Source organism: Schistocerca gregaria, chromosome 7, assembly GCF_023897955.1.
Source record: "Schistocerca gregaria isolate iqSchGreg1 chromosome 7, iqSchGreg1.2, whole genome shotgun sequence".
NCBI classification, from domain to species: Eukaryota; Metazoa; Arthropoda; class Insecta; order Orthoptera; family Acrididae; genus Schistocerca; species Schistocerca gregaria.
Window position 1 is genome coordinate 546,270,168 of NC_064926.1, and position 1,052,952 is coordinate 547,323,119.

At 42.7% G+C, this 1,052,952-nt stretch overlaps 2 protein-coding genes and 2 non-coding genes across 7 annotated transcripts; 1 reads left to right on the plus strand and 3 right to left on the minus strand.

Annotated features, from left to right (window-relative positions):
* Window positions 1–16,728: 16,728 nt before the first annotated feature.
* Window positions 16,729–861,602, minus strand: LOC126281359 (integral membrane protein DGCR2/IDD-like). Of its 3 annotated transcripts, none has more exons than XM_049980267.1 (4): window positions 861,295–861,567; window positions 91,411–91,556; window positions 77,847–77,995; window positions 16,729–19,051 (listed from the first exon to the last, which is right to left on the minus strand). In XM_049980267.1, exons 1-4 carry the CDS (start codon window positions 861,347–861,349, stop codon window positions 18,925–18,927), a joined length of 477 nt encoding a protein of 158 aa, XP_049836224.1. In that variant the 5' UTR covers window positions 861,350–861,567; the 3' UTR covers window positions 16,729–18,924. The 3 variants fall into 3 exon arrangements, with proteins under 3 accessions (XP_049836224.1, XP_049836225.1, XP_049836226.1); XM_049980268.1 differs by lacking the exon at window positions 91,411–91,556 and adding an exon at window positions 215,722–215,775; XM_049980269.1 differs by lacking the exon at window positions 91,411–91,556 and having other exon boundaries at window positions 861,295–861,602.
* On the minus strand, window positions 118,031–118,105 carry Trnat-cgu (transfer RNA threonine (anticodon CGU)). Its single transcript has one exon. It is a non-coding gene; the product is annotated as a tRNA-Thr (tRNA).
* On the minus strand, window positions 331,837–331,911 carry Trnaa-ugc (transfer RNA alanine (anticodon UGC)). The gene has a single exon. It is a non-coding gene; the product is annotated as a tRNA-Ala (tRNA).
* Window positions 861,603–861,763: 161 nt separating the features above from the next.
* Window positions 861,764–951,862, plus strand: LOC126281360 (chromatin assembly factor 1 subunit A-like). 2 transcript variants are annotated; one of them, XM_049980272.1, is made up of 12 exons: window positions 861,764–861,837; window positions 862,111–862,193; window positions 864,998–865,051; window positions 882,484–883,478; window positions 883,564–883,715; window positions 890,343–890,565; window positions 892,072–892,267; window positions 917,998–918,179; window positions 923,927–924,118; window positions 924,449–924,578; window positions 942,199–942,360; window positions 950,592–951,862. In XM_049980272.1, exons 2-12 carry the CDS (start codon window positions 862,172–862,174, stop codon window positions 951,437–951,439), a joined length of 3,156 nt encoding a protein of 1,051 aa, XP_049836229.1. In that variant the 5' UTR covers window positions 861,764–861,837; window positions 862,111–862,171; the 3' UTR covers window positions 951,440–951,862. The 2 variants fall into 2 exon arrangements, with proteins under 2 accessions (XP_049836229.1, XP_049836227.1); XM_049980270.1 differs by having other exon boundaries at window positions 861,800–861,908.
* The last annotated feature ends 101,090 nt before the right edge of the window (window positions 951,863–1,052,952 follow it).

Sequence of the window (1,052,952 nt, forward strand, 5' to 3'; positions counted from 1 at the left end):
GGCTCACACACTACTTAATCTAACTTTAACTAACTTACACTAAGGACAACACAAACACCCATGCCCGAGGCAGGACTCGAACCTCTGACAGGGGAGCCGTGCAAACTGTGGCAAGGCACCCTAGACTGCACAGCTACCCCGTGCGGCACTGTAAACATTGTTGGAGACTTAACTCATCCAACAATTAATAGGGAAAATTACAGTTTTGTTAGTAGTGTGCATGATAAGACATCCTGTGAAACAGTACTTAATGCCTTCTTTGAAAACTACCTAGAACAGATAGTAGGAATCCCACTCATGATGGAAACATATTGGATTTAATGGCAATGAACAGACCTGACCTCTTTGAGGATGTCCACATTGAAACTGATACCAGTGCCCATGACCTGGTTGTGGCAACAATGATTATCAAACAACAAAAGGCAACCAGACCAAGCAGAAAGATATGTATGTTTGGTAAACTAGATAAAATATCATTAATGTCATATCTAAAAGAGAAACTTGAAACTTTCAGCACAGGGCAGGAGCATGTAGAGGAACTATGGCTCAGATTTAAAGGAATAGTCCATCATGTACTGGATGGATATGTATCCAGCAGAATAGTCCATAGTAGGAGGAAACCTCCATGGTATACAGTCATTATAAAGAAACTTCTAAAGGAACGGACATTACTGCATAATAGGTGTAAAACAAAGCATAGGGCTATTAATTGAAAGACGCTGAATGAAATGCGTTTAGCTGTCAAGAGAGCAATGTGTGATGCCTTCAATGACTACCATAGTGTAATATTGACAAATCATCTTTCACAGAACAATCACTCATGCGACCAATCCTAGAATATTGCTCAAGTGTGTGGGAGCCATAACAAATAGGATTAACAAGGGATATTGAATGTATGCAGAGAAGGGCAGCCTGAATGTTCACAGGTTTGTTTAATCTATGTGGAGAGGCACACAGATACTGAAGGAACTGAACTGGATGACTCTTGAAGATAGACATAAACTTTTCCAAGATAATCTATTAACAAAGTTTCAAGAACCAGCTTAAAATGGTGACTCTAGGAATATAGTACAATCCCCTATGTATTGCTCACATAGGGATCTTAAGCATAACAGTAGAATAATTACTGCACACACAGAGGCATTCAAACAATCATTCTTGCTGAGCTCCAAGTGTGAATGGAACCAGAAGAAACCATAATGACTTATACAATGGGAGATACCCTCTGCCTTGCACCTCACAGTGGTTTCAGAGTATAGATGTAGATGTTACAGAATTATCCCCCGAGAATAGCAATGTTCGGTTCCAAACTATTTTTTTAAAGGGAGAAAAAACAAGAATGACATTTAGTGTATTACAATTGGACATGCTCATATGCAGGTATGTATGATTTTTTTATATTTTAAGTGTGCTACTAACATCTGTGGCTGCCAAAGAGTTTCTTTTATTATGTCATGTTTTCAATCTACATATTACCTATATTCTTTCAGGAAAAGAAGTATTATGACTACATTGTTGATATTCCCACCTGGACTTTCCATTGTTGAAATTATTATGTCTCTAATTTGCTGTCACCATGAAGTTTGTTAATTTTTTAAAAAACTTAACTGTTCTGATGTATTGGTATTTACTTTTTGATACAAACTAGCTTTTCGGTTACATTGCCTCCTGGTGAAAATAACATACAAGGGGCACTGGAAGGACTCATTAACTGCACAGCATGTGATTTGTAAGTGGACACAAAATCATATTAGGCAGGTATTGACAAAAGTTTAGTAACCCTGTTCCAGAAATTTTTCTTTTCTTTCCTTTCTTTCGAATGTAGGTCATTGGCATAAAATGTTAGAATGTAGATATTTTTACTCATAAGTTCTCTCAAAACAATCGCATCTCTTAATAAGATATTGTCAGTGTAGTCCAGTTTCCTCCAATACTTTCATATCCTTTTCCAGCCATTCTTATAGCAGATACTTCAGGAATATGGAACAGAAAGAAAACAGCTATTAGGAACCACATTAATAATGAATTACTGTTGCCCCTATATTCATGCTTATTCCCTAGTGCAGGCTTAATCCCTAGAGTACAACATAAATATTTATCACAGTGCAATATTTATTTGTACAACACAGGAATAGGTATCAGTTGACAATTTTCATAGCTACTTGCCACTAAATTGAATTGAGTTTTCAGCCCTTAAATTTTTAACAAGAAGTTTTTATTTTCTTTTGAATTTACATAAAAAATTTTCAAATAGACTGTGTGTGTCTCTCTCTCTAAGTTTCAGAATAGAGTTTTATATTCTGGTGTAAGGGTCTATAGCAGATTACTGGTGGACATCAGACAGGAAACTGACATACCAATATATTTATAAACAAAGTAAAGGATACCTTGAAAGCCACTTTTTTACCATTCTGCAGAATACCTTGTCCCAAGAATGTATTTTCCATGTAACTAATATTTGTATTAATGACACTATTATGAGAAGGATAGTTGCTACTCACCATATAGCTGAGATGCTGAGTCACAGATAGGCACAACAAAAAGACTGTCAAAGAAAGCTTTCAGTCAAACAGTCCTTTATCAGAATGGACAACATACACACACACTCACACAAACACAACTCACACACACACGTGTGTGAGCTGTGCTTGAGTGAGAGTGTGCATTCATGTTGTCTATTCTGATGAAGGCCTGTTTGACTAAAAGCTTTGTTTGATGCTCTTTTTGTTGTGCCTATCTACAGCTCAGCATCTCCACTGTATGGTAAGTAGCAACTATCCTTCTCATAATATTGTCATTATTCCATCCTGGTTTCTCCATTGTTTGATATTTGTTTTACATGAATCTGGATTTTTCCCGTATATAGACTGCTACAGGTACTCTTAATTCAGCCCAAACATCCACAGTAGGAGAAAACTGTTAAAGTTCCTTAGAGCTTGCTGTGTCATGCTTGCTAATTACAGAAATGTTTGATAGGGTGTCACTATAACACAGAAGTAGCATCACGGAAAAAAAAAACATTTTGAGTATATTACATAATGGTACTGAACTTTAGTACAGTTTAATGCATGGTGCATGATCTTCTAAACCTAATGAATGATATCTAAAGTGAAACAATGGAAAATCCAGGATGGAATAACGACAGTACTATCAAAAGGATAGATTCAACAATGAAAACAAACAATTAGCTAATGACAAAATTATTTAATTGGATATATAAAAATCTATTCAGCAAGTGGTGGCAGAACACACACATAAACGACTGTTGTAATTGGCAAGGTTATGGAGCCAGTGGCTCCTTCTTCAGGCAGAAGGGCTGAAGGGGTAGGAAGAAGGGTGAAGGAAAAGGACTAGAGAGGTCTAGAAAAAAGGGTAGATTTCGGGAAACTCACCCAGGTCTGTGGGCCAGCGGATACTTACCATACGAGATGAGAAGGAAAGACTGATTTCGGGGGATTGCATCAGACAAGATTTGAAGAAATCTTTTCCGATGCAGTCCTCAACAGTCTTTCCTTCTTATCCCTTAGGGTAAGTCTCCTCTGACCAGTGGTTCTGGGTAACTTTCCCAAAATCTATGCCTTTTCCTAGATCTCTCCAGTCCTTTTCCTTCCCCTTCAACCCTTCTGCCTGGAGAACGAGCTACTGATTCCTAAAGCTTGCCCATTACAACAGTCTCTTATGTGTGTGTTCTGCCACTACTTGGGGAAAAGGATGGATTGCTACTCACCATATAGCAGAGGTGCTGAGTTGCAGACAGGCACAACAAAAAGACTACTAAACATGTAAGCTTTCATCCAGATGGCCTCCTTGTGAAACAGACAACATAAATAATATTATGAGAAGGAACGTTGCCATTCACCATATAGTGGGGGGGGGGGGGGGGATGCTGAGTTGCCAATAGGCACAACAAAAAGATTTTCACACTTAAAGCTTTCAGCCAATGGCCTTTGTCAACAACACACACACACACACACACACACACACACACACACACACACACACGTGAACGCAACTCACACACGACTGCAATCTCGGGTAACTGAAACCACACTGAGCAGCAGCACCTGTGCATGATGGGAGTGGTGACTGGGTGGGAGAAAGGAGGAGGCTGGGGCGGGGAAGAGGAGGGACAGTACGGTGGCAGTGAAGTGCTGCAAGTTGGGCAGTGGGCATGGGAGAGGAGGAGGGGGGGGGGGCGGCAGAAGTAGTGGAAAAGGAGAGACATACAGAGAAAGAAATAAATAAAATACAGGGTGTGATGGTGGAATGACAGCTGTGTAGGTAGTGCTGGAATGGGAGCAGGGAAGGGGCTGGATGTGTGAGGACAGCAACTAACGAAGGTTGAGGCCCAGGGAGTTATGGGAACGTGGGATGTATTCCAGGGAAAGTTCATACCTATGCAATTCACAAAAGGTGGTATTGATGGGAAGGGTCCATATGGCACAGGCTGTGAAGCAGTCATTGAAATGAAGGAGATCATGTTTTGCAGTGTGTTCACCAACGGGTTGGTCCACTTGTTTCCTGGCCAGTGTTTGTCGGTGGCCATTCACGTGGACAAACAGCTTGTTGGTTGTCATGCCTTCATAGAATGCAGCACAGTGGTAGCAGCATAGCTTGTAGACCACACGATTGTTTTCACAGGTAGCCCTGCCTTTGATGGCTTGGGTGATGTTAGTGACAAGACTGGAGTAGGTGGTGGTGGGAGGATGTATGGGGCAGGTCTTGGATCTAGGTCTATTACAGGGCTACGAGCCATGAGGTAAGGGATTGGGAGCAGAGGCTGTGTAAGGATGAATGAGTATATCGTGTAGGTTCGGTGGATGGAGGAATACCACTGTGGGGTGTGGGGGTGGGGGTGGGGGGAGGATAGTGGGCAGGACATTTCTCATTTCAGGGCATGGTGAGAGGTAATCAAAACCTTGGCAGAGAATGTAATTCAGTTGCTCCAGTCCTGAGTGGTACTGAGTTACGAGGCAAAAGCTCCTCTGTGACCAGATGGAGGGGCTTTGGGAACTGGTGGGAGACTGGAAAGATAAGGCCAGGAGATTTGTTTTTGTACAAGGTTGGGAGGATAATTATGGTCAGTGAAGGCTTCAGTGAGACCCTCAGTATATTTCAAGAGGGGCTGTTTTCACTGCATGACCACGAGTGGCTAGGCTGTATGAAGGGGTCTTATTGGTATGGAATGGGTGGCATGTGTTGAAGTGGGCGTATTGCTGGTGGTTAGTGGGTTTAATATGGACAGAGACACTGATGTAGCCATCTTCTAGGTGGGGGTCAACATCTAGGAAGATGGCTTGTTTGGTTAAGTAGGACCAGGTGAAGCAAATGTGGGAGAAGTTGTTGAGGTTCTGGAGGAATGTGGATAGGGTGCCGTCACCTTCGATCCAGATAGCAAAGATGTCATCAATGAATCTGAACCAGGTGAGGGGTTTAGGACACCAACTCTATCAATCAGACCATGTTGATGTTGTTGTTGTTGTGGTCTTCAGTCCTGAGACTGGTTTGATGCAGCTCTCCATGCTACTCTATCCTGTGCATGCTTCTTCATCTCCCAGTACTTACTGCAACCTACATCCTTCTGAAACTGCGTAGTGTATTCATCTCTTGGTCTCCCTCTACGATTTTTACCCTCCACGCTGACCTCCAATGCTAAATTTGAGATCCCCTGATGCCTCAGAACATGTCCTACCAACCGGTCCCTTCTTCTAGTCAAGTTGTGCCACAAACTCCTCTTTTCCCAGCCGGCCGCAGTGGTCTAGCGGTTCAGGCGCTCAGTCTGGAACTGCGACACTGCTATGGTTGCAGGTTCGAATCCTGCCTCGGGCATGGATGTGTGTGATGTCCTTAGGTTAGTTAGGTTTAAGTAGTTCTAAGTTCTAGGGGACTGATGACCACAGATGTTAAGTCCCATAGTGCTCAGAGCCATTTGAACCATTTGAACCTCTTCTCCCCAATTCTATTCAATACCTCCTTATTAGTTATGTGATCTACCCATCTAATCTTCAGCATTCTTCTGTAGCACCACATTTTGAAAACATCTATTCTCTTCTTGTCCAAACTATTTATCGTCCATGTTTCACTTCCATACATGGCTACACTCCATACAAATACCTTCAGAAACGATTTCCTGACCCTTAAACCTATATTCAATGTTAACAAATTTCTCTTCTTCAGTAATGCTTTCATTGCCATTGCCAGCCTACATTTTATATCCTCTCTACATCGACCATCCTCAGTTATCTTGCTCCCCCAATACTACTTCAAGTGTCTCATTTCCTAATCTAATTCCCTCAGCAGCACCAGGTTTAATTAGAGTACATTCCATTATTCTCATTTTGCTTTTGCTGATGTTCATCTTCTATCCCATTTCATCACACAATCCATTCTGTTAAGCTGCCATTCCAGGTCCTTTGCTGTCTCTGACAGAATTACAGTGTTGTTGGCGAACCTCAACGTTTTTATTTCTTCTCCATGGATTTTAATTCTTACTCCAAATTTTTCTTTTGTTTCCTTTACTGCTTGTGCATTCTAAAGATTGAATAACACTGATGATATGCTACAACCCTGTCTCACTCTCTTCCCAACTGCTGCTTCCCTTTCATCTCCCTTGACGCAAAACTACCATCTGGTTTCTGTAAAAATTGTAAATAGCCTTTCGCTCCCTGTATTTTACCCCTGCCACCTTTAGAATTTGAAAGAGAGTATTCCAGTCAACATTGTCAAAGCCTTTTGCTAAGTCTACAAACGCTAGAAATGTAGGTTTGCTTTTCCTTAATCTTTCTTCTAAGATAAGTTGTAAGGTCAGTATTGCCTCATGTGTTCCAACATTTCTACGGAATCCAAACTGATCTTTCCCAAGTTCAGCTTCTACCAGTTTTTCCATTCATCTGTAAAGAATTCGCATTAGTATTTTGCAGCTGTGACTTATTAAACTGATAGTTCAGTAATTTTCACAACTGTCAACACCTGCTTTCTTTGGGATTGGAATTATTATATTCTTCTTGAAGTCTGAGGGTATTTCACCTGTCTCATACATCTTGCTCACCAGTTGGTAAAGTTTTGTCAGGACTGGCTCACCCAAGGCCGTCAGTACTTCTAATGGAATGTTGTCTACTCTCGGGGCCTTGTTTTGACTCCAGTCATTCAGTGCTCTGTCAAACTCTTCATGCAGTATCTTATCTCCCATTTCAGCTTCATCTACATCCTCTTCCATTTACATAACATTGTCCTCAAGTACATCACCCTTGTATAGACCCTCTATATACTCCTTCCACCTTTCTGCTTTCCCTTCTTTGCTTAGAACTGGGTTTCCATCTGAGCCCTTGGTATTCATAAAAATGGTTCTCTTTTTTGCAAAGGTCTCTTTAATTTTCCTGTAGGCAGTATCTATCTTACCTCTAGTGAGATGAGCCTCTACATCCTTACATTCCTCTACATCCTTACATTTGTCCTCTAGCGATTCCTGCTTAGCCATTTTGCACTTCCTGTCGATCTCATTTTTGAGATGTTTGTATTCCTTTTTGCCTACTTCATTTACTGAATTTTTACATTTTCTCCTTTCATGAATTAAATTCAGCATTTCTTCTGTTACCCAAGGATTTCTACTACCCCTTGTCTTTTTGCCTACTTGATCCTCTGCTGCCTTCACTACTTCATCCCTCAGAGCTACCCACTCTTCTTCTACTCTATTTCTTTTCCCTATTCCTGTCAATTGTTCCCTTATGCTCTCCCTGGGACTCTGTACAACCTCTGGTTTAGTCATTTTATCCAGGTCCCATCTTCTTAAATTCCCACCTTTTTGTGGTTTCTTCAGTTTTAATCTACAGTTCATAACCAATAGATTGTGGCCAGAGTCCACATCTGCCCCTGGAAATGTCTTACAATTTAAAATCTGGTTCCTGAATCTCTGTCTTACCATTATGTAATCTATCTGATAACTTCTAGTATCTCCAGGATTCTTCCATGTATACAACCTTCTTTTATGGTTCCTGAACCAAGTGTTAGCTATGATTAAGTTATGCTCTGTGCAAAATTCTACCAGACTGCTTCCTTTTTCATTTCTTAACCTCAATCCATATTCACCTACTAAGTTTCCTTCTCTCCCTTTTCCTAATCTCGAATTCGAGTCACCCGTGATATTAAATTTTCATCTCCCTTCACTACCTGAATAATTTCTTTTATCTCATCATACATTTCATCAATTTCTTCATCATCTGGAGAGCTAGTTGGCATATAAACTTGTACTACTGTAGCAGGCATGGGCTTCATGTCTATCTTGGCCACAATAATGCATTCACTATGCTGTTTGTAGTAGCTTACCCACACTCCTACTATTTTATTCATTATTAAACCTACTCCTGCATTACCCATTTTTCTTTTTGTATTTATAACCCTGTATTCAACTGACCAAAAGTCTTGCTCCTCCTGCCACCGAACTTCACTAATTCCCACTATATCTAACTTTAACCTATCCATTTCCCTTTTTACATTTTCTGACCACCTGCCTGATTAAGGGATCTGACATTCCACACTCCGATCCATAGAACGCCAGTTTGCTTTCTCCTGATAACAACGTCCTCTTGAGTAGTCCCCACCTGAAGATCAGAATGGGGGACTATTTTACCTCTGGAATGTTTTACCCAAGTGGACACCATCATCATTTAACCATACAGTAAAGCTGCATGCCCTCGGGAAAAATTACAGCTGTAGTTTCCCCTTGCTTTCAGCACAGCAAGGCCATTTTGGTTAGTGTTACAAGGCCAGATCAGTCAATCATCCAGGCTGTTGCCCCTGCAACTACTGAAAAGGCTGCTGCCCCTCTTCAGGAACCATGCTTTTGTCTGGCCTCTCAATAGATACCCCTCCGTTGTGGTTGCACCTATGGTACTGCCATCTGTATCGCTGAGGCACGCAAGCCTCCCCACCAACGTCAAGCTCCATAGTTAATGGGGAGGGGGATTCAGATCATATTGAATCTTTACTAACTCAGTTCACTCCTCCATCCAATTGTGATCCAGCCCCACTGCTCCCAAACCACCCCCTAGTAAGTTTCCAGAGTTTCCTAACCTCAAACCTTACCTCACCATTATTCCCCAAATCCTTCAACATGCAGACTAACCTTACATCCACAGAAACAACTGCAGTCTACCACTGTTGTTCTGAACCACAAGGATTATCTGGCAGAAGGACTCCCCTAGCTGTCAGATACTTCCACCTACAAACCTTCCCACAGTGACCCCATTCCAGTAATCCAGCAGGATCTCCAGTCACTACTCAAATCCTTAGGTCCATCCCAGAACCTCTTCACAGAGTCCATCTCTCTACTCACCAATACCATTCCCCACACTCCTACTTTCTACATGCTTCCTAAAGTCTATTAACCTAACCACCCAGGATACCCCATTGTGGCCAGTTACTGTGCCCCCACTGGGAGAATCTCTACTGTCATAGACCAACACCCTCAACCTATTACAAGGAACCTACCCTCCTACATAAAAGATACCAACCATTTCCTTCACCGACTCTCCACAGTTCCTGTCCCTTTACCACACAATGCCCTGCTCATCACTATTGACGCCACCTCCCTGCACACTAACATTCCTAATGCCCATGGCCTTACTGGTATTGAACACTAACTTTCCCAGCGCCTGACAGAATCCAAACTAACAAACTCCTTATTCGTCACCATGACAGTTACTTCTCCTTTGAAGGCATTACCTACAGAGAAATCTGGAGTACGGCTATGGGCACCTGCATGGCATCATCCTATGCCAACCTATTCATAGGCCATCTAGAGGAATCCTTCCTAAACACCTAGAATGCTAAACCCCTCACCTGGTTCAGATTCATTGATGACATCTTTGCTATCTGGATAAAAGGCGAGAGCATCCTATCCACATTCCTCCAGAACCTCAACAACTTCTCCCACATTTGCTTCACCTGGTCCTACTTAACCAAACAAGCCATCTTCCTAGATGTTGACCCCCACCTAGAAGATGGCTACATCAGTGTCTCTGTCCATATTAAACCCACTAACCACCAGCAATACGCCCACTTCAACACATGCCACCCATTCCATACCAATAAGACCCCTTCATACAGCCTAGCCACTCGTGGTCATGCAATGAAAACAGCCCCTCTTGAAATATACTGAGGGTCTCACTGAAGCCTTCACTGACCATAATTATCCTCCCAACCTTGTACAAAAACAAATCTCCTGGCCTTATCTTTCCAGTCTCCTACCAGTTCCCAAAGCCCCTCCATCTGGTCACAGAGGAGCTTTTGCCTCGTAACTCAGTACCACTCAGGACTGGAGCAACTGAATTACATTCTCTGCCAAGGTTTTGATTACCTCTCGCCATGCCCTGAAATGAGAAATGTCCTGCCCACTATCCTCCCCCCACCCCCCACCCCCCACCCCCACACCCCACAGTGGTATTCCACCATCCACCGAACCTACACGATATACTCATTCATCCTTACACAGCCCCTGCTCCCATTCCCTTACCTCATGGCTCATACCCCTGTAATAGACCTAGCTGCAAGACCTGTCCCATACATCCTCCCACCACCACCTACTCCAGTCCGGTCACTAACATCACCCAAGCCATCAAAGGCAGGGCTACCTGTGAAACCAGTCATGTGGTCTACAAGCTAAGCTGCAATCACTGTGCTGAATACTATGTGGGCATGACAACCAACAAGCTGTCTGTCTACATTAATGGCCACCGAGAAACTGTGGCCAGGAAACAAGTGGACCACCCCGTTCCTGAACACGTTGCCAAACTCAACCTTCGTTAGATGCTGTCATTCTAGCACTTCACAGGTGACATTCCACCATTATGCCCAGTCTTTTTGTTTTATTTATTTTTTTATTTATTTCTCTCTACGTTTTTCTCGTTTTCCGCTGCTTCTTCCCCCACTCCCTACTCTCCCCTGCCCACTGCCCAACTTGCAGCACTTCACTGTCCACCATCTCCACCATACTATATGTGTGTCTATTGTTGACATAGGTCATTGGCCAAAAACTTTAAGTGTGAAAATCTTTTTGTTGTGCTATGGGCGACTCTGCATCTCCTCACTATATGATGAGTGGCAGCTTTCCTTCTCATAATATTGTTACATTCCATCCTGGATTTTCCATAGTTTTATTTTTGCCAGTTAACATAAAAATACACATTCATGCAACACACAGCTCACACACACACATGACCACCATCTCTGGGTGCCATGGCCACACTGTGAACAACTGTGCATTATGGGAGAAGTTATCTGTAATCTGGATGGTTGGGGTAAGGAGCAGGCTGGGAGAGGGAGGGATAGCAAGACGGAGATGGGGGCCAGTAAAGCGCAGCTTGTGGGGTCATTACCGGCACCACCCAGGACTGGAGTAACGGAGTCACATTTTCTGTGAGGGTTTCAACTATCTCTTGTCATGCACTGAAATGAAAAGCATCCTACCCACTCCTCCCACAGTGGTATTCCACTGCCCACTGAACATACACCATACCCTTGTCCATCCCTACACAGCCCCTGCTCCCATCTCCTTGCCTCATGGCTCATATCCCTGTAATAGACAAAGATACAAGACCTATCCTACACATCTCCCTCCCCACCTACTCCTGCCTGGTCACAAGAATGATCTATCCCATCAAACGCTGGGCTACCTGTGGAACTAGTCATGTGGTTTACAAGCTAAGCTGCGACTACTGTACTTTGTTTTACATGGGCATGACAACTGATAAACTGCCCGTCTACATGAATGGCCACCAAAAAATTGTGACCAAGAAACAGTTGGACCACTAAGTTGCTGTGCTCGATGCCCAACACAATGTTCTGCATTTTAAGGACTGCTTCACAGCCTGTGCCATTTGGATCCTTTCTATCAGCGAGCTTTTCTGAATTGTGCAAGTCAGAACACTCCCTGCAGCATATCTCGCATTTCCTTAACCTTCCTGGCCTCAACCTTCATTAGTAATTGTCTTTCACCCACCTATCTACTTCCGTGTTACCACTCCAGCACTACACAGTCTTCTATTCCACAAGCACACCCACAGTCTTTTTACTTCTCTCCTTTTCCGCTACCCTCCTCTGCCCCCCTGCCATGTGTCTAACCTCCCAACTGTACCTAGGTGTCCTACCCTCTCTCCACCTTGTCCCTGTATGCTCCAACAACCAGCACTTTACCATTACCCACCCCTACCCTGCTATCTCTCCATCTCTTAGCCTCCTCCTTATCCTCATCACACAGATTGCTTCTTCCATCATGCAGAGTTGTTCGCAGTCTGGCTTTGGGTTGGCAGCCTGAGACAGTGGTCAGGTGCGTGTGAACTGTATCTGCAAGAATATGTGTGTGTGTGTGTGTGTGTGTGTGTGTGTGTGTGTGTGTGTGTGTGTGTGTGTGTTGTCTGTTTCAGAAGGAGGCCTTCTGGCTGAAAGCTTATGTGTTTAGTAGTCTTTTTGTTGTGCCTGTCTGTGACTCAGCATCTCCACTATGTGGTGAGTAGCATTCTACCCTTTTCTTGATCTCTAAAATAACTTTACTGTCTCTTGGCAGTCCATGTATATCTGATAATAATCTTGCAGACACTCTTGATAGGTCAGTTACTCTGTAAATAGTGACAGGTAAGATGGCAGGTAGTCTACAAGAGTACCGTTCCGAGCAGAGTGCAGGCAGTGAACCAAAATGTCTAAGTGCTGTCTACTTGCTGCTGATGAAATGTCTGAGTGTTAGCAGCATGTCATGTTTTGAGCCTGTCGGTGGAAGGATTCCCATGTCTGGTAATACGAGGTGGAGGCAAAGGAGTTTGAGGTGGACAGCATTGTCTAGTGACAGTCTACACTATTGACCATCATACATGATGGACCAAAGCAGGGGAAGGTCTGGGTTTACAAGCACCACCTGGACGTTTCTGCACAGATCTGAGAGATGCCAGATAAGTGGTGGTGGGTGTGTGGTGGCGGCCTCTCATGGTATTTGTTGTGTACTTCTTGACTGGTAAACAACAATACACATATATAGTAATGTAAAAGTAATTAACACAAGTATCAATTTGAGTAGATTAGCACTAGACATAACTTATTATTAGTACACTTCAGAGGAGTAGCTAGTGGTGGTAACTTATGGCTGTTTATGTATCACTTGACTCATTCTATATCCCTGAAGGGTCTTCTTCATGACAGGATTCACACAATACAATTTGCAAATGAATGAAAGAATGAATTCCAATGTTGTTGCTTTGTACTGATCTGAGCTTAGTGAAGAACTTTTTTGATAACAGAGAATCCCACTCCACGCCAAAGATAAGATATCTATAAGGAAATAGCCTTTGTGTGAAGTACTTTGTGTAAATCTGTTCATCTCATTCACAAATCATGTTCCATAAATCCCATAATAAAGAAGAGCTTTCAGTGATGTGGAATGAATCAAAGTTACACATTGATCTATCTACATCTACATCCATACTCCGCAAGCCACCTGACGGTGTGTGGCGGAGGGTACCCTGAGTACCTCTATCGGTTCTCCCTTCTATTCCAGTCTCGTATTGTACGTGGAAAGAAGGATTGTCGGTATGTTTCTGTGTGGGCTCTAATCTCTCTGATTTTATCCTCATGGTCTCTTCGCGAGATATACGTAGGAGGGAGCAATATACTGCTTGACTCTTCGGTGAAGGTATGTTCTCGAAACTTCAACAAAAGCCCGTACCGAGCTACTGAGCGTCTCTCCTGCAGAGTCTTCCACTGGAGTTTATCTATCATCTCCGTAACGCTTTCGCAATTACTAAATGATCCTGTAACGAAGCGCGCTGCTCTCCATTGGATCTTCTCTATCTCTTCTATCAACCCTACCTGGTGCGGATCCCACACTGCTGAGCAGTATTCAAGCATTGGGCGAACAAGCGTACTGTAACCTACTTCCTTTGTTGTCGGATTGCATTTCCTTAGGATTCTTCCAATGAATCTCAGTCTGGCATCTGCTTTACCGACGATCAACTTTATATGATCATTCCATTTTAAATCACTCCTAATGCGTACTCCCAGATAATTTAGGGAATTAACTGCTTCCAGTTGCTGACCTGCTATTTTGTAGCTAAATGATAAGGGACCTATCTTTCTATGTATTTGCATCACATTACACTTCACTACATTGAGATTCAATTGCCATTCCGTGCACCATGCATCAATTCGCTGCAGATCCTCCTGCATTTCAGTACAATTTTCCATTGTTGCAACCTCTCGATGTGCAGAAAGATTTACTGCAGGCTATTTCTATAAAGTATATTAATAACAAATCATGTTTAGTACTTTTACTCATGCTAATAATTATTTCAAACTTCTCTGTTTATTTTTATCTGCTTTAGCAACAAAAGCTAGTATTCCTCTTTTTCTACGCAGCTGTTTTTTATCTGCAACTTCAAAAAAAGCTTTTATGTAACTTTCCACATAACAAAATCAGTTATCCACACACTAGTAAAGATAAAAACTGTTAGATGTAAACATTAGAGTTCTGCAGAATTTGCATCCCTCAGTCCAGATATTCTGATGAACTGCTGGAGTAGTTAATGAGGTATTAGTTTACTATGTTTATTGTTATTTTTAGTTCCCTACATCATATCTGCTGGTAACCTGTTACACAATTTTTGGACCCAGAATATAACACTCCATTCTGAATGCTCGATAGGTATATATAGCCTATGTGACAATAATTTTTGCTTCATGTACTGTAGTTGTCAGTTACACAGTTTATCCTAAATTCACTTTAATTAAACACAAATACCATTAGAGAGTATACATATTTGGCTGTAAGTATAATGATCCATAGGTTTCTGAAGAGGCTTCTGCAAGATGTTCAGTTATCAATTTCAACAATATTCTTAGCTGAACACTTCCGTAGAATAAATACTCTTAAAAGTAAATTCTTGTAATTATATGTTTCACTCTTGGCAATACTTTGTTTAATTAAATTTTTGTTTGTACGAACGTAATGGTTTTGTTCATCTTTGCCTTATATTTTGAGTCACAACACTCGCACTTATACTCTCTTGTGCTTTACAGGCTCTTTGGCCAAATGCATACAGTTTGCTGGAGCAACAACAAAACATGCCAAGTAAGACTCTTAAGTTTGTCAACAGAGTGAATTTTAGAATAAAACATGTGTGGTATAAAACCAAACTATTAGAAAGCAAAACTCAATGCTTTTCGTTAACTCATTGTGTTTATTGAAACTTGAATAAATACTATTTGACTTTAGCTGGTTTGCTCCAGATTATTCCTAGACAGTAGGGCTTCTGAGTGACAGTAAGCTACCTGTTCCATCAGCAAATCATCAAAATGAGAGAGATATTTAAATGGAAAGCAAGGAGAATGAAGTTTTCTGTTAACTCGTCCATGTGCTAGTGCCACCTCAGTTCATTATATATCTGAATGCCTATGAACACCAGACATAGAGCCCCATATAGTGCATGTCTGTCCACCTCTACTTCTGGTACCTGTCAGTTATTTTTATTCATTTGTAACCATGTAATATGAGTATTTGTATGATTGAGCATTAAACTGCTAATTATTATGAGCAAAAAGGGCATTAATGAGTAAATAAGGTGGGAAGTGAGTGTTAGTTTTTGCTCATTTGTCTTCTGGTGTCACTTGACACCAGTTCAAAACTTACCTTATAAGAGGTTTACTAAATCAACATTTAGATTTTCTAATCAAGATTTAGTGTAGTCCTTGATAGTGTAGGTCAATGTACTTTGAGAGAGCCATTTCAGGAACAACAGTTTACATTAGAAATGGTTTTATTTATCATTATTATAAACACTTACTGTATACACAATATAAAAATTTATCATTCAGATATACAAACGACAAGTGACATAAGTAAAAAAACTTCTGTAACACTTCAGTGTGCACAAATGAGCAAGATTAGCTAATGATCAATTTAATTAAGGAACAGAGGAACTTCTACAACTGACTGAACTGTTGATGGATGGCTCCAAATGACACTGCTCTCCAGTTGCTCCATTATTAACAGTTCAACTAACAAACTGAAGTTATTTCTCATATACAAAAATACCTTCTTTTTTTTAAACAATGTATTGGAAATACTATGCCAATAAAATAACATATGATAGATTACTTTTTTACACTTGCTTCTTCTTGTCATAACAAAACTCTTTACTGCCACTTTCAAACTCATCATTTTACATAATTATCAGAAAATAATATATATGGTAAATAAATACTTTATTAACATTAGCTCACAAGCATTGTAGGAAAGTGAATGTACTGCTGACAAAAAATAATAACACAGTAAATGTACAAAATATTGTGCTCTAGAGGAATGCAAGTCATAAAAGTAGTTGTTTACAATACATAAGCACCATCATCCATGTCGTCACCATCATCACTATTATGTGGCTCAAAAGGCCACAGAATGGGCAACAGGATGAAGAAAAAATCATCAGCATTGATAATCTCTGCATTAAACAAGCTCATTTTAGTGGAACTGTGGACTTCATCATGGTAGCACATCTTATTCATATGTATCTTTCCATCAAAATTAAAAATTTCTTTTCTTGGTCTCGCATTGAATTCAATGGAATATAGACAATTCAATAACAGAGAGTGTAGGCACAATTGTCTACATTTGTTCATATAAAACATGATATCCAGTTAATGTTCTGTAAATATGGACTCTGTGTGTTTTTTAAAAATTTATGCACAATTAAGTAAAAAATTGAAGCTCTTTAATTTGTAAGTAAGTTGCTACAAATATCATCATCACAAGCAATTGCTACACATAAAATGTAAAAAAATAGTTACACACTGGAGTACCATTATGTTGTCAAAACAGGTCGATCAAGTGTTGTCACTTTACAAGTGGAGAACAGTGAATGTCAAAATCAGATAAAAGTTAAAGTCTACTGAACAGACATCACAGCTCTAAATCAGAGTGCAGGAGACTGGACGTAATTGAAAGAGTAACCATTATTCCAAAATGAAAATTTGAGAATTTGATTTAACAAAACTGTTTATATATTTATTCAGTTCTTATGAGAAGTATTTGTAAAATATATCTGTAGAAAGCAGATCTAATTCAGATTCAAGAAATGTGATTTCCCAATCTCTGAACACACTTACTAATTGAAGTTATTAAATTGCACATTAAAATTCCAACCTGGGTATGGGTAATATCTGATATGTCTTTTAAAATGGAGGTCTAATAAAATGTGACTTCAGGAGGAAATAGTATATTGGTTTTATAGCCTTTCAGAAAGGCATAATATATTATTCAGCAAGTAAAATGTGATATGTTAAATGATATGGACATATTTCAGTTTTTTAGCTTCAATAATTTTACAGCTGATGAACAATTTGGTGATGCTCCACTTCATCATTTTGAATGTCGGACATAGGTATGACATATCAGAAATATAAGGAGTTGTATATTTAAAAAAATCTAAAAACTGGTGTTCCTTTTGTATTAAAATCTTCGTATTTTAACATTTTCTTGCAGTAGATTGAAGTATACTCTAGAAAACATCTGAGTTTTCCATTATAAAGAGCTTCAATATGAACATCTTTCTTTTTTTTAAAAAAAATCAAGGAAATCACATTTCTTTGCAATTTTGCATGTCACACTGTTCAATGTAATTGATAGTCTTATGCATGACTGATGAATGAAATGTAGGCTGCCATTTGAAGCTACTCTATGTAGTTTACAAAAAAATGAAGCACAAAGCAATGGACTACAATAAAATTTAAAATATCTAGAATGTTAGGCCATGTAAAAAAGTTTTCATACTATTCTGATATTTAACTGGTTTTGGCGTTACTTGAAAGAGGAACATAGTGTTGGAAGAGAAAGTATAGTTAAGAAAGTAGAAGTATTCAATGCTCTAGTTTAAACATTTCTATTAAATAAAATCACACAATATAAAAATGTTCCTGATTTTTAAGTATGGATTACCTATTTTTGTAGTGATAAGTTCCTGTTAGTATACTGTTGCACACAACAAATATTTTCCATGCAGCGTAATCTTGTGGCACCTTGTGCAATGAGCAAGGCTATTACATAGGTTATTCAGAATATGTAAGGAAATCTTTAGTAACAGTTATTGTTGGAAATTTATGTAAATTAAAAAATAAAGACGTCTCTGCATAATGTACATTCTTGTGTAAAATACTAAGTTACAACAGTAGAATCAAGCAACATTCTCTTTCATATGTTGTCAGATGGTCCCATTTCAAACTATTTGAAAGACAAAAGGGACTGAACTTTTAATCTTCATTTTTTATGTATTGCATGCACACAAAATATTAGTCAGATTGGTATATGTACATTTTAAATGATTTCATTTACATGAAAGGTTATTGCCATGAATCACAGTATATTTTAATCATCTGAAAGTGCACAGAGTGTTTACTCATTAAGTTTCATAGATCCTTTTGACTGACACCACTTCTTCCTGTAACTAATAATATACACAAAAAGGTGTCAGAAAATTATTGCAATTTTTTAAAAACCATTTTATATATGGAAATCTGCTGTTGCGTAAGCTATTATAAGCCTACTAGCATGTTAATGTGAGAACTTACAAGATTAATGAAGTCGATATGACTACAGGATAGTTAAAAGATTGTTGCTTTACTTAATTACTTCCTCTGTCAAACAGTGGAGATTTGGTACAGAATGTCAAAGTTTTACAACACAGTGGTATTCATGTGATTCTTATAATAATTTTAAAAATTATGGACTTTTTGTAAATACCTGGATAAGACTTAGATATGTGAATGAATTACTTCATTCAATGTTTTGTAAAGGAGGCACCATAAAAATTTTAATGACTAACAGTGGAATATGTCACATACTGCAGTTTCTTTGCCGAGGTAATTACCTCCATAATTTTATCAAAAGTGATGTTATTAACAGAATGTGATTGCAGATAGCTGTTGAGCTGGAGTCTTCCATGTCTCCAAAGCCAGGAGGAAGAAGATCATCCAAACACTCAAATTCACAGCACCGTTTGCCAGCTCTGAACCGTTTGCAGTACTGGATAGGCATAGAAACAAACAAAATACATATTAAATGTAACACTGAACCATATTGTCTAGTACATAGTGTTAGTTATTGCAATTTACATGTCCTGAACTTAATGTGGGATGTTATCTGGAAATGCCTACATGTCAACTATAAAAATTATTTAATTTTTGAACGAGCAACAAAATTAAGATGAACAGAATGTTTTCAATTTTAAATTTCCTGAATACAGTTATCTCTACACTGCCATATAAACTGTGGTTAGCACTGCCAGTGATTTAAGAAGTATGACCACTTACTACCTGTTGAAAAACTAGCAACTGGAGCATAACTTAGAATGCAAAAGTATTTGGAAGTAGAAAATCAAATGTACTTGAAACGTTTTTTAATTATAACAGTCTGCTGCACTGGCTGTCATCAATGGATTAAATATTCTGTTATTCTATCAAATAAAAGCATTTGTCAATCAAATCAATAGTAGCCAGTATCACAGATTGTTATCATTCAGAAAATTTGTTATGACTGTGGGCCCCATTGCTGCTAAATAATTGTAAAAAGCTGAAACACCAAATGTGTGATTTCAAAGAACTTAGAAAGAAATTGACAGAAATTATTGGCTATACAAACAACAGAAATACAAACTGAAACACCATCTGAAAAATACTGATGAAATTGATAATGTTCATCTTTTCTGTACTGCAGTGTTTCTCTTTGAGTAGCATCATGGGTGGCTGTGCTACATAATTCTTCTTAAGATTTCTTAGAATTACTAGTTTTGAAAGCTGGCAGAAATAATTTCATGCAATGTTCAGGAAATTCAACCATTTTTCACATATTGGAGAACATGTATTCCCACACCAAAATGCTGCATAGACCACTGACAATTTTTTGTACATTTATTTAGATATTAAAAACTGACCTTAACGAGATATTGGGCGATTCCATTGATTTCATTTTTATTGAGAATGCATGAGGCACAAGACAAATCATAGAAAAAGTTTAAAAAAAGTGAAGTCAGTGTTAATGTTGGCTATGAAAGCTACTGGTTTGCTCAGCCACTTATTTGCAGAGGTGATTTCCATTCACAAACACTGCACCCTCCCTTTACAAAGTGTGACTGTTGTTTCAACATTGATATCAGTAGTCATCTCATATACAAAGTAATGCTGTGGTTGCTTTGATAATGTTCAGAAAATGAGAAGTGTGAAACTCATTGTCATCAGATTCATGTCCCCACCCAACAGATAGAGGCAACAGCCTTGCCGCAGTGACTACACCGGTTCCCGTGACTTCACCGAAGTTAAGCGCTGTCAGGTGTGGTCGGCACTTGGAATGGTGACCATCCAGGCCGCCATACGCTGTTGCCATTTTTTGGGGTGCACTCAGCCTCGTGATGCCAATTGAGGAGCTACTTGACCGAATAGTAGCGGCTTCGGTCAAGAATACTATCATAATGACCGGGAGAGCAGTGTGCTGACCCCACGCCCCTCCTATCTGCATCCTCCACTGAGTATGACACGGTGGTCGGATAGTCCTGGTAGGCCACTCGTGGCCTGATGAGAATATGTCCCAAAAAGGCGCATGCAAAAATCAGATTTTTCAAGTGGTAATTTCTTGGGTTGTATTGATCATAGAGATAAGGGGTCAAAGGTTTCGGATGGCTCTTGGCTAATGACCATTTGTATTAACATCGGAAGTGTGGGTGTACTGTAGCTACAATATGGGGTCAAAATTTAAAAGTTATACACTTTCTCCAGCTCAAGCAAATTGATCAAACAGCAAACTGGCTCTTTTGCATTACATGTGGTCTAGGTTGGGTCTTAGATGGCATATAGAAGCACCATTTGTTCATAGGTGCTGCCTGAGAAAACACCAAAAAACAATGATTTTTGGGAACAGAAGTACCAGTTGTGAGGATGGCCATTCCTATAATTTATATTCATGGCAGACCATCAATATCTTTACCATATGTTCTTAAGATGATGCTCTTGGGATACCTTGAAACTCTTTTCAGTATCATTACCTGTTACTGACATCCAAGGGGTTCAAAATTATTGTATTCATGCACATAAAATAAGCATTTTATTCTAAAATAAGGATTTAAAGATGTAAATGTAACTTTAACTGACATAGTGAACACATGGCAAGGGTTCTGCGATATCAAAAGAGTTCTGCGGTCACCATTTTTTCACCAATATAACTTTATGACTAAAATGGGCACTTCACACATACATAGACTGTCTTGAGCTGGAAATTATTTTGTGGTGCAAGCACCTTACAAAAATTATTTTGTCATATGGAATTTTTTGTGCCTGCAAATCAAACATACATAAGAATGTAGCCTATTTTTATGTAAAGTTGTGCGAATTGAACTTAAGTTGAATGGGAAACCATTTTGCATTGACATATTTTTCACCATAATTTGTTGTTTACATGTGTCAAAGTATGTAAATATTTGATAAATTGTCAAAACTTTACTGACCTACAGAATTCATTTTATGTAAGCAGCACAACCTTCTGTAACAGGGACAAGAAAGGAACCAGTTGAAAAGTGGCTTTTTTGGAGCTCAAAAAAATTTGAATATGCTCCTCTTTAAAAGACTCTGAGAAAAAAGTTGGAAATCAACTATCTCAATCCTCATTCTGCCTTCTTCACCAATTATTTTGGCATGCATACAATTTGTGCTTTTTTTATATTGAAAAAGAATAGCAAAGATATGGTAGCAATGGTCAGAGACAATAGAGAATGTTAGTGGGGGAAAAAAAAAGAAAAGAGAGAGAGAGAGATGTGTGGAGACAATACATAGGGTTTGGAACTGTGGTCATAACTCCCCCACCCTCCATTTTACATATCGTGTATCATTTCCTTTGAAATACTCTCTTCTACAATTGATACACCACTCCCAACACTGTTTCCACTTCCAGAAGCAGTCTTCGTATCTGTCTTGCTGGATCACATGAATTTTTTTTATCTCGTCTGTCATTGCAAATCTTTGTCCTCTCAATGGGGTTTTTAACTTTGGAACTTTCTTCAGAGTCCAGGTCTGGAGAGTATGGATGATAAGGCAGCACAGTGATTTAGTTTTTTGTGCAATAGCCATGTACCAACAGGGATGAATATGTTGGTCCATTATCATGATGCAAAAGCCATGAATTGTCTTGCCACATTTCAAGCCACTTCCTCCTCACATTTTCTCACAGACATTGCAACATGTTTCTTTAGTACCATCAATCAACAGTTTGTTCGTATGGCATGAATTCATGATGAACAAATCCTTCAAAGCATGGTTTTTAGATTTGGCCAGATGTGATGAGTTTTTTTGGTCCCGGAGAATCTCTCCCGACCCATTGCAAAGATTGAACCTTAGTCTTATCATAACCATAGTCCCACATGTCATCACCAGTTGTGATTCTTTCAAGGAACATCTCGTTAAATTTGTGTGGTCCAAAGCTCATCACAGATTATGAGGTGAAGGTCTTTCTGATCTTCACTCATGCGCTGTGAGACAAATGTGGTGGCAACTTGATGCATTCCAAGATGCCTCTTAAGGATTTCATGACATGATCCAAGTGAAATGTTATATTCTTCTTAAATCTCTCAGACAATCAGTATTTGTTTGGCATGCACAGTTTTGTTGACATTCCTGACATGAGCATCATTGTCACATGACGAAGGGCATCCTGAGTAAGGGTCATATTTAACTTATGTCCAGCCATTTTTAAACCATGTGAACCATTCATAACACTGAGTACAGCTTAATCATTCATCACCATAGGCTTCCTGCAACATTTGGTGTGTCTCTGGAAGGGTTTTCTTGAATTTCACATAAAATTTAATGCGAACACACTTTCCTCTAACTCTGCCATCTCAAAATTCGTAAATTGTGCAACACAACATTCTTCTCAATATAGCACTGGACAGTAACTAACAGATTGTAGATTGTATTTTATTGGTCCTGTTGTCTACATAGCAGCTTATGCATAAGACATTGGACAAGTCAAGTTATAAATATACAGGCTGAAAGTAATTTCAAGGCATACATATGTAACCTTACAATAATACACTTTACACATAAGTAAGTATTTATATAACACATTTCATAAATTTAAATATTCTTCAATGAAGTAAAAGCAGTGATGCTGTAAATATGACTTTAGAGATTTTCCAAATGTATTGACCTCAGTGATAGCTTTTATGTTTTCAGGAAGTTTGTTATAAAGCTTAACTCCCATGTGAAAAGTACCTTTTTGGCACAGTGCTGTGCTGATTTGAGTTGTATGTAAGTTTCTGTTTTGTCTGGTAAAGTGCTCATGTATATCACAGTTTTTTTGTAGTCTCCGGTCCTTGCCTACTACCTTTAATTTAAAGAACAAAAGGGTTTCCATAATTTATACACATGGTAATGGGGGAATACCAGATTTCTTAAACAGGGGTTTACAAGAGTCTCTAGGCTTGCACCCAAACAAGATTCTAATGGCCCTTTTTTGTAGTTTAAAAGTGCTATTAGCTGTTTTAGAGTTTCCCGAGAAGGTGACCCCATATCTAAGACGAGAATGAAAGTATGCATGATATGCGTTCAATACTGTTTTCTCAATACAGCATGATTTTAATGAACAAAGAAGATAACATGTTTTGCTCAGTTCAGCATTGAGATATTCAATATGCTTATTCCATCTGATGTTACTCTGCAGCCAAAGTCCTAAGAATTTGGTTTCAGTACTGTTACCAACTGGCTCATCATTGATAGAGACTGATGGGATAAACATGTACTTGTTAGGAACATTGTGGAATTTTAGAGCAACGGTTTTCTTACTGTTTATTACAAGCTAATTACTCTGTGCCCAGTTACTAAGTTGTTTAGTGACTGTGTTGACTGTCTGTTGTAACTGTTCATCGTCGCCTCCTTTTAGTAGAATCGTAGTGTCATCTGCAAATATGATTGTTTTGTGTATTTAAGCATAGATCATTTATGTACAGAAGAAACAGAAGGGGTCCCAATACGGATCCTTGGGGTACACCAGATTTTATTTGTTTATAAAACAAATGTTTATAAAACAAATACAACAATGAAACTTCCCAGCAGATGGCGGAGATGTGTGTACAAGTGAGTAGTGTTCCTGCGAAAAACGAAAATAATATCGGTAAAAGCACAGTGTGTGTGAATTGTAGGGACGAAATTATGAAATTAATTGAGCGTATTTCTAGCCTTCAGCAAACTGTCAGTGTATTGACTAGTAAGATGTCAGAACTTCGAAAAGAAATAAATGAGTCATTAGTCAATCAAAAGGTCAGTTCTCTTCCGCAAAAAAATCTGAGTGGACAAATATATCATATAAAAAATGAGGTGTGAATACGAAAGCATCACCAGGGAGTAAAAACACCAAACAGTTGGCGGATAAAAACAAATATCAAGTGCTTGCTGTGAGTGAAAAGACGGATTTAGGCCTAACATCGGTAAGGGAACATGAACTTTTGAACAAACTTTGTAATCAGAATAGTGATACAGGCTCCGAGTTCAGCATTAATTGCAAACAATGAAGGTGAGAAATTGAGCATGCCATCTATTGTACATATAATGGGGCCTCTATTGCATGTAGTAATGAGAAAGACACTATCAAACAAAACGTACAACAGTGCAAACACGAAAGTAACGTATTGTTTTTAATGGACAGTCACGGCAGAAAAATGACGAGACTACTCAAAGAAAACGCGAAATACGACACAACAGGTTTTGTGAAGCCAGGAGCAACAGCAAAAAACATTATTGGTGTTGATTTACAAGACAAAATGTCGGGAAAAAATGACTATGTCGTGTGTATAGCGGGTGCAAATGATATTGCGAAAAACGAAGCAAATAACTGTCTTACTGAACTGAAGAAATTCCTGGAATGAAGTAAAAAAAAAATACGATAGTTGCAACATTACCACACAAATATGATCTAATCTATCACTCATGTGTAAACAAAGAAATTCGAAAAACTAACATTAAAATAAAGCAGATGTGTTCTTTGTTTGGAAAATGTAGCGTCCTTGAAATAGGCAAATTGGACAGATGCTAGCATACCAAACACGGAATGCATCTCAATTATGAAGGAAAAAACTTTGCATGTAAAATGATAAATGAAATCATTGCGAACAGAGAGAGAGAGAGAGAGAGAGAGAGAGAGAGAGAAAGAGAGGGAGAGAGAGAGAGCGAACAGAAAAAATCCATGTACCGGTATGGGACCAGTCTCAGCAAAAGAAAAAGAAGCGTCCTCAAAAGCAGCAGAATCGTCAGTGGCGGAACCAATTGCTAAAACAACATATTGTGGGAGTCGCCAGCAGAACATCCGTAGACGCACAGTGAAGGATAGCATTATTCTGTGGCGGCGCGCTCAAGGGACAGATTGTTTATTCTTTGGTTACATATAATAGCTCTGTTGTTATTGATTCAATGTTAATATGAGCTTTTCGTTGCAACAAAAAACTAAACTATTAACGGTATAGCCTAACTACTTCGTGAGTCTTTCTGAAGATTGCAATAAGTAGTACGTGGCTAAAGTGGTGACCTCGTATAAAGATTTTCGTTGTAGATGAACAAATACAGCCAGTTCAATTTCGTCTATCAGGAGATCGGCGAGTCTGCGCGGCACATAAAGTGTTATGGATCGGCACGACGTTTTGCTAAAGAACATTGAGGAATTATGACGCGACATTGAAGAATAAGAAAACACTGTGTTGAATTTTTCTGTACCATCAAGTAACGGCCTTTCGACAGAGAATAGTAGCAAGATGAAATTACGCCCACCGCAGTTCATACCTGATAAACCTGAACTGTGGATTGCAGTGCTTGATCTGACTTTCCAGCATCATGGCATTGTAAACGAAGAGACAAAATTTATGATCGCCGTTAGTGCGCTTGACAATAAAACAGCAACGATCAGCACAGATATAATACTTCAACCGCCTGCCACGAAAAAGTATACGCGTTTTAAGCAGTTACTCATTGAGCGACTATGTCGGCCGGTGGAACAACGTATCCAGCAAGTATTGCACGGTGAAAGGAGAGGAGATAAGTCACCTTCGGAATTGTGGCGGTATCTGCGAAGTTTAGTCAATGACACCGAGTTGCCAGATACGACACTGCAACATGTATGGCGTGTGCAGTTGCCAGAGGCAGTTAGAACAGCTGTGGGGCTCTCAAACGCACAAGATATCTCGTCGTTGATCTCATTAGCCGACAAGGTTTATACCTCGTTAGATGCAGCGCATACGTTGACGGTAATGTTCGGACACTACAGTACAGACTCACAGGAAACGGCGGCAATACAACGACGCCAACAGCTGGACGTTTCTCAACAACTGGATGACCTACGAAAACAAGTTGAAGGATTGAAGCAGCAGGTATCGACGTTGCTCGGAGGCAAGACAGGCACAAACAAGAAGAGCAAGGAAGATGACATTGTTTCTGCTGGTACCATCGACGATTCGGAAGCAAGGCAAGGCACTGCACATCACCCTGCAATCACCCAAATGATGACAGCAGCCAGCGTTATGCTCCGCTGGTCAAGAGTTCGAGCACCAGCGCCTACTGTTATGAGGTGAGATTGACGAGGGGCAGCTACGGGTGAGTAACCTTCCTTCTTTACCTTCACTGTCCCGTCGGCTGTTTGTTACAGACGTTAAGTCCGCCCGTGCTTATCTGGTCGACTCAGGTTCGGACGTTAGTGCATTGCCTGTTAGAAACTCTGATGTGAAGCTCCCTCCATCTCAGTCAAAACTCACAGCAGCAAACCAAACGTTGATAGTGACTTATGGAAAACATCAGATAGAGGTAGACCTGGGGTTCCATCAAAGTTTACCATGGACTTACGTAATTGCCGATGTCTCAGACGCAATATTGGGTGCAGATTTCTTGTTTCATTATGCCCTTGAGGTATCTATTAGCTCAGTGAACATTTGACGGGGGACACAGTGCATTAGAGGAACCCTAGGATGAAGTCCTATGTCCGCGTCTCATTGCAGACAAGTAGCAAACTGTGAATCCACGTCTGGTGGGCAGACAATAAAGCACAATACGGTACATCACATCAGGACTACACCCGGTCAACCAATGTCTCAATGCCCGTGCCAGTTAGCTCTGGATAGTTTTGCTGCAGCGAAGGCAGAGTTCGACGAATTATTACGCTCAGGAATTGTCTGTAGATCCAACAGTCCGTGGTCATTGCGACTTCACCTCGTAAAGAAGAAAGATGGGGCTTTGAGACCGTGTGGAGATTACAGGGCACTAAATACTCGTACCATCCTCGATCGTTATCCGATACCACATATCAGGGATTTTATGCACGCACTTGCAGGTGCGACCATTTTTTGCAAAAAAGCGTATCACCAGATACCGGTCGCACCTGCTGATATACCGAAGACGGCTGTCACGACACCATTCGGTTTATTCAAATACCTCCGTATGCCGTTCGGGTTAAAAAATGCGGCACAAACCTGGCAGCGTTTCATTGAAGAAGTCCTCTAAGGTTTGAGGAATTGCGCTAACTACATCTAAGGACTGTTTACCAACATATTGAGGCATATGGCATTTCGGTCAATGAATCAAAGTGTTTACTTGGACGACGTGAGGTGCCATTATTGGGCTACTCAGTGACAGCAGCCGGTATCAGCCCACTGCAATACAAACTCGACCTTATCAAAGATATGACTCACCCCATTGACTATCACCAACTACCCCGGTTTCTTGGAGCAGTTAACTTCTACAGATAACATCTTCCTAATGTGGTGGCCATTCAAGCACCTTTGATGTGGGGCACTAGTCGGCAAGGATGAAGTAGGCAAATGACCTTTACAGTGGACATCAGAGATGCAGATGGCATTCGACAAGATCAAAACCTGTCTATGTCAGGCAATAATGTTGGCATATCCGGTTCCTCAAGCTCGACTGGCAATTGTTGTGGATGCGAGCCAGCAGGCAATAGGTGCAGCTCTACACCAGAGGGCGGGAAACGATTGGCAGCCCCTAGGTTTCTTCTCTCACAAACTTACATCATCACAAGTAAAATGGAGTGCCTATGATAGGAAGCTACTGGCAATTTATGAAGCCATCAGACATTTCCAACCGCAAGTAGAAGGCAAACCATTCACTGTTTCTACAGACCACAAGCCACTTACCTTCACCTTCAGTAAGAACAAGGATGGTTGCTCACCACGACAATTTAGACAACTCGAGTTTATCGCCCAGTTTACGACAGACCTGCAGCACATAAAAGGAGCTGAGAACATCGTGGCAGATTTCCTGTCTAGGTTGGAAACAATCTCTCAGACTATTGACTACAAGGAAATAGCTGCAGCACAGGAAACAGACCAGCAACTTGCTAAACTTCTCGTGATAGTACGTCTGGGTTACGCTTGCAATAAATACAACCTACAGGTGAACACTTCCAAGTTTGGTGTGATGTATCACAAGGGAAACCGAGACCGTTCGTACCTGAGAGATTGCGATGACAGTTATTTGATAACATCCATGGACTGACTCATCCGGGAATAAACGCCAGCGTCAAACTAATGACAGACAGATTTGTGTGGTCCAGTATAAATAGAGACTGCTGTAATTGGGCAAAAACGTGCCTGGACTGTCAGAGGACCAAGGTGGGATGACACGTGCACAAAGCAGTAGGAAACTTCACACTTACCACACAACGTTTCACACACGTGCACCTGGACATCATGGGACCGCTTTTGCCATCGGAAGGATACTGTTATCTCCTCACTGCGGTGGACCGCTTCACCAGATGGGCAGAGGCGATTCCGTTATCGGTTATTTCAGCAAAAACGGTGGCATGCGTATTTCTTTAATCTTGGATCACACATTTCGGCTGCCCTTTACGTGGCACCATAGACCAAGGGTGTCAGTTTGAATTGACGTTGTTCTCATAATTGGCCAACCTCTGCGGGTTCCAACATCACCGCACCACAGCGTACTACCCAGCAAGCAATGGGATGGTGGAATGCTGGCATTGAACATTAAAAGCTGCATTAATGTACCATGCACAATCTTGGTCTTCAGTGTTACCACTAGTTTTATTGGGCCTATGCACAGCATTTAGGGGCATCCACTGCAGAATTGGTTTATGGTGAACCCTTACGATTGCCTGCAGAATTCTTCACCAATAAAGAAGGGGCACGACAGACCAAATTGCCGTTTACATTGCAAATGGTATGCGAGCATATGGCCAGACTTCACCCACCTCCTGTCTCGAGACATGGAGCGGTAAATAGGTACGTTCGTGCACAAAATTACGAATGTTCTGTAATTTTCTAAACAGGCCTCATATACAAACAATGAATAAAAAGATTGCCCAGGAAAATATCCACACCTTCTTTAATTTCATGCCATTTCCATTTAAACTTAAAGTCTGTGATTGCTGCAAGTGGGGCAGCGATCTCTACCTAAACTGGATGACGAGCTGCAGCTGCCTGAGTGTGCCAGCCAAAGATCCTCACTCTTGATGGCTGCTGTTTTGTGCTGTACTTATGCAAGAAAGAAAGTCTCTCTAGAAAACAGACGAAAATCCTTTCCGTTTCTTCACCCACATGAATACTGGGTGGTGTGGGGTGGGGAAGTATTCCTACTTTCTGAAGGAAGGGGAGGTGTTGGAAGGGTGGGAATTAAATCTAATGATGCATTAGCAGTGGAAGTTTCCATTACTGCTACTGTTAGCTGTAAAAATTGCTTGGTCAAATGAGCAACACACTTTTGCTGTTGAAACATCTTTTTCAAAAACTGGTCTACCATTGCGGTACAACATTCATTGCATTTGCATTATCAAATCCCCCTTCCAAATGCTGTTCCTAACCAGAAAACTATTTTCTCGTAGGTAGAGAACTTCAGTGCATGTCACAGTGTTGTGCAAAAGAGTGTTGAAGCACAAAGGACCAGTTAAACTTCAGAAAACATCAAATGGTCATGAAGGTCAATTTTGCAGTCTCCTAAAATCTCTTCTTGCAACCACCTCTCTGTTTTAGTGCTTTCTAACCATACTGTACATTTAATTCTTCATGAAGACTTCACTCCTGTCCATACAAGATGGTTATCATTCAAAAAATGTCACAACAGGACTGGCAAAATTGATAACATGCATGTGAAACATTGGTACAGAACTTGTCTCAAGAATAAAATGTTTTTTGGGACATCAGTTACAAGGCCTGTGGTTTAAAACATGATCCATATCTTGTCATGCAAATAATCTGTGGTATAAAGCTCATTTGGCCACATCCATCGTAGTCACAAACATTAGTGCACCAAATAGTTGTTTTACAACCACATTAATCAGGATAACCCTTCACTCCAGCTCTGTCACATTTTGCAGCAAAACAATTGTTCCTCTGCTACATTTTATTGTACCACACCCCCTCTGGTGTTAACTCACAGTTGTGCCCATTCTTTCTTTGTCTGCTACCTGGAATCACTCTATTTTTCTTTTCTATTTGTTTTTCTTTTTCAATGTTGCTTCTCAAAGGCTTTTGATGTTCCTTACTCTGGTTCACAGATGGTGCATTTACTGCACTTGACTTATGATTTGTTCCATGTTCTCTGATTACATTGTTGCACATATTTTCTAATGTTAATTTGTGGACACATCAGAGTGAATTTCCATTCATTTCACATTCACTCACCCACACACATTCACTCTCTCTCTCTCTCTCTCTCTCTCTCTCTCTCTCTCTCTCTCTCTCTCTCTCACTCACACACACACACACACACACACACACACACAAAGTAATTGAAAAATACAAAAAGAGAACCTTCATAGATCCAAACAAAAACATATAGTGAATTAATTACTGCACTGAAGTCCTGGCTTTATTAAAACAACAGGTGTAGATAAATGCGAATACAAGTAGAAAGATGACATCAAAAATTGATGATAGCATGGGTAAACTATTTAACACAAAATATTGAGACAGGTATGTGTATTCTGTAGTAGAATTGTTGCATCATATTTGAAACCATGCAACAAGAGCATGGTTTCATAATTCATCCACATTAATGATGGAACATAGTTACAGAATGTATGGTATTCCTTATTACTGTTTCTGAGAGTTGCAACTTGATACAAACAAAATGAAAACCAAAACTATCAACCACTGAACTAATATTAAAGCAGCAGAAATCACAATACAAACATGCCAGAGTGTTTACTTATCCATCTTGCTACTGGTACATTGAATAAGTACACAAAAAGGTACAACTGCCACAGCCCTCACATTGCCCTCCTCTCCCCCTCCCGGCACAGTGCAGAGCAGCAGAAATGTCTTGGTACCTGAATCTCATTTGCCAACTGACTCTTGTATGGGTCAGTGACACTGTCAGCTGTGGCACCAGTATGTCCATTAGCTGTGGAGAGGGGCTTGTGAGTGTTTGTTAAGCATGACTCATCTTCCCTGGACTGGTTGTGGTTTGACATGTCGGTGAGGTGTCTGAGGTTGTTGCAAGTAAAGTCCACAGTAGTTTGACATGTTCTGTTGATACATGCCATTTTACAATACGACTATGGTATGAGCACCTTTGCTCGACACCAGAAAAGGATCAGGTATGGTGGCTATAGGGGCGACTTGACTTAGTCCACTCATAACACCACATGTGAGCACTTCTTGAAATCTTTATTTACAAACATCTAACAGTTGCTGTGATGAAAATGGGGTGGAAAACATTTATTGGTGCAGTGGTGCTTTAACTGCTGCACCAACTGTGAAAGTTTTTCTGTTCCTGGTAGTGATGCAGATACTAAATACACTCCTGGAAATTGAAATAAGAACACCGTGAATTCATTGTCCCAGGAAGGGGAAACTTTATTGACACATTCCTGGGGTGAGATACATCACATGATCACACTGACAGAACCACAGGCACATAGACACAGGCAACAGAGCATGCACAATGTCGGCACTAGTACAGTGTATATCCACCTTTCGCAGCAATGCAGGCTGCTATTCTCCCATTGAGACGATCATAGAGATGCTGGATGTAGTCCTGTGGAACGGCTTGCCATGCCATTTCCACCTGGCGCCTCAGTTGGACCAGCGTTCGTGCTGGACGTGCAGACCGCGTGAGACGACGCTTCATCCAGTCCCAAACATGCTCAATGGGGGACAGATCCGGAGATCTTGCTGGCCAGGGTAGTTGACTTACACCTTCTAGAGCACGTTGGGTGGCACTGGATACATGCGGACGTGCATTGTCCTGTTGGAACAGCAAGTTCCCTTGCCGGTCTAGGAATGGTAGAACGATGGGTTCGATGACGGTTTGGATGTACCGTGCACTATTCAGTGTCCTCTCGATGATCACCAGAGGTGTATGCAGAGTGTAGGAGATCGCTCCCCACACCATGATGCCGGGTGTTGGCCCTGTGTGCCTCGGTCGTATGCAGTCCTGATTGTGGCGCTCACCTGCACGGCGCCAAACACGCATACGACCATCATTGGCACCAAGGCAGAAGCGACTCTCATCGCTGAAGACGACACGTCTCCATTCGTCCCTCCATTCACGCCTGTCGCGACACCACTGGAGGCGGGCTGCACGATGTTGGGGCGTGAGCGGAAGACAGCCTAACGGTGTGCGGGACCGTAGCCCAGCTTCATGGAGACGCTTGCGAATGGTCCTCGCCGATACCCCAGGAGCAACAGTGTCCCTAATTTGCTGGGAAGTTGCGGTGCGGTCCCCTACGGCACTGCATAGGATCCTACGGTCTTGGTGTGCATCAGTGCGTCGCTGCGGTCCGGTCCCAGGCCGACGGGCACGTGCACCTTCCGCCGACCACTGGCGACAACATCGATGTACTGTGGAGACCTCACGCCCCACGTGTTGAGCAATTCGGCGGTACGTCCACCCGGCCTCCCGCATGCCCACTATACACCCTCGCTCAAAGTCCGTCAAATGCACATATGGTTCACATCCACGCTGTCGCGGGATGCTACCAGTGTTAAAGACTGCAATGGAGCTCCGTATGCCACGGCAAACTGGCTGACACTGACGGCGGCGGTGCACAAATGCTGCGCAGCTAGCGCCATTCGACGGCCAACACCGCGGTTCCTGGTGTGTCCGCTGTGCCGTGGGTGTGATCATTGCTTGTACAACCCTCTCGCAGTGTCCGGAGCAAGTATGGTGGGTCTGACACACCAGTGTCAATGTGTTCTTTTTTCCATTTCCAGGAGTGTAATTTACTGGAATCCATAGAGGTTCAACATAAATCATTTCTGCCACAGATTCCCTAGTGTTGGGTTTGTATGTCATTTGAAGGCCTAATAGCACTAACGGTAGGGTATCTGTTCATTTTTGTTGGTGGTACATTAGTGATGCTTTCAAGGTTCAGTGCCACTGTCTTGCCACACATTACTGGCAGGATGGTAGTTGGTTGTGTGGTATCATTGGAAACTGCACAGTCTAGGAAGCTCCAGGAACAGTGTGGACTCAAACTGGCATCCTTGATTAGTCATACCATGGAGAGGGTGCCCGAAGTGTGTAATCCACATGCACACAAACGTTTTTGCCGTAGTTTTAACTGATGTATCTATTATCAGTGTTGTCTTTTCCCACCTTGTACATCTGTCTACAGGTGTGAATAAGTATCTGTATCAATCTGACAGCAGAAGAGGGTCTACTAGGTTTATACGAATTTGGGCGAATCTAGCCAGTGCACCTGTTACTGTTCTCAGTGTGTACATGATAGACACACTTTACTTCAGTGTGGTGGAATACAGGCATGTGTCCACTCTTACATGTATTTCCTCATGGCAGTAAACATTAAACCATCCATAAGTAATCTGATTATAGTGTTGGCTCCAGGATGAGATAGGATGTGGATGCTGTTGAAGGCTCTTTCAGAACTTCTTTGAAACATACGGTCATGCATTATCTCAAGAAACTTAACACCTCACCTCCAACTTAAGTTCTGTATGGCCTACAATATCCAACACTCCACAAATGTTGTTGTTGTTGTGGTCTTCAGTCCTGAGACTGGTTTGATGCAGCTCTCCATGCTACTCTATCCTGTGCAAGCCTCTTCATCTCCCAGTACCTACTGCAACCTACATCCTTCTGTATCTGCTTGGTGTATTCATCTCTTGGTCTCTCTCTACGACTTTTACCCTCTACGCTGCACTCCAATACTAAATTGGTGATCCCTTGATGCCTCAGAACATGTCCTACCAACCGATCCCTTCTTCTAGTCAAGTTGTGCCACAAACTTCTCTTCTCCCCAATCCTATTCAACACCCCCTCATTAGTTATGTGATCTACCCATCTAATCTTCAGCATTCTTCTGTAGCACCACATTTCGAAAGCTTCTATTCTCTTCTTGTCCAAACTATTTATCGTCAATGTTTCACTTCCATACATGGCTACACTCCACACAAATACTTTCAGAAATGACTTCATGACACTTAAATCAATAATCTATGTTAACAAATTTCTCTTCTTGAGAAATGCTTTCCTTGCCATTGCCAGTTTACACTTTATATCCTCTCTACTTCAACCATAATCAGTTATTTTTCTCCCCAAATAGCAAAACTCTTTTACTACTTTAAGTGTCTCATTTCCTAATCTAATACCCTCAGCATCACCCGACTTAATTCGACTATATTCCATTATCTTCATTTTGCTTTGTTGATGTTCATCTCATATCCTCCTTTCAAGACACTATCCATTCCATTCAACTGCTCTTCCAAGTCCTTTGCTGTCTCTGACAGAATTACAATGTCATCGGTGAACCTCAAAGTTTTTATTTCTTCTCCATGGATTTTAATACCTACTCCAAATTTTTCTTTTGTTTACTTCACTGCTTGCTCAATATACAGATTGAAAACATTGGGGAGAGGCTACAACCCTGTCTCACTCCCTTCCCAACCACTGCTTCCCTTTCATGCCCCTCAACTCTTATAACTACCATTTGGTTTCTATACAAATTGTAAATAGCCTTTCGCTCCCTGTATTTTACCCCTGCCACCTTCAGAATTTGAAAGAGAGTATTCCAGTCAACATTGTCAAAAGCTTTCTCTAAGTCTACAAATGCTAGAAACATATGTTTGCCTTTCCTTAATCTTTCTACTAAGATAAGTCATAGGGGCAGTATTGCCTCACGTGTTCCAACATTTCTATGGAATCCAAACTGATCTTCCCCTAGGTCGGCTTCTACTAGTTTTTCCATTTGTCTGTAAAGAATTCGTGTTAGTATTTTGCAGCCGTGACTTATTAAACTGTTAGTTAGGTAATTTTCACATCTGTCAACACCTGCTTTCTTTGGGATTATTATATTCTTCTTGAAGTCTGAGGGTATTTCGCCTGTTTCATACATCTTGCTCAACAGATGGTAGAGTTTCGTCAGGACTGGCTCACCCAAGGCCGTCAGTAGTTCTAATGGAATGTTGTCTGCTCTCGGGGCTCTGTCAAACTCTTCACGCAATATCATATCTCCCATTTCATCTTCATCTACATCCTCTTCCCTTTCCATAATATTGTCCTCAAGTACATCACCCTTGTATAGACCCTCTATATACTCCTTCCACCTTTCTGCTTTCCATTCTTTGCTTAGAACTGGGTTTCCATCTGAGATCTTAATATTCATACAAGTGGTTCTCTTTTCTCCAAAGGTCTCTTTAATTTTCCTGTAGGCAGTATCTATCTTATCCCTAGTGAGATAATCCTCTAGATCCTTACATTTATCCTCTAGCCATCCCTCCTTAGCCATTTTGCACTTTCTCTTGATCTCATTTTTGAAATTTTTGTATTCCTTTTTGGATGCTTCATTTGCTGCATTTCTATAATTTCTCCTTACATCAATTAAATTCAATATTTCTTCTGTTACCCAAGGATTTCTAGCAGCCCTCGTCTTTTTACCAACTTGATCCTCTGCTGCCTTCACTACTTCATCCCTCAAAGCTACCCATTCTTCTTCTACCATCTTTCTTTCCCCCATTCCTGTCTATTGCTCCTTAATGCTCTCCCTGAAACTCGGTACAACCTCTGGTTCTTTCAGTTTATCCAGGTCCCATCTCCTTAATTTCTCACATTTTTGCAGTTTCTTCAGTTTTAATCTACAGTTCATAACCAATAGATTGTGGTCAGAGTCCACACCTGCCCCTGGAAATGTCTTACAATTTAAAACCTGGTTCCTAAATCTCTGTCTTGCCATTACATAATCCATCTGAAATCTGTCGGTATCTCCAGGCTTCTTCCATGTATACAACCTTCTTTTATGATTCTTGAACCACGTGTTAGCTATGATAAAGTTGTGCTATGTGTAAAATTCTACCAGGCAGCTTCCTCTTTCATTTCTTAGCCCCAATCCGTATTCACCTACTACGTTTCCTTCTCTCCCTTTTCCTACTACCAAATTCCAGTCACCCATGACTATTAAATTTTCAGCTCCCTTCACTATCTGAATAATTTCTTTTATAGTGTGATACATCACTTCAATTTCTTTGTCATCTGCAGAGGTAGTTGGCATATAAACTTGTACTACTGTAGTAGGTGTGGGCTTCATGTCTATCTTGGCTGCAATAATGTATTTACTATTCTGTTTGTAGTAGCTTACCCACATTCTTATTTTTTATTCATTATTAAACCTACTCCGGCATTACCCATATTTGACTTTGTGTTTATAACCCTGTATTCGCCTGACCAAAAGTCTTGTTTCTCCTGCCACCGACCTTCACGAATTCCCATTATATCTAACTTTAAGCTATCCATTTCCCTTTTTAACTTTTCTGACCTACCTGCTTGATTAAGGGATCTGACATTCCACACTCCGATCCGTAGAACTCCAGTTTTCTTTCTCCTGATAATGACGTCCTCTTGAGTAGTCCCCACCCGGAGATCCGAATGGGGGACTATTTTACCTCTGGAATATTTTACCCAAGAAGACTCCATCATCATTAATCATACAGTAAAGCTGCATGCCATCGGGAAAAATAATGGGTGTAGTTTCCCCTTGCTTTCAACCATTCGCAGTACCAGCACAGCGAGGCCGTTTTGGTTAGTGTTACAAGGCCAGATCAGTCAATCATCCAGACTGTTGCCCCTGCAACTACTGAACTTCAGGAAACACACATTTGTCTGGCCTCTCAACAGATACCCCTCCGTTGTGGTTGCACCTACGGTACGGCTATTTGTATCGCTGAGGCATGCAAGCCTCCCCACCAACGGCAAGGTCCATGGTTCATGGGGGGAAGACTCCACAAATATGGAAAAAATAATCATCCATTAAATTTTCTGTGCCTTTTACATGGTGAACATCCGTCTCAGATTGGCTTATGAATTAAATATGGCAACACCGTCAGTCTGTTCAAAAAAGTCGTTATTAAATAGAAAGTATGTGGAGGTCATCACATGGTGAAACAAAGCTAAAATCTCCTTATCGAAACTTTTTCCAATGAGATCTAAAGATTCAGAGAGAGGTACCTTGCTATGGGTAGTCCTTTGTCACCCTTGGTGGCCAATTTATTTATGGAGGGCTTCGAGGAGAAGGCCCTGGAGTCTGCTAGTTTGAAGCCTACAGTTTGTTGGAGGTACATTGATGACACCTTTGTAGTGTGGCCCCATGGTGAGGACAAATTGCAGGACTTCTTAAACATCTGAATTCCATCCTTGGACAAATTCAGTTTACAATGGAAGTGGAAAAGGAGGGATGTCTTCCATTTTTGGATGTCTTGGTTCGGCACAAAGAAGATGGCACTTTGGGTCATGCAGTATATCGGAAAAAGACCCATACGGACTTATATTTACATGCAAATAGCTGTCACCATCCTTCGCAGACGAGTAGTGTTCTAAGAACTTTTACGCCGAGCACACATCATATCTGATGAAAGTAGTTTAAAAGATGAACTTTTACTTCTGAAGAGAGTTTTTGAGGACAACGGGTTTTCTCCACAACAGATACATAAGGCACTACAAATAAAACCTAAGGTGTCCGTAAGGAATGCAGAAGATGACAAGGAAACATTTAAATCCATGGCTTTCCTGCCGTATGTGGGAAGCCTTTCATCCAAAATAGGACGGATCCTCACTAAACATAAAGTAAAAGTGATTTTTCGTCCACCGGCGAAGACGGCTGCACTCCTGGGTTCCGTTAAAGATGACCTACTACTCCGCAAGCCTGGAGTTTACAAGATACCATGTGAATGTGGCCTTTCATATATCGGACAAATGAATCGTACAGTTCAAGAGAGGTGTACAGAACATCGCAGGTACACTCGGCTCTTACAACCCAGTAAATTGGCTGTGGCAGAGCATTGTATTGATTCTGGTCACTCTATGGTATATGAAAATGTCGAAATTCTGACTTCTGTTTCATCTTTCTGGGACTCTGTAGTAAAAGAGGCCATTGAAATCCGCTTGACGAAGAATTTAATTAATAGAAACAGCTGTTTCACATTAGATAAATCATGGAATCCGGCACTTTCAATATTGAACTTACAAAGACGTCGCTACAGTTCAGCTCCCAGTAATACATCGACCTCCCAGCATGGATCGAATGCGCAGCAACAGACGTAACTCATGCATATGTTGTACGTCTTTGACGCCGATTAACTTCCCTGGCGCCTTGTTTATCTGTGGCCGCATGCGCAGTGGCGCGGTCCGCGAGTTTAAAAGGATGGAGCGAGCACTGGAGCGTCAGTCGTACGCCTCTCTCTGAAGAGGGCTGAAAGGTATACAGCCGAAATATTAGAAGAAGAAGCAGAATTCATGCAGCTGCATTCCCGAAACTTAATGGAGCTGTCTTTTATGCTATTAGACAAGTTTAAACTGTATATTCTGATGATTCTCTTGTTCATTTGAGAAGCGAAGCTTGTGTCTGTATGTGTGTGAACGGATATGTGTGTATGTGCGAGTGTATACCTGCCCCTTTTCCCCCCTAAGGTAAGTCTTTCTGCTCCCGGAATTGGAATGACTCCTTACCCTCTCCCTTAAAACCCACACCCTTTCGTCTTTCCCTCTCCTTCCCTCTTTCCTGGTGAAGCAACCGTGGGTTGCGAAAGCTTGAAATTTGTGTGTGTGTTTGTGTTTGTTATTGTCTCTATCAACATACCAATGCTTTCGTTTGGTAAGTTACAGCATCTTTGTTTTTAGATATATTTTTCCGATGTGGATGTTTCCCTCTATTTTATATATCTAAAATAAATAAATAAAGAAAAAAAATATATTCCTTCAAGGGGAATGTATTGTCTTTTCTCTAATACTATGTAAGTCAGATGATGTTTATTCCCTGATACAGCACTGTTCTCCATTAAGCTTAACAGTCAAGCTCCTTGTACATACCACGTGGGTTAGCTGTGCAGTCTAGGGTATTTTGTCATGGTCCATGTGGCTCTCCCCGTCAGGGGATCGAGTCCTCCCTTGGGCATGGATGTGTATGTTGTCCATAGTGTTAGTTAGATTAAGTAGTGTGTAGGCTTAGGGACCGATGACCTCAGCAGTTTGGTCCCATAAGACCTTACTACAAATTTCCAAAATTCCTTGTACATCAAGTGCTAGCACAAAACATGCTAAGAAGTCAGTGCCTAATACAGATTCTCAAGTATCAGTGATAACAATAAGACCACACAAACTGATTGGAGAAACCCACATCAACGGTACACTTTTTTCGTCTAAGTGTTAATAGATGGAGAGTTAACTGCCTTCAACCATGGTTGAACATCTTGTTTGTTTCACACTGTATGATTGACAGGGGGCATAAGGATGTTGGAGCCAGTGTCTACCAGGCCTATGTGCCAGTAAGTTTATCTGATACAGTCTTTATGTCATGGTGGATTATGCACACAGGGATGGCTGTTGTCAATGGCATATAGATACTACACTGCTACTGTAGACACCTTTGCCCTTTAGGTAAGTGCATGGTGACCACCATTTTGCAGCATCTCGGCCAAAATGTTTATGATAGCAACACACTTCATGTGAGTTCTTCTGCTGAGGTCGCATTTCATGTAGTGATGTTGCTGGTTTGAATTGATCTTGATTTCTATTACTGGCACATTGTTATCACTGCTGTATATGCTACTGCATTGTTGTGCCTCCACTGTGGGTCTTAAGTCCCCAATCTCACCTGAAACTCTCAAAGGGTGTCATCATGACAGCTGCTCAGTCAGGAGTTATAGCTGCAGTTGGCTTCAACTAACTGTCATCAATTTCGTTTGACAGGTCTGATGATGCCATTGCAACTATTGGCTTGCAGTAATTTGTTGGGAGATCTCTCTTCATATACCACCAATGGTTCACACTTAAGCCAGAAACTGTTGCTGGCAAATGTGTAATGACACATTATCAGACATTGCTAAGCTGTCTAGTAAGTTGCAAAGATGCTACCAGAACTCTGAGGGTGTCATCTCACCTTGATTTTCCTAAAATAGTACCTGCCAGATTCTGAGGCCAACAGAATTTGTGCACCAGGAGATTAGTTCTTCTTCCAGCTTTCTGCAAGGTCCTTCTGCTAACGGGTGCATTATAATGTCAAATATCTCACTATGGTTTGCTAATCTAAGTTGCTTACAATCAAGTTGAATTGTTCATGGTTGTTGGTAACCATCTGTTGTCAGAATATTTTTTCCATATCTGCAAATCATGTGTGTAGTTGAGAAGGTGTGAATAGCTCTGCCCACAATTTCTCTTTCGCTTTCACTGCCGGTTTCTCTCTGGCTCCCACTGCTTTTGTCTTCATCCATTTCTCTTTCACTTTCACTGCCACTTTCTCTCTCCCACCATCACTGTCTGCTCTCTCTTTCTCTCCCAGGAGCACTCTCTACTCTCTCTTCCATCATGTATCTCTGCTATTCTCTTTCAGCACAAAAAAAGTGCAAATATGTTCATATGGCAAAATTTTTGGTGGGGAAGGAAGAATGAGGATTGAGGCAGGTGGTTCCTCACTCTTCTGTCAAACTGTGAGTTCTTCTGCTGAGGTCGCATTTCATGAAGTGATGTTGCTGGTTTGAATTGATCTTGATTTATATTACTGGCACATTGTTATCACTGCTGCATATGCTACTGCATTGTTGTGCCTCCACTGTGGGTCTTAAGTCCCCAATCTCGCCTGAAACTCTCGAAGGGTGTCATCATGACAGCTGCTCAGTCAGGAGTTATAGCTGCAGTTGGCTTCAACTAACTGTCATCAATTTCGTTTGACAGGTCTGATGATGCCATTGCAACTATTGGCTTGCAGTAATTTGTTGGGAGATCTCTCTTCATATACCACCAATGGTTCACACTTAAGCCAGAAACTGTTGCTGGCAAATGTGTAATGACACATTATCAGACATTGCTAAGCTGTCTAGTAAGTTGCAAAGATGCTACCAGAACTCTGAGGGTGTCATCTCACCTTGATTTTCCTAAAATAGTACCTGCCAGATTCTGAGGCCAACAGAATTTGTGCACCAGGAGATTAGTTCTTCTTCCAGCTTTCTGCAAGGTCCTTCTGCTAATGGGTGCATTATAATGTCAAATATCTCACTATGGTTTGCTAATCTAAGTTGCTTACAATCAAGTTGAATTGTTCATGGTTGTTGGTAACCATCTGTTGTCAGAATATTTTTTCCATATCTGCAAATCATGTGTGTAGTTGAGAAGGTGTGAATAGCTCTGCCCACAATTTCTCTTTCGCTTTCACTGCCGGTTTCTCTCTGGCTCCCACTGCTTTTGTCTTCATCCATTTCTCTTTCACTTTCACTGCCACTTTCTCTCTCCCACCATCACTGTCTGCTCTCTCTTTCTCTCCCAGGAGCACTCTCTACTCTCTCTTCCATCATGTATCTCTGCTATTCTCTTTCAGCACAAAAAAAGTGCAAATATGTTCATATGGCAAAATTTTTGGTGGGGAAGGAAGAATGAGGATTGAGGCAGGTGGTTCCTCACTCTTCTGTCAAACTTTTAAAGAGGAGCATATCGACCTTTCTCATACTTCGACAGGAGCAATTTTCTGTTAGTTTCATTCTTTTCCCTCCTATAGCAGAGTGTGAGGCTCACACAGTCCAAATTCTATGGATCTCTAACTGACATTGACCTCCATCTGTCCAATGGCCAGCTTCACACGTCCGTCCACATCAAACCCACCAACTAGCAACAGTACCTCCATTACGACAGCTGCCACCCATTCCACATCAAACGGTCCCTTCCCTACAGCCCAAGTCTTTGTGACAAATGAATCTGCTCCAGTCCGGAATCCCTGAACCATTACACCAACAACCTGAAAACAGCTTTTGCATCCCGCAACTACCCTCCCGACCTGGTACAGAAGCAAATAACCAGAGCCACTTCCTCATCCCCTCAAACCCAGAACCTCCCACAGAAGAACCGCAAAAGTGCCCCACTTGTGACAGGATACTTTCCGGGACTGGATCAGACTCTGAATGTGGCTCTCCAGCAGGGATACGACTTCCTCAAATCCTGGCCTGAAATGAGCTCCATCCTTCATGAAATCCTCCCCACTCCACCAAGAGTGTCTTTCTGCTGTCCACCTAACCTTCGTAACCTCTTAGTTCATCACTATGAAATCCCAAAACCACTTCCCTACCCTCTGGCTCCTACTCTTGTAACTACCCCAGGTGTAAAATCTGTCCCATGCACCCTCTATGTGGGAATGACCAGCAACAAATTGTCCATTCACATGAATGGACACAGGCAGACAGTGTTTGTTGGTAATGAGGATCACCCTGTGGCTAAATATGCCTTGGTGCACTGCCAGCACATCTTGGCACAGTGTTATACCATCCAGGTTATCTGGATACTTCCCACTAAAACCAACCTGTCAGAACTCCGGAGATGGGAACTAGCCCTTCAGTATATCCTCTCTTTTCATTATCCACCAGGCCTCAACCTCCGCTAATTTCAAGTTGCCGTCGCTCATACCTCACCTGTCTTTCAACAACGTCTTTGCCTCTGTACTTCCACCTCGACTGATATCTCTGCCCAAACTCTTTGCCTTTACAAATGTCTGCTTGTGACTTTGTATGTGCGGATGGATATGTGTGTGTGTGTTTGAGTGTATACCTGTCCTTTTTTCCCCTTAAGGTAAGTCTTTCCGCTCCCAGGATTGGAATGACTCCTTACCCTCTCCCTTAAAACCCACACCCTTTCGTCTTTCCCTCTCCTTCCCTCTTTCCTGGGTTGCAAAAGCTCGAATTTTGTGAGTATGTTTGTGTGTCTATCGACCTGCCAGCGCTTTTGTTTGGTAAGTCACATCATCTTTGTTTTTAGATATATTCAGACAATTCATTTATATAGTTTGAGCCATTTATATTCTATGATACATGTGTGTTGTGGTCTTCAGTCCAGAGACTAGTTTGATGCAGCTTTCCATGCTACTATATACTGCCAAGGTTCTTCATCTCGGAGTAACAACTGCAACCTTCACCCTTCTGAATCTGCTTAGCGTATTCATCTCTTGGTCTCCCTCTACAATTTTTACCCTCCACACTGCCCTAAATTGGTGATCCCTCGGTGCCTCAGAACATGTCCTACCAACCAATCCCTTCTTCTACTCAAGTTGTGCCACAAATTCTTCTTCTCCCCAATTCTATTCAGTACCTCGATGTTAACAAATTTCTCTTCTTCAGAAAAGCTGTCCTTGCTATTCCCAGTCTACATTTTATATCCTCTGTACTTTGATCATCCTCAGTTACCTTGCTCCCCAAATAGCAAAACTCATCTACTACTTCAAGTGTCTCAGTTCCTAATCTAATTCCCTCAGCATCTCCCAGTTTAATTAGACTACATTCAATTATCCTCATTTTGCTTTTGCTGATGTTCATCTTATATCCCCTTTTCAAGACACAGTCCATTCCGTTAAGTTGCCGTTCCAAGTCCTTTGCTGTCTCTGACAGAATTACAATGTCCTCAGCAACCTCAACGTTTTTATTTCTTCTCCATGGATTTTAATTCTTACTCCAAATTTTTCTTATGTTTCTTTCACTGCTTGTTCAATCTAAAGATTGAATAACATCAAGGATAGGCTACAACCCTGTCTCACTCCATTCTCAGTCCCTGCTTCCCCTTCATGCCACTCAATTCTTATAACTGCCATCTGGTTTCTGTACAAATTGTAAATAACCTTTCGCTCCCTATATTTGACCCCTGCCACCTTCAGAATTTGAAAGAGAGTATTCCAGTCAACATTGTCAAAAGCTTTTTCTAAGTCTACAAATGCTAGAAACATTGATTTGCCTCTCCTAAGTCTATCTTCTAAGATAAGTCGTTTGGTCAATACTGCCTTTAGTGTTCCAACATCTCTACAGAATGCAAACTGATCTTCCCGAAGGTTGGCTTCTACCAGTTTTTCCATTCATCTGTAAAGAATTCAAGTCATTATTTTGCAAGTGTGATTTATTAAACAGATAGTTCGGTAATTTTCACACCTGTCAACACCTGCTCTCTTTGGGATTGGAATTATTATATTCTTCTGGAAGTCTGAGGGTATTTTGCCTGTCTCATACATCTTGCTCACCAGATGGTATGGTTTTATCAGGGCTTGCTCTCCCAAGGCTATCATTAGTTGATACATACAAACAACAAATATGTATGCATAATATGAGGTTAATACAAAAATAGTTTTTTAAAGTTTTTCTGGATATTTTGCTCATCAAAACTTCCCAGCTTATGATTTTTATTTTGAGAGCATAAAAATGTTATTAGAAATATTTTACTGAACACACAGTTTTTAGAATTTATAATTTTTGGCAGTCATTTTAAGTTATTTTCATGTATGTTAAGACACTTTTTAGCCCATTTTTTGTCACTGAACTACCACTTTGGGCATATTTGTACAGACATGAAGTGGTTACTATACAAAGGCTGCACATCATTAATTTTTATTGGTGAAAAAAGTGTTGACTAAAGCCATAGTTTGGTGACCTCACAACCCTTGCGATGACACTAGAACTCTTACCATGTGTTTACTGTGTCAGTTAAAACTGCATTTATTCCTCATATTATGTATTATGTGCATATTTTACAGGCATTAGCACAGTAACTTTGAATTCTGGATATTAGTAAAGGACAAAGATGTCGAAAAAAGTTTAAGGTTCCCTGAGAGCACTGTGTTAAGAACATGTGGTAAAAATTCTGATAATCTGCTACAAACAGGAATTAAAGCAGGAACAATACCACAATTTTTGTACCAAAAAATCATGGATTTTTGGGCCTTTATCAGGAACTGCCCAAGAACAAATGCTGTTTTAATAAACCACCTAAGGTTCACCATTGATAACACCTAATGCAAGAGAGCCAACCAGTTTGCTCAATTTGCCTTGGCCGGAAGAAGTGTGTAACATTTCAATTTTGTCCCTGGACCATAGAATAGAGACATTGTTTCGTGTTCCTACCAGTGGATGTCATCATGTGGGCAGATGAGCTAGCACTGGTAGAACAGGGAGTAGTTTAAAAATCTGTCATGGAGGGCCATCTTATCAGCAGATCCTCTGACACATGGTCGTGCTTATTGGCAAATGGCAGTAAGAGGAGGAGACAAAGTGCTCATGCGATGTTAATCTGCAATGGACCTAGCCTCACACTTCATCCTGAGAACTGTTTGTGTGTACAATCATTATCTGCCGTACCAGCTGTGTATTGAATATACTGCCGTTCGTGCATCTAAATGGGTTCAGAGGTCCCTCTTCCCATAGTTCAGTTCACACAGCAAGTTCGTTCCTGATATGGCATCCTGCCCCCCAGTTGTTAGGGTGAGTCATTGGCAACCTGTTGAGTACACACATTGGTCGTGTTGAATAGTGGCATTGTCACATGATCTGCATATACTTAAGTCTTGGCAAAGGAAGTTCTTACGCATGTGACGCCCTACTTTTTTTCTTTCCCCATTTTCATGGTGTTCACACAGGCCTATCATGGACCCAGTGTTTCTGCAATGCTGGCAGGAACAGTTGTGCCTACAGAAGGAGTAGGAGCAGCTGATGCAGCAGCAACTGGAGCAGATGCCTAGAATGCAAACTTGTTTCATGCCTTTGCCTCATGGGAAAATCATCTGCACTGTCAGGTAAGGTGTGCTGTCAATCTGGTTGATAAGGCTGCCTTTTTGTTGTCCAGAAACTCAGCTTTATACACTACTGGCCATTAAAATTGCTACACCAAGAAGAAATGCAGATGATAAACGGGATTTCATGGGACAAATATATTATACCAGAAATGGCATGTGATTGCATTTGGGTGCATAGATCCTGAGAAATCAGTACCCAGAATAACCACTTCAGGCCATAATAACGGCCTTGATATGCCTGGGCATTGAGTCAAACAGAACTTGGATGGCGTGTACAGGTATAGCTACCCATGCAGCTTCAACATGATACCACAGTTCATCAAGAGTAGTGACTGGTGTATTGTAATGAGCCAGTTGCTCGGCCACCATTGACCAGACGTTTTCAATTGGTGAGAGATCTGGAGAATGAGCTGGGCAGGGCAGCAGTCGAACATTTTCTGTTTCCAGAAAGGCCCGTACAGGACCTGCAACATGTGGTCGTGCATTATCCTGCTGAAATGTAGGGTTTCGCAGGGATCAAATGAATGGTAGAGCCACGGGTTGTAACACATCTGAAATGTAATGTCCACTGTTAAAAATGCTGTCAGTGTGAACAAGAGGTGACCGCACGTGTAACCAATGGCACCTTATGCATCATGCCGGGTGACATTCCAGTATGGCGATGACGAATACATGCTTCCAATATGCATTCACCGCGATATCTCCAAACATGGATGCGACCATCATGATGCTGTAAACAGAACCTGGATTCATCCGAAAAAATGACGTTTTGCCATTTGTGAACCCAGGTTCGTCATTGAGTACACCATCGCAGGTGCTCCTGTCTATGATTCAGCATCAAGGGTAACTGCAGCCATGGTCTCCGGTCTGATAGTCCATGATGCTACAAACATTGTCGAACTGTTCATGCACATTGTTGTTGTCTTGCAAACATCCCCATCCATTGACTCAGGGATTGAGACGTGGCTGTACGATCCGTTAATGCCATGCAGATAAGATGCCTGTTGTCTCGACTGCTAGTGATACGAGGCCGTTGGGATCCAGCACGGCATTCTGTACTACCCTCCTGACGCCACCGATTCCATATTCTGCTAACAGTCATTGGATCTCGACCGACACAATTGTGATAGTCTACAATCCAACCTTTATCAAAGTCGGAAACATGATTGTACGCATTTATTCTCCTTACATGAGGCATCACAAAAACATTTCACCAGGTAACGCTGGTCAACTGTTGTTTGCGTATGAGAAATCGGTTGGAAACTTTCCTCATGTCAGCACGTTGTAGGTGCCGCCACCAGTGTCAACCTTGTGTGAATGCTCTGAAAAGCTAATCATTTGCATATCACAGCATCTTCTTCCTGTGGGTTAAATTTCGCATCTGTAGCACGTCATCTTCGTGGTGTAGCAATTTTAATGGCCAGTAGTGAATGAAGTTGTCCAAAATTTGAAATCCTCCAGTGAGCCTGTGAAGCTTCCCTTTGATGAGCTTTGTCAGTTGCTTATACAGTACTTTGGCCATCAAACCCATTGGGTGAGCCACTGGTCTTGCCATGACTGTCATTTGTTGAAAATTTGCCAAGACTGCCCGCAGGTGGAGACCATGTGTAAGATATGCTACCAGGTAGGACATTAGGCAGCTGTTTGTGACAGTCAGTGAGCTGCAAGTCAGTCGTCAGACAGCTTGGTGTTTTCCTGGACTCTAGGGTTGCCTCCAATGCACCGCATATCTCGCATAAGTGTATTTTGCTGGTGCTGATTGTAGAGGGGTGACCAGTTGAATTTCAAATAGACATTGGAGCTTCAGTCAGCCTCATTGATTTGGATACATAAATGATCTCGGAATGCCCAGAGCTGCTCCATCAGGTTGTATTTTATAGTAAATAGAATATTCCCTTGCAAGGGCAATTCTTCATCTCCGCAATGTGGAACGACAGCTTTCATTGAAAATATCTTTCTGATTCATACCTTTTCTCTTTTCAGCTTCCAGATTTTTGATGAGGCGAATTATGTATCTCAAATCATTTCTTTTTGTGATCTGATTTTCTTTCAATGGTCCTACAGCCACTATTTGAGAACACCTTGGGCTGGGCAGAAAATTTCAATGCATATGTTTCTCTTAAGTCATCAGTGGTCCCAAAATTTTGTCACCCCTGCCCCATTTCATCATGAGTGACAAGGTAATGGCTGATGTGCAGCATTGGTAAGAACAGGGTGGCATTTCTCCTGCTTCATCGAGTCAGTGAGCCCGCCCCCTCCCCCTGCCCCCCCCCCCCCTCTCCCCCGTTGGTGGTGATTCGAAACATGATGGCGCCAAGGCAGGTGGAGTTGTTGGCGAAACTGTTGAGGGGCCAGTTGCACGATGCTTACCTGTAGCTGTTATTGAACTCAATTTCTCAGAGCTTCTGGTCCTCAATACTCCTTTGGGCTTTATCAGTTTAATTGTTTTCCTTTTGGAATCCCATCTGTGCCAGGTATTTACCAATGATAATTGGAACATTTGATTCAGGACATTTTGGGTTGCGTCAATTATCTTGATGACATCTGAGTCACAGGCCCCACTGAGGTGGAGCATTGAGAGAAGCCTCAGTTAGATTTCCAACACCTCCTGGAGTATAGCCTTTGCTGCAAGCTGGAGAAGAGCAGTATTTTCTTCCCAAAGGTACATTTTTTGGCTCACATGCTTAGTAAAGATGTTCTCATCCCCACAGATGACCACATCAAGGCCATTGTCAACCTACTAAGAGCCTGAAGGAGCTCCAGTCTTTTTGCGTAAGATTTTGTATTATGCTCAGTTCATTCCCCAGGCTGTGCACACTTGTCAGTCTCTTAACAGGCTTCACCTGTAGGGCAATACGTTTGTCTGGTCTGTGGATTATCCACAGAATTTTCAGTCTCTCAAGCAGCTTTCATGCTCTGGTCACTGTCTGGTTTCCTTTACAGCAGGTAAACTTTAAACCTGGCCTGTGATATATCACAGTAACGCATTGGTGCCATCCTGTACCATCAGAACCCAGAGGCACCAAACAGCCCATTGCTTATGCATTGAAGACACTTTCCCCTGTATGTTGGAACTACCCAGAGGTGGAAAAGGAGATGCTAGTTATTATTTTTGGAGTTAAAAAGTTTCATGTGTTCGTGTATAGGACAAAGTTCCTCCTTATAACTGACTACAACTTGCTGGTTTCCTTATTGGGCCCTCATTCCAAGTTGCTGGATAGAACTGCTCATTGGTTGTAGTGGTGGGACCCCTTTCTCAGTAACTATTCTTATGACATTCGTTACCACTCCACCGCACAGCATGCCAATGCTGATGTGCTTCCACAGCCACCCTGCAGGTCTCAGTTGGGACTTCGATCAGCAAGAGGATCTTTTGTTTGTATTGAATGCTGTCTTGCACTAAACCCTGTTGGATTTTCCATTGACAGCATGAGGAGTCTTGACCACCACACCTGCTGATTGCTTTTTTGGAAAATCATTTCAGCAGTCCAGGTGGGTAGACCAAAGCACATCCCTCTGGGTGCGGATCCAACATGGTGTATGTTTTTTCTCCTACAAGCTCGACTCAATGTTGTCCAACAGGTCCTCATGCTTGCCACATAGATCAGTGCAGTCGAGTGGTTGCCCTCTCAGCATTGTGTCCTTGCATCTCCAGCTGTTGCATGTGTCACATTGGGATTTGACTCGGATGAAGGTGTCAGCACGACATCGTGTCTACTGTCAGGCAATCTGTCATGACATTGAACATGTGGTGTGGGCTTGCGGGGCTTGTGCACACAGCCAGGCGATACCACTGTGCCAGTTCTCTCCTTGATTGGTCCCAGAGCACCCTTGGGCGAGGGAGCAACATCGATTTTGTGAGTCCATTTCTAGGCTGCATGCAGTTGTTGGTGGTCAATGTGTAGTCATATTTTATGTATGTAGCCAAGCTTTCGTCCACATGGTTGACTGCCACTCTTCACAAACTGTCAGTCATTTTTGCCATTGAGGGATCCCCTAGGGCTCATGTGTCCAATAACAATAGGCAATTTGTGTCACAGGAGTTTGAAGACTTTTGCATTTGCAATGGTATTCAGTATATGATTACCATACAAATGCATCTGGCTTGTAACCTGGAGGTGAAGCCTTTGTAGATACATTCAAGATCCAGACGAAGAAGTCTGTGACTGCTTTTTCCCGCACTGATGTATTGTCATATTTCTGACTACGCCTGTTGATAGATGCAGTCTGGTGAAATGTCTGCATAGGTGCCAGCTGTAGGGTTTCCTGGTTTTGTTGCATTCTGAGTCACATGCCATGGACCACTGTGGCCCATTGTCTTCTCCCCCAGGGGCTGCCATTTGGAACCAGTCCTTCAGCCACTGACTGGAACGGCTGCCAGGAGCCGTGGTGGACCACGAAGGTCATCAATTGTTTGTGGTGAATGTCGGTGGGGAGCAGCTGACTCATCATGCCAATCAACTGCACCCGTCCCCTGTTGAGGCATTGCCACTGTGGCAAAGCCTCAGATGAGTGGTAGGGTTGATCATGACATTGTTCCTGAAGCAGGCTCCCACTTGCAGCAGTGTGCCACAATCTTGCCACCCACTCCACAATATCCACTAGCCTCTTGTCACTTGCGGCCTTGGGTCCCAGTGCATCTCACACCTCAGATGCCATGGTGGAGCCCATATATCTTGACCCATCCCCTCCCTTTCCACCTCCTCTCCCCCTCCAGTCGTGGAGTTGTTCTCATCCACACTGCCTCGCTGGCATCAGTGTTGCCTCCTTAGATGGTTAGTCCAGCTCAGCACTGTTGATTTTTGGGCCTACAAGGCCTTTCCAGGGGGGACGGGTTTAATATCTCCACAAGACTTAATGATGGAGGCAGGAGGATAGTTCAGAAAATTGGCAGGTAGGGCACATGTGTTATATCATGTGGGCAGACTTACTGACAGAAGTGTCTACTTGTGAGTAGCTGTAAGTGGAGCTGGCCAGTACTCCTGCAGAATTAATCCAGCAGAGACTTGGCCTGCTACTTCATGCCAAGAGTTGCCATGTGCTCAGTCATTAGCTGCCTGCGCCACATGCATGTTCAGTATATTGCCATATATGGGTTCAGACACTCTGCTTCCCATAGCTCAATCACATGGCAATTTTGTTCCATGCATGGTGTTCTGTTCAGTGGTTGTTACTGAGTTATCATCACCTGCAATGAGTGTGTTGAGTAGTGGCATTGCTATACCTTCCAAATATACTAAAGACAGTACTATCATTCTTCAAATACGTATGTAAATGGTTACTACACTAATGTCTGTCAAAAACATCTAACCTCTTGTTCCTGATCAACAGAACCTGGTATAAAATCCCCTGAAAAAATCGCATTTTCACATGTGGATTTTTGGGACATATTCGTATCATGCACAGAACAATAATACAAGGTGTCAAATAATTCAAGTTATCTAAATTTCCACCATTTAGTAAGAGGGGCAATTTAAAGTGTATCATTCCATAAACATTATGGTCTTGAGAAATACAAGCTAAGTTCAGTTGGAAAAGGATGTGAACAAAAATAGACCTTTCTGTTAGCATCAGGAAGTGATTTAGGGAAAATATGAATGATGATTATCATATGGACATTTGAATCATATACTTCTAACCTAGTGCTTTCACTATTGCCACTTCACACGGTGGCTGCCCTTTTTAATTTTTTTAAAGAATCTTTCAATGAATACTTCTATTCCAGAAGAAGGGCTTTGTCTGAAAGCTTATACATTTTATTGTGCCTGTTTGTGACTCAACGCCTCCTCTATGTGCTGATTAACAATCTCTCCTTTCCATATTGATGTTATACCATCATGGAGTTTCCACTGTTTAAATAATGGAAAAAATCAACACAAATATATCCACAGAAAAGTACAGCTCTGATACGTGCCACAATATATTAATTTATGTGAGAAATTTTACATGAGGGAACACATTGTCTATGCAATTATATAACTATTTTTCATACCAGAGCATGTAGTGGATGTAAATGAAGTTGACGTTCAGAGTACAATAATTATTTTTAAATTCGGTAAGGCACAAAATGAGCAAAATATTATGGCTTTATTGTTACATTATATTTTTCTTGAAAGATAACAGTTTTATATAAGAGACCATTGAATTGCTTCCAGCAAATGCTATACAAGTCCTGGATACATACAGATAAACAAAACACTCAATCAAAACCTATGTACAAAATCAGCAAGAATTGTCACATATTTTCATGCACTAAGTACACCACAGCTGCACAAAGAGTTATGATGCCTTCCACCTTCTGTTCTATTATTTATATTTTTATAAAACACACACAAACTACCTTGTTAACTATGAAAAGCAAGATACAGTTAATTAACATAATTAAACACATGCAAGTCATTTTCTCATTCACAACATAGAGAATGCTTGTCTAAATTATAACCTGTTACAGTGGAACTCACCAATGAAACACAAAACCAAATAAAGAAATAAGCAATGAAAGTTCCTGTCTATAAGTGTTTTCATTATGTTATGACAATATATCCTAAAAGCAATACTTTTATAATTCTTTATTACAAGTTAGTACAATTCTTTATAAGATTACATATGGCACAGAAGGTCCATATTTTGTAAACACACAAAAATAAATAACATATTCTGTAGAAAAAATTCTATTGTTTGGAATTAAAGTAACAGTGAAATGACAGTTGCAATAACTCATTGAGGTCTACTTTAAAGTCATGAGTCAAAAGAAATTATTGAGAACAATTATCAGTACAATGAATGAGATGGTTTTTCAGAGTTACCAGCACTCATTTAAGAGGATTTGTGCATTTTCTATGGTTTGGAGAAACTGGTAAGAAGATTAGTCATGTTTTTCATTATTATTGTGGTCTTTAGCTCAAGATTAGTCATGTTGTTCATTATTATTGTGGTCTTTAGCTCCAAAGACTGGTCTGATGCAGCTTTCCACATTAGTTCATCTGGTGCAAGCCTCTTCATCTCTAGCCATTGCAACCTACATGCATTTGAGTCTGCTTACATTATTTAACCCTAGTTCTTAGTCATGAAATATAAATTATTCTGGCCACAGGTAGATACAATACACTTCAGTCCTGGTTGTTGCTACACTACTGGATTTGGTGTTTCCAATACACTCAAAACTAATAATACAGTGTAAGAATGAGAGAGGATTTTTGGGGAATATGCCTCCAGATTATAACCTCATAAACTTATGTGTGAGGAATACGTGAAAAAAGAACTAATTTGACATACAGGTCACCTGAAATTGTAATTATAAGGTACATATATTTTCTTCATGGTTATGAAATCTTGTTTTGTGTACTCATTACACAAATTTTAGTGAGCGATATTTTGACAAAGACATTCCCACAAGCAGAGGTGGACTCTGGCCATAATTTATTGGTTATGAACTGTACATTAAAACTAAAGAAATTGCAAAAAAGTAGGAAATTAAGGAGATGGGTTGAAAGTAACAGAGGTTGTTAAGAGTTTCAGAGGGAGCATTAGGCAATGATTGACAGGAAAAGCAGAAAGTAATACTGTAGCACACTAATGGGTAGCTTTAGCAGATGAAGCAGTGAAGGCAACAGAGGATCAAATAGGTTAAAAAAACAAAGCCTAGCAGTAATGCCTGGATAGTACAGAAGATATTGAAATTAACTGATGAAAAGAGAAAATATAAAAATTCAGCAAATGAGGCAGGTGAAAGGGAATACAAACATGTAAAAAAATGAGACTGACATGAAATACAAAACTGCTACACAGGAATGGCTAGAAGACAAATAAAAGAATACAGAAGCAATTATAACTACAGACAAGATATTGTCTACAGCAAAATTAAAGAGACATTTGGAGAAAAGAATAGCAGCTATATGAGTATCAAGAGCTCAGGTGGGCAATCAGTACTAAGCAAAGAAGGAAAAGTTGAAAGATTGAAGGAGCATATACACAGTGCAGTCACAGTAATGTGACCAATGCCTATGTTTGATGTCAACATGCAGTAACACCCGTGGCAGCACTAACAGTGGAGGGTATATAAAACTTGTCTGGGGGATGCAGAGAACAGTCCAGAGCATGTTCATTGGCTTTTGGGTCATGGATGAAAGCAGTTCCAAAGCAGTTAAGTTTGTAAACTGTTTGCATATTGTCGCGGTTAAAGTATATTGTGCATGGCAAAATGGTGCTATCCATCTCCAGTGGTGCCAAGGTAACTGTGGTGCATGACAGGCCATAGATGACAGTGGTGAATGAGGCTGCAGAGATGTGTATGGGTGAACAGACAAACAACTGTTGAACAACTGATCACCAAGATGAACCAAGGGGCTACAAATAGTGTCTACTCAATGGCTGTTCAGTGAACATTGCTGTGTAGGTTCCTCCATGGAATTTGCACACAAAAACAAATCTGGATGTTCAGTGAGTGGTAAAAAGTTACCTTTTCATATGAATCATGTTTTATGCTCCTTCATCACGAAATTTCTGAAGGCAAATATCCTATAACAGCTGTCAGAAGTGTCCGGGCCAGAGGAGGGAGCACTACGGTCTAGGGAATGGTTTCTTGGCATCCTGTTGGTGATCTCGTCATTCTGGAAGGCACAGTTGATCAACACAAGTATGCATCTATCTTTGGGGACCATGTCCGTCCCGGTGTATAGTTTGTTTTTCCTCGACATGATGGCATCTACCAGCAAACAATATGTCACATGCATCTATCAGCAGACAATATGTCACACAGTTTCAGTGCATGTGTGGTGTTTGGAGAGCACCAGGATGTGTTTACTTTACTCCACTGGTCACCAAACTCTCAAGATTTAAGCTCAAAGGAAAATACGAGGAACCTCAGTCGAGAAACCTAGTGCAACTGGTCACAGCATTGGAGTTGGCATAGCTCCACATCCCTATCAATACCTTGTAGGTCCTAAGTGACTCACTTTCTGCATGTCTCATAGTGGGTTCGCACTACAAAATGTGATTATTCAGGCTTTTGACAGATGGCTTTGTGCTAGAAAGTAATGTATGAGTATAGAAAAACATTCACGAATCACCATATGTTTTGCAGTGGTCACTTTTTAAAAGTCAAGAAAATATGTCTATCAGATGCTGTCTTTATAGAAAGCGCTGTTGTTTAGCTGCCAGCAGCAGAATTAGATTGTGAAAGGTAGAGAAGTACCTTCTGAATCTTCCATGAAAGCGTATAAGAAACTCCCTATAGTATAGGATTCAAGCCAGGTAACACAACAACATTTACTCCAATGTCTTTCTAATACAGTTCATTAAGGCAATAATTCAATGACCACTGTGGTCCAACGAGGAGGTACTGAATAGAATTGGGAAGGAAAATAAAGTTGAGGCTGTAACACAGCTGGTGGATTCTTTCCCCCTGTTACATGTTTTTCTCTCCCCCCCCCCTTTCCCCCACCCACTCCATTTTTTTTCTTTTTCGTAAATATCTTCAATAGTGTCATTTTATGACATATGCACAGTATCTAAAAATATCAAATATTGATATAGGTATTTTTTAACTTAACTATTTATTACATTCCTTTGGTCATCAGAAGTTAATGACCTAATTAGTTTACCTAAAAACCATGCCAATTACCAGTGCCAGTAATATTAAATTTCATTATAATTGTTTATGTGTAAACATATACCCTGTAACTAATATCCTGATAAAGTAAATCATTTATACACTGCTAATGTTGAATTTTGCACTCATTTAGTTCCAGAATAATTAGAATTCATAATTGAAACACTGTTACTGCAATAGAATTCCTTATTTTGACAAAGTAGCCAGAGTAATTTAATAGAAATTATTTTTTATCTGAAAGGCCTCAGTCAAACAAATGTTACTCCACTATTCATTTGTTCAGAAATGAAAATCTTTAATTGTAATTTGTAAGAAGCCAGTAAACAACAATATGTAAATGTAGTTCTAATTATTGTAATTTTATAAAAGGGAGGCTGCTGGAAGCCATTTTAGCCAGTCTGTGGAAGGTTGTGAAATGTGTAAGATCTAAGTCCAAAAATGTACCTCAGATGAGTCAGCAAAAATTACAACAAGTACAAGGTGCTGTGGATTATCTGAATTTCACATCCAGGAGATCATTCTGTAGTTTAGTGACTGTTTATATGATTAATTGGACAGTAAATGAGTACAGAATGAGATTTTCACTCTGCAGCGGAGTGTGCGCTGATAAAGTTTGGAAGGTAGGAGACGAGGTACTGGCAGAAGTAAAGCTGTGGGTACCGGGCGTGAGTCGTGCTTCAGTAGCTCAGTTGGTGGAGCACTTGCCCGTAAAAGACAAAGGTCCCAAGTTGGAGTCTCGGTCGGGCACACAGTTTTAATCTGCCAGGAAGTTTCAGTAAATGAGTAGTTAATGTCAAGGACTGTGTCAAATAATGATCATCTACTTGGCAATTGGGTCGAACTGAGCTGTGTTACCCTCAACTTATACTTACTGTTCACATCATTTTTGTTTTAATTTCACTATGTACTAGAAAGGACAGTATCATTGGTAAATGTGTTGATGATTTATTTGCCACATGTTAATTAATGTGAATCAGTATGTACATGTTAGTTTACTGCACTCAAACAATCATCATCAATAAACATCATCAACTCAAACAAAGCACATCAGCTGAGAGTAGTATGCGACTAAACATATATACGTGCATAAATTATGTTAGATGAGACATGATTTGGGCATAAACCTTAGGCTGTTCGACATCAAATTGCGTTTAAAATGTTTAGAGTGCAAACTTAGTGGACAACCATTTTCAGTCAGATTGATGGAGGCATAGCTACCACAGGCATGGCATATTAGCACAGGTAAATAAGGTTGTGTTACAAGGTGTAACTTGACTAAAAGATAGGATCAGTTGATAGGACACATTCTGAAACATCAAGTGATCACCAATTTTATATTCGAGGGAAGTGTGTGTTTATGTGGGGGGGATGGGGGTATGGGGGTGGAGGATTGTAAAAGGAGACCAAGGGATGAGTACAGTAAGCAGGTTCAAAGGGATGTACATTGCAGTAGTTACTTGGTGATGAAGAGGCTTGCACAGGACAGAGTAGCATGGAGAGCTGCATCAAACAAGTATTCAAACTGAACATCACAATGAAAACATGCTGGCAAGATACTGTAGTTTGTCCTCAGAAAAGAACTGTTGACAGCACAATGCTAATTGTTGGGAAGTGATGTTCCTCAATTATTTTGAACTGCAGTGTTAAAATAAACAGTTAATTGAGATGTTATTATCCATAAACCACAATTACTGGGATAAAATGGTGAATTTCACCACCTTAAAAATATCTGAAAGTGAGTGAGTAATTCAAAGTTTAACATTAAAAACTGTGATAGTAAAAAAAAAAAAAAAAAACTACATATGGGAAAGATTTGAAATAGGTAGTCACTTCTGTCAGAGTGGTTCTAAGTATCCTCAATAAACACTTTGAAAACTTGTAGAAGGTCAATTTTCCAAAACTTAGATTATAATGAGAGACAGCTGAAGAGTCTATCATTAATATTTTATGTCTGGTTATGATGGAAGTAAAAGCAACTGAAATAGACTTTCCACATTTTCATTGTCTTAATTTTTAAAATAGATGAATATGTAATTTTAATTAAGTAAATAAGTGCTAAATAAATAAATTTATCTGGAATTATTTCCTGTTTGCATTTTGTAAGTAGTTAAGAGTGCAGTTATAAGTGGTCTTATGTAATTACACTGATGCAAATTTGGTCACAATGTGTGACACTAAGATATTAAATTCTGTCCCTAGAAAAATGTGCTGATAAGATCCTCATAGGCCAAGAGAATGAAGGATTAGGTGACGTGTTAAAAATTTCTTCTTCCCAAATAAAACAATGCAAAGTCCAGTATTATTCCTTCCCCAAATAATTTAGAGAACAGTTTGGACATTCAAATATTCTTAAAATTAAACCATATTCCTCTCTTTGTCTGTTAACATATGTGGTGCATAGCTTGTAAACTAACCTTTGTTCACTAACTGAATATAAACTGCAACCAGTTAAATGTAGCAAGCATTGCGTATTGGAGGGTCCCCTTTCTGCAGATGGCGGCGCATGCCATGCACTCACAGTAGTTCACGAAGTATGGAAGAAGATGCAGTCAGACTATACCCAACATATATATGAGTGACAAGCACTTTATTCCTTTGGGTGGCTGAACATAGGTACACTGAGGCAGTGTAGCTGACTTCATTGCCACATCTTACTGTCAATAGCTCCCATCTCCTCTTCTTCTCACCATCACATGTCTTGGTATTACCTCAACAAGGAGGAGTAAGTTAGACAATGAAACATTGTGCAGTGCGATCAGCTATAGGTGCTTCTTTCTTTTTTCACCACCACTACCTCATAGAATGACAAATTAGTCCCCTTTATGAGGAAAGGATGATATTTTGGAATAGTTTATCTTCTGAATAAATTGCTGTAAGGAGAAAGATCTCAGATAATTGGGCCAAACAAATAACTTTGCACTGCAAATATGTCTCACTTGTTCCAGTGCCCTCAAGCTTCACATCATGAATTCATTTGGTAAATGTTATTTCTCCTGTTTAGAAACATCTATGAATATTGTCACAGTTGTAATGATACTTTAAAATTTTATAAAATAATGAGTTAAAATGATATCCTGGAGTTTAGTCTCTCCTGTTTCTAAGAAAATTTAAAATATTACTGTACTTACTCGGTAACCAGTATGACAGCCATCACCAGCACTGGGTTACTATTAGTATTCAGTGCCAGAAAGGGGAACTTTGTGGAGATCCTAAGTGGCCTTACTGATCAATAACAGTCCATGAAATTTCCTTAAATGATAGTACAAGGAACAAGAAACTTCACTAACTTTGTTCCTCATAAGGCTTTGTGCTAGAAAGTAATGTATGAGTATAGAAAAACATTCACGAATCACCATATGTTTTGCTGTGGTCACTTTTTAAAAGTCAAGAAAATATGTCTATCAGATGCTGTCTTTATAGAAAGCGATGTTGTTTAGCTGCCAGCAGCAGAATTAGATTGTGAAACGTAGAGAAGTACCTTCTGAATCTTCCATGAAAGCATATAAGAAGCTCCCTATTGTATAGGATTCAAGCCAGGTAACACAACAACATTTACTCCAATGTCTTTCTAATACAGTTCATTAAGGCGATAATTCAATGACCACTGTGGTCCACCAAGTCCTCCCTTGGCTTGAGGGATGGGATAACAACTGTCTCCCCTGATGAGCTGGATGATTAACCTGTTTGCCTATTTGCATTAAAAATGTACAAGAACTTCCTCTGATTTGACTTACAGGTACAAGAGCACACTTTAATGGATTTGGTTGTTACTGAATGTTGTACTCTGAATCTCAGACAGTTTCCACATGGAGAATGATCAGGTATGCATCTCACTATTTGTGTATCATAAATCCAACCTGTCTCCATCCATGATGACACTGTATGATGAAAGTCAGAATTGTGGGTGGCACAAGTAATAGCCATAAAAGAGTATTCTACCATCAATTGCACATCTGGCAGTGTTGTTAGGAGCCAGTGCCCCCTCATTATGGCTGCTATACATTCTCCAATGCATGTAGTGGGAATCATCTTGAAGGCTTCCTATTCGTGAACCATTCTGGAATACTCACCATGGCAAAATTTTATCATAGCATTTTGGTAGCATCAAGTCAGACAAATTGCACCATAATTGGTTTTTAATTGTTAGAAAGTCATCATTGGACCTGCTTAAAAAGAACAAAAACAGATTTTCTGGTGTTGATTTTCTAGGAAATGAAAACTGGTTATGATCTGATTTGTGACTGATGTGACAAGAGGCTGAAAAAACACAAGAAATGAGTTTTATTTACAAGAAAGTTACTATGTTCTCCTTAGGCAGTATGATTAGTCCAAGTAATCTACCAAGAACTTTTCTCTTTCTCTTCAATAGTTCATCAGGTTGTAGTTCTTCAAAAAGTTGAGTGCATTTTTTTTCAGCCTTTAAACCAGTGCAGAGCAGTGTGCCTGAACATAAATGGACTGAAGCACTCTACCCATACTGTGTTCCGTACAGTTGTAGATGTTGTTACAAGGTTGTGAAACAGAGCCAGTTGGCTGTACATTGTTCAGTTTTTCTTTTCAATCATCCATTGAGGCAACTTATTCGTGGGCACTGCTTAATCTAGTAGGGGCATCCAGATTGAGAAATTGTTACTGCAGTGTAAATTTGTGACTACTTAACACTGGAGAATATCTGCCAGGATTGACAGCATCAAGAGATTAATGGCTGTGGTCAACTGGGGCACAATGCTTAAATTCAAGCTCTATCTGCTGTACAGAAGAGATGTTTTGATCTCTAAAAGGTGCTCAACTGCTCTACCATAGTAGCATGTTACTGCAGAATTCCATAGTACAATGTTGGCCTTAAAATATCAGCTCAAAAAGCATGATTAGGGATGCAATGTGGTAAGATGGTAAGATACTCACTTTCTACAGTGCCATAAGGAGATAGGAAAAGGAAAAATATCATAACGCGATTTGGTATTTGTGTTGTAGCTATTGATTAAGCTGTACAGTCTCATGAGGGATTACCATCTGACGTCCTGGATTGGCACATTCCTTCTTAACAGAACATTGTGAGTTAGCCTGTGTGGTAATAACAGTTGGTGGAGAAACCAAAAGAATGTTTTACAGCCTTAGACCAATGCTGTAGAAGGTGTATAGAAATTATGTCAGTGCAAATTCACACCAGCCATTTCATATATACTGATGATACAGTAGTGGCACCATCTGTAGCTGGATTCCAGCAAGACACACGTCGGTGTTTCCTATCACAGTAACTGAGGTATAGAGATGAGAATTCCATGTCACATGGAAAGTTGAATGACTACAACATTGTGAACAGCCAAAATACCTAAGGGTTAATTCAGACAGCACTCTGACCTCTGTAACCAAAACCAAAGCTGAAGTCTGTGTGGACAACATCATCAGGTTCTTATTGATCAGGAAATGTGATGACCATTCATGGTTGGTGTGAATATCTGTTATGTCACTGTGTGAATCTGTTATTAAGTATGCTGCTGCACTATGGAATGCCTATGCTCATGCAAAAAGAGTGGACAATACAATAAAAAATTCATTGTCAACTATGTTGGGATGCTTGAAGCTGATTTTGGTGCAGAAACTGTATTCACTCATCAGCACTGTACTCCCTCGTGTGCACAGAGATTTTACATTATTTAAACATAGAGAGTATGAAGATAGAAGACAATCTTTGTTACTAAAGCTCACTGGAAGACACTTAGAGTCCTGAAAAAGCTTCCTGCAAAGTACTCAGGTGTTATTTGATACCCATTGGCACCACCATGAGGGAGATATGAATGAACTAGATAGCCCACACATCCTTCCAACAGAAGAGCCTATCTGTGACCTATCTTGTCTGGTGGGTACCATATAGTATGCAGGAAGAGGTATACCACTGCAAGGGCAATGTGCAGAAGTGGGATCTCCTTCTGGCGAAGCAGACATTCTTTGTAACTGCTGCAACGTGCAAGGCCTGGGCCACCTGTTGATGAAATGCCATCTGCTGGATGCATCTTGCACATAAGAGGTTCTCTTTCTAAATAATGACAATGCCGTATCAGCTGCAAATTCATTGAAACAACTCATTTGATTGGACACAGGAAAGAAATAGATGTGTGGGACGCAACAGCAGCTGCTTGCAGGGAGAGGTACATTGTTATAACACTAACTTTAGCCTGCGCCCCACTTGAGATTGTCCACTCTGTTGAGATTATAACCTGTTAAAACAGGTCTGTCAGACTTGGTAGAACTGTTCTCTTCCAGCTTTCAAGCAGAGGAATGTACACTGTCCTTAAAATCCCAAATCCTTTACAATATTCTGGAATCCTATAATGCTCCACTGCAATGTGAGGCATTTCAATTTTTGCTCAATCTTTCAGTTTCCATCAAGCTGGCAATCCTTTGCCAGCCAGGGTTTAAAGTGAGGGTCTTGTTGGTTCTCTTAGTGAAATTTCATCTGAAGGTGCTTGAGGCACACTTGCTGATTTTTCCACATCTGTATGTGGTAGATTAGGTGATCTCAATTTGTTGCTATATTGTGCATTAGCTGATGTCTTGACTTTTATTTTGCAGAAATCCTCACATGTACAGATGTTTTTATTGACTTACACCAATGAAGTCTGAGGAGAAGTGCCAAACAGCTGCTGTGATTTTGACAACAGCTGCTCAGATTTGTAACTTTCAGTGCTGTTTACACAGAACAGTGACAAACTACACAAGTTTCCTGTCTAATATACACTCCTGGAAATGGAAAAAAGAACACATTGACACCGGTGTGTCAGACCCACCATACTTGCTCCGGACACTGCGAGAGGGCTGTACAAGCAATGATCACACGCACGGCACAGCGGACACACCAGGAACCGCGGTGTTGGCCGTCGAATGGCGCTAACTGCGCAGCATTTGTGCACCGCCACCGTCAGTGTCAGCCAGTTTGCCGTGGCATACGGAGCTCCATCGCAGTCTTTAACACCGGTAGCATGCCGCGACAGCGTGGACGTGAACCGTATGTGCATTTGACGGACTTTGAGCGAGGGCGTATAGTGGGCATGCGGGAGGCCGGGTGGACGTACCGCCAAATTGCTCAACACGTGGGGCGTGAGGTCTCCACAGTACATCGATGTTGTCGCCAGTGGTCGGCGGAAGGTGCACGTGCCCATCGACCTGGGACCGGACCGCAGCGACACACGGATGCACGCCAAGACCGTAGGATCCTACGCAGTGCCTTAGGGGACCGCACCGCCACTTCCCAGCAAATTAGGGACACTGTTGCTCCTGGGGTATCGGCGAGGACCATTCTCAACCGTCTCCTTGAAGCTGGGGTACGGTCCCGCACACCGTTAGGCCGTCTTCCGCTCACGCCCCAACATCGTGCAGCCCGCCTCCAGTGGTGTCGCGACAGGCGTGAATGGAGGGACGAATGGAGACGTGTCGTCTTCAGCGATGAGAGTCGCTTCTGCCTTGGTGCCAATGATGGTCGTATGCGAGTTTGGCGCCGTGCAGTTGAGCGCCACAATCAGGACTGCATACGACCGAGGCACACAGGGCCAACACCCGGCATCGTGGTGTGGGGAGCAATCTCCTACACTGGCCGTACACCTCTGGTGATCGTCGAGGGGACACTGAATAGTGCACGGTACATCCAAACCGTCATCGAACCCATCGTTCTACCATTCCTAGACCGGCAAGGGAACTTGCTGTTCCAACAGGACAATGCACGTTCGCATATATCCCGTGCCACCCAACGTGCTCTAGAAGGTGTAAGTCAACTACCCTGGCCAGCAAGATCTCCGGATCTGTCCCTCGTTGAGCATGTTTGGGACTGGATGAGGTGTCGTCTCACGCGGTTTGCACGTCCAGCACGAACGCTGGTCCAACTGAGGCGCCAGGTGGAAATGGCATGGCAAGCCATTCCACAGGACTACATCCAGCATCTCTACGATTGTCTCCATGGGAGGATAGCAGCCTGCATTGCTGCGAAAGGTGGATATACACTGTACTAGTGCCGACATTGTGCATGCTCTGTTGCCTGTGTCTATGTGCCTGTGGTTCTGTCAGTGTGATCATGTGATGTATTTGACCCCAGGAATGTGTCAAAGTTTCCCCTTCCTTGGACAATGAATTCACGGCGTTCTTTTTTCAATTTCCAGGAGTGTACATTTCAGCATATTTCCTACAGGTTGCATGACTGTTACAGTTTATTATGGTGTTCACATACCACTGGCATTTATATCATCTCATTGGACTAGGCACGTATAGTTATACCTATGATGAACAAAGCTAGCTTTCATATTGTTCTGGTAACACAGATGTGGTTAAGATGAGAATAAATGTGTCAGTTTCTTGATCTGGTCATTTACACTCTTCTGAACAATTGTTACATACAACCAAAGCTGGAAAATTCTCTTGAGATTCTTGCCATTTCACACAATGCTGGAGTGCATGTAGCTTATTGAATGTTGTTGAATGGTGAGCATTAACCTCTGAGAAATACTTCCTCTGATCACATACTGCCAATAAAGCCCAACAGAATTTACAGATCAGTCAACAGCAGATAAACACAATGAAATTTCATGTAACACAGGGGCATGCATGAAATCAGCATCTCCCTTTTGAAAATTAAAACCAGTTGATGATAACAGAAAATTGCTTTGGCTCTCAACTTATGATATGATTCTTTTCCAGAATATTAACAGTGGACTTATCAAAAAATGCATCACCAAAAAATGAGTCACCAATCAGTCTCTTAATGAGGAAATTCTGAACAACTTTCTCATTCAGGAACTGGGTGCAAGCCATGTTCTTGTAGTACTTTGTTGTTATAAATTATTAGTAAAGCTCCACTGTAACTCTTTTCAGCATAGTACAATTAAAGATCAAATACATCTAAGTATTACTATTTACAGTGCATGCAAAAGCAGTGTCTAACAACATTACCAAAAGTGACAGTGTTTGCAATAACAATTATGTGTAACCTGCAAAGTAAGTGCTATATATAGATTATGAGGAGAAGGCCAGCACATAAACTCTCTTGCCACATGCAACCTTGGCAAGAGCCATAGCACACAGAGCAAACTGTCCGGGTCACATCTAGTCCAGACTAACAGATGTCATCAAACAGATATCATAGTGTAATTAAAGCACATACCACAATGTTAACTCACTGTAATCATTTTCTGATACTTAAGAATTTACAACACTCAAATTAATGTCAATATACAGAGAACTATTAAACCATTTCCTACCTAATTGGGCATTCCCCTTCTGCATGTTAAAAGTAATAAATTTAAGAACAAAGATTAATTTTAGTAAATTTTCATGGCAAAATTAAATTTGCAAACACATTTTTACTTCATAGGTTTTGCTTGTGATAATATGGACCATTCCAACAGACAAGGCTATACTCATTTTATTAAAAGCAGAAGACTGATTTGAAATAAAGCTCCTAAAATCATATCTCATATATAACAATTCTGAAGTATATCAGTTCTGCATTTCCTTCTGAAAGTTGATTGTGTCCATTTATGTCAATGTAATTGCACTGTGTAGAAACTATACTCACTTTATTAAAAGCAGAAGACTGATTTGAAATAAAGCTCCTAATATCATATCTCATATATAACAATTCTGAAGTATATCAGTCCTGCATTTCCTTCTGAAAGTTGATTGTGTCCATTTATGTCAAGGTAATTGCACTGTGTAGAAACTTAAATATATCTAAAGAAAGGCCAATCAACTGGTTTTAACCTTGCCTTAAGATGGTAATCCTTGTCTACAATATTGCAAACTCTGTGCATAAATGTAATAAGATTAAATGCAAGATATAAAATTGATATTTGTTTTGTAATACTGTTTCACTTACTTCATTGCTGTTAGGATAAAATTGGCTTTCAATAGCGAGTAAATAAACATAATCATTTCAGACAGATTAAAGTGAAAGAAATGTAGTGGAAAAGTGAAGAATGACATTTCTGTGTCACACCTTTAGAAGCGTTCATTTTCCTTTTCAGCTAGAGTATGTTGCATTTTAATTTTCCAGAAACAAAAAGTAAATTGTTATCCAGTAACATATTGTTGATGCTAATGAATCTCGGGTAGCATTAACATAATCAATATGTACTGATCTCATTGGTAACACGTAGACCCCCTTGGAAGATGCATGGATGTATGATCCATTGTTGCTTCACTGAATCATAATGATTAGATGTCTTATTTATTGTAGATGAACAATAGCTGTATTATTATTATTATTACAAATGACTGCTTGGGGAATTATTGGAGATCATACAAATAAAGGAAGAAAAATTAGGGTCTAATATTGTATTAGTGTCTAAATCATTAATGGTGGGAGAGAGACAAAAGATAAAGTTGTATCATGTACTCCACAGTTCTTTTCTTTTGAGAAAATGTGTTCTAAAGTACAACAAAGTAATCATAAAGGCACTTACGGGGAAATAATGGCACTAGATATAAATTGAAACCACATTAGACTTAGCCCAGAAATTATGTGTTCACTTATTTCTGTTGTATTTACATTCTTAAATTCAAGCACTTTGGTAAAACGTTCACAAAATGTATTTAATGTAATTCAGCTGGCATGGTCCTAAACATAAATATCTCACACTAACTAGAATAAGAAATGTATTCTGGTTGAAACTTCCACTGAAAAGTTAGTTAAGTTACTAGTGCTCATCAGTGTACAGATACTCTTCAATAATGTAACATGCAAAATGTGCTTTTGAATATGGAGAGTGATTGTCGGTCATTTATGTATAGGTGAACCTTTCAGCTACTTTTAATGTCAGTATTCGTTGAAATAAATATATGAATGATGACTCCTTCATATTTCTTCTGTTGTTTGTACAAGACAGGTCTAAGTAATGCACAACTGAGCTATATAAAAATTCAGATGAGTTAACTTACCAGTAATACAGCAATGAAAATAGTTTTATTACCAATAATGTTCATCTGGACTTTATTCAAATTTCTTCACTTTGCTGATATACATAAAACATTAAATATATAAACTCATCTAACTGTGTTTCTTTCTTTCCCCATAGAGACATTTCTTGGTTTCACTAAAGGTAAACTTTATTCTTCTCACTCAGTTCAAGAAGTGACTCCCACATTATTCTGAGTAAATCGTGCAAATGATCTACACAACATATTACTAACTGTTACCAGTTCATCCACTTAGGTGCGATTCACACTCAGATGATATGATATGCAGCACAATGCACTGCAATAAAGGTTGTGTGACATGACAGTTGTCAGTGCAACACTCATGTTCCAACTGTGGTGATACAATATATGATACAATACGCAATGTGACCTGGGTTACAACAAGGAACAAGACAGCATGAAGCACATTTTTGTTTAAGTTGTAATCATGAGCTCCTTTACAAAAGGTTATAATTATTTAAAGCTCAAAAAACTGAAAAAGGAAAGGAGGTAATGGATGCATTCATGCAATGCTATTAACATCAAACATATTTTGGCCATGGTGTTTTGTCCCTCTTTCAACACGAGCACAAATTCTGAAATTTATACAGAATGAGTCCAGACAGTTTCCACTTTTTGGAGCCACAAAGGAGGATGCAAATATTTGGCTTGCTTTCCTTCTGCTCAGAAGGCAAGTTGGTGAAAGTCTGTGAATGAAATTAAAAATTCTACCATTTAGTGTTGTACCTTATTCAATGAGGTACACATATAAATAATGTTTAAAGCTAAAAAGCTAGAACTGTTCAATATCCCTTTCCACCCTAGCCTTCAGGATCATGTGGATTCAGTTTTAAATTTGTTGTGGCTCAACTATATCCACTTTCCTGTGTAACACCGGACTGCAACGATTCTGCGAGTTCGCAGCTTCCGTTTGGCAGTTGTTTTGTTCAGTATTCTGACCACCAGAGCATAAAAGATCATTTTAAGCTTCAACAGAAAGACAAAGCCATTGGTCACCGAGATAAATAAAATATATTTTCCTATATTTCGCTATTTTCAGGCCATTCCTGCATTATTTTAGGGTGAGAATGTTTCATTTAACTTGTGAAAGGTGTCCAAACACATATATGAAGGTCCTTTTAGATATTATACTTTTTTTATTTTGAATAGCACAATCATGCTAGCAACTTTTTGAATAAACTATTGCCATGAGAACTTTTTCAGTATTTTTACGTAATTCCAGAGGTCATAAAGTATAAAAACTGATACCTATCAGATAAACTTCCAAAAAAAATTTCTCTCAGGTAGGAAAGGAATATCTTAAACTAGAATGTGATTTATCTTCAGATGAATTCACAAGAAATACTGCCAGACTTGAAGCTAGATAAGTCACCATTGATGTTGTGACAGAGGCTGACACAAGGATAGACAGTGTGTTTGAAATGTAAGAAGCCTATCATCAAGGCAAAAACTCCAACGTCTCCATCTTGCTTTCATTCAGCTGCTCATTCAAAAGTGACATATATTTTACCTTTATAAAACTCTTCTACACCTGTCACTAAGTTTCATCAAATCAGGGAGTTGGCAAATGACTTCTTGGTATCACTTGCTAGCTTAACCTCTTCTTTTGAGGGGTGATGGTCGTACTACCACATCAAATGCACTTATATCACTTGCTCCTTCTGACATTTGGCAATTTTCCATTTCCTGAGGGTCTGTGCAGACAGCATTGCATTAAAATTTCCCTGTCGTCTTCATCTTCCTCAAATGGTGGTACATGTCCAGAAGAAGGAGATCCCTTCATAAATAGGTGAAGAAATGAGAGATTAGGTGAGTGGCAAATGATATGTTTCTTGACTATATACAAATTTTATTGTAAGCTGCATGTTTAAACATACTTAAAGTGGGGCTTGACCTATTTGTATAATTGCTATTAACGTTTTCAGATCCTTAAATCTTGGTGTTTTTGCAATTGATATTACCAGAGATGGTGCCTGGTGACAACTGGCAACACACTGCAAGATTTCAGCAGATGGTCGTAGTGGTCATGCAGGACAGCAGCACAGATAATGTTGCATGCTCGCAGGGTCCAGCCTCCACCATCTGCTGCCGCGAAGGGCAACCTTCTACAGATTGGATGTAGGAAAATCCCATAGCAGCCAACCAGTTTTGGTTCAGTTGCACATGGGCCAGAGAACAGACAACACCATATCCTACCTCTCCTACTTTTTATTCAGTGTTGATGTATATCAGATTATATGTCAGGATTGATCAAAGTTAAGTGATCAAAGTTAAGTTTACTGATGAAAGTTAAATCTTTGCCATGTTGCACAACTTTGAAGGTGACAGCTTGCTGCTTTGCTACTCCTGGCCACCTGGATTCCTACACATAGCAAGGCGGGATACAACACAAATAGGGGTTCTTCCATTTCAGTTGTGAATGATATAGTTTTTAGAATATGACTAAAGTCTTACAATCACAAACCAAAACTGTGAGTCTGCTGCCTCGGGAACCACTATCCAACCCCTATCCTACAAAATATTTTATATTCTGTAAAGATTCACTAATAAATTTTGGCTCACATCACCGTAAGGCAGCTTCATTCAATGTCTGATATTTCTCAGTCATAAAAGTAATGCATACACTACACATTAAAACCACAACACCAGGAACTATGGTAAATAAGTAATTTTTACGTGTTTTGTATATACAATATTGCAGGGAGAACACAAGATCAAGTTTTTTGCTGATTTGGGGTTTACATGGTCAGAAATGTATTCACATAGTTCTGGCAGCAACCATGGACCAGGTCTTTAGTACCACAACACTTGCCCTATTTTTGCAGATATCAGATGTATCATATGCAGTGAGTGCCTCTGTAGGCAAAGGGTTAGTTTTGCTGTCTTTGTTGCATAAGGACCCAGTTTCGATTCCCAGTACCTCCTCGGATTTTTTCTGATGGTGAGAGGTCTGGAATGGGGTCCACTCAGCCTTGTGCAGCCAAATGAAGAGTTGGTCAAATAAAGAAGTAACAGCACTGTGAGGATTCATCTAGTGGCAAAAACAGCTGGAAAGATTGGTGACATGTCAACATTTCCCAAGATCATAGATACTCCTTTTACTGCCTAGTAGGTAGCAGTCACTCAGTCGATTGGAATAGACATAAGATAAAATGTGTGAGTGGTGTGTATGTTTACATTTATTTGTAGCTGCAGTGGTGTATAATTGTTGCTGCTATGGTTGAAAATTAAAGGAGAAATAGTTACTCTTCATAGTCGGGTACCACAAAGTCACGTGATGAGAGAGGCAATGTATATCTATGAAAAAATAATCCTGCTCCACACAATTTTTTTCTCATCAGCACCTCCACTTAGGTAGTCCTCTCAGGGGCATCTGAATATGGCCTAATCTGGAATCTCCTGCCAATGGAGAGATCACATTGACCTTTTTCAACTACAAGCAACTTTTCATATGGATACAAATTACATGTCTTTAATACAGTGCTTTGCCTTCTGCATTCCCATTCCATGGATCACTGTAGATTTTTATGCCTTCAGGACCAATTTCACACCACAATGGCTAGAGTGTGCTATGAAGCTCTATTCCTCTGCCTTTTTTGTGAATGCTGTTGGCAAAATGAGAGTGACTTCTTACATGGGAAGTGTTCGGCCCCCTTTACTGATGATTTTTGCTCGAAATAAAAGCAGTGACTGTGATTCTACATCTACATGATTACTCTGCTATTCACAATAAAGAGCCTGGCAGAGGGTACACTGAACCACCTTCATGCTGTCTAAAATACCGTTCCACTCTCAAACGACACGCGGGAAAAATGAGTACTTAAATTTTTCTGTGTGAACCCTGATTTCTCTTATTTTATCATGATGATTATTTCTCCCTATGTAGGTGGGTGCCAACACAAGTTTTTCACAATTGGAGGAGAAAACTGGTGATTTAAATTTCATGAGAAGATCCCGTCACAACGAAAAATGCCTTAAATACAGGATGCAACATCATTTGATAAGTAATCGAGAACACCACCCTTAGACCCAATGATCAGTTACTGAGTACACTTCATTTATTGTGTTATTTGCATTTGCCACTTCACTTCTCACTGGGAGAATGAACATGTATTTCTGAAAGCAAGAAGGGCTTTTATTCAGTTTTTGTGTTTCTGTAGGCAGTACTGGGTGTTTCACCCCCGGACATCCATTTGTCCCTGTGAATTTAACAAATTCAATGATTTTCTTTACTTTACTAAAGGTAAGGGCCTCATTTGTTACACATCCTCTCATCAATCCTCTTGTAGTGAGTTCTGTCCTGAGTGTGATCCACAGATTCATTATCCATACTCAGCTTTGCCACTGTGCCTTATCTTGTCCTTGATCTTCCTTTTTTTCTAATTAAAAAAAATATTATGAATAATAACATGGAAGGGGTCTTTAATATTAGTCTGATTAGTGTGAATTTTTGTTGTTGTGTTGGCAATCATGTCTGTTAGCTATACTGAATGTGTACAATGTTAGCCATACTGAATGTTTAGTTTGGACAAGAAGAGAATAGAAGCTTTTGAAATGTGGTGCTACAGAAGAATCCTGAAGATTAGATGAGTAGATCACGTAACTAATGCGGAGGTATTGAATAGGATTGTGGAGAAGAGTAGTTTGTGGCACAACTTGACAAGAAGAAGGGATTGCTTGGTAGGACATATTCTGAGGCATCAAGGGATCACCAATTTAGTATTGGAGGGCAGCGTGGAGGGTAAAAGTCGTACAGGGAGACCAAGAGATGAATACACTAAGCAGATTCAGAATGATGTAGGTTGCAGTAGATACTGGGAGATGAAGAAGCTTGCACAGGATAGAGTAGCATGGAGAGCTGCATCAAACCAGTCTCAGGACTGAAGACCACAACAACAACAGTGTTGTCAGATGTCAAGATTACTTTGTTTGCTTAAGAGTGGCAATCACTGATTTTTTAAAAAAAATGGATCAGAGAATTTGCATTAAATTTTGACATAAAATGGAATAAAATGAAACAAAGTTTTAAGAATATTGAATATTGCTTTTGAGGGGTGTGTTATAAGTAAAACAATGGTTTATGAATGGTATAAGCATTTCCAAGATAGCCATGAACAAGTTGAAGATGATGAATATTCTGCACAACAACAACCAATGAAAGTATGGAAAAACTGAAAGAAATAATTCTGAATGATCGCCAAATCACAAAAAGAGGAGCTGCTGAAGATGTTGGCATATCAACTGACTCATAACATGGAATCTTTTTGGATGTTTTGGGTATGAAATGTATGACAACACAATTTCTCCCAAGGTGTTAAATTTCAAGCGATACAGTGACAACCAGAAGTTGTTCAGGACTCACTAAATGAAGTCATTAATGATACAGAACTACTGAGACATGTCATAACAGGGGATGAAACATGGCTGTATGGATGTGATGTAAAAACTAAGGCTCAATTGTCACAGTGGAGGCATTATGGATTGCCAAGACTAACAAAAGCTCGGCTAGTGCAGTTGAATGTTCTACACATTGCTTTCTTTAACAGATTAGTGTAGCACAAGTTCTTGCCAAAAGGTCAAACAATGCATTAAGAGTACTACCTACAAATAGAATGCTGTCTGCTGGCAGCAATCCACCCGCATTTGTGGCGAAACAAGTCATGGCTTTTGCAGATGAAAGTGCATCTGCTCACACTTTGTTTTTTAGTGAATTTTTGGGGAACTTGCAATGATGACCCGACCTCCATGTATGACAAATATGACATGTGTGAAATTTTTTCTGTTTCCAAAAATAAAGGAAACTTTATTTTTTTTTACTATTTAGATTAGATTAAAAGCAAATTGCTGAAAAGGCTAAATGCTATCCCAAAGATCGAGTTCAGAAGTGTTTCAAGGATTGGAAGTATTAGTGTATAATATAAAATGTGGACTATGTAAGAGGAGATAACATTAATGTAGATGAATAAATAAAATAATTTCCAATAAATGAAAATTCCTGTACCTTTGAAACAGCCTCATAATCTCCTGGTTTATCAATTTAAAAATTGTTGTCGGTTTACACTGCATTTTTAGTACTTTTTTTCTCGATTCTCAGCTGCATTGAGTGATCATTGAAAATTTTTCTTTTGTGTTTATTTAAATTCCATTCTTGAGTTAAGATTGTGTTCTAACTGTACCAACATCATTTCCTTTTGGGACCTTTCTCCTCAGCATAATCTCTTATTAGATTCTTTCATTTTTCTTTTTTCTCCCTTACTTCACTTTTTTTATACTTAGTTTACCAGTTAACCATGTTACTCCACATTCCTGCTACTCCACATTTTTATTTGTGGTGATTAATATTCTTTTCCTAATAGGTAAATGAAATGAAATGATGGCATGGCACTGATGGCCGGGAGGCCCCATCTGGGGAAGTTCAGCAGCTGGGTTTAACTCTTATTTCAGGTGATGCCACATTGGGCAGCTTGTGCGTCGTAAATGATGAGATGATGAGGATGACACAACACCCAGTCCATGGGCAGAGAAAATCTCCAACCTGACTGGGAATTGAACTTGGGCCTGCTGCATGGTAGACAAGCATGTTACCACTCATCTAAGCCGGAAGGCTGTAAATGAAAATGGCTCACTGGTTTCACTGATTCCCTTAATGACAGCTAGCATGCAAAATAGACAGAAAAACTTTGGGAATGAATCTTTCACTCTGCAGCAGTGTGAGATCTGTTTTTAAACTTCCTGACAGATTAAAACTTGTGGCAGACTGGGACTCAAGCCTAGGACATTGCTTTTCATGAACAGTACTCTTATAGTTACAGCTATCCAAGCACGGCTCATAAACCATCCTCACAGATTTACTTTCTCCAGTAACTCTCTCCTGTCTTCCAAACTTCTCAAAAGTTGTACTGTACGCTTTATAGGACTAACAGTCCTGAAACAAATCTCTCTGTAATGCAATAATGTATTCATCTGCTAACGTCATGATTAAATGAAATCTTGTTGCAGAATAAAGTCCAGCTATTCTTATATTCCTTAATTTGCATTTAATTTATGCTGTCTCTTAAATCCTGCATACATCTCTGGTGCTTTCATTGTCAGTTATCATTGTATGCCAGCACTGCTGAAAATGGTACAGTGGTACTGCCTCCAGGGAATTCACATTACTAGTTAATTTTGCATATGCTGTCTCCACTAACACCTTGCAAGAATCTATGCATTTAGTGTCCTACAGTATTTCTTTGTAATGTAAATTACTGGGATGGGCACCAAGTTGCTCTTGTGAAAAACCCATAAATAAATACTTGCAATATACCTTACTAGAGAAAACTATTTCCTTCCATTTGTAGCAATATTTGTCATATCTTAATGTTAGACAGTTAAATTTATTTGATCTTAAAGCCAATTCCAAGCATCCCGTTGTGGGTGATTATTTTGGTGGCTATAGTAACAACTTGTTCAGCTTGATAAATTGGCGTTTCTAACATAAATACGAATTACACGAAGGTGATTTGTTAAGTCAGGTAAAAAAAGCAAGAAAAATGTTTGTTTTGTAAAGAACTCACTTTACTTCTTGATATGGTCTCCTTTGATGAGTATACCCTTGGTCCAGGGATTTCCAGCTTTTTCATCTAACTGAAAAAATAGGTTCTGTCAAACTCTGCAAAATATTCATTGGCTGCAACTGTCATTCCTCATTTGATGAAAATTTCTTCCCAGCAAGCCAAAGTTTCAAGTTAGGGAAAAGGAAAAAGCCACTTGGGGCTAAGTTTGGTGAATAGGGTGGATGAGGAACCAATTCAAAGCCCAATTCATGCGCTTTCACCATTGTTATTGCTGATGTGTTGGATGGTGCATGATCCTGGCGAAAGAGCACTTTCTTGCATATGAACCTTTGTCTTTTCTTCAGCCAATGCAAGTTTCAGATGATCCAACAATGAAGTGTGGTAGGGTCCAGTTTGATTCTGCCTTTTTCTATGAGGAATACTGCTTGGAAATCCAGAACAGGGTGTATATGTGGACAAGAAAAAAAAATTCCAATTTTTCCTGATTAAAAATACACTCTTTTTGGTTGAAAAGGCACTTTTTCTGAGTAAAAATACAGTATAACCCACATGAAAGTACATTTTTTCAGTGTTAAGTGGCAATATACTTTCCCTTGGAGCTGTAAAACATATCAATCCCTTCATTGGTAAAGGTCTTATACACTGGCATTGGACTTTCTGGCACTCCCAGCAAAAAACAACACATTCTGTAATTACCTTTAATACACGGCAATATGTACACTGCATATTCTGGTACTACGAAAGTATAAATATAAATTCACCATATAAAGCACGGTAGTTTCCACACACAGAACACCAAAATATAGGTAGTGTGCGGCCCATGCTATGATACGGAAACAGAGACCATAGTAAGGCTCTGAGTGGCCTGGCAGTGAACTTCAAATTTGGGAAAATATGGTGTAATAATATGTATTCCTGCTTTGCAACATATGACTACTGGATGATATTTTTCATCAAGAAGGGCTAAGTTTTCATGCATAATATTAGTCGTAAATTTTTTTTTTTTTTTGCTTTTTTTCTGATCATGTGCTTAGGTAGAATCCTAAGAGCACAGCTTAATTTGCACAAGCTGAATATTTCTGAGAGGCACAATTGTAAATTTCACTGCTGTGCACCGAGCATTTCATCAGTTACCTGGCTGAATACATATTCCGTCAAGCAACATATTCTGTCAAGCACATATTTCGTCAAGCAACTTTTCCATAGAAAAGCTAATTAGGTGTCAAATTCCTCAAGAACTCACCTTGCACTTTTTTTGAAGGATGATTACACTTTCTGCCGTTGTTACTGCATAATTTGTAATCTATGAAAGAATTGACATAAATATGAAAACTAATCTTGAAGATTGACCTCTGTCAGTGTGCTACTCTTAAAGATATATCAAACACGAATGTGCTAGTAAAATTTTAAATGATGGCACATATGGCTAGTGTTCTGAGCCTGAAATTTTTCTAAGTGGCTAGTCCTCAAAGTGTTAAGTTCTGAAAGACCAGATGTTACATAGTTTAAGAAATTCATTGCACATTCTCAATGTACAATAATTCATCTTGCGTAAAAGGAAATTCAATAAGTAACAATGCTTCTCAAACCACAATTCCCAATATTTTCCTGTGACCTCTTAGAGACATATACAGTTATGATGTCAAACTCTTTTAAAGTATTTTGCTGTTATGAAGTATTGTATTGTCTTTTTCTTAGAGGCTTTGACACATTTTGCTCTCGGCAGATGATTGTATGTGCACTGTGTTTTCTTGTTATAAATAGTGCATTTTCTTTGTGACTTAAGTTTTATTTTGATGTTATTCTCTCATTTATGTTTAATTGATGCAGTATTATTCTGCAGTGGTGGTCTAAAGTCAAATTCTTTTATAGAACTGCAACTGAAAATAAAATAATGGAAAATTCCTGGAAACCTAAAAAATCCCTGACCGTTTCCTGGTTTTGTCCCAGATGAAAAAATTCCTGGGTTTTTCCCAGATTTCCTGGTTGTGCTGTGGCATATACACCCTGCCTAACAACAGTGGCCATCACCTCACCAGCTGACAAAATGGTCGCTACTCTCATTGGTGCACTTTTTTCAACCTTTGTCCACTGTTTTGACTGCCATTTTCACTCTGGTGTGTAACAATGGATCCAGGTTTCATCAACAGTCACAAATCAGTGCAAAAAAATCTTGCAGATTCCCATTAAACATTGTTAGATATTGTGCTGAAATGCTGTACTGGATGCACTTTTGTTAGACTGTGAGCAACTGTGACACCCATCTCTCACATAGCTTCTTCATAGCCAATTCTCCATGCAGGATATTATGCCCTAACTCAGCTGATGTGCCTACAGTCTCAGCAATCACACGAATTTTTATTCAACAATCTTGTATTACCATATCATGGATTTTGTCAATTATTTCCTCTGTGGTGATCTCAATTGGGATGGCCAGAGGACGCTTTACCTTCAGAGCTTGACCAACCATGTTTAAATTCATTAATCCAAAAGTAAATGGTCTTCAATGTGGGTGCACAGTTTTCATGAACTACATCAAATTCTGTTTTGATTGGTGCAGCAGGTCTACCCTTCAAATGAAAGTGTTTGATAAGAGCACAAAACTCAGTTTTCTTGATTTTCAATTGCAGTCATTAAACTGATCAATTCAAATGGCTGTCAATAATGAACTGCATTCAGTACATTGTTAAAATCCTTTATATGATATTTGGAATAAAACAGCATACCTACCATGAAGGCACAACAAAAATGTTCCATTCTGTCATGGAAATTTACCAGACTTATCAAACCACCCTCACATAATATGCATTATATAAGTACATTATGCATATTTCCATTTGTAGCAATATCTTAATATTATATTATTAAATTCTATTGATCTTAATGCCAATTTCAAGAATCCAGATGTGAATCATTGTTTTGGCTGTTACAGTAATAGATTATTCAGCTTGACAAATTAGTTTTTCTGACAAAAATACAAATTATACATTATGCATCACTCAGAACATTCCTCAAGATGAGAAGTGACATTCTGTTATCATGAAGTAGGAAAATTCTGGAAGTAGGAAAATTCTTGAAGTAGGAAAATTCAAGAAGTAGGAAAAATCAGGAACTGGCCTACATGTGAAAGCATTATTGTTGCTACAGTTTTAATTGGTGGTAAGTGGGAATGTGTATGACCCTAAGTCATACTTTGAAAAATATATAATTAGACAGTTACACAGAAAGATCAGATAATTAGTTCTAAAAATGGCTGTTGGACAACTGAAACTGGTAACAGTGTGAAAACATTTGGTGACTGTGTTCGTAAATAGTGCTGAAATTGAGAACTTAGATTAAATTAGCACTTTGTAACATGTCAGCATGTTGTAGATATAACAAACTCCAGAACAAGTAGTATTGGTTGTTTACTATGGACTGCTTATCTTAAGATTGGCATCATTATGCTAAAACCCTTCTGAGCTACCTTCATACATGACTATATTCATTGAAGCAGATGAATCCTGACTACAATGGCTTTCATATGCAATCTCTGTATTGTGTGTTTGTACGCATCTCAACTATTACAGTACCAAGGTAAGCAATGAGAGCTTCTGTGCTGTTTCAAGTGATGTGATGTGCTGTGGTGCAGAAGGAAAGAAATTCAGGAAACTGTGTTGCTCACATATGGCGGATCACAGTAGATCGCCCTACACCACATGGGCTCACTGTGGTAACAAACGCACAGCGAGCAGGGGCTTGGACCTGGCACATACAGCAGACCGTGCTCCACCGTGCGGCCCTCGAAGTCTGTGCAGTCCTCCTCCATGGCCTCTGCAAAGACAGCAGAACATGTCATGTCTATAAAAAAAGTTTAAACAGACAATGTAAACAACAAGTTGGAACATCATATAAAAGATTTTGCCTGAAATTTAGCAACTTCACTAATATGAAGCCATCGCAGAAACTGTACGAGGTTAAAGTAAAGCAGGATTTCCATTTATTTTGTTGTTATTGGTCTGATGAATCTAATAAAACATGTCGCAGACGTGTATCTGCAGTAGTTTTCCAGGACATCCAGAGAAGCAAAGATTATTACACAAGTAAATTTGTGTACTTTACATCAAGAACATAGAAACGTTTATGTCAATGTTGGCAACCATTGGTCAGTTGTTTCAGACGTTTCCTAACCTTGAAAAAAGTTATTTTTCTGTATAGTTCAGTGAAAGAACATAATCACATAGTAACTGTTGTAGTTTGTAGAGTATTTATGAAATAGGGATGCCTTTCAAATTTATGACAGAGGAATACTCCGATATGGTGTTCATTTATGGCAAATGTGATGGTAATGCTACGGCTGCAGTTAAGGAATATCGCGTACGTTATTCAACTCTAAGGATTCTGAATGCACGAACCATTAGTGGAGTATTTCAAATCTTACGGGAGATAGTGGAGTATTTCAAATGTTACGGGAGACATAATCTGGATGTTCTGCAAAACTACTGCAGATACACGTCTGGATTCACTAGACCAATAACAACAAAATAAATGAAAATCGTGCTTTACTTTAAACTTGTACAGTTTTGCGATGGCTTCATATTAGCGAAGTTGCTAAATTTCAGCCAAAATCTTTTATTAGTCGTGACTCTGTAACTAAACATTTGAGCACATACGTTTATATGAACTTCTTTCTTTAGTTTTACTTGTAAAATAACATATTAAAATATTTGCATATCTTCGTGAATCACCCTGTATTTGGTCTGTCTTATGGGAGGACATTAGCAGAAAAAAATTCTGGACCACGTGGAACATTTGCATTTTGTCAAGGACACACAGAAAACAAATAAAATAAAATAAAACGTTGAAAAAGTCCATTACTGCAGAAGCAGCGGGCGTAGGTTGATTTCCGATATCATCAGATGACACCATAGGCAGTCCGCTTTCTGTGCATACTGCAGCATATTCGGGCTCTTAGATCTCCTCGCTCGGCACAGTTGATCACTGCCGTCACCAACGCACTCGGGACGTGGTTTGCGGCTGGTTTACACGCAAGCACGTGACACGCACCCGTGGCGAGTATTCGATTTTGATCAGAAAGTCGCCCGAGTCAGCCGCAGCAGAGAGTAGGCGCCAGCGATCGCGCGTTACAGCGTGCATGTCTAACGGGCGTTCTCGAATGCGTCCCTCCTACGTTCATCACGCGCTCGCTAGTGCGACGAGGACGTTCATTACACTAACAAGCTGACAGCAGACACCAGCCGTGCTGCTCCAGTTGCTGGTCGTTTCGGGTAGCACTCTGCATGTTCCTTCTGAATAAGACAACAAGACGGAACTTGACGCAGATAGAAATTCGAGACAGCTTCAGGGATAATTTCTTTTGTAATGTAAAACCTGCTATGAAATTGTGAGGCCATCCGACATGCTTAACTGCAGTGGAACCTCGCATAGCGAGCATAACTCGTTCCAGAATCTTACTCTTAGCGCAAAACACTCGTTAAACAAAGCAATTTATTCTGTACAAATTAATGCAAAATACGATAGTGCACTCCATGGAGAAAAAGTACTAATAGTTTTGTCTTATTCGTACCATTTATTCAAAGAAAATTATGCGTACAGCATTATGTACTTTTATTATTCGCAATGCATAACTAATTCTTTTTTACTAGGAAGCTATCTACAGTCATTTGTTTCTGCCGACGCTTCAACACTTGGCAAAAATGCGACATAGCGTTATCCTCAAATAAATTTGTAACGTGCCTAGCCACTGCTTTATTCGGGTGGCGATTTTCAGTGTATGATGCAATCGATTCCCATGCTTTCAGCATTTCTCTTATGGCGTCAGAAGATTGCTGCTTTGCTGTTACCGCCTGCTGCCCCTCCTCTGAAGAAATCCTCTCCACAACTTCCTGCTGTGAATCGCACTGCAACACCATAAGCTCTTCGGTGGTCATTTCTTGACTGTGATCTTCCACAAGGTCATCGATATCATTGTTATCCACTTCTAATCCTATGCTCTTGGCCAAAGACACAATCTCGTTGACTACAGACTCCACGGTACTGACTCAAATGCCTCAGAGTTACATTCGACAACGCACTTCAGTCAAAACTGCTTCCAAGCAGAAGTGAGAGTTCTCTTGGTAAACCCTTCCAACGCCTGTTCGATCATCTTGACGCAGGCAGCGATGTTGAAATGATATTTCCTAAACTCTCTGAGAGTGAGTCTGGGAACTTCAGTCAGCTCAAAGGATTGCTCGAAGAGTGCTTTAGTGTATAGTTTCTTAAAGTTGGAAATAGTCTGCTGGTCCATAGGCTGGACTAAAGGAGCGGTGTCGGGAGGCAGAAATTTTATCCTGATGAATTGAAATTCTTCACGGAGGCGGTGTTGTAGGCCTGGAGAATAGGCAGGAGCGTCGTCCATAACAGCAAGACGTGGAGTGGCAGATTCATCTCAAGCAAATATTTTTTTCACTGAACGTGAAACTTAAAAAAAAGGAAGAAAAAGGTTCAAATGGCTCTGAGCACTATGGGACTTAACTTCTGAGATCATCAGTCCGCTAGAACTTAGAAGTGCTTAAACCAAAATAACCTAATGACATGACACACATCCATGTCCGAGGCAGGATTGGAACCTATGTCCGAGGCAGGATTGGAACCTGCGTCCGCAGCGGTCGCGCTGTTCCAGACTGAAGCGCCTAGAACCGCTTGGCCACTTCGGCCGGCGTGGAACTTCACTTCACTGATCAAACATCATTGATCCAATCACAAAAAAGATCACTTGTCACCCAAGACTTGTTGTTGGACCTTCACGTCACATTTAACCAGCTCCTCTGTACTTTACATTTCTTGAAGGCTCGTGGAGCTACCAAATGGTAATCAAGCAGTGGTTTCCTTTTCAAACCGCCGCTTACGTTGCCATAGAGTAGCAGTGTGAGATGATCTCCCATTGGCTTGTGGGCAATGCATTCTCCTCTGCTGTTATAAAGATACGCTTCGGCGTCTTTTTTCAGAATAGACCCGTATAGTTACAATTAAAAACATGTTGTGGCAGATAACCCTCAGAACCTACGATCATCTTGAACTTTCTGATGAAGTTCTCTGCTGCCTTTGTGTCGGAGATGGCTTCTTCGCCGTGCCCCACAACGTTGTAGATTCCGGTTTTTCTCTTAAACTTTTCGAACCACCCACGGCTTCTCTTAAACGTTTCTTGCGTCGCTGATGATCTTGGCGTCTTCTTAATGAGGTCGGAGAAAAGCATTCTCGCCTTCTGACAAATGATGTTCTGCTTAACAGTGTCGCCTTGCAATTGCTTTTCATTTATCCATACAAGGAGTAACTTTTGGACATCGTGCAGAATACGAAACCGTTGTTTAGATACTCTTGTCACTCCCTTTGAAGCACCTATCTCCTTAATCTTTATCTTGTTCTTAAAGTTGGTGTAAACAGTTGAAATAGACCGATTGTATGAGCGTGCTAAATCAGCAACGCTCACACCACGTTTATGTTTTTCAGTGATGTTACGTTTCATTTCTAAGGTCATTTCCTTTCTCTTATGGTCGTCTTCTTGCGGCTTTATCTTCGGGGACATTTCTACGAAGGTTATTAAAATTTGCGCACGAAAAAACACGGTGTGAAAACAAGTTTAGAAAAATGTGTGATCACAAGCTGCACTAAGATGGTAGCACAAGGAGCGCTAAACCGAGACTGCAGTACGTACTAAAGACATTGTTCATTTGCCGCTACCGACAATTAAATATGTTCATAGTGTTGAACGTTCCCCAAGATGCGCGCGAACGGCTGGTGACGTCACACTGAATCGTCGTCATTCGTTATGCGTAACATTTGGTCGTTAAACGAATCATTTTTTTACAATTTGTTTTGCTCTTTGTGCGAATTGCGCGTTATGGGAGATGCTCGTTAACCGAGGTTCCACTGTATTTTATTTGCTTAATTCAATAATAATTTTAACTGAGTTGTCGTCTCGCCGAAAAGTCTCGATTATTACGCAAGAAGACATACTCTTGCCAATGATTTCCAAACTCGAAACAGCCTTTCAACTTCGACCCCCATTACCTATGGTTACACTGCTGAAAACCGCGGTTTCCGTTAACACTGCTCATGCGAAACCGAACGATTTTGCTACATGGCGTCCTTAAAGCCATAGATCAAGACGACGTGGATGAAGTATTTCTTGACTTACGAAAAGTGTTTGACACAGAAAAACTTATTAATGGAACTGCGATCACAAGGGAGTACAAGTGAGATCAAGTGACTGATTCAAGTCTTCTCGGTAGAGAAGACGCAGTATATTGTCTTGTACGCAGAATCAACAGATGTAGGAGTAACTTTAGGTGTGACCACGGAAGTGTGTTGTATGACCTGAGCGTAACAATGATCACGTAAGATCAGTCGTAGGTAAGGCAGGCGGCAGACTTCGGTACAAAACATTCCATCCTAGGACATTGCTCAAGTCTGTGGGAGCCACACCCAAGGAGATACTATTAGTCGGCCACTTCTGTACAGCTACACTATTGATGACAGACAGCTGGAGACAGCGTCTGCCGTAAAATATCTAGGCGTACCTATCCAGAGCGACAGACACAAGACTCAGATTCATAGGAAGAATCTTAAGGAAATGTAACTCATCCACGAAAGTAGTGGCTTATAAGGGCTTGTTTGCGCGATTCTTGAGTACTGTTCACCTATCTGGGATCCCTATTAGGTAGGACTGATAGAGGGGATGGGGTAGATCCAACGAAGAGCGGCGCGGTTCGTCACGGGATCGTTTAGCTGGCAAGAGAGCGTTACGGAGATGCTGAACAAACACCACTGGCAGAGGTTACAAGAGAGGCGTTGTGCATCGCGGAGAGATTTACTATTGAAATTTAGGGACAACACTTTTCAGGAATCTGCTTAGTGTAATCATCTCTTGGTCTGCCTCAACGATTTTTACCCTCCACGCTGCCCTCCAGTACTAAATTGGTGATCCCTTGATGCCTCAGAACGTGTCCTACCAACCAATCCTTTTTTCTAGTCAAGTTGTGCCACAAACTCCTCTTCTCCTCAATTCTATTCAGTACCTCCTCATTAGTTATGTGATCTACCCATCTAATCTTCAGCATTCTTCTGTAGCACCCCTTTTCGAAAGCTTCTATTTTCTTCTTGTCTAAACTTCTTATCGTCCATGTTTCACTTGCATACATGGCTACACTCTATACAAATACTTTCAGAAACGACTTCCTGACACTTAAATCTATACTCGATGTTGACAAATTTCGCTTCTTCAGGAACGTTTTCCTTGCCATTGCCAGTCTACATTTTATATCCTCTCTACTTCGACCATCATAAGTTATTTTGCTTCCCAAATAGAAAAACTCCTTTACTACTTTAAGTGTCTCATTTCCTAATCTAATTCCTCAGCATCACCCGACTTAATTCGACTACATTCCATTATCCTCGTTTTGCTTTTGTTGATGTTCATCTTATATGCTCTTTTAAAGACACGGTCCATTCGGTTCAACTGCTCTTCCAAGTCCTTTGCTGACAGAATTACAATGTCATTGGCGAACGTCAAAGTTTTTATTTCTTCTGCATGGATTTTAATACCTACTCCAAATTTTTCTTTTGATTCCTTCACTGCTTGCTCAATATACAGATTGAATAACATCGGGGAGAGGCTACAACCCTGTCTCACTCTCTTCCCAACCACTGCTTCCCTTTCATGTCCCTCTACTCTTATAACTGCCATCTCGTTTCCGTACAAATTGTAAATAGCCTTTCGCTCCCTGTATTTTACCCTGGCACCTTCATAATTTGAAAGAGAGTATTCCAGTCAACATTGTCAAAAGCTTTCTCTAAGTCTACAAATGCTAGAAACGTAGGTTTGCCCTTCCTTAGCCGGTCGCGGGGGTTGTGCGGCTCTAGACACTGCAGTCCGGAACCGCGGGACCGCTATGGTCGCAGGTTCGAATCCTGCCTCGGACATGGATATATGTGATGTCCTTAAGTTAGTTAGGTTTAAGTAGTTCTAAATTCTAGGGGACTGATGACCCAAGATGTTAAGTGCCATAGTGCTCAGAGCCATTTGAACCGGTTTTTTTTTTTTTTTTTTTTTTGCCTTTCCTTAATCTTTCTTTTAAGATAAGTCGTAGGGTCAGTATTGCCTCACGTGTTCCAATATTTCTACGGAATCCAAACTGATCTTCCCCGAGGTCGGCTTCTACCAGTTTTTCCATACGTCTGTAAAGAATTCGCGTTAGTATTTTGCATCCGTGACTTATTAAACTGATAGTTCGGTAATTTTCACATCTGTCAACACCTGCTTTCTTTGGGATTGGAATTATTATATTATTCTTGAAGTCTGAGGGAATTTCGCCTGTCTCATACATCTTGCTCACCAGATGGTAGAGTTTCGTCAGGACTGGCTCTCCCAAGGCTGTCAGTAGTTCTAATGGAATGTCTACTCCCGGGGCCTTGTTTCGACTTAGGTGTTTCAGTGCTCTGTCAAACTCTTCACGCAGTATCGTATTCCCATTTCTTCTTCATCTACATCCTCTTCCATTCCCATAATATTGTGCTCAAGAACATCGCCCCTGTATAGACCCTCTATACACCCCTTCCACCTTTCTGCTTTCCCTTCTTTGCTTAGAACTGGGTTTCCATCTGAGCTCTTGATATTCATGCAAGTGGTTCTCTTTTCTCCAAAGGTCTCTTTAATTTTCTTGCAGGCAGTATCTATCTCATCCCTCGTGAGATAAGCCTCTACATCCTTACATTTGTCCTATAGCCATCCGTGCCCGCGTATTGAGATTAGAGCCTATACAGAGGCTTATTTGCAATCATTCTTCCCACGCACTATTTGCGAGTGGAACAGGATTGGAGGGATCAGATAGTGGTACCAAAAGTACCCTCCGTCATACACCTTTCGGTGGCTTGCGGAGTATGGTGTAGATGTAGAAGAAAGGCAGCACTAACGGTCACGGGAGTGTCTGACTCAAGGAGGAGTGTCCTGCAAGTATTGGAAAAGTAGACCTGGCAGACGTTTGAATATGGATGCTAACTATTCCAAGGTAGTCGTCTTTGGTTCATTGGTAGAATTTTGGGAAGATGTGGTTCATCTGCAAAGAAGAGCGCCTATAAAAGACTAATACGACCTGTTTTGAGTACTGCTCGAGCGTTTGGGATCCGCATCAGGTCGGATTGCGAGAGTACATAGAAGCAGTTCAGAGGCGGGCTGCTAGATTTGTTACTGGTAGGTTTGATCATCACGCGAGTGTTACGGAAATGCTTCAGGAACTCGGGTGGGAGCGTCTAGAGGAAAGGAGGCTTCTTTTCGTGAATCGCTACTGAGGAAATTTAGAGAACCAGCATTTGCGGCTGACTGCAGTACAATTTTACTGCCGCCAACTTACATTTCGCGGAAAGACCACAAAGATAAGAGAGATTAGAGCTCGTACAGAGGCATATAGGCAGTAATTTTTCTCTCGTTCTGTTTGGGAGTGGAACAGGGAGAGAAGATGCTAGTTGTGGTACGAGGTACCCTCCGCCACGCACCGTATGGTGGATTGCGGAGTATGTATGTAGATGTGGATGTAGTTCACCGTCGCGGGCAAAGAAGTTTTTAAGCAATAATTCTCCCCGCTTTTCACACATGTATAGAATGGAAGACTCCGTAATACCTGTGGTACAATAGGGAGTAACAGCTGCCGAGAACTTTACAGCGTTCAGCAGACTATGATGCAGGTATCAGGTACGGCGTATAGGCACGCCTTGGAGACCACAACTACTACCTGCTCCCCAGTGTTGCACAGGCTGTTCCTAGACTTTGGGTATAGCTAGAAGTTTACGTGCCCACAGTCTCAGACTGTAAGTAGAATTAATACTGCCTTACTCTCTGCGAGATACACGCTGCGTTGGTTTATGTGACAAATTCTAACTGTGTGTCGGACCGGACTTTGAACTAGGATCCCTGCCTTTAGCGGGCATTGCGCTACCAGTAACAAGTTGAAGCTCAGAATCGGTACATGGGGAGCAGAATGGTAAAGCAGGAACGGCTAGAGAAGAAACGAAAAGCTGCAGATACGTGCTTAACTGTGGGGAATACAGAAGCTGTGTGCGGTAAACATACAGAAACCCAGAGAGAAAGAGCTGTATGAATATCATGAGCTCAGATGCTAATTGAGTACTAACCAAAGACGGGAAGGCTGAAATCTGGAAATGTGAACGTAAAATTTCAGAAACAAAAAAAATGATATAGTTGAACACTTAAATCAGCGAATGCAGACTATGGTACCAGGTGAAGAAGAGTTTTTAAATTTTTTGATTGAATGGTGATCCAAGACGAAACCCTGAACTTCTCATGTCTGATATTAGGCGTTACCACAACAGCATATCTCAGGCTACATACTCTCGATTACTTATGTTTAAATCAATATTCAGTATTGCTTTAGAACATTGGATTCGCATTTAATCTCACATTCATGTAGAGCCATACAGAATTTGATTTCCCATCGTTCACTCGAATAAATTGGTGGTATTGCTCCTTTAAAGTGACCACGTCCTATATTTCGCCATGTCCTCGTCCTGTTCTGTCGCCATGCGCTTTCATTGCAGTCCTGTACCCCTTCAGACACAGAAAACGAATAACCGTACGATGTAGCAGTTTATCAACGGGCTGTGCCATATTATTTTGGCTGCTCTAGTGCCGGTACAAGAATTCGAATGTGTGTCATGACTGCAGTCATGTACCTCAAACAGACGAAAGATCAGATATGCAACTTTACTTTTTCGGGTTTGTAGCTGAAACTTAACGACTATCCGTCGCCAAACTAATATAATTAAATCTTTTCTATTTGTTTCGAAAAATGAACATACGAGGGTCATTATTAGTAGCCTGCCAAACATCTTTATTCGACACACTGTACGAGTCCTATTCTGTCATGACGAGTAAGTTATTTATGTCTATGATAAGACTCAAAATTCACTGAAGGCCTTTTTTCTCAGATATGATGATAAGTGCAAACAAGGAACAAAAACTTAAGATTACTATGATAAGACATGTAATTTTCGGGTAAATAAACAGCGCTAAGCGTTTTAAGGAAATGATACACACCACAAAAATGAATATATTTACTTTGGTCGCCATGTCTTGATTTTAACAAGTGACGAACGAAAAAAATGGTTCAAATGGCTCTGAGCACTATAGGACTAAAAATCTAAGGTCATCAGTCCCCTAGAACTTAAAGCTACTCAAACCTAACGAACCTAAGGACATCACACACATCCATGCCTGAGGCAGGATTGGAACCTACGACCACCGTAGCGGTCGCGCGGTTCCAGACTGAAGTGCCTAGAATCGCTCGGCCACAACGGCCGGCCAAGTGACGAAGGAAACCAAGAAGATTTGCATCCGTTCATGACGCCGCCATTAAAGATACCAATGCGAATAGGACAAGGACATGGGGAAATACCGGACGTGGTCACTTGAAAGGAGCCATACCGCCATTTTCTTTGAGTGAACGACGGAAAACCGTATTCTGGATGGTTCTACATGGATGTGAAATTAACTGCGTATGCAGTGTTCTAAAGCAGTACTGAATATAGATTTAAACCTTAACAGTCAGGAGCAGATAGAGTGAGATATGCTGTTGTGGTAACGCCGGAAATTCAGACATGAAATAATGCCGAATGTGGGACGCGAGAGACAAACTAAAGGAAAACGGGAAAGGAAGACCAGCATGCGCAGAGCAGACTTTGGTGACGGGGCACAGACAAAAGAGGGTAGCCGGGAAAGGCAGCAGTGTCCAGGCGTTCGGGATTTTTTAATTAAATCTGAAACGCGTCGCTCACTGCGACAGATGGCGGGAGCCTCTTCTGCGTCCACAGATCCCACAAGGTCTGCGCGACGTCGAAATTGCGTTTTCTGTCGTCATAAAATAAAACCACGAACGGTTTACTTACTGTTCCCAATAATTCCGTACATCTCAAGAATGGAAGTAATCAAGCTACTGTCTGCAAATTTAGCTTTTTTGCATAATTTTCGCTCTTATTGATAGGAACGGATTTCGCTTATTATCTGTAACAAGCCTTCCTTTTTTTTTACTACCGTAGCCCAACAAGTTTCATCACATCCCTTCAGTTTACCTCTACATACGAAATTTTAGAAATCTTTTTGACCAATGCCAGTAATTGTGAGCGGGTAGAACCATATTGTTTTGCTACTAATATTGTAATACTAGTGTTTCGCTTTCTTGACAGGTAGCCTCTCATCTGAAACAACAAGACCGCTTTTCGTAAAGAATGGGGGATCTCACTGAATGAGACTCATTACAATCATTATTTATACAAACATATTTACTGATGTGCACCAAAAACTAAAGACTGGACCTTTCTTTTCAGTTCTTCAGCACGAACCAGTATCAAAACGAACATAAATTATCAGCATTGTTTTTAATAGCTGCTCCACTCACAGCAAAACAGTATTCTTGGGTTCCACAAGCAGCCACACCATTCTGATATGTGAATTAGATGGTATATTTATTTGGTTGTAATATTTCCTGAGCCTGCAGTACGCCATAGTACAAGGCATTTGCGAATATGAGTCCCAAGGCATTTATGCTAAATTACAGATATTATTTACTTTTGCACCTTATACCTACATAGCCACTGTACGGTGCGTGGCGGAGGGTAAACCGTACCACTACTAGTCATCTCATTTCTTGTTCTATTCGCAAACAGAGCGAGAGGAAAGCGAATGTCTTTATGCCTTCGTATTAGCCCTGATTTCTCGCACCTTACCTTCGTGTTGCTTAAGGGCAATGTAAGCTGGCGGAAATAGAATCATTCGGCATTCAGCTTCAGATGCTGGTTCTCTAAATTTTCGCGAGAGTGTTCTTTGAAATGAACGTTGCCTTTCCTCCAGCGAGTCCCATATCGCTTTGAAACGATATGCCCAAATATTCAACCAACGTGACTGTTTCAAACTGGGTGCTATTAATGCTGTATTCGAACATTACAGGTTTGTTTTTCCTACTCATCCGCATTAATTTACATTTGCCCTCGTTTAGAGCTAGCTGCCATTTATCACACCAACTGGAAATTCTGTCTAAGTCATCTTGTATCCTCCTACAGTCGCTCTACTTCTACACGTTACGGTACACCGTACCATCATCAGCAGACAACCGCAGATTGTTGTCCAGCCCGACTGCCAAATCATTAATGCATATGCCACGCTTCCCTGAGGCACTGCTAACGGTAAGCTTGTCCCCTTGTTATGTATAAGTATTGATTGTAGAGTTGTTTGATTTTTCCTTCGTTCCCAAGAAGTAAGTGGCATACTGAGGGTAATTCTGTAAGGCAGTCAGTGTAATGTGTCATGTGACAGTAACATTTTTACGAGTACTTACACTTTTGGTTATTCTTTCTACAGTCACAGTGAAACTATCTGTTCGTGTTTGCTTTTAATATAACTATTTACTATTTGAAAGGCATTGAGTAAAAAATACTTGTAATGCAGCAGCAAAGCAACTTTCATTTACTTTTTGAAACAATTGTTTTTAGATTCAAATGAACTCTTCATATTACCAAACTACCGTTCAAAACGTTTCCTTGATACGTCGAGAACAGATTTTACCCACAGTGTATGCATCAACAGCGTGAGAGTTGGAGGTTTTGTTTTGCCGGTTGTAGTTTAAAATGAGTGCAAAATATCTGAAGCGTCTTGAGGCAGTGTTCCTTGTAAATTATCCAAAGGCACCAAGGCTTTCACACGGAGCCGCTGCTAAAATTCTTAGTACGTCAAATACATTGGATGCGAAGTGAGTCAAACAATATTTAAAGGTTGGGAACATGGACGATGTAGCGGAGAGAGGGCTAATGTGCCAAGCTGTAACCGATAATGCAGGGCATTTCATTAACTATTAGGTAATTGTTCACTTATTAATAACATGTATTTTCATGTTAACATATATTGATAGTAGTGTATTTTATTTCATACAGATAACAGCGTACACTTTCTTGTTGAACTGACTGTATGTCGACCTGCTGCTTTTATTGAAATACCTCAGTTGCTTCAAAAGAAAGTTCTAAAATGAAGTGTCAATATAAAGATGAACAGCAGCAGGATTAGTTCACGAAACCTATGCGACACAAAACCTGTCATGCCACTGACAATAACAGGTGGTTCTGACTTACACAATAAGTGTTAGCAACGCTGGGGATAACGTCTAAAAAACTTGGGGCACGAATGGCAAAACGTCATTTTTTTCGGATGAATCCAGGTTCTGTTTACAGCATCATGATGGTCGCATCCGTGCTTGGCGACATCGCGGTGAACGCACATTGGAAGTGTGTATTCGTTATCGCCATACTGGCGTATCACCCGGCGTAATGGTATAGGGTGCCATTGGTTACACGTCCCGGTCACCTCTTGTTCGCATTGACGGCGCATTGAACAGTGGACGTTACATTTCAGACGTGTTACGACCCGTGGCTCTACCCTTCACTCGATTCCTGTGAAACCCTACATTTCAGCACGATAATGCACTACCGCATGTTGCAGGTCCTGTACGGACCTTTCTAGATACAGAAAATGTTCGACTGCTGCCCTGGCCAGCACATTCTCCAGATCTTTCACAAACTGAAAACGTCTGGTCAATGGTGGCCGAGCAATTGGCTCGTCACAATACGCCAGTCACTACTCTTGATGAACTGTGGTATCGTGTTGAAGCTGTATGGGCAGCTGTACCTGTACACGCCATCCAAGCTCTGTTTGACTCAATGCCCAGGCGTATAAAGGCCATTATTACGGCCAGAGGTAGTTGTTCTGGATACTGATCTCTCAGGATCTATGCACCAAATTGCGTGAAAATGTAATCAGATGTCAGTTCTAGTTTAATATATTTGTCCAATGAATACCCGTTTGTCATCTGCATTTTTTCCTGGTGTAGCAATTTTAATGGCCAGTAGTGTATATACAAATAGGAACATCGATATGGGGAGTGATAATTTCAAGCAATTTTACGTCGTTTGGGTTACATCAGAACAAACTTTTACAACGTGAAATTTTGGGTTGTGCTTTACGATTGAGTTTTCACCCGAAGCAGTCGTCTGGGAATAGATCGATGAGTCGCAGTAGACGTCACGTTTATGAAAAGAGTGGAGAGTTCGGCAGAAGCGCAAAGGAGGAGAGCTTGAGCTGAGCCGCTGTCCTGCTCGTGTGCTCCAAGCCTACAGCAGGCTGGGTCTCCACTCACCTCAGGCAGCCTACCGCCGCCGAGTCCATCGGTGAACCCCAAGCCTCGGACGCGACACCGTAAGGTACCCTGAGACAGCTTAAGGTCCTCTGTTCGATCGCTGCTGACACTTATAATGCTGTTAGGTACCGCACGGCCATTTTCCACTGGAAAGACACGTACTTTGTGAAGCAGCACACAATGGATCAAGAGCGTTTAATATGTGTCCCTTTGACACGAACACTTGCCAGCACTCTTCAAAAGAGTGCCAAATGTTTTTCCTGCGAATAATATAAAATGTGCGCTCCAGCAGACACATTAAGGACAAAAGAGTAAATAAATACAGTCGATTCAACAGCGGCAAGCGTGCAGGCGCTCCGCGCCTCCGACAATGCAAAACAACGAGCTGTTTTTCCTCTTTTATTCTTTCTTTCTTTTTATCAGTGCAGGTGGAAACGTTTGCACAGTGGTGCATACTGTCAGTGGACGAACAGCCTCCTGCGAAATACGGAAATTTGACAGATACAGCGACCCTGTTTTTCTATAACAAGTCATTCTATCTATACATTCCCGCCGTTTCTGGTCTTAACCCTTTATTTGGCAAATAGTGAAAATAAAAACAAAAAAAGTTTTTCAGTGCTTATATTTATTTATTGTGCTTAAAGAAATACAATTCAGTCAGTTTTAGAAATTTTTGACAAAAATTATGAAAAGTATGAAATGTTGCTTACAAGCAACGTTGCCAGCAGTAGACCACATTTATACATATTATAGAAAAAAGGTGTTTGCCAATAACCTCAAGCAAAAGGTCTCCTGTACGTGAATAATTTAATTTATAAACACATTTATGCATCCCTACTGTGTGATAGAACTGTTTCATTTTTCCTTCTAGTTCTTCTTGCAATGGGATTTTTAGAAATAGTTCCTCTTTGGAACGAAGCACAATACTGGATTGCATTTTGAACACATGATTGTAGAAAATCCAGATGGACAATAACGACAACGACCTTTGGGACCGTATACAGGCCCATATTATCATATTATCAAATCGGACATTTTGTGTAACAGTCTGAGCTGTTGGTTTCCTCCTCTTCTTTTGTGGTGGTGTTATGTCTATTGAGGGCCTTCCTACTTTCCTTTTCCCTGAAAACATCAAATCATTGTCAGTATCTGCCATGAATGACTTCAGTGAGGTCTTCTTGTCCAGAGATTCTCTTCGAAATTCCAGCCAGGCATTTACAACACTGAGAGCTAGCATAAATCCATACAATCCTATGTACCAACACCTAGTTTTCATCGGTACCCTGTAGAGCTCTATCAGCATACCAGCAAGATCAACTCCTCCCATGCGCTTGTTGTACTGACGTACAATACTGGGACAAGGCACATCAGTTCTTCTTTTTTCTTTGCTCTCCCGTCATCTTACGGTTGAGAGTGGTTGGACACCATAAAATGAGCTTGCAAGTGTCACGATTTTGTTGTTTTGAATATCCGCCGTAAGCATATGTAATATACTAATGGCACATGTCCCAGCTATGGGCTATGTTGCTCACAGGCAACATAAAAGTTTTATACTATTTACGTAATTCAAAACAATATTAGATTGAAATATTTCTGCTGCAAACTCACCTCTGGGTATTTCTTGAAGAAAATCTGCTAAGATTACTGCCAATTTACTGTAATGCGCTCTTTCAGAACCAAAATAAGACACCCCTGTTGCTCACACGAGGATATCTCTGTAACACCACTGCACAAACTGCCATCTCATGTGGAAAACCTTGACCTATTACAACAACTGGCATTCACAGTGTGTAAAGGAACGTTGCCTGGAGACAACAATGCCAGTAAAAGACACTGGGAAGTGTTTGTTATCCCATAAGGCCAACGTAAATGATTGTTTTCAAATGCTCGGTCTATTGTTAAAATGCAACACATCCTTTTCATGAAATAATGTTATTAGTGTAACCACCTAACAGATATATTAACCGCGTAGTGGTGCAGCGGAAGAAGCGACGACCAGTGCACATTACAACACGTGAACACTGTAAACTGTCTCTGGCCCTGTACCGTTCCCAGACGGAGAAAATTTTGCAGTTACTGTAGCAAAGATATGAGTGGAGCAGTCTTCAGCTGGTAAATTAATATCGCAGATTTAGGAATTTCTCCCTGATCTTATTTTATAAACGAATGAAGACTCTTGCAAACCTATCTCCCTCCGGAATTTTGATTGTTGTTGTAGACCGACGCGTCTGCAAGATCTGGCGCGAGGCGGTATACTAACATTGTGAAAAAGCTGTTATCGATGTCCAGATAAACAAGGTGGTATATCAAATAATAGCAAGATTACTAGCTAAATTTCTGAGAGCATCTAATTTCACGGTATGGAGATTATTTGCATTTGTAGGGTCAGATTAAATTGTTATATTATGTGACTGAATTAACTTTTGAGATCATTTGTAATTCTTAGCCGGCCGGTGTGGCCGAGCGGTTCTAGGCGCTTCAGTCTGGAACCGCGTGACCGCTACGGTCGCAGGTTCGAATCTTGCCTCGGGCATGGATGTGTGTGATGTCCTTCGGTTAGTTAGGTTTAAGTAGTTCGACGTTCTAGGGGACTGATAACCTCAGATGTTAAATCCCCTAGTGCTCAGAGCCATTTGAACCATTTTTTTTGTAATTCTTAATTCTTTTTGCCTATCTTCTTGTTCCTCCCACCATGAACCATGGACCTTGCCGTTGGTGGGGAGGCTTGCGTGCCTCAGCGATACAGATGGCCGCACCGTAGGTGCAACCACAACGGAGGGATATCTGTTGAGAGGCCAGACAAACGTGTGGTTCCTGAAGAGGGGCAGCAGCCTTTTCAGTAGTTGCAGGGGCAACAGTCTGGATGACTGACTGATCTGGCCTTGCAACATTAACCAAAACGGCCTTGCTGTGCTGGTACTGCGAACGGCTGAAAGCAAGGGGAAACTACAGCCGTAATTTTTCCCGAGGACATGCAGCTTTACTGTATGATTAAATGATGATGGCATCCTCTTGGGTAAAATATTCCGGAGGTAAAATAGTCCCCCATTCGGATCTCCGGGCTGGGACTACTCAGGAGGATGTCGTTATCAGGAGAAAGAAAACTGGCATTCTACGGATCGGAGCGTGGAATGTCAGATCCCTTAATCGGGCAGGTAGGTTAGAAAATTTAAAGAGGGAAATGGATAGGTTAAAGTTAGATATAGTGGGAATTAGTGAGGTTCGGTGGCAGGAGGAACAAGACTTCTGGTCAGGTGACTACAGGGTTATAAACACAAAATCAAATAGGGGTAATGCAGGAGTAGGTTTAATAATGAATACGAAAATAGGAATGCGGGTAAGCTACTACAAACAGCATAGTGAACGCATTATTGTGGCCAAGATAGATACGAAGCCCACACCTACTACAGTAGTACAAGTTTATATGCCAACTAGCTTTGCAGATGATGAAGAAATTGAAGAAATGTACGATGAAATAAAAGAAATTATTCAGATAGTGAAGGGAGACGAAAATTTAATAGTAATGGGTGACTGGAATTCGAGTGTAGGAAAAGGGAGAGAAGGAAACATAGTAGGTGAATATGGATTGGGGCTAAGAAATGAAAGAGGAAGCCGCCTAGTAGAATTTTGCACAGAGCACAACTTAATCATAGCTAAAACTTGGTTTAAGAATCATGAAAGAAGGTTGTATATGTGGAAGAACCCTGGAGATACTAAAAGGTATCAGATAGATTATATAATGGTAAGACAGAGATTTAGGAACCAGGTTTTAAGTTGTAAGACATTTCCAGGGGCAGATGTGGACTCTGACCACAATCTATTGGTTATGACCTGTAGATTAAAACTGAAGAAACTGCAAAAATGTGAGAAATTAAGGAGATGGGACCTGGATAAACTGAAAGAACCAGAGGTTGTACAGAGTTTCAGAGAGAGCATAAGGGAACAATTGACAGGAATAGGGGAAAGAAATACAGTAGAAGAAGAATGGATAGCTCTGAGGGATGAAGTAGTGAAGGCAGCAGAGGATCAAGTAGGTAAAAAGACGAGGGCTAGTAGAAATCCTTGGATAACAGAAGAAATGTTGAATTCAATTGATGAAAGGAGAAAATATAAAAATGCAATAAATGAAGCAGGCAAAAAGGAATACAAACGTCTCAAAAATGTGATCGACAGGAAGTGCAAAATGGCTAAGCAGGTATGGCTAGAGGACAAATGTAAGGATGTAGAGTCTAATCTCACTAGGGGTAAGATAGATACAGCCTACAGGAAAATTAAAGAGACCTTTGGAGAGAAGAGAGCCACTTGTATGAATATCAAGAGCTCAGATGGAAAGCCAGTTCTAAGCAAAGAAGGGAAAGCAGAAAGGTGGAAGGAGTATATAGAGGGTCTATACAGAGGCGATGTTCTTGAGAACAATATTATGGAAATGGAAGAGGGGGTAGATGAAGATGAAATGGGAGATATGGTACTGTGTGATGAGTTTGACAGAGCACTGAAAGACCTGAGTCGAAACAAGGCTCCGGAAGTAGACAACATTCCATTAGAACTGCTGACAGCCTTAGGAGAGCCAGCCTGACAAAACTCTACCATCTGGTGAGCAAAATGTATGAGACAGGCAAAATACCCTCAGACTTCAAGAAGAATATAATAATTCCAATCCCAAAGAAAGCAGGCGTTGACAGATGGGAAAATTACCGAACTGTCAGTTTAGTAAGTCACGGCTCCAAAATACTAACGCGAATTCTTTACAGACGAATGGGAAAACTGGTAGATGCAGACCTCGGGGAGGATCAGTTTGGATTCCGTCGAAATGTTGGAACACGTGAGGCAATACTGACCTTACGACTTATCTTAGAAGAAAGATTAAGAAAAGGCAAACCTACGTTTCTAGCATTTGTAGACTTAGAGAAAGCTTTTGACAGTGTTGACTGGAATACTCTTTTTCAAATTCTAAAGGTGGCAGGGGTAAAATACAGGGAGCGAAAGGCTATTTATAATTTGTACAGAAACCAGATGGCAGTAATAAGAGTCGAGGGGCATGAAAGGGAAGCAGTGGTTGCGAAAGGAGTGAGACAGGGTTGTAGCCTCTCCCCGATGTTATTCAATCTGTACATTGAGCAAGCAGTAAAGGAAACAAAAGAAAAATTTGGAGTAGGTATTAAAATTCATGGAGACGGAGTAAAAACTTTGAGGTTCGCCGATGACATTGTAATTCTGTCAGAGACGGCAAAGGACTTGGAAGAGCAGTTGAACGGAATGGACAGTGTCTTGAAAGGAGGATATAAGATGAACATTAACAAAAGCAAAACGAGGATAATGGAATGTAGTCAAATTAAATCGGGTGATGCTGAGGGAATTAGATTAGGAAATGAGACACTTAAAGTAGTAAAGGAGTTTTGCTATTTAGGAAGTAAAATAACTGATGATGGTCGAAGTAGAGAGAATATAAAATGTAGACTGGCAATGGCAAGGAAAGCGTTTCTGAAGAAGAGAAATTTGTTAACATCGAATATAGATTTATGTATCAGGAAGTCGTTTCTGAAAGTATTTGTTTGGAGTGTAGCCATGTATGGAAGTGAAACATGGACGATAACTAGTTTGGACAAGAAGAGAATAGAAGCTTTCGAAATGTGGTGCTACAGAAGAATACTGAAGATAAGGTGGATAGATCACGTAACTAATGAGGAGGTATTGAATAGGATTGGGGAGAAGAGAAGTTTGTGGCACAACTTGACTAGAAGAAGGGATCGGTTGGTAGGACATGTTTTGAGGCATCAAGGGATCACAAATTTAGCATTGGAGGGCAGCGTGGAGGGTAAAAATCGTAGAGGGAGACCGAGAGATGAGTACACTAAGCAGATTCAGAAGGATGTAGGTTGCAGTAGGTACTGGGAGATGAAGCAGCTTGCACAGGATAGAGTAGCATGGAGAGCTGCATCAAACCAGTCTCAGGACTGAAGACAACAACAACAACAACAATCTTCTTGTTGACAAATCATGCACCTACTTGAGAGCTTGTCCCTAGAAATAGGATTTAAGTGGCTCTGAGCACTATGGGACGTAAGGTCTTAGGTCATCAGTCCCCTAGAACTTAGAACTACTTAAACCTAACTAACCAAAGGACGTCACACACATCCATGCCCGAGGCAGGATTCGAACCTGCGACCGGAGAGTTCGCGCGGTTCAAGACTGTAGCGCCTAGAACCGCTCGACGACACTGGCCGACAGGATTTAAGTAAAAACAACTACATTTTCTTGACAACCAATGCAATTTTTTGTTGAACTGTCACACTCATCGTTTTACGTGGATAACAATAGTTTAGAATGTTCATCATTGGAAACTATTTTTAAATGCTTTTCGTAATAGCGAGCTGACATATATTTTCCACATACACTTATGAGTTGCCAGTACAATACATATTTCATGAAAAAGAAATAGACGAAGAATTTGCTTATTATTATTCTTTATTTTACACGTTTACACACCATTTCCTTTTTTGCTCGTTATAAAAAATATTAACTTTTGATATAGAGACCACAACAAATTTTAGATACTAGAATTATTTAATTCAATTGTGTTACCGGAGCTCATACTTAATACTGAGTTATTCCAAAGACTAAATCAAGACCAAAACGTGTTCCTAATATAAGTTATTTTTACAGGTTTGATGATGATGTCTTAGAAAAAGCTCTAACACCGAGAAAACAAAACTCACAGCAAATCTACCGACGAGGAGCCGTTGTTCCTGAAGACCTTGCGTGTATGGCTCACCTCATGGGTCAGATTATGAGCGTCTGACGTCATTCTTGTACGATGCACCAATGTTTGTAAGACAGTGCGCTTCTGCGCCGGGTGATCATGGCGTGCAGATACATACCGGTTTGGGTGTGTTTCCTGTAGGCGTTGGGGCCAAGGCATCCATTCCATTTGCGGCGGACGAGAACGTCGACGAAGGGCAATGCATCGTCTTTTTGTCTCCATGGTAAACTAGATGTTACCGTTAATGCCGCTGACGTGTCCCAAGAACTCATGTCCGTGGGGCCAAATGACGTATCGAAAGAAATCATCTACGCTTGAAAGTAGCTCTGTCGAAGGCAATATCCTCAAAATTCTCCATGAAGAGGTTTGCAGCAGCTAGAGCTAACGGGCTACCCATCGCAACGCCTTTCGTCTGATCATAATACCGACCGTTGTACAGAAAATAAGAAGACCCCTTATAGGTAGATGGAATACTAGGTCCAAACAGTCTTTGACGGGCACATTCGTAAACAGCGCAACCACATCAATACTGACCATAATGTCGCGCTCGCTAAGTCGAAGGCGGTAAAGTAAAATGTAAATGTCGTTGGGCTAGGGCCACCCATCGGGTAGACCGTTCGCCGGTTGCAAGTTCAAATGGTTCAAATGGCTCTGAGCACTATGGGACTTAACTTTTGAGGTCATCAGTCCCCCAGAACATAGAACTACTAAAAACCTAACTGACCTAAGGACATCACACACATCCATGCCCGAGGCAGGATTCGAACCTGCGACCGTAGCGGTCACGCGGTTCCAGACTGCGCGCGTAGAACCACGAGACCACCGCAGCCGGCTCGGTTGCAAGTCTTTCGATTTGACACCACCTCGGCGACTTGCGCATCGAGTGGAAGACAGTTAATTCTGTTGATAAAATCTCCTTGCTCCCCACACGTGGAGCAAGGAGATTGGCAAGTACCTGGCCAGCTTGTATTTGGCGAGCCAGTGGTGGATACAATGACGTGGAATGGGATCCCGTCCTTGTGGATCTACGGTAGAACACAAGCAGCAGGTGGTCTAGTGTTGTGTACATAGTTCCGCGTAGTCAGCGCATACACAACTTTCCCACTAGAGCACGCCCCGCTAAGCACAACAGCGCAGGCGCAGCACTCGTCTGTCTTCGCACTACGAGATGGCGCTGCCATAGAGACGAACCAAATTCTGCTTCCGCCGATCCACGTATTAATATGTAATGCAGCCAATGAGATTGCTGCTAACGTAGAACCTTTTCTCCTCGTGGATCACACTCGCGCAGTGATACCTGAACGCACGAGGTATTATAACGAGTGTACAGATCTCCAATTAGTCAGTCTGCATTAGTCTACACCAGTCTGTACCAATCTACATTTGTCTGTACCAGTATATAGTCAAGTTTCAGTCTGCGCCTAATAAGATTATCATATTCCTGTACTTAGCCATGAAGATAAATGTATAGACACTTTTGTCAAGTATTACAGATACGTGATAATAAGATTAACGTACCAATACCAAAGGAACTTCAGATCGTCAATTGTAAATAGCGTTATTATTTTAATAAATGTGTGTGAAAATTAATCAAGTCCTGTTTAAAGTTGGTCACCGTCAATCTAGTACTCTAAGCATGCAAGTGGCCTTTCTATCGTCTGACCTAACGGCAGAAGATAAACATGCCACGATAAGACCACAAGACATATTGCTGACACTCGCCTACTTTGTTAGAGCGACAAGTCAAATAATGTGATAGGACTTACAGTATGTGAGAGGAGAATCTTGACCACGGTGGCTTCCACCGAAGAGTGCTTGGGAAGTTATCATTCTCAATGTTGGGTCGCGTGGGGGTTTTCAATAAGTATCTTCGTCCAGTAGCTCGCAGCGCTCCGTATCATGGTACGCTTATTCCATAATCACGGCTGCATTCCGCTTGTGAGTAACAAGGACCACAATGCTTTCATCACTGTGTCGTGCTCGCAGGCCATTGCGCTCAGCCTTGCTCATGTTGGGTGGTGGTAACGTTGCTTTCGTCAGAATAGGACTCATTGCACACTGCGTTTCATCCGCCACTTCATTTGGGAGCTTGCGGACTGCTTGTTCGACGCCATTTATTATATCACAGGTAGGAATGTCTCGCGGCGGAGGTTTGTCGTTTGGCCCCACGGACGCGAGAAAGTTGACGAGTTCTTGGAACACCTCCACAGTGTTAAAAGTAACATCTAGTTTACCATGGAGGAAGAACAAGACGATGCATTGCCCTACCTCGACGTTCTCGTCCACCGAAAACGAATAGATGTCTCGGCCACAGCGCCTACAGAAAACACATCCACATCGGTCTGTACACTCATGCCATCAGCCATTATCACCCGGCACAGAAGCGCACTGTCTTAAAAACGTTGCTGCATCCTGCAAGAATGATGTCATAAGCTGATAACCTGCGCCAGGAGCTGAGCAACCTACGCAAGAACAACGGCTATAACGTCCATCAATATAAATGAAGTGATTTCACCCGAGATTGACAGCGAATCCAGCGACGAGGTGCAGGAAAAGAAACTTGTTTTTTACCATTCTGTGGCTCAGCGACGGGCAAGATAAACCATTTGCCGAAACGACGCAACATCAAATCCATCTACAGGCCTCCGACAAAAATGGACCAATTTCTGAGACCAATTAAAGAAACTGCAGGTCTCATTAGACGTGGGTGTGGTGTGCGTACTGTAAGACCTTCAGTACACACACCATAAGATTATTTGACTTGTCACTCTAACGAAGTGGGCGAGTGTCAGCAATGTGTCTCGTGGTCTTATCGTGGCGTGTTTATCTTCTGCCGTTAGGTCAGACGATAGAAATGCCACTTCCACACTTAGAATGGCAGATTGAAGGTGACCAACTTTAAACAGAACTTGATTAATTTTCACACACATTTATTAAAATAATAAGTCATAAAAATTACTTAACTTGGTTCTAGATGCTATTTACAATTGACAATCTGAAGTTCCTTTGGTATTTGTTCGTTAATCTTATTCTCACATATATCTCTGATACTTGACAAAAGTGTCTATACATTTATCTTCATGGCTATGTACAGGGATATGGTAATCGTATTGGTCGCAGACTGAAACTTGACTACAGACAAATGTGGACTCGTACAGACTGGTACAGACAAATGCAGACAGACCAATTGGAGGTCTGTACACTCATTATAATACCTCGCGCACTCATGTATCACTGTGCGAGTGTGATCCGCGAGGAGAAAAGGTTCTACATTAGCAGCAATCTCACTGGCTGCGTTACATATTAATATGTGGATCGGCAGGAGCAGAATTTGGTCCATCTCTATGGCAGCGCCATCTCGTAGTGCGGAGACGGACGAGAGCTGTGCCTGCACTGTTGTGCTTAGCGGGACGCTCTCTAGTGGGAAAATTGTAAGAGTTCCAAGATTAATGAATTTTCTGTTAGCGCACTCTAGCAGATGTAATTTCGATGGATTGCTCACGCGCTGCCTGCGATATGTAAGCTATAAGAGAATCTCAGACCAAAGAGCAGTGTTGTATGCAGTAGGAACTGTGTAGTAGTAGGAGTAAGTAGTTGCTAGCAGTCTGGTGTACCGTTTTGGCTGGGCCGGTCGTGGGGAGCGATGGCGGAGCCTGAGCGTTGTAGTATAAGGTAAAAGCAGCGTCGCGCATATGTAGTATTGTTAAATCAAGTCCCATGTAAATGTTTAAAAAATCTCTTAATAATAATCTTTCTCATAAAAAGTAACTTTTGACAATCATTCATTTCAATTTAAAGAATTCACTAATTTCTCCAATCCTTGGTCATCTCGATTATTGAAAAGAAAAACCAGTTGTTTCTTTTTATACATGACAAATCTATCGGCCAGCAATGCACTCGGCTGTGCCAGAAAAATTTCTTATAGGGGCAGATATATACGCGTTATCCGGCGACCTAACTGAGTTAAGATTTTTCAATTTATTCATAATGAATTTTCAGGGCCATGACGCAGCACTGCTGACGTCCAAAATTTAAGTTTAAATTCACAGTCAATTACTGAAAGGTTATAAGTGAGTCGCAACTTTTATTGAGGGATTAGTCAGATTTTATTATTGGTAAGTTACCGTATTTATTTATTGGGAATGCCAATAATTACTGCAATCAGATGAGTTATGAATAGTGTTTTGTAATGCTCAATACTTGCTACATGTTTACTAACTGGCCAATGAATGCTACTGATTACTGTAATGTGATGACTTATGCATAAATGCTATGCCAATAATTAATTCTTGTTTTGAATGATGACTTCTGAATAATGCATACAAATGCTTTGAAACTGGCCAATGAGTGCCAATAATTACTGTAATGTGATTACTTATGATGCCAATGATTACTGTAATATGATGACTTATGCATAAATGCTATGCCAATAATTCCTGTAAATAATATTTTGTTGTACTCTATTAATGTTATGCCAATGATTACTGTAGTGAGAAGACTGATGATGCCACTAATGACTGTAATTCGATGACTCATGAATAATGTTCTGTGATAATTACTGTAACGAGATGACTTATGAATAATTTTCTGTAATACTCCATACATAGTACAGAAATGTTTAGTAACTAACCAATGAGTGCCAATAATTATTCAAATCGGTTGATACACTAGTGTAATTCTATGATGACTAGCATAAGGCTTAATGTGTCCTTCACCTTCTGACCTAATTACTGCAATCTCCGTTTATCCTGTCCATCCTCATGATCATGGAGCACTATATTGGTTTTTGCACTAATTCTACGTTGCTGTAAGAGTATGGATTCTACAAGAATATGGTGTCGACATATCAAGCTGTCCACCACCTTGAACGATGGAGATATTATGGTCCTACTGTTTGGTGTACCTAATGTACTACCAAAATGATAACATTGAATATTAATACAACATTTCAGTGTCTTGGCTACACTGATAAATACTTCAGGGAAGAGAACTTCAGAGTGTCTCACTTGGTGTTGTGCTTCTGTAGAAAGATTTGGACTTTCAGTGCAGCTACGTGCAACCTACTGTGCTACAACCATGATGCAATCCTTCCCATTCCTTTCCTAGTACTTGTAAAATGGTAAAGACTTACACAGTGCGTTTAAATTCCTGTTAAACGTGTGAACTTAATTTCATTTGTTACTATGATCAGTTGTCCTAAATATGCTAAAGATTTTTACAGTGCGTATGCACTTTATTTCATTTGTTAATGTATTCAGTTCATATAAATATTCTAAAGAGTTCTACAGTGCGTGTGCACTTTATTTCACTCCTTCATATGTCTAATTCATGTAAAAATGCTAAAGAGTTATACAGTACGTGTGCACTTTATGTTATTTGTTAATATATTTTGTACTCATTGCGTATACATTTTGTCTTTTCTTAATATGTTCTGCACTTATCAATAATGTATATAGTCTGTACTGTAGCCTTAGTAAACTAAATAGATTATAGAAAAATTTGTTGCTCATGGCAAGTACAATTGACTCACCATCACTGCCAAATTTTTGCCCCCCAGTGGAGGGTTATGTAAGAGGTCCAAGATTAATGAATTTGTTGTTGGCGCACTCGAGCAGATATAATTTCGATGGGTTGCTCACGCGCTGCCTGCGATATGTAAGCTATAAGAGAATCTCAGACCAAATCTCAGACCAAAAAGCAGTGTTGTATGCAGTAGGAACTGTGTAGTAGTAGGAGTAAGTAGTTGCTAGCAGTCTGGTGTACCGTTTTGGCTGGGCCGGTCGTGGGGAGCGATGGCGGAGCCTGAGCGTTGTAGTGTAAGGTAAAAGCAGCGTCGCGCGTGTGTAGTATTGTTAAATCAAGTCCCATGTAAATGTTTAAAAAAATCTCTTAATAATAATCTTTCTCATAAAAAGTAACTTTTGACAATCATTCATTTCAATTTAAAGAATTCACTAATTTCTCCAATCCTTGGTCATCTCGATTATTGAAAAGTAAAACCAGTTGTTTCTTTTTATACATGACAAATCTATCGGCCAGCAATGCACTCGGCTGTGCCAGAAAAATTTCTTATAGGGGCGACCTAACTGAGGTAAGATTTTTCAATTTACTCATAATGAATTTTCAGGGCCATGACGCAGTACTGCTGACGTCCAAAATTTACGTTTAAATTCACAGTCAATTATTGAAAGGTTATAAGTGAGTCGCAACTTTTATTGAGAAATTAGTCACATTTTATTATTGGTAGGTTACGGAATTTATTTATTGGGAGGTTACGCTGAATGTGAATTATAAATAATTATATTTTTTACTGTTCGGAGGTTTCGGAACTTTTCTGTGGGGAGGTTAGAAAGTTGTGTACGTGCTGACTACGCAGAACTATGTACACAACAGTGGGTCTACAGCATACCTTGCGAGTGTGGCCAACCTTACGTGAACAAGGAGCACTCACTATGGAACAACACAGGAAGGAGCATGAGAGGTTTTATCGCCTACGCTACTCTGAGAAATCTGTTTTAGCTGAGCACGCTTTAGAAAACGTACACCAGATAAAATTGACGAAACATTCGTCGTGGCTCTCACTAACGGCTTCTCGGTCTGTGTAATTAAAGAAGCCATTGAAACAAAAGTCAGCGATAGACATAGAAACGGTGACCTGCAGCTCAGCACGGTGTGGGATCTAGCGATCGCGCGGCTGAAGCGGGAAAATCGAACGTCGAGTCAGCAACGCAACTGGCAGAGTATGACACGGCGGTCCGTCAGCACTGATTAGCCCGCCAACGTCTGTGAACGGAGCTTACGTATGCGATAGATAGGGAAGACGAATGGAAGATTCCAGAATTTGAAACACGAACAGCTGCTAGCATGAGTTTCTTAGAAGTAGATACCTTAGAGGTTGTGAAGCAACTCAAATCGCTTGATATGCGCAAGTCTTCAGGTCCAGATTGTATACCGATTAGGTTCCTTTCAGATTACGCTGATACAATAGCTCCCTAGTTAGCAATCATATACAACCGCTCGCTCACCGATAGATCTGTACCTACAGATTGGAAAATTGCACAGGTCGCACCAGTGTTTAAGAAGGGTAGTAGGAGTAATCCATCTAACTACAGACCTATATCATTGACGGCGGTTTGCAGTAGGGTTCACGAGCATATACTGTATTCAAACATTATGAATCACCTCGAGGGGAACGATCTATTGATACGTAATCAGCATGGTTTCAGAAAACATCTTCTTTATTCGCACGATGGCCGCTATCGACAGGGGATCTCAAGTTGATTCCGTATTTCTAGATTTCCGGAAAGCTTTTGACACCGTTCCTCACAAGCAACTTCTAATCAAGCCGTTGTGCGACTGGATTCGTGATTTCCTGTCGGGAAGGTCGCAGTTCGTAGTAACAGACGGCAAATCATCGAGTAAAACTGAAGTGATATTAGGTGTTCTCCAGGGAAGCGTCCTGGGACCTCTGCTGTTACTGATCTATATAAATGACCTGGGTGACAATCTGAGCAGTTCTCTTAGGTTGTTCGCAGATGATGCTGTAATTTACCGTCTAGTAAGGTCATCCGAAGACCAGTATCAGTTGCAAAGCGATTTAGAAAATATGGCAGATGGCAGAATGCAGTTGACGCTAAATAACGAAAAGTCTGAGGTGATCCACATGAGTTTTAAAAGAAATCCGTTAGAATTCGATTACTCGATAAATAGTTCAATTCTCAAGGCTGTCAAATTCAACTAAGTACCTGGGTGTTAAAATTACAAACAACTTCATTTGGAAAGACCACATAGATAATATTGTGGGGAAGGCGAGCTAAAGGTTGCGTTTCATTGGCAGGACACTTAGAAAATGCAACAAGTCCACTAAAGAGACAGCTTACACTACACTCGTTCGTCCTCTGTTAGAATATTGCTGCGCGGTGTGGGATCCTTACCAGGTGGGATTGACGGAGGACGTCGAAAGCGTGCAAAAAAGGGCAGTTCGTTTTGTATTATCACGTAATAGGGGAGAGAGTGTGGCAGATATGATACGCGAGTTGGGATGCAAGTCATTAAAGCAAAGACGTTTTTCGTCGCGGTGAAATCTATTTACGAAATAACAGTCACCAACTTTCTCTTCTGAATGTGAAAATAATTTATTGAGCCCAACCTACATAGGTAGGAATGATCATCAAAATAAAATTAAGAGAAATCAGAGCTCCAACAGAAAGGTTTAGGTGTTCGTTTTTCCCGCTCGCTGTTCGGGAGTGGAATAGTAGAGAGATAGTATGATTGTGGTTCGATGAACCCTCTGCCAAGCACTTAAATGTGAATTGCAGAGTAGTCATGTAGATGTAGATAATTATAAGCAAAGTCTGTTGCTATAATTATTGCACACACTATGTTCATTTTGTCATATGTCATGAATTTATGCTTCATTTACGAAGGTATGCACGTTGGCTTGAACTTCCGAAGATAACAAATTTATCTGTCGTAACCGTTTAAGTGCAACAAAATATTCCAATTGTGCTGATGACGACTCACTTTTATTTTGAGAAAAAAAATTAGTTTCTGTTGTTGATGAACTACCATGTGAAAATATTTTTCTTTACGGAGATGAGTTGTGTATAGCTACATCTACCTCTACATGACTACTCTGCAATTCACACTTAAGTGCCTCGCAGAGGGTTCTTCGAGCCACCTTCAGACTATTTCTCTACCGTTTCACCATCTAACAGCGCATGGGAAAAAATGAACACTGAGATCTTTTCGTGCGAGCTCTGGTTTCTCTTATCTTATTACGGTGATCATTTCTCCTCATGTAGGTTGGCGATAATAAAATATCTCTACATTCAAAGGACTGAGCTGATTGAGATCTCATGAAAAGATCTCGCCGCAACGAAAAACGCCTTGGTTTTGATGATTACCATTCCGACTCGCTTCTTATATCAGAGACACTCTTCCCCTATTTCGCTATAATACAAAAGGAGCTGCCCTTCTTCGAACTTTTTCGATGTCCTCCGTCAATCCTATCTGGTAAGGATTCCGTACAGCACAGCAGTACTGCAGAAGAGGGCGGACAAGCATGGTGGACGCAGTCTCTTCAGTAGATCTGTTCTATTTTCTAAGTCTTCTGTCAATAAAGCGCAGTCTTTGGTTTGCTTTCCTTCCAACATTATCTATGTGTCGTTCCAGTTTAAGTAATTCGTCATTTTAACCAGAAAGGATTTAGTTTAATTGACAGCATTTAGATTTGCCTGGTTTATCGCGGAATTTAGTGGATTTCTTTTTGTACTCATGTGGATGACCTCATAACCTTCCTCATCGACAGACAATTGCCACTTTTTGCACCATTCAGATATCGCGTCTAAGTCATTTTGCAACTGGATTTGATCTTCTGATGTCGTTACTAGGCGGTAAATAACTTCATCCGGAAAGAAGTCTAACCGAGTTGCTCAGATTATCTCTTAAGTGTTTTATGTAGATTAGGAACAGCAGAGAATCTAGAATACTTCCTTAGAGAGGACCGGATACCACTTCCGTTTTACTCGACGGCATTCGGTCGATTATTACGTACTGTAGCCTGTCTGAGGGGAAATCACGGATCCAGTCGCACAACCGAAGCGATATCCCATTTCTGTCTGCAACGCACCTTCTTTAGCTTTCCCAATAGCTTTCTAAGACGAGTTTCACTTTGTTTCTGTTTTCCTTTGTTTTATAGCCTTGCTTGGCCCACGCACTTCTAAATGACACCGTGTGGTACTGTATGTCATTAGCTTAACTGGTCTCTGTCAGTGGTCCACGCAAGTGACGTTCGTACGTTACGTCTTTAAATTTGTTCTGTACGTAGAAAAAATACATTTAAACCCGTGACGTACAAAAATTACTTGCATGGGTCACTGATAGAGATTAATTGTAAAGCCACTGATACTCAGTGTCACAGAGCGCCCATTAGCGATGTACGAGCCGAGAAAAGGTTTGATGATTTTCAACAGACATAAGACTACAAAGGACACGTATCTCAGTTAGTAACGTGTTCCTTAGATCATTTGAACGATTCTTTCAGCGAAATGATGTGAGACGAGTCAGTTTACAAGATAATGTATACAGGGATATTGTAGATTTTATTAAAACATTTATTTGGCCAAGATCGCAATGCAGAAAAATGTGATTGGTAGTTTTAACCGCTAAATGTTCGAAATGACTGTTTTTTACATTTGAGGGGGTTAAAGCCAAAGTGGTGTAAGTCATGTTTCATGCATTTTGAGAAACAGAAGGTTTTGTGAGAAGCATTATAATAAATTACACAAGAAATCAATACCACTTTTTTGTGTTTTACATCACAGGAAGTGCCATTGTTTCAATGCGTTCATAATTGAAAACGGTTTAATACAAAATTATGTGTCTTTTGAAGGGCCAAATGACTTACACCATTTTGCCTTTAACCAATCTTGTATTTGCAGTAAATTTAAATAAAAGCACAAGGTATTTTTAATGACAAATGATATATTTCAGAAATAACTAAGAGCAGTACAACGAAATATCCTTTCTTAGCTATGACAATGTTCAGTCACGTTCAGTATCAACAACATCCAGCGGGCCTGCATCATCTGCTGTTGCTTCAGCTGTTGTAAGTCCCTGGAAGGAAGCATGGTTGATGGGTGGAATGTATGGTAGAAGATCTAGCATGTCTCTTTTCTTTTCCTTGGTTACAGGTCTTGGTCCATGGTATAGATTTTCCATAGCAATACGTCCAAGTGAAACTGGCCTTCCTGGTTTGGCTGGCTTTAGACATAAAGCGGAGAATGGAAAATCCTCATTAAGAGTCTCCTTGTAATAGAGCATAAAAGGTTCGTTCTTCAATAAACGAATCCACTGCATATTAAGCCACAACACTGGTTTTTAGCGACATTTTGTTTTCTCCTGTAATAGCTTGTTCAAGATTCTTCGTAGACTAGACGTCTTCACGTGACATTTGCGTAACAATAAAAGCTTTCTTTCTACTTGATTTTGCGATTATGGAGCACCAATCAGCAGGAACATAAACTGTTTAGATCTTGCATAGGATTCTATAGATCCAAAATCGGGATCATTAGGGAGATAGGAGTTGCCACTAACCAAAATTTATGGTCCATAATGTCGATGTTAACACTGCTGGGAAGCAATTTCATGAGACACAATGCAAATTTCAAATTCCTATTTTGCCCCGTACAAGTGCCACTATACATCACATCATGTTTTGAAGCTGAAGCTCTTGTAGTAATATGTTTTGTAACACAAGAACCTATTTCCTGTGACCCACGTGAGGCCATTGGCTCATCCCATGTGTACATAAAGCCAGTATCAGTTGACAGCTCATGACAGCCAAGATTGTATAGGTACATGTTTCTTTTATAATAGGCCACAGAAGTATACGTTTGGGGAATGGTAGTTACACAAAATTATTACTTAATGATTAAACGTTCCACAAACTTAACTTGCAATTATGCTCGAATAGGCAGCACACGACCTCCGATGGTAGGGATCCCCACATCCGTCAGCGCATGCGTCACCAGCGTACCCAACACGCCACGGTCACGCGACAACACGCTCTGTCACCGGAGTTCACGTCTTCTCTGCAACGTTGACGGGTAGTGACCGCTCCTTCATGTTAGGTGTCTCCTTTTTAACTCCAGTGTTGAAACGGAGGATTTAAAGAAGCTTGTTAACGTCCCACCGAGGCGAAATGAACAGCAACAACTCGTGGGGCGATTCTGTATCCAACCAACAAGCGGGACGCTCTTTCGTCAACTCGACCTGCTCGTTACACACAACCTACATATATCAACGTGGCGACTCGGTGCAACCGACCACGCCTGCTTCGCGCTGGAGAGCCAAACTGCCCTCCCGTGTCCACCACACTCTCTGCGCGCCTCGCCCCTACTTCCGCGCCACCACACGAGGTTACAACCGGTCAAAGGTTTCACTTCGTCCACAGCAGTTTCCCGGAGGCAAAAACGCAGATATCGATAGCAGAGGGAAAAGACAACCAAGCAGCCACGTAATGACAGACAACATATCAAACATACATGTCAGGGGAAGAAAAGGAAAACCAATGCAATCTAAACGCAAGGTGTAGCACGAGTCGACACACGGCTCACCAGTTTACAACAGCTGATAGTGTCACTGTGGTGTCAACTGCTGTTAAAATGAGAGCCATACGCCGAACGCGATGGCCTTTCCTCTCGGCAATGTCACGTGGCCGTCCGCAGCGCCGGTCTTCCTGCGACAGTACGTTCTCGGAACACTGTTGCCAACTGTCCTGCACAATTCAGTGAGGTGCTGATAATGGTGTCTTTGTCGCCTTGAAGGCATTCTTGACTAAAGTGCGCGTCACGTATGACGCCGGCCGAGTTTAGGTTCGTTCTGCGCATCTGACGTCACAAAACACAGTCAGCCAATGAACAGAGAACGACGTTGCCAGAGCTCGACTGCAGTGCAGAGCACGGACGAGTGTCTTCAGTTTTAGAAACGTTCAGTCATAAATAAAGTAATTGAACACAAGCAATGTCTTGATAGCAGAATTTCTTGTATAGAAAGTTTGGAAAAAGCATTTTTCATACCAATTGCTTCATATTCTTTTAATTAATTAAACCAAACAAGCAATAAGCCCTCTAATTCAGGCGATATCAAGGAAAGATGTTTCTATCATTCTCGCTAATCGCTTTTTCGCAATAAAGAACAGTGGTAATAGTTTAATTCGTAGTCATGCCAACAGTGTTTGTCGGTATTTTGCGTCCTAGTTTAAAATCCTACAGGAACTTTATTGAATGATAAGCTGCGTTAGTGTAATTGTTAAAGTGTTTGGCTATTAAGTGAAAGGTTCCGAGTTCAAACTGTGTTCTGTGCTTAAAATTTTTTTTATTTAAAAACAATATCGCAGTGTCTTATTTCATGAATTTTATTCGTTTGAATGTAATTTTTTGAAATTTCTAGTGGCAACTGAGGTCAGCCATATGGAAAGTATGCGCTATGGACTTTTACCTCTGCAAACTCTTCAAAATTTCGTGCAGTGGTTTACTACATTTAATGCTGCACAATAACTGCGTTGAACATCGAAACAAAATTAAGTCATTTATGGGGTGAAGGTATCAGTCAAGAAGATGTGTAACAATTAAATTTTTTGGCCAAATAGTTTTTATGAAATCGAATGATAAGTGTGTCGAAGCAGTCGGAACACCAGTGTCTGCACAGGCGAGCACTGCAGTGATGACAAAATCGCGCACACCGCGGAATGCGGGGAGCAAGCCTCTGTAGCAGCGAAAGGGTCAATGCGGCCCTAGTGGCTTTCCTTACAAAACTGCGTGCTCCTCCCTAAACGTGAAGTTTGCTTGGCGCGTGCAACTGGCAACGCAGCAATCTCTCGCGTCTGGGCGGGCATGCGCCAACCGCCAAGATAAAAGAACTGAACTGTAACATCAACTCACCACGTCCAGTCTCAAAGGTATATAACGGTCACGACCGTGAAACAACCTGTATTTAAGGTAAACCTGATTTGCATTCTCTTCCAAGAGGAGGCCACGACGTTTGGAACGCGGATTTACTGCAAACTTCGTACACTCTTTGTACTCCATGAGGACAACAAAATGTGTAAGCAGTAGCGCGTGCTTCTCAAGCGTCACTTAGAAAATCGCAAGATAACAAAATGTTTTTTTTTTTCAAAAAAAAAAAAAAAACAAGTGGTTGGCGGTCAAGCCGCTGGATCGAGTTCCGTTCGTCAGATTTTTTATTTTTAACACAGTCATTTTCTTTGCTATTTATATTACAATTGATATAATGGGAAAAATAGTGTAATCGCATGAACTTTTATTAAATTTTTAATGTTATTTCGCAGTCTGCTAATTTTTATTACCACAATAATATAATATTCATAACTATGGACTAGTAAATGACCAAACGCATAAAGTGATACTGCAAATGTATGCTTGTCCGTGTCTTCAGAACTGTTCGTATTTAATCGAAAAAGAACGAGAAATTGCTTCTCGGAAGACGCTACTAAAATACACTCGATACTGCATAAACAATTATCAGCGCCGATTTTTAAGGAAATACTGCGTTATGAATGATTTGCTTCCAAACTATCGTCTGAAAGAGAGGTTTTTGAAAATGTTAACGAGGTTTGTTTTTCCACGGAAAACGGCAAAAGACCTTGAGTATGCGGAAACATAGTATTTATTCAATGCAGCCGGTGCCGTTTAACTTTATGTTTTCGATGTTTTTACGAAAAATACCAACCTACAAGTTGTACTCGTAATGTCGAAAGCGAAGATTAATTGTACATCTTTCAAAAGTCGTCTGTGGCGGTCAAAACTTGGAGGTAACAAGTCGTTTCAGGCTCCTTCCAGGTATAAGGGATTTCTCAAATCACGGACAAGCATACATTTTCAGTATCACTTTACACGTTTGGTCGTTTACAAGTCGATAGTTATGAATATTATATTATTTGTGATAATAAAAATTAGTAGACTGCCAAATAACATTGTAAATTTCATAAAAGTTCATCCGATTACACGTATTTTCCCCATTATATCAATTGTAATATAAATAATAAAGAAAATGACTGTGTTGAAAATAAAAAAAACTGACGAAAGGAACTCGATCCAACGATCGAGTGGCTTGAACGCCAAGCACTTAAAAAAAGTGTTCTATATTGTGCGTTGAATTTGTTCACGGCGTACGTCCGATGACACCCGTTCAGTTCTTTTTTTTATCGTTTTGTTCGTTTTCGTTCGTTGTACCTGCTCGGGGCGGACGTCGTAATACATCCGTTTAAGTTCGTTGTCGATCGATTAAATCAGTTTTTTTTTTAATTACAGAGGGCAGCTAACCCTCTGACCGAACACGCTGAGCTACCGTGCCGGCTTTCGTTCGATGACCCGTTCACTCAGTTTTTTATTAGAAAGGGAAGCTAATGCTCTAACCGAATACTGTGAGCTACCGTGCCGGCTTTCGTTCCATGATCCATTCACTCAGTTTTTTTATTAATGGTTCAAATGGCTCTGAGCACTATGGGACTTAACATCTTAGATCATCAGTCCCCTAGAACGTAGAATTGCTTAAACCTAACTAACCTAAGGACATCACACAACACCCAACCATCACGAGGTAGAGAAAATCCCTGACCCCGCCGGGAATCGAACCCGGGCGTGGGAAGTGAGAACGCTACCGCACGACGACGAGATGCGGGCAGTTTTTTATTAGAAAGTGAAGCTAACGCTCTAACCGAACACGCTGAGCTAGCATGCCGGCTTTCGTTCGATGATCCGCTCACTCAGTTTTTATTAGAAAAGGAAGGTAACGCTCTAACCGAACACGCTGAGCTACCGTGCCGGAACCACTTGTCTGCAGCCGCTTCATGGTAATACGACCGAAATTATCTTGCGATTTTCTCAGCAACGCTTGACAAGTACGCTCTACTGCTTACACATTGTGTTGTCCTCGTGGAGTACTACCTGTGTACAAAGTTTGCAATAAATCCGCGTTCCAAACGTCTTGGCCACCCCTTGTTAGTGGCGCTACTAACGCCATCATATGCGGCCGGCGCGAAATTTGAGGAGACGCCACGTTTCAGGTGCACGAAAACGCCCAGCAACTTACGTTTAAGTCGCTCAGCTCACTTTGATGTTACGATTTTTTTTTCGTCAGTATATTTCGTCAATGGGCGACCAGTGCTCGGTATGATGTCTGAACCTTGTTGACAAGTGCGAAGCCTTGCGAGACAATACAGCCGTAATTCAGGTTCCTCTTGCGCTCCCAGAATAAAGATGGCCGCGACGGGCCGTCGTGAATAACTCTCAGGCGATGTCGCAGCAGAGAGAGAGAGAGAGAGAGAGAGAGAGAGAGAGAGAGAGAGAGAGAGAGAGTGAGAGAGAGAGAGAGAGAGAGAAAGAGGGAGGGAGAGAGAGAGACAGAACGGCTCCCCTGGTGCCACTGGTACTGCGGTCTGGAATTAACTCCAGGTTCTCTTCGGCGGCAGCAGTGTCTGCAGTCCCCCTGCACCAGCATGCAGTTTATCCGTAAAGTGGCTGCAGGAAACCCGCACTGCCGCCTGGGGCAAGCATAATGCTCTGCGCCCGTCTAAATACCGCTCCGGAATTTCGCAGAGACACAAATACGCCAGTTGCTAGAATTGTGATTCCGCTATAACAGTTATGTGATTACATGGGCGGCTTAAGTTGTTTAATTCGCAGCAGTACGAGATACCACAAAACAGAACTGAAACTCAGTTTAGAAAATAGAATAACCAAAGAAAACCGTGCAAGCTTTTGCGCTTTGGGTGCCGCTGTAATAAAATTAGTGTCGCTACCACAAGAACATAACGAACGTGCGTTAAAGCCACAGTTTGTGAGGAAAGTCCCTTGAACGGAGCGATGGTACGGTAAATATATATTCAGTCTGCTGTAACTAACCTGTTACTACGGGTTATTACGTTAAGATTATTGGGAATGGAAATAATTATTGCTTGTGAAATTAACGTGAGAAGATTAGGGTCGCCACCGACTCTAACCATACAACTAATCAAAGGTTTGACCGAGTCAGAAAATAAATTCATTTGATCACAGACCAAAAACTCATAAAATGCATACGTCGTGATATCGCTCATAGAGGATGCGATGTAATTAATAGTATTGCCGGTGCACTGTTCACGAGAATCAAACATTTAAAAAAAATGGTTCAGATGGCTCTGAGCACTATGGGACTTAACATCTGAGGTCATCAGTCCCTAGAACTTAGAACTACTTAAACCTAACTAACCTAAGGACATCATTAACGTCCATGCCCGAGGCAGGATTCTAACCTGCGACCGTAGTAATCCCGCGGTTCCGGACTGAAGCGCCTAGAACCGCTCGGCCACCGCGGCCGGCTCAAACATTTAAAATAAACTAGAAAATGCATGAACACTGTGCATGAGATCGGCTCCCAGCAACACACATGAAAATAAGACTTAATCTAAAGCATTTGTTTTAAAATAAAAGGGGAAACTAATCACTGGACCTGTGCGTAAGGAAACGCGTTGGATGTGCTAACGGGAAAACTAGGAGGTGAGTGGCTGAGGTGCAAACACGTGACCTCGGAACACAAAATTGTGGATAAAATCATTTATTCCTAAGATATGGCTCTGAGGCACGTACACAATTCCTGATAACATTAATTCGTAAAACATTAAAGAAAAGCATCGATACATTCACCGTTATGGTCTACACCTAAAATCATCGGTGTGAATCATTCATACAACTGCTGTCGCCTGATAACTGATCGTAATAACTCGTGAAACGGTACACGTTTCGCAGTACACCCGCGTTCCCACGTGGTTCGTGGAGACGCAGTTTCTAGGTATCGTGGCCAACATGCAACAATATCACATCACACAATCATGACCAGTTAACATTCTCTAACACAAACATGAGATCGGACAGTGAGCGATGACGGTAGCCCAACAAGCTCTAATGTTCAACCACGTGGTTGGCTCCCCACTGACGAAAGAGACATAAAGCAAGGAAAATTTACGAAAAGGCAAAGCTACTGATATTTAGGAAAAAAAAGGCTTGTACAGGCACAGCTGAAGGCAAACAGACATACAGGAGCGAGTGCTCACTTCTTATCGACACCTTTGTATGTCCCTCTTCCGGCGGATCCAAGTCTGCTATAGAAATTCTCTGAAAAAAAAATAAATCTGCCAAAGTTTTGCATTCCTTGCTACGACAAGGCAAAGCAAGCTTTCAGAGTTGAAAAGCGAGACCAAAAGCTAACAGCTCTCCCCTCGCCAAGTAACAACGCGCCACGCGGTCAGTCTAACTCGCCCTTCTTCGACTGGAGCACAGCTGTGGACGCTTCCCGTACGGGCGGCAGACTGCCTCCCTTTTTCATCTCCAGCCTCCTCCACGCTCCGCGTGGCCCGTAAAACCCAAAGATGCCATTTCCGCCACCAACCTAACGCAGGTGGATTTCTCACAAGTAGCGCAAACCTCTTTGTCTACTTGACCACTACGAGAGTTGGCTATTCTGTACAACTGCTGCTGAATCTGTATGACTGTCGTAGACTTTCTGCAGCAGACTACGCCACCATCTAACAACGTGACACACAACCACATTCATTCATGAGAGTTATGAGAAAAGATAAACAAGGGAAAGAAAGAGAAATGATAGTAAAAATGGGTTACCGGACTAATAAAGGTGGCTGCAGGACCATTTCACAGCTACTAAAAGAGGCTAAAACATTTGAGATGTCAATGATGTTGCAAGTATGCGCGACACGAATTTTTTCTAAAGAATTGCTTGGTGTTCGGTCAGAGGTGATAAAAGAATTCAGTTGATTTATATTATACCCCAACACAAAAACCAACTTCCACCAGTGATTCAAATGTTAGCGTAACCATGTCAAAACACAACAAAATACACTTCATTCAGACAATATTATGTTTGAAACTCTCGAAAAATTACTCGTTTTAAGACATACAAATGTAATCAATAACCGAACACATCAACAACCATATGAAAACCTCATGGGTTCCTCTATATTTAAATTTTATTGAATTACTAGTTACTTTGCGAAAGTAATGAGAACAGTAGGAAAGTTTGCTACTTACAATAAGTTGGTGCTTACGAATTTCGAAATCGATAATTATTAAACTACATACTCCAGAATGAGATTTTCACTGTGCAGCGGAGTGTGCGCTGATATGAAACTGCCTGGCAGATTAAAACTGTGTGCCCGACCGAGACTCGAACTCGGGACCTTTGCCTTTCGCGGGTAGAGCACTTGCCCGCGAAAGGCAAAGGTCCCGAGTTCGAGTCTCGGTCGGGCACACAGTTTTAATCTGCCAGGAAGTTTCATATCAGCGCACACTCCGCTGCAGAGTGAAAATCTCATTCTGGAAACATCCCCCAGGCTGTGGCTAAGCCATGTCTCCGCAGTATCCTTTCTTTCAGGAGTGCTAGTTCTGCAAGGTTCGCAGAAGAGCTTCTGTAAAGTTTGGAAGGTAGGAGACGGATACTGGCAGAAGTAAAGCTGTGAGTAGCGGCCGTGAGTCGTGCTTCGGTAGCCCAGTTGGTAGAGCACTTGCCCGCGAAAGGCAAAGGTCCCGAGTTCGAGTCTCGGTCGGGCACACAGTTCTAATCTGCCAGGAAGTTTCAAACTACATACTATTAACAATATGAAAGAAGTACGATAGGTTATAAATAGGTGTCTGAAATAATTCTTTTTAATTAACAGAGTAATCTTCTTTAATAACAATTACCACGAAAAAGAGGCCAGAATTTTATTGTCAACAATTGTTTTCCTTTACGATTTTTCTTAGTTTTTGACATTTGTAAGTACGATGGCAATTTTGAAAAGTTAAATTTAGTTCAGATTTACTTCTTTCAATAAGGCAACACCTGAAAGGAAATCACGATGCAGACACATCAGAACACACAGCCAGTGCCTCACATGCATTCCGTCCAAATAACCAACTCCCTCATTCTTCCCTTCTCTCTCAATAGCCCAGTCTTCCTATCGACGTGGCGACAGCAAAAGTGAAAGTTGGCTGCTCTAGCCAAATTTCGTTTTAGATTGGTTTCTGTTGACTGATGGTAATTACAAATCTCGTGTAAACGGCTCTGATAGCCTTTCTTGGCCCTTATACTTCGTCAAGAGGATGTGGAGGATGCACATGTATGTTTATTTTATGTGGCAGCCTGATTCTTTCCTTATATGGATATGGTGTCTATTCTTTCGGACATGTCCGAAAGAACAGACACCATTGACGACCTGCAGCCGTCTTCAACGAAATTAGAATTATATTAATACCGTCAGCTGCTCACGGGCGTTGATATACATCAACGGGGACAGGTGAAAATGTGTGCCCCGACCGGGACTCGAACCCGCGATCTCCTGCTTACGTGGCAGGCGCTCTGTCCATCTGAGCCACCGAGGGCAGAGAGGATAGTGCGACTGCAGGGACTATGTCGCGCACGCCTCCCGCGAGACTCACATTCTCACCTTGTATGTCCACACACACTACATTCGTAGTGTGCCACTCAAACACACTCATTACTCGTGGAAGACATTCTTGCCAAGTCCCGTAAGAGTTCGGGGAATATGTGTGCATCCGCACAGAAGAAGAAGGTCATGGCCTGTGTTGCCAGAACTATATACTTATATGGATATGGTGTCTGTTCTTTCGGACATGTCTAAAGCAGATATTGGCTGCTCTAGCCAGTCTAAAGCAGATATTTTTTCTGATTTTTTTTAGTCGCTGTTCCATTCGACGGTACGAGGGGGGACCCAAAAGAAACCGGACTCCGAGGGCGCTGCCACTCGTAGACGTAGTGCAGGGTTCTCACGGTAGATGGTGTTAGTAGAGACCTTCATGAAAGAGCTGTGTAGACGGCGTCAGTGTAGAGCTGAACGTGCAAGGGTGGTATTGTGTTTCTCTGACTGTTGGCGGGTTACCTCTGCGAAGTCGTTATGGCAACTTTAAAAGAACAAAGAGTGTGTATGAAATTTTGTTTCCTGCTTTAAAAAACTGCAATGGAGATACACCAAATGCTTCAGGAAGCTTTCCAGGAGGACGCTATGAGCCGCACACAGGTTTTCGAGTGGTTTGGGCGCTTTAAACGTGGTGAGATGTGTGTTGAAGACCAAGATCGTCCTGGGCGCCCTTCAACATCGCGAAATGAGTAGAACATTGAAAAGGTCCGCCAAAAGATCAACGAGGATCGTCGCCAAACGATCGACCAAATTTCAGCTGAGACAAGAACCAGTTGGAGCTCGTGCCAGCGGATTTTGAGTGAGTATTTGCGCATGAGACGTGTTCCTGCTAAATTTGTTCTGCACCTTATCACACAGGAGCAAAAAACCATCCGCATGAATGTGTGTCAGTACTTGAAAACAGAGATTGCACGTGATCCAAACTGCTTGAACAAAGTCATTACCGGGGATGAGAGTTGGTGTTACGGGTATGACGCAGAAACCAAGCAAGCGTCAAGCCAGTGGAGGACTCCCAACTCTCCCAGACCAAAAAAAGCAAGGCAAGTGAGGTCAAACGTGAAGACGATGATCATTGTCTTTTTTGATGTTCGTGTAATTGTGCATCGGGAATTTGTACCCCCTGGCCAGACTGTTAACCAGCACTTTTACTTGGATGTTTTTAGGCGTCTGTTAGAGGCTGTGAGGAGGAAATGCCCATAACTTTGGCGATCAGGTGACTGGTTTCTGCATGACGACAACGCTCCAGCACACACGGCCTTACGAGTGACCCACTATTTGGCATCTCAGAGGTGGTCTGTCGTTCCCCACGCTCCGTATTCGCCGGACCTAGCCCCGTGCGACTTTTCCTATTTCCACAAATGAAAAAAACGCTAAAAGGGGAGCGTTATGACGATGATGAGGCAGTAAAAACAGTTTCGCAAAGGGCACTGGACAATATCAAACTTGAAGAGTTCCAAACATACTTCCAACAGTGGGAAAAGAGACTTGACAAGTGCATCGCATGTAATGGAGAGTTTTTTGAAGGTGACTGAAGTAATTTTGTAAAAAGGTTCATCAATAAATTTTTTATGACAGCAATCCGGTTTCTTTTGGATCCCCCCTCGTATGCTCGGCTATGTCGTACGTAACTCTTGTACTGTCATGGTTAGTCGAGATCTTTGATACATCTACGTTTATATGTAGACTGTCCGGGAGCTGCGGGAAGATCCACCACTGGCTTTTAGCGTCCTGTTGCGTTTACGGGGTGGCTCTCGTAAGAGTAGTCAGCCGCAGTTTCTCGGGTGCTTCAGTAGATATCAGGAATTCCGTTTTGGCGTTGCTTAGCTGGAGTCAGTCTAGACAGACAGCGCTCACCAAGTCGTTCATGCGACTCCCAGTATTGAAGGAAGGCGTCGGTTTGTTTCCCGTTATAAAAAATGATTTTTAAATTTGAATTCCTCCTGCCCGGTCGATAGAGTGGCCCTATATTAGTCTACATCTACATCTACATCTACATCTACATGACTACTCTGCAATTCACATTTAAGTGCTTGGCAGAGGGTTCATCGAACCACTATCATACTATCTCTCTACTATTCCACTCCCGAACAGCGAGCGGGAAAAACGAACACCTAAACCTTTCTGTTCGAGCTCTGATTTCTCTTATTTTATTTTGATGATCATTCCTACCTATGTAGGTTGGGCTCAACAAAATATTTTCGCATTCGGAAGAAAAAGTTGGTGACTGAAATTTCGTAAAAAGGTCTCGCCGCGACGAAAAACGTCTATGCTGTAATGACTTCCATCCCAACTCGCGTATCATATCTGCCACACTCTCTCCCCTATTACGTGATAACACAAAACGAACTGCCCTTTTTTGCACGCTTTCGACGTCCTCCGTCAATCCCACCTGGTAAGGATCCCACACCGCGCAGCAATATTCTAACAGAGGACGAACGAGTGTAGTGTAAGCTGTCTCTTTAGTGGACTTGTTGCATCTTCTAAGTGTCCTGCCAATGAAACGCAACCTTTGGCTCGCCTTCCCGACAATATTATCTATGTGGTCCTTCCAACTGAAGTTGTTGGTAATTTTAACACCCAGGTACTTAGTTGAATTGACAGCCTTGAGAATTGTACTATTTATCGAGTAATCGAATTCCAACGGATTTCTTTTGGAACTCATGTGGATCATCTCACACTTTTCGTTATTTAGCGTCAACTGCCACCTGACGCACCATACAGCAATCTTTTCTAAATCGCTTTGCAGCTGATACTGGTCTTCGGATGACCTTACTAGACGGTAAATTACAGCATCATCTGCGAACAGTCTAAGAGAACTGCTCAGATTGTCACCCAGGTCATTTATATAGATCAGGAACAGTAGAGGTCCCAGGACGCTTCCCTGGGGAACACCTGATATCACTTCAGTTTTACTCGATGATTTGCCGTCTATTACTACGAACTGCGACCTTCCTGACAGGAAATCACGAATCCAGTCGCACAACTGAGACGATACCCCATAGCTCCGCAGCTTGATTAGAAGTCGCTTGTGAGGAACGGTGTCAAAAGCTTTCCGGAAATCTAGAAATACGGAATCAACTTGGGATCCCCTGTCGATAGCGGCCATTACTTCGTGCGAATATAGAGCTAGGTGCGTTGCACAAGAGCGATGTTTTCTGAAGCCATGCTGATTGCGTGTCAATAGATCGTTCCCTTCGAGGTGATTCATAATGTTTGAATACAGTATATGCTCCAAAACCCTACTGCAAACCGACGTCAATGATATAGGTCTGTAGTTAAATGGATTACTCCTACTACCTTTCTTGAACACTGGTGCGACCTGCGCAATTTTCCAATCTGTAGGTACAGATCTATCGGTGAGCGAGCGGTTGTATATGAGTGCTAAGTAGGGAGCTATAGTATCAGCTTAATCTGAAAGGAACCTAATCGGTATACAATCTGGACCTGAAGACTTGCCCGTATCAAGCGATTTGAGTTGCTTCGCAACCCCTAAGGTATCTACTTGTAAGAGACTCATGCTAGCAGATCTTCGTGTTTCAAATTCTGGAATATTCCATTCGTCTTCCCTGGTGAAGGAATTTCGGAAAACTGCGTTCAATAACTCCGCTTTAGCGGCACAGTCGTCGATAACAGTACCATCGGCACTGCGCAGCGAAGGTACTGACTGCGTCTTGCCGCTTGTGTACTTTACATACGACCAGAATTTCTTCGGATTTTCTACCAAATTTCGAGACAATGTTTCGTTGTGGAACCTATTAAAGGCATCTCGCATCGAAGTACGTGCCAAATTTCGCGCGTCTGTAAATTTTAGCCCATCTTCAGGATTTCTCGTTCTTCTGAACTTCGCATGCTTTTTCCGTTGCCTCTGCAACAGCGTTCGGACCTTTTTTGTGTACCACGGGGGATCCGTTCCATCTCTTACCAATTTATGAGGTATGAATCTCTCAATTGCTGTTGCTATTATATCTTTGAATTTGAGCCACATCTCGTCTACACTCGCATAGTCAGTTCGGAAGGAATGGAAATTGTCTTTTAGGAAGGCTTCTAGTGACACTTTATCCGCTTTTTTAAATAAAATTATTTTGCGTTTGTTTGTGATGGATTTGGAAGAAATGGTATTGAGCCTAGCTACAATGACCTTGTGATCACTAATCCGTGTATCAGTCATGATGTCTCGGGAGATATTTGTTTTATCGCTGTGTGCTAACAGCGACAGTAAAGACTTAGAAACAACCTGTGCTGACGCGGTGACAGCACCGCTTTGGCCGGCGCTGGACTCCTACCGCCAAGCGAGCAGAGCTACTCAGCCGCTGCTAGGATACTGGTTATTCTTTGTGTTTCACTGTCCCTGTAAGTGTACACTCATAAAACGAATATCGATCTAGACTAAAATTGGGAGCGCTCCGATTACAAAACTTGTCTGTAACGGGTAACAAAGCGACGCACGCTTTTAACACTGGGCGTCGCGTTTTGGCTGACACCGGCTACACAGCGCAAAAACACCTGCCCAAACACGAGAAAACGTGTGCCTGATGGCTGTTAGGAGAGACACCCTTATACACAGAGTGAAGGAAAAATGACGCACTTGCTGGTCGGCAAGCTATTCTCCATCCCAATTCGAACGTATCCAGCACACCGCCCCCCCTCCCCCCCCCAACATGTTTAACAGAAATGCGATTTAGTAAACGAGACTCTGGCAATACTGTAAGTGAGTGAAGCGTGGCCAAGAAGCTCGTAGCATGAACTCTGTGCTTCCTTGGAGATGTCCCCCTAGCTCAGTGTGGCGGGGCAATGGTCTGGGGAGCGCAAATGCATACTCGGGGATATTCGGTTCGCATTCGCGCCACTTTTAATTTTTTCCGTTAAAGCATCATACTCGATCCAATTTACACCGCCACAATACATTATCTTACGTATTTTTTTCTGTTACTGTTACGTGAACTTCTTAAAGATGTAAACGACCACTTTGTTTCGTCCATGACACAAATAAAACCAATAGAAAATTATAGCGGATACAGTAACATCGTCTCTACCCAGTGAGGTACAAGAAGACAACAGACAGGCTACACTAGATCGCATATTATGGTACACACAGTAGTTTCATTCTGCACGTTTGACGTCCAGACTTAGCTTCACAGAGCCGGAACGTACACGTACGAGCAACGTCCGCTTTAGAGAATATGTTCAAAGCGACCACCTAGTATTTGCAAACACATCGCCATTCGCTGGATCACACTCTTTTTGACCCTACTTAACACACCTGCATCCAACACTGTCATAGCGGCATGCACGCGAGGTATTAGGTCGTGTACATCGTACGTGGAACACTATAAATTTGTTCATTTAAGTGAGACCACAAACAAAACTCTAGTAGGTGAAGGTCTGAGAAACGTGGACGCCAGAACGTTGGACCACCACGACCAATCCATTCCTTTAAATAGTTCCACATATGCAGTCCAAAGTGACAGTGCACCATTATACTGAAACCACAGCTGTCGCCGAAAGCCAAGTGGGACGTTTCCTAATGCGTCAGGCAAAGTATTGCAAAGAAACGTACAACACACGGCTGCGTTCAAGTTGTCCGGCAAGAACGGCCCAAAAGGACTCCTCTCACTATTCCAAAAAATGGTTCAAATGGCTCTGAGCATTATGGGACTTAACTTCTGAGGTCATCAGTCCCCTAGAACTTAGAACTAATTAAACCTAACTAACCTAATGACATCACACACATCCATGCCCGAGGCAGGATTCGAACCTGCGAACGTAGCGGTCACGCGGTTCCAGACTGTAGCGTCTAGAACCTCTCGGCCTCTCACTATTCCAGCCCACAGGTTTACGCCAAAGCGTGCGTGAAAGCCACGTTCACGGGTGACAAGTGTGTTTTGTTCCGATGAATAATGGTTGTTGTGGATGTTGTCAATACCTTCACGAGTGAAGCTATATTCATCAGTCCACATGACGTTATTTATAAAATGTTCGTTAAAAAAGTCAGTCACAAAACTGTGCCGGCCGGAGTGGCCGTGCGGTTCTAGGCGCTCCAGTCTGCAACCGTGCGACTGCTACGGTGGCAGGTTCGAATCCTGCTTCGAGCAAGGATGTGTGTGATGTCCTTAGGTTAGTTAGGTTAGGTAGTTCTAAGTTCTAGGCGACTGATGACCTCAGACGTTAAGTCGCATAGTGCTCAGAGCCATTTCAACCATTTTGAACAAAACTGTATTCGTCGAATGCGGTCTTCCGGCCGCTGGTGTTGATGCGGTAATGATATGGGTGCAGTACAGGGTGAGCACAAAGTTTTTCCCTGATTATAAAAATTTATAACAGACCAACCGTTTGACATAATAAGTTACATTTGGTGCCGTTACATATGTTAGTATTACTAGTCGTGACCAATAGATGGCGCTAGTGCTCCACAACACCGACGCAGTCTGATAGGTCACTTTAGTTGCTGCCGAAATGGCGTCGAAGGAGGAGAAAGCGGAATTTGTTCTTTGGTTTCACAAAACGAAATCGCCCATCAGTGTTCAGCGTAAATTTCAGGCTACTTATGGATGCAGCCAGCCTGACGTTAAATCAATAAAGCGATGGTATGCAGAGTTTAACGAAACAGGCAGTGTTGAAGATCGTCCTCGAAATGACAGGCATCGTGTGAGTGATGCAACTGTTGGTCGTGTTCGGCAATCGTTTCATCGGAGTCCATCTAAATCAACTCGTCAAGCATCACGTGAACTTCAAATACTGCAAGCAAGTGTGGTGAAGATTCTTCAAATGGCTCAAATGACTCTGAGTACCATGGGACCTAACTTCTGAGGTAATCAGTCCCCACGAACTTAAAACTACTTAAACCTTACTAACCTAAGGACATCACACACATCCATGCCCGAGGCAGGATTCGAACTTGCGACCGTAGCGGTCGCGCGGTTCCAAACTGTAGCGCCTAGTACCGCTCGGCCACCCCGACCGGCGAATATTCTTCTTGAAAGGCTTAGGTTGCATGCTTACAAAGTGCAAATCGTGCAGTCCTTGCAACCGAACGATTTGCTGACACGTGCTGAATTTGCAGCTGGGATTCTCAACAGGACTGATGGCGCAAATGATTACTTAAATCGCTTACGCTTTACCGATGAATCCACCTTTCAGTGGAATGGTAAATAGGCATAATGTCCGTATATGGGGTTCAGAGTCTCCACATGCTACTGTACAGCTACAGCGAGACAGAGAAAAAGTGAATATTTGGTGCGGCCTCATGCATAATAAGGTGTTAGGACCGTTTTTCTTCGCGGAAATTCCATTACCGCTTACATTTACTTAGACGTTTCGCAACAGTTCATTATCGCACAATTAGAAGAATATCAACCACGGATACTTTTCCAGCAAGATGGAGCACCCCCTCCCCCCCATAGCCCCCCCCCCCCTACTGAGCTTTGATAGTGCATGATTTCCTGGACGAAACATTTCCTGGAAACATTTCCAGATCGGTGGATTGGAAGGAACGGTCAAACACCCTGGCCACCCCGCTCTCCAGACATTACGCCCCTTGACTTTTTTTTCTGGGGCTGTATCAAGGACAGAGTCTTCGTCACACCAGTTGCTGACGTCGACGAACTGAAGGCTAGCATACAAGCTGCTGTGGGGACTGTGACAGAACACATGTTACGTAACACCTGGCGGGAACTGGAATACCACCTCGACATTCTCCGAGCTACCAAGGGAGCACACGTTGAGATTTACTAACGTAAGTGGTTTTTTTAAAAAAAACTAGTAACACTAACCTATGTAACGGCATCAAATGTCAGTTTTTATGTCAAACGGTTATTCTGTAATAAATTGTTATAATAAGAGCAAGACTTTGTGCTCACCCTGTACTTCATCGTGCAACACTTCAACAACCAGTCTTTGAGGTGTCTGGAACTTCTAACAACCCTACCACAACTAAATTCAAAAATTAATTATGATTGTAGTGTTACTCACGCTGCTAAATATTGCATTTTCGGGCAACAACGAAGTTATATTATGTGGGAGGTTGATTAGAGCACAGTTAATAAAGTCATTTCTTAAAATAATGGATAAACATCTTTTCGTGTTTCCCACGCTGGTCTCGTGAACTCATGGCTCAATCGTCGAAAATTTAGGTAGTCATGATTCCAAGCTCGGATGCAAAGAGGCCTAGGTGTTATTCTGCGATATTCAAAAGTTTTATAGATGTGTTTCGTAAACCATTCTTGAAGATTAAACTTTTGCAAGTTAGGACAATAGTGATGTAAAAAAGTAATCAGCACTCCGAATTTAAGTTATACTTCTTTTTTTATTACTTTTGTTGCAATAACACGTAACTTGAAAATATCTTCCTCACTGTTAAAGTTCACATTTCATAAACTGACTACAATTTGCGTCTTTTTAACATGACAACCAAAGCTTGACTCTCTAATATCCGCTCACGCGCCCAAAAATCAGAGTTACAAGTATGTCAAACATCATAGTGACAAAAGAAAGAATACACATAAGAATAATATCATTGCAACATATACATAAGGACGTATCGAATTACTTCTACGTTAATGAAATCAAATCTGAATGTTGTCACACAAAAATGTTAACTAGTTTACAGAAACACGTAGAATATTGTTGATATAGAGAGGTTGAGGTGAGGTGCCGTAATGGTTGCGTAATTCAAGTACCATTACAAACTGTACTGCACTATCGCTGGTAAATCGCCGAGGTGATTGGTGAGCGGTTTTAAAAACTGCGTCCTCTGTGTTTACAATACGTCTTGTCCTAGGAGAACCTCTGTCCGTTGCTAGCGGACGAAGTTTACCAGTTTCCAGATGGCGTAGCTGCTGGCGACGAAAAACATTCTTACCGGGATGGTGGCTTTGAGGGTACCGTGCATCGTATGCACGAGCACCAACAGCACCATAGTTATCGGATGCGCCCAGCACCAAAAGCATCTCGGCGGAATCATCGTTTGTGTACTCTGTCGGAAAGCCGCTCTACGTGAACTTGACTGGACCAGTTACGGTTGTACACTGCGCGGTAAGGAGATAACATGCGTGCATTTCAGTGGGTCCCACTGTCATGTGATGGAGCGCTGTCATGATGTCTTTCTTCTGAGCGGCGAGAACTACAGAACAGACGTCTAAAAAATAAAGAAAAGGAAACTGACGACGATTCGAAACATAGCTCCATGATGAATGTGGATTTGAAGGAGGGAAGGTAGACTGGTTTTAACGTCCCGTCGATATCAAGGTCATTAGAGACGGAGCACAAGCTCGGATTGTGTCAATGATGCCGAAGTAAACCAGCATTGCCCTTTCAAAGGAACCATCCCGGCATTTGCCTTGAGCAATTTAGGGACGTGTGTTTGATGTCCTGGCAGTCTGCTCTGTGAACTACAATTGATCGCACGTTAGTGCAATGTACAGCAGCGAAATTTCGGTAATACATTTGTCGAGGTAACATATATAAGTGATTAACATTATAGACTAGTAGTAGTAAAGTAGTAAATGAGTTTTGCTATTTGGGGAGCAAAATAACTGATGATGATCGAAGTAGACAGGATATAAAATGTAGACTGGTAATGGCAAGGAAAGCGTTTCTGAAGAAGAGAAATTTGTCAACATCGAGTATAGATTGAAGTGTTAGGAAGTCGTTTCTGGAAGTATTTGTATGGAGTGTAGCCATGTATGGAAGTCAAACGTGGACTATAAATAGTTTGGACAAGAAGAGAATAGAAGCTTTCGAAATGTGGTGCAACAGAAGAATGCTGAAGATTAGATGGGTAGATCACGTAACTAATGAGGAGGTATTGAATAGAATTGGGCAGAAGAGGAGTTTGTGGCACAACTTGACAAGAAGAAGGGACCGGTTGGTAGGACATGTTCTGAGGCATCAGGGGATCACAAATTTAGCATTGGAGGGCAGCGTGGAGGGTAAAAATCGTACAAAGAGACCAAGAGTTGAATACACTAAGCAGATTCAGAAGGATGTAGGTTGAAGTAAGTACTGGAAGATGAAGAAGCTTGCAAAGGATAGAGTAGCATGGAGAGCTGCATCAAACCAGTCTCAGGACTGAAGACCACAACAACAACAGCAAACGTTATAAGATCATAGGTTAATGTAAGCGCGAGATAAGCCGTTGCAAACATGAAACGCTAGTACATTAATAACCATTGTAACCGCCAGGATATTGAGTGCAAGCATTCAAGCGTGCATCTATTGTGTTGTAAAGGTGCCGGATGTCAGTTTGTCGGATGCAATTCCCTGCCTGTTGTACTTGGTCGGTCAATACAGGGACGGTTAAGGCTGTTTGTGGATGACGCTGGACTGTCGTCCGATGATGTCTAATACATTCTCGACTGGGGACAGATCTGGTGATCGAGCAAGCCAAGGCGACATACAGACACTGCGTAGAGCATATTGGGTTACAATAGCGGTATGTGGGCGAGCGTTATCATGTTGGAAAACACCCCGTGGAATGCTACCGATGAATCGCAGGAAAACAGGTCGAATCACCAGACTGACGTAGAAATTTTCAGTCAGGGTGCGTTGGATGACCACGAAAGCGCATCTGCTGTCACACGAAATCGCATCCCAGACCATAACTCCACGCGTACCTGCAGTGTGTTAAGCACGCAGACGTATTGGCTGTAGGTTCCCCAACTAGCTTCCTTCTAATCAACACACGGCCATCACTGGCACCGAAGCAGAACCAGCTTTCATCAGAAAATACAATAGACGTCCTCCATGCTCTCCAGTGAACTCTTGCTTGACACCACTGACATCGCAAATGGCGGTGGTTTGCGATCAGTGGAATGTACTCTACAGGGCGTCTGGCTCGGGGCTGTCTTTGAAGTAACTGATTTGTAACAGTTCTTTGTGTCACTGTGGTATCAACTACTGCTAAAAATGCTACTACAGATGCAGTACGATGCACCACAGCCATAAACCCAACACGATGGTCTACACTCTCGGTGGTGCCACGTGGCCGCCCGCAGCTCTGTTTCTTGCAAACGTACATTCCGTCAAATCCGTTGCCAGCAACCACGTACAGTGGATACCGGATCTTTCTGCAGTATTGCAGAAGGAATATCCAACTTCTAGTAGCCCTATTACACGACCTCATTCAAACTCAGTGATTTGCGCTGATAATGGCATCTTCGTCGCCTTAAAGACAGAAGATGAATAACATTTCCTCACCTATGTCCCGACGAATCTCAAGTTCGCGTCTGTCTTTCCACATTTCTCTTCGCTTCATATCTCCCAAGAGGATCACTCCGATACGAAACTTCCTGGCAGATTAAAACTGTGTCCCGGACCGAGACTCGAACTCGGGACCTTTGCCTTTCACGGGCAAGCGCTTTACCAACTGAGCTACCGAAGCACGATTCACGCCCAGTCCTCACAGCTTTACTTCTGCCAGTACCTCGTCTCCTACCTTCCAAACTTTACAGAAGCTCTCCTGCGAACCTGAAAGGCAAAGGTCCGGAGTTCGAGTCTGGGTCCGGCACACAGTTTTAATCTGCCAGGAAGTTTCATATCAGCGCACACTCCGCTGCAGAGAGAAAATCTCATTCTGGAAACATCCCCTAGGTTGTGGCTAAGCCATGTCTCTTAAATATCCTTTCTTTCAGTTCTGCAAGGTTCGCAGGAGAGCTTCTATAAAGTTTGGAAGGTAGGAGACGAGGTACTGGCAAAGTAAAGCTGTGAGGAGTGGACGTGAGTCGTGTTTGGGTAGCTCAGTTGACTTGCCGGCACGGTAGCTCAGCGTGTTCGGTCAGAGGGTAATAAAAAAAAACTGAGTTAATCGATCAACAACCAACCTAAACGTGTGTCTTACGACGTCCGCCCCGAGCAGCTACAACGAACGAAAACGAACAGAATAAGATAAAAAAGGTTGATACAGCGCTTGCCCGCGAAAGGCAAAGGTCCCGACTTAGAGTCTCGGTCCGGCACACAGTTTTAACCTGCCAGGAAGTTTCATATCAGCGCGCACTCCGCTGCAGAGTGAAAATCTCATTCTGCACTCGTATACGTTTTACGATTCTGATCCTTTTCTGAGATTCATGATCATTTGTTTAATTAAAAATAATAAGTATTTTCGCTTTTTAATGCGCAATGCTTTACGTGTTTTTATATTGTCGATCAACTACCAAACCTTGCCTAGAGAGTCGATGGCCTGCAGCTCTTCCTGCATTTCGCTACGATTTTCCCCTACACGACAACACGAATCGCGAAAAGCCGATTTAATATGCTTGTGTCACATCAGGTGGCGGCTTTTGAACGAGCCTTGCGCACGGACTTGCTGTTGGCCTGAGAGAATGTGATAGGTCAGCGTCACGAAAGGTGCGGTACTGACCTTCCTAGAGGTTCGCTGGTAACCTTTCGGGCTGTGAAGTCCCTAACTGCAAACACACAGGGAATTAGGGCACTTTTTCTGGGTAGCTCTCTACAGTAATGCCGGCCGGAGTGGCCGAGCGATTCTAGGCGCTACAGTCTTGAACCGCGCGACCGCTACTGTCGCAGGTTCGAATCCTGCCTCGGGCATGGATGTGTGTGATGTCCTTAGGTTAGTTAGGTTTAAGTAGTTCGACGTTCTAGGGGATTGATGACCTCAGCAGTTAAGTCCCATAGAGCTCAGAGCCATTTGAACCACTCCCTACAGTAATGGCAGTTGCTTTTATTAAACTCAGAACGATCTCCTTAATAGTTTACTTTATCATCGACCTAGTCAGAGGGTCTAATCATACTTATAAAAAATGAACTGGGTTATATAACATCTTGCTGTTAATCGACCAGTGCAGTCAGGGACGGATCCAGGATCTCGGTCGGGGGGGGGGGGGGGGCAAATGTTTTGGTACCTGCCTTCCAAAAAATTAATTCCATATAAAAGCATTAATACTTTATATACGCACACACACACACATTCTGCTTGTAGTTTAATTGTGTATCGCTATGTGTTAAGTGTGTTTAATGAGATAACTGACTGCATTACCTAAAAAATATTCTTCAAATACGACACGTGCACTTGAAAAACTCCGTGTTTGTCTGTTAATGTTAATGTAAAATAATCTATAAAAATGCTAATGTTCGTTTCCATTCTTAAATCTTCGAAATTGGTTCACCAATTGCTTTCATATGACAGAATGTTGCCATCGAATTCGCGTATGTGTTTATACGCAGCAATGACGAATCGCTTAATTATGAACACCATCTCTTTGCAAATTGCCACTAGAAACAAAATCTTACATACGCAGTGCAGGGAAAGTGCTAAAAAAGGGACACAGATCGCTCATGTCTCAGTGAATATTATCATTTTATTCGCAAGTATAGTTGTTTCTTCTGTAGTTTATTCACTAAATGGAAGAGGCTTCAAGGTCTCTTTTTGAATTGTTACATCAAACTGCATGCCATTGTTTACATCTTCGACTTCAAGTAAAACATACTAGATAGGCAGACGTAATTAGCCCCTAAAGCAATCGGAAAAGAAAAGTCGGTCCCTCCCCTGAGTGCAGTGCGGTTTAATATTCCACCAAGCATTTAACTGCCGCATAGAAGCACGACTTTACAGCACGTTCGTGTTATTGCTTTTCTTGTCAACTGGTCTGTATCTGAACAGTAAGAACTCGAAGTCGACCTGCAAAATTATCAATATTATACCTAAGAAGCTATAGGACAACATCCTACATTTTTTGTCACTGTTTGTCGTGCCAGGAACAAGTGAAGGAAAGCATTGATTTATTTCAGCTGTCTGTTTTGTGACTCTGTGTAGCTAAATAGTCACGGTTGTTGCATTACGAGTATGCAAACGCGGGAATTTCCCAGCTGGGTCCACGCAGACACAGGAAGACACAGTGGCGTTTGCGTGAACGAATATCGGATGGACATCGCATTTTCAGAAAAATAACATTACAGACCTTACAAAACCAGATTCACCATGAAAATGGAGGCGATGAGACACGTAAAGTCACACAAAGTATCAAATGAAAGCTGACGACGCCAGCAAACACCACAACAGACTACGCTTCAAATTCTGCGCTTATATCAAAAGCTACAAACGATTTTATGAAAGACAGGTATGCAAATGAGCCGCAGCTATAACTCTTCGACAGCTACACGAAGGCAGCGGAAGTTACCTAGTTCGTCACCTAATCCAAGATAATGACTGCCTGCAGGTGGCATTATTAATTATGTGAATGATTATGAATAAAAGCTATAAAATCGGTTGGAAGAGCTGTTATTAAAAAGTAAAACATATGGATGAAAGACTTATGCTTAAAGAGCAGGACGCTCTTTTTTCAGGCTGGCCATATGTACAGTACTTTGTAATTCCTACTAATTCCTTTATGTTGTAAAATTGGATGACATGGGTACCTACGAACTTTACCAATAACTTGTGTAATACATTACTGCTTTTGTAATGAGAGGTCGTGAAATGACCATAAAACTTTTGCGATTATGCTAATGTTATGTATGTAGGTGCAAATAGTCTTAGTTTTGATTATTGGCCATTGTATCAACACTTAACTTGGATTCAGTAGTGTATGACATCGCAGAATGTATTTCAGGGCCAACAGCAACATGTCTTTGGTTATTCAGTACTTTGTCCAGGGTGTCTTTCGTATTTTAAGAGTACTAGTGTGTCAGCGTAAGAAGTTTCGGCAGCGAAGCAGCCACCATAACAGAACTCTTTCAACTAGGTTTGACCGCTAATCGTTGGATTTAAAATAATTTAACTTTGCACTGGACTTGTAATATTTGACGTTGGTATCTGTGATTGAGTTTGTGCGTCAATACGAACTTCAATTTCATTTGTTGGACTTATTTTGCTGCAGTTAGTATGCAGATTCGCGTGTCGTGGACTTGTTTGCTTGCTTGTTTGTTTTTGTAGGGGTTATGTAGGATAATGAACATTAGTTTCATATCACTATGGGTAGTGCTTTCTGACTTTGAGTGTTTGCTTACAAATTTCTTGATGAATGGGCTTTTAAGCGAACATTACATGCACGTGTTCTGTTTATGTTGTTCTGCTGCTCTGCATTAATGAAATCTTTGTTTCTCACATGAATTCGCAAGTGTGTAAGACCACCATTTGCAAACGTGTGAACTATTTTGAACAAACACTCCGTTGATTTAGCGAGAGCGATATTCTTTCGAGAACATTATTACTCCCACGACGCAAGGAGTTTATTTATTTACCTTGCCCAGCCACACACAAGAAGGCATCGTTGGAACCTGTGAGCTCGGTACTATACTGGAGAGATTAGTCAAGGGCATCTTTGCCTAGGAAACAGTGACGCTCTTTGGTGGAGTCGTCATATTGTAACGGGGTGGTAGTATTTCTTTTTCGTTCTTCCGCTTGTGACCTTAATGTGATGCTTACGTAAGAAAATGAAACATCTACAGCCGTCCTTATGGAGTCATTTATTGTATCGGAACCAGTTTCGGTGCTTCAATGCACCGTCTGAAGACGGCGAAGGGTTAACAGCATCCGTATACACGATGTGTCAGAGGCCAACATCTGTAACTGGTTTTCGCAGATTACCTGTGACGGCAATGTTGTCTCTCCAATCATGTGCATGGGGTTAGAAGCCTCTCCCAGAAGTTTCTTATTTTCAGTTACGCGATAAATCACACAACTCTAAAGGTTGTAAACTCAACTAAATATCAGGGATTACAATTACGAATAACGGCAGTCGGAACTGTCAAATAGATAATGTTGGCCATGCGGGGTAGCTGCGCAGTCTGAGGCGCTTTGCCACGGTTCGCGCGGCTCCCCCCGTCGGAGGTTCGAGTCCTCCCTCGGGCATGGGTGTGTGTCTTCTGCTTAGCGTAAGTTAGTTTAATTTTTACTAAGTAGTGTGTAAGCCTAGGGGCCGATGACCTCAGCAGTTTGGTCCCATAGGAACTTACCACAAATTTCCAAAACATAATGTTGTCGGTAAAGCAAACCAAGGACCACGATTCATTGGCAGAACTGTGAGAAAATGTAGCAGGTCTACTAGAAATACCGTCTACACTACGGTTGCCCGCCTCTTCTGGAGTACTGATGTACAGTGTGGGATCCACGTCAGATGGAATCGTTGGAGGATACTGACAAAGTTCAAAGAAGGGAAGCTCGTTTTGTACTAGGGCGAAATAGGGGAGAGAGCGCCACAGATATGATACGTGATCGGGGTGGCATCCATGAAAACAAAGGTAATTTTCGTTGTGGCAGGGTCTTCTCATGAAATTTCAATCGTCAAATTTCTCCTCAGAGTTTGAAACTATTCTGTTTGCGCCCATCTACATAGGGAGGAACAATAATCATAAGAAAATAAGACAAATCGGAGCTCGTACGGAAGGATTTAAATGTTCGTTTTTCTACGCGCTGTTCGAAAGTGGTACGGTAGAGAAATATCTTGAAGGTGGTTCGATGAACCCTCTGCCAGGCATTTAATTGTGAATAGCAGAGTAATCATTCAGATGTAGATGACGTGAAGAGTAAAGATGTGGAGTGGTAATCAAGTTCGTTTTATTTAAAAAGCTTTAAGAGTTTTCACATAAAGAAGTATCTATTCCCTTTAAGCGCTTGCTCGTACATCTGCTGCTTCGCGGTGTTACGTCTTTTATTTTTGTCAATGTACGTAGCGTTTCTGGATCCACTGACAGAATTTCTTATCCTTCTCCGAAAACTGTAGTTTCCATTGCGAAAGCAATACCATCTGCATAGCGAATGTTAGAGATGTTTTCGCCGAACCTGTCGCTTGTGTGTAAATTGAACAAAACGGGACGCAAAACGTATCCTTCGGGAAGTTAATTTTTATCTTATATGATTTTCTTGAACACTTTTCCTACATTGAATGCCCTTTTGTGGATATAGTCCCGTTGGTTACTGTGATTTGTAGACAATCTCCAAGACAGTGTACAGGGGGCAACGTTCCGTTAGAACAAAGAGGATAAAACTGCATACGTGACGGCCGAAGTACCTGTAGTTGTTCCGTTCCTGCTGGCAGAGAAAACTACGGAAATCCGACAAGAGGTGTAGGGCTCCAAAATTAGCAACTTGCAGCTTAAGATCGAAGGAATGAGTAAAGAGCAGAGAAATTCGAAGGGAATGCGTAGAACAATTGGCGCACTTTGTGACTGTAGGACGGATAATATTGAGCACAAATGGAGGACCGAACTGTGTAGTAATGGTGCAGCCGGTCCGCGTGTAAACAGAGTAAATCTTGACCAGAGTAACAAAGTGATTGACAGTTGAGCGGGGAACACAGTAATGTTGTCCTGTTCGCCGATATGAGCAGGAGCATTATTGCATTGGTAGCAAAAAATTGAAATGGCCAAATAATCGTGGAAATGGTGAACTGTAATTTAAGTCTAGTTCAAACATTGGCTCTGCATTACTCAGAAGAGAACAGTTGAAGTTTTGCATTACTGTTACAAGTGAGAGATATACGTGCAAACTGGAATTAATGAGCCTTGCGTGGGACTATTAATAATGTTCGTGGTCGTGTGGTGCCACCGAATTTGAGTTCTGTTTCGTGTCTTGGAGGTCTGTATAAACACAGTTTATGACTTCTCTCACATTCTCGATCAAGCCCTTCGATTTACTCAATGGTCGCCTTCGCAAAAAAAGTAATTGATGTGATAGGGCACGGAAGGCGTGTGATTTATATCTACATCTATAGTCTGCAAACCACTGTGAACTGCATGGCACGGAATACGCCCAATTATACCAGTTGTTGCTGCTTTTCCCGTTCCGTTGAGGTATGTAGCGCGGGAAGAATGATTCCAAAAACGCAACTGTCTGGCATGGAATTAGTCTAATCTTGTTCTTGTGATGCGTGTGGAAGCAATACGCAGTCATACTATACCCCTAGATTTACCCGTTAAAGTTAGTTCTAGAAACTTTCGAAAAAGTGTTTCACGAGATACTTCGCGACTTTACCGATCCATTATTGCTGAGAGTGTGGCGGCGCGGTTCTTCCGTCCCTTTACGACGGACCTGCACCTACCTGAGAACATAGTCTCAGCAGATCATCAGTAGGGAAGCCGAGTGAAACCTACTGTACTTCGACGCGAGCCAGGCTGTAATTTAAGTCACTAATCTACGTTTCGGGAGAAAGTTTTCATATGAAATGAAAGGTTGGAAATTTTGTCCTCAATATATTCCGAAACTTAAGTGAACAAGTATCACTGCCAAGCCCGTGCTAGTCTCAACACAGTCACTCACAATCCCTTTCACTCACGTTAGCAAGTTTATGGTGTTGCATTTCCCGAAAACGTAATAGATACGAAAATACTGATTGTTTTGGATCGATAATGCTCGCCAAATATTAAGTATGTCGGTACGAAATGCAGTCACAGGTTTTAGCCACCGACCTGCTCAATACTCCACGCGGAATATATATCTTTTCTCGTCACAAAATTCACTTAAAAATTCCGAAATTTCTACACACACATCGGAATAATTATGCTGTCACTTTCCAACACTTTTTATGTATGAAACACTGCTATATCCGGCACCTTATTTCATTGGAACTACTACTGCACATGTCCGATCTCTTTCATGGCTAGGCTTCCATTCTCCTCTAGAATACTGTAAGTCTTCTCTACCAGCAGAGAAAGGCGCGCGAAGAATATTGCTTTACCATTGGTCAGTTTACTCAACAGCCAATAGAAAAACAGCATTCTCCCGCGTCAGTCCGCGCTTTTCATCAAAAACCAATCGCAAAATAGTAAACCTAAAGACTGCACTTTTTACCGACGAAATTATCTAATATGCTGAAGTTTTGTTTATGCATAAAGTTATTTACTATTGTTATCTATACCTGAAGTAACTTTCCCTTTTCCATAAATTTACTTTACAAATCTATTCCACAAAAATCCCCTTTGTTCATATCCATACTTTCCGAAATGTTCCCACACTAAATGCTACTATATAACTCGTTAAACAATTATTTTAATATTAACCTTAAACCACACTCACCGTATTATTCATACTGCTAAAACACATTTATAGCATTTTACATACACAAAAAGACATGATAACACTTTATGAAAATACTAGAACAGTTTATGAAAAACATTCCATTACTTTAGTGCACTCTAGTGGGCACAGTCGATACTAAATCACAGTCCCCCTATCCAGTATTGTCCTCTATCGGCTGATACATAAACTACGTGTGCGTCCAGTCTCGCGTCACCATGTGTCACTATCCAGCTCTGAGACACATCTCCCACTTAACCGCCTCCAAGGCAGGATCGTTATATGGCGCTACGCCTCAAGAGGTTTCTGCTTCTGCTTTATCCGTGACAATTTTTGCTGCTAATTACGCTTCAGCTAGTATTCAGATTTTGTATTTGTATCCCCCTATGCTTGCGATTCGTGACGCACAGGTATTGAACCGGCCTTTTAAGAAAGATTTGTTGCGTCCTGTGAAAGACGCCACTCCGGCCGGCAAACAATATGTGGAAGTGGTCACTTGATTCCGAGAGAGAGTGTTGGGGAACAACCGTAGCGTACGTCGCGATGGAAGCAAAGGCAGTGTAGGTGGCGCCATTGTGAAAACTGTATGCAGAGGGCACTAGTGCGTCAGCTTCTTGTGTGTGACTATATCACTTCTCAGTCATTGACTCGCTCTCCTGGCGAAGGCAAAAGGACACATTCTTGAAAGCTCGATTATTTATTGAGAATTAACGCGAAAAGTGTACCGAGAACAATGAATGTAGTAATGCAGTGTGTTCCATCATCGAAACTTCTAAATGACTAAAACGATCATGCAATGATCTCGTTCCTGTAGTGGATTTCCTATCTAATGGCTTGCAAGCAAGCAGGAAGCTCCGCTTTCTAGGGCAGATGGAACACTCGGAACCGACCGACCGACCGACGTCTCGTCCTCAGGTATAGGGGTCATTTGGATGCGGTATTTGAGGTCAGCACACCACATCTCCTGGCCGTTGTCGGCTTTGCAGACCTGGGAGTACCCGCTCCTCAATCAGGTACCTCCTCAACTAGCACCACGGGACTGACTGCACACTGTTCCAGTCTTCCGGCGAGCAAAAAGTACCGGGAACCGAACCCGGATCTGCCACACAGGAGCCACGCTCGGTGACCGCTGAACTATCGAGACGACATTGGCTTCCAGCAGCAACAAAAACTGGATTTTCGGTATCTCACATATTTAAAATGACAGGTTTGAAATGCTGTAATATTCTACTCATTAAGGAGTAAAGGGTTACTTTAACGGTTTAACACAATAAGTGAGGTATTAAACTTAAAAACTGTGTACCGGCAGTTGTCTTAACGCAGCACAACTTTCGGCGCGCAAATTATCGAGACCATATTCTTCCATTTAACTCTGCATATTGTGGGCAGTTTACTGTATTATTCCTGACGGTATTTTTGTTCCGTCGTTGCTACTACAAGAAAAGGCCTGTTTTTTTTCTCATCAGAAGCGTTTGGCTGTATTGAAGAAAAGGATTATCAGAGGTCTGTAATTAAAAACATTAACAATCTGATTTATTTTTAACACCGAAAAAAAAGGTCTTCAACAATTTGTTGGTTTTTACTTACGGTAATTTCTATTTATTTTTTCGCCTACGTCAGGAAATGCCGTCCGCTCGCAAGTCCTTCGTTTCTTTCTTCATTACAAACTGGTACTCTAATTTTTCGCTGCTTTGCAGAACTGTGCAGTTTTTCACTTTTTACGCACCACTATTTACTGTTTATTTGTGTTAATTCTAACAAGGGAATCTCCCCATCGCACCCCCCTCAGATTTAGTTATAAGTTGGCTCAGTGGATAGGCCTTGAAAAACTGAACACAGATCAATCGAGAAAGCAGGAAGAAGTTGTGTGGAACTATGAAAAAAATAAGCGAAATATGCAAACTGAGTAGTCCATGCGAAAGACAGGCAACATCAAGGATAGTGCGAGCTCAGCAGTGCCGTGGTCCCGTGGTTAGCGTGAGCAGCTGCCGAATGAGAGGCCCGTGCTTCATATCTTCCCCCGAGTGAAAAGTTTACTTTCTTTATTTTCGCAATGATCTGATCGTTCGTTCATTGACGTCTCTGTTCACTGTAATAAGTTTAGTGTCTGTGTTTTGCGACCACACCGCAAAACCGTGCGATTAGTAGACGAAAGGACGTGCCTCTCCAATGGGAACGGAAAACATTTGATCGCAAGGTTGCATGTCAACCGATTCCTCCACAGGAAAACACGTCTGATATATTCTACACGACACTGGTGACGGCATGTGCGTCACATGAGAGGAATAAGTTGTCGACCCACCTAACTTGTACACTTGGCCAATGGGTAGAAAGATTCTTCTACCTTGCCCGATTTTGGTTTTCTTGTGGATGTGATAATGACTCCCATAAAAGTGATGAAAACATAAAAAATTAAACTTTTCACTCGAGGGAATACTTGAACCAAGGACCTCTCGTTCCGCAGCTGCTCACGCTAACCACGGGGCCACGGCGCTCCTGAGCTCCTGATCTGCTATGATGTTGCCTATCTTGCACATAGACTACTCAGTTTGTATATTTTGCATATTTTTTTCTTAGTTCCACACAACTTCTTCCTGTTTTCTCGATTGATATGTGTTCAGTTTTTCAAGGCCTATCCACTGTGCCAACTTATACCTAAATCTGAGGGGAGTGTGATGGGGAGGTTCCCTTGTAAGTGTGTATTGTGTTTTGTAGCGTTGCCAACACTGCCTCTAGTGCGCCTTTTTTTCTTTTTCTGAGTAGTTAATTAGGTGAAAGACAAACTAGAGGCAATGTCATTCCTGTTCGTCTCGTTGTATATTTGTTTCATTTACCTTCTGTACAATACCGTAGCAGTTCTTTCAGTCTATGGTCCAAGTTTCATCGAGCGGTATTACTTGGCAGCGACATATGATACGAAACCTTCCTTCGAACGTTAAATTTTGAACGCCCGAGTATAGTGAGGAATACAAAAGGTCACCTCTTGTAGTGAGCGCTAACAGTCATCGTTAACGCAGGGATAACATTTCTAATTGGGGAGCTCACTAGTGTCTGGCATATCGTGTGAAATGATATCCCAGTTATTGTCCCTGGCCTATGCGGGGGCAGATGGCTTCAGCAGCCGACGAACGACTCGTACCCCTTTGCTGTCACCTCGACTCGGGGTTGGTATGGCTCCGCGGATACCCCCACTTGATGATGGACCAATGGCTGTCAGCTGGCAGGCACGATGAATCCCGGTTGTAGTTGTATCGATCTGACGGTCATGCGAGGCACCAACTACAGCTGCACCTCTACGACCACTATTGTACACCATATGCATCCTTTTCTGGCCTTACTCAACCCTGATGCAGATGCCATCTTTCGGGAGAACAATACGCCATTTCACCGCTATCGGCTCCGCGCAAGTGGCTTGATGAATACTCTAGTGAATTCATGACAACGGCTTGTACCCACCCACACCCCACTCTTGTGCTCTCCATGAACCTAGTACCAGCTACAAAAGAACAATTGTGGTCAGCTTTGCAACACTCCATCAACTGAGTCCACACCAGTTTAGAGATCTGGGTAGGAGACACTCGCTACTAACTCTACATATAGCATCTTTCCACGGCTTCCGGACACTTACCGTAACTAGCAAGTGACCCGTTTCGTTGGTTTCAGTTTCAGTATGAAATGGCCGTGAGGGTTCATAAAAATTGAAATGGCAGTTCACACAGCAGACCGTTCTGCAACACCTGTATCATGTATGCGAACACAGAGGATCTGACTGACCATGCATCACATGTAAGGTGAACTGAAGGAGGACTCAGTCTTCAGGAATGTCACGTAACCATGTACACTCGTTATATGCAAAATAAATAAGCATTTAAATAGATTTCTAATATTTCACTTTTTTAAAACGGACTATTCTTAATCGTATACACACTGATAAACCCATACAGGTATTCCTGATAATTCATGATTATCAATTGTTAGTAGATATGAAAATACTTGTAAGATTTAAAATGAAAAACATGGTGTGCATGTAATAGATAAAATAGTAAGGATGCCAACTACTCATGCATCAGTTAATAAGTAGCGTAATAGTAAGGAAGTCCCAAATACGTATTGCTTGGTCTCCAGTTTTTCGTTTTGATCTTCCACCTAATTTCATAGGTGGAACTTCCAGGCAAATTAAAACTGTCAGCCAGAGCGAGACTGAACTCGGGACCTTTGCCTTTCACCGGCAGGAGTTCTACTGACTGAGTTACCCAAGCACCGAGCACAAATTCTCCTCACAATTGTACTTCGACCAGTACCTCGTCTCCTGTTTACATGGCTATTTAAAATTCTAAACACAATTTATCAGGTCTATCAATATGGAGTTAGGAATCTGTAAGGGACTAACAGAAATTATTTTACAGCTTGTAGTCCGACATAGAAAGCGGTATGTTAAAAATAAATGTTTATTTAAATAGTTACTTTCTCCTTTTTAGTCTTGTGTATCTGAAAATTTTCAGTCGATTTCGAACACAGGCACAGGTCAATTTCAAGTTTATTGATTTATTCTGACACGGCTCAGCAGATGTATTGCTTCGCCCTACGTACATCTTGCGAAAAGACCGTGAAGAAATTACAGAAATCCGAGTTCACACGGAAGATTACCTACAATCATTATTCAAGCGAACCATTCGCAAATGGAACAAAAAAATGGGGGGATATGGCAGTGTTACACAACGTATCCTTAGCTACACACTAGACAAGAGAGTGATTCAACACTGCGCTGCCATCCAGTTCTTACCTATGTTGAAAGTTTTTAGTCTGGACCTCATCGGGAAATGGCAGTGGTACACGAAGTACCTCAGCCACACACCAGACAAGAAAGCTGTTTAATACTGCATTGTCATTCAGTTCTGGGCCATGTTTAAAACTTCAAGTCGTTAACTCATCAGGAAGTTAGTTTAAAATCGATTCGTGAATATGTACCGAACAAACAGACAAAAAAGTGGCCTGATAAAAACGTGGTAAATAGCTAAATCGTTAATACTGGATGCAGTTTTTAGTTATTTGCTTTTGTAGACCCAACACTATCGCAGTTTATACCAAAACGTGAACCAGGCGGGAGCCAAGACGTGTCTCATGGTGCAAACTGCCGGCTGTCATTACACGGTAATGCGGATTGCCTAACTGCCAGGACACCGCACGTTCGCTCTCCAGGAAGGAACATCGAGTTTAACGTCTCGTCGACCTCCAGGTCATTAGAGACGGAGCACAAGCACGGAATGTGTCGAGGATGGGGAAGAAAATTGGCCGTGCCCTCGCAAAGGAACCGTCCCGGCATTTGCTTGGAGCGATTTAGGGAAATCAAGGAAATCCTAAATCTGGATGGCCAAACGGGGGTTTGAACCATCGTCCTCCCAACTGCGAGTCCAGTGTGCAACGCACTGCGCTACCTCGGTCGGTACTCTCTCTGCCTGGAACTATTGGGATCCTTGCATTAACGACGGCGGTTATCAGCTATTACGAGGGCAACTTGGTACGTTAATTCCTGTAACCTGCTCTAACAGGTTGTGTAATGATGCTTCAGTATCAGAATAGAGAGTTTCGAATCATTTTACGGCCTGGAACATCGTCGAATGCATGATGGTTCTAGTCTCCATATTTCGTTGTTGTGCAATAACATGCCATACCAACGTTTGCATGTATACAATTTACTCTTGCCGTGTCGCAAGTGGTTTCAGTTCGTCGTTGGATTACGAATGTGAAGTAACTACCACCCGGGACGACTATCTCATTCAAAAGACGCTTTCGTTCCTAAGGGTGAACTATACTTCAGCCAACAAAATTTCGGATGTTGTCCAGGAACATTTTCTGGGTGTTTCGGTATAAGGGACCCGTGGTCTGCGGTGGCAATTACAGGGTAATTACGTTTCGTTTGATTTCTTACGGCCATTTGTCTCTGTGTGTCCTCCTCTGTAGCTCAATGATCAGTGTCTGGCGACTATGCGGAGGATCCGGGTTCGATTCCCGGGACTGACAGGAATTCTCCCTTGTTGGTAGGTCTACAACAGATTGCATTCAGTCTTGTAATACCAGTGGAGGACATACTTGAGTGAGAAGTTGCTACAAACGGCAGGAAAGTGGTGTGATGACCCTATGCCACTCCATAAAGCATCCCAATGTCTCCATAGGCAGAGGGTGACATGGGTGTCCGGTCGCTCTCGATTAGCCCGTCCGGCCTAGAACGCGGAGCTCATCACAAACTTTAGCTTTCTTGTTCATAAAACTTATATACACTTTACTATTGACTGTTTTCGTTACGTACTGTGTTTGATATTATACACATCGTAAACTGTAATTTCACACTGTCATCTAGAAGTGTATTGCATAATATGAATAGCGAGCCCTAGATTTCACAGTTATCACACAATTTCATGAACAAAGAATATCTCTGTGTGACAGTAGCTTTGTTTGGATCCCTACACACTAGTGTATCTTACGGACGCTAGTCACGCTGTAATGTCCCTACAGCAAATACCCTTTACCACGCACCAATTAATCATGGTCAATCAAACCATCCACATTCATTCACTTTGGTAAAGTTATCTGATCTGAATTTTCTCGTAATGTGAGCGTCGACAGCTTGTCGACGCCAACGTATTTTCTAGTGCATTTATTCTTTGAAATAACAGAGATGCATATATGCATTCTCCATGGTTGTTAGAGTGGTAACTAGGACAGCTTCTGGAGTATCTGTTGAGGGATTGACGTGTTTCTGAGAGATACATATTCTGCTTTTCTTCTCGCTAAAGCGAACCAATTAACATTTGTGCCGCTTTCAGTTTGTTTTGAAGAGAAGGAGATTGTAAAAGGAAAATAATTAAGGCGTGGAATCACCGGAGATCTGGACATGTAATGGAGATGGATTTAATACACGATTTCCTCCATAAATAAGGTTTGTGACTTTTTTGTTCTGGAGTGAATGAACAACTGAGGTTTTTCTAATCATTTGTTGATCACGTTGTCCCTGTAATAGTGGGGAAGTGTCAACTGTGTCGAAGAGAGCCTGCAATCACTGAGTCTGTGTCAAATCGTCCAAAAAGGCTTCCTACACATCTGAAATTCGCAATCTTTCGTAAAAGGAACAAATTGTCCAAACGATTGATTCTCCCGACTGACTGCAGTGTTTAACAGCAATAATAAATGTAAAGATCTCTTACAGCAAGCCAGGCAGTGATTACCAAGACGAAGGACTTCACCAATGATTCTATTTGGCTGATTCTTTTTATCACTATATCATGTAATGAAATCTTATATTAAAAACTATACATAGATAAAGGAGAGAAAGAGAGAAAGCGAATGAAAATAGCGACAATACAAAATCCTCCATTAGTCTAATTTTTTGCCTGTCTTATCACGGATCAGCCAAGAACTGGGAGGGCCTTACTTTACTGTATAGACTTATGTGTGAAGATGGAGGGATCTTAAAGACGACAGATACACGTCTATACAGACAAGACTTTACACAGAGGTAGCGGCTAGCTGCATTGATCATCTATTCTTAGATTAAAGAGACGGCAACTTATTATCCGAACATTAGAAGGTTAAAACGTGTTTCCTGACGATGGTCTAATAAGGTAAAAACCGATTCGAAACAAACAAGTGTTAGTACAACAAAAATGATGTTTGTTCTTTCTTCAACCTTAAATATTCAATTGTTTTATAAAGAGGTAATGGAAGGATACAATGGGGTGACAAAAGTCATGGGACAGCGATACGCACATATATAGATGGCCGTAGGCTAGTATCGCGTATACAAGGTATAAAAGGACAGTGCTCTGGCGGAGCCGTCATTTGTACTCACGTGACTCATGTGAGAAAGTTTCCGACTGATTATGGTAGTAGGACGGGAATTAACAGATGTCGAATGCAGAATCGTAGCTGGACCCAGGCTCATGGGACATTCCATAACGGAAGTCGTTAGGGAATTCAATATACAGTGTCAACAATGTGCCGGTGTTTGCGTAGAGTTTTGAGGCAGGGAAAACCAACAGCAGAAACCAATGTCAGACGTACGACGAACGTATCCCCTAGATGACTGGAAAACCGGGCCTCGGTCAGATGAGTCCCGATTTCAGTTGGTAAGAGCTGGTGGTGGGATTCAAGTTGTCAAAAAGGTACTGTGCAAGCTGGTGGTGGCTCGATAATGGCGTGGACTATGTTCACACGGAATGAACTGGGTCGTTTGTTTCGTTGGCTGCTTGTAGACTTTTGTAGCTATTCGTGGATCTTATGTTCCCAAACAACGATGAAATTCCTATGGATAACGATAAACCGCGTCACCGGGCCACAGTTGTTTACGATTGGATTGAAGAACGTTCTGGACAATTCGGGCAGATGATCTAGCCACTCAATTGTTGCGGCCACATGTAGTAAGCGTTGCTTCACGCAGTGGAGAGTGGCGAAACAGAGGCACGCCAGCGATCGAGGCGTTGCGAAGTAAGCAGGTGCAGATGGCCTTGCTGACAGCAGCAGTCTACCAGCAGGCTGACGCAAGAACGCACACAGACCGAGCGCCGAGTGAAGCCTGGAGAGTGCTGAGTAAGGGGAAGTGAGGCCAGCACGCTAAGTTACACTGCAATATACTACGGGAGTAATAACAAAAAGCTACCACCGAGGGTAAAAAACGTCGTCCTGCCGGATATAAATAGCGGAGCGCAGGCAGCAACGGACAGAAGCCATTAGGAAGCATTTCGGATCTGAGGACGGACGTGGTCCGTGACCGAATGTTCAATCTTCGTATGTGACTTTCCGGAAGTCTGTTCCAGCTCGCAGGAGTCATCCGTTCGCCGCCAGATGTCAGCTTCACCTCTGGGGGTCGGCACGAGTCTGGTCGGCACCATGGCTGACTAACTACAGCGAGAACTTCCAGCAGGACCGGCCGGTCTCGGCCACAGCCGCCGCCGGGGACTGACGCCCGGACTCCACGGCAACCCGGCCCCACGGCGCGTGGTCCGTCCGTGACGGGATCTCGTGGACATCGCGACTGACGGCTTCCCAGTGGCCGGTGCAGCAGGCGGCGGAAGCTGACCTCACGGCGACGCGGCTCCGTGGGGGTGCCGTACTGGGGCGCCGAGCGGCGACGAATTCATCTCAACCACAGGGCATCCTGCCTGCAGCGCAGCACTGATGGCGCGCATTGTCGGAGAATCTAGACAGCAGCAGCCAGGCGGAGGGATCCGTAGGGATGGGCAGCGACGATGAGGGAGACATTGTAAAGAAAGTTCAATAAATAATTGTACAACTCCACGCCGTCTCAGTCTTCGGCGCAGCCACTTTTCTCTCTGCTAACAAGTGGAGAGAAGGCGTAACACAGTCGTCCTGTATGAATCCCATCGAACATTTATGGGAGATAATGGACAGGTCAGTTGGTGCACAACATTCTGTACTGGCAACACTTCGTCTGTGTCTGTGTGATTATGCCTGGCAGAGGGTTCACCAAATCACCTTTAAAGTACTTCTCCATCGTTCCACACCCGAAAAACGAATGGGAAAAGCGAACACTTAAAACTTCCGCGCCAGTTCTGATTTCTCCTATTTTTTTATGATGATCATTTCTGCCTGTATAGGTGAAATATTTTCACACTCTTAGGAAAAAGTTGGTGACTAAAATTTCGTGAGAAGGCCCTGCCGCTGAGAAAGACGCCGTTATTTTAAAGACTGTCACCCCAATTCGTGTAACGTATCCGTGGCACTCCCTCCCCTATTTCACCATAATACAAAACGAGCTGAGCTTCTTTGAAGTTTTTCGATGTGTTCCCTCAGTGCTATCTGATGCAGGTCCCACACCACACTGCAGTATTCCAGAAGGTGGCGGACAAGCGTAGTATAAGCAGTCGCTTTAGTAACCCTGTTACATTTTCTCAGTATTCTGTCAATAAATCGCAGTCTTTGGTTCTTTTTTCCCTCATAACATTATCTATGTGATCGTTTCAGTTCAAGTTATTCGTAATTATAACCCCTAAGTATTTGGTTGAGTCTACAGCCTTTAGATCTTTGTAATCCGATCCGGTTCCTGGACAGTAAACACTGTGTAAACCGTCTTCTGCATAAATAGCCCCTTACTGCACTCCAGACTAGCAGTGCAAGAAATGAGGCAGTGTTGCGCTGGAGGAGGTCTTCCGAGCTTCTCGTTGCTCGCGTCGTTTCTGTTTACTCTGAGCGCGGCAAAGTGAATCCCGGAAAATTAATGGGGACGCAGCGCACCCCCTCGCCCTCAGGAGAGCCGCTTAGCTGCACATGCGCACGACGCTGCAGGCGTGTGGCTGGGGGAGCTTTGCGCTGAGACGGCAGTCACCCCCAGCTGAGGAGTGGAAGGGGGCGGGGGGGTGGGGGGGGGTGGGGGAGGCAGCGGTGGAACGCGACGAGAGCCCCAACTGTGCGGGCGACGAAAGAGGCTGAGGGAAGACCGCAAATAAAGCAACAAGTATCACCACCTATAGTGTGGCGTTGTACGGTGCACTCACAAGAGTCACCAAGGATTCATCCGCCTTCACGACACATGTCTCCCAACGTTATTACTGTCATTGGTTTCTGGCTGTAGTACTGATAGTTGTTTAGTACGTATTACAAAGTGTTTTTTGTTGTTTGTTCTATGTATGCCGACGGAGATTTGGGGAGAGCAGACTGCCAAACTTGCCGTGGGTTGAAGCACCACACGTCACCAGACGAACAGAGATGACAGCCGTCAACCGTAACCAGGACGCGGGGCGACACCACATCCCCAGTGGCCACTGCAGTGTCTGTGACAGTGTCTCAAACGAATTACTGCTCAACATGATGTACGCTTCACAAAATTGTATTCTGCCTACGTTGTGTCTTGTAGTGTAGAGAGATTTACTTTGTGAAGTCTGTCCCAAGTGCAGGAGGGTGATTATAATTAAAGTTCCAGTTTAAAAACGCTGCAATGAACCACTGATCACATCTACATTTACATACATACTCCGCAATCCACCATACGGTGCGTAGCGGAGGGTACCTCGTATCACATCTAGCATCTTCTCTCCCTGTTCCACTCCCAAACAGAACGAGGGAAAAATGACTGCCTATATGCCTCTGTACGAGCCCTAATCTCTGTTGTCTTATCTTTGTGGTCTTTCCGCTAACTGTAAGTTGGCGACAGTAAAATTGTACTGCAGACAGCCTCAAATGCAGGTTCTCTAAATTTCCTCAGTAGCGATCCACGAAAAGAACGCCTCCTTTCCTCTAGAGACTCCCACCCGAGTTCCCGAAGCATTTCCGTAACACTGGCGTGATGATCCAACCTACCAGTAACAAATCTAGCAGCCCGCCTCTGAATTGCTTTTATGTCCTCCCTCAATCCGACCTGATAGGGATCCCAAACGCTCGAGCAGTACTCAAGAATAGGTTGTATTAGTGTTTTATAAGCGGTCTTCTTTACAGATGAACCACATCTTCCCAAAATTCTACCAATGAACCGAAGACGACTATCCGCCTTCCCCACAATTGCCATTACATGCTTGTCCCACTTCATATCGCTCTGCAGTGTTATGCCCAAATATTTAATCGACGTGACTGTGTCAAGCGCTACACTACTAATGGAGTATTCAGACATTACACGATTCTTTTTCCTGTGCAGCTGCATTAATTTACATTTATCTGTATTAAGAGTTAGCTGCCATTCTTTACATCAATCACAAATCCTGTCCTAGTCATCTTGTATCCTCCTACAGTCACTCAACGGCGACACCTTCCCGTACACCACAGCATCATCAGCAAACAGCCGCACATTGCTATCCACCCTATCCGAAAGATCATTTACGTAGATAGAAAACAACAGCGGACCTACCACAATTCACTGGGGCACTCCAGATGACACCCCCACCTCCGATGAACACTCATCATCGAGGACAATGTACTGGGTTCTGTTACTTAGGAAGTCTTCGAGCCACTCACATACTTGGGAACCAATCCCATATGCTCGGACCTTAGTTAGGAGTCTGCAGTGGGACACCGAGTCAAACGCTTTCCGGAAGTCAAGGAACATGGCATCCGTCTGATAGCCTTCATCCATGGTTCGGAAGATATCAGGAGCGATGCTTTCTAAAGCCGTGCTGATGCATGGACAACTACTTCTCTGTCTCAAGGAAATTCATTATATTCGAATTGACAAAATGTTCGAGAATCATGCAACAAACCGATGTTAAGGATATTGGTCTGTAATTTTGAGGATTCATCCTTCTACTCTTCTTATATACAGGCGTCACCTGCGCTTTTTTCCAGTCGCTCGGGCCTTTACGTTGGGCAAGAGACTGGGGTCTGTACGAACTTCCTCTCTCTGATGTCATTCATATTGACGTGGTGTGCCGGAGACGATTAGGACATTAACATTTGTAAACAGGCTAACTAAATAAAAAATGTAAAAAATATTTTTTAATTTAACTATTCACGCTTAAGTACTGTACGTGGTGGGAGATTATGATTAATTTTACTTAGCTATAACAATGAAAACCTACACGAAGCTGCAACGCGATCGTACTGTATCTTTGGTTCATAAGTTGTTATCAAGAAAATTGTCCTTCGCATGAGATGGTAACGAGATAAAACATTGTAATGTTTTATAATTTATGTTAATAAATGTCTATAATGAAATACACTCCTGGAAATGGAAAAAAGAACACATTGACACCGGTGTGTCAGACCCACCATACTTGCTCCGGATACTGCGAGAGGGCTGTACAAGCAATGATCACACGCACGGCACAGCGGACACACCAGGAACCGCGGTGTTGGCCGTCGAATGGCGCTAGCTGCGCAGCATTTGTGCACCGCCGCCGTCAGTGTCAGCCAGTTTGCCGTGGCATACGGAGCTCCATCGCAGTCTTTAACACTGGTAGCATGCCGCGACAGCGTGGACGTGAACCGTATGTGCAGTTGACGGACTTTGAGCGAGGGCGTATAGTGGGCATGCGGGAGGCCGGGTGGACGTACTGCCGAATTGCTCAACACGTGGGGCGTGAGGTCTCCACAGTACATCGATGTTGTCGCCAGTGGTCGGTGGAAGGTGCACGTGCCCGTCGACCTGGGACCGGATCGCAGCGACGCACGGATGCACGCCAAGACCGTAGGATCCTACGCAGTGCCGTAGGGGACCGCACCGCCACTTCCCAGCAAATTAGGGACACTGTTGCTCCTGGGGTATCGGCGAGGACCATTCGCAACCGTCTCCTTGAAGCTGGGCTACGGTCCCGCACACCGTTAGGCCGTCTTCCGCTCACGCCCCAACATCGTGCAGCCCGCCTACAGTGGTGTCGCGACAGGCGTGAATGGAGGGACGAATGGAGACGTGTCGTCTTCAGCGATGAGAGTCGCTTCTGCCTTGGTGCCAATGATGGTCGTATGCGTGTTTGGCGCCGTGCAGGTGAGCGCCACAATCAGGACTGCATACGACCGAGGCACACAGGGCCAACACCCGGCATCATGGTGTGGGGAGCGATCTCCTACACTGGCCGTACACCTCTAGTGATCGTCGAGGGGACACTGAATAGTGCACGGTACATCCAAACCGTCATCGAACCCATCGTTCTACCATTCCTAGACCGGAAAGGGAACTTGCTGTTCCAACAGGACAATGCACGTCCGCATGTATCCCGTGCCACCCAACGTGCTCTAGAAGGTGTAAGTCAACTACCTTGGCCAGCAAGATCTCCGGATCTGTCCCCCATTGAGCATGTTTGGGACTGGATGAAGCGTCGTCTCGCGCGGTCTGCACGTCCAGCACGAACGCTGGTCCAACTGAGGCCCCAGGTGGAAATGGCATGGCAAGCCGTTCCACAGGACTACATTCAGCATCTCTACGATCGTCTCCATGGGAGAATAGCAGCCTGAATTGCTGTGAAAGGTGGATATACACTGTACTAGTGCCGACATTGTGCATGCTCTGTTGCCTGTGTCTATGTGCCTGTGGTTCTGTCAGTGTGATCATGTGATGTATCTGACCCCAGGAATGTGTCAATAAAGTTTCCCCTTCCTGGGACAATGAATTCACGGTGTTCTTATTTCAATTTCCAGGAGTGTAGGTCCACTACAAGCCAAAGTTCTCTGTGGTTTCGGCTTAAGGAATTTGAATGAGACTACTAAAAATATTCGACCGTGCCGACTATCAAGAAAATCATTGAACTTGACATTACAGATTGCTTTTTCAGATATACGTTATGTTTAGATGTCGGCGAAGACGACTCCGAACTCTCCCACGAAAACCTCGTCTTTAACAAATGCCACTTGTCTCGCAATATTTTTGTAATTAAGTTGCGGCAGGAGTTGCATTAATAATACACACGGCTCTGAATGACACTTTGCCTTCAACACCTACATTAATTCAGCAATGAACGGTAGTCAGAATCAGAATCAAAACAGCAAAGGAATGCGATGCGAATGTGAGTGATAATGCGAGCACTAATGAAAGAGTCTACATTGTTTCGTCACTTACGTATCTATGGTGAAGAAACGTTCTCGTCACGTCATGACCTAACTTGTATTATGTCTCTGCGGCTCAGTTTCTCTGTGCTTGAACATCAAGTGTTATCACTTATACGCGACTCAGAAACCGTAAAAACTTTTAAATTTAAGAAAAGAGGGGCTACAACAGGAAAACGCAGCTATCAATCATTTTCGAGAAAATCGAGTTTGAAAAATTTAGGTGTATTTATAATCTTTATATGGCCGCATACACTAAAGCAGTCCGCAACCGAGCGAGTAATCGCGTAGTTTTTATAGCGTCTATTAATATCTTGCCTTTCTTGGACAATCTGGGATCTTTCAGGAAAAGTCATATGCACGAATAGAGAAAGATTAGGGTTTAAGATATTACAGATGGGACACAAGTTCCGATTGAGGAAGGATGTGGAATGCAATCGACCGTGTTGTTTCCAAAGGAACCATCCCTGCATTTGCCTCAGGCGTTTAGGGAAACCGCGGAAGACGTAAATCCGGATGGCTGGATGAGGATTCATCAGCGGTCCTCCAGAATGCAGGTCCAGTGTGCTAACCACTGTGGCACTTGGTCCAGTCGCCACAGTACCGCCAGGTGGAGTTACTTTGTCATTCACAGTAGCCTTCTTGTGCTCTGGTGAGAGAATGATGGTAATGTTGGCAACACTCCAGCTACTCAAAGTCATGTGCTGCACAATACCTTCACTATTGTAAGAAAATGGAACACCTACAGCCGCCATTATGTTGTCATTTATTTGTAGCTACCAGCTTCGGCTCTTCAGTGTACTACATTCAGGCTTTAGTTGATACTGAGATCCATAAATACGACGAATCAGTGTCCAACAAATGGTTTCTGCAGACTACCTGTAACTGTGATGTCGTCTATCGAGCTGTCAACTGACAGTTGATGCATCAAGTATAAGGATCGTGATAACCCCCCCAGCATCAACTAAGCCCTGAAGATGGTGCAAAACTCGTAGCTACACAATAAATGATAACATAAGAACGGCTACAGGTGTTTCATTTTCTTACAGTAGTGAACGGCTGTAGTCCCCCAGACTTCCTGGCAGAAGGATGGGCATACAAATGGTTCAAAATGGCTCTGAGCACTATGGGACTTAACTGCTCTGGTCATCAGTCCCCTAGAACTTAGAACTACTTAAAACTAACTAACCTAAGGACGTCACACACATCCATGCCCGAGGCAGGATTCGAACCTGTGACCGTAGCAATCGCGCGGTTCCAGACTGAAGCGCCTAGAGCCGCTCGGCCACACTGGCCGGCAACAATGTTGTCACATGTAGTGCATTATGAACGGATAGTTAATAATGTAGCATCTAAAAGGCTGCATCTTTTCTGAAAACGTATTTTTTTACATATGAAGTGTGTCGCACCTGGCCCAATACTAACGAATATGCATTTGAGAAACACATGAAATACTGATGTACAGGGTATCCATAATTAAAGTTCCAGTTAGAAAACTTCTGACGTCATATTTGAGCAGCATGTTACTGACCCAGGGAAAAACATCATGGAATGCAAATTTTACCTATAGATGGCGCTGTAAGCGTCTTAACGTAAATGGGGTCGGCTGCAAATGAGAGCTGAGCCGCAATAAGACGGCTATGGTTGGAGCAGCACATAACGCCGTCCTTACTGTTCAATATCCGTGATTACACAAATTCGGCAGTCAACATTCGTGCCACTGTTAGTTAGGTAAGCCCATCCACCACAGCATAGATCGGGTCGGAAAGATAGATTTTTAATTTTCCTTGGGCCAAAAATAACATAAAAAACAAAATGACAGTTTTTTTTTAGTGTCCTGAAGTAACAACCGCATAAAAGCAACAATGAGATTTGTTTGTAATTGCCCTGGGGCCAGAAAACCGCTTAAAAGGCAAACTGACATCGGTTCTAAGTACCTTGAGACTTGTGCAAGATATGTTCAATATGCTGTCCACAGTTTTCTGCTACAACTTGAAATCGAGAAACAGCATACTCCATAACAGATCGGAGTGTCTGTGGGGGGTCACGTTCAGAATGTGTTGAGGAATGTGTGCCTTCAGTTCAGCTACACTCATAATTGGAGCACTGGTCACAACATGTTTCAGATAACAGCACAGCTAGAAGTCACACGGATTAAGATTGGGCGATCTGCACGGCCAGGGCGTAGAGAAGTGACGGGTGACAATCCTAGCATTTCCAGAATGCCTCTGCAGCACGCACTTCACTGACTGTACAATGTGCGGGGGAGCGACATCTTGCATAAAAATGATCCTATGCAGATATCCATGCTGTTGAACGGCTGGAATGACGTTGGTTCGCAAAAGCTTCTCACAGCGTTTACCTGTGACCGTACAGGTAACAGGACGTGCAGGACTCTCCTCGAAAAAATGGTGTTGTTGTTGTGGTCTTCAGTCCTGAGACTGGTTTGATGCAGCTCTCCATGCTACTCTATCCTGTGCAAGCTTCTTAATCTCCCGGTACTTACTGCAACCTACATCCTTCTGAAACTGCTTAGTGTGTTCATCTCTTGGTCTCCCTCTACGATTTTTACCCTCCACACTGCCCTCCAATGCTAAATTTGTGATCCCTTGATGCCTCAGAACATGTCCTATTAACCGGCCTCTTCTTTTTGTGTAAGTTGTGCCACAAACTCCTCTTTTCCCAATTCTATTCGATACTTCACCATTAGTGATGTGATCTACCCACCTAATCTTCAGCATCCTTCTGTAGCACCACATTTCGAAAGTTTCTATTCTCTTCTTGTCAAACTATTTATCGTCCATGTTTCACTTCCATACATGGCTACACTCCATACAAATACTTTCAGAAACGACTTCCTGACACTTAAATCAATACTCGATGTTAACAAATTTCTCTTCTTCAGAAACGGTTTCCTTGCCATTACCAGTCTACATTTTATATCGTCTCTACTTCGACCATCATCAGTTATTTTGCTCCCCAAATAGCAAAACTCCTTCACTACTTTAAGTGTCTCATTTCCTAATCTAATTCCGGCAGCATCATCCGACTTAATTCGACTACATTCCATTGTCCTCGTTTTTCTTTTTTTTACGTTCATCTTATATACTCCTTTCTAGACACTGTCCATTCCGTCCAACTGTTCTTCCAAGTCCTTTGCTGTCTCTGATACAATTACAATGTCATCGGCGAACCTCAAAGTTTGTATTTCTTCTCCATGGATTTTAATACCTACTCCAAATTTATCTTTTGTTTCCTTTGCTGCTTGCTCAATATACAGATTGAAAACATTGGGGAGAGGCTACAACCCTGTCTCACTCCCTTCCCAACCACTGCTTCCCTTTCATGCCCCTCGACTCTTATAACTGCCATCTGGTTTCTGTACAAATTGTAAATAGCCTTTCACTCCCTGTATTTTACTCCTGCCACGTTTAGAATTTGAAAGAGAGTATTCCAGTCAATACTGTCAAAAGCTTTCTCTAAGCCTACAAATGCTAGAAACGTAGGTTTGCCTTTCCTTAATCTTTCTTCTAAGATAAGTCTTAAGGTCAGTATTGCCTCACGTGTTCCAATATTTCTGCGGAATGGAAATCCAAAAAAATACGGCTCTGCAATAAACGAGGCCATCAGCCCGTACCACATAGTCGGCTTTGCAGAATGCAGTGGTAACGGTTGAAGTGCGTCCAGATTTTCCGTTGAGCATATTCTACAATTCTGCGTAATGACGAGTCACTGGAGATGAAAATGGGCTACGTCTGTTTACAGAATGTTCCACAGACGTTCATTGTCTACTTCCACGAGGGTAAGAAATTCCGGAGCGAACGTTTGTTTTGCTGGCAGGTCAGCAGGAGCCAATTTCTGAACGTGGGTGATTTCGTATGGATAGCAACGCAGGATGTTTCATACGATTTTATGCAACTTGCTCGCAGGCATGTCCAACATTAGCGCACTTCCCCGTACACTGCATGTTTGCACAACAACGCCCGATCCTTTTTGCAATGCGGTGGCCACATCTTTGACAGACGTCACACCAACTGCTTTCCTCACTTTGCCACATTGCACAAAAAAACTGTTTTTTTCGAATTTCGTAACCATTTTCTCCAGACCCTAGCAGACGTCGAACTAACGCCTTTCCTCGTAACCCCGAGTGTCCGGAATTTCTGCAGGGCTACTTGCGCACAGTGATCATTCTTGTAAAATAGCTTCACCAGCAGCACGCTATTCATTACGTGGACAGTCACGTTGGGTGTTTCGCACATAAAGTGATGGAAGCCGGGTGCAGCCCGTCTGTTGGGGCGCTTATTCTGACGCTTATAGCGCCATCTATTGAATTATGGGCACCTCGTACGTCAATGATGAATGGTGCATAAGTACCACGGCACTGTCCTATTTTTAGCGTTCTTCTTTACGCAAACTGTTGGCTATGATGGGCACACATTTTAGTATGGCGAGAGTACGTTATTGTATTAGGTACTACAGACCACGTACAAGATAATTTTTTCATGAAATATCCCAAGAAATATCTCCGTATGACGTTCTGAAACGAAACTGAGTGAAGTATGGTACCTTTCATTTTTATAGCATCTACACTACTGGCCATTAAAATTGCTTCACCATGAAGATGACGTGCTAGAGACTCGAAATTAAGCCGACAGGAAGAAGATGCTGTGATATGCAAATGATTAGCTTTTCAGGGCATTCACACAAGGTTGGCGCCGGTGGCGACACTTAAAAAATGCTGAGATGAGGAAGTATCCAATCGATTTCTCATACACAAACAGCAGTTGACCGGCGTTGCCCGATGAAACGTTGTTGTGATGTCTCTTGTAAGGAGGTGAAATACGTACCATCACGTTTCCGACTTTGAGAAAGGTTGGATTGTAGCCTATCGCGATTGCGGTTTATCGTATCACGACATTACTGCTCGCGTTGGTCGAGATTCAATGACTGTTAGCAGAATATGGAATCGGTGGGTTCAGGAGGGTAATACGGAACGCCATGCTGGATCCCAACGGCCTCGTATCACTAGCATTCCAGTGGACAGGCATCTTATCCGCATGGCTATTACGGATCGTACAGCCACGTCTCGATCCCAGAGACAACAGGACAACAACCATCTGCACGAACAGTTCGAAGACGTTTGCAGCAGCATGGACTATCAGCTAGGAGACCATGGCTGCGGTTACCCTTGATGCTGCATCACAGACAGGAGCGCCTAAGATAGTGTACTCGACGAAGAAACCTTGGTGCACCAATGGCAAAACGTCATTTTTCTGGTTGAATCCAGGTTCTGTTTACAGCATCATGATAGTTGCATCCGTGTTTGGCGACATCGCGATGAACGCACGTTGGAAGCGTGTATTCGTCATCGCCATACTGGCGTATCACCCGGCATGATGGTATGGGGTGCCATTGGTTACACGTCTCGGTCACCTCTTGTTCGCATTGACGGCACTTTGAACAGTGGACGTTACATTTAAGATGTGATACGATCCGTGGCTCTACCCTTCATTCGATACCTGCGAAACCCTACATTTCATCAGGATAATGCAAGACCGCATGTTGCAGGTTCTGTACGAGCCTTTCTGGATACAGAAAATGTTCGACTGCTGCCCTGGCCAGCACATTCTCCAGATCTCTCACCAATTGAAAATGGTTAATGGTGGCCGAGCAACTGGCTCGCCACAATACGCCAGTCACTACTCTTGATGAACTGTGGTACCGTGTTGAAGCTGGATGGGCAGCTGTACCAGTACACGCCGTCCAAGCTCTGTTTGACACAATGCCCAGGCGCATCAAGGTCGTTATTACGGCGAGAGGTGATTGTTCTGCGTACTGATTTCTCAGGACCGATGCACCCAAATTGTGTGCAAATGTAATCACTGGTGAGTTCTAGTATAATATATTTGTCCAATGAATATCTGTTTTACATTGCATTTCTTCTTAGTGGAGCAACTTTAATGGCCAGTAGTGTATATCTGATATCCCGAGTGGAAATAGAGATTTGTTTTCGCACTTCAGCAGTTTCGTGGCACGCTCCTCCCAGCTGAATTTATCATCAAATTGTGATTTGTTTTAAATTGGGAGAACTGCTGCAGAAACACACCACATGTTGTGGCAAGCTTTCGGAGATAACGGTTTGCCTGAGACATACGCTTTCGAGTGATATGAGCGTTTCAGCAACGGGCGAACGTCGACCGATGACTGCCACCGTTCCGGCACTACTCCAGAGAATGTCCAGAAGGTGAGGGATCTGACTCTGCAAGATCGCAGGCGGACCGTCCGAGACCTCTGCAGGGAACTTAAACAACTACTTCAAAGCGATTCAGCCTTTCTCTCAAAGGTCGCAAATGGCAACGAATGATGGCTTTATGGCTGTGATCTTGAAAGGGAGCAGCAGTCGCTGGAACGAAAGAATACTTCAGCAGCTCGGCCAAACGTAGCTCGGTGAGTGCAGACTAACATTAAATGTATATGATTTTAAGTTATTCTTCCGTCGCTTGTAGGCAGAAGGATATAATAATAAATGAAAAGCAGATTATTGTGTCCTACAGGATTAATTTACTTAGTTAATCAGTTTCCTGCTTACAGTGCCATCACCAGACTTTAACTGATTATCGTCGTGATGATATCCCTGTGGAACATATACGATATTTGCTTTTCATTTATTATTATGTTTATCTGTTTTTGTTTCAATTCTCTTGGGAGTTATGCTGAAGAGTTTGACGCTCATAGTTATTTGGTGAACAAAGAGTTCTATAGCGATATTCTAAGATGTTTGAAGGAGAACATGAGGAGAAAAGGTCCACAGAATTGGGGAACAAACGACTGCATTCACCATGCGGTGGCGCGGTTCCTTCCGTCCCTTTACGACGGACCTGCACCTACCTGAGAACATAGTCTCAGCAGATCATCAGTAGGAAAACTGAGTGAAACCTACTGTACTTCGACGTGAACCAGGCTGCAATTAAAATCAATAATCTACGTTTCGGGAGAAAGTTTTTACACAAATGAAAGTTTGGAAATTTTGTCCTCAATATATTCCGAAACTTAAGTGAACAAGTATCACTGCCAAGCCCGTGCTAGTCTCAACACAGTCACTCACAATCCCTTTCACTCACGTTAGCAAGTTTATGGTGTTGCATTTCCCGAAAACGTAATAGCTACGAAAATACTGATTGTTTTAGATCGATAATGCTCGCCAAATATTAAGTCTGTCGGTACCAAATGCAGCCACAGGTTTTAGCCACCGACCTGCTCAATACGCCACGCGGAATATATGTCTTTTCTCGTCACAAAATACACTTAAAAATTCCGAAATTTCTACACACACATCGGAATAATTATGCTGTCACTTTCCAACACTTTTTATGTATGAAACACTGCTAGATCCGGCAACTTATCATTCTCATCGGAACTACAACTGCACACGTCCGATGTCTTTCATGGCTAGGCTTCGACTCTCCTCTAGAATACTGTAAGTCTTCTCTACCAGCAGATAAAGGCGCGCGAAGAATACTGCTTTACCATTGGTCAGTTTACTCAACAGCCAATAGCAAAACAACACTCTCCCGCGTCAGTCCGCGTTTTTCGTCAATAACCAATGCCAAAATAGTAAACCTAACGACTGCACCTTTTACCGACGTAATTATCTAATAAGCTGAAGTTTTGTTTATTTATAAAGTTATTTACTATTGTTATTTATACGTGAGTTAATTTTCCCTTTACCATAAACTTACTTTACAAAACTATTCTACAAAAATCCCCTTTGTCTATATCCATAGTTGTTCGAAATGTTCCCACACTAAATCCTACAACATAACTCGTTAAACAATTATCTTCATATTAACCTTAAACCAGACTCACACATCATTCGTACTGCTAAAACACATTTATAACATTTTACATACACAAAGAGACATAATAACACTTTACAAAAATACTAGAACAGTTTATGAAAAACATTCTATTACTTTAGTGCACTCTAGTGGGAACAATAGAAACTAAATCAGTCCCCTATCCAATACTGTCCTCTATCGGCTGATACATAAACTACGTGCGCATCCAGTCTCGTGTCACCATGTGTCACTCTCCAGCTCTGAGACACATCTCCCTCTTAACCACCTCCAAGGCAGGATCGTTATAAGGCGCTACGTCTCAACCACATCAATGCACGAAAACATACAGTGTCTGTTACTCAGGAATTTTCGACCAAAAATGGGATCAATGATTTTTTTCACCCACTCCTCTTATCAGACTTATTCTTGAACACGAAAATGAAGCTGAAGGGGTAAAGATATTATACAGCGTAGGGTATTGAAGCGGAGTCACAGAGTTGTTGTTCTTTTCCTTGTGTCTTTGTCCCGTGTCAACACTGGGTCGGAATGGTTAATTGAAGGTGTGGCAGGGTGTCCTTCCCATCGTAACATCGTTAATCCCCCGCCCCCGGCCTCCACCACTCACTGCCCTCCCCCAGGATGCAATGTGTGTACGGCAGATCGCTGAGTGCAGCATGATTCATGTGAAAGCGGGCGAAAGTTTCGAAACGTTTGCGAGTCGTGTAATCAAGGCGAGATTTTGAATACCAGCCTGGTATTCGGCCAGAGAGGTGTGGGAAACCGCTGCTACATGGACCCTAGTCGTTAATCCAGCAGGCAGATTCCGTCCAGGAGCCCAGCACCTACCCGTCCCAGAAGAGCCAGCAGTTGTAAGCTTAAAAAAAAAAAAAAAGCTTGTATGATGCATTGCGAAAGAGATAGAGATACTGGATCCGCGGTTTCGCTCCCATGGGAGCATTGGTCCCATGTGTACTGCTTTGAAAGTGATGTTGCATAATAAGATAGTGAGATGTAGGAATTTTACACGGTCCAGCTACATTAATGTGACCACCGCCTATGTTTGGAGTCAGAGTGTAACAAACAATCACAGACAGTAGATGGCAGCACTGGGTGTGGAGGATACACAGGGTGAAAAGTATTTAAACCGACAAACTCTGGGAGGTTGTAGGGCGCATCAAAACAAATATTTTTCCCTAATGTCATTGTCTCCTATGAGGATTATTTAAACCGGTGGAGGCCGTATTACAGGGACGCCGTCACACGGAAGGAAAACTGCAATTTGAGGAAAGTGTCTTGCAGCATATGGAGCGGGATCCTTCAATCAGCACTCGTGAAATTGCACGTAACACGGGGACGCATCAGACGAATGTAAGAACAGTCCTTCTAGAGCACTTGTTACGTCCATTTGACTTACAGCGTGTCCAGAATCTGGAACCAGTTGATTATCCACTCAGAGCACAGTTTTGGCAGTGCTATCTGGTACAGTGTGAAATGCATCCTGCATTTCCATCCTCTGTGTTGTTTACCGATGAAGCAACGTTCAGGCGTGATGGAGTCTTCAACATGGACAATTCGCATGTTTGGAGTGAGGATAACCCACATGCCACAGTTACTAGCGCTCATCAAGTGCGGTTCTTGGTTAATGTGTGGGTCGGTGTTGTTGGGACTGTTTAACTGGGCCGTATCTGCTACCTAGGCCATTAAATGGCAGGCACTATTACAATTTTCTCGCCAGAGCATTGCTAGAATTGCTGGAAGACGTCCCGCTCCCTACAAGACAATGCATGTGGTTCCAACATGACGGGGCACCGGCACATTTCAGTCGTCGTGTGCGTCGATTCCTCGACCGACGGTTCCCAGAAACGTGGACTGGCAGAGGTGGTCCTGTACCATCACCTGCTCGATCCCCAGATATGTCCCCTCTGGACGTTTTTGTGTGGGGAGAAATGTGCAACGTTGTTTACGCAACTCCTCTTGCATCAGAAGAGGATCTGGTTGCCCGGATAGTGACAGCGGCAAGAACAATTCAGGATACTCTTGGGGTTTTTGCCCACTTCGGACAGAACATGATCCGACGGTGTAACCTTTGTTTACGTGTCAATGGCGGCATTTTTGAAAATCTACTGTAATTGAAATTGGGTTGTGTTAATATGTTGTCCCTTGGTCATAAAAAAATGTAAAAGTGTTTGTTGGTTTAATTAATTTTCCACCAGAGAAATATTCCTCTACCGGTTTAAATACTCCTCATAGGAAAACATGACATTAGGGAAAAATATTTGTTTTGATGTCGCCTACAACCTCCCAGACTTTGTCGGTTTAAATACTTTTCACCCTGGCTTTCCGGCCAATCGTGGTAGAATTTCCGAAACGGTTACGTCTGTAAACTCTCTCATGCTGCTGTGGTTAAAGTACTTCCAGCACGGCAAAAATGTGATATCCGAAAACCGGCACCAAGTCTACCGTGGCGCACCACGGGCCATAGATGCCAGGGGTGAATGCCGGCCCTGGAGATGTGTGCAGGAGCATATACATGCAATTGTTGAGCATTTGGCCGGCCGACGAACCGTGGGTCTACCGCAGTCATTCCTCAAGGACTGTTCAGCGAACGTTCCTGCATATGGATCTCTGCAGCAGCTGCCTGGTTTGTACACCATGTTGCCTGCTGTGAGCTGGCGATGAAGGCTGGAACTTTCACGCCAATACCATAACTGGAGTCCATTTTGTGCTGACAGGTGGCCTTTCCTGATGAATCACACTTTATGCTCTATCGAACAATTGGTCATTGGCGTGTCAGCATAAAATGCTTGAAGGCTGTTGTGTACATAGTTCCGCGTAGTCAGCGCATACACAACTTTCCCACTAGAGCACGCCCCACTAAGCACAACAGCGCAGGCGCAGTGCTCGTCCTTCTCCGCACTACGAGATGGCGCTGCCATAGAGATGGACCAAATTCTGCTCCTGCCAATCCACGTATTAATATGCAACGCAGCCAATGAGATTGCTGCTAACGTAGAACCTTTTCTCCTCGTGGATTACACTCGCACAGTGATACATGAATGCGCGAGGTATTATAACGAGTGTACAGATCTCTAATTAGTCAGTCTGCATTAGTCTACACCAGTCTGTACGAATCTACATTTGTCTGTACCAGTATATAGTCAAGTTTCAGTCTGCGCCTAATAGGATTATCATATTCCTGTACTTAGCCATGAAGATAAATGTATAGACACTTTTGCCAAGTATCAGAGATACGTGATAATAAGATTAACGTACCAATACCAAGGGAACTTCAGATCGTCAATTGTAAATACCATCCAGAACAAAGTTAAGTAATTTTTATGCTTGTTATTATTTTAATAAATGTGAGTGAAAATTAATCAAGTTCTGTTTAAAGTTGGTCACCGTCAATCTGCTATTCTAAGTGTGCAAGTGGCATTTCTATCATCTGACCTAACGGCAGAAGATAAACACGCCACGATAAGACCATGAGACATATTGCCGACACTCGCCTACTTCGTTAGAGTGACAAGTCAAGTAATCTGATGGTGTGTGTACTGAAGGTCTTACAGTATGCTCACCACAAAGGCAACTGATGAATGTTTTCGTGCCATCGTTTTGTGATCTTATCATTCTGAAAGGCACAGTGGATCAACATAAGTATGCATCTATCCTTGGGGATCATGCCAATCCCTACATGGAATTTCTTTTTTCGTCAGCATGAGGGCGTCCATCAGAAGGACAATGCAACTTGCCATACAGCTCACAGTCCACCTCTGTGGTCTGAAGAGCACCAGTTTAATGAGCTTACTGTACTCCTCTGGCAATCAAATTCCCTGGATTTAAACCCAACCTGGAATCTAAGGGACCACCTCTACTGGGCTGTTCTTACTACGGACCTTCAGCTGAGAAGCCTAGAGCAGTCTAGTCAGCATGGCCCCACGTCGCTGTCGGTATTTTCGATAAACTTATCGACTGGCTCCCTGTATGTCTCGCAGTGGCCTGCACTGCAAAAGTTGGCTATTTGGGATTTTGGCAGATGGCCACTGGAGAGCATAATTAATATACCGCCCCGTCTGTGCTCCGTCTGCTTTGCGCCGCGTGTATTCCGTAGGAGTGCGGCAGTGGCGCTGGTGGTGTTACAGGCGTGCAGCCGACCCTGCTGCCATCTGTCTCGCTCACCACTGTCGCTCGGCCGTTCGTTCAATTGCGTGTCCCTCAGGATTTCATTTGGAGACACGGATTTTTGAGAGCGCATTAGCACGCCCGCCGGCTGTCGGCCATTTTTCAGAGAGATTTATGGCGCCAATATCGCCCCCTCCCGTGTCCTGGAACAGGTGGCGGCAGACGGCACACTGCAGCTGTGCAGATTGAAGGGGGAGGGGGAGGGGGAGGGGGGGTGCTCGCCCGGCAGAGGCAACCCCCACCGGCCTGCCTCCCCCTCTCTACTGCCCCAGTGTTGTCGCAGCCGCTCCTGCCTTGTCACTGCTAGCGTCGGCTTCTGTCACGACACTTGTCCCCAGAAAGTGGAATTGCTCTTAGACATCTGCTCTACATTATAAGGATAGGTCAAGCTATAACGCACACTGCGCCCTTGGTTTTCTGACGTAAGCGAGCAACTCTTAACTCTTTGAGGGGCAGTGGCTATCACCAGGCATTATCTCTTTCAAGGGCGGTGGTTATCAATGTTAACCACCTATTATACGACACCTGGTGACCAAATGGGGCAGCAGTTGTCACTGAGAGTCACACAGTTAGTTGAGGGAGTTCTCTCTAGATGGCATGGCATTGGATGTCACGCATTTTGCTTTCCTATTGTTGGTACAGCGCAATTCGTTTGTTGCCTTGCAACAGTTTTGTGCCGTTTAGTTGGTGTACATTTTGAAGAACAAATTTGGCCCATATATACTACTTTCATTTCCAAGTAAGTATTTTCATAAGTAAAATTAGTTCATGCTAATGACCTCGAGCGCAATAGTTACGTGAAACAAGTTTACTTATTTCATATTGTTGTTACTTTAATCTAGGTTAGCGCTGCTAACCACCGCTCAACTTGGATACCGCTTTCATTCAATATGGTTAGGAGGTGTCTTAGTGATGATGAAATAGGAAAATTGCTTTTCGAGGACCTTCCATCAGTTCCATCAGACCCAGATAGTGAAATAGGTTTGTTAGAAGACTTTGACGTGAAGAAATTATCCATGAAAACAATATGATTTTTGCCATAAAGTTCTTCACATAAATCTGTTACTACCTGTGCGCCCAGCCCCAGTTCAGACTTCTCTGTAGCTAATCTTCCAGTATGAATTTGGAACTTCAAATTACATGCAGATTCATCACATAGCATTCTTATTTTATAGCCTCTTTTCACAGGCTTGTACCTCATGTATTGCTTCACTGAGCTTCTGCCTTTACGTTTCACCATTGACTCAACAACTGTTACTTTTTGATGAGGCTGATAGCATTGTGCAAACCTTTTATTCAACATCTCAACAAGAGGCCTTATTTTAAAAAGCTTGTCCTACTAAAAGCCCAGAAAACATTTGCAGTTGGAACTGTGAACCCTACACGTAAATTCCTCCCAAAACTAAAGGAAGGTAAAAAGATGAAACGAGGGGACTTTGACAGCAAAGTCAGCAATCATGGCGTAGCATTTTACAAGTGGATGGACAAACGAGCTGTGAATTTGATCTCTACTATGCATGATCCTAGTGACACCACAAGTGTAAATAGCAAGGAAAAAGATGGATCAACTACTGTAGTGGCATGTCCCCATGCATTGAGTGGCTATAAAAGGAGCATGAATTTTGTTGACAATTCTGATCGTCTAAAAGGAGACTATGGTTATGATCGAAAAAGTAAAGAATGGTGGCATAGTCATTTTTTCCACTTTATTAATACGTGTTTAGTGAATGCGTTTTTCATACACAAAGAAATTGAAATTGAACAATTCACGAATAAAGACTTCTGAAGGAAAGTGTACGAAGGACTGCTCGCCAAGGCAATTGTCCACTGCAGTGGCCTAAGTCAAAAAGGGATGAGCGTAACTCTCAGTAAACATAAACCACACGTGGAAAAACAAATCAAATTGGAAGGTAGTGCACATCAGCCAAAACAGGCCACCTCAAGAAGATGTGCAGTAAGCAGCACACGTGCTGTTCCTGTTAGAACAGTGTGGATGTTTTCTTCATGTAATGTGCCTCTTTGTCTACGAAAAGGCAAAACTTGCTTACAAACATTTCATTCTCAATAATGATGTACTTTTGAGTTTTTTGTGTAAATAATGTCCTAAGAAAACTGTTTAAAATTTTACCTATCAAAATTTCTCAACAAATGAGTAACTAATGAATATTATGGGCGGTGGTTAACACAAGTAACCACAATTTAATTGACTGTAATTAGAAAAGTAAGCAAAATATTTTAAAACTGTATTAAAATAAATTGTTTTGTTTGGTAAGAAGTTCTATAATTTTGACAAATCACATGTTTTCATTTTAAAAAAATCCTGCCCCTCAAAGAGTCAAAAAATATGTGGTTAACACTGATAACCACTGCCCCTGAAAAATGTTTATGGCTGTCCAGTTATGGGACCGACTTCAATTTTTATACTCTTTTCTTTGGCACCCTTCAAATGGTTTAAATGGCTCTGAGCACCATGGGACTTAACACCTGTGGTCATCAGTCCCCTAGAACTTAGAACTACTTAAACCTAACTAACCTAATGACATCGCACACATCCATGCCCGAGGCAGGATTCGAACCTGCGACCGTAGCAGTCCCGCGGTTCCGGACTGAAGCGCATAGAACCGCTCGGCTATCGCGGCCGTCCTGAAACGTACCATGGTGGAGCGAAGTCTTCACTATCTGTCTGTGGAAACGTCTCTTAAAGAACATATAAAATAAATTTTCTGTTATTAACATGTTATATTCTACAAATACATATCGAGGATGGGTTTGAGAATAAACTAATCACCGGGCTGGCACTAGTTGACCTAAGTTCCGCCTGTGACACAGCAGATCACCGGACACTACTGCATAAAGTCTACGACACCCTGAAAGACTATCACCTAGTCAAGACAATCGAATCCCTGCTCCAAAATAGACAGTTCTTCGTAATGCTTGTGGGGAAAAAAGAGTCGATGGCGGAATCAGAAAAATGGGCTCGCCCAAGGGAGAGTGTTGGCGCCAATCCTATTCAACATATATACAAATGACCAACCAACTCCAGACTAAACCAAAACTTTTGTATAAGCAGACGACCTGGAAATAACAGTTCAAGGCAACAGGTTTGAAGCCATCGAGGAGAAACTAGAAACCACCCTTTCTACAATGTCAACCTACTACAAAAAGAATTCTCTAAAACTCAATCCCTCGAAAACTCAAGTGAGTGCATTCCATCTGAACTCGAGGCAGGCAAAGTACAGGCTCAATGTTACATTACTAGAACACACAGATGCTCCCACCTACCTTGGCGTCGTGCTGGACAGAACATTGACATAAAAATATCATTGAGAAAAAACACGCAAAAAAGTAGACGCACGAATTCCCTAATAAGAAAGCTGTCCAATAGCAAATGGGGTCCCAAACCTACCGTGGTCAGAACTTCAGCCCAAGCTTTGTGCTTCTCAACTGCCGAAAATGCCTGGCCGTTATGGTGCAGTTCCGCCCACGCAAAAAAGGTAGATAAATACTAGCTTGAATGAAACATGCAGGATAGTGACAGGCTGCATGAAAACAACCCCCATAGAAAATTCACAGGGTCACAGGTTTCACAAACCCTGACTCACGTAGGAAAGCCCATGAACATACCGAGAAGCTAAAACAAACCTTTGATGCCCGTCACTCAATATTTGCCCTAGAGTGTGGCCCCAGCAGACTCAAATCCAGACGCCGTTTCCTAAGTTGCGCCTTAGATGAGCCCCCCATCTACTATCCACTAAGAGAGGACCCACCAAGCGGCGTTTCTGGTGATTGGGAAACCTGGAGAACTGGGGTGGCTCCTGTGAAATCTAGTCTGATCAAGTGGGGTTTGTCGGACGAACATGACGACAAATGCGACTGCGGCACTCGACAGAACATGGAACACCTCCTACAATGCCCTGCCTGCCCCACAGATGCACCCTCGACTATCTATTGCTGGCTAAAGGAGAAGCATTGGACATTGCCCAATACTGGGCAAACAGATTGTAGTTTCCGGACACGAAAAAGTAAACTAAAGTAAGTTCAGTATCATAGCTGCTTCGTCAAACCCTTGTTGATAGGTGTTGTTACGTCCTACCTAGTACTTTTTACACAACATTACGAGAGGAATGGGGCGAGGTTGGTCCATACTTGTCTTCCACTTTTCCGCTAAGCTTGCTCGCACTCACGCATGGAAGTGTTGATGTAGCATTCCAAGTGATCGACTAACTGCGTCGAAATGTTTATGTCTACCAGCTGGCTCCTGTTGACGTTCTGTGTGCTTGAGCAATGCTGGTCTTTTTTCTCTCTCTTATTCCCTTACAATCTTGATGTGTAACACTGTGAATGCGTTTCTGAATGGGCTTTAAAAATGGTTTCCAGGATGTCTCGCAAATCGGCGGAAACGCTAGGACTAGTCCAAAGGAGACTACTTTGAGAAGCAGCCCCAAAATTTCGAGCTTGAGTAAACGTATGTTGCCGAAGAAATTTATGACCATTCTCTACTGAACATCTCTTGCGCGAAAACAAGCAAGCCGAACGGTTCTAGGCGATTCAGTCTGGAACCGCGCGACCGCTACGGTCGCAGGTTCGAACCCTGCCTCGGGCATGGATGTGTGTGATGTCCTTAGGTTAGTTAAGTTTAAGTAGTTCTAAGTCTTAGGGGACCGATGACCTCAGATGTTAAGTCCCGCAGTGCTAAGAGCCATTTGAACCATTTGAAAACAAGCATTTCCAATTTATATACCTTTGATCTGATGGTATCTCAACTCCAAACGTAAAATTTTTAGTAGAGAGATCTGCTGGGAGACATCTACCGTCGTGTTGTCTCTGCCTGAGGGAAACGAATCCTCACTCTTGTCAGTTACCACGCACGTAAGAAGAGCAAGGGTTATTTCATTACACAGTGCGTTGGCTTTTCGCCTCTAAAATGAATGTTCACTGATTTGTACATCGCATGTAAATTTATACATCCTCCAGTCAGGAACACATATAATCTAACTTCAGAAGTGAATCAATAACAAAAGACACAATTCGTGCGGGATTAATCAGCTGCCGATACCGGTGGATTTTATGCAGTCTGCAGTGCCTAAAATACCGCGGACAAGATCTTCATGTTCTCCCCTAACTATATGTAAACTATTAGTCCTACAGAAGAAACAATCAGGACGTTTTTGTAGGGAAATTTGATATAATTAAGTTCAATACTGGGATACGACTTTGCTGGAGGCCGCAGTTCTCGAGTTATTCAAGAAAAACACACAAAAGTTAGATTCAAATGGGTTTGTCCCGAATAACTTGGAAAATGTGGTCTCCAACGGAACGAATCCCAATACAAAATTTAATTACACTAATTTTCGTTCAAAGAGGTCTCGCTATTTTTTCTATAGGGTTAATACACTACTGACCATTAAAACTGCTACACCAAGAAGAAATGCACATGAGAAACGGGTATTCATTGGAGAAATATATTATACTAGAACTGACAAGTGATTAAATTTTCACGCAATTTGGGTGCATAGATCCTGAGAAATCAGTATCCAAACAACCACGTCTGGCCGTAATAACGGCCTTGATACGCATGGGCATTGAGTCAAACAGAGCTTGAATGGCGTGTACAGGTACAGCTGCCCATACAGCTTCAACGCGATACCACAGTTCATCAAAAGTAGTGACTGGCGTATTGTGACGAGCCAGTTGCGCGGCCACCATTGACCAGACATTTTCAATTGGTGAGAGATCTGGAGAATGTGCTGGCCAGGGCAGCAGTCGCACATGTTCTGTATCCAGGAAGGCCCGTACAGGACCTGCAACATGCGGTCGTGCATTATCCTGCTGAAATGTAGAGTTTCGCAGGGATCGAATGAAGGGTAGAGCCGCGGGTCGTAACACATCTGAAATGTAACGTCCACTGTTCAAAGTGGCGTCAATGCGAACAAGAGGTGACCGAGACGTGTAACCAATGGCACCCCATACGCTCACGCCAGATGAAACGCCAGTATGGCGATGACGAATACACGCCTCCAATGTGCGTTCACCGCGATGTCGCCAAACACAGATGCGATCATCATGATGCTGTAAACAGAACCTGGATTCATCCAAAAAAATTATGTTTTGCCATTCGTGCACCCAGGTTCGTCGTTGAGTACACCATCGCAGGCGCTCCTGTCTGTGATGCAGCGTCAAGGGTAACCGCAGCCATGGTCTCCGAGCTGATAGTCCATGCTTCTGCAAACGTCGTCGAACTGTTCGTGCAGATGGTTGTTGTCTTGCAAGTGTCACCATCTGTTGACTCAGCGATCGAGACGTGGCTACACGATCCGTTACAGCCATGCGGATAAGATGCCTGTCATCTCGACTGCTAGTGATACGAGGTCGTTTGTATCCAGCACGGCGTTCCGTGTTACCTCCTGAACCCACCGATTCCATATTCTGCTGACAGTCATTGGATCTCGACCAACGTCAGCAGCGATGTCGCGATACGATAAACAGCAATCGCGATAGGCTACAATCCGACCTTTATCAAAGTCGGAAACGAGATGGTACGCATTTCTCTTCTTTGCACGAGGCATCACAACAACGTTTCAGCACGCAACGCCGGTCAACTGGTGTTTGTGTATGAGAAATCGGTTGGAATCTTTCCTCATGTCAGTACGTTGTAGGTGTCGCCACCGGCGCCAACCTTGTGTGAATGCTCTGAAAAGCTAATCATTTGCATATCACAGCATCTTCTTTCTGTTGGTTAAATTTCGCGTCTGTAGCACGTCATCTCCGTGGTGTAGCAACGTTAATGGCCAGTAGTGTAGGTTGTGCGTAGTGGGAAAGAGAGAGAGAGAGAGAGAGAGAGAGAGAGAGAGAGAGAAAAAAGGCGTTGGGTGTTGCATAAAATCCAGCGGTAGGCGCAGCTGAATAACCCAGTATGCTAAGAAATGTAATAAACAAAAGCCGGTTTGGTTGATTTGGTGGAAGAGACCAAACTGCAAGGTCATCGGTCGCATCGGATTAGGGAAGGATGGGGAAGGAAGTCGGCCGTGCCCTTTCAAAGGAACCATCTCGGCATTTGCCTGAAGCGATTTAGGGAAATCACGGAAAACCTAAATCAGGATGGCCAGACGCGGAAAAGCCGGTTTACTCAGACGGCTGTGAAGAGAATACTATATTATCTCAAGCGACCAGGTTGGGTCGACGCGTTTTTGTAGGCGCCAGTTATCTGGGATACGGGGTGGTGGTGTACCTCTGAGGTTGTTCGGCGGGCCTGAAATTGCGTTGCGCCTTCATGTCTATGTGCAAAGCGTTGCCGGCTCTTTCCTACATAACAGCTAGCAGCTGACTCTGCGACAACGAAGCGACCGTAGAGTCCAGTGCTGCGAAACCCACGTCCGGGACGCAGGCGGCGCGGACAATGCAAAGCTGGGCGGTGTTATTAAAGGGTCGGCGCATGGCGGGGTTAAGCCTGTGTGGGGGCGGCGAGTTGTTTTGTGCCGCACAGCAGGCGGTAACTCCGCGCCGTGCGCGCCCGTTTGTCAACATCAAAGCGACAGCGATGGCACAGAATTGCCGACGGTGACGCCATAAAACGAGCGACCCGGCTGTAGACGTAAAACGAGGCATTGTTTTAAGACCGCGGTGTACCGAGGAAAAGGCTGTCTGCGTGTGACCCCCCATCCTTTCCTAACGGCTGCTCATCCTCGCTGCACCCTCTGTTCTTTCTGAAAACCCATCTCTTCATCCACACATACACTCCGCAGAGCACCGAACAGTAATACACTGAGGTGACAGAACGATATGAAATTTCGAGCAATTGTATATGTACGTTTTCAAAGAAATTAATGATGATTCTCAACTGATCATCACTTGTGTGAAAAGAAGCATTTGCAATTTATACAGGGTGTTACAAAAAGGTACGGTCAAACTTCCAGGAAACATTCCTCACATACAAATAAGATGTTATGTGGACATGTGTCCGGAAATGCTTAATTTCCATGTTAGAGCTCATTTTAGTTTCGTCAGTATCTAGTGTACTTCATCAATTCACCCCCTGTTGGCCCAATTGAAGGAAGGCAATGTTTACTTCTGTGCTTGTGTTGACATGCGTCTCATTGCTCTACAGTACTAGCATCAAACACATCAGTACGTAGCATCAACAGGTTAGTTCAAAAATGGTTCAAATGGCTCTGAGCACTATGGGACTCAACTGCTGTGGTCATTAGTCCCCTAGAACTTAGAACTACTTAAACCTAACTAACCTAAGGACATCACACACATCCATGCCCGAGGCAGGATTCGAACCTGCGACCGTAGCAGTCGCACGGTTCCGGACTGCGCGCCTAGAACCGCGAGACCACCGCGGCCGGCAACAGGTTAGTGTTCATCACGAACGTGGTTTTGCAGTCAGTGCAATGTTTACAAATGCGGAGTTGACAGATGCCCATTTGATGTATGGATTAGCACGGGGCAATAGCCGTGGCGCGGTACGTTTGTATCGAGACAGATATCCAGAACGACCGTGTCCCGACAGGAAGACGTTCGAAGCAATTGATCAGCATCTTAGGAAGCACGGAACATTCCAGCCTATGACTCGCGACTGGGGAAGACCTAGAACGACGAGGACACCTGCAATGGACGAGGCAATGCTTCGTGCAGTTGACGATAACCCTAATGTTTGCGTCAGAGAAGTTGCTGGTGTACAAGGTAATGTTGGCCACGTCACTGTATGGAGAGTGCTACGGGAGAACCAGTTGTTTCCGTACCATGTACCGCGTGTGCAGGTGCTATCAGCAGCTGATTGGCCTCCACGGGTACACTTCTGCGAATGGTTCATCCAACAATGTGTCAATCCTCATTTCAGTGCAAATATTCTCTTTACGGATGAGGCTTCATTCCAGCGCGATCAAATTGTAAATTTTCACAATCAACATGTGAGGGCTGACGAGAATCGGCACGCAATTGTACAGTCACGTCATCAACACAGATTTTCTGTGAACGTTTCGGCAGGCATTGTCGGTGGTGTCTTGATGGGCCCCATGTACTTCCACCTACGCTCAATGTAGCACGTTATCATGGTTTCATACGGGATACTCTACCTGTGCCGCTAGAACATGTGCCTTTACAAGTACGACACAACATGTGGTTCATGCACGATGGAGCTTCTGCACATTTCAGTCGAAGTGTTCGTACGCTTCTCAACAACAGATTCGGTGACCCATGGATTGATAGAGGCGAACCTCCACGTTCTCCTGACCTCAACCCTCTTGGCTTTCATTTATGGGGGCATTTGAAAGCTCTTGTCTGCGCCACCCCGGTACCAAATGTAGAGATTCTTCGTGCTCGTATTGTGGATGGCTGTGATACAATACGCCATTCTCCAGGGCTGCATCAGCGCATCAGGGATTCCATGCGTCGGTGGGTGGATGCACGTATCCTCGCTAACGGAGGATATTTTGAACATTTCCTGTAACAAAGTGTTTGAAGTCACGCTGATATGTTCTGTTGCTGTGTGTTTACATTGCACCTCTCACCACTGCAACGCATTGGCCTATCGAGAGCAGCGGCGTTTGCGTAATGCTAGCAGACAAGCAACACTGCTTCAAATAACCGAAGATGTCAATGTGGGACGTAGCCTGCAGTCCCTCTCCTGAGCTCGTGATCACATCGCTTGGACCCTAGCCTACTGGAAAGCTCAACACGATCGAGCACCTCTTCATAATGCACGGCCTGTAGCGGAGTGGTTACAGGACGGTAACATCCCTATAATGGACTGGCCTGACGTGAATCTAACAGAACACCTTTGCGATGTTTTGGAACGCCGAATTCGTTCAGTTGTCCAGTTGTAGAATTTTGGCACACGTATTATGTTCGAGTATAATGACTTTTCTGGAAACTAGAAATCTACTCTGTAGGAATCAGCATGGGTTTCGAAAAAGACGACCGTGTGACACCCAGCTCGCGCTATTCGTCCACGAGACTCAGAGGGCCATAGACACGGGTTCCCATGTAGATGCCGTGTTTCTTGACTTCCGCAAGGCGTTCGATACAGTTCCCCACAGTCGTTTAATGAACAAAGTAAGAGCATATGGACTATCAGACCAATTGTGTGATTGGATTGAAGAGTTCCTAGATAACAGAAGGCAGAATTTCATTCTCAATGGAGAGAAGTCTTCCGAAGTAAGAGTGATCTCAGGTGTGCCGCAGGGGAGTTTCGTAGGACCGTTGCTATTCACAATATACATAAATGATCTTGTGGATGACATAGGAAGTTCACTGAGGCTTTTTGCGGATGATACTGTGGTATATCGAGAGGCTTTAACAATGGAAAATTGTACTGAAATGCAGGAGGATCTGCAGCGAATTGACGCATGGTGCACGGAATTGCAATTGAATCTCAATGTAGACAAGTGTAATGTGCCTCAAATACATAGAAAGTGTAAGATGGCAAGTACTATGCCCCTTACATGAAGTCATTGAAGATCACCTAACTAACGTTGGGCGAACAGTACGGCTGAACAAAATGACTGACAAGGCACAATGCATCTTGTAGTGGAATATAGTGGAATAATTAATGTCGGGTGATGGTTTTAAAGTAATTCACATGACATGAAAACTTTGTGGAAACGAGTCGCTTTACGGAACGCTAGTTTACCCAACGGAAGTATTTAGAATTGACCGTGGCCTGCTGGGGAGCGGCTAAGGGAAGCGACAATAGGCAGCTTAGGGTGGCTCAAGCTCTGAGAAAGCGGTAATGGTGCACGGCCTCCAGCTGCCTTAAGATGAGTGACAGTGAGTGGGTGGTTGACCCCGACTCCATGCTGCTGTACCGGGAAACAGACTGTGAACTTGTATGCCTGTTGATAAATGTCCGTCGTCCCGTTTTCTGTGAAACATGCGAGAAAGCCACCCAAAGCTATGGTGGAGCAGTCAACAGAGGTCAAAATATGCCTGAAGTAAATCAGGTGAAGAGCGACAACATGAAATACGCCGACCTCCAATGGGAATGTAGGACCAAGCACTCTCCTCGGAGTCAGAATTCCGGAAAACTTAGTGTTTGTGCAGATGCTAACCTTGATGGGTGGCCTGGGGGCAGCTAAATAGAAGGAAGGGAAATTTTGTGGGAATTTGTTCACTTCCCAGATTAGCATTGTTCGATGCTGGGAAGCGACGAATAATTCACGTGACTTTGCGCTGCAATTGGCGTAAGTGATTTTGCTGGAGGGGCAACCGAGGCGAAGAGCGGACTGGCAGAAGTCTCAGTATAGGTCTTCTGTTCCCAGCTTGGCTAGAGTGCGGACGTGGCGTTCTTTACTCAGCTTGCCTGAGGAAGAGTGAGCATCTCTGCAGTTTAGAACTTAGCAAATGGAATGATTGAGTTTGGAGATAGGAAGTTTTGGTTCATCTATGTACTGAGCAAGATAGCTAGGAGTGCCTTGCAGCACCACGAGGTCGGCCGACATCCACACAACAATGACGCTCCGCCGCGCTGAATTCGGTGATATTGCGTCCGCTCCGGCTACTGATTAATTTGTCGGATCACGTCGGCAAAGTTTCCACGAGGATTTCATGGGCCGTGTATTGTAGAATTCTTCTCGCACTTCGCATTTCGCCTGGGTCAGTCGATAGGAATTACTTTTGAGTATCGCACTTCACTCCACACAAACGCAATTTATTACCACTGCCTGATAGGAGAGTCTTGTAATGTCATGACTGAAGGTCTTGAGTTAAAATAAAATTGTGCTAATCGACTGCGTCTGTTTTCAATCAAGTAGCTGAAATTCCAAGTCACTTTCTTAATTAATTTTATGTTCAACATTTGCATCTGGTGTTCAAGAGCTGAATATAACATCAATGTGCACCCCCTTTTAATTAAAAGTGATCAATTCTGAATAAATTAATGTCAACACTGCCACCGCAGTTCAATCAGGAGTCACAGGGCCATATTACTTTTTTGCGTTATCCGATATTTCGGCAGTTTTACACTCTCTGTTGATCTGTTAGTCAATTAGTTGGGCTGAACACACGCCAAAACCAGCTAAGTGATGGGTGGGGTGTCACAAAAGAAAGATCCTATATCATTTAGCTACAATATAGCAGGTCAGCAACTGGAAGCAGTTGATGACATAAATAGTCTGGGAGTATGTATTAGGAGTTACTTAAAATGGAATGATCATATAAAATTAATCGTCGGTAAAGCAGATGCCAGACTGAGATCATTGAACGAATCGTAAGGAAATGCAATCCGAAAACAAAGGAAGTAGGTTACAGTACACTTGATCGCCCACTGCTTGAATACTGCTGAGCAAAGTGAGATCTGTACCAGATAGGGTTGATAGAAGAGATAGAGAAGATCCAATGGAGAGCAGCGCACTTCGTTACAGAATCATTTAGTAATCGCGAAAGCGTTACGGAGATGATAGATAAACTCCAGTGGAAGACTCTGCAGGAGAGACGCTCAGTACCTCGGTACGGGTTTTTGTTGAAGTTTCGAGAACATACCTTCACCGAGGAGTCAAGCAGTATATTGCTCCCTCCTACGTATATCTCGCGAACAGACCGTGAGGATAAAATCAGAGAGATTAGAGCTCACACATAGGTATACCGACAATATTTCTTTCCACGAACAATAAGAGACTGGAATAGAAGGGAGAACCGATACAGGTACTCTAGGTTCCCTCCTCCACACACCGTCAGGTGGCTTGCGGAGTATGGATGTAGATGTAGGGTCGATATCTGCCCTCAGTGAAGCACACCGTCAAGAACGGGCCGCCACTCCCCAAGAAACCAGCATCTGATTGAACGTATGCCTGCAAGAGTGGGAGCTCTCCTCAGCCAGGTGTCCGGATACTTCTGATCACATAGTGTACGTGGCGCAATATGTGCTTCAAGCAGCTGCTCGCTTAGATGATGGCTTATCAGCACACAATCATCTGTATGGTGGAACAAGGGACTTCATTTAGGCTACCAGTCAACACGTTCCCACTGATCCGTAGTGCCATGAAAACACACAGGATTGTCTGCTGCAGAACCGGACATTCAACAGTGTGTGCTGACCTGTGTGTGCCAAAACACTTGTGCCACACCCAGCACTGTAACCTGTTTTCCGATCTGCCACAGATTGTCACCTGTCTTGCTTTATGAAGAGGGCTAGCCTCTGGCCTGCCCGGTTTGTTATGGGACGTCGATGTTCAACACTTTGTCGCCTTCACGTGGTTTCATTGTCCTTCGAGCACTTTCAGCAAGTGTTCGCGGCATTATTACGCCAGCAGTTGACCATACCCACCTCCCGTCCTGGTGTACCCTCAGGCACGTTGTCGCTTTTCGTTCACAGAAGCTTGCTCACATAGACTCATATTCACTTCTCCTGTAACTCATAGACGTCATAGATACAGCGTCTCATACTGCCATACATGCTGTGCCACTTCATGAGTAAGTCATGTGAAACAACTGAGTGTGACCTGTACCACACTTAAGACGTCTCACTGATATGGGGCATGAGATGTACGTTGGGACAATCGTTTGAGGTGTCGGACGACAGCCCCTATGGCCTTCCCTGATGTCCAAAACACGTTATGGAGTTCACGAGCACATTGCACTATCTTCAGCCCTAAAGTTGTGTGTGGATTATCCCATCCCACCAATGCTGGCTACAGGTATACACTGACAGCAGGCTACTATGGCAGATGTAACGCGCTTGTGTCTTTGCCAACAACCCGCCATACGTGGTGAAAGGAATTTCGTCAACCAGGGACGGTGGGTGAGTTCAAAGACAGGTGTCTGAGCCGACGAACCTAATAGTAATCCGAGATGCCTTAGGAATTGCGACGAAGTCCTTTACCTTTAAATCTGTCTGTGGAATACCCAAATGTGCGTCCTCTATCATCAGAAATGGGTGATAGAGGTAACTTGTAGGCATCGGCGGCGGCGACTCATCATAAGTACAGAGAAATTTCGCAAACTTCAGAGGCTGTCTCCATGGGAACTTGCTGGGAACCAGACGTAACCCAAGTCCAAATATGTGTTGTCTCTCTCTCTCTCTCTCTCTCTCTCTCTCTCTCTCTGACTCAGTCTCTCTCTCTCTCACACACACACACTATACAAATGCCTCATCAGCAGCGCCTTCTCTATGTTTCCTGTGGCTATGGGATAGTTGGTTGTACTGATGGCCAGTGGTTGATGACGCCACTGTTCCGAGAGACCAGCTCAACAGCTGGAGTGATTTGCTGGCAAAGTTTTGGAGGCAGTGTGTAGAGCTGGCAGGAGATGATACCAGACTATGCCTCCATCTCCACCTGTTTCTATATACAGCAAGAGACCTTCCAATATGTGGCGGAGGGTATTACTGCTAATACTATGACGTTCATAATTTTTAACACTTTTATGCACCGACAGCAACTGATATTGTTTATATAAGAATATACAGGCTACAGTTGCAGCTTAACTTTATCGTTTACCTAGGTTTCAACGTTAGTCACACAACGAGGCCCATACGACGGGCTTAAAGTGAATTTGCTACAGCTTGTTTAATAGAAGTGACAAAACCTTATGGTTATGCATCAAGTTTTATAAAGTTGACTTAGGACATGGCTTGTTTTAGGCAAACATTTAAATAATATTTTATGTTCTGAAGAAGAAGTTATTACTAACGTTGAAACCTAGGTAAACGATAAAGTTAACCTGCAACTGTAGGCTGTATATTCTTATATATACTATGATGTTCATCGCAGCTTACGGTATTATGCGATACAGCTATTGCGAGCCCCATATTTCCTCCACAACAGTACACTCCACTGCATTTCACACACGACAGCTTCGACCATACCTAGCAACATTCTAAAGGATAATTCTTCAAGTTGAGTAGGCGCACCTCTCAGCCATTCTGCAAAGTCAATAACAATCTTAAACTTTGTATAGAAATTTAATTAGCGAATCCTATCTTTGAGAGGTAACTTCACATTCCGAAAAGAACCAGGATATAAATTGTTCAATTCATAACTAAAAGTGCCATTGTGATTTCTCAGAATTTTTGCAAAATAAATAACAATTTTCCTTAGTTTCATGTTTTTCTTACACTAACTAGCACTATTCCAGTAGCCAAGTATCCCACTAGTTATGTAGGAAATTTTGTGAATTTTTGTGTCATTTCCTTACAGCGGACGACTCCAGAAGATATTTATTGCTGAAAGTTTTTTCAGGCATTTCTCTTTAGAACGTTAGGAGCGTCTGTCTGACTTGTGTAGTAGTTTGGGGGTGGAAATTGCATCTTGCAGGAGACACAGTGTAAAGGTTACATCTCAGATTAATCCGTTGCGCAGAATGACAGAATAGCAGATCAACCCCTCACGCTCACACTGTAAGTAATTCTCACAAGTATGGAAGAAGGAGAACAAAATTTTATGTTTAAATAATATTAATAACAGGTTATCGGCACATACATACTTTTTACACGAGTCCTCTTCTGTATTTCAGATTTTTGGTAATTTAGTAAACAACATTCTTTCTTGCACTACAATTTTTCTTGTTCTATGAGACTTCTTTCTGGAAGCAGGTGGTCACAGTTTTTTTAGTTCAACGGATTTTTTCTTCATGTGCATTTCTCCTTCACATAATTCTAGCGGAAAATTTGTTGACTTTGAAAATATATGTTTGTCGATTTACTGCTCATACGATTGTCAGCACACTCAGAGGCTGCAGTGCACAAACTCCTCCAGACACGTGGTCTTACCTTGGCTCCAGCTGCCGAATTCTTCCATGATGGTCGCTATGCCTGACGACCCCCCCCCCCCCTCCCCCACTCCCAGCGGTGGGCCCATCCTCCCATACCTCACGTTCTGCGCAATCAGTCAGCTTATTTTGCACGCACTCTAAACCTTTATATGAGCCACAATGCCTCTACTGTTGTGTCTGTCAATAGAGTTTTACAGCTATCTATGTAAAGCTCTTGTTCTTACTAAATGGAATGAGCTTGTAAGCATAGAATCGTATCGTCGACTATCGTTAGTCCCCTCTTTGCCGAGTGGAGAGTAACAGTGGATAGTCGTGGTGTAGCTTTCGTGAAGTGTGGGCGGAGTGTTGTGTTGATGCCACGGCTGCGGCAAGTATCTTACAAGTTATGGTGAAGTAATTGGAAATGTTTGCCACACAAGTTTTGCGTGTAATTTCAGTGTTCACGGCACAGAATCAGTGTTTATCAAAAAGATGATGTTTCCCGGCTTCATGCTCGTGTCGGGAGAACAACACTCAATCACGAACAGTCCACGGGCGTACTGCCGGTCCATAGTGTCCAACGGGCACAATATTCCGGCGATCAGACATGTCGCCATCGTCAGGTGCGCTGACGAACTGAGCTCCTGGCTGCACTGCACTGCAAATCTCTGGTTACATCTACCAGGAGTGAGACAGGCTAAGCAGCGAAGCTGCTGTTCCTGTGTGGACCTCAAGAACTATGTTTGGGCCTCACGGTTAGGATTGGCCTATGTGAGCGGCCGCGTTGGGGCGGACGCTTCGTCAAAAGCGTCATAGGGGCTGCGGAAGAAACTACTCCCGCAGCAGATCAGGCCAACGCGTGGTCGGCCTGCGGTGGACTTGGTGTCCCAGTCCGCGTATAAGACGACTGCCAGAGCGTGCGGCAGAGGCACAGAAAACCCTGGCGGACTGCCTGAAGCGATCTCGCAGCAACGGGACGCCAGCTTCCTCATGAAGGAGCCTCGTGGAGTAACGAGGCGGCTTGTGGAGAGCGAGTCTCAGCGCCCGATTCTAGACACGCTAGAGCATCGCAACGTGCGAGGGAGCGGCATTCCCCCTCACAACGGCGGCGTACTCGAGTACCGGCCGGATGAGGGCCAGGAACACGGTCAGGCCGTGCCGAGGGGGGAGGGTGGATGAGGGGTTCAGCAGCGGGTAGAGCGCCCGGAGACGCCCAATCGCTCGCCCCCTGATGTCTCGGATGTGCGGCAGCCAGGTGAGATGCCTGTCCAGCGTCACACCGAGGTATTTGCCTGATGGTGACCACGGGTTGGGGCCTTCCGAGATCGTGACAGGCGGCAGGGCAGGAGGCAGCCGTCTCCGAGTGAAGACGGCCGCCTGCGTCTTGGCGGCGTTAAATTTGAGTCGCCACTTGGTGGACCACGCCCCCAGGACGTCGCACGCTAGTTGGAGTCGGCGGCACATTGCGACCACGTTCATGCTGCGGGTGAACAGCGCAGTGTCGTCAGCATAAAGAGCCAACTCCACGCACCCCACCCGCGGTGCGTCAGCGGTGTACAAGGTGTACAGCAGGGGGCCGAGAACCGACCCCTGCGGTACCCCCGCACGAATTGGCCGGCCAGTGGAGGTGCCGCCGCCGGCCCGGACGTGGAAGGTGCGGCCTGCGAGGTAGGACCGCAGCAGAAGGGCGTGTGACGTCGGGACCCCATGTACAAGGAGCTTGTACACGAGGCCCTCTTTGCCATACGCAGTCGAACGCCTTGGAGACGTCGAGGAGTACCGCCCCAAGGCACTCTCGCGACTCCAGCGCCCGCATCGCCTGTTCCACCAGGCGTAGTAGCTGTTGCGTGGTCGAGTGGCCCCGCCGGAATCCGAACAGCTCCGCTGGAAGGAGCCCTTCGGCAGCGCCACAGCCGCTCCACGTACAGCCTCTCAAAGACCTCGGAGAGAGACGGGAGCAGGCTGATCGGCCGGTAGTGCACTGCCCGATGCGGATTCTTGCCGGCCTTGGGGATAGCCACCACTTCCGCGTGTTTCCACGCGGAAGGGGAGGTCCCGGAGTGGAGAACGCAGTTCAAGGTGTCCGCCAGTGATTGATGGAGTTCCGGCGGCAGTAACTTCAGGAGGCGGTTCGTGACACCATCGGAGCCAGCCGCTTTCCTGGGGTTGACGCGGCGGAGCTGGAGTCCAACCTCATCGGCCGTGATGGGTGCGATCACATCGTGATCGGCCCTGGCGGCGAGAAAAACCGGCAGGCGGTCTTCCACGAGACGAACTGAGCTCCCGAGGGCGGGCGGCAGTCCTAAATCGCCTTCCCTCGCGAGGCGTTCTCTCCGCGGCCCGCCCCGCGGCCGCGCGTCGGCGAACGAGCGACCAGGGCGGGCGAGGCAGCCACACCGACGCCACCGCAGGCGCCGACGCCAGCCTCTCAGGCGCCGCCTGCGCGCGGTTGTCTTTCAACGCCACGAAGACGCAGGCTATAGCATTTGTAGAAGACCACTCCCGCCGAACATCCAGCCCATTGAGATAAGGGGCACCCCAGTCCCATGATCCAAAACAGCAAAATACTCGGGTGTCACCCTTGATAGGCGATTCACATGGCAACCACATATAGAAAATATTCGAGAGAAAGCCATGGGAAGAATGGTACAGTTTTACCCACTATTAAACCCATCGTCAACACTACCATCAAGACTGGGGGTGATATTGTACCTTACATTGGAATCGGTTCGTCAGTATTTGATGCGGTTTACGAAATATATCCAGCCGTAACGTTAGGTGACTCACCCTGTGTATCAGGATACAGATGATAACCTCACTCTTCTTCACCTTCTGCCGTTTTTCTGCGAGCTCGGAATTATTAAATGGGTTTGGGCAATGTTGGTGGTCCCGGATGCCCTTCCCTACGCCATACTGCCCCGCCTCCCATTCCCCAACGGGGTAGGGATCTGTGTACCCCGTCCGTCTGCGTCTAGTGTAGATCTCATACGAAAGTCTGGTGATCTCTTTCTAAGGGTTCGTGTAAAGTGTAACTCAGGCGGACAGTGTCCATCAACCCAACATTTACCTACGTGGACGTGGAAAACCGCCTGAAAACCAAATCCAGGCTGGCCAGCCCGCCACCTCTTGTCTTCCATCCGGAATCCGATCGCTTACCCTCCTCCCACAGGTGCCGCCTTATTGCGCTCGGCTGTCCAAGTGAGTATTAATCCATACACACTATACAAATGGATGCACGAATACTTATGTCCGTAAATATATACAAGTATGTATCACCTTTCCTCCTAAACTACTGGATTGTCTGGACCAAATTTAGTGCTAATATCACTTATATCGGGAAAGAATTGTTCTGGGGCGTAAGAATCACCTACCTACCGTATGGGGTGGGACGGGCATGAAGAAGTAGTGTAGCCCACAATGCACCAATATCAGTACTCTATTCATCCAGTATTTCAGAATGAGAGCACTTACAACAAACTTTATGTATAATTTCAAACATTCACGAAATATTATCTCGCTGAGAACCCTCACAAAGTATTGAAAGGAAAAAGACTATCTCTTACTACGTTTTCATGGTTCAGGAGTAAAACTACCACAACAATAAGACACTTCAATTTATTACTCCAATACGAGTAATAGCATTTTTCAGACAATATTTATGTACATACCACCAAATGGACTAGCAAAATTATACACTACTGGCTATTAAAATTGCTACACCACGAAGATGACGTGCTACAGACGCGAAATTTAACCGATAGGAAGAAGATGCTGTGACGTGCAAATGATTAGCTTCTCAGAGCATTCACACAAGGTTGCCGCCGGTGGCGACACATATAACGTGCTGACATGAGGAAAGTTTCCAACCGATTTCTCGTACACAAACAGCAGTTGACCGGCGGTGCCTGGTGAAACGTTGTTGTGATGCCTCGTGTAAGAAGGAGAAATGCGCACCGTCACGTTTCTGAATTTGATAAAGGTCGGATTGTAGCCTATCGCGATTGCGGTTTATCGTATCGCGACATTGCTGCTCGCGTTGTTCGAGATTCAATGACTGTTAGCAGAATATGGAATCGGTGGGTTCAGGAGGGTAATACGGAACGCCGTGCTGGATCCCAACGGCCTCGTATCACTAGCAGTCGAGAGACAGGCATCTTATCCGCATGGCTGTAACGGATCGTGCAGCCACGTCTCGATCCCTGAGTCAACAGACGGAGAGGTCTGCAAGACATCAACCATCTACACGAACAGTTCGACGACGTTTGCAGCAGCATGGAAAATCAGGTCGGAGACCGTGGCTGCAGTTACCCTTGACGCTGTGTCACAGACAAGATCGCCTGCGATGGTGTATTCAAAGACCAACCTTGGTGCACGAATGGCAAAACGTCATTTTTTCGGATGAATCCAGGTTTTGTTTACAGCATCACGATGGTCGCATCCTTGTTTGGCGACATCGCGGTGAACGCACATTGGAGGCCTGTATTCGTCATCGCCATACTGGCGTATCACCAGGCGTGATGGTATGGGGTGCCACTGGATACACGTCTCGGTCATCTCTTGTTCGCATTGACGGCACTTTGAACAGTGGACTTTACATTTCAGATGTGTTACGACCCGCAGCTCTACCCTTCATTCGATCCCTCCGAAACCCGAATTTCAGCAGGATAATGCACAACCGCATGTTGTAGGTTCTGTACGGGCCTTTATGGATACAGAAAATGATCGACTACTGCCCTGGTATGCACATCCTCCAGATCTATCACCAACTGAAAACGTCTGGTCAATGGTGGACGAGCAACTGGCTCCTCACAATACGCCAGTCACTACTCTTGATGAACTGTGGTATCGTGTTGAAGCTGCATGTGCAGCTGTACCTGTAGACGCCATTCAAACTCTGTATGACTCAATGCCCAGGCGTATCGAGGTCGTTATTACGGCCAGAGATGGTTGTTCTGGGCACCGATTTCTCAGGATCTAAGCACCCAAATGGCGTGAAAATATAATCACATGTCCGTTCTAGTATAATATATTTGTCCATTGAATACCCGTTTATCATCTGTATTTCTTCTTGGTGTAGCAATATTAATGGCCAGTAGTGTATCATTCTATGACACACAGTTCATTAGATATGAGGGCAAATTTCGAGTTTTGTGAAAAACTGCCGCATCATGTATGACGTTTTACTTTATTACTTCCTTAGTACTGAATGTATTTACAACACATTTCTCAGGCGGTAGACAGATTTACCACTGGTTATACTTGCAGCCTTGTACGAAACATAGTTCAGGATATACGACTTGACAAAAATTGAATGGCTTGAAAATGAAACTGAGAGGCAGAATTCGGTAGAGATACAGGTGAAGTGTGTCTACAAATACATATGAAACGTGAAACTCCCTGGCAAATTATAGCTGTATGCTGAACCGAGACTCGAACTCAGGACTTTTGCCTTTCTCAGGCAAGTGGTCACCTGACCGAATTACTCGAACACGACACTCTTGCAATATGTTAAATACATGTGAAATATATTTGAAATGTGTATAGGTGGGCAAAGCCACAAGTAAAAATCTCATCCTAAACCCCTGGCACAATTTCAAGTAAATTTGTCACACGCACTAGTTATGATCTGAAAAGAAATAGTATGTGGATATAAGAACCACAAGCTTCCAGTAGGGGTGGGGGTGATAATACAGAGATAGAAATGGGATAGAGGAGATGGACAGAGAAGGGAAAGGGGAGATGGACACAGATGGTGTGGGATGGGGAGAGGACATGGGCAGAAGAAGGGGAAGAAGGAAATGACAGAGAAGGAGACTGACAGAGAAAGGAGGAGGATGAGACGGACAGGGGAGTGAGGAAGGAGAAGATGAATAAAAAGAAGAGGAGGAGGAGATGGCTAGAGGTAGAAGGAATAGATGGAGAAATGGGGAAGGAGCAGACCAACAGAGGGTAGAGGAGAGGAGGTGATGTGCAGAGAGGGGGCGGAGGAGCAGATGGACTAAGACAACATTGGAATAAATACACGCCAAGACGACAACGCAGCCAGTAGAAGATAAACAGCAGATACAGAATTTAATACGAGGGGTATTGTGAAGTAAGATCCAACAGGTCGTGAAATGGACATGACAGTGAAAATCTGATGAAGCTTTACAAAGATGTGTTATGCAGTGCCTCTGGTTATATCGCTCGTTTTATTTCTGACCACACAATGAGCAAGTAAAGATGAATTGAGAATCATGTCTCCTGCCAAGTATGGGTGCACACTGCAACATTCCGCCTGATTTCATGCAACCCCACATAACATACATGTCACGCATTCTCTTCTTCGTTACAGTTCTCGGCAGCAAACTGCATGGGTAATGAGGACGCTCCTGCAGCGATTTCGATGGAAAGTGTTTGATCTGCCACCATACAGCCAAGACATGGTTCCCCTTCAGTTTCATCTCTAGCTATGAAGACAACATTCTGGTACAGACAATGAACTTCAGTCCAGTATAGAGGAGTGTCAGAAAGCATAGGCAGATGCCTTCTATGGCGAGGGTGTTGAAAAGTTGGTACAAAGCTGTGGCAAATGTCTCAGTTGGAGTGGCGGCTTTGTAGAGAAGTAGCTGCAGTATGTATCAAACTGTTGAAAATAAAACATTTTTGATTTTCACTGTGCTTTGCATTTAGCGACCGATCGGACCTTACTTTCCAAACAGCCTTCGTGTAAATGAGAAAAAACAAATTTTTTTCTTTATTAATTAAAACTTCCGGGCTGAATTGCCGTGGTCCATATATAAAACTTCTTCTCCTTCCTATGTTTGTAAACTGGCATGCGGTGGCGGCGATGACGATAGACACGACGACGTGGCATAGTGCTTCAATGCTGTTGCAGAGAGAACTGGATGACGCCTCTGTGATGTGGAATCATGCTGAAGAGGAACTGGATGAGTTTTTGGTGCACACAAACAGTTTCAATCCAAGGATACAATTCACCATGGAGAAAGAGAGTAATGGACAACTAACTTTTTTGGATGTATTGGTTATTAAACGGGCGGATGGGACTTTACGGCACAGGGTATATAGGAAAGACACGCACACCAATCGTTACCTAGATAAGAATTCGAATCATCATCCTAGGCAAAAGAGACGAGTCATAAAAACTTTAGTGGACAGAGCTAATAACATCTGTGAGCCAATTTACTTGCAAGATGAATTAAGCCATTTGCGAACAGCTTTCAAGAGAAAACTAACTTCGAAATAGATGGAGGACTCCACCCTACAAGAAAAGTGTCCGAAAAAACACGACCACAAAAACCGTCGGCTGGAAAAGTCTTTCTTCCATTTATTCATAACATCACGGACCGTATTGGTAAAGTTTTGGCCAAATTTCAAGTGGAGACAATCTTTCGACCTACCAAGAAAATTAGTGAAAGTTTAAGATCGGGGAAAAACGCACGACACCCCTTAGCTACCGCAGGTGTGTATAAAATTCAGTGTAGCTGTGGCATGGTTTATGTAGGAACAACTAAAAGGGGTATTAATACCCGCCTAACACAAAAGGAACTGTAGATTGGGACAGATTGAGAAATCAGCTGTAGCGGAACACGTTTTCAAAGATGGTGATCACGGAATAAAATTTAGTGAGACAAACGTGATAGCTAGGACCTCACATTATTATACTCGCATGTAGAGATCTACAAGCACGAAAATAATTTTAATAAAAAAGAAGAAGGATTAAAACTAGACAAGATATGGCGTTCGACTCTGTACCAACGAAGTGACAATCGATTACCTGTAATCGAGAGAGATGGCACTAGCCAGATATAGTTTTAAAGTCGAAAGCACGTGACGAGTGGTGGCGCCATCTAAGCGCTCTATATAAGCGGGACCTCCGGCGCCTAGCAGCCAGTCGCCGACTCACCTCAGAAGATGTTGCCCACAGCCAGCATCGAAACGTCAATAGGAAGAAGTTTTATATGGGACCACGGCAATTCAGCCCGGAAGTTATAATTAATGACGACGCCGGCCGTGAAAGCTTACATGCTATGATTAGATTTTTTTCTGTTGATTGTAGAATAAGCAAATAGAAATAGCTTCCGTTAATTTGGCGAAAGTTAATTATTAATACAGAGTACTGAATTATCTTTCAATAGCTAATTTATTTCTTAATGTATACTCTGAGTTATTCTTTAACTCTGAAGTAAGGAAAGTCAAATGAATGAATCTGTGCTCATTTCCGACTGTCCTTCCTCAGTAGATAAACTTCCCGTTTGTTACAAAAAGAACTGCTCAACGTTTCAGCTTAGCGCTTAATGTGTTGTTAATGAAGAGTGTTTAAAACGAAACCGATACCGCGATTGCGTCACTTTGTTGTTCCGCACGGGCATTTCCAGCGCTACTCTGTTACCTGATTGAATTTTGTTTCCATCTATTTTACGATCATCCCTCAGCAAAAGCCGTTTGTCCGCACTTTTTCCAGCATCATCAGCGACGGTTTTCCTCATTATCCCTTTGTGCCTTTGGTCTACGTTAGTGTGCGCGGAGCATCCTCATAGCAACATTGTCGATATCTGATGTGGGCGGCGTTGGTGGGGGGAAGGGGCAGGAGACATTGGAAGCCGAGCAAGGGGGAGGGGAAAGGGGGAGGGTAAGTGGGAGGGGGTGGGAGGGAGGGTAGGCCATCGAGCACGTCATTAGTGCCCCAGGCCGATACCTGATAAGCCTGTGGCGTAAGCGTCTCCTGGGTACGTGTGCGACTCCGTCCCGGGAGCTGTTTCTTCTCCCTCCTCCTGACGCAAAAAAACGCTCATCACGCTTGATAACTTCCATTTGTATGGCTATACAACAGCTTATGTGTGCGCAACTCCTTACGAAACAGATGATACACCGACGATCTTCTTTTTGGGTAATCTATACCAATATAAACCAGTATAACTGCCATGTCTGTCTGTTTATCTGGTAGAACACGCCTATCTTCGAAACTAGTTGACAATTTTTTATAGGATTTTCACAGGCAACATGAGTGTAGCTTGGGGCAATGTATAGGCTTTATTTCATCAAAATTGGAACACGAAAGAAAGATACTGTAATTTAATGTTTTATAAAAAAAGTCTGCTCAGTTTAATAGTTCGGATGTTTACCTCAGTGACGCGATCACCAAGGCATAGTATACAAAAGAACAGCTAAATGGGTCTGTTAGTTTTGTAGTACACAAAACAACCAGTAGACAGGGCTATTAGTCTTCTTAACTCAGTGACAGGTGTATTGAATATAACGCGAGTTAGGGAGACGTATTTAGTCTTTGAAAAAGCTATTTCCTCTTTGAGATTAGAACATTATCACATATCTGAAAATGCTTTTGTTGGTTGATATGTTATACGTAGAGCATTATCATATATCTGAAATGCTTTTATTGGTTGATATTTCTTCTTAATACGATTCAACGCAATGAATACAATACTTATACGTTGATAAGCCATAACATTATGACCATTTATATAGTAAGATGGTATCTGTTCTTTCAGACTTGTCCGAAAGAACAGATACCATCGGTGACCAATCAACTCGTTAGAATGAAATTACAATGAAATGAACACCCTTATCTGCTTACAGGCGTCGACATACGTCAACGGATACAGACGAAAATGTGTGCCCGACTGGGACTCGAACCCGGGATCTCCTGCTTACATGGCAGACGCTCTCTCCATTTTTTTTTTATCTGCTCTGGTCGGACGTCGAAAGACACCAGTTTCAGTTCGTTGTTGATCCATTAACTCAGTTTTTTTTTTATTACAGAGGGCAGCCTAGCCTCTGACCGAACACGCTGAGCTACCGTGCCGGCAGTCCATCTGAGCCACAGAGGACACAGAGGATAGCGCGACTGCACGGATTTATCTCTGGCACGCCTCCCACGAAACGCACATTCTCAACGTATTGTCCCGCACTGCATTCGTAGCAATTGTAATTTCATTCTAACGAGCTGCATGGTCACCGATGGTATCGGCTCTTTCGGACATGTCCGAAAGAACAGATACCATCTTATTATACATATAGTTAAGGCTCACCGGCCACTTGACCATCTTCTTCTTCTGTGCGAATGCACAAACAGTGCCTGAACTCTTACGGGAATCGGCAACGCGCCACGAGTAATGAGTATAGTGGGCGGGGGTACTACGAATGTAGTGCGGGACAGTACGTTGAGAATGTGGGTTTCACGGGAGGCGCGCCAGAGATAAATCCCTGCAGTCGCGCTATCCTCTGTGTCCTCGGTGGCTCAGATGGATACAGCGTATGCCATGTAAGCAGCAAATCCCGGGTTCGAGTCCCGGTCGGGGCACACATTTTCATCTGTCCCCCCGTTGACGTATGTCAACGACTGTAAGCAGCTAAGAGTGTTCATTTCATTGTAATTATGACCACTGCCCACTGCGGTGTTGGATGCCCCGTGGTGGCTTTGCGGGCAGTTCGCGGTAACAAAAGCATGTGGACCGGAACAGACACAGATGGGGGATCATCCTAACGAAGATATGGGCTGCAAATGTGAAAATCCATTGAGGTAATCGACTTGGACGAAGGGCAGATTATTATTACGCAGAGCCTGTGAACGTGTATCTCGAAAACAGAAAGCTGGTCGACAATTACGTGCTACTGTCGTGAGCATCTACGGAAAGGGTTAGAAGAACAGTCAAACTACCGCTAGACACTAAATGATCGGACGTCCACGACTCTTCACAGAACGTGGGCTTCAGAGGTTTGTCTGCTCTGTAAAGGAGGTCTGGTGCACAGTTTGACAGCTGACCCTCAACAAAAACAAACATAACGTATTGTGGATACGCGGGCGGAAAGACCCACTGTTGTATGATTACACTAGAGACTGCGTAATACGGAGCATATCAATTGAAGACATGAAATCTATATATGAGTCCGCGATCTTTTTTATTTTTAACTCTTATTTTCACTAGTCCGTCTTGATCACATAGATTTTTTTACACTTTATGAGCAGTATGCGTAGCTAAAAATTCCAAGAATGTTTGTTAAACCAACATATTACCGCCACTCACGTATGGACGACATTACCTTCGAGGTAAAATGAAAAAAAAAAACGACTTAGAGAAGCAGTGACAGTTATTCCTTCTTTGTGCCATTATTCAGGTTAAATAGGTGGATGATCAAGAAGCAGGAGTGTTTTAGGGGGAGGTGATGATGATGATGATGATAGTATACGATGTTCATTGCTTCACATGCCGTAGGCGGTTTCCACTATAAATGCAGTAACGGACGAGACTTCCATATATGAAATAGTATTTCCGATCTGAACAGGCAGAATATTCCACAAACAGCGTAGCATACGCTGCACATAAAGATATTGTTTTACCTGACAAATGCGTTATCCGACATCGATTTTATTACGTATTGGCGCGAGCAGTAAATTGAAGTTCGTGCAACGAATTAAAGCGGAATGATGAAATTGTATTGGAATAGAGATGCATGGCTTTTATCGTTGCTGTTGTAACTGTTAAAATGTTTAAAATACAGTGGACTCTCGGTTATCTCTGGAACTGTAAATGTACCTAGGCTAACTAAAAACGTCAGAATTTTTGCGAAGGAAGTAAATATTGTTAACAGCGTGGACCTCATTTAACATGATTTTTAAGAAATCTTGTGTTTTTTAAGGCTGACAGACAAACTGTCCTAAATTACAGTAAACCTTTATCGTAGCCTATACAGGTAGATCAGCTGAATCCACAAACGGATCTTTGTGAGTTTCAGACGTGGTTATGCGGTCTCTCACTCGCTTCACTCAATTTTTTTTATTTTTCCCCAGAAGACTATTCTTTTGTCATTCTCTTTAACTTAATAACACAACAGATAAGTTATCGAAACGGAATAATTAGTGCGAGTTTATTAAAGTGATTAGTGTAAGTTGTAACGTTAGAAGCGTGTCATGAAATTTGTTGTCATCGCGACAATACTAAAGAATATACATTGGCGGAAGAAAATTAGTACTCGTCAAAAGAAGAGAAGATGATCTTCACTATTCTGGATTAAGTATCACTTTGGCACAGAAAGGGATGAATTATACTGCCACAAACATCTTTGGTCATTTGCCAAGTAGCATTAGAAGGCTGACAGATAGCCAACCAACATTTAAAAGCAAGTTAAAAGAACTTCTGAATGACAACTCCTTCTACTCAATAGATAAATTATTAGATATGAAGTAGGGACTGTAAAAAAAAATTATTATTTTGTGTAAAGAAAACTTATGTTAATGTGACACGTTCCACATCATTACGAAATGTCGTATTCATTACCTATGGAACAAGCATATATGTAAGTACTGAGTGGGCGTTTCGGCCTCATGCGTTATCGTGTTGGAGCATATACTGCATTCAAACGTTATGAATCACTTCGAAGGGAACGATCTATTGATACGTAATGAGTATGGTTTCAGAAAACATCGTTCTTGTGCAACACAGCTAGCTCATTATTCGCACGAAGTAATGGCCGCTATCGACAGGGGTCTCAAGTTGATTCCGTATATCTCGATTTCCGGAAAGCTTTTAACACCGTTCCTCGCAAGCGACTTCTAATCAATCTGCGGGCCTATGCGGTATCGTCTCAGTTGTGCGACTGAATTCCTGGTTTCCTGTCAGGAAGGCCGCAGTTCGTAGTAATAGACGGCAAATCATTGAGTAATACTGAAGTGATATCAGATGTTCTCCAGGGAAGCGTCCTGGGACCTCTGCTGTTCCTGATCTATACAGGGTGAGTCACCTAACGTTACCGCTGGGTGTATTTCGTAAACCACATCAGATGCTGACGAACCGATTCCACAGACCGAACGTGAGGAGAGGGGCTAGTGTAATTGTTTAATACAAACCATACAAAAATACGCGGGAGTATGTTTTTAACACAAACCTACGTTTTCTAAAAATGGAACCACGTTATTATTGTTAGCACATCTGAACATATAAACAAATACGTAATCAGTGCCGTTTGTTGCATTGTAAAATGTTAATTACATCCCGAGATATTGTAACCTGAAGTTGACGCTTGAGTACCACTCCTCCGCTGTTCGATCGTGTGTATCGGAGAGCACCAAATTACGTAGGGATCCAAAGGGAACGGTGATGGACCTTAGGTACAGAAGAGACTGGAACAGCACATTACGTCCACATGCTAACACCTTTTTCACTGACGCACATGTACATTACCATGAGGGATGAGGTACACGTACACACGTGGTTTCCGTTTTCAGTTTCGGAGTGGAATAGAGTGTGTCCCGACATGTCAGGCCAATAGATGTTCAATGTGGTGGCCATCATTTGCTGCACATAACTGCAATCTCTAGCGTAATGAATGTCGTACACGCCACAATACATCTGGTGTGTTGTCGCCGCAGGCTGCAGCAGTACGTTGTTTCATATCCTCTGGGGATGTAGGGACATCACGGTAAACATTCTCCTTTAACGTACCCCACAGAAAGAAGTCCAGAGGTGTAAGATCAGGAGAACGGGCTGGCCAACTTATGCGTCCTCCACTTCCAAGAAACGCCCGTCGAACATCCTGTCAAGGGTCAGCCTAGTGTTAATTGCGGAATGTGCAGGTGCACCATCATGCTGATACCACAAAAGTCGACGCGTTTCCAGTGGGATATTTGCGAGCAACGTTGGCAGATCATTCTGTAGAAACGCGATGTATGTTGCAGTGCTCTCCGGTACACACGATCGAACAGTGGAAGAATGGTACTCAAGCGTCAACTTTAGGTTACAATATCTCCGGATGTAATTAACATTTTGGTCACTTTACCACACTTCTAATGCATGAAACACTGCTAGATCCGGCAACTTATCGTTTCCATCGGAACTACTACTACACACGTCCGAACTGTTTCATGGCTAAGCTCCCACTCTTCTCTACAATACTCTATCTTCTCTACCAGCAGAGAAAGGCGCGCGAATATTATTGCTTTACCATTGGTCAGTTTACTCAGCAGCCAATAGCAAAACAACATTCTCCCGCGTCGGTCCGCGCTTTTCATCCATAACCAATCGCAAAATAGCAAACCTAACGCCTGCACTTTCTACCGACGTAAATATCTAATATGCTGAAGTTTTGATTATGCATAAAGTTATTTACTATTGTTATTTATACCTGAATTAACTTTCCCTTTACCATAAACTTACTTTACAAATCTATTCTACAAAAATCCCCTTTGTTCATATCCATACTTCTTCGAAATGTTCCTACACTAAGCCCTATTACAAAACTCGTTAAACAATTATCTTCATATTAACCTTAAACCACAGTCACGCATCATTCATACTGCTAAAAGACATTTATAACATTTTAGATATACAAAAAGACATAACACTTTATGAAAGTACTAGAGCAGTTCAGGAAAAACATTCTATTACTTTCGTGCACTCTAGTGGGTACAATCGAAACTAAAATCACAGTCCCCCTATCCAATACTGTCCTCTATCGGCTGATACATAAACTATGTGCGCGTACAGTCTCGCGTCACCATCTGTCACTCTCCAGCTCTGAGACACATCTCCCACTTAACTGCCTCCAAGGCAGGATCGCTATACGGCGCGACGCCTCAGCAGCTAGCAATCACCATCTACCGATGTTCACTATCTCTGACTATTCTGAGCCAAGTTTTCAGTGTTTTACGTCACACGGTAGCGGTGGAATGTCCGAACGATCTGGCTGTGGAGCACGACGATCTGGCGTCCAAATTCATGGTATGACAATCCTTTTCAGCATACAGTGACAAAGTGCGCACAGTTGTAGCTTGGAGAACCGCTTCGAGGCACGTTGGCATACCAAACATCGTAAACAGACCGAGTTCTGCGCTGGACTGCGAAGACAATGAACGTTTCCTCGTACTCAGCTACACAGGTAGAGCGAAAGTCTTTGAATTACAGCGACTTTTACAAGGGTAAGTATACACTGCTCAGGCAGGACTCAAGCAGAACGAAGGGATTGAAATCGAAGGAAAGAGACTGGCATACTTAGCCTATGCAGACGACATCTGTTTACTCTCTAGGTCGAAAGAGGAGTTGGAGTAAATGACCAAAGCACTAAAGGAGGCTTGCAGCAAATTTGGGCTAAACATAAACGAAGCCGAAACAGAGTACTTCGTTATGACGCGTGGTCTTTGTCAGACAGCTGATCATCTACAATCACTGCAGGTTGGGGACCATTCCTACAAGAGAGTGCAAGAATTCAAATACCTAGGGGCATTTTTCACTGGTAACTTGTCATATGAAGCAGAGATCAATGCCAGAATACAAGCAGGAAACCGATCTTACCACATGACTATCACAACGGTTTCGGTCCAAATATCTCTCCAGACAGTTCAAGATTCGACTGTACAAAACCTTGATCCAGTCTGTTGTTGTATATGGCTGCGAAACCTGGAGTATCCGGAAACAGGACTTCCATATGCTCCCTGTTTTTGAGAGAAAAATGCTCACGCACCCTTACATCATTGGTGTTCACCGCCGGCCGCTGTGGCCGAGCGATTCTAGGCGCTTCAGTCCGGAACCGCGCTGCTGCTGCGTTCGCAAGTTCGAATCCTGCCCCGGGCATGGATGTGTGTGATGTCCTTAGGTTAGTTAGGTTTAAGTAGTTGTAAGTTTAGGGGGCTGATGACCTCAGATGTTAAGTCCCATAGCGCTTAGAGCCATCTTGCCTTCACCGACAATCACTCTATCTCACACGCCTTAAGATAACGGAGAAAGAGTGCAAGGTGCTGTACATGGGATTAAAACATAAGCAAAACAACAGATAAGCTATAATAGTAGCATAGGGGATTGTAGCTGGCTAACCACTTATAAAAACATGCGTGGGTCAGTCACCCTGTTAAAACATCAGGAAAATCTCCCTGAAATTTCGAGAGACAAGTGGGACATACCACTGAAACTTAAAACTCTAACCACATTCGTTTGAATGTCACATGAAATAGAAGGGAGATTTATAGGCAAAACTGCTGCTGCCCTCTGGTATGAAAATAAAGCACGGTCTAGTAAAATGTGTCGCACAGCGATCTGTGCTCCCCAAGCGCCACACATTGGAGGGCCTTCTCGCCGGAGGAAAAAGCCGTGCATCAGGGGGCTGTCGCTTATGCGAAGACGATTAGCGAGGAGCGCCAGCCCGCCTGCGTGGTTGGAGGAATGCACGTCACGGCCGCGTTGTGAGATCTACTGACGCACCCACTCTCGTCCCCATCGACGCTTGACTCTGTACCTCAGCATCGAGGCGACAGCGTCCAGGGAGTGGCACACGGAACCAACCGAGGATCACGACACGCCTCGTTGGCTGCTACATCCACCCTTTCGTTCCCCACAACAACCATGTCCCCTGGTACCCAGCAGGAAGAAAACTCCTTCCCCAGCCTTTGTAGTCCGAGAAGGGCATCCTGGATGTCCTGGATGACTTTATCGGCTGGATATGAGCGTTGCGGGTACTGAAGAGCACTGAGGCAGTCGGAACATCTCAACTTTTTCAGCGCCCTCATGATCGACTTGACAGAAATACTAGGAAGTTCTGGTCTTACGTTAAATCAGTAAGTGGCTCGAAACAGGATATCCAGACACTCCGGGATGATGATGATGGCATTGAAACAGAGGATGACACGCGTAAAGCTGAAATACTAAACACCTTTTCCCAAAGCTGTTTCTCAGAGGAAGACCGCACTGCAGTTCCTTCTCTAAATCCTTGCACAAACGAAAAAATAGCTGACATCGAAATAAGTGTTCAAAGCATAGAAAAGCAACTGGAATCACTCAACAGAGGAAAGTTCACTGGACCTGACGGGAAACCAATTTGATTCTACACAGAGTACGCGAAAGAACTTGCCCCCCTTCTAACAGCCGTGTACCGCAAGTCTCTAGAGGAATGGAAGGTTCCAAGTGATTGGAAAAGAGCACAGGTAGTCCTAGCCTTCAAGAAGGGTCGTCGAGCAGATGCGCAAAACTAAAGAACTATATCTCTGACGTCGATCTGTTATAGAATTTTAGAACATGTTTTTTGCTCGCGTATCATGTCGTTTTTGGAAATCCAGAATCTACTCTGTAGGAGTCAACACGGATTCCGGAAACAGTGATCGTGTGAGACCAAACTCGCTTTATTTATTCATGGGACCCAGAAAATATTAGATACAGGCTCCCAGGTAGATGCTATTTTCCTTGACTTCCGGAAGGCGTTCGATACAGTTCCACACTGTCACCTGATAAACAAAGTAACAGCCTACGGAATATCAGATCAGCTCTGTGGCTGGATAGAAGAGTTTTTAGCAAACAGAACACAGCATGTTGTTATCAATGGAGAGACGTCTACAGACGTTAAAGTAACCTCTGGCGTGCCACAGGGGAGTGTTATGGGACCATTGCTTTTCACAATATATATAAATGACCTAGTAGATAGTGTCGGAAGTCCCATGCGGCTTTTCGCGGATGATGCTGTAGTACACAGAGAAGTTGCAGCATTAGGAAATTGTAGCGAAATGCAGGAAGATCTGCAGCGAATAGGCATTTGGTGCAGGGAGTGGCAACTGACCCTTAACATAGACAAATGTAATCTATTGCGAATACATAGAAAGAAGGATCCTTTACTCTATGATAATATGATAGCGGAACAAACACTGGTAGCAGTTACTTCTGTAAAATATCTGTGAGTATGCGTACGGAACGATTTGAAGTGGAATGATCATATAAAATTAATTGTTGGTAAGGCGGGTACCAGGTTGAGATTCATTGGGAGAGTCCTTAGAAAATGTAGTCCATAAACAAAGGAAGTGACCTACAAAACACTCGTTCGACCTATATTTGAGTATTGCTCATCAGTGTGGGATCCCTACCAGGTCGTGTTGACGGAGGAGATAGAGAAGATCCAAAGAAGAGCGGCGCGTTTCGTCACAGGGTTATTTGGTAAGCGTGATAGCGATACGGAGATGTTTAGCAAACTCAAGTGGCAGACTCTGCAAGAGAGGCGCTCTGCATCGCGGTGTAGCTTGCTCGTTAGGTTTCGAGAGGGTGCGTTTCTGGATGAGGTATCGAATATACTGCTTCCCCCTGCTTATACCTCCATAGGAGATCACGAATGTAAAATTAGAGAGATTCGAGCGCGCACGGAGGCTTTCAGACAGTCGTTCTTCCCACGAACCATACCCGACTGGAACAGAAAAGGGAGGTAATGACAGTGACACGTAAAGTGCCCTCCGCCACACACCGTTGGGTAGCTTGCGGAGTATATATGTAGATGTAGATCGCAGATAATCCGGCAGCAAAGATAGTGAAGTTTGGAAGCAGCCGAATCGTGAGGACACGATCAGGGGCAGCCAACGGAATTCCGCTGCCTAGACGTACCCGTGAATACAGCTACATAGCTGTGGAGCCCATGTAAAATGTCGGAAAATAACGTATTAGAAACATAAGCCGGAGTGCCATCTCTCGCACTGCACTAAATCTAAAACAACTCCGAGCATCTGCAGTAACCAGGCTGGCCGTGGTTAGAACCCTGTATTTGAGTCTGCATGTGCCCTAATCGACGGGGAATCAGCACGCACTTGACACGGATCCAAAACGGCCTCGTTGCCTGTGACGACTCGTAAAGAGGCTTTCTGTGGCTGGACGAGCAACGGTATAGTGTGCTGGGGTATGGGGAGTAGCGAGGATCTAACAGACTGACGCACCATAACGAGTTGATGGGCATGAGCAAAAAATGAGATGAAAGTTTCATCACTTAATATCCTTCCGGTAAGAAAATCTGCACAGTTTCCGTTCCTGTCAGTTAGATCAACATTATCAAGCCGCAGTGAATAGGTAATGCACAGCATTATGAGAGGACGCAGAGGACAAGTTTTCAATGATAATAATGAAAGGAAGGTTGTATACAGCAGTAATACGGGAAATTCACCGTAAAGGTGGCGGGTAGTGTATTGGCTGATCTTGCCAACATGGAGAACTGGGGAAGTAGAAATCACAGGAAACAGACGTCAAGGGAGGTAGTTTTCTAAGGGGGCGAAGGAGTATCTAGAAGAACTTGTGCAAAGTAGAAGAAGGAGAGGGTTTAAGAACCGGCTGTTTGCTCAGGTGTGCCTCGAAGTGGAGAATAAGTTGGAAATTTACACTCAGTGGCAAATAGAATTATCCTGTAACTTCAAAACATTTATAAAAGATGCTGCAAACGCAGAATATGCTCTTGAAGTTCCTACGTACAGTGCAACGTACCATAACGTGACTGAGTGTGCCGTCCCTTAATAAAAGTTTGAGTTTCTCCATTTAACATGAATTTCGAGAAAGAGTTTAATTGTACTCGAGATAAGTACCAAAACATCAAATTGGCTATTGCTTGCAAAGTGGACGATCTCGGAATTAAATTTTTGCAACATGGTGATTAAATTACGGGATATAATTCTATTTACAGTAGAATATTTGTTTTGACATTTGTCTGGCTTTGAACTGCGTAGGTGAGATGTAAGTGACGCGTTAATTCCGTGGACAGAGGAAATGGCTCTGAGCACTATGGGACTTAACAGCTGTGTTCATCAGTCCCCTAGATCTTAGAACTACTTAAACGTAACTAACCTAAGGACATCACACACACCCATGCCCGAGGCAGGATTCGAGCCTGTGACCGTCGCAGTCGCGTGGTTCCGGACTGAAGCGCCTAGAACCGCTCGACCACCGCGGCCGGCTGGACAGAGGAGAGAGCGCTTTAGCTTTATTGTATTCTGTTGGACGAAGACGTGTGCGGGAATCAATAATTGGTCTTGGTGATATCTCGGCATTATTTCTAGGGAAAAGTGCTACACTGTGTAATTGGTACATGAATCCAGTTCTGTCGCATGTTAACGCCGACGAGAGTAGTTTAAAGTCACAGATGTAACACAAATAACACTTTGGTACAGGACGCGCTCAGACGCATTGTGTTTGATTCACTTTGTCGAAATAATTGAAGTCACGTAGATTTGAATAGCCGCACGATAGACAATAGTGTGGTGCGTAAATAATTAGCTGAGATTTAAAGACTCACTCGTGCTAAGTATTAAAATATTGAATTTTGAAGTAATCGGCAATACGGAGTAGTTTATAGATTCCGTTGCTAGGTTGCATGAATCATTCAGCACAATTACAGTTGTATATAAAATTACACTATTTAAGATGAGCGGATGCAGAGTGACTGCAGTTTTATTTCAGAAGGATCAATAAACCGGACATATTCAGTGTTGTTCGATTTTCTTAATGTAAAAACAATCTTTTGAACTTTGAATACCAGTATACTACGAGGATATTTCGCAAAGTAAAGATACACCTACGCCAGAGGAACAGAAGAGTTTTGGCGAGCAGGTTGGCAACACTGGTGTTAACCTTGAACCGTTAGCCTTCTCCTCGCAGTCGATCGGCAGTTGAACGTTGCTTCTGGTTGGAGTAGGTCGTGTTTAAAGTGGCTGCGCCGATTCAGAATCCCGCCAAATGCGAAGTGCGCTCCGTCATACGTTTTCTTCATGTAAAAGGTCAGCGACCAGCGGATATTCACAAAGAAATTGTTTCTGTTTATGGGAAAATCATGAATCGACAAAATGTAACGGAATGTTGTCGTCATTTCTCTGAAGCTAGGACCGATGTTCATGACGAACAAAGAACAGGTCGGCCATCTGTGATCTTTGGTGCCCTTCTTCGGAGAACGGAGGAAGCAATTCGTGCGAATAGACGTCTCACATTGAAAGAACTGCTTCAGATCACTCTGGACGTGTCAATGATAGCTCTTTATGACGTTGTGACTGTCAAGTTAGGGTACAAGGAAATTGTGTACGCGCTGGGTTCCAAAACTGTTAGCGGAAGAACACAAAAAGAAAAGGATGGGCTTTGCACTCGACTTCCTCACACGCCATGCTGAAGCAGGTGATGAGTTCCTTGATCACATTGTGACAGATGACGAAACGTGGGTTCATCGCCATACACCTGAATCCAAGCAACAATCAATGCAATGGCGCCATTCGAATTCACCAAAAGCCAAGAAATGAAAATCGTCGATTTCAGCAAAGAAAATCATGGGTTCTGTTTCTTGGTACAGACAAGGCATTCTTCTGTTGAAATTTATGCCTCCTGGAACGACACTTAATGCTGCTGCATATTTCCAGACTGTGAAACGTCTTCGAAGGGCAATTCAAAACAAACGGAGGGGAATGCTGACAAGTGGAGTCCGCTTGCTTCATGGCAACGTCCGGCCTCTTACAGCGCTCTTAACCAAAGCACTACTCAAACAATTCAAATGGGATGTATTGGACCATCCGCCATACAGCCCCGACCTTGCGCCCACCAACTTCCATGTCTTCCGTTACCTGAAGTCACATCTTGGTGGAAAATCATTCCACGGCGATGAAGAGATCAAAGATGAAGTTGAAATGTGGTTCCGACAACAGGCGGTAACCTTATATGACTGTAGGACACAAAAGCTTGTGCACCGACTTAACAAATGTTTGGATAACGGGGGTGATTATGTCGCAAAATAACAAGAAATCAAGTTAATAAGATGTAACTGACGTTTTCTAAATAGATGTTCTATTTAAGGACTGTGAGCCATTGCATCTTTACTTTTCGAAATGCCCTCGTACATACCTGTCGGAATTTTGGTGAGGGTGACCAGACTTTCGTTTCGAGAAGAAAAAAAATTGAATTAAAAATACAAATCCAAACTGGGACACAAACTGAAAAGTCACGCTTACCGAAGCTCTACGTGCCGTTCTCCCTCGCTCCTTTCTTGAGACGAGCAAGCCTGAAGACAAGAAGACAAAGTGGTGATGCGAGAGAAGGAGGGGAAAAAGCGGTCCAATACCTACACTATAAATAATTGCAATGTCGCAGCGGTATAGCCTACGATGGCGAGCTGAAAAGTAATGCCTCAGTTTATGAGAAAACTATGAGAGCTTTTTAAGTAAAAGAAACGTTATTAACATTTTACATGGCCATTCATCATGTCTACATATTTGCACCCCTCCGCCTCCAGAGCGCTGCGAATTGTAGCGTGTAACGTGGTGGTGTTTAACGTAACTAAAGCGGTGCGTGAGAAACACTGTGCTGTAACAGAGTGTTGAATTCGAAGTGTTCGTTCACACGTGGAGCAGCCGCTGTCCGGCATGACAATGTTACACCACGCGCGAGGGATTCACATGTCATACGCCATCCTCCGCACAGGCCCGACTTCTGCCCGTCCGGTTTTCGTTGTTTCCACAACTTGCACAAATCTTCGAGGACTTCACTTTGATGGTGACGAAGCGATGCTAGGAGAGGTGGGGTTATGACTCGGCCAACAAAGTCAAACATCCTACAGTGACTGTGTCTCTCGTTGAGAGAAATGTGTTCATGTCAAGGGCGATTATGTTGAGAAATAAATATGTAGATAAGAACAGTAAAGATGTAGAAACTTCATAAAGCATGTTATATTTAAAAAAGCGAGTTTTCACATAAAGATTTCGGAGCCTTCGTTCTTATCGACGGTCCATTCCCCTCTCCACTGACGGCTCGGTTGTGAAATATCACGTACTGGGATCAATAATGCAAGATATGTAATAACTAAAGCATTATAGCTGATGTCCATTACGGTTATCTCATAAATAATAGTGCAACTGTTAAGAAAACTCCGACGTTACTATGAGGTAATTTCAATTTACTGCAAGCACTGGGCTGGCTGTTTCGAACCATTAGTTACTGTTTTCCCTAATCTTTGCCCGCCAGCAGGCTCCATGAATATGCTAAGCTCTCTCTCGTGGACCTCTGCACAGAGGCGGTGTGCATTTATCGCGCCACACTGAACAGCAGCCCGCGCTTTGTTATTCTCACTTTCCTCGTTGCACGGTAGTGTATCTGGACGTTTGGAAAGGACTGTCGGATTACTTATTCGGCTTTCATGAAACATTACAGTTGTTTCCAGTATCTGGTCCTCAATTTTATTTTATCCTGCGGAAAGGACTTGTGAATGCTTGCGACTATAAAGACAATGGGTGTGTTTGCAAAATAAATTTTTCTGTTTTCTTTTTAGTTACCTCTTCCACGACCCCTCTAGGAGATGATTCCCATTTTCAAATTTTTTTTGCTTATTTTGTTTATTATGCCTTCTAATTCCAATCCCAAAGAAACCAGGTGTTGACAGATGTGAAAATTACCGAACAATCAGTTTAATAAGTCACGGCTGCAAAATACTAACGCGAATTCTTTACAGACGAATGGAAAAACTGTCAGAAGCCGGCCTCGGGGAAGATCAGTTTGGATTCCGTAGAAATACTGGAACACGTGAGCCAATACTGACCTTACGAGTTATCTTAGAAGAAAGATTAAGGAAAGGCAAACCTACGTTTCTAGCATTTGTAGACTTAGAGAAAGCTTTTGAGAATTTTGACTGGAATACTTTCTTTCAAATTCTAAAGGTGGCAGGTGTAAAATACAGGGAGCGAAAGGCTATTTACAATTTCTACAGAAAAGAGATGGCAGTTATAAGAGTCGAGGGACATGAAAGGGAAGCAGTGGTTGGGAAGGGAGTGAGACAGGGTTGTAGCCTCTCCCCGATGTTATTCAATCTGTATATTGAGCAAGCAGTGAAGGAATCAAAAGAAAAGTTTGGAGTAGGTATTAAAATCCATGCAGAAGAAATAAAAACTTTGAGGTTCGCTGATGACGTTGTAATTCTGTAAGAGACAGCAAAGGACTTGGAAGAGCAGTTGAACAGAATGGACAGTGTCTTGAAAGAGGATAAAAGATGAACATCAACAAAAGCAAAACGAGGATAATGGAATGTAGTCGAATTAAGTCGGGTGATGCTGAGAGAACTAGATTAGGAAATGAGACACTTAAAGTAGTAAAGGAGTTTTCCTATTTGGGGAGCAAAATAACTGATGATGGTCGAAGTAGAGAGGATATAAAATGTAGACCGGCAATGGCAAGGAAAGCGTTTCTGAAGAAGAAAAATTTGTTAACATCTAGTATTGATTTAAGTGTCAGGAAGTCGTTTCTGAAAGTATTTGTATGGAGTGTAGCCATGTATGGAAGTGAAACATGGACGATAAATAGTTTGGACAAGAAGAGAATAGAAGCTTTCGAAATGTGGTGCTACAGAAGAATGCTGAAGATTAGATGGGTAGATCACGTAACTAATGAGGAGGTATTGAATAGGATTGGGGAGAAGAAGTTTGTGGCACAACTTGACTAGAAGAAGGGATCGGTTGGCAGGACATGTTCTGAGGCATCAAGGGATCACAAATTTAGCATTGGAGGGCAGCGTGGAGGGTAAAAGTCGTAGAGGGCGACCAAGAGATGAATACACTAAGCAGATTCAGAAGGGTATAGGTTGCAGTAAGTAATGGGAGATGAAGAAGCTTGCACAGGATAGAGTAGCATGGAGAGCTGCATCAGACCAGTCTCAGGACTGAAGACCACAACAACAACATCAACATGCCTTTTATGAGTGATGATTTCAATGTGCGCGGTGCTCCACTGTTCTGTTGGCTTCACTGCAATGTGCACTGACTGACGAAAAGCTGTGAAGAGCCCAGAAAGCCCGATCGAATGTAACCTGGTACACGTGCACGGCGGTTGAGTAAATCACTAAAATCGCACTGTGTGCGGCAAATAGAGCAGCCACCAACGTGCATTTGCATTGTTCGTGTTTTGTTGTTACGAGGCACGGCAGGGCACATAAAGACGCGTGAATATTGTCACTTGTTCAGTGGCCACTGTGAAGGGCACGGAGAGGCTGCATACTCGTAGAAGAAAGCGTTATCAACACCTGAGAGAGTTTGAAAGTGAGTTCATTAAGGATTTCTATTTCGTCGGCTAGCCGAATCGTACGGTATCCGTATTCGTGGGGCAATTCCAATGTGATACCGGCCCATTGTTGGAGTGCAAGGAAACGTGAGCGCATTACACTCGTACTGCCAAGATTCCGGTCAACAACAATGGAAGATCGCCATGTTTTACACCAGACATATCGTAATCATATACGAGAAAAAGTACTCTCACAGCTGTATCTTGAGAATGTCTTTATTTTATCACACGACTACTTTCGACGGTACATTACCACCATCTTCAGGCCCCACCACTGCCAAAAGGATACGAGCACACGTGGGGAGTAACAAGGATCCCACAGTAAATGCGCCGGGGAAACCAAATACCCTGTGGCAGTGGTGGAGCCTGAGGATGGCGGTAATGTGCCGCCGAAACTAGTTGTGTGATGGAATAAAGACATTCTCAAGGTACAGCTGTGGTGCTACTTTTTCTCATATATATATTACGCAATTTGGGTGTATATATTCTGAGAAATCAGTACCCAGAACAACCACCTCTGGCCGTAATAACGGCCTTGATACGCCTAGGCATTGAGTCAAACAGAGCGTGTACAGGTACAGCTGCCCATGCTGCTTCAACACGATACCACAGTTCATCAACAGCAGTGATGGGCATATTGTGACGTGTCAGTTGCTCGGCCACTATTGACCACACGTTTTCAGTTGGTGAGAGATCTGGAGAATGTGCTGGCCAGGGCAGCAGTAGAACATTTTCTGTATCCAGAAAGGCCCGTACAGGACCTGCAACATGCGGTCGTGCATTCTACTGAAATGTAGGGTTTCGCAGCGATCGAATCAAGGGTAGAGCCACGGGTCGTAACACATGTGAAATGTAACGTCCACTATTCAAAGTACTGTCATTGCGAACAAGAGGTGACCGAGACGTGTAACCAATGGCACCCCATACCATCACCCCAGGTGATACGCCAGTATGGAGATGACGATTACACGCTTCCAATGTGCGTCACCGCGATGTCGCCAAACACGGATGCGACCAGCATGATGCTGTAAACAGAACCTGGATTCATCCGGAAAAATGACGTATTGCCATTCGTGCACCCAGGTTCATCGTTGAGTACACCATCGCAGGCGCTCCTGTCTGTACTGCAACGTCAAGGGTAACCGCAGGCACGGTCTCCGAGCTGATAGTCAATGCCGCTGCAAACGTCGTCGAACTGTTCGTGCAGATGGTTGTTGTGTTGCAAACGTCCCCATCTGTTGACTCATGGCTGCACGATGCGTTACAGCCATGACGATAAGATGCCTGTAATCTGGATTGCTAGTGATATGAGGCCGTTGGGATCCAGCACGGCGTTCCGTATTACCCTCCTGAACCCACCGATTCCATATTCTGCTTAACAGTCATTGGATCTCGACCTACGCGAGCAGCAACGTGTCGATGTGATAAACCGCAATGGCGTTAGGCTACAATCCGACCTTTATCAAAGTTGGAAACGTGATGGTACGCATTTCTCCTCCTTACACGAGGCATCACAACAATGATTCACCAGGCAACGCCGTTCAACTGCTGTTTGTGTAAGAGAAATCGGTTGGAAATTTTCCTCATGTCAGCACGTTGTAGGTGTTGCCACCTGCGCCAACCTTGTGTGAGTGCTTTGAAAAGCTAATATTTTGCATATCACAGCATCTTCTTCCTGTCGGTTAAATTTCGCGTCTGTAGCACGTCATCTTCGTGGTGCAGCAATTTTAATGGCCAGTAGTATATACAATCAGCTGAACTGCCTCGTGCATGCGGTAAGATGGAATATGTTTATCGCCTCACATATGCATCTGCCATTCGAGGACAGGTAATGGACTCAAAGGATCAGTGTTCGTCACGCTGCACCACTGGTACGAGACTAGCGGCAAGCGGACGACGGAATTATCGCCCCAGACGCAGGCTGCCGCTAACAAGGAGGACAGACGGCTAGATTTGGAGCGGTGCCGTGATCGGTGAATCTTGTCGTGCGGAGTTGATCGATGAATCGCTGTTCTGTACGATCGCAAATTACCAGCGTCTGCGAATATCGGGGTGAGCCGGGAGAGGTCCCAGTCCCCAGATGTTTTGCTGAGGTGCGGTGGTGTTACTGACCGCGGCACCGTGCTCGGTTGCCATTGGGTGTGACTTCGTGTGGCGACCGGTAGTGATTGAGGAAACTCTGCTAGCAAAACAGACGCCCTGCGCTGCCCTCGTGTCTTACATGCGGCCACATCTACATCGTACTCGGCAAGCCTCCTCACCGTGTGTGCTGGAGGGTACTCCTGACACCACTAACTGGTCACCCCCCTACCCTGCTCCACTCGCGAAAGGCGCTTGGAAGGAATGACTGCCGGCACGCCTCTAATCCGTAGAATTTTTTCGTCGTTGGAATTTCGTTGCGATCTATATCGTAGGAAGTAATTTCTTGTCCGAATCTTCCCGGAAAGTTTTATCTCAAAATATCGATAGCTGACCTCACTGGGATGCACTGCGCCTCTGTTGTGACGTCTGCCGGTGGAATTTGTTGAGTATCTCCGTAACGCTCTCTCTTGCCCAGACTAAACGATCCGTCACGAAACGTGCCGCTCTTCGTTGGATCTTATCTGTCTTTCCTATCAGCCCTACCTGGGAAGGATCCCATATTGACAATATTCAAGAACCTTGCGAACCATGGATGAATGGTATCAGACGGATGCCATATTCCTTGACTTCCGGAAAGCGTTTGACTCGGTGTCCCACTGCAGACTCCTACCTAAGGTACGAGCATATGGGATTGGTTCCCAAGTATGTGAGTGGCTCGAAGACTTCCTAAGTAACAGAACCCAGTACGTTGTCCTCGATGATGAGTGTTCATCGGAGGTGAACGTATCATCTGGAGTTCTCCAGGGAAGTGTGGTAGGTCCTCTGTTGTTTTCTATCCACATAAATGATCTTTTGGATAGGGTGGATAGCAATGTGCGGCTGTTTGCTGGTTATGCTGTGGTGCACCGGAAGATGTCGTCGTTGAGTGACTGTAGGAGGACACAAGATGACTTGGACAGGATTTGTCATTGGTGTAAAGAATGGCAGCTAACTCTAAATATAGATAAATGTAAATTAATGCAGATGAATAGGGAAAAGAATCCTGTAATGTTTGAATACCCAATCAGTAGTGTAGCGCTTGACACAGTCACCTCGATTAAATATTTGGGCGTAACATTGCAGAGCGATATGAAGTGGGACAAGCATGTAATGGCAGTTGTGGGGAAGGCAGATAGTCGTCTTCGGTTCATTGGTAGAATTTTGGGAAGATGTGGTTCATCTGTAAAGGAGACCGCTTATAAAACACTAATACGACCTATTCTTAAGTACTGCTCGAGCAATTGGGATCCATATCACGTCGGTTTGAGGGAGGACATTGAGGCAATTCAGAGGCGGGCTGCTAGATTTGTTACCCTGTAGGTTTGATCATCACGCGAGTGTTACGCAAATACTTCAGGAACTCGGGTGGGAGTCTCTAGAGGAATGGAGGCGTTGTTTTCGTGAATTGCTAGTGAGGAAATTTAGAGAACCAGCATTTGAGGCTGACTGCAGTACAATTTTACTGCCGCCAACTTACATTTCGCGGGAAGACCACAAAGGTAAGGTAAGAGAGATTAGGGCTCGTACAGAGGCATATAGGCAGTCATTTTTCCCTCGTTATGTTTGGGAGTGCAATAGGGAGAGAAGATGATATTGTGGTAAAGGTACCCTCCGCCACGCACCGTATGGTGGATTGCGGAGTATGTATGTAGATGCAGATGTAGAATCGATCGAACGAGCGCATTAGAAGCCTCTTCCTTCGTGGAGGAGTTCACTTCCTTATGATTCTCCCTATTAATCTCCATCTGGCATCTGCGTTTCCTACTACTCCTTTTATGTGGTCATTCCACTTAAGGTCGCTGTGGATAGTTACTCCTAGATATTTTAAGGTAAATACAGTTTCCTGCAATTTGTCGTCAGTAGTGATGTTGTGCAATAGTGAATTTCTTTTCCTGTGTATGTGTAGTACGTTACACTTATTCACGTTCAGGATCAACTGCCAGAGCCTGCATCATTCATCAATCCTCTGCACGTCAGTTTGCAAATCGATACTGTCTTCTGCCCGTGCTACTTTCTTATAGACAACCGCATGATCGGCGAACAGCGACAATTTCTACTACATCATTTACATACACGGTGAAAAGTATTTAAACCGACAAACTCTGGGAGGTTGTAGGGGACATCAAAACATATATTTTTCCCTAATGTCATTTTTCCCTATGAGGACTATTTAAACCGGTAGAGGAAGATTTCTCTGGCGGAAAATTAATTAAACCTACAAACACTTTTCCTCTTTTTTTATGACCAAGAGACAACACATTAACACAACACAATTTAAATTACAGTAGATTATCAAAAATGCCTCCATTGACACGTAAACAAAGGTTACGCCGTCGGATCATGTTCTGTCTGACACCTGCAAAAATCCCAGGAGTATCCTGAATTGTTCCTGCTACTGCTACTATCAGGGCAACCAGATCCTCTTCTGATGCAACAGAACTTGCGTAAGCAAGGTTGCGCATTTCTCCCCACACAAAAACTTCCAGAGGGGACATATCTGGGGATCGAGCAGGGCATGGTACAGGACCACCTCTGCCAGTCTCTGCCAATCCACGTTTCTGGGAACCGTCGGTCCAGGAATCGACGCACACGACGACTGAAATGTGCCGGCGCCCCGTCTTGCTGGAAAAATGATTCAAATGGCTCTGAGCACTATGGGACTCAACTTCTAAGGTCATTAGTCCCCTAGAACTTAGAACTAGTTAAACCTAACTAACCTAAGGACATCACACACACACCCGAGGCAGGATTCGAACCTGCGACCGCACGACCACTTCGGCCGGCGTCATGCTGGAACCACAGGAGTTGTCTTGTAGGGAGCGGGACGTCTTCCAGAAATTCTGGCAGTGCTCTGATGAGAAAATTGTAATAGTGCCTGCCATTTAATGGTCTACGTAGCAGATATGGCCCTATTAAACAGTCCCCAACAACACCGACCCACACATTAATGAAGAACCGCACTTTATGAGCGCTAGTAACTGTGGCATGTGGGTTATCCTCGCTCCAAACATGCGAATTGTGAATCTTGAAGACTCAATGACGCCCGAACGTTGCTTCATAGGTAAACAACACGGAAGATGGAAATGTAGGATGCATTTCACACTGTTCCAGGTACCACTGCGAAAACTGTGCTCTGGGTGGACAATCAACTGGTTCCAGGTTGTGGACACGCTGTAAGTGAAATGGACTTAACAATTGCTCTAGATGGACTCCTGTTACATTCGTCTGATTCGACCTCATTTTACGTGCCATTGCACTTGTGCTGATTGAAGGATCCCGCTCCACATGCTGCAACACAGCTTCCTCAGATTTCAGCATTCTTTACCGTGCGACGGCGCCCCTGTCCAGGTAATCTGTTAAATGACCCGGGCTCACGCAGACGTTGGTACACAGCAGCATAGGTCGTATGATGCGGGATACGGCGATCAGGATATTGTTGTTGATAAACCCGCTGTGGAGCTCGTCCGTTGTGGTGCGCTACGTATTACGCACCAACTATATGAGTGTACTCACTCCCTGCGTATCGCTCCATTAGTTAACAGAGACAATGCACTACTACACTGGTGGACAGCACTTACCTGCAACTGAAGAGCGTAATACGCAATCTAACAACTGAAGATCATAATACGGCTTCTAACAACTGAAGAGCGTAATACGGCCTCCATCGGTTTAAATCATCCTCATAGGAAAAAATGGCATTAGGGAAAAATATTTGTTTTGATGTCCCCTAAAACCTCCCATAGCTTTAAATACTTTTCACCCTGTATACTGTAAACAGTAACTGTTCTATCACGCTTCCTTGAGGTATTCCGGAAATTACCTTTACATCTGTCAATTCTGTCCCGTTAAGGGCGACGTCTCGAGTGCCATCTGTAAGGATGTCTTCAATCGAGTCGCCAATCTGCTCCTATACTGTATAAGCTCATACCTTTTTGCACTAAACGGCAGGGCGGGACGGTGTCACAGGCCCTCCTGAAGTCAAGGAACATGGCAGCAACCTGAGCGCCCCGTTGTCTACAGGGCTATCGATCTCATTAGCAACAGAGCGAGATGAGTTTCGCAAGTTCTCTGTTTGCGGAATGCATGTTGATTTTTATGGAGATTTTCACTCTCTAAAAACGGCATAATTCTTAAGCGTAAAACATGTTCCATATTTCTACAAAAACTCTACCATCTGGTGAGCAATATATACGACACAGGCGAAATGCCTTCAGACTTCAAGAAGAATATAATAATGCCAATCCCAGAGAAAGCAGGTGTTGACAGATGCGAAAATTACCGAACAATCAGTTTAATAAGTCACGGCTGCAAAATACTAACGCGAATTCTTTACAGACGAATGGAAAAACTAGTAGAAACCGAACTCGGGGAAGATCAGTTTGGATTCCGTAGAAATATTGGAACACGTGAGGCAATACTGACCTTACGACTTATCTTAGAAGCTAGATTAAGGAAAGGCAAACCTACATTTCAAGGATTTGTAGACTTAGAGAAAGCTTTTGACAATGTTGACTCGAATACTCTCTTTCAAATTCTGAAGGTGGCAGGGGTAAAATACAGGGAGCGAAAGGCTATTTACAATTTGTACAGAAACCAGATAGCAGTTATAAGAGTCGAGGGGCATGAAAGGGAAACAGTGGTTGGGAAGGGAGTGAGACAGGGTTGTCACCTCTCCCCGATGTTATTCAATCTGTATATTGAGCAAGAAGTAAAGGAACAAAAGAAATATTTGGAGTAGGCATTAAAATCCATAGAGGAAATAAAAACTTTGAGGTTCGCCGATGACATTGTAATTCTGTCAGAGACAGCAAAGGACTTGGAAGAGCAGTTGAACGGAATGGATAGTGTCTTGAAAGGAGGATGTAAGACGAACATCAACAAAAGCAAAACGAGGATAATGGAATGTAGTCGAATTAAGTCGGGTGATGCTGAGGGAATTAGATTAGGAAATGAGACGCTTAAAGTAGTAAAGGAGTTTTGCTATTTGGGGAGCAAAATAACTGATGATGGTCGTAGTAGAGAGGATATAAAATGTAGACTGACAATGGCAAGGGAAGCGTTTCTGAAGAAGAGAAATTTGTTAACATCGAGTATAGATTTAAGTGTCAGGAAGTCGTCTCTGAAAGTATTTGTATGGAGTGTAGCCATGTATGGAAATGAAACATGGACGATAAATAGTTTGGATAAGAAGAGAATAGAAGCTTTCGAAATGTGGTGCCACAGAATAATGCTGAAGATGAGATGGGTAGATCACATAACTAATGAGGAGGTATTGAATAGAATTGGGAGAACAGTTTGTGGCATAACTTGACTAGAAGAAGGGATCGGTTGGTAGGACATGTTCTGTGGCATCAAGAGATCACCAATTTAGTACTGCAGGGCAGCGTGGAGGGTAAAAATCGTAGAGGGAGACCAATAGATGAATACACCAAGCAGATTCAGAAGGACGTAGGTTGCAGTAGGTACTGGGAGATGAAGAAGCTTGCACAGGATAGAGTAGCATCAAATCAGTCTCAGGACTGAAGACCACAACAACAACAACAATTCTACAACATATTGATGTCAACGATATAGACCTATAACTGCGTGCATCTGTCCTACGGCCCTTGCTGAAAACAGGAATGACCTGCACATTTTTCGAATCGCTAGGACCCTCCGTTGCTTCAGCGATGTACAATAAACTGCCGCTAAAATGGGGAGTAAGTTCTTTCGCACAGTCTTTAAAGTATCTTATGGGCAAGTCATCTGGTCCTGATGTCTTTCCGCTGCTAAACGATTGTAGTTGCTTCTCTATGCCGCGATCGGTTATCTCTATGTCTGTCATTTCGACGTTCGTGCGATGACAGAAAGGAGGGACCATGTTACGATCTTCCCTTGTGAACAGTTTCGGAAGACGGAACTCAGTATTTCGGCCTTCTGTCTGTGATCTTCCGTTGCGGCGTCAGTAGGGCGCTGGGTGAATGAATAGAGGTTTTCCAACTCTCATGCTACAGCTAGATGGTACTATTTTTCAACAAGTTCATGCTCGTCCACACACGGCATGTGTCCATAGGAATTGTCTGTGTGATTGTGAGCAACCAACGTGGCCAGCAAGATCCATAGATTTTTTTCCGGATAGAACAAGTATGAGATAGTAATAGAAGGCAGATTTCAGACTACTTAACGGATCAAAGCGAAAATTTCTGTTCCAACACTGAGAATGTTGAGCTTTTATGGAAAAAGTTCATGGCAATCGTAAAATGAATTTTAGACAGGTACGTGCCGAGTAAAACTGTGAGGGACGGGAAAAACCCACCGCGGTTCAACAACAAAGTTAGGAAACAACAGCGAAAGCAAAGAGAGCTTCACTGCAAGTTTAAACGCAGCCAAAACTTCTCGGACAAACATTAGCTAAACGATGTCAAAGTTGGCATAAGGAGGGCTATGCATGAAGCGTTCAGTGAATTCGTAAGTAAAATTCTATGGACCGACTTGACTGAAAATCCTAGGAAGTTCTGGTCCTACGTTAAATCAGTAAGTGGCTCGGAACAGCATATCCAAACACTCCAGGATGATGATGGCATTGAAACAGAAGATGACACTCGTAAAGCTGGAATACTAAATACCTTTTTTCCAAAGCTGTTTCACAGAGGAAGACCGCACTGCAGTTCCTTCTCTAAATCCTCGCACAAACGAAAAAATGGCTGACATCGAAATAAGTGTCCAAGGAATAGAAAAGCAACTGGAATCACTCAGAGGAAATTCCACTGGACCTGATGGGATACCAATTCGATTCTACACAGAGTACGTGAAAGAACTTGCCCCCCTTCTAACAGCCGTGTACCACAAGTCTATAGAGGAACGGAAGGTTCCAAATGATTGGAAAAGAGCATAGGTTGTCCCAGTCTTCAAGAATGTAAAATCAGAGAGATTCGAGCGCACAAGGAGGATTTCTGGCAGCCGTTCTTCCCGCGAACCATACGCGACCGGAACAGGAAAGGGAGGTAATGACAGTGGCACGTAGAGTGCCCTCCGCCACACACCGTTGGGTGGCTTGCGGAGTATAAATGCAGATGTAGAGATCACGTCAGATGTTAACTCCGACCCACTATCAAGTGTCCAGGATATCAAAGACCAGTTGGAACTGTTGTGAGCCTTGTTGCCTGAGGAGTGGACACAACAGCTACATGTTACTCTTCGTAACCAAATTATACTGTACATTGAGGCCAAAGGGGTCGCAGCGTCGTAGACCAACTAGTCTCATACCGCCAAGTAGTGTGTAAATTGGACTCGGTATTTGAATCACTCAAATAGCATCACACACCCTCTCAACCCATGACGTCTCATTTCGTTTCTTCTTCCTCTACTATGTGCTTCACTTTTTCATCAGGTAATGAATAAACACAAGTAATTTTGTGAGTAACCATCACTCTTCATTTAGTGTTTACGACATACATGAAGAAAAATTTACTCATCGTTTTCTTGCAGTCCACTTGTACAAAAACTAACACATGTTGTAAATGAGTAATGTTTAATACTTCTGTGTTTCTGCGTATGTGGACTACAAAAACCCGTGAGAAAAAGTTTTCTCCAAATTCGTCTTCAACTCAAAGATTGATCGTTAGTTACAAAACTGCACATGTTTATGTATTACAGTAAAGACAGCAGAAAAACACAGTAACACGCCATTGGAAAACGTGGTACATAAATGGCACAAAACACGAAAAACGCAGTTGAAAATGGGAATCATTTCCCGAAACGCGTCGTGCAAGAAATAAGTAAACAGAAAATGGAGGCTAGCAACAGAAAAATTTGTTTTATATACACTCCTGGAAATGGAAAAAAGAACACATTGACACCGGTGTGTCAGACCCACCATACTTGCTCCGGACACTGCGAGAGGGCTGTACAAGCAATGACCACACGCACGGCACAGCGGACACACCAGGAACCGCGGTGTTGGCCGTCGAATGGCGCTAGCTGCGCAGCATTTGTGCACCGCCGCCGTCAGTGTCAGCCAGTTTGCCGTGGCATACGGAGCTCCATCGCAGTCTTTAACACTGGTAGCATGCCGCGACAGCGTGGACGTGAACCGTATGTGGAGTTGACGAACTTCGAGCGAGGGCGTATAGTGGGCATGCGGGAGGCCTGGTGGACGTACCGCCGAATTGCTCAACACGTGGGGCGTGAGATCTCCACAGTACATCGATGTTGTCGCCAGTGGTCGGCGGAAGGTGCACGTGCCCGTCGACCTGGGACCGGACAGCAGCGAGGCACGGATGCACGCCAAGACCGTAGGATCCTACGCAGTGCCGTACGGGACCGCACCGCCACTTCCCAGCAAATTAGGGACACTGTTGCTCCTGGGGTATCGGCGAGGACCATTCGCAACCGTCTCCATGAAGCTGGGCTACGGTCTCGCACACCGTTAGGCCGTCTTCCGCTCACACCCCAACATCGTGCAGCCCGCCTCCAGTGGTGTCGCGACAGGCGTGAATGGAGGGACGAATGGAGACGTGTCGTCTTCAGCGATGAGAGTCGCTTCTGCCTTGGTGCCAATGATGGTCGTATGCGTGTTTGGCGCCGTGCAGGTGAGCGCCACAATCAGGACTGCATACGACCGAGGCACACAGGGCCAACACCCGGCATCATGGTGTGGGGAGCGATCTCCTACACTGGCCGTACACCTCTGGTGATCGTCGAAGGGACACTGAATAGTGCACGGTACATCCAAACCGTCATCGAACCCATCGTTCTACCATTCCTAGACCGGCAAGGGAACTTGCTGTTCCAACAGGACAATGCACGTCCGCATGTATCCCGTGCCACCCAACGTGCTCTAGAAGGTGTAAGTCAACTACCCTGGCCAGCAAGATATGCGGATCTGTCCCCCATTGAGCATGTTTGGGACTGGATGAAGCGTCGTCTCACGCGGTCTGCACGTCCAGCACGAACGCTGGTCCAACTGAGGCGCCAGGTGGAAATGGCATGGCAAGCCGTTCCACAGGACTACATCCAGCATCTCTACGATCGTCTCCATGGGAGAATAGCAGCCTGCATTGCTGCGAAAGGTGGATATACACTGTACTAGTGCCGACATTGTGCATGCTCTGTTACCTGTGTCTATGTGCCTGTGGTTCTGTCAGTGTGATCATGTGATGTATCTGACCCCAGGAATGTGTCAATAAAGTTTCCTCTTCCTGGGACAATGAATTCACGGTGTTCTTATTTCAATTTCCAGGAGTGTACAAACCGATCTGACTATTGGTTTCTCCGTTTCCTACAACCGTGTCTCACGAGGCGGGACCAGTAGTACGCGTTCAGCCACCTTATCAAGAAATGTAACGGCGCCGTGTCAGGAATGTGAGAGATCCTGTTGCAGATACAGGTAGAGATTGTTTCCGTGCATGCGCCAGACACTGCTGTCACACTCCACAGCGGGCTGGCGTGCACCAGCTGCCAGGAATGGATCAGGCAGCGCCTTGTGCTTTTGTTACCTGTGTACGGTGGCCCGGAAATCACAACATTCGTGCAGTAGCTCTCCCGGATACCTGCAGATGAGAGGTCCGCTAATTATCGCTGTGTTCATTCTTCCAGAAACATTTCAGGTGTGTACATTAAACGTGCAGCGCATAAGACAGTACAGTTATACTGGTGCCAGTGACAGCGATTATTTTCATTGAGCTATAATAAGCTGCTGTGTCAATATTAAAGTGCTCCAGTGAACAGGCTTTTTTGTTGTGATGTTAACTTCTTCCACCCTAGCCTATCCTGTGGAAGTACCTTCATTTCTGCGAAATTACTGCTATTCAAATACACTTGAAGCGTCTTACTGCAGGTTTAGTCCCCTCCTACAATCTCTCGCCTCCCCACCACATCACACACACACACACACACACACACACACACACACACACACACATACACACACTTGCCACCGTTATCAAAATAATTATTTATTCATGCCTCAGGATGAGTGCTGTTTATTGTCGCAGTTTTACTCCCGAATAAGGCTACGCTCTATACATACACTTTGGGAAAAGACTTCCTAACACTTCAACGTGCATTTTATATTAAAATATTTCTATTTTTCAAAAAAAGATTTCTCCTACTATTGACAGTCCGCGTTTTATCTCTTTGCTGTTGCCATCATCCCTTATTCTCCTCACCAAGTAGCAAAACTCGTTTTCTACTTGTAGTGTCTCATTTTATAATCTAATTCCCTCACCGCCAACCAATTTAATTTCACTACATTCCATTGTCGCAGCTTTACTTTTTGCTGTTGTCCTCTTCAAGATATTATCCATGATCTTCCAAGTTCTCTACTGTCTCTGACGGAACTGCAATGCTACCGGAAGTAAATATGTAGACATGAAGAATAAAGAAGTACAATGTTAAAGTTTGTTTAATTTAAAGCACGGGGTCATGCTGAGAAGTATAGCCTTTTCTTTTTTAAATAAAGCAAACTTTATTAACATTGGACATCTTTGCTCTTCATGTCTACATATTAATTTCTCAACAGAGTCACCCCGAGGAAGAAAACATGTTTCCCAACGAGAGGACAGTTTGTTGACACCGCCACTGTGGGTCTGTGGTCGTCAAACTACGGTTCTGCGTCGCAGATCGAGTATTCGTTCGGCCCACGGTTCTCAGCCGTATTCTAGAATGGTATGCCTCTAGCATACTAGGCTACAGACAAGGCTGTGAAAGTATGCTTGGACCAGAGGGTTGGGGCTGCCAGAATGAGGGAGGCGAAAAACTATTGGAGTTCCGTCAAAGGAATGGCTTGGTTCAGGAAAAAAGAGAGCCACAAGATTACCTGGTACAGTCAAGGCTTAAACAGAAAGTCGATAGTTGACCACTTCCTGTACGATGTTGACATGAAAAGGAACATCATTGATATTAAGGTAACACCATCAGAGGCCTTGGATAGCGACCACCGTTTGCTGGTAATGAACCCGAGAGGGACCAAGGATAATAAAGAGACAGGTCACCACGAAAGACGTTTAAGGGTATCGAAGTTGAAGAAGGAAGAAAGCAGGCTATAGTACCTACGAATAGTAAAGGAACGTATCCCAAAGGATGAACCAAAAACAGCAGAATAGGGCTAGAGCCTTTAGGGTATGGTTCCAGATGAGAACAATAGAGACAAGTGAAGAGTATCAACAAGAAAGAAAGAAGCAAAGAGAGTGGTGGCGGAGGAGAGAATGAAGTGGATGGAACAGTTCACCAGAATGATGAGGGAGGAGAGTGAAGGTTCAAAAAAAAGGTATTATGTGGGATGACTAAAAGTAAGAGGATGAACGGTACGACAGATTTTGCCCGAATGGTGAACAAAAGTGGCAAGATGTAGAGAATAAGGAGGAACTCAAGAATATGTGGAAGAACTACTGAACCAGAATGGAGACCTGGATTAGGAGGAGGAAGCCGAGGAGAAAAAAAGAGGAGAAAAAGCAAATAGAAAAAGACCTTACATGGGGAGAAGTGGCAGAGGCATTAGGTAAGATGAAGGGAGGAAAGTCACCAGGTCTGGGTGAGGTAAGTGTAGAGATGGTGAGAGCAGCAGGAGAGATGGGGATAGAATGGCTATATCGAGTAATGAAAATTGTGTGGAGACAGAAGATGATCCGAGAAGGCTCGAAGAAGAGAATAATTGTTCCGATCTTTTAGACGGGGAATAGAAAAGAGTGCAAGAACTATCGGGGGATAACACTGATGAGTCATTGTGCAAATATTTTTGAAAACATTTTGGAAGCACGAATTCGGAAAAAATTTGAATAAGGTATGAGAGAACAGCAACACGGCTTGAGAACAGGAAGTTCCACAGTGGATCTAATTTTTGCTGTAAGACAACTCCAGGAACAGCATTATGAATATGGAATAGATCTATTAATGACCTTTCTGGACATTGAAAAAGTGTATGACAGTGTATGTAGAAGCAAAATGTGGAAAGCCCTGGAGAACAGAGGAGTAGCAAAACAGATTATTTGGAGGATAAGGGAAATGTACCATGGAAGTGTTAGCTGTGTGAAAGTGGGAGGAGAGAGATCAGCTTGGATTGGACAGAAGAATGGCTTGAGGTAGCGAAGTGCACTATGGTGTTCGCAGATGATCTAATGAATTGGGGGGAATAAGGAGGAGGAAGTACAAGAGCAGTTGGACATATGGGAACGAACAGTACAAGAATATGGGATGAAATTTAGTAAGAGTGAGGCGATTATCGTATCAAGAACGAAGGAGAGAGGAACAGCTGGACTAACAATTGGTGGGGACGACTGAGGAGAGCGGAGAGTTTCAAGTACCTAGGAAGCCTGATACTGGAAGATGGAAAAAACGACAGAGAAATAAATGAGCGGGAGAGAAAAGCAGAAACATTTCGGAAGAGTATCAGAAGCCTGATGAGGAGCAAGGATGTACCCCACATCAGTAAAAAGCTTATATACCGATCCTGACATATACATCCGAAACCTGGGCTATGAAAAGAAGAGAGGAAAGCAAAGTACAAGTTAGTGAGATGAAATTGTTGAGGAGCAGTATTGGAGAGACAAAGAGAGACAGGTTAACGTAATGGGAGGATAAGAGAGTTAAGGAAGGTGGAACCATTACAGGAGGCGATATAGAAATCAAGGCTGAGATGGTATGAGCATGTTAAGCGAATAGAGGAGAAGAGGATATCCAGGAGGGTACACGAGACGAAACTGGAAGGAAAGAGACCAAGAGGAAGACCGAGAGACAGATGGCTGAAAGGAGTGGAGGAATGCGTCCAGAAGAAAGGAGACGACTGGACCAAGATGAAGACGGAGAAATGGTGGCAAGACAGAAGAAGATGTAGAGACTTATGTTCCAAACAGCCCTGACCATAGAGTGGAAACTGTCCAAGATGATGATGATGATGATGATGATGATGATGATGATGATGCTTCTAGCAGCAAACAGGAAAATGAAAAAAAGTTAACTAACGTTAAGAGCGCGTTAAAAGTATCTTTCTTGCTCAGTAGCAACTAACAGCAGAACCCAAAAACGTCAGATAAGGTTAAGAACTTCCTAAAAGTATATTTTTCTTCGCCAGTAACACATAAAATCATTTATAGAGAAAGTAACATTTTAAGATGTGCTTCATTTCAACTGACGTTGGTGAATTCGATCGTGAGCTGAGTAACGTTTGCCGGTTAGGTCAGGAGCACAGCGGTATGTCGTCTTCCTAAGTGCGCAAGTAGCACAGGTCAGCTGATGTGGCGTACATATGAAACGGAAATAACACGGATTTGTGAAGGTGCATTACAGACACTGTCGTCTTCAAATGTGGTACATTTTTGTAGCAAATAATATGAAATCAAATTGAGGCTTTTGTAACAGAAAGCAATGCTTAATAGAAAAACTATATTCAAACATTTGTGATCGGGCCTCATATTGCAAATACCATTATTAACTAATATAACACACTAAGTTCTGTATATTACCAGTTAATAGTGAGATCTGCAGGCAAGCGTGTGGCAAAGCAGTCAGGGCGGGGAAAGTGGCTGCTCTATATGTTTTGCCCTGAAGGGTGCTGCTGCGTGCCGAGAAGTGATCGGACTAGTTGAAACATACGTCGCCGTTGTTGTTGTCAGTGAGACTGACAGAGGAAGCTTGTTCCATTATTTTTTAGCAAAAGGCTTTTAGTCGACTGATGTACGGTAAGTTTTTTTATTCTGTATTATTCTTGTTACCTCACTTCTATGGAGACTACTGTACTTTACAATGTCAGTTTTTGAAGGATGTATTTTGGCCTAGAAAATTTCGTTCCCTCCCATTTACTTCAGTTAGATAGTTTCTTCTACATCTACATCTACATTTATACTCTGCAAGCCGCCTAACGGTGTGTGACGGAGGGCACTTTACGTGCCACTGTCATTATCTCCCTTTCCTGTTCCAGTCGCGTATGGTTCGCGGGAAGAACGACTGCCGGAAAGCCTCCAAGCGCCCTCGAATCTCTCTAATTAACATTCGTGATCTCCTCGGGAGGTATGAGTAGGGGGAAGCAATATATTCGATACCTCATCCAGAAACGCACCCTCCCGAAACTTAGACAGAAAGCTACACCGCGATGCAGAGTGCCTCTCTTCCCGAGTCTGCCACTTGAGTTTGCTAAACATCTCCGTAACGCTATCACGGTTACCAAAAAACCCTGTGACGAAACGCGCCGCTCTTCTTTGGATCTTCTCTATCTCCTCCGTCAACCCGACCTGGTACGGATCCGACACTGTAAGTCGGGTACCAGGTTGAGATTCATTGGGTGAGTGCTTAGAAAATGTAGTCTATCAACAAAGGAGGTGGCTTACAAAACACTCGTTCGACCTATACTTGAGCATTGCTCATCAGTGTGGGATCCGTACCAGATCGGGTTGACGGAGGAGATAGAGAAGATCCAAAGAAGAGCGGCGCGTTTCGTCACAGGGTTATTTGGTAGCCGTGATAGCGTTACTGAGATGTTTAGCTAACTCAAGTGGCAGACTCTGCAAGCGAGGCGCTTTGCATCACGGTGTAGCTTGCTGTCCAGGTTTCGAGAGGGTGCGTTTCTGGATGAGGTATCGAATATATTGCTTCCCCCTACTTATACCTCCCGAGGGGATCACGAATGTAAAATTAGAGAGATTCGAGCGCGCACGGAGGCTTTCAGACAGTCGTTCTTCCCGTGAACCATACGTGACTGGAACAGAAAAGGGAAGTAATGACAGTGGTACGTAAAGTGCCCTCCGGCACACACCTTTCGGTGGCTTGGGGAGTATAAATGTAGATGTAGATGTAGATGTAGATATTAAGGAGCAAGCTGCATAGATAAAAATCGCCGGAAATCGGAACCACAAACATGGAATCTGTTGCTATAGCACTGGCCATAGTACTCACTTAGGTACGGAGCATTAGTCTTTATGTAAGGTTTCAGTAAAATGCATATAGTTCTAAAATATTATAAAAATATTATCATTTTTTCAGTTAAAATATGCGTTATAATACATAGACTCAAAACGTGCAAGAGGTACGCTTTTATCAGTAACCACGGTTTGGTGAAAACTTGTAAGTAGGCTGTTTAGGTTTTCTTATTGGTAACGCCACATAGCGCTCTGTATGAAAAATCATTGGCTGTGCTGTGCGCAGTCTGTGGCTAGTTTGCATTGTTGTCTGCCATTGTAGTGTCGGGCAGCGGCAGATGGATGCTAACAGCGTGTAGCGTTGCGCAGTTGGAGCTGAGCCGCCAGCAGTGGTGGACGTGGGGAGAGAGATGGCGGAGTTTTGAAATTTGTAAGAATTGGTGTCATGAACTGATATATGTATTATGACTATAAAGGTAAATACATTGTTTGTTCTCTATTAAAATCTTTCATTTGCTAACAGTGCCTATCAGTAGTTAGTGACTTCCGTAGTTTGAATCTTTTAGTTAGCTGGCGGTAGTGGCGCTCGCTGTATTGCAGTAGTTCGAGTAACGAAGATTTTTGTGAGGTAAGTGATTTGTGAAACATATAGGTTAATGTTAGTCAGGGCCATTCTTTCGTAGGGATTTTTGGAAGTCAGATTGCGTTGCGCTAAAAATATTGTGTGTCAGTTTAAGCACATTCGTGTATAATTGTTCAAAGAGGACATTTCATATAGACCAGTCTTGTATAATTTTTCTAAGGGGACGTTTCATAAACTGAATTCCTCTTTGAGTGGCCACGTAAATCCCCGTCGGCACCTTTCCCGTGAAGTCCTCGAAGATGTTCTTGTAAGTTTCGGAAACAGATGAAAATCGGATGGGGAAGAGGCGGGACTGCGTGGAGGATGGCCGGATGACGGGGAACCCGAGGCGTCGGACTGCCGCAGACGTCGCCTCGCTTGTGTGTGGTCCGATGTTGCCGTGCCGAAGGAGGGGCTGCTGCAGGTGTGGACGAACCCTTCGAATTCGAATCACTATTACAGCCTAGAGTTTCTAACTCGCCGATATAGTTACGTCGCACACCGTCGCGTTACACGCGAGCGGCAGAAGGCTTCAAGTATGTAGACACGCAGAACAACACTACTGGCCATTAAAATTGCTACACCACGAAGATGACGTGCTGCAGACGTGAAATTTAACCGACAGGAAGAAGATGTGATATGCAGATGATTAGCTTTTCAGAGCATTCACACAAGGCTGGCGCCTGTAGCGACACCTACAACGTGCTGACACGAGGAAAGTTTCCAACCGATTTCTTATACACAAACATCAGTTGACCGGCGTTGCCTGGTGAAACGTCGTTGTGATGCCTCGGGTAAGGAGAAGAAATGCGTACCATCACGTTTCCGACTTTGATAAAGGTCGGATTGTAGCCTATCGCGATTGCGGTTTATCGTATCGCTACAATGCTGCTCGCGTTGGTTGAGATCCAATGAGTGTTAAGTATAATATGGAATCGTTGGGTTCAGGAGGGTAATACGGAACACCGTGCTGGATCCCAACAGCCTCGTATCACTAGCAGTCGAGAGGACAGGCATCTTATCCGCATGGCTGTAACGGATCGTGCAGCCACGTCTCGATCCCTGAGTCAACAGATGGGGACGTTTGTAAGACAACAACGATCTGCACGAACAGTTCGACGACGTTTGCACCAGCATGGACGATCAGCTCGGAGACTGTGGCTGTGGTTACTCCCGACGCTGCATCACAGACAGGTGCGCCTGCAAAGGTGTACTCAACGACGAACCTGGGTGCACGAATGACAAATCGCCATTTTTTCGGATGAATCCAGGTTCTGTTTATAGCATCATGATGGTCGAATCCGTGTTTGGCGACATCGCGATGAACGCACATTGGAAGCGCGTATTCGTCATTGGAATAATGGCGTATCACTCAGCTTGATGGTATGGGGCGGCATAGGTTACACGTCTCAGTCACCTCTTTTCCGCATTGACGGCACTTTGATCAGTGGACGTTATATTTCAGATATGTTGCGACCTGTGGCTCTACCCTTCATTCGATCCCTGCGAAACCCTACATTTCAGTAGGATAATGCACGACCGCATGGGACCATCTGGATACTGAAAATGTTCTACTGCTGCCCTGGCCAGCACATTCTCCAGATCTCTCACTAACTGAAAACGTCTGGTTAATGGTGGCCGAGCAACTGACTCGTCACAATACCCCAGTCACTACTGTTGGTGAACTGTGGTATTGTGTTGAACCTGCATGGCAGCTGTACTTGTACACGCCATCCAAGCTCTGTTGGACTCAATGCCCAGGCGTATCAAGGCCGTTATTACGACCAGAGGTGGTTGTTCTGAGCACTGATTTCTCAGGATCTGTGCACCCATATTGCGTGAAAATGTGATTAAATGTCAGTTCTAGTATAATATATTTGTCGAATGAATACCCGTTTATCATCTGCATTTCTTCTTTGTGTAGCAAATTTAACGGGCAGTAGTGATTGATGTAGAATGCTAATAACGTTTGTTTGATTTACAAAGGTTTAAGAATTTTCACATGAAAAATTCGGAACATTACTTTTGAGCACATCCTCGTATGATTCAGAAATTCGTTTTTTATCTTACTGTTATTCGTTTACTTCGTCTACTAACTGTACAATATTGCACCTGATATTTGGATTTTTGTGTTTTGCGGACGTGTGAAACCTGGTATTAGGACGTCCACGGCCGCGTCCAGTCCGGCTGTTAAGAGGAATGCGGTGCTCACGCGAAGCGACCTGCTTCGGAACGCCGTCGCGTCACGTATGTCAGGATACTATATAGCCTGATGCGGCACACGTGTTGGGTACTTTTTGTGCGTATTCTCTCGAGGGGATAAATATCGTAGTGTAACATATCACTAATCATGTAGCAACCGCTGATTGAATGGTATCCAGCGGTGAAAGATAAACTTTGCGTCGACAATGTTTGGTGGGTTTATCGCAGTTGTTCACGCTGCAGTGAGCTGAACCTAACACTTTAATCATGCAGAGCTCACACCAACAACTGGAGTGGCGCAGCTGTTCGAGATATACCGCAGCGTGCTTTTGGTGGTGTCGCTGCGATGTTGACTGATACTGGTTGTGCATCACTGATATTGCTTGCGCGTTTCCGTTTTGTCAAATGCCGTTTTCTGCCACGCGACTATAAGCTTAGTCGCCGGTACTCAGTGACATTCGTCTCTTGCCTGGCGACTATATTTTGAAACTCCAGCGTTAGGTCTCAATTTTCGTGAAATAAGATGTGCCGTGAGCCTTCTATTTCAGTGTTTTTTTTTTTTTAATTTCTAAATCTATATCTACATACATACTCCGCAATCCACCATACGGTGCGTGGCGGAGGGTACCTCGTACCACAACTAGCATCTTCACTCCCTGTTCCACTCCCAAACAGAACGAGGGAAAAATGATTGTCTATATGCCTCTGTACGAGCCCTAATCTCTCTTACCTTACCTTTGTGGTCTTCCCGCGAAATGTAAGTTGGCGGCAGTAAAATTGTACTGCAGTCAGCCTCAAATGCTGGTTCTCTAAATTTCCTCAGTAGCGATTCACGAAGAGAGCGCATGTCCTGAGGCTCAGGCGTGAACCCCATGCTGCCCGTAATCGCGATGTGATTGACATGCGTAATCACACTTCCATACTTATGAAAAGGTTCGAAACGAATAATACGGTCTGCTGCTATCCTGCAGCATGGGGTTCACCCCTTAGCCTCAGGATGTGCGCTAGCAGCGCATGTCGGGTGTTTCAAGCGTCAACTTCGCGTCTCAATATCTCGGGATGTAATGGGAATAGTGCGATGCAATCAACGCCATTGTGTATTTGCTTTGTCACGCTATGGATTGCTGAAGAAAAAATATAGGAGGTCCATTCAAAGAAACATAAGTTTGTGGTAAAAAACACATATGTTTTCGTTTTAGAATGTTTCCAAATATGTACATTCATTGTCCCCAGCCCTACATTGATACCGGTGAAAGTCGTTTTCCAATATCTGTTACTGTTGCAGAGATATTTTGGGTGGACAAGATAGCTGGGACACCCTGTATATTTAGAGTTAGCTGCCATTCATTACGCCAATCACAAATCCTGTACAAGTCATCTTGTATCCTCCTACAGTTACTCAACGACGACACCTTCCCGTACACCACAGCATCATCAGCAAACAGCCGCACATTGCTATCCACCCTATCCAAAAGATTATTTATGTAGATAGGAAACAACAGCGGACCTACCACACTTTCCTGGGGCACTCCCTCTCAGTGAGATAAAAACCAATTTCTCAGCAGACATAATTTTGTAGTTTCTGCTATTATAAGAAGACAGACCCTCCTTATAGAACCAAAAGGGCGACTCACATAAATTACGGGGTTAGAGATACCGAGCCGTGTTAGGAAATGTGGATTCAAGTATTGGAAATGCCTACGTTGATTAACAGTATTTGGAGAAAATGAAATGCCGTTTGCAGAGACGGTGATAAGTTATTGTAGGTTTCTCAATTTTTGAGACCGTAACATTTTTCTGATAAATTCGTAACCGGTTTCGGCCTTCAAAGGTCAGCATCTTCAGATACTACCGTTGACAACAGAAAAGCTAACACTAAGACATGAAACAAGTACAATTATTTTCACTGGGATGTCGCTCAGTTTGTGCCCACCTTTTGGAAATATTGTAATCTAGTCATGTTCTCCGCATTTTAAAATTTTGGGAAAAAATTGTTTTGCTTTTAATAATTTGTTATCCAGATTCCGTAGTTGTATTAATTTTTTTTCTCAGACCCAAAAATTTAAGTTTTAGTTGTGCGAATGTGACTTTCCACAACAGTTGCCTTATTTTCAGGTTCAAGAGCCTTCTTACACATCTACATATCCTTTAAAAAAACCATGTTGCTAATAAACGTCCATTACAGTTAATGAAATTTGTATTTTTTATAAATTTTTTTGTGGTGGTCACAAAGTAACCTTTCATTTGGTGTACACAATACGGAAAATGTGTTGGTATTACCAAGATAAAACGTATTATTGCGGTTCGAATTGTTTCCTGATATGGCAGTGACCTTACATCCACAAATATACATGTATTGCTCCTTGCTTTTGGAGCCACACACCCTGTCTCGTCATCTGTCATGCTTAATGACGAAAACTAGGTGTCAGAACGCTGTTTTCTCAGGTTCGCAACGGCAAAACCGCCAAACACACAGGACAGCATATTCGAGATAACATGACTCCACCAAATTGACGCTTCCGCACGCACAGCGATTGGTCTCATGTTTGAAAATGTGACTTAGATAATAGATACGTGATAAGCCATACATGTAGCTCTCTTTGCCGTACTGAGCTTCGAAACAAACATCAAAGTCACGTGACAGGTGAAATGAAGAGGAGATCCTGTCATTACGCGCTACTGAAGCTGAGCTCTCTTATTTATGGATGAAACACAGCACTGACTTTAACATCACATCTGAGCGACCTGCTGCAACAGTATTTACGATCACGACAATAAACTTTATTTTAGGGATACCCTTGATATTGATGCGATACTTATCGTTTTCTTGTGAAAGCACAAGAAAACATTGCTTTTAACATTGTGCTAACAGTTCTTTTTGTATGCATTTCTCATATCGGCCAGAATTAATTTTGTTTCAGAGAATTCCCCTCCAGGTTTTGATACACTGTGCGACGACTGACTCATGGGCCACACAGGACACGAAGTTAATCTGTCAATCCAGTAAGAGGTATTTCACTTTCAGACGAACCTTGAAAAACACATGCAAAATCTTTTTATGCTGGTTTCACAAATTACACGAGTTTTCATCCATCAAGTCCTCTTTTTGCAGACAATAGACGTTTACTTGTTATGGATTTACTGATTACTGAACAGGTACTAAAACACCATTAACACTAGAAGCAGAAAATATTAGAAAACTTTGGTGATTTAAAAAAAAATTGTTGTAGCGAGTCTGATAAAATGAACATTTTGTGGCCTTAAAATCTTCGTTATTTATTAAATCTTGGATCTGGCGATCCACATAAATCCCACTTTTCGGTTCTGGTTATCGACACAAATTAACAAAATCTTTCTACTAATAATCTACAACTGAAGATTTTCTCTCACTTTTATGACTATTAATGTTCTGACAATAGTAGTAGCTTTTATTCAATAACGCTAGCCTTGGGAATTCTCGTGGATTTTTATAAAAACTAAACCAAATTGTAACTTAGTGTAGTATCAGATGGAATGAAACTAGTACATGTTCAAGTATAGAAATTTCCTTCGAAGTCGTATCTGTAAAAATACCTCATAGCTATTTCTGCGAAAGAGTGGCTTTTTTTTCCTGGACACCAACGCCGAGAAAAAACTGTGGCACATCACCTTCATTTAATTTTCGTCTGAGAGCGGACATGTCAATGAGAAAACATTCAGTCGAGAAACGTTTGCTGTTTAGTACTGTATTGCCTTTTGTCTCAAAAATGTTTGCTTTTCGAAGCAAGGATCGAAACATTTCTCTGTAGCTCATTAGTGGGTAAGCTTTTAATACTGATGATGATTACGTAAAAAATCTTATGACGTTTGACACGGGAACATAAAGAAAAAAGACACTGTTATTGATGTTTAATAAGTTTCTACTCTTAATTTAATGAGATGTATATAAAATTACCTTTAATACACAAATGCGTATTCTTACATAGAAGATCATTCGTATCTTTTCCTTAATGGCATCACTTCTTGTACTCGGCATACAGTTTGCTGCCTTGAATTCGTAGAAAATTACCAGCAATATTTGGTATTTCTTAAAACGATCTTACCTGTGGCGTGAAATACTTCTTCCTTTCATATAGTCTCCCCTGTATCTAAACATTGCACAAACCAAGATTTTCAAGTAACTTTTCAGATTAAGGAAATTTACGATACCACTTTATTTTCAGTGAAGGTTGTGTCGAATTTCGGACATGTAGTATCTGATTCATGTTTTTGAATATTTACGCTGTATATTACTAGTCTGACGAACTTTTGTCTTGCCAAATGTTAGTCGAGTATGTACCGATAACTGTACTTACTTCACAGTTGTGTTATGTAAATTAGTTTTCGTACAATTGTTACTGCAAAGCATAAAATAGAGCCATATATTATTTCTATTTCATGCAATTATTGTAATATCATTCATAAGAGATGTCACCTGTGGCTTTACGTTATGTAAAGCTTAGGTGAAAGTGGCCCAAAATGACAGGGCAAAACGACACAGTGCTTTTTTTTAATTTGGCAGCTGACAGGATCATAATCTTTGGTTTGCTTGATAGCTTGTGGTGGCTACACTTTCTCCACAAGCCATTAATCTTTGTCTGCTTCCATTTGGTGACGTGAAACGTGGGAAGCCATTTTTGAAGTCAACGAAACCAATATTTTCATTAGAAAACTTTCAAATTTGTGAAGCGTTGATTATTTGTATGGAAAATTTACTATCAGGAGGACGTCTTAGAAAGTTAATTTTCGAGGTTATGGCCAAAGATTACACTTGTGTTGAAGAGGGCAAACTGACACAGGACCATGTCATTTTGCCCTGCTCTATTACATAGCTTATTGATTGCTGAAATGCAATGTACCCGTTTATAAAAAGCCAAAGAAAATGGCTTTGTGTGTCTTCCGCTTCATTGCACCCATAGGCTTCGTTTGGACCACTCGACATATATAACCAGGAAGTGAGGAAGTGGCTGAAGAACAACCCAGGAAGAGTAGTTTCAGTTTATCAAATTGTCATGCTTTTCTGGGAAGCCTATTTGCTAGGAGTACCTCTAAACGTGCCATAGCTGGCTTCCAATTTTCTGAAATATTTCCATTTAACCGAGATATATTTCCATTTGTTTGCACCCAGCAGAACAACAGATCAGCTACCTCCTGTAACAGGTGATGAATCCACCTTATCAACATCCGAACTTTTTGCACTCATGGCATCAATGAGGCAGTCACAGACAGTGCAGTGACAATCCTCCAGGAGATTTCTCCAACTCCTTCCAGTTTCGGTATGTCTAAGAAACGCAGAGCCGGCGATGGCTGACAGGAGCTCACTGTAACACCAAATCCGCAAGTTCTGACGGGAAAGGAGCTCCAGAAAAGAGAAAATGAGCCGAGAAAATCAAACCTGGATAATGTGAAGCGACGTTTGGCCATGGTCCCCCTTCCCCTCGCCTTCCCCAAATGAAGAAGTAGCAGATATAAACGTCAGTACTGATGAAGAAGAAAACGCAGCTTCCATTTACTATTGAGATTTATACAGCCGCTCAAAACAAAGGGAAGTGTAGCTGAAGTGTACTAGCTGATCAAAATTGAGCCATGCTGATAGAGCTGGACTTTCTGAGCGTACAAAAAACATTGTGTTTAAGTTGTGCCAATAACACATTTTTTTGGTAACTAATTGAACTTAAAATACCATCTATCAATTGAATTTTGTTCAAATTTTAAATGTGATTTGTAAGATTCTAAGTTCCTGTAAATAATTTGCAATACATTTTGGTATACCTGTATTTTACTAATGCACATCCTTAATTTGTTAGGATTACAGTTGTAAGACTTAATTAAACTATAAAATATGTTTATGCTATAATTTATCCTTATGCTAGAAATTCATTAGTAAAAATAAAGGAATTATCCTGCTAACAGAAAAGGTGTCATTTTGCGCCACAGCGTACCCCAAAATGACACGTTGACAACGTTTTTGAAATTTAGTTCATAGCAAAACTAATTATTTTATACTGAATTATTTATGAATATTCTGCTGTAGACATCGCAGTGAAATTTAAAATTGCATTTATATAATTTTAATTGGCAAATTTGGTAATTTGTCAGTGAATGCAGGATTCGAGCCTATCACAGCGCCAAAGAGGACTTCCTGCTAGCAACTCCAGATGCAGTGCGCTGGATTGAAGGACTGGATATTCAGTTGTAAAGACAAACTTAAGTTTCTTGTGTGTCAATATGTACATATATATATGTAATTCATGATATGTCTGTATTAGCCATACGTTAAACAATAAATAATTGGCAAATATGAGCTGTGAAAGACAATTAACTTTTTTGTATGTCGTTTTGGACCTCTTTCCCCTATGATGTAGCATACTGTTTGAAAATTGTCTAACTCACACGAACTCACACAAATACCTTTTATTTTCGTTATATTTCTAAAAGTTTTTAATTTCACAAATAATATAGCTTTATTTCGATCTGTCTTAAATCATAAAAGCGAGAATGACTGTACCACTAATTTGACGCACCAGATGGTTCAAATGGCTCTGAGCACTATGCGACTTAACTTCTGATGTATCAGTCGCCTAGAACTTAGAAGTAATTAAACCTAAATAACCTAGGGACATCACATACATCCAACCCCGAGGCAGGATTCGAACCTGCGACCGTAGCTGTCGCTCGGTTCCAGACTGTAGCGCCTAGAACCGCACGGCCACTCCGGCCGGCACGCACCAAATGTTCTGGTTGCTTATAAAATAAAATGTAATTCATATGAACTGTGAACCTGGCGCCAAAGGCGTCACTTGTATTTCTGCAGTTCAGGTGTTCTTTTCACTACACTCTTTGCTATGAAACTGACAGAACAGAGCAATGCACATTAAGTGTTTGAGTGAATAGTGTAATGAATATGTTCTGAGTTCGTTTCTGTAATTGCGTAAAGTGTAAATAAAAAGTGTAATGAAAATCAAGATCAAAAGATTATACTTCCGTCTAGTGTGAAATAACACCCGGGAACACATTTATTTTCAACAACGTTGTCATGGGAACTACACCTGAACGCTGACGCTATTCCAAGTTAAGTAATATCATTCAATACTCGTATATAATCACTGCCCCTTAATATTTTACTGGAAATATTGCACTAACAATGTAATGCACTAGACTGCAGTAACATTCAAGCGTTAAGAGAAAACAGCTCGCTGGCGACTTTGTAACTTCATGTTTCTAACAAAGAAATCTTGACTGAAAGCACTACAATAAAGAAAAATTCAACGTTTAGTTCACGTACCGCCTGAAACGGTTCAGCTGATCGAAATGTTGGTTTCAACATGACGACGTCACGCACTATTTCCTCTATCTTGTCTATCATCTAAACTAACGTTAAGGTCAAAACAGAGCGTAGCAGAGACACCTAGGAAAAGATCCGTCTTTATCAGCCCATCCGTCGGCAGGTGAGGAATTCTCGTACCTTTTTTGTCCTGATGCGAGCTCACTTATTTCCGACGTCGCACTCTGGAGGAAAAAAGTGTCCACCGGCGTGAGCGCTCTACGTGATCGTGCTTAGCGTCGAATACATTGCCTGGGGTTGCAAACAGGCCGTTTACTGTTTAGTTCCGGCCGTTTCATGTGGGTTGAGGTACGTTTCCAAGGGCCATAGAGATCGAATGTTCCTCGGCAACATTACCGGTCACACGAATTACAGCCACGTGTTGAATAACATCGTCGGCCAGTCTTTCCCGGCAGTGTTTGCGGCAATAATTTCGAGAGAAGAGGGGCTTACTCAACTCACAGTGTAGCCGCGAATGAGCGAAAGACAACTACACAGTGGAAATGAGTGCGACTTTCTTGCATTTGCAATCATTAAAGAAAAACGTCAGCTCTAAATAGAGAAATCATAATTTCTGGATACCTTCTTTTTTTAAATAAGCGAACTTTTTCCGAAACTTTTAACTCGTGTTGTGATGTGTGACACAGACATTTTCCAGAATGCTGAAACGCGGTTATGAATACATCGTAAAGGTAATTAGTAAGATGAATAAAAACATTGAAGACCATATACCAGTTAGCAGTTACAACCAGACAAGGGATGACCCTTCAGTGTTTTACTACTGATGATTAATTCAGAAGCTTGATGCTCTTGTAGATCACACATCTCACCGATGTGTGCCTGTTGGTGCCAGATGTCTGCAGTGCTTTGGTAGAAGGACTCAACGAATTCATTAAGGTAAGTTGGAATTAACAGTCAAATGTGTGTGCTAAAATCTTGTTATGGTTCACCAGTACAGTGACAAGAGTTAAAAAGTCAAAAATGCGATGTTTATGTGACCAGAGTTTGGGACGTGAGAAGAAATATTTACAAAAACCGCTATTAAAAAAATGCAGTTGGCAAATTTCTGTCTACGAACATGAGAACACGCAGATTCAAGTGTTTCTAAGACCTGAGAACTTATGCCGAATATAGTTTCGACTCATTACTCGAGAACTTTTACTGCGACGATAACAGCGAGCGAGTCTTTCTTCAAAATGTGAACTTTATGTGCGTTACTTCCCGTGTTGTTCCTTACCTGCGGTTGCAGAGGTGCGTATCATATTTACGAAACTCGTTTGTACACGTCTCCATTGCTGCGGAGCAGGGTTACCAAATTGCGTTCCACAGAAAACAGGTGCTCCGCGGGAAGTGAGTAAGTACTCTACGAAAAACTAATAGCACCAATGCTACTTTTTACATGTGGACAGTACTACTATTTTAAAAAAAATATTCCGATTTTTGAATTATTAGTTATGATTTAAAATTGAAGTAATCACTGAACAAAATAAGTTCTTCTCATTTTTTATAATTGTATTAAGCTTCAAAATAGACAAGGTGTTCCATGAAAGTACCTTGATCCTCAAAGTTTTTGCAGCAGAAGAAAAGTTTGGTTAAACCTGCTATATACAACAAACAAGTCAGGAACCTACATTGCAGGCATGGTCAGCCTTTGCTGACACGTGGGCCTGATTCACATCGAGGGATGCCTCGTCACGTGACGCGACAGTGGCGCCCCTAGCGCATAAAGTCAGAACTGTGGCGTCCGTAACATTAATGTTTAGGGGGTAAAACACAAGTATGAGTCTCACATGTTTTCCAACACGCCACGCCACTAAATTATGCCTCAAAACACACGTTTTTGAGAGAACATTCATTTTTAAACACCATCTACAGATGTTTACATTTATTTAGGGAGCACGACAAGGTGGCGGACGAAAATATTGCTCACATTCAGGACTTTTTTCTGTACTGTAATGTAGCAGACAAATGAGATCAGCTGCTACGAATAAAACATACATTGAAGTTGTTATTGGTACTTTATATTGAAAAATATTAATTTCTTTACTGTGTATTTGGGATTTTCCCGAGGCAGCTCTAAAAGAAGGTAGATCGACGGTTGTCGCTGTAACCCCGATTGTGGTTATCTGAAACATGATATTAACACATCAGCCGGGTCCTTGCCGATATAATTTTAGTGCATCTAAGGTATTTGTAAAAAAAATGCTTTTGCGAAATTTTAAATATTTGAAAAATGGAAATTTTTGGACCTCTCTTTTTTGGCCGAAAAAGGACTAAATATCAACATAAAAAGGTCGGCTACAATGAACTGAAGATAATTCAGTTTGCTTGAGTATGACCAAAACGCATTAAAATCGGATGAAAATTCTACATCTACATCTACATTTATAATCCGCAAGTCACCCAACGGTGTGTGGCGGAGGGCACTTTACATGCCACTGTCATTACCTCCCTTTCCTGTTCCAGTCGCGTATGGTTCGCAAGAAGAACGACTGCCGGAAAGCCTCCGTGCGTGCTCGAATCCGTCTAATTTTACATTAGTGATCTCCTCGGGAGGTATAAGTAGGGGGAAGCAATATATTAGATACCTCATCCAGAAACACATCCTCTCGAAACCTGGAAAGCAAGTTACACCGCGATGCAGAGCGCCTCTCTTGCAGAGTCTGCAATTTGAGTTTGCTAAACATCTCCGTAACGCTGTCACGTCTACCAAACAACCCTGTGACGAAACGCGCCGCTCTTCTTTGGATCTTCTCTATCTCCTCCGTCAACCCGACCTGGTACGGATCCCACACTGATGAGCAATACTCAAGTATAGGTCGAACGAGTGTTTTGTAAGCCACCTCATTTGCTGATGGACTACATTTTCTAAGGACTCTCCCAATGAATCTCAACGTTGTGCCCGCCTTACCAACAATTAATTTTATATGATCATTCCACTTCAAATCGTTCCGGATGCATACTCCCAGATATTTTACAGAAGTAACTGCTACCAGTGTTTGTTCCGCTATCATATAATCATACAATAAAGGATCCTTATTTCTATGTACTACTGTACTGAAGATAAGGTGGATAGATCACGTAACTAATGAGGAGGTATTGAATAGGATTGGGGAGAAGAGAAGTTTGTGGCACAACTTGACTAGAAGAAGGGATCGGTTGGTAGGACATGTTTTGAGGCATCAAGGGATCACAAATTTAGCGTTGGAGGGCAGCGTGGAGGATAAAAATCGTAGAGGGAGACCGAGAGATGAGTACACTAAGCAGATTCAAAAGGATGTAGGTTGCAGTAGGTACTGGGAGATGAAGCAGCTTGCACAGGATAGAGTAGCATGGAGAGCTGCATCAAACCAGTCTCAGGACTGAAGACAACAACAACAACAATTTCTATGTATTCGCAATATATTGCATTTGTCTGTGTTAAGGGTCAGTTGCCGCTCCCTGCACCAAGTGCCTATTCGATGCAGCGTGAGCGTCGACAACCATCCCAAAAACATGATTTTGAGAAAAGCGCGTTTAAAGTTTGACAAGTATTTTTCATATAAAAAAGGGACAGAGCTTGAAACTTTCGGGATATCATCGATGACTAGTCCACAATAACTGTCGCCCCGGCTATTGGATGGCCGCTTTCTGCTGCTTTGATCTGAAAAGCCCTAGTTTTCGTCCTCAGATCCCTTTTGGTCGCCCAGTGCATCGCCGCTGACGTCTCTGTCTTCACTGAATCGGAGCATTTCATCGCCGATTTCGATTCGAGGGGCGTTTTCCAAGTGCGTTAATTCAGTACAGTGAATAGACACACTGCCAAATTTGAAGCACTGCTTACAATTTCCCTTCGGCTGGATGTTATTTTTGGAGCGTATCTCCAAGTGGGACTATTGAAAGTTTCGTTCACATTTTGAGTGAAACCGCCCAAACAAAGCTCCATCATGTCAGGGTTACCCAAATTGCTGTAAGTAGGGAGCATGAGCGCCAAACCGGTCCAATAACGTCGAGGCATACCGTGCACGCTCGGTTGCAAACACTCACGAAATTGTTCCTTTTTGGAATTCGCACCTAATATTTTGGAAAATAATTCTTCAATTTACACTACTTGCCATTAAAATTGCTACACCACGAAGATGTGCTACAGACGCGAAATTTAACCGACAGGAAGATGATGATGTGTTATGCAAATGATTAGCTCTTCAGAGCATTCACACAAGGTTGGAGCCGGTGGCGACACCTACAACGTGCTGACACGAGGAAAGTTTCCAGCCGATTTCTCATACACAAACAGCGGTTGACCAGCCTTGCCTGGTGAAACGTTGTTGTGATGCCTCGTGTAAGGAGGAGAAATGCGTACCATCACGTTTCCGACTTTGATGAAGGTCTGATTGTAGCCTATCGCGATTGCGGGTTATCGTATCGCGACATTACTACTCGCGTTGGTCGACATCCAATGACTATTAGCAGAATATGGAACCGGTGGGTTCAGGAGGGTGATATGGAACGCAGTGCTGGATCCCAACGGCCTCGTATCACTAGCAGTCGAGATGACAGGCATCTTATCTGCATGGCTGTAAAGAACCGTGCAGCCACGTCTCGATCCCTGAGTCAACAGATGGGGACGTTTGCAAGACAGCAACCATCTGCACGAACAGTTCGATGACGTCTGCAGCAGCACGGACTATCAGCTCAGAGACCGAGGATGTGGTTACTCCCGACGCTGCATCACAGACAGGAGCGCCTGCGATGGTGTACTCAGCGACGAAACTGGGTGCACGAATGGCAAAACGTCATTTTTTCGGATGAATCCAGGTTCTGTTTACACCATCATGATGGTCGCATCTGTGCTTGGCGACATCTCGGTGAACGCACTGTGGAAGCGTGTATTCGTCATCGCCATACTGGCGTATCACCTGGCGTGATTGTATGGGGTGCCATTGGTTACACGTCTCGGTCACCTCTTATTCGCATTCACGGCACTTTGAACAGTGGACGTTACATTTCAGATGTGTTACGACACGTGGCTCTACCCTTCATTCGATCCCTACGAAACCCTATATTTCAGCAGGATAATGCACGACTGCATGTTGCAGGTCCTGTACGGGAATTTCTGGATACAGAAAATGTTCGTCTGGTCAATGGTGGCTGACCAACTGGCTCGTCACAATACGGCAGTCACTAGTCTTGATGAACTGTGGTATCGTGTTGAACCTGCATGGGCAGCTGTACCTGTACACGGCATCCAAGCTCTATTTGACTCAATGGCCAGGCGTATCAAGGCCGTTATTAAGGCCAGAGCTCGTTGTTCTAGGTACTGATTTCTCAGAATCTATGCACCCAATTTGCGTGAAAATGTAATTACATGTCAGTTCTACTATAATATATTTATCCAATGAATACCCGTTTATCATCTGCTTTTCTTCTTGGTGTAGCAATTTTAACGGCCAGCTGTGTATACACATTCGAATTCCAAAATAAAAAAAAACGATTTTTTTTTACCGTCACCCTGTTGTTCCTCGTTAGCGTGTCGTGAATATTGTATCTCTAGTTACATTTTGCAACAGCTGTCTTAAGAACATTAGTGGTAAAATTCTGCAACTTAGGTGATAAAGAAATCATGTTCACGACACGTGAGTGAATGTAAACAGTGGAAGATAGGAGGCAACGCATCTTCAGATACCATCGAAAAACAAATGCCTACAGAAGCAACTGGTTGCAGCTAAATCATTGTAAACTGCCTACAATTTCAACAGCTACAGTGTTCCAATACGCCGCCGAAGGACAAAAATTTATTTACTAATATTGAAAAGAGACAGAATAGAACAAGATACAACAATGAAATAGGCAAGCCCGAGAGCTGCCGGTAGCCACTCGTGGCCTAAACGAAGCCAGTGTCCGACCTAAAGTGAAATAATACTGTTTTCCTGTTTTCACTGGTCAGGTAAAGTGATTTTGAACTGCAGCGCCCTTGGCACGACAAAGAGGAACCAAGAGCGAGAGTGGGAAGGCGGCATTTACAGACAGTGATAGAGGTAGATATGACCCAGGCCTAGAGGTATTTTCTGCCCTTCGTGGACAACAGCAGCAACTGCCTGGTGTAATGCCACAACGAAGCATAGCCAAGGCGCAGCAGTTGAATAAGTGAACGCTCATGCGATCTGTTAGATAGTCGCGCAAACAAAAGCACAGGTGCTTCCGCCTGGCGGCAGTCCAATGAAATAGCGCTACGAGTGAGACAGTATCTGAATAGTGCTGTGCTTGGATGACGAAATAAAGAAGCATTAAATGAGGATAATATTATTACGTATTATAATGACTGTAATTGAATGTGATTATGGTATGTCCATTTTTTAACAGAGAACTTAGCATAGTGTAAATTAATGTTTAAATGTGAGGGAAATCCCTGAGAATGCTGACAATGCATGTTGGCGCGTGAATTTGGCAGTAGAGAGAGATGCGTTCTGGAACTGTTCACATGCAGAACACAGATTACGCGGCGCGAAAGTGACGGTACGGTAACGTTGCTTATAGACAGTCAGAAGTGAGCTTGCAACAAACACGAACTGGATTTATGGTGTGTCAGCAAGTCAATTGGGACAATAAGGCTTGCAGGATGAAACATTTCGAGAGAGACGGCTTGTGAGCGATATAGTTGCTGTTCCCGCTCAAAAAGCACATGGCACGCCTTGTGGAAGTCTGCGTAATGTACGACGGACTGCAGTGACCAGCAGCAAGGTATGAAGTGACCAGTGTCTGCAGCTAATGTTGGAGTGTGATCTTACCACCATATGAGATCCATTGATGAGCTCTCACCAGCACAAGCAACGAACTAGCAGTTACCGTACGACAGTGTTTTTATGAACACTGCATTTTATACCGCCGCCATAACAAGCACATATATCCGTAGTGAACCAATTTGTGTATTTATCAAGTCAAGTTCTCTACAGTGTTACGTCTGAGTGAAATAATAAGTTTGTGATTCAAAGTGTATTCCATAAGTGTCATCAATTATTTACAGAAAATAGTTCATTATTATCCCAAATCCATCACTGTGTGTGCAGCAATACCAGTAAAAAGGCTATATTACGTTAATATATCAATGCAACAAGAGGATATAATCGTAGTTAACGCCGAAAAGTTCTAGCAAACGCCGGATTATACAACTGAGAGAAGACGCCAGGCACTGTGCCACATTAATTACAGTTCAACTCGATGTGGTGGCTTTTCAGTACATTATTCATTAGAACAAAATGGTTCTAAAGTAACATTTTTGACATCTCTAGTAACCATCGGTTCTATAGTGTTCATTGACTATTCAATTAAAGAATTTATTGCCACCACAGTACTCATTGTACCTTCAGTAAAATGCAAAATCAGTAACATTAAAATCATTACTGACAGTTGGTGCAGATCAATCTAACTTACAGCAAGTTCAAGTGTTTATCATATGTGTGTGTGTGTGTGTGTGTGTGTGTGTGTGTGGGTGTGTATATTGTGCTACGTAAATGTTGTTCGCCTGCAAGGCGTGATTAACGTACACCAGTTAGTGCATTCTGTTCAGTCACTTCAAAGAGGTTATTTTTGTTAATGAAAATCAGAATTCATTTCACATTCGATTTCCTGTACGCCATTGCCAATATTTATTCATTAATTCCGTGTAGTAGTCTGAACTACATAGCAAGGCTATTCAGGCTTATTACACGCCATAGCCGCTTTCCAGACGTCTAGCCGCATGGTATAAATATATTTGCGTACATTCATTCGGATAGTGGCATCGCACTGGTCCATCAGTGATATATGGCCGGCCCATACTACGATACTGCCGTATTCTGCAGCCACATTAAAGCAACGTTGACGGCAATACTGTTTCGGCCACACAGTGCCGTAAGTCGTCACCCTTGTAAAAGCAGCTTTAAAGCGTGGAACCTTCCTTCCTTCCACGACTGTCAAGACGCCGGTGCCCGCATGGGGGGGGGGGGGGGGGGGGGGGAGGGGAGAGCGCCGAAAACACAGCGTCGCGCCCAGGCCAGTGGGTGGACCAGCAGACAGAGGGAACACGCGCGCCGCTATTATAACACGAGCTGAACAAATTTAACGAGCTTGTCTGTTCCGCCCGCAATAACGACCGCAGGGGGGGGGGGGGGGGGGCACCGCCCAAGCAACGCCGCGTAATCCCATGAAATGGTGCTCGCCTCTTTCGCCCTCGCCCCCTTCCGGAGACCTGCAAACTTTCCGCCCTCCCAGCACGGCCGGCATTAATTAAGAAGGCTGCTAGATAGTGAATAGCGACTAGCAACACTAGCAGAGAAAGCATCCCCATTCAAAACACGGTCACTAATTACACCCAAGTTATGGGAAATATCTACGGTTCTAGGCGCTCCAGTCCGGAACCGCGCTGCTGCTACAGTCGCAGATTCGAATCCTGCATTGGGCATGGACGTTTGTGATGTCCTTAGGTTTAAGTAGTTCTACGTCTAGGGGACTCATGACCTCAGATGTTGAGTCTCATACTGCTCAGAGCCATTTGAACCATTTTTGAAATATCTACGCTGCCACTACAGATTTCTGCAACATCTCATACGCCTATGTATCTAAGAACGTGGGGTATAAATACATTGTATTTACCATCATCTCAAACAGAAAATTTTGCAGCTTTAAGAATCAATATTCGCACCATCTGAACCGAGGAAGGAACACATGGATCAAATGGCTCGGAGCACTATGGGACATAACTTCTGAGGTCATCAGTCCACTAGAACTTAGAACTACTTAAACCTAACTATCCTAAGGACATCATACACATCCATACCCGAGGGAGGATTTGAACCTGCGACCGTAGCGGTCGCGCGGTTCCAGACTGTAGCGCCTATAGGAAGGAACAATACAGTTTAATACATGTGTGACTTAAAGTCACGTAGAGGGCTAGCGACTATTCTAGAAGACATGGCCAGATAAGTAGTTAAGCTGTCTAGTTCGGACTTATTTATTTATCGTATGACAAAAAATGGTCCAAATGGCTCTGAGCACTATGGGTCTTAACATCTATGGTCATCAGTCCCCTAGAACTTAGAACTACTTAAACCTAACTAACCTAAGGACAGCACACAACACCCAGTCATCACGAGGCAGAGAAAATCCCTGATCCCGCCGGAAATCGAACCCGGGAACCCGGGCGCGGGAAGCGAGAACGCTACCTCACGACCACGAGCTGCTGACTATCGTATGACATGCCAGCAGCATATTTACAAAAAAAATTGTCATTACATTGTAAAAGAATATATATACAAGTATACTGAAAATAATGAATTACAGAATAAAATATTTCTTATCGTACTAGTGGTCAATGTGATATGATATACAGAAATATGACATGTCTAGGGCGTCTTGTGACGGCCCGTGAGGCTCCCCCCCTCCCCCCCCCTTCGGTTCGAGTCCTCCCTCGCGCATGCGTTTGTGTGCCGTCCTTAGCGTAAGTTAGTTTAAATTAGATTACATAGTGTGTAAGCTTAGGGACCGATGAGCTTAGCAGTTTGGTCCCATAAGCCCTTATCACAAAATTCCAAAAAATTATCATGCGAGACTATAAGCTGTTGGCTACACATCGATATCCAGGTCTTGGATCCACTTCATAGCTCGAGGTGTGGCTTCTATGAAGTCCTCTTCTGATCCACTGAATTTCCTAGTGGGGCACACTTCATAGCTCGAGGTGTGGCTTCTATGAAGTCCTCTTCTGATCCACTGAATTTCCTAGTAGGGCACACTTCATAGCTCGAGGTGTGGCTTCTATGAAGTCCTCTTCTGATCCATTGAATTTTCTAGTGGGGCACACTTTTGTGATGTGGTCCAGAGTTTGCTCTGGTGGTCCAAAGTCACAGCTTGGGTATCTACGAACCCCATTTATAGAGCGTGGCCTGGCATCTAGTGTGGACACTTCAGATACGGTTGAGCTTAACCCAGTCTTTCGTAGCAAAGTAGAAACCTTTTAGAGCTTTATGGGTTTTGTTATAAGGTGATAATTACTGACTGAGTTCTCCCATTCCTTTTTCCAAGAGGCTAAAGCTATCCTATTCTCTTATGTTGCTGTTATTCCATATCAGGTTTCGTAACTTCAATCGGTGATTTGGTAAATTTCTAAGGACATCTTGAATAGGTAGGCACTTTGCGTCTTCTATTTGTGTTTTTTCCCATTCTTTAATAGATGTTTTTGTCGTTTTAGTTTTGGCGGTGCTATGTTAGCGATGACGGAGTGCCATGTTATTCGGGTAGATTTTAATGTCCCAGTGATGATACGCATGTTGCCGTGGAGCTGCACGTCTACCATGTTGGCATGGTGACTTCTCTGGCAGAGCAGTGGTGTAGAGTTGATGCAGCTGCACCCCAGGAACTACACTCCAATTTCCTAATAATATTATTCCGTATTTTGAGCTTCTGAACAACATTTTAAGGTGTTCTTTGTAGGTTAGGGTCCTGTCCACTGTTACGCCCAAAAATGGAAGAAGGGTAGAAGGACGGATCCTCAAAATTACAGACCAATATCCTTAACATCGGTTTGTTGCAGGATTATCGCACATATTCTCAGTTCGAATATAATGAATTTCCTTGAGACACAGAAGTTGCTGTCCATGCCATGCTGTCAGCACGGCTTTAGAAAGCATCGATCCTGCGAAACGCAACTTGCCCTTTTTTCATATGATATTTTTCGAACCATGGATGATGGGTATCAGACTGATGCCTTATTCCTTGACTTCCGGAAAGCGTTTGACACGGTGTCCCACTGCAGACTCCTAACTAAGGTACGAGCATATGGGATTGGTTCCCAAGTATGTGAGTGGCTCGAAGATTTCTTAAGTAATAGAACGCAGTACGTTGTCCTCGATGGTGAGTGTTCATCGGAGGTGAGGGTATCATCTGGAGTGCCCCAGGGAAGTGTTGTAGGTCCGCTGTTGTTTTCTATCTACATAAATGATATTTTGGATAGGGTAGATAGCAATGTGCGGCTGATTGCTGATGATGCTGTGGTGTACGGGAAGGTGTCGTCGTTGAGTGACTGTAGGAGGATACAAGATGACTAGGACAGGATTTGTGATTGATGTAAAGAATGAAAGCTAACTCTAAATATAGATAAATGTAAATTAATGCAGATGAAGAGGAAAAAGAATCCTGTAATGTCTTAGTGTAGCGCTTTACACAGTCACCTCGATTAAATATTTGGGCGTAACATTGAAGAACGATATGAAGTGGGACAAGCATGTAATGGCAGTTGTGGGGAAGGCGGATAGTCGTCTTCGGTTCATTGGTAGAATTTTGGGAAAATGTGGTTCATCTGTAAAGGAGACCGCTTATAAAACACTAATACGACCTATTCTTGAGTACTACTCGAGCGTTTGGGATCCCTATCAGGTCGGATTGAGGGAGGACATAAAAGCAATTTAGAGGCGGGCTGCTAGATTTGTTACTGGTAGGTTTGATCATCACGCGAGTGTTACGGAACTGCTTCAGGAACTCGGGTGGGAGTCTCTAGAGGAATGGAGGTGTTGTTTTCGTGAATCGCTACTGAGGAAATTTAGAGAACCAGCATTTGAGGCTGACTGCAGTACAATTTTACTGTCGCCAACTTACAGTTAGCGGAAAGACCACAAAGATAAGAGAGACTGGGGCTCGTACAGAGGCATATAGGCAATCATTTTTCCCTCGTTCTGTTTGGGAGTGGAACAGGGAGAGAAGATGCTAGTTGTGGTACGAGGTACCCTCCGCGACGCACCGTATGGTGGATTGCGGAGTATGTACTTAGATGTAGATGTTTCACTCTCTGATGGTGAAAGAACACGGCCAGCCTTTCATTCTAAGCCGGATAAAAAGTCTTAAAAAGGGTAAAAATTACTTAACTGATCACGATGTGTGTATGACGGAATTCGGCATTGCTTCCATCTTCAGAAACCCAATTGCAAAGGTAGCAAAAGGACAAGAGCGTTACGTCCCGTCGACAGCGTGGTCATTAGAGACGGAACAGAAGCTCGGATTACAAAAGGATGGGGAAGGAAATCGGCCATGTCCTTTTGATTTGAGCCATCCCGACATTTGCCTGGAGCGATATAAGGATATCACGAGAAACCTAGATCTAGATCACGAGACGGGAATTTGAAGCGTCGTCCCCCCGTGCGCCAGACCACTGCGTTAACTAGTGAGCCACCACGCTCGATTACACGATTTGAGACCGATGTGAAATAAAGGAGAAATCCAAGTGGGTTGCCTCAGGACGTCAGCGTTTCGTCAGTCAGTATCTATTTTATCTTTATTACAATGAAATGAACACCCTTAGCTGCTTACAGGAGTTGACATACGTCAACGGGCACAGATGAAAATGTGTGCCCCGACCGGGACTCGAACCCCGGATCTCCTGCTTATATTGCAGACGCTCTATCCATCTGAGCTACCCAGGAGACAGAGAATAGCGCGACTGCAGGGATTTATCTCTGGCACGCATCCCGCGAAACCCATATAGTATATATATAGTTAAGGCTCACCGGCCACTTGACCATCAGAGCCGGCCGCGGTGGTCTCGCGGTTCTAGGCGCACAGTCCGGAACCGTGCGACTGCTACGGTCGCAGGTTGGAATCCTCCCTCGGGCATGGATGTGTGTGATGTCCTTAGGTTAGTTAGGTTTCAGTAGTTCTAAGTTCTAGGCGACTGATGACCACAGCAGTTGAGTCCCATAGTGCTCAGAGCCATTTGAACCATTTTTTTTACCATCGGAAAGAACAGATACCATCTTAGTATATATTTATCTTCATTGTTTACTAGCACCTCGTCGATTTTGTTCTAGCCTGTGGAGATTACCAAGCGTGTATTCCCCGTGGTATACTTTGATGTAACCCTGACACATAATACCACAGTACATTTATCCAGTTTTTACGCATTATTTGCCACATCATAGGTTATTGCGCAGTTAAGATCACTATCAACGTCAAAATGCGATTAAAAAGAAATTCTAGGATCTTCGTGCGCAGAATATACTTTGTCGTCCAGGGGATACGGGGCACAGTCTACACTGAACAGAACAGAGACGCCCAAGACACAGGCGGAACACAGTTTAGGTTAGACTTCAGAGGGGGTGCACACAGCGGCTGTGTTACGCTTACGCCTGACGTCACAGAAATATATTGGTGTGGAAAACTTAAGAACAAAGGACTGCCAAGTAGCATAGCTCGGTGAAACTCGGACCACAGATACGAAAACGTCTCCATTATAGTACAGAACCTACATGACAGAAATACTCAATGAGGCGAACAGAAATAACACTTTTTATTCAAAGTCAGTATTTGCACTGAAGCCGCCGCGATTCACGACACTCCCTTGGACATTACAAAACGTGGGACATGGTTCTCAGCAGAGTGTGTGATTACTATGGGTGCCAATGCATGCTCTCCGATGTCCTATGACGCTTATACTTTAGAGTGTCGCCTAATTGTTTTCGCCAATTTTATGTACTGTGTAATCGATATCAAGTAAAACTGTAATAATTTTCTATTTATTTGCAATGTAAATACGTCAACTGTTGTGTTATATAATGTAGAGTTATTAATGTCAAACATTGTAAAGATACTGGGTCATTGCCAGTGATAAAAGAGTAACAGCTAGCTAGATAGCACAGTCTCTGGTCAGTGGGACGTGACGTCAGAGAGAGCGAGCAAGGTAAGATGTTCACTGAGAGCTGGGTGTGATGGAAGTGGTTGAGGCTGTGGCTATGTGTATATTCTTAATGTGTACCTATTGGGAGGCACTATTCCATGGCAAGTGAGCGCGGATGAAGGAAACACGTGCCACATCCAGAGACTGTCCCTGAATCTGCTGTTCTTGCTGCAAGTGCGCTCGCTATTAAGTTGGAGTTGTTGGAGCATTGTCGCCTACACCGACAACAGCTTCTCGACGACCACAGTAAACTGTAAGTGTGGTGTCACCGCCAGACACCTCACTGACTAGATGGTGGGCTTTAAATCGCCCGCTGTCCGTTAGTATACGTCGGACCCGCGTGTCGCCACTATCAGTGATTGCAGACCGAGCGCCGCAGGTCTAGTCTAGAGAGACTCCCAAGCACTCGCCCCAGTCGTACAGCCGACTTTGCTAGCGATAGTTGACTGCCTACATACGCTCTCATTTGCAGAGACGATAGTTTAGCATAGCCTTCAGCTACGTCATTTGCTACGACCTAGCAAGGCGTCATATTCATTAATTAGAATGAATTCTGAACAGACAATACTGAGAATCATGCACCGCCAAGAGCGACGTTCATCATTAGTGGATTAAAGTTAAGTATCAAACTAGCTACGTCCGCTTTCTGAATTCTAATTCCTTGTCATGTTCCAGACCTCACGTCAGTATAGTCCTTCCCACCTCACGCGAGCCTGCGTGAGCTAAAACGCGTGCATTTCGGCCTCCACTAGTAACACGGTGTTGGCTCTTCTGCCAACACAACAGTAAGATCGTATAAAATCATTCACGTTGTATAGAAACTGTTAAGCATTACCCTCTTACTTGATTGTTATCATTTTTCAGGTAATAAATGAGGCAACGACACTTTCCTATTACTTTCTTCAAACTATGTCACTGTAACCTACACAGGGACCGAACCTCCGCTGTGTGTGCTAATCCCAGTGCCGCGTGGGAAAGAAAATAAGTTAAGAACTAAATTAAAAGTCTGCCAGTTTGCTCTGCTACTTAGAGATTAAATACACCTCATACAGTTATCTGTTCGTCTTTCATAACAATCGGAGGCACTGTTCACTTTCAGTTTGAGAAAAAACATAAATGTAAATTACTGGCAAACATATTTAAATAGCAATTATAAGTAAAGTTTCTGAATATCAATTATCCTGGAATGTTTTGGCTTGGTTCAGAGTTCATTATCAGTAACCTGTTTGAAGTCTCATAATCAAGCACATGATTAGTTTCCAGTGAAATTAACTTACAAAATCGATAAAGAATCATATTACAAACTATTTCATTAAACTTCAATTAATCTGTGTTTTGTCAAAAACTGTTAGTATTGTGTCATCACTAGCGTGAGATTACGTAAGTTTTATCGTAATAATAGTGAGAATCTGTTTCACTAAATTCAGTGTCACGTATTTCAAAGCACACGCCAATTTATTTAATTTAATTGGATTATATTATTTGAAGTTACTTATTGCAATATTGAGTTATTTCTATGTTTCGCTTGTAGTTTTAACTACGTGTACGTACGCCTTCTGTAGCTACGCGATTATTTCACTATTATTTCCAACAACAACTGTTCAGCTCGTTATTAACTTATCGAACAGTAATTTCTCTACTGGGAAATCCTTTCACTTGAGTTGTGGCCTCGTCGATTCTTGTGGTACCCCTTTTCTGTTAGTGCTTTACGTGAACAGTAGTACTACTTAGCAGCTAAGACAACTAGTTGAGTTTATCTGCATTAATGGCTCGCTTTGCTGCCCCTCCTGCTGCAGGCACGAGACCAGACCGTTCACCCGCGCCTCCCTCCAGGCTCTGCTACCAGAGAGGCTCGGGACGGCGGTCCAGGTCCTGAAGCACAGCTCGTTTCTGCTGCCGAGTGTTCTGCCGCTTCTCAAGAGCCTCTTCCCTCTGCGAGTCCCTCAGGGCTGCTACCTTGGTGGGAGGGGGGAGGGGGGGGGGATGTCGTCGAGGCACTGCAGTGCTAAATGGCCAACAGGTGCGCCATCGATGCCCGCCGGCTTGATCGGCAGCTGGCAGCTGGCAGCTGGCAGCTGCGGTGACAACCTGTTTTGCTCGTCCTACCCGTTCGGTCTGGTCTCAGTTGATCATCAAGAATTTTTAAAAAATATTTATTGAGATAGTCAGATTATTTATTTATTTTCAGGCTGCCTACCTGGATAGCCGTGCGCGTTAGCACGTCACTTTCATGATTCGGAGAGGGAGGGGGGGGGGGGGGAGGGAGGGAAGGGAGTGCCAGTAAAAGATCGAATCCGTTCGGTCATTCGGTAAACGGTAAATTGATGACGAAGGTGAGTGTACTGACCGGCTGCAGTGCGGTTTCCCACATCCCATTAGGTGAACACTGGGCTAATACCCACACAAACATTTCGAAATCTCTCACCCACTAGAGGTAAAACTAGAGACAGACAGATGCGTTACCTGCGTTCCTTCCCAGGAGTGAAGGTGAGGCGACAGGAAAAGCATCTGGCCATCCTCTACTACTAATACTGGCAAAGCCAGATTAACAAGGCGACCACGTGAAGATACGGGATGAAGGTCAGCAAGAAGAAGCAGATGCTGCCTATCATATTTATTTACATCATACGTCAACTGCTTTACACACAACAGAAAAGTAAATAATAAAAAGCATCTATAAGAGGAGAACTCAAATTTTTGATAGTGGTCCTTCTGAGGAACGACGAAGATTTCATGAGTAAATCGGATAATTAAGGATCGAATAGCAGTCTCAGCACTGAAGACCACAACAACAACAACAACAACAACAAGGATCGAATTCCAGGGTAAAGAAATTTATGGTGCAACTTGATTGCAAGAAGGGATAAGCTGATAGTACATACACTCAGACATCACGTAATTGCTAATTCGCACTTTCAAGAACCGAAACAAATGAAAGGGATGCAGTAGTTGATAAGGCACTAAGACAACGTTTAAACCCATCCCCGAAGTTATTCAGTCTGTACAATAAGGAAGTAGTAAAGGAAATAAGAGGAGATTTGAAGACTGTGTTTAGCTTTCAGAGAGAATAACATAAATTTTTAGCTTTGGGACCGACAGACCAGTCCTGACAGAGACGGAAAAGAACTTGCAACACCAGCTCCACGAAATGCCAGTGCCTTGGAAAGATATAAAGTAAGATTAAACAAGGGTAACTGAGCGTAGTCGAACTCAGTTTGCCGATCCTGAGGAAATTAGATTAGGAAACAAGACACTGAAAGACTTGGACTATTTGGGCAGCAAAGTAAATGAAGGCGGTAGAATTGAAGGCTGTGTAAAATGCTGCCTGGGAATAACAAGAGAAATTTTTCTGTTAAAGATGACTAAGTTACCATAGAACAAAAATGTTGTTAGAAAGTGTTTTTTAGGAATATAGGCTATTATACCATACTAAAGCGAAACCCATACGATAAACAGTTCGGTCAAGGAGAAAAAAAATCTTCTGAAATGTGGCACTACAGGAGAACGCTAGAGAATTGATTCATAGAGCGAGCAACTAACGAAGAGGTGCTGTATCGAATTAGGGCAAAGGACATGTATGGTACAGCATGAGTAACATAAGAGAGGTGCTGACAAGACAAATCGTCATGCATTAACGAATAGTGAAATTGGTAACGGAAGAAAGTTCGTTGGGTATGGAGGAGCGTCTAAAATTTTCTGCAAATGGTTCTAAACCATCACTATATGCGTATGAATCAGCAATAATTGCTACAATCGTTTATGTGCTTTACTCAAATACCGCATCCAGAACAACGGAGAAATGAAAATGGTGTCCTATAGCCCCTTTTGTGGCATTATTTCATTGCAGAGATAAGAAATTCTCTCTTTGCGCTTATTGTGCTCACACGTAATGTTAATTTTCTGCACTAAAATAACTAATAGACGCCAAGAGCACGCTTACTTCCTGATTCAGATGATAATTCTATGTTTGCGATTCTATCAACTTCTGCTTTGACTAACAGGATTAAAACAGTGACCTTTCTCCCTTCTCCAGCAGTAAAATAGATTCCAACGATGATGTAGCAAGTTCATGCACTTTAGCAAAAAATGTAGCTATCCATGAGAAACTGCACTCCTACGAAGTTATCGACTTCACAGTTTGGGGCTTACGCAAATGTGTTTACTGTCCTTAGCCCTACCTATAACATTCTCTGGAATAATATCGTTGCAGCTGTAACTCCAAGTAGCTGAAATCTTCAGGTTCGAAACAAGGCTTTTCGAAAGCTTCCCATCGTTGAGAAGCATTTGGCCGAACAAATTACGTCCCCAAGTGTTTACATACGTGGACTCTCTTGTTTCATTGCTAGCTAGCTAGACAGGTTGTGCCAGAAAAGAGCCGAGCTCTAAAGCAGCCCTGATTTCTAATTTGTTTACGTGACACTGGAAAACCAGATAATGTGTTATAGTGTTATAGTGTTATTATTCCGCTTAGTAAAATCCAATAAAACCTGGAAAAATCAGGAGCTATTAGATTATTAGGAGAAAGAGACATTAAATTTTTTTCTGATTAAAAGAAGCAATATATAAAGTTGGCCCTATATACCCAATCACAAAGATGATTATACTTGTTATACACTAGCCTATTCCTCGTGGCTCTGATAATGTAGGCATTCAACACTTATATTGCACACATCCTCTTATCTTCCCCCTCTGTGTCCACTTCGTCTGCCTCATCTCTCCGTGACCTGATCCTCTCATCTCTATATGTCCATCTCCACTTCCCCACTCTATCCTCCATCTCCTCCTTGGCCCTCCAATTGTCCATTGCCTCTGACATCCATCTCTCTCCGACCACACCTGCCTCCTCCTCCTCCCCTCTCTCTGTCTGTCTCCTCCTGTCCCCTCTCTTTCTCTGTCCATCCCCTGTATTTCCCTCCCTCTGTCGATCCCTCCCTGGCCCCCTCTCACTGTGTCTGTCCCCTCCACTACCCATGTCAATCTTCCCCTCGTCATGTCCATCTTCACATATGGGTCATGCAAAACAGGTCAACACAGCAGATCTATATTACTCCAACACTTCTGTCATAGAGGGCAGTCTACATGTCAAATGTCAAGGATTTGAAAACCATTGTTTGCCTTTAATCTACAGGCTGCTATGCAAAGCAGGTCGATTAAGCAGGCGGATATTACTCCAACGCAACACACCTGCCATGCACCACAGTCTATACGCCTGGGACTACAAAATTGTTTCTTGCCTCTGAAATGCAGGCTGCCCTGCAAATCAGGTCGATAAGGCAGGCTGATACTATTTCACACGTCACACAAGTTATGTAGGAAATCCTATGCAACAGGGGTTGGAAAAAAACAAGTTTCTGTCAATATCTCTGCTACTATTGGAGCTAGGAGACTATAAACCCCACTTCGTTGATATTTGTGAGGGCTGCTATTTCTGTAGCAAATTTGGTTGAAATCGAACTTCCTGGCAGATTAAAACTGTGTGCTGGACCGAGACTCGAACTCAGGACCTTTGTCTTTCGCAGGTAGGTGCTCTACCAACTGAGCTACCCAAGCACTACTTACGCCCCGTCCTCACAACTTTACTTCTGCCACTACCTCGTCTCCTACTTTCAAAAATTTTACAGAAGCGCTCCTGCGAACCATGCAGAAAGTAGGAGACGAGGTACTGGCAGAAGTAAAGTTGTGTGGACGAGGCGTGAGTAGTGCTTGGGTAGCTCAGCTGGTAGAGCACCTACCTGCGAAAGACAAAGGTCCTGAGTTCGAGTCTCGGTCCAGCACACAGTTTTAATCATCCAGGAAGTTCGATTTCAACCAAATTTGCTACAGAAATAGCAGCCCTCACAAATATCAACGAAGTGGGGTTTATAATCTCCTAGCTCCAATAGTAGCAGAGATATTGACAGAAACTTGTTTTTTCCAACCCCTGTTGCATAGGGTTGCCTACATAACTTGTGTGACGTGTGCTTGGGTAGCTCAGTTGGTAGCCAACACGGTAGCTCAGCGTGTTTGGTCAGAGGGTTAGCTGCCCTCTGTAACAAAAAAACTGAGTTAATAGAATAACAACGAACTTAAAAGGGTGTCTTACGACGTCCGCCCCTATCAGATTCAACGAACAAAATGAGATTTTTTTTTAGAAAAAAAGAAACGTTGGCAGAGCACTTGCCCGCGAAAAGAAAAGGTCCCGAGTTCGAGTCTCGGTCCGGCACACAGTTTTAATCTGCCAGGAAGTTTCATATTAGCGTACACTCCGCTGCAGAGTGAAAAACTCACTTTGGTTGAAATCGATCCACGGGTTTGGGAGGATTCTGGACATAAACACATTCGCACATCCACTCTGCTTTGTATATAGAGAGATTGTTACACACTTTTTAAAATTATTATTATTATTTTATTTATTGCCTACATCTGCATCAACACTTTGCAATTCACACTTAAGTGCTTGGCAGAGCCGCGCGGGATTAGCCGAGCAGTCTGGGGCGCTGCAGTCATGACCTGTGCAGCTGATCCCGGCGGAGGTTCGAGTGCTCCCTCGGGCATGGGCGTGTGTTTGTCCTTAGCATAATTTAGATTAAGTAGTGTGTAAGCGTAGGGACTGTTGACCTTATGTAACACCTACAACGCCTGTCGATGTTAATAAACCAAAATGGCTCCCATGCCCTCGAAATATAAATTGAGAAAATGTTCCAAGCCCCTCCACAAGTAGTAATTTACGAAACAGATATAAGAGACAAATAGAGGGAAATCTATAGTAGAAAAATAATAGAAAAAGAAAAGAATTTTAATCATAAATTTTGGAAGCATGGGAGGGGGGGAAAACGATAGGAATGGTTAAATTATTAGTTATTCATAGAAATGGTGAAATTATTAGTTATTCTTATATATGAGAAAATCAATATTATAGTTACAGAACGTAGGTCTTGAACACCAAAGATAGCGTTTACTAAAGTATAAGTAGACATACAATGCAATTATGATACTCCAGTCTCTATCCTCTAGTCTGTTCGAAGTCAATTAGGACGTACAAATTTAGGAAGCAACAATAGGAACTTTACTAAACGAGGGCGCAAGAGTAAATCGCGACGAGATTGTTTTTTGGGAACCATTAATTTCAGATCAGAATAAAACTTTTGTAATATTAGAGGAATGGGAAGGTGATCAATAATCTCTGTGACTTTAACGTCACTTCATATTTTACGGAATTAATGATTTTTGGACAGATGCGGACTTTGTATTGTGATAGTGGAAAAGCTTTACTTCACGCGATTAGTAATCATAGTTTGTGACAGTTTATCGATAATAAATGGGAACAATCTTTTATCGAAAGTGACAGAACATTGTTTAGTATCTCTGATATTGACGGGATTCCAGGTCAGATACTTATTCAAAGAACCCCTTTGAATGCGATCGTGTGAATGAACTGATTTATTAATAATTATTGTGAAATAAAATAACGAGTTAATTTGAAATTGACTATTCGTCTTGAACTTTACTTCGATTTAGGTTCATAAATAATTAGGTTAAATGATTGTCACCAAGAATAAACTGCAGAGTAGTAACTGAAACAAGTGAACGAGAATCTATTGAAAACACTAGTATTAATTTACTTATGGCTATGTAGAGATAAATTAACATTCCTACTATCATGCAAGGATCGGAAGTCGGGATAAAAAAAAGAGTCGCTACACTTAGCAGTCCTGACAAAACTCTACCATCTGGTGAGCGAGATGTACGAGATAGGCGAAATACACTCAGACTTCAAGAAGAATATAATAATTCCAATCCCAAAGAAAGCAGGTGTTGACAGATGTGCAAATTACCGAACTATAAGTTCAACAAGTCACAGCTGCAAAATACTAACACGAATTATTTACAGACGGATGAAAAAACTGGTAGAAGCCGACATCGGGGAAGATCAGTTTGGATTCCGTAGAAATATTGGAACACGTGAGGCAATACTGACCCTACGACTCATCTTAGAAAAAAGATGAAGGAAAGGCAAACATAATGTTGACTGCAATACTCTGTTTCAAATTCTAAATGTGTCAGGGGTAAAATACAGGGAGCAAAAGGCTATTTACAATTTGTACAGAAACCAGATGGCAGTTATAAGAGTCGAGGGGCATGAAAGGGAAGCAGTGGTTGGGAAGGGAGTGCGACAGGGCTGTAGCCTCTCGCCGATGCTATTCAATCTGTATATTGAGCAAGCAGTAAAGGAAAAAAAAGAAAAATTTGGAGTAGGTATTAAAATCCAGGGAGGGTAAATAAAAAACTTTGAGGTTCGCCGATGACATTGTAATTCTGTCAGAGACAGCAAAGGACTTGGAAGAGCAGTTGAACGGGATGGACAGTGTCTTGAAAGGAGGATATACTTTAGCACTGTGCTTCTGTGATTTCCATTCATTTGTTGCAGTTTATGTGACACACTCTTTTGTTTTCATCACTTTTTTGGCAGTGATTATCACATCCACAAGAAAACCTAAATCGGGCAAGGTAGCAGACTCTTTTTTACCCATTGGCCAAGTTTACAAGCTAGGTGGGTCGACAACATATTTCTGTCATGTGATGCACATGCCGTCACCAGTGTCGTATAGAATATATCAAACGTGTTTTCCTGTGGAGGAATCGGTTGACCTATGACCCTGCGCTCAAATATTTTCGGTTTCCATTGGAGAGGCACGTCCTTTCGTCTACTAATCGCACGGTTTTGCGGTGCGGTCGCAAAACACAAACTTATTATAGTGAACAGATCATAACTTTGGCGAAAATAAAGAAAGAACACTTTTCACTCGAGGGAAGACTTGAACCAAAGACCTCTCGTTCCGCAGCTGCTCACGCTAGCGACGGGACCACGGTGCTCGTGATCTGACACTATCCATGATGTTGCCTATGTTGCACATGGACTACTCAGTTCGTATATTTTAGTTATTTTTTTCATAGTTCAACAAAACTTCTTCCTGTTTTCTCGATTGATCTGTGCTCAGTTTTTCAAGGCCTATCCACTGTGCCAACTTATAACTGTGCCAACTTATAACTGTGCCAACTTGTTCGGATAGATAGTAAGCTGTTGTGGAAAGCCCATGCCCAGGATCTTGTTCAGAAACTAAATGCTGCTTTATTTACCATTAGAACAGTATCTGAAATAAGTGACACTTCAACACGAAAAGTAGTCTACTTCGCATATTTTCAGACGCTTATGTCGTATGGTATTATACTTTGGGGTAATTCGTCTGATTTAAAAAGGGTATTTTTGGCTCAAAAACGGGCTGTTCGAGCTATTTGTGGCGTAAGTTCGAGAACCTCTTGTCGACCGCTGTTCAATGGTCAGGGGAATTCTGACATAGGCCTCACAGTATATTGTTTTTAGCAATATTAGCCTATTCCCAAGAGTTAGCAGCTTTCACTCAGTTAATACTAGGCAGAAATCCAATCTGCATGTGGAATGCGCTTCCTTGACTCTTGTGCAGAAAGGAGTGCAGTATTCTGCAGCATCCATTTTCAATAAGCTACCACAAGAACTAAAAAATCTTAGCAGTAGCCCAAACGCTTTTAAGTCTAAACTGAAGAGTTTCCTCATGGCTCACTCCTCCTACTCTGTCGAGGAGCTCCTAGAAGAGCTAAAAAATTAAGCAGATTCCAGTGTTACATTGTTGATTTTCTTTATTTAAACTTACGACTTGTCACCTGAATATGTTTTTTTATATTTCATTTTATCTGTTTCTAATATCGTGTTATAATTTCATGATTTGACTCGTTGCATGACCATGGAGACTTCTCCTTAATTTGGTCTAACGGAACAATAAATAAATAAATAAATAAAATAACTAAATCTGAGGGGGGTGTGATGGGGAGGTTCCCTTGTAAGTAGGGAGCTGTTGTATCAGCGTAATCTGAAAGGAACCTAATCGGTATACAGTCTGGACCTGAAGATTAGTTGTGCAGCAGGAGACACGTCGAGGGATTTACAGCTGCAGTGACTACATGTTTCCTGCAAAGCCGGTTACCGTTGCAGTAAAGGCAAACTCGCCACCGCGTGGGACGGGGCAGCGCGGCCGCCGCGGACAAACACGCCGGGCCCCCCTGGCCGTGTTGACCGTAGCCGCGCCAGTGGGGAGCGCGGTGCGCTGGCGCCAGTGCAGACACGTGGCGCCAGCCACTGGCCGAGTGTTTACCGCGCGGCGCGCATACCGAATGCGGCAGCTGCGGCGATCTCCCATACCGCGAGCCGAGCAGAGTGTGGGGCGCGCCGAACGAGAATGGCCCCGCTCTGTTTGCCCTCCAGAGATTTCCAGACCGGCCCGAAATTGCCAGCCCGCCGCCCTCAGTTCCGCTCCATACATTTCGGATTAGAGACCGCGCGTCTGTTCCACACAACAGTGAAGCGTCGGTTAATTGGCACCGCAGCGCTGCCAGGCTTTACGGCTACAGCTGGCGTCCGAGTCGTCCTTTGCGCGATAGTTGTGCACAAACACTGCGCTGCAGAATAGTGTTTCGCTGTTTGACTATTTGCGTTGCATATACCGTCCAATCCGTCGGCAGTATTTACTATACTGTTTTCCTCGAACGTCGCTGATACAGAACTGTTGCCAAGAAATGTCACTCGCAAACGTGCCCTTGCGTCAGCTGCACGTGGCAAATTATTATGTGTCTGACAGTAGGGTGGAAGTTAGTGCTCTGAAAAACATTGCAGACACGTCTCTTGTACTGTGACACGTGACACGCAAGAATTTCTAGGCCTTTGCTGAGTTAAATTTACACTACTGGCCATTAAAATTGCTACACCACGAAGATGACGTGCTACAGATGCGAAATTTAACCGACAGGAAGAAGATGCTGTGATATGCAAATGGTTAGCTTTTCAGAGCATTCACACAAGGTTGGCGCAGGTGGCAACACCTACAACGTGCTGACATGAGGAAAGTTTTCAACCGATTTCTCTTACACAAACAGCAGTTGAACGGCGTTGCCTGGTGAATCATTGTTGTGATGCCTCGTGTAAGGAGGAGAAATGCGTACCATCACGTTTCCGACTTTGATAAGGGTCGGACTGTAGCCTATCGCGATTGCGGTTTATCGTATCGCGACATTGCTGCTCGTGTTGTTCGAGATCCCATGACTGTTAGCAGAATATGGAATTGGTGGTTTCAGAAGGGTAATACGGAACGCCGTGCTGGATTCCAACGGCCTCGTATCACTAGCAGTCCAGATGACAGGCATCTTGTTCGCATGTCTGCAACGAATCGTGCAGCCACGTCTCGATCCCTGAGTCAACAGATGGGGACGTTTCTAAGACAACAACCATCTGCACGAACAGTTCGACGACGTTTGCACCAGTATGGACTATCAGCTCGGAGACCGTGGCTGCGGTTACCCTTGACGCTGCATCACAGACAGGAGCGCCTGCGATGGTGTACTCAACGACGAACCTGGGTGCACGAATGGCAAAACGTCATTTTTTCGGATGAATCCAGGTTCTGTTTACAGCATCATGATGGTCGAATCCGTGTTTGGCGACATCGCGGTGAACGCACATTGGAAGCGCGTATTCGTCATCGGAACACTGGTGTGTCACTCAGCGTGATGGTATGGGGAGGCATAGGTTACACGTCTCAGTCACCTCTTGTTCGCATTGACGGCACTTTGAACAGTGGACGCTAAATTTCAGATGTGTTACGACCGGTAGCTCTACCCTTCATTCGGTCCCTACGAAACCTGACATTTCAGCAGGAAAATGCACGACCGCATGTTGCAGGTCCTGTACGGGTCTTTCTGGATATAGAAAACGTTCGACTGCTGCCCTGGCCAGCACATACACCAGATCTCTCACCAACTGAAAAAGTCTGGTCAATGGTGGACGAGCAACTGGCTCATCACAATAAGCCAGTCACTACTTCTGATGAAATGTGGTGTGGTGTTGAAGCTGCGTGGGGAGCTGTACCTGTACACGCCATCCAAGCTCTATTTGACTCAATGCCCAGGCGTAACAAGGCCGTTATTACGGCCAGAGGTGGTTGTTCTGGGCACCGATTTCTCAGGATCTATGCACCCAAATTGCGTAAAAATATAGTCACATGTCAGTTCTACTATAATATATTTATCCAATGAATACCCGTTTATCATCTGCATTTCTTCTTGGTGTAGCAATTTTAATAGCCAGTAGTGTATTAGTTTAGTTGGTGGGTACAGATACTGATTTGGGGCTGTGCAATGCTTGGAGTGCTATTGGAAATGTGGTCTTCATTTAATCCTTAGTCGATAATGAAGGTGAAAAATCAGACAGTGCAATTGTTTTCGTCACCATCCACTTCATTACTTACTTGGCCTCTTTCGAGAACAGTGGCAACGCAGTGACAGTCAAAGATAATTGCAAGCTTCCGACAGTGGGTGGTTTGACACACATCCACGATGGCTGGGGTGGCAACCATTAAAATAATGGTTTATTTCGTTGCGGCTGGATCTTTTCACAAAATTTCAAACACCTGCTTCCTCCTCCGAATCCAACAATAGTTTGTTGTCTCACCTACTTTAGGACAAATGACTGTCTTAATAAAATAAGACATATCAGAGTTCATATTGCCCTATATCTCTAACGACGATCAGTTGTAGAATTTTGGAGCACGTATTACGTTAGAGTATAATGACTTTTCTGGAGACTAGAAACCTACTCTGTAGGAATCAGCATGGATTTCGAAAAAGACGATCGTTTGAAACCCAGCTCGCGCTATTCGGTTGATAGAAGAGATATGTAAGATCCAACGGAGAGCAGCGCGCTTCGTTACAGGATCATTTAGCAATTGCGAAAGCATTACGGAGATGACAGACAATCTCCAGTTGAAGACTCTGCAGGAGAGATGCTCAGTAGCTCGGTACGGTTTCGAGAACATATCTTCACCGAGGAGTCAAGCAGTATATTGCTCCCTCCTACGTATATCTCGCGAAGAGACCATGAGGATAAAATCAGAGAGATTAGAGCCCACACAGAGGCATACCGACAATCCTTCTTTCCACGAACAATACGAGAATGGAATAGAAGGGAGAATCGATATAAGTACTCAAGGTACCCTCCACCACACACCGTCAGGTGGCTTGCGTAGTATGGATGTAGATGTAGATGTAGAAAGATTTAGGTGTTAATTTTGCCCAAATTCTATTCTAGAGTGAGAGTGGCAAAAAGTTTTTCAATGCCTCTCCACTGTGCCAACTTATAACTAAATCTGAGGGGGGTGCAATGGGGAGGTTACCTTGTTAGCAATCATATACAACCGCTCGCTCACCGATAGATCTGTACCTACAGATTGGGTTTTGGAGCATATACTGTATTCAAACACCAAATCACCTCGAAGGGAACGATCTATTGATACGTAATCAGCATCGTTTCAGAAAACATCGTTTTTGTGCAACGCAGCTAGCTCTTTATTCGCACGAAGTAATGGCCGCTATCGACAGGGGATCTCAAGTTGATTCCGTATTTCTAGATTTCCGGAAAGCTTTTGACACCGTTCCTCACAATCGACTTCTAATCAAGCTGCGGGCCTATGCGGTATCGTCTCAGTTGTGCGACTGGATTCGTGATTTCCTATCAGGAAGGTCGCAGTAATAGACGGCAAATCATCGAGTAAAACTGAAGTGATATCCTGGGACCTCTGCTGTTCCTGATCTATATAAATGACCTGGGCGACAATCTGAGCAGTTCTCTTAGGTTGTTCGCAGATGATGCTGTAATTTACCGTCTAGTAAGGTCATCTGAAGACCAGTATCAGTCGCAAAGCGATTTACAAAAGATTGCTATATGGTGTGGCAGGTGGCAGTTGACGCAAAATAACGAAAAGTGTGAGGTGATCCACATGAGTTCCAAAAGAAATCCGTTGGAATTCGATTACTCGATAAATAGTACAATTCTCAAGGCTGTCAATTCAACTAAGTACCTGGGTGTTAAAATTACGAACCACTTCAGTTGGAAAGACCACATAGATAATATTGTGGGGAAGGCGAGCCGAAGGTTGCGTTTCAGTGGCAGGATACATAGAAGATGCAACAAGTCCACTAAAGAGACAGCTTACACTACACTCGTTAGTCCACTGTTAGAATATTGGTGCGCGGTGTGGGATCCTTACCAGGTGGGATTGACGGAGGACATCGAAAGGGTGCAAAAAAGGGCAGCTCGTTTTGTATTATCACGTAATAGGGGAGAGAGTGTGGCAGATATGAAACGCGAGTTGGGATGGAAGTCATTAAAGCAAAGACGTGTTTCGTCGCGGCGAGATCTATTTACGAAATTTCAGTCACCAACTTTCTCTTTCGAAAGGGAAAATAATTTGTTGAGCCCAACCTAAATAGGTAGGAATGATCATCAAAATAAAATAAGAGAATTCAGAGCTCGAACAGAAAGGTTTAGGTGTTGGTTTTTCCCGCGCGCTGTTCGGGAGTGGAATGGTAGAGAGATAGTATGATTGTAGTTCGATGAACCCTCTGCCAAGCACTTAAATGTGAATTGCAGAGTAATCATGTAGATGTAACAACTGGCAGCTACAGGGTATTCGTCTTCTTCATACGTTATTTATTAATTTTGTTTGTTTTCTTTTAGGGCGCAGAAACAAGTAGGGTCATACGCGCCCGTGTCAGAGCTATAGAACACGAAGAGAGGAGTTAGAAAACTGCTACACGTGAATCCCAATCGACGTAAGAGAAGACAGCTGAAAACAGGGACGTGAAGACACCATAAAGATACGGAGGTTGTGATATTCGCTATGTGTGGCTTCATTAAAACAGCAAATAGTTAATACTTTCAGCCAGAAGGCAAATACTTGTTTGTAAAGAATGATTAATGTATAATAAGGCGTCGCATAGCGACGGTGGAATTTCCTAAATAATGTAATTCGTCGTCTTTGGGCGGCAATACAAACAGAAAAATACGGATAGATATGCGATCCTTTACTATTTTGTTCACTGGAGAACAAATGAAGCCTTGAGCACTAAACACTTGCACTGTTTTTCTTAAGTAAGATGGACGCAGATTTGTGGCGGTCTGATCTAATTTTTTTTACTAAATAAATAAAATCGTGTTCCGTCTAAGTTTGAATGAAGAGTGAAAAGAAGAACTGTTATAAATTATCGTGACGACGGACGAGCGACGCAAGAGGACAATGGCTATATAAAAGAGCGCTCAATGGACATGAAACGGACATTAAAATCTACCGACATTGTAGTAGTAAATTTAAGGAACGATATATGTTTTAGTTATAATAAATATGTGTTCTGCAAATATTGGATCACTTAGCAGTGCTCCTTCCTATCATCTCCTCAGTATTATTTTCATTTTAATTATGCATTTTACTAAGATTACAGACACCAAGATCAGCAGTCCAATGTGCGTGTTACATTGACAACAAGAAAACTGTTTTATCGTCTTCTTGCATCAGCTTTAATATTGAATTTCCCTTTTGTGTGATGTTACAGTTGTTTCTGCGCCCTTAAGAACTTTCTGGTCCCTTAGGAAATTGTTTTGTCATATGAATAACTTCACGACCGGGTATGGTCGTATCTCTGATCATGAAGTAATTAGAAAGACGATAATGCAATTTCTCAATCAATAGCACGCTAGCTGTGACTGCTTCAAGCCACGCGAAACTGCAAGTAAAGACTGTTCACTTTTCATAATGCAATATTTTATGACAATGGTAAATCCATGATTCTTACGCCAATTGTGATTGATAAAACAGTAAGCGAAATCTCAAATTCCAACTTTTCCATATAGAGGTGGGAGGATCAGGTCACAGAGAGACGAGGCAGACGAAGTGGACACAGAGGGGAAGATGAGGCGATGTGTGCAATATATGTGTTGAACACTTACATTATCAGAGCCACGAGGAATAGGCTAGTGTATAACAAATATAACAATCTTTGTGATTGGGTATTAAGGGCCAACTTTATATATAGCTTCTTTTAATCTAAAAAAAAATCTAATGTTAGTTTCTCCCAATATTCGAATAGCTCCTGATTTTCCAGGTTTTATTGGATTTTACTAAGAGGAATAATAACACTATGACACATTGTCTGGTTTTCCAGTGTCACGTAAACATCACTTTTATTTTGTTACATCACAAGGTCCAGAACTAAATTTTAAATGTCCTTCGCCATATTGCTACGACGGATAAAAAGCAAAACGCGGTCTACAGCCGGCGCGTTGTTTGCTAAAACGGCCGATAACTCAGACGACAAAGCCAAGCGGGAACGTAAACGGTTAAAAAATGGCATTCCATCAGGAAATGGCGGCCAGTTAAAACTTGGGCACAATGTGTACAAAATGGTGAAGGAGCCTCACCTAACAAATAGCGATGGGTAAAAAGGCAGTGCCCTACACGCACCCTAGTTAGAATGATCTCCTCGCGGGGGGGGGGGGGGGGGGGGGAGGCCGGGGGGGGCGGGGGGGGGGGGGGTCGAGAGGAGCTCGTCCAAGCCGCTGGGAGGGGCATAATAACCTGGAGCTTATTCCCACGAAGGGAGGGAGGGTGGCGATGCCAAAGTGATACCGCCTCCCGACTGGTGGATACACAGAGATCATCAGGGGGAATGTAAGGACTGGTGAGCTGAGCTACGAGGCAGCCTTGTTTCCTGTCAGACCGACAAGACCAGGAACCCACATGAACATCACAGTGGCTCCTCCAAGAGTGAGCAAGTGACAGTTTTCCTGGACCGGTCACACTAAGGTATGGCCAGTGCACAGCGCACAGAGGCTTTGAAGGGCGCTGAGTGAGTCTGAGCAGATGGCAGTCCTGTGTCGCCAGATGTACTCCGTGACCTGGTACGGGGTGAAGGGCTATCAGTAAATACGGAGCAGAGTGCCGGCAGCTGATGCCGAAAAACGTCGGCACCAATGACGAAATGTGCCCAGGTCTTAGATATACAAACTAATTGAAATGCTGTAAGAAGTCGTGGTCTCCTGACCTTCATTGCTTACATATTCCGCCCTCACAATCATATTCCGCACATCAAGACGCTTCATTCGAACCCAAACTCGATAAGATAAAGTCAATGTTGCATGAATTCGTGTAAACGATATGCAATTAACAAGTAAACGCACCGTGGTTGAAATACTCGAGGCTGGCGTACACACATACATTCCAGACACGATGGTCACAGGAGCTTTCAGTTCGAGAAAGGCAGACCACGCACCGGGAGGCCAGTTCCAACCCATCTACGTCGACGGTCGACGCCCGTGGAGCAGACAGCGTTCGCCCGAGGGAAAGGAGGAACGACCCCGTGTTCGGCTTAAAAGCAAATTCCGCTACATTGTGTGGAAGCGGCCAGCCTACACATTCTTTACACATAGCACGCAGTTTCAGAGATTTTCACAGGGAGGCAGCAAACGCCAAACGTCAATGCTACAGGTTTCTGGATTGGTCGCCTTAAACGAAACGTCATTCTCCCGTTTTAGAAGAGCAATGCTGATTGGCAGACGATATTTCTGACGCCTTGAGCCGAAGGAATAATGGAAGAGACCGAAAGATATACCCCTTCACGTCTGGCGTGGAGAGGCGCCGTTCCGTTGTCGCTTTTGGAGCCTGGAACGAGTCTCTCCTCAGTACTTCACTGGGAGAGCACCTCTGTCGAGAGTGAATCGAAGGGCGACTCTACATTGAGTCCTTGCGATTAAGCGTTGTTCACTGTGTTGGCCGACACACTTATTGTGCGATGTGAACGGACAGAGTTAGAATTACACGCCTGCGAGAGAATTTTTGAATGGCATCGAGGTGGACTGGTTATCTGACCGGTGTACCACGCCAATAGTTAGACTAGGGGCGAATAGGAATCCTTGACTTCATCAAGGCATAGGGAGAGTTCGATTGGCGATTGGCGAAGGTCAATCCAGATAGAACGAGAGTTATCTTATGTGACAGCAGTCATCGCAGCTGTTGCGAGCCCCATATTTCCTCCACAACAGTACACTTCACTGCACTTCACACACGACAGCCTCCACTGTACCTAGCAACGTTCTAAAGGATAGTTATTCAAGTTGAGTAGGCACGACTCACAGTCATTCTGCCAAGTCAATAACAATCTTAAACTTTGTATAGAAATTTCATTAGCGAATCCTATCTTTGAGAGGTAACTTCACATTCCGAAAAGAACCAGGATATAACTTGTTCAATTCATAACTAAAAGTGCCATTGTGATTTCTCAGAATGTTTGCAAAATAAATAATAACTTTCGTTAGTTTAATATTTTTCTTACACTAATTAGCACTACTCCGGTACCAAAGTATCCCACTAGTTACGTAAGAAATTTTGTGAATTTTTGCGACATTTCCTTACAGCGGACGACTCCAGAAGATATTTATTGCTGAAAGTTTTTTCAGGCATTTCTGTTTAGAACGTTAGGAGCGTCTGTCTGACTTCTGTAGTAGTGTGGGGGTGGAAATTGCATCTTGCAGGAGCCACAGGGTAAAGGATACATCTCAGATTAATCCGTTGCGCAGAATAATAGAATAACAGATCAACTCCACATCTCAGAATGCAACGTGATAAATAAAAGTACAGTAAAGTAATACAAGATACTGAAAGTACAGCAACACACATATATTTTCGTATCAAATGGAATGCAGTCTCCAGATTTCCGCGGTTTTTATGGCCTTATCACTGGCTGCTCAAAGGTCTTCTCTGATGCAAAGATAGGGCAGGTTTCTCCAGACCAGGAGATGCTGTGTGTCCTGTAGGTCGCCACTCACGTAATTCATCCTCAGTGGAGTAGCCCCATTTGCTGAGGTTCGCCTTGCACCTTGACACTCCTGTCCTCAGTCACTTTAGAGCCGTCTACGTCACATTTTGCAGATGAAAGACCGCGATAGGTTCCTTTTTGATGTTCTTCCTATCCCTTTCAGTTAATGAATCTTGCCATAGCTGTGTTCGACGAGTTCCAGGTGCTGATGGAATTGCTGATGTTATGTGCACGAAGTATGTGCCTAGCAAAAATATAGTGGGGGAAAAGATCCATCTTGGTACAGCAAACATATAAAGAAGTTGCTGAGAAAGCAGAGAATTTTGCACAGTCGTTTTAATCGTAGTCACTGCCCCGCTGACAAACAGAAATTATGCGAAATGAAAGCAGCTGTCAAAAGGTCAATGAGAGATTCTTTCAACGAATTTTAAAGCAATATTTCATCTGTAGATTCTAAAAATAACTCCAAAGAATTTTTGTTGTACGTAAAATCTATGAGCGCTGCAATACCTTCTCTTGCTGATAGTACGGGTAATGTAACGGATGATGATAAACAGAAGGCCGAAATTTTAAACCTAGCTTTCAAAAACTCATTTGCGGTAGAGGACTACAGCACCATTCCCCCTTTCATTTATCGAACAAACGCAAGGATGGCTGACGTAGTGTTTAGTGTATGTGCGATTGTAAAACAGGTAAGATCCTTAGACGCCAGGAAGGCATCTAGCCCAGACGATATATCCTTAAGATTATATGTTGTCTATGCTACAAATATAGCACCATTCTTAGCCATCATCTACCAGAGATCATTGGAACAGCGGAAAGTTCCACGAGACAGGAAGAAGGCCCAGGTCATAGTAATCTATTAAAAGGGTAGAAAATCGGATGCACATAATTACCGGTCAATTTCACTCACATCTATTTGTTGTAGAATTACAGAACATATTTTGTGTTCAGACATAATGATCTTTCTAGACTCTGAGAAGCTCGTCTGCAGAAACCAGCACGGTTTTAGGAAACAGCGGTCATGCGAGACACAGCTGGCCCTCTTTGTGCATGATATACAAAATCTCTGGATACCGGCTCTCAGGTTGATGCCATATTTCTCGTCTTTCGAAAAGCGTTCGACACAGTTCCGCACTGTGGCTTGCTCCAAATAGTGCCCGCTTGCGGTCTATCCGACGACATATGCGGTTGGATAGAAAGTTTTCTAAGAGACAGAGAGCAGTATGTCGTCCTGAACGGAGTGACTTCAACAGAAACAAGCGTAATAGAGTTGCTGCGTTTTACGATTTACATAAACGATATGGTTGATGGTATTGACTGTTTGCCGATGATGCTGTAGTCTACAGGAATGTAGTATCGCACGAAAGTTGTGAACAAATCAATGAAGATTTGCAGAAAATAAATGCATGGTGTAACGACTGGCAGTTATCCCTCAATATTAGTAAGTGTAACCTGGTGCGTATAACAAGGCAAAAATCCCCATTAATGTACGAGTACAAAATAAACGCCCAGTCTTTGGAAGCGATAACACCCGTCAACTATCTGGGAGTGACTATCCGAAATGATCTCAAATGGAATGAGCAGATTACACAAATAACGGTCATGGTGAACTCTAGGTTGCGGCTTATTGGTAGAATCCTGAGACGATGCAGTCCTTCAACAAATGAAATTGCTTACAATACGTTAGCTCGTCCGGTCTTAGAGTATTGTTCGTCTGTATGGGACCGTTACCAGTTGGGTCTGATTCAAGAGTTTGAAAAGGTCCAAAGAAGAGTGGCAAGAATCGTGACTGGTACATTTAGCCGTCGCGAGAGCGTTCCAAATCTCATTGAAAGTTTGAATCGGGACACACTTGCAGATAGACGACGCGTTAAACGGAAGGGGCTGCTCACTAAATTCCGAAATCCGATCTTCGCCGAGGATGTAGAGGATATACTATTACCACTAACTTTCAAATAGCGCAATGATCACCATCTAAAGATAAGGGAAATTATAGTTCGTACTGAGACGTTCAAACAGTCGTTTTTCTCTCGCGCGATCTCCGAGTGGGGGAGGGGGGAATATGATTTCGGGCGCGAATTGTGTCCTCCGTCACACACCGCTTGGTGGCTAGAGGAGTATATATGTAGATGTAGATCTGGAAACTCCTTCACCTCAGCCTAGGTCTTTGTGCTTCATGTCTGAAGAGGGGGTGCCAGGCTCAATTTCTGCGGCTGTTCTTCTGTGCATGTCAGGTGGCGTTATACCCATAGTTGGTCGTAAGCAGTCAGTCATAATGCATCCAGTCTCATCCTATGCCCTGCCCACCTGTTAAGATTGTGTAGAGTCTCCACTTCCTCAAAGGTTTTGTCTTGGGCTGCAGTTGCTGTGCCATCTGCGTAAATAACTGCTCTTATACCAGGGTTGATTGATTGGTCGTTAGTCTAGATGGTACACAGCAGTGGTACTAGTATGGTACCTGGAGGGCGACCGTTCTTCAAGGTGCTCCATCGGCTCTTTCTGTTATGCAGAATGACCAAAAAAAACTCCTGTTTTACTGCAAACACTAGATGACCTGTGTTAAGCGGTTGTCTTTTGTAACAGAACATATCTTTCTAACCAACTTATTATGGTTGACAGTGTCATACGCTGCTGACAGATCTACGAATGCCACTCCTGTGATTTTTCATCTTTCGTATCCATTTTCTATATACTGACTCAGGTTGAGGATTTGACAGCAGCATCACATTCCTGGGAGGAAACACGACTGCTCATTTCTAAGGTTTTTATCAACATGTTGCGGGATGCGATCCAGGATCAGCCTTTCCAGGACTTTGTACAGTCGACAAAGAAGAGAAACTGGTCGGAAGTTTTTAGGATCGGTTGGTTCCTTTCCAGTCTTCAGAACTTTCGCTTTGCGCCAGATCTTGGAGATCTGTAATTTAGAAAAGCAGGTGTTCATTAAATTTAAGATCCTTTGCTTTCTTACTGGCCCAAACATTTTAATTTGCTCTGGTCTTAGATCATCTAGACATGTGGATTTATTGTTATTCATGAATTGAGAAGTCGCTTCTATTTCTTCCATGGTGAAGGGAGTACCAATGTCGCCTTCCTCATGAGTATTTCTTTGACGTTTCCAGTTCACAGTTCTTCTTTTAGTTTTCCCATTCAACGCAGTTGATGTGCTGTTTCATCGGCTGTTACATTAAGTAAGCTTTGAGGAGAACTTGTGAGGTCACTGTTAAGTTTCTTCAGCAGCTTCTACGCCTTATGGCTGTTCTGTTTCCTATTTGGTTGTGTCATTATACCACACCATTTCTCTTTTCTTGTCACTGATATAGCATTCAATAGATCCTCACCTATCTAAGTTGTTTTTTTTTTTCAGAGAGTGGATCAGCTTCAAAAGGTGTTCGTATTTTTTGAGGAGGGATCTTGAATCGTTATCGAGTGGAGGTATGTAACATGTTCTGCAGCCCCTAGGAATATGTCTATGAGAGATGATTCTAACTAATTTGATAAACGTATCATACATCTCCGGTTTGCCTAAAACTGTATGACTTCTTTATGGAGTTCATGGCTGAACTTCTCTCAGTGGGGTCTTTTAAGTTGGGCGGTTTCTGGCTTCGCCACAGTGCAGCTCAGTGGTCGGTGCTGAGAGCTGAGGGAGGGGCTCCAAAACTTCTTTCGTTTCCTACTGGGCAACGTGGTTCTAACAAATATGTTGTTTGTGTTATACTATCCACGCCGCCTCCCACTGTTGAAGGAAGATGGCACCTTTGGATCACGCACTAGTATCAACCACATTTCTCACGATCTTCTCCATTCTTATTAGTCTCCTGGTAGTCCCAAGACGTGCTATGTCAGCTGAAGTAACCCGCAACCAGCTTTGACTGGATTGCAGATTAGGGGGTTCCATGAACATGAACTCAGCATTTGGTAATTTATACACTGATGTCACCATGCATGGCCGGATTTTAACCGTCAGAATTTCTGTATTATTTTTGGAGATTATACATGTTGAAATGATGTTTAGGCCAGATTCGATAAACACAGCACTACCATACTTTGTATGTGGTCGTTCAACAATAAGGTCCATTCCATCTATTTTCGGCATTTGGTCCTCTGTAGGTCTCATGTAGCAGCAAAATGTCGCAGGCTGTAGTACTGCAGATGTCTGACAATAACACTTCTTTGCCTGGTGATATGCCTTCTAAATGAACTGATACTACTGTGAGAGTTGGCTTTGAGAAAAGCCCTTGTAATTGAGGTTGATCTTGACCTTGGTCCTGGTGGAAGAAGGATCTTCCACTAGGATTCCTCCTAAGGTTGCCCAGGGTACGTACGATTGTTCCGTATTCCATATTTCAAGTACGATCTGCTGGGAAGTTCCTGTGTCTCACCATCTAATACACATTTAAGTGTTAGGAAGTCGTTTCTGGGGGTATTTGTCTTGAGTGTAGCCATGTATGAAAGTGAAACACGGACTTACAGTTTAAACAAGAAGATAACAGAAGCTTTTGGAACGTGGTGATACAGAAGAATTCTGAAGACTAGGTGGGTGGGTTACATGACTAATGAGGAGGTACGGAACAGATTTTAGGAGACAAGAAATTTGCAGCACAGCTTAACCAGAAGAAGATATCAGTTGATAGGGCAGATCACGAGGCATCAAGGGATAACCAATTTAGTATTGGGAGGAAGTGTAGGAGGCAAAGATTATAGGGGGACATAGATTATATATTGGTAAGACAGAGATTTAGGAACCAGGTTGTCAATTGTAGGACATTTCGAGGGGCAGATGTGGACTCTAACCACAATCTATTGGTTATGAACTTTAGATTAAAACTGAAGAAATTGCAAAAAGGTGGGAATTTAAGGAGATGGGACCTGGATAAACTGAGTAAACCAGAAGTTGTACAGAGTTTGAGGGACAGCATAAGGGAACAATTGACAGGAATGGGGGAAAGAAATATAGTAGAAGACGAATGGGTAGCTCTGAGGGATGAAGTAGTGAAGGCAGCAGAGGATCAAGCAGGTAAAAAGACGAGGGCTAGTAGAAATACTTGGGTAACAGAAGAAATATTGAATTTAATTGATGAAAGGAGAAAAAATAAAAATGCAGTAAATGAAGCAGGAAAAAAGGAATACAAACGTCTCAAAAATGAGATCGACAGGAAGTGCAAAATGGCTAAGCAGGGATGGCTAGAGGACAAATGTAAGGATGTAGAGGCTTATCTCACTAGGGGTAAGATAGATACTGCCTACAGGAAAATTAAAGAGACCTTTGGAGATAAGAGAACCACTTGTATGAACATCAAGAGCTCAGATGGAAACCCAGTTCTAAGCAAAGAAGAGAAAGCAGAAAGGTGGAAGGAGTATATAGAGGGTCTATACAAGGGCGATGTACTTGAGGACAATATGATGGAAATGGAAGAGGATGTAGATGAAGGTGAAATGGGATATACGATACTGCGTGAAGAGTTTGACAGAGCACTGAAAGACCTAAATCGAAACAAGGCCCCGGGAGTAGACAACATTCCATTAGAACTACTGACGGCCTTGGGAGAGCCAGTCCTGACAAAACTCTACCATCTGGTGAGTAAGATGTACGAGACAGGCGAAATACCCTCAGACTTCAAGAAGAATATAATAACTCCAATCGCAGAGAAAGCAGGTGTTGACAGATGTGAAAATTATCGAACTATCACTTTAATAAGTCACAGCTGCAAGATACTACTCGAATTATATACAGACGAATGGAAAAACTGGTAGAAGCCGACCTCGGGGAAGATCAGTTTGGATTCCGTAGAAATGTTGGAACACGTGAGGCAATACTGACCTTACGACTTATCGTAGAAGAAAGATTAAGGAAGGCAAACCTATATTTCTATCATTTGTAGACTTAGAGAAAGCTTTTGACAATTTTGACTGGAATACTGTCTTACAAATTCTGAAGGTGGCAGGGGTAAAATACAGGGAGCGAAAGGCTATCTACAATTTGTAGCGAAACCAGATGGCAGTTACGAGAGTCGAGGGACATGAAAGGGAAGCAGTGGTTCGGAAGGGAGCGAGACAAGGTTGTAGCCTCTCCCCGGTGTTATTCAATCTGTATATTGAGCAAGCAGTAAAGGAAACAAAAGAAAAATTAGGAGTAGGTATTAAAATCCATGGAGAAGAAATACAAACTTTGAGGTTCGCCGATGAAATTGTAATTCTGTCAGAGGCAGCAAAGGACTTGGAAGAGCAGTTGAACGAAATGGACAGTGTCTTGAAAGGAGGATATAAGATGAACATCAACAAAAGCTAAACGAGTATAATGGAATGTAGTCGAATTAAGTCGGATGATGCTCAGGGAATTAGATTAGGAAATTTGACGCTTAAAGTAGTAAATGATTTCTCCTAAATGGGGAGCAAAATAGCTGATTATGGTCGAAGTAGAGAAGATATAAAATGTAGACTGGCAATGGCAAGGAAAGCGTTTCTGAAGAAGAGAAATTTGTTAACATCGAGTATAGATTTAAGTGTCAGAAAGTCGTTTCTGAAAGTATTTGTATGGAGTGTAGCCATGTACGCAAATGAAATATGGACAATAAATATTTTGGACAAGAAGAGAATAGAAACATTCAAAATGTGGTGTTACAGAAGAATGTTGAAGATTTGTTGGGTAGATCACGTAACTAATGAGCAGGTATTGAATAGGATTGGGGAGAAGAGAAGTTTGTGGCACAACTTGACTAGAAGAAGGGATCGGTTGGTAGGACATGTGCTGAGGCATCAAGGGATCACAAATTTAGCATCGGAGGGCAGCGTGGAAGGTAAAAATCGTAGAGGTAGACCAAGAGATGAATACACTAAGCAGATTCAGAAGGATGTAGGTTGCAGTAGGTACTGGGAGATGTAGGAGCTTGCACAGAGTAGATTAGCATGGAGAGCTGCATCAAACCAGTCTCAGGACTGAAGACCACAATAACAACAACCAAGAGATTAATACAGTAAGCACATTCAGCAAAATGTGGGTTGCAGTAGCTATTCGGAGATGAACAGGTATTCACTCGATAGAGTAGCATGGAGAACTGCATCAAAGTTCTCAAACTGAAGACCATAACAACAATAAGTCTGGCGAGAGTAAGACGGGAATTATAATCATTATAATTGAGGACTTAAGTTGCAAGTGTTTTTCCGAGATGAAGTGGTTGGCATTTCTCCAGAAATGCTTTTCTTGTCATTGCCAGTCTACATTTTATATCCTCTCTACTTCGGCCATCACCAGTTACTTTGCTGCCCAAATAGCAAAACTCATCTACTACTTTCTCTCTTTTTCCGAACCTGATTCCCTTAGCATCATCCGATGTAATTCGAGTACACTCCGTTATCCTTGTTTAGCTTTTGTTGATCTTCATCTTGTATCCTCCTTTCAGGACAGTGTACATTACGTTCAGTTGTTCTTCAAAGTCCTTTGGGTCTCTGACAGAATTACAATATCATTGGTAAACATCAAAGTTTTTTTTTCTCCCTGAACGTTAATTCCTACTCCAAATTTTTCTTTAGTTTCCTTTACTGCTTCAATGTGCGTATTGAATAGCATCGGGGATAGGCTACAACCCCGTCTCACTTCCTTTTCAACCACTTCTTCCGTTTCATGCCCTTGACACTTATAACTGCCGTCTGGTTTCTGTGTAAGTTGTAAATAGCCCTTTTTTTCCTCTGTTTTTTACGCCTGCTGCCCAGTCAACATTGTCAAAATCTTTCTCTAAGTCTACATATGCTATAATTGTAGATTTGCCTTTCCTTAAGTTCTTTTCTTAGATAAATCGTAGGATCAGTATTGCCTCGCGTGTTCCTACATTTCTCCGGAATCCAAACTGATCTTCCACGAGATCGGCTTCTACCGGTTTTTCCATTCTTCTATAAAGAATTCGTTTTAGTGTTTTGCAACCATGACTCATGAAACTGACATTTCGGTAATTTTCACACCTGTCAGCAACAACTTTCTTTGGAACTGAAATTACTACATTCTTATTGAAGTATGAGGTATTTCGCTTGTCTCATACATCTTGCATACCATATGGAAGAGTTTTGTCATGGCTGGATCTTCTAAGCCACCAATTGTTCTCACGGAATATCGTCTGCCCCACGGGCCTTGTTTCGATTTATATTTTTCACAGCTTTCTCACATTATTCTCGTGTATCATATCTGACATCTTATCTTCATCTACGGTCATTTCCATTTCTATAATATTGCTTTCAATTTCATCTCCCTTGCATAAACTCTCTATACACTCCTTCCACTTCTCAGCTTGCCCTTCTTTGCTTCTGAGCTCTTGATATTTATACAACTATTTCTGTTTTCCCCAAAAGGCTTAGTTAATTTTCCCGTAGGTGGTATCTGTCTTTCCCCTAACGAAATATGCTTCTACATCCTTACACTACATTCCTGCTTAGCAATTTTGCACTTCTTGTCAATCCCATTTTTGAGACGTTTTTATTCCTTTTCGCCAGCTTCGTTTACTGCATTTTTAAATTTCCTCCATTCATCAGTTTCATTCAATATCTCTTGTGTTATTCAAGGATTTCTGCTAGACCTCGTCTGTTTACCTATTTGATCCTCTGTTGCCTTCACTATTTCATCTCTTAAACCTAACCATTCGGTTTCTGTTGCATTTCTTTCCCTGTTTTTGTCAACCGCTCCCTCTGGAACTATCAACATTCTCTGGTTCCATCAAATTATCCAGATTCCATCTCCTTAATTTACTACATTTTTCCAATTTCTTCAGTTTTAATCTACAGTTAATAACCAATAAATTGTGGCCAGAGTCCACCTCTGCCTCTGGAAATGTCTTACAATTTAAAATCTAATTCCTAAATGTCTGTCTAACCATTATATAATCAATCTGAAACCTTCCGGTCTCTTCCACCTGTACAACCTTCTTATATGATTCTTAAATCAAGTGTTAGCTGTGATTAAATTATGCTCTGTCCGAAATTCTATCAGGCGGCTTCCTCTTTCATTTCTTTTCCCCCAGTCCATATCCACCTACTATTTTTCCTTCTCTTCCTTTTCCTACTATAGAATTCTAGTCCACCGCCACAATTAATTTTTCGTCTCCTTTAACTGTCTGAATAGTTTCTTTTACCTCATCTTAGATTTCTTCAGTCTGTTCTAGTTGGCATGTAAAATTGTGCTAATGTCATAGGGTTGGGCTTCGTGCTCATCTCAGCTACGATAATGCGTTCACTATGCTGTTCATAGTAGCTTACCCGCATTCCTATTGTCTTATTATAAAACCCACTCCTGCGTTACCCCTGTTTGACGTTTTAGTTATAGCCCCATATTCGTCTGACCAGAACTCCTGTTACTCCAGCTACTGAACTTCACTAACTCCCGCTATATCGAACTTCAATATATCGATATCCCTTTTAAAAATTTCTAACCTACCTGCGATATTAAGAGATCTAACATTACATCCTCCGATCAGTAGAATGCCAGTATTGCTTCTCCTGATGACGGCATCTTCTTGAGTGTTTCCCGGCCCGAGATCCGAATGTGGGACTATTTTGCCTCCAAAATATTTTACACAAGACGACGCCATCATCATTTAACCATACAGCAGCGCTGCATGTCCTCGGGGAAACCCGGCCGGTGTGGCCGATCGGTTCTAGGCGCAGTTTGGAACCGCGCGACCGCTATGGTCGCAGGTTCGAATCCTGCCTCAGGCATGGATATGTGTGATGTCCTTAGATTGGTTAGATTTAAGTAGTTCTACGTTTTAGGGGACTGATGACCTCAGATGTTAAGTCCCATAGTGCTCAGAGCCATTTGAACCATTTTGAGCCTCGGGGAAAATTACGGCTGTTGTTTCCCCTTGCTTTCAGCCGTTCTCAGTACCAGCACAGCAAGGCCGTTTTAGTTGATATTACAAGGGCAGATCAGTCAATCATCCGCAGTATTGCCCATGCAACTAATGAAAAGGCTGCTGCCTCTCTTCAGGCGTCTCAGCAGATACCCTCCGTTGCTGTTGCACTTATGGTACGACTGTGCGTATCAGTGAGGCACCCAAGCCTTCCCACCGTCGCCAAGGTCCATGGTTCACGCGAGTGGGGGATAAGGAGGGGGGCGAACTTGCAGGAAATCGGGAGAAAGAGTTATTTATTTGTACCTTAACCACCTAATGAAGTAACTGTAGTGTCACACAGCTCGTAGAACGGACCAGCAGCAACACCCACCTGCAAGATCGCTACTAACCATAGCCCAAGTGAGGTGGACGTGGAAATGGATGACATAAAACACAAGACTCTGCACTCGCTTTCGATAGGACAGCGTTTCAAGTCCCCGTCCGGACATCTAACAGAGAACCCCTTGGGTGTGAGGTCGCAAGTTCATTCTTTAGTCAGCCAGTGCTGCGTCTCTAACGATGTCGTCGTCGCTGGAACGTTAAACCCTGCCCTTTCTTACGTCACTGCCTACAGGGTGATGGTAAGTAAGACACCAAAATGTCTCAGGAGCGTGGGTGAAATGAGACATTTGTCTTGTTCTTGTGTCTTGAATGAACTGTGACAGGAGCCCGTCAACAAGGGACTGACGTACTGAGACATGTATTAAAACTGTGAAATACTGCATTGGTAATGGCTAGGCGCTAGCGGAAATCTAGATTTGCTTTAATAAAGCCTGAAAGAAAAGCACGACTGACTGCTGTGCCCCATCATTTTGAAAGTCATATCACAGTCGTTTAGTGCATTCCATGTTCCTAATGGAAGGTAATATGATGTTTTTACTCTTACGTTAAGTTTACCCCCAAGTACAGGTTATTCTGTCCCAGGAGCACAGAACTGCCAAGATCTGCAGAGCGGCCTTCTTCCAGAATACTAAGAGTAGTGCTCACAGTTACGTCGTCATCGAGTCGAGAGCACCAGTTCTCTGTCCAGTGCTAACTACTGGAAACGGTCGTCTACTGGATATGGGGAGAGTAGATTGAGCAGGACTGTAGGAAACAGACGTCTCTTCCCGTAAAACTGTACAGACACGAGTACTGATCATAGGCTGTGCGCTCACTGACTTATTCAGATGCCTGCAACAGGACCATCGAAAATTCGCCATATCTCCCTGGAACGCAACCACAACTACCACCACGTGTTTCATTTGCGAAGCTGCTCCACCAGAAATTTGTACGAAGTGTGTTTTAGTGCATCCCATCACCTCCAGATAGATTTCCGCCTGGAACAATGCCGCGCTGCCTAACATGAGAAAGTATAGAGGTCGAAGCGTGGGTATGAAAGGGCTCACCGACAGCTGCACAGCTGCGCAGCTGCACAGCTGCCGGCGCTATATGGACTCGCAAACTCTCCTCATCAGACGGACCGCGCGTGCTGCCCTCCGGAGAGCGCAAACGCTGTTATTAAATTTTGCCGTTAGCGTCAAAGTGATGCTGAGGTTTCAGCAGCGCGGTGTACTCTTCAATTGCTGGTATGAAGATTGAATTTCGATAGCCCGACTCATGTTTCTCTGCCTAGGTTTTAGCAACGTTAACGTAATTGACAGAAACGCTTCGAGTGTAATAAATGGAAAACACATTTCCTTTTATCGTGGACACACGAGCCGTGCTGCTAATAGCGTCTGCTGTAAGACCGCGGCCTACATTCATCACGTTATTTTTTCATGACATTTCGCCCCACTGTGTTTGCGAGAAGGAAATAATTTACTTAATTCATAACGTGAGGGCGAGACTAAATTAATGTACTAAATCTCTCGAATCTGTGGAACTAATTTGCTTCTCATGTGTGTGTGTGTGTGTGTGTGTGTGTGTGTGTGTGTGTGTGTGTGTGTGAGAGAGAGAGAGAGAGAGAGAGAGAGAGAGATGAACGAGGAAGAAAATAAATGTTACGTTAGAAATAAAAAAAAAACCAGCTGACTTACCTAATAACAGTATGTGCAAAGATTGCAAAAACTGAGTGGAAAAAACGGTGAGTTACTGACAAGGACTGGTGTTGCTCAAAGCACACTTTCTGAAACGCAAGCATTTTACGATTCCCTACCTGAGTCGGTAAAAAAGGAACCTTTTGTACCATCGCTTTGTTGTCCGTTTGTCTGTCTGAGTGTTAAGACCCCTTTTTTCGGGTACGGGTAGACGTAATAAGATCTCTGATCCCTTGGGGTTATGAAAAAGTTAAGCTTTTACGTCAATGCAGCCAAAAGGTACTACCTTTTATGTCACATACGTATTTCGATACAGCACTAGCAAACCCACTCATCGAAACATATAGGGTACTTCCCGTTGACCTAGAATCGTAATATTTAGCAAGAAGCACAAGTAAAGGAAAAATTCGAATATATAATTTCTAATTACATCACATAAAATTATATATTTACTGTTTTTGCCGTTTGTTGTTTGTCTGTCTATCTGTCTATCCGTCTCTTAAGACCCTTTTTCTCAGGAAAGGGGAGAAGTATCAAGTTGAAATGTAAGTCACATACGAAGGTCTTCACTCCTTTGGAGGTGTAAACAATTCAAACTTCTAAGTCAATGCCATCAGATGTGCCACATATTTCGATACTCGCGAATTCACTCTTCAGACCCTACAGGTGAGCCATCTGCACACATGTCGGGCCTGATCTGACCTTGTGAGTTCTTTATTTTCATTACAAATGAAACCTTGAGTGAGAAATAAAGTCACTTAACATGAAATGGTAAATTGGTTGACATCATTCATGTGCTGGAACTTCGAGGATAGTAGCTTCAATGATAGTATCTGGCATTGTTTGTATAAGAACGGTTAGGACTGCAAAATTTCAGATTCCATAAACGCACTCAAAGCATAAGTCGGTAAGTCATAAACAGAACATTCATGTTTCTTCTTAAATCAGAGTGCGACAGAGATAACAAAACAGCACACTGATGCACGAACAACCTCCGTCTAAAATTATATAAAACGAGAAAGAATATGTGAGGAAGAAACAATTTGTCCAACGGCTCAAGTGTCCTCATATCTGAGTTAATAATGACTGTAAGAAAGTACACCATTTTCATTCTTGCAGCCGGTTTTTAACAGAAAATCAGTAAACTGTTGTTTAAAAAAAATTATGGTTTATATCCATTTAATGTTAGTGAAGTATTGTGTAACACTTTTCAGCAAACCGGTTAAGAACTTTGAGATTTTTGCAAACAATAATTCTTCTTGATGCATTATATATACAATTATGTACCACATATATTTAATAATTAGGTAGATTATGTTTATCCAAAAGTATATTAGACCGTTACGTAAAAATATGGACTAAATCGGTCAAGAACTTTTGGAGGTAGCTGCTAACAATGTTTCCTCTTTATGTTTTACTTATACCTTTATATACTTTATATATTGAAAAATATGTAGCCTACGTCCGTCAGAGCGTTTATTAAAGTATTATGTTAAAATTTCTCCATCTACATCCATACTCCGCAATCCACCTGACGGTGCGTGGCGGAGGATACCTAGAGTACCTCTATCGGTTCTCCCTTCTATTAGTCTCGTATTGTCCGTGGAAAGGAAGATTGTCGGTATGCTTCTGCGTGGCCTCTAATCTCTCTGATTTTATCCTCACGGTCTCTTCGCGAGATATACGTAGGAGGGAGCAATATACTGCTTGACTCTTCGGTGAAGGTATGTTCTCGAAACTTTAACAAAAGCCCGTACCGAGCTACAGAGCGTCCCTCTTGCAGAGTCTTCCCCTGGAGTTCATCTCTCATCTCCGTAACGCTTTCGCGATTACTAAATCATGCTGTAACGAAGCGCGCTGCTCTCCGTTGGATCTTCTCTATCTCTTCTATCAACCCTATCTGGTACGCATCCCACACCGGTGAGCAGTATTCAAGCAGTGGACGAACAAGTGTTTCCTTTGTTTTCGGATTGCATTTCCTTCAGATTCTTCCAATGAATCTGTCTGCCATCTGCTTTACCGACGATTAATTTTGCATGGTCATGCCATTTTAAATCACTCCTAATGCCTACTCCCAGATAATTTACGGAATTAACTGCTTCCCGTTGCTGACCTGCTATATAGTTGCTAAATGATAAGGATCTTTCGTTCTGTGTATTCGCAGCACATTATACTTGTCTACATTGAAATTCAATTGCCATTCCCTGCACAATGCGCCAATTCGTTGCACATCCTCCTGCATTTCAGTACAATTTTCTATTGTTACAACCTCTCGATATACTACAGCACCATCCGCAAAAAGCCTCAGTGAATTTCCGATGTTATCCACAAGACCATTTCTATACATTGTGAATAGCAACGGTCTTACGATACTCCCCTGCGGCACACCTGTAATCGCTCTTACTTCGGAAGACTCCTCTCCATTGAGAAAGACATGGTGCCTTCTGTTATCTAGGAACTCTTCAATCCAACCACACAATTGATCTGATAGTCCATATGCTCTTACTTTGTTCATTAAACGACTGTGGGGAAATGTGTCAAATGCCTTGCGGAAGTCAAGAAACACGGCATCTACATGGGAACCCGCGTTTCTCGTGGACGAATAGCGCGAGCTGGGTTTCGCACGATCGTCTTTTTCGAACCCCATGCTAATTCCTACAGAGCAGATTTCTATTCTCCAGAAAGTCATTATACTCGAACATAATACGTGTTCCAAAATTCTACAACTGATCGACGTAAGATATATAGGTCTCTAGTTCTGAACATCTGTTCGACGTCCCTTCTTGAAAACGGGGATGACCTGTGTCCTATTCCAATCTCCGCTCTTCTAGAGACCTACGGTACACAAGAAAAGGGGTAAGTTCCTTCGCGTACTCTGTGTAAAATCGAACTTTGGCTATGTTTATGTTGACTGTGGAGTTCACTTTGCTTCCGTAGCAGTTTTCTAGCTCGATTGTTGTACCACGGTGGCGCTTTTCCATCTCTTACGGTCTTGCTTGGCACATACTCATCTATATTGTACGGTGGTTTGGAACTTTGTCCACTGATCCTCAACACTATCTGTACGTGAGATAAAACTTTTGTGTTGAGCTGTCAAGTACTCTGAAATCTGCTTTTTGTCACTTTTGCTAAACAGAAAAATCTTCCTACATTTTTAATATTTCTATTTACGGCTGAAATCATGGATGCTGTAACCGCTTTATGATCGCTAATTCCCTGTCCTACGTTAACTGTTTCAGATAGTTCAGGTCCGTTTGTCACCACAAGGTCTACTATGTAATCGCTACGAGTCGATTCTCTGTTTAAATACTCAAGGTAGTTTCCACATAATGCACTTTAAAAAATTTCACTGGATTCTTTGTCCTTGCCACCCGTTATAAACGTTTGAGTCTCCCAGTCTATATCTGGTAAATTAAAATCTCCATCCAGAAATATAACATGATTGGGAAATTCACTCGAAATATTTTCCAAATTTTCCTTCAGGTGCTCAGCCACAACAGCTACTGAGCCAGGGGGCCTATAGAGACATTCAATTACCATATTTGAGCGTGCTATAACCGTTACCTTCACCCAAATTGTTTCACAATCCGGGTCACCGTCAATTTCCTTCGATGCTTTTGCACTTTTTATCGCTATAAAAATGCCTCCCCTTCACTGTCCAGTGTTACTCTGCGGTATAGATTCCAATCTGAGTTTAGAATTTCATTACTTTTTACATCTGGTTTCAGCCAACTTTCCGTCCCTAGTAGTATGTGGGCATTTATTAATGAGAGCAGTTCTGGTACCTTTCTATAGACGCTCCTGCAGTTTACTATTACAACGTTAATATTGTCATTCCCTGTTGAGTTTTTCCTGCTGCTACCTTGTCGCGCCTCAAGAGGCGTCTTGTCGGGCCTAGGGGGGGAATTCTCTAACCTAAGAAACCCACTTGTGCACTCCACACGTACTCCGCTACCTTTCTGGCCGCTTCCTGCGTGTAGTGCACGCCTGACCTATTCAGTTGGACCCTATATTTCTCCACTCGATAGCGGAGGTCAAGAAATTTGCACCCCAAATCTCCGTCTGAGCCTCTGGGTTAAGCCTTCAACTCGGCTCCAAACCGGAGGACCGCGATAGCTTCTGGGAACGACACTACAAATAGTTAGCTCAGATTCCACCTCGCGAGCGAGGCTTTCCGCCTTCACCAACTCCGCCAACCACCTGTAAGAACTAGGGATGACCTCTGAACTCAGACGGCAGGAGTCACTGGTGTCGATATGAGCAACAATTTGCAGTCGGGTGCACCCAGTGCTCTCTATCACCGCCGGCAAGGCCTCCTCCACATCTCGGATGAGACCCCCCGGCAAGCATACAGAGTGAACACTGGCCTTCTTCCCCGACCTTTCCGCTATTTCCCTAAGGGGCTCCATCACCCGCCTAACGTTGGAGCTCCCAATAACTAATAAACCCCTCCCCCCATGTGCCTGCTCGGACCTTGCTGACGGAGCAGCCACATGTCCACTCACAGGCAGAGCGGGCGATGCCACACGGCCAGCCTCCACATTGACCCTCCGCCTCGTGCGCCGCGAACGCCGCTGAACCCGCCACTGCCCTTGGGGAGAGGGTGGCCCAACCGCGCCCGGTACCCGCGAAAATGTCTCGACAGTAGGGACAGTGGGTGAAGCAACACCTGGGGTGTACCATGCGACGCACGAGACTCCCCACTGCCGCTACACTCCGAGGTAGCAGCCTGAAGACGGCTGACCGCGGCCATCAGCTCGTTCAGCTGTTCAGCAGTGGCCAGCTCCTCCTTCGTCCGTACACAGCAGTCATACATCCTATCCATACTAAGAAAACAACAATTTACTGTAGAGAGTTAATCAACTTTTAACTAGACTGCTAATTCACTAAAGGCGGCTGATAGCTGAGTAAACTGCGGTTACTAGACACTTCTTGTTGGAAACAATGAAAATAAGCACTAACTGTGTCTGGACTGCATTGGAAACAAACACTAGCACTACTGGCACTATGGTTGACTAAAGCGACTCTCTCTGACTGTATTCAAAATAAACACCCAGTCTATGGAACACTATTATTAGTATTCGAAAATTAAATCTTCCTAAAAGCAAAAACACACCGAAGAAGGAGCGACAAGTAAGAAAAACACAGTTAATAAATAAATTTTTGTAGCTTGCTGCACAGGAGATGTGAAGCAGAGGGTAGTTAGGATGACACTGAAGTAAATTTGAAGTAAATCGATCAACAACTTTCCGGGATCTTTGGTAAAACTTTTCTCTTTTATGTATTAGTTATATATTCTTTTACCACATACACTATAAATATGTAGCCTACGCCCATCTGAACGATTATTAGTGTATCGTGAAAAAAGTGAAGCATGTCGACTAAGTACTTTTCGAGATTTTTGGTAACAACGTTAAGCACTGACTTGTCTTTATACAGTAGTATGGATAAACGTATATATTTATGGGACGAAGAATTCCGTCTTATGCAAGACGCCTTTTTTCTGTTTTGTTTCACCCACACATGTTTCAGCACTTTGTGCTATCTTCAGTGGTTTTTTAAATTTTCTATCTTACATGATGCTATTGGGCATTTATTTTGGTGGCTATTCTGCTACGTAATCTACAGCTTTTCATGGTTCTGATATTGTGGTGCTTTCTCATATGTTGTTGGCGAAACTAGTAGGCTGATTTCGTGACCTATGGTTGTTTGATACTGCACTTTCTCCGGTTTCTCAAAACATAGGGAGAGGTTTCGCCGCCAAAACTTTAAGAATGCAGGTTGTAAGAGGTCCATGATTAAGGAATTTGTTGCTTGCGCACTCGAGCAGATGTAATTTCGATGGATTGCTCACGCGCTGCCTGCGATATGCTAGCTGTAAGAGAATCTCAGACCAAAGAGCAGTGTTGACCGCAGAAGGAACTGTGCAGCAGTGGGAGTAAGTAGTTGCTAGTGAGCAGTCTGGTGTATGAAGTTGGCTGGGCAGGTCATGCGGAGCGGTGGCGGAGCCTGGGCGATGTAGTATAAGGTGAAAGCAGCCTCGCGCATATATACTCCTGTTATATCAAGTCCCATGTAAAAGTTTAAAAAATCTCTTAATAATAATCTTTCTCATAAAAAGTAGCTTTTGACAGTCATTTATTTCAATTTAAAGAATTTACTAATTTCTCCAATCTTTGGTCATTCCGATTATTGAAAAGAAAAATCAATTGTTTCTTTTTATACATGACAAATCTATCGACCAGCATTGCGATCGGCTGTAGCAGAAAAATTTCTTATAGGAGCAGATATATATGCGTTATCCGGCGACCTTACTGAGGTAAGAATTTTCAATTTATTCAGAATGATCTTTCAGGGCCACGACGCAGCACTGCTGATGTCCAAAATTTACCAGTTTAAATTCACAGTCAATTACTGAAACGTTATAAGTGTGTCACATCGTAAGTAATCTGTTTAGGTTTTTATGTTGGTAACGCCACGTAGCGCTCTATATGAAAATCACTGGCTGTGCTGTGTGAGGCCTGTAGCTGGTTTGCATTATTGGAATATTTGCTATTGTAGTGTTGGGTAGTTGGATGTGGACAGCGCGTAGCGTTGCGCAGTTGGAGGTAAGCCGCCAGCAGTGGTGGATGTGGGGAGTGAGATGGCGGAGTTTTGAGAGCGCATGATCTGGACCTGTGTCCATCAGAAACAGTACATTTGTAAGACTGGATGTCATGAACTGCTACATATTATGATCTTTTAACACTGTTAAGGTAAATACATTGTTTGTTTTCTATCAAAATCTTTCATTTGCTAACTATGCCTATCAGTAGTTAGTGCCTTCAGTAGTTTGAATCTTTTATTTAGCTGGCAGTAGTGGCGCTCGCTGTATTGCAGTAATTTGAGTAACGAAGATTTTTGGTGAGGTAAGTGATTTGTGAAAGGTATAGGTTAATGTTAGTCAGGGCCATTCTTTTGTAGGCATTTTTGAAAGCCAGATTGCGTTGCGCTAAAAATATTGTGTGTCAGTTTAGTGTTGATCAGAATAGGTAAGGAGCGAAATGTCTGAGTACGTTCAGTTCTGCTCAGCTGTTTGAAAATCAAATAATGTAAGAGGTTTATCAGCATAGTAATTCAATAATTTTTCTAAGGGGACGTTTTATAACATTTTTATTATTACTAGGCTACGGAATAATAAACTGTTGGAAGGTTACGCTGAATGTGAATGAAATAAATAATTATATTGTTTTTACTGTTGGGAGGTTAGGGAATATTTTTCTGTTCAGTGTTGTATGCAGTAAGAGCAGTGTCTGTAGCAGTAGACGTAAGTAGTAGCTAGTAGACTGGTGTATCGAGTTGGCTGGGCCAGCCGTTTGGAGAGTTTTTACTGTTGGGAGGTTATTATATAATTTTTATTGTGGAGAGGTTACAAGGTTATGACAGCATTTTTAATTTTCAAGTTAGCCCAATAGTTGTATGAAATATTGAAAATCAAATTTTTGCAGTCCCTGGAAAGAGTTGGAAAGTTAAGCTGAGACTTGGGCCCAGCGACCGTTCTCGGCATTTAGCAATATGCGCGGGAAACCACGCTCCAGCGTCGTGGGTCGTCTTAGTGCTTCGGTGTAAGGGACCCACGATCTCCGGAGGATCGTTGCAAGGTGGTAAAGTGCTTACGATTTATCCGGTTTGCTACCGCAGTCACCCTCGTTTCTGTGAAAATAAGTTCACAACAGCGAATATGCCTCTAACATGCAATCATCGAAATGTACGAGTACTACACGCAACACAGTTATCCAACAACCCTTGTTTGATACCCAGCCTACAGTACAGCATGTAACAGGCTTTGAGCACTATGCGACTTAACTTCTGAGGTCATCAGTCGCGTAGAACTTAGAACTAATTAAAACTAACAAACCTAAGGACATCACACACATCCATGCCCGAGGCAGGATTCGAACTTGCGACCGTAGCAGTCTCTCGGTTCCAGACTGTAGCGCCTAGAACCGCACGGCCACACCGGCCGGCCTACAGCACGTAACAAATGCAGAACTCTTCCCTTAGAGGTGTTGTTAAAAATGTCGATCACCGTGACCACGGCGGAGTGTATACTGAGGCACTGTCTACTGTATCTTGCTCAAGCATTCAGTCCTTTGGCTTCCGCTGTTGAGATATTCCTAACAACCAGGTCCGCGCGAGTATCGACCAGAGTCTCGCAAACTATGACCCCAGAAGAAGAAGAAAAAGAAGAAGAAGAAGAAGAAGTAAATCGTTGTCACGGCTGGCGACCGAGCTGGCGATGGAACAGCAACGTGGCGACCAGCACATTGTCGTCCAAATGAAATGCGAGTGTACTGCAGCGACCGTGGGTTCTTTACACAGAAATACTGATGAGGTACGGCTGAACAAGCTACAAATGTCTGTCGGTGGAATTCTGATTCACCCTGCACGTGTTTTAAAAAAAGGCGCATTGTATCGAATCGTTGTTAAAAATTGCCATTATCATCCCTTTGGCGTTTGAGAATAACGTTCAAAATTAGAATGATAGAATACAGAAACTGTTGGACATTTATGTGATAATTTCTGATATTTTCAGAAATAGGTGATTTCTGATGCATTTTAATTACATATCTGGCGAAAATGTAAGGATGTAGAGGCTTATCTCACGAGGGGTAAGATAGATACTGCCTACAGGAAAATTAAAGAGACCTTTGGAGAACTAGAACCACTTGCAAGAATATCAAGAACTCGTATGGAAACACAGTTCTAAGCAAAGAAGAAAAAGCAGAAAGGTGAAAGGAGTATATAGTGGGTCTATACAGGGGCGATGTACTTGAGGACAATATTATGGAAATGGAAGAGGATGTGGATGAAGATGAAATGGGAGATATGATACTGCGTGAAGAGTTTGACAGAGTACTGAAAGACCTGAGTCGAAACAAGGCCCCGGGAGTAGACAACATTCCATTAGAACTACTGACAGCCTGGGGAGAGCAAGTCTTGACAAAATTCTACCATCAGGTGAGCAAGATGTATGAGACAGACGAAATACCCACAGACTTCAAGAAGAATATAATAATTCCAATCCCAAAGACATGAAAATTACCGAACTATCAGTTTAATAAGTCACAGCTGCAAAATACTAACGTGAATTCTTTACAGACGAGTGGAAAAACTGGTAGAAGCCGCCTTCGGGGACGATCAGTTTGGATTCCGTGGAAATGTTGGAACACATGAGACAATACTGACCCTACGTCTTATCGGAGAAGAAATATTAAGGAAAGGCAAACCTACGTTTGTAGCATCTGTAGACTTAGAGAAAGCTTTTGACAATGTTGACTGGAATACTCTCTTTGAAATTCTGAAGGTGGCAGGGGTAAAATACAGGGAGCGAAAGGCTATTTACAATTTGTACAGAAACCAAATGGCAGTTATAAGAGTCGAGGGACATGAAAGGGAAGCAGTGGTTGGGAAGGGAGTAAGACAGGGTTGTAGCCTCTTCCCGATGCTATTCAATCTGTATATTGAGCAAGCAGTGAAGGAAACAAAAGAAAAGTTCGGAGTAGGTATTAAAATCCATGCAGAAGAAATAAAAACTTTGAGGTTCGCTGATGACATTGTAATTATGTCAGAGACAGCAAAGGACCTGCTACAGCATTTGAACGGAATGGACAGTGTCTTGGAAGGAGGGTATAAGATGAACATCAACAAACGCAAAACGAGGATAATGGAATGTAGTCGAATTAAGTCGGGTGATGCTGAGCGAATTAGATTAGGAAATGAGACACTTAAAGCAGTAAAGGAGTTTTGCTATTTGGGGAGCAAAATAACTGATGATAGTCGAAGTAGAGAGGATATATAATGTAGACTGGCAATGGCAAGGAAAGCGTTTCTGAAGAAGAGAAATTTGTTAACATCGAGTTTTGATTTAAGTGTCAGGAATTCGTTTCGTTTCTGAAAGTATTTGTATGGAGTGTAGCCATGTATGGAAGTGAAACATGGACGATAAATAGTTTGGACAATAAGAGAATAGAAGCTTTCGAAATGTGGTGCTACAGAAGAATGCTGAAGATTAGATGGGTAGATTACATAACTAATGCGGAAGATATTGAATAGAATTGGGGAGAAGAGAAGTTTGTGGCACAACTTGACTAGAAGAAGAGATCGGTTGGTAGGACATGTTCTGAGGCATCAGGGGATCACCCAATTTAGTACTGGAGAGCGGCGTGGACGGTAAAAATAGTAGAGGGAGACCAAGAGTTGACTTCACTAAGCAGATTCAGAAGGATGTAGGTTGCAGTAGGTACTGAAAGATGAAGAAGCTTGCACAAGATAGAGTAGCATGGAGAGCTGCATCAAACCAGTCTCAGAGCTGAAGACCACAACAACAACAACATGTTTCACTTAGCTGAGTATCAGCCGGTAAAACGAGTCCTGATAAAGTTAATTTTGAAAACGAGTGTGCTGCAGCCAGACTCGAGAACGGCTCAGAATCCTGTGAAGTAAGAACTCGTTTTGAGGTTTTGAGTTCCACAGCTTAACCTCACTGTAGTGGCTGACGCGTATCTAAGCGAGGGCAACGACCTGGCGCAAGCCTAAGTGCTCCGCCCACGGCACGCGACACGGAGGTGCTCGCTCAGGGCCGATAACACACCCGAGTCTTCTGCTCTGCTTCACCTGCACGTTTTTCAGTCAGCTCAGTCCGAAACTACTGCGCTTCCACTTCGGTCAAAACCTTTAGATACCGAGGTCTCATATCCCCAAACGGGAGATATGATTGTGCGTGAAGAGTTTGACAGAGCACTGAAACACCAGAGTCGAAACAAGGCCCCGGGAGTAGACAACGTTCCATTAGAACTACTGACGGCCTTGGGAGAGCCAGTCTTGACAAAACTCTACCATCTGGTGAGCAAGATGTATGAGACAGGCGAAATACTTCAGACTTCAAGAAGAATATAATAATTCCAATCCCAAAGAAATCAGGTATTGAAAGATGTGAAATTTACCGAACTATCAGTTTCATAAGTCACAGCTGCAAAATATTAACGCGAATTCTTTACAGACGAATGGAAAAAGTGGTAGAAGCCGACATCGGGGAAGATCAGTTTGGATTCCGTAGACATGTTGGAACACGTGAGGCAATACTGACCTTACGACTTATTCTAGAAGCTAGATTAAGGAAAGGCAAACCTACGTTTGTTGCATTTGTAGACTTAGAGACAGCTTTTGACAATGTTGACTGGAATGCTCTCTTACAAATTCTAATGGTGGCAGGGGTAAAATACAGGGAGCGAAAGGCTATTTACAATTTGTACAGAAAGCAGATGGCGGTTATGAGAGTCGAGGGACATGAAAGGGAAGCAGTGGTTGGGAAGGAAGTGACACAGGGTTGTAGCCTCTCCCCGATGTTATTCAATCTGTATATTGAGCAAGCAGTAATGGAAACAAAAGAAAAGTTCGGAGTAGGCATTAAAATCCATGGAGAAGAAATAAAAACTTTGAGGTTCGCCGATGAGATCGTAATTCTGTCAGACACAGCAAAGGACTTGGAAGAGCAGTTGAACGGAATGGACAGAGTCTTGAAAGGAGGGTATAAGATGAACATCAACAAAACCAAAACGAGGATAATGGAATGTAGTCGAATTAAGTCGGGCGATGCTCAGGGAATTAGATTAGGAAATGAGACACTTAAAGTAGTAAAGGATTTTTGCTATTTGGGGAGCAAAATAACTGATGATGGTCGAGGTGGAGAGGATATAAAACGTAGACTGGCCATGGAAAGGAAAGCGTTACTAAAGAAGAGAAATTTGTTAACATCGAGTATAGATTTAAGTGTCAGTAAGTCGTTTCTGAAAGTATTTGTATGGAGTGTAGCCATGTATGGAAGTGAAACATGGACGATAAATAGTTTGGACAAGAAGATAATAGAAGCTTTAGAAATGTGATGCTACAAAAGAATGCTGAAGATTAGATGGGTAGATCACATAAGTAATAAGGAGATATTGAATAGAATTGGGGAGAAGAGGAGTTTGTGGCACAACTTGACTAGAAGAAGGGATCAGTTCTCAGGACATGTTCTGAGGCATCAAGGGATGACCAATTTAGTACTGCAGAACAGTGTGGTGGGTAAAACTCCTAGAGCTAGACCAAGAGATGACTACACTAAGTAGATTCAGAAGGATGTAGGCTGCAGTAGGTACTGCGAGATGAAGAAGCTTGCACAGGATAGAGTCGCATGACGAGGTGCATCAAATCAGTCTCAGGACTGAAGAGCACAACAACAACAACAACAACAACAACAACAACAACATCGCCAAACTAACAAAGGAAAATCAAACCAAGTTTACTTTATTTACGTAGCTGTATCGTAATAAGCGATGCACACACATTTCTCTGGTACATTCACATTACCATTATTGTCAATGAAATATACTGTTACTTTTGCCATTATTTTGTAACTATTAAATGAAACCGAGCTCATGGCTTTAGGTTCGCACATGTTCTGCGTGTTTATTTTTTCGGTACTTCCATTGCATCCAGGTCTTGGAGAGGGAGCCTTGTGACTGAAGCACGTCATAAGATGGATCAATTGACCCAGATTAGACAATCACGGGTGATGTGGAACCTAATGAGGGAGGCAATGGGCCGATGTAGAAAGGCGTCGGGTGTGTGGAGCCTGCAAGATGATTTTTCTCTGAGCACTATGCGACTTAACTTCTGAGGTCACCAATCGCCTAGAACTTAGAACTCATTAAACCTAACTAACCTACGGAGATCACACACATCCATGCCCGCGGCTGGATTCGAACCTGCGATCGCAGTGGTTGCTCGGTTCCAGACTATAGCACCTAGAACCGCACGGCCACTTCGGCCGGCAAGATGATCTCCTACGTGACTGTGGCCAGGAAATCACAGGGAAACAGTAATGGATGAGCAGCACACGGTGGATGTGCCGATACCTAACACACTACTACAGCATCCAAACTGAAGTGCTTGGCTATGTAAATTAGAGCGCCCTACTGTTTAGCCTGCGTCTTTAAATGATGAAATCTGGGTATCACTTTGTCAGATATCTCCTTATCAGAACTAGTAAAAGTAAATAATTTGCGACTACTGAAGAACCCTCCGTACTCTCGCAGCATCGTGTAGACGTTGTCAATCACAATTTTAAACGTGACGAGCAGTTTCCGGTATCAGCCACGCAGAGACCTTTCACCTTTCAATAATTTCTGAAGTAAGCTGGCCACGGGGGCTGAGGGACAGGCTGTCGCCAGCTGGACTGGAGAAGTCTGTGGTGCGGTCAAGCAGATGTCGTGCTTGTTGCCAGTTGTTAACAATCCGGGGCCTGTAATGTAAACTATGCGTAAATAATCATTCATGACAGCGAATCTGTGCACATTGCTTGCATTCAAAGACCATAGATCGTGAAAACAGAGGAGAAAACAAACAGGTTTTAGATCAGCGCATAAGTATTTAGCTTCACCTGCGGCATTTTGTGAATTTCCTGGATATTTTTGAAGTAAAAATGTCAAGACTATGTGTAGCCTTACCTCTAGAAAGCAGAATGTAAACCGAAAATACAGAATTAAAAGCTCGCACACGAAAAGAAGTATGTGGGGTTAATTGACCTGCATTCGTGTACATGCTACGAAATATGACTGATGGTCCGTGTGAGAAGTTCAGACTACAGATGGCATCATTAACAAAGTGAATAACCAGGAGAAAGGGAGGTAGAATAGTGATAACGTTCCTTCCTCTAGTTCATTTGAAATGGAGCTCAAAGTTGAATTGAACACGGAGGAGGAAGAAAATGACCCGTGTTCTCTTCAAAAGAAACGTGATGTTGGCGTTGGCCTTAAGCAGTCTGTAGATTCTCTAGCAACCTTAAAGCCAGTCTGGGATGTTAACCCCGACCCTCCACCGTGGGAGTCCAGAGCCACTGACACTGCCCCCTCGCTCACTGCAGATACCCGGCGAACGGCTGGGACAAAGGAGGAAGCACAGCAGCAACTGAAGAGTCCACATTCACCGGGCCCAGCCACACTAAATTCAGGGAGTGCTGGCAGTGGACGGAGGAAATTCGTGTAGCAATTATACGGCGTCTGTTGTCAGGAGGCCGGCCGGGGTGGCCGAGCGGTTCTAGGCGCTACAGTCTGGAACCGCGCGACCGCTACGGTCGCCGGTTCGAATCCTGCCTCGGGCATCGATGTGTGTGATGTCCTTAGGTTACTTAGGTTTAAGTAGTTATAAGTTCTAGCGGACTGATGACCACAGCAGTCCCATAGTGCTCAGAGCCATTTGAACCATTGTTATCAGGAGTAGGAACCAAAATGAAATTCTAACTCAACTATACCGTACCAAACGCCTGTGAAATCACTGTAAAATAGTCCAGGCACTCGATAAACGAGCGTTCGGGTCAGATGTGAGGATCTCGCATCACCTGTCCTGGACTAGGGGACTAGGCTCCGGTGTAGGTAGGCTGATGTAGCCTGTTGTGAAGAGTCAGGTTTGTATCTGTGATGGGTGTTAGTACAGTGTAGAGTTGTGCTATTGTGGATGAAGGGTGCCTCCTCCTCACAAACAATACCAAACAGCCGCAGATCTTAACGCCCCCAGACGGTGGATGGATCCCTATGAACAGTGCCACAAGCCCTCACTCCTCGAGACACAGCAGAGAATTTGAAATCTAATCCCGGAGGACACTGGAGCAAAGTGTAGCGAACGGGAGCTATACCTTAACACATCTCTGCCCTTGCTGTCCAAGTACTGGCAGTTAAAATTTCCTCCATCACCAGGAGTCGAGCTGGCTGTCTCCACGGCAACGACCTTGGACTCACAGGTGAATAATGATCGTTGGGAAACAAAATATACCGACTGTGAGTGCAGTAGGACACGAATGCCTTTGGGGCTTAATCACTAGCTACTTGTGATTCCTCGATTCCTACCGTGTCGTACTAACCAATGGGATAGAGAAGATTGAGGGAAAGACTTCGCGGTTCCAGAGAGCTATATTTGGAGATCATGATAATTTGATGGAGGTCGTCCTCTCTTCGTCATATGGTCTTCAGTGAAAAACATGAAATCCGTTAGTTTGTACAACGCAAGAAGTACCTGAAATTCATTGAGATTTACATAAGTCATGATTCTAAGAAGTGTTTAATTTCTCCTATGTCTATCTCACATCAGGGTGATAGTCATAAAATTAGGGAAATTAAGATGGTTAGAAGCTCTAGCTTGTCGTTGCTCTCGAATCACGTTTATGAATGTTCTCTGACAAATGAAGACAGAGAAGTACCTGACCAATTTACTTCTACACAACAGTTATTGACGAGGTTTATGTAACTTAACCTGTGAACTCGTAGAGATGGGTTCATCATGCAGAACCTTTTCTTATCTCTCTCATTCAGAGAAAGAAAACCTTTTCATTTTATGTTACGGCTTCTTCAAGATCACCGTATTGAAAGAACATTTCAGAGCCCAAAAACCGAGACATTTTGAGTCCCTCGTAAGACTTTGCATCGTCCCGTTAGAAAAATTTAGTGAATTACTGTGCTGATAAACCTCTTACATTATTTGATTTTCAAACAGCTGAGCAGAACTGAACGTACTCAGACATTTCGCTCCTTACCTATTCTGATCAACACTAAACTGACAAACAATATTTTTAGCGTAACGCAATCAGACTTTCAAAAATGCCTACAAAAGAATGGCCCTGACTAACATTAACCTATACCTTTCACGAATCACTTACCTCACAAAATTCTTCATTACTCTAACTACTGCAATACAGCGAGCGCCGCAACTGCCAGCTAAATAAAAGATTCAAACTACTGAAGGCACTAACTACTGATAGGCATACTAAGCAAATGAAAGATTTTGATATAGAACAAACAATGTATTTACCTTAACAGCGTTCAAAAGTCATATATATATATATATATATATATATATATATATATATATATATATATATATATATATATATATATATATATATATATATATGTGTGTGTGTATAAGTTCATGATATCCAGTCTTACAAATTTACTGTCTCTGTCCAGATCATCCGCTCTCAAAACTCCGCCATCTCATTCCCCACATCCACCACTGCTGGCGGCTCACCTCCAACTGCCCAACACTACAATAGCGAATATTACAACAATGCCAACCAGTCACACACTGCGCACAGCACATCCATTGATCTTTATACAGAGCGCTACGTGGCGTTACCAATATAAAACCTAAACAGCCTACTTACAGCTTCCGCGGGATGGGTCGAGACACCTCTAAAATCAGGACGTACTGCGAATATCGCGACATGCGGCAGCGCTCTTGCTCCTGCCCTGGCCAGTGTAGCTAATTCCGCATCCACTGCCTCCTCTCTGGGGGCTAAGATTCACGCTCCAAGGACTAAGCGTCACTTCCATACTAGATGTTGTCCAGTTGCCAGCAGCCGACACAGCCCTGCTTAGCAATTCTAACCAGAGAGCGACCCTGAAACGTGTCTCGGTTATAATGAGATCGGCTGCCGTCGTGTACTCGCGCAGGCGTGATCAATTCGGCACTTCTCACTGCTTCTCACTGACTGCCATCGCTTCCTCTTAGTGCCAGACGGAACGAGAGGCCATTACTGACTCGCAGAGAGGTTTTGAATGCCGTGCTCCTATTACTGTGTACCCTCCATCTACGTGAATATCAGAGACTTTCTAATTCTATTTCTTCTGCGGATTACATCTTTCAATTTATAATTTCTCGTTCCTTTCGTCATTATATCTCGCCCCTAATATGACAGTACGGCGCTAAACAAAATTTTCATTTCATTGTATTTCAGACTAGTCGCTTTATAGTACAGTTTCACGTGTATCGCGTTGTTAACTGAATAGTTGACACTTGTAACTGTCATGACTAACACCTGCTGATATTCGTCTCGGGTCCGCAGTCATGTGAATGCAATACTTCCGCGGTCCACTTGGCCCTCAGATTCAGCTGAGACAGCTGTGAACCGATGACTGCCCGATACGGCTGCACACCCGAGCAGAATATCATCAGTTAATACGCCGTGTAATATTATTGGGATTTCCGTAGTATGAAAGCTGTGAGTGCCCTTGGAAAGGCATTCACCTATCTGTATATTAAATGATCAACCTATGAGATGAGACCTACTCTTTGAAAGACATTTGTTTCATATAATTTACGTAACTGTAAAGATGCGCGTCTAGCGCGGACGCTAATACATCGATTGCGCAGTCAAAGAAACATTTTAACAGAAGGCTGAACTGAACGTTCCGCTTCGATCTAAATAAAAGATGGCAGTAAAAACTTTTGTAGATCATCAGATTTTATCGTACTTCTGCTTGTAATGTGAGAGCGTAAAGAAGGTCGTCTTTAAGCCATAAAAGTGAGCGGTCTTGCCAGCGTGCAGACAACAGTTATTAATTTATAAAATTGAAGCAATTTATGTTCGATACTGTCAATCGGCAAGTTATTGTTATGAAGGTGTTGAACAGTACAAGAATTGTCGTTATCGAAGGCTGTAATTTGTGAGAAAATCGTAAACCAAGAAGACAGCACAGGGCAAGCTTACTTATGTAAGTTATACTGTTTATAAAGAAGCTCTAATTGCTTGTGAGAATTATTAGAATATATTTAGTGTTAACCAGATTTCTTATTCTATTCTTTTCCTTTATATTTTTTTACCTCCATGTCATATTATTTTTATAAATGTCAAACAGCCTTTACTACAGCAGGGAATACTGCGGCATCCTGGTGGTAGACAGAAGGCCGATCCTTGTCTTCTATACAACTCATAGCTGCCCCGTTTATTAATGATTTCATTTGCAAATGCAGTTTTTTTTATTTTTCATCGTTAAAGGTCCCTTAGGTGATTAAAAATTTAATACTGATTACGTAAAGCAATCCGGGTTGTTCTTTTCCAAATAATAGAAGCCTTTGCGTAATCACAAACTAGCCTCCTTCTGACAACGATCAGGAGCCGACCAGAAGACGGACGTCTTCGACAGCTTTCGCGTTTCCTGTGGCAAAGCTATATATATTATCAGATTAAAAATGAAAAAATCATCAAATATATTTAACTTATTTGTTTTTTTATACTAGAGTCGACCCTGGTCTACGTAGCCCCATGTGTAATACCTTGAGGTCCAAAAAAATTTCGGGCGTGCAGCTGCATAAATTTCACTTATTCTTATAATACACTCCTGGAAATGGAAAAAAGAACACATTGACACCGGTGTGTCAAACCCACCATACTTGCTCCGGACACTGCGAGAGGGCTGTACAAGCAATGATCACACGCACGGCACAGCGGAAACACCAGGAACCGCGGTGTTGGCCGTCGAATGGCACTAGCTGCGCAGCATTTGTGCACCGCCACCGTCAGTGTCAGCCAGTTTGCCGTGGCATACAGAGCTCCATCGCAGTCTTTAACACTGGTAGCGTGCCGCGACAGCGTGGACGTGAACCGTATGTGCAGTTGACGGACTTTGAGCGAGGGCGTATAGTGGGCATGCGGGAGGCCGGGTGGACGTACCGCCGAATTGCTCAACACGTGGGGCGTGAGGTCTCCACAGTACATCGATGTTGTCGCCAGTGGTCGGCGGAAGGTACACGTGCCCGTCGACCTGGGACCGGACCGCAGCGACGCACGGATGCACGCCAAGACCGTAGGATCCTACGCAGTGCCGTAGGGGACCGCACCGCCACTTCCCAGCAAATTAGGGACACTGTTGCTCCTGGGGTATCGGCGAGGACCATTCGCAATCGTCTCCATGAAGCTGGGCTACGGTCCCGCACATCGTTAGGCCGGCTTCCGCTCACGCCCCAACATCGTGTAGCCCGCCTCCAGTGGTGTCGCGACAGGCGTGAATGGAGGGACGAATGGAGACGTGTCGTCTTCAGCATGAGAGTCGCTTCTGCCTTGGTGCCAATGATGGTCGTATGCGTGTTTGGCGCCGTGCAGGTGAGCGCCACAATCAGGACTGCATACGACCGAGGCACACAGGACCAACACCCGGCATCATGGTGTGGGGAGCGATCTCCTACACTGTCCGTACACCTCTGGTGATCGTCGAGGGGACACTGAATAGTGCACGGTACATCCAAACCGTCATCGAACCCATCGTTCTACCATTCCTAGACCGGCAAGGGAACTTGCTGTTCCAACAGGACAATGCACGTCCGCATGTATCCCGTGCCACCCAACGTGCTCTAGAAGGTGTAAGTCAACTACCCTGGCCAGCAAGATCTCCGGATCTGTCCCCCATTGAGCATGTTTGGGACTGGATGAAGCGTCGTCTCCCGCGGTCTGCACGTCCAGCACGAACGCTGGTCCAACTGAGGCGCCAGGTGGAAATGGCATGGCAAGCCGTTCCACAGGACTACATTCAGCATCTCTACGATCGTCTCCATGGGAGAATAGCAGCCTGCATTGCTGCGAAAGGTGGATATACACTGTACTAGTGCCGACATTGTGCAGGCTCTGTTGGCTGTGTCTATGTGCCTGTGGTTCTGTCAGTGTGATCATGTGATGTATCTGACCCCAGGAATGTGCCAATAAAGTTTCCCCTTCCTGGGACAATGAATTCACGGTGTTCTTGTTTCAATTTCCAGGAGTGTATTTCGGCTGTATACCGTCCACGCATGTTCGAAGTGAGACGACGTGACTGACGCTCTCCGTTTTTTTTTTCTTTATTGTAATTTCATTCCCCTGCCCCATATGGGGACATAACAAACACAGTAAACGGAGATGATGAGACTTAAAATATAGACTAATACGGGGACATGCACTTGGGGACAATTAAAAGTTGAAATAAAGTTAAAAGAACACAGTTGTCAATTCGTTGCGTACTTAAAATACACTGGAGGAAAACACAAGTTAAAAGTCGTCCACATTATAAAAGTCACACAGAGCGAGACACTTAAAAAACCACTGGAAACGACGGAGCACTCGTGAAGAATGAAAACGGCTGGTAGGGACCTGCCGAGGCACTGGAGGCCGGAACGCTCCAGCACTCGCTCCGTCCTTTAAAACCACTGCGCATGCGCATGCGGCCACAGATACACGAGGCGCCAGAGACGTTGATTGGCGCCGGAGAGGTATAACATATGCATGGAATTAGATCTCTGGCTGCGCGGTCGGTCCTCATGGTGATAATGATGTATCACTGCAAGCTGCACCGTTGTGAGTGTATTACAGAAAGTACCGGATTCCATGATTTGTCGAAACTGAAACCGCTATCTCTACTAATTAAATTCGTTGCCAACCGAATTTCAATTGCTTGTTTCACTACTGAGTCGCAGGAAGACGAAGTAGAGGCAAAAATTTCGATGTTATTATACACCATAGAGCGCCCATTGTCAATACAGTGCTCTGCTACGACTGATTTATTAGGTTGTAAGAGCCGGGTGTACATTTCTCTTACAACCTGACTTCAGATGGCACTGGCAGTGTTTGCACGTCTGCCCCGGCGGTCCTCCGCGCTCTGTCACAAAAGATGAAGAATGCAGGAGGTGCAACGAACCTCCCTAACCGACACTCTCAACATTAGGTTTCTCTCCCTAAACAGCAGTCATTCGTTAAAACGTGATCTACACAATTTGTCTGTTCCGAAAACGCGTATTATCTGACAAACTCTGGAGCACCCAGGTCCATCTAGTGGTTCCTTAAACAGGACGGTTGAAACTCTAATACTAGCGACAATTTATTGACACTTATACAAAGCACAAACGTGTTTCACTGTTTTATTCCCCTTCAGTTTAATTTCCAGCATTTGTATAATCCGTTGCCAGCGATGTGGCAAACGCAGGGTATTATTAAACAGCACCACTTGTGTTGATAGTTTCAGTGGAGCGGTCTATTGCCAGTTCTGAATCGAATGAAAGGGAGCGCTTTCTTCAATTTAAGAATCAAGTTGAAGCCACGAGAGCTTACTCCGAGGAATGTCGTCGGCGGTAATACACTTCCCATCAGTTATGATCGAAATGAAATGTATTCATTGGTACTTGGCAGACGTAGTCAGACGATTACACGGAATCGTGGACAAAGAAATTGTTTTGAACGACTCCGATGGATAAGGTAAGACCAAGACGGCTTTTTATTGAAAATTTGAGAGCTGACTGCAGAATTCATGCACGGACGCGACTTCTATGCCTGTGGTTGAACAAAACGAGTGAAACGTTCTCGACAAAGACTCGGCTGTTCAACACTTCCTTTCTTATGTTTGACTTACGGCTGTGAGACGTGCTCTTTTCACAGGAAAAGCATTAAAAAAAACTTGACGGTTACTCGTCAAGCAATGCTGGGAATAGGTAGCAATGTCGGTAGTAATTAGGAAAACAAACTTAATTTAAAAAAAAATGGTTGAAATGGCTCTGAGCACTATGAGACTTAACTTCTGAGGTCATCAGTCCCCTAGAACTTAGAACTACTTAAACCTAACTAACCTAAGGACATCTCACACATCCATGCCCGACGCAGGATTCGAACCTGCGACCGTAGCGGTCGCGCGGTTCAAACGTAATTTTATTCGGGTGATATTTCCTTAACTTTAGAGCAGCCAAAAAGTGTAAATAAGAAACGTACACCGACACAGGACAGTAGAAATCACCTGCCATTGCACTGTAGCCAAGACAAAACTCCCGCACGTGGAAGCGACGGCGGCTCGAACTGTGACGTAGCAGCCCCTTCCTGGCGACAGCGCGACTTCCCTGTGTGACACTCAAGCCAGTGGAGCAACAGCGATGAAGTAACATGAAGGGTTATCACTCACGTCTGGATTATCGTTACGCAGCTGAGATAATTGTTACGTCCATTTTGCCTACCAGCCACATTTTCTGCAAAAAATATTTGTCTTCGATTTACATCTGTTGCTGGACTCAACCTGCCCTTGTAGCGTGTGTGAGGACGGCTATTTCGTGTATCGCTGTCATTTGCCCCTTTTTTGTTTCAGTCGCGAATACCGCATCCGTAGGACGGTTGTTGGTAATTCTCCATGTGACATCGAACGTCTCTAATTCTACCTTCATGGCCTTTTTGCGAGATTTGAGCTGGATGAAGCAATGTACTGATTGATACTGTCTGATTTTTCTCGGAAATTTTGACACCAAACAACAACGTAATGCGTAACGCATCTCTTGCGGCGTCTGCGACCGCAGTCGCATTAACATCTCAGAAACGCTTTCACGCTTACTAAAGCAACCTGTGACGTAAACCACTGCTCTTCTTTGGAGCTTCTATATTTCCTGTATCAAACCAACCTGGTAACGATACCAGATTGGCGAGCAGTATTCAAGTACTAGGTCGAACGTGGGCTGTGTAAGCTACTTCCTTGATGAGCGGTGGGTGGACTACCTTTCCTGTGGATACTTCAAATGAATCTCAGTCTGGAGTCCGCCTCAGTTTTGATTAGTTTATGTAGCCGTTCCAGTTTACATCGCTCCGTGCGCATACTTTCAGATCTGAACGTGACTGCTCCCGGCCATTGTTCTGCAAATCGTTAAAGCATACAATAATGGACATTTCTGACTCATTATGAGCAAACACGTTACATTTGTTTATGTTGTGCGTCAACTGACAAAACTTGTACGAAGCGTATGTAGGGTGGTCATTGATAGTGACCGGGCCAAATAGCTCACGAAATAAGCGTCAAACCAAAAAACTACGAAGAACGAAACTTGTCTAGCTTGAAGGGTAAAACCAGATGATGCTATGGTTGGCCCGCTAGAAGGCGCTACCATAGGTCAAACGGATATCAACTGCCTTTTTAAAAAATAGGAACCCCATTTTTTTTACATATTTGTGTAGTACGTAAAGAAATATGAATGTTTTAGTTGGACCACTTTTACGCTTTGTGATAGATGACGCTGTAATAGTCACAAACGTATAAGTACGTGGCATCACGTAACATTCCGTCAGTGTGGACGGCATTTGCTTCGTGATGCACTACTCGTGTTAAAATGGACCGTTTACCAATTGCGGAAAAGGTCGATATCGTGTTGATGTATGCCCATTGTGATCAAAATGCCCAACGGGCGTGTGCTATGTATGCTGCTCTGTATCCTGAACGACACCATCCAAGTGTCCGGACCATTCGCCGGATAGTTACGTTATTTAAGGAAACAGGAAGTGTTCAGCCACATGTGAAATGTCAACCACGACCTGCAACAAATGATGGTGCCCAAGTACGTGTTTTAGCTGCTGTCGCGGCTAATCCGCACATCAGTAGCAGACAAATTGCGCGAGAATCGGGAATCTCAAAAACGTCGGTGTTGAGAATGCTACATCAACATCGATTGCACCCGTACGTTGTTTCTATGCATCAGGAATTGCATGGCGAGGGCTTTGAATGTCGTGTACAGTTCTGCCACTGGGCACAAGAGAAATTACGGAACGATGACAGCTTTTTGCACGCGTTCTATTTAGCGACGAAGCGTCATTCACCAGCAGCGGGAACGTAAACCGGCATAATATGCACTATTGGGCAACGGAAAATCCACGATGGCTGCGACAAGAGGAACATCAGCGACCTTGTCGGGTTAATGTATGGGGCGGCATTATGGGAGGAAGGAGAATTGGCCCCCATTTTATCTACGGCAATCTAAATGGTCCAATGAATGCTGGTTTCCTACGTAATGTTCTACGGATGTTACTACAAGATGTTTCACTGCATGAGAGAATGGCGATGTACTTCCAACATGATGGATGTCCGGCACATAGCTCGCTTGCGGTTGAAGCGGTATTGAATAGCATATTTCATAACAGTTGGATTGGTCGTCGAAGCACCATACCATGGACCGCACGTTCACCGGATCTGACGTCCCCGTTTTGCCAAATGCATTGAGGTTGACGGACATCATTTTGAGCATTTATTGCATTAATGTGGTATTTACAGGTAATCACTCTGTAACAGCAATCGTTCTCAGAAACGATAAATTCCCAAAGGTACATGTATCACATTGGAACAACCTCAATAAAATGTTCAAACGTACGTACGTTCTGTATTTTAATTTAAAAAACCTACCAGTTACCAACTTTTCGTCTAAAATTGTGAGCCATATGTTTGTGACTATTACAGCGCCATGTATCACAAAGCGAAAAAAGTAGTCCAACTCAAACATTCATATTTCTCTACGTACTACACGAATATGTAAAAAATGGGTGTTACTATTTTTAAAAAAACGCAGTTGATATCCGTTTGACCTATGGCAGCGCCATCTAGTGGGCCAACCATAGCGCCATCTGGATTCCCCCTTGATGCTAGACAAGTTTCGTTCTTCGTAGTTTTTTCGTTTGACGCATATTTCGCATATAAATGGACTACCATATATATATATATATATATATATATATACCTCCGGCTTTTTAAAGAATAGAACTCACAAGTATAAAACAACTTAAAACGTCTGGTTACTCTGCGAATAAGTTAACGAGTTAAACGTTTGAGTTTAAACATGTAACCTCATTATTAAACACCGGTGAATAGTGAGGTGTGAAACGTCATTTCATGGGAAATGATATGTCCTTCTCGATGAGGAAGGGTGATCGCGAAATTAGGCCATCGTTTTAGTTTAGATGTAAGGCACGCACAGCCCTTTTTGTGGTAAGTGGTATGCTGTTATGTGCGGGCTCCTGGGCGCAGTGTCTGCGTGGTGGTGGTGTGAAAGGGGGGGGGGGGAGGAGAAAATAGGGGGTGAAGGAGGGAGGAGGAGGGAGGGAGGGGAATGCCTACTGTCGGAAAGTGCAGCCCAAAGATGTGTTGCGGCCTTGGAACGCCAGACACGAATGATCCGCGAAGAGTTATTAAAAGATGCGAAAATTAGGTTATTCTGTTGTAAAAGGTGGCAGCCAACCAAGGAATATTTTAGGAAATTGGTTTAAAACATTTTACTTAAGAGTCCCAGTCAAATCTGCTCACAGAGCAACTTCGGCTGTGCTACGTGATACAAGTTGCCTGCCTTTCAGAACCGAGGCAGTTGTGTCCAGTTAAAGCTGCCGAAAAGAGACGTCTTGAGCCCTCTGCTGTAACTGGTAGCAAATTCACGCCATCGGATTTAGCCCATAGTATTCGTGGGATACACGTCACGTGAGTGGATCTGGAGGTTTCTGCAGTGAGGAACACAGTTTCATCTCTCTCCTGTGATCCGGAGCTCGAGCAGAAACAGAGCCACTGGCTCTGCGTTCCACGGCCGACCATCAACATAAGTTCACCAACTGCCTCCCCTTCCGTTGCCCACTTTAGTTAGTTGTCCGACCTCCTACACTGCCCTAAGCCTCGTAACTTCCGGCCCTAGGCGCGCTGTTTGTATTCCGTGCACTGACATGTACTCTCTTTGTATTGCCTAATATTCTGTTCTGTCATTCGACGGCAGCCTTGCATGTCCTCACAAGTCCTGACCGCCCGACCTCCCGTACATGGTCGTCATAAGCAGAATCCAACAATCTTTTCCCCTCTTCCCTGCCCATGTACATGGGTATTACTAATGAGTTGGACAGCAAGAGATAAGATCTTATCTTTTGGAGTAAGATGTAACTGTTGTTTTGTGGTCTTCGTCTTGAGACTGGTTTGATGCAGCTCTCCATGCTACTCTATCCTGTGCAAGCCTCTTCATCTCCCAGTACCTACTGCAGCCTACATCATTCGAAATCTGCTTAGTGTATTCATCTCTTGGTCTCCCTCTAGCATTTATACTCTCCACGCAGCCCTCCAGTACTAAATTGGGTGATCCCCTGATGCCTCAGAATATGTCCTACCAACCGATCCCTTCTTCTAGTCAAGTTGTGCCACAAACTCCTCTTCTCCCCGATTTTCTTCAATACTTCCTCATTAGTTATGTTATCTATCTATCTAATCTTCAGCATTCTTCTGTAGCACCACATTTCGAAAGCTTCTATTCTCTTCTTGTTCCAACTGTTTATTGTCCATGTTTCACTTCCATACATGGCTAGACTCCATATAAATACTTTCAGAAACGACTTCCTGACGCTTAAATCAATACTAGATGTTAACAAATTTATCTTCTTCAGAAACGCTTTCCTTGCCATTGCCAGTCTCCTTTTTCTATCCTCTCTACTTCGATCATCATCAGTTATTTTGCTCCCCAATTAGCAGAACTCCTTTACTACATTAAGTGTCTCGTTTCCTAATCAAATCCCTGAGCATCATCCGACTTGCTACATTCCATTATCGTCGTTTTGATTTCGTTGGCCCGCTTCTCCTGGTCGTGCGTTAGCGTTCTCGCATCCCGCGCCCTGGTTCCCGGGTTCGATTCCCGGCGGGGTCAGGGATTTTCTCTGCCTCGTGATGGCTGGGTGTTGTGTGTTGTCCTTAGGTTAGTTAGGTTTAAGTAGTTCTAAGTTCTAGGGGACTGATGACCATAGATGTTAACTCCCATTGTGCTCAGAACCATTTGAATTTGCTTTTGTTGATGTTCATCTTATACCCTCCTTTCAAGAGACTATCCATTCCGTTCAACTGCTCTTACTGACAGAATCAAAATGTCACTGGCGAACCACAAAGTTTTTATATCTTCTCCATGGATTGTAATACCTACTCCGAATTTTTCTTTTGTTTCCTTTACTGCTTGCTCAATATACAGATTGAATAACATCTGGGAGAGGCTACAACCCTGTCTCACTCCCTTCCCACCCACTGCTTCCATTTCATGTCCCTCGACTCTTATAACTGCCATGTGGTTTCTGTACAAATTGTAAGTAGCCTTTCGCTCCCTGTATTTTACCCCTGCCACCTTCACAATTTGAAAGAGAGTATTCGAGTCAACATTGTCAAAAGCTTTCTCTAAGTCTACAAATGCTAGAAACGTAGGTTTGCCTTTCCTTAATATTTCTTCTAAGAAAAGTCGTAGGGTCAATATTGGCTCACGTGTTCCAATATTTCTACGAAATCCAAAATGATCTTCACCATGCAAGGAATAAGATATATCTATGTAAGGAGAAGAGAAAATACATAGACAGTCAGCTGAAGAAAGGCTTTCGTCATTTAGTTGGCTACAGAAGCAAAAAGCCTTTTTCTTTTAGATTTCGAGCGCGGCATAACTGCCAGGAGTAGTTTGATCTAACACGGCACTTCGGAACAGAGTAGCTGGTCTGAAGGAGAAGAATTAGGAGATAGAGGTGACCGATTTCTGTTTAGTTCCATTACGGAACACATGCGAAAAGACTATATAAGTAAACTTATTCCGCACCAGAAGCGAGACGGGAACAGCTCGGTAGCGTTTGCGCTTCCTTTTAAGCAGAAGCCAGTCTTTCACGCGTCTTGATATTTATGACCTCATATCCCCTGATGTCCCAATGATACAATTTTGCAGATACATCGAGTGATATATGTAGATGCTGTATGCAAAACATCTTGCGAATAAGAGTCGGCAGTAAAGAGGTAATAAATTAGAACTTCATATCTACTGCTGACGGTTCCTGCACCTACCAATTTTCGTAGTTCTAGCTTCAAAATTCCCTTAATAGCGACAGTTTTCAATAAGCCTTTCATCCCCTATTTCACCTCCTGAGGAGTGTAATTTCGAAAAAGCCCTTCTTAAGCGATGCCTACAATACAACAGCCATACTCTCTTCAAATTTCAAGTTGATTAGAGTTTCGGGTTGGGCGATGATGTGTCGGAGAATCAGTATGGGCCTATTTCACCTCCTCAGAGGTTGAATTTCCAAAACCAATGAAACACGTATTTTTCCATTTCTGAGAATCCAAATACCAATTGTAATAGTATAGCATTAAAAATGTACTTCACCCCCTCGCCTGTTTGCCGAGCGGTCTGAGGCGCTGCAGTCATGGACTGTGCGGCTGGTCCCGGCGGAAGTTCGAGTCCTCCCTCGGGCATGGGTGTGTGTGTTTGTCCATAGGATAATTTACATTCAGTAGTGTGTAAGCTTAGGGACTGATGACCTTAGCAGTTAAATCTCATAAGATTTCACACAAATTGTTTTGAACCCTCGCCTGTTTCACCGACTTAGGGGTTGAGCAACCAAAACCCCCTAACCGAGAAGTCAAATACCAGTTTTCATAGATCTAGGCTTAAAAATACTTTAGTAGATCTTTAATAATGATTTATCTTGGAAACAACTTTCACCCACTATTTTACCACCCTAGGGGTTAAATGTCAAAAAATGCTGAAACATGTGTTTGTTTATTGCTGAACAAGAAACCAAATACCAATGTTCGTAGTTCCATCTTCAAAATCGTCTTAATAGCGATAAGTTTTCAAATATTTTTCAGTCAGTCAGTCAACCATTAGAGAGAGTGGAAAATGATGGTCTCACAATAGTACCTCGCGATATATCCAATGTGTCACTCACGTCTGAAAACTTCTCTCAGTTGAGAATGACACACTCCTTTCTGTTTGCTAGGACCTCTTCAGTCCAGTCGCACAGCTGGTCTGATATTCCCACGCTCGTGTTTCATTCATTGCGCGGCAGTGCGGAACGTAGACACTGGACTCGCATTCGGGAGGACGACGGTTCAATCCCGCATCCGGCCATCCTGATTTAGGTTTTCCGTGATTTCCCTAAATCACTCCAGGCAAATGCCGGGATGGTTCCTTTGAAAGGGCATGGTCGATTTCCTTCCCCTTCCTTGCCTAATCCAATGGGACGGATGACGTCGCTGTCTGGTCACTTTACCCAAACAACCCAACAAAAAAAAGTGCGGAACGCTGTCCGTTCGCGCTTCCTCCTGGGTCCCGTGGACGAAGAGAGCCAACCGGGCATCTCTCTCCTTCCGCTCGCTCTTACCTTACTCCAAGATGACAAAAAAAAAAAAAAAAAAAAAAAAAAAAAAAAAAAAAAAAAAAAAAAAAAAAAAAACTGTATATTTCTAGTTTACGCAAAACTCTGTATTATGCGCACTGAATATTTCACTGTCGTTCTCCTACACATTATTTAATCAGTGAGGTTGACCTTTTATGTATGAATTAACTTGAAATAACTGTTTATTTGTTTCGGTCACAGTTTCTATCTGGTGCGGGTTATCTTGGCCAGTTTTGGCAGTTATATTACGTTCTCCTCAGACCTGTACTGGTTGGCTGTAGTGTTCTACGTTATATTTGTCGTCGTGACTGGCTGCATTGAAATAAAATATTTCGTATCTTAATGATCTGAAAGCAACAGATGAAAGCAAAAATATCAAAAACACAATAAATATTGTTTTTACGTGGATACACGAAAATATGTAGTTTTTAATGAGGAGTACCTTTGTCAATGGTATAGCTATAGTGTAGCTATATTTTTATTAACTGAAAAGTGCAGGTCTTTTGTCTGTAGAATATTGAACAAGTCGTCCATAACATTTCTAATTTGTATCAGCCTTACGGTTTAATTTCTTTATTGTTATATCAGCTCCTCCCTCACCTCTGTGGATTTGACAGCAGTATAAGATACAACCATTTTTTCTGCTGAATAACTGGTATAAACATAAGAACAGTAATAAAACTTCCTGGAAGCTGCTGTGAACAAGTCATTGCTTATCAGAATGTAGTCAATCGGCGCCAATACCCCAGACAAGCCACGACCGCGAGCAGCGTCGTGCATAAATTGTAGCAAATTTTTCTTGAAACGTGTTGTAAAATGGCGACGCTCCGTTGTACATTAAGTGCAATGCCGGAGTAACGTTTTGGTATGAATGGAGCAGAGGACAAGCTTGAGTAGTTCCTGGATGACTCCTATCGTATAGAATCTACGCTAATGAGTTACGTAGATGAAGACATTTGTGTCCCCGGGCAAACCTGTTTCAGTAATGATGGGTAGCAACAACAGGGCAAACAATGCGTCATTTGCAGGTGATGGGTGTAACCGTTCCGGCAATATATATTTCTTATTATTGGAAATAGCCTAAAGATCGTTTGCACATTTTTTGTGAAATTCGTATCGCGCTTCTTCCGCTATGATATATCGAACACCCGTGCGGGAGCGAAATAGCTCACAAGGAAGATTTTTCATAGGAACTGGAGAAGCGTGAAATTGGAAAGTCTGAAGTGCAGGAAGGAATGATCGATGTAGGTTACTCTGGAGGTAAGAGGGGAGGAGGAGATGTGAGAAACTGCGGCTACAGATATCAGCTACAGAACATTGGTGCAATGAGGATGATCTTTGAACTTTTGGACGTCCAGCAGTAAACACACACACACACACACACACACACACACACACACACACACACACACACACACACACACAAGTCTACATGTGTATGCATAATTAACAGGTGCAGCTGGGTATTATTGAACTAAAATATTACGAGCCAGCCATTCTGCATCATACTAAAACTCGCATCATGCAGGACGCAGAACAGAACGCAAAATCCATCGACGTGGTCGGTTCCAGGCGCTTCGTCTGATGCGGCCGGTTCCCACTAGAGACGCTCTGAGAGGTTCCGTTTTGGGTTCAAATGGTTCAAATGGCTCTGAGCACTATCGGACTTAACTTCTGAGGTCATCAGTCCCCTAGAACTTAGAACTACTTAAACCTAACTAACCTAAGGACATCACACACATCCATGTCCGAGGCAGGATTCGAACCTGCGACTGTAGCGGTCGCGCGGTTCAAGCGCCTACAACCGCTCGGCCACTCCAACCGGCAAAGAGTGTGATACACACAAGATAGTCGTAATCAGGAGCGCAATTTCCTCTTGATAACAACCGCACGGTTGAAATTCAGATGCTAGATTTTACAAATAAATACGCTTTATCACCAGACTACTAGACTCATCCGTAAAGTATAAATCAAAAATATTTTCATCTAGTACTTTTACTTCACACAGCAAGAATACAGATTATTGCGTCACCTTTTCACGAATTCGAAGTCCATTGCCAGGCTACGGTGGGTCCCTACTTCGGTATCGCAACATGGGCCTTCCAGTTATGATATTTTGGTGTTCTGTGATTACAGATCTAATCGTTTACGTACCCTCGCCCCCCGACGGTTTGTACGTGTACAAAGTTGCACTGTTCTCCGATCACGTCTCCTGAGTGTGTCAGGCCTTCTTTCTCAGGCAGTCTACGTTGTATTACATCCAATCCACCCACCAGCCACACCACACCTGCCTGATATTCCCCAAGGGCAATAAGTAGCTGGCGAAACCTTCTCAGAATGCAGAGTCATTGTGCAGAAGCAAGTAACTCTCTTTCAGGTCATATATCACTCGTTACTAATTGTCTACATTTTTTGCTGTTTTATCGATTTCTATCCAACTCACGGTGTAAAACTTTAATCTCCTTGAGAAAGTGTATACACGCTGTTTACGTCTTTGGCCATAAAATAACCGCACTTTTCACGCATTTATAGTAAATTCGTGTGCTGTACTATTTGTGTTTTGTGTTTTTTATTTCTGTTTGCATTTATCCCTAATTTACACCAGCAGTGCGTTTTCTAACAAGATCTGTGATCCATAAGTGTCCGGCTGTTCTACGCTGGTCCTGTTTAACATTCACAACACTCCCGTGGTATCTACTTGTTGCCTTGCCTCACTTGACTATCGTTACTGCTGTTTCATGGGTGCTTAGCTATAGATACATACCTACTTCTTTCGTTTCCGTATATTATTAATAATGCTATTACTGTTACACGGAACTGAAATTATTTGAAATATTTCCCAATTTTTAGTTTCACTTCATCTCTTTACAGTTAATTCAGTACGGACAAGAAAAGAATAGAAACTTCTTAAATGTGGTGTCACAGAGGAAAGCTGGTGAGTACTTGGGTACTTTGAATAACTGATGAAGAGGTACTGACTCGAATCAGAAAGCAGCGAAATTTGTGGCTCAAAAGAACGAAAAGAATGGATAGGTTGACAGTATCCAAGACACTGAGGAACAGCCAGTTTTTTAATAAAGGGAAGAAGGGGAGAGGGAGGGGAGGAATATGGTGCACAGAGGGAGAGCAAAGCTCAAATACAACAAGCACTTCAGGTGGATGAATTGCACAGAAGTGAAGGAATCTGAAATGAGTAGAACTGCCTGGAGAGGTGCCTCAAACCAGTCTTTGGACTTAAAATCGCAGCGACACTGTTGCTTGAACTCCAGTGCAGTTGAAGAAAACACAGGTTCGCCTTCGTAGCAGTTGAGCCAGTTCAACCATTTTTGCACACATGTCATCACTTCTGTTTGGTTTAAAATATCTTTGTCACTGGCGTTCCATCGAATGAAGTGTCAGTGCCGAGCCGACACCCAGTCGTACATCTTCCTCGACCGCCACGTGCTCGCTCCGTCGACCTTTGGTGTCTGCATGCAGAGCCTCGTGGGTAGCAGCGTGGCGTGGCTTGTTGCAAGCTGGCAACGCTGCTATCAGCACCACTGCACTCTGTCAACCGCAAACGTTATTTTATTCGAGCTGAGGTGAAAACAGGCACACTGTAACGTCACGTTGGAATCCATGACTTACGAGACGATGTCGCGACCACTCTAACTGAATCGGTCCACAATGAATGGTCTTCAGTCACAATATTGGGGAAAAAGAGTTAATGCTTCACTGATACTTCTTGCTTGCTCGTGAAGCGGAGAAATCGATACAGGCGTTTCATAACTCCGTCGAGTCGCGGACTGAGAACTTTTCTGTTTGAAACAGTGGCAACACTGCGAACAGTTACTTCGCGCATTAACGCCCTCCCTTTTCGCTTTCTCCTCCCTCAAAAGCAAGTACTTGGTGCATTATTGCTGCAGAGGATTACTGAAACATGGAAGAAAGTGATGTAAAATAGCAATAGAGGTGGACTTGTTAGAGTGTTATTCAGCCTGACTGTTACAAATTTCGCCGGCCGGAGTGGCCGAGGGGTTCTAGGCGCTACAGTTTGGAACAGCGCGACCGCTACGGTCGCAGGTTTCGAATCCTGCCTCGGGCGCTACAGTCGAACATTTTCTGTATCCAGAAAGGCCCCTGCAGGACCTACAACATGCGGTCGAACATTATCCCGTTCAAATGTAGATTATCGCAGGGATCGAATGAAGGGTAGAGCCACGGGTCGTAATACATCTGAAATGTAACACCCACTGTTCAAAGTGCCGTCGATGCGAACAAGAGGTGACAGACGTGTAACCGATGGCACCTCATACCATCACGCCGGATGACACGCCAGTATGGCGATGACGAATACGCGCTTCCAATGTACGATCACCGCGATGTCGCCTAACACCGATCCGACCATCATGATGCTGTAAACAGAACCTGGATTCATCCGAAAAAATGACGTTTTGCCATTCTTGCACCCAGGTTCGTCGTTGAGTACACCATCGCAGGCGCTCCTGTCTGTGATGCAGCGTCAAGGGTAACAGCAGCCAGGGTCTCCGAGCTGATAGTCCATGCTGCTGCAAAAGTCCTCGAACTGTTCGTGCAGATGGTTGTTGTCTTGCAAACGTCCCCATCTGTTGACTCACGGATCGAGACGTGGCTGCACGATCCGTTACAGCTATGCGGATAAGATGCCTATCATCTCGACTGCTAGTGATACGAGGCCGTTGGGATCCAGCACGGCGTTCCGTATTACCCTCCTGACCCCACAGATTCCATATTTTGCTAACAGTCATTGGATCTCGACCAAAGCGAGCAGCAATGTCGTGATACGATAAACCGTAATCGCGATAGGCTGTAATCCGACCTTTATCAAAGTCAGAAACGTGATGGTACGCATTTCTCGTCCTTACACGAAGCATGACAACAACGTTTCACCGTGCAACGCCGGTCAACTGTTGTTTGTGTATGAGAAATCGGTTGGAAACTTTCCTCATGACAGCACGTTGTAGGTGTCGCTACTGGCGCCAACCTTGTGTGAATGCTTTCAAAAGCTAATCATTTGCATATCACAGCATCTTCTTCCTGTCAGTTAAATTTCGCATCTGTGGCACGTCATCTTCGTGGTGTAGCAATTTTAACGGCCAGTAGTGTACATTTTCGCTGTTCACGTAGTGAAACTGCCACATGAAGCATGGCGCTTTAATTAATTACTTCTTTACTGCTTATTGTATTCGTAACACATTTTGCACACAGTGTTCACATAAAACACGGAATGTAGGACAAAAATTAGATCATTCAACGACACTTAGTTCACGAGGTAGGACGTCTTAAATAGGGAAAGCGTGAAAAGCTACCCAGTCATATATGACGTTTAAATTCATTATTTCGTCGCTACTAACTCTATTCGCGACGTTTTTCGAAGACAGTGTTCGTATTTGCCGCAGACTGTACTTAAAAAGATGTATCATTGTACGACGCATGGGTTCAGGAGATATGACGTCATGAACTCTGCGGTGCAGGAGAAAATGCTGCGTCGTGCATAATGTTTTAATTTATGACTTATTTGCTACCGAATCTATTCGCAACACTTTTAACAGGCAGTTGGTACGTATACCACTGCAAGTACATTGTGAAGAACATACGTCAGGAGGTGGGACGCCATGAGGATCAAACTGCGTGAAAATGAAACTGCAAGGCCAAATTCGCTAGACATACTTGTGTGATGTGTTTACAAATACGCGAGAAATATGTTAGACATATGTGAAATACCGGGTGATCAAAAAGTCACTATAAATTTGAAAACTTCATAAACCACGGAATAATGTAGATAGAGAAGTAAAAATTGACACACATGCTTGGAATGTCATGGGGTTTTATTACAACAACAAAAAAAAAACAAAGTTCACAAAATGTTCGACAGATGGCACTGGACCGCAAAACGTCATTAACTGCTACCGTAACGGGTGAGAGGTACGCCGATATGTTACAGAATCGCATCATCCCCACCCTGGCTGATAAACACCAGCTGGAACGTACGATGTTTATGCAGGTTGGCGCTCCACCCAGTATTGCTAGACGCGTGAAAGATCTCTTGCACGTGTCTTTTGGTGATGATCGTGTGCTCAGCCGCCACTTTTGTCATGCTTGGCCTCCCAGGTCCCCAGACCTCAGTCGGTGCGATTATTGGCTTTGGGGTTACCTGAAGTCGCAAGTGTATCGTGATCGACCGACATTTCTAGGGATGCTGAAAGACAACTTCCGACGCCAATGCCTCACAATAACTCCGGACATGCTTTACAGTGCTGTTCACAACATTATTCCTCGACTACAGTTATTTTTGAGGAATAATGGTGGATATATTGAGCATTTCCTGTAACGAACATTATCTTACTTTGTTATGCTAATTATTGCTATTCTGATCAGATGAAGCGCCATCTGTCGGACATGTTTTGATCTTTTGTATTTTTGCGATTCTAATAAAACCCCATGACATTTCAAGCATGTGTGTCAATTTGTACCTCTCTATCTACATTATTCCGTGATTTATTCAGTTTTCAAATTTATACTAACTTTTTGATCACCTGGTATATTTGACGTCTGGGCATGCAAGCAAACTCTGGAACGATTTCAGTCTATTCTGGTATACATTTAGCTACAATTCTCCTTATTGGGATGAATCAGATAACGTGGAGAGAAAAGGGAGGACGAGGAGGTGGACGTAAAGCGAGGGGGAAGGAGGAGACAGGCAGAGATAGGAGCAGGAAGAGATTGAAAGAGACAGGGAGGGGAGAAAATGGACAGAGAGAAATGAGAGGTGTAGATGGACAGAGAAAGGAAAGATAAGAGAATGGACAGACAGAGAGAGAGGAAGAGATAGGCAGAGAAATGGGAGAGAAGAGGATGAACAAAGAGAGGGGAAGGAGGAAGTGGAAAGAGGAAGCGAAGAGGAAAAGATGGACAGAGAGAAGGGAGAGGAGGAGTTCGTCACAGAAAGTAAAGGGTGGAGAGTGGGAGGAACTGATGAAGAGAGGCTGAGGGACGAGGAGATTGGCCGGCCGTAGTGGCCGAGCGGTTCTAGGCGCTACAGTCTGGAACCGCACAACCGCTACGGTCGCAGGTTCGAATTCTGCCTCGGGCATGGGTGTATGTGATGACCTTAGGTTAGTTAGGCTTAAGTAGTTCTACGTTTTAGGGGGACTGATGACCTCAGAAGTTAAGTCAGATAGTGCTCAGAGCCATTTGAACCATTTTGAGGAGGAGACTGACAAAGAGAATGTGAGGAAAAAAGATGAAATTAGAAAGGCGAGCAGAAAATAGACAGAGGAGGGGAGGAGCAGATGCACAGAGAGAGGGGGAGGAACGGATTGACAGGGAGAGGGCGGAGGAGGAGATAGCCGGACAACACCGTGTATTCAGCCAGTTGTATATGATTTGTTTACATCAGTGCTTAGTAGGCTGCCTCCCTTGAGTACAGTGCCCAAAAAGTTACAACTCAGATAAATACGTCATCTGAAAAGCATTTGTCCACATATTCGAGAAGTACCTTTGTCACAGAATGGTTTCAAGAAAGGACATATTTTCACAACTGCCACAAGTTTATAATTCATACGGTGTAAATCGGAAGTCTGCATTCACCATTATCACTGTTTCACTTTGCTGTAACACTGAATACAGGTTTGTATACTACGGCCAGTTGAAGGTGTAAAGGGTGCGAAAGCTGTATCTTTCTGTCTTTTCAACCTATGTTCGGTGAAGTCTCTCTTACTGTTAAAAAATATATTGGCTCAACCACTTGTTTATAGTGTGAAATAGTAAGATTGACGCGTTTCGGAAGTCAAACTTCCATCATCAGAATAATAAAAAGAACCTGTTAAAACTCGCTAAAATTGAACATGCACCAGGCACAATAAAATTGATAATAAAATTAAAACATCGTGGCTACTTCCCTTGTTGCAGCCGTGTCTTCCAAGGTGCATCTCCACATGGTCGTCAAAATATTAAAAAAACAGAAATGGTGTCGTCTATGGTGTTCTACATCTAACCACATGACTCTCTTCTCTATCTATCCTGATCTATTCCCAACATGGGGTTTCCCGTTTCCCAAATATGCGTGGCTACAGCTGACTTTTCAAAATTATTAAGAAGGAAAGCATCGCTATTTTTTTTGTAACGTATTTTAAAGGACCTACCAGTTTGGCCTAAATAGCTTGCCTTGCACGTGTTACACTGACTTTTATAGACCCCAGCTCTCTCATATTTATCGCTTTCCTGCTGTAAATTATTTTTTAGTTTAAACTTCAGCGTATTATTGGTCTGAAAAGCGGTATCAACTTTAAAAGGTTTGAAAATGTTAGCCACATTTTGCGAAATATCACCGAAGTATGGTATTGTGGCTCTCGTAATATTATTTGCGGTATATACAGTGAGCGAAAGGCTATTTACAATTTGTACAGAAAGCAGATGGCAGTTATAAGAGTCGAGGGGTATGAAAGGGAAGCAGCGGTTGGGAAGGAAGTGAGACAGGGTTATAGCCTGTCCACGATGTTATTCAATCTGTATATTGAGCAAGCAGTATAGGAAACAAAAGAAAAATTCCGAGTAGGTATTAAAATCCATGGAGAAGAAATAAAAATGTTGAGGTTAGCTGTTGACATTGTAATTCTGTCATAGACCGCAAAGGACTTGGAAGAGCAGTTGAACGGAATAGACAGTGTCTTGAAAGGAGGATATAAGGTGAACATCAACAAAAGCAAAACGAGGATAATGGAATGTAGTTGAATTAAGTCGGGTGATGCTGAGGGAATTAGATTAGGAAATAAGACACTTAAAGTAGTAAAGGAGTTTTGCTATTTGGGGAGCAAAATAACTGGTGATGGTCGAAGTAGACGGCTCTGAGCACTATGGGACTCAACTGCTGTGGTCATCAGTCCCCTAGAACTTAGAACTAATTAAACCTAACTAACCTAAGGACATCACACACATCTATGCCCGAGGCAGGATTCGAACCTGCGAACGCAGCAGTCTCACGGTTCCGGACTGCTCGCCTATAACCGCGAGACCACCGCGGCCGGCGGTCGAAGTAGAATGTAGACTGGCAATGGCAAGGAAAGCGTTTCTGAAGAAGAGAAATTTGTTAACATCGAGTATAAATTTAAGTGTCAGGAAGTTATTTCTGAAAGTATTTGTATGGAGTGTAGCCACGTATGGAAGTGAAACATGGACGATAAATAGTTTGGACCAGAAGATAATAGAAGCTTTTGAAATGTGGTGCTACAGAAGAAAGCTGAAGATTAGATGGGTAGATCACGTAACTAAAGAGGAGTTATTGAATAGAATTGGGGAGAAGAGACGTTTGTGGCACAACTTGACAAAAAGAAGGGACCGGTTGGTAGGGGATGTTCTGAGGCATCAGGGGATCACCAATTCAGCGTTGGAGGGTGGCGTGGAGGGTAAAAATCGTAGAGGGAGATCAAGAGATGAATACACTAAGCAGATTGAGAAGGATGTAGGCTGCAGTAGGTACTGGGAGATGAAGAAGCTTGCACAGGATAGACTAGCATGGAGAGCTGCATCAAATCAGTCTCAGGACTGAAGACCACAACAACATTCTTCCTTGCATTCGCGCGCTGTTTCTGTCGTGTTAATTTATTAACACCGTTTTGGTGATATGCGTTAGCTCTGGCTTGTTTTTTGACGATGTTCAGCTCAGTCATTCTGTCTTCTTCATTCATTGGGACTCTAAAGGCTGTATCTATCAAAGATCTAAATGCAGAAAGTTTCTGGCTATTATGATGGCATTAATTGTTTTGTATCAACACATCAGTTGTGGTTGGTTTCCTAAATATTTTGAAAACATGCTAACCATTTTGTTTCCTAATACTTAGGTCGAGAAATTGCAGTTCACCATTTTTCTCTTCTTTCACAGTGACATTCACAACCACGACGTCTCATCCAGTATGGATAAGATCAAAGTCTCTCTTTATGTGTCTATTCGTTCTTTTTTTTCCAAATGCGGACTTCACGCGCTGCTAGAAGGTGGATTTTGCAGTAACAATTATACGAAGGTGACCCGTGTTACAGGACGTACCCGGTCCCCTAAACAGAACACAGTAAACGAGTCGCTGCCTGCCAACCCTGTCTGCCGCTATGTAGTCAGCTGCCCAGGGGACAGGAGGACGCTGCATAACGCAGAGGCGCGCGCTCCCAGGGGACAGCCCGCTGTGACGAGACAGCCACAGCGCACACAAACACGCAGCGGCGGCTGGCCGACTGCCGCGGGCGCCGTGCCGTACGCCGAGCCCGCGTGCGTTAGCGCAGGTCGGGACGCCGGAGAGCACAACACGGCAGCGCAGGGCAGGTCGGCGGGATCGATCGGCGGGTCTGTGGCGGTGCTGTCAATGAGGCGGCGAGCGCCGCGTGCGCGGAGGTCGGCCCGGCGTGCAAAGTGGCCGAGCGCGAAGTCACGCGGCCCGCCCGAGGCGGCGCTGCGGTCGTGTGCGCAGGTGGCTGCGCGTTTGCTGTGAGTTCCCTTTGCCCTACGGTATATCTCTTAAATGACTAACAAGGGAACCTCCCCATCGCACCCCCCTGAGATTTCTGTTTTCTTTTTCCTTACTATCTGTCAACAATTTCAAACTAAAATTATGGAACAACTAAAGAACACACATTACCTGTTGACAGAAATTGAAAATAAATATCTCACATGCACGAATCCAAAGGCAGCACGCCTAAGAGGACGGCCAAAGGTACACAAAGAAGGTAATCCGATACGTCCCACGGTAAACTCTATAAATGGCCCAGCAGACAAACTGTCACAGAAACTGAGTAACATACTGAGAGAAAATAAAATAGCATGATTATAGCTGAAGATGCTCAGGTCTTATCACTTAACGTTACCAACATTCACTCAAACATACTCATACAATGTAACCCCTCCAGATAACTCGGAGTTGCAACTACTTTATCTTTATTATTTTTTATTTGTCGCATGGAAAAACACACGCAGTTTACAGCGATATTCACACAATACAAAAGAAGTATTTATACATAACAAAAGGAATGTACAAGAGCTATGGTCACTAATTATATCACAAACTGATATCCAGAGAGTCTATCGAATCCAGTGCTGTTGGCGAGGCGTTGATTATGTCGTTCCAGCCTCCACTAAAACATCCATTGGAACATTCCTCTACAATGTATTCAACAGACTGTTCTGCTACTCCACAGTAGCACGTAGGGGAGTCAGAGTCCCAGTTTGTACGTGAAGCACTCAGTTCTTTCATGTCCACATCGGATTCTGTTGAGCACACATCGGGTTCTTGTAGGTAGTTGGAAGCCTGGGATTCATGTGGGATCTTCGAGGCCACGGCGAAGTATGCTGGTGTCGTTTCTCCATTTACCCTTCCAGACATCTACAATCTTTAACTGTTCGGGTCTCGAGCTGTCCAGAATAATTTTCTTGATTTGAGACGCGTGCAGGGTGGATTGACCAGCATTTCCTGGGCGGGGAGCCTTTGGGAAAGCTTTACGTTATTAATCTTTTCCCGTTCGCGGTCCGCTGCTTCTTATCGTCTCTTTACCTTTGATGGCGTCATTTATAAAGAACTAGATGGCCTAGGAATGGGATCACGTATATCAGGTACTGTATCTGACGTATGTCACATCACTTGGAACAAAATTATTCAGCAACCAAGAACCCTGTCTTAAGAAAACTGAATTTTATTGGGCAAATGTAGATGACACACTACTGTCAGTCAAATGAGACGCCAAAGACATAACAGGCAAACTGAGTTGCTTCAGTAATCTGCATGAGAAAATTACATTTACAGCGAAACATGAACAAAACAGAAGCATCAAGTACATGGACCTAAGTATTACTGTACAATAAACAACAACTCATGCACATTCAAAATTTACAGGAAAATACAATGAGCAACACCACAGTCTCTGCAACCTCATGTGACATGGACAACCGTAAACAGGCGGCAAACAGATCAGTGCTACATAGGATAACTAAAATACCAATGAACCAAGAAAACATGCAACAAGAAATAAATATAATGAAACAGGTTGCAGTTGCTAATGTTCATACTACTTTGATGGTAGACTCAGTCCTGAGAACAGTCAAGAAAGGCGCAAACACAAAGTGCACTACAGAAGAAAAAGACAAAAACAAATGTATTTCTAGTATCCCACACATTGGCATATATCGCAGAAGATCGCAAATATTTTCAAAAATCACAAGGTAAAACTTGGACATCAAATAAACTGCATTAAAAACTAATACATTATATAAACTGTAATCATGACCTATATTCAGACTCTGAAATACGCAGAGTAACATGTCAGGAATGTTCCATGTTCTACCTAGGACAAACAGAAATCAGGTACACAAAGCACATTAAAGCCTACACACACAACAGACACACGACTTAGATAATATAGGACACCCACTTGGAAAAGTAGAGCAAAATCTCAAAGGACTCCACCGACTAAATAAAGGGCATAAATTGCACTTGTTAGAAGAACTGGAGATATATATACGCATTAAGAAAATGTGAAGACAAAATGCTAAACGCAAACTTGAAAGTGAATCCGTGAATTTCTTCAGATGCTTCGACAATCTACTGAAATAAAAGTAGTAACACATAGAAATAAGCACCATTGTAAAACAGATGTAGAAAATTGTAATCCATATTGTTAAGATAAAAACATTTTGTACAAGAGCATATCTGTGGAGGACTTATAACATTATCTCTCTGTCAACTACATCTAAAAACATCTTTGTAGCTGTGCGCACTGTGTATGTTGTGTGTGATGTTTAGCATGTGTGAGACAGACCATAAGAAAACTAAGTAAAAGCTCTTCCAAATTTCGCCACTAACTAGATATAAAAATCGACAAGTAACTAAAAATTGTGCTTTTCTTATATATATATTGCAGTAAAGTCAGCGAAACAAAGCAGGACTTCACACACATCCAAAACATTACGTAAAAATGTCATAGTACGAAGAAAACTACACACTTGAAAACGGGAATTATTTCCCGAAATGCGTCGTGTAAAATATGAATAAAAGAAAATCGTGACTGGTAGAAGAAAAGTTATTTATTAACAAACCCATGAGATTAACCGACCGTTTCCTGGCCCGGAAACCGCACCGAGAGATCACCTTCCCAGTGAGGAAAACAAAAAGCTTTACTCCTGGCAAATGTACCCAGTACACTCTAAAATAAAGTTAATCACGAAATGACTGAAAAAATGAATCAGTAAAAATGTGGCGACATGTAACAGTAATTTCAGACGTTACACCGCTTTCTCAAGGCAAACTGGTCCCTAAATGCTGTAACTGGTCTTTGACAGCCTGGATATTAGCATTGGGTTGTAGTTGCCGTCCGAACTGATCCCACTCACGTTCCATCAGGGACAGATTTCGGAATCTTGTTGGCTACGAGAGTACCTCGCCATTGCACATACAGCTCCTAAAGACGCCTATCGTGTACGGACGAGCATTGTCCAGTTGAAAGACGGCACCTTGCTACTTTCGCATGAGAGGTAACACATGGAGGCACAGGATGTCCATGATGTAGCGCTGTGGGATCAGAGTTTCCTCAGTCGCTACCAGCTGTGACATGATGTCATATCCGAAGTCAGCCCGTACCATGACGCCGAGAGTAACACTGCTGCGCCTCACCAAAACACTGGAAGGATGGGACATCCCATCAAGCCGCCACCATACTCACCAACGAGTAACGACACCATCCCAAACGAAGCTGTTAATGTTGTGGTGTTAAGAGTGGGACGGCAGTTCCCGAGTACAGGTGTGCTGCTGGACTTGACCAACGGTGTGCGATGACACAGAACGTTGCAGGCACTCCAGTACTTGTTCTCGGATAGCAGGCGCAGATGTGAAGTGGTTACGATGAGTTTGTTGTACAATACGGCTATCGTCCCTTGCGGCAGTCAGAGCTTTGACGACGTTTCTCGCGTTCCCATGCAGTCCAGCATCGGGCTACTGTCACATCTGAATGGCCTAAAACTTGGATATTTGTACGATTCGACCAGACGGCCAAATGGAGATCCAGAACTCTGTCAGCTGCTGATAACGCTGTCTCATACAAGTACACAGCATCTACTTGTCTTTCACTGTGATCATTCAACATTAGGACGTGTTCATGTACCTTATACAGGGTGTTACAAAAAGGTACGGCCAAACTTTCAGAAAACATTCCTCACATTCAAAGAAAGTAAATATGTCATGTGGACATGCGTCCGGAAACGCTTACTTCCCATGTTAGAGCTCATTTTATTACTTCTCTTCAAATCACATTAATCATGGAATGGAAACACACAGCAACAGAACGTACCAGCGTGACTTCAAACACTTTGTTACAGGAAATGTTCAAAATATCCTCCGTTAGCGAGGATACATGCATCCACCCTCCGTCGCATGGAATCCCTGATGCGCTGATGCAGCCCTGGTGAATGGCGTATTGTATCACAGCCGTCCGCGGATGCGAAGACAAAGAGCTTTCAAATGCCCCCATAAATGAAAGTCAAGAGGGTTGAGGTCAGAAGAGCGTGGAGGCCATGGAATTAGTCCGGCTCTACCCATCCATCGGTCACCGAATCTGTTGTTGAGAGCCGTGAGAACACTTCGACTGAAATGTGCAGCAGCTCCATCGTGCATGAACCAAATGTCGTGTCATACTTGTAAAGACACATGTTCTAGCAGCACAGGTAGAGTATCCCGTATGAAATCGTGATAACGTGCTCCATTGAGCGTAGGTGGAAGAACATGGGGCCCAATTGAGACATCACCAACAATGCCTGCCCAAACGTTCACAGAAAATCTGTGTTGATGACGTGATTGCACAACTGCGTGCGGATTCTCGTCAGCCCTCACATGTTGATTGTGAAAATTTACAGTTTGATCACGTTGGAATGAAGTCTCATCCGTAAAGAGAACATTTGCACTGAAATGAGAATTGAAACATTGTTGGATGAACCATTCGCAGAAGTGTACCCGTGGAGGCCAATCAGCTGCTGATGGTGCCTGCACACGCTGTACATGGTACGGAAACAACTGGTTCTCCCGTAGCACTCTCCATACAGTAACGTGGTGAACGTTACCTTGTACAGCAGAAACTTCTCTGACGCTGACATTAGGGTTATCGTCAACTGCACGCAGAATTGGCTCGTCCATTGCAGGTGTCCTCGTCGTTCTAGGTCTTCCCCAGTCGCGAGTCATAGGCTGGAATGTTCCGTGCTCCCTAAGACGCCGATAAATTACTTCGGACGTTTTCCTGTCGGGACACCTTCGTTCTGGAAATCTGTCTCGATACAAACGTACCGCCCCACGGCTATTGCCCCGTGCTAATCCATACATCAAATGGGCAGCTGCCAACTCCGCATTTGTAAACATTGCACTGGCTGCAAACCCACGTTCGTGATGAACACTAACCTGTTGATGCTACGTACTGATGTGCTTGATGCTAGTACTGTAGAGAAATGAGTCGCATGTCATCACAAACACCGAAGTCAACATTACCTTCCTTCAATTGGGCCAACTGGCGGTGAATCGAGGAAGTACAGTACATACTGACGAAATTAAAATGGGCTCTAACATGGAAATTAAGCGTTTCCGGACAGATGTCCACATAACATCTTTTCTTTATTTGTGTGTGAGGAATGTTTCCTGAAAGTTTGGCCGTACCTTTTTGTAACACCCTGTATCCCCTACTAAGAGTGGTAATAAAGCTAAACTCTGTCTAATGTAGTCTGTTGACCGTTTTCTACCTGTCATAAAGTAGTGCAACTATAATCATTTACATTCGCACCAGTGGATAGCGCGTGTACGAAATTACGTTGGTATGCGACCGTCTCTTCTAGGTTCCTGTCCACAGGTCAGAAGATTACGCCGACGACTGTTGTAGGGACAGGCTAGCACAAGATGGCATACAAGTGCCCAACAAATCCAGCCATATGCGTTAAAGGAAATGCTGCGTGAATGAGGCTCTGATATAATAAAATTAATGAGATGTAAGAATTCAAAACAATAATTCAAATGGTTCAAATGACTCTGAGCACTATGGGACTTAACTTCTGAGGCCATCATTCCCCTGGAACTTAGAACTACTTAAACCTAACTAACCTAAGGATATCACACACATCCTTGCCCAAGGCAGGATTCGAACCTGCGACCGTAGCAGTCGCACGGTTCCGGACTGCGCGCCTAGAACCGCGAGACCACCGCGGCCGGCTGACAGTTCATATATAACGATAATGACCACGTAACTCAAGCGCAAGTATATGAGCCATGCTCGAAATTAAACACGCGATCTAGTGTCAATACACCCAGCGAAGTCTTCCTTTTGTGCGTCTAGAAACTCTGTTTTGGACCAGGCGAATTTTGCTTCATATAAAACCCCTTCGGTGGCCAGTTTTTTTCAGTCCTACATTATTTGTGTGCATTCTTACAAAAGCGTTTGATTTTTAGGACACTGCATTGCACTGATATTTTCTCGTCTGTTTTTTATACTTACAAGCATTTCGTATACTTAGTGTACTTTATTTGTGGATATCAGCCCAGTTTCTGTTTCGTCCTCATCGTTGCTTAGCGAAGAGGTTAACACTGTTGTGACCGAGATTCCATCAAAAGTCGGGTACGACTCAAAACTAAGCTGGTCTGGAGCTGTCAACAGCGGCCAACAAGGATAGAGACACATGGATAGGGCAGCGACAAGCAGACAATGTCCAACGAGCAATCCGGACAGAGGTTCTGGGGATATGGGGCGTGGGTAGGGCGGACACCGAGAACTTACAGGGTGTCCTCGAACTCACATTCCATGCTCTGTGGTGGAGTTCCAGCAGTCACCGGACCGAGCTGAAACGCTACTTTACAAATAAGTAGAAGGCACACACTGCACTACTTTGGTTCTGTACGATAAAGTCCAAAACATGGAACATTACAGAGTCCAAAGTAGCATTGATTAGCACAGTAACGTGATTGCTGTTGCATTGTTTCAATGCCGATCAAAGCGAACCGTGGCAAAAAGAAGCAACAGAAGTAAAATATGCTCTTGTGAAAGCGAGAGTATCTCCATCCATTAACCGAAGTCAAGAAACAAGCGTCTCCATACCACGGAAAGAAAACTCTTACGGAGGTTGCCCAACACAGTTCAGTCCGGATCTCCTTAGACTTCCTTCACACACTTACGTCCCTGTCCAATTTTAGTGTCCTCCAATCTGTGCGTTCCTTCTTCTTCTTCTACTACTCGCAAATAGCTCTGGGGTTTAAAATGGCAACTGTGTGACAACTGCAGGATGTTCATAAAAATTATACCCATCCGTGAAAAGATCATGTCCCCAATTTTAGATTGGTGATACGGACCTTGGTGTAGTTGCTCTTGGGAGCTGGTGTGTCAGACCAGTGCTTCGCAACCTGTGGTTAATGACTCCTGGAGGACTGGACTGAAATTTTGTCGGGGGTAAAAACAAAACGGTTCGACTGTGCTTACCTCACGGAACTACATTATTTTTAAAATATCATTACTATTATAAGTGTTTCCCAAGTCTGTAAAACTGATGAAATACTAGCATTATTGTGTGACACAATCTCGTGGACGGTTTAGCCTGTGAGAGGAAATTATGAAAAGTACCTGCACCACATTGTCATTCCACTACTCACGCACGAGAGCTGTTCAGAAAGTGAGGAACCATCGATCTGGAAATGTAAACTACAGTGAAAATTAAAACTGTTTTATTTGCAACACTTAAATAAGCTACATTTTTCAGTTGCTTCTCTATATAGTCGCCGCTCCAACTTAGACATCTGTTGTTGCGGGTTGATATTTGCAATTATAGATACTCTGTAAATATTGATTATCCTTGAATGAATGTTTTATATTCCATGATGTTCTTTCCTTGGAGAGAAATAAATTAATGTTGTATTGGAATCACGGTGTTGTGTGTCCGTAATATTTTGGTGCCGAAACCCGGGAAGAAATTGCGACTTCCTGCGTGATTTCAACAATTAACGGTTTACTTCACGTTGCAGGAAACAAGGCACGACGTCGGACCGCATGACAAGCTAAGCCCATCCCAATACAAAAGGATCGCATGAACGGGTTGCTTCAAAACAATTTTTGTTGCTTTGTATTGCAAGCCTGAAACTTGCACTCAAGAGTAGCTAGTTTTGTTAAAAGGTTTTCGCTCACTTACGTTTGCGCATACGCTGCTTGTTAAACGTTTCAACTATTCACAAGCGCACTCGTAAACAATCTTACATAGCCGTCTTTAGTAAGGCATAATGCAGGACGAATGAGAGATACAGTTAGCAAACTTCAAAGGAAAGCGAACTACGGAGAGGACTAATGCTACGCGGTTTAGTGCGGCTGTTGATGCTCTTACCACAGAAAACCCGCTTGATGGTTTTGAACATTACAGGGAACGTCTTCAAGAAACTCTAGAGAAGCTCGTTTCATTAGATGACGCTATTCATAATTTTCTCTCTGACGATGATTACAATGCAGAAGTGCTGAGCTGTGAGGAATATATAGGCAAAGTCAAACGCGCTATACAGAAGGCTACAAAAGCAATTGATTACAAGCTTTCAGCCACAACGTCGCAGATGAATATCACGTCACCACCAGTGCTCAAACAACCAACTGTATTCCACTCTGTCAAGCTACCAGCAATTAAGCTTGAGTCATTTTGTGGAGATGTCGAAATGTGCTCCCGCTTCTGGGAACAATTTGAATCGACCATTGATAAAGACCCATCCGTTTCTACGGTAAACAAACACGTTTTCCTACGAGGGTATCTGTCAGGCGAACCGAAGTTGCTAGTAGATGGAATACCTATAACGGCTAACACGTATGAAGAAACAAAGAAAATGTTATTGAATAGATACGGAGACAGCAATTGCATTATACAGGCGCACTTCGATTATTTGGATGCGCTAAAACCTGTACAGTCAGCGACACCTGAAACGCTGAATAGTATATTCCTGGAATGTAACAGTCGTATTCAAGCACTGTGTGCCTTAGGAGAAGACGTCGTGGCATACGGTAAAATTCTCACTCCGAAAATTCTGCGTGCATTTCCCGCTGAAATGTGCCAGAAGTGGGTCATTCCTCTCGTAGCACTGTACTGACTTCCCAATACCGTCGTCATAGAGGACAATCTCCTGTGCTTTCCGACAAATTTCTACGCTGATCTGCAGCTTTTTGCCTGTACCAAAATGTTGCCTTCATAGCCAGCGGTTCAACTGAGCAGAGATAACAATCAGAGGGAGCCATGTGCAGAATATATGGTCGTTGATGAAACACGTCCCATGCAAAACGCTGCAGGATCGTCTTTAGTGCCCCTGCAGTGTGCGGCTAGAACTGTCATGAAGAAGGAAATGTATGACTTTACGTGCTGTGGGGTTGCACGAAATGAGGCGAAATCCCTCACCAGGCCCTCATACTTGGCGGGAGACACTATTTTCTAGGCACCTTTATGTATTGACTGTGCCCTCGGAACTGAGAAGAGTGACGTAGCGGTATCTACGAGCATACTATAGAAACTGCCGAAAACGTCTGTGCAAAGTTTCATCGGATTTTCACTGTGGTTCCCATTTCGATACCGATCGTTCCTTACTTCCTGAATAGCCCGCATACCTTATATCACAGTACAAATGAGACATACGTATTACATAAGCTGAAATATTTTGTGAAATTTTTACTGCGAGCTGCAAGGTAGTTCCCGCAATGAGCCAGAAATTCTTCATTCTTCAGTTTACGGCAGATAAATGAACTGACTGACAGCACAACTCTTTACTGGTTACTACGTTGCCGTAGGACCTTCACAATATTGTTATTAATATTATTATTTCTTGTGGCTGCGATTATACACAAGGCATTGACGTTCTAAAGTTTTCCAGTTTCCACAATTTTAAAGGAGTGATTTACGATCAATAATCGAAGTACACATTTTACGTTGGCCAAGTTTTAAACTGGGATGCAGGATGCGAGTGAAGTAAACGTCACCAGGGACAGGAGGGTTGCAGAGGAAGCATGTTTTGCAATAGGTGTCTACCCTTAAGCCTACCATTCTATTCGAAGGAGTTGTAGACACCACTCACAATGCACTAAGAATTATTCTATCTGTCAATGAAAAAAAATTGTTTGAAATAAGCAGTACCAATTTTATTATTGACTTTTATGTATCGCTTTAATAAAACGCCTACAAAAACCTAACACCGTAAAATTTTAGTTGTTTCAGAAATAATAATTCAAAGAAAATTGTTTTTCAATGTAAAGTTTAATTAAAGCGTGAAGTTGATGATGGTGGAAATGGAGATGGGGGAGGGCCTTTACCCCATATCTGACTCCGCTTAGGGGTAACGATGTCAGAAAGGTAGGGAACCACTGATATAAAAAATGATCCTCTTCGTGCTGTCGAATCAAATTAGTTGGCGCCTGTAGACAGGCAAACCAATGAGCAGATTTTCGGGCGTTTGTGTCATAGACTTGAGTGCACTGCACGAACGTGCTGACGTTTGGAGCATCACAAACTGTGCCTATACGGAGCACCTGCAGTGTGAGTTAAAAGGGTGGAGACATGATGTGTACAATAGTAGGTATCTGTTTTCTTTACGTCTCTTAGATTTTGCGCTGTTGTCTCCTGGAACATCACAGATACTGATGTGTTTCTTAGTAAAAATTAATATGAAATGGATGTTACATCACAGCTTGCAGCATAAGCAATTCATTCTTATTTATTATTTTCCAGTTAGTTTCTTGTGAGATTTCTATGGATTTGCCAATGATTCATTTGTATGCTGACAGTCTGAAGATCAACGGTGGATATCGAAACTGACACCGTTCCTTACAAGCGACTTCTAATCAAGCTGCGGGCCTATGGGGTATCGTCTCAGTTGTGCGACTGGATTCGTAATTTCCTGTCAGGAAGGTCGCAGTTCGTAGTAATAGACGGCAAATGATCGAGTAAAACTGAAGTGACACCAGGTGTTCCGCAGGAAATTGTCCTGGGATCTCTGCTGTTCCTGATCTATATAAATGACCTGGGTGACAATCTGAGCAGTTCTCTTAGATTGTTCGCAGATGACGCTGTAATTTACCGTCCAGTAATGTCATCCGTAGACCAGTATCAGTTGCAAACCGATTTAGAAAAGATTTCTGTATGGTGTAGCAGGTGGCAGTTGACGCTAAATAACGAAAAGTATGAGGTGATCCACATGAGTTCCATAAGAAAACCGTTGGAATTCGATTACTTCATAAATAGTACAATTCTCAAGGCTGCCAATTCAACTAAGTACCTGGGTGTTAAAATTACGAACAACTTCAGTTGGGAAGACCACATAGATAATATTGTGAGGAAGGCGAGTCAAAGGTTGCGTTTCATTGGCAGGACACTTAGAAGATGCAACAAGTCCACTAAAGAGACAGCTTACACTACACTCGTTCGTCCTCTGTCAGAATATTGTTGCGTGGTGTGGGATCCTTACCATGTGGGACTGACGGAGGACATCGAAAGGGTGCAAAAAAGGGCAGCTCGTTTTGTGTTATCACGTAATAGGGGAGAGAGTGTGGCAGATATGATACGCGAGTTGGGATGGAAGTCATTAAAGCACAGACGTTTTTCGTCGCGGCGGGATCTATTAACGAAATTTCAGTCACCAACGTTCTCTTCCGAATACGAAAATATTTTTTTGAGCCCAACCTACATAGGTAGGAATGATCATCAAAATAAGTTAAGAGAAATCAGAGCTCCAACTGAAAGGTTTAGGTGTTCGTTTTTCCCGTGCGCTGTTCGGGAGTGGAATGGTCGAGAGATAGTATGATTGTGGTTCGATGAACCCTCTGCGAAGCACTTAAATGTGAATTGCAGAGTAGACATGTAGATGTAGATGATTACAGCATTGTGAAATGCGTGCGCGAATGTGTCGTATAAAATGTGGAGAAATGAAAGGACAAAATCAGTCAGCCACTTAATCTCCAAAGACAGTACTTTTTTTTTCTTCTTTTTTCAAACTTAGCGGAGGCAACTGCGCTGTTCAGGCAGGCCGTTCACCCGCGTAAGAGGCTCGAGTTTTTTTTTTCTTTCTTGGAAATTTATGGTTAAGTTCCTATGGGGCCAAACTCCTGAGGTCATCGGTCCCTGGACTTACACAACACTTAAGCTAACTTAAATTACCTTACGCTAAGGCCAACACACACACCCATGCCCGAGGGAGGACTCGAACCTCCGAAGGGATGAGCCGTGGAAACCGTGGCAAGGCGCCTAAGACCGCGCGGCTACCCCGAGCGGCGGAGGCTCGTGTTCAGCGACGGTGAACTGCTCAGTTCGCCCTGGCAACTGTGCCCAGTGCCGTCCACGCTGTCCTGTCACCGCAGGTGCCCTGAATGTCAAGCCGTTGCCATCGCGATCTCCGTGAAAATACAAAAGATTCACTTTTGGCTTTCACTGAAGGAGGCCGGAATCTTCGTGAACTTTGGGATACGGGGTGTGCTTGACATTCCAATCGCGCACAAAAACCGAGCGCATACGGCGTTTTAGTGAAAAAACTGCCACATCTGGACCTTGACGCGAATGGTGATAGTGTAGTGAACGAGGTAAACTACCGGCGATCTGCTTTTCAGAAAGAATTTAAGAAGCCACATAGCTGCAGCCGTACAGCAAACAGCGTGTTCCTTTTTGCTGTCGCGCATGGACACTTTGTCGCCACGAACACCGCACAGAACACCAGGACCGGGAGAACCGAGAACGAACTGCAGGTAAAAACCGAATGTAGCCTACACATATAGCAGTCCGGACAAGTATAAAGATTTTGACTTGGACGAACATTTGCAAAGCTAAACTGACGAGGTGTGGGGCTCTTTAGGCCCTACGAACATACTAATCCTTTTTTTATATAGGTTGGAGAGGGGAGGAAAGTCTATTCAATGATTTCGTCTAATTTGAGTTAGAAATACTTCCACCAGCATAACTGTCATGCATACATCAATACCGATAGTGAGAGATGATGTATTAAGCTAAGCAATCAGTGCTTCTACAAAGAGAAACAATTCGTTTGTATAAAAAGTCGTCAATATGGGTCAAATATTTTAAATCTTGCTTCTTGGAAACTATTTCGTTTTTTTAACGTTGAAAAAGTCATGAAGTAGCTGGAAAGACAATAGTTCGATTTTTCTCCCAGCCAATTTAGGAGCACGAGCTCAGATTTATTGTTAACAGCTGTGTCACTGGGCAATAGGGAAATCAGTTATTATTATCATGAGAGATTTTATTATTATTATATAAGTAACCTGTTTAGGTTTTTTTATGTTGGTAACGACACGTAGTGCTCTGTGTGAAAAATACTGACTGTGCTGTGTGCAGTCTGAGGCTGGTCGGCATTGTTGCAATAGTCACTATTGCAGTGTTGGGCAGCTGGATGTGAAGAGCGCGTAGCGTCGCGGAGTTGGAGGGGAGCCGCCAGCAGTGGTGGATGTGGGGAAGTGAGATGGCGGAGTTCTGAAAGTGGATGATCTGGACGTGTGTCCATCAGAGACAGTACATTTGTAAGATTGGATGTCATTAACTGCTATATACATTATGACTTTTGAACACTATTGAGGTAAATACATTGTTTGTTCTCTATCAAAATCTTTCATTTGCTAACTGTGCCTATCAGTAGGTAGTGCTTTCAGTAGTTCTTGAAAGTCAGACTGCGTTGCGCTAAAAATATTGTGTGTCACTTTAGTGAATGTCCGAGTACGTTCAGTTTTGCTCAGCTGTTTGCAAAGCAAATAATGTAAGAGGTTTATCAGCACAGTCAGTCATTAATTTTTCTAAGGGGACGTTTCAAATATTATTATTGTTTTTGTTATTATTACAATTATTTTACAAACATTGTGCACGTTATCGTAATGGAAGAAGGAAGACATACTTTATTTGAAAAAGAAGAAGATACTAATTATGTTTGTTTTTAGGCTATAAACGTTTTGTACACTTTGTCCGATCATAGTTTTCCTTTCCACAGTTCGGGAAAGAGATTCTTTCACCACACGCATAAGGTTAATTTTCGTAGCCGTGTCTGAACGAACTTGGAGGATGAATAGATGGATGAGTCACCACAATGTGACTGTTGATGTGCGGGAAGTTGTGAAGCCATTGCAAGGCGCAGAATCAGCTCTCGGAGAATTCTGACAATCCTGTAAGACGTGAGGCCTGGACGAAACTTGTTTTGGGCAGTATTCTATTAATCAGGTCAGCAGGATAGCAGGTCGCAACGCGAGGAGGCAGGAATAGCAGATGACCTTTTCGGGGTGTTGCCCTTACATTTGGCGCTCCTACGCCAAAACATCGGAGCGCTAGGCGACTGTACAATAGACCCGGCAAGTCTCAGCTAGGTATGCGCCATGTTGGAACCTCGTGGCGATGTAGATTCCAATTTCATCATCGACGTCTAAAACATCAGTGGCTGATATTAATTGACCCCAACAATAGAAGTTAAGTGATAAATGTATAGAAATCATTAAAAAGTAGCGTAGAAATACGTTTAATACAGGCTGTAAAAACTACATTTTTAAGAGATGTTTCCCCTCCAGTGTTTTGCGATTTTTACATGCAGCATTATCTACTTTTGAGAACAATTTTACATAATCTGAGAATGCGGCTACATAACTCGGACATTTGAGCGCAGTTTTTATAGCTTGTTTAGCATCCATACACAAAATCTGATTTCTCTGTTGTTGTTTTTTTCATACGTGTTGTCCGTACATGAACTGAGGGAACAACGAAAAGCATTCAGCCACGCTCTACAACATTAGCCATTGTTCCTGACTCAGTTCTTTCGGAAATCTCGCTTCACCCAGTGCCTCCACCTTCGCTCCCGGCCATGTGCGAAAAGCCGAATATGCATTGTATTGATGACGATATGAGACTTGAGCAGAAAAAGTTTCGTTTCAACGCCGTAGCCGGCCGGAGCGGTCGTGTGGTTCTAGGCGCTACAGTCTGAAGCCGAGCGACCGCTACGGTCGCAGGTTCGAATCCTACCTCGGGCATGGATGTGTGTGATGTCCTTAGGTTAGTTAGGTTTAATTATTTCTAAGTTCTAGGCGACTGATGACCTCAGAAGTCAAGTCGCATAGTGCTCAGAGCCAGTTGAACCATCAACGCCGTAGAATTATAGTCTGTGACCAGTCTAGCCTGGTTTCTTGTCAACATGGAAGGTCGATATTTCGTGTTTCATATCAATTTTACGATGTTTCGAAGAGTCCAGTGTTGACATGTAACGTCGATGCACAAACTCTCAACCTCGGTATTTTGTAACTATCGATTATCATCGAACATCCATCTTTCCACGAACAATACGAGACTGGAATAGAAGGGTGAACCGATAGAGGTACTCAAGGTACCCTCCGCCACACACCGTCAGGTGGCTTGCGGAGTATGGATGTAGATGTAGATGTAGAATATCGCTAATCTCAACCGCTGTTCAGATGTTTACACAAACATGCCGTCTGGAGTTCGTGACCTGACAGACGTTTTCTCGCACTAGCAAAAATTTACAAGTTGGACGAAGGGGGAGAAAAGAACGAGGACAGAAAAGAATGTAGTTGCAGTTATGAAAGGTTTATTATTGGCTGACGGACATTAGCTTCTAGGATGCGACCATTTGATTCAGTCATAAGGAAAACATGCTGTCAACCGAAACACTAATCAACATATTTGGAGTCGCGCAGTATATTTTTCATCGCTGACTTTACCTGTGCAGCGTGTATATTTCCAAGCAAACACTGTAAGACAAAAAAGTACTCCGCGAAGGACTTATGATAATTCGTCGCAAGTTGATATTCATACAGGTTGTTGTTGTTGTTGTGGTCTTCAGTACTGAGACTGGTTTGATGCAGCTCTCCATGCTACTGTATCCTGTGCAAGCTTCTTCATCTCCCAGTAGCTACTGAAACCTACATTCTTCTGAATCTGCTTAGTGTATTCATCTCTTTGTCTCCCTCTACGACTTTTACCCTCCACGCTGCCCTCCAGTGCTAAATTGGTGATCCCTTGATGCCTCAGAACATGTCGTACCAACCGATCCCTTCTTCTAGTCAAGTTGTGCCACAAACTACTCTTGTTCCCATTTCTATTCAATACCTCCTCATTAGTTATGTGATCTACCCGTCTAATCTTCACCATTCTTCTGTAGCATCACATTTCGAAAGCTTCTACTCTCTTCTTGTCAAACTATTTATCGTCCATGTTTCACTTCCATACATAGCTGCACTCCATACAAATACTTTCAGAAACGACTTCCTGACACTTAAATCTATACTCGATGTTAACAAAATTATCTTCTTCAGAAACGTTTTCTTTGCTATTGCCAGTCTACATTTTATATCTTCTCTACTTCGACCATCACCAGTTACTTTGCTCCCCAAATAGCAAAACTCCTTTACTACTTTAAGTGTCTTATTTCCTAATCTAATTCCCTCAGCCTCACCCGACTTAATTCGACTACATTCCATTATCCTCGTTTTGCTTTTGTTGATGTTCGTCTTATACCCTCCTTTCAAGACACTGTCCATTCCGTTCAACTGCTCTTCCAAGTCCTTTGTTGTCTCTGACAGAATTACAATGTCATCGGCGAACCTTAAAGTTTTTATTTCTTCTCCATCGATTTTAATACCTACTCCGAACTTTTCTTTTGTTTCCTTTACTGCTTGCTCAATATACAGATTGAATAACATCGGCGAGACGCTACAATCCTGTCTCACTCCCTTCTCAACCACTGCTTTCCTTTCATATCCCTCGACTCTTCATACAGGTATAGATGGAAAATACAAAACTGTAAACTTTAGCGGCCAATGAAATATGTCATGGTGCAATTTCGTTTCACTGAGCAGCTGGCAAGGACAGCGATCAGGGGACTTGATGATACCAGGGCATAAAATCTTTGCGACTTCATTCCAATTGGACAGTGATTATGGCTCGCAGACAGACACGTGGACGATATACGCTGATGTTTGCATCGCAGGCAGGACGCGTAGCTGGGCCGAACTGCTCGACATTTGAACAGGAGCAATGCCACTATTCGACGATGTTGGCAGGAGTGGGTAAATGGTGGCCGAACATAACGTCAAGAAGGAAGCAGTCGGCCGAGAGAGACGACAGGACGTGAGGGCAGAGCAATAGTCAGAGTGGCATTCAGAGCTCCCAGTTCGCCATTATCATCGATCCGACGTGCAAACTGGTGCATTAGTGAGCACATGCACCGTCAATAGGAGGCTCAGGGAAAGGGGGATTGAGCTCACGGCGCCCCTTGTGGAGACGTCCATTGACTTCTGTACACCAGCAAGTCCGTTTGCAGAGGTGTCGGGCACGTTTGGCCTGGAGTCTCACTGACTGGAGCAGAATTGTCTTCAGCGATAATTCTCGCCTCGAAGTGAGCCCGAGACGCCCCAGCTAGCTCTGAGTTCCCAACCGCCCGTCATACGGCCGACAACCAGAACTGATGAAATGATAACTAAATCAAGACCTTAAGCTGCCGTCAGGCGTTGATATACATCAACGGGGACAGTTGAAAATGTATGCCCCGACCGGGACTCGAACCCGGGACCTCCTGCTTGCATGGCAGCCGCTCTATCCATCTGAGCCACCGAGGGCACAGAGAACAGTGCGCCTGCAGGGATTTGTCCCGCTCCCCGTGACGTTCCCAACTTACTGTCCACACACTACATTCGTAGTGGCCCTGCCCATTACACTCATTACTCGCGGCAGACGGTCTTACCGAGTCCCGTAAGAGTTCGGGCAATGCGTACGCATCGGCACAAGAGAAGGTTTACAGCTTGAACATTTAGCTATTTTTCGACATAATTACCATTTCCGTCGATGCATTTTTGTAGACACTGTGGTAGTTTTTGTATGCCCATGTCATACCACCTCGTCGCCATGCTGTTCAGGAAGTTATGAACCTCTTCTTTCACCTCGTCGTCGGAGCTGAATCGCTTTCCGGCCAAGTGTTCTTTTAACCTACGGAACAGCTGATGGTCACTGGGCGGCAGTTCAGGAGTATATGGTGGGTGGGTGATTATGTTCCACTGAAACTGTTGCAGGAGAGCAACGGTTTGCCGAGCGATGTGTGGGGCGAGCGTTGTCATGGAGATGTGTACGGGCTTGCTCAACATTCCTCTTCTCCGGTTCTGAATTTCCCCTTCGACTTTTTTCACAGTCTCACAGTACCTGTTAGCGTTAATTGTGGTCGCAGCGATTCAGCTGCGACGACGAGGTGAAAGGAGAGGTTCATAACTTTCTGAACAGCATGGCGGCGAGCTGGTATCACATGGGCATACAAAAACTGCCACAGCATCTACAAAAATGCATCGACAGAAATGGTGATTATGTCGAAAAATAGCTAAATATTCAAGCTGTAAACTGATGTAAACCACTGTAGAAATAAACAGTTCTATGTACTAATAAAAGAATAGGAGACCATATTTTTGGGACTAATCTCGTTGTAACGTCCCCTTAGAAAAATTAATGAATTACTGTGCTGGTAAACCTCTTATGTTATTTGATTTTCAAACAGCTGAGCAAAACTGAACGTACTCAGACATTTCTCTCTTTACTTATTCTGATCATCATTAAACTGACACACAATATTTTTAGCGCAACGCAATCTGACTTTCAATGATCCCTACAAAAGAATGGCCCTGACTAACAATACTCTACACCTTTCGTGAATCACTTGCCTCACAAAAATCTTCGTTACTCGAACTACTGTAATACCGCGAGTGCCAGTACTGCCAGCTAAATAAAAGATTCTAACTACTGAAGGCACTAACTACTGATAGGCATAGTTAGCAAATAAAGATTTTCATAGAGAACAAACTATGTATTTACCTTAATAGTGTTCAAAAGTCATATTATATAAGTTCATGACATCCAGTCTTATAAATTTACTCTCTCTAATGGACACACGGCCAGATCATCCGCTCTCAAAACTCCACCATCTCTTCCCCCACATCCACCACTGCTGGCGGCTCACCTCAAACTGCGCAACGCTACGCGCTGTTCATGTCCAGCTGCCCAACACTGCAATAGTGACTATTGCAACAATGCCACCCAGCCACAGACTGCACACAGCACAGTCAGTGATTTTCATATAAAGCGCTACGTGGCGTTACCAACATGAAAACCTTAACAGCCTATTTACATCGTATATAAAGATGGGATCTGTTCTTTCAGACATGTCCGAAAGAACAGATACCACAGTCGTATACCAGAAGTGATGGTCTAGCGTGCCACTTGTTTTCATAGCAGGACCCCTTTGGTTGTCATTCACAACATTGCGGTACATCGACGATATTATACGTCCAGTTTTCCTGCGCTTCATGTCAAGACATCATGGTTTTAAATTTCAGCAAGATAATGCCCGTCCACAAGCGGAGAGACTTTCTACTGCTTGTCTTCGCGCTTTCCAAGCCCTACCTTGGCCAGCAAAGTCGCCGGGTCTCTTTCCAAATGAGAACGTTTGAAGAATTATGTGCAGGGCCCTCCAACCAGCTTGCGATTTGACGACGTAGACCCTTTTTCCTACAGGCGGGATAGTCGCGCGGTCTTGGGCTCCTTGCCACGGTTTGCACGGCTCATCCCTTCGGAGGTTCGAGTCCTCTCTCGGGCATGGGTGTGTTGGCCTTAGCATAAGTTAATTTAAGTTAGTTTGTGTAAGTCTAGGGACCGATGACTTCAGCAGTTTGGGCCCATAGCAACTTGACCACAAATTTCCAAGAAAGAAAAAAATATATAAAAAAAACTGCAACTGCACTGTTCAGGCATGCCGTTCACCCGCGTAAGACGCGCGGGTGAACGGCCTGCCTGAACAGTGCAGTTGCCTCCCCTAAGTTTGAAAAAAGAAAAAAAAAGTACTGTCTTTGGAGATTAAGTGGCTGACTCATCTTGTCCTTTATTTTTCCACATTTTATACGACACATTCGCGCGCGCATTTCACAATGCTGTGATCAGTTTCGATAACCACCGTTCACCTTCAGGCTGTCAGCATACAAATGAATCATTGGCGAATCTACAGAAATCTCACAAGCAACTAACTGCAAAATGATAAAACAGAATGAAGTGCTTATGCTGCATTTCATATTAACTTTTACTAAGAAACACATCAGTATCTGTGATGTTTCAGGGTGCAACAGCGCAAAAACTAAGAGACGTAAAGAAAACAGATACCTACCATTGCACACATCATGTCTCCACCCTTTTAACTCACACTACAGGTGCCCCGTATAGGCACAGTTTGTGATGCTGCAAATGTCAGTACGATCGTGCAGTGCACTCAAGTCTATGACACAAACGCCCGAAAATCTGCTCATTGTGTTGCCTGCCTACAGGCGCCAACTAATTTGATTCGACAGCACGAAGCGGATCATTTGTCTACATCAGTGGTTCCAGACTTTTCTGACATCGTTACCCCTGAGTGGAGTCAGATATGGGGTGAAAGCCCTCCCCACCTCCATTTCCACCATCATCAACTTTTCGCTGTAATTAAACTTTACATTGAAAAACAATTTTCTTTGAATTCTTATTTCTGAACAACTAATAACGTATGGTGTTTGGTTTTTGTAGGCGTTTTCTTAAAGCGATACACAGAATATGGCACGGTATCTCTCACGAGGACATCCAACAACTCTATCAGTCACTGCCAAGCCAAATGAAATGTCGTGTGGCTAGGGCCTCCAGTCGGGTAGACCGTTCGCCTGGTGCAGGTCTTTCGATTTGACGCTACTTCGGCGACCTGCGCGTCGATGGGGATGAAATGATGATCATTAGTACAACACAACACCCAGTCCCTGAGTAGAGAAAATCTCGGACCCAGCTGGGAACCGAACCCGGGACCTTAGGATTGACATCTCGTCACGCTGACCACTCAGCTACCGTGGCCTGACGCCAAGCCAAATAACTGCTCGAATAACGACCACAAGTGAACCAACTCGTTACTGGCTTGCTGAGTTTATGAAGCTTCTTGTCTCGAATAAATCATCCAATTTTTCGTTTGTCCGGCTATAAATGTATGTCGCGTCTACCGATTTCCGTCCCGTTCGGATAATTCCTTCGTGATGCGTCATTTTTTTAAATCTTAGAGTGTATAGTTTTGGCATTCGCCCTGGTTGATACCGGCTCAGTTTCGCGAACACGTCGGCTGGCTGGCGCGTCGCAGCATCAGCTCCTGCAGCCCCAGCGCTGATGTCGTCATCCGTCACCCGCCCCTCCTGCCACCCTGCCACCCCCACCCCGCGGCAGAGGGAGGCCGTCGCCCCTGGCGCTGCGAGGTTCCGCTCTCCACTGGCGCACAACACTTCGCCCCGACACCCTCCGGCTGAGTCACCTCCATTATGTTCTCCAGCCCCAACTCTCAAGTTACTTTGCTCTGAGGGCTCAACGATTCGTCTACATTTACGCAGCTACAAAAGTACTCTGAAAAACACTGTGACGTACATACCGTAGGGTACTTACAAGGGAACCTCCCCATCGCACCCCCCTCAGATTTAGTTATAAGTTGGCACAGTGGATAGGCCTTGAAAAACTGAACACAGATCAATCAAGAAAACAGGAAGAAGTTGTGTGGAACTACGAAAAAAATAAGCAAAATAAACAAACTGAGTAGTCCATGCGCAAGATAGGCAACATCAACGATAGGGTGAGCTCAGGAACGCCGTGGTCCCGTGGTTAGCGCGAGCAGCTGCAGAGCGAGAGGTCCTTGGTTGAAGTCTTTCCTCCATTGAAAAGTTTAATTTTTTATTTTCAGACATTATTATCTGTCCGTTCATCCGTCCGATGCGAGGTAACTGCGCCGTAGTATGGGAACGCTACCCCTAAACAAACATCGAAACACACGTCTGTCGACTACAGCGCAAAAACATTAAAAACATGTGTTTTGACAGAGCACAGGGAAAACTGTGCGACTGTGAAACTGTTGCACTCATTTGTTGCAGTTTATGTGACAAACTCTTAGGTTTTCATCACTTTTCTGGGCGTGATCATCACATCCACAAGAAAACCTAAATCGGGCAAGGTAGAAGAATCCTTTTACCCATTCGCCAAGTGTACAAGTTAGGTGGGTCGACAACATATTCCTGTCATGTGACACACATGCCGTCACCAGTGTCGTATAGAATATATCAGACGTGTTTTCCTGTGGAGGAATCGGTTGACCTATGACCTTGCGATCAAATGTTTCGGTTCCCATTGAAGAGGCACGTCCTTTCGTCTACTAATCGCACGGTTTTGCGGTGCGGTCACAAAACACAGAGACTAAACTTATTACAGTGACAGAGATGCCAATGAACGAACGGACAGATCATAACTTTGCGAAAACAAAGAAAGTAAACTTTTCACTCGAGGGAAGACTTGAATCAAGGACCTCTCGTTCTGCATCTGCTCACCCTAACGGCGGGACCACCGCGCTCCTGAGCTCACAGTCCCATTGATGTTGCCTATCTTGCGCATGGACTACTCAGTATGTATATTTTGCTTATTTTTTTCATAGTTCCACACAACTTCTTCCTGTTTTCTCGATTGATCTGTGTTCAGTTCTTCAAGGTCTATCCACTGTGCCAACTTATAACTAAATCTAAAGGGGGTGGGTTGGGGAGGTTCCCTTGTTAGAATGCTACCACATGTTAGGATTTCTACCAGTTACAAACTCTTTTGGAGCGTGTGACGAATCCTTCAGTGGGTGCTGTAATTGGTGTAATTATGTCTCCACCGGCCCTAGGGCAGGTGATATCTGTCGATTCTTGATTCAATAGCGGCTCTTGAAATTTTGTAAACAATCTTTCGCGGGATAGTTTGCGTCTTTCTTTAAGCATTCGTCAATTTACGTTTTTCAACATTTCCGAGGCGCTCTCCAGCAACCCAAACAAACCTGTGACCAGAAGGTATTTTCACCCTGTGGTGGAATGTGCGCTAAAGTGAAGTTTGGAAGGCAGACGACGAAAGTGGGACTGTGATAATGAGTCGTCAGCCATGCTTGGGTACCTCAGTCGGTACATCACTTGCCTGCGAAAGGTAGAAATGCCAGGTTCGACTACTGGTTCGCCAAACTGTTTTAATTTGCCAGGAACTTTCAAATCTGTGATCATTCCTTCTTTGTATATGTTTCACATCTGCTGTTAGTCCTATCTAGTATGGACTCTACACACTGGAGCAATATTCTACGATGAGTCGCTCAACTCAATTCCGTTCCCCCATTTACGTCCCAGCTTACAAAAGTTGCTCGATGTGACTTCCATCTGCATCCCCGACGGCCTGGAAACGCTCTGGAGACTGCTCTACCGCCGCCCGTAACAATGGTGGGCTGTGGAACGTTCCAGCTCCAGCTGTCGTGACACAGCTTGTGCACAGCTCAGCAGTGGCAACAGCAACATCGTCATCGAACTGTGCCGCAACTGGCTGTCGGCCTCTCCCAGCAGCAATTCCTTAATCGCCAATTTGTTCGAAATTCGAATAATATTCTTTCAACGTCGGCAGGGAAAGGGGACCTGAACGTATTCCGTTACTGCGTCGATACTCGTGAAGAGTAGCACCGCTATTGCTGTGGCTCTGCTTAGACAGCTTCTCGAGTAAAGCCCTGCCCACCTTGTCGAGACCCATGCTGATTGCCTCCAACTGCAATACACTTGTGTTTCAAAGCTACGTCGCCGTATCAGTGCTGGCGCCTAACGACTAGTCGTCACACTGACACTACTAACAAAGCAAATGCTACAGCGCGCAGTCTGAACATCATTGCTGTGAAGTTGGGTGATGATGATGATGATGATGTCCCGTACTCGGAGGATCGTAGGGGACGATGAGGGAGATCCGCATCACCGAATAGGCAAGGTCCTAGCGGAGTTGGATTGCCATTGCCTTCTTCCGATCGTAATGGGGATGAATGATGATGATGATGGAGATGATACAACTACACCCAGTCATCTCGCGGCAGGGAAAATCCCTGACCACGCCGGGAATCGAACCCGGGACCCAGTGCGCTGGAAGCGAGAACGCTACCGCAAGACCACGATCTGCAACCAAACGCTAAATGGTTCGACGCCTGCACTGGTTCGAGTAGCCAAAGTTTAACTGTAACCACCCTGTACTGCAAAGATTTAATGCCGAGTAATTGAGAAGGAATCACACACAAGCGACCCTATCTGTATCCCATGTAAAGCGGGACGGACGCATACGTCGCAGGTCGCCGGTCAGCAATGACAAGCCTCCCCCATACACCTTATTCACTCCATTTGTCACCCACTGACGTCTTTTTTTCCCTAGCCTTAACGGGTCTTGATACTGTGTAATTTTTGAAAGACAGTGGCCACTTCAAATCCCTATCCACAAGTTCTGGAATGTAGCTAGTCGCAGATTTGTCAAAGACATAGTTGGAGATCGTAGCTGGTTTACAGTAACCAGTATTTCCGGACCAAAAGAAAGTTATCAATAACAGAAGCCGACGTACATGACATCGAAAGTACAAACAACATTGCGAATGTAATTAGTTAGAAGAAAAGCGTGGAAACTAGCTCTCCAGACGGACACTTCACGGGAGTTACATTCACACACACGTCTGTAGCTCAACCTTCTTCATTATGCGTTTGTAACTGTGAATTATTGTTTATCCTAGGGCATCTCACCAATAAACAAATGCATCATATCTTTTGAAGAAAACATGAAACCTGTCTAATGATGACTGTGTAAATTCGAAACTGGTAACAGTGCATTTTTGAGTAAACTAACCTAAAACCAACTTGTGGCTGGTTGCCGTACACCACCAACAATTTACGTAGCAAAATGTTTATGAGCAGACGAGACAATTGCGCACAGTGTTGAATGAACAAACACCTTTATGCACAAGTGCACGATTTTATTCCACTATTTCGGGAATTTTCAATGAGTTCTCTTTCTTTCCAACACAAACAGTCGCGTAATAGAAAGAATAGGGATTGTTTCACGGCGATGCGCCGTTTGTTGTCGTCAAGAAACGCATCGAGTCCGGCGTTGATGGTTGTTAAGTATCAGATTTAGTGTTGTATTGAGATACCATGGTAACATTCACCTGAGCTTCTTTAGGATCTAGCAGAGGATACTGAAGGTAGGCTGTGATTCGAAAGCGAGAGAGCTGTTTAATGTTCCGTTGTATTGAAATGGCCCTTGACATTATGTTTTGTCACAGCACATAAAAAGACGATCTGAGGAGAGCATAGGCACTAACATTAGGCTAAGGGAGTGCATCCTAGAAATCAAGAGCCTATACATTGCTTTCAATCTTTATCCTCTATAAACATTCGATTGACAGAAAATGAAATACGTGTTTTTCTTGGACCTAGTCCGCTGTCGAACAATACATGTTTCGTAAAAACGCTAGTGTATCAAATAGTCCAATTACAGTAGAAAAAAATTGACACTAAAACAATCCGTAATAAATGTCGTTTCATTATTGTTGTTTCAAAAAATGTTCAAGTGTGTATGAAATCTTATGGGACTTAACTGCTAAGGTCATCAGTCCCTAAGCTTACACACTACTTAACCCAAATTAGCCTAAGGGAAAACAGACACACCCATGTCCGAGGGAGGACTCGAACTTCCGTCGGGATCAGCCACACAGTCCATGACTGCAGCTCCTTAGACCGCTCGGCTAATCCCACGCGGCCATCGCTGTGTAATGTCAAAAGGTTGTGTCGTGCAGATGTTGCCTCTGTTGCTGTATACACACATGCAACAACTTCTGAAAGTTCCACACTGCACTTTCTACTTCTCAAGGTTCCATACTGTATTTTCTAATACTGGCTCAGCAGTTGATTACTTCATGTATGGCAACTTTAAATTCATTAGTCATACGAGTTATGCGAATGTAGACTACATTTCAAGTATGCATACTCGAAAAAAAGCACATGGGGTGTGCACAAGAGGCAAGGCATTTCAGCAAAGTGTGGCGTAACGTGTTAGCGAAACACGTGTGGAACAATTTGCATTGAAATGCGTGCAGTGTGAATTGCGCTTCCATATGGCTGTAATACGATTTAACAGGTAGTGGAAAAAGAAGTACGTTATAAATATCAGAACACCGCACTATAAAGTAAATTTAGCCTTATCATGCCGAAAGATAGTTTTGTGGATCATTTTTACTATCTTTGTTATAAACGGAACGGCAAAAATGCTTTCTTCCAACTACTGGGCACATTTTTTACTTCGAGGCGTCTACGGTATACTATGGTTAAAAGAGTGACTGAGTCGCATATGCTATATAACCTGGTAGGGTTTCCATATGGACTTGAAGCTTTGTTCATTTTTAGCGGCTTCAGTTGTTTCTCAGCGTCGCTGAGACCGTCATCAACAATTTCGTTATTTGCAGTGGTATGATAATTAATCTGCAGCGATTAAACACAATGGAGTGTACCTTTACGATCAGCGATCTCGTCACGTCGCGCAAAATTAGACTGTCCACGACAGAGGCATTGGACAGTCATAACGGAATGGTTGTTTCAAAATTACTGCCCCTCGGCGAAGGTACTATGTTCTGATACCCGCCGGCCAGAGTGGCCGTGCGGTTCTAGGCGTTACGGTCTGTAGCCGAGCGACCACTACGGTCACAGGTTTGAATCCTGCCTCGGGCATGGATATGTGTGATGTCCTTAGGTTAGTTAGGTTTAATTAGTTCTAAGTTCTAGGCGACTGATGACCTCAGAAGTCACATAGTGCTCAGAGCCATTTGAACCATTTTTTTCTGATACCCTGTTCCACGATGGTTAAAACGACGCATAACAATTCACTCTCAGGTGGCGCGAAAGGTGAACATCTGCCCGTTATCCATCTACATTTACATGGAAACTCTGCAAATCACATTTAAGTGCCTGGCAGAGGGTTCATAAAACCACCTTCATAATTCTCTATTATTCCAATCTCCTATAGCGCACGGAAAGAACAAACTCCTATATCTTTCCGTGCGAATTATAATTTCCCTTATTTTATCATGATGATCGTTTCTCCCTACTTAGGTCGGCGTCAATCAGATATTTTAGCATTGGGAGGAGAAATCTAGTGATTGGAATTTCGTGAGAAAGTTCCTCCGCAGCTAAAAACGCCTTTCTTTTAATGACGTCCTTCCCAGATTCAGTATCATTTGAGTGACAGTCTCTCCCCTATTTCGCGATAAAACAAAACGTGCAGCCCTTTTTTGAATTTTTTCGACGTACTCCGTCAATCCCATCTGGTAAGGATCCCACACCGCGCAGCAGTATTCTAAAAGAGCACAGACAAGCCTAGTGTAGGCAGACACTTTAGTAGATCTGTTACATTTTCTTAGTATTTTTCCAATAAAACGATCTTTGATTTGCCTTCTTACCACACCATTTTCTGTGTGTTCTTCCAATTTAAGTTTCTCGTAGTTGTAATTCCTAATTTAGTTGAATTTCCGGCCTTTAGTTTTGACTGATTTATCGTGTAACCGACACGAAGTTTAACGGATCCCTTTTAGTACTTATGTGGATGACCTCACACTTTTCGTTATTTAGGGTCAATTGCCAATTTTCACACCATAGATATATCTTTTCTTAATCGTTTTGCAATTTTTTTTGATCTTCTGATGACTTTAATAGTCGACAAAATGACAACGTCATCTGCAAACAACCTAAGACGGCTGCTCAGATGGTCTCCCAAATCTTTTATATAGATAAGGAACAGCAAAAAGCCTGTATCACTACCTTGGGGAACGCAAGAAATCACTTCTGTTTTACTCGGTGGTTTTCCGTCAATTGCTATTAAATGTGACAGGAAATCACAAATCCAGTCACATAACAGCGACGATATCCCACACGCATGTAATTTCCCTGCAATCCGCTTCTGTGGTACAGTGTTAAAAGCCTTCCAGAAATCCAGAAATAAGAAACCAATTTGAAATCCGTTTTCGATAGCACTCAACACGTCGTTCGAGTAAAGAGTAGTTGTGTTTCACAAGAACGATGTTTTATAAATACGTCTTGACTGTGTGTCAATAAGCCGGACGGTGTGACCAAGCGGTTCTAGGCGTTTCAGTCCGGAACCCCGCTGCTGCTACGATCGCAGGTTCGAATCTTGTCTCGGGCATGGGTGTATGTGATGTCCTTAGGTTAGTTAGGTTTAAGTAGTTTTAAGTTTAGGGGACTGGTGATCTCAGATATTATGTACCATAGTGCTTGTGTAAACAGAGGTGACCTTTTGTATTGTGTTTTTGTGATGTAACAAGCATCTGTGAGCGGTATATACCAGGTGATCAAAAAGTCAGTATAAATTTGAAAACTTAATAAACCACAGAATAATATAGAGAGAGAGGTAAAAATTGTCACACATGCTTGGGTTTTAGTACTGCGAAAAAAAAGTTCACAAAATATCCGACAGATGGCGCTGGACAGCAAAACGTCAGTGACTGAGCATGACAATCGCGTGTATGCTACAGAATCGCATCATCCCCAGCCTAGCCGATAAACACCTGCTGGAACGTACGATGTTTATGCAGGTTGGCGCTCCATCCCGTATTGCTAGACGCGTGAAAGATCTCTTCCGGTCGTCGTTTGGTGATGATCGTGTGCTCAGCCACCACTTTCGTCGTGCTTGGCCTCCCAGGTCCCCAGACCTCAGTCCGTGCGATTATTGGCTTTGGGGTTACTTGAAGTCGCAACTGTATCGTGATCGACCGACATCTCTAGGGATGCTGAAAGACAACACCCGACGCCAATGCCTCACCATAACTCCGGACATGCTTTACAGTGCTGTTCACAACATTATTCCTTGACTACTGCAATTGATGAGGAATGATGGTGGATATACTGAGCATTTACTGTAAAGAACATCATCTTTGCTTTATCTTACTTTGTTATGTTAATTATTGCTATTCTGATCAGATGAAGCGCCATCTGTCGGACATTTTTTTAACGTTAGTATTTTTTTGGTGCTAATAAAACCCCATGTCATTCCAAGCATGTGTGTCAATTTGTACCTCTCTATCTACATTATTCCGTAATTTATTCAGTTTTCAAATTTATACTGACGTTTTGAAAACTTGGTATATGGGCATGGCATTTTTGAAAGATGGTTAAATTTTTAAAATTTGGTTGTGACAAACCTTTCATAATGTGCTGATTTTCATCCAAATGACACTTTTGTTTGAGGTCCAAAGTAGATTAAACATGTTTCATGAGAAACATATTTTTTTCAGACCTGTAAATGACAGCAAAATCTGTCGAAACGTGTTATTTTAAATGAAGAAATGTTGATGCGATCTTGGCTATTGAATGTTTCTAGCAAGTAAAACAGACCGCTACTTCGGTTTTCGGACAACGCGAAAATCCAATCACATGTAAAAGTTTCCTTTAATTCACGTCTATCGTCACAATTTTTTTGGTCATCAGACCACCGGTTTCGTTCTATAGTGACCATCTTCATGTTTGCAGCAAAACATGGGAAAAACATAAAAAATCTTTTTTATTAAAATTATTATCGTGTTTGTAGATCTCTACAGCTTCTCTATACATGCGGGTATAATAGTGTGAGGTCCTAGCTATCACGTTTGTCTCACTAAATTTTATTTCGTGATCACCGTCTTTGAAAACATGTTCCCCTACAGCTGATTTGTCAATTTGTCCCAGTCTACAGTGAGACAAACGTGATAGCTAGGACCTCACATTATTATACCCGCATGTATAGAGAAGCTATAGAGATCTACAATCACGAAAATAATTTTAATAAAAAAGAAGAAGGATTAAAATTAGACAAGATATGACGGTCGACTCTGTACCAACGAAGTGACTATCGATTACCTATAATCGAGAGAGATGGCACTAGCCAGATATAGTTTTAAAGTCGAGAGCACGTGACGAGTCGTGGCGCCATCTAGCGTTCTATATAAGCGGGACCTCCAGCGGCTAGCAGCCAGTCGCCGAGTCACCTCAGAAGATGTTGCCCGTAGTAGGCAACGAAACGTCAGGAAGGAGAAGCAGTTTTATATATGGACCACGGCAATTCAGCCCGGAAGTTTTAATTAATGATGACGCCGGCCGTCTAAGCTTACATGTTATGATTAGATTGTAAACCGCTTGACACAATAAAACAGCTATAGACGATCTCTAGCGTATATGTGTCCTTTTCATATTTTGCTGCAGGTCTGAAGATGGTCATTATAGACCGAAACCGGTAGTCTAATGACCAAAAAAACAAAACAAAAATTGTGATCATAGACGAGAAGTAAAGGAATTTTATTCTATATTCGGGTCACTGTTCAATTCGCGACCATGTCGCAGCTTGTGAAACATGTAAAAGTACTCAGTGAGTGCTTTTCAGCAATCTGTTCAACAGAGGAAGACTGCACTGTAGTTCCTTCTCTAGACTGTCGCACAGATGACAAAATGGTAGATATCGAAATAGACGACAGAGGGATAGAGAAACAATTAAAATCGAACAAAAGAGGAAAGGCCGCTGGTCATGATGGGATACCAGTTCGATTTAACACAGAGTACGCGAAGGAACTTGCTCCCTTCTTGCAGCGGTGTACCGTAGGTCTCTAGAAGGGCGTAGCGTTCCAAAGGATTGGAAAAGGGCACAGGTCATCCCCGTTTTCAAGAAGGGACGTCGAACAGATGTGCAGAACTATAGACCTATATTTCTAACGTCGATCAGTTGTATAATTTTGGAACACGTATTATGTTCGAGTATAATGACTTTTCTGGACACTAGAAATCTGCTCTGTAGGAATCAGCATGAGTTTCGAAAAAGACGGTCGTGTGAAACCCAGCTCGCGCTATTCGTCCACGAGACTCAGAGGGCGATAGACAGGAGTTCACAGGTAGATGCCGTGTTCCTTGACTTCCGCAAGGCGTTCGATACAGTTCCCCACAGTCGTTTAATGAACAAAGTAAGAGCATACGGAGTATCAGATCAATTGTGTGATTGAATTGAGGAGTTTCTATATAACAAAACGCAGCATGTCATGTTCAATGGGGAGAAGTCTTCCGAAGTAATAGTGATATCAGGTGTGCCGCAGGGGAGTGTCGTAGGACCGTTGCTATTCACAATATACATAAATGACCTTGTGGATAACATCGGAAGTCCACTTACGCTTTTTGCGGATCATGCTGTAGTATATTGAGAGGTTGTAACAATGGAAAATTGTACTGAAATGCAGGAGGATCTGCAGCGAATTGACGCATAGTGCAGCGAATGGCAATTGAATCTCAACGTAGACAAGTGTAATGTGCTGCGAATACATAGAAAGATAGATCCCTTATCATTTAGATACGAAATAGCAGGTCAGCAACTGGAAGCAGTTAATTACATAAACTATCTGGGAGTACGCATTAGGAGTGATTTGATGGAATGACCATATAAAGTTGATTGTCGGTAAAGCAGATGCCAGACTGAGATTCATTGGAAGAATCTTAAGGAAATGCAATCCGAAAACAAAGAAAGTAGGTTACAGTACGTTTGTTCGCCCACTGCTTGAATACTGCTCAGCAGTGTGGGATCCGTACCAGAAAGGGTTGATAGAAGTGATAGAAACGATCCATCGGAGAGGAGCGTGCTTCATTACAGGATCATTTAATAATCGCGAAAGCGTTACGGAGATGATAGATAAACTCCAGTGGAAGACTCTGCAGGAGAGACCCTCAGTAGCTTGGTACGGGCTTCTGTTGCAGTTTTGAGAACATACCTTCACCGAAGAGTGAAGCAGTATATTGCTCCCTCCTACATATATCTCGCGAAGAGACCATGAGGATAAAATCAGAGAGATTAGAGCCCACACAGAAGCATACCGACAATCCTTCTTTCCACGAACAATAAGAGACTGGAATAGGAGAACCGATAGAGGTACTCAGGGTACCCTCCGCCACACACTGTCAGGTGGCTTGCGGAGTATGGATGTAGATGTAGATGAATCTGAAGTATACAAAATAAGTTTTCAAACATTCGGAATTGCATTGGATCACGAGAGGTACATTCACCTCAGCTCGAATACCCTTTCGAGACAACAGCTTGCTTGAAAATGCTGGAAGCTTGCAGCGTGGTCGGAGGCTGCGCAAAGTGCGTGCCGGGATGGAGTGGAGAGGTCGGGCGGGCAGTTTGCGTCCGGCCCACTGGGCGGCAAATGGCGGCGTGGCGGTCGGCCGTGGGCCGCGGGAGAGCCACTCCGTCGGCCTGCGGGGCGGCAAATTGGCGGCGTGGCGGTCGGCCGTGGGCCGCGGGAGACCCACTCCGTCGGCCTGCGGGGGCGCTAATTGGCCAGAAGACGGCGTGGCGTGGGCGCGGGGGCCAGAGGGGCAAAGTAGGCAGCCTGCGCGAATTGCGTCCTCCCAGGAACGTGCGGGGCTAGTTCCGGCCCCCGAATCACTTGCCGCGTTCACGGCAGCCTTACAGTCTCCACTATTTGCTGTTTAAACAGTGCCGCCACTTCAATTCAGATTCAAGACCGGGGTAACCAGATGTGCTCTTGCATTCACCGATTCACCATGTTCATAAGGCCAGTCAGAAAGTCGATCATTCAGCGATATCGAACGAGTCAAAAATGTATTAAGAGGCAGCCTTTGCCGGCTACTTCTATACAGGGTGTTACAAAAAGGTACGGCCAAACTTTCAGGAAACATTCCTCACACACAATTAAATGATATATGTTATGTGGACATGTGTCCGGAAATGCTTAATTTCCATGTTAGAGCTCATTTTAATACTTCTCCTCAAATCACATTAATCATGGAATGGAAACACACAGCAACAGAACGTACCACCGTGACTGACTTGAAACACTTTGTTACAGGAAATGTCCAAAATGTCCTCTGTTAGCGAGGATACGTGCATCCACCCTCCGTCGCATGGAATCCCTGATGCGCTGATGCAGCCCTGGATAATGGCGTATTGTATCACACCCGTCCACAATACGAGCACGAAGAGTCTCTCCATTTGGTACCGGGGTTGCGTAGACAAGAGCTTTCAAATACCCCCATAAATGAAAGTCAAGAGGGTTTAGGTCAGGATAGCGTGGAGGCCATGGAATTGGTCCGCCTATACCAATCCATCGGTCACTGAATCTGTTGTTGAGAAACGTACGAACACTTCGACTGAAATGTGCAGGAGTTCCACCACGCATGAACCACATGTGTCGTACTTGTAAACGCACATGTTCTAGCAACACAGGTAGAGTATCCCATATGAAATCATGATAACGTGCTCCATTGAGCGTAGGTGGACGAAACTAAAATGAACTCTAACGTGGAAATTAAGCGTTTCCGGACACATGTCCACATAACATCATTTCTTTATTTGTGTGTGAGGAATGTTGCCTGAAAGTTTGGCCGTACGTTTTTGTAACACCCTGTATAAGCGGGCAGTGCACGCGAGCGGAATCATTCCGCTGTGAGCTCTATCTGCAACAGCATTGAAGCACTATCCCTCGTCGACGTGTGTATCGTCATCGTCGCCACCGCATTTCTTTTTGTAACACTCTGTATACACGGTGAGTCGCCAACTATTTCCACCTCGAATAACTCAGAAAGTACGATAGGAGCTGAAAAGTTTGTTTGTCAAACGTTGCCTGGGACAATGGGGTCCATAACATGACCTTGAGTTTTTGTTGCTGCGTGGAGTCGCTTCAGAGATATAGTCAACTTTTTTTTATGGGATGCCATAGTTTGGCACTTATTTTCGAATAGCGGCTGTCGAGACAAATCCAATGATGTGTAACAGTAAGGTCTTTGAAGGCCAACGAAGGTCACAAATGTGGCATTAACATCCAATTACAGAAGGTTTTGGAAGTGATGACCATTGGTACCAATGCAGTGCTGCACTCTACACTACTGGTCATTAAAATTGCTACACCAAGAAGAAAAGCAGATGATAAACGGGTATTCATTGAACAAATATATTATACTAGAACTTACATGTGTTTACATTTTCACGGAGTTTGGGTCCATAGATCCTGAGAAATGAGTACTCAGAACAACAACCTCTGGCCGTAATAACGGCCTTGATTCCCCTGGGCATTGAGTTAGACAGAGCTTGGATAGCGTGTACAGGTACAGCTGCCCATGCAGCTTCAACACGATAACACAGTTCATCAAGAGTAGGGACTGACATATTGTAATGAGCCAGTTGCTCGTCCACCATTGACCAGACGTTTTCAGTTGGTGAGAGATCTGGAGAATGTGCTGGCCAGGGCAGCAGTCGAACATTTTCTGTATCCAGAAAGGCCCGTACAGGACCTGCAACATGCGGTCGTGCAATATCCTGCTGAAATGTAGGGTTTTGCATGGAGCCAATAAAGGGTAGAGCCACGTTTCGTAACACATCTGAAATGTAACGTCCAGTGCTCAAAGTGCCGTCAATGCGAACAAGAGGTGACCGACACTTATAACCAGTGGCACCCCATACCATCACGCCGGGTGATACGCCAGTATGGCGACGACGAATACACGCTTCCAATATGCGTTCACCGTGATGTCGCCGAATAAGGATGCGACCATCGTGACGCTGTAAAGAGAACCTGGATCCATCCGAAATAATGAGGTTTTGCCATTGGTGCACCCAGGTTCGTCGTTGAGTACACCATCACAGGCGGTCCTGTCTGTTATGCAGCGTCAACGGTAAACGCAGCCATGGACTCCGAGCTGCTTGTCCAGGATGCTGCAAACGTCGTCGAACTGTTCGTAGAGATTGTTGTTATCTTGCAAACGCCCCCATCTGTTGACTCAGGGATCGAGACGTGGCTGCACGATCCGTTGCAGCCATACGGATAAGATGACTTTCATCTCGACTGCTAGTGATATGAGGCCGTTGGGTTCCAGCACGGTGTTCGTATTACCCTCCTGCACCCACCGATTCGATATTCTGCTAACAGTCATTGGATCTCGACCAACGCGAGCAACAATGTCGCGATAAGATAAACCGCAATCGCGATAGGCCACATCCGACATTTATCAAAGTCGGAAACGTGATGGTACGCATTTCTCCTCCTTACACGAGGTAACACAACAACGTTTCACCAGGCAACGCCGGTCAACTGCTGTTTGTGTATGAGAAATTGGTTGGGAACTTTCCTCTTGTCAACATGTTGTAGGTGTCGCCACCGGCGCCAGACTTGTGTGAATGCCCTCAAAAGGTAATCATTTGCATATCAGAGCATCTTCTTCCTGTCAGTTAAATTTCGCTTCTGTAACACGTCATCTTCGTGCTGTAGCAATTTTAATGGCCAGTAGTGTAGTTATCATGGATTGAGTGGTATTCCTTATCTCATCGGCAAGTAAGGAAGTACATGTTTTGATAATTCTCTCCCGCATATCTTCAGCTGTAGCTGGAACATTTTTATAAACAATGGATTTTACGAATCCCCACAAGAAAAATCCAGAGGCTTCAAGTCTGGCGAAAGAGCCGGCCATGACACATCTACTCCGCGTCCAATCCAACAGTTCCCTGTTCCTAAAGGTACTTCTTCCAACAGCAGACCTAATGTTTCTTGCAGGAATGTGGTGTACTTCCTACCATTAATATTTCCTTCGATGTAATAGGGGCCTATATTTCTGTCCTCCAGAATCCCGTACCATACATTCACCGACTACGGATTTGGGTGTGCAACTTGTCACAGCCAACATGGATTTTCAGTTGCCCAATAATGAATGTTATGCAAATTAACAATTCCATGACTCGTCAATGTTGCCTCATCAGTATGTAAAATCAATTAATAAATGTGTCATCCCTCTGAATCTGAATTATCCCATCAGCAAAATTCAATGCGACGCATACAATCCGTACTAGTTAATTCTTGGTGGAGACTGATGTGGTATGGATGTTATTTATGGCGATGCAGAACATGAACAACACTACTGGACTCGCATTCGGGAGGACGACGGTTCAATCCTGCGTCTGGCCATCCTGATTTAGGTTTTCGTGATTTCCCTAAACCGCTCCAGGCAAATGCCATGATGGTTCCTTTGAAAAGGCACGGCCGACTTCCTTACCCATCCTTCCCTAATCCTATGAGACTGATGACCTCGCTGTCTGGTCTCTGCCCCCAAAAACAACCCCCAACAACAACACTACTCTGGCCCATACCAGATTCCCTTGCGATTTGACGCGAACTAACACAAGGATCTCGAACCACAGTGGCAAGAGTATCAATTTCCGTTTCCTCTTTAGTAACTTTCCCTTGCTGGATATGTTTCCCAAGCGTTAAAGATCCGGTTGTTCTCAATTTATCATACACATATTTAAATGTACGACGCGTAGGGTGAGTACGTTGATGATATTTTTTAGCGTGTAACCCTCCAGCTCCTACTAAATTTCGTTGGAATTCCCTGTAAATGAGAAGCATATCGACTTGTTCTTCGAAGGAATACATCACTCACATTCGCTTGCTTCGACAATACTATCCTTACCGTTCCTATTAGTGCTGTATTCCGAAACCGTCGAATGGTGTTTACATGTCAATGGCACGTTATATGGATATGCCGTATTCGGTGAATTCTTACTATTCGTACAATTCTTACCATTCGTACTACTTTGACAAGCAGTAAAAGATCTCTTTTTTCTAAGTAAACAGTTTCAACAAAGTGGTTTTAAAAAGTGCTCCAGTAGAAGAGAAACATAGCTTTCTGGATATTCAATACTAGCGTTGGTTGCAATGTATCATTTTGGGAGACTGGAAGGTTATTGTCATCGTTTAGAAAGATGATAAAACCTTGCACGAAAATTACACAAGAGTAAAACTGATAAATGTACAAGGTAAATTACAAGAAGGGCGGCACGTTTTGTACTATCGCGAAATATGGGAGAGAGTATCACAGAAATGATACAGGATTTGGGCTGGACATCGTTAAAAGAAAGGCGTTTTTCTTTGCGACGGAATCTTCTCACGAAATTCCAATCACCAACTATCTTCTCAGAGTGCGAACATATCTTGTTGACACCGACCTACATAGGGAGAAACGATCACCACGATAAAATAAGGGAAATCAGAGCTCGTACGGAAAGATATAGGTGCTCATTGTTTCTGCGCGCTATACGAGTTTGGAATAATTGACAATTGTGAAGGTGGTTCGATGAACGCTCTGCCAGGCACTTAAATGTGATTTGCGGAGTATCCATGTAGATGTAGATACAGAAGGTGTTTGAGTGCCTCACCAACAAACTTTGAAGAACAGAAAATACCACACAGATGATTGTTGTTGGACAGTGAACATACCTCTTTACATCTATCCTTTATGAATTACGTGTTTAAATTAGTCTCACAATATGTAACAGACAATAACCAACTAGAAGTTGGTTGTTGATCCGCTTATAAACATTCTGTGTTCGTCTTTGTGTATAAAGGTTATTCTAAATGATGGACTCTTTTTCAAAACTTCACAGTTATTCAAGTACAAATCCAAAATGAACAAGCTTTATACCAAATGGAAAGAGGAAGTTTCAAAGTTTTTTTTAATAATGTTTGATATCCATTTAATACATTTAATAATTTGTAATAGTATGTAATTAATTAGTTTTTAATAATTATTTAATAATTAGTAATGTGATAAATGTTAGAAATGTTCAATATGGTCACCACTGGCTGTATGGCATACATCAACATGAAAGCTAACTCATCCCACACAAGTGAAAGCATACCAGCTGTTAGTGCACAGCACCAGTGATCTGTTTCCACAGATCGTTAAGAATGGTTGGTAGAGGCAGGATGTAAACAGCTTCCATCACACAACCCCACAACATATAGTCACAGGCTGTGAAATCAGGAGATCTCGGTGGCCAGAAGTGCAGGGCCAGGCCCTCAAGTTCTCTGTGACCGATCCACTGCTGAGGGAGGGAGTCATTCAAAAAGCCTCGTACATCATGGTGGATATGGGGTGGAGCTCCATCCTGTTGGTAAATGAAGTCCTGGGAATCTTCCATAACTTGAGGGAACAGCCACTGTTCCAACATGTCCAGGTACGTGACTGCCATTACCGTTTTTTCCGCAAAGAAAAATTGTCCATAAACCTTCGTACGCTATACGGCACAGAACACGTTGACCATCGGCGAATCTTTCGTGTTGCAATGGTGAATGTGAATTTTCCAAAACCCATATGTGAACACTGCGTCGCTTGACTTTTCCACTAAGGTGGAACGCTGCTTCTTTGGTAAAAATTACACGCTGTAGAAATGCATAATTCTCCATTTTTGCTGGGACATAGCCACAAAACACGAGACGCTTCCCTTTGTCATTGGGGTTGAGAGGTTGCACAAGTTGTAATCGGTAGGACTTGTACAGCAAACGCCGACTCAGAACTTTCCGTACAGTTGGATGGGTTGTTCCAAGTTCTCGACTGGCTCTGTTGGTAGACTTACTAAGACTGCACACGAAACTTTCTTGAATCTGTCGGACACCAATCTCTGACACGCGGTAGGCCTGTGCTTTTCCTTTGCACACACTCCCAGGGTGTTTAAATTGCTTAAACCAGCGGCTAATGCTTTTGCGAGTTGGTGACTGAATACCGAATTTGGTACCAAATGCCCGCTGCACTACAATTTGCGACTCACTTTTCGCGAACTCAAGAACGCAGAAAACCTTGTGCTCCACAGTCGCCATCTCACTCACAACTGACAGTGAAACGGGATGACGACCCTATTGCCGCCCGAACTCTACCGGCCGCTTCTGAAACCATCACCGCCCGCTCGCCCACCAAAAACTTTTAAACTACTTCTTTTCATTGGAATAAAGCTTGTTCATTTTGGATTAGTACTAGAATACATACGAATTTTTGAAAATGGGTCTGTCATTTAGAATAACCCTGTACATCTTGAGCAAGCAATCATAGCAGGCATTACCGAAAGTTATGCGTTCTTAACTTTGCTTTCTGTTGAGTGTTACTCTTTCTTTCCTGCTCTCATTTTGAAATAAGTGGAGAGGTTGCTACAGGTCCGTGAAGAGGTTTAAGTGCGACTCCCACAACTCTAGAAATGGTCGGCCATCGCTATCACCGCGTGTCAGCCCTGCTTTCGCAAAGGCACAGAACACGTGTATAGGTTGGCAGCTTTGCCAGAGAGAGGCAGACCCTGTTTCCCCTCACAGCTCATCTCGTCCATTGTTTACTCCTGTGGCCGGCAGCCACTTCAAAGTGTCCGCACAGTACTAATTGCTGTTTACTTGGGGTTTACTCTGGACTCAGCAAGTGCAAGCACCAGGTTCCTAACACGAGCCTGCAATGTAATTCAATTGAACTGCCCGCTCTCCCTTTTGTAAATCTAAGAGCTATTTCATATACTCCATCGATACCTGTCATCTACTAAAAGTTGAATGTGAGGCAACATAGCCGACACTGTCGTCTACAACACCAAATTGATTGAAGATGTCGGTCTTTTTTAATATTTGGTAATCCTTTCATCTGTACTTAACTTTTGAGCTTTCACCCTGTGATTCAAGTTCTCACTCTTGGTTTTCTTTTTAGACATTAAGCCCAACATTACTTACATTAGTCGGAAATGAGAATCACCTCTTATGCACATTGATGTAGATGTAGTACATTTTGTGTAGTATCTCAGTCAAAGCATAAGGTCACATTACGTCAGCACGGGTAGTTTGTTTAATCTAGAAGACTATTTTTAACTATCAGTAATTAATTAAAAGACTGATAAAATGCATAAATATCTTTTCAGATACTTTTTCTTTACAAAAGTCGATTACAAGTTTGCAATCTACTAATCAAATGCAATGCTTTGTAATACACACCAAATAAACACTTTTCAATTTTCATTTCTACATTTTATAGTGTGTTTGTTTGGTATGTTTTAGGCGCTCTTGTCCCATGTCAAGCCAGTTCAATCAACGAACTATAAAATTGATTTGCATGCAAACAGAAATGGTCACTCATGAGGGTCCCTGAACTATATTTTGAACCAATGAATCTTGATTAAAGTTGGCCTTCAGCATTGCTTGAAACTGTGTAGAGGATAACTCTATTCAAAACACATTCCGTAATTCTGACATATGCATTAGTTGATATCATAATAATGACGTCATAAGCCACCATTGTTAAAAAAATGGAGCTGCCTAAGCTGAGGGGCATAGATAATTCCTATACACAGAGCAAACAGGAATAGAAGCCAAGTAGAAATTTGGAACAGAAATCAAAATTCATGGAGAAGAATTAAAAACTTTACGCTCTGTAGGTGACACTACTATGGCGGTCACCGGCACTGTGACTGGAGCGACGGATGGTTTGGTTTGGTTTGGTTTGGTTTGGTTTGGTATCTTCAGATTGTACACTGCTTGTATTTTTGTTTCTGATTAGCTGGTAACTCGGGCGGTAGCCACATTGGAGTGCTGCAGATTAATAACAATAACAAACAAACGTTACTTAAGGTCTTTGTTTGTTATTCAAACTTTTAACATCACCTGATGTCATACGAGTCTCTCGACCTGCAGCCCTGGACAAAATGGCAATACTAAGATACGCAACTATATCCATGCGAATTGTGGATTTGAGAAACTACTGATGAAGCCTCATTCGTGTGGCAGAAAACAAATAATACCGTTTGATGAAGAAAAGCTGTCAATAGTCATTCAGAACGATGATTCAAAAGAAGGTAGAGTGTCGCATCTTACAGTTAACGATACAGGGAGCTTATAAATGGTGGAAAAATCGAAATTTTTTATGACTTTATTAGATTCTATAGTCCCTCCTGATTACACTGATATATACGTTATAGGCTTTCAAATGAGAAATTACGTTTTAAAGTTATGGTCATGTATGCTGCCACGCCCCCTTTACTTCTGTTACAAAAACCAGTATTATTTAGAAAAGAACTGTGAACTCTCTGTTTCCACAACAAAACTGGTGTGTTGTGGACATGTGCAAAAGAGGATGGGTGCTAGATTGAGGAAGCTACGAAGAGAAATGAAAGGAAAGTTGCTATCCGATGGAAAATCTCTGTCTGTCTGAGGCAGATTGACAGAAACTGAAACAGACCTTCTTCAGAGTTATTATGGACTGCTATTAGAAGAACTGCACCTCTGAATGATCTTACAGCAATGTGAAAAGCTGTATGGGCCACCTACTTTCGTAAGTAGCCCACAGTTGACCAGGAGGAGATGAAGTGAGCAGATTTTTGGTGTGGTTACCAAAAAGCAAAAGAAAGTGGTCAAATATACCATAATAAGCATTTTCTTCCCGAGCCTGATATGAATGAAAGAAAACCAATTTTTAGAGACCTGAGTGACCCTGTTTTGCTTAGTAAATGTCTTCGTGGGGGCACTCTGAATACAAATGAAACTTTCAACCATCGATATGGGAATGTTTTTGTAGGACTAAATACATTAAAAGTTGGTGTACTGGATGCAGTGATATGTTTCAATGATGGAGTGATAGGAAGGTTGGAAGTCCTGAGAAATTTAGGCATAAAATGTGGCTCTAATATGGAAGATCAATTGCTTGCGTGTGACAGACAAGGGGTGCATGAAGCTGAAAGATTCACCCTTCAGGTTACCAAAGAAGCAAGAAGTGCTGAAACGAATGCCAAGAGGAAGCTTAAAAATGAAGAAATGCTGCAGGATGAAGACTATGCTTCAGGAATGTTCTGAGGTGCAGTTTACTTTGACTCATATCTTCATTTGCAACTTCCTGCAAGTTGTATTTTTCAGAATTCAGGTACAAATATTTCCTGAAGTTCATAAAGCATTGATCTAATTTTTTCTGTAACTTGCAATAGTCCATACTTATGTTGCAGACCTAAGCTTTATTGCACAATCAACTAAATTATAGAAAAAACAACATTGCGATTAGGAAAAAATTATAAAAATTAAAATGTAAGATGTGATATTTTTTATCCTTGTAATATACATAATACGGGAAATTAAATAGGTCTAGTACCTCAGCCATCATGTCATGCAGATCTGATAAAAATTTGGTCACCTTCAAATGTATAACATTGGATTAAATGGTACCTCAATTTGGGAAGCATTTTGGAAAATAACTGCATCTATTTCTTTGAAATTTTTAATAACCCTAAGTAGGTTCTAAAATATTCAAAATATTTCTAATTTGTTTAGAAAGTGTGCTGCATTACCTGTTATCAACAAAAAATCTGTAAGAGATATACGTTATAAACAGTGCCTGAAAGACATTAATGTTGATTTCTACAAATATTGAGCCGGAAAAGTACCCTGTATCCTTAAGCAAGTGTGCGACCTTCCTTGGGGTTGTGTAGACTTTGAGGTTAGTACTGATGGTCGTCTTCGTGATGATGTGAAAGATATGAGTATCCGTTGTGACCAAACCCAGTGGCGATCTTCTATTGATTTCTCATCCTTCCTATCCTTTTGCAGAGGAGCAGTTGAAAACACCTGTTCGAGTGGAACAAAGGTACAGAGATCGAATCAACAGCAGTTGGAGAACCGAATCTCAGAGATGATCCTTACTCAATAGCAGGGCACGCAGTTAAGACCTTGTTCACAATGGATTAAACTTCCATTTCAAACTTTAAAATAAGGTTCGTCGGTGAGATGGGTTCCGCTTAAAACTTTGATTTCGGATTCAAGCGGATACAGTTAAGGTCTAAATCCAACCATCATGACATGTCTGCGGGCATCTTAACTCACACAGTAAGTATATTGAGATAAGTCGTAAATAAGGTCGCATTTCCGTCAGACCCCTTGCTCGTCATTGCAATGGTCACGCTGTTAACTGATCACTAAAGATCGATCCAGGTGACTTCCCCTCGCTTCGAATATTTCCTGGAGTACATCTCTGAATACTTAGCCTCTCAAGATATTTGTTCGTATTTTCCTCCCTTTCTCGTCTGCTAAATTTCGTTTTATTCTTTTTTGTTTCATATTGCTTCGAACAAGGTTCTTAAAATGCCTCAGCTCCAAGCCATGTAAAATTCAAGAGGTCTTTTGAACCAATGTGACCGTATCGCTTTACTCATCAAGTGTAAAATCTCTTATACTATATTGAAGAACAATATCACTCTATGCATGTACCGTAAGATCTATGCCAACTTTAAGAGGTTTGCGAGAAAATTAACACGTTCTCCGAAAGAAAAAGAAAGAGAAAACTGTCTTGATTTAGCAATGATAATGACATTTGACTTCAGTTTATTGTTTGGAGAATTTTTTAACTTACTCAGTTTTTCGATTCATTTTCCGATTCCAGGATAGTACTGTATTACCAGCTAATACCACTATAATTACTGTCGCTGACGGAGTTAACAAAAGCCAAAACCAACCTCCCTTCTAGCCAGATTTTCAATTTCTTACATATAAATTATTGCTTAAAAATCACGAAGACCTTTTCGTTCTTCTATTGCATTTTTCGTATTCGTTGTCTGATGAGTCACAATATTGTTACCATTATGTTGTCTTGTTACACGATTACTTTTCAATAATTCAAATAGATTACTTTCCTTATCGGCTGAAGAAGCGACCATACACATCCACTCATCTAATACTTCCATTCCAGTTTTTAGTTGTTCATTGCAACAAGTGCAATCCTACGTTCTGTTCGTTTTTAATAACTGTATCATGTTTTCTACCAGTAATACAGTTACTTGTTTCTCAAACTTGTCAGTGACAAGTACGTACCAGTATTTCATTATTACGTCTTTCAACATTTAAAATGTTATGCATTTCCGTATTTTCAGTTACCTTATGATTCTACACAACTAAAATAAAAGTGTAATTATTTCTTGTTTTACTTTTTACTCTATGAAAAGTCAGAAGGACAAAGCTACAACGTACAAAGTTTCTTTTGATATCCTCGTTACGAAATGGCCGTGTATCGGGTACTTCAATACAGTTTTGTATGCTCAGTTGTTGCTCACTTATCTGCAACTAAAGAAACACAAATTAGGTTGCAATTATTGATATTTATGTGATAGAATTACATAATATTCACTTTATATTCTCCAACACTGACAAAAGGAAGAAATTTTTCCGTCACATGGTAATTGCAATCATATACATGTTATGTTTTTTTGTTATTCGGCTTCTTTTTCCCTGCAGTTGCAGATATACCAGTTGTATAGGTTAAATATCGTCTTTTACAGCTCTAGTGAAAATCATTTGAACACCAAGGGCGTTTCGCTTCATTCTAAACCATCTTGAGTGGTCAGTGCAACAATATGACTTTTTTCTCTTACAGTTTTGCTTGCTAGGATCATGCATGCATGTTTTAACTTATTTCTATAAACAGTATTAATTCTTATCATTGCTCTCAGTTATTTGTTGTTTACGTCATTCTTCCTCTTCTTACACTTATATGTATTAGATTTTAGCACATAACACTTTCACTAACAGTGAATGTATTCACGTTTTTGTGTTTTAAAGAATCACCGCCATCGCCCCATTTCGTGTGTTTTCTTTTGCTATTGCGAGATGCGTTCGTCTTTTGTTTGTTTTGATAGTGGTAGGAGCATCCACTATTGCTCTGTGTGTGTGTTGGGGGGGGGGGGGGGGGGGGCGATCACGCGTGCGTGTGATCACAGTCTTTTTTACAAGTATTGCGCAATGTATTTACATGGAATGTGTTCATTACACAGCAGTGGAGATACTAATCTAAAGTTCCCAACATCCGTTTGATATTTACTTTGAATTCAATAATTAGCAGTGACATTCATAAATAAGTCCATAAATGAAAACTATATTGACTTTGGAAAGGTGCTTCACGTTTGGCAGTGTAAAATTGAGATGAGAAATGTTTTTAAGATCTGTTATGAGGAACACATATATTTGTGTATTTTGGTATCTGTCAAAATGCAATGTTGGCACCCATGTTTCAGCTACAAGATGTATGAAATGTAAGTGCAGCAAGAAGTGACTACAAGCAACGAATGTTATTGAAACTGAAGGCGTTTCTTAATTTGCTTTCATTCATTTCACAAAATACAATATGCAAAATTCCTGCAGAGCTGCCACAACGAAACAAACGACGCATTTTCGACTTTAAGAGAGATCGTCAAGAAATATAAGTACATTGTGCCCCCTGATTTTCTTGGGCATAAAGGAATTTGTAGTGCTAACATCACGTCAGACATTATGGCACATGAGAACTACCCTGAAATTTCGAAGGCACATGCCATAACAACAGGATCTTTGTGCGATACGTCAACAACGATCGTTAAGGACGACTAGTGAACTTTTGGGAGAGGTTGGCGTTGAGGAAGGCATCATGAAATTTAAACACGATATTTCCTTGAAATCTAATTCACGTAATGGTTTCCTGTTCCCCATTGCGTGCACTTTTTCTGGGTCGCTAGAGACATCCTCTCATTATAAAGTCATTGACACAGGATGTGTTCAGCTGGCTATTAAAGAAGAACGATAATGAATTCTATGCTGTTGGATCATGTTCAGCCTTTGGTGCTTCTGTTATTCGTCATGGATTCGATACATTCAACTCGAGAATTGTTGTCAAAGGCACTCTGCAGTTTTCAAAATGTAACTACTTACTCGTACAGTGATGACAAATTACGAAAGCCGTGTCTTATTTTCATCATTAAAAATGATTACAGACTTCCGATAATGTCCAAGTTGGATAATTAGAAGAAAGTGTCGAAGTCTATTCCATATTCGTTAAACTACTGATGTGCATAATGGAACAAGGATCAGGACGTTGTCAACCATGAAGAAAACGTTTCCGCCAGAGAACGCCATCTGCACGAAAGCAGTAACGTGTACTCGATTTGGTGGTGGATGGGTGTCTGCATCTATGAAATAATGTTTCTAGGCGCTTAATATGTTGCTCTTCAATGATGTTACTTAACATATTAATAAGTGACAAGCGAACCGCAATTAGTGTCTGTCGCAACATATTATAAGACACCTTACATTGTATTTGACAGTAGTATGAGTGTACATGCCCACATATAGTCACATAATTATGCTCGTCCATTCAATAGACAACGTGCTGAAGATTTCAAAGGTTCAATTTTGTACGAACAAGAGGAAAAAATTAAGAAAAGTAAGGGGTGCATTGTCCCACCCGGCTAGCCACGCGGTCTGAGGCGCTGCTTGCTGAGTGGAAAGGCATGCCGGTCCTTGGCACGAATCCGCCCGGCGGATTAGTGTCGACATCCGGTGTGCGGGCCAGCCTGTGGATGGTTTTTAAGGCGGCTTTCCATCTGCCAGAACATTAGCAACAGACAGCAAAAGGTCATTATTCACGATGTTGCAAATGGTTATGATATGGGGTCTGAGTGGCGTACCGTCAAGTGGGGGTGCCCCAGGGATCAGTGTTGGGGCCACTCCTGTTCCTTATTGCATAAATGGTATGCCCTCTAGAATTATGGGTAACTCTAAAATACACTCCTGGAAATGGAAAAAAGAACACATTGACACCGGTGTGTCAGACCCACCATACTTGCTCCGGACACTGCGAGAGGGCTGTACAAGCAATGATCACACGCACGGCACAGCGGACACACCAGGAACCGCGGTGTTGGCCGTCGAATGGCGCTAGCTGCGCAGCATTTGTGCACCGCCGCCGTCAGTGTCAGCCAGTTTGCCGTGGCATACGGAGCTCCATCGCAGTCTTTAACACTGGTAGCATGCCGCGACAGCGTGGACGTGAACCGTATGTGCAGTTGACGGACTTTGAGCGAGGGCGTATAGTGGGCATGCGGGAGGCCGGGTGGACGTACCGCCGAATTGCTCAACACGTGGGGCGTGAGGTCTCCACAGTACATCGATGTTGTCGCCAGTGGTCGGCGGAAGGTGCAAGTGCCCGTCGACCTGGGACCGGACCGCAGCGACGAACGGATGCACGCCAAGACCGTAGGATCCTACGCAGTGCCGTAGGGGACCGCACCGCCACTTCCCAGCAAATTAGGGACACTGTTGCTCCTGGGGTATCGGCGAGGACCATTCGCAACCGTCTCCATCAAGCTGGGCTACGGTCCCGCACACCGTTAGGTCATCTTCCGCTCACGCCCCAACATCGTGCAGCCCGCCTCCAGTGGTGTCGCGACAGGCGTGAATGGAGGGACGAATGGAGACGTGTCGTCTTCAGCGATGAGAGTCGCTTCTGCCTTGGTGCCAATGATGGTCGTATGCGTGTTTGGCGCCGTGCAGGTGAGCGCCACAATCAGGACTGCATACGACCGAGGCACACAGGCCCAACACCCGGCATCATGGTGTGGGGAGCGATCTCCTACACTGGCCGTACACCTCTGGTGATCGTCGAGGGGACACTGACTAGTGCACGGTACATCCAAACCGTCATCGAACCCATCGTTCTACCATTCCTAGACCGGCAAGGGAACTTGCTGTTGCAACAGGACAATGCAGTCTGCATGTTTCCCGTGCCACCCTACGTGCTGGCCAGCAAGATCTCCGGATCTGTCCCCCATTGAGCATGTTTGGGACTGGATGAAGCGTCGTCTCACGCGGTCTGCACGTCCAGCACGAACGCTGGTCCAACTGAGGCGCCAGGTGGAAATGGCATGGCAAGCCGTTCCACAGGACTACATCCAGCATCTCTACGATCGTCTCCATGGGAGAATAGCAGCCTGCATTGCTGCGAAAGGTGGATATACACTGTACTAGTGCCGACATTGTGCATGCTCTGTTGGCTGTGTCTATGTGCCTGTGGTTCTGTCAGTGTGATCATGTGATGTATCTGACCCCAGGAATGTGTCAATAAAGTTTCCCCTTCCTGGGACAATGAATTCACGGTGTTCTTATTTCAATTTCCGGGAGTGTATTTCTGCTTACTGATGACACAAGCTTGGTAGTAAAGGATGTTGTGTACAACATTGTGCAGTATATGACCGCAGTTCATGGCTTGTAGAAAATAAAGTAACGTTAAATCAGAGTAAGACTCAGTTTCTACAGATTCTGAGTCACAATTCAACAAGACCTGACGTTTTAATCTCACAGAACGTGTATATGATTGGTGAAACTGAACAGTTCAAATTTCTAGGTGTTCAGATAGATAGTAAGCTGTCGTGGAAAGCCCACGTTCAGGATCTTGTTCAAAGTCATAATACGGCCATTTTTACTATTCGAACGGTATCAAAAGTGAGTGATACTTAGACACGTAAATTACTCTTCTTTGCTTATTTTCATTCACTTATGTCGTTATTCTGAGGTAACTCTTCCCATTCTAGAAGGATATTTTTGGCTCAGAAACGGGCGGTTCGAGTAATAAGTGGTGTGAGTTCACGAACCTTTTGTCGACCTCTGTTCACGAGTCTGGGTATTTTGACATTGGCCTCTCAATATGTATATTCCTTATTTTCGTTTCTTGTAACCAATATTAGTTTATTCACAAGAATAAGCAGCTTTCACTCGGTTAATACTCGGCAGAAATCAAACCTCCATTTGGATCGAACTTCCTTAACTCTTGAGCAAAAAGGTATGCAGTACACTGCTGCATCCATTTTCAATAAGCTGCCACTCGAATTCTATTCTGTCGAGGAGTTCCTTGAAACATTAAGCTGATTCTTATTGTATTGCAGATAGCGCTTACTTAAAATTATGGACTGACTTTTTTTCAGGTTCATGAACATTTATTTTATCTGTTATTACTTTTATGTTGTGAGTTCATGTACTGACACGTTCCATGACCTTGGAGATTTGCTCCTCAATTTGGTCCTACGGAACTTGACGTGTAAATAAATAAAAAAGGTTCGCCTTGAAGCATTTAGTCCAGAAGCGATGGTTGTTATGGGTAACGATATTCGTGGGTTAATCCTCTGCATGACGTTCTACCGCAATAGCAGAGGGTCACTGCAGCTTACTGCTGCAAATTTCTTGCGACATCACCTATGTCTCATACTGAGAAGGAAGCGACGCCATCCACTGGCATTGCACCTCACCATACTCCATGACAATGCACGATGCCACGCAGTGAGGTCAAGAAGAGTGTCCGAGTCGAGTCATCGAGTTTGATCAGTGACTTAATGCTAATGGCTGCTATCACGTCACCTTCTAGTGATTATATTCACAGTGTTGTTGTTAGATGGAGAAGCCAACAAAATTGAAAGTAAGAACCAAACCTCTTTTAGTGACACATTCATCGGTAGCTTAACTCGAGCTGTAGATTAGGTTGGAATGTAACAGTCTGGTTATGAATTGTCGAAGCCAACGTTTGCGATAGTAAAAAAAAAAAAACTTATAGTGGCGACAGATTGATCTTTAGCTTAGCCCATTTGACAAAATCACTCATAACATAAAGTTACAGTCGCAGTATTTTTTACGGCGTTTGTCGCACGTTTCCTGCGACACTTCCCAAAGCCGACGGCTCGTAACGAATATCCCTCTGTATCCCAGGAGCTAGTGCGCACGAGGGGGTGGGAGATGCTGGAACATGCACCTTATTCGCCAGATATGAGTCAGAGCACTAACGGCTTATTCACCAAAATGATGGAACCTCTTCGAGGTGTACGCTACAACACACAAGGCGGTTCGTACGAGACATCGACACAAATTAAGAATAACTTAAAAATGAAGAGGTCACATAGATACTGTTGTGGGCGAAGCAAACTTAAGACTGAGAGTTATTAGAAGAACGCTAAGGAAGTGAATCAGGTCTACTTGTCCGCCCTCTTCTGCAATATTGCCGTGCTGTGTGGGAATCGCGGCAGGTGGGACTGACGGAGAATGTCGAAAAAGGTCAAAGAAGGGCAGTTCGTTTTTTTTATATATGGTTTTAGGGCGCAAAACTGTTACGGTCATTCGCGCCCGGTCTATGACTTAGGAAAAGGTAAAAAAAAACGAAACTGGGAACCTGCAGCAATGGAAGCGAAACTCAAAAAAGTGAGGAAACTAAAAACAGAAGGAAAGCTTAAAAAACCGCTATGGAAGGGGGGTTGTTTGTGCCCAAAAAGAGCTTCAAAACACTGACGTCATCTCACTGGCACTAAACTCAGAACGCGATAGGCTGACCGCATGTCATCTGTTAAAATGGAAGATATATCAGGCGACAGCTGTAGACGGGCGCGTAACGGAGTAAAATTCGGGCACTTGAGTAAAAGGTGTCTCACCGTCCACAGTTGAGAGCAGTGGGGACAGAGTGGGGGAGGATCGCCACTTAAAAGATGTCGATGGCTAAAAAGACGGTGCCCTACCCGGAGTCTAGTTAAAATTACCTCTTCCCGACGACGAGTTCGGGAGGAAGACGTCCAAGCACAGGGAAGAGCTTTCACGTCCCGCAATTTATTACTGGGAAGTGTCGACCAATGTGCGCGCCATAAAAGAGCAACACGACGACATAAAGCACTCCGTATATCGGCGAAGGCAATCATGCGAATAGCAGGCTGAAGAAGAGAGACTGCAGCCTTGGCTGCTATATCGGCCGCCTCAACTCCACAGATACCAACATGTTCTGGAATCCAGAGGAACGCCTCAGAGACGCCCACCAAGTGGAGCAAGTGGAGGCAGTCCTGAATCCGGTGGACCAGAGTGTGGACAGGGTAGAGAGCTTGGAGAATGAGGAGAGAGCTGAGCGAATCTGAGCAGATAACGTACTGTATCCGCTGATGGCGACGGATGTATTGGACAGCCTGGGGAACAGCGTAAAGCTCCGCAGTAAAAACCGAACACTGGTCGGGAAGCCGAAATCGATTTGGTGTGTCGCCAACAATATAGACACTCCCAACACCAAATGGCGTTTTTGAGCCATCAGTGAAAATAAATGTGGCGACGGTCATGACACGTGAAATGGGGTGTCAATCATTACTACAAGGACGTTTCTCGTTGTGGCAGGCTCTCCTCGTGAAACAACAATCTTCAACTTTCTCCTCCGATTGCGAAAGTGTTTCGTTGGCGCTCGCCTACATAGAAAAAATTATCACCATGATAAAATAAGAGAAATGAGAGAACGCACGGAAAGACTTAAGTGTTCCTTTTTCCCGCGCGCTGTTCGAAAGTGGAAGGATAGAGAAGTAGCTCGAAGGTGGTTCGATAAACCCACTGCCACGGACTTCATTGAGAATTGCTGAGAAATCATGTAAATATAAATGAGATAGATACTCTGATGGTCGTGATGCCTTCCATTTCTGTGGAGGAAGGTTACCGAGATGCGGGGCGATGACCGGCCACTGTGGCCGAGCGGTTCTATGCGCTTCAGTCCGGAACCGCACTGCTGCTACGGTCGCAGGTTCGAACCTGTCTCGGGCATGGATTTGTGTGATGTCCTTAGGTTAGTTAGCTTTACGTACTTCTAAGTCTAAGGGACTGATGACCTCAGATCTTCAGTCCCATAGTACTTAAAGCCATTAGAACCATTTATGTGGCCGATGACATTGATGGCACGAAATACGGTCAACTATCAATGAAGTGTGGTAGAAATATACCCCTGTTGCCACTACCTTTTTATATAACCTATGTATTTAAGTATAAAATATAGAATTACGCACAACACCGGGTGTTACGAAACAATGAAGAGACAGCATACTGAAGTGCAAGAGAGTGAAGTGAAGTGAACTACGAAAGCGACCTTCCGCGACTGGTTGGTCAGAGATAAACCTGAGCGGAAAGATTTTATTTGGCAGTCGTTTATAGACTGTACTATAAAGAAATCTGCTGCAAGATGAAGCAGAACTTCGCGTCTGTACTCTCAGGAATAGCAGCAATAAGAAGCATCCGGATAAAATGATAAACGATATTAATTAAATGTGACAATACTTTTGTAACTTCCTTTCATTTTATATGACGGGTGCAATCATAGATACAACATAAGCCCATACAGCCACTCTGGTATTCCTTGTTAACGACAACAATCATGGAAGAACCTCTGGATGACAATATGACAGCGGGAGAAAGGCGCGATAAACTGATGTCAACTACACGCCGAACTTCGAACAAGAAACCTTATTTCCTACTCCCGTGTCTCACAATACGCAGTAACCCATACATAAATCGGTAATTTCCAAGAATGTTTGCCTATCGAGACCGCGTGCTGCAAACGATATATATCGAAAGTGCGATTCTAAAAAAATGGTTCAAATGGCTCTGAGCACTATGGGACTTAACATCTGAGGTCATCAGTCCCCTAGAACTTACAACTACTTAAACCTAACTAACCTAAGGACATCACACACATCCATGCCCGAGGCAGGATTCGAACCTGCGACCGTGGAGTCGCGCGGTTCCAGACTGTGGCGCCTAGAACTGCTTGGCCACCTCGGCCGGCTGCGATTCTAAATCATTCACGTGACTGTGGTGTCAGGCGTTATGATAAATTATTTGTGAGATTCTAGAAAAATCCAAACGATTTATGACGGTAGTGAGTGGGATGTCTGGCAATGTAGACTTTCCTTCGGCCGATTGCCTCACGTGAATGAATTTAATTCCATGCTTATGCAATGTAGAAAATTGTTTGAAGTTTTGTCGGAAATGTGGCACTCTACCCGTATTTTTGTGTGACTTTGGCGGAGTCTACCCAGGTTACGGGAAAAAGAGAATGCTTCCCGTACCATACACATAAAATGGACTTTCTCATGACGAAAGCATCGATGAAGCGTAAGGTAAGTCGTTTCCTTTGTAATTACAACTATTATAGTAACGCTCTTCTTTTGTCGTTGCAGTATTGACCACTATAAACACGTTCATAACGCCCGCCACCACAGTCGCGTGATCGATTTGGGATCGCATATTCGATATCTATCGTCTGGATCCCGCGGCATCGATAGACAAACATTCTTGGAAATTAACCAAAAATCACTCAATCCAGTTAATTTTGAGGATACAAGAGTCTAGTTTAGCAGGGAATACAACCCGTCGGCTTTGACCAATGACGTCAGAATTGGCCAGAGAGCATGTATTACAAAGATGAAAGAGCTGAGAAGAATGTTCAGAAACAAAGGAATGCAAGAGAGAAAAACTATACTTCACATATATAAGGGCCAGTAGTATTTTAACGTTAACGATATCGCGTGTTTGTATCTTAGTATTTCTCCGCAAAATACAATGGAAAGAAATGAATGAAATATATTATTAGCAAAGAATACATCACGTTACATGTATGTCAGTTGTATCTCGAAACTCTTTCGACCTTTCTTGCTTAAGTGTAGTACGGAATACGAGTTTGTCGTAAGTCGATGTCTTCGTTTTCACTAGCATTACTGTCCTGTTCTTCTCTTGAACGATGTATCCTCTGCTTCAGTAAACCCTAAGCGGAACACGGGATACAAATTGTAGATGTGTTGTTTATTTCGTCTCCGCTATTACTAACAGTCTTTTCTTGCATACATATCAGTACTACTGATGCCAGAAGGACCTACGTATGTAATATATGTATACCAGACTTCCGTTGACCTCTATGTATATACACTGGTAACGAAAAGGTGGGAATAGACGTAAGTTACATTTGCAACCCGTACCTCAACTGAACTACACGGAGACAAGAAGACGACACATGCAGAGTTTGTATCCCGTACTTCACTATGGAGTACAGTTTTCTTGTTGCCTTGGATGCTCCTAGTATCCCATTCGTTATTTGAGCTATATGGCTATATGCAACATTTGTATCTTGCTCGCCAATTGACATATATAGCGTCAGTGTGAAGGTGAAGTGAAGGACGGGATACAAATGGGAAAGTGAACTTATCACGAGGAAATATCGAGGAATAACCGAAGCTCGCCTAGAGAGACAGTAACGAAAATTACATACCCACAAACAGACAAATCCATTCCTATAAACGAAAATGAGGCAGTAAAAATTGTTCTACAGTAACAAGCTAATACTCCAAATTACCTCAATATCATTACGAATAATTATTTTACTGTACGAGGATAGCGCTTATGCGGAACACAGAACTGCTTTATTATCTATGCCTCGAAGTGAAGACATTACTATCTACGACTAATGTATAACGTCATTGGTCAAAGCCGACGGGTTGTATACCCTGCTTCACTAGACCCTGATACAAAATAAAGTATTGATATTGATGTAGCTTGCAGGGCATTACATTATTGAAAGCAGTGATACAAACGAATAACTTGTCGAGCCGATCGCTGGTGTAATGGAAGCACGCCGTACAAAATTTCGATGTTTGCTTTTCTGCTGGCGTTCAGTTTGGCGATGATAAGACACTTCGCAATAGAGAATTCAAACTAGCTTACCATTAACGACTGCAGTCCCTCAAACAGGATGCCAGGCGGACACAGGGCCGAGTGGCCTATACTGACGCAGTCTCCACGAACCAACTGCCGACCACCGCTTACATCACGCAGCTGGCATCGCAGCACTGATTATCGAGCGTTACTGAGGATACCGAGATAATGAAACAAATGACAGATGCAAGGCGTTATATTACTGTTGCGGTCTCCAGTCCGAAGACTGATTTGACGCAGCTCTCCTCCATGCAACTCTGTCCTGTGCAACCTCATCATCTCCATAGAAGTACTGCACCCTAAATCTATTTGAACCTGACTACTGTATTCGAACACCTAACTTTATGTTCGAAATTAACACATTTAATTGTACACCTGACAGACGCAGATTACGGACAGACTATTAGGTAGACCACAGCTCTGGAACAAAACCACGAAACTAAAAGACTTCGGATGCACAGAGCCAAAAATCGGTGACCCATTGTCCCACTAAAGTTAGAACTATCACATGACATTTTTCATGAGGAAAATTCTGGGCCGACTTTACACGGGAGCGTCAAAATGGAAGGTGAGTCTGGAGCGATCGCAAATGCTGCCGGTGACTTACAAAAACACTGTGCTCCCGTTGCGAACCACGGGATTTTCAGTATGTGTTGACGTCTACAGAAATTCTGTGCAAACCAGGATCTGCTGGTTAAAAACAGTAGGGCTGTTAAAGACATCAAATACGAAGGCAACGTTTGTGGTAACTTCAGACCTCTTGTATAATTTGAACGTATTATTTTAGAGGTCGGGCAACCGCGAGCAAAGTCTCACATGGTGTATTAAATCTTACGAACTGGCTGTTAAAATACTTTTATATAAAGAAGACACTGCGGGTTTCGCGTCAGTGGAGAGCAGTCTCCAGGTGATTGGTATACGAAATTGCAACATTAAAGAATTACAATGGTGTTAAAAATAGATGGGTCGTGCCATAAAGCGCTATATCTCACTAAACGCTCAGCACTCTCTATCTTCATTTTTTTTTTAAATGGCGATGACGTGGCAATGTAAATGCTACGAGCCACTTCCCACGGTACATCGTCATGATTAAATCAACAGCGCGCCAAAAGCGGTTGTCTATGATCAAACTGATTGAGATCGCGCTGCACCTACAAGAGAGAGGAACGAACATCTACATCTACATCTATACTCCGCAAGCCACCTAACGGTATGTGACGTAGGGCACTTAACGTCCCACTGTCATTACCTCCCTTTCCTGTTCTGGAAGAACGACTATCTGAAAGCCTCCGTGCGCGCTCGAATCTCTCTAATTTTACATTCGTGATCTCCTCGGGAGGTATAAGTAGGAGGAAGCAATTATTCGATACCTCATCCTGAAACGTACCCTCTCGAAACCTGGGCAGCAAGCTACACCGCGATGCAAAGCGCCTCTCTTGCAGAGCCTGCTACTTGAGTTTGCTAAACATCTCCGTAACGCTATCACGCTTACCAAATAACCCTGTGACGAAACGCGCCACTCTTCTTTGGATCTTCTCCATTTCCTCCGTCAACCCGACCTGGTACGGATCACACACTGATGAGCAATACTCAAGTATAGGTCGAACGAGGTTTGCAAGCCATCTCCCTTGATGATGGACTACATTTTCTAAGGACTCTCACAATGACTCTCAGCCTGGCACCCGCCTTACCAACAATTAATTTTATATGATCATTCCACTTCAAATCGTTCCGCACGCATACTCCCAGATATTCTACAGAAGTAACTGCCACCAGAGTTTGTTACGCTATCATATAATCATACAATAAAGGATCCTTCTTTCTATATATTCGCAATACATGACATTTGTTTATGTTAAGGGTCATTTGCCACTCCCTGCACCAAGTGCCTGTCCGCTGCAGATCTTCCTGCATTTCGCTACAATTTTCTAATGCTGCAACTTCTCTGTATACTACAGCATCATCCGCGAAAAGCCGCATGGAACTTCCGACACAATCTACTAGGTCATTTATACACTCCTGGAAATGGAAAAAAGAACACATTGACACCGGTGTGTCAGACCCACCATACTTGCTCCGGACACTGCGAGAGGGCTGTACAAGCAATGATCACACGCACGGCACAGCGGACACACCAGGAACCGCGGTGTTGGCCGTCGAATGGCGCTAGCTGCGCAGCATTTGTGCACCGCCGCCGTCAGTGTCAGCCAGTTTGCCGTGGCATACGGAGCTCCATCGCAGTCTTTAACACTGGTAGCATGCCGCGACAGCGTGGACGTGAACCGTACGTGCAGTTGACGGACTTTGAGCGAGGGCGTATAGTGGGCATGCGGGAGGCCGGGTGGACGTACCGCCGAATTGCTCAACACGTGGGGCGTGAGGTCTCCACAGTACATCGATGTTGTCGCCAGTGGTCGGCGGAAGGTGCACGTGCCCGTCGACCTGGGACCGGACCGCAGCGACGCACGGATGCACCCCGAGACTGTAGGATCCTACGCAGTGCCGTAGGGGACTGCACCGCCACTTCCCAGCAAATTAGGGACACTGTTGCTCCTGGGGTATCGGCGAGGACCATTCGCAATCGTCTCCATGAAGCTGGGCTACGGCCCCGCACACCGTTAGGCCGTCTTCCGCTCACACCCCAACATCGTGCAGCCCACCTCCAGTGGTGTCGTGACAGGCGTGAATGGAGGGACGAATGGAGACGTGTCGTCTTCAGCGATGAGAGTCGCTTCTGCCTTGGTGCCAATGATGATCGTATGCGTGTTTGGCGCCGTGCAGGTGAGCGCCACAATCAGGACTGCATACGACCGAGGCACACAGGCCCAACACCCGGCATCATGGTGTGGGGAGCGATCTCCTACACTGGCCGTACACCTCTGGTGATCGTCGAGGGGACACTGACTAGTGCACGGTACATCCAAACCGTCATCGAACCCATCGTTCTACCATTCCTAGACCGGCAAGGGAACTTTCTGTTCCAACAGGACAATGCACGTCCGCATGTATCCCGTTCCACCCAACGTGCTCTAGAAGGTGTAAGTGAACTACCCTGGCCATCAGGATCTCCGGATCTGTCCCCCATTGAGCATGTTTGGGACTGGATGAAGCGTCGTCTCACGCGGTCTGCACGTCCAGCACGAACGCTGGTCCAACTGAGGCGCCAGGTGGAAATGGCATGGCAAGCCGTTCCACAGGACTACATCCAGCATCTCTACGATCGTCTCCATGGGAGAATAGCAGCCTGCATTGCTGCGAAAGGTGGATATACACTGTACTAGTGCCGACATTGTGCATGCTCTGTTGCCTGTGTCTATGTGCCTGTGGTTCTGTCAGTGTGATCATGTGATGTATCTGCCCCAGGAATGTGTCAATAAAGTTTCCCCTTCCTGGGACAATGAATTCAAGGTGTTCTTATTTCAATTTCCAGGAGTGTATATATTGTGAAAAGCAATGGTCCCGTAACACTCCCCTGTGGTACACCAGAGGTTACTTTAACGTCTGTAGACGTCTTTCCATTGAGAACAACATGTTGTGTTCGGTTTCTAAAAACTCTCGAATCCAGCCACACTGCTGGTCTGATATTCCGTAGGCTCTTACTTTGTTTATCAGGCGACAGTGCGGAACTGTATCGAACGCCTTCCGAAAGTCAAGGAAAATGGCATCTACCTGGGAGCCTGCATCTAATATTTTCTGGGTCTCATGAACAAATAAAGCGAGTTGGGTCTCACACGATCGCTGTTTCCGGAATCCATGTTGATTCTTACAGGGTTTCCAGAAATGACATGATACGCGAGCAAAAAACATGTTATAAAATTCTACAACAGATCGATGTCAGAGATATAGGTCTATAGTTTTGCGCATCTGCTCGACGACCCTTCTTGAAGACTGGGACTGCTGCATAAAACTGTCTACATTTCTGACTCCCGTATAGTTATGAGAACTGACCAAAAACATCAAATTAGCATGTGTTAACTTAGACAGAGAGGTATAAAAGAGCCTTGAATCTCTTACGATGTCGTAGACGTCATACAAGTGCGCGAGTAACATGTCAAGTCAGCCACAACTTCCTTCTCACAGACAGCATAAGTTCGGCCAGCCATCTCACCTCACACATCGAATGGACTGTGTCTTCAGGTCCAAATGAACCGGTCATTGACTGTAAATGGTTATGTTTGGGTACTTGGAGACCATCTCCAACCATTCATGGACTTCATGTTCTCAATCAACGATGGAATTTTAATGGATGACAGTGTGTCATATCACCGAGCTTTAATGGTTCGCGGTAGGTTTGGAAAACATTATGGACAGTTTGAGCGATTGATTTGGCAGCCCAGATCGCCCGACATGGGACATGATCGAGAGGTCAGTTCTTGGGCAAAATTCTGCAGCGGCTGCTCTTTCGAAATTTTGGACTGCTGTAGAGGTAGCATGGCTTAATATTTCTGCAGAGAACTTCCAACGGCTTGCTGAATGCATGACAAGTCGAGTTGATGCTCTACGCAGGGAAAAACCAGGTCTGACGCGATGTTAGGAGGTACCCCATGACTTTTGTCACCCCTTTGTAATGCGATGCAAATCTGCATTCAGAACGCGAGGATGGGTGCCTTCATGTCTTTTATGTGGCAACCAAAGGTATAGCAGGTTGAGCATCCCTAAATCTGAGAAGAATCCTGTCATTGTTAGAAACCTTGAGAACCAGATTCAAACTTGCACCTCTTTATGTTATTTTGTAAAAGTGTTAACTGTTAAATTTATAGACAAACGAGAGTGTAATGTTCTAACAGAAATTTCACACTACGTTTCTACAATATTATGAACAACGTGTAATCTCCCACCTGCTTCCCACTTCCATCTATTGTGCACATTAAACAATGCCCAGTCCAAGTAATTAATAAGCAAAGTCTTTTATAATGACTTGTGAGGAGCGAAGATTACAATAAACTTTGTAGTTTGCTTAGTTTGTTGTGTTGTGTTGGCTCCAGTTCTTCTTGTCTAGGCGTCTGAGTCTTGAAGTTGAAATTCTAACATCCGGTCTTCGTGGTTGGTGTTAATTAAATAAATCTGAAGATTGTTGCTGCAGACTTTTTACGTAAATATATTATCTCACATTTTAGTGTATCATACAGTCTTTTGATGTTTCAAATTAACAAAACCGACATTACGTTGTTCGCACAAAAATACGTCGGATCACATCAGAGGCATGGTTACTTCTTAACATATGAATTTCTGATAGTTTCCGATACATCATTAATTTCATTAATGAAGCCAGAAATAAATATAGTAAACAGCGCAGGATTACGTAATTAATAATAGAAATTTTAAGTGTGCCAATAATCCGAAATTTCAAATGTTTCTTAAAAAAATAATTTTAACTGTACATTAGGAACTAGTACTTTTATTTATTTATTTATTTATTTATTTATTTATTTATTTATTTATTGTTCCGTGGGACCACATTAAAGGGAAGTCTCTATGGTCATGGAACGAGTCAATACATGAAATTATAACACGGTAGTGGAAACAGATAAAATGAAATATAAGAAACACATTCAGGCGACAATTCGTAAGTTTAAATAAAGAAAATCAACAATGTAACACTGGAATTTGCTTTATTTTTCAGCTCTTCCAGGAGCTCCTCGACAGAGTAGAAGGAGTGAGCCATGAGGAAACTCTTCAGTTTAGACTTAAAAGCGTTTGGGCTATTGCTAAGATTTTTGAGTTCTTGTGGTAGCTTATTGAAAATGGATGCAGCAGAATACTGCACTCCTTTCTGCACAAGACTCAAGGAAGTGCATTCCACATGCAGATTTGATTTCTGCCTAGTATTAACTGAGTGAAAGCTGCTAACTCTTGGGAATAAGCTAATACTGCTAACAACAAACGACATTAAAGAAAATGTATACTGTGAGGGCAATGTCAGAATTCCCAGACTATTGAACAGGGGTCGACAAGAGGTTCTCCAACTTAAACCACACATAGCTCGAACAGCCCGTTTTTGAGCCAAAAATACCCTTTTGAATCAGAAGAATTACCCCAAAAAATAATACTATACGACATGTTGTTGTTGTTGTCTTCAGTCCTGAGACTGGTTTGATGCAGCTCTCCATGCTACTCTATCCTGTGCAAGCTGCTTCATCTCCCAGTACCTACTGCAACCTACATCCTTCTGAATCTGCTTAGTGTACTCATCTCTCGGTCTCCCTCTACGATTTTTACCCTCCACGCTGCCCTCCAATGCTAAATTTGTGATCCCTTGATGCCTCAAAACATGTCCTACCAACCGATCCCTTCTTCTGGTCAAGTTGTGCCACAAACTTCTCTTCTCCCCAATCCTATTCAATACCTCCTCATTAGTTACGTGATCTATCCACCTTATCTTCAGTATTCTTCTGTAGCACCACATTTCGAAAGCTTCTATTCTCTTCTTGTCCAAACTAGTTATCGTCCATGTTTCACTTCCATACATGGCTACACTCCAAACAAATACTTTCAGAAACGACTTCCTGATACATAAATCTATATTCGATGTTAACAAATTTCTCTTCTTCAGAAACGCTTTCCTTGCCATTGCCAGTCTACATTTTATATCCTCTCTACTTCGACCATCATCAGTTATTTTACTTCCTAAATAGCAAAACTCCTTTACTACTTTAAGTGTCTCATTTCCTAATCTAATTCCCTCAGCATCACCCGATTTAATTTGACTACATTCCATTATCCTCGTTTTGCTTTTGTTAATGTTCATCTTATATCCTCCTTTCAAGACACTGTCCATTCCGTTCAACTGCTCTTCCAAGTCCTTTGCTGTCTCTGACAGAATTACAATGTCATCGGCGAACCTCAAAGTTTTTACTTCGTCTCCATGAATTTTAATACCTACTCCAAATTTTTCTTTTGTTTCCTTTACTGCTTGCTCAATATACAGATTGAATAACATCGGGGAGAGGCTACAACCCTGTCTCACTCCTTTCCCAACCACTGCTTCCCTTTCATGCCCCTCGACTCTTATTACTGCCATCTGGTTTCTGTACAAATTATAAATAGCCTTTCGCTCCCTGTATTTTACCCCTGCCACCTTTAGAATTTGAAAAAGAGTATTCCAGTCAACATTGTCAAAAGCTTTCTCTAAGTCTACAAATGCTAGAAACGTAGGTTTGCCTTTTCTTAATCTTTCTTCTAAGATAAGTCGTAAGGTCAGTATTGCCTCACGTGTTCCAACATTTCGACGGAATCCAAACTGATCCTCCCCGAGGTGTGCATCTACCAGTTTTTCCATTCGTCTGTAAAGAATTCGCGTTAGTATTTTGCAGCCGTGGCTTATTAAACTGATAGTTCGGTAATTTTCACATCTGTCAGCACCTGCTTTCTTTGGGATTGGAATTATTATATTCTTCTTGAAGTCTGAGGGTATTTCGCCTGTCTCATACATCTTGCTCACCAGCTGGTAGAGTTTTGTCATGACTGGCTCTCCCAAGGCCTTCAGTAGTTCTAATGGAATGTTGTCTACTCCGGGGGCCTTGTTTCGACTCAGGTCTTTCAGTGCTCTGTCAAACTCTTCACGCAGTATCGTATCTCCCATTTCGTCTTCATCTACATCCTCTTCTATTTCCATAACATTGTCCTCAAGTACATCGCCCTTGTATAAGCCTTCTATATACTCCTTCCACCTTTCTGCCTTCCCTACTTTGCTAAGAACTGGGCTGCCATCTGAGCTCTTGATATTCATACACGTGGTTCTGTTCTCTCCAAAGGTCTCTCTAATTTTCCTGTAGGCAGTATCTATCTTACCCCTAGTGAGATAAGCTTCTACATCCTTACATTTGTCCTCTAGCCATCCCTGTTTAGCCATTTTGCACTTCCTGTCGATCTCATTTTTGAGACGTTTGTATTCCTTTTTGCCTGCTTCATTTACTGCATTTTTATATTTTCTCCTTTCATCAATTAAATTCAATATTTCTTCTGTTACCCAAGGATTTCTAACAGCCCTCGTCTTTTTACCTACTTTATCCTCTGCTGCCTTCACTACTACATCCCTCAGAGCTACCCATTCTTCTTCTACTGTATTTCTTTCCCCTATTCCTGTCAATTGTTCCCTTATGCTCTCTCTGAAACTCTGTACAACCTCTGGTTCTTTCAGTTTATCCAGGTCCCATCTCCTTAATTTCTCACATTTTTGCAGTTTCTTCAGTTTTAATCTACAGGTCATAACCAATAGATTGTGGTCAGAGTCCGCATCTGCCCCTGGAAATGTCTTACAACTTAAAACCTGGTTCCTAAATCTCTGTCTTACCATTATATAATCTATCTGATACCTTTTAGTATCTCCAGGGTTCTGCCACGTATACAACCTTCTTTCATGATTCTTAAACCAAGTGTTAGCTATGATCAAGTTGTGCTCTGTGCAAAATTCTACTAGGCGGCTTCCTCTTTCATTTCTTAGCCCCAATCCATATTCACCTACTATGTTTCCTTCTCTCCGTTTTCCTACACTCGAATTCCAGTCACCCATTACTATTAAATTTTCGTCTCCCTTCACTATCTGAATAATTTCTTTTATTTCATCGTACATTTCTTCAATTTCTTCATCATCTGCAGAGCTGGTTGGCATATAAACTTGTACTATTGTAGTAGGTGTGGGCTTCGTATCTATCTTGGCCACAATAATGCGTTCACTATGCTGTTTGTAGTAGCTTACCCGCATTCCTATTTTCCTATTCATTATTAAACCTACTCCTGCATTACCCCTATTTGATTTTGTGTTTATAACCCTGTAGTCACCTGACCAGAAGTCTTGTTCCTCCTGCCACCGAACCTCACTAATTCCCACTATATCTAACTTTAACCTATCCATTTCCCTTTTTAAATTTTCTAACCTACCTGCCCGATTAAGGGATCTGACATTCCACGCTCCGATCCGTAGAATGCCAGTTTTCTTTCTCCTGATAACGACATCCTCCTGAGTAGTCCCCGCCCGGAGATCCGAATGGGGGACTATTTTACCTCCGGAATATTTTACCCAAGAGGATGCCATCATCATTTAATCATACAGTAAAGCTGCATGTCCTCGGGAAAAATTACGGCTGTAGTTTCCCCTTGCTTTCAGCCGTTCGCAGTACCAGCACAGCAAGGCCGTTTTGGTTAATGTTGCAAGGCCAGATCAGTCAATCATCCAGACTGTTGCCCCTGCAACTACTGAAAAGGCTGCTGCCCCTCTTCAGGAACCACATGTTTGTCTGGCCTCTCAACAGATACCCCTCCGTTGTGGTTGCACCTACGGTACGGCCATCTGTATCGCTGAGGCACGCAAGCCTCCCCACCAACGGCAAGGTCCATGGTTCATGGGGACATAAGCGTATGAAAATATCTGGAGTAGACCACTTTTCGTGTTGATCTGTCACTTATTTCAGACACTGTTCTAATGGTAAATAAAGTAGCATTTAGTTTCTGAACAAGATCTTGAACATGGGCTTTCCACAACAGCATTCTATCTATCCGAACGCCTAGGAACTTGAACTGATCCGTCTCGCTTACGATATGCCCATTCTGTCTGATCAAAATATCGGTTCTTGTTGAATTGTGAGTTAGAAACTGTAAAAACTGAGTATTACTGTGATTTAGCATCAAATTATTTTCCACAAGCCACGAATTTATTTCATGAACTACATTATTTGATAATGTTTCAATATTACACACAAGATCCTTCACTACCAAGCTGGTGTCATCAGCAAACAGAAATATTTTTGAATCACTTGTAATACTAGAAGTCATATCATTTATATAAATAAGAAACAGCAGTGGCCCCAGCACCGACCCTTGGGGAACACCCCACTTAACAGTGCCCCATTACGACTGAACGTCACTACCATTCTCAATATTGCGGAGAATTACCTTCTGCTTTCTGTTCTTAAAGTAAGAGGCGAACCAATTGTAAGCTACTCCCCTTACTCCATTATGGTCCCACTTCTGCAGTAATATTTTGTGGTCAACACAGTCAAAGGCCTTCATTAAATCAAAGAAGACACCTAACGTTCGCAGCCTTTTATTTAATCCGTCCAAAACCTCACAGAGAAAAGAGAATATAGCATTTTCAGTAGTTAAGCCATTTCTAAAACCAAACTGTACATTTGACAGCAAATTATGTGAATTTAAATGCTCCAGTAACCTTGTATATACAACCCTCTCGATAACTTTAGCAAACACCGATGGCATAGAAATAGGTCTGTGATTGTCAACATTGTCCCTGTCTCCCCTTTTTTTATAAAGTGGCTTCACTACCGAGTACTTTAATCAGTCAGGAAACCGACCACTCCTAAAGGAAGAGTTACAGATGTGGCTAAGTACTGGGCAAACATATATAGAATAATACTCCAGTATTCTGCTAGATACCCCGCCATATCCATGAGAGTTCTTGGTGTTTAGTGATTTAATTATTAACTCAATCTCCCTCTTGTCAGTATCATGGAGGAGCATTTCAGGTAACAGTCTTAGAACACTTTTTTCTAAGTGCGCTATATGATTCCCTGTTGGGACTAGGTTTCTATTTAGTTCACCTGCTATATTCAGAAAGTGATTATTAAATACTGTACATATATGCGACTTATCAGCAACATGGACATTACAACTACGCACTGATTCAATATCCTCGACCTGTCTCTGCAGACCAGCCACTTCCTTTACGACTGACCATATGGTTTTAATTTTATCCTGAGACTTAGCTATTCTATCTGCATACCACTTACTTTTTGCCTTCCTAATAACTCTTTTAAGCACCTGACGATACTGTTTGTAATGGGGTGCTGCATTTAGATTGTGACTGTTTCTAAAGTTTTGATATAATTGCCACTTTGTTCTACAAGATATTCTTATCCCTTTAGTCAGCCATCCAGGCTGCCTGTTTGTGCTAGTACCCTGTTTTTAACGTTCTAACGGAAAGCAACTTTCAAAGAGCACGAGAAAAGTGTTGAGGAAAGCATTATATTTATCATCTACAGTATCACCACTATAAACATCTTGTCACTCTTGTTCCTTGATAAGGTTTACAAAGGTCTCTACAGCAACTGGACAGCTTTCCTAAAAAGTTGATAACTATATTTAACATGTGTTGCAGCACAAAAATCTTTTAGAGTTAAAATTTGTGCATCATGATCTGAAAGGCCATTTACCTTTTTGCTAACAGAATGCCCTTCTAGTAATGAGGAATGAACAAAACTATTGTCTATGGTTATTCTACTGTTCCCTTGCACTCTCGTTGGAAAGAATACGGTTTTGCATAAGATTATATGAATTAAGGAGGTCTACCAGCATCCTTTTCCTTGCACAATCACTTATACAATTAATATTGAAGTCACCACGTATAACTAACTTTTTGTATTTCCTATAAAGTGAACCAAGAACTTCCTCTAGCTTTAGCAAAAATGTTGTGAAATCGGAGTCTAGGGATCTATAAATAACAACAGTAAGAAGTTTAGTTCCACTAAATTTAACCACACCTGCACAACATTCAAACACCTTTTCAGTGCAGTTCTTTGAAACATCAATTGACTCAAATGGGATACCGTTTTTCACATACATGGCTACTCCCCCACTCCGCAAAGAACTCCTAGAAAAGCTGCCAGCCAACCTGTATCCTGGTAAAGGAAGCCTCTGAATTATCTCCTTATTTAAGAAGTGTTCAGATATACCAATAATTTCAGAGTCAACATCTATAAGCAGTTCACTAACTTTATCTCTAATGCCTTGTATATTTTGATGAAATATACGAATTCCCTCATTAATCGGATACCTAAGCTTTGTCGAAAGTGGTTTCTTTGTTAGAGAGACTTCCCTTAAACAGGAATATCTATCAGCTGACTTCAATCTAAAAAAAGGTACAGCTCTAACACCCACAACTACCGGAATTTTCCCATGAGTGATCCCACCACCCCCACCTATGCTGTCACCTATAAGCTTTGCCAACCTCCCCTTTCCATACCTGTTGAGGTGCAGGCCATGTCTAGTGAAACCTGTCCTGCTGATAGACTTCACCGACACCACTGAAATGTGACTCATGCCTTCTGTCATCAGCGCACCCCCAAGTCTCATGTTATTGCGCCTGACGGCTGTATTAAGATGAGGCCCATCGTGACGCTGAAACAGTTCCACGAAATGCACATTCGTGTTGCCAGTCTGAGTGGCTATCTTTTCCAGGTCACCATCTATGTCATACTCCCCATCCCTGTCAATACTATTACCAGCCCCACCCACAATCACTACCTGATCCTCTTTAGTAAAATTCCTAGATAACCCCCCTATGTTAACAGTCACCTGAGCCAATCCTGCATTAGGCTTCACAATGCTGGTGACCTGGTACTCACTCCCCAAAACTTCCTGCAACTGCTGGCCTACACCTCTGCCATGAGAACTACCTAAGAGCAGAACCTTCTTCTTTCTCTTAGACTTTGCAACTGTTCTAGCCACCGTAACTGCTGAGGTCTGCTGCATACTTCCTACATCTACAGCTACTCGATTCCTCTCCACTAGACTCTGACAGTTAGTCATATCTATTGCAAACACCAATAGTAAAACTATCTGAAAATCTTCTTCTTCTAGCAGATCTCTTGCCAACAGTCAGCTTCCATTCCCCAACACTCTTCTCCCTCCTCATCCTATCTAGCTCCTCCTGTGAATTTTTCAACTGCACCTGAAGGGCGCAGATCTTACGCTCCTGCTCCTCTATCAACTTACTCTTGCTACATAGCCTGCAGTTCCAGGAGAGGATCTCACCAGAATGCATACTGGCTTCCCCACTGCATTCCCCACTGTGAAAATACTTGGAACAAGTCTCACACCGCAATCCACTACTCAAGAACCTACGGCAAAGCCCACACTTCTCACTCATGGTAAAATTTTACAGTTATTGAAACAAGAAAACAACTTTATCTAAGTTCCGCTACTACAATAAGAAGATGTTAAAAACTGACTACAATAATCACAAACGTGCTCTACAAGGCAAGTAACTACTATTATTGACAGTATTAATCAACAACAAATGAGAATATAGCAAAAGACTAACGCAGAAAGAAAATCAAACGTCTAATGCCACAGTAACGAAACTGAAAGCAGTTCCCAAAAATTTCTTCTGAAATTATTTCACCAGAAAACACCGGTTGAAGACTACAAAGTTCCTAAATAAACCACTATACACAAACAATTAATTAGTACTTAGCTTTCGATGCGCCGCTACAGCTGCAACTGGTCAGCGCGGAATGTAAACACGGGTAAGGGGTTAAGTTGTTCTATACGAAACACAAATATCAGGTCACAACACAAGAAAGGCAGAGGTGAATGAAGAAACCACTAATAAGTCACTTATATAGTAAATATTATCACAAAAACCGTTAAATATATATCTGAAACCTAAAAATATATGAAAACTTAGAGACCGATCTCACACACAGTCACGCGCTTTTGACGTCACACCAAAGATGATGAATCATGGATTATAACATCTAAACTAAAATATTGTATAAATTAATTCCTTTTCATAAATTTCAGCTTGAAATATAATTATATGAAAGTTTTCAGAAAGGCAACTGAGATAATATTGATTTGATGAAAATTCGAAAAATAATACTGGTATGGGCAACTACTGTTGAGGAAAAGTAATGCTAGAGAAGGATGTCCTGCTACAAACGCAAGGTTCTAGAAAGGTTATGTGAGTATGTATATCGAAAACCAGCCTATGAGAACGTTTCTTGGTGGGTACAAGAGCAAACTTTGAGGCATCTAGTGCCGTCAACAGGTACACAACGTGGCTGGCTCCATCTCACCCTCTCAACATTCATATATTACAATAATGGAGCTGAGAATTTACGGTAAATCTTATTACGGCAGATAGTCGTAAATTGTTGCTACCTACCGTCAAAGATAAGGCAGTTTTATGACCGATAGCGCTTGAATCATTATAGGTCGTGAAATGACACGTACCAAGTGCTAGTGAAAAGTACAAAACCACTCACAGATACGTAGAGGTCGTTCTTCTTGAGGTGCAGCAACCGTGCGTAGAATGAGAAGATGAATAAGCAGCTCAGACATACTGTGGCACGAAAGATACTGTGGCACTTGGGATATAAATGTAAATGCTTCAATCAGTTGAGAATATTAATTGTGATTCTGTTTGCCTTCGGGTGTGGAACAGCAGCTTTTCCCATCGACATTAGTTATACAAAGAAGACTATACTTTCCACTAACAGGCAAAGTCTAAAGCAAGAAAAGTGTCTTGCTATGCAGTTCACTCATCGGTAGAAAAATCAGATTGTTCCGATGTGACACGGATCACACACCATACTTTACTTCCCTTGTGACCTGGATGAGTCAGCTGAAAGCTGGAAGGAGAGAAGAGTATATCACTTACAATAGGGTGATGCGTCGTAGAACAACAACGAAATTGGTAGTTGATAGGGATTTAATTCATAATATTTCAAGTTTATTTGCTACTCGTTTAACATCGAAAATTACGATTTTCGTTGCGGGTAGTTGAGTTCACTCGCGGCTACGGTTGTTGGACACGAGGCAACAGAAATGCAATCTCTCATTGAATTACGCTGCCGCCGTGAACATAAACGAGGTTTTTAATACGATGTAATAACACTTTGTGGAGCCAGTCGGTAGAGTAGAACGTATTTGCTTTTAGCGCCATCTAAACTGATGTGACCATGTAGTGCCGCACAGATAACGCAGTAATGGGACAAATAATTACAGATTGTAACGAATCGCTACGGTACCTTTCCCTTTGCGCTATCCGTAGAGCTCAGCGTAATTCTATGCCTTTTGTTTTTCGTTTTTACTGTCTGGTATATGCAGTTACCGGGACAGCAACGCACCTAATGATATTGTAGTCTCTGAACAACGCAAAAATGAGCTATTGCCAATTGAATTATGTCACTGAATTTGCACTAGTTTCAAATGTTCAGAATGCATAAGATTCAAACGAAAGTAAAATCGATATGGAGTAACGTTGGAGAAATTCTCGTTACTTGGTTCAAGCGCAAAGGGTTTCGAAGTTCATTTTTTAGTATTTACAGTTATGGTTATACCTTTCTGTTGTTCTGGAACCATAATGTCCACAAAATTATTCATATTGGGAGACTGATTCCAGAGAAGCCCTTCCAGCTTCGGTAACTTCGCTCTGTGCATTGCAGTGGTCTCTACCGTTATCTCTTGCTTTTACTGACTTTAACAATGTTCTCAGCAGTAGCCACTTAGTTAGCGGAAGCATTGTCGTCCACTGGGATGAAGAATTTTTAATGTATTAACTGCAAAATGCTTGAAATATTTTACTAGAAAGAGGTCCGAGCTGATTACATTAATGCTAGACGAAAAAAATCAAAGCATTCTTTGCTCTGAACATTTTTTTTCTATTGCTGCAAAGGGAAGTACGCTAGAGTCGTGTTCATGTATTGTAGTTTATTATCGTTTACAAATAAAAATCGCACGCTATGATGTGCCTTTGGGTTTTAGCACCCCTTCGACAGTGAAACCATTATAGGGTGGGCGGTTGTGGCAAGTGTTGAGCTGGAAGAGGACAGACAGCATACGTTTTCAATAAGTTGAAGGTTAATTCTAATACCCAGCTGGGTTCGTAATGATGTGCTATGTTTCCTTACTACCCAAAGATAATAGGCGTCTGGAAAATTAATGCGAATGTCTCGTAACGATACGAATGCAGTTAATGATTGCCTTTACTTCACAAAAAGACTTAGATGCTTGGAAACTAGCGTTGCTACCAAAAAAGTTTACAAAAATAAAATTTATGACAAACGCTGTAAATGCAACATGAAAGCAGACTTCGGAACGACATTGGAAAACTCGATAAATGCAAATACCCTGGTGAAGCGGTGAAGCATAGCAGATGTTACGGGTACCCATACTGAAATTAGTTGACTCTTGAAAGCGATTTGGGTGGCCTTCTCCCGACAGCAGTGCACGAAGGCGAGAGTTGTAATGGTGTTTGTCGGCTCCTGCGGTGTTGCCACTTCTGTTTCGAAAAGCGCTGTGCATGCCAGTTCTCAAGTAGGAATTTTTTCTGGGCACAACAACTATGCCGATTTAAAACAAATCAGTTACAACGATAATTAAAGTTACGAACAGTTTTTTGACATGCGAAGAAAAAAACTTTATTGAGAAACACATCTCGCGAATTTCGGTAAGTTTTGGTGATTTTTTTACGCTACGGAGAATTTATAAGAGCCGAGGGACATGAAAGGGAAGCAGTGGTTGGGAAGGGAGTGAGACAGGATTGTAGCCTCTCCCCGATGATTTTCAATCTGTATATTGCGCAAGCAGTAAAGGAAACATAAGAAAAGTTCGGAGTAGGTATTAAAATCCATGGAGAAGAAATAAAAACTTTGAGGTTCGCCCATGACATTGTAACTCTGTAAAAGACAGCAAAGGACTTGGAAGAGCAGTTGAACAGAATGGACAGTGTCTTGAAAGGAGGGTATAAGATGAACATCAACAAAAGCAAAACGAGGATAATGGAATGTAGTCGAATTAAGTCGGGTGAGGCTGAGGGAATTAGATTAGGAAATGAGGCTCTTAAAGTAGTAAAGGAGTTTTGCTATTTGGGGAGCAAAATAACTGATGATGGTCGAAGTAGAGAGGATATAAAATGTAGACTGGCAATGACAAGGAAAGCGTTTTTGAAGAAGAGAAATTTGTTAAGATCGAGTATTGATTTAAGTGTCAGGAAGTCGTTTCTGAAAGTATTTTATGGAGTGTAGCCATGTATGGAAGGGAAACATGGACTATAAATAGTTTGGACAAGAAGAGAATAGAAGCTTTCGAAATGTGGTGCTGCAGAAGAATGCTGAAAATTAGATGGGTAGATCTCATAACTAATGGTGATGTTTTGAATAGAATTGGGGAGATGAGGAGTTTGTGGCACAACGTGACTAGAAGAAGAGATCGCTTGGTAGGACATGTGCTGAAGCATCAAGGGATCACCAATTTAGTACTGGACGGCAGCGCGGAGGGTAAAAATCGTAGAGGGAGACCAAGAGATGAATACACTAAGCAGATTCAGAAGGATGTAGGTTGCAGTAGGTACTGGGAGATGAAGAAGCTTGCACAGGATAGAGTAGCATGGAGAGCTGCATCAAACCAGTGTCAGGACTGAAGACCAGAATAACAACAACGGAGAATTTAAAGTTTATACTTGTACTTGTTACAAGTTAAATGCGAGTACTTGACAAAATTTAAGATAAGAAAAAACACTGTTTTCCTAAGCATATACATAGCGTTATCGTCATTCCCTTTGATTCTACAACATAACCCAATGCTGGTACAAAACTCTTACAGTTTTGCCTTTGAAGAACAGAGCTGGAACGACGGACCTTACACTCCTTACTCGATTATGAGCTCCACGAAATCTAAAGTTCTAAATAACTTCAGTATTGATTTTTAATATTTCATTTGTTCACCAGTTACCACTAAGCTTACAGAATGATAGACCTTTGCCTCAGCAATGCGATTTCTATGGGTCTGCCCCCCTTCCCTCCAACTGCAGTCCAGTGTTTCGTGCTGCCTGCTGGTGGGACCTATCGTTCTACCGGGTGATCAAAAAGTCAGTATAAATTGGAAAACTTAATAAACCACGGAATAATGTAGGTAGAGAGGTAAATATTGACACACATGCTTGGAACGACATGGGGTTTTATTAGGGAAAAAAAAACAGACAAAGTTCACAAAATGTCCGATGGATGGTTCTGGGCAGCAAAACCGCTACGGTGACGGGTGAGAGGTACGCCGATATGTTACAGAATCGCATCATCCCCAGCCTGGCTGATAAAAACCTGCTGGAATGTACGATGTTTATGCAGGATGGCGCTCCACCCCGTATTGGTAGACGCGTGAAAGATCTCTTGCACGTGTGTTTTGGTGATGATCGTGGGCTCAGCCGCCACTTTCGTCATGCTTGGCCTCCCAGGTCCCCAGACCTCAGTCGGTGCGATTATTGGCTTTGGGGTTACCTGAAGTCGCAAGTGTATCGTGATCGACCGACATTTCTAGGGATGCTGAAAGACAACATCCGACGCCAATGCCTCACCATAACTCCGGGCATGCTGTTCACAACATTATTCCTGGACTACAGCTATTTTTGAGGAATGATGGTGGACATATTGAGTATTTCCTGTAAAGGGCATCATCTTTGCTTTGTCTTACTTTTTTATGCTAATTATTCTATTCTGAACAGATGAAGAGCCATCTGTCGGACATTTTTTGAACTTTTGTATTTTCTTGGATCTAATAAAACCCCATGTAATTCCAAGCATATGTATCAATTTGTACCTCTATATCTACATTATTCCACTATTTATTTAGTTTCCAATTTTATACTGTCTTCTTGATCACCCGGTAGATACTTATCATTTCTTTCACAAACAAAACGTCTATGTCATCAGTTTTGGACGTGCACTGGCCATCTTCAGGGTCCCTAAGACTTACGAGGCATATGGCAAATGAAGCGTCACCGATGACAAACACCATGTACCTCCAGAAACTTGAAGATTCTGAAGATGTACATTGCGTACAGGAAATTAAAAGCGTATTTTGTGAGTCTGCGTAAAAGACACAAAAAGAGGTGTACAATACACGCCAGTCCTTTCTCCACACACACGCACACACACACACACACACACACACACACACACACACACACACACACACACACACACACAGAGAGAGAGAGAGAGAGAGAGAGAGAGAGAGAGAGAGAGAGAGAGAGAGAGAGAGAGTGGAAATCACTGTGCGTACAAGCCAGCACAGAGGTTTTCGCGGAAGCAGTCTGCGAGAAAAGAAAACTTTTACTGTGTTAACCACACCTTTCTGAATCGATGTTCGTCAGGATTTCCCCTAACACATTGTGCCATCCGAAGCTGTGAAGGCGCTGAGCCGATAGGACGGAAGTTTTCGCTCCAGCACTGAAGTGACTTTGGCTACCAAACGTCTAGCCCTGCCGCCGGCTGCCATGGCTAGAAGATTGTTGACGCCTCACAGTGAGAGGGGCAGACCGCTGCAGCGATGATCTGGATTACACTGTGGCCACGGGCGTCCGTACGATGGTTTCTATGGCGGGAGGGGCCTCTTAATCCTGGAGGTATGGTGTTTTTTTAATACGAGGGCTGTCCAGAAAGTAAGTTACGATCGGCCGCGAAATGGAAACGACTATAAAAATCCGATAAAGCTTTGCAAAGATGTGTTGGGCAGTATCTCTAGTATGACTCTAGGTAGAATTATGTCGCTCTTTTCATTTCTAAGCTCTTAGTGAGCTCGTAAAGATGTTATAGAAAATAGTGTCTCCCGCCAAGTACGAGGGCCTGGTGAGAATTTTCCCCTGAAGCTATGCAACCAACATTACATAACTGTCGTGCGGTTTCTTCTTCAAGACAATTCTCAGCCTCATTCTGCAGGGGCAATGAAGATGTTCCTGCATCGTTTCAATTGGAAATGTTTGGTTACCCACAATACAGCCCGTAATTGTCTCCCACTGAGTTTCATCTCTGCTCAAACGAACCGCTGGCTATGAAGACAACATTTTGGCACAGACAACGAGCTTTAGGCCAGCGTAGAGTTGGCGAAAAGCACAGGCGGCTGCCTTCTGTGATGGTAGTATTGGAAAGCTGGTACAACGCTACGACGAATGTCTGAGTCAGAACGGCGACTACGTAGAGAAGTAGCTGAAAGGTGTAGCTAACTGTTACAAATGAAACATTTTTGATTTTCACTGTGATTTTCATTTCGCTATGAATCGTAACTTACTTTCTGGACAGCCCTCGTATTTTGGAAGACGAATGACGACTTTTAAGTATATATACTAAAACGTTGAGAGTGTGGGTTTCGCGGGAGACGTGCCAGAGTTAAATCCCTGCAGTCGCTGTATTCTCTGTGTCATCGGTGGCTCAGATGGTTCACAGTCTGCCTTCGGCAGTGCCACAGTGCGGACCGTGTTGCCTGCCGGCCGCGCTGTGGCGCGCGCGCCTGTTTGTTTACGCCGGAGCAGCTTCGTGTGTGCTGTGTTGCGAGTCTAGAACAAGATGGCACACTCGTACAGAAAAACGACCTTGAAGTTCAGTTTTGCGAACGACTATACACGACCAAAGGCACACGAGATCGAACGTTTCTTAAGAGAAGAGGTACAAATCGATCCACAGGAAATCGTGGCAATCAATTTATCGATCGTTTCAAGCGTCGTCTATGTCAAGTTTGTTGACGAGGCTGCTTGCGAAAGGCTTCTACAACGATCACCGAAAGGGTATCGTTTCTGTCATGCCGACGGGAATGTCGGTGCGGCTACGGTCGATCACGCGGGAATGGGGATCCGCACTATACGAGTCTTCGACCTTCCGTCTCAGGTCCCGTCTGAACTTGTTATGGACGCCTTTCGACCATACGGTACAGTTCTCTCCCATGTGGCCGAAAAATGGACGAGTTTTACCACTTACCCCGTTCTAAATGGAGTGAGACAAAAACGGATAGAACTGCGAAAGCACGTCCCCTCTTATTTGTACATAGGAGGTTGTCGAGCGATTGTAATCTATGATGGGCAACCTCGCACTTGCTCGGGAAAGAAGGTCACGTCCGCTCGGAATGCTTCCAGCGACGTTCAGTACAAACCCCACGGGATGACGCTCAGGCACCACAACTGATGACTGTCTTACCGCTGACCTTTGTGGAAGCCCTGAGAGGTGACGTGAAGGAGGTTTCCGACGGACACCAGCAGCTGCCCCCTATAGGGAACATGGACACCAACGGACTGGAACTGCGACCACAGCAGACACAGGACACCACACAAGAGGTGCAGCTGACGGCCGCTCCAGGCTCATCCGTGGTGGCTGCCAGTGCTTCCACCGAGAGCGTGATAGGCCAGGACCAAGACGGAGGATACGCAACCCAAACAGCCGATGCGGAAGCGAGGGAACGGAAGCAGCGTTCGCCGAAGAGAAGAAAGAAGCGGCGACTGACTTCTGTTGACGATAGCCATAGTCCCGAGGGGATAGTGGACGACAACGACAGTATCGACCTGAGACCAGTGGACTCAACAGATACCGAGATGATGGTGCAGGAATTACACAGCGACGATAACTTGAATTCTCCTTCTGGTGACCGGAAGGCAGAAGTGGAAATGACAATTGCCCAACATCAGAGCGGTGACAACGTTGCCTCCCATCCTTCGACCAGTTCCGAAAACATGCTGGGGGACTGGGCGCAAGAAATGGACCAACAGGAACAGAATGAAGATAAGGACGCGACGATTGAGGACAGTCCTGGCCAGAGACCGTGAGGGGTCGGGAAATGTTGGACAACTAAGTGTGGTGAGGAGCGCCGGGGGTTCAGATAGGCGCTTAATGACACTTCCCTACAACTGATGAACACACTCCAGGCGTACCGCATTGCCACGATAAACATTAATGGCATTCGGACACCACTTAAAATTCAAATACTGAAAGATATGTTGCGCGCTGCGGACGTGGATATTGTACTCCTACAAGAAGTGCGTTTCACATAGCCGCCAGAGTTCTATGGCTACGAGGCACTTTATTCAGTGCACGATGAAAAAGGATGCGGTGTGGCGATTTTCACCAGGGAAGGAATAGGACTGGAGGACGCCATGTCTCTCCGTTCGGCACGTGGCATAGTGACCACTGTCGATTGCGTTCGTTTCATCAATTTATACGCGCCATCTGGCTCCACAAAACGAAGAGAAAGGGCGGCCTTTCACACCGAAGAGATAGCACCGTTGTTCGCTGGACACTATAATAACTGTATAGTGGGCGGCGACTTTAGTTGTGTCGTCGACAAAAAGGACCAAGTACCTCATTACGTGCCATGCATGGAACTGCGTGCGTTGATTACCGAAATGGCGCTTCTGGATACCTGGGAACTGCAGCATGGCGACGGACCGGGTTACACGTTTGTAACGGGACACTCGGCGAGTAGACTTGATAGAGTGTATGTGACACGAGCTCTACGGACGGCGACACTGGATGCCGAAATCTGGCCAGCGGCTTTTACGGATCATATGGCGTACATCTGCACGATTTCACTAACGCGTCAGAAGATATGGAGGAGTAAGGGTCCCTGGAAAATGAACTGTGCACTTTTACGTGACACTGCATGTCGCCGGTCGATAGAGGCGGCCTGGGAGACCTGCGTTCACCGCCAACGAGCATACACCTCGGTTCTCCTGTGGTGGATCAAATGCGTAAAACCAACGTTACGGAGAACGTTGATACGATACGAGCAGGACAAATCGTAGTGGAACCGCACGATGGCTGATTTTTATTTTACAGCTCTGAGGGAGGTGATGACTCAACAACCATCGCCGGAAAGGCACACGGCCATGCGCAGGATAAAAGCCAAGTTATTACACCTGACGAGACTAACAGTGGAAGGTATAATGGTCCGGGCGAGATTGGCGGACACAGTTATTGCCGAAACCCCCTCCATACACCACGTAGTAAGTGAACGCCAACGTCAACGCAGGACATTGATCAGGGAACTAATTTCTGAAACTGGCCAGCAAGTTGTGAACCAGCGTGATATTGCTCATGTGTTTACTGACTATTTCCGCCAGTTTTATGGACCTGTACAAGTGAACCACGAGACACTACATGATGTCATCACGGAAATGCCAGATAGAGGACCGCCACTGGATGCAGAGACTTACATCACAGCGATAACAGAGGACGAGTTGACAGATGCAATTGCCAGAGGGGCTCCCAACAAGTCCCCAGGACAGGACGGCTTCCCAATTGAATTTTACCGCGCCTTTGCATACCTCATGGGACGGACCTGGATTCAGATGTACAACGAACTCCTGTTACCATAGACTGAGATACCTGCCGAATCCACGGAGGGTATCATCATCCCAATACCCAAACCACGTGATGGCAGAAGGCCAGGAGATTATAGACCACTCACTCTCTTGAACTGCGACTATAAGATTTTCGCGCGCATCCTTGGGGCTCGCCTGCGGTCTTCAATTTCTGATAGACTCCACATAGATCAAACTTGCCTCGGCGGTAAGAGTAACGTACATACGGCGCTCTGTGACTACCGAGATATCATCGCATTAGCAGCGGCATGCAGAGTGCGTGGGCCACTCGTCGCTATTGACTTCGATCATGCGTTCGACAGAGTGGATCACACCTTTTTGCAAGCGGTGATGGGCAGACTGGGAGTCCCACAGGCCTTCATTCTAGTGATCACGCGACTGTTACACGGACTGCGATCAAAGGCCTCGGTGAATGGGCGGGGAACTGACTACATTGTTATTTCAAGGTCAGTTCGTCAAGGTTGAACCCTTTCGATATTTTTGTATACAATGGTTTTAGAACCCTGCCTATATGGTCTCCGAAGACGGCTGGAGGGAGCGCCGTTGCCACAACTGACCTTTCATTGCCGCGCTACAGCTGACGATGTGGTGCTGGTGGCAAAGGCAGGCGACGAAGTACGTTCGGCGTTGGCATGGATACAGCGATACGGGATGGCGGCAGGAAGCGTGCTTAATCTACAGAAATCACGCTGCATGTGTGTCGGTCGAGGATTACAACCGGGGGAGGAAGGCCCGCTCATGTTAGTTAAGACCATAAAATGTCTAGGTGTTACGTTCCACACGGATGTGCAGCGGACAGCAGCGGATAGCTACCGACGCATATTGAAGCTGATGCGGACAATGCTGCTGTTACAGAAATTAAGAGCGTTGGATATGATTCAGAGGGTGACCTATGTTAACGTATACCTAGCACCGAGACTCACTCACGTAGCGCATGTCCTGCCTTTAACGCGCACAATGGCATCACGGATACAAGCCATTTTCGGAACCTACGTGAGTGTGGGACACCTGCTTAAGATCCAATACACAACGCTTAAGCTACCACCTGGAGAGGGTGTATTTGGTTTAATGAACGTATATGAAAAGGCACGGGCGTTATTCGTCAGTACGATTTTCCGACAGTGGCGCGGCCAATTCCGCAGTATCTCGGGTGCGTTGGCCGATGTACTAGCGCCCACTTCAATGCTGCCCCCAGTCAATGTGGGCCATATCTCACCGAAGCTGTCACATTTCAAGTCTTTTTTTTTGTGGAGCTTAGCTATGTCAGAGATTCCTTCCCAACAACACGACTACCGACGACGCGAAATGTATACCAACTCTTACTGCGCCGGTGCCCCAGGAATACCCTGGAAAAGAAGTACCCAGACAAGAACTGGCGACAGATATGGCGCGTTATACGCAACGTTTACCTCGATTCATTTGGCAGACACTCCACTATGTTTAGGCTGCGCAACAGTGGACACTGATGAACATCGTTTAGCCCGTAGTGGGACGGCTCCAGTGTGGCACTTGGCACAACAGATATTGGCGTTCCTGTTACGCTCCGCCCCTCACACAATTTCGTTAGACACACTTTTTTCCCCCAAGAATCTTATTTTCCGGTCCAAAAAGCCAAATCAGTGACATGGGTACGACGAATGGTGGTGGGCTACGTGTATAACGAATCGGAAAAGGACAAAATTGATTTTTGGCATTTTCTCCTGGATGGACACACGAAGTTGCAACAGCATAAGAGATATGGGCAAGACTTCGCTAATTACTTGCGACTTACATTTACCGACCCGCCGGCCAGATGGGGTGTGACGGGTGAGAGATGAGATAGACGAAGAAGCCGAGATAGACATCGATCACACTACGGACCCTTAGTTAATTTCGAGAACACGACCCAGTCTCACACCAACGTCTGGAGAACGAGTCGATAGATGGCTTTCTTGCTCTATCGAACGTCGGGTCGTGAGCAGGTGTCGTCCCCGACACGAATTTCATTTCATTGCTACAGGAGGATGTTTCTTTGTATCTGTACTATCCGCAATGTCTTCCTGTCTTTCATTTGGGCATTTTCTGTTTACTTCATTTCCTTAATTAATTAATAAAAAAATTTAAAAAAGGTGGATAGTGCGTCTGCCATGCAAGCAGTAGATCCCGGGTTCGAGTTCCGGTCGGGTCACACATTTTCATCTGTCCCCGTTGACGTAAGCACCTAAGGGTGTTCATTTCATTGTAAATTCTGTGCCATCGCGCTGCATCCTAAAGATTAGCAGCAACCGGACTCGTGAATTACCGTCTCTTTCATACGCTGGCTTTTACACTAGAACAAAAACGGATGCGTTTCGTGTGATGCCATGACCCGGATGTAGGGACTGCTGGTGAATGGGATCTATATGCTTTCACCGATGAACAGTGATTCCGCTCTTTCCCGCGTGACCATAATCGGCGACTATAACGGCGACTCGGGTAAAAGAATCAATCTTCCACTGTTTGGAAACTCTGAGCGATGGTACTGCTGGCGCTATTGTGTGGGAAGCCGTCGTGTATGACTTTCAAGCTGGGGCTGGTAGTGACTGAGGGAACATAAAAAAAAGTAAAATAAAAAACAAAAAGGTGGATAGAGCATCTGCCATGTAAGCCGGAGATCCCGGGTTCGTGTCCCGGTGAGGGCACACATTTTCATCTGTCCCCGTTGACGTATGTCAACGCCTGTAAGCAGCTAAGGGTGTTCATTTCATTGTGGACTTTTAAGTAGCCGTAAAAATTTTCAGATGTGACCATGTCAAAAACCTATGTAATACTAACTTTTCAGTCGTTTTCTTGAAATAAAAAGGCCTTAATATAATTTGTTTTTTCTTTCCCTGAGAGTTAAGAGAGGGTTTGGGGGGGGGGGGGGGGGGACGTGGTCGTCTCCGGCTGTCCACAGGTATGGGCGCCCTTGTCTATGCCTAAGCCTTGGCGAGTGCCATTTCCAGGGAGTACGTTATCGGAAGTGACGTCCTGTCACAACGGGATCAGGTCAAGCAGCGATAAATACCGTGCACTCTGCCTGTGCACCATCGATCACTGACTGCAGCCTGCACCGAGAAGTATGTCGCAATGGTTCTAGTCATCGAGAGTTAACTACATATTAGTAGGCGCTGCCTCCAGTAACGGCGGGTCCACTGGCTGTGTGTAGTCCTGATGCTACTGGGAGCTGAACTGGCGCCTTCCAGCTAGGGGTTTACTGCGATCTGATAGCCTATAACTGTGTTATATCTTTCGTAATTGTGGTGTGCGTACTGTAAGACCTTCACTACACACACCATCAGATTATCTGACTTGTCGCTCTAACGAAGTAGGCGAGTGTCAGCAATATGTCTCGTGGTCTTATCGTGGCGTGTTTATCTTCTGCCGTTAGGTCAGACGATAGAAATGCCACTGGCACACTTAGAGTAGCAGATTGACAGTGACCAACTTTAAACATCATCATCATCATCATGTAAGACTGATTAAGCCTTTCAGCGTTCAGTCTGGAGCATAGCCCCCTTATAAAATTCCTCCATGATCCCCTATTCAGTGCTAACATTGATGCCTCTTCTGATGTTGAGCCTATTACTTCAAAATCATTCTTAACCGAATCCAGGTACCTCCTACCCTCTACTGCTGAACCCATGAGTCTCTTGGGTAACCTTGCTTCTCCCATGCGTGTAACATGCCCCCACCATCTAAGCCTGTTCGCCCTGACTGCTACATCTGTAAAGTTCATTCCCAGTTTTTCTTTGATTTCCTCATTGTGGACACCCTCCTGCCATTGTTCCCATCTACTAGTACCTGCAATCATCCTAGCTACTTTCATATCCGTAACCTCAACCTTATTGATAAGGTAACCTGAATCCACCCAGCATTCGCTGCCATACAACAAAGTTGGTCAAAAGATTGAACGGTGCACAGATAACTTAGTCTTGGTACTGACTTCCTTCTTGCAGAAGAGAGTAGATCGTAGGTGACCGCTCACTGCATTAGCTTTGCTACACCTCGCTTCCATTTCTTGCCATCCTGTGAGAATATGTATCCTAAGTACTTGAAACTGTCCACCTGTTCTAACTTTGTTCCTCCTATTTGGCACTCAATCCGTTTACATCTCTTTCCCACTGACATTACTTTCGTTTTGGAGATGCTAATCTTCATACCATAGTCCTTACATTTCTGGTCCATCTCTGAAATATTACTTTGCAAACTTTCAATCGAATCTGCCATCACAAGTAAGTCTTCCGTATATGCGAGACTGCTTATTTTGTGTTCACATATCTTAATCTCATCCAGCGAGTTTATTGTTTTCAACATATGATCCATAAATAATATGAACAACGGTGGAGACAGGTTGCAGCCTTGTCTTGCCCCTTACTTTAAACAGAACTTGATTAATTTTCACACACATTTATTAAAATAATAACAAGCATAAAAATTACTTAACTTGGTTCTGGATGCTATTTACAATTGACAATCTGAAGTACCTTTGGTATTGAATGTTAATCTTATTCTCACATATATCTCTGATACTTGACTAAAGTGTCTATACATTTATCTTCATGGCTATGTACAGGAATATGGTAATCTTATTAGGCGCAGACTGAAACTTGACTATAGACTGCTACAGACAAATGTAGAACTCGTACAGACTGGTGCAGACAAATGCAGACTGACTAATCGGAGATCTGTACACTCGTTATAATGCCTCATGCATTCAGGTATCACCGTGCTAGTGTGATCCGCGAGGAGAAAAGGTTCTACGTTAGTGGCAATCTCATTGGCTGTGTTACATATTAATACGCGGATCGGCGGAAGCAGAATTTGGTCCGTCTCTATGGCAGCGCCATCTCGTAGTGCGGAGATGGACGAGCGCTGCGCCTGCGCTGTTGTGCTTAGAGGGGCGCGCTCTAGTAGGAAAATTCTGTAGACGCTGACTACGTGGAAGTCCACAGCATGACCCGCCGCACTAATGCGGAAATTATGCTACCTCCACTTCTGTGACCTGTTTTCCCAATACCTTTAATTTGATGTTTTATTCTGTGTTTAAGGAAACTATAAATTTTGTCGAAATTATGAGACCATTTAACTTTAAGTAATGGTACATTGCGTGACGATGCGCAACCAGGCATAACTTACCACGTGCTATTGGAATAGCGCTTTGCGCTCTCAGCAAAATGGAGAGGTCTTACTTCTTGTGATTTTCATGTTAAGAAGGAGAGAACTGTAATGAATTGGGACAAACATGGTCTGAACTTTTGTGGAAATACTGAATGCAATCGTCAGAAAACACTGTTGTTGGCAGACATCCCAATAAATTTCTAATTGACAGAATGACGCCCCATTGTGCACGAATTTGAACTGTTGTTCTGACCAAAGATTGTAACAGAGTGTTACAACTCAGTCTAAGAATACAGGGTGTGTCAAAAAGAATCACCCGATTTGACTCGTCTATATTTCTGAAATCAATAAACATACACAATGAATTTTGTTTTTTGATCAACGGAAAAATTTACTTTTTCATAAGTGTTCAATATGCCTCCTTGAGATGCACGGCCAATGTTGTTCCACACTGCAGCGAACATGTCTTGAGCTACAGCTTCCACAGCTGCTGTTATGCGATGTCTCAGTTCATTCATTGTTGTTAGTAACGGAGGCACATAAACAGACCCTTTTATAAATCCCCACAAGAAATAATAACATACAGTTGGGTCCCGTGACCTTGGAGACCAGTAACGTGAGGCTGAATCATTTCGTCCAATGCGTCCGATCCATCGTTCAGTAATCTTTCGATTTAAAAATTCCCCCCACTTCCAGATGCCAATGTAGTGTTGGCCCATCGTATTGGTAAATGAAGCTGTTCGAATTAGTCTCCAACTGTGTGAAAAGAAAGTTCTCAAGCATATCGAGACATGTACTACTCGGCAAAGAAAAATGGACCGTACATCTTTTCCCATGAAACTGCACAAAACACATTAAATTTTGATGAGTCCCTCCCATATCGTACAACTTCATGTGGTTGCTCCGTGCCCCATACTCTCACATTATGACGGTTTACCTTTCCCTTTAAATACAATGTAGCCTCGTCACTAAGCACTAACCATGGAAGAAAACTGTCCTCTTCCATCTTTCCAAGAAGAAAGTTACAGAACTGCACACGTCGTTGTTCGGCATCTTCACGAAGAGTTTCCAGTAGATGAATTTTATATGATTTCATGTGTAAACGCCGACGCAACACACGCCATACAGCCATTGAGGGCACGTTGAGCTGTCGACCTGCACGTTTGCCTTGACACAAACAACGTTTCTCGGAAATGTTCATGCCATTATCTAATGCTCTGTACTGTAGCAGGAACCACGCCATACCTAGTACGAAAGTCACGCTGAACAGTTGTTACTGACACGCAGCCAGTCGGGGTGGCCGAGCGGTTCTAGGCGCTTCAGTCTGGAACCACGCGACCGCACGGGCGCAGGTTCGAATCCTGCATCGGGCATGGATGTGTGTGATGTCTTTTGGTTAGTTAGGTTTAAGTAGTTCTAAGTTCTAAGGGACTCATGACATCAGCTGTTAAGTCCCATAGTGCTCAAAGCAATTTGAACGATTTTTTTTTTTTTTTTTTTTTTTTTGGCACGCACTGCACAAAACGTAGAATACAAGACGCTTTTTGTTATGCCGACACCGTTTATACTAGAGCTGAAGCGGACACACACTGCTGCTACCTAGCGGGAACCATGCAAAACTCGAGAGTCTCCTCTTTGCAGCAGTACGTTGTTCATGCACATACCTCCAATAACATATTAGCTGTGATTTTTTGTATTTGGATGATTGATTTTTATACATCGCGTATAAGGTATTAAGTTTTAGGTACCTGCGCAGCTTTTTTTAACCTCAGTTTCCCTTTTTAAGGAGTTATGTGTGAGCAAGTTACGGAGATCTACAAAGGATGACGCATTAAATAGAACCTCCACCACGGCTTTTGATTTTTGAGCGATTCATTTGATCACGAAATGCAGTTTCTTACATACAACTAATTAGCAACCTATTCATCCTTCGCGCAGAGGACTGTAATAGCACAGATACGAACTCCGTGCTATTTGCAATCCCGACTCAGAACTGATGGGTGAACGCTTTTGTTAATGTAGTACGATTTGCGCGTTTCAGATCTGATGCGCACAATGGACACAACGAGGTTAAGTTGGTATTCCATCCCAATCAGTGAAAATAATAACAACATATATAGCCTTACGTATCATCTGCGTCATGTTATATGAAGTGTTTTATAGAAATACGATAAAATGTACGATTTATTTTCATGTTATTCGTGGTTATGTAAATGAGGGTGGCGATATTTTCTCGTCTGGATTATTGAAGCTAATGACTGTTGGTGCATTGCATTCAAGCTATCTGCGTCCTAGTGATACAGGGTGTTACAAAAAGGTACGACCAAACTTTAAGGAAACATTCCTCACACACAGAGAAAGAAAATATGTTATGTAGACATGTGTCCGGAAATGCTTACCTTCCATGTTAGAGCTCATTTTATTACTTCTCTTCAAATCACATTAATCATGGAATGGAAACACATAGCAACAGAACGTACCACCGTGACTTCAAACACTTTGTTACAGGAAATGTTCAAAATGTCCTCCGTTAGCGAGGATACATGCATCCACCCTACGTCGCACAGAATCCCTGATGCGCTGATGTAGCCCTGGAGAATGGCGTACTGTATCACAGCCGCCCACAATACGAGCACGAAGAGTCTCTACATTTGGTACAGAGGTTGCTTAGACAAGAGCTTTCAAATGCCCCCATAAATGAAAGTCAATAGGGTTGAGGTCAGGAGAGCGTGGAGGTCATGGAGGTCATGGAATTGGTCCGCCTCTACCAATCCATCGGTCACCGAATCTGTTGTTGAGAAGCGTACGAACACTTCGGCTGAAATGTGCAGGAGCTCCATCGTGCATGAACCACATGTTGTGTCGTACTTGTAAAGGCACATGTTCTAGCAGCACAGGTAGAGTATCCCGTATGAAATCATGATAACGTGCTCCATTGAGCGTAGGTGGAAGAACATGGGGCCCAATCAAGACATCATCAACAACGCCTACCCAAACGTTCACAGAAAATTTGAGTTGATGACGTGATTGCACAGTTGCGTGCGGATTCTCGTCAGCCCACACATGTTGATTGTGAAAATTTACAATTTGATCACCTTGGAATGAAGCCTCATCCGTAAAGAGAACATTTGCACTGAAATGAGGTTTGAAACATTGTTGGATGAACCATTCGCAGAAGTGTACCCGTGGAGGCCAATCAGCTGCTGATAGTGCCTGCACACGCTGTACATGGTACGGAAACTACAGGTTCTCCCGTAGCACTCTCCATACAGTAACGTGGTCAACGTTACCTTGTACAGCAGAAACTTCTCTGACGCTGACATTAGGGTTATCGTCAACTGCACGCAGAATTGCCTCGTCCATTGCAGGTGTCCTCGTTGTTCTAGGTATTCCCCAGTCGCGAGTCATAGGCTGGAATGTTCCGTGCTCCCTAAGACGCCGATCAATTGCTTCGAACGTCTTCCTGTCGGGACACCTTCGTTCTGGAAATCTGTCTCGATACAAACCTACCGCACCACGGCTATTGCCCCGTGCTAATCCATACATCAAATGGGCATCTGCCAACTCCGCATTTGTAAACATTGCACTGACTGCAAAACCACGTTCGTGATGAACACTGATCTGTTGATGCTACGTACTGATGTGCTTGATGCTAGTGCTGTAGAGCAATGAGTCGCATGTCAACACAAGCACAGAAGTCAACATTACCTTCCTTCAATTGGGCCAACTGGCGGTGAATCGAGGAAGTACAGTACATACTGACGAAACTAAAATGAGCTCTAACATGGAAATTAAGCGTTTCCGGACGCATGTCCATATAACATCTTTTCTTTATTTGTGTGTGAGGAATGTTTCCTTGAAGTTTGGCCGTACCTTTTTGTAACACCCACCTAACATTACCGCTGGATGTATTTCGTGAACCACATCAAATACTGGCGAATCGATTCCGCAGATCCAACTTGAGGAGAGGGGATAGTGTAATTGGTTGAAACAAACAATAAAAAATGCACGGAAGTATGTTTTTTAACACAAACCTACGTTTTTTAAATGGAACCCCGTTAGTTTTGTTAGCACATCTGAACATATAAACAAATACGTAATCAGTGCCGTTTGTTTCATTGTAAAATGTTAATTACATCCGGAGATAGTGGAACCTAAAGTTGACGCCTGAGTACCACTCCTCCGCTGTTCGATAGTGTGTATCGGAGAGCACGAAATTACCTAGGGATCCAAAGGGAACGGTGATGGACCTTAGGTACAGAAGAGAGTGGAACAGCACATTACGTCCACATGCTAACACCTTTTTATTGGTCTTTTTCACTGACGCACATGTACATGACCATGAGGGGTGAGGTACACGCACACACGTGGTTTCCGTTTTCAATTACGGAGTGGAATAGAGTGTGTCCCGACATGTCAGGCCAATAGATGTGGTGGCCATAATTTGCTGCACGCAATTGCTATCTCTGGCGTAATGAATGTCGTACACGCCGCAGTACATCTCCTGTAATGTCACCGCAGGCTGCCACAATACGTTGTTTGATATCCTCTGGAGTTGTAGGCACATCACGGTACACATTCTCCTTTAACGTACCCCACAGAAAGAAGTCCAGAGGTGTAAGATCAGGAGAACGGGCTGGCCAATTTATGCGTCCTCCACGTCCTATGAAACGCCCGTCGAACATCCTGTCAAGGGTCAGCCTAGTGTTAATTGCGGAATGTACAGGTGCACCATCGGCCGCGGTGGTCTCGCGGTTCTAGGCGTGCAGACCGGAACCGTGCGACTGCTACGGTCGCAGGTTCGAATCCTGCCTCGGGCATGGATGTGTGTGATGTCCTTAGGTTAGTTAGGTTTAATTAGTTCTAAGTTCTAGGCGACTGATGACCACAGATGTTAAGTCGCATAGTGCTCAGAGCCATTTGAACCAACAGGTGCACCATCATGCTGAGTCCACATACGTCGACGCGTTTCCAGTGGGACATTTTCGAGCAACGTTGGCAGATAATTCTGTAGAAATGCGATGTATGTTGCAGCTGTTTGGGCCCCTGCAATGAAGTGAGGAACAAAGAGATGCTCGCCAATGATTCCGCACCATACATTTACAGTCCACGGTCGCTGTCGCTCTACCTGTCTGAGCCAGCGAGGATTGTCCACGGACCAGTAATGCATGTTCTGTAGATTCACTGCCCCGTGGTTTGTGAAACCTGCTTCATCGGTAAACAGGTAGAACTGCAACGCATTCTCTGTTAATGCCCATTGACAGTATTGCACTCGTTGATTAAAGTCACCACCATGTAACTGCTGATGTAGCGGCACATGAAAGGGGTAAAAGCGGTGACGATGCAGTATGTGCATGACACTACTTTGACTCAGTCCACCGGCTCTCGCAATGTCCCGTGTACTCATGTGTGGATTCATGGCAACAGCAGCTAACACACCAACTGCACCCGCTTCTCCTGTGACGGGCCTATTACGGACCCGTTTGCGTGTTACGACCATACCTGTTGCATACAGTTGGCGGTAGATGTTTTGCAATGTGCGGCACGTTGGATGCTCTCTGTTCGGGTACCGTTCTGCATACACCCTGCAGGCTTCAGCTGCATTTCGTTGACACTCGCCATAGATGAGTATCATCTCCGCCTTTTCAGAGTTCGAATACACCATGGTCACAGTTCCTACAACACTACACTATCACAGACGTCTGGTAACACGGTTTACTGGAGTTGGTCTGCTTGCGGAGACGAATGCAGAATAACAATAGCAGCAAGCGCTACATGCGGACACTGCAACAGCTAGACCAAACCACAACAGTGCACTATAGCCACACTCGTAAACACGGTCGTCATCGTAAACATGTCCCTGCTGATGCTGCTCGCCGACCGTGGCCCGTGTTTGTTACAACACGCAAATGAACGTCGGAGGTTTCAAGCGTCAACTTTAGGTTACAATATCTCCGGATGTAATAAACATTTTACAATGCAACAAACTGCACTGATTACGTATTTGTTTATATGTTCAGACGGGCTAACAAAACTAACGTGGTTCCATTAAAAAAAACGTAGGTTTGTGTTAGAAGACATTCTTCCGTGCATTTTTGTATGGTTTGTACTAAACAATTACACTAGCCCTCTCCTCACGTTCGGTCTGTGGAATCGGTTCGTCAGTATTTGATGTGGTTTACGAAATATATCCAGCGGTAACGTTAGGTGATTCACAGTAGTATGCAGCACACCTAATTACTACTGTTATGTGGTAACAGGAACAGCTGCAGCCATGTGCAGGTGACCTGGCAGAGTGAGAACGGCCAGAGCACACACAGTATTTACCGGCCACACGTTGTCCAGCGGGGCAGTATCGTACTGAGGTAAGCCGTCCGCCACTGTGGCTCGCGGCTCTTCAGAGGTAAGCGCCGTGTCACGTTAGGAAAGCGAGCGCGGGCCCGCCGGGGCGGAGCGCTTCACACAGCAGCGGAGCGCTGCGGAACAGTCGCCTTGCGCAGTTACTAACCCAGTTAGGCCGGCGTCGCTCCATTGAGACAGACGGGCCATAAAATTGAGGAAACGTCGACCTCGTTGAAGTTAACTGCCTCCTTGGAGATGCGCACCTAATTCGTCTGGAGGAGCCATAAAGCAGTTACGCGAATCCATCTTCGCTACCCATCTCAACTCGGGCGCGAAATATGGTTCTAGGAGTTGGCATGTAAGTGTTAACTGAATTATTACTTTTATCAAGTTCCAACAGATTGTTGAATGATAGGACCGGTACTTGGGTATTTTTTTAGTTTTCTTCCGACCAGCGTCACAGGTCCAATAATAGTCATATCCCTATGATGACTAGTTTCTTACCATCACATACATGTTCAAACTATGACGTTAGACGCAAGTGTAATCGCACAGTCCTGCCGATGCACATGTAACCAATTATTCATTTTTCCCCAGTATTAATCGTTACATAAATAAAAAAAAGTGACGTACTTTGCATGAGTATACAATGCTATTCCTTTCCAAATAAAGGCAACAAACTAAGGTTATTATTACTTTTGAGGTTGCTTCTTTCCATTAGAGAGTAGTAGCCCTGTGTACTCATCGAAATCCGTCATTTTGTATTTATTTAACGTCGCTAGTGAGGCATAATGAATATTTCGTTACATGTACATCGGTGGAACCGTGTGATTGCACTTACGCCTGACGCCACAGTTTGAAAATGTAGGTGATGGACTGAAATTAGTTATCAAACAGAAGTTACTATTATGGCAACTGTGGCGGATGTTGAAAAATAAAATTTAAAAAAATTAATTACTATTTGAGATAAGAGAATATGAGCAGGTTCTTGGCTTGTAAGGTTAGCAACATTTCTTGATACGGAAGACGTAGTATGGTTGGATGGAGTGCTGTCAACAGATGTAAACCTGGAATTATTTTTCCCTGAAGATGTGTGAGTCCCAAGTGTATCTTCGACTTGGGTAAAATCTGAAGTAATGATAAAGGCGAGACTCACATGTCTCCAGGACAATGCAATTCCATCAGATCAATAGATAACCTGCGCCTGAGGTACAGGCAGGAGTTCCCATTCCGAAAAAAATGTTGTATGAATTCATGTAAACGATATGCAAATAACAACTAAGAGCACGGTGGTTGAAATACTCGAGGCTGGCGTACACACATGCATTCCAGACACGACGGTCACAGGAGCTTTAGTTCAGGAGAGAAACCGCACAACGGGACGCCGGTCCCTTCAGACGACGACCCAGCGTATGTCAGCCGGTGACCGCCCATGGAGTGGACAGCGTGGGCCCAAGTCAAAACGGGGAACGACCCCTTGTTCAGCTTAAAAGCAAATTCCGCTACATTGTGTGGGAGCGGCCAGCTTATGCATTCTTTACACATAGCACGCAGTTCCAGAGATTTTCACAGGGAGACAGAAAACGCCAAACGCCAAACGCCAATGCTACAGGTTTCTGGATTGGTCGCCTTAAACAAAACGTCATTCTCCCATTTTAGAAGAGCAATGCTGACTGGCAGACAATATTTCTGACGCCTTGAGCTGAAAGAGTAATGGTAGAGACCGAAAGATATACCCCCTCACGTCTCGCGTGGAGAGGCGCCGTTCTGTTGTCGCTTTTGGAGCGAGGAACAAGTCTCTCCTCAGTACTTCACTGGGAGAGCACCTCTGTCGAGAGCGAATCAAAGGGCGACTCTATATTGAGTCCTTGCGATTAAGCGTTGTTCACTGTGTTGGCCACCACACTTATTGTGCTGTGTGAACGGACAGAGTTATACTTAAACGCCTGCGAGCGAATTTTTGAGGGCATCACAGTGGACTTGTTATCTGACCAGTGTACCACTCCAATAGACTAGAGGCGAATAGGAATCTTTGACTTCATCAAGGGGTAGGGAGAGTTTGATTGGCGAAGGTCAATCCAAATAGAACGAGAGTTATCTTATTTGTCAGTAGCGAGCGACGCAGACAGCAATTATCGCAGCTTACGGTACTGTGCACTACAGCTATTGCGAGCCCCATATTTCCTTCACAACAGTACACTTCACTGCATTTCACATGCGACAGCCTCTACTGTACCCAGCAACGTTTTAAAGGATAATTATTCAAGTTGAGTAGGCGCACCTCTCAGCCATTCTGCCAAGTCAATAACAATCTTAAACTTTGTATAGAAATTTCATTAGCGAATCCTATCCTTGAGAGGTAACTTCACATTCCGAAAAGAACCAGGATATAACTTGTTCAATTCATAACTAAAAGTGCCATTGTGATTTCTCAGAATGTTTGCAAAATAAATAATAACTTTCGTTAGTTTCATGTTTTTCTTAGACTAACTAGCACCACTCCAGTACCCAAGTATCCCACTAGTTACGTAAGAAAATTTGTGTGTCATTTCCTTACAGCAGACGATTCCAGAAGATATTTATTGCTGAAAGTTTTTCAGGCAATTCTCTTTAGAACGTTAGGAGCGTCTGTCTGACTTCTGTAGTAATGTGGGGGTGGAAATTGCATCTTGCAGGAGCCACAGGGCAAAGGGTACATCTCAGATTAATCTGTTGCGCAGAATGACAGAATGTCAGACCAACCCCACACTCACACTACAATGTTACAATGGTATTGAGGTTGTCACATTTACCAAGCGAGCAGGAAACCTGTGTTGCAGTCCTGGCTGTAGCACAAATTTTAATTCATAGCTTCAGCTCCTATGCTTACGAAGGTGTAGACGTAATTGCAGGCATAGGCCCTACCTCTGGAGGGTAACCATCAGTCTTCATGTTGTGCTTGAATACTAACAAACGCCATACAGACCGTATTATATCAACGCTGTAGGTATGGAAGGGCACATGGTCAGCATACCGCACTCTCGGCCGTTCTCAGTTTTCGTGACCGATGCTGCTACTTCTCAGTCAAGCATCTCCTCATTTGGCCTCACAAGGGCTGAGGGCACTCCGCTTGCAAACAGCACTCCGCAGACGGTGACGGTCACCCATCCAAGTGCTAGCCAAGCCCGACAGTGCTTAACTTCGGTGATCTGACAGGAACCAGTGTTACCACTGCACCAAGGGCGTTGGTGTTGTACACAAGTAGTAGACTACATTAATATATATGTTAGAGATTTCCCAGATGATGCAGTTTTTTGTAATGAAGTATTGTCTGAAAAAAGATGTACAAATGGTTGATCAGAGCTGGATAGGAATTCAAACTGGCGCACAGATCTTTAACATGCTTTTTTATTTTGTTTGCTTCTCATTTCTTTCGTCATTGCTCTTGGCATTTGATGTAAGCGGATGTCAAATGACACCCCTTCAAGCTCATCATTGAATACTTTACTCAGTTTATTATTACTATTATTATTATTATTGTTATTGTTATTATTGCAGAATTCTCTCCAGATGTGGAAGACGTTAAGCAAATAACTCGACCAGTTTTTTTTTTGAGTTCTTCTTGTTCTTCCAATAGGCATTCATTCTTTTTGTTAAGGCTTGGATGTGTCTGATGTCCTTAGGTTAGTTAGGATTAAGTAGTTCTAAGTTCTAGGGGACTGATGACCTCAGATGTTAAGTCCCACATAGTGCTTAGAGCCATTCGATATGTCTTCCTCCTAGAATTTTCCTGATGACCTTTCTCTCTTCTTTGTTGATGTCACATTATAAAACTGCTGGTTTTATGACAGTGCTGTAGTGTCCAATTTTTGTCCTTCATTTTGTTATTATTATTTCTTTCTTATCTCAGACGTTATGTCTGGTCAGAAGTAGAAAGTGAAGCAGACCTTGATCAAGCGTGACTTCCTTTTAACTGTACGGTATATGTTATATTGCATTTAGGAACTTTCAGGTAATTGAACATGTATCAATAATTACGGATTTCTGTAGTTGTATATATAAATTTGGATGTAGCTGTATTGCATTGATGTACTGGTGAATATTGTGTGGTATGACTCCTGTAGTTGGTAGTATAATTGTTATAATGTCAACTTTATCCTGATGCCACATATCCTTGGCTTCCTCAGCCAGTTGGATGTATTTTTCAATTTTTTCTCCTCTTTTCTTTTGTATATTTGTTGTATTGGGTATTTATATTTCGATTAGTTGCGTTAATTTCTTCTTTTTATTGGTGAGTATGTTGTCAGGTTTGTTATGTGGTGTTGTTTTATCTGTTATAATGGTTCTGTTCAGGTATAATTTGTATTCATCATTCTCCAGTACATTTTGTGGTGCATGCTTGTATGTGGGAACGTGTTGTTTTATAAGTTTATGTTGTAAGGCAATCTCTTGATGTATTATTTTTGCTACATTGTCATGTCTTCTGGGGTATTCTGTATTTGCTACTATTGTACATCCGCTTGTGATGTGATCTACTGTTTCTATTTGTTGTTTGCAGAGTCTGCATTTATCTGTGGTGGTATTGGGATCTTTAATAATATGTTTGCTGTAATATCTGGTGTTTATTGTTTGATCCTGTATTGCAATCACGAATCCTTCCGTCTCACTGTGTGTATTGCCTTTTCTTAGCCATGTGTTGGATGCATCTTGATCGATGTGTGGCTGTGTTAGATGATACGGGTGCTTGCCATGTAGTGTTTTCTTTTTCCAATTTACTTTCTTCGTATCTGTTCATGTTATATGATCTAAAGGATTGTAGAAGTGGTTATGAAATTGCAGTGGTGTAGCCGATGTATTTATATGAGTGATTGCTTTGTGTATTTTGCTAGTTTCTGCTCGTTCTAGAAAGAATTTTCTTAAATTGTCTACCTGTCCAAAATGTAGGTTTTTTTTATGTCGATAAATCCCCTTCCTCCTTCCTTTCTGCTTAATGTGAATCTTTCTGTTGCTGAATGTATGTGATGTATTCTATATTTATGGCATTGTGATCGTGCAAGTGTATTGAGTGCTTCTAGGTCTGTGTTCCTCCATTTCACTACTCCAAATGAGTAGGTCAATATTGGTATAGCATAAGTATTTATAGCTTTTGTTTTGTTTCTTGCTGTCAATTCCGTTTTCAGTATTTTTGTTAGTCTTATTTTTCTTTTAGTTCTTCTTTAATATTTGTATTGTCTATTCCTATTTTTTGTCTGTATCCTAGATATTTATAGGCATCTGTTTTTTCCATCGCTTCTATGCAGTCGCTGTGGTTATCCAATATGTAATCTTCTTGTTTAGTGTGTTTTCCTTTGACTATGCTATTTTTCTTACATTTGTCTTTTCCAAAAGCCATATTTATATCATTCCTGAATACTTCTGCTTTCTTTAGTAATTGGTTGAGTTGTTGCTGCCAGTAGTTTTAGATCATCCATGTATAGCAAATGTGTGATTTTGTGTGGGTATGTTCCAGTAATATTGTATCCATAATTTGTATTATTTAGCGTGTTGGATAGTGGGTTCAGAGCAAGGCAGAACCAGAAAGGACTTAATGAGTCTCATTGATATATTCCACACTTAATCTGTATTAGCTGTGATGTGATATTATTTGAATTTGTTTGGATATTAAGTGTGGTTTTCCAATTTTTCATTACTATATTTAGGAACTGTATCAATTTAGGATCTACTCTGTATATTTCCAATATTTGTAGTAACCATGAGTGGGGTACACTATCAAAAGCTTTTTGGTAATCAATGTATGCATAGTGTAGCGACCTTTGTTTAGTTTTAGTCTGATATGTCACCTCTGCATCTACTATCAGTTGCTCTTTACATCCTCGTGCTCCTTTGCAACAGCCTTTTTGTTATTCATTTATAATTTTGTTATGTGTTGTATGTGTCATTTATTTCTGTTTAATGACTGAAGTTAATATTTTGTATATTGTTGGTAGGCATGTTATGGGGCGGTATTTAGCTGGGTTTGCTGTGTCTGCTTGATCTTTAGGTTTCATGTAAGTTATTCCATGTGTAAGTGTATCAGGGAATGTGTATGGGTCTGCAATGTAACTGTTAAATAATTTAGTTAGATGTGAATGTGTTGAGGTGAACTTCTTTAGCCAGAAATTTGCTATTTTATCTTTTCCAGGGGCTTTCCAATTGTGAGTAGAATTAATTGCTTTGATGACTTCATGTTGCAAAATTATCACTTCAGGCATTTGTGGTATCATCTTGTATGTGTCTGTTTCTGCTTCTATCCACCGTGCATGCCTGTTATGTTGTACCGGGTTTGACCATATGTTGCTCCAGAAGTGTTCCATGTCTGTTATGTTTGGTGGATTGTCTATTTCAATGTGTGTGTTATCTATTGTCTGGTAAAATTTCTTTTGGTTTGTGTTGAATGTTTGATTTTGTTTCCTTCTATTTTCACTTTTTTTGTATCTTCTAAGTCGTTTGGCCAATGCTTGTAATTTCAGCTTCTTTTCATCTAATTGCTCTATCGCTTCTTGTTGTGAGATTTTACCTAACCTTTTTCGTTTTTTTTCTGACATTTGATGTCTTATAAATTGTGTTAGCTGTCCAATGCCTTTTCTCAGTTTTTCTATTGTGATCTGTAGCCTGTGTTGCCATGCTGGTTTTGTGGGTTTCTTCTATGTGTTGGTTGGTTCTGATCTCTACCTAGTGTGTATATTTAGTATAGTGAGTGCTCCTACATAAACCAGTAGTTGTAACTCTTCCATAGTTGTGTTTTCATTTATTTTGTTGTGTATGATTGTGTTGAAGTTTTCATTGTTGTTTCGACTTGTGGGTTATTTGGCGGTCTGTGCAAGAATGGTCTAATGTCTGTAATTGTGTCTTTGTATTCTATATATGTCAGCTGAAATTATCTAACATTTGTGTCACTTCGTGTTCTATTTGTGCTTCTTCTGGTGGCAGTCTTAAGATTTCGTTTTCCTCTGATTGTTTAATTGATGTGTGTTGTTCTTTGTTTCTTTGCTCTGGTATATTTGAGTCCATTACTGTATTTTCTTCTTCTTCTGATTGTACATTATTTTGTTCCAGTATTTGTTGTACTTGTTGTTTGATGTTTTCTGATTCTGACTGGGATATCCTGTTATGTTTTATTATTACACAGATCTGATCAGCTAGTTGTTGTTCTGTTAAAAATTTTAATTCTGGGTATCTGGTAATAAATGTTGTGTATACTTGTGGTCTGTATCCAGTTGTGTTGGTTACTAGGTTTGTTGCTTGGTAATAACAGAACATGAGGTGTCGATTAACTTCATCTGACCACCTCATCCTCTGTCTTTGTTTTCCTTCTAGGGTGGTTGCAGGAAGCATATCCGGCAAAATACCTCTATTTGGATTTAAATCATTTTCCAGTTGGCTAGCAGTGTTGTTACCATTGTGGGTGGGCATAGGGTTCAAGCGTCGTCCCCGACGCGCTTGTCCGAGGCTTCTTTAGTTCTGTCCTGAACCAACTAATCACACTAGAAGGGGGGCTAGCCCTATTAATGGTTTGTTCTTTTCGTCGCCTTTCAGGACTGGCAGAACATACCGGAGGCCTATTCTTTTCCCGGGCCTTATTATTATTATTATTGCAGAGAGCAGACAGCCCTCTGAACGAAGACACTGCGCTACTGTGCCAGCATGCTTTAAGCGATTGGAAATGTACAACTGTCTACTTCTCAATACACAAAAGTGTCATATCCAGTTACTATAATACCAATGAATCCCAATTTCAACTGTCCAACTCATACAAGTGCCTCAGCATAGCAATTCGTGGGAATATGAACTGGGATGTTAACAGGTTCAATTATAGATGAAGGTGGCAGCTTTCAGCTTGTTGGTAGAATGTGTAGTGCACCGACGATATTTGGTTAGAAACATTCAGAGTATGAAATGTACTGTCGTAGCACCAGCCTCAGGCAAGTGTAGATGTTACGCCTTACGAAATACAACATGGCTGTCTCTTTGCTGGGAGGCGGGTCGGTTTAGAAAGGTGTGGAAACAGTTGACACACGAGTATCTAAGTGGAAGAAGACGGGACCAAGCGAATGTTTAGCGTACATACCACATGGCACAGCAAAGCCCAATCAAGCTCAGCCTGACAGCGTAAACACCTACCCATTTTTGACTGAAGTCACTTGTGTTAATATCGCAGCTCTACTACCACAGGGCTTGAACTCTTGGGGCTGTTCATGGACTGCAGTTCGACTCTGCAACAGGGCAGTCCACCCTGAAGACACGGGAGATGCAGCTGCCGCCACATTGGCTCTGGAAGTGGGGCAGACAGTTACGGCCACCTGCTAGCCTGCACCCTCGCAGCCATAACTAGGAGGCCTCCGAGACCAGAGGCAAGCAGGACAGGCAGCTAAGCCACGCGCCATTCTTGCCAAATTTAATCAAGATGGCGGCGATGACATCATGCCGGCAAATAGACTTGACAACAGTGCATGACGTCATCCAAGATGGCGGCTTTTGGCGGGAAAATAGGCCAATTGTGGTATGACCACTAACCTAACCTCCAGAAAAAATGGTGGGAATTTTGAATTTTTGCGGGAAAATAGGTTAATTGGGCTACATCCACTAACCTAACCTAACCTAACCCCCAACCCTCCATAAAATCGGCGTGAAATTCAAATTCCAACAGGGTAATGAATGCAGAACCATACTTGTCTTTATTATTATTCATTATTGTTGATTATCATTTAGTAACATTCACTATCATTTATTATCATTAATTATCATTTATTATTATTACTATTATTGCCCTACCGCCACTAGAAAATTCGCCCAAATTGAAATTCCAGCACAATAATGGCTGCAAAACTGTACTGGTCTTTATTATTATTGATTATTATTCATTATCATTCATCATTTATTATTATTATTATTTATTATTATTGGCATACCTCCACTAGAAATGCGTGCCAAATTCAAATTCCAACACGATAATGTCTCGAAAACTGTACTTCTATTTATTATTATCATTTATTATTTATTCTGATTTCGGTGGGAAGAAAGCCATCTGCGTTACATCCATAGCAAAAAATCTATCACAAGTTCAAATTCCAACACCAGAATCTATCACACATACGAACTTTCGCCGGCACTGATAACCTATCAAAATCGTGTCAAATAATAAAGAGCACTTATAGTAACCTAAGTCATGTCCTTTGATTTTGCAAGGCGAAAGGGACTGAAGTCTTTATTTCAAGCAGCATGGTCATCCCTTGTTCTCCAACACAATGAGTACAAATCTTTGATATCGCAGTGCAGTCGCCACGATGTCTGCGCTCCAACTGAATCAGTTCAAATCGTCTCGCCACCCCTGGCCCCACCGGCCAGCACGCGGAGCCACTGCTGACGCCTGTCAGGTGAGATGGCCGCTCGCACTGGCCTGGCAGTGCGCTCCAGCAGCCGGTGCGCTGGGGGCAGCCAGCGCTAGCCGCGGGACCAGCGATCGCTGGTTAGGTTAGTGGACATAACACAATTGGCCTATTTTCCCACCAAAAGCCGCCATCTCAGATGACGTCATGCGCTGGTGCCAAATCTACATGCCACCATCTTGGATGACGTCATCGCCGCCATCTTGAAGAAATTTGGCAACAATGCAGCGTGTCGTCGTACATACTCAGTCCTACTACTAAACGTGGCGGCGAGATACTTGGAAAACTTCTGGGGACCTGCTGCACGCTCTCGACTCCAGAACATATCAGACACCTGCTGAGAATGTTGTTTACAAAATACTCGTGTTCTGTGGCATCAGCTGCAGGTCAAACTCAGCAACCAGCCAAGGTGCGTACAAGAAAACCACCCACGAAATCTTGCCATCGGATGCTACAGCAATACTGCTAGAGCATTCTGCAGTGCGCCGGCCGCGGCGGGCTCACTGTTCTAGGCGCGCAGTCCGGAACCGTGCGACTGCTACGGTCGCAGGTTCGAATCCTGCCTCGGGCATGGATGTGTGTGATGTCCTTAGGTTAGTTAGGTTTAAGTAGTTCTAAGTTCAAGGGGCTAATGACCACAGCAGTTGAGTCCCATAGTGCTCAGAGCCATTTGAACCATTCTGCAGTGCAACCGTCACCGTACCAGTGACGTGGGTTTCGACATGCCGTGGCACTATGCTGAGCTTCCACAGCCAGAGTACATGACAGGATTCTCCTGAAATTGCACCAGAATTGGTAATTTATTTCCGCCTGAATTGTTGACCTTTTCTCATCCCAAAAAGCGTCGTAAAAATGAATAATGTCTACATTGCTCGTACTGACATATTTAATTTTGTTTCTATTGCCAAAGCACAGTCTAATTTGTGCAAAATCACATTACTAACATACTATGCAATTGCAACACATTCCTGAAACAAACTGCCTTATTAAGCAGGCAAATTGTCACTGGGCAGGTGTACAGCTTACGGAAAATCTCATCGTGTCAGTCTGCAATAATGTAAGAGGAGAAATTTCATGTTGATTTTCATACTAACTAATGCTCTTTTCACTAGCTGCTGATGATTTAAAAATGGCACTACTGCTATGAAAAAAAAATAACTATAGCTTCTCCTACATCGATGTAGATAAAAAATTCCACTTGTTGACTATAGGTCAAAATACTCTGCTCTTTGCGTGTTAACATTTTCCAAGTATTGTTTCAATAATTCGAACCTTTTCTGAGATATGAGTAACCTTCTGAATATCTCATTCTCGCTCACATACACGAGCAAAAGTGAACACGCCATGTACTATCCATTCTATTGAGACTGGAAATAGACAGATACCTCCTTCGAAGTGTTATGAAAAATTTAATAAAATATGTTCAAGTGTGTGTGAAATCTTATGGAACTTATCTGCTAAGGTCATCAGTCCCTAAGCTTACACACTACTTAACCTAAGTTATCCTAAGCACAAACACACACACACCCATGCCCGAGGGAGGACTCGAACATCCGCCGGGACCAGCTGCACAGTCCATGACTGCAGCGCCTTAGACCGCTCGGCTAATCCCACATGGCGAACAAATTTAATATATTAGCTAAATTTCATATGCAGCAATGTATCATCTAATGTACACCAAATGCAAAATCATAGCTATCCCTGTTTTTCATTGGTCTCTTTTCCAGTTTCGTGGGGTGCATTGTTTAAATGCAAAATATCACAATAACTATAACGATTAACGAAATGGTGGTCAGTTCGACATGAAGATAGCATATAAAGCTGTAAGCAAGGGAAAAAAATGTTACCGAATACTTTGTTTACAATAGTGTGAGAGAGACTGGAGAGTTAACAGAGCACACGCGACGTTCGACTCGTAATGTCTCTGCTGCAACTTGACCTTGACCATAGTCCGCGAGAGCGTTGATGGCCTCTGGGCCGGACATGCGCAGTAGACAGCCGCGCAGCTGACCAATCAGCGCTCAGGCGATTTCCGCGTTCCATACTGTGTGAACTTCCGTCGTGCCTGAGTGTTCTATAGTGTTTTATGCTCTAGTTCTACAGCTGGCTGGTTTATGTGTTATTCTGTGTGTTCTGTGAGATTCGTCTTAATGGCCGCAACACCTAGGAGGCGCCAAATGTTTCACAAACAGGCAAGGGAACATATTTGTAAAGAGTACTCGTTCTTCAAGCGTAAGGCAGGATTCAGGCGAGCCGGTGTGCGGCGTTGCCAAAGTGGAGGAACCCACTGCAACGGTCTGTGGTGATACTGCTCTACGAAATGTCAGACGATTCTGTCTGAGCAGGCAACTGACGATGTGCATTCTGTGTTCGGGGAAGAAGCGTAGCATGTCTGACCGGGTAGCAGGAATCTACGACTTGGATCAAAATATTTTTGATCTAAAGGTTTTCGAATTATATGAAAGACGCTACTCTCGCACTGCAGTGATGTTGCTCACTGTTCTACATGCAGCTACTCGATTCGAAGAAGGCCGAGGTCAATGCAGAGAATGTTGGAGAACATCGAATTTAAATATGGAAAACCTAATGACAGGCTGGCCGAGGTGGCCGAGCGGTTCTAGGCCCTTCAGTCTGGAACCCAGCGATTGCCTCAGTCACAGGTTCGAATCCTGCCTCGGGCATGGGTGTGTGCAATGTCCTTAGGTTGGTTAGGTTTAAGTAGTTCTAAGTTCTAGGGGACTGATGACCTCAGAAATTAAGTCCCATACTGCTTAGAGCCATTTGAACCTAATGACAGACAGAAGTTTTTAATGGATCGAAGTGATATTGGCGCTGCTAGGATGACGTTTCTACGAATAAGGTATGAATTAAAATCAAAAGGTTAAAAACTGCCTCGATCGACAACGTTTTTATTTGATTTTTAGCATTTTATACCGATTGCTGCTTTGCTCCAATTACAGAATGCTTTCTAAAATACTCAAATCAAAAGGAATGTCAGCTGTGTATTACTTATACGAGACTTATGTTAATCAAAACCACACTAGAAACTTTATTTGGCAAACAACAGAGGGACAAGGTCGTTTGAAAGTTCAAGTCGGAAAAGGAGGGTGTCTTATAATATGTCACGCCGGTTCCGCTGCTACTATTCCGATGAAAATCGACAACAAACTCTGACGACCATTCCAAAATGAATCAAGAAACATGGTTTCATTATTAGCTATTGTCTTATTTGCATCCACATTCTGTATGATTATGAACAATCCAAGCTATCGCTCTGTTATTCTCGACAGGCCTCCCACTACAAACACAACAAAAGTGATATTATTTCACACCTACCTAGTAATAATATGCGATGTACTGAAACACAAACAAGTGCAGAGGTGTTGAAGCTCGTTAAGATTTCAAAAGGCAGGGGTAAAAAGTACGAGTTTTGTCTGTATAGACTGAGGTGGCGAGTGAAAATTTGTGCAAAGGACAGGTATCGAACCCGGGTCTTCTGCTTACTAGGTAGGTGTGATTACCGCTGAGCCATCTTCGCACAGCGGATCAGACAACTGCACGGATCACCCCGACACTCCTCCCTCCTCGATCCACATTCTCACTGCCTCCCCCGCCCGCATCTCGTGGTCGTGCGGTAGCGTTCTCGCTTCCCACGCCCGGGTTCCCGGTTTCGATTCCCGGCGGGGTCAGGGATTTTCTCTGCCTCGTGGTGGCTGGGTGTTGTGTGATGTTTAAGTAGTTAGGTTTAAGTAGTCCTAAGTTCTAGGGGACTGATGACCATAGATGTTAAGTCCCATAGTGCTCAGAGCCATTCTTTTTTTTTTTTTTTGCCGCCCCAACCTACTTTGAATTCACCCTCACAATCGAAAAGAATTGCCGACGCTCTCCATATTCCGGAATAGCAAATCAGCTTCGAACGTAAAAGAAGGATCCAACCTGGAGCAGGTACTTACACAAATGAAATTACATCGTTTCGGAGACTTTACTGGTTTCCTACTTGGGGAACTCCTTTTGAATGATCCTTTCAGTAGTACCCGGCAGGGTAGCCGAGAGTGCTAACGCGCTGCTTCCTGGACTCGGGTAGGCGCGCCGGCCCTGGATCGAATCCGTCCGACGGATTAACGACGAGGCCCGGTGTGCCGGCCAGCCTGGATGTGGTTTTTAGGCGGTTTTCCACACCCCGCTAGGTCAATACCGGGCTGGTCCCCGTGTTCCTCCTGAGTTACACGGCTCGCAGACATCTGAACACTTTCGCACTATTCCATGGATTACACTCGATGCAGGCAGTTGGGGTACACTAATTCCGTCCTGGTGGGGTACGGGGTGGCGGCAGGAAGGGCATTCGGCCACCCCTTAAACATTAACATGCCGATTAACGATGGCTGACCCTGCGAAACTGTGGGACAAGGCTCAAGCGATATATATATATATATATATATATATATATATATATATATATATAGAACACACTTTATTGTCTATAATAAATCACACAATCACCGTTGATCTTTATTTTACAATCGCCACTGCCGACTTTCGCCCATAAAAAGAGGTACTCATCAGCATTTAACTTCTTCTTCCTTCTCGTAGTCAAAACAAATGGCATGCTTGGAACAACAGTACCGTAAGTTTGCTTAGCCAACAGTCCTGTAGTCTCAGCAACACTCCATGTCTTCCACGGCAAAATGTTAGCATCCGGAAATGCTTCAAGGCCACCATAATCTGCTTGATTGCCCCATACAACAGCAAGTGTCAGCCAGGTACTACCTCCGAACATTGCTTGTACATCACAGGTAAAGTTCAGATGGAGTCCACGAAAAACATTTGGACCTCCAATCAATTGCTGTTTATTAAACTGTCCAGCCAAGTCAATATCAATAGCCTTCAAACTGCGATACACAGGTACACTGCGCCGCCAGCGACGACGGTAACCACGTGGCACGTTAACACAAGTGAACGTAGCAAGCCAACACAGAGCGAGACACCCTGAGCTATGCGTCCGCACTCCTCGACGTGTATGAGAGAGAGTCATCCGATTTTAAAAAAATCGTAACTGTAATGCTATCTGAGATACCAGCATGAAGAACGTACTGTCGCAAAGGCCAAACTTCCGAGTTCAGCAGGGTACCTTCACTTCTGTTCTAGTAAATATGGTTTCAGAACAACAGAAAGCGTTTTGTGTTCTTCGTTTTGCGCACTGAGGGTCAGTAATAGCTGTTCAGCGTGAATTTCGTGCAAGGTAACATGCCCACGATGTACGTCTGGCGTGTGTTGCGTCGACGTTTAGACATGAAACCATACAAAATTCAACCATTGCAAGCTCTTCGTGAATGTGATAGACAACAACGTGTGAAGTTCTGTCATTTCGTTCTTCGCAAGATGGAGGAAGACCATTTTCTTCCACGCTTGTTAATGACGAGGTAACATTCCATTTAAATGGAAAGGTGAACCGTCATAATGTGAGAATACGAAGTACGGAACAACCACATGAAGTTGTAAAACATGAGAGGGACTCTACAAAATTTAGTGTGTTTCGTGCAGATTTACGGGAATTGGTGTATGGTCCATTTTTCTTTGCTGTGAACACCGTTAAAGAAAGTACATATCTCGATATGCTTGAGAACGTTCTTTTCCAACACTTGGAGACTGACTCTAACGACTTCATTTACCAACAGCATGCGGCACCTCCACACTAGCATCTGGAAGTGCGGGAATTTTTAAATCAAAGGATTACTCAATGATGGATCAGTCGGTCGCATTGGACCAAATGATTCAGCCTTACGTTTATGGCCTGGAAGGTATACTGTCACCCTAAATAAAGAGACTTATTTCCGACAGTATACAGTACCACTTTATAATATAGTAAAATAATGGAATAGATGATAATAAAATGTTGAAATGCGTGGCTTTTTTAATATGTATTGAATTAATAAGATTAATTTTTCGGTATGAATTACAAGGACAATAAGCTGAGGTATGCCTGGAAATAAGTTCGTATTAGTTCATATTATTTTGCAGGGCGAAGTAGTTTCTTTCTCCGCTGTAGATTTGTGCTTACCATTCTTTATAATGCTACGTTTGGTCGCCGTGTTCACCTTTGAAGTCTTGACCGTGTTCCCATTAAGCTTATCGGATCTTCGTAGTTTTCCAAAGTACACAGGTGGGCGTCAGTTCTTGTAATTATTGTACTATTTGAAATAACAACTCACACGACCTTTCTGTTAATAAAACCATACTGTATTTTTCTAATCAGTGCACATATAAAATACATACTCCTCACTTATTCATAGCGACCCCAAAATGGCGGTCTACAATTACTCGCTAAAAGTGGCGTGCTTATCACTCGTTCACTAGATAAGCGCGAATTGTTCCTTCCTCCTACTGGTTCCAAAGAAATCCTCTGTTTTTTAACAACTGAAAGTCAAAAAATACATGACGTAGGCATAGGCTCTATGATGGGCTACCGCTTCATCTACTCCCTTTGCGTTTAAAGAAGACGAAAACGTAAAGGAAATGCAAAAGGTTTACCACAAAGGTCACCGGACCTTACTGCATGTGATTATTTCTTGTGCGGGTTTATGAAAGACTGTTTATGTGCCTCCGTTACCAACAACAATGAATGAACTGAGACATCGCATAACAGCAGCTGTGGAAGCTGTAACTCAAGACATGCTCGCTACAGTGTGGAAACAATTTGAATACCGTATTGACATATTCCGACGATGTCAAAAGGGGCGTACTGAACACCTATGAAAACGTATGGAAAAAAAAACTATTAGTTTCTCGTGCACAAAAAAACGACATTCATTGTATATGTTTACTAATTTCAGAAATATAGAAGTGCCGAATCGGATAATTCTTTCTGATACACCCTGTATTCCTATGAAATGGAGTGACCTATTTGAAGCCGCCTGTGTGGGTGTTATTTATCTAAACCTGTTCCAAGTAAAAGTAATCAATTCGACAGTGAAAACTGTTGTTGCGAGCAGCTGGCGCAGCTAATAACATTTATTATATTAAAAAACTAGAAACCCGCCTCGATTGCGAGAAAAGCACCTAGTGTTAACGTAGATTTCGGCGTAGATAACTACACCTTCTTCAGAACAATAAAACTCACAAGTGGCTAAGAACACCTTTGTCAATGATTAAAAGAACCCCACAGCTATTCATTTAAAAACGAAAAAAAGGAAACCACAAACAGTACATATGTACAAAGTCAAAACCACAACTTAACTTAATGGTGTATGCTCCATCACACACCGGCCTATGTTCTATGGGCCATGACCCGCCATAAACTGCAGCTACAAATGGTCGCTCACTTACAAGCCCGACCCGCTACCTATGCACATACGCAAGACAAGGGAAGTTACTTGAATGCGCATGCGCGTACGAATACGAGAACGGTAATACATGGGTCGGGGCTAAATAGCCCATATTTTCCCGACCGTGGATCAACGTACATCAAAAAGTGGAATGGATAGAACAAGTGACGAGCTAAATAGGAGATGAAACCTAAAAATAATCGTACACGGTTGCTTATGCTAGGAAAGAAACATATATGAAGCTACCTATGACAACAGGAGGAACTCTTAAAAACTATTCCTAAAGCCAATAGTTAGCCTGGGGGAGGGGGGGGGGGGTGAGGGGACGTAATCTAAAGATGTAGTGGTAATAAAGATCTAGGGATAAAACGTGAGGTGTTCAACGGGCTAAAATCACCTTCATCGTAAAAGGAAAATGAGGAAAAAAAGAAAAAAGGTGAACTGCTTGACGAACCGCGCTCGCCAATCAGCGCACGCAGGTGAAAATCCCCGGATCATCAGATTTACACGTATGAATAACAAATTAAAGGTGCGAAACATTTCTGTACTCATTTTTCGCTGTCACAGGGAAGCACATTTTTCAGTCAAAGCGCTAATTAAAAATTGCGCTCGGCACGTACAGCTGTCGCAGTGAGCTACTGCTAGACGTAATCAGGAAACGGTGGCGTAACTCGCCGCCGCACAGCCACGGCAGCGGCGACCGCGTAGAGCTCGCGGCTGGTAGAGAGGTGGCGGAAGCGATTCATTTATCGCATCCACTTCCCGCGCAGAGATGGCAGTCTAGGCAGAAAAGACAATTCGCGGCGGCGGGCGTGATCCATTACATCGCTACGTGGCTCGCCGGTGGCTGGCAGCTGGCAGCTTCGGCGCTGCGTGGGCCGTGGCGGGCGGCGCCAGCGGCGGGGGCGGCGCCAGCGGCGGGGGCGGCGACGGGGGCGGCGGCGGCTGCGGGGGCGGCGGCGGCCAGCTGGCTGCCGCGACGGCACACCCGGCATCTGACCGGCCCGCGACAGCGGCGGGGCGGCGCGCGTGCTCTGTGGGCTGCTTCAGCCACGTCGTAAGGCGACCACGTCTGTAGGAACCTTCGAAGTCGCCTTACGGTTTAGTGACTCAAAATATAATTATTCCTAATCTTATCCATTGTTATTCAGTGTTTCGTCCGCGACTGTTTTACTTTCGTAAAATGAAGAACAAACCGCCTTCAGTCACAAGTAGCATTTATATACTGCACTACGCATTTCGAGCCCTGGAGGCTCATCTGCAGGTGCTTTTTAGTGATTTAAATCAGGTTTATTTTAGTTGTTTGCCTGTTGATATTACATTTTTGTGTTACAACATGGTATATTGTAGATAAAACTTTAACAGCGTTAATAATATGAAAATAACTTACAGTTTAACACTGTATGATGTCTGCTTTTGTTGTGCAGTTGGTATACACAATATACATATTTAATTTTGCAGTACATACTGGGATATATACATAGTCACACACATTTTCGCACATTGTAGTAGCAGAACGTAAACATGCCAAAGATTCTCGTTCATATAGGTGTTCTGAATATAATCGATTTTCTTGTTTCACAGAAGGTAATATGATACAGTATTATTTGTACACAGGCATTATTAAAATAATTATTTGGCACCATGTTGTAGGTTGTCAGCTGTTTGTGCTATTATAGATTTGATTCCTCAGGAAAAAATAAACTTTTAAAGGTGTAGAAAAAATTGTGGCTGTTAAACTCTGTTTGTTCATTCAACAAGTTTTCGGAATATTTTTCTATGCGTAGCATTATTTCTAACTGTTCTAGTAGATTGTTTTTTACTGTTAGGTTCTGTGTGAAGTACAGTTAGGCTGTTGTGGATGTCGTCAAGTCTGTGATTATAAATGTACATGTGATAGCTATCGTACATTTTTCAAAATGGTTTAGTCGAAAAATCTACAATGTGGTTAGCTATTGTACATTTTTCAGAATGGTTTAGTCGAAAAATCTACAATAGCTAACCACATGTATATTAATAAACACAGACTTGACGACATCCACAACAGCCTAACTGTATTTCACACAGAACCCAACAGTAAAAAACTTTATCTACTAGAACAGTTAGAAATAATGCTACACATAGAAAAATATTCCGAAAACTTGTAACACAAACATGCAAATAATTAGCAATTTCAGACATGGTATTGAGGACATACGATCGGCCTGACTTTTGAATAAGACAATGATTGGACAAGTATTATTTTAACAAGTCTTGAACATAGTGAAATAATATGGTCCAGTCGATCGTAATGTTATGTAACAACGGTAGAAAACATAAAACAGGAAAAAACAAGTGATCCCTCCAAAGGAATAATTGTAGGTCTGTTATCTCATTTAAACACTTATCTACGAACCAACGCTAAGAAAAGACCGACGCAGGAAAGCAGGGCTCATCCTGAAGGTAACACAGAGCACATTGTTTCAAGTAAAGAAACCGTTGTGCAAACGGACGTATAAAAATTAACACTTAAAATATCAAAAACTGTAAAAACACGAGAGAAGAAACCTTCCACAGAGCTATCGGCGCAGCAGTAATTAGCAACCGCCAAATTTCGATTCGATGTTCCACAGGTAGGCAAATTCACGTGAAGCATGAGAGAGCACTTGCCCTCTTTCTAGCAGCCACCTACTGTAGGTGTGCCGGCCGGGGTGGTCTCGCGGTTCTAGGCGCTCAGTCCGGAACCGCGCGACTGCTACGGTCGCAGGTTCGAATCCTGCCTCGGGCATGGATGGGTGTGATGTCCTTAGGTTAGTTAGGTTTAGGTAGTTCTAAGTTCTAGGGGACTGATGACCGCAGATGTTAAGTCCCATAGTGCTCAGAGCCATTTGAACCACTTTTTTACTGTAGGTGTCTGGAGCATCGAAGCGTTCCTAGTAACTGGAAAAACACACAGGTCATCATATTATTGATGTCAGTGTGTTTTGGAACAAGCTTTGTGCTCGCGTATTATATGACCATTATTGGTGTCGGGAATCTCCTCTGTAGGTGTCAACATGGGTTCCAGCAACAACGGTCGTCTGAAACCCAAGTTTCTCCTAGTCCCAGGAGGAGCGAATACCACCGCGCCGGTTGATGCCGTGTTCCTCTACTTGCGGAAAGAGTTCAATACATTCCCGCAATGCCACCTACGAACATAATGCTAGGGTACTGAGTACGGTCCAGCTCAAAATGGTCCAAATGGCTCTAAGCACTATGGGACTTAACATCTGAGGTCATCAGTCCCCTAGAACTTAGAACTACTTAAACCTAACTAACCTAGTAACATCAGACACACCCATGTCCGAGGTAGGATTCGAGACTGCGACCGTAGCAGCAGCGCGTTTCCGGACTGAAGTGCTTAGAACCGCTCGGACACAGCGGCCAGCACGGACCAGCTTTGTGATTGGATTGTAGAGTTGCGAACTGGAAACGTGGGTGGTGGTGGTGGTGGGGAGGGGGACACACACAGGGGTGGACACAAAACCGCATGTTGCTGCGATCCGCCAACATTTAGCCGGTAAGCTACCGCCATTAACGAACTTTAGAGCCATGTTAAATGGACATGGAAAACTGAAGGGCTATTGTAAACACTTCGTAATAATTGAAGGCACACTGTGAGCCTATAACAGAAGAGACCAAAGAGTCGGTCAACTGTTTTTAGCCTGTAGTAATTACGTCAATGGGTGGGACACTTTCAGGAGCCAGGTAACTCAAAAAAGAGTATGATCAATAAATCTGACGTGCTTCATAAATTCACAACACATTCTTTCAACTTTTTATGACAATCTTTTTCTGTCAAATATAATTCACGTAAACTCTGAAAAACCCGAATGTATGCTACCACATTTGTAATCTTAACTGAAGACAAAGATCTGTACATACAGTTATAAATATAACATTTAACTAATTAGTTGAAGTTTTCGTATGTTTCGAAAGAAACGTAGCGGTACCTGATGTCATTATACGAGTTGCACTATCTCTGTTAATCTAAAATACTACAGATAACGTTCTCACATCTAATAGTACAATGTAATGGAGCATACTAAATAAATAAACGTAAAAGAAAAGTAACTTCGAGCATGGCCCAAGACACTGCTATAAGACCTTTACTACATTATTTAAATGATGTAACTGATAATGTCTGAAGCTCAATGAGGCTTTTCTCGGATGATGCTGTCGTACGCAGACAACACGCAACGCTAGAAAATTGGAGCGAAACACAGGAAGACCTGCAAGTTTCGACGTTTGATACAGCGATTGTTAGTTGACCCTAACAACATAAACAAACGTAACGCATTGTGCCCTAAATAAACGGAATAACTCATTACCGCACGACTATTCTGATAACAGTCGAGCGGTACCATTTGACCAGAGGCGACAGAGGTCCAGAGAAGAGAAGTGCGTTTCGTCACAGGCTGGTCAAGTAAGCGCAAAAGCCTCACAGTGACTCAGCTTTTCACGAGAGGCGCTTTGCATCAGACTGTGGTCTGCTGCTAAAATTCCGAGGACGTTCTTTCACAGAGGAGTCAACCAGTACATTACTTCCTCCAGCGTACATTTCACGAAGAGACGGCGAAGACAGGAGTAGAGAGATTTGAGCTCACACTGGGGCTTACCAAAGATAGTTCTCCTCGCGCACCATTGGCAACTGGAACAACAAAGAGACGAAGTGACAGCGGTGGTCAAAGTACTCATTGCCACACACCGTAAGGTGGCTTGCGGTGTGTAGATGCAAATAAAGCACTAAATGTATAAAAGAAGAAACTGCAGGGTTTGCACCCCCTGAGGAAGAGTCGTTAAAGATGGAACAGAAGCTAGGAAGGAATTCATATGTTGCTTTTCCTAAGGGACCGGCCCAGCATTCGCCTAAGCGATTCAGGCTAAAAAACAGAAAAAAATAGATTTGTGAGGCAGAACGCTGATTGTAAGCGCTCTTCATACGCCAAGTCTTGCATATAAAACTACGAAAACAAGTTACGCACCATCAAATATACACTGAAGCGCCAAAGAATCTGATACATGCATGCGTATTCCAAGTACAGAGAAACGTAAACCGGCAGATTCCGGCGCTGCGGTCGGCAACGCCTATATAAGACAACAAGTGCCTGGCACAGTTTTTAGATCAGTTGCTGCTGTTACAACGGCAGGTCGTAAAGTTTTAAGTGAGTTTGAACGTGGTGTTGTAGTCGGCGCGCGAGCGATGCGACACAGCACCTCTGAGGTAGCGATGAGGTGAGGATTTTCCCGTACGACGAATACACGGGTGTACCGTGAATATCAGGAATCTGGTAAAACATCAAATCTCCGACATTGATTCGATCGGGAAAAGATTCTGCAAGAACGGGACCAACGGCGACTGAAGAGAATCGTTCAACGTGACAGAAGTGCAACCCTTCCGCAAATTGCTGCAGATTTCAATGCTGGGCCATCAACAAGTGTCAGCGTGCGAACCATTCAACGAAACGATATGGGCTTTCGGAGCCGAAGGACCACTCGTGATGACTGCACGACACAAAGCTTCACGCCTCGCCTGGGCCCGTCAACACCGACATTGGACTACTGATGACAGAAAACCTGTTGACTGTTCGGACGAGTCTCGTTTCAAATTGTATCGAGCGGATGGACGTGTACAGGTATGGAGACAACCTCATGTATCCATGGACCTCCCCATTCCAGCAGGGGACTGTTCAAACTGGTGGAGGCACTGCAATGGTATGGGGCGTATGCAGTTGGAGTGATATGGGTTCCCTCATACATCTAGATACGACTCTGACAGGTGACTATCCGATCACCTGCATCCATTCATGTCCATTGTGCATTCAGACGGACTCGTGCAATTCCAGCAGGACAATGCGACACCCCACACGTCCAAAATTACTACAGAGTGGCTCCAGGGACACTCCCCTGAGTTTAAACACTTATGCTGGCCACCAAACTCCCCGGATGTGAACATTATTGAGCACATATGGGCTGCCTTGCAACGTGTTGTTCAGAAGTGATTTCCACCCCTTCGTACTGTTACGGATTTATGGACAGCTCTGCAGGATTCACGGTGTCAATTCCCTCCTGCACTGCTTCAGACATTAGTCGAGTCCATGCCACGTCGTGTTGCAGCACTTCTGCGTGCTCGTATGGACCTACACGATATTAGGCAGGTGTGCCAGTTTCTCTGGATCTTCAGCGCATGGGCGAGGTGAGACGATCAATTCCTGTTTTGTACAACGTGGTCCGCACAGACGGATTCACGATGGCACTCACTCTTGCATTTCCGCATCCGACTGAAAGCGATGTCCACGCATGTCTATCTTGAGGCCGCCAAGAACGCGGAAAACGCACGGTAGAACATCCGGGTTGTATGGAAGCTGTTGCAATGTTTCCCAAGCAAATCGCTAAAGCGTAGCTTACCCTTGAGCTAAATGACAATACAGCGACCGGAGCTATAGTGCAGCAGGATGATTCCATCGGACAACTTTCCAGGGCGTCTTGACTGTACGGCGACTTGATATTTCCGCAAAGTGTCTGATGCGCGGCACGTTACTTTTTACCGCCCTGCCTATGTCTAGCAATGTTCATTTGTCTAGCTAAAAGCTTTAGTAGAAAATACTAGACCACTACTATCTATTGCAGGTCGCAACATACATAAAATGGTCTAGTAAATGGGATGTGGCTAGCTACTGAAATAAGTTTTAACTTGGCAATGTAAATTCTCAGGTGTATTTTTACGGTAAAGATCACGGTTAATACTGCCAAGTCCATACTAAGTGGCAAAACAATGTTAAGTTCACACGCACACCATAGCCAGTTTATGGTATTTACACCTGTTACCGAAGTTAATACAGTTCACCGGATCGTTTAGTCGTTGAAAATGCTCGCTCAAATGTTGTGCACTCTGCTCTACACGTAATACCTGTTCCAGTCTTAGGTCATACAACACGCCACGCTTTTTTAACTAACAAACAAAAGCAATAATTTTGATATTCCGTCCGAAATTCCACACGACTTCCACTATACCGTTCACTTAAATACGCTTTGTACTACTTCGCGAACACCTAATTAGCATTTTCCGCGATTTTACAGTCCTTTCGTGGGAGCTGCTTTCAATGAGATGTTACTCAGCTCCGCCTCCCCTAGATCACACCAAAGGCTTTGTTCCTAGCTTAGAATGGGACGAGCCTCCATTTTTCTGATCGACTGATATCACAAACTGCAAATCAGGTTGCAGTATTATCCCGCGCTAACCCACGGTTTACTTTAATGACCAATCATAGTAATTGTTGGGATGGCAGAAGATCCAACACCGTGTTACTAGAGGAGACCGAAATTCACGCGTTTTAGCTGACACAGGCTAGCGTGAGGAGGGAAGAACTACACTGACGTTAGGTCTGGACCATGAGAAGGAATTAGAATTTAGAAAGCGGACGTAGCTACACTCCTGGAAATGGAAAAAAGAACACATTGACACCGGTGTGTCAGACCCACCATACTTGCTCCGGACACTGCGGGAGGGCTGGACAAGCAATGATCACACGCACGGCACAGCGGACACACCAGGAACCGCGGTGTTGGCCGTCGAATGGCGCTAGCTGCGCAGCACTTGTGCACCGCCGCCGTCAGTGTCAGCCAGTTGCCGTGGCATACGGAGCTCCATCGCAGTCTTTAACACTGGTAGCATTGCGCGACAGCGTGGACGTGAACCGTATGTGCAGTTGACGGACTTTGAGCGAGGGTGTCTAGTGGCCATGCGGGAGGCCGGGTGGACGTACCGCCGAATTGCTCAACACGTGGGGCGTGAGGTCTGCACAGTACATCGATGTTGTCGCCAGTGGTCGGCGGAAGGTGCACGTGCCCGTCGACCTGGGACCGGACCGCAGCGACGCACGGATGCACGCCAAGACCGTAGGATCCTACGCAGTGCCGTAGGGGACCGCACCGCCACTTCCCAGCAAATTAGGGACACTGTCGCTCCTGGGGTATCGGCGAGGACCATTCGCAACCTTCTCCATGAAGCTGGGCTACGGTCCCGCACACCGTTAGGCCGTCTTCCGCTCACGCCCCAACATCGTGCAGCCCGCCTCCAGTGGTGTCGCGACAGGCGTGAATGGAGGGACGAATGGAGACGTGTCGTCTTCAGCGATGAGAGTCGCTTCTGCCTTGGTGCCAATGATGGTCGTATGCGTGTTTGGCGCCGTGCAGGTGAGCGCCACAATCAGGACTGCATACGACCGAGGCACACAGGGCCAACACCCGGCATCATGGTGTGGGGAGCGATCTCCTACACTGGCCGTACACCTCTGGTGATCGTCGAGGGGACACTGAATAGTGCACGGTACATCCAAACCGTCATCGAACCCATCGTTCTACCATTCCTAGACCGGCAAGGGAACTTGCTGTTCCAACAGGACAATGCACGTCCGCATGTATCCCGTGCCACCCAACGTGCTCTAGAAGGTGTAAGTCAACTACCCTGGCCAGCAAGAACTCCGGATCTGTCCCCAATTGAGCATGTTTGGGACTGGGTGAAGCGTCGTCTCACGCGGTCTGCACGTCCAGCACGAAGGCTGGTCCAACTGAGGTGCCAGGTGGAAATGGCATGGCAAGCCGTTCCACAGGACTACATCCAGCCTCTCTACGATCATCTCCATGAGAGAATAGCAGCCTGCATTGCTGCGAAAGGTGGATATACACTGTACTAGTGCCGACATTGTGCATGCTCTGTTGCCTGTGTCTATGTGCCTGTGGTTCTGTCAGTGTGATCATGTGATGTATCTGACCCCAGGAATGTGTCAAAGTTTCCCCTTCCTGGGACAATGAATTCACGGTGTTCTTATTTCAATTTCCAGGAGTGTATATTCTGTCACGCAAGGGTTTCTACTAGCCCTCGTCTTTTTACCTATTTGATCCTTTGCTGCCTTCACTATTTCGTCCCTCAAAGCCAACCATTCCCCTTCTACTGTATTTCTCTCCCCCATTCCTGTCAGTTGTTCCCTTATGCTCTCCCTGAAACTCTGTACAACCTGTGTGACATAGTGTAACTAAAATTTAACAGTTTTTGTTGTTCAGGGTCAACTGAGACTTTTCGCACATTTCAGGTAATTGTCGAAATGATTTTTCAATTTATTTTGGTATTCTAATTACAAAACGGTAAACAAAACCATCTGAAAACTGTGTAAGAAGACTGCTCAGATTGACACCTAAATCGTTTATATAGATTACGAAGAGCAGATTCCCCACAACACTTTTTGGGGAAATCCCAGATAGTTTAGGCTGTGCTAGAAGACGAAAGTCTGGGACGATGAACTGCGGCCTTTACGACAGGAACTCGCGAACACAGTCGCCACAGCTGAGACGACAGCCTGCAGGCATGCAATTTCATTAGAAGTCGCTTGTGACGAACAGTCTCAAACGACTTTTATAAAACTACAAATATGTAATCAATTACAACTAGTTTTATGTGACGCAATGTTTGTCCGGTCGTACCGATGCAGTTTTTTTTTTTTTTTTTTTTTTTTTTTTTTTAAGCTCTCTCGCAAACCGCGAAAGGGAAAAGCAATCTGAAGCGCAACTGAATTCGCGGCGAGCGCTTCCCGAACGAACCAGAACTGCATTATAGGCAGTTGCCGTAATGGGCCTGCAAGTTTTCCGCTCTGCGGGAGAGGGAAAGGGTTTGAGGGAGAGAATCGCCCAGAGGGAGGAGTTTCCAAACAGCCATATTTCGTGGGTGGGGGCGCCTTCTGTGTCCGTGTGCCTTCTGTTTCTGCCTTTATCCTCGCTGGCAGCCAGATGGGCCGAGGATCCGGCGCAAGGAAGTAATAAATACGGCGGGGACGACTTAGAGAGCCACTGGAAGGATAAGGGCTGGAGGGGGGGGGGGGGGTAGTGGAGGGGGGGAGGGGTGGGGGCGGGGGCAGTCTGCCAGCAGACCAAAGCCGCGGGGCCCAGCAGAGGCGCGAGAACTCCGCCGTTCTCCCGTCGCACCCTGCAGACGGGTTTCATTGTTATCCCACTGCTGAAACATCCTCTTCTGGCAGCCAGCAGATATTCATCGCACACTCACTGCCGCTTACGCTTCGTGTTAAATAACCCTGTTTCACAGCCACACGATAGGAAGCTTGTTGGGTTGTCGTTGTTGTGGTGAAACAGATGTGCAGAACTATAGACCTATAGCTCTAACGTCTATCAGTTGTAGAACTTTGGAAATCGTATTATGTTCGAGTATAATGACTTTTCTGGAGACTAGAAATCTACTCTGTAGGAATCAGCATGGGTTTCGAAACAGACGATCATGTCCACGAGACTCAGAGGGCCATAGACACGGGTTCCCAGGTACATGCCGTGTTTCTTCACTTCCGCAAGGCCTTCGATACAGTTCCCCACAGTCGTTTAATGAACAAAGTAAGAGCATATGGACTATCAGACAAATTGTGTGATTGGATTGAAGGGTTCGTAGATAACAGAACGCAGCATGTCATTCTCAATGGAGAGAAGTCTTCCGAAGTAAGAGTGATTTCAGGTTTGCCGCAGGGGAGTGTCGTAGGACCGTTGCTATTCACAGTATATATAAATGACCTTGTGTATAACATCACTGCGGCTTTTTGTGGATGCTGTAGTATATTGAGAGGTTTTAACAATGGAAAATTGTACTGAAGTGCAGGAGGATCGGCAACGAATTGACGCATGGTGCAGGGAATGGCAATTGAATCTCAATGTAGACAAGTGTAATGTGCTGCGAATACATAGAAAGATAGATCCCTTATCACTTAGCTACAATATAGCAGGTCAAAACTGGAAGCAGTTAATTCCATAAACTATCTGGGAGTACGCATTAGGAGTGATTTGATGGAATGACCATATAAAGTTGATTGTCGGTAAAGCAGATGCCAGCCTGAGATTCATTGGAAGAATCATAAGGAAATGCAATCCGAAAACAAAGGAAGTAGGTTACACTGCACTTGTTCGTCCACTGCTTGAATACTGCTCAGCAGTGTGGGATCCGTACCAGATAGGGTTGATATAAGAGTTAGAGAACATCCAACGGAGAGCAGCGCGCTTCGTTACAGGATCATTTAGTAACCGCGAAAGCGTTGCGGAGATGATAGATAAACTCCAGTGGAAGACTCTGCAGGAGAGGCGCTCAGTAGTTCGGTACGTGCTTTTGTTGAAGTTTCGAGAACATACCTTCACCGAGGAGTCAACCATTATATTACTCCCTCCTACGTATATCTCGCGAAGAGAACATGAGGATAAAATCAGAGATATTAGAGCCCACACAGAGACATACCGACAATCCTTTCCACGAACAATACGAGACTGGAATAGAAGGGAGAACCGATAGAGGTACTCAAGGTACCCTCCGCCACACACAGTCAGGTGGCTTGCGGAGTATGGATGTAGATGTAGAGGTAGATGTAGAGGTGCTGTTGAGTAAAGGGACTAGTTTGATAAAGATCTCCAAGCTACTCTATCTTGTGCAATCCTCTCCGCCTGCGAACAACTACTGCGACCTACATCCATTTCAACCTCCTTACTGTATTCATCTCTTGGTCTTCCTCTGCAATTTTCACTGCGCACGCTTCCTTCCAGTACTGAGTTGACAGTTTCTCAATGTCTCTGAATCTCTCCTATCAAGTAATCAATTCGTTTAGTCACGTTATGTGAGTAATGGCAGCTTGCCTTAAATGTAGAGAAATTATAAATTAGTGCAGATAAATAGGAAAATTAATCCTCTAATGATCGAATTCTCTGGAAATTATTTCGAGCTGTTAGTTCATGAGCTCACGCGAATTTGAAACGGTTGTGGAAACACACTTGACCTCCTACCAATAAATTATCCTGATTTAATAACGAGCATAAAAACCGATTCAGGGATTAGTGAACACACAGTTGTCGTAGCGAGATTATAATGTTACTTAAAATTCGTCTTGATTGCATATTTTTTTTTATTGATATGACCGGTTTCGTTTCATTCAGAACCATCTTCAGATCTGATATTTCAGTTACAGGAGTAACCTGTCTAAATCAAGAAACTTTCACATGCTACGTCACATGCTGATTTGGACGGGTTACTCCTGTAATTGAAATATCAAGACGGATTTTAAGTAATATTATAAAATCACTGATTGCTGTTATCCCATACGACATTATGTCTGTTTTTGCAAAGTATCGAGATTAAACACTGCAGTACCCAAATCCTCGAAAAATAAGCGAAAAATATACCTATTCAAAACAGCAGATAAGAATTCACTTGACGCCATCCTAAGAGAAAATCTTCACTCATTTCAAATTATTAAGTGTAAACCAGATGTGGCTTAGATTCAAAGAAATAGTACCGGCAGCAATTGAGAGATTTACCCAAAGAAATTAATAAACGAGGGAACTGATCCTCTTTGGTACACAAAACGGGTTAGAACACTGTTGCAGAGACAACGAAACAAAAAGCCAAATTTAAACAGACGCAAAATCCCCGAGATTGGCGATCTTTTACAGAAGCTCGGAATTTAGCACGGACTTCAATGCGAGATGCCTATAACAGTTTCCACAACGAAACTTTGTCTCGAAACCTGGCAGAAAATCCAAAGAGGTCCTGGTCGTATGTGAAGTATGTTATCGGCTAGAAACAATAAATGCCTTCTCTGCGCGATAGCAATGGAGATACTATCGAAGACAGTGCTGCCAAAGCAAAGTTACTAAACTCAGCCTTCCGAAATGCCTTCACAAAAGATGACGAAGTAAATATTCCAGAACTCGAATCGAGAACAGCTGCCAACATGAGCAGCGTAGAAGTAAATATCTTCGGAGTAGTGAAGCAACTTAAATCAATTAATAAAAGCAATTAGGTTCCTTTCGGAATATGCTGATGCATTAGCTCCATACTTAACAATCATATACAACCGTTCGCTCGACGAAAGATCCGTACCCAAAGACTGAAAAGTTGCACAGGTCACACCAATATTCAAGAAAGGTAGTAGGAGTAATCCACCAAATTACAGACCCATATCGTTAACGTCGAAATGCAGCAGGATTCTAGAACATATATTGTATTCGAACATTATGAATTACCTCGAAGAAAACGGCCTATTGACACACAGCCAACATGGGTTGAGTCAGCATCGTTCCTGTGAAACACAACTAGCTCTTTATTCACGTGAAGTGTTCAGTGATATTGACAAGGGATTTCAGATCGATTCCGTATTTCTGGATTTCCGGAAGGCCTTTGACACTGTACCACGCAAGCGGCTCGTAGTGAAATTGCGTGCTTATGGAATATCGTCTCAGTTATGTGACTGTATTTGTTATTTCCTGTCAGAGAGGCCACAGTTTGTAGTAACTGACGGAAAGTTATCGCATAAAACAGAAGTGATTTCTGGCGTTCCCCAAGGTAGGCCCATTGCTGTTCCTTATCTATATAAACGATTTGGGAGACAATCTGAGCAGCCGTCTTCAGTTGTTTGCAGATGACGCTGTCGTATATCGACTAATAAAATCATCAGAAGATCAAAACAAACTGCAAAACGATTTAGAAAAGATATTTGAATGGTGCGAAAAGTGGTAATTGATCCTAAATAACGAAAAGTGTGAGATCATCCACATGAGTGCTAAAAGGAATTAGTTAAACTTCGCTTACACGATAAATTAGTGTAATCTAAAAGACGTAAATTCAATTAAATACCTAGGTATACAATTACGAACAACTTAAATTGGAAGGAACACTTAGAAAATGTTGTGGGGAAGGCTGCGTTTTATTGGCAGGACACTTAGAAAACGTAATAGACCTACTAAGGAGACTGCCTACACTACGCTTCTCCGTCCTCTTTTAGAATACTGCTGCGCGGTGTGGGATCCTTACCAGATAGTATTGACGGAGTACATCGAAAAAGTTCAAAGAAGTGCAGCGCGTTTTGTATTATTGCGATATAGGGGAGAGAGTGTCAGTGAAATGATACAGGATTTGTTGTGGACGTCATTAAAACAAAGGCGGTTTTCGTTGCGGCGGAATCTTCTCACGGAATTCGAATCACCAATTTTCTCATCTGAATGCGAAAATATTTTATTGACACCGACCTACCTAGGGAGAAACGATCAGCTTGATAAAATAACAGAAATCGGAGCACGCACTGAAAGGTACAGGTGTTCGTTCTTTCTACGGTCGCAGGTTCGAATCCTGCCTCGGGCATGGATGTGTGTAATGTCCTTAGGTTAGTTAGGTTTAAGTGGTTCTAAGTTCTAGGGGACTGATGACCTCAGAAGTATAGTCCCATAGTGCTCAGGACCATTTTGTTCGTTCTTTCCGGGCGGTGTACGTAATTGAAATAATAGAGAATTGTGAGGTGGTTCTATGAACCCTATGCCAAGCACTTGAATGTGATTTGCAGAGTATCTATGTAGATGTAGCTGTAGATGACGACAGTATTAGTAGTGTGCTATCTGACAATGACGCCGATTAAATATCTAGGCGTGACGCTGAAATGTCATACAAAGTCGAACGAGCACTCAACAACGGTAGTGAGGGAAGAGAATGGTCGACTTCAGTTTATTCCTGGAATTTTAGGAAGGTGTGGTTCACCTGTAAAGGAGAGCTCTTACAGAAGACTAGTGCAATCCATTCTTGAGTACTGCTCGAGAATTTGGGACCCCCACCGCCGCGTGGGGTTAGCCGAGCGGTCTCAGGCGCTGCAGTCATGGACTGTGCGGCTGGTCCTGGCGGAGGTTCGAGTCTTCCCTCGGGCATGGGTGTGTGTGTGTTTGTCCTTAGGATAATTTAGGTTAAGTAGTGTGTAATCTTAGGGACTGATGACCTTAGCAGTTAAGTGCCATAAGATTTCACACACATTTGAACTTTTTTTTGGACCCCCACCAGGTCGTTCTGAAAGAAGACGACGAAAGAATTCAGAGTGTGGCTGCTAGCTGTGTTACCAGTAGGGTGGATCAGCCTGCAAGTATTACTTAGGTGTGCTCCGGGAGGTTAAATGGGAATTCCTGGAGGGAAGACGACGTTGTTTTCTCGAAACAGTGAAGAGAAAACTTAGAGAACCGACATTCGAAGTTGACTGCAGGCAGATTCTACTACCCCCAACGTAAATTCTGCGTAAGGACCACAAAGATAAGAGGAAACAGAGCGCGTTGGAGGCGTGTAGCCAGTCGTCTATAGTAGTGGCACAGGGTACCCTCCAGTACTCACCGTACTCTGGCTTGCGGAGTGTGTACGTACACTCATGCTCATAAATGAAGGATAATGGTGAAACAATTCTCTGGCGGGCGGTTTGCGGGTTTAAATCACCTCGGGGTATGACCGTGCGGCACATTTGACCTGCGGTCGTCGCACGGGGCGCTGGCAGCAGTCCACATACGCAGAGGTGTGTTTGTGCAAGACGTTTTGAGGGATAGAATATTAGGGCGACTGGAGGCGGGTCAAACACAGCAGGTCGTAGCACGGGCCCTGCGTGTGCCACAAAGTATGATCTCAAGATTACGGCAACGATTCCAGCAGACAGGACACTTGTCCAGGCGCTACAGGACGGGACGTCCACAGTGTACAACACCACAAGAAGACCGTTATCTCACCATCAGCCACTGGAACAGTTTTCTCCAGACACACAGTCTACAGACGACTGAACAGACATGGTTTATTCGCCCGGAGACCTGAAATGTGCATTCCACTGAACCCTGGTCACAGGAGAGCCCGTAAAGCCTGGTGTGAACAACACAGTACGTGGTCATTGGAACAGTGGTCCCTGGTTATGTTCGCGGACGAATCCAGTTATGGTCTGAACAGTGATTCTCGCAGAGTTTTCATCTGGCGTGAACCAGGAATCAGATAGCGACCTCTTAATTTCCTTGAAAGGGACCTGTTTGGAGGTTGTGGTTTGATGGTGTGGGGTGGGATTATGATTGGTGCATATATTTGACAGAGGAACTGTAATAGGTCAGGTGTATCGGCACGTCATTTTGCACCAGTATGTCCGCCTTTCTAGGGGTGCAGTGGGTCCCACCTTCCTCCTGATGGATGATAACGCACGGACACACCGAGCTGCCATCGTGGAGGAGTACCTTGAAACGGAAGATATCAGGCGAATGGATTTGTCTGCCTGTTCTACAGATCTAAACCCCATCGAACACGTCTGGGATGCTCTCGGTCGACGTATCGCTGCACGTCTTCAAACCCCTACGACACTTCAGCAGCTCCGATAGGCGCTGGTGCAAGAATGGTAGGCTATACCGCAGCAGCTGCTCGACCACTTGATCCAGAGTATGCCAAGCCGTTTTGCGGTCTATGTACGTGTGCATGATGATCATATCCCATATATGATGTCGGGGTATATGTGCAGCAGACAGTAGCGTTTTGTCGCACATGTGTTTCGGGACGGTTATCTCAACTTATCACCAATACCGTGGACTTACAGATCTGTGTCGTGTGTGTTCCATATGTGCCTATGCTATTAGCGCCAGTTTTGGGTAGTGCCACGTTGTGTGGTACCACATTCTGAAATTATCCTTAATTTAAGAGTATGAGTGTAGATGTAGGTGGTCAGCGAGCGTACTGGTCAGTTTGTTGGTCACAAAGAAAACCTTTCAGTCGACTCTGACGTCGTGTACAGGAGCATACTCTTTCATTTGTAGTATAGTGAACTGAACTGCAAGACACCGAAGTACCTGCTTCACAGAGCTCGTTTACTTGAATCTGCACGTGGCTAATGCCTCGAATGCTGACCATTTAAACCTCGCCCGAATTGGGCAACGATCGCTGTTGGAACGCATCCGCTTGCACAGACTTATATTGCTCGAAAAATATTTTCTATCTCCCTCATGTATGTGGGTTTCGATACAATGTGTGCCAAGAAAAACCATTATAAAACTTTGACAAAATGACATTAAATTCCGTCAATTCTTGTTTTCTGGAGGAAGGTGTTCACGAGATGAGCGCCAGAATCTGATGCGTTATCGTCTTGAAAGATGGTCCCATCGCTGCAATGTTGGCTGCTGAGCGGAGCAACAGGTTGGAGGATACAATTCCGATAATGCATGGACCTCAGAACACTATCAACAGAGGTGAGACGCGTCCAACGTTCCAGCATTATACCCGCACACTGCGCGATTGACCAATCTCCTTGCTGAGCCCGTGCAACTGAATCCCTGCGACGTGTGTTAGGGTACCGCCATCTCCAAGCTCTTCCATGACGATCACCAGATGTCTGGGTGAGCCGTGTGCTCGCCTGCGAAGAGAAGTCGTCGCCGATGAGCTCTGGGCTTTGTTCCGTTCCAGGCGTTTCTCTGTCAAACTCCGCCAGGCGCTGATAACCTCGTTGTTGTGCACCCTAAAACACTAATCATCATCATCATCATCATCATCATCATCAAACTCCGCCACATACCAGGCTCCTGGAGGCTCTGCAGCGGAGACCAGATGGATCGTACACTGGTGTGCAAAACTTGCGGACGAAAGTCACTTTCGCTCGATGTCCCACTTCCAAGTAACATAGATCGATGAAACTTGGACCTTACATTTTGGTGATCCCCTGGACATCAAAAAAGTCGGAACGTGGTTCTTAGTGGGGTTTGTGATCACCAAGGACAGTATTACATACTCTGCAAAGTGCTCCAATGTTGGCCACATGGCAAATAAGAAGTTTTAGTAGTAGGGCTTTCCATTCCTGCACCACCTGCTGTATAGTCGTTTCTGCAATACTTCTCCTCCAACGCACCACACACATAGTCTATTGGATTTAAACCTGCGAAAAGGGCGGAGCAGTCAGTTCGCCAAACAGTCCTCTCGTTCCAAGAGCTTCTCCACCTGCGCTGTTCAATGGTGTCGCACGCGGTCATCCATAAAAATAAGGTAAGGACCGAGCTCACCCCTTAAAAGATGCACTTGAGGAAGGAGTACAGCGTCACAATAACGTTGTCCAATCAGTGTACCGTGTTAAAATATTTTCAGTTCAGTGCGCCAATGGAGCATTATTCCTCCCCACACCATAACACCTAGACCACCAAAATAACGACGTTGGCCACTTCCTGGGTACATTACGTGTACCCACGTTTCACCATACGACGGTCCACCCAAAATCACTACTCAGACTCAATTTGTTCTCATTCTCGTTGGAAGAGTTCCTACGCTCTTGGCACCGTTGCGAACGGTACCACAAATGTGTGGGTGTGAATGTAACACACAAAGTACTGGTCGTCGGGAAAGGAGACCAGCCCCATGCAGCCGACGTGCCACTGTGGAGAGTGAGATTGTGTCCCTTGCGTTCCTATTAAATGTGGTTGCGACTGCACCCACTTTTTGTTTGGCCTCCTTATTTCCTCGGAGTCAGTGTAGCGTCATCCGCTGTTGTAGCCGACCGTGGTCGACCAACAGCTCCAGTGGATAGGAACGCTCCCCACGCGCGTTGAAACGTCCCCTTAAAAAAATTAATGAATGATTGTGCTGATAAACATCTTACGTTATTTGATTTTCAAACAGCTGAACAGAACTGAACGTACTCAGTCATTTCGCTCTTTACCTATTCTGTCAACACTAAACTGAGACAATATTTTTAACGCAACGCAGTCTGACTTTCACAAATCCCTACAAAAGAATGGCCCTGACTAACAATAACCTATACCTTTCATGAACGACTTACCTCACAAAAATCTTCGTTACTCTAACTACTGCAATACAGCGAGCGCCAATACTGCCAGCTAAATAAAAGATTCTAACTACTGAAGACACTAACTACTGATATGCATAGTTAGCAAATGAAAGATTTTGCTAGAGAACAAACAATGTATTTACCTTAATAGTGTTCAAAAGTCATTATATATATATATCAGTTCATGACATCCATTCTTACAAATTTACTGATGGCCACACGTCCAGATCACCCGCTCTCAAAACTGCCATCTCACTCCCCACATCCACCACTGCTGGCGGCTCACCTCCAACTGCGCAACGCAACACGTTGTTAACAGCCAACTGCCCAAGACTACAATAGCGACTATTTCAACAATGCCCACCAGCCACAGACTGCACGCAGCACAGCCGGTGATTTTCATACAGAGCGCTAGGTGACGTTACCAACATAGAAACCTAAACAGCCTACTTACAGCTTCAATTACTGTAAGCAAAACCAGAATCATGGACTAAACTCGTCACACTACCACAGTGCCCTGAGAGTGCTCGCTGATTGACACCACACACACACACACACACACACACACACACACACACACACACACACACACACACACACACAGTCTTTTCCCGTTCCTTCAACTGCCTCATTTCGCTGGGTCCGCAGCCCCATTTGGCGCCATGCGTCGCGCTGACTTCACGCTATTTGACGTCCAGCTTTCTGTGCGCGACTGGGAGTTCTCTGGAAATATGCTGTCGCACTTTGTCATTTCGAACGAGTATTTTCAGAGCAGCGTGTGCGCACAGTTCCGTACTCCCTGGGCTCACACAGCCCTCCCAGTTGACTCCAGAAAGGCATCGCAATGTTGTGTTCAGTTCGCCTCCGGTTACCTACAAGCGACGACTGGTAGGAAGCGGGCACCACCTGATGACGCCGACGGCGGATCGCTACTGACGAGACAGATCTCTAAAGGATTTGTATCCCATAACATCGGTCGCATGTTCGTATGACGTCACTGTGTTGCGTCACTCGGCCGGAGTCCTGCCTTACGAGATTTCTCATTTCATTTTGCCGTAAGTGACAATGTAAGGTAGTAGTATTTTGCACCTTACTGCAATATAATAATTGTTGCAAAGACGAGTTAGATATCGGTTATTATGTTATTTATCAGGCAATCAGCCTATTGAAATTCATATAGGGAGTATCAGACGGCAGAAGACGCGTATTAACTTTAAGAACTTCGCATGTCGCATGAAGTCGGGGTTCAGGTGTGATATTTCCACGGAGTTCGGCTGGAGCGGACGAGCGGCACTGCTCAAAGGCAGGGCAGAGGGGTGAGGAAGTTGACAACCGACCATTACGAGTCGGCATGCGAAAGCGTCCCACTGGGGGAGACGCGCCGCCGGAGCAGGTAGGCACCCATTGCGCGGACCACAGAGGCAGGCCTTCGAGGGACGGCGACTCGTTGGCGCTGGGCGTTACGCCGACGCCGCTATGTCGAGATGAGCTGGCGCCTAAGGGAGCCTTCCCACGAATCTTGACGTTTTCTGGGGCTTTCTAAGAAACGCGGTTAAGCTGGTGCAATGACCTTTTCCCGCGCGAGGGCGAACAGAGAGGCACGATTGGTGGGTTCAATTTTGAACGGAGTTTCAGTTTGTTCCAGAACATTCCAGGCGCAGTAAGGCGCAGAAGGTTTTTATTGGCTGGAAGTGGCCAGGAAATAATAGTGGGGAGCGAACTGTGCTGGTCTAGAGCCACGGGATTGGCCAGCTCGAAAAATAGCGTGGGGGTGCTGGTTTTAGCAGAGGGAAGCTTTTGGAGCTGTTATCGTGGAGAAGCGTCTTAGCTCCTGTAGTGAGCGGACGTCGTGCTTTCGGCTCTGCTGTAGGAGAGTAAATTCCTTTCAGTGTGCTGTGCAGACCTTTGAATATGTCTGCCAGCTGGAACTGAAACTAGTATTCAGTTAGGGGTACTGTCATGTTTTACTGTTGGAGACAGACTGATTCCGTTAATTACCGTTGAGAATACTGTCTCACAGCAAGCAGACAGGAGCAGAGCAGTTTCCTTGAGCCACATTTTATTAAAGACGTTACTGGATTCCGCCTTTGGGCTGGTGAGTCACGTCTTAGCGAGTGCGAGACGATTGGAAAGAAATCAGAATTAGCTTTTGAATAGGAGTTTACGAACAGGAAGCTTGCTCGCTTAAATAAATTCATTTTTGCTGCAGTTGAGGCTGCTCGACGACGCACCTTGCTGACCTGTCCACGGCGCTGCATCTGGTGACGTGATGCTCAGCTTCGGTATTTAATCCGATATTACGCACGCCTGTGATTACCAGAGCTCAGTTTTCCAGTCACGCTCTTATTGAGAATTTGTTAATTGCAGTAGGTTTGTCTGACGTTTTTTTTATGCCCTCTGACAAGGGGAGAGACTTGAAAATAACAAGTTCTGATGCGTTATCCGACCTTAAGAGTTAGGTCTGGAATTTAAGGCCATTGCCATTACTAGCTTGATTTTATCACTTATAAATGTATGTAATTGTTCAGTTTGATGTTAGGAAAATTATTGTTAAATAAATGTGTTCAATACAATCCTTGTTTGTTTGGTAGTGATCAGTTCCCTGAACACTATTTAGTCATTAAATATTAATCAAAATTAGTGAAGGGACAGTTTTAATTAACAGTTTGGGTCTCATAACAGGCCTTCAGTCAGAGCCAACGACCCGATCCAGTAGGCAAAGTGAACAAGTAAAACCATTCTTGTTAAAACCCCCCGACATTTGGCTGACCCGCCTAGGGTCCCTAATCATCATTTTATTGAAAGAAACCCCTTCCAACAACTGACACACCCTACGAGCTAAGCTAAACTGGAAAATATGCTTGGAGGAACACGGAGAGACAGAACACTCTTCTCGAGTCGTATCGTCCCGTTCACGTATGTAACGATTTCCTGTGCTCAGAAGGAGTACTGAGAAAAAAAATGTACAAACTATGGAAGTCAGATAAAATGTTTTCAACAATTTATAAAGAAAAGACACTGACTCCGAATCGACCTATGAGGACTCACACAGAAAGTGGCAAACACTCAGAAGTATTCTTACAGGCGCGTTTCTGACAAGCTAAGATTGTTTTGAACAGGACCGGATGTCCAACGCGCGAACCTCTATCTCGTTGGTATCAGTCACGCAAACGTAACACGCCTCATTAGCCGAACACGAATGTTAGCTTGTCACTATTACCACTCTGTGTGCTCCCAATTCCAGCGGCAACCACTCACAGCATGGGCACTTGACCCGGTCCTTGTGACGTGCTCCGATACCGCGACTGGATCATAGTTTTAACTTTCCACAAATTCTCCTCGCAGCGTATGCTATACTGCAGTGCAGAAAATCGTCAACGCCGCTGTCAAATGTCTGACCGGTGTGGCGAAACGCGCTTAGCCCATTATTGCAGTAGTGTAATTTACACATTCAAATGTTTCGGTCAACATGTGTCTAAAATGATATAACTTACAATTTATTACTAAGTGATACACGCAACAGGGATATGACACCAATGTGTCAATGGAAACCAGTAAAACAACTGGAACGAGAGCATGCCTTAAAACACACTGAGATGAAAATTTTGCATCAAAACTATGCTTGATGCACAATACATACCTTGCTCCGGTACATCAAAATATACTCGAACACTCGTTTGAGTTACATTTGTTATGCACTTCTTGATACCACAACAAGAATAACGTTGCGCCAGTGCACGCGAGTGCCATAACAAGTATCCCTACTTTGGAACAGAAAAAAACTTTTCCTGGTAAGATAGTAAACCTCAGATTTTTTTAAAGAGTCAAACTCACATTCACAAAACAGTTTCAAATATGTGATAATTTTGCAAATGAGTTAGTGTGTTAAATATTTGAAATTAAACTTAAAGAGACTAAAGGTTTTTGAAAGATTTTAAATTATGTTTATAGTTTCACGGAAGTCGTTAAATGCTGTAATTATCAAACAAAGCATGAATGTAATGTGGCTAATTTTCGCTCCGTTTTAAGCAAGAGCTAGTTTTTCACGCATCTCGGTGTTTAAGACGTCACATCACCTGAACTATATGCTAAACAATTATATAATTTTCTATGTTCATTCAGTGCTATACATGCATACTGCCTGAAAAGTGTGTTGCAGATAGAGTGAACAGTAGACAAGTAATAAATTGAAACGTCATGTCTGACGCCGAAGTTTAACTGCATGGGCAGCAAAAATGCAGCAGGCGATAAACTTATTTCCTTTTAGCACTTTCTGAGGGCTTTAAGCGAGAAAAAGTTTCGTAAGGCATTGAAATTATGTATAAAGTTTGTAGGACGTGATTAAGTACTCTATTACGTAAATACTGGACGAATACAGAGTATTGGCGTGCCGTGAGCTATGTTGCCCCAAGGTATATACAGTACATGCTCCTTGTTTTAAAATTTGTGTTGCTGCATTAAACTTGTAACATGAGATTTTACTTCTTAATTAATGTGTTATGACGGCATTTTAATTATATAAATTTGATTAATAATTCAACAGCTGGCCGGAGTGGCCGTGCGGTTCTAGGCGCTACAGTCTGGAGCCGAGCAACCGCTACGGTCGCAGGTTCGAATCCTGCCTCGGGCATGGATGTGTGTGATGTCCTTAGGTTAGTTAGGTTTAAGTAGTTCTAAGTTCTAGGGGTCTGATGACCTCAGATGTTAAGTCGCTTAGTGTTCAGAGCCATTTGAACCATTTTTTCGTAAGTTGTCTGTATTTCTCATTTGCGTACCCTTGCGTTCTGGAAGTGATATTCAGTTACTGGAAAAGAACCTTACCTACTGTTGATGGTAATGTATGGCTTACCAATACTAAGAGGTCAGCACCTGAGATGTCGATTACTTATTGCTGCAGAAAACACAAAGCAGGTCATATTTCAGAACCGCCCAGAAATGCTGATGGAGGAAATCTTTACTAACTCACAGTTTCGATCGTCTGATCATCATCAGCTACCAAAAGTATGTACAGCTGCTTGCATGGCAACGCTCTTACTGTGGAGTTAAATAAAATTTTTATGATGGCAGCGTTTAGCATGCTTTTTATGTTGTTTGACTATGTAGTAATAACGATGCCATACATGCTGTTATTTATAAATAATTTTCGATATCCCATGATAATCAGTTGATCGAAACCTATAGTCAATAGTGCTTTACTTACATGGGTTCTCAGATATGACACTTTACAGATATCTACCATCTCTTGGGCAGCACCAGCTCAAAATTCTATCACTGTTTACCTTCTTTTTTCCGTCGCAGCTGTAAGAACGCGACGACTGAATGGAATGCATGCCTCTTCTTGCAACTTCTTGACAGATAAAAAATGTGTGCCAGACCGGGACTCGAATCTGGTATCTGTGCAAAGACAAAAGGTTCCGGGTTCTAGGCCTGGTGCGGCATACAGCGTTCACCTGCCACCAAGTTTGGAGTTTGCGCACACTGCACACTGAGCTGTCCCTACGTAGTGCGTCGCACTAGTAACAAAACTGAAAGAACTTTTCTCAAAGAAGACTCGGCTGGAAAGTTGAAAGGCGGAAGTTTCCGTAGAAATGTCGACTAAACGGCTTCTATGAAGTCCAGAAGAAGGCCCCTGTGCTGCTATTCCCTCCGCTCAAAAGCAATTAGCAAAACACACAATCACTGGAGTAGCGGACGGTGAACGGAGTTCGGGAAAAAAAGAGAGAGATGGATCCGGAGAAACGTGGAGGGAAGGGCCTTTCGTCGAGGTTCGTTCATTAGGGAAATTAAAAAGCAGGTGAGGTGAAATATTTGCTCTTCCGTCCTGAGCTACGTCTGATAGGCACGACAAAAAACTGGGAGGAAACGAAGAGCTCACCTCTTGTGCCGTCGCCTCACTTCGTCTGCATAGCGCTACTCCCACGCGATTTCCCCTCCCCTCCCCTCCCCTCCCCTCCATCACATTGTCCCTCCCCAACCCATACCCCCCCCCCTTTTTCCTTATTCCGTAACACGCCTGTACGCGGAACCCAGTCATGTCTGAATAGGATATATTTGTCTCAAAGCATTTTGGTACCTCTACTTCGGCAGAATTTCGCCGGGTAATGGCGAAAATGATTTTTTCCCCTCTTCTCCTAAAACTCAATGTGATTAGCCTCCCAGAAAATAAAAGGATCATTACCTCAAAAGGATTATTTTTCATTACGTTCGTCTTAAATAGTATTACTACTTTTCCTAAACGAAATCAACGTAATCAAGGAATAATTTACTTATTGCAAACACATCGTTAGTGCAGTGATGGAACACAGCTTTCCGATTTGTAGTCTGAAAGCTGGGGGGAAGTTGTAGAAGAACGTTATATGAAGGACAGGAAAAGATATCGACACGTCATAGCGTCTTTCGAAGAACTGTCAAAAGGTGATTAAAAGCCAGTAAATGGCCAACTGAACGAACGAACTCTAGTAGGTAGTTTGGAACTGTGGACTAAATTACACGCTTGTTCTATTTCTGTGGATGCACGAAATGTGTGTGTTTGTCCTTAGGATAATTTAGGTTAAGTAATATGTAAGCTTATGGACTGATGACCTTACCAGTTAAGTCCCATAAGATTTCACACACATTTGAACATTTTTTGACATGATTTTATTGTAATGACGTGGAAGAAACGAGAAAAAAATTATGCGATACGGCGAAGTATCGCACTATTCATATAAGCCATGGCCTCCACTGTCAAATAATGAAACACTAGATTAAATAACACATAAACCGAATTTTTCTGGAGCTGGTTACTCCGTATTCCTTGGTGAAGTTATGTATTCACCAAAGTATCTAGTATATGGCAATAACAGTAACGCTCTCAAACCAAAGTTACCAGTCCTCTCATCGTCTAGTAATATTTACCTTCATATCTTGTACGTCCTCAGCGAAGTAACTCTAAACTTGCTGCTGCCATGTTTGGACAAGAAACAAAATTTGCGTAAATAGTTTGGATCCCCTAGAAATGTTGGAACACGTGAGGCAATACTGACCTAACGACTTATCTTAGAAGAAAGATTCAGGAAAGGCAAACCTACGTTTCTAGCATTTGTAGACTTGGAGAAAGCTTTTGACAATGTTGACTGGAATACTCTCTTTCAAATTCTGAAGGTGGCAGGGGTAAAACACAGGGAACGAAAGGCTATTTACAATTTGTACAGAAAGCAGATGGTAGTTATAGGAGTCGAGGGACATGAAAGGGAAGCAGTGGTTGGGAAGGGAGTGGAACAGGTTTGTAGCCTCTCCCCGATGTTATTCAATCTGTATATTGAGCAAGCAGTAAAGGAAACAAAAGAAAAGTTCGGAGTAGGTATTAAAATCCATGGAAAAGAAATAAAAACTTCGAGGTTCGCCGATGACACTGTAATTCTGTCAGAGACAGCAAAGGACCTGGAAGAACAGCTGAACGGAATGGACAGTGTCTTGAAAGGAGTATATAAGATGAACATTAACAAAAGGAAAACGAGGATAATGGAATGTAGTCGAATTAAGTCGGGTGATGCTGAGGGCATTGATTAGAAAATGAGACACTTAAAGTAGTAAAAGGAGTTTTGCTATTTGTGGAGCAAAATAACTGATTATGGTCGAAGTAGAGAGGATATAAAATGTAGACTGGCAATGGCAAGAAAAGCGTTTTTGAAGAAGAGAAATTTGTTAGCATCGAGTATTGATTTAAGTGTCAGGAAGTCGTTTCTGAAAGTATTTGTATGGAGTGTAGCCATGTGTGGAAGTGAAACATGAGCGATAAATAGTTTGGACAAGAAGAGAATAGAAGCTTTCGAAATGTGGTGCTACAGAAGAATGCTGAAGATTAGATGGGTAGATCACATAACTAATGGGGAGGTATTGAATAGAATTGGGGCGAAGAGGTGTTTGTGGCACAACTTGAGTACAACAAGGGATCGGTTGGTAGGACATGTTCTGAGGCATCAAAGGATCACCAATTTAGTACTGGAGGGCAACGTGGACGGTAAAAATCGTAGAGGGTCACCAAGAGATGTATACACTAAGCAGATTCAGAAGGATGTAGGGTACACACACACCAGTTATCTACATCTACACGTACACGATTCCTCTGCAATTCATACTTCAGCGCCTGGCAGATGCTGTATCGAATCAGTTTCACACTGGTGTTTCTCTACCATTCTTCTCTGGAACAGAGTGTGGGTAAAACGAACCTGTAAGTTTTTTCATATGAGTTCTGATTTGTCTCATTTTATTTCGTTGATTATTTCACCTAGTGCAGGTGGGCTACAGCGAAATATTTTCGCACTCAGAGCAGAAAGTTGGAGACTGAAATCACGTGAAAGGACTCACTGCAACGAAGAACATCTTTGCCGCACGGAGTGGCTGCTCGGTTAAGCTGCGTTTTCCTAGCTGCGGGAATTTCCCGCAGGGTAAAACGCGTGCCAGACCCCTCTTCCCACTCGCACAGTACAAACATATGAGCCCGTTTCCCTGGGGTGCAGACAGCGCAGTGGCGCAGCAGGTTCTGCCTGCGAGAAACGCCTGCGTGCTCCGGGAGGAGTCTGTCCCGCACGTCGCAGTGATTTACTTGGCCAGAGAAGCAGGGGTTGTCGCACCGGGCACCAGAGAGACGACAGCCACACTGTTTGTTTCGCTCGCACAGGCAACAACAGATAATTTTTAACAGAGTTATTATAGAAACTCAGAGGTGGCATGAGCCCCCTCTCATATTTCTATCTTACTCTCAGTAATTCGATTTTCCTCTCTACTTGCATGTGGTGAAAAGTCGTTATTCCTCCACACGCGGACTACCCACACAGCGTCTCTCGTTACCCGGGTGGTGTGGTGACAGGTGGCTTCTGCTGATCTTGAAAGGGTTAAGCCGACGGGTGTGAGGGAGTCGAGTGGATGCTTTCCAGACGCCGACATTGTCATATGAGCGGCGGCGACACGCCCACAGGGGCCTGACGGAGCAGCTGGGCTAGAGATTCCGTTACTTCGCAGAAACTTAGCGAAAACACCTTCTGGCGGGCTACTAGCGAGGCGTGGGAATGACTTGTGTTCCCAGGCAGTCTTGGCGGGCAAATTCCTGCATTTTCTGCAAAATCATTACTGTGATTGGCTTGCTCAGGGAATAGCAGAAATTGGCGCCAAGTATCTCCATTGGTGGAATACTACTGCATCGGCAATAGAGGGGAATTTTCCGCCGGTTTTCGAGTTGCTGATCTGCAGCGGATAGGCACTTGGTGCAGGAAGTGGCAACTGACCCCTAAAATAGACAAATGTAATGTATAGCAAATACATAGAAAGAAGGATCCTTTATTGTATGATAGCGGAACAAACACTGGTAGCAGTTACTTCTGTAAAATATCTGGGAGTATGCGTCCGGAACGATTTGAAGTGGAATGATCATATAAAATTAATTGTTGGTAAGGCGGGTACAAGGTTGAGATTCATTGGGAGAGTCCTTAGAAAATGTAGATGGTGCGTTTCTGGATGAGGTATCGAATATATTGCTTCCCCCTGCTTATATCTCCCGAGGACATACCGAACGTAAAATTAGATTCGAGCGCGCACGGAGGCTTTCCGGCAGTCGTTCTTCCCGCGAACCATACGCGACTGGAACAGAAAAGGAAGGTAATGACAGTGGCACGTAAAGTGCCCTCCGCTACACACCGTTGGGTAGATGTAGAACGTTTAACCACGGCCACTGTTGTGGGGGCGGGAATGTTCTGTGTTCTGTTTGTACGGGTGCTCTTGTGGGAGTCGGCTCTCGCCTGTCGGTCGGAGTAGGTTACAAGACTGAGCTCTCGCTGCTCTGAACAGCCTGCCTTCCGTTGGCTGTCCAATATAGTTTCATTTAATTGTAACTGTTTGTCGAAGTTGCTGAAGTTTTGACTCCCAAGTAACTTTCCGAGTGCAGTTGACAATTGAACGTTCTGCGTACAAGCGGCCTTTGTTGTCCGTCTTGAGCAGGTTTGGCTAAAGTTGACTGTATCAGAGTTACTGTGTGAGTTCTCTTGTTAAAATCACTCACTGTGCCGTCCGTGCTTGTGTAGTGAGTCTTCTTCGTCTCCCTCAGAGGCGTATTTGTGTTGCTAGGAAGTCTTTAGTCTGGAACAACCAGACCAGGATAATTTGTTTCGGGCTATACTCCCGACATTATCAAAACGACGGGACGTCGAAGCGACCAGCCATCGCCTCCGGTACGCCAGATCGTGTCCTTGCAGTTAAGAAGACAGCTTGGTAACGTACGTCCGCAGCACAGGAAAATCAGGGAATTTTGCTAGGTGATAATCAGAGCTCAACAGAGCGCGCCTGTTCGTCTTTTCTAACTTTGTTCTGTCTTGGGTGCTCATTGTTTGAATTATCACTACTGTAGCAGCAATTAATGTTGGGTTGGCTGGGTGTTTCTCTTAAGATTTGAGTTGCAAGGAATTGGCTCCACATAACACTTGGTCATAAATATCACAATCTAGTTTATGGACAACTTCACCTTCACAACATTTATTTGAGTATCCAATTTGATGTATTGTAAATGTTTCATGTGTTTTGTTTATTATTTTGAGTTTAGTCATAATAAATCAAATTCTTATTTTGGACAGAACTTTCATTGTGTTAATCGGTAGAGCAACACTTTCATTTCCCAATGCGTTAATGAAACTTTCCTTTATCTAATTAATTTGTAGCCAATTAAATTATTGCAGGTGCCAAACTCTTTTCTATTCTTCTTGCAGGGTCGATTATAGTCAGTTCGCGTTTCTTCTTAATCCGTGTGCAACAGCAAAACTCGGAGCTAGAAAAGGGAGGGCTTAGAGCATCATTTCCATATGAAGATTCTGGAAGAATTTAAATACACTGCTAGCCCCGGCGCCTCGCAAAACAATCACCAGAAATGTCGACTGACCGCTTCTTTGCCTCAGAGGATGAGCAACTTATCGAACTGGTTTCAGGAAAGGAAATTTTGTGGGATATGGCCTACGCTGAGTGGAACAATCAAATGAAAAAAGACTTAATTGGGGCAGAAATCGGAAGAAAAATGAATAAAACAAGTTAGTAGAAACGCCTTTTATTAGGTCCAATGTAAAACATTTTGCCACTCCGTTACAGAAATTACTTCTCAGTTTGTCTCCAATTAAAGAATGAAAATAATGAAACTGATTGGGTGTGCATCTGAAAAATGCCTTAAACTTCTCCGCATTGTCGAGCAAATGTTTTGTAACTAAAATATTATATGCGCCTTCTTCTTCACGATGCAAGAACAATGTTTCTCTCTTCCTGAGTACTCTGTCCAATAACATAGAGTCCTCCTCTTCTTCCCTAACTTCCGTGTACTTTCGGAGCGCCCAAATTAAGAGTTTTTTAGCTCGAACACTGCCCTGCATGTTTGGCCTTCACTGTCTCCGCAGCTACTGTGGCGACACGCCAATGAACCGCACGAAGCTGATCTCATCTAGGAGAAACTGTAGCACCCACAGACTTCCCACAAACCGTAAAAATTATTTCAAAAATATAACGGGTAAAAGTCTGTCGCTTGCTACATTTTGGACGTCGGTTGGTAAAAGTATTTCACTATTACCGATTCTATCGGCCAGAACTTTTGTAGACGTTATCGACATATACTACTGAAGGCAAATTAAAGTGATGTTGTTGTACGACACTTAGTTTAGGAGATATAGCATAATAAATATCGAGCATCGCTAAAAAATCAACTTTTCTTAAACTTTTCAATATTTATCTATTTCAATAGTACAATAAATTTCACTGACCTAAAAAAAAATGTATCAGGAAGTACTTCTCGTATCACTCTAACAGCTGCAGTTGCCAAATTGTTTAAAAAAGTTTCATTTTTTTGATTATGAAGCGCACCGCTCCGCGCCAAGGAAACCGTTTTACGTAGCACCGTGCGACCCGCATCGCACAGCGGAAGACGCAAGCGTATTCTGATACACGTTGCGACAAATTCTCGCAGCTAGGGAAACGTTGCTTTAGGAGGCGCCATGTCAAGGATTGCGCCGGAGGTTCGAGCGCTCCCTCGGGCACGGGTGTGTGTGTGTGTGTGTGTGTGTGTGTGTGTGTGTGTGTGTGTGTTGTTCTTAGCATAAGTTAGTTTAAGTAGTGTGTAAGTCTAGGGACCGATGGCCTCAGCGGTTTGGCCCCTTAGGAATTCACACACATTTGAACATCTTTGTTTTAATGACTGACACCCCACCTTGCGTATCATATCCTTGACTCTCTCCTATTCCACGACATACAAAACGCATTGTTCTCCTTTGATCTTCTTTGATGTCGTCCGTCAGTCCCATAGCGCACATCGATACCCAAAGGAGAGAAGGGATTAAATTAAAGATTATAAGTACTTTTCGTTACAAGTGGTCCATAGTGAGGAAATCCTCTGGAATGTGCAGCGTGTCAGAAAAGAAGGCTACACAACATCTATTTACAAAATAAGAACAGATATGCGTGTGTACCTTCCACAAATCCTAAACGAAATTGTCCTTGTGGATGTGGAATCGGTAAAAAATCTTAAGCATATTTGCATTTAAAAGGATATAAAACTTGTCATCAAATGTTAAATGTTCAGTACACTCAGGTGTGTGTGATAATTCTTCGGCTATTGTAGCCACGTATCAACTAATAAAATAAAATAAAAAACATTTTGTAGGAGTTATTTACAATGATCGCATTACTACATAAAATTTGTACAGAAGTCAGATTGTACGCAGTATTCACATTATGTGATATTGTTAGTAACATACACGCATCAATCGATTCTGGTAGGAAATTCATCAGTGGAATAGGTGGCGTTGGGCACAAGTAAATCATTTAGACTCTACTCAAACTGAACTTTATTAGCTGATCGTATTATGGCTGCTGAAATATTACTGTAAATGTGTATTGCTGGACTGGGCACACCATTCTCAACCACAGTAAGTGACTTTAAATCTTTGTTAAATTAATTTTTGTTTGTAGTATTGATTCCTTGAACTGAGCTGTTGGCTTGAAAAAAAAATATTTTTAATGACAAATTTAATTCAGGAGTAAATATACTTGGAAGCAGTAGTTAGTATCCCCAGTTCTTTAAACAGCCTTCTGCAGGACGTTCTTCAGTCCACACCACAAATAATTCGTTTTGCACTTTTTTGGACTCGGGAAACTTTAGCTTCGCTTCATGAGTTTTGTTCACAAATGAGTTTTGAAGACATCTTCTGGGAAAGGCTAGTTTGAAAGGACTACATCTGGTATCAGTCCTAGAATGTCTTTCAGAGACCTATTTAAAAACCTTGGTATTTTGCCAACAGTTTCACAATACAGGCATTCCTTCGTGCTCCTTGCTGTTATCTATAATTCTCTTTCCTCAAAAATCAGAAATACGAAGTTATGTCTGGGATGTTATTTGTTACGGCCTACGACGTCAACATTTCTTATTTGAGACTGTCAGGTTATAGGCCTATGGGTTATTTCCCAGGTCGTATAAACACATCTCGCGTAACATAGTTTTTTAAGCGTACTCCACTAAGAAGCACGTTGAAATTAAATGCTCATATGGAAAAACAATAAAAAATGTGATCAACAACAGTTCTTCTGTTATATCCTGTGCCTGTAAAAGCAGTAGCCTCGTTCTGGTGATTGTGCCCGCCACTGGCGTTACCACAGCCACTGAGAAAGTCGTCGACTTCTCCTTCTGCTCACTCCACGTTTTCGCACAAGAGTACGTGATTCGGGTTGCAAAGTCTGCAACGTTGGTCGGGGATCTCCACCGGACCCTCTCCCAGTTATTTGAAACTTTCAGTGCAATGCCTCAGGGAGTAGAACCGAAAACAACATACCGCTACGTGGTTAAGTGCGATAAGGACATAATCCGTAGTTATACTGCGTGTCTGGTAAGAATAATTTTATCTTGATTGACCATCTCGCTTACACAGGAAGCTTAAGCAATTCATGCAAATTTATTGGTCCCATCGACAGATTAAGAGGCGAAGACTATGGTGCAGTGTGGTGTGTTTTTTTTCGACATGAAGATCGAAAGGGAAGTGTTAACTGCATCATTGGACAAGGATGCGGCAGCAGCAGTTAACGTCCTTTTATTCAGGGTGGTTCAGCTGGTAGGTTTTATCTTACCCGCAACGCCTTCAAAAACCACATGCGGAATCCTCATATTTCTTGCTCGCTACGCGCAAACTATTAGTCCTACAGAAAAAAGAACAGAACCTTTTTGTAGTAAATTTCATGTAGTTAAATTTTGTTCTAAGAATCGTTTCGGCTGGAGTGCGGAGTTTCCGAGTTATTAAAGATAACGCACTTTTATGACTCATTAGTACATTTGTCTTCAATAATTCGAAAACTGCAGCCTCTAGGGAAAACGTATCCCAGTACTAAACCTTTACTAAACTTAACGACATCAAGTTTCTTGCAAGAAGGTTCTCTTAATTTTTTCTGCAGTACTAACAGTTTGCGCACAGCGAACGAGAGAGTATGAAGAGCTTGCGTGTGGTATTTGAAGGCGTTGTGCGTCGCTTAAATTGCATTGGCAGGAGCAGCAGACTCAGCTGTGAACTGAACTGGTTTCAAGTACGGCGGTGTGCATGCCGTTACTGTACATGTAAGCAGCGGCAACAGCGTTTTCAACTTATAAATAAAAAGCACATAACTTTTTTTGAAATTTTACTAGTTTGCTGATATTATATTTTAAACTTTTTGTGGGTGTGAGCTCAGCAACTCTGTTTGTAATTATATAAAATGTAATATTCAGCCAACTGGTTGCACACAATTTTTTTTAAACACATTAACGAAGTGTCGATAGTTCTACGAAAGTCTTCATCAAAAGATTTTTTTCCTTATGGTTTTTAATCTTGACTCATGGAACACAAACATGTCATTTGATGAGAGCGCTGTTATTCAAATTTTAAAGTTGTTATGTGATTTCATGTAACTTAACATTCTGATGAAGACAGTCTTAGAACTACCGAAACCTGCTTAATGTGTTTTTTTTTTTTTTTAAATTGTGTGCAACCGGTGGGTCGACTATTACATTTTATACAATTGCTGATATTAAATGTTACAGACGCATTTGAATACGCTGCCAACAATTGAAGTTAAAGTTCAACTCCCTTTAATAAATTAAACAGAGTATAGTTACTGAAGCGGTTTCGACATTTAAAACATACCTCGTAGCGGTATAGTTGAATATGAAGAAACCAACTCATTCAGTCATGTACCTTGTATGTGGCATGATATTACAGCTTCATATACTAGTTTCTACAAACGTTGGTCTATCTGTTAAGCTGGTTGTGTCTAGTTGTGACTGTAGCCGGCGCAAAGAAGAAATTGATCAGAAAACTTAGGAGAAGATGAACTTATTAGCCTAGATCGCAGCAAAAACTTTATTGTAGACAACGGGTTTAGGTAAAAGTAAGTTACGCTCTTCAGATCTAAAAATGGTAACTTAGTTTTACCGAAACCCGTTATCTACAATAAAGTTTTTGCGGCGATCTAGGCTAAGAAGTTCATCTTCTCCTAAGTAGTCACTACACATCGCCCCTTTGAGTTCAACATGAGTAACTTGAACCGTGATATATTTCAAATAATTTTCTTAAGAATTTATTTTATTTACTAGCGATTCATCAAGAACATTAACACATTTAGTCACACTATGTAAGCATGGAAGTAGTTTCCAGGGAGTAACTGATGAAATCATAACCAAATTCCTTTTAACGAATGGGAATTTTATTCACTTTAATAGTGCCTAAAATCATTTTTTAAAAAGAAACAGATTTAAAATTATAATCAGAAAGCACCCTCTAAATATCAAAGCTACAATTTATTCAGAGGCAGAAAGAAACAAGTTTTGACTGTATGAGCTTTCGGGCAGAGAACCATACCGCTCCCTTTTCACATGGCCGTAGTTACGACCGCTCACAACAGCCTCTGAAAGACTACACTGGTGCAAATCTGCAACGCACCAGATAACTTCGAGAGTTTTAACAATTTACACAAGCACACAAACTAGCAACCCCCGTATTAGCGATGGAAATGGCACAAAACACTAACAATTAAAATATTAACCTTGCCACCGAAGGTGCAACTTGATTTTAACTTCTAAGAAAAGTCTTACGGTGAAAGGGTGGCAACTTTGTATACTAAAATGATCATTTAAATAAAAGCCCATGAAATGCAATCTTATATAAAATTCTACAAGCTTGGCCAAACAATAGTTAAGATGCTCTACAGTACACAGATACCGCCTTTCAAGATCATAGGCAACAATATCACATTTTCAAAAGATCAAAACATATTTCCGGTATTAGGCCGTTACACTCCAAGCAATAAATTCTTTAACACACCAAATCCGACAAACATGACAGAGGCAGCTACTAACGTACGGTAGATTGATAGGGAGATTACCGAACAACCCAAACAGCAGGTTGCTCTAGCACGCCCCTACTCCACAAGGGAAAAACGGATCACCCAATTTATAAATAACCACCTTCCCGCTGGTGGGCAAACGGAGAAGAATGGTGGGACGACCCCAAAGCTGGTGACCTCACCAAGAAAACAAGTAGAATTTAACAAGACTTAATCAAACAAGATATCACAAATCACTTAACTTCCAATAAACTGCGATTTCTCGAGACGATCTGACGCAGCACCCCCAAATCACCCTCCCGAACCGTCCGCTGCCAGCCGCTTCAACGGACGCAAGAAAGCGCGCCCATCTCCCGTCTCACGGCGTCGCAGCTCGCACCGGCCAGACCCATGTCGTGGTTTGACTCCTGCTGCTCTCGTGTCGGCCGCGAAGTCACTACCCCTCGCTATACGGCGCGGCCCACTGGACTCACGTGGCGACCTCACATGCGACGACGCTCAAACCCGACAAGTAATCTTGTGTCTCAGTGCGTGACCGACCGACCGATCGATCGATCCAACACCCAATGACCATTGCCTGAGCAAACTCGAGTAGACTGGCGGCCTAACGCGCAGACTCAGATGCAGGAACTAAGCCCCGACCGAGCGATCACTCGCTGAGTTCTCTTACTGGCGGAGTGGAAAGACTCTCACTTTGCCGGCTTTAAAGGTTGATCCGAACGACAGACAGACACTAACTGCCTAACAAATGCGGACGAGAGACCGACCCACACTGCACCACTGGCGAGCCCATAGCGCCCATTAAATGCACTTGAACAGGCAACATTCCCCCTTTCCCACCAAAGGGAGACACCAAGGTTGCGACTGCCACAGCGGCGCCACCGCCAGAAACGGAGGGCGACTGCTTCACACTACGCTCCGCGGCGCGCTCTTCAAAACAGCAATTTTTACTACGGCTCATAACTAATGATCAAAAAACGTTTACACTATCCTCATGACTTGTATGATTTGTGGTTTATCATTATTCTTTTGACCTCAGGATGAAACTATGTCAAGTCCCTACTTGGTGGCCGGCCGGTGTGGCCGAGCGGTTCTAGGCGCTTCAGTCTGGAACCGCGCGAACTCTCCGGTCGCAGGTTCGAATCCTGCCTCGGGCATGGATGTGTGTGATGGCCTTAGGTGAGTTAGGTTTAAGTAGTTCTAAGTTCCAGGGGACTGATGACATCAGATGTTAAGTCCCATATTGCTCAGAGCCATTTGAACCATTTTTAACTACTTGGTGATGGGGTGGAAGGGGTCGGGGGAGGGATGTGGGGGGGGGATCTATTCTGCCACAGTTGATGTAGTTCAATAGAGTGCACTGTGTCCAAAATTGTGATGGATCAATGCCGATTGTACACGCTGTTCATTCTGTCACCGTGGGCTGGCTCTGTGCACTATGGGATTTAACATCTGTCATCAGTCCCCTAGAACTTTGAACTACTTAAACCTAACTAACATGAGGACAACACACATCCATGCCCGAGGCAGGATTCGAACCTGCGAACGTAGCGGTCGCTGGCTGCCTTCACTCTCTCCTACTAGGATCACCAGACATCAGAACAGGCCTGGTCTCGTTGGTGAAGTGAAGCGGACGCCATTGAGCCAGGTTCCAAACCAGATATTCCCTGGCTCACGTTCTTTGTTCGCTACAGTTCTGAGGGTATGATACTGCTCCTTATCATGGCGGTCTAGAGGCCCAACTGACAGAGCGCAGATCGTGCAGTACAACATGTAGCTACAGATAACTACACTACAAACAACCACTGCTCTTCTGAGGCATGCAGCACCATGGGATCGGCAGAGAAGTGGGTCAACCATGTTTTGGGCCGGTATCATGTACAGATGTCGGACACTTTTCATCTCTATTGAGGGTTATTTAAGGGCTATGCAGTATTAGATTAGATTAGTACTTGTTCCATAGATCATGAATACTACACTTCGTAATGATGTGGAACGTGTCAGGTTAATAAAAGGTGTCTATACAAGATATTACATTAGACAAAATATTACATGACACTCAGTATTTCTTTTTTTGTGGAGGCTGAGAAATTACCCACTTACTATCTCCAAAAATTCATCTAATGAGTAGAAGGAGTTGCCATTAAGAAATTCTTCTAATGTCCTTGTAAATGCTATATAGCTATCTGTCAGACTTTTGATGCTATTAGGTAAGTGACCAACGACTTTTGTGGCAGCATAATTTACCCCCTTCTGAGCCAAAGTTAGATTTTTACCTTCAGTAGTGAAGATCATCCTTTCTCCTAGTGTTGTAGCTATTACTTTTGAATTCGTTCGGATTGTTAATAAGAAATTTCATAAGTGTATATATATATATATATATATATATATATATATATATATATATATATATATACATTGCGAGACTACAGTGAAAATCCCTAGTTCTTTAAATAAGTGTCTGCAGGATGATCTTGGATGAGCTCCGCCAGTTATTCTGATTACACGCTTATGTGCAATGAACACTCTTTCACTCAGTGATGAGTTACCCCAGAATATGATGCCATACGAAAGCAGAGAATGAAAATAGGCGTGTTAAGCTAATTTACTGAGATGTATATCGCCAAAACTTGCAATGACCCTAATAGCATAAGTAGCTGAACTCAAACGTTTCAGCAGATCCTCAGTGTGTTTTTTCCAGTTCAACCCCCCATCAATGCATACACCTAGAAATTTTGAAAATTCTGCCTTGGCTACCGATTTCTGATCGAAGTCTATATTTATTAATAGGGTCATTCCATTTCCTGTCTGGAACTCTATATACTGTGTTTTGTCAAAGTTTAATGAGAGCCCATTTGCAGAGAACCACTTAATGATTTTCTGAAAAACATCGTTTACAATTTCACCAGTTAATTCTTGTCTGTCGGGTGTGATAGCTATACTTGTATCATCGACAAAAAGTCCCAGCTTTGCATCTTCGTGAATATAGAATGGCAAGTCAGTAATATATATTAAGAACAGCAGAGGGCCCAAGATCGAATATTACCGCACCCCATTCTTGATTGTTCCCCAGTTTGAGAAATCACCAGTTTTTTGCATCAGGAGAGGAGCCTCCAACCTATTCTCCAGTCCATACATATATCGGCGACGTGTCTGATTTTCGATGATACACGAGGACATAATGTTCATCTGCAGAACACTTCACTAATGCAGGAAGGGATCAACCGAATGGAGTGCAGTGTGGTAATGGATCAAACAGCTGGGCATCTTCATATCAAATGTGACGGACCTATCGAGTCTAATCATTATCCTAGTACAAGACACATTCTCATCAATAAGTTACGCATACATGTTTAACAGCATTCGCAGCCCAACATTTTTGTACCTTTTGTACGGAAGAATTGTACAACGCCTATTTGATCTGAAGGTTGTAACACGCCCGGGAGTACAAATGGGTGGGGGGTACCTTATACTGGTTGTCGTTCCTGCTTTTGCTTTTCTTGACCGTGCGCCCTGTCCACACGACGTACCTGGTAACCCCGTGGCGGTCGTACTGTTCTGCTCCACACTGCTGTCGGCTTGCCTGAAATTATCTATCGAAATATGCAGGTGGGTTTAGGGGAGCCACTCAACGTTAAAATACAACACTGTCTTATATTTGGTATGAACATCTATATTCTGAGACAATGTGGAAACCACAGGTTGCACTGTTTGCACTCTGACTCGTAAATGTTTACCTCAATTAACAATCTTGATGATTAACAGCCCAGAAAGATCATTCGGACGAGTGTACGCGTGACCGACACGACGCAGGTGATCGTTGATAATAAGGAAACGCGATGACCGAACGCACGTCCTCACGCTCGCTACAAGACACTGACACTTGACTGCACTCTTTTATGGTAACTGATTTTTACTGTTTCACATTGGTTCATTCTGGGAGACCGAACACGGCGCGGATGGTCGATGCTGTGCGACACGCAACGAGAGGATACATAAATACGCTATCGACGGCACTGCTCATTTTTTTCATTACTTCTTGACACACTTTCCTTTGGATCACTCCCATATTTCATCACTTTACTGTAACATCACTTGTAGCAACACTTCAACCTGAATACTAAAAAAGCCTCTCACATGCGCAGCTACGCACAACACTACATTACTGTACCGTGTCCCACGCTCGACTCTCTACAGACGCGGCTGCCCGCAAAGATACTCCACAACTGAGCCAGCGATATGACAACACGCTTACAAGGTGGCTAGCTGTTTTAGCCGAAACTGGTTGTCATGATTACGAATAATAATTTCGATCTTGACTATAATGTGTTATTTACAAGAATCCATAAGTTTCAATATTTATATATCACTTACTTCCGACCTACGTCATCACAAAAAGTCAATACACTGTTAACTCAATAATGTCTGGATATCCGTGTGTAGTGTGCACCTGTGGGGCGGCAGGTGGAATAATAGAATAAATGTTCCTATTAGTTCTGCTGTTTGCCGTTCTCAACACTGGCTCTCTAACTACAATATTGGCAACCAGAAAGTGATTAGCAAAACGTGAAGCCTGTAATTAGAATTCCTAGTGCCCACTTCATCTGAGAAATACATTTATAGCTACAGCTTATAGTTCTGAGGAATTAGGAGATTGTCTGGGATTCATAATCAAAAACCATTCTCTCTAAAACGTTCACTATATTCTGAAAGTCACAGACCAAAATGAATCCACACAATCCAACTACCAGAGCAGTTCAGAGTCTAATGCGCTAATGCCACTATAACTGTTCAAATTAAATGTTTAAGTGAATGCTCGCCATAATTTGATGATAATGTTCATCAAACGCCTCGCTAAATAATGATAGAATGTCCGTCCTGTGGCGGCACGTGAAAATACGACATACAAAAACTAAAGATAGATCATTAACGTCATCCCAAAATTAACACTTCACTCGAAAACGATTTCAAGGTTACGCGTATCCCCAGTAACTTATTACTGCATCCGAGGCTGTTTATATCAACGATACCGACGCGACGCGACTCCCGGCACAGGTGTTGCGCTAATCAGCGTCTGGAGAGAACTGAGGCCTTTTTTTCTTGCGCAGCGTACTTACATATAAAGCCGCGGTGCGGACGGCTGAGAGAACGCCTGATCAAATCTGCTCTCCCGACTAACCGCTGGGATAGTAATGCACCACTTTAAGTTATCGAATAAATCATTGCTTCCTTTGCTGATGGCCGATGAAGCTTTCAATTTAATTGTGCAATCAGCACACAAGTAAGTAATCATAATAAAAGTCTGACGTGGCTAAGTCAAATATTTTGGGCGAGAGAATTAATTTAATTACACTACACGCAGTAGATGAGCTCTGAACTTGCCCTTTGGAGATACGCTAAGGCTATAGTTTTATAGTTATTCAGTTGAAACTTCTCAGATCTTTATGATTATAGCGGATCTCCCTTCTACTTAAATCTGAACATCCTAGCTTTATTTATTCGCCTACTTAATCTATCTTGCTTCCTTAATTTCTAAGACAAAAACCAGAAAATCATGAATTTCAACTAAAATTTTAATTTGTGAGATCCAGAATACTGTTTCTACTAAATTATTATGCAAAAGGAATCTAAATATAAATTTTTAAGTTTCTAGCTCTTTTCTGTTGCGCCAATGATTTTTACAGAAAAACGTCCAAATTTCGACAATGTTTAAAGTTATTGAACTGATATTCAACAGATAGTGATTTAGTACTACTCCTGACATGCTAGAAACGTTTCAGGTTATTTACTTGATTTTAAAGTATTGTGCAATGTTTATGACGTCAGAGCTAGTTACAGTGGACTGTCTGGCACACAATGGAAAGACTGATGTGAATTTTATAAGGCGTGAGTAGGCTGCTTCCCTACACACCTGAGCGCCACACCTCATGGGAGGCGGACGCTCCAGCACGAGAAGACACGGCGAGTGCTGCGCTGTCAGAGGAGAAGCAGTAACCATAGAATCGATCTCCCAGTGGAGCTCAGTGGTTTCGAATGTGTACTAATTGGGGGATGGCACCTGAGTAACAAACTCGATCAGAGACCTTCCAGCCCTCCTAAAGTTGCCCAAACCGACTGTTGGTGATCTGACCGTATAGCGGAAACGCGAAGGAACAACCACGGGAAACCGAGACGAGGCACACCTCATGAACTGACAGAGAGGACCGTCCAGCACTGCAGAGAGTGGTTGCAAGGTATCACATGAAATCAGCGGCAGGAATCACTCGCGACACCAAAAGCGTTACCAGCGCGGTGACTGTGCGTGGGGAGTTGAAGAGAATGGAATTCACTGCTCGAGAAGCTCCACAGAAGTCACACATTACTGTTGTCCAAGTTGAGCGACGCTTGAGACGGTATAAAGAGAGACGCCTCTGGACATTGGATGACTGGAAAGGAATGATGTGGAGTGACTAATCACGGTATATCCAGTGACAATCTAAGGGAAGGGTTTGGGTTTGGCGAATGCCCGAAGAACGTTTCCTGCTATCGTGGGTAGCGCCAACAGTGAAGTAGGGCGGAAGTGGTGTCACGGTATAGGGATGGTGTTGGTGGTACCGTCATTGAGTTTAAAAAAATCGCTAAATACGGAAGGATATGAACTCGTTCTACGGCAGTGGGTGCACTGTGTATAGCAGAAGAAGGAGACGATAATTCTTTGTATTAACGTAACAGTGGGGCCTGTCATAGAGCAGGATCTGTGAGGCAATTGCTTGGTGACAGTAACGTACCTACAATGGACTGGCTACCTCGAGTTCCAACCATCTACATCTACATACATACTCCGCAATCCACCATACCGTGCGTGGCGGAGGGTACCTAGTACCACATCTAGCATCTTCTCTCCCTGTTCCACTCTCAAACAGAACGAGGGAAAAACGACTGCCTATATGCCTCTGTACGAGCCCTAATCTCTCTTATCTTTGTGGGCTTTCCGCGAAATGTAAGCTGGCAGCAGTAAAACTGTACTGCAGTCATCTTCAAATGCTGGTTGTCTAAATTTCCTCAGTAGCAATTCACGAAAAGAACGCCTCCTTTCCTCCAGAAACCCCCACCCGACTTCCTGAACCATTTCCGTAACACTCGCGTGATGATAAAACCTACCACTAACAAATATAGTAGCCTGCCTCTGAATTGCTTCTATGTTCTCTCTCAATACGACCTGATAGGGATCCCAAACGCTCGAGCAGTGCTCAAGAATAGGTCCTATTAGTGTTTTATAAGCGGTCTCCTTTACAGATGAAATACTACCAATGAACCGAAGACGACCATCTGCCATCCCCATGTCTGCCATTACATGCTTGTCCCACTTCATATCGCTCTTCTATTCATCTGCATTAATTTACATTTATCTATATTTAGAGTTAGCTTCCATTCTTTACACCAATCACAAATCCTGTCCAAGTCATCTTGTATCCTGCTATAGTCACTCAACGACGAAACCTGGTGCCTTTGTTGGTTTGACATCTTTCAGAGCTTTTTCTATATCTTCACTAGAGAAAGGGCGAGAGTGTTCAGTTTCTGTGGCTTCATGTTTTAAGATTTTGAGTTCTCGCTTCACTTGGACTTATGAGTTTTATCCTTTGGTATCCTAGACGTGTTAACTAGATGTGCAGCTATGGCATTTGGTCTTACAGCTGCTTTTTGTCGTTGTGCTAGTGGGCTGCTACCTGGTTTTCTCAGCAGTGACCATGCTTGCCTGCTAGATGTTTGGAAATTGAGGCTTTCTACAGTTTCCGTCCACTTTTGTCTTCTGGCTGCATCCAAGCTGTGAAGCAGTTCATCCGCTGTGTACAATAAGACTTCAGTATCACAAACGCATGGTCTGAAAAATGGAACGCATGGCAAAATCATAACATGACTTGTTTCACACAAAAGCCACCTGGTTTTGACCTACCACGCAAAACGTGGTCCACTCTAAATACGATTAGAACTCGTCATGGCAGATGTGCTTACTCCCTGTATAAATGGGGTAAAATACCATCCCCTCAGTGTGACTGCGGAGAAAGTCGGGCCATCAGCCACATTGTTGAAGAGTGTTTCAGAAGAGCCTATAATGGGAGCCCCGACGACTTCCTCCTCGCAACTCCAGAGTCGATAGGTTATATGAATAGACCTTATGTTTGTTTGTAATCCGTAAACTTTGTTATATAATGATATTTCTTCAGTGATTCACTCCTGCAACTACCACCTTTATGCCGACGACATCCAACTGTACTTAAGTGCAAGCCCCAAAAACATTGCTGGCGCAGTAGCGAGTATGAACGCAGATCTTTGCTCTGTTTCCCGATGGGCACAGAACCTAGGTCTGAAACTAAACCCCAAGAAATCCCAGGTCATACTTACATCTCATCCAAAGTTAATCAGCCGGTACTTTCGCGAAACAGTCCCTAAAATACTCCTCAATGGTACCCAACTACCATACCAAAAACAGTAAAAGACCTTGGAATAATCTTGGATGAACACCTAAACTGGGAAGAACAAACAGTCACAGCTTGTCGGAAATCGCTCTCCTCCCTACATGCAATTGAAAAATTTAGAAAAATATTTCCAACCCATGTTAAACAAAAATTAGTCCAAACACTAGTCTTGCCTAATCTTTACTACTGCGATGTAGTTCAACACGGCACAAATAGTGAATATTCTAGATGCCTCGAGCTAGTGATGAACGCTTGCGTTAGATACGTGTGCAATATTCGATTGTATGATCATATCAGTCCTTCATACTCCCAGCTAGGTTGGATACGCCCACATAAGGCACGCGATCTCCACACGATGTGCTTACTTCATCGATTTCTTAACCACTGGTGCCCCCAATACTTATCTTCTCACATTAAACACCTATCATCATTCCACAATCGCAACACCAGATCGGATACGTCTATCATCTGTACCTTTACATAACACAAAATCTTTCTCCGTGTCATTCTCCATCTCAGCCATACGACTATGGAACGCACTCCCCTGTGATCTGCGTCTTATCCAGAACTACTCAACATTCAAGAGGGAACTCAAAACTTACATATTAGGGACGGTATAGCCACCATTTTTGTGCCCCTCCCATCTCTTTCCTTCTGCTCTCCATCACAGCTTCGAATTTTACCGTTCTATTTCTCTTCCTCTAACCTATCTACCTCTTATATATCTCTTTCACCCCATTCTATCGTCTTATGTCTCTGCTCGATGAGAATAACTCACAAGCTGCAAGAACATAACGAGAAAATTCCCAACTAACAATAGGACTGACATTCAGAAAATAAAAGTATGTTTACTTTCATATACATAATCATTATTATTATTATTATTATTATTATTATTATTATTGATTGTTATAATAATTTTTTATTGTTATAATTATCATTGTACTACTGTTATAATATCTATTTTTTTCTTTAACATCAATACTGCATAATAGGCTATATTTCCCTAATGTTATGTAGAAACTGTAACTCGTTCAATCTGAGTGTGCCTGATTAGGTGTAAGAGAGGGCCTGAAGGCCCTAATCTTGCCAGGTAAAATAAATGCATAAATAAATAAATAAATAAATATTAGTAATGTTGGTTTGCAATTATTAACGTTTGTTATATTAGTGATTTGTCTGTTTGTTTCTTATGTGTCTGTATTGCCATACGATAAATAAATAACAACAAACTCAACGACGACGCTTTCCCGTACACCTCAGCATGATCAGCCTCTGGGATGAGGTACAACGTCGATGTGGCGCCAGGCCTCAGCGTCCAGTGTTACCTCCTCGTCCCTATTCGGATCTCGAAGAAGACTGGGCTCCCACTCCTCCACACACATTCAGACACCTCATCGAAAGTGCCGCAACCAGAATTCAAGGCGTCCAAAATGCGAAGTGTTGACAGGCGCCATATTAATGCACAATAATAAGTGTTCAGATACTTTTGTAGATAGAGCACAGGATCGTGAAAGATGTCCCGCACTGGTGTTGATCCTGAGCTCACACCCACGTTCAGAGATCTGTAGGTGGAGTGAAACTTTTTCGGAGCAGTTTGCGTGAGTGAGGCAAGCAGTGGAGAGTAGGGTCAAGGCTGTGTTTGCAGGTCGCACGTGCGGAATCGATGTGCGCATAAAGCATGCAGCACGCAGGGCCGAGCAGCGCCACCTGTCACAGGGGGAGGGGCGACGCCTGGCGTCGGCGTCCGTGCTGTCGGCGCCGCCTCCTCTCCATCAAAGAGTCATGGCCCGCGGCGCGACCGCTCTGCGGGGACAGCCTCCCCCCCTCCCCCGCCACTGCGGTCCTCAGGTGCCCCCGATAAACAGTCGCTCCCTCTGGTACCTCCCAACACTCCTCGGCACTTGGGGATTGCAACGCTTATCATGAAAAATGTAGCTTTCGCGCCGGAGACGCTGCCTTCTGATGCAGGCTACAGAGGCGGTTTACATAGAGAGTGGCCAATACTTCACACACGTACATGTGTACGTATATACGTACGGTGCTTCACACCCTTTCATTCATCGCCTTTCTCGTGTACCACTCGGCTGGTTGTCTTCACGTCCGACAGGAGATATTACTTCAGCACGAGTCGAATGTTCAGAGTGAGATTAGAAATGACATTTACTTTTTATGTGGCCTACTGATGATGTATGGAGCTCCACCTAATGCTTATGAACTGTAGATTAAAACTGAAGAAACTGCAAAAAGGTGGGAATTTAAGGAGATGGGATCTGGATAAACTGACTAAACCAGAGGTTGTACAGAGTTTCAGGGAGAGCATAAGGGAACAGTTGACAAGACTGAGGGAAAGAAATAAAGTAGAAGAAGAATGGGTAGCTTTGAGGGATGAAGTGGTGAGGCAGCAGGAGATCAAGTAGGCAAAAATATGAGGGTTAGTGGAAATCCTTGGGTAACAAAAGTAGTATTGAATTTAATTGATGAAAGAAGAAAATATAAAATTTCAGTAAATGAAGCAGGCAAAAAGGAATACAAACGTCTCAAATATAAGATCGACTGGAAGTGCAAAACTGCTAAGCAGGGATGGCTAGAGGACAAATGTAAGGATGTAGAGGCTTATCTCACTAGGAGTAAGATAGATACTACCTACAGGAAAATTAAAGAGACCTTTGGAGGAAAGAGAACCACTTTTATGAATATCAGGAGCTCAGATGGAAACCCAGTTCTAAGCAAACAAGGGAAAGCAGAAAGGTGGAAAGAGTATATAGAAGGTTTATACAAGGGCGATGTACTTGAGGACAATATTATGGAAATGGAAGAGGATGTAGATGAAGATGTAATGGGAGATACAATACAGCGTGAAGAGTCTGACAGAGCACTGAAAGGCCTGAGTCGAAACAAGGCCCCGGGAGTAGACAACATTCCGTTAGAACTACTGACAGCCTTGGGAGAGCCAGTCCTGGCAAAACTGTACCATCTGGTGAGCAAGATGTATGAGACAGGCAAAATACCCTCAGACTTCAAGAAGAATATAATAATTCCAATCCCAAAGAAAGCAGGTGTTGACAGATGTGAAAATTATCGAACTATCAGTTTAATAAGTCACAGCTGCAAAATACTAACGCGAATACTTTACAGACGAATGGAAAAACTGATAGAAGCTGACCTCGGGGAAGATCAGTTTGGATTCCGTAGGAATGTTGGAACACGTGAGGCAATACTGACCTTACGACTTATCTTAGAAGCTAGATTAAGGAAAGGCAAACCTACGTTTCAAGCATTTGTAGACTTAGAGAAGCTTTTGACAATGTTGACTGGAATACTCTCTTTCAAATTCTGAAGGTGGCAGGGGTAAAATAAAGGGAGCAAAAAGCTATTTACAATTGGTACAAAACCAGATGGCAGTTATAAGAGTCGAGGGGCATGAAAGAGAAGCAGTGGTTGGGAAGGGAGTGAGACAGGGTTGTAGCCTCTCCCCGATGTTATTCAATCTGTATATTGACCAAGCAGTAAAGGAAACAAAAGAAAAATTCAGAGTAGGTATTAAAATCCATGGAGAAGAAATAAAAAATTAAAGGTTTGCCGATGATATTGTAATTCTGTTAGAGACAGAAAAGCACTTGAAAGAGCAGTTGAACGGAATGGACAGTGTCTTGAAAGGAGGATATAAGATGAACATCAACAAAAGCAAAACGAGGATAATGGAATGTAGTCGAATTAAGTCGGGTGATTCTGAGGGCATTGATTACAAAATGAGACACTTAAAGTAGTAAAAGTAGTTTTGCTATTTGGGGAGGAAAATAACTGATGATGGTCGAAGTAGAGAGGATATAAAATGTAGACTGGCAATGGCAAAAAAAGCGTTTTTGAAGAAGAGAAATTTGTTAGCATCGAGTATAGATTTAAGTGTCAGGAAATCGTTTCTGAAAGTATTTGTATGGCGTATAACCATGTATGGAACTGAAACATGGACGATAAATAGTTTGGACAAGAAGAGAATAGAAGCTTTCAAAATATGGTGCTACAGAAGAATGCTGAAGATTAGATGGGTAGATCACATAACTAATAAGGAGGTATTGAATAGGATTGGGGAGAAGAGGAGTTTTTGGCACAACTTGACTAGAAGAAGGGATCGATTGGTAGGACATGTTCTGAGGCATCAAGGGATCACCAGTTCTGTATTGGAGGGCAGCGCGGACGGTAAAAATCGTAGAGGGACACCAAGAGATGAATACACTAAGCAGATTCCGAAGGATGTTTAAGCCATTTGTCGATAGTATCTTCCGCAATATGCTATGGTCTGAACATTTTAAGAGCTACAACAAGTGAAGGAACAGTCCTGCATGCGCATTATCCACACTTCAAAGAACTGATTCGCTACTGAGTCACTTTTTGAGGAATTGCTACTCAGCATGGGTTTCGAAAAAGACGATCGTGTGAAACCCAGCTCGCGCTATTCTTCCACGAGACTCTGAGGGCCATAGACACGGGTTCCCAGGTAAATGTCGTGTTTCTTGACTTCCGCGAGGCGTTCGATACAGTTCCTCACAGTCCTTTAATGAACAAAGTAAGAGCATATGGACTATCAGACCAATTGTGTGATTGGATTGAAGAGTTCCTAAATAACAGAACGCAGCATGTCATTCTCAATGGAGAGAAGTCTTCCGAAGTAAGAGTGATTTCAGGTGTGCCGCAGGGGAGTGTCGTAGGACCGTTGCTATTCACGATGTACATAAATGACCTTGTGGATAACATCGGAAGTTCACTGAGGCTTTTTGCGAATGATGCTGTAGGACATCGAGAGGTTGTAACAATGAAAAATTGTACTGAAATGCAGGAGGATCTGCAAAGAATTGACGCATGATGCAGGGAATGGCAATTGATCTCAATGTAGACAAGTGTAATGTGCTGCGAATACATAGAAAGAAAGATCCATTAGCATTTAGCTACTTTATAGCTGGTGAGCAAGTGGATGCAGTTAATTCCATAAATTATCTGGGAGTACGCATTAGGAGTGATTTAAAATGGAATTATCATATAAAGTTTATCGTCGGTAAAGCAGATGGCAGACTGAGATTCGTTGGAAGACTCCTAAGGTAATGCAATCCGAAAACAATAGAAGTAGGTTACAGTATGCTTGTTCGTCCACTGCTTGAATACTGCTCAGCAGTGTGGGATCTGTACCAGATAGGGTTGATAGAAGAGATAGAGAAGATCCAACGGAGAGTAGCGCGCTTCGTTAAAGGATCACTTAGTAATCGCGGAAAGCGTTACGGAGATGATAGATAAACTCCAGTGGAAGACTCTGCAGGAGAGACGCTCAGTAGCTTGGTACGGGCTTTTGTTGAAGTTTCTAGAACATACTTTCACCGAGGAGTCAATCAGTATATTGCTCCATCCTACGTATATCTCGCGAAGAGACCATGAGGATAAAATCAGGGAGATTAGAGCCCACACAGAGGCATACCAACAATCTTTCTTTCCACGAACAATACGAGACTGGAATAGAATGGGGAATCGATAGAGGTATTCAACGTACCCTCCGCCACACGCCGTCAGGTGGTTTGCGGAGTATGGATGTAGATGTAGATGTAGAGCATGAAGTTGTTTACAATGCAGAGAAAAGCATTGTAGGCAATTTGTGGTCTGTAAAACAGAAAATCTTGCAGACATCATTTTGCTGAACTTGGAGTTATGATGTTTAGTATTTATTTATCCTAGAAACAATCTTACTCTTTAGTAACTATTCGATGAAAACCAGCCACCGAATGCAGAACATGGATGTTAATAATTGTGATACTGGAGGACAGAGAACACTCAAACATTTACCATGGCATCATCCCATCAGAGACCTACAATTCACTGTTGTGTCACATTAAATAACACACCAGAAAAATAGAAAGTGCTACTTAGAAAAAAATAAAGGCTTCCTTATTAAAGTACACAAGAATCACTGAACATGCAAAACAGTAACTCTTCTTTAAATACACATCACTCAATCAAACTCACAGTGTTAACAGGTTAATGGAGAGTGTTTCACAGTTCCCATTACAGGACTTTCCAGCTGTACAAGCAACGTGGTAGACAAGGTTTTCACAATCAACACCTCTGCGAAAATGTACTTTTTGTATTTAAAAAAGTTTGGAGATCAAATCATTTTCAAATCTCCCATTTCAAGGCATGTAAACAAACAGAGAAGAGGGCAGTGTCCCCAGTTCTTGTTCTAACTGTGAAATCGCAAAAACACTTCGTGCTTCGCAAGTGAGAGGGCTGATTGTGGTGTTCAGTGGTCGAACAGCGCTCACCACTCATGTGACGTCTGGAAGAGAACCCGACAATGAGGGCTGGAAACACTCGAAGTGATCTTCTCTTCATACTTATTTTACACCGAAATAGTACATTTCTGGACGTGGGTTCATTGCCAAAACTTTACCTACTAAGTTCCATCTACAACCCCAGAAGCCTCTAATAGGAATTGTGAAGCACAATGTATGTATTTTGTTTTTCTGTTTATATCGCATGCCACAGTATATTATTTTCACGTCTTCAATAGCATGTGTATAAACTGTGTTTCATCCTAAAATGGGTACAGTAAATATACAATAAACATTTTTATAATACCCCTGCCTGCTGATATGTATTGTCACAATACATGTATGGAAACCTCATAGCAGAGGGCACACAGAATAACGTGACTGATAGAGGCACACAGTTGGGAGGGCAAGAGTGGGAAGATTGGTAGTGGTGGGGGTTGCAGGCAGGTGCTGTAGGGGAAATAACGAGCAGTGGAGGGGAAGTGCCGTTCTAAACTGAAGCCTACGCTCACATTTTTTGCAATTACACTACTGGCCATTAAAATTGCTACGCCACGAAGATGACATGCTACAGACGCGAAATTTAACCGACAAAAAGAAGATGCTGTGATATGCAAATGATTAGCTTTTCAGAGCATTCACACAAGGATCTATGCACCCAAATTGCGCGAAAATGTAATCACATGTCAGTTCTAGTATAAAATATTTGTCCAATGAATACCCGTTTATCATCTGCATTTCTTCTTGGTGTAGCAATTTTAATGGCCAGTACTGTATTAGGTGGAGCCCCTCCTTACCCAAAATTGCATGGTGACAACCCAAAACGCCTGTCACCTCTGCCTTCCTTAGTATCTGATAACAATTCCACTTAAAATGAAACAAAAGCAGTGATTTATTTTCGTCTGACTTGATAATCATTTGCAACTTTTATAGAAGCGTCGTGAGTACCGTATTTTGAGGGAAATTAACATTGCTCTTGTTGTCATGTTAAAATTTCCTTCTTTTGCCAAAACGCAGCAGTGTTTACACAATGTCAGTTTCTGTCAAATCATTTGAGAGAGGCTGCGCCCTGATTCTGCGATCGCAGAGCGTCGCCAACCGGCCGAAAGAGAGAAAACAATTTGGGCCTCCCCTGCCGCAGAAAGGAATGAACATAGCCGGCGTTTCGGATGGAAACTGGTCACTGGGCATGGGCTGTGGTATCCTGCACTCTATACGTGAAGTTTAGCAAACGCTTTGCTCGCGGGATGTGACGTCACGCGAATTCCGTCCGCGGAGGATCGCTTCAGAACATGCATGTGGGACTTACAGGTGAATGTTGTGATGATCAGGCGTACAACAGGTGTGCTGTCACAGTACGTGGCGTTCCACACAAGCATCCTGCATACTGTTGACTCAAAAAACACGACACTGGCAAGTGAAGCTCGAGTCATCTACAAGGTGGTCCACTGATGGTGACCCGGCCAAATATCTCGCGAAATAAGCATCAAACGAAAAAACTACAAGCACGAAACTCGTCTAGTTTGAAGGGGGAATCCAGATGGCGCTATGGTTGGTCCGCTAGATGGCTCTGTCATAGGTTAAACGGATATCACCTGCGTTTTTTAAAATAGGAACACCCATTTTTATTACATATTCGTGTAGTACGTAAAGAAGTATCAACGTTTTAGTTGGACCATTTTTTTCGCTTTGTGTTAGATGGCGCTGTAATAGTTACAAACGTATAAGTACGTGGTATCACGTAACATTCCGCCAGTGCGGACAGTATTTGCTTCATGACACATTACCCGTGTTAAAGTGGACTGTTCACCAATTGCGGGAAAGGTCGATATCGTGTTGATGTATGGCTATTGTGATCAAAATGCTTAACGGGTGTCTGTTGTGTATGCTGCTCGGTATCCTGGAGCGGTCGCCGGATACTTACGTTATTTAAGGAAAGAGGAAGTGTTCATCCTCATGTAAAACGTCACCACGACCTGCAACAAATGATGATGCCCAAGTAGGTGTTTTAGCTGCTGTTGCGGCTAATACGCACATCAGTAGCAGACAAACTGCGCGAGAATCGGGAATCTCAAAAAAGTCGCTGTTGAGAATGCTACATCAACATCGAATGCACCCGTACCATATTTCTATGCACCAGGAATTGCATGGCGACGACTTTGAATGTCGTGTACAGTACTGCCACTGGGCACAAGAGAAATTACGGGACGATGACACATTTTTTGCACGCGTTCTATTTAGCGACGAAGCGTCATTCACCAACAGCGGTAATGTAAACCGATGGCTGCGAAAAGTGGAACATGAGCGACCATGGCTGGTTAATGTATGTTTCGGCATTATGGGAGGAAGCATAATTGGCCCCCATTTAATCGATGGCAATTTAAATAGTGCAATGAATGCTGGTTTCCTACATAATGTTCTACCGATTTTAGTACAAGACGTTTCACTGCATGACAGAATGGCGAGGTACTTCCAACATGATGGATGTCCGGCACAGAGCTCGCGTGTGGTTGAAGCGTTATTGAACAGCATATTTCATGACAGGTGGATTGGTCGTCGAAGCACCATACCATGGCCCGCACGTTCACCTGATCTGACGTCCCCGAATTTCTTTCTGTGGGGAAAGTTGAAGGATATTTGCTATCGTGGTCCACCGACAACGCCTGACAACATGCGTCAGCGCATTGTCAATGCATGTGCGTATATTACGGAAGGCGAACTACTCGCTGTTGAGAGGAATGTCGTTACACGTATTGCCAAATGCATTGAGGTTGACGGACATCATTTTGAGCATTTATTGCAATAATGTGGTATTTACAGGTAATCACGCTGTAACAGCATGCGTTCTCAGAAATGATGAGTTCACACAGGTACATGTATCATATTGTAACAACCGAAATAAATTGTTCAAACGTGCCTAAGTTCTGTATTTTAATTTAAACAACCTACCTGTTACCAACTGTTCGTCTAAAATTGTGAGCCAAATGTTTGTGACTATTACAGCGCCATCTATCACAGAGCGAAAAAAGTGGTCCAACTAAAACATTCATATTTCTTCACGTACCAGACGAATATGTATTAAAAATGGAAGTTCCTATTAAAAAAAAAACAGTTGATATCCGTTTAACCTATGGCAGCAACATCTAGCTGGCCAACCATAGCGCCATCTGGTTTCCTACTTCAAGCCAGACAAGTTTCGTTCTTTGTAGTTTTTTCGCTTGACGCTTATTTCGTGAGATATTTGGCCCGGTCACGATCAATGGACCACCCTGCATAATCGAGTTGTTGCGAATAGACTTGAGAGTGAAGTTGTTTCGGTTTATTTTCGTGGCATATGGATTTATTTTATGTTCGTTCAATGGCGCACCTTCTCACCAGCCAGCACGAGTAACCACGAGCTGTGCTTAGCCTGCCCAATGTAAAGGATTTATTTAATTGCGTTCAGACACATATTCTAAAAGCTGACCAATACAAAGATATACATTTGAAGGATAGCACTGCTCATGAAGTAAATCTTGTAAGCATTTGCTGCAGCTCTTCAAATTTCGATTATAAATAGCGCCGTAAACCTCCCTCAAGTATCGTTTTAGAGAAGAATTTCTCTTCAGAAGTCTGTGAACCTGTCATCGTGTGATATTCGGTGCAATACGACACTGAAGGTCGGACATAAAGCGTTCGATAAGGCCGTAACGAAAAAAAGGCCAAATACGACCGCCAGAGACTAATTATCCCCGTGACCCGAGAGGGCACCTACAGTGCGGTAGGAAGTGAGCTTCTGAGAAAAGTATTCAGCAGTTCATTCCCTGCCACTTAAGCTTGAAGGGAAACGGTTTGGGTCGTGATATTGTGACTTTTGTAAATAAATTCCGACTTCGAGCCCTGGAAAGTTTTAAAGAGTCAAGCAAGATACTTGAGAAACGACTGTGGTCGTATACAGCTCCCTGAGAGAAAAAAAAAAAAGAACCGCACGAGGCAACAGAAAGCCAGGCGAAAACTTTTCTCGCACAAGTAACTAGACGCGGTCGGGTTGTTGTCAACAAAACATGTTAGAGAGAGTAAAGTTGGCTTGAGTAATCCGCCACACGCCCGCACGAGGCAACTCTGCAGCCGAGGGTTCTCGCGCGTCCTCAGCACACGCGGGGAATAATTTGCACGCTCCCAGCTTTACCCCCCACCCTCGTTTCGTGCACTCTCGCCGACCTTTGAAAAATGCAGAGAGCTACTCCATCAATTAGACAGCCGTGCCGATTCCGCTCTGCTGGGTTGCACGCCCTTTGCCCTTTCAGAGACTGGAACAATTGGGTCATTAATATTATTTAAGCAGCAGTAAATAAACACGAATGGCGGAGCGACGAAGATCGAAAAAACGGTGTCACACAGTGCCCGGCTAGCAAAGCCGAAAAAGTTCTTGCTTAGTGTCGTAATTTTATGAACTCATTTATCGTAACAGTTTGTTGAACACAACATTTGTCTTCAGCGTAATTTCAAAAGATTTAGTGGCACACAAATGACTTAATAGAAATCTGTGGTAATAATCCAGAAATAGTCTCCATTTAACTACCGGTGCTAGTGCCTCTAAAGCACTAAACACCATCAGCTTCTCAGCAGTTTATCACGCGATTCAAAAGTAAGAGAATAAGTAAAAAGGAACACTTCGAAACGAATGGGCAGTGGCGACTCACGCAGTGGCTGCAACTGAATCTTGAGCGAACTTTGTGCAGTTCCATTTGTGGCAAGTTTATTTTCGAGGATGATTATGTCTTTACAAACTGGCATGCGGTGGCGACGATGACGATACACACGTCGATGAGGCATAGTGCTTCGATGCTGTTGCAGATAGAGCTCACAGCGGAATGATTCCGCTCGCGTGCACTGCCCGCTTATACAGGGTGTTACAAAAACGTACGGCCAAACTTTCAGGAAACATTCCTCACACACAAATAAAAAAAGAAGATGTTATGTGGACATGTGTCCGAAAACGCTTAATTTCCATGTTAGAGCTCGTTTTAGTTTCGTCTACCTACGCTCAACGGAGGAAGTTATAATGCTGCTAGAACATGTGCCTTTACAAGTACGACACAACATGTGGTTCATGCACGATGGAGCTCCTGTACATTTCAGTCGAAGTGTTCGTACGCTTCTCAACAACAGATTCGGTGACCGATGGATTGGTAGAGACGGAACAATTCCGTGGCCTCCACGCTCTCCTGACCTCAACGCTCTGGACTTTCATTTATGGGGGCATTTGAAAGCTCTTGTCTACGCAACCCCGGTACCAAATGTAGAGACTCTTCGTGCTCGTATTGTGGACGGCTGTGATACAATACGCCGTTCTCCAGGGCTGCATCAGCGCATCAGGGATTCCATGCGACGGAGGGTGGATGCATATATCCTCGCTAACGGAGGACATTTTGAACATTTCCTGTAACAAAGTGTTTGAAGTCACGCTGGTACGTTTTGTTGCTGTGTGTTTCCATTCCATGATGAATGTGATTTGAAGAGAAGTAATAAAACGAGCTCTAACATGGAAAGTAAGCGTTTCCGGACACATGTCCACGTATCATATTTTCTTTCTTTGTGTGTAAGGAATGTTTCCCGAAAGTTTGGCCGTACCTTTTTGTAACACCCTGTATAGAGAAGCGGCGCTAGGTCGGCAAAAGATTCTAGTCAAGGTAGAAATGCGTTCTCACAGCGGACAATTGCGAGTGTAAACCACCCACTGCCAGGTGCTCCAGTTGCGACATCAAGTGAAAAATTAACTCGACATCCACGGAAGAAAATCGGTCCATTCAGTACGACACTTTGTGCAGTTCCATTTGTGCCATTATTAAGCTTTTCAGAGGGATAATTCCAATAAGTGTCATGGTCAGAAACAACTATCATGTGTCTGTCAAAGGCAGCGTCATGAATGTCAAATGCATTGGACACAAGTACAGTAGGTCCTTTAAATGATATAATTCTCTGATCTTGAAACTTGGCATTAATAGAAAAGTTCTTGGCTTCAAGCAAACGTTTAAGTTCAGGGGAATATATCTTCCACCGATCCCAAGAAAATTTTTTAAACAAAATAACTTTGTGATAGGGATGCAAATTTTGAAAGGCATACTCACCTGGTGTTGGAGAAAATACAAAGTCAGATATAGAATTATAATTAATAATATCCTCAATGAGACTGGATTTACCAACACCAGGAAGTCCATAAAGATATAACACTTTCTTGAATCCGTAAGTAAGTCCATCATTCCACCATTTAACTACTTCGCCGGCCCACCCACGATAGGTTGTAGAATAATTTTTTAGTATAACATTCTCCTTATTCTCGGCGCAAAATTGCTTATGAAATGACTGAATAAACCGCCAACGGTTATGATGTTGGACAGTAAGCGGATGTGTCATTCTCAAATGAACATTGTTCTTACAAAAATAATGCAACTGCAAAAAGAATGACAAATTGGAAATGGAAACATTAAAATAGGCCTCTTTGTCCTTTTTAGAGATGTACATGAGAGTATTTCGGGAAGACTTACAAAACTGAAAATCACACGTACCAATAGTCAACGTCGCCATCGATGGCAGTGTACATCTACATGACTACTCTGCAATTCAAATTTAAGTGCTTGGCAGAGGATTCATCGAACCACAATCATACTATCTCTCTACCATTCCACTCCCGAACAGCCGCGGGAAAAACGAACACCTATACCTTTCTGTTCGAGCTCTGATTTCTCTTATTTTATTTTGATGATCATTCCCACCTATGTAGGTTGGGCTCAACAAAATATTTTCGCATTCGGAAGAGAAAGTTGGTGAATGAAATTTCGTAAATAGATCTCGCCGCGACGAAAAACGTCTTTGCTTTAATGACTTCCATCCCAACTCGTGTATCATATCTGCCACACTCTCTCCCCTATTACGTGATAATACAAAACGAGCTGCACTTTTTTGCACCCTTTCGATATCCTCCGTCAATCCCGCCTTGTAAGGATCCGACACCGCGCAGCAATATTCTAACAGAGGACGAACGAGTGTAGTGTAAGCTGTCTCTTTAGTGGACTTGTTGCATCTTCTAAGTGTCCTGCCAATGAAACGCAACCTTTGGCTCGCCTTCCCCACAATATTATCTATGTGGTCTTTCCAACTGAAGTGGTTCGTAATTTTAACACCCAGGTACTTAGTTGAATTGACAGCTTGAGAATTGTACTATTTATCAAGTAATCGAATTCCAACGGATTTCTTTTGGAACTCATGTGGATCACCTGACACTTCTCGTTATTTAGCGTCAACTGCCACCTGCCACACCATACAGCAATCTTTTCTAAATCGCTTTGCAACTGATACTGGTCTTCGGATGACGTTACTAGACCGTAAATTACAGCATCATCTGCGAACAACCTAAGAGAACTGCTCAGTTTGTCACCCAGGTCATTTATATAGATCAGGAACAGCAGAGGTCCCAGGACGCTTCCCTGGGGAGCACCTTATATCACTTCAGTTTTACTCGATGATTTGCCGTCTATTACTACGAACTGCGACCTACAAGCACATAATAAGCCTGGAGAATAATCTTGGCACAAATTGAACTGCACAACGTGTTATACTGAATAGACCGAATTTTTCCGTGGATGTCGAGTCAATTTCAGTCTTGACGTTGCTACAGGGAGTACTGGAAGTGGATGGTTTACCCTCCCTGTTGTCCGATGTGAGAACGCATCGCTACCTGGATTAGAATCCTTCGCTGATCGAGATGTCATCGCTTATAAGACCTGTCACTGTGGAATAGATGCTAAGTCCCAATCTAGACCTACTTATGTATATAGTAATATGCCACACCTGCGAGGCGCCACGCCTCCAGCCGTGATGACACGGTCAATTCGGCATCTGATTTCTTCACTTACACCATATTCAGCTTCAGCCACTCATTGATGCTCGAATCCCTTATTATAACTACCAAACTGCGACCACTGTTGTTGCCATCTTCGAAGATGGTAGTTTCTACAGCATAATAATCGCATTGATGTACGACTGTCTTCCAGAAAGTAAGGAATATTTGGGCTCACTGTCCGCGCACCCGTCTTGTAACAGACTCGTTAGCTGCTGGTGTTCGGTGTGATGCGGACAATTGCCTCATGCGGTTGTAAGTCGGACCTTGTCACGTTACGATGAAACATCAACAAAGTCAATTAAGGCACGTTCTTGTGAGTTTAGTACAATTCTAAGTTACTTGTGTAACAAGTCAATTATAACTGGGGCATTTCCTGACTGGCTAAAATATGCACATGTTAAGCCTCTATTCAAGAATGGGGATAAAGATATACCATTAAACAACAGAACAATTTCACTTTTGTCAGCATTCTGAAAAATTTTAGAAAAAGTAATGTACAGGCTGCTTCTCAACGATCTGACCACAAATAACATATTATCAAGAACTCAGTTTGGATTTCTGAAAGGTTCTGATATCGAGAAGGCTATTTACACCTACAGTGAAAATGTACTTAATTCATTAAATAACAAGTTACAAGCAGCAGGTATTTTCTGCGATTTGTCAAAGGCATTCGATTGTGTGAACCACAACATACTTTTAAGTAAATTAGAATTGTATGGTGTCACAGGCAGTGCTGCAGAATGGTTCAAGTCATACCTCACTAACAGGAAACAGAGCGTGTCAGTGCAAGGGACTAGTGAATTAAGTCATCAGTCATCATCAGAACGGGAAGAAATTACATGTGGTGTCCCACAAGGATCCATCTTAGGGCCACTGCTTTTTCTTGTGTACATTGATGATCTCTCATCAGTTACACTGACAGAAGAAGAGTTCATTTTGTTTGCAGATGACACAAGTATTGGAATAAATAGTATGTCGAGTGTATTTCTAGAAAGATGTGCTAATGATATTTTCATGGATATTAATAAATGGTTTAAAGCCAACTCTCTGACATGAAACTTCGAAAAGACTCACTATATGTAATTCAGAACCTGTAAGAGGTTTCCACCCAGCATATGCATAAAGTATGAAGAAGAGCAGATAGAAGAGGTCGACAGTCTTAAATTCCTGGGATTACAACTTGATAATAAATTCAGTTGGGAGGAGCACACCACAGAACTGCAGAAACGCCTTAACAAATCTGTATTTGCAGTTCGAGTGTTAGTAGACATAGGCGATATAAAAATTGAAAAGCTTGCATACTTTGCCTACTTTCATTCCATAATGTCATATGGCATAATATTTTGGGGTAACTCTTCAAGTCAAACAAAAGTTTTCAGAGTCCAAAAGCGTGTAATACGTATTATTTGTGGAGTAAATTCACGGACGTCCTGCAGAAATCTGTTCAAAGAACTGGGTATACTAACTACTGCCTCTCAGTATATTTACTCCTTAATGAAGTTTGTCCTAAATAATATATCTCTTTTTCCAACAAACAGGTCAGTTCATACATACGATACCAGGAACAAAAATGATCTGCACAAGAACTTAAAAGCACTTACTTTAATTAAAAAAGGGGTCCACTACTCAGGAACACTCATCTTCAATAATTTGCCAGCAAACATAAAAAATGTAACTACAAATAAAGATCAGTTTAAAAGGAGCCTGAAGGACTTACTAGTGGCCAACTCCTTCTACTCCATTGATGGAATGATCATATAAAGTTGATCGTCGGAAAAGAAGATGCCAGACTGAAATTCATTGGAAGAATCCTAAGGAAATACAATCCGACAACAAAGGAAGTAGGTTACAGTACGCTTGTTCACCCACTGCTCAGCAGTGTGGGATCCGCACCAGATAGGGTTGATAGAAGAGATAGAGAAGATCCAACGGAGAGTAGCGCGCTTCGTTACAGGATCATTTAGTAATCGCGAAAGCGTTACGGAGATGATAGATAAACTCCAGTGGAAGACTCTGCAGGAGTGACGCTCAGTAGCTTGGTACGGGCTTTTGTTAAAGTTTCGAGAACATACCTTTACCGAAGAGTCAAGCAGTATATTGCTCCCTCCTACGTATATCTCGCGAAGAGACCATGAGGATAAAATCAGAGAGATTAGAGCCCACACAGAAGCATACCGACAATCCTTCTTTCCACGTACAATACGAGACTGGAATAGAAGGGAGAACCGATAGAGGTACTCAGGGTACCCTCCGCCACACACCGTCAGGTGGCTTGCGGAGTATGGATGTAGATGCAGATGTAGATGAATTTCTTAATAGAAACAAATGATGTATTGTATATATTCATACAACTCGTATTGTTATTTCGGCTTTTAAAAAAATTGACATGCTCCACATCCACGAGGATCTCCTCAGCACGGATCTATGGAACGAAAAACTAATCTAATTTAATCTAATCTGATAAGTGAAGAGGTAGCTGCCACTGTGTCTCTGCCGACTGGAAACCCGCCGATTGCGTGGTTTGGTTCGACGTGCTGTTGATATTACGCTGGCGGCAAATGACAGACCCTGTGACATGCAGCACAGACGCCAACTGCAGATTGTTGCACACGTCGGCACCAACGATGCCTGTCGTCGGGGTTCCGAGGAAATCCTTGGGTCCTTTCGACGGCTGGCTAAATTCGAAGGCGACCTCCACCTCTCGAGGAGTGGAAGCCAAGCTGACGATCTGCAGCATCGTACTCAGGGGGGACTGGGGTCCTCTGGTTTGGAGGCGAGTGGAGAATCTAAACCAGAGGCTACGTCGACTCTGTGACGAAAATTGTTGTAGATTCATCGACCTACGCTATGGGATGGAAGGTTGTAGGACGCCTATCGACGCGCGGCTGCTACTGTCTCGGGCATGTAAGTGTGTGAGGTCCTTAGGTCAGGCTTAAGTAGTTCCATGTCTAGAGGACTGATATCCTCAGATATTAAGTCTCATAGTATTTAGAGCAATTTGAACCATTTTGAACGCCCCTCGATAGATCAGGGGTACACTACACACAGGAAGCAGCTACATGGATAGCACAGTACTTGTGGCGTGCACATGGCTTTTTTTTTTTTTTAGATTAGGTTCCTCCCCACGGGAAACAAACCGTTGGCCTAAAAATTACCATCTCATGACACCTATGTGGGTGCGCCAACTGCAAAAATTGTTACTTCGACTAAACAGGTCATTCCAAAGGATTTAAATATGCTACATCTCATGTTACTAAGTGTCGAAGTGTCTGTAGCAAGATCCCCGAGTTTCTCTCCGAAATAAACAGTAGCAATGCCAATACTGTATTGGGTACCGAAAGCTGGTTGAAACCAGACATAAATAGCAGTGAAATTTTGAACTCGGATTGGACAATGTTTAGGGAGCATAGGACTGATGCTATGGGAGGTGGTGTGTTCAGTGCAGTTGAAAGGTGTTTGAACGCAGCTGAGATCGATACTGGGTCGGACTGTCAAATAGTCTGGATAAAGCTGCCAGTCAGACAAGGATCGACCATTGTATTAGGATGTTTTTGTAGACCATCAGCATCCGCAACAAACGTCGCAAGAATATTTCAGAGATAGTTTGAGTACATAGGAAATAAATATCCAGATTATCCATTAGTTATAGGTCGAGACTCTAATCTGGCATCCACTGGCTGGGAAAATTTTACGTTTATAACAGGGGGCAGCAGCAAAGATTCGTGTGAAGTTATCCTAGAAGCGCTCTCAACATACAACCTTGAGCAACTGGTTAGAAAACCAACTCGAGATGGGGGCATATTAGATATCTTCGCGACAAACAGACCTGATCTTTTTGAGGAAGTTAATCTAGAAGAAGGTATTAGCGACCATAATGTCGTTGTGGCTTCTATGTCAGTGGAATTTAGAATTAAAAAAAAAAAACAACAAAGAAACAGTGTAGAGTTACTGAGCATCTTTGGTCGGAATTTAAAGGTATGGTCCACCACGTGCTAGAGAAATATGTACCAATCAAATATATAGAGGAGGGAAAGGATCCACCTTGGTAAAAGAAGCATTAGGAAGTTTCTGAGAAAGCAGAGAATTCTGCACAGTCGTTTCGAACGTAGTCACTGCCCTGCTGACAAACAAATTATACGAAATGAAAGCAGCTGTCAAAAGGTCAATGAGAGATTCTTTTAATGAACTTGAATGAAATATTTTATATGCAGTTTCTAAAAATAACCCCAAAAAATTTTGGTCGTAGGTAAAATCTGTGAACGCTACGAATAGTTCAATAGCTTTTCTTGCTGACAGTACGGGTAATGTAACTGATGATGATAAGCAGAAGGCCGAAATTCTAAACTTAGCTTTCAAAAACTCGTTTACGGTAGAGGACTGCATCACCATTCCCCCTTTCAATTATCGAACAAACGCAAGGATGGCTGACATATTGTTTAGTGTATCTGAGATTGTAAAACAGTTAAGATCCTTAGACTCGAAGAAGGCATCTGGCCCAAACGGTATCCTCGTAAAATTATATGGTGACTATGCTACAAATATAGCACCAGTCTTATCTATCATATATCAGAGATCATTGGAACAGCGGAAAGTTCCACGGGACTGGAAGAAGGCCCAGGTGATAGCAATCTATAAAAAGGGTAGAAACTCAGATGCACATAATTACCGGCCAATTTCACTCACATCTATTTATTGTAGAATGACGGAACATATTTTGTGCTCAGACATAATGACCTTTCTAGACTCTGAGAAGCTCATCTGCAGAAACCAGCATGGTTTTAGGAAACAGCGGTCATGCGAGACACAGCTGGCCTTCTTTGTGCTGGCTCACAAGACGATGCCATATGTCTCGACTTTCGAAAGGCGTTCGATTCAGTTCCGCACTGTCGCTTGCTACAAAAAGTGCGCGCTTACGGTCTACCCGATGACATATGTTGTTGAACAGAAAGTTTTCTAACAGACAGGGAGCAGTATGAGTTCCTGAACGGGGTGACTTCAACAGAAACAAATGTAACTTCAGGTGTGCCCCAGGGCAGCGTAAAAGGTCCTCTGCTTTTTACGATTTACATAAAGCAATCTGGTTGATGGTACTGACAGCGGCATTAGACAGGAAAGTAATATCACACGAAAGTTGTGAACAAATCAATCTGCAGAAAATAAATGCGTGGTGTAATTACAGGCAGTTATCTCTCAATATTTGTAAGTATAACCTACAGCTTATAACAACGAAATAAATGATCAGTCTTTGGAAGCGGTAACATCCGTCAAGTATCTGGGTGTGACCGTTCAAAATGAACTGAAATGGAATAATCAGATTACACAAGTAACGGGAAAGGCGAACTCTAGATTGCGGTTTATTGGTAGAATCCTGAAGCGATGCAGTCCTTCGACAAAGGAAATTGCTTACAATACTTTGGTTCGTCTAGTCTTAGAGTATCGTTAGTCTGTATGGGACCCTTACCAGTTGGGTCTGATTGAAGAGATTGAAAAGGTCCAAAGAAGAGCGGCAAGATTTGTGACTGGCACATTTAGCCATCGCGGGAGCGTTACAAATCTCAGTTAGTTAGTTAGTTCGTTGCGTGTTCAATTGATCAATCCCACGGTGTGGTAGCCGTAATGGTGTGGAACGTGTCAAGTGCACAAGAAATACACATATGAAACAAAATTTTCTGACATATATATATATATATATATATATATATATATATATATATATATATATATATATAACAAAAAGATTAATATTTCTATTATTTACCCCATTCCCTTAAATGACACAAAATGGATAATCTACATTAATAGATTTATTTATTTCTATACAAGAATTCATCCATGGTATAGAAGGAGTTGTCGAGGAGATATGATTTCAATTTATTTTTGAAGCTATTACTGCTGTCTGTCAGACACCTTATTTCATCTGGTAATTTGTAGAAAATTTTTATAGCAGCATATTTTACTCCTTTCTGTGCCAAAGATAGGTTGAGCAAAGGATAGTGTAAATCTTTCTTTTTTCTGGTATTATGATCATGAATGTCACTGTTGTTTTTAAACTGGTCCATGTTGTTGAGAACAAATTTCGCTAGTGAGTAGATGTATTGTGAGACTGTAGTAAGAATATCCAATCTTTTTTTAAAAAATGCCGACAACATGCACGACTATGAATCCCACACATTATTCTAACCACTTTCTTTTGAGCAGTAAATACTTTTTGTCTAAATGTTGAGTTACACCAAAATATTGTTACGTATGACATCAGAGAGTGAAAGTATGCAATGTATGTTATCAGAACGAGATTTTCACTCTGCAGCGGAGTGTGCGCTGATATGAAACTTCCTGGCAGATTAAAACTGTGTGCCCTACCGAGACTCGAACTCGGGACCTTTGCCTTTCCCCCAGGCTGTGGCTAAGCCATGTCTCCGCTATATCCTTTCTTTCAGGAGTGCTAGTTCTGCAAGGTTCGCAGGAGAGCTTCTGTAAATATTGGCAGTGGTTAGCACACTGGACTCGCATTCGGGAGGACGACGGTTCAATCCCGTCTCCGGCCATCCTGATTTAGGTTTTCCGTGATTTCCCTAAATCGATTCAGGCAAATGCCGAGATGGATCCTTTGAAAGGGTACGGCCGATTTCCTCCCCCATCCTTCCCTAACCGGAGCTTGTGCTCCGTCTCTAATGACCTCGTTGTCGACGGGACGTTAAACACCAAATCTCCTCTCTCCTCTGTAAAGTTTGGAAGGTAGGAGACGAAATACTGGCAGAAGTAAAGCTGTAAGTACCGCGCGTGGGTCGTGCTTCGATAGCTCAGATGGTAGAGCGCTTGCCCGCGAAAGGCAAAGGTCCCGAGTTCGAGTCTCGGTCGGACACACAGTTTTAATCTGCCAGTAAGTTTCAGTGTACGTTAGCTTACTAATTTCTATATCCTCAAAATTGGCAATTATTCTGATCGCAAAAGTTGTTGAACCTAGTCGCTTTAGAAGATCCAAGATATGAATTTCCCAATTAAGATTCTCATCTATATGTACACCCAAAAACTTAGTATGCTCTACCCTGTCTACTGACATCTGTTGACGGAACTGCACTTTTTACAGCAGAAAATTGGATGTACTGTGTTTCTTCAAAGTTTAGAGCAAGCCCATTTGCAGAAAACCAATTAATGACTTATATTGTAACAAATAAACCCTCGGTCACAAATATTAAGTCAAAATTGTCCTGGTTTCGACGCTACTATGACCATCATCTTCAGAATTAGACTAACTGTACTAAAACATTAGGTACACAGTACATTATTAAAATTAATGTTTGTACTGACGCGAAAAGATGCAGTACTTACAAGTCACATATTAAAAAAGATCTAAGCCGGAAAGGCGACGTCATGAACACATGTTAGATGGCGAGCCGCTAAGGGCTGCCCGTACTGTGAACAAGGGTTGCAACAAGACTCCAATTAATGACTTTTCCAAAGACCTTATTTGTATCATTTTCAATTGGACTTTCTTTTATTGGATTAAAATGATGCTTGTATCATCAGCAAACAGTGTCAGTTCAGCTTCTTGTTTCAGATAGGAAGAGACGTCGTCCACATAGGTCAAGAACAGAAGGGGACCCATGATTGAACCTTGTAGAACACCTAACGTAATTTCACTCCAGTTAGATGAAGTGGCAAACTTATTTAAATCACTTGACCCATATAAGGAAATCTTTTGCTTCCTGTTCTGTAGGTTTGACTTAAACCACTCATATGAAATTTGAAGTGGAACACACTTCAAGATAGACGGTGCGCTAAACGGAAGGGGCTGCTCACTAAATTCCGAAATCCGATCTTCGCCGAGGATGTAGAGCATATATTATTACCACCAACTTTCAAATCGAGCAATGATCACCATTCAAAGATAAGGGAAATTAGAGCTTTTACTGAGGCGTTCAGATAGCCGTTTTTCCCTCGCGCGATCCGTTAGTCGGAGAAAGGGGGGGGGGGGGGGGGGGGGTAGGGAATATGTGTCCGAAAGTGGTCCATAATGTTTGAGAATGGAAGAACAGATGTTCATGATGCAGAGAACAGAGCAATCCTTCGTCATCACAGATGCGGTGAAACAAAATGTAGGTGGCATCATTCGAGAGAATCGACGATTCACGATTAGCGTGTCATTCAGATGTGCACGAAATTGTCGCCCAGCACTTGATGTACCACAAAATCTACTCAAGTTGGGTGCAACGCATGCTCACGGATGACCAGAGAGCTCCGTGAATGGCTGCTGTATTAGCGTTACGAAATGGATGGCAAGACATTCACTGACCAGAGCGTTGCAGCATATTTCTCATAACACCCTGACAATGAAGCTACAGTCCATGACGAGGCGTCATACCCAGTCTGCACAGAAGCCACGCAAGTTCAAACAAATTGCGAAAACTCAAAAACTGATGGCTTCTGCATACCGCATATGGGGTACGTCTACCAAGTAAGACCCGGTTTTAAATAAGGAATTGTCAAAGTGTCAGGGGACCCGGAAGGTGGCAGCCCTTGTTGAATCTTCTGCTAGTAAGCACTCGACTGCGCTAGTAACGCATTTCAGTTGTGAGTCGTTTCCCTTAATTTCGTATCGTTGCTTTTGAGAGCGGCATTTAACACATTTTGGAGAGTGTAACTTTTTCAAATATCTGGAGTAATTTGGTAGTAATCTGCCATGTATTAGACATTCCTAGAGCCCTCGTTTATTAGCCTTTAAGACTATGCAATTAAATTTGCGAAATTTGTAGTGGTATGGAGGCAGTCAATAACTGATCGAGGCGAAGGAGATATCCAATGAGGCCAGTATCGGTCGTGTTTAACCAGTTTGTTAACCTAACGACAGTGATTAGTTTTCCTTACTGCAGCCGCGGTGGCCGAGCGGTTGTAGGCGCTTCAGTCTAGAACCGCGCGACTGCTACGGTCGCAGGTTCGAATCCTGCCTCGGGCATGGATGTGTGTGATGTCCTTAGGTTAGTTAGGTTTTAGTAGTTCTAAGTTCTAGGGGACTGATGACCACAGATGTTAAGTCCCATACTGCTCATAGTTATTTGAACGATTTCTTTTCCTTACTAAGAATCACATAGTATTGTCCTCTGTTGTAATTAATTGTCGTTTATCTGAGAGTTCGTACCACTGAATAGAACTTTTCTGACGGGAAGGTTATTGTAAATATACCGACAATTTTATTTCCGTTAAATAAATAAGCCAAAAAAACATTTATCCCTCCTTTCAAGAAGAAATCATGCGTGATAACAGAACAAAGCCAAAAGCGAGAATAGTGACCACGAAAGCGTTCTCAGGAAGTATTAGGTGCAACTGCATGTGCTATGACTCTGAGAACTGCTGTTAAGTAATTTCAGATCCCTCGACGAAAAATTGTGCAACTATTTTAACGAGACGGAGAAAGTGGTAACTGAACATTACACGCTGGCTTAACTGGAAATTTCATACTTCATTTTACATTTGTTTTGGTTCCTTCTGTTTCTCTGTTGTAGATGGGTACTGAATGTTTTTATTGAGCCCTGCTACTTTCGTACCAAAATGAGTCATCTTCAATTAGATTTTTTGCTACTATAATATAACAAATTTTGATCTGATCGTGTCTTTAATTTCCTACTTCTGTGGTAATTTAAACGAATACGACTTATGTGGGACCCACTGTTTTAGTAATTATGAGTAAATGTTAATTATTTACACCAGTAAAGATTATGAAATTCCTAATTTCTACTTTTTCCCCTAACAAAGAAAGAAATTGGCTTTCCAGTACTGTTGATAGCATTTCCCTGAATGTAAAAATTAAATATGCAGAAGATGCCGAATATTCAGTAGGACTTAGTTGATACAAACTGCGTATTGGCTTCTGTCTCCGGTTGTTCGGCTGACATTCATCTAATGATTTCACTGACGTTTCGGCAGCACGAGTGGCTGGCATTGTGAAAGCTTCACCCTCCATTGCCGGTGGACGGTGGTGAACTGGAGCCGAGCTCGCGGCCGCAGACTATATGTAGCTGGCGCGCCAACGTCCGAGGGATTCTCCGCGGTCATTTCCTGTGCGGTTCTCCTCTTGCTACCTGCAACGGTCGTTCGCTGCACGACAGGAAGCCAGGATCCGTTTACTTTAAGGCTTTCCTCTTTCTTGTTCAAACTGTTCGCGTGTTTTTGTATTTCTACAGCTTCTCTGAGCTAGTGCTTCTCTACAGGCAGAACTTCCGTGTCGGCGAATTTTATGACGTGGTCGGTCTCATTCAGTGCGTGCTCTGCCACGGCCGATTTCTCCACCTGCCCCAACCTGCAATGTCGCTTATGCTCTTTGACAGGTACATATAGTCTGCAGCCCCGAGTTCGGCTCCAGTTCACCACCGGCAATGGAGGGTGAGAAGCTTTGGCAATGCCAGCCACTCGTCAGTAAACGTCAGTAAAGTCGTTAGATGAACGTCGGCCGAAGAACGGGAGACAGAAGCCAATAGGCAGTTTGTCAACAAGTGGTCACTGTAACAACCCTACCACAACAAAGGTCAAAAATTAATTATGATTGTAGTGTTGCTCACGCTGCTAAATATTGCATTTTGGGGCATATATTATGTGGCAGGCGTCATTAGAGCACAGTTAATAAAGTCATTTCTTGAAGTAATGGATAAATTAGGCACTCATCTTTTCGTGTTTCCCACGCTGGTCTCGTTGTGAACTCATGGCTCAATCGTCGAAAATCTAGGTAGTGATGATTCCAAGCTCGGATGCAAAGAGGCCTAGGTGTTATACTGCGATATTCGAAAGTTTTATAGATGTGTTTCATAAACAATTCTTGAAGATTAAACAATGGTAATGTAAAAAAGTAATCAGCACTCCGAATTTAAGTTACACTTTTTTTATGACTTTTGTTGAAATATCACGTAACTCGTTCCAAAACATCACTTCACGATATAAAACATACTTAAAAATATCTTGCTCACTGTTAGAGTTCAGATTTCATAAACTGACTACAATTTGAAACTTCCTGGCAGATTAAAACTGTATGCCCGACCGAGACTCGAACTCGGGACCTTTGCCTTTCGCGGGCAAGTGCTCTACCAACTTTTTTTTTCTTTTTTCTTTTTTTTTTTCTTTTTTTTTTCTTTTCTTTTTTTTTTTTTGCACCTTCTAAGTGTTTTTTTTTTTTTATAGTACAAAATTTTTTTTTTAATACAAATGAGATTCAATTACAAAATAGTACACAAGAAAACAACTTATTGGGAAAAGTCTTACAAAGCTTCACCTTTGTGGTGCAGAACATAACAATTAAGCTCAAATTTTACACTTCAAATGGAAAATAAAAATATTACAAAAAAAGAAAAGAAAAAATCAGTCTGTGCATAAAATAACCTCCCATCTTTTTGTTTACTTTCATGGAAATGCGATGACAAAGCCACAAAACTGAAGTTGTACTAAGGCACTTATGCAAATAACATGTACAGAAATATGTCAATGAATACTTAAAGAAAATGGTGTTTCTACACACACTAATTATTAAGCTCAACAAAAATATAATCACAGTCTACAATGCTTATTTCACAAACTACTAACTACATTTTTTTTTTTTTGAGAATGCATAAAAAGAAAACAAGGCAGCCATGCGCAAAAAGTTGCCAATAAAGTGAACTAAAAAGGGCCATCTTGCTCGCCGCGGTCACATTGCTAGGCGGGCGGCCAGGAACGGGCGGTCGTCATTACATTGGACATCACCAGCCACCAATCGTTGGAGCGCCCGGGGCCGCTGCACACAGTCAGAGACTGTTTCTGTTACCATAGGGGAATCGTGGAAAGATCACATCTACAAGTTAATGTCTTCTCACACCCGGCACACCCCAGCTGGGTGGTGGGTCCATGAATGACGAACCCAAATAGTTCGCAAAAAGGTTCCGGTAATCCTGTCTGTTCGTTAAGACCAGAAACTCGTCGATCATATAGTACCATAAATCGAGGACGTCTTTGTCTCCATCGCGGTATATGTAGTGTATCGCCATTCCTCGTACCCAATTAACCGCATTCATCCGGGTCATAGGGAAATAGACAGCGTCGGGATGAAAGAGTTCTTGGGGTAAAATCGAAACGTAGGGGCGGCGGAGCAGGAAAGCCAGGATCTGGCGGATCAGTTTCCAGCACTCACGCGCGGGGCCACAGTTCAGTCTATGTTCGTCCGTGTCTAACGTCGTGCAACGGGGGCACACAGGGTCGTCAATTAGGTGAATGGCATGCAGCCGTTGTCGGGTTGGAAGTTTCTCGTTAACGACCACATACCACGTCGACCGCACGAAAGTAGACAGGAACGGCGCGTGGATGGCTCTCCATACCCGTGGCCAGTCGACCGTAGGGTGGCGCCGTACAATGTCGTTATCCGGAGTCCAGTGCTGGAGAGCACTATAATAAGTCTTCGCTGTCGGATTCCGTGTCTCCGATATAACCCGCAACACATAGCTATGCTCTACGAAAAACGTTCTAATGTGTGACAGCGAGGGCGATAAATGTCCAACTGGTACCGGTGGGTACAGCGTACGTGGGGCCACTTCTTCAATCAGTAGGCCGGGGAGACTGGCTGTTGGTGAAAGCCAGAGTCGCCTCATGGAACGGAGATACAGTGCCAGCGCTCTGTGCTTGACGTGAGTGAGTCCAACACCGCCTTTGTCGAAGGGTAAAGTAAGCGTAACAAAACGGATCTTGAAAACAGCACCATCGTTCACCACGTGTCCAAACACTGCTTGTATCCTGGAAGCCATCGTGTCCGTTATCGGCAGTACATGGGCGTAATGGTTAAGGTGAGAAGCCATGTACACATTAACGTATTGGGCGCGTTGCAAAATGTTCAATGATCTGAATTTATTGAGACGAGCCTCTAAACGGAGTCGTCGTAAGACCATACGATACGTAAAGGCCGCCGTGCGTTGTATTTGTCGATGGAGTGATATCCCTAAACACTTGAGCATCGGGACCTTTGTCAGAGGTACGGCCAGACCTGCAGGCATTCCTCGTCCTACCTCCATGTAGCGAGATTTCCGAAGGTTGAGCACACTGCCTGCCACCGCCCCATACTGGTGGAGCCAGGAAAACGCCGTGTGTATTTCGTCACCAGACCGTGCTAGGAACATCACATCGTCGGCGTATGCACCACATCGAAAGGTTACGGAACGGAGGGTAAGTCCTTCTAAGCGTCGCCGTAGTCCGTGAAGAGCTGGTTCGAGGGCAACGGCGAAGAGCATGGCAGAAAGAGGACAACCCTGCCGGACGGACCTGTTGACACGGACGGGGGCGGACCGACAGCCGTTGATCATAATCCTCGTGACAGCCCCATGGATCAATCGAAGCACAACAGACGTCGTCAGACGCGGGACACCGATGTGTTCCATAACAGTACGCAGGAAACCATGGTTAACGCGGTCGAAAGCATGGTCGAAGTCCAGCGCAACAAGAGCGCCTTGGAGGCGGCAAGTTTGCATGAGCGCCACCACGTCTCTATAGGTGCTTAAAGTCGTAAACACATTAGTGTCGCCCCCGAGGCAGGTTTGATCAGTGTGAATGGCCGCCATTACCGTAGGTTTGAGCCTCTCACGGAGCATGCGTGTCAACAGCTTATAGTCAGTGTTTAGCATTGTCAACGGGCGAAAATCAAGAGGGCGACGGCCTCCGCCGGGTTTGGGCACAGGGATCAAGAGACCCTCAGTAAAGTCAGATGGTACCTGAAAATCGGCGTCCAGGAGTTCACTGTACATCCTGACCCACATTGGGCCCATGAGATCAAAGAACCGCTTGTAAAATTCAAGAGGGAGGCCGTCAGGGCCGGGCGTTTTGTTGGGAGAGCCACGCAACAGAGCCTCTCGCAGTTCTTCCAAAGTCACCGCCGACAAGAGCGTAGCATCATCTCGTAGGTTCCGAGATACTGGTAGGTCAGATAGGACTTCCCTGACCCCTACATTCATGTGGGACTCCCTCTCGTAAAGAAGTTTATATGACTGTGTGAACGCTCGGACGATATCCATTTGTGCGTCAACGCGTCGCCCGTCCTCCGTCTCAACCTCGGTAATGAGCTGCCTCTTGCGTCTTCGGCGTTCTTGAATGATATGGTGGAGGGAAGGTCGTTCACCACGAACATCATCAGTCGTCCTCGCTCGCACCCGCACACCCGCAAGACGTACGGCGTTGATACGAAGCAATTGTGCCTTGACGCGTTGTACTGCTGATTGTCGCTCTGGCGACGGCGGTTGTACAGCCAGTTCGCGGAGCGCAGTATAGTAAAAATCAGTAGTCGCAGTATACCAGCGCGCTCGGTCGCGTCCATAGCTGACTAATGTTCGGCACAGTGCGGGTTTTGCACACCGTAACCACCATTGAAGTACAGAACGGTAGGCGGGTAAACGCCGGTGGCAATTGCTCCATGTGGACTCGACTGCGCGTCTGCAATTTATCTCATCAAGAAGGGCCACATTGAGGCGCCACGGACCCCTACTTCGGCGGACGCGCTGGCGGGGAAGGGTGAGAGTACACACATATGCGAGGTGATCCGTGAACGCTGCCGGCCACATCTCAGCGTCGACAACGGCCGATCGTAGGCCGCGGGTGACGTAGACTCGATCCAAACGGCTCGCGGAGTGACTGGTAAAGTAGGTGTGTGCTCGACGGTCGCCGTGTTGGATGATCCAGGTGTCCAACAACGCCAAGTCCTGTACAAGTGCCTGGAGTGCCGGGCAGGTGGTATAGTGTGGCTCCTGGTCGGATGGGCGGAGCACACAATTAAAATCGCCGCCTACTACCAAGTGGTCGGTATTGCCCTGGAAGAGCGGGGCTATATCTTCGGCAAAAAAGGTGCGCCGTTCTCTCCTTTTGCCGGTGCCTGAAGGAGCATATAAGTTCACCAGACGTACTGTACCAATCGTGAGTGCGACCCCCCGGGCCGACGGTAAATAGGTGACATCAGTGGCCATTATCCCTTCCCGCAGTAGAATCGCCGTACCTCCGCCGCCCACATCTGCAGGCATAGTGTAGGCGTCATATCCGTAGGCATCGAGACAGAGTCCTGATCGGACTTCTTGAAGGAAAACAACGTCCAGATCCGCAGCGCGTAACGTATCCTTCAGCATACGGGTCTTGACATCAGATGTAATGCCATTGACGTTGATCGTGGCGAGGCGGTATGCCTGGTCCATCAAGTCTCGGGAGGTGACCATGGTATGACAGGAGGGCAGTAGTCGTGACGTGGAGCGCCGTTCTTGCGAAGTGCTAGGCAGCGACGAGAGGTGCTCATGGCGTCCTAGGCGTCTGTCGCCGGCCGCGTAGACGCTGCCATCGGCATCGGTGCATCGTCTTGGTTCTGAAACGCATCCTGCATCTCCATCTCCTGCGCCCAGTCGCCCAGGGACGTTGACACCACTGCATCTCGAGAGGCAGACGTAGGCAAGGGTGCATCCCCGGTGTCGGAGCTGCGGTGATCTCCCGCATCCCCATGTGGTCCAGACCCAGCGGTAGTGGGAGAAGACGTCGAACCGTATGAGACGGTAGGGTCGCCTGTGTCGGCGCGGTGGAGCGGTTGAGGCACCTCGTCATCCAGCGGTGTCGCCTCGGGCTGTTCTACGTCGTCGGTTGTCTTGCGCCGCTTCTTATGACGCTTGGGTGATTTCTGCTTACGCTGCCGCGCCTCTGTTTCCGACGTAGGGCAAGGGGAGGACGCTGCATCCTGTGCTTCAACTTCCATCGCACCGTCGGCGAGCCGTTGTGACGGTGCGCCGGGGTCCGACGAAAGGACATCAGTAGCATCAGCACTGAAAGACGCTTGGGGCTCCGTGGAAGCTACTGCAGGGTCCTCCAAAGCTCGCACCAATACAGTGGGGTCGTCATATACAGCTGGCGTCTCCCGTCTCGCCGCCGCAACATACGTAATCGGCAGAGAGGTCGGTGTCGACGGACGAATCTGGTCGGTCGAGGGTGTCTGCGCGAGACGGCGTTGCAGGCATTCGGTACGCATGTGTCCCGTCTGGCCACAACCAGAGCAGGTTCTCGGCTGACCGTCGTAAATAATTATTGCCCTGCAACCAGCGATCGTGAGATACGAAGGAATATGGCGATGCAGGTCAATACGGACTTGTCGCACCCCGTTAAGGACAGGGTAGGTGTCGAAGGTCTTCCATTTTTCGGCCGTGTGGCCGAGAACTGTTCCATAGGGTCGAAGAGCAAGGGTGACCAAATCCGCTGGAACTTCAAAAGGGAGCTCAAACACGCGCACATTTTGGATTCCCAATCCAGCACGTTCAAGCGTCACCACACCCACGTTTCCGTCTGAGTGGCAGAACCGATAACCTGCCGTCGAGCGTCTGAGAAGTTTGTCACATGCTTCGTCGTCAGTGAACTTAAGATATACGACGCTGGAGACAATAGATAAGTGGATACCGATCAGCTCGTTAGGATCAACATGTACCACATCGCGTAAAAAACGCTCTACTTCGTGGGCCTTGGGTCTAGAGTACGTAGTGTCGAACTGCAGCTTGATCGTGGCTTTCCGATACGAAAGAGCCATCGTGTGTCAGGAACGTGACGGCAATACGGAACACTAGCGCGCCGGCGCGGTAAACAACAACACACCCGGAAACGCGACACGGAGCGGCCGGGACGTACCGCACCGCTCCACAGCCAAAGGCCGACTGTGACCAACTGAGCTACCGAAGCACGACTCAGGTCCAGTACTCACAGTTTCATATCAGCGCACACTCCGCTGCAGAGTGAAAATCTCATTCTGACTACAATTTGTTCTTTTTAACATGACGATCAAAGCTTCACTCTCTAATAACCGCTTACGTGCCCAAAAATCAGAGTTACAAGTATGACAAAGATCATTGTGACAAAAGAAAGATTACACATAAGAATAACATTATTGCAATTTATACATATCTACGTATCGAAGTACCTCTAAATTAATGAAATCAAATCTGAATGTTGTCACAGAAATATGTTAACTGTTTTACAGAAACACAGTAGAATATTGCTGGTATCGAGAGTTTGAGGTGAGGTGCCGTAATGGTTACGTAATTCAAGTACTATTACACCACGAAAGCCTTACCAATTTTGTATTAGTTGATACAATTATGATACATTTTAAAAGTATGTGAGGAGCACTTTTCAGATAATGAATAGTCTTAATTTCAATTTCTTGGAAGTTATGCTTCAGTGATTTACTACGCAATGCCGGCAATAAATTACTGTATTATACAATGTCATGTACTTCATCGTCATTGTTATTACAATAAAATTTTTAAGGAACCGTTGCGCGTTAGGGTAATGGCAAAGGGGGGGGGGGGGGGGGGGTTGTAAGGAGACAGAAAACACAGACATGGATGCTGAGCCGTGGCGGCTCGGGTTTGATATATCGAACGTACCGCGTGTAATATTATCGCTGTATCGCGGAGGAAAGAGAGAAGTGGCGCCCACTCGTGGGGGAAGTCGGCGACGCACCTGTGACAGTCGACTGGTTGGATTTTGCAGGGCGAGCAGAAACAGGGAGGCAGTAGTGCGCGGATCGTGAAGCCGTGTCTACCGACGCCGTGTGTGGTGGCGAGAGGAAAGTTTGCCGCGTTACCTGACTGTGTTTGGGCGTTTGCGGCGGACTTGGTGGGTAGAGGCGCCGATGCTGGGGGAACATGCTGCTTCCTTTTTTATGATGGATTTACCGTTTGCTTCTAGTGACTACATTCTCGTCTCTATGGCTCTGTCACTGATGTGATGCCATTGCGAGCACGGTCGGTTTGGATATAAGCTGCATTTTGTCCTCAGTGTCCATAGTTCTGGCGATTACTGAGTGTGCTTGCCGTTGTGGTGTATTTATTGAGCAGTGTGCTTTGGACGCTTGACCTTACTATTAGGAGTCCATTGCCTAAGGCCGCGTTTATCCTGTGAGGACTTGTGTTCTGCATTTAAAAACTTAGTTGTTGTCAGTCACTGAATTGCTCAAATGCGTTCATACTTCTCTGCTTAAGTGTTGTTGTTTTACTCCCCTCTGAATGGGAAAATTATTAAGGTCGTTACTATTACTGACCTTTCTGTGTGCCACTGACTTGGTTGTATTTTTCAGCCACGTAATTTGTGCTTTTATTGTAACGAACAGATGTCTGTTTCTGGTTAATGTTTCCCTGTGGCAGTGAGTGTTAATCTTGTAACGAACATTGTTTCAGATATTTTAATCAGTGTGTTGCAGGACATATCCTATTTGTGCCTCGCAAGTGGAGAGCGGGGCGGATTATTGACCACAATTATGTTTTGGTAGATCCATTTCACGAGTCCAGGCCAGTCACCCGGAGATTTAGAAGTTGTATGTTGTGTTAAGTCAATAGACCTTATTTTAAGCGTAGTGCGCTCATGCAGGAAGTTTATGTGGTTCTGCGCAGATTGCGCGGTATGTTTGGATGACTCTGAATTCAGTGTGTTAATGATTATTATGTTTTGGTAGACCCATTTCACGAGTCCAGGCCAGTCACCCGGAGATTTAGAAATTGTATGTCGTGTTAAGTCAATAGATCTTATTTTAAGCGTAGTGCGCTCATGCAGGAAGTTTATGTGGTCCTGCGCACATTGCGCGGTATGTTTGGATGACTCTGAATTCAGTGTGCTAAGTTACTATCCTCTGAGGTGCTGGAAGTAGTAGACAGACAGCTGTTTTGGACACGTTGTATATGCAAATAATTTATGTCCTTATTACGTTGGTGAGTTACTTGCCGTTATTGTCACAGGTGGTGCTAATGTCATTAATTTCGCCAGCGGTCTTCGCAGAGGCCGCGGGTGGAACCGACCCACTGTGGCAAGCAGTTACGTAGTCGCGCCCGACCACCGTAGCGGGCGTTGTTTACTAGCCCGACGCCTTTCTGTACTTGGTGGCGGGAGCGTGTTCACTGGTTTCTTACGGCTTGCAGTCTGGGAAACCGTGCCTTTGGTGTACATCTACATCTACATTTATACTCCGCAACCACCCAACGGTGTGTGGCGGAGGGCACTTTACGTGCCACTGTCATTACCTTCCTTTCCTGTTCCAGTCGCGTATGGTTCGCAGGAAGAAAGACTGCCGGAAAGCCTCCGTGAGCTCTATAATCTCTCTAATTTGTGGAAGGCTTATGTTTTGCTTCCAGTACCTCGGAGTGGCTCTGTATGGGTAATGAAAAAGACTTATGTTGTTGTTGCCTTAGGCCGACAGTGGTTCATTTGCTAAACAGAAGGTGTATATGCATTTCTTTCCCATAATTCTGTAAACATGTTTAGGTGGTTGTATTTCTTTTAAGTCAATTGAATTGTTGTTCAGAGATTACTATGTATGGCCATTAACTTATGCAGACATTTAATAGCAAAGAAATGTGTTGAATTCTGGTTTCAACATGTGTTGATTATGTGGGGAAATGGCCTCGAACAGACGTTTAATTAATTAGTAAACAACTGAATGCTATTTGTGAGTTGACGTTTATTGTGTTCCTAAACATATTAACGATTATTTCTAGTAGTTCACTTATGCAGTTAGGCGATTTACAAGGCCTGTTGTGTTGTTTCCTTTCAAAAGTATTGTCAATGTTATTAATAAAGAACTGTGTTGTAAAAAATAAACAGTGCATGAAGTGCCTCAAATCCCTTTGGTCCACACCTTCCGTCATTCATTCACGGTATTAACAAACCGTGAGAGCCCATTTCAGATACTGTAAAGTGACAGTGGCCTACATACTCAACAGCAGCAAAAAAAAAAATTATGGAGGTGCTTCAGGCATCTCTCTGATACTCCATCACCTCAACAGAAACGCCAGATATGAAACAGATTTTAAAAATGACGCTCACAAGAAATTTCAGCCAAACTGTAACCTACTACCATAGAACTGATTCCTGGAATCGCGCCTGCGTGCTCTGATGAGGTGTTTAGGAAACTGGCGACCGCACAGTGTTTCCCGTCCGCTCTGGTTTGGAGCGGCGGAATGTGGGTCAGCGGGTGGGCCGCGTTTAACCGCAGAAACGCCAAACACAGCGGCGGTGGGCGGCGCTGCTGCTGCCGCTGGTGACAGCGAACGAGGGCGGCGGTGCGTCGCCCAAGGCCAGAGCGGGGTGCGCATGCGCGGCTCCGCCGCCACGTCACGGACGCCACAGGCGACTCCGCGTCAGCCACGCTCTGGCTCCCCACCCCTGCCCACCGACTAACGACTCTTAAGAAAAGCCCGCAGTTTCGAGGTTGGGCGTCGAGTTTCTGACCTCCATCGCAGAGTCGTCAAGAGAAGGAGCGAAATGTGGGTAAGTCGGGGAGTGACGACCTCCCGATCCTGCGACACGCCCACGGCGCCTTTGGCCAGAATTGCGGGGAGATTTTATGCCAACGTGACGTCGTCACATGGACTTCTGAGCTGCGGTCTTTGTTTCGCAGGTGTCGACACATCTCGCTGTCTGAAGCATCGAGCTCCATTACAGAGGAGGGTTGTAGATACCTGTGACCCAAATTTCAAACTTAAGGGTTGCAACGACTGAGTAGTACGACGGTTTCGAAAACCCATGGTTTAATTGTCTTGTGCAATGAATAAGTAAGAAAAATAAATAATAGTAGAATCAGAAATGTAAATAATACACATAAACACACAAATAATTTCATGATGAAACTGAAAACTACAAAACGAAAATTTCAAAAACTTTGTACACTCATTTAATTTATAAATGAATGTTTCTAGAGAAAATTACTGGCCTATGATGCTTCCTAAATAAAGTAACGTAATTTTCTGTAACTTTTCACTGATTCAGGAGCTTTTCCTAGACTTTGGTATCGTTGTTGTTGTGGTCTTCAGTCCTGAGAATGGTTTGATGCAGCTCTCCAGGCTATTCTATCCTGTGCAAGCTCCTTCATCTCCCAGTACCTACTGCAACCTACATCCTTCTGAATCTGCTTAGTGTATTCATCTCTTGGTCTTCCTCTACGATTTTTACCCTCCACGCTTCCCTCCAGTGCTAAATTTGTGATACCTTGATGCCTCAGAACATGTCCTACCAACCGATCCCTTCTTCTAGTCAAGTTGTGCCACAAACTTCTCTTCTCCCCAATCCTATTCAATACCTCCTCATTAGTTACGTGATCTACCCACCTAATCTTCAACATTCTTCTGTACCACCACATTTCGAAAGCGTCTATTCTCTTCTTGTGCAAACTATTTATCGTCCATGTGTCACTTCCATACATGGCTACACTCCATACTAATACTTTCAGAAACGACTTCCTGACACTTAAATCTATATTCGATGTTAACAAATTTTTCTTCCTCAGAAACGCTTTCCTTGCCATTGCCAGTCTACATTTTATATCCTCTCTACTTCCACCCTCATCAGTTATTTTGCTCCCCAAATAGCAAAACTCCTTTACTGCTTTAAGTGTCTCATTTCCTAATCTAATTCCCTCAGCATCACCCGATTTAATTCGACTACATTCCATTATCCTCGTTTTGCTTTTGTTGATGTTCATCTTATATCCTCCTTTCAAGGCCCTGTCCATTCCGTTCAACTGCTCTTCCAAGTCCTTTGCCGTCTCCGACAGAATTACAATGTCATCGGTGAACCTCAAAGTTTTTATTTCTTCTCCATGGATTTTAATACCTACTTTGGTATTATAATATGAAAATTATACAAGTTATTTATGAAATTACTGAAAATTCGTGGAATTATGGAATGATGACCCGTGCGCGGGAGTTGGAAAAGAAGGAAGAAAGATAACTTTTACTGTCACGTTGATGGCGAGCAAAACCTCGTATTCGGCCTTTGTCATCTCAAAGGAACGATGTCAGCATCATAAAATTCATCAGCCTTAATATCATCATGATCAAAATCCCCATTACCAAGGATCTATGGTTCTGCCACCCTCAAGTACTTTCCTCTGCCCCTTTTGTATGTGTTCAACGATGTCCCTTCTTCCTTGTTTTGGCTTATAGTTCAGCAGCTACACTGTCGTTCTCGTCTGATTCGTGTTTGTTGCATCACCTTTTCATTTGACGGAAGAAATATCAGACATTTCACTGAAGTGTGGCATTGAGCGAACGCAATGGTGACAGATTAAAATTTGTGCCCAACCGAAAGTCGAACTCGGATTTCCCGTTTTACGCAAGTGGCTGCTTTAACCGCCTCGTCCATTTGAGCACGTCCACAATCCGATACAAATCTCTATACGCCGCACGCTACAAAGTACCGCCTACTACCCAATACACTGAATTATCGTAACGCCAACTGGCTTATGTACATTGTATAGGGACAGCGTCTGTAGTAAACATTCCTATATACAATACTTTCATTTGTTGCTATAAGTCACTATTTTTTATTCGAAGATATTTCATATCAGTGAGTGAGCGGGCGATTATGAATCCAAATTTTATCTGCCCTCTTGAAACCTCGTCCTCAGACTGATCAAGAACATTTAATGTAGTTTAAAAGCAATTTCAGCGTTCATTCCAATGAATTCAAGTTCAGTCATTAAAGAATACGGCACACGTCGAGTGAAAACGCTTGTAAAACCCAAAACGTCGTGCAATATGTGGCGTACTCGGTCTGGTACAAATGGCTCTGAGCACTATGGGACTTAATATCTAAGGGCATCACACACATCCATGCCCGAGGCATGATTCGAACCTCCTACCGTAGCGGTCACGAGGTTCCAGACTGAAGCGCCTAGAACCGCTCGGCCTCACCGGCTGGCCACGTTCTGCAAAGGCTCGGTGCAGCAGCAGCAGCACGCAGGCAGCAGCAGCAGCAGCACGCAGGCAGCAGCAGCAGCAGCACGCAGGCAGCCGAGCAGCCCCGCCCTTCCTGAAACGCTCGTTCCCAATCGCAGGGCCGTAACGGCCTGCCCTTTGCCAGAGTCCCTGAGGTCAGCGGGTTTCCCCATATGCGACCTGTACCGTCGCCAGAATGCCCCCACGTCCGTCATTGTACGAGTACGCTGTGCGTGACGTTCCTGCAAGTCCAGCTGGCGGCATTCTGTCTCGCTGTGGGCAACACTCGTGTTCAGGCTCATCAGCACGTGCCCACTCATGTCATACTGTCTGGCGAACAGTACCACGAACCCCCAAATATTTTGGTGATATGAGCAGACAAAAAGCAAAAAAAAGTTCAACTGACACGGAGACAGTATGAGTTTGACAGTTAAAACTGGAACCACGCCTAACTACAGCCATTGAATACTGTCTGATCAAAAGTATCGGGACGCTTTGTTGATAATTCTTCCGGGTTATATGGTCGTGGTCCGTGGAATACTTCTGTCGGAATGCCGACAGTCGGCAAGACTTAACAGGGCCAGCCATACCTCTGAAGATGTCCAACGTAGTATTGGACGAAACTTGAGGAACAGAAGTATTCCATGGACCACGGCCACATAACCCGGAACAAATATCAGCAACAGTACCATCCGGTCGTGAAAGCCTTCACTGTATTATCTGGACGCTTACTGGTGGACATTACTGTGCACTGCGTCTGCACACTTCTCTTGCACGACGGTTTGAACTCTGATGCGAAAGCTTTCAGTGAGGTGCCTGAATGTCGGTGGAGGAATGGCAGCTCATTCTTCCTCCAGAGCCAAAACCAGAGACGGCGATGATGTTTCACGCTAGGGTCTGCAGCGAAGTCGAACTTCTGACTCATCCCAAAGGTATTCCATTAGGTTCAGTCACGGACTCGACCGCGCTCGTCCATTTCAGGAGCATTAATGTTGACAAACTATTGCCATAGGCATGATGCTTTATAACAGGGTCCGTTCTCATGCCGTTACAAAGACTCTACATCTACGTGCACACTCCGCAAGCCACGGCTCGGTGAGTGGTGGAGGGTGCCCTTGAGCGGTGGCAGAAGCCCCCTCTCATATTTATATCTTACTCTGAGTAATTCGATCTTCCTCTCTAACTGCATGCGGTGAAAAGTTGCTATTCCTTCACACGCGGCTTTCCCACGCAGCGTCTCTCCACACCCGGGTGGTCCGGTGACAGGCGGGCTCTGCTGATCTTGAAAGGGTTAAGCCGACGTGTGTGAGGGAGTCGAGTGAATGTTTTCCAGACGCTGACATTGGCATAATAGTAGCGGAGACGCGCCCGCAAGAGCCTGAAGGAGCGGCTGGGCTAGAGATTCCGTTACTTCGCAGAAACTTTCCGAAAACACTTTCTGCAGGGCTACCAGCGAGGCGTGGGAATTACTTGTGTCCCCAGGCAATCTTGGCGCGCAAATTCCCGCGTTTCCTGCCAAATCGTAACAGTGATTGGTTTGCTCAGGACATAGCTTCGTGACGTAGCAATATCAGCGCAGAAATTGGCGCCAAGAATCTCCGTTGGTGGAATGGTAGTGCTTCGGCAATTTTCCGGCGGTTTTCGAGTTACTGATTGGAACGTTTAACCACGGCCACTGTCGTGGGGGCGGAAATGTTCTGTGTTCGGTTTGTACGGGTGCTCTTGTGGTAGTCGGCTCTCGCCTTTCGGGCGGGGTAGGTTACAAGACTGAGCTCTCGCTGCTCTGGACAGCCTGCCTTCCGTTGGCTGTCTAATATACTTTTATTTAATTGTAACTTTTTGACGACGTTGCTGAAGTTTCGACTTCAACGTAACTTTCCGAGTGCAGTTGGCAATTGAGCGTTCTGCGTACAAGAGGCCTATGTTGTCTGTCTTGAGCAGTTTTGGCTAAAGTTGACTGTATCGGAGTTACTGTCTGACTTCGCTTGTTAAAATCAATCACTGTACCGTCAGTGATTGCGTAGCGAGCCTTATTCGTCTCCCTCAGAGGCGTATTTGTGTTTCTAGGAAGTGTTTAGTCTGGGACAACCAGACCATGAGAATTTGTTTTGGGCTATACTCGCGATATTATCACCACCACGACGGGACGTCGAAGCAACCAGCCATCGCCTCCGGTATGCCAGAATGTGTCCGTGCAGTTATGAAGACAGCTTGGTAATGTACGTCCGCAGCACCGCAAAGCAGGCAATTTTGCTAGGTGATAATCCGAGCTCAGCAGAGCGCGCCTCTTTGTCTTTTCTAACTTTGACCTGTCTTGGGTGTTCATTGTATGAGTTCTCACTAATGTAGCAGCAATTAATGCTGGGTTGGCTGTGTGTCTCTCTTAAGACTTGAGTTGCAAGGAATTGGCTCCACATACCACTTCGTCATAAATGTCACAATCTACTTTAGGAACAACTTCACTTCACAGCATTTATTTGAGTATCCAATTTGAGCCAATTTCATGTATTGTAAATGTTTCATGTGTTTTTGTTTATTATTTTGAGTTATAATAAATCATATTGTTATTTTGACAGAACTTTCATTCTGTTAATCGGTAGGGCAACCGTATCATTTCTCACTACGTTAATGAAACTTTCCTTTATTTATCAAATGAAATTATTGCAGCTGCCAAACTCTTTTCTACTCCACTTGCAGGGTCGATTACAGTCAGTTCGCGTTTCTTTTTAATCCATGTGCAACAGCAAAAGTCGGTGTTAGAATAGGGGGGGCTTAGAGCATGATTTCCATATAAAGATTCTAGAGGAATTTAGTGTTAAACACACTGCCAGCCATGGCAGCTCGCGCCCTCTACCACTGCTAGTCGCTTCCTTACCTGTTCCACTCGAAAACACTACGGGGCAAAAACGACTGTATGCTTCCTTATGTGCCCTGATTTCTCGAATCTCACCTTCATGGCCCTTATGCAAAATATATGTTGGAAGCAGCGGAATCTTTCTGCACTCAGCTTCAAACGCTGCTCCTCTGCATTTTCTTAGTAGTGTTCCTCGATAAGAACGTCGCCTCCCCCCCCCCCTCCCCCCTTCCTTCCTCCTAGGGATTCCAGTTTGAGCTCCTGAAGCATCTCCATAGCACTTGCTTGTTATTGAACCTGTTGCTATTGTTGTTGTGGTCTTCAGTCCTGAGACTGGTTTGATGTACTTCTTCGTCTCCCAGTACATACTGCAACCTACATCCTTCTGAATCTGTTTAGTTTATTCATCTCATGGTCTCCCTCTACGATTTTTTTACCTTCCACACTGCCCTCCAATACTAACTTGGTGATCCCTTGATGCCTCAGAATATGCCCTACCAACCGATCACTTCTTCTAGTCAAGTTGTGCCACAAATTTCTCTTCTCCCCAATTCTGTTCAATACCTCCTCATTACTTATGAGATCTACCCATCTAATCTTCAGCATTCTTCTGTAGCACCATATTTCGAAAGCTTCTATTCTCTTCTTGCCTAAACTATTTATCGTCCACGTTTCACTTCCATACTAGGCCACACTCCATACAAGTACTTTCAGAAACGACTTCCTGACACTTAAATCAATACTCGACGTTAACAAATTTCTCTTCTTCAGGAACGGTTTCCTTGCGGTTCCCAGTCTACTTTTTATATCCTCTCTACTTCGACCATCATCAGTTACTTTTCTCCCCAAATAGCAAAACTCCTTTACGATTTTAAGCGTTTCCTTTTCTAATCTAATTCCCGCAGCATCACCCGATTTAATTCGACTACATTGCATTATTCTCGTTTTGCTTTTGTTGATGTTCATCTTATATCCTCCTTTGAAGACACTGTCCATTCCGTTCAGCTGCTCTTCGAGGTCCTTTGGTTTTACTGCTTCGCTACTCACAGTGCATTCAACCACTTGACTTCTCAAGACTACTTCACTCTTTTTTGTTAGTAGTATAGGCACTCGAGGCTATTTCCCTACTGAGAGGCCTGTTTTCTGGTTATCTTTTCACCTCGCATGAGTTTGTCATTGCTTGTGACAAGGAATGTTTACGCACTTTTCCTTAATTCGTGCACTCAACTGCTCACTAGGTTCGAACACGGCTTGGTCGGTCCTCGATGAATCTGGTTTCCCACGCCACTCACTGCCTCCCTTTATCCTCGTAGGAGCGGCTTCGTGACGTCTAGTAATCAGTTCCGCACTACGCAGTTGTGTCCGGAAGCACTTTTAACCAGATGGTGTGCAAACTCCAGTAATGGTCTCGTAACAATACGTCATGGCCACTAGTCAATGCGTAAAGCACAGTTGAGTACTCTGCATAAAGCACTTTCAGACTATACACAGATATGTTGGTAACTGGCGAAATGTGATTTAGTACGTCTTCCACCTGTGCATTGAAGTGATTTTGGAGACTATGTGTGGAACCGACAAGCTGTGTAGGTAAACAGTATATTAACTTTGACTTCTGTCAGCTGTCTTCCAGTGACGTTGTGACCCCCTCGAAGCTGTGGACGCCCCACGCACTTTGCTTGCCATGCGCTCCGTGCGAAACTTAGACGGAAGGTTCGCCTGCGAAGAAAGGTTTACTAGAACAGCAGCAAAGATGGAAACCGCTAACCACGCACGCTTGTAGGCGAACAGCGCGTTTACGACCTGTATCGAGTAGACCACTAGACGAAGACACACCAAGTGTAGACGTTGGAGCTTCAATGAGCGGTGAAAACCAGCTAGGTTTAATGCTGACAAAATCCGAGATAAATTATGATATTTATTAGTCAATTAAAAGAGATTGGCTGCAAGGCAGGAATATAGCAAGTATACTCAGAAATTCGTAACAAATTACCTCCCCAGTTATGAATAACTTGTCCTGACACCAGGGCACGGAAAATAAGATAATCCATTGGTAATGCTCCAGATAACAGCTGTGAAAAAAGGTGAAAGCTCTAAAAAAGTCTGTCACATAAGACTACCGGAAAATCAGAGGGCTAGAAAGCGGAGATACGTGAACCCATTTGCGCCTTGATGGAAGGGTAGACTACTAATCCGCTCTGAGCTCTGCGTTAGGTACTCTCAGAGCTGAAGCATTAAACCGTATTGACATACGGACTTAGCGTGTAGCTTAGCCAAGTCTCGAAACATTCCAACTCCAAGCGCGTCATGACAGACAACTGAAGACGGTAAAGAATACTAAGCTACAGATTCATTTAGTGTTCCTAAAACAGGACGGGATACGTTATTTAGAGCAATAAATACAGCAATATTTTGAAAATATGCACAAACGTGAAACGTTTTCACCTCTTTCGTTGATTTCTTTCAGTGTTCTTCCTTTAATTCGTATATTTTCAGTTTCACTTCGTGGGTCGCTTCGTCGTCTTCAACAAAAATGTTCATTACCTTTACTAAATTTTGATAACGATTTAAGGTCTGTACTGGGATAACATTTGTTTTCAGGCTTGTAACACGTACTCCCTACTTCATGTATTCGACGTAGTTTTAAAGTATTTGTGAGAATATTAGCAGCTTTTGAGATGTTTTGTGGTTTCCAAAACTGTAACCAAAGCGACGCATTTTTGGATATCAGGTTGATTTTATTTTCTCCCACACTTTCAAAATGCATAATAAATAGTCAACCAATTTTTCCTGCATTACAGTTTATAACAATACCATCGTCGTTGCTTCTGACTCCAATCTTATTCAGACTTATTTTGACAAACTTCAACCCTTGGGAGGCACTAACTAAATCAATAGACAAGAAAGCTCTATACCACTTATTGGCGCCTAAAATCCAGGATAACACTCGAGCATAGAGTATTCTAATTGAGAAATTACACTCATAATGTAAATGCATGTATTCAACGTCATCAAACGGTTTTGAAAACTGCAACACCGAGAAATAATGACATGACTGATGCATACTAGGACGATAGTTTTCCAGCAGTGAATAACACTGCAGAGACACGGCACAGACTTTGGAAAGCACTAGTATTTGTACCATGGAAAGTACCCTCTGGCATTTACTTTACAGTGGCTTGGAGAGTACGGATGTACATGTTGATGTTGATCTAGTTTCGGGCTGAGCTTAATGGGCAGAAAGCTATCGAATGAAAAGGAACGAGAATGCAAGTATGTCTCGTCGACGGCAAAGGGCACTGTATCCACATGTCTGTGACTTCGGAAGGGACGGAATGGTCGTTGTCTGCGGAAATGGTTTGCCATTATATGCGTTAGTTGAGTATGTGCCAAGCAAGATCGTAAGAGATGGAAAAGAGCCACCGTGGTACAACAACCGAGTTAGAAAACTGCTGCGGAAGCAAAGGGAACTTCACAGCAAACATAAACAAAGCCAAAGCCTTGCACACAAACAAAAATTACGCGAAGCGAAATGTAGTGTGTGGAGGGCTATGCGAGAGGCTTTCAATGAATTCGAAAGTAAAGTTTTATGTACGTACTGACTTGGCAGAAAATCCTAAGAAATTTTAGTCCTATGTCAAAGCGGTAGGTGGATCAAAACAGAATGTCCAGACACTCTGTGACCAAAATGGTACTGAAACAGAGGATGACAGACTAAAGGCCGAAATACTAAATGTCTTCTTCCAAAGCTGTTTCACAGAGGAAGAATGCACTGTGCTTCCTTCTCTAGATTGTCGCACAGTTGACAAAATGGTAGATATCGAAATAGACGAGAGAGGGATAGAGAAACAATTAAAATCGCTCAAAAGAGGAAAGGCCGCTGGTCCTGATGGGATACCAGTTCGATTTTACACAGAGTACGCGAAGGAACTTGCCCCCCTTCTTGCAGCGGTGTACCGTAGGTCTCTAGAAGAGCGAAGCGTTCCAAAGGATTGGAAAAGGCACAGGTCATCCCCGTTTTCAAGAAGGGACGTCGAACAGATGTGCAGAACAATAGACCTATATCTCTAACGTCGATCAGTTGTAGAATTTTGGAACACGTATTATGTTCGAGTATAATGTCTTTTCTGGAGACTAGAAATCTACTCTGTAGGAATCAGCATAGGTTTCGAAAAAGACTGTCGTGTGAAACCCAGCTCACGCTATTCGTCCACGAGACTCAGAGGGCCTTAGACACGGGTTCACAGGTAGATGCCGTGTTTCTTGACTTTCGCAAGGCGTTTGACACAGTTCCCCACAGTCATTTAATGAACAAAGTAAGAGCATACGGACTATCAGATCAATTGTGTGTTTGGATTGAGGATTTCCTAGATAACAAAACGTAGCGTGTTATTCTCAAAGGAGAGAAGTCTTCCGAAGTAAGAGTGATTTCAGGTGTGCCGCAGGGGAGTGTCATAGAACCGTTGCTATTCACAATATACATAAATGACCTGGTGGATGACATCGGAAGTTCACTGAGGCTTTTTGCAGATGATGCCGTGGTGTATCGAGAGGGTGCAACAATGGAAAATTGTACTGAAATGCAGGAGGATCTGCAGCGAATTGACGCATGGTGCACGGAATGGCAATTGAATCTCAATGTAGACAAGTGTAATGAGATGCGAATACATAGAAAGGTAGGTCCTTTATCATTTAGCTACAAAATAGCAGGTCAGCAACTGGAAGCAGTTAATTCCATAAATTATCTGGGAGTACGCATTAGGAGTGATTTAAAATAGAATGATCATATGCAGTTGATCGTCGGTAAAGCAGATGCCAGACTGAGATTCATTGCAAGAATCCTAAGGAAATGCAATCCGACAACAAAGGAAGTAGGTTACAGTACGCTTGTTCGCCCACTACTTGAATACTTCTCAGCAGTGTAGGATACGCACCAGATAGGGTTGATAGAAGAGATAGAGAAGATCCAACGGAGAGCAGCGCGCTTCGTTAGAGGATCATTTAGTAATCGCGAAAGCGTTACGGAGATGATAGATAAACTCCAGTGGAAGACTCTGCAGGAGAGACGCTCAGTAGCTCGGTACGCGCTTTTGTTAAAGCTCCGAGAACATACCTTCACCGAAGAGTCAAGCAGTATATTGCTCCCTCCTACGTGTATCTCGCGAAGAGACCATGAGGATAAAATCAGAGAGATTAGAGCCCACACAGAGGCATACCGACAGTCCTTCTTTCCACGTACAATACGAGACTGGAATAGAAGGGAGAACCGATAGAGGTACTCAGGGAACCCTCCGCCACACACCGTCAGGTGGCTTGCGGAGTATGGATGTAGATGTAGATGTAGATGTAGGTAGCTTGACATTTGGATTTTTTATTTTCCACACAAGTCAGATATCATTTGGTGCCCTTTACCCTCCCCTCCCTGAGCAAGTAGCAATAGTTGGCTTTCCTCAGGCTGTTCGTAAGACCGGAAACCAATCTAAATCTAGTGGCCGTGGAAATGGATTGTCTTTTCAATAATATGTTGTGCACAGTCAATCACTAGCAACAGAAATAAATATCCGAGTCTCCTCTCAGTGCTCCAGATTAAAAGAAGACGCACTTCATTTTAATTTCAGACAACTTCTCAGATAGTCCCTTTTAGTGAAATCAGAAAGAGCTAGACCTGTAGTGTTTTCCATAAAAACCTGCTACCTATAACAGCCGCAAGGAATGAAAATTTAAAATTTCTGCTACTTTTTAGTTAATTAATGGGACTTTTTAGTTATATAATTTAAAAATTATTTCATTTACAATCGGAAAATGGAGACAGATACACAAAAAAGGGCTCTGAGCACTATGTGACTTAACTTCTGAGGTTATCAGTCGCCTAGAACTTAAAACTAATTAATTAATTTGTCTATAAAACAGGAATTACTTTGCAGATCAATCAGTTACATCTGCACTTGCACATGGGCGCTTTCAACTTAAATGGAAAACGGTCTCGAAAAGAGATGTAGGATTGACAGTGTTCTCGAAATGTTAGGAGACTCTCCTTGTAATTCATTGAAGGCCACAATGAATTCCTCATACCTCGCGTTTTCTTTAACTCAAGTGGGTTTAGGGAATTGGATTCACAATTTGTATCTTTCACACCGCCGTTTTTTTAAAGGCATCCCCCATCAAATCATAAATAAGTTGTTTCTCAACTTCTAATATCTTACTGTGGGCAGCGTCCGGTGAAGTGCACTTAAAATGATTCCAGATATTCTAATTTTCGCTTCTACATTACATTTTTCTTCATAAAAGAACTTCTTCTCCATGAAAACGCAAGGTCTCACACAATTCTGCCCAACCAAAAGGATATCACAAAACGTTTCTTCCTCATTCGCCCTGCAGTCCGGACCTCACACCTTCCGACTTCCTCTGTTTGGCTCACTGAAAGATGCACCCCGCGGAACGACTGGTAGGTTACTGATGAAACGAGACGTTGGCTCCGATCAGCAGAATGATTCCACGCAGGCACACAGGCCGTTCCAGTAAGGTGGCATAAGGCCATCGCACTGAACCGAGGTTATATTGAAAAATGGGGTTTTATAGCTAAAAGAGTGGGGAATAATATGCTGTCTTGAAATTCTGAATAAAACCAAACTTTTTTGCGAAAAAAATGTGGCATTACTTACTGAACAACTGTCCTATAGTAACACAATTATTACACTAGTTATTGACAAATAAATAATAAGTGTCGTATGTCTCAGAGTTAGATGGAAATATTTTCATCTGACGTCGTTTCAGAAAGGGTTGTGTCTGTTTAAGTTTCGTGCTATCCTTTTCAGTTGCATACCAAAAAAAATTGACCATGTTCGTCATTTCTCAATTGCTTTCAGGCAAATTTTCTGGACTCTAATTACTTAGTGGTGAGTTTATTCGCTGTAACATATAGTTTACACTGATCAACAGCATCTTACGTGTAACACATCAATGTAAAATTTGTGTATCTGTCGCCGCCGGAGTGGCCGTGCGGTTCTAGGCGCTACAGTCGGAGCCAAACGACCGCTACGGTCGCAGGTTCGAATCCTGCCTCGGACATGGATGTGTGTGATGTCCTTAGGTTAGTTAGGTTTAAGTAGTTCTAAGTTCTAGGAGACTGATGACCTCAGATGTTAAGTCCCATAGTGCTCAGAGCCATCTGAACCATTTGAAGCATACAAAACATTCATAGACAGCCTAGCATGGAAAGTGCCACTGTGACATATTTCTTATATAAAAAGTATTTCCTTTATCGGCTTTAAACATTGAACAGCCGAAGACACTGGTACCCCTGCTTAATATCGTATAGCGCTTCCGCGAACACGCAGAAGAACTGCAACACGACGTGACGTGGACTCGACTAATGTCTCACGAAGTGCTGGAGGCAACTGACACCATGAATCCTATAGGACTGTCCATAAATCCCCAAGAGTACGACGGGGTGGTGATCTCTTCAGAACAGCACCTTACAAGGTGTCCCAGATATGCCCAATAATTATCGCATCTGGGAAGCTTGGAGGCCATCGGAAGTGTTTAAACCTAGAAGAGTGGAGCCACTCTGTAGCAATTCTGGACGTGTGGGGTGTCGTATTGTCATGCTGGAATTGCCCCAAGTCCCTTGCAATGCACAATGGACATGAATGGATACAGGTGAACAGACAGGATGTTTCCGTACGTTTTATCTGTCAGAGTCGTATGTAGACGTATCAGGCATCCCACATCACTCCGACTGCACTCGCCCCACACCATTACGGAGCCTCCACCAGCTTGATCAATGCCCTGCTGACAGGCAGGGTCCAAGGATTCATACGCGTACTCGTCCATCACATCGATGGAATTTGAAACGAGACTCGTCCGACCAGGTAACATTTTTCCAGTCATCAAGAGTCCAATGTCGGTGTTGGCGGGCCTAGACGAGGCGTAAAGCTTTGTGTCGTGCAGTCATCAATGGTAAATGAGTGAGCCCTCAGATCCGAAAGCAAATATCGATGATTTTGCGTTAAATGTTTCACACGCTAACACTTGTTGATGATGAAGGGTTGCACTTCTGTCACGTTGGACGATTCTCTTCAATCGTCGTTGGTCCCGTTCTTGCATAATCTTTCTCCGGCTGCAGCGATGTGGGAGATTTGATGTTTTACGGGACTCGTGATATTCACGGCACGTTCTTGAAATGGTCGTACGGGGGAGTTCCCACTTCGTCGCTACCACGGAGATGCTGTGTCCCATCGCTCGCAAGCCGACTATAACATTTCGTACAAACTCACTCAAGTCTTGATAACCTGCCATTGTAGCAGCAGTAACCGATCTAACAACTGCTCTTGGCACTTCTTCTCTTATATAGGCGTTGCCGGCCGCGGTGGTCTCGCGGTTCTAGGCGCGCAGTCCGGAACCGTGCGACTGCTACGGTCGCAGGTTCGAATCCTGCCTCGGGCATGGGTGTGTGTGATGTCCTTAGGTTAGTTAGGTTTAAGTAGTTCTAAGTTCTAGGGGACTGATGACCACAGCAGTTGAGTCCCATAGTGCTCAGAGCCATTTTTCTTATATAGGCGTTGCCGACCGCAACGCCGTGTTCTGCCTGTTTACATATATCTGTATTTGAGGACGCATGCCTATACCAGTTTCTTTGGCGCTTCAATGTAATTTCGATGTGGATGAAGGATTATGTAAGTTAAATTAAACCCTCCTCAATATGGCCACCTTGTAGACGTGCTTTCACTGAAAAGCACCGTAGATACTTACTCTGAATTTTTTATGCATTGTTGATGAAACCACTTCTTAAAAAATAATTTCGGAGTCTTTTTGATTGGTTGGTTGGTTTGTGGGATTAAAGGGACCAGACTGCTACAGTCATCGGTCCCTTTTTCCAAAACTTAAAAACACACACACAGAATAAAAACGTACAATGGAAGAAAAGAAAGACGACACAGGAAAAGAAAGACTCAGACATAGACCAGGCAAAACGAATTAAAATCACACAGAGTGTGAAAGTGGTTGGCCGACCATAGAGATAAAAAAAAGGAAAAGCCAACCACCGAGAAACACACTAAAACTCAGTCTAAAATCGTAGGCCAAAGGCCAAACTCAAAACAAAAAAGACATAACCAACACTCAGATTACGTGATTAAAAAAACCCTGCCTGAATAAAACGCAAAACTAAGCCTGCCATGGCAGCGTCATTTATTAAAAGGGCGGGGAGCGTGTCAGGCAATGCGAACGTCTGCCTGAGATCAGCTAAGACACTCCAACAAAATGTGGACTACCGTCAAAACGGATCCGCACCGACATAGAGGTGTGTCCTCACGCCGCAATAAGTGGCCGTGCGTCAGCCGTGTGTGCCCAATGCGCAGCCCGCAGAGGACAACAGACTCCTTGCAAGAGACCCGCGTGGATGACCGCCACACAGTCGTCGTCTCCTTGATAGGACGGGGTTGGTCAGGTTGCGCGATTCAGTGTCCTAAAGTTGGAAAACATTGTGGCGTAAGATCGCTCGCAAATCTGTCTCCGGGAGGCCAGTGTCCAGAGTTGGTTCACTGGTGTCCTGTTTGGCCAGGCGGCCTACACGTTCATCGCCTGGTATCCCGACATGGCCTGGGGTTGTAATGGTACTTCAATTACGTAACCACTATGGTACCTCACCCGAACCTCTCGATATCAGTAATATTCTACTGTATTTCTGTTAACTACTTAACATATTTCTGAGACAACATTCAGATTTGATTTCACTTTTGATACATCGATATGTGTTCCTTCTTTTGTCACTATGATCTTTCACGTACTTGTAACTCTCATTTTTAGGAGCATAAGCGATTATTAGTTAGTTGTTAACTTGTTAGAGAGTCGGACGTTGAGAAAGTCAAGTCTTGGATGTCATGTTGGAAAGACGCGTATTGTAGTCCGCTTATAAAATGTGAATTTTAACAGTGACTGTGAGGAAGATGTTTTCAAGTATGTTTTGTATTGTGAAGTGATGTTAGTGTGTCACGTGATGATGCAATAAAAGCAATTAAAAGGAAGTGTAACTTAAATTCGGAGTGCAGATTTTTTTTTTTTTTTTTTTTTTTTTTTTTTTTTTTTTTTTTTTTTTTTTTTTACATCACCATTGTCCAGTAAAAGTGTAATCTTCAAGAATGTTTTGTGAAGCGCATCTACAAAACTTCTGAATACAGCAGAATAAAACCTAGGCCTCTTTGCATCCGAGCTTGGAATCTTAACCACCTAGGTTTTCAATGATTGAGACATTATTTTACGACGAGAGCAGCGTAGGAAACACAAAAAGATGAGTGCCTAGTTTTTTGATTATTACATGGAATGACTTTATTAACTGTACTCTAATGACACCTGCCACATAATATGACTGTTGTTGCCAGAAAATTAGTAGCGTGAGATACGCCACAATCGTCATTAAAATTTTGACCTTTGCTGTGGAAGGGTTGTTAGAGGGTCCATACAGGTACCACAGAGCGGCCGCAACGGGCAAGATTGTGGAGGGACTGCTGGATAGCTAGCACCAGACGAGAGCGATGGGAACACTGGTCGAGAGCTCGTAAACCGCTCAGAGAGTCGCTACAGATAACGAAGGACTCACCTGAGCAGGAGCGGATATACTCTAGGGCACGAAAGATGGCGACCAGCTCAGCAGTGAAAACGCTGCAGCCAGCCGGCCAGGAATATTGTTCGTAATGGTCCCCTAGAGTCAGAGCATAACCGACACGAGCAACAACTGTCGAACCGTCAGTGTAAACAACGCCAGAGCCCTGATACGTGGCCAGGATGGAATGAAAGCGGCGACGGAAGGCCTCCAGAGGGACTGAGTCCTTCGGGCCCTGTGCCAATTCGATCTGAAGGCAAGGGAGGGGTACTCACCACGGGGGTGTACGCAGAGGGGACCGGAAAGGAGGTGGAAGAGGGAAAACCCCAAGTTCGGAGAGAAGCTCTCTGCCGCGGACCGCGATCGTACAACCCGACCGGGGCCGACGTTCTGGGAGACGGACGACCGAGTGCGGGAACAGGAGACGATAATTAGGATGCCCGGGCAAGCTATAAACATTCGTAGCATAAGCGGCCAGTAAAGGTGCGATTCCGAACACGACCGCAGACCGCAGACAGCACCGACCGGCTGCAGACGGCACCACTGGTAGCCACTGTTTGCAATGTGAGGCGTGCTGAACGCGGCGGCAGCGTCGTCTGCCTCCGTATACCTGCTTCGGCGGCAGACCGCACATCCGGTCAGGGAGCAGCAGTGCCGCTGCCGCCGAACCGCATAGCGACCGGAGACTGCTTTTACTGGCCGAACATACCCACATTTGTGCCTGGCAAACATTTTGGTGGAGGTGTATTAAACCCCTTTGCGATTATTTTCTTGCCCATAGCCGATGTCTGAAATATACCGTTATCAGACTCTTTTTTTCTCCGTAAGCGCCGACATCAACGCTAATGAATTTACAATTTGCGTCCACAATAGCCAGCAGAGCAATTGAAAAGGAATATTTGTAATTAAAAACAGAGATCCACTTTTCTCTGCTGCCCTTATGCGAACATGTTTTCCATCTATAGCGCCTACACAATTAGGTATATTGCATTTATGCCAAAATTCTTCTTCAATACGTCTGAAATGTGATTCAGTAGAAGGTGGCATCAAAATAGGCAGCAGCCTTATTCTTAATATCTTCAAAATATTTTTAACAATTCTTGATATGTAAGATGGTGATATACGATGGGCAAATGATAAAGACCGGTAACTTTTACCTGTGGCCAAGAATCTGAAACAAACGAAAGCATACAGCTAATATAATTTCCATTTACTGGTGATGACTGTAAGAAGAAGTAGAAATTTTTAAGGGACGGTTACCAGAGGTTCAAGAAGAAGAAAAATTAGGAACGCGCTCTGCTGCCTCAAAAAATTCAAAAACAAAAAGACACAAACAGCTATCGTTCATTAACAGTGTTGCACAACACAGATCTGGAGGAACAAATATTACATTGACATCATCACAGACAACAATACAAGAAAGCCAAGAAGACAGTGGAGATCGAACTTGTCTACTGGACCTTTTGGCATCACAGGAAGAAGATACGGCAGAAACACATACAATAGGAAATAGTGGTGAAACATCTGTACTAACAAACGATGAGCTTTATGTGCCTGCACAGAAAAGAAAACGCAGTAAAGTTCGTAGTAATGATGATACAATATTATAAATGTGGAAAGAAAGGGACGAAATTAGGCAAAATGTACTAAAAACGTTTATGGAACACAAAGATGATGATATTGACTTATTTTTCCGTCACATAGGGACAGTTGTAATGAGCTTACCTCCAGTTTATAAGGCAGGAGCCAAAAGAAAAATTAGTACGATCGTTTCTGATTATGAAATAATGGCTGCACAGTGCAACACACATCAGCCAAGTGATACAAGCAGCCCTTCAACCTTCACAACTCTCTCAAAAAGTCCTGAAACTGTAGCACAATCTAATAATGTATAACATTTTGTGGACTTACCTCAGCGTCAAATATAATTTTTCCTCTGCACTTATTGCGTTTCTTAGGCACTGTGGCATTATGTCATTTTTAAGAAAACTGAGCACGAAATTAAACTGTCTTTTATTTAAACGACAGTGGCTCCTGTGCTGTGTAACTACCTTCTGCAGTTCTACTTTTATATAAAGGCATTACCAGCTTCCATCTTTCCTGAAATGTAACAATAAAATGTCATCAAGTTCCTCTTCCAATAACAGCGCAATAACAGCGGTGGTATTAACAGGCATCTCGCCTCGTGCAGTTGTTCCTGGCAACTGCACGGCTTGTCTGTCGCTGCATTCCGCTGCAACGCACCGACTGCAGGCGGCAGCGTTGCCATCTGTCTTCTGCAGCTGCGGTCGGTCGCTGTCGCCGTGTTCGGAATCGCACCTTCGTAACCGCAGTGGAGGGGCAACTGCCTCCAGAAGTATGCTGACCACAGGGCTGGTCCGGAAAGCACCAGTTGCAAGTCGGATCCTGCTGTGAGGGATTGGGTCCAGCACCCGCAACGCAGATGGAGATGCTGAACCATAAGCCAGGCTCCCATAACCCAGCGGGACTGGATTAACGCCTGGTAGAGCCGTAAGAGGACAGATCGGTAGACTTTTTGATCATCATAGCAAGATATCACGAACGTGATTCGTGCAACACAATAACAGCTGGCTAAACAGTTGATCGGTGGATGCTGCCTAACGTTATGCCCTGACGTCTATTGATAACGGCCCTGGGTTTCCGAGGAGCGATGGAAACGCACGAAAGCCTCAGGGAAGTGGAGTGCAGTGAGGTCATTAATAGCGCGCATGAGCTACGGTCTCAGCGCCTCTTAAGCGAAATTGGAAACGGCACTCGCGCGGTCGCCAATTACAATAATGAGCAAGCAGGGCGCGCGACCAATCCGGCGAGAAGTCGGCCGATTGCTGGCAGGGAGGCAGGGGCCCGGCCGCTACCTGGCAACACGTAACCCCCGGAGCCCTGGGAGCCGGCCAAGTGTCCGGCAGGGGCGGCGCCAAACCAAAAAACACAGCCGACGACTTTTTGCACCGGAGCACCGCTGCCGCGCTGTGCCAGAGACTCGTAATGCGGCGCTAATGAGGGCAACTGCTCTTCTGGACTTTTCCTACGCTGACTTGCACATCTACACTGATTCGAGTCAAAATTGCAACAACAAGGAGAAGAGGAAGAGATTTTCACTCTGCAGCGGAGTGTTAGCTGATATGAAACTTTCTGGCAGATTAAAATTGTGTGCCGGACCGAGACTCGAACTCGTGACCTTTACCTTTCATGGGCAACTGCTCAGCCACAGAGCTACCCAACGCGCGCCCTCCTCTCAGCTTTACTTCTGCCAGTATCTCGTCTTCTACCTTCCAAACTTTAAAGAAGCTCTCCTGCGAACCTTGCAGAACTAGCACTCCTGAAAGAAAGGATATTGCGGAGACATAGCTTAGCCACAGCCTGGGGGATGTTTCCAGAATGAGATTTTCACTCTGCCGCGGAGCAGGAGAGCTTCTGTAAAGTTTGGAAGGTAGGAGACGAGATACTGGCAGAAGTACAGCTGTGAGGACGGCGCGCGAGTCTTGCTTGGGTAGCTCTGTGGCTGAGCACTTGCCCGCGAAAGGTAAAGGTCCCAAGTTCGAGTCTTGGTCCGGCACACAGTTTTAATCTGCCAGGAAGTTTCAAGGAGAACAGATACCACTGAACGGAGTTTGTGCGACAGGCTACAGTTACTGTGGACACTGGATCTGCAACGGTTGCAGAACTGTACATAATGTCTAGGAGAAATTTTGTAAACGTAATTAAAGTTCAGGGAGAATAAAAATATAAGCTTTGAAATTTGCTGATTAAATTCTGTCAGAGAGGCAGAGGACTTTGAAGGTAACGTAAACGGAATCAATAGTGTTTTGAAAAGAACGCATCTGGTAAACATAAAAAAAGTAAAAATATTGGGATGGAATGTAGTCGAATTAAATCGGAGGTTGCTGAACGAATTAAAAAATCTACACATATTGAAAGGGACCTGCACCTACCTGTGAACATTGTCAAAGATCATCAGTAGGAAAGCTGAGTGAAACCTACTGAACTTCGACGTGAACCAGGCTCCAATTTAAGTCACTAATCTACGTTTCGGGAGAAAGTTTTCACACAAATGAAACTTTGGAAATTTTGTCCTCAATTAATATATTCTGAAACTTAGGTGAACAAGTATCACTGCACAGCCGGTGCTAGTCTTAACACAGTCACTCATAATCCCTTTCACTCACGTTAGCAAGTTTATGGTGCTGGATTTTCCGAAAACGTAATAGCTACAAAAATACGGATTGTTTTTGGTAGAGAATGCTCGATAAATATTAAGTCTGTCGGTAACTAAAGCAGTCTCAGTTTTTAGCCAGCGACCTGCTCAATACGCCACGCGGAATATATGCCTTTTCTCGTCACAAAATTCACTTAAAAATTCCGAAATTTCTACACACACATCGAAATAATTTTGCCGTAACTTTCCAACACTTTTGATGTATGAAACACTGCTAGATCCGGCAACTTATCTTTCTAATCGGAACTACTACTGCACACGTCCGAACTCTTTCGTGGCTAGGCTTCGACTCTCCTCTAGAATACTCTAAGTCTTGTCTACCAGCAGAGAAAGGCGCGCGAAGAATATTGCTTTACCATTGGACAGTTTACTTAACAGCCAATAGCAGAACAACACTCTCCCGCGTCAGTCCGCGGTTTTCATCCATAACCAATCGCAAAATAGTAAACCTAACGACTGCATTTTTTACCGACGAAATTATCTAATTTGCTGAAGTTTTGTTTATGCATAAAGTTATTTACTATTGTTATCTATACCTGAATTAACTTTCCCTTTACCATAAACTTACTTTACAAATCTATTCCACAAAAATCCCATTTGTTCATGTCCATACTTCTTCGAAATGTTCCCATACTAAATCCTACTACATAACTCGTTAAACAATTATCTTCATATTAACCTTAAACCGCACTCACGCATCATTCATACTGCTAAAACACATTAATAATTTTTTACGTACACGAAAAGCCATAATAACACTTTATGAAAATACCAGAACAGTTTATGAAAACATTCTATTACCTTAGTGCACTTTAGTGGGCACAATCGAAACTAAAATCACAGTCCCTCTATCCAATATTGTCCTCCATCGGCTGATACATAAACAACGTGTGCGTCCAGTCTCGTGTCACCATCTGTCACTATCCAGCTCTGAGACAGATCTCCCACTAAACTGCCTCCAAGGCAGGATCGTTATACGGCGCTACGCCTCAAGGGGCTCTTCTGTTTATTTTGATGGTGATTCTTTATCGGTGCTAATTTCCCTCTGGTCATAGTGAACCACGTTTTTGTTCGTCTATATCACATGCATAGCTCTCCTTGCCCATCTCATTAACTAAGTTAATGCTACTGAACTGGCTGAACAACAGAAGTGACGACTATTAATTATACACGCACCGGGCTACCAGGACGGGTATGCGGGGAAGAACGAAGGTGACGCCACGGACTATCCATTATATTCTGAGATACTGAACTTCTTTCCTTACTATGTCTCTTTATCTCAAGGTACACACATAGACGTCATATATATCAACACTTTAGTGGGTCATGTGGGACTGACTGGCAATGAGTGCGTTAAAAAACAACGGCAATCATTAATCAGAGTGTGAATTCATTAACGAAGCAAGAATTAGGCCTGCCATCTCTCTTCATATCCTCATACACTTACAAGAACAGAGAAAATACCCGTTCAAAACACATCATTTCTATGAGAAAACTATTTCGTTAGCGGTCCCTTAACACGCACTTATACAGGGTGGTCCATCTGAAGTTTCGGATGAGATTATCTCGAAAACTATACATCAGGGAAACATAGTGGGTAAGACAAGTTCGTCAGCTCAGAGGGGGACATCAAAACATACTACATGTGACACCTCCAGCCTCCGCCCCCTTCGGTGGGCCGGCCGTGGTGGCCGAGCGGTTCTAGGCGCTTCGGTCTGGAACCGCGCGACTGCTACGGTCGCAGGTTCGAATCCTGCCTCGGAGATGGGTGTGTGTGATGTCCTTAGGTTGGTTAGGTTTAAGTAGTTCTAAGTCCAGGGGACTGATGACCTCTTATGTTAAGTCCCATAGTGCTCAGAGCCATTTGAACCATTTTGAGCCCCTGGGGTGGAGCGTGGGGCAACTTTCAAATCTGAAATGGAAACACCCATTTTTTATTGCATATTCGGATTCTCCATAAAAAAGTAATCGAATTTTGTCTGAAACAGGTTTTAAACCATTGACAGATGGCGCTGAAATCGAGAAGAAAATAAAATTGGGGAAGAACTCTGATTTATTTAGATTTAAAAGAGAAAGACGCATCAAATCTAAAAAAATGTGCACCAATACTTTCATTACCGCAAATTAAGCTATTTTTGTACAAAAGTACTGTATCCTACTTTGAACGTTACCTAGGAACAACAACAAGGTCGTAGTAGAATGATGTTAAAAAAAAAAAAAAAAAAAGGTTCAAATGGCTCTGAGCACTATGGGACTCAACTGCTGTGGTCATCAGTCCCCGAGAACTTGAGAACTTAGAACTACTTAACCCTAACTAACCTAAGGACATCACACACATCCATGCCCGAGGCAGGACTCGAACCTGCGACCGTAGCAGTCGCACAGTTCCGGACTGCGCGCCTAGAACCGCGAGACCACTGCGGCCAGCTAGAATGATTTTCCCATGGGGTGCTTCATCAGTGAGGGTCCCCTTCCCTCTCACAATTTGCGTTGCTTAATTAATGAAATTAGCCACGAAGAAATTGTTGAAAATTATCCCCGTTTGCTTCAATGCGTAAAGTCAATCTTCTGCGAAAGTTGTCCACAGTTTTGCGCACAACATCCCGTGGTATGGCTGCACACGCTTTTCGAATGTTACATATGTTTGTTACATATCGTTTCGGGTTGTGGGCTGTCTTTCATAAACAATATTTTTTAAATAACGCCACAATAAAAAAAGTCAGGAGATTTTAGGTCTGGTGAACGTGGAGGCCACTGAATTGGTCCTCCGCGTCCTATCGGCCGACCAGGGTACCGTAAATTTAAAACGTTCCGCACATTTTTAGCAAAATGGGGAGCTGCTCCGTCCTGCTGGAATCGAATTTGTTGCCTAGTTTTTAAATCAACATCTTCCATTAGGTCCAACAAATCTTCGCTGACAAGTTGTGAATAAGATTCCCCTGAAACATTTCGGTAAAAAATAAATACGGTCCTATCAAGTAGCTGTTTAAAATTCCACACCAGACCATTAAAGACCATTTGTGTTGATTGTCAACGCGTCCTTGCCAGTGTGGATTGACAGGGGACCAATAATGACAACCATGACGATTTAATTCGCCATTGTTTTTGAATGTGGCTTCATCGGTGAACATAACGTATCTAAAAAAAAATCATTGTCGCATCTTATCATTTCCAAGGCACATTGGCAGAAATGCACGCCTGTTTGCATATCTTTCGGCGTTAATGCCAGTGTCCGTGTGATATGATACGCATCATATTTATGTGCCTTCAAAATCCTCAAAACAGTTGATTTTGGTATTCCAGTTCGTCTCTGAATCGCACGACTGCTAATTTCTGGATCCAGTTGAACACAGGCGAGAACGGTAAGCGTTCGAACTCCATTATCATTGTATTCGCGATGACACGGTGGACGGTGCATGTATCTATTTCGAGCTCGTTGAGTGCAATTTCGAATAATGTTTTCGCTTGGATCTCGTCTGTTTGGGAAACGATCCGCATACAATTGCGCAGCTGCAGCGTAATTGTTATGGATTCACCTAAAATTAAAATCATATCAACAATCTCTGTAGTAGGACAGTGAACCATGTTTCGCTAAAGAATCATTTACTTTCGTCAGTTGATTTTTACGGTTCACAATCTGAAAGTGAAGTGACATTGCACCTATACTGAGCCATAGTTCGCAGTTCGGCCACGGTAGCGCCACAGTCAGGTGAGTAATGCAATTGCGAAGAGTTCCCAAAGAGGTTTTAATACCATTCCGCCTCCCTCCATCAAAAACTGTGGCGGGTAGGATACATTTTGTAAAAAAAATAGCTTAATTTGGCGTAATGAAAGAACTGGTGCACATTTTGTATCGATTTGATGCGTCCTTCTCGGATCATTGTAAATAAATCGGAGTTCTTCCACAATTTTAACGTTTCTAGATTTCAGCGCCATCTATCAATGGTTTAAAAAAAATTTCAGACAAAACTTGATTAATTTTTTTATGGAGAATCCGAATCTGCAATAAAAATGATTTCCATTATAAATTTAAAAGTTACCCCCGCCCCACCAAAGGGGTCACGTGTAGTATCATTTGATGTCCCCCTTTGACCTTACGAACTTGTCTTACCCACTATTTTCAGATAATTTTCGAGATAATCTTATCCGAAACTTCAGAGGGACACCCTGTATAAGGAAAATGAGTAATATAGCAATAAACAGAATCGAACATAGCCTGGTAACCAGGGGATGATGGACCATATGTTAAAGGAAGAGGAGAAAGCTCAATTCACTTGCATGCAAATACAAGCAGGAAACCAACGATATTTACATCTGAAATCTGCTGTCTTTCAAGTAATCAGACAGCAATCAGCAGTGTCAGAAGAACCATGTGGGGCCTGGCAAGACGTATTCACAACCGTCATGTAAATAGGAACGAAAATATAGAGATCAGAAACTAAGAGAAAGCTAGTAGGTATTCACATAATTATGCGTCCTAGGCAAGAATTTAGGCTCTTTTCAAGAAATTAAAAAATTGGAGAACGGAGAGAAACTATAATATGCACACAATATATACACACATAAAAAAAAATTTGCATCACCTCGTTTCCGAGAGTTCCGGGGCCTGTACAGAAAATTGGAACAGATATCAACATAAACATCACTTCCGCCCTTTTTATTGCTCGTGAAAACCACACATTGCGTGTTCTACAACCATACAGCCAGACCTTCAGAGGTGCTGGTCCAGACTGATGTACACACCGCAACCTCTAATACCCAGTAGCACGTCCTCTTGCATTGATGAATGCCTGTATTCGTCGTGGAATACTACCCACAAGTTCATCAAGGCGCTGTTGGTCCAGATTGTTCCACTCCTCAACGGGCATTCGACGTAGATCCCTCAGAATAGTCCATCAACAGCCGTTTTCAATCTATCCCAGACATGTTCGATAGGGTTCATGTATGGAAAACATGCTGGCCACTGTAGTCGAGCGATGTCGTTATCCTGAAGGAAGTCATTCACAGGATGTGCACGATGGGGGCGCGAATTGTCGTCCATGATGACGAATGCCTCGCCAATAAACTGCCAATATGATTGCACTAACGGTCGTAGGATGGCATTCACGTATCATACAGCCGTTACGGCGCTTTCCATGACCACCAGCGGCGTATCTCGACCCCAAATAACATCGCCCCATAACAGCAGGGAACCTACACGTTGCTGAACTCGCTGGACAGTGTATCTAAGGCGTTCAGCCTGACTGGGTTGCCTCCTAACACGTCTCCGGCAATTGTCTGGTTGAAGGTATATGCGACACTTATCGGTGAAGAGAACGTGATGCCAATCCTCAGTGGTCCATTCGGCATGTTGTTAAGCCCATCTGTAACGCGCTGCGTGGTGTCGTGGTTGGAAAGATGGACCTTGTCATGGACGTCGGGAGCGAAGTTGCGCATCATGCAGCCTATTCTGCACAGTTTGAGTCGGAACACGATGTTCTGTCGTTACACAAAAAGCATTATCCAACATGGTGGAGTTGCTGGCAGGGTTCCTCCGAGCCACAGTCCGTAGATAGCGGTCATCCACTGCAGTAGTAGCCCTTGGGCGGCCTGAGCGAGGCATGTCATCGACACTTCCCGTCTCTCTCTATCTCCTTCATGTCCGAACAACATCGCTTTGGTTCACTCCGCGACGCCTGGGCACTTCCATTCTTGAGAGCCCTTCCTGGCACAAAGTAAACATGTGGACGCGATCGAACCGCGGTACTGACCGTCTAGGGATGGTTGAACTACAGACAACGCGAGCCGCGTACCTCCTTCCTGGTGGAGTGCCTGGAACTGATCGGCTGTCGGACCCCCTCCGTCTAATAGGCGCTCCTCATGCATGGTTGTTTACATCTTTGGGTGGGTTTAGTACATCTCTGAACAGTCAAAGGGATTGTGTCTGTGATACAATATCCACAGTCAACGACTATCTTCAGGAGCTCTAGGAACCGGGGTGACGCAAAACGTTTTTTTGAAGGTGTGTATATTTGTTAGATTTGCTGCTTTGTGATCTACTGCTGAAACAATATTTAACAGCACCAGTAATTTCTGAAAGGTAGCTAGCTAACGGGAAGATGTGACCCCGACAGATACGAATGGAACTATATGAAGATACTGGACATCCCGCACGAAGGCTTTCGAAAAATAGAATCACACCACCAGTAAAATAGTTCATGAGACCTTAATGTTTTGAGTGAGAGCACTCACTCGATGACTCCTCTAACAGAACAAAGCGAATCATTCAGAGTTAGACATAAGCACACGAAATAATTCGAAAATGCAAAGGGAAGGACGTAGTGAGACAATTGTCTATCCGGCACAACTAAAATGAGTAGAATTTATCACATTATCAAGTAAAGCAAGGTAAGCTAATACCTTTGTCCACAAAACCAGAGGATTGCTTATAAAGGCGTCCAGTACTTTAAAGAGCCCAATGGAAGAGTGCCGGAAGGCGATCTCGACCGAAACAGCCACTCCGCGCGTAGTGGTGGAGGGTGTTCCCGTTAGAGCAGAAGCGGGTTGTCAACCGCATTCCTGAGACGTACAAGACTGACTTCCTTCCATGTAACTACCCGAATCTCTTTAGTCCGTGCTCTTCTCATCCATGAAGTTAGTTTGGTGCTGCACTTTAAGAAAAAGAACAACGCACTGCGAATGAGTTGCGCAAGCTGCTCTCAAATTGATGTTCACACAAGTACGGACGGAAATTGCAAAATTGTAAGCTTTCGTACCAGTTGGAAGAATATGTAACACTCCAAGGGAATTTCATCTAATACCTGGGAAGGATAGTGAACAGAGGACATGTCTGTTTCACAGCACAAAGTTTTTAAATCTCATTTCATATATCTACATCTACATCCATACTCCGCAAGCCACCTGACGGTGTGTGGCGGAGGGTACCTTGAGTACCTCTATCGGTTCTCCCTTCTATTCCAGTCTCGTATTGTTCGTGGAAAGAAGGTTTGTCGGTATGCTTCTGTGTGGGCTCTAATCTCTCTGATTTTATCCTCATGGTCTCTTCGCGAGATATACGTAGGAGCAATATACTACTCGACTCTTCGGTGAAGGTATGTTCTCGAAACTTCAACAAAAGCCCGTACCGAGCTACTGAGCGTCTCTAATGCAGAGTCTTCCACTGCAGTTTATCTGTCATCTCCGTAACGCTTTCGCGATTACTAAATGATCCTGTAACGTAGCGCGCTGCTCTCCGTTGGATCTTCTCTATCTCTTCTATCAACCCTATCTGGTACGGATCCCACACTGCTGAGCTGTATTCAAGCAGTGGGCGAAAAAGCGTACTGTAACCTACATCCTTTGTTTTCGGATTACATTTCCTTAGGATTCTTGCAATGAATCTCAGTCTGGCATCTGCTTTACCGAAGATCAAATTTATATGATCATTCCATTTTAAATCACTCCTAATGCGCCCTCCCAGATAATGAATGGAATTATCTGCTTCCACTTGCTGACCTGCTATTTTGTAGCCGAATGATAAGGGATCTATCTTTCTATGTATTCGCAGCACATTACACTTGTCTACATTGAGATTCAATTGCCATTCCGTGCACCATGCGTCAATTCGTTGCACATCCTCCTGCACTTCAGTACAATTTTCCATTGTTACAACCTCTCGATATACCACAGCATCATTCGCAAAAAGCCTCAGTGAACTTCCGATGTCATCCACCAGGTCATTTATGTATATTGTCAATAGCAAACGGTCCTACGACACTCCCCTGCGGCACACCTGAAATCACTCTTACTTCGGAAGACTTCTCTCCATTGAGAATGACATGCAGCGTTCTGTTATCTAGGAACTCTTCAATCCAATCACACAATTGGTCTGATAGTCCCTATGCTCTTACTTTGTTCATTAAACGACTGTGGGGAACTGTATCGAACGCCTTGCGGAAGTCTAGAAACACGGCATCTACCTGGGAACCCGCGTTTATGGCCCTCTGAGTCTCATGGACGAATAACGCGAGCTGGGTTTCACACGCCCGCCTTTTTCGAAACCCATGCTGTTTCCTGCAGAGTAGATTTCTAGTCTCCAGAAAAGACATTATACTCGAACATAATACTTGTTCCAAAATTCTACAACTGATTGACGTTAGATATATAGGTCTATAGTTCTGCACATCTGTTCGACGTCCCTTCTTGAAAACGAGCCCTTTTCCAATCCTTTGGAAAGCTACGCTCTTCTAGAGACCTATGGTACACCTCTGCAAGAAGGGGGGCAAGTTCCTTCGCGTACTCTGTGTAAAATCGAACTGGTATTCCATCAGGACCAGCGGCCTTTCCTCTTTTGAGCGATTTTAATTGTTTCTCTATCCCTTTGTCGTCAATTTCGATATCTACCATTTTGTCATCTGTGCGAGAATCTAGAGAAGGAACTACAGTGCAGTCTTCCTCTGTGAAACAACTTTGGAAAAAAGACATTTATTATTTCGGTCTTTAGTCTGTCATCCTCTGTTTCAGTACCATTTTGGTCACAGAGTGTCTGGACATTCTGTTTTGATCCACCTACCGCTTTGACATAGGACCAAAATTTCCTAGGATTTTCTGCCAAGTCAGTACATAAAACTTTACTTTCGAATTCATTGAAAGCCTCTCGCATAGCCCTCCACATACTACATTTCGCTTCGCGTAATTTTTGTTTGTGTGAAAGGCTTTGGCTTTGATTATGTTTGCTGTGAAGTTCCCTTTGCTTCCGCAGCAGTTTTCTAACTCGGTTGTTGTACCACGGTGGCTCTTTTCCATCTCTTGCGATCCGATTCCGTTGGACAGTAGCTACGGTACGCAGACAGGCGTGTGAACAGTATATGCAGATGTCATCTGGAAGGGGACGTGTAGTTGGGTTCAATGAAACTACTTGGCGTAATCGACGAACTGCTGCACATCTGAACAAGGGCGATATCGCTATTTGACGATGTTGGCAGGAATGGGTGAATCATGGCCAACAGAGTGTCAAGAAGGAATCGGTGGTCCGAGAGAGAGACTACAGAATGTATAGACAGAGCAATCGTCAAAGAGGTACTCGTAGCCCCAGATTCATGATTATCATCGATCCGACGTGCAACTGGTGCTTCAGTGGCCACAAGGGCGACCAACAGGCGGCTCGCAGAAAGGGGGATGAGCCCACGGCGGCTCTTGGGCCGAGTACCATAGCAATGGAACTGCAAGTTTCTGGGCGACGCCGGTAGCGGCAACACCGACTCAAAGGAAGGCCTCGACGCTTGTTGGTGACGTCACGTCAGCTAGGCACGGCGAACGCCAGGTCTGTTGCAGGCATACTCATAATGGTGGTGTCTCCCTGTCTGACACAGGAAAATGTGAAACTATTTGCGGTAGTTGACCAACACACATTGTTCTGAGAGAGTTCTGCAATCAATTAATTGTGCAGTTCAGTACACTTCTTAACAAATAGTGTGCTGCTGAAGATAAATTTCCACGTGTTTTTAGAATTGACATACAAAAACAAGTTCATGGTCCAGCAGCAACAGAATTCGTGCTTCTTTACCTTATTTGTAAATCTGAGGAAGTTACGTTTGTACTGGGTTGCTTTCACAAGAAACTGTGAACATACTGGTGCTCTTCTTAGGTATCTTGGTTGACTATGGAGTGAGGAGCACTGAATATTTATGAAATATCTTGTGATTGTCCACGTTGGGGGAGGGGTGGGGGATAGAATAAGAGGCAAAAGAGAGATACTTGTTTTTATCAAATAATTTTTTTTTTTTTGTCCTTTGACTTGCAAGAGGGGAATATTTATCTTTTCTAATGTGCATGTTTAAAAAGGTTTAAGCTCAGCAGTATGAAGCTATTTTGTTTCCTGTTTAGAATTCCTTTCCTTGAAAACGACTGTAATCTAATGACTGGACACAGTTGGACATTTACACATGTAAATTAGCTCACATTTGCGAGGGGTGTAAAACGAAAATAAATAAATAAATAAAAGAAACGAGTTCATTGTAAGGGGGTTGGGGTAAGTTTCGATAACAAAATGGATCAAGTAAATATAGTTACTTGAATGTAAAAATTCAGAAGCTTGCAATGGGGCAAAGCATCTTCTCATATTGATCTACGTTTGTTTCGACCGGTTTCAGTAACATAGATCTATGATCTTCATTTGTAGCTTTACGATAGTAACAAAAAACTTCATCTAAATAAAACTGTAGAATTCAAAACAATACCAAACACTTTGTCCAAAAGTAAGAGATTTATAGTGATAAGCACGCCCAGGCGTTTCTGCCTGCAACAGACCTGGCGTTCGCCGTGCCTAGCTGACGTGACGTCACCAACAAGCGTCGAGGCATTCCTTTGAGTCGGTGTTGGTAGCGGTCGCACTTAATCTGGCGGAGCGAATGGTGCGCGCAAGCTCAGCCACTCCTCCAGCGGCTCTGTACTTGGAGCGCGTTCTGCCGCCGCTGTACAGGACCGCAGGAGGCTGCGGTCCAGCCCACTCGCTACAGGACGCCGTGCAGTCACCGCCAAGTCGCGACTTCAACATCATCGCTGTTGCTGTTTGCATGAGCTACATTATTTCTTCTTGTATCAGTTGTAATGAGTCGCCGCGTGTTTCCCTCCCGCCGGAGGTTCGAGTTCTTCCTCGGGCTTGAGTGTTTGTGTGTGTGTGTGTGTGTGTGTGTGTGTGTGTGTGTGTTCGTGTGTTGTTCTTAGCATAAGTTAGTTTAAGTAGTGTGTATGTCTAGGGACCGATGATCTCAGCAGATTGGTCCCTTAGGAATTGACAGTTGAACATTTCGCTGCATGTTTGTAGAAATACAAATGAAGCAAATGTTCTATTTGCCGTGTTACTTATTCGCTAATGTTTTCTGCTCCTGTCAGGTTTGCTATGACAACAGTTGCAACACCAATCTGTAACCCACCTCTCCTTACCATTGTGTACAAAATCGTGCACGCCATCCTCGGCTTACATTTCAGCAACATAAAGCCCACTCGCACACGTCTATAAGTTCTACTGCTTGTCTTCCTGCTTGCCAAACTCTAGGTTGGCCAGAAAGGCGGCCACGTCTCTCCCCAATTCAGAATGATTCGGGCAATATGGGACGGCCTTCAGATCAGCTCGTGCTTCTGATAACCTAACGGGCCAGTTGAGAATTTGCCACGATATTCCTTAGGAGGACAACCAACAACTCTACCAATCAACGTGAAGACGAATAACTGCTTGCACAGCGCGTTATTAACTTGATCAATTTGTGAAGCCCTTTGTCTTCAATAAATCATCTAATTTTTATGAAATTTTAATCATTTATTTGTCTGTACATGTAGACCACACCTACCGACTTGCATACCACTTTTTTTGTCTTAGGGTTGTAAGCATGGCTTAGTTGTGGAGTATCTTTGCGGGCAGCTGCGTCTGCAGAGTCGAGCGTGAGCGGGACACGGAACTGTTTTGTTGTGCTTTGGGTAGCACTGCACGTGAGAAGCATTGTTACTATGGAAGTTGAAGTGTTGCTACAAGTGCTACTACAGTAAAAGCGATGAAATATGGAAGTGATTCACAGGAAAGTGCATCAAGATGTAATTAAAAATGAGCAGTGCCGCCGATAACGCATTTGTGCATCCTCTCGTTGCGTGTTGCACAGCATCAACCATCCGCGCCGTGTTCGGCCTCTCAGAATGAACTGATGCGAATCAGTAGAAATTAGTCACCATAAAAGAGTGCACTCAAGTGCCAGTGTCTTGCAGCGAGCGTGAGAACGTGCGTTCGGTCATCGCGTTTCCGCATCATCAACAATCAGCCGCGCCGCTACGGTTACGCTCACGCTCGTACAAGTGAGAACTGAGAACTGAAAAATTAACTTTACGAACTGTGTCATATCATTACTCGTGTCGAGGAGGACTGGTATCAAATATCTGTGTATGCGTGACGAGCGTAAGAAATTTCGTGCGATCATTCGGCTTTCGCATTATCAACAATCATCCGCGCCGTGTTCGGTTACGCGTACGCTCGTCTGAGTGATTTTTGTGGACAAATAATCATCCATATTTGGGATAAACACTTATGAATTAGATTGTAAACAGTGCAACCTGCGATTTTCTTTTATCGTCTCAGGATATACACTCCTGGAAATGGAAAAAAGAACACATTGACACCGGTGTGTCAGACCCACCATACTTGCTCCGGACACTGCGAGAGGGCTGTACAAGCAATGATCACACGCACGGCACAGCGGACACACCAGGAACCGCGGTGTTGGCCGTCGAATGGCGCTAGCTGCGCAGCATTTGTGCACCACCGCCGTCAGTGTCAGCCAGTTTGCCGAGGCATACGGAGCTCCATCGCAGTCTTCAACACTGGTAGCATGCCGCGACAGCGTGGACGTGAACCGTATGTGCAGTTGACTGACTTTGAGCGAGGGCGTATAGTGGGCATGCGGGAGGCCGGGTGGACGTACCGCCGAATTGCTCAACACGTGGGGTGTGAGGTCTCCATAGTACATCGATGTTGTCGCCAGTGGTCGGCGGAAGGTGCACGTGCCCGTCAACCTGGGACCGGACCGCAGCGACGCACGGATGCACGCCAAGACCGTAGGATCTTACGCAGAGCCAGCCGCGGTGGTCTAGCGGTTCAGGCGCTCAGTCCGGAACCGTGCGACTGCTACGGTCGCAGGTTCCAATCCTGCCTCGGGCATGGATGTGTGTGATGTCATTAGGTTAGTAAGGTTTAATTAGTTCTAAGTTCTAGGGGACTGATGACCACAGATGTTAAGTCCCATAGTGCTCAGAGCCATTTGAACCATTTTGATCTTACGCAGTACCGTAGGGAACCGCACCGCCACTTCCCAGCAAATTAGGGACACTGTTGCTCCTGGGGTATCGGCGAGGACCATTCGCAACCGTCTCCATGAAGCTGGGCTACGGTCCCGCACACCGTCAGGCCGTCTTCCGCTCACGCCCCAACATCGTGCAGCCCGCCTCCAGTGGTGTCGCGACAGGCGTGAATGGAGGGACGAATGGAGACGTGTCCTCTTCAGCGATGAGAGTCGCTTCTGCCTTGGTGACAATGATGGTCGTATGCGTGTTTGGCGCCGTGCAGGTGAGCGCCACAATCAGGACTGCATACGACCGAGGCACACAGGGCCAACACCCGGCATCATGGTGTGGGGAGCGATCTTCTACACTGGCCGTACACCTCTGGTGATCGTCGTGGGGACACTGAATAGTGCACGGTACATCCAAACCGTCATCGAACCCATCGTTCTACCATTCCTAGACCGGCAAGGGAACTTGCTGTTCCAACAGGACAATGCACGTCCGCATGTATCCCGTGCCACCCAACGTGCTCTAGAAGGTGTAATTCAACTACCCTGGCCAGCAAGATCTCCGGATCTGTCCCCCATTGAGCATGTTTGGGACTGGATGAAGCGTCGTCTCACGCGGTCTGCACGTCCAGCACGAACGCTGGTCCAGCTGAGGCGCCAGGTGGAAATGGCATGGCAAGCCGTTCCACAGGACTACATTCAGCATCTCTACGATCGTCTCCATGGGAGAAGAGCAGCCTGCATTGCTGCGAAAGGTGGATATACACTGTACTAGTGCCGACATTGTGCATACTCTGTTGCCTGTGTCTATGTGCCTGTGGTTCTGTGAGTGTGATCATGTGATGTATCTGACCCCAAGAATGTGTCAATAAAGTTTCCCCTGCCTGGGACAATGAATTCACGGTGTTCTTATTTCAATTTCCAGGAGTGTAATTGTTCATACCAGACGAGACGTAGAACAGTGTTGTGTTTTAACGTTGGGTGGCTCCCCTAAACCCGCCTGTACATTTCGATAGATAATTTCAGGCAAGCCAGCGGCAGTGTGGAGCAGAACAGTATGACCGCCGCGGGATTACCAGGTACGTCGTGTGGACAGGGCGCCCGGTCGAAACGACAAACAGTTTAGAGGTGTCCCACTCATTTGTACCCCCGGGCGTTTGCAAGGTGTACGGTCGCTCAACCCCTGGAAATATTGGACGCTGTGGAGGCTATTTCAAAACCTCTCATTCACGCACCCACTTACTGAAACACATTTACGAGTAGGAAATGAATGTTCTGTGCAGAGGTGAATAACGAACAAAACGGCTCGTCCATTTCTCAGGGGCTACGTGTAGCTGTGACGGAATGAAATGGTTAAGTGACTAGGCACTGCCAGCGTGCTACACAGATTAAACCGATACTGATAAAGTGGATTCTGCTGACACATTTCAATATTACTGCATTAAAGATCCCCGCTGCAGTTTTATCTATATCTGTGAAGGATAAACTCGTGAACTGCTGATAGAATTTTGATACGGTTTTCTCTGGTAGATGATCTGACTATAGAATTTATCATCGCCACGCCAGACAAGTTGGCCAGCCATGGATATGTAGTGCTAGCCGTGCGAAGCCACGGCTGCTCGCTAATGAGACACTAAATACAGTAGATGAGTTTTGCTATTCCAAGAGAAAATTAACTGATGATGTTCGAAGTAGAGAGGATAAAAAATGCTTACTGGCAACTGAAGAAACAGCATTTCTGACATAACACCATTTCCTGGAGTCGAATATAAATTTAACTGGCACGTCTGCTGTGTACCCATGGAACTGCAAAGATTTTAGACAGGAAGATAATAAAAGATTTTGATAAGTGGTGCCACTGAAAAGCGCTGAAGGTTGATTGGATAGATGGGAGATGAAACAAAGATGTACCATATCACACTGAAGAGAATACAAATTTGTTGCATAAGTTGGCTAAAAGAAGGAGTAAGTTGGCAGGACACATGACGAGGCATCGATACATCATCTATTTGGTAATGGAGACCAGTGTGGGTGAGGGGTTAAGAGTTGTAGGGGGACACGCCAGTTGAAAACAAAATGCATTTTTAAGTGGATGTAGAGTGCGATAGTTCTGAAGGAATGAACAGATACCTTGTGGAGCTGTAGTAAACAAGTCTTCGGACAGAAGGTCAAAATAACAACAACAACAACGAAACAGGTACCTCTGGAGGCTTTCGTGATGAACGTCACTGAAGGTAAAACGTTCTAGGTTCATCAGTTTGCATTCGATTACAAACTTTTACGCTCATCTACTGTGAAAACGTTAAGATCAGAGAGGAACACAGCAATCAGCCACATATGAATCTCTGTTTCACTGCACACATGTCTACATTATAGCTACAATGCGTTTATTAGCGAGTCATGTAGACCCAGAAAGCCTGAATTTGCACATGTTGTTAATAACGATTTCAACCTGCCCATATATCAACTTACACTCGCAGATTGATTTAGTTTTATCAAATTGTTCACATTAAAGCTTTCTGGGTCTGCATGACTCGCTAACAAACTCAGTGATGATGGCTATACTGTAGCTGAAACCTAGCTAGATCTGCAATAAAATACAGATTTGCATGCGACTTATTGCTGTGTTTATCGCTGATTACACTCTTCTAGGTTTTTGAGCCACGTCATGTTCCTGTTCTAGTTGTTGTACACCATCGGCATTTCACCTCTCTGTCGGACCTTCAGAGCCTTCTGCTGTTCGCGGTCGACTGTGTCCTATTCCACTGACGTATTCAGCAAGGAAAAACGACCGTGTAAGTACCTCTGTCTGCGCCCGAGTCTCTCTTATCTTATTTCCATGATCAGTAGGGGAGATACGTTGATTATAGCGGAACTATGTTACAGTATAGTGGACCTCTAATTTTACCCAACAGCATGACTTGATACCAATGTCTTCTCCCGTGCAATGATTCCTATTTAAACTCCGTGAACATTCTGTTATGCCATATACCGACACGTCAGTGTGGTATCGTCCAGAGATCGCGGTGCAACGCTAAAGTCGGCAACCTTAGCGGGGAATCGCTGCAATCCGCAATGACTTACGGGAGCAGCTCCTGAAAACCACGCCTACCCTCTTAGCAACAGCAGCACCCTCGCCCCGAGATCAATATAGGGTCGAGCACACAAGACTTCAGCCCCAGTCCGTGGTATCAACTACAGCGGTCTACACCACCGTGTACTACAGTGACAATTGTTGAAGTTTCTGATGAATTGTAATGTTGTAAATGTCGAACTATGTACTTCAAGGAAACAGTTTGTTAATTAGCGTATGAAGTGATGCTTTGCTAATCAATGACAATCGTAAATAATCATGCAATCCTGCGTCAAAGAACTGTGCAGAAGTTAAGTAAATGTTGTTTTTTTTTTCATTCGTGTAATAAAGTGAACTACACTAAACAGCCAAAGAACCTGGTACACCTGCCTATTATCGTGTAGGGCCCGCAGAAGTGCCTCAACAGGACGCGGCGTGGACTCAAGTAGTGCTCGAGGGAACTGACACCATGAATCCTGCAGGGCTGCCCATAAATCCGTGTTAATACGAAGGGGTGGAGGTGTCTTGCGAACAGCACGCTGCAAGGCATCCCAGATATACTCAATAATGTTGACGTCGGGGAGTCTGGTGGCCAGCGGAAGTGTTCAAATTCAGAAGAGTGTTCCTGGAGCTACACTGTAGCAATTCTTCACGTGTGGGGTGTCGCATTGTCCTGTTGTAATTGGCAGAGTCCGTCGGAATGCACAATGGACATGGATGGATGCAGGAGATCAGACAGGATGCTTACGTACGTGGCACCGGTCAGAGTCATATCTAGGCGCATCAGAGCTCTCATATCACTTCAACTGCACACGCCTCACACCATCATAGAGCCTCTACCAGTTTGAACAGTCTCCTGCCGACATACACGGTGGATGCATTCATGAGGTTGTTTCAATACCCGTACACGTCCAAACGCTCGATACAATTTGAAACGAGACTCGTGCGACCAGGCAACATGTTTTCAGTCATCAACAAACCGATGTCGGTGTTGACGGGCCCAGGCGAGGCGTAAAGCTTTCTGTCGTGCAGTCATCAAGCGTGAACATTCGGCTCCAAAAGCCGATAACGATTATGTGTCGTTGAATGGTTCACACGCTGACACTTGTTGATGGCTCATCCATCCACATCCACCTACATACTCCGCAATCCACCATACGGTGCGTGGTGGAGGGTACCTCGTACCACAACTATCATCATCTCTCCCTGTTCCACTCCCAAACAGAACGAGAGAAAAATTACTGCCCATATGCCTCTGTACGAGCCCTAATCACTCTGTTCGTGTCTTTGTGGTCTTTCCGCGAAATAAAAGTTGGTGGCAGTAAAACTATACTGCAGTCAGCCTCAAATGCTCGTTCTCTAAATTTCCTCAGTAGCGGTTCAAGAAAAGAACGCTTCCTTTCCTCTAGAGACTCCCACCCGAGTTCCTGAAGCATTTCCGTAACACACGCGTGATGATCAAACCTACCAGTAACAAATCTAGTAGCCCGCCTCTGAATTGATTCTATGTCCTGCCTCAATCCGACCAGATAGGGATCCCAAACGCTCGAGCAGTACTCAATAACAGGTCGTATTAGTGTTTTATAAGCGGTCTCCTTTACAGATGAACCACATCTTCCCAAAATTCTATCAATGAGCCGAAGACTGCTATCTGCCTTCCGCACAACTGCCATTACATGTTTGTCCCACTTCATATTGCTCTGCAATATTACGCACAAATATTTAATCGACATGACTGCGTCAAGCTCTACACTACTAATACAGTATCCAAGCATTACTCCCGTAATGTTTAAATATAGATAAATGTAAATTAATGCAGAAGAATTGGATAGAGTTAGCTGGCGTTCTTTACACCAATCACAAATTCTGTCCAAGTCATCCTCCGACAGTCACTCAACGACGACACCTTCCCGTAAACCACAGCATCATCAGCAAACAGCCGCACATTGCTATCTACCCTATCCAAAAGATCATTTATGTAGATAGAAAACAACAGCGGACCCACCACACTTCCCTGGGGAAATCCAGATGATACCCTCACCTCCGATAAACACTCACCATCGAGGAAAACGTACTGGGTTCTATTACTCAAGAAGTCTTCGAGCCATTCACATATTTGGGAACCAATCCCACATGCTCGTACCTTAGTTAGGAGTCTGCAATGGGGCACCGTGTCCAACGCTGTCCGGAAGTCAAAGAATATGGCATCCGTCTGATACCCTTCATGCATGATTCGCAAGATATCATGTGAAAAAAGAGCGAGTTGCGTTTCGCAGGAGCGATGCTTTCTAAAGCCGTGCTGATGCATGGACAGCATTGAAATCTACAGCAATCTGCGAAGGATTTCACTTCCTGCACCTTGAAGGAATCCCTTCAGTCGTCATTGGTCCGTTGTTACAGGATGTTTATCCGGCTGCAGCGATGTCGGAGATTTGATGTTTTACCGATTCCTGATATTAACGGTACCCTCGTGAAATGGTCGTACAGGGAAATACCCACTTCACCGCTATCTCGGAGATGCTGTGTCCCACCCGTCATCCATCGACTATAACACCACGCTCAAACTCATTTTAATCGTGATAACTTATCATTTTAACAGCAGCAACCAATCTAACAACTGCGCCAGACACTTGGCCTTTGCCGACCGCAGCGCCGTATTCTGGTATTCTGCCTGTTTGCGTATCTTTGTGTTTGAATACACATGCCTCTACCAGTTTATTTAGTACTTTACGCTTTTCATTGTAATATTTCATGTGGTGTAGTTTGACGAATCTTCTCCCAGAGCAATCAAAGAACCCCCGGTCATGGCCAGACGAAAGCTGTTTCGTCTGGTCAAAACAGCCATGACCATATCTAACATTCTGCATGGTGTCTATTTGTTCTAGTCGTGTCTCCCTACCACTTTCGCACAACGACGCTCTGAGCGTGTTTTTTAGGGAACTGACTAGTTTGAACCTGGGACCTGTTGCTGGCAAGGAGACGCTAGACCACACATGACATGTAGAGTTCAGAAGAATTCAGTGAGACTAGCGATGATATAATCAAATACTTAATGATTTGAGCGTCAGCTCCACTGTACTCCCTGTAAAAGAATCTTAATACTAACTAAATTTAGTGGATGGGGTTCAAGGCTTTCCTATTTTTAGTTAGCTGGTAAAATAACGTCGAAAAAGCAGTTAACTTTACCATTGGAAATTTTATTCTACTCACGAAACATTGCTTATAAAATGCACTATTGACAAAAGGAAATATTTTAATACAGGATGATAAAAACCAACTGTGTTCAACAAAAATGTGAACGAATATTCCCTGAATGGGTTTCCAAGTTCTACAATGGATCGAAGGATGACCTATGCCATATCACATCTATTATCTAGGTTTACATTAAGTTTCATAAAAGAGAAAACTATCAAAAATGGTTTACAGTGACCCTCAATTATCTTTAATTACTTATTTAACTTGTAAATTACAGTGGCTGATGTGGCTTCTCAATAATTATACAACAGAAAAATCATCGCGTTTCAGATTTTAACTTCTAATAGCAAATGTGAATACCATGAGCTTTAATTGACGATCGACACTAGTATTACGCAAAAAGGGGATGTAACAGATGAGACTTCTGCAGTTCTGAGTGAAGCCTTATGCGCTCTTATGCAGCATCGCGTGCGTTCATTACCTTGTCGGTGGTTATTCAGCGTCAGGGGGCGACGGGCGGCGCAGCTGTACACACCTCTCCGTCTCGGAAGCAACTCTTCTCTAACCTCTCCTTACTACAATTTACAGAAGCTGGTTTGAGAAAAAGCTATCTGGCTGTGTTCTCAACTGACCAGTCAGGGTCCCAATGTTAACCTTAAGCTCCGCCTACAAAAATTATGTCTATCCAATGGGAAACGTTACACTTTTCGTGGTGAGGCAATGTTTTTAACGTTTGAAACGTAACAGAGATACGAAAAAGTCTCACGCTAAAACTTGCAGCTGGTGTGGCCCTTTTAGTGTTATCGTAAGATCTGTACTGTTCTTCTGGAGGGCTCTATCTTTTAACATGAGCTGGGAGTGGTTCTGGCGGTAGGCTGGCAACGTGGGTGTCCGTCCCTTATCGTAGGGCCTCATAGCCTACACGATTCTGTTGTCGGCTTCTGTTCTCGTTTCTCCCCTCGGAACTGCGTCTGTATCACGGTGGGAAGGTATGACATGCATTTAGGCGTTCTTGTGTTAGTTTGTGGTATTCCATTTGCTCGCTCGTTGATCGTATTACTTTGGTTAATTTAATGTCAGGGTTTATTCCGAGCTATGTGACATGCTGCGGGATTTGCTATCATGTCAGGGTTTTCATGGAAGGTGTTGGATTTGCCTGACATCTTACACCTAGAAGCGCGTCTTTGTATGGTACGATGGTTTTTGTCACTCCTAGTTCATATGGTCTTCAAACATTGGCATAATACTATTATATTGCTCGCCGCAGCGTCTTGTAAGCAGTTTCCAAGAACTGTGCAGCGGAACGTATGCTCAGCGCTGTATTGTCAGGTCCAGAGCCGTTGCGGTCGTCAGCTGCGGAAGGCCGCAGCACGCCCGCGCAAGAGCTGGTGGCGAGCAGCCACTGCGAGGCCGCCGGCGCCGAGGCGTCGACGTCCTGCCCCAGGCCGGACGGCAGAGTGATCGTCAGAGGCAGAGCAGGGCAGCAGGGCAGGGCAGGAAGCGCCACTTGTCCAGCCCCGAGGCCGGCGCCCACAGCCGTCGTGACGTCCGCAATGCGGCGCCTCCGCGCCGCGGCGCCCGCAGATAGCGATCCGGGGCCCGCGGCACGTGCGCCTGCGAGTGCGCAACCCGCGGCGCGGCGCCGGCCGAAGGGTCGACTACTTAGCGGGCGCGGGCCAAGGCCTGGCAGGCGCGCCGCGCTGACGCAGGCAGCCGCGCTAAAGTGGCGGGCGGCGCGCGGCGGGCCCCGACACTCCGCGTCTGACCGTGAAACTGTGCCTCCTCTCCTAGCTTCTCTTTTGTGCACAGTGACGCCTTCTAGCTGCTGTATCCTCGTTATATCCCACTCATTTCTTTTCTCGCAACTTCACAGGGAACTGTACACACGAATGCCATTGTAACACTTTCAGCTACTGAATGAAACAACTTTAATGTATCAACCTTCTTCACGTTCAGGAGTTAGATATGTATAATGGGCATTCAAATACAACGAGAGACTTGAAAAGGAGTAGGTAAACTGCACATTATTTCAGAAATAATAGACATAAATGTTAAATGCTTTGTCCCACTGTCAGACAAGACCGTCAATGCCTTTGTGGGAAAACGTTTGTGGTTGCCTACTGTAATGGTACTTGAATTACGTAACCATTACGGCAGTTCACCTGAACCTCTCGATACCAGCAATATTCTACTGTGTTTCTGTAAAGTGGTTAACATGTTTCTGAGACAACATTCAGATTTGATTTGATTAATGTAGAGGTACTTTGATACATCGGTATGTTTATGTTGCAATGATGTTATTCTTATGTGTATTCTTTCTTTTGTCACTATGATCTTTGATGTGCTTGTAACTCTGATTTTTGGGCACGTAAGTGGTTATTAGAGAGTCGGACCTTGAGAAAGTCAAGTCTTGGACGTCATGTTGGAAAGACGCATATTGTAGTCAGCTTATAAAATGTGAACTTTAACAGTGAGGAAGATGTTTTCAAGTATGTTTTGTATTGTGAAGTGATTTTTTGTGTGTTACGTGATACTGCAACGAAAGCAATAAAAAGGAAGTATAACTTAAATTCATAGTGCAGATTTTTTTTTTTTTTTTTTTTTTTTTTTTTACATCACCATTGTGCTAACTTTGAAAGGTTTAATCTTCAAGAACGGTTTGTGTAGCGGAACCACAATACTTTTGAATATAGCAGAATAAAACCTAGGCCTCTTTGCATCCGAGCTTGGAGTCATCACCACCAAGATTTTCGACGATTGAGCTATGATTTTACAACGAGACCAGCGTGGGAAACACGAAAAGATGAGTGCCCAGTTTATTCATTATTACATGAAATGACTTTATTAACTGTGCTCTAATGACACCTGCCACATAATAACTTTGTTGTTGCACGAAAATGCAGTATTTAGTAGCGTGAGCAACACCACAATCGTTATTAAATTTTGACCTTTGTTGTGGTAGGGTTGTTAGACTACGAAACCATGATTGCACCCAGGCATCCTCCTCTTCATTCGAAGCAAGTCGATGGCAACGGATATCTTATCAGCACTCCAAAAATATGGAAACTGAATGGGGAGAGATCGGTACTGTATCGAGGATGTGTAAGGGATTCCCAGCGAAACTTCTGCGGCGTACTCAAAACAGCCTTGGCAGCATGAGGACTGAAATTATCCTTCAACAGAATGATGCCATCCGTCTACGTTCCTGGTCTATGGTGCAGAAGTTACGTTGGAAGTCCTTACCTATAGTCTATACAGTCCCGGTGTCCCCCAAACCGATATCCATATTTCCGGAGCATTGGTGACAGGTATCCGTTGCCGTCGACTTGGTTTGGACGAAGAGGTGCACGCCTGGGTACAATCGTGTTTGTGTAGGAAACCGCAAACATTTCTCCAAGAAGGCATTGACGCTCTTGCCTCACAGTTGGGATATATGTACTAACAGTTATGGCGATTACTTCTGAAATAGTGAACAGTTTACTTGCTTTTTTTCCACCTGTCTGGTTTTCGCCTGACTGTCCCTTGTACATAAACGTGCATGTCAGACGCTGCTCAAACCTTCCCGCCTACAAATGGTGAGCAAATCCTTATGTTTTATCACAAACGTGAGATTTATCGTAGCTTACGAAATCGTTGCGCCTTCTTTTGGGCGAAACAAAGTCCGCACTTTTTTTCAAGAAATCTAGTGCAATCAGCCGCATGTTACGACTCGTGTGGGGTTAACGGCAGACCGCCTGCTTGGACAGTGTTCCTTTGATAGTCTTGTGTACCACCATAGTTTCATTCACATGAGAAACACGTGGTAGCTTCCATAATTAACAGCTAGAGAGAGTCTGCACACTTGTAAATGAGTTGATCCGAAGCGGCTGGGCTGGACGTGGACCACGAGACGTTCCAGCTCGGTGGTCAAATCCTCCAGACCTCACGACGCCTGACGATGGACTACGAAATATAGTGACACAAGACGTCCGCAAACGTCGGTACCTGAACCCAAATCAACTGAACAACGCAGTTTCCGTGGCGCTTGAAACGATTTCCCATGGTATGCTGCAGGTGGGGGAGTGCACGCTGACGTTAATGATCAGTGAAACTTGAACCTTCGTAACGATGTTAATATGTTTACACAATAAGCAGTGGTCTCCGCCAGACATTGGTCATTCAAAATAAATGCTGCAATTTATTAAAATATACTTATTCGTCTTCATGATAACGTTTATCTACATGTCTGACTCCTATGCTATTAACATGTAAACAGGCTTTTTCCCCACCCTGTAGAAAAGTTGAAATTCATATCTGTATGTTAGTAATCATTCTCACAGGCTAGTTACAATTCATTAGTTGCCTTTAACGTATCCATCAATCAGTATATTGGTGTTCAGTATGTGGAAATTTAGGAAACAGGTTGTCACAAGCATGGATAGTGATATATAGGGCAGTGCTGAAACGTAATGCCTCTAAACCTTTTATGTGAAAACTCTTAAACCTTTTTTAAACAACGCAAACGTCAGTAACGTTCTACATTTTTATTTCATGTCTATATATTTACAGCCCTCTGCCGCTAGTGGGTTCCTAACTGTAGCGTGTAACAACAGAGTGTGTAACGTAACTGCCGGTGTTTGAAAAACAGCGTGCTGTAATCAAGTTTAGAATTTGAAGAGTTCACCCACACATGGAGCATTGCATTCAGCATGGCAATGCCAGACGACACACGAGCGCTGCGACATCTGCAACAATCCGACGCCTCGGGTTCACTGCCATCGACCACCCTCCATACAGTCCCTACTCGGCCCCGTAAGAGCTTCATCTGTTTCCGCAACTTCAAGAACATCTTCGAGGACTTGACTTTGATCGCGATGAAGCAATGCGAGTGGAGGTGAAGTTTATGGCTCCGCCAACAAAGGCAAACATTCTACAGTGACGGTATCACCAAACTGGTGTGTTGTTGGAAAAAATGTAACTGGCATCAGGATTACTATACTGAGGATAGACCGCCCGGTTGGCGGTGCGGTCTAACGCACGACTTTCCGGGCGGGAAGGAGCGCCTGTCGCCGGCTCGAATCTGCCCGGCGGATTTGTGTCAAGATCCGGTGAACCGGCTAGTCTGTGGATGGTTTTTAGGCGGTTTTCCATCTGCCTCGGCGAATGCGTGCTGGTTCTCCTTATTCCGCCTCAGTTACACTATGTCAGCGATTGCTGGGCAAACAAATTCTCCACGTACGCATACACCACCATTACTCTAGCACGCAAACATAAGGATTACACTCGTCTGGTGTGAGACGTTCCCTGGGGGATCCACCGGGGGCCGAACTGCACAATAACCCTGGGTTCGGTGTGGGGCGGCGGAGGGGTGAAGTGGACTGCGGTAGTCGTCGTGGGGATGTGGACCACTGCGGCTGCGGCGGAGACGGAGCCTCTCCGTCGTTTCTAGGTCCCCGGGTAGCATACAATACAATACATACAAAGCTGAGGATAAATATGTAGACAGGAAGAATAAAGATGTGTAATATTAATAACGTTTGTTTTGTTTAAAAACCCTCAAGACTTTTCACACAAAATATTCGGTGGCATTACTTTTCAGCAAGCCCGCGAATTTCAACTTCTCAACCACAAGACAATGTTGTAGACTCAAGCCAGCAAAAATAAAGTTGCTTAATTCAGCAGCTGCAGCTATTGGTCACAATGTGATTCCTGCAGGCTACGACACTGAGAGCCAAAGGTAGCGTTCTTCAATGTGCAGTAAAATGAACCTACACAGGTTACTCGTGAAATGGAGCAGTGGCACCCAGAAAGGCAAATACACCACTGGCCATTAAAATTGCTACACCAAGAAGAAATGCAGATGATAAACGGGTATTCATTCGAAAAATATATTATACTACAACTGACATGTGATTACATTTTCACGCAATTTGGGTGCATAGATCCTGAGAAATCAGTACGCAGAACAACCAGCTCTGGACGTAATAACGGCCTTGATACGCCTGGACATTGAGTCAAACAGAGATTGGATGGCTTGTACAGGTACAGCTGCCCATGCTGCTTCAAAACGATACAACATTTCATCAAGGGTAGTGACTGGTGTATTGTGACGAGCCAGTTGCTCGGCCACCATTGACCAGACGTTTTCAATTGGTGAGAGATCTGGAGAATGTGCTGGCCAGGGCAGCAGTCGAACATTTTCTGTATCCAGCAAGGCCCGTACAGGACATGCAACATACGGTCGTGCTGAAATGTAGGCTTTCGCAGGGATCGAATGAAGGGTAGAGCCACGGGTCGTAACACATCTGAAATGTAACGTCCACTGTTCAAAGTGGCGTCAATGCAAACAAGAGCTGACCGAGGCGCGTTACGAATGACACCCCGTACCATCACGCCGGGTGATACGCCAGTATGGGGATGACGAATACACGCTTTCAATGTGCGTTCACCGCGATGTCACCAAACACGGATGCGAGCATCATGATGCTGTAAACAGAACCTGGATTCATGAGGTTGTGCCATTCGTGCACCGAGGTTCCTCGTTGAGTACACCACTGCAGGCGCTCCTGTCTGTGATGCAGCGTCATGGGTAAGCGCAGCCACGGTCTCTGAGCTGATGGTCCATGCTGTTGCAAACGTTGTCGAACGGTTCGTGCAGATGGTTGTTGTCTTGCAAACGTCCCCATCTGTTGACTCAGGGATTGAGACGTGGCTGCACGATCCGTTACAGCCATGCGTATAAGATGCCTGTCATCTCGACTGCTAGTGATACGTGGCCGTTGGGATCCAGCACGGCGTTCCGTATTACCCTCCTCAACTCACCGATTCCATATTTTGCTAACAGTCATTGGATCTCGACCAACGCGAGCAGCAATGTCGCGATACGATAAACCGCAATCGCGATAGGCTAGAATCCGACATTTATCAAAGTCGGAAACGTAGTGTTACGCATTTCTCCTCCTTACACGAGGCATCACAACAACATTTCTCCAGGCAACGCCGGTCAACTGCTGTTTGTGTATGAGAAATCGGTTGGAAACTTTCCTCATGTAAGCACGATGTAGGTGTTGCCACCAGCGCCAACCTTGTGTGAATGCTCTGAAAAGCTAATCATTTGCATGTCCTAGCATCATCTTCCTCTCGGTTAAATTTCGCGTCTGTAGCACGTCACCTTCGTGGTGTAGCAATTTTAATGGCCAGTAGTGTAGTTTGAGTCGCACCAGCTCCGCCATCCGATGCTGTCGCGCCGTCGACTCCGACCGGGCACAGTGCCTTCCTCTGCGTCACACGCAGGAGCCTGGTGTCGACACCCTGCTCTCCCGGCCATTATCAGCTTTGCAGGCCTTTGAGCCGCTACTCAGCTGGCCTCACGAGGCTCGCTGGATCCTATTCCAATTCTCAGACCAGGCAGTACCGCGAATTGAACCCGGTTCCTCCACATGGCAGGCAAACATTGATTCTTTCCCTATCGCTCTCCCTGTCTCTTTAAGCTTATTGTTCCAACAGTTTCATTGTGCTGGGAAATTGCTTACAGCGTTAAGCGACGGCGTTATTGTGGTCTTCTGTCCGAAGACTGTTTTCATGCAACTCTCCACGCTAGTTACCCTGTGTAACCATCTGCATCCCTGGCTAACTAGCGCATCCTACCTCCGCTAGAACCTGCTTACTGTAGTCGAGTCGTGGTCTTCCCCTACAGTTCTTACCTACCCTCCCTCTCCCACAGACTTCCCTCTGTTAGCAAACTGGCGTTTCCTCGATGCCTGCCGGCCGGAGTCGCCGAGTGGTTCTAGGTGCTACAGTCTGGAACCGCGCGACCGCTACGAATCCTGCCTCGGACATGGTTGCGTGTGATGTCCTTACGTTGGTTAGGTTTAAGTAGTTCTAAGTTCTAGGGGACTGACGACCTCAGAAGTTAAGGCCAATAGTGCTCAGAGCCATTTGAACCATTTTGAGCCTTCATGCTTCAAGATGTATTTTATGAATCGATCCCTTCTTTTAGTTAAATTGTGTGATAGATTAGTGTTCTCTTATCCGATCTGCCCAACTAATCTTCAGTATTCTCCTCGAGCAACACATTTCAAAAGTTTTTGTTTCCTTCTGGTTTGTACTCTTCAAAAAAACAAAACAAAAATTGGCTCTGAGCACTATGGGACTTAACGTCTCAGGTCATCAGTCCCCTAGAACTTAGAACTACTTAAACCTACATAACCTACATGGTTTCAGAAAGCATCGCTCTTGTGCAACGCAGCTAGCTCTTTATTCGCACGAAGTAATGGCCGCTATCGACAGGGGATCTCAAGTTGATTCCGTATTTCTAGATTTCCGGAAAGCTTTTGACACCGTTCCTCACAAGCGACTTCTAATCAAGCTGCGGAGCTATGGGGTATCGTCTCAGTTGTGAGACTGGATTCGTGATTTCCTGTCAGGAAGGTCGCAGTTCGTAGTAATAGACGGCAAATCATCGAGTAAAACTGAAGTGATATCAGGTGTTCCCCAGGGAAGCGTCCTGGGACCTCTACTGTTCCTGATCTATATAAATGACCTGGGTGACAATCTGAGCAGTTCTCTTAGGTTGTTCGCAGATGATGCTGTAATTTACCGTCTAGTAAGGTCATCCGAAGACCAGTATCAGCTGCAAAGCGATTTAGAAAAGATTGCTGTATGGTGTGTCAGGTGGCAGTTGACGCTAAATAACGAAAAGTGTGAGATGATCCACATGAGTTCGAAAAGAAATCCGTTGGAATTCGATTACTCGATAAATAGTACAATTCTCAAGGCTGTCAATTCAACTAAGTACCTGGGTGTTAAAATTACGAACAACTTCAGTTGGAAGGACCACATAGATAATATTGTCGGGAAAGCGAGCCAAAGGTTGCGTTTCATTGGCAGGACACTTAGAAGATGCAACAAGTCCACTAAAGAGACAGCTTACACTACACTCGTTCGTCCTCTGTTAGAATAATGCCGCGAGGTGTGGGATCCTTACCAGGTGGGATTGACGGAGGACATCGGAAGGGTGCAAAAAAGGGCAGCTCATTTTGTATTATCACGTAATAGGGGAGAGAGTGTGGCAGATATGATACGCGAGTTGGGATGGAAGTCATTCAAGCAAAGACGTTTTTCGTCGCGGCAAGATCTATTTACGAAATTTCATTCACCAACTTTCTCTTCCAAATGCGAAAATATTTTGTTGAGACCAACCTACATAGGTAGGAATGATCATCAAAATAAAATAAGAGAAATCAGAGCTCGAACAGAAAGGTTTAGGTGTTCGTTTTTCCCGCTCGCTGTTCGGGAGTAGAATAGTAGAGAGATAGTATGATTGTGGTTCGATGAACCCTCTGCCAAGCACTTAAATGTGAATTGCAGAGTAGTCATGTAGAACCTAAGGACAACACACACATCCATGCCCGAGGCAGGATTTGAACCTGCGACCGCAGCGGTCGCGCGGTTCCAGACTGTAGCGCCTAGAACCACTTGGCCACCCCGGCCGGCTTGTACTCTTCATCGTCCTTGTTTCACTTTTATACAAGGATACATTCCAGACTAATACTGTCAGAAGAGACCTCATCATACCTAAAATTAGACACTCTAAGATAGAAAAAAGGGGTGTACCACGAAGGAATTATCCAAAGCTGACGGAAATCGGTAGATATGATCTCCATGTAGAGAAACAAATGATTACAATTTCAGAAAAATTGGATGATTTATTCAAGAGAAAGAGCTACACAAATTGAGCAAGACAATAACGCGTTAGTCCACCTTATGGAAGCAGTTATTAGGATTGGCACTGATTGAAAGACTTCTTGGATGCCCTCCTGAGAAATACCGTGCGAAGTTCTACGTAGCTGGCGTGTTAGATCGTCAAACTGGCGAGATGATTAGAGGACCCTGCCGATAATGCTCCAAACGATCTCAATTGGGCAGAGATCCGGCGACCTTGCAGGCCAAGATAGGGTTTGACAAGCACAAACACAAACAGTAGAAACTCTCGCCGTATAGGGGCAGGCATTATCTTGCTGAAATGTAAGCCCAGGTTGGCTTGCCACGAAAGGCAACAAAACGGGGCGTAGAATATCGCCGACGTATCACTGTGCTGTAAGAGTGCCGCAGATGACAACAAAAGGGGTCCGGCTACGGAAAGAAACGGCACGTCAGACCATCACTCCCGGTTGTCGGGCGACAGTCAGATTGGTGTCCCACAGCTGTGTGGGACATCTTCGGACACGTCTTCGTTGGCCATCGGCACTCAGTTCGTAGCGGGTGTCATCACTGAAGACAAGTCTACTGCAGTCAATGATATTCTAGACCGAATGTGCCCGATTGGGACTCGTTACTGCACAGTCGTAAGCGGCAGTCAGCTTAACACTTTCGCTGCGGCTGTCTCCTATAAGCGTCACAATAAGCCATGAGCCAGTGCGGCTGAAGCTAATAAGCGTCCGCGCTCACTGTCGGATTACTCAGTCTACTTGCAGCGTTTAAGCTGGCATCAAAGCGTGTAAACTTTTGTCTTGTGTGGTCAGTTACCGAACGTATATTGTTCGTAATGGCGGCTAATGTTCCGACACCTGGACCTTCTAATGTGAAAAGGAGCACGAAAAGTGTTAAATTGACAGAGGAACAGTTACTTAGTGTACTAGACGGCAGTGATTTTCAGTGTAGTGGGGACAAGGCACACCACGCACCTTGTCATTTAGAGGCTGCAGAAGAACTGCAGAGCGACGATAGGGTGGAAGCACAGCTTTCGAATCTGTCTCGTGACAGTTCCGAATCGGACGATACGGATCACGGCGACTTTGTGGAAATCGACGACGAAAAAGAACCCGACCTGCCACACGGAGATAATCCAGCTGAGTCCTGGCATAAAGGACCACATAATACGCAGTATCACCCATTTATGACGGAAGAAGTTTTGCAAATTCATCCTGCTGGCAATTCTCCTATGGATTTTTTTCAGTTTATTGGTAACAGACGAATTGTTGCAGCTTGTAGCTGACGAAACGAACGATAACGCAGTCATCATATTGATGAGCGAAAATACAAAAGAGGAATCTGGAATCTGTACATGGAAATCTCTAAGTATAGGCGAATTGCTAGTTTTCCTGGGTGTTTCGTTACATATGGGTAACGTTAAATATCAGCGGTTACAAGACTACTGGAAGAAAGAACCGCTGTTTGAGAATAGAGGAATAGCGATGAGTATAAGCAGAGACTGGTATTTGATCATATTAGGCTCTCTGAATTTGGCAAAAAATCCAATTCCAGGAAACCCGAAAATATACGATCTTAAAAATGCCCATTTGAAGTAAATATAATTAGAAATGAATCAAGTTTACTTTTTCCTCTTATTCCTTCTTGCGTTTTGAAATCAAAATTTTTCCTGAATGCAGTGGATTTGTTGCTTGTTTGAGTTGTATTTTTTGTTACATTATCAACAAATCACGAATATTTGAATGGCGCTGTGACCCCTATAGGTGTCAGACAGCAAACAGACTTTAAAACATGACCACAATACAGTCGAAGCTTATTTGAAGTAATGCATCTAAGGTGTCGTCATTAAGTCAATACGGAACATGATCCTAAAGATCTTACAAAGTCTTGACGTCAGCCTGTAGCTCAGGTGCGCTTAGGAGCGTCGGCTCCGAGCGGTACCTGCCGTTTCAGAGTGTTACCGGCCCGCACTCCCACGTTACCGGGCCGCACTGGAGAGTTGCGCGTCTGCACCGATGCCGCAGCGAAAGTGCTAAGGGGTCCAGTTTCATGTCCCACTGATGATGATAATGAATCCGGGGCTCTGGGTGCCTCTCTGGCGACTGCTCTGCCCTCTCTTTCTGTCGTTCGATCACTTCCATCGCTGTATTCTGGCACGGTTCACCAGTTCCTGCCAACATCTGCAATAGAGGCATGGCTCCTCGTCTTGCCGTTCAGCCCAACCGGCTACTTTGAGCCCGACTGCACGTACTCTTTCAGGTGACAGTTGCGTGTATTGTTGACGCGTATGCCTGCGAGGCACAAATACTGTCCAACTGAACACGCGCAACGAAATTCACGAAGACATTATTCCCTGGTATAGACACATCATCTGTTCACTAACCTTGCCAGATGCGCGGTTAAACTGCGCTGTAGCGTCATATATTTATCTAGCGGCCGCCAAAGTTTAAAGTTCTGCATTTTCCGTCGATACCTGTATAAATATCAGTAGAGTGCATTACACGTAAAATAATTTGTGTTTCCTAGAGAGGAAAGAGAAAGTTGGGAGTTATTCTGTAGAGAACTGGCGAAAGCCTCTAATTAGAATGTTGACTGCCTACAAAACGAGAGCTGTAGCGACAAAACTATAAGGTATAGATTAAGGAACGGCAAACCTACGTCTCTAGCATTTGTAGACTTAAAGAAAGCTTTTGACAATGTTGATTGGAATACTCTCTTTCAAATTCTGGAGGTGGCAGGGGTAAAATACAGGGAGCGAAAGGCTATTTACAATTTGTACAGAAACCAGCCTCCCCCCATGAACCATGGACCTTGCCGTTGGTGGGGAGGCTTGCATGCCTCAGCGATACAGATAGCCGTACCGTAGGTGCAACCACAACGGAGGGGTATCTGTTGAGAGTCCAGACAAACGTGTGGTTCCCGAAGAGGGGCAGCAGCCTTTTCAGTAGTTGCAGGGGCAACAGTCTGGATGATTGACTGATCTGGCCTTGTAACAATAACCAAAACGGCCTTGCTGTGCTGGTACTGCTCTTGGCTGAAAGCAAGGGGAAACTACGGCCCTAATCATTCCCGAGGGCATGCAGCTTTACTGTATGATTAAATGATGATGGCGTCCTCTTGGGTAAAATATTCCGGAGGTAAAATAGTCCCCCATTCGGATCTCTGGGCGGGGACTACTCAAGAGGATGTCGTTATCAGGAGAAAGAAAACTGGCGTTCTACGGATCGGAGCGTGGAATGTCAGATCCCTTAATCGGGCAGGTAGGTTAGAAAATTTTAAAAGGGAAATGGATAGGTTAAAGTTAGATATAGTGGGAATTAGTGAAGTTCGGTGGCAGGAGGAACAAGACTTTTGGTCAAGTGACTACAGGGTTATAAACACAAAATCAAACAGGGGTAATGCAGGAGTAGGTTTAATAATGAATAGGAAAATAGGAATGCGGGTAAGCTACTACAAACAGCATAGTGAACGCATTATTGTGGCCAAGATAGATACGAAGCCCACACCTACTACAGTGATACAAGTTTATTTGCCAACTAGCTCTGCAGATGACGAAGAAATTGAAGAAATGTATGATCAAATAAAAGAAATTATTCAGATAGTGAAGGGTGACGAAAATTTAATAGTCATGGGTGACTGGAATTCGGTAGTAGGAAAAGGGAGAGAAGGAAACGTAGTAGGTGAATATGGACTGGGGCAAAGAAATGAAAGAGGAAGCCGCCTGGTAGAATTTTGCACAGAGCACAACTTAATCATAGGTAACACTTGGTTCAAGAACCATAAAAGAAGGCTGTATACATGGAAGAATGGGGGAAAGAAATACGGTAGAAGAAGAATGGGTAGCTTTGAGGGATGAAGTAGTGAAGGCAGCAGAGGATCAAGTAGGTAAAAAGACGAAGGCTAGTAGAAATCCTTGGGTAACAGAAGAAATATTGAATTTAATTGATGAAAGGAGAAAATATAAAAATGCAGTAAATGAAGCAGGCTCCAAAAGGAATACAGACGTCTCAAAAATGAGATTGACAAGAAGTGCAAAATGGCTAAGCAGGGATGGCTAGAGGACAAATGTAAGGATGTAGAGGCTTATCTCACTAGGGGTAAGATAGATACTGCCTACAGGAAAATTAAAGAGACCTTTGGAGATAAGAGAACCACTTGTATGAATATCAAGAGCTCAGATGGAAACCCAGTTCTAAGCAAAGAAGGGAAAGCAGAAAGGTGGAAGGAGTATATAGAGGGTCTATACAAGGGCGATGTACTTGACGACAATATTATGGAAATGGTAGAGGATGTAGATGAAGATGAAATGGGAGATACGATACTGCGTGAAGAGTTTGACAGAGCACTGAAAGACCTGAGTCGAAACAAGGCCCCCGGAGTCGACAACATTCCATTGGAACTACTGACGGCCAAGGGAGAGCCAGTCCTGACAAAACTCTACCATCTAGTGAGCAAGATGTATGAGACAGGCGAAATACCCTCAGACTTCAAGAAGAATATAATAATTCCAATACCAAAGAAATCAGGTGTTGACAGATGTGAAAATTACCGAACTATCAGTTTAATAAGTCACGGCTGCAAAATACTAACGCGAATTCTTTACAGACGAATGGAAAAACTAGTAGAAGCCGACCTCGGGGAAGATCAGTTTGGATTCCGTAGGAATATTGGAACACGAGAGCCAATACTGACCCTACGACTTATCTTAGAAGCTAGATTAAGGAAAGGCAAACCTACGTTTCTAGCATTTGTAGACTTTAGCTTTTGACAATGTTTATTGGAATACTCTCTTTCAAATTCTGAAGGTAGCAGGGATAAAATACAGGGAGCGAAAGGCTATTTACAATTTGTACAGAAACCAGATGGCAGTTATAAGAGTCGAGGGACATGAAAAGGAAGCAGTGGTTGGGAAGGGAATGAGACAGGGTTGCAGTCTCTCCCCAATGTTATTCAATCTGTATATTGAGCAAGCAGTGAAGGAAACAAAAGAAAAATTCGGAGTAGGTATTAAAATCCATGGAGAAGAAATAAAAATATTGAGGTTCGCCGATGACATTGTAATTCTGTCAGAGACAGCAAAGGACTTGGAAGAGCAGTTGAACGGAATTATAGTGTCTTGAAAGGAGAATATAAGATGAACATCAACAAAAGCAAAACGAGGATAATGGAATGTAGTCTAATTAAGTCGGGAATCTGAGGGAATTAGATTAGGAAATGAGACAATTAAAGTAGTAAAGGAGTTTTGCTGTTTGGGGAGCAAAATAACTGATGATGGTCGAAGTAGAGAGGATATAAAATGTAGACTGGCAATGGCAAGGAAAGCGTTTCTGAAGAAGAGAAATTTGTTAACATCGAGTATAGATTTAAGTGTCAGGAAGTCATTTCTGAAAGTATTTGTATGGAGTGTAGCCATGTATGGAAGTGAAAAGTGGACAATAAATAGTTTCGACAAGATGAGAACAGATGATTTCGAAATGTGGTGCTACAGAAGAATGGTGAAGATTAGATGGGTAAGGTCACATAACTAATGAGGAGGTATTGAATAGGATTGGGGAGAAGAGAAGTTTGTGGCACAATTTGACTAGAAGAAGGGATCGGTTGGTAGTACATGTTCTGAGGCATCAAGGGATCACCAATTTAGTATTGGAGGACAGCGTGGAGGATAAAAATTGTAGAGGGAGACCAAGAGATGGATACACTAAGCAGATTCAGAAGGATGTAGGTTGCAGTAAGTACTGGGAGATGAAGAAGCTTGCACAGGATAGAGTAGCATGGGGAGCTGCATCAAACCAGTCTCAGGACTGAAGACCACAACAACAACAACCTGTATGAAGCTGTTCTTTATTCGAATTCTGGAATATTTTGTTCGTTTCCTTTGGTGATGGAATCTCAGAAAACCGTGTTTAGTGGCTCCGCTTTAGTGGTACTGCCACAAGTAACATTATCATTGCTACCGCGCAGCGAAAGTATTGGTTGTGTCTTGCCGCTCGCGTACTTCTTGTTAGTAAAAAGTGTTTACCAGAATCACTTTGGATTTTCTGTCATATTTCGAGACAGTGTTTCGTTGTGGAAACTATTAAAAGCATCTTGCATTGAAGTCCGTGCTGCATCTCGAGTTTGAGTAAAACATCAACAATGTTGGAGATTTTGCGTTATTTTAAATCTGGCATCATTTCTGCATTGTTTCCGTAACGGTGACCTGTTTTGTGTACCATGGCGGATGAGTACCGTGTTTTATTAATTTATTTGGTGTAATATCTCTCAATTGCCGTCGATAATATTTCCTTAAATTAAAGTCATATCTGGTCTACGGTTACATAATCAGTTTGGAAGGAGTGCAGACTGTCTCTTAGGTAGAGAACAAGCGAATTTTCATCTGCTTTTTTAAACAGACAGATTTTGCGTTTATTGTTGGTGGATTCGGATGTTACTATTTTCAGTCCCACTACAACGATCTTGTGGTCGCTAATCCCTGTGTTCCCTATCTGTTAAGGATTATTTGTTGTTGAAAGATCAAGCATGTTTTCACAACCATTTGCACTTAAAGTGGGTTCTCAAAATAATTGATCAAAATAGTTTACTGAAAAAGCATTCAGTAGGATTTCGGATGACTTTTAATGCCTACCACTGCTTTAAACATGTATTTTCGGCAACATGCTCAGGGTAGATTAAAGTGAGCACCAATTATAATTTTGCGAGTAGGATACCTATCTGAAATGATAAGGAAGCTTTCTTTGAACTGTTCAGCAACTGTATCATCACAGTCGTTGGGGTCGATAAAAGTAATCGAATATTAATTTATATCTTTTGCCAAGTATAACCTCTACCCTTACTAACCTACAAGAAGTACCTGCTTCAATCTCACAAGAACGTTTACAGCTCCTGACTGCAAGGAACACTCTACTACCAACAAGAATGGAAGAAGACAGATGGCCAAAGATATCATTTTCATGGCACCTTTCTGGAAGAAAAAGAAGAGGAAGATCAGGAAAAATGGTGGCTAAGATGTGTCCAGGGAGCGACTGAGAGAAGGGAAGCAGACGATAATGAGGAAGAACGGAGCAAAATAACAACAGTTGAACTATCGAGTATTCCAGTGACTGCTACACGTCTTCGTACGCAGTAAATCGCAACACTACATGTGTCCAATCTGACGTGTCCTTAACTTTACAAATATAGTGCAGACGACATATTTTTAACTGCATTGGACAAAATTATGACGAAAATCCAGGCACGAGCTCTCGCAGGTTCTACTTGGTGGTATTTCTGTCAGCGGTGTGCACACTGTGAATTTCCTTACGTTCTGCTTCACAAAACAAGGGAGAATATAACGGAAGCAGCTGCAGTATCTGATACTCCTCTGCCCTTACGACTCCCAGCATATGGAAGAAGGACCATTAGGTATGTCAAGCTGCCGCATATATCGTGAATTTTTGATGACACATCAAAACGCCTGAGTAGCCTGCGATCTTCTCTACAAGTAATATTACCAGAAAAACAAGAAAAGTGGATGAAACCTCGCAAGTAAATGCGGATATAGTACTTTTGACGGCTTTAGAGTACGTGAACAGCATTTTCTGAAGTGCTTTAACGCTATTATTCGTAGAAAAATCTGAAATTTCTGATGCTAGAATTGTAGTTTACGCATTACTCAGAAATAGATAATAGGCTCGTCACTTCGCAGTGCATTGGCTGTTTTTCGGAAATAAATCACGCTCACTCACACAGTTTGCTCTTCATTTAGGGCTTCACTGCTCCTGCGCCTCATGCTACAATTTTTGCGTTATTTAATGACCCGCATTGCAACTTGTTCGCCAAATGTCAACCCAGACCGGTGCTGCCCCCAATCGAATATTTACACGTAAAATGTCACATTGAAAGGCCTGAAATATTGCCCTTTCTTGCAACGGTTGAGGACCACACGATAAATAGGGTACGCGACCATAGAAACGAAAGAAGAGTTGATGCTAGAGAAAGCAGTTACTGCAGTGACATCATCATTGTTGTTGTTGTTGTTGTCGTGGTCTTCAGTTCGAATACTGGTTTGATGCAGCTCTCCACGTGAGTCTATTCCGTGCAAGCCTCTACATCTCTGTATAACTACGGCAGTCTACCTCTCGATACAAAAGTTATACCCTATACTTACCTTCATAACCAATTTAACTATCCTTTGGCGCCTCAGAATGTGTGCTATCAATCCGTCACTTAGTTTAAGCAGGCTGTGCTATAAATTTATTTTCATATCAGTTCAATACAATGCCCTCTCATATTTTATGCAACCTTCAGCATTCTTCTGCAGTACCACATTTCCAGATCTTCTACTCTCTCATGTTCTTGTCTGAACTGTTTATCGTTCACGTTTCACTGACGTACAAGACTACAGTACAAAAAAATACCTTCAGAAAAGACTTGCTAACATTTATATTCAATGGCAACTAATTTCTCTTTCTCAGAAACGCTTTGCTTCCTATTATCAATGCTCATTGTAGAGCCTGTCTACTTCGGCCAATATCAGTTCTCTGCTGTCCAAATAGTAAAAGTAATTTACTACTGTCACCGTCTCGTATCCTAATCCAATGCCCTCAGAATCGCTTGATTCGTTTTGACTACGTGTCATTACACTCGTTTTACTTTTCTTTTCGTTCATCTTTTTAGAATCTCTCCATTGCGTTCAAGCCATCTTTAGATTCCTTCACCATCTCTGACACTAGTACAATGTCTTCACAAAACCTTAAACTTTTTATTTCTTGTCCTTCAGCCCCACCTCCTATATAACCTCAAGAATAGGCTACCACGCTGTGTCACGCCGTTCTCAACCACTGCTTGCCTCACACGTCCCTCGACGCTTGCAGCACCACTCTGCTTACCGTATGTTAGGTTAGCTCGAAAATGCCGCCGTTTTTGCAACTTTCCCAGAAAATTCGACTATTTATAGTTCTTGTGGTTTTTTCCGACGTAAAGCACTAAAAAAACACTTATAACACACACAAGTTCTACTTCACTCTAATTTATTTAATTAATTCGCCAGTGTTCGTCAGTGAGATGACTACAATAGTCTCAGTAGCATAAATCAGCAAATAAGTTGAAACAGTAGAATTCATCTCAGGATATCAGCTCAGTATGCTGTTCCAAGTGTAGCAACGTTTCAGCAAGTTTATTACTTGCCATCTTCTGGCAAAGTCTGTCTTCGACAGAAAATGACAAGTAAGATGTTCGCCAAAATTTCGCTACATATTCCTAAGTGACTTGTACAGGCGCTTCTCTGGATATCAGCCGAGAATACAGAAGCGTAAATACTCACGAATGAAATCAGTAGTAAGTGCGGGGGTGCTAAAGCGAAATGGCAGTAGAAAAAAACTGGAGAAACGGAAAAGGAAATGGGCGACGGATTGGCAGTTTTATCATAAAGAAAACTTGAATAAATTTTTATTTAAATTAAAAGAAAGAGCACCAGTATTCAGTGCTGGAAAGTAATTCCACTGTTAAACAAAGAAGACAGAGCGGTTTTGTAGAAACACTACTCTGAAGGCCTCTACGAGGGGTATGAACTATCTCTTGATTTCGTAGAAGAAGAAGGTGAGTCTTAATTTGGAAGACAAAAGCGATGCAGTGTCAGAGTATATCAGAGCTCTGAAAGACCTGCAATCAAGTAAGGCAGAAGGGGCAGACAACATTTCTACAGAATCATTGGAGGAAGTGACAACGAGAAAATTATTAAAATAAGTGTGAGACCGGAAACATATAGGACTTTCTGAAGAATATCTGCTCAACCTCGAAGGAGGGAAAGATAGATGAATGTAGAACTATCACCTGACCAGCTGAAAAACTACAAGGAGCTAACTATAACGATATAAATAAGAAATTAGAAGCAACGGTGGAAGAGAAAGGAGGTTCAGCTGTGGGATAAATACTCAGGGATGCCATTTCTACCCTCAGTGAACGTGATGAAGTATTACAGGACCCGTTGAATTGAAACAACAGTCTAATGAACATCAAATATTGTCTGAGAGTAAAAAAGAAAGACGGAAGTCACGAGAAATAACACTGGAGACCACACAGTACATGATGTATTGAAATACTGCCACCTTGAAAGCAAAATAATGCGTGACGGAGGAAGCAAGGAGAATATAAGAGGCAAACTAGCGCAGGCCAAGGGGGCATTCCCAGCCAAGAAAAGACTGCTCGTGTCAAAGATTGACATTTATTTGAGAAAAAAATCTCTGTAAATATACGCCTGGAGCACGGCATCGTATAAAAATGATTCATTTACCTGGGGAAATCCGGAAAAAGAAGAGAAACGAAGCGTTTGAAAAGATGTGGCGTAGAGCGGTACCGACATTTAAGTGATCTGATAAAGTAAGAGATGATGAAGTGCGCCATGAGAGGCATATGTGCAAAAGACTCAGTAGAAGAGGGGACAGGGTAACAGGTGTTATGACAAAAGATAATAAATCCTGGGTTCTAGAGGAAGCTATAGAGGGCAAGAACTGAGAGGAAAGACAGAGATAGGAATATATGCTAAAAATAAATGAGGCCATTGATCTTTAGTGTTACTCTGAAATGAAAACATCGGCAAAGAGGATGATGTCGTGGAGGGCTGCATAAAATCAGTTAGAAGATTGACGAACACAAATAAGAAGACAGATAGAGAAAATAATTCGTCAAATGTATTAGCAGAGAAAGCTAACATTAACATGCTAGAGACGCTTTGTCCTGCTTCATATTCAGAAGCATTCAGTGACGGTTAAAACACAGCATCTCTTCACCAGTAGGTAGGAAGGTTGAGAAGACGTTATGGGATGAGGAGGGCTTACTATAATCTGAGATCATTAAAGACCAGCAGCTGTCGGAAGCTGCTGACATAGTAACATAGCATTGAGAAAGGGGCAAGAAAAACAAACGGAACCGGTAGTGAGTAAAAGGAGCGAGAGAGATAGATAGAGAGAGAGAGAGAGAGAGAGAGAGAGAGAGAGAGAGAGAGTTAGGGAGGGAGGAAGAGAGGGGGGGGGAGGGAGAGAGGGAGAATAGGCGGGGGAAAGGAGATTCCGCTTCAGCTCATCCGCCTATGGAGCAGCAGCTTTATGGCCAATGTCTCGTGTTCTCATCTCCTCTCCAGTCAGGACGGACATCCACTACGGGCCTTTGTGGGCCGCTGCTTTGTGTTCCGTATTCCTGGCAAGAGGAGTCACCAACAGCCTCATTCCAAACAGAGACAGAGTCTTCTCTGTAGATAAGATCGGACTTTGCTCTCAAAGGGTGACCCAGATTTCCTTCCTGAAGAGCAATAAGGTAATCGAAATTGCAGCTTCGTCTCCCAAGTTTAAAGTCAATCCCTGTGAAAATAGAACACTAAAACACTTTGCTCAAATTTCTGAGCCTTTCTGTGCACGATTGATTGATCAATGGCTGCAGTGTTGCTCCTGCGTATCGGCAACTCCTTTGTCTAGCAGCTAGGATCAGCAGAAATTCTGGCCTGCAGCTGTTCAGTACGACGGTCTGTCTAAAATGGAAGTCCCCTTGTTGCAGAGAAATTAATTATGACTGTGAATCTCTAGTAAGTGAGGCATCAGAATACGTTTGCTACTAGAGAGCTTGATTGTTCGACCTCGGGTGAAGTAAAGGCCAGCAACGTTACAAATAAAGTAAAGGTAAAGACGACCGCACTTGTCCAGAGTGTCAAAAAATAAAACTAGATCACGAAATATTTCATGCATCTTAAAATAGACAACCGAACTTACATCGTATGTCCCAGCCGCAGAGCATGCAAGTTGGGTTGCCTATCTGATGCACTGGTGTGCAAAACTTAGTGATGAGCGCAACTTTTACACGATGTGTTTACTGGCAAGCAGCGTAGCTCGATGAAACTTGGACCATACATAAAAATAGCTGCTACAGTATGGTACACAGGTAACTGAAAGAAATCTTCAATGAAACGAACATAAATTAGTTTTTTTTTCAGTCAGTAACCACACTGAATTCAAAGCGGTTTACAATGGTGCCCCGGACATGCCAAAAGTTGAGACATGGTAGTCAATAGCGTGCATGACCATCACGGATGGCGGTGCATGGTCTTCAACTTGCTCCCACGCTGGCCACAAGGTCGGTGGGGCGTTCTTGTGGTAGCGCATTCCATTTGTGGGGCGGCGAAGAAGTCGTCGAATGAGTTGTTTGAATGTTCATTTCACGTAACAGACTATTGCCGATGCAACATATGTGGGACGGCGAAGAAGTCGTTGTTTAATGTTGAATGAAAGTTGAACATTGCCACCTTAAATCACGCGAGCCTGGCAACTAATTTGGTGGCCAGTCAGAAAGCGAAGGGAAACTTACTGACCTTAGTTCCCAGTCTGCACGGCCACATTCCTGTACAGCCCAGCTAAACGAAAAATATCCATAGTTCTTCACGGGATTAGGGCTGCTTCAATAAAATTTAACGTTCCAAACAAGATTTTATTATCTTAAAGGCTCACACAAATTACTCGAAACTTCTGAAAATGCTAAAGACATTAAATATTGTTAATTCAGCCAATCGTTTACTAGTTCAGAGGCGACTTCTACAGCAAGTTCCTCCCGAATAGTTCATTACTCTAACTGAACGGTGCTCTATTAATAGTTCGCAATAATGTTAAAAAAAAAATTAATGCTCGCCTTAAAAGTGGAGTTAGTCACCACTTGCCACGCGGAATTATACTTCACACGGACGGCACAATAACAGTTTGTTACCGAAGTCTAAACGATCCAGGACGGTGTACAGTCCTCGCGATTTTCAATGTCCGTTTACATTGCTAAGTACGCGCATGTCACAGCCCGCTATGACGTCACCCGAGGCGAGGCGCGATCGGATGTTAAGCTCGCGTGGACTAGGCGTTGGTCTAATGCGGAGTGAGCTTACTACTGCCTCTGCCGCTCTTTTTATATAGCTCCGGCGCGTACCGCCAAGAGAGCATCTGTTCTTTTCGTTCCTATGCAGACGCCTGCAGCCTCCAAATGATCGCTATCTCAGGCACATAATCTTAAATATCACATTTAATAATAGCTTTACAAACTTCTCAATTTTTGTATACATACATCTGAGCAGTACAGAAGCACGTAGAAAATCTCAGCCCGCTAAAATTAAAACTTTACTCTCTAGAATTTTTACAATGGAACTAACGGTAGATTGTTACCTCTGAACCATAGCTTTATCAAGACTTGTATCAGCTGTTAATTATGCTACAAGACTAAAACTTGGTGTAGCTTTGTTAATTGTCCTATCTGATCATTGGTCTTAAAGAATTTGTTTTATCATTAAAATTTAAAGTACTTAATCTATAATGCTTATGTACATTTTACTCACAAAAGTAGTTTTTACTAAATTACTAAAAAACTAGAAGAGGTAACTGATTGTGGTATTTCCATTATTATTATTAGGGTGAACTGAAGCATCCTACCAATTTTCAATATTGTAGCTCTATTATTTCGCGCCTCTGATTTTTCCGAAAAACGCGGATTCTGGAGTCAATTTTAGTTTTATGGTTTTGGAAACCAGCACCACTCATTAATGACTTCTTACTGCACCTTCTCACCAAATTTTGGCTTCCTAGCGTCATTATTTAGCGCCTCCTATTTTTCTTTTAAAACGTGAATTTTACGTAAACTACTAATTTTATAACATTAAGATTTGTTACCTGAAACATTATTACATAGAACTATACTTTAACAAAGTTTTACACACAAATCTTAATTTTTACTTTTATGTTAAATGTGGTGCAATACTATATGCAGGCGCGTTACGATGACGTGACGCTACTAGCAGTGAACTAGGGTAAGTCCCGTGCACTCGCTCGCCTCTGTATCTTATACATGATACAGCGCTTGCTTTGCTTCATCACCCCCTTTTTAATTTTCGTGAAAATCTATTTTTGAACAAAATTAAATTTCTAAAAGAACAAACAAGCGATGGATTACTTTAGTATACCTCTTTCAACTTAAGTTGCTTCTTCTTAGGAAATTCCTTATTACTACATACACAAAATAACCATACTCATATACACATAGAAAACCTAGTACAGAAGACATTCACAAATTATTTACATACATTTACATGGAAATATAAATTTTTCAATGGTTACAAAATAGTTATTTTTTTTTTCTTTAAAATCAGTCTCTTCCTGAAAAAGAAAATACACACGACTTTTATCACTGCAACGCACTCACATTTTTCTTTTACTATAATACTCGGCACTGTGGTGGGTGTCCTATTGTAACACTCATTTAATTTCACTGATTGACAAAATTGTGGGAGGAAATTGTATTCACTGTGGTTTGCGTCTCTACTTCCAATCTCCCTACCGCTTGTTGTCAGTCATTCATGCAGCCTGCATGTCCCTGAGAAACAGACAATACAGTCTAAGTTTCTGTTTTCAACTTATATCTAAGGTAGGACAAAGTACATTTTATAGTTTATATTCTGCCACTATTTTACTAATTGTGAAGTTGTCAGAAAGACATTTAGCACTAAGTCGTATCTGATACAATAGCTCCTACTTTCTTCTTTCATAAATAATCTTTTAGGTTCCTAAATAGTGAAAATTCTTTTAGCAAATTAATATATTAAGATCTTGCTTCAACTTAGAAAATTGAGTAACCTTTTAGTTTTAATGTACTCTGGCTTAATTATCGTATGGATTAGTTCATCAAAGAAGTCATTTGCTGACCAGCACTTTGCTTTATTGTATGAATTACTAAAGAAATTAGTTATTTTCAGTATACCGATTCCAAATTTCTGCATTTTCCAATATTTGTGTGTTTCTGTTGTCTGTTTAACTATTTATTTGCCTCAAGCAAGATTTAGCGTTTTTCACCATTTCACGAGACGTGAGGGAATTATTCTTTAATCCTACATCATTTACTTCAATTTACTTACTTCACTTCTTCACCTTATTCATTTTCTCCCTTTTCTTCCAGATTCAAAATACTTCATTTCTCCACTTCTTTCTCCCTTTTCCTTTTGTCAGCCTATTGACGTCCTGTTTCTATATATTTGGTGCGATCCTCACACCACTTCCACACATCTCCATTTATTTAATTCTAAAACGCCATTGCTTGCCTCTATGAGCATTACCTTCTTACGCTGTTTTCCTTCAGACAACCTTATTTCTAGCAACTTACTACCTTCTGCATAATCTCATGGATTATTCATATTCATACCGTACTTCGTATACTGCAAAGTGTCTCTCTTAGTTGTAGTTTCTAACCCTTTACAATTACATGAAATATTTTAATTTATTTATTTTAGCCATGTTTGCCTCTTATTGGTACTCAGACTTTTGTTTTGCCATTCACTAGGTAGATCCTTACTAAGAATACTTAAAACCTAATAGCATATATACAACATGAAGACATATGTGATTCTTACCTGTTATGATAGACCAGAAGAAGGGAATGAAACTTGAAAAGGAAATAAAGTTTCACCCAGCTGGGACTGCACGGTACGCCAAACCGTGTATCCGCCAAAGAGTGGCAGACTCCCTACAGTAATTAATTACTGTTAATTTTAAATTCCTTTAGATCCACAATATTTCTTAGACCTAGTTCTCTCTTACTCTTAGCACTTTCCTCATTCTCACTGAAAACCAAATTTTCCTGCAAGTATCCTTTATTCTTTATTACTCTAATAGGCAGTTCCCAAGTTTCATTACTACCGCCTATATGACTTCCTATAAAAGACTCTCTTATCACTTTAGAGTCAGGTAAAGTTAAAATTAAGTTGTTCTGATCAAAATTGATCTTTCCCTGGTACTTTGATAAGAAATCAGTACCAATCAACATATCAACACTTAAGCCTAGCACAATCAAACAAGGATGATCTATTACTACGTCATTTATACCAATGGGTATCAAAGCTTCGTGTTGAACTGGTCTAGAGACTTTTCCAGTAGCACCTATAATCTTTAAGCCACTTACTTTCATAACTGTTAACTTCTCTTTATTGGGTATGGTGTCAAAAAATGTTTGTGATAAAGCACTTGCTTCACTGCCACTGTCAAGCAGACAACGCACAGTGACTCCTGATATGTTTACTTTGATAACAGGGTGAGTTATTTTACATTGAACAGGTTGCTCACACACCTCGTCTAATAAATCTCGTTCTATGTTCTTCCAGCTAAAGTAATTCTGATCAGTTGCAATTACATTTACATTTACATCCTGGGGCTCATCATGCTCTATAATCTTAGCTGCTTTCTCTAATCTGTCCACTAACTTTAAATCGAAGCATCTGACGACTTTTTCTACTTTTGTTTGCTGCACATCAGCCAAATTATCCTCTACCTCTGAGCAACTGCGTCCCTGCGCAATATTGCTGTTCATAAGAATGTCGTCACCTTCAACCATTTGTGGCACGTTTACACAGCTACTAGATTCTTTCACCTCGTTACTATTTCTACCCCCTTCATTCATCATTTCCTCCTCTCTAAAGTTTTGCAGTACTGATTCTACTTCTGCTACTTCTACTTCAGCTTTTAGATTGCCATTTTCATCGAAGATGTAAGCTTTTACTTCATCATTATTCCCATCAGACTCAAACCCATTATCTATTTCTTCCCCATTATCTACCTTGAGTTCCTGTTCTTCCTTGACCCATTTTTCTAGTGTATCCAAAATACTATCCACTATTTTGTGAGAGTGGCTTAACACATCACTGGTATTATCTGTATTTATTTCGGCATCCATGTTGTCTGTCTGTGCATGTTGGCTGATTGTCTGTGTTTCCGTTACTGGCTGTGTTACTGTTACCGCCTGGTGAGCGCCAGTTTCCTCATAGACGGGATTTAGTTTCCCACACGCGGCCTGTTGTGTTCATCTGTGACACCACTAGATATTGTAGCATCATGACTCCCTTCTTGTCTTAATGGCATAGTATTTACTTCTCCACTTTCGTCATAGTAGTTGTTACGAAAGCGTGGTGAGTATCTACCCCCTCTTCCTCTGCCACGGCTTTGGTTTCGATAGTTTGTTTTGGTGTGCCTAACTTCCATATTTCTAACGTTCACGTTTCCATTATTTTGTACGTGATTGTTAGAAGATTTGTTATTCTGCTGCACCTGCTCCTCAGCAGCAGCTACTCTTTCCACTCTTTCCAGATATTCAATAAATTTGTCTATATTATCTCTAGGGGCGGAAATGATCCTCTTCTGCCAGTACCACGGCAGCTTACCTTCTAAACCCATAATGATCATATCTGGCTTCATCTTTTCTGTCAAATGTGACAGTCTTGAAACCCACTTCCTAGCGAAATCCTTTACTGATTCACGCCCTGGGAAAAACTTCTTACCACTCCAGAATTCCCTTAACACATCATTTTGTTTGTTATGTGACCAGTATTCGTTGAGAAATGCAGACTTAAATTCAGATAAAGTTTTACATTTGATCATTACATCCGCTGACCATCGCAAAGCATCACCTGACAAATGACTTCTTATAAATGAAATTTTTTCTCTTTCTGACCAAGTGTTGGGGAGAACATCCTCAAAGTCATTCCAAAATTCAAGAGGGTGAATGTACTTATCAGGATCAAAGCGCAAAAACTGTCGACACCCTATAAAAGCGGCGTCAACTGAAGTCACATGCTGTACAGTAGAATGACTAGAATTAACAGAGGTTACTCTATTTTCTAGGTTAGCAATGTTAGTATTTAATTCCTCTACTTGTGACTCTACTGCTTCTATCCTGGCAGAACATCTTTGTTCCACTGCACCACGAATTTCGGTACAGGTTTCTTTTACTTTCTCAATGTTTTTCTGACAAGTATCTACTTTAATTTGTACCTCTTTAACTTTGTCAGAGCAAAGTTTGGACTCGTTGCTCAATCTTTCGGACAACCTCACTTCCAAAAGTTCATCTGCCTCTTGATAATTTTTTTGAATTTGATCTATTTCACATTTGAAAGTACTATGCATTTTAGTTAACTGTTGCCCTACTTTTACTTGAATGTCATGATGAATAGCATCTATCTTATAATTCAAACTATTCCATTTTGATTGCAGTTCTTCTTTTAGTTCTTTATTACTATCCTCAATTTTATTTTCCAACCCTTTATTACTAACCTCAATTTTATTCTCCAACTCTTTATTACTATTTTCTATTTTAGCCTCAATTTTATTTTGGTTTGATTCGAGTTTGGCAAACAGTATTTGCATCCAATCCGGAGCTTCTACCTTGATACTTTGTATCTCTTGACTTGACTGAGCTGGAGATATATTGAGCTCAGTTTCACTACCTGACAAAGTTAGCAACTCTACTGGCTCCCTTTTGACTTCTATTTCACTTATTGATTGCATCCCTGCACTCTCATTTAAATTAAAGTCATAATTTACTGGTGACAAATTACGTTCTAGTTCAATATTTGAGGGATTAATGGAACCATCCTCATTAAACTCAATTCCTGATCCTGAGGATTCTTGGTCAGAGACCGGTTCCCTTCTGAAATGTACACTACTTTCCATATCTTTTAGTTTGTTAGCAGCAGTTAATAAATATTTTAAAAGTCTTTGACTTAACTTAAATGCTTGATTTCGACGAATGATGTCGTCGCGGTGTACCAGCAATCGTGATGCGACGCGTCGCGACGTATTGAAGGCAGCAGCAGCAGCTGTAGCGTCGAGTACCGCCACAGGAATCGCCTACTGCAATAGCTCCAGGGGGGGGGGGGGGGGGGGGCAGCAAGGCACCGTTGACCGCTCGGCGCAGCCGGCAGCTGTCTCGCAGATCAGCGCAGCTCCGCGATGACGCACCGTCTTCCTTTAGTCTCAGCGCCGTCGGCAGCCGCGATCCAGCATCGTCGCCTTCCTCACCATCGTCACTAACCAACGTACAGCGGTAGACACTTATTGTTTATACACTACACCCGCCTTTACTGGTAACACTGTTCCCACACTAGTTCAATTCAGTGTCCTGTTATTGCCTACCGAGTTCGTTAATTTATACCAATCGCTTTCACACATCGAGCACTTTTATTTGCTTTTAATTCAGTTTTCCCGGCCGATGCACCATATGTGGGGCGGCGAAGAAGTCGTCGAATGAGTTGTTTGAATGTTCATTTCACGTAACAGACTATTGCCGATGCAACATATGTGGGACGGCGAAGAAGTCGTTGTTTAATGTTGAATGAAAGTTGAACATTGCCACCTTAAATCACGCGAGCCTGGCAACTAATTTGGTGGCCAGTCAGAAAGCGAAGGGAAACTTACTGACCTTAGTTCCCAGTCTGCACGGCCACATTCCTGTACAGCCCAGCTAAACGAAAAATATCCATAGTTCTTCACGGGATTAGGGCTGCTTCAATAAAATTTAACGTTCCAAACAAGATTTTATTATCTTAAAGGCTCACACAAATTACTCGAAACTTCTGAAAATGCTAAAGACATTAAATATTGTTAATTCAGCCAATCGTTTACTAGTTCAGAGGCGACTTCTACAGCAAGTTCCTCCCGAATAGTTCATTACTCTAACTGAACGGTGCTCTATTAATAGTTCGCAATAATGTTAAAAAAAAAATTAATGCTCGCCTTAAAAGTGGAGTTAGTCACCACTTGCCACGCGGAATTATACTTCACACGGACGGCACAATAACAGTTTGTTACCGAAGTCTAAACGATCCAGGACGGTGTACAGTCCTCGCGATTTTCAATGTCCGTTTACATTGCTAAGTACGCGCATGTCACAGCCCGCTATGACGTCACCCGAGGCGAGGCGCGATCGGATGTTAAGCTCGCGTGGACTAGGCGTTGGTCTAATGCGGAGTGAGCTTACTACTGCCTCTGCCGCTCTTTTTATATAGCTCCGGCGCGTACCGCCAAGAGAGCATCTGTTCTTTTCGTTCCTATGCAGACGCCTGCAGCCTCCAAATGATCGCTATCTCAGGCACATAATCTTAAATATCACATTTAATAATAGCTTTACAAACTTCTCAATTTTTGTATACATACATCTGAGCAGTACAGAAGCACGTAGAAAATCTCAGCCCGCTAAAATTAAAACTTTACTCTCTAGAATTTTTACAATGGAACTAACGGTAGATTGTTACCTCTGAACCATAGCTTTATCAAGACTTGTATCAGCTGTTAATTATGCTACAAGACTAAAACTTGGTGTAGCTTTGTTAATTGTCCTATCTGATCATTGGTCTTAAAGAATTTGTTTTATCATTAAAATTTAAAGTACTTAATCTATAATGCTTATGTACATTTTACTCACAAAAGTAGTTTTTACTAAATTACTAAAAAACTAGAAGAGGTAACTGATTGTGGTATTTCCATTATTATTATTAGGGTGAACTGAAGCATCCTACCAATTTTCAATATTGTAGCTCTATTATTTCGCGCCTCTGATTTTTCCGAAAAACGCGGATTCTGGAGTCAATTTTAGTTTTATGGTTTTGGAAACCAGCACCACTCATTAATGACTTCTTACTGCACCTTCTCACCAAATTTTGGCTTCCTAGCGTCATTATTTAGCGCCTCCTATTTTTCTTTTAAAACGTGAATTTTACGTAAACTACTAATTTTATAACATTAAGATTTGTTACCTGAAACATTATTACATAGAACTATACTTTAACAAAGTTTTACACACAAATCTTAATTTTTACTTTTATGTTAAATGTGGTGCAATACTATATGCAGGCGCGTTACGATGACGTGACGCTACTAGCAGTGAACTAGGGTAAGTCCCGTGCACTCGCTCGCCTCTGTATCTTATACATGATACAGCGCTTGCTTTGCTTCACATTCCTCCAGAGGCGCGGTTGACGCCTTTAGGATCGTTGTCGGTGCATGTGGACGTCCCCACAACGTTTGCCACAAGTGGTCGATGGGGTTTAAGTTGGGTAGCGCACAGGCCAGCCCATTCCCTGGATATATCCTCTCGGTCCACGAACTCCTTCTACTGCGCTGTGCAACGGGGCATCCTCCTCTAGCATTACTTTTCCTCAACTGTAGTTGTCGATTCCAGTACTAGTTTTCGATGTTTGGACAGTTGCTTTTCTAAACACAGTATGTTATATTTCAGGCTAAAATTTGTGAATAGGAATTACTTTATAAACTATCTTAGTTTCGATGTTATTACTGGTAAGTACGAGTTCCGACTGTACAGTTACAACCAATTTTTTAGAAACAGTTTAAATTACGAATTATTTGCACATTAAAATATTTATTATTCATTACGCAATCCTGTATTGTTTACAACTTTTATTTCTGGATTAATTTGTGAAATAATAATCGAAATTAACAATGTGACGAAAACAAGTCGTAATTCATTTGTTAAGAAAAATTTTAAACCCTTTGGAATATCGTTATTTCCGCAGAGTGTATGAGTCATAAGCTTGCCTCTGATGTGATCGGACGTATTTTTGTGCGAACAGTGCAATTTCGGGTTTGTTAATTTGAAAAATCAAAATACTGTATGATGTACTACAAGTGAGAAAACCAATGGAAAACATATTTACGCAAAAAAATTCTGGAACAACCATCTTCCAATTTATTTAGTTCAAATGAACCGTGAGGGTCTGATGTTAGATTTTCAGCTTCAAGAATCAGACTTTTAGACAAGAAGAACTGGAGCCATCTCAACATGACAAGCTCTCAAATCTTCATAAAAAACTTTGCTCGTTAATTACTTGGACTGGTCACTGTTTAATGTGCATAATAGATGGAAGAAGGAAGAAGCGGGAAGTTTACAGCTGTTCGATACAGCCGCGCATTGTCATTCATGAACATGAAGTCAGGATCGAAATAGGGGAGACAGTGCTTCAAAACGCTGACCTCAGGCATTGTGACGTCCAGATTTCTGTGTACGCCTGGGAAAGCTCTGGCAACATGCTCCCTCACTTCATTCACTTCCACCTAGTTGTTGTTATCTTTGCAAAAACTGGCATAATGACACTGGATAACAACTCCGTAATCATTTATTTTCAAACAGGTTTAACGGAACAGGATGGATAATAAATTTGTTAATATCTTACGTTACTTTATCTACCTCGTCCTTAAGTTTTGCTGTGCAGTATATTTTCCGGGGCAGTTTCTTTTGACGAATTTTATGAGTGCTGAAATGTATGTACCTCATCAATTCAGGCTCTCTCTCGTGTCGTGCAGTCGTCTTGATACACGGCGCGGTCTTCTGTAAGACAGAATCTTGTCCCTGCTAATCGCACGTTTCAGTACAGAATTGAAGCAAATCTTCCTGTGTACATAATGGCTTCAAGCCCTGTTACAAAATTACTAGTCACATCTCGTGAAAATCAGACACGACTGGGGTCCAAAGGTTAAAAAGTCAGGGAGTGTTTCCGACACGGAAGAAGCAGTTCGTTGCTAACTTTTCAAGGGGGTCCCGTGTGACATTCTCCCTGGGCATGTCAATGGACAGGAATCGGCGGCGCCCTTTCTTTCAAGTTGCCTCGCCCAGCACCGCGCCGTCTGTCAGTAATTCATCTGTAAACTAAAAATGGGCAAGAAGGGCGGTTAAAATCAAATAGCCTTTGAAGTGTCCACCAGTGATACTGATTAAAATGTCATTGAGTACCTAGTGATCACGTTTCTAGCTCTCCTCTCTCCTTACAACATTGGGAAGATAAATTAAATTTACAGATTAAAATCAACGGGGTATCACGTAATAACTCATTGCAATTGAAGTTGAAATCTTAGGCCGCGTCATGTTTCTTCTAAAATGATCGACGTTTCCACCCTTCTGCTGCGATCTTCCTCAGGATCTTCTGGTGTCCACTACTGCTACAATTGTACACCAGAAGATCCTCAGGAAGGTCCCAGCAAAGGGGTCGAAACGTCGATCATTTCAGAAGAAACATGACGCGGCCTAATAACCCAGAAGGTTTTAACTTCAGTGACAACGGCCACGAAAGCCTGCAGACTTACATAAAACTCATTGTAATGGTTTCTGGGGTGCGGGCATCATTAAATGACACGATATCTATTTCTGCCTCAGGACGACTTGTCCACCACGGTACATCTTCATTGGAAGGGTTAGAGGGTGGGGGTGGGGAGATTGGTAACTAATAAATACGAGTACAACACCTTGACTGACAGAAGAACGCTGGAAAAGTGTGCAAGGGCAAGAAACCAAATAATACGGAGCTTCAGTTTAAAGCACTTTTATTCAGAAGATATTTTTACGTTAAAGACAATATTTAAGAATGAGATTGTCACTCTGCAGCGGAGTGTGCGCTGATATGAAACTACCTGACAGATTAGAACTGTGAGCCGGACCGAGGCTCGAACTCGGGACCATTGCCTTTCGCGGGCAAGTGCTCTACCAACCCCTGAGCTACCCAAGCACGAGTCACGTGGCTAAGCCATGTCTCGGAAATTTCTATCAGGAGTGCTAGTTCTGCAAGGTTCGCAGAAGAGCTTCTGTAAAGTTTGGAAGGTAGGAGACGAGGTACTAGTGGAATTAAAGCTGTGAGGACGGGCGTGAGTCGTGCTTGGGTAGCTCAGTTGTTAGAGCAGTTGCCCGCGAAAGGCAAAGGTCCCGAGTTCGGGTCTCGGTCCGGCATACTGTTTTAATCTGTCAGGAAGTTTCATAATATTTAAGCTTTGTATGAAACATACTTCAAAAAGTGTAATCCGTACATTTTGCTCTGGCATAAATTTGTACTAGACGAAGACTAGAATTCGTTTACATTTCTCCTAAGTTTTTAGTATGGGGCCAAGCCAACATTATTTAGCCGGCTGATTCTACCTTTCTCAAGTTACTCACAAAGACGTAAATATTGGGAAGAGTCGATCTAAAAAACGAGTTAAAACGGGAATTGATACTCTCCCACGCATTGTCCTCCACAGTGTAGTGGATTCGTCTGCCCAAATACAAAGAGAAAAAAGATACATTCAGGCATGTTCCTCAACGTAATTTTCTATAAGGTGGACAGGAACAGTGTGAGTAATGCATCTGCTGATGTTATCTTTATCGGAATACGAAACGAATCTATGACTTGTTTGTGTCTCATATTAAAATAGAAAGGCGCACTAATGAAACCATTTAAAATTTTCACACTCTGTTTCCTTTCTTTTCATTCCATTTGTTACCGATTTCCTGTCTGCCTCTTGTACTGATTGCGATTTCCCATGCGCCCTGACAAAAAATATGATCATTGCCTATTGTAAACGTTTTGGCACTACAGTTCTTCATGTTCGATCACCTCTAACTCTGTTCACGAGCAGATTTTACTTTCCTATAATGTCTGAATTTAAAGTTTTTATAAAGTAGGAGCGCCTTGCCTCTTTCACTTCATATTATTTTTATGCTACTCCCCATCTTCAGTAACGTCATCTCTCTGCCTAACAGCACTTCTGAGTAATTTATTTTCTCGGTAATAGAGTCATCAGTACTATGCTAATCTCTGCGGCCAGCTACAAGCTACTTGGCCTTAGGGTTACGTTGCCGGATGCACTTGTTTAGCGGGAAAAAAGCGCCCTTCTTCCTGAACAGCAAATTGTAGAGTTCGCGTAGAGAGATTAGTGGATCTTGTAACCCAAAGAATTAACACACATTCTTGAACAAATATATTCAGGACGTGGATACACAACATAATTTTCTTTCTATTATCCATCAAGTTTTGAATAATCCAGTCTGAAGTATCTTAATATATACGCCAATATTCAGCAAGAATAACAAGTAGTGTCACTTGTTGGTGTCGTGGGAAAATATTTATGTAAATGGTTTAATTTTGTCTGTACAAAGTTGTAATTTAATTTCTTCATTACGGCATTCTTAAATGCATAAATATTACGGCAATAGTATAACGTGTAGCATAAAATACATATGTATGTAAACGTTTTCGTTGCTGTTTGAAAAAGAATTGCCCTGGGTAGGCCGGACAGGTTATCTGCTGGTGTAAGAGTTGAGCAGTAGCATTATGTGGCCGGCAGTGATTGAGGCAAGGTGCTTTGAAAAGGGTTGTGTGACGTTCAGAAGAAAACATGTGCCTTAACGAATGGGTGCTGGCAAGTTGTTGCGATGTCGGAGGAAAATGCTTACAGTCACGGATTATTTAACGTAATATCGCTACTGAGACGCGGAGAGGGAGAGAAAGATACCAGTAGGGTATTGACTTCATGACAATCATTGCAATAATATTTCTATTCAGCTAAGTTGAAAAACAAAGTTTGTGAAGTGCAGCTCCTTATTGAGTTCCTTTGAACTTTTTTGACTTAAATTAGTAGCAAGTCATGTTAACAACACTTGCGTTTTTTGCTACTCATTTTCTGTAAAATATCTCATAATAAAACGATAATAGTCATTAGTTGGGAACGGAAGGACACGTTTGACTCAGTAATACTATTTGGCACTAAAGTTATCTTATTTCACTTTACATGACGATGTTTCTAAATGTTATTACAATTACAGAGCAGACTTTTACTAGTTGCACAGTATAATTTTATATTAATTAGAGTGTTACTTTGTGCTTGGTGAGTAATGTAATTTACATGGCTGTGTGTGTAAAAGATACTTATTACGTTTGATATTGTTTCTGTGTAAGTACAGTGCTAGAGGACGCTAAATCACTGATCATCCCTACGTCAACCTACCGGTTATCGTATGAACCAAATTATACCTTTTTCTCTTAGGTCAGTTTCAAAATTATGCACACAGAAGTGAAGTACTCCCGTTATGTGTGCTTCCAAAATTCTGCTGTACGGCATTGAGTGTCCGATATGATGACGGCCATTACTTATAATTAGGTGACGGATTTAAGTATTAAATAACGACGCCCGCTTTACTATTGTTCCTCAACCTTCTGTAAGTAGTAGAGAGCATATATGCTGGAGACAGGGCTCCCGCACTGCGTGATACGCCGTGTATCTGATGAAGATGCGGAGGAAGGGAGGGACGTCAATCTTTTGAGGGTGTTGATGCGGCCGCTACGAATTCCTCTTATTTGGCATCCTCTTCGTCTCAGTGTTACACTTGCCCTCAATTACTTGTTGGACACATTTCTGTCTCTCTCTCGTAATGCAGTTTTTTCAGTCTGCGGATCCCTCCAGTATCAAAGAGTTATCCTCTGGTGTCGTAACACATACAGAGGTTCGGCAAAAACATGCGAGAAATGCATACTAAAGCATAAATATAGGTGCTGGCCGAGTCTGTACGTTGTACTGACGCATTTAACCAGGACCGACACTGGTGCAATGTCCTCAACTTGTTGCAAGTGCCATTCGCGGTCGGAACTGTGTTCTGTTTAGCTGTTAAGTGCAGTATGTGGGAGCTAAGTGAATTGCAGGTCGCCCTGCAATTCGCTTCGTGTTATTTCGGTGCTGGCAGGGTTCGAGAGTGTGATAATCAGTTCTACAGTGAGTTTCGCAGCTGTCGTCATCTTAGTTTTCTAGCCGGCTGCTGTGGCCGAGCGGTTGTAGGCGCTTCATTCCGAAAGTACGCTGCTGCTGCGGTCGCAGGTTCGAATCCTGCCTCGGCAATGAATGTGTGTGATGTCCTTAGGTTAGTTAGGTTTAACTAGAGAACTGATGACCTCAGATGTTAAGTCCCACAGTGCTCAGAGCCATTTGAACAATTTTCTTAGTTTTCGTCAGTTCTACAGTAAGTTCCGCAGCTGTTGTCGTCTTAGTTTTCGTCACACTCCTCTTCAATGCCCTCTGCCTCGGTCTCTCAACACACACTTGTGTCAGCACTGTGACTTAGCGGACGATGTTTTCCGTGTTTCCCTACACTTAGTGAATTGGAAGGCGAGGAAAGTGTTGGTGATCGTATGGTGGGGTCTTACATAACAAGGTCATCGAAAGTGTTTGGTGTCTCACGAGGCGCCGTGTCGAATATTTATACTAAGTGTAGGGAAACAGGAAAAACATCGGCGATATTGCTGCTCGCGTTGGTGTTAGCAGAATATGGAATCGATAGGTTCAGGAGGGTAATACGGAACGCCGTGTTGGATCCCAACGGCCTCGTATCACTAGCAGTTGAGATGACACGCATCTTATCCGCATGGCTGTAACGGATCGTGCAGCCACGTCTCGATCCCTGAGTCAACAGATGAGGACGTTTGCAAAACAACAACCATCTGCACGAACAGTTCGACAACGTTTGCTGCAGCATGGGCTATCAGCTCTGAGACCATGGGTGCGGTGGTTACACTTGACGCTGCATCAGAGACAGGAGCGCCTGTGATGGTGTACTGAACGACGACCCTGGGTGCACGAATGACAAAACGTCATTTTTCGGATGAATCCAGGTTCGGTTTACAGCATCATGATGGTCGCATCCGTGTTTGGCGACATCGCGGTGAACGCACATTGGAAGCGTGTATTCGTCATCGCCATACCGGCGTGATGGTATGGTGTGCCATTGGTTACACGTCTCGGTCATCTCTTGTTCGCATTGACGGCACTTTGAACAGTGGACGTTACATTTCAGATGTGTTACGACCCGTGGCTTATTCGATCCCTGCGAAACCCTCCGTTTCAGGATAATGCACGACCGCATGTTGGAGGTCCTGTACGAGCCTTTCTGGATACAGAAAATGTTCGACTGCTGCCCTGGCCTGCACATTCTCCATATCTCTGACGAACTGAAAACGTCTGGTCAATGGCTCGTGACAATACGCCAGTCACTACTCTTGATGAACTATAGTATCTTGCTTAAGCTGCATGGGCAGCTGTACCTGTACACGCCATCCAAGCTCTGTTTGACTCAATGCCCAGGCATATCGAGGCCGTTATTACGGCCAGAGGTGGTTAGTCCTCGGTACTGATTTCTCAGGATCAAATTGCGTGAAAATGTAATCACATGTCAGTTCTAGCATAATATATTTGTCCAATGAATACCCGTTTATCATGTGCATTTCTTCTTGGAGTGGCAATTTTAATGGCCATTAGTGTATTTTCGTACACCTTCCCTGTATCTTATGACCCTGTCCCTTCTTATAGTAGATTTTTGCAAACACCCATCTCTTCACAGATTAGCTATAAGACTGAGTGGGAAACTGGACAATAACGGTCAGTAGAGTCGTTTACGACTGCACTCATGACAGCGACACATTTGTGACGTCGGCAAGGTGGCGGTGCTTTAAGTAAGCCAGGGCCAGCTAAGAGGCCGCTGCTCGTGGAGGGGTGGAGGCGGCTCGGCCGTGCGGCCGGGCGCCCACGGCCCCCGCCGCCCCCCCCCCCCCGGCTGCCCGCGGCGCCGCCACTTGCTGCCGCTCCCGGCCCACCCCCAGCCCGCCTCCGTCCCCGCCCCCACGCCCTCCGGCACGCGCGCGCCCGCCTGCACAAACCGGAGGCGCGCCTTTTCAGCGGCGCACGCCGCCGCATCGATCCAGCTCGTTTCCCGGATTTGGGCCTCTTAGGGCCGTTCCGAACAGCTGGCGGGCTGGCGTCACTCCCGTCACGTACCCCGATGGCCGTTACACCAGCAGCGCCGCGCAGGTACTGGTGTACAGAGGTGAGAGGGTGAAAAGCGGAACGTGATACTGTACGCTAAATTTTACGGGGCACTGAAACAAGGCCCCTGGGGTAGACGACGTTGCGTCACTACTACTGATGGCCTTAGGAGGATAGCCTTGACACAACTCACCCATCCGGTGTGTGACACGCCCGCTAAACCGGCTGGTACACTTGAATTTGGAACACGGTAATATACAGGGTGATCAAAAAAAAGTGTGAAATTGAAAACTTAATAAACCACGGGATAATGTAGATAGAGAGCTAAAAATTGATTCACATGCTTGGAATGACATGGGGTTTTATTAGAACCAAAAAAAAACAACGTTCACAAAATGTCCGACAGATGCCGTGCGATTATTGCGTGAATGATGCGGCAGATGAACAGTCGGGTGGCGGGGGGGGGGGGGGGGGGGGGGGGTGCGCAGGAGAAAGGAGAACTACGAACGTGTGCAACGTAACTGGCCAGCATTTGTGCACGAATACCTTGCAACGCAGGGACACCGACCTCCACCAGGACGCTGGTCACTGGACTGGACCTAAAATCACCTGTTGCGAGGCGAACGCCACATTGGTTCACTGGGTCGAGTACACGCAACGCTGAGGGCGCCGCCGAACCATAAACCAGACACACATAGTCAAGGCCGGATTGAACAAGGGCTCTGCAGAGCTGCAGCAGCGTAGAGCGATCTGTACCCCAGCTGGTGTTGCTCAGGCAGAGGGCACTGAGGTGCTGCCAGCGCTTCCGCTTAAGATGATGAAGGTGATGGAGCCAAGTCAATCGGGCGTCGAAAACCAGTCCTAAGAATCAATGTGTCTCCACTACAGTGAGTGGATCGCCATTATGGTAAAGTTGTGGTCCTGGATGAACGGTACGACGCCGACAGAAGTACATAACGACTTTGCGGCCGAAAAGTGGAAACCGTGGGCTAGAGACCATGATTGCGCCTTGTGGATGGCTCCCTGTAAGAGCCGCTCAGCAAAACCAGTACTGATGGAGCAGCATGAAATGCAGAAGTCGTCTGCATACAGAGAAGGTGAGACAGACGGCCCTAAAGTTGCTGCTACCATTAATGGACACTAAAAATATACACTCAATACAGAGGCCTTCGTGACCCCATTCTCCTAGATATGGGGGGAACTATGGGAGGCACCAACTTGGACACGGAAAGTAAAAAGCGGCAGGGAATTTTGGATAAAAATCAGGAGTGGGCCTTAGAGACTTCCCTCGAATAATGTGGCAAGGATACGATGTCGCCAGGTCATGTCACACACTTTTCGTAAATCAAAAAAGATGACAACCAAGTGTTGGCGTCTGGAAAAGGCTGTTCGGATGGCAGACACAAGATTATCAGAGGTAGAGTGAACTTGGTGGAAGCTGCCCTGACATGGAGCCAGTAGGCCACGTGACTCCAGGACTCAACCCAGCCGCCGACACACCATACGTTCCAGCAGCTTACAAAGAACGTTGGTGAGGCTGATGGGCCGACAACAATCCACATCAAGCGGGTTTTTACCAGGTTTGAGCACCGGAATGATGGTGATCTCCCGCCATTGCGATGGAACCCGCCATCGCACCAGATCCGGTTGAAGATGAGGAGGAGATGTCGCTTGTAGTCAGATGAGTGATGTTGAATCATTTGAATGTGGATCCGATCTGGCCCAGGACCAGTATCGCGGCAATGTGCAAGGGTACTGAGGAGTTTCCACACCGTAAATGGGGCGTTATAGGATCCACTGTGGCTTGTAGTCAACGAGAGAGTCCTCCCTTCCAGCCGCCGTTTGAGAGTGCAAAAGTCTGGGGGTAATTCTGCGATGCAGGGGCTCGAGCATAGTGCTCAGCAAAGTGATCGGCAATCGCGATTGCGTCGGTAGAGAACACTCCATTTATGATTACATTGGGAGCACCTGTTGGGGTCTGGTATCTGAAACATGTTTGATCCTTGCCCAGACTTGGGAAGGTAATATATGGCACCCAATGGTCGAGACGTATCCCAAAATTCCTGCTTCCGTCGTTTGATTAGGTACTGAACACGGGCACAGAGCCGTTTAAAGGCTTGAGGTGCTCCAGAGAAAGGTCCCGCTGTAGAGCTCGCTCAGCGACTTCCGACGACCACCAAGGGACCGCCTTTCGCCGGGGGCACCCTAAAGAGCGGGGGATCGCGTTTTCTGCAGCAGAAAGGATTGTTGTAGTCACCTGCTTAACCATCACATCGATGTTCCCATGTGGGGGAGATTCAACGGTGACAGCAGAGGTGAAAGTTTCCCAGTCCACCTTGTTCAAAGCCCATTTGGGTAGGCGTCCGTGGGCATGACGCCGGCCAAGGCAGTGACCAGAGATGGGGAAGTGGTCACTACCACACTGGTTGTCATGTGCTATCCAGTGAATAGATGGGAGAAGTCCTGGGCTGCAAATTGATAAATCAATGGCAGAATAACTACCATGAGCCACACTGAAATATGTGGCGACCCCAGTATTTAGGAGGCAGAGGTTGGGTTGGGACAGTAAAGTTTCACCTCGACCAGTAAGCACGGTGCCACCCCACAAGGCTTCAAAATCTCCCAAAAGGAGGAAAGGTTTAGGGAGCTGATCAATAAGTGCAGCTAATGCATTCAGGGGTACTGATCATCTGTAAGAAGATATACATTGCAGACAGTTATTTCTTGTGTCGGCCTTATTCTGACAGCCATAGCTTCAAGTGGGGTTTGAAGGGGCACAGTTTCACTACAGACTGAGTTTATGACATAAACGCAAACTTCACCTGACACTCGATTATAGTCGCTATTGTTCCTGTAATATCCCTTATAGCCACGGAGGGGAGGGGTCCACATTGCCGAGAACCATGTTTCCTGGAGGGAAATGCAGAAAGTAGGTGTAAAGCTTAACAGTTCCTGTAGCTCAACCAGGCAGAGGAAAAAAACCGCAGCAATTCCACTGCAGGACGACGTCATCGTGAGACTGCGAAGGCATGGAACATTCAATTAGACAGTTTACGCCTCCTGGTCGCCTGCTGCCAGAATCTTCACCTCATCTGCAGACGCAGAGCTTGCAGGTAGCGGTGGTGTGCGTGAGTACGTCAATTCCCTTGGTCTTGGGAATCTTCTTTTTGGATTTCTGTCGTTGCTTCCTGAGTTTCCCTGGCTATGAGGATTTCACTGACTCAGTCTTCAGGACTGAGGATGAGCGTGAAGTGCTATGACTAGCTGCTTTTGGGCTCTTCAGCCACTGTTGGGTGTCATTTCCCACTAGAAGAAACCTGGGAATGGAGCGACCCAACGGACCCCTTCCTAGTGGGAGGAGCCAAAGAAGGCTTACGCTTCTCCAGTGCAGAAGCGGGCACTGATATCCCCGACGGTGGGGGTGGAGGGGTGTTGCTCCCAAAGTAGGTGGTGCACGTGCAACAGGGAAGGAAGTGCCCCCCACCATAAAGGGGGCAGATGTAGTCTTCTGGCTCTGAGAGGTGACTGGGCTGGGGGAGCTGATCGGGCTAGAACTTTTGTAATGGCGGCGTAAGGCGATGTCATATGTACAGGATATAGGCCTTCAGAATTCCTCTTAGCCTCAGTGTAGATTAGTCAGTCCAGATTCTTGTATTCCATGATTTTCCGTTCTTTCTGGAGAATCCTGCAGTCAGGTGAGCAAGACGAATGGAGCTCTTCACAGTTGACACAGATGGGAGGCCTGGCACATGGATTATTGTGATGTGATGGGCGTCCACAATCTCGACATGTGAAGCTGGAAGTACAGCGGGAAGACATATGGCCGAACTTCCAGCATTTACAGCACAACATTGGGGGAGGGGTATAGGGCTTTACATCAAAGAGGTGGATCATCACCTTGACCTTCTCAGGTAATGTATCGCCCTCGAAGGCCAAGATGAAGGCACCAGTGGAAACCTGATTAACAAGCCGAACGAAATGTACACCTTGCCGCTCTTAATGGGCGTGCAGCTCATCGTCAGGCTGCAAAAATCTGTCCCTGTGAAATATGATACCCTGGGCCATATTTTAGCTCTTATGGGTGTGGTGGTTACAGAAACATCCCCCAGCTTGTCACAAGCGAGTAACGCCCATGATTGGCAGATGATGCTGTTTTGATCTAGACTTACGTTGACCGCATTTTGGACAAGCCCTCCACCTCCCCAAACTTTAAATGCTCAACAAAGAACTGAGGCTTCATCCCCATGAAAGATTCTCCATCAACTCCCGAACATACAAAGTACCAGGGCGAATGAGAGCCCTTGCAATCCTTGGCCTGACGTTCGTCCCATGGTGTGGCCAGGGAGGGGAACAATTTGGAGTCATACTCCTGTTCGTTGAATTGCGCCCGTGAACGCTTAGAGACCAGCAAGAGATGATGGACTACGCTTCATCGCGTGACATCCGCCCTGATGCCACCCACTCCGTCCAGAGGCCCTCCCCATCGGCGCCACTCAGCCGAAACAAAGGCCACCTGGCAGAATGGCCATTGCTGGGAGTCCCAATGCCACAGGGTGACAGGTATAGCGAAGGCATCAGCAGAGTGATCCCTGCGTGGTCAGGGGGCTACAACCAACAGGGTATATGGCGACCCCACCACAACGGACTGGGTACCGTGCTGGATACCATGTGCAACCAAGCACTTAAGTCCAGTATCATCGTTAGCGTAGAAAACGATACTGCACAGTTGATGGAAAAATACGCACCCAGGAGGGTGACCTCGCCCAACAGTTGGAGAATAAGCAGAAGTGCAGACCCACGTCGACGAAGGATGCGATAGCTCTCAGCGCATGATGGACACAATTCATCATGTAAGGCGTCCTCCCCCAGTTGGCTCGCTCCTCGGGAAAGTTTTGAAAAGTGGAAGTCAAACCCTATAGGGGACCACCACATAAAGGCCGAAACGTGTGAGACTCCTCTTACGACAGGCAGGATTATCTCAAGTCTGTTCTAACCTCCGGACCCGCAGGAGGTAGAAAGTTTTGAAATGTGATCTTAGAAAAGAGTGCTGAAGATGAGCCGATCGAATAACTAACAACGATGCGCTGAATAGACCAAGGGAGAAAAGAAGTTTCTCGTACAACTTGACTAAAAGAAGGCTTCTGTTCATAGGAGACATTCTGAGCCATCAACCAATCGTCAGTTTGGTAATGAAGGTACAAATAAGTGTGTGTGTGTGTGTTTGGGGGGGGGGGGGGGGGGCAGGGGTAAAAATCGTGGAGGGAGACCAACGCTTGAATATAGTGAACATGTACAAATGTATGTAGGTTGTGGTAGTTACGTACAGGTGAAGAGACTTGCATAGGATAGACTAGTGTGGAGACCTCCATAAGGCCTATGTTTGTAATGAAAGTGAAGGGGACAAAAATGGCTCTGAGCACTATGGGACTTAACATCTGAGGTCATCAGTCACCTATAACTTAGAACTACTTAAACCTAACTAACCTAACGACATCACACACATCCATGCCCGAGGCAGGATTCGAACCTGCGATCATAGCAGTCGCGCGGTTCCGGATTGAAGCGCTAGAACCGTTCGGCCACCACGGCTGCTTGAAGAGAACAACCGGTAACTACAGAACATAATGGAATTTCATTTATTGTGGATGTGTGGCGGGTAAGAAGTTTAGTAATCACACATGCCACCTCTTGCAGCGACAACGCCTCTAGCCCAGCTGGCCGTCGACTCGACCAAAGTTTTCACGGCAGGTACGGACCCGTCATTCCGTGTTGCTTCACTCCCACGTCAAAGTTCAGCGATCGCAGTGGATGGCGAGCGGTACCATGCCAGTCCTTTGGTAGCCCATAGCCGGATGTTCTGAGCGGCTAAGAGATCTGCAGAGCGTGCCGGCCAGGGCAATAGTCGAACATCTTTTGTATTGATGTAGGACTGGGTAGCCCGACCAACATGTTGTCTTGTGCTACCTTGTTGAGATCCCGAAATGGGACACAGCCATCTATCGACCCTTAACGTGAGAGAAACTTAAATTGCCAGCTATACGACCCTCGGTGGCCGTGTCATGTATCCAGTGGCAACCTGTACCACCGATACATGTTCTAGGCCTGTATGACGATGACGAATACAGGCTGGTAACGTTTTTTTTCCTCGAAGCCACCACAAAACTTCTACACAGAATCGGCAGTTACATGGGGAGACGACATTGTGCAACTCTACATCTACATCTGCTTATGTACTCCGCAAGCCACCTTGCAGTGTGTGGCGGAGGGTACTTTCTGTACCCCTGTCACTTCCTCCCTTTCCTGTTCGAGTTGCGAATCGTTCGCGGAACGAACGATTGCCGGTGAGACTCCATGTGGGCTAGAATCTCTCTGGTTTTACAGCCATACTCTTCTGTGTACGATGTGAACGCACTGCCGCCGGCGCTCAGCCCCCTGCTGCAGCATCAAGGTAAGCCGCAACAACGGTGGCGGTCACTGGTGCTCCATACGTCATCGCATTGTCCGTCATGCTGCTAGCAGACCCACTTTCTTACTGAGGGTGCGTCACACGGCTGTACGATCCTGCATCGCCCACCGAACACTAAGTCTGCCCTGTCGGGCGCTACTCATGTGGGGCCACTGAAACCTCGCATAGCGTAGTGTATGACCCTACCGAACCCTCTGATTCCATATTCGCCTGACAGTCACTGACAGACTTTTAGGGTCGACAAATCACGTTCAAAGTTTAGTTTCTTGCTAAGGACCCTGTCGTCTGCGAGTCATGCGAATGACAAGAGCGCAACAGTATCGAACACATAATTAATTGTTCCGTTTCTAAGCTGTCAACCTGTCTCGCCATTTGTTTGTGTGTGTCGGTCTGTATCGACCACGATTTAGCTGAGCTCACTAACACCAGTTGTGTCACAGCAACGCACGGGGCAACTAAACGAAGGCTCGTTTTATGTACGAGAAGTGAAGACCGTCAAAAAAGTTACAATTGAATAGTTTGAGACGATTCATTTCAAAAAGTTCAACAAAATTTGAGGGCATGATAACCTTGACTACCACAAAAGGCAGTCACCACTTAGCTCCTATCGCCGACGGTCACAAAAGAACAGCCTCTGGATATGTCCTATCACCTACTGGCGAGACTGGCGCTCAGCCGAAATCTCTTTCGTAGTTCATAAAACTTCGTAGCTATTCGTACATACTCGACAGCTTAACAATATTCATTTGTTTACTGGTTTAACGGGATTACTGCGTAGTAATACTGTCGTATTACAGTGTTGATGATCCGTAGATCCGTCACAGTATTTTTAATGCCAAAAGTAGACTTTGATATTGTTGTGTACATAGTTCCGCCTAGTCAGCGCGTACACAACTTTCCCACTAGAGCGCGCCCCGCCAAGCACAACAGCGCAGGCGCAGCGCTCGTCCGTCTCCGCACTACGAGATGGCACTGTCTTAGAGACGGACCAAATTCTGCTTCCGCCGATCCGCGTATTAATATGTAACACAGCCAATGAGATTGCTGCTAACGTAGAACATTTTCTCCTCACGGATGTCACTCGCGCAGTGATACCTGAACGCGCGAGGTATTATAACGAGTGTACAGACCTCCGATTAGTCACTCTGTATTTGTCTGCACCAGTCTGTACCAGTCTATAGTCAAGTTTCAGTCTGCTCCTAGTAAGATTACCATATTCCTGTACATATCCATGAAGATAAATGAATAGACACTTTGTCAAGTATCAGAGATATGTGAGAATAAGATTAACGTACCAAGACCAAAGGAACTGCCGGCCGCGGTGGTCTCGCGGTTCTAGGCGCGCAGTCCGGAACCGTGCGACTGCTACGGTCGCAGGTTCGAATCCTGCCTCGGGCATGGATGTGTGTGATGTCCTTAGGTTAGTTAGGTTTAAGTAGTTCTAAGTTCTAGGGGACTAATGACCACAGCAGTTGAGTCCCATAGTGCTCAGAGCCATTTGAACCAAAGGAACTTCAGATTGCCAATTGTAAACAGCACCCAGAATCAAGTTACGTAATGTATATGCTTTTTATTATTTTAATAAATGTGTATGAAAATTAATCAAGTGGCATTTCTATCGTCTGACCTAACGGCAGAAGATAAACACGCCACGATAAGACCACGAGACATATTGCTGACACTCGCCTACTTCGTTAGAGCGACAGGTCAAATAATCTGATGGTTTGTGTACCGAAGGTCTTACAGTACGCACACCACATATATCTAATATTTAATTTAAAAAATTTTGAGCTTCCCAAATCCATGTATATAGTTCCCCCGTGCATCGATCGCCAAGCAAAATTATTCTTATGGCTCTGTACGTGTTCTCGCTCCAATGATTCACTACTGTACCATGCCATCCATCCGTTAACGACGCCTGCGTGGGAAACACCACCTCACCCAACGCTTCTGTATTCTGCGATGTTGCTTTGGGAGCGATTTACTCCTGCTAACTACAGTATCCCAGTAAAATATAAAATTTAGAAAATAACATACATTTACACACATCCAAAAATGAGAGGAACCTCACGAGGTTTCAGGGTCGCACCTCGACCTTTTTTAGGTGATCTTATGGCTTCATGACTATCCTCTCGTTTGTTGCTGGTAGGGTTACACTAGGATTGGACTTCATTCTGTAGTTATCTTTGCTTCTTCGTCACCACCTGTGTATTTTTGATGACGAACTTTGGTGTACGGTTATAAGTTCTACCTACGACCTGTTACAGCCTACAAATCATGGGTCTATGTCTTAGTGAAATGTTGTTGTTGTGGACTTCAGTCCTGAGACTGCTTTGATGCATCTCTCCATGCTACTCTATCAAGGGGGCAAGCATAGTCTCCGGGCTCTGAGAGGTGACTGGAGTTGGTGGAGCAGATGGGGCCAGGGCTGTCGTAGCGCTGGCATAAGACGATATCATACGTACAGGATGTAGGCGTTCAAGTTTCCTCTTAGCCTCAGTGTAGGTCAGTCGGTCCAGGGTTTTGTACTCCATGATTTTCCTTTCTTTCTGGAGTATCCTGCAGTTAGGCGAGCAAGGCCTTAGTTTGTGAACGTGGCGTTGTATGAACGCATCTACATCTGCATAGATACTCTGAAACTCTGCAAATCACACTCAGGTGACTGGCAGAGGGTTCATCGAACCACCTTCACAATAATTTTCTGTTATTCCAATCTCGAATAGCGCGTCGAAAGAAAGAACATCTATGTCTTTCCGTGCGACCTTTGATTTCCTTTATTTTATTATTATGATGGGTTCTCCCTACGTGAGTCAGCGTCAACAAAATATCTTCGCACTTGGAGGAGAGACTGAAATTAGTTTTAATGGTGTCCATCCCAAGTTCTGCATTATGTCCGTGACACACTCTCCCCTATTTCTGGATTGTACAAAACGTGCTGCTCTTCTTTGAACTTTCTCGATGTACTCCGTTAATTCTATCTACTGAGAAACCAACACCGCGCAGCACTACTCCAAAAGAGGACGGACAAACGTAATGTAGGCAGTCTCTTTAGTAAACCTGTAACAGTTTCTAAGTGTCCTGCCAATAAAACACTTTCTTTGGTTAGCCTTCCCCACAACACTTTTACATTTTTTATGTGTTTCTTCGGTATTTAGTTCAATTTACGGCCTTTAGCTTCGACTGATTTATCGTGTAACAGAAGTTTAACGCATTCCTTTTAGCACTCATGTCGATGACCTCACACTTTCCATTATTTAGGGTCAATTGTCAGTTTTCTCACTATATAGATATCTTTTCTAAATCGTTTTGCAATTTTTTTATCTTCTGATGATTTAGCTTCTCCATAAACGACAGTACCACCTGAAAACAACCTAATACGACTGCTGGTATTGTGTCATAAATCGTTTACATAGATAAGGGGCAGCAGAGGGCTTATAACGCCACCTTGCGAAACATCGGAGACCACTGCTGTTTTACTCGATGACTCCCGTCAAAATCTACGAACTGTGACCAGGTATCGCAGTTCGTCTCTTTAATGGTCGAGATCTGTAGCTTTTTTCTTATTGACACTCAGTATCAGGATCTCTTGTGAACAGCAGATATTTTTAACAGATGACTGACCAGTTAGTTGCTTCCCCGGAAAGTCGCACATTTGATGGAATTTCCAGACAGCCCATGCAATAAAGTAGGGCTGCACAGCTTGCTTGGTGAGAGGGATCAGTACGATGGAGTTCTGGGGCGTTTCCAGTAGTGTGTCCACGCCACCAGCGAAGCGCCAACACACAAGCCTAGTGGTTTCAGAGTTGAACGTCATCCAAGTGCGCTAATCTAACTTCAGCGAGGCTGAGTGTGCCCAGTATGAATGTGTGACTCCCCGTGGTGTCACCGTCCTGTAAGACGTCGTAATTCACGCTCAGTAGCCTGAGTAGATTTTGAAGTGACAGAGAACGTAACTGTGCCAAACGTATCCAGCACTCATTTCTTAGTACTTGCAAATTACTTTTTGTGAAGCGGTACTTTTGAAGAGCATGTCATAAATTTCCCCGTTGCGTCTCTATCAGCAAACAACTCTTATCATGGTGCTCTGTCCAGATGGGATTAAAACACGTTTAAGGAGCATGTACTGCTGCAGAAGAAACGGGAAGGTCTGGTACTGATAATGTCGAATTTTATGGATTGCACATCACTCTCACGAATCCTCATACTCAAGCGCGTAAAATGCTCTAAACAGATTCAGCTTTCCAATTGAGTTTCATTTAATTCGAACATTTGTAATACCAAGTTATATTGCTTCGTAATTATCACGTTCGCTATGTAGCTCTATGTAACCTCATTTTGGGACACACCTCTAAAATAAATTACTGCATGCAGTACAGTCTTGTTTACTGGTCGTATTATCTATTTCAGTGTTCGATACGTAATAAAATTAAATACGTGATTGTTTTCAGTAGGTGGCGCTCTGGATTAATGTCCAACGACGTACCTAAATTGCTGATAGTCTGGAATTCGCTGAGGAGTCAGCTTGCAAATGTTGTTATATAACTGTTCAATACAGTAATTACTAATGTTTCGTCAGTATTTCGAGTGCGGTATCGCTCTTTATCACTGCCGTTATAAATGTGGTGTACAGAGCAATTAAATAATCTCTGTGTGTTGACAATTAAAATTTAATCCTATGTCGAAAACCTTAAAGAATTGTTTATCATGGTAAATAATATTAAAGGTTTTCAATATTTTTTTAATGAATCGGTTGTTTTATTGTCTGCTAAGTGCAGCTACCTGTCTTCAAAGCACAGTGGTTTTTATACGAAAAGTACAAAAAAGTAAATAATATGGAATGTAGGTGAGGTGTATAACATGTTGAAGCAATCATAATTTTTTTTTAAAAAAAGGCTATGCATAGAACAGCAGTCCAGATAGAGCGTCTTTGATAACTAATCCAAACGACAAGCACTCTAACCAGGGCTTAAATTTGGAATAAAAATCATCAAGAATGATGCTCGAAGACTTCCGGTATAAGGAATCGCCGTCTATCTGCCAACTGTCTTGTCAAAGAGGGCGAAGGAGCGGACAGAGTTTCGGGGCACCCTCTTGTCCTTGGGATGGGAAACTGACCCTAAAAGACGGAAGAATCAGCATTGATCAAAGTAATGAGGACGCAGGAACCAATCTAAACCACTGCATAGAAGACAGGCAGTGTGGTCTGTGATTGGTTGCGGCCCACGGCTGATCAGACAGAAGATTGTTTACCCAAAAAGAGAAAACAAATTGTATTTAGCAGTAGACTGAATCTCTTATCTACGAATATGAAACCACGTGCATTGTAAGAACATTACGAGGCTTTCGTTCGTGTCTTCTTTTTTTTGCGTTGAGTGGTTCCATTTGTCTTTTGCCTCATCACGCTATGAAAAACAACGGGAAAGGAGGGCAGCGTAAGTGATTCGGTACCGGAGACTATCTGCGCCCGGAATCTCGTTTCATAGCCAGACTGCTGGGCGGTTGTCGGGCCCGCGGGCGCAACTGTTGCTGATGCGAAGATATATTGCCCGGCGGCGAACGGCGCGGTGTATTCGAGGGCGAAAATACGTGCAGGCAAGGCAGTTCAGGACTTGTATTAGATCACTCTGAACCGCAGTTAATCTTCAACGACGTATCGATCACCACACAAACACCTCGTTTTAAAATATTTCTGTGATACGGGGTTTAGAGCAGTGGAATCGGACTCAGAAGGTGCATGCAGACACCGTACGAAAAGTGTTTCAGAGAAAGCAAGGAGGAAGGACGATTAGTGTCGGATGTCTCGCCCATGATGAGGTCATCAGAGGCGTGGCCCAAGCTGCTAGGGGAGTTTAAAAAGTCCGTGCAAAGCCCGAGAGATGGCGCCACTGGCGCATATCGGGGGCATGTTTAGTCAGTAGCACCTTTGGACAGAATGCACACCAAGTTTCAGCCATATTGGTCTATTTCTTTGTGGGTGGCATTCGTGTGAATCAAGGAAGTCCAATGATTGCCAAAAAATGGACGAAAAAGAATTTCGTGTGGTGATTAAACAATACCTTATGAAAAGCAGAACCCCTCAAGAGAATAAAGAGAAGTTTGATAAACATTACGGTGACTCTACACCTTCCATTAGAACAGAGCGGCCATATGGGCACAAGTGATGCTGAACGTTCTGGACGCCCTGTGGAGGTAACGACTTCAGAAGTCATTGATAAAATCCATGATGTGGTGATGAATGACAGAACAGTTAAGGTGCGTGAGATTGCTCGTGCTGTGGGCATCTCGAATGAACTAGTACACAATATTTTGCATAAGCATTTGGACATGAAAAAGCTATCCTCAAGATGGGTTCCGCGTTTGTTCACGCTTGACCAAAAACGGAAGCGTGTGAAGCGATGCAAGGATGAAACTTCCTGGCAGATTAAAACTGAGGCCCGACTGAGACTCGAACTCGGGACATTTGCCTCTCGTGGGCAAGTGCTCTACCATCTGAGCCACCGAAGCACGACCTACGCCCGGTACTCACAGCTTTAATTCTGCCAGTATCTCGTCTCCTACATACCAAAATTTACAGGAGCTCTTCTGTGAACCAATCTCATTCTGATGCAATGATTGTTTGCAGCTGTTCAGGAAGAAGTCGCAGGACGTTAAACGTCGTTTCGTCACTGTGGATGAAACATGGATACATTACTATACTCCTGAGACCAAACAAGAATCTAAACAATGGGTTATCAAGGGAGAATCTGCACCAAAAAAGGCGAAGACCATTCCTTCGGGTGGAAAAGTTATGGCCACTGTCTTTTAGGATTCGCAAGAGATAATCCTCATCAACTCTCTGGAAAAGGTTAAAACTATTACAGGTGCATGTTATTCATCGTTATTGGACCCTTTGAAAACCGAGCTGCAAGAAAAACGCCGGCGATTGGACCCCAAAAAAGTCCTTTTCCATCACGACAATGCACCAGCACACACCTCAGCAGTTGTGGTCACAAAATTATTGGAAATAGGATTCCAAGTCGTTTCACATCCTCCCTATTCTCCATACTTGGCTCCGTCGGACTGCTATTTGTTCCCCAGTTTGAAGAAATGGTTCGCGGGACAAAGATTTTATTCAAATGAGGAGGTGATTGCAGAAGTAATAGCAATTTTGCAGATCTGGACACTTCCTATTATTCGGAAGGGATCGCGCGGGATTAGCCGAGCGGTCTCAGGCGGTGCAGTCATGGACTGGGCGGCTGGTCCTGGCGGAGGTTCGAGTCTACCCTCGGGCATGGGTGTGTGTGTTTGCCCTTAAGATAATTTAGGTTAAGTAGTGTGTAACCTTAGGGACTGATGACCTTAGCAGTTAAGTCCCAAAAGATTTCACACACATTTGAACATTTTTTTTTCGGAAGGGATCAACAAATTAGAACAGGGCTGGACGAAATGTATAAGTCTAAAAGGAGACTATGTCGAAAATTGAAAAGGTTTTTCCCCAAACACGTAAGTAGTTTTTATTTATGCACGGACTTTACAAACGCCCCTCGTAAGTTGGTGGCGGGAGGGGGGGTGGGGGGCAGAAGTCGGCCACATGCACTGAACACTGGCATTTGGCACAGTGTCTGCCAGTTGGTCCACAACAGAGAGAAATCTAACCTATTGGGCATAAACAGACAGCAGGATGTGTTCTGACTGCATGATTCTGTGACAATCACTGGGGAGAGTCAAGTCCATAACATACCTCAAAGTATGCGTATGGAGCAATTAAATATGAAATGACCACATCGTAATAAAAGCAGATACCGGACTGAGATTTATTACTATAATATACAAGAAGTCCACACCACCTACCAAGGAAGTGACTTACAAAACGATCGTTTGATCGATACATATGTACTGCTGCATCTACATCAGTACTCTACAAATCACTGAGAGCGTATGGTATCGGGTACTTCACTTATTATCAGATTTCAGGGCTTCTTCCCTTTCCACGCACGAATGAATCGCGGGAAAAATTGCTGTTTAAACTCCTATGTGTGGGCTGTAAATAAACTACTCTTGTTCTCAAGAACTCAACGGGAGTGAGACGTAGGTAGTTGTAGCCTATATTACTAGAAGCATCATTTAAAGCTGGCTCCTGCAAATTTCGTAAGTAGGCTTTCTCGGGATAGTTTTCTCTGAGGACCTTACCACGTAGCACTGACGAGAGGAAACACGGATGAGCCATAGGAAAGCAAGCACGGATGCGACCATCATGATGCTGTAAATAGAATCTGGACTCATCCGAAAAAATGACGTTTTGCCATTCATGCACCCAGGTTCGTCGTTGAGTACACCATCACATGCGCTCCTGTCTCTGATGCAGCGTCAAGTGTAACCACCGCACCCATGGTCTCCGAGCTGATAGCCCATGCTGCTCCAAACGTCGTCGAACTGTTCGTGCAGATGGTTGTTGTCTTGAAAACGTCCCCATCTGTTGACTCAGGGATCGAGACGTGGCTGCACGATTCGTTATAGGCATGCGGATAAGATGCCTGTCATCTCGACTGCTAGTGTTACGAGGCCGTTGTGATCCAGCACGGCGTTCCGTATTACCCTCCTGAACCCAACCATTTCATATTCTGCTAACAGTCATTGGATCTCGTCCTTTATCAAAGTCGGAAACGTGATGGTACGCATTTCTCCTCCTTACATGAGGCATCACAACAACATTTCACCAGGCAACGCCGGTCAACTGCTGTTTGTGTATGAGAAATCGGTTGGAAACGTTGCTCATGTCAGCACGTCGTAGGTGTCGCAACCGGCGCCAAGCTTGTGTGAATGCTCTGAAAAGCTGATCATTTGCATATCACAGCATCTTCTTCCTGTCTGTTAATTTTCGCGTCTGTAGCACGTCATCTTCGTGGTGTAGCAATTTTAATGGTCAGTAGTGTGTATATGGAGCGAAAGACTATCTACAGCTTTATAGATATCATTCTGTCGGACAAGAAAGGAAAGAAGCAACTGGGAACTAACTAAGGCCGGTTTGTAGTCTCTCTCCCATGTTATCCAACTTCTGTGCAGAAAGAGAGGCACTAAAACTAGTTTAATTTTGTTATTTGGACAGAAAAATAACTAACGGTAGCCGATGTAAAGAGGACAGAAATTCAGAGTGACAATCGCAAGAGACGCTATTCTGATTTGAATTGCAATTTGTTGACGTATATATAAATCTGAGTTTTAGAAAATATTTTCTGAAAGTATTTGTACAGAAGTGAAACACAGAAATGAGAAACACAGACAAGAGGATACAGTAAGCTTCTGAAATGTGGTGCTGCAGAAGAATGCTGAAAATTAGGTTGTTCTACCGATTAAGTAATAAGGGATAGATTTAGAACACATTTTGAGGCCACAAGAAGCAATTAATTTTATAATCGAGGAAAGTTTGGAAGTGGGTACTGTAGAGGGACGCCAAGGCTTGACTGCAGTAGACAGGTTTAAACAGGTTTAGGCTGCAGTAATTATGCAGAGATGGAGTAACTTGCACAAAGTGGAACTGCATGGAGAACCACAAGAAACAAGTCTTCAGACAGACGACCACAACTGCTACTTCAGCAGCAGTTTTACGTCGAGAAAGAGAGAGACCAATTACATTTGAAATGAAGCACCCACAAATAACAGGATTGGCAGTTGAGTAAAATTTTAGAAATCTTATCTGGTAACGCAAGAAGCAAGCACAGCAGATCAGCATGCAACAGACGGGTGGAATGCCAACGAGGAGGGACTGCTGGTGATGAATGCAATACGACTGCAAGACAGATTTAATTGCTACACAGCGTTAGCGCTCGATGTCCAAAGCGCCAATGAAGCACAATGACATCACCGAAAGAGAAGGATGATTTCATCATGTTGGTTACGTAAACTAGAGTAAACAGGCTAAACGTGGATGCAAGAATAACTACTCAGTATCCTGACTCTGCAGATATGGCCACCACTACTCCTGAAAGGCAAAGCGACAACCTCCAACTGCGACCAGAGGAGCCGACCAGACAAGAAAATCAGGCCACGTGATGTCATGGCTGCCTTATAGTGGAAAAACAAAAAATTGTTCAGATGGCTCTGAGCACTATGGGACTTAACCTCTGAGGTCATCAGTCCCCTAGAACTTAGAGCTACTTAAACCTAACTAACCTAAGGACATCACATTCATGACCGAGGCAGGATTCGAACCTGCGACCGTAGCAGGCGCGCGGCTCCAGACTGTAGCGCCTAGAACTGGTATAAATGTTTTCTCCTGCTCCAGTGAAAGGTATGCCAGTCTACAGCCATCCATCCCAGAGGAGGAACCTGTGTTGGATTGTCTTCTGATCGTTGAGATTGCGACCAGAGGATGTTGACCAGACAAGAAAATCAAGCCACGTGTTGTCATAGCTGCCATATAGTGGCAAAACACACAGGCCAGCACGGTACAAATACTTTTGCCTGTTCCAGTGGAAGGTATGCCAGTCTTCAGCCATCCAGCCCAGAGGAGGAACCTATGTTGATTTGTCTTCTGATCGTTGAGATCGTCTTCAGTCTCCGGAGGAACAGCAAGTTCTGCCTGAGGACATCCCCACTGCAAGCTGCAGTGCTGCCTTTCGAGTTAAGACTGATGGGGCGCTCTAGTCAACATCAGCCAACAGACCTTGTGGCGGCCTAACCAGTCGGCCCAGGAAGAGGTGAAAATCGTCACTGCCGGTACATGCCTGCCTTCCGTTCTTGTGCATGTTCTTCGATGCTGCGGGCCTTGTTTCTGTCAGAGGCCGCAGCACGACAATGGTGCAAATCGGCGACTATCACGTCGAGTGATTTTAGGATTTTCGTGTGTGTGATGGTTTTAAAGGTTCTCGGCTGTTCGGCTGGGTGCGTCGTCCAAATGGTGGGATATTTTGGCAGACTGATTTGTTGTCGTCTTCAGGCATGTTTTATACATTATTTTCAACAGACAAGCACATTCTGTGACTGTTCTACAAGAGTCTATACTTATCTGGTATACAGAAGAAGAGAAACGAAAATTGAGGATGTGCTAGATGACGATCAGTTTGGCTTCAGGAAAGGTAAAAGCACTACAGAGCCAATTCTGGAACTGCGGTTGATAATGGAAGCAAAACTGTAGAAAAATCACGACACGTTCATAGTATTTGTCGAGCTGGAAAAAGTGTTCGACAATGTAAAATGGTGCAAGATGTTCGAAATCCTGAGAAAAATAAGGGTAAGCTATAGAGAGAAACGGGTAACATACAGTATGTACAAGAGCCGATGGGGATTATTACAAGTGGACGACCAAGAACGAAGTGCTGGGATTACAAAGATTGTAAGACAAGGATGTAGTCTTTCACCCCTACTGTTCAAGCTGTACACTGCAAAAGCAAGGTGAAAGGATATCAGTGATACGATTCGCTGATGACATTTTTATCATGACTCAAAATGAAGAAGAATTACAGGATGTGCTGAATGGAATGAAGAGTCTAATGGTTCAAATGGCTCTGAGCACTATGGGACTTAACTTTTGAGGTCATCAGTCCCCTAGAACTTAGAACTACTTAAACCTAACCAACCTAAGAAGATCACAAACATCCATGACCGAGGCAGGATTCGAACCAGCGGCCGTAGCGGTGCAACAGTTCCAGACTGTAGTGCCTAGAACCGCTCGGTCACCACGGCCTGCGAAGAGTCTAATAAGTACAGAATATGGATTGAGAGTAAATCGAAGAAAGACGAGAGTAATGAGAAATAGAAATGAGAACAGCGAAAAATATGACATCAGGATTGATGGCCACGACGTAAATGAAGTTAAGGCACAGGAGACGAATTAGTGGTGGGCTGTGGACGCGTAAATCGGTAGCCTTAGTGAGGATGTCAAATAGTTGATCTCAACCTCTGCGTCATCAACTACATCTCCACTACTCGCTTCCACTGGTGTAACCTTAATTTTCCCTTGTATGTCTCGTCTGTATTGCCTCTGTTTGTCTTACTTGTAAATCCACAAGTGTTTACCCATGAACGTAAAACTGGTGAAAAGTTTTTTGAAAAAGTATCTATATTTCCATACTTCGTTTTAAAGCTTCAAATTACGATACGGTTTTGACGAAATGAAGGCCGTACGGTGCCCCAAGCTACGCACTATTTACCTGTCAAAACCCGATGGAAATTCGTCTCGTATGTTCAAACATATAGACAGAGAGACACCATGGTTTTAAGTTTTATTTTTAGTACAGATAATTCCAACCTGACTAATAAATTTTTTGTTCTTTATTGTTATTTTGATCACCTTATACAAAGGCGGGCTGGCAGCAGCATATTACGCTGTTCTTCAGCCGCGAGTGGTACAATAAGTATTACGTATAGGTGTCACAGAGAATACAATAAAAACGGCGGGCAAAAACTGTAGACATGAAAAACAATAAACATGGAGCCGTTCACGCTGGACAAGAAAAAACATTAACACTAGTTGACACGGCGGGCGCACATAACACGGATGACTGCGACGGCACACGTGAACAGTGGTGGCGTGACGGCGAAAGAACACTAAACACAAAACGAAGGCACAAACACGAGACACTGAGGCGATGATCTCTGGCGCGCGAATGTTCACTGAGCGTGGGCGAGTCCGGGGACCTGCCAAGAGAGGAGGAAGGGGGGAGGGAGAGGGGAGAGCAGAGATGCCATGGGCAGGTGAGAGAGGGGGAAGGGAGGAAGGGGGAGGGGAAGCCCGGGGAAGAGGGGTGGAGGAAGCGGGATGGGGGGAAAAGGAGAGAGAAGGGAGGGAGGGTGCCCAAAGGAAAAGACACAGGAAGTGGGAGGGGAGGATCAAAGTTGATAGGAGGGGCAGATGGAGGGGAAGAGGACATCATCAGGGAGGGGGAGCTGGCGGAAGCCACGTTGGGAGAGGGTAAGGAGGGTGGAGAGATGGAGACTGGGTGGGACGTGGGAATACAGGCGCAGTAGCGGGTGGGGGTGGGAGAGGAACTAATAAATATAAACCAAAGTGTTAAAAATCAAGTAAAATGATAACTTTAATTGAGAGCAAAAATTGTAGATATAATATTGTCAAATGGAAAATAGTTTTTAGCAAAATTAAATGACACCTAAAATAAACAAATAATCGGAAGCAAGATGTAAAACCTCTCCTGACTGCGAAAGACGTACTGAAAGCTTTCAGTTGCCTCTCCCTCCATAGTGAAAGGTGAGAAATGAAATTTAAAAAGAAAACAAATAGACGGCCGGTGTGGCCGAGCGGTTGTAGGCGCTACAGTCTGGAACGACGCGACCGCTACGGTCGCAGGTTCGAATCCTGCCTCGGGCATGGATGTGTGTGATGTTCTTAGGTTAGTTAGGTTTAAGTAGTTCTAAGTTCTAGGGGGCTGATGACCTCAGACGTTAAGTGCCATAGTGCTCAGAGCCATTTGAACCATTTTGAAAAAACGAATCCATTCTCTCCACCGCCTGATTGTAGCACCATTTGGACGAAGCTACCCGGCTGAGTTCTCGAGAACATTTTTTATTTTTTTGGCATTAACGAATATTGCAATACTTGAAAGAAGAGACAGACGAGTCACGGAACTGCCTGTGTTTTCGCACTTTAACAACGATTCACCCCGACGCTCCAGAGAGAGTCAATCAAACGAACTACCGTTAGTTTCGCTTCACCACTTCCGATACAGTTCCCAGCACTGCGAATAGTTTACCGGCTACGTTAGCAAAGTCACAGACGATCGAGCGCGTAGCGGCGAGTTACGCTGACAGATTCGTCCGATACGGCGACCCGTTTCAATTGCCGGGCACTGCGGTCGCATTGCGTTCGGCGGGTCGGCCGCACTGCAGGCGCTCAGCACAGTGGAATGCCTGCCAGCAGGAGCGCTGGTCGCGGGATTGCCGCCGCACAGCACCACACCACACCACTGCCAGCGCTGTCGACGTCGACGGCGCTTTACAATGCAGATTTCTGCGGTGGCGACACCCCTCAATCTCCCCCCTCCCCGCCACCCACACCCTCACCTACGTGTGCGTGTGTCCCGTTTCTGTCCTCGTGGGACACAGAGGCCGTTAAGGCTCGGCAGTGAGGGAAGGGGGAATTGGGTTCGGCCTAAACGAAATGCAGACTGAGCTCTTAACGGGGCCATTCTGGCGCCATGTGCCTCTTTCGCAGCGACTAACTTTTACGTGATTTGATGTGCTAGGACTCTCCCAAATGGAGCTATGCACGTCATTCAGCTCATAAACAGAATACACAGAACATCATCTGTAAGTAATTAATATCCTATCAGACACGCTCACAGGCTGAAAGTTCGGCGTAATACCCTAGACGTGTCATTGTAATATAAGACACGAATGGGAAATAGGATATCAAATTTCAGGGTGAGAGACCGATGCAGCTAGCGTATACTGCGAATATACAGGACATTCCCCTAACACTGCCATCGGCAAGAGCTCAGTTCTGATAGCAAAATGATTCAGATAGACAGTGATTAAATGTGATAGCAGAGGTTAATATTTATAAAGTATGTGAACTAATTTTTGGATGTGAATTCTGAATAGATAATCGCAATAATGCTAATGAAATGATTTGCTTTAACACACCGAAGACTAGGATTCATAACCAAAAATCTTGACTGGCCTGCGCGATAGCACAATTAGCATGAAATACAAAAAATCTAGTTGCCTTTCCCGCCCCCGTCCCCCCTCTCAAGAAACTCCTCTACTATAAACTGACGTCCACTTAAAAAAAACATGCGTACATGTTCTCCTACTTGGAATAAAGCATTAATGGTCTTTCACATATGACTCAAATCACTAAAATACACTTATATAATCATGGTTAAGGGCAATTCAATAAATAATAATACTAACACAGTATTTAAAGTTTTTAAGTATTTTATCTTATTTGCTATTATTTATGCGTTCCCACCTTCATTTGTGTACCTACTGGTATACATGTAAAATTCACAGTGCCCAAGCACCAACCTTTTGCGACTTTGGAGATCATATAAGAGACAGATAGATTCATAGAGAGAGAGAGAGAGAGAGAGAGAGAGAGAGAGAGAGAGAGAGAGATTAGCTTTTTAAAAGAAATCGATACTTGTTTGACACCAGCGATATAGCTAGTCAACTACATATTTGTACTCTACCTACACCCAAGCTAAAAATGTATTTCGGAATAAATTTTTTATGTTAGTGTTTATATCATGAGAAATAATGTGTGGCCAGCCGCAGTGACCGAGCGGTTCTAGGCGCTTCAGTCTGGAACCGCGCGACTGCTACAGTCGCAGGTTCGAATCCTGTCTCGGGCATGGATGTGTGTGATGTCCTTAGGTTGGTTAGGTTTAAGTAGTTCCAAGTTCTAGGGAACTAATGACTTCAGATGTTAAGCACCATAGTGCTCAGAGCCATTTGAGTCAAATAACGTGTGTGTGCGTCATTCGTGACGTCGATATTACGGCAATTCTGTGCCTAACTTTTCGTATGCAACGATGGGAGACGTCTAGAAAGACTATAAAGACGAGGTAAGTCAACTTTCAAACTTAAATACGCTCAGTTAGCCGTAACTGCTAGTACGTAACCACACAAAGTGCGAGCGACAACATCATCCAGCCACCGCAAAAGATCGCAGTCAGGCTAACATATGTTGTGGAGCTTGCTGTTGGGTTTAATGCTCATTAGAAATATTCTATTTACCGTTGCATTGCTTAGAACATGTCACTCAAGTGACTTTCCGCAGGCTGATTTTGTTGCAGCGGTTAATGAGAATCGCGGAACACATAAACGTGGATCGCTGGTAGTAGATTTGAACCCCTTCCTTCCCGGGTGCGAATCAAGAACATTATGCACAGAACTACTACGCATATTTCACACTTTTCTAATTTTCGTGTAAGAAAAATTATAAGGACAACATTAGTACAAGCAGAGGCACTTTTATAAATATGTCTCTAAACCGCAGTTGAACGAAACAAAATCAGTGTTAAACACATATGAGTTAGTCGTCGTCATATAACATGACCTCCGCCCTACAGATCTGCTGTGGTCGCTCACGATTTCCATATTTCCTCAACTACCATGGAAGTACACGGTGTTGAAACGAGGTACGGCCTAAGGTTCCCGACGCATTCCTTATACACAGAAGAAGAAAATACGTTATATGCATCTGGGGTGTAGAAGCTAAGTTTCTACTTCTCTTCATAGGACGTCAATCATGGTTGACACATAGCAACAGAAACCATCCGTATGCCATCTGAAAGTCTTCGCTATATGAAATGTTCAAAATATCATCTTAAAATACGTTTTGAAAAGTATTCTACCTTGTGCAAACGCAATGTCTTGTTTTTTCAGCCATACGTGTTTCAGCGAAGTATCGCCACCATCCACTTTTTGTTTCTCGATAACTCACACTGTTGTTCACGTAACTCGGTCAGCCGCACTATAGCTGATATTCCACTGCAGTGACGATAGTGAAACCTCACTGAAACATTTATAGACGAAAGAAGAAGAAAATTGTGTTTTCTCCCAAAACATAATTATTTGCAAGCAGACATAAAAGTGGTCCTTAGCCGCAATGAGAATGTCCTTTCGTTTACGTCTGGCTCAGTTTGTGATTGTTAGAAGCCCATAATCTGTCACCTACGCTCAGCGGAAGAACACGCGATGTTTTCTGAAACATTAGTCTACCCGGTCTGGTGCAGGATGTGCCTTTAATCATCAGTACAAAGAAACATCTAATTCATGCACGGATAGGGACCCGCTCGTTTCAGAATTAACCGCTGTCACCACCTAAATAACAGATTCCCTGTAATACAGATAGAAACAAATGGAGCAATTCAATAGCCTCCAAGTTCAACTGACCTAAAGCACAAGATTCATACGTGAAGGGGTGAGGGCACAAAATTACTTTCTATCGAACGTTGGGACGAGAAGTACTCGTGCTGCGGAAGGCTGTGAAACCTTAAGAAGGATCGCAAAGGACACATCAGTGTCTTCGGGATTCCATACGTCGGCGAGACGATGCGTGTACCAGGAGTACCGGGGAGCTAAATACGGTTTCGTGTGATGTGCTTCTAAGTTGCCGTTGCTGTGCAATTCCGATGATTAATTCTCTGCAAGGAGCTGTATAAAACGACTTCTTACGTGGAAATAAAATGTTTCCCAACTCATTTCAACACAAGAGTGTGAGGGATGTGTCCTGAAAGTTAGGACGTGCCTCTTTGCTGCCTCGTGTGTAGAAATTCACTCGCTCTGTCGTTTCGTTGGTTTATGTAGCTCATTAATTAGAGATCTGTCAGTAAATAACTTCAATGTTCACATACACAAGTCGTCATTCCAGATCGTCGGCAGTGAGACGCAAAAGAAATTCCGATTTCATTTGATAAAGTAGTTTCGTAACGTGATGTACGAGGCAAGTAACGAGAAAAAATAGTAATAACGTAGAAATGCCACAAAGGCGAAATTTCCACATGCAAAGGCAAGTAAGGCAGCAGCCAACGCCCTTTACAGAAATGCTAAAATAAAAACCGTAGACAGCCGGCAGGTGCAGACTGCGCTTTCACGTGCGCGGATTCTCTAGTGCAGTGGGGACTCCAGCGCGGGATTCATTCCCACTAGCGCATCTGAACGACCAGCAAAGAACTTCCAACCCAGACAGAGAGAACTGTGCCGTAGTGCCGGAATCTTTTCGGTGGCAAAGCACGACGAGAATTAGTCACTCTCATGTTTAGTATAATTAAGCTGCTCACAAATAAACATTGTTTTTTTTTTTTTTTTTTTTTTTTTTTTTTTTTTTTTTTTTTTTTTTTTTTTTTTGGAGCAGCAAACAAATTTGTTTCATTCGATTTTCTGATGATATAGTAGTTTACACAGGTTTTGAAAAGTATAAGTAACATACGTTAAGAATTTTGTCGGATGCCTTGGTTAACCACAGACTGAAAATACCCACAAACACGACTAAAATTGTCTACATCTACATCTACATCCATATTCCACAAGCCACCCGACGGTGTGTGGCGGAGGGTACCTTGAGTACCTACATCGGTTCTCCCTTCTATTCCAGTCTCGTATTGTTCGTGGAACGGAGGATTGTCGGTATGCCTCTGTGTGGGCTCTAATCTCTCTGATTTTATCCCCTTGGTCTCTTCCCGAGATATACGTAGGAGGGAGAAATATACTGAGTCTTCCACTGATCTATCATCTCCGTAACGCGCTCGCGATTACTAAATGATCCTGTAACGAAGCGCGTTCCTCTGCGTTTGATCTTCTCTATCTCTTCTATCAACCCTATCTGGTACGGATCCCACACTGCTGAGCAGTATTCAAGCAGTGAGCGAACAAGCGTACCTTAACCTAATTCCTTTGTTTTCGGAGTGCATTTCCTTAGGATTCTTCCAATCAATGTCAGTCTGGCATCTGCTTTACCGACGATCAACTTTATATGATCATTCCATTTTAAATCACTCCTAATGCGTACTCCCAGATAATTTATGGAATTAACTGCTTCCAGTTGCTGACCTGCTATATTGTAGCTAAATGATAAGGGATCTTTCTTTCTATGTATTCGCAGCACATTACACTTGTCTACATTGAGATTCAATTTCCATTCCCTGCACCATGCGTCAATTCGCTGCAGATCATCCTGCATTTCAGTACAATTTTCCATTTTTACAACCTCTCGATATACCACGGCGTCATCTGCAAAAAGCCTCAGTGAACATCCGATGTCATCCACCAGGTCATTTATGTATATTGTGAATAGCAACGGTCCTATAACACACCTGAAATCACTCTTACTTCGGAAGACTTCTCTCGATTGAGAATGACACGCTGCGTTCTGTTATCTAGGAAATCTTCAATCCAAGCACACAATTGGTCTGATAGTCCATATGCTCTTACTTTGTTCATTAAATGACTGTGGGGAACTGTATCGAACGCCTTGCGGAAGTCAAGAAACTCGGCATTTACCTGGGAACCCGTGTCTATGGCCCTCTGAGTCTCGTGGACGAATAGCGCGAGCTGTGTTTCACACAAGCGTCTTTTTCGAAACCTATGCTGATTCCTACAGAGTAGATTTCTAGTCTCCAGAAAAGTCATTATACTCGAACATAATACGTGTTCCAAAATTCTACAACTGATTGCCGTTATAGATATAGGTCTATAGTTCTGCACACCTGTTCGACGTCCCTTCTTCAAAACGGAGATGACCTGTGCCCTTTTCCAATTCTTTGGAACGCTACGCTCTTCTAGAGACCTACGGTACACCGCTCCAAGAGGCGGGGTACGTTCCTTCGCGTACTCTGTGTAAAATCGAACTGGTTCAGCCGCCTTTCCTCTTTTGAGCTATTTTAATTGTTTCTCTGTCCCTCTGTCGTCTATGTCGTCTATTTCGATATCTACCATTTTGTCATCTGTGCGACAATCTACAGAAGGAACTAGAGAAGGAACTTCCTCTGTGAAACAGCTTTGGAAAAAGACATTTAGGATTTCGGCCTTTGGTCTGCCAGCCTCTGTTTCAGTACCATTTTGGTCACAGAGTGGTGGTAGATAAAGCGAACAGAGAAGTAAGAGCGAACACTAACGAAGGAAATAAAACAGTAATACGAGGGCTGTCTAGAAAGTAGTACCAATAGGTCGCGAAATGGATACCACAGTGAAAACCCGTTGAAGCTTTGCACAGATGTGTTGGGTTGTGTCTCTAGTACGACCATTGACTCCATTGAGACGCTCTTTTCAGTCGTGAGCGAGTGCATGGCAATTGTCAGCTGCAGTCTGCAGGGGCATTGAAGGCGCTCCTCCTCCTTGTATCTGCGTCTGCTTTGACGTCAGTGTGAGTGCAGAGCTCTTTGATTGGTGTGAAGTGAGGGTGGCGTCATTTCGTTGATGCTTGGTTGTTATCAAGTTTGGAAAATCGTCTCCTTGTAACTCCAGAACACGAACTTTTTACTTGGCAGGATTTGGAGCAGACACAACCATTCTGAATTCCCTTTTCCGGCGGAGCAGTACTGGAAGTGAGTGTAACGGCAATGTGACAAAACTGAGCGACGAAGCAGGGCACGAACTCGGCAAGTGTCAGCCTCGGCGTGCCTGGAGGCGCACTCTGTGTCCCTGGCAGACCCTGCCTCACGCTTGGTTGGAACTTGACGCACTCAAAACCATATCCTGTACCCTGCAAACAGGAATATCATCTAGATGCCGAAACTGTCTGGTCAGTTTTGGTTTGATATGAAAACAACAGATGTAGAGACTGTGGCACTGGTTAGAGTGAAAATAGTTTTTAGTCTACCTTCACTGAAGCTGTATATTTCTTTTCCGGACAAGTCTCGTGAACTTATGTAGCTATTGCTAAAAACATACATATTTTGTCTCGTGAACCGCGGTTAATCTTTCTAGCAAATGTTTGTTCACCTGCAAGTTTCTTCCGTTTGAATTAATCCGAAAACATTCAGAAGTACTGAACTCATGCGTATTTCCATACTGATCCATTGCATTCTGTAATAATTATTAGAGCAGATCAAAGTGGAAAATTTTCGTAAACGTTTCTTTTAAGAAAAGCGACTCCGTCCAGATCACCACACTTTTTATTTGTTGACCACTTTGTCTGACATACATAGAATATTTAGTCGTGTGATGTTGACACTTTTATTTATTTATTCTCGAATCAGAAGCATACAGATTTACAGTTCCCATACACATCAATAAATATATACACACAAATTGTATTTATATTACATCTGCCCAGTACTTTGCAACCTCCAAGGCGCTTGGAGTGGCTTGCAGGAGATCAATCTTCGTGCAGTATGTAGGGCACAAAAGGCACTGGATCATGTGGCTTGTGGTTTGTTCTTGTACACAATCACAAGACGTATCTTCTATTATGAAGCCCCATCTCTTCAGGTTGTCTCTGAATCGTCCAACCCCTGATCGTAATCTGCTTAAAGATTTCCACGCCAGCCAGCTCCCGTCGTGTCCAGGTGGCAGTTCTTCAGCTTCTGGCGTCTGCACGTGAGGCGTCGACTTCTTCCATAATTCCAGCCTTGCCTTCTGTGGTGAAATGGTGAGCTTCTCGGATGTTCTCAGGAATCTCTTTCGCGATCTCAGCTGTTGCTGTGGTGGATTATGTCCGGGCTGTGGATGGGCACTTTCCTGTTCCACTTTCAGTCTCTCCTTGTTGGCAGCCACTGTTCTGCGTATCCATGGTGGCGCTATTCCAGCCAGGCAGTAGAGCTTATCAGTTGGGGTAGATCTTAAGCAACCTGTGATCAACCTGCAGGTTTCGTTGAGAGCAATGTCTACTTCTCTGACATGAGATGACCTGTACCAGACTGGAGAAGCATATTCAGCAGTAGAAAAGCACAGTGCCATTATAGAACTGCGAATAGTTTGTGGATGTGATCCCCACTGTGTCCCCCCAAATTTGCAAATTAGGTTGCTTCGAGCGGAGATTTTCATTCTGGTGTTCTTGCAGTGAGTTTTGAATGTCAGAGTTCTGTCGAGAGTGACTCCCAAGTATTTAGGTGCGTGATGATGCTGGAGTTGGATGCCTGACCATGCAATATGTAGCTCACGATTAGCTTCCCTGTACCTTAAATGAAAGGCACACACTCGTGTCTTCGAAGGGTTTGGTCTGAGTTGGTTCCGATTGTAGTAGCTTGACAGTGTTGTAAGTGCTGTTGTCAGGTTTCTTTCCACTCTTTCAAAGCATGAGCTCTGCGTAGCAAGGGGTAGGCCATCTGCATATAAGAATCTCCTTGTGCCTGTGGTCAATGGCTGGTCGTTGGTATAGATGTTGAAAAGAAGTGGAGCCAAGACGCTTCCCTGAGGTAGACCATTTTTCTGCGCTCTCCAGCGACTGCGTTGTCCTTGAAATTCAACAAAAAACTTGCGGTTCATTCTCAATAATTAAACGGGCCACAGCACGATTCGCGTCTCCAGTCAACTGGGAGAGACGGCGGCACGAGATACACACCGCCACGTGTAATCAGACGCCGCCGCTGCCGCAGCAGAAGGCTTCGCAAACGACACAGCTGCCTCTCTCCAAGCCAGAACATCCAGTAAGAAAATAGGTGTACAAAACTTTCAATAAAAGTTGTCTTATGTAAAATTGCTGTTTCATTCTACCACACAGCCGAGCGAAGGAAGAACCCATCCTGCCCACATGTTGTTAAGAAAGAAAAATTAATTATCTAGTATTTTCACCCTGACATAATGCTTTAGAATCCAATGCCCTTTGCAGTAATGCTCATCCTGACAATTGACTAGCATCAAAAGAGAGAACCCAGTTACATTTAGTGGCAAAAGTGTGACAGTTCATATTAATACTGGAGGCTTATTATCCTGTTCCATTTATGCACAGCACAAGGAGAAACCAGCTGTCTACATACCTTACTATGAACCTTAATTTCTACTACTTTATTCTTATGCTCTTTATGTAAGATATACGACGGAAACAGTACAAGTGTTGGAAAGCCTTTATCGCATACCGGCTTCAAAATTCACTCGACGGAGTGTCGCGATGCCATTTCGAATTTCTGCAAAAGATTCCCATATATGGTGTTTCGAGATGTGAGGCAACAACTGACACAAGAGAACAGGTGTATTGACGAAATCAAAGAATACACTGAGTGGCTACATTTTCCCAGATGGTCACCGTATTTGTCGAAGCGTTTCTTCCATTGGTACATCTGTCGAAACCGGCTTAAAAGAAAGTAGTGCCGAGGTCTACTAGCCTCGCAGCAGCCTCTTTCTGGCGACCTGCCAGGCGCTCGAAGAGGCGAACAGCGCTCGACGCGAGAACCGCGCTGTCATCACTCGTAACCGTCAGCACTCAACTTCTTCTTTCTTCTGGTAGACAAAACAAATGGCATGCTTGGAACAAGAGTACCATAAGGAACTTTAGCCAGAAGACCAGTTGTTTCAGATATACTCCGAGTTTTCCATGCCGAAATATTAGCATCTGGAAAAGCTTCAAGGCCACCATAATCAGCATGATTGAGCCCAAATAACAGCCATGTCGAACCACCAAACACAGCCTGTACATCACAGGTAAAGTTCAGGTGCAAACCACGAAAAACATTCGGGCCTCCGATCTACTGCCGTTTTGAAAACTGTCCTTGAGGGTCAATATCAATCGCCTTCAGACTGCGATACACAGATACACTGCGCCGCCAGCGACGACGGTAACCACGTCGCAGAGACATTGCTGTGGCACGTTAACACACGTGAACGTAGCAAGCCAACACCCAGTGAACGCCCAGACCTGAGCTTCCGCACTCCTCGACGTTCGCAGAGCGAATGACGCTCCGTGCTGCGGAAGGCGTTCGATACAGTTCCGCACTGTCGTCTGATAAACAAAGTAAGAGCCTACGGAATATCAGACCAGCTGTGTGGCTGGATTGAAGAGTTTTTAGCAAACAGAACGAAGCATGTCGTTATCAATGGAGAGACGTCTACAGACGTTAAATAACGTCTGGTGTGCCACATGGGACCATTGCTTTTCACAATCTATATAAATGACGTAGTAGATAGTGTCGGAAGTTCCATGCGGCTTTTCGCGGATGATGCTGTAGTACACAGAGAAGTTGCAGCATTAGAAAATTGTAGCGAAATGCAGGAAGATCTGCAGCGGATAGGCACTTGGTCTAGGGAGTGGCAACTGACCCTTAACATAGACAAATGTAATGTATTCCGAATACATAGAAAGAAGGATCCTTTATTGTATGATTATATGATAGCGGAACATACACTGGTAGCAGTTACTTCTGTAAAATATCTGGGAGTATGCGTGCGGAATAATTTGAAGTGGAATGATCAAATAAAATTAATTGTAGGTAAGGCGGGTACCAGGTTGAGATTCATTGGGAGAGTCCTTAGAAAATGTAGACGGAGGAGACAGAGAAGATCCAAAGAAGAGCGGCGCGTTTCGTCACAGGGTTATTTGATAATTGTGATAGCGTTACGGAGATGTTTAGCAAACTCAAGTGGCAGACTCTGCAAGAGAGGCGCTCTGCATCGCAGTGTAGCTTGCTGTTCAGATTGAGAGAGGGTGCGTTTCTGGATGAGGTATCGAATATATTGCTTCCCCCTACTTATACCTCCCGAGGAGATTACCAATGTAAAATTAGAGAGATTCGAGCGCGCACGGAGGCTTTCCGGCAGTCGTTCTTCCCGCGAACCATACGCGAATGGAACAGGAAAGGGAGGTAATGACAGTGGCACGTAAAGTGCCCTCCGCCACACATCGTTGGGTGGCTTGCGGAGTATAAATGTAGATGTAGATGTAGGACGCGGTCGGCCGCTGCCGTGCAACAACATGGCTCCACTGGGGAGCAGTCCCGGTCGTTTCCTCCGAATCGCCTTCAGGGGCCATTCCTTCGCGGCACAATAGCTGGCAGTACTCGCTGTCTCTCCGTATGTGAAGAAACCGGCCAGCACCAAACACTGCATGCCCCAAAAGAGTGTGGCGTGGTATTTTCTCAAGGCTGCAGTTGGTTTGAACTCGTTGTTGAGATGTGCAGAGGGAGTCTGGGGATTTGGAGGAGAGGGCTGTGGGAGGAGAGGGGCTCTCCATGACGCTGCTGCTTTCATCGTCTCAGTTCTCACATGACGCTCCCGTGTGTCGCCTCTTTGACGATACGGTGCAGGAACGCTACACCCTGTGCCTGATACCGCATTAAGTGCTGGATGGACCCCCACATCCACTCGGTTTCTTGGGCTCATTCTCGTGTGATACTGGCAGCGGTACCCAAGGACAACAAGTCTTGCATTATCTTGTGCACAATGTCTCCACGGTGTCCCTATCAGCAGGCCGGTGTGGCCGTGCGGTTCTACGTGCTTCAGTCTGGAACCGCGTGACCGCTACGGTCGCAGGTTCGAATCCTGCCTCGGGCATGGATGTGTGTGATGTCCTTAGGTTAAGTACTTCTAAGTTCTAGGGGACTCATGACCTCAGATGTTAAGTCCCATAGTGCTCAGAGCCATTTGAACCTTTTTTTTTTTTTCAACGTGAATTTCAAAGACTGACTGATTAATTGAGAGGGGTTACGGGACCGCGATTCCGAAATGAGTCACAGAAGAAAGAGGGTCCGCTAAAAGTGAGCGGATCCAGTCAAGGGAGTCAGTTTATAAAATAATGTACATAAATACACTTAGTAAAGGCATAAAAAGGTGAGACCAAACCTAAAAACTGGGAAAAAAGGGGACGATCATGGGATCACAGACCGAGAAGACTGAGAAAGAAGTCCCAACTACAACCAACCTGCTCGGAGACTAAAGTAGAACCTTGTATCTGGAAAGAAAAACCACTTTCAAGGAGGAAACTGAGTACCACTTCAACCATCCGTGGATCGTCTGCTGATATTAAATTTAAGGAATCGGGAAGACTGTACTTAACTCGAAGGCCCGAAAGAAGGGGACATATCACCAATATGTGAGATATCGTCTGTGTGGCTCCACGACCACATTGTTGGGGTGGGTCGTTACGTAGGAGGAAACAACGGCTGAGTCGGGTATGACCAATGTTTAAACGGCATAAAAGAGTGAATTACTTCCGAGAGGAGTGGTAGGAAGAGCGCCAATCTGCAATACACTCTTTGATTGTATGAGCGTAGCGCTCCAGATGGCATTCCACTTTTTGGCAAAGAGAGATTTGACATAGATCCGCATATCCGCAGCTGGAATCATGAAATGGGGGGGGGGGGGGGAGGGAAGTATCTGCTTTCCTAGCCAGACGGTCAGCCAGTTCATTCCCTGAAACGCCCTCATGACTTGGGACCCAAAGACAGACGACTGAACAGGCGGCACACTCAAGGATAGAGAGAAGGTCATGGATAGCAGACCTGGTGACGAAAGTAGCATCGTTCGACGCCTGCAGGCTGCTCATGGAGACTGAACAAACTAAAACACTGTGGGGAGAGGCCTGGGAAACAAAAATGAGGGCCCTTTGAATGGATAGAAACGCTGCCATGAATAACTACATGATCCCGACAATAAATGGTGATCTAATCTGGTAGGAGAAGTGAAAGCGTAGCCCACTTTATCGACTGTCTTAGAGCCATCAGTGTAAAAGATGATGTCACCCTGGAACTCTGCAAGGATGGCACATGCAAGACGCCGGAAAACCGTAGGACCGACAGAGATCTTAGGACCCTGGAATAGATAGGTCCTAATCCGATGTCTAGGCAGCATCCAAGGGGGAGGGGGGGAGGGGGGTATGGAAGGAAAGATAGGGGGTGCAGTCCAATGGGGAAGTGAGACGCATACCAACTAGCAATCCCACCCAGCTTGTGTACCACATACTCTTTATCTTGCTAATAATACTTACAATACTACTTGTAACGGTCTTTTGTTTCTTGATTGTGACTACTCCTAACGTTTTGATATAATCATCCACCCAGGCTGTGTATTACTGCTAGTATCCCGTTTAGAATGTTTTAATGGAAAGCAACTCTCTAAGAGCATGAGAAATGTGTTAAGGAAAGCATTGTATTTATCATCTATGTTATTGCCACTATAAACATCCTGACAGTCTTGTTCCTCGACCAGGTTTAAAAAACTTTCTATTGCTGTTGGATTAACTGTCCTACATAGTTTGTAATTATATGTGACATTTGTGCATCATGGTACGAAAGGCCATTCACCCTTTTACTAACATAATGCACATCTAGTAATGAAAATTGATTAAAAATATTGTTTATGGCTGTGCTACTGTTGCCCTGCATCCTAATTGGAAAAAAACACAGTCTACATCAGATCGTATGAATTTAGGAGGTCTACCAACATCCTTTTTCTTGCACCATCATATACAAAATTTATATTGAAGTCACCACATATATTCTCTGCCTCGTGATGATTGGGTGTTGTGTGATGTCCTTAGGTTAGTTTGGTTTAAGTAGGTCTAAGTTCTAGGGGACTGATGACCATACATGTTAAGTCCCATAGTGCTCAGAGTCATTTTTTTTCACCACATATAAGTAATTTCTGGAACTTCCTATAAATTGAATCAAGAACCCTCCCTAGCTTGGGCAGAAATGAAGTCAGAGTTAGGGGATCTGAAAACAACAACAATTGTAAGTTTAGTTTCACTAAATTCAACAGCCTGCCACAACACGGAAATGCCTGTTCAGTTCAGCGCTGTGATAAGTTTACAGACTCAAATGGAATACTGTTTTTTACATACATGGCCACTACCATACTCTGCAAAGAACTACTTAAAAACAGCCAGCTAATTTGTATCCTCTGAATTGTCAAATTATTTAATTAGTGCTCCGACATACCAATAATTTCAGAGTCAACATCTATAAGCACTTCACTAACTTTATCGCTAATACATCTTATATTTTGATGAAATACTGTAAGTACTTCTCTTCTTGGAAACATGACGTCCTCTGAAGGTGATTCCTTAGTTGGGGGACTTTCTTTAAGCAGGAATCCCTATCAGCTGACTTCAATCTAACTACGAAAGGTGCAGCTCTAACACCAACTACTAGAGGAATTTTTCCATGAGTGATCCCACTATCATCCTCTACACTGTCACCTATATGCTTTGCCAACATCCTCTTCCCATACCTATTTAGGTGCAGGCCATGTCTAGTGAACCACAATCTACTGATAGACTCTACTGGCACCATTGAAATATGGCCCATGTCCTCTGCCATAAGTGCCTTCTCCAGCCCCATGTTAACGCGCCTAACAGGTGCTTTAAGATGAGGCCGATCATAAAGCTGAAACAGTTGCACGAAACGCACATCAGTGCCACCAGTTTGAGTAGCTATCTCTACCAGGTCACCAACCACTCCCTGCTGCACCCACCATCAGTACCTGATCCTCCTTCGTAAAATTCCTACATAGCTCCCCTACGCTATCAGTCACCTGAGCGAACCCTGCACTAGACTTCACAATGCTGGTGACCTGGTACTCACTCACCAACACTTCCTGCAACTGCTGGCCCTGACCTCTTCCGTGCGAACTACCTAGCAGCAGAACCTTTTTCTTTCTGTTAGACTTTGCAACTGTCCTAAGCCTTCCCACTGCTGAGGACTGCTGCACGTTCCCAACATCTACAGCTACAAGAGGCTCCTCTCCACTCAACTCTCACAGATGGTCAAATCTATTGCACATACGCAAAGTATAACTGTCTAAATACCTCCTCCTCCTAGCTGTCTTCTTGACAGACGCCAGTTCCCATTCCCCAGTATCCTTCAGCCTCCTCAAAGTATCTAGTTCCTCCTTTGCGTGTAGTAACTGCACCCGAATGACACAGATTTACGCTCCTGTTCCTCTGGCAACTTTTTTCTGCAACAGACTCTGCGTTCCAAGGAGAGGATCTCGCTAGAATGCCCACTGGCTTTCCCACTGCATTCCCCCCAATAACAATACTCTGAACAAATCCCACTATTCATAAACCTACGAGAAAGCCCACACTTCTCTCTGGTGGTAAAATTTTAACAGTTACTGAAAAAACAAAACGTCTACGTAACGTAAGTTCAATCACAACAGTAGAGCTATTTAAAGAACTAACAATAGTGGTCTCGAAATTCTCTCTCTACTAAGAAAGCAACAACTTTTACTAATACTACTAAACGACAACTAATACCAATACTAGCAAAACTTCACTCAATTTCTTAGATAAAACCAAATATTCAAGCGTCCACTGGAACACTCAGCAAAGTCAAAATAGTGAATGAAAATTTACTGAACTATTTCATAAGAAATAATAAGAAACATCAGCTGAAAACTACCGCACGAAATTTACTAAACGGCTTCAACGCACAGACAGCTCTGAAAAACACAGCGATCGAACGTTTACATAAGTTTGTTAAACCGTTATTTCGCCATAGATAGCACGAGACACCGTTGGAAACCACTAAATTTAATAACTGTATAACAGTGCACAAACAGCTTTGTCAGAGCTGCTACAGCTGCAACTGCGCTCTGCGAAATGTAAACACACTGCTAATATTTAGATGAACGATTGAAAACCATAAAATCAATATTCGAATACACTGCAAAGACAAGTTTGACAGTAGTTAACTTTATAGCCGCTACAGCTGCAAACTGCACGCCTCGAAATGTAAACACACTGCTGATGTCTGAGACTTGGATGAAAGAATAACAGACCACTCGAGTCAATAACTCTGAAAGAAAGACTGAGACGAACGAAACTCCACTAATGAGTTACTTTTACAGCAAATATTAACACAAATAAACTTTAAAGTCAGTAACTGAAGACTAAAATGTTGGCGAGCAATATCAACAGCATCCAGCACCCGTGACGTCAAACCAAAGTCTCCTGAAGGTTTATGTAAAAGGCACAGAGTATGGCTAGCCTGTGACTGACTTTGACGATTTCTGGGAAAGAACTGTGGCTACAGCAGCCTCCACCATCTCAGACATAATTGTGCGCACATGGTTTGAGATAATCGTCTAGACATTTTGCGGGTTACCGAAAGAGCGTTTGGAGCAGCGATTCTTCAGTACAAAAGTTGTTGACTTACTTTACGCGATGCTGCAAACCGCAAATACCTGTGTGTCATTGCTTTTTTTAATTGCATTTGAAAATCGGAGAGGGTTTGCGTCGGCACCCTGTATTACTCTGCCAAAGAAGATGTTTGAGATCGTGTGTAGTCTGCCTCACATCAATGCGTCGACCGAGTTGAACCACTCGTTGGAAAAGACACTCTTTATCATCTGAGGTGGACGTGCTGAGCCAGAACGCCCTGCCCTTCGCTCATTCCCCACATCTGCTCCACCTTTATAAAAATCCTGGCACCAAAACCACACACGTTTAGGTGATATTACACGCGCTCCGCAACCTGCCACCAGCTGGCGATGAACTGCAGCTGGGGACGTTTTATTTCAGTACACAAACCTTATTACACTTCGTACTACAATTGGCGACTATGTATCTGCCAACTTTTCGACCTTGAAGCTGCATTTCGAAGTGCAGTGGGTCACTTACCTGTAGCGTGCGAAAGTTATGATCGGATTTAATTCGCATAGGCCACTTACACACCGGTCAGATGTTTCCGTACCTTACGTAGTGAATCACCCTCGTAAGTTCCCTCAAGTATTATCCGTGTGGTGTATGCCGACTTTTATTGTCCGAAGAACGCGCCTCTGAATTCGTTCGATGCCTGACGCCATACCTATTTGAGAAGGACTCTAAACGTTGGATTAGTATTTCAGAATGGATGGCACGTTTGTATTATTTCCTTTTTAAATGTATCGCAGTTTCGCAGAGACTGCCAACAAGTGTTTAATTCAATTCCGCTGTTACTGATTTCACGTATTCTTCGAATTACGTATCGCTTCGAGTAGATTTCCCGACTATGTTATATTTCTGGGTGGAGATTTTAATTTGCCGAATATAGACTGGGAGACTCAAACGTTTATAATGGGTGGCAGGGACAAAGAATCCAGTGAAATTCTTTTAAGTGCATTATCTGAAAACTACCTTGAGCAGTTAAACAGAGAACCGACTCGTAGCGATAACATATTAGACCTTCTGGTAAGAAACAGACCCGAACTATTTCAAACAGTTAACGCAGAACAGGGAATGAGCGATCATAAAGCGGTTACTGCATCGATGATTTCAGTCGTAAATAGAAATATTAAAAAAGGTAGGAAGATTTTTCTGTTTACCAGAAGTGACAAAAAGCAGATTTCATAGTATCTGACGGCTCAACACAAAAGTTTTGTCTCAAGTGCAGATAGTGTTGAGGATCAGTGGACAAAGTTCAAAACCATCGTACAATATGCATCAGATGAGTATGTGCGAAGCAAGATCGTAAGAGATAGAAAAGAGCCACCGTGGTACAACAACCGAGTTAGAAAACTGCTGTGGAAGCAAAGGGAACTTCACAGCAAACATAAACATAACCAAAGCCTTGCAGACAAACAAAAATTACGCGAAGCGAAATGTAGTGTGACGAGGGCTATGCGAGAGGCGTTAAATGAATTCAGAAGTAAAGTTCTCTGTACTAACTTTGCAGAAAGTTTGGTATTATGTCATGCGGTAGGTGGATCAAAACAAAATGTCCAGACACTCTGTGACTAAAATGGTACTGAAACAGAGGATGAGATACTTAAGGCCGAAATACTAAATGTCATTTTCCAAAGCTGTTTGACAGAGGAAGACTGAACTACAGTTCCTTCTCTAGATTGTCGCACAGATGACAAAATGGTAGATATCGAAATATATGACAGAGGGATAGAAAAACAATTAAAATAGCTCAAAAGAGGAAAGGCTGCTGGACCTGATGGGATACCAGTTCGATTTTACACAGAGTACGCGAAGAAACTAGCCTCCCATCTTGCAGCGGTGTACCGTAGGTCTCTAGAAGAGCGTAGCGTTCCAAAAGATTGGAAAAGGGCGCAGGTCATCCCCGTTTTCAAGAAGGGACGTCGAACAGATATGCAGAACTATAGACGTCAATGTTGTTGATGTGGTCTTCAGTCCTGAGACTGGTTTCATGCAGCAATCCATGCTGCTCTATCCTGTGCAAGCTTCTTCATCTTCCAGTACCTACTGCAACCTACATCCTTCTGAATCTGCTAAGTGTAATCATATCTTTGCCGCCCTCTACGATTTTTACCCTCCACACTGCCCACCAATACTAAATTGGTGATCCCTTAATGTCTCAGAACATGTCCTACCAACCGATCCCTTCTTCTGGTCAAGTTGTGCCACAAACGTCTCTTCTCCCCAATCCTATTCAGTACTTCCTCATTAGTTATGTGATCTACCCATCTAATCTTCAGCATTCCTGTGTAGCACCACATTTCTAAAGCTTCTATTCTCTTCTTGTCCAAACTATTTATCGTCCATGTTTCACTTCCATACACGGTTACACTCCATTCAAATACTTTCAAAAACGACTTCCTTACACTTAAATCTATACTCGATGTTAACAAATTTCTCTTCTTCAAAAACGCTTTCCTTGCCATTTCCAGTCTACATTTTATATCCTCTCTACTTCGACCATCATCAGTTATTTTGCTCCCCAAATAGTAAAACTCCTTTAAATTTTAAGTGTCTCATTTCTAATCTAATTCCCTCAGCATCACCAGAGTTAATTCGATTACATTCCATTATCCTCGTTTTGCTATTGTTGATGTTCATCTTATATACTCCTCTCAAGACACTGTCCATTCCATTTAACTGCTCTGCCAAGTCCTTTACTGTCTCTGACAGAATTACGATGTCATCGGCGAACCTCAAAGTTTTTATTTCTTCTCCATGGATTTTAATACCTACTCCGAATTTTTCTTTTGTTTCCTTTACTGCTTGCTCAATATACAGATTAAATAACATAGGGGAGAGGCTACAACCCTGTATTACTTCCTTCCCAACCACTGCTTCCCTTTCATGTCCCTCGACTCTTATAACAGCCATCTGGTTTCTGTACAACTTGTAAATAGCCTTTCGCTCCCTGTATTTTACCCCTGCCACCTTTAGAATTTGAAAGGGAGTATTCTAGTCAACATTGTCAAAAGCTTTCTCTATGTCTACAAATGCGAGAAACGTAGGTTTGCCTTTCCTTAATCTTTCTTCTAAGATAAGTCGTAAGGTGATAGTTGCCTCACGTGTTCCAGTATTTCTACGGAATCCAAATTGATCTTCCCCGAGGTCGGCTTCTACTAGTTCAGTTGTAGATTTTGGAAGACGTATTACGTATGAGTGTAATGACTTTTCTGGAGACTAGAAATCTACTCTGTAGGAATCAGCATGGGTTTCGAAAAAGACGATCGTGTGAAACACAGCTCGCGCTATTCGTCCACTAGACTCAGAGGGTCATAAACACGGGTTCCCAGGTATATGCCGTTTTTCTCGACTTCCACAAGGTGTTTGATACAGTTCCCGACAGTCGTTTAATGAACAAACTCAGAGCTATGGACTATCATACCAATTGTGTGATTGGATTGAAGAGTTCCGAGATAACAGATCGCCGCATGTCGTTCTCAATGGAGAGAAGTCTTCCGAAGTAAGAGTGATCTCAGGGGTGCCGTAGGGGAGTGTCATAGGACCGTTGCTATTCACAATATACATAAATGACCTTTTGGACGACATCGGAAGTTCACTGAGTCTTTTTGAGGATGATGCTGTGGTATATCGAGAGGTTGTAACAATGGAAAATTGTACTGAAATGCAGGAGGATCTGCAGCGAATTGACGCATGGTGCAGGGAATGTCAATTGAATCTCAATGTAGACAAGTGTAATGCGCTGCGAATATATAGAAAGAAAGATCCCGTATCATTTAGCTACAATATAGCAGGTCAGCAACTGGAAGCAGTTAATGCCATTAATTATCTGGGAGTACGCATTAGGAGTGATTTAAAATGGAATGATCATATAAAGTTGATCGTCGGTAAAGCAGATGCCAGATTGAGATTCATTGGAAGATCCTAGGATAATGGAATCCGCAAACAAAGGAAGTAGGATACAGTATGCTTGTTCGTCCACTGCTTGAATATTGCTCATCAGTGTGGGATCTATACCAGATACGGTTGATAGAAGAGATAGAGAAGATCCAGCGGAGAGCAGCGCGCTTCGTTACAGGATCATTTAGTAATCGCGAAAGCGTTACGGAGATGATAGATAAACTCCAGTGGAAGACTCTGCAGGAGAGACGCTCAGTAGCTCGGTACGGGCTTTTGTTAAAGCTCCGAGAACATACCTTCACCGAAGAGTCAAGCAGTATATTGCTCCCTCCTACGTATATCTCGCGAAGAGGCCATGAGGATAAAATCAGAGAGATTAGAGACCACACAGAGGCATACCGACAATCCTTCTTTCCACGAACAATACGAGACTGGAATAGAAGGGAGAACCAATAGAGGTACTCAAGGTACCTTCCGCCACACACCGTCAGGTGGCTTGCGGAGTATGGATGTAGATGTAGATGTACTTGAACGATATGACTCGCTCGAGGAGCTCTCTATGGATCCTGTAGTCAACGCTATCTGTTTCTTTAATTTTGCTACAGGTTTAGCTGTCAAAAGCAATAAGCTTGTTACCGTTTAAACGGAGAAAGGTTGCCGAGGCCACCACATGACTCGCCGCAGATATCAAATTATTCGGATGTGAATGAACTGTCTCTCGCAGACAAACCTCAGCACCGTTCTCAGAACGAACGCATGGCTCTGCGCCGAACATCAAAATAACCGTGCGGGCTTTGAAACAACGGGGACTGGGCATCCATTGCTCAAGTCATTCCCAAGGTGAATGGTTGCGCAGATAAATGGAGAAGTGCGATTCGAAATAGGATCCCGACATCGCACAGTAAGTGACAGAGCTGAAATTCTAAACATTGCCTTAGCCGTGTTCGAATTATTCGTTCCCACACGTTCTCAATATGGAGCGTTAATGACGCAAATAATACTAGAGAGAGGTGAGCCACTATTAAGTTTTGGTGAGTTCGTGAGAATTACTGGCGTATCGACGCTTCGATGTGCGTTGTGGGTGCAGTGGCCACTAAATGTTGAAGTCCTTGTTCGAATCTGGGCGAGTCTGTCTGCACTGCAGTTTTCAAGACAATCTTCAGTATGACAGCGATTACATGACGTTCCGTTTCTAAGATAAGGAGGCTCAGTTACTTTCTTGTTTCCTACTGTGCCTACATTTTTATTGTTATCATGTAAATAAGTTGTTTAAATGTTTCAGAATCTAATGAGAGGAGGTTAGCGTAGATGTATCAGAAACCGACTTATCAGGCGTGGTAGCCAACGATTGAGCCACTCCGGCCTATCCTAGCAACCTGTCAGAATCTCTCCTACTTCTCATTTTTATTTATTTGCTTAGGTAACTGTCTTTTTACCTGTAGACCATACAACCACCTCTTCAAGTTTTAGGAAATTTTCTAGTATTTTAAAGGACAAGGCTATATTTATTCAAAAATTGATTATTTTTCGTAAAATAAACGTACTATTTGCATGAACTGTAATTGCCATATCAGTGGGAAATGGTTGATTAATTTTTGTGGCAAACTAAGTTAATTTTATCCATAAAGGATGTAGAACTCCGTGACTGTTCCTTATGGAGTGTAGAATCAGATGTTTACAAAGTTTCACGTGACTGTTGCTGACAGTTCTCCAAATGCCAGACAGGAAGAAGTTTCACTATGAGATATCCGGAGCACATGGATGGCTCCCGGGCAAGAAAATTTGATAAATCCACTTTTGTTACACATCTGGAAGAACATGGCCACTCAGCCACAATCATTGAAGACAACATGGAGCTACCACACTGTCAGCAAAGAAAAGAAAATTAATCTTCATGAAGAGCCTGTAATTTACATGTATAGCTAGAACTCACCCGGCCACATTGCGAATGAACAAGTAGACCTGGCAAACAAGTCACTTCTACACGTGTTTAAGGAAATTCTTAATAGTGGCAACTGTAATTCGTTGATCCCTCACAACTAAAAAAACATTTACAGTGATCATTTAACCACATATAATTTGTCAGCAACCATTCTATATATTATAAACGACAGTGAGGTTCCGTTACCATGTAACAATTTCATTTTCATAATCTGTGATATCGGTTATGTTTCTGTATGTGAAAGACATCTCAGTACTTCTTAGAGTTAAGGTCTTTGACCATAGGCTCCGGTTTCGTGTTGGATGTTGTGAGTGCATGAGGTGCTGAAGTAACTAAACTCTGCTGTATAAAAGGCATAACATCAAAGTACCAATCATTACAAAGGTGACTAATATATAGTTAATGAGTAAAACATGAAGATGTTTATTCAAAAAATATAGTAAGTATAACGTGAAAACGACATGGATACTACAACTATATTAAGTACTACAATATTTTACAAGACATGTCGCTTAGCATTTTCTACCTGTCTCGCTGGTATCTACTTTATCGTGACCACATTATTTGTTTATTTGTTTAAACAGTGATTTCCTACACTGGGCAATGAAACATGTATCTGAAAGCTAACAACCTTGATACGGCCACAAGTCCGAAACCGGTCGTGAATTAAAATAAAATCACCTATTATACTACGCTCTACTTTGGTAACAAGTCTGTTTTGCTTGTTTTCATATAGCGTACTTGCGAGAAAAAGGTGATTTCACACTGCTAGTCTATGAAATATACGGTAGGGATTGTTCAGGTATGTGCTGGCTCTGAGCACTATAGGGCTTATCATTTGAGGTCATCAGTCCCCCAGAACTTAGAACTACTTAAACCTAACTAACTTAAGGACATCACACACATCCATGCCCGAGGCAGGATTCGAACCTGCGACCGTCAGGTATGTGCATTCGGTAAAGATGGCTGCGGAGTTATTTATGGATAAATCTAACTTGGATAATGTAACTTTAATTTTTTCATTCGTCCGTAATGTTTGCTTTACTGCTTTTGGATACTTGACATTCATCTTACCACTGGCATATTTTTATTGTATATAAAGTTTTCATCAGGTTTCATGGCACCAGCCTGATACTTTTAAATGTACCCTTCTGAGAGGCGGTCTTTGATAAGTTATTATAATTAACGTTAGGACGTCAGTTGACTCGCATGCCAGTACATTTTGCCTCCTTCTCTTGATTTTTATTCTTCTTAGCGACTTTAATAATTTCCTTTACTAATGGATTAGTTTTCTTGAGGAGGACTGGAGTTCGAGCATCTTAGAGCGCGCTTGTACTATCCATTGTAATCAAAATATTTTTTCATTGTGGTGTTCTACAAGTAATGCTAAGTTACAGTTTACAGATGTGGCTTCTGCAGAAAAACCATAGCTCTCAAGAGGAAACGAAATCAACGATTTGCAGTCTGTTCTAGGGAGCAGAGACGTGCAAACCACTCTGGCATTACTTGTGGTTTTGGAGCCGTAAGTTTCAGAGTAAGAAGCAGCTCAAAAAAAGCAGTGTAGCTCATGTAATACCGGGGACGGAAAGCTGGCTAAAACCCGAAAGTGAAAGCGTTGAGATATTTCTTGGTGGATTAAAAGTGTACGTAGAAAGGATAGGCTAATGGGAAATGGAGGTGAAGTATTTCTGGGAGTAAACAAGCAATTGAAATCGGCCGACGTATCAGTGTGGTTTAAAGATTGACAACTTGCTTTAAACGTAAAGAAATCTAAAATTGCGCACTTCACACAGTAATAATATCCGAGCCGGCCGGTGTGGTCGAGCGGTTCTAGGCGCTTGTCTGGAACCGCGCACCCGCTACGGTCGCTGATTCGAATCCTGCCTCGGGCATGGATGTGTGTGATGTCCTTAGGTTAGTTAAGCTTAAGTAGTTATAAGTTCTAGGGGACTGATTACCTCAGATGTTAAGTCCCATAGTGCTCAGAGCCATTTGAACCATTTTTGAATAATATCCGACAACATCAATGAGTCAGAACTGGAATGAGTCAATTCACACTGATACCTGGATGTAACAGTTTGTATGGATGCTGGCAGGATACTGGAAAAAAAAGTCAGTCGAGGTGGCTGCTTCCAAAATACTTGAGCGTCTCATTGTTCAAGTGTGTGGCACCCGTATCAAATAGATGTAAGAAGGGATACTGAAGGTATGTAGAGAAGAGCGCCACGAATGATCACTAGTTTATATGACTTGCGGAAGAGGCTCATGGAAAAAACGAGGAACCTAAATTTGCAGGCACTTGAAGACAGATGCAAATTATCACTCGAAAGTCTACTTTCTCATTTTGTAGAAAATGGTTCAAATGGCTCTGAGCACTATGGGACTAAACATCTATGGTCATCAGTCCCTTGAACTTAGAACTACTTAAACCTAACTAACCTAAGGACATCACACAACACCCAGTCATTACGAGGCAGAGAAAATCGCTGACCCCGCCGGGAACATTTTCCCCCGAGGCAGAATTTACTATCACAGTGTTTGGCACTCGAAAGTGTGCTTGATTTGGTTCAGAATATATAATGGACAGCACAGCCCAATACGAACCGAACTACCTCATCTAGTTAGGTAGCTGAAGAGCTGTAGAGGAAGCTATCAGCACGTGAGTTGCGCCTTCCTGGCCGGGATCAAAATAGAGCGGCTGCCCCCGCCCCCTCCCCCCTCCTGCCAGTGATTGCCGCAGGTTAGCATGATGGCCGCGGATCACGTGACGCAGGCAGCTGGGGGTCAGGGTGCGACAGAGGTTCCACCAAGTTCATATCGGCACTCTGGAACTTTCTCCCTGTACTTTCATTTGCTACTTTTTTTTTCTTTACGTAAGACCTGCCTTACAACAAGTTTCTGAACAAATAAGAAATGGGTACACAACTAGTGGATGTGGGGCAAACTGTCTACCACAAATCGATGGTTACGGAAATTACTGGAAATAATTTTAAATAAAAACAAGTACTACTTCAGGTAGAGGCCTTTTCGAAACTATTCCTTCAATTTCATAACCCTATATCTTCTAAAGGAATGTATATTTTTATTTTAACTTACATGTCGGACTACATTAGAAAAATGCGCCATAAATGAGAAAATCTTTTAATACAAGTCTTCTGGTTTTTGCCTACATAACTTTGTTAAATAGTTGCCACTTTCCTCTATGTTAGTCTTCATCTACTGAGACGCTTTTTGTCTTGTCTAATTTGATGTAGAATACCTGCCTATTCTGAAAATGACGATTGTAATCTAAACTTCCATTTCCTCTTGAAATTCTAAAGTGGTTGTTATATAGATTTGGATGGAGAACTTTTTGCTTAAAATATGTTTCATAAATCTATCTCAGAATGTTTAAACATGTGTAGTGTTGTTTCTAATTATTCTTTAGAAGAAATCCCACTCGCAAATTTCCAGCCTTATCTGTTCCTCTGTACAGAAACGTGCGTTCTGAATTTTGTTTTATCTGGATTTCGTTTTTCCGCAGCCCTTACGATATCCTACCCTATCCCATTTCAGCTTATTAAACTCCTTTTCCAGCTCCACCGGTCTATTTCAGAATCCTACAGTTCTACAGTCTATTGTCCTGACCAAAGCGATGACGTCACAAGAAATCGCACGTGCCTCCTCTCCGAGTTCCCAAAAGCACAACTCGAGTGCACCTGCACTCAATGACTTGCTGTCTGACTTTTGATCACGGACAACGTGATATTTTTCGAGCTTGTGACGTGATCATTCCGCCGATTTCAAGGGTATTAAGTGACAGATCAGCAGTACTCTTTCAAGAGGAACTTTGAAACGAATGACTTATCACATTGTTGAAGGATTCAGCATTATGTCACACTGAAATGACATAGATTTGCATTTGTTGGATTCCTTTTAACTTCAGGCTACACACGCGCTTCTCTCATCGAATGTCATAGAGATTTTCTGTGTGGAAGTTACTATGTTTGTCGGTTTTCTACAATATTTCAGATATGAGTGTCGAATCAAAAATAAGAGTGAGAGAGACAAAAATGAAGCGAAACGCTCTTTGTGTCACTTTGTGTCCGTCTTCATAGTGAAATGGATGCTCTTCAGTTCATATATTTAACTGTATTCATCTTCTACCTAGTCTAAACCCGTATCTTCACGGAGAGGACACGATAATTACTGCATGGTAGAGGCCGGACGGATGCCCTGCCTGTCGGCAACCCTTCCCCCCCCCCCCCCCCCCCCCCCGGCCCGGATTGGTGACTGCATGCGTCGAGTGTGGTCCCATGCGAAATTCTGCGAATGTTTTCTAAAACTTACTTAACTGATGTTCCTATATATAGGGTGCTTCAGAAGTGATGGCCAATAACTGACACATGGAAAGTACAGGCCAAACAATAAACATGTTGTTGTTGTTGTTGTTGTGGTCTTCAGTCCTGAGACTGGTTTGACGCAGCTCTCCATGCTACCCTATCCTCCCAGTACCTACTGCAGCCTACATTCTTCTGAATCTCATTAGTGTAGTCATCTTTTGGTCTCCCTGTACGATTTTTACCCTCCACGCCGTCCTCCAGTACTAAATTGGTGATCCCTTGATGCTTCAGAACATGTCCTACCAACCGATCCCTTCTTCTAGTCAAGTTGTGCCACAAACTCCTCTTCTCTACAATCGTATTCAGCACCTCCTCATTAGTTATGTGATCTACCCATCTAATCTTCAGCATTCTTCTGTAGCACCACATTTCGAAAGCTTCTATTCTCTTCTTGTCTAAACTATTTATCGTCCATGTTTCACTTCCATACATGGCTACACTCCATAAAAATACTCTCAGAGACGGCTTCCTGACACTGAAATCTATCCTCGATGTTAACAAATTTCTCTTCTTCAGAAACCCTTTCCTTGCCTTTGCCAGTCTACATTTTATATCCTCTCTACTTCCACCATCATTAGTTATTTTGCTCCCCAAATAGTAAAACTCCTTTACTATCCTAATCTAATTCCCTCAGCATCACCCGACTTAATTCGACTACTTCCTTTATCCTCGTTTTGCTTTTGTTGATGTTCATCTTATACCATCCTTTCAAGACATTGTCCATTCCGTCCAACTGCTCTTCCAAGTCCTTTGCTGACTCTGACAGAATTAGGTTGTCATCGGCGAATCTCAAAGTTTTTATTTCTTCTCCACGGATTTTAATACTTACTCCGAATTTTTCTTTTGTTTGCAATAAACCTAGGTCCACTAAATCAACCATTGTCGAGATACAACACATTTTCTGTAGCGGTTCATCAGTGTCTAGCAATACATGGGATCTCTAAATGTTAACTAGGCGTTACAAATGTTGTCCATGCGTCTGAATGCAATATTGAACTCGTCTCTGAAATGAGTTGCGAATCCTCTCAGGCAGTCATGGGAGGCTCTTCAATCCGCAAGTGTAATTCCTCAAGAGAGTTGGCCTCGATAGCGTTGACCACGCTTTTGACATGACCCCACACCCAAAAATCCATGGGATTTAAATCCGGAGGCCATGGAGGCCACGGCACAGCCATGTCAGCGTAGTCTTCATTGATGTAACCGACGTCGACGGTGCCTTCACCTTCGTATCGGATTGTGACGCCGGTACGGCACAGTGCACGGAGAGGGAAAGGGAAGTAGTTGCGCATGCGTAAACAAACAGATAGTCGATCCCAAACCTTGAGATACCAACATAAATACCGCGGTACTTACAGTTTGTTCCCAAATCGAACTAATGCGATTCCTCTGCAACGGATGATTTGCTGACCCATGCTTATTGGAGCTTTGTAGCTACTTTTGGCCTGTACTTTCCATGAATGAACTATTGACCATCACTTCTGAAACATCCTGTAGACAGGTTGTATTAAAAAGATTCATTCGATTTGAGAAGACGATATCTTCAGTGCTAATTAAGCCACAAACATGCTGTGAATTTCATCTTAGGGATAGACTTACGGCCTTTTTTTTTCGAAAGATCGATCGGCTTTTACAAGACCATATCGTCAGCAAGCAACTATCAGACATATGTCACAATTACGTTAGGCTCATGTTTTCATTTACCTTTCGCAGATGTACAGTTCACTCTCCACAGAACACACGACAAACAGGCTGACAGACGACACTCCAACTCGTCCTATGCTTTTGCAAGCTTGTCTTGAGTTACCACGTCCACAGCTGTTGTTTTGCGTTGTCGCATTTCAGCCAACGTTTTTGAAATGAGGCGTACATAGACAGAGAAGTTTACAAATCCTAATTACAAAGTCTCGGACTGTGGGATCAGGCGCCCGTAAAGGGCAGTGGCGCAAAGCGACACCCACAGCTGGCCGCTGTGGCCGAGCGGTTCTAGGCGCTTCAGTCCGGAACCGCGCCGCTGCTACGGTCGCAGGTTCGAATCCTGCCTCGGGCATGGATGTGTGTGATGTTCTTAGGTTAGTTAGGTTTAAGTAGTTCAAAGTTCTAGGGGACTGATGATCTCTGATGTTAAGTCCCACGGTGCTCAGAGCCATTTTCGAGACCCACACGCTGCTGACGTTGTACGGGGTACAGTGCTGTGCTCTCGACGAAAATCGCGCCACACGGCTGTAGTGGAAATGCACCTGCCGAAACAGAGGGCGGAGAATGCCTTTTGCTGCCACCTTCTCACCATCTCGGCAACGAACGAACGGGTAGTCGAGCTAGCTGTACTACTTAGGTCGCTACCGTCATCCATGTGGAGTGGTAACTTACAGCTATCACCAAAGTAAACTTTTAGTTTCGATGCAAAATCCATCCTACCTTCATTCATGTAGAAGACGTATTCTTGTGATACACCCCTATTGTAAGAGGGTAGATGTACTGCGAGGTAAGCGTAAGAACGCTAGTCTGTTAAATACTGGCCTCCATAATGTTCGTTACATATGGACCATACGGTTCGGCTGGCGAAGCGTTGCACCAGAAATAGCCTTCGCGTCTGAATTGAGTTGTTGCAAAATAATACACCAGAGGACATCATCGAGGAACGAAGGCTGTAATGGTACTTGAATTAAGTAACCATTACGGCACCTCAGCTCAACCTCTCGATACCAGCAAAATTCTACTGTGTTTCTGTAAAGTAGTTGACATACTTCTGAGACAACATTCAGATTTGATTACATTAATGTAGAGATATTTTGATAGATCGATATGTTTATGTTGCAATGATATTATTCTTATGTGTATTCTTTCTTTTGTCACTATGATCTTTGTCGTACTTGTAACTCTGATTTTTGGGCGCGTAAGCGATTATTACTTGTTAGAGAGTCGGACCTGGAGAGAGTCAAGTCCTGGACGTCATGTTGGAAAGGTGAATAACGTAGTCAGCTTATAAAATGTGAACTGTAACAGTGAGGAAGATGTTTTCAAGTATGTTTTGTATTGTGAAGTGATGTTTTGTGTGTTACGTGCCATTGCAACAAAAGCAATAAAAAGGAAGTGTAACTTAAATTCGGAGTGCTGATTACTTTTTTACATCACCATGGTGCTAACTTTCAAAGGTTTAATCTTCAAGAATGGTTTGTGAAACACATCTATACAACTTTTGAATATAGCAGAATAAAAGCTAGGCCTCTTTGCATCCGAGCTTGGAATCATTACCACCTAGGTTTTCGACGATTGAGCCATGATTTTACAGCGAGATCAGCGTAGTAAATACGAAAAGATGAGTGCCTAGTTTATTCATTATTACATGAAATGACTTTATTAACTGTGCTCTAATGACACTTGCCACATAATAACTTTGTTGTTGCCCGAAAATGCAGTATTTAGCAGCGTGAGCAACACCACAATCATTATTAAATTTTGACCTTTGTTGTGGTAGGGTTGTTAGAAAGTACGGAAAGTAAATCAGCTTAAGCGTAATGACGGTGGACAGTATTCTAAACGTAGACGTAGCTGTGTTCAGCTTCTTCAAAGGTTCAAAGATGTGTCCATTCTATGAGAAGTTCCTGGGTACTCTCAGACTCAGGAATTTACTGCTTGCTTTACAGATCATACAGCTATCGTAACGAGGCGTTTGTGTCAACTAACAGAGTTACGTCTGAAAAAAAGAGAATACCGAGTTTTCTTGATATTTCAGTCGAGTGATTTAATTCTAAAGGTGCAGTTTATTTAGTGTTCTGACAAAAAACTAGAAACTGATATCGGTGTAACAGTGATAAATAGAAATAATAATAAGAGTGTAAAATAACTGTAACAATTATGACGAGCTGTAAACAACGAAAAATTGATTTTTGTTTCTTCTTTTGTTTTGTTTCGCTGATGTTTCAAAGTGGGGTCGTCCACCCCAAATCTGACGCCGACACCCCTCAGGGAGGTGGAGGCCCTACTGCTGCCTGTTATGACGGGTCGGCTGCCGGCCGCCTACACGTCAGTGTGGAGAGTGGCGGGTGACCGTAGAACACCTCACCTGCACGTCGGCCTGTCCCTCCAGCCGTTGTTCAAATGGTTCTGAGCACCGTGGGACTTAACATCTGAGGTCATCAATCCCCTAGAACTTACAACTACTTAAACCTAACTAACCTAAGGACATCACACACATCCGTGACCGAGGCAGGATTCGAACCTGCGATCGTAGCAGCGGCGCCAGCCGTTGTTGCCAGTGGGTGAGTCCTGATGGGCACCGCTGTTTCTTCACTCGAGCATCTCCTCATCTGACCTCACGAGGATGAGTGGATTCCGTTCTATACCTCCGTACCTGAGAAAAAATCTGAGGAGGTATTGGGAACTGAACCCTGGTCCTTCCGCAACGAAGACAGATACGCAAACCATTTTTTTAAATTACTTCTTCGTTATTTCGATCTGCTTCTTTGTCGTTTCTTCGTCAATGCTTCCGTGCGGATGTCGCATGACATCTTCCGAAACGTATCAATGAGAAACTTCACAGAGATTTTATTACATCTACACTACTGGCCATTAAAATTGCTACACCAAGAGGAAATGCAGATGATAAACGGGTATTCATTGGACAAATATTTTATGCTAGAACTGTCATGTGATTACAATTTCACGCAATTTGGGTGCACAGATCCTGAGAAATCAGTATCCAGAACAACCACCTCTGGCCGCAATAACGGCCGGCCGCGGTGGTCAAGCGGTTCTAGGTGCTTCAGTCCGGAACTGCATGACTGCTACGGTCGCAGGTTCAAATCCTGCCTCGGGCACGGATGTGTGTGATGTCCTTAGGTTAGTTAGTTTTAAGTAGTTCTAGGGGACTGATGACCTTAGAAGTTTGGTCCCACAGCGCTCAGAGCCATTTCAACCAATCCATGCTGCTGCAAACGTCGTCGAACTGTTCGTGCAGATGGTTGTTGTCTTGCAAACGTCCCCATCTGTTGACTCAGGGATAGAGACGTGGCTGCACGATACGTTACAGCCATGCGGATAAGATGCCTGTCATCTCGACTGCTAGTGATACGAGACCGTTGGCACCCAGCACGGCGTTCCGTAGTACCCTCCTGAACCCACCGACTCCTTATTCTGCTAACAGTCATTGGGTCTCGACCAACGCGAGCAGCAATGTCGCGATACGGTAAACCGCAATCGCGTTAGGCTACAATCCGACCTTTATCAAAGTCGAGAAACGTAGTGGTACGCATTTCTCCTCCTTACACAAGACATCACAACAACGTTTCACCAGGCAAAGCCGGTGAACTGCTGTTTGTGTATGAGAAATCGGTTGGAAACTTTCCTCATGTAAGCATGTTGTAGGTGTCGCCACCGGCACCAACCGTGCATGAATGTACTGAAAAGCTAATCATTGGCATGTCACAGCATCTTCTTCCTGTCGGTTAAATTTCGCGTATGTAGCACTTCATCTTCGTGGTGTAGCAATTTTAATGGCCAGTAGTGTACATAATTCTTCGCAAGCCACGTAATGGTGTGCGGCGGAGGGTCCTTTTTGTACAACTAACTGAGCTTTCCAACCCTGTTTCACTCGCGATTGGTGCATGGGAAAAATGATTGTCGGTAAGACTTTGCTTTGGCTCTAATATCTCGAATTTTCTCCCCATGGGCATTACGAGAGAGGTACGTCTGGGGTGGGGGAAGTAATATGTTGTCCGACTCTTCCCGAAAAGTGCTCCCTCGGAATTTCAATACTAAATATTCCAGTGATGCACAACGATTCTCTTGTAACGTCTGCGAGTGGAGTTTGTTTAGCACCTCCGTAACGGTCTCGCGCCGACTAAACGATCCCGTGACGAAACGCTCCGCTCTTCGTTGGATCTTCTCTATCTCCTGTATTAGTCCTATCTGGTAGGGATTCCAGATAGGTGAACAATACTCAGGACTGTGTCGAACAAGCACATTATAACCAACTCCTACGTGGATGAGTTACATTTCCGTAAGTTTATATCTATGAATATCAATGTGGCGTCTGCTTTTCCCACTAGTTGTTTTATGTTACTCCTAGATACACTCCTGGAAATGGAAAAAAGAACACATTGACACCGGTGTGTCAGACCCACCATACTTGCTCCGGACACTGCGAGAGGGCTGTACAAGCAATGATCACACGCACGGCACAGCGGACACACCAGGAACCGCGGTGTTGGCCGTCGAATGGCGCTAGCTGCGCAGCATTTGTGCACCGCCGCCGTCAGTGTCAGCCAGTTTGCCGTGGCATACGGAGCACCATCGCAGTCTTTAACATTGGTAGCATGCCGCGACAGCGTGGACGTGAACCGTATGTGCAGTTGACGGACTTTGAGCGAGGGCGTATAGTGGGCATGCGGGAGGCCGGGTGGACGTACCGCCGAATTGCTCAACACGTGGGGCGTGAGGTCTCCACAGTACATCGATGTTGTCGCCAGTGGTCGGCGGAAGGTGCACGTGCCCGTCGACCTGGGACCGGACCGCAGCGACGCACGGATGCACGCCAAGACCATAGGATCCTACGCAGGGGACCGCACCGCCACTTCCCAGCAAATTAGGGACACTGTTGCTCCTGGGGTATCGGCGAGGACCATTCGCAACCGTCTCCATGAAGCTGGGCTACGGTCCCGCACACCGTTAGGCCGTCTTCCGCTCACGCCCCAACATCGTGCAGCCCGCCTCCAGTGGTGTCGCGACAGGCGTGAATGGAGGGACGAATGGAGATGTGTCGTCTTCAGCGATGAGAGTCGCTTCTACCTTGGTGCCAATGATGGTCGTATGCGTGTTTGGCGCCGTGCAGGTGAGTGCCAGAATCAGGACTGCATACGACCGAGGCACACAGGGCCAACACCCGGCATCATGGTGTGGGGAGCGATCTTCTACAGTGGCCGTACACCTCTGGTGATCGTCGAGGGGACACTGAATAGTGCACGGTACATCCAAACCGTCATCGAACCCATCGTTCTACCATTCCTAGACCGGCAAGGAAACTTGCTGTTCCAACAGGACAATGCACGTCCGCATGTATCCCGTGCCACCCAACGTGCTCTAGAAGGTGTAAATCAACTACCCTCGCCAGCAGGATCTCCAGATCTCTCCCCCATTGAGCATGTTTGGGACTGGATGAAGCGTCGTCTCACGCGGTCTGCACGTCCAGCACGAACGCTGGTCCAACTGAGACGCCAGGTGGAAATGGCATGGCAAGAAGTTCCACAGGACTACATCCAGCATCTCTACGATCGTCTCCATGGGAGAATAGCAGCCTGCATTGCTGCGAAAGGTGGATATACACTGTACTAGTGCCGACATTGTGCATGCTCTGTTGCCTGTTTCTATGTGCCTGTGGTTCTGTCAGTGTGATCATGTGATGTATCTGACCCCAGGAATGTGTCAATAAAGTTTCCCCTTCCTGGGACAATGAATTCACGGTGTTCTTATTTCAATTTCCAGGAGTGTATTTACAGACAAAAGCAAAACGAGGATAATGGAATGTAGTAGTATTAAGTCGGGTGTTGCTGAGAGAATCAGATTAGGAAATGAGGCACTTAAAGTAGTAAAGGAGTTTTGCTGTTTGGGGAGCAAAATAACTGATGACGGTGGAAGTAGAGAGGATATAAAACGTAAACTGGCAATGGCAAGGAAAGCGTTTCTGAAGAACAGAAATTTGTTAACATCGATTATAGATTTAAGTGTCAGGAAGTCGTTTCTGAAAGTATTTGTATAGAGTGTAGCCATGTATGGAAGTGAAACATGGACAATAAATAGTTTGGACAGGAAGAGAATAGAAGCTTTCGAAATGTGGTGCTATAGAAGAATGTTGAAGATTAGGTGGGTAGATCACGTAACTAATAGGAGGTACTGAATAGGATTGGGGAGAAGAGACGTTTGTGGCACAACTAGACTAGAAGAAGGGATCGGTTGGTAGGACATGTCCTGAGGCATTAAGGGATCACAAATTTAGTACTGGAGGACAGCGTAGAGGGTAAAAATCGTAAAGGGAGACCAAGAGATGAATACACTAAGCAGATTCAGAAGGATGTAGGTTGCAGTAGGTACTGGGAGATGAAGGAGCTTGCACAGGATAGATTAGCATGGAGAGCTGCATCAAACCAGTCTCAGGACTGAAGACCACTACAACAACAACATATATTTACAGACTTCTAGTTAGACATAATCATCAGATTTACTCCTGGTATACAATACTCTTTTTACACATAAGTTATTAAAATAATGTAACGCCACACCGTTCACTCATATCTCACTATCAGTCACTGCACACACTACACACACATTGTTTCATAACACGTTACTCACTAAACACAACACACACACACACCCACACACACACACACACACACACACACACACACACACACACACACACATGCAGGTGATCTCTGGTCCATTTTCTGTACCGCAACTTCCAATTTGCTATCCTGAGGAACTGAGTCAGCATCCCTCCATAATGAATGAGATGTTGATCTCAGAAAGAGGAAGAGGTGTTGGTATTGTGCTATGCATAGCTTGGGGGTAAGTATTTCTATAAGTGAAAAAAGAAGGAAAAAAACAAAGTGAAGGTGTTATGTGGAATTTTGGATGTTTTATTTCATTATTATTATTATTATTATTATTATTATTATTATTATTTATTTGTACAACATTTATTGTCAAACCCCAACTCTGTTTTATCTAAGTAATCCTTCAATGTATAAAATGTATTGCATAACAGGTACTTTTTAGCTGCCTTTTTAAATAAGTGTATTTCTGCAATTCCTTTAATCTCTTTTGGTAATTTATTGTACAGTTTTATTCCTTGGTAGACAGTGCTGTTTTGAGTTTTATGTTTATTTTTTCTTGGTAAATGTAAGTTGAGTCTATCTCTTTGTTGAATGCTCATGGACAGAGCTGTTTGTGCACTAATTACCTGTGTTATTTTTGATGTGTATAACTGCCTGGTAAATGTATTCACATGGAAATGTGGCTGAGCAGAAAGCAGCAAATCACCGACGCAGACAATGAAAAGCAAATCATTACGACGAAAACGAGACTTCGCTATCCTCCGCGCGTCGACGAAAAATTTTTGTGGCACCGTAATTTTTTTGTTCTAGTTATCGCTCCCCATTCGCTTGAGAGCGAGTTGGCATTTCCCTTGAAAACTTTGCGGCGAATCCGCCCGCCGATAGCGAAGTCATTAGCGACACAGTTTTTTTTTATTCGCGCGATGGCAGGTTGGGCCTTCAATTAGAGGAGACGGTGATCACACTGAGCGCGCAAGGACAGGGCGAGACAGCAGCGGAGAGGCGGCGGGAAAGGGAACAGGAGGCAAGCGGCCGCAGGCCTCTATGAAAGCCGCTGCGATCGACTCACTTGTCTCTCATCACTTACCCACGTGACGCAGCCACGGAAGGTTTTTTTCATTACCCACACCTCGGTACCATCGACTCCAGGTAGCTCCCGCTCGAATAAAAAGAGAAAAACAGTCGACTGGAATTTTTCACTAGTAGACTATAATGCTATCTTTGACTGTTGCAAAGTATCCACGATCAAGTATCAAACGAACACTACATTCAACGAACTTACGTCGCGCAGTAACGGACTGATTAAAATTTTCTCTTTCCGAAAAGGCACCTACCACATACTAAAAGAAAGAAACATATTTTGGTAGCCATTGCTGTGAAACTGTAACTTAAATAATGTGCTCATTCTCTAGACTGGAGATATTTGCATAACACCACAATGGAGTGAGCACCATATTCCACTCAAAACAGTAACATTTTCAGAGTTGTTCTAATTATTATTACAGGAATTCAGTTTTACACACAGTAGAGATACGATGAGTCGTAGAGCATTTTATTTTCGGCTCACTAGTTATAATTTCGAAACTGTTTTGCACGGAGAATGTTAGGCCTGGACTAGAACAAAGTCAGAGATAAAGACATAATCTTCGTCAGATCTACAGCAGTTCTATACAGATTACCAGAGTTTTTTCCAGCCAAGACGTACCTTAAGTACTCTGCAAACACCACAGTAATTTATTTTAGATCAGTCAGTTAGCCGGCCGGGGTGGCCGAGCGATTCTAGGCGCTACAGTCTGGAACCGCGCGACCGCTACGGTCGCAGGTTCGAATCCTGCCTCGGGCATGGATGTGTATGATGTCCTTGGGTTAGTTAGGTTTAAGTAGTTCTAACTTCTAGGGGACTTATGACCTCAGAAGTTAAGTCCCGTAATGCTCAGAGCTATTTGAACCATTTTTTTCAGTTATTTACTAGGAAAATCGTTATCGCAGAAAATTTAAGTGAAAAAAGTGACAGTGAAACAATAATTTCGTGGTGTCCACAGTGAACAAGTATTTATTTGAAAATGGGATATACATTTCCTGTGATAAAATTTCTTACATCACACAAAAATCCAGTAAATGGAATAATTGGTCCTTTTCGTAGCCAATCTAGTAATATTGCTAAAATATAAATTCTTATACACAGCCGACCGTTGTGGCCGAGCGGTTCTAGGCGCTTCAGTCTGGAACCGCGCGACTGCTACGGTCGCAGGTTCGAATCCTGCCTCTGGCATGGATGTGTGTGATGCCCTTATATTAGTTAGGTTTAAGTAGTTCTACGGTGCTGATGACTTCAGATGATAAGTCCCATAGTGCACAGAGCCAATTTTTACAGTTAGGCATAACGAGCACACAACCACCCCTTGCTACTTCCGCTGTTGCACCGAGTATCGGTATACGGCATGTTTCAAATGGATTAATCCAATTTCACAAGACTACACTTTTAAATGACTGAACACAGAAACGTGGGGTTAGTTTTAACTTTGGCGCCAGTTGTGGTCTTGGGCCAGGTGATGTGGTCTCCATGGTTCAATCTGCTCGCTCGTGGCTCACTCCCTCGTTTCTTAACCAGCGTGGCGAAAGCACGGCGACAAGGGGCTTTCTGCGTCCTGTGACCGGCGGCAGTTCAGCCACCGCTGTGCGTGTGATTTGCACCGAAAGCACGGCACCGCACCGCACCGCACCGCACCCCACACAGCGCAAGGCGCGTGCGATCCCCGCACTGCAACACTGGCCTCCATCACAGACCAAGGCACGGGACACGGGAGAGCGGGGGGGGGGGGGGGGGGGGGGGGTGTGCATGTTCTGAAAGACCCCGTCGTATTGTCCTCTACAACATAATGCAGCTGATACCTTTCAAATTTCCTCTTGAAAGAGAGCTCGTGATCTGTCTCTTCATAACTTTGCATTCGGAAGAATGTCCACCAGGTCCATGAAAGAAAGTCATACAGCATCTCACTGAACACACGTACACTCGGATAGCAATTCTGAGAAAGTGGTGGTAGAGCCATGAATGAGTTCTTGTTACACAATCGTTTGGTCGCAGGAGAAAGCTGACTTACTTCCCTACTTTTTATTTACGGCCATAAATTGCAGAACTCTAGGATCGTTAAGTGGACTGGTTGAGTTGGAACGGCTTTTCAATAACGTCGAATGTGATTTAGTGGGGATATCATAACATAACATGGCGAAAAAATTAAATTAAAATGAAACTGAAATCATAACAATTGGCTCACTACAGACGAACAGATCATGATACAATTTCACTAGTAGGTTTCTTGTAAAGAACAGAATTAAAAAGAATACCACATATATTAAAGGAATTTGAGATAGGTTTATTTTAAACAACAGCTATTCCAACGAAATCATTGGAATCTATGCACCAAGCACTTTATAATTTTAAAGGTCAACAGAAAAAAAGAGGCACAACGTTTTAAAGAAATAAACTCATCATGCATGAAATGCATATGTAGATTACAATTGTCTATTTAACAACAGAGCTATCTCCAATTTTACAGGAGAAGATTAACGTAGCGGAAAAGGGCAATTATTTAGCAAACGTACTTATGCAAACATCAAAAGCTGTTGAAAGCATGAAGAAGTAAAGGAAAACAGTGTCCGAAATCAAACTGGGGAGCTACAGAAGAGAAGACGTGAATTTGAAGAAAGAAACAGACAGGATTGCCTGAATACGTTGAGTTTGGAAAACTTTTGGAAATGTCTTCGAGAGGACGTAAGAAGCTATATGGTAAGAGAAAGGACTGAAGAAAGCAAAGCAGGAATTTATCTGTAACAGACATCACATTTCATCAGTGAGGATGGCTAATGGTACAATAAATGACAACACAGAAAACTATGGAAAAATTCAAAAGACTGCATAAATATCAGTATAGGTCAACAAATGGCTCAGAAACACAGAAAGTTAATTATGAAAATAACATAGATATGTATAGCTTACGATCGTAATCTGGAGGTGATCCTTCTTCAACAGTGGTTGTCAAGCAGCTGATAACGGTGACATTATGATCAGTGGTAATTTAGACTAGTGACAGGCTTCGCTTCATTGGCTGGATACTTGGGAAATGCGGTCATTCTACAAAGTAGGCTCTTTACAATTCATTTGTGCACCTCTTTCTAGGACATTGTTAATGTGTGCAGGACTCAAACCAGACAGGATTAATAAGGGGAATTGAACGTATACAAAGCAGGGCAGCACGAATAAGTTTGTCTGACTCACGGCAGAGTGCCGTGGAATGTTGGAAAACCTGAATTGGCGAACTCTTGAAGGTAGACGCCAAGTGTCGCGAGATTAGAATAGATTTGATTAGTACTTGTTCCATAGATCATGAATACGGCACTTCCGCAGTGGCTAGCACACTGGACTCACATTCGGGAAGACTACGGTCCAGTCCCGTGTTCGGCCATCCTGATTTAGGTTTTCCGTGATTTTCCTAAATCGCTCCATGCAAATGCCGGAATGGTTCCTTCGAAAGGCCAGGGCCGACTTCCTTTCCAAATCCGATGAGGCCGATGACCTCGCTATCTAGTCTCCTCTCCCAAAACAATCCAACCCAATACGACACTTCGTAATGATGTGGAACGTGTCAGGTGAATGAAAGATGTATATACAAGGTATTACATTACACAAAATATTACATGACACTTAACATTTTTATTTGGAGGGGGGGAGGGGGAATTACCGACTTACTATATCCAAAAATTCTTCTAATGAGTAGAAGGAGTTGCCATTAAGAAATTCTTTTAATTTCCTTTTAAATGCTATATGGCTATCTGTCAGACTTTTGATGCTATTAGGTAAGTGACCAAAGACTTTTGTGGCAGCATAATTTACCCCCTTCTGAGCCAAAGTTACATTTAATCTTGAGTAGTGAAGATCATCCTTTCTCCTCATGTTGTAGCCATGTACACTGCTGTTACTTTTGAATTCGTTCAGACTGTTAATAACAAATTTCATAAGAGATATATATATATTGTGAGGGTACAGCGAAGATATCTAGCTCTTTAAATAAGTGTCTGCAGGATGATCTTGGATGAGCTCCGGCAGTTACTCTGATTAAACGCGTATGTGCAATGAACACTCTTTCACTCAGTGATGAGTTACCCCAGAATATGATGCCATACGAAAGCAGCGAATGAAAATAGGCGTGGTAACCTAATTTACTGAGATGTATATCGCCAAAATTTGCAGTGACCCTAATAGCATAAGTAGCTGAAATCAAACGTTTCAGCAGAACTTCAGTGTGTTTTTCCTAGAAATTTTGAATATTCTACCTTAGCTACTGATTTCCGATCGAAGTCTATATTTATTAATGGTGTCATTCCATTTACTGTGTGGAACTGTATGTACTGTGTTTTGTCACAGTTTAATGAGAGCCCATTTGCAGAGAACCACTTCATGATTTTCTGAAAAACATTGTTTACAATTTCAATTGGGTGTGATAGCTATACTTGTATCATCGACAAAAAGTACCAGCATTGCATCTTCGTGAATATAGAATGGCAAATCATTAATATATATTAAGTACAGAAGAGGACCCAAGACCGAACCTTGCGGCACCCCATTGTTGATTGTTCCCCAGTTTGAGAAATCATCAATTTTTTTGCATATTATGTGAACTGCTTATTTCATCTTTCTGCACTCTTCCAATTAGGTGTGATTTAAACCAGTTGAGCGCTGTCCCATTCATACCACTGTACCTTAGGTTATCTAGAAGCATTCCAAAATTTACACAATCAAAAACCTAGTTACAAATTTACAGTAACCGGTATTAAATAAAGGATCTAGAGATCTATGTGTGCCCATACTTGGAACAGATGGTTGCAGCCCTTTCTTTTAAATTTAATTTACTTGTGCAGTGAGTTTCGGTGTTGCATTACACTATCTTCAGGCCCTTGCACGAACGTAAGTTGGTAGGAGTACAATGTCACGTACAGTTATAACAGGAACCAACATTAAATAAACGGTGTCTGTATTATCTCTGGTTTACACGGCGCTATACCTTCGTTCGTCAACCGACGATTATTATAATACAACGAATCATTTGTAAGTAGGCTGTTTACGTTTTTATGTTGGTAACGTTACGTAGCGCTCTGTACGAAAATTACTAACTGTGCTGTGTGCAGTCTGTGGCTGGTTTGCATTGTTGGAATATTTACCATAGTAGTGTTGGGCAGTTGGCTGTTCACAGCGCGTAGCGTTGCGCAGTTGGAGGTGAGTCGCCATCAGTGGTGGATGTGGGGAGAGAGATGGCGGAGTTTTGAGAGCGGATGATCTGTACTTGTGTCCATCAGAGAGAGTAAATGTGTAATACTGGATATGATGAACTGATATATATATTATGACTTTTGAACACTATTAAGGTAAATACATTGTTTGTTCTCTATCAAAATCTTTCATTTGCTAACTATGCCTATCAGTAGTTAGTGCCTTCAGCAGTTTGAATCTTTTATTTAGCTGGCAGTAGTGGCGCTCGCTATATTGCAGTAGTTCGAGCAACGAAGATTTTTGTGAGGTAAGTGATTCATGAAAGGTATAGGTTATTGTTAGTCAGGGCGATCCTTTTGTAGGGATTTTTGAAAGTCAGATTGCGTTGCGCTAAAAATATTGTGCGTTAGTTTAAGCACAGTCATTTATAATTTTTCTAAGGGGACGTTTGACATTCTTCGCCTTCCCCACACGTAACGAGAACGGAGATTAAAATGCTAACCTGTGGCCCCATGCTAAATACGCTCTGTCATGAACTTGACAGTGGTTTCCAGAGTATGTACGTACACTTAAATGCAGCAGTTACACAGATAACTCTATTTGCCAAATATTCACGGTGCAGCACTCAGAGAATCTTTAAGTAGACACAAAATGCGAATTTCTTCGGAAGTGCCTAGATGGGAGGGGTGCGCGCTCTGCTGTTGTCGCGCTCTGGCAGCAGACAGAATGGAGCCGTAAGCCAGCCAGCGACAGAGTGTTCAGTTTCAAAGCCGCGGGCCAGGCGAGCGCCGGCAAGTGAGTTAGGTCTGGCAGCCCGTCCCGTGGGCACGGCGCCGCCTTCCATTAGCACTTGCGGCGCCGCCAAAGGAGCAGCTGGGATAAGGCGCGAGGGGGCGGCGTCTGAGACACTCAGCTGTGGGGGCGGGGCTTTCGAGAGACAGCGAGCTGAGCCGGGGCTGTGGCGCCAACGCCTTGTTCTCTGCACGAAGCGACGCTACGCGGAGAACGGCCGTAGTCGCTGCACTGACGCATACCACTCCAAAAGAGCGAGGCACAAAATTTGGAAATTTCTGGTAAGATTTTATGGGAGGTCATCGTTTCCTAAGCTTACACACTATTTAGTCTATAATATTCTTCTCGGGTATGCAGCCGGATCATAACGTCTTTATGATACAATATTTCCGCGTTCCAACTGGCCGCCATCTTCAGGTGAGAGTGCTGGTGCACGATCTCGCCGGAACAGTGCAAGCGGCAGCCCCTATATAAGCCGCAGAAGGTCCTAGACGCGTGCGCGAGAAGGTGCCGTAACTGCCCTCTAGCGCAGTATACATACCACGCCCCAGTGGTGGAAACAGGCGAAATCGAGATATCGCGTGTCAAAAATTTAAAAAAATTTAAAAATTATATTCCGACGATCGAAACACAGACCGTTGTTTTTTAATGTCAGATAACACCGGGTCCCAAGTCTTACTTAAAAGATAACCCTTGTCTCTATTAATGAGATTGTCAGATAAACGAATCTCTATAGATTCTTTTAAAACACAGTCCTAATAGTGAGATCCAGGGGCAACCATTTGTGTCTCGTCAAATTGCATTCTGTGTCCGTCGGTGAGTCAGTGCTCCGCACTGCAGATTTTTCAGGCTGAAGCAACCGTGTGTGCCGCTGGTGCTCAACACATCGGTCCTCAATGGTCCAGATTGTCTGACCAGTATAAGCCTTCCCACAGTGGCAAGGGATCTTGTACACACCGGGCTTCCTCAAGCCTAGCAGAGCGAAGCAGCGCTCTAATTTTGGCTGGCGGCCGAAAAATACTTTTCATATGATAACTTTTTAGAATTCTTCCTATCTTCGAGGAAATGCTCCCAGCAAAAGGCAAAGAAGCCACCGATTTGCAGGTATCTTCTGGTAGTTCAGGCGAAGGTCTAAACTGGAAAGCACTATGGATCTGTTTATCTGTATAGCCGTTCTGCTTGAACACAATCTTAAGATGGTCCAATTCTTGTGTCAAGCTTTCTCCGTCTGAAATGGCATAAGCTCTTCTCGCCAACGTCCGCAGGACCATCGTACGCTGGAACGATGGATGACAGCTAGAAGCATGCAGGTAACGGTCCGTGTGCGTAGGCTTTCGATAAACACTGTGTCCCAGTGTCCCATCATCCTTTCTGTACACCAGAGCATCCAGAAGGGAATTAAAATGATCTAGGAGGCGGTCAAGAGCTTCTCTCCCATGAGGCCACACCATAAACGTATCGTGAAAGTACCTCCAGAAACAGGTTGGTTTTAAGGACACCGTCTTCAGCGCCATGTCCTCAAAATCTTCCATAAAAAGATTGGCGACTATTGGGGACGATGGGCTCCCCATAGCCACTCCGTCAGTCTGTTCAAAACATTTGTCATTGAATAAAAAGCACGTCGACGTCAGCACGTGGCGACAAAGCCTGGTTGTTTCCTCATCCAGTTTCTCACCAATTAATTGCAAGGATTCTTCCAGGGGAACCCGGGTAAAAAGCGACACGACATCAAAGCTCACTAGCAAATCCCAGGGACTAAAGACAAGGACTTCAATCTCTGAATAAACACCATAGAATTGGGAATGTGATGTTCGCATTTACCGACGTGAGGGCCAAGAACAGATGCTAAATACTTGGCTAGATTGTAGGTAGGAGCACCCAAATTACTCGCGATCGGACGAAGCGGGACCACTTTCTTATGAAGCTTGGGTAGACCTTATAATCTCGGTGGCACGGCAGCACTAGGCAGAAGTTTTTTGAGAACATCGTCAGGTAAAGAACTCTTCTTCAGCAGTAAAAGCGTCTTCCGTTTTATCCGTTCAGCTGAGTCGTCCTGCAATGTTCTGTATGCTGAGTCCTCAAGTAAGAGATCCATCTTTCCCAGTCCACCTTAAACTAACTTAATGCTAAGACAACACACACTCCCACGCCAGAGTGAGTACAGGAAACTCCGACGGAAGGAGCGGCTCGGGCCGTGACAATGCGCCTCAGACCACGCGGCTACCCTGCGTGGCAGCGAAGCACACCCCTACGTCTTCTTAACGACGAATGATACCGGCAACCATTCGCCGCTCGTGGTCTTGCGGTAGCGTTCTCCCTTCCCGCGCACGGGGTCCAGCGTTCGATTCCCGGCGGGTCCAGGGATTTTCTCTGCCTCGAGCTGACTGGGTCTTGTGTGTCTTTCATCATCATTTCATCCTCATTCACTCGCAAGTCGCCGTAGTGGCGTTAAAGAACTTGTGGAGCGGCGGCCGAACCGCCCCGCGAGGGGTCTTCCAGCCACCAATGCCATACGCTCATTTGTAAGGTGTCAGGCAAATCCAACACCTTCCATGAAAACCCTGACATAATAAGCAAATCCAGTAGTATGTCAGATAGCTCCGAATAAATCGTGACATTAAATTAACCAAAGTAATACGAGTAACGAGTGAGCAAATGGAATACCACAGACTAACACAAGAATGCCTTAATGCATGTCATACCTTCCCACCGTTAAACAGACGCAGTTCAGAGGGGAAAAACGATAACAGAAGGCGAGAGCAGAACCGTGTTAAGTTAGAAGGCCCTACGATAAGGGATGGACTGGACACCCACGTTGCCAGCTAAAAACTAGGGCCACACCACCCGCACGTTTTAGAGTGAGACTTTTTCGCGTGTCTGCTACATTAGGACCACCCCCCAGCCCATGTTAAAAGATAGAGCCCTCCAGAAGAACAGTATAGATCTTACGATAACGCTAAAAGGACCACACCAGCTGCAGGTTTTAGCGTGAGACTTTCTCGCGTCTCTATTACGTTGCAAACTTTAAAACATTGCCCCACCACGAAAAGTATAACGTTTCTCATTGGATAGACAGATTTTTTACAGGCGAAGCTTAACGTTAACATTGAGACCCTGATTGGTCAGATGAAAACACAGCCAGATAGTTTTTTTTAAACCAACTTCGGTAAATTGTAGTAAGGAGAAGTTAGGGGTTAGTTGTTTCCGAGAGGGCGAGCTGGACGGAGCAGCGCCGGCCGCCGCCCCCCTGACGAACACCGACAAGGTACTGAACGCACGCGATGCCGCACAACAGCGCATAAAGCTTCACTCAGAACTGCAGAAGTTTCATCTGTTACACCCCCTTTTTGCGTATTACTAGTGTCGATCGTCAATTAAAGCTCATGGTGTTCACATTTGCCACTTGAAGTAAAAATCTGAAACGCGATGATTTCTCTGTTATATAGTTATTGAGAAGCCACATTAGCCACTGTAATTTATGACAAGTTAGATAAGTAATTAAAGATAATTGAGGGTCACTGTAGACCATTTTTGATAGTTTCTTCTTTGTGAAACTCAATTTAAACCTAGATTATAGACGTGATATGGCATAGGTCATCCTTCGATCCATTGTAGAACTTGGAAAGCCATTCAGGGAATATTCGTTCACATTTTTGTTGAACGCAGTTGGTTTTTACCATCCTGTATTAAAACACTTCCTTTTATCAATAGTGTAATTTATAAACAATGTTTTGTGAGTAGAATAAAATTTCCAATGGTAAACTTAACTGCTTTTTCAACGTTATTTTAGCAGCTAACTAAAAATAGGAAAGCCTTGAACCCCTTCCACTAAATTTAGTTAGGATTAAGATTCTTTTACAGGGAGTGCAGTGGATCTGACGCTGAGATCATTAAGTATTTGGTTATATCATCGCTAGTCTCACTGAATTCTTCTGAATTCTACATGCAATGTGTGGTCTGGCGTCCTTACCAGCAACAGGTCCCAGGTTCAAACTAGTCAATTCCCTAAAAAACACGCTCAGAGAGTCGTTGCGCGAAAGTAGTAGGGAGACACGATATAGAACAATCAGAAACCACCATGAATGTTTAGACATTATTATTACTACCGGCAACCGAAATAGTGTATATACACTGAAGAGACAAAGAAACTGGTAGCGTTCCTAATATCGTATATGGTCTCCGCCAGCACGCAGACGTGCCGCAACACGACGCGGCATGGAGTCGACTAATGTCTGAAGTAGTGCTGGATGGAACTGACACCATGAATCTCATCTGAACGGCACGCTGCAAGGGTCCCAGTTATGCTCAATACTGTTCATGTCTGGGAACTTTGGTGGCCAGCAGAAGTATTTAACTGAGAAGAGTGTCCCTGGAGCCATTTTGCAGCAATTCTGGACGTGTGGGGTGTCGCATTGTCCTGCTGAAATTGCCCAAGTCCCTCGCAAATCACAATGGATACGAATGGATGCATGTGAACAGTCAGGATGCTGAAGTAGGTGTCACCTGTCACAGTCGTATCTAGACGTATCAGGCGTCCCATATCACTCCACACGCCACACTCCATTACAGAGCCTTCACCACCTTGAACAATCCCCTGCTAAATTGCAGGGTCCATGGATTCATGAGGTTGGCTCCACACCCGTACTCGACCATCCGAACGATACAATTTGAAACGAGACTCGTCCGACCAGGCAACATTTTTTCAACAGCCCAATGTCGGTGTTAACGGGCTCCTAAGGCGAGGCGTAAAGATTTGTGTCGTGCATTCATCAAGGGTACATGAGTGGGCGTTCGGCTCGAAAGCCCATGTCGATGATGTTTCGTTAATATTTGGCACGCTGACACTTGTTGATGGCCCAGCATTGAATTCTGCAGCAATTTGAGGAAGAGTTGCACTTCTGCCACGTTGAACGATTCTCTTCAATCGTCGTCATTTTGCAAGACCTTTTTCCAGCCGCAGCAATGTAGGAGATTTGATCTTTTTTTCCGGATTGGTGATATTCACGGCAGGTTATTGAAATGGTTGTACGGTAAAATCCCCACTTCATCGCTACCTCGGAGATGCTATACTTCATCACTCATGCGCGACAATAACACTACGTACAAACTCACTTAAGTCTTGATAACCTGCCAATGTACCAGCAGCAACCGATATAACAACTGCGCAAAACACTTATTGCCTTATACAGGGTGGGCCATTGATCGTGACCGAGCCAAATATCTCACGAAATAAGCGTCAAATGGAAAAACTACAAACAACGAAACTTGGCTAGCTTGAAGGGGGAAACCAGATGGCGCTATGGTTACCCCGCTAGATGGCGCTGCCATAGGTCAAACGGATATCAACTGCTTTCTTTTTTAAATAGGAACCCCCAATTTTTATTACATATTCGTGTAGTACGCAAAGAAATATGAATGTTTTAGTTGGACCAATTGTTTCGCTTTGTGATAGAAGGCACTGTAATACTCACAAATATGTTGTTGTGGTCTTCAGTCCTGAGACTGGTTTGCTCCAGCTCTCCATGCTACTCTATCCTGTGCAAGCCTCTTCATCTCCCAGTACCTGCTGCAACCTACATCCTTCTGAATCTGCTTAGTGTATTCATCTCTTGGTCTCCCTCTACGATTTTTACCCTCCACGATGCCCTCCAATACTAAACTGGTGATCCCCTGATGCCTCAGAACATGTCCTACCAACCGATCCCTTCTTCTGGTCAAGTTGTGCCACAAACTTCTCTTCTCCTCAATCCTATTCAATACTTCCTCATTAGTTATGTAATCTACCCATCTAATCTTCAGCATTCTTCTGTAGCACCACATTTCGAAACCTTCTATTCTCTTCTTGTCCAAACTATTTATCGTCCATGTTTCACTTCCATACATGGCTACACTCCATACAAATACTTTCAGAAATGACTTCCTCACACTTAAATCAACACTCGATGTTAACAAATTTCTCTTCTTCAGAAACGCATTTTTTGCCATTGCCAGTCTACATTTTATATCCTCTCTACTTCGACCATCATCAGTTATTTTCCTCCCCAAATAGCAAAACTCCTTTACTACTTTAAGTGTCTCATCTCCTAATCTAATTCCCTCAGCATCACTCGACTTACTTCGACAACATTCCATTATCCTCGTTTTGCTTTTGTTGATTTTCATCTTATATCCTCCTTTCAAGACACTGTCCATTCCATTCAACTGCTCTTCCAAGTCCTTCGCTGTCTCTGACAGAATTACGATGTCATCGACGAACCTCAAAGTTTTTATTTCTTCTCCATGGATTTTAATAACTACTCCGAATTTTTCTGTTTCCTTTACTGCTTGCTCAATATACAGATTGAATAACATCGGGTATAGGCTACAACCCTGTCTCACTCCCTTCCCAACCACTGCCTCCCTTTCATGCCCCTCGACTCTTACAACTGTCATCTGCTTTTTGTACAAACTTTAAATAGCCTTTCGCTCCCTGTATTTTACCCCTACCACCTTTAGAATTTGAAAGAGAATATTCCAGTCAACATTGTCAAAAACTTCCTCTAAGTCTGCAAATGCTAGAAACGTAGGTTTGCCTTTCCTTAATCTTTCTTCTAAGATAAGTCGTAAGGTCAGTATTGCGTCAGTATTTTGCAGCTGTGGCTTATTAAACTGATTGTTCGGTAATTTTCACATCTGTCAACACCTGCTTTCTTTGGGATTAGAATTATTATATTCTTCTTGAAGTCTGAGGGTATTTCGCCTGTTTCATACATGTTGCTCACCAGATGGTAGAGTTTTGTCAGGTCTGGCTCTCCCAAGGCCGTCTTTCAGTGCTCTGTCAAATTCTTCACGCAGTATCGTATCTCCCATTTCATCTTCGTCTACATCCTCTTCCATTTCCATAATATTGTCCTCAAGTACATCGCCCTTGTATAGACCCTCTATATACTCGTTCCACCCTTCTGCTTTCCCTTCTTTGCTTAGAACTGGATTTCCATCTGAGCTCTTTATGTTCATACAAGTGGTTCTCTTTTCTCCAAAGGTCTCTTTAATTTTCCTGTAGGCAGTATCTATCTTACCCCTAGTGAGATAAGTCTCTACATCCTCACATTTGTCCTCTAGCCATACCTGCTTAGCCATTTTGCATTTCCTGTCGGTCTCATTTTTGAGACGTTTGTATTCCTTTTTGCCTGCTTCATTTACCGCATTTTTATATTTTCTCCTTTCATCAATTTAATTCAATATTTCTTCTGTTACCCAAGGATATCTACTAGCCCTCGTCTTTTTACCTACTTGATCCTCGGCTGCCTTCACTACTTCATCGCTCAAAGCTACCCATTCATCTTCTACTGTTTTTCTTTCCCCCATTCCTGTCAATTTTTCCCTTATGCTCTCCCTGAAACTCTGTACAACCTCTGGCTCTTTCAGTTTATCCAGGTCCCATCTCTTTAAATTTCTGCCTTTTTGCAGTTTCTTCAGTTTTAATCTACAGGTCATAACCAATAGATTGTGGTCAGAGTCCACATCTGCCCCTGGAAATGTCTTACAATTTAAAACCTGGTTCCTAAATCTCTGTCTTACCATTATGTAATCTATCAGATACCTTTTAGTATCTGCAGGGTTCTTCCAAGTATACAACCTTCTTTCATGATTCTTAAACCAAGTGTTAGCTATGATTGTGCTCTGAGCAAAATTCTACCAGGCGGCTTCCTCTTTCATTTCTTAGCCCCAATCCATATTCACCTACTACGTTTCCTGCTCTCCCTTTTTCTACACTCGGATTCCAGTCACCCATGACTATTAAATTTTCTCCTCCCTTCACTATCTGATATATTTCTTTTATCTATCCACACACTTCATCAATTTCTTCGTCATCTGCAGAGCTAGTTGGCATATAAACTTGTACTACTATAGTAGGCATGGGCTTCGTATCTATCTTGGCCACAATAATGTGTGCGCTATGCTGTTTGTAGTAGCTTACCCGCATTCCAATTTTCCTATTCATTATTCAACCTACTCCTGCATTACCCCTATTTGATTTTGTAATTATAACCCTGTATTCGGGTGTCCAAAAGTCTTGTTCATCCTGCCACCGAACTTCCCACTGTATCTAGCTTTAACCTATCCATTTCCCTTTTTAAATTTTCTAACCTACCTGCCTGCTTAAGGGATCTGACATTCCACACTCCGTAGAACGCCAGTCTTCTTTCTCCTGATGACGACATCCTCTTGAGTAGTCCCCGCCCGGAGATCAGAATGGGGGACTATTTTACCTCCGGAATATTTTACCCAAGAGGACACCATCATCATTTAATCATACAGTAAAGCTGCATGCCCTCGGGAAAAATTACGGCTGTAGTTTCCCCTTGCTTTCAGTACCAGCACAGCAAGACCGTTTTGGTTATTGTTACAAGGCCAGATCAGTCAATCATCCAGACTGTTGCCCTTGCAACTACTGAAAAGGCTGCTGCCGCTCTTCAGGAACCTCACGTTCATCTGGCCTCTCAACAGATACCCCTCCGTTGTGGTTGTATCTACGGTACGGCAATCTGTATCGCCGAGGCACGCAAGCCTCCCCACCAACGGCAAGGTCCATGGTTCATGGGGGGGGGGGGCTCACAAACATATGGCTCACAATTTTAGACGAACAGTTGGTAACAGATAGGTTTTTTAAATTAAAATACAGAAGTTAGGTATATTTGAACATTTTATTTCGATTGTTCCAATGTGATACATGTATCTTTGTGAACTTATCATTTCTAAGAACGCATGCTGTTACAGCGTGATTACCTGTAAATACAACATTAATGCAATAAATGCTCAAAATGATGTCCATCAACCTCAATGCATTTGGCAATACGTGTAACGACACTCCTCTCAACAGCGAGTAGTTCGCCTTCCGTAATGTTCACGCATGCATTGAAGATGCGATGACTCATGTTGTCAGGCGTTGCCGGTGGATCACGATAGCAAATATGCTTCAACTTCCCCACAGAAAAAAATCCGGGGACGTTAGATCCGGTGAACGTGCGGGCCATGGTACAATGCTTCGACGAGCAAACCACCTGTCATGAAATATGCTATTCAATACCACTTCAACCACACGTGAGCTATGAGCCGGACATCCATCATGTTCGAAGTACATCGCTATTCTGTTATGCAGTGAAACATTTTGCAGTAACATCGGTAGAAAATTTCGTAGTAAATCAGCATACATTACGCAATTTAGATTGCCATCGATAAAATGGGGGCCAATTATCCTTCCTCCCATAATGCAGCACCATATATTAACCCGCCAAGGTCGCTGATGTTCCACTTGTCGTAGCCATCGTGGATTTTCCGTTTCCCAATAGTGCAGATTATGCCGGTTTACGTTACCGCTGTTGGTGAATGACGCTTCGTCGCTAACTAGAACGCCTGCAAAAAATCTGTCATCGTCCTGTAATTTCTCTTGTGCCCAGTGGCAGAACTGTACACGACGTTCAAAGTCGTCGCCATGCAATTCCTGGTGCATAGAAATATGGCACGGGTGCAATCGATGTTGATGTAGCATTCTCAACACCGACTTTTTGAGATTCCCAATTCTCGCGCAGTTTGTCTGCTACTGATGTGCGGATTAGCCGCGACAACAGCTAAAACACCTACTTGGGCATCATGATTCGTTGCAGGTCGTGGTTGACGTTTCACATGTGACTGAATACTTCCTGTTTCCTTAAATAACGTAACTATCCGGCGAATGGTCCGAACACTTCGATGATGTCGTCCAGGAGACCGAGCAGCATACATAGCACACGTCCGTTGGGCATTTTGATCACAATGGCCATACATAAACATGATATCGACCTTTTCCGCAACGGGTAAACCGTCAATTTTAACACGGGTAATGTATGACGAAGCAAATACCTTCCGCACTGGCGGAATGTTACGTGATACCAGATACTTACACGTTTGTGACTATTACAGCGCCATCTATCACAAAGCGAAAAAAGTGGTCCAACGAAAACATTCAAATTTCTTTACGTTCTACACGAATATGTAATATAAATTGGGGTTCCTATTTTTTAAAAAAAACGTAGTTGATATCCGTTTGACCCATGGCAGCGCCATCTAGCGGGCCAACCATAGCGCTATCTGGATTCCCCCTTCAAGCTAGACGAGTTTCGTCCTTTGTAGTTTTTCCGTTTGACGCTTATTTCGTGAGATATTTGGCGCGGTCACGATCGATGGACCACCTTGTATAGGCGTCTCCGACCGCAGCGTCGTGTTCTGCCTGTTTACATAACTCTGTATTTCAATATGCATGCCTATACCAGTTTCTTTGGCGCTTCAGTGTAGTATAAAAATAATCACTTAAAATATTATGCTTAATGAGATACTGCGTGTTTCTTCTATTTTATTCTGCTTCTCCTGGTCCGTATTGAGGGGCGGCACGCCTCCTTAGCACTGGATTGCAATCTTCCCAAGAATTTCATCTTAAAAATACAGGCACGTTGTAAAGGAAGCTAGAGGATGTTTTCGAAACATGAATGATCTTTTAATCAAAGAAATAAATCTGTTTCGTACGGGTTCGTTCAAAGCATAGCAAATACACCGAATGTTAAACTACAGCTGCTGTGGAACGATTATTTTAGGGATGCTGGTCAAGGAAATAACATTTTTTTCTTAATTTAAAGTAGCAAATACAGCTTTAGTGACGGAGTCCAGACGATCATCGTCGTAAGAACACGGTCAATCCACTCTTTAAATACATACACTGATGTGCAAAACCTAAGGAAGGAAGTAACCTCCCAATGATGTTTCACTGCCTGGTAAAACAGCTCGATGAAATTTGGACAATACATAGAAAAAAACTGTTACAGTGTTATGCAGAAGGCAGCTTGGAGATACACACTATGAGACGTACACAAACGACTCTTTTAGACAAGAATAATCATTGCATTGAAGTTACCGATATTGAAGATGGTTCACTAGGCACTTTGAAAGGTGGGACGTGATTGTTAACAGGGTGTGTGATCACGGCGGACGGAACACACGCTGTGCAACACGCCGCCATGCTGGTCACAAGACTGTTAACAATTTCTTGTGGTAGGACGTTCCATCCCTCCACCAACATCTTTGACAACTGCTGGATGATCTTTGGTGCATGTAGACGTGCAACAGTTCACGTTGTCGATCGTCTTTATAGGTCGACAAATCATATGAATGAGTCCTGATTTTTGTTGGTTCTATAGCTCCGTTGGGGCAACGGCCTAGACGCAGTGGATATACTTGTTCCCGTCAGATCACCGAAGATAAGCGCTGTTGGGCGTGGCCGGGGCTGGGATGGGTGATCGTCCGAGCCGACATGCGTTGTTGCCATTTTTCGGGGCGCACTCAGCCTCGTGATGCCAATTGAGGAGCTACTCGACCGAATAGTAGCGGCTCCGGTCACAGAAAACCCTCATAACGACCGGGAGAGCGATGTGCTGACAACATGCCCATCCTATCCACATCCTCAGCTTCAGATGATACGACGGTCGGATGGTTCCGATGGACACTTGCGGCCTGAAGACGGAGTGTTTATAGCTCCATTATCAAGCACAACGTGAAACTACTTCTCTGGTGTCTTTAGAAAAGGTAAAGTCACTCTGACCATCATCTAACAGAATCTCAATTCGCCTTTCCACTTGTCTGTATATTTTTCTTGTCAGCAGTTTGGATGCTTGAGTTGTTATGGCTGTTTTGTGACGGTTCTCGAGTTTACTTTTATCGTTGATATTGTGTCGATGGTATCGGGCTGAAGGCCTAATGCTGTCTCCAGTCTCATACATTCTACGCAGTAACTTGATTAATCGTCTGGTTGCCACTTCCCCCAGTTATTTTAAAAAATCCAAGGGAATGCTACCTGTTGCCCCTTTTGCCTTGTCTTGTACGAGGTGCATTTAAGTTATAAGGCCTCCGATTTTTTTTCTCCTGACTGAAAAGAGATAGAAACATGCGCATTGTTTTAAAATGAGGCCGCGTTCATTGTCAATACGTCCCAGAGATGGCGGCACCGTACGGCAGATGGAATTTTACCGCCAGCGGCGAGAATGAGAACTGTTTTAAATACTTAAAATGGCGACGTTTTCCTTACTTGAACAGCGTGCAATCATTCGTTTTCTGAATTTGTGTGGTGTGAAACCAAATGAAATTCACCGACAGTTGAAGGAGACATGTGGTGATGGAGTTATGGATGTGTCGAAAGTGCGTTCGTGGATGCGACAGTTTAATGAAGGCAGAACTTCGTTTCGCAACAAACCGAAACAACCTCGGGCTCGCACAATCCGGTCTGACGACATGATCGAGAAAGTGGAGAGAATTGTTTTGGGGGATCGCCGAATGACTGTTGAACAGATCGCCTCCATTTTTATTCTCACGTCGTCAGCAGGCAGTTTATAACACCAGCTGTCACCCGTGGCTGTTCTGCTGCCAAGCAATGGCGTGGACAGGAGTGCACATCTATGCATTGTGCTATTTAAGTAGCAATACATTATACGAATGAGTACATTGTGCAGAAAATGTAATAATTTTTTCGTGCTTTTTATTCACTGATGTAAAAAAGTATGTTCCATTCCCTGCTTCATCCTCTTAGCAACCGATTAGGTTTTTCATGGAATGAAGGCTTTCAAGGCAGGTGTTGTCTTCTCTTAACGGTTCCGGGCTGAGATGCCGTGGTCCATCTTATGTATGGACCACAGTATCTCAGCCCGGAAGTGTTAAGTGATGAGTGACGATTTTTTTTGTTTTGTTTTATTTTATTTTGATGTTTCCTATGTTCTTCTTCACGATTCAGGCTATCTCCACATCGGATTTTATGCAATGCAGTTCAGTGATTTAGTTGCGAAAACATAACACAGTTACTTTTTCACATACAGTACGAGGGGTATTGTTTTTTCCAACTCCCATCACCTGCGTAATTAAAACCACAGTGAAAATCTAGTGACACGTTGTGAAGATTTGTGCTATCTCTAGTATACCCACCTATTCACATCGCAGTTTTCAGTTCTGGCTGCAAAGGAAGCACATAAAGATTCCTTCAACAACTGTGTCTCCCACCGAGAGTGAAGTGCCTGTTGACGGGTTTCGCATCATTTCATACAGCCCACGTAACGTAACTGTCATGCGTTTCCATCTTCATACCAATTCTCGTCTGCACGGTGCAGGAGCAACGAAAACGCTTCCGCATCAGTTTCGGCGGGAAGTTTTTGACCATCCACCATACAACCCCAAACTTGGCTCCCTCTGAATTTATCTCTTCGCTCACATGAACCAAAGGTTATGAGGACAGCATTTTGGCACAAGCAACAAGCTGCAGCCGGCCGGTGTGGCCGAGCGGATCTAGGCGCTTCCGTCTGGAACCGCGTGACCGCTACGGTCGCAGGTTCGAATCCTGCCTCAGCCATGGATGTGTGTGATGTCCTTAGGTTAGTTAGGTTTAAGTAGTTCTAAATTCTAGGGGACTGATGCCCATAGATGTTAAGTCCCATAGTGCTCAGAGCCATTTGAACCAACAAGCTGCAGACCATCATAGGGAACGGGAGGATATCACAGGTGGCTGCCAACTGTGATGAAAGCTACAACAGACGCTAAGTCGGAAAATAGGCTATATAGAGAAATAGCTGGAACATGTAGCTAAATGTCGTAAATAATATCTTTCTGATTTTCACAGTGGTTTCCCGTTGGCGCCCGTTTGGAGGTTGAAAAATGAGACCTCCTATAGTATGATATTATATACAGTATTATGGTATGGATTAAACACCTTGAAGACTGTATAATCGTTGCATTCATTACACGGCATTGTATTACATAGAACATATCAACAAATACATTTTCACAAATGTGATACAGTTCATAAGCCAAAGAGTAAATAGCTTTTTCAGTGAGTAAATATATTTCCCGAATTCGCGTAATGTTCCTCAAATCAATAAATAATATTCTAAAATAGCCTACCTCGCTCCTCAGCGTTCAAGCTATCTCCACACCAAATTTCATCAAAATTGATTGAGCAGTTTAGCTGTGAAAAACTAACAGAAGTACACTTTCACATTTATAATATTAGTATGTATATTAACTCCATATTTGTAGTAGGCGGAGAACATCGTCCTTGTTCTGATATCTATCAAGTATAGCACTGGTTCGTCGATAGCCGGGTCACTTCATTTAGTTTCCTCCGATGGAATTGCCTCTCCAAAATCCGGAATCGTTGCGTACCCCTACTCCGTATAATTTCCAACGTCATTCATCTTTTATGACTGTGGGTTTGATGTTGTCACCTCATTTTTCGGTGGTTTACTATATGGAGCACTATCAGACTGGTGGACGAACGAAGAGAACCATTTAAAGCCTCGTATAAGGTGTGTTTTACGATGATGCTTCATTATTTCAACAGTCCGCTAGCGTCATTTTCTCCAGTCCAGCATTCAAAATGTAAGAAGCTGTTGTCGTCCTACACGTACATTACTGTGTAAACCACGGTGAAGTGCATAGTCAAAAGCAATTCATATTGTACCAAGTGTTAAAGTTGCTCCCAGTTCCGTTCGCGTATGGAGGGCGCTTGTTTAAATGCTTCTGTGTGCACAGTAATTACTTCAATCTTGTCTTCGTTGTACCTGCGACAGCAGTACGAAGGAAGTTGTAGTACACACATCAAAAAAAGTTTTCTATCATCCCGGTTCCCAAAAATCCTGAAGATAGACATTGACTGTGGATATTGTATCACAGACAAAGTCCCTTTGACTATTCAGAGATGTCACTAAACCCGCCCTAGGTTGTTGACAATCATGCACGAGCAGCGCCTATTAAACGGAGGGGGTCCGACAGCCGATCAGTTCCTGTCATTCCAACAGGAAGGAGGTGCACAGCTCGTGTTGTCTGTAGTTCAACCATCCCTAGACGGTCAATACCGCGGTACGATGGTGTCCGCATTGTTACTTTGTGCCAGGAAGAGCTCTCAAGAAGAGAAGTGTCCAGGCGTCTCGGAGTAAACCAAAGCGATGTTGTTCGGACATGGAGGAGATACAGAGTCAGGAACTTTCGATGACATGTCTCGCTCAGGCGGCCCAAGGGCTACTACTGCAGTGGATGACCGCTACCTACGGATAATTGCTCGGAGGAGCCCTAAAAGCAACGCCACCATGATGAATAATGCTTTCCGTGCAGCCACAGAACATCGTGTTACGACTCAAACTGTGCGCAATAGGTGCATGATGCACAACTTTACTCCCGACGTCCATGGCGAGGTCAATCTTTGCAACCACGACGCCATGCAGCTGGGTACAGATGGGCCCAACAACATGCCGAATGGGCCGTTCAGGATTGGCGTCACGTTCTCTTCATCGATAATTGTCGCATATGCCTTCAACCAGACAAACGTCGGAGACGTGTTTGGAGGCAACCCTGTCAGGCTAAACGTCTTGCACACACTGTCCAGCGAGTGCAGCAAGGTGGAGGTTCACTGCTGGTTTGTGGTGGCATTATGTGGAGCCGACGTACGCTGCTCGTGGTCATGGAAGGCGCCGTATCGGCTGTACAATACACGGATGCCATCCTCTGACCGATAGTGCAAGCAAATCGGCAGCATATTGGCGAGGCATTCGTCTTCATGGACGACAATTCGCGCTCCAACCGTGCACATCTTGTGAATGACGTCCTTGAGGACAACGAAATCGCTCGAGTGTCCAGCATGCTCTCCGGACATGAACCCTACACAGCATGCCTGGGATAGACTGAAAAGCGCTGTTTATGAATGGCGCAACCCACCAACTAGTCTGTCGGATCTACGCCGAATCGCCGTTGAGGAGTCGGTCGATCTGGACCAAGAGTGCCTTGATGAACTTGTGAATAGTATGCCACGACGAATACAGGTATGTATCAATTATCAGTGCAAGAGGATGTGTTACTGGGTATTAGAGGTACCAGTGTGTACAGCAATCTGGACCACCACCTCTGAAGGTCCCGCTGTATGGTGGTACAACATGCAATGTGTGGCTTTCGTGAGCAATAAAAAGGGCGGAAGTGATGTTTATGTTGATCTCTTTTCCAGTTTTCTATACAGATTCCGGAACTCTCGGAACCGAGGTGAAGCAAAACGTTTATTGATGTGTGTATATTTCAGCTTCCTCACGTAAAACTCGTTCCTGTAACGTTGCTTTCTTGACTCAATTGACCTCTATCTTGAAGCGTCCCTCATTTAAGAACCACATTACACCGCCTGTTACCTACGACTGTGGCTATGTCATTGTTCAATTTTATATATATACAGACTGTTACTTCCAGGTATTTGTAAGAACTGATTGATGCCAACTATGCCTCCGTAATACTGGATCCATACTTGCGAGGTGCAAAATTTTACATTTCCGTTCAAAAATGGTTCAACTGCAACATATGAGGTCATCAGTACCCTAGAACTTAGAACTACTTAAACCTAACTAACCTGAGGAGATCACACACATCCATGACCGAGACAGGATTCGAACCTGCGACCGTAGCGGTCACTCGGCTCCAGACTGTAGCGCCCACATTTCCGCACGCTTAACGGAAGTTACCAACATTTGCAGCACTATTAGAGATCGTCAAGGCCCGACTGAGTATTTGTGCAGCTTTTTGCAGATAGTAATTCGTTACAGACAAAAGCATCATCTGCAAAAGTCTGAGGTAACATTAACCTGTCTACCAGGTCCTTAAATCACGCTATGAGCAGCAAGGGTCCCAACGCATCTCACTGTTGTTCGCAAGGTATCAAATTGCACCCTTGCTACCATGAATTTCTTCAATCCAGTTACAAATTTTTCACCATAAGTGTTGGTATGGTACATCAGTTTTGCTTCAGAAAATATGAAGATAAAATATTAAATGAAAAACATCAAAGTGAATCAATGAATTTTTCAGATGTTTCGATAATATACTTAAATAAAAATAGTAAAACATAGAAATAAGCACAAATGTAAAATCAATATAAGTAATTCATGAGCCAAATTGTTAAGATAAATAACCTCTGTACAAAAGCATATCATAATCTGTGGAAGACCTATAACGTTATCTCTGTGAACTACCTGTGAGACTCTACACAAATGGACCATTAGAAAACTGTAAGTACAAATTGTTCTCAAATTTTAGCCACTAACCTCACAGAAAGAATTGATACCTAACTAAAAATCGCGTTTCTTATGTATTACAGTAAAAGTCAACAAAATGAAGCAGACTCACACACACTGACAACATCAAAAGAAATGGCTTAACACACATAAAAAAAACGCACTTGAAAATGGGAGTTATTTCTCGAAACGCGTCGTGCGAATAGTAAAATAAAGAAAAAATCGTGACTGGTAGCAGAAGATTTATTTATTTATAAACAAACCTATTGTATCTACAGTAGCAGGCTTTCAAAAACCATTTATAATGGATCAAACAAGATACAGATCAATGGAGGAGTGAAACATTGGTGTTCTTTTACACCCGCTCTTTTTTTAACGTTTACATTTTCAATGTTCAATTGGAAATCAGTTTATTATCCAGGAATTACATTTGATGAAGTGGATTAGTGTTCACGGATGATAATGGAATAATACAAAAGGGAGAATACGATCTCCAGTTAGCAGTACATAAGCTACAACAAATGTATACTGAATACAATCTATAAATTTCATAACATAAGAGGAAACTTACCACCTTTCAAGTTAAATACGTTACACGATCGAAAATAATAATTAATAAAAAAAAAAGCAATTGAACAGGTGCCACACATTACATACGTGGTCTGCGGCACGAGTTAACAATATTACAATGATACGAATGAAGGGACAGGGATTAGTGATCATGATGTTGTCATTTCGACTATGGTTACGAAAGTTAAAAAGTCGGTCAAGAAGGCTAGGAGAGTATTCTTACTAGAAAGAGCAGATAAGCAGTTGTTAGCATCCCAGTTAGTAAATGAATCGACTTCATCTACTTGCGGTACGATGGACGTGGAAGAATTATGGGCAAATTTTAAACACATTGTAAATCACGCATTGGAAAAGTATGTGCCGAAAAAGTGGGTTACGGATGGAAAAGAAGCACCATGGTTTAACAGCGCAATTCGGAGAATGCTGAGGAAGCAAAGGCAGTTGCACTCGTGGTACAAGAAAGATCGGGAGAACGAGGACAGGCAAAAGTTAGTAGAGATTCGTGCTGCTGAAAAAAAAAAAAAAAAAAAAAAAAAAAAAAAAAAAAAAAAAAAAAAAAAAAAAGGAAACCTATGCGCGAAGCATTCAACCACTACCATCGTCATACCTTAGCAAAAGATCTTGCTGAAAACCCAAGGAAATTCTGGTCTTACGTAAAATCGGTAAGCGGGTCGAAGGCTTCCATCCAATCACTCACTGATCAGTCTGGTCTGGCAACGGAAGACAGCAAAACGAAAGCTGAAACTTTAAATTTAGCATTTGAGAAATCTTTCACGCAGCAGAATCGTACAAACATACCGCCGTTTGAGTCTCGTACTGATTCCCGCATGGAGGACATAGTGATAGACATCCCTGGGTGTTGTGAAGCAGCTGAATGGATTATAGATAAATAAATCGTCAGGTCCTGATGGGATCCCAATTCGGTTTTACAGGGAGTACCGTATTGCATTGGCTCCTTACTTAGCTTGCATTTATCGCGAATCTCTTCCCCAAAATAAAGTCCCGAGCGACTGGACAAAAGCGCAGGTGACGCCTGTATGTAAGATAGGTAGAAGGACGGATCTTCAGTATTACAGACCAATATCCATAACATCGGTTTGTTGCAGGATTCCCGAACATATTCTCAGTTCGAATATAATGAATTTCCTTGAGACAGAGAAGTTGTTGTCCATGCATCAGCACGGCTTTAGAGAGCATCGCTCCTGCGAAACGCAACTCGCCCTTTTTCACGTGATATCTTGCGAACCATTAATGAAGGGTATCTGACGGATGCCATATTCCTTGACATCCGGAAAGCGTTTGACTCGGTGCCCAACTGCAGACTCCTAACTAAAGAACGAGCTTATGGGATTGGTTTCCAAGTATGTGAGTGGCTCGAAGACTTCTTAAGTAATAGAACCCAGTACGTTGTCCTCGATAGTGAGTGTTCATCGGAGGTGAGGGTATCATCTGGAATGCCCCGGGGAAGTGTGGTAGGTCCGCTGTTGTTTTCTATCTACATAAATGATCTTTTGGATAGGGTGGATAGCAATGTGCGGCTGTTTGCTGATGATGCTGTGTTGTACGGGAAGGTGTCGTCGTTGAGGATACAAGATGACTTGGACAGCATTTGTGACAGGCGTAAAGAATTGCAGCTAACTCTAAATATAGATAATTGTAAATTAATGCAGATGAATAGGAAAAAGAATCCAGTAATGTTTGAATACTCCATTAGTAGTGTAGCGCTTGACAAGTCACGTCGATTAAATATTTGGGCCTAACACTGCAGAGCGATATGAAGTAGGATAAGCATGTGATGGCAGTTGTGGGGAAGGCGGATAGTCGTCTTCGGTTCATTGGTAGAATTTTGGGAAGATGTGGTTCATCTGTAAAGGAGGCCGCTTATAAAAAACTAATACGACCTGTTCTTGAGTACTGCTCGAGCGTCTGGGATCCCTATCAGGTCGGATTGAAGGAGGACATAGAAGCAATTCAGAGGTGGGCTGCTAGATTTTTTAGTGGTAGGTTTGATCATCACGCGAGTGTTACGGAAATGCTTCAGGAACTTGGGTGGGAGTCTCTAGAGCAGGGCTCCCCACCCTTTTCAGCTGGCAGACTCCTTCTTCAGTCGAAAATCCATTTCGGACCCCTAGTCAGTGAAGGACACAGTAACTTTAAATTTCAGAGTGAAACCCATGGGAACTGAAAGCTTCTAAATACAAGTGCCATGTTCCCCATGCCCCCCCCCCCCCTCTGCCCCCCTCCCCCGAAGTATCAGTAGTCTTTGGTTTAGAGATGAATGGAAACAACTTGAAATTAACGATCCAACTTGAATTCCTACTTTATCCGCACACTTACTAGTGGATGTACTCCCTTTGTTCAACACACTATAGCCTAATTAAAATTACATGGTAATTGAAATTTCACACGATGGAGCTGTCTTCCTCCAAGAGCAATGAACGTCACGTCCGAACTGTTCGTTGTTCATAAGCTGCCGCTTATCGTCTGTTCTCTTCCACTATTTGGCTACTGTTGTGTAAGGAGCATGCATATTACGTAACTGTAGTGTGTGTGTGTGTGTGTGTGTGTGTGTGTGTGTGTGTGTGTGTGTGTGTGTGTGGTTTTTCGTGAAATCCGAAGAAAAATGTTCAGATGTATATAAAGCCTTCCTTTGGTCGTCCTCCCTCCTCATTCATTTCAACTGGAAACTTCCCTTGTTGTGAAGACGACGGAGAAACTGCACCCTTCTTCAATGATCCTGACTTCAGCCACCGATCTTTGTTAGAAGTAATAATCTGGTCACAAATCGACTTATCAAATAGGTAGTGTACTGACAAAGCAACTTCAACATTTAATGATGCCTGGGGCCGCACACATGCCAGCGAGCGCTGTGATTGGTCGACAAACCTCGCTCCGCGCATGCGTAAAAGGTTTCAGCACATCTAGCGCCGTGAGCCGACGCACAAACGACCCCCGTATTGTTGCGAAACAGTCGATCAGAGAAGCCGCATTCTCCGGCACTAAACTGTGTATGCGTTCTCACTTAGGAACCGCAAAGGCTGCTTGGGGATACGACCTGAAGTAAAAGTACACACGTTTTTCACACGAAAAAAAGTAGTTATGAATTTGATTTTCACATTTTTATTCAATAGTTTTACTAATTATTGTACACGAAAGGTTGGCTGCGGACCCCCTAGACACAGGTTGGGAAAACCTGCTCTAGAGGAAAGGAGACGTTCTTTTTGTGAATCGCTACTGAGGAAATTTAGAGAACCGGCATTTGAGGCTGACTGCAGTACAATTTTACTGCCGCCAGCAAACATTTCGCAAAAAGACCACAAAGATAAGAGAGATTGGGACTCGTACAGAGACATATCGGCAGTCATTTTTCCCTCGTTCTGTTTGGCAGTGGAACAGGGAGATAAGATGCTAGTTGTGGTACGAGGTACCCTCCGCCACGTACCGTATGGTGGATTGCGGAGTATGTATGTAGATGTAGAAAAGCTTTCTACATTTCAGGCAGCGTGTGGAACAGTAAACAGGACACGTAACTACAGAAACGAAAAAAGATTAAAAAAATTAAATTTATTTGTACAGCAGAAAAGTCTACGAGTGTGTGGTGTTGGCGCCACGTATTGCGTTGCAGGCGCATCACGTGACGCAGCTGCACACCGCTCGCTGTGTGGGGGCCGCAGATTCGTATCGGCGGTGCTGTGTCGCGCGCTGCTCTGCGATGCGCGCGCCGGGGCAACACAATGGGCCTCGCGGCGCTTTGTTGGCCACCGGCGGCTGTCACGCAGCTCCGCTCGTGGGCGCGCCGCCGCCGACTCAGGCCCGGTCGTGGGGCGGGAGTTACGCGACGGCCTGTGGCGAAAAAACCGACACGGTCTCGTCCAAGACTGCGGCAGCCATTTGTTGACGCACTGCATTTGAAGATCGGCAATTCCAAGACTGATACCACCAGAGAGGAATGTCGTGGTCTTCAGTCCAAAGACTGGTTTCGGGTAGATCTGCAAGCTACTGTATACTATGCAAGTCTGTTTGTCTGAGCAGCGTACACCCAAGTGAACCTACCTCACTGTATTCGAGCCTCTCCCTCCCCCCCCCCCCCTTACAGTTTTTACCCCTCACACTTCCCTCTATTAACAACCTGACGATTCATTAATGCCTTCAGATGTGTCTTGTCAAACGGTCCTTTCCTTTTGTCTGGCTCTGCAACAAGTTTTTTTTTCGCTAATTCGATTCAACACCTCCTCATTAGTAACTGGGTCTATTCACCTACTCTTCAGCTTTCTTCTGTGGCGCCACATTTCAAAAGCTTCTGCTCCATTCTTGTCTGAGCCGCTTGCCCTGCACAATTCACTTCTGTATCAGGCTACACCCCAGAGAAACACCATCACCAGGAACTTCCTAAGACTTAACTTTGCATTACATACGAGGGGGTCCCAAAATAAACCAGACTCCGAGGGCGCTGCCACTCGTAGAAGTAGTGCAGGGTTCTCACACTAGATGGTGTTAGTAGAGACCTTCATGAAACAGCTGTGCAGACGGCGTCAGTGTAGAGATGAACTTCCAAGTGTGGTATTGTGTTTTCTGACTGTTGGCAGGTTACCTCTGCGAAGTCTTTATGGCAACTTTAAAAGAACAAAGAGTGTGTGTGAAATTTTGTTTCCTGCTTAAAAAAAAAACTGCAACGGAGATACACCAAATGCTTCAGGAAGGTTTCCAGGAGGACGCTATGAGCCGCACACCGGTTTTCGAGTGGTTTGGGCGCTTTAAACGTGGTGAGATGTGTGTTGAAGACCAAGCTCGTTCTGGATGCCCTTCAACATCGCGAAATGAGGAGAACATCGACAACGTCCGCCAAAAGATCAACGAGGGTCGTCGCCAAACGATCGACCAAATTTCAGCTGAGACAAGAACCAGTTGGAGCTCGTGTCGGCTGATTTTGAGTGAGGATTTGCACATGAGACGTGTTCCTGCTAAGTTTGTTCTGCACCTTATCACACACGAGGAAAAAACCATCCGCATGAATGTATGCCAGGACTTGAAAACAGAGATTGCACTTGATCCAAACTTCTTGAACAAGGTCGTTTCAGGGGATGAGAGTTGGTGTTACGGGTATGACCCAAGCGTCAAGCCAGTGGAGGACTCCCAACTCTCTCAGACAAAAAAAAAAAAAAAAACAAGGCAAGTAAGGTCAAATGTGAAGACGATGATTGTAGTGTCACCGCCAGACACCACACTTGCTAGGTGGTAGCCTTTAAATCGGCCGCGGTCCGGTAGTATACGTCGGACCCGCGTGTCACCATTATCAGTGATTGCAGACCGAGCGCCGCCACACGGCAGGTCAAGAGAGACTTCCTAGCACTCGCCCCAGTTGTACAGCCGACTTTGCTACCGATGGTTCACTGACTTCTACGCTCTCATTTGCCGAGACGATAGTTAGCATAGCCTTCAGCTACGTTATTTGCTACGACCTAACAAGGCGCCAGTATCCGTACTATTGATATTGTGAATCATGTACCATAAAGAGCGACGTTCTCCATGAATGGATTAAAGTTAAGTATTCCACCAGCTACGTCCGTTTTTCTCAATTCTAATTCCCTTGTCATGTTCCAGACCTCACGCAAGCCTGCGTGAACTAAAACGCGTGCATTTCGGCCTCCTTTAACCATACGGTTGGCTCTCCTGCCAACCACAACAATGATCATTGTCATTTTTAATGTTCGTGGAATTGTGCATCGGGAATTCGTACCCCCTGGCCACAATGTCAACCAGCACTTTTATTTGGATGTTTTAAGGCGTCTGCGAAAGGCTGTGAGGAGGAAACGCCCGTAACTTTGGCCATCAGGTGACTGGTTTCTGCACCACGGCAATGCTCCAGCACACACGGCCTTACCAGTGACCCACTATTTGGTATCTCAGAGGTGGTCTGTCGTTCCCCACGTTCCGTATTCGCCGGACCTAGCCCCGTGCGACTTTTTCCTATTTCCACGAATGAAAAAAACGCTAAAAGGGGAGCGTTATGACAATGTGGAGGCGGTGAAAACAGCTTCGCAAAGGGCACTGGACAATATCAAACTTGAAGAGTTCCAAACATGCTTCCAACAGTGGGAAAAGAGTCTTGACAAGTCGGTTGCATGTAATGGAGAGTATTTTGAAGGTGACTGAAGTAATTTTGTAAACAGGTTCATCAATAAATTTTTTATGACAACAATCCGGTTTCTTTTGGGTCCCTCCTCGTACTAACAAGTTTCTCTTTTTCAGAAATGTTTTTCTCTCTATAGCCAGATGCATTTCAACTCGACTTTCGCCATAATTGGTTATTTTTCTGCCCAAATAAGAACAGACATCTACTGCTTTTAGTGATTCGTTTCCTAAATTAATTCCCTCAGGAGAGCTTCAATTGAAATGAAACAATCGCGTGGCATTGATGGCCGGGAGGCGTAGACCAGCAGAGTCCAGCCGCCGGCTGCAAGTCTTGTTTCCAGCGACGCCACACTGGGGGACTTCCGTGACGATGAGATGATGATGAGGACAGCACAACACCCAGTCCATGAGCGGGGAAAATCTCCAAACCGGCCAAGAGTCGAACCCAGGCCCTCTGCATGGTAGGCAATCACATTACCACTCAGCTTAGCGGGCAGACATTGCTTGAATGAGTGCGGCTACATAATGTTACGGCTCTTTTACTTTTGTTGACACGCATAACCTCTTCTCAAGACGCTACCCGATCCGTTGATCTCTTCCAAATCCTTTCATGTCCCTGATAGAATACCAATATCATCGATGAGCCTCAAACTTTTTATTTCTTCTCTCTCAAGTTTTATTCGCTTGAAGAACAGAATTCGAGGAAGAATAGGATGTCTGTTCAGCTGAGTACTGCGCTATAAATACAAAATCAAACAGGGGTAACAAAGGAGTATGTATACACTTACGGCCATTAAAATTGCTACACCACGAAGATGACGTGCTACAGACGCGAAATTTAACCGACAGGAAGAAGATGCTGAGATATGCAAATGATTAGCTTTTGAGAGCATTCACACAAGGTTGGCGCCGGTGGCGACACCTACAACGTGCTCACATGAGGGAAATTTCCAACCGTTTCTCATACACAAACAGCAGTTGACCGGCGTTGCGTCATGAAACGTTGTTGTGATGCCTCGTGTAAGGAGAAGAAATGCGTACATCACGTTTCCGACTTTTATAAGGGTCGGATTGTAGCCGATCGCGATTGCGACACTGATGCTCGCGTTGGTCAAGATCCAATGACTGTTAGCAGATGGGTTCAGGAGGGTAATATGGAACGCCGTGCCGGATCCCAACGGCCTCGTATCACTAGCAGTCGAGATGACAGGCATCTTATTCGCATGGCTGTAACAGATCGTGCAGCCACGTCTCGATCCCTGAGTCAACAGATGGGGACGTTTACAAGACAACAACCATCTGCACGAACAGTTCGACGACGTTTGTAGCATCATGGACTATCATCTCGGAGACTATGGCTGCTGTTACCCTTGACGCTGCATCACAGGCAGCGGCGCCTGCGATGGCGTACTCGACGACGAACCTGGGTGCACGAATGGCAAAACGTCGTTTTTTCGGATGAATCCAGGTTCTGTTTACAGTATCATGATGGTCTTTGGCGACATCGCGGTGAATCCAAATTGGAAGCATGTATTCTTCATCGCCATACTGGTGTAACACCAGGCGTGATGGAATGGGGTGCCACTGGGTACACGTCTCGGTCTCCTCTTGTTCGCATTGACGACACTTGATCCCTGCGAAACCCTACATTTCAGCAGGATAATGCACCACCGCATGTTGCAGGTCCTGTACAGGCCTTTCTGGATACAGAAAATGTTCGATTACTGCCCTGGCCAGCACATTCTCCAGATATCTCACCAACTGAAAACGTTTGCTCAATGGTGGCCGAGCAACTGGCTGGTCGCAATACGCCAGTCACTACTCTTGATGAACTGTGGTATCGTGTTGAAGCTGCATGGGCAGCTGTACCTTTACAAGCCATCCAAGCTCCGTTGGACTCAATGCCTAGGCGTATCAAAGCCACTATTACGGCCAGAGGTGGTTGTTCTGGGTACTGATTTCTCAGGGTTCTATGCACCCAAATTGGATGAAAATGTAATCACATGTCAGTTCTAGTATAATATATTTGTCGAATGAATACCCGTTTATCATCTGCATTTCTTCTTGGTGTAGCAATTTTAATGGCCAGTAGTGTATAATGAATAAGGAAACAGGAATATGGGTAAGCTGCGATGAAGAGTGTAATGAATGTATTATCGTAGCCAAGATAGACAAGAACCCAATACCTAACACACCAGAGACCACTTCGTGCCACATATCAACCAATATTGCAGTAAGTTTCTCTTGCCCGCCCAATTACCCGTACAGTCTAACGCACGGCTTTCCAGATTAGCAAGAAGGGCCTAGTCCGCAGCACGAATCCGCCCGGCGGGCTTGTGTCGAGGTCCGGTAAGCCGGACCGGCTCTGGGTGGTTTTTACGCCGTTTTCCATCTGCCTCGGCGAATGCGGGCCGGTTCCCTTTATTCCGCCTCAGTTACACTGTGTCGGAGATTGCTGCAGCAACAAGTTCTTCACTTATCCGTACACCACCATTACCACGCAGACCTAAGGGGGGGGGGGGGGTGTTCTCTGCCTCGTGATGACTGGGTGTTGTGTGATGTTCTTAGGTTAGTTAGGTTTAAGGAGTTCAAATTTCTAGGGGAGTGATGACCATAGATGTTAAGTCCCATAGTGCTCAGAGCCAGGGAGGGGGGGGGGGGTGCACCGGGGACGGAACCGCACAATAACCCTGAAAGAGTGGTTCGGTGTGGGGCGGCGGAGGGGTGAAGTGGACTGCGGTAGTCGTCGTGGGGTTGTGGACCACTGCGGCTGCGGCGGGGACGGAGCTTCTCCATCGTCTCTAGGCCCCCAGTTAACATACAATACAATAAAAGTTTGTCTTTCAAAACAAATGTTCAATATATTTACCTTCCTTCTAACTGGCAGATGTATTTGTAAGGGGAATTCGGAAGACATTCACCTGCACAATGACAGGTGCATCGAATGCGTGCACACTTCAGTGTACACAGAGCATGAAGGTCAGATGAAATACGGTTAAGTAGGGAAAATGAAGTATGATCTTGAATTTCCCTGAGAATCAGCTGTTTGTGATGCTCTGGAGTGTACAACTGGATGCAGTTGTTGACGTAAGTCGACAGCGTACCTGGACGTCAGCTTCTGGTGATACCTGTAGAATAAGCGTCTTTCTTACATCGCGCCTCCTTTATCCTCAGGTCAGTCCTCACCCCTTTCTTCACCCCGCCCCCTCCGCCAGCATGCTGCATCGAGGGCAGTGGGAGGGGGACGGGACACCCGGTCCCTCAGAGCGCCCGTAGCCACGTCGTGTGCGGAAGCAGTTGTCGACCGATGTTGTGACTTCAGCTGGCCCAATATTGGGTCGCGCTCGTTACTGACGCTGAAGCTGATATCTGTGTCGACCAGGCCATCAGTCATTCCTATTTCGACAGCCCGAAAAAGACGAGGTCTACCTTACACTTCCGTTTCTTTTAACAGAGTCCCCTGTAGCTATTCGGTTCTTTCATTGTCACACACTTTGCAGTTGTGTACATTCCATTGCTTTTTCTTTGCCTTTCTTCACATTGCTTTCTTTATCCAGTTCTCTTGTTTCGTCACTAGCCCTCCGCAGTAAGTTGTTCAGTTATCCAATACTGTTTTTGTACTTCTTCTGAAGACTCAGTTTTCCATTTTCCCTGTTCGTCCTTTTTATGTAATATGCTGTGTATGATCTATTAGTTTTTATTCCTCCTTTTTTCAAACTTCTTTCTCTTCAAGTTTCCAGCATTGCATCTCTGATGGCAACCTATTCTCCTAATATCTCCAAACTCGGTCTCACCCTTCCCAAGTTTTTTTTTTCCATACTATTCGTAAAAGGCTCACCATCTTCATTTTTCAGTTTTGATAGATTCCACTTCTCTGCAAATTGTTTCTTTTTAATATATTTCAGCCTTATTCTTACAATGAAGAAAATAGCAAGCAGCCACTATTAATTAATATTGCTATTTATTTACGTAAATAGCGCTATTTACCTGAATAAATAGCAGTATTAATAGTGGCTGGTTGCTATTTTCTTCTTTGTAAGAATTAACCTACATTAATTGGACACAGCCACGGTCTCACCAAGTCAGTTTTAGACAAAATAGCACTAGTTGTTATATCTGATACAGGCAAATTGTGATCTGTATTGGCATCTGCTCCAGGGAAAGTTGTAGACTTCCTGATGCTGTTTTTTAAAACCTTTGATCGCTTAAAATGTGGTCAATTGGTATCTGGCTTTATCAGTGTGCGGACATTTGCCACGCCCGACATTTGCCACGCTTTTACCTGCTCCGAAGGGTTGGGTCCCTTGTCTCCCCCTCCTCCTCGTCATCCCTGTCGCGCAGTAAATGTACTGACTGAGCCTTTCCGCTGGTTTACTTAACATAGGACAAGAATCTCTTTGGATTTTCTGCCACATTTTTAGAGAAACTTTGGTTGTGGAAACTATTAAATGCATCTCGCATTGAAATCCGCACCAAATTTCGAGCCTCATTAAAACTCCGTCAATCTTGGAGATTTTGCGTTCGTCTAAATTACACGTTCCTTTTTCGTTGGTCCTGCAGCAGGTTTCTGTCGTGTTTTATGTACCATAGGGGGCCAGTTCTGTCTCTTATTAATGTATTTCATATGAATCTTCCGAGTGCTGTTGATAAAATTTCTTTGAAGTTAAGCCACATATGGCCTTCACTTACATAGTTTCGAAGGATTGGAGGCTATCTCTTAGAAAGGCGTCACACGAAGTTTTAGCTGCTTTTATAAATAGATATATGTCGCGTTTAGTTTTGGCGAATTTCTTCGTTACGGAATTGAGCCTCGCTGCGACTGCGTGTTCACTACCCCTGTATCCCTCGTGATGCTCAGGATTATTTGTGGCTAAGAGGTCAAGTGTATTTTCGTAACCATTTACGTAAAGTAACTGTTCAAAATAATTTTAAAAAAGCATTTAGAACAATTGCGGAAGTTGTTTTCTATCTACAATAGGGTCTGAAATTGTATTTTTGTCAACATACGGAAGGTAGATTGAAGTCACTGCCAACTATAATTGTATGAGTAGGGTACCTATTTGTGATGAGACTCAAGTTTTCTCTGAACTGTTCAGCAACTGTTTCATCTGAGACCGGGGGTCGGTAAAAGGAGCCAGTTATTAATTTATTCCGGTTGTCGAATGTAACCTCTGCCCATACTAAGTCACAGGAACTATCTGCTTCAATGTCGCTAGTGAGCTGAACCACACATTACATTGTTTTTCCTTAAGTTATGCTTCTTGTCTCTGTTGTAGTGCAGATCATTACAATTACAGATTTTTCCCTCCAAAACCTAGGATGCTTTCTCTGTCGCCCTGTAAATACCAGATCTAAACTATGTAGAACAACAACGTACGTTACTAGCATAGCATTCTGTATTACTTCATTTCCTTATTTCTAACATTTTAAAAATGTACGCCGACTTTAGATAACATGTCAATCATAGATGTTCTTATCTCTATTTAGTGAACGTATTTTCAGTCATGTTTTGAACATTGTCACGCTCCACTTTATTAACTAATGTTTCGCCGCAAGGGATATCGAATTTTAGAGAGTAAATTAATATGGAGTATGTCGTTCTTCTTTTCAAACATTCACATACCAATTTCTTCTTTCCTTATTGTCTTTTGGGCATTCAGTTGTAGTAATTAAAGTAGGGCCAAATGTAGTGATCAAAAAGAAATGATTAGCGTACATTCGCATTCTTTGTACATCGTTCCTTTCTTGTTGCTCCCCTGCCGATGGACTGTTTCTATCGCAATCAGTAAGCGTGAAAGGAAGCTACCGTACAGACAGAGGGATCTATATTTATACTTGGCAGAACTAATTACATGCTGACATAATCGTCGGTATTGCTTTCGTTTCTGGAAAGTTATAAATCTTTCGATTTCGGAAAAGAAGCTCTGTATTTGGCCAAGATGTCGAAGAACTAGGTCCCTTACGTACTGGTTGTATCGAGTAAGATGTGGAGACGGCGGTTTGAAAGCTGACAGAAGAAGTACGAGGAAGGGCGTCCCTTACCTGAGGGATCAGTACTCAAGCTACCTAGCGAAGGTGCAAGTGTGACAAATGTCCGGCATTCGGCTTTATCACCAGGGCTGTTCCATCCAAATCGTCTTCTTTTATGGTCCTGAACCAGGTGTTGGCAATCCAAAAGCCAAGATCCTCACAAAAAACTGTAATTTTGTCTCGTCTTTCATGCCGTTGTCCTAGTCCATAATCTCCAACAACATTTCCATACCTACATCTTCCCACCACGCTGTTCCAATCTCCCATCACCACTGCTCATCTTTTCTATTTTCTTCAAACTCCTCTTCTATCTGTTCACATATTTTGTCCACCTCTTTCTCATTTGCTTCCAATGTAGGTTTGTACACTTGAAAAAGTAAGATATCTGCAGCGTCACTTAGTGTCTTCATTGCTATCACACTGTCACTTTCAGACACTATCTTGATTATATTCCTATCGAGATTGTTCTTGTACAATTGGCCTACTCCTCCTTTCTGGCCTCCTTCCTCGTAAATTATCTTATATGCTCCAGAAAGCAACTCTCCTTCTCCTTTACGTCGCACTTCACAAATTCCTAAAAACTGATGTCTCTTATTTCCTCATTCACATATTTTAGTTTACCTTCCTCGTTCACTGTTCTCACTTTTCAAGTTCCAATACTTGATCCATAAATTTCGGTCCTCTTCATGTTTGACTCTCAGAGCACTGTTTTTCTGGGATAGTGCGCACCTGGAGATTCGATTGTAAGCATATTAACTTCGGAATATTTCTTCTTGGGAACAGCCATTCCACGAAGGATTTTGCCCAGTGGGACTAGGAATATCACAAGGTTCTTTAATATTGATATGTTTATACAACTGCCGGCGTCGTGCTAATGTGTTCTGGCCACGGAAACAGAGGAGAGACTAGCAGAGCCTGGGGGATTCCCAGAGTGCTGCAAGAGCTCGGCGGAGGAAAGGAGGGGACAGAGGAGGCATGAGAGTGGGTGCGCGTTTATTACAGATACACTCAAGGTTTGTTGTGGGAACCGCCTAGTGTTGTATTCTACTTTCTGGAGGTCAGCAAGGTGGATTCTCATCTGGATTCATACAGGGTGAAAAGTATTTAAACCGTCAAACTCTGGACGGTTCTAGGGGACATGAAAACAAATATTTTTCCCTAATGCCATTTTTTCCTATGAGGACGATTTAAACCGCTGGAGGCCGTATTACGCTCTTCAGTTGTTAGAGGCCGTATTATGATCTTCAGTTGTTAGATTGCGTATTACGCTCTTCAGTTGTAGGCAAGTGCTGTTCACCAGTGTAGTAGTGCATTGTCTCTGTTTACTAACGGAGCGGTACGCAGGGAGTGAGTACACTGATATGGTTGGTGCGTAATACGTAGCGCACCACAACGGACGAGCTCCACAGCGGGTTTATCAACAACAATATCCTGATCGCCGTATCCCGCATCATACGTCCTATGCTGCTGTGTTCCAACGTCTGCGTGAGCCCGGGTCATTTAAGAGATTACCTGGACAGGGGTGCCGTCTCACGGTTTACGAATGCTGAAATCTGAGGAAGCTGTGTTGCAGCATGTGGAGCGGGATCCTTCAATCAGCACAAATGCAATGGCACGTAAAATGCGGTCGAATCAGACGAATGTAACAAGAGTCCATCGAGAGCAACTGTTACGTCCATTTCACTTACAGCGTGTCCACAACCTGGAACCAGTTGATTATCCACCCAGGGCACAGTTTTAGCAGTGGTACCTGGAACAGTGTGAAATGCATCCTACGTTTCCATCCTCTGTGTTGTTTACCGATGAAGCAACGTTCGGACGTGATTGAGTCTTCAAGATTCACAATTCGCATGTTTGGAGTGAGGATAACCCACATGCCACAGTTACTAGCGCTCATAAAGTGCGGTTCTTCGTTAATGTGTGGGTCGGTGTTGTTGGGGACTGTTTAATAGGGCCGTATCTGCTACCTAGGCCATTAAATGGCAGGCACTATTACAATTTTATCATCAGAGCACTGCCAGAATTTCTGGAAGACGTCCCGCTCCCTACAAGACAACTCCTGTGGTTCCAGCATGACGCCGGCCGAAGTGGTCGTGCGGTCGCAGGTTCGAATCCTGCCTCGGGTGTGTGTGTGTGATGTCCTTAGGTTAGTTAGGTTTAACTAGTTCTAAGTTCTAGGGGACTAATGACCTTAGTAGTTGAGTCCCATAGTGCTCAGAGCCATTTGAATCATTTTTCCAGCAAGACGGGGCGCCGGCACATATCAGTCGTCGTGTGCGTCGATTCCTGGACCGACGGTTCCCAGAAACGTGGATTGGCAGAGACTGGCAGAGGTGGTCCTGTACCATGCCCTGCTCGATCCACAGATATGTCCCCTGTGGACATTTTGTGTGGGAGAGATGCGCAACCTTGTTTACGCAACTCCTACTGCATCAGAAGAGGATCTGGTTGCCCTGATAGTAGCAGTAGCAGGAACAATTCAGGATACTCCTGGGATTTTTGCAGGTGTCAGACAGAACATGATCCGACGGCGTAACCTTTGTTTACGTGTCAATGGAGGCATTTTTGATAATCTACTGTAATTTAAATTGGGCTGTGTTAATGTGTTGTCTCTTGGTCATAAAAAAATGGAAAAGTGTTTGTTGGTTTAATTAATTTGCCGCCAGAGAAATCTTCCTCTACCGGTTTAAATACTCCTCATAAGAAAAAATGACATTAGGGAAAAATATATGTTTTGATGTCCCCTACAACCTCCCTGAGTTTGTCGGTTTAAATACTTTTCACCCTGTATACGCTTTCAATTTAACACTTTCATGACTATACTACATTATTTAAACAGCATGATGAACTTGATTGTCCACATACTCAAATATATGTATTACTTGTCGATGGAAGTAGGAAATTGAGGCTAGCAATTCCGATCCACTGAACGCAAATAAGCACGCTAGATCTTGTGCAATACGTGCAAGAATGCAACAGAATAATTTCTCCGAGAAATTTTACTTCACGACACCGGTTTATGCAAAAGAAAATAATGTCTCCTTCGCGTCTTTAATATTCTTTGAATCACGAAGTTTTTATTTCAATCAAATTATCAAAAATATATTAAAGCGTGTCAAGCATAGAACATATGTGGAAGTTTTTCATACATGCGTAAATAAACATTTCGTTCACAAACGAAGGTAACCACCAGTAATATTTTATTTGTCCCTTAAACTGCGTCTGAGACTCTTTCCTCATGAAACTATTGCAGTAACTGTCCCCCTCATTTACTGATAGGTGTTGTCTAAAGCAGGTGTAACGCTCGAAAATGTCAGTATGTGTTGTCCTTCATAATGGAGTTGTAGTTCCGAAACTAGTTGGAGTTAAAAGGGACAATAAGACATTGCGACTAAAGTACTTTAAAAATATCCGTAACCTATAATCTACAGTTATGGATAGCACACGAAGAGTATTCTATAAGTAATAGAAAAAAAGCTTCCTTGACCGACTTCATCAATGAACAAGGAGCGTATGCGCAGCCCACCAGTTCGTTTTATGTACATCGTTACCTTGCGTGCATCACATGATATAAGATAACACACGTAGCATAGTCACAGCAGTGTCGTAGGCAATCTCTATGGGTATGTTCACACAGACCTGGAAAATGAATTTCTGTGAGTGAATCATCGTAATACGCAGTTGTAACTTAGCGGAAACGGTTAATCGCATAACACCGAGTATAAAATAACTTACTTGTTAAAATGTATCGACCTGGTGTCGGCCGATACCGGCTGCCAATTAAGCTCACGTTCTGCGTGTAAACGCCGGCAAACTCCGCCCGCACGGCTGAAGCAACAACGCATTTAGCAAAGGAAGCACAAATTCCATTAGCATATTTCGATGCTGGAGAGTGGGTTTCCGCCGGCCCTATGTCTATGCAAATTAAGCATTGACTGGGAGCAGGCGAACAGAATATGGGATTTCACGAGCCGGGAAAATTAGTTAGCATACCACGACACGGTTCCCAGTATTAATCTGCCTGTAGACTGCAGGCGTATTGGTTGATAGCAATACTGGTACATCGTTGTCAACACTGGGCCTGGGCCCTTACGTCTGTTATTACACAGGCCGAGAGCCGGCATGCACACGGATACTATAAAATGAAACCACACACAGAGGACAGGAGGTGCAGATGAAGATGAAATGAAGGTCATCATCTACAAGATTAGTGGCTGAGTGTACAAGGCTTCCAGCAGATGTTTTGAACTTCTGACTGTATGAGGAGGGCTGTTCAGTAAGTAATGATTATAATTTTCATGCTCATAAATTCACAGGCTAGACTGTAATCTTAAGATATTTTGTTCGCTTAATTTTTAACAAACACGCCGTACTGGTCTCGTTGCCGCCACACCTGACTCCAGCCTATGTATATGGAGACAGTTAATGTATTCTGCGAATCAAGGATCTCGGCGATTTTTGCCTGACAACATATCTAAATCTACATCCACAAGATTACTCTGCAATTCACATTTAAGTGCTTGGCAGAGGGTTCATCGAACCACAATCATACTATCTCCCTACCATTCCACTCCCGAACAGCGCGTGGGAAAAACGATCACCTAAACCTTTCTGTTCGAGCTCTGATTTCTCTTATTTTATTTTGATGATCATTCCTACCTATGTAGGTTGGGCTCAACAAAATATTTTCGCATTCGGAAGAGAAAGTTGGTGACTGAAATTTGGTAAATAGATCTCGCCGTGACGAAAAACGTCTTTGCTTTAATGACTTGCATCCCAACTTGGGTATCATATCTGCCACACTCTCTCCCCTATTACGTGATAATACAAAACGAGCTGCCCTTTTTTGCACCCTTTCGATGTCCTCCGTCAATCCCACCTGGTAAGGATCCCACACCGCGCAGCAATATTCTAACAGAGGACGAACGAGTGTAGTGTAAGCTGTCTCTTTAGTGGACTTGTTGCATCTTCTAAGTGTCCTGCCAATGAAACGCAACTTTTGGCTCGCCTTCCCCACAATATTATCTATGTGGTCTTTCCAACTGAAATTGTTCGTAATTTCAACACCCAGGTACTTAGTCGAATTGACAGCCTTGAGAATTGTAATATTTATCGAGTAATTGAATTCCAACGGATTTCTTTTGGAACTCATGTGGATCACCTCACACTTTTCGTTATTTAGCGTCAACTGCCACCTGCCACACCATACAGCAATCTTTTCTAAATCGCTTTGCAACTGATACTGGTCTTCGGATGACTAGACGGTAAATTACAGCATCATCTGCGAACAACCTAAGAGAACTGCTCAGATTGTCACCCAGGTCATTTATATAGATCAGGAACAGCAGAGGTCCCAGAACACTTCCCTGGGGAACACCTTATATCACTTCAGTTTTACTCGATGATTTGCTGTCTATAACTACGAACTGCGACCTTCCTGACAGGAAATCATGAATCCAGTCGCACAACTAAGACGATACCCCATAGGCCCGCAGCTTGATAGGACCCACGAATTCCAAGAGTGTTTTAGTTTCAAGTTTATAGTCGGATAACAATCTACGAAATAAATCTTTTTTCGTGCTATATAATTGTAAATTATCAATTTTCTGATTTTTTTCCTTTACTTGCACTGTGAAACATTTCGTTTTGCCAAATTTCATGATTCTACAGCAAAGGAAAGTACCCTACGGGCTATGATGACTGAGTCGGCGAGTACCAAAATAAGTTACATAAATGGCGGTGTCTTTTGACTGCATTGACTTAGAAGCTAATGTTCATTACACCGTCGAGAGACTATAGCCCTTAGTATGTGACTTAAATTTAAACTTGGTACGTCTACCCATCCCTGTGAAACGTCCCCTTAGAAAAATTGTACAGGACTGTGCTTAAACTGACACACAATAGTTTTTAGCGCAACGCAATCTGACTTCCAAAAGTCCCTACGAAAGAATGGCCCTGACTAGCATTAAGCTATACGTTTCACAAATCACTTACCTCACAAAAATCTTCGTTACTCAAGCTACTGCAATACAACGAGCGCCACTACTGCCAGCTAAATAAAGGATTCAAACTACTGAAGGCACTAACTACTGATAGGCATAGTTAGCAAATGAAAGATTTTAATAGAGAACAAACAATGTATTTACCTCACTAGTCATAATATATATAGCAGTTCATGACACCAATTCTTACAAATTTCAAAACTCCGCTATCTCTCTCCCCACGTCCACCACTGCTGGCGGCTCACCTCCAACTGCGCAACGCTACGCGCTGTTAGCATCCAGCTGCCGCTGCCAAACACTACAATGGCAGACAACAATGCAGACTAAACACAGACTGCACACGGCACAGCCAGTGATTTTTTCATACCGAGCGCTATGTGGCGTTACCAATAAGAAAACCTAAACAGCCTACTTACACCTGAAAAAAATGGGTCTTAACAGATCGACGGACAAAGAAACAGTCTGACAAAAAAAGACAAAGAAAATTTTTTGTGTAATGTAATTACAAATTAAAAAATTTCATAAAAAATGGTTCAAGTGGCTCCGAGATCTATGGGACTTAACTTCTGAGGTCATCAGTCCCCTAGAATTTAGAACTACTTAAACCTAACTAACCTAAGGAGATCACACACATTCATGTCCGAGGCAGGATTCGAACCTGCGACCGTAGCGGTCGCGCGGTTCTAGACGGTAGCGCCTGGAACCACTCGGCCACCCCGGCCGGCTAAACAATTTCAGAATTTTTCCTTTGGTTGTAGTGCGAAACCTTGCTTCTTCGCAAATTTCATGACTCTAGGTCAACAGTAATTACCCTGTGGCTGTGTTTGCGAGTATGAAAATGTGTGACGTAAATGGCCGATCTTTCGATTGCTTTGACTTAGGTGCTTCATTTTCTTCACATCACCAAGGGACCGTAGAAGTTTCAAATTGAGACGCCTGCCCGCGCCTGAGAAAAAATGGTTTTGAACCGTTGAACAGGAGCATTTCTGGCGCGGGTCGGATAAAGGTATGAGCCATTTGGATTAACTTAGTTAGCAGGAAGCAGTTGGCTTAGCGGGAAGAGTAAGGAACGGTAATCTGAGGGTTGTTGAGTCGACTCCCAATGCAATTTCTTTTATTTTCAATTTCTACATTACGTGCACAGAAAATAAACAGAAATAATGCTATGTATATTGTATTTATTAATATTTGCTTAAAGGAGAACAAATTTCTTCTGTTAATTGGCTCAAATGACTCTGAGCACTATGGGACTTAACTTCTGAGGTCATCAGTCCCCTAGAAATTAGAACTAGTTAAATCTAACTAACCTAAGGACATCACACACATGTACGCGCGAGGCAGGATTCGAACCTGCGACCGTAGAGGTCGCGTGGCTCCAGACTGTAGCGCCTAGAACCTCTCAGCCACTCCGGCTGGCCTTCTGTTAATTGCCTCGTGGGTGAGAAGGGGGTTGGAACAAACAAATGAGTAATTGTTCGACGAGATTTATGAAGCTGAAGGATTGTCATCTTACAGTGTTAAACTACTTCCCCTTCAAATCTACTCCGCTAGTGCAACCATGTGATGTTAATTTCTGTCATCAGGTAAAGAATTTGACCAAAAAGTTTAAAAACTGCTCTTATCTCATAGGGAGAGGAAAACAACCCTTTTTAATCATCAGTCAATATTTGGCGAAATGGTGTACTACGCGTGGTTTGCTGCCAAACTGTGAAATGAAACAGAAAGTATTAGGAATGTACACCGAATCTGTTTTTCCATAGTAACTTTACAACAACTATGTAACTGTAAAAATTCGGTGTTTATAAAGTGTGCAAAATGCCGAGATGATTACTGCTTCTCCTGTGTTTACAATTAATTCTACTCCAGCACGTGTCAATCATCAACTGTGAAATAATGAAGGTATCTAATTCAACATACGAAGTGCTCGTATACGCCTTAAATCCCCTCTTGAAATTTATTTGCAAACCAAAATTTACCATTGTCTTTCCATTTGATGCATTTTGTGAAAGTTTTATAAATACATTATATTGACAAAGGGAGGGTTTAAAACGAGGACCACCGATTTTGATCGAGTTTTGAAAGATCTTTCTATATTGAAAATAAACAGGACATGTTTCAGCTTTTTGTTAAACACTCTCTAGTTCCTGGAAAATATGAAGGTCAAAATTTATGACCTAGAATAGTATCTTTCCGAAAGATGGTCTTAAAAATAAACATTTTTATTAATATAATGCGAGGTCCAACGTTAATAACGTTCGAGTTATCAAGGTTTTGGTGTTTTCGTGCCGTAGCTTGGGTACCCGTCGTTCAATGTGTGTAGTTGAGTGAGGCCGGCGATTCAGCGATCAAGGCACTGGAGTCCTTGGCATGGTTTACCAACTACGGAGAAGCTTCCAGAAATGGAGCGCTATGACTATAGGTGCGAGGTTTTCTGAGGACACCGCTTCTCCATTGCGTGTAGCTGCTACCATCCGCTGCTTAGGACTCGCTTTCAAGGGTGATCTGCAGCGTACGATTACCCTCAGCTGCCGGCGCCTACTGTCCTAAGTAAGGACTGGGCTTCCAGGTCATTGTTTACGAGCCCTCGATCTTCTGCAACGGACACGATATATTAATGTACGAGGGTAATCCCAAAAGTAAGGTCTCCTATTTTTTATGACTACATAGACCCGTTTATTTCTATAATAGCCCGCATCTCGTGGTCATGCGGTAGCGTTCTCGCTTCCCGCGCCCGGGTTCCCGGGTTCGATTCCCGGCGGGGTCAGGGATTTTCTCTGTCTCGTGATGGCTGGGTGTTATGTGTTGTCCTTAGGTTAGTTAGGTTTAAGTAGTTCTAAGTTCTAGGGGACTGATGACCATAGATGTTAAGTCCGATAGTGTTCAGAACCATTTAATTTTTTTTCTATAATAGTTTACAGCTTGAATATCTAGCTATTTTTCGACATAATCACCATTTCTCTCGATGCATTTTTGTAGACGCTGTGGCTGTTTCTGTATGCCCATTTCATACCAGCTCGCCGCCATGCTGTTCAGAAAGTTATGAACCTCTTCTTTCACCTCGTCGTCGGAGCTGAATCGCTTTCCGGCCCAATGTATTCCCAGGTTTCGTCACCCGTGACAATTGAGTCCAGAAAGTTGTCCTGTTCGGCTGCAAGGCGATGAAGAAATGCGCGGGAGGCATCAACTCGTTGCCGCATGTGGTCCTCAGTCAGCATGAATGGCACCCATCTTGCGCACATTTTCCGGTAGTTCAATGTTTCCGTTAAAATTCTATGAGCGGTGCTTCGGGAAACCTTCGGAGCCAACGTGCAGAGATCATCCTCGGTGATCCGTCGATCTTCACGCATGCTTTGCTCAACCTTCAACACTGTCTCCTCAGAAATTGACGGTGTCACACTCCTTTGTTCGTCGTGAATTTCGGTCCGACCAGCTGCAAACTCTCTACACTACTTACAAACATTCTTTACATCCAGGCAACATACACTTCCTTCAATTGGCGATGGATTTCAATCGGCGCAGTGCCCTTTGCGTTCAAAAACCGAATAACTGCGCGCAATTCGTACTTGGCGGTAACATCCAATGGAGCTCAATTCTCTCTGGTCCAGATGGCTCTGAGCACTATGGGACTTAACATCAGAGGTCATCAGTCCCCTAGAACTTAGAACTACTAGAACTACACACATCCACGCCCGAGGCACGACTCGAACCTGCGACCCCAGCGGTCGCGCGGTTCCAGACTGAAGCGCCTAGAATCGCTCGGCCACAGCGGCCGGCGAGCTCCATTCTCAACGGCTGCCAAGCCAAGACTGAGCGCTTCAGCGCGGCGTGCACATGTTTACACACAGCGCGTGAAGCACTCTGCATAACAGTGTGACCAACTGCCACACAACAGCATAAAAAATATGAGACCTTACTTTAGGGACTACCCTCGTATATCTGGAGACACGTTTCGCCATGTGGCACAAATACTCCCCATTTCGCCACCCATGGCCGCAGGAAGCTAGCGGCACTGGGTTCACACGTTTGCCACGGCTTGCTGTTCAAGATTCGGTACGAGACCCTCAGCCTCCCGCGGTCCAGGGGCGTTTTAGGCCTGATTGATGTCCCTGAGAGAGCGGTAGCGTTTTGCGTCAGCTCTCAGAAGATGCTGTGGCGCTGGTGTCCCGGCATGCCTAACCTGTTTGTCGCTGGAGGTCCTCGAACCACGCTCTCTCTCTCTCTGTCCCCACCCAGCCTTCAGACGTTCTTCCGCCCTTGTTTTACTTCTGCCATTCCTCGAACTGAGGTATGTCCGTACTCCGCTATTGTTATTGCGTTGCCGGCCTGTGTGGCCGACCGGTTCTAGACGCTACAGTCTGGAACCACGCTGATGACTCAGAAGTTAAGTCGCATAGTGCTCAGACCCATTTGGACCAATTTTGTTGTCGCCGACTTTGATTCTTCAAACTAACCACACACAGCTAGCATGCCAACTGCCGCTAGAGCTCCTCATGGTGCAATTCGGCACAAGCGAACTACACGAGACAAAACTTGATTATTCTCCTAAAAAAAATTTTATTTTCAATTTCTACATTACGTGCACAGAAAATAAACAGAAATAATGCTATGTATATTGTATTTATTAATATTTGCTTAAAGGAGAACAAATTTCTTCTGTTAATTGGCTCAAATGACTCTGAGCACTATGGGACTTAACTTCTGAGGTCATCAGTCCCCTAGAAATTAGAACTAGTTAAATCTAACTAACCTAAGGACATCACACACATGTACGCCCGAGGCAGGATTCGAACCTGCGACCGTAGAGGTCGCGTGGCTCCAGACTCCAGCGCCTAGAACAGCTCGGCCACTGCGGCCGGCTTTTCCTAAAAATTTACACTGCAATCACCTCTGTAGGTACTATGAATTAATTTTTATGAATGTTCAAAGTTGTAAACTCTTTTTGAAACAGCCTGTATAAAGTATAAGTCAGTAATGCTAGGATAAAAGTTGTAACAGACAGCTTGATGTAATAAATTAATTCACAAAATAATGAAACACTTCTCACTGTATCCAAACTCCTTGAGAAGACGTACTGTCGTAATATGTTTGCACTATATTTTGATTTGACGTCTACAATCAACATGAGTGATGTTTTGCATGTGTGTGTGGGTTTCTGCGCAGTGATGGAAGTGTAGTAAATTGCCTATTAAGTAAACAGCCCCTATTTTCTAATATTATCAAATAAAAAATTACAACATTTATATTTTCCAACTTTCAAACTGCAGTAAAATCACGAAAAGACGATTTCAGGGCAAGTGAGACAGAATATCACACATCAAAACATCACAAAAGACACTAATGTAAATATTTACACTCGATAATGAGAATAAATTATCGTAACAAGTTATGAAATGCGGTAAAAATCTGGTGCATTGTTTTACTATTTATATCATGATTGACACCGCCGCAGCCTTTAAAAAGAACATCGATTGTGATGGATGAAAACAAGTAATGCACCTCATGGTCGGAGGAACGACAGAAGAGAAACTGTAGCAAAAATAAAGCAATTAAGAGCTTCCTTGTTAGACGCTCAGAGTCTTGTGGAAAGAACTCGTATTAGTAAAAGCTACGGACATAATCCTAAAAGTTTAGTGCCTCTGCCGCATATTCGTCAATTTATATTTCAGCTATATTGAGACCGACACGCACGAAGCGCTTTCACATTTTTGGTTGAAATGGACTGCAGTTCCACTACGGGAGTGTGCCGTTGTCCACGTGGCGCGCTCGTGTCAGCTTACGAGAGGAGCTCAGCGGCAGCCAGCGGTGGTAACTGAATGAGTGTCCGGCGAGAATGCAGGCTGCACCGCTCTGCCATTTTGATGTACAAATACAGAGTCGACGGACGTGAAACCCCGATCCCGAAGTTATCTGTTTCAAATTGTTATTTATTCATCTGGACCTAACTTGAGCGCAAAAGCTACTGGTATTAAGACAAGGGTAGGATACAGCCACCGACTGTCTAGAGAAATAATGTTGACACGAATAACTGCACATGTGCACCTAATTCTGACAAAGGACTTGGAACTAAATACATCTCTGATCCTGTGTATGAGGGATCCGGCAGTTTGTCTGTGTGTGGCAATAAATGTCTGCGCACAGGCCGTGTAATTCACGTAAATAATGAACCACTGATTTGCGTTCTCGTAGCTCGATAGTGGCCCAGATGGGCTGCATAGGATTTACATCAGGTGGATCTGATCAGCGGGACGTGAACTTATTTTTATTTATTTTATTTATTTCATTAACAGTACAGGGTAACCCACCGCCTTGAAATGTAAGGTGGGTCGGATGCTTCTGAATCTAATAGCAAAGACTTCTCATTGTTACAATCTTATTGGTATATAGTTGTTAATGCTTTTTTAAATAATATAAAGAATATATTATATATAAAAATTTCTCTGAGGTTACAGGGAACTGGATGCTTAACAATTGTTAAAATGGTTCCATAATTTGTTACTACATAGTTGATGAGAATATAATTTAATTTATGCAATGCAAATGTCAAAGAAAAATAAAAATAAAATAAAAAGGAACACAATGAGCTTGGTTAAGAATAATTTGTAATATATAGAGGGAAGTGATATGCTGTATTTGGATGAGTATACAGTCTAAGTAGCATGTTGGATAGTAATGGCCTATTTCTATCTATTTCAGATGAGAAGGTCTCGGTTCAACCTCGGGCTATTCTCAAAATGGTTCAAATGGCTCTAGGCACTATGGGAGTTAACATCTGAGGTCATCAGTCCCCTAGACTTAGAACTACTTAAATCTAACAAACCTAAGGTCATCACACACATCCATGCCCGAGGCAGGATTCGAACCTGCGACCGTAGCAGCAGCGCGGTTCCAGACTGTAGCGCCTAGAACCACTCGGCCACCAAGGCCGGCGAAACAACATAGCTATGGGCTCTCGGAGCCGAAGATCCACTCGTTTACCGTTTATCACTGCACGACACAGAGCTTTACGCCTCACCTTGACCCGTCAACCCCATCATTGGACTGTTGATGACTGGAAACATGCTGCCTGGTCGAACAGTGTCGTCTCAAATTTGAGCGAATGGACGTGTACGGGTAATAAGACAACCTCATGAACCCATGGACCTTGCATGTCAGCAGGGTACTGTACAAGCTGGTGGAGGCTCTATAATAGTGTGGGGTGTGTGCAGTTGGAGGGATATGGGGTCCCTTATACGTCTAGATGCGGGTCTAACTGGTGAGACGTACGTAAGCATCCGGTCTGGTCACCTGCATACATTCACGTCCATTGTGCATTTCGACGGACTTGGGCAATTCCAGCATGACACTGCGACACCCCACGCGTCCAGATTTCTACAGTGTGGCGCCATGAACACTCTTCTGAGTTTAAACACTTCCACTGGCCACCAAACTCCCCAGACATGAAGGTTGTGGAATGTCTTGCAACGTACTGTTCAGGAGAGATCTCCACCCTCTCGTATTCTTACGGATTTATGGACAGCCCTGCAGGATTGACAGTGTCAATTCTCTCCAGCACTACTTCAGATATTAGTCCAGTCCATGCCACGTCGTGTTGCGGCACTTCTGCGTGCTCGTTCGGGCCCTACACGATATTAATCAAGTGTACCAGTTTGTTCGGCTCTGTATATACACTTCACTAGCGGCGCTGTCTACGCCGGTTGAGGGTGGTGCGTCCATTGGGCTGCCGCGGTTTCCGTGTAGCTGCCTCTGGTGGAGTTATTCGGAATGTCTCGTGAGAACCTATGAACCAAGCAGTGACACACCTGGCGTGTCGTCTGTGGCGGACGTCGCTGCATGCTGCTCTGCCAGTTAGTTAGTTCCTTTATTGTTCCATTGTGAGTAATGAAGCTATTTCTGGTCTACTGAGGGAAATACCTACAACTAGGAGAAAGCATTTTCATAAAATATTTAAGCATACGTCAAACATATGTATCAGATTCACTTTTATAGTTACACCGTACAAAGTATGAGTGTAGTGGATGGACTATGGATATCTGCCCCCCCCCCCCCCCCAAATTCTATATGTCCCTCCAGATCCTTGAGCGTCATGCACTCTGCCTCGTCTTCCGTATAAGCCTCCCATCCCCCATGTGGATCCTCTATGACCTCATTCCTTTCCTCCATCTGCTCCTATTTCTTGAACATATCCGCATACTCTACTCCTCCCACCGCCATGATCCCCCTCACCCCCTGGTTGCTCCTCTCCTCTCCCATCCCTGCCCCCTGCCGCGTCTTCACTGTTGTGTCCACCCTACCCTCCATCTCTACACCCTTCATCTCCTTTGCCAAGGTTGCTTCTATCAACTCCCTCTCCCAGATGATGCCCTCTCTTCTTCCATTTATCACTCCTATCAACTCTGATCCTCACCCCCTCCCTCCTTTTCTCCATCCTTTTCTTGGGCTCCTCTCCCCTTCCATCCTCTTTTTTCCGCAACTACCCTCTCCCTGCCCCTGTTCTCTCCTCCGAGTTCTTTTGCATTTCCCTTCTCTGCCTTTCCCCATTCCCTCTCGCGTCTGCCCTGCCCCTCCCCCCTTATGAGTCCTCTCCCTCCTTTGGTTCTCCCCTTTCATTTTTCCTCTCCTCCCTCCTTGTTTCCTCCCTCATCTGTCCAGGTCAACCCTCCCCCCCCCCATCTGCCCTAGGCTATGGTGTGTCCTGTTTGTGCCGACATTTTAGTGGAGTGTTTATTGTGAACGGCCATCACATTTTCGCTGGGTGTGATTTTATATCTCTTGCGAACAGAAACCAGACTGTCGCAATGTTTTTTAATTGTCTGTCTACTATGTTACCTGTGTGCATCCTGTGTATTTTATTCGTTTTGCCAACCCTTTGATTTATGTTTTAACTTTCCACAATTTTCCGCCGTTTTACAATTTAAGTCCCCGTTTTATCGCCTGCTTTTATTGTTTTCTAGCTTCTCCTTACGTTTTAAAAAGTCTGTAGGCTGCAGAGCAGCATAATAAGCTGCTGCCAGCACTCCCCCTTCGGGGGGGGGGGGGGGGGGGGAGATCGAAATACAATAAAGGAAATAAAAAAAGATGGACTATTTCCTCTCCTGCCCCCCTCCCCCCTCATCTGTAATGAAGCAATTTCTGGTCTATTGAGGGAACTTCCAACAACTAGGAGAAAGCATTTTCATGCAATATTTAAACATAGGTGACACATATGTCTCAGATTCACTTTTATAGATACACAGTACAAAGTATGAGTGTAGTGTATGGACTATATGAGGAAGATGTTGGTACATTTGATTCACAAGCTGCAAACTCCATCACAATGTTTCACGTGCTGATTCTGTAGTTGAACAAAATTGTAATTATTGGTGGCATATGTAATCTGTATTACAGTTTTAAGAAATAATGTTAACAGTAATGATCTTTTAAATACAATTTAGTATTGTCAGCGAAACACAGTTGCCCTTTCGTCTTTGCCCCTTAGGAATTTTTATTTTACCCTTCAGGGGGCAATCATCTCCTTGAGGTTGGGAACGACTGTTTGGGGGGGGGGGGGCTCACACATAATGGAGTCCAGTGAAGGCGCCTAGCGGGAGAATCTGGAACTTGTGAGGGTGCTGGTGTGTAGTATCTGTAAGTGGTTGTTCTTTGGAGGGCGACAATGCCCAGTGACACAGCGAGTCGCAAGCAGAGGCAGTTGTTGAGAGGCTGTGGAAGGTGTAGGCTGCGTGAGCCGATGGCGGTTACGTAGCAAAGGATTTATCTCTATGTTTAATAGTAGTGGCACACAGTTTGAATAATAGTGTGTTTATGTTTGTGCAGTGTGATAAAGGAAATAAATTAAATTTTACCAGTTCTTAATGCGTCCCCATCAGTTAGTACCACACCATTCCATTTAACAATGATCGAAGTCTCGATATACACGGTCAACTACAACAAGAGGATTGTAACATAATAATCATTAATTAACCCATATAGTCTCCAAAGACGAAGGGAGCTTATAAACTTATGTTCAACAAACTGTCATAGAAAAATTCTCGCTGCTTTTAGGTCCTCGCCCATATTGTTAAGATGTTGCAGAAACTACTATCTTCAATGTTATTTTGTTAGAGCTAAGAAGAATAAAATAGTCAGTGTGTTCAATGGACTGAATGGCCTATTTTTAGACAGACAGAAAGGCGACGTTTTCAGAAAACAATAAATAATAGTAAAGTCTGAGGTGTAGCGTGCAGCCTTTCTTACCTTCAGCACTAGAAGGAGGAGTAGGGGGGGGGGGGGGGGGGAGGGAGTGGTGGTCCCATCGGCCACGGCACGTTTTACCCCTGGATACGATCCGCAGTAAACATTTGACAGCAGACCGAGTGGACCTTGGACCGTCCTGCAGGGACTGGTTAGAGAAAAAATCCCCGCCACTATCTGTGATTGAACACAGACACTCCACGCCTGGAGTCCAGCACTGCAGCACTGGACCTCCTACACCATCACGGTAAAAAATAGCCAGCCGTGGTGGCCGACCGGTTCTAGGCGCTACAGTCCGGAACCGCGTGACCGCTCAGGTCGCAGATTCGAATCCTGCCTCGGGCATCGATGTGTGTGGTGTCCTTAGGCTAGGTAGGTTTAAGTAGTTCTAAGTTCTAGGGGACTGATGACCACAGATGTTAAGTCCCATAGTGCTCAGAGCCATTTTTTTTGGTCAAAAATAAATAATAGCAAAATGAAAATGCCTTTGAGATGAGTGCCATGTCAGCAGGTTGCGGTATTGCAACATCGATGTGTCGATGCCAGTGGGGAATTCTTTTCCTGGTTTCAGTTTTAACCATTTCGAGGTTAAAATTTATTTTACATGTGTTTGAAAAATGAAAGATCAAAAACTGGTCACTAGCAAAAAAGTTTACATATATTGAAAATCGGTGATTTGGGACCCATGTGCATCACAAACATAGGTGCATATTTTCGTATAAAAACAAAAACTCTGCTCTTAAGAGTAGAGTTTCTGCTTGTAGAGTTATTTCATCAGGATGCCAAATATGGAAAAAGTATAACAGGTCAATACCAAAGCACTTTCATTCCCTTCGCAGTTACAACCATCACACATAGCTCGTAAATTTTCGACACAAAATTTCAATATGGTTATGAATCTGCTGGGGCATATACTTCTCACTAAATACAAGTTGTGTACATACCAGGAGAATTACTGAGGGGTGCATTAATGTTCTAAAAACTGTCTGATGTATAAGAAAACACAAATAGTTGTTTCTGACTTTCTCACAACGAGTAAGATGCTGTTTTGACCTGATTTTCGTGAAGCAGGTGTACTGCGCCGCCTTTAAATACACACCACTGTATTTCATCTCTCACTGTACTCTATTCACGAACCCCATTGTCAGTAGTATTTTTCTTTAAAGCTGGAAGCTTCCAGCTAGGTAGGAGCACTACACTGATATGGGATACAGACCTTCCAACGCTGAAATCTGCAGTTACTAGGTACCTATGAGTCTTTCTTACTGATACGGCTTGAGTACACTATCCGCAGCCTAAGGTCAAAAGAACGAGTGAAGAATGACACCACAGTGCTTCGTACAAACGCGAATACAAATGGATTTTTTCGTGGCGTAGTACAGGGGATGACATTGGCACATTGTATGAAGAAAAGGGCAGTTCCGCCAGCCTATGTGCGAACATATGTGTAGGAAACGACTTTTCCGACTAAAAGTAAGTGAGGGGCTTTTTTTGTGGGCTCACGTATTTTCTGATGCACTGTAACGTTCGAGCTCGTAGCGACCACTGAATCCCGCTGTGATACTTAAAAAGGTGTCACGCAGAACGCCTTCTCCTGCAGCTATAGACTTTTCCTGCAGCCATTATGACGATCGATAGGAGGCAAAAATTTCCACTATCGCCGAGAGGCTGTAGAACTAGATCACTCACAAGGGAACCTCCCCCCCCCCCCTCAGATTTAGTTATACGTTGGCACAGTGGATAGGCCTTGAAAAACTGAACACAGATCAATCGGGAAAACAGGAAGAAGTTGTGTGGAACTATGAAAAAATAAGCTAAATATACAAACTGAGTAGTCCATGCACAAGATAAGCAGCATCATGGGTAGTGTGAAAACAGGAGCGCCGTGGTCCCGCGGTTAGCGTGAGCGGCTTCGGAACGAGAGATCCTTGGTTCAAGTCTTCCCTCGAGTGAAAAGTTAAATTTTTTTTTGTTTTCAGACAATTATCAAAGTTCAGGCACTCACACATAATCAAATTCGCTCTCCAATATTCCAGGACATGTTCAGATTTCCTTGGACATATGTAGGATTTGATGGTCTACACACGGAAAAATTTGAAAACGTTAAAAACAAATGTTCTGACAGAGCACAGGGAAAACTGTGCGACTGTGAAACTGTTGCATTCATTTGTTGCAGTTTATGTGACAAACACTTATGTTTTCATCACTTTTTTGGGAGTGATTATCACATCCACAAGAAAACCTAAATCGGGCAAGGTAGAAGAGTCTTTTTACCCATTCGCCAAGTGTACACGTTAGGTGGGTCGACAACATATTCCTGTCATGTGACGCACATGCCCTCACCAGTGTCGTATAGAATATTTCAGACGTGTTTTCCTGTGGAAGAATCGGTTGACCTTTGACCTTGCGATCAAATGTTTTCGATTCCCATTGGAGAGGCTCGTCCTTTCGTCTACTAATCGCTCGGTTTTGCGGTGCGGTCGCAAAACACAGATACTACACTTATTACAGTGAACAGAAACGTCAATGAACGAGCGGACAGATAATAACTTTGCGGAAACAAACTCTTCTCTCGAGGGAAGAACTGAACCAAGGACCTCTCGTTCCGCAGCCGCTCACGCTAACCACGGGACCAAGGCGCGCCTGAGCTCACAGAGTCCTTGATGTTGCTTATGTTGCGCATGGACTACTCAGTTTGTATATTTCGCTTATTTTTTTCATATTTCCACACAACTTCTTCCTGTTTTCTCGACTGATCTGTGTTCAGTTTTTCAAGGCCTATCCACTGTGCCAACTTTTAACTAAATCTGAGGGGGGTGCGACGGGGAGGTTCCCTTGTGAGTGTCTGCACAAGCAACGACATTTCTTAAACACTTACACAAATGCACGCAAATAACCAAAATTTTTATAACATACATACTGTCGCGATGTATTGTAACAATTTCCAGTGCGTAAACAACTACGTGTGTAATACGATTTTGCCTCTCTCTTCTAACTCCGTATTTGGGATCCGTTCTCGTGAAACAAAGACTCCAGCGATAAAAGGATTAGTTTCGAACTACGCAAAGCTAAGTTTCATTGCGCACAAATTAAATTCTCCTGTTCGCTTCGGAAAAGAGAAAAAGGAATCTTTTTCTCTTGGCGGCAGAATTGCATCAGCGGAATTGACATATCGTTCGAGCTGCGGTCACTTTTTATCTGCTGACAATAAACTGATGGAAAGAACTCTCTTTTTCAAACAGAATCATACTCGCGAGTTCGCATATTTGCCTAAACACGCAACGAAACAGCAAGAAATGCCGGACAAAGCGACCGTATGACAAATGGCATTTGTGGGATAATCAATCACCGACTTGGCGTGACAGGCGGCGTTCGCGTTCATGAACTGCTTCTGCCAGAGCAAAGCTTTTCTTTCTTTTGAAACTGCGTGTGAAACTTTTATAGTTGTGAGTTCAGAGAAGGAAACGAAGAGGCGTTAATGTAATTCTCTTTCCAAGTTCCATACGTTAAACGGACGACTAGCTAATATTTCACTGTGATGATCAAACATTGAGAAATCGATCCATTACTATATGAGCTTCGTGCAATAGAAAATTAGAAGTTCACACTTTATACTCATTCTAAGAAAAGCTATGTAGAGTTGTGTAGTGAGTATCTAAAAGGATTGTAAGAAGTGTAATCTTCGACTACGCTGAAACCTCTGAAACGTATCAACCTCCGACGGAGAACATTCGAGAGTCATTGTAAAAGAAACGAACGTTCTGACCTGACGATTCGTTTAATTCTCCTCCCCCCCACCCTTCTTTCATCTCCCTCACCCAACTGTTCCGGCCGTGTGATAGTGTCAGAGACTTTCTTAATCGCTAGCGTCGGTATGACACTAAAAGCGAACAGGAACGGTTGTTAATTGTTTATTTGTGCGATTTTAAAAATGTGCGACAAAAATAACGAACCTATAAAGAATCGACCGTGTCGAAATTTATGGAAATGTGATGAACGAAGCTTCAGTTCGGGTATGTTGTATCACGTTTGATGGCAGAAAAACTAATTTCGATGATGAAGATGGATCAGGCCGACCTTCATGACGAACTGAAATCGAGGATTAAGAAATTCTAAATGATCGACGATTCACCGCTGATGGACTGAGTTTGTGCTTTGCTGAAATTTCATGTCAGTGCTGTATAAAATTATCAGAGGTGATTTGGGATACAGAATACTGTATACCTGGAGTACTCCTCTAATGTTGACAGTTGAACGAAAAACAACAACGAGTAGTAGTCACACTGACTTTTCTGTCACTGTACGACAAAGGTGTTTACTGGTAACGAAACGAGCGTTTCGCATAAAATCCCGGAAACAACGCGCCAGGCATTTGAAAGTTTCACGAATGTCAACAAAATCAAACAAAAGAGAGACGACTTCCGAGCACCAAAAAGGGTATGGACACACTGTTTTGGAATCAAAACGTCTTGCTGCACATCGATTTTATCCCTTAGGAGGGACCATAAATGCAGCTACCGACAGTCAGACCCTTCACCCTGCACAGATTACACCGAGCCCTTCAAAACAAACGGCGTGAATTGTTGTCCAGCGGCATTCCTGCTTCCTTACGGGTATTGCTGTTTCGGCAGTTTAGGATGGAAGTCTCTGAACCTAGACTTTGCCCCCTCTGAGTACCATTATTTTCCCAACTTCAAGTATTTTTTCGGGCAATGACGATAATGGAAATTACAACGAACAGGAAGATGATGTCAGCCACTAGTTCAATGACATGATAGCAAAATGGCTGTGAGCACTATCAGACTTAACTGCTGACGTCATCAGTCCCTTAGAACTACTTAAACCTAACTAGCGTATGGATATCACACTCAACCATGCCCGAGGCAGGATTCGAACCTGCGACCGCAGCGGTCGCGCGGTTCCCGACTGTAGCGCCTAGAACCGCTCGGCCACTCCGGCCGGCTAACATGATAGCACCAGAGTATGTAGAAGGGACAGGAAAGTATTTAGAGCTTTACGACAAAAGTTTCAGTTCGAATGGTGGCAACGCAGAAAACAGCTAAGATATCATAATATGTTGTAAAATGAATATTGTGTCTAGAGAAGCAAACATGTTTTACTAAGGTCCTCGTAACACGCCTGAGGCATTACGGGAAGGGACACAGACATTTTACTGCCATGCTACTAAGGAAATGCAATCAGTCTACAAAGTAGGTCGCTTACAAATCGAATGCCGTATTAGAACGTCGCTCAAGCGCGTGAGATCCATATGACATAGAAATAAGAAGGGTCCCTGAAAGTGTACAAACAAGACCGCCACGAATGATCACAGATTTGTTCACTCGTGGGGGAGCGACACTCATATGCTGGACAAAGTGAACTGGCAGACTCTTGAACACAGACGCTAATTATCGAGCGAAATCCCACGTATAAGAATTCAGTGACCGGTTCAATTCTCCATACCTACAGCTCCTGTGGGGACCTTGCAGGCAGCCGGCCGCGGTGGTCTCGCGGTTCTAGGCGCGCAGTCCGGAACCGTGCGACTGCTATGGTCGCAGGTTCGAATCCTGCCTCGGTCGTGAATGTGTGTGACGTCCTTGGGTTAATTAGGTTTAAGTAGTTCAAAGTTCTGGGGGACTGGTGACGTCCGATGTTAAGTCCCATAGTACTCAGAGCCATTTGAACCATTTTTGAACACGTGTCAGTATACAGTGTCGTGTGTGGTGGTAAAATACTCCTCTAGCTCGTTACAGCAAGCAGCTCGGTTACAGCAATGAGCGCTGGCACACCCCCATTTCGTTACATATTGATCGAAAACTTAGAGATACTCTCTCCACTGATACGTGTCATTTTTACGACCGAGCGAGGTGGCGCAGTGGTTAGCACACTGGACTCGCATTCGGGAGGACGACGGTTCAATCCCGCGTCCGGCCACCCTGATTTAGGTTTTCCGTGATTTCCCTACATCGCTCCAGGCAAAGGGCGCAATGGTTCCTTTGAAAGGGCACGGCTGACTCCCTTTCCCGTCCTTCCCCAATCCGATGAGACCGATGACCTGGCTGTCTGGTCTCCTCCCGCAAACAACTCAACTCATTTTCACATATCTCTTGTAGCTTTCGCAGGGTCACCTTCTGATGACATCTAACCGGTGGCCGCTGTATCCGTGAGGCTGGTGCCTTAGCTCACCAGCCCCCTACTAGAGCAGCTACCTGCAGTCCGCACCCCACGTGACTGCCTGCTCGGGAGTCCAGCTGCACCACCAGTTGGTCGAAGGTAAAAATGAGCCCTTCCCAGTTGACGATCCCCTACGCATTCTTCGATGCCAGACGCCAGCATCCTGACATGAGGCCAGCATTCACACCCGAATGTCACATCCGTCGACGCAAGTCACAGCAGACGCCCAGCCTCCCTTGCTGGCAGCCTAGCTGGGCCAATCGCTCCACCATGTAATGGTACTTGAATTACGTAACCATTACGGCACCACAACTCAACCTCTCGATACCAGCGATATTCTACTGTGTTTCTGTTAACTACTTAACATATTTCTGAGACAACATTCAGATTTGATTTCATTTGTGATACATCGATATGTTTATATTGCAATGATATTATTCTTATGTGTATTTTTTCTTTTTGTCACTATGATCTTTGTCGTACTTGTAACTCTGATTTTTGGCAGCCTAAGCGATAGTTGGTTGTTAGAGAGTCGGACCTTGAAAAAGTTAAGTGTTGGACGTCATGCTGGAAAGACGCATATCGTAGCCAGTTTATAAAATGTGAACTTTAACAGTGAGGAAGATGTTTTCAAGTGTGTTTTGTATTGTGAAGTGATGTTTTGTGTGTTACGTGATATTGCAGCAAAAGTAATAAAAAAGAAGTGTAACTTAAATTCGGACTGCTGATTACTTTTTTACATCACCATTGTCCTGTAAAAGTGTAATCTCCAAGAATGGTTTGTGAAACACATCTATAAAACGTTTGAATATAGCAGAATAAAACCTAGGCCTCTTTGCATCCGAGCTTGGAATCATCACCACCTAGATTTTAGACGATTGAGCCATGATTTTACAACGAGACCAGCGTGGGAAACACGAAAAGATGAGTGCCTAGTTTATTCATTATTACATGAAATGTAACCGAGCTGCTTGCTGTAACGAGCTAGAGGAGTATTTTACCACCACACACGACATTGTATACTGACACGTGTTCAAAAATGTTTCAAATGGCTCTGAGCACTATGGGACTTAACATCTATGGTCATCAGTCCCCTAGAACTTAGAACTACTTAATCCTAACTAACCTAAGGACATCACACAACACCCAGTCATCAGGAGGCAGAGAAAATCCCTGGCGCCGCCGGGAATCGAACCGGGGAACCCGGGCGTGTGTCTACCATTACACTTTCTGATACAACATCCAAGTGAATGGACAAGACAAAACCAGCACACTTTTTTTTTCACGGCTGTCGTACGGTACATTTTGTGGCCCTTGGATACTCTCCTCTGTCTTGCCATCGAAGTGCAGTTCTACGCACTAACTTTTTATCGAAATGGTTAAATTTCGTAATTTCCGTTTTAATTTATATCACTTCCTCGGAGAATCAAGACACATGCTCACGTCTATATGTTCTACCGATGTTACTGTCGGCTGGGAAATATCACAAAGTTTTGTTGTCATTTTAAGAATTTGCGCAAAATTTGTAAAATTTATATCATTCCTGTCTTCTTCTCTGTTTGTCATATCAGTAAAAAATCTGAAGTACGTTGGGTACGACAATTTTGGAGTGTTTACGAATGCCTTTTCGCCCTTTACAAACAAGGACTGACTAGCGCAACACGCAGGCGCTTGTTCCTGCAAATCGCTCACTATTAAACACAGGTCAACGCACCATTCCACGAGGACGGAAACCACGTGCGGACACGCGATATCGCACGGAAGTACAGAACATTCAGCTCGCGCTGTGAACAAGGTACATGTGGCAACAAAGCTATGAGGCTGGCAAGAATCACAGCGCTCAGCGCCGTTGCACTACAGGGAGGGAGCATGAGTGACCTTGAGGTGTCTAATCCCGTGACAGCCACTCTAGTGACTGTCGGTAACTGACTAATGCAACGTTGCCATTGTTTTGCTACTAATTCAAATTTGCATGCCTTGTAGAAGTGAGAAAGTATTGAAAACATTCTGATTGGCGAGAACGCATGCGAATCGCCAGAGACAGAGGACTCGACCGCCACTTGAAGCTATTTCATAGAAGGAACGTTGAGGGGGAAATGAGGGTCAATAGCCCCCCCCCCCTCCATTGGCCATCTCTCTGTGGTGACGTCCTAGCACATTCAGCCTTCTCACGTATAAACACAGGTAATATTTCCCGTGAAGGAAACTTCTGGCAAAAACATTTTACGACGTGGGTATGGAGTCTGTTTGTCTTAGTGCAAAACGTCATTATGCTCAAAACGTAAAAACGTGGCAATTTCTCCAAAAGGTGCTAAAAGCTATAGATAAACATTTTGAAAACGACTATTGAGCTTCTACGCCAGTGCCTGCCGAAGGAAATCGTCAAGAAGCTCCGACCTCTAGCTGCAGCATCCCCAAGGCTCTATGGGTTACCGAAGGTCCACAAAAAGGATGTTCCTTTGCGCCCTATCATCAGCAACATAGGCGCTCCAACGTACCAGCTAGCCAAATATTTAACGGCCTAATTAAGCCCTCACGTCGGAAAATGTGAGCATCACATCAGGAATTCCGTACATTTCATTCAAAGGCTGCAGGAGCTACGCTTCCCTAACCAGGACTTCATGATGAGCTTCGACGTGGTCTCGCTTTTCACCAAAGTGCCGCTTGATGGCTCTCTTAAGTTGATTAGGGAGAAATCCAACCCGACAGTGACTAATCTTTTAGAATTTGTCGTCACATCAACATTCTTTCTCTTCGATGGAAACTATTACGAACAAACGGATGGTGTTGCCATGGGGTGTCCCCTGTCACCACTGGTAGCAAACTCGTTTATGGAGGACTTCGAAGAGAAAGCACTGGAAAATTGCAGCACTGAAGCCTATGTGCTTTTACAGATATGTTGATGACACATTTGTGATATGGCCACATGGAAGAGAAAAACTTCAAGAGTTTCTCCAACATCTGAACTCTCGGCATCCTAACATCAAATTCACCATGGAGGTGTAAGAGAATGGTGAACTCCCGTTTCTGATCGTCCTAGTCAAGCGCAAAGCAGATGGCACATTGGGACACAGTGTATACAGGAAAGAAACCCACACTGATCTGTACCTCCTCGTCACCAGCTGCCATTATCCTTCACAGCGTGACAGTGTACTGCGAACACTGGTACACAGTGGCCGCGCAATATCGAATGAGGAAAGCCTACAAGGAGAACTTAACCACCTTAAGGACGTTTTCAAGAAGAACGGAGCGTGTGCGGAGCGATCAGAGTATAAAGGGAAGGCGATTCAGCGGAGACGCTCAGTCTGCAGGTATCATCTGAAGGTGACGGCAAGGGACGCTGTCGAAATATCGTGGTTTGAAAACGACTGAGCGCTGCTGGAGACCCGAGAACAGTACAAACATTTTGAAAACAAATTGGGGATCTACAGTCATGGGCCTTTCAAAAATTTGAGACGCCGCTGAATACTTTGACTCACCAAAAAACGATTGTTTTCTAAATAAACTGTAAGAAAGAGACACCGGACAGCGACAATGAAGAGCACCTCATTGGTCGCAGAGAGTGGTGCAACTTTTTCCTGTGGAGGACGGTAGAACACAATGTATTGTGTAGCCAAGCCAATGTGAAGTCAGTAAAAGACGCAATGTGAGGTTTCCTTTTAGTTAACGTCAGATCCGAAATCACTGCAACTTCAGCCGCATCTTTGAAAGCGTCCACTGCCAGACTTCCGTTCTGAGGGCCACCACCGATGACCCGCTGTGCTGTCTGAGCAGATACACAGAGATCTTAGAGAATTTTCGGGTTGATCTGCACCTACTGGCTGGCGAGGATCTTTCGTTTCGTCAATGACTGATTCTGCACCTACTTCACCCTCTATCCACAGTACTATGATTAGATTAAGCCGCAATCACGAGATAACATGTGAACGCATTGAAGACATTTTACAGTGATCCAGTTACCTCAAGCTTTACTGTGAAGACTTGTATTTCGACGCCAGTGAACAGTCTGCTTTTAGCTATGACCACAGGTGTGATGTATTCCTTTCTGTAATATACCTGTTGTCAATAAACATCACGAGAGTCACTGGGTTCTTCATGACTGTAATTAATTCGTGCGATTACTAGCATGTTCTCCCCAACCCACTACGTCAGATACGTGAAGCTCTTATTACGTTGACGACGCCACAGGTTGTCATCTGTTTGTCAATCGTTTTATTGGATTAAATCATAGTAACTGCAATTCGTGTCTCATTTAGTAACAATAAGTTTCTCCCTTCATTTTACTTTTTCAGGTTGCCCTAGAACTTTTACCACACTATATATATATATATATATATATATATATATATATATATATATATATATATATATATATATATATATACTCCTGGAAATTGAAATAAGAACACCGTGAATTCATTGTCCCAGGAAGGGGAAACTTTATTGACACATTCCTGGGGTCAGATACATCACATGATCACACTGACAGAACCACAGGCACATAGACACAGGCAACAGAGCATGCACAATGTCGGCACTAGTACAGTGTATATCCACCTTTCGCAGCAATGCAGGCTGCTATTCTCCCATGGAGACGATCGTAGAGATGCTGGATGTAGTCCTGTGGAACGACTTGCCATGCCATTTCCACCTGGCGCCTCAGTTGGACCAGCGTTCGTGCTGGACGTGCAAACCGCGTGAGACGACGCTTCATCCAGTCCCAAACATGCTCAATGGAGGACAGATCCGGAGATCTTGCTGGCCAGGGTAGTTGACTTACACCTTCTAGAGCACGTTGGGTAGCTCAGGATACATGCGGACGTGCATTGTCCTGTTGGAACAGCAAGTTCCCTTGCCGGTCTAGGAATGGTAGAACGATGGGTTCGATGACGGTTTGGATGTACCGTGCACTATTCAGTGTCCCCTCGACGATAACCAGAGGTGTACGGCCAGTGTAGGAGATCGCTCCACACACCATGATGCCGGGTGTTGGCCATGTGTGCCTCGGTCGTATGCAGTCCTGATTGTGGCGCTCACCAACACGGCGCCATACACGCATACGACCATCATTGGCACCAAGGCAGAAGCGACTCTCATCGCTGAAGACGACACGTTTCCATTCGTCCCTCCATTCACGACTGTCGCGACACCACTGGAGGCGGGCTGCACGATGTTGGGGCATGAGCGGAAGACGGCCTAACGGTGTGCGGGACCATAGCCCAGCTTCATGGAGACGGTTGCGAATGGTCCTCGCCGATACCCCAGGAGCAACAGTGTCCCTAATTTGCTGGGAAGTGGCGGTGTGGTCCCCTACGGCACTGCGTAGGATCCTACGGTCTTGGCGTGCATCCGTGCGTCGCTGCGGTCCAGTCCCAGGTCGACGGGCACGTGCACCTTCCGCCGACCACTGGCGACAACATCGATGTACTGTGGAGACCTCACGCCCCACGTGTTGAGCAATTTGGCGGTACGTCCACCCGGCCTCTCGCATGCCCACTATACGCCCTCGCTCAAAGTCCGTCAGCTGCATATACGGTTCACGTCCACGCTGTCGCGGCATGCTACCAGTGTTGAAGACTGCGATGGAGCTCCGTATGCCACGGCAAACTGGCTGACACTGACGGCGGCGGTGCACAAATGCTGCGCAGCTAGCGCCATTCGACGGCCAACACCGCGGTTCCTGGTGTGTCCGCTGTGCCGTGCGTGTGATCATTGCTTGTACAGCCCTCTCGCAGTGTCCGGAGCAAGTATGGTGGGTCTGACACACCAATGTCAATGTGTTCTTTTTCCCATTTCCAAGAGTGTATATATTGACGTTTGCCATGTCACAAATGCTGCCCATTTGGAGCAACTGCTGTGCGAGTTAAAATTTATGGAGATGTTCTGTTCACTTACGCATGTTCATTTTCACAATCTCTTGTACTTTTTGCACAGCTGGCTTCTGAAATCCAGGAGCTACAAAGGAAAGATATAAGACTGCTTAGATGTTATCTCTTGAAACGGAGGGAATGACTCACTTAGCTTACGGGGAAGTAGGAAGAAGACTCCTTTGTTTGCAGTTTGGTATGTCACTCAGTGCACAAAATCTTTTCCTTGTATATCACACGACGGCATAGTGTCTTAGTGCAGCCAGCCGGGGTGGCCGAGCGGTTCTAGGCGCTACAATCTGGAACCGCGCGGCCGCTACGGTCGCAGGTTCGAACCCTGCCTCGGGCATGGGTGTGTGTGATGTCCTTAGGTTAGTTAGGTTTAAGTAGTTCTAAGTTCTACGGGACTGATGACCTCAGAAGTTAAGTCCCATAGTGCTCAGAGCCATTTTTTGTCTTAGTACAAATTGTGAAATTATAAAGCCTGGTTGAACGATAAAGGAATGAATCATCGGCAAAATTCAAGACTGAACTGGGTACTGCTGAAGTGTGCTTTAATATGTAGTCCCATAACCTCCTCTCACGTCTTTTTTTTTCGGTCATCAGTCTACTGACTGGTTTGATGCGGCCCGCCACGAATTCCTTTCCTGTGCTAACCTCTTCATCTCAGAGTAGCACTTGCAACCTACGTCCTCAATTATTTGCTTGACGTATTCCAATATCTGTCTTCCTCTACAGTTTTTGCCCTCTACACCTCCCTCTAGTACCATGGAAGTCATTCCCTCATGTCTTAGCAGATGTTCTATCATCCTGTCCCTTCTCCTTATCAGTGTTTTCCACATATTCCTTTCCTCTCCGATTCTGCGTAGAACCTCCTCATTCCTTACCTTATCAGTCCACCTAAATTTCAACATTCGTCTATAGCACCACATCTCAAATGCTTCGATTCTCTTCTGTTCCGGTTTTCCCACAGTCCATGTTTCACTAGTTTCACTACCATACAATGCTGTACTCCAGACGTACATCCTCAGAAATTTCTTCCTCAAATTAAGGCCGGTATTTGATATTAGTAGAGTTCTCTTGGCCAGAAATGCTTTTTTGCCATAGCGAGTCTGCTTTTGATGCCCTCCTTGCTCCGTCGGTCATTGGTTATTTTACTGCCTACGTAGCAGAATTCCTTAACTTCATTGACTTCGTGACCATCAATCCTGATGTTAAGTTTCTCGCTGTTCTCATTTCTACTACTTCTCATTACCTTCGTCATTCTCCGATTTACTCTCAAACCATACTATGTACTCATTAGACTGTTCATTCCGTTCAGCAGATCATTTAATTCTTCTTCACTTTCACTCAGGATAGCAATGTCATCAGCAAATCGTATCATTGATATCCTTTCACCTTGTATTTTAATTCCACTCCTGAACCTTTCTTTTATTTCCGTCATTGCTTCCTCGACGTACAGATTGAAGAGTAGGGGCGAAAGGCTACAGCCTTGTATTACCCCCTTCTTAATACGAGCACTTCGTTCTTGATCATCCACTCTTATTATTCCCTCTTGGTTGTTGTACATATTGTATATGACCCGTCTCTCCCTATAGCTTACCCCTACTTTTTTCAGAATCTTGAACAGCTTGCACCATTTTATATTGTCGAACGCTTTTTCCAGGTCGACAAATCCTATGAACGTATCTTGATTTTTCTTTAGCCTTGCTTCCACTATTAGCCGTAACGTCAGAATTGCCTCTCTCGTGCCTTTACTTTTCCTAAAGCCAAACTGATCGTCACCTAGCGCATTTTCAATTTTCTTTTCCATTCTTCTGTATATTATTCTTGTAAGGAGCTTCGATGCATGAGCTATTAAGCTGATTCTGCGATAATTCCCGCACTTGTTAGCTCTTGCCGTCTTCGGAATTGTGTGGATGATGCTTTTCCGAAAGTCAGATGGTATGTCGCCAGACTCATATATTCTACACACTGCGACGGGTCAGGCTCTTATCGCGCAGTTTCCTTTCCCTGAAAGAAAATCCACCTACCTCGTTTCTTAGGTAGTTGCTGCACTCGCCTCTCCTGATAGCAGCTACTGGAAAATTGCAGAAAAGCAGTGTTGAAGAAACTGCAATTTAATAGCCGCTCACCGGAGGCCGCGATACATGTTTGCTGAAATACAATCTATGAGCAATCTTCCTAAATAAATTGAGTTATTGGAATGGTAGTAATTGTTTACTCAAACGAGAACGCGAAGTTGGTAATTCTATTTAAGCTCTTTATTGTCTTTAAGCCTGATCATCAGCCCGCTAATCTACATTTGAAGAAAGTTCAGTTCACAATTCTATCCACACTCAAACCCCGCCAGAATTAGCTTTCAAAGTTACGGAATTTACTTAACTGCAACACAGACGATTTTCTAACATACACGTTTGCAGTCGATGTTCAATAATAGTTCGTTTTTTAACGTTAATGCTCGCCATAAGCACTTAGTAAAAGTTTACGAAGTACCGCCACGCTTTTAATTATTAAAGTTACTCGCGTCTTTCGCGGAACGAAAAGTCACAACTCGCTCAAACTCACACTACGCGTTACTGGACTCTTCCAGTCTCAAATCGCACAGTACCGAACCGATGAAGCCGTTTTATGACTTCATTTTACACATTATTCGCGAGGACACATCAAGCATGTCTCTTCTCGATCACAGTTCCTTCGCGACTCCTCATCCACTCGCGACTCACTCTCCTAGTCTGCTAACCGTCCTCGCATCTCATTGGCTCACACATCACACAGCCAATCAGAATTAACTCTTTGGGTGCGCCTCGCGCCAAAATCTAGCACGCACCAGTCATGACTTCTGAATCATTTACGTCATGATTTCTTGTTACACAAAATTTACTGTATAGTTTAACAAACCGAAAGGAAAACTAGACTTTACTTTATTTCCAGAAATTATTTAAATACTCGCGAACGTTCTGGCTGCTTGTACAATACCATACACTCTTGGACATCCGACATTCACTAAGATGGGGAACCACTGGCGACTCTGTTCCCACGGTTACATCGTCTGAACACTTGCGAGTTCCAACCTAGATTTTATACACTTGCAAAGAATGGCGAATGTCCCTCTTTCATTCACTCAGGCACACTCATTCACTCTCACCTACTCATATAAAATAACTGTTCACAAAAATTCAAAACATTTATGGTTTTAACAAAGTTATAGGTGAATTTCTAAAAGTAAAATTCTCAAAATAAATACAAAAGCACGGAAGGTGATTTTGTTTCATAGTTGGATGGTCACTGAAGGTGATCTATACATAATGGTATTTATTTAGACTCGAAAATTGTAGAAATTTGCGTTTTCTGTAAGATTTTTCTAATTTCCAAAATATGCAGGTTTCAAAGCTCAAATTTGGATGACTTATTTTTATTCACAACAGAAACTAGTATATTAACTTTTAATTTCCTCAGGTTCCTCAGTTAGAAGTTATTAAAGATGAAAGTTCCACGTTATACACGCGGCTAGTTAGCGCACAGGTCTTACATTCTCACGGTACAGACATGCCATATGGTCGTGACGTCAGACGAACGGACACCCGTAATCTGCCCGCTACAGCACATATGCTAATCTGATGGCTACTTTACAGTCTGTCTACATTTCACAGTAAATATTTGATAGAAAACTGTGCGCTCGCACTAGTTGCGACGCCACACACCTCCTGAGGAAACTAAATTTTTTCATTCATGACAAACTTTTAGTTTTCTAAAAAAATTTCTATTAAAGATTTACTCAAACAGCTATTTAACATTTATAGTTCCTGTACATCAATCATCCACTTATACCTAGGGCTGACGACCTACAAAACATCTTATATCTAAACATGCACTTTTATCATCATTCAAAAAAAAAAATTTTTCAGATTACAAAATTCTATTTACAAATTCCTGAAAGAGAAAACAAACCTAAATACTATCTTGATGTACGTCACACGCACACTAACACTACTATAGCTATGGTGAGCGTCACTTTTTTACCACTTACACTTAAGATTTTGATAGCACTCGTAGTTCGACCGGGTCCTGCTTGGGAGGTCCATTTCAAGTCTCGTGCTACCACCTCTGTTTACTTCGGCGCACCTGAAACATCAGCTGGCCTCAGTTCCCTTTCTAACTGCTACGTCTTAACCTACAGCAGCGATAAATGGCGCTATCTGCTTGACTCTAAAGTCTCATATTTTTGATAAAATTTACTTTACAGTATGTACAATTTTCAAAAAAATTTTTTTTTTTTTTTTAAATGAAAAGTGAATTGACTTTCCTAATGCAGTACCGAAGTGGCACATTTACTCTTTAATTACTTCTTCATCTCATAATCAAACAAGTTATGGTTACATAAGAAATACTAAGAAAAACAATTCCTACAAATAGTTCACAAATACATAATAAATCTCCGCCAGCACTGGTGACTCTCCAGTTCCTGTACAATACACAACAATATAAAATATACACAAAATTATCAATATTACAATTCTGTCTCCAGGCAATCTCCTGTAGTCCTGTATCATAAATTAAACACTGAAAAATACATATTTACTTATTCATTTATCAACACTACAATCCTTATACTAATCTCTACGACAAACTTGGGGAGCTTTGTGTGTCTCTGGTCAAAAATGGAATCGATGTCATGGGTACTTTCCTCATCTCACATATCTGGAGTTACTTCAATTTCTTGTCAACATCAGGTTTTCTCTAGTCACATTCGGGTTTAATTTACAACTCTCATACTCATACTTCACACACTCAGGTTAGTATTTGTTAAAGCGTTTCCTACTAATCTGCGAAACCTCGTTACCCATACTTTCTAACATACATCCACCTCCTGAGTTACCAACGTCGCCTCAGCTCTGTTTACATTCGTAGCCTCACTTCCTTTTGTTTACAAACATCTCCTCTGTTTACCAACAAACGCCACCTCTGGTTACCAACATTAAGCTTTTTATTTACTCACCTTCGTAGCCTCACTTTTTCCTAATATCGAGCTAGCCAAGCACTATGCTCATTCTTTCTCCTTTTCTCACATATTTCTCTTCATTTGACAGTCAGTCCTGCTGCACTGTCCCTTTAACTTAACTTCCTTTACCCCTTTGACAGTCAACCTTGTTGCACTGTACCTTTACTCATTTTACCACTAAATCACCTCCTGAGGCTCTGACTTCATTGAACAGACAGTTTTGCTGTACTGCTCCATTTCCTTTCCTAAACATTAGCTTAATGCTACGTCTTAACATATCGTTCTGTTACTTAACAAACAGCTTCAATGTTCGTCACCATATTTTCTGAGGCTCTTACATTTCTTAGTTATTTTACCTTTCTAAGGGCATTACTCACACCTTAGGCCAAACATTTACTTTACTGAGACTTATTACTTATCTGAGGTATCTTAATCCTTTTTGATTTTCTCTTACACTCATTCCTTACGCTTAACCTATACTGCACTGAGGTTCTTTCCTACTCATTACTTAAACACTTTATCACTTAAAAACTACGATAGAGAAGAAGGAAAGACGATAGAATTTTAGTTCTGAATGAAAGAAGAGGTAGGTTGACAATACGGAAAAGAAAGTGGAAGAAATATTGTCAAACGACTCGAGACCTAGTGCTCGTCACGCACTTAGCTCTGCAAAGAGTGCAAAGCTCTCTGAGGTATCTACTCACTCCTGGCCACGTCTCTCTTTTGAACATATCTTTTCTCCTCGATCCTATTTCTGACACTCACAAGCTCAGACGGATCCTCTACTTTTTTGCCACCGTACTCATTATAGCCCTCCAAGAATTTCTCTGTTTTACAAATACATATAGGAAAATCATTCTGCTCAGGATCCTCACATAGCTGCTTACCGATGAAAGGTATAGTAATTAGTTTACCCTTAATTTTTACCATAACATCATTGGTAGAAAAATTCACCCATCCTTCATATTTATTCAAAAAGTCAGCCCCCACCAATATGTCTACACTCAGTCCATTTATAACTAAGAAGTTCTGTCTTATTTCTACTTCCTTAAATGCTATGGGTAGAAACACTTCCTGTTTTACTGTCTTCTTAGTCTTACCGGTTGCTACTACAATGTTCAAGCCACTTACTGGCATCTTAACAATCTGTTTACTGTTAGGGAGTTCATTTACCAAGTTCTGGGATACTGCACAGACTTCCGATCCAGTATCTATCAAACATTTAACTGGTTCATTTAATACTCTTAGCTCTACTATCGGTTGCCCTAAGTACTCTTTATTTATTTTGGGTTCTGCTTCCTCCAATAAATCTTGCACAATTTCTCTCCTTTCGAAGCCTGTCTTTTGGGTGGCAATCACATTCACACTTACAGGGTTTATTTCATGCTTATTATCACCCTCAATTCTAGTGGCAGCTCCTATTAGCCTATCCACTATTGCTAAGTCAAAACATTTTTCCAATGTTTCCCCCTCTTTCTCATTAACCTCCTTTTCTACGACCCTATCCAAGGCGTCGTCATTAACCTCTACCTCCTCCTCTAATCTATCCTCTTCTTCGTAACTATCTACAACATCAATTATCTTATCAAGCACAGTCACAACCCTGCCATTATTACTGTTCTCACCCCTATCCGACAGCTCTTCATTAGTTTTACTGTGCATAATGTCTTTCTGATTATTACCCTTATAACTAGTACTTAGTTCTTCAATAAGTGGCTTCTTATGATTATTCTTACAGTTAATTGGTTCATTAACCTCTACTTGACTTAAAGCTACTATCTCTGTCTGTTTTACGTTATCCTCCCTAAATTTTGTAGCAACAACATTTATGTTAGGTGGTCGTTCAGGCTGCTTTCTTATGAATGGTTTTGCCAGCGGATTTAACTTTAAACGCTGTTGCCTACGATCGCCAGCACACTCGTAGACAATTAATGGTTTTCCGAGCGCGGTGCGTCATCACTATGCCTCCAGCTGACCGCCTCACCTCCTGACATCTGTCGGCCGCTGTCATACTGCTCGCGTTCATTGAACCTGTTAACATATGTTCTTCCTCTACCACGTGAACTGCCACGGTATCCGCCGCCTCTCTGAACACCCATCCTATTAATGTTTACATCCGCGCGATTGTCATTCTGCCTAGCAGGCGGGCGATGCTCCCTCCTCATGTTTTCTTCTTCTTTTTGGACGGATTCAACCCTTTCTAAATACTGTACGAACTTGTCAATGTTATCTCGGGGCGCAGATATGATCTTAGTTTTCCAGTTCCACGGTAGCTTATTTTCTACCCCTAATATGATCTGTTCTGTTTCTAACTTATTACTAAGGTAGGACAGAGTTGTTACCCACCTTTGAACAAATCGTTTGATGCCCTCTCTCTTGGGGTCATACTTCTCTCCCGACCAGAACCGATTAAGAACATCCATCTGCTTTCTCTTTCCCCAGTATTCCTCAAAGAACGCTAATTTAAATTCTGACAATTTCGCGTATTTTTCAGAGGCTAAATTCCCCCATACTCTGGCCTCTCCCATCAAATTTGAAGTGATAAAGCCTATCTTTTGTTTATCGCTCCATACTTTCGGCAGAACGTCTTCAAAATCGTTCCAAAATTCTCTGGGGTGCATGTTCTTACTTGGGTCAAATTTTAAAAACTGTCTGTGGGTAACATACGCAACCTCGGTAGATTCAATTATTCCACTGGAAATTATACTACCACTATGGTTAGAAACACACTGTTCTACTTTGGTTAGTCTGCATTCATGCCCACAAAGTTGCTCATTCACACTTTCACTGAAATGGCTTATGTGAGTCTCTAAATTATTGACCTTATTTACAACTTGCTCTCCAAGTTTCTCACACCGAATTTTGGTATCATTTACTTTACATTCTAAGGCGGCATGATTAATTTCATTGGAATTCTCTACCACTTTTATGTGCTCACATACTTTATCTAATTCTGCATCAACATGGGATTTAAATTGCTGTTGATCCTCAGTAACCTGTTCGATTCGTGTCGTCAATTCACTTTGCACTTGAACAATATTTTCTGTACATTCTAGTTTAACCTGCTGTATTTCAACATTTACTTTACTACTGAGCACTGCTAAATCTTGCTTCCAACAGTCTCTGAGATCGGATATTTTGGAATCTAAATCAGCGCCCATTTTAGTCATCTCATTACTTAAATCAGATCCTAATTTAGACATTTTTGAATCCATTTTACTTGACATATTAGTTTCCATTTGTGACATATTAGTTTCCAATTTTGATATACTGGAATCCATCTTACTTGACATATTGGAATCCAACACGTTCATCTTAGTTAATAGATTCATCAGCATACTGGCGACATTATCCTTCGCCCCCTCATTTGCTGATACAATGTCCCTATTAACATTAACTACCGGCATGGGTAACTGTAACTCACTGGGCACTGACATATTTGGATCTGACTCCAAACTATAATTAACATAGGATGAATCAGTCAAACTACTACTGAAATTGGGTTGAGACACGTCTAAACTAAAATTCATGGGGTCATTTTCCCCTGTCTCCATCCCACTATCACAACTTAGTTCCGCCTTTTTGTCACTTGGTTGAAACTCAGCCATTTTTCTCAGTTTGACTCCACAAACACACAAAGTTTTCAAAAGCACTGTACTTAACTTTGTGCTTCGGCGTGCTGCGTTGCTGCTAGACGAAACTGCGAGTCCGTTCACCATACACTGCAATGCTGTACCAGTTTCCGGGCCCCCGCTCGAATCAGCGCTGCCAACTGCCACTGCTGTCGTCGCCTCTGCGTAGTCTCCGTAGCTCGTCGTCTGCCAGACGCCGTCGTAGACTGCTATTCCAATCGGCGCGTAGTCACCGAAAAATTCTTCCGTTCCGTACAACACATTACAGTTCACGGACACTTTCACTGTCCTTCCTATTCACGTGGCGATATCAATTTGTACGCTACACAGTTCCTACACATAGCGAGCACTTCTGTATTGTCCGGTAATTGTCACTACTGCTTTTTTTGAAATTCACTGGAATTTACTATTTTTATTTCCCGGCCGATGCACCACTTGCGACGGGTCAGGCTCTTATCGCGCAGTTTCCTTTCCCTGAAAGAAAATCCACCTACCTCGTTTCTTAGGTAGTTGCTGCACTCGCCTCTCCTGATAGCAGCTACTGGAAAATTGCAGAAAAGCAGTGTTGAAGAAACTGCAATTTAATAGCCGCTCACCGGAGGCCGCGATACATGTTTGCTGAAATACAATCTATGAGCAATCTTCCTAAATAAATTGAGTTATTGGAATGGTAGTAATTGTTTACTCAAACGAGAACGCGAAGTTGGTAATTCTATTTAAGCTCTTTATTGTCTTTAAGCCTGATCATCAGCCCGCTAATCTACATTTGAAGAAAGTTCAGTTCACAATTCTATCCACACTCAAACCCCGCCAGAATTAGCTTTCAAAGTTACGGAATTTACTTAACTGCAACACAGACGATTTTCTAACATACACGTTTGCAGTCGATGTTCAATAATAGTTCGTTTTTTAACGTTAATGCTCGCCATAAGCACTTAGTAAAAGTTTACGAAGTACCGCCACGCTTTTAATTATTAAAGTTACTCGCGTCTTTCGCGGAACGAAAAGTCACAACTCGCTCAAACTCACACTACGCGTTACTGGACTCTTCCAGTCTCAAATCGCACAGTACCGAACCGATGAAGCCGTTTTATGACTTCATTTTACACATTATTCGCGAGGACACATCAAGCATGTCTCTTCTCGATCACAGTTCCTTCGCGACTCCTCATCCACTCGCGACTCACTCTCCTAGTCTGCTAACCGTCCTCGCATCTCATTGGCTCACACATCACACAGCCAATCAGAATTAACTCTTTGGGTGCGCCTCGCGCCAAAATCTAGCACGCACCAGTCATGACTTCTGAATCATTTACGTCATGATTTCTTGTTACACAAAATTTACTGTATAGTTTAACAAACCGAAAGGAAAACTAGACTTTACTTTATTTCCAGAAATTATTTAAATACTCGCGAACGTTCTGGCTGCTTGTACAATACCATACACTCTTGGACATCCGACATTCACTAAGATGGGGAACCACTGGCGACTCTGTTCCCACGGTTACATCGTCTGAACACTTGCGAGTTCCAACCTAGATTTTATACACTTGCAAAGAATGGCGAATGTCCCTCTTTCATTCACTCAGGCACACTCATTCACTCTCACCTACTCATATAAAATAACTGTTCACAAAAATTCAAAACATTTATGGTTTTAACAAAGTTATAGGTGAATTTCTAAAAGTAAAATTCTCAAAATAAATACAAAAGCACGGAAGGTGATTTTGTTTCATAGTTGGATGGTCACTGAAGGTGATCTATACATAATGGTATTTATTTAGACTCGAAAATTGTAGAAATTTGCGTTTTCTGTAAGATTTTTCTAATTTCCAAAATATGCAGGTTTCAAAGCTCAAATTTGGATGACTTATTTTTATTCACAACAGAAACTAGTATATTAACTTTTAATTTCCTCAGGTTCCTCAGTTAGAAGTTATTAAAGATGAAAGTTCCACGTTATACACGCGGCTAGTTAGCGCACAGGTCTTACATTCTCACGGTACAGACATGCCATATGGTCGTGACGTCAGACGAACGGACACCCGTAATCTGCCCGCTACAGCACATATGCTAATCTGATGGCTACTTTACAGTCTGTCTACATTTCACAGTAAATATTTGATAGAAAACTGTGCGCTCGCACTAGTTGCGACGCCACAACACCAACGTGAATAGACGTTTTGTTGCCACTTCCCCTAATGATTTTAGAAACTCTGATGGAATGTTATCTATTCCTTCTGCCTTATTTGACCGTAAGTCCTGCAAAGCTCTATTAAATTCCGATTCTAATACTGGATCCCCTATCTCTTCTAAATCGACTCCTGTTTCTTCTTCTATCACATCAGACAAATCTTCACCCTCATAGAGGCTTTCAATGTATTCTTTCCACCTATCCGCTCTCTCCTCTACATTTAACAGTGGAATTCCCGTTGCACTCTTAATGTTACCACCGTTGCTTTTAATGTAACCAAAGGTTGTTTTGACTTTCCTGTATGCTGAGTCGTTCCTTCCAACAATCATATCTTTCTCGATGTCTTCACATTTTTCCTGCAGCCATTTCGTCTTAGCTTCCCTGCACTTCCTATTTATTTCATTCCTCAGCGACTTGTATTTCTGTATTCCTGATTTTCCCGGAACATGTTTGTACTCCCTCCTTTCATCAATAAACTGAAGTATTTCTTCTGTTACCCATGGTTTCTTCGCAGCTACCTTCTTTGTACCTATGTTTTCCTTCCAAACTTCTGTGATGGCCCTTTTTAGAGATGTCCATTCCTCTTCAACTGTGTTGCCTACTGCGCTATTCCTTATTGCTGTATCTATAGCGTTAGAGAACTTCAAACGTATCTCGTCATTACTTAGAACTTCCGTATCCCACTTCTTAGCGTATTGATTCTTCCTGACTAATGCCTTGAACTTCAGCCTACTCTTCATCACTACTATATTGTGATCTGAGTCTATATCTGCTCCTGGGTACGCCTTACAATCCAGTATCTGATTTCGGAATCTCTGTCTGACCATGATGTAATCTAATTGAAATCTTCCCGTACCTCCTGGCCTTTTCAAACTATACCTCCTCCTCTTGTGATTCTTGAACAGGGTATTCGCTATTACTAGCTGAAACTTGTTACAGAACTCAATTAGTCTTCCTCCTCTTTCATTCCTTGTCCCAAGCCCATATTCTCCTGTAACCTTTTCTTCTACTCCTTCCCCTACAACTGCATTCCAGTCGCCCTTGACTATTAGATATTCGTTCCCCTTTACATACTGCATTACCCTTTCAATATCCTCATACACTTCCTCTATCTGTTCATCTTCAGCTTGCGACGTCGGCATGTATACCTGAACTATCGTTGTCGGTGTTGGTCTGCTGTCGATCCTGATTAGAACAACCCGGTCACTGAACTGTTCACAGTAACACACCCTCTGCCCTACCTTCCTATTCATAACGAATCCTACACCTGTTATACCATTTTCTGCTGCTGTTGATATTACCCGATACTTCACTGACCCCTACTATATATAGATGGAGCCTTTGCATTTCCCTTTTCAGATTTTCTAATTTCCCTACCACGTTCAAGCTTCTGACATTCCACACCCCGACTCGTAGAACATTATCCTTTCGTTGATTATTCAATCTTTTTGTCATGGTAACCTCCCCCTTGGCAGTCCCCTCCCGGAGATCCGAATGGGGGACTGTTCCTGAATCTTTTGCTAATGGAGAGATCATCATGACACTTCTTCAACTACAGGCCACATGTCCTGTGGATACACGTTACGTGTCTTTAATGCAGTGGTCTCCATTGCCTTCTGCATCCTCATGTCGTTGATCATTGCTGATTCTTACGCCTTTAGGGGCAATTTCCCACCCCTAGGACAAGAGAGTGCCCTGAACCTCTATCCGCTCCTCCGCCCTCTTTGACAAGGCCGTTGGCAGAATGAGGCTGACTCCTTATGTCGGAAGTCTTCGGCCGCCAATGCTGATTATTTATCAAAATTTAGGCAGTGGTGGGGATCGAACCCGGGACCGAAGACGTTTTGATTATGAATCAAAGACGCTACCCCTAGACCACGGGGTCACTAGACACGTCTAGTGTTCAGCATTGCTGTCTGCAGCTGTCGAGGATCCAGCTATCATTCTTCGTGGCAACTTTATATTTTTCTCTAGTGGTTAGGTACGCCAACGGCCTTGGCGCAGTGGTAACACCGGTTCCCGTCAGATCATCGAAGTTAAGCGCTGTCCGGCTGGGCTAGTACCTGGATTGGTGACCATCCGGTCTGCCGAGCGCTGTTGCCAAACGGGGTGCCCTCAGCCCTTGTGAGGCAAACTGAGGAGCTACTTGGCTGAGAAGTAGCGGCTCCGGCCTCGTAAAGTGACATACGGCCGGGAGAGCAGTATGCTGATCACATGCCCCTCCACATCCGCATCCAGTGACGCCTATGGGCTGAGGATGACGCGGCGGCCGGTCGGTACTGTTGGGCCTTCATGGCATGTTCGAGAGGAGGTTTTCTTTGTGGTTAGTTATGGAACATGGTCCAAACAGCCAGATACAGCGAAATAATACTGTAATGCACGGTCTAGTCACATTACTGTTACCACCTGTCGATAGCCTGAATAACAGCCATTTGCTGCGTGGACGAGCAGATAGTGAGGTTCCGGAAGATACCGACTGACAATCAGCGGTGTCGACTCCAGTCCTGCGGCCAGCCGCTTTACGTTCCACGGTTGAGGATCCACTGAGTGACAACAGAGATCGGGATGGTTCCACAGATACTCGGTTTAAATCCGGGGATTTGGTAGCCAGGGGAGTACGATGAACGCGTCTTGATGCTCTTCGAATCACGCAAGTACACTGCGAGCTGTTTGACACTTTGCATTGACCTGCTAGTGGATGCCAGCATGCATTTAGGGGTGGACATGGTCCCTAAGGATATATGGATAACTTTGTTGATCCATTGTGCCTTCCAGAATGACGAGATCACTCAGGGAATGCCACGAAAACGAACATACGTCAGACCATTACGCTCCCTCGACCTGGACACTTCCGATGATTGTTGCAGGGTGCTTGCTTTCAGTGCGATGGAGGATAAAACGTTACTCATCTGAACAGGCTACCTGTCGCCATTCACTGGACGTCCAGTAGCGGTATTGGACCTCAAATTCCATCCCTTGTCGCCTCGGCGATGAACAGCAATCAGCATGGTTGGATGAACCAGGTGCCTGTGGCGGGGGTCCATAAGCAGCAACGTTCGCTGAACGGTCGTTAAGAAGACGCTGTTGGTAGCTCCTTGGTTCATCTGGGCGATCAGTCGCTCAGCAGTTACACTCCTATTCGACTGTACACGTCTCCATAGCCGTCGTACACCCCTGTTATCTACGGCCCGTGATGCGCCACATCTGCCACAGGGCTGGCTTTGGGTAGCGCTATTTTGCCAAGCACCATATACACTCATACTCATAAATTAAGGATAATTTGCAGAATGTGGTGCCACACAACGTGGCACTACGGAAACTGGCGCTGATCGCGTAGGCCCATATGGAACACACACGACACAATTCTGATAAGTTGATTAAACCGACCCGAAACACACGTGCTACAAAACACCACTGTTTCCTGCGCATGTACCCCGACATCAACATGGGATATGATCACCATGCTCACGTACACAGGCCGCAACGCGGGTTGGCATACTCTGGATCAGGTGGTCGAGCAGCTGTTGGGGTATAGCCTCCCATTCTGGCACCAGTGCCTGTCGGAGCTCCTGAAGAGGCGTAGGGGTTTGAAGACGTGCAGCGATACGTCGACCGAGAGCATCCCAAACGTGCTCGATGGGGTTTAGGTCTGGAGAACAGGGAGGCCACTCCATTCGCCTGATATCATGTGTTTCAAGGTACTCCTCCACGATGGCAGCTCGGTGGGGCCTCCATCAGGAGGAAGGTCGAACCCACTGCACCTCTGAAACGGCGGACATACTGGTGCAAAATGACGCCCCGATACGCCTGACCTGTTGAAGTTCCTCTGTCACAAGACATGTACGTGCACCAACCATAATCCTACCCCACGCCATCGAACCCCGACATCCAACAGGTCACTTTCAAGGACATTAAGGGGTTGGTATCTGGTTCCTGCTTGACGGGCCCCCTCTTGACGGGGAAATCGAAGCTTGTTGCTCTAATGTTGGACACCACTGTATGTGAATGAGTGGAGGGTTTAATATTTTTTTGTAGGATCTGAAATTTAAAACCTCTCTCACACCGGCCTGATTTAGCTTCACTGATCAGGATAGTAAAAAACATGCATATATTAAGGGAACTTTCATTCACAAAGCAGGCTTATCACATTCACACAGTTCAATACTGTTCTATCCCGATTAAATTGAGTTTAACTTAAATTCCATAAGGCAGTGAAGCAATTTCGAAGTTTCGGTGCGACGAAAATTGTCAGTCGATCTCCTGAAAACATTTGTAATAATTATTAACTTTCGGTGATCACATGGAAAAGACCGGAGATCTTCTGGTAAGACCGTGTTAGCCCATTTATTGAAAGTAATAAACTGGATATCTTGAGCGTACAAAATGGTAGGTTCGTCCAGTGTAAATCAGACGTTTCCCACTGATCCCGTGCAACACAGCGTAGTAAGCAGACACTGTCAATAATAATCAGTTAAATAATACGCGAACACACTTACTTTAGTTTAGTTCATGTATTAAATTCCTTACCATACAGAATCTCATCAAGATGGCGACTAGCTAAACAATACATACGTATACATCTTCGTTCTTTCACAGCTAATCGGCAAGATCTGAATCATCCGCGAAACTTAAAACATATAAAGAAATGAAACAGAGAAATTTTTGTAGAAATCTCTTGATTACTTTCTCAGAAAAGGGAACACATACTATTTTCTGAAAATAAAACTTCAAATTTCATTCAAAAAAAGTTAAATATATATAATCAAAGGATGTTTATGTAAATATGTTACTTTCATGTAAAGCGTGGAACAAAATGTCATTTCCATATCTCTAAATCTGTGGATTTGGTGCATTTTTGAAATACTGTGTCTTTTTCATCAACGTCCCCCTTTAAGCAGCAATTTCAAAAAAATGGTTCAAATGGCTCTGAGCACTATGGGACTCAACTGCTGTGGTCATTAGTCCCCTAGAACTTAGAACTACTTAAACCTAACTAACCTAAGGACATCACACACATCCATGCCCGAGGCACGATTCGAACCTGCGACCGTAGCAGTCGCACGGTTCCGGACTGCGCGCCTAGAACCGCGAGACCACCGCGGCCGGCTAAGCAGCAGTTTCTTGCGATTTTACTACAGTACAAAGAAATAATTCGCCGCTTTAGTCTAATAGAATTGGAATTTATAGGCTGGGCAGGAAACGCTGAGAAAAATTGTTCTGTTTGTGGGAATAAACGAGTGAGCTTGTAATAAATGAAATGCGTTCACCAGTATTACCGTTATTGTGTTAACAGGTTCTCGGCTTACAAGGTCATCTTCAGGCAGTTACTGACTAATGTGACTGAAGAAGTTACAGCGTTTGTAAACGGCGTTCGAAAAGATGTCACACATCTAGGTTAAGAAATGTTGTTCAAATGTGTGTGAAATCATATGGGACTTAACTCCTAAGGTCATCAGTCCCTAAGCTTACACACTGCTTAACCTAAATTATCCTAAGAACACACACACACACACACGCACACGCACACACGCACACGCACACGCACACACACACACACACACACACACACACACACACACACACACACACACACACACACACACACACACACATGCCCGAGAGAGGACTCGAACCTCCGCCGGGAGCAGCCGCACAGTCCATGACTGCAGCGACCCAGACCGCTCGGCTAATCCCGCGCGGCTCTACATTAAGCAGAAACGTACCGTAAATACCATCTGTGACAGTGTGGTGGAAACGCAATATCAAAATTAAAAAGTTGAAAAGTAAATAAATATAAACGGAGTAATCAGCAAACGTTTTAGCACAAAATTGGAACAGCAACCCTACCTAACAGTTTAATTCATAAACAAAAGCAATAAAATAAAATTAGTACTCAACAAGGCTACTTCAAAAAGTTTTATGTTAAAGCTTTTGCTGATTACTCCGCTTATATTTATTTACTGTTCAACTTTTTTCTTTTTACATTGCATTACCACCACACTGTCAAAGATATTATGTACTGCACGTTTCTGTTTAATCTATATGTGTAACTTCTTTTCCAATGTTATTTACAAATATTGTAACTTCTTAGGCGACAATAGTCAGTAAGTGCCTGAAGATGGCCTTGTAAGACAAAAACCGGGTAACACAATGAAAGTAATACTGTAGAACAATAACAAACTAGCGCTTTTCCGTTTATTATAATGTTGTTCTACCAAGAATCGACGGAATATTCATTTAACAGTAGTCAGCTTGTGCGACCTGAAGAAACAGTTTCTAAAAACGCATTACACTTTAGATTTTTACGAGGAAATTATGTACCAGAATTGAAAATACCATCTGTTGTTCAGATTAAACGTGAGTTCCTACACAATACACTGTGAAGAAACGACGTCACAGTGAAAGTGTGTATGAGGTATATTGTCAAACAAAAGTGCCAGGAAATGTTTAATAGTCGTTTTATGTAGAGCACTGTCGTAGCGTATGACAACGTTCCAGCGGTAATAGTACCGGAGTGAAAACACCGTGAGCAGATCTTCAGCTCGCTTTGTCTGGCAGTACCTTGTACGTTTCGGAGTGGTGCAAAATACAGCGATAGTGAAGCTTAATGAACACAATGCTTATGCTGTTTAAAGTAATCGTAAAATTATGCTTATCACACCTTCTGCTGTGTTTACGATATAGAAGCTAGTAGCTAGAAATTTCACATTTAAAAATTCAAAAGAGCAAGTCTTTCACTATTTTAGGAAGGCTTATGTCAGAGTTTGCCACGGTAATATGTAACTCGGCAATTAACAATAACATCGACACTGGATTTCTTTGCAAAACTACTAAACGGAGACATATTCACCAGGGGGTACCCAAAACAAAGTAAACAACGGGAGTCATACTGCAGGGACAAATGCTGTCCCCGTTCCTACGTAACTTTTACGTAAACCGCTTACCGGTATCGAGCACTTTACCTAATACAATTTGCCGACGGCGCTTCCGCTGTTTACACGTGGTCGCCTTCATTGCGTCAGCATTCACAGAAAGTTGCAACAGCCTGATCTCGGCATCAAGTGAAGCAGAAAAAAAAATTGTTTGAAATCAAGGCTAGAAGATACAGTCGTATCTTCCACGATATTTACATAATATGAAGGCCTTAAAGAAACACTGCGAAACACACTGCAACAGCAACAACTGTATTTTGCTACAAATACCTAAGTACGAATAATTGTCTAAGTAATTAATATGTTGAAACCTTGGAATCCCTTTGGCACAGAAACGGTGCCTTTCGTGGCGCTCACATGATCGAACTTTGTTTCACATCGCCATGGATTTACCGTTCAAAATGAGTGAACAGTAAAAGGGTGTTAAAACTGTACTCAGCTGAAACCATTACCATGTAGCTGACTTTACTGCAAATTCCCACTCAAACAGCACAAATTTGACTGTGAATGTCACCTGTCATATATAACAGGCGGCTACCAGAAATTCGCTTTCGGTGGCCTGCTTCAGTTCTGATCACCTTAATAAACAAGTGTCACGAGTCCAACAGGCACACAACTAACACCAGAAGCTGCACGTTTGTGGCCCAAAAACACTGGGTGCAACGTCGTCACTTTCGTAACACGATTCATCAGTTGAACTTATTTCCCTAAAGTATGTCGGTAACACTTTGCAAGTTAAGTTTCGTTTTACTTTTCAGTCGAAGCCGAAATAAAACTCTAGCTTCGCACCCCATAAATCACCTAGCGCTATGCTGTGGAAGATGCATAATGTATCAGAATCACTTTCCCCTTGTAACAATGTTCGTAGTATTGAAGTGTACGAGACTTAACAACTGATATGGAATACAGATACACATGTATGATTCATTTTTCTAATTTATATTTAAATCGTGAAATTATCTTTTAGTTTTGCATCGATACCACGATTATTTCTCTGTGATATTTCTTTCATTTGTAATCATTATTCAGCAAATCAAGAAGTTAACCAAGTTAGTTAATAATAAGTAGGCGTTTAATATTGTTAAGGTCACTTCATTTACGTAGTTTTCATAAAAGGACAACAGATTTGTAAATGCCGCAGTTACTGCAAGATAATACAGTAATCACTACTCAAATTCTTGCGGGCGCATGTTAAAGCACTTAGTAAATAAGAATGATCCTAAACGGAAATAAGAGGGAGAGATTTTGGAATCTGGTCATAACAAAGTAATATTAGTACAGAAGCGTGACTGAAATTATGTTGTTTAAAATGCCAAGTGATTTACAATACCAATCTTGTTGTGAACTGACGTATTTCGTACTACAGTGTAATGGTGAAGATTGGAATCTAGTTGATGCGTAAACTGGAGCCGAACATTAAGAAAATTCCAATTATCTCTATTGTGCCAGGAGTGAATAAATTGGTAGATATAAACAGATATTGTTAGGTAAGTATTTTTTACGATTAAGAACCTTGGACCTGTTTATTCAGTACTGAAGATAAGTATTAATGTTACTGTTGTTCTAACAATGTCCGCTTCATGGTTAGCATGTGGTGTTGTGTTCTGGGTTGTTTAGACAACAAAATACTGTAACATGATAAATAATAAGTTATATTTTTTTGAAAGTAAGTGATGCTTATTTCGAAACAGATATTAACGACACGCTCTCTTGATTTGTATTGGATATACTCAATTATGGTCCTTAGAGGAAAGCCCTCAGCAAAACACAATGCTTTTCATTGTATAGTTTTGCCGGATTTTTTAAGCATTTGCGTGTCGCTGAATAAAAAACTTGTGATGAATGCCGCAGTTCTTTGGGTCTTCTCTTTCAGTAATCAAGTTCCTAACGATCAACATATCGACAGATAACTGTCAAGAATTAGGCGATTTACAGTTCTCTGTGGTTCTTCTGATAAACCTTAATCTGCCATTTACCTTCATCACGCTTGTGTTTCTCTGATCGTTTCTCCTTGAATCACGCCGGAAAGATACGCCCAGATATTTTACTAATTTCATTGGCTGATGGCTGATTATACAACCGAATGATATTTAGTCTTTTTGTCTGTTTAATGCGCATCACGTTACATCTACTGCAGAACCTCATTTGTCCGGAATGGGTGGACCTATTTCGTCTCCATTATAGAAAGTACAAATAATCGGGAAATTCAGGAAAAATTAAAATGGCATGGGTTGGACACTATGAACACACACGATACATTTGTATTTTCCCATAAATGAACATAGTACACATTACTTCAACAATCGTTTTGACTAGACATTGATAGTAAATCTCTGTTATGCACTGAAATAATAGTTTCTTTTGAGACAGATTGATGTGTCGTTTATGTGCCGCAATATCATGGCGAGATTAGTTCGTCCGAAGTCGTTTCCGCCTAACAGTCCAAATAAACTACTATTTTGTCCAGCTGTGTTATTGTCTTTGGCATTATGTCTCCAGATTGAACGCCAATTTCGAAACTAATCCACCATCAATATCGTCATTGTCTCCGAACGAACAACCTGCCATCATTTGGTCATCAGAAACCATCACCGGTTTCCAGTTATACTACCAACCTGACACCGTTGAAGTTCTAACATCAAATTCCGCAGCTATGTTTGTCGATAAATCTCCTTGATCCGCTCTGTCTAGTCCATCTTAATTTTCGTGTCTGGACAGCACTACCTTCTTTCTCTTTCATGTCGTTTTATACATACTGTACTGTACAACTAGTTGACTTGTCTTAACTGACAGAGTTTCAGGACCCATGTATGGCGTTTGGCTGAATTTAATTTTAATGACTGTGGGCATCGATCGTTGCCTTTGTTGCGTACGGAGTAACAGAGAACTCACACTTGCTGTACCAAGAAAAAAAAGAAAAGAACCCGATCTGAACTAAAAGGAGATCTTCACTAGTGAGGGCCGGATAAACGAGATTCCAGTCCATTCGTTGTTAGGTCCAGCCACTAATCTACTTACCAAGCGTTGGTCACCTGGAAGAAAGGAAGCTGGTTTAACCCTTTCGTGAGCCGTGGGAAACATGCTTCCCATTACAATGAACTCGCTCCTAGTCCCGTGGGATTCACAGTTCCCACCTGTGTACGGTGCTACCACCTAGTGAACAGTATAAGGTACTACTTCCAATTGGAAGTTCCCGCCGTTTTTGCGGTACCTTCGCGCAGAGGCATTGTATAGCTGAGTGTTGCTCTGTAGAGGAGCCTTTCAGTGCTGTTTGCCTGACATTTTTTTCCTCAAAGCTATAGTATAAGGTAAATACTTTTGATTTACCAAAATTTATGAAGGAAAACGTAAAATTGGAACCAGGAGAATTCCAGTTTGAAATAAAAGGAGCCATTTCTGCAGTGAAATGGATGGATAACCGTCTACTCACTTTCCTGTCCTCAATTCATGACCCATGAGAAACAGCCACAGTGGACAGGAAAAACAAGGATGGTGCTAGTACAGAGATTTCTTGTCCTGAAGTTGTGGCGGAATACAACAAATAATGGGTGGCGTCGATAAGTTTGATCAATTACGAGAAAGGTATGCTATTGGCAGACGTTCTGTAAAATGGTGGCAAAGAATATTTTATTTCCTGGTGGACGTTGCTGCAGTGAACAGTTTTATCCTGTGGAAAATAAGTAAAAGGGAAAGCGGATAGCATGATCAGCTCACATACAGGATCCATCTAGCCAGACAATTGATCGCTGGCTTCTCATCCCCAAAAAGGCGTGGACAAAGACCTATCTTCCTGGCAAAAAGGGGTAAAGTACCTGAAGATTTTCGTCATGTGGCAGTAGGGGAGCATCAATCCATTTTAGGAGAAACCTACTGGACGTGTCGTAATTGTAGAACCAAAGCTGCGGAAAAGAGCACTCGCTGTGTTTGTAGATATTGTCAAATACCACTTTGCATAGACCCGTGTTTCAGAAAATTTCATGGCAAGTAATTGTTAACAATCATTGTAACAAGAGAAGTAAATTTATCAAATAAATATGACATATATCTAAAAAGTTGTTTTTGTCATTTAACTCCGAGGACGGGCAGTGAGAAGAAGAATACTTCCCACCTTGTTGTGTGACCTCTCTTTCACAGTTGGAGCAAATTTGATATTCTGTATGATAAATATACCTATCTGTTAACTACTATCTGCTCTCCATTCATTAAAAAAACTGCTCAATAATTTTGCCCTCGAAAGACTTAACGTTTACATAACCGTCCGCGAGCTAATCTTGCAAATTTAAGAAACGAAAGATATCCTCGAGGACTGAAAAATTTCACTGCTGCACCGGTTTCATAAGAAAGGTGACAAAAAGATAATACAGTCCACTTTTCCCGCTTTTCCTTCTTAGCAAAAGTAGTCCGCCGAAAGTAAAACTACGTCCTGATACACAAATTTACACACGTGCGTATGCAAATGTGTAATTTGAACTCATGGAAAAGGGCGGACAATTCGTGGGCCCTTGTGAAGTCGGCGCACCCGGCGGATGTCTGTGTATCATAGAGACTGCGGATCGAGGGCTTACCGCTGGATTAGGAAGGCGAGCGGCCGCGTGCACCCGTGCAACACGATACGGCAGGACACGATGCGTTACGGTACACCACAGCCCGTGGCGGCGGCTCTGTTGCACGACGTCCAACGTGCCGCGGACTTCCGAGACGCTCGTATTGATTTCGCGCGGTCAATTTTTCAGCCGCACGCTCACCTCTCTTCCTGCCTCTTGTAAAAAGCGCTTCGGAAGTGGTGTTATGCAACGGCGACTTGACGGAGGGAAACCCGGACACGTAAATTGCAGCTTGACTCGGTAGGGCTTCCAGGCGCTTGCACTTTTCAGTCCACCAATCAGTCGTAATCTGGCGGTATTTTTAGTCCTCGCTCTTCCGTGTTGTGGAGAAATTGCGTCTCCTAGCCACGCGTGCAAAGTTGTAGCTTTCTGCCAAGAGCAGGATGCTTCCGGGGACAAACAGGGGACGCAGAGTCCCGTAACAGATAGAAGTTGAAATTGTTAGGCTTACTTCCTGGCTCCGCAGTAACTTTCATGTTACTGACGAGAATCGTCCAGCTGAATAGGGTGAAATATACAGGGTGACAATTATTAAACTATATGAAAGAAACGTAAATTAGTTATAAACTAAAGAGCGCACTTTACTCAACATGTAAACGTCACTACAGATATTCGGATTTAGGTTATGATACTAAACACCTTCTTCCAAAGCTGTTTCACAGAGGAAGACCGCACTGCAGATCCTTCTCTAAATCCTCTCACAAACGAAAAAATGACTGACATCGAAATAAGCGTCCAAGGAATAGAAAAGCAACTGGAATTACTGAACAGAGGAAAGTCCACTGGACCTGACGGGATACCAGTTCGATTCTACACAGAGTATGCGAAAGAACTTGCCCCCCTTCTAACACCCATGTATCGCAAGTCTCTACAGGAACGGAAGGTTCCAAATGATTGGAAAAGAGCATAAGTAGTCCTAGTCTTTAAGAAGGGTCGTCGAGCAGATGCGCAAAACTATAGACCTTTATCTCTGACGTCGATCTGTTGTAGAATTTTAGAACATGTATTTTCCTCGCGTATTATGTCGTTTCTGGAAACCCAGCATCTACTCTGTAGGAATTAACACGAAATCCGAGAACACCGATCGTGTCAGACCCAACTCGCTTTATTTGTTGATGAGACCCAGAAAATATTAGATACAGGCTCCCAGGTAGATGCTATTTTCCTTGACTTCCGGAAGGCGTTCGACACAGTTCCGCACTGTCGCCTGATAAACAAAGTAAGAGCCTACGGAATATCAGACCAGCTGTGTGGCTGGATTGAAGAGTTTTTAGCAAAGAGAACACAGCATGTTGTTCTCAACGGAGAGACGTCTACAGACGTTAAACTAACCTCTGGCGTGCCACAGGGGAGTGTTATGGGACCATTGCTTTTCACAATATACACTCCTGGAAATGGAAAAAAGAACACATTGATACCGGTGTTTCAGACCCACCATACTTGCTCCGGACACTGCGAGAGGGCTGTACAATCAATGATCACACGCACGGCACAGCGGACACACCAGGAACCGCAGTGTTGGCCGTCGAAAGGCGCTAGCTGCCGCCGTCAGTGTAAACCAGTTTGCCGTGGCATACGGAGCTCCATCGCAGTCTTCAACACTGGTAGCATGCCGCGACAGCGTGGACGTGAACCGTATGTGCAGTTGACGGACTTTGAGCGAGCGCGTATAGTGGGCATGCGGGAGGCCGGGTGGACGTACCGCCGAATTGCTCAACACGTGGGGCGTGAGGTCTCCACAGTACGTCGATGTTGTCGCCAGTGGTCGGCGGAAGGTGCACGTGCCCGTTGACCTGGGACCGGACCGCAGCGACGCACGGATGCACGCCAAGACCGTAGGATCCTACGCAGTGCCGTAGGGGACCGCACCGCCACTTCCCAGCAAATTAGGGACACTGTTGCTCCTGGGGTATCGGCGAGGACCATTCGCAACCGTCTCCATGAAGCTGGGCTACGGTCCCGCACACCGTTAGGCCGTCTTCCGCTCACGCCCCAACATCGGGCAGCCCGCCTCCAGTGGTGTCGCGACAGGCGTGAATGGAGGGACGAATGGAGACGTGTCGTCTTCAGCGATGAGAGTCGCTTCTGCCTTGGTGCCAATGATGGTCGTATGCGTGTTTGGCGCCGTGCAGGTGAGCGCCACAATCAGGACTGCATACGACCGAGGCACACAGGGCCAACACCCGGCATCATGGTGTGGGGAGCGATCTCCTACACTGGCCGTACACCTCTGGTGATCGTCGAGGGGACACTGAATAGTGCACGGTACATCCAAACCGTCATCGAACCCATCGTTCTACCATTCCTAGACCGGCAAGGGAACTTGCTGTGCCAACAGGACAATGCACGTCCGCATGTATCCCGTGCCACCCAACGTGCTCTAGAAGGTGTAAGTCAACTACCCTGGCCAGCAAGATCTCCGGATCTGTCCCCCATTGAGCATGTTTGGGACTGGATGAAGCGTCGTCTCATACGGTCTGCACGTCCAGCACGAACGCTGGTCCAACTGAGGCGCCAGGTGGAAATGGCATGGCAAGCCGTTCCACAGGACTACATCCAGCATCTCTACGATCGTCTCCATGGGAGAATAGCAGCCTGCATTGCTGCGAAAGGTGGATATAAACTGTAATAGTGCCGACATTGTGCATGCTCTGTTGCCTGTGTCTATGTGCCTGTGGTTCTGTCAGTGTGATCATGTGATGTATCTGACCCCAGGAATGTGTCAATAAAGTTTCCCCTTCCTGGGACAATGAATTCACGGTGTTCTTATTTCAATTTCCAGGAGTGTATATATAAATGACCTAGTAGACAGTGTCGAAAGTTCCATGCGGCTTTTCGCGGATGATGCTGTAGTATACAGGGAAGTTGCAGCATTAGAAAATTGCACCGAAATGCAGGAAGATCTGCAGCGGATAGGCACTTGGTGCAGGGAGTGGCAACTGATCCTTAACATAGACAAATGTAATGTATTGCGAATACATAGAAAGAAGGATCCTTTATTGTATGATTATATGATAGCGGAACAAACACTGGTAGCAGTTACTTCTGTAAAATATCTAGGAGTATGTGTACGGAACGATTTGAAGTGGAATGACCATATAAAATTAATTATTGGTAAGGCGGGTACCAGATTCAGATTCATTGGGAGAGTCCTTAGAAAATGTAGTCCATCAACAAAGGAAGTGGCTTACAGAACACTCGTTCGACCTATACTTGAGTATTGCTCATTAGTGTGGGATCCGTACCAGATCGGGTTGACGGAGGAGACAGAGAAAATCCAAAGAAGAGCGGCGCGTTTCGTCACAGGGTTATTTGGCAACCGTGGTAGCGTTACGGAGATATTTAGCAAACTCGAGTGGCAGACTCTGCAAGACAGGCGCTCTGCATCGCAGTGTAGCTTGCTGTTCAGATTGAGAGAGGGTGCGTTTCTGGATGAGGTATCTAATATATTGCATCCCCCTACTTATACCCCCCTAGGTGATCACGAATGCAAAATTAAAGAGATTCGAGCGCGCACGGAGGCTTTCCGGCTGTCGTTCTTCCCGCGAACCATACGCGACTGGAACAGGAAAGGGAGGTAATAACAGTGGCACGTAAAGTGCCCTCCGCCACAAACCGTTGGGTGGCTTGCGGAGTATAAATGTAGATGTAGATGTAGATATGATCGATATGCTTGCCATCATTGGTGACGTTATCCGCCCCTGGTAGGTGAGTGGTCAGCGCGGCAGAATGTCATGCCTACCAGCCAGGGTTCGATTCCTGGGTGGGTCGGAGATTTTATCTGCTCAGGGACTGGGTGTTGTGTTGTCGTTGCTGTAGGTCTTGGCTTTAATATAGCCCAACAAAAAGGAGTCGCGTATGTTCAGACCTAGAGAATATGGTACCCAGTAGAGAGACACGCCAGTGGCCTCAGGGTATCCCAGAACCAGAATGCGGTCCCCAAAGTGCTCCTCCAGGACATCAAACACTCTCCTGCTTCGATGGGAACGAGCTCCGTCTTGCATAAACCACATCTTGTCGAAATTAGGGTCACTGGATAATGGGGCTGAAATCATCTTCCAAAAACCTTCACGTACCATTCGGTACTCAGCGTGCCATCAGGGAACATCGCATCGATTATTCCGTGACTGGTGACTGGACTCGGCACAGTCACCTGTTGAGGATGAAGAGAATTCTCTATCGCAAAATGCGGATTCTCAGTCCCCCAAATGCGCCAATATTGCTTATTGACGAACCCATCGATATGAGAGTGGGCTAAGTCGCTGAACCAAACCATACAACGCGCACTAATTTCCATCATGCCCCGCGGCCAACCGTGCAGCTTGAACGTACTAAAACAAAGCTTTCAGAACTAATTCCAAGATGCTACTACAGATGGGTGTAAAATGAATATGCACAACGGAAAATAATAAACACTAAAATGAAGATTTGGCCTTGTCATACTATCCTCTGAAGCAAATCTCAGGATCTGTTCATGGACTTTAACATATAATTTACAACCTAAACATAAATCAATTATTAAGGCAACTAATACGACTAAATGACAAACTTTGTTCCTTCTTATATATTTATTGTAGATAAAAAAAGCTTTATATTACAAAGTTTACGTTTACTAAGTAATTACTAATCAATTGCCGAACTTTGCCCCTTATAATGACTGCGCGATCTAATAACAATAACGCAAAACTTTCAAAGATGATCTACGGTGGTGAGGAACATAAGTGAAAATAAACTAACGTGATCACAGCTGTTTAGCTTTTTTTACGCCGAATAAGCCGAAGAAATATGCGATATCACCGTATATACTGCGTCTTGTGCGTCGAAGTGATGGTTCTCGAACTCGTCTGCGACGATGGAAGAACTCCAGCCACAAATAAACTCTTTCAAAAATGGCTCTGAGCACTATGGGACTTAACATCTATGGTCATCAGTCCCCTAGAACTTAGAACTACTTAAACCTAACCAACCTACGGACAACACACAACACCCAGCCATCACGAGGCAGAGAAAATCCCTGACCCCGCCGGGAATCGAACCCGGGAACCCTGGCGTGGGAAGCGAGAACGCTACCTCACGACCACGAGCTGCGGGCAAAAAACACTTTCAAACAGTAGTAAAGACGGCAGAAGGTGGTCCTCTGACTAATACTCTAACACTGTCTTCTCCTCTCTGTGTTCCACAGACGAGAAACGCGAGGACGGAGTTCAGATAACGTCTCAACGTAAGTATAGGCAGAGGAAGTGCTCTCAATTACTGAACGCTGCGTACTCAACGACGACCTCCAACCCGGAGGTGAAGTCCAGAATCGTATACGTTCGCAACAGTACAGTGCCTAACAGTTCTATCTATAAACTCTCCTGAGAGTAAAGACAGCAAGTCTGTCTGTACCAACAAAGCTGATATCGAGTGACCGTCACACATGGGAACTCACAACAGAAGACCTTGTCTCTCCACCACTGGCTTCCTAGCAAGGCTCAGCTCCCCACCATCGTAATTCCGAAAATGAGTCATATTCCCGAAACCACGGAATATTCTCCCTCTCTACAGTCTTTCGAACGCCGACCAACCATATTTTAGTCTATTGTCATCCAGCGCGGAAAGTTTGCGAGGAAAACTATACTCGTACAATGGTACGCTTCTGAGTAAAAATCCTTGGAAATAACCCAACCTGCGTGGTTTCCGAAATGCCGCTTCTTCGTTCCTCTCACTTGCGTCCAAGATTTTCAGAGTTCGGAAGTATTATCCGGTTATCCTTCCGGCCCCTAGTACAATAGGTGGCCGGCTGTCACCCTATTGTGCTCCAGAGTTCAGGTGCCAGGACGCCCGTCTATCTACTTCCTATGTTTAAGCAGGACCAACCCCTGTGCGGGCCTTCCACCCAAAGCTTGAGTTCTGCCTGCCGCTTCATTTCTACTGCCGTTCCAACCTCTTCTAGTAGAGGCAATGTCATTACGCCGTTCTGATAATAAAGACACTCCGTCACCTTTCATGCAATAAGCATTAACAATTATTTACAAGGCGTACGTGACAATGTCAGTCTCCTGTATATATTCATATATACAATGTAAAAGCTATCACATGATACCTAATTGTGTTTGTAGATTACGGCAAGTAAGTGAATGGGCGCTTGTAAGGTGCGAAATGATAGCCACCTTACATAGTTCAAAAATTGTCATCCTCTATGACTGTGAGTTGATTCATATGTCACAAACGCCAGAACACCGCATATCGTTTTAAATTTCGCTCCTATGCGTATATAGAAGGTGGCAGCACGGAATGTAGCCCGCACACAGTATTCCGCCACCGACCAGTGGTCATACGAACAGGAAAGGTGTGCGATGCGTGTGTACCCGACTAGAACAACGCGATTTTTGTGAATCAAGTGGTTCTCCGCAGACGACTTCGGCAAACAACTGGAACTGGTACTTCATGGAAATTTGTGTTCAAACTGGACAAAGGAATTCAGCAAAGGATGAGAAAAAGTCACAAAAGAAGAGCCTCGCGGCCACTCTGGTTATTCAGTGCTTCCCCATCCACGGGTATTCCGCGACCTGCAGGACACATCTATCTTGTGCGTTGCAGCAATTTAACGAACCAATTAAACTACACTACTGGCCACTAAAATTGCTACATCAAGAAGAAATGCAGATGATAAACGGCTATTCATTGGACAGATATATTATACTAGAACTGACATGTCATTATATTTTCACGCAATTTGGGTACATAGATGCTGAGAAATAAGTACCCAGGACAACCACCTCTGGCCGTAATAACTGCCTTGATACGCCAGGGCCGGCCGGAGTGGCCGTGCGGTTCTAGGCACTACAGTCTGAAGCCGAGCGACCGCTACGGTCACAGGTTCGAATCCTGCCTCGGGCATGGATGTGTGTGATGTCCGTAGGTTTAATTAGTCCTAAGTTCTAGGCGACTGATGACCTCAGAAGTTGAGTCGCATAGTGCTCAGAACCATTTGAACCATTTCTGATACGCCTGGGCATTGAGTCAAACAGAGGTTGGATGGGGTGTACAGGTACAGCTGCCCATGCAGCTTCAACACGATACCACAGTTCATCAAGAGTAGTGACTGGCTTATTGTGACGAGCCAGTTGCTCGGCCACCATTGACCAGACGTTTTCAATTGGTGAGAGATCTGGAGAATGTCCTGGCCAGGACAGCAGTCGAACATGTTCTGTATCCAGGAAGGCCCGTACAGGACCTGCAACATGCGATCGTGTATTATCCTGCTGAAATGTAGGGTTACGCAGGGATCGAATGGAGGGTAGAACCACGGGTCGTAACACATCTGAAATGTAACGTCCACTGTCCAAAGTGCCGTCAATGCGAACAAGAGGTGACCGAGTCGTGTAACCAACGGGACCCTATACCATCACGACAGGTGATACGTCAGTATGGCGATGACGAATACCCCCTTCCAATGTGCGTCCACCGAGATATCGCCAAAGACGGATGCGACCATCATGATGCTGTAAACAGGACCTGGGTTCATCCGAAAAAATGACGTTTTGCCATTCGTGCACCCAGGTTCGTCGTTGAGTACACCATCGCAGGCGCTCCTGTTTGTGATGCAGCGTCAAGGGTAACCGCAGCTATGGTCTCCGAGCTGATAGCCCATGCTGCTGCAAACTCCTTGGAACTGTTCGTGCAGATGGTTGTTGTCTTGCAAACGTCCCCATCTGCTGACTGAGGGATCGAGATGTGGCTGCACGATCCGTTACAGCGGTGCGGACAAGATGCCTGTCATCTCCACTGCTAGTGATACGAGGCCGTTGGGATCCAGCACGGCGTTCCGTATTACACTCCTGAACCCACCGTTTCCGTATTCTGCTAACAGTCATTTGTTCTCGACCAAAGCGAACAGCAATGTCGCGATACGATAAACCGCAATCGCGATAGGCTGCAATCCGACCTTTATCAAAGTCGGAAACGTGATGGTATGCATTTCTCCTCCGTCAACTGCTGTTTGTGTATGAGAAATCTGTTGGAAACTTCCCTCATGCCAGCACGTTGTAGGCGTCGCCACCGGCGCCAACCTCGTGTTAATGCTCTGAAAAGCTAATCATTTGCATATCAGAGCATCTTCTTCGTGTCGGTTAAATTTCGCGTCTGTAGCACGTCATCTTCGTGGTGTAGCAATTTTAATGGCCAGTAGAGCTGGCTCGTCAGATGCGAACGCTGTCACAAGAATTATACTGGCTTTTAACGTCTTGGCGAGCGATTTGATAAGTATTTTGTTTACGGGGGGGGGGGGGGGGGGGTGTATGTGTATGCTGAAAAGGAAAACAAATTTCAGCCTGGTGCACACGCCACTGATGTCTGTATCCCAGATCCCAGTTTGCAACCTGTTTACTAATGCCGTAAGAAAACTATGGAAGCAGAGCAGAGACGGACGGGGAGTCATTCCAGCGACGACGCTTGCCGAAAACGGAGAAATGCGTTGACGTATGCGACTTTAAATGACGGCAAACTGACATAGCCCGGCGCCTAGGAACGTGCCTCACGTAAACAGCGGAGCTCGCCAGCTGCTGGCGTGGGCGTCTGGGCACGGCCAGATCACGAGCAGGCAGGCAACAAGATGGTGGACGTCACGTGCCAGCCACACCGCAGAGCGCAGACGTCGCGGGCTTGCACGCTCTGCAAAGCGGGATAGGCGGCGGTCTGTGGCAGGTCCGACGGCATAGTACCACGCTGCTGCGGGCGGAAATGTTTCAGAACACAGCATTTGGTCGTGGGACTCCGTAGAAGCCGACTCCCTACGTGATCTCAAGCTCACCAGACAACATCGTCAATTACGAAAGCAGGGGGCACGGAATCATCGAGAGTGCGCCGTAGACCAACGAAAATATGTCGCCTGGCCGGATAAATTTCTCTGTTGTTACACCAGGTCAATAGCCCTGTCCAAATACGCCGTCATTCAGGTGAACTGCTGTTCAAAGGAGGCAGGCACGCGATGGAGCGGGTAACGGAACCTACTAAAGACTTTACCGAAGTATGCGCTACCCTCCAAATACAACCAGTTTAACGAGTATTTATGATTATAGAAAAGTTATCGTGTATGTTAACAATGATTGAATAACATGTCTCCATAAACAGTCAACCCATTAAATTATGCTGAATAACTGACCCACACAAAAGTTAATATCACTTGATCACTGATACATCAAATGTCATCATGTATAAATACTAAGTTCATCTTAAATAATTAATATGAAGTACGGAAAATAGTGGCCAACTTACATATTTTGGATCTCCTTAAATAAAAATCACCCAGTGAAACCTATTTGTTCACTAGGACCATTTTCACTCAGTATTCACGTAAACACTCCTATTTTAGATGAAAACCAATGTAATTCTTAATAATTCATGTTATCTACTTATTTATGCAAATTAGAGAAGTCAATTGACAAACTTCTAAAAAACGGCCTTTTTGCACCAAAGAATTATTCTGTCAAGTCAACAAATCTGTCTGTCATTTTAATAACCTGTTAAATTATATCACTCGATATAAATTAATAACTTCTCTGCACAAATTACGATAACAGATGTACATGTGACTTAAAAACTGTATCTCTTTTTAGTAGTTCATTGACAAGGTTATGAATACAAGCAGCAAGAAGGGTCGGGAGCGGAGTCTGAATGTCACTTTGGTAAAGTGTATGTGTGTTATTGTTCGAGGTGGATAAACATGGCAAAGAACATATAAAAGAAGTGCTGCTTTGTGTTGTGTCATTGTCTTTGGTGGACAGTGGAATTAAGATGGCCACCAGAGTAATAAATATTTGAACTTTAAATATTTGTTGGCTTCGCTCGTTATTTATCATCAAAAGCACATAAAAAACACGGCAACTCATCTATTTACCCCTAGACAACCAGATTTAGAGCCAGGGCATCGAGACACAGCAGCGATCCAGCAAGCAGCAGCGATTACCACAATGCATTTTAATGGCGCCAACGTAACATCAAGTGCTAACAAGCTCCGTAAATTGGAGTGAAATAGTGCAATTATAGCAATATCTACGACTAGGCGACCATTGTAAGTGGGGAGAAGGGGGGGGGGGAGGAGGGGCGCAGTGCAGTATCGTATTACGGGAAACATTCACCTGGGCTCTTGTGGGACCTGCAGTGATGATCCAAGATACGACGACAGCTGTAGACTACGTTAATACTGTGCGGACCACCTGCATCCCTTCGCGCTTGATGTCTTCCCCGTCGCTGACGGCATCTTCCAGCAGGATAACTGTCCGTGTCACAATGCCGGAATCGTACAACACTGGTCAGAGGAGCGCGACAGTGGACTGACGTCGATGTCTGGGCCACCAGGAGCCAGCTCTGCGCCCACAGACCATCGCCTCGTAACTTACGGGCACTGCAAGACCTGCGCTACAGACACTTGGTACCACGTACCTCCATAATCCTGTCGAAGACTTTCCGGGTCCGTGCCACGCAGTATCGCCGATATATCGCCTTCTAAATGCGCTGTGAAGCTGCTGACCGTAATGTTTTCGCTCGGTAGTGTATTTGATTGTTGATCCTACCTGATATCTCTCTGTGTCCAGGAGTATACGTGCGTCGTATACTACTGAGTTGTGGAACGGAGAATATTTGGCAGTGCCATTGTCCTGGTTTGAAAATGACTGTGAGACTCGAAACTGATACTCACTCAAAAAATTTCTGTGGTGACAATGGACTGTTAACCTGTAGTAAATTCTCTCTTTGGTTACTTTCCCTAAATCACTTCAAGAAAATGTCAGGTTATTTCCCTCAGTCATGTCGTGGCCGATTTCCTTCGGCGTCCCGTTCCAACAAGGCTTTTGTGCAATCTCTAATAGCCCCACTGTCAACAGGAAGGTGGATTCTACCCTTCCGTCTTCTTCGACGTGACGACTCACATGTGTATGTGTACAGTGAATGGCTGGTCCCCATCTATACAGTGTATTTCATGATACCCCTAGTCAACAGTGGCTTCTTTTCTGAAAACTGTGACAATGACACAAATGGGAGACTTCATACAAAATTGCGTTCACTGCCTTTCCAGTAACGTATTTACTCTGCGAAAGTATGGTTCTAGTTCTAAGCACAGCTTCGACGCATAAAGCCCCTGAGGGCCGGCAACCCATATTACACCACAGAGGACGGGTTTGCCTACGTCCAATGCGTACCAAGAGCACCATGGTAAACACCGGCTATTTACATACAAGATAATGGAAACAGACATTCCGAGCACTACCTACCGCAGGGGGAGTTCGAGCCACGGCCTGCATGAAGTATCACTACGCCAAAACCTGATTGGCTGGAGACAGCTATTTAGGGGATAGAACCAGCCCCGGAGTTCAGTTCACTCCGGATGTGGCCCTCGTGGACTTCGACCGCTGAAGATTTTGTTTCCCTCAATTAGGAGAATTTACTGGCATCGTTATTGTTACATTTCTTTTGTTGTTCAGTCATCAACCTTGTAAACTTACAGAAATAAAAGTTGTGTTTGCGAAAAATTGCGAATTGTCAGTCACAACACATGTGGCGACGAGTTGGTTCCTGCACTTGTCTTCCTCATGGCGAAAGTTGTACTTCAGCAGTTGGTCCAAAGTGTGCACGACTTCCTACAAGGTTTCCAACAGTTTTGCAAGAACTCTCAGGATACACAGGAACGTTTATTTACGGAACTCTTGCAACACCGCCCAGTTTCGCATGCCCCTGCCGTTTCCCGCTTTCGATGAGGATGCTGAAGACTGGGAAACATACGAGAAACGGCTCAAGGAGGATTTTAAATCCACCAGCTTGTCCAAGAGGCTGCTCCTCGTTCCTACTTTTTGTGCTGGAACCAGTCCCAAGTGTACGTTCTCTTGACAAAACTCCGACCGGATTCTTTGACTTTCTCCCAGATTTGTGAGGTTCTCGCAGCTTACTACCGACAACGGTTCTACATGTTGGCTGCCCATGTAGAATTTTACCAGTGTCGCGAGAAGACTGCCCAATCCTATCGCCAGTGGGCAACAGGACTGCAATGTCTCAGCCAGAAATGTCACTTCAACGCACGAGTCTCCAAAGAATCCTATGAGAACGAGGTGGTCCGTGACCACAACATCCAAGGTGTCCCTGACGCAGCTTTCTGGCGCGACACCCTCAGACTCAACGATCCTACTCTGCGCCAGATCATTGATCCAGCATTCAAGTACGAAGTCTCTCCGGCGGCCGACAAGCGTTTGGAATCCCGAGCGGAAGTGGCGGCCCTCCGCTACCACGACGCCTCGGAGCCCGTCGCTTTGCTGGCGTTCCAATGACCGGCGCCGACCGTCCTGTTCTACACAGCGTCGACAGGACAGCCGCCTTGTCCAGGAATTTGCGCCCTCAGGCGGCTTGGCTGGTCCGGCGCAGACCGTCGGGGCATGGAGGCCCCTGCGCCCTCGCCAGCGCCACCAGCCCCTCCGGGTACCATCCTGCCCGGGATGCTTTCAGGACCATGCACGAGAAGACAGACCTGACAGGTGGGCGTATCGTGTGCAGTGTGTACCCGTAATGGACATGTCAGTTCGGTCTGCCAACCTCGGCAGGCCCCTCTTCATCCGGCCTATGACCTTTGGGGGCCTATACCCATGGATATTAGCCAGGTGCAGTCTTCGGGATCTTCCAAGCTGATGATCGACGTTCAGGTCAACGGCCGGCCGCTGCAGATTCCAGAGTAGTTATCTGACTGATCAACTATTCCTCCCTGGCGCCCACACCTCGGCTCCTCCTTACTTATAATAAGCAAGCGATCACCCTCTCGGGTCAGTTCACAGCTTCCATCCTGTATAAATCTATTCACCGAGAAGTTACCTTCCTCGTGGTCAACAATGTGCCCACGTCGGATCTCTTCGGGTTGGATGCCTTCTGTGCCTTTGGCTTCGCCATCGACGACAATGTTCATCTGGTGTCTTTCCAGGTTCCGTTTCCAGCAGTCGATACATTGTGCACAGAAATCCAGGACCTCTTCTTGCTGGGCGTTGGCTGCGCTCAAGATTTTCATGCGTCACTCCAGCTGAAACCGTCTGCCCACTGTTGTGTACATAGTTCCCCGTAGTCAGCACGTACACAACTTTCCCACTAGAGCGCGCCCCACTAAGCACAACAGCACAGGCGCAGCACTCGTCCATCTCCGCACTACGAGATGGCGCTGCCTTAGAGACGGACCAAATTCTGCTTCCTCTGATCCACATATTAATATGTAACGCAGGCAGTGAGATTGCTGCTAATGAAGAACCTTTTCTCTTCGCAGATCACACTCGCGCAGTGATACCTGAACGCGTGAGGTATTGTAACTAGTGTACAGACCTTTGATTAGTCAGTCTGCATTAGTCTGTACCAGTCTATAGTCAATGGTGGTGGTGGTGGTTAGTGTTTAACGTCCCGTCGACAACGAGGTCATTAGAGACGGAGCGCAAGCTCGGGTTAGGGAAGGAGTGGGAAGGAAATCGGCCGTCCCCTTTCAAAGGAACCATCCCGGCATTTGCCTGAAACGATTTAGGGAAATCACGGAAAACCTAAATCAGGATGGCCGGAGACGGGATTGAACCGTCGTCCTCCCGAATGCGAGTCCAGTGTGCTAACCACTGCGCCACATCGCTCGGTGTCTATAGTCAAGTCTCAGTCTGCGCCTAATAAGATTATCATATTCCTGTACATAGACATGAATATAAATGTATAGACACTTTGTCAAGTATTAGTGATATGTGAGAATAAGATTAACGTACCAAGACCAAAGGAACTTCAGATTGTCAATTGTAAACAGCATCCAGAATTAAGTTACGTAATGTCTATGCTTTTTATTATTTTAATAAATGTGTGTGAAAATTAATCAAGTTCTGTTTAAAGTTGGTCACCGTCAATCTGCTACTCTAAGCGTGCAAGTGGCATTTCTATCGTCTGACCTAACGGCAGAAGATAAACACGCCACGATAAGACCACGAGACATATTGCTGACACTCGCCTACTTCGTTAGAGCGACAAGTCAAGTAATCTGATGGTGTGTGTACCGAAGGTCTTACAGTACGCTCACCACACCCACCCAAAGTACTTCTGGTCCCAGCAGGTTCCCCACGCCCTCCAGCATCAACAAGAAATGGACCATGGAGGGAGTCATCATTCCGGTCCGTTACGGTTCGTGGGCGACACCCTCGGTCGTCCTCAAGAGACCAGATGGGCGTCTTTGAGCTTGTGGCGACTTCAAGGCTACGTTTAACCCTCAGCTACAGCTTGAAGACTGTCCCCTCCTGCGTCCTGAGGACCTGTTCTCCAAGCTCGCAGGGGGACAATTTTTTTCGAAGATCGATCTTGCCAAGGTCTACCTCCAAATACCTTTCGATGAGCCTTCTATTCGCTTGGCCATTGTGAACACACCGTTTGCCCTGTTCCGGTTGAACCGCCTCATGTATGGCATCGCTAGTGGACTGGCCATCTTTCAGCGTTACATGGAACAGCTCTTGCAGGATGTGCCTGGTTGTATCAACTACCTCGCCGACATCGTCGTCACTGGCCATACCGCGGATGAACATCTGTGAGAATTGTCCATGCGCCTGCCGGCTGGGGGCCTAAAATGCAACCTTCCTAAATGCTCCTGTTTCCAACCTGCTATCTCGTACCTGGGTCACATCATTTCCCGCGATGGCATATCACCTACCTCCTCCCACATCGCCGCTACAGCGGCCCTTCCTCGACCGCGCGACGTCCACCAATTGCGGTCTTTCCTGGGTAAAATTGCTTACTATCGAAAGTGTATTCCCTCGGCTGCCCACATTCCGGCGCCCCTCCATCACCTATGCCGAAAGAACGTGCCTTTTCATTGGTCCCCGGCTTATAAATCGACTTTCCAAACCTTAAAGCGAAAGTTGCACTCTGCGGAGTGTCTCATGTCATATAACCCTTCTCTTCCTCTCCTCTTGGCTACGGGCGCCTCAGACTATGGTGTTGGGGCTGTCCTTTCGCACCTTCTACCGGTCTAAATCCCTTACGGATGCCCAAGGCCAATAGGCCCAAATTGAGAAGGAGGGCCTAGCCATCGTGTCTGACTGTACCAAATTCCTCCCGTACCTTTACGGTACGTCTTTTCGCTTAAGCCCCCCTTGGCCTCGGAGCGCATGGTCCGAGGTTGTCAGCAGTGTACATAGGCCCTTCCCACAATGCACCGGTCCTTCCAATACAGGCCGGCCACTTCCCTCCCATGGGAACGTATCCATGTGGATTTTGCGGGACCCTTCCTCAGCGCTATCTGGATACTCGTCACGGATGCCTACTCCCACTTCCCTTTCATTATCCGATGCTCCTCTATCACCACAGAGAATACTATCATGGCCCTGTCAAAAATATTCTCCATTGAAGGCCTTCCCGTCACCTTGGTATCTGACAACGGCCCGCAATTTCGCAGTTTATAATTCGCCAAATTCTGCCACAATAATGGTATCCACCACTTCTTTATTCGTCTTATTAACTTATGCGGTATGTATCTATCTATTGCTGTCGATACTGTATCTGAGGAGAAGAAAATCATCTTGATTGCGATGTTGACGTTACTGTTTATTTACTCTTCAGTGACGTGCGTTTACACTACTTCGAGGCATCTTCAGATTTGTCGATAAATGGTAATGAGCAACTTATGTATATCAGTTATAAAACATCACCACAAATAAACTGCCTTCGTCATGTGTAAGAAAAATGGTCGAGACAAATAAATGCTCGCGTTATGTATGAAAAGGGTAACATCCGATAACCATGTCGGGACGCGTAATGTGGTCCAGCGAATACAAGGCTTTTCTCTAACTCGTTAACATTTACGTTCCCATACTTTCTATTTATTGTAAATTTAAAAAAAAATGTTGTCCATTTATCGAGATATAAAGTTTTTCCTGGAAAGAAAGAGGTCCTCTCGATAATTGGCTAGATCTTCTGAGCGGATGGGCCAACACTAATTGTTTTAGGCTTACTTTCTACGAGAAGAGTTGTGAAGCTATACTGTTAAATAATTTTTACTATTTTGCTAATCGTAAGGCTAAAAAAACGCTTTCAAAACCCTTGCACTTTTGTTGACCATATTCTTTTTAACTATATTAATATTTATTGTATTAAAATAACTTTTAAAGGCGCAAACTGCTGACTTTTTTCATAGATTTAAAAAGAAAAATATGGTTTCTACGACCTTCAAGACCCCAGATAATTTAAAAAAAATGTAATCGATGGAGTTCAGATTATACAGCAATGCGTTTGATGGAGGTTAATATTCAATTTTCAGGAATGAAATACTAGGATATGTTTCGATGGTTCAAATGGCTCTGAGCACTATGGGACTTAACTTCTGAGATCATCAGTCCCCTAGAATTTAGAACTACTTAAACCTAACTAACCTAAGGACATCACACACATCCATGCCCAAGGCAGGATTCGAACCTGCGACCGTAGCAGTCGCGCGGTTCCGGACTGCGCGCCGAGAACCGCGAGACCACCGCGGCCGGCGCGCAACAGTTCACGATGAGGTAAACAAGAAAACAGAGTTCCGTAGCCTACAGTTCCTGGAAAGATCTGTGTTCAACAACTTAGAAACTAAGCGGGAAAGCAAAATAGTCAACTGGTAATACCAAAATAAAATACGCATATAACATTCAAAGTGAATCCTTAGGACCATAACTCTCGAAGAAAGTGGCGTAGGCAAACAGCTCGTTTGAAATAGATCAGCTCACGCACCGAATACATGCGATGCTCTGATCGTCTGCAAAAACACAGTGTAATGTTGCTACATTAATTTGTTCTGCAAGCTTTGCTGATATTCAAGATAATAAAAGCGGGTTAAAAGCCGTGAGCTATCTGGGGAAGTTTTCCTTGCATTACTGAGCAATTGTTTCACCAGGTATCCAGCCTAGTTTACCAAATTGCCAACCAGACTAACATTAATTATAATCTTTTAATAGTCATCTTTACGACAGCCGGTGATTTATATATTAGAATTTAAATAAAAAGAAATAAATCAGTTTATATTTGGAAATTTATTTTAACATTGATCATTGTTCCGTTAAAATTTCAGCATATTAAATTTGTTCATAACTAAACTGGTGCCTTATTTAGGATTGTGAAAATATAAGTTTGTAATCTTACGGAACACATCAAATATGGAGCCAAGATTGGGAGACTACATACAACACTGCATTCATAAAATAACACACGATGAACGTTGAAACATATGCAAGAGGAAATTAACCACAACCAACTGATTCAATTTTCACCCAAAGAAGTTACGTTCGTAGGGCAATCCTGTCCGTCATGAAATTACCGCACACTGGTATACTAAATTCATACTAACTCTCTGTGAAATCTTCCCGAAAATAATAACTGTGGCCTAGTTTGATGATTACACCACATGCCTCAGGTGGTCAACTTCGTTTACACAAAGAGTGTAACTGCACAATAATTTTGATAATTAAAATAAATTACATCGAAACGCAATTTACAAAAGAAAAACCTCTAACTGGTTAATATCGTCTTACTATTAACCTGATCGGTCAAACAATTGTATAAGCACGTGGTACTGGTCTCACAAAGTACACCCCACGTGGGTTGAACATAAAGAAAAGTTGCTATATTGAAAAATATTGTCAAGACGAGACGTTATAATCTCACGCACATTCGCATTTAAGATTGATGATCTTAGTTAGAATTAGGGATCCTCAACACGTGGTTCCACTTTACTCACAAAGTAGTGACAAAGCAACTACTGGGTGATATTCTGAACTTCACACTCGAATTACACTGCGTTGCAATTTAAGATAACATAAGAAATGGTTCAAATGGCTCTGAGGACTATGGGACTTAACTGCTGAGATCACCATTCCCCTAGAATTCAGAACTACTTAAATGTAACTAACCTAAGGACATCACGCACATCCATGCCGATGCAGGATTCGAACCTGCGACCGTAGCGGTCGTGCGGTTGCAGACTGTAGCGCTTAGAACCTCTCGGCCACCCCGGCCGGCTAATACGTAAGATATTTTATATCTAAACCTGAAATAAAGGGGTGATTAAATTTTCAGTTAGGCTGAACTTAAGAAATCCAATTTCCTACGGACTTAGCAGAGACGCGCTTAGCCGGAGATCTTACCACTTCAGACGCTCGCCGTATGCAAACTGCCGTGGGGCCCTACCGAGGGTGCTTCACAGATACAAAAGGAAGTGATCAGAGAGGGAGCTGCCTATAGCAACATGACAAGGGACGGACAGGACCCCGTGCGACTGCTACGGTCGCAGGTTCGAATCCTGCCTCGGGCATGGATGTGTGTGATGTCCTTAGGTTAGTTAGGTTTAAGTAGTTCTAAGTTCTAGGGGACTAATGACCACAGCAGTTGAGTCCCATAGTGCTCAGAGCCATTTGAACCATTTTTGAACGGACAGGACCATACTAAGAATAGAAACATCATTACTTTTAGAAAGCGTGGCTACCTGTTCCGATGTTGGTCCTACTGTTCTCTAACAGACAGGCTTGTCTGCTACCATCGAGCATGCAACTAGAAACACATTTGCTCATTCATCCTTTCACACAGAAGGAAAGGGGAATCACAGTATCTTATCATACACAGTATATAAAAGAAAGCGGATGTAGGTTCCGTATGAGACTGTGTGACATGAATTACATATAAACTGCGTTTTAAAGTGTAGTAGTTTGACACATCGTTCTTGATTATGTGTGAAAGTAACACGTTCCACTGCTCAGTCTCCTCCCAGATAGAGTCAGAAAGACCACAGTAAATTTAGAAGGCTTGTCTGCTACCATCGAGCATGCAACTAGAAACACATTTGCTCATTCATCCTTTCACACAGAAGGAAAGGGGAATCACAGTATCTTATCATACACAGTATATAAAAGAAAGCGGATGTAGGTTCCGTATGAGACTGTGTGACATGAATTACATATAAACTGCGTTTTAAAGTGTAGTAGTTTGACACATCGTTCTTGATTATGTGTGAAAGTAACACGTTCCACTGCTCAGTCTCCTCCCAGATAGAGTCAGAAAGACCACAGTAAATTTAGAAGTGGAATGTATGCCGTAAATGACAAAAGATTTAAGAAATTAACATGAAAGGAATCCAACAGAGACCTTTCAACAGTTTTCACAAATGACCCCCTCACCTGCAGAGTGTACCTGGTCTCCCCTCATCCCAAAACCGCCAAATATTTATGACTTAACGAATGACTCAGCTCTTGCACCTAGCAGATCCGGACATCAGCGTTACTGTGGCTGCGCCAGTTCTCCTTACGGACTCTGCGCGCAACTCCACATATAAACATTGAATGATGCCGACAAGTCACAGCCGGGGGACAGAACTTGTCTGTTTCGCTTCCCGGGCCAACTACTCGTGAGCGCCTCGACTCTCCGGTAGAACAAACCTCGCCAATACACACGGCGGGGCTGCCAACATTAGGCGAATGATAGCATACCTGAAATCATATCGAGCTATCGCGCTTGAGATCGAGACCAAACTGTCGCAGACGGTTGCCTACCCTTCTGTCCATATTCAGCAGAATCTCCCACTGCAGCGAGAGCATCACGTCAGGCTGCGACGGTGAAGCGACTACCCGCTAGCATTTAGCAGTGTCCGGCTAGGCAGATCTGGAGGAACCGCTGAACTGAGGAGAAGCATCGCTTTCCTAGGAGAGGCGAGGTCGTTGCCCCATGGATCCTGCAACTACTATTACAGTACATACGCCAGGTGGGCCCTCTACTTATTTAGCCTAGTCGGGGTGCACTTAAACCTAAGTCACTGCAACAGCGAAACTGTCAGCCACGAAAGACCGAAGGAGGGTAGAAAGCGCAAACACTGCAGAATTTCTTTCACCAGCTGTTGGCGAACGCGAGCTCCATCGGAGTGGCCGTCTGTGTACTGTGCGGCCCTTTACGAAACGAGGACGCTAATCGAATGAGGCTTAAAGGTCAGACGTCAGGGAGCTACAGTCAAATTTACGAGTGCGGCCTGGAGAGGCAGAAACTGCCCTTTCCGTATTCCCCTCTTTCACTGAACTGATTTTCAGAAAGCACAACTTAATTTATTCTCTATATAATATTTTTAAAAATCACCAAACATTAGGTGAAAACTGACAACGGTGATAATGACTTCAAAAAGTTCTTGCAAAATCCTTTTGTCCTGAAAAAAATCACAAAAAATGTAATCTACAGCTACAATTCTTGCGACGTAAATGATACATACTGAATTGTACTTCAGTGCCTCTCGTGAATTCTTTCATAGCCAACAGCCTACATTCTGTGCGTGGACGAGTATCATATGTGACAGCTATGTATGATTATATAACAGTGCAAATTATCTGACGACGTCATGTTGTTGTTGTTGTGGTCTTCAGTCCTGAGACTGGTTTGATGCAGCTCTCCATGCTACCCTATCCTGTGCAAGCTTCTTCATCTCCCAGTACTTACTGCAACCTACTTCCTCCTGAATCTGCTTGGTGTATTCATCTATTGGTCTCCCTCTATGATTTTTACCCTCCACAGTGCCCTCCAATGCTAAATTTGTGATCCCTTGATGCCTCAGAACATGTCTTACCAACCGGTCCCTTCTTCTTGTCGAGTTATTGCACAAACTCCTCTTCTCCCCAATTCTGTTCAATACCTCCTCATTAGTTACATGATCTACTCATCTAATCTTCAGTATTCTTCTGTAGCACCACATTTCGAAAGCTTCTATTCTCTTCTTGTCCAAACTATTTATCGTCCATGATTCACTTCCATACATGGCTACACTCCATACAAATACTTTCAGAAACGACTTCCTCACACTTAAATCTATACTCGATGTTAACAAATTTCTCTTCTTCAGAAACGCTTTCCTTGCCATTGCCAGTCTACATTTTATATCCTCTCTACTTCGACCATCATAAGTTATTTTGCTCCCCAAGTAGCAAAACTCCTTTACTACTTTAAGTGTCTTATTTCCTAATCCAATTCCCACAGCATCACCCGACTTAATTCGACTACATTCCATTATCCTTGTTTTGCTTTTGTTGATGTTCATCTTATATCCTCCTTTCAAGACACTATCCATTCCAGGTCCTTTGCTGTCTCTGACAGAATTACAATGTCATAGGCAAATCTCAAAGTTTTTATTTCTTTACCATGGATTTTAATACCTACTCCGAATTTTTCTTTTGTTTCCTTTACTGCTTGCTCAATATACAGATTGAATAACATTGGGGATAGGATACATGTCATATACAACAGAAATATGAAAACTCGACAGATAGGCGCTTTGGTGCGTTGACATCTCATTGTAGCTTCTTCGATAACAACTGAAGCCCTGATCGTTGTGAGCTCTCAATATCCTCACACGTCGAGATGATCGGAGTTCTGATATTTTTAATTTTATCTTTCCAATTTTTTGCGTTCCTGGTGAGTGTCGTGCCATCTTTGTTCAGCAATAATGGAGTGTGAGCGGAAAATGTTGCGACGGTTGCCGACGGAGTAGTAGCTTCCCGCGTATAGCATTATATGTGCTAGCTGTGATATACGTGTAATATGTTAATATTGTGATATGTGGTGAATTTACGTTCGGTTATTTTCTGTGTAAAATATGGTTTCTTATTAAAATCGCAATTAAAACGTTTGGTCAGAGACTTTCGCTATAGAAGCCAAACGGCAATGAACTTTGTATATATTTTGTCGTAAAACAATTGAAACTGTACTTCATCTACTCTCGCCAATCTGTGGCGTCTTTTTTCGTCTAGCTGTTGCAGAGCTAGCAAACATGTTTCTGTGTATTGTTACTTTAGATAAAAAGATATTTTTTGAAATGTATAAGTGGACTTCATTGTATTTCATGATAATGACGATAAATTTGTACGAATATTTCCATCTTTCCTTTCAGAGGCCGCAAACAAAGGACTGGTGGAAAATTGTTCGAGGATAGAACGATCTAACACATTATCTGTTCTTCCGTTACCCATTCGATATCGCTAAGTAGAACCACACTGACATCAAGTTTCCGATCATTTCCTTTCATTTCTTACCTATATTTTTTTACATAAGAATCATGATCGGTTAATCGGTCAGGTACCTTCGAACAATGACGTCAACAGTCGCATCAATGGCTTGATGCATCGTGCCTCTGGATATTAGTAGGTGCTAAGCTTACAATTACATTGATACGTAATTTACATCTTTTGACAGTCATCATTGACTTCATTTATCTGTGTTTATTGCTCATGTTTGCCGTGTTTGTACGTTTCTCCCGCACGCCACGGAATTGCAGAATAATCAGTATTTTTATTTGCCGTGACCTGCTGGGAAAAGTTATCATAATAGTAGTATCCCTGGCGTTACTCTTGTACGATAAATTCTATAGGTCAAACACTTCTCGCAGTAGGGATGAGCAATTATCAGTCAGAGTCTATGAATCACCATCTTCGATTATTTAAATGAATGGACTAATCATCTCGAATAAAATGTACACACATCAAAAAAAGTTTTGGATCATCCCGGTTCCCAGAACTCCAGAAGACAGACGTTGACTGTGGATATTGTATCACAGACACAGTCCCGCCCAAAGATGTAAACAACCATGCAAGAGCAACGTCTATTAGACGGAGGGGGTCCGACAGCCGATCAGTTCCAGCCATTCCACCAGGAAGGAGGTACACGGCTCGTGTTGTCTGTAATTCAATGATGCCTAGACGGTCAATACCGCGCTTCGATAGCGTCCGCATTGTTACTTTGTGCCAGGAAGGGCTCCCGAGAAGAGGAGGTGTCCAGGCGTCTCGGAGTGAATCAAAGCGATGTTGATCGGACTTGGAGGAGATACAGAGAGACAGGAACTGTCGATGACATGCCTCGCTCAGGCCGCCCAAGGGCTACTACTGTAGTGGATGACCGCTACCTACGGGTTATGACTCGGAAGAAACCTGACAGCAACACCACTCTGTTAAATAATGCTTTTCGTGCAGCCACAGGACGTCATGTTGCGACTCAAACTGTGCACAATAGGCTGCATGATGCGCAACTTCACTCTCGACGTCCATGGTGAGGTCCATTTTTAAAAACCACGACACCATGCAGCGTGGTACAGATGGGTCCAACATCATGCCGAATGGACCGCTCAGGATTGGCATCACGTTCTCTGCACTAGTGAGTGTCACATATGCCTTCTACCAGACATTCGTCGGAGACGTGTTTGGAGTCAACACAAGATGGCTGAACACCTTAGACACTCTGTCCAGCGAGCGCAGCAAGGTGGAGGTTGGCAGCTGTTTTGGGGTGACATTTTGTGGGGCCGACGTACGCCGCTGGTGGTCATGGAAGGCGCCGTAACGGCTGTACGATACGTGAATGCCATCCTCCGGCCGATAGTGCAACCATATCGGCAGCATACTGGCGTGTCATTCGGCTTCATGGACGACAGTTCGAGCAACCATCGTGCACATCTTGTGAATGACTTCCTTGACGATAACGAGATCGCTCGACTTGAGTGTCCAGCATGTTCTCCGGACATGAACCCTATCGAAAATCCCTGGAATGGAATGAAAAGCGCTGTTTGTGAACGGCGCTATCCACCAACTATTCTGATGGATCTACACCGAATAGTCGTTGAGGAGTGGGACAATCTGGACCAACAGTACCTTGATGAACTTGTGGATAGTATGCCATGACGAAAACAGGCGTGCATCAATGCAAGAGGACGTGCTAGTGGGTATTAGAGGTACCGGTGTGTGCAGCAGTCTGGACCACCACCTGTGAAGGCCTCGCTGCATGGTGGTACATGTCGTGACTGACAGTTCGCAATTTTTCACAAACATAACTTCTATTTCTGTAAGTCTCTCAAGTCGGCACGAAACGTTCCGACTTGTGGCAACGTTACACGATGAGTAGTAGGGGACAATCGGACATAGTTTCTTGATCAAGCTATAGACAGCAAGTCAACACTTACAGATGAAAAACGAAAGACGGAAAATTAACCGTAATGATAACCGATTTTGTGAAAGTATTTGGTGTGAAAGCTATATCGGTATACCCATGTGGATCACCAGAATAATTAGTATTAATGGATTAACTGCAATTAATCACCCACCTATGTCTCGCAGTACGGTAGTGGTATCGTCGCGAAGAGGATAGGATTCAGCGTGAAATGAAATGGCGGTGTTTTCTGGGGAATTGAGTGAAGTTTATATATGTATTCTGGTGTGCTACGGTATTTCCTATGAATAAATGCCACTGTACGTTATTTATAGCTTTCTGGATCGAGTTTCCCGGTAGAGGAACAACATTAAAAATTTAATTTCTTATGCGCTCATATTTTTTTGTTTTCTGGTAATAATTTTTTAAATCACTTCTCCATAATGCTTGAACAATAGGTACATTACTGGCCATTAAAATTGCTTCACCACGAAGATGACGTGCTACAGACGCGAAATTTAACCGACAGGAAGAAGATGGTGTGATATGCAAATTATTTGCTTTTCAGAGCATTCACACAAGGTTGGCGCCGGTGGTGACACCTACAACGTGCTAACATGAGGAAAGTTTCCAACCGATTTCTCAGACACAAACAGCAGTTGGCCGGCGTTGCCAGGTGAAACGTTGTTGTGATGCTTCGTGCAAGGAGGAGAAATGCGTACCATCATGTTTCCGACTTTGATAAATGTCGGATTGTAGCCTCTCGCGATTGCGGTATATCGTATATCACGACATTGCTGTTAGCATCGGTCGAGTCCAAGGACTGTTAGCATAATATGGAATCGGTTGGTTCACGAGGGTAATACGGAATCCAGTACTGGATCCCAACGGCCTCGTATCACCAGCAGTCGAGATGACAGGCATCCTATCCGTATGGCTGTAACGGATCGTGCAGCCACGTCTCGATTCCTGAATCAACAGATGGGAACGTTTGCAGCACAGCAACCATCTGCACGAACAGTTCGACGACGTTTGCAGCAGCATGGGCTATCAGCTCGGAGACCGTGGCTGCGGTTACCCTTGACGCTGCATCACAGACAGGAGCGCCTGCGATGGTGTACTCAACGACGAACCTGGGCACAGGAATAGGAAAACGTCATGTTTTCGGATGAATCCAGGTTCTGTTTACAGCATCATGATGGTCGCATCCATGTTTGGTGCCATCGCGGTGAACGCACAGTTGAAACGTGTATTCGTCATCGCCACAGTGGCGTATCACCCGGCGTGATGGTATGTGGTGCCACTGGTTACACGTCTCGGTCACGTCTTGTTCGCACTGACGGCACTTTGAACAGTGGACGTTACATTTCAGATTTGTTGCGAGCCGTGGCTCTACTCTTCATTCGATCCCTGCGGAACCCTACATTTCAGCAGGATAATGCACGACCGCATGTTGCAGGTCCTGTACGGTCCTTTCTGCATACAGAAAATGTTCGACTGCAGCCCTGGCCATCACATTCTCCAGATCTCTGTCCAATTGAAAACGTCTGGTCAATGGTGGCCGAGAAACTGGATAGTCACAAGATGCCCGTCACTTCTCTTGATGATCTGTGGTATCGTGTTGGAGCTGCATGGGCAGCTGTACCTGTACGCGCCGTCCAAGCTCTGTTTGAATCATTTCCCAGGCGTATCAAGGCCGTTATTACGGCCAGAGGTGGTTGTTCTGGGTACTGATTCCTCAGGATCTGTGCGCCCAAATTCCGAGAAAATGTAATCACATGTCAGTTCTAGTATAATATATTTGTCCAATGAATAGCCGTTTATCATCTGCATTTCTTCTTGGTGTAGCAATTTTAATGGTCAGTAGTGTAACACGGCCAGCACGAGTCGTTTGGATGTCGGCAGCTGCCGCGGAGAACGTCCTGCACGGTCGTCTGGCTTACCCCATGCTGGTGGGCCTTCTGTTTGGTTCCGATTCTGGAGTCTGTGTCAAAGACCTTTCATCTCCAACTTCAGGCGAGTGTAGCTCCATTGGGAAGCATCTCCGTACGGCCTTTGTGGTTCCTTACATTCTCGAGGATCGTTTCTCGCAGTTTGTCTCCTTTTAGCAAAATCACAATGTGAGGTATCTTTGTTTCTGCACGCCGGCTAGAGCCTGGCAACAGGAAAAGAGTGCTAGGTAGCTGTTGCCAATCAGGGCCTTCAGCTGGGAGGGCAGAGACAGAGAGCTGTACAAAATAGCATAGTAATTAGCCAGGAAAAGGGATAAGTGCTGTTAAATTCTTCAATTAACATTTGGTTTGAACCAGAACCGGAAGGCTGACAAAGCATAGTACCGATCACTGCGTGAAACCGGTCTTGCAGTCTAAGGATTCATGGCGATTGTTTGAAAGAAAAATAAGGTCTGTACCTATCGTCAGCAAGGTAGTTAGACCAACAATCATCGTTGCTGACCATAGCTTATTTGTCGCAAAAGAAACTCTTGAACACGCTGAAATTATTACTCACAAAGGCCGAATTATACAGGGTGTTACAAAAAGGTACGGCCAAACTTTCAGGAAACATTCCTCACACACAAAGAAAGAAAAGATATTATGTGGACATGTGTCCGTAAACGCTTAATTTCCATGTCAGAGCTCATTTTAGTTTCGTTCTTCCACCTACGCTCAATGGAGCACGTTATCATGATTTCATACAGGATACTCTACCTGTGCTGCTAGAACATGTGCCTTTAAAAGTACGTCATAACATGTGGTTCTTGCACGATGGAGCTCCTGCACATTTCAGTCGAAGTGTTCGTACGCTTTTCAACAACAGATTCGGTGACCGATGAATTGGTAGAGGCGGACCAATTCCATGGCCTTCACGCTCTCCTGACCTCAACCCTCTTGACTTTCATTTATGGGGGCATTTGGAAGCTCTTGTCTACGCAACCCCGGTACCAAATGTAGAGACTCTTCGTACGCGTATTGTGGACGGCTGTGCTACAATACGCCATTCTCCAGAGCTGCATCAGCGCATCAGGGATTCCATGCGACGGAGGGTGGATGCATGTATCCTCGCTAACGGAGGACATTTTGAACATTTCCTGTAACAAAGCTGGTACGTTCTGTTGCTGTGTGTTTCCATTCCATGATTAATATGATTTGAAGAGAAGTAATAAAATGAGCTCTAACATGGAAATTAAGCGTTTCCAAACACATGTCCATATAACATATTTTCTTTCTTTGTGTGTGAGGAATGTATCCTGAAAGTTTGGCCGTACCTTTTTGTAACATCCTGTATGTGGGTGATTGGGAAGAGAATGAGCATCTTCATGGACACCGAAGTCCCGGCACGAGTTCTGTCTGGAGTGTGGGCGTCATCGCGCTGTGGCGGCTTGGGTGGAGGTCGGCGTCATACCAGGGAAAGAACTTCACTGGCTGGACTTTGGCAACATTCGTCCACATTTCACTTGAACATATTTATTACGACATACGGACGAAAACACCATCCTTCAGCATCAACTCAGGTCTTTTTTATTCAGCGATTTATTGTCAGACCTGATACGTATCGTGTGTGACAGTGAATTGGTGCCCCGCTATTAAAAAAAAGCTACATAGTTACATTTGAGAAAACGAAAATGGTGTCTTCAAGCGGGTGGTTAATAAAGTTGCGTTGAACACTAATTTATAAACTCCAAGTGACTATACTAATACATGAAAATAGACCACTGGCCGGTGTGGCCAAGCGGTTCTAGGTGCTACAGTCTGGAACCGCGCGACCGCTACGGTCACAGGTTCGAATCCTGCCTCGGGCATAGATATGTGCGATGTCCTTAGGTTAGTTAGGTTTAAGTAGTTCTAAGTTCCAGGGGACTGGTTACCTCAGATGTTAAGTCCCATAGTGCTCAGATCCATTTGAACTATTTGAAAATAAACCACAAATGTCTTTAGTGAAACCGAATATGGCTGACGTGAAACAGTTAAATCGGAAAGCCTGTACAAAGTATTTCTGGGAGTTAATCGACATACATTGGAAACCGTAGATCATTTTATCCATCTTAATACAAAAAAGGTTCAAATGACTGTGAGCACTATGTGACTTAACATCTGAGGTCATCAGTCCCCTAGAACTTATAACTACTTAAACCTAACTAACCTAAGGACATCACACACATCCATGCCCGAGGCAGGATTCGAACCCGCGACCATAGCGGTTGTGCGGTTTCAGATTGTAGCGCATAGAACTGTAGCGCATCTTAGTACAAATATCTATCTGTTATCTGATATGAGGACCAAATTGGAGTGGAGGTTTGGTATTATTGTAGGTGTATTTGATGTTACGCCGTGTAGGAGTATGAAACCCACTCTCAGATACATTACTAAGTATGATCCTGAACCATTTGCCAATTGTAGTGAATCTGCTATGTCTTTTAAAGTTCGATTGCGTATGTCGGCGAAACGTACAAACAGGTTTGATTACACTGATCCGTTCCTTGGTCACGTGCCAAATTTATTGAGAAGTATTGGGAAGCCTTTCAGGAAAATCGGAAGGAACGTCGTGCTTTGTCGCTTTATGATTTGTTGTATACCGGTTGGGCTAAGGAAGTAGTGTCTTGGTATAATGCATCCTTTCAGAGTTCGAAGGTGAGGAAACCTCAGTTGTATTTGTTTGGCGATACAAACATTGGCAAGTCAACATTAATTGAAAAAGTACTAGGGCGTAAGCAAGAGGTGTGTATGCCGTATTGTTTTGAATTTGGATTCATTGGATACAGTGCTTCATTGCATACCGTAATATTGTTTCAAGAATTCGAGTGGTGTAGATGGAAGCAGTTTTCTGGTACATTAAAAAGATTTGTTGAAGGTAGGCCTGCAACAGTCAATGTAAAAAAAAAAAAAAAAAAAAAAAAAAAAACAAGCCAAGGCAAACAATTATTGATACCGGTCTTTTAAGATTTCTATCGAGTGAAAAGGGTATTGGTGGTGAGGCTCTTTTGTCCCGACTTAATGTTGTTGACACTAATTGTCTTTTGTGTCACTGTCTGTCTGTGAAGGAGGAGATGGATAGCTCGCCGTCCCCGCGTAGTCCAGAGACGCCGGTATGGGAGATCTCGTCTGATGAAGCGTCGTGTTTTTCGCAGGAGAAGACGTATTTGGGCAGTCCATGTTGACAGACGTGGACGTTATTAAGTATTGTGTTTGTGAAGAGAAATTCGCATCGGGTGAGAAAACGTATATTCCTGCTACCTGATACGGAGGCACGGATTGACATCCTTGCAAGAACGTTTTATGGAAACAAATTATATGCTTCTGCCGCTGTTACTGCTTTAGAAGAATTGTGGTACAACAAACCTAATTTAGAACAATTATTAAGACAATTGGTACCGAGACGGCTTGTGGGTGCATTGCAGGAGTTATTGAAAGAACGACACAACGCTCAAAATCGGTATCCACCAGGGAACAATGTTAACACGCACCAAGAAAACTGTTAGTCTACCTCCAAAAACAGAGGCAATTCAGAATATTCATTTGCAGTTTTTTTGTTCTACAGAACGAGGCATGTGCTTTCGACATGTAAAAAAAGAGAGTGTGTGGGAGTTTCGTGAAGTGATGGACAGAGTGAGCAATAAGAAGAGGCTGAAAAGAATAAAGTAAAAATAGATTCTCTTACGTATGTTAAGATGGAGTTAGCAAAAAAGATGAAGGTTTAAATTCTCACTAAGGACGGTGCATCTTATGGTTGGGAAAAGGTTATGTAAATGAGTGAGTCGTACGTGGTGGATCAGGTTTTACCAATTGTGAAAAGCAGTGGAAAGGTAAAGTGTTGGGCAGGGGGAAGAAGACAATACAGACTTATTGACAAGTATCTCTAATGTTTCAGGGGACGGCTTAGCGGAAAGTACAACACATACACAACAGTAACACGTATTGTCACTGGATAGATCATCTCTACAAGTAACACGCGCAAAGGTGTAGTTGCACCAGGGGGCAGGTGCGTCAGAAAACGGAGACAGTATCATATCCTCGAAAGCGTTACGTAGATGAACTCCAGTGGAAGACTCTGCAGGAGAGATGCTCAGTAGCTCGGTACGGGCTTCTGTTAAAGTTTCGAGAACATACCTTCACCGAAGAGTCAAGCAGTATATTGCTCCCTCCTACGTATATCTCGCGAAGAGACCATGAGGATAAAATCAGAGATTAGAGCCCACACAGAGGCAATCCTTCTTTCCACGAACAATACGAGACTGGAATAGAAGGGAGAACCGATAGAGGTACTCAGGGTACCCTCCACCACACACCGTCAGGTGGCTTGCGGAGTATGGATGTAGATGTAGATGTAGATGTAGATTCCATGAGTTCGCGCCTGCAGGTAGGCAGCACGGTGAACAGTGGCTGCCGTCCCGCCTTCCCAAGCACCTCTTGTCAGCCGTGATTCTGTGCTAGCAGTAATGTTTACTGCGTCACAAGCGGTGCCTGTGGTTTGAGTTCAGAGCTTGGAGTCACGCTCTGTCCATTGTGTGTCTGTTTTCTGTACGTCTTCTAGTTTCTGTGCAGCCCTGGTTTGAATCAAGGGAGGTATTAATGGACGACGCTAGTTATTATATTTATTTTACAGAAGCTTAACTTCTGAGCTTTGAATGTATCCAAACAATTAACAGCAAACCGCTCAGCACTCGGACGACTGCGGAACTAATCTTTGTGCTCTTCTTGAATAAGTTACACACAGTTTTTTTCCTCTGGCTACCAGAGAAAGAATCTGAGGGTGTTTGGTTTTGTTTGGTAGTGAAAACCACTGATAGAGGAAAGTACATTAAAGATTAACATTTCGCCGAAAATGTTATCATTGGATAGGGAAAACATACGCAGCTGGGCAGGAATGGGGAAGAAGATCTGACGTGCGCTATTCGATAGAGCCATCTCATCGTTTGAATAACGTTAGTTACAGAAACGACAAGAAACCGAAGTGTGTATGTTCCGAGCGGAGATCTCAAACGTGTTCCTCCTGAAAACATATTCACACATTACCGAGCAAACTGTATATCGCACTCAATGGGATAGCGTTGTTGTAGCGCACAAAAGCAGATCGTGAAGTGATTTCAGATGTCCAGACAATGACTTCGTGAGTTTGCCGAATTTTGTGGCTGTGGAAAGAAACTGACTTCAGTTTTCACTCAATGAGCCTACAGAGGAGATCGGTGATGAGAAATATAATGTTATGCAAATCCTTACTTCCTGTGGAAACTTCAAGATCTCAAACCTTCGTACGGACATAATTCGTCATGTTATTTATGTAGTAAACACAAGGCAATCAGAAGTATCGATTTCTACTGACTACCAAATCGTAGGCAGAAAATATGATGAATGAAGGAAAACAAATTGACATTTCTCTATTAACGTTTCTCTGTTTGCTGTCATTATCCTTAGTTTGGAAACCCTCCAGAAGGGAAGAGAGGGGAAGGTAAAGATACAAAGCTCGTTGGTGATGGCGTCTAGCGGGATCCACAACTCTGCATAATGGATAACTTTGTTAAAAAGTCTTCTGTTCTAGAAGGCAGCTTAAACTAGGACGTCGCAGCGAGGAAAAATTTACGGATCGCTGGGCACACACAAGACCCCGTTTAATAATAGGCAAGCTTCGAGAAAGTCAGTGTGAAGCTCAGGGTACTTAGGCAAGCACTGATACTCCGGTCATTGGCTGCAGTTATGGCTTTAGCTTTAAGTTCCTTTAATAAATTTCCATCTGTTACCTAAGAAATAAGTAAAATAACAGTGGGGACGTTGTGAATGTCCTGCGGTAAACACAATAGTAATTGACAATTTTGGAACAAGTTACAAATCATTAGTGTCTTCCGCTAGTGACTGTGCCTTACTCTCGCAGCCACTCGTTGCTCTGCGTGGCGCCCTTCATTTTTGATAAATTTGACTTACTGTTGCCGCCAGTTAACCTGTTTCTACTGTCTCCTGCTCTGTCTCTTTCTAAAAAAAATCACGCAAACATATCTTTCAAAGTTATGTTTTTGCTTGGATGGTCATTTCGGACGGTGTTATACATCATGCATTGTTTGTTATTTTTAAAATTTTAAGAGTAACGCAAATCAATAAAGTTTTTCGGCAGATGCGTTTCACTTTATCGGTAAAACGTCATTAGACGTGATGATATTTATTGATTCTTTTTAGATACTGTTAAGACTATTGGTTTTTCCTGTCTTTGCTACCAGAAGCTGCAGTCGTAAAAAAAAGCTTTACTTAACTTTCACTAACCACTTTTTCTGCTTTCCCTATAACTACATTTGGTTTCTCGGGACTTCACTTCAATTCCGTGATATTTCACATAAATCCGTTTTTAGTTACATACTACTCGTGTAAACACCCAGTTATTATATATAGAACTGTTTTCTGGGGAATGAATGCTCAAGTTTTCAAACTAAAAAAAGGACAATAGAAACAGTTTAAGTGCTTTTACAGATCAGTTGTAAAGATAAGAAAAACTTCCTCATCACTGTACTAACAGTTCTGTCCATGGCCGCCACAGGAGACGATCTAGACAAACGTTACGTTTACCAAGAAAGAATAAATATAAAACTCATAAGTCCATAAAATTATACAATAATCTGCATAACGATATTAAAGAGACTACTAAAACAAATCTGTTTAAAAGGGCCCTTAAAAAGTACCTATTAAGAAGTATGTTCCATACAGACGAAGGATCACTTAGACAACAAAGACTTGCGGCTTGGTGAAAAAATTAACACATGTAATGAAACAATTTATTATTCAACACAAGAACTCTAGTTTCATGTGCTAAAGTATTATCCTCTGTCAGTAAAAGAAAGGAAGATTTGAGTTTACGCTCCCGTTGACGACCAAGTTACCAGAGGCGGGACCCAAATTCTGTGTGGGTGAGGATGGGGGAGGAAATCGATCGTGTCCTACCCAAAGGAAGCGTGAAGAAATGTGCCTTAATCGATTTGTGAAAAGCACAAAAAAGCTTACTCTTTATGGTCAGATGGGGAACCGAACCACGATCCTCTAGAATCAGAGTTCACTTTCTTTATCAATGCGCCATCTAGCTCGGTACTTAGGAAGAAACCTGCGTACACCTATCGTCGATGGCAAGGTGGGTTTGGGCACTACAGAGCTTTACTAGGCACGGTCCTAACGAATGTGGTATGTCCTTGCCTTCTTCTGACTTTGTTTACACCTGCGACCCCACATGACCAAGTCCGTTGACCAGCCTATGATGGCATCAGCCTTGTCCTTAGCACTGATGACTTCACTCCTCTCCCCCTATCATCATCCAATCGCAGTCCGAGAAGCAGGGACTAGTCCAATTGTGCTAGCAGGAAATTAAAAAAAAATCCACACTGTCAGAAGTACCCCAGCTGTGCTTTGTACCCCATGCTCCTCCCCCCTCTCCAGCCAATTAGAGCAAGGTATTAAAATAAGGCATAAATATGACGCCAAGATGCGTTATTACAGTGAAAGCCAACATGAAGGAGTTGTGCGACATCTTATGTGTCTGGCACGTCGTACCACATCTGCAGCAGCAATTAGAGCAGCAGTTGGCACCACAGTGTCAACCAACAAATTGGCTACCTCGAGAACAGCTCAGAGCTAGACGCCCTGTGGGGTCCACTGACACAAAACTACCGCCATTCGCAATTTCATTGGTGACAAGCGAGAGCTCATTGGAGGGCAGGGTGAAAGCCTGTTGTATTTACTAATGTGAGCAGGTTCTGCCTCGGTGCCAGTGATGGGCGTGTGTTGGTTAGACCTGTCACTTATCTGGTTTTGGCGTGTGTTCACCCCGGGTAATTGACTAACAGGTCAACAGAGAGTGCAAAACTGCCGCAATGTTGGATAACGCAAAGAAAGTAATAAGGCCCTGTCACTCCTAATTGAACTGCGGTGGCAGTGTTGACATTAATTGATTCAGAATTGATCACTTTTAATTAAAAAGGGGTGCACATTGATGTTATATTCAGCTATTGAACACCAGATGCAAATGTAGAACATAAAATTAATTAAAAAAGTGACTTGGGATTTCAACTACTTGATTGAAAACAGATGCACTCGATTAGCACAGATTTAACTCAAGACCTTCAATCATCACATTACCTGACTCTCCTAACAGGCAGTGGTAATAAATTGCGTTTGCGTGGAGTAAAGTGCGATAGATCAAAAGTAATTCCCATCGACTGACCCAGGCGTAATGCGAAGTGCGAGAAGAATTCTACAATACACGGCCCATGAAACCCTCGTGGAAACTTTGCCGACGTGATCCAACAAATTAATTAGAGGCCGGAGCGAACACAATATCACCGAATTCAGCGTGGCGGCGCAGCGTCGTTATGCGTATGTCGACCAACCTCGTGGTGCTGCAAGGCTGTGCTCGTCTATTCACTTCTAGCTGTCTTGACCAGTACATAGCTGAACGAATACTTTCTATGTCCAAGTTCAATCATTCTGTTTGCTAAGTCCTAAACTGCAGAGATGCTAACTGTCTCTCAGGCAGGCTGAGTAAAGAACGCCACGTCCACACTCTAGACAAGCTGGGAATGGAAGACCTCTATGGGGACTTCTCCCAGTCTGCTGTTCGCCTCGGTTTCCCCTCCAGTAAAATCACTTATGCCAATTGCAGCACAACTCGCGTTAATTATGCGTCGCTTCCCAGTGCTGACCAATGCCTACTCTGGGAAGTGAACAAGTTCCCACAAAATTTCCCTTCCTCTCAACTTCTGCTATTTAGCTCCTCCCAGGTCACCCATCAAGGTTAGCATCTGCACAAACACCACATTTTCCGGAATTCTGACTCCCAGGAGAGTACTTCAAATTCCTTGGTCCTACATTCCCATTGGAGGCCAGCGTATTTCATTCTGTCTCTCTTCACCTGATTTACTTCAGACTCTGTGGACCGTGAATTCAGTGTGAAGTTACTACAGTCACAAACACGCATATTTTGACCTCTGTTGACTGCTCCACCATAGCTTTGTGCGGTTTTATTGCATGTTTCACTCAAAACAGGATGACTGATATTTATCAACAGTCGTACAAGTTCTCCGTCTGCTTCCCGGTACACCAGCATGTGGTCAACCACCCCATCCCCCCCTCAACGTCACTCATCTTAAGGCAGCTGGAGGCCACTCCCTGTTACCGTTTTCTCAAGAGTTTGAGCCACCCTAAGCTGCCTACTGTCGCTTCCCTTCGCCACTCCCCTGCTGGCCACAGTCAACTCGAATACTTCCCTGGGATAAACTAACCTCCTGTAAATCTACGTGTTTCCACAAAGTTTTCATGTTGTGTGAATTATTTAAAAACCATCACCCAACATTAATTATTTCAACACGTCTATATACACACTCTATAAGATGCATTGCGCCTTGTCAGTCATTTTTGTTCAGCCCTACTGTTCGCTCAACGTGAGTTAGGTGATCTTAAGTGACTTCATGTAAGGGGCATAGTTCTTGCCGTCTTACAAAGGAAGCCTGCTGAGGGCCTGTAACCAACCTGACTGCGTGCTAGACCCACTGGATCTACACCTGTAGCTACTGTCTATGGTGCAATTTCATATGACAGCAGGGGCACTTGTCAGAACCCCACACATCCTAACTGCAAATCTGGACGTCAATCTGGAGATTCGTACTATTGTGCTGCCATTCATAAACAGTGCTCCAGTGGGTGTTTTGAAACAGGATAACACTCGCCTACAAACCGCTGTTGTAACCCACCATGCTCTTCAGAGTGTCGGCATGTTGCCCAGGCCTGCTCGTTCACCAAATCTGTCTCTAATCCCCGCGCGGAGTCTTCACGCAGTTAGAGCCGCCACGTCACGGATTGTGCTGCCCCTCCCACCAAAGGTTCGAGTCCTCCATCAGGCATGGGTGTGTGAGTTGTTCTTAGCATAAGTTAATTTACATAGTGTGTAAGTCTAGGGACCGATGACCTCAGCAGTTTGGTCCCTTAGGAATTCACACACATCTGAACATTCGAAACTTTGTCTCCAATCAAGCACACATGGGACAACATCGGATGACAACTCTGTGTTGACAGGCCAACTGCAATAGGCATGGAACATCATCCCAAAAACTGCATCTGGCACCTGCACAAAACAATGCATGAACGTTTGCACGCTTGCATTCAAAATTCTGGCAGTTGCACTGGTTATTATTGTAATCTACTCTGTAGGAATCAGCATGGGTTTCGAAAAAGACGATCGTGTGAAACCAAGCTCGCGCTATTTGTCCACGAGACTCAGAGGGCCATAGACACAGGTTCCCAGGTAGATGCCGTGTTTCTTGACTTCCGCAAGGCGTTCGATACAGTTCCCCACAGTCGTTTAACGAACAAAGTAAGAGCATATGGACTATCAGACCAATTGTGTGATTGGATTGAAGAGTTCCTAGATAACAGAACGCACCATGTAATTCTCAGTGGAGAGAAGTCTTCCGAAGTAAGAGTGATTTCAGGTGTGCCACAGGGGAGTGTCGTAGGACCGTTGCTATTCACAATATACATAAATGACCTTGTGGATGACATGGGAAGTTCACTGAGGCTTTTTGCGGATGATGCTGTGGTATATCAAGAGGTTGTAACAATGGAAAATTGTAATGAAATGCAGGAGGATCTGCAGCGAATTGACGCATGGTGCAGGGAATGGCAATTCAATATCAATGTAGACAAGTGTAATGTGCTGCGAATACATAGTAAAAAAGATTCCTTATCATTCAGCTACAATATAGCAGGTCAACAACTGGAAGCAGTTAATTCCATAAATTATCTGGGAGTAGGCTTTAGCAGTGATTTACAATGGAATGATCATATAAAGTTGATCGTCGGTAAAGCAGATGCCACACTGAGTTTCGTTGGAAGAATGCTAAGGAAATGCAATCCGACAACAAAGGAAGTAGGTTACAGTAAGCTTGTTTGCCCACTACTTGAATACAGCCCATCAGTGTGGGATCCGTACCAGATAGGGTTGATAGAAGAGATTGAGAAGATCCAACGGAGAGCAGTGCGCTTCGTTACAGGATCATTTAGTAATCGCGATTGCGTTACGGAGATGATAGATAAACTCCAGTGGCAGACTCTGCAAGAGAGACGCTCAGTAGCTCGGTACGGGCTTTTGTTGAAGTTTCGAGAACATACCTTCTCCGAGGGGTCAAGCTGTATATTGCTCCCTCCTACGAATATCTCGCGAAGAGACCATGAGGATAAAATCAGAGAGATTAGAGCCCACACAGAGGCATACCGACAATATTTCTTTCCACGAACAAGACGAGACTGGAATAGAAAGGAGAGCCGATAGAGGTACTCAAGGTACCCTCCGCCCCACACCGTCAGGTGGCTTGCGGAGTATGGATGTAGATGTAGAACAGAGTTTAACATTTGCAATGTTACTTAAGTACACTACCTAGACAAATGTCTGTCCGCAATTTTATTACTCTACATTAATTATTTTTTTGTGCTGAGATATTTTCTGTCAGTGTATATGCATACACACACATACCTCAGTATTTAGTCAGTATAATATGGAAATAATGCAGACCATCTTATTGCACAATATAGCGTAAGATACAGTACTTCCTTCTGTATCGCGTACACACACATTCGCTCACAGACAAACACTCTGTTTACTGTACCACATCTATCTCCTCCAACTAGAGCCTACTATTCAGCGCCTAATATTTTAGCAGTCATTAAAATGAAACATCTAATCACAATTCACCCTTATCTCGCCTGTCCTCAAAAACATCCGAAATATTTTCCCAAAAAATTATGTTTTCAATCTTTGTCATTTAAAATACTTCATTAAAACACGCACACATACTTAAAATATGTAAACTCCAGCTCAATTTCCTGGTTAAAAAAATACTGTCAACCATATTTTCATTACCGTGTACATAAAACCTTTTACCAACTGACTCGCATCTTTAAATTTCGTTCAAATGGAGCATGAGAACCAGAAAAAATACTCTCTTTAGATAGTTCAGAAACAATGTTTGCTTATGGAATGTAATTAATTAATTAGTAATTAGTCATTGTTGAACATCAGTTTTACTGTAAACAATGTACTGCGAAACTTCGAAAACGCGAAGTAAAATCAACTGCTGGTTTATGGTGCTGTTGCTCGTCTTCAGCAACAGATGGCTGCAACTGTAAACATCCCAAGTTCCGTTGCTGTTCCACACTTTACTAGCGCAATGGCCCTTTAAATTAATTATTTTCCATACCTACAATGCTTGTAAAAAAAAGCCACAGTGTTCTAAATAATTGCAAAAATCCGTTTTTTTTTTCATCAGTCTACTGACTGGTTTGATGCAGCCCGCCACGAATTCCTTTCCTGTGCTAACCTCTTCATCTCAGAGTAGCACTTGCAACCTACGTCCTCAATTATTTGCTTGACGTATTCCAATCCCTGTCTTCCTCTACAGTTTTTGACCTCTACAGCTCCCTCTAGTACATGGAAGTCATTCCCTCATGTCTCAGCAGATGTCCTATCATCCTGTCCCTTCTCCTTATCAGTGTTTTCCACATATTCCTTTCCTCTCCGGTTCTGCGTAGAACCTCCTCATTCCTTACCTTATCAGTCCACCTAATTTTCAACATTCGTCTATAGCACCACATCTCAAATGCTTCGATTCTCTTCTGTTCCGGTTTTCCCACAGTCCATGTTTCACTACCATACAATGCTGTACTCCAGACGTACATCCTCAGAAATTTCTTCCACAAATTAAGGCCGGTATTTGATATTAGTAGACTTCTCTTGGCCAGAAATGCCTTTTTTGCCATAGCGAGTCTGATTTTGATGTCTTCCTTGCTCCGTCCGTCATTGGTTATTTTACTGTCTAGGTAGTAACATCAATCCTGATGTCAAGTTTCTCGCTGTTCTCATTTCTACTACTTCTCATTACCTTCGTCTTTCTCCGATTTACTCTCAAACCATACTGTGTACTCATTAGACTGTTCATTCCATTCAGCAGAACATTTAATTAATCTTCACTTTCACTCAGGATAGCAATGTCGTCAGCGAATCGTATCATTGATATCCCTTCACCTTGTATTTTAATTCCACTCCTGAACCTTTCTTTTATTTCCATCATTGCTTCCTCGATGTACAGATTGAAGAGTAGGGGCGAAAGGCTACAGCCTTGTCTTACACCCTTCTTAATACGAGCACTTCGTTCTTGATCGTCCACTCTTATTATTCCCTCTTGGTTTTTGTGCATATTGTATATGACCAGTCTCTCCCTATAGCTTACCCCTACTTTCTTCAGAATCTCGAACAGCTTGCACCATTTTATATTGTCGAACGCTTTTTCCAGGTCGACAAATCCTATGAACGTGTCTTGATTTTTCTTCAGCCTTGCTTCCATTATTAGCTGTAACGTCAGAATTGCCTCTCTCGTGCCTTTACTTTTCCTAAAGCCAAACTGATCGTCACCTAGCGCATTCTCAATTTTCTTTTCCATTCTTCTGTATATTATTCTTGTAAGCAGCTTCGATGCATGAGCTGTTAAGCTGATTGTGCGATAATTCTCGCACTTGTCAGCTCTTGCCGTCTTCGGAATTGTGTGGATGATGCTTTTCCGAAAGTCAGATGGTATGTCGCCAACGTGAATAGTCATTTTGTTGCCACTTCCCCTAATGATTTTAGAAATTCTGATGGAATGGTATCTATCCCTTCTGCCTTATTTGACCGTAAGTCCTCCAAAGCTCTTTTAAATTCTGATTCTAATACTGGATCCCCTATCTCTTCTAAATAGACTTCTGTTTCTTCTTCTATCACATCAGACAAATCTTCACCCTCATAGAAGCTTTCAATGTATTCTTTCCACCTATCTGCTCTCTCCTCTGCATTTAACAGTGGAATTCCCGTTGCACTCTTAATGTTACCACCGTTGCTTTTAATGTCACCAAAGGTTGTTTTGACTTTCCTGTATGCTTAGTCTGTCCTTCCGACAATCATATCTTTTTCGATGTCTTCACATTTTTCCTGCAGCCATTTCGTCTTAACTTCCCTGCACTTCCTATTTATTTCATTCCTCAGCGACTGCCGACTGCGCTATTCCTTATTGCTGTATCTATAGAGTTAGAGAACTTCAAACGTATCTCGTCATTCCTTAGAACTTCCGTATCCCACTTCTTTGCGTATTGATTCTTCCTGACTAATGTCTTGAACTTCAGCCTACTCTTCATCACTACTATATTGTGATCTGAGTCTATATCTGCTCCTGGGTACGCCTTACAATCCAATATCTGATTTCGGTATCTCTGCCTGACCATGATGTAATCTAATTGAAATCTTCCCGTATCTCCCGGTCTTTTCCAAGTATACCTCCTCCTCTTGTTATTCTTGAACAGGGTATTCGCTATTACTAGCTGAAACTTGTTACAGAACTCAATTAGTCTTTCTCCTCTTTCATTCCTTGTCCCAAGCCCATATTCTCCTGTAACCTTTTCTTCTACTCCTTCCCCTACAACTGCATTCCAGTCGCCCATGACTATTAGATATTCGTTCCCCTTTACATACTGCATTACCCTTTCAATATCCTCATACACTTTCTCTATCTGTTCATCTTCAGCTTGCGACGTCGGCATGTATACCTGAACTATCGTTGTCGGTGTTGGTCTGCTGTCGATTCTGATTAGAACAACCCGGTCACTGAACTGTTCACAGTAACACACCCTCTGCCCTACCTTCCTATTCATAACGAATCCTACACCTGTTATACCATTTTCTGCTGCTGTTGATTTTACCCGATACTCATCTGACCAGAAATCCTTGTCTTCCCTCCACTTCACTTCACCGACCCCTACTATATCTAGATTGAGCCTTTGCATTTCCCTTTTCAGATTTTCTAGTTTCCCTACCACGTTCAAGCTTCTGACATTCCACGCCCCGACTCGTAGAACGTCATCCTTTCGTTGATTATTTAATCTTTTTCTCATGGTAACCTCCCCCTTGGCAGTCCCCTCCCAGAGATCCGAATGGGGGACTATTCCGGAATCTTTTGCCAATGGAGAGATCATCATGACACTTCTTCAACTGCAGGCCACATGTCCTGTGGATACACGTTGTGTGTCTTTAATGCAATGGTTTCCATTGCCTTCTGCATCCTCATGTCGTTGATCATTGCTGATTCTTCCGCCTTTAGGGGCAATTTCCCACCCCTAGGACAAGAGAGTGCCCTGAACCTCTATCCGCTCCTCCATCCTCTTTGAGAAGGCCGTTGGCAGAATGAGGCTGACTTCTTATGCCGGAAGTCTTCGGCCGCCAATACTGATTATTTATCAAAACTTAGACAGTGGCGGGGATCGAACCCGGGACCGAAGACGTTTTGATTATGAACCAAAGACGCTACCCCTTTTTTTATGTATATATGTATATCTCCTTATGTTCGTTTTCGTTCGTTGTATCTGCTCTGGGCGGACGTCGAAAGACACCCGTTTCAGTTCGTTGTTGATCGAGTAACTCAGTTTTATTATTATTATTATTATTATTATTATTACAGAGGTCAGCTAGCCTTCTGACCGAACACGCTGAGCTACCGTGCCGGCTACCTAGACCACGGGTACGAAGCCAAAAAAAATCCGTAGTAACAAAAAAAATATGTAAAACATTAGGCAATTACACAAAAATAGGCATTATGAAATTAATTATTAAGACATACTCATGGCATAATACCCTTAAATTAAATATCTAAGTATTGCAATAATATTTAAATATGTAAAAGGTGTTCAGTCTGATGCTGTGCTCTATCACCATCTAACGTTTTTCACCACCAGTTCAGGAAGGGAGTAGATAATGTATCACTAGAGAAATATAATCGATTATATTGATCATCAATTATTACAAATGACTGACCCTAACAAAGTTGCTGTAGTTGGAACTATAGTGCCAAAACTCTCTAAAATGTTAGTCAATCGGAATTATCCCGTGAAGGCTCTCTAAAACGTTTAGACACTCTATTTCCTACAATCAGCTAGTAAGTAATACCAAATGGAATATAAACACGCTATGTAAAATGCTGTACTGACACAACATAGCCAGACACGATTTTTGGAAGAGAGGAAGGTGCTACCATATTAACTGAAACACGATTTTAGGAAGGAAGGAAGAAGTGTTTTATTATGATGTACCTCTTAAACTGCAGTATACTTGCTTTGTTCTTACAGACACAGCGTGACCAGATATGGTGACAGAAACGTAATATCCCCAAAGAAAATGATCACTATGAAAACTCGAACTTTGCAGCAAAACAAAATTGTGTTATTTCTCGAAATATGTTAGATTTCGAGCACAAAGCACACTTTGCAAGCACAGTGGCACTTCAAACTGAATATTTCCGCACCTAAATTGTCTGTATTACTTATTAAAATATACGCAGCTTGCATATTTGCGCCGGCCTCGGTGGTCTCGCGGTTCTAGGCGCGAAGTCCGGAACCGTGCGACTGCTACGGTCGCAGGTTCGAATCCTGCTTCGGGCATGGATGTGTGTGATGTCCTTAGGTTAGTTAGGTTTAAGTAGTTCTAAGTTCTCGGGGACTAATGACCACAGCAGTTGAGTCCCATAGTGCTCAGAGCCATTTGAACCATAGCATATTTGGACTATTGATTGAAAATTTTTAGGTTAACCAGCATTCGTTAATGACGAAGTCTGGTTGCTGCATCAAACTTTTGAAGCTCTATGAACCGTCAAATCACTACTGCCTCGGGTAGCTGAGTGCTCAGCGCGACAGAATGCCATGCAAAGGGGCCCGGGTTCGATTCCCGGCTGGGTCGGAGATTTTTCTCCGCTCAGGGACTGGGTATTGTGTTGTTTTCATCATCATATCATCCCCATCGACGCGCAAGTCGCCGAAGTGGCGTCAACTAAAATGCACCAGACGACCAGACGACTTATTCAAGCAAGGTCTCCACCAGGTCATCCATCGTTGGAGAAATGTGTGCTGTTGAAGGATGATTATGTGGAGTAGGTGTAACAGCGTCACCAAGTTTCGCAGTTGCAGACTGTGTGACTTCCCCTTGTGGTGAGCTGTTCTCCATCGCCACAGCTGCAGAAACTGTTGATTTTCGGTGCTGGTGTAGAATTCAGTACAAGTAACTGTGGTGCACGTACTATTAGGGACAGTTTTCCTGGAAACAGTCTCGCAGCACAATTGGGCAAACCAACGATGAGGCTCTCCTTTGATTTGAATAATTTACATCGATAAAAATGGTACTCCATGGTACTGTAGTACAATTATTTTATTTCGGCGGTTCGCGCATGCCCACCAAGACGCGGGAGATTGCTGCGTTGCCAGTTGTACGCGCCAAGAGAAGCAGCGCTATAGTATAGTTCTCAAACTTACGTTTGCTATCGCCTGAATTAGGAGGCTTATTGCTTGTTTGGTTTAATTCATTAATAGAAGATGAAGTAATTGGTATAAAGAATGCTTTCTCCAAACTTTCTATAAAAGAAAGTCTGCCATCAAGACATTGCTTTTGTTTAATTATTTTATTTATAAGAAAACGTTTCTAAAACTGAAGACACTCGTCCGTGCTCTGCACTGCAGTCGAACTCTGGCAACGTCGTTCTCTGTTCATTGGCTGACTGTGTTTTGTGTGACGTCAGATGCGCAGAACGAACCTAAAACTGGCCGCCGTCGTAAATGCGCGCACTTTAATTCAGACGATAGCAAGGAAAGTTGTTTGTATCATTCTCACTAATCGCTTTTTCGCAACAAAGAACAGCGGTAATTGTTTATTTCCTATTGTACTTCGACGAAACGTGAGTAATTCATAATCATACCAACAGTGTGTCTCGGTATTCTGCGTGATATTTTAAAGTCCTCTGGAAAATACACTGAATGACGAGCTGTGTTAGCGTAATGGTTAAAGTATACGACTGCTATGCGAAAAGTTCTTATTTCAAACCTTCATCGGTGCTTAATGTTTTCTTTATTTAGAAACAATATCAAAGTGTCGTACTTCATGAATTTTATTCGTTTGAATGTAATTTTTTTAAATTTCTAGTGGCAACTAAAACTGACCATACGGAAAGTATACGCTATGGACTTTTACCTCTGCAAGCTGTTCAAAATTTTGTGCAATGGTATACTGCATCTAATGCTGCACAATAACTGTGTTGAACATCGAAACAAAATTAAGTCATTTATTGGGAGAAGGTATCAGTCAAGTAGATGTGTGAAAATCAAATTTTTGAGCCTAATAGTTTTTGTGAAATCGAATGATAAATTTTGTCAAAGCAGTCGAAACACCATGTGTCTGCACAGGACAGCAGTGCAATGATGACAAAATTGCGCACATCGCGGAATGCGGGAAGCACATCTCTGTAGCAGCGAAAGGGTTAATGCAGCCGTGGTGGCTTTACTTCATAAACTGCGCGCTCCCCCCTAAACGTAAGTTAGCGAACTATACTATGGCGCTGCTTCTGTTGGCGCGTACAACTGGCAACGCAGCAATCTCCCGCGTCTGGGCGGGCATGTGCGAACCGCCAAGATAAAAAAAAATTGAAGTATAGGAGGCTTATTGCTTGTTTGATTTAATTCATTAATAGAATATGAAGTATTTGGTATAAAGAATGCTTTTCCCAAACTTTCTTTTGTAGAAAGTCTGCTATCAAGACACTGCTTTTGTTCAATTACTTTATTTATGAGTGAACGTTTCTAAAACTGAAGACACTCGTCCGTGCTCTGCACTGCAGTCGAGCTCTGGCAACGTCGCTCTCTGTTCATTGGCTGACTGTGTTTTGTGACGTCAGATGCGCAGAATGAACCTAAACTCGGCCGGCGTCATACGTGACGCGCACTTTAGTGACTGTCGGTAAGTAACCAATGCAGCTTTGTTATTCTCTGTTTGTCTATTACTCTTCATATTTGCATGCAATGTAGCTCTGGGAAAATGTCGGAAGCACCCAGGTCGATGAGAAGTGATGCGGACCCGGCAGAAGTCTTAAGAGACAGACAGAGAGAGAGAGAGAGAGAGAGAGAGAGACCTTGAGCGCCAGATCCTTGGAGGGGCACAGGGGAGGGCCGAAGGTCACCGGACACCGGCCAGCGGCTTTTACGGTGTGACACCGCTGCGGGGCACCAGGCCATTGTGCAGACACAGACAGAGCATCTCCCGCAGAGAAAACGCCTGGCTAGAACATTTTGCAAGCAGAAAATAGAGTGACGAGACTCGTCTTTTTAGCAGGCAGGAACCTTTGTACTCGAGATGTTGAAAGCTGGCTGATAGGTAAGAAACGCTTGCCTTTGAAAATGTAAACCCTCTTACTTTGCAAAAAAAATAAGGTTTACCTGATGTATACTGAAGAACCAAAGAAACTAGTGCACCTGCCAAATTTCGCGTAGGGTCGCCGCGAGCAGGCAGAAGTGCTGCAACACGACGTGGCATGGAATCGTCTAATGTCTGAAATAGGGCTGGAGGGAATGGGCACCATGGATCTTGCAGGGGTGTCCATAAATCCGTAAGCGTACTAGGCAGTGGAGATATCCTCTGAACAGCACGTTGTAACAGATATGATCAATAATGTTCATGTCTGAGGAGTTTTGTGGCCATCACAAGTGTGTAAACTGATACGAGTGTTCCTGGAGCCACCCTGTAGCCATTCTGGACGTATCGAGTGTGGCATTTTCCTGCTGGGATTTCCCAATCCATCGGAATGCACAATGGACATGAATGGATCCAGGTGATCAGACAGGACTCTTACGTATGTGTCACCTGTCAGAGTCGTTTCTAGACGTATCAGGAGTCCCATATCACTCCAACTGCACACCCCCACACCGTTACAGAGCCTCCACGAGTTTGAACAGTCTCCTGCTGACATGTAGGATCGACGGATTCATGCGGCTGTCTCCATACCGTTGAGCCTTCCGAGGCCTGTTCGGAGTTTTTTATTCTAATAAGGCAGAGTCAGTATACCCCTTGTTTCGTTTGATAGTCATAAGTTTCCTCATTCACAATTTTGGAGGGCAGATTTGCGTACATTTAACGACGCCTCCCATGAGTCGTCTACATTTTCAGCCCTGCTCCTTCAGCAAATTTTTAGCGACGTCCATCAGGATTCAACTCACTAACCTGGAGCGTCCATAGAGACGTTTATTGATCAAGGCAGCCGCGTGAAGCTGCCGCGCGCACCCTGGCGGAACTGTCAGCGATTAAGTTACGCCTACTCAACTGTACGCTGTATTCCGATTGACGAACGACGGTGTTTCGCACAGGCGTAAGCACGGAAGGGAACTGAGTTGTTGCCGGTTGCAAGTGACAGTCGCAGCAGCGCATACACGTGCTTCCTGCTTAAAGAAGCTTCTGTACTGCAAATTATGTCTCTCGCTTGCTTACTCGCAATCTGTCGCTTACCAGCACCATCAGCGGCGACTGCACCCCACAAATGAATTAAAAATTCTCGTCTGATGCTCGCACTGGCTGTCACGTTCCGAGCTGAGTCCTCAGAGGACTACTGGCCTCTCATTGGATGTCGAAAAAAGCGTGACGTGGGTATGCAGAACAAGCATGATACCGAGCGCCATCGTTCGTGACTCCGACTGTAAGTGGCAGGTAACGACACCGTAATAGTATTGGGACGGCATTTTTCAATTTATTACAGCGCTGCAGATCATCGCAAAACATGTTACAACACATCTATATAAAATTGACAAACATTGGAGACAAGTGATTACCAGACAATCCCAGTATATACAGGGTGTTACAAAAACGTACGGTCAAACTTTCAGGAAACATTCCTCACATACAAATAAAGAAAAGATGTTATGTGGACATGTGTCCGGAAACGCTGAATTTCCATGTTAGAGCTCATTTTACTTTCGTCAGTATCTACTGTACTTCCTCGATTCATCGCCAGTTGGCCCAATTGAAGGAAGGTAATGTTGACTTCGGTGCTTGTGTTGACATGCGACTCATTGCTCTACACTACTAGCATCAAGTACATCAGTACGAAGCGTCAACAGGTTAGTGTTCATCACGAACGTGGTTTTGCAGTCAGTGCAATGTTTACAAATGCGGAGTTGGCAGATGCCCATTTGAGGTATGGATTAGCACGGGGCAATAGCCGTGGCGCGGTACGTTTGTATCGAGACAGATTTCCAGAACAAAGGTGTCCCGACAGGAAGACGTTCGAAGCCATTGATCGGCGTCTTAGGGAGCACGGAACATTCCAGCCTATGACTCGCGACTGGGGAAGACTTAAAACGACGAGGACACTTGCAATGGACGAGGCAATTCTTCGTGCAGTTGACGATAACCCTAATGTCAGCGTCAGAGAAGTTGCTGCCGTACAAGGTAACGTTGACCATGTCACTGTATGGAGAGTGCTACGGGAGAACCAGTTGTTTCCGCACCATGTACAGCGTGTCCAGGCACTATCAGCAGCTGATTGGCCTCCACGGGTACACTTCTGCGAATGGTTCATCCAACAATGTGTCCATCCTCATTTCAGTGCAAATGTTCTCTTTGCGGATGAGGCTTCATTCCAACGTGATCAAATTGTAAATTTTCACAATCAACATGTGTGGGCTGACGAGAATTCGCACGCAATTGTGCAATCACGTCATTAACAAAGATTTTCTGTGAACGTTTGGGCAGGCATTGTTGATGATGTCTTGATTGGGCCCCGTGTTCTGCACCTTCGCTCAATGGAGCCCGTTATCATGATTTCATACGGGATACTCTACCTGTGCTGCTAGAACATGTGCCTTTACAAGTACGACACAACGTGTGGTTCATGCACGATGGAGCTCCTGCACGTTTCAGCCGAAGTGTTCGTACGCTTCTCAACAACAGATTCGGTGACCGATTGATTGGTAGAGGCGGACCAATTCCATGGCCTCCACGCTCTCCTGACCTCAACCCTCTTGACTTTCATTTATGGGGGCATTTGAAAGCTCTTGTCTACGCAGCCCCGGTACCAAATGTGAAGACTCTTCGTGCTCGTATTGTGGACGGCTGTGATACAATACGCCATTCTCCAGGGCTGCATCAGCGCATCAGAGATTCGATGCGACGGAGGGTGGATACATGTATCCTCACTAACGGAGGACATTTTGAACAACGTTTTTGAAGTCACGCTGGTACGTCCTGTTGCTGTGTGTTTCCATTCCATGATTAATGTGATTTGAAGAGAAGTAATAAATGAGCTCTAACATGGAAAGTAAGCGTTTCCGGACACATGTCCACATAACATATTTTCTTTCTTTGTGTCTGTGGAATGTATCCTGAAAGTTTGGCCGTACCTTTTTTAACACCCTGTATAAAATTGACAGACATTGGAGACAAGTGGTTACCAGATACTCCCAGTATATATGTCACGACCACAGAGGTAGGAGATCATTACCCCTGCATAAGATCAAATGTCATCAAATACACCAAAATGCTTAGCAACTGACTCAACTTTATACTGAAAAAAACTATCAGTACTGTCATTTTCAAAATAACGTAAAATAATTACATGTAGCCAACACGGAATCCGAGAAAACTCATGTGTTTTCTTCGGCGTTTAATTAAAGTCAGAAATATTGACTCGATGAGACGCATGATACTTCTTGTTTCTCACAATCTTATTTATATTCGATTTAGTGCCAGCGAATGTGCATCACAAGTCATACTCCAGTTTAGATTTGATTGCAGTTAAAGAAAAAAAAGTACTTCCACATATGCAAGTTGTGGCGAGGTGAATGGGTGTATCTTCGATTACAACGAATGATTTCCAACTTTTCGGCAAAATGTTTCCAGTACTGTATTGTCACTATTAATTTTTAGTAAGTTATCTCAGCAGACTACACGAAATTACAGACCGACATAAATTTCGCTGCCTAAAATTATTCCTCTTTTGATTAAAATGGTCTTAGAATCCGGGTACTGCCACGCCGATTTTCAAACTCGGTAAAACAGTTGCTGCCACATTCCTTACTAGTGACTACGACTTGACGAACTGGAAGTGGAATGAACCCTCCGCCACACACCGTCAGGTGGCTTGCGGAGTATGGATGTAGATGTAGAACCCGCTGCAGCTGACCTCGGAAACGCCGAAATGCAGCGGCCTCGTAATAAATAACTTCAGCTGTGTTTATCACACGGAAACTCTGAAGCTAAAGAGCTCGCTCTCTTAATGTTTAGGGCCTGGCGCAACGCGCAAATCGTGATTATCCGAAACCGCAGCAGGCTTCCCTTTCACTTAACAAAGCTGCTTACTTTAATTTCCTCCCCTTCCCTGCGTCCGCGCTCCTAAGTGCCGAGTGCTGTTGTACTCTCCTCCACCCCCACCACCCCCTCCCACTATTCTGCTCCTAAACAGACGACATTAACATTTTAATCGCAAAACATCAGTTTACTTACTACCAGTGGACAATCAGTTCTTTCTGGTGCAGCTTGCTGACTGACGATAAGTAAAAGCAACATGCTGCGCCTATGTGGACCAAAAGTTCCTGCAAATACAAATTAAATAATATGTGATTCTTGAGTTTCTCCCGGAGTATTTGATAATCAAAATATCCACGGGTGTACTGCCGGTCTACAGTGTCCAACGGGCACATACTTGTCGCCATCATCAGGTGAACTGACGGACTGAGCTCCTGTGAACGTGCCGGCACGGAGATCCGTACGCTATGGCTGCTCAGAGAGAACTTGGTTCTGCCGCGGCGGCGGTCGATTTAAATACCCTCCGCCCGCGGCGCGCTCCCTCCGTTGTCCGCGCCCCGCGCCACGGTCGCGCGGTGGAACAGATTGCGACAGCGTCTGAGATGACGTCGGTGTGATGGCTCTGTCCGCCGTGGTCGTCACAACTATACGTTTGCTCGATTTACTCTTGATCAAACCAATCGCTGGTTCCCAAGCCTTGCTAAGATTATAGCCACAGTCACGGTTTATGAGGTCGTCATTGGTGCGAATTTCGATGGCCTCTCTAATAGCGCTGTCCCAGTATCTCGATGTCTGTACCAGAATCCTCGTGCGTTCATACTCCATAGCGTGATTTTCCGACAAACAATGTTCAGCGACCGCCGACTTGCTCGGATACATCAGTCGAGTGTGCCTCTGGTGTTCACGGCATCGATCCTCGACGGTACGCATCGTCTGACCAATATACGACTTGCCACATTGACACGGAATCTGGTACACGTCGGCCTTCCTCAAACCGAGGTCATCTTTGGCGCTCCCCACCAGTGCACGAGTTTTATTCGGAGGACAAAACACAGTTCCGACCCGGTGTTTCTTCAGAATGCGGGCGATTTTCCCCGAGAGTGCGCCTGTGTATGGAATAAATGCAGTGCCTACCTCCTCCCTCGTGATTTCATCCATCTCCACAGGTTGTGCTGTAGTGGTTGGGCGGAGCGCACGTTGAATCTGCCACTCTGAGTACCGATTTTTTTCGAAATACAGTTCTCAGATGTTCCAATTCCTGAGGTAGACTCTCTGCGTCAGAGACAGTGCGCGCCCTATGTACTAGAGTTTTAGTACCCCATTTCTCTGTGAAGGGTGGTGGCAGCTGTCTGCGTTGTCTTCCGATACACCCCATGACCTAGGGTGCCGTCAGCCCTTCTCTTGACGCTATGGAGTATGAACTCACGAGGATTCTGGTACAGACGTCGAGATACTGGGACAGCGTTGTTATAAAGGCCATCGAAATTAATACCAATGACGACCTCACAAACCGTGACTGTGGCTATAATCTTAGCAAGGCTTGGGAACCAGCGATTGGTTTGATCAAGAGTAAATCGAGCAAACGCATAGTTGTGACGACCACGGCGGAGAGAGCCATCACTCCGACGTCATCTCAGACGCCGTCGCAATCTGTTCCACCGAGCGACCGTGGCGCGGGGCGCGGACGGCGGAGGGAGCGCGCCGCGGGCGGAGGGTATTTAAATCGGCCGCCGCCGCAATCGAACCCAGTTCTCTCTGAGCAGCCATAGCGTACGGATCTCCGTGCTGGCACGTTCACAGGAGCTCAGTCCATCAGTTCACCTGATGATGGCGACAAGTATGATCGCCGAAATATTGTGCCCGTTGGACACTGTAGACCGGCAGTACACCCTTGGATATTTTGATTATTAAATAATTTGTCTCTCGAGGTCGTGTTTTCGTCAGCAGAGCAAACGGACCGGTCCAAAGCTTCGGTCTGGCAATGTCGTTCCCAGACTTTCCTAAATCCACGCCTAGAGAGAGGGTCTAACGTCTGGCGACCTGTACGGAGGCGAGGCCAGGCATTAACGTCCCGTCAACGGTCTGATCGTTAGTGGTGAAGTAGAAGCTCGGTATGAATAGTAATACAGAAAGGAGCCCTAGTGTTTTTCAGTGGAACCATCCCGCCATTCACCTAAAGCAATTTAGAGGAAGCACGGAAAAGCTTTATCTGGATGTCTCAAGGGGATTTGAACTCTGTTCGTCCAAATGCCAGTAAAACACAGGAATTTCACGGGAAGGAACTCTATTTGGATCTCAGATTTCAATACAGGGGGCTCGAAGCACTATGGGACTTAACATCTGGGGTCATCAGTCTCCTAGAACTTAGAACTACTTAAAACTAACTAACCTAAGGACATCACACACATCCATGCCCGAGGCAGGATTCGAACCTGCGACCATAGCAGTCACGCGGTTCCGGACTGAAGCGCCTAGAACCGCTCGGCCACCAGGGCCGGCGATTTAAGTACAGGTTTTGTGTGGAGAGTGAAAAAGTCAGTCTAGCTTCAGCATTGAGTGACATAGAGTAGTGGCATTTCTTACGGACACTTTATAGAAATGTACATTCGTTTTAACATCTATTGATACGTAATCAGAAAACTTCGTTCTTGTGCAACGCAGCTAGCTCTTTATTCGCACAAAGTAATGGCCGCTATCGACAGGGGATCTCAAGTTGATCCTGTATTTCTAGATTTTCGGAAAGCTTTTGACACCGTTCCTCACAAGCGACTTCTAATCAAGCTGCGGACCTACGGGGTATCGTCTCAGTTGTGCGACTGGATTCGTGATTTTCTGTAAGGTTCGTAGTAATAGACGGCAACTCATCGAATAAAACTGAAGTGATATCAGGAGTTCCCCAGGAAAGCTCTGCTGTTCCTGAGCTACACTCCTGGAAATGGCAAACAGAACACATTGACACCGGTGTGTCAGACCCACCATACTTGCTCCGGACACTGCGAGAGGGCTGTACAAGCAATGATCACACGCACGGCACAGCGGACACACCAGGAACCGCGGTGTTGGCCGTCGAATGGCGCTAGCTGCGCAGCATTTGTGCACCGCCGCCGTCAGTGTCAGCCAGTTTGCCGTGGCATACGGAGCTCCATCGCAGTCTTTAACACTGGTAGCATGCCGCGACAGCGTGGACGTGAACCGTATGTGCAGTTGACGCACTTTGAGCGAGGGCGTACCGCCGAATTGCTCAACACGTGGGGCGTGACGTCTCCACAGTACATCGATGCTGTCGCCAGTGGTCGGCGGAAAGTGCACGTGCCCGTCAACCTGGGACCGGACCGCAGCGACGCACGGATGCACGCCAAGACCGTAGGATCCTACGCAGTGCCGTAGGGGACCGCACCGCCACTTCCCAGCAAATTAGGGACACTGTTGCTCCTGGGGTATCGGCGAGGACCATTCGCAACCGTCTCCATGAAGCTGGGCTACGGTCCCGCACACCGTTAGGCCGTCTTCCACTCACGCCCCAACATCGTGCAGCCCGCCTCCAGTGGTGTCGCGACAGGCGTGAATGGAAGGACGAATGGAGACGTGTCGTCTTCAGCGATGAGAGTCGCTTCTGCCTTGGTGCCAATGATGGTCGTATGCGTGTTTGGCGCCGTGCAGGTGAGCGCCACATCAGGACTGCATACGACCGAGGCACACAGGGCCAACACCCGGCATCATGGTGTGGGGAGCGATCTCCTACACTGGCCGTACACCTCTGGTGATCGTCGAGGGGACACTGAATAGTGCACGGTACATCCAAACCGTCATCGAACCCATCGTTCTACCATTCCTAGACCGGCAAGGGAACTTGCTGTTCCAACAGGACAATGCACGTCCGCATGTATCCCGTGCCACCCAACGTGCTCTAGAAGGTGTAAGTCAACTACCCTGGCCAGCAAGATCTCCGGATCTGTCCCCCATTGAGCATGTTTGGGACTGGATGAAGCGTCGTCTCACGCGGTCTGCACGTCCAGCACGAACGCTGGTCCAATTGAGGCGCCAGGTGGAAATGGCATGGCAAGCCGTTCCACAGGACTACATCCAGCATCTCTACGATCGTCTCCATGGGAGAATAGCAGCCTGCGTTGCTGCGAAAGGTGGATATACACTGTACTAGTGCCGACGTTGTGAATGCTCTGTTGCCTGTGTCTATGTGCCTGTGGTTCTGTCAGTGTGATCATGTGATGTATCTGACCCCAGGAATGTGTCAATAAAGTTTCCCCTTCCTGGGACAATGAATTCACGGTGTTCGTATTTCAATTTCCAGGAGTGTATATAAATGACCTGGGTGACAATCTGGGCATTTCTCTTAGGTTGTTCGCAGATGATGCTGTAATTTACCGTCTAGTAAGGTCATCCGAAGACAAATATCAGTTGCAAAGTGATTTAGAACATATTGCTGTATGGTGTGGCAGGTGGCAGTTGACGCGAAATAACGAAAAGTGTGAGGTGATCCACATGGGTTCCAAAAGAAATCCGTTGGAATTCGATTACTCGATAAATAATACAATTCTGGAGGCTGTCAATTCAACTAAGTACCTGGGTGTTAAAATTACGAACAACTTCAGTTGGAAATACCATATAGATAATATTGTGGGGAAGGCGAGCCAAAGGTTGCGTTTCATTGGCAGGACACTTAGAAGATGCAACAAGTCCACTAAAGAGACTGCTTACACTATTAGAATATTGCTGCGCGGTGTGGGATCCTTACCAGGTGGGATTGACGGAGGACATCGAAAGGGTGCAAGAAAGGGCAGCTCGTTTTGTATTATCACGTAATAGGGGAGAGAGTGTGGCAGATATGTTACGCGAGTTGCGATGGAAGTCATTACAGCAAAGACGTTTTTCGTCGCGGCGAGATCTATTTACGAAATTTTAGTCACCAACTTTCTCTTCCGAATGCGAAAATATTTTGTTGAGCCCAACCTACATAAGTAGGAATGATCATCAAAATAAAATAAGAGAAATCAGAGCTCGAACAGAAAGGTTTAGGTGTTCGTTTTTCCCGCGCGCTGTTCGGTAGTGGAATGGTACAGAGAAAGTATGATTGTGATTCGATGAACCCTCTGTCAAGCACTTAAATGTGAATTGCGGAGTAATCAGGTTGATGTGGATGTAGAAGGTGTACGTAAGTTGTAGTATACTACGTCAATGAGAAGAGAGAGAGAGAAGATTAGTGTTTAACGTCCCGTCGATAACGATGTCATTAGAGACGGAGCGCAAGCTCGGGTGAGGGAAGGATGGGGAAGGAAATCGGCCGTGCCCTTTCAAAGGAACCATCCCGGCATTTGCCTGAAGCGATTTAGGGAAATCACGGAAAACCTAAATCAGGATGGCCGGAGACAGGATTGAACCGTCGTCCTCCGGAATGCGAGTCAAGTGTGTAACCACTGCGCCACCTCGCTCGGCCTACGTCAATGAATTATGCTTCTGTTTTATTGCGATCTCTATATTAAATTATTATCCGTTTCAGAAAATGGGATACGTTACATTCCTTTAATCTTAACTGACAATGATTTTGAACATTTCGCTGCCTTACAGACCTGAACAGCTGCAAAGCAAAATTGTCATTTATTCTGTTCCGACAACTGTAGACCTGAGGTGAGACGCAAGACTGCACTGAAAACGAAACGTTCTGATTAGCTGCCGAGTAAAAAGGAGTAAGGCAATAACATTCCGTAAATTAGCAGAAAGTTTCAGTGCATGGGCTTCAAAGTAAGGTTCGAGGAAAAGTCTGCAAGCGGTGTGAAGGAACTGGTTCATCCAAAACTGCTCCAGAAACTGGCAGAAAACCGATACTAACTGATGAAAAATGTCTTAGAATCTGCCGCCTTTCCCTGTAAGATCGACGAAAGAGAGTGAAAGATGTAAACGCCTCTTGAAGACTTTAGGGCTTGAAATTTCTGATCGAAAACTACGCGAAAGTGGTTTGCTAGTGAGGATTCCCAGAAAGAAATATTATAAGAACAAAATGCAAAGGCAGAAATGTGTGCACTGGGCTTTAACATACAGGGACTTGACGCAAGAAGACTGGACTAGCGTCGTTTGGAGTGACGAAACTAAAATCAGTGTCTTTGAAAGCGATGAAATCAAGTTCGTTCGTCGTCGACCAGGCGAAGAGCTGTCTCCTGAATGCTTCACCGCCACTGTGAAGCTTCCCACCAGTGATACTGGGCGTTTGCAACTGTTTGGTTTGGTTTGTGGGGGTTAAAGGGACCAGACTACTTAGGTCATTGGTCCCTTGTTCCACGACCATAATAATACACGAAGAAAAGTCCAACAAGCAATAAACACATAACGGAGACGACAAGGGACGACACAGTACAAGAAAGACATAGACGAAGACCAGAGAAAAGAGATGAAAAGACACACAGAGTGCGACGGTCATTGGCCGACCATGAAAATAAAACTGGAAAGGCCAACAACCAAGGGACACATTAAAACACCACAAACTAAAACCCCAGGCCAAAAGCCACAGTCGACACTAAAAAAAATAAAAAGGGACTCTCATATTGAATGATAAAAACCCCCTGCTCGAATAAAACGGAGAACTAAATCAGCCATAGTAGAGTCATCGGTTAAAAGAGCAGGGAGTGTATCAGGCAGCGCGAACGTCTGCCTGAGGGCAGTTAAAAGTGGGCAGTCTAGTAAGACGTGTACCACGGTCAGGGCCAATCCGCAGCGACAGAGGCGGGTCGTCACGGCACAAGAGATACGCGTGCGTGAGCCGGGTATGTCCTATGCGGAGCCGGCAGAGGACGACAGCGTCCTTGCGAGACCCCCGCATGGAGGAGCGCCACACACTGGTTGTCTCCTTGACTGCCCGAAGTTTGTTGGGAGAGGGCAGGGTGCGCCACTCATCACGCCAAGCAGCAAGGACCTTCTGCCGCAATACGGATCGGACGTCACTCTCTAAAAGACCGATCTCCATGGCCGGGGAACTGACCGCCTGTTTCGCCAGGTCGTCAACCCGCTCGTTACCCGGGATGCCGACGTGACCCGGGGACCAAACAAAGGTGACAGAGCGGCCGCAACGGACGAGAGTATGGAGGGACTCCTGGATGGCCATCACCAGACGGGAACGAGGGAAACACTGGTCAAGAGCTCGTAAACCGCTCAGGGAGTCACTACAGATGACAAAGGACTCACCTGAGCGGGAGCGGAGAAACTCTAGGGCACGATAGATGGCAACCAACTCGGCAGTGTATACACTGGAGCCAGCTGCCAATGACCGTTGCTCACAATAATCCCGTAGAGTGAGAGCGTAACCAGTGTGACCAGAGACCACCGAACCGTCGGTGTAGGCCACCGCCGCGTTCGGAAACTCGGCCAGGATGGAAAGAAAGCGGCGGCGGAGGGCCTCCGGAGGCACTGAGACCTTCGGACCCTGTGCCAAGTCGAGCCGAAGGCACGGTCGGGGCACACTCCACGGGGGCAGACGGAGATTGGCCCGGAAAACAGGCGGCAGAGGAAAAAGGTCAAGGCCACGGAGAAGGTCCCGGAGGCGAACCGCAATGGGACACCCTGACCGGGGCCGCCTGTCTGGAACATGGACGATCGAGCGCGGGAACAGGAGACGGTAGTTTGGATGCCCTGGCATGCTATAAACGTGCGCGGCATAGGCGGCCAGAAGGCGGTCACGCCGGAACCGCAGTGGAGGGACACCAGCCTCTACAAGTATGCTGTCGACGGGGCTTGTCCGGAACGCTCCCGTGGCGAGGCGGATCCCGCAGTGGTGTATGGGATCCAGCAATCGCAATGCTGAAGGCGAGGCAGAACCGTACGCCACACACCCATAATCAAGGCGGGACTGGATCAGCGCTTGATATAGGTGGAGGAGGGTGGACCGGTCGGCACCCCACCTGGTGTGGCTTAAGCAACGGAGAGCGTTTAAGTGCCGCCAGCATGTTTGCTTCAGCTGCCTAATATGGGGCAGCCAAGTCAACCGGGTATCGAATACCAGTCCCAAGAACCGATGCGTCGCGACCACAGCAAGAGGTTCACCGTCAAGGTAAAGGCGCGGCTCAGGGTGAACCGTGCGACGCCGGCAGAAATGCATAACGCAGGTCTTCGCGGCCGAAAACTGGAAGCCGTGCGCTACAGCCCATGACTGCGCCTTGCGGATGGCACCTTGCAGCTGCCGTTCAGCAGCGGCGATGCCACTGGAGCTGTAATATAGGCAGAAGTCGTCCGCATATAAAGAAGCCGCGACGGACGACCCCACCGCCTCAACGAGCCCATTGATGGCAATTAAAAACAGGGACACACTGAGGACGGACCCCTGTGGGACCCCGTTCTCCTGGATCCGGGAGGAACTATGCGACGCAGCCACTTGCACGCGGAAGGAACGATACGAAAGAAAATTCTGAATAAAAATCGGGAGCGGGCCCCTAAGGCCCCACCCATGAAGTGTGGCCAGGATGTGATGGCGCCAAGTCGTATCGTATGCCTTCCGCATGTCGAAGAAGACGGCAACCAGATGTTGGCGGCGCGCAAAGGCTGTACGGATGGCAGACTCCAGGGAGACCAGATTATCGACGGCAGAGCGGCCTTTACGGAACCCACCCTGAGACGGAGCCAGAAGGCCCCGAGACTCGAGGAGCCAACTCAACCTCCGGCTCACCATGCGTTCCAGCAACTTGCAAGGAACGTTGGTGAGGCTTATGGGGCGATAGCTGTCCACCTCCAGCGGGTTCTTGCCAGGTTTCAATACGGGGAGGACTATGCTTTCCCGCCATTGAGACGGGAAAACACCCTCGACCCAGACGCGATTGAAAAGATCTAGGAGGCGTCGCTGGCAAGGCACTGAGAGGTGTTTCAGCATCTGGCTGTGAATGCGGTCTGGTCCAGGAGCCGTATCAGGGCAATCAGAAAGTGCGCTCTGGAATTCCCATTCGCTGAAAGGAGCACTGTACGACTCCGCGTGGCGCGTGTGAAAGGAAAGCCTCCGACTTTCCAACCGCTCTTTCCGGGAGCGGAAGGCCAACGGGTAGTTCGTTGACGCGGAACACTGAGCAAAATGCTCTGCTAACCGGTCCGCAATCGTGTCGGAGTCGGTGCACACTGCTCCATTCAGCGAAAGCCCAGGGACAGAGACAGGTGGCCGATAGCCCTGGAGTCGCCGAATCTTGGCCCAAACCTGCGATGCAGAGGTACGGACGCCAATGGTGGAAACATAACGTTCCCAGCACTCCTGCTTCCGTTGGCGAATAAGGCGTCGGGCTCGGGCGCGGAACTGTTTAAAAGCAATGAGGGTCTCCAACGACGGGTGCCGCTTATGGCGCTGAAGAGCCCGCCGGCGATCTCGAATCGCCTCTGCGATCTCGGGCGACCACCACGGCACAGTCCTCCGCCGAGGTGACCCGGATGTACAGGGAATTGCAGATGCCGCCGCAGAAACGATGCTGGTGGTGACCGACTGAACCACCGCATCAATCGGATCAGTGGAAGGAGGTGCGATCACTGCGACAGATGTAAATAAGTCCCAATCAGCCTTATTCAGAGCCCATCTGGAGGGGCGTTCAGAAGAGTGACGCTGTGGCAGTGACAGAAAGATGGGGAAATGGTCACTACCACATAAGTCGTCATGGACCCTCCAGTGGATGGATGGTGAAAGTCCGGGGCTGCAAATAGAAAGGTCAATGGCCGAAAACGAGCCATGGACCGCACTAAAGTGGGTCGCCTCTCCCGTGTTTAAAAGGCAGAGGTCAAGCTGTGACAGAAGAGTCTCGACATCTCTGCCCCGGCCAGTAATCGCGGCGCTACCCCACAAGGGGTTATGGGCGTTAAAGTCGCCCAGCAACACAAAGGGAGGCGGCAGTTGTCCTATCAATGCAGCCAACACATGACGAGAGACATCACCATCCGGCGGAAGGTACAAACTGCAGACAGTAATAGGCTGAGGCGTCCACATCCTTACAGCGACAGCCTCTAAGGGTGTATGAAGAGGCACACACTCGCTGTAGATAGAGTTAAGGACATAGACGCAGACTCCACCAGACACCCTCTCATAAGCTGCCCGGTTCTTATAATAACCCCGATACCCTCGTAGGGCAGGGGTCCGCATTGCCGGAAACCACGTTTCCTGGAGGGCAATGCAGAAGAAAGGGTGACTGCTGACGAGTTGGCGGAGCTCAGCAAGGTGGTGGAAAAAACCGCTGCAGTTCCACTGGAGAATCTCTTTGTCCATGGGCGAAATAGGCGTGAAGGGACCGAGGAGGCGGATCACGTCACTGGGTCACCTGCCGTCACCGATCGAGGACCAGTACAATCGGCGTCCTTGGCGTCTGAGGGTATGGCGAGATCCAGGTCCTCAGCGGACGCCAGGATCTCCACCTCATCCCCAGACGCAGAGCCTGTATGGAGCGGTGGGGTGGATGCCACCGCGCGTCCCTTGGCCTTAGAGGCCTTCTTCTTCTTCGTCTTCTCTCTCTGCTCCTTGGGCTTTACTGGCTGGGAGGGCTCCACCGAGTCAGTCTCCGGGACGGAGGAGGAGCGGGAAGCCCTGCGACCAGCCGCTGGCCTGCTTTTCAGCCATTGGCTGACGTCACCCTTCCCAGAGGTGGAAACCTGGGAAGGGAGGGACCCGAGGGATCCCTTGCGAGAGAGAGTCGCCGAAGAAGTCGGACGCTTCTCCGGCTTAGAGTTGGGGACTTGTGTCCCCGATGGTTGGGGGGTCGTTGCTCCTGAGGTAGGTGGTGCAGGAGCAACAGATGGGGAAGTGCCCCCCACCATCAAGGGGGCAGGTGTAGTATTCCGGCTCAGAGTGTTCAGTGGAATCGGTGCAGCAGATGACAGAACTACTGTTTTGGCAGCGGTGGCATAGGAGCTGGTCAGAGCCACAGGATGTAGCCTCTCGTATTTCCGCTTAGCCTCAGTATAGGTCATGCGGTCCAGGGCCTTATATTCCATGATCCTTCGTTCTTTCAGTAGAACCTTGCAGTCTGGCGAGCAAGGGGAATGGTGTTCGCCGCAGTTCACACAGATGGGAGGCGGCGCACATGCAGTATTAGGGTGTGAAGGGCGTCCACAATCTCTGCATGTCATGCTGGAAGTACACCGAGATGACATGTGGCCGAACTTCCAGCATTTGAAACACCTCATCGGGGGAGGGATATAGGGCTTCACATCACATCGGTAGACCATCACCTTGACCTTTTCGGGTAGGACGTCACCCTCGAAGGCCAAGATGAAGGCACCGGTGGCTACCTGATTATCCCTCGGACCCCGATGGACGCGCCGGACGAAGTGAACACCCCGCCGTTCTAAATTGGCGCGTAGCTCGTCGTCTGACTGCAAGAGTAGGTCCCTATGGAATATAATGCCCTGGACCATGTTGAGACTCTTATGGGGTGTGATCGTGACGGAAACATCCCCCAACTTGTCACAAGCGAGTAACCGCCGTGACTGTGCAGAGGATGCCGTTTTGATCAATACTGCCCCAGAGCGCATTTTGGACAAGCCCTCCACCTCCCCAAACTTGTCCTCCAAGTGCTCGACAAAAAACTGAGGCTTGGTCGCCATAAACGATTCCCCATCGACTCGTGTACAGACTAAATAGTGAGGTGAATAAGGTTCGCTGCCAACCGTAGCCTTTCGTTCCTCCCATGGTGTGGCCAGGGAGGGGAACGATTGTGGATCATATGCCTGAGCGTTATATTGAGGCCGAGAACGCTTAGAGACTGCTGGCGGCTGGCCGCCAGCAAGAGATGATGTACCACGCTTCATCGCGGGTCATCCGCCCTGATGCCACCTACTCCGACCAAGGGCCCTCCCCACGGGCGCCACCCAGCCTCAGCAACGACCACCTGGCGGGATGGCCATTGCCGGGAGTCCCGATGCCCCAAGGAGACAGGCATCTACTCCTTGGCATACGCGGGGAGTTAACGGCGCAGGCATCAGTAGAGCGATCCCTGTGTTGTCAGGGGGCTACAACCGACAGGGTACATGGCGGCCCCACCACAACGGACTGGCTACCGTGCTGGATTTCAGGTGAAATGTAGTCCTTGATCGTCATTGGCGCATAAAGCGACACAGCAGAGCAGACTGCAAAAACCGCACCCAAGAACAAAGCCACGCCCTAGAGATGGTGAGTGGGCGGGACAGCTATGCGACGACGACCAACCAAGCTAGAGATGGTAATGAGCGATGGACACATTGCACCTTGTAAGGCGCCCTTCCCCAATCAGCTCGCTCTTCGGAAGAATTTAGAAGATGGAGGTCAAACCCGGTAGGGGACCATCACATAAGGCCGAAACGTTTGAGACTCCTTTTAGTCGCCTCTTACGACAGGCAGGAACACCGTGGGCCTATTCTTACCCCCGAACCCACAGGGGGGTTTGCAACTGTTACAAGGCAACATAACCGCAAAAAAGTGCAAAGAAGTAGTGTTGAAACCACTGCTCTCTATCCGTGATTTGGTTCAAATGGTTCTGAGCACTATAGGACTTAACATCTGAGGTCATCAGTCCCCTGGAACTTAGAACTACTTAAACCTAACTAACCTAAGGTCATCACACACATCCATGCACGTGGCAGGAATGGAACCTGCGACCGTAGCAGTCGCGCGGTTCCGAACTGAAGCGCCTAGAACCACTCGGCTACCGCGGCCGGCTATCCGTAATTTGTTTCAGTGTAACAAAGAGCAGTGGATCATTCAGCAAGATAATGCGCCACGTCACAATCTAGAATCCGTAAGAAGTGCCTCACTGGGCAGCGTCCTGATGTGCTGACTTGCAACAGCCCCTAGCTCAGCCTGACAGAGGGCTTCTGGTGAAGGCTGAGAATTCTAGTTTCACGACGGAAACCCGTTTAAGAGATCAGACCAGTAGGTCTACAGCTTTTGGTACACTCGATGACACTCAGGATCGACACAATGATAATCAAAATCGTTGTTGTTGTTTGTTGTTGTTGTGGTCTTCAGTCGTGAGACTGGTTTGATGCAGCTCTCCATGCTACTCTATCCTGTGCAAGTTTCTTCATCTCCCAGTACGTACTGCAGCCTACATCCTTCTGAATCTGCTTAGTGTAGTCATGTCTTGGTCTCCATCTTCGATTTTTACCCTCCACGCTGCCCTCCAATTCTAAATTGGTGATCCCTTCATGCCTCAGAACGTGTCCTACCAACCGATCCCTTCCTCTAGTCAAGTTGCGCCACAAACATCAAAATAGTACACCACCAAATACCGCGAAACATAGTAATAATTTTTGTACCAAATAATTTGTAACTATCTAAAAATCGATGGTCGTGAGTATTTTTTATTTTAATTAAACTCGAACATTAGGGCATGTTTCCTCAAAATTCATAATAAATTATGAAGTATATTTCAGCTATAATAAACTCCTGAATTCAGTGTTCAGTGAGTCTCTACAAAGTGGCCAGAATTAATTCGAATAGTGTCGAACTGTAAATAAATTTGTATATTTGGTCACGTCCTTCTCATATCTTTGTATAGGGTACCCACCGAATCAGTCCTTCATTTCAAATATTAAAGATCTAGAAAATTAAAGTCGGTCGACGGGCACAACAAAGGGAATGTTTATTTTGAAATCTGTAAAAAGTTCATACAGAAGATGCACATAAGTTTCGGAATAGCTTGAAAAAGTGCTAACAGATGACGTCGCAACCGCAATACGTAGTGCCTATAAACAGAGGGCCGCAGCTCAGAGTAGTCAGAGCTTTGAAACACGAAAGGAGGTTAGCGCACCGCAGGAAGAGGTTGAAATGTGTACTCCTTTGAGAGAAAGTGTTTTCCTTGTGCTCGAATACCTCAGGTTAAAACAGAGTTCTATGACAACAAGGTGCAGTTTTTAAACACGATTTAGTGTTCCAAAAGTGCCCGATGCGAAAACCATTCGCAAGCTCTTCGCCAAACTCCAACGGACATGCTGTGTGGGTGGTGATCTAGCGGGGGAAGGCAAACAGTAGTCACTCCTGGAAATGTCATGATAGTTTCTGGAATTATTCAGCAAAATGCAAGGAAATCAGTCGGAAGAATTGGAACAGAGACTGGTTTGAAGCGTTCCAGCACTCAGAAAACATGAGACACAGCCTACACATGGTTCTGTTCAAAATCCAGAGGCACGGAGCCATAGCTCCACGAGCTGTGCGAAAGAGGGCTGACTTTTCGAACGAGATTCTCCAATGATTGGTGAAGTAGGATTTAATTTTGGCTGCATCTGGTTCTCAGATGAAGCACACTTCCATCTGAATGAAGTAGTGAATAAAAAAACTGGTAGTTTTGGGGTTCCGAAAATCCCCATTTGAGTGAAGCGAAATCACTTTATTTTCCCAAAGTTACTGTTTGGTCTGCAGTATGCTGCAGAGGCATTGCTAACTCTATTCTCTGGAGGGAAACGATCACCAGTGAACGTTACGCTGTTGTCGCCACGAAGCTCGCATTGCATAATCGATCTGACACCGAGTGGTTCGCGCAACACAGGGCCAGACCACATCGCACATCGTCGGGAATAGGGTCATTGCATTAGATTATTGCAAAATTACCGGTGCGGGGATGGATTGACCTCATTGTTAGCCCGATCTGACTTCATGTGACTACGTTATGTGGATCACACTGAAAGAGGCTATCTACGGGAACCACCCTACCACGCTGTATGAGCTTGAATACCGGATATGTGTTGCATCTCCCGGCAGAGAGTCGAGTCCTTCCTCGGGCATGGGTGTGTGTGTGTGTGTGTGTGTGTGTGTGTGTGTGTGTGTGTGTGTGTGTGTGTTTGTCCTTTTGTCCTTAGGATAATTTAGATTAAGTACTGTGTAATCTTAGGGACTGATGACCTTAGAAGTCAAGTCCCATAAGATTTCACACACATTTGTACATTTTTTGTGTTGCATCTGAATCCATTTCCGTTGACGCACTACAGGATGTGACTGCAAATTTCACTGGTCGTTTGGGTCACATCCGCACTGCGAAAGGCCGACACTTAAAACACATTGTGACGAGATTTCAAAGACTGCATGCAGAGGACGAGTTTAATTATGTGCGCTGATACTATACGATCTGCACAGAGTTCAGTGCTATCTGTTAGAAGCTTTTCGAACTGTTTGGAAACTTCTATAATAAGATTCTTTTGTCCATCACAATAGACATACCTTTTGTTGCACACGACTGTCGATCTTAGTTTTCGAGATATTTAATTTTGAAAGCAGATGCTTATTCTCTGGACACCCTGTATTACTGAGCGATATAAAATGAAAGATAAATAAAATTTCGAAAAGGTGCACATTCTGCTGCAGAGTATAAGTTCGTTCTGTAAATAATCCCCTAGGCTGTAGCTAAGCAATTTTCTACGCAATACACCTCGTTACAGGAGTGATGGTCCAGTTAGGTATACAGAATAAATGAAGTTTCTAAGATAGGTGACGAGACACTGGCGAAAGTGAAGCTGTCAGGGTGAGTGGACAGTCCCGTCTGGATAGCTCAGTAGATAAGAGCGTTGCCCGCCAGAGAGAAGTGTCTGGGTTTCAATGCCGGTCTGACACAGTTTTAACCCGCCAGGACATTCAATGGCTCTAAGCACTATCGGACTTAACATCTGAGGTCATCAGTCGCCTAGACTTAGAACTACTTAAACCTGAGGACATCGCACACTTCCATGCCCGAGGCAGGATTCGAACCTGCGACCGCAGAAGCAGCGAGGTTCCGGACTGAAGAGCCTGGAACCACTCGGCCACAGCGGACGGCCGCTACGACATTCCATCAACATTCGTTTTTAATCTGAGAGTTGTTGTTGTTGTGGTCTTCAGTCCTGAGACTCGTTTGATGCAGCTCTCCATGCTACTGTGCAAGCTTCTGCATCTCCCAGTACCTACTGCAGCCTACATCCTTCTGAATCTGCTTAGTGTATTCACCTCTTGGTCTACCTCTACGATTTTTACCCTCCACGCTGCACTCCAATGCTAAATTTGTGATCCCTTGATGCATCACAACATGTCCTACCAACCGATCCCTTCTTCTTGTAAAGTTGTGCCAGAAGCTCCTCTTCTCCCCAATTCTATTCAGTACCTTTTCATTAGTTATGTGATCTACCCATCTAATCTTCAGCATTCTTCTGTAGCACCACATTTCTAAAGCTTCTATTCTCTTCTTGTCTAAACTATTTATCGTCCATGTTTCACTTCCATACATGGCTACACTCCATACAAATTCTTTCAGAAACGACCTCCAGACATTTAAATCTATACTCGATGTTATCGAATTTCTCTTCTTCAGAAATGCTTTCCTTGCCTTTGCCAGTCTACATTTTATATCCTCTCTACTCCATCCAAATAGCAGAACTCCTCTACTACTTTAAGTGTCTCATTTCCTAATCCAATTCCCTCAGCATTACCCGACTTAATTCGACTACATTCCATTATCCTCGTTTTGCTTTTTTTGATGTTCATCTTATACCCTCCTTTCAAGACACTGTCCTTTCCGTCCAACTGCTCTTCCAAGTCCTTTGCTGTCTCTGACAGAATTACAGTGTCGTCGGCGAATCTCAAAGTTTTTATTTCTTCTCCATGGGTTTTAATACCTACTCTGAACTTTTCTTTTGTTTCCTTCACTGCTTGCTCAATATACAGATTTAATAACGTCGGGGAGAGGCTACCTGTCTCACTCCCTTACCAACCACTGCTTCCCTTTCGTGCCCCTCGACTCCTATAACTGCCATCTGGTTTCTGTACAAATTGTAAATAGCCTTTCGCTCCCTGTATTTTACCCCTGCCACCTTTATAATTGGAGTTTATTACATTAATTGAATTGACAATACGAAACTCTGTATTTGCAACGAGTTGTCGCAAGCAGTTGGCGACATGCAAATAGTCAAACTCCTTCGGTATATACAATGTCGTCTCAAGTTAATCACACAAGTCCATATGGATCACAAGTCACGGCTGTTCTGCTGCTCTCTTCTAGTCCGGGTCTACTAGTCTCTGGCCGAGGCTGGCAGGAGCGGCGGTTTTGTTCTCTTTGGACAGAGGCCGCTCCTGTCGAGGCGCAGCCCTAGAGAGCGGGCTGTTGGCCGACGTCGCCTTTCTGCTATTGTGGACAACGAGCTATCGTGCGTTTGCTGATCTGTCTGGAATTTAATTTCTCAAAGTACCATGTGGTAATCGCATCAAGATCTTCTGATCATCTGATAGTTTTTCGTTTACTACACTCATGCTCATAAATTGAGGATAATGCTGATAAATGCTGATAAATGGTGGAACAACTCTCTGGTGGGCGGTTTGCGGGTTTAAATCGCCTCGGTGTACTACCATGCGGTCCTTTTCATCTGCGGTCGTAGCATGGTTTCGCTGGCAGCAGTCCACATACGCAGAGGTTTGTTGGTGCATGTCAGAGTACGGTGCAGTGAGTAAGTATGCAGACGTTTACAGACGTGCTAATGGTGACTGTGTGTTCAAAATGGCTCAAAGAACACATATTGATGACGTTATGAAGGGTAGAATTTTAGGGCGACTGGAGGCTGGTCGAACACAGCAGGTCTTAGCATCGGCCCTACGTGTGCCACGAAGTGTGATTTCAAGATTATGGCAACGATTCCAGCAGACTGGAAACGTGTCCAGGCGCTACAGCACGGGATGTCCACAGTGTACAACACTGCAAGAAGACCGATGTCTCACCATCTGTGCCCACAGACGGCCACGGAGAACTGCAGATAGCCTTGCTCGGGATCTTACGGCAGCCACTGGAACAGTTGTCTCCAGGCACACAGTCTACAGACGACTGAACAGACATGGTTTATTCGCCCGGAGACCTGCAATGTGCATTCCACTGAACCCTGGTCACAGGACAGGCCATGAAGCCTGGTGTCAAGGACACAGTACATGGTCATTGGAACAGTGGTCCCAGGTTATGTTCACGGACGACTCCAGGTACACTTTGAACAGCGATTCTCGCCGGAGTTTCATCTGGCGTGAACCAGGAACCAGGAACCAGATACCAATCCCTTAATGTCCTTGAAAGGGACCTGTATGGAGATCGTGGTTTGATGGTCTGGGGTGTGATTGTGATTGGTGCACGTACACCCCTGCATGTCTTTGACAGAGGAACTGTAACAGGACAGCTGTATCGGGACGTCATTTTGCACCAGTATGTCCGCTTTTTCAGGGGTGTAGTGGGTCTCACCTTCCTCCTGGTGGATGATAAAGCACGGCCCACCGAGCTGCCATAGTGGAGGAGTAAGTTGAAACAGAAGATATCAGGCGAATGGAATGGCCTGCCTGTTCTCCAGACCTAAACCCCATCGAGCACGTCTGGGATGCTCTCGGTCGACGTATCGCTGCACGTCTTCAAACCCCTACGACACTCAGGAGCTCCGACAGGCACTGGTGCAAGAATGGGAGACTATACCCCAACAGCTGCTCGACCACCTGATCCAGAGCGTGCCAACCTGTTGTGCTGCCTGTGTAAGTGTGCATGGTGATCATATCCCATACTGATGTCGGGGTATAAGTGCAGGAGACAGTGACGTTTTGTAGCACATGTGTTTCGGGACGGTTTTCTCAACTTATCACCAATACTGTGGACTTACAGATCTGTGTCGAGTGTGTTCCCTATATGTCTACGCTATTAGCGCCAGTTTTGTGTAGTGCGACGTTGTGTGGTACCACATTCTGCAATTATTCTCAATTTATGAGCATGAGTGTATTTTAAGATCTTTGTGGAAATTCGTTCGGAGCGAATTTAATTTCTCTCGGCATCGGCAGGAACGTCGTGTACTGAGCAATACCACCCGTACACAGTATAATATACCGCATGATATACAGAGCGATTGTCAGTGTTTTTAAAGCAGTGGGTCTTCTTCAATATATTGCGCAAAGTGTCAGTGATGAACTCACAGTCAGTATTACAGTACAGTAGTTAGTGTTGCGTAATAAACGTTGAATCGTGTGGTATCACGAGGGAAAAAAAAAGATGTTGAGGGTTACGGCGTAAAGTCAAACGCCGGCACGGCAGTCGGGAACGACAGTGAAGAGAGGGCTGAGAGAAGGGGTCAGCCAATCACAGGCTGACCGCCCTCCCTTCCAGGACGACAATGCGATAGCAGCGGCCTCTGCGTGACGAGGACACAAGCGCCGCTCCCGACTGGTGACAGCCCAGTTAACTAGCAGCGTCAACTTCGATACCAGGTCAGGACAGACGTTTGTCAGGTAGAGATTAGCGCCCACTGCAAAGACTGATTACTTCACATGTCGCCCTTTGTCTGTGGCACATCTGTGTAATTGCCTAATTATTGTATTTGATTTAAGTGTAATAAAACACATTAATAGGAGTTGTTTGATTGTTTGTCGAGTGAACCGAGTATGCATGATTCCTAGACACAACATTGAGAAATACGTCGGATTACCAAACACAAAAATAACTTTCAGATGTGTACTGCTGTAACATTCTGCGTGGTGTCTCTTTGTTCTAAGTCGTGTCTCCCTGCCACTTTCGCGGAACGACGCTCCAAGCTTGTTCTTTAGGGAATTGACTAGTTTGAACCTGGGACCGGTTGCTGGTAAGGAGACGCCAGATCACACATGAAATGTAGAGTTCAGAAGAGTTCAGTGAGACTAGCGATGATATAATCAAATACTTAATTATTTCAGCGTCAGCTCCACTGCACTCCCTGTAAAAGAATCTTAATACTAACTAAATTTAGTGGAAGGGGTTCAAGGCTTTCCTATTTTTAGTTAGCTGGTAAAATAACGTCGAAAAAGCAGTTAAGTTTACCATTGGTAACTTTATTCTACTCACAAAACATTGTTTATAAATTGTATTGATAAAAGGAATTTTTTTATACAGGATGACAAAAACGAACTGCGTTCAACAAAATTGTGAAAGAATATTCCCTGAATGGGTTCCCAAGTTCTACAATGGATCGAAGGATGACCTATGCCATATCACATCTATAATCTAGGTTTAAGTTAATTTTCATAAAAGAGAAATCTATCAAAATGGTCTACAGTGACCATCAATTACCTTTAATTACTTATCTAACTTGTAAATTACAGTGGCTGATGCGGCTTCTCAATAACTATATAACAGAAAAATCATCGCGTTTCAGATTTTTAATTCAAGTAGCAAATGTGAACACCATGAGATTTAATTGCCGATCGACACTAGTATTACGTAAAAAGGGACTGTAACAGATGAGACTTCTGCAGTTCTGAGTGAAGCCTTATGCACTCAAAAATGCCGCATCGCGTGCGTTCATTACCTTGTCGGTGTTTAGGCAGCGTCAGGGGGCGGCGTGCGGCGCTGTTCCACACACCTCACCGTCTCGGAACTAACTCTCTCCTAACTTCTCCTCACTACAATTTACCGAAGTTGGTTTAAAAAAAAGCTATCTGGCTGTATTTTTAACTGACCAATCAGGGTCTCAATGTTAACCTTAAGCTCCGCCTACAAAATTCTGTCTATCCAATGAGAAACGGTATACTTTTCGTGGTGGGGCAATGTTTTTAACGTTTGCAACGTAACAGAGACGCGAAAAAGCCTCACGCTAAAACTTGCATGTGGTGTGGTCCTTTTAGTGTTATCGTAAGATCTATAGTGTTCTTCTGGAGGGCTCTATCTTTTAACATATGCTGGGGGGTGGTTTTGGCGGTCAGCTGGCGACGTGAGTGTCCGTCCCTTATCGCAGGGCGTCCTAGACTACACGATTCTGCTCTCGGCTTCTATTCTCGTTTCTCCCCTCGGAACTGCGTCTGTTTCACGGTGGGAAGGTATGACATGCATTTAGGCGTTCTTGTGTTAGTGTGTGGTATTCCATTTGCTCACTCGTTGATCGTATTACTTTGGTTAATTTAATGTCAGGATTTATTTGGAACTATGTGACATACTGCCGGAATTGCTATCATGTCACGGTTTTCATGGAAGGTGTTGGATTTGCCTGACACCTTACACTGCAAAGTAGTATCCATACAGGAGTGTAGAGCCCATACCAAGCGAGATAAGTCGAGGAGACAGGAACAGTGTGTGACGTCCACGGGTCCACACTGGTTTCTAAGGTCTGTGGCCAAGAAGAACTACTCGTATGGAACGGTTGGTTTTCTACGACAGAGCAAGGGAAGTGTTCTGGCGTTATTGCTGCTCACACCATGTTGGTCACCATTACTGAATTAACGAGGGATAGTCTCAGTTGTGGCTCGTTTACCATTTATCTCAATCTTAATAATAAATCCTGTTGAGTATGGCGGTACAGTTTTACCCGAACGAGTTTTTCATTACACGTGACAAACGACTGCGCTGTACAGATTGACCCCTTCGCTATTTTGCAGGCTGGCGGACTTACGTGACCTGTGCTTTCAAGGACCCTGCGACTTCGTGTGCTGCACACGTTCAGCGTCGTTTACATCGCAAAGAAAACTAACGATCTTTCGTCGGCAACTTGCGCGTGTTCACTACCACTCGCCTGTACCTGTAAACGAGCGTTTACGCTGGAGCGAACGGAAAGAACGCAGCGGACGCTGCGTCCTTTCTTTGTGTGTGTGGCGCTATAGTCGGCGCATAGGTTTCGCTCGATACGACGCTAGTTATAGCCGCAACGCAAAACTGCGATATTCAGACACTGTTATACTGCAATGGCGAGCGCGCTGTTTCTTTTACGAAGCTAGTAAAGCAAAAATGAGAAAAAAAATTATTATGCAAGGGCGGAAAGTGTGAAGGCTAGGGCATTTCTCAATGTACACAGTTGCAGACATTACCGGTACTCCGAAACCCTGTAGTAATGTCGTTTGATGCTTTCCGCTGCCTTCTCTTTACAACTGACTGAGGATTTTAAAAGAGGAATACGGAATATCAATGGACGAGCAATGTCCCCTGAAAACTCTGGTTCTTAGCTAATGTAGACACGTTAGTAATTTTTTGCATTTTAGTATTTGCTATATCTCAGATAGTTCCTGACATCTGCAGTGATATACAGGGTGTTACAAAAAGGTACGGCCAAACTTTCAGGAAACATTCCTCACACACAAAGAAAGAAAATATGTTATGTGGACATGTGTCCGGAAACGCTTACTTTCTATGTTAGAGCTCATGTTATTACTTCTCTTCAAATCACATTAATCATGGAATGGAAACACACAGCAACAGAACGTACCAGCGTGACTTAAAACACTTTGTTACAGGAAATGTTCAAAATGTCCTCCGTTAGCGAGGATACATGCATCCACCCTCCGTCGCATGGAATCCCTGATGCGCTGATGCAGCCCTGGAGAATGGCGTATTGTATCACAGCCGTCCACAATACGAGCACGAAGAGTCTCTACATTTGGTACCGGGGTTGCGTAGAAAAGAGCTTTCAAATGCCCCCATAAATGAAAGTCAAGAGGGGTGAGGTCAGGAGAGCGTGGAGGCCATGGAATTGGTCCGCCTCTACCAATACATCGGTCACCGAATCTGTTGTTGAGAAGCGTACGAACACTTCGACTGAAATGTGCAGGAGCTCCATCGTGGAAGAACCACATGTTGTGTCGTACTTGTAAAGGCACATGTTCTAGCAGCACAGGTAGAATATCCCGTATGAAATCATGATAACGTGCTCCATTGAGCATAGGTGGAAGAAACTAAAATGAGCTCTAACATGGAAATTAAGCGTTTCCGGACACGTGTCCACATAACATCTTTTCTTTATTTCTGTTTGAGGAATGTTTCCTGAAAGTTTGGCCGTTCCTTTTTGTAACACCCTGTATGCGCAGTACTCGAGGATTTAATTTTACCAATTACAAGGAAGATCATGTAAATAAAGTACAATTAGGGAAATGCAAAATATATATGCAACTTGTCGCATAGACTACTTCATGAAGATCTACAATATGCAGATTGTACCTTTCAAACCTGCTTTATTTCAAAGGTCCAGAAAAAAACTGGAATAGATATGATAATGAAATTGGAGCATTTGCTAGGGGATCTCAGACAATTTATATTCCTGCGTCGGACGTGGCAACTATTGTCGCCAGAGAGCATCATGATCGCATGAAGTGGGAATGGCGAGTGCACAGCAGCGCGAGCATGGAGTAGCGTGCAGAAACAAAATCGCAGATTAATGTCCAAAGAAAGTGTATCGCAGACTCGAAGGGTGTAATTCACCTGAGACGAAAACAATGAAGCGAAAGTGTAGGTTTCTGGTAACTGCAAGTTTATTGAAACATTCTGGCGCTGCTCGTCGTAGTGTTTCGGAAGATACAGTGGAGGACACCAAACAAGCGTTTCTCAGAAGCTCACGAAAGTCATTTCGGCAGACATCTGAGCAACCGAGCAACACGGCATCGTCTAGCACGCCAGCGTCTTCGTTCGTATGCTTAAAAAGGGCAAATTTGGCAACATCTGAAGCCGAACAAAACACCACGTCAACAACCATAGGTATTTACGAATTTCCAGGATGCTTGAGTAGCTTGGGTCAGCAACTTCTGCTAATCAGTAGAAAAACAACCAGTCCAAGTTGAAAAATTTTTACTTTTTATTCTTTCGATGACTAGTTTCGGGACGAGACCCATTTTCAAATCGTCAGAACAAAGTCGAGAATAGCATTTCCCATACATACACAGATAAGTGTATGCACTGTAAATGTTGATTTCACATCTTTTACATCTTTGGAAATGCCATTTTCGACTTTGTTATGATGATCTGAAAATGGGTCTCGTCCCGAAACTAGTTATCGAATGAATACAAAATAAAAATTTGCTGCTTGGACTGGTTTTTCGTTCTACTACCCGTAGATACGCTGCACCGTATTGACACGAATGACAGCCTCCTGAAAATATGTTTATTCTCACATGAAGCAAATTTTCATGTATCAGCAACAGTTGATCGGCACAATGTTTGGATTTGGAGACCGCACGCTATCGTTGAACGTTTTAATGATAGCCGTAAACTGAATGTCTGGTGTCGGCTAATGCGCGGCAGGGTTGTTAGACGATTCTTCTTTCCATAAAGCGCAGTGAATAGGTCAGTGTATCTGGACATGTAGGAGAAGTTTACATACCCTCAGATACAAGACTTCCAACGCAACATCCTGTTTGAATAAGACGCACTTCCGCCGCATCGCTCAACGGCTGTTCGCCAGTTCCTGAATAAGAAACTTCCCAATCGCTGGTCAGGATGCCTGGCCACCTCATTCCTCCGACATTGCCCCGGTGGTTTTCTTCTCGTGCAGATCCCTGAAGGACTGCGTGCATGCAACCACGTTGGACGATGTTCTTGCGTCAGTACATCACATCACTGATGGGTTTCTAACAGTTACAACGACGAGTTAGAACACGGCAAGAAACTGACAACAGAACAGGCTCTATATTCTTCGTGACCCAAATGATTCACATGATTATTAATAAATTCTTTGAGATGCTCTAGCAAAAGGGGCAGCTTCATTACAGTATCTACTGCAGTTCTTTTTCCTGGACCTTTGAAATGTGGGAGATATGAAAGAGACACCCTGTAGTTTACTGCAGGAATGGGACGCGATAGAGGATAGAGCTGTTTTTATGTTTTGGGTCACTATCTCAAAAACTCGTAAAACAGCAGTGGCATACAAGTGATTCAATTACTATTGCCTTGAGCATATTCCTTGAGAATTATCAGGTTTTTCGTGTATATTTAATTCAATCAGCGTAATAGATACATATTCGTATTTGTCTAATTTGAGGAAAATTTACTGTGCTCTTCGTTTTCAAGTAAAATAAATGCGAAAGGTTATCACTGTTGACTTCATTCCTGTTTGAATGAAGCAAATAATGAATTTATCCTTTTTCTCAAGTCCCCAATTCGACCTTTGCACGCTTCGACTGTTTTCTACCATGTGTATTTCTAGTTGTTTGGCGTTTTGTGCTGTGGACGTTTTTGAACTAACAAGTGGTTATAATATCTGCTGCAGGAACGCAAACTTCATAGACAAAATTCGGAGATTGATCAAGGATATTTTCTGTGTATTTTGGCACAAGCAACAAGTGGTCTCCAGCAACTTGTTACATGGTAATGCATTTTGTTTAATTTCATACTTATATATACGTCTGCAACCTTACTGCACTGTAGTATGCGCACGGCAGTACGAATGTCAGAGGAGAGTGGTGTGTGTGGCCTGTCTGGAATTGGAGTTGTGTGACTGAATCGTCGTACCTGATGTTGACGACAGTATTCTCGCACTCAGGCTTGCCTTTACTGCTCGGTTTTCTCTCGGGTTTGTCTTTCCCGCAGTATCAGTTGCACGTTAACAGCAGCACAGACAGTTTTACAGATGAAGAACTAACCCACATGCACATCGTGCACGGGTTCACTGACTGCAGTGGCAAAGTAGGACGACGGTGTGCTGTTTGAGGCTTTCCCGGCGCTGCATCTGCTTGATAGGTTCACGGGAATTACGCCGGATAATATTGTAGAAACCGCACAATATTTCAGCGAGACATCTGCCCGCCATCTTCTGGTGCTACTGTCGCGTCGCTGAGAAGCTCGCCAATTTATATGCTGGCTTTCTACAACAGCGCAGGCGCCAGCGGGGTATGACGTCAACGAAGACCAATCGTAGACAGCGTCGAATACAAGAGCCCTCTGCTGGAGAACGGGTCGCGGTCTGCGAAAGCACGCCGCGGCGTGGGAAAATGCGGCCGGGAGCGACGGACTCCGTTCGTGCGCGAGAGGTGTTGGCGCGCGATTTAAGCATCTGCGCTGAGGCTTCCCATCTGCGTTAATTCGGTGCGTTTGCCACTCTGCGGCTGACGATTCCTTAGTGCCGCCTAGGCTAGCTCCCAGGCTTTGCTCAGGTGAAACCCCGTGTCTCTGTTTATTAGGTCACTGTTTGTACGTATTTCGACCGCCTCTGTGATGACGGAGTCCCAGTATGTGGAAGCATGCGAGAGGATCTTGGTTTCTTCGTAATTCATGCCGTGTCCCGTGTCAAGGCAGTGTTCAGCAACCGCAGATTTCTCTGGCTGACCCAACCTCGTGTGACGTTTATGTTCGTCGCATCCGTCTTTGATCGTACGATACGTCTGGCCAATATAAGACTTCCCGCATTGGCACGGGATTTTATATATTCCTGGTCTTCTCAGGCCGAGGTTGTCTTTAACAGAGCCCAGCACTGACTGCACTCGTGCTGGAGGCAGGAACACACATTTAATCCGGTACTTCTTGAAAATTCTGCCCACCTTAAAAGACACGCCACCGACATACGGTAGGAAAACCAACCTCGTGGTGTTCTCTGCTTCTTCAGGCTCTTCTTGAGGTTTGGAGCGTGCTGGTCGAAATACGTTCCGGATCTGCTTCTCGGAGTACCCGTTCTGGGCAAACATAGAGCGGAGATGGCTAAGCTCTGTCGATAAGCTGTCCTGATCTGAGATAGCTCTAGCCCTATGCACTAGAGTCCGTAATACACCGCTGCACTCTGAGGGATGATGACAGCTCGTAGCTTGTAAACACAAGTCTATGTGCGTAGGCTTCCGGAACACACTGTGACCCAAGGAGCCGTCTCCTTTTCTACGAACCAAAACATCCAGGTCCATCAAAATAAACACACTACTGGCCATTAAAATTGCTACACCAAGAAGATGACGTGCTACAGACGCGAAATTTAACCGACAGGAAGAAGATGGTGGGATATGCAAATTATTAGCTTTTCAGAGCATTCACACAAGGTTGGCGCCGGTGGTGACACCTACAACGTGCTAACATGAGGAAAGTTTCCAACCGATTTCTCATACACAAACAGCAGTTGGCCGGCGTTACCTGGTGAAACGTTGTTGTGATGCCTCGTGTAAGGAGGAGAAATGCGTACCATCAGGATTCCGACTTTGAGAAAGGTCGGACTGTAGCCTATCGCGATTGCGATTTATCGTATCGCGACATTGCTGCTCGCGTTGGTCGAGATCCAATGACTGTTAGCACAATATGGAATCGGTGGGTTCAGGAGGGTAATACGCAACGCCGTGCTGGATCCCAACGGCCTCGTATCACTAGCAGTCGAGATGACAGGCATTTTATCCGAATGGCAGTAACGCATCGTGCAGCCACGTCTCGATCCCTGAGTCAACAGATGAGGACGTTTGCAGGACAACAACGATCTGCACGAACAGTTCGACGACGTTTGCAGCAGCATGGACTATCAGCTCAGAGACCGTGTCTGCGGTTATCCTTGACGCTGCATCACAGACAGGAGCGCCTTCGATGGTGTACTCGACGACGAACCCGGGTGCACGAATGGCAAAAAGTCATTTTTTCGGATGAATACAGGTTCTGTTTACAGCATCATGATGGTCGCATCGGTGTTTGGCGACGTCGCGGTGAACGCACATTGGAAGCGTGTATTTGTCATCGCCGTACTGGCGTATCACCCAGCGTGATGGTGTGGGACGCCATTGGTTACACGTCTCTGTCACCTCTTGTTCGCATTTACGGCACTTTGAACAGTGAACGTTACATTTCAGATGTGTTACGACCCGTGGCTCTACCCTTCATGCGGTCCCTGCGAAATCTTCCATTTCAGCAGAATAATGCACGACCGCATGTTGCAGGTCCTGTACGGGCCTTTCTGGAAACAGAAAATGTTCGACTGCTGCCCTGGCCAGCACATTCTCCAGATCTCTCACCAATTGAAAACGTCTGGTCAATGGTGGCCGAGAAACTGGCTCGTCACAATACGCCAGTCACTACTGTTGATGAACTGTGGTATCGTGTTGAAGCTGCATGGGCAGCTGTACCTGTTGACGCCATCCAAGCTCTGTTTGACTCAATGCCCAGGCGTATGAAGGCCGTTATTACGGACAGAGGTGGTTGTTCTGGGTACTGATTTCTCAGGATCTATGCACCCAAACTGCGTGAAAATGTAATCACATGTCAGTTCTAGTATAATATATTTGTCCAATGAATACCCGTTTATCATCTGCATTTATTCTTGGTGTAGCAATTTTAATGGCCAGTAGTGTAAATAAAAACAGAGAATGGACTGAGAGAAATGTAGACGCGCGGCCAAATCACTTGTGATCCTAATACAATGACGAGCCAAAATATTGTGACCGCTGTCTACCACCGCCCGTTGGCGTTATAAGCTCGTGACGCGGTAAGGGAAGTATACACATATACACACAGCTCACAGGGGAATGGGGAACCACTCTAAAGGCGATATGGACCGCAAATGGAGATGTTATCACTAAGACAAGTGTGTACCAAGCAGGAGGTACACGACAAATACGGTGTGACGTCGCTCGCACACATGTGCAGCAATACACATGGCGCCTCTCAGCTCCACTCGGCAGCCTCTAGAGGGCATTCCCAAATGCGGAACTGTTCCTGCTTCTGTGACACTTCCTCCAGCATGCCATATACGTTAACTGAATGGGCGGACAGCTGTCATAACGAGTGCTGTCCACCAGGGACTGCACTGCTTTCGCCTTGGATGGGCACACATGTTAATCCTTCCACCGACAGGCACCGAAACAAGACATGTCACAGTTACAGAGTTAGGATTCAGCCATTTCGTAGTTCAACTGAGTGCCTGCATTCAGGTCGCCACAGTACTCTGAAGATTACCTTCTAATTTTGCAGTACCTGTTTTCAGAGGACTAGGGCCATTAAGAGAGCGTCTGTACAATGACAATCAGTTATAGTGAAAGCATCAGAGATAACCAAGAGACAGCAAAGTTATTTAGATACCATTGTACACACATCAAAAAAAGTTTTGCATCACCTCGGTTCCGAGATTTCCGGAACCTGTACAGAAAACTGGAATAGAGATCAACATAAACATCATTTCCGCTCTTTTTATTGCTCATGAAAACCACACATTGCATGTTGTACCACCATACAGCGAAGTTCCGCGGGATTTCAAAAATTAAAATGAAATGAAATGAGGTGGTTGTCGCCTTCAACTACGTACCCTCCGACTCAACGCTGAAATATTAAAAGTTTTGACTGGTTTCGTTGTCTAGGGGCTGGGATACGTAGTTGCCGCATTATAGGCCAAATACTGCTGAGTCTACAGTATACTATAAGAATACACACAAGAATCGACTGGTCGAAGGTTTCTGTCACTCGCCAATGGCGAATTATGAATGTAACATATAATTTATAAAAGAAAGATTCCAATTAAATAAAATCTGCAGGTACTATCTTAGCGACTTCAAATGATGAGAACGATAGTAGAAGTACTTTATAGAATGCGGTATACTTCTGCAAAACACGTATTGGTGTCGATGGTCCAGCAATTAAATAAAATATAAGTTGAATAACAGGGAAACAATAGATTCATACTGCACGTAATTAGTTATGAATGACAACATAGCTCGCGAGATATTCACTTACAAATGCACACTACGTCTCCAGTGTAGAAGCCACGGAAATCTCACAAGCGCACAAGTCGGCACTCCGAAGTATTTCTATCTGCCGCGACCACGCGCAAACCGCTCCACACTCTCTAACTCTCTCTGCGACTCTTCGTGTCCTGTGCGACTGTCCCAAACTCCCTCGTGTCCTCTCCGGATACGATGTTCCTCCCCAACCGCCATACGTCTCTCTTAGTAACGAGCGCTGTGATTGGCTAGAGCGCTCCCTCCATGTCTCCAAGCCAATCTGCACTCACAAACATATTGAAACACATTTGAAATACTGGATTTACATTTAAATACTTGAAATTAAATAAATATTCCTACGGCTGAACCATAAACACGCTCTAACACACATTACTAAATATATAAACAATTAAATACACAAAGAAAAGAAGCAAAATGTACGCCAGGAGCCTAATGTCTCTGTGCTTTCTAACACACAGTAAATATTTAAACAATTTCTTCGTGAATAGTATACATCGGATATAAACAAAGACATAGACGAACAAATATACTTAAAATTATGCTGCTACCGTTTTCTTCGTGTAACTGTGGAGTACTTACGGCTTGACGCGATCGATAGTAATCGGCCACTTTCACCTCCAATAACTGATATCTCGTATTTAAGTTACATGCCTGTAATTTATATCAATTTAGGTTTACACTAATAGATTTCTAAAGACACGTAGATTGACGAAATCGGATGAACCGTTTAGATTTTGTAAATTTGTTGCTGGGTGTTACTTGTATAATTTATCTTCAGATACTAAACTTTAAACTAATAAATACGTTGAAGATCTGATTACACCATCAGAATCGTCGTGCAAACAATAGTAATGTACATGTTTCTCTTTGAGGAATCATGATTCATCTGGCTACTATTAATTTCTATATGAACTGTGAAATGTCTGCCATTAAGGTTTCACAAAGTCTATCCTCCCGGCGCACAGCATCACCACAGTCCGGCAGTTGTGTGGCATCACGCACTTGCTAACGAAGCACACCTTGATGAGAGGCCCGAGCGATGGCCGCCAACTCTGAACTTAGAATATTTTCAGGGCTGCGCGACTCGCCCGTTACCTCACACTTCAGAGGTGGTGGTTCAGATTGCTGTACACACCGGTACCTCTAATATCCACTAGCACGTCCTCTTGCATTGATGCATGCCTGTATTCCTCATCGCATACTATCCACAAGTTCATCAAGGCACTCTTGGTCTAGATTGTCCCACTCCTCAACGGCGATTTGGTCTAGATCCCTCAGAGTGGTTAATGACCATAAACAGACCTTTTCAATCTATCCCAGGCATGTTCGATAGGGTTCATGTCTAGAGAACATGCTGGCCACTCTAGTCGAGCGATGTCGTTGTCCTGAAGGAAGTCATTCACAAGATGTGCACGATGGGGACGCGAATTGTCGTCCATGAAGACGAATGCCTTGGCAATATGCTGCCAATATGGTTGCACTATCGGTCGGAGGATGGCATTCACGTATCGTACAGCCGTTACGGCGCCTTCCATGACCACCAGCGGCGTACGTCGGCCCCACAAAATGTCACCCCAAAACAGCTGCCAACCTCCACCTTGCTGCGCTCGCTGGACAGTGTGTCTAAGGTGTTCAGCCATCTTGTGTTGACTCCAAACACGTCTCCGACGAATGTCTGGTTGAATACATATGTGACACTCAGCGGTAAAGAGAACGTGATGCCAATCCTGAGTGGTCCATTCGTCATGTTGTTGGACCCATTTGTACCGCGCTGCATGGTTTCGTGGTTACAATGATAGATCCCGCTATGGACGCCTGGAGTGATGTTGCGCAACATGCAGGCTGTTGGGCACAGTTTGAGTCATAACACGACGTCCTGTGGCTGCACGAAAAGCATTATTCAACATAGTGGTGTTGCTCTCAGGGTTCCTCCGGGCCACAATACGTAGTTAGCGATCATCCACTACAGTAGTAGCCCTTGGGCGGCCTGAGCGAAGGATGTCATCGACAGTTCATCTACATCTACATCTACATCTACATCTACATGACTACTCTGCAATTCACATTTAAGTGCTTGGCAGAGGGTTCATCGAACCACAATCATACTATCTCTCTACTATTCCACTCCCGAACAGCGAGCGGGAAAAACGAACACCTAAACCTCTCTGTTCGAGCTCTGATTTCTCTTATTTTATTTTGATGATCATTCCTACCTATGTAGGTTGGGCTCAACAAAATATTTTCGCATTCGGAAGAGAAAGTTGGTGACTGAAATTTCGTAAAAAGGTCTCGCCGCGACGAAAAACGTCTATGCTGTAATGACTTCCATCCCAACTCGTGTATCATATCTGCCACACTCTCTCCCCTATAACGCGATAATACAAAACGAGCTGCCCTTCTTTGCACCCTCTCGATGTCCTCCGTCAATCCCACCTGGTAAGGATCCCACACCGCGCAGCAATATTCTAACAGAGGACGAACGAGTGTAGTGTAAGCTGTCTCTTTAGTGGACTTGTTGCATCTTCTAAGTGTCCTGCCAATGAAACGCAACCTTTGGTTTGCCTTCCCGACAATATTATCTATGTGGTCCTTCCAACTGAAGTTGTTTGTAATTTTAACACCCAGGTACTTAGTTGAATTGACAGCCTTGAGAATTGTACTATTTATCGAGTAATCGAATTCCAACGGATTTCTTTTGGAACTCATGTGGATCATCTCACACTTTTCGTTATTTAGCGTCAACTGCCACCTGACACACCATACAGCAATCTTTTCTAAATCGCTTTGCAGCTGATACTGGTCTTTGGATGACCTTACTAGACGGTAAATTACAGCATCATCTGCGAACAACCTAAGAGAACTGCTCAGATTGTCACCCAGGTCATTTATATAGATCAGGAACAGTAGAGGTCCCAGGACGCTTCCCTGGGGAACACCTGATATCACTTCAGTTTTACTCGATGATTTGCCGTCTATTACTACGAACTGCGACCTTCCTGACAGGAAATCATGAATCCAGTCGCACAACTGAGACGATACCCCATAGCTCCGCAGCTTGATTAGAAGTCGCTTGTGAGGAACGGTGTCAAAAGCTTTCCGGAAATCTAGAAATACGGAATCAACTTGAGATCCCCTGTCGATAGCGGCCATTACTTCGTGCGAATAAAGAGCTAGCTGCGTTGCACAAGAGCGATGTTTTCTGAAGCCATGCTGATTACGTGTCAATAGATCGTTCCCTTCGAGGTGATTCATAATGTTTGAATACAGTATATGCTCCAAAACCCTACTGCAAACCGACGTCAATGATATAGGTCTGTAGTTAAATGGATTACTCCTACTACCCTTCTTGAACACTGGTGCGACCTGCGCAATTTTCCAATCTGTAGGTACAGATCTATCGGTGAGCGAGCGGTTGTATATGAGTGCTAAGTAGGGAGCTATAGTATCAGCGTAATCTGAAAGGAACCTAATCGGTATACAATCTGGACCTGAAGACTTGCCCGTATAAAGCGATTTGAGTTGCTTCGCAACCCCTAAGGTATCTACTTCTAAGAAACTCATGCTAGCAGATGTTCGTGTTTCAAATTCTGGAATATTCCATTCGTCTTCCCTGGTGAAGGAATTTCGGAAAACTGCGTTCAATAACTCCGCTTTAGCGGCGCAGTCGTCGATAACAGTACCATCGGCACTGCGCAGCGAAGGTATTGACTGCGTCTTTCCGCTTGTGTACTTTACATACGACCAGAATTTCTTCGGATTTTCTACCAAATTTCGAGACAATGTTTCGTTGTGGAACCTATTAAAGGCATCTCGCATCGAAGTACGTGCCAAATTTCGCGCGTCTGTAAATTTTAGCCCATCTTCAGGATTTCGCGTTCTTCTGAACTTCGCATGCTTTTTCCGTTGCCTCTGCAACAGCGTTCGGACCTTTTTTGTGTACCACGGGGGATCCGTTCCATCTCTTACCAATTTATGAGGTATGAATATCTCAATTGCTGTTGCTACTATATCTTTGAATTTGAGCCACATCTCGTCTACATTCGCATAGTCAGTTCGGAAGGAATGGAAATTGTCTTTTAGGAAGGCTTCTAGTGGTACTTTATCCGCTTTTTTAAATAAAATTATTTTGCGTTTGTTTCTGATGGATTTGGAAGAAATGGTATTGAGCCTAGCTACAATGACCTTGTGATCACTAATCCCTGTATCAGTCATGATGCTCTCTATCAGCTCTGGATTGTTTGTGGCCAAGAGGTCAAGTGTGTTTTCGCAACCATTTACAATTCGCGTGGGTTCGTGGACTAACTGCTCTAAATAATTTTCGGAGAATGCATTTAGGACAATCTCGGAAGACGTTTTGTGCCTACCACCGGTTTTGAACAAGTATTTTTGCCAACATACCGAGGGTAGGTTGAAGTCCCCACCAACTATAACCGTATGAGTGGGGTATTTATTTGTTACGAGACTCAAACTTTCTCTGAACTGTTCCGCAACTGTATCATCGGAGTCTGGGGGTCGGTAGAAGGAGCCAATTATTAACTTAATTCGGCTGTTAAGTATAACCTCCACCCACACCAATTCGCACAGAGTATCTACTTCGACTTCACTACAAGATAAACCACTACTGACAGACACCAACACTCCACCACCAATTCTGCCTAATCTATCTTTCCTGAACACCGTCTGAGACTTCGTAAAAATTTCTGCAGAACTTATTTCAGGCTTTAGCCAGCTTTCTGTACCTATAACGATATCAGCTTCTGTGCTTTCTATTAGCGCTTGAAGCTCAGGGACTTTTCCAGCGCAACTACAACAATTTACAACTATAATTCCGACTGTTCCTTGATCCAAGCACGTCCTGTAATTGCCAAGCACCCTTTGACATTGCAGCCCATCCCGCACTTTCCCGAGGCCTTCTAACCTAAAAAACCGCCCAGTCCACGCCACACAGCCTCCGCTACCCGTGTAGCCGCCAGCTGAGTGTAGTGAACTCCTGACCTATTCAGCGGAACCCGAAACCCCACCACCCTATGGCGCAAGTCAAGGAATCTGCAGCCAATACGGTCGCAAAACCGTCTGAGCCTCTGATTCAGACCCTCCACCCGGCTCTGCACCAAAGGTCCGCAGTCGGTTCTGTCAACGATGCTGCAGATGGTGAGCTCTGCCTTCATCTCGTAAGCAAGACCGGCAGCCTTCACCAAATCAGATAGCCGCTGGAATCCAGAGAGAATTTCCTCAGATCCAAAGCGACACACGTCATTAGTGCCGACATGTGCCACCACCTGCAGCTGGCTGCACCCTGTGCTCTTCATGGCATCCGGAAGGACCCTTTCGACATCAGGAATGACTCCTCCCGGAATGCACACGGAGTGCACACTGGATTTCTTCCCCTCCTTAGCCGCCATATCCCTAAGGGGCCCCATTACGCGCCTAACATTGGAGCTCCCAACTACCAGTAAGCCCAACCTCTGCGATTGCCCGGACCTTGAAGGCTGAGAATGATCCTCTGAAACAGGGCAGGCAGCTGCATCTGGCTCAGCCAGAGACAGTGCCTGAAACCGGTTTGTCAGACGCACCGGGGAGGCTTTCTGGTCAGCTTCCGGGGACGCCTTTCGCTGCCTGCCACGCCTTGGAACGACCTCCCAATCAACCACAGGCGAGGGCTCAGCCCCACTGCGGGCAGCAACCGGGGCAACCACAGCGGCAGACCGATCTGTCTCTCTGTATCCCCTCCATGTCCCTCCATCCCTTTGGTTCACTCCGAGATGCTTGGACACTTCCCTTGTTGAGAGCCCTTCCTGGCTCAAAGTAACAATGCGGACGCGATCGAACCGCGGTATTGACCGTTTACGCATGGCTTAACTACAGACAATACCAGCCATGTACCTCCTTCCTGATGGAATGACTGGAACTGATCGGCTGTCGGACCGCCTGCCTCTAATAGGCGCTGCTCTTGCATGGTTGTTTACAGCTTTGGGCGTGTTTAATGACATCTCTGGTCAAATGGACTGTGTGTGCGATACAATATCCACAGTCAACATCTATCTTCACGAGCTCTAGGAACCGCTGTGATGCAAAACTATTTCTGACGTGTGTATTAGGTTTTGGACATCGAGTGTCACACATAAAACTATAACAAAGTTAAGTACCATTCTGTAACATACCCCTAACAGAAGTTATTTATTTCTTGTTGCACTGCCATTTTTTATCACAGTGCAGTTTGTCAAACGAGTGGCAATTAGCACACGTGCAGAGAGGCAGCTTTAAGGAACTTCAGCAGGGAAACGTTTTTCTGCTACCGTGAATAAGTGTTTTGAATTAATAGCAACATTCACACCAGTTTTGGAACGAACGTCTCGCAAACGGAGAAGGTCGACAGTTGTTTGTGTGCTACTGTCATGAGCATCAATGGAAAGCAGTTGAAGACTGTGAATTTATGAGTAGGTGACAAGGGACTGGACGTCCAGGCCTCATCACAGATATTTGAGGTCAGAGGCTTGGTCGCCCTGTGAAGTAGGACAGCTACCAGTCTGTAGCAGATCTGATGACAGATTCAGGCACAAGTTTTTGGGATTATGCTGTCAGTGCAGAGTGCCGAACACGAGGCTCCACGGCAGAGATCCATCCGTGTTCCCATTTCGGCCCAACGATATAGTCAGTTACGATTACAGTGCCCCGAATCATCGAGATTGGATCGTGAATCGATGGAATGTGTCACATGATTGAATGAGTTACGGTTCTTTTAACACCAGGTGGCTTGTCGTGTCCAGATTCACAGATATCCAAGCAAACAGCTGTTCGAAACATAGAAAGCACTACAGACTCACACCACTGGGGTGACACCATGATATGGTGAACATTCACCTGGGCTTTCATAAGACCTGTGTCAGTGTTACCGGCAAAATTTCAAATCAATGCATTGTGTAGAGTGACTAGGTAAAACGGAGATTTCAAGTTGTTTAACTTCATTGTAATTTAATACTTTTTGTAGTAAACATACGAAAGCCTAGGTATTTTATAGAATACTAAATGGACACAGGAAAAGTATAACATAACAGCGAAGCAACATGTTCAAATTAGAAGTTGATATATTTAATGAAAATTAAATTAAACCATGAAAATTGTCACAACTGTGTGTGTCTGGAAATTGGCTTATTCTGAACTAGACGTGTTTTAATAAATTTTTAACAATTATTAATGGGTAGCAAACAATTAACAAACAAGTTTTTAACAATTATTACAAATGTACTATAAATAATAACTAAACCTAAACTTTCAATTTTTATACACTTCAAAGGTTTAGTTATTGCAACAAACAGAATAGAAATGACATTTTGAATTCCAAATAACTTTTGTTTTTACACACAAAGACCTGAGGTTTTGGCATTTAATTTTGCACATGCACTTTAAGAAGCCCTTGTCCAGTTTTGGAGACTGCTGAGTTGCAATTCATCTGAGATTTACTTCTTTGTCCAATAATGACGAGATTCCTTACTTGTTCCCTTAAACCGACTGTCTGTTAGACAAACGCTGTTTATTGAACTATTCAGCACTGCTCGATATCTGAAAGTCTCTACAAAATCATTGTGTCGTTGCATTTACACGATCATCAACCACAATAGTTTCACAGTAATCAAGTGTAACCTCCATTATACCGAAAGTGACACTCTGACACAACTCCGACAGGACTGGACCGAAACTATTACAACAACGATTTCCGTGGATCTTGTAACTGTCAAAATATTTAAATTTCTTTCTTTCACACTTTGTCTTAAACGTAAGACACATTCTGTTAAATGCCTAGGTTAAGTACTAACAAGGGAACCTCCCCATCGCACCCCCCTCAGATTTAGTTATAAGTTGGCACGGTGGATAGGCCTGGCAAAACTGAACACAGGTTAATCGATAAAACAGGAAGAAATTGTGTGGAACTATGAAAAAAATAAGCAAAATATACAAACTGAGTAGTCAATGCACAAGATAAGCAACATCAAGGATAATGTAAGCACAAGAGCGCCGTGGTCCCGTGGTTAGCGTGAGCAGCTGAGGAACGAGGTTCAAGCCTTCCCTCGATTGAGAACTTTAATTTTTTATTTTCATCCGGTTATCAAAGTTCAGGCACTCACACATAATCAACTTCGCTCTCCAAAATTCCAGGACATGTTCAGATTTGCTTGGACATATGCAGGATTTTACAGTCTACACACAGAAAAATTTGAAAACGTCAAAAATATATTTGCTGACAGAGCACAGGGAATACTGTGCGACTGTGAAACTATTGCATTCATTTGTTGCAGTTTCTGGGACAAACTCTTCTGTTTTCATCACTTTTTTCGGAGTGACCCTCAAGAAAACCTAAATCGGGCAAGGTAGAAGAATCTTTTTACCTATTCGCCAAGTGTACAAGTTAGGTGGGTCGACAACATATTCCTGTCATGTGACGCACATCCCGTCACCAGTGTCGTATAGAATATATCAGACGTGTTTTCCTGTGGAGGAATCTGTTGCCCTATAACCTTGCGATCAAATGTTTTCGATTCCCATTGGAGAGGCACGTCCTTTCGTCTACTAATCACACGGTTTTGCGATGCGGTCGCAAAACACAGACACTAAACTTATTACAGTGAACAGAGACGTCAATGAACGAACGGACAGATAATAACTTCGCGAAAGTAAACTTTTCACTCGAGGGAAGACTTGAACCAAGGACCTCTCGTTACGCAGCTGCTCACGCTAACCACGGGACCACTGCGCTCCTGAGCTCACACTCTCCTTTATGTTCCCTATCTGCGTATCGGCTACTCAGTTTGTATATTTTTGCTTTTTTTCATAGTTCCACACTACTTCTTCCTGTTTTCTCGATTGATCTGTGTTCAGTTTTTCAAGGTCTATCCACTGTGCCAACTTATAACTAAATCTGACGGGGGTGCGATGAGGAGGTTCCCTTGTAAGTAAGATGCATTTGCTATACTGCCTAATGGTTCCTGGTATTCCGTGTATCGCCTAAGCACTGCACAAAATCCTGGATTTCGCCGACTACACACGAGGCACTACGACGGCTGTGGACTACGTGAGCATTACGGCGGGCTACCCGCGGCCCTTCAGCCTTGATGTCTCCCCGGCAGCGTTAGTGGTGGCATCTCTCAGCGGGACAGCTGTACACGTCACAAGGCCAGACTCGAGCTACAGTAGTTTGATGGGCTCTGACAGTGAGCTGACGTTGACGTCTTCGACATCAAATTCGCCATATCTGAACCTGGTGCAGTACGTCTGGGACGCTAACGTGTACTGGGAGCGTGCCCAGAATCTATCTGTCCCTCACGTATGGGAAACGCGTGACCTGTGCGTAGATATTTGCTGCCACATACCTTCGGAAACCTACGCAGGATTTGTAGAATCCATGACACACAGAACTGAGCCGGTCTCTAGGCGCTTCAGTCCGGAACCGCGCTGCCGCTACGGTCGCAGGTTCGAATCCTGCCTAGGGCATGATGTCCTTGGCTTAGTTACGTTTAAGTACTTCTACGTTCTAGGGGACTGATCAACTCAGATGTTAAGTCCCATAGTGCTTAGAGCCATATGAACCATTTGAACCAAAACTGACGGTATATTGTACTCGTATTCCACAGCTGCACCATCACGCTGTTATGGAGACAGTCGTCATGTTCTGGCTCATTTTTATAAGCCTTAAGGAAGGTGAGAGATGAGCATCTGTGCTTTGTAGACAGATCGCTGGCTCAGCTTGACAACGATGACCAAGCATGTGTCCCGAAGTAGTTCAGGATACCCCAGAACTCCCATCAGGTGTGACCAGACGCGTATGAACCCAGAAAGATATGCAGGAGAACGTGTGTACAGTCTGGGAATTAAGAGCGAGGTCCTAGCTGACTGCATCTTTATTTCGAACAGGGAGGCGCTCAGTGGGCCTGAATCCTGAATACCTGTCCAAAATTTCAAAATCTGCTTTAAGGGGAGTAGGACGTCAAACGGGCCTACTTGGAGGAGGAGAGGCACCACAGGACATTTTAATTTCTACTGTCTATACTTTTACAAATAAATTCATAAAACTTTGTCAACATGACCAGGAAGGATTGGTTCAAATGGCTCTGAGCACTATGCGACTTAACTTCTGAGGTAATCAGTCGCCTAGAACTTAGAAGTAATTAAACCTATCTAACCTAAGGGCATCACACACATCCATGCCCGGGGCAGGATTCGAACCTGCGATCGTAGCGATCGCTCGGCTCCAGAGTGTAGCGCATAGAACCGCACGGCCACTCCGTACGGCACAGGAAGGATTGAGGACTCACACTCGTAGCAGTGGATGTTCAAAAACGTAGCAAAATACCTTTTTTTTACATGTGAAATTTCATCATTTTTTCACTTACTACTGGCTGCATTTGTTTCTGTAGGTACACTTTTCTTCCTAAGTAAGAGAGATTCTTCGATGAATTTTGCACAGCATACAAGCAGTACTTACAGGTGTATGAAACTCTAGAATTTTCCAAATCTATTAAAAATGTGGTAAAAATTGAGATAATTAACTATAAAATTTGAGTTTTTATCTAAATATGAATAAAATGTAACAGTTCATTCATTTTTTTCATAAATTAAATAAACTCTAGAGTTTCATACACATGTAACTATAGTTTGTATGTTGTGCAAAATTCATCGAAGAATCTCTCTTACTTAGGAAGAAAAGTGTACCGATAGCAACAAATGAGCCAGTACTAAGGGAAAAAATGATGAAATTTCACATGTAAAAAAAATGTATTTTGTTACGTTTTTGAGCTTCCACTGCTATGAGTATGAATCTTGAATCCTTTCTGATCATGCTTTCCAAGTTTTATGAATTTACTTGTAAAAGTAAAGACAGTGGAAATTAAAGTGTCCTGTGGTGCCTTTCCTGCTCCAGGTCGGCCCGTCGGCGTCCTACCTCCCTTAATATGGCCAAAAATGGATGTAACTGGATTTATGACCCTCCTGATACCGATCTTTATATCAAAACTGAAAAATTCAAAATCGTGGATCAAATGGCGCATCAAATGTGGCGAAAAGAATCTGGAAAATGTAATGAAGTCAACAAAAAATGTTTTCGGTGAACATTTATAATTTTAATGGTGAACTTTGTTAAAAGAAACTGCCTCTAATACCATCTTTATTACAGAAAATATAGATTAGTAACAAAAACTGAAAGTTTTTTAAATCTTCTTAATCTTCTTCCTCTTGTGCTTCTTGTTCTTCATCTTCATTTCCTTCTTCCGCTTCTTCCTCACCGACATTTGTATCCTCATAATCATCCCCAGCATCTAGTTCCTCGTAACCCTGTGCATCAGGTAGCAACAGGGCAACAGATTCCGACGACAGAGTTTTCATTTTCCTCGGAGATAGTTTCCGCAAACAAGAAATATAGCGATCGGCTGTTGCTAGAAGTCTCCGGAATATATCCTCCATATTTTTCAGATGAGAAGACTTTCGGTCAAAGGTTAGGCTATATTACCTTATTAACATGTTTGTTGATTCCTGTGCATATTCCGCCAACTGAGAGATTGGTTAAATTGTAGAAGCAATTATGTCCGGTCTACGGGTAAACATCCTACGGACTCCTGTTGGCATATCCCACATGAGTACTCTTTGACATAATACTTGGCTCTTGCAATGGCGTAGGTTAGAAACTTCTTGACGTCAATTTCTATTTTCTCTGTGTAAATAACGGCATTTTGCTATTGTTGCTTAAAAAGCGGCTCAAAGCTGGAACTCAGACTAGCAGTTGGATTTTCAGGCTGTTCGCGAAGATAGTGCTACATACGTGAGGATGGAATGAAAAAGAAGACGGGATGTCGTGGAATCTAAAACTTAGCTCTTTTTTTCGCTCGCGTATTACAATTTTTTCGCTTACATTCCGATAAGAAGTTAATTAGCTAAAACCAATTGTTAATTAGTGATTAAATAATGAAGTAAGTGTTCGCGAATAAGTACGTGCCTTCTGGAATATCCTCCATATAAAAAAAAGAAGTCGGTCTGATTTCGCCGAACAAAAATATTTAATCCGAAGGTCGCATTACTTTTCCTGCCCGTCTAGCTCGGCGTGTGGCTCACAAATGAAACCTTCGGAAGAAAGAGATGGACGCTTCTATGACCGGGATTCAGTCTCGAAGATACTGTAGCCAACCTATTAAAGGAAACTTCTTAATTCCGAACATTTCTTCTTTATTTATGGCCACTTTTTCGGGATTCAGACTTAATGTGACGCGCCTGGATTGCAGAGAGAATTTGCTGACAGAGACGAAAGTCCAGGCCGTAGCCCTCGGGAAGAAACCTTTATAACAGCACAAACCCTAATGAGAAGCGAAAGATTCGTTCGGAAAGCAACGCGTATTTACAGCAATCAAGTTTGCCACGTTCAGATTTTCTGCGGTAATCCAAATTTGACCGATAACAAGGGGATTAACTGACAGTAGAACGAGAGAGCCAATTACGAACGCTGTGACAAATGACCTAATGCAGTAACAGTGAAAGAGCCTCCATTAGATACTAAAAATGTTACCACAAAATGATCACATGTCATTGTGGCAACTACGATCAAATATCCGGCAGAGGTTCAGTTTTCGCCACGGTGCCAGAAGCTAAAACAAAACCTTCCGCAGCTCACGTCGCCCAACGAAAGGCGCGCTTTACGTGTTTCTCAGGATTGGGGTACCATACAGTTTCGGCAGAACTCCATCTTTCAGTGGTACTTTCTTGCAACGTGTCCTGAGAGACTAGTTATCAAATAACCGTTGACGTCTTAGGCTGCTCCAGGTGGAATACGCGGCCAGTCTGAACATTGCTTCTACACTAGCACTTCTGCGCCAGATATGTGCTGCACGAAAGGTACCACGTAGCCGCTAAAATCCTTCTTGTTTGCACCAGCCCTTTAGCACATCAGTCTTTTGTGTCACTCGATGTCGCCTCTCATCATACAGTATCAAACATGTAGACAACGAAGCTTATTCTTAAGCGTCCCGTAGAGACGGGAGCATGAAGTATAAAATGCCTCCATTTTGTACTGCTCCACGATTTTCTCCAATGCACTACTGTATTGTAGAAGCATCATTCCAGGGCAGTCTTGCTCAATTCCATGCCAATATTTTATACCAGAGGAAACCTCTTGTCAGAGAAAGTTTTCTTCAGGTGCATCAATCCGCTACTGATATTTTCCTCTTTCCGGACATCTAGTATAATCTATTACTAGAAATCAGATATCGTTCATTTCTTCCACTAGTGTTTCTTCTCCAGTATTTTTGTTTGTGAAGGCTTATTCACTGTTGAACCTCCTTTCGCCCCACTCGTCTTTCTTTTGTTCATCTCGCATGCAGTTTTTTTTTTTTTCAGCATTGCTCTCCATTTTGTTCAGTTTGTCTTCTAAATTTTTCCTACTCTTCATTATAAAACAACGTCGTCTGTGAAACATATCATTGTCGTTTGTTACCATTACCATTTCCCTTCGATTTATACTGGGTGATCAAAAAGTCAGTATAAATTTGAAAACACGGAATAATGTAGATAGAGAGGTAAAAATCGACACACATGCTTGGAATGACATGGGGTTTTATTAGAACAAAAAAAAAAAAAACAACTCATATTGCTAGACGCGTGAAAGATCTCTTGCACGTGTCTTTTGGTGATGATCGTGTGCCCAGCCGTCACTTTCGTCATGCTTGGCCTCCCAGGTCCCCAGACCTCACTCCCTGCGATTATTGGCTTTGGGGTTACCTGAAGTCGCAAGTGCATCGTGATCGACCGACATCTCTAGGGATGCTGAAAGACAACGTCCGACGCCAATGCCTCACCATAACTCCGGACGTGCTTTACAGTGCTGTTCACAACATTATTCCTCGACTACAGCCATTGTTGAGGAATGATGGTGAACATATTGAGCATTTCCTGTAAAGAACATCATCTTTGCTTTGTCTTACTTTGTTATGCTAATTATTGCTATTCTGATCAGATGAAGCGCCATCTGTTGGACATTTTTTGAACGTTTGTATTTTTTTGGTTCTAATAAAACCCCATGTCATTCCAAGCATGTGTGTCAATTTGTACCTCTTTATCTACATTATTCCGTGATTTATTCAGTTTTCAAATTTCTACTGACTTTTCCATCACCCGGTATACTTGCTTTCCCTAGTTTCTCCACGACACTTTTTATCAGACGAAATGTACACAATTTACTCACTACAAGAAGAAAGAATAAAATAGCTACATGAAAAATGAGTGGAGAAGTATCTATTGCAATCACTTACCGGAAATGTTTTGGCTACGGAACGTCAGAACGTCAATAGCTGCTTAGGAAAGGCAACAATTGAGGTCCTTAGAAAAATGGAGAATGTTAAACTCCGAATAGGTCTGATGGACTGCACTGAAGAAATTGAAGAAGTTCTAAAAAAGAACCTAATTCCTTAAATACAATACAGAATTCGGAATAGAGTAAAGACGAATATTAAGAAAGAAAGACATACTAAAAAAAATAATATATGGAATAAACAACAAGAGGCTTGGAGAAAATTCATGTTCAGTTCCACCGTTTTATCGAGTGTAGGCAGAATTACGTCTATAGAATTCTAATACGTTAAATTAGATTAGTCACCTTTCGTTCCATAGAGCCAAAATTGAGATTATTCTCGTGGATGTGGAACAAGTCGGAAAGCATAACATAAAAAACAAAAATCGTTTGAATATAATACTAACTTCTCCGATCATTTGTCAGGAGATTGCAATAAACTGGAGCTACTAATATTTACAGCATTAATACACTTCTCCGATCATTTGTCAGGAGATTGCAATAAACTGGAGCTACTAATATTTACAGCATTAATACACTGTCAGAACGAAATATAGGTTTGCATTTTTAATAAATTTGTCATACACAAAATACTGTTGTGGTCAAATGCTGTCAAAAGCAAAATCTGTATGAACAGTAGAAAGACGGATACAATAGAATATGTGCAACACATGAAGATCGTTGGGTTAAGTACTACGGAGACATAGTCTGTCAGCAGAGGGAACAGGAAGACACATGTGAAGAGAACTAACAAAGCTATGGGCTTGCAGCTGATCCTATTACAATAGAAGAGCTTTAAAATCCTTAGGAGAAATCATAAACAGAAAAACTGGTGGAATACACACTATAAATGCATAATTGTTAAAACATGTAGGTCTAAATCTACACAGGAGATTGCTACATGTAATTCATGCATACTATCGAAATATATAGAATAATTTAAACAATGAAAACACAAGAAATAAGATCTTTGTTAGCAAATGTAATTGCATATAAAGCAAAAATGAAAGAGAAATAAGTCTTCTCAATTACATCAAATAAGTTATCCGTAAAATTAATAAGCATGAGACTTAACATTATGTAAAAAATTCGCACTGACGAAACCAGAATGTTTTAAGAAAGATAATACCAGTGACAAATATCTTACATTTCCCATATGTTCCTTTAACTTATCCATATTCTCATCGGAATATCAAACTTTTTATTCCAGCTTACTTTGCTGATGTATTTATCTTTATCCACAAATCTCCTACAGTATTTTCTGAACCAAAAATGATCTTCGCTCAGTATCTCTTTAACTTTCTGTCCTTAGCTTTTTGTACATAAATCTAGTCAGAAATTAACAAACGCCCAAACTCAGAGTTTGGTGAGAATGTTTTCAGATGAAATCATTCGGCGTTCCTTGAAACGATGAATGCATTACTTGAGCAACTACACTAACGTCTGTGGAAATTGCAACACTAAGTGCGATTCTGATGCTGAGAATTCACAATGGCGTGAAACTTTCACATGCTGCAAGAGTTTTACTTTGACGTGGAATGAAAGACGGATTCAGTATGTTCCTTAGAAAGTTCCTCCTGTGCTGTTCGTGTGTAAGTCAACATTCATTAGAGGAGATTTTCTGGATGTTTCAATGTTTACACATCGTCAGTGTATTTGTGGGCCGATTGGCTAAATCCGGCCCGCGGAAGAAATTCGCTTGTCGACTGAAATTTCTTATCTCATTGCCGTATTTTGTTTTTCTATTCTTTCTCCTGTTAACATCAATAAATAACCCCGTTCGCTATGGACGTATTACAACGCTGCAACTGTCGCAGCTGAATATAATTTATAACGAATTAGCTGCACCCAGTTGCATTTATAGGCGTTTGTTTTTCCGTGATGACATTTCAAGACGCCTGGAAATCCATCTTCAGATGTTTACATTTATTTACATGTTGTGAACATTGTTTCTTTACTAACGGCGTTGCAAATTTTACAACGGAAGCTTTTAAAACAGCTATTGTCGAAGGCCTAAGTAAACATAGAATTTTCACGAAATATAATCCTATGAAGACAGAGTAAACATAAAATAAGTGTACTCTCAAAAACGATATTTGAAGCATAGTTTGTTGTCGTGGCTTGTCTAGAAACGTGTGACATTTATATCGCTTCGTTGCTGTATAGACGTTAACGTCACTGGAGCTATAGTTTTTACTTTATGCTCTAGGAGCGCTGCTGTCGCGTCACGTGACGAGGCGGCCCGCGAGGTTGCATAAGTATGAGAATCAAGTGTGCAACCACGAACAGTTGGCCATGCCTGTTCTGCGTCAAGCTCCGTATTTTGTCACGCTTCAGACAGGCGTTCTATACTAATGAACCAGAACATTGTTACCACCCACTTAAGTTCGGGTTCAAGTTGGGAAATCAATACATCGGCGTTTCAGTGTGGCATGGAATAGACAAATGCTTCGTAGGTATCCGCAGGTATGTGGCACCAGATGCCTCTGCACAAGTCACGCAGTCCCCGTAATAAAGGGGAGTTGTTTGTGGGCGCGGAACTGGCGCTCTACGGCGTCCCAGATATGTTCCATCTGTTTCAGAACAGGCGAATTTGGTGGCTAAGACACCAACGTGAGTTAACTGCCTTGCTCCTCAAAACGCTGTAGCAGGATTCTGGACTTCTTACACGGACATTTATCCTGCTGCAAGATCAGCCGCTTACGGGGAAGACGAGATGGGATTTAGCTGGTCTGCAATAATGTTCACGTAGTCCGCTGCTGTCATGGAATCTTCCATCACCACCATAGGTCCCTCGGCGACTCAGGTGAATGTTCCACACAACATGCTACTGCTGCATTTGGTCAGCGTTGGTGGCACAGTCCATGTATCGAACACGTTTACTAAGCTTATGTAACAAGTAAGGTTGATCTTTGGTTCTATTTCGATGATCCCATGTCCATTTCAGTAGTAAGTGACAATGACATTGGATCGACTTGAGAATAAGTAGGCGGAGTCTAATGGGAAGCCCCGTGAACAACAGTGTGCGCTGAACGATGTGCTCCGGAACACTTGCGGCTGCGCCAGCAATGTCCACTGCCGTCAGATTTGCCACAAGTCGCCGCCTGTACCGCTTTACATATAGGGCAAGCCTCGTGGACGTTCAGAACCTTGCCGCACACTCACAGGTTCATCGTCCTTCAACCACTTTTCAAAGATATGTAGTAGTAACAGTAGTAGCACATTTATTCATTCGTGGATCTGTTTTACGAGGATGAACATGTCGAGGTATTACAATTTAAGGGAAAAAAATAAAGTAATTGTCGTGTGCAGAAATTTACATACTTGCAGACCTGGTTTCATATGGATGGGACAGGTAACTGGTCGTGGACTTACTTAGGGAAATCACAGAAAATCTTAATCAGGATGACTGGATGAAGACTGGAGACTCGAACCTTCCGAACACAAGTATACCCCGTTTAAAAAAGCGCTACATCATTCTGTTTTCCCTAGTGTACAATACCGTGTTATAAGTAAGTTATTAAACAATGTAAAAGGCTAGTGCTACACTGTTCATCCATTTCTCACTCCCAGTCACTGTACACACTATATAGATATTTTTTAATAATACTACACACACTGCCAGCTGACGTCACGATCACTTTGTGCACCACAGCTTCATATTTGCTTGCCTCAAAAACTGAGTCAGAACCCCTCCATAATGAGTGAAATATTGAGCGCAGAAAGAAGATAAGGTGATAGTATTATTTGGGAGTACCAAATTTTTCCAGAAAACATGGAAAACTATTCAGTGAAAATGTTACTTAGACTGGTAAATGTTTTATTATCCTTATTATCATTTATTTGTGTTAGATTTTCTACCAAACCCCTCCTCTGTCTTATCTATGAAATTCTTCGTCTGTATAGAACATACTTCTTAACAGGTACTTTTTAAGTGCCCCTTTAAACAAGTTTGTTTCATTAATCTCTTTAATCTCCTTTGGCAGTTTATTGTACAGTTTCAGGCCTTGGTAGGAAATGCTGTTTTGATTTTTATGTTTATTCTTACTTGGTGAACATTTGCTCAGTCTAGCTCGCGCTCCATGGATATAGAAAGAGCTGTTGGTGTAGTAATTATATGCCTCATTTTTGAGCCGGCCGGAGTGGCCGAGCGGTTCTAGGCGCTACAGTCTGGAACCGAGCGACCGCTTCGGTCGCAGGTTCGAATCCTGCCTCGGGCATGGATGTGTGTGATGTCCTTAGGTTAGTTAGGCTGAAGTAGTTCTAAGTTGTAGGGAACTGATGACCTCAGCAGTTAAGTCCCATAGTGCTCACAGCCATTTCTGAACCTTATTTTTGAGACGTACAACTGACTGGTAAATGAACTCACACAGTTTAGTTAAAATACCCAGTGTTTTTTAACAGCTCTTGACAATGAACTCGAATATCAATGTTGCTTACCTCTTATGGCCGTATCCTACAACTTGAAAATTGCATTCAATTTTTGTGTATTTCTTCCCTAAAAAAGAATTCCGTTGGTAAGAATTGAGAGTGAATATGAATAACATTTAACTAAAACACTTTCTAAGGGCATAACATGCTGATGAAATTGTGTTTACAAGTATCTCTGTCTCTTCACATCACTTCATCTGAAAATCAATATACATTCCGAGAAATTTTGCAATTGTTACACTGTCTATAATAATGCCATCTACATTTAAATTAACACTGCAATTTTCTCTCTTGAAACTTAAATTAGTGGCATTAGTTTTCCTTTATTTTCAATGTCACTTTATTGCTCATTGACAACCAGCACACACATTCCAGATTTATTTGCGATATGCTGGTTCCCAGGTGCTGGACCATAACAATCTGCCTTTTGTCAATGTCAGTTACGTTAGTCGATTTACCTACTTGCAGCACTTATCGTCACTAGAAGAATGTCGCATTTATATTTGCTGCACTTACATACTTTCCTTTAAAGTGTTGCGTGCCTACAATGTCGCCAGGTGGCATTTAGTATCGTGGTGGGCACTGGTCATAATGTTCCGGGCCAGCAGCGAGCGTATTTTCTTTCCAACAGCTAGCCAGCGGTGACTTGCATGGTACAGAGTGAGATGAAGAAAAACGAGCAAACCACAGAACCACAAATAATTGCTTCATAAGTTCATTTTCCGTCGCCACTAAAAACTAAATTAAATAACAGTACTACAAGATTACATTAAGACATTCTTTATGTACGCGTTAGCTGCATTATATATGTAATGTTTATTTTGGTGTTTTTAGATGCTCTACGTGTCCGTAACAGGCAGGGACGAGATGGACACAAGATGGCTGCAAAAGACAGCGCCGCCCGTCGCAGCTTACGTGAAGGAAAGAAAAAGAACAGGAAGCAGCACAGAATTTATATTAGCCTGCCAAGTTTCCGTAGCCTGACATGTTGCCCCAGCAGAACTTCCTCTGCGAAACTTTCGACACTGGACAAGAGTTTTGCGGTGTGCTGGTAAACTAAATTTGGAATCGGTGATGTCCGCCAAAGCGTCCCACAAGCTACACTCGTGCCAACACTCCCGTCCCGGTCCTACATAAACGATAAAAGAATTACTTCAAAACGGATTAACCTTGCTGATGAAACGAAATTACAAATAAAGAAATCCAAACTCGACCTAAAGGGTAGAGCAGTAAAATATCTTGAAGGATAGTAAATGGTTCATTATAAATAGTTTAACGCTCACTATTGTTCGATTACAAACGATGGATAAAGACTTACCGACTTCAGAAGAGGAGAAATTGGGCGGAATGCTTCGGCCGCCCTGCTACAGACACGTCATAGGTAGGCCTGGCAGACTGTGTAAGTCATGACACATTGCTAAAAAAGCTTCCACACTATTGCATCAAAGACAAAACTTTGACATGGCTGGAATCTTACGTACACAACACGAAGCAAAGATTTATCTTAACGAAGGCAGGTGCAACAATAAACTCACCCCAGGGGAATGCAAAATATGGAGTCCCCCAGGGCACGATCCTTGGGCCACTGATTTTCCTGATCTACATTAATTATCTACCAGTTACAATTAATAACAGAACAAAAATATTCATGTTTGCAGATAATGAGTATTCTGATCATGGGTCCCAACTCCGCAATGCAGCATAAAGCCGCGACAGTCACTAACCATCTGCCCAAATGGTTTACAACAAACAGACTAGTCCTCAGTTTTTCGAAAACAAACATTACAATGTTTCAGACAATAAATAAAAAACTACAAGTTCCTGAAATGGAGATCAATAACGAACAAGTTTATGAAACCACACATACAAAATTCCTAGGTATCCACACTGACAGAGAGCTAAGATGGAGCTAATTGCTCAGCTGGTCAAAAAAAAGCACAGCATGATTTTCCTTGAGAGCTTTTTCTCACCTTATTAACAGAGAATTATTGCTTTTGTCATATGTTGCATATTTTCATTCTGTACTTCCCTATAGTGTTATCTTCCGGGGAAATTCTACAGGGACTGAAAGAGTCTTCAAACTGCAAAAACGATCGGTGAGGTTGATACGCGGGGTCTCTAACAGAACACCCTGCAGAGGTCTGTTTAAGGCTCTCGAGATATATACTGTTACAAATCAATACATATAGTCATTGATGATGTATGTAGCCAGCAACATGACATTATTCCAGAAAAATTGTGACATTTACAAGCATAACATAAGATAAGGGAAAATTTTCCACCAAGGCTCTGCAGTTCTGACAAGAATCTCTAGGGGATTAACTGAGTCAGGAATAAAAGTATATAACAAGCTTCTCATCAGTATATAAAGGGAAATTGATAACATGCAGGTATTCAAAATGAAAGTAAAAGCATTAGTCAGAGAACAAACTTATTATAAAATGAATGAATTCCTAGTGTAACAAGGCATCCTTTTGAGTAAACATAGAGGAACATCTTTACTTACATCATGATGAAAAATTGTGTACTTCTAACATAAATTATAGTGATAAAATGTAAATTCATTTATACTATAGTTCAAAATGTGTACTACCATTTATTCTACACTATTAAGTATTCACTTGAACTTACTTATGAGATGAAAATAAAAATTTTGTACATATTTTAATTTGAATTATAATGACAAAATGTAAATTTCATTATTTATCTCCGGCACTGGGATAAAAAAATGTGTCCTTCCATTCATTCTGTTATTTTAAGCATTCACTTGAACTTACAGCAGTAAATGCAGATTGTAATATTGGCCACAAACAATCGTTCATAGAAAATAAGTATTTATATGATATACAAAATGCTCACATAAAATTTGTATTATTACACTTGATTGTCCTACGTTATGAGTACACCCTTTGTACAATACATAATCAACAGCAACAAATTAATCAACAGGACCAAATAAAAAATCAAATCAAATACATTCTTTATTTTTATCCACTGCAATAACCCCCTTTGGAAATATTCTGAATCTCCAATATGCGCACTGCAAAGAGAGACAGTATACTATCTGTTTGGTGCACAGCCTGCGTAAGATCGTTGTAGTGCTGTGTTAATTTATTGCCTAATCGGATCTAATGGTTGCCCTGCGAGGATGAATGCGCAGTGTTCATCAGTTAGTAACCAGTACAACCCCAATTCTTTAAAGAGACGTATTCTCATATGTAAAACGGCTTCAAACGTCAAACGAGTTACTGTGTTAAATATTTGACGTTAAGCATGTAAGCGAGAAAGAGTTTAGTAAAGGTTTGAAATTATAAATGAATCTGTTGGAAGTCGTTAAGTGCACTCATTATTAAATACAGGATGAGTACAGTCTGGGTAATTCCCGCTCAGCTTTAAGCAAAAGCTAGTTTTTCACTCATCGCAATGTTCATCGTGTCATATCTCCTGAATTACGTGTCGCGCAATAGCCTAATTGTGCAGGTACATTCAGTGGTATATGCGGACACTGTGTGCAAAATACGTGCGAAATGAGGCAGTACTAGTAGAGAAATAATAAATTAAAACGTAATGCCAGATGCTGAAGTTTTACTCGATGAACAGCGAAAATATAGGAGACAATAAGCATTTTTCCTTTCATTATTTTGTGGCTGTGTCAGTGAAAATGAGTTTCGTAAAGACTTGGAATTATACGTAAACTTCGTTCCAGGTTGCCAACATGGGACACTTTTGTACTCGATCGCTCAGAACCACACGAAACCATACTTAGAAAAACACTTGATCATAAAATAAAGAGTGATCTGTGTCATTTCCATGCAAAATTTCGCATTCTACCACAAGCGACATTTTAACAGAAAGAAACAAAGTTACAAGATATGAGTACTCATCATCATCATCATCATCATTTAAGACTGATTATGCCTTTCAGCGTTCAGTCTGGAGCATAACCCCCTTATAAAATTCCTCCACGATCCCCTATTCAGTGCTAACATTGGCGCCTCTTCTGATGTTAAACCTATTACTTCAAAATCATTCTTAACCGATTCCAGGTACCTTCTCCTCGGTCTGCCCCGGCTCCTCCTACCCTCTACTGCTGAACCCATGAGTCTCTTGGGTAACCTTGCTTCTCCCATGCATGTAACATGACCCCACCATCTAAGCCTGTTCGCCCTGACTGCTACATCTATAGAGTTAATTCCCAGTTTTTCTTTGATTTCCTCATTGTGGACACCCTCCTGCCATTGTTCCCATCTGCTAGTACCTGCAATCATCCTAGCTACTTTCATATCCGTAACCTCAACCTTGTTGATAAGGTAACCTGAATCCACCCAGCTTTCGCTCCCATACAAAAAAGTTGGTCGAAAGATTGAACGGTGCACAGATAACTTAGTCTTGATACTGACTTCCTTCTTGCAGAAGAGAGTAGATCGTAGTTGAGCGCTCACTGCATTAGCTTTGCTACACCTCGCTTCCAGTTCTTTCACTATGCTGCCATCTTGTGAGAATATGCATCCTAAGTACTTGAAACCGTCCACCTGTTCTAACTTTGTTCCTCCTATTTGGCACTCAATCCGTTTATATTTCTTTCCCACTGATATTACTTTCGTTTTGGAGATGCTAATCTTCATACCATAGTCCTTACATTTTTGATCTAGCTCTGAAATATTACTTTGCAAACTTTCAGTCGCATCTGCCATCACAACTATGTCATCCGCATATGCAAGACTGCTTATTTTGAGTTCACATATCTTGATCTCACCCTGCCAGTCTATTGTTTTCAACATATGATCCACAAATAATATGAACAACAATGGAGACAGGTTGCAGCCTTGTCTTATCCCTGAAACTACTCTGAACCATGAGCTCAATTTACTGTCAACTCTAACTGCTGCCTGACTATCCATGTAAAGACCTTTAATTGCTTGCAAAAGTTTGCCTCCTATTCCATAATCTCGTAGAACAGACAATAACTTCCTCCTAGGAACCCGGTCATATGCCTTTTCTAGATCTATAAAGCATAGATACAATTCCCTGTTCCACTCATAACACTTCTCCATTATTTGCCGTAAGCTAAAGATCTGGTCCTGACAACCTCTAAGAGGCCTAATACTCGCACTTTTCTTTCAACAATACCTGAGAAGATTTTGCCCACAATGCTGATTAAAGAGATACCTCTGCAGTTGTTACACTCTTTCCTGTTTCCATGTTTAAAGATTGGTGTGATTATTGCTTTTTTCCAGTCTGATGGAACCTGTCCCGACTCCCAGGCCATTTCAATTATCCTGTGTAGCCATTTAAGACCTGACACTCCACAGTATTTATTGAGTTCCGACTTAATTTCATCCACCCCAGCTGCTTTATTGCACTGCAATCTATTGACCATTTTCTCCACTTCCTCGAATGTGATTCTATTTTCATCATCATTCCTATCCCATTCTACCTCGAAATCTGAAACATTACTGATCGTATTTTCACCTACATTGAGCAACTCTTCAAAATATTCCCTCCATCTGCCCAAGGCATCCACAGGATTCACCAGCAGTTTTCCTGACCTGTCCAAAATACTTGTCATTTCCTTCTTACCTCCCTTTTGAAGACTGCTAATTACACTCCAGAATGGTTTTCCAGCAGCTTGACCCGTTGTCTCCAATCTGTTTCCAAAGCCTCCCAAGATTTCTTCTTGGATGCTGCAATTATCTGTTTGGCTTTGTTTCTTTCTTCAACATAACTTTCTCTGACTACCTGAGTTCTAGTATGTAGCCATTTTTGATATGCCTTATTTTTCCTTTTACAGGCTGCCTTGACTATGTCATTCCACCAAGCTGTTTGCTTCATCCTACTTTTACACACTACTGTTCCAAGACATTCTTTAGCCACTTCTAGTAATGTGTCCCTGTACCTAGTCCATTCCTTTTCCAATGACTGTAATGGACTACATTCAACTAACTGGTACCTTTCTGAGATCGCTGTTATGTACTTGTGCCTGATTTCCTTATCCTGAAGTTTCTCCACTCTTATCCTCCTACATATGGACCTGACCACCTGCACTTTCGGCCTCACAACTCAAATTTCACTGCAGATTAAATAATGATCAGTCTCATCAAAGGATCCCCTGAATACACGTGTCTCCCTCACAGCCTTCCTGAATTCCTGATCTGTTATTATATAGTCAATGAGAGATCTGATTCCCCTGTCTTCCCAAGTATACTAGTGAATGTTCTTATGTTTAAAAAAAAGGAGTTTGTGATTACTAAGCCCATACTGGCACAGAAATCCAAGAGTTGTTTCCTGTTTCTGTTGGCCTCCATATCCTCTCCAAATTTATTCATAACCTTTTCATACCCTTCTGTTCGATTTCCAATCCTGGCATTAAAATCACCCATGAGCAGAACACTGTCCTTGTCCTTCACTCTAAGAACTACATCACTGAGTGCCTCATAAAAACTATCCATCTCATCTTGATCTGTCCCTTCACAATGCGAATATACTGACACAATCGTAATTTTCTTGCTAGACACTGTCAAATCTATCCACATCAGTGGTTCGTTTACATACTTTACTGCAACTATGCTGGGTTCCATTTCTTTCCTGATGTAAAGCCCTACACCCCATAGTGCTATTCCTGCTTTCGCAGAGCTTACTGCAACATAGCAGCACATTTTGGTGCACAGAATTGATTTTAAATCACAGAGTGGAGTTTGGTGATGAAATAACAATGATGAGTCTTCACTTGTGATTTGCTACATTGTAGCCTTACAAAGTCAGCAGTCCCTCTGATATAGAGCTTATACTGGCGAAAGAAGTAAACATCAAGAGGTTAGAAATATTTTTTTTCAGTGGCAATATCTTCAGTATAACATCGTTGTTTGGAAAAAACACATCTGGAAGGATACGACCCATATAGCCGGGCCAGGAATCACACAGCAATAGGCTCTTTTGACTTGTTTCATTTTCGCCAGCGATTGCAGCCAGAAAACGTTTCACCTACTCTTTATTCATTTATCCTCTTTTCCTTGCCCCCACTTGAATGTTTCATGGGGAGGCTGTTTCAAGTTTTTATTTGAGCTGGGGGTGCCTAGTATCTGTTGAAAATAGATGTACAGCTTGTTTGCTAGTCTGCCTGTCATTGATCAAACTACATAAATTGCGTAGCTGTGGGCAGAGCTATCTACAGACTGCAACACACTAGCTGTAGTTCTCTCTCCTCTGTGAGACAGTGCTGATGATGAACACATTTCACATGGAAACTGCCTCTGGTCACAGTTTCAAACATCTACTTTCTCCCCACTCTGCTCTGTCGTAAAAACGTTCACCTTCTCCACAAACTGTTGTGCGTTCTCACGTATACTACTATCGCGTTCTACGTTCTTATGTGTGACAAATATAGTAATATGCCTGGATAAAATGCGATATTTAGCCTTGAGGCTGTCGATAAAAAAACCAAAGCTTTGAAATGGTCCAAACCAACCATTTTAGACGCTTCTAGTGGCCACGTTTGCAGATCTTAACAGTGGATTGTAGATCCATATGACCTTGCTCTATTAAACTTCGGTAATACATGCTCTTTTATACTTTGTAACTGCGACACTCTGTTTACTTTGGAACGAGCTCCTGCTTATCTTTTTGACACATACTTTGGAATTAATCTACAACTTGATTTACTTTTGATGCACTTATAGCACCTCATTAGTCTGCCACAGGAATTGAAGCCACAATTGTAATAGTCTTCATAAGTTTTCTGTAGTATGCTGTGATCAACGTCTTTTGATACACTGGACCTCGACTCTTTGGGTGGTTATAGTCCGCACACACTGAACTGTTGTAAGATGTCATGGTCTCCTGACCTTCATTGCTTACATATTCCGCTCTCACAATCATATTCTGCACATCAAGACGCCTCATTCGAACCCAAATTCGATAATATAAAGTCAATGTTGTATGAATTCATGTAAACGATATGCAAATAACATCACAAGTGCGCACTGAGCTTGAAATACTCGAGGCTGGCATACACACACACATTCAAGACACGACGGTCACAAAAACTTTTAGTACAGGAGATGCAAACCGCACACCAGGAGGCCGGTCCCTTCAGAGGATGAGTCCACCTATGTACGTCGGTCGGCGGCTGTGCGTAGAGCAGATAGTGTTTTCCCGAGTGAAAGGGAGAACAACCGGGTGTTCGGCTTAAAAGCAAATTCCGCTACATTGTGTGGGAGCGCCCAGCCTACGCATTCTTTACAAACATAGCACGCAGTTTCAGAGGTTTTCACAGGGAGACAGCAAACGCCAAACGCCGATGTTACAGATTTCCGGATTGGTCGCCTTAAACGAAACGTCATTCTCCCACTTTAGAAGAGCAATGCTGTTTGGCAGACGATATTCCTGATGCCTTGAGCTGAAGGAGTAAAGGAAGAGACTGAAAGATATACCCCTTCACGTCTGGCGTAGAGAGGGGCCGTTCTGTTGTCGCTCTTGGAGCGAGAACACGCAATGAGAGCGTGTGCGCTCATACGTGTACTCAAAGAGCGAGGACCCAGTCTCTCCTCAGTACTTCACTGGGAGAGCACCTCTGCGAGAGCAAATCAGAGTGTGACTCTATATTGAATCCTTGCAATTAAGTGTTGTTCACTGTGTTGGCCACCACATTTATTGTGTGGTGTGAAAGGACAGAGTTATAGTTAAACGCCTGCAGGCGAATTTTTGAGTGGCATCATGGTGGACTGGTTATCTGACCGGTGTACCACACCAGTAGTTAGATTAGGGGTGAATAGGAGTCCTTGGCTTCAACAAGTCATAGGGAGAGTTTAATTGGCGAAGGTCAATCCAGATAGAATGATAGTTATCTTATTTGTCAGTAGCGAGAGACGCAAACAGCAGTCATCGCAGCTTACGGTATGGTGCGCTACAGCTCTTGCGAGCCCCATATTTCCTCCACAACAGTACACTTCACTGCATTTCACACATGACAGCCTCGACAGTACCTAGCAACATTCTAACAGATAATGTTTCAAGTTGAGTAGGCACGGCTCTCAGCCGTTCTGCCAAATCAATAACAATCTTAAACTTTGTATAGAAATTTCATTAGTGAATCCTATCCTTAAGAGGTAATTTCACATTCCAAAAAGAACCCGGAAATAATTCATAACTAAAAGTGCCAATGTGATACCTCAGAATTTTTTTTAAAAAATAATAATTTTTGTTAGTTTCATGTTTTTCTTACACTAACTAGCGCTACTCCAGTACCCAAGTATCCCACTAGTTACATAAGAAATTTTGTGAAGTTTTGTGTCATTTCCTTACAGCAGACGACTCCAGAAGATATTTATTGCTGAAAGTTTTTCAGGCATTTCTCTTTAGAACGTTAGGAGCGTCTGTCTGACTTCTGTAGTAGTGTGGGGGTGGGAATTGCATCTCGCAGGAGCCACAGGGTAAAGGGTACACCTCAGATTAATCCGTTGCTCAGAATGACAATAGCACCCACTTGCTCACACTGTTCTTGTTGCCCTGTAGATGAGCATCACATCGTGTACTGCTTGACAGCCACCTTCAGATTCAGACTGCCAGCCGGTGTGGCCGTGCGGTTCTAGTCGCTTCTGTCTACAACTGCGTGACTGCTACAGTCGCAGGTTCGAATCCTGTCTTGGGCATGGATGTGTGTAGTGTCCTTGGGTTGGTTAGCTTTAAGTAGTTCTAAGTTCTAGGGGACTGATGACCTCAGATGTTCAGTCCCATGGCCCCTGAGCCATTTGAACCATTTCTTTCAGGTTCAGATTTTTCCTGTTCTTCAAAATCAGTAAACCTATTCAGCGTATTTATTTTATTTATTTACACACGTTCCATGGGAGCAAATTGAGGAGCAAATCTCCACGGTCATGGAACGTGTCAGTACATGAAATTACAGTACAAAAGTAATAAAAGACAAAAATAAAACGTTTTGAACCCAAAAAAGTCAACCCATAAGTAAGTAAACGCAACGAACAATACCAGAACAATCAGCTTAATTTTTCAAGGAACTACTTGACAAAATAGAAGGAGCGACCCGTGAGGAAACTCTACAGTTTCGATTTGAAAGCGCATGAATTACTGCTTAGATTTTTGAATTCGAGTGGTAGCTTATTGAATATGGATGCAGCAGCATACTGCACACCTTTCTGCACAAGAGTTAAGGAAGTCCAATACAAATGCAGGTTTGATTTCTGTCGAGTATTAACTGAGTGAAAGCTGCTTATTCTTGGGAATAAGCTAATATTGTTAACAAGAAATGACAGTGACAAATATACACATTGAGAAGCCCATGTCAAAATACCCAGACTCGTGAAGACAAGAGGTTTGTGAACTTACACAACTTATTGTACAAGCCGCTCATTTCTGAGCCAAAATATCCTTTTAGAATGGGAAGAGTTACTCCAAAATATAATACCATACAACATAAGCGAATGAAAATAGGCAGAGTAGACTAATTTTCGCATTGAGCGATCACATACCGTTCGAATAGTAAAAATGGCAGCATTAATTCTTTGAAAAATGTCCTGAATGTGAGCTTTCCACTACACTTTACTATCTACCTGAACACCTAGAAATTTTAACTGTTCAGTTTCACTAATCATATGCCCATTCTGTGAAATTTAAACGACAGGTTTTGTAGAATTGTGTGTTAGAAACTGTAAAAACTGAGTCTTCTGTGATTTAGTGTTAGTTTACTTTCTATGAGCCATGAAGTTATGTCATGAACCGCACTATTTGAAACCAAGCCAATGTTGCACACATCCTTTACTACCCAGCTAGTATCATCAGCAAACAGAAATCTTTTTGAGTTAACTGTAATACTAGAGGGCATGTCATTTATACAATAAGGAACAGGAGTGGCCCCAACACTGATCCCTGGGGCACCCCCATTTGAAGGTACGGCTCTTTAGACCACACGTCACAGCCAATATGCCTAGCGTTCAAAACCTTATGTTGAACGCATTCAGTACCTCACAGAGAAAAGATAAAATAGCATTTTCAGTTGTTAAATGACTTCTAAAGACGAACTGTACATTTGATAGCAAGTCGTGTGATACAAAATGATCAATTATCCTTACATAATCAGCCTTTTCAGTAATTTTAGCAAACACTGATGGCATAGAAATAGGTCTAAAATTATCTACATTATCCTTTGTCCCTTTTTATAAAGCGGCTTTACTACTGCGTATTTTAGTCATTCAGGAAACTGACCAGTCCTAAAGGAAAAATTACAAATATGGCTAAATACGGGGCTAACAAGTGCAGCACAGTACTTCAGTATTCTACTAGGCACTCCACCATAACCATAAGAGTCCTTAGTCTTCAGTGATTTAATTATTGACTCAATCTACCCCTTGTCTGTATCACAGAGGAGTATTTCAGACATCGATCTCGGAAAGGCACTTGCCAAGAAAGTTATATGATTCCCTGCAGAAACTAAATTTTTATTTAAATCCCCAGCAATGTTCACAAATGATTGTTAAATACTGTACATATAACTGACTTATCAGCACCAGTAATATTTTTACTACGAACTAACTTTATGTTGTCGGCCTTGTGCTGCTGACCAGACACTTTCTCCATAACTGAAAATATGGTTTTATCCTGTGAATTAGCTATTCTATTTGCAAACCACATACTCTTTGCCTTCCTAATAACATTTTTAAGCTCCTTACAGTACTGTTTGTAATGGGCTACTGTAGCTTGATTGTGACTACTTCCAACGTTTTGATATAATTCCCGCTTTGTTCTACATAACATTCTTATCCCACTAGTCAGCCATCCTGGCTGACTACTGCTGCTAGTACCCCGTTTAAAATGTTCTAATGGAAAGCAACTCTCGAAGAGTTATGTATTTCTGTGTCATCCCCATTACATATCTGAATTATTATGTTACATAATATGTCCGCGAACTCTCTATCCTCAACTGCGATTTCATTTCCGTATTCAGCATGTCGCAGCTTTGTACCTAATGTTTGGACCCATTCGTAGCAGTAATTCTTGTTATGATGTCACTGCACATGGTTTACACAGTAACCTGCAGGTGAACACTCCAAGAGACACATGCATAATGCAGCTATACAATTCACGCAGCTACAACGCGCCATGCATGCGTAATGCAGCTATTTCACTCACATAACTACAACACACCACCGACTGATGGCGTTAGCGAACAAGTGCGGAGTTTTGCATGGAAATGACACAGACCACTGTTGTTTTTATGATCGAGTGTTAGTCCAAGCATTGTTTTGTGCGGTTCCGAGCGTTCGAGGCCAAAAGCATCCCTTGTAAATGCTCCCACTCTCAAATACTGGATGAATAATAGTCTGGATAGCTGGCACCCCGTGAGTTATTCTGCCACAAGGCACATACACAGTATATAACTGTAGTATTTGTCTTACTGTGTTAAACCTTTAACCTAAGATTAGATATCTTAATGAGTAAATTACGACAGTAATTTAAATTTTTAAATGTGGTTAATAATAATGGAACACGTGAGAGACACTGATCCTACAGCTTATCTTAGAACAGAGATTAAGGAAAGGCAAACCTACGCTTCTAGCATTTGTAAACTTAGAGAAAGCTTTTTAGAATGTTGACTGGAATACTCTCTTTCAAATTCTGAAGGTGGCAGGGGTAAAATACAGGAAGTGAAAGGCTATTTAGAATTTGTACATAAACCAGATTAAAGTTACAAGAGTCGAGGGGCACGAAAGGGAAGCAGTGGTTGAAAAGGGAGGGAGACAGGGTTGTAGCCTATCTCCGATATTATGCAATCTGTATAGTGTGCAAGCAGTAAAAGGAAACAAACGAAAAATTCGGAGTATGGACTATTTCTTCTCCATGGATTTTAATTCCTACTCCGAATTTTTCTTCCATGGAGAAGAAATAAACACTTTGAGGTTTGCCGACGATACTGTAATTCTGTCTGAGGCAGCAAAGGACCTCGAAGAGCGGAATGGACAGTGTCTTGAAAGAAGGGTGTAAGATGAACATCAACAAAAGCAAAACGAGGATAATGGAATGTAGTCGAATTAAGTTGGGTGATGCTGAGGGAATTGGGTTAGGAAATGAGACACTTAAAGTGGGTTTTGCTATTTGGGGAGTAAAATAAATGATGATGGTCGAAGTAGAGAGGATATAAAATGTAGACTGGCAATGTCAAGGAAAGCGTTTCTGAAGAAGAGAAGTTTGTTAACATCGAGTATAGATTTAAGTGTCAGGAAGTCTTTTCTGGAAGTATTTGTATAGAGTGCAGACATTTATGGAAGGGAGACATGGACGATAAATAGCTTAGACAAGAAGAGAATAGAAGCTTTCGAAATGTGGTGCTACAGAAGAATGCTAAAGATTAGATGGGTAGATCACCTAACTAATGAGGAGGTATTGAATAGAAATGGGGAGAAGAGAAATTTGTGGCACAACTTGACTAGAAGCACCTGTAGTGGAACTACACCAATGTTAAATGTAGGACGAAAGTTGGATGCTAACTTCAAAATTCTTAGGTTTACATGTTGATGAGAATAAAAACTGGAAAAAGCACCTTTTGGAGCTTCTAAAACAACTTTGTTCAGCCATATTTGCATTTCAGGTCGTTGCAAATCTTAGGAAGAGACAAATAACTAAGTTGACATATTTCGCATATTTTCATTCAGTAGTGACATGTTGAATAATGTTCCATGGTAACTCATCTTTAAGAAAGAAAGCCCTCGTTGCTCAAAAATACACTGTAAGAATAATATGTGATTTTCACCCACGATTATCTTGTAAACATCTGTTTAAGGAATTTGTAATTTTGACTACTGTTGCACAATAGGTCTATAGTTACTCCCATTTGTTGTAAATAAGCTACTATAGTTAAAATAGAAGAACAATGTAGATAATTACAACATATATATAACATATATATAACATATATATAACATTCAGTTCGCCATATTAAGGTTGTCTTTAGCACAAAAGTGGTGCAAATAGCTCCAACTAGTATTTTTGATCACTTACCCAGGGAAGTAAAATGTCTGATGGACAGCAAAGTAAAATTTGAAGACAAAGTGAAAAAGTTTTTCTATGACAATACTTTCCATTCTGTAGAAGAGTTTCTATTATTGTAATGCATAAAAGGTAGTGGGTAGAAATTACTAACTCACATCTGTATACTTGCTGATACTAATAGTAATAGAAACAAAAACAAAAAAACTTGTAAATGATCAGCATATAGGTATTTTTACAAAATACATTGAGATATGAATGTAAAACAGTTTGTTCCATGTCTTTACAATTTATGAAGCAAGTGATCCATGGAAAATGAAACTAACTAACTACCTAACTAGACAGAATGTCGTTATAACGTCGCTTCACATAGCCCTGAACCGGATGGTAAAAGTGATGTTGTGAGATACCAACTCTGATATGAAATGTTGAGATATAACTTCAGAATTTAGGATTTGGCAGTGATACAGTTCATGAATAGCCAAAGCAAAGTTGACAGTGGATGTTCCTGACAAAGTGTGTGTGGTAAATTGCTGAAAAGTGAAACAATAAGAGAAGTTCACTCAAACATTTCAAAACATTGAATTTTATTAGCTAGAGAAAATATATATACATATGAACACATAACAATATTTAGATGGCTATACATGGAGCTTTCTTATCTCATCCATTAAGATTTTTTTCTAAGCATCAAAGAATGTAAAAACCATAGAGATGTATCAACAGAACTGACTTTCACTGTTATAAAAGGCTGCATAATGAAAAATGCTTCATCAGTTTTTATTTTTATTTATGTACAGTGTAGGCTTTGTCTTGGTCTAGGTAGCCTAGTACTGTGAGGCCTAAATCATTTTTCGCTCTGTTAGTGGAAGAACACGTAAGAAAAAATTCAAGACCTTATTGAACCTTTGTATTGTGCTACTAAAACAATGCAAACAATGACTTAAACACACAAAAGCACAACATTCACCACTTTGACACGAATGAGCGAGGCGAGGATTAGTTAAACTTCCGATGGTAGCAGGCGACGTCACCAGCACCCACCAACGTGAACGTCAAAAGTTTCTTTCGGAGAAACGGTGACGCTGACGTCTCGTAGCGTTCTCTACTGTTCTGTTGTCTCCCTGAAAAGAAGTATCTCCGATACCATAGTTCGTTGTCGTGCACCGTCAGTTGACTGCGTGCTGTGTGGCCTAGCTGTAGGGGCGGCCTCAACGCGAGTCACGTGCGGCCCTGAGTGTAAACGGCAGTAATTCTGTTTACCGCCACACTCGGCGCTCGCGGAGTCGCCCCCGCCCCCACACCCCCTTTCGCCCCTTTTCACTCCTGCCAGTGGTTTCACTGCTCATTAGCAGCCGTGGCGTCGTCGTCATCTCACCGCCCTCAGAGCTGAGTGGCTGGTTTGCTAAACTGCGGGATTTAATGGATCCGTTTCCCCCCTCGGCCCCAGACAGGGCAGCCTCTATTCGTCGAAATTACCTAAATTTGTACCGATTCGCCCGTGACCAGACTGCATTCAGTGAGATAAAAAGTTTTACTGGACTATCAGGTTTCGTTGGCGCCTTAATTTGTAACAGGCGAACAAGGAAACCGATAACGTTAAGGCTCTGTGTCCGCCGTTTGTCACGAAGGAATTTAATCACAGTTAACACCCACTCGGATGCCCGTGCGCGTTAAAAGCGCCGATTCGTGGATGGAGGTGTGCGTCTGCAAGTCGCTCAGTTTCGCACGAACAGCAGTACACGTAGGCAGTTCGGGTACACGTATTGCGTACCGGAGGGTAATGAGATGGCAGCAAGAACGCCATCCGGCCCCGTATTAAGCGAACCGTGACAGATCCGTTAACAAACATGCCACCCAGAGCCGACGCGGGACAATGGATTGAAAAGATGGTTCAAATGGCTCCAAGCACTATGGGACTCAACATCTGAGGTCATCAGTCGCCTAGACTAAGAACTATTTAAACCTAACTACCCTAAGGACGTCACACACACCCATGCCCGACGCAGGATTCGAACCTGCGACCGTAGCAACAGCGCGGTTCCAGTCAATGGATTGAAAACGGCGTTTTTCTGAAACAGAGCTAGTTCTTTACTCATATGAAGTGTGGAGCGCTATCGACAGGGGAATCCAAATTGATTCAACATTTCTAGATTTCCCAGAAGGCTTTGACATCGTACCTCACAAACGGCGTGTCATCAAATGCGTGCTTATGCACTACTGGCCATTAAAATTGCTACACCACGAAGATGACGTACTACATATACGAAATTTAACCGACAGGAAGAAGATGCTGTAATATGCAAATTATTTGCTTTTCAAAGCATTTACACGAGGTCGGCGCCGGTGGCGACACCTACAACGTGGTGACATGAGGAAAGTATCCAAACGATTTCTCATACACAAACAACGGTTGACCGGCGTTGCCTGGTGAAAAGTTGTTGTGATGCCTCGTGTAAGGAGGAGAAATGCGTACCATCACGTTTCCGACTTTGATAAAGGTCGGATTGTAGCCTATCGCGATTGCGGTTTATCGTATGGCGACATTGCTGCTCGCGTTGGAATCGGTGCGTTTAGGAGGGTATTACGGAACGCTGTGCTGGATCCCAACGGCCTCGTATCAGATGTTCAAATGTGTATGAAATTTTATGAGACTAAACTGCTAAGGTCATCAGTCCCTGAGCGTACACACTACTTAACCTAAATTATCCTAAGGACAAACACACACACCCATGCCTGAGGGAGGACTCGAACCTCCATCGGGACCAGCCGCACAGTTCATGACTGCAGCGCCTTAGACCGCTCGGCTAGGCCTCGTATCACTGGCAGTCGAGATGATAGAAATCTTATCCGCACAGCTGTAACGGATCGTGCAGCCACGTCTCTATCCCTGAGTCAACACATGGGCACGTTTGCAAGATAACAACCATGTGCACGAACAGTTCGACGACGTTTGCAGCAGCATGGACTATCAGCTCGGAGACCGTGGCTGCGGTTACCCTCGAGGGTGCATCACAGACAGGAGCACCTGCTATGGTGTACTCAACGAGGAACTTGGGTGCACGAATGGCAAAACGTCATTTCTTCGGATGAATCCAGGTTCTGTTTACAGCATCATGATGGTCGCATCCGTGTTTGGTGACATCGTGGTGAACGCACATTGGAAGCGTGTATTCTTCATCGCCATACTGGTGTATCACCCGGCGTGATGGTATGGGGTGCTACTGGTTACAAGTCTCGGTCACCTCTTGTTCGCATTGACGGCACTTTGACAGTGGATACGTTTCAGATGTGTTACGACCCGTGGCTCTACCCTTCATTCAATCTCTGAGAAATCCCACATTTCAGCTGGATAATGCACGACCACCTGTTGCAGGTAGTGTACGGGCCTTTCTGGATACAGGAAATGTTCGACTGCTGCCCTGGCCAGCGTATTCTCCAGATCTCTTACCAATTGAAAACGTCTGGTCAATGGTGGCCGAGCAACTGGATCGTCACAGTACGCCAGTCACTACTCTTGATGAACTGTGGTATCGTGTTGAAGCTGCATGGGCAGCTGCAATTGTACACGCCATCCAAGCTCTGTTTGATTCAATGCCCAGGCGTATCAAGGCCGTTATTACGACCTTTGTACCATTGAGAACTGCGGTATGTCGCGACTTGTTGTTTACTCTAAGAGTATATGCGGAAAAAAATCACTGCACCATTAAGGTAACTGTCCAGCGACAATAGCAAGGTCGTAAGGAGGCTGCAGCGACCGGGGCAATGCCCTCGATGATAAGGACAGATAGAACGGATATGAGGAAAAATTAAAATGGGAAGAAAAGTGAAAACAATAGTATAACTTATCAGGCAAGCCAATTCCTTCGCCATGTTAAAATAATCAAAGATTACATCTTTCTGAGGTTAAGATATTTACTCAGGTGAAAGAATAATCTTTCATTTGAATATCGCTTAATTGAATTTACAGAACCAAACAGATGAGCCGGCCGGTGTGGCCTTGCGGTTCTAGGCGCTACAGTCTGGAACTGCGTGACCGCTACGGTATGTGTGTGATGTCCCTAGGTTAGTTAGGTTTAAGTAGTTCTAAGTTCTAGGAGAACGATGACCACAGATGTTAAGTCCCATAGTGCTCAGAGCCATTTGAACCATTTTGAGCCAAATGGATGAGATATGAACAAAGATTTTGGTCAAGCTATGATGGAGGTGAAATGGTACTTTTGAAGGCAATTAAAATTTGTACAAATTAACAAAGGAAACTCCTCATAGCACCGCCCTCAGATTTAGTAGTAAAATGGCCCACTGAATAGGCCGTCAAAAACTGAACACAAGTCAAGCATGAAAACAGGAAGAAGGTCTACTGAATTGTGAAAAAAGAAGCTAAATAGAAACAGTGAACGTTCCTAGCTCACGTTGTGCGTCCTGGTTGTGTGGTCGCGGTGTTAGTTGCAAAGCGTTAGATTTGTGTTCAAAACTTCCGCGTACCTCACACATATTTTTTTTTCACAAAATTATGAACTTTCCGTCCGGTTATCGATCTGTCTGTTCTCCTTCTGTAGTCTTGCCAGTTGTCATACTATAATTGTTTATAGACTATGAGTCACGTGGTAAGAATGTACGAGTGTCGTTTAATAAGTAATGCCTCACATTCTTTTTTCTCACAACAAATTTATTGTTAAGAGTCAGTATTTGGTGACAATATACATCAACATGTCTTGTCCATGTGCTATTTTTCTACGTAGTCTCCATGACGTTCTATGGCAGTAGGCCAATGTTGTGGAAGAGCATGTATTCCTCGCTGGTAAAAGCTCTTGTCCTGTAGCGGTAGCCATGTTTTCACTGCATGACTGACACTCTCGTCATCTTCAAGGTGTGTTCTCCGTCGGTCTCAACAGGCTCCAACAATTCAGGTGAAATGGCCTTTCTTTGAAACTTGTGGTTCGCTGTGAGCATTCGTGGAATCCATCGTGAGCACCTCTTTGATTATCTAAGAGTCTCGAGCACTGCAGACGCACTTCCAATGCTGACTGATGATAACTGTAGAGGCAATTGTCAAGTTGTGTTGCGCCGGTCGGCACGAGTAATGGCTTCTGAACGATTCGGCACGTCTGGAGCCGTGGGACAAGACGTTCCGAGCGTGACTAGTCATGGAGCTCTGGTTCTACATTTTCTGAGGCTGTGACTTTCTTTACCCATCGCTCAACTGTACTCTTTATCAACCAGCATCGCCATGCACTGCACACAAACGTGTATGGATGGTTACCACAGTTTCTTTTTCTGCACACAAAAATTCAGTAACAACACGCTCCTTGTAACATGAGCCTTATTAGACACCTGCCAGAATGGTTCGAAACTTCACCGCCACACAGAACAAACATCAAATCTGAAGCACCAGTAAAGACGCTTGTCTATGTATATGAATGGTTTTTTTTTATGTGGGGCATTACTTATTGAACGACCGTTGTATTACCGCCGCTAGTAAATGTGATAAAAAGTGAGAGCAGGTGAGATGCTGCATAGACCTCTCGCAGAAATGAAAAACAAACGGGTTCAGATGGCTCTGAGCACTATGGGACTTAACATCTGATGTCATCATTCCCCGAGACTTGTAACTACTTTAACCGAACTAACGTAAGGACATCACACACATCCATGCCCGAGGCAGGATTCGAACCTGCGACCGTAGCGGCAGTACAGTTCCGTACTGAAGCGATTAGAACCGCTCGGTTACAAAGGCCGGCTAAACAAATGGGTGTGAACTTGTCACAACAAAGTAATTCAAGAGGCAAAACTTCCAAAGTGGGACTCAAAAGTCATAAAATGTGATACTTGTGTAGAAAAAATAAGAGGTGCATACGTCTCAAGAACCCTTCCTGACGCCTCGTTGTTGCAAACGGAGGTTGCACCACAACATAGACACAAACTTGAATACAGCGAACAGACACGTCAATGACCAGATGGATAGTTCTTAATTTTGTTAAAAAAAAAGGGGGCACGGCCGAGATTTGAATACGGATCACCCGCTTAGCAGTCCAACACCGTGACGCATAACGGCGACGCCGTAGGCCTTCAACTTGGCCCAATGTTGCATATCTTGAGCTTGTGCTATTTACTGTTTATACTTTGCTTCTTTTTTCACGATTCCGTACACCTTCTTCCTGTTTTCACGCTTGATCTGTGTTCAGTTTTCGACGTGCTATCCACTGCCCCATCCTACCACTTGATCTGAGGGGGTTGCGATGGGGAGTTTCCCTTGTAAGAAATAACCGTTAGTTTAATTGTTTCCCTTTCGAAAATCTCGCAAATAAAAGATAAAATAATTTATAAAGTCATGGTAGTGTTTGCTCTGTGTGAATGTTCAACAAAAATATATTGAAATTACGTCACTTCGTAGGAAAAATAAGAAAAACCGTTCTTCTGCTGTTTTCAGCTTCCTTGCATTCTGTTGCTCTCTTCTGCTGTTTTTGTACGCACCATGTAAATTTCGCTCTGTATGCTAAATTAGTCGAACAATTACTGTTAATGTCTGATATACTGGCGTGTGAGTTATTTCAGTTCCATCACCTATCCGAAGCCATCTCGTACAAATATTGATCATGGCGATTTTAGAATTTTATGAAAGGCTTCGAATAAGAGAGGTTGGTGACGAGCTGTTAGACGGCGAACGACCGAACGTCGGTTTTTCCTTTAAATGAAAGAAAATTATGAAATGAACATTATTTACATCTTTCGTTTTGCACTGTAAAGTGTTACACACACAATATATATATATATATATATATATATATATATATATGTTTGTGTGTGTGTGTGTGTGTGTGTGTGTGTGTGTGTGTGTGTTCCATTGATTAGTGACCGGGCCAAATGTCTCACGAAATAAGCATAAAACGAAAAAACTACAACAAAGAACGAAGCTCGTCTAACTTGAAGGGAGAAACCAGATGGCGCTATGGTTGGCCCGCTAGATGGCGCTGCCATAGCTCAAACGGATATCAACTGCGTTTTTTCAAATAGGAATCCCCATTTTTATTACATATTCGTGTAGTACGTAAAGAAATTTGAATGATTTAGTTGGACCACTTTTTTCGATTTGTGACAGATGGCGCTGTAATAGTCACAAACGTATAAGTATGTGGTATCACGAACATTCCGCCAGTGCGGACGGTATATGCTTCGTGATACATTACCCGTGTTAAAATGGACCGTTTACCAATTGCGGAAAAGGTCGATATCGTGTTGATGTATGGCTATTGTGGTCAAAGTGCCCAACGGGCGTGTGCTATCTATGCTGCTCGGTATCCTGGACGACATCATCCAAGTGTCCAGACCGTTCGCAGGATAGTTACGTTATTTAAGGAAACAAGAAGCGTTCAGCCACAAGTGAAACGTCAACCACGACCTGCAACAAATGATGATGCCCAAGTAGGTGTTCTAGCTGCTGTCGCGGCTAATCCGCACATCAGTAGCAGGCAAATTGCGCGAGAGTCGGGAATCTCAAAAACGTCGGTGTTGAGAATGCTACATCAACATCGATTGCTCCCGTACCATATTTCTATCCACCAGGAATTGCATGGCGATGACTTTGAACGTCGAGTACAGTTCTGCCACTGGGCACAAGAAAAATTACGGGCCAATGACAGATTGTTTGCAAGCGTTCTATTTAGCGACGAAGCGTCATTCACCAACAGCGGTAACGTAAACCGGCATAATATGCACTATTGTGCAACGGAAAATCCACGATGGCTGCGATCTTGGCGGGTTAATGTATGATGCGGCATTATGGGAGGAAGGATAATTGGCCCCCATTTTATCGATGGCAATCTAAATGGTGCAATGTATGCTGATTTCCTACGTAATGTTCTACCGATGTTACTACAAGAGGTTTCACTGCATGACAGAATGGCGATGTACTTCCAACATGATGGATCTTCGACACTTTCCTCGCGTGCGGTTGAAGCGGCATTGAATAGCATATTTCATGACGGATGGATTGGTCGTCGAAGCATGGCGCGCACGTTCACCGAATCTGACGTCCCCGGATTTCTTTCTGCGGGGAAAGTGGAAGGATATTTGCTGTCGTGATCCACCGACAACGCCTGACAGCATGCGTCAGCGCATTGTCAATGCATGTGCAAACATTACGGAAGGCGAACTACTCGCTGTTGAGAGGAATGTCGTTACACGTATTGCCAAATGCACATCATTTTGAGCATTTATTACATTAATGTGGCATTTACAGGTAATCACGCTGTAACACCATGCGTTCTCAGAAATCATAAGTTCACAAAGGTACATGTATCATACCGGAACAACCGAAATAAAATGTTCAAACGTACCTACGTTCTGTATTTTAATTTTAAAAACGTACCTGTTACCAACTGTTTGTCTAAAATTTTGAGCCGTATGTTTGTGGCTATTACAGCGCCATCTATCACAAAGCGAAAAAAGTGTCCAACTAAAACATTCATATTTCTTTACGTACTGCACGAATATGTAATAAAAAATGGTGGTTCCTATTTTAAAAAAACACAGTTGATGTCCGTTTGACCTATGGCAGCGCCATCTAGCGGGCCAACCATAGCGCCATCTGGTTTCCCCCTTCAAGCTAGACAAAGAGCACTAATCAGGAGTGACGTATACAATGGGTCGCAAAAGAGAGTCGAGAAGCTGTTTGAATCTAGTCCTTAAAGGTGCTGCAAAGGCGGAGAGGCTTATCAGAAAGGAGCCCTGTATTGCAAAACGATTGATTACGTGTACACTTATTCTCTCTTAGCGTGCTTTAGTGGTGAAAAAGATGTGGGCGATTTTTTGTTGAATTGGGAACGATGTGGGCACACAGGAAAGTGAGGGAAAGAATGCCAAAAATGGTTCAAACGGCTCTGAGCACTATGGGACTTAACTTCTGAGATCATCAGTCCCCTAGAACTTAGAACTACTTAAACCTAACTAACCTAAGGACATCACACAGGCAGCCGCAGTGGCCGAGCGGTTCTAGGCGCTACAGTCTGGAACCGCGCGACCGCTACGGTCGCAGGTTCGAATCCTGCCTCGGGCATGGATGAGTGTGATGTTCTTAGGTTAGTTAGGTTTAAGTAGTTCTAAGTTCTAGGGGACTGATGATCTCAGAAGTTAAGTCCCATAGTGCTCAGAGCAATTTTGACGTAACACACATCCATGCCCGAGGCCGGATTCGAACCTGCGTCCGTAGCGGTCGCGCGGTTTCAGACTGAGGCGCCTAGAACCGCTCGGCCACACCGGCCAGCGAAGAATGCCACACAAGTTTTCTTCCCAAGACACTGGTGAGGATTCTCCCTAGGACAGCACTACAACAAAACCTATATCGACATCTACATCCGTATAGCGCAATCCTCTTTATGGCGCAAGGCGGAGGTTGTTTCGTATACCCACTTCCCCCTTCCATGTCCCTGTCGCGAATGCTGATCTGGAAGAATATTTGAAGTTAAGTCTTTTCGTGGGCTCAACTCTAATTTTATCTTCATGGTCTTTTCGTGATATATACGCGTATGTAGGAGAAAGTAAATGTTGAGTATCTATTCTACGACGATACGCAATGAACCTGTTGCACCATCACCCACTGGAGTTGGATGACCATCTCCATGACCTTTACGCGCTTCCAAAACCAACTCATGACGAAAGGTGCTGCTCTTCTTTGGATCTTGAATATTTCCTCTATCAATCCTACCTGACCGAGCGAAGCGGGGCAGTGGTTAGCACACTGGGCACGAATTCAGGAGGACAACGGTTCAACCCTGCGTCCAGCCACCCTGATTTAGGTTTTCCGTGATTTCCCTCAATCATTTCAGGCAAATGCTGGGATGTTTCCTTTGAAAGAGCACGGCCGACTTCATTCCCCATTCTCGGTGTTTGGTCTCCCCCCCCCCCCCCCAAATCAACCAACCAACCAACCAACCAACCAACCAATCCCACCTGCTAAGATCCCGAGATTTAGAAGATACATTTAAATATCCGTCGAACGAACGTTTTGAAATCCTGGAAGGAGGACTACATTTCCTGAGGAATATTCCATTGAATTCCAATCTAGTATCTGCCTTTCCCACGACTATTGAGGTATATCTCAGCATATCACAAGAAATCTGCCACGTCGCAAGAACAAAGATGATCACAGCAGTCACGTAAAACCATTTTATACCTATATACACTTACCGTATGTTGAACGTTTTTTTAAATGTAACTATAGCCTGTTGTTGAGATATCAACATATAAATAATTTAGTAGCCAACAAATTTTGTGACTGGCTGCGGTGTTTGAAAATTTTTTCACGTAATTGATGTGACTGTTTCCAGGGACTGTTCTGCAATTTTGTATTCAAAAAACAACGAGACTTCTCGCTTATTTGTTCGCAATAGGTTGCATTTGTTTTCGGACTTCACACTCTGTCAGCGCTGAACATGTCCGTAGCTGTATCAGATGTCACATTGCGTGTTGTACTGGTGTTGAATTGGGAACTAATGTTAGTTTCGCATGTCATGTAAGGGGCGTTGACATGATATTCGCTATATGGTCAGATGTTGCATATGATGTTGTTGACGTGTGCTACGCCATGTATTGCGACTAATTACCGTATGACAATAATGAATCACTTGAAAATGGCTACAGAGTCGAAACTCCAATAGTGTCCAAAAGTAATTAAAAGGTCACTCAAATTGAAAACGTATTGTCAATTAGACATTTGTGTACCTTGAGAGTCGACTGTTAATATTTGCACGAAGTGTCGATTCTCCGCAGGTCTTACTGCATTTCGCTACAGTTTACTAGCGTTGCGATTTCTGTCTGTACAACGCCGTCACCCGCGATCAGAAACCTCACCTGCACGACGAAATCTTAACGATATCTGCATGGTAAGTGTGCTTGGAGTTTAAAGATTCCTCAACAGTTGCTGTCTCCCCACAGAGTAAGCATCAGCGGTGCAGACAGATATTTGACAGTGTAGTCAGCTCAACAGACGGCCATGAATACACTGAGTAATGCGCTCTTCAGACACGAATGGTGTTTCAGCTTGCAGGATCATTCTCATATCACTTACCTCTTGATGGATAACGGTAGACATAACAGTCACATAAACTTGACCACTGGGATTATATGAGAACAACTAATCACGAAATGTGGTGCCAAACTTTACGGCATCGTTAGTGGTCGTAAACCTTCCGTAACACTTAAAGAGTGATGACATAGTACGGCTTCGAGAAATGCAGCTGGGCCAAACTTCCTTGTTATGATGACAACGTCCTCTTCGCATAGAGCTGTTCTAAGGAAGGGGTTTCTCAGCGCTGAAGTTATTCACCACATAGACTGGTCAGCGAGGTTTCCTAATCTGAGTTTTGCAACATCAAGCGGAGTCGGAGATGCACTGGGGAGACCCTAACATGTATTTCTATTTCATATTATTTGTTTACGTCTTCTTTCATAAAGACTGTGGCTAACTATCGATATGCTATACGATAGTAGGTCCAATAATATCTAACTTCTGAAAGAAAAAAACCAATCGCTGACTCCCACCATTGGTCTATGAGGAAGCAACGTTATAGCTGCTGGGGCTGTGTTCGAACACGGCAGTTAACATCACAGTTCTGGAAATCTCGGCCTCTGTTCGATTTTTTGATCGGTCTGCGATTTAGTGATTTTTGTTGGTGCTATCACAACGACTTGTCTTACTGTTTCTAATGTGCTATGGCTTTTAATAATGAAAAAATATAAAACACGGACTGAAACATCTTCTAGGGAGTAGCTCATGCGTAACAGCGGCAACGAATCAATAATAAAATATTGGAGTCACGATTCTGCCCAATTCTCGAGGTTTCGCTAGTCCCGCAATCTAGTGAAGTCTGATGGTACCTTTTCCAAGACGGGTCTCGCCGCTGCAATTCATTCTGGCAATAAAAATTACAGTCACTTTATTACGATATATTCGTTTCTTCGGCATTTGAGTCTTGATAAAATTTCTTGATAGTTTCATCTGAATGTTATCACCTTGTATTCAACCTGATTAAAATATCTATTATTCTAATATGCGAACAGAGATTGAATATTGATCATTTGTAACCTACTTGCTAAATCATTACTGTCTCTCATAAAGAAATAAAATATTGTACTGAATCAGTCAAGTAATATTTGCGTCTTTGTCTGCTACTTTTGCTTAAGAATCAAATATTTATACAGCCATACATACCGGTACTGCGTGAGAACTCGTATTGTTAAATTGTTCGAACACAATAGGAGTTTGTGCAGTGGTAGGATTTAATGCTATTTCCTCCAGTGTCTCATGAAATTTTCAAATTTTATGCAGCGTTGTAGCTTATTGTTGTAGCTAGTTCGTAGTGTCTTGCGTATTCCTCGCAATCGCGCCGCGCAAGTAAAATGTCACGTGATTGTTTGAACCAATTCGATAGTTATCGAACGCCGTTCGGACGCGAGTATCGTTTATCCAAAGCTAATAGCTGCCCGCGTTCGTAGTCGTGAGCGGTGGTGGTGTGTAGGCGTGGTAAGACGTTTTTTTCTGCTGAATCGATTAACGTTTGAGGAGTGTATAAGTGACCAGAATTACACAGTGAAGTCGCACATTCGCATTCGCAGACGTGATCCACGATATCAGTGTGAAAAAAATTAGTAGTACTTCGTGCAGCACAATGTAAATTTATTTATTTATTTACTTCGTAGGGTGCTGGAAGGCGAACTAGATGAATAAATTAACGTCTGTGAACCTAATATCCTCCGTTCTTATACAGGAACCTTCATTATCCAATTACTCGTGTAGAAGTAATTGCTTTGACTAAAGGCAGTAGCTGACGCAATACTACTTCCAGTACCTTGACTAGAAACAAATGCCAAGATGAATCGTCGTAGAGACTAACTTGTAATTTTATAGTACGGCACTACATTTCGGTTAGTACAAATGGATCGATCGGTTTTAGAAAATTTGTGCAACTTTCTCGTAGCCTAAAATAAAACCGATTTTGAATTAGCACTACGAACGTAATGCGCATGTTGTAGTTGTAGTCTTCAGTCCGAAGACTGGTTTGATGCAGCTCCTCACGCCACTCTGTCCTGCACAAGGATCTACACCTCTGCTGATCATCTGCAACCTGCATCCATTTGAACATGCTTTTTGTATTTCAGCGTTGATCTCCCTCTATAAATTATACTCCTACACTTCCTTCTATAACCCAAACGACGAGTCCTTGATGCCTCAGTATATGTCCTACCAACCACTCGCTGTTTTGGCCAAGTTGTGTCAGAAATTTCTTTCTCCCCAGTTTGATTAAAAATCCCCTCATTAGTTATTCAGTCTATCTATCTAATTTCAAAAGTTCGTCCGTAGAATCACATTTCAAAACCTTCTTGTCTCTTCTTGTTGTCCGAAACTTTTGTCGTCCACATTTCATTTCCGAACGAGGCTGCACTCCATACAAATACCTTCAGAAAAAACTTCCTAACACTTAAATTTCAGTTTGATGTTAAGAAATTCCACACATTCAGAAACGCTTTTCTTTCTACTGGCAGTCTTTATTTTGTATCCTCTCTACTTCGGTAACTGACTGACATTTTACTGCCCAAATAACAAAACTTGTCGACTACCTTTTGTGTTTCATTTACTGATCTAATTCTATCAGCATCACCTGATTTGATTTGACTGCATTGCATTACTATTGTTATACTTCTGTTGAAATACATATTATAACCCTTTCTAAAGACACTGTCCATTCCGTTCCATTGCTCTTCGAAGTACTTTGCCGTCTCCAAGAGAATTAGAATGTCATTGGCGAACTGGAAAATCCCTATCCAACTTTCTCCTTGGTTTACTTTACTGCTTGATGAATGTACAGACTGAATAACACCGAGGATAGGCTATAGCTCTGTTTCATTCCTTTCTCAAGTGCTGCTTCCCCTTCGATTCCTATAACTTCAGTCCGGTTTCTGTAGAGGTTATAGATGTATTTTCAATCCCTATATTTTATCCTTGCTACGTTTAGAATTTCAAAGAGAGTACTGCAGTCAGCGTTGTCAATAGCACATGTAAAACAGATGAAGTGACCAAAGTCTCAACAGTTTTCCGATAGATTCTGTAACAACAATTTCCTGCAACTGTTTCTGAAGGCTTCACATATTGTCTGATAGTCGAGTGTGTTTCAGTTACTATCCACCAGTGTAAAGATCTTTGCTTCGTTTTGTACCTGTTGCGCCACAGCTTCGCTGGGGGAGGTGAACTGTTTCTGTGTCGTTTAGCGGAAAGGGTTCATAGAGAGGAAAGAGGCCATCAACCTGAAGACGAGTACCATTGAGTAAGATAGCGTATTCAGAGTGAAAGAACGCTCACTGAGTAAGCTGACACCGTGAAGTACGCTATCCAGTGTCCCTGAAATCCAAACTTGCGTCATCCTACAGCTCTGTAGGGTTCTGGAGGAGCTGAGTAAACAAGAAAACTGGGGCAAATTAAGTCATCGCCACCTAATGGCAACACCCAGTCCCTACAGCCCATTACGGTTTCGGCGATGGGAGTGCTGTCTTTGGAGAAACACTAACTAACCCACTCACACGTGTACCCCCCAAATCAGATCCTCATACTCAGATGTTCATCGTACCCAGCACCATCCAGATGCATCACGTTTGCTACGCGGCATACTCTACGCCAACTGATGATCGCAGGGCAGAGATCACTCGCAATGTCAGACAAGGCAACTTCCCGTCATCCACGGAAGCAGCTGCAGGCTCTTACGTGAACTGAAGTCTGCGTGTGACCCATACGGTGCCTCCACTCTGCTGGTTCACTTACAGGTGACTACCTTCTGCTGACAGCCACTTTCCTGGTGGGACACGACTTCGAACCTGGGCGACCTTGCTGCCCAGCTACACTGTCACTGCCACGCTGCTCATATGGGCCGGCACTGTTGTTGAACATCACCAGGATCAGGAGCACAGCACCCTATTCAGCCACGCCAGACACCGTGGTGTGAACACCGTCTATCCCGGTGAGTTGCTGCGGCCAGGGAGCAGCCAAGTATTGCAGGCGCTGCTGTCATCCACATTGACGACACGCTGCTTAGATCACGCCTCTGATGTCAGCAGCTGCCGCTTGTACACACGTTGCTTGCCTAGCAGGCAGATCTCTGATGCCACCTATGTCACAGAAGACAACAACCTCCTCCCCATTCATGGCTCCATCCTTTAACTGAGGTGGATAAAGGACAGTTATAACCAGGGATATTTTACTGATGGTTTGGCATACGACTCCAGTCACCACAACCCACGTTCTGGTAGGGAAACAGCACTCCATCCTGATTCGTATGGAGCCAATTCACTCACCACCGCGCAAGTCACAGCCGAACCTCACACACTCATACCTTTAGTGCAGTGGACAGCGATTATTAAGAAGGATACCGATAATCATTGGAATTCAGATACATCGAAGGGGTGTAACTAAGCTGGCGCCATCAGCTGTTTACCCCAGGGACCCTAGAACTTGGGTCCCCTGGCTCCCAGGAAGTAGAAATGTAGGAGCCCGCCATATGCGGCCTCCTACGTGAGTGCAAGACAGACGAGCTAAGGTCCAGTGCTGGGGTCCTGTGGCATTATTAGCAAGAGTTTTAAATCCACTCCGTCTTCTCCGGCGCTGACTAGCAGCGGCGGTGCTGAGCCCACCTTGCATGAGGGCACAGAGTGACATGTCAGCACTCAGATAGGAATTTGCAGGCACAGGCTCTCCATTGTCAGAGGTCAGCACTGTGGTCCCGTTATAGGCCAATCTGGCGACCAGTGCTTCACTAAAGCTCATCATGGCTGTGGACATCTGACAGAGCCTCAGCTCTATCGTTGAGTGAAGCTGTGCTTGGGCTCGGCCCCATAAATCTGCATGCACCTGTTGTCGGTCATCCATATGGTGCGTAGGTGGAAGATTCAACAGTGACAGGAAGCACAGCCCGAAAGGCAGCCCCACGACAAAGTCGATAAGGCGGTAGTTGTATTGCCCAATCGTGGTGGCTCCCAAGCTGAACAGCTGACAGATGGGCAGATGGACTCTTCATTCACAAAAGATTGGCTCGTCCCTCAAATTCAGCCAGTCACTGCTGTGACCGGCATGGGCGCAGCTCGCAAAGTTTGCTCCACAGTCATAAGGCTGCAGACTCATAGCAGTGGACTACAAGGTGGTGGCAGCTGTAGACACTTCGTCGTATTCACCGAGGCATCCTGCAACTAGAAGGGCTTATTTTCCATCGGTATCCGTGATGCAGATGGAATGGCCTAATTCTGAGAGTGAGTGGAAGGAAAGGTTTTGTAGCAGTTGATGATGTCAATCCCCCCCAGTGTAGGCGACTGAATATTCTCCCATTTCCTGAGCCTATCAGCGTTCTTGCTTGGCTTAATGTTGAACTTCTGGCTTCAGAGTGTTGTGTCTACTCTGCACTGTTGTCTGAGCGCTGAGCTAGGGATTCCTGGTGTCCTCTCCCGCACACTATGAAAGAATAGCTCCCTGTGTACTTGTATTTCAGTTCTTCCGAGTACTGACATTGGTTTAGCCACCACTGCGTACCTGGCAGACACGTTCCACTTAGCGTCGTCCCAGCCAGTTCCAACAAAATTTCATTCCTCCATTTGGTTACTATTCTGCTGTGTAACAGAAAGAAGACAAATTAAAATGGAAAATAATATAGAAAGCATGACATGTGTCGAAATATATCTGCAAATGTCCATAGCTTGTTGACAGACAACAGCTGTGCTACATAACTAATACTTTGAATGGGAACTAAATGGAGTCCTGTCCGATCAGCCTATGGCAGTAGCTCACAGATAACCAATGGGTGTACAACAGGGTTTGGCTCTCGCCACCGCACAGTACCTAACAATCTAAAAGGTAAGGTAATTACAGCAACGCGTACAATATTGGGACCTAATTTTGTTCCATTAATTGTTATTCAAAACATATTTGTATTTTACATATCTGAAGAAAAGTACTCACTGATAACGACACAAATGTGCCGAAACATACTTATATAACAAAAGAACTAGTTGTTGACATGGTAGGCGTCCCCTCAGTTCCCATAATTTACTCTGCAAACATGGTTGCTGATAGAACTTTAAAAGCCAAACGATGACAACTTGGTAGCATTGGCACCATTCAACCTTCTGATAAGTATATAATTTCATAGCGATTGGTTGACTGTTTGTCTGATTGTGAACTGCAGTTCCTCTACATGTCTGACAGTCTGAATCAAACGCTTCTAGCTCCTGCCTGATAAACGAGAATCTCCAACGAGATAATCTCCAATAAAAGTAACACACTTTTATTGCATTTCTACACTTTTCTGCCGTTTTGTACCTCGGTACGCACTGTTGCCATAGCTGATCCTCAATGACATCCTGAAAGAAGTGATGTCTCGTTGTCGCTAGTAAGTGTAGTACATTTCCATTATATGTAGGGAGTCGAACTACGTGAAGATAAGTTTGAGAGAAAGCTTTTATAACTGTTTCACAGTAGCTTTTTCTATCGCCTGACATTTAAGGAGTTGTACGTTTCATAACCATATATGGAGTGATCCAAATCTGCTCTGGTTATTGTAGTACGACTTAGACACATACGACTAATGAATATACATTACTATAAAGTTATTAGTAATTTCTGCAAATGAAACTAGTGTCTCATAGTAGGATGCAACTGCAGCTTTCATGCCACTTGTGGTTTTTATTCGTGTTCAAACAATTTCATAGTTTCCTATTTCTCTGTTGCTATGTATTGATACGTTCCATAAATCTTCGGCCCAGGCTATTTCTTTCTACTCTCCAAGAGCCCAGTGGCGACGTTCTTGCATCCTCATTAATCTCCCTGCGACGTGCAGTAAGCATAGGTGCTAGCGCGCGCCGCTACCTTCAGTATTCAATTGGGGGCTATATTTGTAGAGGATATGACCGCTACTGCGATATTACCCAGAACTTGATTGGAGCGTGGACTGTGATCAATCTATTCGTTATTATATTGGGGGGTAGCTCACAAAAATCACTGTTATGAGCAAGATGTTGACCATGCCTGTTAATCCTGAAAACTGTGGTATTAGCAGACAAAGGTATTTACTGCGTCTCTATTTAGGAAGCTCAACATCACGGCTATCAACGTTCTCGCAGTTCGTTTGTGCGTTGTATGTGGCTAAAATATATCAAATGCAGACATGCCGAAAGCTAGATAAAATCACATGTTTTCTATCTCTCCCAAGATTTCACACACTAACACCCACAATCACCAACAAGCATACAACACCGAAAACTGTTAACATGATCTGCGTCTTAAGATGTATTATTAAAATACGAATACAGAGTAAAATAGAGACAAAACAGTGAGTATAGAAATTTTGATTTGATGATTGCTTACATAATAACTGGATGAGCCAGCCACGCTGAAATCTCCATCCTAACACTTTGGATGCAAGGATCACATTTGTGTCATAATCACTTACAGTTGAGGACAGGTCTGCTAATAACCTGTATTTTCCCCTCTTGTCGTGAAATAGAGTGCACTCAGTAAAAATGTGGAGAACTGTATTGTGGTACGCCACAAGCAACACAAACTGCCGGAGTCTTCATATCTGCAAAGGAAGATTCGCGTCAGGGAGCAGTGTCCTATTCGAAGATGTGTTAAGTTGGCTTCATCATGTATAGGAGAGCCGGCACGGTAGCTCAGCGTGTTCGATCAGAGAGGCGGTGGCCCTCTGTAATCAAAAAACTGAGTAAAGGAATCAACGATCAACCTGAACGGATATCTTGTGACGTCCGCCCAGACCAAATGCAACAAACAACACGGAACAAAAAAAAGGGGGATAGCGTCTTTGATTAATAAACAAAACGTTATCTGTCCCGGTTTCGAAACCGACCACCCCTTAAATTTTGATTAATAATCAGCATCGGTGGCCGAAGACTTTCGGCATAAAAAGTTACCTTCATTCTGCCAACGGCCTTGTCAAAGAGGACGGAGGAGCAGACAGAGGTTCAGGGCAGTCACTTGTCCTTGGAGTGGAAAACTGTCCATAAGGGGGGAAGAATCAGCAATGATGAACGGCATGAGGATGCAGAATGCAATGGAAACCACTGCATTAAAGACATGTGTATCCAGAGGACATGCGGCCTGTGGGTGAAAAAGTGTCATGATGATCTCTCCGCTGGCAAAAGATTCCAGAATAGTCCTCCATTCGGATGTCTGGGAGGGGACTGCCAAGGGGGAGGTGACTACGAGAAAAAGATTCAATAACCAACGAAAGGTTAACGTTCTACGAGTCGGGGCGTGGAATGTCAGACGCTTGGGCGTGGTAGGGAAGCCAGAAAATCTGAAAAGGGAAATACAAAGGCTCAATGTAGATATAGGAGGGGTCAGTGAAGCGAAATGGAAAGAAGACAAGGATTTCTGGTAAGATGAGTATAGGATGATACCAACAGCAGCAGAAAATGATGTAACTGGCGTAGGATTCGTTATAAACAGGAAGGTAGGGCAGGGTTGTTCTTATCAGAACCGACAGTAAACACACACCGACAATGATAGTTCAGGTATAGATGCCGACGTCTCAAGCTGAAGATGAGGAGTTGGAGAAAGTATATGAGGATGTTGAAAGGGTAATACAGTACACAAAGGGAGTTGAAAATCTAAGAGTCATGGAGGACTGGAATGCAATTGTAGGGGAAGGAGTAGAAGAAACGCTTACAGGAGAATATGGGCTTGGAAAAATGACTAAGAGAGTAGAAAGACTAACTGAGTTCTGTAATAAATTTCAGCTAGTAACAGCGAATATGTTGTTCAAGAATCACAAGAGGAGGAGGTATACTTGGAAAAGGCCGGGTGGACGTAATATTTCAGCTAGATTAGAAAATAGTTAGACAGAGATTCCGAAATCAGATCATGGATTGTAAGGCTTGCCCAGGAGTAGATATAGACTCGGATCACAATGTAGTAGTGATGAAGAGTGGGCTGAAGTTTAAGACATTAGTCAGGAAGAATTAATACGCAAAGAAGTGGGATACGGAGGAACTAAGGAATGAAGAGATATGGACAAAGAAGGTAACTGCGAAGAAACCATCGGTAACTGAAGAAATTCTTCAGTTGATTGATGAAAGAAGGAAGCACAAAAACGTTCAGGGAAATTCAGGAGTACACAAATACAAATCGCTGAGGAATTAAATAAATAGGAAGTGCATGGAAGCTACGGCGAAATGGCTGCAGGAAAAATGTGAAGAAATATAAAAAGAAATGACTGTCGGAAGTACAGACTGAGCATATAGGAAAATCAAAAGAACCTTCGGTGAAATGAAATGCGAGGTTGGTAAGATTAAGAGTGCAACGGGAATTCCGCTGTTAAATGCACAGGAGAGAGCTGATAGGTGGAAAGAATACAATGAAGGCCTCTATGAGGGGGAAGATTTGTCTGATGTGATAGAAGAAGAAACAGGAGTATTAGAATCAGAATGCAAGAGAGCTTTTGAGGACTTAAGATCAAATAAGGCAGAAGCGATAGATAACAATCCATCAGGATTTCTAACATCGTTGGCGAAAGTGGCAACTAACTGACCATTCAAGTTGGTCAGTAGAATGTATGAGTCTGGCGATATACCATCTGACTTTCGAAAACATATCATCCATACAATTCCGAAGGCTGCAAGAGCTGACAAGTAAGAGTATCATCGCACAATCAGTTTAACAGTTATTGCATCCAAGCTGCTGACAAGAATAATATACAGAAGAAAGGAAAAGAAAATTGAGGATGCACTAGATTACGATCAGTTTGGCCTTAGGAAAGATAAAGGTACCAGACAGGCAATTCTGACGTTGCGGTTGATAATGGAAGCAAGACTAAAGAAAAATCAAGACACGTTCACGTTCATAGGATTTGTCGACCTGGAAAAAGCATTCGACATTGTAAAACGGAGCAAGATGTTCGAAGTTCTGAGAAAAATAAGGGTAAGCTATAAGGAAAGACAGGTAATATACACTACGTACAAGATCCAAGAGGGAATAATAAGAGTGGACGACCAAGAACGAGGTGCTCGGATTAAAAAGGGTGTAAAACAGAAATGTAGTCTTTTCTCCCTGTTGTTCAAACTGTACATCGAAGAAGCAATGATGGAAATAAAAGAAAGGTTCAGGAGTGGAATTAAAATTCAAGGTGAAAGGGTATCAAAGATTCAATTCGCTGATGACATTGCTATTCTGAGTGAAAATGAAGAAGAATTATAGGATCTCCTGAATGCAACGAACAGTCTAATGAGTACAGAATATAGATTGAGAGTAAACCGAAGAAAGACAAAAGTAATGATAAGTAGCAGAAATGGGAACAGTGAGAAACCAGGATTGATGGTCACGAAGTAGACTAAGTTATGTAATTCTGCTACCTAGGCAGCAAAATAGTCAATGACGGACAGAGCAAGGAGGACGTGAAAAGCAGACTACCACTTGCAAAAAAGAGAATTCCTGGGCAAGACAAGTGTTCTAGTATCTAACATAGGCCTCAATTTGAGGAAGAAATTTCTGAGAATGTATGTTTGGAGCACAGCATTGTATGGGGGTGGAACTTGGACTGTGGGAAAACCGGAACAGAAGAGAAGCGAAGCATTTGAGGTATGGTGCTGCAGACGAATGTTGAGAATTAGGTGTACTAATAAGGTAAGGAATGAGGACTTTCTACGCAGAATCGGAGAGGAAAGGAATATGTGGCAAACACTGTCAAGGAGAAGGGACAGGACGGTAGGACACCTGTTAAGACATCAGGGAATGACTTCCACAGTACCAGAGGGAGTTGTAGAGGGCAAAATCTGTAGAGAAAGACAGAGATTGGAATACATCCAGCAAATAATTGAGGACGTAGGTTGCAAGTGCTACTCTGAGATAATAGATTGGCACAGAAGAGAAATTAGAGGCGCGTCGCATGAAACCAGTCGGAAGAGAACAAAAAAGAGGCTGGAAGAAGGTGCGCCACGATTTTATAGACCACAGCTTGTTGTCTATCACCTTCAACCACTCTTCGTCCAGTAGACGCATTATAGAAATTCTCAGTGATGACATGTCAGCACACTCAGGGATAGCACATAGGTTCATGCTTGGTGGGCTACATGCCCCATTGGCTGTGATATCAGATGCCTCGTTCCCATGAATTTCCCCGTTTCCCCATCTATCCAACACAACGGCCCTTCTTCCACCGCCTTTACACTTAGAGAACGGCGTCCTGCATATTCTAGACTGTTTTGTCTGGTAACCACAGATGCTGGATGATCTGCGGTGTACTTGGAGAGTTGGAGCAGATGATGAATTTCAGTCATTGACTACGTCTCTTCTGATCCACAGCTCTCGGAACCGTTTAGATTTCAGCATAAAATGCATTAAACTCATTGAGGAGACACAATCTGAGAACATAGTCAGAAAAATCAGTGCAAGCTCCAATAGTTCCGCCATCTCCCCAGTTGTATAAACTACCTTAAAATTATGTGTATCAAATGAAGCAGTAATTTTACTGTCGCCAATCACTGTTTATTTATATCCACTGTGTGTTCAAAGTTTTAAACTTCCATCATCAGGTGGATTTATGTCTTAGTTCTTTTATTCTTATGTTTACACATACGTCTAGTTTTAGTCAAAAACCTGCACAAAACCACGTTCTGAAATAATGTTTTATTTCTCCACTAGGTAGTGCCATGGATTACTCCGAAGTCGTAACACAACACACATATATCTTATCATACATAAAACCACCTGATGATGGAGTTTTAAATCTTTGAAATGCGTAGTGGACGTAAATAAAGAGTGGGTGTTAACAGTAAACTTGTTATTTCATTCGATATCAGTACCCTAAAAGGGTTGTATTTAAATGTTTGTACAATGAAGGCGTATATTTAAAATGTTTAAGAAGTCGTTCTAAAATCACAATCTTCAGTGAATAATTAGTTGCACTCTGTCAAATCTAAAATTATAACGGTCGTCGTCTACAATTATGGTGGAGCTTTGTGTCACCACAGCCTCGGTATATTAAATACTGGCTGTGAAGCATGCCGCTAACCGGTTATTTATTTACAGCTGTGCCCGAGATATCGAACGAGTGGAATTTATTTTTGACTCATCGAGCTTCTTTGTATACAACGTTTGAACTAATATGTTTAGAGACAAGAACGAAAAGTTTAATAGCTTCACTAACACGGGAAAGAGCCACGCAGGACATGACACGCGAAAAATTACTGACAGAATGGCGCTCGCCCGTAACACACAACACACGGCCTTGTCCTTTGTGTGTAGTCATGACGTAAAATGTACACCTTAAAACAAAACGGTAAATTGTTAGGACTAAGCGGGATTCAGTATATAAAAACTCACTGGCCTATGCCACTTCCCTCTCAAAATTTCCACTTCTACGACGTCACTTTGTAGAAAAGTAAATTTAAGTCTCTGAAAGAGAATGGTTCTGAGGAGCAAGATAAGGCATGACGCCCTCAGTCGGAGTTATGTCACACCTCACTTTCAAAAGAAGTTTCCAGAGAGTGAGTTACAGCCTGATGTTCTCGAGCTGCAGCTACCCTCACTTCACGATCCTCTGTGGATTCTAGAGACTGCACATGCCTCAGTGTTCAAGCCATACTGGTATACTCAGAAAGACTCAACTGGTTCCTAGACATTTTATTCGTAAGTGAAACAAAATCAAAATGTAATAAGTAGGCACCCTAATCACAAAACAAACTTAATAAATTCCTTTTTCTAGAAAAGATAGTAAATAAAGGGTATTGAAAGAAGCAAAGCAATATCATCACGGTTTTGATACACATAGCGAAATCAATAAATCTGTTTATCCTAACCAAGTAAATTCTATGTTAGTTTGTATTCATAAGGATAGGGCTACAGTGCTTAATCCTGTCACTCGTGGAAGCTTCCGAAAATACATATGTTACCGGGTTAAAAAGCTAACAGCGCGTCTATTGGTTCTTTGATATTCTACAAAATAAATGCCACCTATTGGTTCTTTGGTGTACTATATTGTGGTGATTAAACATCCAAACTACTAAGATGAGCAGACAATACTAAATAAACAAATTAATTTTCGTACAGGTATCAGCGGAAAGTGCAAAATTGTGAACTTTGGTAGCCAATGGATGAATGGGTGACACTGCAGTTCAATTTCATTTGACAGCTGGCAAGGGTAGACTTTATACCGGAGTATAAAGTCTTTGCAAATTTGATTCCATGTACTCACTTGGACAATAACTATGCCTTGCAGACAGACGCATGAACAATATAAGCAGATGTCAGCATTTGAGAGAGAACGCATAGTTGGAATCAATGAAGCCATTTGGAGTAATCAGGAAATCGCCAGAGATCTGAAAAGGAGCGATACCACTATTTGATTACTGGTAAGGCAGAGATTTAGGAACCAGGTTTTAAATTGTAAGACATTTCCAGGGGCAGATGTGGACTCTGACCACAATCTATTGGTTATGAACTGTAGATTAAAACTGAAGAAACTGTAAAAAGGTGGGAATTTAAGGAGATGGGACCTGGATAAACTGAAAGAACCAGAGGTTGTACAGATTTTCAGGGAGATCGTAAGGGAACAATTGACAGGAATGGGTCAAAGAAGTACAGTAGATGAAGAGTGGGTAGCTCTGAGGGATTGAAGTAGTGAAGGCAGCAGAGGATCAAGTATGTAAAAACACGAGGGCTAGTAGAAATTGAATTTAATTGATGAAAGGAGAAAATATAAAAATGCAGTAAATGAAGCAGGCAAAAAGGAATACAAACATCTAAAAAATGAGATCGAAAGAAAGTGCAAAATGTCTAAGCAGGTATGGCTAGAGGACAAATGTAAGGATGTAGAGGCTTATCTCACAAGGGGTAAGATAGATACTGCCTACAGGAAAATTAAAGAGACCTTTGGAGAAAAGAGAGACACTTGTATGAATATAAAGAGCTCAGATGGAAATCCAGTTCTAAACAAAGAAGGGAAAGCAGAGAGGTGAAAGAAGTATATAGAGGGTCTGTACAAGGGCGATGTACTTGAGGATAATATTATGGAAATGAAAGAAGACATAGATGGAGATGAAATGGGAGATACGATACTGCGTGAAGAGTTTGACAGAGCAATGAAAGACCTGGGTCGAAACAAGGTCCCAGGAGTAAACAACATTCCATCGGAACTACTGACAGCCTTAGAAGAACCAGTCCTGACTAAACTCTTTCATCTGGTGAGCAAGATGTATGAGACGGGCGAAATACCCTCAGGCTTCAAGAAGAATATAATAACGCCAATCCCAAAGAAAGCAGATGTTGACAGATGTGAAAATTAACGAACTATCAGTTTAATAAGTCACAGCTGCAAAATACTAACGCGAATTCTTTACACATGAATGGAAAAACTGGTAGAATCCAACCTCGGGGAAGATCAGTTTGGAATCTGTAGAAATGTTGGAAACACGTGAGGCAATACTGACCCTACGGCTTATCTTAGCAGAAAGATTAAGGAAAGGCAAACCAACATTTCTAGCATTCGTAGACTTAGAGAAAGCTTTTGACAATGTTGACTGGAATACTCTCTTTCAAATTCTAAAGGTGGTGAGGGTAAAATACAGGGAGCAAGAGGCTATTTACAATTTGTACAGAAAACCAGATGGCAGTTATAGGAATCGAGGGACATGAAAGGGAAGCAGTGGTTGGGAAGGGAGTGAGACAGGGTTGTAGCCTGTCCCCGATGTTACTCAATCTGTATATAGAGCAAGCAGTAAAGGAAACAAAAGAAAAATTTGGAGTAGGTATTAAGAGGGTATTAAGAAATAAAAACGTTGAGGTTCGCCGATCACATAGTAATGCTGTCAGAGACAGCAAAGGACTTGGAAGAGCAGTTGAACGGAATGGATTGTGTCTTGAAAGGAGGATGTAAGATGACCATCAACAAAAGCAAAATGAGGATAATGGAATGTAGGCGAAGTAAGTCGGGTGATGCTGAGGGAATTAGATTAGGAAATGAGACACTTAAAGTAGTAAAGGAGTTTTGCTATTTGGGGAGCAAAATAACTGATGATGGTCGAAGTAGAGAAGATATAAAATATAGACTGGCAATGGCAAGGAAATCGTTTCTGAAGAAAAGAAATTTGTTAACATCGAGTATAGATTTAAGTGTCAGGAAGTCATTTCTGAAAGTATTTGTATGGAGTGCAGACATGTATGGAAGTGAAACATGGACGATAACTAGTTTGGACAAGAAGAGAATAGAAGCTTTCGAAATGTGGTGCTACAAAAGAATGCTGAAAATTAGATGGGTAGATCACATAACTAATGAGGTAGTATTGAATTGGATTGGGGAGAAGAGAAGTTTGTGGCACAACTTGACCAGGAGAAGGGATCGGTTGGTAGGACATGTTCTGAGGCATCAAGGGATCACCAATTCAGCATTGGAGGTCAGCGTGGAGGGTAAAAAACGTAGAGGGAGACCAAGAGATGAATACACTAAGCAGATTCAGAAGGATGTAGGTTGCAGTAAGTGCTGGGAGATAAAGAAGCTTGCATAGATAGAGTAGCATGGAGAGCCGCATCAAACCAGCAGAACGTGTGGACCGAGAAGCCGTCAGAGACACACTCAGAAACCTGGACTCACTATTATCATCAATTCGATGTGCAACAGGTGCTTCAGTGACCAAAAGACCATTAATAAAGAACTCACAGAAGGTGGGCTGAGCTCATGGCGCGCCTTGCGGCGATTATAGTTGACATCTGTACATCAGCAATGCCGTTGGCAGTGATATCGGTCACCATCGGCCAGGAGTCTCATTGATTGGTGTAGAATTGTCTTAAGTGATGAGTCTTGCTACGAAATGATCCCCTGTGCAACCAAAGACGTGTCTGGAGATGCCCTGGACAGTGGTGGGAGACCAAACTGACTGTCACCTACCACATGGCATGACAGCCGGGCATGATGATCTGGGATGCCATTTCGTTTCATGGCAAGATGTCTTTGGTTGTTACCCGAGGTATCCTCATAGCATAGCGGTACAATGACATTCCGTGCCCCACTTCGTTGCCCTTCTCGCAAGGGATCCTAGTTTCTACACTTTAGTAAAGTAATGCCTACCCCCACGTGACGAGAGTTTCTGCTGTTTGTCTTTGTGCTTGCCAAACCCTACCTTGGCCAGAAAGGTCGCTGTATCTCTCCCCAACTGTGAATGTTGGGAGCATTATGAACAGGGCCATCCAACCAGGTAAGATCTAACGCTTCAGTTGAATAGAATTTGGCACGATATCCCTCATGGGGACATCCAACAACTCTATCAACCAATGCCAAGCCGAGTAACTGCTTCCATAAGAACCAGATGTGGACCAATGCGTTATTGACATGGTCAGTTTGTGAAGTTCTCTCTCTTGAATGAATCACGTAATTTTTCTGAAACCGTCATTATTGTTTGTCTACACAAATCACATCTACCGATTTCTATACAATTTGGATAATTAATTCATGGTGTGTCTTTTCTTTTTTCTTAGAATACATTCACCTTCCCCGAATTAGATGAAATTAAGCCTATATTTTGCCCCAGTCTCTGCTCAAGTAACCTGTACCAATCCTGCACATATTCGTCTAGTAGTTTTCGAGACTAGTGTGTTCAATTAGACAGCCATGTGTGGTTTTATATAAAATTTTAAATTACGAAATATTTTTTCCATGGTCAGATTTTAATGAAATAAAGACTGTACAGCGAATGCAGACATTTGCCAGCAGGGGAACAGTGACTGTCAGAAATGAAAATTCTATAGCAGCCACAAATTACATGTATTTTTTCTTTATTTTTACATGTTTCACTCAACCAAACCGAACACCTTCAGCAATTATGTAGCTGAGGGCCATACATTGCTAATATCAGGCTGTGAAATATGTAAACATAAATAAAAAACCATGTTTGACTAGTGGCTGGCCTACAATTTTAATATTGAAGCCTGTATGTCATCCCAAGCTATGCTGAAGTTACCTGTCGAAGTCCTACGAAAATTCGTCTAATAGCTTTGGAGAATAGCGTGTTCATACAAACAAACAGACAGACAGACAGACACAGTGGTTTTACAGTTTTATTATTAAAATAGATAAAACACATATAGATCTGTTATATGTTATTTTGCTCATATAATGATTGGGTTTGTTGGTCGTGGGCGATTTATTTAAAGGAAAACCTGAAGCAACTTGTGTTTCAATGCTTGTTTGAACACAAGGAGCTTTCGTTGAATAGATAATGGCAGCTCTCCTGCTTCTGTGTGTAACCTTAGTTTGAGGAGATCCTGAAAGTCTCTGCGCCTTGTGACCGGTCTGATGCCCTCTTCATGTGCCAATGTCATACTGATGCATAAAATGAGCACCATAATCCAGACAAGAGGGCACAAAAGGTTTTTAATATTGAACAGCCACGACCTGTTGCTCCTCCTTCCTCACCCCAATTACTTCCTGTCACACACTTAATGACATCAAATAATTTATGAGCTCTTCTTTTTTAAGTATCTTACGTGTATCAGTCGAGTCAGAATCTTATCTCTTATCATACAGTAGGCCCATGAAGCTACAAAACAGTTAAAACAATATCTCTCAGCCAAACTGTCCCTCAGCAAAGGATCAATCATGATTAAAATCAACACACGCAGTTTTCTCAGTGTCGTAAGTGTCAATTTTATCTGATGAGACGATGATCTTGGGTATAGATGTAGAGAAGAAAATGGATTAGTAGTCCACACAAAATAACAGTTTGCAGGCCTGTTTGCTACAGACAACATACTATTTTTTGAAATTTGAATAAAATCAAGCTTCAAGCAGCTCCTTGTGGGAAGGAGGCTATAGAACACATATTCATGCAGCTGACACATTATATTGTGTCTGTATGTAATGTTTTATTAAATACTCCTTATACATGAATGCCTCTTTTATGGCTATCTCTAGCAGGATTAAGTTATTAAGAGCGGAGTATCTTATGACTCCACATTTGAAGCTATTTTTTAGCTTCATAGATTCCAGAGTCCAGATACAATTTAGTTGATCATCTCCGTTCTGGAGACTTCCCTACACTGATGACTGAGGTACAGACCATATATCCATGGTCAAAATTATTTTTCAGTGGGGTAAGAAACATTGAATTATTTTTCAAGTTACAGTATGAAACATATTTGACAGCAATTTATTCCACATTTATGTGGTACAGAGATTTACCAAATAAAATTTTATATTTTTATATGAAAATATCAATGAATAGCTTGTTTGGCTGTACTTTCATCGCATCAGCCTGAACTTTCAAAAACAGAACATTGTATTGTAGCGTGAACCAAGCTGAATAGTGTAGTAATATGATGTCACTCGAAACAGAGTTGCCACACTGATGATTCTTATAACAACAGCTATATTCAGTTTATATTAGTTTTATCAGTGGAGAGAAAACTCCCTAAATGCAAATGATATCACAATAGCCTCAAAAGATTAAAGTGTCAACAACAAATATTTTGTGATATCTCCAAACAAATGTGTAATTTGCGGAAAATAGTAATAAATCTTGTTCAGTTTCTATTTTCACTAACAGACTGCAACTGAAATGTCAAAATAGATGATAAAGACTTTTCTGATGACAATCACTAATTTTTTGGCAACAAGAAGTGCAATTTTTCGATTGCATAATCAATAAGCATGTAATCTATATCCAGACTGAAACAGAGAGGATTGATAATCCAAGAAAAGCATAAACTCTAGAAGACAATTACATTATGGTACACTTGTCACACTCTTTGCCAGCAATGTCTGGATTGTTTCAGCTGACATCAATATAAATAAATTACCAATAATACAATATGAAGCGACTTATAAAGAAGCAGAAGACTCACTGAACCACTGAGTAACAGTATGGGAAAAGTGACAGACTATTTAAACGTAACACTTTCGGTTTCCTGTAACAGTCACAATAGAAAGATAAAGAGTGAGAAAAAGTGTCAAGTATTAATGTTTAGAGAGAAGAAGAGAAAGATAAATTATTGAAGAGAGAAAAAGAAAGGATGATGAACTAATAGCAATACAAAGAAAAGATTGAGAATGTATCTGGTATTAGTTCTAGAACACCCTCAAAGACATCTCCAAAGAAGTTTTTATTTTGCCGATTATTCCATATATATTCCATATATATATATATATATATATATATATATATATATATATATATATATATATATATATATATATATATATATATATATATATATATTCAGTATATTTCTCTTTCCTGAGGGAATGTCGCAAAAATGTAATATTAGAATCAAATACTACCTCTACAAATACTCTAAGAGCTTGACATTAATACAGACAGGAGTCAAATACATGGGTATACATGTATTCAGAAACCTGTCAAAGAATATTAAATATCTTCTACATAATGTGACAGAGTTTAAGAGAAGATCTTTGTTGAGCACCTCTGTCTACTCCGTTACAAGATATCTTCACAAAAACTCTTAAAATTAATGTTCTAGCTCATTTTTGATTAATATTAGGTTTGTCATATAATTATATTTAATGATAAGTCACTTCATTGTACTGAATGCAAAATAATTTGTGGATCCTTGACTTACTTCCACGTCCTAGAAACCCCATTTCCATGGAATCTATGGAATATGGAGAATGTAATAAAAATTATAAAATTTATTGGAAAGAGCAGAAAAAGGGTTAGGTGAACAAAAATGAAGAGAAAAGAAAGAGTATGCAGAATCCGTAGCAATAACACAAAGTCTTTCCGTCTTGATTCATTTTCTGTTAATTTTGTTCCTGCAGTATTTTAGTTTGTTTTAGATTCTCCTGATTTGTCAGTAAGCTGTTAGCACAGAAGTGTGGTTAATTTAGCCTGATGAATAGACATTACACTACTACATCAGTGTCCAATGATTAACCAAAATTATTTTCAAAACTCAATTACATCTCTTTAATGATTACTTGGCATATGCTTATGACCACTTGTATTACTAGAATTTGAGTTCTTACTATAAAGTATAGGTTTCATTTCTTAAAATAGTTGTGTTTTGATGGCAGGTCTAAATGTATAAACAGAAATTACTGTGCAGGGTAGACAGCAGGATTTTTTTTTTTGGCAACAGATGTGATGCAGTTTTCCTTCCAAAAAAAAATATTTTTTTAACTCCACTGTAGGAAACAATTCTTGAAGACTCCTTCAATAAGAATCACTAAGATTCATTATTCCTGATCACATTGTAGGGAACTTGCTTATACAATTTTGTGTCTTCTATTCAGGCTACTTACCATTTGTTTTTCATACAATACAATCGAGAAACACAGCTTTTTGTTGATTCCCAACTCATTCAGCGAGAATCTTATGCAGAACATTAGTGATGGATTTGTCAATGTTGTTACACTCATAATAATAATTAAAAAAAATTCAGTCTAGTTGATGGAAACTAAAGTTCTTAGCCTTTGTTCCTTTCAGTTTTTCTTTACCCACTTTCAAAGACCATACATCGAGAGTTTTCTTTAAGACCATTCTTTTTTGTACTTTGATGCTGTGCCTGATTTTTCCATCGACGATTACACAGAATCATAAAAGAATCACGCTTATCTGGCCGCTTCCGACCACAAGCTCGTTATACGAAGTCATTCAGTAAATGCACGCATTAATAATGTGAAAATACTGTCGAAGACCAAGAGTATAGCTCCACAAACTCTAAACATGTGAGTGTTTCTTCAATATCGCATGTAATAAGAATTTTTAAATAGAAGAAGTGTGTAACGATGTGATGAACCACCAGGCCGAAGCGTGAAATATGAAGACGTGAATGTAAAATTTCACTTGCCAGTAGTTTCTATAGACAAACGTCGATTACCGAAACTTCCACTGCCAGTTTATTACATCATTCTAAAGACTTATGCGTCATGTACTTTAATTACTTCCCTTTTGTGTGCTGGTAATCAAAACAATTTCCATGGGCTATTTAAGCTTATATGAACATTCTTTGTTTCTGACTGGTCATTTATCTTGAATACCTTTAAAACCAGTTATTAAAAAGTTACCTTCGTAATTGTAATACGTTTTAAGAGATGATAGTTCTCATATGTAGGCGTAAGTCTTCATGCTTTGGCCTGTTACCACAGGGCTTTAAAAGCTATCGCGACTTGAAGTCGATAACATCGTGACAGACACAATAAAAATGCCTTTATGCAGGTCGAGGTAATAGCATACTTCCTCCAAGAACAATTTCTTTGAAAGAAACTGATTCACAATTATTTAGATCTCACTAGGAATTTGTTCAGATAATCCATGAATGCTGGCAAGTGGACAAAAAAAGTTAAAAGTTATCACACAACATGCAAAATGATGGGTCGCTCAAAAACTGATATGTCTGGTACCCAATAATCGAAAGCTACTGCTTTCGATTTCTCGCTATCGTTTCTACTCGAAAGTTTTCCCGATCTAATACACTTCGCGCGAAAATTAAAAAGTTGTTAAAATATATTGAATGTGGTTATAATTGCAACTTTAGAGAGATATGATAAAATATGTGACAAATAAGAGCGTGTTCTGCAAGGACTTTTACACTGTCTCACTGGTTAACGTCCGGCGGATATAGTCTACTGGTATTAAATGTCTAAGCTGATTCATAGCAGAATTGTTGAGTATTGATACAAACGGTAGAATAATTTCGCAAGCTAAATACATATCTGCATGACAAACTACTTAGATAAGAAAATTAGTATTAAATCTCGTAAATTAGCGAAATGAGAATCGTAATGTTTATAAAAATGAAAAAAAAAAAAAAACAGTCTTGATCGCGCGACCCACACACACACACACACACACACACACACACACAAACACACATACACACACACACACAAACACACACACAGTTATCAAAAAAAGATGACCGGTTTCAATCTATTTCAGACAGTACACAAATACAAAAGAAATGTGACACTATTAACAAAAGCTTAAAATCTGTGCGATCGAGAAATTGTAATTTTGTAACGAATGATTCATTTCTAACATATTTCGTGCATAGGTTAATTAATATGTTTTTGTAGAGTGTGTGTTCTGGTTTGAAAAATGTGCATGAAAGCAGTGCTATAGTGCATTAAACTATTACGTTGCGTCGTACGGTAACAAGTTCTGTTGTAACTCACATATACCAAAACACGACCAGGAAGTTGTGCGATTGCTTCGTGACGGTTTTTTTATGAAATCACATGCAGTCATTACATGCTCTGTGATTGTAGTTAAAAGCCCACGAATAGCATACATAGAAGGCGCGCTTTTTGTCAGAGGGGAAGTTTAAGTTCGCGGAAGTTTTTGAATATATAATGTAATATTATCAAAAAAATAAAAGTTAGACGGCTTTAATCAGTGATAAATGATTTTTTTATGTAAATGTACATAGCGGCGTTGTAATCACATGCACTTCAAAGACTGGCAGCATTTTAAAACTTTTGTGTTACTCGTAGCGGTAATATGCGTAAGATTATGGAAGTATGTAAAGAAAAAGCTACAAAGAAAGAAAAAAACTTACCTAAGAAGCTAAACAAAACTGATATGTTTAGGAGAAAAAACTTTAAACGTGACATCTTCGAGTCTTATAACAAAAGCTTTCATTCGTTTTTCTATCACAGCAAAATTATTTTCATCGCGTTTTATAGAAGCATTTCGTTTCACATGGTTTTTAGGACAATAAATACCAGCTGACAACTGTACGATCAGCTGACAAAAGTACTACAGCCCCGCCTCCAACGCGTGTTCTGTGTAGGACTGCGACAAACCAAGCTACATTGCGCTACTTATAAAGTACGCAACCTCCTGTCTGAATCACTGACGAAAGAGCGCAGCTGTGGCGATAGATCGAGCCAGCGTGCTTGTGATGTGTCAACATAAATATTATCACATTGAAAAGAAATAGAAAATTACTATCTAGAGCTACAAAACACAGTTAAAAATTAAACTACATATTAATGTTAGTGATATTATTACCGTAAGATCAGTTTGTTTTTCAAAGCACGAATTTGAGTAATGTTGTCAGCTGAATTTTCCCGCGCGAAATAGTTGACAGCAACACAAGGTGCGCGTTTAAGTAATTGTCTGTAACATCAGTGTTAAACGCTATTTTGTTGTTTAGTCACCGTGGAACATGTATGTATCTCGAAATTTCGCCAGACTATATGTAATAACAGTAACCTTACGATATACTCAAACATTTTATCAAGAAAATTTGAGAACATGAGTAAATAAAAACTTATATTGCGTGTGCTCGTCTCGTTGTTTAATATACAGAAATATTCCCTCATGTCTCGAGACTACTTTGTGTTAATCATGTAATGCATACTTGTTGCAGCCGCCCCAGAAGCTGTATTATTAACTGTTTAGTTGACCATATCAAAACCAGCACTTTGGAAATGAAGGATAATCAAGAAATAGGTACGTCACACGTTGTAATAAGGTTATGCAGTATGAAATGCGATCACATTCGTGTTTTTAAGGTTCACTTGTAAAACTCTTTCCGTCTTTAAATACCTGACAGAACAGCGAAATGTTTTGTACAGTCATTTTCCTACTGCTTACTTTGTAAACGATAAATAATTGATATGCATGAAATGCAGCAGTTACACGTAGTAACTGAGTGATGTGATTGTTACTTGTAATCATGCTGTGTGCTTACAACCACAGAGAGCAGAATGGGTACTTCTTAGGATTATAACTTGGAAATGTTTGCGTTTAGGTAGCATTCAGTGCACTAACAGCGTACGAGAATAATGTGCTTTGTGACATAAAGCTATTGCAAGAAGATTTCTATGAGTTAACCTTTTGTTCACTCTCACTATTCTTCTCCCCTGCCCAGTTTCTCCATTGAATCGAACAGGCATTTCATTTTCCAGGAAATAAATGTCTTTAATTTGGTATGATGATATTCTCCCACTGTTTAGCATAGTGAGGATTGAACACTGGTTGTTGCTTGTATTATCATGATATGGTATTGATATTTTCATCTTCTGTCATTTTGGGGTTAGGCTTAGGGCCTGTTTCAGTCTCATCATCTTATTCTGGTTTATCCAACCTTCTCATGCCTCATGGTTGATAATTCATTGCCACTTTAGAAAGTGTTTGTTGTGACACACAAAGTGCACATTCTTTCCATTTTTCTTTGTATCTGATTACCTTTTAAGTTATTGGTTGCATCCCTAATTCTTCATTTATTACTTCATTTCTAATTTTGTTCTGTGCTGCAGCATTTCACATCTCATAGAAAATTAATTTCTGATGCTTTTAGTTGCCATCAATCTTTGTTTCTGAGCATCTAAATTGCCACCTCGTGTAATAAAGTGGGAACTGTCATGATGTAATAGAATTTCAGTTGTTTGTCTTTCCTTCATTTAGCTTAAAATATTCCCTTACAATGTCACATGTTCAGTTGTAAGTATTAGTTTTTTCTCTGTATAGCCATATCGTATGATACGTCACATTCCAAATACTTGAAATTTGCTGTTTGTATGGTTCTGTTACTAAGTACTATTTTTGTTCATACTGGGTCAATACCTAGAAAGGTCATGGTTTTAGTTTTATCTGTGGATAGTCAAATTTTACTTAGTTTGTGTAATGTTGTTTGTAATTTATGTTTGCTGTCTTTGCATGATTAGGTTAGATTCAGTTTTCATTCCTAAGACCCAAAACTGAGAGATTCTCATTGGCATGGAACATGTCAGAAAGTGTAACACAAAAAACATAGATCATTTTAATGTGATACTCACTTCCCTGATCATTTGTCAGGAGATTGTCAAAATGTGAATATTTTACAGTAAACTGGAGCTGCTAATATTTACAGAATTAATACACTCTCAGAATGAATCATTGTTATCCACTTCCAATAAATTTCCTTTCACAGAATACCTAATTTTGACTGTTGTGACCAAGCACTGTCAAAACTGAAATGTAACAGACATTTTTACTTGATGTGGTCCAAAAATCCTTGTTAAGATATTGACCTATAGAGTTGGAATTGCTCACTAAAAAATCTTTCAAACTTTGTTTAACCTTTGCTTTGTCTGAAACTAAGTACTTAATAGTTGCTGTCAGTTTATTAAAGATGTGTGTTCCTTAGTATGGGACCCCTTTTTATACCAAGGTAGGCATACGTGATTTTAGGTTTTTATGTAGATCGTTCTTATTACTGTTATTGTTCCATGTACTGAGCTATTGGTTGGAAATAAACATTTTTATTTGCAGGAAATTTCATTACGGAATAAATATACTGAGAAGCAGTGGTCAGAATACCTAGTTCCTTGAACAAGTCCCTACATTATCATCTTGAGTTTACACCACAAATGAGCCCTATTACACACTTTTGCTCTCTAAAAACTTTTGCTTGGTTTAACGAGTTACCACAAAATATGATCCCATCATGACATAATAGAATGAAAGTAAGCAAAGTATGCATCTTATGTCATTCATATTGCAAATAGAGACTTGTTTGGACACTTCAGCAATTCTGTGGTATGACCATCCCAACTGAATTCATTATGGAGTTGTAATCAGAGAAATTTAACGTATCAGCGTCTTCTGTCTGCATGTTCTTGTATGTTTTACATATGCTGGAAAGAAATCTCTTATAGGTTCTGAACTGCATATAGTGGGTCTTTTCAGAGTTTAATGACTGTAAATTAAATTTAAACCATTCATTAATGTCAGTGAAATTTGATTAGCAGCTACCTGATGATACACGAGTAACATTATGTGTGGCATTGTTCTATGCCATTGCCATCATTTATATTTACACTATCCTCCATTATGTCTTCTGCAAAGAGGGATACCTGTGGGGTATTGCCATGAGACTTGTGAAAGTGTAAATAATTGTTTTTGGGCAAAGAAACAGGCATGTAAAAGTCCTCAGGCAATCAGTACTGATTTTTTATTTCAAGCTTTTATCAGAGTCGTGTGGTAGATAACTTTACTGTGCCAAATTATTCTTAAATATAAAAAGTTTCACGTCATTGTGTGTGAGAAAGTTCTAACAAAGAACAATTTATGTTAGTATCTGTAGGAAAGTTGCATTTTTCAATAAAAGGTTTTTTTAATGGAAAGTATACGTGCCATTATTTGCTATTTCTTGAATGTTAATTGTAGATTTCCTTCATTTAGGTCAGGAAGTTTAGATTTCCATTTGTTGAATGTTATGTATAAGATTGTAGTGATTGTTAAAATAATTTATTTTTTTATTTCTCCACCAGTGATAAATGATGATGATGATGGCTGTACCCCTCCAAGAAAAAAGCTGAAGCAGGGTGAGTAAACTGTGTTTTGGTTCTCTCCCTCTCTCTACATCTTTAACTACTTTATCATCTGTCTAAGTGACAGAAAAAGTGTAACTTTCTCAAAGTTTTCAAGTGCTAAGCCATCAAATATTATTTCAATGCCCCGTAAAATAGTTCCAACATTTGTACCATATGAAGAAATTAATTCTACAAAGAGAAATTATGATAACGATAACAGAAAATTTTTCATTGTTTATATGGTTAAATGATGACTTACAACAAAAGCTTTTCAAAAGTAGTGACTGTTGGGCAGGGGATTGTCTAAGGAGACCAAGGCTTGAATACAGTAGCCAGATTGAAGTGGGTCTAGGTTGCACTGGTTATGCAGAGCTGAAGAGGCTTGAGTGGGAGAGACTAGGGGGGAGAGCTACATCAACAATTCTTTGGCTGAACACAATAACACAAGTATCTTTCAAGTGAGATCTCGAAAAGTAGAGGAAGGCATTGAAATTAGTTGATCTATGACTGTGCCCGTGCACGTTCCAGAATTTTTTTACAGGTGAATGGTTGATATGATTTGAATAGGGAGATAAAAACAACAGCGGTCCTAGCCCGCTATTGCATGCACCGAAAGAGTGTTTATTCCATGGTTTCACTCTCTGTGATTGTAGTAAAGGCAACCAGTACCCTTGAAGAGTAATATTAGGTCCTTTATTAAGGAATTTGTGAACTGAATATTCTGTCTTTTAATCTTAAACAATTTGCATTCGAAGAGTAGGTGTTATGCAGTTTCATTACCCTGACCCCACAGCCAACACAGGTGAATTATCACTTATCCTCATTCTCGTATGTTTAAATATGCCTGTGAATAAATGGTGATACTGACAGAGAAGTCTGGAATTCAATGCTGAAGTGTTATAGGAATTTTCCAGAACATGAACTGACTTTTAAAATCTGCTTTTTAACTTCACCTGCCCTCCCCTTTTACTCCAATTAAACATTAGTTCAAATGTCAAACTGTTGATTTTATCAAAAACTGACATGTAAGTTGCGTCACAGCCAAAGAAAAACAAAACAGTACACTTGCTAAGACAGAAGTGAGATGTTCAAACTAACCTACTTCTTTTACATATGTTTTCAGCAAGCAGCCGTAAGGTGCCTGGCAACATGCACCACATACCTTTTCTAGTCATTACCCTTCCTGTTCCACAAGAGATAAATGGCTGTCTGCAAGTACCCATTGGAGCCCTTATCTTTGTGTTCCTTACACAAAATGTGTATTAACAGCAGTAGAACACATTCCCAAAATTCTCCCAATAAAACAAAGTTGAGCCTTCATCTCTCCTACTACCAACGTGACATGCCCGTCCCATTCTTATCACTTTGCAGTGTTACGTGTAGATATTTAATTGATGCGACTGCATAAAGCAGCACACTACTAAAGCTGTATACGAACATTGTGGGTTATTTTTCCTGCTCGTCTGCATTAACTTACATTTTTACATTTAAAGCTAGTTGCCACTCATCACACTAACCAGAAGGTTTGTCTAAATCATCTTGTATCCTTCTACAGTCACTCAACAACACCTTTCCCTACACCGCAGGGTCATCATTAAAGGGCAGCTCACCCTGCCGTTCAAATCATATATGAGTGATCTTATCACACTTCCTGGAGTCACTTCTAATGATACCCTTGTCTATGCTGAACACTCACCATTGAGTACAACATACTGGGTTCTATTAGTTCAAAGGTCTTCAGGCCACTTGTATGTCTGGGAACCTAGTCCATATGCTCATACCTGTGTCAAATGCTTTCTGGAAGTCTATGGAAGAGTATGGAATCTTCCTGTTGCCGCCCCCCACCCCCCATCTGTGATTTGTTGGATATCGTCTGAGTAAAGGGTAAGTGGAGTTTCACATGAGTGTTGCTTTCTAAATCAATTCTGATTTGTGGGCAGGGTCTTTTCTGTCTCAAGAAAGGCTTAGAAAATCAAAAAATTAACTATCTTCCTACAGAAGAACTTTCACAAAGTCAATTTAAAAGTTCCCATATGGTTGAGTCATGTGTAACTGTAATCCAGCTTTAAAGTTCAGACATGATTAACACCATAGTGTTGATTACAATTAAAATGGATTATTGTCTGAATTGTTTTTGCCCTATAATACCACCTGAATAGGGTGGTGTTCTTCCAGTAAACAAAAATCAAATAACTCTCCCTAAAGTAACGTTGTTCCTCTTTACACAGTTCCAGGCAATATCTGAATTTTGGGTAATTTTATTCAAATGGCTGTTTGTTCATGATAGTTGCATTCCCTTTAATCAGCTTCAGCATATTGATTTCTTTATTTTTCAATATGGCATAGTCAGTTAAAAATAGCACACACTCCATGTTAATGTTCTGTGTAAATTACATGTAAAATGAGAACAAATGTTAAAGCTTTATGCTTGAATATGTACTGTAATGGTAAATACTTTTCTTCTGGTGTTTTCGGCCTGTTTCTCATCTCTTTTGGTGAACTTAAAATTGGGTTGACCATACGCTACTCGTACTTGCAGGATAGAGCAGATGTTGGCAACACACTTCTATGTGAAGTCAAAAGCCACCAATTGGAGGATACTGTGTGGTAGCCAGTTTATGGCAGTTAGCTAGATAAGTCATCATATGGCTAACATGTGTTAATCACATTTTGTGGTCAGCCTTTCCTTCACATTCTGCTCTTGTTGCATATTGATGATTCTGAGCACATTTGCACCATACGTTGAAATGTTATTAATGACTTCAACCGGAATACAATTGTTGGTTGTGTTGACAAAATGATATGAATTTCTTGTATTTTGTGGACAGCTCTACTTCAGTTTCCAATTTTACTTCTTACAAGTGTTTCTTTTATTTATCTGCATGCCACTTTTGCCACACCTGTGTTGAGATATTAATGATTGTGCCACAAAGGCAGCATTATATAGTTATATACTAAACAGCCACAATAAAATAAAATAAACAGATAACATGTACTGCTTTAGGAAATACCTTACATTGTATTTGCAGGAATACTGTTTTTACGCAATAAGTGAAATCCATAGTAAAAATGATAGTAAATAACTTTTGTCTCACAGTGTTTAACTACATGTAATGAAAAACTGTATAAATATGTGAATGTACACAAACTGACAACATCCATACATTTTAAAATGTCTACGGATGGCGAAATAAATAAATAAATAATTGTGGTGACAGCCTGATCTGTGGCACTGTCCAAGAAATGGGTTAGATTGGAAGATTGAGAGTTGGTGAATGTGAAATCTAGGTTGTTGTGACACACACATCAGTAGTGTGGCCAGAGTTTTTGTTAAATTAAAAACTGGAAGTTTCATTTTCCATTGTTTACTGTTTACTTGTGGTGATAGTCCTGCTGTGTGTACATCAGTATTATAAATGCAAAACATGGCAGAAATTGAGAACTTGGTGTTAAGATATGTATTATGTGTTTCTCTATTTTGCCTCAGCAAACAGTGTGTTTCTCCAAAAATTCTCTTTGATTGCTCTCCAGAATCATTTTATGTTAAGGTAGCTGTTAAATACTTCATATTTCTCCAGTAACATAAATAAAAACATTGTTGCAGCATTGGTTGTACCATCCAAGGTTCCATCATCATTACTACCCACAACCTCTCACGACAGGTGACATAACACGTCAAGATTAGAACATGGATGTCCCCATGTAAAACAATTTCTTCATTTCCACCTATATTCAGGACCTAGTGCTTTACATAAATTTTCTAGGATTGCTCACACAAGTTTTTTCTTTGCAGTTGAACTGTGGATTCACTTTCAAAATCTTTTCTTAAAGAATTTACTTTATTTACTAGCAATTCATCAAGAACATTAACACATTTAATCACACTATGTGATCATGGAAGTAGTTGCCAGTGGGTAACTGATGAAAACAAATTTCTTTCAACAAATGGAAATTTTATTCCTAAAGACCTTTTCATTAAAAAAATTAAAAATTATAATCAGAAAACACCCTCTAAATATCAAGTTACAATTTATTCAGAGACAGAGATAACATTTTTTTGACGGTATGAGCTTTCGGGCTGAGAAGCTTGCCGCTCCATTTTAACGCGGCCGTAGTCACGACTGCTCACGACTACTTCTGAATGACTAAACTGGTGCAAATTTGGAAGCAGAGTACTTTAAACTAAAAATTTTAACAATTCACACAAACTTTGCACCTCGTAGGAGGGATGGAAATGGTACAAAACACTCGCACTAAAAATTTTACTTGCCACTGAAAGTGCAACCTGTTTTTAAAAGAAAACTTACAATGGAAGGGTGGGAACTTTATGTACTAAAATGACCATTTAAATGAAAACCTATGATGTGCAGTCTTACATAAAATGTACAAACATGCTCAACATTACACATATACCACCTCTGAAGATGATAGGCAAGATAAAAACATATTTCAGGAATTCGGCCTTTGCACCTTAAGCAATAAATTCAATAACACCGAATCCGACAAACATGACAGAGGCAGCTATTGATGTACGGCCGACGACAGACAGACACTAACTGCCTAACAAATGCGGACGAGAGACAGACGAGCAAGCTGGGGACGAGAGATGGATGAAGAACAGAAGTAGAATTTAACAAGTAAGTGAAACAACATATCACGAATCACTTAACTTATTAAAACTGCGATGTCTGGCGAAGACCTGGCTCAGCACCTCCAATGCTCTCCCAAACCGTCTGCTGCCAGCCGCTTCAACAGACGCTTCAACAACGGCGTCGCAGCTCGCACTGGCCAGCCTGATGTCGTGGTTTGACTCTTGTTGCTCTCATGTCGACCGCGGAGCCACTACCCCCCGCTATACGGCACGGCCCACTGGACTCACGTGGCAACCTCACATGCGCCAATACTCAAGGTGGACAAGTCATCCTGTGCCGCAGTGCACGACCAACCAACCAATCAAGCCAACCGCCAATGACCGTTGTCCGAGCAACTTGAGCAGACTGGCAGCCTAACGCGCAGACTCAGATGCAGGAACTAAGCCCTGACTGGGTGACCACTCGCTGAGTACTCTTACTGGTGGAGTGGAAAGAGTCTCATTTTGCCGGCTTTCAAGTTTGATCCAAATGATAGACATACTAGCACTCCGACAACAGACAGACACTAACTGCTGCACAAAGGCGAACGAGAGACAGACCAGCAAGCAACTGGTGGCTCAAGACTGATCCAGACTCACCCCAACTGACCAACTGCTGAGCTGATAGCACCCCTTAAATGCACGTGAACAGGCAACCTTTCCCACCAGAGGGAGACACCAAATCTGCAGCTGCCACAGTGGCGTCACCGCCAGAAACAGAGGGCGACTGCTTCACACAACGTGCTGTCGCGCGCTCTTCAAAACAGCAATTTTTACCACGGCTGAGCAGTTTCCTTTGCAGACTGTTTGCATTTCCCCAGTATTCTACCAGCAAATGAAAGCCTGCTACATACTGTACCCACAACTGAGCCTATTTTATTTATTTTTATTTACATGTCAAGTTCCGTAGGACCAAATTGAGGAGCAAATCTCCAAGGTCATGGCACATGTCAGTCCATAAAATTACAACATAAAAGTAATTACAGGTAAAAATAAAATGTTTATGAATCGAAAAAAATCAATCAATAAGTTTAAGTGAATGCAATCAACAATACAAGGATCAGCTTACTTTTTCAAGGAACTCCTCGACGGAATAGGAGGGGCCCCATGAGGAAACTCTTCAGTTCCGATTTGAAGCTAAGATATTTAAATTATTGTGGTAGTTTATTGAAAATGGATGCGGCAGTATACTGCACACCTTTCTGCACGAGGGTTAAGGAAGTCCGATGCAAATGCAAATTTGATTTCTGTCGAGTGTTAACTGAGTGAAAGCTTCTTACTGTAGGGAATAAGCTGATACTGTTAACAAGAAATGACAGTTGTTGTTGTTGTTGTTGTCTTCAGTCCTGAGACTGGTTTGATGCAACTCTCCATGGTACTCTATCCTGTGCAAGCTGCTTCATCTCCCAGTACCTACTGCAACCTACATCCTTCTGAATCTGCTTAGTGTACTCATCTCTCGGTCTCCCTCTACAATTTTTACCCTCCACACTGCCCTCAAATGCTAAATTTGTGATCCCTTGATGCCTCAAAACATGTCCTACCAACCGATCCCTTCTTCTAGTCAAGTTGTGCCACAAACTTCTCTTCTCCCCAATCCTATTCAATACCTCCTCATTAGTTACGTGATCTATCCACCTTATCTTCAGTATTCTTCTGTAGCACCACATTTCGAAAGCTTCTATTCTCTTCTTGTCCAAACTAGTTATCGTCCATGTTTCACTTCCATACATGGCTACACTCCAAACAAATACTTTCAGAAACGACTTCCTGATACATAAATCTATATTCGATGTTAACAAATTTCTCTTCTTCAGAAACGCTTTCCTTGCCATTGCCAGTCTACATTTTATATCCTCTCTACTTCGACCATCATCAGTTATTTTACTTCCTAAATAGCAAAACTCCTTTACTACTTTAAGTGTCTCATTTCCTAATCTAATTCCCTCAGCATCACCCGATTTAATTTGACTACATTCCATTATCCTCGTTTTGCTTTTGTTAATGTTCATCTTATATCCTCCTTTCAAGACACTGTCCATTCCGTTCAACTGCTCTTCCAAGTCCTTTGCCGTCTCTGACAGAATTACAGTGTCATCGGCGAACCTCAAGGTTTTTACTTCGTCTCCATGAATTTTAATACCTACTCCAAATTTTTCTTTTGTTTCCTTTACTGCTTGCTCAATATACAGATTGAATAACATTGGGGAGAGGCTAAAACCCTGTCTCACTCCTTTTCCAACCACTGCTTCCCTTTCATGCCCCTCGACTCTTATTACTGCCATCTGGTTTCTGTACAAATTATAAATAGCCTTTCGCTCCCTGTATTTTACCCCTGCCACCTTTAGAATTTGAAAAAGAGTATTCCAGTCAACATTGTCAAAAGTCTACAAATGCTAGAAACGTAGGTTTGCCTTTTCTTAATCTCTCTTCTAAGATAAGTCGTATGGTCAGTATTGCCTCACGTGTTCCAACATTTCGACGGAATCCAAACTGATCCTCCCCGAGGTCTGCATCTACCAGTTTTTCCATTCGTCTGTAAAGAATTCGCGTTAGTATTTTGCAGCCGTGGCTTATTAAACTGATAGTTGGGTAATTTTCACGTCTGTCAGCACCTGCTTTCTTTGGGATTGGAATTATATTCTTCTTGAAGTCTGAGGGTATTTCGCCTGTCTCATACATCTTGTTCACCAGCTGGTAGAGTTTTGTCATGACTGGCTCTCCCAAGGCCGTCAGTAGTTCTAATGGAATGTTGTCTACTCCGGGGGCCTTGTTTCGACTCAGGTCTTTCAGTGCTCTGTCAAACTCTTCATGCAGTATCGTATCTCCCATTTCGTCTTCATCTACATCCTCTTCTATTTCCATAATATTGTCCTCAAGTACATCGCCCTTGTATAGACCCTCTATATACTCCTTCCACCTTTCTGCCTTCCCTTCTTTGCTTAGAACTGGGCTGCCATCTGAGCTCTTGATATTCATACATGTGGTTCTCTTCTCTCCAAAGGTCTCTTTAATTTTCCTGTAGGCAGTATCTATCTTACCCCTAGTGAGATAAGCTTCTATATCCTTACATTTGTCCTCTAGCCATCCCTGTTTAGCCATTTTGCACTTCCTGTCGATCTCATTTTTGAGACGTTTGTATTCCTTTTTGCCTGCTTCATTTACTGCATTTTTATATTTTCTCCTTTCATCAATTAAATTCAATATTTCTTCTGTTACCCAAGGATTTCTAGCAGCCCTCGTCTTTGTACCTACTTTATCCTCTGCTGCCTTCACTACTACATCCCTCAGAGCTACCCATTCTTCTTCTACTGTATTTCTTTCCCCTATTCCTGTCAATTGTTCCCTTATGCTCTCTCTGAAACTCTGTACAACCTCTGGTTCTTTCAGTTTATCCAGGTCCCATCTCCTTAATTTCCCACATTTTTGCAGTTTCTTCAGTTTTAATCTACAGGTCATAACCAATAGATTGTGGTCAGAGTCCACATCTGCCCCTGGAAATGTCTTACAATTTAAAACCTGGTTCCTAAATCTCTGTCTTACCATTATGTAATCTATCTGATACCTTTTAGTATCTCCAGGGTTCTTCCACGTATACAACCTTCTTTCATGATTAAGTTGTGCTCTGTGCAAAATTCTATTAGGCGGCTTCCTCTTTCATTTCTTAGCCCCAATCCATATTCACCTACTATGTTTCCTTCTCTCCCTTTTCCTACACTCGAATTCCAGTTTCCCATTACTATTAAATTTTCGTCTCCCTTCACTATCTGAATAATTTCTTTTTTTCATCGTACATTTCTTCAATTTCTTCATCATCTGCAGAGCTAGTTGGCATATAAACTTGTACTACTGTAGTAGGTGTGGGCTTCGTATCTATCTTGGCCACAATAATGCGTTCACTATGCTGTTTGTAGTAGCTTACCTGCATTCCTATTTTCCTATTCATTATTAAACCTACTCCTGCATTACCCCTATTTGATTTTGTGTTTATAACCCTGTAGTCACGTGACCAGAAGTCTTGTTCCTCCTGCCACCGAACTTCACTAATTCCCACTATATCTAACTTTAACCTATCCATTTCCCTTTTTAAATTTTCTAACCTACCTGCCCGATTAAGGGATCTGACATTCCACGCTCCGATCCGTAGAACGCCAGTTTTCTTTCTCCTGATAACGACATCCTCCTGAGTAGTCCCCGCCCGGAGATCCGAATGGGGGACTATTTTACCTCCGGAATATTTTACCCAAGAGGATGCCATCATCATTTAATCATACAGTAAAGCTGCATGTCCTCGGGAAAAATTTCGGCTGTAGTTTCCCCTTGCTTTCAGCCGTTCGCAGTACCAGCACAGCAAGGCCGTTTTGGTTAATGTTGCAAGGCCAGATCAGTCAATCATCCAGACTGTTGCCCCTGCAACTACTGAAAAGGCTGCTGCCCCTCTTCAGGAACCACACGTTTGTCTGGCCTCTCAACAGATACCCCTCCGTTGTGGTTGTACCTACGGTACGGCCATCTGTATCACTGAGGCACGCAAGCCTCCCCACCAACGGCAAGGTCCATGGTTCATGGGGGGAGGGAAGTGACAGGAAGGAATATATATATATATTGAGATGCGAGTGTCGAAATACCCAGACTCGTGAACAGAGGTCGACAAGAAGTTCGTGGACTTGCACCACTTACTGCCCTTGCTGCCCATTTATGAGCCAAAAATGTCCTTTTAGAATGGGAAGAGTTACCTAGAATATAATACCATACGACATAAGTTAGTGAAAATAAGTAAAGTAGACTAATTTCCGTGTCGAACGATCACTTTCTTCGGATACTGATCGAATAGTAAAAATGGCAGCATTAAGTCCTTGAGCAAGATCCTGAACGTGGGCTTTCCACAACAGTTTACTTATCCATCTGAACATGTAGAAATTTGAACTGTTCAGTTTCACTAATCATATGCCCATTATGTTAAATTAAAGCATCAGGTTTTGTTAAATTGTGTGTTAATAAACTGTAAAAACTGAGTCCTACTGTGATTTAGCATTAGTTTTATTTTCTAAAAGCCATGAACGTAGGTCATGAATCGTACTATTTGAAACAGAGCCAAAATTGCACACATCCTTTACTAGCAAGCTAGTGTCATCAGCAAACAGGAATATTTTAGTGTTACCTGTAATACTATAAATATCATTTATACAATAAGGAACATGAGTGGCTCCATCACTGATCCCTGGGGCACCCCCACTTGATGGTACGCCACTTAGACCCCCACATCACAGCCATTCTCAGCATTGTGAATAATGACCTTTTGTTGCCTGTTGCTAAAGTAACAGGTGAACCAATTGTGAGCTACACCCCGTATTCCGCAATGGTCCAAATTCTGGAGCAATGTTTTGTGATCAACACAATCAAACGCCTTGGGTAAATAAGAAAATATGCCTAGCATTCGAAACGTTTTGTTTAACCCATCCAGTACCTCACAGAGTAAAGAGAATATAGCATTTTCAGTTGTTAAATGACTTCTAAAGCCAAACTGTACATTTGATAGCAAATCATGTGATATAAAATGATCAATTATCCTTACATACACCTTTTCAATAACTTTAGCAAACACTGATGCCATGGAAATAGATCTAAAATTGTCTTCATTGTCCCTTTTTATCAAGTGGCTTTACAACTGCGTACTTTTAATCTTTCAGGAAACTGACCATTCCGAAAGGAAAAATTACAAATATGGCAAAATATAGGGCTAACATGTGGAGCACAGTACTTTAATATTCTGCTAGGTACTCCATTATAACCATGGTTCATTGATGTTATAGCCACAGGGTACTACGCCTTTTTTAAATGCACAGTTTTATATTTTTGAACATTTAAAGCAAGTTTCCCATATTTCCCCCTCATTCAAATAATATCAAGATCTGAATGAATATTTGTGCAACTTCTTTCCAACAGTACTTCACTATAGATGACTGCATCATCTGTGAAAAGTCTGGGATTACTATGAATATTGTCTGCAAGGTCATTAAAATATAAAGTGAACAGCAGGGGTCCTAATACACTTCCCTGGCACACACCTGAACTTACTTCTACACCTGTAGATGACGTTCCATACAAGATAAGTTGCCGCGTCCTCCCTACGAAATAATTCCCAATCCATTCACAAATTTGGTACTTTCGGTCATAAGTGTAGGTGTGGTACTGAGTCAAACGCTTTATGGAAATAAATAAATACTGTATGTACCATACTGTTTCAATGTTACCCACCTGGATAGCCGTCCACATTTATGGGATGCTGATTTGCAACAATCATGGTTCAAATCCTTCCATTGAATTAACAATGAGGGCCAGTGTTCTGGCATTTTCCCACCTCCCATTAGGTGAATGCTGGGCTGGTACCAAGCTACCTCGTCAGATACACATTACACAAACAATTAGAAGATTTACTAACATTTGCACATAGGATTTACTGTAGAGACACACAGATGGGGTATACACTGATTCTATCCTGGTATTGAACAGAAGATGGATGACCTTTTACTCACCCTTAATTGGGAGTAGCAACAGCATCCTGTATTCGTGGCTTTCAGTATGTCATATCACTGGGCACTAACTGTGGTGCCATTGATGGCGTTAATATATGTCCAGAATTTCTTTTGGTTTTGTGAAAGACTTTTTGACAATGCTCTGCTCATTGAAGGCATCTTGCATTGCTTTGTAGGCAGCTAAGCATATTTCATTCAGTATTTCTTGCCTATAGCCCTATGCTTTGTTTTACATCTATTATACGGTAGCCTTTGTTTCTGGATAAGTTTCTTTACAGTGATTTGTAACTTACTGATTTGCTGACAATCAACTGACACGGATTCAGAAAGCATCATTCTTGTGAAGCACAGGTAACTCATTATTCTCAAGAAGTAATCAGTGCTATCAACAGGGGCTGTCAAACTGGTTCCATGTTTATAGATTTATGAGTGACTTAATTACATTGTGTTCCTATGGAGAATCATCTCAGTTGTGCAACTGGATTCGTGATTTTTTTCCAGAAAGGTCGCAGTCCGTACTAATTTATGGAAAGTTACTGACTAAAACAGAAGTGACATCTGACATTCACCAAGGAAGTATTATAGGCCCTCTGCTTTTCCTGATCTTCATACATGATTTAGGAGACAATCTGAGCAGCCCTCTTGGATCATTTTCAGATAATGCTGTCATTTACCATCTTCTATCATCAAATGGTAAAATGAAAAGTGTGACTCCATCCACACATCTACATCTACATAGATAGTCCACAAGCCACTGTACGGTGTATGGCAGAGGGTACCCTGTACCAGTCTAGCACAAACAGAGTGAGGGAAAAATGACTGTCTATATGTCTCTGTATGAGCCGTAATTTCTCGTGTCGTATCTTCATGGTCCTTATATGCCGTGTATGACTCCTCATCGCGCAAGCACCCCAGTACCTAGCCTCAGAGATTAAAAACCTGTCATGCCATCATAATCGAAACACGAGGTCACTCTTATCTGCTATCCTAACTGTGCCCACTCACAAAACAAAAACTTTTGCAAACTCCTTCTCAGTTGCCGCTGTCCGCCTCTGGAACAAACTGCCCCTTAACTTGAGGAAAATTCAATCTCCTGTTGCTTTTAAGAAGAAGTTGAAGCATTTCCTACTATCATCCGCATAAAATTCTCCACAAAATTAATGTGCAAGGCCAATCCTCTCATCTGTCAAATAGCAAATCTAGCGTCTCCTATCTTGCTCCTGAGATGCCTTCCTCTTCATCTATCTCTATTAGCCACGCAGTCTCCTTTTCCTTTATATTTTCCTTAATTATGTTTGATCATGTCTCTCTCTATTCTTCTCCTCCCTTCACCATGAGTCTCCCTCATACTCCCTGCTGCCAGCACTCCTATCTAAAATCTTTCTCTTCAATAATGTATTCTTCGAGGTGTACCTTTCTAATTGTTTATCTCACTTTTTGTATTAGATGTAGTTCAACATGCCTACTAAAACATATGACTGTAAAATAAGTAGAATGCCTGGTTAGATGTAAGAGAGGGCCTGATGGCCCTAATCTTGCCAGGTTAAATAAATAAATAAATAAATATGTTGGTGATAGTAGAATCATTCAGCTGTCAGCTTCAAATGCTGGTTCTCTTAAGTTTTCTCAACAGTGTTTAGCAAAAAGAATGTTGCCGTTGCTCCAGGGATTCCCATTTGAGTTCCCGAAACATCTCTGTAACACTTTCATGGTGTTCGAACATACTGGTAACAAATCTAGAAGCCTGCCTCTGAATTGCTTCAATGTCTTCCTTCAATCCAACGTGGTGTGGGTCCCAAATACTGGAGCAGTACTCAAGAATATGCCATACCAACAACCTCTATGTGGTTTCCTTTACAGTTGAACCACTCTTTCCTCAAATTCTACCAATAAAGCAAAGTCGACCATTCACCTTCCCTACTACAGCTCCCACATGTTCGTTCCATCTCCTTTCGCTTTGCAACATTATGCCCAGATATTTAAACTAAAAGGAGTCAACTAAATTTGGGTTACATGATAAATCACACAAATCTAAAGGCCATAAATTCAACTAAATACTTAAATTACTGTCGCGAATGCGAATAGCTTACATTAGAACGACCACATAGGCAATGTGGGGAAAGCAAACAAAAGACACTTAGAAAATGCAACAGGTCTACTGAAGAGGCTGCTTACACCATGCTTGCCCACCCTCTTCTGGAGTTTTGCTGTGCAGTGCGAGATCTGCAACAGATTGGATTGATGGAGGACATCAAAACGGTTCAAAGAAGGGCAGCCTGCTTCGTGTTACCATGAAATATGGGAGAGGGCCATGGATATGATATATGAATTGAGGTGGCAATCGTGAAAACAGTTTTTTTCCCTTGTGGCAGGATCTTCTCACGTAAATTCAGTCACCAACTTTCTTCCCAGAGTGTAAAAGTATTTTGTTGTTGCCCACCTGCAGAAGGAGAAGTTTTCGTCATAATAAAATAAGAGGAATCAGAGCTTGCACAGAAAGATTAAGTGTTTGTTTTTCCCACACGTTGTTCGAAAGCAGAAAGGTAGAAAAAATAGGTTGAAGGTGGTTCGACAAACACTCTGCAAGGCACTTAATTGTGAATTCCAGAGTAATCATGTAGGTGTATACCATGGAGAGTCCTTCCCATTATGAACACTTCTACTGGGTATATATCTGTCCAGTGCTTGGTTAACTATTCTCTCAAAATGAAGCCATGATTTCACTACCTGTCGCTGTCCAGTGCTGACAGTTTCAATTTCTTCACTGAGATCTGATGCTACTAGTTTTCTGAATCTAGTTTACTAAAATAATAAGTATTTCTACTTGTTTTAAATGCCCTTTGTACTTTAGTAATCATTGTAGCTGCAACTTCCTCATCATCACTAATACCAGTTTCAATGTGGACATCCTCAGAGAGGTCAGGTTTATTTGTTACCATTAAAGGTAATATATTTCCATCATGAGTGGGTGTTCCAAACCATATTTTCAAACAACTTACGGAAATTCAGCCAGGTAATATTTACACCTGCCATTTTCAAGTTACAAACTGCAACGGACACATGATGTACAAGCATATTTAAAAACTCGGTTCTTAGAGTAATTCAGGAACGATAAAACACACACAAACACACACACACACACACACACACACACACACACACACACACACACACACTGAACACCAAGATGACCAAAGTCAGAGGTATTGATAGTGAAAGACTACAAACTAGCAGGTAAGGTAACACTGACTCTGTCCCTCTGTTTTTTGACAAGGGGGAGAGCAGGATTCCAAGCAGAGCTTAAACAGAAACTTTCATCCCTATTGTCACGTAACGTAGGGTGGCCAATATCCAAACAGTGTTTGGCAATAGCAGAAAATACTTGGCTGCTGTAATCGTGTGTGCCATTTATACTTGGTACATTGGTCCTCAACAGTCCTGATAGTATGATCAATGATGCCACGCCACAGCTACAAGGAATGTGATGTACACCCACCTTACGCAAACCAAGATCATCCTTAACAGAACCCAAAAGCACTCTAATTTTAGATGGAGGTCAGAAAACACATTTCACATTGTATTTCCATAAAATACGGCTGATCTTGTTGGAAGTGCTTCTTGTATAAGAAAGAAAGGCAGTAGACTTTGGTTTTGACTCAGTATTATTATCAGTCACTCGATGCACAGTTGGTCGATAGCGCAGCGCACGTTCAATATGCCTTTCACTGTAAGTATTGTGATGAAATGTAGCTTCGAGGGGCGCCAGCTCAGCTGGCAAAGTCTCAGTGGCAGAAATGACATGTGCCCTGTGTATTAAGGTACGAAGTAACCCTTCACGATGAACCGGATGGTGACAACTATCAGCCTGTAAATAAGAGTCAATGTGAGTATGTTTCAGGTAAATTGCATGTCCCAATGACCCATCAACCTTCCTCCAAACCAAAACATCAAAAAAGGGAAGGCAACCATCCTCTCCCACGTCCATCGTAACACAAACTGAGTTCAGATGTTCCAAAAAGGCATTCAAATTATCCCTACAATGAGGCCAAACAACAAAGTATCAGCAACATACCTGAAGAAACAGGCAGGTTTCAAAGGCGCCGACTCCAGTGCATGCTTCTTAAAGTCTTCCATAAACAAATTTGCTATCACAGGAGACAATGGGCTACTCATCGCAGCTCCATCTGTCTGCTCGTAATACTGGTCATTGAATTAAAAGTGAGTGGATGTCAACACATGTCGCAAGAGATTAGTTATTAGTTAATTCAACACTAAACTAACCCTCAGTTAACCACAATGAATCAGACAGAGGAACATGAGTGAAGAGAGAGACAACATCAAAACTTACTAAAATATCAAGTCATTCAACCACATTCCCTCCAAACGACATAAGAAGTCAGCTGAGTTCCTGATATGATGTTCACATGTTACCTCACCTGCTAGTTTGTTGTCTTTCACTATTGATATCTCTGACTTTAGTCATATTTGGTGGCACTAGTGTTCAGTGCATGTGTGTTATCTTTCCTGAATTACTCTAAGAACTGAGGTTGTAAATTTGCTTGTACATTGCCTGTCCAATGCAGTTTGTGCCTTAAAACAGTGAGGTGTCCTCCCGCCAAAATATCAATGGTTACTGTAGATATTACCTGTCTGAATTCCCGTAAGTTGCTTGAAAACTGAATATGCCAGGAGGAACTTGGGTCTCATGTTGCGGGTAGTTTTCAGCATATTTAGTAAGGTTTCACAGGATAGTATGCATTTGGTTGAGTTACATTTATCAACATTTCTGTGGTAGATTAAGACTAAAACAGACAAATGAATCAGTTGCATATTAGGCCATCATGCAGCCATGCTTCAATGAACTATTTTTCTGTCTTTGTGAGTTTGATTTTAAATAAGCGTAGAAAGAAAGATTGTAGTTGTGAACAAAGTGCGCGCGCGCGCACACACACACACACACACACACACACACACACACACACACACACACACACACTGTTATGTAAATCATATTAATCCTGATGATGTAATGTGAATGCACCTGACTGTATGGGTGTGTCTTTGAAACATGCAGAGACAAACAAGGGTATCGGTAAATATTACTGACACAGTAAAATATCTCCATTCAGTGTTATAATTCATAATTGATGCCTTACAAATAATAACAGTAATTTACTAAAATTATTTGTCAGTTAATTCTGTTGATTACAAACACATTGTCACGTGAGAGTTGAAGAATGCAAGGCTGATACAAACTCTTAAAGTATTATCAAGTGTGCAGAACTCTCTCAATATTTTAACATTAAGTCACTAAAGTCAATGTCGTAGGTCAGATAACTTGGCATGACTTCAGAGAAATTGGCCAACTTAGCAGTTACATTTTTGTGTTGTTCGGTTAAGTATTAAGGTGGATTGGTACCCCGGTAATGAATAAGGATCAAAATATAAGGTTACTTTAAATCTTAAATTACGTCACAAGTCCTCGACCTTGCTCCTGTTAGAATTCTATATAGCAAGGCCATCATTTTAGACTGTTTTAGGGGTGGTGCATCTGCAGTTGCCATAAATCTGCCCTCTCCCTTACACATAGTCCGTGCTGGTGTCATCGTAGATGTAATTCTGGCAGTCACAATGCACAGGCATCTGGTGTTTGGTCAAAACACTTCATTATACTGTCTACTTAACTGCCATTCTGTTCATTACAATTTGCTTACAAATATGTTTCCTTCTTTCATCCCTCACAGAAGTAACTCTAATTGTCTGTATTAAAAGTTTTTATGTGGGGAGTTTACTTCATATGTGCGTCCTACTGCGGTTGTCTCACAGTTGTACATGTGGATGCCATTTGATATTTATTGGAGGTATACAACTGTACTTTCCCTGAACAGGCATGTATTAGACAGTTCATTCTCACTCCTAAATTTGTTTATAGTAAAGGCCTTCTACTATTACCATCAATAACAATTAGCCTATCAAATTATGTCTGGTATGTTAGCTTATGATACTGGGGCACTCATGACACTCACAGATCTAAAAAAAATCCCATGAATCACATGTCGACTGATACCAAACAGGTAAGAGCACTGACTAACTATGTAGCATGCAAAACTCAAATACAATACATTTAGAATCCTTCATGATGTCTTCAGCTTTACTAGTAGCATAATGAGTGGCCCACAAGCTCCTCTTGCAGGCTGGCTTTCATCATCTTTTGTCAAAAAAAATTGTAATTGTTGTTTAAATATTTCAATTTCATTTCTGTTTTGTTTCCTTTGCAGCACGTTTGCCATTTCAAGTCTTGAGTCCTGTTGTGAAACCTGCAGCTGATCAAAGTACAAAGAAAAAACGTAAATTGAGTGAAGAAGGTGATATTAAAGTAGCCAAAATTGTAAAGTGTGATAAATCAGATGTCCCACTTGAAGCAAAAGAAAATGTGTGTGGTTCTGTTAAATCTGAAAAGAATGAAAATAACTGTAAAATAGCAAAGTCACTAAAAGAAAATGAACATTCTACAATAAAAGAAGATGAAAAGAACTGTCTTGGCAAAAAACATGATGGGCATGAAAATTCTGTTGACCACTTAACAACTAAAAATGTAAAAAACCCTACTGATAATACAGAACCTTCTCAGACTGAAAACTCAGTAACTCAAGACTGTGACGCAAAGACGTCTGATAAGGTGGTAATAGACATATGTGGGGAAGATAATTACACTTCTGCTAGCAAACCTGTTGACTCAGTAAAGATCAAAGATAGCACAAAAGCACTCGCGAGTGCAACTGTTTCTGCTCAACAAAGCGATTGTAGGGATCAAAAAGTTGATAAGGCAGAATCTGACACTTTGATTCATGATGGCACCGAAGAAAAGACTGACAAGGAACTGGGAAGTTCAAAAAAACCTGATAATGAGGAAAGCACAGAAAAACTGGAAAACGAGGAAAGTTTAGAAAAACATGAAAATGGGGAAAGCCCAGATATATCCGAGAAGGAAGAAAGTTCAGAAAAATCTGAAATTGGCAATTTAAGTGTACAGAATGAAGATGTGACACCACTGAAACAACAGAAGGATGATAGTGACTCAGGAAGCATCAAGGGAAGCACCGAGAAAAAAATGAGAGAGAGAAAATCTGGGAAAAGTCTGTTAACACCCAAGAATGATAAGGCAGCTACATCACCTGAAGTAACACCAAAAGCAAAGAAACTCACCCCAAAACAGCTACAGAAGCAAATGGAATCTGCAAAGAAAAAAGAAGAAAAAGAGCGGCAACGTTTGGTAATTGCTTTATGTAGAAATGTTATTTATTTATTTGTGTCAGATTTTGTGATGTGTATTACCAAAAAATAATAATATTTTCCAGGAAAGGGAAAGAAAGAAGGCTGAAGAAAAAGAAGAGAAACAAAGACAGAAAATAGAAAAAGAAGAACAAAAACGAAAGGAAAAAGAGGAGAAAGAAGAACAAAGAAAAAAGGAGAAAGAGGAGAAAGAGAAAAAAAGGCTGGCAGAGCTGGAGTAAGTTACTTATTCTTTTCTATCTCTAAAAATAAATTTAAAGAGGGGTAATATTTGTTACACAAAGGATTTTTGCTGATGTCTGGTTGCTACTATCCTCTCATGTGTCACCTGTGCTGCATAGTTAAAGTAGTTAGTTGCATGTTCCGCTGTATTATTATTATTATTATTATTATTATTATTATTATTATTATTATGTAAAGTGAGTCAGTTTTCTTGGATTTTTGTCCTTGGAAATACGCAGAAGTTTAAAGAACAGGAAAATCACCTGTGCCTCTGCAAGATTGTATTGTAGTAGATAATGAACACCATCCTTAGATTGTCACTAGTCAATAACAGTTGTCCTAGAAAAGGCTTTATAATTTGGAAAAATGTTCCACTCGCCACATTTCAAAGAAACAGTTCACTTATTTTCTAACTGTGCTTTGCCTTGAATAGGGAAGTTGCATTTCAGATGTGAATAGCATTATGTCAATGTTATGCTGTGGATTTGTTCAACAGTTGAAGAGTGCAGGAATCAGTAATGTTTTTTCTCCCAGTGGTCAAACAGGAGTGTCAAACGATTCTTTCTTCCTCTGTCAATGCAACAGTAATGTCAGTTCTAAGTACCTTACCAGTTGAGTCATGTGTCTTGTCAATTCTCATGGATATATCTACAGTATGACAGCTGTCATGAATTCTTTTCTTGATTTCTTTTAAACAGAAAAGATAAAATTCCAGTTTTAAGTCATCAAATGCTTACAGTCCTGTGTACAGGAACAAATTTGGCTGGGATTCTTTAACTTAGTGAAAGGTATATTCAGCTACAATTAAAGTTTTTCACATGTCCATAAAATATATCTTTTCTGAATTAACATTTGATATGCTAGCAAATGTTTGTAAAAATATTCGGTTTGATGCTTTTGCCCTTCTAGGTGATGGTCACTTCATAGTGCACAGTTTGTAGGCACTACACTGGTATCATGAATAGGTGCAGGAAATAAATGTCTAAGCTGTTCAGTGTGATCCTTTGGACACAATGTCACTGTAATTGATTTCCTCTGTTTATTTTGGCACATCATATAAGACCACAAAAATCGTAGATGGATGTTTTCCATACAAAACGGCATGCCATACCATTTGCTCTAGTACACCACCAACTCCATTAACAATGCCTTTTCCGTGAGCTTACTATATGATGTATTAAGCTAATATTGTATGGAACATTGTCACTTTAACCACAATAGGTTTATTTATAATTCAAGAAATACTTTTATAAAAGACATAACCTAATACAAATCAGACATTACTCAACATTAAAAAAATTTAATTTCTCACTTTTGGCAATGATCACTAGATGTTGATTAAAAGAAGCGACTAATTAACCTCTTTCAGAGTGTCATCAAACTAGTTTTTTAAGCTGTGACAGAATAGGACCAGTTCTAGAAATTTTATTTACAGTTTAAATTATCGAGTTACTGCTTATTTGCATGTTATGTGGTTTTCCCTTGTATGTCTTACACATGAAACATATTTGCATTGAAAATACTTGTATTTTTTAATTGATGGAACCTCATTTGTTTTATTATTTTTTAATGGAACAACAAAATATACATTTCTACTGCATTTCATTGCATTACAGCACAAGTAAATTGTACATTTAGTAAAAGAAATTATAAAAACAATAATTCAGGAAATTAATTGAAACGAACTGCAGATAAGGTGCCTTTTAAAATTGTCATTCAAGAGCTTGCTTACTTATTAGCAACAGTTAGTTTTGAATTGACAATTACAAATAAATTATAGTGTTCCCATGTTGTGCATTTTATACAGAATACTATCAGATTGGGTGACGTTGATCAATTTTGTACTTTACACTTACTTGTTTCTAAAACCAGTAACATTAATTTATAGGTGTTTCTTTCAGGGGGTGGGTATTGAACTGCAGTAATAAACATTTTGGTTTTTTATTTTGACTGTCGTCAGTGAGTGTGACTGAATTAAATTTAAAATGTTTATTCGACACTAAAAACACTCATCAATCCACCATCACTAAAACAGTGAATTTTTTTAAATATTACATAGCTAGTTTCAGCACACTGAGGCGTCATTTTCAAACGTAATCACAGACCTGGAAAATTCCATTAATAATTGCAACCACAATTCTATCAAACATTGCAAAAAGTACACTAAAGTCAGTAAATGGAAGCAAAGGCAGCAGTAATAGGTCACAAGATGTCATGACAGTTTTTGGTTGATCAATCATTGCATACCTTTAATGCTGTGTAGATTAAAACTTTATCAGGATGAAAGATTTTATATACTCTTAAAATTTGTGCCGATAAAATTTTCATCTACACTGCAGTAAAGTGTGAAGTGATTGAGCAATCAAAAATTGTCATGACGTCTTGTGACCAGTTTCTGCTGTCTTTGCTTCATTATACTGGTTTTAGTGTATTTTTTGCAATATTTCAAAGAAGTGTGGTTGAAATTATTAATGCAGTTTTCCAGGTTGGTGATTGTATTTGAAAATGATGACTCATTGTGTCAAAACTAGAATAGTTATTTAACCTTCTAAAAATTTCATTGTTTTAGTGACTGTTCATGGTGTCAAATAAACATATTAAACTTTTTGGTATTTATTACATTTTTCTCTAACAGATTGTGGAATTTTTAAAAAACTGCATTGGTGTACCCCACATGAAGTGAATAATAATTAAAGTTTAATACTAATTTCAGAGTAACATAGAAAGTTTTAGTACAGAAGTCTGTTATCACAAATTTGCTTTATGAAATTCCGACGAAACACACTCTCTTGGTCTGTAGCACTAAAAACTGCCTTGACTACTGTGTGTTTTACCATGATGACCATGAATAATGTTTGTTAGGGTTCCTTTAGGAACTTTATACTCTCAACTAATTTTGTCAATCCTTATTTATCCATTTAAAATTTCTGAGAAACACGGTTCTAAAACATCCAAGCTATATTTCATCGATTCACCAAATTTATGTTTGTACACACACACTGCATTTTCACACTGATTAGTCTTACTATCTCTGCTGTGTGATGCACTAATGAAACTGTGCCAACACGTCAGATTCATAAGGTATCATACAGCCACTTCCAACAACTGCTTCCTCATTCCACCACTAGACTGCTATGAGTCAGTTGTTGCCACATCCACTCTGTATAATTTTTCCTATGTTCATTAGATCACATACTTTCCCCATTCACGAAGGTTTGCAAATAAAAGAACTGCTCAAGAGAGACTTAACTCCACCCTTATTCCACCAAGAATTTGGAATGTTTTATTTATATGTCTGTGAATAGGTAAGTGAAGTAGATCATCTTTCATTGTTACTCTGGGTGTCGTGAATGGTTAATGCTCTAAAGATAAGAGACGTAAGTATGTGAGTTCTTTTATGCCAGTAACACAAATGGAAGTTTTAACTCATTAAAAACATTTCAAAGAATCAATCCTTCTGAAAATGATTATTATTCAGATAGGAGTTCGGAATACTGCACACCATACCATTGCCACAAATTAAGGACTTCTGAACAGTAAATATAGTAACGACAATAAAAGAATTTTCATCACCAATGTGTAGTTATTTAACATAAAATATTCCTTGAACTTTGTGGTCAACTTCACTCGAGCAGTCAATTTCAATTTATTTGGCAGTAGGTAACTTTGAAATTTACTGCTACAGACCTGCCTACAGTTACCAAGGTTTAAATAATTTTTAAAAATGCCATCAGTCAGAAATTAATTGGCTTGCTTAAATTTGATGCACTGTGAGACCTTGTCAGTCAGTAAAAAATCCTTTTCAGGTTAGTAATTTATATAAAAGGGGAAGTATGCAATAAAAATGCTTTACCATCAAATTATTATGTTTTGTATGAAATTGATAGAAACATTTAATTTTACGTGCTAATAAATTTTGTGAAAACACGCATGCTCATGGTAAATACCAACTCTTTTTGTTGGAATAAAATATGTAAATACATACATCCTTTTCCCTTTTGAGTGTTTACACTAGCAAATAGAGGCTATTTTAATGTAGCATTATGCCTGTTTTTTTAATACCTTTGCCATGTAAATTTTTTAAATGGAAAAATTCATCTGTAGGACAATTTCAAGGAAAAACACTTCCATTTCCCAAAAATGTTGCTTTTTTATCTGTAAGACAGATTAAATAATTGGTAAAGTAATTGAAAATTATTGTTGTGTGGCTTTTCATGCATATTTGCACCAATGTTGAATTAAGAATTTGGAGTTGAGAGGATTCCCCCCCACCCACCCGCCAGTAATTCTATAAAAAGAAAAGGTCACCAGCGAAAGCTACAAAATTGCAGAGAAAGAATGTCTGCTATAACTTTCTTTCAGAAGGTGAAATTCAAGCACTGCAGATGCGTGTTTAAAAGCGAATATACTAAGTCTGGGCACAGGAACTATTACTCCTTTCACAGAGAGGAAAGGAAGCTAGGTTTTAAAAGGTTAGAAAGGAGTGGCAGGTCTCTCAGATCCCCGGCACAGCTGTTTTGAGGATGAGAGGAATTGTAATTATTATGGATATTGTTAATTCCTTTTCAGTGCCCACACAGAATTTGTGTGAAGTATAAATCTGTAGTTTAAATGCCTTATTCTTTAGCTTGTTCACTGTCACTATCTGATAAAAAAAAACCTGTTCTGAAAGATGTTCTTTTTATCGTCATCAGGTGACCAGAACTTGATACAAAATTAAGGGACAGAATAGTAATTTCCAAGTTAATTAGGTGTGTATATTGATGAAAACTTGATGTGGAAAAAATTGCATAGTAGACTTGTTAAATCGCTGAAGTTCAGCTATTTCTGATGTAGAAATAATTGTCAACTTTGTGGATATACAGAGTGGTCAGAAAATCTTTAAAGGTGTTGCAGGGTAGATTGTGCTGAGAAATAATTAAGAAAAAATTCAATACATTGCACTCTTCCAGAGTTAATGAGTTTTGAAGTTAGCTAGTCGGTGGTTGTGTGTGCAAATTCAAGTCACCCACCGTATACAGTTAGCCTAGCCAGTTGTTCTCATAGCATAATGATTGTGCACGAGACTGCTGAGACTTTGGCTTGGGTTTGATCCTTACTGCTGTCCCATATCCAGTCATGTTGCTCTCTTGTTTGGTTTTAGGAAACCAAAGAATACATTTGGTGACACCACGTCTGGCGGGCCACTTGAATTTGTGTGTCAATGGCATGCTTGGCTAACTTTAATGCTAATTAACTCTGAAATAGTGCAACATATCATTTTTTTTTATTTTTTAGCGCAACCTACCTAACACTGTTACGAGCTTTTCAGATTGTTTCTGATTCTCCTGTAGAATTCAGTAAGTTAATTTAGTTTACATATTTTCTTTCACTGATGTAATATAGGGTAATATTTGAGGGGTAACTCCTCACTAACACAAAAAGTATTCTTTGCACAAAACAAAATAATTAGAATTACGTTTGGAGCTCCTGCCTACACTTTAATGAATCTAATTTTGACACAGAAAGGGGTAAAATATGCAGCTATAAAACTGTTTGATAATCTTCCTAAGCAAAATAGATGTCTGACAGACAGCAGAAGTGTTTTCAAAAGTAAATTAACCCTCGAGTAGGCGCATGCCCTTTTTCGTAACACGAGCGGGTGCACGGCGCACTTTGTACACATGTATAGAATAGCTGTCTTTATGTTATCAGGCTAAACACATTTGATCAAAATCACAGTTCAGTCTTAATTTATTTAAACAATGAGAAAATAAACTTACTTCATGTATGAGTTAAACCACTGTTTTATTAAACAATAATGAAATAAATTTTCACTATTAACACTGTTGCCACGGACATATGTTACAGAGACAGTAATGACATACTCAAAGCATTAAGCAGTGCAGTTTCATCAGTTCCCAGCCAGACCCTTATTCAATCACTAATTATCTCGTAGACAACTGCCTCTATGTGGAATTACGTTGCTACTTCGTAATAGGGGTCGCTTTTCTGCACGGATCGTAAATTTTTGCTCACCTGGCTTACTTTGTATTTTTATGTTACTGCTGCTCACGTGGATGTATGCCAACACAATTTCTCACTATTTTACACAAAGAAATAATGAAGGAATAGCTGTGAGTTTGCAGGTGTAAAACAACAATGGAACTGCACAAATCATTTTATTTTTGGTTGGTGCACTATATACAGAGGCACACCTGCTCGAGTGTTAAAGATGTTTCTCCGTAACAACTCCTTCTATACTGAAGAGAACTTAATGAATAGAAGTAATTAGTCATTTTACAAAGAAAGTATCTAAATAGCTGCAGCCATATAAATATTTTTTCACTTTTCTAGGTACCCATATGTGTTGTATATTTGTTCCGTTGACATGTTCCACACCATAATGTTCATCATTAATATAAACTGTGGAACAAGTAACTAACCAGCCAAACGGACTAACTTTTGGACGTCTCTCTATAATACACTGGAAGTATCATTAATTGCCCATATATCCATGCACACTTTGATGGTTTTGCAGTTTTCATGTTTTGTGTGTGTGTGTGTGTGTGTGTGTGTGTGTGTGTGTGTGTGTGTGTTATCGGTGATTTAGAAATTTTGATTTGACACTTTATTTCTATAGGGCAAAACTGGAAGAAAAAAAACTCAAGGAAGAAGAGAAACGCAAAAAAGAGGAGCAGCGTTTGTTAGAGAAGAAAAAGAAAGATGAAAAGAAACAGGCAGAAGAAGATGCAAAAAGAAAAGAGTCAGCTGCTTTCACTAGTTATTTTCTATCAAGGAAATCGGATTCCAAACCTATGGAAGAAATAAAAGACAGGCCATCAGAAACATTTATGCCATTTGAAGTAAGACAACACTTTGTGTTAACTATAATGAAAAGTAAAATACCGTATTTGCCCGATTATAAGACGACCCACCCTCCTTTTCTTTTGAAGTGGTTCCTCGAGAAAAATTTATTTCTTAACATAATCTGACTAATCAAAATTACAATCTTTTTTTGTCTAAACGGTTAACATATGTCTATTCTGATAACTGATGAGCTCCATTTTAATAATACAAGGAGAAATAAAATAAAGAAAAAGAAACTGAAACTTCCTGGCAGATTAAAACTGTGTGGCGGACCGAGACTCGAACTCGGAACCTTTGCCTTTAGCAGACAAGTGCTCTGTCATCTGAGCTACCCAAGCACAACTCACGCCCCGTTCTCACAATTTTACTTCCGCCAGTACCTTGTCTCCTACCTTCCAAACTTCAGATGTCCTCCTGTGAAACTTGCAGAACTAGCACGCCTGAAAGAAAGGATATTGTGGAGACATGGCTTAGCCACAGCCTGGGGGATGTTTCCAGAATGAAATTTTCGCTCTGCAGCAGAGTGTGCGCTGATGTGAAACTTCCTGGCAGATTAAAACTGAATATTTTACTCCCATCCGTGTGAAATTATTTGATTCGGAACGAGGGACCAATGACCTAGCAATTTGGTCCTTTCCACCCCCACCCCCCCCCCCCCACCCCTCTTTTAAACCAATTTGTTGTCATTTGCAACCAAAGTGCCAAATCATTACAACTTCTCATAAACAAATAAAATACTGACGTGTGTTTGGAATCCAGTAACGGTTTTTCAAGGAGAAGATTTTCACCTATGAATGTTTCCTTTACTTAAAAAGCAGCTTAAATGTAGGTATATGGTATCCATATGTGTGAGAACTTTTGTTACAGACCTGTTCACTTACAACAAAAGTTTCTAAGTTGATAGAATTTAATGTTAATTCCTCAAGTGTTTCACAAAATCATCAATTTTTAAGCAGAGATCTAGACTGTTGTAGCCACTAGTATGTAGTTTCTTGTGTATTCCTTGCTTTAGTGCCACAAGTCAAATGTCATGTGATTGGTCAAGCAAGGTCGATACTGTATCAAGCGCTTCAGGAAATTTCGAGCCTATTTGAACACGAGCATTGTTTGCTGCACCCTTCCGTTTGGGATCATTCGAAATAAGTTCCTATGAAACCCCAGTACCCAAAGCTTCATCTGTAAATGTAAAATGATCCCTGTATTAATCTATTAAAAATTCTAAAAACGTTGACCTCAACAGTAATTTGCAGATATAAGACGACCACATTTTCGAATGACGAATTTGAGGAAAAAACCTCATCTTATAATCTGGTAAATACAGTATTTTGCAGTGATATAGGATTATATTTACGAGAAGAACCAGACTAGTATAATAATTTAGCATTGACAAGGTAGTGGAATGTCGTTGTGTTGTATGATACACTCGGTTTGCTTATGTGCTTTAACAGAAAAGCTGCTATCCATGTAAGAGACTCATATCTGAACATAATATTTCATTACAGGTCAAAAGTGACATGAGATTAGCTCCACTTTGTAGAGTAAAATTTGAAAGTGAGCAAAGAAAATCCTTGGATACCTTCTTATGTGAGCAGAATGCTTCATGCAATTATCTGAAAGACCTCAGGAATAAGATGCGAGTTCCCGGAACCTCTACATCAACATGGCCTGTGTCAGAAAAGTCAGATGTTGTCATTGTAGGTAAGTGATAACACATTGCTTGATTTATGCTACTTTCAGCTGTTGCCCATCAATGAATTATTGTATTTCCGTAATGGGGAAAGTAATTCCTCAAAACTTAAGTCAGTAGACGCAGAGCACTAATAACTGCTTCTGCAGTTATTTATTCAAATACAGTACCAAGTACCCATTAATAAGATACTCAAGAAGTGTGAAGCATGGAAAAATGCGAAGAATAGTGAAGAGGTAGTGTGCCATATACATCATACCCTTACTTTCACATCCAAGTATTTAATTTCGTCTCTCTTAACATTTTATTGCTCAGTTTGATATTCTTTTTTAAATAAAGGGAAAAAAATGTTGTCCATGCACAGCTTCCATGGACGCTCAGGCTTGTTGGTTTGATAAATGGTTGTAGTGAAAGTTCAAATATGATATAAAACTTCTGTATAAAGGTTTCCCTTCAGGAAGGGATTATAAAATGGTGCACAAGAGTGTATTAAAATGTGAGTTTACACTAGTTGCTCTACATGTGACCTGCAAAATTTGTATTTTGACAGTTTTCCCCTTTCTGTGTAGTTTGTTTCTGCAAAGTAATAGATTTGTTAACATACTGATTTAAGTCTAAGAAATTATTCCATGAGTTAATAATGAATAAACAGCCCACTGTTAAATGTACAGGGCAAAGGGGAGGAGACAGACGCTGTGTGTCGCAAAACTGCCTATTGATCCCTTTCTCCTGTCCTTACCTTGTCCTTTATCTGTCATCTCCAGTTATAAGTAGGGGCTAGGGAGGGGTCTTGGGCATAGGGATAACTACCTCCCGCCTCCCTTGGGGCGTAAACCATTAAAAGAAAATCGGACAGGTTGGAAAGCCACAAAGATGCAACCCCATTACTATCCAAGTATACTCAGGGTGTATACGCCCCGGAAGATCCGGGAATTTTTCCATCTGGGAGAAAACCGGGAAAAATGCGGAAATTTTTTAGAATTTCGAGAATTTTTCAGTGTTTCAGTTTTCAATTTTTTTTTAATTTTTATTGCTAACAACTGATAGTCTAACAAAGAATATTACTCTATCCCGCTACTGCAGAATTATATTGCGGCAATAAAACATAAACGAGAGAAAAAAATAAAGTGAAACTTAAGTTACAAAGGAAATGCACCATTAACAATGAAACAAACTGCACACGCAAACATATGTCAACAGCAAAATGCGTTAAAGGTATTAGGACAAAAGACTATGCAATGCTTCATAACAGCAAACTGCTTGCGATGAACGCAATGCCACAATTGTTTACGTTAGCATCGTTAGAGCAGATGCCAGTTGAGTCGCGTATGAACAGGACATTCCCCCAGTTCTGGGTGCTTGCAGTGTGGCTGTTGGGTGTATCGGCTGAAGCAAGCAGTCAGCTGCTACCCGGAAAAAATTTTCTGGCCTGCAGTGTTTACATTCAGTGATTTTGCTGTTTCCTCTTTGCTTACAGCTCTCTTGTGAAATAAAAATAAAATGGATTTCTGTGGCCGGTAGCCATCAGTTGAATTAAATTAGATTCACATAATTATGGAAAGCTAAAATACATTATTCGTTTCAGTCTTTTGGTTTTTATTTTATTTCAAGGTTTTCAAGCATTAATCACCTTGCAGAATGGTGAAGTTCGCCGGCTTGCTAAAGAAATTTGGTTGTTATTGATATTTTCCGCTGAGGCAGTCAATTTATTTGAAACGAAGTGTTTCATTCCAGACTATTGGCTAGTTTCAACTGTTTGCTGGATTTAAAGTGCACATTTTCATTTTCTGGCACGTATTGCATTATTGATAATGAAGAACCAAATACGAGATAATGCAGCATAGGTACTCCAAGAAAATGTACTTAGTGAAAACCGTACTGAAAAGCTTAAGAATCCTAAGGAAATGCAATCCGACAACAAAGGAAGTAGTTTACAGTACACTTGTTCGCCCACTGCTTGAATACTGCTTAGCAGTGTGGGATCCGCACCAGATAGGGTTGATAGAAGAGATAGAGAAGATCCAACGGAGAGCAGCGTGTTTCGTTACAGGATCATTTAGTCATCGCGAAAGCGTTACGGAGATGATAGATAAACTCCAGTGGAAGACTCTGCAGGAGAGACGCTCAGTAGCTCGGTACGGGCATTTGTTAAAGTTTCGAGGACACACCTTCACTGAAGAGTCAAGCAATATATTGCTCCCTCCTACGTATATCTCGCGAAGAGACCATGAGGATAAAATCAGAGAGATTAGAGCCCACACAGAAGCATACCGACAATCCTTCTTTCCACGTACAATGCGAGACTGGAATAGAAGGGAGAACCGATAGAGGTACTCAGGGTACCCTCCGCCACACACCGTCAGGTGGCTTGCGGAGTATGGATGTAGATGTAGATGTAGATATCAGGTTGGGGCCGACTTCACTGCGAACCTGGACATATGAATGTACACTTTAAGCAGAATGGGGTATTTTAGTATGGTTTACGAAATTTCAGTGCTCTTGGAGTATCATCTGATATCCTGTTTCTTTTATTACGTTATCTAAGTTCGCTTACTGCTTTAATGGTACGAATATACAGGCTTCCTACGTCATCGTAGCTGCGTACGGGTAATAATAACTGTTTTCTGGCTATGAATGGCAACTGCTGAAACGAACCTGTTTCTAATAGCTCGCAGGAAAATATTGCGAATAGTGGTTTAAAAAGCGCCACTTTCAATGTAAATTTCCTTTTACGCAAGATGAATTGTGTTGCCTAAGAGAATGTGTGATGAATTTCTTAAATCAAAGAGCATTAAACTTGAAATTTTACTGGTACATTTGTGTGATGTATCTTGAAGTGTAAAACATGTAAAAAAAAGACCAATGTATACATCAAAAAGCTTAGCTTTTTTGTTGGCTAATTGATCATAGAGACCAGTATTATATCTGAAAGCGCACTTTTCTTGTAGCCACACTTGTATATTAATTTAAACCATTAACTTTTCATACTTGTATATTCAAGCTTCTGAACAGTGTTGTTGCTGTTGACTGACTAAATCACGAGTTCTATGCTCTGAATATCTGCTTTTATTGGCTTGCAAGATCACATGACATGAGCTATGATTGACTTACGACATGAGCTATGATTGACTTACAAAAGCGCATCAAAATCTCAATTTCAATGATTCGGTAACTAATGTGCTGTGTTTGGCAGAATTCAAATTTATACCTTCGTAATATGACAATATGCAATGTTGTACTTGTTGCTGCACATCAAACTTCCACCTCCCCCCCCCCCTACACCTCCCTCCCTTCCCCCCCCCCTCAAACCCCCATCCCACCCCATAGGCGGTCATTTGCTAATGTGCCTGGAACCTTAAGCCAGTGCATGAAACCTTAACCCTTCAAAGGATTGATAAGTTTTACAGCTCCGAGGGAAAGTATCCTGTTACTTAACACGGAAAAAGTGTATTTTCGTCCGGGAGGAAGTGTGTTTTTAACTGGGGAAAATCCGGGAATTTTTTTTCCTTGCCCACGTATACTCCCTGATACTTGTGCGGCCCTCGTTTGGCAGCAAGATGAATTTTTCCAGCTACTACGAGTGCCCGAAAGAGCCTCGGATCAGGGTCAGATATACTGATGACAAACCTGGCTAAAAGAAAGTTTAAGAATGCATGGATTGTAAATACAATTAATGTAGCAATATGGAATGTCAGAGGAGTACCAGACAAAAAAGAAAAGTTTGAAGAAGACCGAGGTGGATATAGTTCCCATAACAGGAGCAAAGAAAAAGCTACAGGTTATCAAGTATGTAGAAGAATATTTGCTGTTACATGAGCTTACATACATAAGAAATCGGAAAAAAGAATTACAGGGTATAGTCATATAAATGAAAGAAGCATAGTTTTAACTGTAAAAGAAGAGAGACAAAACTTGACTACCATTGCATTTTACACTGATAAACTGCATCACTTTCAAACAAGTAGAACAGTAACCATAAAATAATATTGACAGGAGATTCAAATTCACGAATAGGGAATAAACCATCCCAAAGATTGTGAGAACGATGGGAGAAAACATCATAAATAACAATAGAACATTGGTTGGAGATTGTGTTTCGTTTAATAATCCAAAAGATAACAAATACTTTCTTCTCCAAAAATATATTTGGTCAGCTTGAGGATTTAAGTCCCTTATTGAGTACATTATCATCCATGAAAAATTGTAGGGCGAAGTAAGAGATACAGGAGTGTACAGGGGATGTGACATTGGTTCTGACCATTTGTCAGTGGTATCTCAAATAGATGTGTACCCAAAATGGAGAAAAAACAAAAAAAAAACTGATAGAAGAAAAGATGAAGCAAGAAATCTGCAAAGTATATCTACTAGACAAACAAAGCATATGAGATCTGTACCACAATAGATTTAATGAGGAACTAGAGGAGAAAGAAGAAATGGAAGAAATAGAGAAGGAATATGGAAACTGCAGTTAAGAAAGCAGCTGAAGAAGCCATAGGAAAAAAGGAAAAGATGAAAAGGAAGACAGGGTTAAAAGTTCGAACACCAGAATTAGATAAGGTTACACAGAAAAATCAAGACACTTGCCTTAAGTATTTCAATGAACCAGCTGAGTAGAATCATCAGAATTACAAACAAGAGAAAAATACACAATGAAAATGCTCAGGCAGAAAAAGCAGTTGCTCAAATAAATTAACATCCAACAAGATAATGGATAGAACATAACAAGAACTTGTGGTATGAAGAGACTTCCTCCACAGAGATAAAGAGAATGAAATTAAAATAAGATATGTGGACAATGTGTATCTGGAAAAGCCCTCAACTCGGCAAAGATTAGAAAAGCTACTGGTATGGATGGCATAACAAAGTTTATGCAAGGGCAGTGAACGAGAGGTTAAATGTTATAGTTGAGAGTTTAAAAGGCAAAGAAGAAATGGGTTTTGAGAGGAGCATATCAACAACAGATGCAACATTTATAATTAAACAAATAATCGAGAAACAGAGTATAAAAACATTCAATAATGTTTATAGAAAGAAACTGAAGAATTATGGGGATAATAGGATATCCACAACACCTAATGGATGATCTTATAATTAAATGTTTCTCTGAGTCATTTAAGCCCCTTTTTATTATCTACAATAATGATCAAAGCAGACGAAACGAATTAAAATTTGTGCTGCGGTCTGGACTCGAATCTGGGTCTTCTTGATTGCTAGGCAGAAATGCTAACCATTACACCACCGCAGAATGATGGTCAACATTGGTGCACAAACTACTGTGGGGCGGCGAAGAAGTTGTCGAATGAGTTGTTTGAATGTTCATTTCACGTAACAGACTATTGCCGATGCAACATATGTGGGACGGCGAAGAAGTCGTTGTTTAATGTTGAATGAAAGTTGAACATTGCCACCTTAAATCACGCGAGCCTGGCAACTAATTTGATGGCCAGTCGGAAAGCGAAGGGAAACTTACTGACCTTAGTTTCCAGTCTGCACGGCCACATTCCTGTACAGCCCAGCTAAACGAAAAATATCCATAGTTCTTCACGGGATTAGGGCTGCTTCAATAAAATTTAAAGTTCCAAACAAGATTTTATTATCTTAAAGGCTCACACAAATTACTCGAAACTTCTGAAAATGCTAAAGACATTAAATATTGTTAATTCAGCCAATCGTTTAATAGTTCAGAGGCGACTTCTACAGCAAGTTCCTCCCGAATAGTTCATTACTCTAACTAACGGTGCTCTATTAATAGTTCGCAATAATGTTAAAAAAAAAGATTAATGCTCGCCTTAAAAGTGGAGTTAGTCACCACTTGCCACGCGGAATTATACTTCACACGGACGGCACAATAACAGTTTGTTACCGAAGTCTAAACGATCCAGGACGGTGTACAGTCCTCGCGATTTTCAATGTCCGTTTACATTGCTAAGTACGCGCATGTCACAGCCCGCTATGACGTCACCCGAGGCGAGGCGCGATCGGACGTTAAGCTCGCGTGGACTAGGCGTTGGTCTAATGCGGAGTGAGCTTACTACTGCCTCTGCCGCTCTTTTTATATAGCTCCGGCGCGTACCGCCAAGAGAGCATCTGTTCTTTCCGTTCCTATGCAGATGCCTGCAGCCAACAAATGATCGCTATCTCAGGCACATAATCTTAAATATCACATTTAATAATAGCTTTACAAACTTCTCAATTTTTGTATACATACATCTGAGCAGTACAGAAGCACGTAGAAAATCTCAGCCCGCTAAAATTAAAACTTTACTCTCTAGAATTTTTACAATGGAACTAACGGTAGATTGTTACCTCTGAACCATAGCTTTATCAAGACTTGTATCAGCTGTTAATTATGCTACAAGACTAAAACTTGGTGTAGCTTTGTTAATTGTCCTATCTGATCATTGGTCTTAAAGAATTTGTTTTATCATTAAAATTTAAAGTACTTAATCTATAATGCTTATGTACATTTTACTCACAAAAGTAGTTTTTACTAAATTACTAAAAAACTAGAAGAGGTAACTGATTGTGGTATTTCCATTATTATTATTAGGGTGAACTGAAGCATCCTACCAATTTTCAATATTGTAGCTCTATTATTTCGCGCCTCTGATTTTTCCGAAAAACGCGGATTCTGGAGTCAATTTTAGTTTTATGGTTTTGGAAACCAGCACCACTCATTAATGACTTCTTACTGCACCTTCTCACCAAATTTTGGCTTCCTAGCGTCATTATTTAGCGCCTCCTATTTTTCTTTCAAAACGTGAATTTTACGTAAACTACTAATTTTATAACATTAAGATTTGTTACCTGAAACATTATTACATAGAACTATACTTTAACAAAGTTTTACACACAAATCTTAATTTTTACTTTTATGTTAAATGTGGTGCAATACTATATGCAGGCGCGTTACGATGACGTGACGCTACTAGCAGTGAACTAGGGTAAGTCCCGCGCACTCGCTCGCCTCTGTATCTTATACATGATACAGCGCTTGCTTTGCTTCATCACCCCCTTTTTAATTTTCGTGAAAATCTATTTTTGAACAAAATTAAATTTCTAAAAGAACAAACAAGCGATGGATTACTTTAGTATACCTCTTTCAACTTAAGTTGCTTCTTCTTAGGAAATTCCTTATTACTACATACACAAAATAACCATACTCATATACACATAGAAAACCTAGTACAGAAGACATTCACAAATTATTTACATACATTTACATGGAAATATAAATTTTTCAATGGTTACAAAATAGTTATTTTTTTTTTCTTTAAAATCAGTCTCTTCCTGAAAAAGAAAATACACACGATTTTTATCACTGCAACGCACTCACATTTTTCTTTTACTATAATACTCGGCACTGTGGTGGGTGTCCTATTGTAACACTCATTTAATTTCACTGATTGACAAAATTGTGGGAGGAAATTGTATTCACTGTGGTTTGCGTCTCTACTTCCAATCTCCCTACCGCTTGTTGTCAGTCATTCATGCAGCCTGCATGTCCCTGAGAAACAGACAATACAGTCTAAGTTTCTGTTTTCAACTTATATCTAAGGTAGGACAAAGTACATTTTATAGTTTATATTCTGGCACTATTTTACTAATTGTGAAGTTGTCAGAAAGACATTTAGCACTAAGTCGTATCTGATACAATAGCTCCTACTTTCTTCTTTCATAAATAATCTTTTAGGTTCCTAAATAGTGAAAATTCTTTTAGCAAATTAATATATTAAGATCTTGCTTCAACTTAGAAAATTGAGTAACCTTTTAGTTTTAATGTACTCTGGCTTAATTATCGTATGGATTAGTTCATCAAAGAAGTCATTTGCTGACCAGCACTTTGCTTTATTGTATGAATTACTAAAGAAATTAGTTATTTTCAGTATACCGATTTCAAATTTCTGCATTTTCCAATATTTGTGTGTTTCTGTTGTCTGTTTAACTATTTATTTGCCTCAAGCAAGATTTAGCGTTTTTCACCATTTCACGAGACGTGAGGGAATTATTCTTTAATCCTACATCATTTACTTCAATTTACTTACTTCACTTCTTCACCTTATTCATTTTCTCCCTTTTCCTTTTGTCAGCCTATTGACGTCCTGTTTCTATATATTTGGTGCGATCCTCACACCACTTCCACACATCTCCATTTATTTAATTCTAAAACGCCATTGCTTGCCTCTATGAGCATTACCTTCTTACGCTGTTTTCCTTCAGACAACCTTATTTCTAGCAACATACTACCTTCTGTATAATCTCATGGATTATTCATATTCATACCGTACTTCGTATACTGCAAAGTGTCTCTCTTAGTTGTAGTTTCTAACCCTTTACAATTACATGAAATATTTTAATTTATTTATTTTAGCCATGTTTGCCTCTTATTGGTACTCAGACTTTTGTTTTGCCATTCACTAGGTAGATCCTTACTAAGAATACTTAAAACCTAATAGCATATATACAACATGAAGACATATGTGATTCTTACCTGTTATGATAGACCAGAAGAAGGGAATGAAACTTGAAAAGGAAATAAAGTTTCACCCAGCTGGGACTGCACGGTACGCCAAACCGTGTATCCGCCAAAGAGTGGCAGACTCCCTACAGTAATTAATTACTGTTAATTTTAAATTCCTTTAGATCCACAATATTTCTTAGACCTAGTTCTCTCTTACTCTTTGGATATTCCAAACGATAGGCATTTGCATGAGGTTTACTTACTATTCTAAATGGTCCATGATATACATGCATAAACTTTTTAGTTTCTGCAGAAATTTTCTTTGATTTTTCTTTTGTTTTGACCAGCACTAGCTCACCAATTTTAAAACTAGTGGGGGAAGCCCTTGCATCATGCCTCTTTTTCCTATCTAAAGCTCTTTTGCGTATATTTGCCCTGGCCTGAGCTTTCTTCTCATCCAATGTACTCTGACTTAGAACTGGAAAGTCAATCATACTCGGAATGATATTATGTGGTTCCTGATTGAACATCAGCTCACATGGAGCAAAACCTGTGGCATCGTGTTTCAGATTATTAATTATCTCTTCAAAATACTTAATATGATCAGCCCATGTTGAATGCTTCCTAGCACAGTAGGTTCTACATAGTCTATTCAGTTCTCGCATAACCCTTTCACTCATATTTCCTTGCGGAAAGTATGCTGAAATCCTTATATGCCGAGTTCCGCTCCTTTCAAGACACAACTTAAATTTTTCTGATACAAATTGAGGACCATTATCTGACAATAGGTTCTTTGGCTTGCCAATTTTCACAAAATAATCTTTCTCCAATTTATCTACAAGTGTTTTGGCATTGGCTCTCTTAATCGGATACAGTTTAACATATTTACTAAACCCATCAATCACTACAAAAACATGCGTACATCCTCCTTTAGATGTCGGGAGAGGTCCAAAAAGATCAACTGCACATAACTCTAAGGGTTCACTTGGGTCTACGTGATGCATATCCCCTTGCACTATTTTATTTACTGCTCTTACCTTTTGACAAATAACACAGGATGCTAACCTTTCTGCAACTCTACGATGCATGTTATCAAAGATGACTTTCTCATTTAGTTTAGCAATGCACTTTTTTGTACCATAATGACCATACCTTAGATGTACATAATCTATTAGCAGATCTACGTGCTGTGAAGGAAAACACACTTTCCATTCTGCTAAAGTTACCTTCCTCCTACGGAACAAACTTCCTTTGTGTAGACAGTAATATTGTGCTACCTTTGGATAATTAGGGTCCCCTAAATAGCTTTTAACTAGCTTCAATTGATCATCCTCATTCTGTTCTCGTCTTAAATTCTTAAATACTTTCTTTAAGGCACTCTCCTCTCTGAGCTCATGTACTGTCAACATACTTACCTCATTCCTTTCTGCCAAAGGAAGTTCTGATTCATTCCATAATTCAGCACTTCTTGATAGCCCATCTGCTACCAAATTGCTCTTTCCCTGTATATAATTAATTTCAAGATCAAACTGCTGAAGGTACATGGCCCACCTTGTCAACCTTGGATGCCTTAGTTTACAAGTCTTCAAAAATGTAAGTGCTTTGTGATCACTATAGATAATTACCTTCTGTCCTAACAAATAGTGCTCAAACTTCTGCATACCAAATACTATGGCTAGTGCCTCTAATTCTGAGATAGCATAATTTCGCTCAGCAGATTGTAATGAACGACTTGCAAAAGCAATAGTTTTATGAACCTCCTGGTCGCCTTCTGTTTCTAGCTGAAACAATTCTACAGCAATCCCATAACCACTTGCATCCACTGACATGCAAAAGGGTCTTGTAAAATCGGGATGGTGCAAGAGCGGGCTATTAATCAAACAATCTTTTAATCCCTCAAAAGCAGACTGGCATTCTGGAGTCCAAACCCATGGGGTATTCTTTTTTAGCAGGTTGAGTAAACATGGATCATTAAATAAATGATCTTTAACAAAACGTCGGTAGAATCCAAACAAACCGAACATTGACCTGAGTTGCTTTTTATTTCGGGGCGCTTCAAACTTTTCAATACATGATAATTTGGATGGATCAGGTAATATACCCTCTCTGCTAATTTCATGGCCCAGGAATTTTATTCTGTCCTTTACACATTCAGTCTTTTCTAACTTTAATTTCATACCTCCATTTTCAAGAGCTTCTAGTACCCTGTCCAACAGACTGATATGTTCTTCCCATGTGGGAGTTGCCAACAGAATATCGTCTACGTAAATGGTTACTTGATCTAATAATTCCTGTCCTAATACATGAGCCATAACTCTTACAAAGGCACACACTGAAATATTCAATCCGAACGGAACTACTTTATACTGGTAGCATACTCCTTCATACAAAAATGATGTATACTTACGTGATTCCTTAGCCAGCGGCAAATTCCAGTAACCACATGTTATGTCCATGGAAGTAAAGTACTTAACCCCTCGGAACTTTTGAATTAACTCATCCATATTTTGAGGACGATCACTTTCTCTGATGACAGTTTCATTTAACCAGCGTGCATCCAATACTAATCTAACACTTCCATCACGCTTAGGCACTACAACAAGAGGACTATTGTATTCACTAATTGCTTGCTCTATGACACCCCATGCCAACATACGTTTAATTTCATTTCGCACTGCTTGTTTCCTTGCAACATGTATTGGATAAGGCTTCTTAAAAAATACCTTCCCAGGCTTGATATTCAAATGGCATTCATAACCTTTAACTTCACCAGGTGCGTTTGAGAATACATTACTATGCTTAGTTAACACACTCTTTAACTCTGATCTTTGTTCGTCAGCAATTTGCTTTGTTGATTGTACCTTTTCCTCTATTTCCTTTAGGATGTGTCTCTCTTCAACCTTAGCACTTTCCTCATTCTCACTGAAAACCAAATTTTCCTGCAAGTATCCTTTATTCTTTATTACTCTAATAGGCAGTTCCCAAGTTTCATTACTACCGCCTATATGACTTCCTATAAAAGACTCTCTTATCACTTTAGAGTCAGGTAAAGTTAAAATTAAGTTGTTCTGATCAAAATTGATCTTTCCCTGGTACTTTGATAAGAAATCAGTACCAATCAACATATCAACACTTAAGCCTAGCACAATCAAACAAGGATGATCTATTACTACGTCATTTATACCAATGGGTATCAAAGCTTCGTGTTGAACTGGTCTAGAGACTTTTCCAGTAGCACCTATAATCTTTAAGCCACTTACTTTCATAACTGTTAACTTCTCTTTATTGGGTATGGTGTCAAAAAATGTTTGTGATAAAGCACTTGCTTCACTGCCACTGTCAAGCAGACAACGCACAGTGACTCCTGATATGTTTACTTTGATAACAGGGTGAGTTATTTTACATTGAACAGGTTGCTCACACACCTCGTCTAATAAATCTCGTTCTATGTTCTTCCAGCTAAAGTAATTCTGATCAGTTGCAATTACATTTACATTTACATCCTGGGGCTCATCATGCTCTATAATCTTAGCTGCTTTCTCTAATCTGTCCACTAACTTTAAATCGAAGCATCTGACGACTTTTTCTACTTTTGTTTGCTGCACATCAGTCAAACTATCCTCTACCTCTGAGCAACTGCGTCCCTGCGCAATATTGCTGTTCATAAGAATGTCGTCACCTTCAACCATTGGTGGCACGTTTACACAGCTACTAGATTCTTTCACCTCGTTACTATTTCTACCCCCTTCATTCATCATTTCCTCTTCTCTAAAGTTTTGCAGTACTGATTCTACTTCTGCTACTTCTACTTCAGCTTTTAGATTGCCATTTTCATCGAAGATGTAAGCTTTTACTTCATCATTATTCCCATCAGACTCAAACCCATTATCTATTTCTTCCCCATTATCTACCTTGAGTTCCTGTTCTTCCTTGACCCATTTTTCTAGTGTATCCAAAATACTATCCACTATTTTGTGAGAGTGGCTTAACACATCACTGGTATTATCTGTATTTATTTCGTCATCCATGTTGTCTGTCTGTGTATGTTGGCTGATTGTCTGTGTTTCCGTTACTGGCTGTGTTACTGTTACCGCCTGGTGAGCGCCAGTTTCCTCATAGACGGGATTTAGTTTCCCACACGCGGCCTGTTGTGTTCATCTGTGACACCACTAGATATAGTAGCATCATGACTCCCTTCTTGTTTTAATGGCATAGTATTTACTTCTCCACTTTCGTCATAGTAGTTGTTACGAAAGCGTGGTGAGTATCTACCCCCTCTTCCTCTGCCACGGCTTTGGTTTCGATAGTTTGTTTTGGTGTGCCTAACTTCCATATTTCTAACGTTCACGTTTCCATTATTTTGTACGTGATTGTTAGAAGATTTGTTATTCTGCTGCACCTGCTCCTCAGCAGCAGCTACTCTTTCCACTCTTTCCAGATATTCAATAAATTTGTCTATATTATCTCTAGGGGCGGAAATGATCCTCTTCTGCCAGTACCACGGCAGCTTACCTTCTAAACCCATAATGATCATATCTGGCTTCATCTTTTCTGTCAAATGTGACAGTCTTGAAACCCACTTCCTAGCGAAATCCTTTACTGATTCACGCCCTGGGAAAAACTTCTTACCACTCCAGAATTCCCTTAACACATCATTTTGTTTGTTATGTGACCAGTATTCGTTGAGAAATGCAGACTTAAATTCAGATAAAGTTTTACATTTGATCATTACATCCGCTGACCATCGCAAAGCATCACCTGACAAATGACTTCTTATAAATGAAATTTTTTCTCTTTCTGACCAAGTGTTGGGGAGAACATCCTCAAAGTCATTCCAAAATTCAAGAGGGTGAATGTACTTATCAGGATCAAAGCGCAAAAACTGTCGACACCCTATAAAAGCGGCGTCAACTGAAGTCACATGCTGTACAGTAGAATGACTAGAATTAACAGAGGTTACTCTATTTTCTAGGTTAGCAATGTTAGTATTTAATTCCTCTACTTGTGACTCTACTGCTTCTATCCTGGCAGAACATCTTTGTTCCACTGCACCACGAATTTCGGTACAGGTTTCTTTTACTTTCTCAATGTTTTTCTGACAAGTATCTACTTTAATTTGTACCTCTTTAACTTTGTCAGAGCAAAGTTTGGACTCGTTGCTCAATCTTTCGGACAACCTCTCTTCCAAAAGTTCATCTGCCTCTTGATAATTTTTTTGAATTTGATCTATTTCACATTTGAAAGTACTATGCATTTTAGTTAACTGTTGCCCTACTTTTACTTGAATGTCATGATGAATAGCATCTATCTTATAATTCAAACTATTCCATTTTGATTGCAGTTCTTCTTTTAGTTCTTTATTACTATCCTCAATTTTATTCTCCAACTCTTTATTACTATTTTCAATTTTAGCCTCAATTTTATTTTGGTTTGATTCGAGTTTGGCAAACAGTATTTGCATCCAATCCGGAGCTTCTACCTTGATACTTTGTATCTCTTGACTTGACTGAGCTGGAGATATATTGAGCTCAGTTTCACTACCTGACAAAGTTAGCAACTCTACTGGCTCCCTTTTGACTTCTATTTCACTTATTGATTGCATCCCTGCACTCTCATTTAAATTAAAGTCATAATTTACTGGTGACAAATTACGTTCTAGTTCAATATTTGAGGGATTAATGGAACCATCCTCATTAAACTCAATTCCTGATCCTGAGGATTCTTGGTCAGAGACCGGTTCCCTTCTGAAATGTACACTACTTTCCATATCTTTTAGTTTGTTAGCAGCAGTTAATAAATATTTTAAAAGTCTTTGACTTAACTTAAATGCTTGATTTCGACGAATGATGTCGTCGCGGTGTACCAGCAATCGTGATGCGACGCGTCGCGACGTATTGAAGGCAGCAGCAGCAGCTGTAGCGTCGAGTACCGCCACAGGAATCGCCTACTGCAATAGCTCCAGGGGGGGGGGCAGCAAGGCACCGTTGACCGCTCGGCGCAGCCGGCAGCTGTCTCGCAGATCAGCGCAGCTCCGCGATGACGCACCGTCTTCCTTTAGTCTCAGCGCCGTCGGCAGCCGCGATCCAGCATCGTCGCCTTCCTCACCATCGTCACTAACCAACGTACAGCGGTAGACACTTATTGTTATACACTACACCCGCCTTTACTGGTAACACTGTTCCCACACTAGTTCAATTCAGTGTCCTGTTATTGCCTACCGAGTTCGTTAATTTATACCAATCGCTTTCACACATCGAGCACTTTTATTTGCTTTTAATTCAGTTTTCCCGGCCGATAAGCACCATATGTGGGGCGGCGAAGAAGTCGTCGAATGAGTTGTTTGAATGTTCATTTCACGTAACAGACTATTGCCGATGCAACATATGTGGGACGGCGAAGAAGTCGTTGTTTAATGTTGAATGAAAGTTGAACATTGCCACCTTAAATCACGCGAGCCTGGCAACTAATTTGATGGCCAGTCAGAAAGCGAAGGGAAACTTACTGACCTTAGTTCCCAGTCTGCACGGCCACATTCCTGTACAGCCCAGCTAAACGAAAAATATCCATAGTTCTTCACGGGATTAGGGCTGCTTCAATAAAATTTAAAGTTCCAAACAAGATTTTATTATCTTAAAGGCTCACACAAATTACTCGAAACTTCTGAAAATGCTAAAGACATTAAATATTGTTAATTCAGCCAATCGTTTAATAGTTCAGAGGCGACTTCTACAGCAAGTTCCTCCCGAATAGTTCATTACTCTAACTAACGGTGCTCTATTAATAGTTCGCAATAATGTTAAAAAAAAAGATTAATGCTCGCCTTAAAAGTGGAGTTAGTCACCACTTGCCACGCGGAATTATACTTCACACGGACGGCACAATAACAGTTTGTTACCGAAGTCTAAACGATCCAGGACGGTGTACAGTCCTCGCGATTTTCAATGTCCGTTTACATTGCTAAGTACGCGCATGTCACAGCCCGCTATGACGTCACCCGAGGCGAGGCGCGATCGGACGTTAAGCTCGCGTGGACTAGGCGTTGGTCTAATGCGGAGTGAGCTTACTACTGCCTCTGCCGCTCTTTTTATATAGCTCCGGCGCGTACTGCCAAGAGAGCATCTGTTCTTTCCGTTCCTATGCAGATGCCTGCAGCCAACAAATGATCGCTATCTCAGGCACATAATCTTAAATATCACATTTAATAATAGCTTTACAAACTTCTCAATTTTTGTATACATACATCTGAGCAGTACAGAAGCACGTAGAAAATCTCAGCCCGCTAAAATTAAAACTTTACTCTCTAGAATTTTTACAATGGAACTAACGGTAGATTGTTACCTCTGAACCATAGCTTTATCAAGACTTGTATCAGCTGTTAATTATGCTACAAGACTAAAACTTGGTGTAGCTTTGTTAATTGTCCTATCTGATCATTGGTCTTAAAGAATTTGTTTTATCATTAAAATTTAAAGTACTTAATCTATAATGCTTATGTACATTTTACTCACAAAAGTAGTTTTTACTAAATTACTAAAAAACTAGAAGAGGTAACTGATTGTGGTATTTCCATTATTATTATTAGGGTGAACTGAAGCATCCTACCAATTTTCAATATTGTAGCTCTATTATTTCGCGCCTCTGATTTTTCCGAAAAACGCGGATTCTGGAGTCAATTTTAGTTTTATGGTTTTGGAAACCAGCACCACTCATTAATGACTTCTTACTGCACCTTCTCACCAAATTTTGGCTTCCCAGCGTCATTATTTAGCGCCTCCTATTTTTCTTTCAAAACGTGAATTTTACATAAACTACTAATTTTATAACATTAAGATTTGTTACCTGAAACATTATTACATAGAACTATACTTTAACAAAGTTTTACACACAAATCTTAATTTTTACTTTTATGTTAAATGTGGTGCAATACTATATGCAGGCGCGTTACGATGACGTGACGCTACTAGCAGTGAACTAGGGTAAGTCCCGCGCACTCGCTCGCCTCTGTATCTTATACATGATACAGCGCTTGCTTTGCTTCACTACCTGATCTGAGTGCCCTCTCCAACACAAACTTCAATTTATTTTTCCCTTACATACTTACATATTGTCACTACTGCCAGGGCTTTCCAATATTGGCAAGCATCCCAGCATTGGACATAATGGGATGTCCTTGTACCATGGGTCATCTTATAGATCTTATAATTAATTACGTCCAATGCTGGGGTGCTTGCCAATATCGGAGAGCCCTGGCAGTAGTGACAATGTCTAAGGGAAAAATGAATTGAAGTTTGAGTTGGGGAGGGCACTCAGCTTAGGTAGTTCGTGCAGCAATGTTGACCATCATACTGCAGTGGTGTCATGGTTAGCATTTCTGCTTAGCAGGCAAGAGGACCCGGGTTCAAGTCCCGGCCGCAGCACAAATTTTAATTCATTTCATCTGCTTTGATCATTACCTAATGAATGTTTTAAAAAGTCAGTACAAACACATTGCTTAATTTTAAATATAAATGCTAATCTGACAGCCTATAACCACAAACAAAGTTGTTTGACAACGGTGCAGTATTTCGACCACACTTTTTAACATTTATTTAGATAACGCAGTTCAGAAATGGAAGGAAATTCTCACTGGAGTAACTGAAGACTAGCATAAATTCCCACTTGTATTGCCTTTTATATGCAGACATCACACTGGTGTCAGAGAATGAAGGTGAACTACAAAGGAGAATAAATTTATTACATAAGGTTTGTAAAAAGTACCATTTGACGATTTGATAAAAGAAGACAAAGTCAACGGCCTTTAAAAGGAAACATCATATGCGGACAAAAATTGTGGTCACTAATAGAACAGATCAATATTTACCAACTTAAGTTGTGATGTTGCATATCAGTAAGACAAAGACATAGAAAAGAAATTCGTAAAGTTTGGGAATATATGTGGAACATTGAACAGGTCCCTACAAAATGAAATGGGGAAAGAAACCAGATTAAAATTTTATAAGACAATGACAGTTCCAGAGCTTGTTTATGGAAGTGAATCATGGGTAATAAGCAGTTGTCAAGAAAGTCACATACACACAACAAAGGTAAGGTTGCTAAGAGCAGTAAACGGGTGCCGAAGAGCCTACAGAATTTGGAAATTCGGAAATAACTGAATATATTTAACATGCTCAGCGAAATGTAAGAAAATAGGAGAAACAGGAATGGATGTCTCGAAAAAATGAGTGGAGAGATATCACCTCTCCAGATAAGATGGTGTAAGCAACTTGGGAGAAGAAGTTAAGGAAGACTGAGGAAGCAGTGGGTACAGTAACAGTCACAACAAAGAAGGCCTAATGCTTGCAGTGAAGACGACGATGATGATGATGATGATGATGACTCTTAAATGCAAGACAGTGAAGGTCCTAAGAGCATACAAGCTAAACTTAGTGTCTCGAGTAGAAAAGCAGTGTGAAGGTTCTATTTCATTTAATTATTCACCTGACAGATGCTAATATTACTTAACTAATTAGTCACGGTTGCAAAAATTAATACAGGATAATATGATATGTGTCAAGACATCTTGGGAAATGCCCTCCATATTGCTGTAAGGGCAGAAAGAGATCAGAATATATAGAAGAATGGAAAAATTGATTGAAGTCAACCTTGGGTAAAACCAATTTGGGTTCTGGAGAAATATAGGAACATGTGGGATAATATTGACCTTGCAACTTACCAAGAAGATAGGCTAAAGAAGGCAAACTTATTTTTGTAGCTTCTGTGAGTTTAGAGAAAGCTTTTGACAGTGTTGACTGGAATATACTCTTTGAAAGTCTGAAGGTAGCAGGGATAAAATCACAGGGAGCAGAAGGTTATATATGACTTGTATAGAAAGTAAACTGCCGTTACAGAGGTTGGTCACCTTTCTTGCCTTTTTGGCTCTTTTAGGAAGAAAATAAGTTATTGACTTTTGTTTTCAAGTTCATTCATTTAACATTTTGGAATGCTCCAGTGATGAAAGTAGATAAAATATATACTCCAGTAAAAACTACTTTATGATTGACAGATGGCAAGTGGTGGGCAGCGGAGTTGCTAGCTCGTACACAACATACCGCGTGCTCATGCGATCAATAGTTGCACGTGCATGAACAAAGGAACAAGTCATCTCCTTACCGGCTGTTGCCAATGTCTTTGTAGGTTGTCGGGAGGACAGTGGTAGGTGCTGCTGATGCTTATTGCCTAAGTAATTGGTAAAATATTATATCGTAAATTTTGTGAAGCACTTTCTGAAGGCAACTTGTTCCTAAATAAATGCCTTATGGACCTAATGTCAACAAAAGAGTGTTTAGGCTTTTAGCTAGTGATGTCCACATGACCTGAGGCAGACAACTTGTAAACATCAGAGCTTGCAATATTCTACATTTACATCTACATATATACTCCACAAGCCACCTGATGGTGTGTGGCGGAGGGTACCCTGAGTACCTCTATCAGGTCTCCCTTCTATTCCAGTCTCGTATTGTTCGTGGAAAGAAGGATTGTTGGTATGCTTCTGTGTGGGCTCTAATCTCTCTGATTTTATCCTCATGGTCTCTTCGCGAGATATACGTAGGAGGGAGCAATATACTGCTTGACTCTTCGGTGAAGGTATGTTCTCGAAACTTTAAAAGCCCGTACCGAGCTACTGAGCGTCTCTCCTGCAGAGTCTTCCACTAGAGTTTATCTATCATCTCCGTAACGCTTTCACGATTACTAAATGATCCTGTAACGAAGCGTGCTGCTCTCCATTGGATCTTCTCTATCTCTTCTATCAACCCCATCTGGTACGGATCCCACACTGTTGAGCAGTATTCAAGGCAGTGGGCGAACAAGCGTACTGTAACCTACTTCCTTTGTTGTCGGATTGCATTACCCTAGGCTTCTTCCAATGAATCTCAGTGTGGCATCTGCTTTACCGACGATCAACTTTATATGATCATTCCATTTTAAATCACTCCTAATGCGTACTCCCAGATAATTTATGGAATTAACTGCTTCCAGTTGCTGACCTGCTATTTTGTAGCTAAATGATAAGGGATCTTTCTTTCTATGTATTCGCAGCACATTACACTTGTCTACATTGAGATTCAATTGCCATTCCCTGCATCATGCGTCAATTCGCTGCAGATCCTCCTGCACTTCAGTACAATTTTTCATTGTTGCAACCTCTCGATACACCACAGCATCATCTGCAAAAAGCCTCAGTGAACTTCCGATGTCATGCGCCAGGTCATTTATGTATGTTGTGAATAGCAACGGTCCTATGACACTCCCCTGAGGCACACCTGAAATCACTCTTACTTCGGAAGACTTCTCTCCATTGAGAATGACATGCTGCATTCTGTTATATAGAAACTCTTCAGTCCAATCACACAATTGGTCTGATAGTCCGTATGCTCTTACTTTGTTCATTAAATGACTGTGGGGAACTGTGTCAAACGCCTTGCGAAAGTCAAGAAACACGGCATCTACCTGTGAACCCGTGTCTATGGCCCTCTGAGTCTCGTGGACGAATAGCGCGAGCTGGGTTTCACACGACCGTCTTTTTCGAAACCCATGCTGATTCCTACAGAGTAGATTTCTAGTCTCCAGAAAAGTCATTATACTCGAACATAATACGTGTTCCAAAATTCTACAACTATGTAAAGGCTTTGAAATGTTTAGGTCAAGAACCATCCAATTTCGAGGCAATATTTACCATTATTTTGATAGTTGGCTTGCTCACTGGGCCCTACCTTTTTGGTAGGGGTTTATAAAAATTAAAACAATTCTTTTTTTGCAATATATATGTTTACCGAAAAATTTGTCGCCATTTAATACCCTTTTTAACATCGTCACACTGCAAGAGGAGAAGGCAGCAAAATAATTGACAGTGGTTAAAGTAAAGGGGATATAAAATGTGTACTGGCAATGGCAAGACAAGTGTTTCTGAAAAAGATAAATTTATTAACAACAAATATAAATTTCAGTGTTAGGAAGTATTTTCTGAAACATTTGTCTGGAGTGTAGCCTTGTATGGCAGTGAGACATGGAAGACAAACAGTTCAGACCAGAAGAGAATAAAACCTTCTGACATGTGGTGTTACAGAAGAATACTGAAGATTAAGTTGGCAGATTGGTTAACTAATTAAGATACTGAATCAAATTGGTAAGACAAGAAATTTGTGACTCAGCTTGACTAAAAAAAAAGTGGCTCAGTTGATTGGACACATCCTGAGGCATCGAGGAATTGTTAATGTGGTAATGGGGGGGGGGGGGGGGGGGGTAAAAATTGTACACAATCACACACACTCAGGTTCAAACACATAAGCAGGTTCACATGGATGTTGTGTGCAGTAGTTATGCAAAGACAAAGACACTTGTAAAGATAGACAACCATGGAGAGCTGCATCAAACTATTCTTCAAACTGAAGATGTGAACAACACAGACAAAAAACAGTTCAAAAGAAGGCAAAGGAAATAATTCATTGATCTTTGATGCCTGGTCTGAGGAATAGGATCACCAGCCAGCAGTTAAAAGGAATTTAGAGAAAGATAAAATACTCAATTTTACGTCATTTTTTGCATGACCGTTTTTAATTGTCTTATACAAAATTTGAAACAATGCGTGTTTCAGTGACATTAAACATCACAAAAGAGAATTGAAACTGTTTGTTTGAAAATATGTGCAGGGTTTTGTTGTGTGGTACATTTAAGATTAGAAACCTTCATTTGGGTAACAGTCTGTTTACGTTGTTTACTTACCATTAATAGAAACAGAAGGAAAAAATAAATACTCTCATTATTTCAGTATTGCAGAAGAGAGAAGGGGAATTTGTGTGTGTTTTGTTGAATTGCAGAGTCCAAGCTTATCAGTTGAAGTGCAGTGTGTCCACAAAAACTTCAACATTTTTAAAATGTGGTTTAAAGAAGGTACAGTGACTCGTAGGGACTTGTCATTTGTGGCATCATGTAAAGTAACGCAAAGTTTTGTACAAAAGTAACACACTTTTGCACGGGCTCCTTTTGTAACCCTTATAATGTCTAGACGATACTTGTACCTCAACTCGTGTATGCACAAGTGTATGTGGGATGATGGGGATCCTATTGCATCTGCACTTCTTCTGTGAAGATTGTCAAGATCACATATAGGTGAGGCATATATAATGACTTTCACATAACCCTATACGAAAAAATATGAAAGGGTTCAGTCTCATGAGGGTAGCGGTGCATTGTGTCCTATCCATCACTATGAAAATATTCAGTTCAGAAAGTCACAAACACATAAACTCCAGGGTTGTGGTGCACTGTCCTGCTGGAAGATCACATTTGGATGAAAGGGAAGAAGCTAAGGGACAGAAAATTGCTCAGGCATGTCCACATAAACGTTTCCTACTACAATTTGCTCGATGGAGCAAAATGGTTCAACTATGCTATTTTTCATCAGCACACGCCACACATTCACCTTCTCAGTTTCTCTGGCATTTTCCTGAGAACTGTGAGGGTTTCCTGAATCCCAGATGCAAATGTTGTCGCAATTAAACTTCCCACATATGTGGAAGGTTGCTTCATCAGAGAAAATGTTATTTCCTAATTAGTTGGCACTTTACCAAATCCAGTCCAAGATCTCAATAGCAAAATCATGGCAAGCAGCAAAAAGTCATTCTCCTTCAGTGTTTGCACAATTTGAACTTCATAAATGTTCAGAGAAAGTTATTCATGAAGCATCTTTTGAACTGTTGAGTAAGGAATGTTGAACTATCATGGTGCTCAACAGTCTTTGATGGGCTTCTTTTGAAGGTCTCACTAATCTCTACCACTTCATCAGGTATGTGTTTTCTGTCAGGATCTGACTGACTGTTAACACTCCCAGTGGCTAGGAACTTGTAATGCCAAGTGATACTCATTGTAATGTCTGGTGGCTCCCTTTGAAATTCACATTGGTAATTTCTTTGGACAGCCATGGCTGGGTTTTTTTTCTGGTAATTGTTTAGCACCTGAATCAAAACAAAAGGAACCATGCAGGAAAAAAATTTATACACAATATCTTGAATTACTTTACATGATGCCACAAACTGTCCGTATCTGTCTGGTATTTTACCGCCACCACCTTGCCTTTATCTCACTCTTTCTCATGCCACATGCAGTCAGTTGGGTCTTAGTGTCGGAGTTCAGTAGCCTTGTGTGTGTTAGGTGGTTGTTGTTGTGCAATATGTGACAGTTCTACTTCTGAGGAAGAACTTCGTCCAAAAGCATAAATATTTCTAATATTCTTTTACATTGTGCTTGTATGTGACTCATTGCTTCCTCTAAGTGGTGAAAAGCAATCTATCCTTTCTTTATCATCAACTATTATATAGTTGTCAGGCAAAAATCAAACAATGGAAAATCTGGGATGTAATGTGAAGATATTATGAAAAGGAAAGTTGCTACTCACCATGTAACAGAGATGCCGAGTTGCACACGTGTGTGTGTGTGTGTGTGTGTGTGTGTGTGTGTGTGTGTGTGTGTGTGTGTGTGTGTGTGTCGCCTGTTGTTGACAAATGCATTAACATTCGGACATACAGGCTTTGCCTGCACCCTTGAACGCCCAGAGGGGTCATTTTGACCACTACCATGTAAGAAACATTTTCTTAACTACTATTTCGTAATTTTAAGCATTTATTATATTTTAGTGTTTACAAGATTTATAGTCATTTCAGATAGAGTTGTGAATAAAAAGAACAGACACAAATTATATTATTTATTGACATATAAACAAATTTCACTGAACCTGGTAACACCCAAACAAGCTTTTCTTGGTTCTCAATTCATAAAAAATTGAACTTTTCATGCATATAGAAATTTCAGCTACTTTATTGTTTTACACAATTGACACATTTGTACTCAGTTTCCTTTGTACATTTTCCACAAACCATCATCTTACAAACACTGCACTTGGAAATAGTTTTATTGCATTTTGCAGAATTCAAGAACTTGACATTTACAGCAGTTCTGTAGCATTTCATTTTCATTCTTTTCATGCTTGTCTGTGGTCATACAAGGAAAGCGACTCTTCACATACTCAGAAGGTATTTCATCTGCAAGCTGCTGAATAAAGTATTTTATTTTTATCTTCTTCCCAGTAACAGCTCTAAATACTACATAAGCATTTATTCCCGCTAACTCAAGTATATTATAGAAGGAGTGCACTGGCCGTCTTCTTGAGGGAGCGTTGACTGAATACTGCCTTGCCATTTTGTCTACTAAGTCAACCCCAAATTTTATTTTGTTGTAATAACATAGAGTTTGTGGAGTTTTTTCTCATTTGTATTTATGGTCACACTATAATGAAGGGAAGACATTACTAGCACATTTTTTTGCTTTCTTTCCTTGATTGACTGTGAAGAAGTCTCATGTTTTAAAACTTTTGTGGAATACAGAAGTCTCTTCAACGACTTCAAAGCATGTGGTATTTCTCTTCTTGCTCTATTTAGTGCTGCTACAATGGAAGCTGATTTGTTTTTCAATTTTTTGGCTAGTTTGAGTAAAGTGAAGTAATTGTCTGTAGTGACATTTCTGCCTCTGCCCAGAAATGTTTCCATAAGAGGCATCTTTACATAATCTGAAATCCCTTTCATCTTGGAATTGTGCAGTATCCTTACCAAGATAAGGGAAACCATCAAGTGTATACTTGTTTTCAACATCTATAGCTAACCAGTATTTTTGCCCATGCTTGTCAGGCTTTGAAGCCATGAATTGTGTGAATGGGCACCTAGTTTTACTTGGGAAGAGCTGGTTGTCTATTGTTATGTCACTTCCAGGTTTGTAACACATTGTACAGTTTTCTATGAATTTGTTACAGGCAGCAAAAACCAATGCAAACTCATCATTCTGTAATCGTACGCAGCATGTAGACTTCTCGTCGAACCCCAGGAGTCTCACAGAATCTATTTCTACTCGTGGTTTCCATACAAAATGGCAGGCCCCAGGAATCTGGCCATAAAGTGTGGAGGACTGTACTTCAGCAACCACTCACACCACAAGCATAAATAATTGCAATAAATGCTTCTAGTTATTCCGTTGTCATTGACCAGTTGCCATTTCTTAGTACTCGTGTGCCTCTGTTACAATACATTTCAAGATATGTTTGATTATATAATTGTCTATGAAACGTGCCAAACACATGCTACAAGTTTGTCACTTACATTTCTTTTTGCATGTGGTTTAGATCCAGGAGATTCTCACAAAATATTGTGATTAAGAAAATGCCCACCTTGTGAATTAGGCACTACTTCTATTCAAACTAATCCATCAGGAGCAACTTCATGTCTTTCATCAGATGATGAAGAAGCAGTCACATGTTCTACACTCTGAGCATCAGGATTATCTCCTCTTCAGTTACATGATTCTTCTCAATCTATAGACCACGAATAATAGAACAAATGTAAGAAAGCTACCATAAAATCTAAATGAAGTGCAGTAACATTATATGTAGGTAAGAATATGATGATTATAAATTAGCAGCAGTAATAATCATAATCATAATAATATACTTACTAGACTGTAAACTTCCATTATCTGTATCTGAAGAATCAGAATAATTAGTATTAGATGATTCATCTTCTCTGAATGTTTACAGTAAAAACTCTTACTCTGAATCGTCAGAAAAAAGTTCGCCACCATTTGACTCTTACTCCATAACTCTTTGTAACTCTAAGAGTGAACAAAATGATAGCTTTTTTCTAAAGGGATCAATATGACACCTTGGGCATCAAAGGTAAAACTGGAAAAACGAGGTAATCAATTAGGTGAAATTCACTGTTTTTTAATGTAATGAAAGTACATGCCAAGTAAATAAATGCCATGAAAGTAAATGTTGCTTGCATTATTCTTCAAAACATCTCTAGCATTTAGAAACCGAAAAGGGTCATTTTGGCCTCTCTGTGTATCCAAGTGTTAATGGCCAAAAGCTTTGTGATAGTCTTTTTGTTGTTTGTTGTGCCTATCTACAACTCATCATCTCTTCTATATGGTGAGTAGCAACTTTCCTTTTCATAATATTATTATGTATAATCTTAAACTAGTGTTAGATGTGTTTACAGCTGCCAAGCTTTTGGTGCCACAAAATTTCTTTTTTTTTTTTTCCAGGCAAACTATGGACTTTGTCTATTGGGTTAGGATACTTAGCTCAGTTAAAATGTTCATTTCTTTATTTTATGTGTCAGATGTACATTAAAGAAGTATGACATCCCATATAAAATTGACCCCACAAATAAACATGCATTTATTCATCTGTGATACCAGATGATCCCGAGGACGAGATTATTGGTGGGGCTGACAACCAGGTGGTGGAGCTGCACCCAGAAATAAACCTGCCACGGCCGAAGCTCCTGCAGTTCTGGGACAACAGGCGGCCACCTTACTGGGGAACTTGGCGCAAGAAAAGCTCAGTCATATCCCAGAGAAAGCCATTCAACAAAGATGAGGTTTGCACATATGTCCTTAATCTGTGTCATCTTAAAAATTTTTACTGTGTCTGCTCAGTGCTGTATCAGTTTAATGTAGTGCATTTTGCAAGTAAACAAAATTAGTTGACATTATCCATCCATTAAGTGTTCTTCATTCATGTTTGAGAGACCCCAGGCAATAGCATTACTTTTGTACCTTTGATACAGCAATTGGCTTGCATGTCTCCATTCAACATTGAAGCTAATTACACAGCGCAATGATATGTTCCATATTGATGTCCAGCAGGACTACTGAAGCAATACGGCCTTCATCAATACTGTTTTTATACAGTTGACTTTCTTCAAATTTCTTCTTTCTGCTGACCTTTATCATATATCGTCACGGTATCAATGTGTTAATTGCTATATTTCGCTAACTAGTGCTGGAGGGTGGCCTGATACCCTTCCTGTTGCCACCCATTTCCCTTCAGGGACAGAATTCATGTGCACCAGAGGTGTGACTTTAGTGTTACCCATGAGAGTGTTATTCTGCATATTTGCAAATCGTGTAAGTGAGGCGAGTCATTCGTACGATCACGATATTCACATAGTGAGATGTGGGAAGCTGCCAAAAAACCACCTGTAGGTTGACCAGTGTAACAGCTAGCATTGTTAATCCACCTAGGGCCAACGTGCCAACCCAAATCCCAGAAGTGGCATGGGAACAAGTCCGTGGGCTGGTCAGCTTTCAGTGTAATGATTATTATCCAGTTTTGATAAATGTGAGCTTAATAAATCTCTTATATTTTTGTACGGAGGTGAATATAAAAGCAACACATTTGGCTGTTGAGAGAAATGTGTGAAGTTTCCAGTGACTGCCGTAACAGAATACTGTCGAACAACCTTCTACAAAACCCAAAGTAATTCTAGTCCTATGTAAAAGCTGTTAGTATTACCAGATTTAATGTCCAATAACTCAAGTATGAGACAGGACTGAAATAGAGTACCAAAGCAAAAGTAGAAACCTTCTGTCCACTTTCAAATTTTCCTTTACAAAGAAACTCCCCCCTCCCCATGACATACGGACTTTGCCATTGTTGGTGTGGCTTGAATCCCTCAGTGATATAGATAGTCGTACCACAGGTGCTACCACAATGGAGAGGCCAGACACCATGTAGTTCCTGAAGAGGAACAGTTCCAGGGGACTGACTGATCTGCCCTTGTAACATCAGCCATAATGGCCTTGCTGTGTTGCTACTGTGAATGACTGAAAGCAGGGGGAAACTACAGCCGTAATTTTTCCTGAGGGCATATTGCTTTGCTGTATGGTTATATGATGATGGCACCCTCTTGGGTAAAGTATTCCATAGGTAAAATAGTCCCTCATTTGGCTCTTGAGACAGTGATGACTCAGGAGGACATCGTTATCAGGAGGGAAAAAAACTGGCAATTCTGCGGATCGGAACATGGAATGTCAGATCCCTTAGTTGGGCAGGTAGGTTAAAAAGCTTTAAAACAGAAATGGATAGGTTACAGTTAAATGAGGTGGGAATTAGTGAAGTTCGGTGGCAAGAGGAACAAGACATCTGGCCAGGTGAATATAGGGTTATAAATATAAAATCAAATAAGGGTAATGCAGGAGTGGGTTTAATAATGAATTAAAGAAGTAGGAACACAAGTAAGTTACTATGAACAGCAAAGCAAACACATTATTGTAGCCAAGATAGACACTAAACCCACACCTACCACAGCAGTAAAAGCCTATATTCCAACTAGCTCCACAGATTATGAAGAGACTGAAGAAATGTATGATGTGATAAAAGAAATTATTCAGATAGTTACGGGTGACGAAAATTTAATAGTCGTGGGGAACTGGAATTCGATAGTATGAAAAGGAAGAGAAGGGAAAGGTAGGTGAATATGGACTGGCAGTAAGGAATGAAAGAGAAAGCCGCATGGTAGAATTTTGCACAGAGTGTAACTTAATCGTAGCTAATACTTGGTTTATGAATCGTGAAAGACGGTTGTATGCATGGAAGAGGCCTGCAGACACTGGGAGGTTTCAGATTGATTATATAGTGACAAAACAGAGATTTAGGAACAAGGTTTTAAATTGTGAGGAATTTCCAGCTGCAGATGTGGATTCTGGCCACAATTTATTTGTTTTGAACTGTGGAGTAAAACTGAAGAAATTGCTAAATGGTAGGATTTCAAGCAGATGGGGCCTGGATAAACTGAAAGAACCAGATGTTGTAGAGTGTTTCAGAGAGAGCATTAGGGAATGATTGACAAGAACTGGGGAAAGAAATTCAGTAGAATAAGAATGGGTAGCTTTGAGAGAGAAAATAGTGAAAGCAGCAGAGGATCAAGTAGATAAAAAGACAAGGGCTAGTAGAAATCCATGGGTAACACAAGAGATGTTGAATTTAATTGATGAAAGGAGAAGATATAAAAATGCAGTAAATGAAGCAGGTGAAAAGGAGTACAAATGGTTCAAAAAGTGAGATTGACAGGAAGTGCAAAATGGTTAAAAGGGATGGCTGGAGGGCAAATGTAAGGATGTAGGAGCTTACATCACTAGGGGTAAGATAGATTCTGTCTACAGGAAAATTAAATAAAGAGACCTTTGGAGAAAAGAGAATCACCTGTATTACTATCAAGAGCTTAGATGGAAAAGCAGTCCTAAGCAAAGAAGAGAAAGGTGGAAGGAGTATATAGAGAGTCTGTACAAGGGTGATGTACTTGAGGCCAATGTTATGGAAATGGAAGAGGACATAGAGGAAAAGTCAAAACAAGCCCCCGGAGTAGGCAACATTCCATTAGAACTACTGATACCCATGGGATAGCCAACCATGACAAAATGCTTCCATCTGGTGAGTAAGATTATACATATTATAGACAGACGAAATACCCTCAGATGTCAAGAAGAATATAAAAACTCCAATCCCAAAAAATGTTGAAACATGCAAGGTAAAACTGACCCTATGACTTACCTTGATAGATAGGTTAAGAAGAGCAAATTTGTTTCTAGTGTTGTAGACTTTGAGAAAAGCTTTTGGCAATGTTGACTGGAATGCCCCATTTCAAATTCTGAAGGTGGCAGGGGTAAAATACAGGGATAAAAAGGCTATTTACAATTTGTACAGGTACCAGATAGCAGTTAGAAGAGTCGAGGGGCACAAAAGGGAAGCAGTGGTTGAGGGGGGGGGGGGGGGGGCGGCTTTAGCCTATCACTGATGTTATTTAATCTGTGTATTGAGCTAGCAGTAAAGGAAACACAAGAAAGATTTGGAGTGGGAATTAAAATACGTGGAGAAGAAATAAAAACTTTGAGGTTTGCCAATGACATTGTAATTCTGACAGAGACAGCAAAGAGCAGCTGAACGGAATGGACAGTGTCTTGAAAGTAGGATATAAGATGAACATCCACAAAAGCAAAACGAGGATAATAGAATGTAGTAGAATGAAGTCATGTGATGCTGAGGGAAACGACACTCTTAAAGTAGTAGATGAGTTTTGCTATTTGGTGAGCAAAATAACTGATGGTGGTCGAAGTAGAGAGGATATAAAATGTAGACTGTCTATGGCAAGGAAAGCGTTTCTCAAGAAGTGAAAAATGGACGATAAATAGTTTAGACAAAAAGAGAATACAAGCTTTTGAAATGTGGTGGCACAGAAGAATGCTGAAGATTATGGGGTATATCACATAACTAATGAGGAGGTACTTAATAGAGTTTGGGAGAAGAGGAATTTGTGGCATAACTTGACTAGAAGAAGGGATAAATTGGTAGAAGTTGTTCTGAGGCATCAAGGGATCACCAATTTAGTATTGGAGGGAAACTTGGAGGGTAAAAATTGCAGAGGGAGGCCAAGAGATGAATACACTAAGCAGATTCAGAAGGATATGGGTTGCAGTAGTTATTTGGAGATGATGAATCTTGCACAGGACAGAGTAGCATGGAGAGCTGCATCAAACCAGTCTCTGGACTGAAGATCACCACAGCTAGGAAAACCCAGGAGAACTGACACAATTTAATTCTTGTATTGCAGAAAAGATTAGTAAAATGAGTATTATTGTTAGTAGTGTTGAGAAACACGTGAAATCATTAAAATTGAACAAAGCTCCAGAGCCTGATAAAATCCATCAGATTCTGTACTGAATTTGCGGCTGAGTTAGCCCCTCTTTTTATAATCTATCATAGAGTCCTTGAACAGAAAACCATGCTCAGTAGTTGCAGGAAAGCAGAGGTAACACCTTAGTAACTGATGGACTGTAGAAGTTATGGACAAACTACCTTCCAGTGTCCTCGACATCAATTTGTCATAGAATCTGAGAACATACACTGAGCTCAGTAACGAGGTATCTTGAATCCAATGACCTTCTCCATGCCAGCTAACATGGATCCTGAAAACATTGATCATCTGAAACCCAGCTCACACTTTTCTCTCATGACATGCTGAAAGCTTTGGAGCAAGGCAGTCAGGTAGGTGCAGTATTTCTCAGATTCTGTAAAGCATTTGACTCAGTACCACATATATTCTTCTTTTCAAATATGGGTTGAAGATTTTTTGTTAGGGAAGACACAGTAAGTTACCTTAGATGGAGAGCCATTGGTAGATGTAGAAGTAAATCAGGTCTGCCACAGGGAAGTGTGCTGGGACTATTGATGGTTGCTGTTCATGTTGCATATCAGTGACATTGTAGACAGTATTAATAGCAACCTTAGACTTTTTGCAGATGGTGCAGTTATGTGTAATGAAATATTGTCTGAAAGAAGCTGCCTAATTATTAAGTTAGATCTTATAAAATTTCAAAGGGGTGCAAAGATTGTCAGCTTAATTTAAATATTCAGAACTGTAAAATTGTGCACTTAACAAAATAAAAATACATAATATCTTATGACAATAATATCACTGAGTCACAGCGGGAATCAGCTAACTTGTAAATATGTCTGGATGTAACATTCTGTAGCAATATGAAATGGAATGGTCACATGGCTCAGTTGTAGGTAAAGCTGCTGATAGACGTTGGTTCATTGGTAGAATACCAGGGAAGTGCAGACAGTCTACAAAGGAGATTGCTTACAATTTACTCATGTGACACATTGTAGAATATTGCTCAACAGTGTGGGATGTGTACCAGACGGGACTAACATGGGATATTGAACATATACAGAGAAGGGCAACACGAACGGTTGCCGGTTTGTTTGGCCTGAGGATAGTATTGCAGAGATTCTGAAGAAACTGAACTGGAAGACTCTTGAAGAAGACAACTATCGTGCAAAAGCCGTTAAATTATGACTCTATGCAAATACTATACCTTCTATGTATTGCTCACATAGAGATTGTGAGGACAAGATAAGATTAATTACAGTACAATGGAGGAATTTAAATATTCATTCGTCCCACATTCCATACATGAATGAAACGATATATAAACCCTTATAGCCTCTTAGTATGGGACATAATCTCTACCACGTATGTCACTGTGGTTTGCATAGTATAGATGTAGATGTAATTATGGCCACTCAAATCCACCTTTGTAGTTTCTGAATAGTTACCACTTATTTGACATTGATTCTGTTGTTTCCTCGTAAGCAATGAGTTAATATCACAGTGTACACTGTATAAGGCATGAACATGTGAATAATCTTTGTATTTGTTACTCCTTTGCACTTTGATGATTTTGTTTATTGTGTTACTACTAATTCTTTCTTCTCTCATAGTTTGTTTCTACAAATACATACACAAAACACATGCTTTACTATAATGACTTTAAATTCCAGAAATTGTTTGACTATGAAGTGGACTCTGATGATGAATGGGAAGAAGAGGAACCTGGAGAGTCATTACATGGCTCAGATGATGAAAAGGAGTCAGAAGATGAATATGAGGTTGACAATGATTTCTTTGTACCTCATGGATATTTAAGTGACGAAGAAAACCTACATGGTGACGATGAGGATACAGAAACTTTGGTAAGTTTTGCTCAGTAAACACTACTACTACCCTGTGGACAAGGTGGTGTGTGTGTGTGTGTGTGTGTGTGTGTGTGTGTGTGTGTGTGTGTGTTTTAGCTTCAGCTATCAAGGGCACAAGCAAAATAGCGTCTAACCCCCTCGAGACACACACACACACACACACACACACACACACACACACACACACACACACACTCTCTCTCTCTCTCTCTCTCTCTCTCTCTCTCTCTCTCTCTCTCTCTTTCTTTATTACTTCAGTTTCTCTCTTGCTCACTTTGTATATTTTTTGTTAGACATTATCACTTGTTAGATTTGCATTCATTTTAGTCACCCGAGTCCCAGAAGGCTAAACTTAAATTACTGGAGCACGAATTTGAAGAAGAAATGAAACAAAAGACGGAGCGCCTAAAACCAAGAATAATTGGATGCATTTGGACACACAAAAGTACTGATGCAGGTATGTACCTTTTGAAGTAACAAAACTGTGATGATGATAAATAAATGTATGTGCAAAGTACAAGTAAGAATAGTGCATAAACAATTTAAAATTAACAGTTTGTGGGAAATAACACTAAACAATACTCAGAAGCTTTACCATTGGATGAATTGTTACATGTCCTTTTAAATTATTTATGTTCTTTTTATAACATGTTGTTGTTGTGGTGGTGGTGGTGGTGGTGGTGGTGGTGGTGGTCCTGAGACTGGTTTGATGCAGCTCTCCATGCTACTCTATCCTGTGCAAGTTGCTTCATCTCTCAGTACCTTCTGCAACCTACATCCTTCTGAATCTTCTTAGTGTATTCATCTCTTGGTCTCCCTCTGCGATTTTTATCCTCCACGCTGCCCTCCAATATTAAATTGGTGATCCCTTGATGCCTCAGAACATGTCCTATCAACGGATCCCTTCTTCTTGTCAAGTTGTGCCACAAACTTCTCTTCTCCCCAATCCTATCCAATACTTCCTCATTAGTTATGTGATCTATCCATCTAATCTTCAGCATTCTTCTGTAGCACCACATTTCGAAAGCTTCTATTCTCTTCTTGTCCAAACTAGTTATCGTCCATGTTCCACTTCCATACATGGCTACACTCCATACAAATACTTCCAGAAAAGACTTCCTAACATTTAAATCTATATTCGATGTTAACAAATTTCTCTTCTTCAGAAACGCTTTCCTTGCCATTGCCAGTATACATTTTATATCCTCTCTACTTCGACCATCATCAGTTATTTTGATCCCCAAATAGCAAACCTCATTTACTACTTTAAGTGTCTCATTTCCTAATCTAATTCCCTCAGCATCACCCGACTTAATTCGACTACATTCCATTATCCTCGTTTTTCTTTTGTTGATGTTCATCTTATATACTCCTCTCAAGACATTGTCCATTCCATTCAACTGCTCTTCCAAGTCCCTTGCTGTCTCTGACAGACTGACAATGTCATCGGCGAACCTCAAAGTTTTTATTTCTTCTCCATGGATTTTAATACCTACTCCGAAATTTTCTTTTGTTTCCTTTATTGCTTGCTCAATATACAGATTGAATAACATCAGGGAGAGGCTACAACCCTGTCTTACTCCCTTCCCAACCACTGCTTCCCTTTCATGCCCCTCGACTCTTATAACTGCTATCTGGTGTCTGTACAAATTGTAAATAGCCTTTCGCTCTCTGTATTTTACCCCTGCCACCTTTAGAATTTGAAAGAGAGTATTCCAGTCAACATTGTCAAACGCTTTCTCTAAGTCTACAAATGCTAGAAACGTAGGTTTGCCTTTCCTTACTCTTTCTTCTAAGATAAGTCGTAAGGTCAGTATTGCCTCACGTGTTCCAGTATTTCTACGGAATCCAAACTGATCTTCCCCGAGGTCGGCTTCTACTAGTTTTTCCATTCGTCTGTAAAGAATTCGTGTTAATATTTTGCAGCTATGGCTTATTAAACTTATTGTTCGGTAATTTTCACATCTGTCAACACCTGCTTTCTTTGGGATTATTATATTCTTCTTGAAGTCTGAGGGTATTTCGCCTGTTTCATACATCTTGCTCAACAGATGGTAGAGTTTTGTCAGGAATGGCTCTCCCAAAGCCGTCAGTAGTTCCAATGGAATGTTGTCTACTCTGGGGGCCTTGTTTCAACTCAGATATTTCAGTGCTCTATCAAACTCTTCACGCAGTATCGTATCTCCCATTTCATCTTCATCTACATCCTCTTCCATTTCCATAATATTATCCTCAAGTACATCGCCCTTGTATAGATCCTCTATATACTCCTTCCACCTTTCTGCTTTCCCTTCTTTGCTTAGAACTGGGTTTCCATCTGAGCTCTTGATGTTCATACAAGTGGTTCTCTTATCTCCAAATGTCTCTTTAATTTTCCTGTAGGCAGTATCTATCTTACCCCTAGTGAGATAAGCCTCTACATCCTTACATTTGTCCTCTAGCCATCCCTGCTTAGCCATTTTGCACTTCCTGTTGATCTCAGTTTTGAGACATTTGTATTCCTTTTTGCCTGCTTCATTTACTGCATTTTTATATTTTCTCCTTTCATCAATTAAATTCAGTATTTCTTCTGTTACCCAAGGATTTCTACTAGCCCTCACCTTTTTACCTACTTGATCCTCTGCTGCTTTCACTACCTCGTCCCTCAAAGCTACCCATTCTTCTTCTACTGTATTTATTTCTCCCATTCCTAACAATTGTTCCCTTATGCTCTCTCTGAAACTCTGTACAACCTCTGGTTCTTTCAGTTTATCCAGGTCCCATCTCCTTAATTTCCCACATTTTTGCAGTTTCTTCAGTTTTAATCTACAGGTCATAACCAATAGATTGTGGTCAGAGTCCACATCTGCCCCTGGAAATGTCTTACAATTTAAAACCTGGTTCCTAAATCTCTGCCTTACCATTATATAATCTATCTGATACCTTTTAGTATCTCCAGGGTTCTTCCATGTATACAACCTTCTTTTATGATTCTTAAACCAAGTGTTAGCTATGATTAAGTTGTGCTCTGTGCAAAATTCTACCAGGCGGCTTCCTCTTTCATTTCTTAGTCCCAATCCATATCCACCTACTACGTTTCCTTCTCTCCCTTTTCCTACACTCGAATTCCAGTCACCCATGACTATTAAATTTTCATCTCCCTTCAGTATCTGAATAATTTCTTTTATTTCATCATACATTTCTTCAATTTCTTTGTCATCTGCAGAGCTAGTTGGCATATAAACTTGTACTACTGTAGTAGGTGTGGGCTTCGTATCTATCTTGGCCACAATAATGCGTTCACTATGCTGTTTGTAGTATCTTACCCACGTTCCTATTTTCCTATTCATTATTAAACCTACTCCTGCATTACCCCTATTTGATTTTGTGTTTATAACCCTGTAGTCACCTGACCAGAGGTCTTGTTCCTCCTGCCACCAGACTTCACTAATTTCCACTATATCTAACTTTAACCTGTCCATTTCCCTTTTTAAATTTTCTAATCTACCTGTCCGATTAAGGGATCTGACATTCCGCACTCCGATCCGTAGAACGCCAGTTGTCTTTCTCCTGATAACGACATCCTCTTGAGTAGTCCCTGCCCGGAGATGCGAATGGGGGACTATTTTACCTCCGGAATATTTTACCTATGTTGTAGTAAAACATCATGCCTGATTTTGTCACATTATAGCCATGAATATCACATCTGCTAACACATCTATTCCGTCTTTAGGCCACTACCCTGGTGAAATGATGAATATCAAGTTGCAGTTCAACTAGTGATAATCTTGCCCATCCTAAACAGATAGGAAAAAATGCCCCAAATAATTATGGAGCGGAGCAAGAGATTTTGTCATGAATTCCCGAACTTCATAAATTATTCAGTAAAGTATGGGCAAGTGTCAGGAGAGTTCCTGGGAGATATGGGAGTCACCCTGTTGCACTGCCGTCTGAAAACTTAGGCCCCAGACCAGCCAGGGGGTGGTTGTGCAGTGTGCAGCAGAATATTTCTCCGGAGAGGTATCCACTATCAGCTGTGCCCTAGCCTTCTTTGACCATAAATGTGTTAGAGGAGAAGTTGTGACTTCAGTTCCAACAAGGACTCTTTCAACTTTCTCTTCTCAATGTGGGTGATGAATTTGGAATTAACTGTTGTTCATAACTGTGCCTGAGGACGAAACTGGCCATAAAAAAGTTATGGAAGATAAAATAATAATAATAATAATAACATACACTAGCTTTTTCTCTACAATTAGTACAATGTTTGCTTTTGCAAAAACTTCAAAAATTCACCCTCCCACTGTCATGCGGTCTGAGGCACCTTGCCATGGTTTTTGTGGCTCCCTCCGTCAGAATTTTGAGTCCTCAGGCATGGGTGTGTGTGTGTTGTCCGTATCATAAGTTAGTTTAAGTTAGATGAAGGGGTGTGTAAGCAGTTTGGTCCCATAGGAACTTAACACAAATTTCGAAAATTTCTTTTTTCCCTCTAAATGGTCTTCACTTTTTTTCTTCTTTTGGCTCTATTTAAACTTCATTGTTCCCATTGAGGAGGAGCATTTTTTCCTCTGCTTAGAAACATATTCACCTGTTTTGTTTTCTGGGCACTGTAAACATGGACACAGGATGGCGATTCTTATGGAAAACCTGGATAGCCTGGAATTCTCAGGGAATTACATTTTAGTGGGAAAAAAATCAGGGGACTTCAGGAATTTCATAAAATCTCAGGGAGTTCTGTGTTTTAACCTAGCATTTGAATTAAATTGTACTGAGTTTTGTAAGTCTCAGATTTTACAATGCTTAATATATCGAAGTATGTTAATTACACGAATATTATTCTGTACAAATTATCAGTGTTTAAAAACTGCAGTCAAAGTATCTCAGCAGAGTGGAAAGAAAAGTAGTTACTGTGTGATGCTACCTCCACCACCCCCCACCCCCACCACACACACACACACACACACACACACACACACACACACACACACACACACACACAGTTTGAGTAGTCACCCTGGGACACTATAACATGGCTGTTGGCTGTGAGCATACACAAATGAGAATTTTGACTGTCTGAGGGGTGAGGACCAGTGCGGGAGAATGAACTTCGCCTTCCTCTCGCAGGGCAGCCAGGCTACAGCTATGTCCCATGTTTCTGCAAGAACAGAACTGACATACTGTCATAGAAATTGTCAATCCGTTCCGATAGTATGAGACTCATACTCAAAATAAGGAAAGAAAACAAAGGGTGAAGTATAAGCCAAAGCAAAATGGGGGGCACAAAGCATTCGGTAATGGTTATCGTGCAGTTGCTTGTTGGGGTTGACAGTACTGTAAACAAGATAGTTCTGGCCAACCTCTATTGGTTTCTTTCGTGATCATAGTTCAACACAAAGCCCCACATTTATCCACATACTAGCAGATATAAATACATATTTCTTTTTTCTAGAATTGCTATACCTGAATGGCATAACAAACTGATGGGCAGTTAGCTGTTATGTGACAGCTACCATAGCAACAGCCAATGAGGGAATGAGTTTGGTCACGCCATTTGCCAGTGTCTTTTTTCCCTGTGGTCAATAGCTAAGGCTGGTAACGTAACTGTTGTGATCCTTTTCACCAGCTGCTTTTCTCCTTTTTACTAGTGTTTTCTTTATTTCAAAAAAAAGTCTGCAGCTTATAGCAAAATTGATAAGCCTAATAGATCCTACAAAGCAAACCCATAAACCCATCACTGCAAATTGGAAGGACTTCAGTACCGAATCTCACAGTATTTTCTGCCATGGTCTTTTCGGCATGTGGGTAGCAGTGTATCATCAATATCAGCCTTTTCCATGTCAAGCTGTCAACCACTCTGCTATTCTGACCTTGTTATAGGTCCAACATCTGGTTTCTACATAGCCATACATGGTGTGTATCTTATAGACCATTCAACAGCCCACAGTTGATGTGGAGAACATTTACATAATTCGCTGTGTTCTAGAATTTGGGCTGTGTTTTCCTTAGCAATGCAAGTCAGTTGGTGACTATGGCAGACTCCCTGAGCTGTCATCTTATACTTTGTCTGTAATTATTGCTCAGTGCATTTACTACTTATTAATTTTTAAAAGGGTTATGTAATAATATTCATGTAATTGTGATGGAGTAGTTTCAGTATTTTTTGTACAACAGTCATCATTCAAGTTGTCGTGCATATGCCTCATTGTCATTATCGATTTCTTGTAAGATGTTCATGAGTTATATCTTAGTGTTGGAATTATCAGCTACAGCCATTTATCCTAAGGCTTTTGAAGCCCACCATTCTGTGCCATGTTCCTCTCCGGCAATTCTGCAACCACTTTGCCACCTTCACGAGTATCCCTAGCTGTACATAGGCCGACATGTCCCCTCTCGTGTTTACAAAACTCACATTCTGACAGTTAGGTGACGGGTGTCATCTTATTATCTTCACAGCTTAAATACAAAAGTATTGGGAAATAAAACTTAATATGGCTGTTTTAAAGTCTTTAACATTTACCACAAATTATGTCACTTTTTAGTGTTTGGTAATTTTTATTTTATTATTTTGCTTTGATACTGTACTTACTCGGAATTACGAGGAGGTGTAATGATTGGTTAGTGTATTCATAAGGCATAATTCCAGTACTACTAGTATACACAATTAAAAGCAGATAGATGTATTTTCTGCTTTTAAATGTGTTACTTGGCAGCTATGGGATTTCTCCTCTTAAGAGAAAAACTGGTGAGCCATTCTGTCTCCTTGTCATTTTACAGTCTTCTCAATGTATGTCTGCTTTTGATACAGTATATTAATTTAGCTCACGTGGTAAATACCACAATGTTGTCCACCATTGGTAAAAAAAAAAAAAAAAAAAAAAAAAAAAAACTGCGACATGGAAATTTCTTTATTTTGTACAGACTACTACATGAGCTTTGCAGATCAACTCCACACATGACCCAAATGCTGTACTTTTCGGCTAAAAAATTCCAAACTGAGTTGTCCCAAAATATTGCCTTGTTTTAACACCAAGGTATGAAAGTATACAAAGTTAACAAGTCTTTGTGCGTCACTGGAGCAATTTTGTCTGACAGTATTCTAATTCTAAAGGCAGCTGCTCTGCTGTCAGCATATGCAGGAGGGACCAGAACTACCTGCGCATTCAGAACCAGAAATCTGCAGTTCCTTGCTCAGTAATCATTTCGCCATTGTAGAGGACTCGAATGGTTGCGTGAACAGAATTGTCGTAAGAATCTGGATATTCTGTGTGTTATTACAATTGAAAGTAAGATTATTAACTTTGAATTAAGAATTGGTTCTCTACTGAAGATCCATAGCTACATTTCTGACAATAATTTGTTACAATTATAATTATATCTTCTACAAATAAAATACCATTATAATTCATTGTGACCTGTCAGTTGAAGACATAGCCTTGATATAGAAGCATGGGTAACTGTATGGACTTCAGATCAAAATTCACAATAAATAAATGGACCCTGAGATAAGCCCTAATTGTAGCACATCAGTGGAGTTAGGTCATTCTGGTCATGCTATAATGTAAACAGTTTTCAACTTCGTACCACCTAGATAAGACTAAAATCAATTCAATCTGTTAACCCCAAACCTAGGATGTTCTATTTTAAGTTCTAATGTGCTATGTTTCTCACATCACCTATCTACATTACCAACCGGCAAACCCTGTTCACGGTGCGTAGTCAAAGTTGTAGCTTGCCTCTCTAACGCCTTCCACTGGCAACAAAAAATTTATTTTGCATATTTTATATAATTATTGGCCAAATTTAAAAATTGAAAATGCTCATAGTATGCTCATTAAAAGGTGCATCTTATGTTAACAGGCTTAACACAATATTACAGGTACAAACCGTATATACGTCTTGAAGCAGTGTAATTCAAGTCAAGCCAGTTACACACACTATATTCAGCCAGTACTTGAAAATGAGAACACTTGCCAGTTTCCAACAAACTTAACACGTAATTTTGAACCTTTCCTAAACTTTATCTTGCTTAATGGGTAATGTCAAATATTTAATACATTAACTCATTTATAAATTATCACTTACTTCGGATACCATTTGGGAAGTAAATATGGCAGCATTAAGTCTTTGAACAAGGTCGTGGGCGTGGGCTTCCCACGTCAGTTTACCATCTATCTGAACACCTAGAAATTTGAGTTGTTCAGTTTCACTAATCATATGCCCATTCTGTGAAATTAAAACATCAGTTTTTGTTGAAGTGTGTGTTAGAAACTGTAAAAACTGAGTCTTACTGTTATTTAGCGTTATTTTATTTTCTACAAGCCATGAACTTATGCCATGAACAGCACTATTTGAAACAGTCCCAATGTTGCACACAACATCCTTTAGTACCAAATTAGTGTCATCAGCAAACAGAAATATTTTAGAATCACCTGTGATACTAGAGGTCATGTCATTTATATAGATAAGGAACAACAGGAGTAGCCCCAGTCCTGATCCCTGGGGGCACACCCACCCCCCATTTGACTGCGCTCTGTTCAGACTGCACATCACAGCCATTCTCAACAGTGTGGGTAATGGCCATTTGCTGTCTGTTGTTAAAGTAAGAGCTGAACCAAATGTAAGCTACTCTCCATATTCCATAATGGTCCAACTTCTGGAGCAATATTTTGTGGTCAACGCTATCAACCACCTCAGTTAAATCAAAAAAGATTCCAAGCATTCGAAACCTTATGTTTAACCTATCCAGTACCTCACAGAGAATAAAGAATTTAACATATTCAGTCATTAAACCACTTCCAAAATCGAACTGTACATTTGGTAGCAAATTATGTGAAATAAAATGATCAATTATCCTTACACACATAGCCTTTTCAGTAACTCTAGCAAAGTGATGGTTTAGCAATAGGTCTAAAATTGTCTACATTATCCCTTTCTACCTTTTTATAAAGTGACATTATTACTGAGTACTTTAATCATTCAGGAAACTGACCATTCTTAAAGAAAGAGTTATGAATATGGCTAAGTATGGGGCTAATGTGCAGTAGAGTACCTTAATTTTCTGCTAGGTACTTCATCATATCCATTGAGAGATGTTAGTCTTCTGTGATTTAATTATTGACTCAGTCTCCCCGTTGTCAGTATCACATAGGAGTATTTCAGTCATGGAAAGGCATTTTTCAAGCGAGTTACATGATTCCTTGTAGAAACTAAGTTTTTATTTAATTCACCAGCAATACTCAGGAAGTGATTATTAAATACTGTAGATATATCTGACTTATCAGTGACAGAAATATTTTTATTATGAACTGACTTTATACCGTCTACCTTGTGCTGCTGACTAGACACTTACTTGATGACTGATCATATGGTTTTATACCCTTATCCCACTAGTCAGCCACCCAGGCTCCCTTTTACCGATAGTACCCTGTTTAGAGCATCCTGATAGAAAGCAACTCTCAAAGAGCATGAGAAGTGTGTTAAGGAAAGCATTATATTTGTCATCTATATTATCGGCACTATAAACATCATGCCACTCTTGTTCCTCAATGAGCTTCAAAAAACACTTGATTGCCAGTGGATTAGCTTTCCTATATAGTTTGTAACTGTATGTAACATTTAGTGTTAAAATTTGTGCATAAGGCTGTAAGGCTATTCACCCTTTTACTAACAGAATGCCCATCTAGTAATGAAGAATGAATAAAAATATTGTCTATGGCTGTGCTTCTCTTCTCCTGCACCCTGGTTGGAAAAAAGAAAAACAGTCTGCATCAAATCAAATGAGTTCAGGAGATCTACCAACATCCTTTTTCTTGCACAATCATGTACAAAATTAAAATTGAAGTCACCACATGTAAGTAATTTTTGGTACTTCCTGTAAAGTGAACAAAGAACCCTCTCTAGCTTGAGCAGAAATGCTCTGAAGTCAGAGTTAGGGGACCTACAAACAATAACAATTAGAAGTTTAGTTTCACTAAATTCAACTGTCCCTGCAAAACACTGAAATACCTGTCCAGTGCAGTGCTGTGATAAGTTCACAGACTCAAATGGAATACTGTTTTTTACGTACATGCTCACTCCTCCACTCTGCAAAGAACTCCTTAAACACAGCCAGGTAATCTGTATCCTTGTAAAGTAAGCCTCTGAACTGTCAAATTATTTAAGTGGTGCTCCGGTATACCAATAATGTCAGTCAACATAAGCAGATCATTAACTTTATCTCTAATACCTCCTATATTTTGATGAAATATGCTAATTCCTTCGCTACTTGGATACCTGACCTTTAAAGGTGATTCCTTTGTTAGAGGGACTTCCTTTAAGCGGGGACACCTATTAGCTGACTTCAATCGAAAAAAAAAAGTGCAGCATATGTAAGAGACAGAATACAATAAATGCTGAATTAATACAATTTTGTGACTGTTTTGTTATTTTGACCATTATCCAATGTAATTTAATATAGATTATGCAAGTGTTACTTCTGCCATAGGTGTATGTAATTATATACCGTTATTTTTTGTAAACCTGACGATGTAACACATCCTCACCCCTTGATGTGAACATTTCTTTTTCAAAAATTTCTGGTTAGAATGAATAAAAAGGCCCTCTTTGTTATTAGCACAAAAATGAAATTATTAACTGTAGAATAACTTCTTCATAATTGGGTCAGCATCAATATTATTCCAACTTTTCTTACTCTTCATCCTTTCGGTTATATAAATTCCGAAACAAAGTACTGTCTACACCACAGCTGAGCATGAGAGGTGCCTGCGTGGCAGCTTGTGGGCAGTGCTGGGAGCCCGAAAGAGCGCACTGCACGCGCAGCTTGTCTGCGTTGCGGGGAAAGGTTCCCAGTGGCTGTTGATCAAACAGATTGCTCCAGTCAGAGGAACATAGTCGTTAATTTCTTTGCTGAAAAAGATGGTTTCACATGTATATTTGATTCCAAACATACTGCTAACTCGAGCAGTTATTTTAAACAACTGCGGGAGCTGTTCATGAGGAATATTTTCGTAGAAGATCTCCACATTTTATGCAGTGTAGAACCTCTTCATACTATTGCACTTTGTCATTGAACTTCATGCCTTTTCAGTGTTCACTGAAAAGTAGTTGGAAAAATATTAAAATCAAATTTTAACCTCTTTACATCAGTAAATCCATTATCAAAATTTTCTCTCAGAACCTCTAGTACAGTAACAGACCCATGTTCATTCAGTATCACCTTCTCCAGATTTTTTCTAACATTTGGACATTTGATGCCATTACATAGGTTAGTGTTACTAGTAGTTGTGACCAATAGATGGTGCTAGTGCTCCACAACAGTGACGTGACCTTTTACATCACGTTAGTTGCTGGCAAAATGGCATCTAAGCAGGAGAAAGTGCGTTGTATGCTTTGGTTTCACGAAACAAAATCGTCCATCAGTGTTCTGCATAAATTTCGGGCTCCTTATGGATACAGCCCTCCTGATGTTAAATTAATAAAGCGATGGTATGCAAAGTCTAACAAAATAGGCAGCATTGAAGATCGTCCTCAAAGTGGCAGTTCTCGTGCGAGTGATAAAACTGTTGATCGTGTTTGGCAATTGTTTCAACGGAGTCCATCTAAATCAACTCGTCAAGCATCACATGAACTTCAAATAGCGCAATCAAGTGTGGTGAAGATTCTTCCTGAAAGGCTTAGTTGCATGCTTACAAAGTGCAAATCGTGCAGGCCTTGCAACTGAATGATTTGCTGACCCATGCTGAATTTGCAACTAAGATTCTCTTCAGGATTGATGGCAGTAATGATTAACTTAAATCGCATACACTTTACCAATTAATCCACCTTTCATGTCAGTGGAATGGTAAATAGGCATAATGTCCATATATGGGGTTCAGAGTCTCCACATGCTACTTTACAGTTGCAGCGAGACTGAAAAAGTGAAATATTTGGTGCGGCCTCGTTCATAACAAGGTTTTTGGACCATTTTGCAGCAGTTCATTGCCCCACAGTTGGAAGAATATCAACCATAGATAATTTTCCAGCAAGATGGAGACCCCCGCCCATTGGGTTTTGATATTGCATGATTTTCTGGATGAAACATTTCCGGATCGGTGGATTGGAAGGAACGGTCTAACACCCTGGCCACCCCGCTCTCCAGACTTTACATCCCTTGCCTTTTTTGTCTGGGGCTATATCAAGGACAGAGTCTCCGCAACACCAGTTGCTGACATTGATGAACTGAAGGCTAGGTTGCAAGCTGCTGTGGGTACTGTGACAGAAAACATGTTACAAAACACCTGGCGGGAACTGGAATACCTCTTCGGCATTCTCTGAGCTACCAAGGGAGCTCACCCTGTATGTATCTTTGGCCGTTTTTCCAGTCATTGGCAGTTAATGGTTAGAGTGCTAACACCTAAGTTTTCAAGTAGTATGCATAACCAGTGATGCTGGCCACTGATGCGATATATATAGGGATTGTGTCAACCCCTTTCACATCAGCTACAACTTGAAGATGGCGCATTGAAGTGCCAAAACTCGTTGCAACAAAATAAATAAAATCATAAGGATGGCTGTAGGCATTTTATTTTCTCACAGTTCCCTAGATCGTCTGAAATACATGCTCGTTCCACTCACACCTAACATCTTGCTTGTCACCACTGATGCCATCTCCCTCTATTCCAACATCCCCTATGTATGTGGTCTGTCTGCTGTTGAACATTTTCTCAGTCAACACCCATCTGATTACAAACCTATTACACCCTTCTTGCTCACCATAATTAACTTCAGCTTCAAGGGGCAGGCATACAAACAGATCAGAGGTACGGCCACGGGAATCAGGGTGGCTCCATCCTATGCCGACCTTTCCATGGGTCGCTTGGAGGGGGCTTTACTGGGATCCATAAGCCTTCTGCCCCTGGTTTGAGTTAGATCCATTGATGATATCTTTGCTTTATGGACTCGTGGTGAGACTGACCTGTTAAAATTCCTGGAATCTCTAAATACCTTCTCCCAATTAAATTTCACATGGTCCTATACTGAATCCCATGCCGCTTTCCTTGATGTTGATCTCATCCTCACCAAAGTCCAGCTACAAACTTCCGTCTACATCAAATCTACTAACAAACAATAGTACTTACATTTTGCTGGGCTTACCATTGCTGTCCGCGTCCAGTCCCTGCTGTCGGAACTGGGGTCATTCCCTCTTCTGCCACCCTTCCGGGTCTGTGCACCCACGCCTCCCTCGTGTATGCCCCGGCCGTCCGTCTTGGACTTGGCACGGGAACCCAAAGACTCGGTTCTGCATGTGGCCCTCCGTCGCCGTTTTCTTGCGTTCCTCGCCTCATTTTCAGGCTGTGAGCCTGTCTACACTGATGGTTCCCTGGTGGATGGTCGTACTGCCTACGCTTTTGCTCACGCTGCCCATGTTGAACAGCACTTCTTGCCGGCTGGCTGCAGTATTTTTACTGCAGAGCTGGTGGCCATATTGCGCGCTCTTGAGCATATGAGTTCCTGCTCAGGTACGTCCATCGTCATCTGCAGTGACTCCCTGAGCAGCTTCCAGGCTATCGACCGCTGCTATACCTCTTCTCCTCTGGTATTCTTTATTCAGGAGTCTGTTTTTGCCATTACCCGCTCTGGTCGTTCGGTGGTCTTTGTTTGGACGCCAGGTCACGTTGGCACCCCGGGGAACGAACGTGTCGACAGGCTGGCCAAAGGGGCGATCGAAGCCCCCACTTTGGAGATCGGCCTCCCGGCTCGTGATCTGCAGCTGGCATTGCGCCGTAAGGTGCTTGGGATGTGGCATTACGAGTGGCGTAGCCTGACTTCGCCAAATACACTGCGGGCTGTTAAGGATACGACCGATGTGGGGCGGTCCTCCCTGCGGCCTTCTCGCAGGCACTCTGTCATCCTGTGTCGGCTCCGCATCGGCCATACCTACCTGACGCACGGACATCTTTTGCGTCAGGAGGATCCCCCCCCCCCCCCTGTGTCAGTGCGGGTCCCGGTTGACAGTGGCCCACATTTTGTTGGAGTGTCCCCGACTGCGCACCCTCCAGCAGTCTTTTAATCTCCCAGGCATGTTGCCTTTGGTTTTAAGCGACGATGCCTCCATGGCTGACGACGTTTTAAATTTTATCCGTGGTAGTCCTTTTTATGGTTCCATTTAGGGGAGTCCTGCCCCTTTCCCTTTCTGTGTCTCTTGTCCTCAAGTCTCTCATTGGTTGCAGATTTTAGTGTGTATTCGGATGGTTGACTCTCTCCCTTGTTTTGTTCTCATGGTCAGTCAACCAGTCTCCGGCCCTCTTCTTTTCCTCCGTTTCTTTCTGTCCGGTGTTCGTCTGTACTCTTCTTGTCTCTAGCGTTCGCTGCCACATTGGTGTTCTTTCAGTGACTGGGGGGAGGGGCGTCTCCTCCCCCCTTGGGGTTTTACCTGCCCCGTAAATTTTCGTCTCACCTGTTTTTGGAATGGGGGACTGATGACCCTAGCTGTTTAGTCCCCCTTAAACATCCCAACTACCACCACCAGTTGCTATCCTTTCCGTGCTAAACGTTCGCTCCCATACAGCCTTTGCATTCGAGGCAAACGTATTTGTTACGAAGCAGACTCTTTACAGCAATACCCCACCATTCTCACTTCAGCCTTCACTGGACATAATTATCGCAACTGCCTAGTTCAAAAGCAGATTTCCCAGGCCATCACATCCAGTCCTGGTACTGCTAATCCCTCCAAAAATCAACTTCAGTGCACACAACATGTTACCCTGTATGATCTTGGTCTTGAATGTATCAATTGCCACTTCGACAAGGCCACAACTCCCTAAAATCATGCCCTGAACTGAGATCTATTCTGTCTCTGATTTTGTCCTAGAATATGTTTTCGTCGCCTTCGCAATCTCTGCAATATCCTTCTCAGACCATATGCTCCTTCTGCACCCATCTCCCCACCCTTTGGCTCCTACCCCTGTGACCATCCCCGCTGCAAAACTTGTCCTACACACCCTCCTACGTCCAGCTATTCCTGCCCTGTAACTGGCAAAACATAGACTATTGAAGGGAGAGCCCCACTTGCCAAATGACACATCAAATACCAGCTGTTACGTAAACACTGTTCGGCCTTTTACATCGGCATGGTTACCACCCAGTTATCAGTCGGGATGAATTGGCATAGGCAGAGGGTGTACACAGGCAATGCACAATATTGTGTTGCAGAGCATGCTGTACAACATGAAAGTCATGATCTTGGTGCCTGTTTCACCACATGTGCCATCTGGATTCTTCCCCCAGACATCACTTTCTCAGAACTCCGCGGGTGGGAACTAGCACTAAACCATGTCCTTGGTTCCCACCACCCACCTAGCCTTAATTTACATTAATTTCTTCACAGTAACTACTCCTTTCTTCACTCCATTTTAATTTTCTACACCTTTTATTTTCTGACTTGTTTATTTTTCGGCATCCCCATTCCTCCTGTGTTACATACAATACACTTAGATTTTCACTCGTATTAACTTGTGCATGATGTTTCAGTAGTAATCTCTGTCTTGCATATTACCCTGTCTTATATCTTTTAAACTCTCAGGTTTTCAAATCTCATCCGGTGCAGTCCTCAACAAACAGTCTTTCCTTCTCATCCCATCTGGTAAGTCTCCCCTGACCCGGGCCTCTTTGTGACTTTCTGAACTTTATCCCTTTCCCTAAACCTATCCAGTTCTTTCCCTTCACCCCTCTTCTTTCCCCTTCAACTTTTCTACCAGAAGAAGGAGCCACTGGCTCCAAAAGCTTGTAAAAGTTAAAATTCTTTTGCATGTGTGTTCCCCTGCCACTGCTTGGAGAGTAGATTTTTGTATCTATCCATTTACAAAGTGTATTGCTGGTAATTTCTGCTCGATACCAATTTCTTTAAACTTAATTCTTACCAAAACTAAGCCACCAGATTTGTTACTAATCATTGCAAGAACTCCACCTGTTACAATCAACAGATGTTTATCCCAACAAAGTTCATGCTTGTCAATTGTGTTTTGTAAGCCAGAAGATATGCTGTTGACAGTAGTTAAGCATTGAGATCAGATTGAGGAGTTATCCATTACGTTGAACTCTGCACCAAAAACTCTGATAATCACTAGAATTTGAGCAACATCAATTGTGTCAATGGATTCATCCAAAGCCAAACACAAAAAATCCAAATCTCTATACCTGTCTGTCTTTCAACTATGCTTCAATGTTATTTGCCATTTGTTCAGTACAGCATTGAAAGAGGAAGTAGTTCGAAAAGAGAAATTTCCACTGAACATAAAATTGTTGTCAGCCATAAAGTATTATTTCACAAATCCTGTATCACCAAAAGTACATTATGAGAGTTACAATAACAGAGTTTCATTGCAGCACCATCGTGCATCGCATAGTTTTCTTTCTGTTAGTACTTCGCAAGGAGGTGGTAAAACCACATAAGGCGTTATCAGTAATGGTAATGATTCAAAAAAATGCCGCACCTGGATAAATGAATACTTACAGGTCCTCTGTAGAGAAGTTTGGGTTTCCTTTCTTCATAATTCAAACTGATGGCCAAAACATTTGAAAATGTTGCTATACTTTGACTGTTACCATCTATAATTTTATGTCACAAACGAAACACTGAGGGCAACTTTGTTTTTCAGCAAAGTAATTCTCTTCACTCTGTGGGATGAAGTGTGTAAGGATTTATCAGATTTTCGATTTGCTCGTTGCTGCATATGTGTCAATTAGAAAAGATTGATACGGCAGTTAAAGGGAGAAGTTATGGTTGATGGAGTCGGGGGAATCCACAGGCAAGCACTGCGAGCCTCTGTGATGACAGTAAAGATGAATTGTAATCTCCGGTAAAGAGTGGTATGTATAAAATCACATGCAAGCACTGTGGAAAAGTACATGTTGTTTCCCAGAAGGAATAGCCAGTATGCAGACATATGACAGGAATGATCATTTGAAGAAAAAAAGTCTAATAAACATAGGCTCTAAAACACACAGCCCTTAAGGTATGCATTGTCAGGCCCGTGTTAACTCGACTTTTTTGCCTCGAATGATTGTTTCTGTCATATCCCTGGATAATGATCATTTCTCCTGGGACATCTATGTGTCTGCTGAACCTGAAAGAAGCTGGAGATTAAGAAAAGCAGGCTCAGCCTTTGCCAAACATCTTTTAACAGAAAAACCCCTTTACTATATAGGTTTTGAAGTTTTACACTCTGTTAAGAAAATCAGAAAGGTAACTCTATTGGAAATCGATAAACATACGATACACAATTTCAGTAATACCAGAATGAAATTTTCACTTTGCGGCAGTGTGTACACCAATACGAAACTTCCTGGCAGATTAAAATTGTGTGCTGGAGTGAGACTCAAACTTGGGACCTTTGCCTTTCACGTGCAATTGCGCTGCTGACTGAGCTACCCAAGCACAACTCGCAACCTGTCCCCGCAGCTTCAGTCTGCCAGTGCTTTGTCTTCTACCTTCCAAACATCATAGAAGCTATCCTGCGAACCTCTCAGAAGTAGCACTTCTGGAAGAAAGGAATGAACTCAGTTTCTCTTCCCCTCTGTTCAATTAGGTTTTAGTTATTAAATATTAAAGTGCAGTTGTGAATTCAACTTTATTTTTCATCTGTTGTTAAATGTAACAATATTCACATTAAAAAACTTCATTTTTAATTTTTAGTTAAATTTAGCTGTTTCTTTGTGACATAAACATGTAATCATTTCTGTATCTTTCATATAAGTAATGTCTGTGTATGTCACATGTCTTTTTATCTGTCTTTCTGATATTCAGTTGTCACTGGAGGAAGGCCTAAGAAGCTGAGAGCCTCTTAGTGACAAAAATATGTTTAACTTTGAAGAGTACTATTGAATAAACCACTATTGCTAGTACAGCTCCCCATTTTCCCAGCACTTTCATTTGCTATGTTGAATTTTATTTTTGTTCATGTTCTTTGCAAGAAAATAGGTTTTGGCCCCTGTCAGTTAATAACTTCAGATGAAAAAGCAGAAAAATTAATCAAAGAATATTAATGTCTTCTTCATCTACTGTGGACTTTGAGAAACAGCAATCATTTTGTATTGTTCTTATTGTTTATATATTTTGTTTCCAGTGGGTTCTCAGCTGCTGAAACTCCTGAGCTCAAGGCGTGCAGTGTACAGAGATGGACCCATAATCACATCCAAGCCAGAAGATAGTCCTAAGACTGGTGCATCAAATGGTGAATCTGATCCAGTTGCACGACGTCCCAAGAAGAGGCGTTTCCCTGAGTCAGGTAATACCTCTATGAAACAGTTAACCAGTAAGTTGCTCATAGTGCTTCCGTATGCCACATACAACAACACTAGATACTGAATTCTTATGTGAAGGGAAGAGTTCAGACATTATGTAAGAAAAGAAGGAGAAATTAAAATACAAAGCTAGAGTGGCAACAAATAAATTAGATCTAAATTTTTAACAACTGTTGACTATATTCACCAACTGTGACATAGTCGCATGTACAAACAGTGATCCAATACTCTCAAATATTTTTTATTACAGTCTTTGATCACAATATCAGTTCTTTAGACGATGACCGGTTTCAGTCCGTAATGACCATCCTCAGATCTTTTTTACACCATGTCCTAAAGTGATAAGGCCATAATGGCATCATCAAAATATATAAATATAATCAGCACAGCATCGTCACATAAATCTAAAATAAGGTGTAGAATACGCCACATCATCCACACAGTCATTATTGCCAGTTGCTTTAAGTGCTGGAAGTTTGGGCATATCACTTTCTGCTGTACTTCCAGTGTCACATGACAAGATTGTGGACAGCCTTCACATCCCAATACTCCATGTTTCCTACCTCCCATCTGTGTGAACTGTAGATAGCGCCATTCCTCTTACTTGCTGGATTGCAGGTTTCTGCAGAAAGAAAGGAAAATAATGGAAAACAAGACCCTTGACTGACTTACCTACACTGAGGCTAAGAGAAATATGAGAGGTTACATCCTGTGTGTATGACATCTACCTACGACAACGGTTCCAGCACCTTCTGTTCCGCCTAGTCCTGTCAGCTCTCGGAGCCATAAGACGAAACCTGCCCCCTTGATGGTGGGGGCCAATTCCCTCCCTGTTCCTCCTGCACCACCTACCTCGGGAGCACTGCCCCCTACTGTGCTTACTTAGCCGAGGTAGATATGTCAGAACTTCGCGATCTTAATTCGACCTCTGCCTCGTAAATACTGGGGCCCCCACACATTTCAGTGTGGCTCATGGTAGTTACTCTGCCATTGATTTATCACTTTGCAGCCCAGGACTTCTCCCATCTGTCCACTGGAGAGCCTACGACTACTTGTGTGGTAGTGACCACTTCACCATCGTCCTGTCACTGCCCCAATGTTATGCCCGCCGATGCCTACCCAGATGGGCTTCAAACAAGGCAGCCTGGGAAGCTTTTACCTCTGTTGTCGCTGTTGAATCTCCCCCTCACAGTAACATCAATGTGATGGTTGAATGTAGCACCGGGATGATTGTTTCTGCAGCAGAAATTGCGATCCCTTTTTCCTTAGGGCGAAAGACAGGTCCCTTGGTGGTCGCTGGAAATTGCGGAGACCATTAAAGAGTGAGGCAGGCTCTACAGCGACATAAGCAGCGTCCTTCCCTGGAGTACTTAATAGTTTTTCAATGGCTCTGTGCCCGCATTCGCCAGCTTATAAAAAGACGACAGGAGTGTTGGGAGAGGCACGTCTCTTCAATTGGGTGCCTTGCCACTCTGCTGCTGTGGCTGTCCAATCGCAACATTTTAACAAATTCTTCACCAGTGAGCGCTACTCCTGCTCAACTGTGAGTGCACGGAAAACACTGCTTACGTCACATTGATCTGGCCAATTGCAGTTGCCTGTGGGAGTCTCTGCCTGACCAAACAGCTTTCCAGGCACTTCCTTGGCGCCAGCATCTAAATGGACACAGTCCTCTCCTCTTTCCCACACTCAAAAAATATAGAGTGGGATATCACGGAGGTATATTCCGTGCTGACAATGTCGTGTGCGACATTTTTATGAGCCAAGGGTGACACAGTCGAGGCGGAAGCAGCATCTCCCTGAGTTATCCACTTTAGGGAGACATTCTGCTTGCCTTGCAGTGTTCTGCCAGAAATGCCACATGCCACCGGGCCACATCAGAACCCTACCACTGGAGACTGCCTCAAAGGGCCAGCACCTCCTGGGGTGTTGCAGGTTGTAAAATTCGATCTTTGGGCTATAGCACTGCTGGCTTCACGCCACCGACTCCCTGAGTAAAATCCCACTTGAAACTCTGGCCACAAAAATACTTGAACTTACCGCAATGCAGTACTTAGCCACTTCTGTTAGCACAGCACAATGAATCGTAAATTTGTTCACATCATTGCTGCTACTAGTCATTACTGTCCTAATTAATTATTCAAAAATGCAAAGTGGTAATTGATGTGTACTTTGCTCTCCCAGTGCATGATACACATAGGTTGCCACATCGCAACCCCAATCAATTCAACCTCATGTACCTTAACACTAGAACACTCGTGTTCCTTTCAGACTCCACGCCCACCTGTTCCCGTCTGGACCTCTCCTTCTGCACTGCCCACCATGCCAATCGTCTAGAGTGGTCCATTCTCTCTGACCTGTATTTGAGTGACAATTTCCCATGTGCTATACGTTTGCTGACTCTGATGCCATCTACATGTAAACCCAACTAGCAGCTTTCTAAAGCTGATTGGAGGATTTATTCCTCCCTGACAGCCTTTGACCAACAACATTCACACAGTTGTGATGACCATGTAGAGTACCTCACTAATGTTATCCTTACGACAGCAGAACTTTCTGTACCTTGCACTTCATCTTTCCCACACCAGATTGTGGTACCTCAGTGGACTGAGGCATGCCATGTTGTGGTTCGCACTCGTAGAGATGCTCTCTGTGTTTTTAACTTTCAAACTATTATGACAAACTGTATTCATTATAAACAGTTGCGTGCACACTGTCATCACATTCTTCTGGATAGCAAAAAAAGCTAGCTGGATTTTATTTACTAGTTCCGTTAACAGTTCCACTCCCTCTTCCATCATGTCGGCCGACCTCCTTTGGATCTCTAGAACCAAGTTCCATTCCCTAATTTGTGGCCTGACTGTAGCAGATGTCATCGTGGACTCCATTGCTATCTCCAACATCTTGTGCTGCTCTTTTTCAGAAGTTTAAAGCTCTACCCACTATCACCAAGCCTTCCTCCATCGGAAATTCTCTCAGAATTGTGAATGCTACAGTGCCACCTTTACTATGATGGAACTAGATCGTGCTCTCAGTTCATCCCTATCCTCTGCCCCAGGGCTTGACGATATTCCGATTCAGATATTGCAGAACCTTTCTCTTATGGGCAAGCACTTTCTCCTTCTTACTGAAACTGTCGTTCCACTATTGTTATTTTGTAATAAAACCTGGTATAGTTCAAATAAAGTAGTCACTTTTTTGTATATATATAATAGTTAAATTCCTTCAGGTGGCTTCAGTTGTCTAATACGAGTATGATTCCAATAGTGCCGTTTGTTGGATGCAGAAGTTCTGCTGTTCACCGTGTCTGTCTCAATTTGGGTGTTTCTAATACCATTTTTCTTTCTGGATGTGCTTGCTTGCTGCTACTCGATATAAAAACTAATACAAAAAACTCATAAGTTCATCATTGACTTAAGATTTATTTCACAGGGAAGTACAACTTTGTTCAAAGACTGTGTCTCAACCGACCACAGCTGACTCTACAAGTGACAAAGAAAGACTCTAGCTTCAAAGATATTCAACACGACACCCAAACTTCCGCTTGTAATAAGTCTCTTTGATATTGTTTGTCATATCCACCAATATCAATCAATATTTTGCAATTTTTAAACAAAATAGTAAATTAACATAAAAAATAAGTAGATTATAATTTATAAAAATTCCGACAAAAATATAAGAGAAAAACATTCACCAGTTCGCCCACTAAATTCGGTATCGATAACTTCAGTTGAAAATAATACATCTCCCAGATTGATTACATTACATACAATTGTATCTGGGCATAGCACATTTCCCAAATGCAGTGTTATACCCTTACCTAGGCCCGGTAAAGACAGACACCTTCCTTCTTGCTATCACCCCATTTCTTTTACCAGCTGTATTTTCAAAGTGATTTGAAGATATGATTCATGCACAGCTGGTACAGTTGCTCCAGTCTCACAATTCACTAACCACTGCACAGTATGGATTTCGGGCACACCATTCTGCAGTTGACCGTCTTGTCACTTTGTCAATCAATGTCATCAATGGTTTTCTGGAGAAATACCGGACCGTGGCCGTGTTTTTGGATTTTGAGAAAACCTACGACATCTGCTGGAGGACTGGTATCCTCTGTACTTTCTACATGTGGGAATTCCGAGGCCGCCTGCCCTGTTCTTTCAGGAATTTTTAAAAGATCATGTTTTCAAGGTGTGTGTGGTTTATGCCATGTCAGATGCCTTTAGCCAGGAAAACTGTTTGCCTCAGTGCAAAAAGAGTTGTCTCAGGTCCCCGTCCTGAGCACTGTCCTCTTTGCTGTAGCAGTTGACCATATTATGTCCTGTCTCCCACTGGGCATCGCTTACTCCCTTTTTGTCAGTGGTTTTCCCATCTATTGCAGTTCTCCACGGACTTGTCTCCTCCAGCAGTGTCTTCAGTGATGTCTTGATTATCTTTACTTGTGGATCATCAACAGGCTTTCGCTTTTTCACTGACAATATTGTTTATGTATTTCCGACATCATAATGGGTTTCGTACCCCATCTTTACATCTTGCATCTGTTGCTCTTCCATTCATTGAAACTACGAAATTCCTCGGACTCGTGCTTGATAGGAAACTTTTTTGCTCCTCCCACATGTCTTACCTGGCTGCCCACTGTACCCAGTTCCTCAGTGTCGAACATGTCTTACGTGGTACTTCCTGGGGAGCGCATCAGACTACCATTTTTACCAATCCCTTATCCATTTGAAACTAGTCTATAGGTGTTTTGTTTATGCATCTGCATGTCCGCCCATCTCATGCCGTCTAAATACAGTCCACCACCACGGAATCTGTATGGCCACAACCACCTGTTACACTAGCCCAGTTGAAAATCTCGATGTAGAAGCTAAAAACTACTGCTGTCATACTGGGCTGATGTTCTACTCAGCAGATACGCATGCCATTTGTCTGCCATGCCCAACCGCCCATCCTATGCCTCCTTCTTCGACGACTCCTTTGGCCACCAGTATGGGCTGCGTCCCCCTCCTCTGTTACTTCCTGGAGTCTGTTTTCAGCTATTGCTCTGCTTCAATTCACACAACCTGCCAGTTTCCCAATGGGTGTGAACCCTTCACCTTGGCTTGTTGCAGTGGCCCATGTTCACCCTAAACTTCATTCGCTTCCTAGGAAAACTGTTCCTGCTTCGATCCATCACTGTAAGTTTCTCCAACTTCACGTGTAACTTATTGATAGTAGCTTTGTGTACGCTGGTGGCTCTTGGACTGATCACGGCATCAGGTGTGCCTTCACCATTGGCACCGACGATTTTTGGTATCTGCTTCTGGAACACTGCTCAGAATTTACAGGAGAGCTCTTCGCACTGTATCAGGCCATGCAGTACATCTAGCGAAAAAGGATTTTCAATTGTGTCATCTGCTCCGATTCGCTCAGTGCCCTTCAGAGCCTCAGTGTGCGCTGTGCACACACACCATCCCTTAGTGTAACAGGTCCAAGAAAGTTTCTACTTGCTTTCTCTTGAGAGAGCCAATGTGATGTTTGTCTGGGTTCCTGGTCACATCGGTCTGACTGGAAACGAGTCCTCTTGTCTTGGCTTGCTAGTCCTTCCATTCCCTCTGATGATCTCTGTGTTGTCATCTGTCAGCAGGTGGTGTCACTTTGGCATCACCACCGCTATATCCTTCATGGAAACAAGCTCTAGGGAATTAAACCTCTCCCAGCGGCTTGGTCGATCTTTCAACCCTCTCACTGAGAGATCATTGTAGCTGGTTTATGTACTGGGCACTGTCTTAGCCATTGCCATTTGTTAAGCTCTGATCCCTCACCACTTTTTGCTCATTGTCATCAATCTTTGACAGTTTGCCATTTCCTGACCAAATGCCCTTTTTTTTTAAGCACTTACGTTCTAATGTATGTTTGCTGTCTGTTGCCGTTTTAGTGAACAATTCATGGGCTGTCTACAACATATTACTTTTTATCCATTATAGCAATATGGTGAAGGACATTTAATCTTCAGTTCAGAACCTATGTTGTCTCTATGGCATATTTTGTGGGCCTTTCTGTAAGAGGAAGTCCTTGTTCACACACACACACACACACACACACACACACACACACACACACACACACACACACTTGCCTAGTAAGAGGGAGAGGTGAGTTTTATTCCCAGCCTTGGTACAAATTTTTACTTGCTGCTTCAGCCTATAACATAAAATGAATATCTTCAGTTTTTCGAAAAGCCTAAAAGTGTACCATGGCATTTCCTAACAAAATGTCTTGTTACACTACAACACTTGACGATAATGTGAGCTAGTTTCATTAGTGTTGAACATGTCTTAAGCCATAGTCGCACAGATAACCAGAGGAAATGTTACTTTGTGTCACCTCAGTTTATCACTGCTGATAGAGGCAGTTTGCAGTGGATTGGAGCAATGTCATACTCGACCCAGAGGCACTGGCTGTGACGATGAGGTGATGGCTTAGTGTAGCTGACAATGATCTGGCTGCCTGAAGAGAATTGGCTTTCACCTGCTCAGTGGGCACCTCTGTAGTTCCCCAGCTTGACCGACTTGCATGATTAAGTCACATGATGACATAGTTACTGCTGCTTGTGGCAAACCCACTAAACTGACAAGGTCCATGTGACTCCCGTTTTTAAATCTCTGTCTGCCAAATTCACAAAATAATATTTAAAATAAAGACAAGTGCCATTTATCAGTTTTTAAATAGAAGTCACTGAAGCGTGGCCAGTGTACACCAGATTTGTATATCTCAAGAAGTGTTAACATTTTATCAAGTATGTACAAAAACTATAGCTAATACAGTTGTTATGTTTTGCTACTTAAAAAACCCTGAAACCTGTGCAGAAACTACAACTGTTCGGCCTTTATATCGGTAATGTTGAAGGTTCTTTACTCCTTCAAAAACAAGTATTCATATCCATCCGATTGTGAACTGTGTTATATATATTACCTTTGCTTTGTATATAATTCTGTGTTGGTGGAAAGCCACATTTTCTAATTTATAGATTTTATGTATAAGGAAACTAGCATGAGAAATGAAACTGAACAAGTAGCAGCTCACATTATGCACATATGTATAGAAAGAAAATTGTATTAATTGGCCTGTTCAGTATATTTTGGGAGGAGTTCTGATTTTGATTAAAGATGCCAAGAGTTGGAAAGAGATAAATGCAATTTACCAGTCACTTAAATCTTATTTTACTTGCAACTCAGTACAGTTATATAGAGGACTGAAAATGTGCAAAGCTGTATGTTTTGTGCTATAATGACTCTCTCATTCAGTTACAATTTTGAGACACACAGCAAATCATTTGGATGATGAGATGTTTGCATTAAACAGTAATTCTTCCACACAGTGCGAAATAGTTTTTGTGTATCACTGAGCAGTTTCTCGAAAAATGGTGCCTGACCAGGATATTTGGCAGCAAGTAGAGTATTTGTCTTTGCATTGTTAAATAATTGGGTACAGAGCTATGTGCTAAGAAAAATAATCTGTAAAGCTGACACATTAAGTTGCAGACTGGCGTGATTAAAAGACATTTACACATAAGCTTTCGGCCACAGCTTTCATCAGAAAAAGGAAGAGAGGCATACACCATTCATTCACACAAGCAAGCACACCTCATGCACACATGGCCACCAGAATTCTGGTCCAAGCTGCCGGAGTTGGTGGTTTTTTGTGTGTGTGTGTGTGTGTGTGTGTGTGTGTGTGTGTGTGTGTGTGTGTTTCTTTCTTTCTTTTCTTACAAAGGCTGTTGATAAAAACTTGTGTGTTTTAAAAATTAATATCTCAGAGCTGACTGTTGCAGATTTTGTCACTTGTTCTTTTCTTATTTTTTTCTGTGTTCTCCAGTCCATTGTGTTTCTTTGCTTGTTCTGCATCTCTAAGAAGAAACGTAATAACAAATGCTATCCATGTTTGATCATTTCATTATTTCAGCCTTTTAAAGACTGTTAATGTGTCTGTCATAAATCATGGTTCCTGATCTTGGAGTGTAATGTCACATATGAACAATGAGTTTTACAGATATTCTCTCTCTCTCTCTCTCTCTCTCTCTCTCTATCTATCTATCTATCTATCTATCTATCATTCTTTCCTTGTGCTGCATTGCAATATTTGCCCAGTAAGACTCATTAATCAGTAGTTTATTTCCAAAAATGGTGCTAAAACATTATCTGTAGTCCCAATTGAATAACCTTTTATTTTTCAGCTGTACCAGCTCTCATCAAGCTCATCCATGGAAACACCAATGGAATAATTTTCCTTGTCAAGGAGTTTATTGCCTATTACAAAAAGGTAGGGAGCGAAACAAGCAGCTCTGAGCAGAAAGCATCTGAAAAAAAGGAAACTGAGACAGCACTCCCAATATCGAAAAACAGTACCTCGAAGAAGATCAGGGAGCTGGCTTCGTGGACTACCTGCACAGACGAAGGCCCTCTGTTTGGCCGTAACTGCTGGTACGTCCCTCCAGAGACACGAGCAGCCCACGGCCTTCCTGATTTAATGGCGGGCAACAAGCAGTGGGAGTACAACCTGAAACCGCGGCGTCGTGAGCCTGTAGAGGTTTCTCCCGTGACGTCTCCAGTAGCTGTAGTGACGGAACCGAAGGTTTCCATGTCAATTACAAAGTTCACTAAGAAACTATCTCGTGAGGAGTGCCAGAAACAACTGAAGCAAGATGAGCAGCCACAGCCTGAAGCAAGACCTAGTTTCGGAATAAAGACATTTCTCATCAAGCCATCAGAGTCACAACCTGTACAGAAAAAAAGAGTTCCTATTCTTGTATCTGCAGCCAGAGGGCAAAAGTTGCCACAGGCAAGACATATCATTCCCAAAAAAACAGTTAGTAATGAAATAGACACGTGCAATATTTCTGATAAGTGTAAAGTTGAGACTAAAACAGTTTCTGAGCAAACACAGAGTCAGGTTAACGGAAAAAATTCTGATGTCAACTGCACTGCAAGCATATCAGGTGCGGAAGAAGAAAAAGTTAGTACAAAGACAGAGAATAGTACAGAACACTGTAAAGAGATTGTTTGTATTGATTTAGATGATTGACACCTCTCTAACATCAAATGTTTTAATTTAGTTTTTATCAATTGATTACTTATGTTTTTCTAATGCAGCTTTTTGAGGGATAAGAGTTCATTCTCTCTTCATGTGCATAGTTTATATTGTGATTGACTTGCAGTGCAAGTTACTTGTCTTAAGGCTGACAAATGACTGCTATTTTATCGCTGTTAACAATTGAGATGATATACATTTTAGATATTTTCATAAAAAATAAATATTTGTTCAGAAATGAATATCTCTGTTTGGACTGCTATCCTTGTTATGTAGTAACAGCAGCTACTGTCACAAATTCAGTTGCGTATGAAAAACAAAATGGCACATAAAATGGATTCCTTATGTGACTTAAAATAATTATAAACTGTACATATGAAAGATAATAGAAATCACATTATTTGCCAAAAATTTAAATATTTTTTCCATCTGTTACATATTTCATACCAGTTTTCCTCTGCGCATGTTTACTGTCGCTACCAGAAACCACCCTATCTGCACAACCTCCAACCTGCTGCGGCTGCCGCCACCACCACCATCACGGCCACCATAACCACCACTTACCTCTTTATCCTATCTTCCCAATTGTGGAAATGTTTATTTAAACAAAATCTTCAGCAACAATATGTGTATTTGAAATATTTTCTTGCTGTCTCTGTCTTTGTGGTTATGGCAGAAAGAATGCATTAGATCTATCTAGCATTCTGACATGTCAATAAAGTAACTGACAATAACATTTTGCACTTTTCTCTCCTCTGGTTTCTTGATCCATCAAGTGATTCTTGAACATAAACATAACATTTCGATTATGGAGGATATTTTTCTTTTCTTTTTCATCATATGTGGAGGTTAGAACTTTTTTATGGTCCCTGACTACAGATAATGAAATTTAAATTTGGAATTTCTGGGTTTTAGTATTGAGATTGATACAACATATATCTTCAACTGTCACGTCAGCTAGATGATTCCATTTCTGTGAGCAAGACTTGAATCAGTGATGTAGTCAACTTCATCAAGTAGAAATCATTGCCTGGAGTGCTTGATGAAGATGTTTGTCAAGCTTTTCTTATGTGTATACCACATTAATGTATCGATGGCCCAGAATCATAGGTAGTAGGAGGATAAATGTGATATGCATCAGTTAATTGATGAGGTTCAGTTGACGCCATGAAATTGGAAAACTGTCTGTGATGTAGAATGAGTCAAGGTATACATGAATAAAAAAGAAACAACTCTTCGAAACATAATCTATGTAGTTGTTTTATACAATATGGTTGTAATTAAATTTTCACTACTTCAGCCGGTGTAGGCAAAAACTGTTAACCCTTTGGGTACTCACCTTTATAGGAACGATGTTCAGGCGGTGTGCTGAAGGATTTGCTTTGTTAATAGTGTCATGGCTTGCCGTTAGGTTCTGATACTGGATCGCATCATAGGGTTGAAACACAAGCATCAGTTGCATTACAGTCGCAATCAGTCAGTTTGGATCTGGAAAACACATTTGGAGAAAACCGAATCCTCGGCCAATTCTTCAAAACCACCGAGATCACCAGTTTTGATTTCTGGTTGTGGGGTTACCTGAGGGATAGAGTTCATTAATGGGACACTTAATATAAGTTTGAGGTTGAAGATAAGCATAGCGAAGGAGGTAGCCAACATCCCACCTGAGATGTTTCGGGCAGTAGAGCAGTGTCTAGTGTAGTTGTAGGCTGTTATGGATGCAGATGGTCGTCACACACAGCATTTGTAACCTGGAACATAAGCATGGTACACAATTATCAGCTGTTAACCTCTCGTGTTTCTTTCAGTGGTTTATTAATTATTTCTCTTCAGGATGTCCTTAAAAGTATTTCCACTTGTAAGTTTCATTGTCCTGCCATCACTTGATTTTAATGGGCAGCCTCTCAAGTAGCAAAAGTTTAATTACAACCACCCTGTATTTACATGAATGCACTGTTTCCTTTTCAAAGAAAATGGTTACCTACATCTGTAAAAACAGAGGCAAATTTACAATAAACTTCTGTGAATATGACATATGTGCACTTGTTGAGTGTTTCAGCTGTGACTAATGAGCACACTGCTCTCATACTTGTTTGGACTGTCAGTAGATGTGGTTTCAGCAGGCATGGCTCGCACAACAACAGTCAACGAAGGGAACATTGGTTGAGCTCATTAAATATAGTATAATGGGTGGATCTTGGGTTACCTGTAGCTAACTACGGGTAGGAGACCAAGGGCTATTTTAGTAGCAGCATAAATTTCTGCATAAAAACAGATTAAGACAACCACTAGTGGTAGTAGCAGCAGCAACCAATGAAACTGCATAAATGAAAAGCTGTGCTCCCATCACATCTAGAGGATATTGTTATGTGAAACAGAACCAAGGAATTACAATGGTGAAAAGTAGGCAAATAAAATGTGTAATTATTTAACATTGCTGTACCAAAATGTATGAGGTTTAAGCAGTAAAATGAGTGAATTACACGTGCTCTTAAACAATGTTCTTTACATCAATGTGCTTTGGTTGACAGAAAAGCAAAGCAAACATGCATTGCTACAATTACAGATTTTGTAATGAAAAGTTGTTCATCTGCATAACAAACATGTAGGTTTGATGGAGTATGTATATTTGTTAGGAGGAACTAAATAAGGTGACACATGCGAAACATATTGCAAAAGACTGAGTACTATGTTCATGAACCAAGAGGACATATATGGGATGAGGCATTTGAAAGTGTTTTTCGAAATATCTGGTAAACTACAAATAAGACTAACAAAAAGTTGTTTGTCTCAAAGGAGGACATCCAGTGGCATCAAGCTAAAATCTTTGACATGTACTGGTTATACGAGCTATTGTTTGTTTATTTGTTAAGCACCACAAACAGGACAGTTCCCAGTAAGCTGGTCTGACTTATGTCAGTTTTAAAGAATCCCTTATACATGTTTGTCTCTGGTTGAGCCCAACTACCCACATAAGGTTAAGAAATCTTGGCACATACAGCAGTAGACTAGCATTTCCCCTTTTTGTTTTCAATCAAATGTCTTATCAAATAAAAACACAAATGGAAATGTCTCTCAGAGGAATGTGCAGAACATTTATGTATCGAATTCTATGGTAATGTAAATAAAACAGAAAGAAACTTCCACATGGGAAAAATATATTAAAAACAAAGATTCCAAGACTTACCAAGCGGGAAAGCGCCGGCAGACAGGCACATGAACAAAACACACAAACACACACACAGAATTACGAGCTTTCGCAACTGGCAGTTGCTTCGTCAGGAAGGAAGGAAGGAGAGGGAAAAATGAAAGGATGTGGGTTTTAAAAATAAATAAAAATAAACATTAAAGTGTGGTTTATATTAGCTTTTGAGTTATTATTGTTGTTACAGTTGGCCAATTGGCACACAATTGTATAGATTTGTATCTTACTGCATAACATTATGATGAAATGAGATGCTATGAGAGGTACAGAGACATCAGCCAGTGGCAGCCCAACTGAAGGGTATGGTATGGATACCGAAAGTTTAGCTGGAAACTGATATTAAGAGAATTGGGAGACTTCGGTCTGATTACGGAGTCCATACGTTTTCTTTCTGTTTGAGTGAACTACGGACTGGTTTTGTTTCTGTTTGAGTGAACTACGGACTGGTTTTGTTTCTGTTTGAGTGAACTACGGACTGGTGTGGACCTCAAGAGGATCCAGACACTTCCATTTCAGTTGTACAGGGTGACACAGAAAATAGGAACATCTTCACAATCCAATAAAACTAGAAGTGATAAAGGAAAGAAATTGCATTCATAGTAATTGAAACCATTTACGAAATATTGATGGCGTTTAACTTTTTTTTTAGTTGGTGTCCTCCTTTATGAATAGATTTGTGAAATCTGCTGTTGAGATTCCTCATTGATCGCTGCAACATCTCAGTTGGTATACTGTGAATTGCATCCTGCATTCTCTGTTTTAACTCATCCACAGTTATTGGTAGAATCGTGTAGACTGTGCTCTTGAGGTAGCCCCACAAGAAAAAAATCACAAATGGATAAATCTGGTGGTCTAGGGCCAGGGAATGTTACCGAATTGCGAGATCGCACGGTTGCCAAAAAATTCTCACACATATGCCATTGATTGCTGTGCAGTGTGTGATGTCGCTCCATCCTGTTGAAACCAGGCTTCTTGAAAGTTTGGAAAGTTGTTCAATGCAGGTGTAACATTTAATTAGAACACAGTTAGCAGGTCTCCTAGAATACTATAAACTTGAGATCGCCATGAAGGGAATTGTTTCGCAGCAGCATGTTTTGGCCTCCAGACAAATTATGAAAAGCCAAATTTCAAGTTAAATCCAGTGACACATGTTTCCCCTCCCAAAAAAGAATTGTTCTCAACAGGAAGTCATAGTTCGCAAGCTGCGTACAACATGTTCTATAAAGGGCTAAGAAGAATGTCTCCTTTAGCTATTCCTTTGGTTGTAATACACGGACCAATGAGTGTGTATTATCGTGAAGTTATAAATAAAGTATTCATTTGAACAGCAAAGCATAGATGCCGCTGATACATATTTTTGCTAGCTGTTTAATTTGGAGTTTTTGCATCAAAACTGTTTTATCTACATTGTCAAATAATCCACTTACATCATGGAATGTTGGTGTTAGATATTCTTGTACTGTACTAGAAAGATGTTAGATATCCAGTGTTACAATAATTTGGTTTTCCGTGGTATTTCTCCTTTTCAGCAGACCAGATTTTGTCTTCAGTAATGTTGTGTTTTTCTAACCACTTGTGGGGTTGCCAGCAATGGTAACATCTATGAATAGAGATCTCACAGGGTGGAGTGTAATATCTGTGTGGAGGAGAGACTAGGCAATTAGGTTTAGAACCTGTGACTGTGCAGACGTGTTGTATGACGTGTGATACAAATAGAGTATTGTTGTCACCTTAGCTATCGATATGTTCCTTGCACCGAGTCGACGAATCGACCACATTGATGACCTGCAGCAACCACACAACACAGACGTTTCATTCTGTACTGTGATAATATGCAGTAACAATGCAACCATCTTGCATTGGTTACACCACGTCACTTGCCCTCAAGACCTCACCTCAGGGAGTAATGCGAACCATGTACATCATCACCCATGTCATCAGTGTAATAACAGTCAACCAGTGCTCAAATACAAACTAAATACAAATACAGATGTTGCTCTTCAAAATTATCCATCCACAGACATCCGACAACAATGGCTGTCATTGAATGAACTACTGTTGGACAGGATTAACCAGCAAAAGCTTCAGTTCGTGATCCCAATTGGACACGTCATACTAAATATGAACAGTAGCAGAACTCCTACACCAACAGCATCTCAAATGTTATTCACAAATACAACTGCAATGTATGGTGGAGTGCTACAGGTCTCTCACTACCCAACAGCAATTTCTGGATTTACAAACACACTGCGAGTGTTCCAAGAAACCTTTCTGCACAACAGCACCAATTCAACCACAACTGGGTCATACTGCAACTCGAGAGACCTGGAACACAATGCAAGATACCACCATGACCCATAGTAGATCTGAGTTAGCTTTCTTGTGTGGATCCGACACATGTTATAGCTGGAGCGATGTTGGTGTGTAGATCCACAATATACCACACGCGGGATAGGGTTTGAAGGTGGATGTGCTGCACATTATACCCAGAGCAATGTTCAGAGGTTGATCCACAAACACATCACATCTGGGATAGAGCTCAAAGTATGACCAACTGTAACGTTCCCCCAAGTGTTAGCGGATTTCGTGACTGTGTTTTCGCGCAGTAGCACTGAGACGATTTTATCGCTGCTTAATAGACACTACGACTACAATGAAATTAATATCTCTGTAATTGTATTATCTATGTAATTTAAGTGAACAAGGACTCACACCCTTTTGTTCTTTCTCTGCCTGGTCAGCCATTGTCTGGTACGGTAAAAAAATTATTGCTTGCCCAATGTTACATAGAGATTTTGTTACTTGTGCTCATTTTGCATAATAATAACCATTTAATTTCATTGTGTTTGTTATTGCGACTAATTATACCTTTTTTCCTCGGCTTTTTTCATGAATTTGATAATTAAATGTGGCTTACTTTGTGTGGGGATGTCTGTGAGTGAATGATTGCGTATTAATGGCACCAATCTTTGCAATACGTTTGAATTGCTTTCAGAATAGAACCTGCATCTGAAGTTTCAATTGTCACAAAATGAAGTCTAATAGCTTTTAGGCATAAATCACATCTCAAAATTATATTCGCCAACAGACACTCCCAGCAGAGGAGCCTAGCTAAAACAAAATCATGAATCAAGATGATAGTATTTAAATTCCAATTTAAATATTTTTATATGATTTTTCAAGTATGTAATTTTCTTGATTTAATTGTAGATTCACTTAGCCAAACCCAGAATAATGTAAAATTAAAAAATCATTTCAAAACTAAATAATAAAAAAGGCCACCATTAAACAACCATGCATTACATCCAGAGGTGTGTCTATGTTCGAAGTTGGATCCACCAGCAGGAAGTCCAGGTCATGGGACCTTCCGTTAAACAAGCATAGGCAAATACATAAAGAAAACAGAGCAAACGCACTGCAACTGTAGAATACACGGTTGGAGGTGACTGGATGCATACAAGTACAGAGCTATACTGTGCCGCCCAACCAGAAAAATAGTGCATTTGCAGTATGTGTTGGTAGCTGTACTACATTTATAAGCAATTTTAGAATACAGGATGAGGAGGTTTGTCTTGATTGCATGACATAAAATCGATAAAATTACAAAAAATGATCCAAAATACATCTAAATTGAGGGAAAATATGCCAAAATGTGGGGAATTTGAGGGAATAATTGCGAGTCTAATGCTTGGTGCAGAAGAATTCTTGTGTATGTGAACAAGTGTGTGATGGGGCAAGAGGAATACGAGAAAACATTGACATGGAAGCACTGGGAACCAGGGAAACGGTCGCCTTTTCATCGAGGCCACGTTCTACTGTATGTCTATTGAGGTAATAGTTAACTGCTGTCTTTGTTGCTTTCCTGGAAAAAATAGAACCATATGCCTCTAAATTTATCTGCATTAGAGGATGATCGAGAGTGGATGGAGGTATCGGTTGAGATGGTGGTGTAATGAGATATGATTTAATCGTGGACTGATGGTGCATTCTAGAGATAGAGGGAGATGCGGCTGCAGGTCATTTCACCACTTTTTTTCCACTGTTTTGTCGGGGTGCATCAGTTGTGTGACATAACTTGCATTCAACTCATATACAACTGTGTGTTCTGTATGTGACTTAGTGCACTTTCTACTTGCAGTCGTTAACAGCAAACCTCTCAGTCATCAGAGAACTTCCATCTCATGTGTGATGATACATCTCCATCTTGTTTTGAAACATTCCTGTAGACCAGTGTTTTTCAACCTTTTTGAATACATGACCCCATTCCAAGTAAAACTATTCTGGTGACCCCCAGAACCATGATAAAAGTGTGTCAGCGATTTCAAAGGCAACGTATTTAATTTTCTTTCTATTGATACTATACTGATCGAGGGATCAAGTGAAAAGTCAAAAGACGTCGAAGTGCTCTGCGGGCAGAGGTGGGGGGGATGAGAAGGGGTCAGAGGTGCATAGTCGCTCGTTTTCGGTCACTACAATCAGTTGTCCGAGTACGCCAGCAAGTACGGATGTGATTATTATCTTCGCTCTGAGCAAGCATAAAATGGACAAGTTTCTTCTGCTTTCTCCTGCGGCCGTGCCGCCCTGTGCAAGACTTTGCGACCTCGCAGGTGGTTGCAACCCACAGGTTGAAAAACATTGCTGTAGACGAACGAAGATACTCCATTCCCCTGCTACATCTTGGCCATAAAATCGAGTCTTCAGTTTCAGAACTATGGTGATTCTAGATGGAGATGAGGTACTGGCAGAATTGAAGCTGTGAGGGTGGTCATGAGTCGTGCTCGAGTAGATCAGTTGGTAGAGCTCTTGACCGCAAAAGGCAAAGGTCACGAGTTCGAGTCTCGGTCTGGCACACAATTTTAATTTGCCAGGAAGTTTCATGGTGATTGTAAGGTAGCGAGAGGTGTTTGTGAGGTACTGCACAGCCGTGTATACATTTTGAGAGACTGCAGGGCACTCTCACTTCTGGTTCGGTGTAATGTCGCTCCATGTTCTTAGGGAATATGATCTTTATTGAGATTTGATTTCGTATATCATGATGAAATGGTGGGTAGTAGTTAATGCTATTGCTTGCGTGGTCTAGGGAAGGAATAACGGTAAGCTTTACCACATGATCTTAAGCAGGTGGCTGAGAGTGCCAAGATAGTTGCATGTTTCACAAGATGAGTAGCAGCTGAAGCATCGAAAGTGAGTAAACGCAAAGGATTGCAAGGACGAAAGGCGGTGATGAATTTGAACAAGAAGGACGAAAGCGTGGAAAAGCGGCAAAATGACGCGGAACAGCGCATCGACACAAAAATACGTAAAGCCACGGATTTTCATGCGAGCTGCGCAAATTAAGAACTGGTTCGGAGGTAACAACTGCAACTCCAGTGAGCGAAACTGAAGAGGTCCGGACTCTCCTTTCGTTCAAATCGCAACAGGAAGTGATCAACGCGTATGCGGAGAAGAAATTGGAGGAGGCGCTAAGGAAACAAATTCAAATGAGCCCAAGCCCAAACGCAACAGAACCAGAAAAGAATTCAGTCGGGATGATAACTGCATACCGTTAGCAGCGAGCAGAGGACATGGTGAGATGAACGTCGCATTTTCTCGAAGCTGAGGAGGGAGCACAAATGTGGGGACGTCGAACGAGGACCTCCAAAGGTCTGATATTTTGCGTAGGATGGAAGTTGTTGATGAAACGCCATTTGATTTTCAACACTTCTTACAAGTACGAAAATTCGAAATTTTCCGAGTTGAAGATAATTTTACTCACCCACGCACTTGGATATCACAATTTGACCTCTCTTTACCTCAAAATTGGCCTTTAAATTCAAGCTCAACTTTATTTGTGGGCAATTACGGAGAAAATGCGCGGAATATCAGCAACGTGTAGAAGTTACCAGGAGTTCAAGGACAGCTTCCTAAATATCTACTGGTCCAAGGAGACGCAAGACCGCATAAAATACGATATGACTGTTGGCAAAGATTTTGGGAGTTCAGGCTACAAAAGCCCAGTCAAGTTTCTTGATGCAATGATTGACAAGAACCAGTATCTTGACGTATCGTGCTCTACCGGTGAAATCATTTATCACTGGTACACCAAACTTCCGTCAGCATATCAACAAGTATTAACTGGCAGGTGTAATGTGGAGCTCAGAACTTTCCGTAATACACTTTACGAATTAGAGTACGCATTCAGAGTAGAAAATATCAGAGAACACAGGGCAAAGTCTGACAGATATGTCGCATCCACAATATAACCATTACAATAATAGGACCGGAAATGCGCATAATGGGGCGCCTTACTGAGACCATTCAGGGTCGCGAAATTTCTGGAGTAATGAAGTTGAACAACGAAGTGACTGCAATGGGAACAGCAATAATTATGTACCCAACAGAGGCTGGAATGGATAGAGGAATAAAGGCTACAGACCACAAAACAACGGATGGCGAAAGCATGGATCTGGTTTCAATGACAACAGAAGATGGGCGCGATTGAAAAACAGAGGAAACAGAAATGGAGCTCAGGTCGAGGAAATCGAGATTTGGGGATCGAACCCAGGTCGAGGGGCGCAAGGAAATGGTAACCAACGCCACTGACTTTCTGAACAAGCCACAGATAGTTTCTGCATCGGTGACAGCCGAACATAAGCATTGTAGCATAAGTCTGTTTAGTTATAATAATTTTAAAGATAACAATCATTTCTTTAGATCTTTTTGTGATTCACCATGATAATTAGCATAGGAACTTCTCCCATTACTGCTAGTCATAAGAGTTGTCATTGTTAGAATATCACTGTATAAGTATTTCTTCGTAACAATTTGCAAGTTTATAGATATACAGTTGGTCATCTCAGAGCTCAATAAAACAATTGTTGATAGTAGAAATGTGCCGATTTCACGACAGAAACTTCGTTGTTTATTAGAGTCCTATTTCTCACGAGTCAATGTGTTCTCTTAGCAGTTTGCACGGAATGACTGAATCAGGTGTCACAACAACGATAGAGTTTTATATTTTCGAGTACGAAACAAGTACATGAGTATTAGGGACGGAATTCTTCTCGTAATATCTTGAAGATCAGCTACAATCATATTCCTTCTGTTTACTGTGTGTGCATCGCAGTACCAGCCCTTCTACGGTCCGGTATATAATTCGCAGTGTAGTTGAGATTAGTCTGCGAGATCCTTGGAGGTATTTTGCAGGATGGTCGTGTATTGTCCACGCGGGAGGCGTGTTGACTTTCTTGTGTGTTCCGCTGTGGTTTGTGACCAGTGCCCAGTGGCCGCTGACTATTGTCATCGCCGTGGCGCGGTGTATTTGTGGTTTTTTTTTGTGTGGATGTCGCCTTTGGTGCGATGTTTCTCGCGAATGGGATATTTTATTCGAATGTGGTTACACAGATGAGATATCGCGTCTCATGCGATTGTTGTTCACAGTGGTTATTCGCTTGTGGTTTTCGCATGTGGTTTTCCGCACTATTATTCGATGACATTCGTGTGGGCTTTCACTGCCCCTTTCAGACCCGATATGCACAATTGTGTGGATGCGGTTTATTTGTGTTGCAGCATCATATTATTCCGCTATGCAGCTGGGTCCCAAGTCACACGACCGAGCGAGGTGGCGCACGGGACTCGCATTCGGGAGGACGACGGTTCAATCCCGCGTCCGGCCATCCTGATTTAGGTTTTCCGTGATTTCCCTAGATCACTTGAGGCAAATGCCAGGATGGTTCCTTTGAAAGGGCACGGCCGATTTCCTTCCCTATCCTTCCCTAACCCGAGCTTGTGCTCCGTCTCTAATGACCTCCTTGTCGACGGGACGTTAAACACTAATCTCCTCCTCCTCCTCCCAAGTCACACGAGTGTGCAGGAATCGCTGTTTCGTATACAACTCGATTTATATCGATATCTCGTTACAGACGCGAGATATTGTGTCTTAAACTTCGGTAATTTTCAAGATGGCGGGTCAGAAGCATGTCTGTCGAGGTAAATGTTTATTGTGCTTTATTTATTACGTTTCGACATTTGGAAAAATCTGTTTGAGAGTCCGAAAGGTGTACAGAAGTAAATAAAAATATGTCCGCCACAATTATTTGAATACTTTAATAGCTACAATGACTGAAACATCCACACGCACAACTGCGGGTGTTGGGACCGTTTTACCGGTATATGGTCGTTTTCGGTCAATGTTTGTGGTTACGATTCGGAACAGATTACGAAATAGATAAGTCATTTTACTATTGTATTTACGCATTATTTTCACAGTTCGTTTGTTTGTTTGTTTCGTTTTCGATTTTACTGAGGAGGAAATTCTAGCCATGTTAGATGACTCTGAAGTGGAAGTCTTCAGTAGTGATGACGAACAGGTAGATACAACTTGGACTCTTCCAACAATCAAACCTAGGCTTGAGAAAGCTCTGAATCTTCTGACGAGGAGGAAAATTGTAAGAATGCTTCTGCAACAATACTACCAGTTGCTCCAGAAGTTCAGGACAATTTTCCCAGTCAACACAGTAGAAAGAATTCTAAAAAAACAGTGGACACACATCGACGTTTGTCCACTTGGAGAAAAAGACCATTCACCTCCAAAATTCTTGCGCACAAAGAGAGTGAGGTAGGACACGAAATCAAAAATCCAATGAGCTATTTCAGCGAGTACTACCCAGAAGATATTTTTCAGTTAGCATCTGACTGCACTAACAGTTACTACTTTTCGAAGAAAGGGAAGTTGCTTCATACAAATCCTCAAGAGATAAAAAAGCTGTATGGCATGCATGTACTTATGGGATGCGTTAGATATCCTTGTACACGTATGTACTGGCAGAAGTCATTGCATATGCCAACTATTGCAGATTGTATGCCTAGAGACAGGTTCTTCACTCTCAGAACAGCACTGCATGTTGTGGACACTAACAACATTCCACATGAATCAGAAACTAATAGATTGTGGAAAGTACAACGTGCATTTAATGTTGTATGCAGTGCTTGTTTGAGACTTCCATGCCCCACTGAAAATGATTATTCCACTGATGAGCAAATGGTACCATTTACTGGACACTGCACATTGTCTCACTATGTTCCAAACAAATCGCGTCCTTTGGGAATTAAAAACTTTGTTTTGGCAACAACGAAAGGTTTAGAGCTTGATTTGGAATTTTATCAAGGTAAATCAACTCCTCTGCCAGATGTTGGCCATTTGTAATACTTCGCCTTGCTCAAACATTACCTCAAGGTGCAAGACTATATTTTGACAGATATTTTACAGCTTTGCCATTATTGCAACAGTTACTTGACCTAGCGCTGGAAGGAACAGGAACCATAATGAAAAACAGAGTGAAACCAGTTCACCTGACAGAAGAAAAAAGACTGAAGAGAGGAGTTATGGAAGAATTCTGCAGGGACGATGATAAAATTGTCATTATCCAGTGGAAAGATTCAAAAGCTGTGACCCTTGCCTCTACTTGTACAGGATGTGAACCTGTAAGCAATGTTGAAAGATGGAGTAAGCCAGAAAAGAAGTACATCTTAGTGCCATGTCTTGCAGTTGTAGTGAAGTACAACCTGTATATGGGAGGAGTGGACCTCTGCGATCAAATGATGGAGACCTACAGAACTTTCATGAAGACAAAAAGTGGACTTTAAAAGTTTTGATTTGGCTTGCGCCAATTCCTGGTTACAATACAAAGTTGAATGCAAAGCCAATAAAGTACAAAAGAAAAACACTTTAGATCTTCTTGGATTCCAACAAGTGACTGGCTAAGCGCTAATTTCTTCTTCTTCAGGACAGGAACATGAAAGTGAATCTGATGAAGAGCCACCAAATAAAATGTACAAATCAGCAAACACACCATGCGATGAGAAGCGGCTAGACGGATATCATCACTGGCCAGAAAAAAAATTGCAAGAAGAGGACGAGAACAAGGTGTCTGAAGTGTAATATTTATTTGTTTTTGTCAAAAGACAGTAATTACTTTCGTGAATATCACTGCAAGAAATGACGTAAATATGTAAGGTAATCCCGACTCACACAATCGTGTGGGTTCAAAATTTGTATCAGAATTAAAAAATAAAATTTTGTAAGCAGTTGTTCCACGATTCTATATTTTTTTAGTTACAAAAATGCATTCATTTCAAAATTTTTATTTCAAGTTTGAGTGGGGTTCTGAAACAGCTAGTAATTGGCGAGCGCCTGAGTGCGATCTTGGGCGATAGTTTGTACTATGTGGTGTGAGCACGAAATGTGCGAGTCAATTTTGGTACGTTTTTGCAGAGAGAGCGAGGCACACCATCAATTTGTGAGAAAGGGAAGAAAGGAAGAGATGTAGCTTTGCAGTCAAATGTCGATAATACCTTGTGTTTTTATGATTGTTTTAGGGGCTGGAGTGGAAAATTTGTTCAACAACGTGAGAAAATTTCGTGTCAGTTTCAGCAAAAAGAGAATTTCGTTTTTTTTTTTTTTTTTCATCCCACTTAGAACAGCGAGCAGATTGGCGACGTCGGTACTCATCGAGATTCACGCCATACACCAGCGTTAGTGCCACCTTAACGACAACAAAATGGGAGTATAGTAGGTTTGCATATCTTTTATAGTAGTTTGGTTGCGTGAAGAAGTAGTAGACTTCGATCGAATGAGAAGGACTGAAGTGAGTGTGTAGTCTAAGCTGGCTTAGTACTTTGAATGCATGAAAGGTTTTGGGAAATTGACACTACACCATCATACAGTACAACATCTCACTTCTACTTAAGATTATAAAGATTTAGACACAGAAAATTAATCATTTAAAATTATTGCTGTAATAATGTCAAATTATTTACGTAACAGAAATTTTTGTCAAAGAATGTAAACCCTTTTATTCTTTTTATTCTTGGAGTAATCATTCATTATAATTCACTGTATTTAAACTGTAAACGTATTTGTAGAAACATGGGACTGAGTTTCCTTGTAAGGACTGTGCAGACTATTAGTGGCTGAGTTGATGGCAATGTATCAGGCGTTTCTGGAGGTTGCAGACACGGGAGTGTCTGTAGCAACTGGGCAGATGGGCCACCACACAGACAAGATGGTCAAGGCCGTACGCCAGCCCTGTCAGGAGGGGGTGACGCAGCAGGTGGTGGCCGACTTAGCGACTGCAGGGCAGCTAGTCGACATGACGTCATCAGTTGCGTGAATTGAGTTGGAGCGGACAAGCCCCTTCGCACCTCCAACTGACAACAGGGGCTGGTGTGCCCTACACCGGAGTACTTGCGCTGCCACTGCCAGTACAAGGTCCCGAGGGACCTACCGATGAACGGGAGTCTGAGGCCGGAGCCAGCAGGGCGCACTTGGGGACCGCTGACTGGAGGATGAAGGTATCACGTGTCTGGAGACACGGTCGACGGCGGCGACTGAAGGTGGTTCACCTCAAACCTGTGTCCATATGGTGCACAGGTCTTCCGCTGGACGTCTTTGACAGCAGCTACGCATTCCCAACCACCACGTCATCCAAGACGCCACAGACAACGTCCTGCCACACTGAGGATGCCGCCTGTACTGTACATGCCGAGAAAAAGGGGTGATCCATCTTGGCAGACTCATCCCACATACCTGCCACATCTAACATGTTACATGTGACATGTGTAGTGTGGTGTTTTTATGTGACAATTATAAATTTAAAAAAAAAAATTGGGCTCCCTAAAGACCTTTGAGAAGGGAGCTCTAGTAATCTTTGTTTTCACTATTGATTTATGTATTTTTCTTTTATTTATGCTTCACATGTGCCTTGCTGTTTTCATTTTGCATGATTACATGTATTCTCTATGTTTTATTGTCAGGTTTTATATATTTTCTTAACGGACTCAGGTATTATTTTTTCGCTACTTTATTTTTGGATGAATGTGAGAGCATTTGTAATCAATGTTCTGTCAAGGAATGAATGCAGCACATGTGAATAATTGAACAGAGGTAGTAATTTTTCCATGGGGCAGAGAATCCTCAAGACAACAATATTATATTCATTCCCTGATCTGAATATAATGTTGTTGTCTTGAGGATTTTCTGCCCCATAACCTTCTCTGGCCCCAATCATCACATTTTTATTTCTCACTTAAATTTTGTAGTCATGCAGCAGAGTGTGTATGGATGAGCCCTGGTTGAACGTGGTAAAGACAGGCGATAACATTGTTCTGGGATTTATGGTGAACAAAATTGATTCATGTTTGTTTCTTTGATAATGACCCAACTAAACTATCACAATTTATTCTGTTCTGTATTACACAAACTTTTTAAGGTGTGGCACTCCCCAGAAATAAATTTGAGAGGAACGGGGAGGCTGTGAGAGATTTCAGGGCACTTTCACTTCTGATTCGGTGTTATGCCGCTCATGTTGATAGGGAATATGATCTTTATTGCGATTTGACTTCATACATCATGATGAAATGGTGGGTAGTAGTTAATGCTCTTGCTTGCGCGCTCTAGGGAACGAATAACGGTAAGCTTTACCCGTGTTCAAAGGAATAGGGTAGCGATTTAAGCGACTGCAGTAAAAGAGAACAGCGACAGTGGGCCAAGGGAAGTGCGTTTTTTCTGCAGTACCTGGGTGGAAACATTTCTGGACGGCAGAATTCCGTGGTCTCATTGTGCAGACACGTCGGTTGACGGCAGTCGGGAGGCAGCCGCATCCAGGTAGACTTACTAGCGCCGAGAAATCGCTGCTGCAATGGCCAGCGCATTGTAGACCGGTAATAAAGCAGAGGTTGGGACCTTGTTCAGCAGAAAGCTGACGAAACAACTGTGAGCGTTCTTCGAATTTCCGTGGCATAGGTCACTGGCGCCCAGACGTCCAGACTCTGTTACGAAACATATTTGTGAAAGCACGGGGCTTTTAGCGACTTTATGGTTGTTCTTTGGAAACTTTGAAATGGACGCAACAGGGGAGATAACAAGCTTTGTATGGAGTGGTGTAGTTCCGTCCTGATCATGTTGTTAGCAAAAGACATGGCGTAAACGGGCGGGAAAGAGGCCGCGAAGCTGAATATTTTTTTCTTTTCTTCCAATTAACTTTAAAGTCTCTGATCAAATGGGTGCATGCAGAGCAAGGGGCGCTCTCCTAGCTTCAAATACCACGCTCCAGCTCGGGATTGGCTTGTGCTAAAGTGGGGGAAGTCTAAGATGTAAATAGGCTCAAAATGGCTCTTTAGCACTATGGGACTTAACATCAGAGGTCATCAGTCCCTTAGAACTTAGAATTACGTAAACCTAACTAACATAAGGACATCACACACATCCATGCCAGAGGCAGGATTCGAACCTGCGACCGTAACGGTCACGCGGTTCCAAACTGAAGCGCCTAGAACCACACAGCCACTCCGGCCGGCATGTAAATAGGTTTTTGCTACCAAGGAAAGCGGACAGAGAGAGAAGATCACTCTTGTACTGGCGCTTCGCTAGTAAAGAAGTGCAGGTCTCTACCGAAATGGTGAGACTTGCATCCTTTGCTAATGTGCCACTTAGAGCCTGCGCCAGTCATGATCTGAACCATCAGAATTACTGCTTCTAGCATCACACACACAACGAGTGATGTATGGGTGTACTTATTTGTATTGAGTCGGCCGTCTAAACATTTGGCATATTCCATCACGCATAGTCATGGCACGGAGTCAGATTGGTTTGGCAAACCAGCAAACTGGTCCACCTGCACACTGGAATCCACTGGGGTTTCAGGGGCTCATAGGAAAGTACCTGCGTTCCGAATTAACCGAACGCAAGACCGCGTACTTGCATTTGTTCGGGCGTGTGCCATTAATAATAGATTGTAGCCGTCCACTACTCCAGTCGTCAAACTCATCGTGGTATGCCGCCTTGAGCAGCAGGAGAGTAAAGTATTCGCCGCTACAGCGTAGGACTCCAACATATGTTTCTCAGCACCCTGTTCTTTCGAACCATAGTGAAGTATAGTTACTTGATGGTGGCGTTATTTTTGTACCACAGCCCGGATTCACGTGTATGAAGTCAGATAAGGCGATTAGTGTTCTGGTTAGCATCGTGTGTTGATCCCCAGCTGATCACTTTGTGCACTATAGACACCATGTCAGTGAAAGCGTTTGTCAAATGAAAATGTTTGTGTCACGGTTCTTTAGTCATTCTTTTGTCTTGTGATGTTAAGAATGAATAAATCTATTGTCATTTAGATCACAACTTGTGGCGTCGCAACTAGTGCGAGCGCACAGTTTTCTATCAAATATTTACTGTGAAATGTAGACAGACTGTAAAGTAGCCATCAGATTAGCATATGTGCTGTAGCGGGCAGATTACCGGTGTCCGTTCGTCTGACGTCACGACCATATGGCATGTCTGTACCGTGAGAATGTAAGACCTGTGCGCTAACTAGCCGCGTGTATAACGTGGAACTTTCATCTTTAATAACTTCTAACTGAGGAACCTGAGGAAATTAAAAGTTAATATACTAGTTTCTGTTATGAATAAAAATAAGTCATCCAAATTTGAGCTTTGAAACCTGCATATTTTGGAAATTAGAAAAATCTTACAGAAAACGCAAATTTCTACAATTTTCGAGTCTAAATAAATACCATTATGTATAGATCACCTTCAGTGACCATCCAACTATGAAACAAAATCACCTTCCGTGCTTTGGTATTTATTTTGAGAATTTTACTTTTAGAAATTCACCTATAACTTTGTTAAAACCATAAATGTTTTGAATTTTTGTGAACAGTTATTTTATATGAGTAGGTGAGAGTGAATGAGTGTGCCTGAGTGAATGAAAGAGGGACATTCGCCATTCTTTGCAAGTGTATAAAATCTAGGTTGGAACTCGCAAGTGTTCAGACGATGTAACCGTGGGAACAGAGTCGCCAGTGGTTCCCCATCTTAGTGAATGTCGGATGTCCAAGAGTGTATGGTATTGTACAAGCAGCCAGAACGTTCGCGAGTATTTAAATAATTTCTGGAAATAAAGTAAAGTCTAGTTTTCCTTTCGGTTTGTTAAATTATACAGTAAATTTTGTGTAACAAGAAATCATGACGTAAATGATTCAGAAGTCATGATTGGTGCGTGCTAGATTTTGGCGCGAGGCGCACCCAAAGAGTTAATTCTGATTGGTTGTGTGATGTGTGAGCCAATGAGATGCGAGGACGGTTAGCAGACTAGGAGAGTGAGTCGCGAGTGGATGAGGAGTCGCGAAGGAACTGTGATCGAGAAGAGACATGCTTGATGTGTCCTCGCGAATAATGTGTAAAATGAAGTCATAAAACGGCTTCATCGGTTCGGTACTGTGCGATTTGAGACTGGAAGAGTCCAGTAACGCGTAGTGTGAGTTTGAGCGAGTTGTGACTTTTCGTTCCGCGAAAGACGCGAGTAACTTTAATAATTAAAAGCGTGGCGGTACTTCGTAAACTTTTACTAAGTGCTTATGGCGAGCATTAACGTTAAAAAACGAACTATTATTGAACATCGACTGCAAACGTGTATGTTAGAAAATCGTCTGTGTTGCAGTTAAGTAAATTCCGTAACTTTGAAAGCTAATTCTGGCGGGGTATGAGTGTGGATAGAATTGTGAACTGAACTTTCTTCAAACGTAGATTAGCGGGCTGATGATCAGGCTTAAAGACAATAAAGAGCTTAAATAGAATTACCAACTTCGCGTTCTCGTTTGAGTAAACAATTACTACCATTCCAATAACTCAATTTATTTAGGAAGATTGCTCATAGATTGTATTTCAGCAAACATGTATCGCGGCCTCCGGTGAGCGGCTATTAAATTGCAGTTTCTTCAACACTGCTTTTCTGCAATTTTTCCAGTAGCTGCTATCAGGAGAGGCGAGTGCAGCAACTACCTAAGAAACGAGGTAGGTGGATTTTCTTTCAGGGAAAGGAAACTGCGCGATAAGAGCCTGACCCGTCGCAAGTGGTGCGTCGGCCGGGAAATAAAAATAGTAAATTCCAGTGAATTTAAAAAAAAAAAAAGCAGTAGTGACAATTACCGGACAATACAGAAGTGCTCGCTATGTGTAGGAACTGTGTAGCGTACAAATTGATATCGCCACGTGAATAGGAAGGACAGTGAAAGTGTCCGTGAACTGTAATGTGTTGTACGGAACGGAAGAATTTTTCGGTGACTACGCGCCGATTGGAATAGCAGTCTACGACGGCGTCTGGCAGACGACGAGCTACGGAGACTACGCAGAGGCGACGACAGCAGTGGCAGTTGGCAGCGCTGATTCGAGCGGGGGCCCGGAAACTGGTACAGCATTGCAGTGTATGGTGAACGGACCCGCAGTTTCATCTAGTAGCAACGCAGCACGCCGAAGCACAAAGTTAAGTACAGTGCTTTTGAAAACTTTGTGTGTTTGTGGAGTCAAACTGAGAAAAATGGCTGAGTTTCAACCAAGTGACAAAAAGGCGGAACTAAGTTGTGATAGTGGGATGGAGACAGGGGAAAATGACCCCATGAATTTTAGTTTAGACGTGTCTCAACCCAATTTCAGTAGTAGTTTGACTGATTCATCCTATGTTAATTATAGTTTGGAGTCAGATCCAAATATGTCAGTGCCCAGTGAGTTACAGTTACCCATGCCGGTAGTTAATGTTAATAGGGACATTGTATCAGCAAATGAGGGGGCGAAGGATAATGTCGCCAGTATGCTGATGAATCTATTAACTAAGATGAACGTGTTGGATTCCAATATGTCAAGTAAGATGGATTCCAGTATGTCAAAATTGGAAACTAATATGTCAAGTAAAATGGATTCAAAAATGTCTAAATTAGGATCTGATTTAAGTAATGAGATGACTAAAATGGGCGCTGATTTAGATTCCAAAATATCCGATCTCAGAGACTGTTGGAAGCAAGATTTAGCAGTGCTCAGTAGTAAAGTAAATGTTGAAATACAGCAGGTTAAACTAGAATGTACAGAAAATATTGTTCAAGTGCAAAGTGAATTGACGACACGAATCGAACAGGTTACTGAGGATCAACAGCAATTTAAATCCCATGTTGATGCAGAATTAGATAAAGTATGTGAGCACATAAAAGTGGTAGAGAATTCCAATGAAATTAATCATGCCGCCTTAGAATGTAAAGTAAATGATACCAAAATTCGGTGTGAGAAACTTGGAGAGCAAGTTGTAAATAAGGTCAATAATTTAGAGACTCACATAAGCCATTTCAGTGAAAGTGTGAATGAGCAACTTTGTGGGCATGAATGCAGACTAACCAAAGTAGAACAGTGTGTTTCTAACCATAGTGGTAGTATAATTTCCAGTGGAATAATTGAATCTACCGAGGTTGCGTATGTTACCCACAGACAGTTTTTAAAATTTGACCCAAGTAAGAACATGCACCCCAGAGAATTTTGGAACGATTTTGAAGACGTTTTGCCGAAAGTATGGAGCGATAAACAAAAGATAGGCTTTATCACTTCAAATTTGATGGGAGAGGCCAGAGTATGGGGGAATTTAGCCTCTGAAAAATACGCGAAATTGTCAGAATTTAAATTAGCGTTCTTTGAGGAATACTGGGGAAAGAGAAAGCAGATGGATGTTCTTAATCGGTTCTGGTCGGGAGAGAAGTATGACCCCAAGAGAGAGGGCATCAAACGATTTGTTCAAAGGTGGGTAACAACTCTGTCCTACCTTAGTAATAAGTTAGAAACAGAACAGATCATATTAGGGGTAGAAAATAAGCTACCGTGGAACTGGAAAACTAAGATCATATCTGCGCCCCGAGATAACATTGACAAGTTCGTACAGTATTTAGAAAGGGTTGAATCCGTCCAAAAAGAAGAAGAAAACATGAGGAGGGAGCATCGCCCGCCTGCTAGGCAGAATGACAATCGCGCGGATGTAAACATTAATAGGATGGGTGTTCAGAGAGGCGGCGGATACCGTGGCAGTTCACGTGGTAGAGGAAGAACATATGTTAACAGGTTCAATGAACGCGAGCAGTATGACAGCGGCCGACAGATGTCAGGAGGTGAGGCGGTCAGCTGGAGGCATAGTGATGACGCACCGCGCTCGGAAAACCATTAATTGTCTACGAGTGTGCTGGCGATCGTAGGCAACAGCGTTTAAAGTTAAATCCGCTGGCAAAACCATTCATAAGAAAGCAGCCTGAACGACCACCTAACATAAATGTTGTTGCTACAAAATTTAGGGAGGATAACGTAAAACAGACAGAGATAGTAGCTTTAAGTCAAGTGGAGGTTAATGAACCAATTAACTGTAAGAATAATCATAAGAAGCCACTTATTGAAGAACTAAGTAGGGGTAAGGGTAATAATCAGAAAGACATTATGCACAGTAAAACTAATGAAGAGCTGTCGGATAGGGGTGAGAACAGTAATAATGGCAGGGTTGTGACTGTGCTTGATAAGATAATTGATGTTGTAGATAGTTACGAAGAAGAGGATAGATTAGAGGAGGAGGTAGAGGTTAATGACGACGCCTTGGATAGGGTCGTAGAAAAGGAGGTTAATGAGAAAGAGGGGGAAACATTGGAAAAATGTTTTGACTTAGCAATAGTGGATAGGCTAATAGGAGCTGCCACTAGAATTGAGGGTGATAATAAGCATGAAATAAACCCTGTAAGTGTGAATGTGATTGCCACCCAAAAGACAGGCTTCGAAAGGAGAGAAATTGTGCAAGATTTATTGGAGGAAGCAGAACCCAAAATAAATAAAGAGTACTTAGGGCAACCGATAGTAGAGCTAAGAGTATTAAATGAACCAGTTAAATGTTTGATAGATACTGGATCGGAAGTCTGTGCAGTATCCCAGAACTTGGTAAATGAACTCCCTAACAGTAAACAGATTGTTAAGATGCCAGTAAGTGGCTTGAACATTGTAGTAGCAACCGGTAAGACTAAGAAGACAGTAAAACAGGAAGTGTTTCTACCCATAGCATTTAAGGAAGTAGAAATAAGACAGAACTTCTTAGTTATAAATGGACTGAGTGTAGACATATTGGTGGGGGCTGACTTTTTGAATAAATATGAAGGATGGGTGAATTTTTCTACCAATGATGTTATGGTAAAAATTAAGGGTAAACTAATTACTATACCTTTCATCGGTAAGCAGCTATGTGAGGATCCTGAGCAGAATGATTTTCCTATATGTATTTGTAAAACAGAGAAATTCTTGGAGGGCTATAATGAGTACGGTGGCAAAAAAGTAGAGGATCCGTCTGAGCTTGTGAGTGTCAGAAATAGGATCGAGGAGAAATTACTAGAATTAATTGATATTGATGAAGCAAGGAAAAACGATTTAAGACAAATACTAGTCAAACATGCCGAGGTTTTCTCAGATCAACCAGGGCTAGTAAAGGATTATGAGTGTTTTTTGACAGTGCAGAAAGACGCTCATTTCTTCAAAAAACCATTTGCAATCCCAGAAGTACATAAGGAGGCAGTACGTGACTTAATTCAAAATATGTTAGAGTGGGGAATTATTGAAAGGGCTGTTAGTGTGTACAATAACCCGCTAGTCATAGTTCCTAAGAAGGATGGCTCAATTAGACTAGTGTTGGATGCTCGAGCATTAAACAAAATAGTACTACCTGAGAGTGACCGTCCGGAGAATATTGAAGAACTGCTACAAAAGTTTAAAGGTGCTAAGTTCTTTACATCCATGGATGTGACCTGTGGATATTGGAACCTACCGTTAGCAAAGGAATCAAGAAAGTACACGGCATTCTTATTCGAAGGTAGATGTTATCAGTATAAGGTGGTGCCGTTTGTTTTAAATATAAGTGTATGTGCCTTTGTAAGAGCTATGTCGCAGGTATTAGGGGACCATCTACTAAGAAGAATTACAGTGTATGTAGACGACGTTTTGATATCGACACCAACGTGGGAGGAACACTGTATGTTATTGGATGAAGTATTGAGGGCCATAAAATTGGGGGGTATGAAATTGAAGCTAGACAAAACTGAATTTGTGAAGAAAGAAATTAAATTCTTGGGGCACATAGTGAGTGGCGATGGTATCATGCCGGATCCAGAAAAGATTAGAGCAATAAGGGATTATGCTGCACCTACAACACGTAAAGCATTAAAGGGGATGTTTGGTTTGTTTGGGTTTTATAGAAAATTTGTGTCTGGACAATTATTCAATGCACCGTGCCTGCGAGAACTCTTAAAGAAAAATGTAGTTTATAAATGGACTTCTGAGTGTCAGAAGGCGTTTGAAGAATTGAAAGAAGCTCTTATTAATAGTAAGATTTTGAACCATCCCGATTTTTCGAAACCATTTTGTCTGGGATCTGATGCTTGTGGTTACGGGTTAGGAGTTGAACTATTTCAGTTGGAAAAAGAAGGAGAAGAGGAAGTCCACAAGACCATAGCCTTTGCGAGCAGGTCATTGCAACAATCCGAGAAAAATTATAGTATATCTGAACTTGAAGCATTAGCTGTTATTTTCGGCCTGCAAAAATTTGAAAAGTACCTTTTAGGACATGAAATTTGGATCTACACAGACCATAGTGCCCTTACATATTTAGACTCATGTCAGCTAAAACATGCTAGATTAAGAAGGTGGTCCCTGTATTTACAGCAATTTAATTATAAGATGATATACATTAAGGGTTCCGAGAACATCGTGGCGGACGCCTTATCAAGAAGTGTGAAAGATACAGGACAAGAAGGGAAATCTTTAAGAAATACCGATAATAATGAAGTAATGTTGGCCATCATGCAGCTCCAGGACGATGGCTTAATTAAGCGCATTTGTAAGAACCTACGGAGGGAACAGAACCAGGATGACAACATTAAATTAGTAAAGAGTAGATTAGGTCATCCAGACTACCCAAAATTACTGGTCTACTATAAAGTGCATAAAGATGTCTTATTTAGGCGCAGGAAAGACAGTGAGGAGAATTGGAAAATATGTTTTCCGGAGCAACATGTAGATGCACTTATAGACTACGTACATTGTAAGTATGGGCATTATGGCGCTCGTAAATGTATAGCTAAGTTAAGTGAAGTGGTAATTTTTGATAATATGTGGAGAAGGGTGCAACAGCGATTAGAATCCTGTGATCGTTGCCAGAAAGTTAGGGCCAACAATAGAACTATCCAAGGACAGATGTATTCAGTAGAACCACAAAATCGGCTGGATTTAGTAGCTGTAGATTTATTTGGTCCACTACCAGTGTCTAGAGGGGGATGTGAATATGTGTTTGTGATGGTGGATGGGTTTACTAAGTACGTAAAATTTTACCCAATTAATAAAGCCAACTCTAAAGTATTAGTGAATAAGTTGGAGAAGGACTATTTTGGGAAGATAGGAGTGCCAAAGGCAATATTGTCAGACAATGGGCCCCAGTTTATCTCTAAGAAATTTAGTGAATGTTTACAACAGAGAGGTATCGATCACATAAAAATCTCCGCGTACTTTCCTCAAGGGAACATGTGTGAGCGAATTATGAAGGAGTTAAACAGATTGTGTAGAACATATTGTCATAAAAAACACTCCGCTTGGGCCAATTATATTGAATACTTCGAAGAAGTAATAAACCATCTGAAGCATGAAGCCACAGGATATGCACCAGTAGAGCTAATGTGTGACATTAGGCCGAATAATATTTTATTCGACCTGGTCGAGTTTCCAAATCTCACAGACATAGCCATCGAAGAGAAGGAGAGACTGGCACGTATTAATATAAGAAAGAAGGCCCTGGAAAGAAAGAGAAGGCATGACGCAAGAGCTGATCCCACTAGTTTTCAGGTAGGGGATCTAGTGTTAGTGAAAACTAGGGAAAGATCTAAGAAACTTACGTCAGAAACAAAGAAGTTTACCGATGAGTACGTGGGCCCATTTAGAATCGTAGAGAAGCCTCACCCAAATGCTTATAGACTGGAGTTTGTGAAATCACATAAGGTGTTAGGGCTTAGGAACATTGTGGATTTGAAAAGATATGTTCAAAAGAGAGACGTGGCCAGGAGTGAGTAAATACCTCAGAGAGCTTTGCACTCTTTGCAGAGCTAAGTGCGTGACGAGCACTAGGTCTCGAGTCGTTTGACAATATTTCTTCCACTTTCTTTTCCGTATTGTAAACCTACCTCTTCTTTCATTCAGAACTAAAATTCTATCGTCTTTCCTTCTTCTCTATCGTAGTTTTTAAGTGATAAAGTGTTTAAGTAATGAGTAGGAAAGAACCTCAGTGCAGTATAGGTTAAGCGTAAGGAATGAGTGTAAGAGAAAATCAAAAAGGATTAAGATACCTCAGATAAGTAATAAGTCTCAGTAAAGTAAATGTTTGGCCTAAGGTGTGAGTAATGCCCTTAGAAAGGTAAAATAACTAAGAAATGTAAGAGCCTCAGAAAATATGGTGACGAACATTGAAGCTGTTTGTTAAGTAACAGAACGATATGTTAAGACGTAGCATTAAGCTAATGTTTAGGAAAGGAAATGGAGCAGTACAGCAAAACTGTCTGTTCAATGAAGTCAGAGCCTCAGGAGGTGATTTAGTGGTAAAATGAGTAAAGGTACAGTGCAACAAGGTTGACTGTCAAAGGGGTAAAGGAAGTTAAGTTAAAGGGACAGTGCAGCAGGACTGACTGTCAAATGAAGAGAAATATGTGAGAAAAGGAGAAAGAATGAGCATAGTGTTTGGCTAGCTCGATATTAGGAAAAAGTGAGGCTACGAAGGTGAGTAAATAAAAAGCTTAATGTTGGTAACCAGAGGTGGCGTTTGTTGGTAAACAGAGGAGATGTTTGTAAACAAAAGGAAGTGAGGCTACGAATGTAAACAGAGCTGAGGCGACGTTGGTAACTCAGGAGGTGGATGTATGTTAGAAAGTATGGGTAACGAGGTTTCGCAGATTAGTAGGAAACGCTTTAACAAATACTAACCTGAGTGTGTGAAGTATGAGTATGAGAGTTGTAAATTAAACCCGAATGTGACTAGAGAAAACCTGATGTTGACAAGAAATTGAAGTAACTCCAGATATGTGAGATGAGGAAAGTACCCATGACATCGATTCCATTTTTGACCAGAGACACACAAAGCTCCCCAAGTTTGTCGTAGAGATTAGTATAAGGATTGTAGTGTTGATAAATGAATAAGTAAATATGTATTTTTCAGTGTTTAATTTATGATACAGGACTACAGGAGATTGCCTGGAGACAGAATTGTAATATTGATAATTTTGTGTATATTTTATATTGTTGTGTATTGTACAGGAACTGGAGAGTCACCAGTGCTGGCGGAGATTTATTATGTATTTGTGAACTATTTGTAGGAATTGTTTTTCTTAGTATTTCTTATGTAACCATAACTTGTTTGATTATGAGATGAAGAAGTAATTAAAGAGTAAATGTGCCACTTCGGTACTGCATTAGGAAAGTCAATTCACTTTTCACTTAAAAAAAAAAAAAAAAAAAAATTTTGAAAATTGTACATACTGTAAAGTAAATTTTATCAAAAATATGAGACTTTAGAGTCAAGCAGATAGCGCCATTTATCGCTGCTGTAGGTTAAGACGTAGCAGTTAGAAAGGGAACTGAGGCCAGCTGATGTTTCAGGTGCGCCGAAGTAAACAGAGGTGGTAGCACGAGACTTGAAATGGACCTCCCAAGCAGGACCCGGTCGAACTACGAGTGCTATCAAAATCTTAAGTGTAAGTGGTAAAAAAGTGACACTCACCATAGCGATAGTAGTGTTAGTGTGCGTGTGACGTACATCAAGATAGTATTTAGGTTTGTTTTCTCTTTCAGGAATTTGTAAATAGAATTTTGTAATCTGAAAAATTTTTTTTTGAATGATGATAAAAGTGCATGTTTAGATATAAGATGTTTTGTAGGTCGTCAGCCCTAGGTATAAGTGGATGATTGATGTACAGGAACTATAAATGTTAAATAGCTGTTTGAGTAAATCTTTAATAGAAATTTTTTTAGAAAACTAAAAGTTTGTCATGAATGAAAAAATTTAGTTTCCTCAGGAGGTGTGTGGCGTCGCAACTAGTGCGAGCGCACAGTTTTCTATCAAATATTTACTGTGAAATGTAGACAGACTGTAAAGTAGCCATCAGATTAGCATATGTGCTGTAGCGGGCAGATTACCGGTGTCCGTTCGTCTGACGTCACGACCATATGGCATGTCTGTACCGTGAGAATGTAAGACCTGTGCGCTAACTAGCCGCGTGTATAACGTGGAACTTTCATCTTTAATAACTTCTAACTGAGGAACCTGAGGAAATTAAAAGTTAATATACTAGTTTCTGTTATGAATAAAAATAAGTCATCCAAATTTGAGCTTTGAAACCTGCATATTTTGGAAATTAGAAAAATCTTACAGAAAACGCAAATTTCTACAATTTTCGAGTCTAAATAAATACCATTATGTATAGATCACCTTCAGTGACCATCCAACTATGAAACAAAATCACCTTCCGTGCTTTGGTATTTATTTTGAGAATTTTACTTTTAGAAATTCACCTATAACTTTGTTAAAACCATAAATGTTTTGAATTTTTGTGAACAGTTATTTTATATGAGTAGGTGAGAGTGAATGAGTGTGCCTGAGTGAATGAAAGAGGGACATTCGCCATTCTTTGCAAGTGTATAAAATCTAGGTTGGAACTCGCAAGTGTTCAGACGATGTAACCGTGGGAACAGAGTCGCCAGTGGTTCCCCATCTTAGTGAATGTCGGATGTCCAAGAGTGTATGGTATTGTACAAGCAGCCAGAACGTTCGCGAGTATTTAAATAATTTCTGGAAATAAAGTAAAGTCTAGTTTTCCTTTCGGTTTGTTAAATTATACAGTAAATTTTGTGTAACAAGAAATCATGACGTAAATGATTCAGAAGTCATGATTGGTGCGTGCTAGATTTTGGCGCGAGGCGCACCCAAAGAGTTAATTCTGATTGGCTGTGTGATGTGTGAGCCAATGAGATGCGAGGACGGTTAGCAGACTAGGAGAGTGAGTCGCGAGTGGATGAGGAGTCGCGAAGGAACTGTGATCGAGAAGAGACATGCTTGATGTGTCCTCGCGAATAATGTGTAAAATGAAGTCATAAAACGGCTTCATCGGTTCGGTACTGTGCGATTTGAGACTGGAAGAGTCCAGTAACGCGTAGTGTGAGTTTGAGCGAGTTGTGACTTTTCGTTCCGCGAAAGACGCGAGTAACTTTAATAATTAAAAGCGTGGCGGTACTTCGTAAACTTTTACTAAGTGCTTATGGCGAGCATTAACGTTAAAAAACGAACTATTATTGAACATCGACTGCAAACGTGTATGTTAGAAAATCGTCTGTGTTGCAGTTAAGTAAATTCCGTAACTTTGAAAGCTAATTCTGGCGGGGTATGAGTGTGGATAGAATTGTGAACTGAACTTTCTTCAAACGTAGATTAGCGGGCTGATGATCAGGCTTAAAGACAATAAAGAGCTTAAATAGAATTACCAACTTCGCGTTCTCGTTTGAGTAAACAATTACTACCATTCCAATAACTCAATTTATTTAGGAAGATTGCTCATAGATTGTATTTCAGCAAACATGTATCGCGGCCTCCGGTGAGCGGCTATTAAATTGCAGTTTCTTCAACACTGCTTTTCTGCAATTTTTCCAGTAGCTGCTATCAGGAGAGGCGAGTGCAGCAACTACCTAAGAAACGAGGTAGGTGGATTTTCTTTCAGGGAAAGGAAACTGCGCGATAAGAGCCTGACCCGTCGCAAACTTATCACTGTGTTCTGATTAACAGCACCTTACCATTTTATTATTAAAGTCTAGATTTGAAATGTAAGTAGAAGGCTTTCAATGTGGTTGACAGTGTCCTGTTTACAGAGCTGGTGGTAGCATGATGTGTAATTTCACATGTTAAATACCACTGCTATGTCTTTGTCACTTTCTTTGTAAGAGGCAGTTTCCATTACTAACGATCATTTTATATAGGACCGATGTGAACACAGTGTAATTTCTGAAAAGTGATTTGATGTGAACAGTAGGCACTATCACCTCTGGAAAGCTATATATTGCATGTCAAAAAGAATAAATGTCTTAAGAAAGTAGTTTTTTTCATTTTACAGTTTGTCACTCTAGTTTATAGCAGAGGAACCTGCAAGGAGAATGTTTATCATGCACTGGAAATGTGTTTCTTTCATTGGGATAGTAGCAGCGTTGCATTCCACATGGCTGATACGTCGGAAACTGCAACTGTATAGCATTATAGCGTGTTTTAAGTGCAGAAGCGTGTAGCCTTGGGAGTGCATGTGCAAGAAGCGGCTACAAGGGTAGCGGAGTACGTGTGGTGTCCACATGGGGGTTTTTTAGGTTAGAGAATTCCCTCCCTAGGGCTGACAAGACGACTCCTGAGAGGCGACAAGGTAGTAGTAGGCAAAATGCCACAGGGGATAACAATATTAGTGTGCTAATAGTAAACTGCAGGAGCGTCTTTAGAAAGGTCCCAAGAACTGCTCTCATTAATAAACGGTCACAACGCCCACATAGTACTAGGGACAGAAAGTTGGCTGAAACCAGATGTAAACAGTAATGAAATTCTAAACTAAGATTGGAATGTATACTGCAGAGACAGGCTGGACAGTGAAGGGGGAGGCGTGTTTATAGCGATAAAAAGTACAATAGTGTCGAAGGAAATTGACGGAGATCCTAAATGTGAAATAATTTGGGTGAAGGTCATGGTTAAAGCACGCTCAAACATGGTAATTGGATGTTTCTATAGGCTCCCTCGCTCAGCAGCTGTTGTGGCAGCGCACCTGAAGGAAAATCTGGAAAATATTTCGAGTAGATTTCCCGACCATGTTATAGTTCTGGGTGGAGATTTTAATTTGCCGGGTATAGAATGGGAAACTCAAACGTTTACAATGGGTGGCAGGGACAAAGAATCCAGTGAAACTTTTTTAAGTGCATTATCTGAAAACTACCTTGAGCAGTTAAACAGAGAACTGACGCATGGCAATAACATGCTAAACCTTCTGGTGACAAACAGAACCGAACTATTTGAAACAGTTAACACAGAACAGGGAATCAATGATCATAAAGTGGTTACTGCATCAATGATTTCAGCCGTAAATAGAAATATTAAAAAAGGTAGGAAGATTTTTCTGTTTAGCAAAAGTGACAAAAAGCAGATTTCAGAGTACTTGACGGCTCAACACAAAAGTTTTGTCTCAAGTACAGATCGTGTTGAGAATCAGTGGACAAAGTTCAAAACCCTCGTACAATATGCATTAGATGAGTATGTGCAAAGCAAGATCGTAACAGATGGAAATGAGCCACCGTGGTACAACAACCGAGTTGGAAAACTGCTGCGGAATCAAAGGGAACTTCACAGCAAATAATAAACGTAGCCGAAGCATTGCAGACAAACAAAAATTACCGAAGCGAAATGTAGTGTGAGGAGGGCTATGCGAGAGGCGTTCAATGAATTCGAAAGTAAAGTTCTATGTACTGACTTGGCAGAAAATCCTAAGAAATTTTGGTCTTATGTCAAAGCGGTAGGTGAATCAAAACAAAATGTCCAGTCACTCAGAGACCAAAATGGTACTGAAACAGAGGGTGACAGACTAAAGGCCGAAATACTAAATCTCTTTTTCCAAAGCTGTTTCACAAGGGAAGACTGCACTGTAGTTCCCTCTGTAGATTGTCGCACAGATGACAAAATGGTAGATAACGAAATAACCGAGAGAGGGACAGAGAACCAATTAAAATCGCCCAAAAGAGGATAGGCCGCTGGGCCTGATGGGATACCATTTCGATTTTACACAAGTACGCGAAGGGACTTGCCCCCTTCTTGCAGCGGTGTACCATAGGTCTCTAAAAGAGCGTAGCGCTCCAAAGGGCACAGGTCATCCCCATTTTCAAGAAGGGACGTTGTACAGACGTGCAGAACTATAGACCTATATCTCCAACGTCGATCAGTTGTAGAATTTTGGAACATGTATTATGTTCCACTATAATGACTTTTCTGGAGACGAGAAATCTACTCTGTAGGAATCAGCATGGGTTTCGAAAAAGACGATCGTGTTAAATCCAACTCGCGCTATTCGTCCACGAGACTCAGAGGGCCATAGACACGGGTTCGCAGGTAGATGCCGTGTTTCCTGACTTCCGCAATGTGTTCGATACTGTTCACCAAAGTCGTTTAATGAACAAAGTAAGAGAATATGGACTATCAGACCAGTTGTGTGATTGGATTGAAGCGTTCTCAATGGAGAGAAGTCTTCCGAAGTAAGAGTGATTTCAGGTGTGCCTCAGGGGAGTGTCATAGAACCGTTGCTATTCACAATATACATCAATGACCTGGTGGATGACATCAAAATTTCACTGAGGCTTTTTTCGGATGATACTGTAGTATGTAGAGAGGTTTTAACAATGAAAAATTGTACTGAAATGCAGGAGGATCTGCAACGAATTGACGCACGGTGCAGGGAATGGCAACTGAATCTTAATGAAGGCAAGTGTAATTTGCTGCGAATACATAGAAAGGAAGATCCTTTATCATTTAGCTACAATATAGCAGGTCAGCAGCTGGAAGCAGTTAACTCCATAAATTATCTGGGAGTAGGCATTAGGAGTGATTTAAAATGGAATGATCATATAAAGTTGATCGTTGGTAAAGCAGATGCCAGACTGAGATTCATTGGAAGAATCCTAAGGAAATCCAGTCCGAAAACAAAGGAAGTAGGTTACAGCACAATTGTTCACCCACTGCTTGAATATTGCTCACCAGTGTGGGATGATGGGGTTGATCGAAGAGATAGAGGAGATCCAACGGAGAGCAGCGCGCTTCGGTACAGGATCATTTAGTAATCGTGAAAGCGTTACGGAGACTTTGCAGGAGGGGCGCTCAGTAGCTCGGTACGGGCTTTTGTTGAAGTTTCGAGAACATCCCTTCACCGAGGAGTCAAGCAGTACATTGCTCCCTCCTACGAATGTCTCGCGAAGAGACCATGAGGATAAAATCAGAGAGATTAGAGCCCAAACAGAGGCATCTTTCTTTCCACGAACTATACGAGACTGGAATAGAAGGAGAGAACCGACAGAGGTACTCAAAGTACCCTCAGCAACACACCGTCAGGTGGCTTGCGGAGTATGGATGTAGATGCAGATATGTTCTCTCTTACCAATACCTTCTTGGTACTGACCCCAGACACTAGAACAATACTTTAGAATTAATGGCTCAGATGATTTGAGTAAAATGTTTTAAACACCATCCATCTGGAGCTCCATCATGCATAAAAACCACCTGTTTCTTCTTTTTCTTAATCGTCTGCTATATCATCACAACACTTTCATATCTACTGTACACTGATAAGGGGTGTTAACCTACTCGACATGTGCGCATCTGGAGGAATCTTGTGCTCGTGGATGGGTGTGGGACAGTAGTTACCAACTCTTCTCGCTCTATTCCTTCATGAGACGTGGAATGTAGCAGTCTACTTCTGGTCAGCTGCAGATTAAATCAGTGACAGTGCTGCAGGGAGCGTTGGTCAAAGACAATGCGATGAGATCTTTCAGTCGCTAACTTTATCATAAGAATGCGGGAATGCTGTGTGACCTCCATTCGCATAAGGAAATATCGTAAATTACGCACTATGATCGAGGTGCTAGAAATATGTAGATCGCTGTCTGGTGTATGTGTTTGAGAATTAACAGTGAATGTATGTACTGCACAGTCATTTATCTACATTCGCGGTGGTACTCGCAAAATAGTGGGTGCGCTGTTTAGGAATGACACAGGAATTGGGAGGCGTGCTGCCATGTCACTGGTTGGTATTGTAAAAAACTGGTAAAATCATTAAAATTAATTGCACTATCAACTGTGGTGCTTATTACCACAGTACGTCGGTGGTGTCTCTCCCGTCCCGTCCATCCATCCACTGGTAGGCTGTTGACTGACTGACGTCGCTTGTTTGAGATGGAGAAAGACTGTTGGTGGAGGGCGACACCTTCTGGCGATGGCTGGCACCACAGTGAATGTACACATGACTGCAGTACGATGAATCAATCAAAACGGAGCATCGAGCCATCAGATATCAACGAAATATGAGTTTAAATGTGGAGATTGTCACTCACCTTCGGACAGCAATTTGGAAATGCTCCACAACGCTGCAAAACACTTCCAATTTCCTTATGTCTTTTATTTCACTCATCTATTCATTGTGTGTGTTCTGGGAGCAACAGCACCTGTGATGTCCAGTTTCCTCTGAGAGCCAATGGACTGAAAAACGTTAATGTCAGTTTAGAGCCTGACACAGACTTCGAAATCGTGCCAGAAAGATAGAAAATGTGTGGCGGTGTACAAAGCATGTTACAGCAAAAAAACAAAAACAAAACACCAACTTTACACTGCTCTGTGCAAGCGACTTTGATTACTGGCCATCTGCTCCGGTGGCTCAATACCTGCATATCCATGGATGCTCAATGCTCGCACACAGGCGGTATTGGTCTTCATATATCAGAAGAGAGAGATTCGGTAAAAATCTTATCGAGTTGTCTGTTTGACGAAGTTAGCGGAGCCTTTATAGTTCGTAGTTTTTTATTCTCTGTTGGATGGTACAAAATAAAGATGATAGAATGTTTGGGTGACAGACGTGGATGCGCGCTGAGAGACGAAAATCTCCTTCGGACTGTAATTCATGAATGATGTGGAGTCTTCCTAATTTTCCCAATAAGAAACTCCACCGTAACTGTTTGTACTGTCCTCGATACTACCTCTTGTTGCCGGAGCAGGCTTCGTTTGGCGCTGGTCTTACACATCGTACACCATTGGTGGAGCTACGACAACATGTTCCCATTTCCGTCAAGTGGTGTAAACACGGTGCTGTCACATTAATTCAGCATACCTTGTTTCTACACAAGTTGCAGAATGTGGTAGGTAGAGGGCTCTCCGACTTCTCCTCAATGCCGACTTAAACTGAAATGATTACAAGCGCAAAGCTGCAGGGGTGGCGGGGAGAGACTGAGAAGCAGTTACAAGATGCACAGAGACTGTCTAAAACCACGTTGTAGTTTTGCTGCAGCGGATAGATCCGAAAAAGGTGGCTCGATTCGAGATATGAGAGTGTCATTGATATGATTCACTAGTGGCTGTAATCTTTAAAAGACCTCTCCATAGGATAGAACGTAGGTATGTGGTTGAATGGAAAGACTTGATTCCAAATTACATACAGAATTTCTATCAAAAAGCATAACACTACCAGCGGTTCTTGCGTGGACCTGTAGAATCAAGACTGTTTTTTGTGCAGGGTGACAGTAACATAGTCGTTTGATCATGCTCTTAACAGAGTGATCCTTACACATAAATACGAGGGTGAGTCAAACGAAAACCTTAAATATTTTTTAAAATATTATTTATTGAGCTACAAAGCTGTATCACTTTTCAACATAATCTCCCCCACGCTCAATGCAAGTCCTCCAGCGCTTACAAAGTAAATAAATTCCTTTAGAAAAGGCGTACCTCCTCACCAGAACGGAACTTCTTTCTTCCCATTGCGTCTTTGACTGGTCCAAACATACGGAAATCATTTGGGGCAAGGTCTGGTGAGTATGGTGGACGAGGAAGACACTCATAATGCAGGTGTGTGATTGTTGCAACTGTTGTACGGGCAGTGTGGGGCCCTGCATTGTCATGTTGCGAAACGACACCTGCTGACAGCAATCCACGTCTCTTTGATTTGATTACAGGCTACAGATGATTTTTTAGGAGATCTGTGTATGATGCACTGGTGACAGTGGTCCTTCTAGGCATGTAATGCTCCAAAATGCCTTTTTCGTCCCAAAAGAGAGTCAGCTTTACCTTCCCTGCTGATGGTTCTGTTCGAAACTTCTTTGGTTTTGGTGATGAGGAATGGCGCCATTTCTTGCTCGCTCTCTTCTTTTCCGTTTTTTTGGAAGTGAACCCAGGTTTCGTCTCCAGTAATGATTCTTGCAAGGAAGCCATCACCTTCTTATTCAACGCGCTGAAGAAGTTCTGCACAAGCATCAACAAGTCGTTCTCTCATTTCAGGAGTCATCTGCCGTGGCACCCATCTTGCAGGCACTTTGTGAAACAGGAGCACATCATGCACAATGTGGTGTGCTGACCCATGACTAATCTGTAAACATGCTGCAATGAAATTGAGTGTCACTCGGCGGTTTTCCTACACTATGGCTTCAACTGCTGGAATGTTCTGTGGAGTCACAACTCGTTGTGCCTGACCTGGACGAGGAGCATATTCCACTGAAGTCACACCATTTACGATCTTCCTACTTCATTCGTAGACTTGCTGCTGTGACAAACATGCATCACCGTATTTAACCTTCATTCGTCGATGAATTTCAATAGGTTTCACACCTTCACTACGCAAAAACTGAATAACAGAACGCTGTTCTTCCGTGGTGCAAGTCGCAAGTGGGGCGGCCATCTTTATACTGCTACTGCTACGGTATGTGCGCATCTGCACTATGCTACCACCTACAGGCCATTCAGAACGCTGTTTGTAGCACGCTTACCAACTCACAGGATAACGGCGCGAAATTTCGACTTGTTATTACAAATTAAAGGTTTTTATTTGACTCACCCTCGTATGTTGTCGGCGGTAGAATCCTTCCATGGTCAGCTACGTTGGTGGAGCTACGACATGTTCTCATTTCCACCGAATGATCAAAAGATGGTCCTGTTGCATCAACTCAGCCCAACCTCTTTCTACATGGGTATAGCGCTCTACAAATTCCGTTCAGTTCCGACTTAAATAAGGACGATCACATGGACGAAGCTGTAGGGAGACCAGGGCGGAGAGTGAGTAGCAGTTATAAGATGCATAATGACTTTCTAAAACCGTGTTGGAGTTTTGCTGCAGCAAATATGTTCGAAAAAGGTGACTCGTTTCGAGATATGAGACTGGCACGAATATTATTCACAGTGGCTAAAATCATTAAGAGACGTCTCCATTGGGTCCAGCTCTAGTATGTGGCTGAATGGAGAGACTCGATTCCAAATCGCTGACAGAATTTCTACCACAAAGCGTTAACACTATCAGCGACTCCTGTGTGTGCCTGTAGAGCCAAGATCGCCTTTTATGCAGGCTGGCGGCAACATAGTCGTTGTGATCGTGTTTTTAACAGTGCGGTCTCTAAGCACAACGTGTGTTGCCGGCCGTAGAGTACTTCTGTGGTCGCATCTCAGGACTCTTCCTCCAAAAGAACATCGTCTTCCCTCCAGGATTCCCACGTGGTCTACCTGGTGAGTGTAATCCGGCTTCTGGAAATGAAAAATTTCCTGCCATGCAGAGTGACTTCCATGATCAATTTAATTAATTAATATACCAATTTGATATCAGTGGCATGCCGCCTGGCGGGCGTAGGCCATGGCTACAGCACCATGTATGTGATTCTTCACAAGGTGTTTCTTTCGTTGCAGGATATCTTTTAACGATATTTCAATCAGCAATCTCTATGGGACTTAACAGCTATGGTCATCAGTCCCCTAGAACGTAGAACTACTTAAACCTAACTAACCTAAGGACACTATACAACACCCAGTCATCACGAGGCAGAGAAAATCCCTAACCCCACCGGGAATCGAACCCGGGGGCAGAGGCAACCGTCGTAATAAAATCAGATGTGTTACTGAATTTATAAAGTGATACATAGTATAAAACTTATATTTACAACGTCTCTGTGATGTTACCTTAACAGACTTCGTATGTGGCGAGACCTTTGGTTACCTTAAGAGACTGCTGGAAAGTGAGCGGGCATCCAGTGACAGAGGTATATCTTAGCACTCCGTCATGAGCCAAAAATGAGTTTAATATTCTAGTCCTGTGATGCATGACGCGACATATAAGGAAAGATATTTTTTTACCTGATGAAAGAATACTTAGAAGGAATATAGCCTATGCCATAGTCCTGTACAGGTTTTCCACAACAAGTAACGATACTTTAGCGACGTGAAAACGAGTGTATTGTCCGGTTTCTTCTGTCTTCGAAAATAACTCGTATAAACAGGAGGAATCTACATTTCTCATGATAAATTTGAGGTGTATGGTCAACAAAGACGTTGCCTCTGATTCGGTGAAGTAGATTCTTTTAAACTGGCGGGTGTACGTGGGGGACGGCATTGTTTAGAACCACTGTATACACCCAAACTGTGGCTGCTTGTTTCGGGGTGCACCGCAGCTGCCTGCAAGGGCAGTCACTAGGAGTCGGCAACTAGAAGTAATGGATAAGCTCAGCCTGCCTGCCTGACCTTGCCTATGGCAGCGAAGGCTGGTGAAGTGACCATTGTACTGGGTGAATGTGACAGTAGCTGATGTGTGTGTGTTACGTGAGAGAAGATTCAAAATGATGGACATTTCCACTGGGCGTATTGATAACATTCGAATTCCTACCACTCCAATCATTCCCAGATGCCCTCCGTGGCGCCGGCCGGAGTGGCCGAGCTGTTCTAGGCTCTACAGTCTGGAGACGCGCGACCGCTATGGTCGCAGGTTCGAATCCTGCTTCGGGAATGGATGTGCGTGATGTCCTTAGGTTAGTTAGGTTTAAGTAGTTCTAAGTTCTACAGGACTGATGACCTCAGAAGTTAAGTCCCATAGTGATCAGAGCCATATGAACCATTTTGAACCCTCCATGGCCAGGGGTGGTGCACTTTGGCATGCATGCACATCCAAGAATGCAGATGCAGCCATGGCGGAAATTTTCACTAACGTCCTTACGTCGGCGCTGTTGATGTACATGGGGATGGGTATGTTGCGTGTGGACCTCGGGACAGGAGTGTGTGGTATGTGCAAGTGCTTTCAGCTGTCTCTGACATCTAGCCATGACAGCTTATTGCTACACATTGAATCTTTTGTATCATCTCGTTTTACTGTAGGCTTGTACCATGGGAAGCCAGGGGAGGATGTTGTTTGGTGGCCAGTATACTCTTTCTGTAACACAGACTGTATGCATGTATTAACACCGTTCGTTATTCGCGAGAACATGAAGTTACTTAAGATAGTTATGGTGTTGTGGTACAAGCTCTTCCATAACAGTCCACGTTAGCCTGACTGCTGGTGAAACCCAAGTCCTGCTATGCACACTACTCTGGTCGCTAGGTACTGGCTGACTCGGAACTAGAGGGTGAGCTCACTGTGACTGGTGACTCCTGTCCGCTACTGCTATACCATAACCTCAAAGTGGGAGGCAGGTCGTGAAATAAATACTATCTTGTTAAAGTAATTATGGTATAAAGCAACAGAGCAGTTTTACCCTCTGAGAGGAATTTTGTTGTGTTGACCGTGTTGTACCTAACGGAAGTGGCTTATGGAAAGTGAAAGTCAGAATTACGTAAATATTTAAACAGTAACAAACAATATTTTACCTATCTACACTGTTCAAAGAGTAAGGAAAATGGTCGCCAGCCTAATTAGACAAGAGGATTATTGACATTCTTGTTTAAGAAAATAAGTATGAGTAACTTTAACGGACAAACAACCTATATTTTGCCACACGCGAGTGGAATGAACTCTGGCACCTGCATATGTTCATGTTTAAAAAAATGCTAACAGTTATAAGATAACATGGCTATTTGCATAATGGCAACAGAAAACGACATATGCTTTTGCCTTCAAGGCTTGTTCAAACGGAATGGTCTCAATAATATTACTATCAATATTCACTGTAGAATCATAAAATAGGCATGGGTTCAACATTACTTTTCAAACATTTTCCTCTCTCATAAAAAAATTGTAAATGTAGTTCACCGCAAAATTATGAACTGGTCATAAGTTAAGTCTCTCTCTCAGCTAAACACTTTTTTATTTAGAATGAAAGTTAAATTGAATTCACTAACAGCTTACTTCTCACTGTTTTTTTAATAAAGAAATTATTGTTTTCATAAATAATGGTCTTTCTATTAATTGATATTTATCATGAGCTTAAAGAATAACCTGTGGATTCTATTACACTATTAAGAAGCACTTTCAATACCCAAAAGATACAAGTGCTTAGCAAGCATGGGTATATAACTTTCCACAACTGCACTTTTCCACTTTCAATACAGTTAGACACAAAAATAACATATTTATAAAATACTGACTTACCTTTAGCGATTTACAACAGTCAGCAATGTGATCATTTACTAAGCAAAACTGTACCATCCTCAGTTTCAAGAACTTTTAATTTTGAAATTGGCAACAATATATTAATAAGCAGTTTTAACAGAAAATTTATTTCAGCAAGCATCACGTACTTTAGCTCACTCTCATGACATATTAACTTTAACTTTCTTTCAATAAAGGACACTCGGTAGGCACTTTAGCGTGGGAGGGACCATAAGTGGATATGCGACTGAGGGCAAATCACGGTAGGTACAAAAGTTCAATTAAAATTTACCTTGTATTTGAGTACACTAAACATCCAATGAGCTGATCCTTCACTGTACATTACTATAGTGTTCCATTACAGTGATTGCGCAATGTGGTGGCAATTGCATGTTGGTAGGTGGATTTGCAGGTAGAATTGCCAGAATCTGTCATTTCTTAGTGGCGATGATAGACATCAATTCCAGAATAGCTCCAGTTCTTTATCCATCCATCCGAGGCATTGGAAAGTGGCACGGAAAAGCCTCTCTCAGAACCAACACAATACACAACTTTTATATGAGCAGCTGACAGTTTGGTAGCTTCTCCCCAACTGACTCTTTGTTCCACCTTTCTATCCATGCCAATCACAATTTGCGCACGCTGCATGCTTCCGTTCCCGAGGGGAACCACAACAACATTTAGATATGACATAACTAAGAACCCTAAGTGAAGGTCAGCAGTTTACATTACAGTAATCAAACATATTAATTAAAGCAGAACTTTTGCACATACTGACATTTCTACAAAAAATTATTTAAATAAAATTATTTAATTTTAAAGATAACCAAAGAGATTATATGACGCAGACAAAACATATAATTTGCTCATATTGTGAGACATCAAAGTTTTTACCAGAGAAAAGAATAAACACTCTCATGGTATGGATTCAATCCAACAACATTTACAGAAACTCAATAATATAACATTAACGAAAACTACAGGCAAAATAAATCGCTACAGCATTAGAGCTATGGTGTTACACACTGGGCTGGGACTGATAATTCGACTCATTGACTCACTGGGTGGCTGACTGACTGGTCCCTCCGGCCCGCGGTGGCGATCTAAATACTGGTGCTCGAGAAAGTGTTGGTTCCGTGTTTCTCTTGAGTCTGTCTTTGGCCTCTCCCCTGCTAGGCTCACTCGCTTTTGCATATATTCTCACAACTTCTTTACCTCCCGAGTGCTGGCGCCAACTTACACCAGCGCATTCCTCCCCTGAAATGCTGCACTATTGTTGTCCAGTGAGGCTGCAAATGACAATGGGGAGGGAGGCACGACACTGGACATAGAGGTGAGCTGGAAGCAGTAGCTGTGGAGGATGGCGTACTCTCAACCTTACCCTGCCCTCTGGCTTGCGAGGCAACAGGAATATCCTCTGGAAAACTCCTGCCAGGGCACATGCCCTGGCCTGAGGACGTGTCTGGGTTGATGACTGCGACGGCGATGGCGATCTCTACATATACATATAAATCCATTCTCCGCAAGCCACCTGACGGTGTGTGGCGGACGGTACCTTGAGTACCTCTATCGGTTCTCCCTTCTATTCCAGCCTCGTATTGTTTGTGGAAAAAAAGGATTGTCGGTATGCTTCTGTCTGGGCTCTAATCTCTCTCATTTTATCCTCATGGTCTCTTCGTGAGATATACGTAGGAGGAAGCAATATACTGCTTGACTCCATGGTGAAGGTATGTTCTAGAAACTTCAACAAAATCCTGTACCGAGCTACTGAGCGTCTCTCCTGCAGAGTCTTCCACTGGAGTTTATCTATCATCTTCGTAACGCTTTCACGATTACTAAATTGTCCTGTAACGTAGCACGCTGCTCTCCGTTGGATCTTCTCTATCTCTTATATCAACCCTATCTGGTACGGATCGCACACTGATGAGCACTATTCAAGCAGTGGGCGAACAAGCGTACTATAACTTACATCCTTTGTATTCGGATTGCATTTCCTTACGATTCTTCCAATGAATCCCAGTTTGGCATCTGCTTTACCGACGATCAACTTTATATGATCATTCCATTTTAAATCACTCCTAATGCGTACTCCCAGATAATTTATGGAATTAACTGCTTCCAGTTGCTGACCTGCTATATTGTAGCTAAATGTATTCATAGCTATGTATTCACAGCACATTAGACTTGTCTGCATTGAGATTCGATTGCCATTCCCTGCACCATGTGTCATGTCAATTCGTTGCAGATCCTCCTGCATTTCAGTACAATTTTCCATTGTTACAACCTCTCGATACACCACAGCATCCTCTGCAAAAAGCCTCAGTGAACTTCCGATGTTATCCACCAGGTCATTTATGTATATTGTGAATAGCAACGGTCTTACGACACTCCCCTGCGGCACACCTGAAACCACTCTTACTTCGGAAGACTTCTCTCCATTGAGAATGACATGCTTCGTTCTTGTTATCTAGTAACTCTTCAATCCAATCACAGAATTGGTCTGATAGTCCATATGCTCTTACTTAGTTCAGTAAACGACTGTGGGGAACTGTATCGAACGCCTTGTGAAAGTCAAGAAAGACGGCATCTACCTGGGAACCCGTGTCTATGGCCCTCTGAGTCTCGTGGACGAATAGCGCGAACTGGGTTTCACACGATCGTCTTTTTCGAAACCCATGCTGATTCCTACAGAGTAGATTTCTAGTCTCCAGAAAAGTCATTATACTCGAACATAATACGTGTTCCAAAATTCTACAACTGCTCGACATTAGAGATATAGGTCTATAGTTCTGCACATCTGTTAGACGTTCCTTCTTGAAAACGGGGATGACCTGTGCCCTTTTCCAATCCTTTGGGACGCTACGCTCTTCTAGAGTAGATGGCGGGTCCAGGTCCATGGGGTCGGCGTGTGGGGACGGTGGGAGCGAGGGCCCATCGTCCATCCGCTCCTCGTGGATTGCCCTTGTGGCACCAGCAGGCGGCTGCGAAGGCCGCACGATCCCATGAGGCCGTGAATCTAGGGGAAGAAGAGCGGCAAAATCGTGGGACAAATGACATGCGTCAATTTGGTTGTGGTGGCGCCGCTGCAAATCATCGGGATCTGAAATAAAATACATAGAAGAGCCAATGCGTTCCTGGATCACGCCTCTTTCCCAGCACCTTCAGCTGCCATAAGCTCTGGCAAGAACGAGGTCGCGCGGCACAAAGCGATACTTGCGGACCGCTGGCGGCGCCAGAGGCTGCGAGGGTGTAGCAGCGTCTTATGGCCGTGGCCACGCAGAAGTTCCATTGGTAATGGTCCGTCTCGTGGGTGGGAGAGACAGGAGGCGAGAAAGAGCTGCAGCACCTGTTCCCGTGTGTGGATGATACGAAGCTTGGCCATCTGTTGTCTAAATGTGTGGATGAAGCGTTCTGCTTCTCTGTTGCACTGCAGGTGAGACGGAGCACTTAAGAGATGACGAATGCAGTTCTGTTCACAAAACTGTTCAAAATCACTTGAAGTGAACTGTGCTCCACTGTCCGACGCAAGTACTTCTGCCAATCCTATACAAAATATGGAGGTCAACACTTTGTAATGGTCCTTTAATTACGTAACCATTACGGCACCTCACCTGAACCTTTCGATACCCGTAATATTCTACTGTGTTTCTGTAAAGTAGTTGACATATTTCTGAGACAACATTCAGATTTGATTTCATTAATGTAGAGGTACTTTGATACATCGATATGTTTATATAGCAATGATATCATTCTTATGTGTATTCTTTCTTTTGTCACTATGATCTTTGACGTACTTGTAACTCTGATTTTGGGCGCGTAAGCGATTTTTAGTTAGTTAGTTAGAGAGTCGGACCTTGAGAAGGTCAAGTCTAGGACGTCATGTTGGAAAGACGCATATTGTCGTCAGTTTATAAAATGTGAACTTTAACAGTGAGAAAGATGTTTTCAAGTATGTTTTGTATTGTGAAGTGATGTTTTGTGTGTGCCTTTGCAACAAAAGTAATAAAAAAGGAAGTGTAACTTAAATTCGGAGTGCTGATTATTTTTTTACATCACCATTGTGCTAACTTCCAAAGGTTTAATCTTCAAGAATGGTTTGTGAAACACATCTATAAAACTTTTGAATATAGCAGAATAAAACCTAGGCCTCCTTGCATCCGAGCTTGGAATCATCACCACCTAGATTTTCGACAATTGAGCCATAATTTTACAACGAGACCAGCGTGGGAAACACGAAAAGATGAGTGCCTAGTTTATTCATTACTACATGAAATGACTTTATTACCTGTGCTCTAATGACACCTGCCACATAATAACTTTGTTGTTGCCCGAAAATGCAGTATTTAGCAGCGTGAGCAACACCACAATCATTATTAAATTTTGATTTTTGTTGTGGTAGGGTTCTTAGAACTTGACTGGTGCTATGTGATGTGCTAGAGTTTATAGGCACCACAAATGGAAACTTGCTAAAAGAGTCTACCACTATGAACCAAAACGTGTTCCAAAATGGTCCTGCAAAGTCAATGTGCACTCATTGCCATGACGATTGAGTCTTACGCCAAGCTGCGAACGTCTGTGGCGGAGCGGATTGGTTCTCCACGCATGCGCGACATTGTACCGTCATCTGTTCAATGTGGGGGTCCATCTCCTGCCAAGTACAGTGCCGTCGCGCTAACTGTTTAGTGCGAACAGTTCCCCAATGTCATTGGTGGAGCAGTTGCAAACCATCCACTGGCAACACTTTGGGAATAAGCACATACGATTGTCGCTGTATTTTGAACTAGAATCACAACCTTTTGAACTGAAAGGCTATGCCGACGTGCAAAATATCAGCAAACAATTGAGTTCTGAATACCTGTTCTATGAACGAGGCCAAGACGTGCGAATGTAGTTCAACAAAATCTGGGATCTGGGTCTGCTTCCGTGGCTGTGCAATTTTTCTGTAATGCAAGGGGAAGGATTCCAGCAATTCAGAGTCCTGCGCATCAATTTCACAACAAGATGTGGCAGCTGCATCAAAATCAGAATCTGGGTCAATCGGAAGGCGAAATAGGGTATCTGCATTGTCATGCTTTGCCATAGGTCTATACACAATTTGATACCGATACTGTGAAAGCAACGAAGCCCAGAATTGCAATTTTTGAGCAGTTCTAACCTTCTGCGTGGTGTCTGTTTGTTCTAAGTCATGTTTCCCAATCACTTTCGCGCAACGACACTCTGAGCGTGTTTTTTAGGGAATTGACTAGTTTGAACCTGGAACCTGTTGCTGGTAAGGAGACGTCAGACCACACATGACGTGTAGAGTTCAGAAGAGTTCAGTGAGACTAGCGATGATATAATCAAATACTTAATGATTTCAGCATCTGCTCCACTGCACTCCCTGTAAAAGAATCTTAATACTAACTAACTTTAGTGGAAGGGGTTCAAGGCTTTCCTGTTTTTGGTTAGCCGGTAAAATAAAGTCGAAAAAGCAGTTAAGTTTACCATTGGAATTTTTATTCTACTCACAAAACATTGTTTATAAATTACACTATTGATAAAAGGAAATATTTTAATACAGAATTATAAAAACCAACTGCTTTCAACAAAAATGAGATCGAATATTCCCTGAATGCGTTTCCAAGTTCTACAATGGATCGAAAGATGACCTATGTCATATCACATCTATAATCTAGGCTTACGTTAAGTTTCATAAAAGAGAAAACTATCAAAATGGTCTACAGTGACCCTCAATTATCTTTAATTACTTATTTAACTTGTAATAAATTACAGTGGCTGATGTGGCTTCTCAATAATTATATAACAGAACAATCATTGCGTTTCAGATTTTTACTTCTAATAGCAAATGTGAATACCACGAAGTTTAATTGATGATCGACACTAGTATTACATAAAAAGGAGATGTGACAGATGAGACTTCAGCAGTTCTTAGTGAAGCCTTATGTGGCATTGCGTGCGTTCATTACCTTGTCGGTGGTCAGGCAACATCAGGCGGCGGAGGGCGGCGCAGCTCCACGCAGCTCGCTGTCTCGGAAGCAACTCCCTCTAACTTTTCCTTACTACAATTTTCCGAAGTTAGTTTAAGAAAAGCTATCTGGATGTGTTTTCAGCTGACCAATCAGGGTCTCAATGTTAACCTTAAGCTCCGCCTACAAAATTCTGTCTATGCAATGAGAAACTTTATATTTTTTGTGGTGGGGCAATGCTTTTAATGTTTGCTACGTAACAGAGACGCGTATAGTCTCACACTAAAATTTGCAGTTGGTGTGACCCTTTTAGTGTTATCGTAAGATCTATCCTGTTCTTCTGGAGGGCTCTATCTTTTAACATGGGCTGGGGGTGGTCTTGGCGGTCGGCTGGTGACGTGGGTGTCCGTCCCTTATCTTAGGGCCTCCTAGCCTACACGACTCTGCTCTCGGCTTCTCTTCTCGTTTCTCCCCTGGTGGACAAGTACAAGACGTGGTGTGCTACCAACTTGAGGCGAGCTATGAAGTCAGCCCCAATGGCCAGTTCAGCGACTGTGGTGCATAGGAAGTCATAGTGTAGTTGTAGATTGGATGCTAGGTCGATAATGACAGCATTAGATCCGTGAACCTCGACTACAGAATTATTAGCAGGTCATAAAGTAGTTGACAGTGTGCCAGAAAATGGAGGAGGGAGTATACTCATGTCAGAACCTGTGTCCATAGGATAAAGTCTTCCTGTTATGCAGTCCTTAAGATATAACGTGTTTGAGGCAGACAAGCTAGCCACATTACAGGTACTGGAGTCTGCTGTAGAGATTTGGCGTTTTGACGCATCGCAGCAGCCTGGTATGCTTTCATCAGACTAGTATATCAGTTGAGAAATTGACATGACTGCTTTCAGTTCTGAGTTTGCGTGCCAAAACGAGTATGACATTAAAAGTGGTGTGCAAGTGATAGGGAGCTTGTTGAGCTGTCAGTTGGTCTGCTTTGCACATTGCTGCCATGAAAGACAGTCTGCTAGTTGGATACAGGCTGAGTGATCATTAGAGGCAATCGGCCTTGGTTGGCAAAGATGCTGGTAGGGGTAGCCAGCGTGCATCTGGTACCATGTGCAACACTGTGTGAGCATGCATTGGCTGTGCAGTGTGGCACCTTTGAATAAAAGTGGCTTGTTTATATTGATATTGTGCATCCTGGTCCTATGTGCCTGTCAGCGAGGGCGATATGTTCAGTCATGGGGTGATCCTCATTGACCTACACTGATGACAGTCTTGTAAAGATTGTTAGTGAGGGTAAGTGTTCAGGCATGGGGCAATCCTCACTGATCTGGAGTGAGATGTGTAGTATGTGTGGTTTGAGCTTAAGTAGCCAGATAGTGGACAGCATAATGTCAGACAGTCTAGTGTGATTTGTGGTTGTGTGGAGGCTGTGCCACAATTGTGCTGGCATCCATGAGCCATGTCTTCATAATAGATGACCTGTTGTCCTGGTGAAAGAGATAGGTGCTCTAATATGGTGCATTTCACTGTTGCATACTTGTCACAAGCTGGAGGATGAAGAATGACATCGCTGATTAGTCGCCATTGCTGCTTATCTGTATAATCAGCATTACAAACTTTACCCGATCATCGAGGCACTGTTATGCTGCATTATTAACTCCACTGTAGCAAACTATGCCTCAACATGTAGGGAGTCAAACGCTGATAGCTTAATTCTGTGGGGATGATTAGCTGTATCGTAGGATCCTCATTGCAGAGTTGACATATTTGGTATTAATGTCTAGTAGTCCAACCCTGTACCCGAGTGTTGCCCTTGTAGAGGCATAGAAATTGTTTCTTGGACCCAAACCATAGCAGTGTGTCCTTCATCAGACAGCAGGCAGTGCTAGGTTGTAAGGGTGCCTTTTGAAACTGTACTCTGTGTTGACAGCTGTGGGGAGACATGTAAGCAGTGGAACCCATTTGACAGAACCATGTGTGGTGTGTGGTGGCTGGGTTGGATGGAGTGGCTGGCCTGTATTCAGTGGAAGTCATGCTGGGACGATAGCCATCAGCCAAAGCTGTTCTCCCTGCAGGAAGCAATATTTTGCTGGCCTTACATTCTGTCATGTGCGAATGGATCTCTACATGTTGTGGAAGATGTGGATGTTCTCAGATTTGTGGGTGCAAGACCATTACCACAAAACACATTTGACAAGGGCAGACTTGCCATGAAGTGACTATCCAAAGCCACTGCATTCGATGTGGACTCAGTTTTAACAAAGTCTGGTAATGGGAGCTGATGCAGGTATTGTTGAGATGTACACTGTACAGTGTCATTGTAAAAGGCAGTTGCAAGTCACTGAGGTTCTCAAAGAAGAAGAAATTGTCCAATACGTTTGCAAGGTTTTGCGAGTAGTTTCCTGTAGCCCTGCTGCTGTTACACAATAACCAATCCTGATCAGACAGCATTATCGCAAGATCAGAATCACAGAAAATGCACAGAATCTGTGTGCTCACAAAAGCTCATTGGAGAAGTACACTCGGGTTCGCCAATGTGGACATTGATTGGTTATCAGCAGTGAGATAAAGACACATATACATTCTGTACACACACGATTTATTCCAACACTTGATATACACAGCCACACACATCGAAGTCAGAGATCAGACTAAACAGTCAGCGATGCTGCCACACTACTCCTTCACTCCAGAGAGATTAGTGTTGCTTTGTGGCAGAGTCTGTACATTTTTTGTCATTGAATCAGTGTGATTTTGCTGTTTTTATATGTATCTCCGATAATTCGTGTCTCTTGGTAATTTTAATGCAATGGTAAAACCACTATTTCGTTAATTAAATAGAAAATAATTAAAAACAAACTTTATCTTTATGAAGCATGTTACTGTGTTTTCTCACTGCTTGGAATACGTAGTGTCACTCTAGCTGTCAAACAGTATCTTTCGCACCAGCGAGCGTTGTGACTGTATTCGTCAGACCATGCTACAGCCTGAAGAGTATCAATGTTTGAGCAATCTATTTTCATTGCTTCCTATTTGATCAGGAACTTGTAATGTGGCTCCTTCTTATTTTGCATCTTCCTAGTTGTGTCTACATACATGATAGAGTCTAAAATGCACTGAAAATCCTGGTTTGATCCACGTTTCTTCCAATAAATTCATAACGAAGGACATCTTTTTTTGCCCACGCTGATTGAGCATTCCACTGTAGAATTTAGTATTTCGTCATTAATACACCAAGTTTTATAGTTACATATATTTATTTTCGCTGTAATTCTTGTAGCAAACTTTCTTTATTGATTCCTACTGGTTGTGCCTTCTACTATAATTTTTTAAGCATTGTCCTGTTTTGATGAGGTATTCAATGTCTTTCCTTATTTCTTGTAATTGTAAATTTTCACCTCTGATTGATTTTATTTCTTTCATTATCATCAGTACTGATAATATTTCACAAAACATGAAGATAGTTAGTATCCAGTCACCCACGAATGAGACAGGAACTGAAACTGAAGGTGTAAAAGGAAAAGCTGAAATGTTTAATTCGATTTTAAAATGTTCGTTTGGAAATGAAAACACAGGAGAACTGCCCCAGTTTAATCCTCATCCCACTGAAAACATGAGCAAAATGAATGTTGGTGCCAGAAGTGTTGATGAACACACGAAATTGTTGAAAGTGAAGAAACTTTCAGGGCCAGATTGAATCCCTATCAGACTCTATACTGAATTTGCAACTGAGTTAACCCCTCTTCTAACTATAATTTGTCCTAGATTCTTCTGAAAAAGAAACACGTGCCAAATACTTGGAGAAAAGCACAGGTCACATCCATTTACAAGAAAGGTAGTAGAAGTGATCCACAGATCTATTGTTCAATATCCTTGATACTGATTTGTTGTAGAATTTTAGAACATATTCTGAGAAACAGTAATATCAGAAATTGAGTCAGCCTTGGTGCAAAACAGCTTGTTATTCGTTTATTCTCCCAAACCAGTTTCAGAGCATGCAGAAAATAGCATGTTTGTACAAACACAATAGCACATTATTACATTTTTACTATTCCTATTTTGAAATGTAGTTTTCTATGGATATTTTCGTACTAGGTTATTTATTGTATGTTACAGCAGGCTTTAAGCAGTTATTGTCGCTGTTTGCGACATACTTTCTGTGCGCCTTTTTCTGTTGCCGTTTTTTACTTAGAGAACATCATGTCATCTGCAAAGGCAACAGAAAAAAAAGCGCACAGAAAATGTGTATCAAACAGCGACAATAATTGATTAAAACATGCTGTAACATACAATAAATAACCTAGTACGAAAATATCCATAGAAAACTACATTTCAAAATAGGAATATTAAAAATGTAATAATGTGCTATTGTGTTTGTATAAACATGCTATTTCTGCATGTTCTAGATTTAAAAAAAAAGCACTGATGATGGTGATATTTGACGCCGAAACTAGTTTGGGAGAATAGAGAAATAAATGAATAACAAGGTGTTTTGCAACAAGGCGGACTCAATTTCTGATATTACTATTTTTCTATGCAAAAAAGGACCAAATGGAAGAGTTCCACCATAAAAAAACATATTATGAGCTCAAACATAATGAAGTATTTTGAAGAGAATGACCTCCTCCTTGCCAACCAGCATGGATTCTGAAAATATTGACTGTGCGAAACCTAACTCACACTTTTCTTACATAACGTACTGAAAGCTTTGGATCAAGGCAGTCAGCTAGATTCGGTATTTCTTGATTTCTGAAAAGTGTTTGACTCAATATCACATCTACGATTACTGCCAGAAGAATAATCGTATGGGATTCAAGCAAAGAGGTACAGAGGCGAGCGAGTATGCCAGGGCTTAACCCAGTTCACTACTACATTTACATCTATGCTCTGCAAACCACCGTGAGATGATTGGCAGAGGGATGACCATTTTGTACCAGTTATTAGGGTTTCTTCCTGTTCCATTCGCATATGTAGCGTGAGAAGAATATTTGTTTGAAAGCCTCTGTGTGTCCAGTAAATATTCTTATCTTATCCTCACAATCCCTATGTGACTGATGTGCAGGGCATTGTAATATATTCCAAGAATAATCATTTCAAGCCAGTTCATGAAACTTTGTAAATAGACTACTTCAGGATATTTTGCATATATCTTCACAAGTCTTCCAATTCAATTTCTTCAATATCTCTGTGACACTCTCCCACAAATCAAACAAATCTGTGACCATTTGTACTGCTCTTCTCTGTATATGTTCAAAATCCCCTGATAGTCCTACCCAGTTCAGGTCCTACAAACTTGAGCAATATTCTAGAGCTGGTCACACAAGTGATTTGTAAGCAATCTCCTTTGTAGATTGAATACACTCTACCAGTATTCTATCAATGAACCGAAGTCTACCACCTGCTTTACCCATGACTTAACATATATGATAATTTCATTTCATATCCCAACAAAGTGTCACATCCAGGTATTTGTATCAGTTGGCTGCTTCCAACAGCGACTCATTGATATTATAGTCATCGAAGTCATTGATATTACGTTTTCTCATTTTGCGAAGTTCACAATTTTACATTTATGAACATTTAGAGCAAGTTGCCAGTCACTGCAACACGTTGAAATCTTTTCAAGATTTGACTCAATATTTATGCCACTTCTTTCAGACATTACTTCATTATAGATACCTGCATCACCTGTAAAAAGCCTGATTTCCTATTAATATTGCCTGCAAGGTCATTAACATGCAACATGAAAGCAAGAGTACCAGAATTCTTTCCTAGGACACACCCTGTGTTAGTGCTACATCTGACGATGACTCTCCATCCTTGATAACATGCTGTGTCCTACCTACCAAAAATTCCTCAATCCAGTCGAAAATTTCACTTGATATTCCAAATGATCGTACTTCTGACAACAAGCGTAAGTGACTCAAATGCTTTTCAGAAATCAAGACATACTTTATTTACCTGTTTGCCTTCAACCAAAGCTTTCAGTGTATCATTTGAGAAATGTGTGAGTTGAGTTTCACATAATCTTGTTTGTGGAATCCATGCTAGTTAGCAATGAGTAAGTCGTTCTGTTCGAGATACCTTTTTATGTTTAAGCTCAGAATATGTTCTACGATTTTGCACAAACTGGTGTCAGGTACGCTGGATGGTAGTTTTGTGGATCAATTCTACTACCATTCTTGTAAGCTGATGTGACCTGTGCCTTCCTCCAAGTATCAGACATGTGTTGTTTAAGAGGAATTACAATAGATTGTAGCTAGAAGAGGGGCTAAGCCAGCCAAAAGTTCAGTACAGAAACTTGAAGGGGTTCCATTGTGGCCAGGAGCTATGTTCAATTTTACCAGTTTCAGCTGTTTCTCAACACCATTCACACTAACACTTATGACACTTATGTTTTCAGTGGTATGAGGTTTTAATTGGTGCAGTTCTCCTGGGTTTTCCTTTCTAAAGGAAGTTTGAAAATGGAGTTAAGCATTCAGCTTTTGCTTTGCTACCCTCAGTTTCAGTTCCTGTCTCATTCACTGAGGACTGGACACTTACTTTGGTGCCACTAACAACTTTTACATGCGACCTCAATTTCATTAGGTTTCGTGAAATGTCATTTTGCAATCCTCCACTCAGGGACTGGGTGTTGTGTTGTCCGAATCATCATCATTTCATCCCCATCGACGCGTAAGTCGCTGAAGTGGCGTCAGATTGAAAGACTTGCACGCAGCAGACAGTCTACCTGACAGGAGGTTCAAACGGTTCAAATGGCTCTGACCACTATGGGACTTAACATCTGTGGTCATCAGTCCCCTAGAACTTAGAACTACTTAAACCTAACTAACCTAAGGACATCACACACATTCATGCCCGAGGCAGGATTCGAACCTACGACCGTAGCAGTCACGCGGTTCCGGACTGAGCACCTTAACCGCGAGACCACCGCGACCGGCTGACAGGAGGCCCTAGTCACACGCAATTTACATTTTGCAGTATTCTGCTATCATAGTCATTCAAGGTCTCACATGTTGCTCTCCTGACAGTCAAACACGTTTCTCTTAGCATCTCTCTATCTGTAGCCCTATGCTTTGTTTTACACCTATTGCAAAGTAATCTCTGTTTCTTTTGAAGTTTCTTAACAGTGACTGTATACCATGGATTTTCCATCCCATTATGAACTGTACTATTGGGTACATCTACATCTACATCTACGTGATTACTCTGCTATTCGCAATAAAGTGCCTGGCAGAGGCTTCAATGAACCACCTTCAAGCTGACTCTCTACCGTTGCACGCTCGAATGGCGCCCGGGAAAAACGAGCACTTAAATTTTTCTGTGCGAGCCCTGATTTCTCTTATTTTATCTTGATGGTCATTTCTCTCTATGTAGGTCGGTGCCAACAGAATATTTTCACAATCGGGGGAGAAAACTGGTGATTGAAATTTCATGAGAAGATCTCGCCGCACCAAAAAATGCCCTGTTTTAATGATTGCCACTCCAATTCGTGTATCATGTCTGCAGCACTATCTCCCCTACTTCACGATAATACAAAACGAGCTGCCCTTCTTTGTACTTTTTCGATGTCTTCTGTCAGTACTGTAAGTAGGCTGTTCAGGTTTTTTTATTTGTAACACCATCTCTGTATGAAAAATCACTGGCTGTGCTGTGTGCAGTCAGTGGCTGGTTGGCATTGTTGTCTGCCATTGTAGTGTTGGGCAGTAGCAGCTGGATGTGAACAGCGCGTAGCGTTGCGCAGTTGGAGGTGAGCCGCCAGCAGTGGTGGACGTGGGGAGAGAGATGGCGGAGTTTTGAAATTTGTAAGAATTGGTGTCACGAACTGATATATATATATATATATATATATATATATATATATATATATATATATATATATATATATATATATATATATATTATGACTATTAAGGTAAATACATTGTTTGTTCTGCATTAAAATCTTTCATTTGCTAACTATGCCTATCAGTAGTTAGTGCCTTCAGTAGTTTGAATCTTTTATTTAGTTGGCAGTAGTGGCGCTCGCTGTATTGCAGTAGCTTGAGTAACGAAGATTTTTGTGAGGTAAGTGATTTGTGAAACGTATAGGTTATTGTTAGTCAGGGCCATTCTTTCGTAGGGATTTTTGAAAGTCAGATTCCGTTGCGCTAAAAATATTGTGTGTCAGTTTAAGCACAGTCGTGTATAATTTTTCTAAGGGGACGTTTCATATGTCGACCCTTAGCCAAGGATACCTCACTGGAATCTTCTGATTTTTTTCTTGTAGTTTGTGTAGTCAGTGTTTATTGCTACCACGTAATCATAGAGAGAATTTCCTTTGTAGTTCCAGTCTTTCATTGTTGTACAGTAAAACAGTTGTGGCATGCATGTAGATTTGCACCAAGTATTTCGCAGCTTCGCTTGCAATTAACTGGATATTATTTTCAGTGCTATGTTAATGTGTTCTCTTATTTTTGCTCTTCAAATTGTGCTTGTATGTGTTATCGTGTGAAATATTGTGACAATAATGGCGTGTGAAAAACGTAACACTAGGCTCCAAAGTAAGCTGAGAAATGATAGTGACGACGAGTGTCGCTTATCAGCACCACTGTGTAGTGAATTAACAGACATTCGAAGTAGTAATTTGGTAATTGTGCATAGGGAAATGGAGCGGGCGGCAAATAATGGTGTAGACAATGAAACAAGTAGTGAACAGGGAACAATTATCGATCGATCAGTCGGCAACAGCTCGCCTCAGGAATCCGAAATGACAGAACACAATATTGCAAATACTGTAGACTTAGGTTATGGGTCCTCACCGTTTTATCAAATGAGTCAAGACACATTTTCTGCCTGTCAAAATGTAAATGTTGCCGGTGAAAATGCACTGCCAAAAAGCATAGAAAAACGGATTCCAGACACTAATACCTTATTATTGCAATTAATGCAACAAATGGATCAAAATCATAAACAAATGGGGCAAAATCTTCAAAAGTTAGACACAATGGAACAAAATCTGAGACAAACACAGCAAAAGCTTGAAAAGTTACACACAATGGAACAAAAGCTTCAAAAGTTAGACTCAGTGGAACATACGCTTGAACAAACACGTGAAGATTTAACTACTGAATTACATAAAATCGAATCGAAATGTCAAAAAGTCTGTAATGACGTAAAAACACAAATTTGTGAGCGTTTCCAACCTATTTTTTCGCGGCATGAAAATGCATTACAGAATCACGAAGCAGCCATAAAATAACTGCAAACTATTGTTCATGAAAATCACGAAACCTTGCAAGCTAAAATTGACTCAGTTGCATCTACCGATTCAGTTACGCAACTTGCAAAAACTCAAGAAAACTTAAAGGACACAGTAGATACTCTGAAAATTGGTTCAGAAAGACACATGGAGGAAATTAGTTCATTATCAGAGAAAGTAGTTGAACTTTCGGATCAGCTAAATAATTTATTTACGAAGGTGGATGATAATCTGAATGACACAAAACCGGTAGTCTTTAATGACACAGAAGAGTGCGAACAAATTAGGAAATACAAACAAAATCTGAATCAAATTAATACGCAACATCAAAGAGAAATCCGGGAAGTACAAGGTCAGCTGACACAGGTAATACAAGAATTACGTATTTCAGGGGACACTCGCGTTCCAATACAGGAAGAGGGACATAGAAATACGGAACAGCCACAAAATAATAGCACAGGACACTTCGGAAATTATGAAAGAAATTGGCAACTTACACCGAATTTTGAGATGGAACCGCCGAAACGACGTAACAATGACCGACATGCGACTCGCCGACATGATAATTTTGACTATAAGCTGTTCATTACTACACGTAAATTCAAAACATTTAAGAATTCTGGCAACGACATTCATCCACAAGCGTGGCTCCATCAATTCTCTCATTGTTTTCCTCCCAACTGGTCATTGGAGCACAGAGTAGAATTTATGTGTGGCTATTTAGAGAATGAACCAGCCGTAAGAATGCGATCGGTCATTCACGATTGTCACAGTGAAGGAGAATTTTATCATGCCTTCCTCTCAGCGTATTGGTCTCAAGCTACACAAGACCGAGTAAAACATATCATCATAATGACGAAACGTTTCGAACAATCTGAATTTTCCAGTCTCATGAAATATTTTGAAGACATGTTGCATAAGAATCAGTATCTTTCAAACCCATACAGCCCTTCAGAACTCATCCGCATTTCCTTAATCAAATAGCCTGAACATTTAAGAAATATTATTTTGGCAGGACGTTGTAAAGATGGCATTGAAGCTCTTCAGGGATTCTTACAAGAATTAGAAATTGACACAGACCGTAGCTGGATACAAAAACAGGAAAACAATCACTACAGGCTACATCCGTCACAATTCTGTGGCGACAGAAACAATAACTGGACACGAGAAGTCTATTCTTACAACGCAAATCGTGACCAAAACAGACACCACCCATATGACAACCACTGGCAGAGTAATAATAGTTACAGAGAAAGATCGCATTTCCGTAGTAATGAATATGACAGAGATAACCATAGAAACAGACAATATGGAAACAAAAACAATTATTATCAAGGGAGACAGAATAACTTCAGACGCAACGGTCCAGCGCCCAGTTACGATTCAGGGAGAAATTCTTCACCACATGACCGACAAACAAGAAACTATGTAAACTATCGACAAAACGACAGACCTGAATTCCATCAGAACTGGCGAGCTTCAAACAGGGCAGGGCCTTCTCGTCAAGGTGAATTTGTAGAAGTTAGGTCTCCAAATCCCAATAACTACGCGTGCCAGCAAAGAAACAGACAATGATACACACCGCAGGCAGCCACATGCGCCGGCTGGCTCAGAGAAAAATAACATAGACGCTAACGTTGAGAAAAATTCCAGTATTCTTTACCGACATATACCGCATGATAATTTCGTTCAAGTTAACTCTGAGCACTAGGAAGAGTAAAGGATTGTACTACATTTCACATGTAAAACCGTTTATTGAAAGATTATCTGCTTTTTAACTTTGTCCTTGACATATAACTTTTCACTTTACATAACTAGTATGCTTCGTCAGACTTAAGAAATTGGTAACATGTAACAATGTTTGAAGTAAAATATCCAGTCAAGAACCAAAAGAACTTATTTAAGCAGAAATTACGAATGCATTGTTATTGTGAACAGACGACACAGTGTTATTGTGTGTGTACATTCTTGCTTGTTACTTGCACGATTATGTAACAACTATAAGGCTGACATACTTAGAACATGTACCGGTACTGCTAATGAGATTTTAATGCAACATTTTGGTTTACTTGAAAATACAGTCTGGATTTAAAGTACTTTCTGTGAGATTAAAGATGACTTAGCATTTGGTTTCTTTGATAGCTACACAATTATATCATGACGCTACTAATGTGTGACACAATTTACATTGTGCTTTTGCGGTGTATCTGTTTTATATCTGCACAGTTTTTCTGAATTCTTCTGGAAAGGAAAACATGTTTTAGTAGTAACTTTTGTGGTATAGCTACAAGGAGACAGTCTTTTCCGTAGCACAACAATACGTTACAGCACAGTACTTTCTTCATCACGGCAACGAGCGTAATAACTAAGATATCTATACGCAAAGCATTTCACTTTTGTTTATCATGAGGTAAGTGCATTGACTTCTGCAGAACTTAGCTTTCAGAGGATGATAACTATGACACTTCCACAGAGATTATCGTACAACATGACGCACAGTTTAGCGCTACAGTACACGTATTTGAGTGATTACTTTTGTACTTACAACATTTATTTTTAAAGATATTTGAAGTACAATGATACATAGGTTTTCCGTGGTACATTTCATTCCGTTGCTGTAATCTGTAACACCTGAGTGTATAATTACATTAGTCCTCAGGGGGGTACACACTTACTTTGTGTACCATGTATCTGGCAAGCACAAGGAGCCCTAGCTAATATGGTATTTGCTTATACAACTTTACACATCGGTACCATATTTCTCTAACACATAAATTACACAGCTATCTGATCACTTAACTGAGAGAGACAAACATTTATTTTACTACATCAGTGACAGATGTTTACGTTATTACACTGTTGGATAACTTCACACTTACGAAATTGTATTTTGTCTGTACTTTGTGAACTGTTCATATTTTTTCGGGACCATTATGATACTATGAGAGCTTTGAATGACATATTTAGTATGGGATCATGATTTTTAAAGTACGTTTGAGGTAGATGGCACTTTTGACATGAGCAGAGAATTTTTTTTAGGTTTTGAAATTGTTGGAGGAAGCTACGACGATTTTGAGAATTTGACTAAGGTGTTATGATGTTATTATTACGATGACTATGTGTATTATGCTGTTGCGGTATGTTTATGATCAATAAGCTGATGCTGTATGAGTTATTTGATTATGCTACGTATCTGTTATTATGAAATATTGAAGAAATGTTGACGAATAAGGTAAGGATTTAAGAGTAGTGGTTAGGGACTCTGGTTTGTGAAAAAGGTTGTTGGAAACCAAGAATCGTACTTTAAGAGCTATGAAATGTATGTAAATGCGTGAATGTATTACACTGCCGACGAAAATTTTTTGGACACTGTTATATCAATAGGATTTTGTTTCTACATATTTGTAACGCAAATTCTTGACCTGTGAATTTTTTTTATATGAGACTGTCACTGTAGCGGAAACTGCTGTCGTAAATTTTTCAGTAAGAAAGGTAAGTGGCCACCTGCACGTAATGCGTCGTGGGCACCCAGTTGTGCGGCAGTAGCCTGGGAAAAAAGCCATTAGTGTGTGCCTTTCAGAGGCACAGGTAAAAAAAGGGGGCCATTATCCTCACTATTGACATTTCTTTGTAGAAAGCGTCGCAAATACGACACGCTCAAACTTGAAAACATATGATTACACTTTGGAGTTCTTAATTTATGATATTTACTGAAATGAAATGATGAGAAACATTTTATATCTATTGTCTTTCTAGCTGAGAGATTGCTCATTTTGTTTAATATCCAGTTTCTATCTGCACTGCAGCATTGGTTAAAATAAAATTTAATAGATGTACTAATATCACTATTTTCTGTCTACAGACCCAGTAAAGAATCATTTTATGATGTACTTTCTTGGAAAAGAGAGCACAAATAGACATTTCCCTTCACAGGAATTGCAAAAAAATTTTTTTACGATTTGGTAACTTATCTGCTAGCGTATGTTCTCGTGATGCATCACTCTAGTGTTAAGATGTGACATAGGTATTAAACATTTTTACTGTAATATTTTTTCTGCTTCAGCTTTGTCATGTTTAGGTATAAATTATTACATTTATTGCTGCTCGCTATGCTTACTTGCATTTTTTTGTCATTGCTGTTTGTATTAATTGTTTTGTGCCGCTGCATTGCCTCGTCCCTTAGTTAAGCATCTCAGCTCAGTAGATTTAAGTTAGCTTAAGATGGGGTAGGGTATAAAAGAGAACGAGTTGTGATGAATTGGAAGAAATGCATTGAGAAGCTATATGAAAATGATTTGGCCAAAAAAGTAGTGTACAGTGGAGGAAAACTATTTTTGAAAGAGGATGTGAACAAAATACAGAAAGCATGCTTGGATAGGATATTTTTGGTGGAAACAAATGTTGAGATAAGACGAAAGATCTACAGAATGACGTTTTGGGTTGGACTGCAGTACCAAATGTTACACTGAAAACAAACCCTGTCCTTTCCTTGTGTTATCCCGCTATGTGTTTGTGTACCCTTATGTTCTTCCGGTCTTTATATTTTTATCTGATAAGACTTATGTTGCAGAATTTTTCTAATACTCAGTTACATGAACTATGATGAGGAATACTGTTATCCTCAAATATAATTTGCATTAATAACATGTTATTTACTTCGTAAAGATACTTATTCTGATTTTTTATGTATGTACTTATATCAAAATTTTTGTAACACTGATGTATCTGTTATTTCGATTCTTTTGTAAAGTCCCTATTACTACAAATGTTATCTGTATTGTTATGTTATTGTATAATGTATTTTGTACCTTTGTTATTGTATTCTCATGTTATAAAATTGTAATTGACACCAGTTAAACAAATTAAGTGATTTGTAAATTACATTTCACTGCACACATTTCAGTTGGTCATAGTATATGGACAATATGTGAGAAGAAGACCTGATAGTGCTTGCACATGTGTTAATAATTCAGCAAGGGACTGGACAACAGCATTGCTGGTTCTAAGGACAATTCCAAAAACTTTGTGGGTGCACAAGTGGTGGTTGATGGACTTGCTATTGTCCACAAGACTCTTCAATGGTGATTGTGCACCTGCACAGTCGCAACAGTTGGCTGCTAGCCATCTCTACAAGGACTACAATGGGTCTACACCTTTGATGACTCTCCAATACCATCATTTCTACAAGGACTGCAGTGGGTCTGCACCTCTGGTGGCCCACCAATACCGTAATCTCTACCAGGACTAAAATGGGTCTACTCTATGTTGACCTACCTACCAATATTCTTCAAAACTTCGACTGACTCTAATGTGGGTTTGCTCTGTTGTGGCCTATTACCTGTCAGAATGTCAAGAGTCAGCGCTGTCCTTCCATTGGAAGGACAACAGTACTTCTTCAAGACAGCATGGAAATACACTACTTTCAGGTGCATTTTCTTTTACTGCTCAGACATTGAGCAAAAACACTGCTATTTTACTGTGATGAACGATCAGGACTGTCTTTATGGACTGTGAGAAAATTTTAGCTTTTGACCAACATTGTATCGATAAGTGTGTGCATTTCATTTCTTTGTTATTGTAATTATGAAAAAAATTTTCAAATCTGTATTGGCCACTGCCCAAAACAATTTGTAAAATTTTTTGTGGGGAGCATGGGGCTATGTAAGAAGGCTGTTTAGGTTTTTTTATTTGTAACACCACCTCTGTATGAAAAATCACTGGCTGTGCTGTGTGCAGTCAGTGGCTGGTTGGCATTGTTGTCTGCCATTGTAGTGTTGGGCAGCAGCAGCTGGATGTGAACAGCGCGTAGCGTTGCGCAGTTGGAGGTGAGCCACCAGCAGTGGTGGACGTGGGGAGAGAGATGGCGGAGTTTTGAAATTTGTAAGAATTGGTGTCACGAACGGATATATATATATATATTATGACTATTAAGGTAAATACATTGATTGTTCTGCATTAAAATCTTTCATTTGCCAACTATGCCTATCAGTAGTCAGTGCCTTCAGTAGTTTGAATCTTTTATTTAGATGGCAGTAGTGGCGCTCGCTGTATTGCAGTAGCTTGAGTACCGAGGATTTTTGTGAGGTAAGTGATTCACGAAAGGTATAGGGTATTGTTAGTCAGGGCCATTCTTTCGTAGGGATTTTTGAAAGTCAGATTCCGTTGCGCTAAAAATATTGTGTGTCAGTTTAAGCACAGTCGTGTATAATATTTCTAAGGGGACGTTTCAGTACCATCTGATGCAGATCCCACACTGCACAGCAATACTCCATAAAAGTTGATGCAAAAAATTTGGAGTTTGATATTTCACACAACAGTTGTCTAAATAAATGAAATGTCATTTTTTAAGATGTAACTGATTGACTTACATCTTCACATTCTTAAAATATTAATAAAAATTTTCTACATATAAATGGAGAGTGTTATTGAAACTTTAAACGTGTTTGGTATGGACTATAAAATTCAATCTTCTAAATTGTTTTGTTAAAAAAGACAGATTTTGATGTTCAGATGAAGATTAACAAATACAAATTAATGACAAAGTCATTTGAAAATTTTATATTTGAGTTGATTGAATCAAATGATGGTTTTCATAAATTTTCTCTACTACATGTACATAAAAATGCTTAAGAATGTTATTTTAAATTTAATTATGATAAAGTACTTGGAAATTTAGTTTCATATTCAAAAAAAGTCTTCATTTCTAATATTCTTCACTTTTAAAAGTTGAATTTTTGTTTCTTATATTAATTCTATTTATTGAATTATCATTATATCATTAATCAGTAGTTCTTGTGTATAGCTGACCGAAGTGTTGAAATTATTTCGATAGCAAATAATTTTCTTTCAGTCAATGATATAAATTTATTGAATTTGGCACATAATTAAATTGTGTTTGAATAACATAATATTCACAACGAAAATTATATAATCTTAAAATAACAAAAATTGATCTTAAATTCTCGTTTTTTAATTGAATAACATCATTTGGGTAGTAATGTATTTATCTCCTCATTTCTTCTTTTTATTACATCTAAAGACATCTTAACAGTTCCTTCCATATTTTCTATTCGCTTTTCAACCTATTTAAATATTTCTCATAAATATTTTATTTTATTTTTTTGGAATCCACCATTTCTTTCTTATTTGATTTTCTCCATATTTTCAAATTGATGAGGAAACTTCATAGGCAACCCATTTTCCAAATTTATGTTGCTTCTTCTTTTTTATATTTTAAAACTGAAGAATAAATTGTTCTTTCATTGAAAAAACTGAAAATTTTTCAATACATTTTAACCTTTCCATTTTGAGGTGTTTTAAATCTTGTAATATTTTGATAACCTTTTCATCAGTATGTGTGAATGCCTTATCTAGTTTCTTATATTCCAATAACTCCTTAACATCTCATGCTTTAAACTATGGTTCCGTATTTTCAGCCATAATTATTAAAACACTTTCGTGGTTATAAATAAGCTTCTTATTTTTATATCAACAAATGACCTCATATATATATATATATATATATATATATATATATATATATATATATATATATATATAATTTTTTAATTGTATTATTGTTTCTTTATAAATGGAGATCAAAAATATTATGGTTTGTCTACTTTTCAACCACGAAGAAGAAATTCATGAAGAAATTAAAATAATATAACTGAATTTGCCTTCATAATCGTGTTGTAAACGTTGTATAAGAAAGATACAAAAAGGATGGGTTGCTATACGGCATAATCAAACTTTTGTTTGAAAAATGTGGCAAAGAAATTAAAAATGCCTTTAAGTATGATCATAACTATGATCATTCAAAAGATGAGCAATTAGCTTTATTTATCAAAAACATAAAGAAAGAGAATATCAAAAAGTTGCATATTTTGTGGAAAATTTGTCTGTAAATAATATTTGGAAACACATCAAAAATTACCATATCATGAAAAAATTAAAAGCTAATTAATTTTTTATTTTAATATTCTGTGAAGCTCTTCACTTCTTTTAAGGAATAATTTTTATCATCTTTAATTGGAGATAATTTATAATGTCCATATGGCACTGTATTAACTCCATCTTGAACGACAATTCGTTTATCATCATCTGAACTTAAAAGAATTTTATTGCATTCAACAGTATACAATTCATGCTTAAATGATCAAATTATTTAATTTTTCTAATTTTTTATTTTGTAATATAAACATTTTTTATAACTAGGCGAAAGTAATTTCATTTTTGGAAACTGATTTCTCGACTCCTGTAGACTTTTTCTCTTCTTTATGAAAGACTCCGTAAGCACACATTTTAGATTTTAAACTCACATTCTCTAGCATGATTTGTACACTATTTTCATCTTTCATTTTTACTAGAACTTTCTGTTTACTTCTGGAATTCCATAAATATTATCTTTTGGATAATTGCTTGTATCAAATAGTCTAACACTGATTTCATATTTTTATAGAAATCTTGAGATCTTATATTGTAAATGAAAGAGTCAGTGTCTATATAGAATAGACCATATTTTGGCTTCATATCATTATAATGGAAATCATACATTTTTAATTTCGAAATATCTAGAATGCTCATTCCAACATAAATTCGTTTATTTGATCATTATTTTTGTTTTTTCATGTGAACTGCTACTAAATTATACGAAAAACATTGTAGTATTCTCCTAATTTGGAATTAAAATATATTTTGTATATTTTTCTGGATCTGTTATGATTTTGATCTTTTGCCTATTTTTAATGTTTCCCATTGTTTCTCCAAAGACTGAATTGTTCATCAACTTGTAGAAATCTTTTTCAAAATCGTTTGCATGCTGTTTTCTCATTTTGGTATTAAGATTAACGTATTTCTTCAACCAACCTGATTGTTCGAATGGTAAGACTCTATGAATCTAATTTTTATCCAAGATTTAACTATTGTTTAAGATTTATATAGTGAAGCACGTATTATTGTTTGGCATTCAGCGTTGTCAACAATTTATTTCCTCCTTCTGGCTCCAAATGCAAGTCTTTATGAAAATCCAACAATTTTATAGGTTATTTCAGATTTACTTCAAGAATATAGCCATATTTTTAATCATCTGGAATTTCCAGTATTTTTCCTGCACTAAAGCACTTTAATTCCAACGAACTGAAATTTTTCAATGGAAAAAACTGAGACATCATCCAGCCATACAAATTATTCGCATATAAGTATGCAATATAGTTTGGTTGTTTTTTGGTCTAATATTTTTCATATATTTGTTATTTGCTTTTGCATATCTTTTAATAGTTTGCTAAATTCTAACTGGTATTCCTCTCTCAACAAATAAAATCATTCCAGAATGAGATTTTCACTCTGCAGCGGAGTGTGCGCTGATATGAAACTTCCTGGCAGATTAAAACTGTGTGCCCGACCGAGACTCGAACTCGGGACCTTTGCCTTTCGCGGGCAAGTGCTCTACCAAGAGTGCTAGTTCTGCAAGTTTCGCAGAAGAGCTTCTGTAAAGTTTGGAAGGTAGGAGACGGATACTGGCAGAAGTAAAGCTGTGAGTACCGGACGTGAGTCGTGCTTCGGTAGCTCAGTTGGTAGAGCACTTGCCCGCGAAAGGCAAAGGTCCCGAGTTCGAGTCTCGGTCGGGCACACAGTTTTAATCTGCCAGGAAGTTTCATATCAGCGCACACTCCGCTGCAGAGTGAAAATCTCATTCTGGAAACATCCCCCAGGCTGTGGCTAAGCCATGTCTCCGCAGTATCCTTTCTTTCAGGAGTGCTAGTTCTGCAAGTTTCGCAGAAGAGCTTCTGTAAAGTTTGGAAGGTAGGAGACGGATACTGGCAGAAGTAAAGCTGTGAGTACCGGACGTGAGTCGTGCTTCGGTAGCTCAGTTGGTAGAGAACTTGCCCGCGAAAGGCAAAGGTCCCGAGTTCGAGTCTCGGTCGGGCACACAGTTTTAATCTGCCAGGAAGTTTCAAATAAAATCATGTCATAATCATCTAGTAAATCTAATTTGATTCTCGTCATTTGTAAATCAGTTTTCTCTGTTTCAAAAATTTCATCTAATTCTAAGTCAGTACTTTCATAAATATTTACACTTTCGACATAGTCACTTGCTGAATATAAAACTGATTTTATGAATAAAGAAAACATTCTTGATTTGTGTTTTTATATAATCACTTCGTTTTTATCTTTAATTGCTTTTGGTATATCGATATTTACAGAACCACAAATTGCTTTCTGTCTATTAGGAATTATTTCTATATTGTCTATATAAAATAGAGACCAATTAGATTTCTTCGTACTATTTCTTCCATTTCAATTATTAGTTTATTTGTTGAATTTGGATGATAATCTTTTAAATCTGTTGTTCCGAATAAAAGTTGATTAGAAGTTTTAAAGTTGAATTCTTGTATTTCGTCTTGTCTTTTAAAATTACAGTAAAATTTCATATTATCTTTAATTTACCTTCTTTGAATTAGAAAGTTCTTTAATTTGGTAATTATTTCTTCTTTAATTTGATAAAAATTCTTATGGCTCTACAATATTACCTATATTACCCAATCTATAAGTTAATACTTTTGATCTGAAAGCAGATGCGATTCGATAAATTCGTTTAGGAGATCTAAAAAAATTGTCATCATGTAGAAAACTGAAACCTGATAATTTTTTTCCCAAATCGTAGTCATCATCGTTCTTTTGATTGTCAACTTGTCTTTCAGGAAGGTCAATCCAGTTTTGTTTTGTAAGCTAGCAATAATTCTTCAGTTTTTCTGTTTTAGCGATTGAGCGAAATTCTTTTACAGTTTTAAATTTTAATTTTGTAAGCTTGCTATGATTCTTCAATTTTTCTGTTTTGCGATTGAGCGAATTTCTTTTAAAGTTTTTTATTTCAATTCTCTCTTATTAACATTTTTCTTCATTTCTTTCATATTAAAATACTCAATCAACTCCCAAAAATCGTTTCTAGATATATTGAGTAGCCATTTCTTTTACAATAATTTTCTAAATATTTTAAATCCAGTCATTGCTTTCCTTTACAAAAATTTGTCGTTTTCCATAATTGTATTTAGTGAGGAGAAAATCTGACTTTGTTATTAAAACTTTCACTGTTAAAATGTGGTTTTGAGATATGAAGTTTGTTGGTGCTCATTTACAGAGAACAAAAATTGAGAGTTTAAAATTTTTTGATATGTTAAAAATAATTTTTTTCAAGATAGGAAAATGTGGTTTGCCTGCTCTGATTTATAGAGAACAAAATATAACAGTTGGAAAAGTTTTTAAAATGTTAAAAATGAATTTTTTTTTCGAGGTAGGCAAATGTAGTATGGCATCTCTGATTTATAGATAACAAAATTTAACAGATTCAAAATGTTTTAACATGTTAAAATTGAATTGGTTTTTCTCAAGATAGACATATGAGGTTTAGCAGTCCTGGTTTATAGAGAACAAAATTTAACAGTTCTAAAAATTTTTAATGTGTCAAAATTGAATTAGTTTTTTCGAGACAGGCAAATGAGGTTTGGCAGCTCGGTTTGGTTAATCTTTTTTCCACTGTATTTGTGCAGAAATTGATTTTAATTTTTTTGAGCTAGGTAAATGAAATTTTTTTGTTCGGGGGGGGGGGGGGGGGGGGGACTCTGAAATCTAATTCTGTGTTTGTCAACCATAATTTGATTCTGGAATGCTGTTTGGTCCACAACCAACATGGGTGTACTACATTCCTCTTTCAATGCAAGACATTAACTTCTGCTGAATAGAAATCAGGGTTATAGGCTATTTTACTAGGAACTTGGTGTAGAGGTCGCCTTTGAACTGTTAATAGTGCTGTTTCTGGTAGGGGTATTAGTTAGAATTAAGACTTACACTTTGTGCATGTTTTATATTCGTTCCCCCTTAATGTCCTAGATACCCTGTCAAACAGAGAATAACTAAGTGAAGTAAGGTCGTACTATCGACAAGATTAAGAACATTGTATGTTTAAGTACATAATGATATTGTTTTGTCATTTGTAACTTCCCTTGTGCTTTATAGAAACAGTCTGTTAGGACCCCCTCACACATCAGAGATATTAACTGCAATCAATGACTTTCCTTGTGCTATCACCCTAGCAATTTTAAGTAGCAATTTCAAATATTATTTTAATTGCCCTTTGACTTTAAGTACTGCCATTGAAAATGAACCCCTACATTTTGGAGGAATGATCTCCATATGTTCACTAATACTCGGAACCATAATAATAATGGAATTAAATTTATGAATACCTTTTTTCGTCCTTGGCCATCCTCTGTAGCAGTTGTTAAAATTCGTTACTACAGATTAATCTATCACTATAGGTGATTCTTTTTAATTAGATTGTAATTATCTCAAGATGGATAACCTATAGTAACAGAAATTTATGAAACTTGTTTTGGAAATCTTTTCCAGAACAAATTACATTTTTAACAGACATCAAGTTTTTGTGTACATCTTTCTAGTCTGTATGCATTTCAAATTCTGAAACACTCCTACTCCTTCTTGGACGAAACTGAGCACATAGCTGATATGACCTGAGTAAAAATGTCCTGAGGCTATTTCCCTATTTACATAGAAATTTGATCCAAGAATGAATACTACGTGATCTTATTTAACTGTGACATTGAGAAGTGTTTTCATAGAGCAACAAAAATGTACTGGAAGTCTGAACATTTTTTTCAAGAATCGCGAATAATTTTAAGCATTTATATGTTGCAGCGCTTTCGGTTGGTATTGGTGTAGTGGGTAGTAGCATCCGTTCAGAAGACTCAGTAGCTAAAATACTCATTCTGAATTTGAGGGAATATACATATACTGTGTATCAGAATCCATGTTAAACTAGAGAGTACCCGCAACTGGCAGGATAAGTCTGTTCAAAAGTCAGAGGGTTGCAGCAGCATACTACCTCGAACAGGACTGTGCCTAGTAAAGTGCTGTGGTGTCCTAAACTACCTTTCTACTGATGACTGTTTTACTTTACTTCCATGCACTGACAGAACTTTTGTGGAGCAACTGTTCAAATTGCAGTTACAATGGTGTATAGAGTTCGGTTATGCTAGCCAAGCCTGCAGGTTGCACTTTTGTATTTGACCACGAATGGCACTTGTGCTATGCCCTCAATAGGTTTGCATGTGTCAGACTACATCTAAATCTACATCCACACTCCGCAAGCCACCTGGCGGTGTGTGGCGGAGGGTACCCTGAGTACCTCTATCGGTTCACCCTTCTATTCCAGTCTCGTATTGTTCGTGGAAAGAAGGATTGTCGGTATGCTTCTGTCTGGGCTCTAATCTCTCCGATTTTATCCTCATGGCCTCTTCACGAGATATACATAGGAGGGAGCAATATACTGCTTGACTCTTCAGTGAAGGTATGTTCTCGAAACTTTAACAAAAGCCCATACCGAGCTACTGAGCTTCTCTCCTGCAGAGTCTTCCACTGGTGTTTATCTATCATCTCCATAACGCTTTCGCGATTACTAAATGATCCTGTAACGAAGCACACTGCTCTCCATTGGATCTTCTCTATCTTTTCTATCACACCTATCTGGTACGGATCCCACACTGCTGAGCAGTATTCAAACAGTGGGCGAACAAGCACACGGTAACCTACTTCCGTTGTTTTCGGATTGCATTTCCTTAGGATTCTTCCAATGAATCCCAGTCTGGCATCTGCTTTACCGACGATCAACTTCATATGATCATTCTATTTTAAATCACTCCTAATGCGTACTCCCAGATAATTTATGGAATTAACTGCTTCCAGTTGCTGACCTGCTATTTTGTAGCTAAATGATGAGGGATCTATCTTTCTATGTATTCGCAGCACATTACACTTGTCTACATTGTGGTTCAATTGTCATTCCGTGCACCATGCGTCAATTCGCTCCAGATCCTCCTGCATTTCAGTACAGTTTTCCATTGTTACAACCTCTCGATACACCACAGCATCATCCGAAAAAAGCCTCAGTGAACTTCTGATGTCATCCACCACGTCATTTATGTATATTGCGAATAGCAACGGTCCTATGACACTCCCCTGCAGCACACCTGAAATCACTCTTACTTCGGAAGACTTCTCTCCATTGAGAATGACATGCTGCGTTCTGTTATCTAGGAACTCCTCTATCCAATAACACAATTGGCACACACGGCATCTACCTGGGAACCCGCGTCTATGGCTCTCTGAGTCTCATGGACGAATAACGCGAGCTGGGTTTCACACGATCGTCTTTTTCGGAACCCATGCTGATTCCTACAGAATAGATTTCTTGTTTCCAGAAAAGTCATTATACTCGAACGTAATACCTGTTCCAAAATTATACAACTGATCGACATTAGATATATAGGTCTGTAGTTCTGCACATCTGTTCGACGTCCCTTCTTGAAAATGGGGATGACCTGTGCCCTTTCCCAATCCTTTGGAACGCTACGCTCTTCTAGAGACCTACGGTACACCGCTGCAAGAAGGGGGCAAGTTCCTTCGTGTACACTGTGTAAAATCGAACTTGTATCCCATCAGCTCCAGCGGCCTTTCCTCTTTTGAGCGATTTTTAATTGTTTCTCTATCCCTCTGTCGTCTATTTCGATATCTACCATTTTGTCATCTGTGCGACATTCTAGAGAAGGAACTAGAGTGCAATCTTCCTCTGTGAAACAGACATTTAGTATTTCGGCCTTTAGTCTGTCATCCTCTGTTTCAGTACAATTTTGGTCACAGAGTGTCTGGACATTTTGTTTTTATCCACCTACCGCTTTGACATAAGACCAAAATTTCTTAGGATTTTCTGCCAAGTCAGTACATAGAACTTTACTTTCGAATTCATTGAACGCCTCTCGCATAGCCCTCCGCACACTAGATTTCGCTTCGCGTAATTTTTGTTTGTCTGCAAGGATTTGGCTGTTTATGTTTGCTGTGAAGTTCCCTTTGCTTCCGCAGCAGTTTTCTAACTCGGTTGTTGTATCACGGTGGCTCTTTTCCATTTCTTACGATCTTGCTTGGCACATATTCATCTAACGCATATTGTACGATGGCTGTGAACTTTGTCCACTGATCCTCAACACTATAAGTACTCGAGACAACACTTTTGTGTTGAGCCGTCAGGTACTCTGTAATCTGCTTTTTGTCACTTTTGCTAAAGAGAAAACTCTTCCTACCTTTTTTAATATTTCTATTTACAGCTGAAATCATCAATGCAATAACCGCTTTATGATCGCTGATTCCCTGTTCTGCATTAACTATTTCAAATAGTTTGGGTCTGTTTGTCACCAGAAGGTCTAATATGTTATCGCCACAAGTCGGTTCTCTGTTTAACTGCTCAAGGCAATTTTCACTGGGTTCTTCGTCCCTGCCACCGATTATGAACGTTTGAGTCTCCCAGTCTATATCCGGCAAATTAAAATCTCCACCCAGAACTATAACATGGTGGGGAAATCTACTCGAAATATTTTCCAAATTATCCTTCAGGTGCTCAGCCACAACAGCTGCTGAGCCCGGGGGCCTATAGAGACATCCAGTTACCATGTCTGAGCCTGCTTTAACCGTGACCTTCACCCAAATCATTTCACATTTCGGATCTCCGTCAATTTCCTTCAATACTATTGCACTTCTTATCGCTATAAATACGCCTCCCCCTTCACTGTCCAGCCTATCTCTGCGGTATACATTCCAATCAGAGTTTAGGATTTCATTACTGTTTACGTCTGGTTTCAGCCAACTTCTTGTCCCTAGTACTATATGGGCGTTGTAACCGTTTATTAATAAGAGCAGTTCTGGGACCTTTTTATAGACGCTCCTGCAGTTTACTATTAGCACATTAATATTGTTATTCCCTGTTGCTTTTTGCCTTGCCGCATCTCAGGAGGCGTCTTGTCGGGCCTAGAGAGGGAATTCTCCAACCTAAAAAACCCCCATGTGCACTCCACATGTACTCCGCTACTCCTGGTCAGAACCATGTTCTGCATAGCTGTGAGTGCATCAAGTCAGTGCAAAGTGAATTGGAACGTGGGAAAATTCTTGGTGCTCGTATAGTGGATGATTCATAAAGAGGAAGCTGAAGTGTTTGGAGTTTCAAGGAGCATTTATACCACTTGCAGGGGAAGCGGAAAAACATAATCATGTGAGTGCATCATGTCAGAGCTAAGTGAATTTAAACATTTGCAAATTGTTGGTGCTCTTATGGTGGGTGATGCATAACCAGGGTAGCCAAAGTGTTTGGTGTTTCAAGAGGCACTGAAACGAAGATTTGTACCACGTACAGTGAAAGTGGCAAAACATCATCCACTAAGCCAGAATGCGGATGAAAGCGTGTATTGAGTTATTGCTGTGGATAGTGAGGAAAAATTCAGAAGTATGCGAAAATGATGATGATAGCGTCGCTCAGTCAGAACCGATCGTCCAATAAAATTCATTTCTAGCGATCTTAGCTTACGAAATTTTCTTCGGTTACCAGAAAAATAAGAGGATGACAGCTGCAAATGTCACTACAGAACTGAATGTTGCACCCGCGAACCCTGACAGCACCAAAACAACACAATGGGATGAGCTCTAATTCCAAAACCACTATCAGGATGCAAATACCTACAACACGAAAACGTGGTGCTGATGCCATAAAACCTGGACACGGTGCAACAATGAAAGTTGTATGGTCTTGTATCACACTGTTTCAAACTTCTGGTCGAGTTTACATCCCTAGAGTGAAACATAACAGGGGTTTGGTGATGATTTGGGTATCCATACCATGGTTTTCCATGGGCTCCATGCTTACTCTGTAAAGTCGCGCTATTGTTTAGGATTATGTGACTATTTTCAGTGATCAGGTCCACATCATGGTCCAATGTGTGTTCCCCAGTGGTGATGCTGTGTCTCAAGATGATGGGGATTCTGTTCACACAGCTGGCATCGTCTAGGACCTTGTTTTGTGAGCACAAGAATGAATAGTTGCATCTCCCCTGACTAAAACAGTCAGCAGATCTCAATATTATTGAGCCTTTGTGGTTTACCTTCTAGACAATGGTGGGTGATCACTATCCATCTCCATCACTGTTACGGCAACTAGCCACTACTTTGCTGGAACAATCCTGTAAGTTTACATTTCAAACCATGCTGAATCTGTGTTTATCTGTTCGGAGATGACTGGAAACTGCTTCGAATACCAACGGTTTTCCTGCACTGTATAAGGCATGATAATGTGTTCCATTTTTAGTGTTTCCATGCTTTTGTCCACACACTGTACATATGTCTTACAGTGAACTCTCTCCTACTTTTTGGAGACTAGCTGTCCCTAATAGAAACCTCGCTGCTCTATCTTGCCTCTTTTGGGAGAGCTAGTCTCTCAAACAGTAAAGCAGCCATTCCAAAGTATTGCAGCAGTATAACATACATGTAGTGGCGTTACTAACTTCACATGTTAATATTGCCACTGCTGCCTATTTTGGAATGCTACAATCCCAAATGCAAGAGCACTTTCTACAAGCAATGAGGTTGTTGTGAATGACTTTGCACACAATGGTAATAACAGGTGGGCTACAGAGTGGTGCAGCAACTGTCTTCATAAGAAAGCTTGCCAACAGCAGAAATGATTGGTGTATAAGTTAACACAATAAATAGAAGATTTACTAAACTTGTATTGTTCCAAGTCCATGAAGACTCATTACAATTAATAAAGCAAAATGCAGATGATGTTCTCTGTACTTAAGCATGAACAACGGAGGCCGAGCCGCGAATGACGGTGTCTACATTGCTTCACATGGTAGCGAGGCTCCAAGTGCGAGTGGTGTGAGCGCCTGCCGAAGGCTGTCCCGTACTGTGGCGACAGGGGGCGCTCCAAGTACAGAGCCACTGGAGGCGTGGCTCAGCAGGTGCATACCATTGGGTCCACCAAGCCCATGCGGCCGCTGTCGACATCAGATGGAAACTTGCACTTCTTTCACTATTACACCTGTGGGTTGGTACTGATACATGATATGTCAGAGATGGCTGCTATTCATCGTGAGGTGTAGCGGCCACTCTTATTGAGACAGCAGCTCTGCCAAAGCTTTAAGAATATGAACACTTGCGTTTATGAAAACGTTTTACCTCAGTACTTAATCTGAAAAAACGGAACAAGGGTGATGCCTCAGAAAAGCGCTGTTCTTAGTTTGTGTATTTTTTTTAGTTTCGCGAAATTCTGATGTTTATTCTGAGCATTTACTGTAGAAAGCAATAAAATCCGTTTTTAACGTTATTAAACGCTTATTAGCTAAAACATTTTACAATTTAGAAGGAATTAGTGAAATAAATTTACATCAGGCATTGTTTATCCTTGACACCACCTATTCGATTTTCCGGGGAATGTATAACATAAGTGTGGGATCTTGCCTTCTCATCACTAATAGGGTGCCTACAAGATGCAGTGTTCTCGGAAAGCTATACAATAATATCAAACAAATAACATTGGTAGTTTTATTTCTAGAAAGCAATTGACAATACTTTGGAGATTTCTAAATACCAATCACAAACGAGGGGCGACTTGCGATATAATTTAGAGTCCTTGATATGTGAACTGCATGTGTTGACATATGCCACTGATAACTACCGTCCATGATCCGCTGCTGATCTATGCGGCGAGGCTAGCAGGAGTGTCGCTTCTATTCCCTTTTTGCTGGTGTCCAATTCCGTGCACCATTGGCCGCTGTTTCCACACCGCCTCCTCTGCTCTTACACTCCGCATCTTCGTTACAGCGCTTGTGGTTATACCAGAACAGTGAGGACACTAGTAAACATTTGTCTTTTCTTCAATACGCGTATTGTTGTATTACCAAGTAAAATTTATCCTTCTTATTCAAGAATACTATAACAAAATAAGAGACTTTCTACAATAGGCAAAAGATGTTCCCTTTCATTGTAGAGAGTCTCACTGTAGAAACATTTAAAACAGCCTGGGGAGATTCATGGTGAGAAGCAAAAGATAAACCAGCAGAGCATAGACAAAGCTGTTAGGAAGCAGAATACTTAAGAGAACCGTGCACCATTTCTGAAAACTATGTGCCTTAGAGCCTTTAGTGATGAACTCGAGATATCCAACAACAAAAAACGTAAGTGTAATATCAAATCATTGAGTTTTCTTTTTTCAAAATTTTGACTAATTGTGCATGGTGTAAATATTAGTCTTATTTACAGAAACCTGAGAACTACACTGTAAATCCAATAATGCATTGTTATCATTATAAATTTCTGCTTTATAAAAACGATTATAGTGATTTTAGTAACCAGTTTGTTATTTTCGACAAACACGACTTTGAACTAATATTATGTTCCTGAAATATAAATGAAAAATTTATAATAATACAGAAAATCCGCGTCATTCGTGATGAAACATAATTGATGGCTTCAACCACATACACATAATAAAGGAATTAGTCACATCTGGACTGAAGTGTGTGAGTGAAAGTTAACATTTTCGACAGGCAGGCCATAAAATTGAAAAAAAAGCTTAGATTTACGATTAATTTTCAAACTAGAAACATGGAGCAGAGCGGATAATGGACTCACACAACAAGTTCTTTCAATATTAATTCCACCAAAGCACTGGAAAATGCAAAACTACTAATGTCATTCAGTCAATATCATCATTTCAGTTGAAATAAATGCTATGTAACTGAATCGTTGAAGTGTTTCAGGTTGAGTCAGGCTGATTAGTTGTTTGTTGTACTTAACCTCATGCACCAGACACTTACATAAGTTGCCACCTGAAAATTCCTTTTATATACACTCCTGGAAATTGAAATAAGAACACCGTGAATTCATTGTCCCAGGAAGGGGAAACTTTTTGGCACATTCCTGGGGTCAGATACATCACATGATCACACTGACAGAACCACAGGCACATAGACATAGGCAACAGAGCATGCACAATGTCGGCACTAGTACAGTGTATATCCACCTTTCGCAGCAATGCAGGCTGCTAGTCTCCCATGGAGACGATCGTAGAGATGCTGGATGTAGTCCTGTGGAACGGCTTGCCATGCCATTTCCACCTGGCGCCTCAGTTGGACCAGCGTTCGTGCTGGACGTGCAGACCGCGTGAGACGACGCTTCATCCAGTCCCAAACATGCTCAATGGGGACAGATCCGCAGATGTTGCTGGCCAGGGTAGTTGACTTACACCTTCTAGAGCACGTTGGGTGGCACGGGATACATGCGGACGTGCATTGTCCTGTTGGAACAGCAAGTTCCCTGGCCGGTCTACGAATGGTAGAACGATGGGTTCGATGACGGTCTGGATGTACTGTGCACTATTCAGTGTCCCCTCGACGATCACCAGAGGTGTACGGCCAGTGTAGGAGATCGCTCCCCACACCATGATGCCGGGTGCTGGCCCTCTGTGCCTCGGTCGTATGCAGTCCTGATTGTGGCGCTCACCTGCACGGCGCCAAACACTCATACGACCATCATTGGCACCAAGGCAGAAGCGACTCTCATCGCTGAAGACGACACGTCTCCATTCGTCCCTCCATTCACGCCTGTCGCGACACCACTGGAGGCGGGCTGCACGATGTTGGGGCGTGAGCGGAAGACGGCCTAACGGTGTGCGGGACCGTAGCCCAGCTTCATGGAGACGGTTGCGAATGGTCCTCGCCGATACCCCAGGAGCAACAGTGTCCCTAATTTGCTGGGAAGTGGCTGTGCGGTCCCCTACGGCACTGCGTAGGATCCTACGGTCTTGGCATGCATCCGTGCGTCGCTGCGGTCCGGTCCCAGGTCGACGGGCACGTGCACCTTCCGCCGACCACTGGCGACAACATCGATGTACTGTGGAGACCCCACGCCCCACGTGTTGAGCAATTCGGCGGTACGTCCACCCGGCCTCCCGCATGCTCACTATACACCCTCACTCAAAGTCCGTCAACTGCACATACGGTTCACGTCCACGCTGTCGCGGCATGCTACCAGTGTTAAAGACTGCGATGGAGCTCCGTATGCCACGGCAAACTGGCTGACACTGACGGCGGCGGTGCACAAATGCTGCGCAGCTAGCGCCATTCGACGGCCAACACCTCGGTTCCTGGTGTGTCCGCTGTGCCGTGCGTGTGATCATTGCTTGTACAGCCCTCTCGCAGTGTCCGGAGCAAGTATGGTGGGTCTGACACACCGGTGTCAATGTGTTCTTTTTTCCATTTCCAGGAGTGTACAATGAATGTTGCTTACTGGATATTCGATCACCATTAAGTATTATTAACCAGAATCTAGCTTGTCTGTGCCCTGAATCTGTGTACCTTCTTCCTCCAACTTGCCTTAGACTTCTCCTTCTTATAGGCTGCAGATAAAGCTGCTGGAAATTGTCGTTTTTGTTCGTTCCACCACATTAATAAGAAGTGAGATTCAATTCACCTTCTTACATTATCTTCAAAATAACAATTTAATGCATGATAAATGAGGACTGCTACCAACCCATATACTGCCTCTCTGTACTACACATAAACAGATCAGATTTTCAACTTGATAATTAACAATTACAATATATGTATTAACTTCGACATTTCTCGTTCTTAGATTTCATGGACCTCCATCTTCCACACCGCACACTCCATGGAACTTCTATTTTCACCTCAGCAGATAGGGTCATCTGACTGCTACCCTCTTCGATACAGTTACTGGGTTGTTAGTGATAGTATCAGAACCTACAATATAAAATACCTCCCAACATTGGAATGCTCACTACTTACTGACTACTTTCAGTGACGAACATCTTCTCTCTGACATAAGTATTTGAGGACGTGATAACTTTCATTCAAGGAATGGGATGTATCACCACATATACTTCCAATTATCAAAGAGATGTCATGACCACAAATTATACAAGTGTTACATAAATAGACATGACAGCTTTGCTGTCAGTTTCAGTTTTTCTTTAATTTTATCATTGTAGAAAGTATTTCCTTGTGTTTGGTCTTACCATTAACACATATTTAATATAATCTTATCATGAAAATTTCTTTCTTTCTTGGAGAAGATGAATATTATCTATAATTCTAGGACTGAACGCCAGAGCACTCTGAGGTTACATTGTGTCCTTGGAGATACGTAAATTACTTAACTTCAATAGTTTTATTTAATCACTCTTTATGGAATGCTCCCTTATCCAGGGTCTCTACCCCTGCGCAAATAACAATAGCCACAAACATTTCTCAACACTGCCTTTCCAGAGATTAAGTACTCTTTCCTCTAAATTCATACCCTTGCTAATGTACATAAATTTGTTGGGAATCTCGCTCTCTTGGGTCTACCTGAACCAGGTATAAGTTCCCTTCTCTGGGGAAACTTACCCACAGACACCTACAAAGTGGTTAGGATCCTCCCTTCCTTGGGTCCATATACACATGAACTGCTACAAAGTGGTTAGGATGCTCCCTTCCTTGGGTCCATGTGAATGTGGTATAAGTTCCCTTCTGTGGGGTAACTTACCAATAAACTCCTGTAAAGTGCATCACATAGCTTCTTTACTATTACTTTAAGTACTACAGTACTTCTCCCTTCTGTTTTTTTTTCTTTTTCTCATTTCTACATCCCCCACCAGACTCCTATAGACTCCTAATTTTCTCCAGACAGTTATCCTGCCTGACAGTTCTTCGTACCACTACTCTGTTCCAAAACCCTTTTCCTTCTACATATTAGCTTGTCACTCTTATCCTAGGCCACTGGCCACTTTATTCCTCCCTTCGAATAAGTGGCAATACTAACTTCTAAAAGGAAACAATTTTTGCTTCTATAATGTTTCCGACTTCTGTTTGAGATCGTGTGCATCTTCACTGTCTGCATGTGTGTGTGTGTGTGTGTGTGTGTGTGTGTGTGTGCACGCGTGCATTGATCCTCAGTCAGTTCACTCAGCAACGACTGTTGCTACAGAAAACTTGGAAGGGTCTCAACAATAGAGTCATATGAATATGGGAAGAGAGAATCTAGAGTTGGTCCTTAAAGTTAAGTAAGAAAATGAAAAACAGAATCAGAATACATTTATTCAGAGTTTTTTCAGAGTCCATGCATCCAGTACCAGACATATTCCCTCTTTGGCTTTATGCAAGACCAGTAATGGGTTGTTACATACGCTTGAGCTTCATTCTGTTATTCCTTCATCCAACATCTTATTGATTTCTTCTTGTACTGCTGGGCCTACACTTAAGGTTACAGTATATGGTTTCTAAAAGAAAGGAGTTTCATCGTTGATGTTAAAACTACATATATAATCATCCAGTATTCCAGAGTTATCTGAAAATACTGTAAAGTATTTTAGTAACATTATGCACAAATCATCTTTTTGTAAATAGTTTAACTAGACTCATGAGCTCTAGCATTAACTTGTTCTTGTAGTTCACCTTACATCCCAATTGTACTCTCTAAGTTCATGACAGTACTAGTTGCTATTAAGCAGATGTTATCTCTGTCTCTATTACCACTTATGTTTCTTTTATATGGTAATAAGTATATCTTGTCTCTACAATTACACATTAAAAGTTGTGTGGAGAAATTGAGGATTACTCTGTATGTCATCAGCCAATCCACCCCCAATAGCAACTGAAGATTTACATTAGGTACTATGAAATATGTTTTCATAAACATAAAATTATTCAGTGTTGTTGGTAATCATGCTTCTCGTTCATCTGTCTAGCTTTAACTTTTGTAATGCCTACTACATATACATCAGTTACCTAAATATACACCAGTTACAGGAAGTGTTGCTTAAACTTCTTTCTGTATTGAAAAATCAAATAATGAATTTGATATAATGGAAATTTCGCTTTGTAAATCGACATATATATTTACTTCACAATTGCTAATTGTAATTACAACTATTGGCTTTGTAATTTCAGTACATTTCTGTATCTCGCTTTCTGCTAATAGGCAGTTCTTCTTCTTCCTGTTTCACTCAGTTTCATTATACGTTTCTGATTCAGTCTGACGCCTTTGCTCTACAGTATGTCTTGTTGTTTTATTCCCATCGCCCTTGTCAACTCGTTTTCTCCTTGGCGCTTTCTTACGAAATTTTCTCGAGATCTGGCCTTTTCATTACTCTTTATCTGTCTTGTAGCAGCTAGGTTCACCTCGTGAATTATTTCATGTCGGCTTGGGCTGCATGGTGGTTTGTTATACTTCACCTCATGCACCAAACGTTTGAATAGATGGCCACCTGAACATTCCTTGTATATACAGTGAATGTTACTTACTGCATAGTCGGTCGCCGTTAAGTACTATTATTAATCAGGGACCAGCTAGTCTGTGTGCTGAACCTGTGTGCCTTCTACCTCCAACTTGGCTGCAGATAAAGCTGCTGAAAAGTAACTTATCACTCTCATTCACTTCACCACATAAATAAGAATGGAGATTCAGTTCACCTTCTTATATTATCTTCAAAATTACGACTTAATACATGGTAAATGAGGACACCTACCAACTCATATACTGTCTCTCTGTACTACATACATAACAGATCTGATATTCAGCTTGGTATTTAACAACTATAATATATGTATTATATTTGACATTTTGCATTTGTAGTTTTCATGGACGTCTTTTTTCTGCACTGCTACACAATTCAGCACTGTCACTGTGTCATTAGCTGTGATATCAGCACCTACAATTTAAAACACTTCTCAAGAGTGGAGCGCTCACCACTTGTTGACTACTCTCAGCACGAATATTTTTTTCTCAGGCATATATATTTACGTACATGATACCTCTCATTCAAGGAATGGGATGTAACATTACCCCATGTTATTGAAAATATTCAGCCCATTAAAGGCATTGGGGAGACAGGATCTCCCAATATGAGGATTCAGCAATGTTCAGCAGATGTGATTACAAATAGGTGATTACAAATGGCTTCACAATGATAATCAAAATGAAGGTTCAGAGCTGATGACCACTACAGGCTTGTCAGGCATTATGGATGAGAAAAAAATTGCTGAATATTTTGCAGTTTTATTGGGTACACATGTAACTTATCTTAAAGTGAGCAACTCTCTATTTATCTCACAATCTTTTCTCCATTATTTTACTGGATCTTTTCTGTGGATAGTACTTTGGCAGCAACTTTGTTTGATCGCGTCAAATGCATTTCAGTGATGCACAAGATATCACTCACAAATCTCAGAGGCCAGTGCAACAAAAGAGTCTAAATCTTAGTATTGCGGTCACAAACACGCAAAGAAGGGCCTTGAACATTGTTCATGCATTGTAATACCCATAATCTTAATCTGATCGTGCAGTATGGGATGGAAAACATTTTACTAACAAGAAAATTCATTGAAATAATAAATGGTTGAATAAATCTTATATCGAACTTATTGAAATACTGTACTCAATTGAAAAACCTGAACATTGAAGTTGAGAAAGAAACGAAAATACTTTTATCTACGTTTTATATGTACTTCGATTACAAATTTTATTGACTTTTCCGTTTTAAAGCAAACTGATAGAATGGCATTGGCTAAAGCATCGATTTCCTAGAACGATTTGCTAACGTTCATGTGCTATTTCAATTTAACGGTGCCTGCTGAACATTTCCATCGAGTAGAAATTGTAAATATAGGATTACATAAGTCTAATCTATGTGTCATCGAATCTTATGAACAAATGGAAACAATTATTAACGTTTTAAGCATTTGTTGTGCTTTTCATTTTAAGAAACTTTCGCTTAGAAGTGATGAAATTGTTGCTGATCTTGATCTTGACAAGCCTAAACTTCTGTAACAGCACAAAATTCCAAAACATCTCGATCACGATAATGAAGAATATATCAGATTTAAAATGCCTCAAGAATTTTTCAAAAACATATATTTTGGCGTTTGCTGAATGGAGCACTCAAGAGTAGATTTGGTACTGATACTGCAAAAATTTTTAAATCATCGGAAAAATTTGCACTTGTAAGTCCTGGAGGCAATGAGAAAATTTTACGAAAATGATTTCGATGGAAAGATGCTGATAAGCGAAAGAGATATGAACAAGAAAAGAACTTAAGTGAAGTTGTATTCTTAAAAATTATGATTGGACAAGAGGACTAATTCCAGAGTTCATGTGACTCTTTTGTTTGCTTATTACATTTTTGGACCATCCTGTTCTAATAAATGAATTTTTTTAATGTCCATTCAAATCTTATTTAAGATCAACACTATTGTTAGATCTATTCAGTTATATAGCATATTTATTGCGATGTTACTGATAAACTTGATTTAGATAATTTGTTACCTACATTTATTTCGTGACACCTGAGGTCGAGTACAGTTTTTGCATTATACATATGACGTTTTGTACTGAACAGCATTTAATAAAATAAATAATATTTGATGAATTATTTTGGCCATTTTCAGATCTTGATGGTGGCGTTCATGCAGCTCATTGGAGCACCTTCGTCTTTTATATAGTAATTACATATGTGGTGACTATTGGCCACCACAACGCTATTGTTCATGTTTGATGCTGCGACACTTGACCCTCCTCTCTTTTCTTTGTGTCTATGCGCTATCACAAGCTGTCCAGTTGTGTTGTTCTTTTACATTTATTAAAGTTTTGACAACGAATGGCTTGTTGGTAATTTCCGTCCTCTACTATAATGTCATTCAGATTGGAATTACAACATTGGTGACCCTGACGACGATCATGAGCATCGTTTTCCACGCATTCATCGTGTATTTGCATTGTCTTGCACTAACAATTCGGCTATCTTTTGCTGGACTGTTACATTTACCACTTTTATTAGAGCTCGCCATATCTGGATACAGTGTAAGTGTGATTAGTGTGTATTAGTGTGTACAACCCTAGACTCGCGTACATTCTGTCGAATGTTAGTCTGTGTTTGTTTACTTGTGCATGTGCACCTTACAAACTATGAATCCTGCAACATACAATGTGTCGAACTCTGTGCTACCCCATTACTTAGCACCAGTAGATTGTGAATCTCAGATGTGTCTTTCTCCGCATCCTACCATTAAACAGAAGTATGAAAAATTCGCCCTTACCAGACTCGAACGAACACTCTAACCTCACGTGATGCCCAATGGCGCGAAAAAGTGCGTCGGTCATAGTGTTTCCACAAAGTAATATCGATTCCGGTATTTCAAATATTGCGCAGCCTGTTGTTAATGTATGTTCTAGACCTGATGTTACCTCGCAATGTGCAGCTACTGTACTACATACTTCGCCACTGCCGCTCGGTGGCTTGGGGTCTCTGCACTACTTGCAATCTACAGATATTGTCTGCTCTCCTACTCCATATGTTCTGACTTCTACATTTTCACATTTTGTGGCTATGGCTGTACATCCAGAAATGGTTAACTGTGCTGCCGCACCTGCAGTGTCCCACTTCTTCAGCACCACCACGTGGGCCTTGGGTGTCACATCACATCGCCATTCCAGAAGAACAATGACATAACTGTCAAAATGAATAGTTTACAGGTGAAGCAGGAAACCAAACAACATTTTCTGAAAACTTCATAAAACAACTGTATGATTACATATGGAATTGAAAGTTGGTCTAATTGTGACACTAACTGTTCTCTAGAAAATACAAAAACTATTTCCTTGAAGCAGCATCCCTTTCACCCCCTTGCAACCCTTTAAATAAATGTGTCATTGTTTTCCGATATTGTTATCGAAATTAACAAATACAACTAAAGAAGGTGTGTGGAGAAAAAAAGAAATATATCTCCAAATCATAATATTTTGTTCACTCTTACAGTTTCATTGTTTTATTATCATTTTTATTATTTGCATCTTATAACTGGTATAAAATAATATACTACAGTAAGTGAAATAATGAACTTCCAAATCACATAAAGGCAACAAATTACATTTATGTGGAAAGAGAATCATAGAAGGCCTTGTAACATTTAGGAATGTTTAAATCTTGAATTTTGTTTCTTGAGAGGGTCATTTTTGTAGTATAATAAAGTTTCAGATTCAAATTACTCCCATCTACATTCCCTGATAAACGCCTATTTCTTCCTTTGAACTGAACTTTTCCCGACTAGGACTGTTGGTAGCTGTTCTTATTCTCAAACACATCACTTCCCTTTTCACAACGAAATAATTTGTTTTGGACGTTTTGAAAATACTTCTGTCAGTGTCCTGGGCCATGTAAGGAGCAATCTCATCATGCAAAGCAGTAATATTGAAATCTGAAAAACCCACATCTCTCAGATGTAGTGGATTTCCCTTCTTTTTTGCATTTTGGATGACTGATATGTACTGATCGGGCACATAAATTGGTCGTGACTTCTTAGCACTCTTAACTGCTCTCTCAATGATGCTGTGAACTGCATCTCCCTCGTTCTGGGTGTGACCACGAATCAAATATTTGTGCGAAATGGACCGAATTCCATCCTTTGTACTGCATACAAATATGATGCAATCATGTATCTGAGATAGAAGAGAATGAACATTTTTATCAATGTGATTTTTACAATAGAAACGTTTTGTTACATGATTTCTGGGAATCACTGTCAGAGTTTACAGTACTTACTTGTTCTTCTGTTGCCCTCCACAATTGCCAGAATAAAACACGGCATCTGTCCCAGGATGGTTCTTGGATAACTCTTCAAGGTATTGTAAGACACAAGCTGCTATTTCTACCATGCCTCTGTTTCCAATGCCCTCGGAAAAAAGGTAGCTTTGTCGTTTCCAATCTCAGCGACCTGCAACAAACAACAAAAATAAGTAGAACAGACTTCAAGAGTAATAATACGAGGGTAATCCCAAAAGTAAGGTCTCCTATTTTTTATAAGTGCATAGACCTCTTTATTTCTACAATGGTTTACATCTGTTTACACCTTGAACATTTAGATATTTTTCGACATAATCACCATTTCTGTCGATGCATTTTTGTAGACTATTGTGAATATAAACATGTCTATGTACTTATAAAAAATAGGAGACAGTACTTTTGGGATTACCCTCGTAGACAGTGAAAGATGTATGTATGGGCAATTACTGCGCAACTGTAACAGTTGAGCCTCACCTTGCAGAAACGGCAGATGTTGGTCCTGTTGGTACCAGTAAGACAGCTTGTAAATCAGAAACAGCTAGTTATATCTTCTTATTTTGGACCAACTCCTTATCCAACTTTTTTTTCTATGTGACTCAATTCTTTTTCTTCCTGATGTTCTTGAAATGCTTCTTGTAGCTTTGCCTTGCCTGCAGCGTTTTTGTAAGCTTCATATTGATCGCACAGGTCCTTCTTTGGGACAAAATATCTGATGTTAAATTCGGTATTGAATATATGCGTGTTGGCATCATAATTCGCAGCTGGCAGGTTAGTGGAAGATGGCTCTGAAGAGTAATTCCTGTGTATTTCTGCCATGGATAAGGCACGGTCGGTGAATACTCTTATAGTGTCACTTCTTACATAGTGACTCTCAATAGGAACAATTGAGTTTATGGGATTCCTAACTGACTCCAAGATTCCTGGACTCTCAATAGGAACAATTGAGTTTATGGGATTCCTAACTGACTCCAAGATTCCTGGATCAGTGTTACAGTATTTTCCATGTTGTCGGCTATTGTTCACAGGTGCCATACCAGTCCTTTTCGCTTCGATAACAGTACGGAATTGCCTTTCGCTTATTCCCAAAGTACCGAGCGAGGTGGCGCAGTGGTTAGCACACTGGACTCGCATTCGGGAGGACGATGGTTCAATCCCGTCTCCAGCCATCCTGATTTAGGTTTTGCGTGATTTCCCTAAATCGTTTCAGGCAAATGCCAGGATGGTTCCTCTGAAAGGGCACGGCCGATTTCCTTCCCAATCCTTCTCTAACCCGAGCTTGCGCTCCCTCTCTAATGACCTCGTTGTCGACGGGACATTAAACACTAACCACCACCACTATTCCCAAAGTGTTTGTCAGAAAAGTTTTGCACACACGAATCTTCTGCTCATCTGTCACAAAGTAGAAAACGCAATTCGGCTTTCTAGGTTCTTGGGCAGTAATGCGACGAATTTTGAGAACGAGCGTTTCAATGCATGTATTTAGAAAATCATGTTGTCTTTTTAACGATCCCAGTGCATAGTAATTCGTGAACAGCTGACGTCTATAGTCTTTTGTTACTTTCTTTGTACAAGAAAGGATACATTTATCAGAACATGGAGCACCAATTTTTTGAGCCTTGACAATTTTACCCATATTTGATGTATAGCTTTTTCCAGTGTTTCTCAAAGTTTTGGCTTTTACTCTGCCCCAGTTGCTAACATTTCGAATTTTTTTTTAGGCTTTCTAATGGGAGATTTTTCCTTATGGACGACTGATTTTTCACTTGAATTAGACGATTAACCGCTGCTTGGTGGATGATAATTGTCACTTGAGCCAGAGGACAAATCTGAAATGCTATCGGAAGTGCTGCTGGGTAAAGAGGACGTTACTGGCACCCTTTTCAAAACTGATTTTGTCGCCCTTGCCCTTTCAACCACATACACATTTGAAGCTTCCGGCAAGTGGGTTACCTTGGATTTATGTCTTGATGATAATGCCTGTGGCTCCACCTTGCTCCTGCTTGTCTGTTATTTCACAGTGTGGGCTTGATATCTGTTGCTGTATTCTGCTCACTTGTGCTTGTGGTTCACTTATCAAGTTTACTTCTGTTGTCCCTTTGTTATCCTCTGTTAGCGCTTGAAGAGTAAGTCGCATAATCTTCTTAGCTTGGTGGCTCATTTTTACCTCGATAAAACGAAAATAAAGTGGACCTAAATGTATTAAAAGCCATTTTGTTCACATCAGCAATGACGCAAAGGACAGTTATGACAAAAAAATTATTTAAAAGTTGACGAAACAATGACGCTATGAACAATTACGATGCAGAAGTTATTCAAAGATCGGGAGAGCAATGACACAATGTACACCAACGTCGTCATTGCACCAAGGATTTTTGTTGAAATGATTACTGTCCGCAGTATTCATAAATTGTGTCGTTATTTCACTGAAAACGTTACTACACTCACCAAACTGAAACACGCAACTGACAATTATGACAATATTCTTCCCAACCCAAGTCACAACAATCGATATTTCCAACGAGACGCAACTATCCTCTAGCAGTACTATGTATAACTACAGTTCTGACCATCTTTCACCTTTTTCTGAGATGACTGGTGCAATAACCTCGATTTGGTCAATTTTGCAGTTGTGTCATTGTTCCTCCAGAACAGCGACAACACGTCTGTCTTCAGCATGTTCAGACAATGCTATCTTCGACAATCATTGTTGTCCCTGCTGCGCTGGCGTACCATGCTCTCGCACTTTACACTTAATGTGGTGCATCATATCGTCGCCCCATAACGACCTTGAGCGGCATCTCACTGGGACACATGCAACTACTCAGTCAAGATTTCGCCACTGCCAATGGTGTATCACCTTCACCAGTTACCACAGGTCTACCTCCTACATCAACACCTATGTGAACCATTTCATATGGCAGCTTTCCTAAGTTACCTCCTTTACTGAAGGACAATCCACATATGTAGTTTGCCATAGCAGATAACATCTTCGACTTTCATGACATTATGGATGAAGACTATAAGTAGTAATAGTAGCTTTATTCATCTGTAGATCTCTTTTTACAAGGATATAGGAAATGTCAACCTATTTACAAATTTAGATCAATTTAAAAAAAGATAATTTGAATACACATATATTTACAGACTTCTAGCTAGAGACAATCATTAGCTTTACTCCTGGTTTACAATACTTTTTCTAGAAATAACTTATTAAATAATGTAATGCCACGCTGCTCACTCATATCTCACTATCAGTCACTGTACACACTATATACACATTGTTTCATAGCACTGCACACACTATATATATATACTGGTGATCTCTGGGCCATTTTCTGAACTGTAACTTCCCATTTGCTATCCTGAAAAACTGAGTCAGCATCCCTCCATAAAGAGTGAGATGTTGAGGTCAGAAAGAGGAAGAAGTGTTAGTATTGTGCTATGCACAACTTGGGGGGTAAGTACATCTAGAAAGAAAAAAAGAAGGAGAAAAAGATAATGTGAAGGTGTTATGTGGAATATTGGATATTCTATAATCATTATTATTACTATTATTATTTATTTCTATAAGATTTTTTATCAAACCCGTACTCTGTTTCAGCTAAGTCATCCTCCAATGCATAAAATGCATTGCATAACAGGTACTTTTTAGCTGCATTTTGAAACAAATGTATTTTTGCGATTTCTTTAATCTCCTTTGGTAATAATATTGTACAGTTTCATTCCTTCATACAAAATGCTGTTTTGAGTTTTATGTTTATTTTTTCTTGGTAATTGTAAGTTGAGTCTGTCTTTTGTTGCATGGTCATGGACGAGCTGTTTGTGCAGTAATTACCAATGTTATTTTTGATGTGTACAACTTACTGGTAAATGTATTCACATGGAGCAGTTAAAATCCCCAGTGTTCTGAAGAAATCTTTACAATGAGCTCGACTACTATTTTTGGTTATTATTCTTATGGCTCTTTTCTGGAGTTTGAAAATTGTGTTGATATTTTGCGCATTTGTTCCCCAAAAAAGAATGCCATAGCTAAGAACTGAATGTACATATCAATAATATGTAACTAAAAGACACTGCATGGTACACACTTATGATAGAATTTTAAGGGCATAACATGCTGATGACATTCTGTTTGCAAATATCTTTGTGTGTTCACACCACTTCAACTGAGAATCAATATTCATTCCTAGAAATGTTGCATTTGTTACACAGTCTATAGAGGTGCCATCTACATTTAATTTAACATTATCATATTTTCTCTTCAAAGTGAAATTCATGGCTTTAGTTTTCTTTCTGTTCAATGTCGCTTTATTACTTATTGACCAATCATATACTTCCTTGACAGTTTCATTTGCTTTCTGAGTAAGGAGTTGTCTTGTTTTCTCAGTGACTATAATATTGCTGTCACCAGCGATGAGGATTTTTTAACTGTAAGTAACACTACTGGGAAAGTCATTGATGCATATCGGCAACAGTATTGGTCCAAATATACTACCATGTGGAACCCTTATATTAATGTATTTTGGTTCTGATAAGTGTTTTACTAAATGCTTAGATCTATTTGAAGTATGTGTTTTTCTACCCTTTGTACCCTATCTGTTAGGTATGATCGAAACCCGTCATTAACTACCCCACTTATTCCTAAAGCTTCTAATTTATGTAATAGAATATTGTGGTCGACTGGTTTAAACGCCTTAGAAAGATCCAAAAATATTCCTGTGACACACTCATATTTTCAAGAGCATCAAGTACAACTTTTGTGAATTCTACTGTGGCTGACTCCGTATTTTTGCCACTTCAGAAACCAAACTGTGATTCACTTAAAAGATTGTATTTATTCACGTAATTCATTAATCTGTCTTTCATAATTGCTTCTATTATTTTTGAGAATGCTGACAGCAGGGAAATGGACTGGTTATTTTCTATGTCTTCTGCATTACCTTTCTTAAGCAAAGGTACAACTCTTGCTTTTTTAAAAATTGCTCTGGAAATGTCCCTGATGTGAAGGATTCATTTACTATATTTGTTAAGGGGCGTTGTATAATCCCTATGCATTGTTTCAGTAGACACATTGGTACTTCATCTAAACCTATTGACTTTTTGAAACTTCCTGGCAGAATAAAACTGTGTGCCAGGCAGAGACCTTTGCCTTTCACGGGCAAGTGCTCTACCAGCTGAGTTACCCAAGCACAACTCACGCAATGTCCTCATAGCTTTACTTCTGCAGGTACCTCGTCTCCTACCTTCCAAACTTTGTAGAAGCTCTCCTGCATAGCTAGCAGAACTAGCACTCCTGGAAGAAAGGATATTGCAGAGACATGGCTTAGCCACAGCCTAGGGGATGTTTCCAGAGTGAAATATTCGCTCCGGTGCAGAGTGAAAATTTCATTCTACTGACTTTTTATTTTTTAGTTTTTGAATTGTTTTACTGAGTTCATTCTCTGTGGTTGGAAATAACATCATTGTATTTAGTGCAACATTATTTACAGGTATTAAATTTGTCTGGGGGAATTTTTGCTGTAACTTCTCTGCAGTAATTGAAAAATGCTCGTTTATGTAGTTTGCTAAGTGCTGTGGATCATTTATTACTTTATCCACTTCCCTTACCAGTATGTTATTCTGCATTTGTTTGCCTCTCCCCGTTTCCTTTCTTATAACATCCCAGACTGCTTTGCTTTTATTCTCTGCATTATATATTATTTTGTCATTAAATGGCTTTTTTGCAGCAATCAGCACCTTCCTATACATTATTTTGTATCTATGACAGAAATTTAAGAATTCTTGATCATTGCGAATCTTTTTATGGAACTGAGGTGTTTAAGTGTTTGGGAAGACTTCCTAATACCTGCTGTTATCCATATATTTTTGTGAGAAGTTGATACAGACATGCATACTATTGGAAACGCCTTTTCAAAGGGCAATTTAAATATTGTGGAGAATTTATAGAATTTCATATTCACATTGGTTTCCTTATACACTTCATCCCAGCTTTGGTTTTCTAGTTCTTTTGAAAACCTTTTGTTTTGATTTCTGATAGATGTTGTTTGTAGGCTTGTAGCTTAGTGAATGATTCGATGCCTGACTTTATTGTTGTTATTTGGCAGAGATGGTCTGATAGCCCGAGGTCTTTTACAGCTACAAGACGTTTATCCCTGTCCATATTTGTGGCCACATGGTCAATTACTGATGAAGTCGTTGTGGTAACCCTTGTTGCACTATTGACAAACAGGGACATGCAAAAGCATTGAAGGATGTCTATGAAGGTGCTGCTGGATTCATTTATGATGTTAGTGTTGATGTTAATGTCCCCACACAGAATTATATTAACCTTTGTACTTGAGACTTTATCTAGATCTTCTGTTAACTTACTGAAAAAAGTGTCCACACTACCACTGGGAGATCTATAGCACACAAAATAATTAATTTCTTGGTGATATCAAGCCCTGTTAATTGAATACCTGATATTTCGAAGTGTTTCTCTTCACTTACGGTACTGAGGTCATGTCTAGACTTCAACTGTGTTCCTTTTCTGATGTAAATGCATGATCCTGCAACCCTTGAAGTAGTTCTGCAGTAAGAGTTTGCTTTTTCATTCAATGATAATACTACATGTTGGATTTCTGTGTCGCTACACCAGTGCTTAGTAGTACAAACTATTGTGCAGTTCAGAGATTGGAGCTCAAGTTCTAATAGTTGTATTTTATTTTTTCTTGATTTCACGTTTTGATGGAGGATTTTTAAGTCTGTGAAATGCTCTATGTTACTCTTTCCAATAGTTTCCATTTCATTTACCAGGTTAGTTATTTGCATGACCACACAGAGTTTATTGATGACTTGGTCATTTCCACACTGGACCATCACAAATACTCGATGGCTAAAACTACAATTATTGAACGTTTATCGTGTCCCCGTTCTGAGATCATACATAATACTGTACATGTCGGGAACATAGGCGCCATCCCCAATCTGCTGGAAAATAAATTAACCCCGCAGATGAGACATATAGCGTCCTGTGGCCTATACACATTGTCACTACCTGACCATAATAAGGCTCGCTGCCTTAAACCCCAAAAGGTACGATGTGCCGAGTCAATTATCAGTGAATTTCTCGACACTGGAATCATTTGCCCACTGGACAGCAATTGGTCGTCCCCCACACACCTTGTCCAGAAGGAAGATGGCTCGTTTTGTCTATATGGGAATTACTGGGTCGTGACCTTTTGAGTTATCGTAGGTAACTACTCACATCAGAGACTTTACCCAATTGCTTAAAGCACACGGGTGTTTAGTGCCCTGGACTGCCATAAGGCTTACTATAAAATACCTATGTTCATTGATGACATTCTAAAAATTGCACTGATTAGCCCCTTTGAGCTTCATGTTTTACTTCATGCTTTATGGCCTCAAAAATGCAACCCAAATGTGACAGAGATTTATTGACTCTCTCTTGTTCAACTTGCCATTCGCAAACATCTATCTTGATGACATTTTGATTTCTTCATCTACTATTGAGGAGAATGAACAGCATCTGTAACAGACCCAGGCGTCACTGCACTGCAACGGTGTTGAAATTGATCACAAAAAGTTACAACTGACCTGCAACAGTGCCACTTTCCTGGGTTATTCCATTTTGTCTGTTGGCATCTGACTGCATCGAGTTCATTCACAACCTGCCTCTACCTACAGATTATTCTGAAGCATGTAGGTTCCTTGGTATCATAAATTTCTATTGCTGCCACTACCCATATGCTGCCTCTATCCAGACCAACCCCTTACAGAAGCCCTCATTGGTAACAACACCTCAGACACTAGGAAGGTGCCTTGGAGACGATATGATAGCAGCTTTCGAGTCACTTAAGATTGCCCTCACACACGTTGTCACACTGACTCACACGGTGCCCAATGCTCAAATCTCGGTTACCTGGGATGTAAGTGACTTATTGACTGGCACAGTATTGTAGCTGCATATCAGCGAGACAACCAAGGCTCATCAGTTCTTTTCTAAGAAATTTTTGTCCTCTCAGCACAAGTGGTCAACGCTGGACCATGCACTACTTACACTCTACAAGGCCATCAAATGCTTCTACGATGGTATCAAGGAATGCTATTCACCATCTTCATAGACCACTGTCCACTGGCTGAAACTATCAGTAACACTGGGAGAGACATTTCTCCTCGCGTCTTCTAGCACATGGACCTCGTCTGCCAGCATTCAATGGATGTGTTGTATATACGTAGGTCAGATAACAATGTCGCAGACTGTTTGTCCTGTGTAAGCATTATCTCGACTCCCACTGTCATGAACGAGCTGGTACACCTGCAGACAGACGATCCCGAGCTTTCTGAAATGTTGACAGATACAAAATGCTCTTTAACAATCACGTTCCGCCTTCCCCCAGATTCCCCCACACCTATCATGCACGACATTTTTACAGGCACGCTCTTCCCAGTTAAGTCTGCTCCTCTACCCCAGGTCCCTACACAGAGTGGCCCACCCAGGTATCAAAGCTACTACAAAACTAATAAAAAACGATTATCGTGCTCGGAAATACACATATATCCCAAATTAGACAAGTAGGGTGGGATGGCACAACCAGTCCCCTCTTGGACAATTCAACATCCCCAATGGTCGCCTATGCCATGTCCATTGTGGGACCACTACCACCCTCAGACGGTTTTCGCTACATTCTGGCTATCACCAGCCGAGTCACGAGGTGGGCTGAAGCCATTCTACTCTCCAACATTGTGGCTTTCATTAACTCCTTGATTGCCGCTCTGGCTGCCCCTTGTCAATTAGAACTTACCAGGACCAGTAATTTGAGTACTTGCTCTTCTCTAAACTTTGTGAGCTGCATGGTGTCAGCAAATTTCACAAAGCTATGGTGTTATAGAACGTTGGCACTGCACACTTACAGCGACATTCATATGACATGGTGATTCCTCGTTGAAAGTCCTACTTTGGACCCTTTTATGAATAGGTGCTGCTTATAAGAAGGATCTTCAGACGTGATTCACAGTCATCTTTTTTCTTCTATTTCACTATGCGACTTAACTGCTGAGGTCATCAGTCGCCTAGAACTTAGAACTAATTAAACCTGTCTAACCTAAGGGCATCACACACATCCATGCCCGAGGCAGGATTCGAACCTACGACAGTAGCTGTCGCCCGGCTCCAGACTGTAGCGCCTAGAACTGCACGGCCACTCCGGCCGGCCTCAGTTGTCTTGTCCTGCCTGCTAAATTCTTTGTCCCTCTTACTGCCCCATAAGATGATGAGCTTCTGATATTACATACACCCACTCATCACACAAATCTGTATGCCACCACTACAATCACAAGTTTTTGCCCACAAACTTTTGTGATTATATGATGCTCCGCAATGACTCTATTCGTGCATACTGCAGCTTCCTTACCCAGACTCTCGCGAAGTCCTCACTTGTAGACAGAACACGTTCGACATCATACTTTATGGCAAATGTCAGACAGACTTGGTGAATCGATTGAAACCTGCCTGGTCGCTCCCTGGCCACCTTAGTCTGGCTGCTCCTACCATCCATCCGTAACCGCCTGACGATCCTTCACCACCTTCTGTGGCCTCAGCTTTATCTTTCTGTAACCTGATGTACAATACTTAGGCTACAGCGAATCACTCTCCCTAGAGTTTCCAATTTCGCCACCCAGTGTTTCGAGTGATGTGTACAACAATTGTGAAATACCATGTGTCACTCCCACCTCCACATCTGCATACCCAACTTCTGCTGTGTTCACTGCCTATGCCACAGACGTCAACATCGGCGGCTTCTTTGTCGAGATCAGGAATGGCACAATCTTAATCTTTGTCATCTCACCACTGCAGCCTCAATCATGCATGTCCAGCTCCTGAACTCTTTCGAGCGTCCTCCCAGTGCCGTTCAGGATTTTATTTCACTGAAGATTTCCTCTGTTGGCTGACTCTCTATCATTGTCGCCATTCAAGTTCTGATCACCGACATCGCTCTGGCACACGACCTCTGCTACACCATCGCAGGATGTCCAGTCTGTCCACCTGCGTGAATGAGAGATTTTGTCGTCGATGACATCATCTGCTCTGCACCTACCCCGTGCTCCACACTTCTCAGGGAGGAGCTCTTTGGCGACAGTCGACCACTAGAACACTATCGTTCATTTTTTATGTTATGATCTTTCAATCTGCTCTTTTTGTCTATGTGTCTGCACACGATTAAGAGTTGTGCAGTTGCATTCTGCTTGTATGTTGCATTAGAGTTTTTGATAATGAATCGCTTGTTGGTGATTTCCATCCTCTACCACATCACCATTAGAATTGGAACTACCACATACAAAACCTGTTCATTTAAAAACATTTTTGGGCAATCTAGTTTTGTAAATAAATTTATTTTATAGGCATTTGAAGCTTAGAAATGTGATTCATGTTCACTTGAGCCAAAATCACAAGACAGAACCAATGGAATAAAGAAGCTATGGGGCGGTGGGTAGATTATCTTCGCCATTTATGAGAGCCTGAAAAATATTTTTGCGATCAGACAGAGGCGATGGAGGACATACTGAGCATAATTTCCAGTCTGCAAGTATTGTATTCAATGAAATAAAATTTCCTTCTTGATATTTGCTCAGTAACTATGATTATAGATAAAAGTTTTGAGTTTTAACTAATTAATATCATCAGTTAAAGTTCACACTCACGAAACACAATAATAACCGGATAATAATAATAATGTCCCTGCCTGAAACACAATTATTAGCAGTTCAGAGGTGACCTCTAGGAAGTCCCAGGTAAAATAGTTTGTCTCCCTGACTTCTAATCACCAAAAGTTACCTGTTCGCCGTAAAAGTGGAAAATAGTCTTGCCACTTGCCATGGGGTTTTGTCAACATTATGGGTGGCATGCAAACAGTAACTTCTGTGAAAACTAAGTGCTCCAGGACCGTGCACAGTCCTTGCCAGTTCACTTCCTTCTTTTACCAAAAACACTTTCGGTAACTGCCTAGCTCTGATGTCATCTGAGGGACAGCGCCTGAAGGCGTTTGACTGACATGCACAGATTGATATCTTAGTGCGAAGTGTCTCATCTTACTGCCTCTCAGGCGGCATTTAAATTTGGGCACACTGGACCACCGAACAGAACACTTGCTATTAACCACTTTAGGCACATGTAGAAAGAATCTATATGTCCCATTTCTCAGACAAATATTAATTAATATCCCTGTCATTGAAAAATTTTCAATTTTCTTAATTTTTAAATTTGAAGAGTTAAGTTGTCTTTAGTTACCGAAAAGGTTTTAGCTCGACTTCATTTATACTTTGCCAGCTATAATTTCTAGAACGGAACTGACTGTAGAATATGACCTCTCAACTGTCTCTTTCAGAGATCTTGTTTTCATAATTACTCTTATTACATTCTTGAAACCTGATACATCTGTGTTATAGCATTATTGTAATCATGTGTTGCAAGCAGAACTTTCTATTACAAATACAAATGATACTTAATCTATTTTGAATAAGGACGTTTCTGTTCCAAATTTGTTTTTTAGTAAGTATCTTGGCAACTATTAGAGGTAGTATAATGGAGTCACATAGTTAATGTTTTTATGTCAAACTGAGATTACATACGAATTTTCATCCTCCTGAGTTTAATATTTAGGGCCTCCAATATTTCGTAAAAACGCCAATTTCGAACAAAATATTGCTCTGACCAAGTGGAGACTTGTAACTTTTAATAGTGACACACATTTGCACATTCTTAACAGTTTTAGCATTCTAGCTTTATTATTTGGCGCCACTTATTTTTTTCTTAAAATAATATATTTAGCGAAACATACTCATTAGATCATTCTGAGACTTCACAATGTTAACATTAATATACTGGAGCATACACTGACTAAGTTTGGAAAAGTTATTTTAATTTTTAATTTCACTCTTAGATTATGGTGCAATCCTTTGTATGCTATGCACATGCACATTACGATGACGTTGCGCCAGTAGTAGTGAACTGGGGTAAGCCCCAGCACACTTGCATGCCTCCGTACCTCTTACAATGATGCAGCGCTCAGCTTTTGAGTTTTATGTTAAAAAGTTTTTAAATCTGCATGTTTATATGAGTTAATTTATAAAAACATTAAATGGATAAAATTGTGAAAGGTATGAGACTGGAAAATAATCACTTACCAAGAATCTGTATCCTTGATATTTAAAAATTTGCTGGAATTTTTAAATGATTGATACGATTTTCTCATATCCAATCAAGGTATGACTGATATTCACATCTGTAAGGACCCTCTTAACATTATCTAATTCTATATAGCGACCTTCTAGGCTTTTGTACCGCCTGAAGATGGGATTTGCTTCCTGAAACCCAGGTCGTGAGTAGAATTTCATCCAAACAAAGCGTTTGTTAACTACAACTCAAGTGGATTTATTCATCATGAAAAATTCTAGTAATAATTGTGGGTGCCCCTCCCCCCCAAAGAGTATAATATGTATCCTTTGATGGTGTATGTATAGACAGAAATTGAGGAGTAAACAAAACAATAATTTTTCATTGTGATGAATGAGCTAGAACAGAGACTATGGTAGCCTGTATGTGAACTAACAAATCTGTCCACACTATTGAAAAATCATAGTACTAATACTCTCATCAGTATCTGTTGCCTCTGACAACAGACCAAAACGTCTTTTCATTTTGCACTGAAGATAACCCTTAGGGTTCAAGTAGCCCGAGTTTACAGTGTATTTGTTTAGGTCAAATCTTACTAATCCCTCAACAGAGTGTGTCTTTCTCTTTTTCAGGTTACACCAGACAGGACCAATCAACAAGAGTGGTAATATATCTTTCTCTGTCTTACAGGAACCGCAGGCATGACAAATTTTTGTCTAAACTGCACCACCACAAGCCAAGGACAGGCTCGTCATTCCAGCGTCAGCATGTGATGCATGCAGCCATCATCCCCCGGCCCTTCCATGTGACACCACTGTATGATCATCCCCCAGCCTTTCCATGTTACTCTACTGTGTGATCAGTATATGAATGGAAAGGAAAGAAATTATAATAATTGGTGCAATGGGCTGTATCCTCTGGCATGCACATCACAGTGCTTTTGCAAAGTACAGATGTAGAAGTATTAAACTAAAGATATCGTTCATTAAGAAACTTCCTGGCAGATTAAAACTGTGTGCCCGACCGAGACACGAACTCGGGACCTTTGCCTTTCGGGGGCAAGTGCTCTACCATCTGAGCTACCGGAGCACGACTCACGCCCGGTACTCACAGCTTTACTTCTGCCAGTATCTCGTCCCCTACCTTCCAAACTTTACAGAAGCTCTTCTGCGAACCTTGCAGAACTAGCACTCCTGAAAGAAAGGATGTAGCGGAGACATGGCTTAGCCACAGCCTGGGGGATGTTTCCAGAATGAGATTTTCACTCTGCAGCGGAGTGTGCGCTGAAATGAAACTTCGTGGCAGATTAAAACTGTGTGCCCGACCGAGACTCGAACTCGGGACCTTTGCCTTTCGCGGGCAAGTGCTCTACCAACTGAGCTACCGAAGCACGACTCACGCCCAGTACTCACAGCTTTTCTTCTGACAGTATCTCGTCTCCTACCTTCCAAACTTTACAGAAGCTCTTCTGCGTATCTTGCAGAACTAGCACTCCTGAAAGAAAGGATAATGCGGAGACATGGCTTAGCCACAGCCTGGGGGATGTTTCCAGAATGAGATTTTCACTCTGCAGCAGAGAGTGCACTGATATGAAACTTCCTGGCAGAAACTCCTTTCAGGAGTGCTAGTTCTGCAAGGTTCGCAGAAGAGCTTCTGTAAAGTTTGGAAGGTAGGAGACGAGATATTGGCAGAAGTAAAGCTGTGAGTACCGGGCGTGAGTCGTGCTTCGGTAGCTCAGATGGTAGAGCACTTCCCTGCGAAATGCAAAGGCCCCGAGTTGGAGTCTCGGTCAGGCACACAGTTATAATCAGCCAGGAAGTTTCATATCAGCGCACACTCCGCTGCAGAGTGAAAATCTCATTTTGGAAATCGTTCATTAACTCATTAACTTGGGATCATCTATAGTTTGTCTCAGTGTCCTTTATCTTATGAAATGAAGCTGTATACGGATTTGAAATTATTAGCCATATCGGTCGCTCATAAGTACGTGAACTGAACAATACGCACTCGAGTTGCTGGTGTTATCACATTAGGTTGCTCTCGGTTGTGGTTATAAGCCTACATTCATTTCCTGGATCGTGTTACCCATCCTCTTCAGTGGACGAAATTCTTCTGCTGTTTATTCTACACTGCACTGCAGCTGTATTGTTTACAATATTCTGTTCCCTTGAATGATATGCAACAGTGGCATAGCTGTGTCAGTTTAACATGCTGCTTCATTGAGCAAACTGTTGCTTTAGGTACATATTCCTGGTACAAGGTCTGCTCAGAACATACCAGAACTTTGTCCATAATTTTTTCCACGTTTGGCTTTTGTTTATTGTGTGTGTTCTCCTTCGAAATACTCTCCTCCACAGGTGATTCACCGCTCACAGCGCCATTTTCACTTCCAGGAGCAGTCGTGGTACGCCTGTTGCTGGACCACACGAAGCACCGTCTGTGCATTTTCTTTTACCTCATCCATCGTTGCAAATCTTTGTCCTTTCAATTTTGGAGATAAAAAAGTCCACAGGCACCATATCTGGGGAGTACATAGGATGAGGCAGCACAGTGATTTCGTTTTTTGTGCAACAGTCACCCACCAACGTGGATGAGTGTACAGGTACGTTATCGTGATGCAAGAGCCATACATTGTCTTTCCATATTTCAGGCCGTTCCCTTCTCACACTTTCTCACAGGCTTCGCAACACGTCCAGCTCGTACCATAAATTAACAGTTTGTCCCTGTTGTAGGAATTCATGATGAACAAACCCTCAGAGTTAAAAGAAAATACTATCAGCGCTGCTTTCACATTTGAGCTGACCTGCCGAACTTTTTTGGTCTTGGAGAACCTTTCCCGAACCACTTTGAAGACTGAACGTTGGTCTGAACATCATAACCGTAGGCCCACGTCTCATCGCCAGTTATGATTCTTTTAAGGAACATCTCGTTCTCATTTGAGCGATCCAGAAGCTCTTCACAGACTGCTAGGCGAAGGTCTTTCTGGTCTTGACTCATGAGCCATGGGACTGACTAATTTGATGGCAACACGATGCATTCCAAGATGCTGGGGACCGATGGCCTTTGTAGTTTGATCCCTTCAACCCCACAAACCAACCAACCAAGATGCTCTGTCAGGATTTGATGATATGATCCAACTTAAATATCACATTCTGCAATCTCTCATACAGCCAGTCTACTATCGGCACGCACAATTTCGTTGACATTTCTGACATGAGTGTCGTTGGCAGACGTCGATGGGCGTCCTGAACAGGGGCATCTTTAACTTCCATCTGGTCATTTTTAAAACGTGTGAACCATTTGTACACCTTTACGACTTAAGCACTCATCACCATAGGCTTCCTGCATCATTTAGTATGCCTCTTTAAAGGTTTTCCTTAGTTTCACGCGAAATTCGCAAACTGTGCGACACAACGTTCTAGTCAACAGAGCACTGAACAATAACTAACAGACATACAACAATAAAATTTCCGTTTGTTACACATTAAACACAGGCATGTAGAAGCATGCCTGCTGCATTTCGCTCCAACTCTCCATAGGCGCAAAATTACGAATGTTCATTATTTTCTGAACAGACTTCGTTTTTCTTTTCTTAAATTCACAGCATCTTCTATCTATGGGTGAATGATTTTCTTGGAAGCATTTACAACAAGGGACAGAGATGAGAATGTTTGCGGTGTGTGTTGTCCATTGCATCTTTTGCATCTTGTCTGTCATTTGCATTGGTTACTAATGTGATTGTAGCATAGGGATTTGAAACACTGTCTGACAGCATATTTGTATGGTTCTACAGAATACCTCGTTCCATGGATATATAGAATTCGGTACATCTGTGAGGGGTCCACTTGTACTTGGAGCACGATTTTGTAACATATTTCATGAAATGACGTGAAATGGTTATCACTTATAGAAGAGATTTTATCTTTGATACCACTGAACCATGAAATTCTTCTAGATAAGCTGAAGTATTGTGGTATGAGTGGGACTCTGCACAAATGGTTTAATTCACACTTAACTAGAAGAATGCAGAAAGTTGAAATTAACAGTACAGGTAGTCTACAGAAACCAGCAGAGTCCTCAGTCTGGGGAGATATCAAAAATGGCGTCCCACAGGGTTCAGTCTTGGGTCCCTTGTTGTTCTTAATATACATTAACGACTTTCCACTCTACAAGCATGAAGATGCAAAGCTAGTTCTTTTTGCTGGTGATACAAGTATAGTAATCACATCCAAGAAGCAAGAATCACCTGAGGAAATTGCAAATAATGTCTTTCAGAAAATTATTAAGTGGTTCTCCGCAAATGTACTCTCACTAAACTTTGAGAAAACACAATTTATACAATTCTGTACAGTAAATGGCATAACAGCATTGATAAATATAGACTATGTACGGAAGTCTGTTGTTAAGGCAGAATACTTAAAATATATGGGTGTGTGCATTGATAAGAAATTGAATTGAAAGAAATGCATTGATGATCTGCTGAAACGGTTGGGTTTGGCTACTTATACTGTTAGGGTTATTGCAAATTTTCGTGATAAATGTATCAGTAAATTATTCTACTATGCCTATTTTCATTCACTGCTTTCACATTGCATCATATTTTGGGGCAATTCGTCGTTAAGAGATAAAGTATTCATTGCACAAAGGTGTGAAATCAGAATAATAGCAGGAATCCATCCAAGATCACCTGGCAAACACTTATTTAAGGAAATCTGGACATTCCCAGTACCGTCGCAATACATATATTCACTTACGAAATTTGTCATTAACAACCCATCCCAAATAAAAAATTACAACGAAGTGCAAAGCTATAACTCTAGAAGAAAGGATGACATTCACTATTCTGGATTAAATCTCACTTTGGCACAGAAAGAGGTGAATTATGCTGCCACAAAAATCTTTGGTCATTTGCCAAATAGTATTAAAATTCTGACAGATAGCCAACCAACATTTAAAAACAAATTAAAAGAATTTCTGAATGACAACTGCTACTACTCAATAGATGAATTCTTAGATATTAAGTAGAAAATGTAAAAAAATTAATTAATTATTTTGTGTAAAGAAAACTTATGTTAAAGTGACACATTCCACATAATTACGAAATGTCATATTCATGATCCATGCAAAAAAGATTAATGTATGTATGCATGTATGTATGCATGTATGTATGCACGTAAGATGTTGCCTGAGTGGCAGACTCGATTGTAAGTTGGGCTGTGCAGAGAGCAGTAGCAGTTGCCATTGCACTCGGTTAAAGGTAGGATGTAAGACTTAAAGCTAGTAGCTAGCTGTGAGACTTTAGCTGTTGACCTATGGACGCAGCATAATACAGTTTTGTAAGGTAATGAAATTTTGTATATTTAGCTTTAAGTGTGCAGCAACGCAATGTGGATCTTGCTAATTTTACAGTACTGACCCTTCAATGTAGGAACCAATTGTTTACCATCAGGTTTAATGTATAGGTTGATTAGGTATACCTGATTTGTAATATTTTGTGTGTTTTGTAACCCTGATATAGACAAGTTAATTTTTTGGAACCTATTTTGTTAAACGATGTTAGACTTTTTGTCAGTGTTAAATTACATCAGTGAGTGAGAATTGCAGAACAGTTTAGAAGGTCACTGATTTTGAAGTTAATGTAAAATGTTTCCTATTAGCTTTTGTGAAGGAGAAACTTTAATCTGAATACAATTTTCAAACCAAAACATTCGGTCTTAGCATATTCCATTATCAGTATCTCATCCTCTTCCATGTCATGTTTATATAAATCCAATGAGTATTTTTTAAAAGAAATGATTTTTCAATCAGAGTCAGAAAATATTAATGTGCCAGAATCAGAAAAGTATTGATGTTTGTAGCAGTTGCAATGTGTGCAGCATTGCACAGCGCTGAACAAATATACAAAATTAGCGCTGAACATTTACAAGGCTATTCATTTATCAACTAATCTACTGAAGTTATCTGTATGAACCTATGTTATGACTGGCATTGCACTTCACTGAGCCAAGATAGAATATTATTTATGCATACTGTGGAGAGAACAGAATACCAAGATTACATCCATTGTGATGCAAGAGCTAAGGGAAAGGTATTTCATTGTTTATTTGTATAGGGAATTTATCAGTTTATTGTACAGGGCCACAGAACTCGTTGCTCACGAGACTGAGTATACTTCAGAGGCATTGATTTCATTATAGGCATTACCTACTGGTTTTCCAGGTTAAGTGATTTAATTTTTCTTTGGGTTATAGTAAAACTGATTAAGCATACCATTTGCTCAACAACACAATACACAGTAAATTTCCGTAAGATAAACCTTATACATTGTGTGATTCTTGAGTTTCTCCCGGCGTATTTGATAATCAAAATATCCACGGGTGTACTGCCGGTCTATAGTGTCCAACGGGCACAATA

Coding starts and splice junctions, on each gene's coding strand:
- LOC126281360 (XM_049980272.1), top strand. CDS start 862,172: ATGAAGGATAATCAAGAAATAG. Junction 865,052..882,483: donor AAGAAAAAAGCTGAAGCAGG/GTGAGTAAACTG, acceptor TTTCCTTTGCAG/CACGTTTGCCATTTCAAGTC. Junction 924,119..924,448: donor ATGAGGATACAGAAACTTTG/GTAAGTTTTGCT, acceptor CATTCATTTTAG/TCACCCGAGTCCCAGAAGGC.
- LOC126281359 (XM_049980267.1), bottom strand. CDS start 861,349: ATGTCACGTTTAAAGTTTTTTCTCCTAAACATATCAGTTTTGTTTAGC. Junction 91,557..861,294: donor AGTTTTGTTTAGCTTCTTAG/GTAAGTTTTTTT, acceptor GTGTCTTTCCAG/TGGAAAATGGCCGTGCGGTA. Junction 77,996..91,410: donor GCGGCGGTAGGCTGCCTGAG/GTGAGTGGAGAC, acceptor CTGTCTTTGCAG/AGGCCATGGAGGAGGACTGC.